At 35.4% G+C, this 913,049-nt stretch overlaps 8 protein-coding genes, 1 long non-coding RNA gene, 4 other non-coding genes and 1 pseudogene across 22 annotated transcripts; 6 read left to right on the forward strand and 8 right to left on the reverse strand.

Annotated features, from left to right (window-relative positions):
• Positions 1–7,091: 7,091 nt before the first annotated feature.
• Positions 7,092–8,751, reverse strand: LOC129743549 (uncharacterized). Its single transcript, XM_055735586.1, has 2 exons — positions 8,685–8,751; positions 7,092–8,247 (listed from the first exon to the last, which is right to left on the reverse strand). Exon 2 carries the CDS (start codon positions 8,212–8,214, stop codon positions 7,168–7,170), a length of 1,047 nt encoding a protein of 348 aa, XP_055591561.1. The 5' UTR covers positions 8,215–8,247; positions 8,685–8,751; the 3' UTR covers positions 7,092–7,167.
• A 38,627-nt stretch (positions 8,752–47,378) lies between these two features.
• LOC129747812 (uncharacterized) lies at positions 47,379–48,594 on the reverse strand. The gene is made up of 2 exons (XM_055742168.1): positions 48,167–48,594; positions 47,379–48,108 (listed from the first exon to the last, which is right to left on the reverse strand). The coding sequence occupies exons 1-2, from the start codon at positions 48,581–48,583 to the stop codon at positions 47,779–47,781; spliced, it is 747 nt and encodes a 248-aa protein (XP_055598143.1). The 5' UTR covers positions 48,584–48,594; the 3' UTR covers positions 47,379–47,778.
• Positions 48,595–65,549: 16,955 nt separating this feature from the next.
• On the forward strand, positions 65,550–84,235 carry LOC129745062 (neuroendocrine protein 7B2-like). Of its 2 annotated transcripts, none has more exons than XM_055737890.1 (3): positions 65,550–65,699; positions 78,839–79,554; positions 81,275–84,235. In XM_055737890.1, exons 2-3 carry the CDS (start codon positions 78,886–78,888, stop codon positions 81,344–81,346), a joined length of 741 nt encoding a protein of 246 aa, XP_055593865.1. In that variant the 5' UTR covers positions 65,550–65,699; positions 78,839–78,885; the 3' UTR covers positions 81,347–84,235. The 2 variants fall into 2 exon arrangements, with proteins under 2 accessions (XP_055593865.1, XP_055593863.1); XM_055737888.1 differs by having other exon boundaries at positions 78,842–79,554.
• A 10,477-nt stretch (positions 84,236–94,712) lies between these two features.
• Positions 94,713–253,402, reverse strand: LOC129745879 (mucin-2-like). 3 transcript variants are annotated; one of them, XM_055739251.1, is made up of 6 exons: positions 253,223–253,402; positions 244,074–244,305; positions 207,203–207,276; positions 127,149–127,702; positions 116,559–119,322; positions 94,713–95,688 (listed from the first exon to the last, which is right to left on the reverse strand). In XM_055739251.1, the coding sequence occupies exons 2-6, from the start codon at positions 244,105–244,107 to the stop codon at positions 95,119–95,121; spliced, it is 3,996 nt and encodes a 1,331-aa protein (XP_055595226.1). In that variant the 5' UTR covers positions 244,108–244,305; positions 253,223–253,402; the 3' UTR covers positions 94,713–95,118. The 3 variants fall into 3 exon arrangements, with proteins under 3 accessions (XP_055595226.1, XP_055595228.1, XP_055595227.1); XM_055739253.1 differs by having other exon boundaries at positions 253,241–253,401; XM_055739252.1 differs by lacking the exon at positions 253,223–253,402 and adding an exon at positions 252,177–252,195.
• On the reverse strand, positions 172,116–172,187 carry Trnaw-cca (transfer RNA tryptophan (anticodon CCA)). The gene has a single exon. It is a non-coding gene; the product is annotated as a tRNA-Trp (tRNA).
• A 17,843-nt stretch (positions 253,403–271,245) lies between the features above and the next one.
• Trnaw-cca (transfer RNA tryptophan (anticodon CCA)) lies at positions 271,246–271,317 on the reverse strand. The gene has a single exon. It is a non-coding gene; the product is annotated as a tRNA-Trp (tRNA).
• A 9,628-nt stretch (positions 271,318–280,945) lies between these two features.
• On the reverse strand, positions 280,946–282,909 carry LOC129741974 (uncharacterized). Its single transcript, XM_055733816.1, has 2 exons — positions 281,142–282,909; positions 280,946–281,043 (listed from the first exon to the last, which is right to left on the reverse strand). The coding sequence occupies exons 1-2, from the start codon at positions 282,907–282,909 to the stop codon at positions 280,946–280,948; spliced, it is 1,866 nt and encodes a 621-aa protein (XP_055589791.1).
• Positions 282,910–355,671: 72,762 nt separating this feature from the next.
• LOC129745169 (DET1- and DDB1-associated protein 1) lies at positions 355,672–360,170 on the forward strand. Its single transcript, XM_055738083.1, has 4 exons — positions 355,672–355,856; positions 356,096–356,234; positions 359,489–359,550; positions 359,621–360,170. Exons 1-4 carry the CDS (start codon positions 355,854–355,856, stop codon positions 359,714–359,716), a joined length of 300 nt encoding a protein of 99 aa, XP_055594058.1. The 5' UTR covers positions 355,672–355,853; the 3' UTR covers positions 359,717–360,170.
• A 39,235-nt stretch (positions 360,171–399,405) lies between these two features.
• LOC129741633 (receptor-type tyrosine-protein phosphatase kappa) lies at positions 399,406–880,085 on the forward strand. 7 transcript variants are annotated; one of them, XR_008736462.1, is made up of 20 exons: positions 399,445–399,638; positions 409,143–409,965; positions 420,788–421,780; positions 472,944–473,896; positions 800,777–800,901; positions 800,996–801,019; positions 804,223–804,503; positions 812,949–813,083; positions 835,536–835,676; positions 851,118–851,284; positions 851,350–851,485; positions 851,551–851,800; positions 858,029–858,105; positions 858,183–858,314; positions 858,385–858,606; positions 858,676–858,770; positions 872,751–872,886; positions 873,007–873,113; positions 873,405–873,449; positions 873,528–873,631. XR_008736462.1 is itself a non-coding variant. In XM_055733377.1 (19 exons), exons 4-18 carry the CDS (start codon positions 473,853–473,855, stop codon positions 873,085–873,087), a joined length of 2,046 nt encoding a protein of 681 aa, XP_055589352.1. In that variant the 5' UTR covers positions 399,406–399,521; positions 409,143–409,965; positions 420,788–421,780; positions 472,944–473,852; the 3' UTR covers positions 873,088–873,113; positions 873,528–873,668. The 7 variants fall into 7 exon arrangements, 6 of the variants coding, with proteins under 6 accessions (XP_055589352.1, XP_055589351.1, XP_055589354.1 ...); XM_055733377.1 differs by lacking the exon at positions 873,405–873,449 and having other exon boundaries at positions 399,406–399,521; positions 873,528–873,668; XM_055733376.1 differs by lacking the exon at positions 873,405–873,449 and having other exon boundaries at positions 873,528–873,668.
• On the reverse strand, positions 585,126–586,059 carry LOC129741634 (uncharacterized). The gene is made up of 3 exons (XR_008736463.1): positions 585,877–586,059; positions 585,583–585,803; positions 585,126–585,502 (listed from the first exon to the last, which is right to left on the reverse strand). It is a non-coding gene; the product is annotated as an uncharacterized LOC129741634 (long non-coding RNA).
• Trnaw-cca (transfer RNA tryptophan (anticodon CCA)) lies at positions 716,746–716,817 on the forward strand. The gene has a single exon. It is a non-coding gene; the product is annotated as a tRNA-Trp (tRNA).
• Trnaw-cca (transfer RNA tryptophan (anticodon CCA)) lies at positions 716,959–717,032 on the reverse strand. The gene has a single exon. It is a non-coding gene; the product is annotated as a tRNA-Trp (tRNA).
• A 13,100-nt stretch (positions 880,086–893,185) lies between the features above and the next one.
• On the forward strand, positions 893,186–894,415 carry LOC129747795 (elongation factor 1-gamma-like; annotated as a pseudogene).
• A 9,274-nt stretch (positions 894,416–903,689) lies between these two features.
• Positions 903,690–909,589, forward strand: LOC129744982 (CCHC-type zinc finger nucleic acid binding protein). Its single transcript, XM_055737803.1, has 3 exons — positions 903,690–903,840; positions 904,153–904,521; positions 908,175–909,589. The coding sequence occupies exons 2-3, from the start codon at positions 904,305–904,307 to the stop codon at positions 908,423–908,425; spliced, it is 468 nt and encodes a 155-aa protein (XP_055593778.1). The 5' UTR covers positions 903,690–903,840; positions 904,153–904,304; the 3' UTR covers positions 908,426–909,589.
• The last annotated feature ends 3,460 nt before the right edge of the window (positions 909,590–913,049 follow it).

Genomic DNA, 913,049 nt, shown 5'->3' on the forward strand with positions numbered 1-913,049 from the left:
CATTAGAATCTATAAAACATGGAAACACTAAATAATTTTTATCCAAATTTTTTTGCATATTTCGTCAGCAGATCTTCTGTAGTATATTAAATCTAACATTCAAAATTATTAATTGTCTCGAGTAATAATGACATAAAACATTCACGTCTCAGTAGAACCAAATCATCCAGAAACCAGACGTTCTCACATTTCTGAAAACGTCGCCTTGTAGAATTTTTAGCTGAGTGGAAATCACAACACATTGCTGAACAGCACAAGTGTTAATTTCCACTCCAAATTAAATTTATTGCATACGTCTTATTCTCACAGAACAAAGAACGACGACCCCCGTCGTCGTCACCTAAAAGAATTTCCAAATTGCAAAGAGCGACGACTCATGTCGTCGTCAACTAAATCATTAAACTCGAGGTAATCTGATCCTTGCCTAGCCAGCTTACACGATTCCATCGTTGCCACACAGGGCGCTAACCGCCAGCCAATATGGCTTGCACATGCATCAATATGCTCGATAGTTGTCAAGCGCATCGATTGGACAGGCGCGTCTCTCTCTCTTTCTTAGTTATGCCGCGTCGTTTTCTCTTACCAGAAATCGACTGCTGATTGGTTAATTGCAAAAGTTTGGCAACTCCAAGCGCCTCCTAGTTGAGTAGACTAAGAACGATGTTGTGTAGAGTTAAGGTGCCGTCGATTCTAAATTTATCAATAAACGACATTCTAGTAACAACACTCAATCGTAACACAAGTGTTCTTCACTCATCGTATCACCATACTTGTACTCAACCAGCAGCACATTTTATTACATGGCTGACCGTGACAGGAAGCTCATCAGGCCTTCTCCAGTGATTAAGAAAATTGAGCAAAGTTATAGTAAAAGAGTGATAAGTGACAATGGGTAATACTAAAAGTAGCCCTGAAGTGAACAATAAAGGTGATCACGCTTTAGCAATCATCCAAACTCAAGAATTGCATACGGGTTTACATGAAGACAATTCCATTAAATTGTGGATAGTGATCATTCTGCAGACAATCCAAATCGTTTGGACCATTTTTAAGTGGTACCAGAAAAGAGTACAACACAAAGCATTCTTGAAAGGTGTAAAATCGCAAAACAATTCAGATATGGTCTAAACAAGACCCAAAAACTTACGTTAACATTTTTTTTTTATTATTTGCTCAAGGACCCTCCGCTCACCCCCTCCACCAAACAGCTCAATTGAGCTGCCTGGTGTGGGCTCCTTGGGGCAATAGACGAACTGGCAGCATATAATAATGATAATAGCAATAATAATTCAAGTTGTTAATTCAAATTCAAATTCAAATAAATACTATTAATAACTAACTAAATGTCTATTGCCCATATAAAAAAGAAATTAAATTAAAAAAGAAAGTGAGCAAAAATATATACAAAAAGTGCTTCCCAGTGGATTCGAAATCCTTTGAAGGGAAACATGATTTAATTGAATAGAAATTATGAACTAAATATTATTGAAACTAAGCTAAATTTAATCTAATTATATCTATGAGAAAAAAAATAAGTAAATGTATTTACAAGAGTTTATAAAATGTTGATATTTACATACTAAATTATTCTAAATTTTGCTTTGTGGTGGAATTAAGTGTATATATACTCGTTTACTTTGCTTTTCAGGTAATTTTTCGTTTTTGTTTTAAATGATGCTCTATTCTGGATTTCTTTTAAATTTGTTGGAAGTTTATTGAAACAATGAGGACCGCAAACGGAAAATCTAGTTTGTCCTAGGTTTGTTAATGCTCGATTGTACTGCAGATTATTCCGATTTCGGGTATTATGTAAATGGTTTGGAATAACAACGGTAAGATTATGGTGAGATGAAGAGTTAAACAAAATATTATGTACAAAAATAACTGTTTGTAATTCACAGAGTGCTCTGAGTGGTAAAATACCATGATCATCCCGGGAATATAATGATGATGTGGGAGACAACATTGGTAGAGAGAAAATAATTTTGACACATCTATTTTGAAGCGATTGTAGTTTTTTTATTCTTGATTGACAAGCTCGTCCCCATACAATTATCATGTATTGCAACAATGAATGCACGCATGCGTAATAAAATTGTAGAATACTCCTTCTCGTTACAAAATGCCTAACTCTTTCCATTACTCCACAAAATGTGGAAACTTTCCGTTCGAGATTGTTTATGTGATCACTCCAGGTGAGCTTTGAATCTAAGGTTAAACCTAAATATTTGAAACGTTCAACTTTTTCTATTTCATGGTTATTAGACATTAAGCTCCTATGCTGTGGTATCTTTTTCTTGCTAGAATGAAAAATCATAAGTTTGGTTTTGTTTGGATTAAGCGAAAGGAGGTTCGACTGGCAAAAGTTGTTAAGTAATATTAGATCGTTTTCCATCGAATTAATAATTGCATTAACATCAGCAGACGGGTAAAAAAGAGCAGTATCATCTGCGAATAACCTTGTGATTCCTTTCAACCGTATGTGTTCTATATCGTTAATGTAAATAAGGAACAACAGGGGACCTATGTTGCTTCCTTGGGGTACTCCCGTGGAAATGTTACGAAGCGAGCTCTGTTCACCATCAATTGATACAAACTGTTTTCTGCCAGAAAGATAGCTTTTTATTACTTGGTTTGCAATGCCTCTAATACCATAAATATTTAATTTATCAAGGAGTATGTCATGATTTAACGTATCAAAAGCTTTTGCTAAATCAATAAACAGTCCTCCAACCATCTTTTTTTGGTCGATATTCTCAACAATGTTGTCAATTATTTCGGTAATTGCCGTACCCGTGCCACAGCCCGGTCGAAAACCATATTGGTTTGAATAAAGTATTTTATGACGATCGAAAAAGCCTTGGATTCTTGTGACTAACATCTTTTCTATGAGTTTGTTAAATACTGATAATGTGGATATCGGGCGATAGTTAGTAGGATTACTGGTGTCACCACTTTTGTGGACTGGGATTACTTTCGCTAATTTCAGGCAATGGGGATACACTCCTGTCGAGATTATATCTATATATATAAAAATGAATGTTTGTCTGTCTGTCTGTTCCCTATAGACTCGGAAACTACTGAACCGATCATCGTGAAACTTGGCATCTGAGGGTTTTTGGGGCCGGGGATGGTTTCTATAATAGTTACAAAACGCTCCGACTTAAGGGAGGGAGGGCTTCCATACAAAATTTGTAGTTTTTCGAAACAAATTAAAGTCATGACATCCATTTTCTCGAGATTTTTTTTCCTTTGGGCAGTTTGTTTTTCGTCTCCAAGGTCGAGGCGTCGCGAGCCATCGTCGTGAGAGGATAGTAACCATGACATAGCATACTGATCAGTGGGAATATTTTGGCGCGTATTTCTCAACCAAGCATATTTTCAATGCAAGGGATGGCGATATGCAGCCTTGATGTGATTTTTTTCTACTTGATTCCTAGCTCATTTGTACAGCACATGGTTATGAATGACGCCTAGATGTGATCCAGATTGACATTTTGCCGATCGAATAAAACATATACATTATTTTTGCAAAAATCTGAAATTGAAAAGTCATCGAATCCATTTTTAGAGATTTTCTTTTCTTTGAGCGGTTTGTTTTTCGTCTCTGTGGTCAAGCAAACGTCGTCGCAAGTGGATAGTAACCAAAGCATACTGTTCGTTGATCGCTGGAAAAATTTAACAATTAGGCGCCTGTTTCTCAACCAAGTACCTATATTTCTTATGCACGTGGGGGCGATATGCAATCTAGATATGTTTTTTCTTGCTTAATTGTACACAACACGTGGAAATAAATGACGCCTAGATGTGACACGGATTGGTATTTTATCAATCGAATCAAAAGCAATTGAAAGATTTGCAAAAATAGTTCGTGTTAATGTAGGTAGCAATTGTTGTATAAAAATATAAATTTAGTTCTGATGCTAATGAAATAATGGTATGACAACAATGGTATGAAAAATTGAAACAAAATACAGAAAGTAAAGAATTTACATACAATTTTTTACCCATTTTGCCTACAAGGTTATTTTAGAATCATATTGATAACAGAAATATGAATACGATGTTTTCTACAGAGATCGGAAACATTTTGTTGAACATGAACAAGTTTTATCAACCGCCATTTAAATCTGAAGAAGATTAAAAAAAATCCGTTCCGACACATGAACTGATCAAGAGCCTTTTCTTTAAATAGGATAAGATAGGACTGCCGTGTGCATAAGTGAAAGGTATCAGTGGAATAAACTTATTTTTATTGATAAAAAGTGAGGGAATCATTTTCGGAAAGAACTTTCATTCAAGGAAGACTAGAGCATGTGCAAACGTTCAACTTTTTTCTGTTACAAAAAAATAAAAAAATATGTTTTCTTCTGGAAATTTTTACTACGGCCCAAATACACAACTGAAACGAATTAAGAAATCAAAATGGGAGCATCTGCTTCTAAATAATTCTGAAAAAAAACATCGTACTTTTTGCTTACATACCAATTCAAGTACGTACTTAACATGAAAAGTGTTTTTTTGTTACATGGCTGCATAAAAAAAGACTTTTGATTCGCTTCTTTTTTGAAAAGTGAGACTTTAGAACTGATATTCAACTGGAAGCAAAAATTTTATAAGAAATTCTGTGTATACCCTTAACGTGTTAAAAATAATATTTCCTCCTGTCATCTTACACGGTGGGGCAAGGGCAAACGTCGAACTTTTTAGAAATTCATCTTCAAAATGATTCAATATGTTGGATCGACCAGAAGGGGTATTCTGAATGTTGAAACGCAAATAGGTATTAACATTTTTTAACTGTCTCTGTAATGAAGGTCATTTGCTTTGAACAGCATTCGTTAAAAGTGGAGTAACAAACATAAAATTAATACTGCAGGAATACTGTAGATATATCCATATATCAATGAAACTTGATAAAACAAACAAACAGAAGTACGTATTAAATCAATTTTGAAGCAATTACTCTTACGCATCTGAAAATAAACTTTGCATTTACACTTGCCCCAATATACGGGACAAATGTTAACTTTTAAATTGTTTTTTCCAACATTTTTGAATATTTGACTTTCAAAGAGAAATTAAAAAACGCTGAGAATTTATTCAGTGATGCAACTGATTTTTTTTTAATATTTATATTTTTTATAATTATTCAGTGATGCAACTGATTTTTTTTTAATATTTATATTTTTTATAATTATTAGAAAATCAGAAATTGGCACTGTATAAAATCGATAATTTTCATACCATGACAAATGCTCTTTGGGAAAACTTCAAGCTGATTGTTCACGAGTTTGGCATATGGCGAAACATTTTTTAACATTATTTTGGCGCAAAAAGGATAAATATTCAAACTGCTCCGAAGGGCGAGGATGCTGAAAAAAGTTGTTTGAAAATGGTTATTAAAAAACCTTTTCATCGTTTTTTTTTCAAATTTCTATAGCTTTTCTCCATAAAGTACAATGCGAATCTTTTTCTTTCAATCAGAAATTTATGTAAACTCGAGCCGAGTTAATCAGCCTACCTTCTTCAAGCAGTGGGGGACAAAATTGGAAAAGATGGGGGAGCCCCCATGTAAGTTTAAGATAAAGAGCTTTTCAAAGAAGGGACCACATTTTATAAGAGGGTTTTTTGCGTCAGATATTTGGCATACCTCAAAAAAAGATGTTACAAATGTTTTTATAGAAGTTCGTAACTTTCCACTTTGGAAAAAAAAAATGTGAAAAATCCAAAAATTTTTACATTATTTAAGTCATTATGAAGTTTTAAAAACAGAGTACAAATTTCAGATCTTGAAAAACAAACTAAGAGATCAAGTTTCAGTAAATAATATATGCAATCTTTGAATTGCAATTCGGAACTCCAACTGCAGCTCTCATTTCAAAGTTGTTGGATCTGAACTATGATGGTTGACTTAAAAAATGCTTACAAAAATCTAAATTTGAATGAATTTTTACAAATTATATTTATTTTTGGAATGTGTAGCAAAGCACACCGGGTCAGCTAGTTATTAAATATATTCGAGATTATTTCTGAAAAGTGCGGAGCATACGATTTTACTACTTCCACTGGGAAATCATCTGGACCATTACTTTTATTGACATCAAGTTCGTTGATCAAAATCATAACTTCATTATGGGTAGAGGGTCTCAAGAAAATTGATGATTGGTTATGCCTTACAGATGACAGAGGGTTAAACAAATTATTCTTGGGTATTTTACTAGCTAACTCTTCGCCAATTTTGGAAAAATAGCTATTGAATGCCTCACACACTTCCAAATTGTTTTTGGTTTTAACTCCATTTACTACGAGTTCAATTTTTTCAGCTTCTTTTTTCCTACCAAAAATAGCATTTATTCCTTTCCAAAGTTTAGATGGACATGAATGGTTGAGTAGCCGACTATAATGCAAGCGTTTAGTAGATTGTTTCAACTTATCAAGTTTCGCGGAGATATGCTTTAACATATCTTTTAGATGAACGTTATCTGGATACTTTTTCACCCTTTTTATATAATTGTTTTTTATAGACATTAATTTCCAAATATCGTATGTCATCCATTCACAGTTTTTGTTTTTGAGACTAACTTTTTTTCTAATTGTAGTCGTACATTCGACGAGTAATCTATTATAAGTTGATGTGACATCCTGCAAAATAGTATCCGCATCGCGATTACAATCAACAAACGTGTTGAAATCAAATGAAGGTGGCCGATAAACACCATAAAGATTGAGATACTGTTCGTTTAGACAAAGCTCGACATTCAAACAATGAAAACCATTCTGATGGACATTTTCAATTAGTCTGTGTGTTATTTTATTATTAATGTAGATCGCTAAACCTCCATGTGAAGAAGATCTACAAGAAAAGTAGCTAAGAAAACCAGGGATTTGATACAGTGCACAATTATCCTCTTTCAACCATGTTTCGCCTACAAGAATAACATCTAGTTTCACTGAACAGTGGTTGATGAGTAATAAAGGGTCATCAAATTTATTTAAGTTATTTATTCCTCTCAAATTCCATTGTAACATTCGAAGGTTGTTCATGTAATCTAGCTTATAACTATTGCGAAAATCATCAGAGCTCTTATGATAGAAATTTTTAGGTTGATTATCCATTTTTAATGATTGAATTAAAGATATACGCGAGTGTTAAATAAATTGAAATTATATCCTCTTCTTACGTTTATTTTCTTGAACAATATCCGGTGAAGTTTGATTTGATTGATCAGTTTTTTGCTGAGCTAAGGCATTTTTTGTTAATTTAATTAGGTCAGATTTATTTTTAATTATTTCAGGCTTAGACGCTTCATCTTTTTTTGCTAAAACAACACCACTTCTACCAGGCCAAACATATTTAAATTCAAGTATGTCTTGAGATTCGCGCGTTTCTTTAAGGAGATCAAGTGCCAATGGAGTTAGCTCATCTCTAATACTAACAGTAAGAGATTTTCCGTCAATATTTAAAGACGGGTGTACAGATGTCGATAGAAGTTTTCCGAACTTTCCTTTTTTACTCATAACTAATTCTTTACATTCAGTTGATTTGAAAATAACTCTAATTGGAATTATTGCTTTCTTGTTTTTACCTGGCGGGAAAAACCGTTCTGCAAGTGTAAAGGAGTCTACACGAGCCTCAACACCTATAGTAGCTAAAGTTTTAACAATTAGATCAGGAACGTTTTCATTTTCAATAACAGGTAATCCCAGAAATACAAGATTTTTTGAGGTAGCAAATCTAGCGGACATATCGACACTAGCTTCAAGTTTGCGCACAGTTTCTTCAAGGGCTGAGTGAGACTGTTTTAAGATCTCCATTTCATGCTTCATCGTTTGATTTTCTAATTTTAGTTCGTTGAAATCAGCATTGATTGAATCGATTTTAGCTGATAAAAATTCCTGAGAAGATTCAATTGCTGACGTCACTAGTCTAACTTCTGCTTTAACATTTTCCATTTCTTTGATTGTAATTGATTTTAGTTGGGAGCCGAGCGTGTCGATTATGTTATTATTTTGCATATCGATAACGCGTTGATAGATAACAGAACATTCGGGTGTACAATAATAAAGTTTTTTTTTCCATCGACCAATCGCATTTCCAATTATGTTTTTACATCTGAAGTGGGCACAGGAAAAGCAGTACGCACAAGTTAGAACTTGGCTTGAATCCTCTTCTTTTTTCTGACAAACTATGCAAATAATAGAATCATCCATGGTAAAATATTTGTAGTAATGCGGCGAAACAATCTGCAAAGTAAACGAGTATCGCGAAAAGGTAATTAATGGTAATGAAAATTAAGCCGAAGCTAACGGATAGATGAGAAAAATTTAAAAATAAAAATGTAAACAATGTAGAATGTTATTTTAGAACGACTGTTAACTAACATTCACGGACAACGTTTTGCTTTCGTGGAGGGAATTATATTTTTTCAAATAAGTGAATAAATTTTGTTTTCTAATTAATAATAGCAATGCAATAGGAAAAGTAGATACTGAAAGGGAACGAGTAGAGACTGAGCAACTCTGTAGTTTTTTTTTTCGGTTTACTTTGAAAACTATGCCAGACTTTACATTTGCACTGCAAGTAGCACACTTTGGTTGCCTTGAAATTGCGCTAATTAAGTCGTGCTTTTCAATTGAAAAATATTTTTACCCATTCACAGACACTAAGGGTACGCACTTACCTTATCAGAAATTAATAAATCACTCAACTGTAAGCAGCGATTGTATCACTGAGAAGTTATTTGGAATCTTTGAAAACTAGAAAGTGAAAGTTAAACAGAGACCCATGTAAAAAATACTGCCACAGCTGCTACAGTTGAATAGTGGTAGTACTGATCATCCGGCGCAGAGATAAGCTGCTGATGAAATCGTTATGGATCGTGCTGCAGTTGAGTAGTTATGGATCGCGCTGCAGTTGATTTTACTTCACATTTGAATTGTGGTTCGGGAGTAGTTCGAGTTGAACGAGTGAAAAAGGCGTAGAGTAGAGAGCGCCTCCACCTCATGCGCTGAGCCAGTACAGGTGCGTCGTTAGGAAATTGTGTCGAGGAGAGCGCCTCCACAAGGAACGTTTGGCGAGGAGACCACGACGAGTGAAGCAGTCAACCCAATGGACGACGAGATAAGTACAGAGTTTTGTTAATCTGATTAATTTTTGTGATAACTAAAATATTTTTTAAATGAACTTAATGAATTTATTTGCAAATGAGTTCCCCAGAGGAACAGATAGAAAAATTATTAGGCGAGCTGCACAAGATAAAAACAAACCTTAATAAAAACCCCAATAGGAGGTATTTCAAAAGCACAATACTAGAGAAATTAGCAAAATCAAGAGAAATTTTTGAAAACATTAATCAGAAACTAAAAACTTATGAAAAAGTCATTGATGCAATAAAACACGGATTTCTGATTAAAGCTGCACGTTTGGATTATAGCGAAATCCAACTAATTTTACAACATAAATTGTCTCATCACCAAAAACCTGTGTCCTTTAAATCAGCGGTGTACGCTGTAATATTGCAAAATTATTTTTCGAAAAAATTTATCATGGCGCAATTTGACGTAAAAACTGCAACTTCCATCGTGCAGACGTACGATGGAACACCTGTCAACTTGGACGCGTTCGTTGACGCAGCCACGTTGCTAGGAGATTACGTTGCTGAGGGACAGCTAGCAACAGCAATTCGATTTTTGAAAACGCGTTTGACAGGCAAAGCCAGATTAGGTTTAGCCACAAACCTAAACACAATTGAAGACATCGTGAATGATGTGAAGGCGAGATGCTCAGACAAAGCATCTCCCGAGAACATCATAGCAAAAATGGAAAATGTAAAACAGAAGACTGACATTAACAGTCTATGTGACGAAATTGATGGTTTAACACAGAAATTAAAAAACGTCTACATCGGACAGGGCATTCCAGAAGGGGTAGCTCAGTCAATGTCTACAAAAGCAGGCGTCAAAGCTCTAGTAAACGGAACTAACAGTTATGAAACGAAACTGTTACTGAGGATGGGAACCTTCACCTCAATACAAGAGGCTGTGCAAAAAGTGCGAGAAAACGTTTCTTCTGCACAGAACAACCAACAAAACACTAGCCAAGTTATGGCATATAGTGCTCAAAGATACAATAATTATGGACAAAACAATCGTGGAAGACGATTTAACAACCGTGGAGGTAATCCAAATATTCCACGGGACAGAAATTATCTGCAAAATAGAGATAATAACAGAAATTATCAGCAAAACAGAGATAATAACAATTGATATCAAGAAAGATATCAAAACCGTAGCAACAACTACAACATCAATAGAAACAATAACAATAGAGGTGGCCGAAGAGACTACCGTTCCCAACAAATCTATACATTAAATTCGGAACAATAAATGGGACAAAACCCACCACCAACTCCGACTCAATATCAACAAAATTTTCCACAGCCTATACCTATGATCCCAACAGACACCCCACAACAAAACTTAAATTTTTTATGCCATGCGAACCAAGCACCAATGGTTCCACAGCAATTTATACGATAAATTTAAATGCAGTGAATTTTGTGACTTTACATGTCCAAATGACGAACTGCAAATGTACACTCATAATAGATAGCGGGGCTGACGTATCTTTATTGAAGACAACGAAAGTTTCACCCTTGCAAATAGTAGATTTTAACAAAAAGCTAAAAATAACAGGAGTGACAGCAGGAGAAACTGAAACTATTGCTGAAGTTCATACGTTTCTTCAATTCCAAAATAATTTACTACTAAATCATAATTTTCAATTAGTGAATGAGAACTTTCCCATTCCAACAGACGGTATACTAGGACGGGACTTTTTAGTAAAGTTCAGGTGTACCATAGATTATGATAATTGGCTACTTAATTTCAATTTTGAAAACATTCAATTTCAATACCAATAGAAGATACAATTATTGATAGCATAATATTACCACCTAGATGTCAAGTAATTCGAAAATTGCCTAATTTCAAGGTGACTGAAGATACAGTCGTGTTATCACAGGAGATACTACCAGGTGTATTCTGTGGAAATACTATTGTATCTGCTGATTCACCGTTAATAAAATTTGTAAATACAACACAAGAACAAGTAACGCTATCAAAATTTTTTCCTAAATGTGAACCATTAAATGACTATATAAAAATAGATAAACCTAAGAAAAACTTATCTAAACAATCAGAAAGAATTAAAAAGATTCTTTCACAGCTAAACTTTAATGAAATCCCTTCTTATGTACATTCACCATTAAAACAATTAATAGAAGAGTATTCTGATATTTTTCATTTAGATAATGAACAATTAACGCATAATAATTTTTACTCGCAAAATATTATTTTAAAAGACCAAGTACCGGTCTACATACCAAACTACAAGACAATCCATTCGCAAGGAAATGAAATGCGGGAACAAATACAGAAACTTTTGGACAATGATATAGTTGAACCATCTGTTTCTTCTTATAATTCACCCATCCTGTTGGTACCTAAAAGGTCTGACAATATTCAGAAGAAATGGAGGCTGGTGGTCGATTTCCGCCAGTTGAATAAAAAAGTAGTGGCAGATAAATTCCCCTTGCCACGAATTGACGTAATATTAGATCAATTAGGCAGAGCTAAATACTTTACTACACTTGATTTAATGTCTGGGTTTCACCAGATACCATTAGATCAAGAGTCAAGAAAGTATACAGCTTTTTCAGCACCTAATGGTCATTTTCAGTTCAAAAGATTACCATTCGGGCTAAACATTAGTCCCAATAGCTTCCAGCGCATGATGAACATCGCGATGGCTGGACTGAGTCCCGAATGTGCATTCATTTATATCGATGACATTATTGTCATCGGATGTTCAGTAAATCATCACATCCATAATTTAGCGAAAGTTTTTCAGCGTTTGAGGCACTATAATCTCAAACTTAATCCAACCAAATGCAATTTTTTCTTGAACGAAGTGACTTATTTAGGTCACAAAATAACAGATAAGGGAATTTTACCCGACGACTCAAAATTTGAAGCGGTAAAAAACTACCCAAGACCTACTAACACAGACGATGTACGTAGGTTTGTAGCTTTTTGCAATTATTACAGGAAATTCGTACCGAATTTTGCTGAAGTGGCTAGACCACTGAATGTACTTCTAAAAAAAGGGAACACCATTTCAATGGACAGAATCCCAAGAATGTAGTTTTCAAAAACTGAAAAATAGTTTGATGGAACCGCAAATATTGCAATATCCAGATTTTTCAAAACCTTTTATACTAACCACAGATGCGTCTGATTTCGCATGTGGTGCAGTACTTTCCCAACGCTATCCAGAAGGTGAATTACCAGTTGCCTTCGCTAGCAAAAGTTTCACACAAGGTGAACGTAACAAAGCCATAATTGAAAAAGAATTGACAGCAATACATTGGGCTGTTGAATATTTCAGGTCATATCTTTATGGTCGAAGATTCACCGTGAGAACCAACCACAGACCATTAGTGTTTTTATTTAATATGAGAAAACCAACATCTAAACTAACCAGAATGAGGTTAGATTTGGAAGAATTTGACTTCGATATCGAATTCTTAGCAGGTAAGGCTAATGTATGCGCTGACGCATTATCTAGAATACCCACAAAATCAGAAGATTTGAAAGCATTAACAGTCCTCATGGTAAACACTAGAGCCATGACGCGAAAACGCCAAATAAAACCAAATGAACTGGAAAATTCAACGGGACCAAGTAGCGAGATTGATCACCTTGCAGCTTGGCACACCGAGAATCCTTCAGAAACAAAAAAATACCTTAAGATTGGATGTGAAGTGCACCACACCCAATTGAAGATGAAATTATTTAATCATAATTATACAAAAGTGTTAGGAGAAACTAGTTTACCAATAACGCGCGCGTGCAATATAAATCAAAATGGAAGTCAAGCACTAGAGTTTGCACTTCTAGAAATCGGAAAAATATTAAAGAATTACAAGAGAACCATGGTTGTCATCTCTGAGGAAGATGAGCTTTTCAATTTAATGACGACTGAATCAATAAAAGAAATCGCCAACAGAGCCATTTCTGATTATCAGTTGATAATATATAAACCTCCGAAATTTATCCAAAACAAACAAGATATCGAACAAATACTTATTAATAACCATATGACACCCATTGGCGGTCATATAGGTCAAAACAGACTCTATTTAAAGCTTAGAGAAAAATACAAATGGAAAAATATGAAAAACGACATCAAAGATTTTATTAAAAAATGTGAAAAATGCAAAATAAATAAAATCTATAGACACACAAAAGAGCCAAATGTTATCACTACCACACCAGCAAAACCTTTCGAAGTACTCTCAATCGATACCATAGGACCATTTGGCATAACAAACAAAGGTAATAGGTACATTTTAACTGTTCAATGTAACTTAACCAAATATATTGTACTAATACCAGTACCAACTAAAGAAGCCTCGGTAATAGCGAGAGCACTTGCCGAACATTTCATTTTGATATATGGCAATATCATCCAGCTACAATCTGATCAGGGAACTGAATTTAACAACGAAGTTTTCGAACCGATTTGTAAGCTGTTAGAAATTAAACAAAATTTTGCTACAGCCTATCTTCCACAAACTGTAGGTTCATTGGAGAGAAATCACAGATGCCTCAACGAGTATCTGAGATCCTTCACCAATGCTCATCATACAGATTGGGATGAATGGACTAGATTTTATAGTTTTTCGTACAACACCTCACCAAATACTGAACACGGATACACTCCGTTTGAACTCGTTTTTGGAAGAAAACCAGCACTACCCAATGATTTACAGGACAATCAAACATTTAGACAACCAATATATAATCATGAACAGTACATGCAAGAACTAAGATTCCGCTTGCAAACTACTAACGCAATAGCAAGACAAAATTTATTGAATCAAAAAGAAAATCGTCAACAATTTTGCAATAAAAATATTAACCCAATAAACTTAAAAGCAGGAGACCTTGTCTATATCACCAATGAAAATAGAAAGAAGCTTGACCCTTTCTACATAGGGCCATTCATCGTGACGGAAATAAATGAGCCTAACTGTAAAATTCAACATAAAATATCAAAAAAGGAAACTGTAATCCACAAAAACAGAACTATCAAAGTTTAAAAGTCGAAAAATTCAAAAACAAAATAAAACAAACTATTATACAAAAAAAAATAGTTTTAAGCACCGAGCCCAATCTTATAAAAAAAATAAGAGAAAACAAAAAATAAGTGAAAAAATAAGATGGGTAAAAATCCTCAGTTCAACACTGTGGAGTGAGTAATTCGGTTTAGTCTTAAAAACAACATGCTAGTTTTAACATACCAATTATTACCCAATTTTGTAAGAGGTACTTGGAGAAACGCTTATAACGAATGATTTCTTTCCAATACATCATTCTCCTAGAGGGGGAAGGTGTAGTATATTAAATCTAACATTCAAAATTATTAATTGTCTCGAGTAATAATGACATAAAACATTCACGTCTCAGTAGAACCAAATCATCCAGAAACCAGACGTTCTCACATTTCTGAAAACGTCGCCTTGTAGAATTTTTAGCTGAGTGGAAAACACAACACATTGCTGAACAGCACAAGTGTTAATTTTCACTCCAAACTAAATTTATTGCATACGTCTAATTCTCACAGAACAAAGAACGACGACCCCCGTCGTCGTCACCTAAAAGAATTTCCAAATTGCAAAGAGCGACGACTCATGTCGTCGTCAACTAAATCATTAAACTCGAGGTAATCTGATCCTTGCCTAGCCAGCTTACACGATTCCATCGTTGCCACATAGGGCGCTAACCGCCAGCCAATATGGCTTGCACATGCATCAATATGCTCGATAGTTGTCAAGCGCATCGATTGGACAGGCGCGTCTCTCTCTCTTTCTTAGTTATGCCGCGTCGTTTTCTCTTACCAGAAATCGACTGCTGATTGGTTAATTGCAAAAGTTTGGCAACTCCAAGCGCCTCCTAGTTGAGTAGACTAAGAACGATGTTGTGTAGAGTTAAGGTGCCGTCGATTCTAAATTTATCAATAAACGACATTCTAGTAACAACACTCAATCGTAACACAAGTGTTCTTCACTCATCGTATCACCATACTTGTACTCAACCAGCAGCACATTTTATTACACTTCCGGATTACCAGCTTCGAAGGACAATTACGTACAGGATGCCGCTCCCAGAGTTGCATCCTATGGGTCCGCTGCCGTAGCGCCGCAAAAATTCGATGAACCAACACTATCCAACGTGAAAACTTCTTCAAAGCAACTTTCGACTTATTGCTTTGGTGCACGACTGGACGCAACACTTTGTTTTCTTTTGTGTGTGCCAGTTTTGACAGGCTGTATTTTTACATGATATATTGCGTTCAGTGTAATGTAATTTCCATTTAATTAAAATTCAATGTCCATATAACATTCCACGTCGTGTAATTTTAAGAAAATTGTCATTCAGTGCTGTTGCAAATTTTGTGTGATTTATAAAATTACATCACATATGATGTAACGAAAAAGAAGTGTCATATATGATGGAATTTCCAGTGCGAGTTGAATTCTACACGATTGTAAACTTCAACAGACGTGTAAAATTTGAAAGACATGTAAAATATTTTAGACGTGTAAATTCAATTCGTACTGAAAATTCCTTCATATGTGATACTTCTTTTTATTTACATCATATGTGATGTAAATTTACATCAAATAATCGCGTTCCGTGTCAAATAATATTTGTGTCATTTTAATTCAGTGCTGTTAAGGATTCCACTTTTTTAAATCTGTAAATTTACATTAATAAATCGCGTTCTACGTCATGTAATATTAAAGGTTTTCAGTTTCAGTGTTGTTAAGGATTCAGATTTTTTTGCTGTGTATTTTTTTTTATACAACAGAAGCAAAACCTGTAAAAACTCATGATATTTTACACAAATTCACGTGGAAAACCAATTGGTATCTGGTTTGCACCATTTCATGTGTGGGCATCTCGAAGAAACCTCTTAAATTCGGTTTTAACATAAATTTCTTTGTCCATCAGAATACGTTTGTCACATAGCGTAAAAACCGGTTGCACAGATTGCGATCTATGGAAGTGCTCACTATTAGTTATTTACTTGGTAACTACTAGTCAGACAACACTTTTTGCCTGCTAGAAACAGATTTACTGGTTAAGTTAAGGGGTCTGAATTCAGTTATTCCCAATAACCATAGACTTTTTACAATGGTTAAGAACAATGGTTCCACTTCGATGCTTGGTTTGAACTTCGTGAGCATCCTAGGGTGGCATCCTGATACTTCTTAACCATTTGGGCAAAAAAAAAATCAGAAGAAAACAACAGTTTATGAGTTTTCAAGTCGACAATGAAGAATTTCCGAGCCAATTGTGCAGAATATTTTAAGACAGGCATGTCAAACTGGGGGTTTGCGGGCCGCATGCGGCCCGCGGCCTTGTTCAATGCGGCCCGCAAAGCCCCGTCTTAAATTGTCACAAAAAACACCACTGATTTTTATGTAAAGTATTACTGCAAAAAACTTAAGTTGAATGTAACGTTTTCAACTTATTGCAAATATTTTCGATGTTCAAATTTCCTCTTAAAAAACACGCGTAACATTATTACTCTGAACCTCAGTTTGAGGTGATTCCCGCTTCCGTGTAAGATTGTGTATAAACATTCATAGCGTAAACAACATAAATATCTTCCAAGTATTTTGGTTCTATCATTTTTGTTTTACCGAAGGAACAACAGACATATTGTGATATTTTTAAAATTGAAGATATACGTAAGCATGAATATCAACATTATTCATTGTAAAAAAGCACATCCTAAATAATCAAAAATTTTCCGTAATTAAATTTGTAGCTCTGAATAATTTTATTTCTGTGACCACTCGTACAACGTTCAGTAAATTTTGCGATAAGTGTGTTGGTTGCACCGGAATTGAACAAAAACATATCCCACCACTGGAGTCTTCCTATTATCTCAAACCTATCGGAATGCGTGAGTATAAACAGCATACATTTTTAATAACACTAGTTAACAATATTTTTTATTCGTAAATTGAGTCATTTTTAATACCATATCCGTCACTGAATTAAAAATAAAATTAAATCCGAAAAATCTGATTAGAGCAGTTTTTGAAGTACTGTAAAATGAAAAAAATAATTGTGTTTTTTTAAAAAAATATCTTCAGCTACTGTTCATAAAATTATCTTTTTCTATAATCTGACCAATAAACTGCTCTTCGCAGATATTTTTTTTGACTTCTTTTCGGATTCAGTTCTGTTTTCTGTAAACAATTGCTATCACATCATATGAGGCCCTCAGAGCCAAAGGTTTATAAGTGCACAAAAGCTACTTTCGAGATAGCACGCTTCAAAGTTTCTTTGTTGTGCGATTTTCTATATATACTGTTTGGGAAGTTGTGTTTGTCCGTTCAAAAAAGTATGAAGGTAAATTTATAAAAATCTGAAATAAGCACTGATTCAAGATTTTAATACAACTAATGGTGCAAACTGCATGCGAAAATAAGGGAGACCGCAGCAATTTCAAATTGGCTCATTTTCAGTGGCTCATTATGCGCAAAGCAATTAAAATTCCAAAATGTGCTAAAAACCAGTTTCAGATACTATAAATATGATCCGTTCCCGTGGCTTGAATCATAGCCAATTTTCGACGTTTTTGGAAGAAATTGGACATGAATTCGATTGTGTTCCCTACTACACAGAAGTACGCTGGCTTTCCTGCCACAAAATATTAAAAAGATTTTTTTTTGCTACGAGAGGAAATAATATTATTTTTAGAAATGAAAGGTGAACCTGTTGAACATTTTCAAGCAGACGACTGGGTTCAAGATTTGGCATATGCCGTTGATTTTAGAAGCCACCTGCAGGATTTGAACTTAAAAATTCAAAGAAAATAAAAAAATTATCATAACTGCTTGTGATGATGTAAAAAAATTTCAAGCGAAGTGACGGTTATGGATCAATCAAATTTCCAAAGAAAACCTTGTGCACTTCTCTACGTGTCAAGAACTGAAAAGATCTAACGAGGCTGCATCATTTGGTAAATACATACTTCACCTAGAATCGTTACTAGCTACAAAAACTTCTCACCGTTCGAGATTATCTGATACAAATTTATCATCAATAATGAAAGCGTCAGTGGCAAATTAACTTCAACCTGATATTTATGAACAAGTATGTACATTACATTATAAGAATGTTAAACATAAAAAGCTTTAATAAAAGTTTAACGCAAAATATCATTCCAAGTTTACTTATGACTATATTCCATTGTATTGTATCTAATCTCTGCGGAACTAATATGTTATGTTTTCTAACTGACTTTGGCTGCGGCCCTCTACGTCATAGAAAATGTTTATTGCGGCCCGCACACCTAAGCGAGTTTGACATGCCTGTTTTACGATGTCTTTTTTCATCGTACATATCTCTAACACACGTTAACTTTAAAATCTGAAGAAAATAGACAAGGTGGTCCTTTTCATAACTAACAAATCGTTGCTAAAGTTTTGCAAATCCGAGCTCCACTAATATATCTATTATCGAAAGGATGTGCCCGAATACTAAATGATCATAGCTTTAATCTCGCGCTTTAATACGTCACAAGATTTAATATTTGTTTTGTTCACTTTCTTACCTTTTTGGTTCTGTACATTTTTCATCTCATCTCCACAGTAGTCAACCAGTATCTAGATCAGGGGTTTTCAAAGTGGTCCCTACCGCCCCCTTGGGGGCGTTGAGAGCTTTCAAGGGGGCGGTGAGCTCAATTTTGAAATTTGGGGGGCGTTGGAAAGGCTCAGGGGGGCGGTGAGGTCGTGGTTCACATTTCACAAATCACAAAACAACGTAGATCTGAAATAACAACGAGTAAGTTCGATGAAAGATTATGAAACAACGTTACAGGACGATGTTCATCAAGTTCAAGACTAAAATATCTATAATTTCACAGATCTGCAAGCAAATTTTGATCCAATATCTCAAAAAAACAATTTTCTAAAAATGTATCTTAAAGATATATACAGATTTTGTATATGCTCCACATGTTGGTCTTGTTTTGTTTGATTATTTCGAGTAATGCTTAAAAAGATTAATTTTAGATGGCAATGCTTCATAATCTTTAAAAGGTAATGTCATAAAAAATCTGGTAAAAAGAAAAAACCTGCGAAAAAGGCGATATCTGTGATTTAAAGAAAATATGAAAGAATATTTTAGCTAAGAGAATTTTTTTTAAGTTCTTATTTGTTCAACTTTATTTCAGTCGATTCAAAAAAACAATTAGATGAACCTTTAATCTCATCGGTTTTCACTAACATTGCCACTTACACAAATCGAACATTTTTACACTTATAATACCCCCTACCCTTTTGGCTCTGAGGACCTCATATAAATTTGAATGAATTTTGGGTTAAGTCTTACAACAACATAAAGCCAAAAGCTAATTGTTTTTAAAAGATCCAGATTATAGTTTTTTTTAAAGATGTTCTAAAAATTTGCACTGGGGGCGTTGATCTCAATAATTTTGAAAAAGGGGGCGGTGAGTGGAAAATGTTTGAAAACCACTGATCTAGATTTTTTGAAATCTCCCGGCCAGCAAGTTGCAAGTCTTGCTGTTTGTTCAGATTAAATAGTTATAAGTATAAGTATAAGTATAAGTATAAGTATAAGTATAAGTATAAGTATAAGTATAAGTATAAGTATAAGTATAAGTATAAGTATAAGTATAAGTATAAGTATAAGTATAAGTATAAGTATAAGTATAAGTATAAGTATAAGTATAAGTATAAGTATAAGTATAATTATAAGTATAAGTATAAGGTAAGGGATGGATTACCAATAAAGATAAATTAACTTGATGTATAAAGTCTGGAAAAGACAATCATTTTACTAAAATGTTTGAACAGATTATTTCGCATTAAAAAAATCATACCAGTTATCTTAATTTTATTTCAGCCATGTTTGAGCATTTCCGGCAAACAATCAATTTATCATAAATTATTTGCCGTCCATTTTCTAGTCACTGTGGAAAAGAAACTTTTTAACTGATTCCTTTTAGCTGAAGCCATATAAATTGATCACATACACGCTGGGCCACATTGAACCATTAATGTTTGAAAAATAACCATAATGGCAGTTTTGTGGATCAAGTCGTTTTATGAGTTTTTTGGGAAAACTCATAAAATGAGATTTCACCGAGAACTTGGATTATGGTTATTTTTCAACCGTTTGCTAAAACAGTAAAAACGGTTATAAAATAACCGTTTTCCTACTAAATCAAGCAGGGTTCGTTTTACTGCAGCTAAAATCTAAGATTTTTGAATTTTATAGAAAAGACTCAAAGACTAAAAGAGAAACGTCGTTCTTTAATGGTTTTTTTTTTCATAGTATTTAATTATAAGTTACAACATAATATATTTCTGTTGAATACGTCAACCTAAAGATATTTTTCATCGCCAAGTTGCGTGTTTGAATGAAATTATTAGAACTATTCTACCGTTCCAGAGTCAGGAAGGCTGGATGACATGCAGTGGTTGACGGAGCATTGAAAATCAAATAAGTGACAAGATTCGGAACCGCCATCGCATAAGCCTCATAGCCATTTGGTTGAATTCGATGGGATGAAATAAAAATTGTCCAACATGTCCAGTCTGAAAATTTTGGATCAGAGACGGTTCCTTGGAGCCCGAGACATTATGTTGGAGCACCACCAGAACTATTTCCTCCAAGCTTTCGATAATGACATGCATGTTCGAATTTAAAACAAAAGATAAATAAACTGTTTGTATTACAGGCATTATGTTACTTAGATTCTAGCCTTCTTCGTCGAATGTTTGCAGAAATCCTACCTGTGTGTGCTGATAAATTTTGTCTGATGAACAATCTTCCGGATAAATTAAATAACATTTTGTAGCCACGATATGTGCGTAAACTTCTTCTGAAAGTTTCGAATATTTTTTCTGGAATCAGCAAAGAAAACTCATTAAATTTCGTGTTAAAATCAGTGGTTTTAAATTTTTACCTATTCCGCCGTCCGGAAGAAAGATGAAATCAACTTGCACATCGCTCATTGCGGATTTTGCTTCAGAAAAAGCATTATCGGCCCACCCAGCTGTATTTTTTTGATGCGGTCATATAGGTTCTCAGGAGGCAGCTTCCACCAGATAGTCTTCCCCCATTCGCCGGAATTGTCCATGGGATTACCATCATTGATACTGAAAAAACGAATTGTAAATTATCGCGAATGAATGGAGCACAGCAATATTGAAAATGCAAATTATACTTACTCGTGGCGATTGTATTTAAAGTTTAATTTGCACCAAAAAATTATCGAACTATCGAATCGAAAATAAAACAATGGCGGAACAGTGAACACAAAAAACATTCGAGTCATCTCTGATTGTACTAAATTTTTAACCATTTTTTTGGTTTTCAACAAGAACTTAGAAAATGGTTAAATTTTAATAGTTGATGCTGGTTAAAAAACAACAATAATCGAAGTTTTCGAAAGAAAACCAAAAAACGGTTGAAAAAAACTCTAAATTGGTTATAAAAAAATGAGCGTGTACAATTTCGTATTCATACATTGAATACTAGCGTTGAATTAACCATCTTTTGCAATAACTATTGTAGTTTTGAAGATTCGATACACGTTTTTTTTCTTTTACGATTATTTAATCTAACAAGGTCTCACTAATCTTTAAATCATAGAAGTGTCTCTCGAAAAACTCTTCCTTGCTGTTTTGAATTAACCAACATCATCAACAGGCAACAACAATGACAGCAGCCATGTTGCTGTTTGGAGGATGAATGAGCTATTGACGTCATTTGAGACAACCGCAGCAGCACTTCAACAGCCAGCCAGCTCGAGAAAGCAGTCAGCCAATTCGAAAAGTTTCCTTCAAGCGTTAAGCGGGTCTTGATTTGAAAGTCTATGAATGCCAGCAGCCGGTTTGCGGTGAAGCGTATACGACGAATCCTTTCGCATATCCTACAATCTTTTTTGTTGCCTGCCTTCTCCGTCCCTGGAAAGGTTTGGATGGGAAAACAGCAGGTCCCGGGAAGATGGTCCTTATTCATGTTTGTGGAAAAAATTGAAATGGCATTTTCTTGTTTTGTGCTCATCGTGGTTTCCAACGGACTGTTAGGAACATTTCAATGCAAAAGGGATGGTCTTTTCAAAAAGGATATTCAAGGATAAACACATCATAGTTAATTTAAAAAGAGCTCCACAGACCGTTTATTGGGTTTTTTGGAAAATTCCGATTTGGAATTTTTTCCGATGATTTTAGTAAATTCAAGCATTTGATCATAACTATTCCAAATATATCAATCCAAATAACCAATCAATTTGTCCACGCCCGATTGATTTATCGATTCAAAAACTCCATGGGTTAAATAGAAAAATCATAGAAACGGCACGTAAATTTACTTCTACTGTTGGGCATCGGGAATGCACACTGCTAATGACGTTCGGACGAGTTGACTTTCGCGAGTGTTTGGCATATGGATCAAACGATTATTGCTGTTCGCTCCAGGAAATGACGTATATTAGCTTTGATTGACGTCCGTAGTAATGCCACGCTGCGCTCATATGCACTTAGCGCAGTAAGGCGATTCAAAGTTTTTTTTTTTTATCAAAGTGAGAAAACTTATACGTTGTAGAAACATTCCCTATTTGAAGTTAAAATATGCTAAATAAAATTAATAGCTTTTTTTTAAGATATGAAGAGGCATCTTCTGTTGCTCACCTAAAAAAAATGCTTTTAATTGAAAATCCATTTTACAAAATTCAATAGCAATCTGCTTTTTTTGATTTACAATACCTCTGAAGTCTTTCAGAATAAAATTATTAAAAGCACCAAATCTCATCTATGGGTAGATGATAACGAAAATAATATTTTATGAACCACCCCTACGCGTTTGTGTGTGTAAAAGCTTGCTCCTTACTGCTGATCTTGGCGGGCTGTAATAGGTGAATTGCTTGAATTGACACAAATTTGACAAGCAATTGAAAACGACACGGATAACGAGCATTTCTTAATCGCTTGAGTTGAACGCGGTAGGTTTGTTCCGTTGGTAGCCGTGTTGCGTTAGTTGTTTAAATTCACGTATTTTATTACTATTTGAAGTATCAATTTTATTCGCTTTTACAACGTCTATCAAAACACGATATTGATCTGAGACATTCATTTTTACTAAAAATAAAGTCATAACATACAGAAACATCATGTTTTCTATAAATTTATAGTCTTAGCCTTTTTTTTTGAAACGGCTCTGACCGCTGGTTTTAAGGAGCCAAACCCAAACTCTTGTTTTTGTATTTACAATTCATTGTTTAAAACTGCACGCAGAAAAATAGAAATTAGTTTCAAAGGAAAGTGCCGCAAAAACAAAGAATTTTTTCCTTTGATTCTGGGACAAATAAAAATTACTTAGATTCAAAAACATATTCCTTTGTTTCGAAGAAATGTTTTTCTTCGAATCAAAGGATGTTTTTTGATTCAAAATCTGAAACACTTTGATTCAAAATCTCAAATCCCTTAAATCTATAGCATTTTCGTTTGATGCCATAAAATTTTCCTTTATTTCGAAGTTATTTTGATTTTAATTCGAAAACATTTTTTCTTTGGTTAGTTATTTTCTTTAGTTTCTTTCAAAATAGTAGGTACCACAAATATTTCATTTCGAAAAATAATAATATTTTTTATTTTTCATATAATTAATAAATTAAAGTTTTGCCACTTCGTTTTCATGCTGGACCAAATTTCCGGAAGTCTACCTGTAAAGAAGAGAGGAAAATAGAAAAAATTCAAATTAATAAAACACAAATGAATGACAAAAATACGTTCCCTAAAAACATTGTATGAAATGTGGGGAAGGTAGCTAAGCACTAGAAATAACTAGATCGTAGTTTAACAATATATAATATTTAAGGTACTCACTTTTCAACATGCTAACATTGATCTGCAGACGAATTTTTGGCCAAGAAGCGGATCATATTATAAACTGGGTAACTTGGAATTCCGCAGCTTTCTATTCGCTCCTTGTTTAGCACTAATCGTCGTCGGCTGAATAGTTGATCTAGAACTAATGTAAAAAAATTATAATTCACTTCAGATACATTTAAAAAAAACTCACCGAAAATCCTTCACGTATCGAGACTTTCCGCCAAAATGTTTTCCATCGTTGTTGGTTTCGAAGAAAATTTAATCAAAATTAAAGAATTTTTTCTTTGATTGTAGCACGAATTTATTGTCTTTTCATTTCAAGTACAGTACATTCATTAAAAATTCTTGTACATCAACTAAAAATAATTTTCTATCCTTTTGATAGAAAAAAGAATTCAATCAAAAAATTAAGATTTAGATTCAAATAACACTAGAACATTGAATCAAAAACGCATTTTTTTTTTTCAATAACACTAGTTTTCTCTGCGTGTATAGTTAGAGAAACTAAAGTAAAGAGAAAAAAAGTCTTATATACGAAGATCAATAGATTTAATGTAAAGGTATAATTCGAACATGTAGTCTAGGTCTAACGCAGCCTACACATCCCTCACCGGAACGTTAGGTGGTTTCCCTCGGGCCCGAAGAGAGTCTATAAATTTCGCTCTGGCGATAAGGTGGTCCTCACACGACCAAACAATATGCTCGATTTCATGGTAACCCTGACCACAACGACACAAATTGCTGTTAGCGAGATTTACACGATAGAGTAACGCGTCTAAGGAGCAGTGATTGGACATGAGACGTGAAAATGTTCGAATAAAATCACGACTCAAGTCCAATCTATTGAACCACGGTTTGAGGCTTACCTTTGGGATAATAGAGTGGAGCCATCGACCCAAATCATTCTCTTTCCATTTGCGCTGCCAGTTGACAAGGGCGTTTTACGGACCAAAAAGTAATACTCGTTGAAGGCGATTTGACGCTGATAAATGTCGCCTTCAACCGCACCCACCTTTGCAAGAGAGTCTGCCGTCTCATTACCCGGTATCGAGCAATGTGAGGGGACTCAAACAAAGGTAATCAAAAAGCAGCGTCTCAATAAAGCACTCAATGTTATCCTTTTTTTCTCAAGGAAGTATGGTGAGTGCTTTCCGGGTCTTTTTGAACGAGTAGCCTCAACGGAGCTGAGACTATCCGTTACAATATACCTAGTAGTGTTCAACGGATCTTGAGGCTACATTGTCTAGTGCCCAAAGAATAGCTGCTAACTCCGCCACATAAACTGAACATGGATATTGGAGACTGAAGGAGGCACTATATATTTGGTTGAACACTCCAAGCCCGGTACACTCATCTATAAGGGAACAATCAGTAAAGTACACTTTATCAGCATTGACGTGCATCAAAAATTCTCGGAACAATGAGGGGGCGGTGATGTTCCGGAATTTCCCGGATTTCATGCTGTATGGACAAATCAAACTGGACAGAGGAAGTGTCGTATTCAGGGTGGAAAACACGAATGGAGGAAAAAACGAAGGATTAACCTGCATAGACATGAACTCATGATATACAGTCATATACAGTACCGTTCATAATTGTATAGAAATTGGAAGCACGCGCACTGTCACTTCGACTTTGAACTTCCATAACTTTTTACTCTGATGTTTTTTTTTGATCAAATTTGCTGCGTTAGATATATCAACTATCACACTATTAAATCACAAAATTTGAGCTTTCTGAAGTTTGTGTGGCCTGAGATACAGAAATCCTACGAAAATCGGACTTTTTGGACTTTTCTCATTCAAACAGCAATATCTCTCAAACCACGCTACATTTTTTGTTAAAATTTTGCAGAGTGATTTTTGAAATATAAAGCTAGCATGTCTGAAGTTTTCGAAAAGTTCTATCGATGAAGTCAAAAGTTACGCGAGGTGCAATATTTCAGGCATGAACCTAGAATGCGGTTTCTATAAAATTTTGTTTCCTGTACTGCTGTAAATGTTTCCTTGTACTGCTTGATAACACGCCATACGGTATTTCTGGGCATTTTAAGCTGTTTAGCTAGCTTCGATGCCGACAACAATGGATTTTCAAGAAAACTGTGCACAATTTGATCTCTCCGTTCGGCTTCTATGGCGGTTGTTTACAATATGCTATCGTTTGGTGTTATGACATAAATACATGGTGAAAGGTAATGAATTTCCCGACACGTGGGTGAAAAAAGTTTCCAAATCCGTCCACTAGGAGCGCCACAATGAGCAAAAGAATTTGTTCCAATATTAAATGAAGCAGACTTTATCTCCGAAGTCTCGGCTTAAATTAGCATTCGAGAGAGATAAACATTGAAATGAGGATCGTTGGAATCTTGTCAATGTAGATATATCACCTCCACTTTTGTAGCTATATGCTAGTCGGTAAGTTTAATACAATCTTTTCATCTGCTACACTTGTTTGAATAATTCTGTTGTACCTGCGATATACCTTCTTAAATGTGTTGCATTAAGTTTGTCAGCATTAAGTTTGTCTAGCTATTTTGTTTTGAGCTTGTAGCGAGTGAGTCAAAAATCTACCAAAAAATGAGTGTTTAGGAGTAAGAGTGTAACTGTCAAACGCGCTCATGGAAAAGAACAATATAAACAAGGAGGAACAAAAACCAAAACATATCGTTGGAAGAATCGAACACCTTGAGCAGTTGGATTCGCCATTGCTCTTTCAAAAGTTTTTGGTGAATCAAGAAAGCCGCCATCCCGCCACATTCTGGATCAGAAGCTGTCGAGGAAGGAGGATAAATCGTGTTGGCTGATTGAAAGGTGAGACCTTGCGAACAACTCAAATCATATGGGATAAACTTTGTTTCTTCAACGCGTAGGCAAAGCTAGATCGAACGAAGAACAAAGGTAAAACATCGGCAACAATATTGTGGATTGCCTTTTCATTAGTTTACCTCTAGCCGTAGGTTGACAGTACGGTGCCGGTCGCAAAAAACGGAACAAGAAGACGAAAGAAAAATATCACGCAAGGGTGAGTGGAACCAGTCTATGTTTACCCCAAATTGAGTCAAAATCGTCTCGATTTTTCAGTGCCGGAAAATCACCGCTACCTTGTCGATCATTTCATCGACGGCAGAAAATCACGGCCCCATTGGGTCAGTTGCTTATGGGATGAGCCTGATCAGCCAAATTAAAGCTGTGATTATGGGAACTGAGCCAATCGCTTTTCGGGACTCGATTTTCGCCATCTTGGTTTTGCGAGTCCCGTTTTTGCGAAATCAAGCTGCAAACGTGGAGAGAGCCAGCCGGATCGAGCCGGAAGTTGCCGGAGGTGCTTCGGGCAGCTGCAGTACGCCCGTCGAAGCAGTGAAGCCTGGCAGGGTTGCTAGTTCACCGGATACGACTGTGGTATTGAAAAGAAAGCTGTGATACACCTGTGCCATCCAAGCAGCTGTAAATATTTCACTCAATGCAAAGAAATTTCAGTATATAGTGCCAACTACAAAATTCTCTGGTTACAATTTTTTCGAAGCCGGAAAAGTGGTAAGGTAGCGAGAAAATAGTTCTGACACCCCAAACAGAACATTATTTTTTTTTCAGGAAAAGAAACTAGCAACACGGACGGGTTTTCCGTTAAATTTTTATAAATTACTTTCATATGAAAGTTATTGGTTTCAGACCATTGAAATGTTCGGAAGAAATTATTTTCATTACATTTCCTATTATTTGCAAAAAAAAACTTACTAGAAATTAAGAGTCGCCAGATGCAATGTTTAGTAGATAAAATAATATTTTAATAAGGTAGCCCTATCTTTTTCTTCACATTTTGATTTATAACAAATATGATCTTACAATTATTTGTACAAATCATATTTTGAATAATATTAAGGCGATAAAAAGAAGTGCTCCTTGGGCATTTGTTTTTTGTTAATATAATTACTGAATCATAAATAAAACATGCCGTGAGATAGCCAAGGTATCGAGCAGCTGGTTAAGATGGCGTCTTTAACCACAGACAAAGGTTGATTCGTTGGAAAACACGGCATGAATTTGTTCGATCCCAAAACGCTGGATTTGAACGATTGGAAATTCCAAAATTTGATTCAAAATTTGATTTGAACAAGTAAAAACGACAGCTCCATCCAATTTTAGTTTAATTTTTGCTAAATCATTGCATCTGGTGACTCTAAATTTCTGGTAACCTTTTTTTTTTTAACAAATAATAGAGAATCTAATGAGGATCATCAGAAAACTACAATAGTCCATACCAATAACCGACTTTATTAAATAATATTTTTGAAAATTGGACGGATATTTTGACAGTGCTGATAGTTTCTTTACTTAAAAAAATAATGAATTCTCTGTTTGGGGCGTTATAACATTTTTCTCGCCACTCCTACCGTTTTTTTGTCTTCAACAAAGTTGTAGCCAGAGAATTTTCCAGTAAGCTACATATATTGGAATTTCATTTGCATTGCGTGAGAGCAAAATATTCGAAGGAAAACCAAACGAGTGTCATCCTCCGAACAAATTTTCGCGTGTTTTCATACAAAATTCAAATCAAAACCTAAATCTCATTATAAAAATCTGCAATAATTTTGACGTTCGTTTTGATAAAAAGGAAACTATTTGAATTACAGGGTTTTAGAAATTAAATTAAGTTGCAAAACGACATACCCTATTGTATAATCGTTGTTTGGTTTAACTCAAGGCTGGAAAACAGAAAAAATGAATTGTATGAATATTATTGTATGAATATCTTTGAAGAACATAGATTAATGCAAATTGTTTCGAAAATTTTGAAGAATAAGAGTTTTTTTCATACTTTGTTAAACCCTAGGTGAGGTAAATAGAAATTTGCTGCACCATTTTTTTTTACTCTTTGATGAAAAACTGAGCAGTTTACCTCACCTAAGGTTTTACAAAGTATGAAAAAAAACTCTTATTCTTCAAAATTTTCGTAGCAATTTGCATTAATCTATGTTCTTCAAAGATATTCTTACAATAAAACATTAATAATGATATTTCTCGCGTGAGCTTTCATTACGTCGTATAAAGCATCTCCAGAATTCACAGAAAACTGCTGCAAAGTTATCAAAACAAATTTAAAATTTGTATCTCACATATAGAATATGTTATCAAGGCTAAAAATATTCTAAATAGAATTAAGTTGCAACTAGTTTATGTCAGTTTTCGTATTTTTTTCGTAATAAAACTGTTTGTATACATTTTGTTTCATGCTACGTAATGAAAGCTCACACGAGATTTATTAAATCAAAAATTGAACAGACTTGTGTGCGTTATTTTATTTCCAGAAAAGGGACTATTACTAGCCACAGTTTTCCTGTTTGTTTGGAAAACTCTTTTCTGAACGTTCACACAACCAGATCAAGGGTTTAACCTCGCCGAACAAGAAGAGACTCACAACGATTCGAAAGCATTTCCCTAAGCAGCAGCTCAGGCTCTAGTGGTTGACGTAATTAAACTTACGATTCAAACTTACGAATCCTTTCGTGTTCAAGTGGAGTTTAACTTTACCCGGGATCGAATTTTACTATGCCGTAATCAGAGTCTTGTTGATGCTTTCTGCACGGAAATGAAAAAGAGCTATACCATTAAATAATTCTGATGTAAGCAATTGCTTGGAAAATATTTCGGTAGAGTGGAACTTCCAAAGCTATCGTTGCAGCAGCGTGGTTTAGATATGGAAGTCAAATGATTTCGTTGGTGTTTCATCTTTTTAAACCAATCGAGAAACAATTTGTACTGGAGCACTTAATTTTATATTAGGGAGTACTAAAATTTGAATTTTTTTCGTCCAATTGTTTCAGAAAAGATGTATCTATGTAAGATTTATTCTTCATTTAGTGGTTCACAAATCGACGAGCATTGAACTCTTAATTCGATTCGTCCCATAAAACATGTCACGACCATCCTACAAAATGCTTTCCGGATCTCCGGAAGCTCCCAAGTTATCAACGCATAGGGGAATCGATTTTTCGACCGTTCCCTTTTTCGTCAAATCAAGCAGTTTCCCAACAATCCCCTTTCCCGAGCTTCAAATTATGTATGTCAGATAAATCACAGCTCCGCGTACTAGAACCGCCAAATGTATGATGTAATTCTTATTCCCATTTATATTTTTGGACCCTCCACGGTAGATTTCTGCTGGCTGGCTGCTCATAAAAATCATAGCTTTTGTCAAGTTGCCAAAACGACAAAACCGCTTCTCTTCGACTTTCAACCAGTCACATTTTCATCTCGTCCCTCTACGCTTAATTTCCTTCCAAATCTTCAGCGATTCCAATAGAATAATGCTGAAAAAAAAAAACGGTCGAAGCTCCCAGAGTGGAATAAGTTGGGTTCCAAGCTTCCCAAATATGTTCATATAACCCTATCGCTAAAACTATATGATGCCATCCTTCCTCGCCACGCCACGGCTCAAGGATTGGCGGCAGCGTAACCTCTCCAAGCAAACGTCACCATCATAAATCGGAAGCTATCGGGGTTCATTCCTACGGAAGGATGGGGAAAGTTTTCGTAATCCGGGACCAATTGGGATCGGAGCTGGATTGGGGGAAAGTTATTTTTAAAATGACTAGTCAGACTGTCGCCAGCCGATTTTTCCAACTTACTAGTTTGCCCCCCGACATGCGCTCTTTACTCATTGCTCTGGCTCTGGGAGTGTGGTTGGTGATGTTTCTTCCTGTTTGATCTTTAGCACTGATTTATAATTCTGTTGTTTGTGTTTCTGAGGTTTTTAGATTTAATCACAAAGTTTTGATTTCAAAACAAGAGTTGTCGCTTTTAGTAGAAAAATATTAAATTCAAAAAAAGGAAAATGCTTCTTAAATTTAACTTATTTTGACAACAATTCAATTTGGTTCAAAAAATCGTTTGTTTCCCTGTACCAATGCTTTTTGTGTGAAAAGACCGATCAGAAAAGAACCCTTAATGAAAATGGACTCTATAACATCAGGAGTAGTTTGTCTATAGAAAGTAAAAAAAATTCTCTAAAAAAATTAAATTTTGTTAAAAATGTCATGTCGCTTTTCGCAAACAGACCAAACATTTTGTAGATTGGTCCATAAACCTGACTTGTGCAAAATCTTGGCACAATCAGACTTGATAAACGGGTACCTTAAAGCGCACAAAGATTCCGTTTTATTTTACCCTCAATAAACATTAAAGGGCGGGTCAAAGGAAATCTTGAAAATCAAAATTACAACTTTGATGGCAAATGACTTAGAAATGTATAAAACGTGAAGATCCGGTTCTATCTAAAAAAAAAATTATCAAAAATTGACTTTCTGGGACGACCAGTTTTTCCCAAAACAAAAGAAAGTCTATTTTAAGTCAAATTTTTTGCTCGAGACAACACCAGTTCTCTACGTTTTATGCATTTCCTAGCCATTTGACATAAAAATTATAATTTTAATTTTCCGTATTTCCGAATTTTTCTTTGATTGTCAAAAATACGGATAGGTTACCAAATGTAAGTAATAATCTTTCAAAACCGTGGATTTGCTTAGCGATTTATATCGGGCACAATCCATTAATTAGTTTTAAGGCTTGAACAAATATATACTTCTTTTGTCACTGCCTTCCTTCGATTTTTCAAAAAACTCGAAGAAGGATAAAAACAATAATGTTTGGAAATTTCTTTAGATTGATCGAATGTTCGATCAATTAAGAAAACAAAAAACACACTGTGATAGGCCTGAAATTGAAAGCTTTTTGTATTCTTGATTTTTTTTTTATTTTTAATAAAAAATAACACGCTTTTTTTTAATTGTAAATATTTGTCGAACGATTGCACTGTGGGGCAGTTGCATACAATGAGGTGGCAAAAATTATTATTTAGTGTTTTGGACTCTTTAGTAAATTTTGAAAGTATCTATTTTATCTATAATTTCAGATAATTTCGAACAGAAATTATTTAAAAACAACTTATAAAGTGGGATAATTGGTGTTATCTTTGACCTTACTTTTTATTTCTATTGAAAGCGGTTTATGGGATTAATTTGTTATTTGTTATTTGTTATTGATTTCTGTTGAAAACGCAGGTTTCAGTGGTGGAATAGAGTTAATCTTTATTCGATCTGATCGGCAAGTCCTTAAATAACTACTTATAACATAAGCGATAGCAGGGCCGTAGGAAGAACCGACTATTGGGGGGGGGGGGGTGGGGGGTGTTTATGACTGATTTTTACCTTTGATTTTTTTCCCAACAATTCACGAATACAAAAAAAAAATTAAAATTATGTTTGTATTTATATGATTATTAATTTTTAAGCACTCATTAATAGTTTTCATATTAAATCGTAACTTTAGAAAAGTGGTCCTTAGCCTAAAAGGTGAGCTAAATTTTTAAATGAAACTTTTAGCATCAAAATATGGAATTTGCTTTCAACGATGGTTCAAATTTTTGAATTTGTTTAAGAGTCTGGTAGATCAAAGTTATTTGATTTGAGCATAAAATAAGTTCTTTTTAGGGAAGCTTTCAATTTCTTAAAAAAAAAAAATATTCTATACTCAAATCAAACATGCTCAATCTTCCAAATTCTTTCCAAGATTCTAACCTTCGATGAAAATAAATAAAATTTTCCCAAGAGACTAAGAGATAAAAAAAAATGGGATTAAATTTGCTGGATGTAAACTTCAACTAAAATTATGATTTTATTTTAAAATTTGGCTTAAAAAAACTGCAATATCAAAAAAGGTTATACAATTCACCGAGAAAAAATAGGATTTGGTGCAGTTATTTTAGGTGAAGATCGGGGACATATCTTCATACAGCGATTTTTTTTTCATAAAGCAACAATTCCATATTGGAAATCGTAAGGATGATTTTTTTAAATATAGTTTGGGATATTTTGCATAAAACAAAACTTAGCAAATTAACTCAAATTCTACTTTATATTCATGAACTAAACATTGGATCTATTTCCGATATTCTGTACGATTTCTGAAATGTACAAAAAGTACTTTTTCCGAATCTGAATTCCAGATAAGAATTTTATGGGCCAAGTTTTAGAGCCCGCAATCATGAATTTGTTATTTTAATTCCGTAGTACTGGTTTAATCTTAATTCATCATTTTTATTATTTATTTTTAATCTTTTGTAAATCTGACTGAGAATGTGAATTTCAAATTATGAATCTGAATCTAAGTTTTCAATTTTGGATCGCCACTTAAGGAGCTATAAATGTTTAAATTTGGTGTTAGAGGAAAGTTTGAAAACTTCAAATTTGAATGAAAAACAAAATTTTTCTTTTTCTTATATTCTCATATCAAAACATTGAAAATGCATACGATTTTCAAAACACATGATTCACGTTTGATATGAAATGCAAAACCGAATTTGAACTAGGATTTCAACCCAGCTTTTTATTCCTAATTTTTTCTGATTATTCGGTCTAAAAATCAAGAATCCTAAACTTAATACAGAATCAAAAATACAAAATTATATAGAAATTCAATTTTGGTTATGGGAATATGAACTCCAAAATGGGTTAATTAAAAATTTAATATTCAGACCTGAATTTTTATGCTAAGGTTGCCAGATTGCCCGGTTTTAACCGTGTTGGCCTGGATAATTAATATAAAATTAGGGAAACGTTCGGTTCGACCCGGTTGCCCGGAATCCATTGGAAAAGCCAAGATTTTGCCTGGATATATTCTCATTCTCATTCTTGAATCAAATTAAAAAAAACAATTTTTTTTTATTTTTATTTATTTATGCGTCCTTAATTTTTGGAGCAAGTTAAAAAAAAGATTCATAAAAGTTTTTTCCGTGTTTTTTTTCTTGATTCTTGATGAGTAATTTCTGGGTTTTGACCAAAATTGGATATTGCACGAATTTTGGTCGACAATTTTGAAATTCAATACCCGGATTTTGCAAGGTTTTTATATAATACAGCCTGGATTTATCTGGCCCGACAACGTGAAGAAAAAGTTTTGGCAACCTATGAACAAGTGAGAAAATTTTGAGAAACTGTGGCTGAATTTTGAACTTGCGATGGGTTTTTGAGGTTTTGACATTAGGTTTTAGTCTAGATTGTTACTCTTGAATAATTTAGCGCTTGATTATAATTTGATTATGAATTTAAAATTTTGAGTGTAGAGTATAATACATCGCTTGCTTTTTTGGACCCTCATGGGGGGGGTTTAACCCCCAAAACCCCCCCGTTCCTACGGCCATGAGCGATAGCTATTTACATGATTCACTGAAGTGATATCCTCACTTATTAGTTTTCTCATTTACGTGTGATATTCTGAGCTAACCACTCAGAATATCTGGTAACACTGGTGAGTTACCACCAACCTAAATTGAGTTGTTTGGCTACACAGTGTGATGATGTAAAAATTTGTACCGTGTTTACCATCATCAGCTGTCATCATCAATCATTACCGCTATTGTTTCAATTGCGAATTGACTCAAAGCATGCGGAACCAAAACAAACTGTTTTCGATTTCCTCTGCTGAAACCGTAAGTATCAACATTTCCCCTCAATTCGCAGATTGAGAATGCTGAACAGCTTCGCGTGCCTCGCCCTCGGTAATGCCTTCGTGAACGCATCAGCTGGCTGATCCTCAGTAGAGATGTGTCTCAAAGATAGCTGACCGCTTCTTATGATGTCTCTGATGAAAGCATACTTCACATCCAGATGCTTCATCCGCTGATGAGTCCGCGCCTCTTCCAGATACTGGATGCAAGGGATGTTGTCCTCCATTAACTTGAAAGGAGTGCTAACCACACCCAATTCATCAAGGAAGTTTGTTAACCACAAACCTTCCTTGACTGCATGGCAAAGGGCTGCTATCTCAGCTTCGGTCGACGACAGACTGACCGTCTGCTGACGTTTCGTTGACCACGAAACTAGATTCCCAAAGATCATGTAAACGTAACATGATACAGATCTTCGATCATCGGAGTCGTTGGCAAAATCTGCATCAACATATCCGATGAGTGGTTTCAATTTCGTGTTTCTGCGGAATACCAACGCCGTAACGGTCATACGATTTAGGTATCGCAGAATACGCTGCAGGCCTCGCCAGTGGCTATCCGCCGGGCTGGCCTGGTATTTACTTAGTGCGCTAACCGCTGCACAAATATCTGGCCTCGATGATATCGCCAGATACTGCAAACAATCGATCAACTCTTTTGAACGGCTGTTCGGTGATAACCTCACAATCGTTTATCATCGTCCAGTGAACGTTCATGTCACGAAAACTGTGACCTAGGGTAAGCCAACAGTCTCCCATGACGCGTACTTCTTCAGGGCATTTTCGATAGTTGTCTTACAGAAGACCCATTTCAACGAGAAACAGAATGGGTTTCCTGTAACCTGGGTTAAGCTAACCACTTCCCAAATCTCGCTCTCATCCAGGGCTGCTTGATAGTGGCTTAGTACGCCAACCGCAGCACTGATGTTCGGCCTCGAAAACAGCAAACAACCAGTCAAATCGTTGAACGGCTGCTCAGTGATAACCTCACTTCGTTCAGCCCGAATCTTGTTCCTTTCATGGCTGCGGTGGTCTTCCGGAAAAAAAAGCAGTCCCTTTGGCCCTTGAGCTTGCTGACGATTTGAAGTTGCTCTTCCTCATCATCAGCGGCTACGTTAGCCACGTAGCGTTGATAAGCTTCTCCTGCTCGATGACTGCGTCTCTGGGCCGGTTCGGGATTGACGGAATCTGGATCATCATCGTCATCTTCACCATCGCTACTCTCGTAGTCGCTCTCGTCTCCCAACGTATGCTGACTGGCACCAGAATCGAAGACGAATCTTCGTTGATTCTGGTGGCTGATAACCTCAGCATGCAAACGCACAGCATATCTTGCTTGTTGTTTTCTGGTAACCCCAAATAAACAATTTCTTGTTGCTACCGGGGCCCTTTCTCGGTGGCTTCGTGAATTAGCTAGACTTCGATCGACAGGACTCATCCAAAATGCCTCAGAAAACAAGAGGTGGATGAATTCGCTAGCGACTAACCATCGCCCGAACCACCTCCTCCAAAGCACCCAATTTATCCGGGGTGGATCTCCTGACCATTGCGTTGCCCGGTTGCGGATCCGGGAACTGCTCCCGGCCGTCGGACGTGACCTCTTGCAGGCTAACCGCAGCGTGGCTCGTGACGACATCGAGGGTAGGGTCTAACGGGTAAAAAAAGCATCATTTTCACGATTTTTTTCTAGAGCTATCGTTCAAACAAATGTATTCAAATTTTTTGCATTACCTATACAAAGCATTGTTAAAAGAACATTTAGTAATTTTTTAGTAGAAAAATATTGAAAAATGAGCCGGTGACGGAGCACTTTCGACACTGGACACTGTATCTCAGCACAGAATCATCTGAAGTCAAAAAATCTGAGCAAAATATTTTTTAATAGATGTTTTTCTGGACCCCAACGTTTTTCTTTAACTTAAAAAAAATTTATGAAATTTTTGTGGCTATTTGAAGTAAAAACTACGATTTTTCACGAAAAAAATCCGCCATTTTTTATCTGTAAAATCTCCCCAAAGCAAAAAAAAAAACGAAAAACGTTGGGGTCTGTTATTTTATATGTAGAAAATGTGTTCCAAATTTGAAAAGAATCGGATAAGTAGTTTTCAGTAGTTTCTTGCAGTATTAGAAAGGAGGAGATAAAGGCCTATAATTTCTACAGTTTTGCTTCAATTGACTTGAAAATTTGACACAACATTCTTGAAGTGTTTCGCAACAAGAAAAAAAATCAATTTTTTGAAGGTGTTAGACCCTACCGCTAACTTCTTACGATTTCGAAAATTAATTTATAGAATTCAATTTATAGCTAAAGAAAACAGCACTTTATGCCTTTGTTAATTTGAAAGATATCGAATTTTCCAGAAATTTACTAAATTTCCAGAATCTTTACATAGATTTTGTCATACTGTTTTGGAGATATAATGTTTATTTTAAATTTTTTTATAAGTAGTTTTATTAAGGCAGATATAGGGTTTATAAGTTTAAAAATGAATCAATGTCGAGTGAAATCAATCATCGATTGATTATAAACTAGCAAATCTATGTATATGAAAGAACAAAAACTGACTTTGAATTTGTTGACTTCATTTGATTAAGAAGGATAAATATTTTGTTCATAATGAAGATGAATAATCTAAACATAATAAATTTAAGAGTTTTTTTAAAAATAGAACAAATATCATAACAATACAAAGGTTTCATATTATTAAACCTATTTGTTGAAGCCTGCAATATAATTGAATTTTTGCTTTAAAAATATCTAAAATATAATTTTTGTTGAATTTCTTTAAAAATTTTTTTTAAAATTGCCTTATTAAACAGAAAACTTGTTAAATTTTTTTCACAGAAGACAATATAACTTGTGGTCTTAGAAAAAGTTGATGATTAAATTTAAACCTTTATTGGTTTTTTTTTTTTGAAAGATTTAAAATTTTGTTTAAAAATTTCTTATTATTCTTATATGATTTAAACACATTTTAAGTTATATTTCAAAAGAAAAGCTGATAGTAACTGCATATATGGATATAATTAATTTGTAATGTAATGAAAATAGTAATAATCTTTTTTTTATAATCAAAGTGATTAATAAAAAAATTGAAGTTAACGTTTTTTTGGCTAATTTTGAAGGCTATCGTAAGTATTAAACGCAACACATATATCTACCAATTTGTTGACATGTAAAATAAATATTCGATGAATGAATTTTGTAAGCTTCAAATTCTGAATTTGAACCGTCAAGCGGGGCATCATGTAACACCAGTGTTAGATGCAACATTTGTATATCACAACATATATTAAATTTTTATTTTAATAAAATCCAATAAAGTTCTCATTTAATGATAACAAAATATTGATATCATAGCTTCTCACATCCTGAGATATTTTTTTAAAGTTTTTGATTCACATAGAAATTGAAATAATCGAGCAATAGATGTATAAATTTTAACATTTTTCGATGCTTTATGAAACTTTACCCAGTATTGCGGATTAACTTAATGATATCACCAACAAACTTTGTATTGCTTTTACTATCCTATTCAAACACTGGTTGTGTAAACATATTTTACTGAAAATCAGCTTTTTTTACTAAATAAACATTTTTATTCCTCAGATATCAGTGTGGGCTAAAATGCATCAAAATTAAAATCAAAGTTTCACCTTTTAAATCTCGTTTCCATATGTTGGGAAATGGTTGTTTGGCATCTAGGTGTTTGTAATTTCAAAATTCCATCCATCCAAACAATAATTTTTATGATTTCAGCTAGTATATTATTTGTTGTATGCATGCTTTTCTATAAAAAAAACATTTTTGACAGAAAAAGGTATAATTTAATTCGAACAAACCAAAAATTACTGCAGTTGGTGCTTTATGCGTTATGACATCACAAATATATCAAAAAATATAAACTTTCAAACGTTTTCATTTGATTTTTCATTAAAATCGAAGTTTGTTGCAATTTACTCTTTTTCCTTAGTAGGGTGAAAAATGCGGACGCTGAAGCAGAACAATGTGGCCAGAATCCGTGCTCGAAAGCTGTACGACCAAGTGCTGACCAAGTTCGACGGATGTAAAGTCTGCTTCATTTAATATTGGAACACAAACAATGGCGTGTAGTTCAGTCATTTATTAACGAATTCAAAATTTGTTTTTCATACAAATGTAGCATTTTCTTTACTCTTTCATAAAAAAAAATTTAAAAAATTATTCATTGCTGTTTCGAAGAAATTCTCGTACTCGTACTTGTAAGAAAACTGTGCACAATTTGATCTCTCCGTTCGGCTTCCATGGCGGTTGTTTACAAAATGCTATCGTTTGGTGTTATGACATAAATACATGGTGAAAGGTAATGAATTTCCCGACACGTGGGTGAAAAAAGTTTCCAAATCCGTCCACTAGGAGCGCCACAATGAGCAAAAGAATTTGTTCCAATATTAAATGAAGCAGACTTTATTTGTAAATTTAAAAATATCTGGTGGAACCAATAATATTTCTTTCTCAGTCAATTTGAAGTTCCATCAACCTAAAAACTTTTAATGTATAAGCGGTATGATTATCTGTGGACATTTGGTTTTTAGAAGCCATTGAAGTTGAAGAGTATTGCATGATGTCCCAGTTTACGGTACTACCCCAACATGAATGCCTATTCAACACAATCCGAAATTTGTGGAAAAAAAAACCATGTAAGGATTGCATTCAACGATGCTGTAAGCAAAACGGTTTGCTCTTTGATGTCTGGAATGTTACGACGCAAAAATAGCACCAGTAAAACGCATTGGCACCATACTTGGTGGTGGTATCTCGTTACTAAAAATAGCATAACCGTTGAGCAACCGACTGAACTGTGTGGAAACAATCAGGCAGGCAGGCAGGACACCCTCCGGTCAACTTCACAGCTCACCTCCCACAAACAACACCGTAGAATATAAACAGTCGGTAAGGTGCCTATCTGTTGTCGATTATGGCGCCCCCTGGATGTCCCTGGATGGTGCTGGCCGTGTGGTTTGTTCCGTGTAATTTCTCCAAATCACCATTGTGGTTCCGAGTGAGAGTGACGCTGATGGCATTTCCTGGAAGCGGAAACAACCCCAGCAGAAGTCAACTATTAATTTATGCTTTCACACCATTAACATCAACGACGACGACGATGGGCCGGGGCCAGAAATAGACCGTAGATAAACATTGCCGGCAGCCGGGTTTCCCCATTCTCTTGGTGGTTCTCTGTTTTTGTTCCGCTGAAAAGGTGCGACACTCCAGGTACCGGCTACGTGACAAAGTGGAGCTCCCAGGTTCAGCCATCCCTGCTATTTCGCGTGGGAGAAGTGGGTGTTATTACATTATCACCTAGAGCCGGGGTAGGCAATCTGTGACACACGAGCCAGATGGGGCGCGCTTGATGTAAAAACCTGTAAGCTCCGTGTGCATTTTTTTCTATTTTAAGAAAAAAAATTGTTATTGAGAAAAACTGGCTTATTCTGCAAGTCACGTGACTTGACTCACGAGATTTCACCTCGTCCAGAGCTTTTGCTTAAGCTCCAGTAAAGAAAATTAAAGATGAGCTTCGAAGACCAATTACAACTCAATCGAGCTGACATTTTTAGTCTGGCTGGAGAGATTACTGAAGTCAGCAGAGATCACTGCAGTCAGTTTGCCCCACTGCAAATACGTTCGCCCAAAAATTAGTTCTCTGTTGGAAGATCAAGTTTAGAGAGCTGATGAGCTGTATGGGGATGTATGTTTAAAATAACAGACTTAGGTAAAAATTGATAATACGAGTACTTAAGCTTAGGTATTTTTGATTGTCAGAGTTATCAGCCGAGCGCTTACGATATGCGGAAATGGAAAAGGCAGTTGTACGAGCTTGTAGACGAGACAAGCGAACCTGGATAAAGTCAAAGAGGGAGAAAGAACCACCGCCAATGGAGATATCCGATTACTTTATAACATTTCGCGCCGCCTTAGTGGTGCAAGGACTAATGCTAGAATGCCACTAAAAGACCGAGCAGGCCAGTTACTGACCGGTCGAACAGATCAGCTCAAACGATGAAGTGAGCACTTCGAACAACTCTTCCGAGTCACGAATAGCGATGGCCAGCAGAACCCGAAGCTCGAAGCGCCAGTAAGTCGCATTAAATAATGGCGTCAACTCGGAAGTGGCCTCACTGGCTGAAATAGAAGCGGCAATCAAAGACATGAAATCCAACAAAGCTCCTGGGATCAATTGCATCCCTGCTGAAATGCTAAAACCCGACTCTGGGATACTGCAACATTCCCGGCCGACTGGATGCAGGGTATCCTCATAATGATCCCAAAGAAAGGAGACCTGACAGAGTGCGATAACTGGCGAGGCATAACGTTGATCCGTACAACCCTCAAAGTACTCTGCAAAGTAATCCTGAACAGGAACCAGAAAAAAATCGACGCTACTCTCCGACGGCAACAACCTGGATTCCGATCCGGACGATCATGTGTGGACCACATCACAACGCTACGAATGATACTGAAACAATTCAACGAATTCCAGGACTCTCTTCTACTGGTGTTCGTTGATTTCGAAAAAGCATTTGACCGATTTAACCACGAAAAAATTTAGGCTGTTCTAAAACGACGACGGATCCCAGATAACTAGTCCATCTCATCGAAGCACAGTACGAGGCATTTTCGAGCAAAGTCTTCCACGACGGTGTCTTGTCCGATCCAATCCCGGTAAATGCTGAAAAGAGACAAGGATGTATTTTATCCCCGCTGCTTTTCCTCATTGTAATGGATGAGATCTTGACTGGATCGATTGACTGTAGACCAAACCGAGGGTTGCCGTGGAATCCTTCAACAATGGAGCATCTGAACGACCTTGACTTGGCTGACGATATTGTTTTGCTCGCCCAAACACAACAAGACATGCAGAGAAAACTCGACGCCCTCACCGAAAGTTCCAAGGCAGCAGGACTCAAATTCAATTTCGGAAAGACCAAGTCGATGGAAATCATCACAGTAAATACTTCCAATTTCATGGTAGCTGGGCAACAGGTTGAGAAAGTGGAGTGCTTCCAGTATTTTGGTAGTCAGATAACGCCTGATGGTGGTACCAGAAAAGACATCGAATCGTGGATCATAAAGGTCCGATTTACGTTTGCGAGTTTCCGGAACATCTGGCGGCCCCGCCAGATATCTTTACAAATGAAAATCGAAACTCGTGGCGGCGAAGCCTAGCCGCCGAAATCCGTGCTGTCGACGAGAATCTTGCCTAGGACCAAGTGAAGACGATGGCTACGGATCGTAAACAGGGAGGTGCACCGGAAGATCGCCGCGGGAACATTGAGTTAGTAAGTGATTATCAGAGTGGATTTATTGTAACAAACGTTGGTTTTACATTTTTTTTTAAATCAAACTGATGAAAGAACACTCACTAAACTTCTTAATCTACATAAAACTTAGAGTATGCAGCTTATATTTGACATGCTCTGGGCCGGTAGTTTCACCGCCTTACGGTCCAGGGCGGGAACGTGTCTGCAAGTCCCGGCGATTGCAGATGTACGGCTAAGAGAACTATCATGAACCCACTAGGGCCTTCGACAGATCTTTGCCAAATCTACGCGGAAGAAGTGGTGCATTTTAGTACCAGGTACCAGTATCCAGATGACAGACGTGAGGGTCCGACTCGCGTTCAGGAGGTCGTGTTACTGAATCGTGGATGCGACCTGAGAGAGTGCGTTCGAAAACTCGTTTTGCGCTCCCACACCCGACTCATTAAATGAGTTGTTGCGCAAAGTAGTGATTAAGTCAACAATTACTGACGTGTCAGGCACAAGCGGTGTCAGACGAGGCACAGAGTAGTGCCAAAGTTGTCAGGGTTCGACACGCGTATTAAGGCGCCAGAAAATTGATGAACGCGAGTGCTTATGCGACCTGGTAGATTTCGCTTCGGGACGATGACCTTCCGGTCCGCAAATCGAGTAAAGGGTGTCCACGATGAAATTGCCACACATAAAATTGGTTCTCAAAATTCGAGTTTTCATCCGATTGCCATTAAATTTTCAGGGATTGGAAAATAACTATTAAACTATATTTTACCATTTAACTCGTATTTTAAAGTGTGTTTCACATAGAATCTGGTCGGATAAAATGGATCATCTCACCGCAAAGAAATAACGTACAACATAAGTACACATGACATTTTGTAGGGTTTTTATTGCACTTTAAGGAAAAAAATGCTTAAAAATCATTCGTCAGCTTTTCGGATTAATTTTCGAACTTTTTTTGTGATACCATTCATCATTTTCTGCACAGTACTGCTGGTAACCTCATTCGCCATCTTGTTCCACCACTTTTCCATTTGAGCGGGTTTTTTTCATGGATCCGCCACATTTCTTCAGTTTGCCCTTAACTATTGCCCAATATTTCTCGATGGGACGAAAATCCGGACAGTTTGGTGGATTGATACTTTTTTCAACAAATCGATCTTGTTCTCCTTATACCACTTAACAACATCCCGCCTGCAGTGGCAGCTTGATAGGTCCGGCCAGAACTTCAGCGGACCTTTGTGGGACCGAATGAATGACAAAACCCTCTTCTGGAGACATTCTTCTTTGTAAACATTTCCATTCATTGTGTCCCCAGTGATGAAAATATTTGTCTTGTTCCCACAACTACAGATCCCTTGCCAATTTATCAACTTACGAGCAAATTTATCTGCGAAAACAAACTTGAATCTACCCGCAACTTTACGCTTCGCAAGGTAAAATTTGTTACCGGGTATTTGTCCAAAATCCATTTTGACATAAGTTTCGTCGTCCATCAAAATGCATCCATTGTACTTGGTCAACACTTTCTCGTACAACTTCCTTGCCCTGGTTTTGGCAACCAGGTTTTGTTTCAGCGTCCTGTTGGGGTGTTTGCTTGCATGATACGACCGCAAGCCTTCTCGCAAACAAATTCGTCGACCTGTACTGTGGTTCGTCTTGAACTTTTTCGCCAAATCACGCAAGGAAATTCTAGTACTATTGTGAACTGAAAGAATTACCTTTGCTCGCAGCTTCCGGTCATATGTTCCACTTTTACTTCTGGTTTAATTTGCTCGATCCACCGTAAGGGTCTCCCAGTAAAGTTGCAGCCCCTAATTTACATATTTGAATATTTCAGGAATTTTGCGATCTTTACCCCGGACCACGTCGGTTTCTCTACGTGAGTGTGCAGAATTTTCTCTCGCCTTTCGCGTTCCATCGTCGATAACTTTAGACTGACTGCATCAACCTTGATGAAATTTTCACCACTAAGTAAACAAACCATCCGGATCAAAACACTGTCAATAGATTCGCGATGTAACAACTAGGAGCGCTGCAGTAAATGAAAAGATGCGGCCAGATTCTATGTGAAACAGACTTTATGTACAGTTCATTCGCAAATGCCCGCACCTTGGCCTGAACCCCGGCCATACGATTCTGCACAACCTGTGAATCTATCGTTTTTTGCATGTAAACCAATACATTCTTCAGTTCCTCGACTGTCTTCACTACCTTAGGTCGTTTAAGAAGGTGCTGCTTCATAATCGCCCAGTACTTCTCGATAGGGCGGAGCTCCGGAGTGTTGGGAGGGTTGTCCATTTTCGGCACGAAATTGACCTTATTATCCGCATACCACTTCAGCACGTTCTTGGAGTAGTGACTTGAGGCCAAATCCGGGCAGAAGATTGTTGGCAAGTTGTGGGCCTTCAGGAGAGGAAGCAGCCACTTCTTTTTTTATTAGTTGGTCACCCAGGTGGTAAATCCTTTTTATGGATTGCAATCCAAGGCGCGGCGAGCCACAGCGTTCCCCCAGTTTGCTACTCTGGGTCCATGGGTGCAATTGAACGACACATGATGCTACCCCTACGCCACCTGGGGCCTCTGGCAATATTTCCCATCCGGACCTGCAACAAAGGCTATACCCATGATTGGAAGACCATACTCGCGCAAAGCGCTCCACGGCCATACTCATCATCATCAATCCACTCTACTGTCACGATTTACGACTCCCGGTTCAACTATTCGTTTGCCGCTACTCGTGACTTGAGTCCCACATTCGGTCTCTTGCCACAATTCGAGACGTCATGACCCGCCTCTCCTCGTGACTCGAGACCCTCTCACGCTCATCCTCTTGACACAATTTGAGACGTCTCTACCCGCTGTGGCCCATCCACAGGGCGCCACATGTTACGGCACAAGGCCCCTCTGCCCGTCGTGAGTCGTTCATATCCGCGAATCGGGGCTAGGACCACCCGACACGCGAATTCGACCAACACCCGCTCGAACATTTGGTCGTCCCGCATATCGAGGTCGCGACTACCCGATACACGTTTCGACCCCTCCCTCTTGCAACTGAGCACTGGTACAAAGGTACCCAGTCGCACCACGTTTGTGCCACACTCGGCACGCAGCTCGTCGGCGGGCTGGCTGCACCAAGTGTGACGTGTAGTTCTCTCGGCCGTACGCCTACAGGTGACAAGTCTGTAGACACGTTTCCACTCTACACCACGGGGAGGTGCACTTTTGGAGGCACTCCTTCATGTACACCTGTCTGTTCATCGTGTCCTGCCTGGGTCACGAAAGGTGCACTCCGCTTCCCACAAGTACAGATGGCTTGCCAAACCAGGAATTTATTCGCCAATTTGGACATCTTCTGAGTGCGGACATGCTCCGGAACGCTGAACTTATCCTGGGTCGTGAAAAACAGGTTGCCGGGGATCTGTTTGAAGTTGGCCTTCACATATGTTGTAACCTCCTACTCGGTTACAACCTGCATTTTATGCCTTTCGGTGGCAGTTTTGCCCTGAAATATGATAAAATGTAGGTAAATGTAAATATTCACGCGATAAAGTTTTGCATTATATACATTTAAATACCATATAATTTTGGCAATTAGTAGTAGAAAATAGGAGGATAGCAGGCATTTTTCTCAGTGTAGCAGATTAGGGCGACTCTACTGTTATGCCAACCCATTTAGCCGAGACACCATCCGCGGCATACGAAATCCGCGCCACATCACATGCGGAAACACCAAGGGGATGACGTGGCCCAATAAGGAGCGTCGACATCACCGATTGGTCGTACCGGAGGAGGTGATAAAAGACCGACGCACCAATGGGCCGGGCTCTTTTATCCCTTGGGAACGCGAGTCCGCAAGTCGTTCGACAGTTGTGCGTGCTTATTTTAATCCGCCAACCAGTTCCGCCATCCAAGTGTCGTGAAAAGTAAAGACCTTGGTGGTGCAAGTGCAAGTGAAAATTGCAACAGGCACGGTGTATCATCGAGTGCCTAGTGCGTCCCAAGAGGGTCGAACAGCCGTTCGTCAACATACGGCTGAAGACACCGGCCGTCCGTCAACATACGGCCAAGGACCAACCGTGAAAACTGCGGTTTTCATTCACTCTATCTCTATCGGAAGCAGGCCGATGTCAGCGCAAGGCGAACGCGTCTACCTGGCATTTCTTCCATAATCGGAGATTGGAAAAAGCCTCGACAACGCCCCGGTTCATTGAGAATCTCGTCGAAACACCAGGACCAGATCCAGACACGTGGTACCACGGCAGCGAGTTCCGGCATCAAGGTGTCCGGCAGCATCGAGGATCCAGTAGCAGCAAGCAGTGAGTCGAAATAGTTTGTGTTTTTTTAATAAAATTCGATCTCAAATTTAATGTTTCCTTGTTGGCTAGTATTTACACTTTTTACTGAACTTTCTTTAATATAAAAAAACTTTCTGCCCTTAAAAGTTTTATTTGTTACTTTATTGCGTGCACCGAAATTGCATTAAATACGGGTTATAACGGGGTGGGAGGAAGCGAAAGTCGAACAGGTGAGTGAGTGATTTTCTAGCTACGACGAGCCGACCCTGAGATTGGCTGGAGTCCTGAGCTAGTCGAAGGCCTAGTTTCAATGTTTCGTCGTCCGTGATGCAGCATTCCACTTTCGTCAGCATGTTGAGGTTCAACTTCCTGGCACGAGTTTTGGCAGACTAGTTCTGCTTCTCGTCGCGATAAGGGGCCTTTTGTATCTTGAACGTTTGAAACCCAGCCTTAGTTTTGGTCTTCTGGTCAAAACTTTGGCTTAAGTGCAGCTTCTTAGCCACATCCCGAACGGAGGCGTTCGGGTTTCGGTTGAAGGTGTGGCATAATTGCATTCAGTTATTCAATTCAATTATTCAATTCAATTATTCAATTCAAATATTCCGACTAGCATTTATTTAACTTCCAAGCAACATTGTTGCAGGATGTTTTAACTCATAGAGCATAATGCCTATGTGACAAAATCTACTTTGATTTATTTTGAGTCCAATAAAATGTTTATGAACGGATATTTTACAAACATCCATTTCTGCTCTTGAAGCATTTGGACCAAACCATTGTATTAATATTGGTTATACATTTTTCTGCTTCGACCAACGCTTTGGTAAAAGTGGAACAATGAATGTCTTGTTGAATTTCTTTAAGATAAACATGCTGAGTTCTGATCGTACACCATGCATACCATGCTGTACGTACCGATCGTTTTATGACCCACTTGAGGGCGATCGCTCGAATGCGTGATCGCATGATGGGTGTTTACAAATAATTGAATCGCTCGAATGCGCGACCTTTTTGGTGTTTACATAATTGGTTTTCGACCGAACCAATCTATATGGTGCTCCAGACTTCTAGCTTCATAAACAAATTCCTTTACACTAACACGTACTTGTAAGTTCATAAAAACCTTTTGAACCGAAATAAAGAAATCAATCGCACGGTGCGCCTCTGGACCGTTATTATAAAAAAAATTGTCCATCAAATCCAAGTACGGGGCTCGATTCCTTAGGTCATTCTGCACCTCTGGGTAAATTTAAAAAAAAATCCCTAGCAGAAAATCCGAGAAATCTTGATTTTAAGGTTTTTGTTGAGAAATTTCAAAATAATTCATATTCAAATTATTCAATATCATCAAAAAACCTCCAAAAACGTCAAAAAAGTGGTCCAAGTCATTTCCAACCAGTATGTATTTGTTGCCGTTGATAAAATTATGATTATTTACAACTGACTTAACTCTCCAAACATGGCGTAAGTGTATTATAAGTATGGTTTATTAGGGGTTTAAGTTTAGTTTAAATTATTGTTTCCGTGAAGTTATGGGGGAAAATGAATTTCAAATCAGTGGTGCTTTTATTGGTTAGTAGGAAAAGGAAACAGTGAAATAGTAAAAAGTAAAAGTAAACTATAAAACAGCAATACAACTAAAAATAATGAATGGAACATATTAAAAACTCAAAACTAACACATATGGTTGCTGTTGTAATCAATCAAAGAGTTTAACAAACGGTCGTTATAAACCTTTGATGATTTGGGAGCTTTATATCGCTGCCAAATCACATCAAAATCAGCATGTACGGATTCGGAGGCTTGCTCATTGTGAAGCCCAAGTCCTCTTCCGGCTTCTCGACAGAAATCCGCCACATGGTACTTTGTAATGTGATATTTAGATGTGAATGGAAGATTCAGCTTCTCCCAGCTGCTGGCAAAATCTGCAATAGCCTCCTCAAACCCATGCTCGAGTTTAAAGGAAAAGCATTTTGCATACACGTTTTTGAAGTTATTCAGAACCTGAAAATCGTAATATTTATTAAAAACTTGGTAAAGTTTATTTAGTAGAACAACCAACCGTAACGTAATCTGAAAGTTCAGGGTTGTCTGCCAAACAATTGGTAGCATCCAATAGCGCGTGGCAAGCTCTTCCGGTGAAACCGTACGTCATCTGTTGGTGTCTCACCTGTGCTTGTTCCACCCATAAGTCTACCCAGTCTGGTGCTTTCTTCTCAAGTGACTTAAAAATTGTATTAATAATTCCAAGCGTTATATGTAACGGTGGAGGCGGGCAAAGGTTCACGATTTTGTCTTCATCACTACCCGAGACCAACGGGGCATTCACGCAGCTTGCGAAGTTCTTTCCATTCAATTTCTTTTTTCTTGTGCAATTTTCGTTTATACTTCCTTTGGTTCTCGCGGTTCCGTTTGCTACACCGAGCTCGCTCTTTAAAGCCTCACAGTATGGACATGGATTCTTCGAAGAGTGGGCCATTATGCCAATTATAATATTTATAATCTTGCGGTCCCCAGCAACCAAGTATTCGAGCTCGTGTAATTTGAGAAGTTTCGTCCAAACGGGGGAAATATTGTCATACTTTTCAGCGAGATTTGGTGAAAGTGCAATGATGAAAAGCTTCTTCACGCCGCCATCCTTGAAGCCAGCCAGATGTTCCATTTGCGGAGAGATCACAGATAACGTTATCTTGAAGAAGCTCCTACCCCCATCAATTCCTATTTTCACCACAAAATCATCAACAGGTGGTCTTGAACGTTTGATACGGTTAATGAGTTCCGGTACATCAGTGCAATATGCAACAACATGATCTGACGAAGGTGCTACATTTCCTGTGATGCTGGACAACTGAACTACATCAAACAAGTCTTTAAGCTGCCGGTTCATTTCAATCAATTTCAACCGCACTCCAGATTCTATATCGACTCCAGAAGCTCGAATACTTTTAATCACACCTAGATAATAGATAGATTATATAAAACAACCATTGTTATGAATAAAATACTAATTACCCATTGTTTTCCTCATGCTTAGATTGTTTTCGCCTTTGACCTTAAACAAATCATCTGCACGTAGTTTTTTGGGAGGTTCTGGACAAGTTGAAACTTTCTCGAATACAGACGGTCTTCCACGAAGATTTCGCAGAACACATTTTCCATCTTGATGGATAAAATATTTTTTTTTTTTGGATTTTTTAAATCAGGTGATCAGTGATGGTTTGAATCATTTGACTTTATTTTGAATCATTTGCTTATAACTTCTTTTGAAAACATTTTTCCCAGAAATGATGTTCTAAACTTTAGTAGAACTAGGTCTTAGCTGCAACTTTTGTGACCAACACAAACCTGTATCTCTTATGCCTTATGAATGAGAAATCGAAAAGTTTAAATTTTTGAGCAATGATCGTAATCACAATCATTTGGATTAGCGGGTTGGATTAAATCCTACAATTCATACCACATTGAAGATACATATTTATGACATACAAGAAAGTTGTAGCTTAGATCTGTATCTACTAAAGTTTAGAACATCATTTCATGGAAAAATGTTTTCAAAAGAAGTTATAACCAAATGATTCAAAAATAAGTCAAATGATTCAAACCATCACTGCAGGTGATTATTTTAAAATATAGTTTTACCTGGTGAATCTGGCTTTGAACGCATATAGTCAGCTACTGCCGCATCCGCTGAGCTTGACGAGGGCTCTCCATTATTCAAAATTAAAATGATTTTCAAATTCGACGCTCGGGTGGATTGAGTGCAATGGTGCCTTTTTCCTCTTCCGTATTCACTGTAGCAAGTTTTACAAATTACCACCGCTTTACACCCATCAATGTCTTCTGTGTCTGGACTGGACCTGGGTCTTCCGCGCTTGAGTTTCTTGGGTTCAAAACCAGGCAGGTTGCTTCTGCCCTCATGTATACCGGCAGCAACACAAATCTCACATTTGCACATTCCTTGAGATCGCGTGATGATTGAATTTTCGAGCTTGTAACTTCGAATCCTGGGGACCCTTGTACCTCCCTTGCTGAACTCTCCACACGACGCGCGACATGTTCCGCAAATGACCGACGGATACAAATTTTCTCTGGATTCAAAATCTTGGAGAAATTTTCGAATAACAACTCTTATACCTGCACTTATCGGTCGAAGCGACGATGTCTTAGAAAGGCAGAGTACGCAAACCAAATTTCTGTTCTTTTCGTGAACATCCATTTTGAGGACAAAAATTGACGTTGAGAATTTGAAGTTGAATCCTTTTGATTTTTCAAAGCCCACTTGTGTCCCCGATTTTGTGCCGGTCGACTGTTTCGCTGGTCATTCGCTTGTAGGTAGTTTCAAGCCAATGATGATTACAAGATTTATTTAACCTTAAACCACTAATAAACCATACTTATAATACACTTAAGCCATGTTTGGAGAGTTAAGTCAGTTGTAAATAATCATAATTTTATCAACGGCAACAAATACATACTGGTTGGAAATGACTTGGACCACTTTTTTGACGTTTTTGGAGGTTTTTTGATGATATTGAATAATTTGAATATGAATTATTTTGAAATTTCTCAACAAAAACCTTAAAATCAAGATTTCTCGGATTTTCTGCTAGGGATTTTTTTTAAAATTTACCCAGAGGTGCAGAATGACCTAAGGAATCGAGCCCCGTACTTGGATTTGATGGACAATTTTTTTTTATAATAACGGTCCAGAGGCGCACCGTGAATCGGTGACTTAGTGTATACGAGTCAACATCGTGTTTTTATTTCCGTCGCGATAAGCCATTCTCCGAAAATCCCCCCACAAAGGCCCCAACTACGCGGTTGTGATTTTTTGGTGTTGTACGGAATATTTTTTCCTTTACTTCTGGGCTTCCGATCGGTGGTCGATTGTTCCTCGAACCGCTTAATCACTCACGATACCGTGGAATTCACGATTCCCAACGTTTTAGCGATGAAACGATGTGAGAGATCCTTGTTCTCGCGATGAATGCGCAAGATTTTATCACACACGAGCTGTTCTTTCGATTTCATTTCCGCGAGTTTTGATCACAGGACTTTAAAACTTGCAGGACCTAAACATCGCTCTATGAACTAAATCCACCCAAATTATCATTAAAGTCTACCCAACGGTTAATAAGTTAGAGCAATTTCATAGTGTGGCAATTTCATCGTGGACACCCTTTAGTTGTGCAAAGTGGTGACTTGAGTGTGTTGGGAGAGTTTTGGTTTTACACGTGGCTCGGGGGTTCTTCTCCTCTGACTAACGTGTGCGCCCAGAAAAAAAATATGGGGTTGACAACTCGTTTTGTTTCTCTGGCTGTCCTCCCCAGCTCAGATTTTCAAAGCAAGAAGTTGCGCTCGAATAAGGGCTTCTTTGAACACGATGAGATATTCGATCTGACTTCGTTAGAGGAGAGGTTGTGCATCAAGTCGTTTTGAAATTAGGATGTACTGACAATTGAACTCTAAACAAGTAGGTATTGCCTAGGAGCGTGAATTTATCACTCGTGCATCCGGGCCGGGCAAAACTGGGCCATTTTATCTAAAAACCTGGCCAAATTCGGGCATTTGATTTTTTTAATTGTCAATCATAAAAGCGGGCAATATCTGGGCAAATTTGACCAAAAAAAAGTTTACTGACTCACTCTGCAAGAATCAAACTTAAGCCTCATTTTGTATTCATTGGTTTATCACTGAAAATTTTTCAAAAGCGCCTTTTTTGTCAAAATAAGCAGCAATTTTCAAAGTTGTTTATGACAAAACTAAAAAAAACTCTAAAGTTATAAAGTACGATTTTGATTCAGTAAAGCGAAGAACATTCAACCAACGCAATAAATAAAACTTTAGTATGGAGTAAACATTGTTTCAGTTGTTTCTAAATGGTTATAGATCTTAATATTTTCGCCTGAATCTTAATAAAATTGCCTTTAATTAGCACCCCGTTTTTTAACTGAATTATTAAAGGTGGGAGTTTTCTTGGGTTTTCAAACTTTTCAAAAAAACAAATCTGAAATATATTTGTTTTCATAAAAGGGTTTTTATGTGGTATCAATTCCGCCGTTTCCATGTTGGACTTGAATCATTATTTTTTCTCACATAAGTGTATACTTTCTATGAACAACTTTGGTAAACAGTAATTTTTATTTTTTGCTGGAAACCAGCAAAATTTTGCTGGTTTTTGTCCCGCTGACTTTCCAGCGAAATTTCCAGCAATTTAAATTAAAGCAAACGTTAATGCTGGTTTCCAGCAATTCAAATTGCTGGAAAATCAGCAATCCAGATTGCTGGAAACCAGCTATTTCTTTCAAAACAACCGGCTGTATTTAGTACCAAATTTATATTTCAATTCTAAATTAAATATTTAATACTGGCTGTGCATACAATGAGTAATGAAAAAGAATTAGTTTCTTCCATTTTTAAATTATGTTTTGTTTATTTTCAAGAACTTTTTTTTAAATTTTCCAACACCGGCTCTGGAGTGGCAGCTTTGTGCCAGAGTGTTGTCTGACTTGTGTCTGGTTGCTAGAATATAGAGGAAAATAAAAATAATTTTATTAATCCAACACAGCAAACTAGATCAATTGCTGGAAAGTCCAGCAATTTGAAAACCGATTACTGATTTTTCAGCAAAAATGACAAGAACACAATCGAGTGCTGAAAAATCCAGCAATTAGAAAACCGATTGCTGATTTCCAGCAAAAATTTGGATAGCTGAAAGTTTTCAGCAATTTTTTTTGCTGGAAATCGAGGTAAAAATTTACAATGTAGATAGTATACGTACCTATGAGATTGTCTTAACAATATGGATTTTTTTCAAGAGTTTCTTAAATGTTCCGCTTTTTTCGGCTGTGTCCCGCTTTTTTTGGTAAAATGTCCCGCTTTTTTCTGAAAGTATCAGGCAAGCCTACCCTAAGTGAACTCTACCATTGTATCATGAGTCGTCCAATTGCATCCATGGACCCAGAGTAACAAATATAAATACTGTAACAAATATATTACAAATATATTTTAAATTATAATCGAGATGCTAAGAATCATGATAATGCATATGCCAAATTTTTTATTGAAAATTCTACTAAAGAGGTACCTGAAAATTCAATCATTGGTATTTTTCCTTGATATTTTTGTGATGTGTAGATTAATTATATATGAATTTGTTTTTCCTTTCCATGGTCCTATTCACCCCATTTTACAGCAAGGATTCGTATGTTTGTAAATTGTAATTTTCGGTTCAAAAGTTTGCCGACCCCTGACCTAAAGTCACCGCAATCGTTGTTTTTGTTGTGTTGATGGCGAATGTGTTTGTGGGTAGCTGAATGAGGAAAAAATCGGAACTTACTTTCCATATTGCTGATATTGTTGCTGCTGCTGGTGCTACTTATAACGTTGGGAAAGATTCCCGGTAACAGGTGAATAATATGGTTACGATAGTTCGAAGTTTCTCCCCAGAGGGTTAACGAGTAGTCGTCGACGACGAAATCCTTCGGTAATCCCCACTGATATATTGGCTCGAGAAACTTTGACTCGGGTGCCCAACTCAACTCACGCTGATTTACATGTGGTTGCGTTCAAGGAGCAAATTAATGGAGTTATCACTACCTTGTCACAAACTTTTGCGTTATCACGTTCCCGGCCAGTGGCACTCGATGTGTTTAGTCACACGAATCAGTCGTCGTAACTTGATTTTCGCAAGCGATATCGGGAGTGGTTTGTTGAGAAATGAAATGTAAATGACTGCAATAATGTGGGGAGTCCTCATTTCACTACCATATGTTCAATTATTCAATATCAAAACTTCAATATCAAAAATTCAATTATTCAATATCAAAACTTGAACATCTCTATAACGAAGACAAATAAAAATCAATTACTAATAATTTATTAAATATTTTCTTATTGATAGAAAGGTTTTCTTTAAGTGTTATGAGCTTAGGAGTCAAACCGGCGTATTTTCGTGGTAGCTGGAAGATAATTTAAATCAATATTCACTTACAAAAATGTTCTTCGTCAGCGACCGCCAATAAAATTCAAATATGAAAACAATTTTTTCATTTATTTTTTTCTTCGTCAACAACCATCGTTCACATTGATGGCACAGGCGCTTCATTTAATAAATGTCAATTCAGTTCCGATATTCGGATGTGACATTTCAAATATTGCGATGAACGACATTTAAAAGTTTTTGATCTTGCTGCTCTTTTATTACTGGCGCTCGTTTATTGCATGTCCTTTCGGACTGAAAAACGTGACCATGTTTGATGGATTTCTTACTGATTTCAGATTTTTTTTCCTTTCTAAGAAAACTGACCTATTTATTTCTTTATTTCTTTATTTTATTCTTGCAACGTAAGATTACAATCTTTTTACAATGTGGTAGGTTGTTTTCTTGTATTTTTTTATAACTAATAACTAATCGTTCCTAATTTCTTACGTTTTAAATGCCGTTCTACTCCACGAATTCCTCTAGCAAACACCTTTTGAACTATTTACATGTATCGATTTTGAAAAATGTCTAAACACACGACCGGTGCTACTGATGGTGAATTGAAGCTCATAATTTATTTTCAATAAATCTAAAGTTTGAAAATAGAATCTAACATGGAAATTATATTTTTGTTAAGATAAATTCTTATTTATATCTATCCCCTTTTTAATATGGTTTAGGTTTTTTGCTAAAACTTAAATGGAAAATTCGAAATTATTTCCAAAACCATGTTTTCAAATCAGTTTTTTCAATCAAACAACCTTTAAAATTGTAAAAATATGCAAAACAATCGTTGTATTGTCTTTAGACAAAAGTATGCAATATAATAAAGTTTTAATTTTTTTAAAAGAATTCCCAAAATGCTAAAAGGCATAACTGATATTTTATCATGAAACATATTATGAAACTTGGAATCGTTATAAATCGTTTTGGAAATTTATACTTCACCGAAATACCAATTATCATTAAGTTTAATCAATGAAAGGGCATCATAATCCACCGGTGCATTAAGGCTTTTGATAACAACAATATCTGGATTTTTTTATATTACTTCTTTTATATTACGTAATTTTAAAGTTTTATAGTAATTATTTTTATTTCGAAGACTCACAAACAAACAAAATGATAGCATTTAGAAGCAAATGGGTTGTTTTGTTTGAAAGTTTAACATTTAACTTTATATTGGTTTAGTTTCAGAGTTATTTTGTCGGTCATTCTATGATTATTTTTGGATACTTGAAAAACGGACTATGAGAAAGCTTGTATAACAAATGGCAAAAACCCTATCAAATGGTTAAGTTTGAATAAAAGAAACATCGGAACAGTGGGAGGACCTTGAGAATTGCATGAAAGAAAAATTTCATTTGTTTTTGAGGCTATAAAAAATTGAGAAATGTTTATAATTTTTGCCCCTAAATGTATGCAGCAGCATTGTCCATCTTTTTAGTTTATTTGTTTTGGAAAGAAATCGTTAAAAATTTAATTGAGTCCAAAAAAAAATAAACTGTTATTGATGTTTTAACCTTCTGTGCTAATTGGCATCGAAACAATCATTTTGAAGATGTTGAGATACGTAAAAACCATAGTGATCAAAGTTACTCCGAAACATGAAATCTGGTTTTGTAATAAACGTTTATATTTAGTATGGGGGGTCACCGACAAAATATTTTAATTTTCGGTGAAAATGAACCAGAAGAAGCTCTACTATCTACCCATGTAAAAATTAGCGTTACTGTATTTTTTTCTTTAAGTCCTTCTACGAAACACACCGTGAAACATTTAGTTATAGCCACTGAAGTCGTTTGAATGTTCTGCTATTAATAATCATGCTTTATACTCCTTACCTTAGTCAGTATTTCTAAACATCTTAGTGTTACAAAAAAGCGACCCCTAAAACATATTCGAAAATAAATTAAAAAAAGGGGGCCGGACATTCGGCCGAAAGATGTTAGGCCGAACGTTGCTAGGCCGAATGGGTCAAAAAGCCGACGGATGTTCGGCCGAATAGGACAATAGATCGAATGGGACATTAAGCCGCAGATTATTTGGCCGAATGGACGTTAGGCCAAATGGTCACTAAGCTGAATGGACATCGAATGGTTATTTGGCCGAATGGTCATTTCCCCGAATGGTCGTTAGGCCGACTGGTCATGAGGCCGAATGGTCGTAAGGCCAAATGGTCGCAAGGCCGAATGTTCGTAAGGCCGAATGGATTCTAGGCCAAATAGTCGTTAGGCTTAATGGTCACTAAGCTGAATGGTTGTAAGGGCGAATGGATGCTATGCCGAAAGGTCGTAAGGCCGAACGGTCATAAGGCTGAATGATCTTCATGAATGGTTGCTAGGTCAATAAGAATTTTTTACTCTTGTCTGCATGCTAGGCCAAATGGTCATAAGGCCAAATGGTCATTAGGCCGAATGGACGATAGGCCGAATGTTCATGAGGCCGAATGGTCACAAACCCGAATGGTTATTAAACTGAATGGTCCTAAAGCCGAATGGACGATAGGCCCCGGTCGAAAAGCCGAATGGTCGAATCCGGTTTTGCATCCATTCGGCCAGATGACTATTCAACCTGATGACTATTCGGCCTATCTACTGATGGGCCTAACATGCAAGAAAGCGATAATATGTCTTATAGGCCTAGCATAAATTCGGCCCAACGACCATTCAGCCTAACAACCATTCGGCCTAGTAGCTATTCGGCCTAATGACCTTCTAGCATCCATTCGGCTTTACGATCATTCGGCCTTATGATCATTCGGCTTATTGTCCATTCTGCCTTACGACCGTTCGGCCCAACTACCTTACCACCATTTGGCCTGACGATTATTCATCCTAATGACTATTTGGCCTAACGATCTTTCGGCCCAGCATCCATTCGGCCTTACGAAATTCGGCTTTGCGACCTTTCGGCCTTACGACCTTTCGGCCTTACGACCTTTCGGCCTTACGGCCATTCGGCCTCATGACCATTCGGCCAAATGACCTTTCAGCCTAGTGACCATTCGGCCAAACATCCTCTCGGCCAAACATCCTCTCGGCCTAACAGCATTCGGCTGGATAACCGTTGGCCGAATAACCCATTCGGCCTAGTGGCTTGTTCGGCCAGATAGCACATTCGGCCTAACGTCCATCGGCTGAATGGCTTTCGGCCTTATGACTTTCGGCCGAATGACCCGGCCTCTTAAAAAAGTGATCAGTGTTTACGGTATGTTATCTAAAAAGTTGCAACATTTTTGCATTCCATGTTGAGGGCTCGTGTTTATTTATTTACCAGTCTGGAAATTCCGTCGATTCTTGACTCATGCACTTATGTCATTTATGAATATTAAAAAAAATCTTGTATTACCGACAGTTATAAAAAAATCATACTCCTACGTTTGAAACTTGTTCTTAAGTATAGATATCATCTTAGTGTTTTGAAATACATTTTATTATTAAGTAATGGAATATGTTAAAAAATAGCCGAAAAGTCTTACAACTTCACGAAATATAATTTTTTCATAAAAATACTAACTATTCTTGAAATATTTTGCCTGTGTAGGTTTTACGAAATTCGACAAATTTTCATAAATGATATTGAACTTCTTACAGATTGTACCGAGTTCAGTTTTTGCATCATACAAATATATGACAAACTAATGCCAAATTACTTGCTATTATGAAACAGAAAAAAGGTGCCACAAACGGCATTGTCAGTATTCGGATAATTATACCTGGAACTGATAAAACTTCGATTTGCTGATATAACATCGATTAACCAATATCAATCAACGATTGACAACATATTGCACACATTCCAGGCAGATGTCACGTCTGTTACCTGAAAGATGGAATCGATCCGAAAAGCTCTCGTCACATACCCGCAGCAATATTCAGCTTTTCATTCATAAAACCATTTTCCCCACACAGAAAGGATTGCTCCGAACTGCGCATCCTCAGTACACCCACACACAAAGCTAGGGCGCCCCTTAAATTTGTACCGAAGCTCTTTCGTCCTCTGGTGTATTTTGCGAATGCCATAGTAATTTTTTGCAAACTCAGCACTGACAGCTGTTGCCCCGAAAAGTTCTTGTCCATTTTTCGCTATCTATCTCACGTACCTATACAAACATTTAGGAAAGGATGGAGCTTTCTTTCTTTCTGACTTTCTTTCTTTCTACAGAAAAACCCGGAGACGAGCTTCCATTCGCCATAATGGGTCTTTATGTTTGCCACCCACTTTCGGAGTCAGCCAGAAGACTTCCCACCCGCATTGAAGGGCCCTGGGTCAAAAGCCAACCGGGCCAGACCACATCGAATCATCGTGAAAAAAAAAGAATTGCACTGCGGAAACTGTAGCACCAACTTTTGCCAACTCGACATAACTCTCGAGTCATCGTCGTGCTGCTTCCGAGAGAATGCGTGGGCAGACTATCAAAAAAAAAAAAAAAAAGATTCCACCGACCACCCACCACCCCCAAAAAGATCGTAAATGCTCTAAGTGTGTTTGGTTTGCTTGTTTCTTCTCGTTTTTCCCGAGAATTTTCCTTCGGCAGTAGTGTAGAACTCACATTTTATTGCTTCTCTTATTGGGACTAATGGGTGTTTAAACAGCGACTTGTTAGGATGGTCTCCATTCAATCGTTATGGATTCGGTTGACTTTGCGGGGGCGAACAACAAACTACTTGTGATGCTTTGGATGCTGCAGTAGAAGCCCGACCGAGCTTTGTCAATGAATTTTGATATTTTACACTTCATTGGTAAGTCAAATTGAATCGTGCAGACGAACGTTGGAAACGTGTCTCTTTTATTTACTTAGTATATTTAAAAATGAAAACGTGTTTAGACGAGGTGGGCACCAAATAAATTTTCCAACACAGTTTTCTGTTCACACGTGTAAATTTTTTTAAACTTAGATCCAGTGGAAGTAAATATAATCATAGAAAGCGCTATATGGTTTAAAACTTTTCCAAACAAATGTTCTTTTATAGCAAGTTTTTAGACTTTTTAGATACCCAGAACACGTTGGAGCTGTTTTTTTTGTATTTGTAGTAAAACTAAATTCCAGGGATATAAATCTTCTGCACAAAACTTATAGAAGATGTTATTTTGCACTCTTTAGGTTCAACGATATGGTGTATTAAAACGAGATCAACTAGAGCAGTTTTCTTAAGGTAGGGGAAGGTCGCCCAAATCCGTCGTATCCCTCTGATTTGTCTTAATTCATGTATGCTTGTTTTAAAAGCGAAAAATCACATTCCACTTTAATGGGCTATTTCATATGATGAACTTATGCTTCTGAAACTGATTGGTATCATAAATTTGTAACTTTTAAAAAATGTGTACACAAAAATGTTGACACAAGAGTAATAATACTTGATCTCTCTTGCTTCTCTATCACCAGCGGTGCCACAAATGACGGTTATCCGGTATTTTAACCGGTTTTGTATAAAATTTCGTCTGAGAATTGGTTTATAACGAAATCTGATTTTTGGCAAAACATTCTGGTTTCATACCGATTCTTGAGAATTTCGTTCTAACAGAAAAATAAATCTAAAATGTAACTAAAATCATGGTTACGTTTTCTCATTTTTTTTTAATTTTCGGACCAATGTAATTCTAATGCCTATTCACAAACAAGTCTTAGCGTAGTGGATAACATCTTTAACTTCTAAACCGAATGACTTGAGTCCAAATCTTGGTCATTAAATGAAATTGTATATTAGAGATTAAAGCGGTTTTAGACGTTAACATATCATATCTTGGAGTTCTATGTTTAAAATTGAGGAAGTGCACGCTTGTAATAAATAGTATTCAGTATAAAGAATTAAGTGGCATACAAAAACTTGATGATAATAGTGTTTAGAGTGAATAACACCATATATACTCACAAACCAGACTCTACTCCAATAATTAACTTCCTTGGTGGTAGAGTTAGCGGTATAAGATTCTATGCCGAACCGGCACTTACCGGCTTTTTTATGGGATGAATTATCCAATAGAATGGGGGTGGAAAACCTTTTGAACCAACGCGACGGGCCAATTTAAATTTGAGATCTTGTCGGAGGGCCGCACATAATACAATTTTCTTTTAATAATAATAAGTCATTTTTTATAGTTTCATTTCAATTGAAAAAACTGAAAAAGGAAAGATAAAATGAATCAACGTGTTTAAAAACAGAAATTCATACGACTTTTTAAAAACTCCAAATTGAAAAGGAATATCACAAAATCTATGTCATTTTTAAATTCTCTCATTTTTTTTTTTAAATATTTCTTGGCAAAAATTCGTTCTTACAACTTTCTTGTTCAAATCAAAGGTACTAATCGCTATCACTTCCATTTAAAAATATTCAAGCTTACCAAAGTGATTACTAAGAGAGTGAAAAATATAAATTTAAAGAAATTACCGTTTTCTTAACGTTTGATGTTGAATCGATAATTGACTTTCTGTGATTTTTTATCACCAGTTAAAACTAGTCCTCACAGCCTAGATTTTTTCCTACAAACGGTAAAAATACCGTTTTTTTTTAAACTAAAGTTCTGTGTTGGATCATGCATTGAGATGTTGAGCAAGGTTGCCAAAATCACAGAAAAATGTTCAATTTCACATATTTTGAAGCAACTTTCTTCAAAACTACATTCATGATTCTAGATTTTTTTTCCAGATTTTTATATTTTTTATCTTAATTAGATATTTTTGGGATCGGACTCCTCAAGCTAAACACACAGGTTTTTATGTATTTGGACTAATAATTGAATTTACAAATATTTTTGTAGAAAGGGGGGAAGGGGTTCTTATAAGTTCGTTCTGAAGTATATCTGAACTCGAAGAATTTTCAGAATATTTTGACTAAATTTGGCACATAATTAAATTTTTGATGTCATGATATTATTTAAAGATTTCTATACCTTTTCCGTTTTTGGTAAAGAGAGCTCCTATATAAAATTTTCAAAAGTATGATTACAATTTTCGAATAAATTTTGTCAAAAATTGATAAATATAAGGTTTTTTTACTTGATGATACTCAATACATCCTAGAAGCTCCATGCTCTAGATGCCATGAAAAATGGTTCGCTTTTGAACAATGGTGAAATTTTATTCAAAAGAAGTTGATTTTCATGAAAATAATTTCAACGAACTTAATTTTTTCATGGAAGAGGTAGCAGAGCACACGGGTCAGCTAGTTGTTGTATAAAGTCAAAAAATTTAAATATTCAAAAAAGATTTTTGCCAATTTTATTCAAAATATATTGAAATTTAATTATCGTGCGTACAGAATCTATGAACAAACATGTTATTGGTTTTTCTTTTTTATTCATCTAGAAATCTGAAAATCAACAAATTGAAGTTTTTGGCAATGTTGTAAATGTTAAGATATTGGTATATAGGACATGTTTTGACTGCCCATATCAGGCAAGTTAAATGCCAATATCAAGAAAAAATAGATAAGTCTTATATTTTTTTTAATTTTTATCATTAAAACAATAAATGTACGCTGAAATCACAATCTTGCAGTGAAAATAGAAGAGCTTAATACTGATCCGATAAAAATATGATATGAATTTTTTTTTCATAAAATATGGCCATTTATTCACCATAATTTCAGCCTTGATGTATGCTTAAGCTTGCCAGATTGCCCGGTTTTATCCGGGTTTGCCCGGATATTTTATGCCAAATTTCGAGAAAGTCCGGTCCGGCCCGGTTGCCCGGATATCGTGAAAAAAGTCCGGATATTGCCCGGATTTTTTCACAATTTTCACAAAGAAACCAAAAAAAAATCAAAGTTTTTGAGTAAGTTTCAGCAAAATCGATTTACGGTATGGATATTTTCAACGGTTATTTCAAATAATTTCAATAATTAATAAATTTATTAAACCTTTAAATATTTAAGTGTTCCAAAATGTTTTTGTAAGTCTGCAATTACATTAATAAAATATTAATTTCATTTTTTTTGCATTTTTTCTTTGCTTTTATATATAATAACACCTAAATTTTGCCCGGTTTTTGCCCGGTTTTTGGATTTGAAAAATTGAAATCCATGCCCGGATTTTGCCAGATTTTTTTGAAAAAATGCCCGGAATTGCTAGGCCCGGATGGGAGTGGAAAAAATTCTGGCAACCTTATGTATGCTTAACACCCGTTTCTACCATTTTCAGTAAAATAATATCAAAATATTGCAACTGTAAATGAAATATAGCTATAAACATGAATATGCGCATTTAGCCCTCCGGTTTCGGAAATCGGCTAGTTTGACTACTTTTATTATAAAATTATTTTCACAAAAACTTTTTCGGAAAAATTGCTTTAACGTATATATCGCTCATGTGCAGACTTCTATCTATTGGAATATGGGAGAAAATAAGTACTTTCCTTAATATGCGCATTTAGTCTGCCTCTTCCCTACCTTAAAATCCCATTCACGTTTTAGACTCAAGCCAGCCCTCCCCATGGTCAGATTTTTCTAAAATTGAGCATGTGACTGAAATTTTCTCTCCATTGTCTGATTTTTCTGAAACTGAGCATGTGACCTTCTGGTAAGCTAATTATTAATTATGACTTGGATCGAGTGAGATTTACCATGTTCAATTCTTCTTATACTATGTTATGTTAAAGCAATCATAACTTCTTCAATTTTCACCCGAATTTGATAAATATCCACTTGAAATCATTGTTTTGAATTTACATTTAAGACCTATTTAAAATCAAATTTCTTTAATGTTACCATCGAATCTAAAACATTCTGTGAGACAAAATTTTCTAAAACAAAATGCACTTTTTGTTTTTTTTTTCTATTATAAAGTCACTAATATCAACAATAATGTTGATTATACACAAAAATGAAGTTCAGATGATCGATAGAGAATTTAATCACCTTAAATATGCAAAATAGAGATTTCAAATAACTTTTATGCAGTCCTAGATATTTTAATCTATTTGAGTACAAGTACTTTTAATAATTTTTCCAAAATTTCATGTTTGGAGCATAGCTCAAAAACTGTTCTACTGAAAAAATTTAAAATTTCATTTTCGGATTCAGAGCCAAAACTTTACATGAAAAATGATCTTCAGTTTACATAGTTCAAAAATGCTGTAAACTTTAAGCTTTTATTTTTGATTTTATTCGAATTTTTAACAAGTATTTTTTCCTTGTAATGATCAAGAGTAGGAAAATGGTTTAAGAAATTCATTTCCTTATAAATTATTTATTTTTGGTATAGCTTTTTTTTTCATCAAAAATTTGAATTCTGTGGGAATTTTGACACAAAATGTGTTTTGTCGTATTTGACATAACTACAGTTTGAATAAAAAAGTCCGAAAAGCAAAATATTGTTTGAATTACTTAACCCCAAACATTTGAACTAAAAAATTTGCATTTGGCTGCTTTGTTTGCAACTTTATACAATAACAATATTTTGGAGTAACACAGCGTGAATTTACGATGCAAAATTTTTTTTTGCATAATTGTTATCGCTTGTAAACACCTCGAATAGATTAAATGAATAAGTCGAATGAGTATTTTGCGCATCATTTGTCGCTAGGGGTAGAGATGTCAGGTGTTTAAGATGAAAAATTTTGAAAAAAAAGTCTGTGGATGTCAATAATTTTCTACCATGTATCATGCCCATCTTACTTCAGTCTTCAATTTTGAAAGTCTGTATAACCAATGCACTCTGAGCAAAATCTGGGCATAATTCGTGCCTTACCCTTAGCACATCTGGATGAAGGGTCCAAAGTCTGTGTTTTATAGTAAAATCAAGGCACCTGGCAATTCATGCCAGGGGTGACACAGGATTAAGAATTCAACTGTGTGACAGAATTTACATGTGTGATTCTGCCTTTTCTAAAAAATTTCACTATTCAGTCTCATTATGGAGAATTACTTATTGCCCAGTTCATTAGACAGTGTGTTGGTGAAAAATACATTTGCACGGCAGAGATTCCAGGTTTCCTGATTTATCAGGATTTATTCTGATTTTCGAGAGACCGTCTAGGTTTTTCAAAAACGATTGAATTGTCCTGATTTTTTAAAAATGCAATGTAAATGTAAATGTAAATGTAAATAAATATCTAACTCAGTGATTTTCAAAGTGGTTCCAATCGCCCCCTGGGGGTTGTTGAAAGCTTACAAGAGAGCGGTGAAAGAGCGAAAAGCTACCAATTTTTGTTGTATTCCTATAAAAATTTGTTAGAAAATTCTCCTAGAGGTGGTGAGCTCTAAAATACCGAGGCAGGGGGGCGGTGAGTGAAAAAAGTTTGAAAATTACTGATCTAAGTTATAACTGATTTTAAAGTTAAATGATGAGAACATCAAACAAATCTGTAATCGTTGATTCAGATGATATTTAGATAAGTGGTGTTTTTAGACATGTATAAACTGCTGAACAGCTAAGATTCTGTTCGCTTGAATTTTTTGAGCCACTCAGTACCTGTATTTCGTTTTATGCAATCTAAGATGAGCTGCATCTTATTTTCATCAATTTAGTGGTCCTGAAAAAATCCTGATGGTGTTCTGATTTTTGGTTGCACGGTGAATTCGACTTCTCAGGTCTCTAGCTATCATAAAGCTGCCTTTAAATCTTCCTAATTTCACGGCAAGATCACTTTATTGCAGCTTAGAGCTTATCCGAGTTTTGCTGATATCCTGCGCGATTGATCCGTGTGAATTAAATTTATACCAATTGCATGAATCGCACCACATAATTTTAAATTGATCCCTGGAAAGGTTGTAATAAATTAAGACAATGAATGTGAAAAATAAATTATCAATTGGCTCAAAAGTTCGAAATGAATTAGTCTATTTCCCGCAGAGCAACATCAATAAAAAATTTGAAAGATAGTTTGATGAATCGCTATTTGAAAAGTATTTAAACCAACAAGCCATGTTTATTAACATGGAAGAGAATCCTATTAAAACAATGCAAACAGCTTCATTGAGCCATTATCTTAGGCGCTTTTACGCTAGATAAAACCTTATAACTGAAAAAAACAGTCAAATTGGGTATTTTCACAGCTTAGGAGCTAATGCCACCATTTTTTCCATTCAAAAGTCATTTCTTCAAGGATGAAAAAGCGAATTTTTGGGGATAATAAATACAATGGAATTCTATTAATTCGGTTCAAAATCATTGGACTGAAAATAAATCAAATTTGAAGTACATGAAAATTTAAAGCACTTGTAACTCATTTGACCATTGGAATGACCGAACATTTGGATGATTAAATTGTTATTTTACATTTTTTTCTTTGAGTAAATTGTTCCCATAAGATAAATTCCGATACTGTACCACTGTCCATCGTGGCTCACATGGCTGCCCCAGAATCCAACGCATGCGTTTTGAAGGGAAAAGCTTCATTTTGACATTCCTCCAAGCTGGGGACAGCAATGTTTTCATTTTTTTCAATATAGATTTTCCACCATCCGGGACTCGTTCACAGAGTGCCTCGACAAAAGTCAATCCGAAAAGCGTTTTTCTCCTGTTCGTTCCTCCATCCCACAGTAAGCTCTAGCTTGTTTCAGTTAGCTGTTCCTGTTGAGTTATTGCTTCATGGAGGATAAGATTACTCTCAGTTTAACTTCGTTCTTTGAGTGAATCACAGCCTGGACCTGAGTCTGCAATAAAGGTTGGTTAACGAGTCTATATTTTTTTAAAAGGTTGATTGAAAATCAGTTCAGAAGAACCCTTCCAGTGAAGTTTTGGATAAGTTTGAAGGTCAAATGGAGCTATCTCAGAAGTTTTTAAAATGTTTGAAATAAATTTGGATAGACAACGAAAATCAATAGTATAAGTCACAGGTGGTCAGGAAAAAATCCAAACCCAGATGGAAATTGGAATTCCCCCAATAACTGGAAGCAGTTGTTTAATTAGTTCCGAAAGTAAAAGGGCGATAAATTCATCATCAGTTGTCAAAATCGATATCGATCTGTTTGCTTCCCGCGATAGCTGACGTGGATGTTTTTATTTTCTTCCTGCCCTAGCCCTATAGGATACAAGTGCCAGTGGTGTCCCCATGCAATTTATGTAGTACCCATGTGGTATGTCGAAACCACTCCGGGTATGGGGGGATGAATGCTGTCTACCCACCCGCATTGATTGTAGTATTACCAGAGTGCTTCTAATGGACTTCACCTCTTGGCTACCACCCAGCCGCAGGACTGGAATCGTTATCAATGTGGCGTTCCAGCGCATTATCACCAGGTGCTTCTGTTGAAGACAACCAGATTTGCACTAATATTTTTCGGTGTTTCAAGCGCTGTTGTGAAGGGCTTTGCCGCTGACGTCACGCTACCGTTTTCATGCGGTGCTGCTGGTGAATATTGATTGCTTCCACCCACAGATGGGAAGGTTTTTTTTCTGGCAGGACATAACTTGAGTGTCAATGCTTAATGAAAAGCGTTTCCTTTTTGAAGAAAAGTGATATGTTTAAGTTTGTGTGCTACCCAACCAAGCAGTGAAAATACAACAGGTGATAAGTTTTATAGCAAATTTTATCCAATATCATGGTTTTCATGATCGTGGACCGCACTTTCCCGGAAGTGTTGAGACTTGCGCGAAGAAGTGACTTCCATTGACGAGAGCCGTCGACGGAGTGAGCTATATAACACACTGCAGAGAAGCAGCAGATTTCTTTCCAAATTTTCTCCATTCATAAGAAAGGGGATTATTTTTTGCAAACGTCATCAATTCCGGGCAATCCGTGCTTCGATTTATAAGACTGATTTTGTTCAGTAGCTTCTGTAGAGTAAAAAAATATTGCTAGAATGTGGCTTTTCGTTCATTCCATATAGTTTTTTTTTTATTTTAAATAAGGCCGGAACAAATTTCAAATCCTTCTTTTGTCACTCGGAGTTGAAACATTGCAAGGGGGGGACAATAAAAAATAATGCGAAAAACAAATAAATTGGAATAAATTGCACGAAATCTTGTATGCAACCACATTGCATACTATATCATTGCACAAAACCTATAAATTTAGTAATTTTTTATCGAAAAATTCAATAAAATCAAGAATACAAAAGGTGGAATGACTCCCATCATCCAAAATTTGTTTTTTGGTCTTGTAATTTTTCAGATATTTGATATTTTTTTCGAAATTTACATAAAATACTTCAAACTTTATTTATTTCCCCCCTCAGGGTTTTTAGAAATTTCGAAGGGGGGGGGGGGGGGGGTGACAAAAGAAGAAATTGATATTTGTTCCAGCCTAACGTCATATGCCAAATTTATCTTTTTTGGTAAATTATCAAGTTATACCAAAAAACATTTTTTTCGAAAATAAGGTCCCTTTTGCTTGATAAATTCTCAACGTTCGTCAGAATAACTAATAATGGAGCCCCTCTCCCTTCCTCTATTTATTCGCCACATAGGTGGTAGGCGTTTCTAACAATCATATCAACTTTTTTGTACTCAGAAGCCCTCTCATAGCAAATTTGGTTCAATTGGTTGATAAGTCTTGAAGTTATACAATAAAATCATATATAGATAAGTTCTCGGGTTGTGCAATATTGTATCGGAACCTCCGTTGTTGCTTCCTATACCTGGAAGGATGGTGGGGTATCAAATAATCATACAACCATTTCTAGTATATAATACTATCATGCAAAATTTGGTTCCATTAGCTTGAATGGCCCTCGAGTTTTGCAATATAAAAATTATATGGGAGCCCTACTCTTCCCTTCTTGATAAAAAAACGAACACAGATACATACAGGATTTCAATGAAACATAATGTTTCCTCGAAGAGCTTTGTTTTGACTTACCTCTGATCGTAAATCTTCCGAGGATATAAGGCTGGATCAAATATCAATTTCTTCTTCTGTCAGCTACCCCCCCCCCCCCCTCCTCCCCTTCGAAATTTCCAAAAAAAACAAGAAGGGGGAAATAAATAAAGCTTGAAGTAATACAAGACCAAATAACATATGGTGGACAATGGGAGTTATTTAACCTTTTGTATTCTTAATTTTATTGAAATTTTTGATAAAAATTTACTTGATTCATAGATTTTGTGCAATGATATAGTATGCCATTTTGTTGCATACAAATTTTCGTGCAATTTACTCCAATTCATTTGTTTTTCGCATTATTTTTTAATATCCCCCTCCTCGCGATGCTCCAACTCCGAGTGACAAAAGAAGGATTTGAAATTTGTTCCGGCTTAATGGCTAGCACCTTACAAATGCTAAAACCACCAACTCACAGAAATAAACTATGTATGCCGTGTCCGGGATTCGATCTAATGACCGCTGGCTTCGAAGATTTAAAAACTATTTTCTACGCCACGGGCTGCGACGCATTCTTATCTTTCCAGGGGAAGAAGAATGGAGATAATCTCAAATAACCTTCGGCATATTGCGCGTATTCAAGCAGCCTACCTCCTATGCCAAAAAATTCTATTGTGACTGGAACAATCTTTTCGGTTGATTCATTACAAAGTACGGTTTTTCAGCCACTTTCTTACATTTTTTTTTGACGATGATCTAGAGAAATTAAAAAACAATATTTCCATAGCTGCAATATGTAGCTTTTAACTTCAAATTTCTCAAGCACTAAGTGCATTTTTTTCGACCACTTAATAACTGACTGCGCATTTTTCCCGAAGCATGTTTTTTCGGATTTTTTTCCTTAGATATTGATTAACTTTGAAATTAATCATTGGAGCTGGATATTGTTTATAAATCACATTTGAGTCACGTTACAAGCTTTCTAAAACTAAAAACTTTGTAAAAATCGGTGGTATAAATACAGGTCCGGCAATTGAAGTGCTACATTGGAACTAACAAATAATTTGATCAATACAAAAACCTTTTCATTCAAATTTAATACGATTTACATCAAAACAGATCATATTTTCAAAATCCATTTCCGCTTTTCGATTTTTTTGTCCTTGAGCTTAACCACTCGCTGCAGAAACTCAAGGCACATATTCTAAAAAGACCGCAGGTGGTTTATGTGGTATTTAATCCCAGGACTCAACTAGAACTTCAGAACTTCCAACCCATCATATATTGTGGAGTAGACTTCGGGCATCCTTATACGCTAGACAGCCAAGTCCATAGGGTTCAGGTTCGGCGAACTCCCCGACCCCTCCGTACTCGAAAGTAACCCTCGAAAAAAAAATTCGCACTAAAAATTGGGACCTCTATCCTTCGTAAGCCAATAAGAAGTTCTGTTGAAAAACCACCAACCAAAACCAAAATTGGGACGTGTCCACAGTTGGAGGACATGCCGTAGAACTATTTTCGATACGTAAATTTATTGATCTACACCTCTTCAGGGTGTTTGGTTGATCTTCACCAGGAAAGTACGGGCGATTCCGACCCAGACCTTTAATAAGACAGATTTCTGTCGTTTGTGGCCTTTAATACGTTTTCATAGGTTCGTGATCTTTCTGGCAACCAAAATCTGTAGTTCTGTTTTTCACGAATCGCTGAACGGCGATGAATTCATCGGCAGAAAACAATATTCTCCAAATTTTTCACGCGCGGACCGCGTAAGCTGTGCCTTCGCTCTTTCTAAAATCTATCGCCAATTTAGTGTTACTACGCCAAGAAATTCTCTCAGGACGCATCTTGATTATCTTCATCATGGTAGGTGACGCCACTCGCCAGCTTGACGATTCCCACCATACTATAATTGGGTACTTCTGATCTCCAGGTATCTTCCAAGTGCGAGCCAAAATAAAAAAAAATTGGACAACTCACGAAATATATCTTTCTACCGTTTCACAGCCTGGAACTAGGCAATCAAAGCACTACGTTAAGGTTCGAGTACTATTTTGACAATAAAACACTTGATTATAAAGTTATCAAAATTATCCTCTGACATCTTAGACATAATGTTAACAAAATGACAAGGTGTCATCTAACTCGGTTTTGTATACTTCGTAATAATCACTCCTAAAGTATTGTAGCAGTTCAATTGCCGGTCCCTGTAGGTATACTACATACGTTTTTCAAAATCTACAAAGCTTTAAAAAAACGTACATTTTGAAAATAAAAAAAAATCATGTAGAAAAATTTACGGAAAAAACAATTATAATAGGAGTTTAAGTCATTTGATGTTAAAAAAATCTCATTTGACCCTCTCCGGTATGTTTAGTGTAAAAAAATTACCCTTGTCAAGGTACCTGACTTCACACTCTCGCCTAGCTTCGACGCTTTACCTAACTCCGAGATATTTCAGCTTCAGTTTTGAAGTCGACTCTGACAGTAGGTACTTTGGTTTTATGATGAACTCTCTAGTAGAACTACACTTTTCTTCAGAAACGGGGCCAACCCAGACTCTTTGTTGCTAGGTCTCAGGGCGTTTGCGAGGCTGAGGCAACTTTCGGACGGCTAGGTTCTTTAAAATTTATTGAATTGGCGTTTATCTCCATGATTCCAGGGGTGGTAGTGTACAGCAGGAGAATGAAGCTGAGGGGATGATCGGGGATTGAGTGTGGGGTGAGTTCCCTAGCGAGTAATTGCCTGTGGTTTGAAAGCAGGTGCTGGCTAGTTCACGTAATACGGACAAATGGCGAGACATTCAAGTGCCGAATGTATTGTTGCCGTCGTGGGACGTTCGTGCGTGGAGTAACACCTGCTTGAAACCGAGGGAGGCGCTCAAGAGGGCTTAAATACTACCTCGAGGGTTTGTCGCTTACTGAGCTATTTTGCTGGTTGTGGTTGTTCGATAAAGCAGTCGAGAGTGGCACGTATTTTGTACCATGGCTATTGGTTTCCACAGTGTTTTTTTTTTATATTAATTGATAACCCAGGTTGTGAATAATATTTACGGATTGCATTTCAAGGCACGGAGAGCCACCGCGTCTCCCCAGTATGCTACTGTGGGTCCATGGGTGCAATTGGTCAACTCTGGAGTCCACCTGAGGCCCCTGGCCATAATTCGCATCCGGTCCTGCAACGAATGCTGTACCCGTGAGGGGAGACCAAGTCCGCGCATGGCTTTCTCGATTTCAAGTCAATACTCTAGCATATATACCCTGCCTCTTGTTACGGTTCAAGACTAGGGATCTCTCCTATGACGACTCGAGGTCCGACCTTTACTCGTAGCTCGAGGCTCGCTTGATTGCCACAACTATCGTGCGCTCAGTCTGTGTTCGAGACCACTGCTAGAGACCAATTACCTTTACTTTTACGACTTGAGCTCTTGGCTCTGCTTGGTTTGGCTCGAGACCCTTTCTTCTTTGCCCATCTGTGTACCGATCGAGAGCAGCTTATCCTGGACACGCGCCTGTCACAGCACACGTCCGGGGTTTTACGAAACTACTCGGATGATTTTCGGCGAAGGCTTCATCCTACACCGTCTCGAGTGACTCCCTACGAGTACGACTACGAAGAAGGTAAAGTCTTATCCTGGCAACCATGCTTGTCCAACACCTCGCAAACAGAACAGAGCAGAGAACGAATTACACTTTTATCATTTCGGTTTCCGAGTGCACTGCTCAGCCGATCAACGTTCACTTATCTTTTTGCCGAGTGCGCCCGATTGCGGTTTCTCTGACGGTCGGGTGGACGTCGCTCGCTCTAAAGCAAAGAGAAGGAGCTGGCTAGAAAATTGTACTCTAGCGACGCTGCTGTGTCGCTCAGTGTATCAAGGCAGAAAGATTTCTATGCAGGAATGTTTTCTTTAAAAAAAAGCCGCTATGCAGTGCGGCACAGTGCATCAGTCGAAGAGGTCCAATGTAGGTTTATGTATAAAATATTTTTGTACGTAGCCGGGCCGGGCACTTCCTGGCAAATTATTTGAAAACATGGTGAAAACCGGGTAAATAATCTGAAATTTTCAATTCCAAAAACCGAGCAATATCCGGCCAAATCTGAAGAAATTCCAGACATTTATCTAGTGAAGAAAAACGACTTACATTTTTTTTGTCGCAACACATCAGCAGTTATACATTTATGTTTAAAGCATACGAAGGATAGTTTTGGTTTGATTTTCCAAATAATGTGGATAAAACTGGGCAAAATCCAAGTAGTTTTTTCACAATTTCCGGGCATCCGCAAATTGCGGTATACTTAGGTTTATGTACTTTAAATATCGTACGTGGGTAGCATCAATTTACAAAAGCAGCAATTCACAAAGTAACATTTACTAAAATTATCCAAAAATCTTTGTCTATTAAACAAACCGTGAAAATTACGCAGGGATCTGGGACAAATTTTAGTAAAAAAACTGCAAAACTTTCACAAATCGTAAAATTTTGGATTTTTCTTCCTTTACCGCTATGCTTTTGATATTTTTCGACCGAAGAAAGCTTTCGTAGCTGGTCCTGGTGCAGAACATCAATCTAGAGGAACTCGCTCAGGAATGACCAGATAGGTGTTTTGGGCAAAGTTGTTAATTCGCATATTTCGATATAAAATTTAAAGTCGAGAGATTAAAAAATAGCGGGATGATAACTAAAATAAGCATTTTTCAAGTATTTTTTTTTAATTTAACCGTATCTCCTTGGGTTAAGATTGTAGAACTTTGACATGTTTAGCAAAGTTGTGTATTTTATTGTGATAAATAATAATTTTTGTAGAAGAAAGTTAAGCTCTAAAATGCTTAACAAGAAAGTTATGATTTATATCTCGCTATTGGTGGACCTCTAAACTTTATATTTCATATCAAAATATGCGCTTTATTATACAAAGTAATATTGTCGAAGACACCAGCATTCTATCTTAACTACCTTAGGCGTTATTAATTTAGTTCCGTTAGATTTATGTTGTGCATTGTAAATTCTGACGCACTTCGAAACATCGATCCAGTCAGACGCAACCGATGAAGACAAACCGAGTTTTCTGTAAAGCTTCTCTTTCGCCCGATTGCGAACGAATTTATCTGCACCGAGAACGCACTTCATCAGTTTGCTTGCTTCTTTTGCCCACACTTGGGTGGACGCTTGGTCGCTCTGGAGGTAAGTGAGCATTTTTTAAAGATTCTCTGTTTGGGAAGAGCACAGCGAAAAAAATACACGCTCTTACTCTGAACGGGCAAATTTGAGGAGCGATGCCAAGCATGCAGTGGCAACTTCCGTCGTAGGGAGCACGTCTACTCAGATACTCCGCGTCTGTGGAGGTATCCTACACCTATGCAGCTCGGCATATGGAGAAGGTAAAGTCTTATCTTTGTATGCTTTACTGCTAGGATTGGACGCACACTATTCGAATACCCCCAGCCAAAAGGGCATTTTTCTTCGACCGTAGTCCGGTCTTCCTCCTTCCTTTGGCTGGCAACTTTGGGACTGGTAACCCTAGGTTTTTTGCACGCCGTGTGCCGAATTGAGAGCAGCTTATCCTAGACTCGCGCCTGTCACAGCATACGCACGAGTCTTCAACGCTTGCGACTTAGATGAATTCCGACGGTGATGTCATCCTACGTGGCTCATCCGACGGCAACCTAGAGACCTCTCTACCCAAGAGTATTCCGCGGCGTGAATACTCTCTTCCCAACGAGCTCGACTGAGGAGAAAGTCATGTTTACAACACTATTTCAGCCGTATATGATAGAAATATTGCTATTTTTGCATCAGAGCATGCGAAACTACAACACGTGTTGTTAAAAAACTTGAAGGCCATAGATTTTTTTTTTATTTACAAAAGGTTCTATTAAGGCATTTTACTTATAAAGTTTTTATGTGCCGGGAGTATTTTTCCTAACTTTGGGTTAGTAAGAGGGGGGCCGTAATCGTCGCGGCTACTCAACTGTTAATTCAACTTATTATAGGAAAGGAAAGGGGATTAACTGGGGTCACTTCCAAGAACAGTTTCCGTTAGGGTTCGGTGGTGGCTTCCTGTAGCTGTGGTTTCGATAGCTACCTCAGGGTTTTCGACTTCCTGGCCAGCCTTCTATGTGGTGTTGTAGGACCCGTCGGAGGAAAGGTTGTTCTAATAAATAGACGAAACGAGCATTAGATAGAGTACAGACAGAGGGGAAGAGGACTAAACGACCAAGTCAGAAAGTTTGAGATATTTGTAGATGGGATACCAATATTCTAAATCTAAGTTTGTCAAGATGTCTCGAATTGGAACACCAGGTTGTTTACATCGGGCCCTAAGGGTATCCAGTAGCCAAGCCCTCGATCGATCAAACCGTTCACACTTCCACACAACATGATCAATGTCGTGGTAGTCATCCCCACAAACACAAACATTGCTTGTAACTATTTGTATACGAAACAAATGCGCGTCAAGCCGGCAGTGATTTGACATGAGCCGAGAAACCACGCGAATGAAATCGCGACTCATGTTAAAATGCTTAAACCATGCCTTCGTCGGAACCTTAGGGATAATCATATGGAGCCAACGTCCCTTTGTGCCATTGCCCCAGCTAGACTGCCAAGCGATAATCGCTAAAGTGCGAGGTATTGAAAAATATTCATTGTAAGTTTTTATCCTCTCAAAGATTTCACCTTGTAACGCACCCACTTTAGCCAATGAGTCCGCATTCTCATTGCCTTGAATAAGACAATGAGACGGGATCCAAGCTAAGGTAATCCTGTACGAATTTTCGATCAAAGCGCCCAATATCCCTGAAATTTCCAGCAAAAAATAGGAAGAGCGCTTCATCAGTTTCATCGATCGAATCGCCTCAACGGAGCTGAGACTATCCGAATAGATGAAATAGTGGTCTACGGGCAGTGTGCGAATGTGTTCCAAGGTACAATAAATTGCGGCTAGTTCGGCAACGTAAACGGAGCATGGCTCTCGAAGCTTGAACGAAGCTTCAAAGCGCTCATTGTACACTGCGAAACCAGTCGCGCCGTCAATTCTAGAACCATCAGTAAAGAACATTTTGTAGGATCAATTTCACGTACTTTTGATGCAAAGATTGAAGGAATGACGTTGGGTCGGACGTGATCTGGAATTCCACGGATGTCAGCGGTCATGGATAGATCGAATTTTATTAAGGAACTGCTTATCGGGTAAAAGTGACTCGTGTCCGAATTTAATAAAGAAGGATTTATTTCTAATTGACTAAAAGTATGATAGTTGTTTATATATTTGACTTGCGAATTAATATTCATAAGCCTTTCCAAATTTTCTATCACCAAAGGATTCATAGTTACACTTCGAATTAGGAAACGTAGCGATAGATCGAAGAACCGATTTTTCAACGGCATTACTCCCGCTAGTACTTCGAGACTCATCGTATGTGTCGATTGCATACATCCCATGGCAATACGCAAACAACGATACTGTATTCGTTCTAGTTTAATCAAGTGGGTTTGCGCGGCGGACCCAAAGCAAAAGCTTCCGTATTCTATGACCGACAGTATCGTTGTTTGGTATAACCTGATGAGGTCCTGTGGATGAGCACCCCACCAGGTTCCAGTAATCGTTCGAAGAAAATTGATTCTCTTTTGGCATTTTTATGTCAAGTACCTAATATGTTTTCCCCAGAGGCATGTAGAGTCGAACCAGACACCCAAATATTTAAAACTAAGAGATTGAGTTAGAGTTCTACCCATCATAAGGAGCTGAAGGCCATAGATCTTGAAAATGTTTTTGCATGAAAATTTTTTCAAAATATGCAAAAAGTGACAAAATTTCCACCACTTTTTCCCAACACCAGTAAAGTTGCTCTAAGCACAGAGAACCAGAGAACGGGTCCCGAACAAATATATGTGTCGAATCCGTGTTAAGGAATTTGAATCGTCGGCCATTTTAAAACCGTTAGAATTGGCCTAAAAACAGCACCATCTAGTGGCTCTTTGCTAAGTGACTTAGCTGTTGTTGTCGATTTTTTTTGTCAACAGTTGAGAACACTCAGAAAATAAATAACCCAAAATTTACTTCCAGGTCGCACCAAAACAGAGTTCAGCTAGTTTTTTTTTTTTGGGGTGCAGAAATTTGCAGCAGGAACTATATGCTCTTGAAACGAAATCTTTTTCTTTTGGCGATGTTGCCTCATTTGGTACTAATTTCGTATTGAGCCACTGATTTTGTTTGAGAAAAAAAGCAAACATTATTTAGTTGTTTGAAGAGAAAGTTCATATAAGATTTTAATTATGTGTCTGTTTTAATATGAATTATAATTTCAAAAATAGTTCAGTCAACATTTGCCGCAGGATTTCTGTATGATGTGTTAATTTATGATACCCCTCTAATGGATAAACTCCACTTTTTGTTTAGGATCAGATTTTTTTTAATCAAATTTCACTCATAAAGAAGCATTTCAAATATAATTAATCGAAAGTATCACCACACATCTTCGTTCGAACATTGGAAAATTCTAGCATGTAAAAATCTCGTCTTTTCTGCCAGGATAGGACTTCAGTACCTACTTCCGAAAATATTCGAAAATTGGAAACGCTTCTTAATATTGAACTTGGCCTCTTAGACAGGGCAAAGTAATTGCATGGAGGTTACCCGGACACCTAAGAATCCTACGAATTTAAGGGAATAGCAAAAGGCATTTAAAAGCAACTCGATATCAAAATTTTATAAAATCTTCAAATATTCCCCCCTTCTTTTATACTTAAATATTACAAATATCCGATAACACCATGCGCCAATTTTTCACCAATCCTACCGATAAAAAAATTCTGTGAAAGAATAAAGAATTCTAAACGAATTTTTAAATTTGTGTTCATCATCGAAATGTATTCTAAATTATAAAAAAAAAATTCAATTTAGTCTTGATGTAGTGAATTTCATGTCGACAATAACTAACCCAGGACAAAAACTGAAAAACCATACAATTATTTTAATACCCGATTGAGTGACTGAAAATAAATTTGGCTTTGAGCGCATTTTTCATTCGTTGAAGGTACTATCGTCTGAGCGTGTAGAAAAAATTGAAAAAATAAAAGTACCGGTAACGACATCTGGTGGCTCTTAGCTAAGTTGCAAAAATGGCGTCGTTTATTTTGAAATCACGGTTGGTATTTTTACACACGGTTAGGGCTCCAGCCCGAACTCTGGTTCTCTGTGGTTTAAGTCAGTTGGCGAAAATGGAAGAAGTAAGCAAGGCTGGTAAACTTCAGTCAATATCGTTTTGTCAATGTTATCGAAAGAATATCAAAGTCGCCTACCAGTTGAATGACCAAGCTACAATGTCAGTCAGGCAGCAATGTCAATATTGAATGACATTTTTGCACTCCACCCGCATCCCACGGTCGTCTTTCTATTTCATTTTATGGCAGTCTTTGGAGAGATTTTACGTTATAAGCTGCGCAACAGTGGAAAAAATGTAGTTGTTGGGTGTAAGAAGAAAAAAGTCATTGCAAACATCATGTCATTCATTCAACTTTGGTCATGAGCTTACGTCGCTGACCAAAAATCAATATCGCATGATAAAGACATGCGAGCAGTATCAAAGTCTGCTGATATTGGCTGTCTGTCACTGATAATTTGCAGCTCTGGAAGTAAGTATCGGAGCGGCCCGAAATGCGATTAGGAAGTATTTCCACTCCATACTTCCAAATCACAGTATTTCGGAAATCGGGTCCGATGGACAAAACTTTGGACCGGAAAGTCATGCGTGCTTATGCCAGTAGGAAGGCTGGCTCATTTCATGATTTGGCCAAAAATATGGGATCCCCTTTCCACATCGTCCATTGTGGCAAGGTAAGTTTGGGTCTAAATCTTTTAAGAAGCAGAATAAACCGAAGCGGAGTCAAAAACAAGCTGCTTCTGTCAAACCAAGAGCTCGTAAATCATATGATCAAGCTGTTCATGAATACTGACACAACTAATGCAGCTTTTTACGTCCGAGAGTGCCTGAATCATCGCCTGCTGCCCATGGTCTGCAAGCATGATCAGTGATCACTCAGTTTTATTTTGGCTTAATTTGGCCTCAGTTCACTTATCAAAGGACACGATGACTTGGTTCCAATCCAACAAAGATGAGATCGTACTGAATGAGATGAATCCGCTGAATTATCCTCAACCGATACCGATTGATACTTTTTGTGCCTATACCAATCGTATTTTTAGAGAACATGAAAATGACTGAAAAAAGTGGTCAAAAGCTTCGCAAATTAGTCTGTGTGTTTTACTGATTCACTGTATAAGAAGACTATAGAGAACATAAAAGTGAACAAATTGGAATTTCTCCTTAATTGTATCCACACGGTTAATTTTAAATCGTGTTTAGACATAATGGGGCATCCTATAGGATTATCTACTCGCCTGTTTGAAACTTCAGCTTCAACATTTCATTATGCATAGCGTTCCAGAAAAAGGGTCCGATTGTGGAACGCTGTGGAACACCCTTTTTTCGATTATGTTCTCTTTTTGACATTATTCGCGATTTAATATTAACGGTTTAGCTGGGGGTTTTGCTGACTTTGGTAGTAAATAGCATCACCAACGCAGTTTTACACAGATTGGATGAAAATCTGTCGTCTAATCATTTTTGTAGTACCGGAGTGGTCTGTACATCGAATTTTGTATTCCATCCGTACCTGAGAGAGGTTAAAGAGGGGTTAACTAGCTCGACCCCTTCGTCTTACAACGTTAGTGGTAGTTCGTAAACTTGTGTCACCTAATCTCAAATGTATTATAGGACTTCTAAAATATATCGTAATACAAATCTCGTTAATTTTCAACTCACTTTTTTTTTACATATCAGTAACCCCTTCGACTTCTATCAAGAACACAAACAATCAAGATGTTTAAGCAACTCAGGAGATTTTTGAACTCAATAATGGTGAAATCACTTTTTCATAAATTTGAAGAGAACAGGAAGCGTCATTACACAATAAATAAATAGAAAAAATATTGATATCAACCCAATAATCATCCGATGTTAACTAATTCTCTTTTTCTAGCAGAATCCAATCAGGTGCACGGCTCACCCGGGTGAGCACCGTTGAGGATGTATTTGTTTCTGGTGTTGGCCACGCTGATGGTCGCCAGCTCCCCTGGGGCACTGGGCTACCTTTCGGCGGGCTTGAAAGACCAGCTGCTGTCGGACGTGCTGATGCGCGAGATAGTCGACCGGATGGGCAAGGACATCGCTGAGGCGGCCGACTCGTACATCGACCCAATGGACGAATTTCCCGGACGTCTGGCTCTGATGGCTCGGGCCAACAAGGATCTGGAATCGGAGCAGTTCGATTACGATGCTTTGCTGGACGGAAATCCGAATCCATCGCCGAGGGATCAGGAATATCTGCAGCACAGCTCGCTTTGGGGGCACCAGTACGTTTCCGGAGGTGCCGGAGAGGGTCCGCATCGTCCGAAACCACAAGTGAAAACCGATGCTGGGTTGCCGGCTTATTGCAATCCGCCGAACCCGTGCCCGGTAGGATACACCGAGGATCAGGGATGTACCATGGACTTCGAGAATACGGCCGCCTTCAGCCGGGAGTACCAGGCCAATCAGGACTGCATGTGTGACGGGGAGCATATGTTCAATTGTCCCAGCCAGCAGCAAAACGAAGCCGGAACGCAAATGGACTCGGATCTGGAGAGCTTCATCGCCCGGCAGTTTCACACCCAGGAACACAAGAGCTTGGTCGCGAAGAAGTTTCACGCGAAGAAGGTAATTTGAGTGAGTTTAATGTTATTGTTGTATTGATTCTAGGAAAAAGAAGATAAACGAGAAGACCGAGAAGAGAAAAGAGAGAACGAAGAATTTAAGAGAGAGTAGAGAGTACACAGAGTAAAGAGCAGAGAGTAGAGAGTAAAGAGTAGAGAGTAGAGAGTAGAGAGTAGAGAGTAGAGAGTAGAGAGTAGAGAGTAGAGAGTAGAGAGTAGAGAGTAGAGAGTAGAGAGTAGAGAGTAGAGTGTAGAGAGTAGAAAGTAGAAAGTAGAGTGTAGAGAGTAGAGAGTAGAGAGTAGAGAGTAGAGAGTAGAGGTTAGGGTGGAGATAGTTGAGAGTAGAGAGTAGAGAATAGAGATTACAGAGTAGAGAATAGAGAGTAGAAAGAAGAGAGTAGAAAGTAGAGATGAGCTGCGAGAAGAGAGTAGAGAGTTGAGAATAGACAGTAGAGATTAGAAAGTGAGGAGAAGAAAGTAGAGATTAGAGAGCAGAGAGTAAAGAGTAGAAAGTAGAGAGAAGAGATCAGATAGTCGAGTGTAGAGAAAAGACAGTACAGAGTAGAGAACAGAGAGTAGAGAGTAGAGAAAAGAGAGTAGAGATTAGAGAGAAGAGAGTAGAGAGTAGAGAGGAGTTGAGAGAAGAGAGTAGAGAGTATATTTGAGAGTAGTGAGAAGAAAGAAAAGAGTAGAAAGTAGAGAATGGAGAGTAGAGAGTAGAGAGTAAAGAGTACATAGTTGAGAAATGAGAGTAGATAAGATAGAATAGAGTGTAGAGAGTAGAGAGTAGAGAGTAGAGAGTAGAGAGTAGAGAGTAGAGAGTAGAGAGTAGAGAGTAGAGAGTAGAGAGTAGAGAGTAGACAGAAGATAGTGGAGAGTAGAGAGTAGAGAATAAAGAGTAGAGAGTAGAGAGAAGAAAGTAGAGACTAGGGACTAGAGAGTAAATAGTAGAGAGTAGAGAGAAGAGAGTAGAGCGTAGAGAGTAGAGAGTAGAGAGTAGAGAGTAGAGAGTAGAGAGTAGAGAGTAGAGAGTAGAGAGTAGAGAGTGGAGAGTAGAGAGTAGAGAGTAGAGGTTAGGGTGGAGAGAGCTGAGAGTAGAGAGTAGAGATTAGAGAGCAGAGAGTACAGAATAGAGAGTAGAGAGTAGAGAGTATAGAGTATTGAGTATTGAGTATAGAGTAGAGAGTAAAGAGTAGAGAGTAGAGAATAGAAAGTAGAGAGTAGAGAGTAGAGAGTATACAGTAGAGAGTAGAGAGTATACAGTAGAGAGTAGAGAGTATACTGTAGAGAGTAGAGAGTATAGAGTTAAGAGTATAGAGTAGAGAGCAGAGAGTAGAGAGTAAAGAGTCGAAAGCAGAGAGTAGAGAGTAAAGAGCAGAGAGTAGAGAGTAGAGAATAAAGAGTATAGAGTAGAGAGAAGAAAGTATAGAGTAGAGATTAGAGTGGAGAGAGTTGAGAGTAGAGAATAGAGATTAGAGAGCAGAGAGTACAGAATAGAGAGTAGAGAGTACATAGTAGAAAGTAGAGTGCACAGAAAAGAGAAATGAGAGAGTAGAGAACAGAGAAAAGCGATAAATGAAAAAAGAGCGAAGAGATTTTTCAGACTTTAAAGCTTTTTTCAAGGTTAAAAAAAGAAAAATAGACCATTTAGTACGAGGTTTTCAATGTGTTTCTTCTTAATTAAATTTAGGGAACTTACTTGGTCTATTTTTCTGATTTTTTAGAGCTCCAACCCATTTCTTCAAGGCGAGAAGCTTCCGATAGCGGCCAAGAAAGGTCTTCACGTAAAGCACTAAACAGTATCCAGCTCACACTGGAAAAGAGTTCCAGTTCTATCAAGAAGAACTGATCTCATACATCCCGTTGCCATCAAATTTTGAGAAGACAAGTCCCCCATCTAAAATCTTTGAAGGAAAATGCCAACATCTCCAATGAAAGTGACCAACTATAGGGCAGCCAGCCGCTCTTAGCATTCTCATATGGAAATTCTCTTCGGATTTTAGTTGGGAACATTAGTCGAACATTTTTGGAGGCATCGGAGACTACTGGAAGACTTGGATTCACGTGACGGAATTGGACACTCTCTTCATCTGATCGGGTACTGATGGCAAAACAAATCAAAAGCACACGAAAAAACTGAAATCTGAATCCGGACTACGGCACAAGTACATCTTAGGTATTTATATATTCACAGATGTGTTGTACATTACGATCAAAATTAATCACGGCTAGAAGATGAAAAAATATTGAACTCTAACATCTGTTTCGAAAAATTTTCAGGAATATCTACTGTATGATTTATTGGATTAGTTGAACCTTTGAAGTTTTTAGGGAAATGATAGATTTTTTCCCCGATTTAGTTTCATTCTTACTTGCCCCCCAAATATTATAATGTAAAGTAAAATTTCAAACTATATCAATACTTTAACAAAACAGTAAATTATCAAACGCTACTGGTGCACGCTGAGAGAGATCTCAGATGAGACGATGGATTGAAAAACATTTTATCCAACAGGTTTGTGGAAAAAAAAACATAACCGTACTCTTGTTCTTACAATATCGTATTTGCCGGATAGTATATTAAATGTACCACAGTTTTACCACTTCAAGTGATATGTTTATCCAATAAATGATAAAAAGCCGCCAATCAAGAAAAAACGCAAACATGAGTTGAAATATAGCGTCGGATGATAGAGATAAATGTGAATGGAATCAATTAAGAAAGTAGTTAAAAACACTTGAATTCTTTTCATTACTGATTTTGAAACTTAAAAGAGAGGATATTACATGCATAAAATAAAAAAAAAACTTAGATAAAGAAGCCCCAAATTCTGTTATGCTTTCGATTAGTTGTACCAACTAAGTTGCGCTCATGCTGAATGAGACGAAAACTTTTCGTTGAACTCAGCATGTAAAGCCCAGATCAACTCAACACGAACTTGCAAAAGCTTTCAACAGATTGAAGAACCTGTATTTTCGAGAACCAACTTAAGCGCTGACAAATTGGAAGCGTTACGCTAAGCTTTTCTTCAGCGCAAAGCACACGTTTTCAGTAACGCATGAATGTCACGCAAGTTTTTTCTTTGCTTTGGCATATGGGTTATTATGAAAAAAGAATCGGAAGCTGCTACGAAAGAAGAGAAAATAATTTTATTCGGGTAATAAACATCAATCAAGGAAATCTGGTAGCTATGAGCAACACCCTTTACAAGCAAAAATGTAGAAATTTGTAAAAAGCTTCATCTTTTCAACATTTTCTGTATAAATAGAAACAAAAAATATGGACATTAATTTTTACACTAAAATCTCAATGTAAATTGATATAAAACTGAATTAAACCAACAATAAAATTGTAATAAAGGTGAACTGTCTTCACACAGAAAGTGCAAGGAAAACTCTTTATACAAAAACAAAACATCAACAAATCGACTGTCAAACTAAAATGAAGATAATGTGCAAGAACAACAAAAACCAACAGAGAAACAATACAAGAAAAGTGAAAAAAACGACCACAACCAAGTCAACTCAAACGGACTAGAAATTTGACTATAACTTCTTCGCGCGAGTGTGTATGTTTGGGAAAACAAAAAAAAACTGACTGGTGGTGTGAAAAAAATAATCATGCAACAATGTGTGTTTAGGTGCCCAAATAACAATCAATCAAACAAAAAATCCATTATGGCAACCAACTCAACTGTCAATTCAATCTTAAAAGTGGAATAAAAAAGACAAATTTCACACCGCGAGTCAGTCGAGAACGTACTTATCCAAATAACAAACAAACTAACAACAAAAATGAAAAGAACCTACACCATCTAAAATGAGCCAAAAACAAGGAAGTCAGGCTTGAGCAAAAAGTGTGTTTCAAAACCAAATCAAACAAACGGCTGATACTACTTACTCTTAAATTGTATCAAATAATCAGACAATATAAGACACGGAAACAATGCCAAACGAAGAAAGAGGGCGCAGTTTGAGCAAAATATGTACAATTGAAATTTCCCAAAACAGAAAGAAGCATTTACATCGATAAATACTAACGAGAGAAAAAAAAAACTCTCATCAAATCAATACTTGATATCTGTTAACGCTACAAAATAGCTTGACTTAAACAAATCCAATACATTGAATGTGGAGCAAAGCAGTGCATTGACAACAACCAACTGGAGAGAAATCTTTGAATCCACTAAAGAGAGCAACATCTATGTCCTATCGTATTTTCCACGAGAAGTATTATTTCGAATGAGTCAACAAATGTTTGGTTCCTCGAAAAACACCCCCATTTTAAAACTTAAAAATTGATTATTTTTTAACGAAAAACCAAAAACACATAGCGTATTCTTGTAACTAAGAGAAACAATCGCAGAAAATGAAAAAAAAAATTAAAAGTATTACACTTGAAGTGCAGTCACACACCAACAAAACACACAACAACTTCAAAACATACACGAACAAAAACAAACAACACAACTGCGTTGCGACAGGTGCATAAAAATATATTTCTATTTATCAGAACCTTGTCGGTGAAATTCAAAACAGATGAAGTATAATTATGTAAACTTTTAATCTATCTCAAGCAAGTCAACACACAATTATATACATATACAGTACACGTACCATATTATATCCTTACACAGAGATATAGAGAAATAAATATAAAATCACATGAGTGTAGTATTTCCGCATTTGGGCTTGTTTATTTTTGTTATGTAGGGATTTATCACACGTCAAATTTGAATTTCATTCTTTTGTTGTTTTTGGTAGAAATATCGATAACTGAAATTTATGTTTGTACAGAAATCCTCAGCTCGATTCCCATTTTTTCATCATTTGGCGACCGTCAAAAATTTACTTTTTCATTATGCTCTGAAAATAGTTTGCGAAATAGCTGGAGTGATTTTTTTCTTTTAAAAAGCTATTGAGTTTTGGCCGCCATGCAAAAATTGAGGGCATCAGGCATCAAACTACACGGAAAGAAACTTAAGTTTGAGGATAGCAGAAAACTGGACAAAACGCACCAGTTAATCATAAGCACTGTTTACAGCGCTAACAACCATTTAAATAAGTTTGCCAGATTGCCCGGTTTCATCCAGACTTGCCCGGATTTTATAAACAAAACCTGGGTAAAGTCTGGTCCGGTCCGGCTCGGTTGCCCGGATTTCATTGAAAAAAATCCAGATTTTGCCCGGATTTCTTCGTAAAAAACAAAAAAAAAACAATTTGAGTTGTATTTTTTTAAAATTATGTGTTCGAAATGAAATGTTTTGCGAAAGTTTATAATTATGATCATGAAAGTTCTTTGCAGATCCAAAATACGATTTGAAATATGCTTCAACGTTTTTATAGCAAAAAAATCAATTTGGTCTAGAATCTGATGAGTAAATTTAAAGCAATTTTCAAAAAGACTTTCGAAAAAAGTTGAAATGTTCGGTACCGTCAAACGGGACATCATGCAATAGCAGGGATAGATGCAACATTTGTAAACCACAACACTTATTCAATTTTATTTTAATATTATGTAATAAAGTTATAATTTAATGCTAATAAAATGATCATGACACATTTTACCACATCGTGAGTTGGTTTTTTTTTATTCTCAAAGAAAATTAAAAAAAATCGAGCTAAAGATGTACAATTTTTTACATTTTTCGACGCCGTGAAAACCTTTACCCAGAATGACGTTAAATGTTAATATTGGGGTTACAAGTATTTTTTCGGACAATCAACAAACTTTTGTAAATAAGGTACACAAGCACAAGTGCGAACTCGGGGAAAGTGCAAACATTCAACGTTTCTCTGTTAATATTTCTTCTTCTAGAAATTGTTGTTTAGGTCCAAACAAACAATCTGACATAGATAAACTAAACTTTATTTTCTTAAATTATTCACTAAAGCACTAAGTACTGCACTGCACTGTTTGATTACGCACGAATTTAAGTACTACCAGACATGAAAAGTGTGTGTTTGTTTTGCATATTTTGAATGGTGAGTGTTTGGGACTGACATTCAAGTGAAAGCAGAAAATTAATGATAAGTTTCAGTAGGGGAACTGGGGGTAAGTCCGGCCCCTTAAAGAAAATGATCATTTTGCAAAAACTGAAAGCAAATTTTGTTCTATTTTCTTTGAAAAATCGTTGCTTAGATTTCTTTAATAATTTTTCTTCGCTGTCAGGGATTTCAATACGTTTTTAATAAGTATAATATTAGTTTATTAAAACAGCGACAAAAATAGTATTCAATAACTAGTGGGGGTAAGGCCGGCACCTGAAATTGGTAATGAATTTTCTCAACATAAACTTAACCGACTTACATTCGAAAACCGCTCAAAGAAAGATATCCTGTACGATGCAGATAAGTATGGCATTTATCAGCTTACCGGTTCCGGAGATTTCACCGAAACAAGTTCCATAATATGAATTCAAGAAACTAGACATGATGTTTTAGACTGAGTCGATTTGGGGTAATTTTTTCTCTTCTTTGTTCTCAAACCCTGGGATCTTAAAAACTTCGTTTTGGTCCAAAACTCATCCATGATTTAATATTTTGTACTGAAAAATCAACATCATTCCAAACCTGGTTTGGTTCCATAGAAGAAAAAAAAATGATGTTGATTTTTCAGTACAAAATATTAAATTTTCCCATACAAACCTAAAAGTTCAAATTTACTAATGTAAATGTTACTTAAAAATTCTGCCAAAAATCATGTATGAGTTTTGGACCAAAACGAAGCTTATTAGAACCCAGGGTTTGAGAAATTCAAAAATGACCCCAAATCGACACAGTCTATTATTTATACCTATCACCCGACACATAAAATTATAATTAAATTCAGTGATTAGCTCAAGTGGTCTTGAATGTTTTAGGTGTCGTCCATTCCTCGTGGACAGTTAAGTGAGAGAGAGTTGGTTTAGGTAGAGGGGGAGGGATGTTACATGTCCAGGGATTAAACAACATTTTTTCAGAATTACCATCCATTAAACAGGAAATTGCCCATATCTTGAATACACGGAATTTTATTGTCTTAAATACAAGAACACATGGAATGACCAGTTTTCGGACTCGATTTATTTCCCTTAATGTGACACCTTTACTCACTAGTTTCGAGCTTGCCACCTTCCTTGACATATGATCCTGTAATGTAGTCCTGGGGATTCCAAAAGTCTCGAAGGCACTTTTCACAGAAGCCCCACAAGCGATGGCCTCTTTAGCAAGGGTGTGGCTCTCTCGGGTCCAACTACCACGGATAGTTTCCCTTTGGTACTTGCCAGGCTTCTAAGTAGGAGAAAATATGTTTTAGTAACACCTTACTATCCACAAACTATGCCGGGCTTACCCCCCCCCCCCCCTCCCCAAACAAGCATATTTTTAAGAATAAAATTTTTAACACTTTAAAGATTTAACTTGCCTCAACTCGAATCTAAGCGATAACCAACAAGTAAAGATATCAACTGCACACCAAAAATAACGGGTTTGAAGCTTTTTTCACGAATTAAACCTTAAATTTTGTTACCATTGGGTTATCTCGCCCAATCATACCCATGAAGAGCAAGTAGTTTGGAGTACTCAATCTGAGTGCTCATAGGTAGTTATCATAATCGATTAAATATCGATAATTCTTCCCGCCAATATTCAAATTTACATCAGAACACAATTTGTAATAAAATTTATTAATAAAGCCTACTCTTTGATAAAAAACAATAAATAAATAAATTAAGTTAGGAGATTAAAAATAACGATCACTCCAAATTCAAAACAGGAGCTAGCGCATGCAAACACTTATGACACAACACAAAACACTTGCCCGATGAGAAGCAAAAGAGCAATGGAAAACGTCAGGTGGAAAGTGAAACGGAAATGTGGGTTGTGAGCTAATCACTAACTTAGATTCGCATATCCTTTCCGCCTTCGACCAGCACATGGTTCACATCGCTACAAAGTGACCATAGTGGCCAAGTTAAACGTGCATGGCCAAGTTATTAGTGTCGAAATAAGATAACAACGCGGAAAGAACTAATTTACCTAGTCAATTGTGAAAGAGCGAATCAAGTGAGTTTACTATTCAAGTGATTGCTGTAAACCCCATCCTAACCCCATATTCAATCCACCAGGACTCAGTAGTTTTGGTCAAGAGATTCGACCCAGCAATTTCGATCAGGATAATTGACTCGACAAAGCTCCAGTTTGTCCAAGTCAAACGGGCCAGTGAGCAAAGATCTGCTTCCGTTTCTCCACTGAGGAGCCTGCGCACGGACTCGAACTACAAGTCCGGCGGGCATCGAAAGAATGAACAAAAGTTGGTCCCCCACGCGACCAGCCACCACAGCCACCCAGATACAACAACATCGTCGTCAACATCCGGTCCTAGAGAGCACTGTTCAAACCCTTCAAACGGGTTAGTGAAAGTGTCCCTCCGGGCTCGAGGCTCTGTTGAGAAGCACGCGGTGTTTTACACCTGCGTGTACCATCCAGGGCAACCACAACGAAGGTTGGCTCCACCACGAGGGCGATCTAACCCCCATTGCCAACCAACACTGTGGACTGTTGACCCACCAACCCAAGATTCTCCATCGGACATCCATCTCAGCACCAGCCGGCCGGCCAACCAGCAGCAGCAGCACACTACACACCCACACAAGACACGTAAGTTATAATAAACAGGACATGAAAATTTAGTTAGCGTGTTTGTGTTTCCTTCCGAACTACCGACCGGTGCATCATTGCGAGAAGCCGACCCGAGGTTCTCCGAAACCTCTGCTCTAGCTTAGCCAAGCAAAAGAGGCCGCATGTGAGCCCACCCTCACTAGAATTCCCGTGGCTTGACCAGGAATTCGAGGGCAGTTGTAGCTGGTCCCTCTAGCCAGCTAAGTAATAATTTCACAATCGAAAAATTACAGCCGATTGCGCACCAGCGGCACTACGGATTGTTTTGTTCTTTATTTTGACGTTTGACGCTGTACGATGGATATAATATTCACTCTTGTCAACCCATACTGCTGGGTAAGTGCAAACGCACCTTTGAGCCATGTAACATCGGCCATTTCAGAAAAATCATCTCATATATAATTCAGCATTATATTCGAATGGTCAGAAGGGATATCCAAAGTCTTGTATCTGAATTTGAATCTAAATCTGAATCTGAAAATCTCGTAATGCCTTATTAAATGACGGTCTTTTGCTTAAAACAACAGTCAGCAAAAATGGAGTCCCAAAAAGTAATTAATATTGCACAAAAACAGCAAATATATCAATAAAAGTAGAAAAAACATACCGGAACATGTATTAAATTCATTTTAGGACCGATAATCTGACGCATCTATGGATTAGTTGGGAAAAGCATTGCGTTTGTCAAGTGTAAACTTATACATTTTTTCACAAAAGTACCTTCGCTTCTTACCAACATTTTTTTTTCACTTTCAACGGGAATTTGTTGAGAACTAGTTGAGTGATGCAACGATCGAAAATTGATGATTTATTAAGGTCTGTATATTTTTCTAGGACATGAGACAGTTAAACTATGATAAATTCCGTTTGCAATTGCCTCGGTGTACCTTAAATACATTAAAAATTCAGTTACCAGTCAAGGCTAAAATGCGTCATAATGCAAATCAAGGATTCAGCTTTAAAATCTCGTTTCCATATGCTGGAATATGATTGCTTTGCATCAAGCGTTTGTTAATCTCAAAATTTCATCCATCCATAAATTTTATGATTTCAACTAGAAGTATGAAGAAGATTTTTGAAGTATGTTTTACTCCTTAATTTGTGCAGCACTAGTCCGCTGCAAAAATTGACTTTTCGTTCCCATATTTTTTTTCGATGCCATTTGAGTCACCAAGCATTAGTGTAAAATTTGAGATGATTTGGATGATTTCTGAATTAGCGCGACGTGTTTTATTTTTGTATGGATATTTGTCTGGAAGAAGAAATTTCCGCATTTAAAATAATCCAGAAAATTCATGTCAGATTGGAATTAAGTTGGTCTTTAATTATTGGTTTTGTCTATTCTTCAGCTTCTTTTTTTGCTTACATGAGTAAAAGCTGTATTCCATGAATAAAGTTGTAATAATTTCAAAATAAAAAATCAGCATCCCATGAAAAGTGTTTCAAAATAGCAGCCTTTGCTCGTAAGACATTTAAAAAATTTCGTGAAATGTTTTTACCAAGGTTTGCTATGCAAAGTAGTTTTTGGCGATTTTTATCATCCTAAAGGTGAACAGCTTTTGAATAAGTGGTTAAACGCTTAAAACTAAAAAAATATTCCAAAAATATTTCTTTTATTCAACATCGAATATCTTTTCTATGATACAAGTCAGTTTTGTGTTTTTTTACGTAGCATGTAATGAAATAATTAGGGTTTGGGAACTAGGGGCAAGACGCCTACGTTTTAAACCTCATAATATATGAAGAATGCAATCCAGTAAATTCGACAAAAAATTTGAAAAGGGGACTTTACCATAAATATATAAACTGGAACACTTAAACCAATAACATAAGTCTTTATCGTTAAATTGTGAAAGGCGTTCAAAGTATGATTTCCATTACGTTAGGGGCAAAGTGCGCATATGGGTGTACACAAACGCGCCATTAATCTTTATTACGTGAATATTGATTTAGATATTTGAAAGTGTTTGATATTTAAAAACACTTGTTTGTTACTTCACAGGTTGAAAAATGTATTCCTATGCGCAGTGTTGCCAGATATACTGACAATCTTGTAAAAAGTTCATTAAATCTTTATGAAATTCAGGAATTTCAAATATTCTCTTAAAGTTTCCTATGTTTTCCAATTTAACATAGAAATTTCTTTTAAAGTAATGTGATGAAAATTGTATATAAATTTATACAAATATGAAACAAACTTAAAAATAAGCGGACATTGCGAGCTTTGCCCCGCCTCCACATTTTTATTTAAAATCGCTCAAATAATATAAATAATTATTGAATTGGGAAATTTTTGTAGTTTGATGAATGTAAAGACCTATGTTCATTATTAGAATAGATGACAGGTGTTTTTTTTTGCTTTAAGATGCCGAAATTCCTTACGATAAAAGTTGAAAAATTGCAAGAAAAACTCCTAAAAAATTTTTTTTCGCTTTTCTTCAAATTTGCATGATATAAAAATACTAAGAAGGTTCACAAATGTTTATGAACGCATAAAAGTGTAAAAAGAATAATCTGGCATTTTCAGAAATGTGGAAAAATATTTGATTAGTACTGATGGGGGCGCATCATGCCTGCTCTGCGCATTTAGTTCCTAATTACTTCCTATATAACATTCAAAGTTTTTTTTTTAATTATCAGTACATCTCTTCGGATTTGTTTTTATGAAAAATTTTGTTTTCTCATACAAATTTCCATACAATAAAACTCGTTGCGTTAAATAGTTCGGGACTGTGTGAATCGCTTCCAAAAATTTTATTGCTACACAGCAAAAAATTTCTAAAAGTATACGCAATCTAAAATACGAGTGATCTACTTTTTGACCAGTGTAATTCAAAACTGATGTAATTGATCTATTTTTGAATCGTTGGTATAAACTTAATTTTGTATGATGTTTGTTTACACGCCCTGATCTAAAAAATATATCTCAATATAAAATTGCATCGAAAACAATGTAAAACACGACAGATCCATTGTTTTCCTTTTTTTTTGCGGCATAAATTGTTCTGTTTTTATCCGAGATGGTGGTTTATTGTGCGAAAAGAAAAAAAATTCGCTTCCGCTGTTAATTTTGTATTAAAACCGAACCAAATTCTTTCAGAATTGAATTAAAAAATGGTAGGTTATAGTTTTAGACGAAATGAAAAAAATGGAACTTCAAATTCTCTTTCGATTGCAGGAATTGCAGTTTTATAAATGGATCAAAGGCCGAATCAATGTTGAATGTTTCTGATGTTTAGGGGATTCCGATTACTATGCTGTTCCGGAAGAATTCAAGAATGCCTGAAGCTGATCGGCAAAACATCTCCCTGCTGGGGATCATCGGACACAACCACAATTCCAGCTGCAAGTGATGGTGGATGTTTTTTTGAGTTTGCAGTGTATCGGAAATATATGTTAAATAAAATGACACATGTGGCGTATTTATTCATAAACAACACCCAAAAACTGATTATTTAAAAAAGATTTGTAATATTAACGGTAATATGTTTTGAAATTTACATCATTGTGTATTTTTACACGACGGTTTATGTCATCCGTTTGCGTGCATTGTTTTCGATCTAAATTTACACGCCTCAAAAATAACATTGTTGAGAAAAATACACCGTGGTAGAATTTTATATCAAAATCGATGTTCCGTTTTCGTGCATCGTTTTCGATCTAAATTTACACGATTTTTTCTTGCTGTGTAGTAAAAGCAACGAAAAAGTCTTGGAAGGTGTAAAAATTTAAAAAATTTAAATTTCCATATAAAGCTTTCAGCGGTCTTAAATGGTGTCCACGATGAAATTGCCACACTATGAAATTGTTTTAACTTTTAAATGATTGGGTAGGATCTAATGAAAATTTGGGTGGATTTAGTTCATAGTGCATTGTTTACATCCTGCCAGGGTTGTCAACATATATTTTCAATAATCAGGGAACTGGTGAAATAAAAATCAGGCAAAATCAGGCTACATAAGTAACGGAAATTCCTCTAAAAGTGATGACCTTTTTTTTTTTTGGTCATCACTCTACATTTCTACTGTGTTGTGGGCCTACTTGGTTGCATAATTCTACTGTATCAAAGCCGAAAGATTCCTTTTCATTCCCTTTTTAAGATATGAATTAATGGGAATCTTTCGATTGGTTTCATTCAGCCACATTTTCGCTTTTTAACTTCAGCAATGGTACCTGATTTAGTTCCTTACTACCCATTTTTCATCACATTCGCAAAAATCAGGCAAAATCAGGCATTTTTTGAAAAATCAGGGAAATTCAATGGCTTTTCAGGTTGTCAGGCAAAGCCTCGAAAAATCAGGCAATCCATGAAAAATCAGGCATATTGGCATCTCTGCATCCTGCATGTTTTTAAGTCCTGTGATCAAAACTCGGGGAAATGAAGCCGAAAGAACAGCTCGTGCGTGATAAAATCTTGCGCAATCATCACGAGAACAAGGATCTCTCGCATCGTCTCATCGCTAATACGTTGGGAATCGCAAATTACACGGTGTCGCGAGTGATTAAGCGGTTCGAGGAAGCCCAGAAGTGAAGGAAAAAGTATTCCGTACAACACCAAAAATCACAACCGCGTAGTTGAGGCCTTCAACCGAAACCCGAGCGCCTCCGCTCGGGATGTGGCTAAGAAGCTGCACACAAGCCGAAGTTTTGTCCAAAAGTCCAAAACTAAGACTGGGCTTTGAACGTTCAAGGTACAAAAGGCCCTTAATCGCGACGAGAAGCAGAACGATTTCACCAAAACCTGTGCCAGGAAGTTGTACCTCATCATGCTGACGAAAGTTGAATGCTTCATCATGAACGACTAGAATATGTGAAGGTCGATTTCAAACAGATCCCCGGCAACCTGTCTTTCACGGTCTTTCACGGGATAAGTTCAGCGTTCCGGAGCATGTCCTCACTCAGAAGATGTCCAAATTTGTGAAGAAATACCTGTTTTGGCAAGCCATCTGCACGTGCGAGAAGCAAAGTGCACCTTTCGTGACCCAGGACACGATGAACTGACAGGTGTACACGAAAGAGTGCCTCCAGAAGCGGCTGCTTCCTCTCCTGAAGGCCCCCAACGTCCCAACAATCTTCTGGCCGGATTTGGCCTCATGACACTACTCTAAGCACGTGCTGAAGTGGTATGCGTGCCGAAAATGTTCAACCCTCCCAACACTCCGGAACTCCGCCTTCTTAAACGACCTAAGGTAGTGAAAATAGTCGAGGAACTTAAGAAAGTATGGATTTAAATGCAAAAAACGGTTGATTCACAGGTTGTCCAGCATCTTATGGCCGGGGTTAAGGCCAAGGTGCGGGCATTTGCGTATAGACTTTAAGTAAAATACGAGTAAAATGGTAAAATGAAGTTAAATACATATTTTTCAATCCCTGAAAGTTTAATGGCAATCGGATGAAAACTCGAATTTTGTGAATCAATTTCGTGTGTGGCAATTCCATCGTGGACATCTTTTAAAAACTACCAAAACTGACAGGTTTTGCGTCCAATTTTCAGAAATATTATATTTACAAAAAAGTTATTGATTGTGCTCTAAAACCATGTGAATATTTCCATGAAATTTTCTGGATTAGATTCTTTATCATTTGCTAAAAACAATCAGGAAAACAATTCAAGAAACAGATCTGTTACTAAAGCCTCTAAACAAAGCCTCCGTCCCCTTACTTTTACACTATTCTTTTTACGATCTTATACCAACTTATAGTTTAAGGGAACTTGTCATCATAATAATAACATATTATTATTGGAAATATTTACAAAGTTTATTTCATGCACCTGCATATATTCAATGAATCCTATTATTTTTTTTTCTCAAATAAATCTGCACTCTATTTGAAAAATGAATGCTCTAGCCCCTAGTTGAGTATTTTCTAGTCAATCTTGGCGTCACTTTTTTCATTATTCAACTGTTCATTTTTGAAAGCGTGTTTTAAAATACATTCAATAAGAGAAAAACCGTTTTCTATTTCATTCCGCAATTGAGATTTGGCAAATATAATTTCGTTTAAAAATAATAATTTACTCACGAGCTAACTAACAAATAAAAACACTCTCTGCGTGCGTACCTACTATTAATTTGAGATTTAATTTTCTGTTGACGCCTTGTTCCTTTTTTTTCTCAAGCATTTACAGACCCAGTAGTGGTCCGCTGGTAATAACTTACTATTGTTAAACTACATAGAATATTATTAAAACGTCTAGCAAGATCCCTAACAAAGAATAGGACTATAAAATGGTAGCCCAACAACTACTTCATTTTATGACAACAATAAGTGTATAATGACAACGTTTACCACGTCGTTTTCTTGTGGGGGTTCCCTGTTTATCTGGCGTTAAAGTCTGTGTGCTTGTTAGAAAAGACGATCCCCCTTCTTCCCATTTTTCTCGATCCCGGGGGTGTGGTAAGCCGCGTGCGATCGGAGCTGGCCATGCTTCGCCTACCGTGATCCTAACCTATGATTACCGCAATTAACATTCTTGAACGACCAGACGCATTTTTTTCCTGACTACTTCTACTCCAATTACTTTTGCTTCTTGACTTAATGAGAGGTCTCTGGACCAGTAACGATGAGCCGTGTTGGCGTGTCTCGATCGCAGTAGGCTACCGGGTGAGTGGTCCAGAAATCGTGCAAGCTACTTTGTTAATGTTGCATGCCTTTCTGGGTCACGTCGTGTGTCTTATTGCAGACTTGGAAGCACTTTTTTACTCTAAACGACATCTTAACAGGGAAAACAGAATCCGTTCGAGGTCTAAAATTAGCATTCTCTGGACCATTCATACGCACATTCCTTTATAACAATTCTCAGAAGCAATCATCGCTCACATGGTTCCTCACGCATTTCGTCATACAAAAAATACGCACACACCCATTCTTTACTATCCAACCCTAATTTGCTCATACTCTCTGTTCACGCATTAACTTTTTTCACCTGCGGGAAAAAGGCCTCTATCGGAAGAATTGGGTCTTCCGTTGCCAGTGTGAAGTAGCCAGGAACCCTCCGGGACAGCAGCCCCTTATTGACCGATTTAAATCCCTTATCTTTACTCGCCGACAGGGTCAACTCGACGACCCGCTTGCTGTAATCCGACGAGGCACTGTTCAGATCCCAATCAGTTTCGCCGTACCCGTTGAAAGTCGCGGAAGGCGAGTCCTTCGGTGAAATCTTCATGATGGCCGTTTCCGGCTGCCGATATCCTTCGGTCGTGGTACTAGTTCCGGATGACCCCGGACCAGCTCCCTCAATTGCGCCCTCGTCGTAGCGACTGTTGTGAGGCTCCAGGTCGTCGAAAGTCTTCAGCTCATCGGATGAGTTCAGCAAACTGTTGGAAGCTGGATCGACGTCCTTTTGGCTGCCGCTGTCCGATTCCTTTTTACGGTTGTAGTTTTGGATTCGTTGCCGCAGGCTGATCTTCGGTGGCCGTCGATTGGCCAATGTGCTCGTATTCAACGTGGACGGGTTGGCGGTGCGGTTCAGAGACTGTGGGAAATTTTAGGGAAAAGAGTTTTGAAATTAAACACATTTTCTCTTTTCGCTTCACTTTTTCTTCGAAATATCATATAATTGTGTTGCTATGTTTCTTAAAACACTCTGTTTCGACTGGTATTATCAAAAAGAATAAATGATCCTCAGGGGTTAAAATTCCAATGACCTTATAAGTGAAACAAGGTATTAAAATAAGATTAAAAAGTGATTTGATCCAAACAACTTCCAATAAAAAAAAATCAAAACGGACAACTGGGGGAACATTTCTTCTGCTTATTTCGAATGAAGCTGTACGGATATTGGACAACATTGTTGATTGGGCAAATGCTTTAGATTTCGCAATAAATGACGTCACCATCTAACGACGTATTGGGAAAAATCCTTTGAAAAAAGCTCAATTGAGGCCCTCAGAGCCAGAGGGGTATAAAACAGAAATGGTCGATTTTAAGTTTATAATGCCAACCGAATTTTGCATTTTTTAACTTTGTTTGGTGTTTTTTTTCAGATTTAAAGAATTTTATTTACTACTTTTGCGCTCGAAAGAAGAATACAAATTTTCTAGAAAAAAAATATGGAAATTGGAATAACATAACCACTTGAAAGCGTGTCTTCTCAAATTAGGCTTTTAAGCACTTATAACCCTTTGGCTTCAATGGTCCAGAAACAAGCTGATTCATGATATCAATGATTTATTGTATCGTTATATTCATTATTTTGATTGTATTAATATAATTTATTATTGTTAAAATCTGCATAAGAATCACTTGTATAAAATCGGATATTTTTTTCTTTATATCATGCATAAATCATCTTCACTATCGCTATCGATGTTATCATGTTGTATGTATAACAATGTTGTAAATTGACGTGATATCAATTTTTAATCATCCCAAAGGGAGAAGGTTCAAATCCAAGTATTTTTGTACGAAATCAAATATGTCACTATATATACAGTTGCGTTCAAAAAAAAAAAAATGAAATCGCGTGAAGCTGCGCACCCACTTTGAACTTTAACGAGCTGCAATTTCTCTCTCGGTTGATATTTTTTCATGAAAATTTCACACAATCTAGTTCAACTATTCAACTAACACTCTACGAAATTTGAAATCTTTACAATGACGGGAAACAAAGATAGAGCTATTTCCGTAAAAAAAAGGGAAATTTGGAGTTGCTTCACTAAATTTGCTGTATCTTCGAAAATTTTCATAAAAAAATCTTGAAATTTGGTCCAAAGATGTAAAAATGTTTGATCTAATACCAAACCAAGTTTGGTCAGAATCGACAAACGTGATAAAAAATGGTGCCAGGTAGAAAATCAGGTTCATTATCGCGCAACATACGATTTCATTCTTTTTTGGACGGATGTTTGTATGGAAAACAATGTATTCTTGTTTTTTTTCTTTAACAATATCAAAATTTATTACAAAGTAGGTTGTAGATTGATAGAAACTTCATCCTTGCTTTGTTTAGAAATAGAAATTGTTCCAACATAGCTGGTATTGAAACAAAAGAACGAATATGATATTCCCTTTAATTGTGGATCAAATTGGTTTATCGGTATAATTAGCAGGTCATTTCTGAAACAGGACTGAGTAGGCGGCGACCGTGACTGACGGGTGTGGTTATTTTTGGTGCTGATTTTTACTCCTGAAAAATTATTTTTTTTTTTTTTTTTTTATATATGTCTTTATTTGTATCAAATCATGATTACACTTATATTACATTATTGCATTAAACTAGGTGTTCAGCTCAATAATGAACTGTTCATAGCCCTATAAGTAACTAGATTATAAAAATTTATTTATAAGATTTAAATTTGCTGAGCGCAATCAAGTTTTTAATGTAGGAGAACATCCTGTAATAGCAAAAATATTTTATACTTAAAACTAAACACTATCTTAAAATTAAACTAAACATAAAGAGAACGAATCTCTGCGATGGAAGACTGCATCGATTTGCCTCTGAAGTTGGAGATGATGTTGTTGGCCATCTCTTCGATAGATTCAATGCCTGCAATCCGATGAAGATCTTCGGTGCTGTGCCAAGGTGGAAGCCGCAAAATCATTTTCAGAACTTTGTTCTGAATCCTCTGGATGGCTTTCTTCCTCGTCGCGCAGCAGCTAGACCAAATCGGAACTGCATACATGATCGCTGGTCGGAAAACTTGTTTGTAGATGAGCATCTTATTTCGCAGGCACAACCGGGATTTCCTGTTGATGAGAGAATAAAGAGATTTAGTGTATTTATTACATTTAGATTGAATATCTTCAATGTGTTTTTTAAAAGTAAGATTCCGATCAAGTGTAAGTCCCAAGTACTTCACGTGATCAGACCATTCTAATGAAACCCCATTAAAAGTTATGGAATGATTTTCATTAGGTTTTAAAAAATTTGCTCTTGGCTTATGGGGAAATAAAATAAGTTGAGTTTTGGAAGCGTTAGGAGAAATTTTCCACATTTTCAAGTAATTCAAAAAGGAATTTAAATTTTGTTGCAATCTACTGCGTACCACCCGTAAATTTCGACCTTTTGCTGAAAGCAAAGTATCATCAGCAAATAATCTTCTACCTTTTCCTTCTGGTACATCAGGAAGATCAGAAGTAAAAATATTGTATAAAATTGGCCCAAGTATACTGCCTTGAGGGACACCAGCTCTAATGGGTGTCCTTTCAGAGCATGAATTTTGATAGCTTACTTGTAAGGTTCGGCTAGTCAAATAATTTTGAATAATTTTGGTGAGATATACAGGAAAATCAAATCGAGCTAATTTAGCTACTAAACCTTTGTGCCAAACACTGTCAAAAGCTTTTTCAATATCAAGAAGAGCAACACCAGTTGAATAACCTTCAGATTTGCTAGCGTTAATCATATTAGTTACACTCAAAAGTTGATGTGTAGTAGAATGTCCATGACGAAAACCAAATTGTTCATCAGGGAAAATGGAATTCTGATTAATGTGAATCATCATTCTATTCAAAATAACTCTCTCAAATAGTTTACTTAAAGAAGAAAGCAAACTAATTGGTCGATAACTTGAAGGCTCTGAAGCACTTTTTCCAGGTTTCAAAATTGGAGTTACTTTGGCATTTTTCCATTTATTGGGAAAATAAGCCAAATGAAAACATTTGTTGAAGATTTTAACTAAAAAATTTAAAGTGCTTTCAGGCAACTTTTTAATAAGAATATAGAAAATCCCATCTTCCCCTGGAGCTTTCATATTTTTAAATTTTTTGAAAATCAATTTAAGTTCATCAATATTTGTCTCACAAGAACTTTCAAACACATTTTGCTTAGAAAGAATATCATCAAATTCTAGGGAAATTTGAGCATCAATTGGACTTACAACGTTTAAATTAAAATCATGAGCAGACTCAAATTGTTGGGCTAATTTTTGAGCCTTTTCTGAATTAGTTAAAAGAAGTTTATCCCCATCTTTCAAAGTAGGAATTGGCTTCTGAGGCTTTTTCAAAATTTTAGTTAATTTCCAAAATGGCTTTGAGTAGGGTTTTATATCCTCTACTGCTTTGGCAAAATTTTCATTACGAATGAAATTTAAACGACGTTTGATCTCTTTTTGAAGGTCGCAATAAATTAATTTCAAATAAGGATCCCTAGTACGTTGATATTGGCGTCGACGAATGTTTTTCAGTCGTATCAAAAACTGAAGATCATCATCGATCAAAGGTTGATTGAATTTATGTTTAACTTTAGGTATTGAAGCGGCTTTAGCATTGACTATTGCAGTTGTCAAATTTTCTACAGCCAAATCAATATCTTCTATTGAATTCAGTGGAACGTTTACATCTAAATTACGTTCAATAAAATTACTATATCGCTCCCAGTTAACCTTTTGAAAATTAAAAGTTGATTTTAAAGGGTTTTCAATGGGACTTTGGGATAAAGAAAATGTTACTGGAAGGTGGTCTGAATCGAGGTCCGCATGAGTAACTAATTGACTACAATGCTCGCCTAAATCCGTTAGAACCAAATCAATTGTGGAGGGATTTCTAATTGAAGAAAAACAAGTATGCCCATTAGGATATTCAACAGTATAATAACCTGCAGAGCAGTCATTAAACAAAATATTCCCATTTGAATTTGATGAAATATTATTCCAAGATCGGTGTTTTGCATTAAAGTCACCAATAATAAAAAATTTAGATTTATTTCTGGTGAGTTTTTGCAAATCTCCCTTCAAAAAATTTTTCTGTTCGCCGCTGCATTGAAAAGGCAAATATGCGGCAACAATTATAATTTTCCCCATAGAAGTTTCTAATTCAATTCCAATTGTTTCTAAGACTTTTGTATTGAAAGAAGGAAGAAGTCTAAATTTGAGACGACTATTGATGACAATAGCTACACCCCCACCTTGTCGATCAAGTCGATCATTTCGTAAAATTTTAAAGAAAGCATTGCTTTTCAAGTTATTGTCTGGCTTTAAAAAAGTTTCAGTGATGGCAGCAATATGTATGTTTTGAGTTTTCAAAAATAAAAAGAATTCATCTTGGTTAGCCAGCAAAGATCTAGCGTTCCAATTCATAATATTTAAACATCTATTTGGATCCATGAGGGAATCGTAAAGTCATAATAATTTTGTTAGCATAATTAAAAGAAGTTTGGAAAGCTTCAAACATTGAATTTGCTTTCAACATAAGTTGCATCATTTCCATTAAATTTTGATGCAAAAATTTTAATTTTTCCTCAGTAATCTCACCCAAATCAACTAAATTGTTAGGATCAGAAAATGAAGGAGAAGAAAAAGTATTTGAATTTCGGGGATTTTCCCAAGCCTTCGCGTGAACGTTGAGACTTGGTTTTTTCCCATTTTTATTAGTTAAACCTGAAGAGGGCAACCCATTTTCAACCACCTCTGAGAACGATAAACAACGAGTTTGTGGCGCAGAATCAGCCCAGGTAACATTAAAATCACTTCGGGTATTACCCAGCCGTGATTCCAATGTAGGCCGAGGCTGACTGCGAACAGGCAAGTTGTTTGCCGGTCTGACGTGTGAAGACGAAAAAGAGGAAGGAGGAGAAGAAACTTTTCTGGAAACTTTGGGATTTTTCCTAGAAGCAACAATTTTTGCCCTAACGGGACATTCTAGAGAATTCGAGGAATGATTACCTGCGCAATTCGCACACTTAAAAAATTCTGTTTTTGGCTTATCACCACCAAAAAGGCATTTAGATTTTTCATGATCGAATGAGCCGCAAAACATGCATCTGGCATTCATTCTACAATTTTTAGTGCCATGACAAAAAGCTTGACAACGACGACATTGCGTAATATTTTGTAAAAAATTGGTATGGGATTTACGAAAAGGTTCAAATTTTACTCGACAATGAAACATAAGACGAGCCTTTTCCAAAATTTGCAAATTATTGACCTGATCCTTTTTAAAATGGATCAAATAAAGCTCAGGAGCAAAACCAACACTACTGGTATTATTCGTGTTGGTTCTTTTCCTCATTTGAATTACTTGAATTGGAGAAAAACCTAACAAAGAATTTAATTCAGCTGTGATCTCATCCGGTGTCTGATCGCCGGTGAGACCACGAAGTACAACTTTAAAAGGACGATCACTTCTAGTGTCGTAAGTAAAAAATTGATGTTTTTTATTATTCAAATAATTTAAAATTTTTTGAATATCATTAAAAGATTCCGCCAATATACGAGCAGTTCCCCTTCGACCGATCTGAAAAGAAATCTTCACATCCTTAACGGAAGTGACGATTTCTTTTCGAAAGGCATTGAAGTCAGGAATCGTGACCGTTATTGGTGGAATCTTTTCGTTTTTAAGAGTATAAGAAGAAGAAGGTTTCTTAGTACTCTTATCAGAATTAAATATGAATATTTCCTCATCACCGATGTTATGAAGGACATCGAATGAGTTGGAAATTTCAACTTTTTTGGGCGATGGACCTGAATTAGTTTCGGCAATACGCTTTCTACCAGCCCTTGAGCCAGCCGATGACTTCCCCATGCTGGAAAGAAAAGAGAAAATATGAATAAAAGAAAATGAAAATAATTTTAGCACTGAAAAGTGCTGATTGAAAAACAGGTAAGGAAAAAAAATAAATAATGTAAAATGTTCCTGCAGGTACACAGCAACGATACGATGCTCCGGCGTACGTGTTGACGGCTCAACGGTACAGATGGAAGTGATGAAAAATTATTTTATTTTCAATTGTGAATTGTTATTTGAGACAAAAATTCGTACAGATAATTTGAGTTTGCGTCGCGTTTGTTCTAATTTTGTTAGTATTTTGAGGTCTAACAACCCAGTTCATTATTGAAATTCTAGTGGACGATGTGCATTGGCTGTTGAAATAGCTGGGGCCGGTGCCGGAAATGGAAGAAAATTTACAGCTTTACTTGATAGTTTCTTCGAATCATTCTACAAATCAGAGCTAAGTATACCTTTATTGTATCCAAATATAGAAATTTATTGTCCAGTAAGGTAGTTCATAGGATGAAATGTGGTTTTTGTGTTTTGCGATCTGCCGATCAAAGTACAAGTTTTCGCAAAACAAAACTCTGGTCAAGTTTCCTAGCTGTTCTTAATGAAGATGTATTTGGCAGATTTTTCAAGAGTCTACATTAAGCTTGCCAGATTGCCCGGTTTTATCCGGGTTTGCCCGGATATTTGATGCAAAATTTCGAGAAAGTCCGGTCCGGCCCGGTTGCCCGGATATCGTGAAAAAAGTCCGGATATTGCCCGGATTTTTTCACAATTTTCACAAAGAAAATAAAATTTTTTGAGTAAGTTTCAGCAAACCGATTATCGGTATGGAAATTTTCAACGGTTGTTTCAAATAATTTCGCTGATTTACTTTTATGAACCTTTAAATATTGAAGTGTTCCAAAAAGTTGTTGGAAGCCTGCAATTACATTAATAAAATATTAATTTCGATTTTTTGCATTTTTTCTTTGCTTTTATATATAATAACACCTGAATTTTGCCCGGTTTTTGCCTGGTTTTTGGATTTGAAAAATTGAAATCCATGCCCGGATTTTGCCAGGTTTTTTTTTAAAAAATGCCCGGAATTGCTAGGCCCGGATGGTAGTGAAAAAAATTCTGGCAACCTTAGTCTACATAGTATTTGCGCTGAATATATATTTTTAAATAAGTTGTTCGAAAAAACAATTTTTTAACGGGAATCATAAACAAACTCAAAGTGTCAAGATTTTCTAATTAATTCCAATTGTCAATGGCAATGATATGATAATAAGATATATTATTAAATAAGAAACAATAAAAAATGCATAATTAGAACGATCATTAGTGGAATTTCAACATAAGAATTTTCAAAACGTTCTGTTGAAATATCCAAACACGTTTTGTTTACTATTTTTAAACATCTGCAAAAGCTAAACAGCTTGTAATAATATTTTTAGCACAAATTAGACACACAATAAAAAAAATTAAGAACGACTTTTTATGGACTGTAAAATTGTCGCTCATTATTGAATTGTGAATTCTAACGATAATGATCATGCTTTGAAATCACTCTATGGATGTATGGCAATTTTCCTTGGCTTTGATTGTTTTTAGATCGGCTTGAATGGCAGCATTGGCAAACAAAACTCCATTTGACTTGTGGTATACTTAGGGACTTAAATGACTTCGTTATGGAACTTCTGTGACGAATATCAAAGGACCTTATTTTAACAGCTTAGCTACAGCTGTTTTGTGATTTAAGTCTTCCATGATTTTTTAATTTTTTTGGTCATTTCTAAACCTACTTGAAAAAAAAAAGTTTTTTGTCCATTTCTTCATTTTTTGCACTGTTGATCATTTTTGTAGTTCTCGACATATTATCGTTTTTGAATATTTTGATCAAATTTGTATTTTTTTTTTACTTTTTTGACACTCTTGTCACTTTTTGTGATTTTTGGTATTTTTTGTATTTTTTTTTACTATGAATGGCTAACTTTTTTCTCTTCGTGCAATCGCGAAATCAAACTGAGGCAAAGAGTTGATTTGCATTGATGAGTTACCAAAAACGATCTTATTCAGTTTTCACAACTTACATAACAAGTTAAAAACTAGAAGGAACAAAAAGGAGAATCACTTTATCCATCAACAAAACTTTAATAATTTAAACATTTTCTTATAAATATTTTTCGAAATTTGATAGGAGTATCTTCAATCTAAAGGATCGTTTTTGAAAACACATTAATGTATCAGGAACATGAATTAGGAAAACAAGTTAGTTTAAAGAAAATTCATACATTTTTTTTTACTTTACTATTAAACCTTTTTTTACTGCCTCAAAGTTAGAAATAGGAGTTTCCTTAAGAAAAATCTAGGAGCATAGGAGGTGTAGGAAAACTCGATCGCACCATTAACCAAAATGGATCCTGATCTACAACCTTTTCCCTACTAACAAAACCCTTTCCATGGATATTTGAATATAGATTCGCAGACGTATAGACGGTTTTTATAGTTGGTGATATTGACTTACCTTTGTTTCTAAATTTTTCAAAATAAATCTTTGGAAAACAAAGAGACAAAAGGTTGTTGATTGATCCTAGAAAGTATCCTACTAACATTCCTTCCTTCATTCCTCATTGACTACTAGGACGTGGCCGGCGCCGTTATTGATCTTTTTTTTTTTTTTTTTTAAAGTGAGAGCATGAGTTTTGTGCATTGTGAATGAACTGCTAGTCCCAAGCACCATTCTTTTGGCCCTTGCACAAAGCTGATGGCCTCGATCAATCACGGAGTAGCAATCATTGGCGAGGTAGAACTTGTTCTGCTTAGCCACGCCAGCGATCATGGAATATGAAGTGCGTAAGTTGAATAAAGTCTTATGAAATATGTTATCTGAAGTTTGAAATGAATTATCATATCTAAGCACTTCAAGTTCAATGATTTAAGGTGGATATGAGTAGTCAACTAAGCTAAGCTAAGCTAAGCTAATTAGCAGGTCATTTCTGAAACACTGTTTTTCTTATTTTGAATCCTGTTGAAATATTTTATCTTTCGAAACAAAGTACGAATGAAGTTTTTAACAATTTACAACATTCTTTGTGATAACTTTCGGTTTTGAGAACGAAAAACCAACAATACATGGTTTTCGATGTTTTCCATACAAACATCCGTCCAAAAAAGAATGAAATCGTCTGCTGGGCGCTAATGAACCTCATTTTCAATCTGGCACCATTTTTGATCACGTTCATCGATTTTGACGAAACTTGGCCTGATATTAGATCAAACATTTTTACATCTTTGGACCAAATTTCTAGATTTTCAATGAAAATTGTCAAAAATACGGCAAATTTAGTGAAGCAATTCCAAATTTCCCTTTTTTACGGGAAAAGCTGTATCATTGTTTTTCGTAATTGAAAAGACTTCAAATTTTGTGGAGTGTTAGTTGAATAGTTGAACTAGATTGTGTGAAATTTTCGTGAAAAAATATAAATCGAGGGAGAAATGGCAGCTTGTCAAAGTTGGAAGTAGAACTGGTCAAAAAAAGAGACGAAATCGGAGGTAGACATAAGCGGTGCGTGACAAAATCTGAGAATTAGTACAAAAAAAAGATTTACTGTTATTTTATTCAAAATATAAGTCAGAAGATATATTTTCCAATTTGTTCTTATTTTATATCGTACCATTTCGTGACAACTGTCCAATTAACAATTTTAGATTTATTATAGTCTGCACAGCTTCGTTAGAGCTATAGCAATGATCTTCATAAAAAGCTAAAGCGCATTCTATACATCACCAGAACTCTTATAAAGCTTAAATCTATTTGAACCCGTTCAAGGAACATCATCATGACTTATTATTTTCTATGCTTTAAAATTTTGTTCACCAAAACATTTTTAAAACATGTTAGCAATTTTTTATTTTCGTGAGTTCTCCGAGTTATTTGTTTTTCTTTTCATGATGAATAATGCTTACGTTTTTAAGATATGATCTTGTAAAAGTGATTACAAAAAAGCAATGTTTTAACCATATTAAAAGCATTTTTTCTACTGCCAGTCATGACTTAAGGTAAAATGTGCATAAAATACCTTAAAATATATGCGCCTCGTCAAATCATTAGAATAATGAAATTTGAATGAAATAATTATTAACATGAAAAAAAAAATCGCGAAAATAATTTCCAATAATTTTTATTGGATTTTTTTTTTTGGTTGATGTTTTTCGGAGAATTTAAAATCAAATAAAAAAAATCCTTGTAACGTTTCGGCCTAATACCTTAAGCCATCCTCAGAAAACTATATTTGAGTACAAAAATCTAAATTAAAACAAAAAATTCTTCATAATATTCCATCACAATATCACTGCACTTTTGCACTTACGATTTGTATCGCCTCGTGCTTCCTGAACGGCTGTCTTACTTGATTTTAGTCAAATTTTAATCGCTTCTAGCAGCTGGCGCCTATCGTTCCCGGTGTCGTCGTGTTCGGTGACGTTGTTTATGAATCCGTCGTTTTAGTTGTGAACTGTGGCGTCTCTCTTAGTTTTTTAATAATAGAGCTATATATTTTAGAAATTTCAATCGAATCTTGCTTGATACGAGAGAAATGCGATACAAATCGTAAGTGCAAAAGTGCAGTGATTTTGTGATGGAATGTTGTGAAGAATTTTTTGTATTAATTTATGTTTTTGTACCTACTCTAATATAGTTTTCTGAGGATGGCTGAAAGTAGTAGGCCGAAATGTCAAAAGAATTGTTTTTATTTGATTTAAAATTTACCGAATAGAATCAACCAGAAAAGCCAATAAGATTCAGCGGTGACTAAGCTCGTTAACACAAAATAATTTTTTAATAAACATGATTGTTATATGATTTTAATCGCCGTAATTTGTATGATTATAATTTTAATGGCATGCGCGGCGGAATGAAAACTAGAGAGAATTTTATTTTACCGAAATTTGAAAGAAAGGTGGATAGACAGGCATTAGTGCGCCAGTAGGAGAAAGCTTGATAGGTGTTGAAATTTTAGGCTAGAGGGCATGTTGACCACTGGGCTCGCTATACATGGGAATTCTCTTTCTGAGTTTCTCATGTATAGTAAGATAGTGAAGAGCAAAGGCGGGAGCAATTCATGGGAGCTTTTCATCAACATGCCCTCTAGCCTAAAATTTCAACACCTATCAAGCTTTCTCCTACTGGCGCACTAATGCCTGTCTATCCACCTTTCTTTCAAATTTCTGTAAAATAAAATTCTCTCTAGTTTTCATTCCGCCGCGCATGCCATTAAAATTATAATCAATAAACATAATTGTAAATCATTACATAATGTCATAGCAAACATAAAAGCATTGATTGAAAATAGACCTGAAAAAATATTTCCAAATACTTGACATTGTGAATCCATCAATATGCCGTGATTCTGTGCCTTTTGATATTTTTACCAATATGGCGTTACTCAATTCAGTGCTTAATAGCTTTATCGCTGATAAGCTGATATCACTCCCCCTGTGTAGGAGAAAAATATTCATCGCCCAGAGCTCCTGGCACCAACTAGCTCATCATTCCCTAAGCTTCGTTTCCCGATCATGTAATGATACCAATAGCTAAATTACGATTTTTTCGTAAATCATTCAATTTTTATTTGACAATTCAAAAATATTTTTTTATGAGAAGTTATGTAACTCAGTTAGTTTAATTATAGTTTCAATGTATCGAATCAATTCCATTCTTATTGAAGAAGAGTGTATGATCTTTTAAAATTTTTATCCAAAGGGGAAATTTGCAGAAATATCTCATGATCTAAAAAGCATATTCTCCAATAAAATGCCTAGACTAAATCGTTCACCAGAAGATCCTTTTTTTAAAGAACTGCGATTTTTTCCTTAATAAGATAAAGAACATTTTCGCTTTGAAAGTCTTAAAATCTATAACTTTTATTCATTTGCTAAAATTCATTCTTTAAAACTGTTAAACTTTAATTCAATTATATAATGAAATTATTTTTTAAATTTTAATATCCTATTATTTGGAATAGTTTTTTTTTTAATATGAAGGATTGATTGTCATATGTAAGCACGTTTCAAATTTTGTTCCTCAAATTTCAAAGCTCAATGAATGTAGAACATTTCAACCATCGGGACCTGAGAGGAAAACATAACAAAAATTGAACACCATAGCAACTTATACTTTAAATTGGCTGAAACAGGCTGAAAATGCTTGGTAGATAATTAAGTTTTTAAATATTTTTCTACGTGTCATTAGAACACGTGGAGAAATTTTTGAATGCTAGCGCCCCATCACAACCAGTGTATTAATCACTTACTAAACAGACACGAACCTTTGGTTGATGGAAATGTGGTGCAGTGTTATATCAGTTTATCAGTGACTTTATTATGGACAGGTTAATGGCTTTTTGATTTTATAATGGTTTTATGAGAGCCATGTAAATAGCTGAAATTTGAAGTTTCTCTCGTGAGCCAACCAATTAACGCGTAGGATAAGTTCCTCACTTCTGAGTTGTTAATCTCTAATGCAGTAAAAAAGGAGAGACTTTTTAAATGACATCTATAAGGGATTTCTTATGAATGTCCGGTGGAATGTAAACATGAGTTAAAGTCGAATTTCGTTGGCTGGCGCCATATTGAAATTCAAGATGGCGGCTTCCGCTTAACATTAAGATGTTCTAAAGGAGTTAAAATCGCGAGAAACCCCTACAATATGGATATTGGGTGAAAAAGATAAACAAGAAGAAATCAAATTTAGCTATCTAACACACCCCCTTATTCTGCGCCGCGCGTGAGGTGACGATAGTCGAGTCGAGTCGGAGTCACGTGAGTCTTGTCACCTTATTCCCGAAGCCGATGTGACAGAGGTTCATGCCCAGCTGACTACTAGATTAGGATAAGAAAGCAAGAAGTTTATTCTAAAAGACGTTTCTCACCTAAAGCGACTACTGGAATCGGATGACTAGGGTGATTCGACTATCGTCACCTCACGCGCGGCGCAGAATAAGGGGGACAATCTTGAACATGAAGATGGCGAATTCCGCTCACTGAAATGGCTTAACTACAAGAAGTCGAATTTCACTATCTGACGCTTTCTTGAACTGTAATTGACTTCGAATCACATGAAAGCCCCAAAATATTGGTAATTGTGTTAAACGGCTAAACAAGAAGAAACCAATTTTCGCTTTCTGATGCCATCTTGAAATCCAAGATGGAAAGTATGGCTTAACTTTAAAATGCTGTTAATCAATGTAAAAGCATGTGAGCCGTAAAATACAGACCCCGTTCGTTTTTGGCAACATTCGATTTTGGCAACATCCGATTTTGGCACATGTGCCTAAATCGAACGGTTTTTAGAATCAACATTACCTTTTAGTTTTCGTTTTAACAGGACCAATTTAATTTAGACAAACACCATAAATACGTTTTTATGTTCTGAAATGGTGATAAAATGCAACAATAAAAACAAAAGTTTTTCAAAAAATTACAAAGTGCTCAAAAATGACAAAAAGATGAAAAATTCAAATTCAAAATCAAGCAAATGACTGAAAATGACAAAAATTAACTAAAAAGTGATGAAGACCAAAAAAAAACAGCAAATATGACAAATGAAAACAAACATTTTATAAACAAAACAAGAAAAGTGGAAAATGCTTGAAAAACATGATAAAAAAAAAATTAAAAATGACTACAAATGGTCGAAAATTGACCAAAAATAACGTGTTTGATAATAACAACAGTTATTTTGTAAAAAAAACTGAAAAAAGTTGAGATAAAAACCCGTTTGATTTTGGCAACATTCAATTTTGGCAACACAAAATGTACGGGCGTGTTGTCAAAATCGAACGGGGTCTGTATAGGTATTAGATGACAGAGCTAAACTAGAAGAAGTCGAAGTTTATCAAGGGCAGCGGCAAATAGTTGGCTGACTGAGATGTTTTCTCAATGTATAGTACTGTTAGGCAAATGAATATGATATTTTTCAAGACTGCCCAATACCCATATTGTGGGGGTTTTATACGATTTTCAGTGGTTCACAGCATTTTGAAGTGCAGCGGAAGTCAGCATATTGGATTTCAAGATGGCGTCTGATAGCGAAATTTTATTTCTTCTAGTTTAGCCCTTTTGAGCACAAATTAATACAGACATGACTCTTACTTATAAATTTCTTTATTTGAAACGGCTCATATCTTTAGGCTTTAAGGAGCCTAACTCGTTTTGTATTTATACAATTTTTATGCTTAGCTTAACACTTGTTTAGAAGAAAAAGGAGGATAGAAAGGGAAAAATGAAAATAAAAAAGGATTATGCACGAAGATCAATAGCTTTTAGGAAAAGATAAATTTCGAACATGTAGTCCAAGTTTAGCACAGCTAGCACGTGGCTAGCACATCCCTTACTGGAGCGTTGGGTGGTTTTCCACGGGTCAGAAGGAAGTACAGACATGACTCTCCATAGGAAATTCTTTCCAATTTTTCGCAAAAGTTCACTTAAGTAATTGCACTGCCATCTGGTATCGACATTGCCCCTAACCATTGAAAACCTCAAAAACTGTCGAAGGAGCCATTGAAAATATTAATCAGTCAAAAAACAAACAAACACGGATTTGATGAAAATAGTGAAAATCAGTCTCAGGTTTTTCGTTAAGTTGGCGGAGTTTTCAGAAGTGGTAGTTCGTCCCGAAGTTTTTTTTTATCTTTAGCATGGTTTATTCAGCATTTAAAAAAATGGTAGATGAGTAGGAACACTTAACTTCAGGCGGTATGGCTTTTGGCTGCTGGTATGTTTAACGACGCCCGGCGAGGACGAAAGAAGCGTGGTACAACACACTCACTAATGGTCGATTCTGTCTCTGCTTTGATGGGATTTAAGTTAAGCGCTCTTTGGGCTTCGGTGATGGTTGGCCCGAATGGTCAAGTCTCGCGTATAGTGCAGGATTCAGGAACCAACCTCCCTATCACTGTCACAAGGGCGATAAGCTAATCAAATTGATTAAGGCGGATTGTCCACTCACATTGGAAACTGGGACACCAAAACTGGTCAAATCAAGGAATTGTTCAACAAAAATCATGAAGGAAAACACTTTAAACTAATTTTTTTTATCAAAGCACAGCAGCACACTTTCAATTTTCAAATCTGGTCTTGATTATTTTTATGAAAAAAATTGTTTTTGATGTAAAAAGAGAAATTTATTATAATTCAATTTGATTATTTCATTTGATAATGCAAATGGAGTGCAAATCCGAGTAAAATCCGAGCGTTGGTTAACGAAACCCGGGCAGCCGGGCCAGGCCGAACTTTTCCTAATTTTGTATCGAATATCGAAGCGAGTCCGGGTAAAACCGGACGAAATTAATCTCACAAATAAATATCACTTAATTATAATTAAATATATAATTTTTGAAGGTTCATCCTCACTGCCTTCCGGTTTCGTTTTCTTTATGCCTTGAACATATCCATTTGTGGCTGATTGATGCTCCTCCTATCTTATCGAAAAATCTCTTCTGCTGTTGCGAACCACTGACCATTGGAGACAGCTGGAACTACAGTACATTTCTAATTTTTACGTTATTTATAAGTAACTAGCTGACCCCCGTTGTGCTTTGCTACACCTTCCGGAAATAAATGTAATTTGTAAAAATTTATTCAAATTTAGATTTTAGAGAGCATTTTTTTAAATCAAATCTCATCCTACTTCAGAACCAACAACTTTGAAATGAGAGCTGCGGCTGCAGTTCTGAATTGCAATTCAAAGATGGTATATATTATTTACTGAAACTTGATTTCTAAACTCGTTTTTCAAGATCTGAAATTTGTACTCTGTACCCAAAAAAACCTTTTTAAATATGGTCCCTTCTTTGAAAAGCTCTTTATCTAAAATTTACATGGGAGCTCTCCCATCTTTTTCAATTTTGTCCCCCACTGCTTGAAGAAGGTAGGCAAATTTAACCGGCTCGATGCTCAAACAGCACTTATCATGGTAATGAAAAAAATATTAAATTAGTTATGTATCAAATACAGTGCAAATTTCTTTTTTCAGGTGCATCACTAAATAAGTTCTCAGCGTTTTTTTTTATTTTCTCTTTGAAAGTCAAATATTCAAAAATGTAGGCAAAAACAAATTTCTAAGTTTACATTTGTCCCGTATATTGGGGCAAGTGTCAATGCAAAGCTTATTTACAGATGCGTCAGAGTAATAGCTTTAAAATCGAATGCTGTTCAAAGGGAATGACCTTAATTTACAAAGACATTTAAGAATTTTCAATATCCGCTGCAGTTTCAACATTAGGAATACCCCTTCTGGTCTTTCCAACATATTGAATCATTTTGAAGATGAATTTCTTAAAAGTTCGACGTTTGCCCTTGCCCCACCGTGTAAGTTGACAGAAGGGAATATTGTTTTTAACACTTTAAGGGTAAACTAAAAATTTCTCTTAAAAATTTTGCGTCCAGTTGAATATCAGTTCTAAAGTCTCACTTTTCAAAAACGAAGCGGATCAAAAGTCTCTTTTATGCAGCCATGTAACACAAAAACACTTTTGATGTTAAGTACGTACTTGAATTGGTATGTAAGCAAGAAGTACGATGGTTTTTTCAGAATTATTTAAAATAAAAAGCTCCCATTTTCATTTCTAAATTCGTTCCAGTTGTGTATTTTGGCCGAAGTAACAATTTCTAGAAGAAAACATAATTTTTAATTTCTTTTAACAGAAAAAGTTGAACGTTTGAACATGTTCTAATGTTCCTTGAATGAAAAGTCGAATGCTACCTACATTAACACGAACTAAATATGGATGTTTTTTTGGAAATCTTTCAATTGGTTTTGATTAGATTGATAAAATACCAATCCGTGTCACATCTAGGCGTCATTTATTTCAACGTGCTGTGTAGAAATCAAATAAGCAAGAAAAAACACATCTAGGTTGCATATCGCCCACGTGTTTGAGAAACAGGCGCCTTATTGTTAAATTTTCCAGAAATCAATGAATAGTGTGCTTTGGTTACTATCCTCTTGCGACGACGTTTGCTCGCCCATAGAGATGAAAAACAAACCCCTCAAAGAAAACATGCTTGGTTGAGAAATACGCGCCAAAATATTCCTACTAATCAGTATGCTATGCCCGGGTTACTTTCCTTTTGCGACGTTGGCTCGCGACGCCTCGACCAAAGAGACGAAAAACAAACCGCCCAAAGGAAAAAAAATCTCAAGAAAATGGATGTCATGACTTTAATTTGTTTCGAAAAACTACAAATTTTGTATGGAAGCCTCTCCTTCCTTAAGTCGGATGGAGTTTTGACTATTACAGAAACCATCCCTGGCCTCAAAAACCCTCAGATGCCAGTTTTGACGATGATCGGTTCAGTAGTTTCCGAGTCTATAGGGAACAGACAGACAGACAAACATTCATTTTTATATATATAGATGACTGTTTAAATACTTACGTATCGCAGTTGCGGGGAAACCTGAAAGCTGCTTGAGAGATTCGAACCTTCACGGTTTCGCCATTCGAAATCTCGCATCTACGGCTCATGGCAACGTGAATTGTGATAAAAAAATCTCTTGATAGAAGACGTCGTTTTTTTTCTAGTTTCTAGTCTATTTTTTTGAGATAATTTCATAACCTACTCACCACACAAAAAATACCGGAAGCTAAACATCAACTTGTTGGTTCAACACTCGCTGCCCCGTTTCTTTTCGGCGGGATGTTTTGCCACAATATTCCTTATTGTTTTTACTTTATGAGTTTCTTCGTTATTTAGACCCAATAAACAAAAACAAACATTCCATGACAACTTGCATTTCAACTTTGAAAATTTGACCAAAATTAAATCGCCAGCTTCGATAATTTCAGTTCATTTTTTGCGATCTGGTGCCGACATTGCCCATAACATTTGCGAAAAACTGAAAAAGAGTGTCCTATCTGTGTTAGTCTGTGCTTTTAGCTTATAAGGCTATGATCATTTAGTATCCGGGCAGTTACAAACGTGTGTATTTTAAAAACTATTCATTTGATCGAAAAACTTTCTATGGAGGAAATGAAGGTGTTGGTATGACATTTAAAGTAAAAATATAAAAAAAAATATTTATCAATGATTTCAAGAAATACTCCAACTTTTTCATAAAATCTCTTTTTTTATCTTTGCACACTTTTTTCAGTCATGTTTTGATTTTTTTTTTACCACAGAACCAAAACCTTTGCAAATTCATGATATTTTACACAAACTCACCTGGAAAAAGCAATTGAAATCTGGCTGGAACCTTTTCATGAGTTGGTATCTCGAAGAAATTGATCTCTTAAATCCGGTTTTAACATAAACTTTTTTGTCCATCAGAACACATCTGTCATATTGCGTAAAAACCGGATGCACAGATTGCGATCTTTGGATCTGATCATTATTAGTTATTTACTTGGTGTCTACTAGTGAGGCAACACTTTTTGCCTCTGCCGGAAATGGATTTTTTGCATTATTTAGGGAGTCTTCATTCAGTTATCCCAAATAACCATACACTTTTTACCATATTTAAGATCAAGAGTTGCACTCCGACGGTTGATTTGAACTTCGTGTGGATCCTAGAGTGGCTCCTTATACTTAATAACCATTTGGTACGAAAAAAAAAATCAGAAAAAATCAACAGTTCATGAGCTTTCGAGTCAACAATGAAGAATTTTCGAGGCAAAAAATGTGCAAAAGGAGCAAATTTGTGCAAAATTATTTTTATCATGTCTTTTTGCATAGTAAATATCTCATACACACGAAAACTTAAAAATCTATCAAAAAATAGGCAAGATAGTCCTTTTCATAACCAACACAACGCTACTAAAGTTTTGCATATCCGCGCTCTATTAACGCAGCTATCACCAAAATTAAGTGCCCGGATACTAAATGATTATAGCCTTATCCATATTATGGGGTTCCAAGCGATAATCAATAATATACAGGTTTGAAAAGAAAAACCGAAGCCGCCGTCTTGGATTTCAAATAAGCGTCAGAATACCTTATTCGACTTCTTCTTTTGTAGCGTTTTCTCCCACCCAATACCCATATTGTGGGGCTTTTAATTGATTTTCAGTGATTGACTGCATTTTAAACTTAAGCGGTAGCCGATAATTCGACTTCTTCTTGTAAAGCCCTTTCACTCAATACTCATATTTTAGAGGTTTCAAGCAATTATCTGTAACATACAATTTTAAATAAAAAATCGTTGAGCCCTTTCAACTTATACCCATATTGTGGATGTATCATTGAATTTTCAGTCATTTCAGAAAAGCGGAAGCCGTCATCTTGGATTCATGATAACATCAAGCAATAATTTTTTTCTTTTACTAGTTGGGCTTTTCACTCAATACTCATGTTGTAGAGATATTTATAACACTTCCGGTGATTTGAAGTATTTCAAAGATTTTTATATATTTTTTATTCAACTCAAAAACAACACGCACGACTTATCAAAAATGTGTAAAAGTGGGAATTCCAATTCAAATATGTTCAATTTAGCCTGAGCATTTCCTGTTTTGACATCTTGATCGAGAACTGTCACCTAATTTTATTACGGTTTTGAAATCGAGCACTGCATGTCTTTATGAAATATGCAAAAAAAGCTTGGAGCAAACTTCCTAGTTTTTATTTAATTGGAGCTTTAAAAGAGTATTTAGAACTCTTTATAAATAACTTAAACAGTGTAATTAGTAAACGCTTTATTAGTGTTTTCAGAACTACCTGAAAACAAACGGTTCAATCAAGAATCTAAGCATTTTTCATGGCCATAATAAAACAGTTATGAAACTAGCTGCAAATAAATACCATAATAAAACCATAATAAAGCTTTCAAATTTTGTTGGATGAATCTGTGTTACTTGGGTGTAGTTATGTGGCGATTTTGAATAAGGAGTTTCTAAAAGAATGTAACATAGATGGCGCCCGACGCGGTGGTTAACACTTTTGGCCAATGAACTTCTTTTTAAGAGATATCTCCAAAAAACTCTTGACAGATTGTCATCACATTTTGCGCATGTGAACATTCCAATTCTTGGTAATTTTACTGAAAATTTACTCATTTTTCGTTCATGCATTAAAAAGCTATTAACAATCAAACAGTGTTTCTGTTTTCCAGTACAGTCCTCATATGATAGAGAAAAATCACCTTCAAGAAGAAGAAGTAAATTGCTTTCGTTTATTCTAAGAGCAAGTTCACTGATGTAGGAAAAAGTGGTAGAAATTTCGACACTTACGGCACATTTTGAAAATTTTGCCATGCAAAAACATTTTCAAGATCTTTGGACTTCTAGTTTTTTTACAACACGTGTTGTATTTTCGCATGCTGTGATGCAAAAATAGCAATATTTCTATCACATACGGCTGAAATAGAAACAGTGTTGTAAAAAAAATACAACGCCCCAAGATCTTGAAAACATTTTGCATGGTAAAATTTTCAAAATGTCAAAATTTCTACCACTTTTTCCCAACACCAGTGAACTTGCTCTAAGGGGACATCATTTGTCAGATCCTGACATGTGGCCCAATTTCAGGAAGATGATTAACCTCTGAACATGTCCTGAGGCTCATTAAAAATAAAAGTATGTTCCGAAATCAAAACCTTAGAGAATGAAAACTATCTTTGGCCTGCCAGAAAGCCTCATGGCAAAGTCAAGCTCATTTTGTTAACTCTAATGTCGTTTTCGTTTGCTCCACAAGCGCGGGGCAAAACTTTTGCTGAATAAACAAACAGAATCCGGAACGATGCACATATGCACTGTATGCTCACATATGGTTGCTATACTCACGTTTATGTTTACCCCCAACATTGACAAGTCGCTCAACGAGAGTTTGATTGTTTTTTTTTCTTTAATAATTTGTGTTTGATTGTTTTTTTTTTTATTTTAATAATTTGTGTAAAGAAAATATATGAAATCAAAAATATCTTACCGACTGCGTGGTGGTATCCTGCAATCGTATCCGACCGCGGCTGGCCGTTCGGAACGTGCTTAACGAGTTACCGTTCGTGCTAGATGTGACCGGCGATCCCACCGATGGATTTTCAGTGGTTGCCTTCTTCACCGTAAATCGGTTGTAGCTGCGAGTTCCCGTTGGTCGGAACGATGTCCTGGTGGTTGTGCTATCGTTACCGGCCGCCGATACCAGGGACTTTTCTGTGGTTGAAGGTGAGCTGTTGCCGCTACTACTGCTGTTGGAGAAAAGAATTTCATTGGAATCGGTAGTTTTGTTGAGAGGCGTTAGTCGGGTGTTGAGAAGGAACCGATTCCGGGTGGGGAATCGAAGCTTCGTGGACGCAGACGGTGTGGTGCTTTCGGTGTCGGTTGAGAACGAGGATGAAGGCGTTGTTGAAGTCGTGGTTCGGTTCAGTTTGTTTCGGAACTCTTTGATGCTGAACCGTGGTCGGTTTAGTTCGGGTCTTGTTCGGTTCACTTCGGCACTGGTTTCTTCCGAGGTGGAACTAGCGAACGTTGACGAAGTGCTTGAGGTGTAAGTGGTTGCTGGTAATCGGAGGCTAGGTTTAAGACTGGGCATTTTGAAGTTTGGTCGAGTTGTTTCGGGATCACGGGTCACTTCTGTAGATTTGAACAGATCCTGAAGTTCTTCGGAGAATTTCGATTTCGTTCGAGTATTTTTGGTGTCTGGAGTAACGTTGTTACGTTCTCCGGATGTTGGTCGGAAGCGAGAGCGAAGTCCGTTATTACTGCCAATGGTTTCGTTGAAAAGCGCTCCTAGAATACTGTTGACGGTAGTGGTTGTGACAATTGCGTCCTGGGTTACCGGGGAAAAGTCAAACACGTCTGAGTGTTCACGTTCCTGATCTAAGATTTCGTTCCGGATGTTGCTGGAGGTCACCCGAGTTTTATCAAAGTTGCTAGGCTTCTTGCGAAGTTTCCTCAGGGAACTATCTTCCGTGAGGAAAGGAGTAGTAGGAATTTCCGTAGTTTTGATTTCATTTTCTGCTTCGAGCGTTGGCCGTGGTCGATATCGGAACCGGTTTCGGTTTGGTCGCTCTAGTGGGCTCTCGTTGGAATCGACTTCGGCAGATTGTTCGGTGGTGGATGACGAATGAGGCTTTGGGCGGCGCCTTCGACCTTTGCTCTTGAACATAGGATAAACAGTGGTGGTGCCAGATTCCTGGGAAGTGTCGAAAGCTGGTCCTATGGTAACTATTTCTGGCTGTGGTTCATCGACCCTGTTTCCTTCGGCTTCGGTTGAGTATTTGTACTTATTGCGATTATTGGGTGGTATGAGCGTTGGATCTGAGATGGCATCTTCTATTGTGAAGAAACTGTGAGTTATAAGAGGTTCCTCAGTCGATGATTCAACCGGTGCCAATGGAGTTGTGGATTGAACTCGCTTATTCGGTGGAAGGCCGGTGTAGCTAGGATGCATCAGCTTGTGCTGTTTATATTCGCTTTCAATGGGACGGAAGAGATGTTTGAAGACATTGGGTTTCTCTGTGGTTATAAATTTATCCCGACCGATCCAATCTTCGTTGATTGGCGTTACAAGTACCGGTGTGTTGAAGTTGTTGTGTTCGCCACCGAATGTGATGGTATGCGAGTAGAATGGTTGCCGTGGAGTAGTAGAAGGTGGACGTTGCGTCGAAGAAGGCGTGGCAGCTGAAGTTGTACTGGGGGTGGATGTTGGATGGAAAGGTGGGGAGCTTGGTCGTGCATAGGATTCATAGTTGAAGCGGTTTGTATCTTGCAACGGTGAATGGGGGTTGATATTATATTTGTTCAATATTTCAATTGGGTCTTTGGAGCTTTCGACATGATTGACGATTGTAGGAAGGAATGCTTGCTCAGTGCTCATTGGAGGTGGGACAAGATTTTTACTGTATTCATCATGTATTTCGTTGAACACATGCTTGTTTTCTTTGAATTTGATAGCTTCATGGGGCTTATGTTCGATCGGAAGCTGCTGATGTTTATGGTAAGCATTGAAACCGAAACTATCCGCGGCATGATGATCTTTGAAAGGTTGAAGGGCAGTCGAATGGGACTGATGCGATTCGAACTGGAACTGAGACTGCGGAGGCTTGAAAGGTTTCTCTTTCAAAGACTGGGATGTTGGCACTTGGGATGCAGCTGGAGGAGCTGGATGTTGTGTTTTCAAGCTGAAACTGTACTTGTTTTGCTGCTGTTGCTGAACTTGCTGAAAGAAGGGTGTCAAAACGCTTGGAGGAATGTGAGGGAACAGAGGTGTAGTCGGGGTTACAGGAATTTTGGAAACGTCCTTCTCTACTGGCAGAAGAGATTTTTTCGGAAAATCGGCTTCGATCGGAATGTGGTTGAAGTAAGGCTGCAATTTGTTCTGCTGTTGCATGTAGTTGAGCTTCTGAAGGTTCTTGATGTGGGCCATCGTTTGCTGATAGCTGCCACCTGCGCCGGCATGCAGTAAACCTTTGAGCTGTGAATCAAAGCTAGGATGGCTGGCGAGTTGGCTGATGAATTTGGTCTTCGCCGATTGGAGCGGACTTGAGACATGGCCAAATTGAATGTAGGTTCCGTAAAGGTTATTCGGGGAGACGTAATGCTCCAATCGGTTCGAGGTTGCCGTAACCGGTTGCTTCTGGTGATAGGCTACGGCCATGTGCGATTGCAGCTTGTTCATTACCGGATGTGGTTTCAGCGTGGATTTTTGCCTGGACGGTGGCGGAGGAGCATTTAGGGTTGCAGACGGTTCTCTGGAAGAAGTTTGCCAAAAGAGTTTAGGGAAAGTATCAAGACATATCATAATTAGTTGCATTTTAAGCTATGTTTATTATTGTAGTTATAGAGCAAAAAAAAAAAGATAAAATATTAAATAATAAATAGGAATAAATTTATGAATTGAGTTAGAAATTTAACACCTAGACTACCTTGAAATTTTTAAAAAAAAAATAGTACACAAAAATGCTTCTTATTTATCTCCGGAATCTCCAAGATCTTTTGGAACAAATTAAGGCTATCAGAAACTGTAAAAAAAGATAAGGGTTTCAAAAACATATGTTCTTCCCTACGCATACGGAGGAAAAAAGGACGAATAACGCTAAAATTATAAAACTCGAAAATTAATCGACCATATGGAACAAACTTTGACCTGGAAGGGTATTTTGATTTAAAAAATGTTTCTATGGTGGTTTGGTATCTCCTTTCATTCCAGGTAAAAAAAAATAATTTTTTTTTGCGTTTTGCGAACACTTATTGAGTAAAATTTAATGGAACCAATTATGGCATGGAGAGATATTTAGGTACGTAAAATGTTTTTATTATTATTTGGTTTCCCCTTTTATTTCAATGGCGAGGTGAGGCAGTGAGAGGAGTCTTCAATGATAATTTTGGCACAATTCGAGAACCAATCAAGCAAATGGAACCAATTTAGGTATGGGAGATTATTTGAATATGAGAAATGTTTTTACGACTATTTGAGGTCCTTCCCTTCTTGCATTGGGAGGATAGGAAGGGAGGGGCACTCTCATGTTACGATCTAAAAAAGGCACAATATTGGCACAATTGGTAAAGCAATTATGCTTTACCAATATTGACGATGTTATACATTGGATTCCATCGAAACCCTGCACACGAACATTTTCCAGAGCTACTATTAATTTTAAATTTTAGATTTGTGGTCGGTGCAAAAACTCGATTTTTATGCATCTGATTGAGATAAAAATTGGCTCATTAGGATTCGTGGAAAAGACAATTGTTTTTTTTTTATTGACTAGATATTGGTTAAATGCCAGCGTAAAGGGAGGTTGAATACCAGCGTAAACTATTCTATGTTTTGCGATAATTTTACTATTTAGCAATAGGATTGACATCGGTTCGACAATCAAATGGTCGGAATTCGACCAGACCGAACTCGTCAAATTGAAAAAAAAAAAAAAATATCTATTGCGGTGGATGTGAAACAAGATAAACTACCTTCCCTATGATAATCAGAACATTTTTATGTTTTTTTTTATTTTAAATATTTAAATTTCTTATCGAGTGATGCGACTGAAATCGCTTAGATTTTTTTTATATTATATCAAAAAACCTCACTGTTTCAGGCATATGAAATGTTAAGAATGCAGTGCGCAAAAAAGAACTGAGAGACCCTTTAAAGCACGTTTTTTTATAAAAAAAATATTGGTTTTATACAAAAAATCTTTAGTTTGTCTAGTTTGTGTTTCCGATGCAAAACTGTTCCCTGTGTCGTTACTAACTGATTTTTTTTATTATTTAATGATGGATTGGTAAGATTGTTAACTTTTAGTGATAAAAAAAGCCTAATTTTATTGCTTACTCTCGTTTAGAACAAAACGCCTAATTTTAGGCTCCTACGATTTGAAAAATTTGCGACCAACACTATCCGTAGGGAGTGTAAGAGTTACAGTTGCGTTCAAAAAAGAATGAAATCGCATGAAGCTGCACACCCACTTCCAACTTTGACAAGCTGCCATTTCTCTCTCGCTTTATATTTTTTCATGAAAATTTCACACAATCTAGTTCAACTATCCAACTAACACTCCACAAAATTTGAAGTCTTTACAATGACGGGAAATTAAGATACAGCTATTCACGTAAAAAAGGGAAATTTGGAACTGCTTCACTAAATTTGCTGAATCTTTGACAATTTTCTTTGAAAAATCTTGAAACTTGGTCCAAAGATGTAAAAATGTTTGATCTAATACCAGGCCAAGTTTCGTCAAAATCGATGAACGTGATCAAAAATGGTGCCTCATTGAAAATGAGGTTCATTAGCGCCCAGCAGACGATTTCATTCTTTTTTGAACGAATGTTTGTATGGAAAACATCTTAATCCATGTACTCTTGGTTTTTTCTTTCACAAAACCAAAAGTTATCACAAATAATGTTGTAAATAGCTAAAAACATCATTCGTACTTTATTTTAAAAGAGAAAATGTTCCAACAGGGTTCAAAATAAAAAGAACAGAGTTTCAGTAATGACCTGCTAATTAGACGGATAAAAAAATTTGATCCACAATTAAAGCGAATATTGTATTCGCTTTTTTGTTTCAATACCAGCTCTGTTGGAACAATTTCTATTTCTAAACAAAGCAAGAATGAAGTTCCTTTAAATTTACAACATTCTTTGTAATAAATGTTGGTTTTGTGAAAGAAAAACCAAGAATACATACATAGATTACGTTCTCCATACAAACATCCGTCCAAAAAAGAATGAAATCGTCTGCTGGGCGATAACGAACCTCATTTTCAATCCTGCACCCCTTTTGATCAGGTTCATCGACTTGGCCTGGTATTAGATCAAACATTTTTACATCTTTGGACCAAATTTCAAGATTTTTCAATGAAAATTTTCAAAGATACAGCAAATTTAGTGAAGCAGTTCCAAATTTCCTTTTTTTACGGGAATAGCTGTATCTTAATTTCCCGTCATTGCAAAGACTTCAAATTTTGTGGAGTGTTAGTTGGATAGTTGAACTAGATTGTGTGAAATTTTCATGAAAAAATATAAACCGAGAGAGAAATGGCAGCTTGTCAAAGATGGAAGGGGGTGTGCAGCTTCATGCGATTTCATTCTTTTTTGAATGCAACTGTAGGTGGTCAGTGGGGCACTTTAGAACCGCACCCAGGATACCGAAACAAATGCAACGCTGCTTCAATTGCTGAGACTTTGATAACCAATCCCGAAGCCGCAACGGACTCGACCGGTCACGATGTTGCCGAACATTTGGTGAAGAAGGACACTTCGCTAGAGTTTGCAAAAATCAACCGAAACGCATGCTGTGCAAGCAGGCGGATGACAACGCTCACGAAACTGGTGGCTTGGACTGCCAGGCATACAAAAAGGCAAAGGCAAGCCAGTAAAGTTGGATGTAATCCAGCTAAACCTTAACCATAGCGTGGTCGCACAGCTTCTGGTAGGCGAAAGGAAGTGTGATGTGGCGCTTTAATCAGAACCATAGAGAATTCCGTCTGGAAACGGTAATTGGGCAGCGGACAGGTCTAGCTTAGCTGCTACCTACGCCACGGGACGTTTTCCTATCCATGAGATAGTGGTAGATTCTCGAGACGGATTCGTGATTGCTAAAATTAACGGCATCTTTTTCAGCAGCTGCTAGCTCCACCAAGATGGACGATCGGGGAGTTCAACATAATGTTGGATGAACTCACTCACGAACTGACAGAAAGGGCCCCTGTAGGAGGAGACTTCAACGATTGGGCGGTTAACTAGGGTGGTAGGTGAAACAACCCTAGGGGCCACAGTATGTTAGAGTTCTTCGCGAGACTAGAGGTGTAAGCGCCAGATGACACTTTCAACAAGGTTTCACCGATTAGTCACGTTAAATGTAGTTTTTCAATATCGCAGTGACTGTCATTTGTATGTTTAGTTTTCTCTCTCAAAGCCTTCACCAGACCTAGCCACCTACTGCCAGACACATCTGCCAGACTGATCGAGCTTGAGAACTTCACCACCAGATGGCCATCAATCCAACCCTTGGGTATCCGGCGCCCGTGTGGTAGCGACGCTTGGATGGCGACGCATGGATGGCGACGCCTGGATGGCGACGCCTGGATGGCGACGCCTGGACCGCCTGGATGGCGACGCCTGGATGGCGACGCCAACTAACTCGTTAAGGCGCCAAGACGAGGGCAACGACCCGAACAATCGGTTCAAGGCCGGTCAGAGTATACTGGCTGATCCTCGCCCACTCTTCAAAAAATCACCAAAGTGCACACATCTCAAAACCCAAGTGCAGGTGTTACCGTATCAACAAAATTAGAAAGAAGAGCGATTGAATTGCTAAAGAACGCCAGGTAAGCCGTGATTCGAAAACTTATCGTTGCCCTCGCTCAGAAAACTTACCCTTACAAGCGTATGTCCTTACAAAAGGACCCTTTTTTCTTTAGTTTAAAGCCCCAATCATCGTGACCTCATCAGATCGTCAGCAACCCAGCTCCGTCGCCATATTGAGCTCGGGACAAGCAGTCACGCTTTTGGGCTATCAACTAACTACCACGGAAGTCGAAGGAAAAAGGTTTAGTCCCAGGACCACCCGAGGAAGCCTACCGGAAGGTTCGAGCGGACGGAAGTCGACGGTGGTACCACCAACTAGCATTACCAGCAATGGCTAGGCCCTCCTGGTCAGATCATAGTCATAAGTAAAGTGGGAGGTTCAGTTGTGCAAAAGTTTTGGTAATATACACTTTATGAGAAGCGCAGTTATTTTGGGAGTTTTCTTTGCATGCAATTTGATATACCCTGCGATTTGTTTTGTGGATAAGCGTGCCGCCCTGAGGCCCAAAAAGGGAGTCTCTGAGGCGCCGGCGAAAGTGGTAAGACGTTTCTTACAGCTGTGCAACACTGGATCTATCAGCACCTATCGCAAGCATGGAACACCAGACAGAACGTCAGTGATAGATATCACCTTTGCGAGCCCATCATTGAAAACTGACATGAATTGGAGAGTGTGTGACGATTAGACGCACAGCAATCACCAGGCGATACGTTAAGCGTAGGAGACCGAAATCCGGTGGCAATAAGGCAACTGCCAGTTCATGAGCGGAGATGAAAGACCAAAGTTTTCGATAAGGAAGTGTGCACCGAAGCTATTAACATGCAGGAAGCATCGCAGGTCGGTAATGCTGAGCAGCTGACGAAAATGATGGTAGCGGTGTGCGACATGCCCTTGCCCAGAAGGAATACACCGAAGTGGTGACGACGACCAGCTTACTGGTGGACCTCAGAAATAGCTGAGCTTCGTACTAGCTGTCTAAAAGCCAGACGACATGCTCAACGGACGAGAAACGAAGCCGATAGAGAAACGAAAGGTGCCGTTTACCGAGCAGCCAGGGTGACACTTATGCGAGCTATTAAAACAAGCAAAGAGAACTTCTACAGAGCTTTATGCCAGAGCGTAGGTGATAACCCAATACTGTTGTTAAAGTGCATAGAAAGTCATAGATTCATTGACCTGGATTATGCCGAACTATGCCGAACTTATGCGAGCTATTAAAACAAGCAAAGAGAACTTCTACAGAGCTTTATGCCAGAGCGTAGGTGATAACCCAATACTGTTGTTAAAGTGCATAGAAAGTATTGGCCTGGATTATGCCGAACTGCCATGATCCAAAGAGTAGCAAGAGATGTCTCCTTGCGAGCGTAGTACTGTCGAAACTAAGATACGGAGGAGCGGCCTGGGGCTCCGCGATAGAGCGCAACAGATCCAAATAATGGAGCACACATCGGCTGATAGCCATGCGAGTTTCCTGTGCGTATAGGTCCATATAAGCAGATGCAGCTTTTGTCATCGCAGACATGATTCCCATCGACATAACTCTGGCGGAGGATACGGATGTTACAAAGCAAGAGCTGTTAGAGAAGTGCGTAAAATTCAACGAGCAGCGTGAATACTCAAGTGGCAGGGCAATGGGACGCATCGAACAACGCAAGATGGGCGCATAGGCTAATCCTGCGACTTCAGACTGGGTAAATCGGAAGTACGGAGAAGTCAACTTCTACCTGACGCAGTTCTGTCGGGTCAAGGGTGCTTTAAGCAATACCTTCATCGGTTTAAGCTTATCAGCTCGCCTTATTGCCCGGAATGCGTAGATACGGAGAAATCGGCAGAACATGCTGTTGTTGACTGCCCCAGGTTCATTTCAAGGCGTCAACAACTTCAAAATTTAAACGCTGAAAATATTGTGAGTGAAATGTGTCGCGACGAACAGTCGTGGCGTGCTATAGTCGACGAAATCTCGCAAATCATGCGCGATCTAATAAGAATCAGGAAAGAATATGAACAGAGAGAGCAAGATAGTCCACAAAATTTGACAAGCTAATGGAAGGTCTTGGGCCTCGCATGACACCACAATTCAAAGGCAACGCGATCTTATGCCGCGGTATAACCCTAATCTGGACTCATACGTATGGTGGGACTTAGAAGGTCTCACGTACTCAGCAACGATCTTTCCTGCAGCAAAAAGAAGCAGAGATACCATTCGGGGTGGTCGTGACGGGATTCTAGTTGGTAGTTTCTCAGTCAGCCATGAGTTGGTGGTTAGAATTCCTGCGGGAGTGGATGCTGTGACGGGTGCAATTACTATGAAAACGTTACCTAACCGGCACACGTCTCGGGGTCTTCCGTACCAGTCTGAAGTTGGCGAAAGAGGAAAAGGAGAAGCAGGGAAAAAGATAAAGGAGAAAGAAGATGAAGGAGGAAGAAGATAAAGGAGAAAGACCAAAATTGAGAAAGAGGAAAAGGAAAAGGGTGAGATGTATAAGTGCACATCTGGCACACGAAGCCCAAGGTGGTTTTAGTGGGACGAACCCACTCACGCAGCAAAGACCCGGCTGTTATGGATTGAGTCAAATTTCCACCTTGTAAAAAAAAAGAATCCCGACAAATTATACAGTTATGAATGAAACATTGTACAAAGTTTGATGGAAATCGACTACCCGATTATTGCTCGGCAGAAATGCGGCTAAAATCCATTTTTCTAGTTAATCAGGTGAGTTTTTCATGTAAAAGTGAAAAGTTTAAATTATAATTCGCAATTAAAAAAATTGAAATGCATATACCATTGCTTCGGAAACCAAATCAAATGCATTGTCGCAAAAACACATTAATTCATTAATTCATAAATTTGTGCAAAAATACTTTTGGTTACAGACCACAAACGAGAATTGTCTTTATGAAGTTTTTTGTTTCGATATTTTCAAGATTTTTTAAAGATAAGTCCTCCTATTCATGTAGAAGATTTTTAAAACCAGCAATTTAAAAACAAACGAAAATTTGCATTTGTATCCAATTTTATACGAAAAAAAAACGCACATTGCATCAGATTTTGCCGTTTTTTTGTAGGGTATTTATTCTTGTCCCTCAACATTTTGAAAAAAGGTCAAAATGTGTTAGAAAATATCCTGGGATAAAAAAACCTTTTAAAAAATCTCTTTTTAAAATTCTTAACCACTGAAGTTTTTTTTTGTATATTGAGCTGTATAAATAATAAGCGGAATTTAAAAAAATTAATGACCAATCACTCAATGCATTAAAGTTTTACGGTTCAATGGAAGTTTTCACTGTTATCCCGGAACTGTTGGAATTTTTATTTTACTTGAAAACATTAGACATTAGAAGAAAAACTTTTTTTTTCTCAGTTTTCACTGAATCCTTTTTTGTAAACACCCATTTGTTAGTTCTACTCCGTCACTTGATTACTTTTTTCATAGAACATATAAAATTTCTCAAAAATCTAATCTGATCCCTTACTGATCTCACATTTGACCTGTTTAGGATAAGTCACGAACAATCAGGGCAGCGATGAATAAGTCAGTTCATTCATGCAAATAGTTAAGCCTTCAGATTGCGTTCTATTTCCCACCCTATAGTTGACGAAAATCTCTTTGATGGGTATGCTGATTTGGTAGGTAGGTACAGTTTTTGTTCAATTTGTCACCCCGAACCCAGCCGTGGGATGATCTCCCCAAAATCTACATGGAGAGGCCCCACATTCCCATCGTAATCGTAACCGTGCAGACGACTTGACTCGTTTCATTTTACCTGAGCTGTGAATTAAACTTGGGCGCCTTGACTCCAACCGGAGCCAGATGAGACGACACCCCCGGACCCGGAACCTTCTGGGTAGGTGGCGTGTGCACGATATTGAGGGTGGTAATTTGGTCTGATTTGCTTCCGTACGGGGATTTCATCGAATGGCGAGCCGTCGTTTGCATGGCACCAGCTGGACTCACATTGGTCAGCAGCAACGGGGTCGTCATGTACTTCGGGATTGGAGTGTGACCCCCAAAGACCCCAGGCGGTGGCGGGGAAAGTTTCGGTTGAAGCTGACCCGGTGGAATCGATGGCTGTTGCGTTTGGAGGGTCTGAGGCGCCTGAGGACCACCGGCGAGCCCTTGGGCCGGATGTTGCCCTTGCTGAGGATTGTTGCTGCCTGGGTTTTGCTGATACTGCGTTATCGGTTGGTTGAAATGCTTCAGAATGTTTGCATTGTGCTGGGCTATCTGAACCAGCTCGTCTTTGCTGGTCGTGTCAAAACTGGCCACGCTAATCAGCTGCTGCTGGGGCACATGGTAGGAGAGGGGTCTCCATGGAACCTACGAAGAAAAAGAGAGAAATCAAAATTAAAACAGATTAACGCTTGACTCGTAATCGGGTTTTTCGAATAGAGTGTGGAATCAAATCAAACGCCAAGTAGCTCAGTTCATGTTAGACGCAAACGTCGAACGAAAGTAAGTTGTTCAGCCCAAATCCAATTTCCCATCCATCCATGGTGGAAAAATGTGTGGCACTTGATTTGAGGTTAATGACGAAATTATCTTCTGTTCGAGAAGGCAGACGTCTGCTTACAATAGGGCATAAACGAACAAACCCAGAAGTGGCCTTGAATGATCAAATTCAATTGAAAGAGTTGGCCCGGAATTGCCCTACATACTCATTTGCAGGTGTTTGATAGCTCATCAAGTTCCGTTTTGCCTTGTTGGTTTTATGCCAACCAACGCCATAAACTTGGCCGAGTGTACTTTCAGTGCTAGGACAAGTTCAATTTAAATTGGGGTGACCTAAAATCTCAGAGACTTTGATTCATACAGTGAACGAAATTAGAATAGTACCACTATGAGTTTTGCTTGTCAAAATATGAATGATTGAAAGCCATCAAAATTTTCTTCTACAGTGTGTTTTAAACTGTTCAACGGATAAATCAAGCATAAGTTTACTTTTTTGGATGAAGCACTATCTTGCTGTCTATCGAAATTGAGACCCATTTTAGACTATTCGGGATTAATTAAGGTGTGCTGGATGATTTTGATCAAGGAGTAAGTACACGTGAATGCCTTGGAAATTCTAAGATCCCTAATTCAAATAATTAGAATTGCATCAAGGTCGCTGAAAAGTCAATTTCTTAGGCCGGTAATCTGAGTAACTTTGTACATTCCTATGGAGAATGATGGAGCAGATGGCTATTGGTGATTTTGGTATAATTTGCAATTGAATCGGAAGTTGAGATGAGCAGAAACTTCGGCGCTATCACGAAATTATGGATATGGGCCTGAATAGACCCGGAAAGTCAATATTGAGACTTAAAATGGTGTAAACTTCAAGAAAATGCTGCCATCTACGACTTAAAACTGGGGTTTACTGAAAAAAAAAATTAAAGTTTTTTAAATCAAAACTGTTTTTTGGATTCAAAATTGACCCCTAACAACATTAGCATCATTTCACTTTATGTTAATGAAAAAAATAAGCAGTTTGATACAGTATTAAAACTCAAATGTCAATTTTTTTAGCGCTGATGGAAAACTTCTTTAAAACCTCTTTTAGAACCTTTGAAATATTAGAAAACGCCTAAAAATGCAGATATCTGTTCAAAAAGTTTGTAGAAGCATTTCTTATTTCATAAAATTTGCATTGTAAAAGTGCATAACTTGTACAAAGTAAATTTTAAGATGATTTTTGTAGAAAAACGTAAGTGGTACAATTCCTATTTCGCACCCTTTTTTCATGTTTTTGGCCCTCAACGCCTATTGCTTCATCCGAAAAAAAAAGTAAACTTATGTTTGAATCATCCGCTGAACAGTTTAACACAAACTGTAGAAGAAGATTTTGATGATTTTCAATCATTCATATTCTTACAAGCAAAACTCATAGTGGTACTATTTTTATTTCGTTCACTGTATGTATTTGCAAAAATGTAGGTAAGGTCAAATTTCGAAAACAGACAATATACATTAGTGTGATCCTTGGTTATATAAAGGTTTTTAAAAGCCAACATTTCACTGCCAGAATTCTAACATAGTTTCTCAAAATTTCGAAAAAAAAAAACAAAGTCAACAAATTGACTAACACCTTATAAAGGCTTACTGCTTCAATTTAATGATTTATAAAAGATAGAGCCATAGTCATTAGAATAAAGGAACCTCTTTCAAACGCCTTATTTGAAACGATTGATGGTTTAATTGGTAAAAAGTTCAGCTAATTGGTTTTGCTATATTGGATTTCCATTTTTTAGATCTGCGCACTGTTTTTCCTGTAATTTTTTGTAAGAATTATGTCTATTTTTTAACTGTTTGTGTAATATTGATTACAACTATGTTTTACAATAACATTTAGTTTTTTATGCATCCGTTGTCGTTTTTTTTGAACAATTTTTTGGGTTTATCTTTGTTGAGGAAAAAAACAAATCGAAATACATAAAAGCTAGTTTTTAATGTTACAAATACAGATTCCGTTCGTTTTTGGCAACATTTGATTTTGGCAACATTCGATTTTGGCAACATTTGGCACCTGTGCCAAAATCGAACGGTTTTTAGAAAAAACATTACCTTATAGTTTTCGTTATAACAAAGCCAACATAATTTAGACAAACACCATAAATACGTTGTTATGTTCAGAAATGATGATAAAATGTACACTAAGGTCTTTTTTCACGCGGTTTGATTTTGCTCAGTTTTTCAAACACAGCTTCTTTCTACGCGGTTTTTTTTCCATGGATATGATTCTTCTGCACGTCCTCGCGAATCAACACGTTTTTTGAGCGAAAATATTTCAAGTCCTATACGTTAACGGCGGAATTCATACCGCGTAAAAAAAACCTTAGTGTTACAATATAAACATTTTTTTTTCAATTTTATTGAATACGCAAAATTAAAGAAAAGATGAAAAATTCAAAAATGACGAATAATGTCAAAAACAGCAAATATGACACATATAAACAAACATTAAAGACAAAACAAGAAAAGTGCAAAATGCATCAAAAACATGATAAAAAATTAAAAATTACTTAAAATGGTCGGAAATTGACAAAAAATAACGTTAATGATATTAAAAATGGCTATGTTGTAAAAGTAACTGAAAAAAAGTTGAGAAAAAAACCGTTCGATTTTAGCAACATTCGATTTTGGTAACACAAAATGTATAGGCGTGTTGCTAAAATCGAACAGGGTCTGTAATGTAAAATCGTTGCTTGTTAAGATAAAAAATCATATCGATGTTTCCTCTTTTATTGATTGCCGTTACTAGTTTGTAGCTTTCCAATCATAATTTGGCCTTTCATTCCAACTGTATTTGTGGTTTGAATATTATCATTCAATAACTGTTTCAAGAAAGTCAGGGGCCCGTTAGTATTATGTATAGTATTATAGTATAGCTGCTCCAAGAGCAGCTTTATTGTGTTTTGGGTAAACCCTAAAGCATTGGTCGGGAACCTGCGGGTCGCGAGCCGCAAGCGGCTCTTTGGACGTAAAGCTGTGGCTCTTTAGCTAAAATATTCTTTGAATAAAATTTTCAAAAAATGCTATACCGATAATTGAACTTTGTGAACAGAAATATGGATTCTCATAGGTCCAGAAGAGAAGCTTTTATATTGCACCCGTTATAGGAACAAGTGGCAACGACCAAATGACAAAATTGGATTTTGTTGAAGTCTAATTTTAAAATTTTTTGCTTTTCACGGTTTTTTGAAGCGTTAGCATAGGTATCAAGATTTAATTTATCATTAATATTAAATGCAAAGAATAACAGTATTTTATTACAACATAAACTAAAATAAACTTATTTATTTCTAAAACGCTTGTTTAAATATTTTTTGATCAATCGATCACAAAAGTTTAGCTGTTGCTAACAAAAAAATCAAAGTAATTTTTTTACGAAAAAAAAGTTTTTAAATAATTTGTGATTTGTTATTAAACAACGTTTAAAGATTGCCCGGATTTTCAAAATAAATTGGGAAATGCCAGGTCCTGATCGGTTGCCTGGATATCGAGTTTTCTCGCGGATTATTAATAAATTGTGTGAAATTTCAAATCTTGAACTTGTTCACAATCAATTCAAATGTTTTTTTTAATTTAAGAGTTGTTAAGTTGTACTTTGGTAAAAATTATTTTTCATGTGTTTATTTTTCAGCTTTCCTCTTACATTTTAATGGCAAATATTCAGATTTTGGCTTATTGCCCGGTTATGAGTTTAAAATTTAGATACCCACAGCCCGGACTTGCCCAGCCTGGACACGCACAAAAAATATGGAAGCTTACTCACAAAATAAAGAATAAAAAAGTAAATAGATACATGAGATTCGAATTGAAAATTCCAAAACCATCAAGGCCGGATTAAAGGGGGGGGCAAAAGGGGCAATTGCCCCGGGCCCCCGAGGGAAAAAAGTTTAAACATTACTTTAATCATACTACTACAAATCCATGAAAAGAAATCAAAACTAGAAAATCGGAATGAAAACTTGAAATATAAAAACTAAAAGGCCCACATGAAAAAATATCTAGATTAGTTTTTGTCTTAAAAAGTTAAGGGAGCCCCATAGAGTAAGCAGTGAAGGAGCTCTAAAACATTTTGCGAGCTGAGAATATCAAAATCTTTGGAAAAACCGAATTCCAAAAAAAATTAGGAAGAATATGAGGCAAAACATCTCAAATTTACATTTTTTATCGAAACATATCAGTTACGATATTCTTTACAGAACAGGTAAAATAAAAAAAACATCTCCTCATTTTCATTACATTCAAACGTCTTGCACAAAAATAATGTTTGTTGTTACGTTAAGTTTCCAAGTTATGGTTTTCTGCACATAAATAGCCGCCGATAATCGCTTTATGATAAACATTTCAGAATTTCACCCTGGCAGTATCCGGGTTAAAACCGCGTGTTATAATAACTTTTCACCTTTCAATCATTATTATTGAAATTTTCATTGGTTTGTAAATTCTAAACCCTTTTACCTCCTTAATTTTGAAAGTATAATCTTTAAAAAAAACTGTAGTTGCTTAAATTGGACCAATCGACAGTACAGGGTTTCTTTATTGAATTTCCATACCAATCTCTGTCTTAGACATGAAATTTGTACTGGCACATTTTCAACTGATTTAACCAAAATTTTATCATCTACTGAAGTGAATGTCCTGAATTCAGCATATCATTTTCCAAATGATCATTCTCAAATTATCATAAAAACGATCTGATAGTTGAGTTGCTTGTATCATTGAGTGATTTTCTCAATATGAATTTTTCTATGATCTTTTTTCAGATTCAACTCATTGGGATTTTCAAATCTTGTGTTGTTTCTTCAGTTACTGAAGTTCAATTTCATCATTTTTCAGAATTTTGAAAATTCAGCATCTTTGTTTAAAGTAAAGCTGCCAGAATTTTTTCAGCACGTACCCGGGCCGGACAAATCCAGGCTATTCAAGCTAAAAACCTGGTAAAATCCGGGCATTTAATACCAAAATGTCTACCAAAAATCCAGACAATATCTGAGCGAAATTGATCAAATACCAGGAAATACTCAACACAAATCGAGAAAAAAACTTGATTTTTTTTCATCGGCAATTTCTAAATCGTATTTTAAGCTTTAAAAAAAACTTTTCATTATTAATTTTATAAAACTTGCACAAAAAAATCCGTTTGAGTACAACACAACACAAGATGATTTTCTCTGTTTGTTTTGGAAAATAATGTTAATAAATCCGGGCAAAATCCGCGCTTTTTTCTATGAAATCCTTGCTTTTTTCTATGAAATCCGGGCAACCGGGCCGGACCTGACTTTTGTCAAATTTTATGTTAAATATCCGGACAAACCCGGATAAAATCGGGCAATCCGGCAACTTTAGTTTATAGTACTAAACTCATTTGGACTCCGTATCTGATTTTTTTTTCAATGATAACTGATTATGTGTTTCAAACATTTAATCTTTATTTTAATTTTTTTTTCCAACCGATCATTTTTGCACTAAAACCCCTTTGGCTTTGAGGGCGTCGAATGAAAGTTTCGTCACATTTAGAATAACAATTTAAAAAAAAAAATTAATCTGATGAGAATCATATTCAAAAACATCTCATGGAAAGATTTTTTTTTGTGTTTCAAAGACATAAAATTGAAATTCACATTAGGTGCAATTTCTGCTTTTGGTCTGATTGTAACTTTGTATCTTTTTTAAAAATTTAATTCATATTTTGTTTCTGAAAACTTGATTTGAAATTATGATTTAGATTTGAAACACTGAATTTTGGTTCTGAATATGTATAACGTGATTTAAAGTTTTGAATTCTTAAACTCTTATATCTGTATCTCTATGGAATATGGATTTAGTTATTTTGTTTATTTTTTTTTTAAATTTTGTTTTCTATGTTTCAAATCTCCAAGATACTTCCTAATTGTCACTAGGTAAATATTCTTCGAATTAGCACAAACCGAACGATCAATGATTATATGAAAATCATTTAAAATATCTATCTGGTAATTTTTTTAAATTAGAGAATTTTAGTTGGTGATAAGGGTTTAAAAAAAATGAGAATTTAATTCAGCATTTTGCAGCTTTCAGTTCAGAGTTTTCATTTCTAAGAAATTTCTAAACTCTTCCGCAATTTTTGCTCGTGATTGATTAACAATTTTATTTGAAGATACCAAAAACTATTTTCTAAGCAGACAACATGGCTATTTGAAGATAATATACTGAACTTATCCCCATTTTTTCTACACGTTTAAAAGCTTTTGTATTTTCTAGGTAGCATTCGAAAAAAAAACGAATTACAGGGGCCTCCCGAGAAAAATTGCCCCGGGCCCCCCGATGGCTTAATCCGGCCCTGAAAACCATGAATTAAGAATTACAAATAGAACTTTATTAGCTATTCAAAATTTAATCGGCGTTAAGAATGAATTAAAATTTCAATTCTTAAAATCTATTTGAAAACTTAATCACTGGCTAAAAACTTGTAATCAATAAATTGATCTTTACGCCCCGACGCAGTTTTTTATAATTAAGTTTTATGTTTGAAAAAAAAAAGTAAACTTTTGAGTCTTGAACACATTTAAAATTTTAAGTCTGATGCCTGCAGCCAAGATTTGTCAAAAGCACACAAATTTTGAACAAAGTTATTTTTTTTTTGATTTAGAGTTTATCACCGTTTTGATTTATTTTGTTAATTTTTTTCTCGAACTTTTAAAAGTAGATATCTTTTAACTAAAATTGACTGTTTCTTTACTATTTGTCACGAATTTTCAATACAGGCTACGAAATCATATTATTACAGATTTATACTGGTCAAACCACAGATTTTTTTTTCAGAAATCTAAGCTTTAGAAAGCATTGATGAATAATCTACAATGTATTGCATTTCATTCTTCTTCTTGAAAGGATTGGCTACAACTAGGGAAATGTCATAAAAACCTTAATAATTTTAAGTACTTTTATTCCATTCACTATGTTTTTTTAAAGCTTTTCTTTGCTGAAAAAGTTTCAAATATTCTTCTTATATTAATATGTCAAATCATTGATTTTAACATCATTCAAACTATTTATTTAAGCATGAGATGGACTTTAATTTTTCATAACCCGATATTTTCCAACGCATTAAAATTGATATAAAATCGAACCCTGTAAGAAGAGTTTGCAACCCAGAGGAGAATCCATGTACTTATTGGTAATTAGAAACAGATTTAAACAAAATGTCCAGGAATTAAAAAAAACTCTAATGGTTTTAACAAGGTTTTTGTGAAACTTATGTTCCCAGATCATTCATATTTTTTTAGTTTTTTATTTTTTTGTATTAAAAAAAAAACAACAATAAATCTTTATAGTGACTCTTTCAAACTCTCAAATTTTAAAAATCTGATGTATTTGGCTCTTTCCACTCAAAAAGTTGCCGTAAAGGTGTATTAAAACTAATTTTGTTGCCATTTTCAATTTTCTTTTGAACGTAAAAGAATGCGAATAAAATTTTAAAAATCTATAAAAATCATCATGGAGAAACGTTTGGCATTATTTACTCAAAATCGACCATTTTTGCACCCCTTTGGCTCTGCGGGCATCATATCATTTTACAAAAAAGGTTACATTTGCTCACATTTTTCAATGATTCCCGGTTGGGTTTTGGTGACTACACATCAAGAACATTCAAGCGGACTTTTAATATTGGGGAGTTTAGATAGCCTCTGAAAAATAGTAAGATCGTAACAAAATTGTTTTTATTTATTTATATATTTATTGATAATCATTTAGTTTAAGGTAATTCAATTCCTAATAAATTACTACAATTTGCACTACTTAGTTTAAATTAAGGTAGTTCTCTGATTTGTGTTCTGGTCAACTAATAATTTTATAACATTATAAAATCTCTTAAATCCACAAAAAATTACTGGTTTCTTACATTAAGGAAATTTCAATAATCTCGTCTAAAAGTTGAAAGAGAATTACAGTTTCGTAGGTTATTTGGAAGCTGATTCCAAATACCTAAACCCTTGACAAAAAGGGTACGTCCATATGACTCGGTACGATGACGCGGAATAACCAAAAATCTTACTCGAGAACTACGAGATCTAATGATTTTCTCGTTGAGATAAGTTGGTTTACCCGTGTGAACGATTTTGCACTAGAAAGATACAGGTGTTCGAAAACAAATTTTTTTTCTTAGTTTTTCCGATCTAACTCGTTTCCGTCTGAATATTTTTAATTAAGTGTGTTCCAAAAAACTCTTTCAAATATATCTTACTCGAATAAGCTCGGCCTGGAAAGATATCGTTAAAATACTGAAAAATTTGATAAAAAATATTTTTTTATTTTGAACCCTTCTAACTTTTTTGGGTTAGCTTCTACGATGTGGACGTCTTCAGCAAAATGGCTACATTTTTTACAATCTAGAAACTTGCCAAAAACATAAGTGCTCTTAAATGAAAAACACTAAAAATATTTTTCTATCTCACTGCTAGGTGATTTAATAATTTTTATCAAAAGCTCATTTTAAAGTGCTTTGAATGTAGGTAAAACGTCTCGAAGACACTATGGGTCTAAAATGCTCCGTTTTGGCGTAAACAATTTTGATCACCTTTTTACATCGTTTTCCCCTGTGTGCGCTAGACAAAATTGATGGCCACGGTCAATCTCGAAGTATCAACCATTGGCGATGTGGATCTCGATCTAGTTAGCCACGCCTGCGGCTATGTAATCCAAAAATTTTAAGTATTAATGATGACGGAATAAATTCAGCAAAAGTTTAAGGCGGCCTTTCGGGTCCAATGACTTAAAGTGGATGTGAGTAGTCAATGAAGTTAAGCTAAGCTCAATTTGATTTAAATTACAGAGGTTTGATTTTCGAGCTCACAGAATTTTTAATTCGTTAATTTATCAATGTTTTCAAAAACACTTGTCCAAAACTATGGAATTGATTTAGTCTAATTCTATGAGTTAACAATTTTCTCGTGCTTTACTGGAAACTACCAATTATTCCATAAACTGATGCCATAATCGTGCCAAATTGTACCGCCACCGACAAAAGCGGTTCTGTAATGAGCATAAACGAAAACAAAACATAACATCGTTTTAAATTTTCCCGATTCACTGGAGCGCGGATCCGACTCGGCGTGATGGCTGTCTTGATCTTTTACGAGACGAGAGTAACAAGATTGTTATTGTTCATGAAAATGAAAACCAGGTGTAAAAATTACACAAAAAGGGTGGTGGCCGTAGCATGGCAGGTGGGCGACGAGGGAATCGGATTGAGAGTTAGCGAACAAATAGCATCGCAGTTTTACTTTTCACTTCAATCATTCGTGCAAAACCACCCTGGGCTGGCTGGGCTTGTTGGAGCATGTTGGCTGGCTGCTTGCTGATGGTATGCACTTTTAGTGTTTACCATCTATGTTAAGTGTTTTCCCGCTTTTTTGGTTTGTTTGGATGCTTTTTGCACACTTGTTGACTTTCTGCATGCTTGTGGCTTGGTGGAAGAAGAATGGTAAAGCGAGGAAAACAAACATTATGAGAAATTTGCAACAATAAAAAAATCCATTCGGAACCATGTGCGATTTGGTGCTATTTGAAGATTTTCCACCACACTTGACTGAGAGATGCACTTTTAAGCGATGCAGATTTCTATCCGGTCCCATAATTAGTTTTCAGAATGTCGATAGTTCATAATTTAATTTTTTTTTTACAATTTTTACAATTTACAATTAAACATGCGAGATGTTAAAAATTGAAAATGTACTGAGAAAGTATATGTACATATATTATCTTAAAATTTAAAATATTAAATTGTTGTTTTAAGATTGTTTAAAAAAGCTTTTGCTAGATCTTTGCTAAACTCTTTTCAATAATTGGTACAATTTTGAGGAACAAGTTCAGCCAATCAAAACATGTACATTATTCTAGTTAACTTTTCGACTTTTTCGCAGATCAAAGCCGTATTCATATGGGTTGTTCCTCATTCATTTTCAAGTATTTCTGCTAAATTTGAGCTCTACTGAACTAATCTGTGTTCTACGCAATTGGTTTTTGTGGAAGAAGTCCATTTTTTTTTCTTAAAAAATTTCTTATGATAGTTTTAGAAAACCACTGTGGATTTAAACGATAATTTTATGATGCATGGTGGTTGACATTATCAGCATTTTTATGGATCTGTTCTAGAAAACTGTTCAAAACAAATCGATTTAAAAAAATTTAAATTTAAAAAATCATAAACTAACAACTTGTACAAAAATTTTATTTACAAGTTGAAAGTTTAAAATCTGCAGTAAATCCAAAAAAAAAATTTTCACAAAAGCTTTTCTTGTAAAGCTTTTTATTACCTTTCTTGACATGGGAAGATGGACTTTTTTGAAGAATATACTTTTTTCACAAAAACTCATTGCGAACAGAGACTGGTTAAAAATATCTCAAATTAGGCAGAAATACTCGAAAATGCCTGAAGAACAACCGATATAAGTCCAGCATTGATCTTTGACAAAAGTCGAAAATTGAACTAGTCTAATGTACATTCTACATATTTTTTACCATGATTGATAAGAAATTAATACGGGTAACATGGCAGTTTTGGGGGTTAAACCCCCTTATATGAGGGTCCAGAAAACCAAACGATGAATACATCGCATGGTTAGAGGACAAGTAATAATAAATATAATAAATTCTGATTGAAACTCAAAACGTCAGAATTAAAATAATAGATTTATAGTTGAATTTCAATGTATGGCTTATGATGGAAATGCTGATTTGAAATCTTAATTTAAAAATCAGTTTCATTTGTGTTTCTGTATATTTCAGTTATCGTATTGAAATTCGGAAATAGATGCAAAATTCCAAATTCAGATTAAGATTCAGCTCTTAAATGAGTTTCACAATCTAGATAAAATTATCAAAATGAATATTTCGATGGGGAATTCAAATTGCATGAAATTGATGATTATAATTTTATTGTTCGTTCAATTCCAAAACTTTCAATTCTTTACAAGACATTATAAATACATAATTCAGCTGAAAATTGCTAATTTCAATTAGAATTTAAGTTAATTTTGCTATATTTTTAATGGAAAAACCCTGGTTTTGTTTAGTTTAACATTCACAGGATTTTTATTATGGAATTGATTTTCAATGAAGAACAAAAAAATGTATATTTCTTGTAAACAAAGTGCAGGAAATTTAATATTTTTGGTGTATAGATTTAAATTGCAAATACTGCATTTTTTCCTAAACATCTAAAATATTGAATAGGGTTGCAATAATTAGTTTTGAATTGAGAAATTTTAATCAATTACTTTTACTTTTAAATGTTGATTAAAGCCTTCAATTCTTTTTTAAACTTATTCTATGTTCAAATCAAATAAGCTCTACAGATTTCTGAGCAAATTCGAAGATTTCAATTTTTAATTTTGTTACAATAAAAATCTTTCTATGAATAAAACTTATCATTTCAAAGATTTAAGGATGTATTTTCAAAAGTTTCTATTCATTACGAAAAACTGTTAATGAAAAGAACTTAAAAATTAATAATCGAATATGTAGTACACCAAGGTTTTTTTACACGGTTTTTTTACCGCGGTTTTTTTACACGGGTTTTTTATACAGTTTTCAGGAAATTACACGGTGAGTTTCCGTCGTGCTCTCGTCGCGTGTGGTCGATTTTTGCTCCGTCTCTTGATGCGTCGGTGGAAGTTGAACAATTTTTTTTCCGAGTATTGGGAAAAAATATTTAATTCGCGATAATAAGTGAAAACAGAATACTGAAAGAACACAAAGTGGATAAAATGGCTTGGTGAAGGATAGCTTGTGCGTTATTTTTCCCGAGAATATTTTCAAAAATCGTCACGAGTTATAAGGGTCTTTTTCGATGACGCGTGAAGTGTTTTTTTTTATGGAAGAAGAAAATTGGAAAATCCGATGGAGATTGCGAAGCATAGTATAAGAGACGTTCATCAGTAAAGTGGATAGGAAAACATTGGTGAATTAGTGTAAATTCTCCGAAACCTCGAGGAATTCTGAATTTTTAAATAGTGTTTGTGGTCAGGGTCTTTGGCACAGCGTAGATGGAAAAAGTACTGCCAAAAGCAGGATGCAGTGTGTGAAACGCATAAGTTCAAGAATCAGATGCCTTTGGACATGGTCGAACATGTCTCCCCAATGTGGTGGAAAAAGTGTACCTCATTGATGTCTCCCAGGCACACGGCATCAATTTTTCTATCGAAGCAGGCGATGCGTCTCAGCATAGCGCGGAGAGAGCTGAAATCCCGGTGAGAAGTTTCCATTTAGGGGAGAGGAAGGCTATATGCGCATATTAAGGAAAGCACTCATTTTCTCCTATACTCCAAAAGATAGGAGTCTGAAAACTATATGCACATGAGCGGACATCTGTTTTATATACGTTAGTGAAATTTTTCTGTTAAAATCTCTTACAGTTTTTGTGAAAATAATTTTATAATAAAAGAAGTCAAAATAGCCGATTTCCGAAACTGGCGGGCTAAATGCGCATATTTATGTTTTAAGCTATATTTCATTACCACTTGCAATATTTTGATATTATTTAATTGAAAATGGTAGAAACGGATGTTAAGCATACGTCAAGGCCGAAATTTTGGTGAAATTTTTTACATCACTAGTTCTTTTACATGAAATATAGTTAAGTGTGCCATATGGCCATATTTCAGGGTAATATTTTTTCCATATTGTATTTTTATCGGATCAGTAGGAAGTTCGTCTTTTTTCGCTGTAAGATCGTGATTTGAGCATAGATTTCATGTTTAAATGATAGAAAGTAAAAAATTTATAAGACTTATCTATTTTTCTTGATATAGGCATTTAACCTGCCTTGATATGGGCATTCAGAACCTGTCTCTTATTCCAATATCTTATCATTTACAACTTTGCCAAAAGCTTCGATTTGTTGAATTTCCGATTTCCAGATGAATAAGAAAGAAAAACCACTAAAATATTTGTTCACAGAATCTGTATGCACAATAATTAAAGTTCAATATATTATATCAAAACTGACAAAAATCTTGTTTGAATTTTTAAATTTTTTCGACTTTATATAATAATTTAATTTTTTTATGCCATGTGTTAAAAGCGTATTACCCTCAAACTGCACTAATTAGATATGATGAATCTCCAGCCATATCGTCAATCGGCTGTATGCGCATATTACCCAATATGCGCATATAGGAACACTTCCCCCTACATATTCCTTCCCTTTCTCATTTTGCTCAGCGATTTTTTTTTTCTTATGGAGTTGTTCCCCATGATGACACTGGAATCCGTTTTCAGCGACTTCTCAAATGAACTTGTGCTTAGTTCTAGCTCTTTCTCTCACAAGATTTCTTCGACTCCGGAATTTATTGAACGATGCGGGAACTAATTAGACTGGCTGGCTGTCGCTTCCCAGCAGATTTTTATGTTCACTCCAGCTTACGTTTTTCATCATATAGGTCTAAATTGGAAATGGTAGGTACTAGTGCCTTCGAATTTTCGGCTCTGAACCTGGTATCGAAAGAAGAAACTTTCTGTTCCCGATCACGCAATTACTGTTTTCGTATATGAGGTCGTTTGAAGGAGATGAAGGGCCTCTTCGACGATTACAACACCCATCTCGCTCCCACTCATATCAATAGTCGGTTGTTCATTCCTGTTTTTACGTCATTAGGGATGGACACCAACTTTTAAATATAGTGATGAATTCTTTTTTTTGTTTCAGTTAGAGATTTATTATGAGGTTGTAAATTTTAGATTTAAACTTTAAATGTTTCTACCGCTCACATTTGATAATAACTTAATAATTAGTTCCAGGATATTAGATGAATCATGAATCTTCAAGCTTTGAAAACTTTTTCTAGTGGACAGAAGTTATCTAATTTGAATATTTCCATAACAAATCTTTTCATTTCAGCCAAGTTTTCAAATTATGATACATCAAGTGTGAGGATTGAAAGCTAAATTTTCAAAATGTTTTCCAAAAGTTTTATTTATATAAAATTTGTGCTAATAACTTTTCACACTCCATGTAATAATCAATGCCTACCATCAGAAGAGTATAAATCTATATTACAACGACAGTTTTTATTTTATAATATTTAGTATTTTTACTAATTAAGGTATTGTTTCAAATAACTATGAGTTATTCTGTTATCATCACATCACCGATTATGGACAAAAATAATAATAAAACTGTTTCTGATAATTGAAAGTTCAAATTCGATCTCCACAACAGTGAAACGTCAGTGAAAGTCTCAACGTATTAATATTTTGAAAAGTGAAAATATCGAATGAACTATGGACTCAATAGTCTGTAACCTATATTTTATTTTCAGCACTAGTATTATTAATAGGTACATCAGCATCCGGTTCCTTCGTTGATACTGAATCAATCCTTATTATTATTTTGTTATATTGTTATACCATTAATATCAAATTTCACATCATTATGATTTTTTATCGAAATGTTTTTTTTTATTATATCATAACTTTGAACCATCTCATTACTACTTTTTCTTGATTTCATTTTATATTGTTAGTTAAATAATGTTATCATTGCAGCCTTTTATCCTGATCAAACATCTTGTACAACCTTTGTTTGTGTTCTCTTTTTAAGTTATTCATGTTTTAAATTAATCTTAACATTAAATCCATGTTTTTATGATGTGTATTTATAATATTTTATTATATTTTTTGTTTTTATTATAGAGACTTTTAACCATCTCAGTAGAACCTTGATTTCAACAAAATAATTTACTATTCATGCTGTATTGCAACTTTTTATATGTTTCTAGCTGAACAGGTGTATCATATTTTGTGAAATGTGTGTTCATGATCAAATTTCGATTTCAATCAACATCAAAATTCTTACAGGCTATCTGGTGACATCTTTAATGAATGTTTATCATTTTTATTTTTTAATATATTGTTTTTTACTATGCTTATCATCTATTATTATTATTATTATTATTATTATTATTATTATTATTATTATTATTATCATTCTTATTATTATCATTATTATTATTATCATTATTATTATTATTACACATTATTAATTATTATTTATTGTATTTTACAATTGCACTGTATATCGTTGTCGTTTTCATGGGTTTGGGGGGATGCATCAGGGCATCAAACAAAGGGATCGAGCGCATAGGTATGTATCTGTGGCAGTACTACTCGTATTAAGTTCTCCTGCTGTTTGACGCGCTCTTCTAAAAACAAATCTTGGGTATCATCAGGGCGCATCATGGTATGATTTCTCCTGTTTATTGATTATTTTGATTTTCAGCTATAGAAAAATAGATCAGCATATGAACATCAATATTTCATACATTCTTTCCTTTTTTTACATTTGGTCAGGACCAGATTGAACTTTATTGACTCTAGTCGCATTTCAGTTTCGTTAATATTTTTTTTCTCAAGGGTTTTAACAGGATTCCTGCGGTTTGATTTCTTCAACATGATTCCAAACTAATACATTCTCATTATTTTTAATTTTTCAGGTGATTTGAACTCTTTTGTTTATTCAATCAAAATTATGAAAACTTCTCACATGTTGATATTATATTTTGTCAACGTTCTAAATCATATTGTATTTTTGTGTCAATTGTTTTATTCGATTATACAAAATTATATTTTATTTTACTGTGTTTCATTATATTATCTTTATATTATATTTTTATTACATTTATATTATATTTTTTTACAATATACTGTTTTCTATTATATTACCTCGTTTGACTACATTTTATTCAATTTATCGTTGATATATTTTAACAACAAGGGCAGGGGCATCTGGGTATCCTCGTTTTACAAAAAGAGCGGGTTACCGTGTAAAGCTTAGTTCTTTTAGAAATGGGACAGTTACGAATGCGTCTATCTCAAAAACCTTTCGTTTGATCTTAATACTTTCTATGAAGGAAATGAAGGTAATCTTATAATAATTCATGAAAAAATTTGAAAAAAAATATTTATCGTTTTTTTGTAAGAATAAATTCTATTTAATTCTTGGTACCTCCCTTCGGCCAGCGCACACTTTTTTCAGTCATGATAATGATTAGATTTTCAAATTAATACTTCGTCAAATCTGTATTTTAGGTGGCTACATCCCCCTCTTTCAATTTCTGATACTTTTCGGACCAATACTTCTCTTTCAAAAGAAACTGAGGCCACTTTAGTGGATACAGCTGTTTCGAAATTAACAAATTTGATTATTTTTGAGCCACTTTTTGAGCGTTTTTAATGGAATTTCTGCTGGCAAAATCTGGCAATAACGAAGTAAAACCATGAGCAGATTGAACTTAATGTATAATTGGTTAGTATAGATCGTAGGTTGCGAAGGGTACATAAAAGATTACTCTTTTAAGGCTTTTGAAAAGAGTGAAAATCATAGTTTTCGTTTTGAAAATTGTTGTTTTTTTCCACAGGAGCAGAATTCTGGCAAATCATTATATTTTATACAAAATAACCAGCAAAAACATACTTCAATATACTCGGGACCTTGCAACGAGCAGACGTGGTATAGGATTCAAACGCTGGAATTTGTTTAAAAAGGGTTTTTCATAAGTTTTGTCGTTCATCAGAAATCATCTGTCCCATATCCTGGGAACCAGATATACAGCTTACGAGCTGTGGATCTAGCAAAAAAATTTTGTTTGAGGTTAGGTTTGAATGACTCATAACATGGCAACACATTCAGCTTATCGGAGAAATTTTTTTTTGGATATCTCAGCGACCTGCACTTAGTTTTCCGCTTATTCAAAATTAAAAATGCTGGTATGAGACTTGACTTCCCTGATGACCCTTAGCCGAAGTTGCCGATCATATGCTTCACTCAAATGGTTGATTTCAACTTTGTGGACATTTTTGACAGTATTTCCATACTTTTCCACCACTCACACTCAGTATTTCTTTGAATAATCAACGGTTTTGTAGGCTATCAATTTGATAATGATGGATTTTGAATGAAACTGTGCAAAATTATATTTTCCTTTTTCTCTTGCATCGTAAATTTCTCAAAAACGCGTAAATTTTAAATTTTGAAAAAAATAGGTCGGATAGTACATTTTACAGGCAACAAAATGCTGTCAAAATTTTGAATGTCCGATTACTAGTAAACGAGCTATGAGCAAAAGAAAATGTCCCATTTCTAAAAGAACTAAGCTTTATGCTAGTACCGTATTGAATACTAGACGTTCCTCAATTTATGTCAAGGGAATTTGGCATGGTTGAGAAAAATAAAGTATTTGATTACTTTTTGTAAAATAAGGACGCACTCTTTTTTCGGAAGCCTTGGCGGCGGGATTATAATTTGCATGCTATCGTGGTTAGTCAACAATATGGTTATAGCTTCTCGAGACTTTTCCCTTTTTCACCCTGGATACCGTTAGTGCCTCTGCTTACGATTCCATTCCTTTAGAAGTCTCATTGAGTGGTTATGATTGTGTTGCGTGGTAGCCAAGATGGACGTGTGGGTTATTTTTTTTGCCACAACCGCGGCGCTGCCGTAAACCCAAGGTGGATATAATACATACATACATACAGTTTTCAGGAAATAACACGGTTTTTTACACGGTTTTCGCAAATTAACATGGTTTTTGAGAGAAAGTCCTTTTTAAAGGAAAACACTTAGAATCTTTTTGAAGTTGGGAAAATCTTAGCTCTGAGACTAAGGACATGAGATATGAGACCTGAGACTTGAGACCTGAGACCTGAGACATGAGACATAAGACATGAGACCTGAGGTATGAGACAAGAGCCATGAAAGATTAGACCTGAGACATGAGACTTTAGACCTGAGACAAGCTACTAGTGTTATTACCGCGAGAAATTAGTTTAGCGTCGATTTCAACTTGCGACCCCTCTAGTGAAAGGGTTTGACTTGTGGGTGACGAAAAATAGTGCTACTAGTGCTAGTACCGTGAGAAATAAGTTAAGGTCCGATTTCAACTTTTGACTCGTCAAGTGAAAGGGATTGACTTGTTGGTGATATTGGTTACAGGGGGTAATCTTGAGAATCCGGGGAATGGAATGGTATTAAAATGTATTTTTTATAATTTGTATCATGTTATGTTTTTTTAACTGGCAAAATAAATCAAAACGCGCAAGCAGAAACTGCAGCGCCCAGCTGAAAATTGAGTAAAATCATTATTCTAGAGAGCTGTGAGAGCTGTGAGCCCTTGCGTTTTTTGATTGTTTGAAAACTTAAACAAGATGCTACAAATTTTCGAAAATTTTTATCAAACATCGCATTCTTTGAAATTTGTAGTTAATGAAAATATAACTTCAAAATTTTTATCCATGCAATCATGAATTTTTATGATTTCAGCTAGTAGAATTTGTTGCAGTATTTTTCACCCCTGAATGTTTGTAGAACCCTCATACTTTTTCTTTAAAAACATTTATGATTTAAAAAATGTAAATTTAATTCGAACAAAGCCAAAAACTACTGCAATTGGTGCTTCATGCGTTACGACATTACAAATAAATAACAACTGGTGGAACCAATAATTTTTATGACTACCTCCATTTTATGTGCAATCAACTTTAAAACTTTTTATGTACAAATGGTATGATTATCTGCGGAAATTATGTTTTCAAAGGCCATTGAAGTTGAAAAATGTTGCATGATGCACTAGATGCATTAGACGGTATCTCTAATTAAAAGACATACATCGTCTAAGCCGATTTAGGCTTTGCAGACTGAATTGATTATGTTGAAAACTTAAGATTAACATTTAACTCCAGTACCGAGATGGGAATCGAACCCATGCCATCAGAAGACCAGCGATTACCGGCTTACCACGCTAACCACTCGACCACCGAGACGTATCTCACAACTAACCTTGAGTTCTGTTTGCTTCAAACACTTTAACTTGATTGGTCGCAAGTTGAAATCGGAAGTGAAACTTCTTTCTACCGGTAACAACACTAGTAGCTTGTACTAGCGAACTCGTAACACTATTTTTCATCACCTAAAAGTGAAGCCCTTTCACTTGACCGATCGAAAGTTTAAATCGGAGCTAAACTGATTTCTCGCGGTACTAATACTAGTAGCTTGTCTCCGGTCTCAGGTCCAAAGTCTCATGTCTCAGGTCTCAGGTCTCATGTTTCATGGCTCTTGTCTCATGCCTCAGGTCTGATGTCTTATGTCTTATGTCTCATGCATGATGTCTCATGCCTGATGTCTCATGTCCCATGTCTCAGGTCTAAAGTCTCATGTTTTATGGTTCTGGTCTCATGCCTCAGGTCTCAGGTCTCAAGTCTCATGTCTCATGCTGAGGTCTCAAGTCTAATATCCCTTGTCTCGGGTTCCAGGTCTCAGGTCTCATGTCTAATTTCTAATGTTTCATGTCTCAGGTCTCATGTCTCATGTCTTATGTCTCAGGTCTCAAGTCTCAGGTCTCAAGTCTCAGGTCTCAGGTCTCAGGTCTCAGGTCTCAAGTCTCAGGTCTCATATCTCATGTCTCATGCCTCATGTCTTATGTCTCATGTCACAGGTCTCAGGTGTCATGTCTTAAGTCTCAAGTCTCATGTCTCAGGTCTCATGTCTCATGTCTCATGTCTCAGGTCTCAGGTCTCGTGTTTTATGTCTTAGGTATCTAGTCTCAGGTCTCAGGTCTCATGTCTCAGATCTCAGGTCCCTGGACTTAAATCTCAGGTGTCATGCCTAAAGTCTCAGGTCTCATGTTTCTAGCCTACATTCTCAAGTCCAGGTCTCAAGTCCCAAGTCTCAGGTCTCAGGTCTTAAGTGTCAGAACTTCAGAGCTGCAGAATTCGAATGGTCTTTTTTTACACGGTTTTCGGGAAATAACACGGTTTTTTGCACGGTTTTTTTACGCGGTACGTATATCAGTGTAAAAATAACCTTACTGTATATAAAAACACCCCCCTTCCTCCTCATAAGGCGGTTTTTCCTAAAACCCTGAGGGGAGTATTGCAAAATTTAAAATGCTTTATGTCGGTGATTTTTTAACTAAATTTGCTCATACCTTGTAGTTTTGAGTTACTGTTTTTTTTCTATAAAGTTTTATATTTATGTGAAATATCACTACCTATTTAATTTATACAATCAAGCTTCGAACGAAAATATTAAGCATCAGGTTAATGATATTAAATCTGCTTTTTGTGAAAAAAATACATTTTAATTTCGTTAATTTTGTGTAGGCTAAAAGCTAGTGTTTCTTATACTTTTTTTTAAAGATTTTTAATCGTTGAAAAATAAATTGAAAGTCCATATCACTTGTTTATTTCCATTCAATAAATGTTGGATTGATTCAAGAAAATGGTAGCATCTTATGAAACTAATTTTATCGACAAAAAACAATTGAATTTGAGACCATTTGAAGGAAATATATTCAAGTGAAGAAACTACCTTTTAAGCATTCAACTTTCGCTCCTGATGAATTAATCAAACAAGCAAGCAAGTAAATAAGTCAGTAAGTTAGTAAGTAAGTAAGTAAGTAAGTAAGTAAGTAAGTAAGTAAGTAAGTAAGTAAGTAAGTAAGTAAGTAAGTAAGTAAGTAAGTAAGTAAGTAAGTAAGTAAGTAAGTAAATAAGTAAGTAAGTAAGTAAGTAAGTAAGTAAGTAAGTAAGTAAGTAAGTAAGTAAGTAAGTAAGTAATTAAGTAAGTAAGTAAGTAAGTAAGTAAGTAAGTAAGTAAGTAAGTAAGTAAGTAAGTAAGTAAGTAAGTAAGTAAGTAAGAAAGTAAGTAAGTAAGTTTGTAAGTATGTATATAAGTAAGTAAGTAGTAAATAAGTAAGTAAGAGTACAATTAAGAATTTCTATTTTTTGCTGTACATCCTTTATCTCATCTCCACAATAAGTAGCATATGTTATAAAAAAAAAATTAAAAACTTGGTCAATGTTTTAAGATTTTAAAGTAAAATTCAAAAAAACATAAAATCCAGTTAGAGTAAGGTTGCCAGATTGCCCGGTTTCATCCGTGTTTGCACGGATATTTGATACAAAATTTTAGAACAGCCTGGCCCGGTTGCCCGGATTTCATTAAAAAATGCCCGGATTTTGCTCGAATTTTTTCACTTCATTTGGCAAATAAAAAAAATTGATTTCAAATTTGTTTTTGAATTTTGATGAAAAAATTTATTTTTTCAATTCTTTTATCTTGATTTTTGTTGAGTAATTTCTGGGTTTTGATAAAATTTGCCCAGATATTGCCCGGATTGTTGGTCTTGATTTAGAAATGAAATGCCTGGATGTTGCCTGATTTTTTTTTTGTTATAGAATATTGCCCGGATTGTCCGGCCCGGAAACGTGCTGAAAAAATTCTGGCAACCTTAGGTTAGAGTATATATACAAAACCAAGTTTTGCGTTATATTTTAATTCTAATTTTTGAATCGATTTATATAAAACCAAATTTGCAAACCCTTCATTGTGGTATTTTTTTGAAATGAAAAAATAATTATGCTTGGCCTACAGTGGGATACTTTTTACAGTATTTTGATATAACTCGTTATATGAATAGAAAATATAAAGTTTATACTTTCCATAACACAAACAAAGAGACAAATATATTTCATTAAAACTACAATGATCTGTGAGGAGATATAATTTTTAGATTCAATTCTAGAGCTTACAAAAACAGAAATGAAAAAATAACAACAGTAATTTGTTTGCATACAACTTCCTATGATTTCGGAAAAAGTAACGAAAGTTTTTGTATCTACATATATGTTTTGGAACGATCATGATAATTGTGTTAGTTTTGTTTAAATAGTTATAAAAAAAGAAAAATGATTAATGAAAAATGACAGATTACGTTTAATTTTGTTCTCTTTAGTCTCTCTAACACGACTGAGAACGATTTATAAATACTGTCAATTACTTATGAAGTTGTAAAGTCACGCAACTCAGAACACAATTTTTGTGTTGTGAATTTCGTGATCGTTTCCTTCTTTTTCAATAGTCTATTTTGAGAAATCAAAAAAGGAAGTTTTTTGGAAAACAAAACAATTCTAGTAATTATTATCAATGTAAAAACATCAAATTAGTTTTCCAACCAAAAAAATTGCCTGATAGGTTAGTTGCCCTACTTTGGGACCTTTAAGAGGTGGTTTATTTGAACCCATGTTTTTCTCATACATGGACGGATGTTTTGTAGTTTTTTGAAAACCCATTCGTACTCAATGGCCTGCAAATTTCAATGATAATTTTTATCTTGGTTTTGTCGTTTTTGATTGATTAACAAAGATATGGATTATAAAAATTTTCTACTTTGAACCTGCTGTTCTTGTTTTGGATCGGGACTGGTACCCTTTATTGAACCTAGATTTAAATTCCAGTAAAAAATTTGATTTCTCGAAAAAACGTCTAAAACCTTATTCAATATTTTACTTCGAATCAAAAATACCATGAATTAATATAATAGATTTTTAACGATTAAAATAAATAGCTTAATTTCCGTTACGAATATTTTAAACAGTTTTCTCATCAGCACATTTCTCAGCACTATAAAAGTTAGATTTTTTTTGTGTTTACTTGTAGATTATTTTCCTACAGCTGACAGAAAAGGTTAGGAATGCTCATTATAGCTTTTCAATTATGCCTCTATGGAAATTTGCATCCTAAATGATTGGTTAGTGTCCTATTTTTGAACCCGTTAACTGTTTTTTGGATATTTTTATGATTTTTTATTATTATAGGATAAATAGATCATAGCATTGGTAGGCTTGGCCCCTTAAGTTTTTTCTTGGATATTTTTGAGAAATTCCTGGGTTTTTATCAAATTTTCCCGGATATTGTCAGGATTTTAGATCAATGTAGAAATGTAGAAATGTAGAAAAAATTCTGGCAACCTTAGTTTAAAAACATATAATGTTGGATTACCATATCCCGGAATGCTAAAAAGAGTACCGTAATCCGGGGTAATATTAATCACTTTTTTCAATAAATTTCGATTAATTTTTCTGTTAAGGGGAATGTGGAATGTTTAATATTTTTAAAACCAGTACTGGACTCCTATGAACGTAGAACATCGATGCAAAAATTTATTAGACCTCTTTTAATTTGATTTAAAAATCGTTTTCGTCTCTGTTCAGAATATGATGCCTCGGGGTGACATTGATCAGTCTCTATTCTGACGGTTTTAACGAGTTTTCTTGAACATAAAGGATACAAAACAACTTAATAATATTAAAAAATGCTAGTTTATCAATTTGACCTTGATTTTTAACGTTTTATTTTTAAAAATTTCATAATCGAAAAAAGAACTATGATGCTGCCTACATTTAGGGGCAAAAATAATTATAATTGCTAAATAGTTTAAGCTTCAAAATACAAATGAAATTTTACCTTCACACATTCCCCTAGGCCCTCCCACTATTTCCATTTTCATTTTTTCTTCAAAGTTAACGATTTGATAGGGTTCCTCAGCATTTGTCCAATACGGGCTTACTATTGGAAAGTATCCTTATTTTATAAATATTAAAAATTTATCATTAAATGATCATAAAAATAGCACTCTAACTGTTCATATAGAAAAAAGAAAAGTCGTTCTTCCACATTAAACAACTCGTTTGCTTCTAAATGCTTTTTAGTATCATCGGGAGAGCTGTTTGTTTCCGAGCCTTGGAAAAATAGATATTTTAAGATTTTTAAAATAGATTTTTTATTAACAGAAAAAAATTTCAAATACATACCAAATTTTGCCTATTTGATACTCAATTCATAGGCTTTCAAACGTAGAAAACAGATTTCAAAAATTCAAACTAACGACTGAGTTATTGATGATAATGTGGAAAAGTTTATTGTTGGTCAAATTTACCCCGGTGATCAATGTTACCCCGTTTTACGGTACTTAAAACTGCCTGATTGCTCAGATATCGAAGAAAAAGCCCGGATTTATTCAAACTCGAAGCAAAATCAAAACCAAAACTTCAATTTTTTTACATATTGTATGATTTTTTGGGCTTGTTTCATCGAAATACACGTTCAACATTTTTTCAAAATGTAAAATTTGAATTGAACCCTACTGATGTGACTCAATAACAAATATTTTTCTTGGGTTTATTTTTACTTTATCTCTTGAATTTTTGTAAGAAAGAGATTTTGATCAGATTTTCCCGGGTATACCCGGTTTATAAACTGAAAATTTTAAAATCCAGTGCCCGCATTGTGATAGCTTTTTGATTCGCCCGTCCCGAATACGTGTAGTAAAAGTTCTGGAAAGCTTAGGTATGCAGTACATGATAATTATAAATTTTCTCTTAAAATATTTATTAAATAATGGCAAGGGATAAGTTTGCGCTGAATATTCCTATTTGGATGTTTTATAGGAAAAGTAGTATTTGATGTTATGCTGACATGCCAAAAAGAGGTTTTACGCGCGTAGGGGAAAGGTTTCCTAAATGGGCCTATCGGGTTAAATAACCCTACGGCTGTTTGATGAAATGGCTGACTAGACAGCTTATCTGACCAGTGCATTTTGAGGGTGATACGCTTAGAACATAAGGCAAAAAAGAATTTTATGAATTTACAAACTCAAAAAAATTTAAAAAAATCATACAAGGTTTTGATACATTTTGATGTAATATTCGACTTTTAAAAATCATACGTAAAGAAACTTAAAACAAAATCTAGAATGATTTTTGTTTCTTACTCAAATGATCTTAAGAAATTAAACATATTTCAGCTTTTGTGGAGGTTCAAAAATGATTGTATAGTGGAATAATAGAGTTATTTTGTATGCCCCCATCATGTTTGTAAAATGCCTCCATCCTAAAATAACAGGTTAAATAGAATAAATATATGATTTTTATTATTGAACCTTCAAATCTAAGCGCTGAAGACATCTTAAGAGAGAATTGAAGATCTAAAAACGGATTTGATAAAGTTTTTCTTTTAGATGAACTGCCTCCATAGTATGGCAACCCTAACTTTTGTTTTATTCCATAAAATTATAATATACATAGATTTTTATAAAACTTCAGCTTTGTCGTACAGAAATCATTACCTTCTAGCAGTTTCAATGAAATTGTGCAGAAATATTGCCCAAAAAACAAAAATTTTGAAACATAAATAGGCGCATTTAGCCCGCACGATTGGAGGTTCGGCATTTTAGACAACACTTATAATAAAATCGTTTTCTTGGAAAAAAAATTTTAACTCAAAAATAACTCCAATGTATAGAAAACAGATGCCTGCACACGTGTATAAAGTTTTTGTACACATATTCGATGTGATATTTGATAAAATCAGTGTTTTGCTTAATAGGCGCATATAGCCCGCTCCTCCCCTATATTTTCTTTGGACAAACAATATGATAGATTTTTACGCTACGAAGCATTTTAGTATATTGCACAGCGCCGATGTGGTCTAGTGGATAGGCTGGCGCGAGTCTGGTATTGGTACGCCAGGCGTACTGGGTTCGATTCCCGGTATCGGCAAGAAAAACTTTTGGGTTCGAATCCCATAAGCGGGCCGACAGGTAAGATGTGTTTCATTATATAACTGACTATATAATTGGAATGTTCAATCAGGTGCCAGCTGGCCAGGTATATACACGGATGCCGGAATACCTGTAAGTAAACTAGCCCACCTGATTGATTCGTTCTTCCAAAATATACCTACATCAACACACGCAATACATTCACCACATAACAGTTCATACGAAGCCATGGGGTCCGGGTATGGTGGCGCGCTGCATTGGAGATTTGTCGAATCTAATAATCTAAGGAATGTATGTGAACCCATACTTTGGCAGAAACTGCGGTGAATCCGTGCACCCATGGTGGATTACCAACATACAACATACGAAGCATTTTAGTATATTGGTTTTGTACTTTTCGGGGGTTAGTTGCATACTCAAAGGTGCTTATTGAGCACATTGTAAATTACGATTTAAAGATGAATATGATGATTTTGATTAAATGGTTCTCATAAAAAAGAGTGCATTTCGTATAATTTCACGAAAAGAAGAGTATGCCCATTTCTCGATCGAATAAGTACATGCACGCTTAAAAGAGTACGTATGGTATCCCTAATGTAATGAACATTGTAAGCACCTAAAACATTTGTGAATTAATTAGGCAAAACGATTTTCATATCTGAAAACCATCAAGTCTCTTCGAAAAATCTATGGAAAATCTTACGGCACAGACAAACTTACGGCTTCATGTGTGTTTTGAGGTTCAGCTAAAATCGAATGTTATTTCTAAAAAAATTCAAACAAACATCTTATGTAAATAATTAAAATTCGATAGGTTCTGTAAGCACTCAATTTTGTGCTCAAATTTGAATAAATTTGATTAATATTATATCATTTGAGTTTGATCCGAACTGCCTTAGCATTTGATAAACTGTAAATATTATGAAGGTGTTTTGTATCCTTTATGATCAAGACTCGTTAAAACCGTCAAAAAAGATACTGATCAATACCCCAAAGCAACAAATTCTAAACAAAGATGAAATAAATTTGTTTAATCAAATTTAATGTAGTCTTATAAATGTTTAAAACCATATTTTACGTTCATCGGAGTCCAGTACAGGTTAAACAGTATAAAACATGTCACATTCCCTTTTAACAAAAAAAATAATCGAAAAATATTGAAAAAAGTTATCAATCTTACCTTGGATTACGGTTATCATTGATACATACATTTTGAATAATTATAACTTCAGAATCTTCAATAGACAACCTCAAAATAAAGATTTGTTTAATAGCTAGATAAAATTATTCGATTCCTTGTCCTAGCGAATCAGAAATTCGATAAACCATATTCTTCTTCAATCTTCTAGGCATGTCGTCTCACATTATTCATTTCAGCAACCATAATCTTTCCAAACAAGTAGCCAATCTCATTGTTTTCATAGATAAATCTTCATCAAAGAGAGAGCAACATAAAAACCACCATAAGCAAATTCGCCAACACCCGGAGCCTGAAATAAATGAAAATGAAAGTGCAAACTCAACGAACGGGGGCGATTGCGGTTTAGTGCGACTTTTTACGAGTGGGTAGTGAAGCGTTGGCGCAATGTTTGCCGAGAAAATCGATAAAAGTGCCCGGTCACTTCACTCCAGTGATTAATACGTTCCGAGATGAGATAAGTGATAATTAAGGCACATTGAAGAGCAATCTCACTACATACACATATCTGGTCGTTAGAAATGTATAAAGCTTGATGATCACTTAAGAGATATTCAATTATTCCATTAGTTTTTCTTGAAAAACATGGAATTTAGCATGGAACCTTCTTTACTATTTTTTGGATTCAGATCGTCACCTTCAACGAAATAGTTTTCCCTCTCTCATATTTCATAACCAACTTTAATTCAATGTACTATTAAAATGAGTCGATTTTGGGTGATTTTTGAATTTTTCAAATCCTGGGTCTAAGAGGCTTTGTTTTGGTTCAAAATTCATCCATGAATTTTTGCCGAATCATTTAGTAACGTTACTTAAATTTTAACTTTAAGGTTTCTATGGGAAAATTGAATATTTCATACTGAAAAATAAATATAATTATTATTTCTTCTGTGGAACAGAGCCTATTCTTGGCTAACGTGCCAAATTTCATGTTCCTTATAGAAAATTTTACTCTCAACAACTTAGTCCAAGCCCTTAACTTCGTATCTTATGAGGTAAAAAAGTTATTACGTGTCTAATAGTGGTGTATCTTTGGCGTTGAGAAACAATAAATTCAATTGACATCCCTGCTGGTGCCTCGCTAAGTATTGCCTGAAAAATTGTCATGCAGTACCTTGCTAGGCACCCAGCAGTGATGTCAATTTTTTGGTAATGCCAAAAGACATTACCGTCTTCGTAATAGTTGTTCAACGGAAAATTCCCTCTGATGAACTTCTAAATTGATATAAAACCATAAGCAGGCTTGGCCTAAAAGTTTAAATTTATTCAAGTAAACTTTCCTTAAACATTTTACAAAAAATAATCAATAAGTTTAGAATCCAAATTAAACTTCTAAAAGCTTAGAGTTTGAGAAATTTAAAAGTCTAAGTCTACTTTACTATTCCCTTTTTGTCATGACCGTTTCACACGGAATCTCTCTTTAAAAACAACAGGTAGCGACCTAAAGTAATTCCCTCTTGAATCTTGGTCATTATAACGAGCTTGAATGACTTGACTTAGTTAGCAAGTAACCAAGCTACCAACTCGCTTATCACTGCCAGTCTAAGCGTCAATTCCTTCGGCAGAGCATGCTGTAAGAAGTGGAACATTGAAAGTGAAATTTTCTTTCCTTTTTATTCGCACCGGCATGAGGTAGTGGTCGGTTTGTTTTCATTCATAACTTCCATCAGTTGTTCCCTTTTACTTTCTATACAATGCCCACAGTAATAATTCTCCACAGGTGTTGGAGTGGTTTTTTTCCTTCTTTGAAGTTTTTTCCGAATGACTTCTTCGCTCATTCCATTTCTACCTTTTGACGCAAATAAGCGCTATCATGCTCTTTAACTCAGTTTTTCCTCGTTATGATAAGACGACAGCGCTTAGAGCAACAAAGATTCAACGTCTCATTTAGTATAGGTATTTATAATTTCAGATTATTCTGATATTTTTTATTTGTTATTACATACCTACATGAGCTTTTCGAGAGACAACTCAACTTTGAATTTTATTGAATTATTAAATAAGCGTAAATAAATCATCTAAAATGTTGTATTGAAGAGTGTTTTCATATTAAATACAATTATTGAGAAATCAGTAATAAAATGTATCACAGCAAAAAAAACTGCTAAAAGTATACGGAATCTAACACGCACGCTCCATTTTTTACTCAAAATTGAGTATGACCAAGGATCAAAACATAGTTCGATTCTATGAACTTAAAGTTAAATACCGTAAAACGGGATAAATTTGATCACTGGGGTAACTTTGACCAACAATAAATTTTTGCACATTATCATTAATAACTCAGTCTATAGTTTGAATTTTTGAAAATTGTTTTCTATGTTTAAAAGTCTTTCAATTGAGTATCAAATAGGCAAAATCTGGTTTGTATATGAAATTTTTTTCTGTTAGTAAAAATGTATTTTCAAAATCTTAAAATATCTGTTTTTTATAAGGCTCGCAAACAAATAGCTCTCCTGATGAAACCAAAAAGCATTAAGAAGCAAACGGGTTGTTGATCGTAAAAAAAAATCTTTTTTTCTTTGTATATGTATAGTTACAGTGTTATTTTTATAGTAATTTAGTGATAAATTTTTGATATTTAGAAAAAAGGACATTTTCCAAGAATAAACCCGTATTGGGAGGGCCTAGAGGAATGTGTGAAGGTCAAATTTTATCTATTTTTTGTAGCTTAAACTATTTAGCAAATATTTTAATTTTTGCCCCTAAATGTATGCACTATATTAGTGTTTTTTTACTAATGTTTTTAAAAGCAAACGTTAAAAAGCAAGGTGAAATTGATAAACTAGCATTTGTAAATATTATGAAGGTGTTTTGTATCCTTTATGACCAAGAAAACTCTTTAAAACCCGTCAAAATAGAGACTGATCAATGTTACACCAAAGCTAAGCTTGCCAGATTGCCCGGTTTTATCCGGGTTTGCCCGGATATTTGATGCAAAATTTTGAGAAAGTCCGGTCCGGCCCGGTTGCCCTGATATCGGTGAAAAAGTCCGAATATTGCCCGGATTTTTTCACAATTTTCACAAAAAACCGAAAAAAACAAAGTGTTTGAGTAAGTTTCAACCAAATCGATTAACGGTATGGAAATTTTCAACGGTTGTTTCAAATAGTTTCGCTGATTTACTTCTAAAAACCTTTAAATATTTAAGTGTTCCAAAAAGTTGTTGGAAGTCTGCAATTCCATTAATAAAGTATGAACTTCATTTTTTTTTGCATTTTTTCTTTGCTTTTATCTATATATATATATAAAAAGCAATTTCTGTATGTTTAGTTTAGTTTATTCATTCAAAAGTAGCGTAAGACAATTGTCTTTTCATGATGCCACAATGGCGTTATAGTAATGATGGAATGCACTTGAAAATTAATCTATATTTCTCTAACGATTTACCCTAATACGATTTACAATTTACAGTTTTCTAATTAAATAACATTGAACATTGCTTCTTAAATGTGCCTAAATTTAAAATATTCTTAATCGAGTTCGGCAGTAGATTCCAAAGAACAACACCTTTGACAAAAAATGTGCAACTATAGAAAGAACTTGAGTGGTTTGGAATAACAAAATTTCTTACTCTAGTGCTATTGAAAGGCTGAAGGATATTGAACAGATACGACGGACATTTTGTAGTAACAATTTTATGGAACATAATATTTGACCTTACTGTAATAAAATTATAGAATAAATTTCCTAGCAACTTGTGTTGTAAATGAGTTACCCGATCCAAACGAGTAAGATTGAATACAAAACGGACACACGAATTAAGCGCTATTTTTATTCTGTCAAGAGCTCTTGCAGAAATTGTAGGTAGTAAAAAATCGCACGCAATAAAATATGGTAAAATGAATGTCTTGAAAAGTTTCAACTTGATGTTCTGGTTAAGGAAACCTGACTTCAACTTTATGTTTCTAAGGACACCGTATATTTTTCCACATTGGCTTAACACATGGTTATCCCAATCAAATTTGCTAATAACGATAAATCCTAAACTAACGGCTTTGTTAACAAAATTTATTTCATTTGAACCTAGTGTTAAAAACGGTTTTTCTGTGCACACAGTTCGAGTTATTAGAAGAGCGTTTGATTTACCAGCATTCAACGTCATTAGATGATTCTGAGCCCACGTATTGATAGCTTCTAGATCGATGTTGACCAACTGACAAGTTTCGATAATGCTTTGTTGTTTACATTTTACATACAGCTGAATATCGTCCGCGAATAAATGGATAGTGCAATGTTTCACAACGTTTGGTAGATCGTTTATATACATTGTAAACAATAAAGGTCCTAGGACAGATCCTTGCGGCACTCCAGAATTAACCGGTAGAAAATTTGAAAAACAATCATTACTACAAACTGCTTGTTCTCGGTCTTCTAAATAGGAATCAATCAATTTAATAGCTGCTGGTTGAAAATTGAAATTTGTGTTTAATTTTCGGCAAAGTTTCTTATGAGAAATTGTATCAAATGCTTTGGAACAATCTAGCAACACTAAAAGAACTTTGTAGCCTTCATCAATGGGTTTTGAAATGTCGTTACATATTTTAAGCATTGCTGTTTTTGTACTGTGGCCTGGTCTATAACCAGATTGATGCTCAGTTATTAAGTTGTTTGCGTTCAAATAAGTACTTATTTGTTTCTTCATGATTCGTTCAAAAACTTTTGAAAGGGCACTCAAAATACTAATTGGACGTAGGTTTGAAAGTGATGATAAGTTTGTTTTTTCCTAAAAGGTATAATTTTGGAAAGTTTCCAAGCCTTTGGGTAATTAGATGTTGAGATTATAATGTTAAAAATGTATGACAAGTGTTTTATGATGAGCGGCAGAATGAGTTTTACAAATTTTATGGGTATTTCGTCTAGTCCTACGGCATTTGATTTCACCTCATATACGGCGTTGATAATATCGGATTCTTGAATGCTACTAAACTTAAAACCTGTTGAGTTCACATAATAATGGTTATAATATTGTGCTTGATCTACAGTAAAGCTCTCGTGAAACTTTTGATTTATTACATCCGGATGAAAGTCGTTCTCAACACAAGATTTTCGCTTCGATAAACCAATGCTTCGAAGTTTATTCCATAGCTCGTTAGGAGACATATTCTGACTCAATTCGTTACAGTAATAATCGCGTTTAGCTTGCATTATTTTCTTATTTGCAAGGTTTCGTAGCCTTTTAAAAATAACTCGATCTTCATTGAGTTTAGTTAATTTCCATCTAGCATAAGCGCGATCGCGGTCAATAAGTGCCTTTTGAAGATTTGCATTGAACCAAGGATTGTTTTTTCGTTTATTTGTATTTAGTTTCCTCAGTGGAACACAGATATCGTGCAGTTGTTTGATACAGTAATTAAAAAATTCAACGATGTCGTTCGTATCAGAGAGAGCAAAAAAATAGGGCCAATCTATTTTGTTAAATTCTTGAATTACTTTATCTGGATCTAATCGTTTATAATCTCTATAGAAAAAATCGTCTTTTTTAATTTCTGTTTCGTAGTTCAAAGAAGCATAGATAATATCATGATTGGAAGCATTAGGAAAACTTATCTGTCCAAATCGTAAGACTGAATTATGTCTGCTAGTAATAAGTAAATCAAATTGCGAAGCTCCGTGGTTATGGAAAAAAGTTGGTTCGGTCCCAACGTTATACATACCGATTTCCATCAATACATTGCAAAAACGATCGGTTTTATTATTCAGAGTCATGAGATTAGTGTTAAAATCGTCTGTTAAAATAATGTCTTCGTAGATACCTTCATATTTTAGAATTTCATCATGTATCATTTCTGCACAATCTATGCTCGGATGGTTGTAAATCAGTCCTATAAGTATTTTTTTTATTGGTAAGCGTTAGTTCTACAAACATATATTCGAACGTATGAGAATTTCTAACAATGAAATTTGATTCTATCAGCTTAGTTTTATAGCATTTTTTTACATATAGAATTAACCCACCTCCGGGTTTACCTATGCGATCACTTCTATAGATAGAGTAACCATCGATGGCTATTAAATCTGTATCTTTTGTGTGATTTAGCCAGGTTTCACATACTCCAGCAACATCAACTGATGAAACATTTAAGATTTGTTTATATTCGTCAAACTTAGTCATATTTTTGGCACATATACTTTGCATGTTAAGCATACAAATCGATAATTTATTAGATTCGAATGAGGATTTCATAACAATTCCAGGTATGCACACATTTGTCGCGGTGTTGAACTGATTATTATTATTAGCCATGATCGCGAGAAACACATTTAGAGAAGCAATGAACAATATGAACTAAAACGTATTTTGGCACAAACAGTTTCTTCATCAATTACAAGTGCAGCTTAACTCGAAAAAAGCATTTTTCCGTTTTGTAGCGGTTAAGCAGAATTCCGGTCAGCAGCAACATTTCCGACGACGCCCCAACAGCAGCATTCCCAGCAACATCCCAGCAGCAACGAGATCAGCAACATACTTTTAGGAATTGGAGTCATAGGAAAACTTCGGGATGGATTGGAAGGAAAGAGAGCGCTTGTGAGGAAGGGTTTGTTTTGGTTGACTTTTAGGAGGGGAGTCATAGGAAAACTTAAGGATGGATTGGAAGGACGGAGAGCGTTTATGAGGATAGGTTTAACTTTTTATAACTTTTAGGAGGGGAGTCACGGGATATCTTCAGGGATGGATTGAAAGAAAAGAGAGCGTTTATGAGGAAAGGTTTTGTTTACTTTTTTTTTTATATATAACTTTTAGGAGGGGAGTCACGGGATATTTTTGGGATGGATTGGAAGGAGAGAGAGCGTTTGTACGGAAAGGTTAGTTTGTTTTGTAGCTTTTAGGAGCGGAATCACCAGGGAAAACAATGATAGGAGTCAAAGGAGTGAGATATTTTTTTAGGATAGGTTATTTAAGTAGACGGTTGAGCTCTTCTTCCAAGAGAATTGGAGTACCTTCGTTCTCGGGTCTCTTTTTCACAAACACCACGCCGTTTCTAGTATAAACAGATGAGAGCTTTCCCTCTCGCTTCAGATTTAGAGCTTTTATGTTGAGTGATCGGGCAGCGGGTGAGAGGTTTTCGTTTACGTAGATTCGATCCTTGTTGTTGAAGCCGATGATTTCGAGAGTGAGCGTCCTTGATTTGAGGTACCTGGAGTAGAAGTCGTTTCTCTGGTTGGTGATTGCGAATTGGATCATAACAATATACGCCTTCCCAACTACCATAGCGGCTCTCGACAAGCGTCTCATATCGACGAGTGGCACCTGTCCGGGATAGCCAAGATGACGACAAAGTTTTTCGAAGTAGTCGTATAGCTTTTCTCCCTGAACAAAAGGGATGCCTCGCATCAACAAATCGTTGGTACTCAGAGAACGTGCAATACTTTCGGTGTTCAATTGGATGCTTTCCGTATTGCGCGAGACTGACATGCTGAGCTCGGAGATCGTTTGTTGTAAATCCGAGCGTATGAGATCTATCTCTGTTTTGATCTCGGTTTTCATGGATATCAACTCCTCTTTGAACTGCTTCGAGATTTCGGTTTTTGTGAGTTCCATTTTTCCAAGTAGCAGTTCAGCAAGCTGTGAGATAGACATATCTTCTTGCTCATCTTGGATATCGCTATTGTCCGGCTTGTTTCGCTTGGTATTCTGGATCCTGGTTGCCATGGTGAGTTAGGTCCGATGAGTGAGATGGAATCGGCGGAATCTTCCAGTGGGCACAACGTAGCGTATTGAATTGGCGAACAATGGCTTCTTGTTGGCACAGAAGCTGGAAATTAATTTCACGGAAATCCAACTTTCCCTATGCAAAGGGCTCGCGTCGACAGCTACCGGTTATATTTCGACCGTTTATTTATAGTTTGGATTCACTTGGGAAGGATTTTAAGGTAAGATTTCAACTTTTTTCGAGTTAAATGCGCACGACGATTTACTCGATGCACTCCATTATACTGTCGAGTGAGAAGTTTTGTTTGTTTGTCCTCTATAGACTTAGCCGTCTTAAGGACTAGAGAGCTGAAATTTGGCATGGATACTCATTAGGACCAGGAAAGATGAAAAATGTTTTCAGTTTTTTGGATGACCCCTTCTGAAGGGGGTCGTCCATACAAGACAAATATTGTTTTCACGATATTGGCGTTATTTTTTGTCGGATTGTGTTGCAAATTTGCACATGAGTGTTTTGAAAGACGAGCAATCGATTTCAGGTGTCAAATTTTGTGTAAGGGGACAGCCAAAGGGGTCGTCCATATTAACTGTTCGCTGTTTTTGCGATATTGACGTTATTATACATCGTATTCAGATGAAAATTGGTACACGATAGTTTTGAGTGACGTGCAATCGATTTCAGGTATCCAAATTAGTGTAAGGGGCCGGCAAAAGGGGTCGTCCATATTAAATTTTCAGTATCTTAGTGATATTGTCGTTTCTATACATCGGATTGGGATGAAAATTTGCACATAGGAGTTATTAGGGACAAATAACTGATTTCACTTATCCGAACTAAAATCAGGGGTCGGCCAAAGGGGTCGTCCATGTTAACTATTCACTGTTGATGCAATATTGTCATTATTATACATCGGATTCAGACGAAAATTGGTACACGAGGGTTTTGAGAGATTAGCAATGGATTTTCGGTATTCAAGTCAGTTTAAGGGGCCGGCAAAGGGGGTCGTCCATATAAACCTTTCAATATTTTTGCCATATCTACGTTATTATACATCGGATTGGGATGAAAATTTGCACACGGTAGTTTTCAGGGACGGACAATAGATCTCAGCTGTCAAATATTTTGCCAGAGTCGACGAAAGGGGTCGTCCATTTAAATTAATTTTTCACTATTTTTAGCAATATTGACGTTATTATACAATGAATTGCTTTGAAAATTTGCACACGGGAGTTTTGAAGGAAGGGCAATCGATTTCAGATATCAAAGTTTTATAAGAGCCCACGAAAGGGGTTTAGCTTTTTGGCAATAATTGCGTTGTTATGCAATGATTTAGTCAAAATTTATACACGTGGTTTTTGATTCCTGATTTCATATTTAGTAGCAGACGACAGACGAAGTGATCATCCAATATTTTGGCAATTATTACTTAACAATGAATCTGGAAAATGCTTGGCAATTGACTTTCATACAAACTGTTCATGACATATTCCACGTTGAAAGCGAAATGGAGTTCGTATGGGATCAGCTAGTATATAATAACACCTCAATTTTGCCCGGTTTTTGCCCGGTTTTTGCCCGGTTTTTGGATTTGAAAAATTGAAATCCATGCCCGGATTTTGCTAGGATTTTTTGAAAAAATGCTCGGAATTGCTTGGCCCGGATGGGAGTGGAAAAAATTCTGGCAACCTTAACCAAAGCATCAAATTCTAAACAGAGACGAAATCGATTTTCAATTCAAATTTAACGTATTCTGCAACCATGAGATTATGATTTACGTTCATAGGAGTCCAGTACTGGTTTTAAAAATGTGAAACGTGCCACATCTCTCTTTACAGAAAAAAAATAATCGTAAAATATTGAAAAAAGTGGTGTTTTTTTTTTCTAAACTAAACTAAACCAAACTTTATTTCCATGTTTCCTTACAATTAATTACGTTATTATGTTTATAAAGCTACCGAATACATTTACTAATTGTTTCATGTTTCTCCATCTCCATTCTACAAATAGTTTCTTAAATTCGTACATACTAGCCTTCGGATATCTTTCTATTAAAAAACTCATAACATGAATTACTAGCCACTGCCCACATTTCAATCTTTTCTCTCTTTCTCCATGGTTGCAACTTAACAGGTCTTCTGGTTTTGCACAATCGATTTTCAGTTTCCTACGAAGTGTTCCTTTCAACCAATCCCATATGATCTTGGAATTTGGACAAACTTTAATTCTATGCTCATTATTGTCATTTGGGCCAGAACACTCATTACAAATCACATTTTGTAAACCTCCGATGTTATAGCTAAACAGGTTTTCTTTGTTTGGGACTAGGTCATTCAAAAGAAGGAACATATTTGAACGGTCTACTCTCGGTATCCACTTCCAGTTGATGTTAAGCCAGATTTGTTTCCATTCCATTTCGGGAAATTGCTCTACAATTGATGGTTTAGTTGATCTTGCATTTATTATACTCCAATATATTTTCTTTGCAGTATCCAAGTGATCTAATTGATTTATCAGCTTTGCATCTTTAATCCATTCTCTGGTATTACGACCTAATATTTCTGGGTGCATTATCCTCAACAAATAATCTTCATGTTCTTGGTTAACATCCGGGTTATTATTTATCAGAACGTTCCTGATAAATAAAGCTTTAGTTTTCGCTGCTGGGTCTACTAAATTTAATTCCCCGTCTTCGGTAGCCAAGCACAACTGATCTCGAGATGATTTAAAAATCATTCCACGCCATAAAAAACAACCGATAATCGTTTTCATTTCTGCCAAGTGTCTATTAGTAGGGGGTAAAATTTGTGCAATGTACCAAATCTTGGATACGAACTGCGAACTCAAAATTAATCCCTTTTTTTCCTTCGGCGAGAGAGCAAAGCTGAATTCGACCTTATTAACTAAAAATTGAACTCGCTTTGTTGGTATGAAAATACTTAACGAGTTCATTTCGATCCGAAATAGCAACCAACGAACAAGACGTAAAATTTTGTCGTTCCGGAACAATTACCGGAAGACTATGAAGAAACGTGTCAGCGTAAAATTCTGTCCGTCATTGTCATCATATGGTGAGCGGGTTGGAATGTCTGGGAACTTCCGGATGTTTTTTACTTGCCGTGGGAAGTAACATCCGGAAATTTTCTTTGATCGGGAGTGTCAAAACTTTCCACCGCTCTGTAATTGCAATGCAATTACAACAGCTACATTCGGGTATAAAAAATTTTAACTGTCCTTTAATTCCCTGAAAATAAGCAACCCTCGAATAAAAAGAATACATTTGAGTTCGGCTGCCTATCAGAACTTAGTTTTGCAATTGCCCAGTCTAACTCAAAGTGAAATATTAATATTTTTTTCTAAAAGCGTATAGAAATAAATTGTTTTGCTATAAACTGAAATTCCGTAATGTATTATACCAGCGGTCAATGAAATTTATATAACAATAGTGTAAAATAATATCTGTTTTAACAATCAGTTTCGACAAGGGTGAAAACTTTTGTTACATACCCTCATTAAATAAATGTACAAAAAAATATAATATCTGTTTGATTTTAAATTGATTGACATGTTTGTCTCTGCCATTTGCCAGTTGAGTTATAATGTGGAAACCGAGTGCCGAGTATCTCTGTTCAAAGACGCAGCTCCTACATCTCCATAATTTCAGGTAGGTTTCAAAAGTGAAAATCAAACGAATGATGTTACATATTGAACTTAATCAGTTCTTTCTCGAATACAGTGACCGCAGATTTTTCAGTGGCACGGATCCGGAATATGATTGCCTGAACATTTCGAGGCATTTGTGAGTAAAAACCCATCGTGACCCGGCAGTGACGTGTGGATCCGGACCTTAACTTTCCGGAACAGAATTCCCTTTGTTCTACTAGTGACACGAACCGGTTAAAATATCAAGGAGTCCTTTTTCTTAACTGAGGTTTTTATTTTCAAAAATAAATTTTTAATAATTGTAAACAGAGTATTTTTCTTTTCATGAGACTTGTAATATCTGAATATTTCATAAAAATTGCAAATATGCTGAATTAAACATATAAAATTTTACATCGCTGTATATTTTTAAACGACAATAAGCTATTCCGTTTTCATGCATCGTTTTTGGTCTGAATTTACACGCCGTAATATAACGATGATGTAATTTTAGAACAAAAACGACGATGTTCCGTTTTCGTGCACCGTTTGCAATTTGAAATTAAACGAGTTTTTCTTGCTGTGATCAGTTAAGATATAATTATGATTATTTTTTAAATAATTTTTAATTTATCTGTCATCTTAATTTTTTCAGTTTGAAAAAAATTGTTGATATTGAGTATTTTCACATTAAAAATATGGGAAATGGGTTCGCTTGATCGTATTTCCATTAGAATATTTGTTATCTTCTCACAGTTTGTGTGATTTTGGATTAATCGATTATTTTGTCTCTTTGAGTTCCAATTTTAAGAAATTCTATTATTAGATTTGATTTTAATGGAAACATATATTCTGAATCTAATGTGGAATTCTTTTGATGCTAAAGCTTAGTGTATTTAGAAATGGGACAGTTACGAATGCGTGTATTTTAAAAACTATTCGATTGATCGAAATACTTTTTATAAAGGAAATGAAGGTACCGAATCTTATGTTAGTTTATTAAAGAAATTGGAAATAAATATTTATCGATTTTTGTGTGAAAAATATCTACACACTTTTCTCAGTCATTAATTGATCAGTTAATCCAACTTATACTTCGTCTTATCTGTATTTTAGGTGGCTGCATTCTACTCCTTCAATTTCTGCTACTTTTCGGTCGAATACTTCTCTTTTTGAAGAAACTAAGGGTAATTTACGGCAAAATATCAGTAAGTAGATACAGCTGATTCGAAATTAACTAAACTTGATTTTTTTTTGAGCCATTTAAAAGCTTTTTAAATGGAATTTCTGCTGGCAAAATGTGTCAATAACGAAGTAAAACTATCATGAGATTGAACTTAAAGAATAATCGGTTTGTGGAGATCGTAGGTTGCGAAGGGTATATACAAGATTACTCTTTTTAGGCTTTTAAAAACAGCGAAAACCAAAGCTTTCGTTTTAAAAATTGTTGTACTTTTCTCCATGAGCAGAATTTTGGCAGGTCATTCATTATATTTTATACATAACAACCAGCAAAAACAAACTGAAATCTGCTAGGGACCTTGCCACGAACAGACATGTTATTGGATTCAAACGCTAGAATTTGTTTGAAATAGGGTTTGAATTAGGGTTCATAAGTTTTGGCGTCCTTCAAAAATCACCTGTCTCATTGCCTCGGTACCAGCTTTACAGCTAACCAGCTCTTGAACTAGCAAAAACTTGTTGTTCTAGGTTAGGTTTTAATGAGTCATAGCTAGGCAACACTTTTAGCTTGTCGGAGAAAAATTTCCGGGACATTCCAGCGATCTACACTTAGTTTTTCGATTATTTAAAATTTAAAATTCTAGTATGAATCTTGACTTCCCTGATAACCCTAAATCCTTGTTGCCGATCATGTGCTTCACTCCAATGCTTGATTTGAACTTTGTGGACATTTTTAACAGTGTTCGCTTACTTTTCCACTGCTCTTACACAGTAATTCTTTGAATAATTAACTGTTTTGTCAGCTATCAATTTGAAAATGACGGATTTGTAAGGAAACTGTGCAGTATATTTTTTTTCTTTTTCTCTTGTATCGTAAATATCTCGAAAGTGCGTAAATTTAAAATTTTGAAAAAAACTACGTCTGAAAGCACATTTAACAGGAAGCAATATGCTGTCAAAATTTTGAATGTGCGATAACTAGTAAATGAATTATCAGCAAAAGAAAGTGTCCCATTTCTAAAAGAACTAAGTTTTATAATCAAATAGCTGGGATGAATAAAAACCCATTGGGCTTAAAATCCCGGAAAAAAATCAAATAATTTTGGAAGATTAAGTATTCAGAATTTTCACCTCAACAAAACAATAAATTGCAAAATGTTACTTTTGAACAATATTATCAACAATTCCAAAGAAACTTTAAAAATTTTATGAAACTTCTGATGTGCTTCCGGATCTTTAAACTACATTTTTTTGTTTTTTTTTAGTTACAGATCACAGCATATTGGAACATATTCTACTTACAGATTGTACAATAGTTCGAAAACATTTTGTTCATTCATTTGATGTGGTACAAAAAAGTGAACTTGATCCTTGATGACAAATACTTGCTTGTTATGGGTCATGCTGTTTGATTAAACAACGGTGGTTTCTGAAATACCCGACGTTTTGACTAGTCTTGTTGGTCTTTTTCAAGGGAAAAAGAACATTAACAGTGTAACCATAGTGATATGGATGACATTTTTTTCGTTCCATCCGTTGAAATATGTAAGATATTTTAAATTAATGTTTGTATGAACACGAAACAGATGACAATTGTTCAATTACAACAGACGAGCAGCAATCAATGGACTCCTAGCCGTTGAACTAAAACTAAATCGACAAAAACAACAAACAGCAAAGTGAGTTATTACACTACATTTCATAAATCATTAACAACGCTCACAACAATAACACTAGTTTAATTTTTTTTTGAAAAAAACGTGAACTTTATTGCCTGATCTTGAATTTGAAGGTGAACTTGGGCGCTGAATCCGAAAATAAAATTCAAAAAAATTTCAGTAGAACAGTTTTTGAGTTATGCTCCAAATATGAAATTTTGGAAAAATAAAAAAATGTACTTATAATCAGATTCAAATATTTCTGACTGCATAACACTAATTTGAAATCTCTGTTTTGTATATTAAAGGTGAAAGAATCTACTATCGTTCATTTGAACTTCATTTTTGCGTATGATCAACAGTATTGTTAATATTAGTTACTTTATGATACACAAAATTATAAAAAACGCATTTTTTTAGAGAAAGTTTTGTTGCAGCGATAGTCAGATACTCGAAAGCAACAATTAAAAAATCAGATTTTCTATTGGCCTTCAAAATCAATTCGAAACAAAGATTTCAAGTGGTTATTTTAAAAAAATTGGTTGAAAATCGAAGAAGTTATGGTTACTTTACCATAACAGTAATTTTTGATGGCAAGGATCTTGCAAATTGCTAAAACCACCAACCCACAGAAAGTGTACTATGTATACCGTGACCGGGATTGGATCTCATGCCCGCTGGCTTAGAAGACTTGGAGGCTATCCTCTACGCCACGGGCTGCGGCATTTTCGAATAATTTAACGAACTGCGGTGTACTTATTATAGTATAGGAAGAAATAATATGGAAAATCTCACTCGCTCCAAGTCAAAATTAATAATTAGCATACCAGAAGGTAACAGGCCAAATTTCAGAACGATCCGACCATGAAGAGGGGTTGCTTGAGTCTAAAGCGTGAATGGGATTTGAAGGTTTTTTGCTCGAGAAAAGCTAAAAACATTGGTTTTTAATTAATAATTTTTGGTTATTGATTTCTTGCTTTTTATGAATAATTTTCTTAAAGTCTAAATTGAGATAAATATTTCCCTCGAAGACTGAAATACTTATCTGGACTTGAAACAAAAACAAGTTATTGCGGGTTAAAATTTGTATATTGGCCAAACAATGTCGTCTAACACGCAATGAGTTCTTTTTAGGCATTGCTTTTTATACGAGAATTTTCCGCTAAAATACAATCTTTGAACCTCAAAAACTTTTTGTTTCAATTTCAATCGTGTTGCAGTTTTCAAGTGAAATATTTATCTCAGTTTGAGCTTTAAACAAATTATTCATTAACAGCAATTGGCTATTGAAGAAAAAAGTTATTGAAAAACCAGTTTTTTTTTGTTCCTCCCGAACAAAATACCTTTAAATTCTATTCACGCTTAAGACTCAAACAACCCCTCTCCATGGTCAGATCGTTCTGAAATTTGGCATATGACCTTTTGGAAATGTTATTATTAATTTTGAGTTGGAACGAGTGAGATTTACCATGTTCAATTCTTCGTATACTACACTGCAGATCGTTAAATTATTAAAAAAAAATGCAAAAATAACTGTTATGGTAAAGTAAACCTAACTTCATCGATGTTCAACCAAATTGTATAAATAACCATTTTAAATCTTCGGTTTGAAATGATTCTGAAGGCCAATAGAAATCCAATTTTTAAATTGTTGCTTTCGAGTTCAAAATTTTCGCTGCAACAGAGTTTTCTCTGAAAAAACACGTTTTTTTATAATTTTTTGTGTTTCATTATTTTACCAAAATTTCATATTTGGAGCATAACTTAAAAACTGTTCTACTGAGATATTTTTTTAATTTCGTTTTCGCCCGATTTCACATCAAAACTGATCTTTAGTTTAACTTGTTCATAAATGCTGTAAACTAGTGTAATTTATAATTAAACTTTTAGTTCCCTTGAAAAGGGCCAAGAAAACTGGTCGAAACGTCGGGTATTTAAAAAAACCATCGTTGTTTGATTTACATCCAAGACCGAAATAAAAACTTACCATGCAATACTTCGCGAGGCTCCAGCAGTGATGTCAATTGAATTTATTGTTTATCAATGCGAAAAGACATACCCCTGTTAAACTAATAACTTTTTGCTGAATAAAATATGAAGATTTAATCTTCGACAAAGTTGTTCAGCAGAAAATTTCCGTTAGGAAATTTATAAATTGGCACAAAAACCAATTGCCAGCTGACCAGCTGACTCGGTTCCACAGAAGAAACAAAAATGATGTTGATTTTCAGTACAAAATATTATTTTTTTTTTTTATACAAACCTAAAAGTTCAAATTTATTCATGTAAACGTTACTTTAAAATTAAGCAAAAAAAATCATGGATGAGTTTTGGACCACGACGAAACTTTTTAGATCCCAGGGTTTGAGAAATTCAAAAATGACCTCAAATCGACTCAGTATATCGACCAATCAAGTTTTAGAGACCATTTGAATGACAATAGCTGATACAAGCTGCCAATATTGATTTTGATGATTGTTTAAAGTTTTGATCCGACAAGTAGGTTAAATCGAGAGATGAATGCAATTTCCTTAATCCGCATCATTTCGCCGTCAGATTTTTGACACACTTTCTGATAAAACTCCCATAAATAGTTTGTTGCTGGGAGAGTAAAAAAATAGGCGAGGCGTGTAAAAGAAAGATGGCCCAACATGATGTCCACACGAAATCTATTTAGCAGACAAAGTGCCTCGTAGTGCGCCTTCGATTATGATAATTATACGCTAAATCGAGACTATTTTTCGTGTTTCTTCGTCTCTCGATGTGGCCCAAGCTAAGAGAGACCGGTGACCGTTCAAAATCGGAGCAGTTTCGTCCGGCCAGCGCGACTCAGGATTATTGCACGTTTCACATTTGGATATTTTTCTTATTTAGTGGTTCATGTGTCTCCCCCCCGTGGACCAGTGATGAGCATATCTCATTCATTCCGTCCGCCCGAAATCTCCCGCCGGGGGCATCCAACCCGAAAAAAAAAGTTCATAACAGCGAGATAAGCGAGCGGCCCCGCATCGAAATGAAAGATGCGGTTAGCTATTTTAATTCAATGATAACTGCTTCCGTATGAGATATTGTTTTTTTCGCTCTTTCTCGTGGCCAAATCACTTGGCCGGCTTTCATTCACCGCGCAGCAAAACATTTGCGTTTGCCGAATGATGTACGCGAAAATTGGCGGGAAAGCTTCTCATGTGTATTGGTGTGTGTTTTTAGAAGGGGATTGGGATGGAAACCACGCATGGAACATAGGAAATTAAGCCCCTTTAATATAATTATAAACTTAACATATCATATCCGCGAGATATACCCGGACCGATTCCTGGACTGGACCCCTGACGAAATGGGGCTGCTGCTGTGAAAACAAACACGAAAATGTGGCTTAATAAGGGTGCGAACGAAATTTATGACTCCCGGCACCCGGAGCTCTTTCGGGGTGCCGAATAGTTTTTTTTTTCGCTGCCTTAGTAAATAAAAGGAAAATCGACCTACATTAGGAACTTCGTCTTTAGAAAATTTTCCAAAAAAGAAGACATCATTTCTTGACCCCGACGTGATTTGAACACGCAACCTTCTGATCTGGAGTCAGACGCGCTACCGTTGCGCCACGGAGTCATCCGGTGGTGTGAGGTTGGTCAGATACGTTCAAATAACACTATGCTAGCGTTTGATATAAATAGAACTAACGCGACCGAAGTGCGATAATTGAACAACTTGCTACCACACCAGTATGTAGCTCTGCGCCATTTGGTGAAAGGCGAATGAAACACGGACAGTTTTCTGCTGCTAATTCAATTTGAAGTAGTCCGTACACAGTTGATTACGCTTGACAAAAAAGAGGTAAAGTTTGGTTTCGTTTGACCATTCGTCTTATTGCTCATTATCTTATGATAAGAGTATCTTAATACTTCACACATTTGTCAAAATATTTGAAGGTGTACAGATAACAGATTTCATGTAAGTACCTACTCCACGAGATAAGGCAACTTATTCTTGACCGGCATATTGAAATTTATAAGTGGGATTTGCACTGGGTTGTTAAATTATTACTCATTACCAAACTGTTAAAAAGTTAAACCCAAACTTTAAGAGACTAAAGGAAACATAAAGAAGCGCCATCTGAAAAAATACATATAGGGGAGAATGAGGATACTTGATCTCTGGGGATACTTGATTCCTTAGCTATATCTTAAAACTGAAATATCTTACAAAGATCAAATGTTATAGAAAAATGTGCGAAAATGAGCAAAATAACAATGCATGCAGTTTAAAAAGGTTTTTACAAAAAAATTGTTTGAGTAATTGAACTTTGTTTGAAAAAATTCACAAAATGTAACTTGAAGATTTTTTTCATCACTTTAAGATGTTCCTTACATGGAAAAATTATGAAAAAAAATATTTCTTCTAATGTATCAATCGTTCAAGCGTAATATGAACTTCATAATGGCATATTTTTAAGGCAATGGAAAACTCTCCACTTTTTTTCAGAAAAAGTTTTCTAAAATGGTGATTATGGGTACAATTGATCCCTAGAGTTAAAAACGGCATATTCTTCATCTGAATTGATCGTTATGATTAGTGATTACGAGATACCTTATATTTATCAAAAAACTAATATTTATCAAACAATTGCATGAAGAAAGGGGCTAAAATAAATATTTTTTTCTTAATTTTAAAATATAGCGCCTTTAAGTATGCAATATTATTAGCGTTGAGACAAAGTTATAGAATTTTCTTCTTCTGTCAGCTATAAATTGTAAAATGAGAACAAACATGACTAAAATAGTCAATTAACATTCTATCTTGGGGTTTTTATTGATTTTTACACAAGGATAAGGCTTCCTGAATAAAAGATCAACTCATTCAATAGAAGATCAAGTCTCCCCTAACTTAAGAAAGATCGCAATTTTTTTAATTCCCACGAAAATGCTTCTAGTTCATCAACTGGTTCAAGTACCGTTCTGATTTTTGGAGCATAGAAATTTGAAGTTACAAGCTCTAAGAAAATGTAAAAGACGGCAAGTTGCTATTTTTTTCAAAAAGATATGGTGAAAATAAAAAAAGGGGATTAAGTATCCCCACTCTCCCCTATAGGTAGCAACCCTGCGGTAAGATGTCTGAGATACCAGCAGGGGTATCAGGTGTCCTGATTTTTTAAGGATTTGTCCTGATTTTTGAGAGGCCGTCCTGATATTATAAAAACGCTTGAATTGTCCTGATTTTTGAAAAATGGCCTTTCAAATGTCCTAACTTGTCCTGATTTTCAAAAAATATCTAAATTTTTAACAACATTTATTTGAACAACATTTTATTTGAACAATCATCAAAATCAATATTGGTAACTATCAGCTATTGTTATTCAAATGGTCTCTGTTAAAACTTGATTCGTCGATTCGTCTATAACTTGTGTTCGAATTTCAGTAAAAAACCTTTTCAAAAAGCCGCCGGCCGTGGCCTAGAGGACAGCGTTCCAGTCTTCTAAGCCAGAGTCCATGAGATCGAATCCCGATCACGGCACACATAGTACACTTTCAGTGGTCTGGTGGTTTTAGCATTTGTAAGATGCTAGCCAATTATATCCTTGAAAGATTGTACGCCTTAGAGTTAAGTAAATTAGATCTCTTCAAAGAAACATGATGTTTCACTGAGATCCTATATGTGTGTGTTCGTTTTTAAAAAAAAAAAAAGGCCTGTGCGAAGGGCTCGTCTGTGGAGTGGGGGTGTAAGGGATTCAATATTCAAATTTTGTAAGCAATAAGGCCAGTACAAATTTCAAATCTTTCTTTTGTCACTCGGAGTTGAAACATCGTGAGGGGAGGGAGATAATAAAAAATATTGCAAAAAAAACAAATATATTGAAGTAAATTGCATGAAAGCTTGTGTACAACAAAATAGTATAAAACCTATAAATTAAGTAATTTTTTTATCGAAAAATCAAGAAAAAAACAGGTGAAATAACCCCCATCTTCCAAAATTAGTTTTTTGTGGTAATTTTTGGATATTTGTTTTTTTTTTTAAATTTATATAAAGTACTTTAAACTTGATTTTACCTCCTTTCGGGTTTTTTTTGGAAACTTCGAAAGAGGGGGTGACAAAAGAAGAAATTGATCATTGTTCCAGCCTAATAACACCACCAAAATGCTCAATGGATATGGAAGTTGATTCCTAAAACTATCTTCCTACTTATTATCACACAAGTTTGAGAAAAGATATATTATAATGGATATCTGACGATTATAAATAATTTTATTAATTTAAAGTAATATCATCATTGCGATGATCGTTTGCTCATTTTGAACAACATATGAAATTTTCTTTTTATCTTTTTCTATCCACAATATTGAATTGAATTGAATTTTTCTATCCGCTTGTGATTTTTCAAATCTTGAAATGTTCTTACTGAAAGAACCACCGATAAGGTCATAAAAATTCATAGATATCTACAAATAATTTTAAAATGTATAATGTTGATTTCTGGCAATTAATTTCAATTTTTTCAAAATTATGTTCTTTTTTCTAAGAAACAAAAACGATAGCACACATCTCAATATTTTAGGATTTCAAGAAAATGAAAACCAAATTTTATTCTACAATATAATTTTTGTCAAACTAAAATTCAAATACAAAACAAAAAAAATAGTTCAAAGAAATTAAGTACATTTTAAAAATTATATCATAGTTTACAAGATTAAAAATAAATATTTCTTATCCAGAAAAATATGTCCCTAGATTGGGTCCAAATGCTAAGTCAGGAAAAAAATCAGATGTACAATCAACAATAAAAAAATGTTAGGAATCGTTGATTCATATCAGAATTAAAAAAAATTAAATATGTAGTGTCTTGATGATTGAAGATTAAATCATGAGTTCAAGTGAGAATCCTCGATAAAGCAAACAAATTTTTAATTATTTTGCGTCTTAAAAATTAAAAGCACATAGCACATATAAAGGTACATACAGTCGATGGTATTGATGTCTGGTTGGCCTCAGCCATAACCTAAATTCTTGATTTGAATTTGGCCTCATCTGAGTTGCCAGGTTGTATTGACATAAAAAGAATATTTGCTCGCTTTTTATTTCTCGAATATTTTACCAATCAACATTACCTACACATTTCATTGCAACTTAGCAAATTTTAAGGAGTCATATACGCGCCTTGCGTACACTCAGAAAAATACTCTTATATATGCCATAAGATTCACTTATGAAGTGACGCCATAAGAAAAATCATTGAAATTCATAAGATTGTCTTATGACGCGAATGAATTCTGAAATTTACACCTACTCCAATAAGAAATTTTCGCATTTCATAAGAGGGTCTTATGGAAACATGAAATGTCACGTTTGGTGAAAATAATTCAAGAAATTTGATGTTTAAAACTTTAATTTTATTATTCGGCCGACTTATTTCAAATTATATCACTATCAGCAGCACATCAACACTCGATACCAATAAAGTTATTCGGTAGCAACCGGTCCATTCATAAAATTGTTTTAGTCGGTGGTCAGCATGTTGAATAGTAAAAGTACTTGAGTAAATAATTGTTTTCAACGTTTACAAAAAATGATTTTCTACTCAAACTTACGATTTAGAAGATCGAAATCGCATTTAACTATTACAAAAACTTATAACTCCACAACTAGAGAGTTCTTTGTATGACGATGAAAAACAGACTAATGAAGTGAATGTGTTCATTATTTTTCACAATGCCGCTTCTTGTGTTTTTCATAAGAACTTCTTATGAAAATAGAAAGAATTTCATAAGACTCTTATGAAAACCAATTTTGCACTCTAAAAAGCGGTTCATAAGACGCATCTTATAAAAATTATAATAAAAATTTGCCTGAGTGTATGCTAAAACTTCATTTCAGTAGATAAGAAAATGTAAAATTTCTAAGCAAGGTCGTTGGAAAATTCGGGTGTTTAGGCAGTAGTGAGTGATAAAGAAGCTGAAAATGTTTCATATCACGGTTCAATCACTTCAACTCACAAGATATATGCGCATATTTCAAATTTATTGCTGCAGGATGCTATCAAACAAGTAAAAATTACAAACCTAAACAAATTGAAAACGGACTTGAGTATTAAAATCACGACTGAACATGTAAACATTTTACATTAAATTTATTACTTGAACTTAAAATTGAAGAGGACTTTTCAAAACATTGTTAAATTTGCTTTAACTTATGATTTTGAGATGAGATTGAACAAAATCATTGTGAATATGAAACATTAGGTATTCGACCTGGCTCCACTGGGAAGCATTTATTCTTGTTTAGAGGTTAGGGCTGTGGTAAGGTAGTGTTCGTAGAGAACTGTCAATATATCAAATACAGTAATAAAACCAATATATGTACCTCACTCCTGAAAAAAAGGCGCCACACAGCAAACACACCAGCATGTGGAGAAAGTTAAAACTATCATGTATAATGATCGACTATCTGAACTACTTCTGGCGAATTTCTGATTTGTAGGTGGTTGGGGTGGCAATGGTGGTACTATCAGTGACTTTAGTAGGAATTTTCGTCAATAGATGGACCTTAATGATATGTACGGAGAAGGCTGACAGTGAGGTTTATTTGTTTTACTATATTTGAATAAATTTAATAGACTGTTCAAGTTGTTGTAGAGGAGATAAGGGCATAACGAGCACCCAGGGCATAATAAGCACTTCTTTTTTCTACAAAAGTACGTATTTCCTTAAATAAATTTTCATGAGGATTTGATTCGTACTACCTATAGTATTAATTTTTCACAAAAAAAAAATCCTTTTCATCTTTACAGAAATATTAAATAATAACCAGCTAGGTTTTCAAGTGACGAAAATATTATAATTTTTGGGCACCACCAAACAAGCTTTTATGACCTTTAAATCATCTTGATCTGAAATGAACGCACTTCAACATCATTTACACATTGTTTCTCAGTTTTCACTATCATCAAATTTTTGATTTCGCACTTTAATCCATTTTAAAACGCGTTTTTCCTTAAATTTGTTGACCTGAGGCGAACAGAGCACTATTAATTAGGGCACAATGAGCATTTTCTACCGTATAATCTAGCAGCGAATTCAACTCGATGAAGTTAACTGAATAATAGAGCTACAGCTTGCCTTGTTTCATCTGTCGATTTGGCCCATTGGTAAGGTGTCGGAGAGGTAATCAGTAGACTCGAGTTCGATTCCTGTTCGAGGGGATTCGGGCTCGGGCCTTAACTTATGGTGCTTATACTGCCCCAGGGGGTTCTCATTATGTCCCTGCAGTGACTGGTTTTCAGCTTCGGCAAAAAAAATTAAAATGCATTTTTAAATGTTTTAAACTACTTTTTCAAGCTTCATCCAATTAAGCAATAGACTTTTTGAGTGTCTGAACACGAAACAATGATGTAATTCTCATATTATAGATGTTCTCTATGGTTTAATAAGCGTTTCCTTAAGGTGGCCATTCTACCCCTATCTCCCTTAAGCACGCCTAATGTCATCGGTCATTTTGAATCGAATCGAATGAAATCGAAGTTTACACATTTCTGTACCGGATAGCATAAAAAAACAATTAAGTTTGTGATTAGATTTCAAAATTCGTGGTCTCAGTCCGGAGAAGAGAAAAAGTATAGTGCAAGTGGTGTACTGTGAGCAGGGTTGTCAACTGTTTTTAGAAAAAGTCTGGAAGATTTTGAAAAAATGTCTGGATTTTTAAAGAAATGTCTGGATAACTTACTTTTCAAAGTGATGAACTTTTTTTTTTTGGTCGACAGATCTCAAGCAGCATGATGGGCCCGTCATATTTTGGCGCGATTTAGTTTCATGTCATTAGCAGAGATGTTAAATCGCGAGATGTTAAAATCGCGAGCATCAGTAAGTAAGCTTCGGGTAAACTCGGCAGGAGTAAACAGCAATCGGGGGAAACATCAGCGAAGCAAACCGAACAGTTCTGCGAATCAGCGGTGTGTAAACTCGCTTCGGAAAGAATCATTCGGCTGATTTTTTCCGAGTTTAACTTGTTGTGTGCAGATTGATTTTAACTTCGTTCCAATCATGACGTGATTGCACACAAAACGAAAGGAATAAAATCACACCAACGAAACAACAGAACGAAGATTACCGTACACGAATGCTCACGAGCGATCGTTGCCCGACGGACCGAGTTAGCATTCCTCGCACCCTTCTCTCGCTCGTTTCCCGTTCCCTTGTATCTATCACTTTTAGCCACGCCCCCATGCGTTGTCCGATTGATGTGTTCGGCTGCCGAACGAAAACGATTTTCTCTTTAATTACCGTACACGTGCATTTTTTTCTTTAATTACCGTACACGTGCAATCACGTCATGATTGGAACGAAGATAAAATCAATCTGCACACAACAAGTTAAACTCGGAAAAAATCAGCCGAATGATTCTTTCCGACGCGAGTTTACACACCGCTGGTCATTACGCCGAAGACATACCAGGGTGGTACAAAATCCAAAACATCTGTTTTTGCCAAAAAACTTAAACCCGCCAAATTGCCCCGAGGCACGGCCAATCGAAACTGATTGGGCTTTGACTAAAGGAAAGCTACGAAACTACATAAAACCAGCTGATGACATAGGAAAATTTAAGACGGTTGGCCAAAAGTGGTGAAAATGGTAGGTGATGCCAATGTGCAGAAGCTTATGAGTCAAAGTGCGAAGTCTGGCTTATGATTAAAGCTTTTCATCAAATAAGAGTACATTGCTGGGTAGGACACAAATAATGATACTGTGTGCCAAATAAAATAAATAAAATTTAATAAAACAATATTTACTTATTGCTTTGAAAGTGTGTTAATAATTTCAGGAACAGTATATAGCACGAATTAAATTTGGTAATTAAAAGAAAGGAGAGAGTGTTCGGTGAGTCTAATTAGAATTGAAATAATTCTTTCAGTATCAATTTTTCCCAGCTATCAAAAAATAGGGCTGATGACATTTATTTTTAGAATTTATAAAAATAATTTTCATATTTGAATATATCATATTCGAGCAATTCGTCACTGAAAACTTATACTGAAGATGGAAAATTGGATTTCAAATTTAACAAGTTTTCAGAGAATTGTAAAAAAAAAAATCAAAATTTTGCATTGAAACACGGATAAAAAAAACTCTACGATTTATTATTAAAATTCGCACGGTTGGCTCTTCCTTATTACAGATTTTCGGTTGAACCCGTAATTTTGCTAAATCAACATCGATATCGACTAACAAATGGGCGATGTTGTAAAGTTGATTCAGCTGTACAGGATTTATCAACTGCATCTCGCTATTATATCATATGGTACAGCTGGTTGATTTGGCAATTTTTTCACGGTCTACTTGATAAGAAGTTCTTTAATGTCATTTGTGCTTGTCTAGATCTCGAAAAGTTTTCAGTCAACTTTGATAGCCAAGACGAACTAGCAGTGTCTATAATTGGTTTAGAAAATTAAAAAAAAAATAGAAGAATAAGGAGGTGATCGAGTTTTTTCTGGAAAAGACGACGGTCCCCAAGTAGCGAAAAGGTAAAGCTTTTTTTTTCAAGTCGCTTTTTTGTAAAACATTGTCACTTCGTTGCAGATACACCTATTTTGGGCAATGAGCAGCAGCGTGCGTATTTTTATTCCCAGAGGGGCCGATCAAAAACTCCGAAGAGAGCCCCAGATTGTCGTCCCTAATCCAATGATGTCGCGTAAGTCATTCGAATATTAACAATATAATCTCGGTCAGACTTTTAATGGGACCTATTTTTCTTTCAGGGCCATGGTGGCTGAATATTCCCGGCAAACTTCGACCATGTAAGACCACAAAAATCGATTGAAATATATGCGATTCATTAAAAAAAAGATGTTTTTCATTAAGAAAACGAAAATAATCGTGGATTATTCCTGCTTAAATTAATTCTTTTTCATATTCATATCTACGATTTTCTACGTTCAGGGGAAGTATCTAAAATAGCCATCCAATTGGATTTTAAGTATCGCTAGTTTAGCAGTATGTCTTTTCGTGGCATCACTTAATCTGATGGTTGGCTAAATCGGGTCAGAACCAAACAATCATATTTATGTTCCTGTATAAATTCTAAATCATTATCAATTCGAAAAAGATAAGATATAAAAATAATAAGTACCTAAAACACATTTGTATTATGAAGCGCTAGTTTTAAAGTTCATAATTAATTTGAGAGTTCTTAAAACACACTTTTGATTTTAAACACTCTTCAAAACTAACCTGAATATTTAAAAACAAAAGAATCAATATGTTTTCAGATTTCAAAAATTTGGATTTACAAATTGATTTTTTTAAACTTTATGTTGAATATTAAAGGCAGAAACACAATACAGCGTCGGTCGTCGCGTCACGTCAGCGGTCAATGCTGTCGATAAGTACTAAAACGCGGACGCGACGCACCCGACGATTTTTGCATCACAATTCAGCGTCATGAAACATCTTAGATGTCTCATGACGCTGAATTGTGATGCAAAAATCGTCGGGTGCGTCGCGTCCGCGTTTTAGTACTTATCGACAGCGTTGATCGCTGACGTGACGCGACGACCGACGCTGTATTGTGTTTCTGCCTTAACTCTCATCCACTCTACAGCGTCAATATGATACTATTGGAAGCTTAAGGCACATCCAAATAAAAAAAAAATCATCAGGGATTCGTAATGATTTTGTGGTATTTTGTATCATCATACAAAATATTTTCAATTTTGTATCATTACTTTTTTATGGCCATTCCCTGAAAATACAGAAAAAAAACCTTTTGGGATCTAGAGTGTCCATTTGACACTCTTTGCAAAAAATGGACACATCTCTCTGGTGTCTCAACCAATTTAAACAAAATTTAAAGTTTTGGAACCTCGTGACTTAAATATCAGATGGAAGTAATTTTATTGCAAATGTTTTGCGTTAAAAAAATCAAATACCAGTGACAAAATATGATATTTAAATTTTTCCAGCATTATTTGAAATACATTATGAGGTATGATTATTGTACAAATCGGTTAAGCAAAAACGAGAGAGGTTTTGGTCAGGACTGCCAAATAGACTCTTCTAGAAATGTATTGGGTGAAAAATCTGGGACGGATTGGTTAATCAAAAAGATTTGTTTTCAACATTTTAGAAGGCAATATTCTGTTTTGAAGTATTATGTAATTTTAAAAACATATTTAAAATATTAAGCTTATAAATTATAAAAAAAACCCTTTAAAATGTAAAACTAAGCATTTAGAAGAACATAACACATAAATAAAAAGTTTTGCACTAGAAGACTAGAAGCTATCTCAGAAATTTTCAAAATAAAATAAAAATTTATGTTCAAAATTAACAATTGATTAACGATATCTTCTCAGATCTTACACATGCTAAATATTTTTGAATGAGTTACGAGACACTTAAGATGGAACTGTTTTGTATATCACTCTTTATAAAAATATTCAGACTGAAACGAGTTATAAAACTAATTCAAAAATAGCTGTATTGAAACGTGAAAAAGTTACAAAAATTTGAGGTTTGCCATTATTTCATCAAATATTTTCATAAAATCAATGTAAAGGTAACATTAAATTTAAAAAAAAAAACTTGAACCTTTTTCAAATAAATGGAATACTGGAAACATTGGCAAGGCTTGGCTACCAAAATCAGAAACTTATCATCGATTTATGCTCTTTGAGCTTTTTTATACCACATCTGGTACTTTGCTCCTGATCTTTATCGAGCAGAAAATCAATAAATTGGGTAACGTAAATCTTCGAGACTGACTACGCTTAAGTCGAGGAAGCTGGCTTCCGATTGAGTTTTTTTTGAGCTGGGTATAGTTATAAATTGTCCCAGAAAATCTGCGTGCTTTTTTAAAGGCTGATTTTTTCATTAAATCTTTTAATTTTTTTTTTATTTTTCAGTACGGTCAAGGCTCTGTTCTAAATATGAACATCACAATTTAACAGCTTAGATTGATAAACTTAAGCTTGATAAAAACCAAATTGAAACATTTTGCATATTTTATTCTAGTTTTCATATCGCAGGCTTGATCGAATTCCACCGCAAACCATGAGGGAAATCCGCTCCATCTTCATTCGTCAAATGGACCAAACGGGTTATATATGACTTGATTAAACGAATGGCCCAACATTTTAATCATCCGGATCATCTTAGCAGAAGAATCTCGGGAACACTATGAAACCCAACACTCGTAAAGGTGTCGCCACAAAGAAGAGGCCTCGCGCCAAAATCGAATGTAGATCACATCTAAGACCCGCGCAAATATTTTAAGTGCTTCCTGCCCGGTAAATGTACTTTTGAGCAGCCTCATCCGAGTGTGATAAAAGTTATGAACCATAAACGTGGCACCAGTAAAGCCCTACAAATCGAACGGCCGGCCGCGGAAAGTGTTGAACGAAATTAAAAACCAGTGTCCCAATTATGGGTTCCGCCACACTTAATTACCTTTTGCTGCCACACGATTTTTTTTATTCGGTAAATTTCGATTTAAATGCCACAGATCCCCAAATTGTATTAACGTGCGGGGCTTTAAAGGCTAAGATGTAGGGAACGAATTCGAATACAAAACATGAAATCATCAACGGCAGTCTTTTCGGTAAACAGCACGTTTAAGATCGCAGCGCGGGATAAGAGTAAACGAAAAAGACAATTCGGCACTTATATCGTTCGAGTACAGGAAATGTGGTGTTAACAAGATGATTAAATCAAGATTGCAAGCAACACTTGAACATCGAAAATTCCCACGGATGCAGGAGATGGATTCTGACATTTTCTCAGGAAACCGTAATTTTTTGGTATTTTGAATAGCTAAGTATTGAACTAAATACAATGAATTTTTTATAATTAATTTTTCATAAATAAGTTTTGTTTTCATTTAAATTATTTTGACGATTTTATTATTGTGCGACATATTTTGTCCCAGATTTCACAGGAACCCATTCTCTTCTAACGACAGTTTAAATTTTTCTTGATTTCTTCGCACGGATTTATGCTAAATTTTTTTATGTTTTTTTTTTGCTATTTTTTAAACAAAATCTTAGAACAATTGGTCCGCTCAATTTCCTCCTGCTCCATTGATGTACATAAGTCCTTTGCAAGACTTGTATGGATATTTTAGATTTATGGTTTCATGGTTGATTTTACGGTCAAAAATAGCAATGAAATTTTTGAAAAATTGAAGACTCAATAAATTAGTCCTGATTTGTACAGGAAACTTAATTTTTTGATATTTGAAATATTTTTTGGTTCTTGCAATATATTGCATGTGAACAAATACCAATCCTAACTGGTACCTCAGAAAAAATATTCGATGTCATACAAAAATTTAAAATTCAAAATTAAATTTTAGTGTTTTTGAATGCTGATTTGAAAGCTGCTTAAACGTAAGATGAAAATAAAAAATCGCAACCAACTGCTTTGCATAGCCAATGAGTTTCTTGATTTATATATTAAACCTTCGCAAAAACATGTCATGAAGTTATTGAAAGCTTCAACAAGCAAAGCCGGCGGCCAAAGTGCTTTGGCTTTGAGGGAGTACTTTTTCTACAGATATATTTTGAAATCCTTTATCCCGCCATTCGCTTAACATATTATGCAAAGAATCTAGAGATTGTTCTTAAAAACCCCGTCACTCAGATTACGAGACGACAATCCAAACGAACTATATTTCATGTCAACAGCTGTTGTCAAAATATTGTACAGCATGAAAACTTCGACCCTAAATCACAAAAACTCGAAGTCAAAGGTTGGAAGACCCGAAATATTACTTAGAAAATTCAAATCTGTTGTCTACCTAGACCGGAGACATTTCAGTGAAGCTTTATTAGGCTCTTGTTATTCAGAAAAAAAACAGTCATAGCTTCCTGAAACTTAATTTGATCAAAACAGTTTTCCAGCCGTAAAATTGATGGGCAAGATTTCAATGTGAAATGAATTTTTCTTGAAGAATGATGAAATGCATAAATAATCCCACAAAAAATCCCACTTTCATGAAAAAGATATTCAAAATTTATTATATTCAATAAATCGGATGAACGATCTAAAACTTGTGGTTGAGTGGCGTGGCGTGGTTGAGTCATTTTTAAGCTTTAAATTGATATTCATTATGCAAAAATCGATTGACTTCCAAGCATGGTTGCCGAAATCAAAGAAAAATATATAAATTCACAGAATTTTGAGCAAATTTCCACAAGCGCAAATATTCACAGATTTAACAGAATTCTAGAATTTTGGCCTTTTATCAAAACTATTAATTTTAAATTGCTAAACTATGATTAAGAGGAAATCTTAATTAATTTTTCTTAATTACAATGTATAAAAGACACAGTTTGACAGTACTTTTGGATGAAATTAATGGAAAAAGCACCACAGAAAACCGTTACAGAATTTATGGGTAAAACGGATAAAAGTATCCGAAGAATCTCCAATTCATAATTTAAACGTGTATCATTTCAGCCTTAATGAGTGTGGATCTTTGTGTACAGGGATGGAAAATTTCGATAAAATGGAAATTCCACCCATAAGAGCAAGTTCACTGTTGTTGGGAGAAAGTGGTGGAAATTTTGACACTGTTAGCACATTTTGAAAACTTGATCATGAGCAAACATTTTCAAGATCTGTGGCCTTCAAGAGTTTTTACAACACATGTTCTATTCTCGCATGCTGTGTTGCAAAAATAGAAATAGCAGTCATCATGAGCCAGGATAGCTAGATTATTTAGGTATACTACTCCGTTGCTTGCATATGTATTAGTAGGCCAACCAAAAAATAGTTATAGAAATTCCACAGAAATGTATGGAAATTTTTTCAAATATTAGTTCTGTTACAAAACTACTGTTTTTAAAACTCTGCAAAAAATATAAAAATGTTCACCAAAGTATTTAAAATGCATTAAGCGCTTATGCGGATGGAAAAAATTATTTTCAAGTGGATTTTTTTATTGAACCAAAAACATCGCTTTTTGCTTTCCTTATAGCTGAAAGTTTTTTAATTTTGTAGGACCTAAAATAAAGTATCATTCGTTACAAGTTGTAACAAGTCATTTATTACGCATATTTTTACAACTACATATAAAAAAATGCTTTCCGAAATCTGAATATTTTGCTGAGATACTGCTAAATTGCCAAATAAAAACTGTCTCGTAGTCAGAATATCGAAAGCTTTTGAACATAAATTTTACTAAAATGAATTTGCGGCTTTATCGGTGAGGGTTAAAGAGTTGAAACGAAAGACGGATAGAAGATCAGAAGAAAATTCTAAGGTGGTGAAAAGAGCGAAGAGCATTTGAAATAGAAGCTTGACCACTCACTAAATTCTTTGTCCCGCATCAATTAACTGTATTGAAGAAGTAGTACCCAATAGAGAAGGCACTACATTTTTCGATACAGTTAATTATGGATGGTTCGACCGCCATGTGAGTGTGCACATGTGCCGAACGGACAAAAAATTTAGCATGTGGTTGCTCTGTTAAGTCTTCTATTGTGCGATATCGTTCCATCGATGGCTAGGTAGATTTCTTATTTTCGTTTTGTGCGGATGTTCCAACTGGATTGAGTTGTCGCTAGGATTGTTCGATCTTCGGGAAAAGATCGATCTCCAAGATCGATTCAAATGAACGGTTCTGGGATCGATCTAGCTAAAAAATCGGAGCTTGAAGATCGATCTCTGATTAATCGATCTTTTCATTTGTAACAAGAGGGAAATGCTTTTTATTGAAAATATGCAATAAAGACACAAAATTTCAAATTTGTGTAATCCTTATGCATATGCAAAATAGAAAAATTTCCAGCGCTTTTTTGAAAGGTGAACCGGAGTTAGTGTTTTGAAACAACACTAATCAATATCCAAATATCTCGGAAATGCTTTAATTTTTTTTAAGTAATGTACTGACAAGAAATATTTTAGAGTTTAAAAAAAAAATTATTTCAAGATATATTTATTAAGATTTTTTTAATGTATATGAGAGATATCGAATAAAATATGCAGAAAAAAATCAAATTTATTTATTTAAAAAAAGTAATTTTTGGAAAATCGCTGTTATTACTTAAATTTGACGAATTATATCAATTTTTTTTAAATCTTAATCGATCACAAACACCTTAATGCAACCAATTCACAAGGTTTTGGTAATAATTAGAATAAAATGTACTGAAATGAATTAAATTTTTTTAATTATTTTTCAACTTAAATAAGCGTTCTCTTTAAGGTAGCCATTATGCCCTTATTTTCCCTAAATGAGAGAAAAAGATCGAAAGATCGAATCGAAAATAAACCGATCTAATCGATTTTTTCTTGACCGAAGAATCGATCCAAAAAATCGAAAATCGGAGTTGAAAAGATCGATCTTCCAAGGATCGATCCAAGATCGACCAATCCTAGTTGTCGCATACGGTCAACGGTCAGAGATCTTGGCCTAACTATTTTCGATTATCGGAACGATGTTTTGTAATTGATTTTTATAGCCGAATTATTTTTATTATTTTAAGAGATTTTCTCTATTGGGTACTACTTCTTCAATACAGTTAATTGATGCGGGACAAAGAATTTAGTGTGTGGTCAAGCTTCTATTTCAAATGCTCTTCGCTCTTTTCACCACCTTAGAATTTTCTTCTGATCTTCTATCCGTCTTTCATTTCAACTCTTTAACCCTCACCGATAAAGCCGCAAATTCATTTCATAAAAACAAATTCACGGTGATTTCTCCTCTTAAAATAATAAATTTTACTAATTGCTACACAAGTTATTTCAAAGAATGCGAGTGATTACTTGTTTGGCCAATAAGACCCCTCAATTTTCCATATATTGTAATTTTGTTTCAAATCCCATACATATCGTTCAGAATTTCATTACTGTTTTTGAACCTGCGTTAACACGGCTCTGTCGATTGAAGTTAAACGAATTTTTTTTCCTATTGATCTAACTACCTATCTTGATCATGAGCTACCTAAGGTGACTTTTCGAGGAAAAGGGAAAACGGGAATATTTTCTTGGCGACCAAAAAGAAAAACTTGAAGGGCTTAGCCATTTTGATACGGAAGTTGTTGAGTCGTTCTTTTGAGCAAGTTCCCGAAGAATAAAATTTATGCAAAGCGGTTATTCTACTGTTTTTATCAAAATTTTACCCGTTTAATCGTCCACGTAAAAAACGCGCGTGTCATCTATGGAGAGCCTGGTGAACCTGGAAGATATTGGCCTAGCTAATCGGATCAAAAGTTAACCCCAATTCCGAGGAAGTTTACTGGCGGTAGCTCGTGTGCAGGTGCAAGGACTATATTATCGGTAAGTTTCCATCTTAGTTACCTAAGGCTTGTCAGATACTTTTAGAAAAAAAAGCGGGACATTTGAGAAACTCTTTAAAAAGCTAAATTGTCTAGCCAAACTCATACGTATAACATCAGCCAAAATTGTTCATAGATAGTACGCTAAGGTTTTTTTTAACGCGGATTGATTTTATTCAGTATTTCTTACACGACTTCTATTTACACGGTTTTTTGCCATACGCACCCATATTTTATACGGTACTCATGATTTAACACGTAACACGTAACAAGTTTGTTTAAACATTTGAAAACTCATGAACACTTCCAGCTGTATATAATTCGGACAATTGAGTAGGGAAAGCTGATGTAAACCATAAGGCAATTTAATTAAGATTCCGGCGAAGAAACACATCTACATATATAATTATATAATCTATAAATTATTTGGAATCAACTTAAACAATATTATTTTCATTCATTGATTGAACGTCCTTCAAGAACACGCAACGTCGGATGAAGAACACATAAAGTGATTTTATTTTCTCCAAAAGAACAAAAGCCAACATAACCTCAAGAACACTTAACCACTGACTTAACTGAATAAGAATCTTACTGTAATGCTAAGGGCTTTAGAGGTATTCAGTACACATCATATAAACCATGGGTGGCCAAACCAAGGCCCGCGGGCCACATGTGGCCCGCGACCAACTTTTGGTGGCCCGCGAAGCTAATTTTGGAAAACCCTTGTTCTGGGAACTGAACGTTTTTTCATTCTTCATATATCATTTGGATAAATATATCTGAATCAACACTAGCTAAATTCAAAACAAAGATATGAACATTTCTTGGAACTGATATAAGGCACAGGAATAAAAGTGTATGAAAACTTATTTCGAAAGAACGCGCTTTTAAATTGTTGTATTGGCCATTTTCCATACATTTTTCGAACATTTGCAATTTTCTGACGAACGTAAAATTATCCAATTATAATTTAAAAATCTGAAAAAAAAACCACAAAATTTAATTTGAAACATGAATAATTATTTGAAACTATTGACTCAAAATCGATATTTTTTACACTTATATCCCTTTGAATTTTAGGAACCTTTACAAAAAAATAACCGTCACAGAAAAAAACGATTACAATAAAATTTTTTAAAATCAAAATTGTATGGCATTAAACACATTATCTGTAAATTCCATCACACATTTTTCAATGTTTTCCGATTAAGTTTTGGTGGCTACATATCGTTGGTACGAAGAGCGTTCAAGCGGACTCTAGTTTTAATATTGAGGAGTTTGGATAGCCTCAGAAAGATAGTACATAAGACCCTATCAATATTGTTTAAATTTAAAAAAAAAAATCACCGAATCATATCAACATCAACATTGAAATTATACTTTCACAACAACTTTAACCATTCGTAACTTGAATTGTATTTCAAATCCATCGTTCATCCATAAAAATTTAATAACTTTTTTAAATTATGCAATATATTGAAAGTTGGCTGTGCAATTTTTAATATTTTTAATTTTTTGCTCAACTTTCCAGAAAAGGATATATTTTTGAAATTAAACCGAATCCAAATATATTTTAATTGGGAACGTGCTTTGTATTCGTGTACATCAATGATGAAAAACTAGACAGATTTTGCATTTGGGTAGTAGAATTAAACTAGAACCGGTTTGTTACTGACAAATCTCTCAGAAGAACGACTTTTAAAAAATTACTTAAAGAAGGTGCAATGATAATAAAACAATCTAATTCGAATTCACCCTGTTTGAAGAAATCTTTCCTAATACACTTGTCAAATCGAGATGATAGAAAATTTGAAAATAATTCGATTGAGTTGATGTTACTTTGTGAAATTAATATTTTTGAAATAAATATTCTTTTAAATGTCAAAAGCTTGTGACCGTTACTTTTTTTCAACAATTCAATTCTGCAGTTTTTCATAATTTGTCTATCAAATGATTCTAAGAAGAACGGTGAACTTTAAATCTTTGGAAAAGGGCGGTAATTTTTTTTAAATTTGGAGGCAATAAAATTCACTGTTGTCCAATGTTGTCAGGAAATTTGACATTTTTAAGATGAATAAACCGAAGAGGTTTTAAATTCTTTGACAACATACATAAGTTTGGAGAGATAATTCATTTCGTATTGCATTATATTTCTCCTATTTTTCAAATGGAGCGAAATTTATAAACAAAATTTTCTTATTAAGATGAATCTTAACTCGATGTGACCGAGGCAAATGTTTTTTCCTTAGCATTTTCAGAAATCTGTTGTTTTTTTTTGTTTTGAATACTCCAGAACAATTTGTTTTTGTGGCCCGCCAGCCTATCTTATTTTTGAAATTTGGCCCGCCTGTTGGCGCCACCCATGAATATAAACTATGAAAAATGCTGCTTATTTTGAGAAAAAGACATATTTGAAAGATTTTCTGCTCATCACAGAATCCAAATTGAGACTAAAGTTTTTTTTTCCAGTGCTAGTCAGTTAACTTTGTAAAAGTTTTTCAAGAAAAAAGCGGAAAATTTTGAAGAAAAAACGGGAGAGCAGGACATTCATCGAAAAAGCGATACATGTCCCGCTTTTGGGAGACGGATAGCAACCCTACCTTAGGGATATTCTCATTAGGCATTGTGTATGTTTACTTCATGTTGCGGAATTCTACGGCTATTACCACGAAGACTTAGTTCGAGTAGGGGAAGAGGGGGCATAATGCCCACGTTAAGAAGAAAGCCTTGTTTTAGAGTACATTTGAAAAGATTAACTTTAATCTTCGATTGTGTTTGGAAGTTTGGTTTATTTTTCGTCTAAATCTGACAATTTGAATAATTGTAAGGTCAAAAAAGGCCACAAATTTAATGAAGTTTGAAGAGTAGGCTGAAAATTGGATTTCAGAATCAGTAGGGGCATAATGCGCATATATGTGTACCAAATCGCGCCGTTTAACGTTTAATAAGTGTTTATTGATTCTAGTGTCTCCGAAAGTGTTCGCCAGGTAAAAACTCTTCTTTTCTACTTCACAGATGGAAAAATGTATTGCTACGCGCAGTGCTGCCAGATGTACTGAAATTCTTGTGAATAGCTAACTAAATCTATACTAAATTTAGGAATTTTAAATATATTCGTTTAAATTCAAATTATGATTTTCAATACAACATATAAATATCTTTAAAATTGTTGTGATGAAACTGCAAATTTAAACAAAAATCAAACATGCTTAAAGATATACGGACATGGCGCGTTTTGCCCTACCTCGACATGTTAATTAAAAATCGTTCAAAATAATAGAAAAAATAATTGAATAAGGAAATTTTTCGTTTTGTAATGATTTTCAAGACCAATGTTCATCATTGTAACAGATGTCAGGTAATTTTTTTTTGCTGATAGATGCCGTAATTCCTTACGAAAGTCAAGGCACAAATTGCAAGGAATATGGTTTTAAAAACATTTTTGGTTTTTTGCAGGAAATTATCGCGTATTTGATGCTAATTTTTTGTACAAAAAGTTTCTACTGTTAATTAGAAAGGAATAACGTACAGAATTCCTAAAAGAAGTGTATATCTAGCTAGATATCGCGATGGGGCGTTTTGCCCACACTGGGCACTCATTTCGCCAACACCACTTTGTGTAGTTTCCTTTGGAAGCCCACCCTTGGGAAGAAAGTCCAGGTTTTAAGCGACTTCAGCACATAAACTTTTGTAGTTGTTGGTGCTTAAGTTTTGTAGCTAAATACGCAATTTTGCCAAGAAAAAAAATCATTTTCCTTTAGCACAAAGTGGGATTCAATCCTGGTTAAAATCAGTGGGTGACGATTTTCTGGAAGTTTATCGTCTTGTTTCGGCTTCGAATACCGAAGGAAAGCGAGACGGTACAAACACAGAATTTTTATTCTGTTACCTTGCTGCCAAGTGAGCATTTTTTTAATCAATCACATTATCTTCATAGGGGGGGGGGGAGGGGGGGCTTGGTGGTAAAAAAAAATCCCTCCTTTTATCCTTTCACCTGTAAATAGGCACTCAAAAAAAAAAAACCTTTCAGTTCCTGCTACGGTATTTCAATGACATAAAATTTTATGTTCGTAGGACATACAAAGAAAAAATCGCAAAACTGGGCAAACAAGTTATATCAAATAACACTTCACTCATATGGCTCCGGTTAAATTCAGTGGCAGATTTGAGTGTCTGAGGAAATTTCATGTGTGATAAATTCTATTCCAGACTTTCAATTTTGAGTCAAAATTTTCCCATTGTGCATTGGACGGTTTATATGGAATACACCCTCAAAAGGGGTCGTCTCAAAATTGGATTTCTTTTGAACTAGAAAGTCTCATAATAAGCTACTGGAACAAATATCAGCTTTTTCGACGGCTGAGCTTTAAGAAGGTTTTTAAAACTTTTAAAAAATTCAGAAACTCGTAAAAAATTCTCTGTTGTATTTTGAAAAGCTGAAGATGCGAATATTTGCCAAATTAAGTCAACTTTCCAATCCACTATTCAAAATTTGTCTCCTATGGCTGAGACAATTTTCACGGTTCATTGATTGAAAAGTACGGTTTCTACACCGATTTTCTACATTTTAGGGGGTAATTATCTTAAAAACATCAAGCGGGGGCGCAACGAGTGGAGCGTGATCTGGCGAACGTGAGTTGCCCGAAAAATTGGAGAACGGTTGCCATGGACCGAGTGAATTTTAGGAATTATGTTCGTCAAGTTATGTCGTGAGACGGAATACTATGTAAATAAATATCTTTAAAACAAAATCCAAAAAATATATCCATGTGCACAACATATACATATGTAGCTTCTTACTTAAGTTTGTTTAGGAACAAAGGGATTTTTTTGAGCATTTGGTAGTCAGTGTACAGTTTTTATTCCGAAACATGTACTTTCTGATATTTTGGTTTAGACTTTGAATAACTTCAAAATTAATAGTTGTTAGTTGTGCCCAAATATTGTCCAAGAAACATATTTGAGTTACGTTACGAGGTGTTCAAAATTTTAAATTTTGACAACAGAGATATAGCGGTTTTTAAAGGAGAATGTCAAATTGACTCTGACTCTGACTTCTGTAGTCTGGGTTTTCAGGGAGCGTTTATTAAAAAGTAATGATGCAAAATTAAAGATAAAATGAATTTATTGGGGGTTCACGAAATTTTTTTTTATATGGATGCAAAAATGGTTTAAATTTGCCAAACTTCCAATAGTGTCATATTAAAACTCTAGAGTGAATGAGAGTTAAATGAGTTGTTGAAATGAACATGTTTGCTTAACCCTACAATTAACTTTAATTTTCTAATTATCATTTATAGCCATATCTGCTACTCCACAGCATCGCATGAATATCAAAGCGCTAGTGAGAATGTTCAAAATTATCAGCGTTTATTATCTTGATACGTAAAATAGTTTCAAATCTCGATAAATGATTAAGATAAATTGTGAAAATTTGCTAAACAGATTTTATGTAACAGACTTGAGGTTTCTTTTTTCAAAACTCGGAAAAGGGAAGCTTGGTGAGTTAGAGAAAGAGTGGAAAAAAGTAAAACAAAGGTACCTAGTGAAACTGGGCAATTTGGCTACATTTCCTTGACCGGTACGAGTGCACGTGGATTTGTCTTAATGACTGTGCCGAAGAGTGCTTTTGTTTACATCGCTCGATCGAAGCTCACGTTCCGCACCTAGCGATTAGGCATTAATGTGGAAGCGCGATTAGTTTTCGATATTGATACGTGCGGTTCAAAATTGAGCCCATAGATTGGGCATTTATGGACAGCGAAACCGTCAAAAGGCCGTCATCGTAGCCGTCTGGCCCAACCGGCAGAGACCGATCAGCTTAAAGGGATCATAAATAATCGTTTTACGATGGCCGAGTGAGAGAGAGGCAACTAACACGGCAGCCTGATGGGCGCTTTTACTACCATTCCATCATCAATTGTGGCGCAAAACGAAAAACCAGAAATGAAAACCGCCAATCTAATGGTGCGATTGATGGGTTCATTCCACGGACGACGACGACGGGAAGAAAATTATTATCAAAAGCTGGAAATGTTGGAAACAAATTGCGATGTCGTAACACATAGCCTATGCACGTTATGGGTTCGTTTATTTAACTTTCATTGCTTATGATGATTGAAAAACTCCATGGATGGCTTGCAATGATTAGTGCAGTGCTATGTTCTAACACTGTGTAAGTAGACTTGGTCAGGTGACTTCAAGGTGTTTAAACCATGGAAATAGTATTAAATTTAGAAAACTTTGTTTGTTTTATAGATGTACTAGCTGAACTCGCACGTACTCCGTTTCGCTTTTAACTTTTGATATGTTAAGAAAATTTGTGTTTGAATGGTGAAAAGGTGCATTTTCACGACAATACCGCATGAAATAAGAAACAGTATTTATGAACGACCATCAAGCTTGTGCAAATTGAAATTCAAAATAAGAAATTGTTTGACCGTCGAAAATAATACCCGTGTAAGAATTTTCGTCTTTTTCAGATACATAATAACGAAATTATAGCCAATCCATCCAAAAGTTCATATATACTACTCAATTTTCAGTAATCTGATACAAAATTTATAATCAGTAATTGATTGCCTGTTCTAGAAAACTCCCATGTATGATTTTTTGTCACAATCCGATGCATTATGGCGAAAGCATTGCAAAAAACGGTAAACAGTTAATATGGACGTCACCTTTTCTATCGTTTGATAGAAAATTTGAAACCAGCTGTTTATAACCCATCCTGTGGAAATTCCGTGTATGAATTTTCGTTTCAATCCGATGCATAAGGAGTGTTTATTTTATAAAACAGACACCTAGATGTTACGATAAAAAGTTGACGTTTTACTCAAATTTGATGAAACTGGTTTCATCGTGTATAAAAGTTTGTTGACAAAGCAGTGACAGTTTTTGTTGTGAGAAAGCGACTGGATTTCGTGAAAGGGGGGGGGGGGGGGTTTATAATTCAATAGTACTGCTCAGATGGACTATCGTGTAGAAATATTGCAAAGCTTGTGAAACGATCGAAGTCTGCGGTTTATCAAATCACCAGGAAGTTTGGAGAGCACCATACTCTTGAAGATTAGCCAAGATCCAAACCCAGAAGAGGCGCAGTGAATCCACAAATGGAGAAGAGCAGTGATGGTAAATTTCGCCCGTCACGCTTGACCCGACTAGTTTTGTTTCATCAAACGACTGGCACTGTTCTCAATTGATGGAGCCTCACTACTCGCATGACGGATAAAGCACGACAACAATCAACATTTCTCCATCATCGACTGGCGAAGCTCCTACACATGGTCAAAATTTCTCCTGAGAGTGACTGGCAAACAGGGTTGCCAACATTTATTTTCAAAAATCAGGGAACTGGCGAAATAAAAATCAAGCAAAATCAGGCTATGTAAAATTAACGGAAATTTTACTCTAAGTGATGACCTTTTTTTTTTTGGCCGTCGCTCCACATTTTCACTTTAATATGGTATTGTGAGCCTACTTATTTGAATAATTCTACTGCATCAAAGCAATCGAAAGATTAATTCTCTTTTTAAATAAAAATTAACGAGAATCTTTCGATTACTTTGATTCAGCCACATTTTCACTTTTTTACTTAAGCTTTGGTACCTACTCCAGTTCCTTACTACCCATTTTTTACGACATTCGCAAAAATCAGGCAAAATCTGGCATATTTTCAAAAATCAGGGAAATTCAATGGCTTATCAAGTTGTCAGGCAGAACCTCGAAAAATCAGGCAACGCCTGAAAAATCAGGCACATTGGCATCTCTGCTGGCAAATCTCTTCACACTTCGATCGGCTGCTGACGGCAGGTACAACTAATTGAACGACTTGCTGGCAGAGAGCAACAATAGCAATAAAAAACTGAAAACGAGCTTGCTGGCAGGAGCAACAATAATAATAAATGCTTTTCTTGTTCGTCTTCGGTCGTCTTCGGCTTGCTGGCAGGAGCAACAATAATAATAAATGCGTTTCTTTTTCATCATCGGTCGTTTGAATGCGATTGCTTGACTAGGTTATTATTTTAGCTTCGAATGGCTGGGGAATGAATAACTGGCAAACGAAGTGACTGGTCGTTAAGGAACAGTCAATTAAGTTTGACGGACCAAGAGGCTTCACAGTCACAGCTTCACGCCTCATGACGATGACTTTTGCCAAGCCTGGAGAAGAGTGTTAAACTTTTGTTGTCACATGAACACAACTCTGTTCGAAGAATTGCCAAGAAACTGAAAATTTCCGTTGGGACCGTCCAAAACATAAAACAAAGGAATGACATTAAGACCTACAGGAAGCAGGGACATCCTAAAGGGAGCGCGGAACAGCACGAACGAGCGAAGCAGCGATGTCGGTGACTGGATGCGATTTTGAAGAAGCAAAGTGACCGTTGCATTTTGATGGACGATGAAACTTATTGCAAACACAGCCGCTCTTCCTGGGCCGTAATTTTTCAACGCAATTGTTGGTAAGGAGGTACCTCATGATAAGCGATCCATTGAAATCGAAAAGTTTGGAAAAAATCGCTTGTTTGGCAAGCTATCGGCTCTTGCGGAGAAGGAAGTTCGCCATATTTCACAACAGGGAATTATCGTAAGAAATGCATCGAAAAACGCCTTGTTCCTCTTTACCGTCATCATAAAAGCCCACCATTGTTCTAGGCTGACCTTGCTTCCGCACACAACGCTTAAGCTACTCTCAAACTACTGAAATCTTTCAAGATATGTTTTGTTGAGAAAGAGGACAATCCGCCAAATTGTCCTGAGCTGCGCACGGTAGAGCGTTATTGGGCAATCATCAGACACAATCTTCGGGAGGATGGTAAAAAAGCAAAGTCCATCGACGAGTTCAAGAAAATGTGGACAAAAGCCAGCCAAAAAGTCAAGCCGGAAACTGTAAAGAGGCTTATGAGGAAAGTTCGAGGAAAAGTGCACCAATTTTATCGTTGAAAACTTTCGGTTAAACTTCTCACTTTCTTCTTGTTCTGGATTAGTTTTGCAATGTTTTGCAGAAAACTCTATGAAATTTGGTCAATAAATGAATAAGATATCGTCAAAACAAAGTGCCCGTTTTATAAAATGAACACTCCTTAGTCACATATTCATTTCAATAACATTTGAAAGTTTTTTTGAATGACTCTTTTGAATGAGTTTTTGTTTGGTTTCCACGCATTATAAAGTAATTTTTACGAAAACATAAAACATTTAATATGGATAATAATTTTCCGTCTACTAATACATAGAATAGTAAGCAATCGAATTCTCGTTCTGTAAAATTTTCTTATTCAAATGTTCGTCTCAATCCGATGCATTATAACGTTATTATTGCTAAAACATTGAATAATCTATAAAGACGACCCCTCTTACTGACCCCTTGCCCAAAATTTTACACCTGAAATAAATTTCCTGTGCTGCAAATTTTTTATTTCTGGCTAGATTAATATTATGGACTATCCCTTTCACTAAAACCCAATTTAAAATTAGATACTTGAAATCAATTGCTCATCTCTCAAACCCCCTTGTGCTAAATTTAATCTCCATCTGCTGTATAATCACGAAAATATTGCAAAAATAGTGAACAACTAATATGGACGACCCCGGACCCAAAATTTGATACTCGTAATGCATTTCCCATTCTGTAAAAACCCCATGTGCAAATTATCATCCCCATCCGATGCATAATAACGACAATATCGCGAAAACCCGTTTGCCGACCTCTGACTCATAATTTGCCCGATCCTTAAAACGTTCGTGTACAAATTTTCATCTTAATCCGATGAATAATAACCTCAATACAGTGAATCCCCGATTTTGTCACCCCTATGATGCATTTAAGGATGATAAATTGGGGACAGTGACTAAATCGAGTAATTTTTAAAAACACTTTTTTTAAATAATCCTGTTGGAATCAACCAGAAAACGTAATTACTGCTAGAGGGTTGATTTGTAACTGGTGAATGTAGTCTTAATGTGGACGTTTCGGCTTCTCAGTCAAAATATTATTTAAAAACAGTACATTTACTTAATGTTCCGTTTCAGCCATGATCTTGGCCATCATCAGGGAAATTCTGAAAGATTTTTTGCCCCCTATGGATTTCTTTGTTGGATAGGAGGCCTGCGTAAATGATACTTACACCTTGGAAATCCTTGCATGAGTTGACTGCAACCAACCAAACACGCTCAACAACGAACGCCGAATCACCTGATCCGATCAAAACATAAGCAAACCAATATCACATACAATCACCACAGAATCCAGCTCCACTTTATAAAATCACAGATAATAAAAATAACAAGAAGTGAACGCTAGGAGACAGACATATTAAAAACACCGTACAATTTCACAGTTTATTTGAAAAACCTAGTTAAAAACAAATTAAAAATTCAGCTACTTGCTAAACTTTCTACATCAAAACAAATTATTAAAAACTTATAGTGATTATTTTTAAAAAATAGGTTCGGAAAATCCTACATAAAATCAGTCATAAGAAATGCAATAGACACAAACAGTACACACTCCGTAAGTCGAACACTTTTTGAAATGTAAAACAGATAATTTTAAAATACAACTAAAAATCTTTTAGAATTTCCCTGATGATGGTCACGATCATGGCCGAAACGTAGGACATTAAGTAAATGTACTGTTTTTAAATAATATTTTGACTGAGTAGCCGAAACGTCCACAATAAGACGTAATTACTGCGTCATTTAAAACAGTGTAGGGTGTTTTTTGTGTTCCATTAGTTGATAATTAATAAGTTAAGTTTCTTTTTCATCGAAATATCACAAAATTTTGTTGCTATGTTTCTCAAAGCACTCTGTTTCGACCGGTTTTATAAAGAAGAATTAATGATTCCCAATGATCTAGCATTTCAACCTTTTATCCTTAATTTGGAAACATGTTAATTCTCTTCAAACTAATTGAGATAAGATACTTCTTTTAATATTGGTGGATATCTGAGTTAAACGAAGCACACAGGAGTATTTTACCCACAATCCTGGTCAAAACCTCAAATTAAAGACTTAAAAAGAAAACTAAAGTTTTTAGGTTTTTCTATTATCTGATAGTTGTTGTATATTAGTTTTGTAGGTCGAAATATAGATGTACTCAAACTATCATTTTTTTTCTTCCAAAATGTGGCAGAAACAACTATATTTTAGTGCAGGCAGTGTTACTTGCACAATAATGTTTATATTCCGGGCTCCACCGGGCATAGTTTCTCATATCACTCGATTGCTAGTAACTTTTTTAAACATATCCAGAAGAAAAAAATTACGCATGCATACAAACTCGAGTTATTTTCAATCCTGAAATTAAAAAGTTTGAGCGTATTTTGTCTCTATCTTCTCCTAGAAAAGTGAACGTGTAACGTGTTTACGTTGTGTTATACAAACATTTGTAAATAGGTTTGGTTTGTCTGCCCAAAAATGTTAGTGTTTGTCATTTCTGATGAATTATTGACTATTTTGTATCGCATGTTTTTGATAACAAACATTTAATAAGGGTGCAGTGAATGATTTGAAAATGCAAAAAAACTGAATTCTGAAATTTTTTTACTTGAGGACTTTTAACGGCTATTAGTTTCGGATTTTTAAGTAAAAACAGCTGTTTGTTTACTCCAACGTTTCGATCCTTATTGGATCTTCATCAAGGAAGAAAATTTATTGCTAATGGTTCAGAATGTGGTTTGTATGATTGAAAACGACAAAAAAAAGTTTTTAACTATTTTAGAAAGAAAAAAAGATTTTGGCAAAGTGTTTCCTTTGCGTACTTTTGAGTGATACTTGCTCTTTGTCCGCGCAACTAAAAAAAAGTTCTAGAAACCACAATGGTTTTTTTTATTTCGTAAATAGATTGATGGATATTTGGAGGAGAGCAATGTGATAAATTTCCATAGATGGCGAGTTTTATTTGATTGATATTGTTCATAATGTAATCGTCATGGAATTTAGTGCAACTTGTTTTTTAAAGCATATTTATCAGTCTCTATTTTCCTCCTTTTAAATTTGTATCAGATTCATAAAAATTTTAACTGAATTTAAAAATAAAAATTAATCTAAACACAACTTGCAAAATTTTTGATCTTATCGATTGTTTGCGATTTGCTACATCAGTATCGTAGATGAGATTGAAATTTGATGAAATGATAGTTAAACATCAAATCAACAGGGTTTCGAATGGCAGTTCCTCCATTAATTGACTATTGGTTATCGCGATCATACATATATGTACTCTTGTTTTTAAAAATTCTGAACATTTTTTCCACAAACGCAATTTTGTGGATTTGTATGTTCGAAATCTCTGTTGAGTTCTTCGTGTGCTTTAATACTTTATTTTCAAAGAATTATTCAAAAAAATATCTAAATACAATTTCATCTTATAAACCCGAATGTCAAAAAAGTTCAGAAGAATACAAAATAAAATCTCAACTTGCACTTGATTCGAATGTGTACATTACACATAATTCTATCTCCAGGTATTAAAACATTTATTGGCAGAATACAACGAAGGCCTAGCAATTGGCAAAAGCAATAATAACCCAAGTAACAATTTTAGCTTTATTATGGTCAGCAAAACTCCGTTAGGACTATGGCATTAGACTGAGTAAATCGAGGGTCATTTTTTGAATTCCTCAAACCCTGGGGTATTAAAAGCTTCGTCTTAGTCTAAAACTCATCCATGATTTTTTGCAGAATTTTTAAGTAACGTGTACATGAGTAAATTTTAACTTTTAGGTTTGTATGGAAAAATTTAATATTTCGTACTGAAAAATCAACATCATTTTGGTTTCTTTTGTGAAGCCGAGCCAGATAATGGTTTATGTGCCAACAACATTCTTGAAGACCGTAACTGTATATCTTATTGAGCAAAAAAGTTATTAGCTGTAGATAATTGTTCTCGACTGGTAAAACTGTATATTGGATCCGTGAATTGACTGAAAAAGCCAAAATATTTTCCCGTTAAATTGATTTTGATGTAAATTGAATTTTTTTTATCAATGCGAAAAGACATACCCCTGTTAAACAGCTAATATCTTTTTTGTCTAATAAAATAAAAGGTTACGGTCTTCAAATAAGTTGTTCAGTGGAAAATTTCCTTTATGAAAATCATAAATTGGAACAGAAACCATCAGCCGGCTCGGTTCCACAGAAGGAACAAAAATGATGTTGATTTTTTAGTACAAAATATACAATTTTCCCAAACAAACCTAAAAGTCTTCTTCTTCTTCTTCTTCTTGCATCAACATGGCCAAAACATGTAGGCATCCTGGAAAATGGAAAACTTGCGTCTTTCATTTTTCTTTTCAGCGAATTATCTGTTACATATTCCTATGCATTGCAGATATTACTACGGCCAGGCCAACCATGTGATGAAAACCGCGAAAGATACAGGATACAGGGGAGGAATGAAGCGTGGAGATCTCTACCAAACGATTCATATAATATTTTGAATATGAAATACCTAAATATGAATTTATGTCATTTGGGAATGTATATATGAAACATTGTATGTATGTATGTTCTTAAATTTTAATATTGAATGAAACCAAGGGTTTATATAATAAGATAATCTTACCTTTTCAGGAATCTTTATACTTACGATATGGAAACACTCAAATCTTACCTGCAGCTTTACCCAAAAATCCGACTACCAATCAAACTCGTTGACAAAATTATTCATTCAAACTTTACCAACCACAAACATTTCAACTAATTTAAAATGGAATTGAAAATTTCAAGAATGATAAAAATGGAATACGGAATGCATATTTAGCTGAAGATTCTAAAAGAAACAGGCGTCGAAGAATTATCTTGTCGTTTTTGCAGTGTATATTTAAATCTGCATAACTGAAGAAAACTTCTTAATATAGAGAAGATGGTTTATTTCTTTAGAGAAATGAAAATTCCTACACCATCTGCATTTTCTGTTTAAACATTTGTTAAACGATTTGAGTATGTGTATCCACCCAGTTTCTTTCCACGCGTTCAACTTTCCCATCGCGAACCTATAACTCCCAGACCCATCGCCCCACCGTTCGTCGACAAGTCTAAGGAAGAATGCGAAAAAAATTTCAAACCATTTTACTTGTTGTAAACTACCAACTAAATTTCCTGAAAAAAAAAATTTGTTCAAAAACATTTCTAACGAAACGAATTGAGCATGACTTTCGGGTAACTCTCATTTCACATCACCATTTGCATTATATTGCTCGACTTTTTCCTCCTTGCGAGCATATTCTTTGAGAACATCAGTTCGAACATAAAACACCTTGTTTTATCATTCAAGAGACATACGGAAACGAACAGTAGTAGGCTTTGGAAATTTGAATCAACTGCTCGAATATTTGCTTGGCCTATAACTCTTTTCTTCGTTCGCGGCTCTTCTTCTCACGAACCACACTTGCACTTCGCTTCACTTCCCCCCCTTTTTTTCACCACAAAGATGATGAAGCCATAAATTCAATCCATCTTCAAACACAGGCCATCTTTCGATAAAAACCACAATATTTCGCATAGCTTTTCACTATATTTAATAGCATTAGTGTCGTTGCATCACTGTTTTTCTTTCAAATTTTAAATGATCACTTCAAGTTGCACTGCCTAAGCAAATTATTTAGAATGGAAAACCACACTTTCTGATTTTATTTCCAAGTCCCACACTTCTTTCCCAATTCGTAGGGAGAGGGAAAAAAAATTAACCGCGCGCGATGGTAGCACGATGCAGACCCCAGCACAAATTAAAAACCATGATAGCACAAAAGACATCCTTCTCCGGCTGTTAATCTTGTTCACATTGTGTTCTATCCGTTATCAACTGTATTTCGGTTATATTTTCCAAAACTTTTTTTTGTGTTTATCACCAGAAAAACTAAAAATTTAAAACATTTCGCGAGCGAAAGAAAAAACGCGTGCGTTTGCTTCGGCTCAACGCCTACTCCTCCTCAATTTTCCCAAACAAACCTAAAAGTTCAAATTTACTCATGTAAACGTTACTTAAAAATTCTGCAAAAAATCATGGATGAGTTTTGGATCAAAACAAAGCTTTAAAGACCCCAGGGTTTGAGAAATTCAAAAATGACCCCAAATTGACTCAGTCTACTATAGCATTAAGCTTCATAAAAAGCTAAAGCGCATAATATGCATCACCAGAACTCTAATAAAGCTAAAATATTTTGGCCCTATCCTAGAAACGTCATTATGACCGATTTTTTAAACATCAATTAAATCATTATGTTTTAACATGTACTTAACATTTTTTTGTTTTTTTCGATTTTGTGAGTTCTTCGAGTTTTTTTTTAAATTTTTTTTTCAGCATACATGATGGTTAATGAATGATGATTGCGTTATTGAGATATGATCTGGTGAAATTAATCGCAAAAATCATTGTTTGAACCATATTATGAGCATTGTTTCTACTGCCAGTCAAGATTTTAGGTAAAATGTGTATGAAATAGTATCTTGAAATAAATGCGCCTCGTCAAATATGAGGGTCAATCATGATGGAATTGATTAAAAATAGTCCTGAAAAATATTTCCAAATACTTGACATTGTGAATCCATCAACATGGCGTCATTTTGTGCCCTTCGATTTTGCAACCAACATCGCGTTAGTCAATTCAATGCTGAATATCTTTTTCATGGTCAGATAAATGGCTTATTAGTTTTATAATGGTTATGAGAGCCGTATAAAAAGCTTAAATTTGACGTTTCTTTTGCAATCCAACCGATAACACGATTATGATGAGTTCCTTATTTCTTATTTGTTTATCAATAGTACAGTAAATGAGGACAAACTTTTTAAATGAAAGGGGCTTGGTTGTGAATGACCCTTGGAATTAACCATGGGTTGAAGTCAAATTTCGTTGTCAGACGCCATCTTGAAATCCAACATGGTGGTTTCCGCTAAAGTTTAAAATACTGTTTATCACTGGAAAACGTATGAAATCACCACAATATGGGTATTGGGTGAAAGAGCTTAACTAGAAGAAGTCAAATTTTGCTATCTGACCTCATCGCGGCTCGCGCAAATCTTGAAATCCAAGAAGGCGGCTTCCACTGATTATTAAATTGATTTTTATTGCTGAAAATCGTATGAAATCTGCACAATATAGGTATTGGGTGGAAGAACTAAACTAGAAGAAGTCCAATTTCAGTATCTGACCTCATCGCGGCTCGCGCAATTCTTTTCAAAGCTGTAAATCACTGAAAATCTAATGAAACATCCACAATTAGGGGTATAAGGTGAAATGGCTTAACGAGTAGAAGTCGATTTTCATTGCCAGACGCAATCTTGATCATCAATTTATTAACATAAACGTAATTTAAGTCGATTTCCAATAAATTCTAGTCATTTTTTAATGTTATATCATGTTTCTAAGGCATTTATCACTCTTTTTTTTTTGCTTATTATTTCTGGTTTTTTTTGCTTTATTTGATATTGATGTTATTCTTCAAAAATTTTTTTTGCTATTCTTGGTCATTAATAATCTTTGGTTTGTATTTAATTTTTTTGTATTTTATTAAATTTTCATCTTTTTGTCAGTACTTTAGAAATTTTTTTTCAAAATTTTGTTTTTGTTGTTGCATTTTCTAACCATTAGAGAACATAAAAATATATTATGGGTGTTTGTCTTAATTTCATTGGTCCTATTATAGCCGAACCAATAAGGTAATTTTGTTTCTAAAATCCAAAATATTGCCGAAAACGATTGTTGCAAAAAACGAACGGCGCCTGAATTGTGGTTGTTTTATGCGATTTCCAGTCACTTACAGCATAAAACTATGCGAAAGCCATCTTGGATTTCAAAATTACACCAGATTATGAAATTGGACTTGTACTTGTAAATCCCTTCCAACTGACACCCCTATTGTAAGGGTTTTGTGCAATTTTCTGTCATCTAAAATATTTTTAAGTTGAGCAATAACCGCCATCTTCGATTTCAAGATGGCGTCGGACAGCAAAATTAGACTTCTATTCTATTAGTCCTTTCACCTAATAACCATATTGTGGATGTTTCATTAGATTTTCAGTAATATACAGCTTTGAAAATAAAAAAGGAAGCCGCCATATTGGATTAATTATGGCGTCAAGCAACACATATTTTTCGTATTTGTTGGGCACTTTTACGCAATACTCATACCTATATTGAAGAGATATTCATACCACTTCCGGTGATTTGAATTTTTTCAAAGATTTGTATATACATTTTTTTCATTTTATCTCAAAACCAACGCACATGACTTATCAAAAATGTTAAAAAATGAGAATTCCAGTCTAACCTGAGCGTGTTCTTTTTTGACCGGTTCTTGATGGAGAACTGTCACTAAGTTGTAAGCCGATTTAATAATCTAGAACTGAGTGCTATTATAAAACATGCAACTGGGGGGCAAACTTCAAAGAAAACACCTGGTCGAAACAAGAGTATAAGCGTTTTCACCGTCATAAAACGAGCTGCACAATAAAATGCTATAATAAAACCATTATGAATCTTCCTAATGCTAGTTGGCTTAAACTGTGTTACTTGGGAAGTCGGTTAAAGCGGCTTGTCTACTTCAAGGTGTTTATTTGAACGGTTGTCATGGAGCGAATTATTTGAAGGAATTATGTTCATCATATTATGTCGTGAGACGTAATACTTAAGCTTGCCAGAATGCCCGGTTTTATCCGGGTTCACCCGGATATTCTCTCTTATATATAAAAATGGAGGCATTTTCTTTGTAACAACATCACGTATGATTGGTCGGTCGGAATGAAGTGAAACTTGGTATCCGAGGGTGTTTTGGGTCAGAGATGGTTTGTATAATAGTTTCAAGAATCTCACTTTTTATGAAAGGGGGGTCCCCATACAAAGTTATCTCTTCCCATCTTATATATAAAAATGGAGGCATTTTTTTGTAACAACATCACGTATGAATGGTCGGTCGGAATGAAGTGAAATTTGGTATCCGAGGGTTTTTTGGGTCAGAGATGGTTTGTATAATAGTTTCAAGGATCTCACTTTTTATGGAAGGTGGTCCCAATACAAATTCAACTTTATTTGTTACGATTTCCATAAGAATGCAGTTAAGGACGTGTAGATGAAATTGAACATTAATTACGATTTATACTTTAGAAGGTAAAACGAAGTTTACCGGGTCAGCTAGTTTAATACTAAATTTAAGAACAGTCCGGCCCGGCCCGGTTGCCCGGATTTCATTGAAAAATGTCCGGATTTTTCACTTTTTTTGGCAAATAAAAAAAAACAACAAACACCTCCAAAACGAAATTTTTTGTGCAAGTTTTATAAAGATAATCATGAAAGATTTTTTGGAAGCCTAAATTACGGTTCAAAATCAATCGATGAGTTTGGATGAAAAAACATTTTTTTCATATTTTTTTTCTTAATTTTTGTTGAGGAATTCCTGAGTTTTGATAAAATTTGCCCGGATATTGCCCGGATTTATGGTCGTCAATTTGAAATCGAATGCCTGGATTTTGCCAGGTTTTTCTATAAAAATTGACCGGTTTATCCGGCCGGGATACGCGCTGAAAAAAATCTGGCAACCTTAGTAATACTAAATAAATAAAAATGGATAAATGAAGTTTCAAGGTGTTGTTCATTTAAAGTTCCCAATATATTCGAGATTAAAGATACATTTTTTTAAAGTAAATTTAAAACAATGTACATTTGAACTTCTGCCATTAATTTTCAGCGAATGAGTTCTTTTCCATATCAGTGGAACTTATGTAAAATGAGTTAGGGACATAACATTTTATAGATGATCATAACCACACATACCAATTATATACGTAGATACATTAGTCCACCATTTCAAACCAAATATGCCTGCAATTAAGTTTAGCTGCTCATTGAAATGGTATTATTCCACTATAAAACTAACAACACAAACTGGCCGATATCTGTCATTGTGAACTGAATTTTAGATTTAACTAAACCTTAATTATAACAAGCACTAGGTTACTGATTTGACTGAATACAACTGGTCATGATTCAAATAAATAAGCGTATCACATAACACAAAATTGACAGTTGCATGGCCAATACCGTGCACAATTGAAAGTAAGCCATTGCATCGACTGCTACTAGTTATTGATGAAAATTGGACACCACTATCATTTCCCATGGTAATCAATCACATAATCAAATTAATCCGATGAGCGTGAAGAATGGTTGTGATTTGTTCCCATGATACATTTTTTTAAATATTCCAAATTTCTTTCACACAGGTTTTTCTAACCATTTGCAGGTTTTTGCATATCATCTTAACCTTCATTTTTTTATGTTATTAGGTTAATTTTTGCTTATCTTTTGTGCGACGTAATTGAGAAAAAAATCAATTTTGTTAAAGGTATGTATCTACTTACTGAAATGTCTAATGCTCTTGGTTCCGCATTCTCGGATTGACTACTTTCAACGCAAAGTAACGCAAGCCATATTCCTGAAAAAAAATCAAACAAAAAAAGTAGGTGAGAAGAAGTTGGGAGAAAATTGGATTAGAAATCGTCATTATTTGCGCATATGTACGCACATTTGTGCATATTTGTCTCGTCTGGTTCGAGATAGAAAAGTTGGAAATTAGATGTGATTACACAAAATGCTCGTTATAAAACCGGGTAAGAAAGAAAAGAAAAAACTAGGTCTCACATAACCGAAATTGACATTGTCGTCAATCGAATGCGGTGGTTTCGAATAATTTCATTGCTACTGCTTCGCCGAGATGGGACTTAAGATGCCGACCGTGCAGTTCCACGAAAGCATTTCACAGTTTTTCACACGCGTTCGGCGACCTAGTGGTGCCCATTAAGCAGTCATGAATGGCAACATATTAGGTATCTGTGCCATTTCGCCTGCTCGAGTAGGAGCGATCCGACGATGGAAGAGATCGCGCATATTTTGTCTAATTTTATTTCCCAAAATGCCACACTCCGTGAAGACTAATCGTGAGAAACTGACAACTCGGGTGGCCCATCTTGCCCGGAGGAAAATTGGCAAGGAAATTTCCCTCATTTCCTTTCCGGGCCAAACAAAATCTCCGTAAAGCGGACCCTATCGATGGAAGAAGATGGAAAGATAGGTGCACAAAACTACGGATCTGATAGTTTCGATCTCGATGCTCTGATTATAGTGGAACAGCTAATTAATCGATTGTTTTGGAAGCGCTCGGTCACATGATGATGGGTCTCTTGACGGGTGATTTTCTGCGCGCTTAGCGGTTGATGTTTATCTTCTCTATCCCATTTCATGGTTAAATTGTCACTTACAAATTTTTCAAGGAAAATCAAGACGTAAAAAATCCTTAGTTTTTTTACTGTTTTTTTGACCAAGAAGTGCTCTGGTCAGACAACATCAATAAGTTTCTATATAGTCAAATTTGAAATGCGAATGTTTTCAAATCAATTTTACGAAACTGCTAGATTCAAAAACCAGGACGAGGGTATCACAACGAAATATCAGAATATGATGTGAGACGAACTTTAACTCTTCTGTACACTATAACCATTCTATAACATAAAGGAGCTTGTTACTTGTCTCGTCCAGAGGGGATTGAATTGTTCAATTGAAGGGTTTATAAAAAAACAATTAAAGCTTAACAAAATTTTCGTAGCCAAACAACATCACATTTCACATATGACTCTATTTGCTTGATAAGTTTTCGATCTATACATGCTTTCCTTCCTCCATTTTCTTCTCTGCAAAAAGGAAAGATCTTGCATCTTAAAATAACCTCTCAATTACAAATATGGTTTCTTAAGCTTGAAATGTTTAAAAAATCTATGTGATTAAACCTCCCCCGTCCCCGACTCTGCACTGTATGGAATCTCTCCTTTTAAGTTTTTTTTTTAACTTTGGTTCCATTTGTTGGATAAGTTCTCAAATTATATTGATTATTGAATTGTTTGATTTCAAAATCTGAACAGGATTAGTTTTACTTCTTAAAAAACATTATTTAGACAAGTAAAGGTTTTTGAGGGTCAAGATTTGTGTTTCAATACAAAAGGTTTGTGAAACTGTAACTTGAAATTTACAATAAAAAAATACTCTATAAACGTACATTGGGTCGTTACAAACGTTTTAGATGTCTTAGGCCTAGAGTGCTATAAAGCATTCCAGATTTTTTTTCTCACATATCCGAGCCGATCCGGGCTTACAAAAACCGTATTTGATTTCAATATTTCCAATCCAAAAGCCAAGCAATATCTGCCAAGCAATAATCGCTTGCTTCAAATGTGCTACTCTTAGAAGCGTAACTCAAATGAAGGCCGTGTGAACATGAAATTTTTCCAAGTAAAATTTTCAACGTAGTAAAGAAAAATTACTTAATCTTAAAAGGTGTTAAATAAGTGTTATAAAAAAAGTCAGAAGTTTTTATCGGCTCCGGCGGAAATAAATCTTAAATCACTCCAAGCTTTGTAACATTTCTAAAATCGTACTGATAAGAAATATTCTTCAAGAAATCAATTTCAGTCTCAATGTTTTTTTTGTGTTTCTTATTCTTCTCAATGTTCAACATTACATTCAAAAACGTTTTGATTAATTACACGAGGCCACAAAATTTACATCCTTCAAGGGGCAAAGAATTTGAAAGCTGATTTTGACTTATTTGGGTGCCCTGGATCAAAGTATGACATATTTCTATCAGCTTTCTTTTTTTAATTAACTTTTGAAAATATTTTAAAATCGTTTAAGAATTTACTGCATTTTTTTGACAAAACATTCAAGCATACTGCCATAATGCATAATGCATAAAACCATATTGCCCGGTTTTGTCCGGGTTTTCCCGGATATTTAATACAAGTTTTGAGAGTAATCTCTGGCCCGGTTGTTCGGATTTCGTTGAAACATGTCAGGATTTTTCCTGAATTTATTCACTTTGTATTTATTTGGCAAACCCAACTAAAAAAAATCTAATTGTGCTGTACATTTTATTTTTCAATTATGATTCCAGTATTTTTTTTTTTTTTTGAGCAAATTTGATTAAAATAATCTTGAAAAGTTTTTTGGAAGCTAAAAATACGATTAAAAACCTCTCGATGAATTTGATAAAAAAATATTTTTTTTTAATTTTTGTTCTTGATTTTTTTTATAGTGATATCTGGGTTTTGTCAACATTTGCCCGAATATGGCCCGGAATTTTTGTCGTCAATTTTGAATTTAAATGTCCGGATTTTACCAGGTTTTTTGCCAAATTATTCCAAATTTGCCGGCCCGAATACCTGCTGGAAAAATTCTGACAACCTAAAGCATACTCAAGGAGCTTTGAATAACATATAAAATATTCCAATGCCTTAGTTGCTAGAATTTTATGTTTTTTTGTTGAAACTTACGGTTTCCTAATGGCAGCAACCGATTTCTGCTGCCACGAGCAGAACCAAAACATTGTTTGCTTTCGTTCCTCTTGCTATGTTCAATTCGCAATCGAGAACAATAGATTATTGATTGCTGATGACAGGTGATGATGATAAATGCGGTACAAATGTTTACATCATCACACATAGGTCGATTCACGCACTGCCTGGCCTCACTGTTTTTGACATTTCGCGATTCCTGTTTTGATTCCTTATTTTCCAATTCTACACGCTGAGGAAGCAATGCAATCATTTGGGTCCTCATTTAATTCCCATTCACACGTTTTTAGCAAAAGTTCTTGCCTCAATTTTGGGATAAAAAAATTGGAAAGAAAATAAGATGTTTGAGGTATTAAATAATGAAAAATAAATCATTTTGTTTGTAAATCCAGCTGGAATAAATGGACTTAAACTTTAAAGTTAAACCACTTGATTTCGATTACTGGCGCTGCTCGAAAATTAACGAGAATGTCGATACCAGTAAAATTTTCATGCTCGAATTGCTGCCGCGCAATGTCGACGATAGGAGGCTTCTAGCCAAAAACAGATAGGAATTTTGCTGTAAGTCTCATGTCAATGTGATTAAAGCTATTTGACGTTATTTTTATTCCTCGAAAATATCATATCATAAAAATTTAAAGTAGTTCAGCCTTTTCTTTCGGAATGTTCACCGGAGAATTTTCCTATATTGGATTCTTCTGTCCCTGAATAGTGTTGTCGTACAAGTATATGCATTTGTTAACAACTTCCGGTCAAAATAACACAAGAAATTTTCGGACAATCGATTCGGCACATTCGAATCCTTAAGAAGTTTCCACATTTGATCATTCGATGGAATTTTTTGTTTCAAGTAGACGCGCTTTCCCAAAATATTCAATGCAAAGTGGGTTGGTCCAGAACAATTGTGTTGAAGAAGGGTTTTAAAACATGTTAAAACATTTTAATAAATAAACCTCCTTTTCGAAATTTTGAAGAATTTTCAAGTTTCTGTTCATTCCAGAGAGATCCATTAAAAACCAAAAGATGCGCTAAATTTAGTTCACAAAATGGGACTTGGTTTTTTGCTCTCCTCAAACTGAGTTTTGAGTTAAATTTCTTGACCGTGCAGCTGCACGAAAAATTTCGCCGCACCCCATTTCTCGTTCGTGAAATTTTGTAAACAGGACGTGCGAACTGTCACCACAAAAGGGAACATACGTCATCGTGAATCGACCCATTTGAGAATACTCAAATTGGGTTGGTGGTAACACAACAGTGTTGCCAGATATTGTGGGTAAGAGTAGATATCAAAGTACTCATTGAGAAATAAGTACTTTCCCGGTTAGGGAATGTGATAAGTGGAGAGTGCGACAATAGCAATCACTAATGAATTGTGAAATTATGTAATGACTAGAGAGACGAAACATGAATAAAGATAACTCAATTTCACCAACGAAACCTCCGTTTCAACAGGTTATGAGCCCAGATACGCCTTTAAAATTGGAAAACGAGTTATTGAAAGGGGTACTCTCAATACTTGCGGTTAGCAGGTTCTTCAGCGACCAGCGCAAAAAGACCAGCCAGGTCAAGGGGCCAGCCACCAACCAGAGGACCACCGTAGAGGGCTAGCCAGGTTATGGAGGACCGCCAGCGCAGAGACCAGCCAGCCAGGAGGTTCCACCAGAGGTCGAATCCGGGGAGGATCTTGGACCGAAAAAGTTACTCTCGATGTCGTCACGAGCCACGCTGCGGTTAGCAAGCGTGAGCTCAAATCCGACGGCCGAGAGGAGTATCAAGATCCCAAACCGGGCTGCGCAGAAGTGGATAGGTCCAGCTGGAGCAACACTCCGGATTAATTGGGTGATGCTGATAGCCGAGAGGGTTACTCTCGTGCTTTGCTTGTGCACTGTGGTCAGCATGCAAGTGCTGAGCGCGGAAAGTTGTCAGCGCAGAGGCCTTGAGATGGAGTTCGAGGCCGGGAAGTTGGGTTCCGAGATGGTTACTCTCGATGCCGACACGAGTCGGTCATTTCCTACGGCCGTGAAGAAGACTCTCGGGATCTGCAACCAGGATTGGTCGAGGCCGAATGCTCAAGATGGAAGATTAACCCGGGTTGAATGTTGGAAAAATCTGCTTATAGAGAGGGTTACTCTCGTGATCGTGAGCTACGCTGCGATCAATACGCGTGAACTCATCCAAGCATACAGTACGATTTTTCTGTGGCTTTGGATAAGATGTTTTGGCGACGGTTAGTTGCCAGCAACTCAAAGCCAGATTTGACGATTGTAGCTAAAAGTTGCCTTCCGTTATTTCGGAGAGATAATAGCGTGAGAGCAATAAGAGGAAAGTCCGTGAAGCTACAAGTCGAGAGGATTATTCTCGTGCTAGGTAGTTGCGCTGCGGTTAGCATGCGCAAGCTTGTATTCGACGGCTGGAAATTGTTCCGGGTGCGTTGGAGGAGGTGGTTTGGGCGACCGTTAGTCGCCAGCGATTTCAACCACTCCTTGATTTCTAATGCATTGTGGAGGGATGCTGCCGGACGAACTCTTGCTTATTCTCGGAGGCATCGAGAGTAAGCACTATTAGCTACAAGAGGTTGCTTTTCTGGGGTTACCAGAAAGCAACATGCAAGAAACTCAGTTTGTTCGCGTGCTGATGTTATCAGCAATCGGTATCAACAAGTCATCGATTCCGGTGCCTGGCAGCGTATGACGCGAGAGGAGAGCGACTACGAGAGTAGCGATTACGACGATGGCAATGATAACCAAGATTCCGCCAATCCTGAACCGACTCTGATACGTAGTCAGCGTATCAGAGAACCTACTAAGCGCTACTTGGCTAACGTAGCTGCTGATATTAATGAGGAGGTACCTCAGATCATCTACGAGCTGAAGCGCCAGACAAATTGGTCTTCTGGAAGACAGTTATTGCCAAATGGATGGCAGAGCTGGAGAAGTACGCGGCTTTGGGAGCGGTTGGCTTACCCTAGGTCACATGTTTGTTGACATAAACGTTGACTTGATAATGCTGAACGATGGTGAGGTTATCACCAAGCAGCCGTTCAAAGAGTTGATTGGTTGTTTGCACTATATCGTGATATTATCGAGACCAGATATGTATGCAACGAAACGTCAGCAGACGGTCAGTCTGTCGTCGACCGAAGCTGAGATAGGAGCCCTTTGCCATGCAGTCAAGGAAAGTTTGTGGTTAAAAAACTTTCTAGGTGAATTGGGTGTGGTTAGCACTCCTTTCGCGTTAATGGAGGACAACATTCCTTGCACCCAGGATCTCGAAGAGGCGCGAACCCATCAGCTGATGAAGCATCTGGACGTTAAGTATGCTTTCATCAGAGACATCAAAAGAAGCGGTCAGCTATCTTTGCGACTCATCTCTACTGAGGATCAGCCAGCTGATGCGTTCCCGAAGGTGTCACCAAGAGCGAGGCACGCGAAGCTGTTTAGCATTCTCAATTTACGAAATGAGGGGAGGTGTTGAAACTAACGGTTTCCTAACGGCAGCAACCGATTTAATCTGCAACGAGCAGAACCAAAACATTGTTTGTTTTCGTTCCTCTCGCTATGTTCAATTCGCAATCGAGAACAGTAGATTAATGATTGCTGATGGTAGGTGATGATGATAAACGCTGTACAAATGTTTGCATCATCATACATTTGAGAATACTCAAATTGGGTTTGTGGTGACACAACAGTGTTGCCAGATATTCTGGGTAAAAGTATCAAAGTTCTTATTGAGAAATGAGTACTTTCCTGGTTCCCAGCCGTCGTATTTTGTTTATCATTGCGATTTGGAGTCTCTACCTTCTTGTAAGTTGAAAGTCCGGCTCGTTTTTTGGCCCGATGCACGGTTGTAAACTATACACCCAGCTTATTTCCAGCATCTCGGAGAGAGAGGTTAGGGTTTCGCTTGAAACTACCGGCAACTCCCTTTGTCGTCTCAGCGGCTTCCGGTTTTCGATTTCCCCCCGATCCAGACTTCCTAGCTGTCGACAAACGTTCCCCAAACACTTTAATTACAATTGTAACGGTTGATTTGGCAACTTTTAGCGATTTGGCCAGCTTTGCGTGCGAGTAGCTCGGATTTTCGCGATGCGCGAGCAAAATTTAGATACGCTGCTTTTGTTCCTTCGGCGGCATTTTGACAACTGAAGAGAGAATTCCAAAATCAAAATTGGAGCAACATTCTACACACACACACACACCTTCAAAATGAGGGGTGTTCAGGTTTTTTAAATGCAAAATTGAAAGAAATACGTCGAGTTGATATTGACCAAATTTTAACCGTATCACCCTTTATTCCACCACTGAAACCTCCGTTTTCAACATTTTTAAAATACAAAATTCCTTGTATCTCCTTTTTCAACATTCTTTTTAAGACTCTTCATGAGATTCTTCAGGAGAGAGTCTTAGAAAGAATGTTGAAAAAGGAGGTGCATTCTCTTTAGATTATTAATTTGATTGTTACTTGGGCGAAACTTCATCCTAGTGGTACATCCTGATATTTCCATGAATCTTCGTATCTTGAAAAAGATTTTTCAGGTGAATAATGAAAATATAAGTCATACAAGATACCATTTCTTTGGAAATCTCCAAACACATCTTTGAGATTCATTTAACTATATCTTGGCTTGTGATATAGCTCAGTTGGTAAGTCTGTTGCTTCCTGAGCCGATGTCCGCGAGTTCGAGCCCAAGAGTAAACATCGAACACAGTTGTACCGGATAAGTTTTTTAACAACGATCCGCCAACTGCTACGTTGATAAATTCACGAATGCCATAAATATGGTAAAACGACTATAATCGAAACAAAAAAAAATTAACAATATCTGTACGAGGCGCAATGCATAAGCACAAACATCATATTGTCTAAATATTTGGGGCTTGTTACTGAATAGCGAGATCCAGCGTATTCTCGGTAAACAGTGGTGTACCACAAGGAAGTCATTTAAGATCGCTTCTTTTCATCCCTATTAGGAACGAGTTTCCCGGAGTGATCGGGTGTTGAAATTGATCAAGGCAAATCCAGGGCAGTCGTACTATGACATCGCCAAGAAATTTAATGCCAACCGGTGCACCGTCAGAAGGATTCGTCTGCGTGAAGGTATACGATCTTATCGGGCCAGTAAGCAACCAAATCGGACATTGAAGCAGAATTTAGTAGCTAAAGGATGTGCCCGGAAGTTATACAACAAGGTTCTAACGAAGTACGACGATCCTCATGGATGACGAAACGTACGTGAAGATGGATTTTGGGCAGCTTCCTGGCCAAAAATTTTTTTAAGATACTGATAAAGGTGATGTCCCCGGCCAGTTCAATTTCGTTTTTGTCGATAAATTTGCAAGAAAGTGTTTGATCTGGCATGGTATTTGCAGCTGCGGACGAAAAACCCTGTTTGTTGAGACATACAAGACCATGGTCTCCAAGATGTATGAAGAGGAGTGCATGAGAAAACGTATTCTTCCGTACATCAGGTCTCACAAAGGACAAGTAAAGTTTTCTCCAGATTTGGCAAGCTGCCACTACGGCAAAGAGGTACTACAGTGGTATCGGGACAACGTAATGGATTGTGTCGAAAATTAAATCAACCCACTCAACTGCCTCCAATTCTGCCCTATCGAAAAATATTGAGCAATTGTCAAGCAAAAGATGAAGAAGAATGGTAGGACGACTCGAGATGCAACAAAGATGAAGAGATGGTGGAACAAAATGGCCGCTGAGGTCAGTGAACAGGGTGTCCAAACTATGATGAGTGGTATTTGACGAAAAGTTCGAAATTTCATCAAAACCGCAACGAAATATTTTTTTTATTATGTTTTCTTTGAAGTGCAATAAAAAACCTACATTTTGAGTACAAAACATTTTTATTCCGTTTACATAGCTCCGAGATAGGCTCGATTTAATGCGTCCAGATTTAAAATGATCCATGCTTTAAGGTAGCGCGAAAGGTACACTCAGTATTGCACGTCTGATAGAAAATAAACATAAACAAAGCATGCGTTGCAACGCGTCGTTGTCAGGGAGCTCCATTTATCCAAGGCAATATGCGTCGCGAAAATTGTCTGAAGTGACGCCACTTTTGTCATGGTAACTGTGTTTACGGAGAAAAAACTGAACTATGTACTACTTTAGCAACGTTTCTTTCTTACTATCTCGCGTTCCACCACATAGTACGCAGATGTACTGAAGATGTTCCTTTCTCATCAAAACCCACTAGGATTTTTTGATTCTGTTCTTAGGTTTTCTAAGTGTTGCAGCGCTTTTGGATTGTTCTCATGATTAAAAATTCAAATCATATTATAATTATGATTGCCTGTAATTTCTCAAAACTGAGCCTAAGAAAGGAGTAAGAAAAATAAAAAGTGCACTCAATGTGGTTTTTTTTATTTATTACTTCACTTTGTCATTCCTAAAAATGTAAACCCATAGAAACCACAAGATTGATTCTCTCCTTTTCAGCCGCCCATTCAAAACGCAAATCTATGCTAATCTATGCACCTTTGAATGGTCATTAGTGTCTCTTTCTTCCAATTTACCACAACGAAGAAAACAGTCAGTCGTATAAAAAATGAGGCCGGTGTCAGCACAAACGGACGTTCTAGCGCGGAAACATAATTTAGCGCACGTTGATTGTGTTCGGGGCCAGAAGAGTTCCATAAAATTTAGAGGGAAAAAATCCAGAAGCTACCGGCCAGGGCTGTCGTTTGTTTTGGTTTCGATGCTTCCCTTTTCCTATGCTAGCAGCTGGACGCCATTTATGTTCTTCTCAATACGGATGGTTTTGTTTATTGACCTCATTGACGAAAGGTTAGTCGACAGATTTGTAATATATTAGCAACGATTTGTACCCCGTTTTTGGCACATATTAATTCGCCGGAAAAGGTATAGTATGTAATATTTCTTCAGCTATAAGGTTTGACAATATTCGATCTACATGATCTCTGTAACATGTTTTGAACTATTTGACTAGTTAACTACGTTTTTATTCATATTCAAATCATTATTAAAATGTACTCCGAGCTTTTTGACAAACTTTTATAAGAAATTTATTTGAAATTATATTTAGGACACTGCCGATCCGGTCATTAGTAAAATTTAGAACTTTTCTCAACTTTTAATCTCAGTTGGATTATTTCGATAGGTATTCCAATTCAAATCCTCATTCATGATTAATCGTCATTCAATGGTTGTCATTTTTCTTTCAACCGTTCTTTCCTGTCTCTTTCCCAGGCTGTCAATAGAAGTTCGATCGAAAAAATGAAGCAAAAAAATACTCCAAATCGAACAAACGATGCCACACCAAGCGTTTTGCCGTTGACTAGGGGCAGACAAACAGGAAAACGGTGACGCTTTTGGCAAATCTGTACCAATTCGACACCCGATAATCGATGGGACCGACTTAACGTTTTCATCCGCTCCCGATCGAACTCAAATAAGGTGTAGCTCTTCTTTCGGAACTTGGCTGCTGGCTTGGAGATAAATCAAAACTCCCATGACGACTCACTTTCCCGTTGTTGGGATCATTCCGGCCAATGAGTGTGGAGTCGCTTTCGATTAGTCATGCATGTGGGGCTGAACGGTAATTTTGTTTTTCTGGAAGCGATGAACCGGAGTGAATCTATCTTACTAATGTGTATTGATTGTGGTTGAGCTTCGTGATTTTTGTTGAAAATTTCATGTATAATCAATAGCAGAGATGCCAACTGTTTTTTAAGAAAGTCTGAAAGATTTAAAAAAAATGTCATCGTTCAAACGTATTATTGAGTAATTTTCAATAAAACGTTTTTGTTGCTAAAATGCACTTGTTTAGCATTTAAGAATTTTTTAATGAGGCTTTCTTTTGGTCTGGCACATTCTTGCAGGTTCAAGCGTGTTAATGTGCTCAAATTTCGTTGAAGTTCTTGAAGCTGATAAATAATAGTTGTTTGATTATTGGTTTTTCTAAAAATAGCAAAAATATCATAATTCGAATTTTGGTAGTTCCCATTGACCGAACAACAATTTTATATAGTTCAAAATTTATATTAACGACAGTGCTGGTAGACTGGCGTTAGATAATTTAGCTGGTGTATTCGATTTCGATGTTTACTTTTCTATCTGCTGCGATCAACTCAGAAAACTAAAATAGCACCTTAACAACTGAGTTACATGACTCGAACTACCGAAACTAATCATCAGAAGAATTTGAACAAATCTTTTCGACAATTGCCGACTTTATGTCGAACAGTAAAGAAACGATACAAAAACGATCCAGCAAATACCAGTTTTCCTCCCCTAGGTGACGACCTTTGTTTTTTTGGACGGCACATCACAAAATTGCAGATGCTTTTTATACTTGATAAATAATTATACATTCTATGCACTGCCAAAGCCTAAGGCTATTGTGATGGTAGCGGCAGTACTTCGTTCAATGCTTTATTTTCCGTTTTAGCTCCATCTTCGTAAAATTCCTCACCTTACTATTACTAATTCAAATAATTTCCTGCCATTTTACCACGAAAATTTGGAATTTTGGCTGTTTTGTAAAACATATCATGTCCAAACTCAAAGTCTGGAATTGTCTGGAAGACATAATAAAAGTCTGGAAGTCTAGAAACCTTAAAAAATGTTTGACGGTAGGCCACAAAATCAGGAAAATCCAGACAAAATTTGAATGGTTGACATCACTGTTCACAAGATCCACCTTGAAAAAATTCGGCGCATATACGTGAAATTTTGACTTTCCCTATTTAAATTTTAATCTTATATATAAAAATGGAGCCGTTTTCTTTGTAACAGCATCACGTATGAATGGTCGGTCGGAATGAAGTGAAATTTGGTATCCGAAGGTTTTTTGGGTCAGAGATGGTTTGTATAATAGTTTCAAGAATCTCACTTTTTATGGAAGGGGGTACTTTTATGTAAGGGAGGTCCCCATACCAAATCAACTTTAAATGAGACACAAGCCGTACAATTTTTTTACCGATTTTCTTAAAAATCGTTTCGCGAGCACGATTAAGTTTAAGACGTGTAGATGAAATAAAACATTTATTACGATTTATTTATTTAAAAGTAAAACGAAGTTTACCGGGTCAGCTAGTTTTCAATAAAAATTAAGGAAGTTTACAAAACAATTTTAAAAATCAATTTAAAGATAATTACTTTCAATTCATATCATTTATTTGTAGCTTTGAGGAAAGGAACCATTCAAAGCTCTTTCATGCAGCCAGTGACAAAAGATGGTACCGTCAAACGGGGCATCATGCAACAGCGGGGTTGAATGCAACATTTATATAACACCACACCGATTCAATTTTTATTTTAATGTAGTGAGATAAAGTTATCTTTTAATGATTACAAAATGATGATGGCATAGTTTCTTGAATCCTAAGATAGTTTTTTTATGTTTTTGATTTTCATATAAAATTTGAAAAATTGAACAATGAATGTACAATTTCTAACATTTTTCGATGCCGTAAAAAACTTTTCCCAGTATGACGGATTGGCTTGATAATATCACCTACAAACTTTATACTCGTTTCCTCATCCTATACCAACATTGATCATGTGGAAATATTTTTCGAACAATCACTCAATTTTTTTAAATAAATATTTTTATAATTCAGTTACCCGTCTGGGGTAAAATGCAACAAAATTCAAATCGGAACTAAATCTCATAAATCGCGTTTACATATGCTGGGATATGATTGTTTTGCATTATGCGTTAGTTAACATTAAAATTTCATCCATTCCTAGATTTATTTTCATGATTTGAGCTAATAGAATATTTTGTAGTATTTTTTACCCCTAAATGTATGCAGAAGATTAACACCTTTTTCTTAAAAACATTTTTGTCAGAAAAAATTAAAAATTGAATTCGAACAAAACCAAAATTTACTGCAATTTGTGCTTTATGCGTTATGACATCACAAATGTACCAAAAACTATGAATTTTCTATCGTTTTCATTTGATTATTCATAAGTTACAGAGTTTGTTGCAACTTACCCCTTTTTCTTAGTAGGGTGAAAATCGCATGTTTTTGTAAATTTAAAAATAACTGGTGAAACCAATAATTTTTCTGACTACGTTAGTTTGGTGACTCATCTACCTTAAAACTTTTGATGTACAAGAGGTATGATTATCTGTAAGCATTAAAATTTTAGAAGCGATTGAAGTTGAAAATTGTTGCATGTAGCCCCAGTTGACGGTAACCAATAACAATTTAAAGCATGATTTTGTTTATTGGCCTTATCAAAAGATGTTTATTTATTGTGCTCACTAATCCTAAATAATTTAAAGAAATATAAATTTACTTTGCACAAGTGAATAATAATGCTTCTTTAAACTACTCAAAAAGACAACTGCATTTTCATAAAAAAATAATTTGGTTTTTTCAACTGGTTTTCACGGAGATTTTCCTATGGCACTTACGAATGTGACATCCTTTTAATTCGAAAATGTTGATTTTTTTTTATTGGTTAACATTTTTTCCAGTTTCAATGGAATGGAGATTTTTTTTTGGATACCTGTGAATAGGTAATTAAGGTGTGCTGGATGCTCTTGATCATAAATAAGTGAGTAACCTATAATGCAGATTATTTGGTCCTTTTTTTAAAAAGATTGCCTCTTCAGTGGTAATTCTTTGAAAATTCCGGAAATCATTTCCCAAGAAACACACTAGCTTGAATTTGAAAGTTTTATTATGGTTTTATTATGACACTTTATATGCAGCTAGTATTATGACTGTTTTATTATGGTCATGAAAACTGCTTGGATTCTTGATTCTCGATTGTTTTCAGGTAGGAGTTCTGCCTTTACTAAAGCTTAGTTCTTTTAGAAATGGGTTTTGGTTATAGCTCATTTCCTAGTAATCGGACATTCGAAATTTTGAAAGCATTTTGCTGCCTGTAAAAAGTACTATCCGACTAATTTTTTCCAAAATTTGAAATTAACGCATTTTTAAGATATTAACGATGTAAGAGAAAAAGAAAAAAATAGTTTTCCACAGTTTTCTTCAAAATCCGTCATTATCAAATTGAAAGCTGACAAAACCGTTGACTATTCGAAGAATTGCTGTGTTGAGTTGGTGGAAAAGTATGCAAACGCTGTCAAAAATGTCAACAAAGTTGAAATCAAGCACTGGAGAGAAGCACATGAGCGGCAATTACGGTTAAGGATCATCAGGGAAGTCAAGTTTCATTCCAGCATTTTTTATTTTTGATAAACGAAAAACGAAGTATAGATCACCGAAATGTTCAAAAAAAAATCCGCTGAAAAGGTGAAAGTGTTGCCCAGAGTCATTCAAACCTAACCTCAAGCAACAAATTTTTACTAGTTCAGGGCTTCAAGCTGTGTAGCCGGTATCGAGACAATGAAACATATGATTTCTGATGGACAACAAAATTTATAATAAACCCTATTTCAAACAAATTCTAGCGTTTGTATCCTGTACCATGTCTGCTCGTGGTAAGGTCCCTAGCATATTTAAGAATGTATTTGCTGATTTTTTGTATAAAATATAATGATTTGCTAGGATTCTGCTCATGTGGGAAAAAACAACCATTTACAAAACAAAAATTTTCGTTTTTGCTGTTTTTTAAAAGCCTAAAAGGAGTAACTTACGATCTACACTAACCGATTAAACTTTTAGTTCAATTTTTGGATGGTGCTACTTCGTTATTGCCAGATTTTGCTAGCAGGGATTTCAATAGAAACGCGTTAAAGTGACTCATAAATAATCGAGTCTTGTTATATTTGGAAACAGTTTTATCCTCTAAACTGCCTTCAGTTTCTTTTTAAACAGAAGTGTTGGGCCGAAAAGTAGCAGAAATTGAAGGAGGAGGATGAAGCCACCTAAAATACAGATAAGATGAAGTAAAAGTTTGAAAAACTCATCCAAACTATGACTGAAAAAAGTGTGCGCTGGCCGAACAATAAAGTAGATATATTTCTTACACAAAACGATAAATTATTTTCTTTTAACATTTTCATGAATTATCATGAGATTACCTTCATTTCCTTCATAAAAAGTATTTCGATCAAACGAATGGTTTTTGAGATACACGTTTTCGTAACTGTCCCATTTCTAAAAGAACTAAGCTTTATGTCCACATTGAAAATAGTGTTCCTAATTGTCGACATAAGCTTTTTTAAGTTTTTACCCAAAAAAACATGTATATTATATTACTAGAATCATGATAAAAATAATTTATGGTTTTAAGATATAATATGATTAAATGACTTAAAAACCTTAAGAATAAATGTGATTATTGCTCCACTATTTCTTTTAATAATTCCGATTTAAATTTGCAATTGAATATTCTAGAATTTGATGTTGAAAAAACAGAAATGAGAATTTTAATTTAAAAATGCACCTTATGGAAATCATATTAAATTTGAATTCAAAATAATTCGTAACCATTTAATGATTTACCGATATCATATTTTCTAAAGTTATTCACATTAAACGGATTTTCAATTTGTTTTCAATGTTCATTCATCATTGCCAAATTGGTTGCAATTCAAGATTTTGATCCAGAGATTTATTGCCGAGTTATATTTTCATAGATCCCTCTTTTTATTATTTGATGATTTCATCTTATAATTAAGATATCATCAACTAGATGCCTCATATAATTTCCGACACTCGTATGAAAAAATCAGTGGAATCTTTCTCTCATATGTTTTGATGCCCGGAACAAAAAGCACATGTTGCGTGCCAGAGCATATCGATTGTCACACTGACCGACCCGCTATTGCCCGACTAACCGGATTATGCGTGTCAAAGGCGTACGAAAAAAAAGTATGATCCACCGTAGGACATAGCCGTATCATCGAGTGTGGAGACTGGGCCAAACGATAGCGAATCTTCACTGTTCACTTCACTTCACTTCGCTGTTATTAATAAGTATTGGCTTCACCATTTATGGCGAATCTCCCTCAGGGGGCGCATTTACCTTTACCTTTTTAATGGGCCCGTCTGCCCGTGTCTGTTGAATTGAATGTGGCTGTTTAGGAGAAGAGAGGAGATAGTTCGTTTAAGAGCCTCCAGCTGGGAAAGAAAGATGCAAGTGGGAAGCGCTATCAGATCAGGTGCGCTTGTTAGGAACCCATTCATAGAGGGCACTGCACAGTGGGTTTTTTTGGTACACTTTAACATAGAATTTTGTGTCTTACTAAAAGTATTTACGCAACAGCAAACAAATGAAATAAATTTAATATTTTCTAGAATATTTTTATAAAAAAGCTCGTTAAAATAACACCAAGGAATATCATAGATGTTTTTGATTTCCAATAAACCCTAATGGAAATTGTTTTCGAAAATGAATCTTTTATTATCCTCTTCGCCTTCCTTTTTAGCACGACTCTTCTAACCGTGGATTCGCCTCGACTATTATGGCACTCTCTTTTACTAGCCTTGTACAACTTTTATTTAATAGTTTCACATATTAAATGTACTTTCTTAACCTACCTTTACGGTTAAAAAAAGGACAATGAGCAATTTGCTGTATATTCAAAACTACTGCACAGATTTCCATAAATTGTACTATCTTGGAATTGTCTACATGAGGAGTGAACAAAATTTACATCCAACGGATTAATTTGAATTTTAAAATTTGTTGACGGGCTGCACTTAAAATAACACTAGCAAAAGTTGGTATTTTGCAGAACATTATTGATAATGATAATTTGAACGAAGACTTATAGAAATCAGACATAAATTGGACATGGTTTTTGACGAAACAATAAAAAATTAAAAGTCTTATGAATTCATGTATTTTTATTTTAATACCGTTCATTAATGCAAGTCGAACAATACCAGACAAATTGATAAGCTAGGTATATCACTCAGTCTTATTCCGGGAATTTTTTAGATTTATTTAACGTTCATCGCACAAATTTGATTTTCCGTTCATGGACATCATTTGCTTTATTTTTTTTCTTGAAAAATTAAAAAAAATCAGGATCCTTCTTCGATTAACCTTCCCACGCTGTTCGCAAAATTTTAAACTATTTTTCGATCGTTTTGACTAGTAAATTGATTTCGTTCCCCTCGTCACATTTCTTAACAGATATTTATGATTTTTGATTTATTTTAAGGTATTTTACTCAAAATTTTGAATATATAAAAATTAAATCAATTTGACTTAGCAGATGACCTTCAGAAAATTTGGTACAGGAAACCTTCAAAAACAAGAACTTATTTCAAAATTCCCATATCTGCTGAATACTTTAGCGTATTAAAATCATTTTATAATTTAAGAGGAGAAATCACCGTGAATTTGTTTTATGAAATGAATTTGCGGCTTTATCGGTGAGGGTTAAAGAGTTGAAATGAAAGACGGATAGAAGATCAGAAGAAAATTCTAAGGTGGTGAAAAGAGCGAAGAGCATTTGAAATGGAAGCTTGACCACATACTAAATTCTTTGTCCCACACCAATTAACTGTATTGAAGAAGTAGTACCCAATAGAGAAGGCACTACGTTTTTCGATACAGTTAATTATGGATGGTTCGACCGCCATGTGAGTGTGCACATGTGCCGAACGGACAAAAAATTTAGCATGTGGTTGCTCTGTTAAGTCTTCTATTGTGCGATATCGTTCCATCGATGGCTAGGTAGATTTCTTATTTTCGTTTTGTGCGGATGTTCCAACTGGATTGAGTTGTCGCATACGGTCAACGGTCAGAAATCTTGGCCTAACTATTTTCGATTATCGGAACGATGTTTTGTAATTGATTTTTATAGCCGAATTATTTTTATTATTTAAGAGGAGAAATCACCGTGAATTTGTTTTATGAAATGAATTTGCGGCTTTATCGGTGAGGGTTAAAGAGTTGAAATGAAAGACGGATAGAAGATCAGAAGAAAATTCTGAGGTGGTGAAAAGCAGGGACCGAAAACAGCACGAACACAGTAAGTGCAACACAATTTGATGACACGGCACATCCGAAACGAAACTGTGCTGTGTCTGTGTTGATCTTCTTTTGTTGCGTGACGGCCGCAACACAGCACAGTACTGCATGCGACACAAAATCCGACACAGTTGACGACACAGTGTGTTCTTGTGCCGGTCCCGAAGCGATGAGATTTTGATTGTTGCAAAACTGCCAGCAGGCGAACTGGATAGATTTTTTTCGTTTGCTTTCAAGCTTCTTTCTCGACACAATGTGAGTGAAGAACTTCGCCATGTATAATACGGAGAAATGCTGTCCAATCAAGCGCGACGGGTTAAAATAGCCTTGCTCGTAAAACACACTGTGTTGCGTGCTAAGCACAACTGTGTTCTTCTCGACACGACACAACTGGGAACTGTGTCGTGTTGATTTGATGCAGCACAACACAATTGAAGTGCTGTGCCAAACCGAAGTGTCGCACACGAAAATTTATGTGTCAGCACTCCAGGATTTGTGTTGCACGATATGTAATGTGCTGTGTTTGTGTTTTTTGTCGGTCCCTGGTGAAAAGAGCGAAGAGCATTTGAAATGGAAGCTTGACCACATACTAAATTCTTTGTCCCACACCAATTAACTGTATTGAAGAAGTAGTACCCAATAGAGAAGAGAACTCTTTAACCCTCACCGATAAAGCCGCAAATTCATTTCATCATTTTATAAGTTTTGAAAATGTGAAAAATAAATCTTCTCAAAAATATATAAAAATTTGAGAGTAACATGGGAGTTCTGGGATTAGAGGGGCTATCCTGGAATTAAAGGGAAAAAAATCACTTTTAAAAAGAGGTTTCATTTTTTTAGCACCACCTCGCACCCAGCAGTACCCAGACGTTCTGTATTTTTTGATTGCTACAGTCGGTAAATAAAATGATTTTTTAATTCAATTTAGATACTTCTAGCAAAGAATTTTCAAGGCTGATGATTAAAAACCTTAAAACATTGGTTATGTGAATGTTTGGTATGACTATGGTTGCTAGAATTTATTCCGCACGTCTCCGGGCCAGATAAATCCGGGCTTTTTTTTTTTATCTAAAAACCTAGCAAAATCCAATACTTAGTTTAATAATTGTGGACTAAAAATCCGGGCCATTTTCGGACTAATTTAGTCCAAACCCAGAAATTCACGAAAAAGAAGAAATCAAGAAGAAAAACTCTAGAAAATGTTCTTTTCATAGAAACACATAAGCAGATTCAAAATCGTAATTTTTTTTATTCCAGAAAACCGTTCTTCATTATAAAATTTGTTCAAAACATAAAGTTTAAGGACGCAAATTAAATAAAATGAACTCAATTCATTTTTTTTTTTAATTTTGCAAATAAACTGAATTAAACCGGGCTTTTTTCAACGGAAGCTAGACAACCGAGCCGGACCGTACTTTTCTCAAATTTTGTGTCTAATATCCGGGCAAGTCCGGGTTAAACCGACCAATCTGGCAGGCAAATATATAACTTCATGAAAAAAATTGTAGCTAAGAAAACCGTTAAAGATTATACGAAATTTTATAAAAGAACTATAAACTATTGTTCTTGACTCAGAATTATTTTTGTTTCATCGAAATCTGAAATTGCTCAATAAATTCGTTTGCCAAAACGATCATAGTCATATAACTTTGTATTCAAGAACAAATGTGAATGATTTAATTTGTTATCATTATTTGAGAACTAAGGCAACTGGCGATTTTGCCCAATTAGATACGATATTTGTTGCTTCTCCCAAGCAAAATCCATTAATTCACGCTTGAGGCTCAAGAACATCCCTTCGCATGGTTAGATCTTGTTATTCAATTTCAAAGGTAGCTGTTTTTTGAACCATTTGTCAATTTGCAATTTCAAATATTTTCTATGGTTTATATTCAACTTTGCACTGGATTTTGAATATAAAAACGCGAGATTTCAGTTATAATTGTGTAAAGTATTGCAGCGGTAATGTAATGTAATAGAATCGGTATGAAATTTACTTTCTGATTGATATAAATTTATTGTGGAAATCTTTCGTGAATATACTCAAAATGCAGTGCAAAATTGAATTTAAGTGCAAGAAAATCTGAGAAATTGTAAATTGACAAATAGTTCATAAAACAGCTACCTTTGAAAATTCATCAAAAATTCTGTGTTTCTTTGAAAATCTGAAAATCCAATAATACAAAAATGTGCCAAATTACGTCAACTTTTAAATCCCCCTAACGAAATTTATCTGGTATGACTTCAACAATTTTGACGGTTCATTGATTGAAAAGTTTTTTTCACTAATTTTTTACATTTCTGGTTGTCATGATCCCAAAAATTTTCAAAAAAAAATCCTTCTGTGCAACGTATAGCCTACAACTTCAGGTTTCTTGGAAACTAAAAGATTTTTTTAGCATTTCGTATCTGTTCTACAGTCTCATTTCCGAAGCACATTTATTTGGGTTTTTTTTTTCTAAGACTTTGAATAACGGAAAACTGAAGGTTTATTTGAGTAAGCGCTAAGTGTTGTAATTTGGAATAAAAGGTACCGTAAAACGGGGTAACATTGATCACCGGGGTAGCTTTGATCAACATGGAGTTGTGCCAAATAATCATCAATAACTAAGTCTATAGTTTGAATTTTTGCAAATTGTTTTCTACGTTTGATAGCCTATTAATTGAGCATCAAATGGACAAAATTTGGTTTGTATTTGAAATTTGTTTTCTGTTAGTAAAATTGTTATTTCAAAATCTTAAAATATCTTTTTTTCCAAGGCTCGCAAACAAACAGCTCTCCTGATGATATCAAATAGCATTTAGAAGCAAACGGGTTGTTTGATGTGAAAGAACAACTTTTTTTCTTTGTATATGTATAGTTATAGTGCAATTTGTATGGTCATTTAATGATAATTTTTTTTATGTTTAAAAATAAAAGACGTTTTTCAAGAGTTAGCTCGTATTGGAAAAATGGATAGGAACCCTATCAAATGGTTAACGTTGAAGAAAAAAGGAAAATGGTAATAGTGGGTGGGTCTAGGAGAACGTGTGAAGGTAAAATTTCATTTGTATTTTGTAGCCAAACTATTTAGCAATTGTTTTGATTTTTGCCCCTAAATGTATGCAGCATCATTGTTGTTTTTTTCGATTTGAAATGTTTTGAAAAGAAAACGTTAAAAACAAGGTAAAATTGATAAACAAGCATTTGTAACTATTATGATGGTGTTTTGTATCCCTTTTGACCAAGAAAACTCGATAAAACCGTCAAAATAGAGACTGATCAATGTCACCCCAAAGCATCAAATTCTGAACAGAGGCTAAATCGATTTTTAAATCAAATTTAAAGTAGTATAATAGATTTCTGCAACCATGTTTTACGTTCATATGAGCCCAGTTTTAAAAATATAAAACATGCCATATTCCCCTTTACAGAAAAAATATATAATCGAAAAATATTCAAAAAAGTGATCAATCTTACCCCGGATTACGGTAATTCCAAAAAAACGTCGAAAGCGCCGTTAGGGTCATAGTAGGGTCTCAAAACTGATCAAATTTGACAGTCTATCATTCAATTGATAAGTTACATTTATAACTTCCATCCGAACTATATAAATTTTGTAGTTACAGTTATTAACAAAATGTATGTCTCTGAGAAAAGAAAATCGTGTTGAAATGAATGAATGAAGATAAAATGTTTGTTTTAAGTTTAACGTTTAATTATTGATGCTCCAAGAGGTGTGATATGATTTTCTGTTGATAAAAATTTCCACTCACGCACAAAGAAGTGTTCATATTTACCTCATGTTTTTCAAGATACGGGTTAATTATGAACATGTGTTTTCTGAGCATTTGTTGATGATTAAAATTTACTTTTTACAATCAAAATTACGATAACTATTCAAATCTTGAACATAAAGCCAAAACACTGCATAATATTTTTTTGGAAATGTGGATCTGTTATTATATGAAAAGGGGGCATCATCTATGTTAATCTGATATTATCCCTTAACTTCTCAAAAGTAAATTTTAAAATCAACAAATCTCTCTACAATGCACCCTTTATATGTGGTTTTAATGTAGGAATAGAGCCAATATAAAAAGTCATCACATACCGAGGATAGTAACAGTGTTCATAATTGCCCCATAAACAAGGGGGTGATTATGTATAAGTGTTTAACGCCCACAAGCTACAAACATGAAAATAAGAACACTCAAGAGCGGATTAGGTTTAAAAAGGTTTTTAACACTGAACACTCCGACACTTTGTATAAATCTATTTGTACCGGCGGAGGTCAAATGACCCCTAATACTTTTTATGCTAAAACTTTCATGTTTTTCAATCGATTTTTACAAAATTTATAGTTTTGGAAAGTATGGAACGTGAATCAAATATAATTTTCAGAATTGAAAAAAAAATCCGAAAAACATGCGTCGAGAAAAAGGCTGTAAGCCAGTTATGAAGAGCTCGAAAATAAATTCACTTGAGAATGCCGGAAATATTTTTTTATTTAATTTGTTAAGTTCATGGCCCCAAAAATGTAGTAATGTGGTGTGAAAATCGTACTATTCAATGAGCTGTTCCAGTAGACTGAGTCGATTTGGGGTCATTTTTGAATTTCTCAAACTCAGGGGTCTGGAATAATAAATTATGTTGATTTTTCAGTAAAAAACATTCATTTTTCCCATACAAACCTAAAAGTTGAATTTACTCATGTAAACATTCCTTAAAAATTTTGCAAATTCATGGATGAGTTTTGAACCAAACGAAGCTTTTTTGATTCCGGGGTCTGAGAAATTCGAAAATGACCTCAAATCGAATCAGTCTACTATCCCAGTCACAGTAGAACATTTTTGAAAAGTGAAAAATAAAGTTGACGTAATTTGTGACATTTTGGCATCTTTGGATTTTTTAAATAAAAAACAGAGAATTTTTGACGGTAGTTGTTTTCAGACATTTTCATCGATCTGCATTTTCTGACACTTTTCTATCTAACACCTAAATTTGGCTTTTGGATATTGAGTATATTAACGCATGGTTACTTAACGTATGAGATTAACGTTTTTCGAAATCTACATACTTTAATAAAAATTATTATACCGAAAAAATAAGTGAATTTTGAAAAAAAAAAATAGTCATGAAGAAACATTTGCGAAAAAAACAATTATAACAAGAGTATGGTCATTTGAAGTTCGAAAAATGTCATTTGACCCCCTCCGTTACGATTAGTGTAAAATCAAGAAAAGTGTAATTGAACCTTGTTGACGGTTTTCGCAATATTCTGAGTTAACTTTATTTTCTCCACAGAAAACAAATTAGAATAAATTGCAAATCGGTGAAATTTATATTCTTTGAGGAAGAATATTTCAGAATTGAAAGAATATAGACGGATAGAAGATTAGAATAAGGTGAAAGATGTTGAAAATGAGCGGAAGGGTAATTTTAATTTGAAAAACTTTTCATCACATTTCATCAATTTGTTCCTCACGGGCCTACTACCTTGCAGTGGTTGATACCGATAGAGCTGTAGCAACCACCACACAATAGTAGGCCTAGCGTGGTTCGTCCCACAAGTGGAAACTTGCAGTAGGGGGAAGTGTTCCTAAATGCGCATGTTAGGTAATATGCGCATACAGCCGATTGACGATATGGCTAGAGATTCATCATATCTAATCAGTGCAGTTTGAGGGTAGTACGCTTTTAACACATGGCATGAAAAAATTAAATTGTTATATAAAGTCGAAAAAATTTAAAAATTCAAACAAGATTTTTGTCAGTTTTGTTATAATATATTGAACTTTAATTATCGTGCGTACAGATTCTGTGAACAAAAATTTTAATGGTTTTTCTTTCTTATTCATCTGGAAATCGGAAATTCAACAAATTGAAGCTTTTGGCAAAGTTGTAGATGATAAGATATTGGAATACGAGACAGGTTCTGAATGCCCATATCAAGGCAGGTTAAATGCCTATATCAAGAAAAATAGATTATTCTTATAAATTTTTTACTTTCTATCATTTAAACATTAAATCTACGCTCAAATCACGATCTTACAGCGAAAAAAGAAGAACTTCATACTGATCCGATAAAAATACAATATGAACAAAATATTACCATGAAATATGGCCATATGGCATACTTAACTATGTTTCATGCAAAAGAACTAGTGATGTAAAAAATTTCACCAAAATTTCACCCTTGGCGTAGGCCTAACATCCGTTTCTACCATTTTCAATTAAATAACTTCAAAATATTGCGAGTGTAAATGAAATATAGCTTAAAACATAAATATGCGCATTTAGCCCGCCGGTTTCAGAAATCGGCTATTTTGACTTCTTTTATTATAAAATTATTTTCACAAAAACTGTAAGCGATTTAAACAGAAAAATTGCTCTTATGTATAGAAAACAGATGTCCGCTCATGTGCATATAGTTTTCAGGCTCCTATCTATCGGAATATGGGAGAAAATGAGTGTTTTCCTTAATATGCGCATATAGCCCGCCTCTCCCCTACGAACGAACAAAAAGATGAAATATGATCGCTCAGAAAAGCTTCAAATACGACCGAGACACATTTATCGATAGATGCGGTTCTCGGTATTGTATCATTACGTGCGGTCTAGTCAGTTTTTTCGACTATTCGCGCTACGGTCGATGGTCCGATACTAGGCTATCTACCGATGTAATGAAATGTGTTTTTTTATTTTTATTTTTTTTTTTTTTAGCCAAGTATTGATTTTTGAAATGAAGAGTTAATCACCGTAAATTTGTTTTATGAAATTATTTTATCGGCTATATCGGTGAAATTTATATTCTTTGAGGAAGAATATTTAAGAATTGAAAGAATCGAAAAAACTGACTAGACCGCACGTAATGATACAATACCGAGAACCGCATCTATCGATAAATGTGTCTCGGTCGTATTTGAAGCTTTTCTGAGCGATCACATTTCATCTTTTTGTTCGTTCGTACTGCAAGTTTCCACTTGTGGGACGAACCACGCTAGGCCTACTATTGTGTGGTGGTTGCTACAGCTCTATCGGTATCAACCACTGCAAGGTAGTAGGCCCGTGAGGAACAAATTGATGAAATGTGATGAAAAGTTTTTCAAATTAAAATTACCCTTCCGCTCATTTTCAACATCTTTCACCTTATTCTAATCTTCTATCCGTCTATATTCTTTCAATTCTTAAATATGCTTCCTCAAAGAATATAAATTTCACCGATATAGCCGATAAAATAATTTCATAAAACAAATTTACGGTGATTAACTCTTCATTTCATAAATTGCAAATCTTTAAAGATATTTTTTATAAAAGCTCGGTTAAATAACTCAAGGGGAAATCAGTTTAGTTGCTTATATTTTAATAAAATAAATTTAAAAGATTTTGAATTCGAAATTATGATGAAATTTGATGTACAATTTTTTAACTCTTATGAAGCCCCTCAATTTTACGCAAGAGTAAGAAATGTCAATAAAATCAAGTCTCATCATATAAGCTGAAGTTTTCATTAACTTTACAACAAAGCATATTTTAACGGTCGCCATAAAAGAGTTATTCTAAACAGTATCAAATCTAGGTTTTGTGTGGTTTTGAGTTTTGATCAAACTTTAATTTACATAATATTTCGCAATTAAAACCTAAATAAAAACACATTTATTTCAAAGATATTTTCATGTGATAGGTAGACATTATTGTAAGGTTTCTTCAGAGTTTCTGTTGATAAGAACCAAACTATGAAAGAATTGAAATAAGTCAATGTTGTGCTCTTTTTTTTGTGGACATTTGACCAATGTGCTCTATAAAATTTATTTTGGTCCAATGTGCCACAATTATGACCACTTCATAGATGATGCGCCGATATGAGAAGTGACCCACAACAGTTCACGGTGAAACGAATCAGAGAAAAAACTTCCACAAAACTTGAAAAAAAAACGATGATGAGCCACGTGAGAAAAAGTTGACAGCAACGACCGTATAGCGTACCTAACTGTAGTTAGAGTTTCCATCGCGATATTATCATACAATCGGGCAACTGTAGCGGGCTTTGATCTTTTCCTCCCTCGCTTCATACGTGTTGCGTTTCCTGTATTGTGCCCTCTCTTGGACACTTGAGAGAGAGCTTCTTGTTTCGTTGCCCATGGCCGTGAAGATCGTCGTGCGTCACGCGAAAAAAGAACTGGAAGAAAAAAGAAAACATGCTCCTGACCTTGGCCAACATTCGCCGGGTAGATGGACTGACGGACAGGGACAGGGATGGACAGGGACAGGTTTGTCATGTTTGGCTCAAGTTTCCACTGGACTCTCGAGCTACAAGTGTTCCACTCAAGGCACAAGTACCGGCCGAATGATACGTAGTAGATAGTAGAGAAAGCAGAAAGCCGACCGAGGAGAAAAATGACAGAAACACAGGAAAGCGTTAATAATGCTAATGTCGAGTGATAAAATATGCTACTGGAAGAGGCTGATCTGGTACATAGGACTGATAGGAGGGCAGCCTTTGTTCGCCTCTTGAGGCTGAATGATGGAAGCTTACTCTAACGACACAGCAAGATTTTCGGATTCCGCCCAGCGTTCATCGCAGCGCTAATCACAGAAACGCTATGGGTGGAAAAATGTAAAACATTATGTTGAAGACGATGATTACTCCTAAAGCCGAGAGTGCATGACATAGGCAACAGTTCATGGCACAGCACAGCTTACACAGGTGACGTGCTTGTATCGTTTAATGAAGACATTAATTTCAATCTGTTATCCGTCGTGTTCAATCTCGTCGTCATGTGGGAATTTTTGATGAGCCACACGTTAATTGTTGAGACATTTGTTTCAATTTGGTTATCCGCTTTGTCTGGCAGTATCAAAGTTGATTGACTTATAATGTGATTTAAAGATCATCAGCATAATTGAAGTAGCGGTAAGCTTTTGACGCTATCAGCATAATCAGGTAGAACTCGTTTGGATTAAAACTGAAAAAAAACTTTTTCTACTCTTCTTCTATATTTGAATTTGAAAATCTTAGGCCATCTTAATTTAATGTTTGATGATAAGTAAAGAAAAAATACTTCGAATCTTTGGGAATCTTATCTCAAATTATATCAAAAAATCTATACGATCATAGCTAAATTATATCAGTTTTTGATATGCTTCTATCAAGATTATATCTGGTTCAGATAGCATAGTTTGATATTGGACAGAACAAAACCTATCAAAACTATTACTTATCAAGATATGAGTGCTTCGGGAAAATTTTCTAGTGGAAGGTCAATAAACCAATTTATTTGATAAAACCATGCCCCATTTTTAGTTTCCCAAAAATTTGATTCAATTTTATGAATCTGTTGAGTGAAACTCGTTAATGTAAGGTTTGAGCCGTTGATTTCGATGTCCGTGTTTCAGAAAAAGTTGTACGTATATCAAAATAAGATATAATCATTTTATTTTAGGACAATCCGAAAAAAATCTTGATCATTGAATATGAGCTCATCCCCGTTCAAGTTTGTCAATCAGAATAAGATATAATTCAGATTAGAGAAACTTAAAATCGAAAATTTGGAGTACTTAATTATAACTGAATCAGACGTAAATATCTTGGTGAGATACGTTTGAGTTATTATTTTGATATGCTCTCCTGATCGGGTACTCATACCCATACTCCATCTTAATGTAAATTTAACGTTATAAGTGCGACCACTGTGACACAATTTCTGTCATTTAACTTCTAGTTCCCTTGAAAAAGACCAACAAAACTGATCGAAACGTGGGGTAATTAAAAAAAAACTATCGTTGTTTGATCTACATCCAAGACCCTAAAAAAACAAATTTAAATTTATACGGACTGCGGACAAGTCTGCACCGTCCTCTTTAGCAAAAATTCAAGTATACTGAAGCTAGTTATCCTTTTTTCTTTTTAATTCATTTTTAAAGCGAGTTCCATGAATTCGAAAATGATTTTTTTTTTGCAGCAGTTTGCAATGCACATTAAATGCTTTGAGAAACATTAAGTTTCTGATTTGCTTTCCGAACCGTTTTGAGGTTCTAGTTTAAATAAAGTTTTCGTTTTAGCACTTCACGGTTCGTTTGAGTTAATCAGTGATGTTTTTCTAGTCAGATTTTTATATCATTTTTTATATTCTGCTACTGATTACTTTTTAACAAAATTTACTCTTTATTACGGTCTAACTGTAATATCTGACTGACATAAATTTTAAGAGAAAAAAACTTTCAAAATTAAATTTGACAATATAAATCATATCATTTTATCGATCTTCGCAGGTTTTTTATAAAATATCTTTGTCTCGATATTTTTAGCGATCTTGTTTTGAAATTTTATTTATTTAGTTAACATAGTCACTGAAATATTAAAATGTTAAAATGGCTAGAAAGCTTTTATGTACTCTCGCCTATCCTAATATAAGTGTGCCTCATTCTAAGAATTTAAACTAAAATATCAATCTGTCATTTTTCACCCAATGTGGTTATAAGCTTCAATGCTTCAAAATTCCTACGGGGATCGGCTTCATGCCCTAAATATTTATTTATTTTCTAATCCCTTTATGGTTTTCAGGTTTCTCAGGTATATGATGAAATCTGTAAAAAAAAGGCTAGGCACAATTTTCCCGTTTGTTTGGATAACGTGCCGCTATCAAGCCTACCCCTTTTCTGATACCTGATACCTGATAAACCCTTCATGATTCATAGTTAAAATGAAAGTTAGTATTGAAAAGAATCAACACACAGAATACTCCCATTATCAGTGATTCGTAGTAGGTGTCCAAAGCAGGTGTTTTAGATATAGTTTAAGAAAAGGTCAATTGTTGAAAATAGCATATTCGAATATCTTTTTGATCATTTCTATAATCTGTCAAGATAACATTTAGCGGACAGAAGTAAGAAATTAACTCACTTCAAGAGAAGGCATTTTTCAAATAATGGGTAGTTTAAAAGTTCGTGAGCTCAAATACTTAAGTACCCAAAAGTATTAAACTACAAAAACAGTAAATGTCTAGGAGCATAGGAGGTGTTGGTCAACCAAAGATCACATCATTTTTCCAAAACTACTCCTGATCTTAACCTCTCTATTACTAAAACAATCCTTAATGAGATACTTGAATAAAGATTCGCAGACGTATAGACGTTTTCTATAGCTGGTGGTTCTGACTAATCATTGCGACTTATCACAGAGTTTTTCAAACCAAGCTTTTGAAGAAAACTGGAATAACAGATTTATGGTTGATCCTAAAAAATATCTTACTAATCATCCTTCCATCATCCCTCTTTGAATACAAGGACGAGGCGGGCAGCGTTATTGATCTTTTTTTAAGGGAGAGCATGAGTTTTGTGCATTGCGAATGAGCTGCTTATCCCAAGCTGCATTCTTTTGGACCTTGTACAAAATTGATGGCCTCGATCAATCACGGAGTAGCAACTTTTGGCTATGTGTAACTTGTTCTGCTTAGCCACACCAGCGATCGTGGAATTCGAAGTGCATTGAAGGATTTGATGCAGTATAATATTATATTTTTATTAAATCTACTAGCTGATCCCGTACGAACTTCGTTTCGCTTTAAATCATTGGTACGTCCAAATGAGTTTAGAAAATGAATTCAAAAAATTCTTTCGACAATTTTGGGGAAAAAATTAAACAGTGTTTAAAGTCGCTACTATTACTATTAGTTGAAATTCAAATTAAACGGTTGATTGGCTTTTTTATTAAAATTTATGTGAGAGTGTTTTCTTCTCGATCGATTGCAAAATCTAGACATTATGGCAGAAACATGTACTATTAGTTTATGTGCACGACTCTTTTGCTTGACCTTCACACTTAAATTGGTATCAATTAACTGCCTCCAACAAAATTATTGCACAAAGCACTGAACTTTCAATGAAACCCTATTTTTCTGTCCCATGGCCCGAAATTCGATAATTGAAACCAATTTTACATTCCTCAAGACTCCCTTGTGCCATTTTTTCTTTTCAAATTATATGAAAAATAACGTCAGGAACTTGCAAACAGTGAACAGTGAATATAGATGCCCCTTTTGCCGACCCTTGACACGGAACATGCTACCTGGAGTCAATTGCTCATAGTTTATAACCCTCATCTGAACATTTTCATCTCAATCCGATGCATGATCACAACAATATCGCGAAAACAGTGAGCAACTAACATGGACGGTCTTATTTTTACCACGATTCAAAACTTGACACCTGAAATCAATTACACTGGGTGACAGCCAAAAAATAGTCTGGGGTTTCTCAGTTGATTTAGACTAATTTTTGTGTCCTGAGTTAGAATATCACATTGATTTTGCTGTATCAGGTCAACTTTTTGAGATACAGCCATATGGCTATATACGCTTCAATATGCTAGTAATAGGGGTTTTGACCTGATTGAACAAAACCATGGTCATTTTCGGACTCAGGGCGTCAATATTAGTCTAATTCAGTTGGAAAACCCTGGACTATTTTCAAAAAATCTTTTTTTGTTACTCAGTGTTATCTTTTCTGTTAAACAACCATGTGTCAATTTTCATTACAATTCTATGCTCAATCAAGAGAATATCGTAAAAACAGTGAACAGATAATAACCCCTTTTGCCGACCCCTGAGGCAAGATTTGAAACCTGAAAGCAAAAGAGCGTCCCTCAAAACTCCTATGCGGAAATTTTCATCTCAATCCAACGTAGAATAACGTCAAAATCGCAAAAACATTAAAGTTGGTTATGGACGACTCCTTCAGCCGACTTCTGATCCGCAATTTGAAACTTGAAATCGATTGCTCGTCCTTCAAAACACTCATGTGCTAATTTTCATCACAATACGATCTATAATAACGCCAATATCGCAAAAACATTAATCAGTGAATATGGACGACCCCTTTTGCCGACCCCTGACTTTAAATTTGATAAATGTAATCAATTGCTCGTCTCTCAAAACTCTTATGTGCAAATTTTCATCACAATCCGATGTAAAATAAAGCCAATATCCCAAAAACATTAATCAGTGGATATGGATGACCCCTCTGGCCGATCCCTGACCCTAAATTTGATAACTGTAATCGATTGTTCGTCTCTCAAAACACTCATGTGCAAATTTTCAACACAATCCGATGTAAAATAACGCCAATATCCCAAAAACATAAATCAGTGGATATGGACGACCCCTTTGGCTGACCCCTTACACAAAATTCGACACCTGAAATCGATTTCTTGTCTTTCAAAACACTCATGTGCAAATTTCCAACACGATCCGACAAAAAGTAACGTCAATATCGTGAAAACAATATTTGTCTTCTATGGACGACCCCCTTCAGAAAGGGTCATCCGAAAATCTAAAAACATTTTTCATCTTTCCTGGTCCTAATGAGCATCCATGCCAAATTTCAGCTCTCTAGCTCTTAAAACGGCTGAGTCTATAGAGGACAAACAAACAAACAAACAAACTAACAAACAAACAAACAAACATACAGAAATTGCTTTTTATATATATATAGATATAGATATAGATGAGAAAATTGTGGTATTTTTGAAGACTAATCAAAGCATTCCGGACTTAATGATTTAAGGCGTATATGAGTAGTCAAACAAGCTAAGCTAAGCTAAGCATTACGAAGATTGTGGTTTATTCTAAATATAACGTCGTTAGTTGCAATTCAACAAAATTTAAGCCTTTAAACTTCTTTCTCTCGATAATTACTTCGGTCGATATTTTTGACCACTATGTATCTATTTTGGACCTCCTCTGGGTCCTACTTTGGACCACCTTTTAACTATTTCTTTTTTCAAATTCTGTTTGCATTTCGAAATTGATTGAATTATGCGTATAATTAACTGAAATCAAACTTAATTGAAAGTGATAACTATTAAAATAAATTCAACAAATATGTAATAACACTAGAATAGAAGCTTCAAAGTGTAATCAAAAACACATAGCAGTTATTGATCTAATCTTGTAAGAGAAAGACGAGTTAAAGTGAGTTTCTTAATTATGTTCAGATTAATCATCAGTTCACGACTCAGGAATTTGTTTTTCCTTCAGCTAGGCTGTCAAAAAATGAATTGTCAATAAGCACGGTAGTAGAAACTGAATGAATCCTTTTTTTAAATCATGTGTACACTGCAATCTCTGTTCTTCAGTTTGCAAGGGGCTTATCTTTATTTGAAAATTGTTCAGTTTGAAGAGAAATGATTGTGGGTAGCCATTGCTTTTTTCAATCAGTAGAAGGTATGCGAAACTTTTGTTACGTTTCATAACCGATCTAAAAATTATTTAGGGTCACCATTAAATTAAACACAATTTAAAGCCAGAGAGTTATAAGCGCGAATTTTGAGTTAATAATGCCAAACGGTTTTAATATTTCAAACAACATTTGAAAGATTTTGGCTTGAGTTCTCGCTAATGTGCGAAGAGCCTAAGTAGGAGAAAAGCAGGCTGTATGTACATAAGACTGCCTCAAATTTGTAGGGGAAATTTAAAACCTGTGAAATGTCATACGCTGCAGGCTAAAATTGATCCTGGGCCTAGTACAAGATCTCATGCCAAATTTGGGCCAGATCGGACCACGGGAAGGAGTCGCTCAACGAGCCTGAAGTTTGTATGGTATTTTGAGACATTTTGTTCGAGAGGAACATGAAATTCCAGTTTTTCGTCAATAACTTTTATCTCCTTCGACTGATTTCTTTCAAAAACAGGTTTTCTTAAAACCTTAATTATGACAAATATTTCATCCCAAGGTTTTATTTCAATTGAAGTTAAGATAAAAAAGTTATTAAGCTTCAAAAATTGGCTAACTTTTTTAAGGGTGATATTCATCACTGTTTTAATGAGGCGACTAAATGTCCGACCAGAACATTCAATGTGAAATACATGCCGTTTCGTCAAATAATGACCGATTTACCCATTGTTGATGCGCTCGATTGCAATTTTTGATGTTTTTCTAATATTTGAGTTTGGATGATATTCGAACTATCGGAAAGAAGTAAGGGCAGATTTTTCCGTCCAGTCATGTTGCTAAGCCCCTGTGGTTATGCAATTTTTCTTTTAAATTGTCAAGCATTTTTCCGCCCTTACTTCTTTCCGAACTATCAAGTGAATATCATCCAAACTCAAATATTAGAACAACATCAAAAATTGCAATCGAGCGCAATAATCTTATATATAAATGGAGGCGTTTTCTTTGTAACAACATCACGTATGAATGGTCGGTCGAAATGAAGTGAAATTTGGTATCCGAGGATTTTTTAGGTCAGAGATGGTTTGTATAATAGTTTCAAGAATCTCACTTTTTATGAAAGGGGGGTCCCCATACAAAATTATCTCTCCACATCTTATATATATATAAAAATGGCGGTGTTTTCTTTGTAACAACATCACGTATGAATGGTCGGTCGAAATGAAGTGAAATTTGGTATCCGAGGGTATTTTGGGTCAGAGATTTTTTTTTTTTTTTTTTGTTTCGATTATAGTCGTTTTACCATCTTTATGGCATTCGTGACTTTATCAACGTTGCAGTTGGCGGATCGTTATTGAAAAACTTATCCTGTACAACTGTGTTCGATGTTTTGCTCTTGGGCTCGAACTCGCGGATATCGGCTCAGCAGACAACAGACTTGCCAACTGAGCTATATCACAAGCCCTTGGGTCAGAGATGGTTTCTATAATAGTTTCAAGAGTCTCACTTCTTATGGAAGGTGGTCCCAATACAAATTCAACTTTATTTGATACGGTTTCCATAAAAATCGATTCACGAGCACGATGAATTTATGGGCGTGTAGATGAAATCAAACATTTATTACGATTTATACATAAGAAGGTAAAACGAAGTTTACCGGGTCAGCTAGTAATGGTTAAAATCGGTCATTATTTGACGAAACGCCATGTATTTCACATTGAGTGTTATGGTCGGACATTTAGTCGCCTCATTAAAACAGTGATGAATATCACCCTTAAAAAAGTTAACCAATTTTTGAAGCTTAATAACTTTTTTATCTTAACTTCAATTGAAATAAAACCTTGGGATGAAATATTTGTCATAATTTAAATTTTAAGAAAACCCGTTTTTGATAGAAATCGGTCGAAGGAGACAAAAGTCATTGACGAAAAACGGGTTTTTCATGTTCCTCTCGAACAAAATGTCTTAAAATCCCATACAAACTTCAGGCTCGTTGAGCGACCCCTTCCCGTGGTCCGATCTGGCCCAAATTTGGCATGAGATCTTGTACTAGGCCCAGGATCAATTTTAGGCTGCAGCGTATAACTTTTTCAAAAGCCGGCTCATTTAGGGCAGTCTAATGTACATATTAAGCAGAATACTGATTTTATCAAATATTACATCGTATATGTGTACAAAAACTATATAAACATGAGCAGACATCTGTTTCTATACATTGGAGTAATTTTTATGTTAAAATCTCCTTCAGTTTTCTAAAAAATCGATTTGATAATAACTGTTGTCAAAATTGCTGAACCTCAAACCGTGCGGGCTAAATAATTCAGTTTCGTGACAAATTTCTAAATTTTCAATACATTATTCCGATCAGTGTATGAAAATTTATAATCAACCATTTTGTTTTGTCAATCAGTTAATTGAAAAATAATAATGTTTGTTGTCAATTCATGTGAAAAAGATCAAATTAACAACGAATCGTCGAAATGAGAGTATAAAATAAATAAAGGTTAAATAAAGGTTCAAAATGAAAAAAATATGAAACATAATAGAGATGATAGCAAAATGAGATCCCGTTTCTTACACTATTGAAAAAATTAAAACAATTCCAGGAAAGATCCATTAAATGCTAGCTGAGTAGAACAGTTTCTCTATTTCGTATCGCCTTTATTATTATCCCTAGGTGTGATATTCTTATATTCCAGAAGTTTTTTTTATGAATTAGTTTTCAAGGGAAAAATGCTTTCTAACCTTACTTGATTCCGGAAATGAATTTTCAAATATTGCTGGTATTGCGAAAACAGGAATTTACGATGAATTGCATTTTTGGTGACCGAAGAATTTTTTGTGATTTTTTTTTTTTGCTCAAAAAACAGGTGATATCAAAATGATGAAATGATGTTTAATATCAATCAGAATCAAAGTATTGATCAATGTTTTGAACAACCCCCCCCCACCCCCCATGAGGGTCCAGGAAAAGCAAGCGAGATATTCTCTACTCTGCACTCAAAATTTCAAATTCCTAATCAAGTATGGTATGGTTATCCAAGAGTAACGATTTGAATTCAGACTGATGCTAAAACCCCGAAAACTAATCCCACGTTCAGAATTATTTTGCAGTTTTTCAAAATTTTCTCCCTTTTGATGATGATTGATTGATAACATTAATATTATTTCGGAGCTTCTGGTTCCATAAAATCAAAATCCAAATAGTCTTTCTGATTTCATATATCGGATTCATATTTTAGGATTCTTGATTTTCAGTAAGAAATCATGGTTCCAATCCGGTTTTGGATTACATTCCAAGTTTGATTCATTCGTTTCGAACCTATCATCTTGGAGAAAAAGGGGTATAAGTGCATAAAAGTAAAAATTCGTGAAAAACACGCTTTTAAGCTGTTATTTTTGGTCATTTTTCATATATTTTTCAAAAATTTTCATTTTTCATTGAAATGTAACAGCTTAAAAAAAATAAAAAAAAATATGAAAAAAAAAATCATCAAATAGGTATAGCTTGAACTACGAAGAATCATTTGGCATTATTCACCTAAAATCGACAATGTTTGCACTGATACCTGACTCGAAAGGCCTCATATGCATTTTTAATATTAAAGTTACGTTTCATTTAATATTTATATTCAGATTCGAAATTCTTAAGCTGAATTCTAATGCAGATTTCCAACATAACAAAGGTTCAAAATGGCGATTCAGAATTGAAAACTCAGAATCAGGTCCATTATTTGAAATTTATAAAATGTTATTTTCCCGAATGATGAATGTGATTCAGATTCACATGACAGATTGAATGAATTAAGTCAAACTGAAACTCAAAACATCAGAACTTAAATTGATTCATGGTGAAGGGCTCCGAATCAAATTTCACTTCTTGGCTCATATTTTAAATCATATTGATCTGAAATTTAAATTTAGAAACCGTATTGAAATTCGGAAATAGATTCAAAATTCAAGTATTAAATCCAGTTTCAGAATTTTTATTCAGGATATTTGAAATTCAGATTCAGATTACTATTTCGTTGAGAAATGAACACATTGCGCACCAACTAAGAGATATCTCGTTTTTTTTCGCATGACGCGTGTGCGCTTTGCTGAGAAGCATAACTCAAATGCTTCGCATTTTATAAAAAATTAACTTTCTATAAATTTGTCCACAACACTTTTTATAACTCAAAGACACTAAATTTGTAGAATTTGGTCCAGTGGTTTCTGAGATAGATGTGTTGATATAGAAAAATGTATCTTATAGAAGAATGAATAACCAAATAGTAGGTACTGAACTTTATTGTATATTTTTCGTTCATACATTTTTGGAGCAAAAATAATCTAGAAAAAAAAACCAGTTTCCTAACCCCTCTTCTCCCCATTAGGCGGTTTTTCCAACGGCCCTGATTAAAACACAAATATTTTTCTGGTTTTGCGAATTAGTGTTATATAAATTTCAACATCAACTTTTTTCCATTCTGATTGGAGAAAATTGTATGACTTCATGGGTTCTTTTTCATTATTTTTCAGTAAATTAAACGTGGGTTTTAATAAAACAAATTCCATTTGCATTTCTTTATCATTGAGTAATTCTTGCAACACTGAGGTCATTGACAGACGTCGAACGGTCGTTTGGCAAATGTTATATCGGAAAACTCTCTTGCAGCATACCAATAAAACACAACAGCTCGGGGAAGTGACCTTACGGTAACAACAATTAACAAACGCCAAAAAAAACCTGGCAAATCATAGGTTCTCCATCGAAATGACTCCAGTAAATAGTGTAATCAACTGCCAAGGCGATTGCATGCGATAAAAGAAATATTTCCTACTGCCAAAAGCTTCAATACTTACGGATCACAAAACCCAAGTCCACGAGGCGCCTCATTTTTATTCAGCAACGTTTTCGGGGTTTCTCTGCTTGCTGCTGTTCAAATCATTTACGATTGCCACTTTTTGTCCAAGTTGTTTTTTAAACTTTTCTTTTGCAAACTTATAGTTTCCCAACAGCTGCGGCTGGTTTTTTCTCTGTTTATTTTCACAGGTGAACGACGACGGAAAAAAATCCGGGCAAAACTTCAAATCGCTGCAAATAAATTCAAGACCAAATTCAGTCAAACAACACAACAGCAGAAAAAAAAACAATCACTACAACAATTCGTCATCGGGAGGTCCAAGGGGAAGAATCCATTTTCAGGAAATTATTCGGTTTTTTCTTCTTGTCTTTTCGTTTCTTCCCGAATTCAACGCCAATCAGTGCCATGCCCGTTAATCCAAAGCACCGACTATTAAAACAAACATACTTTATTAATTTCTTCATGGAATTTATAATCGAGGCGAATAATTATTTTTGTTTCTTCTTGCTTCGTCTCTCTGGAAGTGTTGATTATCACTAATGAAGTTCAATTTGACACTCGCTTACGGTAGGTTCAAGTACTGTGATGTTGTACCAGAAAATTCAGATGGCGAACCAATTTGCAACTTTTTTATTCCCCGAGAAACTACCGATCCAGTAAATTAACACTGAATCTTGATTGTGTAGATCTGGAATTACATTGACAAATCAGGCCAACGAACAGTGGTTGTTTTTTTTTTTATTTCAAATAAGAATTCATTTAAATTTAGAATAACGCTATGCATTTTCCGAAGAAAATACTTTTCAACGGGTTTGAACCAATCAAGCAATTTTATACCCCTGTGTATCGTGTTTCATGTGTATAAACAGCTTAATTTACATTTAACAATGAAATCTTTATAAATTTACAGCGGATTTTTTTATCTTATTTTTTTTTTTATTTACAAAACTATCCGTCTCTCGACATAACTTGATGAACATAATTTCTAGAGGCAGCCATTCTATATAAACGATAACGGCAAACAAAATTCTTGTTTTCAATGAAAATGTTAATGGTTCTATTTCGCTGTTTTCAACCACTATCAAATGACGGAAAAAGAATTTTATTAATGTGTTCCTTCTTTGCACAATAAACTGTGAATCTCAAAAAACCTTGAAGGGCCTACGAACTGAAAATGGGGCAAAAGTACAAATGATATAAACGATCCACCATCCAAATCTGAACCGAAAATTTTTACTTTTTTTAAATGCACTGGAACATTCAGCGCATATTTTTGTTTCTATAAAGACCATATATATTTATGACGTTCACGAAATAAAACAAATTTTTAATCGTAAATTTTGAATTACAATTCCAAAAACCATTTTTATTTAAAAACATAAATCTTAACACAAAAAAATCCGAGCTCGTCTTTAGAATAGATTTCTATACATAAGTGTAATTGATCAAGATCAGAATTCGAAACCAACCATTTTCACTTCAAAATTTCGAGTACTAGTTTTAAAGATCAACAAGTTGTCAATAGTCAATAGAATAATCAAAAAAAATCTGAAATCTAGTATCAATTACTTTATTGCTTATTGCTTTGACTATAAAAAAAAAGTTGAATTCGTTGCAAATTTTATGCTGATGTGAAATGTTCATCAACTAACCAATTCCAGGCTCAATTTTATTCACTGTTTCTTGTTTTTCTAATGCTTAACTCCACTCTCAAAATAGTTTTGATAAGTTGAAGAAGACCACAAAATTCAAATTTTCCCAGGTGCAAAAAAACAGCTTATTTCGATCAATTGGAGTGCCCTAATTCCAAATTTGTGACTTTTTTTTCAACTTTTGTTTTTTTTTTTAAATAAACCTTTGAAAATAGATTAAAATCATTAAAGAAATTTCTGCAATTTTTTTAAAATAAACATTACACAAAAATTTGAAATAAGGGTTTTAAGTAAATTATAAAATTTCCCCAAGACAAAATAATTTTGACTTTTGCGAAAAACAAATTATTGAAGTTTCTTAGGTTTTTTTTAGATTTTCTCAATCTGTGAAATACGGGAATTTTAACGAATTTAAAAAAAAAAAAACAACTAAATTTAAGATATTTTTTTGACTTTAAAAAATTTGTAAATGAAACAAAACCTTTCCTTTAAATTTTCCATTCCTATAAAAATATGTGTAACGATATCTTTTCAAATATTTAAAAACTGTATAATTTAACTACAATATCGATTTTTCGTCATACTTTTCATCAAAATATTATTCCTCGTTTGAACGAAGTTAAAAATACAAAATCAGAATCTGTTTTTTTTTCATGAAGATTTATTACTTCATCAGTTATCAATGATTAATTTTACTAAATACTGATTCATTTTTAAGCTTATAAACTCCATCAAACAAAACAAGAGGTGATCTGACAAAAGATTCGAGTTCAGAATGCAAATTTCTACCGAATTCATCATTAAAACGTATCAATGAGTTATCAATGAAAATCTTTAAACTAGTTTCAATTGAACAAATTTCATTCTTAAATATATATAATCTTCATATTTTGTTTTAATTTTCTAAAAAAATTGTTATAAAAAATTAATAAATTTTATAGTCAAACTTTTTTTTGCAATATTATCAATTAGTTTGACGTTATTTTTCATTTATTAAGTTTTGTATATTTGAAACATAATCTTCTTGTGAGTTTATTTTTAATAAGAAAAACATAGTTTCTGTCTTTTGTCCTTTCCGAGACACAATATTTAAATTGACATTGAGGATATTCAGAACTTGCAATTTAGGAGGAACGAGGTGTTAAACACCTGCTTTGGTTCAAAATTTCCTTCAAAATTTGATTCACGATTTTTGAAACTCATACGCTTTTTAACATTTAATAAATATTTTTTTGAATATGATAGAAACTTTATTCTTATGCTAAATTCAGGCATAATAAAGCTTCAAAATAGCGATATGAATTCATTATTCGAAATTTGGATTTTTTATTTAGATTTGCAAGTCGGATTGGAAATAAATAATTGAAATAAAGAATAATCATTGAAACCCAAAACATGCAATTATATTAGATATTATGAATTCATGATTGAGGGCTCCAAAACGGATTTCAATTCTTTTCTCATATTTCTGAATTCAAAAACCGTTTTTATGTACATTTCATAAAACGTTTTGAAATTCCGAAACAGATTTTTATTTTTTTAATTCAAGTTCAAAATTCAGTTTCAGACAAAGCTCGTGAATGAATTCCACAATCAAAATAAAATCATCGAGATGATGATTTGGGTGATAATTTAAATTGCAAAAGATTGCAGAATGATAATTTTAATTGTAAGTTCGATGTAGGAGCTTTACCAAAGTCAATTCGTTTGCAAAATTCAGCTGAAAATTACAAAACTTAAGTAGAGTTATGGTTCATTTTGCAAAAAAATCCACAGGAATTGATTTTCAATTTTCAGAGAATACCGTATGTTTTGGCGATTAATAATATTGCAGTATTTTCAAGAACAAAATTTGAAACTCACATCTTTAGTTAAAGTCAAGTTGGCATAAATCCGATTTGTACTGCAAAATTTGAACCTTTTACCTTTATCTTTGAAAATTGGATTTATTTTTAGAATTTTCTTTCGAAATTGAAGGCTTTTTTAAAAAAAAAACCTATTGTAAATTCAAATTAAACAAGAAAAATTTAGCTGGCCAGATTACCTGGTTTTACCATAACTTGTCTGCCGCCCAAATTATGTTGAAAAAAAAATGTTTTTGTCTGGATTGATTCCCATTTTATTGTAAAAAAAATTTATTGCATCATGGTAATTTTTTATTTTGTCGCCAAAAATTAAACTTAACAAACTTGATTTTTTTATAAAAATATAAGAGATTTTTTTAGAGACTGGAGTACGATTCAAAATCTGGTTTTGTTTTTCGAAATAAAATTGTTCAATTATTTTAACCTTGATTTTTGTTGAATAGTTCATGGATTTTTGTTTTATTTTCCCGAATATTGACCGGAATTTGATTTAAAAATTCGGAAATAGAACGAAAAACTTGTTTCTATTTATCTAGAAAAAGGAACTTTAAAATGAATATTCGAATAGTATTTAAAAATAACAAGTATTTTTAATTTTTTTTGATACATGCATTGTTTAAGCAAAAATGTCATAGAAAAAATCCCCTCCCCCCTCATGAGTCAGCTCTTCCTACGGCCCTGCTAAAGTTTGATGCGCAATGTTAATCAAATTAGTATTCACTTTGTGCTTTCAATATTTACAACAAAACGTGGAATTCCTTATCTTTATAACTTTGTTAGAATGATCTCATCAGTTTATGAATGATCAATAATATTTTTTAACCTGTCTTTTGCAACAATGTAAGATTTCAATGTTAAATGAGACATGTTGTATTATAAATATCTATAATAATTTATTATTGTGTTTTTTTAAAATGATTTTTTCAAGCTTTTTATTTTGATAACTGGAAGAATTTTTATAGAATAAAATATCTTTGCTCGACTTTGATTGCTGGTACTCTTGATAAAAATTATGTTTTCTTTTTATCGAATTAAATTCAACCATCGAATTTAGGTTTTGAATACTTTTCTTTAAAATCAATAAAAAAAACTGTTTTATTTTAATTAAGAATTCACATTTCAAATTGTGGTTGATTACTTTTTCAAATTCAAGATATAAAAGGGGAGATTTTCAATCAACGCCTTCACTAAAAATAAGAAAAAATGTAAATTATGATAATGAATAATAAACAATTATTATCATTTTGCCAAGGAATTTTTCATCATGATGAATTTTCGACCTGAACTGATATTTATTTTTGTATTTGGATTTTATATTTTTCAAATCTGTTTATTTATTTGATTAATTATATTTTTATGCACTGATTTGGATATTTAGAATAATGTTTTTTTTTCTGTAAAGTTTTACTCGTATTTATTTCTTGGTGTCTTGGGAGTATTCTAAATTTCTAAATTCTAAATTTGAGTAACTTATATATGACTTACCGAGAAAAGCATTTGATTCTTTGATTCTGAGGCAAAAGCAGAAGCGAATAATTTAAAATTCCTTGTAAAACTCCTTGATTGTAGATGCGCAGCTCAGATTATTGCATCATAAATTTTCAATGAAGTGTGATCATTGAATGTTTATATTGTAAGATAAAAGAACATAACCTTTTACTAAACAAGAATCAACAAGAGGGGAGTGATTTTTCTTCTCTCAAATCATTCGAAGGCATTTCAAAACTTATTATTTTGAATAGAACAGTATTTTAAATAGATTTGTTAACAAAACATAGTTGCCCTACTTTGGATCCTTCAGGCGATGGTTTTTAAATAATCATGTTTTTCTCATAAATGGACGGGAGGTTTATTCCTTTTAGAATTTTTTTTTATAGTTCATGATTTTATATGCAAGTTTCAATGAAAATTTTTAACATAGGTTTTGCCGTTATTGAAAGATTTGCAAAGATATGGATGATCAAAATTTCCAACTTTGATCCTACTGTTCCTATTTTGGTACTGAATTGGTACCTTCATTGGACCTAGAACTAAAGCTCCTTTTAAAAGTATGATTTTTGAAAAATAGTTAAACATATTCATTAAAAATGTAATCTTCAAAAAAGTATTATCATTAAAAAAAAGGATTACAGCTTTATAACGATTAAAAATACTGGAATCTCTGTTATGAATATCTCAAACACTTTTACTCCCCGTCAGCTTTATCAGCAGAACAATAGCTGAAACTTTTCTATGTTTACTTACTTTTAGTTTGTTTGAGGGAAGCTGCCAAAAATGTTAGAAATGTTAAATATGGGTTCTGGGTTATGTCCCAATAGAAAATTCGCACCTTTGTTGATTTGTTGATAGTGAATCAAAGTTTTGGTGACGCCAGGTCTAAATATGGAACATCGAAGTCTCCTATTAATGAAACCTTTAAAAATCATCCAGGTTTTCCATTGAGTTTTAGTTATTTTACGAAAAAAAAATATTATTTTTCATTTTCTTCACAGAGAATGTAGTTTCCCTTTAAACTTTGGCTTGAACAATATAAATACCTGATTTTTCCTAATTCGTTCTTATTTCTCGCGCCCCACTAATTGCGCTGCCTGATTCACCACTGATGTGGAGGAACATTTAAAAAACGTTGAAAATTTTATCAGAAAGACTTTTTATGGCAAAAATCGGTATGGTAGGATTCAGGAAGAATAAGAGTCACTGTGTGCATCAATGCATTATTTACAATTTTCGGCATTTTAGGACTAAAGTAGGCTCTAGGTCCAAAGTAAGAGCGCTCGCCCTATTTATGTTGAAAAGTTTAACAAATATTGAAAGTTATGTTTTGATTATCGGCTGAAGAAACTTAAAAAAAATTATCACCAAAATTCCGAAAAAATTATTACTCTCCACAGGATTGCCTTAAGAACTCATGTTTTTATAAAAAAAAAAACAAGGTAGGGTTAGTTGCCCTACTTTGGACCCTTTAAGCGGTGGTTTTTAAATAATCACGCTTTTCTCATAAACAAACGGGAGCTTTCTATCTTTAAAGAAATTTATTTATAGTTCATTATCTTATCTACAAGTTTCAATGAGAATTTTCAACATAGGTTTCGCCTTTATTGAAAGATTTGCATAGATATTGATGATCAAAATTTCCATCTTTGAACCTACTGTTCCTATTTTGGTACTGTACTGGTACCTTCAATTGGACCTATATCTAAAACTCTTATAAAATATATGATTTTTCGAAAATAAATAAACAAATTCGTTAAAAGTGTAATTTTTAATTAAATATTACCATAAAAAATATTACAGCTTTTTAACGACTAAGAAAACTAACATTTCTGTCATGAATATTTTAAACACTTTTACTCCCCGTCAGCTCTATCAGCAGAAAAATGGCTCAAGTTTTTATATGTCTACTAACTTATAGTTTATTTGCGTAAAGCTAGCAAAAAATGTAAGATATGTTCAATATTGACTCTGAATTATGCCCCAATTAAAAATTCGCACTTTTGTTGATTTGTTTGGTATTCACACAAAATTTTTGTGATGTTAGGCCTAAAAAAGGAACATCAAAGTCAAAGTCTCCTATATTTGGACCCTTTACAAATTTTCCGGGTTTTCCATTGATTTTATTTATTTTAGGAAAAATAGGTAATCTGGTTTATATTCTTCATAGTGAAAGTAATAACCCTTTAAATATTGGCTTGGACACTAAAAAAACGTGATTTTTCCTTATTTCCTCTCATTTCTCAAAACGCACCCCACTAATTGAGCTGTCTAATTTACCACTGAATAGAAGGCATATTTTTAAAAACGTTGAAAATTTTATGAGAAAGATTTTTTATGGCAAAAAGCGGTATGGAAGGATTCAGTAAGAATAAGAGTTCATTGTGCACATAGCAGCATCTTTATCCTTTGCAAGCAAAATGAATTATTTACCATTTTCGGCATTTTAGGACTAAAGTAGGCTCTAGGACCAAAGTAGGTACACTCACCCTATCCACTTGTTTTTAATTCTTACAAAAACATGTGTTAGGGGTTATATGATTGGAATCGAAAAAACTGAAATTTAAAAAAAAAATTCAACTATTCTATCTTTTTCAAATTGTTGTTGTATGACAGATAGTTGTTTTCAAATTTATTTCACAATACAAAATTAGAATCTTTGCGAGCTTGCTAATTCATGAAAAATTTAAAAAAATCTCTTTTTGTTGCTTTAAATAAGCTCAGCTCGATTCAGATTAAAAGCTGTAATGTCAAGTCTAAGTGTATTATTACACCATAATTCGACTTTCTTTCAGACTTCAAGACCAAACTGCTCACGCTGTTCCTGATTTGCAATGTTAATTCTCTGGATCGTGTTCTTGCGATTAGGGTTGGCCATTGTAATAGAAGTTCAGTCCCATCAGCGAAGAATAAGTCTCCTGCTGGAGTGCAATTTGTTGTCTATCTCAACGGAAACGAGGTAAAATTGTTGATTTTTCGGGATCACTTATCCGGTTGGCTGATTTTCACTGTTTGTTTTATGGATTTTTATGGATTTATGTTTCGCTTATTATTGCGCTTCTTTTCATTGAGGTTTCATTTATCACATTTTACCCCGCACTTAAAAAAAAACCTCGAGAAGTCTTCTTCTTTTCTGTTAACAATAAACACCTGATCACATGTTTAATTTTTTTTTCGAGCCAAAATGAGATTCACTGAGCACCGGAAATTATCGCCCCTGAAATAGTTTCGATGTTTTTCAGTTTAGTCATTCCTGGGTGAGACCTAAATTTCTTCGGCAATTGCCCTGGGTGCCTTGCTTCAGTTTGGGCTTGGAGATCAAAGAAAAATGATCCATTTGGGGGCCTAATTAAATCACCACTACACTAGGCGCACTTTGAGATTGACTTTGCGCGCGACTGCAAATAGAAATCAAGTTTGATTGAAAACTAGAAAATAAAGTGCACTTTCCGAAGGAGCACAGCGACTTGGAAACTTGTTCGTCCAGCAGCAACAACAAATGGGGAAAATCGCGAACGCGCGAGCGCACTTTTCACACACAAACTCTTGAGGCGTTCGATATCAGAAAAAGCTTAAATTCACAAGCCACAAGACATCACACACGCCTGGCGAATGGCGAAAACTAGTTGGACGCGCGCATCGGAAATTGCGCCTGGTTGAAAATGTGTATGAACGAGGAGCAACAGCAGCAGCATTAAAAAAAAAACCGGGACCGATCAGAGCGATGAGCTGCCTGCCTGCTTTCTTCAAGGCGACCACTAAATAACTTGTAAAAACTGAATCGAAACCAGCGCGAGCTTACAGAATGGCTGGCGGCGGCGCTTACGGGGATTGGTGGTGGAAATGCACAATAACAACAGGCCACAATTCCATACGCCTCACGGGTCTTACTCGATTGATTCCACCTCCCCCAGGCCAGAGCAAAGACCCCCCAAAAAATGCGGTGCTGCGGTCTCTCGATTGTCGTCGCGCCAGGTGAGCATGTGAGCATACCCAATAATGCGCCAACCATTCAAAACAACTGCCAAGTGCCACTTGCTGAGTACCACCCCCACTAATCAACCAGCGTCAGGTGTCAAGTCACCCACAAGAAAGGACCACCCCCACAGAGTTTTCCTCCTTCAATGAATCACACCAACCTTTGCTCCAAATCTAACCTCCAAAACTGTCTTTAATATGCACGTTCAAACAATTTCTAATAAACCGTCTCGATGTCAAAAACGACAACTTTTAGAGACTCTTGGAGCCCCCGAACGACGCGCGTACAGAAAGAAACGAACGAGCTCAACAACCGTACGCTTTCGAAGTTCAAGTTTAACTGACTGGGGGGCTTTCTTTCTTTCTTGGGCGGAACACGATGGACCCCAAGCCTTCCTCTGTCTGTTGCTTGCTGGCTGCTTTTCCGTAAGAGATGATCCCATGGTGGAGAAAAGTTTGAATCGGCTATTGGCGAGCGGCCAGACAGAGGGAGAAATGAGAAATGCCCGGCCAGTTTGCTGGTACTCTACTCAAATTGCGCTAATATTTTGCGCTATCTTATCAGTGTGTTCTAGTTTTGAGGATTCTGCAGATTGCAGCAGATGGACGGATGTTTTTAATTTAACGACACCAATTAAAATCGGAGCGAATTGTTAACATTCATTGCTTGTTACATGAGCTCTGTAATTTAAGACTCTGGGGAGCTTGAGATGATTGCTTAAAATTACTTCTGTCTGCAAAAATTAGTCTCCAAGAATGCGGGTCAGTTGAGCAACAAACTCAACAAACTTACACAATGATGCTGTTGCCATTTTTCCATAGAAAATATTTTGACGATTCAACCTTGCCTCTGAGTTAGTGTCTATAAGTCTCTAACTGTACGTTCTCGGTGCAATATTTAAAAATGGTGGATAGATAAATTTTGCTGCCTTTTTTTCTAAATGAGAAGCTCTACCATCTTTTATTTCGAGTTAAGAAAAGTCACTAGAACATATCATCAAACATAATTTAATTAGCAGGTAAGGGTCATTAAAGCAAGAATTATTGTTTTGATTAGAAAGTCAATACCACTTATCAGACTTCCTATGATTAATTTATCCATTTTGACATGTTTCAGGTGTTTTTAAACCATTCCAAAAACCATTTATTTATTATGTCAAACCTTGTAGACTACAACACTTAAAACTACTTAAAACTAAATGTAAGCTATTGTTTGTTGTTGTATGAAGCTGTTTTAACACTAAACGTACCGGATGGGGTCAAATGACATTTTTCGAATTCAAATGATTATAACTCTTTTTATAATTGTTTCTGCGCAAATTTTTCTTCATAAATATTTTTATTTTCAAAATGTGCATATTTTTCATTTAAAGTTTGTAGATTTTTAAAAACGTATGTAGGATACCTATTTATACCGCCGGGGGTCAAATGGCCCCTAACACTTATTCCGCTCAAACTCTTTTGTTTCTCAACCGACTTTTACTAAGTTTATAGTACTGGCAAGGTTGTAACGTGACTCAAATATAATTCTCAAAACGTATTCAGTTATAATAATCAATTTTCAAGTTATTTAAATTCTAAGAAAAAAAAAATCCGAAAAACATGCTTCGGAAAAAGGCTGTAAGTCAGTAATCAAGTGCTCGTAAATATATTCAATATATGCCTGAGAAAGCTTAAGTTAGAAGCTATATATCGTACACATGGAAATATTAAAAAAAAAAAGTTAAGATCACTTAAACAAAAAAATTCAAAAATATAAATTTAAATTTTAGATCCGCTTTAACTAAATTCTTTTTTAAATCTATCACATCAAACAGTCGTGTTATGGATGACCGTAAAAAAATGTAAGTAGGTACTGTCAGACAGAAATAAAATATTAAATATTAGGAGTTTAGATTTTAGAAAACTTTTCAAGTAGAGATGTACCGAATATTGAAGTTTTGAACTATTCGGCAAACAAATGTTCTGTGGAATATTCGGTCGAATATTCTGTCAAGTTTTCAATAAAACACGTCGAAACAGATGCTAAGCAGTTTGAAATTGCTTGTTTCGTATCGAATTAGATGAAATTTGAATTAGAGCAAGATATCTTCTGAATAGTTGTTAAAAGAACAATGATCTTAAACCTTAAGCATACCATATTTTCTACCGGTTGGGCAATTCAGAACGAATTTTTGAACATTGTTTGAAAAAACTAGCTGATTTGAACAAAGTGTAGGCCAAAAACATATAAGAGGAAAGTTAAATAACATAACTTTTAATTTGCAGTTTTCATTTAATTACAGCAGCAGGGATAAAATCGTTTCTAAGGATTAAACGAACATTTATGTTCATTTTGAAATTTTTTAATCGTTTTTGTATAAAAAACCCAAAGATTTCATAAAAAAAATTGAGTTTTTTTTATAAGGTTTACCAGTTAAAATGAATAAATCCGGACAAAATCCGGGAAGTTTTAAACAATCTTTAGCATCCTGGCCAGATTTTAATTTTCTCGAATTCTTGATTATAAATGCAAGCAAGCCTGGATATAATAAGAAAATCTAGAATAAACGATAATCAAAAAAAAAGCTGTCTACAGTGAAAGATACACGGATACACCAAAAGTGTTTTACTAAGACCTTAAGTAGCTGATTATGTAGCTTTTTCAACATTATTTTTGGATATCCTACAAATGATCCAAAATCGTTTGAAAAATTTGTCTATTATTTTGTTGTATTAATTTTAAAAACTAATTCGACCTTATACTTAGCTAAACTATTCGGTGAGCCGAATATTCAGCCTAACGGTTTTTGAGCAGTATTCGGTGCCGAATATTCGGTACATCTCTATTTTCAATAATTCACAATTATAACACAAGAAAACAAAATTCACATTTTCCGCGGTGTGAAGAATTTAAAAACTGATTTTGTATTATTCAGGCACACTGAATGCAAATTTATATTTTTTTTAGAAGCTCCTGTTTCCGGTTTATCTTTTAAAAATATGAGGGAAACATTCATGGCAAAAATCTGTGCGTTTTTTAGCAAAAGTGTAAAATATCAAAAAGATTTAGATAAAAAAAATTTTGACTGAACAAACATTTTTTCTTAAGACTGTGAAAAATTTTTCGTGACTTTTGGCTAAAAAATTATAAAAGTAAGAATGTGTATTTCATTGGTTTGTAAAAAAACGGAAATTTTGAAAAATTTTAATCCAAAATCAATTTTGATTATTTTTTAATGCACAAGTGAAAATGGCTTTCCAGCCTTCACCAACGTTATGAAATAGATCAAAATTTTCAGTATCAAATATTAAATTAAACAAACCTTCCTTTTGTAATGTTTGCAGTAGTTATAATGTTATCTATTCAATTTTCAGAAAAAAAAATTCTTTTCAAATTGTATCTTCGGAACAAGATAATCTTGACAAAATCTGTAAAGTTTTTACCGGAAAATCACTTTATGGAATTCTTCCCTATACTCTGTATCGTTGAATGAATAAAGGATAAGGAACAGATTTATAATTTTTTAAATTTTCATAGGTGATGGAAAAGTATTAGAGAAACATGAGGTATCAAAAAACGAAAAAACAATGGCTTTCCGGCAGGACTTGAACTCGGAATCTCCCCTTCAGTACAACGGTGCGTTAGCCAACTACCCCATGGTAAACGTGATGGAATCGACCAACACGATTGACCATGTGCAGTTCCGCCAATCAACTGCTGAACCTTATATCGAAACATCATGTAGATCATGTATATCCCACATGTGATCTTTCCCACTATTGATCTCTCTTGTTTCTCAATCAGTTCTCTTTTGGACGCTGAAGTGAGAAGACGTGTTTCCATAGTGCAGTCTTAGTGCCTGTTGTCAAGGCAAATTTGCCTTTGTTAGTTTCATCGTTGAAACCTTCATCTTTATAAACGGACGTGTTAAACAAAATGGCCACTGGAAGTAATGTAGTTATTCGGAATTTCCGCACAAATTCACTGCGGATTTACTTCGGGTCTGATAAACAAATGCCATCGGACTTGGACATTTTTGCTTTCTTCAAGAAAGTTGGGTTTTCTCCTGAAACTCTAAGTGCTATGTACAAGGAAGTTAAAGAGTGCTGCGTATACGCTGTATTTAAATCGGAAAAAGACATGCAATTGGCTTTTTCGAAGGTTACTGGTAGCGCGAGATTTGAATATGAACACGGTCTCTCCATAGAAGTCTTAGTAACAATAGTAAACGACACTGTCAAATATGTTCGTTTGTTCGGGTTGCCACCGCATATTCAAGACTCGGAGGTTGCTCAAGTGCTGGATAAGTATGGCAAAATCTATCGTATGGTGAGAGAACGGTATGGCGCCGATACCGGTTTCCCCATATGGAATGGAGTGAGGGGCATCCATATGGAAGTTTCCAGAGAAATACCGGCAACATTTAACGTACTTCACTTCCAAGCTCGAGCCTACTATGATGGACTTCAAAATAAATGTTTTTCTTGTGGAGCGTCTAACCACATGAAAAAGGATTGTCCTAAAAGAAAGACGGTGAACGAACGCCTACAGCTCAATGCTGGAAGCGGGGGGGAAGCAGGAAAAAGTAGCTCACCATCATACAGTCAAGTTTTTGCAGCAGGGTCGAGTTCTACTGCTCATGTGTCACTAAATATGGTGACCTTGGTTCCGAAAGCAACAGAGAAACTAGAACAACAACAACAAGAACAACAGCCACAACAGCAACAACAAAAAGAGAACACAATGGGTGAGGTGGTGGAAATTACATCAGCTGATGAGGACGCGAACCCGGAGCGAGCGGTGGAAACTCTCTCGGAGAATCCAGATGAAGACGCCGAAAATTGGAGAGCATTGCCGAAAGCTGCTTCATCGGACTCTTCAGATGGAGATGCGGAGCTTTCCAGAATACCGGAAACAGCAGACCTTCTTCAAGCTCAACAAATTCGCACCCGTTCGAAACAAAAAAAGCTAAGTGAAAAGCTCGCTCGTGAGAGTTGAGGTGAGTTTTTTATTACATAAATAAGACACGGAGAGCTAAACATAACCGAAATTGCAATATACAATGACTATTGGGAGTATAAATTTGTATAGTTCTAATAACGATATAAATAAGCAGCTTTTGAAAGATTTTATTATAAATAACTAGCTGACCCGGTGTGCTTTGCTACACCTTTCAAAATCAAATGATATTTTCAAAAATTAATCAATTTTTTCTTGTTTTATTGGCATTATTTTAAACCAAATTATAACATAATTCATAAGCAACACAATTCAACACAAAGATAACTTAAACTAATATTCTGAATCTTGCTCTATAAATTTGTGTTAAAGACCTGATAATTTTAATCTGTTTGGAGGGTCTCAAATTAATCGTACGCAAACAATCTAACTTATAAAATATGGTTGTTTTTGCTTGAAATGTTCTGGATTTATGCTTAAAAAAACTGATAAGGGAGCCCCCCCTCCCCTGTCCTTCCCTTCACCCCCTGCTGATTGAAGGTCGTGATCTTTAATAATAATACCAATTTTTTTTTGTTCCCAAAACTCCACTTATATCAAATATAGTTCCATTAGTTGATAAGTTTTTAAGCTTTACAACAAAATGCATATGGAGCCTCCTCCTTTCTTCCCCTCTCTTCACTGTATAGCATAAGGGTTTATAACAATCGTAGAAACATATCTCGTAACCAAGAACCGTTCCATGCCATATTTGTTCCCATTTGTTGGCTTCGTTAGCATAAATTGAGAACTTATGCTAACAAAATTGTATTGGGTTCACCTCCCTCCTCCTATATACCTACTCACTGAAAATAGAATGGTGTGTCAGATAATCATAGAATCATACCAAATTGATTTTCCATGTTAAGTTTGTGCATTTCTCGGATTTTGTAAAAAAAAAATATATAAATATAAGCTTCCTTTTCCCTTCCTATATTCCTAATTCTGTCATCCTACTGCAAGAAAGGAATTGTTTCACATAGAAAAAGTATGTTTCGTACTCAAATACTTTTTGATGCCAAATTTGGTTTCATTTGCTCGATCAATTCTATAGTTATGCGGAAAAATTGTATGGAAGCCCCCCTTTCCCTTTATATCTTTCCGCTGAAAAAAGGCAAGGCTTAAATTTATAATAGACAAATTTCTCGTATCCTAATACCCTCAAATGCCAAATATGGTTCAATCAACTCGATCAACTCTCCAGTTATACTGAAAATTGTAAGGGAGACCTCTCCTCCCCTTTTCATCCACCTTTTTGAAGGAGTGAGGAATACCAAATATTCAAAGGAGCATTTCTCTTATCCAAATATCGTTCCATGCCAAATTTGGTTCCATTTGCTGCTTTAGTCCTTGAGTTATGCAGTAAAAATTGTATGAAACTCTCTTCCTTCTTTCCTTTCTCCCCGCTGGAAGAAGGAGCGGATCTTAAACAATCATTAGAACATGTCACGTTCCCAAATACCCGCCCATGCCAAATTTGGTTCCATTTGCTTAATAAGTTTTTGAGTTATGTGAAAAATTATCAAAGAGACCCCCTCCCCCCTTTTATATCTCCCTACTGGAAAGAGGGAGGGGTCTCAAATAATCATACAAATAACTTTCGTATCCAAATACCCTCCCATGCCAAATTTGGTTCCATTTGCTTTATTAGTTTTTGAGTTATGTAAAAAAGTATAAAAGAGGCCCCCTCCCTCTTTCTACTGGAAAGAGGGAGGGGTCTGAAATAATCATTGAAATATTTTTCGTATCCAAATACCTTCCGGTGCCAAATTTGGTTCCAATATCTTGATTAGTTTTCGAGTTATATGAAAAATTGTGAGGTAGCCCCCCTCCCCCCTTCCTGTAACCCCACTGAGAGGAGGGAGGGGTGCCTAATATTAATAGAAATATCCCTCGTTCCCATTTACCACCTCATGCCAAATTTGATACCATTTGCTTGATGGGTTTTCGAGTTATGCAAAAAATTGTCTTTTGTTTGGGAGGCCCCTCCCTCCCTTCATGAGAGAGGGAGGGGTCCCAAACCATAATAGGAACCTTCCCCTGCCTCCAATATTCTTACCTGCCAAGTTTCACGCGAATCGGTTCAGTAGTTTTCGAGTCTATAGGGAACAGACAGACAGACAGACAGACAGACAGACAGACAGACAGAAATTGCATTTTTATATATATAGATAATATCGATGTGCTTTTTGTGCAGGAGTTAGTTTTTGAAAATTTTAATTTTCTTCCGGGATTTCTTCCTATCGTTAATACAGGAACATGCAACAGAGGAACAGGCATACTCATTCGTAACACTTTCGAACAGAATAGAAGTCTTTTTGATTTGGAAGGAAGAATTACCTCATTAGCCATTAATAATATAAATTTTGTAAATATTTATGCTCCATCGGTATCGAACCACAAGAGAGATAGAGATGAACTTTTCAAGGAAACTATAGCCCCACATATGGATAAACCAGGATGTTTGTTTACTTTAATAGGAGGTTATTTTAATTGTATAACTCATCCCCAAGATAGTAACGGTACAAACAAAAACTACTCAACAGGTCTAAATCAGTTTATTCAACTATTTTCCTTAAAAGATATTTTTTTACAACTTGGAAAAAATCAATCCACTTTTACTAGAGCCAACTTAAAATCTCGTATAGATCGTTTCTATGCTCCTCACTCTATTTTAGATAGAGTTGTCGATGCCAGAACACTTTGCGTACCATTTTCAGATCACGCAGCCTTGATTCTGAAATTGAAAATACACTGTATCAAAAAATTGTCCGTACAGCACGTACCTTGACATCCAAACAATCAAAAAGTGCACTTTTTCAGTCAATAAAAATATTACAATTATATCATCCGCTGTAGAATCTAGTCCTTTTTGTAGATCAGTATTAAAAATTTTTATGAATTAAACCTTTAAAATAATCCAATTCATTTTGTATAGAAAGTCCCAAAAACGACGTCAAAAAATTGTCCGTACACTGAGGCCTTTGTCAAATATTAGTCAAGTAAACAGTTATGTGTCAGTCTGTCAAACGCAGAAACGTGAGTTGAATCTCAGCAAAGACAAGTTCTAGTGGTCTGAGCGATAAATACGGTAAAATGAACTTTATCTAGCGTAAATCAGTAGATTTTCGTGTTTACGGATGTCAATGGGTATTTTTTTGTGAGAAGCACACATTTTCCTGTTAATTAAATCCACAAAAATTTACAAGAAAATGTCTGCTCCTCACAAAAAATACCCGTTGACATCCGGAAACTGATTGCTGACCTGAAGAATGGCGGTAAAAGCTTGTCCGAAATTGCAAGTATAGTAAAACGGCCACGATCGTCGGTTCAGTATGTCCTTCAGAACTTTAAGAAGACTAACGCCCTGGAGACTACTCCAGGAAGAGGCCGCAAACTGAAGCTTACGGATCGCCACCATCGCATCATTGTCAGGGAAATCGTCAGAATCCTAAAATCAGTGCCCCGAAACTAGCTGACAGCCTGAAGAATTTTGAAAACATACAGGTCAATCCTCAAACGGTATGGAACATACTTCATGAGAAAAAATGCCGAGGTCGTGTTGCTCGTAAGAAGCCGTTTATATCTGGCAAGAATATGAAAAAAGTAGCTGGAATACGCTCAAAAGTATGTCCTGGGACCGGAAGAGTTCTGCGGAACATCATATTCACTGACAAAAGCAAATTTAACATTTGTGGGTCTGACGGACTTGTAGCACTATGGCGTAATCCAAATACTGAATTGGATCCGAAAAATTTGCGACCAACAGTTAAGCACGGTGGTGGTCATGTAATGGTATGATGTGGGGTGCTTCCAGCGCAAATGTCACCGGAAACTTGACATTCATTTACGGAGAAAAATAAATAGATTTATCAGTCATATTGCGCGTCTACAGGAACATAAATATGATTGTTTGGTTCTGATTCGAAAATATGATCAAACCAACCATCAGCTTATACGAGTAATCTCCAGGGAGTTAGTCTTCTTAAAGTTCTGAAGGACATACTGAACCGACGATTGTGGCCGTCTTGCAATTTCGGACAAGCTTTTACCGTCATTCTTCAGGCAAAGAATCAGTTTCCGGATGTCAACGGGTATTTTTTTTTTGTGAGGAGCAGACATTTTCCTGTTAATTTAATCCAAAAATTGTTGAAATCTACTGATTTATGCTAAATACCGATTATTTTACCGTATTTATCGCCCAGACCACTAGAAATTGACTTTGCTAAGATTCAACTCACGTTTCTGCGTTTAAAGGACTGACACATAACTGTTTACTTGACTAACATTTGACAAAGGCCTCAGTGTACGGACAATTTTTTGACGTCGTTTTTGGGACTTTCTATACAAAATGATTTGAATTATTTTTAAGGTTTAAATCATAAACATTTTTAATGCTGATCTACAAAAAGGACTAGTTTCTGCAGCGAATGATGTAATTGTAGTATTTTTATTGACTGAAAAAGAGTACTTTTTGATTGTTTGGATTTCAAGGAACGTGCTGTACGGACAATTTTTTGATACAGTGTAGATGCTAACAGTTTTGTTTTTCGGGGAAAGAGCTACTGGAAAATAAATAGTATGCTTTTGGAAAAAGAGGAAATCGTTACACGATACGGTCTTCAAGTTGGAAATTTAAAACTAAGACATCTTTTCAACGCAGATTTGAATTCATGGTGGAATTTTGCTTTCAAGATGAAGACAAGAAGTTTCTATAAAAATGAGTCATGGAATTTCAACAATAACTGTAGGTGTCAGAAAAGTGCATTATACGCCAACTTGATTCACTTTCCAATAGACAGCAAGCTGGGGAAAACGTCGATGACAATATTCAAGTGGTAAAATCTAAGCTTATGGAATTTGAACATGCTCGACTAAGTTATCTTGGGAATCACCTGCCAAACAAACCATTGATAGTTGAAGAAAAAATAAATAAATACCAGGTTTCAGTTTTAGTTAACAAGACTCAAAATAGTTCTAGGTTTTGCCTGAAAGAAAATGGAACTAATGTAACAGATGTTTCAAAACTTAAATGATCACAGAATACTTTTCGAGAACATTCAGAAGCAAAAACATCCCATTAATATTACCTGACTCAGTTGGAAATCCTTTGAACAACATATCAAAACAGCTCAACCAAAATCAAAAAGGCATGCTTTTATCTCCAATTACAGAAGATGAAATACTTTTTGTTCTCAAAAACTCTACGAGGAAGAAATCTCCGGGGCCGGACGGTTTGAACTACGAATTTTATTTAAAACATTTCGATTCAATCAAAAAGGAAATGTGTTCAATATTTAATGGATATTTGCAAGGCGACATGATTCCACCTAAGGAGTTTTCAGCCGGTATCATCTCTTTGATTCCAAAATCTGGAGATAAAACAAGCTTGGATAATTATCGACCAATTAGCCAGCTGAACACCGATTATAAAACGTTTACCAAAATTCTTTACAACCGAATCATCTCTGCGTTACCAGATATTGTTGGATGTGGTCAAGCCGCTTGTATACCGGACAAATCATGCTTAAATAATCTTAAAGAAGTACGCCGATTAGTAGTTAGAGCAAACGAAACAAGACGATTCAAAGGATTTTTGTTAAGTGTGGACTTCAAAAAAGCGTTTGACAATGTATGCCATGAACTCTTATGGATAATTTTGAGAGAATTCAATTTCCCTGAAACCTTTATAAAGTGCATTGAAAGACTGTACACGAAGACTACCTCTAAAGTAATTTTCAACGGATTAATGACAGAAGATATTGAGATTTAAAGTCATCCGTACGGCAAGGATGTCCACTAAGTATGCTGCTTTTTGTGCTTTATCTTGAGCCTTTAATTCGTTCCATTGATAATAGCATACAGGGAATCATGACATACGATCACATACTAAAGATTGTAGCATATGCAGATGATCTAAATATTTTCGTAAGAAACATCGATGAATTTGATTTAGCTCTCCAAATCATTTTCTCTTATTCTGCTTTAGCTGGTATTGAGATGAACATGAGTAAGTCGTGCTTTTTAAGATTCAACGGTTGTATGGGTGGCTTACTGAAAAACCACAAATCACTATTCTCGGTTTGATAGTAACTCAAAAATTTACGGAAATGGTGAATGTTAATTATGATAAAATAATTGCTAAAATCAAATATCGAAACAGTCTTCATTCTGCTCGAAAACTGAATTTATACGAACGAGTATGGTTTCTGAATACCTTCTTATTATCCAAGATTTGGTACATTGCACAAATTTTACCCCCTACTTATAGACACTTGGCAGAAATGAAAACGATTATCGGTTGTTTTTTATGGCGTGGAATGATTTTTAAATCATCTCGAGATCAGTTGTGCTTGGCTACCGAAGACGGGGGATTAAATTTAGTAGACCCAGCAGCGAAAACTAAAGCTTTATTTATCAGGAACGTTCTGATAAATAATAACCCGGATGTTAACCAAGAACATGAAGATTATTTGTTGAGGATAATGCACCCAGAAATATTAGGTCGTAATACCAGAGAATGGATTGAAGATGCAAAGCTGATAAAACAATTAGATCACTTGGATACTGCAAAGAAAATATATTGGAGTATAATAAATGCAAGATCAACTATACCATCAATTGTAGAGCAATTTCCCGAAATGGAATGGAAACAAATCTGGCTTAACATCAACTGGAAGTGGATACCGAGCGTAGACCGTTCAAATATGTTCCATCTTTTGAATTACCCCCAAACAAAGAAAAACTGTTTAGCTATAACATCGGAGGTTTACAAAATGTGATTTGTAATGAGTGTTCTGGCAAAATTACTATAATGAGCATAGAATTAAAGTTTGTCCGAATTCCAAGATCATATGGGATTGGTTGAACGAAACACTTCGTAGGAAACTGAAAATCGATTGTGCAAAACCAGAAGACCTGTTGAGTTGCAACCTTGGAAGAAGAGAGAAAAGATTGAAATGTGGGCAGTGGCTAGTAATTCATGAAGGCTAGTATGTACGAATTTAAGAAACTATTTGTAGAATGGAGATGGAGAAACATGAAACAATTAGTAAATGTATTCGGTAGCTTTAAACACATAATAATGTAATTAATTGTAAGGAAACATGGAAATAAAGTTTGGTTTAGTTCAGTTTAAAAAAAACAAATAAAATAAAAAAAAATAAAATTAAAAAAAATAAAAAATAAAAATTACCGTCCATCGACTCGGGATTTTAGCCGAGCGTGCACCGTGGTGAATACACTTTTTCATCACCTTCGAAAATTTGATTATTTTCAGGTACGAAGATGTACCAAGCCGATTTCATAACATTAGTATTGATAATAAATTTATGTTGTTTATGTAGATTAGTTACTTCATCAGTCATCATTGATCGATTGAACTCTGAATTGATTAGTTTTAAAATTACTAAACGTTACAAAACTAGAAGTGATAGACAAAGTCTGACATAATAATCGAGTTTAGGATTCAAAAATTCTCTAAACTAAGTTTGCCTATGTTTTAATTTTTGCATTGTGAGTTGAAACTATCACATTATAAGTCAACTTTTTTTCAGCAACAATGCTATCTATCAAGCTTAACATTCGGAAGATCTTTTCGTGATTTTTGGCCAACACTGCTGGACTTCACGATATACATCAATTATTTCGCCGATGCTGCTTTAAGCTCATCCACATATTAATATTGAAATTTTATGTTAAAACACAGATGGAGTTCAAATCCAGTTTAAGGTTTGATCCTCTTAATCTCAAAGATTGGCTGTTTTAATGGCAATTGATTAAGACTCTTCACTAAAGAATAGTTTCAACTATCTGAATCTACCTTTCATTGCATGATTATTTTTATTATAATTCAAAATCATTAAAAAATTGGAATTTTGTGTAGGTACCAAAATGAAAAAAAATAATTCTCGAGGGATGAGAAGAAAAAAAAACAATTTTCTATCTTCTTTTTAATTCATTTGTTGCAAATTTGTAAATGTTTCTTTCGTTTCATTGCAATTTAATTTGAAAATTTTGTATGGTAACTTGAAATTCAAGAGTAAATCCTTTATTGGATTTCCAGAATTCAATTCAAGATCCAGAAGCTTCATACTTCAGAAAGTGATTTTAATAATCTTATTTTCAACTAAATTTATATTTAGATTGTTGGATTAAGAAATGAAAAAATCATAGTTTATGGGTTTCGGGTGGTGTCCGATCGACCCACGAATGTGCCGGTTGAGAATCAAGGGCCGCTTCTTCAACATCAGCATCATCAACGTGTACCTTGGATGTGCCGGTGACGACAAAGAGCGCGAATACGGCCGCTGCCCAAAGCATGATACGAAGATCGTCATCGAGGATTCGAACGCTCAAGTCAGCCAGGAGAAGGAACTCAAACCGACAATTGACCAACGAAAACGACTCATAGACCTCGCCTCATAATCATAGATCTCGGTACGTAGTACCTTTTTCCAGCACCGCCTCCCACACAAGTACACCTGGAGATCACCGTACCAAACGCAATCACAGATCGACCCCGTTTTGATTGACATCCGACACTTCTCGGACATCATCGACGTCAGATCCTGTCGAGGCGCCAACATCGAGTCAGACCAGTATATGGTGATGATGAAGATGCGCCCAAAACTCCCCGTAGAGAAAAACAAACGAAACCGACGCCTGCCTCGGTTAAATATCGCACGATTGAAGCAATCTGAGGTCACAGCAGACTACGTGCTATCGCTCGAAGCAGCGCAGCCGGCAGAGAGCGAACTGGAGGAAGCCCCTCTCGAGGACTGTTGGGATACCATCAAGACAGCCGTTAACAGTGCTGCAGAGAATGTCATCGGCTATGTGGAGCGAACTCGACGGAACGACTGGTCCGACGAGGAGTGTAGAAAGGTGATGGACGAAGAGAATGCCGCGCGGGCTGCAGTAGTGCAAAGAGGCACCCGTCGAAATGTGGAAAATCACCGACAGCGGAAGAGGCAGCGAGTCCGAATTTTCCAGGAGAAAAAGCGCCGCCTAGAGGAGGAGGAGCTCGAGGAGCTGGAGCAGCTGCATCGTTCCCGAGAAACACGAAAGTTCTATCAGAAACTCAACGCATCCCGCAAAGGCTTCGTGCCGCAAGCCGAAATGTGCCGGGATAAGGACGGGGGCATCCTGACGGATAATCGCGAGATGATCAAAAGGTGGAAGCAGCACTTCGATGAACACCTGAACGGCGCACTAGCAGGAGATCAAGAGGGTGGGGGAAGGTACATCGCCGGCGTAGGCAACGACGTAGAGGAGCCACTCCCAACGATAAGTGAAGTTAAGGAAGCCATTCGACAGCTGAATAGAAACAAGTCGGCTGGGAAGGATGGCATTGCAGCTGAGCTTATCGAATTGGGCCCGGACAAGTTGGCCGATTGCCTACACCGGTTGATAGTCTGGATCTGGGACATAGAACAGCTACCGGAGGAGTGGAAGGAGGGGGTAATATGCCCCATCTACAGGAAGGGCGACAAATTAGACTGTGAGAACTACCGAGCGTTCACTGTTCTCAATGCCGCCAATGTGTTGTCCCGAATCCTACTCCGCCGCCTCAAAGCCGCTTACGACACGATCGACCGTAACGAGCTATGGAAAATCATGGACGAGAACAGCTTTTCCGGGAAGCTGATCAGACTGATCAATCCGACGATGGATGGAACGCAGTGCTGCGTGCGGATTTCGGGTGAATTGTCGAGTTCATTCGAATCGCGCAGGGGGCTTCGACAAGGTGATGGTCTATCCTGCATGATGTTCAACGTGGCGCTAGAAGGTGTTATTCGACGAGCGGTGGGCGAAATGCGGGGCACGATTTTCAACAGATCCAGTCAACTTATCTGCTTTGCCGATGACATTGATATAGTCGGCAGATCATCTGCGGCGGTGGAAGACATCTACCGCAAACTGAAACGCGAAGCAGGAAGGATTGGGTTGATGATTAATACGTCCAAGACTAAGTACATGCTGGCCTGCGGATCCGAGACAGACCGAACCCGCTTGTCCAGTAATAACAGGGTCACGATCGACGGCGACGAGCTGGAGATAGTCGAAGACTTTGTCTATCTCGGCTCACTGGTGACCGCAGACAATGACACCAGCCATGAGATCCGGAGGCGAATTATCAGCGGAAGTCGTGCCTACTATGGACTCCACAAGCAACTGCGGTCGAGAAGGCTTAGCCCTCGCACGAAGTGTAACCTGTACATGACGCTCATAAGACCGGTTGTTCTCTACGGTCACGAGACATGGATATTGCTCGAGGAGGACCTGCGTACACTCGGAGTATTCGAGCGACGAGTGTTGAGAACCATCTTTGGCGGCGTACAGGAGAACGGAGTGTGGAGGCGAAGGATGAACCACGAGCTCGCGCGACTCTACGGCGAACCCAGTTTCCAGAAGGTGGTGAAAGCTGGCCGGATACGCTGGGCGAGACAGGTTGCGAGAATGCCGGACGACTGTCCTGCAAAACAGACGAGCGGGGTCGCAACAAGCGAGGTGGTTAGACCAAGTGGAGCGTGATCTGGCGAACGTGGGGTGCCCGAGAAATTGGAGAACGGTTGCCATGGACCGAGTGAATTTTAGGAATTATGTTCGTCAAGTTATGTCGTGAGACGGAATACTATGTAAATAGAATAAAATAATAAATAAATAATAAGATTCATTTCTTCTATAAAATTGTTTGGCAGCTGATTGTACTTCGACTCGGAGAAGTAATTGTAAGATGCTTTAGTCAGGTTCGACTTTGGACATCTAACTCCAGCATTTGGTTTTTTCGCAGATTGTAGCGGTGGTTTCGGATTTTAAGTGTTTCGTCGAGTTGGTTGACGGGTTGGTGGATTTGAACGAGGCATTGTAGTTCTCTGGTTGTATACTGTTTATTTACCGGAATACTATTTAGAGGGACTGTACTATTTACCGGAATCCCATTTAGTGGACTATACCATTTACCAGAAAATCATTTACCGGAACTACCATTTACCGGAATTTCTTCAATACGTACAAATATAGGTTGTATCCCATGGCAGAATAAACCATTCACCAAAATTTTTTCTACCAGAATTTCTCATTTCTCAAGAAAAAAACCGCCAGAATTACCCATTCAAACTAGAATTCCAAAATAATGAACTTAATAACGAATAAATAATGAACTTAATAAAGACATCTTGAAGGACAATGTGTCTTTCAAGTTCGAATGCGCAGCGTGAGGAGTCGGCTATCAAAACGATTTTTAAATGCCACACTGGAAAGCATAAAATCAATTAAAGTTGTCAAACCTTGCCCAAAAATAAGTTTCCAGGTAAACGGGATACAATCATAAATTAAAATTGTTTAATCCGGTAAATGGCATTTCAGTAAACAGTATACAACCAAGTTCTTTCCATGCTAGAATGAGCATTATAAATATCGTGGCTTCAATGTAAAGACTTATTGCTGGGTACAATCGTTGGAAGATAGGTATGACATAATCCTTGATTAACGCTTGAAACAGCAACCTAGCCTTTAGAAAAAGTTTGTGTCGAGAAGCTTCCGATGGCAACTTACTATTTTTGCTGCAAGTCAATATTGACCCACTGACTCTACTTTGCATTAAAATGGATTCATTTGATTGGTATATTGATTTCTACAATTTGGATATCATCTCAAAATCTCAAATTGTAGGCCAAACACGAAATATCTCGTTTTTTAGCTCACCGCAAGCGTGCTACATTTCGAGACATAATAATGAAACTCTATTGGAATTGATTTAACACAGCATTTTTGGTAACTCAAGTATACTTAATTATCTAAATTTAGTTCAGTGGATTTTGAGATATAGAAAATTTCCCAAATTTCGCTATTTCTCGGTCAAGATTTCGTCGCGGTCCATTGTAACGAAACTAAAGTGACTTTTACAGGAAAATAAATTATTCATGCTAACAACTATTGTGAAAATGAGAGCATTATCTGAGATATTTTATCCATGTGTTTATGTGTTCAATATTGACATTCAAGAGCAAGTATTTACTAAGAACATTTCATGATTATGAAATTTCTGTACACGGATACAAAGTTAGATGGTGAAAGATGTTGAATCTACCACCAGTGGTCCACTAGTTCGATATAAGTTACCAAATTGACTATGAGTTATGACAAGATTTGAAATAAAGTAGGTATCGAATAAATCATTTGAGCCATAACAATTTTACATAGGAAGGTGCTACAATTTTTACTGAGTTTCCTATGACATAAGCCACATTCTTTAACAGTTAAGTAGATATTTTTTATTCAAGTCGCGTTATTCCACCACTGTTCATTTCACACTTTCTGTCTCTCTTCAAACGTCCCATTGCAACAGCAATAGGTTCATAGGAGATATGCAATGAGCAGGTACATCCACCTTGTCTGCTTCATTTGCTGATCCGAATGTTTTGACGGAACGGTCACAAATCAATATTCAAACCGCCGAACACTTTTACTTTCTTCCGTTTGCATTATGCGGCTGTTGCTGTTGTTTGGTTTCGAAAATTTATAATGCGTGGTTTGTTTGATGACAAAATGCTCCCCTCTCGGGTTTGGTCAAATGGTAAGCGATCTCTAATTAGGCAAGTACCGATGCCCTATTCACAGCGAGGCAGCCGGAAATGAATGCTTAGCTTGGAAAAATTTGCAACTCCAAAGTGCACAACACGCTTCTGGCAAAATGATAGGTATCCATTAGTGGGAAAAGGTCTCTGTTCCCATATTGGTTGATGAGGCGGATGATGATCTCGATCGATCAGCGATGGCGCGGTGAGTGGTTTTCGGAAATTATTGGTTCCTAGGGTTCGTCGCCTTCATTCGAGACTTGGGCCGTTGTACTCGGGTGGCAATTTTCAACCGATTTGTTCACATCAGAGGCTTATGAAAGTTGAAACCATTTCTGAGTAGCTTGTAAGCCACCCATGGCGGATTATTTGCGGTGACAAATTATTTATTGGAGAGTGATCGTTAATGACATCTTAATGCGAAAGGGGAGAACTGCTTCCTTCAAGGAGTATTTAGCAAAATTGTTATAGGTTTCAAATCAAGCTTAAGGCATACTATAGAATAAATTACTTAGTAAACAAAAACGTACCATAAACCTTCAAAAACAATCGAAATTAAATAATTTTGAAGGATGTCCTCCTGTTGATATAAAAGAGTTAATTAAAAAAAAACGAATTCCTTTGACCCCGACGTGATTTGAACACGCAACCTTCTGATCTGGAGTCAGACGCGCTACCGTTGCGCCACGGAGTCCTTCGATATTTAAGAGAAGGCTAGAGGCGTTGAAAAAAAACAAAGTTTGATTGAAATAGGACCAAACCTCAACTCAGCAACCTACCCTCGACTGACTTGGTGCACTGGTGAAAGAAAAATTAAAGTAGGTATACCTAGCAAGTTTTCCGCACTGCTGATCGAATTTTGTACTGCCCATGTAAGTATGCACCTGGTTTGACCAGTGAACCGTTACTTGCGTTTAGACCACACCATGATAAGGAGTTTGCCGAACATATTGATCTTTTTTTGACTGATGCCATATCGACGTCCAATATTCATCTCCAATGAGTCACATGCCTGCACAAAATGTATGAACCAAAACATGCAGTTTATGTCTAATTTGATTAGGGTAAATGAGCCTAATTTCACTATATTTTGTCAGAGGTTTTTAGATTTGATATTATTGCGCCGAATCTTTAATACTTAGATATACAATTTTTTGGTAACTAAATTCCAATTTTTTTTCTGAACTCTGTTTTGGTTTGAAATAATCATTTCAAGCCTTAATTTACGAAAAATATCATGTTTTATAAAGTGTGTCGAAGTTCCTAATATGGCACTAATTGTTCCTAATGTTAACATATGGGTGTTCCTAATGTGAACATATGAGGAAAAATGTATCCGCGTACCCAAATATTATCTACACTTTTTGTTCCTGATTTTGCATATGGGTCTGTTTTTTTTATACTTTAAAAAGAAAAATCTTAAAACTCACCTTTTTATAAATATAACAACGTTTTTGGAATATGAATAGGGAAATAAGAACTATTTGAATCCTACACAATATTCTTTTACGCTAGTTTTGAAGAAAATATTGAATATTGAGCTCATTTAAATTCAAACTTTACCTTTTCCAATGGATACATTTATTATATTTCAAAAATAGAAAATTTATTGTAATGGATACAAATAAGTTCAGTTAAACAGAGCATCATGCAACAGCATTGTTAGATGCAACAGTTGGGTAACACAACACTTATTTAACTTTTATTTTAATATAATTGATTAAAATTATCGTTTAATGATAAAAAAACGATGATGCCATAGTTTCTCAAATCGTGAGAGAGTTTTTGAATCTCATAGAAAATTCGAACATCGAAATTTTTACATTTGGGACGGATTGACTAAGTGATATTACCTACAAACTTTATATGGAACTTATTATCCTACATCAACACTGTTAGTGAATGAATATTTTTCGAACAATCATTTAATTTTTTAAAATAAATATTTTTAAAATTCCGTTACCAGTCTAGGCTAAAATGCATCGACATGCAAATCAATGGTTCACAGTTCAAATCTTGTTTCCATATGCTAGAATATGATGTAAAATTTTTGTAGTATTATTTATCCCAGCATCAACACCCTTCTGCTTTCTTTTAAAAGAAAAAAATATAAACTTTAATTCTAACAAAATCTTAAATAACTGGAGATCGTGCTTTCTGCGTAACGACATTACAAACATGTCAAAAACTTAACAAAATTTTTTGTTTGATTTTTCATTAAGAACAAAGGTTTTTGCAACTTATATACCCCTTTTTCTTAGTAGGGTGAAAATCGTATGTTATGTAAATTTAAAAATAACTGGTGAAACCAATTATTTTTCTGACTACGTTAATTTGGTGTCCCATTAACCTTAAAACTTTTGATGTACAAACGGTAGAATTATCAGTGGACATTAGGGTTTAAGAACCAATTGAAGTTGAAAAGTGTTGCATGATGCCCCAAAAGACGGTATAGAACGTATTTTTTTGAGATTTTTTTCAAATTTTTCCTTTCGATTCTGTTCTCGTTAAGAAGCTCTCTGTAATTTGATGGTTTCCTTCTCTGTCGCGAAAGGTGCGTTCCTTACAACCTGGCGAAAATATTTTTTCAACATTTTAAGCTTTGAGATATACTGAAGTAAAAAAAAAATGTTTTATTAGCTCAAAACAGTTTATTTCAACAGATCGTTGAAAATTATGTTAAAACACAATTCTTTCAATCAAATTTATTTCAAAAACATTGTATGACTTTCATATAGTTTGGAAAACTTTGACTATGTCCATAATTAGGAACACATTGAAAATATTGTTCCTAATTGTGGACATATGCTTTTTTTAGTTTTTACACGAACAAAACATCGTTCTAACATTCTTATTACTTAAATCATGATAAAAAACAATCCGACAAAAAATTTCAAAAAAATCGGTTGACAAATTCAGCTTTAATCTTCTATTTCTAAACAGGTGTTTTTTAAGAAATTTGCTAACAATTCCATTCAATTTGGACATACTTGGAAACAATCCGGATTTTACGAAAAATCTTGTGAATTAGAAAGCTAATTTGTTTGTAAAATGAAAGTTCACATGATCCTTTACATTATCATTTTTTTGATAATTGTGATAAGTGAAAAATATCTTCAAAAACAGGCAAAATCGAACAGTATGTTAACATTAGGTACACATGCCACATTAGGAACACTTACCCTACTCTGATAGTCACGAATGCTTTAGCCTAGCTGACTCGGTCAAGACTCATTCTAACCCTCATAGAGCTCTTGCACAGTGTGTTAGTGAGTAAACTGCCGGGTATACAGGAGTATGCAACTTTATACTGCTCCTATGACGAACATCTCTCAGATTTAAGCTTTTCAGATGAGCTTACATCTCCAATGCTATGAAGGCAAATAAAAAAGCTATTTAAGCTGATCAAAAATTTTTGATTTGACAGATAAAAATCTCACTATCACTGATACCACCACATTCTTTATGTAAACAATCATGTGACAAAAGTTACGTCATACGCACCGTTGCTATCCTCAACAACTGTGCTGATTGCACCCCCGTACATATAAAGCCGGAACAAATTTTAAATCCTTCTTTTCTAACTCGGAGCAAGTCGTCAATAGTCAAACCTGTAGGGAGGGAGTTTCATTCGGGTTGGTGACGAAAGTTCTCAAGTTTCGGTATTTTTGAGGTTAAGTGAGTATTTAGGAACATCGAGAGGGCCGGGGTGGTGAATAAAAAATAATGCGAAAAATAAATGAACTGGAATCAATTGCACGAAAGCTTGTTTGTAACAAAATAACGAGCCGGACCATCGACTTACAACAAGGTAGTGACTTCAAATCGCGATGATAAACAAAATACGACGGCCAAAGCGCGATCCCGGAGGCTGTACACGACGATGCTGACGAAGTTTGACTGAGTGGTAATGGACGACGAAACCTACGTCAAAGCCGACTACAAGCAGCTTCCGGGACAGGAGTTTTATACGGCAAAAGGAAGGGGAAAGGTAGCAGATATTTTCAAGCACATGAAACTGTCAAAGTCTGGTTTGGCAAGCCATCTGTACCTCTGGCTTGAAAAGCAACATTTTCATAGCTTCCGGGACTGTCAACCAAGAAATTTACGTGAAAGAGTGTTTGAATAAACGTCTGCTGCCTTTCCTGACGAAACGCGATTGTTCCGTACTGTTTTGGCCGGATTTGGCATCTTGCCATTACGGTGAAAAGGCCATGGAGTGGTACGCCGCCAACAACGTGCAGGTGGTTCCCAAGGACAAGAACCCTCCCAACACGCCAGAGCTCCGCCCAATTGAAAAATACTAGGCTATTGTCAAGCGGAACGTAAAGAAGACCAAAAAACTGCTAAGGACGAGCAGCAATTCAAGGCAAACTGGACAAGGTGGCTGTACAAAATCTGATGGCAGCGGTTAAACGTAAGGCCCGGCAATTCGGATTTGGAAAAGCGGAAGCTTAACTGAATATTTTTCCTGAATTTTATACTAATTAAACTTGAAAAAGAAATTCAATTTGATTTTTTAAACAAACGATTTCACCGATTTACACGCGTTTTCCCTTGACCAAATTTTGACCGTACCACCCTTTAAAATCTGCTCACTGACACATTCATAGACAATGACATATATCGATACGCTTTTAATCTGATGGAATTGAATTAAAAACTGGCGTGTCTATTAGACAAGTCGATGATTTCTTAATTTTTAGTTCATTTTTCAGTATGTAATTTGAAAATCGCCCAAAAATGTATGATTTGTTTATTCCATTGACACTCTAGTACCGGAATGTACGGAATGCATGCTGTTTTCTGTCCGTTTCTTTTCATATGTTGGTCGATCAACTTTCATTATTAAACTCCTAAGTTCGCATTCCATAACAATTTTCGTTCAAAACAATAATGATTATGCCGTCTTGAAATGTGATTCGAAAATCAGAAACAAACAAACAGCTGATTTGAAAAACTGTCATCGATTGTCTATGTATGCGTCAGTGCGTAAATATTTCTGCGTGGAAATTATTTGCACAGGAGTCGAAATGGGTGCAGTTTACGCAATAATTCCACCTTAAATAATATTCAATCCAAAATGTTTAAGAAAGTGTTTTATAATATAAAAATATATTCGACAATTGAAGAGGGATCGGAATGTAGTGTTTTATTGAAAAGTTAAAGTTTTAATATTTAAGAAATTTATTTTCAAATACCCATTTTAGATTTTTATAGGACTCCTATCCCAGTTTGGAATTTTTAGTATCTCCGAAATCTTATGATCCACCCTAGAAAATGTTAGTCAAAATGACCGCCTTTATTTATTGTAAAATTTTGTCTAAGGCGTTAAATGCATGCAACTTAAGGGGAAGGCGCTAATAAATTATACCGCTAAATTTCATATCTGGACCACTGTGCATAGGCCAGTATCCTCTGGTGCCAAGCACTTTGTTTTAAATAAATACGGCAGAACATTTAATTATCATTTTAAAAAAAATCTTGGTTATTCCCTTATTGAAGACTTCCGTTTATTAATTCTAAATAACGGTCTGATCAGCTACGCTCTCCAGCTTTATGCATATTTTTCTTGCTCTAACTTTACTTAAAAATAATTTGAAGATAAAATAACTCTTTTGTTGAAAAATAGATACCCTGTTTTAACCACATCATTCTTAATTTGAAAATACGACATCTTTGAAAAAAGAGAAGAGAGACCATTTTGAAACAGGAAATAGGGAAGAAATGTGGTAGAAATCGTAGAAACATGATTTTAAATTCTGAAAAACTAAAACTGGGAAAATAAACTTTAGTTAAATCAATCCCAAAATCTTATCCTCATTTGGTAATTTTAAACGATAATAAGCGATACTAAAGCAATATTCAGAACTCGCCTTTTAGTGTGTTTAAATCGAAACAGAAAAATAATTCAATGAAGGGATTGAATTCGAATCCTTAAACCAACCCTATCTACTCCCTTTTCAAATGGCCTTGATCATGAGTATGGTTCAATCAGATGATTGCTCGCAAAAATCATATTAAGTGTGTTACTCAATACGTATCAACATGATAACAATGAATCCTACGAATCGAATCGAGTGAATCACTCTTTTCGCAATCAGTTCCAAGCTAAAAACAATGGGCTTTCAAAGCGCTCTCGCATACGCCCTAGCCCTATGGAAAGGCTTTTGAAGGTTACTATCACAATTATCTGGTGTCTGACTGGGCTGGTGTCGACAGAAAATTGTTTACAGATGCCGAGATTCAATCCCACAATTATTGACGCTTGACGCGTCAGCTCAAGGTTAAAGCTGTTTTACATAGGTTTAGAAATGATGGGTATTAAATTTGCCGACAACCAGAAAGTTTGGTGGATACATAAAAGTACACATATTATGTATTGTGATTGATGCTTATGTGGAACCAATTTAACCCCGGGATTGCAAGGAGTTGGAGAAAATCAAAGAACGTTCATTGCAGAAATAACATTTTCGCAAAAGCAAGACAATTTGAATGTACGGTTTCCATTAAAGTGTAGTTATATAATCCCATTCCATTGTGATGAAATCCAGCATGGATCCCCATAGATAATACTTTTATTGGAAATGCATTCTCCACGAACAATGCCATCATCAAAACGTCCTCGATTGGGACACTGCAAAGAGAAATTAATCAAATCGCATCCTGAATGCTCCATGGGTTCAATCGGCGCTCATCGACAGTCAGGTGCTGACTGAATGCCAAATTACATCCGCGTTGACAAAATCGAATAACCATCATCGGGTACCAGTAAATAATAAAAATAAAAACAAACCGACCGTTGTTGTTGTTGCCCGATTGCGTCACCTCCGCCATTGAGCATAAGAGGCACTTCTAATCGCTCCGAAATGGAATAACATGCTTCTGCCAGTCTAAGTTAAGTTAAAAGTGCTCCACAGTCGAACGAGCCTGGCAGGTAATCCACAATTAGGAAGGTACCCAAACCCGGCAGGCTGACGAATCGGCAAATGAAAGTGAAAATAGCGTCACATACCTAGACATAATTTTCTCCAAACAATTTGTACCCAGTCAGTCAATCTTTCTTTGGTCGTTTGTTTTGCTAGTTACTTAGTTGACAGTCCCACGTCGAGCAGCAAGTGTCGTGTCGGTATGAGGGGCTTCAATAAATAAAAAATAGAACTGCTTAGCGAATGATGTTTCGCGGACGATGACAAATTGCCTCAAATTGCCTACGGGGGAGGGCTACTAAATGTTGCACAAAACGCCATAAAGCTTCTTGTGCAGTGCTACCGGTTTCGTGCTCAGTGGTGTCAACCTTCCAGATTTTGTCTGGATCTAGGATAGATCTAAGCATAGAACGTAGTACGGCCGATACTACCCCAATGCAATGGTGTCACGTATTGATAGTATAATGAAAGAAAATTATTTTATCTAGTCACTAGTATCTGCCGCAGTATTGCGATCTGATGACCAGAAAAAAACGTCATCACCTATAAAGTTCGCCATCCATAGTTTTCTAGACATTTTTTTTAAATCTTACATACTTTTCTGAAAAAAAAAACAGGCATCTCTGTTCGGGGTGAATGTTCGGTGAACAATACCCAAGTAACACAGATTAAGCCAACTAGCATTAGGAAGTTGTATTATAGTTTTATTACGGCATTTTTTGTGCAGCTCGTTTCATGACGGTTTAGTTATGGTCATGCAAAATGCTTCTTGGTTAGACCATATGTTATCAGATAGTTTTGAAAACGCTAAAAGAGCTTTTAATAAACATACTGTTTGAGTTGTTTGAATGAGTTATGAATGCTCTGTTTAAACTATAATGAAACACAAACTTAGAAAATTGCTCCAAGCTTTCTTTTGCATGTTCTATAACAGCACTCAGTGCTTGATTATTAGAGCGCCATAAAACTTAGTGACAGTTCTCGATCAAGATGTCAAAACAGGACACCCTCAGGTTTGATTTGGAAATGGAATTAACATTTTAATACATTTTGGATAAGTTCTGTGTGTTGGTTTGAGTGAGTATTGAGTGAAAGTAGGAAAAAAGTTTGTTGCTTGACGCCATCAATAATCCAAAATGGAGGCTTTTATTTTCAAAGCTGTAAATTATTGAAAATACCATGAAACCTTCACAATATGGTTATTATGTGAAAGTGATAAACGAGTAGAAGTTGAATTAACTGTCCGTCGCCACTTTAAATTCCAAGATGGCGGCTGCCACTCTACTTGAAAATCCTGTAAATGACTGAACATCGCATAAAACCCTCACAATATGGACACTAGTTGAAAGAGATCAACCAGTAGAAGTCAAGTTTCGTTATCTGACGCCATCTTAAAATCTAAGATGGCGGCTTCCGCTGAACTTTAAAATGTTGTAAATGACTTTCAATCGCATTGAACCCCAACAATAAGGGTTGTACACAAAACCGTTTCCGGGTTCCCGAGTTTCGGACACTTAGTAAAAAACCGAACTTTCATGACCGACAAATAACAAGCCGACGGTTGCGAAGTAAAACGCGTATATTTCGAGCAAGTGGTGTATTGCGACTGACTACTGTTCTCCTGACTACTACCTAACAATCTACCTACTACCTACCCGACACTTGGGTTTAGTACTCGGAGTACATCGGGTAGTCTATTGTTATCTGATAACAATATATAGACTGGGTGAGCGGAAAAGTTACACCGTCACCTGCTGTCTAGGGTGGTACTAATATTTAAATTAAATGAATCAATACATATGATAGCTGCGCCAACATGTGCCGGCCGCCTTGATCTCTCCGTGAGATCAAATTAAACTAACCTAACCGACAAATTGTTAATTGCTAAATTTTGTTGATGCTACTTGTTTAACAATAAATGTTTGGAAATTTTTAACTCTGAATATTGTATCACATTAACCTTGTGCTACGGTAACCTTTTCTTCTGCTCTGCTTGAGTTTACTTTTTGAGTTAGTTGATACGAATTTGAACTTCAGCGTTGGTTGGACGACGTTGGGATCAACATTGCTGCTGCTGGTACTGCTACTCGGACTGCTTCTGACCATTCTATCAACCTCTGGACCTTTCTGCGGTTATTGACCTTACTGCTTCTTCGATCTGGACTGCGGAACCTCATCTTCGACTGTTTGCCTTCTTCGTCGACTGAACTGCTGAACATCTTCTTCGAACCGGGCTGCTGAACTGGATTTGGAACTTCTTCTACGAACTGGACTGCTGAACTTCTTTGACTGTTGATGTTGACTTGCTTCTGCGCATCGAAATATCGGACCTTTTCTTTCCACCGACGTTTTTGTTTCATGATGGTGATGATGTTGGTGACTGGGCTGGACTGGACTGGACTGGACTGGACTGAGATTACTGGGATGGTTGCTGCCGTGGTGGATTCTGCTCTGGATGGATCTTTGATGCTGCCGTGATGACTGATGATTCGCTGAATAATATGAGAGGGTGCTTTTTAAACCGTATTAAAGTACAACACATTAACCTGCCTGGTTCGCGGAGGCCTCCTTGGCCCCCGCGCTCCCCTCTCGGCACCGACAATGACTTCCACCTTGTAGATACCTGGGTTGCCATTCAAGATACTGTTGTACTGCGTTGATTCCTGGTGATAAAACAACAAGCTGGCCACGCTCGTAGTTCATCGCCTAGTTGCTCCGAAGGTCGAATTGGCCAAATCTTCCTCAGGGTGGCAGATACCTCGAAAATAACAAACGTTGTGCTTCTTTCAAGATGGGTCTTTTTCAAACAAGTACATGCAGCTATGCTTGATTGAGAATCAAGGCTCGGGACAGATTTCATCATGCAACATCCTTTGACTATCACCAGAGCAGACACAGATTACCTCATATACAGACGTTTATCATACTAAAGGGTGTGCTTGAGCCCAGAGTGGCTTCGTGATTCGAGTGCGACTGGGAAAAAAGGTTCGGATTAGCTTTTTGAAATTCAAAAATATACATAACTTAACTGGGTGTGCGGAGGCTTGTGGGCCTCCGCTGGTGGAGGAGTCCTAGTTCTCCCCTTCTGTAGACGATTTAAAGTTTTCCCATTTTGACAAAACCCAAATTTTGCCAATTCCCATTCTAATCATTTCTTGATAAAACGTTTGCACTGTTACTGCTCTGAGGTTGCTGTTTGCCCATGAATGATTTTCCTGTCTGACCAAATCTTGTGCCCTTTTTAGATAAAACCAACTTCGACTCAGCTTCCTTTTTGCACGAGACCATTTCTGATGATACAATCCAGTCCAGACTTTCGTGTATTGACGTTGCGATAGAATGTAGTTTTGACGACTAGTTGCTTTGCTCTGGCTTTTAACGACGCAACTGATTTCATGCAGAAGGATTGGATTGTTCGACGAAAGTGATGATATCTGACAGACGTGAAAATGGTGGCGCTCGGTAGAAGATACAACGTATGAACATGAAAGCTGGGTTTTAGGTTCACAGTTTGAAACGCGTCCTGAAACAATCCAGCCGAACACAGTGTTCTGCAGCGTTGGCCCTGTTTCAGTAACCTTCGTTCTACCATCAGTCAGAAGATCGAAATAAAACTCAGCTCCAATAATAACGTCGATTGGATTCGATTGAAAGAACAATGGATCAGCTAAAATCGTTGATTCTGGTAGCATCAGTTGACTAGGTTCGAACGAAGTCGTTGGAAGTGCAACCGATAAACTTGGCAGCACGTGGAAGCTCATATCCTCGGAAAAAGTTGAAATTGCTGGGCATCTTGCTGCTACATTGGCTCGCACCATTCGTGTAGAAACCGTTTCAGATGACCCGATTCCTCGGATCGATAGATGTACTGGATTTTCTCGGATGTTCAATTTGTTCGCAAAATTCAATGTCATAAAACAGTTTTGAGAACAGGAATCCAGTAAGGCTCGAGCCTGAACTGGGTTATGATTTGGTGCGGAAGAATTTTGTGAGCTTTCTGGCTGAGAAATGTGAGTGTGTGATGTTGGATTGGTCGTCTGCGGTTGCTCTTGTGGTTCATGCTGGGTTCTCGTTAACGGAAAGCCTGTTTGGTTCGGTTCCGGCGCGAACGATTCGGAGGATCTTACCTGTGGATGCAGCAAGGTGTGATGTCGTTGATGGCACTGATGACAGCTTCCTCTATCGCAGTTTCTAGCCAAATGTCCCCAATGCAAGCAATTGCGGCACAATTTGGCCTCCATTACAGCTTCGTTACGCTCTTCTAGATTCATTCGCTGGAATCGACCACAATGAAATGCAGAGTGCCAGGATTCACTGCAGAACGGACATTTTCCTGAAGACCTAACCATAGCGTGACAAACCGATTGCTTCTGTAGACGTTGATCGTTGTGTGAGTTGGGATTCTTTTGCGGATCGATAGATTGAAGAACCGCACACTGAGTCTTCAAGAACTTCATAAGTGGAACATAAGCTGGAACCTCCTTCGTCGCATGTTTGGTTTCCCAATGACGTAGCGTAGTTCCATCAAGTCTTGAGCAAATCATATGTGCGAGAAGAGTGCTCCACCCTGCAGTTTCTTCGCCGATCTTTTCAAGCATTTGCACATTTTTCTCGAAATCGTTGATCAACCGATTGAGACCATCAAAACTTTCTCTTTTCAACGGTTCGATAGAAAAAAGAACATCTAAATGTGATTTGGCTATAATCTTTTTATTCTCATACCGATCACGAAGCGCATTCCATGCCAGAGTATAATTCGCGGCTGATAGCTCAATATTGTGTATCTCTTGTAAAGCATCGCTAGATAACGCAGCGCGGAGATATGTAAATTTATCCATCTCCGTTAAATCCGAATTTTGATCAATCAAACTATTGAACGAATCCCTAAAAACAACCCATTCAGTAAACTTCCCTCCAAAAGTTGGCAAAAGAATTTCAGGGAGTTTGACTTTCGAAAAAGTCGAAGAAGGTCTGGTCAAATTGTCGGTGAAACTATGTGGAATGCTTCTACCCTGCAGCTCCAGTAATTCCGCCTTCAGTAAACAGTATTTGTCGTCAAATTGCTGTAACAATAGATGATTTTCATCTTCGCTCGACTGGTCCGCAGCTTCACCTCTGCCTTTCCTTTCACCATCACCGTCCGACGATTCATCTCCCAACGCCTCTTCTAGAAGAATTTCAATTCTGCCACGCACATCGTAGATTTCTTTGCAGATTCTTTCAAGATTCTCCAACCGAACACTAATTTGTCGTTGATCCGTTTCTGGCTGAAAGTTTTCCACAAATCTATCGATCAGTTCAATGAAACTTTGTAACTGTTTTTCACGTTTTAACAGCACTTTTAGTTCACGAGACATTTTTTTTCACTGTAGTTCAACAATTACACAACAGTTATATTTATGAGCACTTCACAACGACAAATTTATCACTTTTAATATCACTGTTTTCCAATCATTTTTTCCATGAAAATCCACTGATCGACTCGACATACCGTTCGCGAACCGATTGACCACAGGACTTACAACCCAATTGGCAGCAATAAGGAGGAAGAACCAGCAGAAATAAAGGAGCAGAATAGACAATTACCAAATCCAGAAAAGGACATCACAGCCAGAGTAATTTTAGACTCACATGCTTTTTATGATTTTTATTTCTCACACCAAATATATTACCAAATATACTGGAGAGCCACATGCATCAAGCCTCCTCTATTTAACTTCCCTTTTTGTCACTTTATCAAATTTGGTAATCTGATCTTTCCGGAATCCACCGGTAATTCCGTTGAAGTCCTCGAATAGTCCGATCGGTCCTCTGCTACTGCAGCTCGCATGCAACAACCGGATCAGCACCACGTTTTTCAACGACCGTTAGCAAAGGCTGCTGTTATCGATGGCACCTTCGGATTCCCGCGATGGTGTCGACCTCGAGACACATTCACACACAATGCAGGGCATTGACCCGACACTTATTGTTCATGCACTTATTGTCCAACAATATTTTTTTGTTCGTGAAATCACGTTTTGATTTTTTGACAATATTGATTTTTGTCCACACATAAATCGCACTGATTGTCCAATATTGTCCGGAACCGGGAACATCCGGCTCGAAGGACCAGAAATATGTACACAAAACCGTTTCCGGGTTCCCGAGTTTCGGACACTTAGTAAAAAACCGAACTTTTATGACCGACAAATAACAAGCCGACGGTTGCGAAGTAAAACGCGTATATTTCGAGCAAGTGGTGTATTGCGACTGACTACTGTTCTCCTGACTACTACCTAACAATCTACCTACACCCGACACTTGGGTTTAGTACTCGGAGTACATCGGGTAGTCTATTGTTATCTGATAACAATATATAGACTTGGTGAGCGGAAAAGTTACACCGTCACCTGCTGTCTAGGGTGGTACTAATATTTAAATTAAATGAATCAATACATATGATAGCTGCGCCAACAAGGGTATTGGCGCAGACACCAGATACCCAGACTGATCAGTGGCGCTTGAATCCATACAACTACAAGTCGCCCAGAATCATACGCCATCTGTCGGGGCATCGTGAAACTACTGTGCTTCATCAAGAAAAAAAATTACACTTATTAATTAACAAGCCAAATAAAAACCGTCTTGATTGAATCACCTATTAGTATTTGAAATTCTATCTCAAATATTTTCACTATCGTATTTGTCTTCAATATTAATTGTTTACTTTAATTTACTGTATCATAATAAGAGATGAATGTTATACAAACAATGACTGTTGATCGATTTAGATGAAAAAAAAATACAAACGCAACGTTATAGCTGTCCTTAGTTCAGAGCCAATTAATTTTGAGATTCAGTTTTGATTTCAAAATTAATTTATCCGTCTGAGTAACAGTATGAAAATTCTAATGTCTGTTATAAATAATTCATTGAGTTCGAAATTGTTTGTCTTAATCTGAAAGGTTGACTGCGTCCAAAAAGACTAACTATATATAACTCCTTGAAAAACTTGAATTCTAATTTATCTTAACTGTTTCTTGGCTCGTACCTAGATAGGTTTGAGGAGTGAAATAAGTTATTGACACAAATTGAATAATATTTAAATGTGATAAATGTATTGACAAGTCCTTAAATCTGGTAATAGTGCTGGTAATTTCACTAAAATTTATAAATTTTTGGAAAAATAACCTCAGAAACGACCGTGTTTGTCGACGGGGTATTTTTCCCTGCACAAATGAGAGTGAGAAATGTCAAAAAAAAAGAACTGTAATGACCATTTCGCGTGAGCTTTCATTACGTCGGAATATCTTGAAAATTCACAGAAAATTGCTTCAAAAGTTATCAAAACAACTCTGAAATTTGTATTTCACATATAAAATATGTTGTCCAGGCTACAAATATTCTAAATGGAAAGAAGTTGCTACTAGTTTGTTTTTTTTTCGTAATAAAACTGTTTGTTTACATTTTGTTTCATACGACGTAATGAAAGCTCACGAGAGATTTTGGCATAATTCTGGACTGGACTGGAAAATTAACCTTAAAAGCGACCATGTTTTTAGACTTTTTTCTCCATCTTAATCCGTACACGAGAGCTATTGAGCCTGAGAAATGTCAACTTAAAAATCCTTTATTGGAAAGAAATTGTTGAAAAAATGCACTGAATTTGGAATATTTCAAAATGTATGTTTCGAATCCATTTCTCTTTGCTTCCGAATTTTTTTTCACCTTTGACATTCAACCAAATTTTTTAATTCAAAGTTTTGTTAAATCCATATTTCGAAAGTAATTAGTTTACTAAATGGATCTATTCTTCAAAAAACTATAATTTTGAATAAGGGTCATTTGACTGTTACTTAACCGATGCCCAGTAAATAAGAAATAATTTCGCAGAAACTAAACTTATATATCGATTTCAATGCTTTTCCACACCACCAAAACGAATTTTTAATGGTAAAAGAACAGTACTATCTTGATGCAAACGAAAGTCATTTTTTTTTTTTTTTTTATTTGTCTGCGTTTACACGACTTTGCCTAGGGCCAATTATGGCCCAACTTGGCTGACTAGTGTATGTTACAGTTCTTGTGTATATGTGTTCTTGTGTTGACATTCTTATTCTGTGGGTGTCCGAAGACCTATTCTTGTTAGCCCTAAGCTAAAGATGTATAACTTAGGGCTATTTATTGTTAGGGGGGTGAGGAATCGAACCTCTCATCATCTGATTGAAAATCAGACCGGCTAGCTGACTGAGCTAACCACCCCCCCTGAAAGTCATTTTTAATTTCTTGTCGTTTTATGGAATGTCAAATATCGTATGGCTGTGTGAGTGAATTCATTTAATGTTTTGATTTTGATGTGAAGAATTCACGTTTGATTTATTTTACCCATGGATAAAATCAATTACACGTGCGATATTCAAAAAATGGTTCGAAATATAACCAAAAAAATAACTTAACAACAGAATAGGAAAATCAAGCTATTCTTACCAAACAGACTCGGATAATTGAGATTGTTTATCAACAATCATCATTATGTCAACCAACGCTCTTTGTTAGAAAGTGTACTGAATTTGCAGGAAAATGCATCCTCTCGAAGCCAAAAATATTTTTTCCTCAACTGCCTCTTCCAGTGGGCGGTAAAAGAGCTAGTTTGATATCCAAGTTTAGTTGGATATTTCGAAAAGAAGACATTTCTCGAAAGTGACTAAATTTTTCATAGAAAGGGAAGTTTTAGGATTTATTGGAAAAATAGTAAATAAAAATCTGATACCGGTTTTTTGTTGTAGATGGTGACTTAATGGTAAATTTCGTTGTTGCGATTTTCATTAATCTTCTTCTGTTAACAGAACATTGCTTTACAAATTTTGTAAATATCACCTCTATGTAGTATCTCGGACTGCCTGGAGTAAACTGCCCACAACGCTATCGGTTGCTGTCTCCAATACGACTGACTCTGTTTATTTACTCTCACTGCTGTGAGCAGCGTTGCCAACCTTCCAGCTTTTCTCTGGATCTTCTAGACTTTTTGGACTTTTGCCAGACATTTTTTTAGGTTTCCAGACTTCCAGACTTATGTCATTTCTTCAAGACATTTCCAGACTTTTGAGTTTCGACATGAATTTTCTTACAGAACAATAAAAATTCAAAATTTTCGTTGCAAAATGGCAGGAAATGATTCTAATTAGTAATTGAAGAGTGATGAATGCTACGAAGATGGTAGTTAAACAGGAAGTAAAGCATAAAACGTAGTACCGCCGACATCACCACAATAGTCTCAGGCAGTGATAGTGTATAGAATGTATGGTTATTATGAAGTAATTCCCTAGACTGCAATATTGCGTGGCGACCAAAAAAAAAAGGTTGTCACCTATAAAGAGTTCGTCATCCAGACTTTTCGAGACTTTTCCAGACATTTTTTCAAAATCTTCCAGACATTTCTGAAAAACAGTTGGCATCGCTGGCTGTGAGCAGTAACAGAGGCTTGAGCCGACAAGCATCATGAGTTCAATGTAGCTGAATACTACATTACTTTTTTCTTTTCTTTTTTTTTCAAACAGACTTATGTAGCTTTGCTAGAAATCTTCTTATTACAGTCGCTTTGTCCTTTATGATCCAGATGCAGTTACTGAAACATATATCAGTTCACTAAAGGAAGGTAGATAATAACAACATCGTTATAATCATTGTATAAATGTCGTCGGATTCGATGATGATGATGGCATGGCTAATGAAGACAATGACGTAAGGGCGAATGTTGAAGCTGTGCTCAAATTGATTTCACCGCTACTTATTTTATAACGGCAATGCCACATTCCATTAAAACACTCCTGTCAGATCACTTTGAACATCTCTCGGGTAAAGCTCGTTCGTCATTTCATTTTATTCTTCTTCTGATTTTTCCCAAACCAAACGATTTTTTTCTCCAAATACGATATAGTTAGTCGGTAAATCTTTAATCGATATTCTAGCGTTCTACCTTTCTTCTATCCAGTGATGGTAAATTTCGCCCGTCACGCTTGACCCGACTAGTTTTGTTTCATCAAACGACTGGCACTGTTCTCAATTGACGGAGCCTCACTACTCGCATGACGGATAAAGCACGACAACAATCAACATTTCTCCATCATCGACTGGCGAAGCTCCTACACATGGTCAAAATTTCTCCTGAGAGTGACTGGCAAATCTTTTCACACTTCGATCGGCTGCTGACGGCAGGTACAACTAATTGAACGACTTGCTGGCAGAGATCAACAATAGCAATAAAAAACTGAAAACGAGCTTGCTGGCAGGAGCAACAATAATAATAAATGCGTTTCTTTTTCGTCATCGGTCGTTTGAATGCGATTGCTTGACTAGGTTATTATTTTAGCTTCAAATGACTGGGGAATGAATGACTGGCAAACGAAGTGACTGGTCGTTAAGGAACAGTCAATTGAGTTTGACGGACCAAGAGGCTTCACAGTCACAGCTTCACGCCTCATGACGATGACTTTTGCCAAGCCTGCTTCTATCACTTTCTTTCATTTCTATTTTTTTCTTTTTTTCAGTAAATTTTTTATGGTAGATCATGACCAAAAACCATTTGAAAACATTTTTCCGTTCAATTCTTTATTGTGACCGATAAGGAGACGTATTAATCAAACGTTCTACTAACAAAGCTCCATGCAAAGACTGACGTCGACTGTCAGTGGTCTCGTTAAAGCCTCGTTTAAACCTTATCAAGCAGTAATTATCTACCACAAACAAATAGTTATGATTCCCTTTTTCCGAAGGCGTCAGTCTCCACTCACACCTTTTTTTTTAAAATTTTATGATCGATTATTATTTCAAATGAGCTTACAATAAAGACAAAATTTCTTTCAACCTTCGCATAGCTACCATTTCGAGCGTTGATCTATTAAAAATAACTTCGAATTATGTCGTTGCAATATTCTAGAGGTGTAGGATTCAACCACAATCAACATTTAACACTTCAAACTATCAACATCTCATGAAAATCGTGACTCCAGCTTGACATGCTGTTCGTTAAGGGTTGCCAGAAATGAAATAAGCTTTCTTATTTAAACAACAAACTCTAATAAAACTCCTGTTCTCTCTTTGGACACGACTTCCGTAGATATTCATTTATATCAAATCATCTGGGTCGGATGGAACTCCATTAATAGCCAACCTGTAATCATAACCAGGTAGCAGAGATCATTCTCGATCTGACAGAGACTGTTCTCACTCAGGCACATGAATTTGTATTTTGTGCAAAATTCATGCATACTTATGCCATATTTACATTACAACCTACATTTAAGTTCATCATTAATTCGCTGTATGTACCACATTGATCAATAGCCCATCGACCTTCTAGATGAATTCTCTAGATGAAATAACAGCTCTACCAACTTCTCTTCGATTAACTTTGCCGAACAACAGTGACTCGTAAATTCAGATGAATCACAGATACAACGATCTATTTTAATGAAATATTCTTCACATCAATCTCATTCACGAATCCTTTTTTTTTCAAAATTTCTTTTGTCGTTGCAATTTATCGACTAAACGCATCAAGCATTTGACAAATATTCAATACAATGTTTAACTACATACATATTTGTTATCTTCTTCAACAAATTGGTAAACTGTAACTTCTGTTCAGACTGCTTACCGTCTCCATGTGAAGGCTTAACCTAGTTATGTTTCATTTCATTGAGCTATGACACCACAATTTATCAACCTCTTTCATGAAGATCCCTCGTGTCTATTCACTGCATTCCCAGCATCTAGTTGTTAGAAAAAATTCTTGTAGCCACCGAGTGACAATTCGAACCAAACACATGTAATTTAACTTTCCTGTCTCGTTAGCAACCATTCTGCGAAATTATTTGTTGAGTTTCATGATTTTTTTCCGTCGCTGGTTGGAAAAGTTGCCGATCACCAGAGCTAAAACTTCATATTTCATTGACAATATTATGCATTGAGGCATCCCATAACGCACCCGGATAGAGTTGAATAAACTATCCTTACGATGAACGGGTCCTATTCTTTTGTTCAGTGTTTCGTCTTACCGTAACTGTAAACAAATTTCTAATTCCCATCCGATCTATCGCGTGTCCAGCTAGTTGTCTCAGTTAATTTCCTGAGAGGACCCGACATCTGTTAAAAACAACAACAACATTATCAGAGCTATTCATGATCGGCGTACGCACATATTTCATCGTTTTTAGCAGGGAAAACGCCGGTGCCGTGCAAATTGGCAACAAACATCCTCTACATCTTTGTTTCAATATAAGTGCTTCTCAGTTAAAACATCATCAATTTGGAATGCTTTGCAAAACCCTTACACTTGTCGATAATTGGATCAATTCATATCTGAAACAACACATACACACTCATGGTGCTATTCCTCATCAAAAAAACAAAGGTCAACCTGATACTGCAATATCCGTTCTCTGAGTCTTCAATTCTCTCCCTTTTTCTCTCTCTCTCTATTTTTATTTAACTGAGAGTAATTTCAAACACCAGATCAGTGTTACCACAGTCAAATCTGTACTATCGAGCAAAAAAAATCTTTTTCGTCTATACTTTTTTTTACAAAAATCTGTACCAACGACATATGAGAACTCAGTGTAATTAACAGATTTTTCCAGTTTCGTTTTCAGTTTTCCAGTTCAGTTTCAGTCCACTATATATATATACAACTTCAGCATCTTTTTTTTTCAACATTCTAGTAAGTCCGCACTCAGCCGGCTATCCACAATTTCTGTAATCTTCCGCAACATATGAAAATCCATTCTCAGTTTTTCTCTTCCTTTTTTTTACCCGCATTCAAGCGATAGTTATCCGCATTGGAATTTAAAAAAAAATATATATATATCCGCACTTAAGCGATTTTTTTTTATCCGCATTAAAGCGATTCCACTGTTATCCGCATTTTAGCGATTCCACTGTACCTGCTCTCTCGCAGAATAGAACAAAACATTTTCATCATCCGCAGTCAAGCGATGTTCTATTTCCAACCATTTCCCTGCTATTACGCAGAATGGCATCAGACTTTACTTTCCGCATTTAAGCGACTGATCCATTTCAAAATACTTCCCTGCTCTTACGCAGAATGGAATCAGACTTTATCCTCAGCATTTAAGCTACTGATCCATTTCTAAACACTTCCCTGCTCTTACGCAGAATGGAATCAGACTATTTCTTCCGCATTTAAGCGACTGATCCATTTCGATTCGTATTTTCAACAATTCTCAACGCATTTTCTTTCCTCAAACCGTTCAGCAGGACAACTTACCTAATAAATTGGCACTTTTCATCCTCGTCGTCAATGTAGTATCTCGGACTGCCTGGAGTAAACTGCCCACAACGCTATCGGTTGCTGTCTCCAATACGACTGACTCTGTTTATTTACTCTCACTGCTGTGAGCAGTAGCAGAGGCTTGAGCCGACAAGCATCATGAGTTCAATGTAGCTGAATACTACACTCTACTTTTGTTTTACTCAGTTTTTGTAAACCTCTATATATATAAATGCGGCAATTCGGCTAGGTGAAAGGTTTTGAGAAACTCTAACTGAAACAGATTTTTCAATAAAATTTTGTAAGAATCTCGTCTATTTAACTGATTTAACAGTTCTAAACAGTAATATAATTTAAAGCCACATTCAATATACTGTAGTTTTGCAATATACAATGAGTGACATGTTTTTACGATGTAATTTGTCGTTTTCTTAACAAGTCCTAGATCGTTTTATAACTATTTACAAATAATTGAGTTTGTCACAATATTTTTCTACTCGGGAAACTTGAACTTACCCTTGACGGAGGTTTCGGGGTTAACGAAATCTTGCAGTTGAAAGTGATCTTCACAAATGAAGCCAAAGATGTCATAAAAAGGTTATTTTTCAACCACAACGCCATAAGGAAGTGGTGCAGAAATTCTCAAGTTTTTATTCAATTTTCATTTAGTCGAAGTCGATGTTTTTTTTATAAGCTTTATGGTTGACTTCTAACCACATTTGGTAAATACACTCCAATTCAAAAACCATTCTTTAGTGGTTTTCGAAATATATCGTGTTATTTTTTTCTATCAAAAGTAGGTAATCAAAAACGACCGTGTTCATCGCTAGATGTAAAAAAAAAACAAATAGCACAATGCAAATATGTGTGTGATATATCGAGATTTTGCCTTTTGTGTATGTGGCCGTTAGTTTCACGATAACCCGTAGATAGCGCTGCGGAACAAGCGCCAAAATCAGCCTTCAGTGGTCAGTCTGGGTATCTGGTGTTTGCGGTATTGGGCTAAACGAGTAGAAGTCGAATTTCGCTATCTGACGCCATAATGAAATCCAAGAAGGCGGCTTCTGCTGAACTTTCAAATGCTGTTAATGACTTAAAATCGAAACCCTCACAATATGGGTATTGGCTAAAGGGCTAAACTAGCAAAAGTCAAATTCACTATCAAACGCCATTTCGAAACCCAAGATTGCGGCTTCCACTGAACATTAAAATAATTTTAATTACTGAAAATTAAATGAAATTTCCACAATATGAAGTGGAAGAAATAGACAGAAGAAGTCGAATTTCGCTATCTGAAGCCATCATTAATCCAAGATGGCGGCTTTGGATTAACTTTAACCTTCCAAAGTCGTTCGCAAAATATCCGTTTCGGGGAAATTTGAGTTGTAGTTTGATTTCGTTCTCCTGGCTGCAAATGTTAACCGATTTTGATGATATTATTAGGATTGTTCGATCCTCTGGAAAAGAGGGCTGCTTTATGCTGACGTAAGAAGTGGAAAACGACAGGAAAGCTTATACATTTAGATATTAAAAATGTATGTGCAGTAAAAAAAATATATGTTTTCAAACTCAACATCAGAATGCTTAACATTTCATGATTTTGGTTGAGTGTTTATGTGATATATCAAACAAAATAAATTTAGGACATACTTTCAAGTTAAATAATAAGCGTTTTAAATAGGAAAATGTCTAGGTAAATATTTTAACTTGACTGTTTAAAACAATTTAACTATTAGAAGTTAGTTAACTTGGTAAAATGCTTATTTTAAAAAGGCTTCAGCCAGGATTTTAAGAAACGCTTGTGTTTTTGATAGCATCAATTCAGCCAGTTCTCTATAATAAAGACAAAAAAAAATCAGCTAGAGGTCATAATACAAAGGTAACGTGTTTAGCTATCATCTGGAAGGCTCGTGTTCAATTCTTCAAGCATCCAAATTTTCAAAGTACAATTTTCAGTAAAAGTAGATAAAAGTAAATATTTATTTAAAAACTGAACATCCTTCTACCAAGCTTCGACTATAAATCTTGTGAGTTTCGATAGAACTTAAATCTTGAGCTGAGTAAAATTCTAGCGATGCTTAACCCTCCACTGCATGAACTATAAATTGAGAAAAAAAATCATCAACGGAAACAAGTGTACATATTGACATCTAACTAAGCAATTTATGCAAAAAATAATAAAACTGTTTTTTACAAATTTTTTAATTTGTGAAAAAAAATTAGATACATTTTTCGAAATGTTTGTTTAGGTGTATAATTGTTAGTTGATTTTTTATGTATCAAATTTTTTGAATTCTTATGCAGTACTGAACTAAGCTAAAAGATGTGAAAAAACATCGAGATCATACATGGCCTCATATGCAGTAAAGGGTTAATTCAAAGCTAAGAAAGACCGTTCTATAAAATTATCGATTACTTGAACAATCGATAAAAATTCAAGATTTCCTCAAGAGTATAGAGATAAAAAACGCTATCAAGTAAGACGGTCTTAATTATACCAGTGACATGAAAAGCAGTCTTTCGGATGATGCCGGTATATTAATTCTACACAAAACCAAATCTATTAAAGCTGAAGAATCAATCCAAAGAAGAATCGGAAATTCGAGTTTAAAAGATCGATCTCGTAAAGATCGATACAAGATCGATTAATCCTAGATTATATTAATTGTGTAGGAAATTTATTCTAATTACTCAACATGTCAGAATAAATGGTATGTATTACCATGATATCAGAAACTGGTTCAGTAAGTGAAAAGTCCGAAAAATCAATTTTATTTTTAAAATAATCCTATCTTCTGACAGCGTTTCTGTATTTGAATAATTCATTGATGTATGAAATCGTCAAGAATCCATCTATTCGACAATGTATAGACATGTTGGAGTCCAATGAAAGTTCTGACCGCTATCTAAGATCTTCCGGTAGAAAAAAAAACTTACTTAAAAAAAACGACATCCAATTTTGGCTTTGGTTAGCTGTATTTCATTTCCTAATGAACCGATTTTCCAAACTCTAATTTTAGTTTATTGTCGTTTATTTGTATATTGGAATGATGATAAAATTGTTTGAAATGAGCGCTTCGTGTCATATTGACCCAGACAGCTTTGGAGGGTTAAAAATGCAATAAATCATTGAATATCTCATGAAACCTCAATAATTTGAGTATTAGTTAACTGGGATTAACTAGCGATAATTCGCTAGTTTACCCCTTTCACCAAATACCAATATTTTCAGTGATTAACAGCATTTTAAAGCTTAGTGGAAGCCGCCATCTTTGATTTCGAGATGGCGTCAGAATGGAAAAATTCGACTTCTTCTAGTTTTGCCCTTTTACCCAATACCCATAGAGTGGCAGTTTAATGCGACTTTTTGTTATTTTCAGCATTCAAAGTTAATCGAAAGCCGCCATCTTGGATTTCAAGATAACGTCAGATAGTGAAATTCGACTTCCACTCGGCTAGCCTTTTAACTCAATACCAATATTGTTAGGGTTTCATGCGATTTAAAGTCATTTACAATATTTTAAAGTTCAACGGAAGCCTCCATCTTAGATTCTAAGATGGCGGGCGTCAGACAACGAAATTCGACTTCAACTCATGGTTTAATCCACGGGTTATTCACAACCAATCCCTTTTCGTTCAAAAAGTCTGTCCTCATTTACTGTACTCATAATTAACAACTCTGAAATGGGGCACTCATCCTCAGTGTGTAATTGGTCGGTTTGTGAGAAAAACGTAAAATTATAGCTTTTTATATGGCTCATAAAACCATTAGAATACTAATTGGCCATTTATCTGAATATAATAAATCTATTGAGCATTGAACTGAATAAGACACGAATGACATGAAAGTGTTAAAGTGTCTCTAATTATGCCAAAAAAATTTCATTGACTAACGCCATGTTGGTTGAAAAACCGAAAGGCACAAAATGACGCCTTATTGATGGATTCACAATTTCAAGTATTTGAAAATATTTTTGTCAAGGCCATTTTCCATCAATTCCATTAGAGAAGTACCGAAAAGTGGTATTCGGCGAACGACCGAATACCGAATATGGACCTTTTCAACTTTTGTGTTTTTAATGAAATAAACAAAAGCTATTATTTCCATTTACTTCTATTTCTTCCATTTTAATGCCCCTCGTATTTTAAGTCGATTAATTTAAACCAGGGAGGACATCAGACGATTTTTCGCTTCTTGGGCGTTTTGATAACGAATCAGAATAACATCGAATTCGAGTTAGATATGAGAACAACAGATTGTTAAATACAACATATCCACATGGTCGGAAAAATCAAGACGATTTTTGAAACAAAATTTTTTTAAAAAAATCGCCGCAGCAGTGTAAAAATCGTATCGAAGGATTGAAAAAAAAAATTTTAATTAAGAAATTTATTAAAATTGTTTCCGAATACAAAATCTTAAAATTTTCAAAGAGAAATTACTGTTTTTTATTTGAACTAGCAAATAATCTGAATGACACTCATTTTTATATGATTTGTGCTTACGTAAGAACTTTAACTATACACATAACAGTCGGAGTCGGTCATCGTCCTGTAGATGGGCAACATCGAGCCCGAAACTGGTCGACAAAATAGTAAGAACGTTATGTGTCGTGTCCTCTAATACGTCGTGCGTTATGTGTATAATCTGAATAAATCCGAAAAGTTTAAAACAATATCTGGGCATCCCGGCCAGATTTTACTTGTCTCGAATGCTTTTTTGAATTTATGGGCAAGCCTGGATAAATCAAGAAAATCTGGAATAAACGATAATCAAAGTTTAAAGCAGTATTTGTCGGCATTCTCCTGAACGATCTACAGTGAAAGGTATACAGATACCTCTAAGACAGGGGTGAGCAACCTTTTGAATCAAGGGGCCAATTTAAATTTGAAATCTTGCCGGCGGGCCGCACTTAAATTTTTTTTTGTGATAATTATCAGAGCTTCACATCATTTTTCATAACTACAAATTTTGGCGAGAACAAATCTGAAAAAGGAAAGATAAAACGAAATCACGAGCTCAAAAACAGTAATTCAACACGGCGTCATCACTTACATTTAAAAATTCTTATGGAGCTTATCACAGTGATAACTAAGAGTGTGATAATCATATTTTTAAAGAAACCACAGTCTTCTTAGCGTTGTACTTTGAATCGCTATTTGACTTTCTGTGATTTGTTTTTTCGCAATTAAAACTTGTTCTCAAAGCCTAGAAATTTTTTTCCCCTCCAAACGTTAACCCTTTCCTTCCCACGAGGTTTTTCACGTTTTAAAAATAGAAATATTGATTTTCAACTGAAGTTCTAGAACAAAAGATGCATTATTTTAGTCTATTTTCATGATCCTGTTGATAAATTTGGGTTTTGAGGTGGATCATATATGCTCCATTGGGAAGATAACAACACAGAGGGTGCAAATGAAAAATAAGAAATAACGGAAAAAATACTTGAAATTTCATCACCTCATTGATCACAAACTAAAACGATCCTATTTTGTGAAATATTTCTTGGGTATATCCAGCCCTCAAAAGTCAAACTATTGAAATTTTCGAAATTTTCAGTTTTGCCTTGAACAATGGCGGCCATGACACTTTTCGCCAGAGAAACAAAACATGCCGTTTTTTCGAAAAAATCATGAGCTTTTGCAAATATTTTGAAACATGTGGTCATTTTAGTGAATGAAATACCTCTCCTGAAGGGAAAAAACTTTTGACGGAAGGATTTCATGAGTATTGATAAAAAACTTAGCAAGATGAAAAGTACCTTTTGTTCCCATTGTATCACCTGTGCTCCACTTTACTTATTCGAAAATTTACATGTTTTAGTAGGAATCTAAGCAAACCATCGTTTGATTTTGCTTACACAAGCAATTTTCTGAACGTCAGTATTTTTATTTGAGGATAATTATGAAAACTTGTGAAATTATTGAACATCAAATGATGACTTGATTTAAATTTAAAAAATATCCAACTTTTGCGCAGCTTTTGATCTGCCGAGCAAAAACTAGTGAATCGATTTTCTTCAAATTTTGTGCAATGATTCTTCATTCATACCTGCACATTCGATGAGAAAATGGTGTTGATCCAAAGCGCCCAGTTCAAATGTGAGCTATGCGAAGTTGTGGATCACCTGTGCTACCATGGGAAGGAAAGGGTTAAAAACCCCGTTTTTAATTGAAGTTCTGTATTGGATCATTGCATTCAGATGTTTAGCAAGGTTGTCGAAATCACAGAAAAATGTTCAATTTCACATATTTTTAAGCAACTATTTTCAAAACTGTTTTTTTTTTAATTTTTATCCACATTTTCATTATTTCTAATCTTATTTAGATATCATTGAGATAGGATTCCTTGAGCTATATTTGGTAATGTGGATTGCAAATTATAAGTGAAAAAAACTAAATTTATCTATGTTTGTGATAAATCTTCTATCAAATTTCTGAAAAAAGCATCACAGATAATCGTCAAAGATATTTTAGGTGGAATCACAGAATTTCAGATATCTATTGTTTTATCAAGAACTAATAATTTTTGTGGGTAACTTTGATGCCAGCTGATTCATGTTGATTAACAATCTAAAATCGTTCACCCAGACTTTATTATTTAATTTTCGTAATTTTCGTCAATATTCAGAAAATATATCTCAAGTTTTTGGTTTAATTTTTTTTTGCCAGTATTGCAATGCTAACAGAACAAGCGTTTTTGCCGAATTGGATAAAATAATTTGAAAAAAAAAAAATGTGCTAAGCATATTTTTCATCATTCAACATTATTTTTGCTGAAATGAAAATAGTGACTTTACTAAACGGGCTTCGAAACTCCTTTGATCATGTGTAGGTTCCGATTTTTGGCTATTCTTCCGGCTCACTTTAATGGATTTTGCTCTCAAAGTGGAAGGAGTTGAATAATAAGGAAAAAGTATGCCGAGTGAAAAAAAACACTCCAATATAACGTTATGCTAATAAACAATATTGCATTTATGCTTTGAATAGAACATAATAACCCTTAAAATGCCAGAAAAAAGTTAACAATTTGAAATTTTCCTAACTATCTATTTATTCCTGTGGAGTTAAAATCCCATAAAAAAACTAACAATCCATTGTAGAAAAAAATTAAGGCAAAAAAATTTGAAAAAAAGCTACGCGGGCCGCACAAAAGGGTCTCGCGGGCCACATGCGGCCCTATACGGGTTGCTCATCCCTGCTCTAAGATGTTTTGCTGAACCATAAGTTTTTGATGATTGTGGTGCAGCCACTAGCTCTTTCAACATTACTTAAGGATATTTCATAAATTTTCCAAAATCATCAAAAAAAAATGACAAGCCTGTTATTCGGTACATCTCTAAATTTCATCATGATTGCCCATTACATTTGACGAGGCGCATTCCACCTACTATTTCATACACATTTTACATAAAATTTTGACTGGCAGTGGAAAAGATTCTCATAATATGGTAAAAACATTAGTTATATGGCTAATATTTTTCCCAGATCATAGCTTAATAATGCAAACATCATTCATCAACCATCATTGCACTGTGGTCCGAAAAGGCTAAAAGTGGAACTTTTTTCGTAGTGCCTCTGTCTTTCATCTTATCTCTTAAGTGCCTACAGAACATTTGCCGTTTCAAACATGCTTCATAACTTGAAAGCATCAAAAGTTAGTCAAAGTGCACTATAAAAAAATTGAAAATTCTTACTTTTTTATTTCAATAGATAGAGCTTTACTCTATTCAACAAAGTTGTAGAATACGTAAAAATATGAAACTTTGTTGAATGCATCAAAACTCTATCTCTTTTCAGAGCAGAGTTATAAAGGTTTTATTTTGAAAGTTATTTAAAAGTTAGTTTTTTAACCTAACTATAGTTAGATGAGGATTTACATGAATAGGATGTTCTGAACATTTGTTGAGGCATTTAAATCACACGTTTTGCACAAGATTTCAACTTTCTACGACGTTTTCTAACCAAGTTATTGCAACTTTAAGTTTTATTTTTACTCAACTTCACGAGCGTTTATTGCAAAAACGTGCAAGTGGATTTTTAAAACTAATAAACCACATTGAAGCTTGAACTAAGTGCAACAAATTGGTGTTGGTTCCATTTGTCTCCACGTGCTCGTATTTGAACACAACAGGCATATATATGATGTGTTTCACGTATTTCCATACGAAAAATGGAAAAATTGATTTCCTGGCTACGCAGATGCTGCGCAGAACGAAGGCAGAAGGCAGTTGAAAATAATTTTTGTATGGAAACACGCAAAACACATCAAACGTATGCTTGTTGTGTTCAAATACGAGCGCGTGGAGACAAATGAAATTAACACCAAATTGTTGCACTTAGTTCAAGCTTCAATGCGGTTTATTAGTTTCAAAAATCCACTTGCACGTTTTTGCAATAAACGCTCGTAAAGTTGAGTAAAAATAAAACTTAAAGTTATAATAAGTTGGCCAGGAAACGTCGTAGAAAGTTGAAATCTTGTGCAAAACGTGTGATTTAAATGTCTCAACAAATGTTCAGAACATCCTACTCATGTAAATCCTCATCTAACTATAGTTAAGTTTAAAAAACTAACTTTTAAATAACTTTCAAAACAAAACCTTTATAACTCTGCTCTGAAAAGAGATAGAGTTTTGATGTATTCAACAAAGTTTCATATTTTTACGTATTCTACAACTTTGTTGAATAAAGTAAAGCTCTATCTATTGAAATAAAAAAGTTAGAATTCTCAATTTTTTAATAGTGGACTTTTACTAACTTTTGGTGCTTTCAAGTTATGAAGCATGTTTGAAGAAGCAAATGATCTGAAGACACTTAAGAGATAAGATGAAAAACAGAGGCACTACGAAAAAAGTTCCACTTTTAGCCCTTTCGGACCACTGTGCATTGGTTGCTGGAAAAATAAAAAGAAATCAAAAATTGCTAACATGTTTAATAATGACTTCATGAAAGTTTTGGTGACCAAAATTTAAAAGCATAATGATTTTATCGAGGTTGAATGAAATGTCGTTTCAAGGATAGGGCCAAATAGTCAGATTTTAGCTTTATTGGAGTTCTGGTGATGTTATGTGATGTTTTTATGAAGAATAATGCTAAAGTCCTGACGAATTTCGCTGACCATAATAAAACTAAAATTGTCATTTGATGTTTAAAAAAAATTGCAGTGCAAATATAAAGAAAGTGAAATATTTTCCACATTTACTCTAATTTTAGTCATTTAGCCGTAGATTTAAGTCGTCCATTTTACTAAGGCGTTGGTTTCATTATGAGTCTATATACTCCACTTTAAAACGTTATTTGTAACTTTTGAAGTGCGTAATAGATGGCGCTGTTTCAAGTCAGTTTTTAACGTTTTTTGTGATGATAAAATTTGATATTTCACACACTTTTCTGGAGATTTTTTATTCGAGCTTGTACGTCTGTTCTCTGTGGTATACTGCCACTTATAGCAAGTCCGACTCATTTGCATTTTTGTTGAATAGAGAAAATCATCAATGAAAAATCATAAAACGGTCCAACAAACATTCGGCACTTGTAGGTATGCTTAATTGGCAACATTATGAAAGACTGAATGAATATTTGGAATGAGTGCATAAACATTATCCAAAATTAGCTCTTACATTCTTTGCACCTCGAAAAAATAGGAATAGTATTACCTTGTGTTATAATTATTGTTGAATGCGCGAAATTCATCAGAAAATTATAGATGGAGATTGCGAGAGAGAATCCCATTTTCTTGTTTTCATCATATCTTTCTGAGAAAAATGGAATTCCAATTGCATATATAAGGAGTTTATTAGAAAAAAATGCAACACTTTGTTTTGAAGTTCTGTCAAGTGGTTTTTGAGATATCGTCCAATACAGAAGGTCATTGAATTATTTTTTTTGGATAGGTACACGAAAAATTCAGGAAACTCCCAGTGGGAGAATCAAAATTAGCTGTAAATTAACTATTCGACTAATGTTCATATGATAAATTATTTTTGAAATTCTAGAGGATCTAAAAATGTGCTAATTTATTCAAATTTTCACATTTCATGAAGTGAATATAAGTGATTTCATGAAGGTAGGGAATAATAGAGGTTTTATCAAGCGAAACTCAAAAATTTAGATTGGAGAGTGGCGAAAAAAAAAATCTTTTACTAGCTCATCCAGTTTACTAATAAACAAGCCAAACTTCTTTCTGCAAAATAAAAAAAAATCATCCCGCGCAAAAAAAATCAAAATACAATAGTCAAATCGTGAGCAAAATATTGGAACTGCTAGCGGGGAGAAATTTTGAAATAATACGTAAAGGACAGCAAAACGAACTTTTTACCAGGCACCTGGCAGGTTTCTAGCCAGAAACTTTTTATTGATAAGTATCGCTTGGAAAGTCCTAAGATGAACAAAGAGAAAAAATTTAAAAATTTTATTTCTATCACTTGAGGTGGCTGACGATCTATGGAAGCTGCAAATCAGTCAGTGTTACATAACTATTGACACAATGAATGGCTAATTATATAAAGAATGTTGCCTCCAAGTGCGATTTTTTTCCCTGAATAACACTTCCATGGATCCTGCAAAGCTGATACAATATTTTGGTTGGATCTAGAAGGGTGCAATTATTCGAAAAAATTGGTGGAATGATTAAAAGTCTAATATGTTGTTTTTGTGTCGAAGATGGACAATCTGCTAAAATCGTTATAACTTCAATCAAATTAAAAGTTATGAGTAGTTCGAGGATCAAGCTTCAGGAAACAAAAAAAGCGCTAAAAAAGCATTAAATTTGGAGAAATGGTGGTTCATTGTATGTATTATAGATGGCGCACGTGGCCCCCAAAAACTAAAAGTTGTAGAACTTCTTCATTGGACGTTATCTAAACAACCACTTGACAGAACGTCGCTTACATTTGCAAATGTTAAAATTACATTACTAGGTAGCTTCCCTGAAAATATCATCAGTTTCCATTCAGGCATTCAAAGTTATTCACAAAACAAAGTTTTGCATTTTTTTTCGAATACACTCCTTATGCTCACAAAATACTTGTTCCTGTTCAAGAATGAGAAGCATAATATAGGAAGATATAAGGTCCATTGACTTTTTATGCCATGTTACTTTTCATTGCTATGCGAAAATTTCTATTTTTGAGACAAAATCAATTTTTAGGTCCATTTTCACGCAATTATTGTATAAATATAAGTTAAAAGATATACATTAGAAATTTTGTGTTTAGCGATGATCAAGATCATTTAAGAAAAAAAAAATGAATCTATTTGAACTCAAAGGAACCAATAGGACTCATAACGAACTTTTCAAAAAAAAATTTCTAAAAATAACTGACAACTTGTCAATCCCTTGACAATAAGGCATTGTACTGTCCTTTGTAAAACATAGTGGAATAAATATTGAAATTCTGACTTTTTCATATGAAAGGACACATTTCAAACTGATAAAAAAAAGATCTCCAAATTACATTTTGTTTGATTTGTTTTCTTCAATTTTATTCGAATAAATGTTGCCAGTAAGTCTGCTTGCACTCGTTTTAATCAAACAATTCACATTTGCTTTCGCAATTTCTGCCCGTCTGAGCCGAATTCAATTTGAGTAATGTTAACGACCGGGGTGGCGGACGGTCTCCTACTCTAGTTAAGAAAAGTGATTTGTTATTGAACACATTTTCCAGTGCACACGTTCGCATGTTCGAGTCGCATCGCCCCGTGCTGTAGGGGAGTTTCACTTTCTATAAATTGCGCCGCCACTCATTATCTGGAGAAGGATTGGAAATGCGTTCGTGCAATAGAGATCCAAAATACAAACGCTTGCGTAAAATTTGCCCGGGCGCATTAGAAACAAATTCGTTTTCAGCAGATGCACCAAATTGCAGCCGCAGCGTGCATAGTTGTCTACGCCAGCCAGATCTGGTTTTGTTGGCCACGCGCGAGGAGGAAAGTCCACCCCATTCACCCAGCCGAGTCTCCCATTCACTTGTTCGACCCACCCACCCCCAAGATGGGATTATGTGTGCCAGCCTACATACATACATATCTTAGTGCCCATCGACGAAATTCCAGTTTCTTCTTCGAGGATGCTTGTCAATGATGATGATGATAATAATGATGATGATGTTGACGCTGGTGATGATTTTTTTAATGATGGTAAAATTGCATGCTGCAATCGGTGATTAGGCGGACACTCTACATATTTACTAATATACGAACTGTCGAAAATGTGCAATATTGGTAAGAAAAGCCTTTTCTCGAAAGCGGCTGGGTGTGGAATTTGTAACAGACCATTTGGTGACCAAACCCTGGCAGAATCCGGGTGTTTGGTTTCAAACATTTTTGTAATATCGGGGCAAGTTTGGTCAAAATCAAGGAGTTTGGAAAAAAAATAATTGAGAAGAAAAAATAAAATAAATTTTAAAAACAATTTTTGGCTCTCGATTAATTTTGGTGTAGCGCATTTTTTGCCTTTATGCAACATTTAGTTTTTTCAATAAAATCTTAAAATATTGTTTTAATGGTCTGGTTTTTATAGGGTAGGTGGTTAAACATGTTTCAATTCCGTTGCACTAGATAACTCACTTTAAAAAAAAAATGGCGTTCAGTTCGGTTTGGTCGAATCCCGTTTTAGTTCCATTTCAGATAATTGAAGTGTTAAGAGTATTTGAGGTAGATGATAGTCCTGTACAGTCAATTTTTTAAGTAATTGTACATTAGACTAGTTCACTTTTCAGCTTTTTTCGTAGATCAAAGCCGGACTCATATGGGTTCCTCATGCATTTTCATGTATTTCTGCCAAATTTGAGATCTATTAAACTAATCTCTGTTCTGCGCAATGAGTTTTTGTGAAAAAAAGTCAATTCTATTAAAAATAATGTTATGAGAGTTCTTGCAAGCCCCTGTTAATATAAAACAACCAGTCCTCTTGATATAACGTTTTTCAAGTTGTAAGAAGCTAAAACTTGAATAGAAGCACAATTATAATTTAAAAACTGATGCATAAATATTTGAATAAGATTTTAAACATCAAATGAATAGTTATAAATCTTATCAAGAAAAGATATTGTGAAAAATATTTTCCTCTGATGTACTGCAGATTTATAACTTTCAATTTGTAAGTAAAATTTCTGTAAAAGTTAGTAGTTTATGATTTTTTTTAACAGGAGGCTGTTTTTTGTCAAAAAAAAAGTTTATAAAGGACACGAATTTTTAAAGTTGTATTACTTTTGCTAACCTATGAATAGAAAATGTTTAAAAAAGCATTGCGGAAAAAATACGAAAGCCAATCTACCGATTCCGACCATGGAAATTTCGAAAGAGAGAGAGGTGACAAAAAATGAATTTGATATTTGTTCATTTTGATCATCAAAATTTAAATAACGTGTTTTTTGTTTGCTCCGAATTTTTCTCTAAAAAATTAAAATCTTATATTTAAAAATAAAGTGATCTAAGTGAATACCATTGAAATTTTGTGATTTTGTGAACTTAAAGTGCTGAGAGTGTTTCGGGTCACGGAAATCAGATCCATGAGCAAGGCTTATGGATAAGTTACTCCATGTTCACCTGGTTGAAATTCGTATCCTTCTTCCCAAAAACGGATGAATGAAACGAGGGGTTGTGGTTGCATTTTTGCACATTTAGTGAAAAGTGTTTGTTAGTCCAAATCCTTGGATGCTACTTAAGGGGGGGGTAGGGTCTAACACTTTCAAAAAATCGATTTTTTTTATTTTTTATTTTCTTATTGTAAAACATTTCAAGAATGTTGTGTCAAATTTTCAAGTCAATTGAAGCAAAACTGTAGAAGTTATAGGCCTTTATCTCCTCCTATATAGCACTGCAAGAAAGCAAGAGCAGAAACTTCAAACGCGTTTTTCTCGAAAGCACATTTTTAAAGTCCGTGGACATCGTCATTTGAAAACTACTTATCCGATTCTTTTCAAATTTGGAACATATTTTCTACATATAAAATACCAGACCCCAACGTTTTTGTTTTTTTGTTTTTTTACTTTGGGGAGATTTTACAGATAAAAAATGGCGGATTTTTTCGTGAAAAATCGTAGTTTTTACTTCAAACAGCCATAAAAATTTCATAAAAATTTTTTTAAGTTAAATAAAAACGTTGGGGTCCAGAAAAACATCTATTAAAAATATTTTGCTCGGATTTTTAGATTTCAGATGATTCTGTGCTGAGATACAGTGTCCACCGCAAATCCTGTTTTCTAAAAGGCATCCTCGAAAGTGCTCCGTCACCGGCTCATTTTTCAATATTTTTCTACGAAAAAATTACTAAATGTTCTTTTAACAATGCTTTGTATAATGCAAAAAATTTGAATACATTTGTTTGAACGATAGCTCTAGAAAGAAATCGTGAAAATGGTGTTTTTTTTTACCCGTTAGACCCTACCCCCCCCTTAATAAAGACATCAAATTGGAAGCATGAACATTAAAATTGCTATACTATTTTGAATGTTATTTTCAAAATAAACTGGCGAATATCAAACCCTTTAAATACAATTGATATCACTTGTGGTGGAAAGAGATAATAAAGATAAAGGATAAAGAGAACCCTTCTGGGGCAGTATAAGCATCATTGATCGGGGCACGATGGGCATTTTCTGCCGTAGAATATAGCATATTCAACTCGTTGAAGTCAACTGAATTAGAGAGCTACAGCTTAGCAGATTGCATCAGGCAAAAAGTATGTATTCGACATTTTTGGCTCGGAAACTTATTAAAATTGTTGAATTATCATAATACATCTGAAAATAAGTTGTTATTATCATATTTTTTCCAAAAAAAATTAACTTTATTTTACCGAAACAATTTGAAAAATTTTAATAGCTAAATTAGGTGTTCAGATTATAAAAATTTCGAACAGTTTTATGTAAAATGTCTCATATCTTAGTAAGGTTCATTGAAGCCAAAATCGACTAAAACACAAATTTAAAAGAATCAATTCAGATTATATAAATTTCAGATCTGGTACTGAACACATTAATTTTTTATTGATTAACTGTTATCTTTTTAACAAGTAAATATAAAATGTTTAAGAAAGATTAGAGTTGTATAACGAACTATGTGAATAAACAAACTATACCGAAAATATTTATCAAAATTATACAATAAATTTATTAAGGATGTTTTTTCTTAAATCCATCATTTTTTCATATATAGTTGTTCTTATCATCAAACACCTCATGTCAATTATGATCAATGAGAAAAAACAGAATATATTTTTCAAGTATTTTATTTTTTTAATTTATTGTTTTCCATATTTCATATTCACAAAATATTACCTACTATTGAAGTTTCTAATTATTTTCAAAGTCTCCATTCAGAGACGAACCAGCCAAAGGCTGAAAGTCTCTTAAAATAAAGAAAAAAAAGTCTCCATTAATTTTCATGAATTTTCATCAAAAAATGTTTCTATGATTTTATCAATAATCAGTAGAAAAATTCAGAAACCGTGATTTAAACCCAATTTCGAATACGTTTTAGCCCTGAAATGTGGGAATCTATCCAACACAAAATTAGAGTGTAGTTATGGGGAGTTTATTCTTAATCTTTAGTGGAATTTTGATAATTTTAAAACTCTACCGTTTTTTGAGAATAACTTCCATTTAAAATATTTCAATTTCATTCAATCAAACAAATTCTCATTTAATAAGGTGTAAAGAATGCCTAGCAACAATATAAAAATTATTGCAAAGCAAAATACATTCGTGATTTTTATTATTAATTCGTTATTCAACGTAAGGAAATTATTGTGTTATTTTTAAACAATATTCAAACTCTTCCTAAAATTTCATTGAGATCTCATGAACGAGAAATAAAATGACTATCATTTTCACAGTTTCGTGTAGCTTAAAAATGCTAAAACACAGTGAAAGTATGATCAAGAACAAACCACACTCAACTGTTTCAATCAAAATATTAATAAACACATCTCATTTACACATTAACACAAATAATAAATAATAGGATATCTGTGGATACATCCAACAAGAAGTGACTGCTAGAAGACAAACAATTTAAAAACAACCGTAACATTTCTCAACAGTGGTTAATTATTCAATTTACTCTGGTATGTATATCTATTTTCATGTCCTATACTCAATTTAGTCAAATTAATATTGTTCACTCAATTGAACAGATCGGAGGAAAATATCAATAATAGAATAAGCCAAGATCCCATCATTTGACAAAAAGTACACTCTCTGTAAATCAAATGTTAAAATTTGTTAAACAAAATGATTTGAAATAAATAAATTTATCCCTGATGATGCCTAGACCATGGCCGAAACGTAGGACACTGAGTAAATGTGCTGTTTCTTATATTGTTCAGAAATATATATATATGACTACCCAAGTAACAATTTTAGCTTTATTATGGTCAGCAAAATATCGTTTGGACTATCGCATTAATCTTCATAAAAAGCTAAAGCGCATTCTATAACATCACCTGGACTCTAATAAAGCCAAAATCAGGCTATTTGGCCCTACCCTAGAAACGTCATCAAGACATATAATTGTTGGTCATAAATGTTGGTCACCAAAGCTTTTAAAAAGCTATTATAAAACATGTTAGAATTTTTTGTTTTTTTCGGTTCTGTCAGTTCTCGGAGTTTTTTTTTATTTTTTCCAGCAACCATAATGGTTGATGAATGATGATTGCATTATTCAGATATGATTTGGTAAAATTAATAGCTAAAAATCCATTGTTTTAACCATATATTGAGCTTCTTTTCTACTGCCAGTCAAGATTTTAGGTAAAATGTATATGAAATAGTATCTTAAAATAAATGCGCCTCGTCAAATCTGATGGTCAATCATGATGGAATTCATGGAAAAAGGCCTGACAAAATATTTTTCAATGCTTGCATTGTGAATCCATCAACATGGCGTCATTTTGTGCCCTTCGATTTTGCAACCAACATGGCGTGAGTCAATTCATAGTTTTATTATGGTTTAATGATGACCCCAAAAAAAGCTACGATTTGACGTTTCTCTCGCAAGCCAGCCAATTACACGCTTAGGATGAGTTCCTCATTTCTGAGTTGTTAATCATTAGTACAGTAAATGAGGACAGACTTTTTTAATAAATAGGGATTGGTTGTGAATGACCCGTGGAATAAATCATGAGTTGAAGTCAAATTTCGTTGTCTGACGCCATCTTGAAATCCAAGATGGCGGCTTCTGCTGAACTTTAAAATGTTGTAAATGACTTTAAATCGCATGAAACCCCAACAATATGGGTATTGAGTGAAAGGGCTCAACGAGTAGAAGTCGAATTTTGCTTTGAGACGCCATTTTGAAATTCAAGATGGCGGCATCCGCTCATCTTTTAATGCTGTAAATGACAAAAAGTCGCATTAAACCATCTCTATACGGGTATTAGGTGAACGGGCTAAACTAGAAGAAGTCGATTTTTTTTTCTTTCCGACGCCATCTTGAAATCCAAGATGGTGGGTTCCGATAAACTTTGAAATGCTGGTAATCACTGGAAATCGCATGAAAGACCCACAATATTGGTATTTGGAGAAAGGGCTAAACTAGAAGTCGTATTTTGCTATCGGACGTCATATTAAAATGCTGTTAATCACTGAAAATCACATGAAACTCCCACAATATGGATATAAATTGAAAAGGATCAACGAGTAGAATACAAATTTCGATATCAGGCGTCATCTTGAAATCCAAGATGGCAGCTTCCACTGAACATTAAAATGATTGAAATCACTGAAAGTCACTTGAAATTCCCACAATATGGTCATTGGCTAAAATGGATTAACCAGTTTAAGAGGAATTTCTCTATCAGACGCCATCTTGAAATCCAAGATGGTGACTTTCGCTGAACCTTAAAATGCAGGATTAACTAAAAATTGCATGAAACCCCCACAATATGGGTATTGGCTAAAGGGCTTAACTAGAAAAGTAAAATTTCGCAATCAAGTGCATCTCGAAATCCAAGATGGCGGCTTCCACTGAATTTGAAAATGTTGTTAATTACTAAAAATAGCATGAAGCTCCTACAATATGGGTATTGGGTTAAAGGGCCAAACGAGTAGAAGTCGAAGTTTGCTATCAAACGCCATCTTGAATTGGGGTATTGGGTGAAAGGGCAACACTTAAAGCATTTCAGAGAAACGCGAAATAAGATATTCGACTTCTATCGTTTAGCCTTATTATCGAATACAATATATTTTGGGGGTTTCATACCTTTTTCATTCATTTACAGTATTTTTGAGTTCTGCTGAAGCCACCATCTTGGATTTCAATATAGCGCCAAAAAGCAAAAATTAACTTCTTATAGCTTATCCCAATTCAAAAATATCCATATTTTGAAGGTTTCATGCGATATTCAATGATTTATAGCATTTTAAAAGTTTATCGTAAGCCGCCATCTTGGATTTCAAGATGGCGTCAGATAGCGAAATTCGACTTCTACTCGTATAGCCCTTTTACCCAATACCAATATTGTTTGGGTTTCATATCATTTTTAGTCATTTTCTACATTTCAAAGTGCAGCGGAAGCCGCCATCTTGGATTTTAAGATGGCGTCAGACGACGAAATTTTACTTCTACCGGTTGATCTCTTTCAACTTATACCCATATTGTAAGGGTTTTATGCAATTTCCAGTCATATACAGTATTTTCAAGTTGAGTGGTAGCCGCCATCTTGGAATTTAAGATGGCGACGGACAACGAAATTCGACTTCTACTCGTTTATTACTTTCTTCGAATAACAATATTAAAAAGGTTTCATGATATTTTCAGTTATTTACAACTTTGAAAATAAAAGCGGAAGCCGCCATCTTGTATTAATGATGGCGTCAAGCAACAAATTTTGTTCCTCCTATTTGAACCCTTTCACTCAATACTCATATTGTAGAGTTTCATTCCACTTGCGGTAATTCGAAGTTTTCATAGATTTTTATAATTTTTATTATTTCAACTCAAAATCAACACACAGAACTTATCAAAAATGTGTAAAAATGGGAATTCCTATTCAAATATGTGCTATCTAATCTGAGCGTGTCCTGTTTTGACGTCTTGATCAAGAACTGTCACTAAGTTTTATGGCGGTTTAATAATCAGGCACTGAGTGCTATTATAGAACATGCAAAAAAAAAGCTTGGAGCAAACTTCTAAGTTTGTGTTTTATTATAGTTTAAACGTAGCATTCCTAACTCTTTCTAAATAACTAAAACAGTATGTTTAATGGAAGATTTATGAGAGTTTTCAAAACTATCTGAAAACAGATGATCGATTCAAGAATATAAGCATTTTGCATGACCATAATAAAACCGTCATAAAACGAGCTGCACAAAAAAGCCATAATAAAACCATAATAAAACATCGAAATGCTAGCTGGCTGAATCTGTGTTACTTGGGTAAGAAGCCTAATCGTCCAATATATAGACTAAAGTAGGGTTGCCATCCGTCCCGCTTTTTTGTTGAATGTCCCGCGCCGTCCCGCTTTTTCCTCAAAATGTCCCGCTTTTTTTTTCTTGGAAAAATCAAACATTTGCCTCAATTTTAATTCATTGGTTCAACTCAGAAAATCTTTCAAATAGATAAGTCTTTTTCTCAAAATAAGCATCATATTCATTAGTTTATATAAGGCAATACTAAACAACTCAAATGTTTTTAGCATTTAAGTAAGATTCTGATTCAGTTGAGCTATCTTAGAGCATGTTTAACAAATAACTTTGGAATGAAGAAAATATTGTTTAAGTTGCTTCCAAATGATCGTAGATCCTAATTTTTCTTTATTTAATTTTATTTAATACTTTATTAAATTGTCTTATTTCATACACCACTTTTTTAGACTCAATTGTCCAAAGTATACTATGTGGGAAGTTTTCCTGAGTTTTCAAATTTTTAAATCAAATTTTAAGTGTGTTTGTTATTACAAAAAGGTTTTATACGCGGTATTAAATCCGCCAAATACATGTTTGCAATATTTTTTTTTTTTTAAATAACGTGTTAATTAACTAGAACCGTGGAAAATAAACGTGATTATGGCAAAAAACCGTGAAAAAAGAAGTCATGCAAGAAAAACTGAGCAAAATCAAATTGAGGTTAAAAAACTTAGTATGCTCTCTTTGAACAACTTTGGCTGATGGTTTACGAATAAATAAGGCTATTAAAAGTAAGCTTTTTTTGGGCATTTCTCAAATGTCCCGCTTTTTTCGGCTGTGTCCCGCTTTTTTTCGTGAAATGTCCCGTTTTTTTCGAAAAGTATCTAGTAAGCCTAGACTAGAGTCACCAGTCAAAAAATCAAATGTTTAATTAGACCATGGCATGACAGTTTGGAGACTATTCCGTCAAATCAAGGTGAAATATATGTATTTCAAAAATCAACTTTCTGCCAGCTTTTCTGGTTTTCGAAAATGTCCCGCTTTTATTACAAAATGTCACGCCGTTTCGCTTTTTTCTCAAAATGTCTTGCTTTTCCCTTAGAAAACTTTTGTGGTAGACTCAACCTTCTCCGATTCTACCACTAAATCTCTCCTCGATAATTTTCAACTCTTGTCTTTTTTTCTATTCTTCTGTTATTCATTTATTATTATAAAAACAAGAAATCTTCTTTTTTAAGAAACATAACATTCACCGATAAGGTAGTAAAACTTAAATAGTTAGCTTACACTTGTATGAAGTTTCACTGACATACACTGAAAAAATCTAAATTCAGCCTCAATTTAAATTCATTGGATGAACAAAGAAAATCATTCATATATAATGTTATCTTTTTCTCAAAATTAGCAACATTTTTCAAAGTTTATATAAGACTAGATTAAATAGCTCATTTAGTTCTTAGCATTTAAGTTTTCCAGAAAGATCCAGACTGAGTGAATCCGGGAAATTTTATCTTAAAACCAGGCCAAATCCGGCCACCTGATTTCAAAATTTTCAATCCAAATTCCGGGCAATATCCGAGCAAATTTCTAGGGAGTCATAGAACAAAAATAAAAAAGAAAGCGCTTATAAAAATATATTAGTACATCAAAATACATCAGCAAATTGTAAGTTGTATTTTAGGCTTTCAAAAAACTGTTTATGATTATTTGGATACAACTTGCTAGGAAAATCGTTTCAAGACGCAAAAATAAAAAAACTATAAGAATCGAATTTAAATTTTTTGTTCAATTTTGAGGTAAAAATGTGAAGAAATCTGTGCAAAATTCAGGCTTTTTCTACGAAATCCGGGCAACCGAGCCGGACCGAACTTTTTCTAAATTTTGAGTCGAATATCCGGGCAAATTCGGGTAAGATCGGGCAATCTGACAAGCTTGTATTAGCATTACCATAACAATTGGGTTCAGTTAAGCGTTCTTTGAGCACGTTCCCGTGATTTTAATATTTTTCTATTGAATAAAATATTCTTTAAGTTGCTTCCAAATAATGATGGCGCATGGTTTTGCTACGGATCTCTAGAAGAATCCCTTGAATGTAAAGCTTAAGGAAAACGTCAAATTCCGGATAAAATACAACAGAACTTTTATGAAATGAATTTGCGGCTTTATCGGTGAGGGTTATAGAGTTGAAATGAAAGACGGATAGAAGATCAGAAGAAAATTCTAAGGTGGTGAAAAGAGCGAAAAACATTTGAAATAGAAGCTTGACCACATGCTAAATTCTTTGTCCCGCATCAATTAACTGTATTGAAGAAGTAGTACCCAATAGAGAAGGCACTACATTTTTCGATACAGTTAATTATGGATGGTTCGACCGCCATGTGAGTGTGCACATGTGCCGAACGGACAAAAAATTGATGCGGGACAAAGAATTTAACATGTGGTCAAGCTTCTATTTCAAATGCTCTTCGCTCTTTTCACCACCTTAGAATTTTCTTCTGATCTTCTATCCGTCTTTCATTTCAACTCTATAACCCTCACCGATAAAGCCGCAAATTCATTTCATAAAACAAATTCTCGGTGATTTCTCCTCTTAAAATAATACAACAGAACTACAGAGTGAAAAAAGACCATTTCCAATCAAACAATGAATGAATGGACGAGTTTAATTAAATAAACTTGCAAGATGATAAAAAAAGGGCTGTTTACAAATATAAAAACTTTCTTCAAATCTGGGATTTTAAATAACTCTGATCTACACTCAGAGAAAATCTTATTATAAATTTCATAAGACCCATGTTATGAAACGTTTTTTGTGTCCAAAATAATTTATCATAAGAGTCTTATGAAATTTTTTCAATTTTCATGCGAAGTTGTTTTGAAAAATAGCAGAAGCGGCATTGTGAAAAAATAAAGAATACATTCATTCCATCAGATATTTTTTCATCGTCATACCAAGCACTCAGCAGTTGTGGATTTATGATTTTTTTCTTTTTAAGTTAAAAGTGTTTTTGTTATTCTAAATGGTAAGTTTATTTTTTAGTAAACGCGTTGGGCGTTGATGTGCTGCTGATGGTGATCATGAAGTAATTTTAAACAAATTATCCAGAAAATATACAGTTAATAAACATCAATTATCTTGATATTTTCTGATCAAACTTGAAATTTTCTGTTTCTATAAGATCCTCTTATTTATGAATAGCAACAACCTCTAATTGAATCAGGTGTTCACCAGAAGAATTTATTCGCTTCATAAGACAATCTTACGAATTTCAAAGATTTTTCTTATGGCGCCATTTCATAAGAGAAACTTCCCAGACAACAAGAAGTCGTATTTTATTTTACAGATTATATCGTATAGAATGTTATTTTAACTCATTTTCGTATATCTGCACCTACAATGTGCGGCCCATGCACATTCTTTATCGTATTTAGATGCATTGCATGATTTTAGTACGACAAGAAGAGAGATTCGTATTTATGTACATATTTATTTATTTATTTATTTATTTATTCATTGAACATGTAGTGTAAGGTAATTCAATTCCTTTTTTAATACTACATTTAGTGCTGCTAAGTTTGTATTCAAAGATTCCTTATAACTATAACTAATTTAATTATTCTCTTAGTATACATCCGGTGCAAAAACTTACTGATTCCCCCCATTGAAAAAGCTATGACACTCTCTCCGAAATGAATTTAAAGTGTTACTCGTTTTTAAATTGTTTGGAAGATCATTCCAAACAGCTATGCCCCTGACAAAAATTGTTTTATTGTAGCTTTCAGTGTAATGACGTGGTATTGAAAAATTAAATAAGCGATTACTTCTAAGACGAATAAATTTGCTTAGTAAATAAGTTGGACTTCTTGAGTTGATGATTTTATAGATAAAAATACTAGATCTCAATTTATAAAAATTATCGAAAGATATTCCTAAAACATGTGATTGATGATGACTAACTCTATGGTAACGAGATAAATTGGAGATGAAACGAATGCAACTGTGTAATGCCACTTTAAGCCGGTTCATTATAAGCAAAGACGCGCCGACTAGAAATTCGGCTCCAAATATCATATGCGGGATTATAAGAGTTTTCACCAGTAATAGTTTTATGTTTACAGGTAAAAAATGTGAAGTGAACCTAAGCATACGTAACGTTCTATATATTTTCGAACACTGGGCATTGACAAACGATGCCCATTGCAAGTTGTTTTGAATTATTACACCAAGATTTGTTAGGCTATCTACGTATTCGATGTTGTCATTGCCAATTTGAAGTGGTGGTAAACTTGAAATATTGTGCGAAGCCGAGACCGCTGGTAATGGGTAATCTGAACTCGACTTTGTGTACGACAATTCGCAATAAATCTGTGAAACGACCGATATATCACAGGCAACCAGAAGACGGATTTTATTTTACTGATTATATCGTATACAATGTAATTTTAACTCACTTTCGTAGATCTGCACCTACAATGTGCGGCCCATGCATATTCTTTATCGTATTTGAATACATTGCATGATTTTATTACAACAATACAATCCAAATCAAGAAATTGTGTGCTAATGTACCTATATGGACTCCAAAATAATACACCCGGGCAAGTGCAAACGGTTTTCACCATAGTTCAACTTTCACATGTCCTATAAAAATATGTATATGTTCAAAAATGATCAATTATCGTTCGTTGCATCACTAAAATAGTTCTCAACAAATTCCCGTTGAAAGTGAAAAAACAAAAAATGTTCGTAAAAAGTAACGGTGCTTTTGTGAAAAAATGTCAAAATTTGCACTGGCCCCGTTTATGGGGGCAAGTGCAAACGCAATACTTTTTCCAAACTTAACTTTTTGGAACTTCATTTTGGTAACTGTTGTTTAAAGCAAAAGACCTTCATTTACTAAGGCATTGTGGAACTTTGAACATCCGCTTCAGATACAACACTTAGGATACCCCTTCTGACCATTTTAATATAATACTGAACCATTTTGGTGATGAATTTTCTGAAATGGCTGATGTTACATGGCTTAAAGGTGCGTTTGCACTTGCCCCGCAGTGTGGGTTGACAAGAGCGAAATTATTTTCACAATTTTCGGGGTGTACTAAAAATTACTCATAAATTTTCTTCTTTCACTTGAATATCGGTCTCAAACACTCACCTTTTAACGAAAATTCGGATTAATATTAATTCGCATGTCTGATTCTCGTAAAACGTATTTGCTGGCAATCGTAAAAGAATACAAATAAGTTCAATAAAATCGTTTATGATAATACGACATTGATGATTAGACTCGTATTTAAGGAGGCTTCAAAATGCTGATCTATTTTTAGATCATCGATGACGTGTTCTACGATTTAAAAGATTTTACGTATAGAAATATACGATTTGCTTTTGGTTTAATGCCTTTGAAGCAAATCCTCTAGAATTTATATATTCCAGATAGCGTCGAGGAACCATCATGAGCTGCAGATCGTATCGTCAGTGGATCAAGTCCAGGTACTAACAATAATTTCATGAACGTTGAAAAAAATCAGCAATCAGGCAAATAATAAATTTTTACGATATAAACTTGAATTTGACAGCAAAAAACGCATTTCTGTGAAATAATCTTATTTTTATTATTTTTGGGTATGAATAAACCAATTGGTTTAAAGTACAAAAAAAATAATAATCTTATTTTTATTCAACTGACAGAAAATGAGAGACCTGCACTCAAGTCGCAAAAGACGACCAAATAAAAGTCGCCAAACTTTCCATATTGTTACGAAAAATGTCGTATATTACAACCTCAATCATCTATATCTATTATATAAAATTCTCTTGTAACGGTGTTTGTAGTACTACTCCTCCGAAATGACCCAAACGATTCGAATGAAATTATTTTTAGAATATTCTGTAGCCATGCGAATCGGTTTATATCGAATAAAAACAACACAAAGTCGCATCAATTGTCCGTAATTATTAAATTTGTAGTTTTTTGAATGAAATGAAAGTCATGGCTTCCATTTTTCCGAGATTTTTTTTTCCTTTGGGCGGTTTGTTTTTCGTCTCCAAGGTCGAGGCGTCGCGACCTGACGTCGTTAGAAGATAGTAACTATGGCATAGCATACTGATCAGTGAGAATATTTTGGCGCGTATTTCTCAACCAAGCATATTTTCAAAGCAAGTGGTGGCGATATGATGCCTTGATGTGATTTTTTTTTGTTCTTGATTCCTAGCATGGTTATGAATGAGGCCTGGATGTGACTCAGGTTGACATTTTGCTGATCGAATAAAACATATAATATTTGTTTTGCCAAAATCTGAAATTGAAAAGTCAGGCATCCATTTTCAGAGATTTTCTTTTCTTCGAGGGGTTTGTTTTTTGTCTCCATGGGCGAGGCGTCGCTAGCAAACGTCGTTGCAAGATAATAGTAACCAAAGCATACTGTTCATTGATCGCTGGAAAAATTTAAAAATTAGGCGCCTATTTCTCAACCAAGAACCTATATTTCTTATGCACGTTGGGGCGATATGCAACCTAGATGTGTTTTTTCCTTACTTATTTGTACACAGCACATGGTAATAAATGACGCCTGGATGTGACACGGATTGATATTTTATCGATCGAATCAAAACCATATAAACGATTTCAAATATTAAAACAATTTTTAATTCGTTTTAATTTAAGTAGTAAATTGTTGTCCAAAAGATATGAATTTGGTAATGATAAATATAAAATAATGACACTTTTTGGACGTTTGAAAATAAAAAATTGGGAAGCTTTACATTCAATTTCGTATAATCCGATACGCCTAGAACGCTGGACACATTAAATGAACAAGAGTCTGTTCTTTGAAATAGATTAGAAAGGATTGAAGTTTTTAAAGGCCGAATGAACTTTTTGATTTTTTGCAAACGTAAGTAGAAGTTATCAATAAAATAATCTACTTTTCTATAACAAAAAGTGAGGATATGAATTTTCCGGAAGAATTTTCAATTAAGAAAGTAAACTAGAGCAAGTGCAAACTTTCAACTTTTACGAAAAGTGTATACATTAATTCTTCTTCTAAAAAATGTTGGGCCCAAAAAAAAACTATCTGATTAAATAAACTCAACTCTTTTTTTTTAAATCATTTATCAAAAAAACTGTTTACACGTTTTCTGTTTGTTTGCACACAATTCAAGTACGAACTTAACATGAAAAGTATGTTTTTGTTTAACATATTTTGGCTACATAGAAGAGACTTTTGATTCACTTTTTTGTTGAAAAGTTTTTTTGTGACTGATATGAGTCTGAAGCGGATATTCAATATTATTATAAAGGTCTTTGTAAATCAAGGTCTTTTGGTTGAACAGCATTCAGTGAAATTGAAGTACCAAGCATTAATTTATTCCAGAGAAAACTTAGTATATATCAATGAAAGTTGATAAAACAGACAAACAAGAACAAGTATTAAATTCATTTTAAAGTCTTTTCACTGACGCATCTGAAAAAGACCTATGTGTTATCACTTGCCCCAATAAATGATACAAATTTATACTTCGATATTTCTTTTAGTCAACATAACTAATATTTTTTTTGAAAATATGATTTTTTTCAGAAAATATGAAAGTTGCACTGTGGTGATATTCGTTTGCATTTGCCCCTATGTTTCATTTTTTAAATGAACTCACGAAACCATCAAAGCCTGAACAGTTTATTTCATTTCGATCTATAAAATTTAAAAAAATCTGCTTTTCAATTAAATGGTATTAATCTTAAAAATATTACATAATCCTAAATGAAATCAAATGAACTAATTTGCATTTTTTGCTTGAATAAAAAAAAAGGAATTTGCAGTATACAAAATCGTCAGATTTAATGCCATGACAAATGCTGTTTGGGAACATTTTAAGTTGAAATGTGTAAAGTCTATAACTTAAGTATCAGGCGAAACTTTTTGGAAATGATTTTGGTGAAAATATGGATTTTAATTCAAACTGCTTTGAAGCATAAGGATGATGAATAAAAAGCTGTTTGAAAATGGTTAGTAAAAAATCGTTAGGCAAAATATTCGGAAAACACTTCAAAAATTTTCCAAAGATTCATAAGCAATATATTCCAATGAATGAGATACTTTTTTATTTCGGTTTGAACCTTATTGTGAACTCGAACAAAACGGAATAAATCACTAAATGGAATACAGCAAATGGAACATACATATTATCAACATACAGTTATTTATGGAACAAGTTACAAAAATTGGATTTTAAAAGACCCGTTGAGTTAAAATTCTATGGTTTAATTTTGATAGAATTAAGCGGGACGATTCGAGTAAAGGGAAAGAAGGGAAATGTAAAAAAAACTAGGAAAAATTGAAAATGGACGCCAAGTTTAACATGGTAAGACGAAGTTTACCGGGTCTGCTAGTCTATTATATAAAATTCTCTTGTAACGGTGTTTGTAGTACTACTCCTCCGAAATGACCAAAACTATTTGAATAAAATAATTTTTAGAGTATTCTGTAGCCATGCGAATCGGTTTATATCGAATAAAAATAACCAAAAGTCGCATCAATTGTCCGTAATAATTAAAATTGTAGTTTTTTGAATCAATTTAAAGTCATGGCTTGCATTTTTTCGAGGTGTTTTTTCCTTCGAGCGCCGGGCGGTTTGTTTTTCGTCTCCAAGGTCGAGGCGTCGCGAGCAAACGTCGATAGAGGGTAGTAACCAGGGCATAGCATACTGATTAGTTGAAATATTTTGGCGCGCATTTCTAAACCAAGCATAATTTCAATGCATGTAGTAGCGATATGAAACCTAGATGTGTTTTTTCTTCTTGATTCCTAGATCATTTGTACAGCGCATAGTAATGAATGACGCCCAGATTGATATTTTGCCGATCAAATCAATACCATTAAACAATTTAAAACAAATCAAACTATCTTAAGTTCAGAAGAAATTGTTTTCTGAAAATTATGAATTTAGTACTGATGCATATAAAATTATGGTATGATTCTTTGCGGACATTTGAAAAAAAGAAAGTGGGAAGATTTACATACAATTTTATAATCCAATACCCCTAGAAACATTTTTCGAACATGTACAAATGTGCTAAACTGAAGATGTTTCGGGTGCCTTTAAATTTACAGAACAACAACAAAATCCATGGAAGATGAACATGAACTAAACAAGAGCCTGTCCTTTAAAAAAGAATTTTATAGGATTGATGTTTATTTTAAGGCCTAATGTTAAGAACTTTTTGATTTTTTGCAAGCATAAGTGAAAGTTATCAATAAAATAAAAAGAATTTTCAATTAAAAGATACACTAGAGCAAGTGCAAACGTTCAACATTTACAAAAAATGTATACATTTTTCTTTCATCTATAAATCGTTGAGCCCAAATAAACAATCTGACTTAATAAACTCAACATTTTTTTAAAATCATTCACCGAAAAACTGTTTACAGGTGCACTGTTTGTTTACATAGAATTCAAGTACGTACTTAACATAAAAGTGTGTTTATGTTTAACATATTTTGGCTACAGAGAAGCGACTTTGGATCCGCTTTTATGTTGAAAAGTTTTTCTGTGATTGATTTTCAGAAGCATATTTTTTTTGATAGCAGAAGCAGAATTTTTTATTAAGTTATGACCTGAAAGTGTCGAAAATGATATTGTAACTCCTGTCATTTCACACAGTGAAACAAGTGGCAACGCGCCTTTTAGTCATGAAACATAAACCTTTTAAGAATTATTTCTCCAAAATGCAGGGTATGCCGAATGTTAAATCTGAAGCGGATATTCAAAATTATTAAATGTCTTTGTAAATTAAGGTCTTATGGTAAAACAGTGTTCAGTGAAATTGAAATACCAAGCATTATTTTATTCTGGAGAAAAACTGCAGATATATCAATGAAAGTTGATAAAAAAGACAAACAGGAAAAAGTATTAAATTCATTTTGAAGTCTTTACACTGACGCATCTGAAAAAGAGCAATGTGTTTTCACTTGCATCAGTAAATGGGACTAATGTACCTTTACTTAGATATTTCTTTTTGAATGAATATGAAAGTTGAACTGTGATGATAGCCGAAAGACACTTATATGTTTTTAAAGGTTTCGAGGTATATTTACTTGAAAACTTCCAGAAAAAAAGAATGAACTCATGAGCCTTAGCAGATCAGCTCTTTTCGATCGTTTTATTTTTTAAAAACCTCAATGTTTCAGTTAGAATCTTGAAAAAAACAATGATTTAAATTGGCAGATATGTCCATAAGGATAAAAATGCAAATAAAATTGCTGTAATTCGATTGAATATAAAAAAATCTTAACATATTTTTTCCTCCTTTCAAAACCGATCGTTTTTTTTATTAATTGGGTAAGTGTTCAGAGGAATTTAATTAGAATTTTTTGCTGAAATAAATAATTAAATGGTGCACTTTTTTTGACATGGTTTTGATGAAAATATGGATATTATTTAATTACCACTGCTTCCAAGGGTGCAAATAGTGAACAAAAAGCTGTTTGAAAATGGTTAGTAAAAAATCTTCTCTAATGTTTTTTTTTATTTCTTTAGTTCTAAAAAATATACCATCCGAAGAAACTCGGGAGCTGAATGTACTGCGTTAGGCATAGTATTGGGAAAATACTCCTAAAATGGTCCCGATATTCAAAATTCTTTTCCCATAAAATTTCATATGCAATAAATTCCAATTAATGAGAAACTTTTGATTTCGATTTCATCCTTAATGTGAACTCGAGCAAAGCGGGGTAAATCAACTAAATGGTATTCAATAAATGAAACAAAGATATTATCACCATAAAGTTATTAATGGAACAAGTTACAAAGAGTGGATTTTTTAAGCATGCTACATGAGGCTTGCCAAGTTTGATGGTCAAGTTGAGTGCTGAAAAACTCAAATTTTCAACGGGAAGCTGATACCTGATACCATTCGGCAATATTCAAAGCATCCGAATCAATGAAAAAAAAATCCTGTAAAATGCATGTAAGATTGATTGAAGGTAATGTTTTGATAATTTATGTAAAGACCCGTAGAATTGAGTTGAAATTTTAAGGTTTGACAATTCCAGTAAACGGAAAAAGGATAAAAAAAACTAGGACATGTTCACGAAAGCGAGACGCCAAGTTAAACATGGTAAAACGAAGTTTGCCGGGACTGCTAGTGATGATATAAGTTGTCATAGTATATTCCAAAAAGAATCAGGGTAGTCGTAAATTATGCGCATGACAAGTCGTGCAAATCGTAATTTAATACAATCCAAATCAAGAATATGTTTGCTAATGTACCTATATGGCCTCCAAAATTATACGTATATACTGGTTTTGCTACATTATATACGATATGTTTACACGTATATTTGCACGTATATTTGCGTTGCAAATTCGAAATACCCACCAAATGGTTGTCTGGGTTATGTTATACATAATAGGTAGTACTTTTCTGAGTGTACAACATTTTCGACTGAAGTGTTTCCAGTTTACAAAGGTGAAAGTTTCCTTGTAGATTCATTTTTTTATTTCACACCTTCTAAGATCAAGCAATTTCCCGTTACCTCTTGCAAATTTTACTTGGGAAAAATCCTATCGCCCCCTAAGAATTTAAAAAATTTTAAATTACAAACAACAATTTAAAAACTCATTGAGCGGATAATCTAAACCTATAATTTCTGAGTCCTTAAATCCTTAGATGGTTGTCCTAACTGAATTCTACAATGTATTCAGTTTGATGTGTGCACCGAATAAAAAAAGAAATTGATATAAGCCTAATCATATTTAGCATTCGCTGCAATTTGAAGAGAAACAATGAGATAAACCGCAAAGCTTAACGATAACCCACCCATGCGTAGCGATCAAGTGCAAATACCTTTCTTACGCTAAGCACCTCAGATTTGAGATAATCAGCAGCAGCACCGTTTTGGAATGTTAATTTCTAACAACCACATCTGCTTGCTCATTTTCCAAACATCAACAACCTCTAGCCATCGACAGGCGTGGTTGGAAAAAGCCTTTGCCCAATCGATAAAAGTCTCTAAACATTCCATTAAACATCCACCCACCAGCACATTCGGTAGGCGCAAATCAGCATCTCCTTTCGCCAAGCATAAAGCACCAACACTCAACTCAAAGGTTTCCATTTCACATGAAACGCATCCGAGCATAACTGCATGGAGATGCTCTTCATGTCTCACACAACAACATAAGTCATCTGCTAATTATGATCCTCGCGCCGCGCTGCGATTCCTTGCATTTTCAATTTCGATTCAGCGATCGTTTCAGAAAGAAGTCACTTGGAAAACTCTTTCATCTGATCGCTCGCAAAAGGTTTTCCATCTATGTACGTACACTTGTGTACTGAAGCCGGTTCAATGCTATTGGGCATGTGTAGGCGAATTTCTAAAATCGATTAAACTTCGAACGAAAAGGAAACTTTTGAAAGCCGCTTCTTGATGTTCCATGCAGAAGGAATGAAACATCGTGGTTTACTAGAATTGAACACATGTTGCTGATAAACGTGGACTGTGAGTGTGATTTTTGATAGATTTATCGAAATAAACTATATTTTTTACAATGAAATTAAGTTTGTTCTACTACTTTTTTTAATAAAAAATTTAAATTGTCTCAATTTATACTATAACTATTTTTAAACACAAGAAATTCAATAATCGAAATAAGGATTTTAGACACTTCTTGCAGTACGCGAATTTACACCACGATATCAATCATTTGTTCAACCATGCGATTCGCAAGGCAGCATCCCTTTCTCTCTGCTAAAAATGTTCAAGTGGAAAGATACTTTATTTGTAGCTGGATATGTTCCAAAGATAACACCTTAGTACTTAGTGCATGTAGCTTTGATTTTGGTTTTCGATTTTCAAAAATCAAACCAACGGCGTTTGAAGGTCGTTTGTTCAACTTTCTCTGGACGGCTGAAAAATCGTGAGCAAGCAGGATTTCTTTGAAAAAATCTGATCGATTTCATCTAGTGAGTGTTGATTAGACTGGCCCACAACAAAAAAAAACCTTATATTCCAAGGGCACCCCCTAGGTTGGTGTATTTAGGTGAAAAAATGACTTTGTAAAAGTTTCAGGTCATTTGGCAGAAGCACGAGCTGGCGCAAAGGACTTGAAATTTGTATGGAGATTTTCTGCAAATGTATGAAAAACCGATATACTTTCACTCTTTGTGTTCTAAAATGTGTTTCCAGTATGCTAGAAAGCTCAGAAGTTCAGAAATTGTAGTTCAAACAATGACAAACAAGTTTGTAGAAAATTGTAACGCGATACGAGACTGTAATGAGTTATCCGCAATTGAATGTATGATTTTTTCGCATTTATTTGATATATCGGGAACGGTGTATGGGCTAATAATCGCAATAACTTGATCGCATTGTCACACAATGAGAATAACAAATATAAAGTTTGTGTCCTCGGAAAAGTTGAGAAAAAAAACTCTGACAAACATTATTGTGGGGCATTTAAACCTTATTGCATTCACAAACTTTCTATCTGTTATTCTCATTGTGTGACAATGCGATCGAGTTTGTACTAATAATCCACCTATACACCGTTCACAATATATCGATGAAATGCGAAAAAAATCACACATTCAATTACAAATATCTCATCACAGTCAACTCGTATCGCTTCACAATCTTCCACAAACTTGTTTGTCGTTGTTTGAACTACAATTTCTGAAATTCTGAGCTTTCTAGCATACTGGAAACACATTTTAGAACACAAAGAGTGAAAGTATGTCGATTTTTCATTCATTTTGACGAAAATCTCCATACAAATTTCAAGTCCTTTGCGCCAGCTCGTGCTTTTGCCAAATGACCTGAAACTTTTACAAAGTCATTTTTTCACCTAAAGGCACCAATCTAGGGGGTGCCGCGTTGAAAAAAATGTTTGAAAAATCATCCCATACATATTTGGGCCAGTCTAGTGTTGATGCTCTGGTCTGATTTCATTGCGAAACCAAAGTTTTGAGTTATTCAAATTCACCTTGGAGCAATTCTAACAGGCGAGCCGAGATTTAGAGATGGGATTTGATAGCGGGCTACACCATTTTTCAAAGCAATAAAAAATAATCAATTTTTCATTTCTTAGCAACCAGTAATTGTTAGTCCCAAAGCTTCGTATATACCATCAACTGGGGTAAAATGCAACAATTTTCAACTTCAATGGCTTTTAAAAAACTTATGTTCACATTTAAGCCTACCTCCTATGCATTTAAAGTTTTAAGGATGATGGGACATCAAATTGGCGTAGTTAGAAACAATGTTGGTTTCTTAAGTAATTTTTATTTTCAAAAAAAATTGCGATTTTCACCCTTCTTAGAAAATGGGGTAACTTGCAACAAACTTTGTTTTTAATGAAACATCTTTTGAACTCGTATGCAAATTTATAGTTTTTAATATATTTGCGATGCCTTAAAGGCCATTACGCAAGAAAAAACCAATTGCAATAATTTTTTGTTCTGTAAAAACTAATTTTTTTTTCTGAAAATAAGGTTGCTGCATACATTTAGGGGTTAAATAATACCCAAGGGGCTGAAGAAAACAAAAATTCCCGTACCAAGTTTTCAGTCAAGAAACCCGCAGGAAGAAGAAAAATGAAACGAGTGAAACACGTATAGAGGCAACATGGCGTCCTCATTGCAAAAATTTCAACCAGAGGCAATTTTTTAATAATCCTTAAAATGATATCTGCGGCTCGGGAATGTCAATCAAAGGGATCTTTGGTGGCATTAAGGGGGGGGTAGGGTCTAACGGGTATAAAAAAAACACCATTTTCACGATTTTTTTCTACAGCTATCGTTCAAACAAATGTATTCAAATTTTTTGCATTATACAAAGCATTGTTAAAAGAACATTTAGTAATTTTTTCGTAGAAAAATATTGAAAAATGAGCCGGTGACGGAGCATTTTCGGGGATGCCTTTTAGAAAACAGGATTTGCGGTGGACACTGTATCTCTGCACAGAATCATCTGAAGTCAAAAAATCAGAGCAATATATTTTTAATAGATGTTTTTCTGGACCCCAACGTTTTTATTTAACTTAAAAATATTTTTATGAAAATTTTGTGGCTGTTTGAAGTAAAAACTATGATTTTTCACTTAAAAATCCGCCATTTTTCACCTCTAAAATCTCCCCAAAGTAAAAAAAACAAAAAAGAAAAACGTTGGGGTCTAGTATTTTGTATGTAGAAAATATGTTCCAAATTTGAAAAGAATCGGATAAGTAGTTTTCAAATGACGATGTCCACGGACTTTGAAAATGTGCTTTCGAGAAAAACGCGTTTGAAGTTTCTGCTCTTGCTTTCTTGCAGTATTAGATAGGAGGAGATAAAGGCCTATAACTTCTACAGTTTTGCTTCAATTGACTTGAAAATTTGACACAACATTCTTGAAATGTTTTACAATAAGAAAATAAAAAAATAAAAAAATCGATTTTTTGAAAGTGTTAAACCCTACCCCCCCCCTTAATAAATTATGGGTGGGCACAAAATGCGGAGTTTTCAGCATAATCCTTGTTAAAATTGATTCTAAATCTGCAGTATGACAGCAACAGATGCGTTCGGCAACCAAAATGTTACCCTATTTCGAGTCTGTTATGGGGTGAAGTGTTTAATTTCGGGAACCACACTGACGTTCTGGTACCAAAAATTTGGTACGGTGCGTTTGTATGCGATTTGACAGCTGGTTCAGTCCTCTGATAATACCACGAACAATTCTACAAGCTGAAATCATAAAATTAAATGTTTGGATGAATGAAATTTCAATGTTTACAAACGCGTGATGCAAAACATTCATATTCCAGTACATGGAAACGAGATTTACAAGGCGTTTCTTTGATTTGCATTTTGTTGCATTTTACCCCAGACACCTAACTGAATTATAAAAATATTTATTTTAAAAAATTGGGTGATTGTTCGAAAAATATTTTTACATCAACAGTGTTGGTATAGCATGAGGAAACCAGTAAAAAGTTTGTAGGTAATATTAACAAGCCAATCCGTCATACTGGGTAAAGTTTTTTACGACATCGAAAATTTTTAAAATTTGTAAATTTATTGCTCGATTTTTCAAATTTTATTCAAAATACAAAATTTAAAAAAAAACTAGCTTAAGATGCGAGAAATAATGTCATCATCATTTTGTAATCATTAAAAGATAACTTAATTACAATACATTAAATTTAAAATTGATTCAGTGTGGTGTTATATAAATGTTGCATCGAACCCCGCTGTTGCATGATGCCCCGTTTGAGGGTACAGAACGTGAGGAAGGCTATTAAATGCATTCTGAAAGAAAATATTAAGAATAATAATGTCTAGGGTTCAGATTTTCAATCAGACGAAATTGGACTTTATTTCAAAACTTCGCCTACTTTCGCTTTTGTGTTTATGGATGAACTTTCGGGGCAAGGAAGAAATGTTCCGTGATGATGATCCGCAAATCAAAACGTCCAAAACGCGTGAATGACTCGTAAACTCTTTAAAGTGGGTTTTGAAGGCGATTGCTCCCAAGACTGTGGCTTTTCTGGAAAACGCTACCCAAGCAACCATAAGTTTCATAATCACTTAAATATGGATCAATTAAGATCGATTTTGGCTGAACATAGGATTTTCATGAGAATTTGTACCAATAAGTTACGTGAAAGGCACTTTGAAACTTCTAACACCATCTAAAAGACCAAAATATTTAAAGCGCCACTTCTAATCGCATTTTAAGCGACTTTTTTCGGTTAAGTTCATTTGAAGTCACATAATACTAAGAACTTTCTAACGAACTTTTCAAATTATTTCTGTCAAAATACCTGTCAAATTTCTGTAATTTTTTCAAAAGAAAAAAAAACAAAATAAGAAAACCTTCAGTGCGATCAAAATATCGTCGAGAAGAAAAAAAAATCTTTTAGAGCATCGGGGCTTGGATCTTGATCTAGTCAGTGAATGATCCTTTTTTATTCACATCATTCTTCATTTTAGACTACAGCGATATCTTCATGAAGTGTGAATCCACCTAGTGATATGATAGAAGACGAGATTATTTTCGATACTTCGGTGTTAGGCAGAACCATTTGCTTATTTATAGAAACCAATTCTTGAGTGGAAACTTCAGGAATAATATCGCTAGCCTTGATGATTTTGTTAAATAACTTTTGTTTCTTTTATTGCAATGAAATTTTCTTTCCAATGATTACAAAATGATTGTTTTTCTAAAATTTATTTTCAACGTTTAAAAATCGCGAAAAAATTGGACGTATAATCGAGTCAAAATACACGGACAACCGAATCACGAATAATCGAGACACCGGATGATCTAGCCTACGTTGAATCGAGCCCGACCTGTACTTGTTCATTGATAATGAATTTATAATTTTGTTTTGTTCTGGGAATTACGTTTTTTTGGGTTTTTACGCGCCCATAGAATAGGGAATTTGTTTATTTATTTTATTTTTAAAAACTACTTAAATCTACAAAGTTCTCGAAACCATTAAAATTTTTCTTCGGAAAGTAGCCTTTGAAACGTCGAAGTCGAAGTAATCGGCGAAGCGGTTGAAAGTTTTCAAAATTCTGATTAGAGCGCTGTAGGCTCCGTAGTTATTCAGGCTGATGCGAACATAGAGCTGCAGATTTTGGTTCCTTAATCCTCGGGGCCGTACACAGAGGGGAATAGCCTCCAGCAGCGTGCTTTTTAGGCAGTAAACATCTTTAAACTCCTTTGTTACGCGAAATAAGAATCCAAGACTTCTAGATGCTTTATGTTTCTAATGGTTGCTATTCGCTGGAGTTAAATTTATCCTTTTTACTTTGCAAAAGTCTTTTATAAACTGAACAGTCCAAGCTGTATGCTGAATGATCCGTTCTCAAATTCATTTTCAGTTCAGAGTTCATTTTCAAACAGTTGATACAATTCGATTGATCCAAAGAGCAATCAGATGTTTTATGAAATTCACTACATTTTGAACATCTCTCAGTTAAACGAGCTTGTAGACGAGACAAGAGAGCCTGGACAAACTCCCTAGCCGAAGAAGGAGAAAGAGCCGCTGCCAATGAAGATATCCGATTACTTAATGACATTTCTCGCATCCTTAGTGGTGCAAGGACTAATGCTAGAATGCCGCTGAAAGACCAAGCAGGTCAGTTATTGACCGATCGAACAGATCAGCTCAAACGATGTACTGAGCACTTCGAACAACTCTTCCGAGTCACGAATAGCGATGACCAACAGAATCCGCAGCTCGAAGCTCCAACAGTAAGTCGCATAAATGGCGTCAACTCGGAATCGCCCTCGCTGGCTGAAAAAGAAGCGGCAATCAAAAACATGAAATCCAACAATGCACCTGGGATCGATTGCATCCCTGCTGAAATGCTGAAAGCCGACCCTGCCTTGTCAGCTCAAATGTTGCACCGTCTTTTCGCTGAAATCTGGGATACTGCAACATTCCCGACCGACTGGATGCAGGGTATCCTCGTAAAGGTCCAGAAGAAAGGAGACCTGACAGAGTGCGGTAACTGACGAGGCATAACCCTCAAAGTACTCTGCAAAGTAATCCTGAACAGGATCCAGGAGAAAATCGACGCTACACTCCGACGGCAACAAGCTGGATTCCGATCCGGACGATCATGTGTGGATCACATCACAACACTACGAATCATACTGGAACAAATCAACGAACTCCAGGACTCTCTTCTGCTGGTGTTCGATGATTTCGAAAAAGCATTCGACCGACTTAACCATGAAAACATCTGGGCGGCTGTTAGGCGAAGAGGAGTACCAGAGAAACTAGTCCATCTCATCGAAGCACAATACCAGGCATTTTCGTGCAAGGTCTTGCACGACGGTGTCTTGTCTGAACCAATCCCGGTAACTGCTGGAGTGAGACAAGAATGCATCTTATCACCGCTACTTTTTGTAATCGTAATGGATGAGATTCTGACTGGATCGATTGACTGTGCACCGAACCGAGGATTTCCGTGGAATCCTTCAACAATGGAGCAACTGAACGACCTTGACCTGGCTGACGATATTGTTTTGCTCGCCCAAACACAACCGGACATGCAGAGCAAACTCGACGACCTCACCGAAAGTTCCAAGGCAGCAGGTCTCAAAGTCAATGTCGGAAAGATCAAGTCGATGGAGATCAACACAGCAAATCCCTCCAGTTTCATGGTAGCTGGGCAACAAGTTGAGAAAGTGGAGTGCTTCCAGTATCTTGGTAGCCAGATCACGTCTGATGGTGGTACCAGGAAAGACATCGAAACCTGGATCAGAAAAACCTAATTTGCGTTTGCGAGTCTTCGAAACATCACGCCAGATATCTCTAGGAATGAGAATTCAAATCTCCAACTCAAACTTCAAATCCGTATTGTTGTACAAGTGCGAAACTTGGTGCACATCTGCGGTAACAATGCGAATACTGCAAGTTTTTGTGAATCCCTGCCTGCGGAATATCATCTGCGCTTGGTGGCCTTGCAATTGAGTCTCAAATGTGGAACAATATCAAAAGGCGCTAGAAATCGAGATTCGGAAAAGTAAGTGGACCCTGCAGCAAGATGTGCACAAGATTTGCAGAGAGGTGCTCGAGTGGAATCCAGAAGGACACCGAAGAAGAGGCACTAGAACTGTCGACAAGAATCTTGACTGGGACCAAGTGAAGACGCTGGCTCCGGATCATCATTAAGTAAAACTAGTATGAACAATACTGTTTATTGTTTACATTATTAACTCTTTACTTTGATGATACTTTTGGTTCAAATTTTCTGCGTAAGATAGCTCAACTATCACACTATTATTTCACAAAATTTGAACATTCCTTAGTTAATATTTCGTTTTCAACTTTTAGCACATGATTGTTTACATGGAGAATGTGATGGTATTAGGATCTAAAAATCCTTTCTGAAATTCGTTCAATTCAAATGATTTCAATAACATAAAAATTTTCAAAATTGATGGAAATTACTAAATTAAAAAATTTTCATACTTTCTGGAATTAATCAAAACTTTCAGTTCAGTGAACGGAGTAGAGGTACAAAGTGCAGGTACTTACTCCATTCAACGTCCAAACTAAATTACATTAACCCGAAATGTTTTGGCTACTCTGCTAATGATATGCTGATCTCGTTCATTTTCGATGGCATTAATGTGCTCACCCAACATGAGTACGTGAGTGAAATTGAGCAGGAGAAATGTGATATCATGGCTTAAGCTCAACCAACAATTTTGCAACACTCATTTTGTCATACGGTCATTGATGAGGCATGTATCTACTATTACACAATTGGATTGTGGCGGCTGCTTTATTTCGTGGTCGACGAAATGATGAGCGTTGGTTCTAAAATTGGCAGGGGAGATGGGGGCATAATGGCCACCTTAAGGAAAACGGTTATTTAACCATAGAAAATAGCTATAATATGGAGGTTACATTATTGTTTCGTGTTCAGACACTTGAAAAGCCTATTCCCTAACGGGCTGAAACGTGAAAAACTAGATGAAAACGTTAAAAAATGTATTTTAAAAAATTTTGCCAAAAGCTGAAAACCAGCCACTGTGGAGGCATAATGAGAACCCCCCTGAGGCAGTATGAGCACCATTAATCAGAGCAAGATGTGCGTTTTTGCCGGGGAATCTAGCAGCGAATTCAATTCAATGAAATCAGGTGAGTCGTAGATTCATCAAACAAAGCAATAAGAAAATAATCTAGGTCTGTTTGTAGAATACAAACAATTCACGCACGCTCATACATTAAGTGCTTTGTTCGGAGGATGATGCTACTAGCCGTATAATGTAACAATAAAAAAAATCGATCATGAATTTTGAATGGAAAAAAATCACCTCGAACAGAAATCTAACTCTAGTCTTTTGATTACCTCTCCGACACCTTACCAATAGGCTAAATTGTCGGATGAAAACTAGTCAAGGTGCGGCGCTATAAATCAATTTTAATTCGCTTCTAGATTCTACGGCAGAAAATGCTCATTATGCCTCGATAATATGGTGCTCCATATGCCCCTAGTCAACAAATTTAAGTAAAAACGTGTTTTAAAATTGATAAAAGTGAAAAATCAAAAACTTTTTAATGGTAAAAATTGAGAAACAATGTGTACATCATGTTGCAGGGCGTACATTATAGATCGAGGTTATTTTAAGATCATAAGAGCTTATTTCGTGGTGCTCAAAAATTATAATATTTTCGTAACTTGAGAACCAAGCTAGTTTTTATTGAATATCTCTGTAAAGATGATAAGGAGATTCCTTTTTTTGTGAAAAATTAATACTATAGGAAGTACGAAACAAATCCTCATGTAAATTTATTTAAGAAAATACGCACTTTCGTAGAAAAGCGTAGTTCTCATTATGCCTCGGGTGCTCGTTATGCCCTCATCTCCCCCACACCTGACCAAATCGTCTGCAAATTTATCGTTGGTTTACTTCATAGCGAGATTCTATTCGATGAAACAATTGAATTCAGATTCAGATCCAGAATTCAGATTCAGAATTCAGATTCAGAATTCAAATTCAGAATTCAGATTCAGAATTGAGATTCAGAATTCAGATTCAGAATTCAGATTCAGATTCAGAATTCAGAATTCAGAATTCAGATTCAGAATTCAGATTCAGAATTCAGATCCAGTATTCAGATTCAGTATTCAGATTCAGAATTCAAATTCAGAATTCCGACTCAGAATTCAGAAATTAAAATTTACAACGCACAATCCAAAATCGAATTTTCGACTTGGGTACAACTTTCACGTGAATTAATTAAACTTTGGAGTGCAGCTAATAGTTTATCGCCAACTAACTTTTGACAGCACTTATTCAAGCTTGCGTTTGCATCCTCATTGCTTTAAGTACTTTCGCGGAAGAACGTTTCCGAATACTTCCGGCAGTGTTCATTCGGTATTGGGCGCACGAAATTTTGGAAAGCAAAGGGTAAAAAGGGCTTTCAATCACTCCAATTTCTCGTCGCCGTCGCCGCCGGTCGATTTAAAATTATTAAAGTTAGCTTAAAAAAAGGTAACAAGCAAACTTGGTAAAAAAAATCGGTTTGTAATGGAGGAAGCATGCCGGCCAAAAATGCCCAACGGTAAAACATAAATTCCCCTTCGCAACAATCACGTGCCATTTTGCCCGGTCCGAAATCGATAGATCCGATAGAGACTAAAAGTGAAAAAACTAAGTGAAGCAATCACGTGTTTAAAGCTAGGCGAGCTTTGAATGAAAAGTTTCAAACAAATGCAGACAGCTCGCCATACATACAGAAAGCTCACGCATGGCGTCGTAGCACATATAACACAGCATAATTATTGGCGGCAAAAATAATTATTCAAATTCATCACTTTCACACGTCGTACCTCTAGCCGGTATTTTACAGAAGCTACTTACTATCTCTTTATCTGTATCTCTACAACATTCGAGATTTGTATGTAGACCATCGATGAAATCCATCGATATCGGGGGGGCGCTTGAAACTATACTACTGTACATCGGAAAATAAAAGCACTTGCGCGCTGCTCATTAATTTTGGGTTTCGTTTTCCGTTATACTTTCAATTGGTCCTACATACTATCACTTTTTAATCATTATTTTACCAATCGATTCGGAAACCGAAAATTGCAACAGATGCTGCTGCTGCTGCTACCGAAAATGGCCGTTTACTCCCGGAGCTCTATTGAATAAAAGTGTGCTCAGTCGATCACTGTGCTAATGAGCTACTGGAATGCGGTTTGATTGGATGAATCTGGAGAAATTTGCTGTTATCAATCGATAGTTCCATGGCACAGCTTCGGAAGAGATGGTTGACACCGAAAGATATAATGACATGCAAACAAAAGGTGAACAGATTGATGCCTTGGAAAGCAATTGCTCAGCATTCTCAGTATATTTATTCGATCAGCTAAAGTGTAGGATACAATCGCGCAGCCTCAGGAAAGCGATGATGAACGTATGATTTAAGTATCCTTTTGAAAGTAATTCGACACAATTGTCTATCAATCCGTTAAATCAGCCGAATTTTCATTTTGAATCCATGTGTTTTCTTACACAGGAGGTTTATGTTATCTTTGTATATCTATGGAAAATTCCTGACATAAATACCGTAAACTGGGGGAGCTTTGATTCCCGGGGTAACTTTGAACTAAATGAAATTTTTGCAGATAATCATCATTCACGAAGTCTGAGATTAAAATATCTGAAAACGTTTTTCTACATTTAAAAGCCTATAAATTGAGTTTAAAATAGACTAAATTTGGTTTGTAGTGGGAGATCTTTTTATTTTAGCCGGTGACGGAGCATTTTCGAGGATGCCTTTTAGAAAACAGGATTTGCGGTGGACACTGTATCTCAGCACAGAATCAACTGAAGTCAAAAAATCAGAGCAAAATATTTTTAATAGATGTTTTTCTGAACCCCAACGTTTTTATTTAACTTAAAAATCTATTATATAAAATTCTCTTGTAACGGTGTTTGTAGTACTACTCCTCCGAAATGACCAAAACGATTCAAATGAAATTATTTTTAGAATATTCTGTAGGCATGCGAATCGGTTTATATTGAATAAAAACAACAATAAGTCGCATCAATTGTCCGTAATAATTAAATTTGTAATAATTCGAATAAAATAAAAGTCATGGCTTCCATTTTTTAGAAGGAAGTTTGGGCGCCGGGCGGTTTGTTTTTCGTCGTCTGTGGTCGAGGCGTCGCGAACCAACGTCGCGAGAGAATAGTAACTATGGCATAGCATACTGATTAGTGGGAACATTTGGGCGCGTATTTCTCAACCAAGCATATTTTAAATGCCCGTGGTGGCACTATGAAGCCTAGATGTGATATTTTTCTTTATGATTCCTACACTCAGAGGAAATCTTATTATAAATTTCATAAGATACATCTTATGAACCACTTTTTTGCGTCCAAACTAATTTTTCATAAGAGTCTTATGAAATTCTTTCAATTTTCATACGATGTTCTTATGAAAAATAGAAGAAACGGCATTGTGAAAAAATGATGAACACATTCATTCATAGCATCAGCTTTTTTTCATCATCTAACAGTACGAAGCAATCGCCAGTTCATAGTTATTATAGTTTTCCTTCAATGTTAAATGTTATTGTTATCTCCGGAATGGTAAGTTCGATTTGATGTTTTTGGTGTGAACGTTGAATATATTAGTAAACTAAAATACATTATTTGTTTACTTTTCAGCAAGCTGATCGGCAAAAAACGAAAGGTCGAAGATTAAGATGCGGCAAAAAAAAACTTTGATGGAGCCGTCTGTTGATGCGCTGCTGATGGTGACCATGAAGGATTTAATTTTAAACAAATTTGGCAAACAATAAAGTGAATGTTTTCAGCATGAAATATCGAGAATTTTTCTTATTAGAAAGTGATTTACTGTTTCCATAAGAATCTCTTATGAAAAGCAACAACCTCTCATTGAAGTAGGCGTTCATCTTCAGAATTCATTCGCGTCATAAGACAATCTTATGAATTTCATTAATTTTTCTTATGGCGCCACTTCATAAGAGAATCTTATGGCATACATAATAGTATTTTTCTGAGTGTAGCACATTTGTACAGCACAGATTAATGAATGCGGCCTAGATGTGACCCATATTGATATTTTGCCGACCGAATCAAAACTATGAAAACGATTTTAAAAATGAAAACTATTTAGATTTCGTGTTAATTAAAGCAGCATTTTTTGTCTATAAATATAAATGTAATACTGATAAAGGTATCTTTGCGGACGTTTGAAAAAAAGAAAGTTAGAAAATTTACATACATTTGTATAATCCAATACGCCTAGATTCCTATCGATAGCAGTCAAAATAATAACATGTATTAATTTTTCAGAACCGCAAAAAAATCCGATGAAAATGAACAAAACACATGGACTGAACAAGAGCCTGTTCTTTAAAATAGATTATATGTAGAAAGTGAGGATATGCATTTTCCGGTAGAATTTTCAGTTGAGAAGGTACACTAGAGCAAGAGCAAACGTTCAACATTTACAAAAAAATGTATAAATTATTTCTCCATCTATTAATTGTTGAGCCCATACAAACAATCTGACGAAATAAACTCAACTACTGATATATTTGAATTTGACCGGAGAGTGTTCAATATATTATTAACTTCTGTCATTTTACATGGTGGAACAAGTTCAAACGCGCCTTTTAGCCATGAAACATCTACCTTTTAGGAATTTCCTCTCCAAAATGATTCAGCATTATAAGAGAAAAGTTTTGAAAGGAGTATCCCGTGTGTTGAATCTGAAGTGGATATTCAAAATTATAAAAAGTGTCTTTGGCTATTAAGGTCTATGGTTTAATACAGCATTCAGTAAAAGTGGAGCATCAAACGCTTACTTTAAGTGCAAAAAAACTGCAAATATATCAATGAAGTAACACGTATTAAATTCATTTTATAATCTTAACACTATATTTCACATCTATGAATGAGTTCAGAAAAAGCATTGTGTTTTCACTTGCTTCAACAATTGGGACAAATGTGAACTTAGAAATATCTTTCTGTCAACATTTTTGCATATTTTACTTTCAACAAAGGTTTGTTGAGAAATGATTGACTTGCAACAAACGAAAATTGATTTGTTTAAAAGATTTACAATTTTTTCTTATATTTATAGAAGCTCAACTATGTTCAAATCCGTTTGCACTTCCCTGGTGTATCTGAATTGAAATTGAGATTGAAATAAAAAAAATTGAAGCTAAAGAAACTTTGATAACTGTTAGCAATCTCGGTGCAAAAATCATCATTTTAAGGATTTGTGTGATGTTTACATGAAAAGTTTTAGAAAATATTCATACCACCGTCGAAGCATGTACACTCAGAAAAATCCTATTATGTAGGCCATAAGATTCTCTTATGAAGTGGCGCCATAAGAAAAAATAATGAAATTCATAAGATTGTCTTATGATGGAATGAACTCAAAGGATGAACACCGGTTTCAATGAGGGGGTTATTGCTTTTCATAAGATATTCTTATGGGAAAAGAAATGTCGCAAAAATTAAAATAATTCAAGATAATCTTTTCATTTTATTTTATTCCCTGCTTAATTCGTATGGAAAAACATCATGGTGACAATCAGCTGCCTTTCAACACCCGATTCCATAAAGTTTTATTGCGCCTCGGACCTTTGACTTCGCGCTGAAGCTTCAAGCTGGAAAGTAAATAAAACATAACATGTTCCTATTGAGTTTTCAAATATTTTCAACTAAATATAAATTTCAACTGATACTTACCATTTAGAAGAATAAAATCATGCGCACATCAGTTACATAGTAACTTTACAATTAGTGAGTGCTTCTGAAGACGTTGAAATACATGACTGATGGAATGAATGTGTTCATAATTTTTTCACAATACCAATTCTTCTATTTTTCATAAGAACTTCGTATGAGAGTAAGAAGAATTTCATGAGACTCTAATGAAAAACAATTTTACACTCTAAATAGCGGTTCATAAGAAGCATCTTATGAAAATTGTAATAAGAATTTGCCTGAGTGTACAGATTTTTTTCGATCCATTAAATTTTTGATAATCTGCTTTTCATTCGATTGTTAATGAACATGACGCACCAATCATGCCAATTGGGAAGTTCTCTACTCTGGCCACCAACGACCGTCTGTTCCTGTAAAAAGTCGTCCCGTTTTTCGGTCAGGTGGGCCAGGGGGAGGCTTCCAATTGCCATGTCGTGGCAAGTATTTATTTTCCTCGAGCATTTCGTCTAGTCACCCATCTTTGCCTTCTAGTGATGCATGCGCTGCCGAAGTTTATGCTGATATCAATTCAGTGCCGCAGCGTTCAGTTCACAATAGTTCGGCCATCAGCGATATTTCATCGACATCTAACTGGACACCGGGACGCACCACTTATAGCAATTCGGAAGTTCTCTACTCTGGTAACCAACGACCGACTGTTCCTGCAATAAGTCGTCCCGTTTTTCGGTCAGGTGGTCCAGGGGGAGGCTTCCAATTGCCATGCAACGGCAAGTATTCTTCAGTAATGACCATATCGCCTAGTCACACACCTCTGCTTTCTAGCTCCGCCCAGAGTGTGCCGGACCAACCATCCAGAATCGTGTCTTCGTGCCGCTCTAATCATTGAGCATGGTGCTACTACCAAAACGTCCGTGGTTTACGCACCAAAACTGAAGTGTTGTATTTGGCAACGAATGATTGCAGTTACGATGTGGTCATTTTGACTGAAACTGGGCTGACTGACTCCTTTGATTCGGCTCAGATTTTTGGAAATCAGTACGCTGTTTTTCGCTGTGATCGTTGTCCGCGAAATAGCGTCAAAAAAAGCTTCGGAGGTGTTCTGATTGCAGTGAAACAATGCCACGCCAGCAGTTTTGTCGACACAGAAAATGGAAACGAACTGGAACAAGTTTGTGTTGCTGCCACAATTAATGGTAAAAGATTCCTATTCTGTGCTGTTTATATCCCACCTGATAAGAGCTGCTGTGCCCAGGTAGTCGAGTCCCACGTGGCTTCTATCCGTGAATTGTACGCTAAGGCTTCTCGTGATGATTCCGTGCTGGTTTGTGGTGACTATAACCAGTCTCGTTTGATGTGGGAAAAATGCGAAATTGGAGCTCAACTTTTAAACGTAACACCCCTTAGTGCTGCTGCCACTTGCTTGATCGATGGTACAAATTCGTTGAGTCTGTCTCAGTTTAATGCAGTCAGGAATCACGTTGGAAGGACATTGGATCTAGTTTTTGGTCCGAGTGAAGAAAAGATTGATGTCAGTACAGCTCCTGAAGTATTAGTACCGGTTGACTTGTATCATCCTCCGATTGTCTTTGACTTACCAGTTACTTCAACCGCCAAAGAGGCTCCATCAAATTATTCGATCGGTAGCATAAGACCTCTAAATTTCCGGAAGACAAATTTTGCGCTTCTTTCGCAGTATCTAATTAGCATTGATTGGGATGCAGTTTTAAGTAACTCATCGGTTGACAGCATGACTGAAACGTTTTGCATTTTAATCAGCAACTGGTTGATTGAGCATGTTCCTAGATTCAAGCCACCTGTATCACCTGCTTGGAGCACATCTACACTTCGACAACTACGACGTGAAAAAAATGTTTGTCTGCGTAGACTTCGTAAGAATCGGACAGAAGACTGTCAAGCAAAATTTGGGATAGCTAGCACAGCATACCGTCGACTCAATGCCTCACTCTACAAGCTTCATGTGATGCGTTTACAATCCGGTCTGCGCAGTAACCCTCGAAGTTTCTGGAAGTTTGTAAACTCAAAACGGAAATCAAACGCAATCCCTTCGTCAGTGTTCTTCCATGAGACTGTAGCTAACTCTCCACAAACGTGTTGCGATCTTTTTGCTGAACATTTCCGGTCAGTTTTTTCGGACAATGCTTCTACTGCACGTGAGTGTATCGAAGCCATTAGCAGTGTTCCTATCGTTGCAATAGACTTTAACACCTTTGAAGTCAATCAAGAAATTGTCGAAGCTGCTGCAAAAAAACTGAAAAGCTCGTTTGCGCCAGGACCTGACGGAATTCCATCAGCTATTTATTGTCGATGCATCGAAGCAGTATCATCACCTCTGGCTCGAATTTTTAACCGGTCTTTCCAGCAACGGAAATTTCCAGAGATGTGGAAAACTTCGTTTATGTTCCCGATTTTCAAAACTGGCGAACGTCGGAACGTTAAACAATACCGAGGAATCACTAGCTAGTCCGCAGGTTCCAAGCTGTTCGAGATAATAGTTAGTCAAGCCTTACTACAGGCTTCATTGTCATATATTGCTTTGGAACAACATGGGTTTATGGCTGGAAGATCGGTATGTACGAATCTTGTAGAATACACTTCGTTATGTTTGAATCAGCTTGAAAATAAGAAGCAAGTTGATGCCATATACACCGACATCAAGGCTGCATTCGATGCCATTGATCATCAAATTCTTCTTGCTAAGCTTGCTAAGCTTGGCATTCATAATAATATGATTGATTGGCTCAAGTCATTTTTAACTGGAAGGTGCATAAGAATTAAAATTGACGATAGCATCTCCTTGCCTTTTATAAACCGATCTGGCGTCCCTCAGGGTAGTAACTTGGGGCCTTTATTATTTGCATTATTTTTCAACGATTTGATAGCCAGTTTAGACGATGGAACGAAAATTGGATATGCTGATGATCTGAAAATATTCGTTTCAATAGAATGCGCTGCGGACTGTGAATACCTTCAATCGTTGTTAGACCACTTTGATGGATGGTGTAGACGTAACAAATTATCTGTTAGTGTCTCAAAGTGTTCTGTGATATCCTTTCACCGGAAAAAATCGCCTATTCTATTTGACTACTACATCGGCAATGAGCATATAAAAAGAGTCTTCGAAGTTAATGATCTTGGTGTTATTCTTGATGATCAGCTTACCTTCAACAATCAACGTTCTTCGGTAATTAATAAGGCCAATCGACAACTCGGCTTCATCTCTAAAATATCGCGAGAATTTAAAGACCCGTATTGCTTGAAGTCACTTTACTGTGCACTCGTCCGATCAATTATTGAGCACGCTGCAATCGTTTGGGCTCCGTATCAGCTCAGCTGGATTTTACGAATCGAACGTGTACAAAAACGGTTTATTAGATTCGCTTTACGCCATTTGCCTTAGATTCATCCCGAAGATCTGCCCCCTTATTCTCATCGATGCCAGCTCTTGGGCCTAGATACTCTTGAACGTCGCCGAAAAACTCAACAGGCCACGTTCGTCGCAAAAATGTTGAATGGAGAAGTGCAATCGCCGAACCTGCTAAGGATGATCAGCTTTAGAGCTCCGTCGAGAACGTCACGATCTCATTCGCTGTTGTCGAATCGAACTCATAGGACATCTTACGGCTACAATGAACCAATCAGCGCAATGATGCGCATATTCCAGGATGCTGAGCACTTACATCAGTTCGGAGAACCATCAAGCCGTTTTGTTCGTCGTTTACACCAATCAAGATTGTTTAATTCTTTGTGATCGTGTACTTATTCATTTAAACACATTTGTTCGATGAATTAATAATAATAAATAAATAAATAAATAAATAAATAAACATATAAGGTCAGTACGTTCAAATCTTGAAAAGTTTTAAAAAGACCCTCCGCCCAAAAAAAGAGAAAATTGCTGTAACTCAGCCGTATGACAAAATTTAAACATATTTCTTTCTCCTTTAAAACCATAAACCATTCTTTTCCTTGATTCATTGACTTGCAGTTTATCAATATGAATATAATTTGCAGAATATAAAGCTCCAGATTTCATACCATGACAAATTCTGTTTGGCATCACTTCAAGTTGAAATGTGTCATGTCTAAAAGTTTTATATATTGCGGGAAAAAATAAAAACATGATTTTACATGGGAAGATATTTGGGTACGATATATGTATGTTTCTATGATTGTGACAAACATTCTGCATTGCAGTGTAAAGAATCCAATGATGGTGGCATTACTCAGCCTTTTTAAGAGAGGGACAAAGGGATTTCAATATAAATTGCGTTGTATAGCTTGAAAACTTAAAACAACCAATAAGGGCATCCATACAAGTTTGTTGGCATAAATCGAGAACTTTGTGAAGCAAAAGGAAAAGAGGATGTTTGGGTACGAAGAATTTGAGACCCTTCCTTATTTCTGGGTGGAGTCGGAAAGAAGGAGGCAAGTCTTCATTCATATTATATTTCGCATAATTTGAAAAGTTATCAAACACATAAAGCGAAAGCTACGTCATTTGAATACTAAAAACGATTTAAAAGTAGTTCTTAAGCACTTCTAACATTGCAAGAGGGAAAGGGCTGGCATAAAAATTAAACATACATATTGAAATAATTAGAAACTCTATGAAGCTTATAAAAACAGAATTACAGTTTTAGATCTTGAATAACAAATTTAGAGATAAATTCTAAGAAAATACTATTAAAACATCTTTGAACTAAAGTTAGAAACTTCAGGTGCTGCTCTCTTTTTAAAGCATTTGCTTCTTATTTATGTTGAAATTTGGTTTTAAACGTTGTCTAGGAAATAAAACTGAATTTCCATAATTTTAACAAATTTAATTAAATTTTGGAAGGTGTTGCAAAGCACACCGGGTCAGCTAGTATTTTTATGAAATTTTTGTGGCTGTTTGAAGTAAAAACTACAATTTTTCACTTAAAAATCCGCCATTTTTCACCTGTAAAATCTCCCCAAAATAAAAAAATCAAAAAAGAAAAACGTTGGGGTCTGGTATTTTATATATAGAAAATATGTTCCAAATTTGAAAAGAATCGGATAAGTAGTTTTCAAATGACGATGCCCACGGACATTAAAAATGTGCTTTCGAGAAAAACGCGTTTGAAGTTTCTGCTCTTGCTTTCTTGCAGTATTAGATAGGAGGAGATAAAGGCCTATAACTTCTACAGTTTTGCTTCAATTGACTTGAAAATTTGACACAACATTCTTGAAATGTTTTACAATAAGAAAATAAAAAAATCGATACCCCCCCCCCCCCCCTTAAAATGTAGTTTCAAAGTTTTAAAATATAATATGTTTTTTCGAAGACTCACAAACAAACACCTCTCCTGATAAAATGATGGTATTTAGAAGCAAATGGGTTGTTTAATATGAAAGTTTAACTTTTTTCTTTGTATTTGTAAAATTTAAGAGTTATTTTTATGGTCATTCTTTGATAATTTTTGGATATTAAAAAACGGACATTTTTATGAGAAAGCTTGTATAGAACAAATTGCTAAAAACCCTATCAAATGGCATAAAAAATAGAACATAATAACAATGGGAAGACCTAGGAAATTGCATTAACGTTAAATTTCACTTGTTTTTGAGGCCAAAAAATATTGAAAAATGTTTATAATTTTTGCCCCTAAATGTATGCAGCAACATTGTCCATCTTCTGAGTATATTTGTTTTAAAGAAAACGTTGAAAAATTCAATTAAGTCCAGCCAAAAAAACTACTGTTATTGATGTTTTCAGCCATCTGTGCAAATTGGCATCATAACAATAATTTTGAAGATGTTGACACACATTATAACCATAGTGATCAAAATAGCCCCGAAACATGAAATCTGGTTTTGTAACAAACATTTAGTTATAGCCTTGAATGTCGTTTGAATATTTTGCTATAATTCATAATTCATTTATACTACTTACCTCAGGAGCAAGTTCACTGGTGTTGGGAAAAAGTGGTAGAAATTTTGACATTTTGAAAATTTTACCATGCCAAAATGTTTTCAAGATCTTGGGGCGTTGTATTTTTTTACAACACTGTTTCAATTTTTTGCATGGCAAAATTTTCAAAATGTGCCGTGAGTGTCAACATTTCTACCACTTTTTCCCAACACCAGTGAACTTGCTCTAAGTATTTTAAAGCTCTTAAGTGTTATAAAAAAAAACCCCTTTCAAATATTCGAAAATAAATTAAAAGAAGTGATCAATGTTCCCCTAGTCTACGGTACTTTCCATCATAAGACACATATCTCGGATATTAACGTGCTATTCAAAAAAAGTTCGTCTAATTTACACTGTTTTCAATTAAGTCTTTTCATTATTGTATTTTTTTTATATATTTGTAAGGAAGAATGATATTTGATCCCTGGAGATATCTACATGATTCCTCAGCTATATCTCGACATTGGAATGTTTTACAGAGACCGAATGTTCTAGAAAAAAAATGGCTAAATACACCCATAGAAGAGGTTGCAAAAATCCAATGCCTTTTTAGCAAATCTCTGTGCCGATAATGCTCTGAAATGTGCACTGTGCCGAAGACGGTATGTTTGAAAAACCGTAACTGGCATAAGGACTCGGCTCCCAACCAAAATGATGACCACTACATTCAAGCGAAACAAGAAAAACATTTTATGGGATTTCCTTCCTATTGGATAATTCATCCCAGAAACAAGAAAATAAAAATTAAAACCACAGCGCTGTAGTGAGAATCGAACTCACATCACCAATTGTATCGTCTTGCCAGTCCGACATTCTAACCAATGTACTATTCGAGCTTCATGCAGGACGAGGTATATTTGTCATAGGCTTTCTGTTACCGATCAATCACAAAAAACGTACAACAGCGGCTTCCCGGCGTTTGGCCTCCTTTCAATGCATTCCTTTGCCTTAAGATGGAAACGGGAAAGGGAACGGGAGTGAAGGAACGGGAAACCCATTGAATGAGAACTGTGCTTTGCTTACTGCCTGCTATTACATACACACGCTACATATACACAGCTGCTAAAGCCTTGGCCGGTGATGTTTGCCGGTGAATTGAAGGAATGTTTTTGTTGTTGCTTTTGCTACATTCACACGCACAGTGCTCGGTTCGCTGGCTGCCTGGTGTTGGCCGGTATTTATTTCCATCCTTCTTCGGCTTGTGATGCGATGGGGAGGGACGCGAAAACGTTTTTATTTTGTTTCATTCAGACATACGCAATTCGGTTGCGCTGGGAGGTTAATGCCGGTGGGCGCAAATCGAATCAGTGCCGGTCGCGTTATCTTCTTGTACCAATGATGCTATGAAATTGACTACACGCCATTGGCACAGAGGCTGAATTTTGGGTGTAGAACAAAACAAAAACCTGTTGTATCAAAAAAATTAAAAAATAAACTTTTTGAGTTATTGCAGTTTGTTTGAAAAATCTAACGAAATTTGACTTAACGATCTTTTTTTATCACTTTAAAATGTTTCCTACACTAGAAAACTATAATAAAATTTTTTTTTCTCATATGTCAATCGTTAGAGATGAACTTCATAATGGCATATTTTCAAAGCAATATTTAATAAACCCTCCATTTTTTTCAATGAAATGTTTTCCAAAATGTAAGTTATGGATTCACTTGTTTCCTCGAGTCTAAAAAATATATTTTTCTTTTGAATGGATGTTGTTCATTGCTAAGCACGAAATTATTATTATTCATCCGCAATGAGTCATTGGCAATGACTAATATTTATCCAATGTTACCTAATAAAAAGGACTCTAAAGAGTGCTTTTTCTAAAAATTCGTTTTGTCTGATACTTATGTGGTGATGTATGCTACGGTTAAGGAAAAATTGTTAACATTATTTGTTGATTAATATAATCGTGCGGTGCGTGCGTTTAGTACCCAATTAAATTGTTACAAATTAATGGGAAAAAAGGGATAGACCAACTTTATCACCTAATGTTGTTCACCGCGGAAACTGTTTCTTATGAGCTTCCATTAAAAAGATACCTCAACAAGCAATTCGTTCACAACACAGGTAATAGCACAGTATAAATCAGAGAAAAAACGCCGTCGTAAAGACAACTCAAGTTCTATGATTGAGAAAAAAAGCGTTCCCGATCAGAAGAGCATATCGAAATTGTTACTCAAACCTTTCTCAATGAGATATTAAAATCTTATTCAAATATAGTATTGATATCACAATCTTCGTTTATGTCGTTCCGGAAAAAATGATTATATCTGCTTTGTTTATTCTGTATCAATTTGCCTGCTTGGACAAAATTCATTGTAATTTTGAAGCTCTTATTCCAATGGACCTTCGCCTGCTTGTACCCAATTCCTTGGCTTGTTCCAATTAGAAACAATACATGTAAGTTTTGAGTACAAGGCAGGAGGCATTGCAACCTCGCATACAAAAATTCGAGTCCAAAGCTAACATTGCATGAAAGCTTGTATACAAGACTCATATTTTATCCTATCTGGTTGAGATAATATCATAATATATTATAATCTTGATGTAATGCTATCAAGGGGTGAAATAATTTAGTTATTTTCACATGCAATTTTTTATATAATTTGAGATATTTTAACATCCTACGAGTACCAAATTATATCTCATTTTGATGTGAAAAAATTGATATCAAAATATCTCATCTTGATATAATTTTGTTTTTCTCTTCTGATCGGGTTATCAGAGATTTCCTTAACCCTTTTAATACCGAACAAAGCCAAAATAATCAAACAACGATAGTTTTTGCTCTGATTTTGCATTTTAAGACTCGTCACATGACACATTCAACGCACTTGCGTCCTGATACCGTAAACCGGGTAAATTTTTGGGGGATTGATCACTTTTTTCAATATATTTTGAATATTTTTTCTGTTAAGGGAATGTGGCATGTTGTATATTTTTAAAACCAGAACTGGACTCCTATAAAATTCATTTGACTACTTAAAATTAATTTAGAAATCGTTTTCTTCTCTGTTCAGAATTTGATGCTTTGGGGTGACATTGGTCAGTCTCTATTCTGACGGTTTTAACGAGTTTTCTTGATCATAAAGGATACAAAACACCTTCATAACATTTACAAATGCTAATTCATCAATTAAACCTTGATTTTTAACGTTTTATTTTAAAAATATTTATTTTCGAAAAAAAGATCTATGATGCTGCCTACATTTAGGGGCAAAAATTATAAGAATTGCTTAATAGATTGAGCTTCAAAATACAAATGAAATTTTTACCTTCACTCATTCCCCTAGGCCTTCCCACTATTTCCATTTCGATTTTTTTTCCAAAGTTATCGATTTGATAAGAATCCTATCCATTTGTCCAACACGGACTTACTCTTGGAAAATGTCCTGATTTTAAATGGCCTGGCTTCGACCAGACCGAACTGAATGCCATGAGAAAAATTTAAAATTGCAGATTTTGAAACTCCTGTCATTCGTTTGCGAGACCAAAACAAGTAAATTTATCCACTGGGATGTGTTCCTTGGATTAAAAACTATCAATTCAGTTTAATATGTTTTACAGATTTTGTCCAAAGTTGAAAATATTAGTACATTAAACTAAAGTGTCTCAAAAAACTGCTGATGGCGTTTAGTTCGATCTGGTCGCATCCCGACCAATATAAAAAAAATTATCATTAAATGACTATATATCTTCTATTATATAAAATTCTCTTGTAACGGTGTTTGTAGTACTACTCCTCCGAAATGACCCAAGCGATTCGAATGAAATTATTTTTAGAATATTCTGTAGCCATGCGAATCGGTTTATATCGAATAAAAATAACAGAAAGTCGCATGAATTGTCCGTAATCATTGAATTTGTAATAAATTCAATCAAATTAAAGTCATGGCCTTCAATTTTTTCAAGATTTTCTTTCCTTTGGGCGCCGGGCGGGCGGTTTGTTTTTCATCTCCATGATTGAGGCGTCGCCAGCAAACGTCGAGAAAGGATAGTAACCAAGGCATAGCATACTGATTAGTTGAAATATTTGGGCGCGCATTTCTAAATCAAGCATAATTTCAATGCATGTGGTGGCGATATGAAGCCTAGATGTGTTTTTATCTACTCGATTCCTACATCATTTGTACAGCACATAGTAATGCATGACGCCCAGATTGATATTTTGCCGATCAAATCAATACCATTCAAACGATTTAAAAAAATGAAACTATTTTAAGTTCAGAAGAAATTGTTGTCTGAAAAATATGAATTTAGTACTGATGCATATAAAATAATGGTATGACTCTTTGCGGACATTTAAAAAAAATTAAAGTGGTAAAATTTACATACAATTTTATAATCCAATACCCCTAGAATCATTTTTCGAACATGTACAAATGTGCTCAACTGAAGATATATGAAGTGCTTTTAAATTTACAGAACAATAACAAAATCCGTTGAAAATGAACAGACACTTGAACTGAACAAGAGCCTTTCCTTCAAAAAGGATTATACACGATTGAAGTTTATTTTAAGGTCTAATGCAAAGATTTTTTGATTTTTTGCAAGCTTTAGTGAAAGTTATCAATAAAATAAGAAGAATTTTCAGTTAAAACATACATTAGAGGCTATAATTTAGAACAAATGCAAACGTTCAACATTTACAAAAAAAATGTATACATTATTTCTTCATCTATAAATGGTTGAGCCCAAATAAAAAAAATCGGACTAAAAAAACTCAACTTTTTTGTCAAATTATTCACCGGAAAACTGTTAACAGGTTCACTGTTTGTTTACACAGAATTCAAGTACGTACTTAACATAAACGTGTGATTTTGTTTACTATATTTTGGCTACAAAGACGAGACTTTAGATCCGCTTTTTTGTGATTGATATTCGAGAAACACTATTTTTTGATAGCAGAAGCAGATTTTTTTTGATAAGTTTTTATTATGACCTGAAAGTGCCGAAAATAACATTAACTCCTGTCATTTCACACGGTGAAACAAGTGACAACGCGCCTTTTAGCCATTAAATATTTTCTCGAAAAAGGTCAGAAAGGGTATCCCGAGTGTTGAATCTGAAGCGGATATTCAAAATTTTTAAATGTCTTTGTAAGTGAAGGTCTTATGGTAAAACAGTATTCAGTGAAATTGAAGTACAAAGCATTATTTCATTCTGGAGAAAAACTGCAGATATATCAATGAAAGTTGATAAAAAAGACAAACAGGAGCAAGTATTTAATTCAATTTGAAGTCTTTACACTGACGCATCTGAAAAAGAATAAAGTGTTTCCACTTACATCAATAAATGGGACAAATGTATACTTAGATATTTCTTTTTGAAGGAATATGAAAGTTGAACTGTGATGATAGCCGAAAGTCACTTTAATGTTTTCAAAGATTTCGAGGTATATTTACATGAAAACTTCCAGAGAAAACGAATGAACTCATGAAATCATCGTAGCCTTAACAGGTTAACTCTTTTCGGTCTTTTTAATTTTTAAAAACCTGCATTTCAATCAAATGTTATTGAATCTTGAAAATATCACATAATATTAAATAAAATAACAGATCACCTCCAACACTGTTCAGGAAATTTTTAAATCAGAACATCCCAATGCTTCAGTAAAAATCTTTAAAAACAATGATATGTCCATTGGGATAAAAATCCAAATAAAAATGCTGTAATTCGGTTGAAGTAAAAAATCTAAACACATTTTTCCCCATTCAAAACTGATCGTTTTCTTGATTAAATGGGTAAATGCTCAAAGAAATTTTATGCTTAAACAAATAATAAAACGGCGAACTTTTTTTTTGGACATGGTTTTGATGAACATATGGATATTAATTTCCACTGCTGCTTGGAAATGGTCAGTAAAGAATCATCTCTAATGTTTTTTTTTATTTCTGCAGTTTTAAAAAATATACCATCCAAAGTTACTCGGGAGCTGAAAGTGCTGCGATAGGTAGAATATTGGGCATATACTCCAAAAATGGTCCCGATATTCTAAATTCTTTTTCCATAAAGTATCATACCTACAATAAATTTCAATTATTGAGAAACTTTTGATTTCGATTTCAACCTTAAAGTGAACTCGAGCAAAGCGGAGTAAATCAACTAAATGGTATTCAATAAATGAAACATAGATATTATCAACATATAGTTATTAACGGAGCAAGTTACAAAGAGTGGATTTTTTAGCATGAGTCTTGCCAAGTTTGATGGTTACGTTGAGTGCTGAAAAAATCAAATTTGCAACGGGAAGCTGATACCTAATACCATTCGGGAATATTCAAAGCATACGAATCAAAGAAAAGTAAATGAAAAGTACTCATGTAAGATGCACGTAAGATTGACTGAAGGTACTACTGTTTTGATAATTTATGTACAGACCCGTAGAATTGAGTTAAAATTCTTAGGTTTGATTCCGATAGAATTAAGCGGGACAATTTGAGTAAACGGAAAAGAAGGATATGTAAAAAAAACTAGGACATGTTCACTAAAGCGAGACGATTAACAATCAAGATTTGATGCTTTTTTAAAGTCAAACAGCGAAGAAAAAAATGTAAAATGGACGCCAAGTTTAACATGGTAAAACGAAGTTTACCGGGTCTGCTAGTACCTAAATAAATATTAATTCATTTGTCTTTCTAGTATTTTTAGATTTTTTGCCGTGTTTAACTGTAGGCATGAGTATTTATAGCAAATTTTTCAAATGAATGTCCGCGTTTGAAATCGCATGGGAATTTAACAGTTGCACTAGAAAGGTGAGTTCATCTGATTTTCATACGGTGATTTCCAACATAATTGCCTCGCATGCAAATCGAAAAAAATTAACTACCGTCAAACGGGGCATCATGCAACAGCGGGGTTGGATGCAACATTTAGATAACACCACACTGATTCAATTTTTAATTTAATGTAATGAGATAAAGATATCTTTTAATGATTACAACATGATAATGGCATAATTTCTAGCATCTTGAGATAATTTTTCGAAGTTTTTGATTTTCATATAAAATTTAAAAAATCGAACAATAAATGTACAATTTTTAACATTTTTCGATGCTGTAAAAAACTATACCCAGTATGAAGGATTGGCTTGATAATATCACCTACAAACTTTATACTGGTTTCCTCATCCTATACCAACACTTTTGATGTAAAAATAGTTTTCGAAAAATCACTCAATTTTTTTAAATAAATATTTTTATAATTCAGTTACCAGTGTGGGGTAAAATGCAACAAAATGCAAATCAAAGAAACACCTTGTAAATTTCATATCCAAATGCTGCAATATGATTGTTTTGCATCACGCGTTTGTCAACACTGAAATTTCTATCATCCAAACATTTTTTTTTAATGATTTCGGCTTTTTCAATTTTTAGTACTATTGTTTTACCCCTAAATGTATGCAGCACCCTAATTTTCAGAAAAAATGTGAAAATAAGTTTTCACAAAACAAAAAATCACTGCAAATGGTGTGTTCATGCGTAATGATCTTGAATTCATCGAAAATTTATCAAAAACTATACATTTTCATACGTTTTCATTTGATTTCTTATCAAAAACATAGTTTGTTGCAAGTTACCCCATTTTCTGAGGAGGATGAAAATCGCATGTTTTTAGAAAATTAAAAATAACTGAAGAAACCAATAATTTTTCTGACTACGCCAATTTGATGTCCCATCAACCTTGAAACTTTTGATGCATAAAAGGTATGATTAACTGTGAACATAAAGTTTTTAGAAGCCAATGAAATTTAAAATTGTTGCATGTTGCCCCAGTTGACGGTACTTCAATAAAGTACAAATAATCAAAAAATTCGGTATGCATAGATTTGAAACAAATTATTCTCTTCGCAATGAAAATATATTCAAAATTTTTTAGCTCAATTTGGACCTAAAAAAACATTAAAAAACATGTTGGCATGCCAAGAAAAGGACCATGCCAAAATAGGGCTCACTTACCCTAGTGAACTTTAAAAAATTCCAGTAAATTCAATTTTTGTTGCATGGAAAGTCTAAAGATAGAAAAATGTTAGAATTTTAATAGATTTTGTAGTCATATTTTTTCAAAAACTCTACCATCGCTCAAACAGTATTTATGTACAAGCAATCGAATGAAAAGTAGGTTTTTCAGACCACTTTTTTGAACGTTTTGTGACCATTTCATTAAAAAAAATTTGAAAAAATATTTTTTGGCTCCATGATGTAGACATTAACTTCAGCTTTCATATGCATAAGGCAAATATTTTTTGGACGTGTAATATATGAACTACAGCAGTTTTCCTGAGGCATGTTTTTTCGGATTTTTTTTCTTTCATGCTGAATAACGAGAAAACTAGAAGCTTTAGCTATATATAATGTTCTAAACATATTTTACTGACATTACAAGGTTTCTATTAATATAAGTTTTATATGAATTTCATAATAATTCAAACGACTTAGATAGATTTTACTTTTTTAGTGTCAAATTTACACTCTAAGTCGGAAAAGGGAGTTTTTTGTCCAGGCTTCCAGGGTTCGTCCATAAAAAAGTAAAGATATAATATTCAAGAACTTTTGAATTCATTTAGGGTCCCCGAAGAAACTTTTGCATTTTGAAGCTTCTGAAAAAAGTTACAAGCCTTCAAACTTGCAATAGTGTCAAAATGACACTCTAATGCGGATGAGGGTTAAACCACCCTCGGGATTTATTTTAGACACACCTTTAACTAAATTAGTGACTGTTTCTCTGTGGTTTAGTGTTAAAAAACTGCCAATTAAATTTTGTCAATAACATTCAAATATTACCTAACGCCTTTAGTAGGGGAAGTAGAAAATCTGATGAGAATGTGTTACGTAGGAGGAAGGAGCGTTGAATATGATCGAAAGTGACGTAATATTTGAAAAGCCTTTTCTACTTTCGTTTTCAAAAGCTTTTTTGGAAACCTCTGAGAACTTTCCGATTTGGGTCGATCATTTTTGCCAATGTATGCCCTTTTTTCTTGGTATTAGAAGGGTTGAAGGAATCACATTTCTCATAAAGCAAAATTTATAAATCACATTTCGTTTAAACTTTTCAAGCTCCATTTTTACAAGAAAATTACAGAAGTTGAGATCATTAATTTTGTTCTGCGAAATACTAAATTTAATTTTTTTTTTCCTTGCATAGCCGCAAAAGCTGAGACTGACTTTTAATATATTTTCGGACGTAGATTTTACTCTCTTCAACCATTTTCCATAGATATGAATCATATTAAGATCTAAATAATCATCTAAATTCAAAATTATATTTTTTTGTTGTGCACATTTTTTTCTGAAACAAAGATTTTTATGAGCAAGTATTTATCGATTTTGAAATAAAAATTGGTTTTGTTTTGCAAAAACGTACCAATTGAACATGGACGTGGAAATCGAAACTTCCAAATGAATAAAAAAAATACGGATCCCAACCCTGACCAATTTCAGGTTGTACTCCATTTCCCCGGAAACCATTGCCCAGAATAAAAATTCATGAGAATTTAAATCACCAGAAATCCACTTCCCTAGAATATTTTTTCCCAGAATGCACCATTTACCAGATTTTTTTTCCCAGAATGAACCATTTCCCAGAAAAAAATTTACCAGAATGAACCATTTACCAGAAAATTTTTCGCCAGAATTGCCATTTCCCAGAAAACTTAATATATTTATCCAACCTGAAATTCAAAAAATAAAAATAGATTTTTTCCATAAAAATTGGATTCTCATAATACTATTCTTTTGGGGGCCGAGGCGGCACAAAGCCACCGAAGCTCCCAAATCCGAGGTGGCCGCCGACCCGCCGTCGGAAGCGGCGGCCCTAAGACATTAGTCTAGGTCTGCCGGGGCTTCCTAGGTCTGCGTGAAAGCTAGGGGTGATCCCTTAGCCCCGTCCGCCACGCGAAAGCGTGAAGGACAAAACGTCTTTCAAGTTCGAACGCGCAGCGCGAGGAGTCGGATTCCAAAACGGTTTTTTAAAGGAGCATGGTAAGCATTGAATCAATTTAAGTACCCAAACCATAAACAACATATTGGTTCTAAAATAAATTTAGTTGGAAAATTTCAAAATTGTAGTCATTTAAAAAATCACTTTGAAAAAATTAATTTCGAATCATATGAAATTTACAAGAATTAATTAGAAAAAAAACAAATAAAAATACTAGAGGAAAAAGTCTGGGAATTGTGCCATTCTGGGAAATGTTCCATTCTGGGGAAACAACTTCTGGGAAAAAAATTCTGGTAAATGGTGCATTCTGGGGATTTTTTTTCTGGGAAATGGATCATTCTGGGGTTTGATTTCGAGTATTTGTCATAATGGGAAAAATTCATTCTGGGCAATGGTTTTCGGGTAAATGGGATACAATCCCAATTTCACATATAAAGACTTATAACGAGAATGCATTAGATATGAAACACTTTCGATCGGAATCGGAACCAAATCGATTGTATGAGCCTATAACAGTGCTTTGAGGATACATATTATTGCATATGTTCAAAAAAGATTGCTTAAGCACCTTTAATAAAAAAAATAATCATAGCCACTATTATGATCCCAATAAGGCTGGAACAAATATCAATTTCTTCCTTTGTCACCCACCCCGCATTAATTAATACTCATAGCTTATCTCAAATGAGGCCGGTGCAATGTATGACAGTAACACAAATTTTGGTGTAATAAATTTTAAAACATCATGATTTAAAATGCAAATCATATTTCAATCACACTTGAACGCTGTCATATGCACCAATCAAACAATTTTGGCGCTGAATTGAAAGTTGAATTCCAAGTGTTAAAGTATGTGTTGGGATTTTACTATCAGTTAACAGTTTTCTAGAACAGAAAATGTGAACATAAATGTTATAATTGTAAATTATAGCTCGATATTCTGGTTTATGTTACCTGAGATCAATACATGAGGACTTGTAACTCAGGGTTAGTAATCAGTAGAAATGAATAAATAATAACAGGGAGAAATGAGTAAATAATAATACATGAGTTACAAGATAACATCAACCGGAATACCGACCCATAATTAACAATTATAACATTTATGTTTACATTCTCTGTTCTAGAAAACTATTTACTGACAGACATTTTTTAAAACTTGGAATTCAACTTTCAATTCAGCGACAATATTGATTGAACAATATGGGGCATACGCTGGGACATATGACAGCGATTAAAGTATGATTGAAATATGATTTGCATTTTTTTAAAATCAAGATGTTCTTAAAATTTATTACACAAAAAGTTGTGTTACTCTCATATATTGCAATGGCCTCATTTGAGATAAGCTATGAGTATTAATTTCTAAGCGTGTCGAAAAAATGGAAAAATGTGTGTACTGGTAGCGACATCTTATGGATCACGGAAAATAAAAAAAAGGTAAAATTTACCTTTTTGCGAGGTGATTTTTTTCCACCCCTCTTTCGAGGTAAATTTTACCTTTTTTTCATTCACCTAGCAAAAAGGTAAATTATACCTTTTTTCAATTCACCTAGCAAAATGGTAAATTTTACCTTTTTCGCATTCACCTAGCAAAATAGTAAATAATATCGTTTTCCCATTCACTGATTTGAATGGTAAATGCTAGTTGGTTTGGTTGGTTTGTTCAATAAAAATGAAAACAAAGATCATTGAAAAATTTATATTTATTTTATAAATAAATATGGACAATTCATTATATTATTTTTTTAAATATATCACCTTGTTTAAAAATTATTGAGGTAAGTCCTTTTCTCGCCAGGCTCGTGGCAATTCGGCTTCTCGTTCTTCCGCGCCATAATGGCGACTTATCCAGTCATGTCCGGCTTTTCCGGGATGATATCTGGAGGATGACGTGGAATACACCTCGAAGCTGGGCCGATCTGAAACAAAAGCAAATTATTATGATGAGAACCAGCACAACTAAATAATTGCTAAGAAAAAACTTACCATTCTGTTCCGATTTTTTCATATTGGCACGAAACAAAACTTCCCTTCTGAACGACAAAACAGCTTAACCTCAATAAACGGATTCGGCAAATAGTTATTTTGTTCGAGATGATTGTACCGATCTGTTAAGCTCAATCCAGGTCAATTTCACCTCGCTATGAGGTAAGTTTTATCTTATTTGGATTTACCTATTTTTCTAGGTGAATTATACTTTTTTATTGAGCTCAATTCAGGTGAACTTCACCTCGCTACGAGGTAAGATTTACCTTTTTTGGATTCACCTTTTTTCTCGGTGAATTGTACCTTTTTTCCAACCTCGATTCAGGTAAATTTTACCTCACTGTGAGGTGAGTTTCACCTCGAAGAGGTAGAAGTTACCTTTTTGGCTTTCACGAGCGTTCACCTTTGCTAACTCGGTAAATTTTACCTTTTTATTATTTTCCGTGATGTTAGTCCACTTACGAATTTGGTTTGAAACTTAGGTTGGTATTCTCACACACGTTTTCAACATATTTATTTTTGTTCGGGGCTCGATGTCTGTTCTCTGTGACTTAGGTTGGTATTCAAACACACGTGTTGAGCTCCAGCTCGAACTCTGTTCTCTGTGCTCTAACTATGATCAGTGCTTTAACAGTATATAAAGTTTTTATCTGAAACCAAACAAAAAAAATTCACGAGACATCAGTATGTTTAATGCCAGCTTCTCAAACTACCCTCCTTATTAAAATATTTCCCCTCATCATCAAAGTTCCAAACATTTTTTCTACTCCAAATAATTTCTAATTCTAAAATATAACTTTCGACAGTATTTTTAAACCTGCAGCTTTTTTTTCTCAGTGGATCAAAGCAGTTTCAGTTCCAAATATGTGTACCCCTCGCAGCAATCCCTCGAGAAAAAAAACATGAATTTCGAACAAGTATCAAAGCTTTCTAAAGGGGCAAGAAAATGACAACTCTCCGAAAACAAAACACAACGCGTTCTCTCGCTCGCTCTTCCAGTTCCTCTCCCGTTTCAAATCTCGACTTGAGTCTGTTTTGCACAGTTGTAACAAATTGATTAGAACTGAATTTAAAAAAATTGATGTTTTTTTTCAATACTAATTTTTGAAATTTTAAATTTTATTCTTTCATTGTTTCTTTTCATAACTGACATGTAAAATTTCATGATTCAGTCTGAAGCATATGAAATCTGATTTCTCATTTTATTCGGTTTCCACGATTGTGTATATATTATGACTATCATTTAGAACTCTCATTCATTATCGATTTTTTACTGTGCTATGTGCAATCTTCGGCATTCAGAGAGAAAGCACTTCAGCGGGAGAAGAGAAAAGAGAGCCTTGAAGCGAAGATCACGAAGATGCCAGAGAAATGTCAACATTATTCTTTGTTAACTATTTTGCACTTCAGGTGAGTTCGAAAAATTTCATTGATGGTGGTGCTTTCGCAAGCAGATTTCGTCAACAAAAAAGCACTTTTTAGCTTATAACAGCGGTGAGATTGCAAATTAGCAACAAATCTGGCTTCCAACTGCCAGCTTCTGGACGTTTGCTGATATTTTCTGGATCAAAATGGTAAGTTTTCATTGTTGTTGAGTGTTTACCTCAATCACAACACCCATCACTTTCATGTGGATGGGCACATTCCATTTTGAATTGAAAATGTTCTGCGATCAATTATTTCGATTTCCTGTCTGGGTGGTTGAGGGCAGGAATAAAAAGTTTTGCATTTCAATCAATGCTCAACGACAGCACAGTGATATATTTTTGTTTCGCATTGTTGAAGCACATCTCTTTCTTTTTTCCTGTTCCAGTCGGTCACGGAATTCCTGAAAGACCTGCCATGCCACAATGAGGACAACTTTTCCCTGTTCAACACCGAGAACGGTGTGAAAACTTCCTCAAAGCGACCCTCAGTCTACATCTCTACTGTCGATATTCCCTCGGAACAAGGTTGGTACTTTTTTTTTTGACTTTGTTTAAAATAACCTCTAATTATGCGCTTTGAGTTTACGTGTAACGCGACACAAATAGTAAAATATTCATGCCGAAAAAATAGCAAGAGAGCTTCAATTGTTTGTTAGGCTTGAAAATTCAAATAACTCTTTTCTTATTCCATTCATCCGTAACTTATGTCTCTGTTCAAGTTTAGTTCAAGTAAGCAATTTTTAAACTTCAATTAAAATAAATTTCTACCCTTTTAGTAAATATCCATTTAAAATGTGAGCAGATTTCAACTTCTTGTTTTTCATGAATTTAGCTTTTCACTATAATGCTTCTAATTGCATCGAGACTATTTTAATGTTTTTTACTGAAATATTTATTTTTCCGAACTAATTTACGTTTTGTTTTTTTTTTATTTTGACGAATTTGAATTTTTTTCTGGGATTTTCTTTTGAATGATTCATTCCATACCGATTTCAACTTCTGAAAATCATTCATCCCTTAAAACCGTCTTAAAAAACAAGATTGCAGCTTTTTTATATCTATCTAACTCAAATCGTTGAAATCTTGTACTGAATTACTTGTCTGTTTTGAAATCATTAATTTCAAATTATAACACTTTTTTCATTCGACCTGTTTCATCTGTTTTTCGCCACATATAATCTTAAATAAATTTCAAAAATCGATCCAGTTAGCTAGGCAAACAGAGTTAAAATGTTATAAAAAAAATACTAAAAAAATTGTTCATGCGCGAAGATAATCGATTTTCTCTGAATTTTAATGAGAGTTTACTTATTTTCGGCTATTTTGGTGTAAAATAGTCTGTTGATAGTTTTATTTGAGTTGAATCTTGCTTAGAGTATTTCGCACAAATTGAATTTAATGACTCATGAATTTTCAATGTAAAATTTCTTTAGGTGTTTTTTATCATATCGTACCTTAAACAAATGCTTTCAAAATAACCTGCCACCCTTGCCAGAAATAAACTTGCGATCTTGAGTTTTCTAAGCTATCAGGAATCGAATTTTAATGTTTTACGTCATATTTGTGATCTCAATCAATATTTTGATTGGAATTTATTATCTCGATTTTAAATTTTTAACAAAAAAGTAACAATTTCATTTTTCATTTACTCCATAGTTAAAGTTCTGGTTCTGAATGTTGAACTCTGAATCTTTGTCTATGAGTGAATTATCTATGAGTGAATTTTCAACAAATTGGCATCATAAAAAGGATATTATATCAGGATTTTCTTATTCGAATATCTAATTTTTTTTCACTCAGAATTTATGGATCAATTCAAAATTTTTAATCCTGAATCGAAATTAAGAAGCTGTGTCAGGTTTTGAATTTTCATGTTTCGATCGCTTGCACAAAGCTACAAAATTCAAATTTTTCCTAAGTTGTGAGAATTTTAGGCGAATGTTGACTAATTTTCGCACTGAATTCCTTATTTTTCTTTCACCGTGGGCGTGATTGAGTGCTCATTTATATCACTTTGATATAAATGGGTATACCTTGACGTATAGCAACATTAAATATAGAATAGTGAGAGTATCACAGTTCAGTGTTGCTATAGGCATCAACGGATCACTTCCGACCATAAGTGAAACGGAACCCCTAGATGTCGGATGTCGGTCCCACGGCTTTAAACTAAAGCTCAATCACATGGTCAATCTGGTCCGATCAGAAATGATTGTTTGACCTTTTATTGTCATTTTAATGTTCTTTTCTATTTTTCTTAATGTTCTTTTCTATTTTTCAGATCATTCGGAGGTGGAGTTTTTTTTTCTCTCTCTCTCTTCAGATATATTCAAATAGTTGGAAAGTTAGAAAGGAGTAGGTTAACATATTCAAATACCATATTCCTCCCCAATGCTCCAGTGGATGTGTATTTGCGGTTTATGAATTACGATGGCTTATTCTTAAATCTAGCTTTTTTCAATCACTGGGGGCTAATTGGATGGAAATGATATTTTGTGGTTTAAGGTTTGTGAAACGGATCTGTCACCTGAGTTGTTTTGATAGTATTATAGTTTAAAGCAAACAGTCTTGGCAATTTTTAAATCTCATTCAAAAGTAGGCATTCAACTATGTGAGGCAGGTAGTGTAGGGCAATGCTCAAATGGTAAGATAGGCTCTTATATCCATATTTTGGTGAATTCGCATGATTGTGATGATGTTGTGATAGGAATAAGGTAGCTTACTTCTACTATTAATTTGAGCTAGAATTTTTATTAGTTTGAAATAGGCTTGCTTCAAAAAGCAAACAGGCTCTCACATCCATATTTTGGTAAAATAGTATGGTTCTATGATATGACAGGAATAATGTAGCTTACTTCTACTATTAATTTGATATCGGTTTATTATGAGTTTAAGCTAGGCTTCTTCTTAGATATTGATAGATGATATGAGCTAAAACTCTTTTTTTTTCTCTTTTTTTTCTCTTTTCTTTTATTTCTGTTTTCTTTTCATGTATCGTGGCATGTACTACCGAGAAATCATTTGGTCCAATGATGACGTTGAGCGAACCTTCAAGACATCTCCTAACATCATGGGACCCAGACGTTGGCTTTCGCATGACATGGTTGCCAGCCCAAGGATCTAACCATAAATCAACTGCTGAAGATGGTGTCCTGTAACTTGGTGAGATCCTTCCTTTTTATTTTTAATATTTTCAATGCGCTTATAAACCGTAGTATGTAGATGCTTGGGGAGTATGTAGAGGCCAGTCTCGAACCCACCCTTGTCCTTCCTCCAACTGGTATCGGGAGGGGTTGGTTTATTATCTTGTACTGCATTTTATCCATATTCCATGGATATAATGAAGTGCTTGATGGTTTAACCAACGTCTCAAGATCGCTTACTATTCTACGCTGCCTTCTCTAAACTTTAAATTTTCTTCTCCAAACTATTCTAATTTTCATTTCCAGCGTCAGCTCCCCGAGCTATTTAAACGCCATAAAAAAAAAAAAAAAAAAAAAATGTTGACTAATTTTCGCACTGAATTCCTTATTTTTCTTTCTATCAGCTTTTATTTAATCAAGGGTTAACTTTTCACAAAAGATTAAAATTTGTTTTCTAAAGCAGAATAGGATTCTTTATTCTTACGGTCATGCAACACATATTTTTCTTTGGGCCATGAATGACGTTTCAAATGTTACTTTTATCATATGTAAGCTACACATTGTTTATTTATAATTCTCTCGATATAAAACACTTTAGTTAGTATGTTAACATTCGTTTTTAAATTTATATTTCAGTGATAGTAACCGAAAAGAAGAACATTTTGCTACGCTACCTGCATCTACAATGGGATAAAAAGGTAAAATTTAAACTAAAATAACATTTCAGACGAAAAATTAACTTTCACTCTCAATTTAATTCCCAACCAGAACGCGCCCAAAAAGCGAGAGCACGGAACCGACGCCTCCAACGACACCCTCAGGAAAAGACCCCGGCTGGAAAACCGTGAAAACAATAACACATAAGTTCTCTCCCAGTTCCGCAGCCACTAGCCGTCGCTTTTATTCGCAAATTTCTAATACTTTTTTTCTCTTGAACATATAAACACGACAAATTTCAAATAAGTACCCATCTTTGGTCTTCTGCTCTTCTCGAGAAACGCACCGAAGGGATTCCACCTGTGGGGCTCCGTATGAAAGCATAACAGAAGCTACGTTTGAGTTAGTTTGAATCAAATTCAATATTTTATCAGAACAACGGTTAACGGGAACCAACTTCTTTTTCCAAGTACCATCATTACTCATCTGTCATTAAAATATTCACTCAGAATGAACGGTTGGTTTACGGAAAATATTGACCCAAATTTAGTATAACTTATAATTCTTGTTTCAAATTTTAGAATTTTACTTTCCACTTTCTGTTGCAGCCTCAGTGATATCAGCTCGATTACATTAATTGAAATAAATATCATATAAAGAATTCTATGATGTATTTTGAAATGATATCACAAGCCAAATGAATACCAACCATCAAATTCTAAATCTCTGTGTTCTAAATGAGAGTTGCATCCTCCGAAAAAAAAACCCTATTATAAGATGAATAAACAAGAGAGATGGACAGGAATCAATCATCATGAAGAGGTAAGTTTTCTGTTTTGTAACACAAATTAGCCACGTGACGTAACTCACCAATTTGAACCTCCTATCCTCAACTTCGGACGCGCTTCAGTTAAGAAATGTCTTTCAGTTGTGCTTCGATTTATTCTTGGAGCACTTCGAACTAAAATTTTTGGTTGAAGCACTTACAGTAGTCAGGACTGTATAGTAAAATTTGACAATGTACGTCATGTGACTCGAAGAATAATGCCCATTCAGCCCTTGGTTTGAATTAGAGAATTGTCCCATGTGAAAAAATGAGCAAACGAGAAAAACGTGATTGAAATTTAGCTATATTTCAAACTTTTCTATCAAACTAAAAATTCATCGACAAATTTTTCGTAGTGAACAGTTCAAGTGTATCATTGTACAATGTTTCCTCCCAAAAAACTTAAATTTCCTACAACAAACGGAAAAGCCAAAAATGCTTCAGCTGCACTTCTTCTAATATTTTAAAAGCTCGTTTTCTCAAAAAAAAAAAAAAATCAAGCTAAACCGTAATTTGAGAAATACGTTCCTTTCGTTAGGCACATGGCGATCGAGCCATCTAATAATCTCTTCGGTACTTCTTCTCCGATAAAGTTGATTGGTGAGGGATTTCGTGTGAGTTCAGAACAAAGTATACTTGTTTGTGTTTTTATTCGAAAGTAAACACTAAAAGAGACCATTTCCGGCAAAAAAGCCATAATGATCCAACAGTCACATGGGACAATACACGGCAATACAGTAGTCAAGACAAAATAGTGAAATTAGACAAGGCACGTCATGTAATTTGAAAATAAAGCCCATTGATTTATAAAACTTCTGACATTGGGTTAGTTTTTTTTTGTAAAATTTGTCGTATAAACTAAACATTTAAAACCTTTCTTTCATTTACATATATTCAACTAAGCAAAATAGGAAACAAAAATTTTCGTGAGGCTTCATTCGCTAGAAATATTCTTAACAGCTCCCAGCAAACATTTTTGTAGCTAAATTCTTATGCTGTTTTGATGTACGCTCCACATGCGTTATAGAATGATCATGTTACATTTGAAAAAAAAAACAGCATTTACCACCAAGGTGGAGGCAATATACATACATAAATTTAATTTCTTTCTAAAGCGACGAAAACTACACCAATTGGGCGTCATTCGACACCTTATTCGTACCTATCGGAAGGATGCAAGATAGCGCAAGATGTTGCTCCCATAGCTTCAAATCGTTGCCAGCGACAATATTTTTCAGTTCTCTCATTGGTCAATTTAACTCAATTCCCATATCATTTTTGCCATCTGGATTCACTGCTGATTGCCGAGATAGAGAACATGACGACAATTTTCTCTCTTGAAGCGCGATAGATTTCCTATCATATCCGATTAAAACTGACTTTAGACGACATTTTATACGATCTTTCCACTATGCAGTGGGAATTGCGATTTGCAACAACATTGTAAACGACTTAAGTTATCATTTCTGATACGATTTCATGTTTTCAGGGAGCATAACACAGTGCATCACAATAAAAGGAATAATTTCTCTCTGCTAATTTTCATATACACAAGTAAGTAAGCTTTTCTCACAAGCGATAAACGAAAATTTGACATTAAAATCTATGGCTTTGGCAAATAAAAATATCCGTAATCTAGTGATTCACACCAAATATTACTGCTTTAGTTTCATCATTTAATTTCAATTTGAAATGGATCTCAAACGTGGAACTTCATCGCCGTTGTCATCAAAGGCCGCTAGAAATCGTGATTCGGGAAAGTAAATGGAGAAGGATTGGGCACACGCTGCGAAGAGATGAAAACGAGATTTGCAGAGAGGCGCTTGACGGAAATCCAGATGGGCATCGAAGAAGAGGCAAGCCCAGAAGCTCGTGGCGGCGTAGTCTAGCCGCTGAAATCCGCACAGTTGACGAGAACCTTGGCTGGCAGCAAGTGAAGACGCTGGCTTCGGATGATCAGCAGTGGAAGTCTTTTATCTCAGCCGTATGCGTCGGTAAATCGGCGCCGGACCCTTAGGTAGGTTAGCTATCGTCTAGATCGCTGGCCAAGAGGGCGTGAAGGGCCTTCCTTCCATTAAATTTCAATTTTGAATTAATTCGTGAGAAGAATGGGCATAAGATGCGAGACGTGAGAAGAATAACGGTGAAACTTGAGGCGTGATACCTTCTAAATGAGCTATGGGATGTAAGACCGTGAGAAAGTAGAGGTGAGATGTGGAGTAGGTGAGGCGCGAGATGCAGGACGAAAGACGTAAACCTAGAGAAATAAGAAGATACGTGAAATGTGCAGATACTATGAGAATGAAGCCGTGAGATGTGAGAAGTGAGAAATTGAGATGAGAAGTTTTGTGTGAGAAACGATGAATGGAATGCCAAATCGAAAAAGTAAGGTGAGATAAGTTATGTGAGAACATAAATTGTGATATAGAAACTTAAGACGAGACAAGATGTGAGATCGCAAGGCATGGATAATTGTTAATGTAAAACATAAATCTTAAAAAAAAACGAGACATGAGATGTGAGACGTAAGTCTTGAGAAGTAAGACGAAATGTGAGTCGTGATAAAGTGAAGAATGATATGACGATGTGAGATGTGATATGGGGAATAATGTAAACTAAATTCACAATCATGAAACGTGCGATGTGAGACTGTTAGAATGAGAAGTGAGACAAATGTCATGAAATGTCACATTAAGGGAAAGGGATAGACACGTAAACCATAGACTTGAAAAAAAAATACGAGAGACATGCACATTCAAATGTGATGCGTTAATATGAAAGACGTAACACTTGAAAGGAGAGACATCAAAAGTGAGACGTGAACCTGAGATATAGACGTGAGAAAGTGAGGGAAGATGTGAGAGGGTGATATCCCAAGTAACACAGATTATGCCAACTAGCATTAGGAAGTTTTATCATGGTTTAATTATGGCATTTTTTGTGCAGCTCGTTTTATGGCGGTTTTATTATGGTCATGCAGAATGCTTATAGTTTTTTTTCGACCATATGTTTTCAGATGGTTTTGAAAACGCTAATAAAACTTTTATTAAACATGCTGTTTTAGTTATTTTGAAAGAGTTGTGAATGCTTTTATTAAACTATAATAAAACACAAACCTAGAAGTTTGCTCCAAGCTTTCTTTTGCATGTTCTATAATAGCACTCAGTGCATGATTATTAAACCGCCATAAAACTTAGTGACAGTTCTCGATCAAGATGTCAAAACAGGACACGCTCAGATTAGATAGCACATATTTGAATTGGAACTCTCATTTTTACACATTTTTGGTAAGTTATGCGTGTTGGTTTTGAGTTAAAATTAAAAAAATACATCTTTGAAAACTTGAAATCACCGAAAGTGGTATGAATATCTTTACAATATGAGTATTGAGTGAAAGGGCCCAAATAGTAGGAAAAAAAATTGTTGCTTAACGCCATCATTAATTCAAGATGGCGGCTTCCGCTTTTATTTTCAAAGCTGTAAATTACTGAAAATATCGTGAAACCTTCACAATATGGTTATTAGGTAAAAGTAATAAGAGAGTAGAATAAGAGTAGAAGTCAAATTTCGTTGCCCGTCGCCATCTTAAATCCAAGAGGGCGGCTACCACTCAACTTGAAAATACTGTAAATGACTGAAAATCGCATTAAACCTATATTATAGGGGTATAAGTTGAAAGAAATCAACCGGTAGAAGTTGAATTTCGCTATCTGACGCCATCTTGAAATCCAAGATGGCGGCTTCCGCTAAACTTTAAAATGTTGTAAATGACTTAAAATTACATGAAACCCAGGTGATAGTGGGTGGAAGGGCTTAACGAGTAGAAGTCGATTATTGCTATCTCACGCCATCTTGAAATCCAAGATGGCAGCTTTCTATAAACTTTAAAAATGCTCTAAATCATTGAATATCGCATGAAACCTTCAAAATATGGGTGTTTGTTAATTGGGTTAAGCTATAAAAAGTTTATTTTTGCATTCTGACGCTATCTTGAAATCCAAGATGGTGGCTTCAGCTGAACTTAAAAATGCTGTAAATGAATGAAAATAGCATGAAACTCCCAAATATATTGTATTGGGTGCTGAGGCTAAATGATAGAAGTCAAATATCTGTTTTCGCGTTTCTCTGAAAATCTGTTAGTGACTGAAAATCCCACAAAAACCACCACAATACAGACCCCGTTCGTTTTTGGCAACATTCGATTTTGGCAACATCGAATTTGGCACATGTGCCTAAATCAGACGGTTAACAGAAACGACATAACCTTATAGTTTTCGCAAGAATAAGACCAATACAATTTAAACCTTTCACCCAATACCCGTATAGTGGTGGTTTAATGCGACTTTTTGTCAGCATTAAGCATTAAAAGTTGAGCGGATGCCGCCATCTTGGATTTCAAGATGGCGTCTGATAGCGAAATTCAACTTCTACTCGTTTAGCCCTTTCACCCGATACCCATTTTTTTGGGGTTTCATGCGATATCAAGTCATTTACACCATTTTAAAGTTCAGCGGAAGCCGCCATCTTGGATTTCAAGATGGCGTCAGACAACGAAATTTGACTTCAACTCATGATTTATTCCACGGTGTAGTGAATACAACTACAGACGATAGATAAATTTAAAAAAATGAGTAAATAAATATTCTCAATCGGATTCAATCAACGCGTTGTACCTAAATATGAATTAACACATTTAAACGTGTGGAATTTCGATGCTGTCAGTTTCATGAAACGACAACGTGAGCGAAAGTTACGAGTGAGAAAAAGAGAGCATATGATGATCACTCATTCTGTTAACGAAGCTTGGAGATATAGGTCGCGTTTATAGAGTGAAAAAAAATAAAATCGCGGAAATTTCGAAATTTGTCCGAATATACGAATAAAAGTACGACACACGGGTCATTCAAAACCAATCCCTTTTCATTCAAAAAGTCTTTCCTCATTTACTGTACTATGATTAACAACTCAGAAATGAGGAACTCAACCTTATAGCGTGTAATTGGTTGGCTTGCGAGAGAAACGTCAAATCGTAGCTTTTTTTGGGGTCATCATTAAACCATAATAAAACTATGAATTGACTCACGCCATGTTGGTTGCAAAATCGAAGGGCACAAAATGACGCCATGTTGATGGATTCACAATGCAAGCATTGGAAAAAAATTTTTTCAGGCCTTTTTCTATCAATTCCATCATGATTGACCATCAGATTTGACGAGGCGCATTTATTTTAAGATACTATATCATATACATTTTACCTAAAATCTTGACTGGCAGTAGAAAAGAAGCTCAATACATGGTTAAAACATTGGTTTTTTTAACTATTAATTTTACCAGATCATATCTGAATAATGCAATCATCATTCATCAACCATTATGGTTGCTGGAAAAATAAAAAAAAAACTCCGAGAACTGACAGAACCGAAAAAAACAAAAATTTCTAACATGTTTTATAATAGCTTTTTAATAGCTTTGGTGACCAACATTGATGACCAACAATTATATGTCTTGATGACGTTTCTAGGGTAGGGCCAAATACCCTGATTTTGGCTTTATTAGAGTCCAGGTGATGTTATAGAATGCGCTTTAGCTTTTTATGAAGATTAATGCGATAGTTCAAACGATATTTTGCTGACCATAATAAAGCTAAAATTGTTACTTGGGATGGTAAAATGAGAGATGTGAAAAGCGATCTGTTATTTGTTAAACATGAGAAGCGAGGTGTTAAAGTTTTGTTAAATTAAAGTTAAATCAAATTTTTTTTTAAATATGTTTTTATTTGTACCAATTCATCATACATTTATATTACTTTATTTCATTAAATTAGTTGTTCAGCTCAATAATGAACTGTTCGTAGCCCTATGGTTATCTAGATATCAAAAAATTATTAATAAGACTTAAATTTGCTGAGCACAATCAAGTTTTTTTTTGTAGGAGAACATCCTGTAATGTCAAAAATATTTTAAAATGACAACTAAAAACTAAAACTATCCTAAAATTAAACTAATTGTAGAGAGAACGAATCTCTGCGATGGAAGACTGCATCGATTTGCCTCTGAAGTTAGATATTATTTTGTTGGCCATCTCTTCGATCGATTCATACCCGCAATCCGATGAAGATCTTTAGTGCTGTGCCAAGCCGCAAAATCATTTTCAGAACCTTGTTCTGAATTTTGTAGATTAGCATCTTATTTCTCTGGCACAGTCGAGATTTCCTGTTGTTGAGAGAATAAAGAGATTTAGTGTATTTATTACATTTAGATTGAATATCTTCAATGTGATTTTTAAAAGTAAGATTCCGATCAAGTGTGAGTCCCAAATACTTCACGTGGTCTGAACACGGTTCTAATGGTTCTAATGAAACCCCATTAAAAGTTATGGAATGATTTTCATTAGGTTTTAAAAATTCAGCTCTTGGCTTATGGGGAAATAAAATAAGTTGAGTTTTGGAAGCGTTAGGAGAAATTTTCCACAGTAATTCAAAAAGGAATTTAAATTTTGTTGCAATCTACTGCGTACCACCCGTAAATTTCGAACTTTGGCTGAAAGCAAAGTATCATCAGCAAACAATCTTCTACCTTTTCCTTCTGGTACATCAGGAAGATCAGAAGTAAAAATATTGTATAAGATTGGCCCAAGTATACTACCCTGAGGGACACCAGCTCTAATGGGTGTCCTTTCAGAGCATGAATTTTGATAGCTTACTTGTAAGGTTCGGCTAGTCAAATAATTTTGAATAATTTTGGTGAGATATACAGGAAAATCAAATCGAGCTAATTGAGCTACTAAACCTTTGTACCAAACACTTTAAAAGCTTTTTCAATATCAAGAAGAGCAACACCAGTTGAATAACCTTCAGATTTGCTAGCGTTAATCATATTTAGTTACACTCAAAAGTTGACGAATGTCCATGTCCAAATTGTTTATCAGGAAAAATAGAATTCTGATTAATGTGAATCATTATTCTATTCAAAATAACTCTCCCGAATAGTTTATTTAAAGAAGGAAGCAAACTAATTGGTCGATTACTTGAAGGCTCTGAAGAACTTTTTCCAGGTTTCAAAATTGGAGTTACTTCGGCATTTTTCCATCTATTGGGAAAATAAGCCAAGTGAAAACATGTATTGAAGATTTTAAGTAAAAAATTTATAGTGCTTTCAGGCAACTTTTTTATAAGAATATAGAAAATCCCATCTTCCATCTCAATTTTTTGAAAATCAATTTAAGTTCATCAATATTTGTCTCACAAGAACTTTAAAATACATTTTGTTTTGAAAGAATATCATCAAATTCTATGGAAATTGTTACGGAACTAATTATTTTATTTATTTACATAGTATTCCGTCTTACGACATAACTTGACGAACATAATTCCTAAATCGGTCCATGGCAACCGTTCTCCAATTTCTCGGGCACCCCACGTTCGCCAGATCACGCTCCACTTGGTCTAACCACCTCGCTCGTTGCGCCCCTGCTCGTCTTGTTCCTACCGGATTCGTGGCGAACACCTGTTTTGCAGGACAGTCATCCGGCATTCTCGCAACATGTCCCGCCCAGCGTATCCGGCCAGCCTTCACCACCTTCTGGATACTGGGTTCGCCGTAGAGTCGCGCGAGCTCGTGGTTCATCCTTCGCCTCCACATTCCGTTCTCCGGTACGCCGCCAAAGATGGTTCTTAACACTCTTCGCTCGAATACTCCGAGTGTTACGGAACTAAAAACAATCTAAATTTTCAATAGATTGGATCAAGTTGTACAAAACCTTGCATGTTATATTTTTGTATACAAGTATTAATCGATTTTTTCCAATAAAATACCTTGATTACTTTCGAATTCTAATTTCAGAATCCAATATTGGGAACGAGACCTCAAGTCTCAAATCTCATGTCTCAAGTCTCATGTCTCATATCTGATGTCGTATGTCTCAGGTCTCATGTCTCATGTCTCATATTTCATGTCTCATGTCTCATGTCTCAGGTCTCAGGTATCAGATTTAGGTCTCATGTATTATTTCTCATATCTCTTGTCCCAGGTCTCAGGTCTCAAATCTAATGTCTCAAGTCTCATGTTTCATGTTTCAGGTCTCAAATCTCATGCCTAATGTCTCAAATCTCATGTCTCAAGTCTCATGTCTCAAGTCTTATGTCTCATGCCTCATGTTTCAGGTATCAGGTCTCAAGTCTCATATCTTTTGTCACAGGTCAAGTCTCATGTCTCAGGTCTCAGGCTCCTATAGCATATCTCATGTCCCATGTCTCATGTTTCATGTGTCATGTCTCAGGTTTCATATCTTATGTCTCATGTCTCATATCTCATGTCTGATGTCGCATATCTCATGTATCATATCTCATGTCTCATGTGTCATGTCTCATATCTCATGCCTTATGTCTCATTTCTCATGTATCTTGTCTCAGGTATCAGATCGCAGGTCTCATGTCTCATTTCTTATGTCCCAAGTCTTATGTCTCATGTCTCTTGTCTCAGGTCTCAGGTTTCAAAAAAATTTGAAGTGTTTTCCTTGGAAAAGTATTTAGAATATTTCCTCTCAAATACCGCGTAAATTCCGAAAACCGTGTAAAAAACCCGCATTAGTTCCGGAAAACCGTGTAAAAAAGCCTTGTGAAAAAACGCGTAAAAACCTTACTGTACAATAGTAATGATATGTATGCGATTAATATTAATCTAAATTTCTAAGTTCTTATCTTAGGAAAAGAATTCAAAATTAAAACTCAAATTGGCAATTTTTGAGATTAATGAACCCTTTTCAAATGCACATTTATCTATATATATAAAAAGCAATTTCTGTGGGTTTGTTTGTTTGTCCTCTATAGACTCAGCCGTCTTTAGAGCTAAAGAGCTGAAAATTGGCATGGATGCTCATTAGGACCAGGAATGATGAAAAATGTTTTCAGATTTTCGGATGACCCCTTCTGAAGGGGGTCGTCCATACAAGACAAATATTGTTTTCGCGATATTGACGTTATTTTTCGTCGGATTGAGATGAAAATTTGCACATGAGGGTTTTGAGAGACGACCAATTGATTTCAGGTGTTCAATTTTGGGTCAGGGGTCGGCAAAAGGGGTCGTCCATATCAATTGTTTAATATTTTTGCGATATTGGCGTTATTATACATCAGTTTGAGATGGAAATTTGCACATAGGAATTTTGAGTGACGAGCAATCGATTCTAGGTATTAAATGCGGAGTCAGAGGCCAGCCAAAGGGGTTATCCATATAAACCATTTGCTGTTTTTGCAATATTGACGTTATTATGCATCGGATTTAGATGAAAATTTGTACACGAGAGTTTTGAGGGACGGGCAATCGAGTTTTGGCAACGAATTTAGTAAAGGGGCCGGCAAAAGGGGTCGTCCATATTACTTTTCAATATTTTTGTGATATTTACGTTAAAATAAATCGGATTGTGATGGAAATTTGCACATAGGAGTTATTAAGGACAAACAAATGATTCTAATTATCCAAATCTTGGTCAGGGGTCGGCCAAAGGGGTCGTCCATATTAACTGTTCACTTTTTTCGCGATATTGACGTTATTATGCATCGGATTGAGATGAAAATTAGGACACGTGAATTTTAAGGGATGAGCAATTCATTTCAAGCATCCAATTTTGAGGGAAGGGTCGGAAAAAGGGGTCATCCATATTATCTGTTCACTGTTTTAACGATATTGACGTAATCATACTTTGGATTAAGATAAAAATTGGCACACGAAAGTTTTCAGGGATGAATAATCAATTATAGGTATCAAATTTGGTGTAAGGGATCAGAGAAAGGGTCGTCCATATCACCTGTTCACTTTTTTTTGCTATACTGACGTTATTTTACATTTCGTTGCAATGAAAATTCACACATGTGGGTTTTAAAAGTAAGGCATCCGATTTCAGGTATCAAATTTTGTAAAAGGAGTCGGCCAAAGGGGTCGTCCAAATTACGGGGTTTTTTTTGTAATATTTGCGTTATTATCTACCGGATTAAGATGAAAACTGGCACACGGGTGATTTAAGGACAAACAATTGATTCCAACTATCCTATATCAGGGCAGGGATCGGCTATATTGGTGTAAAGGGTCTGCAAAAGGGGTCGTCCATGTTCACTTGTGGTTTTAAGATACGGTCGATTTTATGGATGTAAAAATTAATGCACGGGTTTTTTCAGGTGAGACGAATTGATCCATATTGTGAAATTTTCAGTTAAAAGTTCATGCACAGGATCGATGAGTTTTAGGGTGGTTTTCCAACTTTTCAATAAAAATACTGTTTAGAAAAGGTACTTTTTGTTCAGTGTAGAGAATATTTTGCTTCGTTTGGAATACATCATTTTATTTTATCACATTTTTATGATTGCTTGCGAAACGAAGTTCGTACGGGATCAGCTAGTAACATTATAACTTCTAAAGTGAAAGCAAAAAAAAAAGAGTCTTGAAATTTTACCAGGTACCAGGTAAATTTCTACATGAAGTCTTAAAAACAGTATCACCTGTTTCATCAAATATTCGCTTTCAATTTATGACATCGTAAAGAGCTTTTCGTTCCTTTTATTTTTCGAAGAACTCATACAATTTTTCAATTAATTATCTTAAACTTTCTTAATTTCGCCCGTAGTTTAGAAATGATAAAATATTTGCATTTAAAAATTGTTCAATTATTTTCACCAAAAATGTAATCTTAAATGTCTCGGAAAATGTACTGATTTTACCTATTTGTTTTGCCCAACAATGCACGAATAAAAATAAATTAAAACAAATTATGTTTGTAACTATATGATTACTCATTTTAATTATTCATTCATAGTTTTTGTATCAAATCGTTACTTTAGAAAACTGGTCCTCAACCTGAAGGGTGGCCTAAATATTTATAACAACCTTAAGAAACAAAATATGGCATTTGCTATCATCGATGGTTAAAATTTTTGAATTTGTTTATGAGTCTGGTAGATCAAACTCATTTGATTTGAACATACAATAAGTTCTTTTTGGGTAGCCTTCCATTTCTTAAAAAAAAAACTTATTCTATACTCAAATCAAACAAAAACAATCTTCCAAACCCTTTTGCAAATTCCAAGGTTCTTACCTTTGATGGAGATAAATAAAATTTTCCAAAAAATAGTAAGCGACAAAAATTGCTCGGATCAAATTTGCTTGATGCAAACTAGAACAAAATTAATAATTTTAGTTTGAGATTCGGCTTAAAAGACTGCAATAATAATGTAGATGACAATCCACGGAAAAATATAGAATTTTGTGCAGATTTTTAGGTGAAGATCAGATACATGTTTCTTTAACAGCAAATATTGATCATAAAGAATCAATCTAAAATAAAAATCCAATATTTAAATTCTGTGATTGTAGTTTAATCTTAATTCATTATATTAATTATTTATTTTTAATATCTATTGTGAATCTAGTTTGAAATGTGAATTTCAAATGATGAGTTTGAACCTGAGTTTTCAAGTTTGGATCGCCATTAAGAAGCTTTAAATGTATACATTTTGTGTAAGAATTAAGTTTAAGAACTGCGGATTCGAATATAAAACAAAATTCTTCTTTTTTCATATTCGGAGAACTATTATCAAAACATCAATCAACATTATCAAACATGATTTGGATTTGATATGAAATGCAAAACCAAATTTGAACCAGGATTTCAAAGCCGTTTTTCATTTCTAATTTCTTACAACTATTCGAACTGAAAATCAAGAATCCTAAACTGGACACAGAATCAGAAACACGAAAATAGAAATAGAATTTTGGTGTTGATGGGTTTAATTTGAAATCAAATATTTAGACCTGAATTTCTATGAAAGAATGTGGAAATTTGGAAAAACTGAAGCAGAATTTTGAACTGGATAAGGTTTTTGAGGTATTGGCATTAGTTTTAGTCTAGATTTTTACTCTTGAATAACTTTAGTGTAATATCATAATTTTATTTTGAGTTTAAAATTTTGAGTGTAGAGTAGAATTGCCCGCTCGCATTTTTGGATCCTCATGGGGGGAGGGGGTTAACCCTCAATGTTCCTACGGCCATGACCTCTTCGATGGGTGTAGAAGAATATAAAATTCGATATTGCACGTTTCTCGCAATGGAAAAAAATTTCTGTTTATTGATAATTTGGGCTTACATATTCTTGAAAAGATGAAAACTTTTCATTCAATCGTTGAATTAGAGTCTAAATCTGAATTTGATATTTGAATCAGGAATTGGAAACTTGAATCTGAATTTGATTTCTAAATTTCAAATCTATATCGAAAACATGAATATGCAATCTGAATCTTAATCTGATTCTGAAATTTGATATCTAAAATAGGAAATCTGAGTCTGAATTTAAAGTGAGAATCTTAACCCTTCGTTTCATAAAGTAACAAATTTGCAACAATTAATGTATGGAAAAATGGAAAAATCGTATTTTATTTTAATTTTTTTTCTTGATGTACTCATCATTCTCAACTGTTTAAAATGATTTTTAAGGAAAAATAAAAAATCATGAAACGAAGGGTTAATTTCCCATTTCTGTAATAAGAAAGGTCAAACGTGAATGAAGATGCTTTGAGAAAGCTCAACGATCGTGAAAGCTTGTTTCAATTTCTCGGTCTCTCACGAGGGCCAACAATTTCCATGAGTTTGAGTGACTGAGCACCATGGTCGGATCGGGAGAAAAACTCACGAGAGAATTGCAAATGAAAAACGTGCCCGACGAAGTTTTTCGTTCGGCTCTCCCGATTTCTGGCAACTCAAACTGTGGAGGACCGGACCAGAAACAGGTGGTTAATAATAAATCCACTCTCAGCGGGAAAATATTTGCTTGCCACCATATGGGACTTCCGACGACGAGCATTGTTTTTCACTTCTAGTTTTTCCACACACTCTCACCGATTGGAAATGTCTCTCTGGTTCGCTCTTTTTACCGCTTCCAATCTCATTTTCTAACACACATTGTTGGGTATTATTGGGTTAAAAGTATTTTTCCCGAATTTATTCTATGAAGATGATGATGATGAGGGCGACGACGACGATGAAGAGGAAGAAGATCTGCATCAACGGATGGACAATTGCATAGCAGCAGGGGCGTTGAATTGGGTTTGTGGGGCATGTTTGGGTACCGGGACTTTTTCGGAAGGTACTCCAAAAAGTATCAATTATGCTCACGTAACAAATGACGGTATGTTACATAAAGCTGCTCTTCCATCAGCAGATGCTGGAAGCGCAGGAAGCGAAACTTGTGAAGTGAAACGGCTTAAAGATTTCATGTGAAAGGTAATCCTTTTTCCTTGCGGGCGGAGAAAAATTTCGCGACCTTGGATTCGACGAAGAAAATTTTGATGGGTTGGGTTCAAGGAATATTTAAATAAGGTAGTGTCGAGAGCCATATTGGATTTTTTTTGTGACGTCACAAAAACGATTGTATCGAAAATTTACGTGAGAATGGTAGAAATAAAAAAAAAAAACACATTTTAAAACGAAATCGAATTCCAATTTCATTTTGATTTTGTTGTAAGGCCTCTATTTCACTATGTTATGAAGTTTTTTGGTCCTTTGAAGATTGCATAATGTTTTTTTTTCATAATTTATTAATAATAGCAATGTCGCCTTGAAGCTAAAACGTGCAAAAATGAAGAAAATATCAGCTTCGAAAAGGTCTAGCTGGTAAATATTGAGTGTTCAACTGATTGTAATGATTTTAATCCAACCGGTTTAACATATACAATTCTTATGTAGAACAATTAACATCTATTCATGATTGTTAACTCAGTTTACTAAAATGCCAAGAAAAGTTTGTGGTTTTGTATAAAAAATTGGATTTTGATCACTCAATTGGAATTAGGGGCTTAAACTGCACTGACTTGAACATTTTCATGGAAGACTTCGAACTAATTTTAAAGTTTTGCAAATTTCAGTGGTGAAAATCCACAATTTTTTCGATCTTCGATGGTCTTTTTTAAAGAAATATTATTCGGAAATGCAACTTTTTTTTGCACTCATCTTGAAGAGCAAGAACCCTTCTACAATAACATGTTTTCAAAGTGGAAAATTTCCAGCAGATTCTCCGAATTATCATCGAAAAAGAAAAATTTCCTAGTTAATTAACAGATTTTTCGTGATTGTGACGTCTCAGCCTGTACCAATACTAGAGCAGGGTTGCCTTGGCACTACCTTCTTTAAATATTCCTTGGGTTGGGTTGTTCTTAATTTTGCTCTCTTCTTCGGCAGTAAAAAGAAAAAAAAATCGCAAGTGAGGGAGGTTGTGTAGCCGAGATTGGTATTGTTATTGCCACTTTTGTGCAATTTATTAATAAAAAGACAAAGATCTTAAGAGGATTAAGTCTCGGCTTGGTTTGTTTTTATCGTCGTTTTTCTTCTTTCGGGGGAAGGCTTTCTTGGCAATTTTTTTCTTCTGTTTTTTTTTGGCATTTCGCTAGGCGGCAAATTGGGTTCATTGATACAAAGGAAGGTCGTCTCGCCGTACCGAATGAGTTGAATGAGCTCGGTTCCATTACATTTGCTTTATTATTTATTACTGGGAGAGCTTTTTCGATTATTGGCATTTTAACATTGATTGAATTTACGGGATATTTGGCAATTGCTTGAGTTTTGTTTCACTGCACCCGTAGAAATGATAACAACGAAACATAGATTGCGTTAGCAGTTTAACTACCCTCCTGGAATCACAAAAAATAAGAAGGTATATTAGTGGTCAAAACGAAATTCTACATATTTCTACAAGTTTCTAACCAAGATTGTCAAGATTCGTCGCGTAAATGTTAATGTCGAGGAAGCGGACCTGCCTTCGAACCCGAAAAAACCTCGTACGCAGGCAATCAACATATGCGCGCAAGGATATTGGCACACAGCACCACAGAACACGCCAGCAGATCATGGAGGCTGAGTTGCAAAGGGGAAACAGGAGAAAGGGATAGTGGGGCAAGAAGGGTAACGGCTGGGTACGGAACGCCATCGACCTTAAACAAAATGGTCATTATTAAGTTGTATCTCTGAGTGCGTACTACGGCAAGCTAAATCATCCGAGTACGATTCGTTCCACATTGTAGAAACAGTGCCAAATCCGTGAAAGAAGCCCGACGCAAATTACGGTCAACTACGGGACAGAGAACAACAAACTCGTTTGTTTGGGGAAGGGATGTACCTGGTAACCCAAGATCCGGAAGACCATTCGTGTGCCCGACCTAGCGCCTTGCCACCATTTTCACCATTGAGTTCCGGTATCGGTTTCCGAGGCAGCTCATCTGAACGTCGATCACAGCGTCCCTCCAGAACGTGGACGGCCTGCTGACTCCTACTTGAGGGCGTCGTGACTTACCACCACGAAGTTATCGACGAGCCGCATACCCCTCCATCAGCGCAGGGTGACTCCGCTGAAACTCACCAAGTACTGGAGACACGGAATTGCGACCTCAGGCCGCAAACTACTTCTGGCTAACCGAACCCACCTTAGCAACTTGGTAGTTTCGCCGCGCAAATAGGAGGTCGTGATAGTTCCGGTTCCGAACGAGGAGGAGGTATACGCAAGGAGAGAGGCCCGAGAGCAGACGCGTGAGGTAGGAAAGTTTGTGCCATTATATATTGTGTTGCGGGTCAGTCGACAAGTGCCTTCTTGTACCATAGAGGAAGGGGAATAAAGTGGACGAACAAAGCTCGAAACTTAATTATTTAGCGTTTCCTTGAAGTTCTTTGATTTCAAAAAGCCGACCCTGAGGCAAGAATTGGGGGAGTCTTAACAGTGCTGGGTAGTGACTCAACCCAAGGTTACAATATTTATCATCATGTCTACTTGTCTTTTTGCCGTCTTGTCTTCTTGTCTACATCAAGGTGTGTATATATTCAGGAGGTGTTACCGAATAGCGAATTCCCGATTCAGCCATTTTGGCTATGTAGGCTATGCAACTATGCGGAACTCATGAAGTTTGTTTACCAACAAACCACAGAAAAGCTGTGCAAAAAATGAACAAACTCATTGGGAGCCCTGCTCACTTCTCGCCTACTTACGGTGAAAGTCGGAGAACCTAGTGTATCAAAAAACCTTGGTCTACATTTCAAGCTGCAAATAACATGATATTTTGTCCTTCTTCAACATTAGACCAGAATGAGAATGAGAATGTCATTGAAATGAAATTTAAACTCGTGACAGTCGCATGACATTTCCCATAACATTTCTCAGAGACTTTAATGACATTGACAGTCATCCTAAAATGTTACGCTAATGAAAAAAAATGTCATTGAGTTTTGCAATGACATTCGCCAACCAATTTTCCGCCAACTTATTGAGACGTTTTGTTTTTCCTTGACATTTTCATCCGTTTAGTTAAGTCCGATTTTATACAGTCCAATAGCTCAAGCTGAGTTTTATTTTATAAATTAGCAGTTTTGATGAAATTTGTTTTCCAATTACAAATCAATTCAATTCAATTACAATAAATTTTCAATGCAGATACACAAATTTTCAGTATAAAACTAGTTCTTTCCATGCCGATTCATAATAGTTATACTTAACTTTATTTGAACGTATCATGGGAAATATTTCTATAAAAAACCATCTTGAAAATTGAATTTTCCTACAATTGCATTAAAAATTCGCATGTTATACAGAAAATCTGTATCTGTATTTTTTTTAAAAAATATGTTTATTTGAAACGGCTCATACCGAGGGTTTTAAAGAGCCAAACACTTGTTTTTGTATTTACAATTCATTACTTGTATAGTTGAAGAAAAAAGAATAAAGGAAAAGGGAAGACGCATTTATACACAATATCGTAATTTATATACATGTATCTGTATTAGAAATTAAAATAAAAAAAGGGTGGATGCGAGTACGTGGCAACCTTACATTCTAAATGGCTGAAAAGTCTATTGTAGCCCAGCTTCTAGTAATTCATATTGACCGATTCCAAATCATGTTATTTTCTAGTAAACTTATAAATCAGAAAAGTAGTGAATTTATAAATCAGAAAAATTAATTTCTAATAACGATCATTTTTTTTAATGTCAAAATTATCAATTGATCACGAAAGTAAGAAATTTGAAAAAAAAAGTTCAGCAGTGCAAATAATAAAAACCCCCTAGCTTTACTGTCCACATACACGTATCTATATCTCTAACCATTGAACCGAAAATATGTACAATGAATCTCTCCTTCCTCATAATAACTGTACATTTCATAGTTGATCTGAAATCTAGTAGGTATTCTATTTCCATGCGCTCCTGCGGTTTTCTAGTGAACGTAAAAATTTAGAGATGGTAATTACTTTAAACTTGTATTCTACCTAACATTTCATCATACTTACATAATACTTTATAAATTGTCTCCAGCAATACTATTGAGAAAGTTTTGAGCTTATACAAACTGATTTTTTATCACCGCAGAACAAAATTGGATACAAGAAAACGTGTATGACGTCATTAGATTTTGAAATATTCTACTGGACTACTTTTTTATTCGAAACGCACTAGCTTTCATCAATTATGTACTGTTGAATATTCGATGATTTTGCTATGAATTCCTGAAATTTTCATTTATTTTGTTATTCTCAACATTAACTACTTTTCGTCGAGTTTTTTTTTATCATTATCAATATAATACAGTTTAATATGAAGATAAACTTTGAAAAGTTTCTTCAACAAATATAAAAAGTTCTGGCGATGATGTTTAGATGAAGCAAATACAGTTTGAAATGAATATATAAATTAATAAACAAAGAATCAGTCAAACGTTTGCATATACATATTTATACATAGCCGCAACATAAATACGAAAGTTTCATAATAGATTCCACAAACTACATTACATTCCTAAGATTGGATTCGAAGAATTCTTGAATTGCAAAAAAACTCAAAACTTAATAAGTGCATAGCACAGAGTATAAATTTTTAAACAAAATAAACTATTTTCGAAGCATGATGAATCAATTATGGCTGAAAATAACGACCGAAGGGGCCAATGTTATTGATGAAAAACGGCCGGAAGGGCCGGTTCTTCAACATCAGCATCATCAACGTGCACAGCCTTCACATCGGAAGTACCGGTGACGACAAAGACGAATTTTACGCGCAGCTGGAGCGTGAATACGACCGTTGCCCAAAACATGATATCAAGATCGTCATCGGGGATTTCAATGCTCAGGTCGCACTATGAGACAGTTCCATACAATGAGGCGGCAAAAAGTATAATTTTACTATTTATGAACTTTTTTGAAGATGAAATGAGATGATTACATCCGATATCCAATATAAACTATTTTTGGCTTTGGTTTTACATGTTTGCTCAGAAAGGACAATAAAATTGGAACATTAACTCGTAAAAATGCATAGTGTAGTTTTGAGACAATAATTGTTTAAATAAACTTATTTCGGAAACGCGTGCATATTTTTAAGTTCTGTGTTCACAAAATATATGTGAGAGATTAAAGCAAAACCACTCAAGGTATTTTTGTTCAAGATTATTCAGTTTTGTTTGAAGAATTAAAGAGTACACGCAAAAAAAAAATGCAGAATTAAAATTTTATAATTTTTGGGAAATAATTAGTTTTTAAAAAATCTCAGTTATTTCTACATATATCAACATTCTATCATAGCTTTTGGTCACAAGCAATTACAATCATCTTCCTGCACGTTATGAACAATGTTGGCCTAAAAATGGTTAAAAATTACCCATTTTTTGTTTTTATTATAACTTTGAAGGATGCAAATATATGCAACTATTTTTTCTTGCATTCAAATTATTAAACTCTTAGCTATGTTTAAAAGTCAAAAAAAGTTTTGGAAAACGTAAGGCTTTTTTCTTAGAAACCAAAATGTTTATACCTTTTGAGTAAATCATAAAATTACTCATTTTTTACACTTTTTTGTTAACCGTGTAAAAATGAAAAATATTTCGAAAAGAAGCTTAGAAAATAAGCTTTCTAACGATGTGTTGGGAACTGGTGTAGCATTTCATTTAAAGGAGAAAAAATGATTTTAACATTATTGGAACAAAAGTATATTTTTCAAAATTTTCTAAGTCTGATGTCTGTGAAACGATAAGTGCTTATGATAATGATCTGAAAAATTGAGGATATCTTAGTTAAATATAAAGCTACAAACTGGTATATGACAAATATCATTACGATGAAGTTGATTTTTGACTTTTTGCCGCCTCAAACCCCATAGTGGGTCGGCCAGGAGGAGGAATTCAAACCGACAATTGGACGGTTCAGTGCGGTACGTAGTACCTTTTTCCAGCACCTCCTCCCACACAAGTACACCTGGAGATCACCGTACCAAACGCAATCACAGATCGACCACGTTTGGATTGACATCCGGCACTTCTCGGACATCATAGACGTCAGATCCTGTCGAGGCGCCAACATCGAGTCAGATCACTATCTGGTGATGGTGAAGGTACGCCCAAAACTCTCCGTAGTGAACAACACATGAAACCGGCGCCCGCCTCGGTTAAATATCGCACGACTGAAGCAGCCTGAGGTCGCGGCAGACTATGCGCAATCGGTCGAAGCAGCGTTGCCGGCAGAGGGCGAGCTTGACGAAGCCCCTCTCGAGGACTGTTGGGATATAATCAAGACAGCCATCAGCAGTGCTGTGGAGAACGTCATCGGTTATGTGGAGCGAACTCGACGGAACGACTGGTTCGACGAGGAGTGTAGGAGAGTGATGGACGAAGAGAATGCCGCGCGGGCGGCAGTAGTATAAAGAGGCACCCGTTGAAATATGGAAAATCACCGACAGCGGAAGAGGCAGCGAGTCCGAATTTTCCAGGAGAAAAAGCGCCGCCTGGAGGAGGAGGAGCTCGAGGAGCTGAAGCAGCTCCATCGTTCCCAAGAAACACGAAATTTCGATCAGAAACTCAACGCATCCCGCAAAGGCTTCGTGCCGCAAGCCGAAATGTGCCGGGATAAGGACGGAGGCATCCTGACGGACAACCGTGAGGTGATCAAAAGGTGGAAGCAGCACTTCGATGAACACCTGAACGGCACACATCAGGTGATCAAGACAGTGGGGGAAGGTACATCGCCGGCGTAGCCAACGAGTCCTCTACGCCAACCACTCCCAACGACGACTGAAGTTAAGGAAGCCATTCGCCAGCTGAATAGAAACAAGTCGGCTGGGAAGGATGGCATCGCAGCTGAACTCATTAAAATGGGCCCGGACAAGTTGACCGACTGCTTATAACGGTTGATAGTCCGGATCTGGGACATAGAACAGCTACCGGAGAAGTGGCAAACAGATTCGTGGGAAGTCATCAGGCCGGCTTCATGGAGGGACGGTCTACGACGGACCAGATATTCACATTACGGCAAATCCTCCAAAAATGCCGGGAGCACCAAGTCCCTACGCACCATCTATTCATCGACTTCAAAGCCGCATATGACACGATCGACCGTAACGAGCTATGGAAAATCATGGACGAGAACGGCTTTTCCGGGAAGCTGATCAGACTGATCTAGGCGACGATGGATGGAATGCAGTGCTGTGTGCGGATTTCGGGTGAATTGTCGAGTTCATCTATCCTGCATGATGTTCAACATGGCGCTAGAAGGTGTTATTCGACGAGCGGTGGGCGAAATGCGGGGCACGATTTTCAACAGATCCAGTCAACTTATCTGCTTTGCCGATGACATTGATATAGTCGGCAGATCATCTGCGGCGGTGGAGGAGATCTACCGCAAACTGAAACGCGAAGCAGGGAGGATTGGGTTGATGATTAATACGTCCAAGACGAAGTACATGCTGGCCTGCGGATCCGAGACCGACCGAACCCGCTTGTCCAGTAGTAACAAGGTCACGATCGACGGCGACGAGCTGGAGATAGTCGAAGACTTTGTCTATCTCGGCTCACTGGTGACCGCAGACAATGACACTAGCCGTGAGATCCGGAGGCGAATCATCAGCGGAAGTCGTGCCTACTATGGACTCCACAAGCAACTGCGGTCGAGAAGACTTAGCCCTCACACGAAGTGTAACCTGTATATGACGCTTATAAGACCGGTTGTTCTCTACGGGCACGAGACATGGATATTGCTCGAGGAGGACCTGCGTACACTCGGAGTATTCGAGCGACGAGTGTTAAGAACCATCTTTGGCGGCGTACAGGAGAACGGAGTGTGGAGGCGAAGGATGAACCACGAGCCCGCGCGACTCTACGGCGCACCCAGTATCCAGAAGGTGGTGAAGGCTGGCCGGATACGCTGGGCGGGACATGTTGCGCGAATGCCAGACGACTGTCCTGCAAAACAGGTGTTCGCTACGAATCCGGTAGGAACAAGACGAGCGGGGGCGCAGCGAGCGAGGTGGTTAGATCAAGTGGAGCGTGATCTGGCGAACGTGGGGTGCCCGAGAAATTGGAGAACGGTTGCCATGGACCGAGTGAATTTTAGGAATTATGTTCGTCAAGTTATGTCGTGAGACGGAATACTATGTAAATAAAATAATGGTTTTTCATGTTTCTCCCGAAAAAAATGTCCTAAAATTCCATACAAACTTCGACTCGTTGTGCGACCCCTTCCCGTGATCCGATCTGGAACAAATTCGGCATGAAATCTTGTCTGCAGCGCATAACTTTCCACTATACAACATTAACGACCAGCAGCCGATGTTTGAAAGCCGAAACCAAATTTGAACACCAAATCGCCCCTCAGGAAACTAAACCGCATCTTACCTCAGACTTCAACTTCTATTCCCACAGAAGGAACTTGATAGACGCGTACCTAGTCGTACACGCATCGAAATTAAAAAAGTGATCTTTTCTTACTACCCTCCCCCACATTTCTGTCATCAAAAGGCGCTAGAAATCGAGATTCGGGAACGTAAGTGGAGATGGATTGGCCACACGCTGCGAAGAGATGAAAACGAGATTTGCAGAGAGGCGCTTGACTGGAATCCAGATGGGCATCGAAGAAGAGGCAGGCCCAAAAGCTCGTGGCGGCGAAGTCTAGCCGCTGAAATCCGAAACCTTGGCTGGCAGCAAGTGAAGACGCTGGCTCCGGATCGCCAGCAGTGGAGATCTTTTATCTCAGCCCTATGCGTCGGTTAATCGGCGCCGGACCCTTAGATAGGTAGGTACAATACAAAAATACTCAAAATGCATAGTTGTAGAACATTCGGAAAACTTAGAAAATATTAAGTTTTTAAAATTCGTTATTTCTACCTTTAACTATTCCTGATATATTACATCAAAAAGGTGTAATTGCGAATCATATAGACTCTAACCCAGAAGAAAAGATTACAGTACATTTTCGATTCTTTATAGTTTTGATTTGGGCGAGCTTTTCAAGTAGAATTAAAATTTATCAATATCGCTTATTTGAAAACTTTTATGATAAAAAAAATCTTCGGAAATATTTCCTAAACAAGTTTATAGAGTTCTATGCAGCTGTCTTCAAATTTTTTTTTTTATAGATTTCTATTTAAGAATGCTATTCCTTTTTCTTATGTAACATTTCCTAACACTCGATAATACCCCCCTCAGCTAGCCTTTACAGAACTCCGATTTCACAGGTGTTAAAATTTGATGACATATTACATAACATGAATCAAGTACATAACATGAATCAAGTAATATGAAGAAATGTAAAAATATCTTTTTCGGCAAAACCTCTATTCAAACTTCAATGGCCAAACCTCTTCAATTAAAATTCAGTCCCCATTCTCGACACACTATCAATAATGATAAGTATCTTGCAATTTCTGAAAATGCTGATTGTAACCACATCCACATCGTCACATAATTGCCGAGTCTCTCTCCTCAACCACTTTGCCTTCATTCGTTTCGTCCTGCTTCAAAGGGCAGGACAATCCCATCAAAGCAGCGAATCCATGCCAAGAGATTGCCACAATTTTCCGGCTGATTTCCATTCGACTACCTATGTTTACCAACTGGATTTTGGACACGGGCTTTTCGGTCGCTCTCAGTTCGTTTCGGTGTGTGGATGTGGGAAATTTTGTGTTTGAAATTTTTTACAGAGAACAAACAATCCCGACCGAACGTGAGTTCCATATCAGCAGGCTCAAAATGACTGAAATTTCCCACCCACAACGATGTAAGAGGAACAAAAATAAACTTAATAAATATGCGATTCTCTCATTTTCTCGCACACCGATTTTTTTTTCTCGTTTTCCTCTGTTTTGGGCGGCCAGTCAGCTGGTTGTGAAATTCTCCGAACGACGGGATTGAATTGTGAGTCGCTCATTTTCCGGATGCCGATCATCGAGAACCTTCCTTTACTGTCGCTGTCGGTTTTAATTTCAGAGAGGTTTTATCACACGATCTCACGATTAGAGGCTGTCTCGCAGTACCACTACGTGATGATGATGGTGATGATGGATACCTACATGTGGTTTTACTGGTTTTACTGAGCGAGCGAGCACTAACTATTACATGTCGAGGGAAATCGTTTTGACGAGAGTCTGGTTCGACGGGATGCCAGCTCGTTTTTCTCCAGATTCGGAAGAAAATTTGTTATGAATCCAGGGTGATACGATTAAAAGTTACTATTTTATAAGTAGAGGAAATAGGAACAAATGGGAACCTTCAGGAAAACGTTTTTATTAAATTATAAAAATGGTCATAATATATGAGTTATTTCTATTCCGTATTTAGATCCTTAGGAAGTCCATTTCTTATATGGCTGGAAATTGAACAAGTATATAGGATTTAGCGTTAAAAAGATGCATTTTTAATCGTGTGACAAAAAAATTAAATGTAATTTCTGAAAAATCTATATATATAAAAATGAATTTCTGTCTGTCTGTCTGTCTGTCTGTCTGCCTGTTCCCTATAGACTCGGAAACTACTGGACCGATTTGCGTGAAACTTGGCAGGTAGGGGTATTGGAGGCCGGGGAAGGTTCCTATTATGGTTTCAGACCCCTCCCTCTCTCATGAAGGGAGGGAGGGGCCTCCCAAACAAAAGTAAATTTTTTGCATAACTCGAAAACCCATCAAGCAAATGGTATCAAATTTGGCATGGGGTGGTATTTGGGAACGAGGAATATTTCTATGAATATGAGGTACCCCTCTCTCCTCTCAGAGGGATGATAGGAAGGGGGGAGGGGGGCTACCTTACAATTTTTCATATAACTCGAAAACTAATCAAGATATTGGAACCATATTTGGCACGGGAAGGTATTCGGATACGAAAAATATTTCAATGATGATTTGAGACCCCTCCCTCTTTCCAGTAGAAAGGGGGAGGGGGCCTCTTTCATATTTTTTAAAATAACTCAAAAACTAATAAAGCAAATGGAACCAAATTTGGCATGGGATGATATTTGGATACGAAAAATATTTCTATGATTTTAAGAGACCCATCTTTCTTTCCAGTAGGGAGATATAAAGGGGGGAGAGGGGTCTCTTTTATAATGTTTTACATAACTCAAAAACTAATTAGGCAAAGTGATCCAAATTTGGCATGAGCGGATATTTGGGAACGTGACATGTTCTAATGATTGTTTGAGACCCCTTCCTTCTTCCAGCGGGGAGAAAGGAAAGAGGAAGGGAAGTTTCATGCAATTTTTACTGCATAACTCAAGAACTACAACAGTAAATGGAACCAAATTTGGAATGGAGCGACATTTGGGTACGAGAAATGCTTCTATGAATATTTGGTATCCCTCACTCCTTCAAACAGGTGGATGAAAAGGGGGAGGAGAGATTTCCCTTATAATTTTTAGTCTAACTGGAGAGCTGATCGAGCAAATATAACCATATTTGACATGTAAGGGTATTTGAATACGAGAAATGTTTCTATCATAAATTGAAGCCCTATCTTTTTTCAGTGGAAAGATATACAGGGGAAAAGAGGGGCTTCCATACAATTTTTTGCATAACTCGAGAATTTTTTTTTTGTTTTATTTAGGACCTTTTTATCATTCGGTCCAAAACTCGAGAATTAATCGAACAAATGAAACCAAATTTGGCATCAAAAAGTATTTGAGTACGAAAAATACTTTTTCTATGTGAAACAATTCCTTTCTTGCAGTAGGATGATGGAATTGGGAATATAGGAAGGGAAGAGGAAGCTTACATTTAATTTTTTTTACCAAATCCGAGAAATGGACAAAACTTAACTTGGAAAATCATTTTTGTTTGATTCTATGATTATCTGACACTCCATTCTCCTTTCAGTCAGTAAGTACATAGGAAGAGGGAGGTGAGCCCAAACAATTTTGTTAGCATAAGTTCTTAATTTATGCTAACGATGCCAACAAATGAAGACAAATATGGCATGGAAAGGTACTTGATTACGAGATATGTTTCTACGGTTGTTATAGACCTTTACGTTTTACAGTGTAGAGAGGGGAAGAAAGGAGGAGGCTCCATATACATTTTGTTGTAAGGCTTAAAAACTTATCAACCAATGGAACTATATTTGATATAAGAGAATTTTTGGGAAAGAAAAAAAAGGGCATGATTATTGTGATCTTTAATGATTATTGTGACCTCCATTCGGCAGGGGGTGAAGCGAAGGACAGGGGAGAGGGCTCTCTTATCAGTTTTTAAGCATGAATCCAGAACATATCAAGAAAAAACAACCATATTATATAAGTAAGATTGTTTGCGTACGATTAATGTGAGACATTTCAGACAGATTAAAATTATCAGATCATTAACACAAATTTATAGAGCAAGATTCAGAATATTAGTTTAAGTTTTCTTTGTGTTGCAATTTGAAACTCCACCTGCAGCTCTCATTTTATAGCGGTTGCGGTTATGTTATAATTTGATTTAAAATAATGCCAATAAAACAATAAAATTTGAATAATTTTTGAAAATATCATTTGATTTTGAAAGGTGTAGCAAAGCACACCGGGTCGGCTAGTATTACATAAAACACTGATAATCAACAAATAAAAAGACGAGTTTGAGAAATTAAATGAAATATATCTTAAATAAATGATTTTTAATAAGGATTGGCCCGTAAATAGCTTTTCACACCATGATACAAACAAAAAACTTGGTTATGTACACAAAAATACGCATCTTTTGGTGGCATTTGTGTTAAAATAATTTACGCTAAGTACACATCTCGGTCACTTAAATAAAAACCCGATTTAATACTCTTAACAGTGGATTGGAGGCTTTTTTACAGAGTGTAAATTATCTTTGGAAGCATATGTCACAATGATGGATACCTTATTCCTGAATTATATATTATTAATCTATTAAAAAGATTAAAGAAAATCAAAAGCAAAAATTACTAAACTCAATATAAAAAATAGAAGGCCAGTACGTATTTAGGAGGATAAGCGAACTGATATTTAAGGAGTTCATTTACTATCAAAATAATTCGAACTGTTTAAGCACAGACAAACAGACAGGACACTTAGAAGAAAAAACGGTTGATTTTTCGCAAAGTGATTACATTGCCATCTAGCGGCGACATTGCCTACCAAATACTTTTACGATTTATCAAATGATCTAGGAAGCCTTTGACAATTTGATGTTCCAAAAAAATGTAAACAAAGAAAATATTAGATTCTGTTCTGTTATTCCTTTTTAAAGTTGAAGCTGGATCAGATCTGAAGGCGGCGAAGTTCAGTACGTATAACGGAATGTGTAATTAATGGCAACAAGAAAAATAACAAAATAACAGCATTCGACTTAAGCTTTCGGAAGAAAATAAAGATTTATTCAGAAGTTCGTAAGTTCACAGTGAGATCATCTTAATGCATAATTTTATTTTACAGCTGCAGATAACTCTACAAATGTATGATTCCATCAAGCATTACTGTAGAACAAATTACCGTTTCGACATCCGGCAAACCCAACAAAACTTGTTTTTTCACTCCTTTTTCAAAAGGATACATTTTCGGAGCGATTTCGGAATAGTTACTTATCAACAATTTTCGACCTTTGCAAATTCTGGCCAATGCATTGGTTGCAGTGCAGTTCATTTCGATTTTCAACAAATAAAATAAGTTTTTAAATAATGTATTTTAATGTATTATCCAAAGTCGGAAAAAAACAAATTTACTACATACAATCCTTCTTAGCTTGAACTTGAATTAAAACCCCTTGTTTGATCCTTGATATGTTTAAATATTATTTCACTCATATATGTACATTTTGTACATAAGCAAACACTTGAAGAGTTTTCTTTGTTTTAGACTGCTTAGAGGTAGATTTTGGAAGTATCCTGGAATCATCAAAAGAAATCCTCGTCGTATTTTCTCAACACTGCAGATGCATTTCGGCCAATCAACACAGCATTTCGACAGCATAAAGGTGCTCCTAACAGAGTTGTAACGCATTCAACAGCCCTCGGCATGTAAGACGATTGTTTCATTTTTTTTTCTTTGATGAGGGGACCGCAGAGCTCGTAACTATGAATCCATGTCACAACTAAATCAAAAACGTTAATTTTAAGTAAAAAGAAACATGAAAATATTAAAATCTACTTACATTCAAAAGCCAGGATATTGTTTTGTAAAAGTAAGTTTTGCTCGTACACTTCTCGGTGAATTTTATTTTGGATACAGTTTCTGGTTGTCACGCAATGATAAACAAACACAGTCAGCTACTACGATGATAAAAATCAATTTTTCAAAAAATTGAAGTGGCGCAATCTGGTGTCGACATTGCCTACCATTTATGGTTTTGCGAAGAATGAAAATAGAGTGTCCCGTCTGTTTGTCTGTGGTTTAAGTTTGAGTGCCACATTTCTCGACGCTCACTAGTGGTCAAGGTATTAACCTCCTAAACTCTCATGATAGATGTCGTGGGATTGATTCTCGACTGTAGGATGAACTTTTTGTCAAATTTGCGATCGCCTCTGTTATTAATTTAGCGATTGCTGGCTACTGCTGCTGAGCAAATGGCTACCTTTTTTGGAGCCAACGTAAGCATGATATTTCTTATTTACTATGGAATAGAACAATTTAAAACAATTTAGTTTTTTTTTGTTATTAAAATATGACCTACAGGAAAAAAATCAATTTTTTTAAACTAAATTCTTCAAAATCGTAAAACTCAGAATAGGAGAAAGGGTGATAAGAACGTTTCAATGGAACATACACACAAAATTTCCGAGGCCGAAAATTAGCAAAATTTTGCTCAAATTTGACCAGCTAATAACTTAGCAATCAATTTAGCAAATTTTTTTTACTAAAATTTTAGCAAAATACCCAAAAGTGTCCGGACTAAATTTTTACTAATTTTTTAGTAAGAAAATCATTGTTTACTAAAATTTTAGCAAATTTTTTTTTCGAAGAATTACTACATTTTTAATAAATTTTCAATTTTTTCGTTAGTTTATGGGTATTTCTTTAAAAATAAAAAGAAAAGTGTTGCATTTTGTAATAAATTTATTTTCAACCGAACAACTCCGCGCCATTGCTCATAGCTTCCGAAAATTCGGGCCTTGAGTAAAAAATTGCTCTTTTATCGGTCATTCGGAGAAGTTTTTTTAGTAATATCCAGCACTGCCCAACACATAAAGCCGAATCATTGAGTTGCTTGCCTGCAGATTTTTTCCCGGGACAAAAAATCCATGTTATTGGTCGGTGATGAAAGCTGGGAATAGGAAGTGAAAAATAGTTTCAATTAACATCTTTGTAATTTGTTTAAGACATTTCTAATCAGCTTTGATTTAAGTTTCGATATACTAAATCATAATCAGATAACATATTTAGATCCAAAATCAAGATTTAAGAAAATGATTAAGATATTTTTTTTCCATTTTTCGGGTGTTCTTGAGATCTGTTTCTGACGACTTAATTTCTGATTATGAGGATTTCAGTTAAAAATCACCATCAGGTTGGAAATAATTATTATTAATAAATTTTGCAGCACGAGCACATTATTAGATGTTATGAATAAGGCAACCTTTCAAAACATCATATTTCAAAATAAAAGTAGTTGATTCAGATAAATAAATCATAATAATTCTCAGAAGTTCAAATTTTCAAAATGAAGCGTAAGAAAACCATTCCATAGAACGGAACTTCAGATTTTATTTCTATGCATGTTCCAGTATACATAATAATAATTGAATGGGGTTGAATGAATTTTAAAAGATTTTTATCAATTTTTGATTTCAAATGGTGGGTACAAATATCGTTCAATTTTTTTTTAATTTGTGAAAATAACAGTGCAAAAAGCTCCCCGAGCGTTATTTGGCTCACGTACTCCTTACTATAGACATAAATTATTTGAATTTCCTTAAATATACCCGCAAAATTGCTTGGTGTCTTTCTATGTATGTACCTATCACCATTTGGTTTTAAAATCTGTTCTGAATATACTTTTTTATTATTATAGTTGAAATCAACTCACCTAGTTCTTGTTTTGTTTAAAATAAGACCACTTACCAGCAGATTTTCCAATTGAATGTTATGCTTGCTTTCGCCGATGGCTAGGGGTTTTGGTTTCGAATCCGTGGAATTGCAATCGGCAGTCGATGTATCTCGAATATAATCAAAAACCTAAAAAGAAATCTATTCTTTCAAACTAATTCAATTTGTGTTTTAAAACGGTAAAGGGACGAATTTTGATCCAATGAAATTGCAAAATTGATGTCTCTTTATACACCACTTACCCTGTACTTGGTGGCGCTTATTTCCACAAAAACCTTTTTGGTTTTGACAGTGATAGTACTATGGATCTTTCCACCAGTAGTTTCGCTCCGTGGTTAGGGTTGGTGCACTGGTTCCATCGGAGCCGGTTTGTTCCGACCAAAAACGTTTAAACAAATCGAGCTCCCGGTAGGAGGCTTCCATGTTGGCCACCAGAAGCATCATGTCCGACAAATTCGAGCTACTTTCCACACAATGTCAGCTGTTGTTATGAGAAGTCAGTTCCCCTTTGCCTGTTGGGTAAACTTTTTTCTCATTTTGCTGAAACGGAAAATTTTGTTTAAAATTTTATAAAAAATTCATTCAATTGAAAAATACCTGTTTACCTTAACGAGCAAAATCTGAAAAATCTTCTACTCGAACGGTGGCGACGGAACTGCCAATAGATTAATACCAGAAGCAGATTTTTTTTCCGAGCAGTGCGGTTCTCAACGGTTGAAGCTCCGGAGATAAGACTTGACCTTCATCGCAGTGGAAATCGTAGGGAAAGGGTTAGACCACGATCGGGAAATACCCACGCGTAGAGTGGTTCTCGACGTCGAGTGAGCCATTCGAATCGGAAAAGGATGAAGACATCATCCGTCCTTCCTGGGGATCATCCGAGTAGTTTCGTAATGCCCCGAACGTGTGTTGTGACAGGCGCGTGTCTAGGATAAGCTGCTCTCGATCGGCACACGACAGGCCTAAAGGTGGAAAACCTCGAATCCTGAAGATAAGAGATCGGGCTTGGAGTCGTTAAAGGGAAGGTCAGGCCTCGAGTCTTCAGGAGGAGAGGTTTGTGTGGTCACCCCCGAGTCTTTACGATAAGAGGTGTCTCGAGTCGCAAGAGGAAAGATCAGGCCTTTAAACATCAAGATGAGTAATATAAGTGGTTACTTGGAGTCATTACGAGGAGAAGTCATATCTTGAGTCGCTAGAGAAGAGATCGGGACTTGAATTGTCCAGAAAAGAGGTATGTGTACGTCAACCTCGAGTCGATGCGAGGAAGGGGTCGGATCTCGAGTCGTAAGAGGAGAGACCAGGCCTCGAATGCCAGCTCAGAAGCGATTGCCAGTTCCCAATACCCTCTGCAGGATAATAGGAAGCTTCTTCGGAAATCTAGTTCTGACGTACGAAACCGAAACTGGATAACGATCTACTGCCTTAACAGCAGGTGTTCCACAGGGTTCCCTACTCGGACCTGTGCTTTGGAATGCCATGTATAATGACGCGTTAACGCTGAAACTACCAGCAGGCGTGCAGATATTTAGTCGGATTTGCTGAGGATAGCGTGCTCATGATCACTGGCGAAACAATCGAGGAGGTAGAAGACCTAGCAACGGAGTCCGTAGAAAGGGTTGGCATCTGGATGGAGGGAGTTAAGCTTCAGATAGCTCACCATAAAACCGAAGTTCTGCTCGTGACCAACAAAAGAGTTGTGCCGCACATGGAAATTACTGTTGGAGGACACACGACATCTTCGAAACAGCAGCTGAAATACCTTGGAGTAATGGTCGACAATCGCTTAAGTTTTGGTGCGCATGTCAAATACTGTTGTGAAAGTGCATCGAAAGTCATAGATTCATTGGCCTGAATTATGCCAAACTGCCATGGTCCAAAGAGCAGCAAGAGAGTCTCCTTGCGAGCGTAGCACTGTCGAAACTACGATACGGAGGAGCGGCCTGGAGCCCCGTGATATAGGTAGAGCGCAACAGATCCAAATTACGGAGCACACATCGGCCGATAGCCATGCGAGTTTCCTGTGCATGCAGGACCAATCAGCAGGTGCAGCTTTTGTCATCGCGGGCATGATTCCCATCGACATAACTCTGGCGGAGGATATGGAGTGTTACAAAGCAAGAGCTATTAGAGGAGTGCGTAAAATTCAACGAGCAGCGTCAATGCTCAAGTGGCAGGAGCAATGGACGCATCGAACAACGCAAGATGGACGCATTGGTTAATCCTGCGACTTTCAGACTGGGTAAATCGGAAGTATGGTGAGGTCAACTTCTACCTGACGCAGTTTCTTTCAGGTCATGGGTGCTTCAAGCAATACCTACAATACCGATGCATCGGTTTAAGCTTATCAGCTCTGCGACGTAGTTCCACCTCCCCGTGGTGCAGAGTGGAAACGTGTCTGCAAGTCCGGCGTATTGCAGATGTACGGCCAAGAGAACTACACCAAACCCACTAGAGGCCGTCGACGGGTCTGCCAAACCCGCGCGGAAGAAGTGGTGCACCCGGGTACTTAGGTACCAGTACTTGGGTGTGTGCGTGATGGTCCAACACGCTTTCGGGGGGTCATGACCCTGATATGCGGATGCGACCCGAGGGAGAGCGATCGCCAACTTGTTTTGCGCTTCGGTGGGTATAGACCCGACTCGTAAAATGAGTAGATGCGCAAAGTGGTGGCCAATGGTGGACCGATCACTTAGGGCCGTGTTTACACGTCAGTGTCCGAGAGGCACATTTTGCCGGAGGTATCAGGGTTCGACACGCGTTTCGGGAATTGATGCGCCTGAACCGCGAGTGTGACCTGATGAGGGCGTTCTATAGCTCGATCTGCGCTTCGGGTGGTCAAGCGCCCGACTTGAAGATCGGGTAGTTGCGCTGAGTGGTAACTTAAGTCAACACTATTTGTGAGTTCGGAGGAGTCTGAGTCCTACACGTGGCTTAGGAGGCTTACCCCTCCTACCCGCGTGTTTGAACAGAGAAAGTGTCGTCAACAACTCGCTTTGTGTTTCTGGATCTTGGACTGGATTCACAAAGTTAGTAGTTGCGCTGTGTGGGGATGTCGGATGCACGATGAGATGTCGGATCCTAACTCGTCATAGGAGGGATTGAGCATCGAGTTGTATTAGAATGAGGCATTGCTAGTAGAGGATTCGGAAACGAGTATTGCCTTGGAGCGCACTAGCGCGAATTGACCTCCCACTATTGAAGTAAAGTGTGTCAAACAGTTCGAGGTGGGAACAAAGGTCAGTGGCCCCAGGTGGACTTTATGGCGTAGGGGGCACAGTGTTCCTTAGCATTGTATCATGAGTCGTCCAATTGCACCCATGGACCCAGAGTAGCAAACTGGGGGGACGCGGTGGCTCGCCGTGCCTTGGAATGCAATCCGTTAATTGGATTTACCACCTGGGTTAACAACTAATAAAAAAAAAGCTTATCAGCTCGCCTTATTGCCCGGAATACGTAGATACGGAGGAATCGGCAGAAAATGCTATCTTTGTCTGTCCCAGGTTCTTTTCAAGGCGTCAACAACAAATTTGAACGCTGAAAATATTGTGAGTGAAATGTGTTTCGACGAACAGTCGTGGCGTGCTATAAATGCTATAAATGCTATAAATCTCGTAAATCATGCGCGATCTAATGAGAATCAGGAAAGATGATGAACGGAGATAGCGAGATAGTCGACCAAATTCGACAAACTAACGGAAGGTCTTGGGCCTCGTATGATACTACAACTCAAAAGCAACGCGATCTTAGGGCACGGTATTACCCTAATCTGGACTCATACGTGTGGTGGGACTTAAAAGGTCTCACGTACTCAGCTACGATCTTTCCTGCAACAAAGGGAAGCGGAGATACCATTCGGGGTGGTCGTGACGGGATTCTAGCTAGGTAGTTTCTCAAACGGCCATGCCTTGGTGGTTAGAAATCCTGCGGGAGTGGATGCTGTGGCGAGCGCGAGTTACTTTGAAAGCATTACCTAACCGGCACACGTCTCGGGGTCTTCCGTACCAGTCTGAAGTTGGCGACAGAGGAAAAGGAGAAGGAGGAAAAAGGAGAAAGAGGATACAGGAGAAAGATCAAAATTGAGAAAGAGGAAAAGGGTGAGGTGTATAAATGCTTGAGCACAGCCTACCCCTTGATGTAGTATCATAGGGCGAAACCATGGGGCACATCTGGCCTACGAAGCCCAAGGTGGTTTCAGTGGGACGAACCCACTCACGGCAGCAAACACCCGGCTGTTATGATTGGAATTCAAATTTCCATCTTGTAAAAAAAGGCCTCGAATCACGAAGAGGAAGGGTTTATTTGGGGATCTCGAGTCATTGTGGGGAGATGTCTGTTTTTTTTTTGTTTTTTGTCGGTTCTCAAGTCGTTAGAGAAGAGTTCAGACGTCGTCGAGTCGTAAGGATGAAAGGTTTTGCTAAAAGTGTTCCCATTTATTTATATTTATTGCCTTGAAGCGCACTTCACAGCAAAAAATTTCTAAAAGTATACGGAATCTAAAACACGAGTGATCTATTTTTTACAAGGGTAATGAAAAAAAGATGTAATTTTCCACTCCATTTGATGTAATTTTAGTCTTTTTTCAAAAAGCGGATAGAAATAAATTGTTTTGCTATAATTTTACATTCCGTGATGTAAAAATCAACTGGTTAATGAAATTTATATCACAAACAGTGTAAAATTATATCTGTGGAATTTAAAATTGAATGAAACAGTCTGCCTTAGCCATTAGCCAGTCAAGTCAGGATTCGGAAACCGAGTATCTTGTTTTCAAGACGCAGCTCCAGCATCTCAACACTTTGCTAAAATTGGTGGGTTTCTGTGAAAAATAAAGAAATGATGTTATTGAAAGTATTAAGTTATGTCTCGATTACAGCGTCGGATGAGTGGCAGAGATCCGATAAGATTGTCTGGAGAGAAATTTGCCTGAACGATCCAAGGCCTTTGTTAACAAAAACACATCCTGACCCGGCTGATGACGTGTGAATTCGGACCATGACAGTGCGGAAAGGTATTCCCTTTGGTCCCCCACCCAAGTAACAATTTTAGTTTTACAAGAATCTACAAGAGATCTATAAAACCTCGCCTTAAATCAACACCAAATTTTATAAGTTCCTTCAAAACATTTATAAAACGCTTATATATACAAAAAGGCCCACCTACAGGAGGTTATCCAGACAGGAATTAAAATACTTTATAAAACCATGGGAATATATAAGGGCTTTACCACAAACTCTTCTAAAACCATGAATTCTCGTGATATGAAAAAAAATCTTGATTGAATCAATTCTCTCCAATAGATGGTTTAAAAATGTTTATACCAAATCAAATCATTGTGACTTAATGTTTTTATATTTTCTGTATCCAAAAATCAAAAATCATAAAGTTACATTCGTTTTTTTTCAAGTTCTTTTCGCATAAAGATATTGCGCATCTGATTTTATCGATTAATTTTTTGAAAAACTAGCAATGAAAATGCGCCCCACATTAAACCTTCGAAATTAATTAAAACAAATCAATTAATTTTCTTCATAATAGCAATCCGTTTTGTAAAAATGTATTTTTCCTTGTCTTCTTCGTCATAATTTGATTTAACATTCTGCGAAAATAATATTTTTCTTCAATATACGGTAAAAACTTGCTTTTGACGCAATAAAATTCAATGAACAATTTTTTTTTAACATTTTCCCTTTAAAAAATGGGGAATGAACAATAATTCCTATTTGATTTATAAAAGCCAGTTATAAAACTAGATTGTCTAGATAAATTCCTTTTCTGGAATAATTGGACTTGGTTAAATCCCTTATGCAACTTATAGAACATTTCATCTACATTTTTTCTTGTAGAAAACCATATCCGGAGAAATTTGTTGGCTATAAAACTATTATGTTTTATGCAAAACTTCCTTTTTTAAGGTTGTTTGACGTTCAACTAGAGCGTACAGAAGAACCTAGATGGGTTTTGGTGATTTATCCGGGAAAATAATATACCAAAGTCCAGCCTGTTACTACGGCAAACCGGATGCTCATTTCGGACAAGTGAAGCAGAACGAACTCGTATCTTGGATTGTGCGTAACGAAAAGAGACCCAAAGCCGAAGCCGGGACTGTGGTCACTCGCGCCTTGTGGCGATGATAGCACAAATAGTGGACACCAAAGCGGATGGGATCCGCGATGTTTTTCAAGGTCATCGTTTAAGGAATGGTTTTACGGTACTACGGTAAGCTGAAGCATAATCGGAACAACAAGTATCTCTAAGAAGGAAGAAATGGAACACAGGAATGGACCAGTGAATGTGGGTGCTGTGGAGTCGATGTGTTATGTAAGATCAAGAACGTCACAGCCTTCCGGCGGGCATTTTCGATTCAAAACATGCTTGATAGAATCAATGTTAGCCATAATTGAAAACGAACAAACTCCCTTAAAGTTAGATTATATATTTTGTAACTGGTGTGAAAAATAAAAAAAGGAAATATTGACAATAAATTCTACAATATATCAAAATGCAAAAAGTTTGTTTACATTCTGTTCGGCGTTGTTTATTTTTTTCTTGATGAAGACCTCATACGGAGTATTTTGCTACCTATAACTTACCTATAAGTTTTATTCAAAGCTTTCTTTCTTTAAAAGGGTTATTTAATGGTATTTTAAAAGTCAATTTGTAATACTATAAAACTATAAGGTTTTAATCGAGACTTTCTATATTCATAAGGGCTATTTAAGGGTATTTTGACTGTCAATTTGTAATTCTACTAAACTTTTAGGTTTTAATTAAAGTTTTCTTTCTTAATAAGGGTTTTTTAAGGTCATTTTGACAGTAAATTTCTGAAACTATTAAACTATTAGGTTTTATTCCAAGTTTTATTTTTTTTATAAGGGTTATCGCACAGTCAATTTGTACTATATCAAAGCAATTATGATTTTTTTTCGGAAGATATTTCAGGTTTCATAAGGAAGCGTGGAAATGGTTTTATAGAACTCTTGAAATCTCTTACAAAAAACCTCAAAAGAAATATAATTGACACTTTTGTAAAAAGTTTTATAAAGGTTTTGTAGCTATCTTGAAGAACGTTTTTAAAGAGATCTTATTGAAATACCCTCAAGGATAACAAAGACTTTTTGAATCTTTTATAAAACACCCTTATTTGCTTACAAAGCCTATTTGAATTTAAATTGTTACTTGGGCCAGTGACGCTGACCGATTGGAATATCAACAGGACGTATATGTTCGTGTACAACATTGCCTCAGTCTGGCGGTGCTCGTGATGGTGGGTGTACTTTTTTCCATTACTATTGATGTTTTTTGTTTAAAAAATAAATGTTTAATAACAGTAATATAGTGTATTTTATTGACATAAGACTTGAATATTTCGTAAAAACTACAAATGGTATAAAGGAAAAAATATAAAATTTTTCATCGCTGTGTATTTTTACACGAAAATAAGCTGTTCTCTTTTCGTGCATCGTTTTTGGTCTAAATTTACACGCCTCAATGTAACGATGATGTAAATTTAGATTGAAAACGATGTTCCGTTTTCGTGCATCGTTTTAAATCTAAAATTACACGATTTTTTCTTGCTGTGTAGCACGAAACGACCTTTCACTATTGAGGCATAGTCTGTTTTTTTTATTAGTTGTTAACCCAGGTGGTAAATCCATTTCACGGATTGCATTCCAAGGCGCGGCGAGCCACCGCGTCCTCGCAGTTTGCTACTCTGGGTCCTGGGTGCAATTGGACGACTCATGATACAATGCTAAGGAACACTGTACCCCCTACGTCATAAAGTCCACCTGGGGCCACTGACCTTTGTTCCCACCTCGAACACACTTTACTTCAATAGTGGGAGGTCAATTCGCGCTAGTGCGCTCCAAGGCAATACTCGTTTCCGAATCCTCTATCAGCAAAACCTCATTCTAACACAACTCGATGCGCAACCCCTCCTCTGACGAGTTAGGACCCGACATCTCATCGTGTGAATAAGGTCCCCACGCAGCGCAACTACTAACTTTGTGAATCCAGTCCAAGATCCAGAAGCACAAAGCGAGTTGTCGACGACACTTTCTCTGTTCAAACACGCGGGTAGGAGGGGTAAGCCTCCTAAGCCACGTGTAGGACTCAGACTCCTCCGAACTCACAAATAGTGTTGACTTAAGTCACCACTCAGCGCAACTACCCGATCTTCAAGTCCGGCGCATGACCACCCGAAGCGCAGATCGAGCTATAGAACGCCCTCATCAGGTCACACTCGCGGTTCGGGCGCAACAATTCCCGAAACGCGTGTCGAACCCTGACACCTCTGGCAGAATGTGCCTCTCGGACACTGACGTGTAAAAACGTCCCTAAGTGATCGGCCCACCATTGGCCACCACTTTGCGCATCTAATCATTTTGCGAATCGGGTCTATACCCACCGAAGCGCAAAACGAGTTGGCGATCGCTCTCCCTCCGGTCACGTCCGCATATCAGGGCCATGACCCCCCGAAAGCATGTTGGACCATCACGCACACACCCAAGTACTGGTACCTAGGTGCACCACTTCTTCCGCGCGGGTTTGGCAGACCCGTCGACAGCCTCTAGTGGATTTGGTGTAGTTCTCTTGGCCGTACATCTGCAATACGCCGGACTTGCAGACACGTTTCCACTCTGCACCCCGGGGAGGTGGAACTACTTCGCAGAGCGAGGCATAGTCTGTTAAACAGTTTAAGGTGAGAAAAAAAAGTCTTCCCTTTGTACCCATATTTAGACCCAGAGTAGCAAACTGGGGGCACGCGGTGGATCGCCGTGCCTTGGAATACAATCCGTAAACCGGGATTTACCACCTGTGGTTAGCAATCAATTTATAGCGTCTTTTGATGACACCCGGTGATGTCGTTCCACGTATAAGATCCAGTTGCGAACAAGCGCGGATAATATTCCGCAGGGAACGAATCACAAAAACTTGCAGTTCTCACCTCGTCACCGTGTCGTTTGAGTTGAAGATTCGAGTTTCTGTTCGTAGCGAGAATTGGCGTGAGCGCCAATTGTTCCGGAGACTCGCAAAGGCCAATTGGGGTTTTCTGATCCGGGTTTCGATGCTTTACTTGGTACCACCATCAGGCGTAATCTGGCTGCAAAGATACTGGAAGCACTCTACTTTCTTAACCCGTTGCTCAGCTTCCACGAAATCGGGAAGATATTCTGTGTTCATTTTCATCGACTTGGTCTTTCCAACATTGTCTTTGAGACCTGCTGCCTTGGAGCTTTCGGTGAGATCATCGAGTTTGCTCTGCATGTTTTGTAAAAAATGTCCACTGCGTGTCTAAATACATGGATTTACCAACATGCCACATCGCCGTTCAATTTTCTTTTGACCAATTTTCAATTGCACATTAAATTTTTTATCGACAAACAGCTTAACATTGGTTTACCTTAAATCGATAGTAAAATTGTACTGAACAATTTTAAATGAATAACTCTAAGTAACTAATTAAGATTTTCCGCAACACTGTTTGAAATTGAAACTGATCAAGTAAAAACCACACTACAGGATCCTCTCACATCTTCCCTTCGCGGCTGACTGATGGAATCTCCTTGTATCCACCCATCCATCCATCCATCCAACGCCGCCCAAGGATCGCCCAACCACCCAGCACAAACCAACGGACCGGCACTATCGGGCGTTGGAAAATGTACGATAGCAGGAAAAGCTCCCAAACCATTTCTCTCGCTGCTCGCATATAGTATCTACTGACTGAGACAGAACAGAAGAGACCAAGTCGACAACGACGACGTCCGTCTGTCGCGTCAGTAGATCGTGAGTACTTGTACGCGTTGGACGCGAAAAATTGTGTCTCGTATCTGCCGCCGCGCGAAGCCAATCGAGAAAACCTGCTGTTGGGGTAAGGAAAGGAGAAAAAAAGTCCCCACATCATCAGGATTATCACCAAGAAGAAGCCATTCGCGACAGCAGCCGCACACACAATTCTGTGAACTTGATTGAGTCCTGGCCTGGCACAGTGAGTTTGTTGTTCGCTGCACCCGTTTTGCATGTTCAATGTTCATCTATCCTGTGGTGTCGTTTCTTAGCGCCTCGGCAAGTGGTTTTCAGGGTGTCCTCCCAGCTCTGCCGTGGTTTGGTGCGTGCGAGCGTGTGCGTTTCTGTGCGATAGTGTGCAAAATAATAAGGGACACCCCATCAACAGCGCTGTAAAGTCTTGGGAATGGCATGTCGGGGATATAAAAAAAACTTTGCTCTTGGTGGATGGCTGTGTGCAGTAGCCTTTAGTAGGGGATGCTGGGGACCATTTCGTTGACCGAAAGCAACGGGCGGGTGGAAGAAAAGAGGTGGTGAAGAGTGCAAAAACGTCTCGCCGTCGCCAGAAACCGACCGAAATCCGGGAATTCGGAAGATTTACCGAGAGTGAAAACTAACCATACACGGGGTGTGTAAATCGTGAATTTTCTGCTGCTGCTGCTGTGTGAAGTGGAGAGAGGGTCCTTTTTACCCCTCCCAGAGATGTGACACCTTGTCCAGTTATCGTTTCCAGCGAATGTTTTAACGTAACAGCCTCTCGAGAAGTGGGTGGATGGGTGGCGTGGAATGGAAACCTACTACTGCCAGTAGATAACAAGAAGACGAGGAAAAATGGTGAAAAAACAAGAGCTTTACAGGGATCTCTTCGGCTGAATGTGGGGCCTTGCATAAATTTCTCGGCTCTGCACCGATGTTTGTGTGGATTTGGAAAGTGAGCGGGTTTGGGTAGGATACGTACATTACAAAGAACCAACTGTGTGACACCTTTTATCAGTGTGCTCTTCTGGAGCGAGGATTGCATAAAAGAATGTCTTCCAGTGGTGCTTCTCCGGGAAATACCTTTTCTCGGGGCATTACTAACAGCCTGTAAAGTGTCAGCTTTTGGTGCGACATCTGTTTCTCTGCCGAAAACCACTTGTGTCTCTAATAGGAGGACCCGTTCATAAATTTCCCTCGTCTCCTATAATCTTGAAAAAGAAATAAAAAACAACAAGTGGAAAAAAGTAGCCGAAAACCGAAACAGCTCACAGCTGAACAGCTTTATCATTTAGGAAATTTGCACGAGGACTACCTATATTTGCTGGCTGATGATACTTCACGATGATCCCAGAAATCTTTCTGTCCCTTGGGGGCACATATTCGTACATGTACCTACCAAACCAACTCTCGACAACGACCCCGGATTTTGCGTTCAACTGTGTAAAATAACAACAATAAAAGAAACTACGGACTACTCATCATCATTCAGGAGGGCATCGAGATGTACGCCATACCATATACTTACTTACATATCTAGATACATCTATGTTACTGTTGCTGCTCTCTAGTGTAGAAAATTACCAACAGGACGACGGTCTGCTACAGAGATGAACAAAACGAAAAAAAAAAATGCTTGACACAAAACACACTTTACCCCGAGAGCTGAAAAATTGCGAAGAAGAAATATTTTCTATAAATATATTTCTGCCTCTGTTTTCTGCTTTGCCTCACCGTGTTTGGTTAGGGTTCCCGAATTTCGATGTGTTTTGTTGACAAAACGGATCCCAGAAGACAGTTTTTTTTTATACTATTCAATCTTAACACAATTTGGATGAGAAATATATGAACCGTTCATTTTCATTTGAGTGGAATAGTTTGCAAAAAAAAATCGACTGACACGTTTTAAAATGATGGATCATGATGTTCTCTTAACCCACGTGATACAAGAAGATATATTATTAAGCTTTTTTTTTTATACTTGCAGAGTTTGTTGCCAATCGTTCTCATATCAAGAGCAACTACGTCAAGATACTTCATATCATGATGTATAATTTTCTAATTAGTGATAATATTTAACAATTTTACAGTAATGAAATTTTATGCTCACTTAACAACTGCGTTAAATTTGATTTTAGAAGATTAATTCTATACTGTCTTATCAGGTATCATGTATTTTATTTTTGAATTTCATCATTTAATTGAGAAAGCTTGGATCCATGCAAGGATAGCAATCTGAGCTGAATATTAAAAAAATAAAGCAGGAAGCAAAATCCGCAGAGGGATAATTGAGCGTAAATATATAGGTATAAGGTTAAGATGTATTCATAAGAATGCATAAAAGACAAAGTTCAATTGTATTATTTCTATTGATTTTTTGTTTCATAAGGAGTTATTTGATTTTTTCTGTTTAATTTTTAGAAATCCTTACATATTGTTTTTTTATATTTTATTTATTTTTTTTGTATTTAAATTTATAAAAGCATAACAATACCCTTAATTTTTTTTTTATAATTCAAGAATTTATTTTCTGTATTTATTTTAACTTTGGTCAATGAAAAGTTTCACATAAACTCTAGCAAATAAGTAAAAAAATGTTATTTAATGTTTCCAGAACTATTGATGATTCGTCATCAATAGGCAATGTTATACGATACTTGTTGCTCTGGAGCGGAGTGATTTTTTCACCATCCAAACCTTAGTATTCATATATATATGACTCATTGTGCTTCGCAATACTCTTCAGAAGAATCTCTGCTCTATTGTTACCACTGATGTTAAGTTCATTTGAAACGGAAACTATTTCTTTACGTGGTGGAGGCACAGCTGTAAACGAAAAAAACGCTCAGATCCTTGAATCTGCCACTTACTTTCAAGCTATTCAAAGATCCTTTCAGCCAATTGAGGCTTTCCGCATCAGAAGCGTGGAACCACACCCGTAGAAACGAGGTTAGTGGCACACATCAGGATGCTCTTATTGTAAATTAATCAGAACTGATTTCAGATCATCAAAGAAAGCTTCGTCAATGTCACAGTCCTTTCTTTTTAAAGTGACTTGGAGATCAACGGGAAGAGCCATCAGTTGCCTTTTATCTAAATTATCAGCCGAGGAAATGGCAGAGCGTTTTTTTACGATGACGGACTCACCAGCAGAGCGTTCTCCCAATCGGAATCTGCAGAGGATGGAATATTACATTTTTAGTAAATAAAATCTCTTTCACTACGGGATAATGAATTATTTACGAATGAACGATTAACGGTTGAATTAAAAAACATCAACAAAAATTTCATTTGTCAAAATAACAGTTTTTCTCTCGGCTTCCTTGGTTCTGCGATTCCAAAACGTATAAATATGAGTCCATATCGCTTACTGTCATTTAAGACTGATCGTGCACAGATATCATATGATATTTTCACATCCAATATTAAAAGCGATTTTACGTGAACTAAACGTTTTGGTCATGAAACTTCGATTTTAACATCCGGAGCCACCAGCGACGGTTTAACAATCTGTAACGCACTGGCTGATGAATACGAAAAACGTTCTTCGAACTTCAACCACTCTACTCGACTTCACAAGCTGAGCATCGCTTCGTTCAAGACAATCAATCGACCATATCTTGAGGAATATTGAATTTTGGATTTATCACCGCGATTGTTTGTTCTTCGAAATTATCGACGTTTTTCGGTGAGTTTTAATACGTTTCGAGCTACTTTGGCATTCGCTCCTCCTCAGTGGACAAATTGACTGGCCTCGTCTAAACTATTTTGATTTAGACGATGGCCAGTCAATTTGTCCACTGAGGAGGAGCGAATGCCAAAGTAGCTCGAAACGTATGGACAACTGTTAAATCTGTTTTATTATTATTAAAACCCACCGAAAAACGTAGATAATTTCGAAGAACAAATATCTTGAGGCAGAATACAACGCTGAAGTCTCAATGTCATAATTTAAATGGGCACTAGAATGACGTGGAGGTAACTCTACTGGACACGATAACATAGGGTATCCTATCCTTCAAAAATTTCCGGAATCTTCGAAAAGAGCACTTCTGGATCTATTCAATCGAGTATGGAAAACGGATTAGTTTCCGTCATCCTGGCGCCACGGCATTGTAATCCCAATCCCCAAATCGGGCGGAAACCGCAGTCAGCCAGATGGATACATGCCTATAACGCTTCTCAGCTGTATGAGAAAAATATTCGAACGAATGATAAACGCCGTCTTATTTTAGAATTAGAAACCATCTGCAGGTTGGATTGTCTTCAACACGCTTTTCGTGCTGGCCAAGGAGTCGACGCGCATTTTGCACAACTTGAAACACTCACTCATATTGACGACCTAGAACATATGGAGCTAGTGTCTCTCGATATTTCGAAGGCATTTGATACTACGAACAGCATACTCATTTTGAATACGCTGAGAAATTGGAGAATAAGAGGTCGTATGCTCAACGTTTTATGTAGCTAACTTGAAAATAGAACCTTTAAGGTATCCGTAAACGGATCGTTATCTAGTATGCGACATGCAGAAAATGGATTACCCCAAGGTTCCACACTCTCCGTCACATTGTTTTTGGTGGCTATGCAACCACTGTTTGACGTAATCCCAATCCTCTATGCAGATGACGTGCTCCTGATAGCTAAAGAGACAGACAAGGTTGAAATACGTTAACAGCTAAGAGCAGCTGTTAATGCTGTTATCAAATGGACGAAAAAGGTTGGTTTCCAGATTTCAGCTCCCAAATCTGAACTCATGCATGTATGCGTGCTAAAGCACAGGAAACGTAGCAGACCAATCAAGCTAAATGGAGAACCCCCCCCCCCCCCTCCCCCCGGAGAAAAACATGGAACGATGTCAGCCACTAATTGAAAAATCCAGCTATTTATTTGAGTCAACTACCAACACTGACATTCTTAACGTTTGCCCCTCTCAAGATTGACAGAAGGCCCATTGAACCTAAAATTGATAACACACTGAAAAAGAGCATTAAAGCAGGCAGTAACCAGAGAGTCGTACCCCCGAAGTTTCACGAATTTATCACCAGTAAATACTCCTCCTATAAATAAGTTTATACCGACGGTTCTATGAAAAACGACCAAACAGGTACTGGAGTCTATAGAAATCGACAGAGACGAACCAACACTGATTTTTTTTCATTTATTTATTTATCAGATTCTTGGCTTCAGCCTTTGATCCTAACAATTTACAACGCATCTATGATAAAAACATCTTAAGACTATTTGTTCTCTAGACATAGTCAGTTTGATTACATCAGCATGTGCGTTGTAAAGCGCCATCATTCTATAGATTGGTTCATTACAAGCGTAGTTCTGTATTCGATTTGGAAGCTGAACCGGTCTCACGTTGCGCAAACTGCTACGTCCTTCATTTGGAGAAAATTTTGATACTAAATATTGAAAACGCAGGTTTCAGTGGTGGAATAGAGTTTTCTTTATTCATGTTTCGTCTGTGAGCTCAGTAGAATACAACTATATTAATTAGCGATAGCTAATTGTCACTTTCAACTTTTTATATCCCCTAACCGGGAAAGTACTCATTTCTCAATGGGTACTTTGATATTCTTACCCAGAATATTTGGCAACACTGTTGTGTTACCACAAACCTAAGTTGAGTTGTTTGGCTTCACAGTGTAATGATGTAAACATTTGTACCGTGTTTACCATCATCAGCTGTCATCATCAATCATCACCGCTATTGTTTCAATTGCGAATTGACTCAAAGCATGCGGAACCAAAACAAACTGTTTTGGTTTCGCCGACGGAGCGGCATCGAAAATCGTAAGTATCAACACTAAATATGGCTAAAAGTACTTTCCACTGGTCAAGTCCTTTAAAAACAGCGCATCTGTTGATTTCCTCCGAGTTACGAGTGACTCCAGTCCTTCTAACATACACAAGGATCGGTATTCCGGCATTTCTTCTTGCCACCCAAAGGTTCCTTGAGGCGTATTCAGATATTTTTTTTGAACCCTTTCAATCCTGTTTTTATGAACGTTATAATACGGCTGCCAAACTATACTGCCGTATTCAATAGAGGTTCGGATAAGCCCAACATAAATAGAGACAATAGTGTAAGGATTGTCAAGCTCGTTACAAATCCTGCTTACCATTCCGTACATACAGTTTGCTTTGGCTATGACTTGTTTAACATGTTTTGAGAAACTGAGTTCTTCATCTAACTCGACTCCCAGATCTTTCACGGAGGATTTTCTAGCTATGGTACAGCTGTTCTCGAAACAATATTCGTGCACAATATTACTCACTTTCCAGGAAAACGTTATCACATTACACTTTAAGGCATGGATCTTCAATCCGAAACTGCTGCAACACTCTGAAAATCTATGAAGCGTATTTTGTAGGGTCAAACAATCCTCTTGGTGTCGCACAGGGAGGAACAGTTTTAGATCATCTGCTTTTACCAACACAAACACGTCATGCAGCACTCCGGGAAAATCGTTCATAACAGTGACGAAAAGAAGGGGTCCCAAGTGGCTCCCTTGTGGTACGCCACTGTTGACCGAGAATACCCTGGATTTTAACAGACTCGGCTAGCTGTTTAGATGCGCTCTACAAAGGCAATTCGCTGCATTCATGGATTCAGTCCTTAGAGAACCATCAGAATGGGGGGGGGGTAGGCTTAATAGCGGCACGTTATCCAAACATACGGGAAAATTGTGCCTACACCAGCAAGTCCTAGAATTCCAGGTCAAGTCGCTATACGCAACATTAAAACCAGCATAAGGTGGACATGGGAATGTCGATGGCGCCTGAATCAATCATTTCTAAGGAAACATAAATACACACCTTCAAAATATAAAAACCAGAAATGTCCCTCTGATCAATGTGCTCTGACAAGATTGCGTATTATCTGGCAACCTTACCATAGATACCTACTAAAGCGTGTTCGGATGAATAAGTAATCCAACTAAATTGCGTGTAAATCAATTATTTGTTTATTAAAAAAATAATGGCATAAAACATCCATAACGGCAGGATGCCGTGGAAAATGTCTGCCACCTTGTCCAGGAAGCTCTCTCAAGTCTGCTTTGGCGTAGATTTCGTCGTTTATTGCCATGCAATGAAACTTTGTCAACAATATCGTTTACAGTTTCCGGGATCTTGTTCTTGCCGTAAGGGTTTGCCTATCGCTTCGATTTGGAATGACTACCTTCTTAAAAGTCGATAGTCCGGATCGTTTTTAAGCTTCATGCACGGTTGTAGACGATATTCCCAACTTATTTGCGACATCTCGAATCTAGGCTTCGTACTTGTTGATAAACGTTCCCCGAACACTTTCAACCCTTTGTTGGTTGATTTGGCCTAACGATTTTGGTATTTCGGTTTGCGTGTAGTTTGAATTTTTACAAAGCATGTACAAAATTTTGATTCGTAGCTCCTCCTGCTTGGACGCCATTTTGATAACTAAAGATCTATTGTTAAAATATATATAATAGAATCATTCCACACACTCTTTTAGTTGACCGCTTTTTGATTCAAACACCTTTTAATAAACTATCGTAATTGGTGGGTTTTCATAACCTTTGATAAAGAAGCTGTGAATATTGATTTTCAATATTTACTTAAATTTCTAGCACTAAAGTGCCAAAAATTCAAAGAAATTGATGTACAGAAGTCGTTGTAAAGCCTGGATTCAATCTCAGGGAAGATTTCTAACCAAATCGGCACTGAAAGAAGAAATATAGCGATGGATAATATTTGTATTGAGTTGTGTTCACGAAATAATCCACAAATGAATTTCCTGTACTGCCGCTATAGTAAAATATATACAGAAACAGATCAATAGGAAAACTTAAAGGGTGATACGGTCAAAATTTGGTCAAGGGAAAACGCGTGTAAATCGGTGAAATCGTTTATTTAAAAAATCAAATAAATTTCGTTTTTCAAGTTTAATTAGTATTAAATTCAGGAAAAATATTCAGTTAGGCTTCCGCTTTTCCAAATCCGAATTTCCGGGCCTTACGCTTAACCCCTGCCATCAGATTTTGTACAGCCACCTTGTCCACCATCTTCGCCGCAGAAAGCCAGTTTGCCTTGAACTGCTGCTGGTCCTCAGCAGTTTTTTTGGTCTTCTTTAGGTTCCGCTTGACAATAGCCCAGTATTTCTCAATTGGGCGGAGCTCTGGCGTGTTAGGAGGGTTCTTGTCCTTGGGAACCACCTGCACGTTGTTGGCGGCGTACCACTCCATGGCCTTTTTACCGTAATGGCAAGATGCCAAATCCGGCCAAAACAGTTCGGAACAACCGTGTTTCTTCAGGAAAGGCAGCAGACGTTTATTCAAACACTCTTTCACGTAAATTTCTTGGTTGGCAGGTACACAGGTACAGATGGCTTGCCAAAACAGATATTTCTTCGCGAACTTTGACAGTTTCATGTGCTTAAAAATATCTGCTACCTTTCCCCTTCCTTTTGCCGTATAAAACTCCTGTCCCGGAAGCTGCTTGTAGTCGGTTTTGACGTAGGTTTCGTCGTCCATTACCACGCAGTCAAACTTCGTCAGCATCGTCGTGTATCACGGTTGTAGACGATACACCGAGCTTATTTGCGGCATCTCGGAGAGAGAGGTTAGGGATTCGCTTGAAACTACCGGCAACTCTCTTTGTCGTCTCAGCGGCTTCCGGTTTTCGATTTCCCCCCGATCCAGACTTCCTGGCTGTCGACAAACGTTCCCCAAACACTTTAATTACATTTGTAACGGTTGATTTGGCAACTATTAGCGATTTTGCCAGCTTTGCGTGCGAGTAGCTCGGATTTTCACGAGCAAAATTTGATACGTTGCTCTTCTTCCTTGGACGGCATTTTGACAACTGAAGAGTGAATTCCAAAATCAAAATAGGAGCAACATTCTTCACACACACACCTTCAAAATGAGGGGTGTTCAGGTTTTTTAAATGCAAAAATGAAAGAAATACGTCAAGTTGATATTGACCAAATTTTGACCGTATCAACCTTCATACCATTTCTGAGTTGTCCAACTTTGTAAGGTATTACTCAATGAACTTCAACCCTAAGAATTTAAATTGTCATTTGTCTGGTAGCCCTAGACCCTTCACGTACATTCCGCGAGCCGTGAAATAGCGCTAAGGAAACGCTCGGACCGACCCAGCTCGATGTGCTAGCTGTTTTCAATGTAATTCATAGCAGCAACGCCAGCAGCACACCATTCTAGCTAGATACACAATCGTGAAAACGAAACGTCACGATGAGAGCGAATCTGAACTGGCTGAACTGAATTGCGAATCCCTACATCTCGCCGAATGAATGGCCCGAAGACATTCTCGTTAGTGTGCAAAGTGCGTTTTCCCGAGAACCATCAATATCGTTCACCGTCTCGGAATCGAACCAACCCCGAGAATCGAAACGGCAAGCAATAAGTTTTCCAGAAGCTCACCTTCAATCACTCTTTGTTGCCTCTGCGGCTCTCTACTCCACCCACCCATTCACGATTCACGAAGACGCACGGCGACGACGGTGAAATATTTCGAATGTGAAGTGAAGTTGACTCCTCGAAAGTTAGCGCGAGTGTCCTCCTCCTCCTGCAAAACCTTTTGCAAAACCGTGTGAATCACTCTGAAATGATAAAGCGAAGCACTTTCACAGCTTTTCTTCCACCATCAGCATCATCAGCCAACAACGGCAGAGAATGGGAAGAATCACTTCGGTCATAAAAGTTTGTTTCTTTTACAGCTTTCATGAACCCCATGAGCTCCGCGCATTTTTCCGAGGAAAACCAACGAAAGCAAACATAAATAGCTGCCGCGTATCAAGCAGGAGATCCGGTTAGAGACGACGAAGAAAAAAAAAAAGAGTAAAGTAACGTTCCGTTCAAGTTTTTCGGCAGCTATAAAATACCTACTCATAGGACGTAGAGCTGAGACTAAGGTTGCTTGCGGTTTCGTTTCGGATACGGAAAGGTGTGTGTTTTGTTGTTTATTTCTGTGTGGCATTTTTCTCTGGCTCGGAGAAGAAGAAAACGTGGAAAATTCACATACCCACACTTACACAAACAGCTACAAACCATTCGAATCCGAATAGTTGTTGGTGGTCAATGGCTGGGAATGACCGCCAATTACCAACTAAAGTCAACCGGAAGTGCGCGATGATTGATTGAGAAGAAAACTTCGGAGGCCGGTGTCGTTGAACACGTGCGTCTCCACTGTGGGTAGCTAGAAGCGAGAAGACCTTTGCCAAAATATAGTGAATCGGTGTGTTTAGTGTCTACCGTAAGTGAGAAATTGAAAAAAATAATACCAAAGAAATTGAAGCTCTGAACCGAGAAGATAGATCGTTTACTATTCTTAGTTGGGTTTTGCTGAAATCAGGACCAAAGCGTAGATAATTTGTTAAGGAAATTGCCGGTGGTTGGATTTGTGTGAATGGGTAAATTCAACGATTCCATCGATCATGACACAAATAGCTGCCCGAATTATGTGGATTAAATAGCTGGTAGCACTAATTTATTCCTGCAACATATTATACGGAAAATTCGACAGGCGCAATCTGATTGGAGGTAAATTTAAATGTATATCCTTTCCATTATTGGTTTTTCTATCTAAAACATAACAATAACAACATTTGTAGTGGATCTTAAGATAATAGTTTGTCATAAAAATGCATTTTTTCAAGGTATCAATAAATTTGGAACGACGTTGATTATATCATTCTGATTAAAAATAAATTGAGGAATTATTGTTTAACCCTCATCCGCATTAGAGTGTCATTTTGACACTATTTCAAGTTTGAATGCTTGTAACTTTTTTCAGAAGCTTCAAAATACAAAAATTTCTTCGGGGTCCCTAAATGAATTCCAAAGTTCTTTAATATTGCATTTTTACTGTTTATATGGACGAACCCTGGAAGCCTGGACAAAAAAACTCCCTTTTCCGACTTAGAGTGTCATTTTGACACTCCAAAATTAAAATCTATTTAATTCGTTTGAATTATTATGAACTTCATATAAAACTTTTATCAATAGAAACCTTGTAATGTCAGTAAAATATGTTAAGAACATTATATATAGCTAAAGCTTCTAGTTTTCTCTTTATTCAGCATGAAAGAGAAAAAAATCCGAGAAAACATGCCTCAGGAAAACTGCTGTAGTTCATATATTACACGTCCAAAAAAATATTTGCCTTATGCATATGAAAGCTGAAGTTAATGTCTACATCATGAAGTCAAGAAATATTTTTTAATATTTTTTTTAATGAAATGATCACAAAAAGTTCAAAAAAGTGGTCTGAAAAACCAACTTTTCATTAGATTGCCAATACCAAAAATGCGCAATAATCAAGAAATTTTATTTCTAATTCTATTTTCCTACTCATAACCATCACAGAACTCGAAAAAATAATAAACTTCACTGATACAATTCCAAATGTATCAGAATCGAATATTCAAATCATTCCTTTTCTGGTAAGTCATACCATTACCAGAAATGAAAAACAAAGCCAACTTATTGAAAAAAAAAATCAAAATTTTAATTTACATGAAAAAAATTGACGTCCTGAACTCGAATCTTTTATCAGGGGTGAAATTATGAATCCTATTCGATTCGAGTTACCCGTTTCGAGCTGAACTCGAATCGAACTAGAATCAGTATTACGAATCTCGTTCGAGTTCTAAATTTTAAAGTACTAGATTTCGAGTAAATCGGGTAGTAGATCATCGCGAAGCATTCCATTCGAATCGAGATCGGTAACACCAAAGTTGGTCGAATCGAACGAAACTCGATTGTTTCGAGTTTCATAATCCCGCCCCAGATTTTGACTATCACCTCTAGCTATGGTGATATGGAGTTTTTTTTTATAATAGGTTGCCAGAACTTTTTCAGCACGTGTCCAGTCCGGACAAATCCGGGCAATTTTATATGAAAATCTGAAAAAATCCGAACATTTGATTTCAAAATTGTAACCAAAAATCCGGGCAATATTCGAGCAAATTTTGTCAAAACCCAAAAAATACTCAACAAGAATAAAAAAAAAAAAATAGGATGAGAAACTTCTCATCAAACTCATCGACAGATTTTAAATCGTATTTTTGGCTTCCAAAAAAACATTTCATGATTATTTTTATAAAACTTTCTCAGAAAATTTCATTTAAGAGGCAAACATAAAAAAATACAAAACACATTTTGTTGGTTTGGTTTGCCAAATAAAGTGAATAAATCCAGGCAAAATCCGGGATTTTTTTCAATGAAATCTGGGCAACCAGGCCGGGCCGGACTGTATCTTATTAATTTTGTATAAAATATTCGGGCAAACCCGGAAAAACCGGGCATTCTGGCAACCTTTGTTTATAAGATTTAAATATGCATCAAATTTGAGTAAAATCAAGCATTTATAACTGAAGAAATGGCAAATTTATACGAAAAAAAAACTGATTCTGAAATTATATACTATACAAATACAATTGAAACCAATATTCACAACACTTATTTTCTTCATACAATGAGAAGGCGACACCATCAGCATCCTCTATCGGACAAAATGGAAGCACTAATTCAAGGAATTCGTCTAACTTGTGGATAGTGTGTATTTCGGACTCGACATGATCAGGGATGCCAGTTATAAAAAATACTATTATTTCTTTCTATTCTTGCACCAGAAAAGTTTTAGTGAATCAAAAAACAAACAAAAAGGGGTTTAATAAAATATCTCTATTCCATACTTGTAAATATTTCTGAGCATAATATGGAGCGGAATAATCACTCTCAATTACCTCCCTTATTTGATTATTTCAAACGATAAATTTTGATCGGCATAAAGTGATTTTTAAGAAAAAGATTTTAAATTCAATCGGTCAGAATAGAAAAGAACTGAAAATTAAGAAAAAAAATATTTACGTAGAAATATCGTTATTTTTTTAAACTAGATGACGAGTTTAGCTTTTAAATTTGGCAACAAATTGGTTTTTTCGACGATTCGTATTAAAAGTTGGGGTTATTATTATTTCATGCTAGATGTTTCTTATAAGTATTTGAAAATTTTCAAACAAATTGGTTTATTATTAAACAAATGAAAAATTGAAGCAAAGTATCAAAGAAATTATTATCGAGGGAAAAAAAATCAGCACATTCACTTTAAATTAACACGAAAATTGAGTGCTCATTAAACAACATGTGATTTGTTATTAGCAAGAGGGAAAATTTTGTTCCCGCCATGGAATGTGATGAAATTCGATAAAAATGCATCTCAGGTTCCGAATGGCATGTGTGTTGGTTTTTAAATGAAATACTTTTATTATTTATTAAATTTCTACTATGGCAAAACAAATGATAATCCAAAACACAAAAAACTATCTACATACAGTATCGTTCATAATTGTATCGAAACTGGAAGCAGGCGCACTGTCATTTCGGCTTTGAACTTCCATTAATTTTTACTGGTTGTAGAATCCTCTTATTTAATTTTTGGCATTTCGGCGAGTTGTGAAAATTCAAGGTAGAATATTTAGAAAGAACATGAAAGTATTATAGGTGGAAAGATCAAAGCTAGAGCGCTTTGGGTAGAAGAAATTGAATAGTTGGTGAAAATGTGAGCAGGGCTTTTGTTGTGTGAACAGCTTTTGAACTACTTAAGTGATTCTTTGCCGCGCGCCGTTTCAATGTTGATAGGAAGCGATGAAGAAACCCATCGCATTCCTACCCACATTGAAACACGGACGGGTCGAACACATGTGAGATTGTGTCCGACCGGGCAAAAAATCACCCAAGCAGCGCTCACATGTGCTGTTCTATTGCTAAGCCAATTCTATCGATGCGTGCTACTTTTTTAGGTACATCGAATTACTGTATCTCAGGCCACACACACTCAAGGAAGCTCAAATTTTGTGATATAATAATGAGATTATTGATCTATCTTCCGCAGAAAATTTGATCAAAAATATTATCAGAGTAAAAAGTTATGGAAGTTCAAATTTGATGTGACAGTGGGCCTGCTTCCAATTTCTATACAATTATGAACGGTACTGTATAACTAGGAATAACTAATAATTAATCATTTTCATTATCATATGTTATCATATATTACTTTATCTGTATTTAATTTTCGTCTCTTAGCTATTTTTTTTATTTAGCTTCCGTTAATTTTGATTTGCCGTTTTGTATGACATATTGTAGGTGATGGATCGTTGTTGAAATCTCGAAATGAAGACGGAGATAAAATAAATTTTAAGGAATTCGAAAGGCGCAAATGTTTGAATAGGAATGTGTAGTTTGTTTGTTTACTCGATAAGAGCTAGCAAAAATTCTCAATGCAAAAGTCTTATATCTGCGCTGGCAGATGTGATCTTGAATGCCGTAATTCAATGTATTTTTAGTTTATTATGAAGTCATAATAAATTCGTCATTTATTACAAATGTTGACCTTAACGTTTTTGAGTCAAATAACATTCCCTTCTAATTCTTTTTTTTTCAAAACTTTAACTGAATCGATAGTAATATTACAATCACGATGTTAAAGAGTTTGGATAACGTTTTAAAAATTGTCAGAATTTGCGCTGTTAATAATTTATATTCATTCAAAAAGTACTCTTTTTACTTCCGCCTTTTCGATATGCTATGCCACACTTTTAGCTATTGTCAATTGAAAAATCAGGACACCTGGCATCTCTAATCAAAGCTCTGAAAAAATTCACAGTGTAATACTTCCATTTTTGTCGACAGATAGCGCTATTCGTGTCTCCCGTTTTCTCGTTATGTGGTATATAATGGTTTAAGTATATCTGTATTTTGCATAATTCTCTCATGGAACAGTATTTGGGCTGAGGATACCTATTCTTATTTTCAAAAAATAAATGGGTTGAAAAAGTTAAATTCTACATTTTTTTTAATTAAATTTCGATAGAAATCATTTATTGTTTTTTTTTCCGTTTGTACTAAAAAATAAAAAAAAAGTTTTATTTCTTTGAAAAAAATTTCAGAAGCCTGCAATTTATTTGATTTTTGCTCTAAAAATATCAAAAACTCAAATTGGTTTAAGACTTCAAAAATTCGTTAATTTTTCGTATTTTAGAAAATGCGGAATAGTAAACAAAAAGAAAATTTCTATAAACTTTTTTCAAAGAAGTCAAAAATACTTCAAAAATTCAAATTCAGGTTCAAATTTCAAATTCAGCTAGAAATAATAACGATGCCAAAAAATCAAAGAAATAACAAATTTATTTCAATAACCATTTTTTACTCCTAGCCATCACAAAAACTTGAAAAATAATAATGAGCAAAATTTTTTGAAAAAATTTAAAATTTTAACAAGAAAAAAACAAGAATGAATTGATTCGGCCATAAGAATCAGTGCATTGAAATAGAATACATTAAATATAACATAACATTAAAAAATACATTAAATTCGAATCCTAAAACAAATATCAAATCAGGTCAAAAATTAATCATGATTGAAAATTGTTTAGCAAATTGCTAATAACACAAGACAAAACAAAAACTCATCAAGGTGCACAGAGCTATTTTGACTAGTTTTGGAGCGCTGATTCCAAATACCCATTTCATTTTTATCTATTTACTTGCTGATCCCGTACGAACTTCGTTTCGCATTTAACTTTAAAACTGATGATTTTGTATTTGGTTTGTATTTGGGACGAATTTTCACCAAAAAATTGCTTAATTTACTAAACAGAATATGCAAGCGACCTATTTGCTTCTCTACCAAACGGAAATTTAAAATAAGAAATTGATTGACTGTCGAAAAAAACACCCGTGTTCGAATTTTTGTCTTTTTCGGATGCATTACAACGAAATTATGTTTTAAATATTTTAAAGGTAATATTAACGGCCGTTTTCTGTCGTCTGATTAAAAATTTTACATCATAAATCCATTGTCAGTTTTGTAAAACACCCGTGAATGAATTTTTGTCTTGATCTCATGGATCATGGCCGTAGGAACAGGGGGGGTTTTGGGGGTTAAACCCCCCCCATGAAGGTTCAGAAAAGCAAGCGAGGTATTCTACTCTACACTCAAAATTTTAAATTCTTAATCAAATTTTGATCATTCAGTAAGGTTGTTCATGAGTAACAATCTTAACTCAGAAAGAATGCCAAAACCTCGAAAACTAATCAACGGTTCTGAATTCTGCTTCAGTTTTTCAAATTTTGTTTGCTTGTTAATAGAAATTTGTTTCTCTAAACTAAATTTTAAATAAGATTATACTCATTCCAGAGGTTAAAGTTTCATATTGTTAAAATCTTTATTGCACTATTTGCATATTTCGGATTATGTATCCAGAATTTTTGATTTTTGGTTCGAATCACCATTAAAAATTGAAATCAAAAGCTGTTTGAAATCGATCAAATTTATGTTATATTTCAATCAAAAGAGGATACGTGATTTTTGAAACTCATATGCGTTTTCAATATTTGAATGATAACTTTCCAAATTAAAAATCAAAGAAAATTAGAAACCATCTTAGTTTTTTTTAATCGAAGTTTATAAACTCAATTCTTTAAAATTCCATTTAAAAAATAATGAAAATTATTTCTTTTGCAAAATCCAAACATTATAAAGCTTCAAATTGGCGAATCAGAATTGAAAACTTGAATCAGATTAATTTTTTTTTCTAAATTCGCATTTAAATTTAAATTTGCAAGTCATATGGCGATTATAATAAAAATAATAAATTCTGATTGAAACCCAAAACATCAGAAATAAAATGATAGGTTCATGGTTGAGAGTCCAAAACAAAAACCAACCAATTCTTGGCTTGTAATGGAAATGCTGATTTGGAATTCAGGAATAGTTTTTTTAATGTTTTTTTTTTAATTTTTATTTCAGAAATCACATAGAAATTCTAAAACAACTCTGAAATTAAAATTCTCAGTTCAGGTATAAATTCGTTGGGGAATTTATCTAGAAAGAGATTTTGATTGTTGGTTTAATTTAAAAATATCAAATTCTTCATCAAGTCATTTTGAATACATATTTCAGCTAAAAACTACAAATTTAATGTAAAATTTGAGTAAGTTTTGTCATTTGTTAGGAAAAACGCAATTTTGATTTTTCTTAAAACCATCCACAGAGTTATTATTGTGGAATTGATTTTCGATGAAAAATTTTGTCTGTTATCTTTCTAAAAACAAATAGCAGGGACATATTTTTGGGTATTGTTCAACATTGCAGTTGCAGTTTTTTTCAAATCCAAATTTCAAACTCAAATCTAAAACTTGGAATGACTTAACCAGAAACAGATTAGAACCACAAAATTTTAATCTTTTACTTTTGAAAATTTAATTTATTTTGCAAGGTTTATTAAAAAAAATTTCTTTTTGCTAAAATCAAATGAAAAGCTAGGTCCACGAGTGTTTTTGTGCCAATTCAAAGACTTTTTGAAAATAAAAGGTTCCTTAAATGAATACCTTACCTTACCCTTTCAAAGATTTAAGAATGTATTTTCAAAAGTTTCTACTTTAAACGATAATCGGTATATGTAAAGAACTTGAATTCGTGCATTCATTAAGCAAAAATATCGTAGTAAAAAATTGGTCATGAAAACCCCCCCCATGAGTCGGTTCTTCCTACGGCCCTGTCATGGATAATAAAACAATTATTGCATAAACATTAAACAGTAAATGTGGACGATCCCTTTTTCTGTCGTCTGTCGTCTTTAGAAAGTTTGTTATCAGGAATCAATTCCTCGTCCTGCAAAACTTTCATGTTTAAATTTTTGCCTCGATATGATGCCTAACAACGTAATTATTGCAAAAAAAAAATCGAAAATATTAAGACGAACCCTTTTACTGATTCCTTGTCAAAATTTGACACCGGAAATCAATAACATGTGCTATAAAACTTTCATGTGCGAATTTTCATTATAATCCGATGTATAATCAAGACAATGGGGCTTATTCTGAAAGTCACGTGACGTGATGTGCAAAATTTCACATCGTTGTGCCGACTCCAGAAACCACTCTAGGCTAGAAGTTTCAGCTTAAATGTCCTGTGGTCGATTTTGGGAGCTCATTCATACTAACGTTTCTTCTCTGAAACATTTCCTGGAGTCAGGATAAAGAAGTGAAATTTTGTGATTCACGTCACTCGACTCGCACAAAAACCCCCCATTTAGCAAAAACAGTGAACAGATAATATGGACGACCATTTTTGCCGACTCCTGACTCGAGATTTGAAACCTGAAAAAATGAGCGTTCTTCAAAACTTCTATGTGGAAATTTTCAACTCAATCTAAGGCATAATAACGTCAATGCCGCAAAAAATTGAACATTTTATATGGACGACCCCTTTCGCAGACCTCTGAATGAAAATTCGACCTCTGAAATCAATTACTCGTTCCTTGAAACTCCCTTGTACCAAGTTTCCATCTTAATCCAATGTATTTGACCATTAATATCGCAAAAATAGTGTTAATATGGACGACCCCTTTGGCCGATCTTTAAACCTGAGTTTGAAACCTGGAATCGATGGATCGTTCCTCAAAATACTCAAATTTTCATCAAAAAAAATCTATAAGAACGCCAATATCGCAAAAAAAATAAAAGTTGATATGGACGACCCCTTTTGCCGACCCCTTCTAAAAATTTGGTAACTGGAATTGATTGTCCGTTCCTTAAAATCCCCGTCTGCAAATTTTCATCTCAATATAATGCATAATAACGCCAATATCGTAAAAACATTAAAAAGTTGATATGGATGACCCCTTTGGTCAACCCCTGACTCTGAATTTAATACCTGTAATCGATTGCTCGTCCCTCAAAACACTCATGTGCAAATTTTCATATCAATTCAATGCATAATAACGTCAATATAGTAAAAACGCTGAACATTTCATATGGGCGACCTCTTTTGCCGACCCCTGACACAAAATTCAATACCTGGAATCAATTTCTCATCTCTCAAAACCCCTATGTGCAAATTTTTGTCACAATCCAACGAAAAAGAACGTCAATATCGCGAACACAGTATTTGTCTTGTATGGACGACCCCCTTTAGAAGGGGTCATTCGAAAATCTGAAAAACATTTTTCATCATTCCTGATCCTAATGAGTATCCATGCCAAATTTCAGCTCTCTAGCTCTTAAGATGGCTGAGCCTATAGAGGACAAACAAACAAACAAACAAACAAACAAACAAACAAACAAACAAACAAACAAACAAACAAACAAACAAACAAACAAACAAACAAACAAACAAACAAACAAACAAACAAACAAACAAACAAACAAACAAACAAACAAACAAACAAACAAACAAACAAACAAACAAACAAACAAACAAACAAACAAACAAACAAACAAACAAACAAACAAACAAACAAACAAACAAACAAACAAACAAACAAACAAACAAACAAACAAACAAACAAACAAACAAACAAACAAACAAACAAACAAACAAACAAACAAACAAACAAACAAACAAACAAACAAACAAACAAACAAACAAACAAACAAACAAACAAACAAACAAACAAACAAACAAACAAACAAACAAACAAACAAACCCACAGAAATTGCTTTTTAAATATATAGATACTTAAAAATATTATCTGTGCGAACCTCTAAGCATATTTTCGAGTAGGCTTCTACAAAAATTAACTCTCCACTCCTTAATCTTTCATTTGAAGGAGGAGTATCAAAATTCCCAAACATTATGCCATTTTGGGACCTACCATAACTCAGTTTCAACGTTAGATCCATTCATTTACCGTTGGGTTTCATTTCGTTTTGTTTGTAACCAAGGTTGCCAAAATATATCTGTCTAGATGTGAGCTGTTTCTGAAAACTTGTGATGCTGTTTTATGATTTTTATGATGAAGTTTTTTTCTTAGTGTGAAGAAGAAGGTTAGTTTTACTCTTGTGTAAAATTATTTACTGATATTAAATTATACTCGAAAGTCGAGTCAAGTTCTGAAATTTTTGAAAGATAATAAAAATCAAGAAAAAAAAACTCTAGGAGAGACTGGAAGGCTTGATCCCATTTTCGTGTTTTGATAACATATTTTTGAGAAGTTTCTAACAGCATGTTATTCAAGTTTCTATGTTCCAAAAATTAAGACGATACTTGATTCCGTAGATGAATTAGAAGTATTTTCATGAAGTAAAAATTAGACCTGATCCCCGTTGTAAAGGAAACCGAAAGTTTTGTCAAAATCAAGCAACATCAAAAGATAAAACCAATGATCACTATGAGTCTTGTGCATTTCTTTTAGATTACGCAAAAACTGTTCTATTGGGGTTTGTTGGAATTCAATCGTCGGTTAATAAAATTCAAGAATGCCGTTAACGAGTAGTATCATGAAAATATTTTATATTTTATGATGTTCTTATCCATATGAATGTGAGCTGAAAATATAATAAAATAATTTTAAAGGACAAGCTTTTAAAAAAAATGATGTTTGATATTTAGTTGGCAACCATCCAAATAACGTTGGACTATTTTAAATTATCTATTTGAAATTTCTTTTCACATGGATTAGATTTTCTAGATATACATACATTTGCTATGTATATTCATTCATGTTTTATTATGAAAACGCACACAAAGATGTTCCAAATAATACATTTAAAATTAATATTTTAAATAAAAATAAAGGTTTTCGGAAAACCCAAATATCTAATCTTTCAATGCGTCGTAATTCTTTTTTGTTTCAGAAAAATAACGATTTGAGTAAAAAAAACTAAAATGGTGTATGGGGACTCACCGGCCAATTTTTTTTAAAACTTTTCCACAAAATGACTATACTTTTAATTTCTGAAAAAAAATTATTCACTTTTTTTTTGTCTTTTAAACATCTTCTATAAACACATCGTGATGAACTATGAAATGGTTTAAAGATATTAAAAAATCTGAAGAAATCTTTCCTAAAGCAGATCTTTTAAAACATACAAATTTTCAAATTTTCATAAGAAAATGTGAAAAAGATAAAGTTTTGAAATTGCCCACAACTCTCACCTAACACCGCCCACAACTAAAAAATAATACATTTTTTAAACAGCTAAAATTGGTGGATAAATTATAAAAAATAAGTAGTAAACTTGTTTTTTTTTATTTCATTGAAATTATTTAACAATAAAGTGGCCAAAACCCCTTTTTTGCAATCAAAACGTAGTTAAAATTTTGTGTCAGAGTAATTTATTTCTGAAGTCGAAAGATTTTTTCATAATGAACAATTTTAAAAGTAACTTCCTCATGTCCAACCATTTTCTTTATCTAATTAGAAGTCCAGCCATCAGCCGTGAGCAAATAATGAACCAAACGCTTCCTCATTCAGCAAATGATTTCCATAGTCGTAGCCATGAACGATTTCGTCATTGAAAATCTAATTTAGCCTGTTCCTAATTTGCGTTTCGTGTTTTTGGTGTTTTCTTTCAGCCGCCGCCGACGACGACTGGTTCTCGACTTAATCCCTTCTTCATATTCTTCGGGGCCATAACAACGGTCGGTCTGGAGAAGGAGTCAAACAGGAGAGAAGTATAGATATCCAGTAAACGGAATTGGGTGGTGAAAAACCCATAAGGAAGAAGTGATCCCGTTTGGTGGCGAACCCTTTTGGCGGAGTGGTTTGAGGGAAGAGGGGTTATTTTTTCCGCTTAAAATGTAAAGTGAAAAGTGATTTCCTTTGAAGGTTATTCTTGTGTTGTAGAAGGAAAGTGCCAGAAAATTGGGGCTAAGGCTCGAGCAGCTTCGACAACGACGAGAAAGGTGTAAACAAGTGTGAGCTAAAAGAAGCTAATATTCGTTATCTTTAGTTTGCGGTCGGTGGAAATTGAGAAAGAAAGCTGTGGAAAAGTTTTTCCTTTCCTGTTTGAGAATAGCGCAAATCTGCCGAAAAAAGTGAAGAGAAGCTAATCAAATATTTATAAAACCACTCTGTGAAAATATTTCTTCGGAGCTCTCGGGGCATTTGAGGAGGTTTTTTTTTGTTAAAATAAAAAGCGAAGGTTTCTGGGGAGAAGCAGAGCAGAAAGAGCGAGTGCGCCCAAAGGAAATTACGCATGGGATTAAAATTGAAGAGCGGTTTCATCGGAAGTGGAAAGCCAGAGCAGGGAAGTGATTGACCACAGGTGCTGCGTGAAAAGCGTCAGGCTGAGGTTAACCGCAACCGGGTCGTTCGCACTTTACTGAGAATGTTAAATTGATGAAATAATAGGAAATTTCGTGCCGCAGTGGGTGGCAAAAAGGGTGGGCAGAAAAGTGCATCCGGTAGAACGGTGTTGACGGCAAGTTTTCCCAGCCCAAGACCGATTCGGCGAAGACGAAAGCATCTTCGTAGCGCCCAGTAGTTGCAGAGGAGCCAAGGATTTATCAACACATCCCGGGATTCGGAAAAGCAGCAGGAAAGCCGAGAGAGCAGCCTATCAAAATGTATGAGATATCTGATTAACTTTATTGCTTTCTTTCCTCGTTCTGCTTTTCTGTTCACATGCTTTAAAAAACGGGTAGAAGCCCGCTTTTACAATATTCATCTATGCAAACACCTAGAAACATATTATGCATTTTTAGCAAACCACAATATGATACTTTTCTATTTACACAATTGTTATAATCGATGAAGGGGTTTTATGCAGCAAACAAAAGTTTGAACCAGGATAACCAGTATGTGAAGAATATTCGCCTATCGGGCTAAATGAACCTACAGCCGTTTGGTGAAATGGTTGACATAAAGGGTGATACGGTCAAAATTGGATCAAGGGAAAACGCGTGTAAATCGGTGAAATCGTTTATTTAAAAAATCAAATTAAATTTCTTTTTCAAGTTTAATTAGTATAAAGTTCAGGAAAAATATTCAGTTAGGCTTCCGCTTTTCCAAATCCGAATTGCCGGGCCTTACGCTTAACCTCTGCCATCAGATTTTGAACAGCCACCTTGTCCACCTTCTTCGCCGCAGAAAGCCAGTTTGCCTTGAACTGCTGCTCATCCTTAGCAGTTTTTTGGTCTTCTTTAGGTTCCGCTTGACAATAGCCCAGTATTTCTCAATTGGGCGGAGCTCTGGCGTGTTGGGGGGGGGGGAGGGGGTTCTTGTCCTTGGGAACCACCTGCACGTTGTTGGCGGCGTACCACTCCATGGCCTTTTAACCGTAATGGCAAGATGCCAAAACAGTACGGAACAACCGTGTTTCTTCAGGAAAGGCAGCAGACGTTTATTCAAACACTCTTTCACGTAAATTTCTTAGTTGACAGTCCCGGAAGCTATGAAAATGCTGCTTTTCAAGCCACAGGTACAGATGGCTTGCCAAACCAGCACTCAGAAAAATACTATTATACATGCCATAAGATTCTCTTATGAAGTGGCGCCATAAGAAAAATCATTGAAATTCATAAGGTTATCTTATGACGCGAATGAATTCTGCAGATGAACACCTACTTCAATGAGCGGTTGTTGCTTTTCATAAGAGGGTCTTATAAAAACAGGATATGTCACGTTTGATGAGAATAATTCAAAACAATTAATGTTAAAATTTTACTTTATTGTTCAGCTAATTTGTTTGGAATTACATACATTGTGGTCACCATCAGCAGCCCATCAAACCTCGGATCCAAAGAATTTGTTCGGCCGCATACGGTCCTTTGACCTTGGGTTTTTTTCCCCGGTCAACGTGCTGAAAAGTAAACAAAAAACAAATTAGAGTTTACAAATATGTTTAACGATCACAAAAAATAAACTTTAATTCAAACTTATTATTTAGATGAATGAAATTAATAATTCCACAACTTCGTTCCGAGATTCAAAACTGACTGATGGGATGAATGTGTTCATTATTTTTCCACAATGCCTTTTCTTCTATTTTTCATAAGAACTTCGTATGAAAATTGAAACAATTTCATAAGACTCTTATGAAAAATGAGTTTGGACGCAATTAAAAGGTTCATAAGACGTATCTTATGAAAATTATAATAAGAATTTGCCTGAGTGAGGTATTTCTTCGCGAACTTTGTCAGTTTCATGTGCTTGAAAATATCTGCTACCTTTCCCCTTCCTTTTGCTGTATAAAACTCCTGTCCCGGAAGCTGCTTGTAATCGGCTTTGACGTAGGTTTCGTCGTCCATTATCACGCAGTCAAACTTCGTCAGCATCGTCGTGTACAGCCTCCGGGATCGCGCTCTGGCCGTCGTATTTTGTTCATCATCGCGATTTGGAGTCACTACCTTCTTGTAAGTCGATAGTTTGGCTCGTTTTTTGGCTCGATGCACGGTTGTAGACGATAAACCCAGCTTATTTGCGGCATCTCGGAGAGAGAGGTTAGGGTTTCGCTTGAAACTACCGGCAACTCTCTTTGTCGTCTCACCGGCTTCCAATCCTTCCGATCCAGAATTCCTGGCTGTCGACAAACGTTCCCCAAACACTTTAATCACATTTGTAACGGTTGATTTGGCAACTTTTAGCGATTTTGCCAGCTTTGCGCGCGAGTAGCTTGGATTTTCGCGATACGCGAGCAAAATTTTGATACGCTGCTCTTCTTCCTTGGACGGCATTTCGACAACTGAAGAGTGAATTCCAAAATCAAAATAGGAGCAACATTCTACACACAAACACCTTCAAAATGAGGGGTGTTCAGGTTTTTTAAATGCAAAATTAAAAGAAATACGTCAAGTTGATATTGAACAAATTTGAACCGTATCACCCTTTAATAATATAGATATCTAATCAAGGCATTTTGAGAATTATACGCTTTGAACATAAAACATAGAAAGAGTTTGAAATAATAATTCAAGATTTTGATATTTTTTTTATAATTATATAGGTTATTTTTTAAATAAAACGTACAGAAGCTCAAATCAAAAACTTGGGTGGTTTTTGTTTCTAATGCCGATGACATAGTGAGTGCGATGCGATGTGAACCGGCGAATGCGATTAAATGCGGCGAATCACATTTAGTGCAAATGTATGTGAATCGCTTAAACCTGACATACTCAACGCGGCGAAGCAGATGTCAATTTGTTTCGCATCGCTCTCAGGCCTAAGGACTGTATTCGAAAAAAAATTGCAACACAATTATTTGTGAATAACTTTTAAATGGATGGATGATAATTGATGAAACTATTAGTGATACCACCTAGTAATGTAATGTTTACATGTGCAAAAATTTGTGGCGATATGAATTCATTGACAAAATTGTTTGTGTAAGATTGTGAAAAATCATGGAAAGTCCCATTCAGAGACCCCAAAACACCTCGAAATCAACAGTGTGACTAAAGTTCATTCTAAACGTCCTTAAGGATCTAACAGTGAGCTAAAATTTGAACAAAAGTAAAAATGATTAATTCCATGAAGGTATGGGAAGTGAGGGGTTTAACAAAGCGCCATCCGAGTCTCTAAATTGGAGGAGTGGTAAAGCAGGTCAATTTTTCTGTCTGATTCGTTCAACAAACAAAAAAGAACAATGTGTTCAAGAGATGAAAAAGTTGTCCACCGATAACACAAACAAAATACGGTGGTTAAATTGTGCGCAAAATGGTAGACCCGTAAGCGGAGTGAAATTTTGAAAAATTTCGTTACGGAATTCGATATGAAGTTTTTGTTAACGGCATCTGGGGTCTAGGGGAACACCTGTTTTTCTTCTATGGCATTTTCAAAGGTTTCTGAAAGTTAACATTCTGTTTGAGTTGTATCTGGCATCGTGCCATTAAACGAAAACTGTGATGCAGTGGTATAAAATTAATAGGTTAAGCTGTTTTCTTGCAGAAGGTGGACGATCTGCTAAACTTGTCATAACTTCGATAAAAAAGAAAATTTTGAGTTTTTTTAAGGCCTTGATTAGCCTTGATTTAGATAAACGGTAATTCACGGTGTTCAATATAGATGGCACATATGTATGTATGTATGTATTTCTACCACCCAGGTAGCAAGGCACAGCCGGTAGCAGCGAGCAACTTTTACTTTGCAACTTGTACAAGATTCATCAACTGAATGTGTTCAAAATGTCTTTGAATGGACTGTTACAAGGGATAAGAAACGTAAGCAGAGGCACTTACATTTCTAAATAGGGATAGGATCGAATGGTCTCCATCGAAAATACAAATTAAACTTATCGAGCGTCTGGATCGAGCCATTGCAACGCAAAGCGCTCAGCTGGGTGGGGAGACGGACCCTTCCTCAATTCACGATCCCTTGCTGGTGAGGTAGCCCAATGCTCTCCTCAAGAATCGCTTCAATCGGATGCCCGGGTGGCCCAACCCAAAACCCCAAAAAACATTTGAGAAAAATGATAATTAAACTTATGACGAGTAAACAATAATAAAGCAGTGAAATAAAATGATAAATGAGTCAATACGTCGAACTAATAAAACATAATACTGATTGAAACAATTAAAAGCATCAAATGCTCAAAGTTTAAGTATTTAAAAAGTAAAAGCTGAACGATGATAACAAATGGTTACATGAGAACCTTCAATAAGAATCTATTATGTATGCCAATACGAAGATGTCAAATCTTAGGCGAGTTAAAAAGTTATTGATCTAAAAAATATTTCAAATCAAATCTAAGGAAAATGCTTCTAAAGTATTGACGTTATCACATTTTTTAACACTGTTCAACTACTAGCGTGATAGAGTTTATGATATTCTTGTTCAAAATCAATTCATTTTTTTTATTCTACATATATAAAAACAAAGGTACACTTACCTGGAATTAGATGAACTACCTTCTCAGCTCTAGCTCTCGCCGTTACCATTAATCTGTAGAGCTGGATGCACCTGTCCATCGTAAAGTGCACACAATGTGACATATTTTACCGCCCTGCTAGTTTTTGATTCAAAATATGTAAATATTAAATTAGAATTTTCCAAAAAAAAAAAAAAAAATTTATAAACAAAATTTTCAAAATTAAAATAAAACTAAACAAAACAACTCCACAGGTCACTAAAAGCTACACCATCTCAGCCACGAACACCTTAATATTAAACTAAAACGCGACCAAAAGAGTTTAGTCAAGTAGGTTCAGAATGCCAGTAACAACCCTTCAACTTTTAAACAAATTATACGATAAAACTCGCAACACACTCATACCAGTTCACATATATTCTGTGAATATCCAATTTAATGTTCATTTGTAACTCATAACAGAAAAAAAATTACACTATAACCTTATTTCAATAAATTCATATACAATACTTTCAAAAACTAACATAATTCATTATAATTTCATCAACCCTGGCTAAAGATACAAATTTATGTAGGATTAGGATTCTTTCCAATCTATTCAATGCAACTTTTATCATATTAACCAAGATTCACTATTAACCACCAGATGTCAATTGAAAAAAAATCCCCCACCAGATGTCGGTAGTAGGCGTTAAAAAAATAATTATATTTAGTACTGATCTGTTATTACTCACCAGATGTCGGTAAAATCGTTACAAATATTCTAACTGTAATGACTACGGGTTACGCTATCTATGGAGCTTTTTTCATAGCTTGATTCACGCCATCTGTACTTTTTTTAAGCTCATCCCGAAATAGCAAAAACAAATGTCATCATCGAACCAAGGCAAGAAATTTTACAAAATCAAAATCGATATTACCTGCAATTAGCGGAACCATTACCCAAAACTCCATTGCACTTGTATGCAGCTACACTTCACACGTAATTTCAAACTAAAAAAAAATTGACAAACGCAATTTAACCACGTGAAATTCACTCTTAAATATCCTAAATTCAGAAACGCCTTCCACACGAACTAGGGTTGCCAGACCCATAATGTTCAATATAGATGGCACATATGATGCCCAAAAATGTTAGTCAATGAACTTATTCATTAGTTCTTATCTCAAAAACTATTTTACAGATCGCCACAAATTTTTGCACATTTATTCATTACATTACTAGATAATATCACTGAATTTTTCATCCATCCGCTCAAAAGTTATAAAACTAAAGTGTTGCTTTTTTTCATAGTATGGCAGCCTTAACCTTTGTTTTATTCCATAAAATAAGTAGAATTTTTAAATAACTATCAGCTTTGTCATGTAAAATTTTAAAGTTTCTAGTATTTTTTATTAAAAAATTCATGAAAATATTTTCAGAGAATTTGAAATTTTGCAAAAACATCAATAGGCGCATTTAGCCCACACGTTTTGAGGTTCGCCAATGTAGACAACATTTATATTTAAATCGTTTATCGAAAACTTCAAGGGATTTCAACACGAAAGCTACCTCAATTTTCGACTTTCGAACGCCGGAAAAAAATTTAGCAAGGAAAAAAAGCCGAGTATCGATTTAAGATCGCTTAAAAACAAGAATCTGAATTAACATTTATTGCCATCCATTTGATCATAAAAACTCGCGTTCGATGCTGTTGAAATTCGCTGATAGATTTACCGTTTTTTTTTTGTAATTTTTGCCGTGAACTTTCCAAAAACGATATTTACACGCTCTATCGAGAATACTCTATATCAGCCAAATTTTACTCAAAACGAACTTTGTGTTATTTTGAAATATTAAATATGCACTTTTCATCTAAATCTTACAGGGGTGTGGAGCATAAAGAAGCTTTTGATATTTATTCCAGTCTTATTCAATCCAAATAAACTGTTTCATTGGATTATACGTTGAATTTTCAAACCGAGATGATGGTATGTTCTCTTGAATTTATTTTTTACTTTATTATGTATAAGCCAATCCAATTGAAAGAAATTTTTAATTGTTTTTTTTTTCGAATTCTTGATTGATTTTTTAAGAGTGAGTGTGATTTGTACGTTCATATCTTGTGTCATAATACAAAGTTATAAACTAAACAATTCTGGTTAACTTTATTACACTATAAGTTATAAAACTAAATTTTATTTGATAAATTTGATAAATGAAATGCTGACTTATTATTTTCGAAGTATAAAACTGATTTCAACACTCTCAAGTTTAATACAAGAGAATATGTGCTTTAAAAAAATGTAAAGATCAATTTTATCTTGAATTATGAATTCAGGATATCTTGACCGGCGATTTGCAGCAAATCTAAGCGCCAACTGGTTTTCATGTACAGAACAAAAGGTGATGATTACTATTTTTCATCATGACAATAAATACAAATTGTTTAAAATGTGTACGTTTTTGGAGAAACAGTAAATTTTCTGCCAGTTATATTGACTAAATTTAATAAAACATCAAAGGGGAACATAACATTGAGATCTGGTGTAAACTCGAAAAAAATGGCCAAAAATCGACTTTCTGGAACTAGCAAGTAAATTCCAGAAAGTCGGTTTTTGACCCAAAATTTTGTTTTGGGATAATATCAAATCTAGAAGTTTCATACGTTTCTAAGTCATTTTGGCATCCAAATTAAAATTTCGATTTTTCCTAATTGTTTTTTTCCCCTTTAGTGATTTTTGAGGGTCAAAACCCAAACTTTGAGTTCTTTGAGGCACCCATTAATCAAGCCCGATTGAGCTGAAGTTCTTTACTGGTCAGTTTTTCGGGCCAATCTACATATATGGTCGGTTTACAAAATTTGATCATGATTTTTATCCTCATATATCCACCCTTATAACTGTACTCGAAACGACTTTCTCCTTCAAGTAAGTTGACGATACTACGAATAATAATGGTGGGCTTATAAAAAAAAAAGAAAAACTAACTGAAAATGCATGCATGATCATGATCCGAACATACCCTAATCGTATCCAACTCTTCGATTGCGTTAGCTGCCGATTCGTTTTCATTTTATAGGAGCTAGATCCCGTGTTCATTACCGCACACACCCTTCCCTAGGACTTTAAATGTGAATGCTTGAACAGATGGCAGTTTCTTGTTCGGAATATATGTAAAACTAATTCCAGAAAGATTTTCCGACTGATGATAGTTGACACAACACATTTTCCGTTCGGAAAACTTAAATTTAACATGAAGTAAACTTTGAACAGATATAAACACAGTTCCGAAAGCAGAATTTCATTTTTTTCAGCATATTCTACTATCCGATGTTAAGAAATGTTCCATTTTACACCGAAATTTTTAAAATTTGTCTAATGTTTAAACAAAAATACCTTGCGTTTAGACATTTGTGCTCATAACCACATAATTTTGATCGCAGTGCTCTCTGAGTGTCATTTTGAGCAGATAATCAATTCAACCAGGATTGGCGATTTGCAGGACGCTCAAAGTGCACTGCGATCAAAATGATGAGGATAGAAGTTCTTATGTCTGAATGCTTATTATTATTCCAAAACAAAGTTCATTTGCACTGCATTTCATTTATGGAACATTTACTTTTAGATATGCACCGAGTTTAAAAGAAAACATTTTTGTGGACAAGAAAAATTGCAGCCAAAAGAGTTTGGATTATGCACGTTAATTGTAAAAATACCCAGAGCTTTCAGATTTTTTAAAAATTTTATTTTTTTTTTAATTTTATATACTTTTGGATCTTTGACTTGAACAATCTATGAGTTCAATAATGATCCGATCAATCGTCATGTCACTAAGCCTTTTTTGAACGATTTTACAGGATCTAAAATTGTCCGATCTAAAATCACGTTTATTTTTTATAATAGAATGTGTATTTGTAATGTGTAATGTAATGTGTATTTGTAATGTGTAGTGTAATGTGTAGTGTAATGTGTAATGTGTAGACGGACTAAACTTTAAACAAATCAATTGCTTCTGTAATAGATATTTCTTGGTTCGGATTCGAAATCTCAACGGAATTTTATTTAAAAAATTACGAAAATTTACAAATGCGTAAAAGTATTAAAATTACTAAATTGAAGGTTTTCTTAAAAGATTAAGTCATTTTAATTTTCTGAAAATTCGCAGATTTTTCAAAAAAAAACATTATCAGAAACAAATTGTATTGAAAACTGTGTTAAAAACAGCTATCGTCCAAGGAGTATTAAAAGAAGGTTGAGCCCAGGTAGCCCTGCTCTAGTATCGGTACATACCGCGACATCACAATCACTAAAATCTTTTGATTTACAAGGAAGCTTCCATTTTTCTTTGATAACTCGAAGAATCTGCTGGAATTTTCCACTTTGTAAGCATGTTTTTCTAGAATGGTTCTTATTCTTCAAGATTCGTACTTAGAAAGTTGGATTTAATTTATCTAACCAGGTTTGCCTAGTTGGAAAACCACGTTGAGTGCTGAAAAGATCAAGTTTTGTAACGTGTGTCATGCACAATTTTATGTAATTCCAAAAATTCCCTTGAGAATCCATTAACTAACAACAACTACACAGCTACACCTATTCACTACGGTAGGAATTAAATTTTCGTTAAATTTTTGCAAGTTCAAAACACAGATCGAAATTAAACTACTAAGGGAACGATACCATCAAATGATAAAGCTTTGAAAAAATTAATGATTTTTTTGATAAAAACTGTATGAAAAACGAAATTCAGGATGATAACTTTCACCACTTTTGAATTTGTCATATTTATAACGTTATTGGAACAAATCCTTTGAAAGATGATTTCATATATAATGGAATGGACAATTTTGACAACCAACTTGATTTTTTTTCTATGGCATCTTAATAATGAATGAATTTTCCGATTTTTTGTATGTTAGTTCCAGAAGATGATATTGTTATTTTTGTTGTTATCATTAAAATTTATTCCAATTTCGACTCACTCAAACCAACTTTGAATCACTCAACTTGGCCCGCGCGTCGCTACTAGAACGGCAAACTTTTTCTGCGGCTTTGGCGGTAGGGAAAAACTCCGAAGAGAGTTTTCTCACCATAGCAACTTTTTCCCCGGTCGGTCGGTGGAAAGCACTTAGGCTTTTCCGTCTTACGACGACGACGTCGAAGACGCACACATTTTTGTTCCGTGTTTCGTTTTTCAACAAGACAAAGTTTCCGCAAATTGTTATTTGACTCACGGAGTCTCAAAAACATGAGGCATGGAAAAACATGAACCTTGCCGTAAATATTGTAGGTATTGCGTGGCAACAAAGAGTTCAAGCCACAAACCGGCAGGCAATAAGCATCATCATCCAAGATACTTTTATAGGGAAATGATTTCAAATTTGAACACAAAAATCGGCTTTCACAAATTTCTTCTAAATTAATTTTTTTCATCAGTTTTTATTACAAAAAAAACCCGTGCTAAGAATAATAGAAAAATTTCCAAATGTGAAAAATGCATTACCAAAATTGTTATCCATATCATCATATATATCACTATGCATGATGCATGTCCGTCGACGGTTTTATGAATTTTCATTCCACCCTGCATAAGTGTATACTTTTAAATTAGTCTCCTCTGCGTGTCCCCCAAAAGAGCATCCCGAGATCAGCGAACTGAAATGCGTTCTAGATTCGCAAATTCTCTGATAAAGTGAAACCTTCGAGTCTCGAGAATTTTAAGCTTTGGCAAACAAAGGGCAGTTTATTTGGCTTAATTCAGCCAACCATCAGTCGTTGGCCCAGTTTGGCAGATGCAAGTGAACCAGAATGAAAAGTTGAGAACCAAAGTGCAGTCAGTAGAGGGAAAAAGAACGAGAAAATAAATAAAAACTTTTGCTCAATCCTGCCTGCCTTGGTGGGAATCAGCATCAGCAGCCAGATGATTCGGAGAAAGCGCATTTTTCTTGAATCGAAAATATTTTGAGCAAAAAATAAACCAAATTGGGGTGGGGTGTGGGATAAACAAGAAAAACAGCGCAGCTGATGTTTTCTTCGCTCTTACCAATTCAGTGGCGCCGGATTGAGAAATTATGTTTGTGTCAGGTGTTACTTTTTCCTCAGAATATTAGTAAACAGAGGCTGCCGCCAAAATAATCCCATATGTAAAAGCATCGAATAAGAAAACCGCTTTAAGGGTTTTTTTTTTAAATATGGGACAAACATGTTTAGGAAATTGTCTGTCCCTTATAAAAATGTTGAATTGCTGTTGAATTTTCGATATACATTTTTAGTTAAAGTATTTTGAAAATCATTTAGGAAAGTATGTAATTTTTACTCACGTATCCGGAATGAATGAAGAATAAAGTAGAGATGTACCGAATATTCGGCGCCGGATACCGCCAAAAAACCGTTAAGCCGAATATTCGGCTCACCGAATAGTTGAGCTAAGTATTCGGCCGAATAGGCCGAATAGGCCGAATATCTACTGTGGACTTGTAAATTTTGCAATTTTTTTTGGATAATTTATAAAATATCCAAAAGTAATGTTGAAAAAGCCTCACAATCATAGAAAACTTATGGTTTCAGCAGTTTTTAGGAGGAAGAATGACCTTAAAGGATAAATTCCTATAAAAAAGGAAAAAGATGGATTCAGTAAAACATTTAAGGTGTACCCGCGTATCTTTCACTGAAGATCGTGCAGAAGAATGCTGAACGATATCGTTTTATACTTTGGTTATAGTTTATTTCAGATTATCTGGATATATTCCGGCTTGCCCATAAATCCAGTATAGAATCCAGATAAGTCAAATCTTGCCGGGATGTCCAGATATTGTTTTAAACTTCCCGAGTTTTGCTCGGGTTTATTCAGATCATTTGCTTAATCGAATAAAAAAATCAAATTCCTCTTTAATTTTTTAAAATGTCGTGTTCAATAACGATTTTTCAAAAATTAATAAAATATACATAAATTTTACTCTTTAATTTTTTTTTTCAAAAATCGTCCTGAATGCCTGACCGTGTGGATACGTGAGGTTGAAAGTATGGTATGCTTAGAGTTAGAGGTCATCTATTTTTTCAACAACTATTTTGAAGATATCTTGCTCAAATTCCTTCATCTTATTCAATATCAGAAAAACAATTTCAAAAAGCTTGGCATCTGTTTCGACACGTTTTATCCCAGATTTCACAGGAACGCATTCTCTTTGGTGATAAACGCCATAGAAACGACGAGTCATCAGATGTCTTTTCAGTTATTGGTGACATTTTAAAAATCTGAAAGACCTCTACTTATAAAATATCTTGTAATACATCATCTGATAATATCATCTGGTATTAATATGGAAGAAATAGAAAGCATTGAAATAATCGCTTAAGTTTTTTTTTTTTTATTAAAAACTCAATAGAATATTCGACCGAATATTCGTTTGGCCGAATAGTTGAAAAGGTTAATATTCGGTATTCGGCCGTTCGCCGAACACCACTATTCGGTACATCTCTAGAATAAAGTGTATTGGACATGGTGATCCATTTAGTTATTTTCACTAAAGATGTTCCTACGAACTTTGGCTTTACTGAAATTTATCACCTTTTAATGGAAGTTCATTTAATGTTTCACTGTTTTGTGGTAACTCTAGAAAATGTCTGAAATATCTCGATTTTTTCGCTCGCCGCAGTTGTGCTACACTTAGAATGTTGTTTTTCTCGCGGATGATTCATCTTTGTGATACACTTAGAAGCATAACTCAAATGTTCAATATTTTATCATTGAACTGTTTTCTGCACTATTGAACACAACACTTGCCGTAATTCAAAGAAGATAAATTTGAGGAATTTGGTTCAATGATTTCTGAGATACAGAATGCCGAATTTCAGTGTTTCTCGGCTTAAATTTTTTAGCGGTCTTCAATGCTTTAAGACAGTTACGAGAGCTTTCTTAGAGTTCTAATCAAGCACATACTATTCTGTTTGCTTTGAAATACAAGATGGCGGTTTCCGCTGAACTTTGAAATGCTGTTGATCACTGAAAATCAAATGAAACCCCCACAATATGAGTATTGAGAAAAAGAACTAAACTAGTAGAAGTCAAATTTCGCTACTCGACGCCATAAAGAAATCCAAGATGGCGACTTCTACTGGACTTTCAATCGCTGGAAATGACTAAAAACCGCATGAAACTCCCACAATATGGGTATTGGCTAAAGGGCTAAACTAAAAGTAAAATTTCGCTATCAGACGCCATCTAAATTCAACATGGCGGCTTACGCTGAACATAAAAATAATTTTAATTTCTGCAAATCAAACGAAAATCCCACAATATTAGTATTGGGTGGAAGGAATAACTAGAAGAAGTCGATTTTGGCTACCTGAAGCCATCATTAATCCAAGATTGCGGTTTTCGCTTTTCTTTTCAAAGCTATAAATTACTGAAAATCTAAACTTCCACAATAAGAGGTATGATGATGAAAATTCTAAACGAGTAGAATTCAAATTTCGCTATCTGACGGCATCTTGATATCCAAGATGGCGGCTTTCGCTGAACTTTAAATGCTGTAAATGACTAAAAAATCGCATTAAACCGTAACTATATGGGTACTGGGTGAAAAGGCTAAGCTAAGCCATCTTGGCTTTCAAGATGGCGTCGGACAACGAAATTCAACTTCTAATCGTGTAGCGCTTTCACCCAATATCCTGTATTGTGGATAATACATCCACATACATCCTCATGAGATTTTCAGTAATTTACAGCTTTGAAAAGAATAGCGAAAGCCGTCATCTTCATATGTTTGGGAATCAGCTGATTGTTGTGTTTTTTTTTGGGGAATTCCGGCCTGCAGACTTTGTTTTTTAGATCGAAAACGATTTTTGTTTTATGTAGGGTAAAACTGTACAAGACGCACCAGCGGGGTAAGATGGCCGATGCCATTATTTCTCAAATATACACTAACCAACGGCTTCGAATGATGTTTTTCTTCATTTATATTGCAGCAAACAAGCTTTTTCATCATTCAATAGATGAAAAGTTCACAAAAACTACTTCAGTTCTTAGAAACAGAAGAATTAATGGAATCAGCGTGAAACTTGTTATTTTTCATGAGTAACATATAAGGTTTTATGGTAGAACAGCCTGCGCAATCTGTTAAAACTACAGCTTATCATTTATCCACTCATGTGCACTTTCGGAAGACTATAAAATTATTGTTGTATTTTATTAACTTCCTACAAAATTTTATCAAAAATTGTTCATAAGAAAATTGGGGCAGAATGCCCAAAAGACCATCGGCCGCCATGTTTGCCGCGATATCACTATATCAGTCAAAAAAGTTGAATTTCGTTGCCTACTTGAAGGCGTTTTATATATAAGGATATTGAAAAGTGTATTTTGAAAAGCGAAATTTTGGCGGAGTTTAGCAATACTAAATGATTTTAAGCCAAAGAATGGTTAGTTTACAAAAATACGATGAACATGTAATCAAACATTTGATATTTCAAATATTACATTCCGTATAATCATTGTTCCATTTCTTACCACCCTTCATGTTTGGTGCGTTCTGCCCACTAGTTTTGGCGTTCTACCCCGCGGTTTGTTTTCTGGCTGTTTTTGTTTTTTTCAAAAATACAGTCAAAATCGTGTTTTTATCATATTTTTTTCTTTTCGATAATACGTAAATCTGATCCCTGAATCGTCGTCAACTTTCAATTTGGTTCTTAAATGATTGGTATCGCTGTAAAAAGCAATTATGCTTAACTGGTGCGTCCTGTACAGTTTTCCCCTATTCAACGTTTCAATCCGTTTTGGATCTGCTTCAGGGACTAAAAAGTGTCGTTTTTGCTCTTAAATAGACTGCAAGCCGAAATTTCCCAAAAAAAAGCCGCCATATTGGATTGATGCTGAAATCTGACTTCTTCTAGTTTAATCCTTTCACTAAATACCCATAATGTGGAGGTTTCATGCGGATTTCAGAGGTTAAAATCATTTTAAAGTTCAGTGAAAGCCGCCATCTTGGATTTCGAGATGTTGTCTTATAGAGGAATTCGACTTTAACTGATCAAGTCATTTTATTCAATGACCATATTGTGGGAATTGTCCGCTCCACGGTAGTTAGTTTCGTTGTCGGAATGGATCTCAATAGGAGCTTCTCATCTTCTTATGAATCTGCGGATTCCCATGATGCAGGATTCTGTGCTCAGCCAGTAGACCACTTCATCGTGAACGACTCTGATGGTCATGCAGATGGTAAGGGCAATCCACCGCTTGACCGAACTTCTTCCCACCTTCACCAACACCGGGCCAAAGAGATCTAAACCCACGAAACTGAAGGGGCGTACGTAGGAGGCAAGCCTTGCCTCGAGTAGGGGTGCCATCTTGGGAATCTTCGACATCGACTTGTAGATCTTGCACCACTTTCATTTACGGATGACTCTCTGCACAGTTGGGCGGATCTGACTGATGTGGAAATATTGCCGTAGCTAATTAACAACGGTTTCGAAGTTGGCGTGTAGATACTTCTGGTGATAATAGTGGACTATGAGTTCTGTCACAGGATGATCTTTGTCGAGGATTACCGGAAATTTAGCACCAGTGGAAATATTTTTCGCCGATCCGACTCGTCCGTCTATACGGAGTACGCCCCGTTCATCAAGGTACTTGTAGAGTTTGCTTGATTTGGGTATAGCAGATTGGCATCTAGTTGGAAGAACTTGAATGGCTTTTAGTAGAGTCGGTGATGTTGGTTGTTGACAATATTTCACTTACACGACACGCTACAAACTGCGAATATCGCTGGGGGTCGGACTGAATCCACGAAAGAACGGTACTTGATTCGGTCCAGAATATTACACGTTGGGGAATAACTGTATGGCCTTCCATCACGCACTTCTTAAGACGTGTTCCAAGCACTGCGGCTATCAGCTCCAAACGAGGAATCGAAGAATATTTGAACGGCGCTACTTTAGTTTTGGCTGATATTAAGTTGCACTTGAATTACTCTATACACCAAATGCGGAAGTAAGCTACTGCGGCATAAGAGTCTTCGCTGGCATCTACGCAGATGTATAGTTCCAAATTCTAATAATGACTGGTTCGGATTTCAGAAAAGTAACAACGAGGAGTACGCAAGCTTTCGACCTTCGGAAAATACTCAATCTATTTCTGCCACTTCTCTTAGGAATTTTCGTCGATTTTCTCATCCCAAGATGTTCTGAATTGCTGAGGACTTTTCCGTAAACGACGAATGCTGCCAAGAGACCCAGGGGGTTGAAAAAGGACATACGGCACCTTAGTAATTGTCGCTTTGTTTAAGGTGTTTTCGTAGCAATGACTTCATTTATTTCGGATGGTAGAACTGTGGAGTAGCTAAATTATCTTCCTGGGGCAACCAATGCATGCCGAGAACACGTTCGAAGCCATGAGAGCTCTCTATGCTCAGATCTTTTAGTTGTGATGTGGTTCCACCATCTAAATTCTGTAGGACTTTCTGTTTATTAGATCTCAAGTCACGTAAATTGAACCCGCTTTTTGCGTGGATCATTTTAACTTCCAGCGCAACCTTTGCCGCTTTTAGTTCCGTCTCGAAACTGTCAAAGTGACATAGTGACACATAGTTACACTTAACTATGGCTTCAACCGCGCCCGTGGATAGACCTTCTCGAACTCATGCGCGTTTCTATTTTTGATATATTGCGCTGTAGCCGAGGAACAGGTAGAACCAAATGTTGCTACGTCCATCACATAGACATCTGGTGGTTCTTGAGGGTCTGTACGCCCGGGAACTGCGAACTGAAGGAAACGGAAAAGCACATGAGGCAACGTTGTTAATTCGTCATGTCCTTTAAGCAGCATTTTATTCAGCGATATTTAAACAACGATAGCAGACGCATCCCAGATTAGACGTAGGTACTTTTGATGGCTTTTTAGGATTGGTAACAACTCCGAGTGGTAAATATTTACAACACACGTCGCGGATCAGAGTTCAGGAGTTCTTGGTCTGAGCGTATGACATCGGATATGAATCTGGAAGTTCGAAATCATCACCTCGCATAATAGCCCAATTTGGAATGTATTCCCTACTCTGAACGACGTATCTTGCATAGTTTTTGGTGTTCGCTTCCCAGCTTACATGAACTCGTAATAGAAATGATAACATAATTCGTTTACATTGAGATTTTTCGTGTATATCGAGTAAATATTTGTTCTGACTGATTTTCAAAAATCACTTTCAAGCATGAATGTACAACCTGTCTAAACATTTTTGAATGGTTATTTGGTATTTAACATCCATCGCATGAACTTATTAAATGGAATAAAAAAATAGAAAAGTTTCATTATGCATGCAAACGACAAAGTTTTAGATGGTTTACTTACTAACTTGATCGGCAGTTGAAAAGCTATCGATCCAACGTTTTAAAGGAATGGCTGTAAATTCTTTATCTTTTGTTTGCATTTTACTATGCAAACTTTATCCAACTTGATGAACTATAATTATCAACAAGAAAAATACAAATTTTCTTCATATATTTAAAAGAGGTATTTATAACATAGGTACGTCTATCAAATTTACTTTTTCCGAGATGCACATAGTTATGACTTATTTGGAGGCGTCTTTGGTATTTTCTTCTATGGGCTTTTTGTTTATTAAAGTTTTAACTTTGGAAGAAAAATAGAAATCCTTGGAAAAAAAATTGTAGACCTAAAGGCCACGCAACGTATCTAGGAAAAATGAAGAAACCTTAATTGATTTGAGGATAACAAATTGATTCAAAATTTTTAGCTTTTTTTATAAAGGTGTGTTGGTTTATCAGTTACTATTGATTAATTTTCTAGAAACTAAGGAATTTGAGCATTTCCAAGCGCCCAAATATTAGAATTCAGAACACCAGACACATAAAAATTTGTTTTGAATCGTAGGAAACAAAAATGAGGCTTGCTGTCTAAGTTATAAACAGTACTCAAAAACAACCATTAAATGATTGATTGAATGATTGTATGATTTGAACTGATGAAAACACTCATTTGAGCCTTAGGATTCAAACCATTCAAACTCTAGCCAACTATTTTATATGAATCGATTTTTACAGTCACTTTTTTTTGAGTAAAATGTAAAACTAGTTAATAAATTAAAATGAGTGAGAAAATTGGAGCGTGTGAAACGAAAATTTTTATGTCAACAACAATTTTCGACCACATGGCGACGAAAATTCAAAACATTATCAGGGATGCCAATTTGATTAAAAAATTTCTTTTATCCTTAGAAATCTTAGGCCACAATTTGATTTACATTACTTTGAATTCCTCTAAAAAAACGCTATCTAGTGTAACGATACCAAATTGGCCGGTTTTATTTACAAGCTTACGCGGATTTTAAAAGACAAAAAAAATAGGAAAGCGAGGTTTGGGGTGGTATGGATTTTGAGGAAAAAAGCTCGGTTTTTCCAGGATATATCCACAATTTTGGCGAAATCAAAACCAAAAGCTCCAATAAAACTAACGATTTATGATTTTTGCGTCAAATAACAATTTTTTCTTAATCAAATTGAACTTATGACCATCTTATAAAATTATAAATAAGATCAATGCCCCTGAGGTGTTTCTTCATGTTCACTCCTGAAACTGATCAGCCCGGTTTTTAATCCTTAAATTTTAAGTTCCAATGCGTGGATTTTGCAAAGATTTCTAGTTAAAATGACCGGGTTTGTTCGGCCTTTTTTCTGGAAAGGATAATCATGTGACATTTTGAATTTTGTTACTATCTTAAATATATCCAACAACCCTTTTTGTTCACATCCAATCAAATTCCAATTCCAATCGAAAATATAAATCCCTCTAAAAATTAACTTAATTATGATATTGGTTTCATTTTAGGAAATTTAGTTGCATAAAACTGAAAGTAGTTTTTAAAAAACACCTGGCACCCCTGTTGAGTAACGGGGCAGTTCGTTTTATTTCCGTTCACTGAGCAATCAGCACCATCTAGTGGCTATATGCTGAGTAATATTTGAACGAAATACTAACGTATTTGAATTCAAATCCTTACACACGTTTTGGGCTCATTTTTGTTCTGGGCCAGACCTCTGTTCTCTGTGGTATAACCATTTTTGGAATCTAGTCTTTATAGCTATATTGCCTCCACTTTAGTAGCTTTATGCTATTTTGGTAAGTTTGATACGATTATTTCTTCTGGTGGGTATAATAGTTTTCATAACACCTTCAATCAATTTATTTTTATTTATTTTGTATTCCGTCGCACGACATAACGTGATGAGCAATATCCCTCCAATTCTCTCGGTCCATGGCAATCGTTCTCCAACTTCTTGGACATCCAACATACGCCAGATCACGCTCCATTTGGTTCAACCACCTCGCCGTAGAGTTCCGCGAGCACGTGGTTCATCCTTCGCCTCCACATTCCGTTCTTCTGCACGCCACCAAAGATGGTACTCAGAGGATGCGCAGGTCCTCTTCGAGCAGTATCCACGTCTCGTGCCCCTAGAGGTCAACCGGTCTAATGAGCGTTGTGTACAGGTTACACTTTGTGCGGGGGCTAAGTCTTCTCGACCGCTCGGGCTCGGTCGGTCTTGGATCCACAGACCAGCATAAACTTCGTCTTGGACGTATTAATCATTAACTCAATCCTTCCTGCTTCGCGTTTTAGTTTGCAATAGTTTGCAATAGAACTCCTCCACCGCTGCAGATGATCTGCCGACTATATCAATGTCGTCGGCAAAGCAAATAAGTTGACTGGATCAGTTGAGAATCGTGCCCAGCATTTTGCCTACCGCTCATCGAATAACACCTTCTAGCGCCACCAATCCAGTCACGCTGGAAACTTGCAGATCAATCACCTTCGATTCTCGTTCTGTTCGTGAGACTTTACCAGTCCCATTGGAGACACAGTTCTCGCGGGATACCTTTAATGCCAATCTTCTTCGAATTGCCATTGCCGTGAACCGTACTAGATAGAATGCGGAAATGAAAACGAAGCTTCTTGAGCACTATGAGAGATTAGAGATGTTGAAACTTACGGTTTCCTCCGGCGTCCGGAACAGCAGCAGACTTCTGCTATCACGATCAGAACCAAAACATTGTTTGTTTTGGTTCCTCTTGCTATGTCCAATTCGCAATCGAGAACAATAGATCAATGATCGCTGTTGATAGGTGATGATTATAAACATGGTACAAATGTTTACATCATCACACGGTTAAGCGAGACTACTCTAATTGGGTTTGTGGTAACACAACATTGTTGTCAGATATTCTGAGTAAGAGTATCAATGTACTCATTCAGAAATGAGTACTTGGCGAGATGATAAGTGGAGATTGAGACAATTGCAATCGCTAATGAATTGTGTTGTTATTATATGACTAGACTGACGAAACATGAAAAAAAAACTCTATTCCTCCACTGAAACCTGCGTTTTCTACAAAAGAAATTTTCGCTTGCGACTGGATGTCATGGCAAATTTTCTAGCTGCTACTGGTTTGGTTGAATGGAGAAATCGATGATGTCGATTAGTACGATGATTCCACAGTGACTACTGCGTCGGCAAGATCTTCTTCCGTCCATCAGACAGATCCTCTAGATGTTGTGTTGTTGAACACAACAAATTCCACCTTTCGTCTACATCGAATGACTTGAATTTACTGCAGAAAGTACTGCAGTCTGGTGATCTCGAGAACAGGCGGGACCCTTCTTCTTCTCGGTCGTATGCTTGTCAACTTCTCTGGGAGCCTCGGTGTGTATATTAACTATTCACTGCATCCCGCTTGGACTTGTACTTCTCCTCCTTCACCTGAGACGCACTGTAACGCGTCACTCTACTAGCAGTCTTCACCAACTTGGCCATGAACACACCGAAGATTTCCATGTTCACTTCAACCAACTCAACACTAAAGTCGGACCACTCGAGTTGCTGCTGCGTGGGAAGACTACCGACAAGCTGCGACATCAACGTGGGACTCGACAAATGTGCTCGTTGATTCGCGGCTAATAAATGATCGCACAGGCTTTGCACTGCTATACCGAACTCCATCAGCGTTTCTAACTTGTCTGCCTTAGAAGCGGGAAGGGATCTGACCTCTTTCAACAGGGAATCAATAAGAAGCTCTGGTCGGCCGAATTAAGAACGCAGAGCGTCTATAATTTGAGGCACAGACTCGGGATGTAGAAGTTAACTGCGCAGTTACTGAGCCTTTCAAAGAGCGCTGCAAACGATCGAGATTATCAGCTGGGTAGTATTTGTGAAAATGCTGAAAAATAACGGCCATTTTCTTCTGTCCGATCGGGGTACGAATACAAGTGTTTCGATCCATCCATGTGTCATTGTATAGATCAATGCAAAATCGTCCTACTGATTTAGCTTCTTCTAGGCAACAATACGGTGCGGGACAAATGGTCTTTCACGGCAAGAAGTTTTCTCATAACACCCTTTTGGCTCATTTTTCAACACCTTTCATGCTTCCTAATCTAATCTATCCGTCTATAATTATCATTACTTTCATTTGTTATTCTTCCTATAAGAATGTATACTTTACCGAAATGCCATTAATCATTCAATTTAAATGCAATTGTGTTAAATCAGTATTAAAAATCAAAATCTTTGTTTGAATGTTGTACAAAATTCAAAGGAGGACCAGAAACACCAAAACCTAACACAGAAGTCGCCGCCCATGTTCTGAAATGATGTGCATCTTCGAGGCGCGCGTGTACTTTGGCGTCGCGACGTCGCCCTCTGCTGGTCTGTTGGTCATATCACATGGTGTGTATCTGGCTTGCATTAGCAGTTGAATGGGTACCGTGAGCTAAAGCACGTACCTTCAGGATGGACTTTTATATTTCTAGGTTGTTTTATAGCTTTACTGACATCACTGAGATAATGTTACTCTCAAATTATTTAAATCTCCGTTTTCATGACAATTGTTTATGAAAATATGCAGAATGCGAGGGTTACGTTCTATAAATAATTTTTAAAGTTATTTTTCAAAAGCACTATCCTTAATGGATATCACTTTTTCCATGTTTCAAAGTGTCATTGAATGTGGCCAACTCCAATCATCCAGAAGTCAACTTACATTTGGGTTTGAATAGCCCCAACAGACCCACCCATTTCTTGCCGAACATATTTATTCATTGAACAATCTTTTGCATCGGCTTGGTTTGTTGGCCTGGTGCTGTTTCTGTGTCGGTGTGCTGTGGGCATTTGACGGTGGGTGGTGTGGGAAAAAACGCCACTGGCACGGCTGGTTTCGGTTCACTTGGCAATACCTTCTTGGCTCCTGCTGCTGCTGCTTCTTCTGTCCCTTCCCAGAAAATGATCTCGCACCAGGCAAGGCTCGGGTCATCGGCAAAGAGAATGAATAAAAAAACCTCCAAGACCAAGGAGTGCGATGGCGGGGAAAAACCTATAAACGTCACTGACAAAGATAACTGGGCTATCGCCGCTACATCGCCAATAGGAAAATGTGGAGTCAAAGTAGAACCTTGAAGAGCAAATGGAGGAGGAGGAGAAGGAGCTAGGTGGAAGAGCAAAGAAGAAGAAGATGCCGCATGTTATGACGCAGCGAGCGAGAGAGATAGAGTGAGAGAGAGAGATAGTGGAGTGGTGAAAATGCAATAAAAGATCGCATACATAACTCTGGGACTTGTGTGACTGCGGAAAATGGAAATGTTGGCAGGCAGCTTGCCACATTGCTTGCTGATATTGAAGAGAATTCTTTTCACACCCATGCTGTTCCATTCATTCGATCCATCGATTTCGAACATCGGCTGCTGGCTGATTGAACAGAACCGGCGCGCGTGTGTATTTCTGGGTCAAACAACCTGCACCATCGCCGCGGTTCCAATTTGAGTGATATAACGCCAGAAAAAAAAACATTGCGGTTAGATATGTGCAGATTCACGCAGTTAAAGGTTTTAATCACACACTTTTATGATTTTAGTTGGTTTATTTGTACATGAATCACTTTATTCGGAGACTTCGACAGTTTTTAGTCGAATCAATCCGTGAATTTGAATTAAAAAAACATATATCTAAAAACAAAAATTGATTATTAAAGAATTCAAGAACTCAGATGGGATCCTTCGTCTAAATTTTTCTCTTGCGTCGTATCCGAATTGGCGCAAAGCTTTGCTCAAACATGATTTGAGCAGTTTTAAGAAATTGACATTGTAAAGTTTGGATCTTGTTTTGGAGGTAAAATTAAATCCGGAATTTTGGAATTTCTCTTTTAAGCTGTGAAAAAAGTAAAGTGTACTTGAAGAAAATTTAATTTATTGGAATTAAAAGTATAAATATTGTCCATTGTAGGAAAAAAAAGATAGTAAAATCTGTCCATAATCGGCTGCTCGCCGAAGCTTCCGTTTGATGTCGAAGCAGGAGCGTTGTACGGCCTTCAGGTCAACTTCGTGAATACATCTCTTGATTCTACCAACCAGCAGTTCTTGGCTCTCCAATTGTTTTTGTACACCAATGAGCTCAAAGCTTCGTAAAAACTTTCAATTGGGCGACACTGAGGCAGATTTGTCAGGTTGTGGTTCTTGGGTACAAATGGTATCGAATGGGTATTCAGTTGGTAAGGATTATGTTTTTTTTTGGCATAATTCGATGTCCATCTGCATGACGTTTGTGTAGAAATGGCATCAAAATTGTCTCAAGCATTCGTTCTAGTACGCATCTTGATTGATAGCCAAACTTTTGATTGAACTTGTATTTAATCTTCGGAGATGTAGTAGAACTATCCTTGGAATAGTATCGATCGTTTCCGGGAATGTGCATCTTAAGTAACTTTCGTCGTCCAAAATAAAACATTTTCCGGAATAATTTTCTATCATCCAGTGGCATTGGGATTAAAGAAATTTGATCCTCAGTATTTTCCGGGGCTCTTGTCTTCTTTCGGTATATATTTCTGTGTGAGTCCTTGATATTGAAGGCACGAGGAAGAGAACGAAGTCCTTTTGCGTCCATAATTTTCTTTGCTCGCGAGTAGTTGTTGGAGATTTTAGGACATGGTAAACAGTAGAAGCCGTCACATTTTCACTTTTAAAATGCTCTACTGTATACTTTCTGCCAAGATTTTTGTGCAATTCGTAGACGCGCTCGCGAAACGCTTCTTGTTTCGAAGGCATTTTGAGCAAAACTGGGAAAACATAAACAAAACATAAAATACTGGCAAAAAGAGGAGAAGAAAAACTAACACATACGCACTGTCATTTTTTCTCTGACCTCGTTAATGTTTGAGTATTGGGGCCTCGAAAAAAAAATCGAAATTTTAGTTGCCTTCCGTTATGAGAATATCGTTATTGAAACGAGAAATCAGATTGTTTCTGCTACAAACTTTTCATAAACATTTGATTGCCGCTTAGAACAAATGCTTCGATGAATTGTTCTTGTTTAGAATCAGGCGCGCTTGAAAAATATGTCATGGTAAAAATGTTGTTCAAGGGCAATCAAAAAATTTAAAAATAATTCATTGATACAGTTTTATTTTTAAATAGGTACAGAGGATCTTATTCCGTAATTCTAATGAGATGGAGTGCCAATCGAAATCAAACGAAAATTGATGAAAGTGTATAATGACTTTCTATTATTTGACTTATATGTAATGAATACGGTTACGGAATTCCTAGTAAAAGAAGGATGGCTCACTATATGAAGTAACATTGAATCGGAAGTACCAAGAAAAGTGCTGTGAAGTTTCAAATTATGAAATTACGTTGGGTCCGGAGAACAACACGAAGTGTTCTTAAGGTTCCCTTAACGAAATTACGTTGGATCGGGAGGACCAACATGAAGAGTATTCTGTGGGATCAATTTATGAAATTACGTTGGATTGGGAGGACCAACATGAAGAGTGATCAAATGTTCACTTTACGAATTTACGTTGAATCTGGAGGACGAACATGAAGAGTGTTCTGAAGGTTCACTTCATGAAATAACGTTGGATCGGGAGGACCGACATAGAGAGTGTTCTGAGGGATCAGTTTATGAATTTACGTTGGATCGGAGGATCGAGTGATTTTAAGATTCACTTTACGAATTAACGTTCAATCGGGATCTGATGGTTCATTTTACGGATTTACGTTCAATCGGGAGGACAAACACGAAAGATGATCTGAAGGTTCACTTTATGAAATAACGTTGAATCGAGAGGACCAACATGAAGAGTGTTCTTAAGGTTCACTTTATGAATTTACTTTGGATAAGGTGGCCAACACGAAGAGTGATCTGGAGGTTCACTTTATGAACAAACACGAAGAGTGATTTAAATTCTTTTTATTAAATTACGTTGGATCGGAAGGACTAGCATGTAAAATGTCCTGGGGGATCAATTTATGAAATAACGTTGGATCGGGAGGACCAACATAAAGAGTGTTGTGAAGGTTTACTTTTTGAATTTACGTTGGATCGGGAGGACCAACACGAAGAGTGATCTGAAGGTTCATTTTACGAATTAACGTTGAATGAAATTACGCTGGATCGAGAGGACTCTGAAGGTTCATTTTACGAATTTACGCTGGATCGGGAGGACCAATATAAAGGGTGTTTTCTTAACCGTATTTTGATAACCAATCTAATTTGTCTGCAGCACATATAGCTGTCACTACTGAAGTGTCAGGGAAAGGCGAGGAAAAGTAAAAAAAAAAACCGATGAAGTTTTGAAAATCGTCGTAAAGAAAAGATAAACACAGAAAGAATAGTTTGAAACGAAAAGTCTGGAAAGTGTTGAAACGTCAAAAAAAAAGTTAAGACTTAAGGTCTTTAAAAATCAGTTATTAGAAGGGATAATGTGACAGGGCATAAAGGTAAGCCGATAGACTAACATAAATCCTAAAAAAAAACTAAAAGAACTAAATGCATTTTGGTGATCAGCTCGTTACTAAGAAAAATATCTTCAGATTCAATTTTCGGAAGCAAACAACTACGTTTCCGTTTTAAATTTTTTTTGTAGGGGGGAGATGTGTAGTCGATGATTGCTAATGTCGCCTCTTGGAATATACAACGGCGACACTCTTGGTAGTTTGGTATTGCCTAAACGATCACATCTCGCTCTTGCATTGCACCTCACTTCACAACAATTCAAGCGTCAGTATGAGTACTGCATTAATAACGGAACCAACACTAACGTCTAGAGTATTTGTATAAAAACGATGAATTAACGATATACCGTCAACTGGGGCAACATGTAACAATTATCAACTTCAATGCACAGTGGTGCAGAACATCAATCTAGCGATACGAAATTAATAGCGACCAGGGATGAAGAGATAGACATTTGATGTCTTCATCAACATTGTTCAATTTTACATGGTGCATATTCTAGTATCAAAATTTTAGCCGAGGGGTCCACCGATAGGGAGATAAAAATGCTAACTTTTTTCAAATTAGGGCTTTGATGTCTTCGACAAAGTTGTTTATCTGATCAAAATACATAATTTTATTGAATATGTCAAAGTCCAATCCCATCACCCTCAAGAGTTACAGTAAAAGTAAAAAAATCTCTTGAAAAAACAGTTATTTGAACCTGACACGTTGTAGATTGGATAAAATGGTTCACTGTCTTTGAAACAAAGTTGTAATAAGCCACGATCTACAATTATCTCATACATTATGGTGGGTTTAGAAGTTGCTGAAGCTCTATAGGAAGCATTTAGTGTATTTTATTGCCAATTTTTGAAGGCTCGTGCATCGAAAAGTGCACATTTTCGTAACACCCCCGTTTTGTGATTATTTTTGATGATAAGAGGAACCATTTCTATTTGAAAATAGAGGGGAAATCGGTGGATCTAGTAGAGATTTAAATTGTGTAAGAAATATTAATTAATAACAATTTTTGAAAAATTCCATTGATTTTTAAAAGGTCTAGCAAAGCACACCAGGTCAGCTGATGTTTGATCAAGAGAGAAAAAAAATCATAAGAATCTCAAAACATGTAGTTGACTTCTGAATCACTGTTGGATTAATAAGAAATAGATTATCTGTTGATTGAACTGTATAGCATACGAAAAATGCGATACCATTCGGGCTATAATTTTCCAAGTACCAAACCGTCAGTTTTTTTTCCCTTTTTCTGGGAAAGGCAATAAATCTCGAAAAAAGCACTAAAACTTTAGGATATGTTCCGATCTGTGTTTGAACTCAACTGGGTACAAGATTACTCTTTCTCTCTCTCTATCTCGTTCATCCCATGCCATGTTCACAAAGTACGAACCGAGGACCCGAAAAACAGCAACACCAACAATGAAACAGGGGAAAACCACAAAACAACAATTTCCTTCTAATAATAGCACAGCTAATGAAAATGTATATGCTTACTTGTGCGAAAACTCGCCTCTCACTCGACGATGTCGGTCGACGTGTTTTGTGTGTACGACGACGATGATCATAGAGTTTGAATGAAAAATAAAACTAACTACGGCCAGGAGAGCGGTGCGGTGGACGCATATCTGTTGTTGTGTCCCTCACTAGCACGCTCACAGTTATACCGACATACAGAAACATAGAATGGAATTTACACATGCAAAGTCATATACCTACACGTAAACGTCCATCCATCCATCCATTGTGGTTTCACATTTTACACCATTCATTTACACAGAATCCGGTTGAAGTGATTCAAATTGATGAAGGAAAATTTTATTTTGATGAATAATTTGAAAAGGGTCATCTGTTTTGGAATAGTAAAAAAATCGACTAATATCACTGGGCAATATTTTCGTGATCATTTCCTGGAAACAACTTTTCTCTTCACAAGTTTTGCAATAGGGGAGACTTAGGATATTTGATTCCTTCGCTATATCTCGAAACCGGAATGTCTTACAATGAGCAAATGTTCTAGAAAAAAGTGCTAAATAGAACATAACCAACAATGTTGCTATCTCAACCAATTTTCTAAAATATTTTCAAAGCCATAGTCACTCACCTCTCATTTTTTGTAAAAAAAAAAGTTTTCCGTAATGTATGACATGGGTTCAATTGATCTCTTTTGTCCAAAAAGATATATTTTTCTTCGGAATGGATCGTGATCATTGCTTAGCACGAAATTACTAATATGTGTCCAATAACTTTCATTTATCCAGTCATTAGCTGATAAAAAGGGCTCAAAAAAGTGTTTTCGTCTAAAACTTAGAAATATTCAACGAACCTTATAACTCTGGATTTTGTTTGATTTTTTTCCAAGGGTTAGTTCACCTTGAATAAAGGATCAAATCTCCTTTAACTTAAAAAAATATCACATTTCTTTTCGTCTCACAAAAATTCAATTTTCAATTTTTCAATTTAAATTTTCAGCACAAATGTAAACAATCCAACCATTGTATCCTTTATTCAAATGTAGAACAAACTTTTTTTCGGAAAAATTTAATTCAGTTTTTAAACCGTTTGGTTTTTTTTCGGTAATTTGTTTTTTTTTAGTTTTTATGCATGGACTGCATGAAAATTATTTTTTTCTTCAAATTTGTATTTTGAGGGTTTTGAATAGCTTTATACACAATCAAAATAAAATTGTTAGCAAAAAATTACGCATTCGTAATTCCAAACTCTCAATCTTAAATTGAGGAATTGCTTCATTTTCTAACTTTATTTTATTGGAAACTAGTCCATCGGGAAAGGTTTGATAGCCAGAGAAGTTAAAAAAACATGGAAAAACTTTTTTAACTGGAAAATGTGAAAAAAAAAATACGAACTGCTGCCGACAGTTGAGTCGTCACGACGATTACGGCTCCCCTTCCCACTAACACAACAAAAGTTAAGTGAATACTCGACACAAAAATGGTAAATGAGTTTAAGGACTTAATCAAACTATTTGTATAATAAATTTAATTAGTCTACACGGTAAAACAGCTTTCAAATAAGCACTTAAACTTAAATAAAAAAAATATTATGAAAAAAATACTTTTCCTTTGCTGTATACCATTTAGGAAGCTAAGTTTTCATTTTTCTTTTTATTTCATTTTAAAAGCGAGTTCCATGAATTTTAAAATGTCGTTTTACAGCAGTTTGCAATGCATATTAAGTGCTTGTTAAGATGTTTAAATTATAGTTTAAGTTAGAGTTAATCAGGGATGTTTGCCTTGTTTAATTTTCCATATCATGTTTTCTTTTATTCTGCTACTGATTACTTTTTGACAAAATTTACTCGTAATTATGATGAAACTGTAAAATTTGACTGACTTAAATTTTAAGAGAAAACACTTTTAAAGTACAATTTGAAAATATAAATCGTCTTCTTTTATCGATCTTCACAAGGTTTTTTTTAAATCAGTAATGTATATCTCTGTCTCGATGTTTTATTTTGAAATTTAATTTAGAAGAGCGAAATCAAGTCACTGAAATATTAAAGTGTAACAATGTCATTACTTGGTTTATCATCGTTTTAAGTTTTATTGTTAAAAATAATATAAGCATATTCGAATAACTAAGTTCAAAATAATAAATTAAAAATCTTAAAAATATCCTAGACTTTTCTTTTGTTATTATTTTAGCAATTGTTTTTGATTCTTTTTATAATCTGTGAATACTATGTAAAAAAAATAAATAAACAATCTGTCAACGTAATATCTCACGGACAGAAGTAAGTAATTTACTTGCTTCTAGAAAAAGCATTTTTCAATTGGTTTTTGTACAAAAGCTAAAATAATGGATAGTATAAAAGTTCGCGAGCTCAAACACTTAAGTACCAAAAAGGAATAAACTTTCTGCAAACCTTTCCCAAAATTCAATATGTTATCCAATTGCATCATCTACAACTTTTTGATTCTTCATTCCATGTTTTTTTAGTATTTATTGGATAGTTCTGTTCAAGAATCGTTTCGAGAATCAGTGATGTGTTAGAGATTATATTTAGTGAGGGAAACAGCTACACAGAAAAAAAAATTGACTATTACGTGTCACTGAAAACTGCAACCTTTAAAATAAATCAACCTGTATTAACAAAATCTGTAATTTTAAATTGTTTTCCTTGCAAGTTAACAAAGTTTCATTTATTATTACAGCAAATGTCCTGTAAAAAAGTTATACACTAAAAATTAAATGTCACGTAATTTGTTTTTCGACTTGTAAAATTACGGTAAATGTCCTGCTCCTTTTTGTTACAGGACATTTGCGTTATTTTACAGGAAATAATTTTTGCTGTGTAGCTTGTAGGAAATTCGAAAAGTTGCTTCCTTAATTAATTCTTTTTAAATTTTCTTATTAATTGAAACAAAAAATTAATTGTAAATTTATATTTACAATTCAAAAACACCTTTTGTATTGGAACTTTAAGTAAACTTCAGGTTTTATTTAAAAATGTGACTACATAAGAACAGAGTTTGAAATGAACCGTTTTGACTTCAAAATTGAGTCATTGGAATATTGATTGAATATTAATTTTATACATCAACAAGTTGGAAAACATGTAACAGGCGTTTACCTCTCACGATGGTCAACAGAACATCAACAATGTCATAGAAAGCGTAATGATATGAAATATTCTTCGAGAATCCAATTTCATGTCAGTCTCATTTTTTTTGTGTTTCTTGTTCTTTTAAATGCTCAACATCACATTTGAAAAGGGTTTGATAAATTCAAGATGGCCAAATATTTTTTATTTTTCCGAGGAGCAATGAATGTAAAACCTAATACTGACTAATTTGAATGACCTAAATCTAAATATGCAGATTTTGTTATTAGAAAAACTTTTCAAAAAAGGCTAAATATTTTGAAGGAAGTAATGCATTTTTTAACAAAACTTGAAAACAAAAACATAACATTTTGAAATTAGGTTTTGATTCATTGATCATTTTTCATCAAGCCTTCAAGTAATTTATATTTCTGCGAAAAAAGTTACAGAAGTTTTTATTTGTTTACTTTTCCTTATTTATCGAATTTTTAAGGAAGTTTTAAACCAAATTGAATTTTAGAAACTTTTTTAGCAAAAATCTTATTGCTTTGTAGGTTCCAACAAATTTGTGAATGAAATTAAGTTTTTTTAAAACTTTCTGCAGTAATGTCAACAATACGTGTAATGATATTTTTCCAAATTTTTAAAAACTATTGATTTTTAATTTTTAGAGATATGGTGCAATCTCTATATCATCAAAATATTATTCCTTAATTCAATGAAGTAAAGTAAACGAAATCAGAATCAGATTTCTTCTTAAATGTTGGTTTGACAGTTAATAAGTTATCCATGACTGATTTCATTTAAAACTGGCACAACTAATCATCAGTTTTCGATTGAAAACTTGCAGCACAGAATAGTTAAAATAAAGAAAAACATCTTTTATTTTAATTAAACTCGAACTTGCAAAGTATACTGCTTTAAATTTAAACTTTGCCGTTATTTGTAAGAAATTTGTTACTCATGTTTACGTTAATTAAATTAAAGACTTAAAAAAAATATTCCTGATTTTTTTCCGGACAACATCAGAGCAAATCCCGGAAATTATTGAAATTTTAGAAAATTTAAGAACTTGAAGAGAAACATGGAAAAATCAATGGGAGTTTAATTTATAAATCTGAGCAATCCAGAATGCTCACTTTATAAGCACAAGTATGAGTAGGAAAAATGCAAAATTAATTTAAGCTGTTTGGTCATTATTTAAATTTGCACAAATCAATTAAAAAAAATCAATAGCTGCTTAAATTGGTCCAATCGGCCATACTGAGATTCTTCATTCAATTTTTAATTCAATTTATATTTTAGATTAAAAATTCAAATTGAAACTTTTTCAACTAAAGTTTTCTACTTTTGATTCGGAAGCACTTTAATCAGCATATCATTTTCTTATTGATAATTCTCAAACGGTTTATAATACAAATAAAGATTCAATTTATTGTCTTTTTCACATTTAAATCTGGTGCAAAGAACTTAAGAGCTTATTTTGATTTATTTGGCTGTCTTGCAACTTTTGAAGATATTTATAAATTATATAAGAAAATTCTGCACTTTTCTGATAAACTTTGAAACATTTCAAAAAAATTCAAAACAAAGGTTTTTTCCTTAAGACCGTAAGTAATTTTGACTTCTGCGAAAGAAAACTTATTGAAGTTTTTCATTCGTTCGCTTTTCCCAATTTTATAATAATAATATAAACCGAACTTTCAAAGATGTTTTAACTAAATTGTATTTGAAATACTATTAAAGCTAAAATCAAATCGTCTGGCAGATTTCGATAAGTTCGTTTATTTGAATCATCAATTGAAATCTATAAAGAACTAGCTGACTCAGTAAACTTCGTTTTACCTTCTTAAGTATAAATCGTAATAAATGTATAATTTCATCTACACGTCCTTAACTGCACCGTGCTCGCGAATGGATTCTTATGGAAATCGTTACAAATAAAGTTGAATTTGTATTGGGACCACCTTCCATAAAAAGTGAGATTCTTGAAACTATTATACAAACCATCTCTGACCCAAAAAGCCCTCGGATACCAAATTTCTCTTCATTCCGACCGACCATTCATACATGATGTTGTTACAAAGTAAACGACTCCATTTTTATATATAAGAAGATGTGAAGAGATAACTTTGTATGGGGACCCCCCTTTCATGAAAAGTGAGATTCTTGGAACTATTATACAAACCATCTCTGACCCAAAAAACCCTCGGATACCAAATTTCACTTCATTCCGACCAACCATTGATACGTGATGTTGTTACAAAGTAAACGCCTCCATTTTTATATATAAGATAAGGCAGATCGAAATAAAATGGAATGAATAAATATCAAAAATTTGCAAGTTGAATTTGATAAGAATTATTTTCATCAACTGACATCAATTTGTTCCTAATGAAACAAATTTTCATGCTCAAAATCTTGAAATGTTCTTACTTAAATAACATGACTTTTACCGACAATTCCGATCAATTGAGTTAACATTTTATTATAATTTACAAAAAAAATAACCAAGTTCTACTGTTTTTTTTACAAAACAAATTTACCGAATCTTATAGTAAAACTTTTAAGAAAATTTGAACAATTTTTAATAAGTTTGTCTTTGTTTTCAAGTTCAAATTTTTGTGTTTTGGAAACATAATCTTCTCAGAAGCCTAAAAATATAAATTTTAAAAAAGAATATCTTTTGTCCTAGCTTTTGTCTACGAAAAGATAAAAAAAATGATTCGAAGTAGCAACTTCAAAGCATAATTTAAATGCGCAATGACTCAATTACAAATTGATTTTCTTAGTTTTCCTAAGGCTAAAATTATGACAAACTTTCCACCTCTAGATCGCATAAGCGTTATCACAAAAAGTTAAAGTGGGTTCAAGTATTAAGTGATTTTTTAATCTGTAATCTTGTTTATTAAAAATTTCAGCAATGTTTTCACAGTCAGAAAATCAAAAGAGAATGAGGGCTTGTGATTTAGCTCAGTTGGCAAGTCTGTTGTCTCCTGAGCCGATGTCCGCGAGTTCGAGACCAAGAGTTAACATCGAACACAGTTGTACCGGATAAGTTTTTCAATAACGATCCGCCAACTGCAACGTTGATAAAGTCGCGAATGCCATGAAAAGATGGTAAAACGACTATAATCGAAACAAAAAAAAAACCATATAAAGATTCAGATAATTAAACATAATTTTCATGATTTCAGAAAATTCAACACTCAAAGACTGCTGAGAAGATTTGCCAACCGATTTTAAAATTTTAAGATTAGGAGATATATTTGAAAGCTATTTTCTTTGTTTTGATTGCTTATTTTCTGTAACCAGTTTATAATAGTTTTGATTTTTATCGTAGAATTTGATGAGAATGTTGAGTTAACCAGTTCAATTAATGTTATTGATAGTTAAAATTAAAGAATTTGTACCACTACATTTTTTTGAAAATTTGTAAAAAAGAAACTTTTCAGAAAAATATTTTTATGGGGGTCACCGACCAAATATTTTAATATTTGGTGGAAATGAACTGGAAAAAGCATTACTTTTAGTCGATGCAGAAATTAGCGTTACTGTATTTTTTTCTTTAAGTCCTTCTACTAAACATACCGTGCTTTTTTTGGTATTGTTGTTATTTCTAGCTAAATTTCAATTTCGAAACCCCCCCCCCCCCCCCTCCCCCCAATATTTGATGGGAAATTTAAATTCCGCATCCGCATCACATTATTAAAATTTTAATACGTTACATGAGCACAATTGTTTTGTTTTTATGATTTTGAAATTGAAATAAAATATAAATTTTGAATTAAAAATTTATTAATTCTTTCTTAGGATCTGATTGTAACTTTGTTTCTCAAGTTTGTATATGAATTGTATTTATTGTATGTTTCTCAAATATTGATTTGAAGATATTATTTTTAGTTGAGACACTGAATTTTGGTTCCCAATCAAATCTGATTTCAGGGTTCAAATTATACTCCGGAACTTCAATAACGTATATAAGGCATCCAAAACATTTTTTAACAAATTTTTTTAAAAATTGCTCACAGAATTTTGATTACGCATAAATAAACAAAAAAATGGGCAACACAATTGGTTTTTTTTTTCGTTTGATTTGGCAAGTAAAGTGAATAAATCAAACCCGGATAAAACCGGGTAATCTGGCAATCTTATTCTAGAGTAACTACTACTAATATTACGAACTACACGAATCAAATACTGCCTACTTCCAATTTTAATTTGTTCTCATTTCTAGGTTCCTATCATAGTTTTTAATACGATAAGATAACTGATATGGCTTACACTACGCAAACTACGGAGGCATTCGTTATGCCATATTTGAGATGTTTAATATAATCTTCCACTGGTTAGATCTTTGAAAAACAGTGCGTCAATCGATTTTCTGCGGGTTTCTAGGGAGCACAATCCTACCAGCATCCACAACACTCGATACTCCGGCATTTCTGCTTGCCATCCAGGTTTCTCAAGGCGTATCTCATGAACTTATTTTGAACTTTCTCTAGTCTGTTGTAGTTAAAGTTTGAACACCAAACAATACTGGCGTACTCTATCGCGATCCGAACCAATCCGGCGTAAATTGATACAACCGTATAGGGATCACTCAACTCGTGACCATTCCAAAAATTAAATTAGCCTTTGCTACAATTTTGTCTATGTGCTTCGAGAAGATTAGCTCTGAGTCCAACTTTACTCCCAAGTCTTTTATTGAGGCTTGCCGTGCAACAATCAAATAATTCCCCAGGCGATATTTTCCATTTTCCGAGAAAAAGTAACAACATTTCATTTTGAGTCGTTGGTTTTTAATCCAAACCTGCTGCAGCATTCCGTTAACCTGTGTAGAATATTTTGCAGAATCGTGCAATCTTTTGGAGGACAAATTGGTAGAAAAATCTTTAACTCATCGGCAAACACAAGCACGAACACATCACATATCAGGAAACTCGTTCATAACATTGATGAAAAAAAGGGGTCCCAAGTGACTCCCTTGTGTTGCACCACTGTTTCTGGGAAAGTCCTGGATCTCACGTTCTCTAGCTCTACGTTTTACGTTCTTTCGATTAAGCATGAGCGAATCCAAGTGCCGTTTATTCCATTTTTAAACAGCACCGACAGAAAACGTCTGTGTTTATTACATCGAAGGGTTTGGACATGTCGCTGTGTTTAGATCATTTGGCATCAAAGTCAAAAATTCGATTTTTCCAATTTTCCTTAGGCCCTCCCTTGACTGATTTTTGAGGGTCCAAAAACCGAAACCGAAACACCTCTGAATCAAGTCCGATAGAGCTGAAATTTAGAACAGGTATAGACGGTTTTCAAAATTCGATCATGATTTTTTTTCAGAACATCCATTGCCACCCTAATGTACACATATAACAGTGGCTAAATAGAACCCTAAGTCATCGTAGAAAAACAGAATGAAATGTACTTAATTTAAAGTTACTCACAGAGGAGTCGTGATTGCTGCTTTCGTTGGAAATCTAAAAAAAAAATGTTTAATTGCTTGACTACTTTGGTCTCCAGATATGCGCCATAGGACTCCGAATACAGAGGAGGCTGATGTTAAACGAGATTACTGGGGATAGGAAGAATAATTCTGTAAAGCGACAAACAACGCATTGATTTTGGTACGTTAAAATTATGGATGTTTAAATGATCCCATTTTTGTTGTTTTTCCATTCTGAAGTTTAAACTTTTAGTTTTAAAATTGATGGTTAAAATGGTTGAAATTGACAGAAATAGTTCGATAAAAAAAATCCCAAAAGCTGTACCAAATCACCCCGTTTTACAGTACGGCTATATCAGCTACAAGTCTATTTTTCTCTAATTTTTGAATGAACCTAATTCCCAGTGTCTCTCTCGACATCTGTCTATGACAAGTGGATACTCGTTACAAACGAAAAAAAATATATCCCCCATTACCATCACTTGGCAGAAGCTAGCTCGACCCGGTAGGGAAACGGTAAGGGGGGATGACTTGCTTCAAGAGTACACTGCCTGTACTCATAAAGTATAGTAAGGTATAGTGGGCAAACAAAAAGTGGCCGTTTGTTTATTTTAAAGGCCAACCACAACGGAACAAACCAAGCGGAAAATATGTCTGGGAAAACTGTCGTCGTTTTTTCGTCCGCCGTCATCTTCGTCCGTCGCCATCGCCCAGAATCCTGGGCCCATGGCGGATGGTTACTGGGTTTCGTACCTTCTCTTTCCGCCTGCCTACCGGATGTTCCTGGGTACTTCATCACCACCGCCATCGTCATCATCATCATCATCATCATCATCCATCTCGTCTCGTTTTGTTGGCTACCCATTTTTAATGTCGAGTGTGAGTATGGCGGATGCTGTTTGAAGTGTGTTTGATACGGAATGAGTCCCGCAAATCAATCTTGACTGAGGCTGAATGGATGAAACTTTGAGGTGCGGGTAAAATTTGCGGTTCTTGGGCGTTGACAACGTTGTCACAGAGAAAATTTCATTCAATTTTCAAGTTGCTGCTGTTCATCAAATGCTTGAATAATGCAATTATGTACATATATATATGTAAATTTCGTTTTCTATAGGAAAACTTGTTATAGAGACAGGGATTTGAATTTAACCAGCAAAAGTACATTTTCACTGAACCTAAGCTCATGAATCAACCGTGTGGTGTAAAACCAGTTCATAAATTCGCACTAAGACCACTTTAAAAAAAATATTACCCGGGCGTCATTAAGCTCAGAGCAGCCAGCACTCACCGAATTTATGACTCTGTGACAAAATGAATGAAACGACTGACACTTCTCCGCACACAAATTATAAAACGTTGCCAATTAAACCTACTAATTGTAAACAATTTATTAAATTACCCGGACCGCATTGCGAGAACCGTTGAAGTTGTACTTTCCGGAGCATTCGGTCCACCGGGAACGAAAATATTTCTGTTCCAGCACTTCCGCCATCGCCGGATGGAATCGAAATGTTGATTCCGTAGGGTTTCGGGCACTTTCTTGCCTGTCGTTGCTCCACATTTACATTTGGGAAAAGCGAAAGTTTTCCGCAATGTAACTGGAATGACATTAGCACATCTTCCTCGGAATCAAATAATTTTCTGGTTGGGCATATCTTATGCTGTATAAAAAATCTCAGAATGGCAGACCGTTTTCGTGTACCGGAAACACTCGCTGTGGTACCGGAAATATCAAACCGGCCAGGCGGTGGCGACCTGCAAAAACATTCGGCAATGATGAATAGTGGGTTGATTGAGTCTGAACTTTCACCACTGTTAAGTATTGCACAAAATCTTTTCTAAGTGTTCAAAAATTTCGAAATTTAAACACAAACTTTAACTTTCCGATTTCTTTTTTTGATATTTCTTTTGAATTCCGTCTCAGACTCTCAGATATCTTGCTGTTAAGTTGTACAAGATTTTTATTCACAAACTAACTGGAATCGAAAACGGGAAATCTGTTCCCGACAAATTAAGCTGATCCGATGATAATAAATCGCAGACTGTTACATTCAAGCAGGGTTATAAATTTCGGATCAACGTTCCACAATAGGTGCTTCTTCTTGTCGTGATTTTACGGAACACAACCTTGGCTTGGGGTAAATTATGACCACCCAGCCCCAGTATCATTGATCAAAGCCCACCATGAGCCCCGAGAGCGGAAGCTTCTTGTTGTTGTCATCATCAGTGGCACCGTTAAGAGATCGTTCCATTCTTTGTCCTCGGCGTCCTCGGAATGGAAAGTCTGGAGAATGAACCCCCAACAAGAAGATTGTTAATTAAAATTTCATTCCGATATGGCGGGGAGCGATTTCTTACCGTCAACTGGTGAATAAACATTAGCTCACTTTAAAGGATGGTCCTCGAAGTTTGTGGGTGGAGTAAAGTGGTTGATTTTTCGTGCTTTTCGTGCTCACTTTGTATCATGGAAGATATTTTAAAACTTGCTGAGAAATTCTAAAAATTTTGATAAAAAAATTAAAAATTGCAAATACATTACCGAAATTTGAATATTTGTTCACTATTCTCAATGGACAAATGTTATCTGATTATACGGTATCTTAGTTTATTGCTACAATTGGAGTCAAGCTTAGATCGAAGATGACATAAACAGTAGGGTGTGTTGAATTGCACCATTTCTCAAATTTCAATAAACTTGTAGTCTCGAAAGTTTCCTTTTTGACCAATGAACCACAAAAATTTTGCAAATTTTTTAATAAGATTCAGGTACGCGGGTTATGATTTGAAATTTTGTATGAACGAGAAGATTGTTTGGTGAATGTCACTTTTCTGGTTTTTCTTGAATATTTCGTTCTCACGCAATGCAAATGAAATTCCAATATATGAAGTAATTATAAAATTCTCAGGCTACAACTTTGCCGAAGATGGCAAAGCGATAGGAGGTGCGAGAAAATAGAATGAACGCCAAATACAGAGCATTCTCTTTTTTTTTCATGAAAAGAAACTAGCAACACTGTCAGATTTTCCGTCCAATATTTAAAATATTATTTTATCATTTGCCAAAAAAAAAAAATGTTTTCAGTTATTAAGAGTTTCTAGACGCCATGATTTTGTAAAAATTTAACAGAAATCAGGTGGAATTGTTGTTTTTTCTTCACATTTTGATGAAGAACAAATATAAACTTACAATTGTTTGTAGAAATCGTATTTTGAATAATGTTGAGGCATTTCCAGCGCTGCAGCTTGTTGTAATCGAGCAAATACATGCCTTTTTTTTTTTTTTTAAAAAAAGTTAACTTTGTCTAAACCTTCACAATCTTAATTACGCGCTCGATTCCTTGACTATGAAATAGCCCGTTTGGTACTTCCACTTTGTGACTTTAAAGTGTTGATGAACAGATAAGTGGTGGCTCATGAACATAACTGCACCAATCGATCATATTTTCCAAAGTGTTAACGGCCTCATCGATCATTGGAGTTTTCCTTAGTCTGACAGAATTCACCCAGGGTAAATTTTATTTTCTTTGCTCACACTTTATATTTTATTTGCATCAAAATTGTGTTAGCTTTTTTCGGGAGAGCATAACATAGTTTACAAAAATTGTACCGAACAAACGAAGTAAACGGTTCTATTATTGATTGTTTTTTTTTTGACAATTTTATATGTTTGAGCATGAATTATAAATGAGGCCCTTAGAGCCAAAGGGGTATAAGTGCATAAAAGCTGATTTCGAGAAAAAAGCTCTTGAACTTCGTTGTGTTCCAGTAAATTCCATAGATATTTTTTATGAATTTTTTTCATGTGAATGATTTTCCTAAATAAAAACAAAGCATTTTACAACATTTTCCCAAAAAACAACGTTTATTTGACGTTTATTGAGGCGACACATTTTTTATAAATTTGGTACTTATACCCCTTTGGCTCCAAACACATGCACTTATACCCCTTTGCCACCAAATATATTCACTTATACCCCTTTGCCACCAACAAATTTTCACATCCATGTTTTTTTGATCTTGTTGATATGGGTAAGAAACCATAAATATTCATTGCTACAAGAGTCAATTAGTTTTCGTATAAATATATTTTTTGTTGTTTTGATGAGAAATATACCCTGGTACAGTAGGTTAAGAGATTTCATGGCTGAAGTTCGACCTGGTCTTGGCAACTTCTAGTAAATCTCTCTCTAAACAACGTTTTTTCCCCAGGATTAATTTATAATAATTCGTGAAAGGTATTTTCCACTAAATTTCAATCACCACGTGTTTTGTACGTCTTTGCCTTATCAATTGGGTATTGGAATGGGACTTGCGGTCACTCTGAGTTGGTTTTTTACAGTAAATTAACGATAGGCGCTTCAATATTAACCCAATTATCTCGTACAAATACATTTTTTTGTACTATATAAGCCTTTAATCCGTGACACACTCCATATATCCAGAAATCAGGAATTTGTGATCCGCTAATTTGTTATTGAAATAGAAAAAATAATTAAATATATTAATTTTATTTTCTACTAGAATTATCACTAAATGCAATCGGATGAATAACAGTTGATGGTACATTTTTAAACATCATCAGCTATTCAAAAGAAAACTGAATTACATTTATTTTAAATTTTTTTGGTCCCGATGAAAAAACATTACTTTCATGAAATCAAGTATGGGTTGGTGGCAAAGGGGTATAAGTACATCAGTTTAATGGACTTTGGAGGCAAAGGGGTATAAGTGCAGCACTTATACCCCTTTGGCTCCAAACAAAAAGGAAATTACAGTTAGTAGGATTTTTTCAACGAGATCTAAACATAATAAAATAGTGAAATAAAATTATGATTAAAATAGCATATGATTATTGACAGTCAAGGATTCGTTCTAGATGGTTATCTCGATTTTTTCCATTTTGTCACTTATACCCCTTTGGCTCCAAGGGCCTCAAATGTCTTCAGATAGCCGACGTATCGAGCAATCTGGTTGATCATGTTGGTGATCTCAGACAAGTTTTACTCGTCTGAAAATAGGCATGAATTTGATCGAAACCAGCAAGCTGCACAATTGGTAATGCCCAAACTTAATTTAAAATATGCACGATGTTTCTTTTAGAGTAACTGTAGGTAAAAAAATTGGCATCTCTGAAAATCCTCCCTATTATTAAGGAGACTCTCCCCTATTTAACGCACTATTCATGAAAAAATGCGATCGGAGGAGCCTAGAACTTTTTTTTTCGAAAATTTGCAAACAAAATTTTGAGGTTTTCGTTATAAATTATGCCTAAGAACGTAAAATTTTACATTTTTGAGCTGGGTGTTTTTGAAACCGGGGGATGTTTGAGATCCTCCCCTCTTACTGGAAGAGGGGAGTGGTCTTCAAAACAAAAACTAAATGTCATACCATTCAAGAAAATGGTACCAAATTCGGCATGGGAGGGGATTTAGCTCCGAGAAATATTTCTATGAATGTTTGATACCCCTTCCTTTTTCCAGAGGTGAAATAGGAAGGGGGAGGGGAGCTCTCTTACAATTTTTAACATAACTCGTAAATAATCAAGGAATTGGAACCAGATTTGACATGTGACATATTTGGATGAGAGAAATGGTTCCCCCTCGTGGCATAATTTCAGAGAAGCAGATTTGAAATTGCTTTAAAAAAGACAACATGAAGCTATATGAACATAAGGATCAAATTGTTCGTTTCCCGGTCAATTGAACGTGCCCGGGAAACTAGATATCTGATGATTCATTCCCGGAAATTCCCGGGATCCCGAGGAAAGTTGAAAAAAAAATCTCATCACTATTCTGCATACGAAACCTTAAATGTAGATCTCATTCCTGCGACTAAACACAAAGACTTCGAGCAAGTGTGGTCAAAGCCATCATCTTCAATGAAACGCATATTTTTGGGTCGATTTACTTTCCGCCAGAATATGCCACTAAAGAAAATTTTCAAAAGTTTCTGTTTGACATTACCGAAATGTTTGCAAATTTTAAGCCCTAATTTAAAATTCACCTTTATGGCGACTTTAACCAATCAAGTCTCCAATTCCTAATTGATGAAGAGAATGAAAGCATTCTCTTGCCGATCTGTGGTGATAATGAAACACTGCAAATTCTTTTTGATAATCTGGCTTCTTTGTGCCTCGATGATTGATATCATGTAAAAAATGATGTAGTCGATATCAGGACTTATTATTTTCAAACCTGACTGATGATTTTTGTGTTGTAGAAGCCTCAGATCCATCAGATGCTATCGAATTCTCAATCATATGTCCTGACCAAAAACGTTTACCAGATAATTATGAGTTTTTAGAGACTTATGACTCTTCATGCTAACTATAATATGGTTAAAACAAAATTACAAGTTACTGATTGGAAAACAATATTCCGAGCTGAAAACTCTCCAGACAATCAAGTGGAGATTTTTTACAAAATTCTTGGTAATATTCTCAATGAATACGTTCCAACAAAATTAAAGCGACGTAGAAATAATAACAAAAATCCGTCATGGTTCACGAAAGAGCTTGTGCATTTAAGAAATAAAAAGTAGAAGGCACATAAAAACTGGAAAAAGAATCCATCATTAGTCACTAAGTTAGAACACCAAGAAGCCAGTAGTCGAATAGAAATACGCTTAAGTAGGTACTTCTTTCCAAGACTATAATATAAAAATTCAGCAAAACATAAAAACGAGCCCAAGAAACTTTTTTAGATATGTCAATAAAAAATTAAGAACTTTGGTAGCAAAATTCCGACGAAATTTGTAATCTATTTGCCGACTTTTTCCAAAATGTTTACACTAGATTTTGCGAGCAAGATCGTCATACTTCCTTTTTTAGTAATCTCTCTGATTCAACGGCATTAACTGTAGTAGAATCAATTTCCTTTGAAGAAATATGTAAAATCATTTCTTCCTTAGACAGCACTAAAGGGCCCGGGTCTGATGGAATTCCTCCACTAATTTTAAAAAATCTAGTAAATGAACCGAGTATGCCATTATTTCTTCTATTTAACTCTTCATTGAAATCAGGTGATTTTCCTCAAGTATGGAAAGAATCATTTCTTGTACCCATATTTTAATTAGGAAATAAATCTGACATAAAAAATTACAGGGGCGTAGCCGTTTTATCGTGCGTACCAAAACTTTTCGAAGCTTTAGTGAATGGAAAAATATATATCCAAATTAAAACACTTATTACTGAAAAGCAACATGGATTTGTTAAAGGAAGATCTACAGCCACTAATTTACTCGAGTTTGTTACCTATAATATTAGCTGTATGGATCGCGGTAATTCTGTACAGGCTTTATACACGGACTTCAGTAAAACTTTTGACAGAATTGACATCCCCATGTTAATTTTTAAATTAAATAAACAGGGATTCAGTTCACACCTACTGAAATGAATAAGGTCCTATCTAACGAACCGCTCACAAGTTGTTAGATTTGATGGTTCACTCGCAAAAAGTATCTCCGTTACTTCTGGTGTTATACGAAAGTAAAAAGCGAAGAAGACTTTGGAATCTAACAAAACGAAGTTAATGTATTTAACAAATGGTGCATTAAAAGTCTGCTCAAACTTAACGTGGCAAAATGTTCAAATATTGTATTTACCAGAAGAAAATGTCCGTCATATGAAATTGTCAAATTGGGAGATAATCTTGTCGAGAGAGTAAACAAGATTAGAGACCTTGGAGTTATATTGGATTCAAAACTTACATTGTAGATCACTATAACTCAATATTTCAGAAATCAAACAGTATGTTAGCATTTATAAAACATTTTGGTTATAATTTCAAAGACCCATAAACAATAAAAACATTGTACACAGCTTATGCTAGATCACTTCTTGATCATTGTAGCGTTGTGTGGTCGCCTTTTCAAATTTCACATAAATATAAAAATGGAGGCGTTTTCTTTGTAATAACATCACGTATGAATGGTCGGTCGGAATGAAGTGAAATTTGGTATCCGAGGGTTTTTTGGGTCAGAGATGGTTTGTATAATAGTTTCAAGGATCTCACTTTTGATGATAGGGGGTCCCAATACAAATTAAACTTTATTTGTTACGATTTCCATAAGAATCTATTGGCGAGCACAATGCAGTTAAGGACGTGTAGATGAAATTAAACATTTATTACGATTTATACTTTAGAAGGTAAAACGAAGTTTACCGGGTCAGCTAGTTTCACATAAAAGCCGTTTGGAATCAGTCCAGAATTCTTCTATTTTGTTCTATTTGATTCACGAAATTTAGGATGGTCTCAGAGCCAATTACCTAGCTATGAATCACGTTGCCTGCTTATAAACATAGAAAGTGATAGAAACATTAAGTGTAAGAAGAGAGGTTGCTGCAATCTGTTTCGTAAACGACATAATTAATCTGCGCGTTAAATCTGCTTATCTACTAAATCAATTAAACTATTATTGTCCTTGTCGTCATTAAAGAACAAGAAATCGTTTCATTATAACCTCTACTCGAACTGATTATGGAAAATATAGTCTAATGAATTGTTTAATGTATAGTTATAATAAATATTATGAGAACATAGACCTTACTAAGTCAAAACAGCAGCTGAAAAAAGGTTTTTACGGTAACAGGCACCGAAGAACCTGACTTTGTAAAGGTAAAGAAAAATCATCATTATATTTGTGGTAAATTTAAAATTTCGAGTACATAGTAGTATTATAAAACATTTCATACTGATTTAAAGCTTCGAAAATTCAATTAAAAGTTATTAAACCCAAAAAATCATACAAAATTTAATATAGTTTTATAGAATACACATTTGAAATGCTAAAATTATTTAAAAAAAAATTTAAAAATCATAGCTTACGGTTTTTTTACTGAGAAATTTTTCAGTCCCTTTTATAAATCATGCAGTTGACGGTTTAAGCAATTAGATATGTTTAAATGTTACTCAAAAAATTAAATTTATCAATGTTAGTACTTAAATAGAATATAGAGTTAGTTGTCCTACTTTCGACCCTTTAAGCGATGTTTTTTTTTAATAATCATGTCTTTTTTCTCATAAATGGACGGGAGATTTATATCTTTCAGGAAATTTATTTTTAGTTCATGATCTTATCTGCAAGTTTCAATGCGAATTTTCATCATAAGTTTCGTCCTTATTGAAAGCTTTGCAAAGATATTGATGCTCAAAGTTTCCATCTTTGAACCTACTGTTCCTATTTTGGTACTGAATTGGTACCTTTCATAGGACCTAGAACTAAAATTCATATAAAAAGTAAAGTTTATCGACAATAAATAAACAAATTCTTAAAAAATGTAATCTGTTATCAAAAATTATTATATTATGCCATTACAGCTTTTAAACGAATAAAACATTTAAATTTCTTCAACACTTTCACTTCCCGTCTGCTATATCAGCAGAATAATAGCTGAAACTTTTTTGGGTTTATTTACTTATAATTTATTTACTAAAAGCTGACAAAAAATATCTGAAATTTTTTTTCGTATGTTTTTCAACATCAATTTTCATCTTGTCTAGTCCCTGAAATTTCACCTTACACAGTTGGATTCATTTCTCTACAAAAAAAGTTTCGCTGACTGAATGATTGAGTCAAGACCCATCTCTGGGTCGCAGTTTAAAAATAATATCAGAAATGTTCAAATTTGGTTCTGAATTAAAAAATAATAATTAAAAAAAATACAGTTTGGTTCCCATTCTTTACAGTAAAAGTAATTTCTCTTTAAACAAAAATACGGGATATTTCCTTACTCACTCTAATTTCTCAAAACACCCCCCGCTAATTGAGCTTTCTGATATACCACTGATGATCAGGTACATTTTAAAAAACGTTGGAAATTTTACCAGACAGACTTCTCAAGGCAAACATCGGTATGGTAGTGTTCAGGATGAATAAGAGTTCATTGTGGGCACAGAAGTATATTTCTCGCGTGAGCTTACGTCGTATGAAATATCTTGATAATTCACAGAAAACTGCTGCAAAAGTTATCAAAACAACTTTAAAATTTGTATTTAACATATAGAATATGTTGTCAAGGCTACAAACATTCTACATGGAAAGAAGTTGCGACAAGTTTATGGCAGTTTTTGTATTTTTTCGTAATAAAACTTTTTGTTTACGTTTTGTTTCATTAAGCGAAATTAAGCGAGATTTATCCTATGCTAGCAACATGAATTATTTAAAATTTTCGACATTTTAGGACTAAAGAAGGCTCTAGATCCAAAGAAGGAAAACTCACCCTAATATAAATTCAAACTCAATGCATATCACTGATTGCTTCTTGCAGCTAAAATATTTGAAATAATTGAGAAAGATTTTTTTACAATGGATAGAAGTTGGTTTGCTAGACTTCAGGTTAATCATAAAATGCTGAAAATTTCCTTATAATCATCCATTTGTTTCAAGTTATTTTATGTTTACACTAAGTTTTCGATAGAAAAAAAATCATTTTGTATCAAACTCAATGTATAAATCAATTAAAAGAAAAAATAATATAAAGAGACAGTCTTAGCCATATATCAAGGTAGATCAATCATTTTTCTTGCTGAATCTGCCTCATTTTTTCCAATTCGGACCTTGAAAATTTTTAGCTATTTAGCTTTATATATTGGGCTCAGAGTTTTTCAGTGTTTCTCGGGAATTTCCGGGATTGGACACTTTAGTTAGGATGCCAAAAATTAACACAGCAATAATCTGTTTCGATAAAATAATAATTTGGCCCAGAGTGCTCATCCTACTAAAACATTTTAACATTTAATATCAAAAGCCGACAAACAAGGTTTAAATCCATAACAACTTCTAAAATCTTTTCATAGTACCTGATCGTGTACTTTAATGATCTTTACAAATAGTAATTGTTGTATTTTGGCAAATAAACAACATATAACCACATATAACCTTTCTAAACAGTTTTTAACACATTTCGAGCCAAAAACGAGATTTACCGTTATTTCACGCGCCGCAATTTATGACATTTGGGTTACTTTTAGAAGCGTAACTCAAATGACACATATTTATTGACAAAACTCTGTTCTACAAAATTGAACACAACACTTCAGATAACTCAAAAAACTAAAATTGTAAAATTTGGTCCAGCGAGTTTTTAGATAAAGAATACCAAATTTCGATGTTTCTGGGCTCTGATTTCTTCATGGTCCTTAATTTGTTAAACAAATATTCAAGTTTTTGAAAAGTTAGTATCATAATAATGATTACACAGTAAACAGGACATTTGGTGCCTTTGTACTAATAATCGATTTGAAAAATGTTGACGGCCTGAATTCAAAACATTTGTAAGATGTCTATCATCTCTTGTTTTGCTGATATAGCTTATAAAATATTAAAATTGGTTAGTTTAGGGTATAACGATCTAAGATAACTGATGAACCTGCATGAAAACTGAAAGCTGATATATGTAGAATAAATTTACAATCCTTCATTCAATCCAGGAAACAGTTAATTGTACAATTTTTTAAATTTGAATAGATAAGAATACAACTATTTCTGCCATCAGTCAAGAAAGTCATTGAGTATTTGAAATTTGTAGATTAGAACTCTTTTAACAACTTTGTAGAAGATTTCAAACCGATTTAACTTGTGGTTTTAAAAATATCAAAGATTCAGTTTAGTTTAGATTTTCTTAAGTATTTCGGTTTTTTTTTTGTAGATTTGGGAAAAATTAACAGAAAGAAAACTTCAATAACTTTTTTCCCAAGCGTCAAAATTTCTCACGGCCTTTAGGTTAGTTGATCATTGTGTAAAAACCTTTATTTTCAAAATACTCGTGATGTTAAGTTTTAATAAAAAAAAAGTCTCAAATTAATTTATTGAATTTTTACCTATTTTCAAAAGTTATCTCGAATACCAGAGCTGATAGAAAAAAAAACTTATTGAATATTTAGAGTGAGGGTCAATTTTTCTCCAATGTCAATTTTTTTCCTTAAGTTATTAGTGGAGTATCGGAATATCAAAATCTTGTTGACCAATTGTGTATGAGTACAATTGACTAGGATAATATAAACTTCATAAGTTAATTGCCTTAAAAAAAACATTTGTAAACAAAAAAAACAATCGACAAAAACCGAGCGAATCCGGTTGAAATTACTAAAATACTGCATTAATATCAACATCATGCACTTACACAGAAAAAAATCTGAATCCTTAACAACACTGAAATTGAAAACCTGTATCATTACATGACATTTACAAATTTAAAAAAAAAGTTGAATCCTTAACAGCACTGAATTCGTATGACACAAATATTACTTGACACGGAACGTGATTATTTGATGTAAATTTACATCATATATGATGGAAATAAAAAGAAGCATCACATACGACGGAATTTTCAGTGCGAATTAAATATTACACGTCTTTAATATTTTACATGTCTTTAAATTTTACACGTCTTTTGAAGTTTACAGACGTGGAATATTCAACTCGCACTGAAAATCCCATCATATGTGATGCTTCGTTTTTGTTACATCATATGTGATGTAATAGAAATAGAAATTTCTTAAAATTACACGACATGGAATGTGATGAGAACATTGAATTTAAATTTAATAGGATCAGACAAATTTAAACAAAGTGTCAAGTCAAGGTCGTGCATTTTTCGTGGTATTTTTTAAGCAGTTTTCCCGCGATTAAAGTTCCCAGAGATCTTCGTGAAGCAGGAAGCGGTTCTGGAAAAAATAAAAGTGTGAATGTGACTCCCAATATAAAAAATTGTGAGATTAAAAAATTCATTGTCACCAATTTTTTTTTTTAACTGTGCAAGAGAGCACAGCCGGTGTTGTGAAGGAAGACAAGAGTTGAAAAAACACTTAGATGGTTTTTCGAAATGGATGCCGGGCATCCTTTGCTGACCAGCAGCACCGAACAGATCCTAACTATGAAATAAATTAAATTAATTATAAAAAGGTTTTATTTTTATTATGACATGAGATAATTCCATTATTGAATCATAAATACCAATAAATAGAACCAAACAGATTCCAATTGGAAAGTTTTTCTTCCGATATTCAGTGGTTTTATAATTTACATCATTTTTATTTTACATGTTGCCATATTTTACAACTTTTTTTTATTTTACACGTTGCAACATTTCACTGGCGTGTAGTTTCCAACTAGCACTGAAAACTCCGGCATATATGATGCTTCTTTTTATTTACATCACATGTGATGTGATTTTACAGATTTTTTTCGTTGTGTGTTAGCTACACAGAAAAAAAAATCTGAATCCTTAACGACACTGAAATTGAAAACTTTTATTATTACATGACATGGAACGCGATTTATTGATGTAAATTTACAAAATAAAAACTGTTGAATCCTTAACAGCACTGAACTCTAATGACACAAATATTACTTGACACGGAACGTGATTATTTGATGTAAATTTACATCACATATGATGTAAGTAAAAAGAAGCATCACATACGACGGAATTTTCAGTGCGAATTAAATATTACACGTCTTAATATTTTACATGTCTTTCAAATTTTACACGTCTGTTGAAGATTGCAGACGTGTAATATTCTACTCGCACTGAAAATTCCATCATATGTGATGCTTCTTTTTCGTTACATCATATGTGATGTAATTTTACAATTTTTTTTGGTCAAAAGAAGTTCTCAACAACACTGAATTGGAAATTTCTCAAAATTACACGACATGAAATATTACAATACACTGAACGTGATAATGTCATGTAAAATTATAAACTGTGAAGAACAAGCCCAGACAAATGTGACAAAAGCTGTTAAGCCAAGTCGTGCGCCAAAGTATTTTCCCCGCGCGCGAGTAAGTTAATCGGTGTTGATGGTTCCCGGAGATATCCGAAAAGCAGGGATGCGGTTCTGGAAGCGGATCCACGGTGTTCAACATTGGATCCGGTACTTCGCGGAAAAAATAAAAGAAATAAAATATAATGTGTGTTAAAAAAAATTTGCCGCTTAATAAAATAAAATAATTAAAGATGAGTTTTATTTTTATTAAGAGACGTGAAAATTCCAGTATTGAATCATATTAACAATAAATAAAACGAAACGAATTCCAATTGGAAAGTTTTTCTTTCAACATTCAGTGATTTTATAATTTACATCATTTTTATTTTACACGTTGCTAAATTTTACATCATTTTTTATGTTACACGTTGCCAAATTTTACTGGCGTGTAATTTCCAACTAGCACTGAATATTCCGTCATATATGATGCTTCTTTTTATTTACATCATATGTGATGTAATTTTACAGATTTTTTTGGTAGTGTGTATGCAACGATTGGCATTAATTCTTTTTTCGAAGACTGTGGATAATTCTGCCTTCCGCGAAAAAAGCTTTCATTAAGTTTTTTTTTTTTGAATTTGGTAAGACATGAGAATTTCGATAGATTGACGATTTGTACGCACTTTTAAGCCGAAATTGATTGAATAGAAGAAAGTGGTTCTTGAAATATATTTGTTGTATTTTTCTCAATAAACTGAATAATTTTTTATCTTAAAATTGACATATCGCTCTAACAACAGGTTACATACAGAACCTCACAAAAGATTGGATTCAAAGTTACCAAATTCTTCTAAATAATTTATTATAACGATGGCATCGAAATTGCCATGAACCAAACGTTAGAAAAGGTTTTTTGGTTTGTGCTTTTTATGGATTCTAACCCTCCAATGCAGTTTGGGTCAATGTGACCCGAAACGCAGATAAAAAGCATATTAATCATCATTCCAATATACTCAAGAACTGAGATTTTTGAGAGACCAAGTATGTTCTTTGAAAATGGTAATCAATTTGCGAATATAAAACTTAAATTTGGAGTTAGAAAATCGGCTTATTGAGACATGAGATGCAACGAAGCAAAGACAAGATTGGATGTCTTTGTTTTGGGTAAGTTTTTTTTCTACTGGAATATCCGGGATGGAGGTCAAAATGTTAATCAAACTCCAACATACTTCAAAATCATCGGATAGATTTATTCTGGACAATTCCTAAAGTCAAAGAAGTACTCAAATACTGCAAAACTAACACAAATTTTAAGCAACTTAAAAATAAAACTGTTTTTGAATCTTTTTTCATTCGGAACGAACTACAGACAACCTGTTAGAACAAATTCATTTAAATATGATTATATAGAAATAAGAATTAATTACCTAAACAATGAATCTAATATAATCAAAATCGTTCAACATTTGCGGCCGCGGAAATAACAACAAACTACAAGTCAATTTTCCCTGAAACGGGTATTTTACAAATGCTTTGGAAGGTTAAATTTGAATTTATTTCTGAAATATTGATTCTTATTGAATCCGTTTTATTTGGATTTTATGAGTCTTTGATATTTTATATTTTTAATTAATTTCTTTAGCAGAGCATAAATGCGGTTTTCTAACTTTTGAGTTTCTTTAAAAATCCATTTTTGAAAATCAATTTTGTTTTACCAACGCCAAAAATGAATCAAATATACTTACTTTTTTTTTTATTCTTTCATTGGTTTGAGCAGTTATTTCATAAATGGAACATACATTGAAACACAACACAAGGCTTTTGTTTAATATAAGAATAAAATACAAATCATAACTTTTCATGCATGCAAAACTTTAGCTAAGCTCACTCAACAAATATTGGTATAAATGGTCATTCAAAAAATTTTTCATACAAAAGAAAATCCTTTTTATAAACGAACTTCACAACCCATCGATTACAATTACCCCTCGAAACTTTCCATTGCATACACCGGGCCATAGCCAAATCAAAATTACAAAATATCACTCAAAAGATTAGACAGTATCATGATTGTTATGCGTTTTTGTTCATTGAATATTGTACCCTTATTCACAAGCTTGTATGTTACTTATGAGCAAAATTTTTCTGTTCAGACATTTCACAGCTATGTAGATTCAGTCGATTCCCCTAACCCTAAGCTAGTGAGCCATATTCACGAATTTTGGAGGGGTATCCGAATAATTGAGATTTCAAGGTGTGACATGCAATGGAAGGTGACGAAGGAATTTGCTCGATGGACTCCCCAGGGGGAAGGGAAGAATCAACAGCAGGACCTTGGACCTGTCGTTACAAAGTTGCCACGCCAAGGAAATTGCACAACATTCATTTTGTTCTGCTGACTGAAACCGGCCTTCTCTGTGATTTCTTTCTTTGGCAGATTTACGGCGTGCATTCCATTTCGGGAACACTCTCTGGAGCCACTACTTCTCGCTATTCGCCAAGCAACGCTGAGCGGAGAATATGCCATTTAATCAACCAGAAGACGGGCTTCCGTAGCGTTTTTCCAAGTTTTTCGTTATCTGAGCTTGGACTTGTTGGTGGATTCACCTACGGGTGGAATGTTGGTTCGCCTGGATCTGTCTGGTGAGGGACAGTAATCGGAATGGAAAAGAGGAAAAATACAGGTTCTGAGAAGCATCCCAGCCCGGCTTAAATAAATAATCAAACCAAGAAAATAAGCTCAATGAAGAGAGCTCTGGACTAGTTTTTTTCTGTCTCTTGATACATGTAAAACCCTAGTCTAGGGTATCGGAATATCGAATAGACAAAGCTGGGGATTCCTAACAACCCAACAAGTACGCTCGGATCGCCACCGTCAGAGGAAATCCAGTCGAACGGATAACGAGCTAAAGGTCCTCTGGAAACTGAAGAGTGGTCAACGTTTCCGACACCTGCAAATCGCTGTCGTCCATCGTCATCGACTCGGGGAATCCTAAGCTGTTGTTGTTGTGCCAAAGAACAACACCAATAGCAGAAAGAAGAGGAAAACGAGTACCACAGAGACAATTCAAACATCCAACTAGTACAGAGGGCAGCACAGAGAACGACACACAACAAACGTTCAATCCGAGGGTGTTTCTAAGCTTGTCATCCTCCAGTAAGCCCTACACGCTTCGAGGGTTCATAGAGTGGACGCCGGCAGGTGTCATCATCATCATCATCAGTATCGGAATCATCAGCAGCCCAGCATCATCAATAACAATAACAAGTACTAGGAAGCAGAAGCAAGCGAATTCGCAAAGTTCTTCCCCCCAGCAGCACAGCAGAGCAGCCTGCCAGCCACGTCATGTCCCGCTCAACTTCATCCACCCAACGGAGACACAGATCAAGGTAAAATATTCAATTTATGTTGTTTATCGATTGCGCTCAACGGCACCGGGATGTTTGGTTGTATGTGTGCCGATTGTAAACCTGAGTGTATGAATGGCATGTATTCAAAGGGGGTGGATGGCAACCGCTCTTAGTGGCCTCTGGGCAGGCCGACATACACTGCATACAATAGGGTTCAGCCCTATTGTGCTGCCCCTACATACGTACATACTCGTGCATCTATGTATGTCGTATAAATGTCTATCCCACTTCCTGCGTCAGTTTGGACGCTCTATGCTGCAAAACAATGTTGTAATTTTAGCTAAAATACTGAACAGCTCATTGGGCTTTAATTTATGCAATCATGCATTCAAATTTGAAAGTTTCCGAAAAAAGAAAACTTCCGGTTCACAAACTAAATTTATTTCTAATTGGATCTTAAAATTCAGTTTTCTCGAAAATTCATTCGAAAACATTCTTATAATATTTGAAGCAATGTCAAATAAAATTTCTTTGTAGTCTCTGTTATAATTTATCAGGAACTGTCAGTTAACTCTCAAAACACGGTAAAATCACAGTTAATCAAATATTCTTCTGATTATTTATCAAATCATATTTCCTGGTAAAAAATTATGAAAACCTATGGAAACTTTAACACTAGAAAGACCGCACCAGTCAAAATGACTGGTTGAACACTTTGTTTGTTGAATATCTTTGAAACACTGCGCTTTAAAAATTCGCAAAAAAATACGACTTTTCATGAATTTTGAATCTCTACAAAACTGTGTATTTTTTATTCCACAAGCTCTTTTAATAAGCGGGAAAAATTTCGCCATGGACACTCGGACCGTGACCAGTCAAAATGACTGGTAAAATTCACATCCCTATTGAAATTATTGATTTTCGATGCGAAGTCATGAAAATTTGTAGAAAAAGTTCTCGGATTAACCGCTGTGTGGCGATCCGAGCACTTGACTCCCAATTTTTTTAGTCCGTTTTGTTGCTCAACTATAATTGAACTTTCTGTCAACATTTGGCGAAATTTCATCAAGATTTGTAAAAGTTATGGTAGATTTAATACATGTCCATTCGAGTAATCGAGTAGTTTTAGGTGATAAATATGTTTTATACTAAACTAGAATGAATAAAATTATTATGAATTGTGTACTCATTTATTCAAATTTGAAGACATCAGCTATGAAACTGAATAATTTAAATGATATTTCAACATGAGTGCACGGAATATTTTTTATATGTTGGTTATCCACCATGGGTGCACGAATTCACCGCAGTTTCTGCCCAAGTATGTGTTCACATGCATTCTTAGATTATTAGGTTCGACAATTTTCCAATGCATGTTCACTTACAGGTATTCCGGCACTCGTGTATATACCTGGCCAGCTGGCAACTGATTGAACATTCTTATTGAACATTCTTATTATAAGAGAAAACAAATCTAACCTGTCGGCAACTTATGGTGTTTGAACCCGAGTGTTTTCTTGCCGATACCGGGAATCGAATCCAGTACGCCTGGCATACCTAGATCAGACTCACGCGAGCCTAGCTGATAGACCACATCGGCGCTAAGATATTTCAACATGGGTGCACGGATTGGCTGTAATCTCGCCGTTGAAAATTATATAGAAATAAATAGTTTTCAACTTGCTTCAAAACACAAAATATTTTTGAGTTAGATATGATAGGTATTTGAAATGCAATATTGGTCAATCGAAAAACTTTTAAGGAAAAACATATTTTTATTTTCACTGTTTTCCGTCGCACGACATAACTTGATGCATATAATTTCTAAAATTCACTCGGTCCATGGTAACCGTTTTCCAATTTCTTGGATGTTTATCAGATCTTATCAGATAAATATACGATTGCAAAAACCTGTTTTTTAATAATAAATAAATAAATTTATTATTTCAAGATATAATTAAAATATTTATTTTCCAGGAATGAAAAAACGGAACTAAAAATAAAAATCGTTATTTAAATCATTATGTCTCAACATGAAAGACATGGTTTCGACTTTGGTTTAATTAAGATTTGTAAAAATGCTTTTTAAAAATTTGCAAAAAATCCAATATTTGATTAAAACGCAGTGAACCCGTGCACCCGTAGCAAAAAACCATGTAGGGGGAAGTGTTCCTAAATGCGCATGTTGGGTAATATGCGCATACAGCCGATTGACGATATGGCTGGAGATTCAACGTATCTAATCAGTGTAGTTTGAGGGTAATACGCTATTGAAACATGGCATGAAGAAATTTGATGGTTATATAAAGCCAAAAAAATTTAAAAATTCAAACAAGATTTTTGTCAGTTTTGATGTAATATATTGAACTTTAATTATCGTGCGTACAGATTCTGTGAACAAAAATTTTAATGGTTTTTCTTTCTTATTCATCTGGAAATCGGAAATTCAACAAATTGAAGCTTTTGGCAAAGTTGTAAATGATAAGATATTGGAATAAGAGATAGGTTCTGAATGCCCATATGAAGGCAGGTTAAATATCAAGAAAAATAGATTAGTCTTATAATTTTTTTACTTTTTATAATTTAAACATTAAATCTACGCTCAAATCACGATCTTGCAGCGAAAAAAGAAGAACTTCATACTGATCCGATAAAAATACGATATGAACAAAATTTTACCATGAAATATGGCCATATGGCATACCTGACTATGTTTAATGCAAAAAAAACTAGTGATGTAAATAATTTCACCAAAATTTCAGCCTTGACGTATGCTTAACATCCGTTTCTACCATTTTCAATTAAATAATATCAAAATATTGCAAGTGTTAATGAAATATAGCTTAAAACATAAATATGCGCATTTAGCCCGCCAGTTTCGGAAATCGGCTATTTTGACTTCTTTTTTTATAAAATTATTTTCACAAAAACTGTAAAAGATTTTAACAGAAAAATTGCTCTAACGTTTATAAAACAGATGTCCGCTCATGTGTATATAGTTTTCAGACTCCTATGTATTGAAATATGGTAGAAAATGAGTGCTTTCCTTAATATGCGCATATAGCCTCATATAACCGCATATAGCCTGCCTCTCCTGCGAAAATGAGGTGATTCCGTGCACCCATGGTGAAAAAATATTTCCATTTTATAACAAAAATGATATCGAATAATTAACAAAACAATTTCAAAAGAAAAAAGTTGAAAATATTAGGATATAAAAAATTTCCCCTTTACCTGGGGTCCCCTTTTGACTGGTCACGGTCCGAATAGGTATGTATATTCAATTTGCCGGTCCTTCTAGTGTTAAAAATATTAAGAAACTTTAATAGCAATATTTCAAGCATGCGGAATATGAAAAAATAATAAGTTAGTGAAATTTGAAATTTTAAATCCTTCCAAATTTAAAATGGGAGGGCTCCCATACAAAAATTAACGAGAATTGACAAAATTTTGACAATCTTCGAAGAATGTTTGTATAAAATTGATAAATGTTATAGTTTTGTTATGATGAGATGATTTATTGAATTGTCAAAAAAAGATTTATAAAATTTGATGACATGTTGTATTAATGGACGCTTCCCATTTCCATAAATGAAGACCCTCATATTCAATCAATGGAAAAAATATATTGAAAAAACACCAATGTCTTAGTGTTTTAAAAAAGTTTAGCAAATGAGGAAAATACCACCCTTAATACGAAGTTTTAGTTGTATTGTATTGTTTAATAATTGATAGTTTTTCGATGATTGCAATAGAATAAAATGATTAGGTGAAATGATTGTGCTAGCAGTTTTATTGTCTATCCGTTCCACAGCCTCTGTAGGAGGAGGAGTTTCAATTGGAAACTTTGGAATTTTAGAATCATATATAGGAGAATAGGTTTTCAGTGGGCGCGTCGCTTGCTTCGGTAACACTACATGCCACATTACCTAAATCTAAGGTTGCCAGACTTTTTTCAGCACGTATCCTGGTTGGACAAATCCGGTCTGTTTGATCTAAAAACCTGGCTAAATCCAGGCATTTGATTTCCAAATTGTTGAGCAAGGTCCAGGCAATACCCGGGTAAATATCGTCAAAGCCTAGGAATTTCTTATCAAAAATCAAGAAAGAAAATTTAAATTAAAATGTTTTTCATCAAAATTTATAAGCAGATTATAAATTGTTTTTTGGGGTTTCAAAAAACCTTTTTGATTATTTTTATGAAACTTGCTCAAAACTTGCTTGTTTCGGACGAATAAATAAAACAAATTTTACAACTCATTTTGTATTTATTTAATTTGATTTGAGAATGAGAATGAGAATAAACCCAGGCTAAATTTGGTCTTTCCAATGAAATCCATGCAAATTTTATTTTAGATATCCGGGCAATCTGGCAACATGTCTTTCCCCTATCGACTACATGGACTTGGCCGGCGTCGTTATTGGTTCATATTAAAGATGTGGATCATCTGAACTAGACATTGAGAACGTTTTGCTTGTTCACAGCATCTTTTATTTGGTACATTGTTCAACATTGATTATCTCAAGCCCATCACGTAGTACAACCATTGACCAAGAGGGGCCACAGGTGGACCGTAGTTGATAGCAAGCTCAAGCTCAAGCTGAATATAATTATTTGTGCAAAAAGTTGGAAAATGGGAATTTTTTTCAGCACGAGTCAAGTGCGGAAAAATTGAGTTTTGAAACGAGTTCCATTAATTTTAACTTTGAAAAAAATATTAAAAATTGAAAAAAAGTATATGCGTCAAGAAACGCTACTCAACTAAAAAAAAAAAAATAAAATAATTCATGAAAAACTGTTTTTTATGATTTTAGAACACAATGTTCCAGAATCCCTTTAATACTTGACAATCAATGCAACCCTTCCCGTTGTCAGGTTTAGCTCAAATTTGACATGTGGCCTTCTGATGGTTCCTTTCATTTATTTAAGTCTTTTTTGCAAGTTCTTTGATTTTCAAGTAGGTATTTTTTTTAGTCAAATTTGATGAATTAAATAAAAAGTTTCCCAAACTGTGATTTTAATTAAGAATTGGATCGTAAAAAGCTCTTCTCTGGATGATACATACAACATACTCTGTTCAGCAAAGTACAAGTGCACAAAAATTTGAATCTTTTGATAGCTTCGGCGTCTAAAAAAAGTGATCTGTGAAATATAAATGTGTGGACAAATTTAATTTTTTTTTTAGAAAATAGCTTGCAGATTCTTAATTTTGATACAAATTTGGATAGTTTTTTTCTGGCGAATGTGGGATGCCCGAGAAGTTGTAGAATGGTTGCCACCAGGCGCGGTCCTATGGGGGGAGAGGGAGGTGATCGAAGTGACCACCTCGATCAACCCCCTCCCCCCTACCCCCCGCATACAGCAAAAAACCGTTACAAAATACTCGTAAATGCTCGAATTTCTATAAAAATTTTGAATTTCCCCAGATGAGCTTTGAAATTTTCCAATAATTTTCAACTCCGTAGGGGTGTTTAAACGACGAAAAAGTTTGTTCATCACTTAATTGCTTAAGATTGAAGAAAAGGCGGTCTTCCAAACTCAAGCAGCGGTAACTTGCAATCCCTGGACCGGATTATACCAATCAGCTTCTGTTGAATTACTTAGAATGTAGACTTTGAATTTGATAACCATTTATCTACTTAACATTTGAACTAGGTAATGAAATGTAGGAACATTTTTTTAAATTGTCACTATTATCCCCCTCATATGCCTAAGTTTACATGAGCAAATTGTGATAAATTTCGTATTTGTTTCAAAATCTGAGCTTCTTAATTCTTTATTATGTTTTACATTTTAGTGGAATGACAAATTTGAAAAAGTCAAATAGGGGAGTGAACATTGTTGTAACACTGAAATAATTGAATATTTTTTCTTCTAAGATCAGACATCGATTGGCTTTACCATGCAGTTTCTTTTTAATTCGGTCAGATAGAAGAAAATAATAAAAATACTCGAACTATATACATACATATGTACAGGAATCATAAGATTGGCAACTTCCTTTAATATTCAGAAATTACTATCATGTTAAATGGATTTACAGATCTTGGTCAATCTAAGAAGTGAAAAAATACCTTTGGACTTTAAGTGTTAAATTGCTTTATTAGTAAAGAGTTTAAATTGGAGTCATATTCTCCATTGCCATTGGAGTGATCAGTTTTTCAGTAAACGCTTAAGAAGACGCTTAGCGAATTTATTTTCTCGCTAAATTTTTCTTCAGCTAGCGGATAATAAAGTTCCGCTTATTTTTAGTTCCGCTTACTGAAGAACGCTACCTCTTTGAAGTATTAATTTGGCCATAGACTTATAGATCATAAATTTTGCATCATTCAGAATTAAAATATTGAATCCGATCAGGTATTTAAATTTTCGTTAAAGATTTATTTCAGAAGCTATTCGATCTCGATTTTGACTGGGATCATAGGAATAAGCATCTTTTTGAATTGTTTTCACTTGAATTTATGTATAAAGCATAAGCCTTATTTGAATATAAAAGAGATGAAAAAGTTTTGAAAAATTGAAATTTCCAGAACAAAATAATTCAATAAATCTTTTGAGTATAAGAAAAGTTCTGATACTCGTAATGAAGATGAAAAACTATTTCGGACAAAACAAAACATCTACCTAAAGTGAATCTTTGCATTAACTGATGTAAAAAAAATGATAAACGGGTGACTATTTTGAAAAATTTGAATCCAAAGTTTTTCCTTTTACTTTCCACCAAATACGCTAATTGAAACTTAAAGTGAACTGACGCAACTGAAATGGACAGAAATATTAAAAAATAAGTTCAAAAACTGCCCCTATTGATATCCTTTAACAACTTTTCTAGTCAATATTGAAATTAAAGATGGCTGCAAAATTTGTGTTTTGCTTATCTTTTTCAAAACTTTCTACTTTCGACTAGCGATAAGCGCTTTATTATAGATCGATAATTTTTTCGCAACATTTAGCGGTTTTAATTAGCGATCGCTAACTTTGACCGAGTTAGCGATCTAATTAGCGCCGCTAACTTTTCAGTTAGCGATGCCGAACACTGGAAACGTGTGACTTCAATTGACAGTCTCTGGTACCTTCTTATCGTTCTGTTTGACACCAATATTTTACTAAATAAATTCAACACACTTTACAAAGTGATGTCTAACTCATTCCAAAATCTAATACAGTACTATTCTCACTTGCGTTTACAAGAAATTTATAATTAAATTTGAAAAATAACAATCGAGTTTTTGAATCACAGTAACGATTCTCCTGCACGATAGGAAAGAATGACATCCAAATGTTAAATTCCCAGAAAAAAAATTCATTTGCACGAATTTATCTCTCCCTCGATTTTACATCATTCGCATATGAGTTATGAAATTTCAAAAAAGCCTATATTATGAAATTCCATAAAAAAAATTAGATCGAATTTAATTTAATTTGGTTTGAAATCTATCACATCAAGCATTAATAAAATGGATGACCGTAGAAAGATTCAAGAGATTCCAGAGCAACATTAATCAAAAGAAGAAGTTGTTGGCAGTGTTTGTAATTTTTGCGTTCCCTATGATTATTAGAGCCAGAAAGGAATATAAACTATTTATAAAAGCTGTTTCAATATGAAGGAATAGGTGTTTTGAGAAAGAAATTTAAATTCATCTTCAAAACTCAAAATCTTCATTCACTATTATAACACAAGGAAACAAAATTGACATTTTCCGAGGTGCAAAGAATTTGAAAACTGACTTTGACCTATTTAGGAGTACTGAATCTGCACTCTCCTATAAATGATTAGTTTAAAATTTGGGTGTATCGAATCGTACAACTTTTCAATGCTGATTTCAGTGTCAAAAAGTACTACTTTTTGAAACTGTTTTTGGTAGGAAAATAAAGCCTATAATTTACCAAATTTTGCTTTGAAAAACAGATATTTGATGTGGAATTGTTAAAATGTTATTTCTATTGTCAAAAACGATAGACTGGTGGTTGCCAAGAAAAAAAAACCACAGAAGTCTCAACAAAATAAGGGAAGCAATGATGTACATTTTTTAAACTGCGAAAAGTCAAACCACAAATCTATACATAACTTTGAAATTTGTTTTATTGGATAGCAATTTTTTTCGTCAAAGCTTAAAAAATGTCCAAGATTTAGGGAAATGAAGCCACTAATAGACAACGTTAAATCAAAACAGAAGCTGTGGACTGTGGGGTGGGGACATATCATGGTCTATTTCAGAGAGAAATGCCATAGTCTTTTAACTTTCCACCAACAGCAGCTAAATAAGATTTATTCTCTACTTTGTAGTCGATGTGCCGCTCGATCCACGTGTCAATGGTCTGGCTCGAGCCAATCAGATGGGTTCCACGTGAGGTCCTTTCCCAAAAACAGCAGCATATTTCTGGCGAATGTGACGCGACAGGGACTTTTCTCCTGGCGGGTGGCACATCTGGCATGGTGGCCACTGACCCGCTTAAAGTTTTTCCACATTATCCCATTCCATTCCGGGTTTTTTTTTCACTGTAGAACATTCATGTGGTTCTGTTTCCAGCAAGTTCAAACCCTAGGGGAAGCAAATCTTCAAGCCGAAATGGCTCTGTTTTGGAAAACTTTGAGAAAGTTAAGAATTTGGACAGTGGCCAGTTTGGCTCTTGTTTTTTCTTGGGTTTTTTTTTTTCTTCTAAAAGGCTGCCTTCAGCGTATTCCTCTAATCTCGGGGAAGTCAGAACCTTGAAACGAATAGGTTCCACAATCCACTGTAAAATTTAAGCCTGGATTCGTTACCCCCCCAGAAGTTTGGCTGAATCCCGGTGGAGCAAAAAAAAAAGGTGCCCATAAATTAGACGACCGACAGGAGGGGAAGTTGGAATGAGGCAACCAAAAGCGTTTCCGCTTGTAAATCAAATTATTTTATTTTGGTTGCCTATGGCAGCATTGGGAATTTGGGAATAAAGCCGTAGGATTGCCTGAATGCATCCACTGGGCGCAATTTATTAACTTTTTTTTAATCAAAGCCGATACAACGATCATCTGATTTCCTGTGGATTATCCCACGTTTGCAATTAAAAATATTTTCTTTTACTGTAGTTGAACAAGTTTGCTTGATTAAACTAAATTTGAAGTTTTCCATCACTGTTAAATTAAAACTACTAAACTGTTAGTACTTGAGAAAATTTTATCATGGACATTGAAAACAATTTTTTTTCAAGTTTAGCAAAACCATTTCAACCTGTGGAAGAATTTCTCAGCTATAGTGAATCGAAAAAAAGCAGAACCCAAAATGGAGGAATCAAACTCTTCAATAAAACTAACCACTTACCGGCAGCGGAAAAAAGATGACTTTCAATAATGCGTAGCAACAAAAAATAACAAGAGAAAAAGGCACGATTTCTTCAGCCATGTCATGAGCCCGCTACTGGAAGCCGTAAGATTTACGAAAACCGGATGGAAAAACGGAATGGATGCAACTCAGCGAGCGAAAGGAAAAAAACGTGCTGAGGTGTGGGTAAACATGGAAACACAATTTAAGTCAGGATTTAATTTGTGTTGTTACAACGTAGATGAAAGAGAAAAAAAGGTTCAGTAATGGAAAGACTAGGTTAAGGCGCCATCAGTTGTCGAAGACTTCAGTCTTGGATAGGCTAAGCAAGATGTTGAAAGATTGTTATTTGGTATATGAATGAATATGTACTTTAAGTTTTGTAATCAAATCAAGGAAAAGTCATGATAGTTGAAAATACTTCAAAAACAAATACCAACCAAAAATATCAATAATAGTTTTCACGAGGAAACAATCTGTATTAGTAAACTGAAACTCTAAATACATCTTAATTCACCGTCATCCCTGATATCGAAGATTTCAAATCCTAGATGATCCATAGAAAACAATCAACCTTTTGTAGATATCGAATATGTATGTATGTGTACACGTTCGAATGTTAGCAGACAGTATATGTGTGTGGTGATTTTCGGTTTGTTTGTTTCTCTCCTTCCGAATCCTACAGACTTGCATAATTTTCCATATCCTCCTCGCTAGGATCAAAGGTGGATTTTCCTTCTGATACTAGCTACTCATAAATAAAAGGATAACGACTTCCAATAGTTATACGTAGTAGGATTTTCTTCTTGTGGTGTACAACAGGTTTGTACTGATTGAACATTATGGAGGGATTTCTGTTTTAGAACAGATCCTGCAAAGGACCAAACTGACACTGGGATAAATAAAACTACAAACCAGATTGTGTTCATAATTTTGTACGACCTCAATGTTTAACTTTCGATCCATTAAATATAATGTATTTTTACAAGGTTAAAACAGTTATCAACATTTGGGTACTTTTTCGATGCATGAAAAGACTTAGAATTCAGAAACTGTAGAGTTTTGAAAATGGGGTGTTGTATCGTGGGCCGTAAGTGAACGTGGACCAGCTCTTATCTATTGGATGTGTGTAGAGACAAAAATCTCCATTCATCCGTCATCGTCATCGCATAGCGTAAGCTTTTTTTTTATTTGATTTTTACTTGTGTACGCATCCTATGCTACTTTTATTTATCAAATTAAAATAAATGTATCTGCATAATTAAAAAAGCATTTGATAATTTATCGATTGGTAACCAAAAATTTTTGAAAATAAAAAAAATCCTTTTTTTAACATTACAAAAACCGCACTAGTCAGAATGAGTGGTTGAACAATTTGTCTGTAGAATATACATATGTCACTTTTCTTAATTCGCTAAAATTATAACTTTTCAAAAACTTGGAACCTATTTTAACAAATCTGTATATTTGTTATATCATTATCTCATTTAATAAGCGAAATGAACTTCGCCTTGGACACTTGGACCGTGACCAGTAAAAACGGTTATTAAAAACAACAGCCTTAAAACTAAAACACGATAAAAAAAATTCGCTTGTTTTTGTTTAATTTACAAACCACATATAAAACAAAAAACCCTTGTGGATTTTTGGTTTGCAGAAAGTGTCCATCTTTAAAAAGTTTATGGAGTTGTCTATCAGTCACGACCGCAAATTTATAGTAGCACAACAAAATACTGTGTTTTGTCGCTGCTTTTCTAGTAATAAATCAGTGTTTTAGCGTCGTGAAAAATGTCCAGTCAAAGTATTAGGTAATAATTTTTTTTCAGAAACAACCAGTCTCGCATAAAACGAATTGTGTCTAAAAATTTCCTTTACATAAAAGTTTTGTCAAAAAGTAGGAATTGAAGCCCAGCCCGAATCAAGTTAGCGGAACATGCGCGTACGCCTTCTATGATCAAAAGTTGACAGAAAACTAGCGAAAATCGACTGGAATAAAATCATAAGCATTGATAAAATAACTAGCAAACAACGAAAAAAAAAACAAATCAAAATAAAATATAAAATATCTTAAAGTCAGTTCTTGGGTAAACATATGAAATGTCATTTGAAATACACAGAAATAAACAGTTTAAAAATCTTTAAACATCACTGCTGCTCTATATGTACATCATGAATTTATAAGCAACGATTTTACTTGATGTTATGACTTTCTTCAAAACGATTTTCCGGTTCATAATTTTTACTTTAAATATTCCCACTTTCAAGTTGTTTAAAAGTTCCTCGGGAACTTAATGTGTACTTCACATTGTCGTTTCCCTAGTATCGAGATGTGTTTGCTTATGCAAACGAGTTGAAATTCGAAACAAGCAGAATCAAGCCTTTAAATTTTCTTCAAAGTTCCTTATTATATTATGAATGCCGTTCCTATATTATGTATTTCCTTTGGTGCCCGTTGAAACTAATTAAAAAATTTTCTAGTTTACAGAAGAATACAACAGAGTTTTTTTTACCAACAATTGAGCTGTACAAAAAGACTTGCAGAGAATTGCGAGAACTTGAACTTGCTGAACTTGATAAAAAATATAGTTCCATGGAAGTCGATGTAGCATTTTGAACAGCAAAAAAGTTCCACGAAACTTTTTTACAGTTCTATGTGAACTAATGAGTTCGTTCCTTAAGTGATATCCGAACTTTTGGTCGCTTAGGTAGTTATTAGGGCATATTTTTTCAGATTGTGAAGGAAAATTTGTCTGCTTAAATTCAGGTCAATAATTGGTTTAGTTTATTATTTTATTTGTTCACAAAAATATTCATAGGATAGATATTTGAATTGCATTACAAGGCAATTTATAAGTCTATTTGAAATTTATTTTAAAAAACATATCAAAATGTGTAAAAATTTCACAATGTTGGATCAATTACCATTAAATCATATTAATATAAGGTTCAAAATATCTCTAACATAATAATGAATATGTCATACATTGCAACACCTATTGATAAAAATGTTCTTTCAAAAACAAAAAAAAAGAAAAGCAATAAAAATAATCACGTAAGACACGTAAGTTTTGAGTTTGGTACAGTGAAAATTTGTAAAAAATACATGCTTTGAAACTACGCAAAAAGCCCAATTTTTGATGAAACTGCGATGAATCCGTTCATTCATAGTGAATTTTATTTCTGTTCGAAAGAAGTAGTAATTCGTAATCTTAAGTATGCAAAAAAAAAGTAATCGCGGTAGATCCGTGCACCTATGGTGAACTACTCTATTCATAAGAAGACAATGCGTTCGAACCTTTAATATCAGGTATAGTTAATAAATACCCTAATTTGTTGATTGGACTTCAGAGCAATAGGTACTGCAGAATGTCGAGTATGAAAAGAATCGAGGTGAAGTCGTGCTCCCATAGACATATCATCATACAAACCTACTAATTGAATATGATTTTTTTTCGAAGATTTATGATGTCGTTGAATTTCTGGTGAAATTAATCTAAATACTCGGATTATGACAAACACGCAATCGTTATCTTGAGGATCATGAGGTGACTCCGTAGTAAAACATTTTCAATTTAATTTCTCAAACATGCTATTATAAACTTTACAACTATATCAGAAGACTTGAGATGAAAACATAGTGTTATGAAATTGGGCTTGTGATATAGCTCAGTTGGCAAGTCTGTTGTCTCCCGAGCCGATGTCCGTGAGTTCGAGCCCGAGAGTAAACATCGAACACAGTTGTACCGGATAAGTTTTTCAATTACTATCCGCCAACTGTAACGTTGATAAAGTCGCGAATGCCATAAAGATGGTAAAACGACTATAATCGAAACAAAAAAAAAAAATAGTGTTATGAAAAAAATTCCTTCAACAGCCGTTTTAACTGATTATGGTTCGAAAAAGTTGTATATTCAATTCGCCGGTTCGTCTCGTGCTAAAACTGTTGAAAAACGTAGGTTTCAGTGGTGGAATAGAGTTTATCTTTATTCGTTTTGTCCGTCAATTCCCTAAATAACTACTTATAGCACAAGCGATAGCTAATTACATTACTACACTGAAGTGATATCCTCACTTAAGAATGTTCTCAATTATGTCGTGTATTCTGAGTTAACCACTCAGAATATTTGGCAACACTTCTGAGTTACCACGAACCTAGTTTGAGTTGTTTGGCTTCACAGTGTGATGATGAAAACATTTGTACCGTGTACATCATGTGTAAAGTCCACACTAGGAGACGGTTCGTTTCGAGACGCTTTCTGAGACTTGTTTATGTTTACATCTTGGTTGCTGAAGGTCTCCCATACTAGTCGGGAGACTTGAGACGTGCATCTCATCAAATGTAAACATAAACAAGTCTAAGCAACCGAAATCGCAGTCCAAGTTGCCTAGTGTGGACTAGGCTTAAGCAGTCATCAGCAATCATCATTGCTAATGTTCAATTGCGGATTGACTAAAGCATGTGGAGAACCAATGTTTTGGTTCTGCTGCAATCGGCAACAGTCTGCAAGCGGTAGATCGGAAAGATCAGTTTCAAATCACACAGGAGGATCCGAAACATAAAGATGAGTTTCAACAAAACCAATAACAAATGTGAAAATATATTTATTAAAAAAAAATAATACTAACAAACGTTACGTTTGAGACGTACAAAACAATACTCGGTATTTATTGTTACTTTCATTGAAAATTTGTTTTCGTGTAAAGTTTTGCAGTCGCAGTTCTCCGTACAAAGGTCGAGTGAAAAGCGGTTAGCGTGTAGAACTCCGACAGAGTGTTCACTGATTTGACAGGTCGTACAAATGTACAAGTTCACACAAATGTTGCAGTCATAAGTGCGCAGTTCAATTAAGTGCGCTGCGTATAATATCATTTTCTTTTTTTCTTAGTAGCAAGGATGGAAAAATTCGTTCACCAGCATGAACGCTTATGATTCTCAATCACATCATTCACAATTCACGATGGTAGCATCCGAATGAATGAACTTTTAATAGGTTCGGGTGAACGAACCTATGCCCGAAACATTCACTGCAGTTAACTGGATCGTTTTTTTTTTAATTTTCACCCCGACGTTCGTTGGATGAACTGATTCGCAAGTGATTGTCAAAACACAATCGCCAAAAGATTGCACGATTGCAATCGCAAATGTTTCTGTAACCGATAAAGGTTTTGCGACATCAGGTGCTTGTTTTTCGGCTAATTTTGTGCGTGTTATAGCTCCCGCGCTCACTGATGGTTTGTTTTCTCATGATGTTATTTTAATTAACGTTCGAATAAGAACATTCAGTATAAACCTAGTCAGTAAAAAAAAGTGGACTTTTGAACATTGCGTAGATAACTAAACAGGCAAAGGGGGGTTTGAAAATGTCCACTAATGTTCACGAAGCGAAGGAATTTAGCCTTTGTCTACTGGGATATTTTTTGTAACCAATATTGCCAAAGAATAATTTAAATATGAACAAGTTTAAAAAAAAAAAAAGATTTTTTCTACCTGTTGGAAAACAATCAAAGGATATTGGACTGTTGATATTCATGTATCTTAAAAATTTATTTAATCAGATTTTCCAAGATATACATATATGAGTATAATTCATGTTACAATTTGATTACACCAATTATAAAAAAGCATATTCCAAATAAAGATTTAAAATTAAATTTTCCTATAAATTTTTTTTAAGAATAAACAAATCACGAAACTTTCCAGGTGTTGAATTTTTTTATCTTTCAGAATGACAAAAACATGAATTAATATTTAAAATATAAAAATTTTTAAGACCAACTTTTTTTTTTATTTTTTTTTTATTTGTAATTTTTTTTTGAGAAAACGAACACAAACACATACAGGATCTCAATGAAACTTGATGTTTCTTCGAAGAGATTCCTTTTTCTTAACTCTAAGCGTACACCTTTCGAGGATATGATGGCTAGCATCTTACAAATGCTAAAACCACCAACCCACAGAAAGTGTACTATGTATGCCGTGACCGGGATTCATACCCGCTAGCTTAGAAGACTTGACGGCTATCCTCTGCACCACGGGCTACGACCGTTGCTATTCCATTGCACTGGAATAATTTTACAGATAAAAACTAATAAATATGGACGACAAATCTTCAAAAAATACCAGGCGTATGAGGACTCTCCGACGACATATTTAAATTTTTCCTTAAATTGACTCAAAAATAGCTAAATTTTCGATATTTTGACTCTCTATGATTTTACCCTAAAAAATGTTCGATGGTATTCTGTGATGCTAATTTATTGAATTGAAAAGCTATGACAAATTAACATTACATTTTTTTCCTATTCAAAGTTAGAAATGAAAACTGTGAATTCTGGTACATATTTTCCAAAACAGATTCTCAGATTCTGTGATGAAAATTTAGTCAATATTCTCTGAAATTAAGATTTTTCTGTGATTTCAGCAACCTTGCCCCTGCACTGAATGCTGGGCAGGAGCCATTATACATTGAAAACTAGCTGGAGTGTTTTCCCATATGCAAAAGAAGTGTTTTCGTATCATTGGTCGATTGTCGTGAAATTTGGTAAAACGGGTTTTTTGGGCCGGGAATTGTTTCTGATAAGTTGCAAAACTTTACCACCTTGGAAAAAGGGAGGGGAGAGGGGGCTATAAAAAATCGACGCAAAATATGAAACAAATCGATCATTTTCTATGTGATTCGATTTCTATTAAATTTGGTACACATGTATTTTTCCCAACAACTCAAGCTTTACAGCTTTATTTTTACAAACAAATCAAAGGAAATATTACCCAACAAAAATTGTTCTAAGCATGAGTTCACCTTGGTTTTCGTTATTCAAATATCAAACAATGCATTGGAAGAAAAAATCTGATCACGATGCATAGGAACATTCCGTTTTGTATTTGATCCAATGATTCTGAAAAAAAAAAACCGAAATGAAATTACTTTACAGGAAAGAGAAATATCAATTTACACAATTTACCATCGAGACATAAAAGCTATCGATGTGGTCACAAAAAAGAGCCCAATCGGATTTGGGGCAAATCCGCGAAAACGGATCGTAAAAGGAAGTTCATCCTTCCTGTATGTGTGTTTCAAATTTCACGTAACCGAGTATTTTTTTTTTGTTCAACGGATCTGCATTACCCATTCAAATCAATCGCACACATCGTTAAATTTGATATAATGTCGCTGGGACGGCAAACCAACTTCCGAGCCAGCGAAATAAAAATATGATGGTTCTGATTCAACTTGATCTAGAATTGTGTGTTGAAGAATTTATTTGGAAATGGATGTTTTAATGAATCTTAGTAAAATAAAAAAAATACTGAAAATTTCATTTATAATAAGAATGAAAAGCGACACTTCAAAAAAAGGTAGAAAAAATGAAGAAGTTGTTTCTTTGAAAGAGTCTTTGCTTCCTTAATAAATCTATAAATCATGAGAGGAAGGATGTAACAAAATCGATTGATATATGTTACCTAACCTTTTGAATTTTCCCTAATCAAACGCCCATTCGTAGACCAAAAAACAGTTCCCAACCTTTCTACATTAGAAGCGTAAAACCTTTCGGACATTCGTTGTCCGTAAAAATCTCAACGTGACCAGCATTCTGATTCACCTTCAAAATAGCCGACCGTTTTGAAATCGGTTGTACCACTCAACGAATTGACAATTTTGCTATCGAGAGAAAAAAAAAATCATCGACATCTTAAACGAGTTCATCGCTCGAGTTGAGCGAATTTTTCCGGTTAGTGATAATTTTTGGGGCATTTACCCTGGCCCAAATCGAAAGCTCTGTTTCAGCCGGATCCGGTATGAAGAAATCCGAGCTGAACCGAACCTTTTCACCCTCCTCGTTGCAATCATGTTATCTCCGGAAAGTCTTTTTCGTTATCCCCTACCACTTGCATATATTCCAATGCGGATTGAATTTGGATGCCTTTTAGGTTTGAGATTCTGTTTCCATTAACCCTTCGTTTCATGATTTTTTTTATTTTTTCTCAAAAATTATTTTGAACAGTTGGAAATGATGTGTACATCAAGGAAAAAAATTAAAATAAAATACGATTTTTCCATTTTTCCATACATTAATTGTTGCAAATTTGTTACTTTATGAAGCGAAGGGTTAGCTGAAAAGGATGCACAGAAGGTACGTTACAATTTTACGGAAGAGATATTTGTTAAGCCATAAGTTTTTAAAATTTATATAAATTTTGGAAATCTAATTGAAGGGGCTTTTTGTTTTGTTCGAAAGATTTCACTTTCTTTTAATATAAAGTACACCGAGACAAGTTCAAACATTCAACTTTTCGCTGTAAAAAAATAAAAAAAAATCTTTTTCTAGAAGTTTTTGTTAAGGCCTAGACAAACAATCTGACATAGATAAACATAATTTTTTTCTAAGTTCTTTTTGAATTTCTTCAAAATATTCACTAAAAACACTGCACTGTTCGATTACACAAGAATTCTAAGTAGGGAAGATAAGCGCATAACGAGCATCCAGGGCATAACCCCCGCTTTTCTACATAAGTACGTATTTTATTAAACGAATTTTCATGTTTCGTACTACCAGTAATATTAAATTTTGATCAAAATAGAAATATTCTTTTCATCTTTTCAGAAATATTTAATAATAACCAACAAGGTTCTCAAGTGACGAAAATATTCTAATTTTTAGCACCACCAAATAAGCTTTTATGACCTTTAAATCATCTTGATCTGAAATGTACCCATTGCAACATGATTTACACAATGTTTCTCGATTTTCACCATCATAAATTTTTCGATTTTTCACTTCAATCAATTTTGAAACGCATTTTTACTTAAATTTGTTGACCTGGGGTGAACAGAGCACTATGAATCAGGGCACGATGAGCAGTTTTTGCAGTATAATCTAGCAGCGATTTCAACTCGATGAAGTCAACTGAATAATAGAGCTACAACTTGACTTGTTTTATCTGTCGATTTGGCCTATTGGTAAGGTGTCGGAGAGGTAATCAGTAGACTCGAGTTCGATTCCTGTTCGAGGGGATTTTTTACTTCACATACCATTCATGATTGAGTTTTTTGATTGTTACATTATACGGCTAGTAGCATCATCCGTCAAACAAAACACCAGAAACATATTGTATGAGCATGTGTTAATTCTTTGAATTCTACAAACAGACCTAGATTATTTTGTTATTGCTTTGTTTGATGAATCTACGCCTCATCGTTTAGTGCAAAATGTATCGATCATGAATAATAAATGAAAAAAAAAATCACCTTGACCAGGAATCGAACTCGAGTCTACTGATTACCTCACCAACACCTTACCAATAGACCAAATAGTCAGATGAAATAAGTCAAGCTGTAGCTCTATTATTCAGTTGACTTCATCGAGTCGAGTTTTCCCAGCAGAAAACGCTCTTCGTGCCTCGATTAATTGTGCTTATACTGCCTCAGGGGGGTTCTCATCAGTGCTGCAAATTTTCAGTGTCAGTGAGAAATTATCAGCTGACTTTATTGCTTTATTGGTCAGTTCAACGCCAACTAGATTCATATTAAGGTTTTTTGATACACTAGGTTCTCCAACTTTCACAGTAAGTGTGCGAGGAGTGAGCGGGGCTCTCAATGAGTTTGTATATTTTTTGCTCAGCTTTTCTTTGGTTTGTTGGTAAACAAACTTCATGAGTTCCGCATAGTTGCATACCCTACATAGCCAAAATGGCTGAATCGAGAATTCGATATTCAGTAACACCTCCTGTATACCTTGATTCATACGAGAATGAACAGAAAGCCCAATCCCGAAAGCACTCTGCACACTCATTCACCAAACGGCAACATCGGTGCTCAGTTCAGGCTCTTTACAGGTTCATGAGGTTATCCTATCTTCATTTTCAGTTTCAAACGAACATAACTGAAAGTGAAAAATGCTTCATTCTATTATCATTAAGTTTAGTTGAATGGTGACAAAGATTGTTCGACTCGCTAGACATGTGGAAATTTCATAATTACTGCTGAGATCGCTATTTTTGAAGGATTGTGATAAAAAATACGCCTTTTACAAATGGTCTCAAGAGGTGGGAAGGTTTAGAAACGAGTGTTCAGGTTCGCAAGACGAACGCTGGCGAGGGAGCGTGTGTTACGAATGTGGGGGACAAAACTATGACAAAATTATGACACAAATATGACAAAAAGTTGGCAATAAAATGATAAAACATGACGAATGTGATAAAAGTATGAAAAAGTTGTGACAATAAAAATCTGACAAATATGACTGAAATTTACAATACAATGAAAAAACAATTACTAACACAACTCTGTCGAAAATCTGACAAATGCGATCAAAATATGAAAATATTTAAACAAAAATATGACAAAAATGACAAAATCATGGCAGAAGTATGACAAACGTCGTAAACAATTGACAAAAAAATATGACAAATATATCAAAATTATGATAAGCGTGGTAAAAATATGACAATAAATTTACAAAATCATGACATCAAATTGTGATAAAAATAAGGCAAATTTATAAATTTGAAAATTTGATATCAATAGAACAAAAATCTGACTATGTTGTCAAACTATGTAAAAATATGACTAAGTGATTAAATATTACAAATGTGGTATCTTCCAGATTGTTGTCATTTTTTATCCACATATTTCATTTTATTGTCGATTTTTTGTGATGATTTTGTCATAATAATAAGATTTATGTCATAATGTTGTCTTATTTTTATCACATAAGACATATTTTTCACAAAGGATTCTCGAAGTTTAGTCATCTTATCGTTAAATTTATCGATAAGACAATGACACCAGCCGTGAGATCCGGAGGCGAATTATCAGCGGAAGTCGTGCCTACTATGGACTCCACAAGCAACTGCGGTCGAGAAGACTTAGCTCTCGCACGAAGTGTAACCTGTATACGACGCTTATTAGACCGGTTGTTCTCTACGGGCACGAGACATGGATATTGCTCGAGGAGGACCTGCGTACACTCGGAGTATTCGAGCGACGAGTGTTAAGAACCATCTTTGGCGGCGTACAGGAGAACGGAATGTGGAGGCGAAGGATGAACCACGAGCTCGCACGACTCTACGGCGAACCCAGTATCCAGAAGGTGGTGAAAGCTGGCCGGATACGCTGGGCAGGACATGTTGCGAGAATGCCGGACGACTGTCCTGCAAAACAGGTGTTCGCTACGAATCCGGTAGGAACAAGACGAGCAGGGGCGCAACGAGCGAGGTGATTAGACCAAGTGGAGCGTGATCTGGCGAACTTGGGGTGCCCGAGAAATTGGAGAACGGTTGCCATGGACCGAGTGAATTTTAGGAATTATGTTCGTCAAGTTATGTCGTAAGACGGAATACTATGTAAATAAATAAAACTAAATCGTTAAATTTATGTCATATTTAGCAGATTTTGTCATAATTTTGTAATTTTGTTGTCATGTTTTGTCATTGTATTGTAAAAATTTTGCTTCATTTTTGTGTTATTTTCATATTTTTAATCACATTTGTCAAATTAATGCTTCATTTGTCGGTTATTTGTCTTATTTTTGTTATGCTTTGACATTTTATTGTCGATTTTTTGTCATATTTATGACATAATTGTTAGATTGGTGTCATTTTATTGTCAAATTTAAGTCATATTTGTCAGATTTTGCTCATACTATTGTCATAATTTTATCATGTTTTCAACATATTTATCACATTGTGTCATAATTTTGACAACATTTATCATGTTTTTGAGATTTTTGTCATATGTTTACTTCATTTGTCGTATTTTTGTCATTATTAATTACCATAAATTCAATTCTTAAGAAATTTATACTCATCCATCTTCTTGTACCCCCTTCAAATAATCGTATAGTCTTAGCGATTTTCAAGTCGCGTTTTCTTTCCGACCCCCAATTCACAATTTGCAAAAATGGCAAAAACAAATGCTTGCTGAAATTATCAGCAACTTTCGCTGACACTGATTGAATGCTTGAGCTGCAGTCACAGATCAAATACATTGAGTGACAGAAATGCCTAAGTTATATGATTTTAATCGCCGTAATTTGTATGATTATAATTTTAATGGCATGTGCGGCGGAATGAAAACTAGAGAGAATTTTATTTTATAGAATTTGAAAGAAAGGTGGATAGACAGGCATTAGTGCGCCAATAGGAGAAAGCTTGATAGGTGTTGAAATTTTAGGCTAGAGGGCATGTTGATGAAAAGCTCCCATGAATTGCTCCCGCCTTTGCTCTGCATTAGCTAACTATACATGAGAAACCCAGAAAGAGAATTCCCATGTATAGCGAGCCCAATGGTTTGAGAGCGTGTTTTTACGCACACTTCAAACGAGCAAAAACGTAGCAACCCATGGGCCTACTGAGCTTTCCTTATGCGAGAACAGTTCTATAATCATACAAATTACGGCGATTAAAATCATACAACAAACAATCATTGGCAAAAAGAAAAAAATTCAACAAGAAAAATACGGTTCAAAAATTGACACTTGGCCAAAAAGTTAGAACGCGGAATAGATAAAATGTGAAATCCGAAAAAATCGACAAGTAGCAACTATTCGCAGCGAATCTGAAATAATGGCAACGTCGATAGAACTGTTCTCGCATAAGGAAAGCTCAGTAGGCCCATGGGCAGGCGGCGGCAACGCTATTCAATCCGTATGGAGCACATCTCTCAGATTTCCCCTTTTTTCCCCTCGTTTTGACAGATTTAAGCTTTTTTCCTCAGATTTAAGCTTTCGTCTCCTATGCTCTCAAGGCAAAAAAAGCTTAGATCTGAGGAAAAAAAGCTTAAAAACGAGATTCACGACCACTTATTTAAAAGATGTTGGTCACACGATACATAGACAAAACGTGTAACGTTGCAGCCGCCTGTCCATGGGTTGCTACGTTTTTGCTCGTTTGAAGTGTGCGTAAAAACCAGGCGGCTGCAACGTTACACGTTTTGTCTATGTATCGTGTGACCAACATCTTTTAAATAAGTGGTCGTGAATCTCGTTTTTAAGCTTTTTTTCCTCAGATCTAAGCTTTTTTTGCCTTGAGAGCATAGGAGACGAAAGCTTAAATCTGAGGAAAAAAGCTTAAATCTGTCAAAACGAGGGGAAAAAAGGGGAAATCTGAGAGATGTGCTCCATACGGATTGAATAGCGTTGCCGCCGCCTGGTAAAAACACGCTCTCAAACCATTGGGCTCGCTATACATGGGAATTCTCTTTCTGGGTTTCTCATGTATAGTTAGCTAATGCAGAGCAAAGGCGGGAGCAATTCATGGGAGCTTTTCATCAACATGCCCTCTAGCCTAAAATTTCAACACCTATCAAGCTTTCTCCTATTGGCGCACTAATGCCTGTCTATCCACCTTTCTTTCAAATTCTATAAAATAAAATTCTCTCTAGTGTTCATTCCGCCGCACATGCCATTAAAATTATAATCAGAAATGCCTAAGCGAAAGACGCTTTCGTAGCAGTCTTTTATTTAATTTTAGTCTTTTATTAAAACAAAATATATGAAGGAAAACTGCAACACTTTATTAATCAATAAAATATTTTCAACGTTTTTTCAATAAGTAGAAAAGATAATTTTTATGTTAAAAGTGTATTTTCAATCATTCAAATCACTGCTAGTTCCACCGATTTCCCCGCTAATTTCAAATGGAAATGGTTCCAGTTATCATCAAAAAATAATCACAAAAAGGGGGTGTTGCGAAAATGTGCACTTTTCGATCGAGGAGCCTTCCAAAATTGCAAATAAAATACACTAAATGCTTTCTATAGAGCTTTAGCAACTTATAAACCCATCATAATGTATGAGACAATTGTAGATCGTGGCTTGTTACAACTTTGTTTCAAAAACAGCGAACCTTTTTATCAAATCTACAACGTGTCAGGTTCAAAAAACTGTTTTTCCATGAGATTTTTTTTACTTTGACTGTAAATGCTGAGGGTGCTGTGATAGCACTTTGACATATTCAACAAACTTATGTATTTTGATCAGATAAACAACTTTGTCAAAGACATCCAAGCCCTAATTTGAAAAACAAAAAAGTTAGCATTTTTATCTCGCTATTGGTGGACCCCTCGGCAAAAATTTTGATACTAGAATATGCTCCATGTAAAATTGAACAATGTTGCTGAAAACATCAAATGTCTATCTCTTCGTCCCTGAGCGCTATTAATTTCGTACAGCTAGATTGATGTTCTGCACCAATGTGCACTGATAGAAAATCACAGTCAGTATCATTTGTGCTTTAAGAAAATTTGCAGCACTGGTTCTCATTATGCCCCTACAGTGACTGGTTTCCAGCTTTCGGCAAAAAATGTTAAAATGCATTTTTAAACGTTTTTATTTACTTTTTCAAGTTTCATCCAATTAAACCATAGACTATTTGAGTGTCTGAACACGAAACAATGATGTAATTCACCTATTATAGCTGTTTTCTATGGTTAAATAAGCGTTTTCCTTAAAGTGACCATTATGCCCTTATCTCCCCTACCTACGTACTAGATATGAAAAGTGTGTTTTCGTTTTGCATATTTTGGCTTCAAAAAAGGGCATTCCACTCAGCTTTTTTGCTGAAAGGTGGGTTTTTAGGGCTGATATTCAAGTGAAACCAGAAACTTTATGATAAACTTGAGTACATCCTGAAAGTTGTGAAAATAATATTCACTTTTGTCAATCCACACTGCGGGGCAAGTGCAAACGCACCCTCAAGCCATACGACATCAGCCATTTCAGAATTTCATCTCCAAAATGGTTCAGCATTATATAAGAAAAGTCAGAAAGGGTATCCAAAGTATCGCATTTGAATTACAAGAGCCTCCAAAATTTACACAGTTGTAATTGGGCCTAAAAGGAGCACAAAAACAATTCATACTCTTTTTTTTGTCTGACTTTGACCAGTCTAAAGCATATCTTATACGAAAGATAATTCAATAAGTGCGGAATGTTTGAATTTATGATTTAAATTTTTTATTTTCTGATCCAAGTTACTAGATCGTTTGTTTATTTCGTTTATTTTGTTCTATTGAAGGATGCAATGAAGTAAAGTTATAATGCCTAGGAATTTTCACATTTAAGGTGCAACCAGTTGATCGATTTGAACTGTAACCTTCCCAATTGAAAATTAATAGTGTCTACAAAGTGCAAAACTTTTGCTGCCCACTCCCCCAGAAACTTCACCATTAATATCATAGGAATGCAAATTGCAATCGAAACCATTTTATTTTGCACATTTCCTAAAACTTTTTTTTTCGAACTTTCACCCACATTTGTGCCAGGCTCAGGAAGCAGCCTCCCACACATCTATTTTAGAAGTGGTACCGTGATTCGAAAACGACTTTCGCTCCGTTTATATCCGTAGGAGAAAGTTTTCTTTTTTTTTTTTTGCTGGTGCCAACAATAGAATGATAAATTATGCTAAGGAAATGCATGTAGATCGACCATAAATTGTGCAGGTGCAAAATGAATGAAAAATATAATCTCTGAACGAAAAAACCGGAGCTTCGCCTCGTCGTTGCAGATTGTAAAAGCAAATAGCTAGCGGGCCACCATTAGAAGGAACGATGTGTGTGGGAGTAACATCTTCCATGTAAATTGCAGCGATTCTTGGCAAACGGAATCAAGCACACAATCTATCGAGAAATTTCCCTTTTTGAATACCGCGCAAAATTCCTTCTCAATGAATAAAGAAAACGACTAAATCACTCCTGTTAGCGTTCCGTGACGAATATTATTCCCGCAACATGAAAGTTATTTGTAGCAATTAAACCATGAATGAATTTTTCCGGAAAAAAAGTCCTTTCATCGTGTAATTGAGGCCCTCATTATGGTAATACCTAGCTAGGAAAAAAAAGAAGATCATAACACGTTCTGTCCATCATAAGGTCACGTAGTTTCAATCTTTCCCGCTGTTAGAGAAAACACTCAGTCAATAATAGGCAAACTCAAAAAGCTGCGTCAGGTAACAATAATGCCAAGCTGGACGAGGTTTATTTTTCTCCTATGTTTAGCAAAACCATTCATAAAATTAGCATTCCATTCGGAGCTTCCGGCGTAGCGTGACCAGCAGCAATCAATTAAAACGTCGTCGCCCAAATGTTTGGAGTATGACGGTAGAAAAGGTGCTTCAGTTTACTCACGGTAAGGTAAGGGGTCTCGAGTTTTGATTTTAACTGTTGAAATTAGCTTCTTTGGCCAAAGATAAAAAAAGCTTCAGGTTTGCTTATAAAATTGATGTAACAACTGAGCTAAGTTTTCCATTTAAGTTTCCTAAACTTTCAAAATAAGTTTAAAAAAGTGGCCAAATATATCGCCTTTCACTGTAAATTTTGTTGATTTGCTGATTTTAAAGAACTTGTTGATAACCTAAACATGCGAAACCATTTTTCAATCGTGTGGCACCTGTTAATTGAAACAAGGTGTTTATTTTAATTGCTAGCTTCTCATCCAAACTTTCATGTTCATTAGCATCAGCAATAGAATTTTTCAACATTTTCCGTAAACAAATACTTCAAAACTCATTGAACTTAGAATAAGGTTGCCAGATTGCCCGCTTTTATCCGGGTTTTACCGGATATTTATTACAAAATTTTCCAAATCAAACAATAAAAATTAACTATGTATTGTTAGAATTTTTAATTTATGCGTCCAAAACGAGATTTTTTGAGCAAGTTTTATATAAATAATCATTAAAGGTTTTGTTAAGTAATTACAAGGTTTTTAACAAATTTGTTCGGATTTTTTGGTTGTAAATTTTAAAATCTAATACCTTGATTTTGCCAGGATTTTAGATAAAATAGCCCGCATTTGTCCGGCCCGGATGCGTGCTGAAAAAAATCTAGCAACCTTAACTTGTGGCTTTATGAGCGTGTTTTCTTTTATCTGTGAAGAACAATATAAGAACGTTTACACCTTTTGAAAGTAAGCCTCAAAAAGTGTAGGGTTCTCAAAAAAATTAACGAGAAAATTACAGAAATCCATAAGAAATGCTACAGGCTATTCAAAAAATCTATTAGAGATTATTGATGTCAACAGATTCATATTACTTCAAGAAGCAATGTATTAACAACTGTTTTTAGATGTAATGTAAGATTTTGAAACATAATTCTGAATTCCGAAAATGAAAATAAAAGGTTAAGGCCTTTGAATTTATGAGTATCATATTTTCCTGATACTTTCAAAAACATTAGTTCACCGAACATTGAAAATCAGAACTTTATTGTCTCAATCATCTAGAAAACTTCAGAGAACTATAATATATGATCTATACTCTGAACATGAAACAAACTTTTATATGATTGCGATTCAGAAAAATGTTATTTAGAGATTGTACTGGTTTGTATTTCGATAAAGACCCTTGTTGGACATTTTTCCTAATAAAATCTCAAAACTTGAAAAATAACAAACCATGTATCTTCTATGTATTTTTCATAACTTTCTTTGTTGTGTGAGTCATAAACAGGGCTGGAGACATACACCTGTTAAACAGCTAATAACATTTTTGTCTAAAGAGATACTAAGTTATAATATTCAACAAAGTTGTTCAGCGAAAAATTTCCTTGAAGGAATTTATAAATTGGCACAAAAACCATCTGCAGGCTCGCTTCCACAGAAGAAACAAAAATGATGTTGATTTTTCAGTACAAAATATTCAATTTTCCCATACAAACCTAAAAGTTCAAATTAACTCATGTAAACATTACTTAAAAATTCTGCAAAAAATCATGGATGAGTATTGGACCAAAACGAAGCTTTTAAGACCCCAGGGTTTGGGAAATTCAAAAATGACCCCAAATCGACTCAGTCTAATCGACACATTAAAATAACCGATTGAAGATGATCATTTAACTTCATCTGCAGAATGCATACATGAGCATTCAGTACTTTTAAAACATTGAAATCAGGATCACCATTCAGAATTGTATCGAAAATGCAAATGCAGCATTCAATAAATAGGGATAAAAATTTTGGGATTCAGAGTAAAACTGCTGATTGCTTATTTAAAAAAGACTTATCCTGATTAAACGCCCTCACAATAAAATTTCAGCCGAAAAGGTGAACAAATCAGAATTGAAAAATTCTGCTTTGAAAATATAATTCATAATTAAAATTTGAAATTATTTTGCAGAAAAAAAAGAGTGTATAAAAAATCTAGGTTAACACATTGCGGAACAAATACGTGAAGTCTCGTTTTTTTATTGGTGCATATGTGCCACACCTAGAAGAATAACTCCTTATAGAATGTTATAGATTTTATTAAGAAACTTTGTATTACTAAATTGAACTTAATACTTTCGGTAACCCAAAGATCATAATTTTTTAAAGTTTGTTCTCGCACAGGGATGAGCAATCCGCGGCCCGCGGGCCGCATTCGGCCCTCGAGACATGTTTGTGCGGCCCGCGAAGATTATCTCAAATTAAATTGATTTCACGTTTTCTTTTTACGAAAGATTGTTTATTATCATTAAATAGCAGTCCCTACTGAACCAAAATAAATGTATCAATTATTTAATCATTTGCCCCTTAATCATCCAGATTGTTGACTTTTTTGTAGGATTTCTCGACAGAAACAATATCTGTAATTCTGTGATTCAACCCAAAAAGTTTTTAATGGTTACTTAAGGAAACAGCATTTTAGGTGCCTATGTTTCAATAACTGATTTTGTTATATTTTGGCGACCTGAATTCGAAATATTCCACAGATTTTGTCTATCATTTCTGGTTTCAGTGATATGGCTTGTGAAAATTTTAAAATAGATCAGTTTTTGGTGAGACGATCTTTTTTAACTGATAAACCCATAAACCTTCATAAAAACCTAATACTGATTTTTAATCAATTTACTAACCTTCATTCAATCAAGGACTCAGATATTGCCAAGTTATTCTTGTAAGAGAGATACACAACGCTTTCAAAAAATTGAATTCTACAGTTTATAGAAATTCAAAAAAAAAAAAATAAGATTACAACTTCTTCATAGAATGTTGAATATGAAAGATTTGAACTCATTCAACAACTTTGTTGAAGTCTGCGAAATGATTTGACTTACGGTTCTAAAAGTGTGAAAGATTCAATTTAATTTAATTTTTCTTTAAATTTTTTTCAAAACTCCTGATTTTGCAGGTATGGAAAAAAGACAAAAAGAAAATTTCCATAACTATTTTTTCAGAATTTAAAATTACTCGTGGTCAATAAGTATTTGTTCTTTACAATTTCATCAAATAAGTTCACAAATTGAATCACTTATTTTTTAACCTATTTTTTCGTTATTTCCAAAACTAGAGCTGACAGAAAAAATCATTGAATATCTGGATTCAGCGCCTCCGAATAAGTCAAAATAAATTCTGAGATTTCTTGCACCTCAAAAAATGTGAGTTTCGCTGTCTTACTCGTTGTTATGCTATTTTAAGAAATTTCAATTGGCATTCAATTTGGCAAATTATGCCAAACATCGATTGAAATTTATGAAATAGAAATTTATGAAATCCGGAAAAAAAATTCTTGAATCAAAAATTTATACTATAACATTGACATACAAATCTGGATAGAAATCTGTGAAATTATGAAATTTTCATGATTTTCAAACCATGCTCAATATTTCTATGCTATGAACTCATACGGAACTTCAAATTAAAAAATAATCACCGTTTCTAGATAAAAAAAACTTTTATAAATTTATATAAATTGTGAAAAAACTTTTCGAAAGTGGACTCAGAAAAAATCGCTATGGTAAAGCTCCATGAAACTTTTGAATGGAAGTGAAAACTACCACCGCCTTTGTTCAAACAAAAACGAGGTATTCTCAGAAAATGATTCAAATCTTTTAACGAACCATAGAAAGACTTTCAAAAAATTTCGTTTTTGATAAATGAAAGGGAAAAAAATTATGTTTGCCTTTAGTCAAAAAGATTTCTTGCTTAACATTTCAAATCAATTTTAACATTATGGATCTCTTGTCAAGATTTAGTGAATAATTAATTTCGGCTGGTTTAATCACCTTATATTTCAAAAAAAATGTTTATGAAAGTACATTAATTCGTTTTATTTATCCTTTTTCAGTTGTATTTTTTCTTAAAAATTTGTGGTTAAAAAATCGTAAAGCTGTGCGTTTGAAATTTTTTCAGCGGGTCGCATTATTCACTACAATTAGGTGAAAATAGTTTTATTTTTTCCTAAATGTAGTGAATAATGCCGTCAGCCGAAAGAATTTCAAATCAAAAGTGGCCCGCTGCTTCAAAAGGTTGCTCACCCCTGTTCTAGCATAAGGTTGCCAGAATTTTTCAGCATGTATCCGGGCCGGACAAATCCGGGCAATTTTATCTTAAAACCGGAAAAAACAGGCATTTGATTTCAAAATTGACGACCAAATATCCAAGCAAATTTTGTCAGAACCCAAAATTACACAAAAAATTAATTTTTTTTTTTTTCAAAATTCATCGACAGATTTTAAATCGTATTTGAGGCTTATTTTTAGAAATCTTTTTGTAGGCATTAATAAATTATTTTACTACACAATTTGTTTGCAATAATTGCCAATTATTTGTCAAAATAAAGTTTCACGTAAATGCAACGAAATCATCATATAGATGCGCCCCTATGAGAATTCGTGCTCCATTGAACTTCTTTGCTAGTTTATGTGAATTTTCAATAAGTTCAACGCGGTGAATTTGTGAAGAAAAAGAACAGTTTGGCAGCACTGTTAGGTACAAATGAAAAGAGTTTTAGTGGTAATCTTTTTCGATTTTAACTGTGAAATGTGAGTCTGAGTGGGTTAAAAAAGTGTAAAGTGGATGCGGAAAACAATTTGGAAGGTCCTTATGGTTTTGATTTTTCAAAAAAGGTGTTTATTGGTAAGTTATTACTATTTTAATTTGGCCTCGCGCGACTGAGAAACTCAGTGAAAAATTAATTCCACCTTTGAAGCAAAATCTCCAGGTAAGAAATAAAAACGCACAGTAAAACAAGTTTTTTTTGCTAAAGATACGTACAATTGTGAGACAAAAACTTGGTAAGTTAAAAAAAATATTCATGGTAATTGAGCAGATTTAACATGATACCATTTAAAGAATTACGGAAAATTTGAAAGAAAATAAGTTATAATGTATTGTGATTGGTAAATCTTAACGGAAAAATAATTAACACATGCATAATTAAGTACAATTAATTGAATTACTGAAATTCTCCGATTTATTCTTTCCGTGTAAAATAAACGAATATTTTTTTGCTGCATGAGATCTCCCACTCAGAAACATTATTGCAGAGATTGTAGAGATAGTAAAGACTGGCAATCATTTTTATTTTTGTAGTTTTTTATCAAGAGCGTAACTATAATGATAAGTGGAATTTTTATAGCATTTTACCATTTAAAATGCCATCGAAAAAGTGTTATTCAACATTATGTATAAATATATTAAAATAAGATAATCCAAGGCGGGTAAAGCTTCAGGTGTGTTCTTATAAGAATGCACGGAATCGTCCATCTTGTGACAGGCAATCGTAATCGTAGGCATGGTAGACGAACAATTCGCTGTCAAAAAACGCTCCGTCTCCACCCCCCACCAATGAGAAACTTTTGGTACCCCTTGCCTACTTTTCCTCAATATGCACCCACCCTACTGACTCACCCTGAGATAATCAAACGAAAGTATATGAAAAGCGATATATTTAACATCTTTGAAAAATACTGTCTTTCGCCAAACCAATGATCTTATTATGGAATCGAAGTGAAAACAAATCTAAATTATTATGAATCCTAGGACTAGGATTTGTTTATTCTCTGAGGTTTAGGTAGAAGGACGGACGGAGGACGGAGGACGTGCCAGCTGATAATCGGATGGAATCACTCTATCGGGCATCTGAGATGTAGCACAGATGTAGGTTGTAAGACTAATAAGGTAGGTTAGTGATTTCATTTTATGTAAATTGAACGATGCATGCAGCCAAATTGTGAAAAGGAGCAGTTCCAACAAAATTAAACATAAGCGGTTCAAAAAGGTTTCAGTCCTCCTGGATCGATCTTTGTTTTTCTTCGGCGCATTCTTCATGTGTAGATCTGATTTCAAGTTGTGCTACACTGTAGAGTAAAACTTATGTAGTCATTTATTCTACGTGTTTTTTTTAGTTTTAAAGTTTGAAGAGACTGAATTTCAACATATTTAAGTTTCGTCGTATTATGAAACCTTTCGTTTAAAATATTTGTCGTTCTTTGTTCGTTTTAGTTATTATTATTATTATTATTATTATTATTATTTTGAAACTTTAACTAACATACTCAACACTTTCTGTAAATGTTCAGGATTGTAAATTTAATCATTTCTAAACGCTTAACTGATGGGGTAATGTACAGGTTAATTAAAGAGAGTATCAGTTAGGATAGCAAAATATAAAAAAAACTCGATTAATTCTGCCGGTCATGTTTTGTCCCTCCTCTGATGATTATGATATTTTTAAAGCTTAAAGAAACTTGAATTAAAAAAAAATGGTTACAATTGACTCGAAATCAAGATTTTTACATGGCGGTTCAAATGGTGCATTTTGTGAGAAGATAAAGAACGTGAGCAAGTGAAGTCCTGTTTCCTCATAATTTAATATTGAATAACAAAATAAGAATTAATAGTCACGTTTCAAACTTTATCACATGTATTAACATTGTTTGAAAACCGAGGAAAGGGTTTTAACGTGTAGTCCATGAGTTTACTAAGGAAAATAGTGCAGCTTTTCGATGTTTTTAATACTGTATTGCCATATTCGTTTTCATCTGGTGGAAAGATGGTTGTGCACCAACTGCTGTCATCTTTATATAAAAAAAAACGCTTTGACAGCACTTGGGGCACTACCGGTGCGCCACCAGGATGAAAACGAATATGGCATAATTCCGTAAGGTAAGCATTGGTACTGTGCATTTGTGGAGATTTTTTTCACAAGAGAGAATGATTTCGGTTCGGGGTCGAGGTCAGGTAGTGACAATGCTGACTTATGTCTGGTGGGCTGCAGCTGGTACTTGAGTTATTTAAAAAGTATGATAAAGAGGAGGAGAAGAGGTGTCTATTAACTTTTTTCACGATCAACTATTTTATATCTGTTATTTTGTAATTAATAGTCCTATTGAATGTAGGTTTTCAACCGGATCAAGTTACTCAGCTTTCTTTGGTATTTTCCACCAATGATTTAATTTAAAACAATCCAACATTTTGAACAGACCCTACCGCCACAATAGTTTCAAAATAAAACAATATTCAAATATAAATGTAAATTGTACAAAATAGACGAAAAATACTAATTAAGTTCAAATCGAAGGCACAAAATTAATAATGAAAGATATTTTTCTTAATCATAGTGAAACTGAATATAGTTCTGAAAGTGAAGTTATTGCAAATACCACGTTGCAAACCTTACGTTGATATTTATTCGGTAATATTATTTCTCGTTTTATCTATTAATTCAATTTCATTTCATTTTGCTTGATTTTTTTCAAAACCGTTCTGTCAACTTCATAAAAGATAAGCAATTCTAAATGCAAATGAATTTTTAAGAAAACCTTTCAAAAATATGTCTGAAGAATTTTGAGATAACTTTTGTTTGTTTCGTCATACAAATACTAAATAATACATAAAGGGATGTTGAGATAAGATGTTAATAAAGAGTGATAAATACACAAAGCATAAAAAAAATTGTTAGCAGAAGTGATCATAAGGAACAATCGAAGCAATAAAGTTCTTTAATTGACTTTAAAGTTATGTCGTGAGACAGAAAACTATATAAATAAAAAATGCATGAAAATGAAGTTATTCTTAAAATCATAATAAAGCATATTGTTTTATGAAATGAATTATAATATAATCAACAGAAAGCGTACTAATAATCTTCATTTAAGATATCTCTTTTTAGACCAGAAAAAAAAACAATCAGCGAGAAAGAAAGAAGAAATTGAGACAACATAACAAAGGAACACAGAAGGAAAAGTAAGAAAATCAATGGTAAGATACCTCTGATTCATTCATAAAATAACAAAGAAGCAATAACTAAATACGAGTCAATCTTTTATTGTACATATTAGGATACTAACTTAATATAAGCGCACGTTTAAATTTAGTATGTATCTGGATGTGTACTGAAATAAAAGAGTGAAAGTCTAATCATAATCCCATAACCCATTTGGTTATGAGGCTAAGATTGGGCGGGGCTTATTGACAATGAAAGTAGCCTCGGGATGTGCAGTTGCCATTCTGAAATGGGTTACTGGAATTTCAATAGAGCTAACACCACCAGCACTCGCGATTGGACAATGTTAATCAAATAGATTAACATTGGCTCTTTTGCATAACATACCTGCCAGCTCAGGGGGTCGTTGGATGGATCATACATACATACATACATACATACAGTTCAACGCGGTGAATTTGTGAAAGCTACTGGGAAACTTTTGAGTATCGGAATGGAATTTATGACGTTTTTTCCTTTGCAATTTTTGTTTCGTTTACTATGATGAAAATAAAACCAAATTTCATTGTGAATAAATTTTATTTTGACCTCATTTTAATACTTACACTACACTACATTTTATAACAATTCAATTCCTGCATCTCCTGCAAAGCATTTTGGTTTTAGAATCCTGCGAAAATTTAAAAGTATGGTTTAATGGAAAATTAATAATTCAAACGAACAATAATTTTTCTTTAGACGAACCAGCCAAACGCTGAAAGTCTCTCTAATAATGACACTAAAAAATACCTTTGCTGCGTTTATGATGTTCTGTTAAACATATTTTCCGGACAGTCCAACCAAAAAACGAGCGATTGTCATCTCGAAAGGGACTTGCATCCAGATTCATTGTTATTGAATTCACAACGATTGACGGAGTCAGCTAGCTTACAATTTCCTTTTCTAATAAGAATTTACATCCATTTTACAACGCTTAAGAAAAATTAACAAAACGGATTGAAATCATCCAGTATGACTTGATGTGAAATGTATTCATCAGTTATGTGTAAGTAAAGTAGTTAATACCAGGGCTACAAGACACACGTAGGATCGATATTTTGTAATTAAATCTTAGTTTACGTGAAAATTCCCGTACAAATAACTTCTACATTATTTTGCGTGTAAAATTCCAAGTTTCGGTATTTCTCGGCTTAGATTTAATCGCGGCCCGTCATGTGCTTTAAATCTTTACATGAATTTCGAAAAAGTTTTCATGGAGTTTTTAAATCTTATACAACTTTCAACATTTTTAACAAAAACCAGAATCGGAAAGCAAAATCAAGATTTTAATTTGAAAGATTGATTAAAATTTCAAATTCATCAGAAAAGGGGTCAGCTCAATAGTGGCACAATATCCAAACAAACGAGAATATTTTGCCGAAAAGAACAATGTAGATATTTTCATTCCTTTATCAAACTCGAAATCATGATTGCGACAAAACACTTGTTTTTTTTAAATAAGGATTTGAATCAGAAATCTGTTGAAGGATAAAAGTACCAGATCAAAATAATAAATAATAAATACCTACTATAAGTTTCTAATAATATTCTTGAGCTCCTAATTAGGTTCGGTAATTCAGATAAAAATTCATTATTAGAAAATATTTAAAGAAAAAACTGAAACTATTACTCTATATTGAAAATAGAATGCAACATCTGAATATAGAGCATCTGAATTTTTAAGACATATTACTGCATTCATCGAGTCAAAATTCGGAAATCAAATTTTGGCAATCAGATATGAACTTTTTAAATGAAAATTAATAGAATGCATTCAAAATTTGTAGTCAGATTTTAAGACTTTTTAGAATGAAAGCTTCGAAAGTGGATAAAGAAAAAAATTAAGAGAAATAACATTTTTGGTTACATGATTGAAAAGCAAGAATGGAAATTGAATGTTTCAATGCTGAGACGTTGACAATGAAACTATATCAAAACGACCAACAACTTACTTGATAATATATTTCTTAACTGAAAGATGTACTAGTATGAACTGAACAGAACACTAAAGAGCTGTTATCCAAAGTGTTTCGATAATAGCTTTAAAAGTTATTTTTGAGAAAATTTATTGGTTTGACGGAAATTTGATTATAATTTTTTTCTCCAATGAACTGTAAAACATACATGTAAACAAACATATCGTTTCTCAAAAACATTCTTGACAATTTCAAATATATACAACAGAGTAAAATAAAGTTTTGTGTTTAAATAATTGGTTGGTTTACCAACATATCATTAAAATGAAATTTAGCGAAGCAAAACCAGAAAAGGATGTTTTTGGTGGAAAAATTTTTCCTCCGGAAGTTCAGAGAATGCAGTCATAACTTTTATTAAATCCCCAAATATTTATACCATGCGCATGTTCAAAAACTATTAAAACAGCTCAATACAACAAAGATGTAAAAAGTTATAAATATTGAAAAAAAAGACATTATTTTTTGAGTCTTTTTTCCATTTGGATCTGACCAAATGTAATTTATTTATTGAAACATATTGACCTATATAGTTTAAACTTTGAGAAATAACAAATAAATTACGTACAATATGAACCAATTCGAGATAAACGATAAACATTAATGGTCATAGAAACGACATCAAACATTTAACATATAATATCTTAGAAATGTGAATGCTTCTGCACAAAGTTATAGAGCGCCTTGAGATATATTCTTAATATCGTGTATATTATTTTTCATTGAATAAATTAATTTATATTTCAGGCCCCCCTCAATGTTAAGTAGTTTAAAAATTATTCGAACTTCATTGAGTGAAAAACTCACAATTTTCGTATTTTTTCTAAGGGTTGTTTTGAATTCTGTTGTGGAAGATTTAAAGCAATATAACAACCTTCTTAATCTTAATAAGCAAGTTTTTCAATTCAATTGCTTAACGAATCACGACAAATACTGAAACCATAAAAACTGAAAATTTCTCACAAATTATGAGTTCCAAACAACCTCACCAACATAAGGTTAAAAATTGCATTGCAAAAATAAAAATAATAAAAAAAATGCCGTTTTTTCCAATTTTCATACGATCATTCTTTGTTGTACATGGAACGTTTATCAAAACGGCATAAGAATTTAGCTACAAAAATGTTTGCTGGGAAGCTTAAAACTTGCATTGCAAAACAACTTGAAAAAATAAGAGATACACCTTTAACAGTTTTTCAAAATATGAACATTTTATAGGGAAAAGTGACGAAAAACGGTCTTTTTATAAGAATTCAATCACTGCTACCTGCAATCACCATTTTTAAAGTCGTCACCACACTTACACCTTTAGCTATCATTTGAAGGTTGTGTTCCTAAGATCCCAAAGAAAGTGCTATTTTGTGTCCATTCACTCTTATGGGAATTGCCTTACTTATCAATAGCAATTAGTTCAGGAACCAGGATTTCAAATTAACATTAAAAAAGATGAATTGAGCACATGGAATGTTAACATTTCTAGATCAACATCAGGTCGGGTTAGTTTAAAGTCTGAACTAATGTATGTGAATCTTTGTATATGTTACTGTCTGAACTTCAGAAAGTTTCATGTACAAAGATTGAGAATCATAATTTTGAAGAAAAAAAAAAGCAATTCATTAAGTATCAAAATTCCGCAGAAAACAACCAAAATCCATAAAACTTAAAATTTCAATAAAAAAATCATTTTTGAATAAATTTGTCATTTTTTAAGCTGACCTTGAAATGCTAAAATGTGTGGAAAATGACCAAACACTACATCTGCATCACGTACGTTTTAGCTAATCTCTTTCAATATATATTTTTCAAGAACTTTTAATGTTGTATTATATATGTATGAATGCTGTTTCATTTAGTGCTTTTTCAAAAAAATTTGATAATATTTATCACTGTAAAGATTGTTTTATTTCCTCAAAATATGTTTCTCACGATATCTGGTGGCTCCAGAGAGTGAAACTCTGAAAGTCGGTAAAACAAGCAGTTTTTCGGTAAAATATACCAAATTGATGATTAAAATTGATCTCGTTCATTTAAAAAAAAAAAAAAAAAACAAATCGAGATTTCGATACGATTTCAAAATTTTTCGATAAAAAAAGTTACGAGCTCTTGGATAAACATATACCAAATCGATAAACATTTTACAATTTTTTTTTGGACTTAACATCGGGAAGAAAGCTGTTATTTGGAAATGCGATAAATTGGTATGCAGTAGTAAAAAGTGGTCACAGTGAAGACGTATATGAATAAAACATTATCTTGAAAACAAAAACTTTCGCTAAAAATTGTCGAAACTATACAGGGGAGAGTGGGGAAACGTGAGCCACACTGAATATCTCAGATGTGTGTTAAGATAAAAATCTAAATCCAACTGTCATCGTTGTCGCTTTGCGTGAGCATATTTTTCTATTTGTTGTTATCTTAAATACGCATCATATGCTTATTTTATTTATCAAGCTTAAAATTTTTTTAAAAAATATACTTACATAATTAAACCAGCATTCGCTAATTGCATCGATGGGGAACCCAAAGTTCATAACAAAAATACACAAACACTTATAATCTTAGTTTTGTCATGTTATTTCACATGGAAAAGAAATTGTTAATGAAACATCAATAAGTCACACAAACGCAACCAATTTGCAAATCATAGCTTGTGGGGCATCATGGGCCACATTTTGTGGGATATCTTGGCCCACCTACATGTTTTATGATTTTATAAACACTCAGAACTTAAAATAAGGTTTTTCCTATCTGTACAGTTTTCTTATGCCAAATGAAGAGTAATAAAAAATATTTTGTCCATCCTAAATAAGGAATTTTGCCAAAACGATTGAGAGCCAGGTTTTAGGAAGTATTCTATCATACACAACTCTTTTTTTGATTTCATCATCTGAAATTGCTTAAAAATAACGAAATGAATTATGAAATTACAGTTTTTGGTCAACTCATAAACTTTGCACGTTATTTGGTCAATTTGGGTTTGGTGGCCCATGATGCCCCACCAATTTTCAAAATCCAAAAAATATTGCTTTTTTTAAACAGTCAGAACTTGGAAAAATAAAAAATAAAATTTAAAAAAAAATTGCTTCATGATACGTTAGATATGTTTTAAAACTTTACCATTCATTTTAATCATTTTATCTTTTATAATGAAATTATGGGGCTTAGAAAAAAAGGGCACATGATTCGCCACTCTCGCATAATAAATTTATTGTATTAAAATTGTTTGAAAAAAATGTTTTGTATTTGGCCCCAAATTTAATATGCTAATAAAGTGAGTCTGGAAAAATGTGCTTGATGAATGAGTTTTAAAGAAAATAATGAAACTTGACATTGTTTTTTTCACGAAATTTTGTAGCACATATGCCAATCCTAAATTCAACTTATATTAGTTGTGACTAAGAAACGTGCCTTCTCGAAAAATAATCCCTTGTGTACCAAAAATAAGAGTTTTCATCTCACTAAAATTTCACCTTAAATTTTCAAGCAGACCAACCGAAGTGGATGGCCACAGAATGCGAGTGTGTATGTGCCGCCTCGAATGATGAATCGATCTATTTCTGTCCGTTTTCGCATATCGGGGCGGTCTGTTTCAAAGTGGTTCCCCGTCAATCATTTGGACTCGGATTTCGACCGGTTTTATTTTCGCTTCTTTGGCTTACCTCCCCCGTTGCTTTTTCAAATAGCTAATATGGAAAATGCCAATTCGAACAGCGCAAAGAAAAGAATCGATGAATCAAGTTCGGACCTTTTTCTTTTTGGGGTTTTTCTCTTATGACAGCAAATAAATTTCACTTTCGTTGGAAAATCGCGATGAATTATTGGTTTATTTTTAGATAAAAATCTGTACAAATAAGTGTTTCTTTTTCAAAATCGATGTCATTTATTTGCCAGATTAAAGCGCAAATTATCCTGTCCTGTCCTATTTAAGCCGACTTCACAAGAGTCGTCTGGAAAATTGATATCATTTAGGACTCATCCGCTCCAAGGTTCCATTTTTACCTTCAACAGGATGCCGGTGTAACGCAAACCATATTTGCGTTCTAAAAATAACAAGGAGACGGGCATTACTCCGATAGCATCAGTTCAAATATAGTGGCCCGGTGATCATATTTCCTGACAAATTCATAATCATATTAAAACCGATTAGAAGCTTCCATCGGCCGCCCCCGCAACATGGCGGCAAAAACCAAAACATGAAGCGAGAAAAAGGCCAAACAGGGAAGAAAACAAGCAAGTAAACACAACTTTAGCACCCGAGCAAGGATGGATGACGGCATAAATAGAGTAGGAGAAGATGCCATACGGAAATCTCCGGCATGCCAGTGTAGTCTATTTTCGGGCTCGGTTATTTTTAGAAAATATCATTTCTCTCGCATGGCGGATTTCCATCTCTGTTGGGAACTCTCCGTTATCGTCGTTCGTCGTCGTCGTCGTCGAGGAGGAGTTTTCCCTGCCTCTGATGACGTGCGGTGTGGTTCGGAATGCCAATTTAGGACTCTTACTTGTGCTGCTTTGGCATCTCGGAAAAGCTGCTGCTGGATGGCTGGCTGGCTGACTCGAGACTGAGTAAAACGGCATTTCTAGCGGATGTTGCACGCCGAGTTCTTTCTTAATAAGATGGCTTCATTGAGTCCTTGAATTTCCCATTATCCACTGGGTGTTAGCTGGGTGCGTAACAGTTTGGGGTTAATACTCTGTGGGATGAGAAACTGGAGGATTCAAAATTCTCAAACATCGAATAGGTTATGTGACTGCGAAATTTCATCTCTGCAGAAATAATTTTTTTTTTTAAATTTATGTTATGATAAATTACATGACAAATGGAAAACAGTCACCTCACTGTAGCCCATAATATTAACGGAAAAATGTTCTGAACCTTAATATGAGTTCCCCAAAGCCAAGGAAAATGAATGCTAAATATTTTACTAAATTTTGAGTCAATGATTCTCCATACCTTTATCTTCCATAGCAGCAATTTTTTAATTTTTTTAATTTTACTTAAACACTCTCTTGAATAAAAAAAAATCAACACTTCCTGTTTTACATGCGGCAAGATCCATAATTGATTAACTGGCTAAATTAGGATAATGTCAACCCTACCAATATTTAGCTATCCAAAACAGTAACTCCATACTAAATATGCATAGAGTTAGGACCTACTTGATTGAAATTATTTTGAATAATTTTCTCACAGGGGCTATTGAATAATCTCATCAATTCAACAGACGTTTGACCAGAGTTCTCACAGTAAAAAAAGATATTTTTTGCATGGCTTATTGTTCTTTCACAACATTTTTTTTCTTATTTTTATGCGTTAGCGATTTTTTATATTTTATTCCCTTTAATCCTATTTAAATTTTTGGGAATTATTCTTCATGTTGGGTGCTCAATTATCATTAAATATGTAGGTATCTATTTTATTTTTCGCATATAAATTTACATAAAAGGTCAGCCGCCGATCGATCAACCTTAATCAAAATGAAGAAATTTATACGAAAGCAAATTATCAACAACCCTTTTCAAATTGTTGCCTCTTCAAATGTGAGGAGCTTGAGTCGATGAGATAGGATGAATAGAATCTTTTTCTGTCGAATGATGGCATATTGCTTCTCAGTTACAAAATAGATTTATTTTTTACTTTGCCTTCAATTTTGCGCGGAATAAATGTAAGTTTCGTGACCGTAAAATCAACATTCGGCAAAATGCTCATGTTTTGGTTGTTAATATTTCCAAACCGAAACAATAATGAATAGATTTGATTTTCTAACAATAAATTGTGTTCTGTTTTGGTTTGTAAGTTAAAGTATTTCCTTTCACTCAATTTTAACAAAATTAAGAAAAGATTCGAAGGTATAAATTATTTATGAAAAAAGATAAACTGAGGCTTCATGCAACAATTTTCAATGCAACAACTTCAATGGCTTCTAAAAACTTAATGTCCAAAGATAATCATATCACTTGTACATCAATAGTGTTAAGTCTGATGGGACATCAACTAGACGTAGTGAGAAAAAATATTGGTTACACCAGTTATTTGAAATTTTGCAAAATTATGCGATTTCACTCTACTATTTAAAAGCGGTAAGTTGAAAAAAAAATTTGTTTTAGTGATGAAAACGATTGTAAATTTAAAGTTTTTGACATATTTGTGATGACATAACGCATAAAGCACATATTGCAGTAATTTTTGGTTTTGTTCGAATTAAATTCTACAATTTTTCTGTCAGAAATGTTTTCAAAGAAAATGGTTAAGGGTGTTGCATACATTTAGGAGTAAAAAATACTATTCAAATTTCTATGAGCTGAAATCTTAAAAATTAATGTTTGGTTTTTTTAAATTTTAAAATAAACAAACGCGTGTGGCAAAAAAAATCATATTCAAGGTATAGGATAATAAAAGCAATAAAAATTTTGTTGGTGATATCATTGAGTCAATTCATCAAACTGGGTAATATTTTTTTACGGCATCGAAAATTTTTAAAATGTGTACATCTTTTGCGCGATTATTTAAATTTACTATAAGTATCAAAAACTTTAAAAAACTATTTCACGATGTGAGAAACTGTGAGAAACTATGAAACATTGGTTATCAAGTCAAACTTACTAACTTACTTGTTACTTTATCAAATTAGCCAGTCAAATACTTCGAAGCCATAAGTATTTTTATTGTTGAGCAGGTGTAAATTAAATGTTTCTTTGTGATTTTTCATACATAACTAAGCAAATGCTTTCATTTTCTTTTATTTATAAATTGGGGCATAATGAATTACAAACTAAATTAAATAACCATAAGATGAATACATCTTATTATTTTATTTAACTAGCTTCATCGAGATTTTTGACATCGTTTTGATATATCCATACCATTTACAATAGACAAAAATTGGACTAATATTTCATTAACTTTTTTTTTTACCAATATAATAAATAATAAACTAATTCAATTTTCTTTATTTTATTTACAGGTAAGCCATCAAATATGAACAACAAAATAGTGCAAGTATGTAAATAGTGATTATGTTATGGATCGATAATAATCCATCCGGACAAGACTAAAAATAAGAATTACTATCCAAGAAGATTTCAGAGAAAGTTCGAAAAGTTCTAAAATAACATCCAAGACATAAAAAACAACTGCAGGAACATGAAATCATGCGGTTCAAAACGAACATTAAAAAGGAATTCTTATCATCAAAAATTACCTACTGAACGAGAAAAACTACACTAGGGGAAAAGCAGGCTATAAAGCATGGGTGGCCAACATTTTCAACAGGCGGGCCAAATTTTGGAAATGCGATAGACTGGCGGGCCACACCATCATTTTATTCCGAGCAAATAAGTGATTTAAACTTCTGTTGGGTTATTTTGTTGCAGAAATGTTAAATATTGAGTATGGAAATTCTGCAGTACATTAATTTTTTTTCATTTTTTTTTTCATGGTCTTACAATTATTCAAAATATAAAAAATCTGATTTTTGACTTCTGCATCATGTTGAGTTGTCTAACTTTTCCTTAAAAAAGAAGGACAAAGAAAATGATGGGATGATATGTACGACTGCAAGCGTCCTGAAATAAAAAAAATCAACCAACTTCTAACATGTACGTACTGCTTCACAAATGCCCATTTCAGATGACGCATCTTAATCGGCAGCGCTGCACAAAAAAATGAAAGATCAGTTATTCATTTGCAAACAAATTTTTTAAGAAATTTATTTTTAAATAACTAATTCAAAAGTTAACCAGACCTCCATCATTGATAGTTCCGAAACTGAACTAACTTCAACCATTCAAAAGGCAGTTTCAAATGAAATGCATACTATAAAATCGGATTTGAGTGAGTGAGTGAGTGAAATAGCCGCGGAGTGACCGCGGCTATAGAAACATCCCAAAAATACTCGCCTTCAAAATTTGACACTATTCAAACAGATTTTGAAAATTTGAAGTAGGAAATGAAATTCCAATATAGGAGTTGTTTGAACTAAAAAACGCAATTTTTTTCCGGTTTAGTTGCAAAGCTGGAAAATCAGTTGGACAGAGTGAGTGAAAATTGGATCTCTAAAAATGCCATGATTCTAGAAGTCCTATTTGTCATGAATGAAAATACGATTAATGTCATCTATAAAATCGATCAAAAACTTGGTACTAACCAACTACTAGAACTAGGCAAGAAAACAAGACTAATGTTAAAAACAGAGCAGATCTGTATAGTATATGGAATGGTTACTCTAAATTTTATGTTAAAGCACTCTCAGTTGAACTGAGCTTTCGAGATGACTAATAAACGTAAGGCTCAGCTGCTTATCGAGAGATCAGTTGAATCTGAGGTCTAGAGCTGACAACTACTCTTATTTTAATCGTTTGGAAGAAACCCTATAATCTGAATCTCTCCGTTCAAAACTCAACACCTTCGCCTAAGCGTAGAAAGGTTTGAATAAATATAAATATTTGAAAACATTGAGTCAACTTTTCTCTTTTTTTATGATGGATACTACAGTTATTGTCAATTTTTATAAATTTTAATATGATTTCTACTCATAACTTTTTCGTTATCTTCTGAAGTTTCGTAGAACTTTGTTTTATTAATCGAATCTTATGCTTTGGTTCATTTTGTTCCATTCATTTTCATTAATTGTTTGAAGATGATGAAAAGTTTGAGAGAAACATGAGAATTAATGAAAGGAAAATCATAAAGCGTATATATCAGAGTTTTTCGAAAAATTCATTGATTCTCATGTATCCTTAATCTTTTCATCATATTCGAGAAGATGATTTTTAAGAAATTTTGAGAGCGGTGTTTGCTAAATTCTCATTGATATGGGGCTGTCCATTAATGATGTCACGCATTAGGGGGGGGGGGGAGAGGTGGTTTCGACTTTTGTGACAATTTGTGACATGTTGGGGAGGGGGGGTCAGCTTGAGCGTGACATCACTTATCATTACAAAAAAAAGGAAAACAGCAAAACAATGACAAATAATTTTATCCTAAATTCAACAAAATTATACTTGCACCATTCATTTAATGAATAAAAATACTCACGTAATTACTTTTGGTAAATTTTCTGACCATAAGAAAGTTCACAACAACACTTCCACTGCAACATTCAGGAAAGCTCGTCCCACTAAAAATGTGGCAAAACGTCAACAGGATTGCTTGGCTATTCTAACCTGTGGAGAAGATATGGATTGCAAATGGATTGAAGAAGAGGAACTAGATTTGGATGGTTTCGACATCGTCGCTGATGCTGCAGCTACTGTCCCGACTTTTTTGGTAATTGTCGTCAACATAATCCTTGGACTCATGATTGAAATGTGTTTTAAGTCATAATGGGAACAATTTCATTATCCGACAGGTTTGTGACAAGGTTCCTAAATTTTCCATAGGATTACAAAATTTATTTTTTCTGAGGCATTTAATATAATATTTTTCCGCCAAAAAAAAAAAATTTACATTAATTTGTATTTTTTTAATAGATATTATAACATGGCACATCAAACGCAGTGAATTTTAATAGCTTTTCAAATAAAATATAAAAAAAAAGTTAGTTGTGAAAAATCATTAAAAAGCTGCAAAAACTGTTAAATAGTACCTTCTGCAAAAATGAACAAATTTAAAAATTTGGTAAACATCTGGAAACACCCTGCGAAAATTGCCTGTAATTGATGTATCTATTTTGCCGTGATATTTACAGTAAATATTTCGTTGATTTCAATGGACGCTGACAAATGAAGTATATTCTCCGATCTAAAACGCCTTAAATTCTAAACTTTGAAAAATAAGTTGTTGATTTGGATGTAAACGAATTATTAATTAGTTAAACCAGTGTCATGTGCCCAATTAGGAGCTCTCATTTAAGAATAATTATAGGTAAGTGATAATAAAATAATAAAAAATCATCACAATACACATCTGTTATTCGAAATTACAGTTCATGTACCTATCAAACATAAGAAAATAAAAAAAAAGGTTTCTCCAACTTTTAATTCGAGTTCTGGTATGGTTGGTACAGATTTTGATAAATTCAATCTCCAAATGGTACAGAAACCAAGAAAAAACCTCAACTCTTAAATAGAGCTAAGACCGTACATTTAACAATTTGGAAAAAGCTTCGCGGGCCATAAAAAGGCAGCCGCGGGCCACATGTGATCCGCGGGCCATGGTTTGGCCACTCCTGCTATAAAGCATCTGTTTTCAATACGTTGATGTATTTTGTTGTTGTTGAAATCTTGTAGTTTTCGAGAAATCGATTTTATTATAATAGTTGTCTACATGGCAAAACCTCAAACGGTGCGGAAAAAATGCGCCCATTGATGTTGTAAACAAAATTTCAGTTTCTTTGGCGATATTTCCGTCAAATTTATTTCAACGACAAAACCGTAACTTTTAAATATCTATGTTTGGATTGCCATATTATGAAAACAGTTCATCCAAAAGAAAAACTATATTAAATTTGTTTGAAGGTATATATTTTTTTATAAACTGTTGATTAGAGCTTAAATTCAAAATTTAAATGATAAAAATCATGAATTCATTCTGGTTTTTAGGGCATTTTACAAATATGACGAGAGCATATAAAAACGCTCTCTTATTCCACTTCCTAATGATTATTAAACCTTTTAATGTTTAGACGGTATTTTTTTAAATATTTTTTCTGTGTTTTGAAAAAAAAAAAGAACCAATCAAAGAGCAACAATGCAAATTTATTTGAAGCAAATCTTTCGGAAAATAATCAATTATTCATACGTGACGTTCGAAATCAACTTTGAGTTTTGTGTTCAAATGTTTTTATACAGTTCTGAGAATCAACAAAAGAATATAAGAGGTTTGAATTTTTTTTTATCAGTTGTTAAAACCTACAAGCGAGTGTATACAGTTTTAGGCAGAAACTCTATACTTCGCTCAGGAAACAATAGAGCGGCCCCATTCAAAGTTTTGACCAAACTGTTTTCTATTTTTTTTTGCATTTCAAATTATATTTCTTCAGATAATTGATGAAATTTTATATAAGTTTCATTTTTACAGCATTTAATACGTATCACTAGCATTTGAAAGTGAATTGAGCAAATTTCTGGATCAAAAACACAATTCGCAAAAAAAAAACGGTTTACAGTTTTGACTGCATCTGCAAAATTAATGGACCGTTTTTCATCACAAATACCATTTTGGAATCGTCTTGCTAGTTTTTTTTTGTTCTTATCTTGTTTGAGAGCATCGTTTTAGTGAAACTCGAAATGATGTAAAGTTTTAACAAAAACCCGATATACTGTTAAAACTACTTCTACAGCTCTCTGCAGCTTGATTTGCATTATATGGTCAGTAGAAAGTTCAAAATAAGCTCTAAGAAGACCTATTTAGACTTATGTTTATTCGTTCCACTATTCAAAAAATACTCTTAAGTGATATGAAGCCAAAAAAGTTACTTTTGTATCCGAAACCGTAAATTCTTCCAAAACACCGGAACTAAAACTAATTAAAAAACACTGTGCTATTTTGAAACTGGCACTCAGGTAGTGGCTCATATAGGTTAATTTTCAGGAAGAAATGACTAAACAGTATGTTTTTGTATCAAATAAGCTGCTTTCGGATGATGCTCATATTTTATTTGGGTATAGTTGAGCCTAATGTACGATTGAACGTATATGGTATTGAACTTAAATCAATTCAAATCGGTCAAATAGGTAGTAATAATTTGATGTGAGACACTCTTTAGAAAATAAAAAGATATCAAAACCTCATTCGAATTTTAAATTTATAGTGAGTTTGTAAATGCATGTAATTCTTCTTAATTCAAATATATTCAAAGAGTTATTCCCTCGAAAAGAATCGATTAGATATGTTGTTTTGTCAGCCATTTCGTCAAAATTCAATTGATGTGCTTATAAAACAACATGTTCAATTCGTCATCGAAAGCTTAATCCGACAATATTCAGGCTGGGAAATGGGTGATTTCTTAAGTTATCAATAACTGGTAGGAAAAATACAGAATTCCCCTTTTTATTGTAAATATTGAAAGCACGAACCATATACTTATTTAGTAAACATTGCTCATTGAAATTTGGCTTTACAGCTGCTTCATCGAATCATTATTCGAACTTTTCCTAGATTGAAAAAAATATTATGAATTCAAGAAGGAAAATTTTAAATGTTTAAATTAAATTAAACATTTTCAAGCGCAGGTTTTTTTAGTTTAAAATTTTAAATTCTGAATATGTTGTCGCTATCTATTGGAATAGAAAAGACAAAATGTAGATTTTTTTTTCTTATAAAAAATCCGATTCATAGGCTTCCAAGAAAAATATTTTTTAAAACACAAAAACACAGGATTGAAAAACAAAGACAATTTATTTCAAAACATTACAAAAATTGGCTATAACATGCCGTTAAACTAAAACAATTTTTTATGTAATTCGCTAAATTCATTTGAAAATTAACACAAAATATGAAGAAGGTAAATATTTTTTAACAATTTAGAAGGGAACTTTTTCAATAAAACATTTTACCGTTTGAAAACTTGTTCAAAGAATTTAATTGGTTACTTAAGAAAATAGCATTTTGGAGTCTGCGTTTCAAGAATTTGGTAGATTTTAGCATCCTGAACACGAATCTTTTGTTAAATTTTGTCTGCCGTCTTTAGTTTTGGTGATATGATGTTTATGAATTTTGGAATGAATTTCAGTTGAGTTTAAGTGAAATCGATGAATGACATTACTGAAACAAGTATATACATTTTTTTTATTTCATTTAAAAAGTTTGTTGAACTCTGCTAATGATTTGATGTTTGCTTAGCAAAATTTCTAGAATTCAAATGGGTCAAAAACTTTTTTTGAAATCGTGAAAATTCCCGTATTTTTCAAAGAGAAATCTTCTCTAACTTTTTTCGCAGAAGTTGAAAGTACTTGTTGTCTCAAAGAAAATTGATATTTAAGTTAAAAACTTTTTTTTTCAGTATTCAAGGTTTTATCAAGAACAAGCAGACATTTCTCAAATTATTTTTTCCTATTTTCAAAAGTTTTATTTTTAAATGGTAGGAAAACAACTAATGGCATAGTTGCATTCAGGGCACCTTAATAAATCATATTGAAATATAAAATTCTTTGCATCATGTAAAAGTATTAATTTTGAGGCCTCACGTAATTTATCAAAACTCTTGAATGTGATGTTGAGCATCGAGAGGTACAAGAATTTGTTTTTAAATTGAGGCTGGAATTGGTTTTTTGAAAAATATTTCATATTAGCATGACATTAATAACGACATACTCGATTATTTTTTATATTAAAACGATAAACTACCTACATATACTAGGTTTTTGAACATTTTTATTTGCGAAAAACTATTGACTATTGTAAGTATTGAACACCTGTCACATGGCTTCCAACTTGTTGATAAGTAAAATTAATATCCAATGCATGAATTTTGAAGTTAAAATGGTTGGATTCAAATTCAGAAATAATTAAGTTGCTCTTCTTAATAGAAACCCATTCTCAAGGTAGGGTTTTGTGAGTTAAGATTTGAGTGTCGAAACGAAAGGTTTATTGTACTGCAATTCTAAACTAACATTTCAATAAGTTTCAATAAGTGACGTAAAATAAAATGCCTTCGTAGGCATTTTTCGTAGGAATATTTAAGAATTGAATTCCACCGGAGACGAAAAAAAAATTCCGTTTGCTATGTGAATTCAAGGTTAAGATATTTTAAAGTCTATGCTGTAGTACGGCGCAACAGAGAAACTTATTTTTTTTTGAAATTTTAATCATAAGCCGAATTTGATATATTTTTCAAACCATCTTAGTTCAACCTACGCAAAGATATTAAAATGTACCAAGAACACAAGAAAAACACGACACAATGTTAGTGTTACAACCAGAACCAATCACAAACATAACACCAATACAGAAACTTCAAATCTCAATCAGTAAACAAAGCGTTGCCGCATAGTTCTGTCGAATGGTGAAGCGCCGCAGTGTGTTTTATGAAGCAGTGAGTCGAAAAATAACAGGATATACCTAATTTTACAAACTAAAACATATTTTTTAAAGTTCCACTACAGTAAATTCAGCCAACAATTACCAACAAAAATAGTCACTAGACGAAAAACGAACTTGACAATTAGTGAGTAGAAAACCTCAATATGTCAAACTAAAAAAAGACAATGTTACCTCATTACAGTAAATTTACAGTTCTCCACTGAAGAAAGCTAGCCGAAACGTCTGGACAGTAGTAAAAATCATTCGTTTTGATTTTCAAACTTATGACTGATTAACCATTAAAATTCAAAATCATTATTTTTTTTGCAATTCGCACATATCATTTGAGCTGTTATTTCCTTTCTGAAGATTTCTTAAGTATGACTCGCCATTGCGCACAAAAAAAAAATAAAAATAACATGTTGCGCAATTTACATTCAAAAATATATCACGATAATGTTAACACTAAACGTACCGGAGGCGGTCAAACGACGGTTTTTGAACTTTGAATGATGATTACACCTTATAGAATTTTTTTTCGCAAATTTAACGACAGGACTATTTTTATTTTCAAAATGCAAGTATTTTTGCGTTTTTAAAATTTTTCTAAGTGTTGTGGTTTTCGAATAACGCATGATAAATAAAACAGTGAGGTAGTTTCTGAATTTTGAAAAGTCAGCACAAATTCTTGCTTGGCATACGGGCGCAGTGGGTGGTAATATCTCAAAGCTATTTTGCACACGAAGACGGGTGAAAGGAAACGAAAAAAACAAACGAGCATTCGCTCAAATTTTCTGGTTTTACTTTCAGAAATATATTTATTATATTTTTGTCAAGCATCGCACCGCCAATGTAGTTAAATCACTAGAACCGGTATGAAATTTTCTTTCTTTTGCATATATTTTTTTTGCCTAAACCTTACGGTAACATACTCAAAATCCAGTGCAAAGCTGAACTTAGGTGTAGGAATTGTATCAAAAATCCGAATTGATAAAATATTTGAAAAACAGCTACCTTTGAAAATTCGTCATAAAATATATATTTCGTATTTTAAAAAATCTAAAGATGCCAAAATGTGACAAATTACGTCAACATTCCAATTCATTTTTTGAAATTTTTCTACTGCAACAGGAACGGCTTTGGCGGTTGATTGATGAAAAATACGGGTTTTACACAACTTTTTTACATTTTTTGTGGCCATGATCTCAAAAAAAATTTGATAAAAATTTACGTATGTGCAACATATAGCTTCTAACTTCAGCTTTCTCATGCACTAAGTCAAATTTTTTTCGAGCACTTATGAACAGATTTATAGCAATTTTCCTGAAGCATGTTTTTTCATAAAAAAATTCTTGGACTTAACATAACTTTAAAATAATTGATTGTATGTATGTATGTATGTAAGTAATCCACCATGGGTGCACGGATTCACCGCTGTTTCGCCAACGTATGCGTTTATTTGCATTCTTTAGATCAATTGTTCGGCATATCTACAATGCAAACAACCACATACCCGACACCATGGCTTCGTATGAACTGTTATGTAATGAGTGTTACGTGTATGTGTATGTGTTATTTGTAGAACGATACAATCAGTTTCGCAACCGTATAAAATTCATAACATTCTAGTGTTATGAATCTTCGACAGGTATTCCGCATACGTGTAGATACCTGCCCAGCTGGCAACTGAGTGACCGTTCAAAAATAATTTATATAATAAATGAAATTGTTGAAAAATTATGAAATCTTACCACTCCGTGAACTCTTACCTTTTCATACTCAACCTTAAATCTTACCAGTTGTGTTAAAGCTATAGCTCTATTTACCGACTTATAATCCGTTTCTAAAAATATTAATGAAAAAATCATATTATTTTGTGAATGATCAGTTAGGATACTCAACTGCACTTACAAATTTTAAGCTATTGAAAGCAATTAAACTTTATAATTCCAAGCTAATGATGATAATTTTATTCTATTTGGTAAAAAATTTCTATTTAACGGTAATTCTGGTTGTTCTTATATTTGTATATACATTAAAAAAAAAACAATGAACCTTACCATTTTATGAAACCCAAATCTTGTATCTACCTTATCTAACCTTTACACATCTCAAATCACAACGCAGCTTTAAACTCAATCCCATTTGTTGACCATACTCCAACCTTTTTGGAATTTTTTTTTAATGTAATTAAAATTCCAAATATTATGTTGAGTTAGGGGGCAAAACAGTTGTCATGGTAAAGAACCTTCAACTATGATGTTTTATTGTTAATTTAGGTTTTATGATGACATTTTGGAATTTATCAATTGACGTGACGACTACTTTTTTCAAATTGATCAACAACTTCAATAAAGGAAATTTACGAAAAAAAACTTACATATTTCATAATATAGCAACATTTAAAATATAATACATATTAATCGAACGTTGCGATAATTAGACAACAAATGTCGGTTTAACATATATGGTTCCAAAACAAAATCACTGAGGAGCAGTGTCTTTGCTGCCAATATGTTTTAAAAGGTCATTTTGCAAGATTTCGGTTTCCTGAATGCGTAGCATTTGTCAGATTTAGCATAAAATCATTTTGAGTGATATATCGAAAAAAAATCTGTCTACCTTAGCACCAATATTTAAGTAATAATTTACTCTACAATATTAAAAAAATATTTTTCTTTTATGATATGGAGAGCATAATAGCTCACTTTATCTTTGCATACTAGCTAAATTTTCAATTGTAAAACATTTTTAAATCTTATTACTGTTAAAAACTATTTTTAGATTATGTTTCAAAATTAAAAAAAAATTTCAGTTAATATTTTGATTCAACTTGAATTAAGTAAACAAGTGAAGTTATGTTTTATGTGAAATGATGTTTTATAGTGCTTCAGTATGGTGTTCGATTATTTACACACGAAAATAAATTATATTTTGGAATTTTTTTCTAAAGAATCTTTAAAATCATTTTACATTTATACGCCTGCAATTAATTGACAAAAAAAATGTGGAAATAAGTTTTATACCAGGCGGAATTGGGCGGAATCACCCTAGCACGAAGTGAACAATTACTCAATCCGAATGTCAAATTCGGAACTCGCAGTATCTATTCGAAGTCGTAGCAATTATCCAACAACACCTATTACGTGTCTTTTAAGCAAATTTAGTTCAAATGATTCCTAACAGCAACGTTCTATCGGGCACATGAAACCATTAGCAACCGGACGTTTAGCTAAATGAACAAAGTACCCACCCGAATAAAATGGGAAAGAACGGTAAAGAAAAAAAAACCCACTAGGTATAACTGGTGATGAATTTTGAAAAATCATCGATTGCTGCGATCAAACCATCGTGTGGGTGGAGTAAAGAAAAATAAAACATTGAGCGTTTAATTGGAAGGTAGCTCTTTCAGTATTCTTCGTTAAAATATTTCGTGTCCAACTTCTATACAAATCTTTAGAGAACACTTTTTCAGAAGATCGAATAAGGAAATAAAAAGTAGAAAATTCCAAAAATATTAAGGAACGAGCTCACCGGATTCTCCGTTTTGTTGAATTCCGCCGCTCGCGCGGTTTTAGCTGCTGATTTGCTTGCAATCGATTGGCTTCATCATCCGATTTCTCCACAATTTTTGCACACATTTCAACACAACTTTGTTTCATTAATCACTATGCTTCTCAAATAGATTAGAAGAATAGCAATATCTTCATTTAGCACATGATGAAAATAGTTTATGCTTTCTTTTCCCATTCTGTTGTACTTTATTTCAATTTCACAAGAGAAGCAACCATACACGACCGAGAAAGACACGATAACTTTAAAATAATTGATTGTAGCTGAAAATTGTTTGAGAAACATATTTGAGTCACATTATAGGCTTTTCAAAAATATAAATTTTAAAGAAATCGGTTGAGAAACAAGAAAGTTTCAGCGAAAACAGTGTAAACCGTAATTTGACCGCTCGCGGTATGAATAGGTATATACAAAGTGTAGGTATGTTTAGTGTTAATCAAAAAACGGAACAATATTTTTATTTCACATACACCATTATGTAAACTTGAAATGTTTGAAACACAAAAATGGATAAAAACGAAAGTGCAAATATTTGCCACAAAAATGATGAAAATTCACATGAGTGTTTTTTTTTGCTGGTGGACATCCAAAGTCACATTAAAGTTTTTTTTCTTGCATATATAATGTCCATCATAGAACATATGATTTCCATTGCTTTTGTTTACACAAACGAATCAGGGGAATGTTGTTTTCGAGAACGATTATGTCACTCTCCCCAATATGTCACCCTGAAATGCATCATGAGGGGGACAAAATTGGGGTTTCACTGTAATACCAATGGAAATCAGTTAAAATCTCACTCAGATTTATGAATACTTGAGGTCTAAGCTGAACTAATTAAATTTCTTTTCTGTTTTGAGAAAATAAACTCTTCATGAATTTTTAAATTGAGATTTTACAAACATTACTACGATATTTTGAGAGAGTAACATATTTTAGAAAACATGTCTGAATACATTATAAAGTTACATCTTCGGATTGCCCAGCCAAGGTTTCCGAAAAAAATCTGTGTTTTTTCGAAAAAAAAAAAGACTTTCAGTGATTTTACCCAAAAATTCTGTGATGTTATTGCAATTAATTTCATGTGAAATCAGGTCTATTTTAAATTCCATTTTTTTGAGAAAAATCAACAAACTTTACCAATCTTATCATGTTCTCTTAATTCAAAATAAAAAATCCTAAATTCATATTTTGCATAACATATTTTTCACTAAGAAAATACGAACAAAACTTAAAAATCTGAAAAATCTGGGACTTTTTATATAAACTTTGTGATCTGTGATACAGATTCTGTGATACAGATTCTGTGATGAAAATTTGCTAAAAATACGGTGAAATTCAACATTTTTCTGTGATTTTGGCAACCTTGGACACAGTCGCAGTTTTTTATAGGCCAAGCCAAGAGCTGTATGCAATGGTACAAATCTTAAAATGCACGACAATCGTAAGTTTATTTTTAACATCAGCGAAAATGGCGTCCAATTTCTTATCAATTTCAGTTACCTTTTGAATCTCTATTTTTCTGGACTTTCCCCCCATATAGACAGTTCACTCGAGTGCAATGAGCCAAAACGAATGAGCGCAATTTTGTTACGATGGATGATAATGATAATAATGTCATTATAAGGCCAATATAGAGATTTGGGCATAGTTTATTTGCAGCAAATCTCTATTCAAAAGTAATTTAGGAGCATACTACTTATTTTGATTAAGCTGACAATGTTTGTGTTTCTAAAAGTAAATGCTTTAATTGTCTTCTTTCTTTTTATAAAGGGTGACGGTATTTTAAACGAAACAAAACTCATTGATAAATTGCTAAGATAGTGTAAATAGGGTTAAAACATAAATAAGCTTCAAGAAGGGTAAAAACATATGTTATATACCCTCATTAGTAAATGTACAAAAACATCTTCTTTCACACATAAAATTTTGCAACTCAGATGAAGAGAAACAATTATTTTCAAAGGAAGTTATTTGGTTCCGAAATCATAATGACTTATCTCAAAATAATTAACACTCGTCCCAACCATCCGTGACATTGAAGCCCACAAAGATGGAGCACGATGATGCTTCGTCGTTTGGTTTTACGAGCCCGAAACCTCAAAACGACTTCCCCGTCCCAGGAAAATTTTCCACTTTATGGCTCGAGTTTAGAATGGCACACCTGTTTCCTCAATCTTTCCAGTTAACATTTTTGCGCCTTCGCTTAATTTTACTGCCGAAAAAACAATCATCGACCACAACCGGAACAAATTGAAAATAATAGAAAAATAAAAACATTCAACAGCTGAATAAAGTCACCTCCTGTCGTCTGTCTTTTTGCCTTCGGCCGTCTGCTTCAGCCGGAAGTTTGGATGTCGATGGAAGAAGCGGGTGGTGGAAGGGTGCTTCATTCTATTGTGTCGCTAAATGCCACCCCCACTCCCACTTTCATCACCTTGCTCTCTCATGGCGGCAGTCATTGTACTTAGGAAAGGCTCGATTGCCTTCCAGGAGTACATACAACATTATGGCGGATGAAAAGCCTTCAACCATTCCATCGTGCCTGAGCCAATGCCAGCCATGCCAGCCGGGGCTGCAAGCCACAGCGCAGTCAGGAGCAATTTTTCACTGTTTTCTAGAACAACAGTTTGGCTTTCTGTTTCCCGGTAAAATGAAGGGGGAATGCGTGACGGTAGGGTTCGTCTTCGAACAGGCTAAAGATATAAACTTTATATTGCTTTTATTATCCTACATCAATACTGTTTGGGTAAAATTATTTTTCGAACGATCACCAAATATTTTAAAATAATATTTATATAATTCAGTTACCGGTCTGGATTAAAATGCAAATCAAAGATTCACCTTTCAAATCTCTTTTCATTATACTGGAATATGGTTGCGTTACTTCACGCGTTAATTTGTTAATTTCACGTTTGTTAATTTTAAAATTTCATCCATCCGAACATTCTTTTTATGATTTCAGCTAAAAGGTTTTTTAAGTAGTATATTTCACCCCTAAAATTTTCATTGAAAACATTGTTTGTTGCAACTACCTCAATCAGATGTCCCATCAACCTCAAAACTTTGGATGTACAAGTTGTATAGTTATCTGTGGACATTAAGACATTAACATTAAGAATCAATGGCTTCTAAAAGTTGAAAAGTGTTCTACGATGCCTCAGTTGACAACTATATTTTTCATGTTGACATGTTGCGAGAATTGCGGACGATTTTCCTGCAAAACGGGTAATCGCTACGAATCCGGTAGGTAAATTCGGTAGGTAAATATTTTATTCACTGGAAGAAAACGATACATTGCCTTACATTGCCATTAACCATGCCTTAAACCAGGGATGAGAAACCTTTTGAACCAACGGGCCAATTTAAATTTGAAATCTTGTCGGCGGGCCGCACTTAAAATAGCATTTTTTTAAATAGTTAGCAGAGCTTCACGTCATTTTTTTATAACTAAAATTTTTTGGCGAAAACAAATCTGAAAAAGGAAAGATGAAACAAATTCGCGTGTTTAAAGTAGAAATTCAACACAACTTTTTTAATTCCCGATTTTGAAAAGGTACTTCACTAAATCTTTGTCAATTATCTCAAATTTTTAATAGAACCTACTATTTGGCTAACATTCGTTCTTACAACATTTCTTCTTTCTTACAACATAGGTAATACCGATGGTACTATCCGTCATCACTTCCATTTAAAAATCTTCTTGAGCTTACCACAGTGATAACTAAGAGTGTGAAAAATATATATCCAAAGAAGTCACCGTCTTCTTAGCATTGGACAATGAATCGCTAATTGGCTTTCTGTGATTATTTTCCACAATAAAAAGTTGTCCTTCAAGTTAGATTGTTTTCCTACAAACTGAAACCCTCGTTTTTTGTTGTTATAAATTTTCTATCAGATTCCTATAAAAAAAGCATCACAGATATTCGTCAAAGACCTTTTGTACGTATTTTATTAAATTAATTTTCATGAGAATTAGTTCCGTACTTCCTATAGTATAAATTTTTCAGCAAAAAAAAAATCTCTTTATCATTTTTTCAGAAATATTTTAGAATAACCAATTCGGTTCTCAAATGATGAAAATATTATAATTTTTGAGCGCTGGAAAATGAGCTTTTATGATCGTTAAATCATCTTATCAATAATGTACGCACTACAACATGATGAACACATTGCTCCTCAGTTTTCACAATCATGAAATTTTTGGTTTTTCACTATAATAAATTTTAAAACACGTTTTTACTTTAAATTGTTGACGCGGGGCGAACAAAGCATAATTTTTAGGGGCACGATGAGCTTTTTCTGCCGTAGCATCTAGCAGCGAATTCAACTCGATGTAGTCAACTGAATGATAGAGCTACAGCTTGCCTGGTTTACATCTGACAATTTGGCCTATTAGTAAGATGTCGGAGAGGTAATCAGTAGGCTCGAGTTCGATTCCTGTTCGAGGAGATTATTTTTTCATTTACCATTCATGGTCGATTACTTTGATTGTTGCATTTCATGACTAGTAGCTTCTTAGCGGGTGATGCAAAGCACCAAAAAAAATATGTATGAGTGTGTGTGACTTGTTTGTATTCTACTGAAGTCATACATCATTTTAGTATTGCTTTGTTTGATGGATCTACACCTCACCGTTTAGTGTAAAATGCATCGATCATGAATGGTAAATAAAAAAAAAATCACCTCGATCAGGTATCGAACTCGAGCCTACTGATTACCTCCCTGATATCTTACCAATAGGTCAAATCGTCAGACGAAACAAGTCAAGCTGTAGCTCTATTATTCAGTTGACTTCAGCGAGTGAAATTTGCTGCTAGATTCCACGGCAGAAAACGTTCATCGTGCCTCGATTTATGTTGCTTATACTGCCCCAGTGGGGGTTCTCATTATGCCCCTACAGTGAATGATTTCCAGCTTCGGAATTTTTTTTTGAAAATGCAATTTTAAACGTTTTTATCTACCTTTTCAAGTATAATCCAGTTAGGAAATAGACTTTTTTAGTGTCTGAGCACGAAACAATGATGTAAGTCACATATTAGCGTTTTTTTCTATGGTTAAATAAGCGTCTTCCTTAAGGTGGCCATTTTGCCCTTATCTCCCCTATCTATTGTTTTTATCAAGAATTAATAATTTCTGTCGGTAAGTTTGATGCCAATAAAAAATTTCGAAATCGTTCACCCAGGCTTTATTATAAAACTTTCATAATTTTTGTCAATATTCAGAAATAAAAAATATTCCACAAGATTTTGGTTAAATTATTTGTTGCCAGTCTTTGAATGCTAACAAAACAAGCCTTTTTGCCGTATTGGATAAAATAGTTTAAAGATCCTGATTAAAAAAAACTCACACAATATTACGTTATGCCAATAAACAGTGTTGGCATGTAAAATGCCAGAAAATAGTAACCAATCTTAATGATTGTGGACAAATTCATATAAGTCTAGTCACACAAATTTTTCTAACAATCCAGTGTAGAGAAAAGTTAAACCATAAAACTTGAAAAAGCTTTGCACAAAAGGTATCGCGTATCACGGGTTGCTGCAAATTTAATAACTCTGTTACGAATCAATTCCACAGGGGTACCGAATTTTCGGTGCTTATGTTTAAAAATTATTTTAAGGAATTTGGTGCTCTCGATTCAAATCATTCGTCAAATTTCTTTTATCACTTATCAATCGAAAAATAGCATTTTTGTGCAAAATCATTAATCAAAGCGAAGATTTAGCTTGTGATTAATAATTTCTCTATAATTTCCATAAATTTCTTACATATTAACGTGTTACTTTATTCTACGAATTTCGAGAAAGACGATTACACAAGGCAAAAAAATCACGTTTCCGGGGTGCCAAAAATTAAAGTACTGATTTGACTAAATCGAGGGCCATGAATCCATATATATCGTTTGTTTTTTTTACTAGAAGGTCTAGTTTCATGGTTCATTTAAAAAAAATTATTCAGGTTTTGACGAAACTGTAGAATGTTACAAGGTGAATTATAATATAGGTTTTATATCAATGTTACATTTTTTCAAAGACTGCGAATAGTGTTGACTTGTTAAAATAACACAGTAAGTATCACAAGTTTTCTTTATAATTATTTTTTCTTGTTTTGTTATATATGGGAGTTCTAACGAAATTTTATAACAAACAATTTTGCATATTTCCTAAAGCTTGTTTTGTTATCTTGAACAATAATTGAAAATATATAGGAGGAGAGTGAGGTATCATGGGCCACATTTTTCTTTGCTTCATAACTTCTTTATAATTATTTGCTAGTTTAATCATAGATGAACTGATGTACAAACTCAATTAACAAAATTCTAGAAACATATGTAAAATTTTGAATGCTATCATTCAAACATGCTATAATACTATAATACTTCCCATCGCATTTGAAAATATCCATAGTTTATAAGTTGACTCAAAACCTTAGTATCATTATTTATTTAGCTATTTTAAAGCAATTTTAGATGAGGAAGTTGAACAGAGAGTTATGTATGATAGAAAAGTTTCAAAAACCCGGCACGCGTACATTTTGACAAAATTCTTGATATAAAATGTATGTTCGTCTCCTTAATATTTTTCATAACTCTTCGTTCGGCATAAGAAAACTTAACAGATAGGATAAATGATTTAAATTTATAAATGTGTATGAAAACACCAAGATATAGGTGGCCCAAGATACCCAACATTAAGTGGTCCATGATTCCCCATGGGCAAATTGCAAATTGGTTGTGTTTTAGTGACTAGTGGATAATTCATTAAAAATTCCTTTTCATGTGGAAGAGCAAGACAAAACTAAGATAATAAGCTTAAGAGCCTATTTCTGTTATAAACCTTAGGTTTCCGACCGAAGTAATTTGCGGGTGCTTGTTTGATTATGTTATGTTTAATATATGCTCACACAAAACGACGACGATGACAGTTGGATCGAGATTTTCCATTTAAATAATGTTGAAAAAAAAACCGACGAATTCTTCGTAACTACGTACCTTTGAAGAACGAAAAAAAAAATAATATTTTGTTTATTTTGCCTTTATGAATTTTCCTATGGCAACTTGGGTCACTTTCGTTAGTATTTCTATTACTAAAATAAAATAGTACTTTTCTCATATGAAGGCGCGCATGGTGTGTCTTCCATTTTTTTTTTTTAGAATGAGGTATAAAGGTTATTATTCTATTTGATTACATTTAAATTTGAATATATTTTAGAAAATTTCACAAAACCTTTTTTACCTATTCTACATTTTTGTACAGAAACCTCATTTGTAGTGCAAGGAATTCCATTAGGAACTTTAAAAGCATAGGAGGTGTAGGACCAAACCCAAACAACCAAAAATCGCATAATTACTTGAATGAAGGCTTTGGAAGTTACATATTGGCTAACAAAGAGAATCAACTGCTCAATTCCCTATAATGAACTTTATGTACTCATTAATGAACTTGAAAGCTGCAAAAGTGATTTTTATGTACGTTGTAAGGGACTTATGTCACATAAAGGGACAAAAGTGCTCAAAACGGGATATACTAAGTTACAAAAAGTGCATTGAGGTGCTTTCAAAATTACATCACCACTTCGAGTTTCAGTTTCAGTTAAAACAACATCTAGGCGTGGTCTTGTGGTAGCGTGTTCGTTTCTCAACACGAAGGTCGGGGTTAGATCCCCAAGACGAGAAAGATTTTTTTTAAATAAGTAATTTGACACTTAAGTGACCATTCTGATACGATATATGTATGTAGGAAATATAGAAAAGAAGCAATTGAGCAGCAAATTGACACCATCTCGGCAAACCGCAATTTGTGGTGTTCGGAATCCGGCGTGTGGCATCATGGCTGCACCATGTACTGAACATAGTAAATAATCAAGAGAAGGTCATATAAACCGATGCCAAGGGTTCAAATGAGATAGAGGGAGCATTTTATGCTTATTTTACGATTTTTTGGAACTGAATTAAAATGCCACTGGAAGCTGAACAGAAGGTCTCAAGACTTGTTTTGGAACTTGAAAGTATCTATAAGAACTTAAATTGTGAGTGGCTTAGAACGTACTTCATATCAATTAAGGGGCTGAGTAAGCTTTTTTGTACCTGTTTTATGGGACTTTTGGTTGCTTGGGAATCTTCCCCGCAATGCTGGCATATTTAGCATCTCCCAGGGTTTACCTACTCCAAATTCATATCTTCAAGTCAGCTGCATATTATCGCAATATTTTGGATCCGATAACTTTGAGTTGAACCCTGTCAATTTCAAAATTGAAAATTTTAAAGGATAAATACAGAAAAACCCAAGTATGGTTCGATGGCCTTGCAAATAATACATCAGTTTTGATTGCAACTAATCTAAAGGCAACTTCAAGCTCACACAAGTTGTTCTGGCAATTATTTAAAAAAAACATTTAAAAAATGTCATTATTTTATTTTAATCAACTTTTCACACACTAACAATTAAAAACCCTTTTTGTGTAGCGCTTTAAATTTTTTGGAGTATTTTCACTTTCAATGGGAAAAACTAACGGTGTAGATTGTAAATTAGGATACGCGTCACATATCTTCAATTGGAAAGTACTGCAATGGACTTTGAACAAATATTATTCATATTTATTTTGTTTCGTAATGAGCTGCTGCTAGCGTTCAAAAAGTTACAAAAATTAAAATTTTTTATTCTTCGCTCCACCCAGTTTCAAGTTCCCCATTTCGAAAGGTTTTTTGTGGACATTTCCGTCAAACAATACGGTTCTCGCCATCAAGGGCCACCTGCGAAAAACCGGCGGCTTTGGCGCGCTTCTCTCGGAAAGTAAGCAGGAGCAACAACGCGTAAAAGTGTATAGAAATTATGCCGGCAGCCTAGAGGCACTCAAAGGCGTCGCGAGTCTTCTTTCTATATACCCCCATTTTGTCTTTTTTTTTGTTGCTTCTTCGAATAGAAGACACTCTACAGGCCTCGCCTCGCCGTCAGCATCAGCTTCCCCGGAAAGCATAAAACCCCTTCCAGCTAACTGAACACGGCATCATCGGCAACTCTTTCCGGTTCCACATAAAAAAGGCATTATCACCATCAACCCGAATCATCCTCGATCCTATGGCCTCGGCCAAAGGGAAGAGGTTGGTACCTTTTAGATGATGTCGCCTGATGACGTTGCCGGTTTGTTGTCGGCTGGCTGTTTACGGTAATGGCGAAGAGATGAGGGCAATGTTGTTGTTGTGCGGTTTGTTGTGACACAACCGGTACCATTTCCGGTCGGAATAAAAGCACCAATGACTATTAAAGGATGACGTCTTCATGTCACGCAGCTAGCTCATCGGTGTCGGTCTTCGGTTCAGAAGGGGACGGATCTTTGGTGGCAGTTAGTTTGGGCGAGTAATGGGACATCCGTGGCAAGTTCACCTTAGAAAAATGGGAAATTACTTTTATTGATATGTCAGCTAGAGACAATCGATGGTAAGGGAATCGTCTGCAAGATATTGGAATTGAGTTGAAAAAATGTTGATTAAATGAAAGTGTTTTGAGTTTCAGACTATCAGATTCTTCATATGATCGGTTTCTTAAACAAATTTTGACTTAGGTTAAATATCAACAATTTTTTTTCAGTAAATTCGATACATAAATATTCGGAAATATGTTAAAGTCTCTCAAATATATTAAGGCAAAACAATCATTTTCTTAACTAAATCTGTAAATTTTTCCGATTTAAATAGATAGAATTAAATGGTGAAATAAGTTTCCAGTTAAAACGACACATTAATCCTAATCAGCCTAGATTGTGTTTTCAAGTTTTAGGAACGTCTATTTGACTCTCTAACCTAATTGCTGAATTCCTTTCTTCTTATTTAAACCTATCTGGACAAAATATTTCTCTATACTGAAAGTCTTAAAAAAACAAAGGGATCTCTTGGGAACTATAGGGCTTAATTGAACCCAATGGAAACATCAAAATCAACCAAAAATTCCAAAAAAAACGAGTACGAAAAAGCTGACTAAGTTCTTATTGATACTTTTAACACACTAAATACTTCCAAATCTAGTCTTAATGACCTTCTATTCAGCTTCCAGCGGCCTTTTAATTCAGTTTTCAAGAATCATTAAATGAGCAAAACATTTTCTCTCTATCTCTATTTCACCCTAGGGATCAGTTCATATCACCTTCTCTTGATTTTTCACTATATTCAGTATGGGAGAGTGGGGAATCATGGGCCCCTTTTTTTCGTTGTTCCATAACTTCTTTATTATAAAAGATAAAATTCTATTTATTATTATTATTAAGTTTTATTAGTGACACTTTACCATCTTCGTGGCATTCGTTTCATAAAAGATAAAATGAAAATAAAAAATGGTATGGTTTTCTACATTTTCAAGATACCATAAGGTATTTTTTTTAAATTTTTAATAAGTTATTTCCCCCTGATTCTGACTGTTTGAAAAAAAAGCAATATTTTTTTTGATTTTGAAAAATGGTGGGGAATCGTGGGCCACCAAAACTAAGTTGACCAAATAACATGCAAAGTTTATGAGTGGACCCAAAACTGTGATTTCCTAATTCATTTCGTTATTTTAAAGAAATTTCAGATGATGAAATACAAAAGAGAGCTGTCTAGATCGCATGGATTCCAAAACCTGGCTCGCGAACGTTTTGGCAAAATTTCTTATATAGGATGGACAAAATATTTTTCATAACTCTTCATTTGGCATAAGAAAACTTTACAGATAGGAAAAACGTATTTTAAGTTCTGAATGTCTATAAAAACATAAAAATATAGGCGATTCAAGATGTGTGGCCCACGATTCCCCACAAGCTCTGATTTGCAAATTGGTTGCGTTTGTGTGACTTATTGATGTTTCATCAAAAATTCCTTTTCCTAAGATCATAAGCGTATGAGCATATTTTTGTTATGCACTTTAGGTTCCCCATCGATGAAATAAGCGGGTGTTTTTTTAATTATGTAAGTAAATTTTTCTAACTTTTTTAGCTTGATAAATAAAAGAAGCATATGATGCGTATTTCAGTCAACAACATATAGGAATATATGCTCACACAAAGCGACGACGATGACAGTTGGCTTGAAATTTTTATCTCAACACACATCTGAGATATTAAAAGTAGCCCACGTTTCCTCATGGCCCGCGATACCCCACTCTCCCCTACATGATGGCACACGCTAGATACAGAACTCAACAAACTGCGGTTTGCAGAGATTTGTTCATTTTGCAGCTCGACTGCTTCTTTTTACATTTCCTTCATACATCGCATCGGAATGGTCACTAAAGTCATCAAATTAATTTATTAGAGAGAAAAAAATTGCTCAGTTTAGGGATCGAGCCCCGATCTTCGTTGTGGCAACCGAACACTTTCCAACAAAGCCATGCCTAGATGTTGTTTCAGCTGAAACTGAAACTTGAAGTGATGATATGAGTTACCTGCAGACGCACCTGCCAAACCAGACAGCCAGCCAGCCAGGGCCTGAATAAGTAGGGTCAAGTGGGGTAATTTTGAACACGGGGTAATTCCGAACAAGTGCCATACGCGCTGCTTTGGGGGATGAATTAAAACAAAAAGTTCCAAAAGTGGTAGTTTAACATAAAATTGATAGCTATAAGCTGTTTCCGATCTATTTTCAAATCCTTATGATATCATTTCAGAGGTTTTAAAAAACCATTACCTCGAGGAACGGAAATCGTTTTCGACAATGTTCAATGTTTTGAATATCTGATCTTAGGAAATCCAGCTGGAATGTTGTTATCACCTGTTTTACATTCAGTTTATGATGCTTTATCTTGATTTTGAAAAATTTTAGAAAAATTTTATTCGCACTGGTGCACAGATGAGTGTTCATATTTACCCCATAGTTTTCGTCCTATGGGGTAATTATGAACACACATTTCCTTAAATTTCTTTGGCTTTTTGATGGTCAAATGTTTTATTCATCAATTTAGGGGCCCATTCATTTATTACCCAAGCATTTCCAGACCCCCTTCCCCCTCCTCCCCTTGTAAGAAATTTCTCACAAAAATACCCCTTCCCCTTCTGTAAGATCTTAACACAGGACAGTGAAGAAATCTTAGCCAGGAAAAATCAACACTCGGCATTCTATATCCCAGGAACTTACTGGACCAAATTTGATAAATTTCATAATTAAATGAAGTCCGCAATGTGTTAAGTTTTGAATTTTTTTTATTATCTTATTTTGATCGCCGCTGGGATATATTCTTATCTAAGTTTGTGGCATATCGGCAAATTCAAAATCTAGTTAGAGAGCAATTAACATTTTCACCATCTATTCGTTTCTTCTACCCAAAGCGCTCTAGTTTTGACCTTTCCACCTATCAATTTTCATGTCTATCTTAATTGCTCTCTAACTAGATTTTCAATTTGCCGATATGCCACAAACTTAGATAAGTTTTGAATTTTTGAGAAATTGATTTTTTTTCTTCCAAAACGGGATTCGGATTTAGAAAAAAAGCTATGCCAGTTCTTTCCAGTCTTTGAAAAAATGTTTTGCAGACAATTTTATCAAAACTTAATAAAACTTCAAGAGTGAAAAAAGTTTATAAAACAGAAATATTGAAAAAAACTAAATCAGCATCTAAACGAGTCTGAATTTTGTTTAAAAAAATAGTGGTAAGAACTTGGTTTTTGTTGATAGAAAAAAAATGCAGTCAAATGTTTTCTCAGGTTTAGTGAGTGGTGCGTACGGATAGTAATACCGAAACCGAAAACCTGTATCCCAGGAATAGTTTTCTAACACCAAATAAAGGTTTTAAGTCCTTCCAAAACCAGTTTTTTTGTATTGATAAATAACAAGGTTATAAACTAGACTTGGAGAAATTTTTTATTATACTAAAAATAAAATTCACCATTTTTTAACAAAAGGTTTGCTGCTCGAGCTTTTATATATTACCGCGTGAAATTTAACATTATTATGAACCTTAAATCTCTGTGGTCAACAGTAAAATATATGAAAAACTACGATAAATTTAATAGATGAAAAAGTCCACAAAACAAAGATCAAAAAGATAAACTTTCTTGTATGTTTGGACAACGTGCTGCTATTGAGAGCATTAGAATTACAGCAAAGAATAATTGTTTATGAGTTACATTCGAATAACAAAGATCCAAAATCTATTTTCTTGCAGTCTTATTTTTATACTTAGTTACTTTTTTCAAACTTTATTTGTTCGAATACATTTTTCTAAAATTTAGAACAAAATGAAAATCTTTTGTTTGAAGATTTTCTCTTTCAGTTTGGTGATGAAAACTTCTGCAGTAATAATTTTGTTTTGAGAAAATGGAGCTACTAATGTGAAATTTCATACAGATGATAAAAAAAATTAATTATTGTAAATATTTTTAAAAACAGTCGATCATATAGCCTTTGACAAGCCTTGCAAAATATGACTGTTCACTGATCCAAGAAGATTTTAATGGGTGTTTTTGTGAAACAACCATCTTTCAAAAAAATTATAATTTTCTGTATATATATAGGCTTTAATTTCATGATATCTCGCACGTACGTGAAAAGCATAACCTACGACATTTAGGTGAAAACTTGATGTTTGCTGCGTAGGACATTTAAAACGGATGTAAAAACTATCGAGTTGCCTAACTAGCCTAAAATTTCACACGTATGGAGAGGTCCTATAAAATAAAAATGATCTGCAACGACATAAAGATATGAAAGAAAAAGAAACCAACCAAAACGTAAAAAATGCAACAAAAAATTTAACTACCGAAACAAAAGATAGAAAAAATCAATACAAAAGAACACTAAATAGCTTTTTTGCGTTGTTTTACCTCTAAATTTTGATTACATTTCTTCAACTTATAAGTTTTATACATGAATTGAATTGAGTTTTTATAAAACAATCCATTTTCTTATTACTGCTAATTATTTTCATTATTTGGTGTTGAATTGAGATTTTCTGACACCATATAAATCATATTGGACAAGTCTCGGGGTAAATATGAACAGCGTTTGGGGTAATTATGAACAGGTTTTGGGGTAATTATGAACATAATTTTTTAAGAAAAAATTCACCATACACTGCTTACTATGGGTAAATGTAACGTATAAATACTGTTACTTTTCAAAAAAATTATACCAAGTCCGTAATCCGTGTTCATAATTACCCCCTAGACAGGGGGTAAATATGAACAGACGAGGTAATTATGAACAGACGTCTCAAGGACGTGGGTTGCGACCAAGAAAAAAAAGTTGCTCTACAGAATGATGAAAAGCACGGAAACATTCAATATTGGCAGGTTTTCAGAATTTATGATAAGAAATAAACATATGGTGGCTGTGAGTGTGCCAAATGAAGAAATTTTGTTCATAATTACCCCACCTAGCCCTACCACTTATCTAAACATATTGTGGGCCAAATAGGAGATATCTCCTGTTTCCGCTCACATCGAGTGAGCTGTAGGGGAAAGGTTTCCTAAACGGGGCCTATCGGGTTAAATGACCCTACGGCTGTTTGATGAAATGGCTGACTAGACAGCTTATCTGACCAATGCATTTTGAGGGTGCGCTTAGAACATAAGGCAAGAAAGAATTTTATGAATTTATAAACTTAAAAAAAATTTAAAAAATCAAACAAGGTTTTGGTACATTTTGATGTAATATTTCGACTTTTAAAAATTTTACGTAAAGAAGCTTAAAACAAAAACTAGGATGGTTTTTGTTTCTTATTTAAATGAACTTAAAAAATTAAACATATTTCAGCTTTTGTAGAGGTTTAATAATGCATATATAGTAGAAAAATAGAGTGTTTTTGTATGCCCCCATCATGTTTGTAAAATGCCTCTATCCTAAAATAACAGGTTAAATAGAATAAATAAATGATTTTTATCATTGAACCTTCAAATCTACGCTCTGAATAACATCTTAAAAGAGAATTGAAGATCTAAAAACAGATTTGATAAAGTTTTTCGCATGGATGAACTGCCTCCATAGTATGGCAACCCTAACTTTTGTTTTATTCCATAAAATTATAATATACATAGATTAAAATGAAACTTCAGCTTTGTCGTACGGAATTTATTACTTTCTAGCAGTTTCAATGAAATTATACGGAAATATTGCCCAAAAAACAGAAATTTTGTTCAAAACATAAATAGGCGCATTAGACTGCCCCAAATAAAGTGGTTTCGGATTAGTTTCCCGACGAAAACCGGAGAAAAACACGCGACTTAACAGAGCAAAAATAACAACGTGTATTCTGATTAACGATACAATGGGTTGTGAGTAAAAGGAGGGAAAAGTATTTGACGTTTACATTGGGTCAACAACAGTGCTGCCAGAGATTGCACTCTAACACCCCCCTTCAAGCTCTGCAGCCTAGCAGTCCCATGTTTACACAGTGTCGAAGGAACGCTGTCTTCGGTAGTCCCTTCGTCATCACATCTGCTTGCTGCTCATCCGTTCGGAGGTATTCCAAACGAATCCGATTCTGTTTCACCAGGTCCCGCAGGTAGTGAAACTTCACGTCAACGTGTTTGAGGCGACCATGGTCTTTACTATCTTCCGCAACCCTTATAGTTGATTGGTTATCCTCAAAGTAGGTCACGGGTTCACCAGGATCACACCACAGGTCTCGCAGTAACCTTGACATCCAAACACCTTGACAAGCCGCACTGCACAGCGCAGTCAGTTCGGCTTCCGTTGAGGACAACGCAACAGTCTGCTGTTTGCGCGTCATCCATGCCACGGTGCATCCAAACACCTTGAAGATCGCACCGCTTACCGAACGCCTGTCGATAGGATCATTCGCCCAGTCTGCATCAGCGAACACTTGCAGAGCTGGAGCATCCTTTCTTGCCTTGAACACCAAGCACCAATCCAGGGTTCCCTTAACGTAGCGCAACACCCTTTTCAGATTGTTCCAGTGCTCGTCGGTTGGGCAACACTGGTACTGGCTGTAGAAGTTAACAGCCGCAGCCAAATCCGGTCGACACATGACGGAAGCGTACGTCAGACAGCCTACCAATTCACGATACGGCTTCGTAGACCTCCTTGCTTCTTCGCCCTTCGCAAGCTTCAATCGCACTTCTATCGGTGTGCTGATAGGCTTGCATTCCTGCATCCCGAATCGACTCAACATATCTTCGAGGTACTGTCTTTGGCTTATCTTCAGCGTACCTGCCCTTGGGTCACGCTCAATCTTCATATCGAGAAACGATTTGACCTCGCCAACGTCGGTCATTTCGAACTCCTTTGAGAGGCAGCGCTTGACTGTTTCAACTGCTCTCAACGTGTCACCGATAACCAAGACATCATCGACGTACAGTACCAGTACCACTCTATCTTGACCAATTCTCCGTGTGTATAAACATTGGTCATTGGCGCTCTGCTTAAAACCAAGGTGATCTTCGACGAATCGGTGGAATCGATCATTCCACGCCCGAGATGCCTGCTTCAGGCCATACAGCGACTTATGCAAGTTGCACACCAGATCACCACCTCCGTCAAAACCTTCAGGTTGGACCATGAATATCTGCTCAGTCAGATCACCGTTCAAAAACGCGGTCTTCACGTCCATTTGGTGAGCTACCATATTTTCTTGACACGCCAATGCCAATACCGCACGCAGCGAGTCCATTTTCACCACGGGAGAATACGTCTCAGAATAATCAAAACCATATTTCTGAGAGAAACCTCTTGCTACGAGGCGGGCTTTGTAGCGATCGGGCTCACCGTTCAGCCCTCGCTTCACCTTAAACAACCATTTACAGGTGATAGCCTTTCGATTCGCCGGGAGCTTACATAACGACCAAGTGCGGTTCTTCTTCAGGCTTTCCATCTCTTCATTGATGGCGGCCTCCCACTTCTCCCAGTCACTTCTCTTCCGTGCACCTGCAATCGAGGTTGGCAAGTCCTCGACGAAGCTGGTCGCATTCAGGGCATAAGCAGCATACTCGACTTCGAACTCACTATGCCACTTCGGAGGTCTACGATCACGCTGGACTCGCTGGCTTTCACTAGCATCTGGCGCCGATTCCTCTTCCGCTTCAGGCACTTCGTCGTCGACAAAGCTGTCAAACTCGTCATTCGACTCTTCTTCCGTATGCTCGCATTCTTCTTCCCCATGCGCACTCTTTTCTTCCGTATCACTGTAGTTCGAATTCATATCAACACTACCCGGCACAAAAGAGTCACTACCACAGCTTCTCTTTGCTTCCCGCTCGAAACGCTCGCACTCCAAAAAGTCTACGTCTCGAACATGCACTATTGTCTTCTTCTTCGGGTTCCATACACGATACCCATTGAACGCGTACCCCAGGAAGACACCTTTCCATGCCTTATCGTCGAATTTCTTCCGCAGTTGCTTAGGCACATGGACAAACACTGGACAACCAAACGCACGAAGCTTGGACACGTCTGGTTTCTTGCCCTCCCATACCTGGTACGGTGTCACATCCGAGCCAATCGCATTGGACGGACTTCGATTCAAACAGTAGGCCGCTGTCTGAACAGCCATACCCCAGAACTGCTTATCCACTCCCGAATCCACCAACATAGCTCGAGCCTTTTCGACCAGAGTGCGGTTCATCCGCTCACTCACCCCATTCTGCTCGGGGGTGTGAGGAACCGTCCACTCCACTTTAATACCTTTTCGTCTGCAGAAGCTGTCAAATTCCCGACTACGGTATTCACCACCGTTATCGCAACGGAGACGCGATATTTTCCGACCGAACTTTGCTACCACTTGAGCTTCGTACTCAGAAAAGCACCGAAACACTTCGTCTTTACTGGTAATCGGATATACCATCGTAAAGTGGCTCCAGTCATCCACAAACGTAACAAAGTACTTCGCGTTATCAAGACCCACCGGCGTTAAGGGCCCGCACACATCCGAGTGTATCAACTCGAGCACTCGCGACGAACGTCTACCAACACACTTCCGGAACGGTTTCCGGGTTTGCTTACCGATTACGCAAGACTCACAAACGACTTCTTCAGAACTAGTACGTTTGCAATCAATCTTCAGTCCGGTAACGAGTTCACGATTGATGAGATTCTGAAGACTCCCACCGTTCAAATGGCCGAATCTCCGGTGCCATAGAACAAGACTACTTGGAACACGACCACACGAAACCATCGCACTCGCGCCCGGGCGATTTACTTTCAAATCCAGCCGATACAGTTTTCCACTTCGGAAACCGCGCGCAACGACCTCGGATCCACGATAAATTTCCACTTTACCATCGTAGTAAACCACCTTCATCCCAGCCTCATCCATCCGCAACACGGAAAACAAGTTGCAGCGCAACTCCGGCACAAATAACACATCTTTTATCGTGCACTCAATCAGCTTTTCATTAACCCGAGACAAAACCTTCACATTCCCAGTATGTCGAGCCACAAGACACACCCCATCCTTAGCAATTGCTATTTCCACAGGATTTTTCAATGGCTTCAGCTCTTCAAACAACGACCGATCATTAACCAAATGATCGGAGCAACCGGAATCAATAAACCATTGCACACTACCATTTTCACTGACATGGCCACTGCCCTGCCCCAGAAAACATATGCCACCGGTTTCGGCAATATTTGCCTTCCCTTGCCTTTTCTCATCACTTTTCGCAATTCCCATCTTCTTCAGGCCAGGACAATCGGCCATCCGATGTCCTTCCGCCTTGCACTTGAAGCATCGGAACTTCTTCTTGTTGTTCTGCTTCGTTCCGGAAAACGCCGCTTGTTCACACTTGGAGGGAACCGAATCAACACCAGCACTTCGCTGTTTGATTTCCTCGTCCAACAAGCGACATTTCACAAACTCGATGGTCAAACTTTCTTCCGGCATTGTTTCTATCGCGGTCACCACCGTAGAAAACGACGATCCCATGGTTAACAACAAATGGCAAATCACGTCTAGATCAGCCATTTCACCACCCGTTCCGCGATAATCCCGAACAAGTTTATCGAACCGCAAAAAGTGTTCTTGAAGAGAGCCACTATGAAACTTCATACACAACATTTGTCTCTTCAAATGCATCCGATTAGCGATGCTGCGTCGCTCGAAAATTTTCGTGAGAGCATCCCACACGGCTTTTGGTGTGCGTTTATCCTGTACATACTCGAGTTGAGAGTCGTGTATTCTCGAGATCAGGATCGATTTGCACCGACGCTCTTGCTTGAGACGCTTCTCCAGCAACCGTTTTTTCTGCTGGCGCTCCTCAGCCGTGTCATCTTCCTGTTCGTCCAACTCCGGCATATCTTCCAGCTCGTTGTCAATACAACTAAGCAACTCATACTCTTCCAGGAGTACCCGCATACGATATTTCCATGCGGTAAAGTTGGTACCATCGAACAGGGCCAGATGGTATCGCTCATTCCTGTTTTCCTCCTCCATTGTCCGCAAAGTCCACTTTACAACAAGGTTCACACGCGCCGGAATGGTCTGGGCCAATAACCTAAAGTGGTTTCGGATTAGTTTCCCGACGAAAACCGGAGAAAAACACGCGACTTAACAGAGCAAAAATAACAACGTGTATTCTGATTAACGATACAATGGGTTGTGAGTAAAAGGAGGGAAAAGTATTTGACGTTTACATTGGGTCAACAACAGTGCTGCCAGAGATTGCACTCTAACACCAAATGACCCGACTTTTGAAAAAGTTATACGCTGCAGGCTAAAATTGGTTCTGGGCCTAGTACAAGATCTCATGCCAAATTTGGGCCAGATCAGACCACGGGAAGGGGTCGCTCAGCGAGCCTTAAGTTTGTATGGGATTTTTAGACATTTTTTTCGAGAGGAACATGAAAAACCAGTTTTTTGTCAATAACTTTTGTCTCCCTCAGCCGATTTCTTTCAAAAAACGGGTTTTCTTAAAGCCTAAATTATGACAAATATTTCATCTGAAGGTTGCATTTCAATGAAAGTTAAGATAAAAAAGTTATTAAGCTTCAAAAATTGGTTAACTTTTTTAAGGGTGATATTCATCACTTTTTTAATGAGGCGAATAAAGTCCGACCAGAACACTCAATGTGAAATGCATGCCGTTTCGTCAAATAATGACCGTTTTTAATTATTGTTGTTGCGCTCGATTGCACTTTTTAATGTTTTTCTGATATTTGAATTTTGATGATATTCACTTGATATTTCGGAAAGAAGTAAGGGCGTAAAAATGCTTGACAATTGCATAACCACAGAGGCTTAGGAACATGACTGGACGATTTGTGATTCCAATTAAAAGATAAATTTAAATTAAAAGATGTTTAGAGTGTTTTTATTACCAAAAATAATGAGATTGACACGTGAAGTTATTCAAAATCTTTTTTTTATTCATAGAGTAATTAACAAAGTTCAAATTATACACAACATCGTAGCAATTGCTGCTTTTCGAAGCATGCACGGTAACAGAGTTTCAAATAAATTTCTTTGAAACGTAATGCGTACATTAAAAAAAAAAGAAATTTCAAACTTAAACACAATTCACTCTAAACCGAATAAAATACTTTGTTGAAATCAATTAACAATATTAACCTTCATTCTGTATCAAAAGAAAGCTACAGCTAATAAAATAAAAACGTGAGAAAAATATAAAAGGACCTTTTTTCGAAAAATTATCATTTCATTGGTATCATAAAGCGTTGGTCCATGTGTTTTTCGATCTAAAAAAAATGTTGGCGGTTGGTTCTGAGAATAACAACAATTCTGAATAGATATTTTTGAGAAAAAAAAAAAGATTCTGAGTTAGGTAGAAAAAATGAAACATAAACCCCGCCCAAAGGCGGATATATGTACAATAGACTGCCCCAAATTTGTGTGGGAAATTTAAAACCTGTGCAATATTATACGCTTTAGGTTAAAATTGATTCTAGTCCTAGTACAAGATCTCATGCCAAATTTGGGACAGATCGAATTACGGCTAGGGGTCGCTCAACGAGATTGAAGTTTGTATGGCATTTTGAGACATTTTGCTCGGACGAAACATGAAAAGCCTGTTTTTCATCAATAACTTTGGTTTCCATTGGCCGATTTCTTTCAAAAATAGTTTTTCTTAAAGGATGGTATTTATCACTGTTGATTAGTTGGGCCGGTCGAACATATTGACGCCTCATTAACAGTAATGAATACCACCGTAGAAAGTTAGCCTATTTTTGAAGCCTCATAACTTTTTTTTCTCTAAACTCTTATCGAAATGCAGTCTTCGGATGAAATATTTTTCATAATTTAGGCTTTTAGAAACATTGTTTTTGGAAGAAATCGACCGACGGGAACCAAAGTTATTGATGCAAAACTGTTTTTTTTTTTATTGACATCACAAATCGTCCAGTCATGTTCCTAAGCCCCTGTGGTTATGCAATATTTTTTTTAAATTGTCAAGCATTTTTACGCCCTTACTTCTTTCCGAACTATCAAGTGAATATCATCCAAACTCAAATATCAGAAAAACATTAAAAAGTGCAATCGAGCGCAACAACAATAATTAAAAACGGTCATTATTTGACGAAACGGCATGCATTTCACATTGAGTGTTCTGGTCGGACTTTATTCGCCTCATTAAAAAGGTAATGAATATCACCCTTAAAAAAGTTAACCAATTTTTGAAACTTAAAGCTTAGTTCTTTTAGAAATGGGACAGTTACGAATGCATGTATCTCAAAAACCTTTCGTTTGATCTAAAAACTTTCTATGAAGGAAATGAAGGTAATCTTATGATAATTCATGAAAAAATTTGATAAAAATTATTTATCGTTTTTTGTAAGAATAAATTCTACTTTATTCTTAGTACCTCCCATCGGCTAGCGCACACTTTTTTCAGTCATGATAATGATAAGTTTTTCAAACTAATACTTCGTCTAATCTGTATTTTAGGTGCCTACATCCTGTTCCTTCAATTTCTGCTACTTTTCGGACCAATATTTCTCTTTTAGAAGAAACTGAGGGCAATTTAGTGGATACAGATGTTTCGAAATTAATCAATTTGATTATTTTTGAGCCACTTTTTGAGCTTTTTTAATAAAATTTCTGCTGGCAAAATCTGGCAATGACGAAATAAAACTATCATGAGATAAGACTTAAAGTATAATCGGTTAGTATAGATCGTAGTTTGCGAAGAGTACATAAAAGATTGCTCATTTGAGGCTTTTAAAAACAGCGAAAACCATAGTTTTTGTTTTGAATATTGTTATTTCTTTCCACAGGAGCAGAATTTTGGCAAATAATAATATTTCATACAAAATAACCAGCAAATACATACTTTAATATACTCGGGACCTTGCCACGAGCAGACATGGTATAGGATTCAAACGCTGGAATTTGTTTAAAATATTTAGGGTATTTCATAAGTTTTATCGTTCATCAGAAATCATCTCTCCCATAGCCTCGGAACCGGCTATACAGCTTACGAGCTCTGGAACTAGCAAAACTTTATTGTTTGAGGTGTGATTTGAATGACTCATTACCGGGTAACACTTTGAGCTTATCGGAGAAATATAGAAATTGGAAATTTCGGCGATCTACCCTTAGTTTTTCGCTTGTTGAAAATAAAAATGCTGGTATGAAACTCGACTTCCCTGATGACCCTTAGCCGAAGTTGCCGATCTTATGCTTCACTCGAATGCTTGATTTGAACTTTGTGGACATTTTTAATAGTATTTGCATACTTTTCCACCAATCACATGCAGTAATTCTTCGAATAATCAACGGGTTTGTCAGCTATCAATTTTATTATGATGCATTTCAAATGAAACTGTGCAAAATATTTTTTTCCATTTTCTCTTGCATCGTAAATATCTCAAAAACGCATAAATTTTTAATTTTGAAAAAAAATAGTTCGGAAAGTACTTTTTACAGGCAACAAAATGCTGCCAAAGTTTTGAATGTCCGATTACTAGTAAACGAGCTAATCGCAAAAGAAAATGTCCCATTTCTAAAAGAACTAAGCTTTAATAACTTTTTTATCTTAACTTTCATTGAAATGCAACCTTCAGATGAAATATTTGTCATAATTTAGGCTTTAAGAAAACCCGTTTTTGAAAGAAATCGGCCGAAGGAGACAAAAGTTATTGACGAAAAACTGGTTTTTCATGTTCCTCTCGAACAAAATGTCTCAAAATTCCATACAAACTTCAGGCTCGTTGAGCGACCCCTTCCCGTGGTCCGATCTGGCCCAAATTTGGCATGAGATCTTGTACTAGGCCCAGGACCAATTTTAGCCTGCAGCGTATAACATTTTACAGGTTTTAAATTTCCCATACAAATTTGGGGCAGTCTAAGGCGCATTTAGCCCGCACGGTTTGAGGTTCGGCATTTTAGACAACACTTATGATAAAATCATTTTCTTGGAAACAGAAGAAAATTTTAACATAAAAATTACTCCAATGTATAGAAAACAAATGCCTGCACACGTGTATAATGTTTTTGTACACATATCCAATGTAATATTTGATTAAAACAGTGTTCTGCTTAATAGGCGCGTATAGCCCGCTCCTCCCCTACTTAGAAGCAGAACTCAAATGTTATAAATTTTACAATATAACTTTATTCTACAAAATTAAACACAACACTTTCGGTAAATCAAAGGTAAAACATTTATAAAAAAAATTTCAGTGGTTTCTGAAATATAGAATGCTGTTTCAAGGTTAAGATATTTTTGCGGTCCTCAAAGTGTTAAGTGATATTGTCTCAGAAATTAAAATCTACCGTCAGATTGGGCCAGATTCCTCAGAGTGGATTATAATTAGACCTAATTTGCCCAGAAATATGCTATGTTTTACTTTTGATAACCTTACTACATGCAATTTTATAACAGGTAAATTCCATCAAACTATTAGTTCGTTTAGTTCTTAAACATTTAAATATTAAAAAAAAACCCATAAATGAAAAGATCAAAGAACGTGATCTGTTTCGCCCTTTTTATTCCTATGAAGAAGATGTCATTTAATAACATAATTAATATGCATATATCTCATTTGAAAGTAAATCGAGGTTTAACAAAATGAACATTGAATTGATGGACCGACTGATGTATGCACAAAGCATGCAATTTTGCAGAAAAAAAATCTTTTCAAAAAGTTTCTTATTAAATAACCTTTAATAATACCTTTAATAACCTTAATACCTTGACACCTTTGATACCTTTTTTTACCTTTTTCATGAAAATCTGGCTATTTTTTATGAATGCATCTTCTGTTGCATTTCTTCAAACTTCATGACACTTGCAAGTCGCATTGAAATGTTTCCTAAGCACAAATCAGCTGTAAAGTGCTGTTGACAAATTGAGTTCCACAAAGTTATTTTTAACGATTTATTTAATCTTGGGTAATAAGGGCCAAATAAAACTTCCGATTCGAGCGAAGATTTTTGTTTCTGAAAAAAATAATATAAGAAAACTAGCTGATCCCCTACGAACTTCGTTTCGCTTTAAATCATTGGTACGTCAAAATGAGTTTAGAAAATGAATTCGAAACATTCTTTCGACAATTTTGGGGAAAAAATTCAACAGTTTTTGAATTTGCTACTATTACTATTACTTGAAATTCAAATTAAACGGTTGATTGGCTTTTTATTAAAATTTATGTGAGAGTGTTTTCTTCTCGATCGGTTGCAAAATCTAGACATTATGGCAGAAACATGTACTATTTCTTTATGTGCACGACTCTTTTGCTTGACCTTCACACTTAAATTGGTATCCATTAACTGCCTCCTACAAAATTATTGCACAAAACACTGAACCTTCAATGAAACCCTCTTTTTCTGTCCCATGGCCCGAAATTCGATAATTGAAACCAACTTTACGTTCCTCAAAACTCCCTTGTGCCATTTTTTTCTTTTCAAATTATGTGTAAAATAACGTCAGGAACTTGAAAACAGTGAACAGTGAATATAGACGCCCTTTTCGCCGACCCTTAACACGGAACATGCTACCTGGAGTCAATTGCTCATAGTTTATAACCCTCATCTGAACATTTTCATGCCGATGCATGATCACGACAATATCGCGAAAACAGTGAGCAACTAACATGGACGGCCTTTTTTTTTACCACGATTCAAAACTTGACACCTGAAATCAATTATCTTTTCTGTTAAACTCCCATGTGTCGATTTTCATTACAATTCTATGCTCAATCAAGAGAATATCGTAAAAACAGTGAACAGATAATAACCCCTTTTGCCGACCCCTGAGTCAAGATTTGAAACCTGAAAGCAAAAGAGCGTCCCTCAAAACTCCTATGCGGAAATTTTCATCTCAATCCAATGTAGAATAACGTCTAAATCGCAAAAACATTAATCAGTGAATATGAACGACCCCTTTGGCCGACCCCTGACCCTAAATTTGATAACTGTAATCGATTGTTCGTCCCTCAAAACACTCATGTGCAAATCTTCATCACAATCTGGTGTATAATAACGCCAATATCGCAAAAACATTCATCAGTTGATATGGACGACCCCTTTGGCCGACCCTTGACCCTAAATTTGATAACTGCAATCGATTTCTCGTCTTTCAAAATACTCAAGTGCAAATTTTCAACACGATCCGACAAAAAATAACGTCAATATCTCGAAAGCCATATTTGTGTTGTATGGACGACCCCCTTCAGAAGGGGTCATCCAAAAATCTGAAAACATTTTTCATCCTTCCTGGACCTAATGAGTATCCATGCCAAATTTCAGACCTCTAGCTCTTAATACGGCTGAGTCTATAGAGGACAAACAAACAAACAAACAAACAAACAAACAAACAAACAAACAAACAAACAAACAAACATACAGATAATTGCTTTTTATATATATAGACTAGGTTTTCAAATTTTCCAATCTGCGGCTTCGAACTTTTCTGGATTTAGGGCTAAATTTCCTCACTATACATTGCTTTGAAATTTTTGCGATATTCATATTTTTTTCAAACAATTGACTTATTATTCCTATATGAAATATTGTTTTATTTCTATTAGGGTGAATGATTTTGAGCGGAACTAGTCCAAATCTGGTCTTGAGCGAAACCATTTACTTTTCCTAAGATCTAGGCAATGATTATTATGAATCTTATCGTAATGTTGAAAAAATACATTTCCAAGATCTTTTCATAGAAGCTTTGTAATTTTGCTAGAATTTATGATATGAAATAATTTTATAAGGAGCTTTAAAAACCTACGCATTTCTGCTGCAATTTTTACCAATCTTTGCTGACTTTGAACGTCAATTCATGTAACACTTGACCGTTATAAAATGATTCTTCATGACTGAAATCGTAGAAAAACTCATAAAAAAGCATTATTCGGGTTCCTGCAACAAGTTTTCCACCAAAATATCAATAAATCGCGAAGTTTTTTAAAGTAAAATATGATCTTGAGTGGAACCATCTTTAATCTTGATCGGAACTATTAGCTTCCAAAATAAACCGCTAGGTGTGCTGCCTTATGCCTTATGTCTCACACGCGTATAATCAACTATACCACTATAGTTGAATCTATCATATTATTAACTGTGAAAGAGGGAAAGGGTGGAGAATACATATTTATTGCTATTTAATATATTTTGGCATTATAAAAAAACTTATGAAATTTTTAAAAATACTGTAAAAATTTCAGATCTTGAAAAATAAACTAAAAAGTCAAGGTTTACTAAAAAAAACAAAAATCATCATTGTAAAACAATGCGCAACTCAAGCTTCCGTTCTCATTTTCAAATGCTGAAATTGATTTAAAATTATGCCTACAACAAAATATTAAAATTTTATTTTCGAAATGTTCGATTATGTTCTATAAAATTTCATAATCTTAAGATGTTCTTACTAAAAGGAACATCACTTTTCACCGGTAAGGCCAATAAATTAAGTTACAAACATTAATTACGGTGGTTGATCTCCTCATAAAAGATAATTATATCATTTTTATTTTTTGTCAAACCATGTTTGAAGGTTAGTATACAATACTGAATTACCAATCCATCATATTGGCAATACTTCACTAATGATTTGCGATATTTTCAACTGGCAACAATTCCAATGAACACTACGAATTCACTCTTTGTCGATTCTAGAACTAGAGTGCCTATAAGAAGAGTGACGCCAATGTCAAAATTGGAATAGTGGATGAGTTGTCAGTGTCATTCCAAACGTACAAATGACCTGTCAAATTCAGCCTTAGAAGAAAAATAAATTGCGAGTATTGTGCTCATTGTGTTTTCAAAACAGCAAAATGTTTTTATCCCTTTGCTCGATTACAGTAAGTAAATTCATTATAATTTCAATGTTTTTATGATCGCCAATTATTTTATTGATAATTGATAGGATTGGTATTGATAGGATGTTTTGCAAACTACTGCCGAAAAGAGTTTGTCCTGTTGCTAGTCTATTTTGCTCAGGTCATCTTCGATAGTAAAGTCGGCAATCTGTCGAACGCAATCGTACACTGGGACTGCCGTACGTAGCCGCATAATTTTTCCTTTGCCGGAAGCAAAATATACATCCTCCTGCAGAAAGTGAATCTATTTTTCGCATATATTTAGTTAGCTCCTTATGTTTCAACGATTTTTACTTACGCTGCACACTCAACAACTAGCTGTAATTTCGAAATGATCTGGGAATCCACAGAACTTTTTCCATGCAACTTGCAGGTCTTCATCCGCTGGAAATCGAAAGAACCCAATGTTTTTGAATCCCGGTGTTGTGTTATTTGTGCAATATTTAGCAAAACACTTCATTTGTTGATGTGGCCCATAGTCTTCAAACGTCAGACGCCGAACCGCTGCCTTGATGGGAAAGGAACTCTGGCAAGCAAAAGATAAGAATAAGAGGTTATCAGAACCACAGAACAAAACCCACATGTGTGTGAAGTTCCTCGACCTTTAATCGAAGAAACAAGGCAAATTAAGTTACGACCTTAGAAGTTTACCGTAGTTAGATCGCTGTTAAAGTGAGCAGGATTAGAGTAGATTGGTTTGACGGTGTTGCGAAGAGAAGCGATTGCGTGTAATCTGCATTGACTCGACTCCACGTTGGTTTAAACTAGTTCTTTATAACCGGAAACGTAAGTCACTGATATATTTTAGACAAAGGAATCACATTTCAATCAGAAGTTATTATTCATACTCTCCTACGTAGACTGTAAACCGTATTATTATCCCATAGGATAATCTAAAAACTGATTCTCGATTACAATTTGTTCGCACGAGATCGCTAGCTGATTCTGGTTTGTTTACGCTGTTCATAGTCGGGACCTGTAAAAGAAAACGGAATTGTGAGTACTGTTAGGGAAACCTGAAACGAAAAGTTAAATTAAACATACTTACCATTTGATTATATATTAGGTCGAACTTTAAACAGCCTTTAACGAACAGTCGACGTATTAATAAGGAACACGAAAGCTAGTTTTGAAGGAGAAATTTGAAGAATTACTAAATATTTGTGAGTATGAACAAAAACTCGAAACTTTTCAAGTTGATAAAAATTTATAATAAAATTTCAGTTGAGCCGATTGAAAACTGCTGCAAAACTATAATACTTCTCTTCATCATCCAAAAATTACCGGAATATCATTGTTTCGAACAAATTCTTATGCTTTCTCATTAAAAATAAATGCAATAAACCACTAAACCGACAATCAAAGTGCAACGAAAAGTAAACAAAAGCATAATTTCGCAAAAGTCACTTGAAGGCTTAAACTGAACCAGTGCTACCAGCTATAAATTTCATTGTTTCCAAAGACATTTTTTTTGTTTGGGATAGAATGTCGTCACTCTCCTTATAGGCACTCTATCTAGAACAATAGCGAATTGACGTGTATAGCATGTATTTTTAAAAAGACCAGAAAGTTGGCTTTCGAACTGAAGAAACTGAGTCAATTTTTAGTTATACGAAACCCAAAACAAGCTTTGAAGGCTTCAATCGCTTGCCTCCAGAAAAAAAAACCTTAGCATCATCGCAATGTGATCTTTAATTCAGATTGGTTTGGTTTCGACCAATGTGCTGAGTTGTTAAACCAAGCTCGGCCAGCCAGTTGATACAATGTTTCCTTCAAGTCCATTCCAACTGTGGCCAGAAACATAAACTGTAGTAGGTACAAACAAGTGAAAACCGCCAGCCATCATCACCACCGCCAGGGGAAATAGCATGGAAATGGTATGTGGCCATTATCGAGGTTTTGCCATTTTTTTTTCTTTGCTTCTCTAGCCTCTCCGTTTCACGTTTCAGCTCTCGAAATGCTTCTTCTCGATTCCCGAGCAGCAGAACACGATAGAGCACAACCAATCTGTTCAAGGACAAACGTCGTCATCGTCATTCTCGTCGTTGAGTTCTTCCTCCCAAAAGCCGAGGAAGGCAACTATAATTTCCGGTCAAACGTCAAAGCTCAAAAAAGAGGAATGAGACAGGGAATCAATGGGTGTGGGTGGTTGAATTTCAAGAGCATATCGTCGTATATGATTGAGGAGGCAAAAAAAAATTGCTAAGTGTATCAAAGAGCAAAAGCCATACGAGCCATTTTGGTATGTTGAAGGAACAGCAACTTGTCGGTGGTAGAAAAAGGATAAGTTTCAACTGCTCTTAATCAGATTTATGCTGACGCTTTAAGCATATCCAATTTACGAACGACCGAACGTCACCTTCGCTTATGTTCGGGCATATCGGAACCGTCCAATGAGTGATGGGTTTTTGGGGAGGAGAGAAATTGAAAGGAAGAGCTGTAAACGGAAGACGAAAGCTCGGTTATGTTTTCTTGGATCCTGTTGCCACTTTCTCTTTTTTTTATATATAAAGCGGTTCTTATTCTCTGTTATGAATTTTATCTGTATTTTACTTCAAAAATTTGGAAAATCTCGAATACAAAAGGTTATAAAATTCTTATCTTCTACAGTTTGACTTTCAGTGTTGCAAATTTTTGATTTGTTCATGAATTAATCAAATTTGTTCAATAAAATACCTCAAACTTCATTTTCACCCACTTCGGAATTTTCGGAAAAGTCGAAAGGGGGATGACAACAGAAGAATTTGAAATTTGTTCCGCCCTAACATAGAAAATTTACTGAAACAATAAATTTATTTTTTTTTTAGTTTCTTATATTCTATAATCTAAAAATATTGAAAAAAGTTATCAATCTGACCTGTTTTACGGTACACAGTTTTCAGCATTTTCTTCACTGTTGAGAAACCTTGATAAATAATAGTAATTTTCGTTTTGTTAAATAAATCCAGTTTGTATAAATTTTACAAAATTCTCAATTATAACACCTAATATAAATTACAAATGTTCACGTTTGTCTGAAAATTGGCAATTCTGCTTCAAGGAGTTCCGGCCAAGCAGACAACTCGGCCTTGCTCACCTCAAATATTTGATGTTTTTCTGGTCTCAGGAAGCATCAGAAGATGGGTCAGGATTAGAGAAGGTGCTTATGCGTACCAGCATATGTACGTCAGGCGTATGCCTTTTGCCCATCGAGTTCAAAGGACGGCACCGGGGGTAAACAACTTAGTTAGCTGATAATTAGATTGTATGTGTTCAACCGACACTCTTTTCCCGTATCTGGAGAGGGATGAGGATTGCGGCCGTTTGAAGAATCAACCACCGGAGAATCTTCCGAGTCCGAGAGATGGCGATGGCTATCTGTGGTGAGAGATTTTCAGGTCAGTCAGGGTCTGAAGAGCTCAGTCGACCAATTTCTGGACAGATGGCACAACTTAATGTTTATCACGGTTGCCTGCTTTTGGCCACATGAACCATATGGTGCTCGATGAGATGGACGGAATAAGAATCTGTGGCGCAGGGGTGGTGACAGGGCAATGGGTAAGAAAAGATCTGCGTTTAATTAACTCTGAACACTGATGTCAGGCAGTTCTGGCTGAATGTTCTTAATTAACACAACATGACTTTGGCTGGCTGGTCCCTCACCTACATAAATGGACCGGGATTTCCGGTCGTCGCCAGGCGCCTGAAGGAATGCTGCACAGTAACTACCAACAATTTTCGATGGTGTTCAATGGCGTCAAGTTACATTGAGTAAATTTTTATGCTTTGGGCAGCATCTGTCTGTGGGACAATCAGCAGCAAACGATTTCCAGGGAAATCTGGTTTGATTACTGGACTGGAGAGAAATTGTTTTAGTTTGTCTCTTTATGCCCAGGGCGGCGTGGTGCTAATTGTGACTCTACAGAAGTCAATCTTTGCAAAGGAAAAGTCATTTTGCAGGCTAGTTATGCCCAGAGCTGTAACAGTTAATGATTTTGATTATTTTTTTTCTTTAACGGATGACTGTTTCTTTTGAAAATTCATGAAAATCAATTTTTTTGAAAATTCTAATTCGTTGTAAAATTGTGCTTGTGAAACTCCGAATCCTAATTTAAAGTAACGTTGAAAATCACACAACTATTTCAAATCACTGTAAGCTGATTTAAATTTGGTGATACGGTCAAAATTTGGTCAATATCAACTTGACGTATTTCTTTCAATTTTGCATTTAACAAACCTGAACACCCTTCATTTTGAAGGGGTGTGTGTGTGTAGAATGTTGCTTCTATTTCGATTTTGGAATTCACTCTTCAGTTGTCAAAATGCCGTCCAAGGAAGAAGAGCAGCGTATCAAAATTTTGCTCGCGCACCGCAAAAATCCGAGCTACTCGCACGCAAAGCTGGCAAAATCGCTAAAAGTTACCAAATCAACCGTTACAAATGTAATTAAAGTGTTTGGGGAACGTTTGTCGACAGCCAGGAAGTCTGGATCGGGAGGGAAATCGAAAACTGGAAGCCGCTGAGGCGACAAAGAGAGTTGCCGGTAGTTTCAAGCGAAACCCTAACCTCTCTCTCCGAGATGCCGCAAATAAGCTGGGTGTATCGTCTACAACCGTGCATCGAGCCAAAAAACGAGCCGGACTATCGACTTACAAGAAGGTAGTGACTCCAAATCGCGATGATAAACAAAATACGACGGCCAAAGCGCGATCCCGGAGGCTGTACACGACGATGCTGACGAAGTTTGACTGCGTGGTAATGGACGACGAAACCTACGTCAAAGCCGACTACAAGCAGCTTCCGGGACAGGAGTTTAATACGGCAAAAGGAAGGGGAAAGGTAGCAGATATTTTCAATCACATGAAACTGTCAAAGTGGTTCCCGAGGACAAGAACCTTCCCGACACGCCAGAGCTCCGCCCAATCGAGAAATACCAGGGTTCAACACGCAGGAGTGCGTCGAATGAGAAAGAGCAAATAAAACGCAGCTCTTTCGTTCTCGGTTCACGGGCACATTTGATTGCTCGAAATTCTCTCGAGAAATTTGCGACCAAAACGCAGATTGAAAATTTTTGAGCTGAGCGAATTTGCGCGCCCCTATTCGAGAGCTCGAGCGGTTCGAAAACTGCGTTTGCGTTTATCTAGCCGCGTGCGTGTAGGAACACCGAGCATCTACCGTGAGGACACGGCGGCTCACCGAACAGCGCGCGCGGCTCTCTTTAGCACACGGTGTGTGGGCCGTGTGTTTCGTGTTTGGGGGGCGATTAAGAAATCTGTACGAATAATTTAATTAATAGAATTGGTTAAACAGTTTGTAGCGCGCAACGGGATTGGTGGGAGGGTTATTACAATGAATGTTAGAAGTTTTAAAATATTTATAAGTTATAGTTACCAACACTAGTAACTATGAAATTTTTACCATGAACTAGTAAAGTTTCGCGAAAAAGACCAGATTAAAGAGCTTTACGCAAGGGTTGTTAAAATGAAACCGTTTAGATCGATCAGATTGATCGATGGTTGGAATATTAATTAGTTGTTGTGTCTTTGGGGAGATTAAACGCGAAATTGAAACAAATTAATGATGATTAACGGCACAAGTACCGCGAGAAGTTAGTTTAGCTTCGATTTCAACATGCAAACCCTCTAGTGGAAGGGTTTGACTTGTAGGTGACGAAAAATAGTGTCGCGAATTCGCTAGTACAAGCTACTAGTGTTAGTACAAGTAGAAATTAGTTTAGCTCCGATTTCAACTTTCGACCCCTCTAGTAAAAGGGTTTGACTTGTAGATGACGAAAACTAGTGTCGCGAGCTCGCTAGTACAAGCTACTAGTGTTAGTACAAGTAGAAATTAGTTTAGCTCCGATTTCAACTTGCGACCCCTCTAGTGAAAGGGTTTGACTTGTAGGTGACGAAAACTAGCATCGCGAGTTCGCTAGTACAAGCTACTAGTGTTAGTACAGCTAGAAATTAGTTTAGCTCCGATTTCAACTTTCGACCGGTCAAATGAAAGGGATTGACTTGTAGGTGACGAAAAATAGTGTCGCGATTCCGCTAGTACAAGCTACTAGTATAAGTACAGGTAGAAATTATTTTAGCTCCGATTTCAACTTTCGACCGGTCAAGTGAAAGGGTTTGACTTGTGGATGACGAAAAATAGTGTCGCGAGTTCGCTAGTACAAGCTACTAGTGTTAGTACCGCGAGAAATTAGTTTAGCTCCGATTTCAACTTTCGACCAGTCAAATGAAAGGGATGGACTTGTAGGTGACAAAAAATAGTGTCGCGAGTTCGCTAGTACAATCTACTAGTGTTAGTACCGCGAGAAATTAGTTTAGCTCCGATTTCAACTTTCGACCCCTCTAGTGAAAGAGGTTGACTTGCAGGTGACGAAAAATAGTGTCGCGAGTTCGCTAGTACAAGCTACTCGTGTTAGTACCGCGAGAAAAAAGTTTAGCTCCAAATACAACATTCGACCGGTCGAATGAAAGGGATTGACTCATAGGTGACGAAAAATAGTGCCGTGAGTTTGCTAGTACAAGCTACTAGTATTAGTACAGGTAGAAATTAGTTTAGCTCCGATTCCAACTTTCAACCGGTCAAGTGAAAGGGTTTCACTTGTGGATGACGAAAAATAGTGTCGCGAGTTCGCTAGTACAAGCTACTAGTGTTAGTACCGCGAGAAATTAGTTTAGCTCCGATTTCAACTTTCGACCGGTCAAGTGAAAGAGGTTGACTTGCAGGTGACGAAAAATAGTGTCGCGAGTTCGCTAGTACAAGCTACTAGTGTTAGTACCGCGAGAAATTAGTTTAGCTCTTATTTCTACTTGCGACCCCTCTAGTGAAAGGGTTTGACTTGTAGATGACGAAAAATAGTGTCGCGAATTCGCTAGTACAAGCTACTAGTATTAGTACAGGTAAAAATAAGTTCAGCTCTGCTTTCAACTTTTGACTGGTCAAGTGAAAGGGTTGACTTGCAGGTGACGAAAACTAGTGTCACGAGCTCGCTAGTACAAGCTACTAATGTTAGTACAGGTAGAAACTAGTTTTGCTCCGATTCCAACTTTCGACTGGTCAAGTGAAAAGGGTTAGACCTAAACTAATTTCTACCGGTACTAACACTTATAGCTTGGACAAGTGAATTCGTCAAGTCAAACTCTTTCACTTGACCGGTCGAAAGTTGAATTCGGAGCTTAACTAATTTCTATCGGTACTTATATTAATAGCTCGTACTAGAGAACTCGCGACTTTATTTTTCGTCACCTACAAGTCAAACACTTTCACTTGACCGGTCGAAAATTGAAATAGAAGATAAACTCATTTCTACCTGTACTAACACTAGTAGCTTGTACTAGCGAACTCGCGACACTATTTTTCGTCACCTACGAGTCAATCCCTTTCATTTAACCGGTCGAAAGTTGAAATCGGAGCTAAACTAATTTCTCGCGGTACTAACACTAGTAGCTAGTACTAGCGAGCTCGCGACACTATTTTTCGTCATTTACAAGTCAAACCCTTTCACTTGACCGGTCGAAAGTTGAAATCGGAGCTAAGCTAATTTCTACTTGTACTAACACTAGTAGCTTGTACTAGCGAGCTCGCGACGTATTTTTCGTCATCTACAAGTCAAACCCTTTCACTTGACCGGTCGAAAGTTGAAATCGGAGCTAAACTCATTTCTACCTGTACTAACACTAGTAGCTTGTACTAGCGAACTCGCGGCACTATTTTTCGTCACCTACGAGTCAATCCCTTGCATTTGACCGGTCGAAAGTTGAAATCGGAGCTAAACTAATTTCTAGCTGTACTAACATTAGTAGCTTGTACTAGCGAACTCGCGACACTAGTTTTCGTCACCTACAAGTCAAACCCTTTCACTAGAGGGGTCGCAAGTTGAAATCGGAGCTAAACTAATTTCTACTTGTACTAACACTAGTAGCTTGTACTAGCGAACTCGCGACACTATTTTTCGTCACCTGCAAGTCAACCTCTTTCACTTGACCGGTCGAAAGTTGAAATCGGAGCTAAACTAATTTCTCGCGGTACTAACACTAATAGCTTGTACTAGCGAATTCGCGACACTATTTTTCGTCACCTACAAGTCCATCCCTTTCATTTGACTGGTCGAAAGTTGAAATCGAAGCTAAACTAATTTCTCGCGGTACTAACATTAGTAGCTTGTACTAGCGAACTCGCGACACTATTTTTCGTCACCTACAAGTCAAACCCTCCCACTAGAGGGGTCGCATGTTGAAATCGGAGCTAAACACATTTCTCGCGGTACTAACATTAGAAGCTTGTACTAGCGAGTTCGTGGCACTATTTTTCGTCATCTTCAAGTCAAACCCTTTCACTAAAGGGGTCGCAAGTTAAAATCGGAGCTAAACTAATTTCTTCTGGTATTTGTTCCGTTAATCATCTTTAGTTTGTTTTAATCTCGCGTATGTACTATCTTCCTATAGAATAGCCAACAAATTAAATTCGAATCATATTCTTATTTAATCGATCTGAATCCCATTGTCTAAATTTACTTTGCATTAAAAGTGGTCGCGACAGTCAAATTCATTACATTTCAATGTTACGATTGAAATTTCGTGACATTATAAATATCGATGTCGCCGTAGCATTTCCCAAAAAAGAATGTCATTCTTGGTATCGAAATTTTACTAGTAAATGGTAAAATTTTCATAAATACTAGTGCTTGGAGCTATTAATAATATGTAACGTAAACCTCCTACATTGATTCATTTAATCCTCCCGCCAAGTCCATTGCCCGCTACCATTTGTTCCAACTATCTTGCTGATGAAATTAAACACACAGATTTATCAATCGGGCCACGGCAAATACAAAACACAAGCACCACACTAGAGCCCGTGCGCGCCGCCCGGTGACAAAAAGAGAGCCGCCTCAGACCGTTTGGAGGGCCGCCGCGAGCTGCATTGTGAGCCGCTGCGTGCTGTTCTGTTAACCAAAAGAGAGACCTCGCACGCCGCTCGGTTAGGACGCGCAGTGAGCTAGCCGTGCCTGTCTGACTCGGCCGCTCGCGCAGATTTCGGATAGCACATCTCGTCGACGAGAACGAGTGGAAAAGATTTTTGTTTAGAGCGAGAGTGCGTCAACGGCCAGAACGCAAACGATGAAGTGTTTTGTACGAGAGAATGGTTTGCGTGTGTTGCGCGTGGCTAAAAGAGTGCGTTTTGTTGAACCCTGAAATACTGGGCTATTGTCAAGCGGAACCTAAAGAACACCAAAAAAACTGCTAAGGACGAGCAGCAGTTCAAGGAAAACTGGCTTTCTGCGGCGAAGAAGGTAGACAAGGTGGCTGTACAAAATCTGATGACAGGGGTTAAGCGTAAGGCCCGGCAATTCGGATTTGGAAAAGCGGTAGCCTAACTGAATATTTTTCCTGTATTTTATACTAATTAAACTTTAAAAAGAAATTTAATTTGATTTTAAATTAAAAAAACGATTTCACTGATTTACACGCGTTTTTCTTTGACCAAATTTTGACCGTATCACCCTTTAGATTTCAAAACCTTAGTCCAAATTGTAATTCAGCTAAAAATGTCAATTCACTGGTCAGTTCATGTATATTGTTGAAGATTCTCAAAGCAAATTTTTTCAAATAAGGGGCCGAAATGACCCGTTTTTAGACAGATCGTGGAGCCTCCATGATGCACAGTAATTTGAAATATACGAGGTAGGCTATTCCGCTCTCTTTAAACGTATTGGTAACAGGCCCTGAAAAATAGTTGTGGAAAAAACTGGCAAATGTACGAAATTTATCAGAAAATTACATTTTTCTGAAAATTAAAATTATGAGAAAAATATGCACTGATGCATTTATTCAACAAACAATATTTTGCTTTCCGACACAGCTAAAAGTAATATGAAATGGGCTTTTGTCAATTTCAAATCCAAATTTGGTGATATTTTTGCTTTGTGTGACCTATTTCCTGTACGATTTTAATAAAAATTCTTACAAATTGACTGTTCATCACAGAAATATGATCTTTGTAAGTTCATTATCAAATTTTAGATCTCTTCAAAGAAACATGGAGTTTCACTGAGATCCTATATGTGTGTGTTCGTTTTTTTTTTTAATTTTTAACATAGACAGAGAAAAATATTACATAATTTGCTTTCAACTAAGAGGGACGGTGATGAAAACTTCTTTTGAGTGCTCAATATTTATGGTTCAGATCCGAAAATCCTAGGCAAATAAAATTTCACGGTGAACCTGAAGAATGAATCTTAAATCTGAAGCCCTTTTCAAAAGAATCGAATGGCTATCGATAGACTTTACTTACTTAATGATACCGCGCCGATCCTCCGATGCATAGGGCCGCGGTGAAAGACCTCCACTGTTGACGATCCGGAGCCAGCGTCTTCACCTGGTCCCAGTTCGACAGTTCGAATTTCAGCGCCTAGACTTCGCCGCCACGAGTTTCTGGGTCTGCCTATTCTTCGATGTCCTTCTGGATTCCAATCTATTGCCTCTCTGTAAATCTCGTTTTCATCTTCATGTAGTTCCTCATTCGAGATCCAGTTGCCAGGCCACCAAACGCGGATGATATTCCGCAGGCAGCGGTGCACCAAGTTTCGCACCCGTACAGCAATACGGACTTGACGTTTGAGTTGAAGATTCGGATTTTCGTTCGTAGAGAGATCTGTCATGATCGCCAGATGTTTCGGAGACTCGCAAACGCAAATCGGGCCTTTCTGATCCGGGTTTCGATGGCTTTCCTGGTACCACCATCAGGCTTTACCTGGCTACCAAGATACTGGAAGCATTCCACTCTCTCAACTTGATGCCCAGCTACTATGAAATTTCCTGTGTTGATCTCCATCGACTTGGTCTTTCCGACATTGACTTTGAGACCTGCTGCCTCGGAACTTTCGGTGAGGTCGTCGAGTTTGCTCTGCATATCCGGTTGTGTTCGGGCGAGCAAAACAATATCGTCAGCCAGGTCAAGGTCGTTCAATTGCTCCATTGTTGAAGGATTCTACGGCAATCCTCGGTTCGGTGCACAGTCGATCGACCCAGTCAGAATCTCATCCATTACGATGAGAAAAAGTAACGGTGATAAGATACATCCCTGTTTCACTCCAGCAGTTACCGCGATTGGTTCGGACAAGACACTGTCGTGCAAGACCTTGCACGAAAATGCCTCGTATTGTACTTCGATGAGATGGACTAGTTTCTCTCCCCTCGTCGCCTTAGAGCCGCCCAGATGTTTTCATGGTTAAGTCGGTCGAATGCTTTTTCTAAATCAACGAACATCAGCAGAAGAGAGTCCTGGAATTCGCTGATTTGTTCCAGTATGATTCGTAGCGTTGAGATGTGGTCTACACATGATCGTCCGGATTGGAATCCAGCTTGTTGCCGTCGGAGTGTAGCGTCGATTTTCTTCTGGATCCTGGTCAGGATCACTTTGCAGAGTACTTTGAGGGTTGTACAGATCAACGTTATACCTCGCCAGTTACCGCACTCTGTTAGGTCTCCTTTCTTCGGGACCTTTACGAGGATACCCTGAATCCAGTCGGCCGGGAATGTTGCAGTATCCCAGATGTCAGCGAAAGGACGGTGCAACATTTGTGCTGACAAGGCAGGGTCGGCTTTCAGCATTTCAGAATTTTTGTTGGATTTCATGTTTTTGATTGCCGCTTCTATTTCAGCCAGCGAGGGCGCTTCCGAGTTGACGCCATTTTTGCGACTTACTGTTGGAGCTTCGAGCTGCGGATTCTGTAGGTCATCGCTATTCGTGACTCGGAAGAGTTGTTCGAAGTGCTCAGTCCATCGTTTGAGCTGATCTGTTCGATCGGTTAGTAACTGACCTGCTCGGTCTTTCAGCGGCATTCTTGCATTAGTCCTTGCACCACTGAGGCGGCGAGAAATGTCATAAAGTAATCGGATATCTCCATTGGCGGCGGCTCTTTCTCCCTCTTCGAATAGGGAGTTTGTCCAGGCTCTCTTGTCTCGTCTACAAGCTCGTTTAACTGCCTTTTCCAGCTCCGCATAACGTAAGCGAGCGGCTGCTTTGGCTGCTCAATTCCGACTTTCGCCTTTCTCCGATCATCGACCATCCTCCAAGTTTCATCCGACATCCATTCACTTTTTCTTCCACAAACTTTACCGAGAGTACCATGGCTCGTCGTGATAAAGGCATTCTTGATTCCGCACCACTGTTCTTCGACTGTTCCGTCTGTCGGCAGCTCCGAGGCTCGGGATTCTAGCTGTTCAACGTATGCCCTTTTCACCTTCGGATTCTCCAACCGGCGGACGTCGTATCGACACCCGACTTTCTTCTCGCGCCGTTGGACACGCGCAACTCTTAGTCGTATCTCGCCAAGGACGAGGTGATTGTCAGATACAATGTCTGTGCTTCGTTTGTTGTGGAAATCAAAAAGGCTCCGTCTCCATTTTCGGCTGATGCAAATGTGGTCAATTGACCACACTGACTTTTTCCTGATTTTCTGTTCGGCCATCTCGAGATACCTAAGTGACCTTATGTGCTGGTCGATGGGAGAAGAGCGATCCACCGATCACCATGTTGTTGTTGCCACAAAATTCTACAAACAGCTCTCCGTTTTCGCTCATCTGTCCTAGACCATGGCGTCCCATGATGCGCCCAAGGTCCTGATTGTCGGAGCCAATCTTTGCGTTGAAGTCGCCCAAATGGATTTGAATGTCCCTTCGGAATTCTCTCTACCACGCTTTTCAGTTGACTTTGGAAGACTTTGGAGTTAACTGTAAAACTGCTCTTTCTCCTGCAAATCGGCAACGTCAATTGGCGCATAACACTAGACCATTGTAAGGTTTCTAACCCGTGTTCTAAATCTGGCTACGATTATTCTTTCGTTTGTCGGTTCCCATCTAATGAGGGCCGCGTAGGCCTGCGGGCTTAACAGGAAACCAACTCCACTTTCCCGAGTAGCGTGTTCTCCTCATATGCCAGAGTAAAGCAGGACTTGCCCGGACTGTGTCTTGTGTTCTCCAGTGTTAAGCCAACTGACTTCGCTCAGTCCCAATATCTCTAGCTTGAGGCGGCTAGTTTCTCTAGCAAGTTGGGCCAGCTAACCTGGCTGGGCAAGGGTAAAAAAATTCCAAGTTCCTATTCGTGTCCGTGTTTTCACGCTAAAAGTCCTCGCCAAAGTTCCAGGTCGGTCATTTCTTTCGGATTCCGTAACAATTTCTGAATCGGGAGCAGTAGGTTGTTAGCCTAAAGTTTCTATCCTGCGATGGGGCTGCCATCTTGGACTTCGTAAATTCGGCCGCTCACTGCGAGACAGACGCTGTTTGAGCCGCCGCTGACGTGGAGAACAGACGCTTGCGGCCACCTTCACAGTCTGCATGCGATCAAAGCATCCACCGGGGTTGGGTACCCGATCTCCACTCAGGTTACTCGCGTCCCCAGCCGGTACCACGTGGAGGTTGAGATAGGAGTTGTGAATAAGAGGTGATATGACCACTATGAGGCCTCGTGTTGCACATTATCCACCATTTGCCAGCCTCTGCGTTACAGTGAATAGTAAACATAAATTTACTATTCATCTGATCTACGCCGGGCCGACTGTGCAGTATTAGACGTATTACTATTATAATATTAAGTATTATGAACTGTTTCTTAAGAATTGAAATAAAGTTTTTTAAGTTGGTACTTTTATTTCGTCTTTTGATTATGATCCGCATAAGTTATCCGAAGCTGCCGATTGTCTTGAAACTTTCAAACCAATTAGTGCTTTTTAATGCTCTACACTGCCGTTCTAAGCAAGAATGTCCCATGTGACTTTTGGGTCATTTTCACTTTTTTGCTGGAAACGGTCTCTTTTAGTGTTAACTTTCGAATAATAACACAAACAAGTATACTTTGTTCTGAACTTGTACGAAATTTTCATCAAGGTGGTTGTCTCTATGTTGCTAGTTCTACGCAAGAATGTCACACTAGAGAAAATTCTATAAAAAATGCAAATTTTATCAAAAAAATTGTCTTAAGATAAGTTTAAACTGTCAAATTAAAAGTTATTCACTGAAAAGAACACTAAAATAGAGGGCAGAGGAGGAGCAAGAAGCCTTGAGTGTTTTATTCAGAGAAATTTTCACTAAATACTTTTCGGTAGGCACTACTTACAGGATCCATACTCAACTATACATTTTTATAAACAAAGAGGAACGTATTTCTCAAATTGCGGTTTAGCATGAGTTTTTGGGAAAAAAATAAACTACGCAAGCTTTTAAATGATAGGAAATTGTAGCCGTGTGACAGTTTTTCGTAGAACTAGCATCGGCATGCGTTCTGATTCTACGCAAAAGTGTCACACGGAGCATTTTTGGTTCTAATTTGCTGTTTTTTTTTGTAGGAAATGTATTTTTTTTGGCAGAAAACATTGTAAAATAATAAACTTGAACTGTTCACTACGAAAAAACTGTCGGTGAATGTTTAGTTTGAGAGAAAAATTGGAAATATAGCTGATATTTCAATCGCGTTTTTCTCGTTTGCACGTTTTTCCACATGTGACAATCTTGCTTAGAACGGCAGTACAGATGTTGAATATTCCCAAGCAACATTTCTTCAAACCAACAGATGGCACCGGTACCATTGGGATGGTAAATTTGGACCTTTTAGAACAATCTCCTAACATAAATTCATTCCCATGATTCCAGTCACCTATTAGATGCAACAACTGAGCAGCGTCAAGCAAAACTCAAATTGCACAGTTGAGTTAAAAGTCTATTATCGTCAAACCAAATCGGTGTGCGGTCGACTAAATGCAACCAGCAGAGCAATAATAAATCCAATAAACCCTTACCAAAATGGGAGGTTTGCACAGCCGCCAATTTTCCATTCACCCACACCTGATGCCATCCCCAAAGGGCCCTCCATACATCCTCACATCACTACCCGCCCCAATTAAGTACCAAGGATGTTCTTTGTCGGATCCGATCTTTGTTCCTCTCATATGCGCCAAGAAAACCACTCCCGGAATGTGTTTGTGTGTGAGTGTGTGTCTAGGAGTATGTGTGTGTGCACTCTGTGTGGCTGCATCCTGGAAATTATAATTGAATTGTATACTTCTGTGTGACTTCCTTTGGCTGAGTGAATCATCGGGATGGTTTTCCATTAGCAACAGGATGATAGTGTTCTACCTCTATAAACGTCACCGTTGTTCGTCGTTCGTCCTCATCCATCTGATGGTGCGGAAGACAAATACCATCTGACAACGAAAAGCAGAAACATCTGATTCAGGTTTCCCCAAGCCTACCTCTTCCTGTGTTCTAAATTGAGATGGCAATTCCGGCGGTGATGGATGATGCATTATGAAGCTACATGAAGGTAAATGTTCAGTTTGCTCCATAGCTTCCACCCATCCAATTCTCCGATATGACACCGACCGATGATATGCATCCGCAGATTGCAATCTTGATGTGTGGAAATGGATGTGTTCCTTATAATTTAACCCCCTCCAAAAGGTGAAAAAATTCTTTCGACTACGCAGGGATGCATACAAGGGAGATTTCTGACCCAGATCCTCCGCCTCAGGGCACTCCTGAAGAACGGATTATACAAGTGAATGAAACAAAAATTTATTAACCCTTATCCGCTCATGAGTGTCAATATGACACTTTTGGAAGTTTGGCGGCTTGTAACTTTATTAGGGTGCATCGAAATAAAAAAAAAATCTTCGATGACCCTCTATTACTAATCAGACCTTGAGTTTCAATTTAACACTCCTCGCTTAAAACCGCCATATCTTTCATGATTATCAACCGATTTTACAACTTATAGTTTTGGGAGTCTCGTAATGTCACTTAAATATGTTTCTCAGACATTTTTAGATTTTCTTGCACTTAAAGTCAACTTTGCATTGGATGACTACTTTTCATGCGATACCACGCGAGGTAGCAGCAGTGATGTCAGATTTTTTTTTCAATGCCAAAAGACATGTCCCCATTCAACACCTTAAAGGGTGATACGGTCAAAATTTGGTCAAGGGAAAACGCGTGTAAATCGATGAAATCTTTTATTTAAAAAATCAAATTAAATTTCTTTTTCAAGTTCAATTAGTATAAAATTCAGGAAAATTATTCAGTTAGGCTTCCGGCTGTTCGCGGGGTACCACTCCATGACCTTTTTACCGCAATGGCAAGATGCCAAATCCGGCCAAAACAGTACGGAATAACCGTGTTTCTTCAGGAAAGGCAGCAGACGTTTATTCAAACACTCTTTCACGTAAATTTCTTGGTTCTTGGTTCCTTGGTCCCGGAGGCTATGAAAATGCTGCTTTTCAAGCCACAGTTACAGATGGCTTGCCAAACCAGATATTTCTTCGCGAACTTTGATAGTTTCATGTGCTTGAAAATATCTGCAATCCTTTCCCCTTCCTTTTGCCGTATTAAACTCCTGTCCCGGAAGCTGCTTGTAGTCGGCTTTGACGTACATTTCGTCGTCCATTACCACGCAGTCAAACTTCGTCAGCATCGTCGTATACAGCCTCCGGGATCGCGCTTTGGCCGTCGTTTTTTGTTTATCATCGCGATTTGGAGTAACTACCTTCTTGTTAGTCGATAATCCGGCTCGTTTTTTGGCTCGATGCACGGTTGTAGACAATACACCCAGCTTATTTGCGGCATTTCGGAGAGAGAGGTTAGGGTTTCGCTTGAAACTACCGGCAACTCTCTTTGTCGTCTCAGCGGCTTCCAGTTTTCGATTTCCCCCCGATCCAAACTTCCTGGCTGTCGACAAACGTTCCTCAAACCCTTTTATTACATTTGTATCGGTTGATTTGGCAACTTTTAGGGATTTTGCCAGCTTTGCGTGCGAGTAGCTCGGATTTTTGCGATGCGCGAGCTAAATTTTGATACGCTGCTCTGCTTCCTTGGAAGGCATTTTGACAACTGAAGAGTGAATTCCAAAATCAAAATTGGAGCAACATTCTACACACACACACACACCTTCAAAATGAGGGGTGTTCAGGTATTTAAATGCAAAATTGAAAGAAATACGTCAAGTTGATATTTACCTAACTTTGACCGTATCACCCTTTACCTGAGTTTTCGCTGTTAGACCAATTCAAGGTTCGTTTTAGAAGAATCTCATCCTGAAAATACATACCATTGGTCGAGCGTTGAAAGTAAACCCGTATTTTTTAATTACCTGACGACAGAGAATTCAAAATCACAGTTCTCAAGATCCTATTTATCAATCGTTATTCAAACTTTCACTTTTTTTACTGCAAAGCGTTGAATCACCACCGAAATGCAATCATACCAAAACATAAACAAAACAAGGATTTTTATTACACGTTAAAAGAAAAATACTTTACTTTGGTTGAAAAATTGTAGTTTTGCATTGAAATAAAAAACGCAAAGTAAAAAAATCGATATACAAGATAATGGTCCTAACCATAAAAAAGTAGGAATTTTTTGGCTCCAAAGTAGGACGGTAGGACAAGGGTCGAAAAAGTATGATTTGTCCTACCAAAGTAGGACGTCTGGTAAGCCTAATTGTGGCAGAATTGAGAAACTTACGAAATTTTAGGATAGGTTTTGAAACCAGAAAAGAATATTTATGAAAACAAGAATTAATCTCGATTGTTAGATCTTCATTTATTTTAGAAGGTGAAGCAAAGCACACCGGGTCAGCTACTGAATTAAAAAAATATTACTCGAATAATGAAATAAGGACACGGCATGTTGTTAAATGTGCACAAAAAATATATGTTGAGTGTTTTCAAAATTGCATTATTTGACCTCTATTGGTATGTTAAATGGTTTTGGTTAGGAGGAATTATGCACTTTATTTTAGGATTTTGAAGAGCAGGGAAGTTAATTTTAGGATGAATTTATACTATGTACGCTGAATTTCTGTTTTTTAATCAATATGAAAAAAAAAATCTGATCAGAATAAAATCGTCTCAAACCCTCAATGACTAAATCCGGCTCTGCGACTATTCCAACCATCAGAAGGCCCTAAAAAGGGTTGGGAGAAGTCTCCGATATAAAATAGAAATAAATGGAGATGTGAAAGTTCAACAACAACAACAATGTTTCCAATATCCGTTGTTCTCGTTCGGTATCCTTAAGTGGCCAACCGCACTAACCAGACAGAAAACACACCTCTTGTTCGATTCACCCACAGAAAGATCCCCTCTAGGAGAAAAGAAGAGCCCTTGGACCCCAGGATAGGGCTTATCTAATCGGATTGAGTTTATCTTTCTTCTTTTATTATTCTGTAAGCTCCAATATGTGTGTGGTTTCAACACAAACCGGGGGCAAAACTTGCTCCTTAAAAATCTGTACCAGGACATCCCCTTGAACTTACCTATACTTACTGACTTGGGGAGTGGGCTCATCAAGGTTGAAATCGCAGTGCAGAGAATGAAGGCTAATAATGGAAAACCTTCTCTCTCAAGGATGTGAAACGAGGTTGAAAAATGAACACGTAATCATAAGCTGGAAATTAATTGACTTTGATTTTGCTTTCAACTTTGTCGCAACCTGCAAGTACTTTGCCCTCGAGGCTTTGTTACCAACTTATTAAAGGGTAGTTGAGATGAGCTGCAGTAATATTTTTAGCAGGAAGGCCCACTTGAAATCGATCGCAGATGTCAACGTTGCTTATTCCCCAATCTTCTTCCAACAGGCAGCATTTCTTCCAATTATCCAAAATTTTTTTTTAACAAAATAGGCTCAGTTTAAAACCTTTTGAATATTTGTTCCTGGAGAATGTTTTAAAATAAAATTATTTTAATTAATTATAATAACTTAAAAAATATTGAATATTTTTTGAGTTAATTTCAGTATTTGAAATCTTCATTAAAATGACAATCACTGGAAATATTTCAAATTTACAAATTGCTCAAACAAGAGAATGCTACAGCAGCAGGATCTCTAACACTAAACTCATTAGCAAGTCTGCTTATTAAAACACAATAAGTATTAAGCTTCCCCAAAGCCGAGCTTTCCAAAGGTGGCTGTAAGATGAAGGTGAAAAATAACAACCGACGACACAGTCAACCAGTGAAAATCCTTGAAGCATAATGGAGAGGGTGAAGAAAACTTTGCGCCCTCGAGGACAAAGACACGCAACTAGCTAACGGATTTTCATCACCACGGAAAAAGTGTGGTTCATCAAAGGGGGAAGCAGAACAGGTGACGGAAAAAAACTTTTAGGCATCAAGAGCCCTAAATCTGCTACTAACTCATTAAGGCTTCGGTCTGCCTTGCTCCGGCAAACTTGCTGGTGACAAACTTGTTGAATGGTGGAAGCCTTAGCAAAACTGCCGATGACAACAAATTGTCATCATCGGAACCGGAAGGCAGTTTCAAAGGATTGACACTGACAGTGGGTTGTTCTTATCGTTAAGCGATCCATTTGCTTTGGTTTGAATTATTGCATGTTTAAGGCTCATAACGGTGAGCATAGCTTTAAATGTTATACTTTATTGCAAAAAAAAACTAATAATGAAACTTACCTACTTTGAAACTATTACTCAAGCCTTTTTTTGAAACGCTTACAATCCATTCATTTGTAGGGGGAAAGTTCATATAACGCCCCATGTGGCTTATACGCGCCACTCGTGTTTTGAAGAATTTGTAACATTTTAGGCCTGCAGAATATTACCAATTTTTTTTAAATGCTGTGATTAATTATGGCAAGTTGATTTTTTACTTAAAATAACCCTGTATCATGAAAATTTCACAATTTAGGTTTTTGTTGATTTCGATGATAATTTTAAACCACATTAAAAAAGGAATCACCAAGCAGAGAAAAACTCGCTAAGCTGAGATATGCTTTTTATAGGCATGTTTTATCACGGCCCATGCGCTCGTTGTAAAGCGCCAATCGTAAAATGCTGAAAATAGCATTAATTTTTCAAAACGGCCAATTTTTATCGAAAGTAAACCATAAGTTGAAAACCATCTTTTGAGCGCTAATTCAGCTCAAAAAAATTTCCTTGTTATTTTTAAAAAGCTCCATTTAGACTTTTTTCCAGTCAAAGTGTCTGTGCTTTCGGCTGCTTACGGGTGTGTTCGAGTTCTAGTCGCATACTGTATTTGCAACACAGTTTTGTTCTGTGACCTTCAATATGATTTTTCAAAATCAAATTTCAAAGCAACTAGTTGAATTAGAAAAATAAAAATCTTAAGCATTAGTAGTAAACACTTTTTTTCAACGAATACACTCGTTTTTCACACAAAATGTACGTGGAACACATAGCAAATCAGCGATTCGCTTCGAAAGGTGCATAATGGAGCATGTTCTCCTATTTTGCTAAGAAGAAGCCTGTATTTCTCCACAGGCTCTTCAAGCACAGACTAATAGGGGAACTAGGAACAAAATGCGCTAATCAAACATTTTTCAACATTTCTGAAAACACCAGTTTGTTCTATAGACACTTTTATGCGTTCATAAACATTTGTGGACCTTCTAAGTTTTTTATATCACGTAAATTTGACGAAAAACGAAAATAAAATTTTTTACAAATTTTTCTACCAATTTTTTAACTTTTCTCGTAAAGAATTACGGCATCTAGAAAAAAAACACCTGTCATCTGTTCTTATGATGAACATGGGTCTTTAAAATTAATTTAAAAAACAAATAAAAATCTAATTCAATAATTATTTATATTATTTGAGCGATTTCAGATAAAAATGTCGAGACGAGGCAAAGCGCGCCATGTTCGCATATCTTTGAGCATGTTTAATATTTTTTTAATTTATTTACAATTTGAATCACAGTAGTTTAAAAGAAAATTCTATGTTTAATTGGAAAACATAACTTTAGTATAAACGTAAATATCGGAAATTCTTGAATTTCATGAAGATTAAATTAACTTTTCACAAGAATGTCAGTATATCCCACACTGCGCGTACCAATACATTTTTAAAACTGTGAAGTAAAATACAAGTGTTTTGACCTGTCAAACACTTTTGGGGGCACTTTAATCAATATACACGTAATAAACGTTTAATGGCGCGTTTGGGTACACATATATGCGCACTTTGCCCCTAACGAAATGGAAATCATCGTTTAGAAAGCCTTTCATAGTTTAATTATTAAGACTTATGTTATTGGTTTATGTGATCCAGTTTTATATATTTATAGTGAAGAACAGTCTCCTTTTCAAAATTTTTGTCGAATTTACTGGATTACATTCTGCATTTACGAGTTTTAAACGATTATTCTTAACGTGGGCGTTTTATCCCCAGTTCCCCTACCACTGATCACACTGACATGTCATGACATGTCATGACATGACACTTAGAACAAAAATTCGACCATTTTCAGACAGGGATTCGATCTCATGCTCTGGCTTAGAAGACTTAAAGGCTATCCTCTACATGCTCCTTTATTTTAACTCAAAATTAAGTTTGACCGACGTTCAAAACATAGTTCAATTCTATGAACTTAAAGTTGAGTACCCCTTTTTCTCCTTGCGATGGTTCAAAACGGAGTTCGAACTGCGAACTCAAAATTGATCCCTTTTTATTCCTTCGGCGAGGGAGCAAAGCTGAGTTCGACCTGATGAACTAAAAATTGAACTCTCTTTGTTGGACTGAAAACACTTAGCGAGTTCAGTTCGAACCGGAACAGCAACCAACGAACACGACGCAAAATTTTGTCGTTCCGGAATAAGTACCGGAAGACTATGAGGAACTTCATAATGGAATGTCCACCGTGTCAGCGTAAAATTCTGGCCGCCATTGTCATCATATGGTGAGTGGCTTGGAATATCCGGAAACTTCCGGATGTAATTTACTTCCCGTGGGAAGTAACATCTGGAAGTTTTCTTTGACCGGGAGCAGGGTTGGTCGGCTCTTCTCAAACAACAAAGAGCCGGGAGAAACCAACTCTGTTTTCAGTTCGGCTTCCGAGTGTAATCCTCTTTCGCTGATCGTGCTCCACTCGTTACCCGAGTTTACACGAGCTGTAAGTGACTCGGACGGCAAGTGTGAGAGCATTTGCATCCGAGTGGGAGAAAGAGAATTCTAATCAAAGAGCGCCCTGTGTTTCATTAATACACCTCAGAGTAAATAAGGAAAAAAATAATCAGACTCCCACCACACAACTTAGAAAAAATATAAACAATTTCTACTCCGCTACTATGCTCACTGCTGTTAGCTGTTTTGATTTCTTTTTTTTTTTTTACAAAAGGTAGCATTCGAAGAAGAGGTGACAGGTGGTTTCATCAAAAAATCAGGACACCGCGAAGAACAAAAACCAGGATTTTTCAGGACCCCAGTAGATTGGTGGAAATGAAATGCAGCTCTTCTTAGATTGCATAAATTAAGGCGAAATAGCGGTGCAGTATACGCCTAAATTTATGCAGCAGAAGAGATATGAAGTTAGGTGGCTTTTAGTTTATACCGAAAAACACCGTTCAAATATCATCTGAACCGAAGATTACCATTGGTTTAAGAGGTTAAACTGTTTTTATTGCAAAATCAATTGCAATTAAGATCAGGACGGCTTCTAGAAAATCAAGACACTGCTGGGAGCTTTGATTCGGAAAGTAGCATCTTTTCTCGTGAACGTACCAAGAATAAACTGAGTTAGCTCTCGAATTCTCCTCAGCACATTGCGCAACAGATTTTTCCGGAGAATGGAATTCTCTCCATCAGCGGATATGAATGCTCTCGCTCACTCTTATGTGTTGACAATCTCACTCTTCATTTCAGTGCGATTTATCTCTCCCCGCACCGATTGGGGGAGCAGACGAAAAAAATTGCACTCTCTTTCACTGAACAAGCCGATCTGAGGAGTTTTGCCACCCATGACCGGGAGTATCAAAACTTTCCACCGCTCTGTAATTGCAATGCAATGTACCGGAACAGCAACATCCGGGTACAACAAATTTTAATCATCCTTTAATTCCCTGAAAATAAACAACCCTCGAATCAAAAGGATAAATTTAGATTCGGCTGTCGAACTTAGTATTGAGTATGCCTATCAGAACTTAGTTTTGCGATTGCCCAGTCAAACTCAAAGTTGAGGGCTGCCACTGAAGTGCTGTTTTGAACCAAAACTACTTAATTTTGAGTTTAAAAAAAAAGAGCGTGTACGCCACGGGCTGCGGTTCAATAATAATTAAAGCTTTTTTTTTTTTCTTGCAGCCCTACGGCCCTAGGCTACGGCATAAGCTATTTCTTCTCTTGTTACGACAAATAATTTTAGCTCTTTTCTAAAAACTTTTGCGCATCCACTAAGCAAATTTTCACCCCTTTTACTGTTCCTATCCTTAATTCACCAAGTAACAACCAGGTTTTGACCATTTTGTGAGCTTCGAACCCCCGAATCGCAACCTTATTTTCTACAAACTACAAACATTGCCTTCTGGATCGAAATAATGCTCAGCACTCGCTATTCCGGGCAATATTAGAAATATGAATTAGGTCACATCACCCTTTTCTTATCGAATTTTAAATTATCGAATCTAGTTTTTCTATAGGTAGGGTAAGTGTTCCTAATTTGGCATGTGTACCTAATGTTAACATACCGTTCGATTTTGACTGTTTTTGACCTTGTTTTTCACTTATCACAATTCTTAAAAAAGATAATGTAACAGATCATGTGAACTTTCATTTCACAAACAAATTAGTTTTCTAACTCACAGGATTTTTCGTAAAATCCTGGTTGTTTCAAAATATGTCCAAATTGAATAGAATTGTTAGCAAATTTCTTTAAAAACACCTTTTTAGAAATGGAAGATAAAAGCTGAATTTTTCATCCGATTTTTTTGAAATAAGTATGTTAGAACCATGTTTTTTTCGTATAAAAACTAAAAAAAGCTTATGTCCACAATTAGGAACACTATTTTCAATGTGTTCCTAATTATGGTCATAGTCAAAGTTTTCCAAACTTCATCAAAGTCATAGAATGTATTTGAAATAAACTTGGTTGGTTGAATTGTGTTTTAACTTAATTTTCAACGATCTGTTAAAATCAGCTGTTTTAAGTTAATAAAACATGATTATGATTTACTTCCGTGTATTTCAAAGCTATAAATGTTGAGAAAATATATTCTCCAGGTTATAAAGAACGCACCCTACGCAACAGAAAAGGAATCTATCAAGCTACTGAGAGCTTCTCAGCGAGAACAGAATCGAAAGGAAAAATTAAAAAAAAATCTAAATAAAATACTTTGTATACCGCCACCTGGGGCATCATGCAACACTTTTCCAATTCAATGGCTTCTAAAAACCTAATGTTCACAGATAATCATACCGCTTGCACATCAAAACTTTTGAGGTTCATGGGACATCACATTAACGTAGTCAGAAAAATATTTGGTTTCACCAGTTATTTTTAAATTTTCAAAACATGCGATTTTCACCCTACAAAGGAAAAGGGATAAGTTGCAAAAACTTTTGTTTTGAATGAAAAATTAGATGAAAAAGTGTGAAAAGTAATAGTTTCTGATATATTTGTGATTTCGTTACGCATAAAGCACGATCTGCAATTACTTTTGATTTTGTTCAAATTAAATTTGATATTTTTTCGGTCAAAGATTTTTTTAAAAAGAAAGCATAAGGATGCTGTATACATTAAGTGATAAAAAAATACTACAACAAAATTTAAAACGATATTCCAGCATAAGGAAACAAAATTTAAACTGTGAATCATTGATTTGCATGTTGATGCATTTTAACCCAGACTGCTATCGGAATTTTAAAAATATTTATTTAAAAAAATTTAAATGATTGTCCGAAAAATATTTATACACCAACAGTGTTGATAAAGGATAAGAAAATCAATATAAAGCGTTTAGGTGATAAGCCATTCCATCATACTGTGTAAAGTTTTTTACGGTGTCAAAAAATATAAAAATTTTGATTTTTCAAATTTTCTATGAGAATCCAAAACTTCAAAAAACTATCTCACGACGTGAGAAACTATGGCATCATCGTTTTGTTCTCATTAAATGTTACATTTTATTACATTATACTCAAATTTAAATTTTGAATAAGTGTTGTGATACACAAATGTTGCATCTAAACATGCTGTTGCATGATGCTCTGTTTGACTGTATCTTATTTGTATCCATTACATTGATTTTTCTACTTTTTGAAATATAATAAGTGTATCCATGGGAAAAGTTAAAGTTTGAATATTAATAAGCTCAACATCCACTATTTTCTTGAAAACTAGTGTAAAGGAATATTGTGTAGGATTTAAATAGTCATTATTTCTCCATTCATCTTCCAAAAAACGTTGTAAATTTTATAAAAAGGTGAGTTTTGAGATTGTTCTCATTAAAGTATTAAAAAACAGACCCATATTCAAAATCAGGAACAAATATTGGGTACGCGGATACATTTTTCCTCATATGTAAACATTAGGAACAATTAGTGCCAAATTAGGAACATTGACACACTTTATAAAACATGATATTTTTTGTAAATTAAAGCTCGAAATCATTATTTTAAACCATGACTGAGTTCAGAAAAAAATTAGGAACTTAGCTACAAAAAAAATTTATATCTAAGAATTAATGATTCGGCCTACTAATATGAAAGCTAAAAACCTCTTACATAATATAGCGAAATTAGGCTCACTTGCCCTATTTATTTTTTTATTTTTACAACCTGTTAACGCAGCTCATTTCCTCCAGCTTTATTTAACTTCAACTTTCCTACAACAAAATTAAAAATCTAACTTTTTTCCAGATTCCACAGCTCTTTTCAATCGATTTTCGATTGAGAACAGCTTGTGCTTTCTGTAAGACCATTGAAACCTATTTTTCCATATATTTTCAAGTTTCCGCCTAAGCTGTTGCAATGCCACCAGCAAGTAGTAGGACCTCGCGATCCTCGCTTTCTTCGCCAAGCACGCCGTCTGATTCAAGCGCATCAACTAACGCATGCGTTTTATATGTAATTCACGTTCGACTATGTTCGACTGGCCTTTTTCCAAACTTCACGTCCAATTATTGCTTTTCCCGGCATTTAAGTACAACATGGCTAAAGTAAGGTAACAACTTTGGCAAAAAGTAGAGGAGGGTTGTATGAGCCGAAGGAGGTGAAACGAAAGCGAAATTTTGACAGCTGACTGTTGACTGACTCTGAGGCTGCTCTGATTTGTTTGAAAAAAAAACTCGAACTTCAACCTTTGATTCAGAAGTTTTATAAATTGACTTCCAAGAAGAATAGAAAACCGAAAGATCGAATGTTTGGCCGGTCGTGGCTTTCGCAAGTTTAAAGTGCAGCCCAAGGAGAATGTGTTTAGGGCAGCATTTTGAAATTTTATCAACGAAAATGAGAACAAATTATATTGCGACTATAGTGAATCTGTATTTCATCCCGAGCAGACTTTTATGGCAAAATTATAGCAAATTTTGCTATCACGCCTTGAGAGCCTAATTTGCTCTCATTTTGCTTGACATAAGGTGGTACACAGCAAAAATGAGAGCAGAAATTTCCATACTTGGTTAGCAAAATGATACCTAATTTTGCTAAAATTGAGACCCTAACTACACCTCGTTTCCCGAGAGCTTGGAGAGCATATTGATGCCAATATAAGATATCACATAATATTCAATAACAGCAAAATTTGACCTCATTATGCTTTCGAAACTTTTACAAAACGAGAGCAAAACGAGGTGTAACTATGGTTTCAATTCAAGCAAAATTTGCCTTACTTTGTTTTCGTGTTTGATTTTTTTTAAATACTTTTGCTGTATACCACCTCAAGTCAACCAAAATAAAATCAAATTTGGTTTCCATAGCGTGATAGAATTGATTTCATTTTGATAAAAAAAAAGTTCGCTCGAGAAACCAAAGTCGCCTTTAGCTATGCAACGTGTTATCATGTACATAAGTGTCTAACTCCAAACGGGTACAATGTACAAATTCAAATATTTAAAGAGGATTTTTGTAATTTCAAATTAATTGGATTTTGGAGCATTTAGTGATGAGGGTTACTGCCACAAAAACAATTGTGTTGGGTCCTATTGATCGCATACAAAAAAAAAATGTCTGGTTGCATATGAGTCAAATTTGCAAGTGAAAAGTAGAATTTATTATGATAATGCAAGAAAAGGATGTTTTCTCATTAAACGGGCTCAAAGTGCTTGATGCTGGTGATCAAGAATTACCGCATTGTCAATGCACTTAGTTAAAAATTATACTTAAATTGCCAAACAAAATCTAAATCACAATCCTCTCAAGATTGTAGATAAAGTTTTGTTAGCTGCCTGCAAGGAAGATACAAAAAAGATTCGTATGTATTTTGTGTGAATGTTTTTCGTAAAAACCATGGTCGGTACAGATTGTTCTTTTAAATAGTGTAAAATTTTCTCATTTCACCAACATTTTTATTTAAAGATTAATTGCAAAAAAAGAGAATAATTAGCTCACATCATACTTGATTCAAATTCCAAATTCCAAATCTTTGAAGCCGTTTTTTCTCAGCAGGAGCAATACATTTTAATCCTATTTCACTGCTACAACCAGCTAAACGCCTGAGGTTATTTAAATAATATCAGCAGAATTCGATAAAACGAGCGCCTTAAGATAGGCAGCTTTATTCATGTTACACTCTCATGGTATTATTCGTTTTAGCTTTTAAAACAAGAAATTTTTGACCGACAGAAACTTTCGCAGATTTGAATATCCCATTAAAAAAATTAAAAAGGGGAACTTACGTACAAGTATCGCAAAAAGCTATCACAATAGCCAGCCGATCACCTGAGGAACTAACTCCGAACGAGTCCAAGATTCCAACATCCTGTAGACAGGTTAAAATTCGGATGTGATTCAGAACTGCGACGATATTCACTTAAGGGGTTCAACGAGTCGTCTCCATCGCTGATGGCACAGGCAATCTGAAAGGATATTATAAGTCAATTAAGAATTTCTTGAAATAATGAAAAGTCACACTAGCCTAGATTCAAAAACCATTCACAGGTTTTCCGTTGACTGAGTCCCGGTCTAAGACTGATTCTGTCACTTCGATGATGAACGATTTCACGCCGCCTTGCCGATCTGCAGGTAGTCATGGAGCTACTGGTAACTTTTGGCTGGATTGCATTTCTGCGAATTAGCCAACCAACTCGGATACCATGCTCGAATGATGTTATCATAGTAAAAGGCATACAGTGTCTGTTTTTCGGGGGACCAGATCATCAAGAACAATGTGATGAGTTAACCTTGGATGGCTCCAGCTCTTCAATTATATCCAAATCAAATTGATCTTAATGCATGGACCATAAGCAACACATAGCCCGTAGCGGTTTGACGAAAAACACGGAGTTGATGGCCTCAATGTGCTGCAATGTTAACTGAAGCTGGCCGTTATACCAACAACACAAAAAAAGCTATGTAGTCCCTGTTACCGGATGTTTACAACGAAAATCAGGCCTGATAACCATTGTGGCCAAGATATTCGGTGTTTAGCTTGCAGTTGGCAGAGTTCCAGACCTTGGCAGTACGTTTTCAATCCAGCTAATACTACGATGGAATAACGTTGTTGTTTGGCGGAAACGTACCAAGCAGGCCCCTTGGTATGATCTTCCAAACGAGGAGTAAATCTTCCAACAGCTAAATCCCGTAGCCCAGCGTCTTGTCTAACGAGCCGGAAAAAGCGTAGTTGGAGCGTCTGGAAAAAGCAATACATAGCTGATTAATTGTGAGCGTCGACACTTCTGGGGGAATTCGTACTGGACGTACCTCACGGATCAATACTTGTCCTCGCTGACTTCCGCTGAATTTCGGTGCTAATGAGCCTACGAAAATGAATTAAATGAACAGGTAAAATTGTTAAGTTAAAATGGTTTTCCAAAAAAACTTTCCCTAATTACATACCTGGTTCGTAATTACAGTATCGATCAAAACGACATATATAAGACAATAAATTAAAACATTTAGCTAAAACTATAATGACCGCAAAACCTTATAGAAACTGGCCGGAAACAATCTCAAAACAGACGGAAGGATCACTTTTTCTTCTCCGTGAATTGCTGCAGCGGCTGATTCTTCTTGTTTGTAAATAAAACTGAATTTGTTTTCTTTTTGGCGCTCGAATTGGCTCGGTAACGTGGAATATATGTCTCATAATACATTTGGCATAGGGAACATGGTAACTCATTTGATTTTTTTTATAAAAACGGTATTCCGGTTAATTTAGATTTAAAAAGACTTTTTCTCAAACGGAGAAGTTATTGTTCCTGTATAATTGCATGGTATAAATGCGAGTCTCAACTCTTTCATGCTTAGTGTTATTTTAAAACAACACCAGCAAATTGAGATTATAGTTGCTCGTTAATCGCACGCTTTTCAACCGGACACGCTCAGTAATCGGAGGTTTTTTGAAGCTGAGTCCAAAACCAGTTTCACTCAATAATTGTAAATTTTGTTTAGATAAAAAAATCAAGTTTATTTTTCAAATATTTTACTAATCAAACGATTTTTGTCATCGAAGGTTTTTTTCTACTGGGCTGTATTATCAGGAAATACTGTTGTTGTCCAATATTTTTAAATCAAATGTTTGTAGCTCTTTATAATTCCGTTGTCTAAAATTGTAATGAAAAACAGTGTTTTGAGTCAAAACTTTTGATAAAGATAATGTTTCTGTTAAGAAAAACACTCTGTAATCAGAAATAAATAAACAATTAGAAAAATTATTTTTAAAATTTTATGAGCTAAAACTTTTTTTAGACTCAAAATACCAGCTATGAAATGTTCAAGTTGTGTTATTTGAATTTCAATGATATTATTGTTATAAAAATCAGTAATTGCTATACCCATTTAAAAATACATTTAAAACCAGTAAAGGGTTAAGACGTCATTCATCAGGTAAGTGGTATCAAAAACAGGCGCCTACCAAACCATAAATGTTTTAAATTTAATGAAGACCTCTTCAATATTATCGTTCCACATTACGCAATTCAGGCTTTAGATTAAATTAAAAACAAAACTCTGAATTTCGATGTTTTCCCGTTTAGATTTTTTCGTTCTTTATGTTAGAAAATTGGTGAATCAAACCGGTTGAGAATAGCAGTTTTAATTGTTTAAAATGAACGATCGGATTTAAAAATAAAAGAAATACCTATTCGTTTCCTAATACATTTTTTTTACTAAGATTTGAGTAAAAGATGCATTGTTGATTCATAAACATGAAGAAAACGCATTACAAAAAGTTAAGGATAGCTTATTGCAGCCTAGTATAGCTATCAATTTTATTTTTATGTGGAAATGAATAAATAAATTCAGATTTGTTTTTTTTTTTAAATCAAAAGATACCCCAATAGTGCTTTATTTTGCTGTTGATGTAACCCAATTTTAACAGTAAATTATGCTAACATTTTGGTCTCAGCTTCGTATTTTATATTTGAAATGAACAACTGAATTTTGCCTCAAATTAAATTTTAAACCTAATTTTGCTTCCTGTTTGCTGTTGATACCTGAATGTGGTGTCAGCTTGCTTTCAGCTAGAATTATGTGACACCTTAATTATGACCAATTTTGCTCTCACTCAAAATTTCACAGCAAAAGATGCTATCACTTTGCTGTTGACACCTTATTATGGTCTAAGCTTGCTGTCAATTTAGGCATCAAAGTCTGCTCGGGATATGTTTGTAAATAAGATTTAATATTTGTATTAATTGAAGCTCCTAATAGGAATTTAGAAACAACAGAAAATATTTCTATTAATAAAAATGAATAGAAGAAAACTGTTTTTGAATACAAATATTAAGATTCACGAACATTAAGATCACCGCTGGATGTAATTTTTCTGGGTTTCTTTTGTCGATTTTGTTCGGTGATGTTTTGGAATAAAAAGAAACTTTAAGCTACTTGAATCGCTGAGCCTTTTTTTGATACCAAATTTGTGGTCTTAGCTTGTGCACAAACTCATACTTTTTTCCAAATTTCTCTAATTTTTATATGAAACACCTGGCATCCCTGGTCCCCGTTTTTCGTAAACACTTCTGTAAGCTGTCAAATATTTCTTATACACGCTAGAAATTATCAAACCATTTATGTTTCAAAAATAACCATTTTTGACCTTTTTCCGGGAAATGCCATTTTATGAGTTCTCAATGAGAAGTCATAAAATGACTTTTCGGGGAGAAGTTCGAATATGGTTATTTTTTAAACATAAGGGCGTTCAGCTGAGAAGTTAGGAAATGGTTATTTTCAATCCGTAATTCAAAGAGCAATATTGCGGGATTGAACGTATTACAAAACTATCGGCAAAATTAAGGAAAACACGGTTTTCAAATATGTAGTTCGTTTTATTTCTTGTATTGCTGTGCTTATATAGTATTTCCCATATAAATTTTATTTATGATTTTTGAGCACAAGAATTGAGCGGAAGCTGGAAAATTATAATACTGCAAGACTGCAACCTAGCATTAGGCTAAAACCAAGGCCGAAACATCCGGTAGCTTTCAAAGCAATGAAATAGTGATTTCTTCCCACGATCCCTACCGAATTAAAATGAAAAACTAACCTAACTTCGGTGCCGGACACCACCGGAAGTGGTGAACTCATACCCATATGCTTTGGGGACATTTTGTAGATCCGAAGACGGCCAAAATATCACTGCCACCAGCAGACTGTTCGTTCACGGGGGGTTGAGTGGTTAATTAATGACCGGCGGGTGATGTTTTCCAAGCAGTCCAGCCCGTTCTAGCTCCATCAGGATGGTGAAAAAACGGTGGAGTATCTCGCAATTCCTCACCGCGATGATAGAAATTCTAAAACAAAAATTCTTCATCAACCTTTTATCCTTGGAAAGTCTACATTTAAAATTATTTAAAGAAATTTTAAAACTTACCAGGAGCGTATTCCGGGTTATCTTTTTCGTGATATTCCACTTATCCAAATTTACGAGGACCGCTTCCAGATTGTGCGAAGACGATGCTTTTCCAACTTTCGTTCGCTGTGGGCTGTGGCTGTAGAAGATGAACCGGTAGCAAGCGGCTCCTTCAACTTGATGATGATTCTGCAGATGGTGTTCCATTTTGGAATTTCAAAAGTGGTCGTCTAATCGGTGTCCTGAAATTATTATTTTTTGTTAAATGTTAGGTTGGAATATTTATATGGCGATAATTTATATTAAATTGATTACCTTTTGTGATTATCAACACATTCGATGTGTTCCGTAAATACTAGGACCGATTTAATGGAGAACTCGATTAAGTTCGACGGAATAAAGGATTTTCTTCAAAACGCGTTTGTCACACACATCAATTATTTCAAAATGGCTACGATAGAAACACCAAATTTTTCAAACATTTTGTGGTTAATGCTCGAGAACTTATAAAATGGTTAAAATTTAAAAATGAAAAATTCTTGAAAAATAACCATATTGGTAGTTTTTGGGCTTAAGCCAGAAAATGGTTATTTTTAATCCTAAATGGTTTAATCAAAACGAGCGTGTAAGGCAGAACGTGCGATTTGAAATATGAGGTAACCTCACTCAAGAGACCTTGTTGAGGGGTTCCAGCTCGAGGGGTCTTTTGTTCATGAGATCAGTGTTACCAGGTCGACGGATGGAGCACTTTTACGGATCTACGGATCGATGTTCGAAATCCACGGATTTCAAGCATTTCCTACGAATTTTCTATGGATTATTAAACATTTTAGGGCATTATACGGGTTAACAAAAATAATTATGATTGTAAGTTATAACTGTATATTATCGATAGAATGATAGACTATCACCTTTGAACTAACTGACGACCAAAAAAAGGTCATCAAGTTTAATTTTGCCAGAATCAGTACATTTTTCGTTTTTTGTCTAATCTACGAATTTGAGCGGTTTTCAATCTGGCAACGATGCCTGAAATCGAAGTCGAGTAAAAAGAGTAGAAGTAATAATTATATTAGAGTAATATATTGGAGAAAATATGAACTCTCCTTAGTATGCGCGTGCATTTAGGAACACTTCCCCCTAATGTGATTCTAATTTTTTCAATCTGCTTTTTCCTGAATTTAAAAAAAAAAGTGGTACATACTCTAGAATGTTAAGCTTCACAGCACTTTTAGCGTTTTTCATAAGTGTTAACAAAATTTAAATAAGTAAGCGGTTTAATTTCCGACGCTAGCTTTCCATTAGACGATGCCTATCGTGACTTTTCATAAGCTTCAAATAATTAGGTTTTTTTTCTTGGGATCATACAGATTTAAATTTGAGAAAAAAACTGAAGTATCTATGAAAACTTCTTAAGAAAAGAATTTTGATAAATTTTTTTTTAAGAAACAAAAAACACTTTCGAAGGAACAGAATAATGATCTTATTTTTGGTTTTTTTCTTTCAGGTAAGCAAACGAATATGGCGACCAGTGAATGCAAGTATAATGAGAAAAATAATAAATGAAAAATATAAATTCTAATTAAATAAACAGGAGATAAGCTGTCAAAATTGAGAAAGTTCTTGAAATGAACTACTTTAATGAGAAGAACCTTTGAATTCCATGAAGGTTAATGATTTAATACTTGAATGATAGCGGAAACTGCCATGCCGTTGCGGACAGTGGAATCTCACATCTTTGAGGATGGATTAAGCCTTTCAATTAGAAGTGAAGTTTCTCTGAAACCCAGGGCCGAATTAAGCCATCGGGAGGTCCGGGGCAATTTTTCACAGAGGGTCCCTATGCATCAATTTAAACATACAAAGAAACTGTAAAGAGTTCGTTATATTGTCGTCAAATAACCATTATGTTTGATACCGTCAATCAATAATCAGGTATTTCCTGAGATGGACGATGATCTAATTTTGCATTGTTTTTTTGTTTTGAAAAAATATAGCATTACAGTTGATTTCCATTTTGAACACTGAAGACTAGATTTGTTCAATGATTTTTCCCAAAAAATTTTTTTTTTTTCTTAAAATTAAAAACTCGTTCTCAATTAAAATTTCATGTTTTCCATCTGTTTCGAATACGATGAATCTAGAAAAATTCATATCTACTTAGAAAAAAAAAAAAACGTTATTGAGACACATGTCGTTTGATTTCCATTTGATTTAGGCTTCAATCTGACTTAGGTAACGCGCGGTCATTGAACATGCTTAATTTTTGTTAGGCAGCGGACCATCCTATGAGTAAAATTTTGTGAACTATGAGCTCGATCAACTAACCGAAAATGAAAAAGCTGATTAGAGCTGTTAAATGCAAAATTCCATACAAAATTTATTTATTAAGTCTATCACCACCCGAAAATCTCAAGATTAGGCTAATTTACTGACAGATATGAAGATTTTTTTCATTAAATTCTCAATCACTTGGTGTGAGTTTCATCGAAAGCAGAATGAATATTTCCCTCATGACAATAGGGAAGTAACATTAAGATTTCAGACCAATAATCTCAAAAAAATTCAACAGAATTAAAATCAAATTCCATGGAGATGCAATACAATACAATACAAAATAAAAACCTAAAATCAAATTTTATTCAGACACGCAATTTAAGGTATCATATTAAAATCGTACTTTCAAATTACACATGAAATTCAACCCAAAATTGAGAATCGAAGTTACAGTCAGAAGAAAGTAGGAATGGAAAAATGTCTAATTCTAATGCAAATGGTCATTTCACCTTCATATCTTTAAAACACAACAAAATCGTGTTCATGTAATGTGTTGAAATTTTTATTAAGAAGCAAACAAAAGTTACCTTCAAAAAAAAAATCAGAATGAGAGCAGCAGCCTTTTTTATACTTTTTATTTTGAGAGGGATAACCTTTAGCTTTCACCCTCTTCGTTTTTAAGAATTTACATGATACTTATTTTAGATTTCATCGTACAATGCACATCTTTTCAAGTATGTCACTAGTTTCTCTTCACTCTCTTTTTCGTTTTGAAGTATGGTTGCCAGTTCCTCTGATGGTAGTAAATCATTTCTTTGTAGCGAATATTTTCTGCACTCTTATAATAAATGCTTCACGGCAGCAGCCTGTGGCCTAAAAATATAACTAAAAAAATACATCAGAATTATAAGTATGAAATTTAAGCTTTATCAGTTGGAAAAAAATCAATTAGAATTTCATATCTAAGATTTAAACTCGAAAAAAAATTCAATTGCGGAACTCAGTTTCGTCGATTGATCCTATTTAATCAACTATAGTTCCCTTTTTTAAATTAAAATGGGTGTAGAGTGAATAAATCAACGCAAATTTCAATAATGATCGAAAACGTAACAATAATTTTGCATTCTTAATACTCATTCTTTTGCATATAGAGTAAGCATTTCAGATTGCCTGGTATGATTAATTTTATTCCCAACAAAGCCCGAGAAAAATACGGTTTAAAAGTATTTGAAACATATTTCTTCACTTTTTCAAATTTCTGCAAATTTTCTTTAAAATACTGATAATTTCTGATTTTTTTTAATTGTTTAATTTTTATTTTAATTGACAAATCTAAGAAAAAGTGAATCTTTTCTCCGTAAAAGTCGTTACATTCATTATTCCCTGCAAAGTCCTGGAATATATTCCTTATTCAATAAATAAGAGAAAGTGATGTACCTTTTATTTATTGTAGGGTCTGCATTTCAGATTTCCCGGATTAATTTAAACATCCGGGGTTTCAAAGTATAGTGGGCAAATAAAGCAAATTAAGGTCTAAATTAGGCTCAATTTTTCTGTGCTTGTTTTACCTAATTGTTTTTTTTTTTATAGTATCAAAAAAGGTTTGAACGCTGCGTGAAAGAGATTTCAACGTGTTTCGATAAACGTGTTTTGACGAACGTATTTCGATAAAAAAAAATTAAAATTTTAGGGGTTTGAGTTACTTCTTTGAAGTTTATTTTTTCGAATTTTCATCGAGTTCTGCTAAGATTTTTCTGGATTTTATGTAGAAAAATTCGAGATCAAATGCTCAGATATTGCCAGATATTGTAAAAATTTATTCAGCAAGAAATTTGCAGCAGAAACACTGCAATGTTTACTCTCAAGGCCCCCTTATCTGTTATTTCAAACATTTTAATTCCGATTTTCATTTTCTTTCCTAGTTTTCTAGAACTTAAAGCAGTATGATTAAAATAACGTTTAAATTTTTAATTTCCCTCGGGAGGCCTTTCTAAGTCCCTGGGCAATTGCCTCCATTCCCCCCTCTCCACCATAATACGGCCTTGTTGAGACCCCTTTCAAACCTTCGCGTTCTTCATGATCGAATCAATTTTTTTATTTGGGAACATAATTTCTGATTCGTTAAATTCAGTTCAGATTTTATACTTTTTCCAACTTCCAAAGTCAAAATTTAAATATAATTGCAATACTTGTGAAGAAATTCAGGGGCAGAACAATAAAAATAAAATTGGTAACTCAGCCAAAAACAAATTTCATTACTTAGTCTAATAAAGCATCAATAATGGCAATACAGTCATTATTAAATCAATTTTCTCATAAACTTTAAGAGCAAGTTGTTGCGCTTTCAGTTGAATCATTTTTTTTTAAATCATGTAAATCTGAAACATTTGGAACCGAAGGGTCGGTTTGAACTTCGAAATCGTTCAATTTTCAAAATCTTCATTTTCATACAGAAAGTGGCCATTCATTCAAAGTCCATTTTGACTTTGGGAAATCAATTATAAAGTCCCTGGAGGAATATCATGACACATTGATCATAGGACTCTTAGTACTGTATTTTCTAGAGCTGTTCTTGTTAAAGCTTTATAAAACTAAAACTAATTGCATTTGCTATATTTTGATGATGCAATGAATAAAACTAAAATTTGTAACATGGTTCAATATCAAAGCGTAGTACTGGAATAGTGTTTGACCACATTTGAATGGAAACTGAAGCGAAATATTTTTCCACTGAAGTACATTGAAGAATCCACAGTTAATCTGGGGCAGCTCCCTGTGGTCACATCTAACAACTTGACCATCACCAGCATACTCCAAGACTCCAAGCATTCAGGACCAACATCTATTTCGAAATTCGATCACGAACTCACCCAATGATGATTATGATGATGCCCCTCGAATTAGCTTTCGCCCGAAAATCTGGAGAAATATTCTTCGTTTTTTTTTCTGAACCAAAACCCAGTCAACAGATGGCGCATTCTTGGTTGGCTTGCTGCCTGTCTGGGTCAAAGGAAGGTAGCTGACTGGAATCACGTCCCAATTTTAACCGCTAGATGCTCTTCTCTCAAAATGAAAAAAAAAAACAATTCTTACGGGATGGGGGACGGGTTTTTGTGTGGATAGGTTTATTTGAGAATGTTGCCTTCGCGCGTTTTGTGCCACAAAGCACAATTTACTTACACATCGGGGAAAGGAGAAAGGACGGGATGTTGGGAAAGCTGCTGCTACCCGACAGAAAATACAAAGTGGATACAATTGTTCATTTTTTTCGACTGTGTGTTTGTACGACATCTCGTCGGTCGAGAATACACAATTGGTCTTTCCTTGAGCGTATGCAGGTCACCAGTATCTACCCTGAAAAGACGCATGGTTTTGGGGCCAACAAATTTTGTACCGAAGGAGGAGGCAGGATCTGTGTCAGATTCGCGTACCCACAACAGCGATACATCCGACGATGTTCTCTTTTTTGGCAGACTCCCCGACGTTGCTGTATTCCTACATCCAACAGCAAGCACAGCTCAACAGTCACAGTGACGAAAATCAAATTACTTATGTCTGCACTTGTTGGTTGGTTTGGCTTTGCTGGTTTCTCCTAACAGTTCGTTCTATTTGAGGCATTCTGCCGACATCTTGGCGGGATGTCTAGTAGGTGTAGGTACCTATCTCGAATTGAGTCACGTAGGACTTACACCGCCGCCGCCGTCAGACGAATTTGCTTTCATGCGGGAAACTGAGAATGACGAAATTTATCATTACACGAACTACGCTGCTAGGAGTAATCTTGGGGTTAATTTATTCTCTTCAACGCGAGAACAGTCCTTCTCAGTGGGGTTGTGAAAATTTAAAAAATATGTATTGTGTGGAAGAAAATTTAAACAGCCTATTTGTCAGTTGCTGAGTTTGATACTTTTGATAACGTTTTTTAAGAAAAAAATAAACCGTAGAGAGAGTATTTTAGGATTTAAAAAAGGTTGTAGCATGATAGTTGATTAAACAGCCATTAATGAGTGCTTCTTAACGACCTCATGATAAACAAATAATAAAAACTTTATAACTTTAAAGAGGCTTTTGTTAAGTGCCAGCTCACGAGCATTGCTTTATGCAATTCAGCATTTTACTAATTGGGTGTTGTTGACGGACATTCCATCGATCTCCAATTAAAATTTCCTTTTTGAATGGGTTGAAGATAAGCAAGGTTTTCATGGCAACAAACGAAAACGACAGAGAGCTACATCAGACAAAAAAAAACATTAACCATAAAGCTCATAATAAGATGACTTTCGAAGAGTGAATACACTTTAGACCAGTTGTGACTTTTTTCACCAGGATCCTGACGACATGGACATGTCGCTAAAACCGGAAAGATGTCCAGAACATATTGCGGGGGAGCAACCCACACAACTCACCGGAAGCGCGACATCCTGTAACTGTTTTTTTTTTTCGTTCAATCAAAATGAAGCAAGCTAGTTCCCCTAGCACAGCTCAGTTACATTTGACGTTTTAGAGAAAGATTTAAAAGATAATTCGTTTCAATTTGGCCATGTTACTGATACGAATGAAAGCGTTATGATTTTTTTTTAAAAATCATCCGAGACGAATACTTTTAGTGTAATTTTCTCAAAAGGGTTTTTCTGCTCTTGTTCACCTTTCGGTCTAAAGAGGATCACATTAGTTGACATTGTAAACATTTATGTTTCTAATTATGAAATATGTATAACAAATAAATCGTTTGTTCCAACTAGTATCGGACCGCTTAAAATTCCCAATTTCTCAATGAGGAAATGAAGTACTAAATTGGTAAAAAAAATTTGATGGCAAGGTTTTTTATCAAACTTTGAGAGAAAAACACAACATTTACAAAAACAATTTCGTAACATACCGGTCACTTTCACCACTTCGGCATATCAGAGGATGTTTTGATTGATTTGTCACTCTTTTTCAATTTACACTTGTCGATTACCCCCAATTGTGGAAAGGTTGGGGTACATTAAACCTTGATTTTTTTTAAATATATCACAAATGTAGTGACAACCTGAAGACCTTGTCAATTATTCCATTCATGATTGCTCCAGTTATGAAACCAAATATGGCATGGGAGGGTATTTGAAGTCAAGGAATGTTTCCATGAATATTTGAAACCCCTCCTTTCTTCCAGTGAGAAGATAGGAAGGGGGAGGGAGGCTATCCTTACAATTTTTTACATTACTCGAGAACTAATTAAGCTAATGCATCCCAATTTGGCTTGGTAGCGTATTTGAGCACGAGGAATGTTTCAATGAATATTTTATTCTATAGCCTCCTTCAAGAGGGATGATAGGACGGAGAGAGGGGGGCTCCTTTACAATTTTTCGCATAACTCGAGAACTAATCAAGCAAGTGGAATCAAATTTGGCGTGAGAGTGGATTTGGAAACGAGAATTGGTTATATGCTTATTTGAGACGTCTTTTTCCTTCAATTGGGGATACAATCAAGGAAGGGGGGGCACCCATAGAATTGTTTTGCATTAGAGAAGTTATCTAACAAAGAAGCTAGATATGACATATGAACAATCATGCAATCGAGCAAAAGGAACAGAATTTGGCATGGAAGTGTATTTGAATACACGGAATGTTTTTATGATTATTTGAAACTTATTCCTCCTCTCAGTTAGGGGATAGGTGGGAGGGATTGGCTCCAATACAAATTTAATGGCATAAATCGAGAATTAATAAAGCAAACGAAACCAAATTTGGCATGAGAGGGTTTTTGGGCACAAGAAACGTTTCTCCGGTAATTTAAGAGTCCTCCTTCCACTCAGTGGAACAATAAAAAGTAGGAAGGGAGTCACACATAATTTTTTTTAAATATCTTGAAAACCAATCGAGAAAATTGAACCAAATTTTCATGGGAGCATATTTGTGTATAGAAAATGTTTCCATGATGATTTGAGACCCACTGCTACTGCCAGAAGGAAGATAAGGAGTGGAGAGAGAGTCACCCATTTTTCGAATAACTTGAGCATCTATCGAGAATGGAACCATATGAAGCATGGGATCGTATTTTTATACAATCTATGTTTTTCTGTTTCATATCAACATTAAAGAAGGGTGGCTCCTTTAGGTAGAAATCCTATTTTTTTTCTCTTTGAGACCCCTCACAATTTTGATGCCAATTCGATAATTAATCGAATAAATGAGACCAAATTTGGCATGGTAGCAGTATCAAATGGAACCAAACGTGGCCCGTGATATTTTTTGTAACGAAACATGTTTCTATGATTATTTGAGACCCTCTCTACATTGGAAAGGGACATAGAGGATTCCGTATAATAAAATAAATTTTATATGAGTAATGAACTGATAGATAAAAAAAAACTATAGTCATAAAAAGGGTTAAAACAATGATGAAAAAACAATTTTAATAAAATTTTAAAACAGCAAAATAGTGGCAGTTTTATTTTGAAGGAACTTTTTAATGTTTTTGGAATTCAATTTAAAATGTTGTGCTCATGAATGAGAAGTTAAATAAGACCGTTCAAAAATTACGTGACGCAATATTTGGTGTTTTTTTAAATCCCCTAACAAACATTTAAGAGGGTTTATCGCAAGGACAACAAATATACCAGATGAAACGATTGTATTTAACTTACCAAAATCGCATATAGCTACAAAAGTGAGGACGATATATCCACAAAGACATGATTCCAACGGTTCGATTCCTCCACAAAAAGGAAAATAAACGATTCTAGGTAGCATCGTATCGTTGCTGTGTACCTGCAGGAACATTTTTACATTATTTATTTTTTCCTTACCTGTTTTTCCATCAGCACTTTTCAGTGCTAAAATTATTTTCATTTTCTTTTATTCATATTTTCTCTTTTCTTTCCAGCATGGGGAAGTCATCGGCCGGCTCAAGAGCTGGTAGAAAGCGAATTGCCTAAACTAATTCAGGTCCATCGCCCAAAAAAGTTGAAATTTCCAATTCATTCGATGTCCTTCATAACATCGGTGATGAGGAAATATTCATATTTAATTCTGATAAGAGTACTAAGAAACCTTCTTCTTCTTATACTCTTAAAAACGAAAAGGTTCCACCAATTACGGTCACGATTCCTGACTTCAATGCCTTTCGAAAAGAAATCGTCACTTCCGTCAAGGATGTGAAGATTTCTTTTCAGATCGGTCGAAGGGGAACTGCTCGTATTTTGGCGGAATCTTTTAATGATTTTCAAAAAATTTTAAATTATTTGAATAATAAAAAACATCAATTTTTTACTTACGACACTAGAAGTGATCGTCCTTTTAAAGTTGTACTTCGTGGTCTCACCGGCGATCAGACACCGGATGAGATCACAACTGAATTAAATTCTTTGTTAGGTTTTTCTCCAATTCAAGTAATTCAAATGAGGAAAAGAACCAACACGAATAATATCAGTAGTGTTGGTTTTGCTCCTGAGCTTTATTTGATCCATTTTAAAAAAGATCAAGTTAATAATTTGCAAATTCTTGAAAAGGCTCGTCTTATGTTTCATTGTCGAGTCAAATTCGAACCTTTTCGAAAATCTTCAACCAATTTCCTTCAAAACATTACGCAATGTCGTCGTTGTCAAGCTTTTTGTCACGGCACTAAAAATTGTAGAATGAATGCCAGATGCATGCTTTGCGGCTCATTCGATCATGAAAAATCTAAATGCCTTTTTGGTGGTGATAAGCCACAAACAGAATTTTTCAAGTGTGCAAATTGCGCAGGTAATCATTCCTCGAATTCGCTAGACTGTCCCATCAGGGCAAAAATTATTGCTTCTAGGAAAAATCCCAAAGTTTCCAGAAAAGTTTCTTCTCCTCCTTCCTCTTTTTCGTCTTCACACGTCGGGCCGGCAAACAACCTGCCTGTTCGCGGTCAGCCTCGGCCTACATTTTTAATGTTACCTGGGCTGATTCTGCGCCCCAGACTCGTTGTTTATCGTTCTCAGAGGTGGTTGAAAATGGGTTTCCCTCTTCAGGTTTAACTAATAAAAATGGGAAAAAACCAAGTCTCAACGTTCATGCGAAGGCTTGGGAAAATCCCCGAAATTCAAATACTTGTTCTTCTCCTTCATTTTCTGATCCTAACAATTTTGTTGATTTGGGTGAGATTACTGAGGAAAAGTTAAAATTTTTGCATCAAAATTTAATGGAAATGATGCAACTTATGTTGAAAGCAAATTCAATGTTTGAAGCTTTCCAAACTTCTTTTAATTATGCTAACAAAATTATTATGACTTTACGATTCCCTCATGGATACAAATAGATGTTTAAATATTATGAATTGGAACGCTAGATCTTTGCTGGCTAACCAAGACGAGTTCTTTTTATTTTTGAAAACTCAAAACATACATATTGCTGCCATCACTGAAACTTTTTTAAAGCCGGACAATAACTTGAAAAGCAATGCTTTCTTTAAAATTTTGCGAAATGATCGACTTGATCGACAAGGTGGGGATGTAGCTATTGTCATCAATAGTCGTCTCAAATTTAGACTTCTTCCTTCTTTCAATACCAAAGTCTTAGAAACAATTGGAATTGAATTAGAAACGTCTATGGGGAAAATTATAATTATTGCCGCATATTTGCCTTTTCAATGCAGCGGTGAACAGAAAAATTTTTTGAAGGGAGATTTACAAAAACTCACCAGAAACAAATCTAAATTTTTTATTATTGGTGACTTTAATGCAAAACACCGATCTTGGAATAATATTTCATCAAATTCTAATGGGAATATTTTATTTAATGACTGCTCTGCAGGTTATTATACTGTTGAATATCCTAATGGGCATACTTGTTTCTCTTCGATTAGAAATCCTTCCACAATTGATTTGGTTCTAACGGATTTAGGCGAGCATTGTAGTCAATTAGTTACTCATGCGGACCTCGATTCAGACCACCTTCCAGTAACTTTTTCTTTATCCCAAAGTCCCATTGAAAACCCTTTAAAATCAACTTTTAACTTTCAAAAAGCTGACTGGGAGCGATATAGGAATTTTATTGAACGTAATTTAGATGTAAACGTTCCACTGAATTCAATTGAAGATATTAATTTGGCTGTAGAAAATTTGACAACTTCAATAGTCAATGCTAAAGCCGCTTCAATACCCAAAGTTAAACATAAATTTAATCAACCTTTAATTGATGATGATCTTCAGTTTTTGATACGACTGAAAAACATTCGTCGACGCCAATATCAACGTACTAGGGATCCTTATTTGAAATTTATTTATTGCGACCTTCAAAAAGAGATTTTATTTATTTATTTATTTATTTATTTCTGATCAAACGTCGTTTAAATTTCATCCGTAATGAAAATTTTGCTAAAGCAGTAGAGGACATAAAACCCTACTCAAAGCCGTTTTGGAAATTAACTAAAATTCTGAAAAAGCCCCAGAAGCCAATTCCTACTTTGAAAGATGGGGATAAACTTCTTTTAACTAACGCAGAAAAAGCTCAAAAATTAGCCCAACAGTTTGAGTCTGCTCATGATTTTAATTTAAACGTTGTTAGTCCAATTGATGCTCAAATTTCCCTTGAATTTGATGATATTTTTTCTAAGCAAAATGTATTTGAAAGTTCCTGTGAGACAAATATTGATGAACTTAAATTGATTTTCAAAAAATTTAAAAATATGAAAGCTCCGGGGGAAGATGGCATTTTCTATATTCTTATTAAAAAGTTGCCTGAAAGCACTTTAAATTTTTTAGTTAAAATCTTCAATAAATGTTTCAAAACGGATTTGAAATCATCCACTTAGACTTTACGTGAAATTCATGAGTCAGTTATGTGGAAGTAAAGTAGTTACTACGGGGGCGTCCTTGATGCACTATGGTTACTACAAGATTCACGAAGAATCAATATGATGCATCGAAATCTTAGTTTACGTGAAAAATCCCGTAGAAATAATTTGTGACTCCAAATCGCAACGATAAAAAAAATCCTTACGGCAAAAACAACACGCAGCGAAAAAATTTTTCATTTCAAAGGAAAGTGCCGCAAAAACAAAGGATTTTTTTTTCGATTTTGGGAAAATTAAAAATTCCTTTGGTTCAAAGGCATTTTCCTTTGTTTCAAAGAATTTTCTTTTGAAAAATCTTTGAATCAAAATCTTAATGCTTTGAAACAAAAAAAAAAGTTTCATTTGATGCAAAGTCGTTTTCGTTTGCTACAATGTAATTTAGATTTAGATTTAAGAGGATTAATTCATTGAACCATTTTCCTTTTATTTCAATTGTAAGAAATACTTTCTGTGGTTCTGAAGTTCCTATTAGGAATTTTTAATAATGAAAAGAAGAATTTACATCTTAAATTTATTTTTATTCCCAAACTTGACACAAACTTTGGTTCACTATAATTGAATCATCCGGTCCTAATTTTGGCCTGAGAGCCTTCTTCTTGGGGCGCTCAATAGACTTCCGGAAGCAACTCCGGTTCCTACCATATTTTTGAGTCAAATATGTTCTATTGTTTAAACTATTGCGGAAACTGCACCCATTTAGACTCCTGTGCAAATAAGGCTGGAACAAATATCAATTTCTTCTTTTGTCACCCCCCCCCCCCTTCGAAATTTTCAAAAACCCGAAGGGGGAAATCAATAAAGTTTGAAGTATTTTATGTAAATTTCGAAAAAAAAAATCAAGAATCCAAAAGATTACAAGACAAAAAACATATTTTGGAAGATGGAAGTTATGTATTCTTGATTCTTCTTTTGTATTCTTGATTTCATTTCATTTTTTAGGTTTTGTGCAATAATACTTTGTTGCATACAAGCTTTCGTGAAATTTATTCCAATTTATTTGTTTTTCACATTATTTTTTATTGTCCCCCCCCTCGCGATGTTCCAACTCCGAGTGACAAAAGAAGGATTTGAAATTTGTTCCGGCCTAATTCCCACGCAGAAATATTTTCGCACTGACGCATGCATAGACAATCGATGGCAGTTTTTCAAATCAGCCGTTGTTCGCTTCTGATTTTCGAATCACTTTTCGAAACGGCATAATCGTGGTTGTTTTTAACGAATATCGTATTTATTAAGACAATTTTGATAAAAAAATATCCTAAATTGTGATGATTTTTATTAAGGATTAAACTGTGAATAGCTCTTCACACGATGATACTAACAACATGTTTTGTTCAGCAAAGTTTAAGTGCACAAAAATCCGCATCTTTTGATGGAATTGGTATCAAAAATATTTCACGCATGGTACACATTTTTTCAATTGAAAACAAAATTTTTAGAATAGAAAATTTTTTTTTTCATGGAAATAGCTTGCTTGTTTTAAATTTTGATACAAATTTGGATCATTTTTCATTTTTACGTGTAGTATTTAACTCAAAAAAAAATATATATAAAATAAATAAATTTTATGAAAATTTTCGAGCCCAAAATTTATTTAAAATCAAATCTTTTGAAAGTAGACTTTTTCCAAAGATCGCGCTTGCGGAACCTCTAAACATGATTTTTTTTGTCGGCCTCATACAAAAGTTTGTTCTGAAGATCCTGGATCAAATTTATGGAAGTCTACCAGTAAAAAAGAGAGGGATATATGTAGAAAACATTTAAGTTAACAAGATACAAATGAATGACAAAAATACTTTCCCTTTAACATTGAATGAAATGTAGGGAAGATAATCAAGCACTTGCAATTATTGGCATGATGAACAAAATTAGAAAACACGGTGAGTAGAGATTTCGTTGAAGTGAAGGAGCCTCCGAAAGGCTGGTGTAGATACGTCTGGAGTGGTTTTGGAATCACAAAAAGTGATAGTATTGATGGTGTTTTTTTTATGTGTGATGCGATATATGCCTGCCAGGCAATGGCTTCAATTTTTATACTTGCTTTAGTGTCAGTTGGCTTGGAATAAAATATGGCAAATGAGAAAAGCGCCTAGTGAAAATTAAAAGTGCAAAAAAAAGTATGGGCCGGCATCATTTAGTTTTCCATCCCTCGACGTGTTCAGGCATGGGCACAAGAATCTACCGGCTTGCTACGATTGATCGCGATGAATTTCGGTTCCAACTAACAAGAAGAATTGAACGACATGGCAAAGAATAAAGAGCAGAGCATTGATTGATAATGCGTGGGTGAGCGTGGGCCATTTCAAACTGAAAAATTAAATGAAGGATGATGGGTTACCATGGTTTATCGTATGAGTATATAGTCTGGATTGTGTGCTACATGGGAGTTTGTAACCGAAAATAAATTAATAATGGGTGGGTGATTATGAAACCCGGTTGCGACGATAGGAGAAATTACCAGTTCATTTCCCCAGAAGAAGAGTCGGTGCTTGCGGAAAGGAAATCGGTGAGGAAATTCCATGTTGCTATTTAACTATCTCTCTTTTACCCCGCTTTATTTAGTAACATTAATCAGGTTATTCCCGCACTTTCCCACAGGTGCAAGTGAAATGCAGATACCATAGATAAGATGAAAATCATTTCTCCTCTCTCTTTCCTTTAATCACTAGATGGTGGCTCGTATTTTTCGCTATAAGAAAATTCACTCAAATCAAGTAGGCGACGATTGTGCTCCATTCGGGTCCGCATGTTATTCGGTTAACCGAAGACATGTCTCAAATCTTTTCAAAAAATGACAGACCAGAAGCACTACTACGGTACGGTAAAAGCAAGTGAATCCATTCACTCTATTTTCAAGACTGGAAAATAGTGCGGCTAAGAATCTATTCAAAATTTTTGGTATTTCATCTAATGACTAGGTATAAATTTTTTGTTAACATTAAAGAAACAAGAATCTATTAACTGATTTTTGAAAAGGATTAAAACCAATAAAAGTTTCACATGTGTAATTTTCTTAGAACCATCCCAATAATAATTTTTCTTCAGTATGCTCAACTTAAGGGCTCATTAAAACCCAAATCTTTGCTTTAACAATCATATTTTTATTAAACTTAATTCCATATACTTTTCACCCAACTGCTAAATAAAAAAAAATCCTAGCCTATAACATTTTACCTATTTTAACGATCAATTCAAATCCACACTGGACTTTTCAAGATACAGCGGCAAATTTAGTTTGTTTTACATACAATATTTTAGGAACATCGGTAAGAATCTTCATTTCTCAAACAAACTGGGACGCCAATTTGTATCCCCCCGATATTAGTTCGAGCCGCTCATGGTTATGTATGGCTTGTTGTTGGATTTTTTTATGATGAAATATGGTGATTTATTCAATTTCCAGCTATCGACTTGGGCATCGCCTGAAATATTCACCTCAGCACCGGATTCTTTTATTTTAAGATATTCATGGAATTTACAGTTTCAGTTATTAGTATACTTAAAAATTGTGCAGATTCTCTTTCCTCGAACCTCACTGTTTACTATTTATTTATATCGCAATTAACGTCTGAATTCCATGTAATTTGATTGATTATTTCATACAGCATGTACATCGCCAACATAATGTAAACATTTATTACTACCATTTTTTTATTCATTTATTTTAACAATACAATTTCCTTGAAATATTATTAGTAGGACGTGGTCATGTTTACTGTTCTTAGTTTTTTGTACTTTAAATGAGTTTATCATTTTCGATATTTTGATTCAAATATTTTGCATCGCAATTTTTTAATACTTTAAAAATTGTTTATTTTAGATCAGATGGAAATAAATATGGTTATGATACTGATTAATGTCGGTTACAGCTAAAGGTAAGCTTAGTGTGTCTCGAGGTAAGTTGGGTATTAAGGTGAGATTATTCTGTTGTATAATTATTTCATTTATTGATTATATTATATAAGAGCGTTCAATCAGTTGCCAGCTGGGCAGGTATCTACACGCATGCGGAATACCTGTCGAAGATTCATAACACTGAGAATGCTATGAATTTTATACGGTTGCGAAACTGTTTGCTCGTTCTACAAATAAGACATACACATACACGAAATTCATTCATTACATGACAGTTCACACGAAGCCATGGTGTCGGGTATGTGCTAATTTGCATTGAAGATTGGCCGAACTTATAATCTAAAGAATGCAATTTAGTGCATACGTTGGCGAAACTGCGGTGAATCCGTGCACCCATGGTGGATTATCTACATACATACATACATAAAATCTTCAATAAATGTTTTCACTTGGCTTATTTTCCCAATAAATGGAAAAATGCCAAAGTAACTCCAATTTTGAAACCTGGTAAAAGTGCTTCAGAGCCTTCAAGTTATCGACCAATTAGTTTGCTTCCTTCTTTAAGTAAACTATTTGAGAGAGTTATTTTGAATAGAATGATGATTCACATTAATCAGAATTCTATTTTCCCTGATGAACAATTTGGTTTTCGTCATGGACATTCTACTACACATCAACTTTTGAGTGTAACTAATATGATTAACGCTAGCAAATCTGAAGGTTATTCAACTGGTGTTGCTCTTTTGATATTGAAAAAGCTTTTGACAGTGTTTGGCACAAAGGTTTAGTAGCTAAATTAGCTAGATTTGATTTTCCTGTATATCTCACTAAAATTATTCAAAATTATTTGACTAGCCGAACCTTACAAGTAAGCTATCAAAATTCATGCTCTGAAAGGACTCCCATTAGAGCTGGGGTCCCTCAGGGCAGTATACTTGGGCCGATTTTATACAATATTTTTACTTCTGATCTTCCTGATGTACCAGAAGGAAAAGGTAGAAGATTATTTGCTGATGATACTTTGCTTTCAGCCAAAGGTCGAAATTTACGGGTGGTACGCAGTAGATTGCAACAAAATTTAAATTCCTTTTTGAATTACTTGAAAATGTGGAAAATTTCTCCTAACGCTTCCAAAACTCAACTTATTTTATTTCCCCATAAGCCAAGAGCTCAATTTTTAAAACCTAATGAAAATCATTCCATAACTTTTAATGGGGTTTCATTAGAATGGTCTGATCACGTGAAGTACTTGGGACTTACACTTGATCGGAATCTTACTTTTAAAAATCACATTGAAGATATTCAATCGAAATGTAATAAGTACACTAAATCTCTTTATTCTCTCATCAACAGGAAATCCCGACTGTGCCTGAAGAATAAGATGCTTATTTATAAGCAGATTTTCCGACCAGCGATAATGTACGCAGTTCCGATTTGGTCTAGCTGTTGCGCGACGAGGAAGAAAGCCATCCAGAGGATTCAGAACAAGGTTCTGAAAATGATCTTGCGGCTTCCACCTTGGCACAGCACCGAAGATCTTCATCGGATTGCGGGCATTGAATCGATCGAAGAGATGGCCAACAAAATCATCTCCAACTTCAGAGGCAAATCGATGCAGTCTTCCATCGCAGAGATTCGTTCTCTTTATAATTAGTTTTAATTTAGGATAGTGTTTAGTTTTAAGTTTATAATATTTTTACCATTACAGGATGTTCTCCTTCATTAAATACTTGATTGCGCTCAGCAAGTTTAAATCTTATAAATAAATTTTATTATCTAGTTAACTATAGGGCTTTGAACAGTTCATTATTGAGCTGAACACCTAATTTAATGTAATAATGTAATATAAATGTAATGATGAATTGATACAAATAAAGACATATTAAAAAAAAAAAAAAAAAAAAAAAAAAAAAAAAAAAAAAAAAAAAAAAAAAAAAAAAAAAAAAAACGATTCTAGGTAATTTGAGTAAATCGAAAAAAAAAATTCTCGACCGAGATTTGAATGCCAGTCCTCCGAGTTCACTGTCCGATATCTTACCACGATGTCAACTCATCAGTTGATTTGATCCACGCTATAGCTCTAGGTAAGATTTTTTTTAGGAACCGGTCATAGGATGAAAGGGAGAGACCGGATGGAGTGTCAATTGAAGAACTCGAAATGTACACAAAAAAAAATGAACTGTAAATGAGTTCACTTTTAGATAGCTCAAATCGTTAACGTCGAATTAGCTTATTTTCAACTTGTTGGAGACATATTTACGAATTGACTAAACTGCTATCCGATTCAACTGCTTTTGGGCAAAGCTTCTCGTAAATGAATTATATAAAATCACTCAATAGGGGAGAATGAGGATACTTGATCCCTGGGGATACTTGATTCCTTAGCTATATCTCGAAACTGGAATGTCTTACAAAGATCACATGTTCTAGAAAAATGTGCCAAAATGAGCAAAATAACAATGCTTGTAGTTTAAAAAATTTTAACAAAATAATTGTTTGAGTAATTGAACTTTGTTTGAAAAATGTCACAAAATGTAACTTGAAGATCTTTTTTCATCACTTTAAAATGTTCCTTACATGGGGAAATAATGAAAAAAAATATTTGTTCCAATGTATCAATTGTTCAAGCATAAAATGAACTTCATAATGCCATATTTTCAAAGCAATGGAAAACTCTCAACTTTTTTCAGAAAAAGTTTTCTAAAATGTTGATTATGGGTACAATTGATCCCCTAGAGTTAGGTACAATTGATCCTCCTTCCAAACGGCATATTCTTCTTCTGAATTGTTCGTTATGATTGCTGATTACGAAATTACTAATATTTATCCAAAAACTAATATTTATCAAACAATTGCCTGAAGAAAAGAGCAAAAATAATTAATTTTCTCTTAATTATAAAAAATAGCGTTTTTAAGTATGCAATGTTTTTAGCGTTGAGACAAAGTTATAGAATTTTCTTCTCATGTCTGCTATAAATTGTGAAATTAGAACAAACATGACCAAAATAGTCAATTCACATTCTATCTTGGGGTTTTGTTTGATTTTTATACAAGGATTAGGGCTTCCTGAATAAAAGATCAAGTCTCCTTCAATAGGGGATCAAGTCTCCCCTAACTTCAGAAAAATCGCAATTTTTTTACTCCCACGAAAATACTTCTAGTTCATCAACGGGTTCAAGTATCGTTCTAATTTTTGGAGCATAGAAACTTGAAGTTACAAGCTGTCAGAAAATATCAAAGGCGGCGAGTTGCTAAATTTTCCCAAAAATTTATGGTGAAAATAAGAAAAGGGGATCAAGTATCCCCACTCTCCCCTACTGTAATATCTGATGATTTAAATAGATTAATGCGAATGCTATTTTCCACGTATCGTGTATGTAAACACTAACGTATGGATTAATAATAAATAGCCGGGGTTTGGTAAGAGCGGGTCTCTTTCCCATTTACGGTTTACACCACAGCACATCAGTGGATTGATACTACCTGAAAGAATTCCCTACCCCTTAAAGGTTTGGCTGTCAGTCAGTTTCATCGTTGTGTGCTGAAGAGAACAACGTTTTAAATACCAACGTATTTACGATGGTTATTGAAAATGTTGTTTCGGCGCAGTCACATCGAACAGCGGTTCACAACAATTAATTACGATCAAATTCGAAGACATCAATGAATAACAAACAAAATACGAAGAATTGTGATAAAATACGAATGTTAAGTGAAATAGTTATAAAGGAAGAAATATCTTGTAAATAGTACACATAAAACATGAATTTCACCGAACACAATTTCACACAACACAAAACATTGAATTGACAACACTGCACACTCACACCATATAGTTCTAAGAGTGAGAAAAATCATGACGAAAAAGTGAATCGTGAATTCAAACAACAGCTCGTAAGCGACATGTATATATTTTTGCTTCAATAAAGATCACTTTGAAAACCTAATCGCGCGCAACGGTCGTGTTTCTCTGCTACCGAAAGTTCGTCTGTTCTCGGCCTATTGTTCTGCTCCGCCATCGATTGGTCGATTGATGACCGAAATTGTTTGCTGCTCACCCAAAATTCGATAGCCGTTTAGGACCCAATTCGTGGGGCACTAAAAACGGAATCCTGCATCCGTACAAATGTCTTATGTAATAGTCGATTTGGATTATCATTTCTATTACGATTTCATGTTAGCTGGGACCCTCCTCCCTACGAAACATATTCTTATCAGATTTTCTATCCAAAATCCACCAAGAGTAACAGCTATACCCCCTCCCCCCTTAACGCGTTACGTAATAATTGAATGGTCCCTCACTATATCCAGTTTAATAATTTTTGGAAGGTGTAGCAAAGCACACCGGGGCAGCTAGTAACATATATGCCTAGTTAGATTCGAACTTGCTGCCGCATTCTCATCTCGGCTTGCCAATCCGTTATTTTACCCAGTGCACCATCTGGCCAGTGTTTTTTGGTGGAAACTAGAAACTGTTTTCTATTGCCGGCCGGTTTTCATACACATGCACAGCTCATCGCTGGTGGTTTTCGCCGTCGATTTGAAAACAAATAGCGTATTCGTTTTCATCTGGTGGCCAACCAGTTGTGCACTAACTGCTGTCATCTTCATATAAAAAATACGCTTTGACAGCACTTTGTTCAAAACTGGTGGGTCACAAGGGTGAAATCGAATACGCTAAAGAATGTATTTTTCTAATGCTGGTTAACATAAACACACTGCGCATCATTCGACAATATCCTCGCTGGTCTATTGTTTCCATCCTGCTTTGTCTTGTGATAGGATATGAGATACGTTTTATTTGGAAGGATGCCAGTTTTTAGAAAGCTTGTTAATGCCGGACCGGCATAGAATTTATACCGATAATTCCACCTCCAAGGAAGTTCATCATGGGAGTAGAGTAATTTGTAAGCGCGTGAAATTAAATTGGAACCTACCTAGTGTAGGGAATAAGGTAAATGAAGAGAAGAAGTATTTAGAACCAAATAAACATTAAAGTGATTTAACATTTAAGATGTGCAATCTACTCATGGTTGTAATTATATGAAGAGTATTTTAGAATTTTCCTAATTTTGGAGTCTTTTAACAGCATAAAGTTTCAGTTTTCTCAAACGTAGTCAACCTAACTTAAGCGTGTAAAACAGGAGAAAGTGAAGAGAGAGTACTGTGATGAAGAGAGAGAGAAAGATGAGGTTCGAAGACACGTCATTCAGTTAACCAATGTTGTGAGTGAAAGTCGCGTTTCTTTGTTCTCCGAAAAGTGATTTATTTTAAAAATTTATTAGTTTAAACACGGTCACTACACCTAGGTGTGTAGTGCCTGATTATATAATCGACTATATACACGCACGCACACGCACAATGGCGCTAGATGATATGAGAGAGCATTTATGATTGTGTGGTACCGGTTCGATCCACTTCCCGGCAATGCTATACAAACCGTATGGAGCACATCTCTCAGATTTCCCCTCAGATTTCCCCTTTTTTGACAGATTTAAGCTTTTTTCTTCAGATTTGAGCTTTCATCTCCTATGCTCTCAAGGCAAAAATCTGAGGAAAAAAAGCTTTAACACGAGATTCACGAGCACATATTCAAAAGATGTTGGTCACACGATACATAGACAAATCGTGTAACGTTGCAGGGATCTGGTTCGATCGGCATGTTGTTAACGCACACTAGTTGCTTTCAGGCTCGTTTGTTACACATGCGTCAGCGTCTCTGTCCTCAGTAGTGTGCCAGAGTTTGGCCGAATGAGTTAGCGTCTCGAGCCCCGTGCTAAGGTAGACTTGCTACCATTAATATGCGATTGCACACTACGGTTTACGCTTAATTACGGTAACAAGGTACAACTTTCGACCCGGGATTTGCAAATTCTTTTTTGACCTATGTCTTATTTTTCATCAAAATACAGTCGTTGTACTCTGTCAGGACTTGGACGTATAACTTTTTTGTTCGGATGTAATGCAGAATGCATTAATGCAGAGAATATTCGAAGGAAAAAACAACTCCACCTTCTAGCTTAACACATAATTTATTGAGTTGCACAATTCAAGCTTGGTTTTTCGTCCACCACTTTCATCACTTAACAAAATGTGGTTGTACCTAACCTTTTTGCTGCTACCACCTGAATCCAATACTCGTTGGGGTTCAAACTCGGGTTCGAAGATGTCGGAGCCTTGCACCGACGCGACGATTTGGTAATGGTGTCTTCGCTGAAACGACTCTTGTAGAGGCGTGGCGATCGTACGGTGAGTTGTGTACCTTGCCCCACCTTGGGTGCTGAACCAGGCACGGAGTTGTTGTTGGCCTGATCCGGAGTTCGCCAGTTGAATTCCACACAAACCTGCGACGGATGCGATGCTACAAGTTCAACAGCTGATTCAAATTCGAATGTCGGATGATTTGAATCTCCAAGGCCGCCGAGGGGTTTATCGTAGTGTAGTGGCAGATATAACCTCCATACAGCAACGGACAGACGAGAGTCACGGTGGATTCAAATCGAATTGACGGCGATGAATCAGGGTTGGAATTGTATCTATAAATAGCAGGGTCCAAAATTTAGGGTCCAAGGATTAGTAATGGGGTTTATCGGAGAGGGAAAATGACAGGTTCTACTTGATGTCCAAATATTTCGGCTCCTGGTTTTGTAACGAACTTTTTATTTGGTTCACTATTGTTTCGCCAGAGTTTGAATCCAAAATGCCGATGGACGTGATCATCGTCAGGCTTTGAACTCCAGCCGGTCATTGCTCTCGCCTTACGTCTTTTCCTGCCTCGTCTAATATTCGCTGCGCTCAGGTAGCTTACGGTCTCTGGTGGTGAGTAATGAACCGGTAGTGATGGCTGCGTACTTTTCGCCTTCTGGAGGTCGCGCCTTTCAGAGGGATAGTTCAACCCCCAGAAATACTCACTGCATATGATAAACTTCAATCTACGAACAAAATCGCTGAGACCTCTTTCGAGTGACTAGCAACGCTTACACAATCTACCGTCAAAGTATCCCGGTAACGTTTGAGCACGGCATACAAAGTCGATTTTGGGAGCTTGAGAGCCTTGGCGAGCATTCCTCCTGCCTGACCATGTAGGGTTTTCAACGTGGTTGTGCACAATTTTGTTTCGTCTACCACGTTCTATTTTGGGAAACTTTTCAACGCCTTGTACCAATCCTGATGAAATTTTCATCTTAAACAAACCTTCCAGGTCAAAACGCTGCTGTAAGGTGGTTTGTAAAACACTTTTCTCTGCCCCAAAAGTTGTTGATTGTCCAACCTTAGGGTTGAAATTGTCTCAGCCAAATGGAAGGCAACATTTCTCACGCGTTGTGAAGGCTCCGGCGGGATAGCACTTACGGTGGTTGGTGACGGATCATGTGTCAGGTTGGATCAGGATCGCTTCCCTGACTAGCATTAGTGAAGCAGCTTGACAACCGGAGTACTTGGTGTCACCTTGGGTGTTGAACCAGGCACGAAGTAAAGTCTATCGACGGTGTAGGCGTTCGTCGGTATTGGATACTCACGCGTGGGTAGTAATCGGTCGTAAGGCACTTGTCAGACCGGGGATTGGGGGTAACGGCACCGTTCGTCGGTCGAGCCGGATCGTGGAGCACAGCAGAGCAGGTTAGATTTTCTTAACTATGAATTCGGGGTCCTGTAGGAACATGATGGGAGAAGAAATATTAATTATGTTAGTCTGCTGCCTGGTATTAGGTTCAAGATGGCTGCTTCCTAGTTGTTTGCTTTCTTTGTCATAGAACTAAAGCAAGACTGTAGCTGTGGTCGGCTCCAGATCTCCATTCCAAGTGAGGCCATTTCAGAACAAGATCTTTGATCCCATACGCAAGCTAGTGGCTTTGTAGTTGTCTTCCCGTTCTTTCCATCATTTTTTCCTGTTGTGAAGAGAGTCCACTGCGACTATTTAGTTGATCTATTGTGGTATTACCCCGCGTTACTATTTTTACTTTGCTATGCTACTAACCCCTGCACTATTCTTTGAAGTTGCAGTTGTTTACCGATAGCACTACGAGCACAAACATATCTAGGTAGGACCCTGATCGAAAAATCGGACCAAAATCGGATGGATTTCGGTCCGTTCCAACCGTGAATCGGTTAGAAATCTGACCAGAAATCCAGCCGAATTCGGACGAATTCAAGGCTCTGGTGACACAACTTTCCTGACGACGATAAGTTTTTGCGAGTGAACTGTCAAAACAACCAAATGGTCAGGAAAATCTAACCGAATTCCAACAGAAACCGGACAGATTTAAACTGACAACTAATATTTTGACAGTAATTGGTCCGGTTACGAATTCGTTCCGATCTGGAGATCTCCAAGTGCAATCTTTGTAAGTTCCCTTGAAAAGATCCATCCACATGCATGTGCTGCATCATTGGGCGTACAATTCCAAGGTATACCCGGCTAGCATTTCACCAATGCTAAAACCGACAACCTTCGTCATACTATGTGTGCCAAGTTTTTTCACGACCGGAATTTGACCTCATGACCTCATGGCTCAAAAGACAAGGATGCTATCCTCTAGGCCATGATCTGCTGGCTTCTTCCACTCATGCCCTATTGTATTCGTTGATGCGTCGCCAATGCGCATGACTACTATCGCCATCTCTTGCCATAATTCGTTGAGTTGACCTAACTGTTTTGGCTACCTCTGTGCACGGGAATTTTAGGGTGATCCTCCTTCTTTACTTATTAGGGCACATCCTCGACACGCGTATCAGCAAGCGTCATTAAGGATCCTTGTTCCACCAAGCAGTAACTTACTGGTTACAATTTGTCTTTGGTTGAAATGACCATGTATATTTAAAAACATTCAAATGGATAAAAAAAAGCTAGAAATAACTTTTTTTCAAAAGTTTTCAAATTTTGTAAATTACTTCATTAAAAGAGGCAAGGTTATAAGTTTATTTTCGTTAATTGTTTTAAATCACCTTTTGTATGTTCAACAACGATTCTGACCAAAAGGCTTCAAAAACACACCAAAGTGCTCTAGTTAGCAGTGGATTGAACTTTATAGATGCTGGATCCAACTAGCCTGATTCGTACTCTTACTGCCAAGCCAATACCTTCCTAAGTGCATCAAAACGAATTGCACAAATCCATTTTAACTTAGATGCTTTTCGATACTTCTATCAGCAAAAAAAAGTATTGTACAAACTAGACTTTCCACTTTTAGGTCAGAGCCACTCCAAAAGCGAAAAAAAAACAATACAACACAAGATATAGAACCTAGTGTATATTTTTTAAGGGAATTCAATTTTCGAACGAGAAGCGTTCAGCCACAAATTTTCGGAAGCTAAATCATTCTGGAATAGCTAGCTACTTACCCCTCGGGGCACCCCGTCTGGCCCTAGAAGAGAACGATGGAAGGGAAATCACTTTGAAAAAGTTTCTTTTTTCCGCTTCGATTTTTCCCTACTCTCTATCCCTAACCCTATTGAGAGGAAACATGCAGTCTCTACAGTAGTTGATAGTTGCAATGTTCTTTTTCTGGACCGAAACTTGAAAGGACTGCTGCTAAGTTCAGAGGAAAGTTTTTCCCCGGGAGCACATGTAGAAGGAAGCTTGAAAATCGCAAAGCGGACAAACGAAAACGAATGGAAGTGAATTCGTCCTGCAAGCAACAGAAACGGCAGAACTTGGTGTTGTTTGCGTGATAAACACCCCCGGCAAATGAACCGAAAGGGTTGAGTTTTATTTATGTTTGATTCGTTTTTCTTTGATAAGTTTGCTACCGGTAGTTTCCAAGATTGTGCCAAAAGCTTCCGAGTGATAAGCTTTTGTTGCATGGAAAATCGAATACAGGTGTGCCCAACTTATTCTTCTACAAACACGAACCCAGTGGAGTTCAAGATTGATTCTTGTTTCCAAAAGAAAACCACAAACATAGATAATGTTCAATGCTATCACCATGATGGCGATGAAAGTGGAATTTAAAAGAATAAAAAGTGCTGATCTCCGCAGAGAATGTATTCGGTTTCCGGTTGGTTCTGAATAACAAAAGTTGATGATGGGCAGACGGAAGTTTGGGACTGGGAAAATAAGCTTATCCTAGGAGCTAGCCTGAAGCTTCTGAAGAGTAAAGAAAACAGAGAACGGAAATGAAAAGAAACGGCAAACATCGACGAGCAAGCCGGGTAGCAAGCAAACGGGAACGAAGACGTGCGGGATTAATGGATTAAGTTCGGGCAAAGAATAGTTGGAAGTTATTTTTACTTTCTCGTTTGACCTCTTCTCTACGGTATCACACGGAAGGCATCATCATGTCGATTACTGGGGGCAGTTTACATCACCAGCAGCAGCAACAATGGCGAAGAATGGTAATGAGAACAAGAAAACAGTGGAAATTAATTTAACAACGTTTCAGAGAACACGGATAAAAAAACATTCGAGAACTTTAAAACAAATGAGCATAAAGTAAGGGTTGGGGAAGAAGAACAATGCGTGGCGATTTTTCATGGGAAAGTAATGAAAGGAAATTAGAATTCTGAAAACTTTTAAATATTAGCACACGAATCTTCACACTTAAGATATCGATTTAAAAACTAATTGGAATTTATAGACTTCCAAAAATCGAATCCTAAAACACACTGAATGCATCCATTCAATGAAGTGTGAAATAGAGCTATTTTCTAAACGCCTCCTCATGATATTAACATATAAAGCTGTTTAGTTTTATGGTTCAATATCCAAGTTTTATCGGCCCCTTTTCGGCTTTTCATATATTCAAAACGATTTCCCCAGAAGAAAAAAAACGGTTCCCAGTGAAATCTCACTTTATGTGTCATGATTTTTCATGGATGTTCGACCCACCATCAGGGGGCGAAGGTCGCCGCGTTTAGCTGCTTGCGGGCTGTAAATGGAGACTAACAGCGTTTTTTTTTTTCATTTGGGGAATAAGAGTTGGAAAAAAAATACAAGGGGGAAAACAGCCGGAAGCCAGAGCCCAAAGTCTGCCCAAAATTTGCAGGCTATAACTCAATATCTTAGAATGGACTAGCTGGCGATTTAAGCGTTTCAAATCGGCTTGATACTGGAGGGAAGCCAGGAAAAGAATGCCTATCGGAAGGTCTTTCGTTTATGACCTCGGTTCGCGGGTTATCGGTGTATTTCTTACTCGGGTATGCCAACACTGTGCTCCATATTTGGATTTCTTTTTACCTTGGAAAGGTAAGTTACCTAAGATTAGACTGCTGCAAGCTTTGAATGGAAAACTCATATTTTTAAACTTTTACACTTCTGATATTATTTTTACTTGTTTTTATTACCAAAAATAGCGCTGTTATTTTCCCAGCGACTCATTCAGCGCCATTAGTTTTAATTTTCCAAGTTTTTATGGAAATTTGTAAAGAAAAACAAAATTATTCTTTAAAAAATCACCAGATACGTGTTGAAAGACAAAAAAAATTCACTTTTGATTATAAATATTTCTTGATTCTTGCAGTACAAACCTATCTTGGGCCTCTGAAAAGATATTCGATGCTATGAAAAAATTATTTTTTTTGCGTCTTTGACTACATTTTTGAAAGCTTAAAGTGACAATTTTAAAGACCAGATAGACCTACAAACAAAAAGAATATCAACATTTTTTTCGCAGAGGATATTATAGATCCGCTGATTAATTCATAAAAGGATGTGTAAGTTGTGTAGAAGGATATTGAAATGAGTGTAAAGAGAAACTTCGATAAAGTTTTAACTATTCATCTCTTGTTTCATCCTTTTTTAAATACATGTATGTTGTTCAGTGAAATTCATGGGGGAAGGAGGAGCAGTGTGCAGCTCATATTGTAGACTCATTTGCAACTGACCCTTCCTTCTCCTTTCGCTCACTCAAATGATCACCAGATATTAACGTTCCTTTATATTGACTGATTTTTGAAAATTGGAAAATCAACCCCCGCCTCCCAAGAGCCAACTCTAGGACCGCCCCTGGCATAGCCTATGAATTGGTTGATTTATTCAAATTTGGTAAAATCATTCCATGAAATTATTGAATACGCTAGCTAGCAAGACTTGCTATTTTGAAATCGTTATACTTTTCTCTAGGAATATCCAACTTTTGCACACGATAGCGAAAAATTAAATTACAGAATTTTATATATGAAACAAAACACTCATTAGACACTCCTAGCATAAAGTCCCAATATCTTTCTTGTTTCTCAATCGATTTTTACAAAATTCGAAGTTTTAAATGTTTCAAAATGTTGCTGAAATATGTTTTTCAGATAATATTCAGCTACAATAATTCTTTTTTTTTTCGTTATTCGAAGACTAAGAAAAATAATCGAATAAACATAAGATCAGCTACCAAATGCTCAAACAAATTTCACTAACTGCATGATCGGATCATACAAATCTGTTAAAAACTAGAGAGATTCAGCGGTTTAAGTCTGGAGTGTCAAATGCAAACTCCAAAGTGCAAAAACGAGAACACAAATGTTCATACTTGATAAGCAATGTGATGATAATTTTGCTAAAACTGAAACCTCAACTACACCTCATTTTTCGAAAATTTGGAGGACAAAATGATGCGAATAAAAAGTGATACGGTTCAAATTTGGTCAAGGGAAAACGCGTGTAAATCAGTGAAATCGATTATTTGAAAAATCATATTAAGTTTCTTTTTCAAGTTTAATTGGTATAAAATTCAGGAAAAATATTCAGTTAGGCTTCCGCTTTTCCAAATCCGAATTGCCGGGCTTACGCTTAACCCCTGCCATCAGATTTTGTACAGCCACCTTGCCATCTTCTTCGCCGCAGAAAGCCAGTTTGTCTTGAACTGCTGCTCGTCCTTAGCAGTTTTTTTTGTCTTCTTTAGGTTCCGCTTGACAATAGCCCAGTATTTCTCAATTGGGCGGAGCTCTGGCGTGTTGGGAGGGTTCTTGTCCTTGGGAACCACCAGCACGTTGTTGGCGGCGTACCACTCCGTGGTCTTTTTACCGTAATGGCAAGATGCCAAATCCGGCCAAAACAGTACGGAACAACCGTGTTTCTTCAGGAAAGGCAGCAGACGTTTATTCATACACTCTTTCACGTTAATTTTTTGGTTGGCAATTCCGGAACATATGAAAATGCTGCTTTTCAAGCCACAGGCACAGATGGCTTGCCAAACCAGATATTTCAAGCGTGAGTTTTCAAAAGGACGTATGTAACATCAGACAAAATCTGAGAAAAAGGAGGGACAAAATTATGTTAATATAAATAAATGCTATTTAAAGCTGTTTGATCTAGAATCAAGTTTTATCATGGCAGCTGTAGGAAAAACAATAATGTTTTAATTATAGGTTTGAGCATACTGGATTTTTTGCTGTTTCCTAGCGAATTTGTTAAAAAAAATATTTTACACCGTATTGTTGAGTTTTTTTTTCACATACGCCATAATGATTCGTCGTTGTGACAGTTTAATATTTACATACACCCTTTATGATTCGTCGCTTGGACAAATTGTTTTCATTATGCGTCAAATCAGATACGTCGGTTTTTTCACATCATTGCAGATGCGTCAGTTTTAAAATAATATTATGCATGCAGAAAAAATCAAAAATATGAGCGCTAATAATCATAGCAGCTTTGCCTACTAGCGACACGTCGCATCCGTCGCGACGTTGAAAATAATAACGACGCATAGCAAGTTTCCTAGGAGACTTAAAGCATGCGATTGATGGCCTAAGGAAAATAATATAAACAATGTTCGAGTACTACATCGAAATCGCCTACTGGACTGAAAAAAGATAAACAAACTTGCGAATGACAGGAATCCCGCTAGTAAAAAAGCGTCGCTAGTCCTACTGTCGCTATTCGGTTTGGTGCTATACACATAATAATTATTTTAAAACTGACGCATCTGCAATGATGTGAAAAAACCGACGTATCTGATTTGACGCATACGACGGTTTGCTGCGATCCTATCTGCTGTGTGTGCGATATTATTTGTTTTGACAGATGCGTCGTTTTACCAAAAAGAGGTGTAAAGAAGAATTTCGAAAACACTGAGGAAAAGATGACATAGGTCGTTTGTATATTTTTTTAGCTAACGGCATATTATTTTTTTTTGTACAAACAGTTAATTCATACAGAAGAAAATAAAATTTACTATACCGTGCAAACAGTAACTCAATTTGTTTACTTTTGCGACATACGTCCTTTTGAAAACTCACGCTTGATTTCTTCGCGAACTTTGACAGTTTCATGTGCTTGAAAATATCTGCTACCTTTCCCCTTCCTTTTGCCGTATAAAACTCCTGTCCCGGAAGCTGCTTGTAGTCGGCTTTGACGTAGGTTTCGTCGTCCATTACCACTCAGTCAAACTTCGTCAGTATCGTCGTGTACAGCCTCCGGGATCGCGCTTTGGCCGTCGTATTTTGTTTATCTTTGCGATTTGGAGTCACTACCTTCTTGTAAGTCGATAGTCCGGCTCGTTTTTCGGCTTGATGCACGTTTGTAGACGATACACCCAGCTTGTTAGCGGCATCTCAGAGAGGGAGGTTAGGGTTTCGTTTGAAACTACCGGCAACTTTCTTTGTCGTCTCAGCGGCTTCCGGTTTTCGATTTTCCCCCGATTCAGACTTCCTGGCTGTCGACAAACGTTCCCCAAACACTTTAATTACATTTGTAACGGTTGATTTGGCAACTTTTAGCGATTTTGCCAGCTTTGCGTTTCAACTTTAAATTTGAAACGTAAGCTTAAAACATGATTTAAAATTGACTGATAAGTTTTGATATAAAAACAGATTTTTAAGTGAAAAATTGATTAAGAAATGATTAATAATAAATAATTTTTATATTGGCCAATATTGGGAAAAATACACTGAAAATAATTGCACGGCCCGGATATAAGTGAAAAAATAAGTGATATTGAACATTCTTTATCAAATATTCGAATCTGTTTTTCCCTGAACATTATATGTAGTCAGTTTCATTATTTAAATAATGTTATGCCTGTATTAAAAAGTAATCCATTTAGAATTTAGCCAATTCCCGCAAGATATCGCGCTTCAAACGCCATAAGTCATAAGCCAGCTCAAAACCTCTTTCTAGAAGTATGTAACTCACCTTGTTTCCTTGCCGCGACTTTAAGCTAGCCAGGCCAGAGCATCGAAAGTAAATCGCTCAAATATGTTTCCAGGAATGGGATACGAACGATTCAGCCGGTAGGCGAGCATTGCCTCGAAGCAATTTAGATAATTCAATCAAACGCGGGCTTTCGCTTTTCCGAATTTATTACTGAACGAAGAAGCAGAACTGGAGGAAACCAGACCAGAGAAGCGGGAGCGGATGGGCGAGCAAATATCGAGCCAAGACTAGAAGCGGAGCATTTCCCGGGGTTTGTTCCTTCCAGATTGGTGGAGCGGAATAAATGGTTCAAAATTTATGAAGGTGATGCTGTGGATTGTGTCGATGTATATCAGCAGCATCGGGGGAGTTCACTGGACCGACTTCGGTGGAATTTTTCCACGGAATTTCCGAGTTTTCACATTCTAAGAAAGATTATTCCAAAAAGAGAAAAAAGTGTCAAAAACACCATATAGAAAGATTTTTTCACAGACTATCAGCCTTGAAAATTATGATAATACCATAAATCTAGAATGTATAATTTTTTAAGTCGATCCAGTTATTCAACCAGCACATGATAAGATTTCCCAGCGTGTTGTGCCGTGGTGGCAGTATTGAATTCGAATAGCAAATTAGCATGAAATTGGACTGACAAACCGATTTCTCAAGTTGTGTTTTTTTCTGTTTTTTCTCTCTACCTACCTATCTTGCATCCGAAGAACTCCTAATTTGGAGCACGAAATCCCGGAAGATTCAACAGTATAAATATGTTGAGTCTCCGTTTGATTGGTGGATGGTGGATTTGATTGACTGATTGGATGATTGGTTCCGAATCAGCTGGTACAAAAGATTGTTCCAATAAAATATTGATCAGAAGTTAAGTTTCTCTGTATATTTGAATGATGATTTGATTCATAGATGGATTCCAGCGAAACTTCATAAAGTTGCTGTACATTTTTTTAATATTTGTGTGTAAAATTTAAAGTTTCTTCTTTGAAATTAATACATTGAAGACGCCAAGAAATCTTAGAGAGGGAACACCGAAATTTGGCGTTCTAGAATCCACTGAACCAAACTCTACAAATTTAGCATCTTCAAGTTACCCAAAGTGCGCTGTTCAATTTTGCAGAACAAAGTTTCCCCATTAAATTTATAACATTCGTGTTAGTCTTTCAAGTGCAGTATACTCGCGGTAAATGAAAAAATTAGAATTTTCGTATTCGGTCCGCAATGTGTTAACAATGTATAACAACTCTAATCTGTGAGTCATCGGTTTATTTGTGAGTCTCATTTAAACAAAAGTTGGACTACCGAAGTAAGATCCCACCTAACTAGTATTCTGTACAGTGAAACTGTTTAGAACTACTTCAAATTGGGTCATTGCGCATCGTCATTGGACCAATCCTTGAACCTTGAACCACTTAAAAAAAAAGTTGGGTTTAAACAGGCTATTTGGACTATATAACGTGTGAAGACTTTAAAGAAGTCTATTTATCATCCTGAGGGACATGCTACTCTTATGATTATAAGCTAGCAAGGCGTTTTGAAGAAGTAATGACCCAAGAAAAAGGAGACGGAATTTCTATAAATGAATTTTTATAAAGAAAGACGAATGATGAAATTTATCGTGTATAGTCGAAATAAAAAAGCATGGTCATTTCAGTGCACTAAGAAAATTTTTTAAGGGGGGGGTAGGGTCTAACACTTTCAAAAAATCGACTTTTTTATTTTTTTATTTTCTTATTGTAAAACATTTCAAGAATGTTGTGTCAAATTTTCAAGTCAATTGAAGCAAAACTGTAGAAATTATAGGCCTTTATCTTCTCCTATCTAATACTGCAAGAAAGCAAGAGCAGAAACTTCAAACGCGTTTTTCTCAAAAGCACATTTTTAAAGTCCGTGGACATCGTCATTTGAAAACTACATACTGTCAAATCGACCATTTCAAGCTGACAGCTGTAAAGTTAAAGCCATCTCTTTAAACGATATGATTACCCCTTCCTCTATCGACATTTATTTTCGCTTTATTTTTCCATACTTTTTTTTTTCTTTTGAGAAAATCAACCATAAAATGAATCCCGCAAAGATGATCGATCACCGAACATCGTCGGAGAATCAAATCTTCCCCGAAGAATTGAAAGCCATTTTTCGCCCGGAATTGATTTTTAACTTTCCTCTTTCGAGGTTCTTCTCGTCTTCCGCTCGCAGCTTCCAATAAGATTTAGGGGGGTTGGTTAGAGGGAAAAAAATGAAAGAAAATACCGGTAGCTCCCCTGAGCTTAACGAGGGTAAAATCCTCAGTTTTTAGCGGAAGCATTTTTTACCGACTTTGGGCTGAGGCTCGTTTTGTCAAGTTGTGAGGAGCTGGATAGCAACCAATAAAAAAAACCATTCGAAGCAAATCTAAAATGGATTTTGGCTCATTTGGCGAGGTAGAGAACTTTCACAGCGTGAATCCGCCTCTCGGTGTAACAGCGCACAATGACGAAGTAAAAGGAAAACAAATGACATTATTTTTCATGTCGATCGGGACGGGAGATTATTGTGAGGTTGAAAATCCATCGAATTGAAGCTGGCGAAGTTCAAAAAGTGATGTTAAAATGTTTTTGAAATTTTTTTACGAAAATATTGAAAACATCCAAATTTTGAAAGGTTATTTTAAAATTGACTGTCGAAACGTTGGGATTTTCTCCGAAAAACAATGTTTAAACATCACTTTTGGGCGAGATTTACTTAAAACCGTGGTAATCATTCTGAGAAATGCTGGTGCTAAAACAGTCCTGAGGAAAAAAAACAAAGATGGGATATCACAATATCACATAGAGCCAAAAAAACAGAAAAGTAAAGGTACAACAGACCTTTCTTCGGGAGCCTGCCGTGGAGTCAGCCACTAACTGCCAGAGGATTTACTTTCGGAAAAATTTAAATGGTTTGTGTTACGATTTTTGAGTGTGACAGTTTTGAAAGGACTACGGTAATGAGGTACGGATTAGTATAGACCTTTTTCTTGAGCAACGGAGTGCGATGCGGTGACAAAGAACGACGACGCTATAATTAATTAGTGGTGTTTGCTAATTTGACAATTTGTCGAAGAAAGAGGGAGATATTATCGGAAATGTATCCCCTTTGAATAAGGCACTCTAGCTAGGGGACAAAGTGCCCTTAGATGTGTATATGTATTTGACGTGAGAAGGATAGAATTACTACAATAATGACTAAAAAATGTCACGATCTTCGGAAAAATTATTCTAAAATAACCCATTGGACAGCCTTGTAATCGAGAATGTATTGTAAGGAGTGTATTTGAAAAAAAATGCAACCCATTGTTTTGTGAAAAACTTCAGCATGCATGAATGGAAATTTATTAAATTTTCAGTGAAACTATCTTCTAGTGTACGGTCAACACGTGCAAATTTTAGTGACTTTCTGTCAAGTGGTTTTTGAGATATCGACCAATATAGACAAAGTTGTTTGGGTCATAGACGAAATTTTTTGGGCAGAATCGCAAAAAATTCAAGAGAGCCCTTGTGGGAGACCCAAATCCAAGAATTTTGATCAGGGAAGTGACAAAAAAAATATACAGGCTCGTCTAGCTGACTCATAAACAAGCCTGACTTTATTCCTGTAAGGTAAAAAAGCTACTCGCCTTTAATTTAAACCAAATACGGTGGTCAAATCGTGCGTAAAATATTGGAACCGCTAGCGGTGAGATATTTTGAAAAATTACGTTATCAATAAAAAAAACTCTATAGCGGGCACCTCGCAGGTTTCCAGCCAAAAGCTTTTCGTTGACCAGTATCGCCTGGATGTTCCGGAAGTAAACAAAGAGAAAAATAATGAAAAAATCGATGTCTAGCACTTGAGGTGACTGACGATCTGTGAAGGCTGCAAATTAGTCAGTATTAAGTATATATCTGTTGACACAATGAATGGTTGAATATACAAAGAAGGCTGCCTCCAAATTTGAACTCTTTCCCTGAATAACACTTCCATTGGTCCTACAGAGTTGATACTTTGTTTTAGTTGGATTTGGAAAGGTGCAAAAACTCAAAAACAGAGATGGAATGATAACAATTCAAATATGTTGTTTTTCTTCCGAAGGAGGGCAATCCGCGAAATTCGCCATAACTTCGATCATATTAAAATTTTTGAAAAGTTTTGAAAGCCAAGCCAAACAGAAAAAAATCAAAAGTGGCCTTGATTTGAAAAAAAAAGGTAGTTCATAGTATGCATTATAGATGCAGCACCCAAAACTTAAAGTCCGTGAACTCCTTCATTGAACTCTATTTCAAAAACCACTTAATAGAATGGCACAAAAATTTGCAGATGAAAGCAAGTTCATTACTAGGCAGTTTTACTGAAAATTTCATCAATTTCCGTCCATTCATTTGAAAGTTATTAACGAAACAAAGTGTTGCATTTTTTCGAATACACTTCTTAGCATTTCTCCAGATATACTTGAACCGACATACACTACTTAACGAGAAAACGGGAGACACGAATAGCGCTATCTGGCGACAGAAATAGAAGTATTACACTATGAATTTTTTCGGAACAGGGCGTTTACAGCTTCGGGTGTGTTCTTTCACCAATGCACGGAATCGTCCATCTTGTGACAGGCAATCGTAATCGTAGGCATGGTAGGCGAAAAATTCGCTGTCAAAAAGCGCTCCGTCTCCACCCCCCACCAATGAGAAACTTTTGGTACTCCTTGCCTACTTTTCCTCAATATGCAACCACCCGTAGCTGTAGGCACGCTGTTTCGGAGCTTTGATCAGAGATGCCAGGAGCTGGGTTGCCAGGTGCCCAGATTTGTCTGTAAAACACAGACTTTTGACCCTTCGTCCAGACATTGGTCAGACACAGATTTTGCCCAGATTTTTGCTCAGAGTGCCCAGATTTTACAGACTTTTAAAATTGAGAGATGAAATCAATCCGCGATGCCAGGTACATGTTTGACGTTTTGTAGTCAAACAAAAAAGTGTAAATTTTCGATAAATTTAAAACTCATTTTACTACGGCTTTTATTTCTGAGATCTCTTCTAAAGTAAGTAGACTTTTATGTCTTCTTCTAGTGTTTTAAATATATTTTGAAAAATATTGATAGCTACTAAGCGATATATTGAGTATCAAAAACTGGTGTTTTCTTGCGATTGAAAACACACCTAAGTATTTTAAAAGTTTTCGAATGAAAAAGTGATATTTTCACAAAAACTTCCATTAAAAAAATGTTGGAGGTATTTGTAAGCTCAATTTACGAAAGTTCTGTTTTGAAAAGCATTCTAGCAAGGAAAAAACCTGGTTGATAAAACTGGAATTTTATCCTGTTTTATGTTAACCAAAGTAACAAATTTGATGTTTTTTTGTGGAATCAACGGAGTTTTTGAGTTGTTTTTTGTTTTGGAAGAAGATTTAAAACGATTTGGATTTTTATAGATTTATTTAAGAGTTGTATTTCGTTTATGAAAAATGCACTTCTGAAACGTCTGCTCTTATGTGAGAGCTGTTTGCACATTTTTCGTAAACTTTTGTAAAAAAAAAATCAAATGTATACCCGTCAGCGGGTCTTGCAAGTACCTTCTCATGGCAAAATTTTGCCCAATAATTATTTAAAAAAACTTTGGAGCCAATTCCCTTTTAATTATGGCCTGCTCCCAAAAGCTTCCCAAATTCTCTGAAAATTCTATGGAGCACTTTGTGGCGCTACTGTTTGGTTAATATCTCCCATATTCCTGTATCGAAAATGATCCGTAAGTGCCAGATTTTTCTAGAAATCTTGCTTGTATGCATTGGTATTTCACCAATCATTCATCAAAACTTAATTTTTGAATTAGATCCGCGTGGTACGTGGTATGAAACAGTGTTTGTTATGTAGTTCTCAACTCGAATATAACCCGAATTCAAAACAACACCTACAAATTAACAAACCCCCATCCCACCCGGTCACACGCATCGTCAAAAATTTTGTGAAAAATTTGTGACCTTCCATGTGCACAGACATACACAGACTTTTTTCCAAATTGCCCAGATTTGTAAAATGAGTTCTTTTTGAATAAATATAAATTATTGGCAGCGCAAATTTTTACAATTCTTAAAGCTTTATCCAAACCCTTAAACATCATGATTGTAGTTTTTCCATCGATTAAGCGCAAAGTTTGAAAATGGGATGAAAATGGAATGTTATTAGACTCAAAATGTTAAGGTCAAGGTCATTTGTAATAAATGACAAATTTTGTAAGCCTTCATTAATAACAAAAAGTACATTGAATTACGACATTCACGATAAAATCTGCCAGCACAGATTCAAGACTTTTGTATTAAGAATTTTCACCAGCACTTTACGAGTATGCAAACAAACTACATATTCTTCATTAAACATATGCGCCCTTTAATTCGAATTCTACAAAATATATTTTATCTCTGTCCTCATTTTGAGTTTCTAACAACGATCCGTTACCTAGAATATGTCATAAAAAATGGCAAATCAAAATAAGCGGAAGCGTAATAATAATTTAAAATAATCTGCAAACAGACGAAAATTAAACACAGATAAAGTAATAAAAAATGGAGATTCAAAAATGATTAATTATTAATAATTCCTAGTTATACAGTACCGTTTATAATTGTATAGAAATTGGAAGCAGGCGCACTGTCACTTCGACTTTGGACTTCCATAACTTTTTACTCTGATAATGTTTTTGATCAAATTTTCTGCGGAAAAAAAATCAACAATCTCACTACTATATCACAAAATTTGAGCTTTCTAAAACTTGGATAACATGAAATACAGTAATTTGCCATTCTAACTGCATTATCTCGAAACTACGTTGCGCTTTTCATTGAAATTTTTCAGGGTGATTGTTGAAATATAAAGCATAGCATGGCTGAAATTTTTGAAAAGTTCTATCGATGGGATCAAAAGATACGCGAGGTACAATATTTCAGGCATGAAACTAAAAATACGATTTCTATAGAAATTTGGACGAATGTTTCCATAGGAAAATCATATTTTTCATTCTACAACCAGTTAAAATTTATGGAAGTTCAAAACCGAAGTGACAGTGCGCCTGCTTCTAATTTCTTTACAATTATGAACAGTACTGTATATACATAGTTTTTTTTTGTGTTTTGGGTTACCGTTTGTTTTGTAATAGTAGAAATTTTACGATGATTTTTTATTTAATTTCGTCACATTCCATGGGAAGAACAGAATTTTTCCTTCTTCATAATAACAAATCACATGAATCGTGATGCTTAATGTGATCTCAATTTTCGTGTTTATTTAAAGTAAATGTGTTGAAATTTTGTTTTCTTCTCGATAATCGTTTCTATGAAACTTTTACAGCTTTGATTTTTCATTTGTTTAAATTTTTGTTTTAAGTTCACGTGCATAAATAAATGATGGGAAAAAAATAAGAAATATATCGCAATCCTGTTGCACACATTTGTCTCTATAATAAAAAAAATTAATTTGTGCCCTTTCAATATGTTAATCTGGAGTTGTCAAAATGCTGATCAGTGATGCCGTCCGAACATATTTTCATCACTTTTTGTTTTGTTCACGTACACTTAAATAAAATTAAATTCTGCTCATTTAAGAAATGAATTCAAAATTTGCACCACCAGCCGTGTGACACACATCATTATTTCGTCTGTCGGCTTCGCTCTCTGACCAAATCACCACCCACCGTACCTACTCGGAGAGCATACAAACCCGTTTGCTGGACGTGCTGCTTGTGGTTCTATAAATTGAGGAATGATTTTACGTTTATAATTTTCATATTTTTGTGAAATCTCACAGTGTGAATTGTTGCACCTCATGTAGATTGAATGTAGATTAAATCTGCTTTCTAATGAAAATACTTTTTATTGCTCCAAGCATAGTAAAAGCACTCAAAATCCGGGTACAACCTGGCTGTGGACCAAAAAAACAGATGAAATTTTAACTTGTGAAAAAAATGCGCAAAGTAGTCAACTTTGAAAAAATCCAGTAAATTCAACTTTTGGTGCATCAAAAATCTAGAGACAACAAAATGTCAGAATTAGAATAAAATTTGTAATGATATTTTTTCAATAGCTCTACCACCGCTCAAAAAGTTTTTACTAGCAATCTAATGAAAAGTAGGTTTTCCAGACCACTTTTCAGAACTTTTTGTGACCATTTCATTAAAAAAAAATTTTAAAAAATATTTCTTGGCTTCATGATGTAAACATAAACTTTAGCTTTCATATGCATAAAGCAATTATTTTTTGGATGTGTAATATATGAACTACAGCAGTTTTCCTGAGGCATGTTTTTTCGGATTTTTTTCTTTCATGCTGAATAACGAGAAAACTAGAAGCTTTAGCTATATATAATGTTCTATACATATTTTACAAGGTTTCTAGTGATATAAGTTTCATTGTAATCGGTTAGATATAAAAAGAGTTATGACGATTTTAACTTGGAGTGTCAAATTGACACTCCTAGTGCTGATTAGGGTAATGAAATCTAATGCGGATGAGGGTTTAGAACAAATTGTCCAGTTAAATTATAGTGCATGACAATTTTTTAAACATTTTGAGTCGACCAGAGTGAACTGGATGCAAACATATTGCTATTCAAATTCAGTGTTTTGCTTATTGTGTAATCAATTATCGACCAGTATAGCCTCGACGGCTTTATAAGAGTCAAAATGTGATGGTAAAATGATAAAATGAGATATCTAATGAAATTTTATCAACTCGTAGGGCTGTGAACTTTGAACTCGATTTTCTCGAAATCAAGTTTATGGCGTTCAGTTCGGTCTGGTCGAATTCCGACAATATAATAGACAATCTGATTGATTTCGTACATTCAACAATATATATAATACATTCAACTATGGTTGTATGATAAATTTAGTGTATTCAACTATAAACATAATAGATTTAACTATAATGTACGATTGATGTCAAACAATCACAATAATTATAGTACTACTTACTGTGATTCAACTGTCATTCGATATAAATATGATAGATTCAACTTTAATAATATGATTGATTAAATTATAAATATGATAGATTTAATTTTATTTACATAGTATTCCGTCTTACGACATAACTTGACGAACATAATTCCTAAAATTCACTCGGTCCATGGCAAGCGTTCTCCAAATTCTCGGGCACCCCACGTTCGCCAGATCACGCTCCACTTGGTCTAACCACCTCGCTCGTTGCGCCCCGCTCGTCTTGTTTCTACCGGATTCGTGGCGAACACCTGTTTTGCAGAACAGTCATCCGGCATTCTCGCGACATGTCCCGCCCAGCGTATCCGGCCAGCCTTCACCACCTTCTGGATGCTGGGTTCGCCGTAGAGTCGCGCGAGCTCGTGGTTCATCCTTCGCCTCCACATTCCGTTCTCCTGTACGCCGCCAAAGATGGTTCTTAACACTCGTCGCTCGAATACTCCGAGTGTACGCAGGTCCTCCTCGAGCAATATCCATGTCTCGTGCCCGTAGAGAACAACCGGTCTAATAAGCGTCGTATACAGGTTACACTTCATGCGAGGGCTAAATCTTCTCGACCGCAGTTGCTTGTGGAGTCCATAGTAGGCACGACTTCCTCTGATAATTCGCCTCCGGATCTCATGGCTGGTGTTATTGTCTGCGGTCACCAGTGAGCCGAGATAGACAAAGTCTTCGACTATCTCCAGCTCGTCGCCGTCGATCGTGACCTTGTTATTACTGGACAAGCGGGTTCGGTCGGTCTCAGATCCGCAGGCCAGCATGTACTTTGTCTTGGACGTATTAATCATCAACCCAATCCTTCCTGCTTCGCGTTTCAGTTTGCGGTAGACCTCCTCCACCGCCACAGATGATCTGCCGACTATATCAATGTCATCGGCAAAGCAGATAAGTTGACTGGATCTGTTGAAAATCGTGCCCCGCATTTCGCCCACCGCTCGCCGAATAACACCTTCTAGCGCCACGTTGAACATCATGCAGGATAGACCATCACCTTGTCGAAGCCCCCTGCGCGATTCGAATGAACTCGACAATTCACCCGAAATCCGCACACAGCACTGCGTTCCATCCATCGTCGCCTTGATCAGTCTGATCAGCTTCCCGGAAATGCCGTTCTCGTCGATTTAATTTTATTTGTATGATTTATTCAATGAAGTCAACTATAAATATTGTAAATTTAAATTTTGTTTATATTGGAAGTTATCATATCTTCAGATGTTTTTGTTTCGGAATAATTTCACGGCAACGTTTTATTTTCTTTTAATTCATAATTTCAGCATTTTGCATCTAGTTTGTTTTAGCCGCCACGATGCTAGAAAAGCTGACCGGAGATCCCGATATCCACGTCCTGGTTCCTTCGCTGTTGTTCTTCTGCACCCGGCGAAGATTGACCTTGTGGGAGAAATGTCACTCAAGATTATGACATCAATCTGTCATACGCTGACTTACCAATCCAAGTTTCCTGTGGGAACTTGCCAAGATCACGTAAAGGAACGTCGAGACCCAAGTTGATTTCGCGGGCAGCCAGAGTAGGTGTGCCTTTCCTAATTCCAGAAACTGTCGGCCTACTACACGACCTTTGCCAGGAACTGGTTGAGGAAAATGTTTCCCCTTAGCCGGAAAGCGCGTGCATTTTTTTTTTAAATTTTTGCTCATGACCACGGATAAACACTATAGTATTAAAGAATGACACAATCAATCAAAGAAAAAAGTTTAATTTACCATATTTATAGCTCAATACCTAGAATCAATACATTTGCAGTTGAATCTATCATATTTACAGTTGAATCAATTATACCACTACAGTTTAATCTATCATATGTATAGTCAAATGTTAGAGGTCGACGAGGAATGTATAGTTGAATCTATTTTATTTATAGTTGAATAACTTAAATCAATCATACAATTGTAGTTGAATTTATCATATTTACAATTGAATCAATTATACCACTACAATTAAATCTATCGTATTTATAGTTGAATGTGAGACGTCAATCAGGAATGTATAGTATTATATTTATAGTTGAATGCCTAAAATCAACCATACAAATATAATTGAATCTATCATATTAACATTTGAATAATTAAAGTTGTTTCTAATATATTCATAGTTGATTGCGTAAAGTCAATCATCAATTTGTAGTTGAGACTATTGAATGCGAAAAAATCAACTACTCTTCGATGATTGGTATAACCAGCTGAAATAATTAGAACAATTGTAGTTTTTTTTCTCCGTGTTTACTCGAAATGTCCCGCTTTTATGTATTCAATAAAGTTGGATGAAATAAAAGTTTTTCTGATTTCAACCAAACTTAAAGTTTTCAAACGACAATTCGTGTAAATTAACGACTCAAACGAGATTACGTTTAACATTGGCGCTTCGGAACCAAATCGATAGAAGCCCGAGGAACTTTCGGGATGGGGAGAAACAACTAGTCCAGCACTCCAGAAATGTATGCAAATTACGGAACTCTGCTGCTGTTGACAATCTCGTCGCTTTGCTTTGTCGAGGGAAAATGACGGATGGCGATGTGGGTGGGACTAGCTGGTACCTATTAGGTGGTGGTACACGCCGTTATTGGATCGCTGTGTTTGATGATGGAGACCAGCAGCATGTTTGCCATCAGAAGCAGAGTCTGTCTTTGGAGTTATGTGTGTTTGTACTAGACATATACCGACATACATATCTCGGACTAACATGCCAGTCGGCGACCACTTGACGGAATGGCATTTGCAACCGAGTATAGTTCTTGTGTTGTTCCATGTATGGTCGTTTGGATCTGTTTCTGTTTGGCTGTTGAACAATGTATTTTGAAGCGAAAATAAATGATCATTTAATCGAACACATGACAAAAAGCTGGGATGTAGGTGTAGTCAAGATTAAGAATACTGATTTCTAGATGAGATGAGTATTCTGTTTCATGTTCTGTTTGATTTTTATCAATTTATGGTTTATTTAACAAAATATGTTGAACATCGAGAAAATTCCGAAAAGTATCTAAATGTTCATGACGAACAACAGTTACTACGCTAACAGCAACTATTTCCGCAACATACCTTGTTGTTACTTAAAACAAGAGATTGTTCGTGGCAACGTGGTATAAAATAAGGCAGCTGGAATAAGTAACGTTGAACGTGGTCTCAGTACAGTACATGGTAGAGTACTGAAGAAGACATATTCATGTCAACCGTGGGAACATCCCTCAACAGCCCTTACCAAATTTATGACAGCAAGAATGTTAATATTCCAACGAATAAAGCGAAAATATGAGACAACCTATGCCGAGTAAATTATTTTCCGTATTTTCGTCGATGAAAGCAAAAATTTACTGATGAGAATCTCAGTAAACAAAAGAGCTTTTCCCTTAAGTACTAACAGGCAATCGAAAAGATAGATGTATATCACACAAAAAAAACCTGAGTTTTACATTTGATGTAAAATATAATTTCATTTAAAATTCGGTCAGATGTATTGTATATTATAACGCAGCCCTGAAAAAAACCATGCGTTTCCTCATTCGGGTCAATTTGTTGTAATTTTACATGACTTTTGCTTGAAACGACGTTTGGAATCAGAAACGTTGCTGTCGCGCACAGGGTGTTTCTTATTGTTTGACAATTTCAATAAATTTGAAAAAGTGAAATCCTTTTAACTTTTTTCACCAAAACCAAATTATGTTTAATTGCTTATTGTAAAAAACATTTTAAAAATGGTATATTACTCGATAGAATTTTGTAGACTTTATTGGAGAAGTGATATTTTGTTCTAAGCAACAGTTCACCTCTTGTCTTTGATTCATAATATTTTTAAAAAAATTGGAATAACTCTAACCCATAACATTGATACGAAATCTAACCATTGAAAATGAATACAAAGAAGTAGTCAAACTTTTGGTTTAAATAAATATTGCACAAAAAAGTCAACCATATCTCAATTTGATGTTACAAAAGATTCAGCAAAATAAAGCTTTTTTTTCTTTATTCTTCGATTTAAGTTTAAACTTGTGAATTCAAGAAAATCAGGTCCTTGGATTTAAATACAAGTGAATCGTTTTGAATTGTTTAATATTTATACAACAAATTACAAGCTTCATTACCCCTTCCTCACATTCCACCATTTTGCAAAGGACATTTCATTGTACAAGTAACAAATAACAAGTATTATTAATAAAAAAGAAATCTAGATAAACTAAGTGCTACCTATATTGAAAAGTAATGAAAAATTGTTTTCAAAATCATCCATCCGAAAAGTATTAACGAAACTAAAAGAAAATTTAGATACACCCTGTAGCAAGATCGTTTCACAAACAAACACCGAACGGCTGACCGAGAAGGAGCAAGTTCGATTTGATGCGCCAAGAAAATGTCATTTAAAATCTGGAGCTCGTGGATTTCGGTTAGGTAAACCATTATGAACATCTTTTTAATCATTTTCATGCTTTGTTACAAGGCTGATGACTAGAAGTTGATAAAATAATAATTCAAAAACTAAAAAGGAATAATGAGCAGGAACGGTTTCATTGTTATGGTCATGTAAATTTACAATGTCATTTTTCTCGTTTCGGGAATTTACATTACGTCATAAGTCATGTAAATTTAGTAGAAATAACTTGTTCCATTTATTTGCAGGTTATAACATGTAATTATTTAATACTGTGTAGATATTATCCGGGTTTGCTCGGATGTAAATTTTTTTTTGATCAATTCACCAAAAATGAGATTATTTTTCTATTTTTTATCTTTTCATCATTTTGTTATAGCTAAGTCCCTAGTGATTGGACACAATTTTGACAGCATAGTGTTTCCTGTAAAAACAACCACCCTGCCTAATTTTCTCAAAATTTAAAACTTAATGCTCTTCCAAGATATTCAAGATTCAGGAGAAGAAGACAAAAATTTTAGTGCACAGCTTTCTTAAAAATTCATTAATAATTCATCATTTTGAAATCGAGAGCTGACAAAACCTGTTCGTGTACCGAAAATTACTATGCTTGAGTGGTGAAAAAGCATAAAAAAAGTCAAGAATGTCCAAAAAGTTCAAATCAAGTGTAAGAGTGAAGCACATGATCGGAAACCACCGTTAAAGAGCATCAGGGAATTCAAAACTTATACCAGCATTTTAAATGATGAATAAGCGAAAATCTCAATGTAGATCTTTAAAATTTTCAGAAAGTTTTTCCCTGAGAGGCCCAGCAATCAATCATGTAAACTAAATCTCAACAGACAATTTTCCGCTATTTCCAGAGCTCGTAAGCTGGGTAGCCCGTGCCGAGCCAATGCGGCAGATTAGTTTTGATGGACGACAAAACTTGCGAAATGAACAATTTTTCACAAGTAACGAAAGATGAATTCTGTAATATCTCTGCTTCTGATAAAGTTCCTAGCAGAATAAAGTTTATATTTTCTGGTTGTTTTAGCAAAAAAATCATGATTTGACAAGGCTCTGCTCCTGTGAAAAAAATACGCAATTTTCGAGACGAAAACTTTTTATTTCGATGATTTTAAAGCCTAAGACGAGTAGGCTTCATTGAAAACTGCGCAATTAACGATTTCAACTAATAAATTTCACTTTTAATTGAGTCTTGTGATGATTATGCTATGCTTTTGTCTGATTTTGCCAGCTTATATTTTTATAAACATGTGTTATAGTTGCACAAAAGTAATCAAGTTTTGGTAAATCCAAAACAGTTAAATCCACCACATTGTCTCCAGTTTCTGTCAAATAATAAGTATTGGCCATAAAAGTTACCAAAAATGAAGAAGAAGGATACAGTCACCTTAATAATCTGTTATATGAAATGTTTCTGGAAAAATCTAGTTAATATCATAATGGAAAAAGTGTGCGCCAACCGATGGAAGATACTAGAAAAAGTATAATTATGTCTACAAAATACGATAAATAATTTTGTTCATATTTTTCCTTAAATAATCATAAGGTTACATTCCAGTCCCGTGCGAAGGGGGGGGGGGAGAAGGGGGGCTTGGGTTCAAATTTCATATGTTACTAGAAATGGTAAATATAACAAAAATGCTCAATAAAAAAGAAAATTGGTTTCTAATACAGTTTTCTTACTTATGACCATGACACAGACTTGAGTAAATAATGAATTTTACTATATCGATTCAAAATAAATCAGAATCAAATATTAAAATCAAAACTACTCATTTATAAATTTCTTAATTAAAAATTTGCTTGAAAATAAATTTTCACCAGTCTATTTACTTAACAAATTTAAATCAAAATTTGCGAAACACTAGAAAATGAATACGAATTAAAATATAAATGAAACAAGAATTTGAATCTTCGGTCATAAAAATAAGAGCAGAAACAGATAACATTAAAAATGAAACCAAATTTAGAAAGAAATTAAATTCCAATTCCAATACAAATTCCAGATCATGTAAGAAATAAACATGAATCAGGAAAAAAACATCGATTTTGAATTTAATAGAATTGATTAAAAACACATACCTAGTACCTAGTTATTTTAATTTAATTTGTTTAAACGATGAATACATTAAATTTTGTTTCAAGAGTGCCAGTGCTCAACTCTCTGTTTTTGATATTTTTTTTATATTTGATTCATCCACCAAAAAAGGTTTTGTCATTGCAGTTTACAACATTGACTTTATTTACAGTAATACCTCGATATAAAACAACGAAATTTTTTTTCGTTGCTTTATATCTAAGTTACGTTATATCGAAACACTACTTAAAATGCTCCTTTGGAGCATCGATAGTTATCGTAAATGTGAAAAAGTTTATTCTTAATTCTGTTTGTACGGATTTAAAAAACGTAAAAAATAATATTTATGTCACAAACTCTACAATTTTGTTTATTTAATTTCAACAAACATTTTCAGAAACAATTAAGGTGAAGATTCCAACAAACATATGTTCATATTTTTCACAATTTTACAATTAAGTTAAATCTGATCTTCTACTATTTTGTCCGTAACTTTTGACCGCACCTGCCGCAATGAAAATTGCATATTAAGCGGCCAACCGTTCTCCTCTGCATTTTTGATTTATAGTTAATAATAAAGCATGTTCAATACATAATTTTAAACTTATATGTACTCACAAAGTCTAGATTGGGAATTGATTCCTTAAGCAATCATTAAGAAAATGATAAAACAAAATTATGTAATCATAAGTACTTGTCTTAAATGCATAAAACACAAAACAAGTACTCATTTATTTAAAATTGTGCATTAATACTTAGCTTTACTTTTCGAACTTTTCATAGATTAAATTAAAATCAAGACAGATAAAAAAATAAAAATAACCGAAAAATTTAAAATCTACATACGTTGTCGCCGTCAATTTCAATTATGATCAAGGACCAATGATAACTACAATGTTTTTCAATTTTTTAGTTTACTTTGAATGACTTCTTATAAAATTATGTTTTCAGAACACAAACATTCAGAACTGAGAATTAAAGACAAACTTACCTGAAACAATTCAAAAATTTTAATGGTGGAACTGTTGTTACCATTTTAAAATTCTAGTTAAGAAATTTAACAGCATTTTATGTGCCTGTTGTTAAATGATTGAGATTTGAAAGATTTTAGCTTCCTGAACTAGAAGCTTTTGACAGTTTTTGTTTTTCAAATCTAGTTTTGGTGATATGAATTCATTAGTTTAAAAATTAATCAGATCTTAATGAAAAAATCATTGATAACTAATTAAACTACAAAAGATAAAAACTGATTTTGAATTTGTTTGTTTTCATCCATTCAATCAAACAATAATATTTTGCCAAACTTCAGAGGAAAATTGATTTAAGAAGTTCAATTCTATAGTTTTTAGAAATTCGAAAAGATATTTTCGAAAAAAAAAAGAATAAATGAATTTCTTTAGTTTTATTATATTTTCAAAATTGAAGAAAACTGAAAATCGATTTGACTGCTGTTTCAATAACATCCAAATTTCAATTAGTTTTAAATTTACTTAAAAAAATCGTCACACAGTAAATTTATGCCTCGATTTCTAACAAAAAAAAATCTGCAAACGTTCAGCAATCCAAATTTTTGCTGGAAATTCGTTTTCTTATTGCTGGATTTTTCAGCTTTCGGTAGTGTTCTTGTCATTTTTGCTGGGAAATCAGCAATCGCTTTTCAAATTGCTGGACTTTCCAGCAATAGCTCTAGTTTGCTGTAATATCAGCAATCGAGATGTCAAACTGGAGTCTGTTTGTTTTCGTAAAAAAAAAGTTCAGGAAATAAATTCAAAATTGAAAAATAGAAGAAAATAATTGTTATATATTACTTACTATATGCACAGCCAGTATTCAATATTTGATTTCGAATTGATATGAAAATTTGATACCAAATAGAGCCGAATGTTTTGGTTACCAGCAATGAGGATTGATGATTTCCAGCTATTTGAATTGCTGGAATCCAGCATTAATGTTTGCTGATTTTTTCAGCAAATAATATTGCTGGAAATTTTGCTGGATAGTCAGCGAGATAAAAACCAGTAAAATTTTGCTGGTTTCCAGTAAAAAAATTGCTGTTTAATATTGTCGTATTTCAGAAAAAAAACATAAAAGAAAAACAAAAGAATACATCTTTTCTTTCTAAGCAATAGTCAAAATTTCTAGCGGGCTTCTAGAAAGTTTATCTTGTTTAAAATCTTAAAAAAAAGTAGTTTTAATTTTATTAATAATAACGCATATTGAGTCGACTGTCATAAAATGAAATATTTTAGCCTAATTGTGATATAGGATGTGAAGTAAATAGTAGGTATTAAATTCCACCGGAGGCGAGCCAATTTTCAGACATGTTTGTTAACAGTTACTTTAAATGCCTTTTAGGATCAAGTAATTTTCTGTAACCACGATCAATAAAAAAATACTTAGAAAAAATCTTCATAACTGGGTTAAACCCCTTAACCCCTTTACCCCTTAAAATTAGTGAACATAATTTACGGTTTTTGCGTCAAATGATAAATTTACTAGTAATTTTGTTTTGGCTTTTTCGGTCTTGGATGTAGATCATACAACCCTACTTTTCGACCAATGTGATCATAGTGATCATAGGGAATATCCCTTGAAAAACAACAACAAAACTGGTCGAAACGTCGGGTATTTCAAAAACCACCGTTGTTTGATCTTCATCCAAGACCGAAAAAGCCAAACAAAATTTACTATATAAATCATTCCCGGTCGAAAACATAAACCTAACATAAAATTTACGAACTTTTGTCATCGAAATAAGCTTGAAAACATTTTTTGGAATTGGAACAATACATTTGAATGATATGCCTCAGTAAATTTTTTTTGTTTAGTTATATCTTCCAGCCTTTTTTTTCTTGAGTTTTTTCAAGAAATACCTGGATTTTACCGGGACGCTCAATTTTGGGCTCCTCTATTTTTTAACTAATTTCATGGCAAATAACGATTTTTTCCCGGGATTTTAAGCTCCACGAGTTTATTCATCCCAAAAATAACGAATTTCCAACAACCAAATTCAATTTAAGTGTTCTCCCGAGTTCTCCCGAGAAACCGTTAGTGTGAAAGTTACGAGTTGGAATTGCACAGAAATTTTTGGACAAGTTCGTGGTACAGTGAAATTTAATATAAAATTGATCTCAAAATTGTGTATTGGATTTGCTGGACGAATTTAAATAATATCACCTTGGAGAATCTATAGTCAACAAAATTTTAATGATAGCTTAAGCCAGCAGGAAATGATATCTTAATTGTAAAAGGATTCAAGATGTAATCAACTAATCAACAATTGTATCTGCGTCAGGCTTCGGTAGTTTTGATGAGATCAATCCATTATTTTTGTTCTTTTTATCTTACCTTTTTATCAAACTACTGGATAATCATGAATGTTTTAAAAAAATCTATGAAGCGTTTGGCAGGGAACTCAACGCTTCATTCTATGGCAACAATTTTTGATACGCGTTCGCCAATCCTTCCCTTGATGCTGTCTCTTTTGCGGATTTCATCACATGGTTGGCCTGGCCGTAGTTGGATCTGCAATGCATCCAATATGTAACAGACACAACGTTGAAAAAGAAAAATGAAGGACACATTTTTTTTTCATTTTCCAGGATGCTGACAAGTTTTTTTTATATGTTGATGTTAGAAGGAGACCGAGAAGAAGAAATATTTGGATTTTGAACCAAATCCTGGGGTCTGCCAGGTTTTTGGGTTAAAAATGCTCGGATTTGTCGGTCCCGAGTACTTTCAGAAAAAAATCTGGAAGGCTTAGTTCAATTCCAATATCTTCTGAAACAGTTATTCTAACAAAAGCGTTAGATTTGATGTTCTTTTCCTCTGTTATATAAGTTGATCGATTAATAATAATTTTTTTTGTTTAGCTTAGATTTGAAAGCATCATCAGAGACCCATATCTTCAAAATCCTTCGAAAAGACAAGTCGTTCTAACCCAAATCAGAAGATAATCCTCATTTGCATAAAATGAAATCAATTGACATACTGAGGATATGCAAATGGTTTTCGGAAAACCACCTCATAAAAATGCATGTATGCTACCGTTTCTTTTCTTTTTTTCTTCTCTGTAACCCATCAACACCCTGTGACGTTTATCGATCGGGTGACGGTGACGATGCCACAAATTCTGCTCCCCAGCAAAATCGAAGAACTGAGCGAGCTTAAAAAAGCAGGAAAAAACTACCTACGACACTTTCCCATCACACATCACCACCGAAGTATTTACTGGAAAGCATTTAGAAAGCACCGCCATGAAAGCTATTAAACTTGTCAAATCCGGTTATTCCTGACACATAATAATAACTCTGCTCGAGTTCGTCAGGGGCGTAGCTGATGGCTTAGGATGAATGGGAAAAATAAGAAAACTAAAACGCCATTGGCCACCACTTGATGAAAGAATGAGCCTAATGGGTTCTGGTGGGAAATCCTCAGATATTGTAGGGGCAGTGGGTAGGCTGGGAGACTGAAAGCATTGGGACATCGTTGATTGGTGTCGCTATACATATGTATGTGTGTATGGAGGATAGGGTGGCAGCCAAATGGGTCAACGCCAGATTTCGACATTTTATGCATTTTTAAGTTATTTGGAATCAAAATCAAAACTTCGATTTTTCTGATATCATTTGTCCCCCTTTTGGTGATTTTTGAGGGTCAAAAAACCGAATCTTTCGGCGCGTTGAGGCACCCCTAAATCAAATCCGATTGAGCAGAAATTTTGCACAGGTCAGTTTGTTGGGCCAATCTTCAATATGTTTGTGGTCGGTTTTCCAAAATTCGATCATGATTTTTTTTTTCCCACACATCCTTTGCCACCCTAATGTGGGGTTATGTGTCAACTAAGTCAGTCTGCCATTTAACGGGACCTTGGTGGGCCACTCAATGGACCGAGTCCGGCTAAACTTCACTCACGATATGTGTGTGTAGGACTACTAAATATTCTGGCTATGTCCAGGAAGAGCAAATGTCCTCCACCTACTGACTTGTGCATGAGATGGGACTCAAATGGTGACGAAATAATTGAATGTGGCCAATCGATATGAGTCAGCATGTATCCTTTCCAACTAAAATTTAACAATCTACAGGGAAGTTTCCTCTAGAGTTTTCGTATCGGTAGGATCTAGTTTGCTTTGTGAAAATTCAATATTGTAATTATTATGGAAGTTTATCTATCTTATGAATCACAATATATACTTATTTTGTTTCATTTATTCTCTTTTCAGGTAAGTCAAGCACAGTACAAACTGCACAACTTTTCGATCATATGGTGAGTTTTAGAATGAAAGTTGAATAAGCAAATGAAATTTTTAAATTAAAAGTAAAAAAAACAGCTTATGTTTTTCGGAGAACAACAATGAAACAAAAAATGATATTACTCAAATAGGTATAAACAATGACATAATGGTTCAATTATACCAACTTTCATCTAAAATGTTTATTTATGTTCATCAAAGTTGTACGTTGTCATATAAGGATTACTTAAAAAATTCATTTCATGAGCAATGCAGATACATAAGAGTGACCCAAATAACCCGACTTTAGCAAATGTTCTGCACTGCAGGATAAAATTAATAGTAGGGCTAATACAAGATCTCAAGCAAAATTTGGGCCAGATCGGATCACGGGAAGGAGTCGCTCAACAAACCTGAGGTTTATATGTATGAGTTTTTGAGACATTTTTTTTCGGGAGGAACATGAAAATCCAATTTTCATCACTAATTTTGGTCGCTTATAGTCGATTTTTTTAGTACTGATTTTCTTTAATCCAACATTATGACAAATATTTCATTCCAAGACTATATTACGATTCGAGTTAAGATAAAAAAGTAATTAGGCTAAAAAAATCGGCTATCTTTTATAAGGATGATATTCATCACTATTAATAAGGTACCGCTTCAAATATTTTGAAGCAGCATTAACAGTGATTGAAGCCCATTTTTGAAGTCCTAATAACTTTTTGATCTTAACTCGAACCGAAATGAAGTCTTCGGATGAAACATTTGTCATGGTCTAGGCTTTTAGAAAAATAATTTTAAAAAAATCTACCGAAAGAGACCAAAATGATTGATGAAAAACTGGATTTTAATGTGCTTCCGGAACAAAATGACCCAAAAACTCATATAAACCTCGGGTTTATATGACTCCAGGCTTCAAAATTTGGCATGAGATCTTGCACTAGGCCTAGAATCAATTTTAGCCTGCAGCTTATCATTTCACAAATTTTAAATTTTCCATCCAAATTTGGCGCAGTCTAATATACCTGATAAACTGACTAATCAGGACAACTTTTTTTTGTGCTGGAATTTTATAATCATAATTTGATTTAAAAAGTTAAATGTAAATGAAGTTCCAGGGATTTTTTCATCTTATCGGAAATTATCCTAGAAACGAAAAAAAAAATTATTGTCATATTCTTTTTGTCTCGTACGATCACCAAAAAACGAACAGCGCTCGGTCTATGCATTCGATTTTTCACGTTTGCTTTGTTATGTTTGGTCGGTGTTTTTTTTCCTTTTTTGTGATGGAATATGGAGAAACGAGATTTTTTTATTTGATTTCTTTCAGACAATGACAGCAGTTCTCAAAGCTTGATAATGCCAAGTTGGCACAGCATATTGTGCCAATTTTTCATCAATTCAAGGATGTCACAATTGAAGTGAAGTTTGATCTGAGAGTGATATTTATCTGAGAAAAAGCTGATTTTAACCGGCATTACTCGGATTCATAATAAAAAAATAGAAATAAAACAAATGAGCTCTAAAACTATTAGAAGTTTCTGTTTTCCATTATGACACTTTGTCCTTGAATGACCATTAGAGTGCCCCAAATGACCCGACTTTTGAAAAAGTTATACGCTGCAGGCCAAAATTGATCCTTGGCCTAGTACAAGATCTCATGCCAAATTTGGGCCAGATCGGATAACGGGAAGGGGTCGCTCAACGAGCCTGAAGTTTGTATGGGATTTTGAGACATTTTGTTCGGGAGAAACATGAAAAACCAGTTTTTCATCAATAACTTCGGTTCCCGTCGACCGATTTCTTTCAAAAACGGGTTTTATTAAAGCCTAAATTATAACAAATATTTCATCCGAAGACTGCATTTCAATTAGAGTTAAGATAAAAAAGTTATAAGCCTTCAAAAATGAGCTAACTTTTATAACGGCGGTATTCATCACTGTTAATGAGGCGTCAATATGTTCGACCGCCTCGACTCATTAACAGTGATGAATACCATCCTTAAAAAAGTCAGCCCATTTTTGAAGCCTAATAACTTTTTTATCTTAACTCTAATTGAAATGCAGTCTTCGGATGAAATATTTGTCATAATTTAGGCTTTAATAAAACCCGTTTTTGAAAGAAATCGGTCGACGGGAACTGAAGTTATTGATGAAAAACTGGTTTTTCATGTTTCTCCCGAACAAAATGTCTCAAAATCCCATACAAACTTCAGGCTCGTTGAGCGACCCCTTCCCGTTATCCGATCTGGCCCAAATTTGGCATGAGATCTTGTACTAGGACTAGGATCAATTTCAGCCTGCAGCGCAGAACATTTCACAGGTTTTGAATTTCCCATACAAATTTGGGGCAGTCTAATGACCATGCATGCTAAATTTTGACTGTATGCTAGGTAAATTAATTTTTTTTTTGTTTCGATTATAGTCGTTTTGCCATCTTTATGGCATTCGCGACTTTATCAACGTTGCAGTTGGCGGATCGTTATTGAAAAACTTATTCGGTACAACTGTGTTCGATGTTTACTCTTGGGCTCGAACTCGCGGACATCGGCTCAGGAGACAACAAACTTGCCAACTGAGCTATATCACAAGCCCCGCTAGGTAAATTAAGTTCAAAAACAAATATTTATTAGATCTATAATTGAAAAAATAAAAAAAATAAATGGTCGTTGGAAGCTTTTAGGATAAGGTTGCCAGATTGTCAGTTTCTTCCGGGTTTGAACGGATATTTAATTTAAAAAAAATTGGGAACAGCACGGTTCGGCCCAGTTGCCCGGATTTCATCAAAAATGCCCGGATTTTGCACGGATTTATTCAATTTCTTTGGCAGATCAAACCAAAAAAAAAATGTCTCCAAAATGTTATTATTTTATAAAAATAACCATGAATGGTATTTTGGAATCAGTTTCCTGGATTTTGCCACGATTTTATTCAAATTACCTGGATTCGTCCGGTACGGATAATCCGGGCAATTAAAGATACTTTTACAACTTTAACTATAATGGAGAAAGTTTTTTTTTTTTTCAAATGAAAAATTGTCATTTTTCAATATTGCAGATTTCTATACGATTTTAAATACCGATTTTTTTTATTCAAATTTTAAGTGGCATGTTCGGTGGAATAAGATCCGTGAGAGAAAGTTTTTATATAAAGCATGACATGAAAGAACAGTGATGGACAGGCATCAGCTCCCCAATATAAGGACGCTTGATTGTTGTTAAATTATAAGCTAAGATTAAGCTTGCCAGATTGCCTGGATCTGCCGAAATTTGAACGGATATTAGATACAAAATTTGGGATTTGGGTTTCGAAATTCAAATTCAGCTAAAAATAAGAACAATACCAAAAATAAACAATAAAAAAGAAAAGGTATTTCTAACACCGTTTCTCACTCTTGATTACAACACAAACAAAAAAAATGAACTGATAAAAAAAACTAAATTTTCAAATCACAATGGAAGTTCAAAATTTTCGGTAAGTCATTGATAATTTATTTCAAAATGATGTTCTTTATTCTGAACTAGAAATTTGTTGCGAAAGAATTTCCAAGCAAATTTAAAATAACCGTTTCCAAAACAAGGAATTAAAAAATAAACTGAATTCTCAAATAAATGTCCAAACAGGTAAAAAACTAACCATGATTAGTTGTTGAAAAATGATAATAATTTTTAATTTTTATGCATCTTAATTTAAATTCGTTTCTTCATTTTCAACTGAAGGGTTAATAGAAAAATTTCGCTGTAGTATTTTGAACAAAAAAATATTTAATCGCGATTTTAAACATGACTTTTTGATAACTGAAAAAATAAATTTTGAATTTCGGAGATTTTTTTTTAATGGTTGATGGTTTAATTTAATTTGATAGAAAAAAGAATATATTTATTAATAGTGCCAGTGATAAAAGTCAGAGATAAACCCTTTCTATAAAAAAAATTTCTCAAGTTATCAAGCTAAAAAAAAACATTTTTGAAGTTTGAAATAATAACTTCATGTTCAATTAAACTGACAAGAAGAAATGTTGGGAAATGGGTAATTTCGTGGATAATTAATGAAACTAAAAAATCAGAAAAATAAGGAGTTCCAAGTTTTGTTGTTACTATTGAAAGAACAAAACAAATACAAAGTTAGTTAACATTTCGCATAAAAATTAAGTTTAAAATTGCTACTTCAAATCATTTTTCAAACTTTATAGATTAATTTAAAATTCATGATCAATTCATAAAACACGATTTTATTCAGAAAAATTAATAAAAAGTTTTTACGGAGAGTTTTTGGGAACACTGGCTTGTTCACCACGCGATTTCTTTCGAAGCAAATAAAAATTGATTTTATACAGCAATAAGTGCTTTAAAATTCAATATGTCGCATGAAATCATTAAAATTGATGTACGCGAGTGTATTAAGTGTGAAGTTAAAGAGGAAGATGTTATCAATTCCGAGCCATTTGCTGTTAAAGTTTTTGAAATTCGCTTTTTGCATGACGCGAACGCCATTCCTTTCGAAACTTCGAGAAAATCTGTTTAAAACAAATTCAGATGGCGTTGAATAAAACTAGTGGGAAGGTTTGGATCCTAGCTGACATAACGTCGCTGTGTATAAGTGTTCCCAATCTGGAACAAATCAAAATGTAATATCGGTAGAGAAGCCGGATTGGATAATCTTCATGCATCAACTAAAGCTAAGTACCGTTTTTTGTTTCCCTAAGTTTAAACATAATTTAATATTTAGTTCCAATGTTTAAAGTGTTCTTTTTCTAAATATTTCTATTTCATTATTGATGTACACTAAATTCTTACTAGAACAATCAATACAAATTTCAATTTTTTTCCCTATATGAACTATGTTTATTCATTTGCAAATTTAAAGTTTTATATTTCAAGTTAATCGTTTTATTTTTTGTTAGGGTTTATCGAAAACTAAAATATTTTTTGTTTAAAAAAGTTCACAAGAACTACCAGCAATCAACCAAAAGATTATTATTCAAACACAAAAATTGCAGGGCTCATTAGAACTTAGTAGAGTATCGAACAGTAGCTTTAATGATTTTTTTTTCTTTTTAACATTCTATTACCTAAAACTTGTTTATTTTGGATGAAACTGGCAGCCTTCGTTCATTTATCCTCACTGGGAGAATTGATGAGTCCAATTTGCATAGTGAAGTCATGTGTAGTAACAGTTTCTTTTTTTTTCTTAAATAATGCGATAAGTTTTTTTTTAATAAGTGACTTGGTATAAACTTAAAGAAAAAATCAATCGTTGCATGAAGGTAAGTTGAAAATTTTCGTTCGACTACTTTTGTTTTGGTTATTTGATGACGCAGCATTGCACTTCAGTAAAAGCCTGTAAAATAAAAATGCAGATAGCGCTATTAAGGCTACCAGAAAAGCTTTGCACTGCCATCTGGTGAGTTAAATAATTTCTTTAGTTATCTCAAGTTGTATGCAAGTTTTGAAGCTAAGACTTTAACAGGGAGTGTCACAAGGATTCCAATTCTAATTTAGATCAAATTCGTACAAATATTATTACTTTACCACCCAAGTAAAACCAGTTGATTGTGGGGAATTTTCAGGGCGGATCAATCTATCATTTTTTCCATTTAAGATAGTTGCAAAAGCAGACCCCTCTACCCACATTTCACTTTCAGCGTCAGCTTCCCACAGCTATTTAAACGCCACAAAAAAAAAAAAAGATAGTTGCAAAAGCAATAGTTTTGTGTTGTAAATTCAATTTGTAGTTCTATTCAAAGCAAGTAACAAAAAAGTTAGAAATGAAATCAATCAATAATCTCCCTTTTTCAAACTGTTTACTTAACCATAATATTGGAAATGACAGACGCAATTAAATTATGCAATTGAAATATATCTAACAAACACTTAGTATAAAAATTTAAAAATATCGTAGTGTGTGAACTCTACTAAATATTGTACTATTTGCTTGTTTGTCGCAAATTTCAAGACTCAAGGTTTCTACAGTAATAAGATTAGAAGTTCACCTAAGGATTATATTTGTTTTTCATGATTCGAAATTATTCAGAGTATCAAGTCCTACTTAGTGATATAGAATTTAAAAAACCTTGTTTTCTTAGCAACTGTTAATTATCCGGAGATACAAGATTATGAATAACATTAAACAACGTTTTGGTATGGTATAAGTGAACCATGTTATAGAATGTAGGAGTCAATCTTAGAAGGTTTAAAGCTTTTGGTTAATTCTAGTCTTAGAATGTTGGAATTTAATTTTGATTTGTGATTTTTTACCCCGCCAAATATATTTTTATTTAATTGATTATTGCATCGTGTGTTATATAATTTCCGTCTAGTTAATTGTGATAGGTCTTATGATATGAAATTCACCCTCTTCGTTTTATTCATAATCAGAGCTTCTTCGTTATAATGGTGATGAGTTTAATGATTTACACATTATATTATCATCCGGTTGCTTCATAAATTTATCAGAGAATAGAAAGTTTTACATTTTCCATCATCATTTTGGATCATTGTTTAAAAGACATTTTTTTAAATTTATAATTTTCAGACTTTTTTTTATAATTTATATTACTCATTTTCTATATTTTAATTGTATTTCATAATTATTATATGCATATGTATCATATTTCTTGTTTATAATATCATTATATACTTATTCCATTGTATTTTATATTTACCAGAGAGAATGCATCTGGGGATAGCCCAAAGCGATTATTGCAAGCGGAGTGGAGTGCCAACCATTGTAGGTTTCTGTGGGTTGGATGCCTTCTCTCGACGAACCATCGGCCGTGGAAGCCCTAGAAGTCAATTCGAAGGCCAAGCCACACAGACATAGGCTGGACCTTGCTACCGATGGGGGAACCATACATACATACATACATACAAAAATTAATAAAAAGTTTTTACATTTTCAATCGCAGGTTCATAAGTTTAAAATTACAAGCTTCAAGTATTATGATATTTTTGATTGAAATATTTGGTCCTGGAAAGAACAGAAGGTTATTCTTATTAAAAATTAATATTTAAGAGCTTATGTGTCAAGTACACAAAAATTCAGAATTAAATCACAAAGACAAAATTGTTAAAATTATATCTTAAATTCAAAAAGGTTTGACTGAAAAATTCGGCAAGAAAATACAAAAAAATTGAAAAAAAACTATACTTTAAAATTCGATTAATTTATTTGAAAATTTAAACAAAATATGAAAATGAAAAAAAATAAGTGTTTTTAAATATTTAAGAACTTTTTTTTAAAAAAACACGTTTGACCATAAGCTTTTACAGAATTTAATTGATGACTCAAGGCAACAGCATTTTGGTGTTTTTTTTAATGATTGATTCTAAAATCTACCGAATCTAGCGTCCAAAACTCGATTTTTTTTTAATCAAATTTGGTCGAACACTTATAATTTTGGTGATAAAAAGATTTTAAATGTATTAGTTTTATAAAAAATAAAATATTGATAACTGTTTAACCAACAAACCTACATATATGAAAAAAAAAGCTGATTTTGATTCTGTTTGTCATACTTCATTTAATCAAGGAATAATATTACGATGAAAATAAAACATGATCTAAAAAAGAAAAATTCAACAAAAAAAAATGTAAAGATATCATTACAAGTGATATTTGACATTACTGAAGAAAGTATAAAAAACTTGATTTCAGTTATCATATTTGTTGTAACCTGCAAAAAAATTACACGTATGCTTAAAATATATCTAAAATTCAGATTGGTTTAAATCTTCTTTAAAGTTTAATAAATGAGAAAAAGTAAAAAAAATAAAACTACCATAAGTTTTTTTTTCGCAGAACACAAAATTACTTGAGGTTTTGAGGAAAGTTTAAAATACATTTTAAACTTTTAATTTTTAAGTGTTTTGTTTTTGATTTAAGTTTTAAGAATAAATTGAACCGGAGGCGAGAAAAATGCTTGTTAATACTTATTTTCAAATGCATTTGAGATCAAGTAAATTTCCGTCACCACTATGAAAATAATTCTAGGAAAAAATTGTTTTCAAATACATTTGAGATCAAGTAATTTCCCGTCACTACGGTGAAAATTTTTCTTGGAAAAAATCTTTATGGGGGGTTTAACCTCCTAAATTCATTAAATTATTATTGAAAACAATGCCCCAACTTCCGTTATGATTTTATCAAAACTAGTGATTTAGCATCTATAAGTTGATTATATGGATTTTTGGATAAATATTATTATTACATTTTTTTTTGTAGAGAAATGAATCCAACTTAGATGAAATTTCAGGAACTAGATAAGAGAAAATCGATGTTGAAAAACATGCGAAAAAAATTTGCCCTGTCTCCCGGTAGGACTTGAACCCACATCTTGCGCCTCTCCGGGGCCCATGTATTAACATTCTAATACAGGAGACCAACCTGGCGTATGAATATTATACTGGTTGAGTGTCGATGTCTATCGGAATGAAGGGAATAGTTCTCCCATGTGATCATAATCATTTTCTTGGTCTATTTCTTTTCCCATCATTTCATCTTACGGTAGTTGGAATCAAGTGGATATGAGAATGCAATGCAAATCTTGCCGTGCTTAAAAATGTCCAAACTTGATTCCAACTACCGTAAGATGAAATGATGGGAAAAGAAATAGACCAAGAAAATGATTATGATCACATGGGAGAACTATTCCCTTCATTCCGATAGACATCGAAACTCAACCAGTATAATATTCATACGCCAGGTTGGTCTCCTGTAGTAGAATGTTAATACATGGGACCATCTCTGGGTCGCAATTTAAAAATATTATTATTAAATTTTGACACACTCAGTACACATAGATTCTAGAGGTGGCCAACATTTTTAACAGGAGGGCTAAATTTTCAAAAAATGATTGATTAGTGGTCAAACAAAATTTTTTCTTCGATATTTAAAGAAACCAAAAAAAAAATAAAGCAAATCTGCAAATTTTAGAAAAGCATAGCCCTTTTCCCAAAGTTTCCAAGTTCGTAAATTGGGAGTTTTTTTATAAATTAAAAAAAACTGCAAAATATAATTGTTGAAAAATAGTATCATTCATGAATGTATGCGTTTAGAATATCGACTTTTAAACGTATTTATGCTAAATGTACGTTTCAGGATAGAAGGAATAAAAATAAAATTGCTAAAATCATCAATTGGGTTTTCGTATCTCAATTTACGTTTGCGGCAAAACTCAATTTTTCTCTAATTATTTCCTACCTTTCTTCGGTTGAGCTGTAATTGCTCGAATTTAAAAATTGATCAAATTCGAGAACCTTGAAAATTCCTATGCGCGCTTTCTCGAAAATTTCATTTGGGCACTTACATTACAGCGCAACATAAACAGTGTTTATTGAAAAACGACGTTTTCAAAACGGATATCAAGCTACGAACAGTTGAAGTTACTGTTAAAACATGATTTTTATTATGATGTGAATGTGAATCAGTGTTTTTAAATGAGTTTCAACCGATAGTTTGAAATAATATAACTGTCTTCCCGAGGCCCTCTAAGTTCTTCAGTTCTCAAAATTAGATCTAAATTACACTTGAAAGGTCTCAAAGCTGCTTTTTAACCAAGAAGAAAACTTAAATAACCAATGAAGAAACCAAAAAACAATACAGAATAAGTGATGGAAAGAACAGATAATGTGTCAAATTGTTAACAGATAACGTGTCAAAATAAAAACTGCGTCATATACACCATTAAATACGATACATTTTTGTTTACCAGTTTCAGACTCGATGTGGCCCATCTACAGGACGCGATATCCGATTGATTACGTAGCCACTTTTCCCTGAAGAAATTTCGTTAAATTTTCTCAGACTTTGTTTTTTTAGTAGTTTTTTTTTAATTTAGGTAATTTTTCCAAAAGATATACGTAGTCCAAGAATACCATTTGATTTTTCCCTATCTGGTGACTCTGGCAAAAGCTTCGCGGGTCACAAAAAGACAGCTGGGAGCCAAATGTGGCTCTCGGGCCTCGGTTTGGCCACCCATGATTCTAAAGTATTCATAACATTGACTTTTTGCTAAAATATGTATTCAATAATTTAGATATTCTGTATGTAACGTGACTTAAGTAGCTTTAGTACCTAAACAGTTATAATTCCGAAAAAAAAAACATGAATATTTTAGGAAAAAAAACCTTCCTCAATGATGGTGACCGTCAAAAATTTATCTAACTAAGTTTCCATTGTAGCAAAGATACGTAACACTACCAGTTGTCCTGCGAAAAGGACACGCAATGGCTATATTTGCTTAATATAAAAGTGTAATTATTATAATAAAGATGTTCAATTCGAATGCTATTACTGACTCCAGTGAAAAATAAATGGCTTTTCTTTTATTTAAAAAAAAAAATATACAATAGCAAAATTAGCCTATGAATGTAATCTGACTGAATAGCTCTCTTTTTACGTTATTCACCTTTTTATCGGGAATACCGAAAAAAACAATGGACTGCTGCACAAAAAAACATAGTTTCCTGGTAAATGTTTCAATATTGTTCTCCTGTGTGCCACGGAACTATCACGCGACACCTGAGAATTCATTGAATGCAACCGTTAAAAACAAAACAAAAGGTGACTGGTGCCAAAACGCTGAATGGCTCCCACCGGTGTTGTGTTTTTCCCGGAAACCAGATTTTATGTTTTGTTTTAACAAAACAATCAACATTGTGTGTGCGAGTTCTTTTGTATATAACTTTTCTTTTTTGATTGTGTTGGAGGGGATGTTGTGTTTAATGGGTGTCAATTTTTGTTAACTCTGTAGAAAATGATTTTAAATTTCTCTCTGGAAACTGTACTTCAAAAACATGTGCTAAAAATCACCCAGGAAACGGATTGGTTGATTGTGCGCTACACGTGTAGGCACCAAAAGAATAAAAACCGAACGCAATCATTCCCGTGCTAACGTCCAGATTCGCTGACGTCGAAAATCTACATTTTCGGGGGCACATGTTAATTCGCATCCTCTTCCCGTTTCCCCTTTTTCATTCTTCACATACCAACAACTAGTTCCCGGGAATGAATGGAAACAATTTATGACCGGAGCGTGTGTGTACCTACGACTTTTCAACCAACCATTCGTTTAGCCCTTGCTCGGTTTGGATGTCATTCGGTGGCCAACATTTTCTCATATTATATGAACATATGAACGTGACTTTCATTAGCCTTGTAATCCGGGAATTTGTGCAAATTGCACGGCACAATGGATCGTTATTTTTTTTTAAACTAAACCATGATTTTCGAATCCACGTGCTGTTAAACTGAGATAAATTATCTTTACGATTCTCTTCTTTCCCGCAATCGAAACGATTGAAATTTTAAAAATTGTTTTCTAACCATGACGTTCTGAATTTTGACTTTTTTCTTATGATCAATATACGAGAACGTGAATCTCTGAAGATCATTTCCCATTTGTCCATAGAAATTCCTCAAGACGATCTCACAGCACTACTCAGCGCTAAATATAGCGATCGGTTTGGAGCGTGGCAAAGCAAATGTGGGAGCGAGTTTTATGAATGAAACTCAATTTGGATGTGAGCTCCCTGCTCTATACTTCAATCCATAAATTGAAAATTGGTACACATTTCCTACTCACACTTCCAAGCCCTTCTTGAATCATGGATGGGGAAAATTGATTCGGTCATATTTTATGGCTACAATTTGATTCACTGCTAAGGAACGTGTCTGGTTTGCTCAACGCTTCCTAGTAATTCAGATTTAACTGGAATGCCGTTTATCCTTCCATACGTGTTGATTCATTGGAATTTTGTTAACGATGTTTTGAAAATCCAATCATATTCGTCATACAATGTGCAGTAGGACCAAACGAATTAGCAATTGATTTTGTGCAATTTTGTCGGTTTCTATTTTCTTGTTGAATTTTTAATCAATCTTTGCCAGCATATGAATTTAAAAAAAATCTTTTCCTAAAACTCAATGTTTTTCAACTCCAAATCAAATCATACTCATTATGGTTTAGCAAAGTGTTACTTCCACATTTAGGCCCTTTCCCAAGCAATAATAATCTCAGAGAAAAATATCATCAACTCAATTACGGTTATGATGTGGTTTAGAAGCTCATAATCGCTGTACTTTAACACCAAAAAGGGAGCAAAAAAAGTCCCACAACAAACCAGAGAAAACTTTTCTGCCCCAGCGGGTTTGATATACCAGAAAGAAAAAAAAATTCTAACTGAAGTTTCTTCTCACTCAACAAATAGACGCACCAAAATGGCGCACGCACTTCAAATTTCGTATTGTTTCGACAACCGAATGGAAGGTTTTGGCAGTTGTTGAGCGTGTAAAAACTGCGCGACTCGGCAGCCCTTGTTAGAAAGCGTGCGCGAGATAGGCCATCACGAACGGGGGAAAAAACATAAACAAAAACAAGCGGGAGATAGTTGGAAATTTGTAGCGTGTGTAGTACGGAGTATTAAAACTTAAAAGTATTTCCTAATCCTAATAGTACGAATATTTCTTAAAACTAGTAGTACGGGAGTGACTGATTATATTTATTCAAACCTCTAAAAGGTGAAACAGTGAGTACAAAACGAATCCGCTGAAGAAATTGTTTGCTAAATGTAATTAAACACACATAGGTCACGTACGAGGAAATTAACCTACAAACTAGGTTCAGGACGATTTCGATCAGCTTTAATTATAGCCAAACAACTGTATTGTAAATCGTAAGTAGTAAACCTATATTCTAAATTAGTCATCCTAACAATTATGTTCTTAAAACTAAGGTTCCGGACGGAAATTAAAAAGCGATTGTCATTCGCCGATCCGAACAAGTGTGAGCAAGTGTGAGAGCCCGAGTAGAAGAAAACTAAATGTAAGTTTTCAGCTAACAATTGTTTAGGAGTCTAAATTAATAAAATGTGAAATATTTAGCTTCAAGCTGCTACAATCGAGAAAGGCTGCTTTGAGGATTCTTTTCTTATCCGAACAGCAGTGGAATTTAGTTATTTGGTCTCTACAACCTACAAAAGCCATACGAAAACACTCCTAGATGCCCTGGTGGCAGTCACAGAGTTCCTTTTTATTTCCTTTACGACAACACGGGAAGAAGCACAAGGAGAAGGTTGAGGAAACAGGAACAACAACTTTCACCATCCATTCGGGAATTGGATTTATATTTGCTCGCTTCGCCCCGGATTGGTTTGTTGTTTTAGTTTATTTACAGTGCCGTGTGAAAGTTTTTGGTCCATTCACCTAATTATCTAACAGAATTACCTAATTGCAGTCGAAAAGTCCTAGAAAAAGTTTGCAAACTTGATAACAACAGAGCAGTAATTAAGACGATTTCAAAATGGTATTATTGATGAAAATCGGTTCAGTAGTTTTGCAGCTGGAACCAGAATTGTTAGCCGTTTTTTCGCGAATTGACCTTTTTATCTAGAAGTGTGCCAAAGTCACTGTTAAATGCTAGCCACCCTGTGAAATGCTGTAAAAATCATTCTTATGTGAAATTTTATCGTTTAACTAATGAAATATCATCAAAAATGCAATAAAAAACATTGAAAACAATTCTGGTCGAAACTTTGTTTGACGTCGCTCGGTAGTTTCCTGAGCCTGAGTGGGGTAACGTGGGCCACTCTAAAAATCTCAGGTGTACGTTGAGATAAAAATCCTAATCCAACTGTCATCGTCGTCGCTTTGCGTAAGCATGTTTTGTTGTTAATTTATGTACGCATCATATGCTTCTTTTATTTAACTTTATTCAACCTAGAAAAATGTATTTACATAATTACTTGCATCCATGGAAGACCTGAAGTACGTAACAAAAATATGCTCATATGTATATGATCTTAGTTTTGTCATGTCCTTTCACGTGGAAAAGGATTTTTTGATGAAACATCAATAAGTCACACAAACGCAACCAATTTGCAAATCATTGCTTGTAGGGAATCGTGGGCCACATTTTGTGGGGTATCTTGGGCCACCTCGGGACAGAACTCGGGAAATTTATGTATTTAAAAAAAATAAAAAAAAATGCCCAACGATACTTTAAAAATGTAGAAAACCTATCCATTTATTTTTACTTTTTAACTTTTATAATAAAGAAGTTATGATATTTTTCGTAACAATATGGACAGTTTGACGACTTATTTGGTCGTCTTCTGCGACTTGAGCGCAGGGCTCTCATTTTCCGTCAGTTGAGTAAAAATAAGATTATTTCAAAGAAATGCATTTTTTGCTGTCAATTTCAAGTTTATATCGTACAATTTATTATTTACCTGATTACTGAATTTTTTCAATGTTCATGAAGTTATTGTAGTACCTGGACTTGATCCCCTGACGATACGATCTGCAGCTCATGATGGTTCCTCGACGCTATCTGGATGGAATATATAAATTCAAGGGGATTTGCTTCAAAGGCATTAGACTAAAAGCAAATCGTTTATTTCTATAACTAAAATCTTTTTAAATCGTAGAACACGTGATCTTAAAAAAGACCAACGTTATACAAAAATCAGACATGCGTATTAATTTGCATAGGTATACGATTGCATGCACATTATTACGAATCAATGCAGTTATATACGATTGTTAAGCATATATCTCAAAGTGGCAAGCAGAGTTGCGAGCTTATTTTCTGTTTTTCAGTCTACAAGTTTTGTAATAACGAGAAATGTCATTGTTTTAGTCAAAAATGCATTCTCGAAATTTAAACAAATATTAGAAGAAACATTTATGCTATCACAGAGTGAGTAATGCTTTTGAAACATACCCGGATTTCGGGTAGAAATGTTTCGCCGCTCAATGTGAACACTCTAGGAAGGACTTTTCTTACCAGCAGATTTCTTAACACTTTTGTATCGCTGAAATAATCAACTATAGGTACAACTTTTCCGACATTTTAAAATATAATCTCTCATTTTAGCAATCTTGTTTGATGGAAAAATGTACTTTTAGCTAAGATCTAACACCTGGTTGTTATGATAATATAAATCGTATTTCATGTTTAAAAAAATCCTAATTTCGAATTATTTTATGCATAGCACGACAAACTCTGTCAATCACGGCTGATCATCGTATATCGGTCGTTTCACAGATTTTTTGCAAATTGTCGTACACAAAGGTCGAGTTCATATGTACATAAATACGAGTCTCTCTTCTTGTCGTAAAAGAATCATGCAATGCATTTAAATACGATAAAAATATGCATGGGCCGCACATTGTAGGTGCAGATATACGAAAATGAGTTTAAATATCATTCTATACGAATTAACTGTAAATTAAAATACGACTTCTGGTTGTTAAGGTCACTCGCTCGTGCTTATGCTTATGCTTATGATACATGCACAGCCAGGTTTTGTCAGCATCCTGGTGCGTAGTAAAAGTACATTGGCAATAGTAAAAATGAATTTAATTCATGATTAAATTGAATTTATTTTCTTTTCTTGATTACCGAAAGTAAAAACGAAAATAATAAATTAATAGAAAAGATCCAAATATCATCATTCATCATCACATCGTATTGAACTTAAGTACTGAAAATTCTTGTAAGATGCACGTCATGTCCAGGAAGCGAAAATTCTTATTATTTTCGTATAAGTTACGTGAAAATGAATTGGATAAAAATTATGTAGTTTTCCACGTTGCAGCTATGTGCAAATTATTTTGGGTCTTTGCACCCGGTACCGTTCCAAAGCACGGCGTGCCAAACGGTCTATTTTTAAATTTTTTTTACTGCTTGTTCAATCAACTTTTACAAAAAAAAATGAAAAGCAGTATGGATGAAAAATAAACAGATGATCAAGTCAATTATTTTTTAAACGTTAAAGCCCGGATCAAGTAGTATCGAACTGTGTCCTGCATGGAGCATAGTTCAATGATTGTTTCCCTTACGAATCGTAAAGGATTCTCGAAACAATTTAGGTAACTACAAGATAGTTTCTTATCATTATCTTACGATATTTGAATACTTGGCTATGTAAAGGACTTGAAATGAGAACAAAGTACTTAATGTATTGCAGTTTTGATCTCCGATTTTATTACAAATTGTCAACACTATTCACTCCCAAAAAATCAACGAGCATCACTGTAAGTAAGTGTGGGCTGAGCAAGTTCCTCTATACTGGTACTGGTTATTTTTATAAAAACGTAGAACAATAGTTTTCGAATTGAGGAATCATCCTCATCAAAATCCAGCAGAGATTAACTGTCAAAAATTAGCTGGTATTCTGGTCTTCCGAAAAGAAGGGTTTAGAGTTCTCCCTGGTCTAGTTCGCTGTCATTAGTCATCGTATGGTAGTTTATCGCTGCTGTAATATTGAAAACAAAAAAAATAAAAAATTCTCATTTCACTTCAGACTTATTAAATAACAATTGTATATTAATATACTCTTCTGAAAATGATAAAAGGGTTGTTTCCACTTCAAACAAAACGCAAAATTGTCAAAGGTAACCATGATCATTCCCTTATCGAAATTGATTGCTAGGCAATGTCGGTAACAGATGGCAGTGGAATCGCTTTGCGAAAAATTGACCGGAAAATTCTTTAGAGTGTCCTGTATATTAGACTGTGGTTATAATTTTCTATTTTTTGTCATGTTTTCCTGTATCCAACGGTATTTTTAGTGATTTTCCCATATGGAAGTGTTTGTTTAAAATCAATCCGAAAGCTGACAGATGAACTAGCAAGGTAGGCTCATTTTGGCTTTATGCTCAGATCAAAGTGTTATTTGCAGTCTTTTCACGTGAAAAAAAATAACTACGCAGTTATTAGATTGATCAAATATGCCATTTTCATCGAAGTTTGAATGTTGTTTTTGTAAGAGCAAGTTCACTGGTGTTGGAAAAAAGTGGTTGAAATTTTGACACTTTAAGCACATTTCGAAAACTTTAGCATGCAAGCATGCAAAACATGCTGTGATGCAAAAATAGCAATATTTCTATCACATACGGCTGCTTTAGAAACAGTGCTGTAAAAAAATACAACGCCCGAAGATCTAGAAATCATTTTTGCATGGTAAAATTTTCAAAACATGCTACAAGTGTCAAAATTTCTACCACTTCTATATCTTGACAAGTATAGGTATCATCAAAATGCATTATGGCATTCCAAAATGAGGAGCAATAAGGCTCTGTTTTCCTATGCAATGTAAGCAAAATTTCAACTCTATTATGATCTGTGAATTTAGATGACTGAGTTTTTCAAAAGTTTACATTCGCGGGAACGAAATTGAAATGATGGGAAAGTGAAATGTAGACATTGAATAGAAAAATATTTCACTTTCATCCAAGCATGTCAACAGGTAGGCCTTTCTGCAACAGTTAATTAAAAAAAATAGAAATTTTAAAGGGGATTTGCAAAAACAATACTTTGAGCAATTTTTTGTACAACAACAACAATTTTCTGGAACAAGATATGTTTGTGGTGTACTAACATAAAACGTAGTGCTAGAGCCTAGTACCAAAGAGTTTGCATCGAAATTATATTTTTTTAGACTTTTAATACGTCTCTGGTGAATCCCATCGAAAATTCCATACAAAATTAAAACTTCTTGCGCTAAATCAGGACTGAATGAATCATTTGCAAAATTTACAAAGATTAGTCTGGCTGTGAAAATCACCTTAAAAAGTTATGGGAGTTGTGAAAATCTATAAATTTTAAATTGTGTTTATAAAGCTTGCAGCGATCTAATGTATCATTCAACACTCTTCAAAGGACTTGTTTGAAGTGACAATCAACGTACAGTTGACATAGAAGAAATAAATTAGTCTATAATTTGTGTATAAAAATTTGCAAAAACGAATGAATTAAGCAGCTCCTAAAAATTTGAGCCTCCATTTCGAAGATAACATCACATAGGGAGTGGCAATGAAAAACAAGAAATAATTGCAAGTTATATGGAATTTCATCACCTTCTTGATCATAAACTGAAACGATTCTATTTTGTAAAATATTCTTTGAGTATACCCATTCCTCAAAAGTCAAATTGAATTTTTTGAAATTTCCATTTTAGCCTTGAATAATGGTCGCCATGACACTTAGCACCAGAAAAATAAAATATGCCGTTTTTCGAAAAATTCGAACTTTTACAAATATTTCGAGACATGTAGCCATTTTGTCTGCTTTATTTTTGTTTGATTTTTTCTCGGTTATGTAATAATAACTTTTATTTAGTTTACGTTTCGGTTTACTTTATTTAACATTTTAAACCATCATAAAAACTTTGCAAAACATGTATATTTAACAATTTCAACCATCATTTTAGTAAATAAAATAACTATCCTGAAGCGAAAGAGATAATTGACTCATGATTTGCATGAGAAGGAGAGAATGAGGATACTTGATCCCTGGGGATACTTGATTCCTCAGCTTTATCTTGAAACTGAAATGTTTTACAAAGATCAAATGTTTTAGAAAAATTTGAAAAAAAAACCTGTTATCTTAAAAATTAAAAAAAAAAAAGGTTTTGGTTTATTGCATTTTATTTGGAAAATCTAACAAAAAGTGACTTTAAGATCTTTTCTATAATTTTAAAATGTTTCCCACTTGAAAAAAAATTCAAATAATAATATTTTTGTATGTATGTCAATTGTTAGAGTATAATATGAACTTTTTAAAGCCTTTTTTTAAGCAATAGTAAACTCCTAATATTTTAAGAAAAAGTTTTCCAAAATGTATGTTATGGGTTCACACGAAACCCTTGAGTCCAAAAACATATATTTTTCTTCTGAATGGATGTTGGTCATTGCTAAGCACGAAATTATTAATATTCATCCAATGACTGAATGCATGAATAAACAATAATTTCCTGATGAAAAGGACTCAAAAAAGTGGTTTTATCTGAAAACTAGAAAATTGAGCCTTTAAGTATCCAATGCAAAAGGGTAAAAGACAAACTTTTAGAATTCTGTTTGTCTGGCACTTATTAACTGTGAAATCGAAAACTATTATGGCTAAAAAAGGCAATGGAACTTTTATCTTTAGAATTGGCATGATTTTAAACGAAGCTTAGAGCACCCTGATTAAAGGATCAAGCCTCCTCTAATAAGGGCTCAAGTTTCCTTAAACTTTCAAAATATCACAATGTTTTAAGTCCCACAAAAACGCTTTTAGTTTGTCTACGGGTTCATAAATCAATCAAAAGACGGTGATCTGCAAAATTTTTCAACAAAGATATGATGAAAATAAGAAAAAGGTATCAAGTTTCCCCATTCTCCTCTATTGATGAAAACCTTTACAAGAAGAACTGTACGTTTTGTTCCCAGGGTATCATCAGTTGTTTGTTGTTTTTTGTTTTAACGCTCGGTATCATCAGTGATCCACTTAACTTATTTTAAAATGTATATATTTCAGTTGAAATCTAAGTAAATCATCATGTGTTTCTGCTTGCATTGGCAACCTTCTGCACGTCAGTATTTATATTTAAAGACTAGCTGATCCCATACGAACTTCGCTTCGCTTCCATATTCCAAAATGGTCATGAACAGTTCGTATGAAAGTCAATTGTCAAGCATTTTCCAGATGCACTTCTGAATTCATTGTTAAGTAATAATTGCAAAAATATTGGACGATCACTTTGTCTGTCGTCTGGTACTAAATTTGAAATCAGAAATCAATTGACCGTGCCAAAAAACCACGTGTATAAATTTAGACTAAATCATTGCATAACAACGCAATTATTGCAAACCTTTTTCGGGGGTTCTAATACAATCTTCGATATTTTAAATCGAAACTCTTCCCTCAAAACTCCCGAGTGCAAATTCTCAAAGCAACCCATTGTACAATAATGTTAATATTGCTAAAAACAGCGAAAAATTAATTTATATGGATGACCCCTTTCGTCGACCCCTGGCAAAATATTTGACATCTGACATCGATTGCCCGTCCCTGAAAACTACCGTGTGAAAATTTTCATCCCAATCCGATGTCAAATAACGACGATATTGCAAAAATATTGAAAGGTTTATATGGACGACCCCCTTTGCCGGCCCCTTAAACTCAATTTAATACCTGAAATCTATTGCTCATCTCTCAAAACTCTCGTGTATCAATTTTCGTCTGAATCCGATATATAATAACGACAATATCGCATCAACAGTGAATAGTTAATATGGACGACCCCTTTGGCCGACCCCTTACACAAAATTTAACAGCTGAAATCGATTGTTCGTATTTCAAAACACTCATGTGCAAATTTTCAACACAATTCGACGAAAAGTAACGTCAATATCGCGAAATCAATATTTGTCTTCTATTTACGACCCCCTCCAGAAGGGGTCATCCGAAAATCTGAAAACATTTTTCATCATTCCTGGTCCAAATGAGCATCCATGCCAAATTTCAGCTCTCTAGCTCTTAGGACGGCTGAGTCTATAGAGGACAAACAAACAAACAAACAAACAAACAAACAAACAAACCCACAGAAATTGCTTTTTATATATATAGATAATCATTAAAATTTGTCAAGCTTTTGAACATCAATGACAACTTGATTTAAATTCGAAAAAAAAAATTCTGCCGCTTTTGGTTTCATCTTGATACCAAATCCTAACACTTTAAACCGGTAGTGTAAACTAACTGATGACTATTTTTTTTCCCCGCTCAGATAACATTTGCAGCTATCTAGAGCCACGCGTGCGTCGCCTTTCGTTCACCGCCTCAGAGTAGCAGTAACATCAATCCCACAAAATCCGGGTACCGGATGCACCTCGGACTATCCCCGGAGTCGGGTAGCGGAAGATTTAATGTTGTTTGTTTTATTTCTGATCATTATCACTATCCTGATTTATTTATACTTTTTTTCACTTATTTGGCGGGGCTGCAGAAAGAACTTTGTGTGATAACTATATCGAGATTTTGTTTGTTCTCCTCTCGCGACGCGGGTTGAATGATGATGATTATGGTAATTTCCCTGCGATATTTATTCGGATGAAATTAATAGCTTTTGTAGTAACTGCCTTTTTTATTGACACATTTGTCAATTCACTTTTTAATAAAAGCTTTTACTGATGGCGGGCGCTTGAATTGGTTTGTGGCGTGCAACAGGGCAGAATTTATTTACCGATATAATCAGAAAAGTTTGTGTCATTTGATTCAATATTGATTTGAAACCTGTGGTTCCGCTATTTTCGGATTTTAATAAACTCATTACGAAAATCAAATAACTATTTTTTATTAGGTACCATCAGGTAAGTGCTTTCTAAAAAAACGGTGTCGTGAGTTATGATGATGATTGTTCAAATTGAAAAAATAAATATTATGGAAATAAAACAAACAAACATATATAAACAAAAACACAAGTCAGTCATTGGTCTAACTTGTGAGTATTGACCTCTGCAGAATTCTGAATTGAGATTCGAATTTATTGTCAATTTACGACGAATTCGAAGATGGTAAGATAAACAAAGATTCGAAAGCCTGATGCACTGATTGTTTGGTAAATGGTTTCGGCTTCGGTGAATAAGACGGAGAGACTGGAAAATATTTCGAAGGTTGAGACTGTTTTAACGGAAAAGACGGATTGGCTTAGGAAGCGCAGATTTGCGAGGCTGCTGCCACTGATTGTTTGTTTTGAATTGGCCTTCAGTTGACATCACTGCTTGTGCCCCGCGATGTTTTGCATGAAAAGTAGTTATGCAATACCTCGCTAGGTATCCAGCACTGATGTCAATTGAATTTATTGTTTATCAATGCCAAAAGACATACCCCTGTTAAACAGCTTATAACTTTTTGGATAATAAGATACTGAATTGTTAAGCGAAGAATTTCCTTTCGGAAATCAATAAATTGGCATGAAAACGATTAGCGAGCTCGGTTCCAAAGAAGAAATAAAAATGATGTTGATTTTTCAGTACAAAACATTCAATTTTCCCATAAAAACCTAAAATTTCAAATTTACTCATGTAAACGTAACTTGAAAACTCTGCAAAAAATCATGGATGATTTTTTAACCAAAACGAATATTTTAAGACCCCAGGGTTTAAGAAATTCAAAAATGACCCTAAATCGACTCAGTATTTTGAGAAATCCTTTGAATATGGAGCAATTTCTGTTTAAGTTATTGTAGTCTGTTTCAAGCTATTTTAAGCGTCATAAAGGCATAAGGCTGCTTCCAAATTGTGTGAACTTCCCGCACACATGACTGGTGTAATTCTCCAGTTGACATGTTTGGAAAGTTAAATGGAATCTGCCACTGAGTAAAATCAAACAACAAAATCATTGTCACGGCATTTACCTCACGATTTCCCCGTCAGGTAAATAGTCAAAGGCAGCTGACACCTTCTGGGGCAGTGGGTGGCAGACAGACAGGTAGCGACTTAAATCCGTCCGCTCGAATCATCGGGAGGAAACCAAACTCAATTTCACTGACAGCAGCACCCGGGATTATCACATCATGAAACGTGACATATGCGAAAACGACGACAACGCGACACGGGAGAAGAGATGACAGCTTCGCCGGCTTGCTTCCAGGTGGCGCCTCTATAGGGCCTAGGATTGAAAAATTTGTTTTGGCTTGCAGAAGCCATAGAGACAACTCAAAAGTGAATTGTGGCTCCTCCTGACTGATTCCGTTACTGGAGCTGTAAATAAACGGAAGTATCCAAAGTTCACTCTTCCAGTAAATCAGTTAACAGTCATCTGTGTTTTGACTTCTTGTTGAAGTGTTTTATCTAAGAAGAAAAACAAATTCTTCACTGGAATCATTAGAGTCAGAATAGAACAAAGAAGTTCTGAATGTCATAATCTAAATCATTTGAAATTCAACATTACTTTACACCAAAAAGATTGGGGATCGAAAAACTAGCAACAGCACTTACCAGTAAGTTCTTCGTGTACCTTATGCTTTGAAAAACCAATCAACATTTGATTCATTTTAAACAATTTTACTATGGGTGTGTGAAAAAAAATACTATGGAGATGCGCTTGGGATGAAAGTTAACGATGCCATCCCCCAGAGATTCAAGAATCGGATTCTCTAGCGGACTAGATGATGGTTGGTTGGCATTTTATTGGGAATTTCTATTGAGCCCGTTCCATTATAAGGAGTGTATTCGAAAAAAATGCAACACTTTGTTTTGTGAATAACTTTTGAATGCATGAATTTAAAGGATGGATCAGTGAAGCTGCAGTAATGTATTGTCTACGTGTACAAAATTTTAAAATAATCTGTAAAAAGGTTTTTGAGAAAGCGTCCAATACTAAGTTCACTGACAAAATTTTTTGGGCAGGATCGAGAAAAATCTAGAGGTTTTTTCAAGCTCAATCCAAAAATATTAATAGAGGAAGTGATGAAAAAAGTCAAATTTTTCTGACTGGTTCGTCTAGCTGACTCATAAACAATTATAAATAGGCCTGACTTCATTTCTACAAGATATAAAAGCTGCCCACCTGTAAAATAAACAAAATACGGGGGTCAAATCGCGCACAAAATATTTGGACTGCTTGTGGGAGGATATTTTGAAAATTTTTGTAATGGACAGCAAAACGAACTCTTTCGCGGTCACCTGGCAGGTTGCCAACCAGAAACATTTTGTTGGCAAGTCTCGCCTGTATTGCTCGGAGATAAACAAGGGGAAAAATTGAAAAATTCATGTAGGGATCAGGAGTAATTATAATGAGACAGAATTGTAAAATGTGTAACGTTTTGGTGAGGCAAAATTCAAGGAAAATCAAAACCGAACAATGTTAATAAGATGTTGACTTAAGCGCCAAATTTTCCTGTGAAAATTTGCCAACACCCGCGTTTAGTTTGCCCGGCGGCTAGCGGGAAGTCGTGGTTCCGTGCCAGATAATTCACAAGTTCAATTCTGATTTCACACCCTTTAATTTTTCACAACTTTACATAGGTAGGTATTACAATTTTTGCTAATTGGCCATAAAAAAAAACAAACACCCGCGTGAGATCTCACGGTCAGCCTCAGCTTCCGACGGCTCAACCGGATTCCAACGATTCGCTTCCAAAAATGACGCAAAAAAGGGCCACTGGCTTCCTGGGGAAAACCACGGCTAACTTAGCATTGCACTGCACTATGAATGTTTGTTGTTTCACAACTTACGTGGCCCTTTCGGGTATCCTTGCTCCGGCTGGCGAGAGCGATCAAGTTTCAAATTTGGACCTCTTTCTAATCCAAATTTGTGGCAATGAAAATTGCCGTTTCCGCGCTAGGCGGTCTACCAACGGGTGAACGGGTTGACACCCAGATCGCTCCCGCACTCTCCTCCCACGCCACGTGCAAAACATCGCACCTGCGGTAGCGAACAGCTTCCAAGCCTCCAACGCAACAGGAATGGCACAGCAAGATTGGTCGTAGCGACAGCGAACCGAACCAGCGACTCCACAAACAGCAGCGCACGAAAACTTTCGGTCGCACTAACCGACCACACGGGAGAAGGCCCAAGAACAGAATGAAACTCGATCGCATTTTTTTTTTTTTACATTAAATAAGTTTTATTACACCTTAAATTTTTGTACATAGCAAATTTTTAACAGTTCAAGTGTTCTGCGAATAAGCAACTCATCTTTGATTTTTTTTATTTACATAGGTACATTTAGATATGATTCTTCAAGAGGCAATATGATGGAGGCAATGAGTTATCATTTTTTTTTAATTATTTAAATATAACTACCTACTTAACCTAATTAATTAACCTAAGGTTTCCAGTTCTCGGATGATAGCATGTTCAGAGGCGAGGCACCTCTCTCCAAATCTTTCGATGTAATTTTGAAATTTCGTCTGGAGGGTATCCAGGCAAGCCCTTTCGTGAACCTCGACTGTTCTCGTCCAGGGAGGTAGATTTAGGATCATCTTTAAGACCTTGTTTTGGATGCGTTGGAGTCGTAACCTATGGGTCTGAGCACAACTTTTCCACACTGGTACAGCATACTCAATGGTAGGGTAGATGATTTGCTTATATACAGCCAATTTGTTCTCTAGTCTCAGTTTCGATGTTCTGCATATCAACGGGTACAAGGACCGGATTAATAAGTTACATTTGGTGATGATTTTTTCAACGTGTGCTCTGAATATCAGATGACTGTCCAAGGTAAGGCCCAAGTAAACTACTTCATTTGACCAATCGATAGTGGAGAGACCAAATCGAATTTTGACGTTGTCAGCTGGTATGAGTTTTGGGGATCTCGAATGCGGAAATATGATGGTTTGAGTTTTAGTAGCATTTATGACAATTTTCCAACTTTTATAGTATTCTGTCAGGGTGTCAAGGCCTTCTTGGAGACTGTTTGTCAGAGTGCGGATGATTCGACCTTTGTACATTATAGCTGTATCATCAGCGAATTGAGACAACACGCCACCACCAGGGAGCGATGGGATGTCAGCGGTGTATATATTATACAGAATAGGTCCCAAAATGCTTCCTTGAGGGACACCAGCCACAATGTTGTATTTTTCTGAACAAGCCCCATGAAGGGAGACTCTGAATGCTCGACCAGAGAGATAACTTTTGATTATCTTAATAAGATAGTCAGGGAAATTGTATCGCTTCATTTTAAAGATCAATCCTTCATGCCACACATTGTCGAAGGCTTTTTCGATGTCCAAAAGTGCCATTGCTGTCGTTTTAGAAACTGACTTGTTGTGCCGGATGTTGTTATAGACTCGGGCGAGCTGATGAATTGTTGACCTTCCCCTACGAAACCCAAACTGCTCTTCAGGTAAAACACCGTTTGTATCGACAAACGTCAAAATCCGGGTTTGCACGGTTTTCTCGAAAAGCTTAGATAAAGAGGATAGTAGACTTATTGGTCGATAGCTTTTTGGGATGGAAGGATCTTTCCCAGGTTTCAGAACTGGAATCACTTTAGCCAACTTCCAATCTGAAGGAAAGTAGGAAAGTTCCCAGCACCGGTTAAATATTTTGGCAATGAAAGCGAATGATTCACGGCTTAAATGTTTGAGTTCGATGTTGAATGTATTGTCAAAACCGGGAGCCTTCATATTCTTAGATACTTTTACAAATCCCATTAATTCTTCCGCAGTGACTCGAGATTCCTGAGGAACTGAGCTGTGACATTGGTCGATGAAGAAAACCCCTTCAGCAACGTCCCGTTCGTAAGGACTAAGGATGTGTTGTCCTAGGTTGTGCGACGAGACAAACTGTTGCCCCAATGCACCCCCAGAGTCACCAGATGACACCAGAGGAGGGACTGGTTTAGGTTTCTTTTTAAGGATCTTTGTAAGCTTCCAAAAGGGCTTAGAGTACGGATGGATTTGACGAATTTTTTGTTGGAACTGTTTGTTACGAAGATCTTCGATCCTCACCTGGATAATAAACTCGATCGCAGCAATCATTGCCCTTTTATCAATTCTGATCTAGTGCAGTTTGCTGTTGATGCTGTATGGATTTTGGTCGAAGCTCAAGGTTTTCGCTCGGGTGTTTTGTTCGTGCGTTTTGGAGTGTGTTTCGCATGAGTTTTATCGTCGTTTCAATAGGGTGCTTCATCAAAGCTGAACTTTGATGTTCAAAATGTTACAAATGTATCAGATGACTAATTTCGGATAAGCATGGACGTGTATCCGGATGTAGGATGCATTCGTACTGGTGTGAACGATAGTTAAAAGATCACAGTATACTAAGTTTGTATTGGTGTGAACAATATCAAGCACAAATGTCACAGTAGGGGGAAGTGTTCCTAAATGCGCATGTTAGGTAATATGCGCATACAGCCGATTGACGATATGGCTAGAGATTCATCATATCTAATCAGTGCAGTTTGAGGGTAATACGCTTTTAACACATGGCATGAAAAAATAAAATTGTTATATAAAGTCGAAAAAATTTAAAAATTAAAACAAGATTTTTGTCAGTTTTGTTATAATATATTGAACTTTAATTATTGTGCGTACAGATTCTGTGAACAAAAATTTCAATGGTTTTTCTTTCTTATTCATCTGGAAATCGGAAATTCAACAAATTGGAGCTTTTGGCAAAGTTGTAGATGATAAGATATTGGAATAAGAGACAGGTTCTGAATGCCCATATCAAGGCAGGTTAAATGCCTATATCAAGAAAAATAGATTATTCTTTTAAATTTTTTACTTTCTATCATTTAAACATTAAATCTACGCTCAAATCACGATCTTACAGCGAAAAAAGAAGAACTTCATACTGATCCGATAAAAATACAATATGAACAAAATATTACCATGAAATATGGCCATATAGCATACTTAACTATGTTTCATGCAAAAGAACTAGTGATGTAAAAAAATTCACCGAAATTTCAGCCTTGACGTATACTTAACATCCGTTTCTACCATTTTCAATTAAATAATTTCAAAGTATTGCGAGTGTAAATGAAATATAGCTTAAAACATAAATATGCGCATTTAGCCCACCGGTTTAGGAAATCGGCTATTTTGACTTCTTTTATTATAAAATTATTTTCACAAAAACTGTAAGAGATTTTAACAGAAACATTGCTCTTATGTATAGAAAACAGATGTCCGCTCACGTGCATATAGTTTTCAGGCTCCTATCTATCGGAATGTGGGAGAAAATGAGTGTTTACCTTAATATGCGCATATAGCCCGCCTCTCCCCTATACTGAATGTGCGTGTGTGTGATTTCATCCTCGCGAGCGAATCAGCAAAGGTAGAAAGATTCTTCAGTTGAGTAAAGAGTTTTCACGTAGATCGACATATGAAAAAGTAAGTCGGTGTTTAGAGATAAAACGAAAGGGCTGTTAAAGGAACGTCCGGTCACTACAATTCAATGTCTAGTACTTGATGAGGCCAACGATCTGTGGAACCTGCAAATAACTCAATCATTCATAGCGATTGACACGAAGAATTGCTAAAAATTCAATGAAGACTGCCTCCAAATGCGATCGTTTTCTCTACGAACTACTTCAAAAGGTTTCACAATATTTAGGTATACTTTGTATAAATTGGATTTGGAATCGTAATTACGTAAAAACAGTGGTGGAGTGATAAAAAGTCCAATAGGTTGTTTTTGTGCCAAAGGAGGACAATCGGTTCGGAAAAGTCAAAACCTGCGAAATGTGATGCACTGCAGGCTGAAATTAATCCTAGGCCTAGTACAAGATCTCATGCCAAATTTGGGCCAGATCAGATCACGGGAAGGGGTCGCTCAACGAGCCTAAAGTATGTATGGAATTTTTTGACATTTTGATCGAGAGAAACGTAAAAACCCAGTTTTTCAGCTGATTTCTTTTGAAATCGGTTTTTTTAAAGCCAAAACTTAATGAGCCGGGACGGTTAAACACATTGACGCCTCATTAACAGAAATGATACCACCATTAAAATAGTTGCCAGCCCATTTTTTAAAGCCTAATAACTTCTTTATCTCAACTTATATCTAAATGCAGTCTTCTAATGAAATATTTGTCAAATAGATTTTTCATCCCCAACTCTTTTTTTCAATCTATCCATTGACTAAGGCTATGATCATTTAGTATCCGGGCAGTTACAAACGATTGTATTTTAAAAACTATTCATTTGATCGAAAAACTTTCTATGGAGGAAATGAAGGTGTTAATATGAAATTTAATATGAAAATATAAAAAAAAATTTATCAATGATTAAAAGAAATAATCTTATTTTTTATCTTTGCACACTTGTGTCAGTCATGTATTGGTCTATTATTTTTACAACAGAAGTAAAACCTTTGCAAAATCATGATATTTTACAAAAACTCACCTGGAAAAAGCAATTGGGATGTGGTTGGAACGTTTTCATGAGTAGGAATCTCGAAAAATTTGATCTCTTAAATCCGGTTTTAACATAAATTTTTTCGTCCTCCCATCCACATCTGTCACATTGCGTAAAAACCGGTTGCACATATTGCAATCTAAGGAACTGTTCACTTTTAGTTATTTACTTGGTCTCTACTAGTCAGACAACACTTTTTGACTGACGGAAATGGATTTATTGCATTATTTAAGGGGTCTGCATTCAGTTATCCCCAATAACCATAGACTTTTTACCATATTTAAGATCAAGGGTTACATTCCGATGCTTGATTTGAACTTCATGTGGATTCTAGAGGGGCTCCTTATACTTCTTAACCATTCGGACCAAAAAAGAACCAGAAAAAAACATCAGTTTATGAGTTTTCAAGTCAACAATGATGAATTTTCGAGGCGCAAAATTCGCAAAAGGCACAAATTTGTGCAAAATTATTTTTACCATGTCTTTTTGCATCGTAAATATCTCAAACACGCATTAACTTTAAAATCTGGCAAAAATAGGTAAGATAGTCCTTTTCATAACCAACACAACGCTGCTAAAGTTTTGCATATCCAAGCTCTAATAACGTAGCTATCACCGAAATAAAGTGCCCGGATACTAAATGATCATAGCCTTACTAGGACCTGGGCGGCGCCATTATTGATGTTCAAAGTCTTGGCAGTGTGAATAAGCTGATAATCCCAAACACCATATATTTGGTCTCTAAAAAAAATTGATGGCCTCGGTCAATCACGGAAAGGCTGATTTTAGATATTGAATTTTTTGTATGGGGTCGGTAAAAAGGGTCGTCCCTATGAACTTTTCAGTGTTTTTACTACACTTACGTTATAATGCCACTTACGTTTGCCGCCGACCGTGGCCTAGAGGATAGCGTTCAAGTCTTCTAAGCCAGAGGTCATGAGATCGAATCCCGGTCACGGCTTACATAGTACACTTTCTGTGGATCGGTGGTTTTAGCATTTGTAAGATGCTAGCCATCTTATCCTTGAAAGATGTACGCCTTAGAGTTAAGTAAATTAGATCTCTTCAAAGAAACATGAAGTTTCACTGAGATCCTATATGTGTGTGTTCGTTTTTTTTTTCAAATGCATTGTATTGAGAAGAAAATTTGCACTCAGAGGTTTTAAAGGATGAGCAATTGATTTTAAGTAGAGATGTACCGAATAGTGGTATTCGGCGAACGGCCGAATACCGAATATTGACCTTTTCAACTATTCGGCCAAACGAATATTCGCCCGAATATTCGGTCGAATATTCTGTTGAATTTTTAATAGAATTTAAAAAGCGACAATTTAACTTTTCTTCTACTTTTTCCATCTTAATACTCCTTATGTTTTTGAATCGATTATTTTCAACCTGATGTAAAAACAACAGATATTCTTTAATAAGAGGTCTCTTTTAAGTATTTTTTAAGTATCAAATTCGGGCTCAAGGGTCGACAGAAGGGGTCGGCCGTACAACACAAATAATGTTTTAGCGATATTGACGTTTATACATTGGATTGATATGAAAATTTGAACAGGAAAATTTTCTCGGACGAGCAATCGATATCAAATTTTGTACAGGGGCCGGCGAAGGGGTTTGTCCCGACGAGCTGTTCACGGTTTTAGTAATATTGACGTTATTATAGATTAGATTGAGATGGAAATTTCCACATGAGAATTTGAAGGGAAGCGGAATTGATTTGAGGAGTCAAGTTTTGGCAGTTGGCAAAAGGGGTCGTCCATATTATCTGTTTCATTATATTCAAGGTACTATTCATCGTATTGAGATCAAAATTGGCACACGGCAGTTTTCAGGGACGGTTTATCGATTTCAGTTGTCCAATTCAGTATGGGAAGTTGGAAAAAGGGTGGCCATAGAATTTGTTCAATGTCAGATGTCACTATTCAGGTGCAAAATTTTAGGAGAAGGGTATGCAAAGGGGTTAATATTAAAGTGTCAAATTTTGGAAGAAGATTTGGGAAAAGGGATCCCAATTATTATTCAAACACAAGCTCCTTATTTCAAATGTATATAAATTTTCGTAATTGGAGAAAGGGTGGCAATTTAGAATTTAAATGTCAAGCCAGAATGTCCCGAATCACATGTTTCTCTAATAAAAATTTCCCTCATATTCGAAAAAAAAATTATTGAAATATAATGTTTTTTGGATTTTTTTTTTAAACTAGTAGTAAAAAGAGTTTATATAAAACTAGATAAGAAAGCTCGCGTATTTCATAGCTTTCCGAAAAGGCTTTGGTACAGATGAGCGTTCCTGAGCACGTTCAAACGATAAAAATAACATTGAATTGAAAAAAATATTCTTCAAAATGCTTTCAAATAATGACTGCTTAATTTTGTGTGAATACTAGCAGAATCCCCACATTTTAGATTTTCTTTAATTTAAGAAAAAAAATCAAACTCTGGATTAGAGAGAACAGGATTGAAAAAAAAATTGGAAATAGAATTATTCATTTTTATGAATAAGTTGAGCGGAAGGTTGTGTATTAAAATAGGCTTTGTAAGACTTTCTTAAATGTCCGCTTTTTTCAGCGATGACCCGCTTTTTTCTGAAAGTAAGGGCTTAAAATCTCAGAAATAAGTATGCCGGAAAATAAATTAAAATTAAAATTCAGATTTGGAATAATACTTCACGTCATGAACTACGTAGAAATTATTATTCGAAGTTCAGAACTTATCAATGTTTCATTGCTGCTGATAACGGAACTCAAAACCCAAAATATTTCTCAGATGGAAATAAAAAAAAATATTTTATTCTACGCCTTAGTAAAAACAACTTAGTGTTAAAAATTTCGATCAGTTTAAATTTTCCTGAATTTTGAGTAAGACATCATGGTGACAGACACTAATATTCGCAATTAAACAGTACAAATTTAAAATTCAAAAATAATTCAATAAATTAACACCAACTATGTACATATGAGACAACAGAAAGTCGATTTTTGAAGCGCTTTAAATTATCCATTCCATTATTTGATCATTTTTAAGCATTTTTAAGGCTACATAGAACCACAAAATTGATAGTCTTAAGTTCCCTCTTTTGGAGTAATCAAAGAAATGCTAAGAAAAGTTTGATTATTTTTTGGAAATTTTGCATAGATTTTATTACATTGATTGATGAATAGATAACAGAATCGTGGATTTATTTTGCTTTGCAATTATTTTTATATTTTTGTTGGCATATTAAACACATAATTCATTGAAAATTTTTGTTTTGGAATGAAGTTTCAATTTTCTAAATGGAATCTATTTTCTGAACACTTTATTCTTTTAAGGTTTTAAAATTAGAGATTGAAATAAAATAACTGCACATGAATCCACTGTAACTTTATGTAGGATAGAATCCCACATTTCTGGACTACAAAATATTGCAAATTGTGCTGCCTTTTTTGCCATTTTTTTGAGAACGATTTTAAAAAGTAGAACCACTTTTTTCTCTAAGTTTAACTTCTAAGCCAATAATATCACGGATCATTAGCTAAATTGATATTTTATTGGACATTCAGGTTGAGATTTCTCAAAAATTCGTTAAAAAACATCCTTATCATATTTTAAGCCCTCTCAAAATGAATGTCTGTGTCATTTTTTTTATCAATTTGTATAACTCCCAAAACATGATTGAACCACGGTTTCTCAAATATTCTTCTGATTAATAACCAAATCATAGAACCTATTTGTTGGTCAAATTTCATAAGAACCAATGGAAACCTGAATTGTACTATTTTATTATTTCTAAGATATGAAATATTGAAAAATAATCAAAAATAAAAATCTAAAGTATTAATAAAAAATATGAAGCATAAAGTATATTTTTCTCATGTAAAATTGAAGTTATTGTTGTGTGTAAAAAACAATCATATATAGAATCCATGGAAATTTGAGAAAAAAAACTTAGAGGTATACCGCAATCTCAAAATATTGATCAGTACTTAGGATACTTTAAAAAAATTCTCATCCATCATAAAATTTCTATATTAAAAATAAGAAAAATTTACCTTCCAAGAACATTGTCATGTCAATCTGTTTTGATTGAATTTTATTTTTGTTGTAACTTTTAATTTATTTTAGATTCAATGATCATTTCTAGGATGTGAGACAATTTGGAGTTTTATCTGTTAGAAAATTTCAACCCAGGGAACTACTTGCTGAGCTATTATTTTTTTAAATTCTTACATTCAATTTCAAGTAAAATATGAAAATGATAAATCATTTTCAGTGGAATAATGATTATTAGACAAATTTAATAAGTTTCAGAACCTAACAATTTTGAAACATACTTTTTGCTAGGTTTACAAGAATCGGATCGCACATTAGATGCGCTGTTAGTTCTGTATGGAAGTTCAAAAGTTTTGAATGTTAATAAATAATAATTTTCTTTTTTTATGAGCGAGAGGTTTTTTTAATCTGACACGTGTCACTGAGTTGATGTGAAAATTGTTCTTCATTTATTTTTCTTTCAACAGATGTTGAAGTAGCTTAAAACAATAATGACATTCAAATTTTTTTAGCTGAATATATTTTCCAGCATTGCTTAATATTCCTAAATAAGACTATATACTGCTTATTTTCTAAATCATGATTACTGAAGCTAAATCAATTTTGTTAATGTCCCCATGTTGCAACTGGCTCAATTTCATCAGAAGATAAGCTCCCTTTGATCTCCTTTGGATTGGGTTTCACGTTGGCCTTAACGAAACAATTTCGAAACCCAACAACTTGTACGACATCGCAATTACAAACTATTTCCGGTGGTTTTCTCCAGGCAGTGCAAAAAGGATTAGAATCTATTCTATGCTCAAAGTTTTACGAAGCATCCCATCTTTTCTCGTCAAGCAGTTATGTTATGGTGACTCTTGACTTGAAAGGCTTACACAGGAACGACCTCAAAACTTGCAAGGATATTGAGCTAAATCTAGAACTAGTCAATTAGAGCATTGAAATTCATCAACTCAAAATATAACTGTTATTTAATTACGAAAAGTAAATTTCTATGAAAAATATGTTTTTTAATACAGGTAGTTTTCGGTGTTTCGAAAATTTCAATATTCTGAAAAAACTTGAAGTCACTCCCAATTCACAAAGGCCAAAGTAATTACAATTCGCAAACCATATCGACTCACTCAGGGCACTGAGGCACGTTTCACTTTCTCTACGAAATTCAAGCAATGGCAGCTGTTTTCGACAGACTTCCCTAGCCAGTCAAGCAGTGTTTGATAATCTCGTATCTTGGGCATAGCTACTAGTTGCAAAGTTGCATCATATCGATGTGCAAAACTAGTTGGTCCGACGAGGGGGCACGTGCAGCCACTAGGAAAACTGCAACAACTGCAAACTTCCTCCTTCTCTAGGACATTCCTACTCACTCCTCGAATGGATTCGAAAGGAAAAATAATTTGGTCCTCGATGCTTCAACGCGGCAAAATGGGGTTTCTACTCATTCTTTATGTACTTTTATAATCGCTCGCTTTGTATGGCGTTGGAGATCGGGGGGTTTTCCTCTACAATAACTGGTCCTTTCTTCATAGAAGGGGAAACAAAAATGGCATCAGGAGGAATGTCAAGTGTAGCTGATGTAGCTGCTGCACACTAGCCAGCGCGCTTCTTTGATTGTGTCATTGAATGACACCATCGCAGGGAATGCAGGCGAGCCAGCCACATGATAACGAAAATAGTTTTCCCTATTATTTTCACATTCGGAAGGATTGTGCTGGCACTGATCGTTATGAATAGCTAAGGAGTAAAATCATGTCTGTGATAAAGTAGCAAAACATGGACGCTTGAAATGGTAGTTTCAATATCATATCGCAGTCATTCATTTTGGGATAAAGATTTTTATAACTAGCTTTAAATTGAGGATTCAATAATAATTATAATTGTTTATGTAAAACTTTAACGATTACAATTTTTCCATCGGTTGCAGACAACTTAAGATTACCATCGTCCACCTTCTTCGCCGCAGAAAGCCAGTTTGCCTTGAACTACTGCACGTCCTTAGCAGTTTTTTTGGTCTTCTTTAGGTTCCGCTTGACAATAGCCCAGTAATTCTCAATTGGGCGGAGCTCTGGCGGGTTGTAAGGGTTCTTGTCCTTGGGAACCACCTGCACGTTGTTGGCGGCGTACCACTCCATGCCCTTTTAACCGTAACGACAAGATGCCAAATCCGACCAAAACAGTACGGACAACCGTGTTTCTTGAGGAAAGGCAGCAAACGTTTATTCAAACACTCTTTCACGTAAATTTCTTGGTTGACAGTCGCGGAAGCTATGCAAATGTTGCTTTTCAAGCCACAGGTACAAATGGCTTGCCAAACCAGATATTTCTTCGCGAACTTTGACAGTTTCATGTGCTTGAAAATATCTACTACCTTTCCCCTTCCTTTTGCCGTATAAAACTCCTTTCCCGGAAGCTGCCTGTAGTCGGCTTCCGTTACCACGCAGTCAAACTTCGTCAGCATCGTCGTGTACAGCCTCCGGGATCGCGCTTTGGCCGTCGTATTTTGTTTATCATCGCGATTTGGAGTCACTACCTTCTTGCAAGTCGATAGTTCGGCTCGTTTTTTGGCTCAATGCACGGTTGTAGACGATACACCCAGCTTATTTGCGGCATCCCGAAGAGAGAGGTTAGGGTTTCGCTTGAAACTATCGGCAACTCTCTTTGTCGTCTCAGCGGCTTCCGGTTTTCGATTTCCCCCCGATCCAGAGTTCCCCAAACACTTAAATTATTATTGTAACGGTTGATTTGGCAACTTTTAGCGATTTTGCCAGCTTCGCGTGCGAGTAGCTCGGATTTTCGTGATGCGCGAGTAAAATTTTGATACGCTGCTCTTCTTCCTTGGACGGCATTTTGACAACTGAAGATTGAATTCCAAAATCAAAATAGGAACAACATTCTATACACACACACTTTCAAAATGAGGGGTGTTCAGGTTTTTTAAATGCAAAATTGAAAGAAATACGTCAAATTGATATTGACCAAATTTTGACCGTATTATGTAAAACTTTAACGATTACAATTTTTCCATCGGTTGCAGACAACTTAAGATTACCATTCAACACTCAGAGCCGAGATGGGAATCGAACCCATTGCTTATTCTCGGCTACCGTGACGTATTGCCAGAAAATCGGTTTAGAGGACAAATTAAAAACCCACTAACTAAAATTGTCATAAAACCGTAGATGAGATTGCGTAATGATGACAGCTGTTTGACATGAGTGTGACATTCGCCATAGCTTAGATAAGCTTCAAAATCAAATATAGCCATGTTAGTTTCATTCAACTCCAAAAGTGTTGTCTATAGCCGAACACAACGAATTACTTGATTTAAGTGTGCATCATTGGTACAAAAACGTACACACTAAGAGTGGATATATTCCGCTCGGAATATTGATTCTCCGAACCACAGAAGAGTTGCTTAATTTGCACGAAGTTTGAATCCTGAAATCTAGGCTGACATTTCTACAAGTGCACAGGAACTCGAAATAATCCCCTGAAAAAGGATCAATCTTCTCCTGTATCACGTTTGACACGTTTGTTTTTTATGCTGTGCATTTTTTTTTCTCTTTCTGTATTGCGAGTCTCGAAAGCAAATCCAATTGTAAAACTTTAAGTGCAAGCTTCTTTACAAATATTGTGCAAAACGTTGTACTTCAGTCGAATGTTATAAAATACGTTTGCAAAAACGAATCAGAATTCGAATAACAACACCATATTGCTGATTCTAAGAAGCTAAAGAAAACCGCCAACATATTAAAGAAATCCGGCTCCCTCAACTAGTCATCAATCAACACCAACAAATAGCGGCGCGCCAGTAGCAATTCATCCAACAAGAGGTTCCAACGGCAATTGCAGTGATTAAAAAGGGGAAAAATAGAGTTCCGGTGCTGGTTCATATCAAGGTATTGCCAATACGGAAGGCTTTCCCAACAACAGGTTTAAAAAATTTTTGTAATAATTGAAAATGAATAAGGAAGAAAGCGGGGAAACGATTTCAGTACTCCCTAACATTTCGGAAAGGATCCACGTGCTCACAGGAGAATTACAAAACACCCTGCAAATTACAGGAGAAATACGTTTGGAGCCTTCAAGTGAATTTGACAATTGTTTGTCTGAGCTGTTTTTCTATCCCGAAATCGTTTTGTGATTTCAGCTGTTGAAAATACAGGACGAAATCGTCCTGACCACAGGATAAAAGATTAAGTGTGTACAAAAAAGAAAAAAAAACTTGAATCTATAAGTACTACTAATCAAACATGACATATTCAGTTATTCAAAAAAAATTAATGCGTGAATTCAAATCAGAACAGGTACCGTCGAGGCCCAGTCGGGATTTCATTCGAATTTTATGAATATGAAGCATTTTTCCTGTGATTCGTAAAGTCGTTATCCCGAGCGATATAATGGCAATCTTAGTGTGTAACATCCAGACCAAAAAATTAAAAAAAAAAAGAATACGAACATAAATAGGACGATAAACACGAATTTTTCGGTCGAAACATAATCTCAATTTTCAATTGACCAATTTTTAAGCTCAACAAATTACAGTCTGTCTTTGATTCTTTTTTTTTAATAGACCAAATATATCTGGTAACTCAAAAACCTATTTCTTCGTATTATGATGATTTGAATTAGTGCCTTGCATCATTTTTATCCGAACAGCTTCGTAAGCTAAAATTCAAGTTTTGAATTCTATTTCAGATGTTTAAATGTCAGAAATCAGATTCAGTCTGAATTCGGGTTTATATTCATTTGAAGAATTCACAATCATCTTTGAGGGCCAAATCCGAGACATCTCATACTTCGCTTTCCGCTCTATACATATTCTTAATAAAAACAATTTAAAAGATTTGAGTTGTTAAACTTGAAGCCAATTCTGAAAATTCTAAGCTTGAAGCACATTCAAGATCTGGATTACGTATTATGCATTTCTATTTAGAATTTTTGGTCGGGACTCTTGGTTTGAAATTCCTTAAATTAAATTCGTATTTATTTATTTTGTTCAATAATCTTCATCAAAATAATTAATAAGTTTAATAATTTTTTTTATCAAGGGTAAAGTTCGATTGCAAAAAGAATGCTTCTTGTTTATAATCTACATTCAGACTCCGTTAGATTTTGCACTTCTGGTTCAATTTTGGAGCAATTTTTTTAAACAACTTTACTCAACATTTTCCGCTTAACGGTATTAATAGAATTTAGACAAACAATATAAATTGGATTTTTAGTTCAATTTTAGATAAAATATAATAAGGCTGGAGTAAATATCAATTTCTTTTTTTGTCAGCCACCTCCCCCCCTCCCCCTTAAAAATTTCCGAAAAATCCGAAGGGGGGAATAAATTAAATTTGAAGTATTTTATGCTAATTTTTAGGTTTTGTGCAATGATGTAGTATGCAGTTTTGTTGCGTACAAGTTTTTGTGCAATTTATTCCAATTTACTTTTTTTTGCATTATTTTTTATTTTCAAACAAGCTGCTGTTTCTTTCGACCTAAATATAATAATTGTTTGATAACATTTCAAAATATAAGTAATGACCATCTGAACTAACAATTTCTCTTAAATTGCGGTTTTTACAACCTTTTAGATAAACAGTTCGGGAACTGATGGTGATTTCCTAACCTCAATCAACAACTTAGCTTCACGTAACTATGCGCAAACCTGTAGAAGATGATATCACTTTGTGATTCTCAATGATGAAAGTTTTGGTACACTTACGGTGATTTAAGCTCAAAAGGTTTTATCTAAAGTTTCTTATAAACTTCGTAGGTACCTGTTAATACTTATTTCTGCCCTTCCACATAGAGTTTTCCAACCTGTACAATAAGGCTTCAATTATTTTACGTTTGGCTGAAACTTTTCTGCTACATAAGGCTATGATCATTTAGTATCCGGGCACTTTATTTCGGTGATATCTACGTAAATAGAGCATGGATATGCAAAAGTTTAGTTGCGTTGTGTTGGTTATGAAAAGGACTATCTTGCTTATTTTTGATAGATTTTTAAGTTAACGTGTGTTTGAGATATTTACGACGCAAAAAAACATGGTAAAAATAATTTTGCACAAATTTGCTCCTTTGACGCATTTTGCGCCTCGAAATTTCTTCATTGTTAACTTGAAAGCTCATGAACTGTTGGTTTTTTTTCTGATTTTTTTTTTCGAACCAAATGGTTAAGAAGTATAAGCAGCCACTCTAGAATGCTCACGAAGTTCAAACCAAGCATCTTAGTGGAACCCTTGATCTTAAATATGGTTAAAAGTCTATGGTTATTGGGGATAACTGAATGCAGACTCCTTAAAAAATGCAAAAAAAAATAATTTCCGGCAGGCAAAAAGTGTTGCCTGACTAGTGGACACCAAGTAAATAACTAATACTGATCAGTTATAAAGATCGCAATCTGTGCATCCGGTTTTTAAGCAATATGACAGATGTGTTCTGATGGATATTAAAACCGGATTTAAGAGATTAAATTCTTCGAGATGCCTACTCATGAAAAGATTCCAACCAGATTCCAATTGCTTTTTTTGTATAAAATATCATGATTTTGCAAAGTTTTGCTTCTATGTTAAAAAAAAATCAATACATAACTGAAAAATGCGTGCAAAGATAAAAAAAAAGAGATTTTATGAAAAAGTTATTCTTGAAATTATCGATAATTTTTTTTTATATATTTTTACATTAAATGTCATATTAACACCTTTCTTTCCTGCATAGAACGTTTTTCGATCAAATAAATAGTTTTTAAAATACACACGTTTGTAACTGCCCGGACACTAAATGATCATAGCCTTACCAATGATTAGACAATTTTTAGATTGTTGTGGGTTGGTTCAAGAAACTATAACTTTTTCACTAAGAGGCTTCCACCGGTTAACTATTTAGTATACAAGTTTTTATGAAACTTAGAACTTGTGTGTCCACGTTTACTAGTTTACTTCAATCTTTTATCTTTTTGCCAGGTCATCAAATTTCTGACATTTCTACGATTTGTAAGAACTAAAATAATTTCTGTCCCGGAATGACGAAACCTAGGCCGTGTCAACAAAAGATTTGTCTTCAAAGATGTGAATTTGTAAAACATACACACATGAATAACTAAGAGCTAAAAGCAGTATGATTATGATGTTAAACTGCATTGAAAAAAGAAGGAATGGTTGTTTTTTGCTCCAAAAAAACCCATTCTTTCCCCTGGACACGGAAAAGACACGTTTCAAAAATTTAATTTTATTAATAGGTGGCCTGCAGCGGCAACATGCGTTCCCCGTTTCTGTTTATATTTTACTTTCCTTTGGGCTTAACTCAGACAGACTACCCAGAAGTCAGAACCTAATGTAAAAGCAGCAGATAGAGGCAACACATTGCTTTACTCTGTGTTTTCTACACTGAATGAGTGCATTACGATTGCAATGGTGAAATAAAATTGTGCACGTTTCGGGCATAATTTCAGTGCCCTGGGATGCCTGTTGGTTTTTGCGGAAGAAGTTTCAGATGACTTTTGTGTATTGAGTTGCTCAGCTGTTGTTACTATTTAGGTCTGAAAAATTAATAAATTTAAGTAATTTTACCATTTTTAATTATCTCAAGAAGCCCTGTGACGTAATAGACCTTAATTTAAAAAAAAATAATAATGGTGGCTCCATAGAAAATTCAGAACAGTTCATACCGAAACATGAGGTGTCATGCACAAGAAATAACTTCATTTCAAACAAACGAGGCACCTTTCTAGTGAAAATCAAGGCCAACAACTGTGAAGAGCTATTTCCTTCTCAACGTGGCTTATCATGAATGGGGAAAAAGAATTGCTAAGTTCTCATTAACAACTCTCATTATGATGAGCTAGGTCAAGAGATTTGAAATGAATTTCCACTGTGCTACTGGTTCGTTTGCATACATTCACTATTCAAAAGTTCTTCAAAATTGTCTTTCTAGGTTCCCAAGAAACATTTGTTTTTTTTTTCATGGGAAGCTTACGAATAATATCTTTAGTTCGTGGAATCGGTTTATTGGTAATCCAAGCAAGTAATTTGAAGATAAAAATGAATAATGTCCAAAGGAAATAAAAAATTTTTTTGAACTCTTTTAACACTTTTCTCCTTTCAACTACAAGTAAGAATTTCATATCTCGAATCGTAACAAATGACAGCGAATGGCACACAGTCTGTGACTGCGTCATCGATTTTTCAACCATTAACGGGGCGGCCTCTGATGACATCCGACATCAAAAGTCAGCCCGGATCAATTAAGTTTTATATTTTTCTCTCGCAATGTTTCCCGTTTCGATGGCCAATATTGACAACGTCTGCCCTTTTATCGCGCAGATGGAAAATATTTACTTGGAAGAAACGGAACACAGAGAAATGACATTACCATCATCGGACATCATCATCATCATCGTGATCATCATCATCATAATCAACTATTGGAAATCACAACAAATAATGTGTTTCCTTCAAGCATTGGTCATGTGTGGGGAACCTTTCTCTCTTATGTTGGCTCCTAAAATTAATAGATCGTAAATTTCATTGCAAATAATATCGAGCGAAATGAAAAATCATTTCATTTTTTATTGTCAAATTGAAACACTGCGCTGGGTGGCTAGTAAAATTTACAATTTTTTACAAGTCTTATTGCAAAAGGTTTATTTATTTAGTCTTAGAGGAAATATGTGTGAAAAAATACTTTATATATGTTTGAAAAAGCCTAAGACTGACGCTTTATAAATGATGTAGAGCCTCCTGCAGCTTCCTCTTATTACAATCGCATCAATTTCAAACCAATGGAGAGTTATGCTAAGGATTTGAATTGTTTTGCATTTCAAGTGCCATTGAGAGTGATGGCACTACTGCTTTACATGGAGTAAATGGACAATCGAAATCCGTTCTATCTTTCCCGTTTTCTTGGTCCACAATCATATGTACATTGTACATACATATGCATGCTGGATCTGCTATTTATTTCTTTTAGATCTTAAGATATCAACTTGTTGGCAATGATCCGAAAGCCCAGTGGAATGGCACGTTTTTGGTGTTTGTTAGTGGGTATCAATCGGAGGTTATTCTTTGGATGAATTGAGTCATTCTTGAAAGATGAAAACGAAACCATTTAGAATGGAACTTATATTAGGTAGTAGTTCCGAACAAATTCTACTCAAAAAGCTATAAATTTGTCAATTTTGATTGAAAGTATGACTCATCATAGAATTTGTTGATAACAAAATTCACGGACGCTCAAAACAGTTTTCCTAGCCAAATTGAGAAACCCCCCAAAAATGGAGGTTGGACTGTATGTTAGTCAATAATTTTGTCCCTGCCTTTTCTTTAGACACAATCTGGATGTAACATTGATGAGAGAATGAAAATTTTAAGTTGACTTGTAAAATAAATATTTTCAATATGATTCTTTGAATCACACGAGTTGTACATTATTGGGATAAGATTCAAAGTAATGAAGTGATTTACATAATAATTCAAATATTTTGGCCCTTGGCCTATCCTCAGGTTGCAAGATTTTTTTTTTCAACACGAATCTTGGCTGAAAAAATCCGGGCTATTTTACCTTAAAAGCTGGCAAAATCAAGGCATTTGATTTAAAAGTTGTCGATTAAAAATCCGGGCAAATTTGGTTAAAACCCAGGAGTTTCTTGACAAAATTCAAGAAAAAAAACTTGAAAAAAAAATTTCCACCAAAACTTATAAGAAGATTTTAAATCGTATTTTCAGGCTTCCTTAAAACCTTTCACGGTTGTTTTTATACAACTTGCTCAAAAAAATTCGTTTAGGACGCTAAAATAAATAAAATTTAAAATTACATAATTTGTTTTGTTTTGGTTCGATTTGCCAAATAAAGTGAAAAAATCCGGGCAAATCTGAGCTTCTTTCAATGATATTCGGGCCAAGGTTGCCAAAAAAAATTCTGTGTTTTTGACGTAAAAAATCTCGAATTCTGTGATTTTAACCTAAAATTCTGTGACGTTTTCTGTGACGCTATTTCTATGAATTTTATTGGAAAAATCATGTGAAACATCAAAAACTTGGAACTGTTAACAGTTTTAATAGAAAATAATCAATTTTTATTACCTTGTTTCCATGAATTATAGTCAGAAATAAAATGTCGAAAGTGACATTAAAATTAACAATTTTTGAAATTTGAACTAAATGTAGAAAATCTGTGAATTCTGTGAAAATTTAAAAAATTCTGTGACACAGATTCTGTGACGAAATTTTGCTCAAAATTCTGCGATAATACAGCTTTTTCTGTGATTTCGGCAACCTTGATTCGGGCAACCGGACCGGACTTTTTCCAAATTTTGTTTCAAATATCCGGGCAAACCCGGATAAAACCGAGAAGCCTGGCAAACTTAGCCTATCCGGTAAACAAGTTGAGTAATGGAAATTTGTTTTTTTTTTGCAATCTACTGCGTGATATTGAATATTGACAGATGGCCGTCAGAAAAAAAACTTCTGTCTCAGAAGAATCAATAGAATCGTTAATATAGTTCCATGATTAATTTCGTAAAAATCTACTTTAAATCGCAGAAAAACCGATGAATACTTCTTGTGTCCAGGATAGTAAAATCAGTTCAATAATCTTCAATTTAACCTGATAATCCATACAATATCCTGGTAAAATTGAGAAAATCTCAGATTAAATGTAAATCTAATTTGCACATAACCAGGACGAATTTAGACTTGATTCACACAGTGTTCTGAAAAAAGTTAAATAATACTCAAACAAAAAACTTGGAAATGTGTTAATATTATAAAACTAAATAAATTTAAGGCATGCTCCAGATGCAGTTTAGGAAAAAAACCAAAAACAAAATCAAACAAGTGTAAGACATTTTTTATATTTGACGCCTTGGAACCCCAAGAGTATAAGTGCAAAAATGATCGCTTTTCAATTAATTTTGTCAAACAATTCTTAATACTTCAGATACATTTTGTGATTTTTAAATATTTTTCGAATTTGACGAACGAACGAAAAAAGGTCCAAATGGAGTTCCGGAATTACGGAAGTCTGATCTATAGCTAAGTTGGGCATTTCAACTGACTCACAAATACAGATCTAGATACGAAAAGCTTTAGCAGAACAGTTTTACGGCAGTTTCAAGCTTTGTTCGGAACTACGATATAAGTATTTACATTGAACAATTTTGTATTTATCTCATTTTTTGATACCTTTAAGTTTTAAAAAGTCTACAAAAATATACCAGCTTTTAAGATGATTTCAAATTGTTTCTATTTTTTAAAATCGTTCAAATTGTTTTGTAGTTGTAAACAGTAAATGTTAATTTTAAATTATGATCCAGAAGGAAAGATTAAAACAGTTACTCGTATTGCATGTTAGAAAAATAATTTTTAAGATTTATTTTACCATTAAATTGATGAAATATTATTAAATTTTATAGAATCTTGCCTTGGTCAATGAACAGAAATTTCATTCAAAACTGAAATCACTAACTTAACATCTATTTTGACTGTATTTATTCTGCATTCCAATACTCAGAGCCCCAAAAACCTATGATAACAAATCTCGCCGTCAACTGCATGATTTCGAGTTGTTTTGCAGCATTCCGTGGGAAATTGAGGATTTTTTCGAATTATGTGCAAAATAAATTTTTATCATCAGTCTTAGAGTGTCATATTTTTTTCAAAATTTTTGAAAAAATAGACAATTGAAAAAATACAGCATCAACAAGACATTTCAAACTATCTTGTCATAAAAAAATATTCAATGGGTGATGATTCTCGTTCATATTGGCCACTCTAGAAAGAAATCAATAGAGATGTTTTTATATATCCCCGGATCAGTTGCCATAATTTTAATCCTAAATGATTCCAGTTCGTCATTGTTTCGTTTTGTATCTATCTTCAAAGTTTTGGAGGGAAAAATTATAATTATGAATGTTAAGAAAATAAAATGTCCTTCTTAAGTTTGTCGCGATCAAGATAAGCTGTATTTTTTATACCATTCCGAAGTTCTGCCCAAACAATGGGTTATTTTCTACAGCGTTTATCTCGTGATGTAATTCTAATCGGGACAGGTCTTATAAAAATTGGCCAAACACAAAAACTTATAAGCATGTTTCCTTGAAAAAAGCATTTCTGACCTTATACTCTTCTAGCTCCAAGGGCGTGATTAAAAAAATTTTTTTTTCGTTTGGCTTTGATCACCGCACTTTCTTGTGGTTTTCTTTAATTGATATTTTCGGTGATTTACGACGAAAAATGAAACTGCAGTTTTTAACGTTTCGGCTTACTGAATTTCAGCCATTCTTAGGAAAGCTAAATTTAAATTAAAAAGAAATAAAATATTAATTTTGTAATTTTTTTACAATTCATTAATTTACTAATAACATAATTCAAAATAACAAAAAACTATTCTAGTGCATACTGTCGTGAAACTCACAACTTTTTTTGCCGCGTGTTTACAGCCGTCGTACGATATTTGAAATCGACGTCAGATAGATGCTCCTTGTCAGCCGTTATCTTGGTGTGTATGCGATTGGTTCGTCGTCGGTTTGGTTTTCGGTTGGATCGTTCTCTGGAATTGAGGCGTTTTTATATATTTAATTAGTTAGGGGGCATCCAAAAATTACGTAACGCCCCTAGGGGGGGGGGGGGAAGGGAGTAAGCTCGAGCGTTTCGAATTGTGACATTGGGGAGGGGGGAAGTATGCTCATCGTTACGTAACGATGTTTTCCATAAAATTTCAGTTTAATCGCAGCTATTTTATGTCATGCAATTTTTGCAGAATCAGAAGCAAACAACTCTTCTCGTAATAAGACAATCAATTTATTTTATCAGAGAGTTATCAATGAGTACTTAGAAGCGATTTGGATATATCCCAGCAAACATTTTTGTAGGTACATTTTTCAACAACTTTGTTATACGTTTCATATACATTATAGAATGATCGTATGAAACTCGAAAAAACAGCATTTACCTACCAAAGTGGAGGCAATATACATACATATTTTCAACTTCTAGCTAAAGCGATAACAGTATACGATTTCGACACCATATTCATACATACTGAAAGAATGCAAGAGAGCACAATTTGTTTCATCTCAACATATGCGAACCGTTGCCAGCGACAATATTTGCTGCCTCTGCCATTGGGCAATTCTTGCAAATAGATCATCTGATTTTTAGCAATCTGGTTGCACTGCTGGTCGAGAAGAGAACAACAAAGCTGTTCTCTCTTTTGACCCACGCGGGAGAAAGCAAAGAAACGATATCGTCTTCGAAATCTGCAAACATGGCGGACTTTTTATCATATACGATTTAAACCATTTAATCCGACGTCGAGTAACGATTTTTACGACATTTTACTTGCGTTAGTTGGAATTACGATTCGCAGTAACATTTTTAATGACTTGAGTTATCATTTTTAATGCGATTTCATGTTTGCTGGGATATTGATTCCGTTATGAAAAACGTAAGAAAAATTTATGTTAAAATCTTTCTTTACGTGAATAATGTTCGGCAAAGCAGTCCAAATTTTACTTAACAAACGAAGTTTATTTTTACACCGACGTTTCGATATCGTATGATATCATCTTCAGGGATTCTAAAATGTGTTTTGAATTATAAATTTGTGTGTGATGTGTGATCTTATGTCATATTCTACTTACAAAAATTCATCGTTGTTTCAGCTTTTGTAAAAGCGTACTGTTTAGATTTCTTCGTCACTTTAGTTTCACTGTAAGTAATATCGTTAAAACTAAGAAAAGGTGTCATGAGATTTGAATTTGAATTTGAATTCTCACCAGAAATATAATTTTGTAGGGGTAAATTTATGCGGTAGAGTTTTGTATAAATGTTGTTTCGACGGTACTATGACTATTGTTGGTTCTCTGAGTAGTTTTCTTATAGTTGGATTTCTGAAGAATATCCAAGATTGAAGCAAAGATTGCATTCAAGTTTTTAACGTCTGTTGTCTGGTTAACAGTGTGTGGTGTGTTGAAAATATGGCACATCTCCAAAAAATTGAGAGTGTGTTTGTTGTAACTAGAATCTAAAATAGTGGTTTTATCAAGATTGAATGTGTGACCTGTTGCAATTTCACACATTCACACATTCAATCTTGATAAAACCACTATTTTAGATTCTAGTTACAACAAACACACTCTCAACTTTTTGGAGATGTGCCATATTTTCAACACACCACACACTGTTAACCAGAGAACAGACGTTAAAAACTTGAATGCAATCTTTGCTTCAATCTTGGATATTCTTCAGAAGTCCAACTATAAGAAAACTACTCAGAGAACCAACAATAGTCATAGTACCGTCGAAACAACATTTATAAAAAACTCTACCGCATAAATTTACCCCTACAAAATTATATTTCTGCTGAGAATTCAAATTCAAATTCAAATCTTATGACACCTTTTCTTAGTTTTAACGATATTACTTACAGTGAAACTAAAGTGACGAAGAAATCTAAACAGTACGCTTTTACAAAAGCTGAAACAACGATGAATTTTTGTAAGTAGAATAAGACATAAGATCACACATCACACACAAATTTATAATTCAAAACACATTTTAGAATCCCTGAAGATGATATCATACGATATCGAAACGTCGGTGTAAAAATAAACTTCGTTTGTTAAGTAAAATTTGGACTGCTTTGCCGAAAATTATTCACATTAAAATCATACAGTCGACATCTTCAAATCAACATCTTTCTTTACTTTCGAAAATCAGTATTTATAAACATGAGAATATGGGGGGGGGGGGTTAATTATCAGCGTTACGTAATTTTCATGGGGGGTACGTCAAAACGTTACGATTTGTGACATTTTAAAGATTACGTAAAGAAAAGACATACACTGTCTTAGCCGATTTAGGCTTTTACAGACTGAATAAATGACGTGGAAAACTTAAGATTAACATTTAACACCCACTACCGAGATGGGAATCGAACGTATTGCATGACTACTTTTCATGCAATGCTTTGCGAGGCACAAGCAGTAATGTCAAGAGAATTTATTGTTTATCAATGCCAAAAGACATACCCGTGTTAAACAGCTTATAACTTTGTTTGCCTAGTAAGATATAAAAAATAAGGTCTTCGTTAAAGCTGTTCAGCGAAAAATGTCCATATGAGAATTCTTAAATTGGCATAAAAACCAAAGTCTCCACAGATGATTTTTCAGTACAAAATATTCCATTTTCCCATACAAACATAAAAGTTCAAATTTACTGATGTAAACGATACTTAAAAGTTCTGCAAAAAATCAAGGTTGAGTTTTGAACTAAAAAGAAGCTTTCTAGACCCCAGAGTTTAAGAAATTAAAAAATGACCCCAAATCGACTCAGTCAAATGAGACAGGTGATTTCTGATGGACGACAAAACTTTTGGAAAACCCTATTTCAAACAAATTTCAGTGATTGAATCCTATAACATTTCTGATTGTTGCAAGGTCCCTTGCAGATTAAAGTATGTATTTGCTGGTTGTTTTGTAAAAAAATTAATGATTTGCCAAGACTCTGCTTCTGTGGAAAAAACAACAATTTTCAAAACAAAAACTTTGGTTTTTGCTGCTCAAGAAAGTATATTTCGCAACCTACGATCTTAACTAACCGAGTAACCTTGAAGTTCAATCTTATGATGGTTTTGAATCGTATTTTCCAGATTCTGTCAATAGACATTCCAGTAAAAATGTTTTTTAGGTGCACAAAAATGATCAAGTTTTTTTTATTTCGGAACAGCTGAATCCATCAAATTGTCCTCAGTTTCTTTCAAAAGAGAAGTATTGGGCCAAAAATTGGCGGAAATTGAAGGAAGAGGATGCAGCCACTCTAAATACAGATTGGACAAAGTATGAGGGAGAAAACTGATCATTAACATGAATGAAAAAAGTGTACGCCGGACGATGCGAGTTACCAATAATAAAGTAGAAATATTTCTCACAAAAAAACGATAAATAATTTTTTTTCAAATTTTTTCATGAATAATCATAAGATTACCTAAATTTCGATCAAACGAATGAAACTGTCAAATTTCTAAATGAACTGAGCTTTAAAATCTATAAAATGCAGTTTTTGATAAACGATATATATAGCCCATATATAACTGAAGTTTCCCATTTAAAATTTTTAGTTTGTATTATTCATCAGTTATCACTAGGTTCATCATTATTTGCTACAAAAAAAAACATTTAAATGTTTGTATGTCTATGAGTTTTTCTGAAAAAAAAGATTAGTCATAAAAAAGAAAGTAATTTTTTTTTCGTCAAAACACAGATTTTTTTCGGCAACCTGAGTAAGGCAAAGTTGCCGAAAAAACTGTGTTTTGACGAAAAAAAATTCTGAACAATCCAAGAAGGATTGTACTTAAAATTCTGAGGCGGTTTTTGATGCTGTTTTTATTAATTTCTTACAAATCTCATGTTCAATTGCGTATTAAATTTTATTTAATTTTAATCTGAGTTGGTATATTGGCAAATGTATAGAAACGAAGTAGAATTATTTTAAAGATTTTTTTAATTTTAATAAACATTACCAATATTATCATTATTTTCTAATTTGAAGTTAATGATCCAAAATTTATATTAACATAAAAAGTTTAATTTTGGAAAACCTCCTGTAACAGATTCGGTGATGAAAATTTTCTCGAAATTCTGTGAAATTATAGATTTTTTTATGATTTCGTGATTCCCTGCCTGTAAGCCTAATTCTAAACTTTCTCTGCATTGATCAATAGAAGCATTAGTCAATAGTTCAACATTTAATCTTTTTAAGATATTTTTGGTTTTACATCTCTATATAAAAATGTAATGTAATGAGAAAAAAGGTTTGGTTAGGGCCAACAAATTTGTTGAAAATAAAAGGCAACCCTCTTTTGACAACACATTTCTCAATGAAATCATTTTTTTAAATTTTCAATAAAAAAGAATTTCAAATCAATAAGCAATAACGATTTTTGTTTCTTCTTCTATTTTCAGGTAAGCCTTAGGGATCAATGATTTTTACATAAAAAATGGTTTGTAAGTACATATGTGTCTTTCTATCGAGGTCATGAATTAAACAGAACTTTAAACAATCTCACAGTATGAAAACCCTCTTTACTCTATTATTTTATTGTCAAGTATACGTAGCATTTTTTACATAGTTACAAATATGAAAAATTTAATAAGAAGAACGTGACAGTTCACTTGAATTACTTTAATTTTCATGTGCATTTCAACCAACGGCAATGGTTCAGAAATAAAGTGTCCAATATTTTAACTTTTTTTTTTGTCCCAACACTCAGAAAAGCTGGCATTTGATTTCACGGAAATTATGGGATCCCGAGAAAAATATAAAACAAATTTTTCGAAGTATGTGGGAAGTGTGGAGACCAAAACAAGCATAGAATGAGTTGAAGAGAAAATTTGTAAGAAGTTAAACAGTTGTCTTTTTAGAAAACAAACCTTGATTTTCCCATTCTTTCATCAGATTATAACATAATGATTGAGTCAAATGGCAGTATTACTTTAATTAAAATGACGTGAAATAAATCGCTTGTAATACTTAAAGGTTTCCGTAAATAAAAATCACAATTACAATTACAATCACTTTTACTGAAAGGAACATGATCTCTGATACTCGATCTGTTAGAATAAAATATGTTATATATATGTAGAGTTTTCTGAATCAAATTCTTTGAAATACTAATCAGATTGAATTTGAGCGTCACGTTTTACTCATGTAGCTCGTGCTTGATACATCATAGGAAATATACTTCAACCTATTGTTAAATTGAGTTCTATGACAATGCGGGCTGATTTCGCATGAACCCAACCCAACGTTGAAAACAACGTTAATTCCCTATCGAATCAAACTTTTTGATAATTCAGACTTATTCAATCAACGTATCGCTACAAAATCCATCAGCTTAACTAGGCGATAAAATTCGCGTTAATGAGACGCCAAAATATCCCATTCAGCCAGCAGCAGCGTCAGCACAACGTTTTCAACGATGTAATACATTCTGCAAATGACATTCCCATTCACGGTTGTCGCGACCGGATGCCTCGCCATTGAGTAAGTAGGTATTTCACCTATCATGATGCCCACCAATGATCAACGCCCAAGGTCGGCCGGATTGTCGGCAAAAACTTTCGCTCGAGTAAATGGTGAAAGGGTTGTTTCCCGCCATTCAGGCGCGCCTTTCAATTACCCATAGGATATCATCAAGCCGCGTGCTGTTGGTGGGCATGTGGCCTTTTAAATTTCAAGCATTCCCAAATAGTCAATTTGTGTATGTGTGGCTGTGATGGCAATGAGCAGGTACACCTCCTAAAGTGAAGAGAGCAAGTGGAAAAACTAACACAAAAAGTGAAGTGTCACCTAATTGAATCAAAACAGCAACCGGCACGTTCCATTGCTTACGTAGCTTAAATTTTCCTCGTAAGCTATACAGGAACTACACCGATATATGGAGCACTTCCGTTTCGACAGCCCCTATAGAAAGCGAGCACTTTTATACCTAGTAAAGATACCTGTGCTTGTGCAGAACTTTTTTTTTGTATCTCCACCACTCACTGACAGTTTTTTCTCGATGTGTTTGTTTTTCCCCCGCTTTTTATTCTCTGACTGTCTCGTCGTTTTCGCTACCAAATTTTTCCAACCCATTGAGGTGTAAACGTGCTCATCCGAGCGAATCTGCCTCAATAAATTAGGAAAGGACATTTTCACTTTCAAAGGTAAGGTTGATTTGCTATAATTGCTGCCGGCTTTCTATTGAAGTAATACGTTTTTCTGTAGGTACCATCTTCTTTTTTACAATGATTGATACATACTTCGAAGTCGTTTACACACGGAATTATAATATTTTCATTCTATAAGGAGTTATCAACAATTCACTTCAACTAATAAAAAAAGTAACTCTGTTGTGGTATGAGCCTACTTGGTTGAATGATTCAACTGAATCAAAGCAATCGAAAGATTCCTTTTAATTCAACCACGGTAATTCATAACAAAATTATTGCAAAAATATTGATTATAAATTTAAACTGCGATCCAGAGATGGGTCTTGACTCAAACATTCAGTCAGCGAAACTTTTTTTGTAGAGAAATGAATCCAACTGTGTCGACACTCAACCAGTATAATATTCATACGCCAGGTTGGTCTCCTGTAGTGGAATGTTAATACATGGGCCCCGGAGAGGCGTAAGATGTGGGTTCAAGTCCTACCGGGAGACAAGGCGATTTTTTTTCGCATGTTTTTCAACATCGATTTTCTCTTATCTAGTCCCTGAAATTTCATCTAACACAGTTATATTCATTTGTCTACAAAAAAAATTGATTATAATTTTTAGTTTATTTCTTTTCGATAGCACAAGTCAACCAAATTCACGTTCTTCCATTTGCCCGGGTGGTTGAGAGCTAATTTTTTTTTATAATCAAAATGAATCAAATATTTTTTTAAAAGCAAAAGTCAAAAAAATTTGGAGTCTTCAACAAAGTTGTAAATAGCTCAAAAAGCAAAAGCGAAAGCGAATAGCGAAAGCTCATAAATATTCTTCAATGAAGTCACAAATATGGACTTTTTTTTGGGTTTTTAAACTTGAAGACATTTTTTTCATGCATTGTTCCTTTGAATCTAGCATAGCCAGGTCTGAAATCCTCTATCAATTAGAGGATTATAAATATATTTGGAATCTGTTTTTGTTTCTATATAGGGTTGTCGGTTTATTAGTTATCAATAAGGCTGGAACAAATTTCTTCTTCTTCTTTTGTCACCCCCCCCCCCCTTCGAAATTTCCGAAAACCCCGAAGGGGGAGATAAATAAAGTTTGAAGTATTTTATGTAAATTTCGGAAAAAAAAATTCAAACATCCGAAAGATTACAAGACCAAAAAACAAATTTCGAAAAATGGGAGGTATTTCACCTTTTCTATTCTTGATTTTATAGAATTGCTCGATAAAAAATTACTTGATCTATAGATCTTGTGCAATGACATTCTACGCAATTTTGTTGCATACAAGATTTCGTGCAATTTATTCCAATTTATTTGTATTTTGCATTATTTTTTATTCATAAAAACAGTTCAACCAACTTTTAAATATCATGAATAAGTCGAATGAAGAATTCATCAATGCAACAAGAGGTTGATAAAAAAAATTATGTTTTTTGTTTTTTTGTTTGATTATTCCAACCATTTTTCGTTTTTCTGAACACTTTACATATTTGCTCTTCATATGAAAAAAAAAAAAACGATGTATTCTTAAATTTCAGGTTTTGGAGTTCATCTGGCTTTCAAAGCCAAAGGGAAACAAGTGCATGAATATTACTTTCGAGAAAACACAATTTTCTCCCTGCTGCGCGATTTTCCAAATATTATTCGAACTGTTGTGGGTTTTCGTTCAATGAATACGGCGTGAGTTAAATATAATCTTTTTAAACTAATCTATTTTAATAAAATAATTGCACCAAATGGCTGCAAAATGTCTACTGCTGCAGGAATCGACATATTCTCAATGAGTATTGTATGACTACATTTTCAAAAAAACAATAAGAATGATTACAGAGGCTTTCAGGCTTTTCCAGCGAAATAATTTCATACATGTCGGGAATTCCCGGGAATGAAACTACAATTCCCGAGAATCGGGAATTCCTGAATTTTTAAAATTCCCGGGAATTCCCGCCCGGGAGCACGAGTCGTAAATTTATCCAACAGGGCTAAGTTGAATGATTACGTCGAGTGCTGAAAAAATCGAGTATTGCAACGAGTCGCATACACACTTTCATGAAAATTTGGAACATCCTTTAAAAATCCATAAATTGACCTAGACCTAGAAGTGCATCTTGCAAATAATTACATATCAATGACTATGCCAAATGACTGAAAATTTGTAATGAAGTAGATCGTGGACTGTACTTTAGCAGGCAAAAAACAGTTTGTATTACAAATTATCGCTGTTCGGTAATGTTTTCAGTGTTTCAAAGTTAACTTTTTAGCACTGAATTGCAAAAAAATTTCGATTCAAAAACTGAAAAATAATATTTTTTTGCAAATATTGACTTTTGCAATGTATAATAAGTCTGTACTGAATTGTAAAGAATATATTTTAAAAACATATCTGTTCGCGCCAAACAGCAGCGGGCGCGAGTTATGAATAATTGAACATTGATATCCGCATCAGCCAGTGGCTAATAATTACAAGCAGCGACAATTGTTCACCGCTGCCACACGCATCTACAGTGGTCAGGACGAACAATGCGTGTGTGCAAAGTGGAAAAGGGAATGACCGATAACCGATCATACTCGATCGGTGATTTACGTGCTGCTGAGGGTAGCAAGTAGCTAGTTAGAAAGTGATGATTGAATTGATCACCCGGGTCGGTCGTTAGCATTCGTCTAAAAATACAGTCCACTGTTTCTCTGTTGAATTTATCGTATTTTATTTGAGTAAAAATATATGTTTCCGTGATCGTATCACCTGTAGTGCGTGCAATTAATTATCGTCCGAACATTCTACGTTTGGGAACTTCCGTTGGTTTACCGGACCGGCGATTTTTTGGGGATTGGCCTCAACATTTGGTCCTTAGCGACCGGATTAAACCGCGGAGTTTGCGCGCGTTTTGTTGTGAATCCTTTGTGCGTCTAGTGAAAGTTAGCTTGGCTTGGGTTTTCCCCATTTTGTGTGAATCCCTATTATTACCGGGTGGCTTGGATTGATCCCTTCTTGGTTTGGGGGCTTGGGTTGCCTCGGGATAAAAGAAAAAGTGCGCTTGGGCGGCCTGATTAGCGAGCGATTGAAAATCGAAGTGTCAAGTGAACATAAAATAAAATCGCCCTGGGATAAGGCTTGGATTGAACTTGGTATCAAGTGAACGAGCTGAAGCTCGTTGTTAAACTTAAGTGTTTCAAACGGAGTTAATTTGTTGGATAAACTGTTTGTACATCTTTTCGAATCACTTATTGTGATGTTGTGACCGTGTGGACTGATGCTGTTACTAAAAGTGAAGAATTCCGGCAAGAGTTTCCTGAAAAGTGCAACCTAGAATTTGAGAGCTGAACCGCAAGTGATAGAGCCAATTGGAAGGATTCACCATCGACCCGAGGACGTTTCAACAAAATCCAGATAAGTACTAGTAGATAGAGTGTGAGTGTGAATACGCGAATGAATGGTTGAGGTGGCTGAATGAAAATAAATTGCATTATTTGCCTACAATTGTGGAGTTTTGAATAGCTTTCTCCGGTAGACTTTGAGCAGCCACTTAGCGCACGAATGCTCCGAATTGATTGATACTGCTACTGATCTAATCATCAGAAAATTTAAATTATATCCTGTTAAATATCAGTCAATTTGTCGCCGTTTGAGGTCTCGGGAGTGATTTTGTGAAAAGTGTTAGTTAAAAGTACACATTGTGTTTAAAAATATGGCCGACGATCTTCGACATATGTCCAAACAGGAACGGATTTTGTGGAGTCTGCTAGAGAGCTTTGAAGATTTCCTTCACGACTACGACGACGATCGGGATCATGGCTCACTTCAACCACGATTAACTAAGTTGGATGAAGCCTACGACAAGTTTTGCGATCTGCGAGTTCGAATAGAGATGATCCTTGAAGACATTGAAGAGGAATCTGAAGACGGCGACGATAAGAAGGAAGTTCGAAAACGAGAAAACAAAAAAGTTTATAAAGGTTTTGTGACACAGTACTTTTCCTTGAAACAACAGCTGTTGTCAAAGATGGAGTCGATTCCTGCACGACCATCTCAATCCTCTGTCTCCGACGCGGTTTTGCCGTGTCACACTAAATATCCGGAACTTCAGCTGCCGACCTTCTCCGGGAAACTGTTGGATTGGATCAATTTCCGGGACAACTTCAAATCGCTGATTCATGATAATTTCCAGTTGAACGATATGGATAAGTTTAACTACCTCCGGACATCACTGAGAGACGACGCACTTCTCCATATCAATCCAATCCAAGTTTCAGCGACGAATTACAGCCTAGCATGGAGCACTCTTGAATCGAAGTATGAGAATCATAAATTGATAGCTCAGGAGCATATGAAGGCACTTTTTGCCACATCTGCCATACGAGCAGAAAGTTACGAAGCGTTGAATGCACTGTTGTCGACGTTTAAAATAAACCTTCAACAATTAGAAAAACTAGGCCAGAAGACAAGCAACTGGAGCACATTGTTAGCGTTTATGCTCTCACAAAAATTGGATGCCGAAACATACCGTCTGTGGGAAACCCACCATGCTTCCAAAACCGTCCCCACCTACGAAGCCATGGTTGAGTTTCTAGAAAACCATTGTTCGATCCTGCAGTCAACAGCCAGTCGCAGTGCCGACGATCATCATCGAAACATTAGAGCTCCAATCATTCATAGCACAGTCACATCAGAGGAATCCTGCCCTATCTGCCACAACGGAAGACACAACGCAGAGCAATGCATCAGATTTAGCAGGATGCGGATTATCGACCGGAAGTTTTTGGTGCGCAGATTAGGACTCTGTTTGAATTGTTTAAATTCCGGACATTTTACTGCTGACTGTTCGCAAGGAACCTGTTCTAAGTGTGGACAATATCATCACGATCTTTTGCACCCGTATTCTCCCAACCGAAACAATCCATCCAACATGCAGAACTTCGCTCAAGACCCACGAAGACCTCAACGCGCGGACAGTCAATCAAGAAGGGAACCTTATACACAACAGGCTCAGTCCCGGATGGATAGCAACCAATCTCCACAGAACACCGCACAACCTACACAACAGCCACCTCCCACAAACACACCCACTACTAGCCATCACACTTCTACTCTATTCAGTACACAACAGAACATCCGCAATGCTATTCTATCGACAGCGGTCGTTATGCTAGCTGATAGCAACGGAAACACAGTTTTAGCCCGTGCTTTGTTGGACAATGGGTCCCAAATATCTTTGATTACCGAAGAATTGTCGAAGAAGCTGAATTTTGTCCGTGTTCAAGAAAGTCTTCCCGTAAAAGGTGTTGGAGGGTCTACAACTGTTTCGAAAGAATCTGTCCTAGCTCGTATTGTTTCCACCAAATCTTCATTTACTACCACCGAGACGAAATTGTTTGTGCTACCACAAATCACGTTAGATTTGCCCCAAACAAGCATTGACGTTAGTAACTGGAGATTGCCACCTTTGGGCAGTCTGGCAGATCCCACGTTCAACGAGTCCAGCTCAGTCGATCTGGTCATAGGAATCTCCACCTTTTATGAATTGTTGTTAGCGGAGAAGATGAGGATCACTAACGCTGGTCCTATTCTACAAAACACTAAGCTGGGATGGATAGTGGCAGGAGAGCTTCCGGAAACGTCAGTAGCTACTAACAGCGCCATAGCTCCTGCACTTGCTTGCCATGAAGTACTGCCACATTCGAACAAAGTTTGGAAATTGGAGTCCACCAGAACGAAAATAGAAGAGCCAACCAGTGAATATGTTTTCGATCACACTACCACTAAAGTTTTTGATGGAAAATCAGATGCATCATATCCACAAAGATTTTTGTTGAAGCAGTTTCTGAAGGTTTTAACAAAAAACGTGGTTTTCTTTGTGCTTTATCTTGTATCGTTTGCTGTTGACGAGATGTTTGATCACATTTGTTGGAGTCCATTCATCGTCTTAGTGAATATGCTTCTCCAAGAGCTTTGCGAAGTAAAGCTGTTTTGTGAAGAATCATGTGAAATTGGACACTGGTTCTGTAGGCTTAAGATCAAATATTGGAGTCTAAGAATTGTTGATTCAACGATAGTTCATTTACTGCAAAAACGGGATAGAATGCGGGATTCAACAACATCTCGGAAAGGATCAACAACAGATTACATTATAAATCCCGATCCATAATTGTCCAAGAATCCACCAGATCATCGTTAGTATTTTAAGCCGCAACAAATCCCGAATAGCAACAGAAATGATAAGTATTTTCCGCCCCCATGAGGGGCATCGTTGGCACTGGCGGCACATTTGGTCGTATTTGCCAGGGGGCCAAACATCAAGTTATGTACAACTCTACCTGTTTATTTGCGAAACCTAAAGAAGTTTCTCTCCGCCAGAATTGTATACTGCATCGTTGTTCGTCCAGAGATGTCGACAAACGGAAGACTCCATTATCTATTGCTATGCTCAGTTATCTGTAAATTCCTAATATGGCTCTCAACTCATCAGAAAATAAGTACACGCCCCCATGAGGGGCTCTATTGGCACTGGCGGCGCATCAGCTGCAATTGCCGGGGGCCAATAACTAAGTTACGTGCTACCCTATTTGTTAGCTTGCGGAAACTACAGTACCTTTTCTCCGTCAGGATACATGCATCGCACCGTTAGCTCTTAGATGTTCAAGATGATCAGGCCAAGTCAACGAACCCGTTGAGACCAACATTTCTTCATCAGGGCTTCAGGAAACCTTTTCACCATTTTCCTCATCTATCTGGAGGTCATCATTATCACGAGCACGTATCATCACAAGTAATTTAGCCCCAAAGAGGGCATTTTGGCAGCTAGCGACATTATGGTCGTGATTGCCAGGGGCAGAACCCTAAGTTAAGTTTGTTTGTTTTATATTTGGGCAGAGCTCAATCGGATTCCTTCTGATTTGTAGGAAAGTCGCATTTGGAACGTTGTTTTACTGGTCGACTGCTGGATCACCTCAGTATTTTCAGCCCCCTTGAGGGGCGCTCTGGTTTTGACGAAAATTAGAATTCGTTGATGCCTGGGGGCCACAGCGCAAGTTATGTTGCATTTATGAATGTAGTCAATCCAGAATCAAACGTTTTTGTCTCCAGCAGGAAAACGTTGCTACCCCAGGATCGTACTTGCGAAAACAACCAGGTCGTCATCGGTCAGTTGAAGGGGCATTGGATCAGGGCACGAGTGCCAATACTCATTGCAGCCAACGTTAGCCAAGGTCGAAGATGTCAATGCTGAAGAAGTGGAACCCGAGTAGATCATAGTGTTAAGTGTTTTAATTAGGTGTTGAGTGAACTCAAGGCGGGCGGTATGTTCGCGCCAAACAGCAGCGGGCGCGAGTTATGAATAATTGAACATTGATATCCGCATCAGCCAGTGGCTAATAATTACAAGCAGCGACAATTGTTCACCGCTGCCACACGCATCTACAGTGGTCAGGACGAACAATGCGTGTGTGCAAAGTGGAAAAGGGAATGACCGATAACCGATCATACTCGATCGGTGATTTACGTGCTGCTGAGGGTAGCAAGTAGCTAGTTAGAAAGTGATGATTGAATTGATCACCCGGGTCGGTCGTTAGCATTCGTCTAAAAATACAGTCCACTGTTTCTCTGTTGAATTTATCGTATTTTATTTGAGTAAAAATATATGTTTCCGTGATCGTATCACCTGTAGTGCGTGCAATTAATTATCGTCCGAACATTCTACGTTTGGGAACTTCCGTTGGTTTACCGGACCGGCGATTTTTTGGGGATTGGCCTCAACAATATCTTAAACAGAAGAGAAGTTCTTCGGTAAATGGTAGGGTCAACTGATGTTATCATGAACTAAGATCATACTTTTTTTTCATATCTGTTTATAACTACCCACGCAGGTTAATATGGGGTAGAAATGAACACTGTTAAGATATTTGTAACGTTAAAATTTTAAGTGTTGGCAAAATTTCTTGAGAAATCTAAAGACTGCGTTTAGATACGATGTGTGGCCTTTAAAAATTTACCCTTAATTAGTCATGGGGAATTTTTGTATTCACAAAGGAACATGGAATCTTGAACATACAATCTCATATTCACAGATTTTAGAATCTGATGAAGTTATATGAAATGGATTATTCTCAAGATCTTGACAGTTCTTGGTGTTGTAAACATTAAAGATAAGTTTAGATAGTCAAACAATGCCTAAAAACGAGTGTTAATAATCCTCTGTGAATTAGTATGATGAATGTTTAGCAAAAAATTATATTACACTCGAAGATGCTGTTATTACTGACTGTGAAACGTCTAAAAACAACATTTTTACTAAATTTACTGTAACAAGGGAGTTACATGATTGAACGCCCTCAGAACAATTTCAAATTCTATGTAGCGACATGGATTCTGTGAGCTGTAGTAACACAATTGATATCTGTACCACATCAAAACAATTTGTTAATATGAATTAAAACCCCATTACGATTTTGTGTAGGATTTTTTTTCTATCATTTATATAAATGTGATGAAAACCTTAAAAAAGATTCAAATTCGTCTAAGTGTTCTATTATTTTGAAGAACGAAGCGACTTATGATCAAGCAAGCCTTGGAATAGTTAGTCATTAAGTTGGAGAGAAAATAAAAATTAGTCTTAATTTGTCCATCATCGAAACAAGTTGTTTCTCTCGATCTACTGCCTAGTCCAATAGATTATGGGCCTACGATTTTTTCAAGTTCCCTGCAAGTAGTTTCTTGAAGATTGTTGAGGATGGACGGAAGTCGTTACAGCATTGAAAAGCTGAGGAGCGGAGGATATGAGTCCTGGAGGTTCAAGACCGAAATGCTCTTGATTCGAGAAAACCTTTGGAAGTTCGTGAGCGGCGTTGCACCGGAACCTACTACGGAAGTCTGGATCGAAGGCGGTGCGAGGGCACGGGCCACCATAGCCCTTTTGGTGGACGATAGCCAACACCCCCATATCTGGTACTGTACAACTTCAAAGGCGACCTGGGAGGTATTGAAGAACCATCACCAGAAGCAGATGATGTCCTCGAAAGTTTCAATCCTGAAGAAGATCTGCCGTTCGGAATTCAAGGAGGATGACAGCATGGAAAATTTTCTTTTTCACATGGACGAGTTGTTCCAATGATTGGAAAACGCCGGCCAAGCCATGGACGAGCAAATGAAGGTTGCCATGGTGATGAAAAGCATGCCCGACACCTACGACGCGCTCATTACCGCACTTGAAAGCAGATCTGACGACGAGCTGAAAATGGAGCCGAAAATTACTCGACGAGGCACAGAAGCGGTTGAAGAAGATACGTCCCAGTGAAGCACTTCTCAGAACGGGCCGAAACGAAACCGGCAGGAAGGTGGTCTGTAACTCCTGTGGGAAGCCAGGCCATTTCGAGCGGAATTGCCCCGAATCACCTGCCCAAGGAGATGCAACCGAAACCGAAAGGGAAGACGGCCAACGTGAGTAAAGCAAATCCATTCGCATTTACTGCACGCAACGAAACACAACAGAAGCGTTCCTGGATAGTAGATTCGGGTGCCACATCTCAAATGGCTCGAATCGAAAGTTTTTCACCAAACTACGATGCTGTACAAGTTTGACGATTACCTTGACCGATGCTAGCGAAACGTCCGTGAAGGGTATCGGAACTGGTCACCTGTTTGCATACGATGGAGCTGGAGCGATTCAAGAAATTGTCCTGTCCGATGCGTTTTACGTCCCCGATTTGGAATCAAACCTGATTTCAGTCGGAAAACTCATCACGAAAGGGGCGGAAGTCATTTTCACGAAGCAATGAGGCTGCGTTATCCAAAGCGGCGGCCGTGTAGCAGCTGTATTGGCGGTGTGTTTCTTCTAAAGACCCCGGAGGAGATTTCCCATCAAGCGTTCCTGCATCCGAAGAACTGTATCCACAGTTGACATCGAAAGTTGGGTCACCGTGATTGTGAAGCAGTTCAACGATCAGTGCGTGAAGGTTTGACAACAGGCATTTCCATCAGCAAGTGTGACGTCGAGAAGACGTGCGAGTGCTGTGTGGAATTTAAAATGGTGCGCTTGTAATTTCCCCCGAAAGCGCAGAGAGAATCGTCAAAACCTTTGGTCCTCATCCACACCGATATTTGTGGTCCTATAAATACAACTTCGATTGGCGGATCAAGATGTTTTTTGACGAATGGTTTAAGTTTTACCGAGCCGAAGGAATCGTTCCTCAGTTCACTGCTGCATATTCCCCGCAGCAAAATGGAGTTGCTGAAAGGAAAAACCGAAGCTTGGTAGAGATGGCACGCTGTTTGATTCAAGATGCCAAGATGAGTTACCGATTCTGGGCGGAAGCAATCAAGAAGAGAAGACGCCGTTCGAGTTATGGTTTGGGAAAGTGCCGAGCTATGCAGACCTACATCTCTTTGGTTGCACTGTTTACGTAAAAGTCTCATCGCCACAGCGATAGAAGCTGGATCCGAAAGCCGTCAAGCTCACATTCATCGGCTACTCAAGAGAACATAAGGCGTTCAAGTTTGTCGATCCAAGTAGGTACTGACCAAGTTGTGATAAGCCGTGACGTCCGATTCATCGAGATGGAAGAAGATGACTTAGCTGAGACGAAAACTGTGGAATACGAGTCACCGCTGAAAAGTTCAACTCGTAGTACCACAGGTAAAGTTCCTGTACGTTTTCCCGAAACTACCGGTCTGGCAAGGGAGATTTGTACCGAACCGAGGTCGTACAAGGAAGCCATCAATTGTGAAGAATCCGAATTTTGGAAAGCCGCCATGATCGAAAAGATGCAGTCGTTAACCGAAAATGGAACGTGGAAGTTGGTCCCAATGCCGGCCGATCGTAAGCCAGTCGGCAACAAATGGATCTTCAAACGCAAGCTGGACGAGAAAGGTGAGGTGATCCGGCACAAAGCCCGTTTGGTCGCCCAGGGCTTCACCCAAAAGTACGGTACCGATTACGACGAAGTTTTCGCACCAGTGTGGTTCGTCAAGTCACATTCAGAACCTTGTTGACGGTCGCCAGCCAGAAGGGTTTGTTGGTGAAGCATGCAGATGTGAAGACCGCTTATCTGAACGGTGACCTCAAAGAGACGGTCTACATGCGGCAGCCGCCTGGTTACGAAAAGGATGGTCCGGGCACTGTATGTCTCTTGAGGAGGAGTCTCTATGGCCTTAAGCAAGCAGGTCATGTCTGGAACAAGAAAATAGACAGCGTTCTGAAGCAGCTCGAGTTCAAGCAATCTGCCAACGATCCTTGTTTGTACGTGCAGGACAAAGATGGAAAGCGAATTTATCTCGTCGTTTACGTAGACGACATGGTCATCGCTTGTGGAGACGAGAAGCAGTATGAAGATTTGATTCAATCATTGAACCGATTCTTCACTGTAACATCCCTGGGAGATATTCGCCATTTCCTGGGAATTCAAGTTCAGCTTGACGAAGTCGGGTTTACTCTCGGCCAGAAAAGTTACATCAAGAAACTTTTGGAGAGATTTTGAATGGATCAAGCGAAGCCGTCGAAAATTCCGTTGGATCCTGGCATCAACAGCAAAAGGAGGAGACGGAGAAGCTGCCTAACAACCAACAGTATGCCAGCTTAATCGATGGTTTGCTGTATGTGGCAGTGAATACTCGACCGGACGTAGCTGTGAGTTTATCGATCCTTGGTCGATCTGTTAGCAGTCCCAGCCAAGCGGATTGGAACGAGGCGAAACGGATTCTGCGATATCTCAAGCACACTGTAGACCATCAACTAGTCCTTGGAACGAATGACCAGAAGCTGACAGTCCACGTGGATGCGGATTGGACCGGAGTCGCGAAAACCAGGAAGTCCAATTCTGGCTACATTTTCCTTATGGGTGACGGTCCGATTTGTTGGGGCTCGAGGAAGTAGGAGTGTGTTGCCCTAAGTAGCACCGAAGCCGAGTTCATCGCCTGGGGTCCGTCCATTAATGATGTCACGCGTTAGGGGGGGAGAGGGGGTTTCGATTTTGTGACAATTTGTGACATGGGGGGGAGGGGGTTCAGCTTGAGCGTGACATCACTTATCATTACAAAAAAAAAAGAAAACAGCTAAACAATAACAAATATTTTTATCCTAAATTCAACAAAACTATTCTTGCACCATTCATTTAATGAATAATAATACTCACGTAATCACTTTTGGTAAATTTTATGAGCATAAGAAAGTTCAGAACAACACTTCCACTGCAACACTCAGGAAAGTCCTTCCCACTAAAATTGTGGCAAAACTTTAACAGGATTGCTTGGCTATTCTAACCTGTGGAGAAGATTTAGATTGTGAATGGATTGAAGAAGAGGAACTAGATTTGGATGGTTTCGACATCGTCGCTGATGCTGCAGCTACTGCCTCGACTTTCCCGGTCTTTGATATGGAAAGTCATCAACATAATCCTTAGACTCATGATTGCAATGTGTTTTAAGCAATGATTGAAGGCTTGTTAAAAGTTATTAACCTTTACTTTCAATTCTTTGAATAAAACTGATGAATTTTAAAAAGCAACATTTTTAATCAAATTTCTAAAGTGCTGAAAATTTTACTCCAGGGGGGGGGGGGGCTTAGGAAAACGTGACGTAATACAAAAAGGGGGATTACGGAAGTTGTGACAATATGTGACAGAGGGGGGAGGGGGGGTTAAAATTTTCCAAATTTTGCGTGACATCATTTATGGACGGCCCCTTGCAGAATGCTGTAAGGAATTTTTGTGGATTGATTGTTTGCTACGAGATTTCCACGTGGTCCGATCAAAGCCAATTATCGTTCATGAGGATAATCAATCCTGCATGAAGCAACTGGAAGGAGGGAAGTTCCACAACCGATCCAAACATGTGGACACCCGTTATCATTTCGTGCGAAAACTGAAGGAAGATGGGATTATCAACATCGATTATTGCCCTACTGAACTGATGATTGCCGATATGCTGACGAAGCCCTTGACTCAAGTAAAATTAAGGAAATTCCGAGAAGCTGCTAGAATACATCCGTCGAAGAGGAGTGAAGAACGAAGCAACTGATGATCAAGCAAGCCTTGGAATTGTTAGTCATTAAGTTGGAGAGAAAATAAAAATTAGTCTTACTTTGTCCATCATCGAAACAAGTTGTTTCTCTCGATCTACTGCCTAGTCCAATATATTTGAGTGTCATGAATCAACCAAATCAATGAAATAAGTTGAAAATTTTGCTATATGCCGTCAAAAATGGATAATCAAAATCTGGAAAACTTTGAATTTTTGTTCGGGAAAACCGGGAAAAAACCTGAAATATCAAAATGAAAATGTTGTAGCCACCCTGCCAATGGTAAAAACGTTATGCCCTGTTGAATGTGTCGCAATAATTTCGTGTTCACTCTGTAGAGAAGACTATGTATTTCTTTGTCTTCTTCCAGTTTGACGAAATACAGACATTACATCCGAGGTAGTCAAGACTTAGAGTTGGATAGTCTTGCTCTGGCACGGTTGACATTTAGTAAATAGTGTAGCTTTCCATCGGTTCCCTTGAACTGGCATCGGAAAACATTTATTTTAAGCATGTGTCACTGTTGATAAGTGGAGTAAAAGAAATGTAAAGCCCTCTTATTTTCAAAAGGAAACTCAGACTTGCTGTATGAGTTTTACCATAAAGCAGAATCTTCTTTATTTTACGACAAGTGATCACTCACGAACTCAAAACGCATGGACTTTTGAATTCTATAAAATAGTTTTTTTCTTAAGAAGGTTGAATTTAACCTTTTTATGTTTTCCACAATAGTTCAGGCTTCCAAGTTCGAAAAGTCTTGACACCCTTAAGCACTTCAAAGAAACCTTGTTACAAAAACCTCCCAAAAATTAAACACCCTGTACCAGTAAGTTGGACATAAACCAATTTCGTTCTGTTTGAATGTTCGTTTTATGATTTTATGAGCATCCTTTTTGTGTCGAGAAAACGTATTGTGAGGAACCTACCGTATGCACGCAGAGGCTGCCAAACTTCTCAGCATTTCCTTCCTCTCATTTGGAGTATGTATGTGTGATTATGATGTTTCTATGTTTTCTCTCCAACAAACCTGGGAGGGGTGTTGAATTGTGGGTACCACCATAATCGAGAAAGTGCTTACCGGAAGTTACCGGTACGAACGAAGCCGGGATGATGGCCAGCTGATGATGAGATGGGAAGGATTAGGGGTTGCGGGCACATGTTTTATGCTTCCTTCGCGTACGATACGCGGGTGCTTTTCCATTCGAAGGGCAGAGGTTTGAGGGGTCCCTCCTCACGTTTATGCTAATGCTGTTGAAAATTGCGGTAACGGAAATATAACCGTAGAGAACATAATCCGACAAATGTTCTGATAAGATTTTGATGGTTTTATTTATGATCAAGAGGCCGAAGAAGGCAACAAATTATGATTGAAATTACGAGCCAGTAAAGGCGCTTATTTACACAGAAAACAATAAGCTACTGTTCTGAATGAGGGAGATAAAAGGAACACGGCATGTTTTGCATGTTTTTTGAAGCCCAAAATTGAATTATAACAATCAACTGAGTTTGAAAATTTGTGATGCTTTTTCAAAAAGCATTAAAAAATGCTGTATTTATTTACAATTTGAAGCTTCTGCATAATCAAAAAGATGAAAATCAAACCTGAGAAAGCATTTCCCAAAGCGATGAATGCTTTTTGAAAACTGTTTTGCCATTTCCGGCAAAAAGATTCTGGCAGCAAGCAAATGTTTTCCGGTTGATAACGAACGACCAACTGCTGGCAAGGTGAGTTCCAGGAAAATTTACACGCAACTGTGTTACTTCATACTGCATTATCTCTCTCTCTCTCTCTCTCTCTCTCTCTCTCTCTCTCTCTCTCTCTCTCTCTCTCTCTCTCTCTCTCTCTCTCTCTCTCTCTCTCTCTCTCTCTCTCTCTCTCTCTCTCTCCGACAGACGATAGACGATGAAGCAAAAGTTTAAATGTGCCCCGGGAAATATTTTATTTATATGCAAATTTTTGCACTTCGATACTGTCGAACGCCTGGTTGGAAATACAGTGTTTGTCATCTGAAATTCAAGCCATCATTTGGTATGCACATTGAGCGGTAAACTATTGGGCTGCAATTTTGTGTCACTTTTGGTGACACAAATGTTTGAAACATTTTCTAACACTGAACCGGTAGAAATGTTTATGGTGCCTATTTCAAAAATTCATGTTGTGGGCATTTTTATGATTGTCTGGAAAAAGAGGTGCAAATATTTTCTAGCCAACATTTTGCAACATACTGTTCCTAGAAGCATCTTAGCTGCAATATTTGGATACCAAAACGACATGTCTCTAAATGCAAACAACCTGTGAACCGAAAACTTTCACCTTGTATCGGCATTTTACTAGTGGGATTTCAGGTAAATCTTTTCGAACGATTGGAGGAAAATTGTGTAGAAAGTCGAAAACCTCTCCAAGGGTTAAATATTTGGGAATAGTTGCCAAAACGAATAAAATTTAGTTTAGCGTAGCTTAATTGAAAATTCACATTTACCTTGAATCAATGATCCCAAGTTGCCAAAACGAAGAAGATCTGTAAACAAACTGTAGCATATAGTCTCTAAAAATGAATGAAAATATTTATTCTTGACTTGGAGATAGCTCAATTGGACTGCTAAACAATCTACAATCTGAATCCTGATTTTTTCATCGGATCTTGAATCTTGAATCTGAATCTTGAATCTGAATCTTGAATCTGAATCTTGAATCTGAATCTTGAATCTGAATCTCGAATCTGAATCTTGAATCTGAATCTTGAATCTGAATCTTGAATCTGAATCTTGAATCTGAATCTTGAATCTGAATCTTGAATCTGAATCTTGAATCTGAATCTTGAATCTGAATCTTGAATCTGAATCTTGAATCTGAATCTTGAATCTGAATCTTGAATCTGAATCTCGAATCTGAATCTTGAATCTGAATCTTGAATCTGAATCTTGAATCTGAATCTTGAATCTGAATCTTGAATCTGAATCTTGAATCTGAATCTTGAATCTGAATCTTGAACCTGAATCTTGAATCTGAATCTTGGATCTGAATCTTGAAGCTGGATCTTGAATCTGAATCTTGAATCTGAATCTTGAATCTGAATCTTGAATCTGAATCTTGAATCTGAATCTTGAATCTGAATCTTGAATCTGAATCTTGAATCTGAATCTTGAATCTGAATCTTGAATATGAATCTTGAATCTGAATCTTGAATCTGAATCTTGAATCTGAATCTTGAATCTGAATCTTGAATCTGAATCTTGAATCTGAATCTTGCATCTGAATCTCGAATCTGAATCTTGAATCTGAATCTTGAATCTGAATCTTGAATCTGAATCTTGAATCTGAATCTTGAATCTGAATCTTGAATCTGAATCTTGAATCTGAATCTTGAACCTGAATCTTGAATCTGAATCTTGGATCTGAATCTTGAAGCTGGATCTTGAATCTGAATCTTGAATCTGAATCTTGAATCTGAATCTTGAATCTGAATCTTGAATCTGAATCTTGAATCTGAATCTTGAATCTGAATCTTGAATCTGAATCTTGAATCTGAATCTTGATACTGAATCTTGAATCTGAATCTTGCATCTGAATCTTGAATCTGAATCTTGAATCTGAATCTTGAATCTGAATCTTGAATCTGAATCTGGGATCTGAATCTTGAATCTGAATCTTGAATCTGAATCTTGAATCTGAATCTTGAATCTGAATCTTGAATCTGAATCTTGAATCTGAATCTTGAATCTGAATCTTGAATCTGAATCTTGAATCTGAATCTTGGATCTGAATCTTGAATCTGAATCTTGAATCTGAATCTTGAATCTTGAATCTGAATCTTGAATCTGAATCTTGATTCTGAATCTTGAATCTGAATCTTGAATCTGAATCTTGAATCTGAATCTTGAATATGAATCTTGAATCTGAATCTTGGATCTGAATCTTGAATCTGAATCTTGAATCTGAATCTTGAATCTTGAATCTTGAATCTGAATCTTGAATCTGAATCTTGAATCTGAATCTTGATTCTGAATCTTGAATCTGAATCTTGAATCTGAATCTTGAATCTGAATCTTGAATCTGAATCTTGAATCTGAATCTTGAATCTGAATCTTGAATCTGAATCTTGAATCTGAATCTTGAATCTGAATCTTGAATCTGAATCTTGAATCTGAATCTTGAATCTGAATCTTGAATCTGAATCTTGAATCTGAATCTTGAATTTGAATCTTGAATCTGAATCTTGAATCTGAATCTTGAATCTGAATCTTGAATCTGAATCTTGAATCTGAATCTTGAATCTGAATCTTGAATCTGAATCTTGAATCTGAATCTTGAATTTGAATCTTGAATCTGAATCTTGAATCTGAATTTTGAATCTGTTTCTTGAATCTGAATCTTGAGTCTGAATTTTCAATCTTCAATCTTCTCAATCTTCAATATGAGTCTTAATTTTTGCTCTTTAATCTAGAGTCTTGAATCTTGAATCTTGAATTTTGAATCTTGAATGTTGAATGTTGAATTTTTATCTAGATCGTAAATTTGTCATATAAACAGATTTTGTAATTTTAAATCTCATCGTTCAATCAAACTTGTCATGTTAAATTGTAATTTCTATTCGGACCCAGCTAAAGTTGAGCAAGATTAACGATAGGTTGAAAAACGTGACACCACGTATATTTTTCCCTCCGATGTACCATTTATATCGAGTTAACATTCGGGCTAATGTCACTTACGGTGGTCCACTGACAACATCCGAGAGGGGATTTTCAACATAACGGAGCAGCAATTTTTCATATCATTACGGTAATAGGATCATTCCGGTTCATGAGCTAAAACGAGTAGTAGCAGCAGCAGCAGCACTTTATCTACATCCGACTGCTCTAAAGTTTTGTTATGACTCGAAAAACGCGCGGACAGACAGACAGTGGCGAGTTGATCCCATGCATGATGGCGGCAGCGGCCATTGCCTGAACCTTATTGTGCAGCAGCATAGAGGACAATCCACACATACACTTACACACAAGCAACTGTTGTCCTCCCGTTGGAGGCTGCCTTTTGTTTCCTCTCCCTCTGTGAACGGGAGTTAGTCGAGGGCAATCCTCGTTTTGAAAATTGTTGACGAAACAATGCATCAATTAGTTCAGGTGTTTACACAGCACTCATTAGTGTGTACCAGGTGCTCGACAAAGTTGTACCCTGGGCGGAAGAGGAAAGGGGAGCATGGGTACCACCATGGCTTTATTATTATGATTTTAAATAAACGTACATGAAGCGTTTACTTTTACAATCTTTTTTCTTTTTTAATTTAAAACACTGTACCATCCTTGTGGCATTCGTGTTAATTTTACATGCTAATTTTGATTGATTGCATTAGGAGGGTTTTGGTTATTGTAAGTCACGCTGCTCGAATAAATCTGGGGAAAGATTTGAAAGGCATTTATTTGCCTCAAGATATCCCATTCCCTTGAAACGGGAAGGTAATGAAAAATCAATACAAAATAAAATAAAACTCGAATTATTCTTTATCATGTAATGTTCATGAAATTTACAGTACAAGAAATTTTAAACCTCACGTGACGATTTGTTTTGTATGTTTGTAATCCACCTTGGGTGCACGAATTCTCTGCAGTTTTACAAAAGTATTGATACCTAACGGAATGATTTATTTTACTAAATAATTCCTAGGCAGTAAAAATGAGAAGATGTCTTTAACACTGTGAAAAATGTCTTCAAATTACATGGCACAATTTTCATAACCTGACGTAAATGTTGGCGATGTATATGTTGAGAAATCATTTCACTCGGGAACTAGCGATTATATGCAAGTCGAGTGAATTGCACACAACATCAATTTGACATTCTACAAACAATACCCTGCGCATTTCGTGGAGACTTCATCTGTCAGCTGTCATCTGTCAAACGGACAACTTGCACGGAACATTGCACGAGATTGGATACAATGTTTGATACAATATTGAACGGAATCTAGTGGACAACTGGATTAAATGTTCATGGTTCTTCAAATCAGAAATAGGCACACCGAGAAGAAAGTGCATGAAATAAATATAAACATCACTAATGTAACAGATCTAGTTTTAAGCTATACTCTGTGTTCGTCTCAAATAAAGTTACCTTAAACCTTAAACAAGAGTTTGATATCGCGTTTTTATTTCGATTGACTCTGAGAAACTCTACAGGTTATGGGCCCAGTGGTTAATTGGGATGTCATAACCTATCCAACTTAACAGTATATTCAGTGAATCCCCGATTTTGTCACGCACCGATTATGTCTGCCCCCGATTTTGTCACCTTTTTTACCCGATTTTATCACCATATTAGATTCAATACAAAAACACTCAGAGTAAAACTTTATCCTTTCGTGTTAATTATTTATTTATCTCGCGTTATAACATTAACCAGTGTACTCTTTGAGCTTCATAAATTTCATCAAACAGTCGAGAAATGATCCCACGCCATAATCATGAAAGTTTAGGAGGCTACAGGCTAACCCATTGACCATTAGCGAGTGTCAGAACATTCAGTCAGTAACAATGCTATATATGATGAAATCGATAGTGATAGTGAAGATGGCTTATGAATGACACAAAGAAAAGATGTCCGATTTCCGACAAGTGTTTTAATTCACATTTGCACAATAATAAAGTTGGTAAATACAGTCAAAATGATAAATACAACGATACAACAACACATTGATCTTGGTTGTTTATTTTAATATAAACTAAACTTTCTTCAATGCATATTCCCTAATACGCTGCAAGAGGATGACATCATTTATCGAGGGATCTGAAACATCAGCCCAATCAACAATTTTGTCCAGCACCAGTACACCTTCAAAATCATTTATAATTTCAAAGAATCATACGAACCATTTGGGGTCGATTCTGCTGATTCTGCGTCTAATGTTACTTTCGAAAGGTTTAATGATTTAATGACTCCAATCCTTCGAGGTCCTCGTCCATTTTTGACTGATCATCCAACGTCATACTCAAAATTTCTTCATCCGTAAACGTTTTGCTAGCATATATATGCTCTAGAGAGATATATGCATGTCTCTCCTCCATATCATGTGGCAAAATTGTATCATCGCTACTTTATTAACTAAGCAAATAAGCCAAGGAAACTTCGTTTTCGTAAACAAGTTTGTCTTCAAAAATTACTCCATTTTTTCCTTGATCTTTGAATTACCATAAGTTGCACTTCATCCCAAGCATCGTGCATCGAAAAACATGCGTCCTTCAACAAAATGTTTTCCTAGCTACTAAATTGATCTTTTTTTCTGCCATAAATAGCAAAACAAATATTGGAAGCAATTCTTTCAGTCCTGAATTAGCGCAACTAGCTTAAATTTTGTATGGATTTTTTTTGGGACAACATAATTATTCATTTAACAATCACTTCAGATATACTGAAATATCATAAAAATATAACTTTACATTAAAATATTCCTTGGTTCTTGCAGTACTTTCCATGGGAACGAATCACAAACCAGTCTTATAATCCAGAAAAGACATTCGATGCTACACATTTTTTTTTTCTAAATGTATATTTTTTTATTTGATGAAGAGATTAAGGATCATAATATATATTTGTCCGGCCTTATCGGTGCAAAATCATGTCCCTTTTAGTAAGGACAACCTGAGATTATGTTGTAGGTCGAGGACCTCCGAGTTCTAGGGACTCGAAACATAGATCGGTTCTTTCAAGAAACTAGGGACTCTTTGGATCGTTTTGTGATTTTCTGAATATAATCATTATCCTACTCAATAAGAATATTACTAACGTAATAACTAGACTTCACATTATCGTTCTCCTAATGAATGAAAGAAAAAGCTTATAAAAAGCAGTGAAAATTTTCGAACAGAAACACAAACAACAAAAAATGTTTAAGTGATTACCATTATAGGGTGTTCACGATGAAATTGCCACACACAAAATTGATTCGCCAAATTCGAGTTTTCATCTAATTGCCGTCAAACTTTCTGGGATTGAAAAATAACTATTAAACTTCATTTTACTATTTTACTCGCACTTTTTTATGTACAGTCCATGCGCAAATGACTGCACCTTGGCCTTAACCCCGGCCATTAGATTTTGCACAACCTGTGAATCAACGTTTTTTTTGCATATAAACCCAAACTTTCTTCAGTTTCTCGACTGTCTTCACTACCTCAGGTCGTTTAAGAAGGCTGCTTCATAATCGCCCAGTACTTCTCGATGGTGCGGATCTCCGAAGTGTTGGGAGGGTTGAACATTTTGGCACGAAATTGACCTTATTGTCGGCATACCACTTCAGCACGTCCTTGGATTAGTGGCATGAGGCCAAATCAGGCCAGAAGATTGTAGGAACGTTATGGGCCTTCAGGAGAGGAAGCAGCTGCTTCTGGAGGCACTCTTGCCAAACCAGGAATTTATTCGCAAATTTGAACATCTTCTTAGTGCATACATGCTCCGGAACGCTGATCTTATCCTTGGCCGTGAAAAACAGGTTGCCGGGGATCTGTTTGAAGTCGGCCTTCACATATGTTTCGTCATCGATTTCGGTGGACTTGTTCTGCTTCTCGTCGCGATTAGGGGCCTTTTATACCTTGAACGTTCGAAGCCCGCTTAGCCTTCTGGACAAAACATTGGCTTAGGTGCAGCTTCTAAGCCACATCCCGATCGGAGGCGTCCGGGTTTCGGTTGAAGGCCCCAACTACGCGGTTGTGATTTTAGGTGTTGAACGGAATATTTTTTCTTTCACTTCTGGGCTTCCGATTGGTGGTCAATCGTTCCTCGAACCGCTTAATCACTCGTGACACTGATCCCAAACGTATTAGCGATGGAACGATGCGAGAGATCTCGTGTTGAATGCGCAAGATTTTATCAAGCACGAGCTGTTCTTTCGACTCTATTTCCGCAAGCTTTGATCACAGGACTTTAAAACTTGCAGGATGTTAACTAAATCCACCCAAATTTTCATTAAATTCCACCCAACGGTTCGGAAGTTCCCGGATACCCAAAAGAATAGTAGGACCACTAGAAAGCTTAGTAGGAATCCTAATAGCCGTCGACTAGCCGCCCCATTGTTTTCTAGTGGAAAATTACCCAACCGATACAGTAGAAATGAAATTCTCGGTTCAGAATGACAACTCCCGTTAACATCTGTCATGGTTCCGTCATGAGAATCGATTCCAACACCTTCAACTTATAAGCCACCAACGCTATCGAATAGACTATTGGAACGCTTCTGGTTTGATTGTATTGGTGGGGTTTTTACGTGCTTATGTATTAGTACATTAGTGTATGTGTGTGCGTGCCATTTCGATACGATTTGAGGGACGATTTAGAAAATAATAATACCAATTTATGAACATCTTTTATTTTATTCAATTATTTTTCATTTACACAATCATTTCTCTCTACACAGTGTGCTATTACTATCAGCCTATCAGTCACAGTTTAAAAAAAAAATATCCCAACACATTTCAGCAGAACGCTTGCGAGGAACGGTTGATGCTTGAACTGCATGCCTCTTCCGATAACCTTCGGTTCTTTTCCATGATGCTTACGGTATTCGGTTGAAAGTATCGTAGCGGAAATTGTTGCCGTTTAATTCCAGCTCCTCGTACTCGTCCGCATTAGATCGACACAAGCCTCCTCCCATCACTCTTCGAACCGGGGCATGTATCAGCATGCGTTCGCATTTACTCTGCATGCTTTTTTAGGTAACTGAAATAGAAATTGAAATTTAATTAATAATATTTATCAGAAAAAACTATGAAACTACCTTCAACACGATGCTGCTGTGGAAAAGGCTGGTTGCAAAATGGCCGTTGGGAACTTAGAGATTAATCCAGGTCTAACTCAACCGTGTGTTGTAAAGACGGAGGATTTATTTGTTTACTATTTTGAGCTCATGTATTCGGCAGATGCACGTTTAACATTGAGACCTCAATTTTTGATACATAACGTAGCCCTACACGCAAAATTTTTCGCTCAAACGCAACCCTACGCGCGGAATTGCTCGCTCAACAATGATTCGCATTAAGCGGGTTAGAGCTATTTTATAGTGTGGCAATTTCATCGTGGACACCCTTTAGGCGTGCTGGTGACGTGACGTGGACACCCAAGCAGGTGACACAGGTGATTTAAATATGGGAACGTGTGAATCTAACCAGATGCAGATCAAGTTACAGACCGATTCTGTCATGGCATCAACTGAAGAGAGCATCACAATCAGTGCTATTCAAATGTTGTGCGAGTCGTGAAAAGTCAATTTTCCTGAAATTAAAGGCTCTACTCCTACGCTCCGTAGAGTTTGGTGCAGTGTCGTTCGTAAACACAATAGTGGATAAGTCGCAGACAATTGGAGGGTGGTGAGAATCTATTGGTACCAGAATATCAGGAGCATTTCTTATTTTGATAAGCTCCTCACTCGAGCCATAAACCAAGGTGATTTCTGATTGCACTAATTTGGATCACATTCAGCGAGTTCATTCCGTCAACCAAGCAGGCCGCATTTGAGGTGTTACATTCAAAAGCCTAGCATCTGCATTACCATCAACCAGGTACTATCGGCTTCTGAGATATTTTTGGGACAAAACACTAGCGCCAAAATAATATTGACGAATAAGACTTTAATCATTCATTCGAAAAATTTAACAGCATGCTTTGGATTTTTTGTTTACACCACAATCGCTGAATCGCTTCCCCGAAAAAAAAATATCTGGGCTTCCTGACGTTCGATCTCAATACCGATCTAAATAGATTGTTCAACTAAAGTGTGAAGCAGCTATTCCTGTATCTGACGGCCGAGTCTCAGATGGAACAGAAGGAGCTCAATCAGGTGGTCCTGTGGGACAAAATCATCCTGCGAGGCGAAAACGCTCTGCTGGACCTCAAGAACATGATCACCAGGTACTACTTCTGAGACGATGGCAATAATTCAGGTGAAATTTGAACTTTTCAAAAAAATTTGGTTTATGATCGGAAAATTTCATTTTGTTTTTCAGGGACCACCAGAACGTGACGACGACCCTTTCCTGGAACTTCGTTCCAAATGAAGGGCTGCTTCCGAATGTATTTGCTCACGGACATCATTCGTTCAAGTTCTCGGAAACCTACATGCCATCGCCGGTATAAAGAACTTAAAAAAATTACGAAACACCTACAAGAGCTTACCTGTGAAAAGCCACCAAAGGATTCGTAATCCGCCGAACTGCAGCTGACGATGCAGCATTTCCAATTTTTCCATTCTTATTCATTTTAATTTAGTTTGCAAATTGGAGCTGCCTATATCAACATGATCAATCATCAAAAAAAAAACCATCTGCAGAAACATCTGGTCGGAATGATCCCAAGAACCGTATGCACTTCTTCCTTGGTTCTTCAATTATATTTGTTTAGTTGAAAGGAGAAAATGTTCGAAATAAAACGAAATTTGAAATCACAGGACCTTTCGATATGAATTTTTATTTTAGTTAATTGTGGTCACACAAATTCTGCGGTCTATGCTATGACCAATGACTGCTTTAAAAACATGATGATAATTCTAAATTCGTTAGTTTTGCTCTGACGGTCGCTTGTCTGACCGTATTCCTTTTTGAATTTGAGATTCTATGAATATCGGCCTTAAACTAAACAGATCCTTTTTTAAACAAACTCCATAAAATTCACAGTTACAAAACCAACATGGTTCGGGAATTCGATACGGTGTCACCTTCTATATATACACATCTTGGTTGTTTGAATTTTGGTGTTTGCAAGCTTGAATGCAAGTTGAAAGCTTGAAGACTTTTTCGCTGGTGGCAGCACCGTAAACAAAGAGTTGATGTCCCAGACTACTTGTTCGAAAAACTATTCAGCCGGGTATCTTGATAGAATAGAATATCTTTGCATCAACCCACGCCAGACGGGGTTGGTTATAGTCGCCAAATACTATGTACGGATTCATCAGTAGCAGCGCGAGCACAAAGTTCACGAACAGTCGATACATGAGACTCGAAAACGTGAGAGCTGTTACTCTTGTCGTATGGCACAGAACATCATTTTTTCCCATTGATATGGGCAGCAATGCAAATTTGTTCAAGGCTATTCCCGCATTCAATAGTGACAAAACTGCTCACGTGACACTGCTTAACGGCTATAAGAACTCCACCAAAACACTTTTTGGAGCTACTGAGCAAGCGATCACAACGATAAACAAAATAACTGTTGTCGAAAAGTTAAGTTGAGTTGAACGAATCATTCAAACCAGTCTCAGTCGAAATGATGAAATCGTAGCTGCAATCTTTAGTGACCAAGTAATATTCCTCAGTTTTAGTGTGGAAACTTCAAACGTTCTGATAGTAGCACCAAGAAGCGTCATTTGTTCAAGCTGTCGACACAGACTATGGGGGGCTAGAAGGCAGAGATGCGTGACTGGGTGAAGTTTTCAGATCTGACGAATACTTGCCGTGCAAAGGCAATTGGAAGCCTCCCCGTCGACCACCTGATCGATGCACGGCACGACGAGCGATCGTTGGTGAACAAAGGAGAACACTACAGTCGAATTTTGCAATTAACCATTCAGTTGAAAATGAAGAAAAGTAAATTAAGATGAATAATAAATCACAATAATTATTCTTTTATTTTTTTTCCTTTGTCTGTGTTTTGAAAATATTTTTTCAAGTTATAAATCTCAGGACTGATACATATCAGTTGTTATCCTAGAAGGTTCTTACGGAAGGCAATCACCATCGAGACGTTCGTTGCTGATAGTCTAAGTCCTTCTTTACCATATCATGTTTTACGGGAATGCATCAAATACAGTAGCGTCGTTGTCATGCATGATTGTTTATATGATTTGGTTGGAGAGGAAAAATTGACTGCTTCGATTTTTTGGCTCTGAATGTAGTAAAGCATGGCTGATGTAAAATGATTGATATTCGGAACATGAAATGGCTTATCGGGTTGTCAGGCTAAGCATCGAAAAATCAGGCAAATCCTAGAAAATCAGGCACATTGGCATCTCTGCCCGCATGTGATGTTTCCCACTGTTGATCTCTCTTGTTTCTCTATCACCCACCCACCACCCATCGGCTCAGGATTTTAGCCGAGCGCGCACATGGTCGACTGCTTCGGTCTTGCCGCTACTTACGGTCAAATTGGTGAAACAATCAGTGCTGCTCAAGGTTCCAAGCAGGGGGAGATGTAGCTCTATTTCGCAACCTTGAGCACCACTGATTGCTTCACCAATTTGACCGTAAGTAGCGGCAAGATTGAGGCAATCGACCATGTGCGCTCTATTGATCTCTATTGGAATTTTGAAAATTTGATCATTTTCAGGCACCGAAAAGTACCAAGATAGAATCAAAAGATTTGATTTGATGTCTAACATGTAATTTTTTTTTGGTCTCCAAATCATGAAGCCTCGAACATTTAAGGGCAACAATTCGCCAGCAGTCATGACGCTTTTAAGATTGATTACACCACAAACTGGACCAGACATTTTTAGTTTTACTGAAGAATACTATTATTTCAATTGCTTTCTAGACATAACTTAATTTCTACTCTAGACTTTATATTTTAAATCAGCATCTATCATTTTTCTCGGTCCTGTATGCTTCGAAAGCCCATGTTGCACCCATTCATCGAGCAATAAACTGTTCATCCGGCCGATTGGCAAATGATGAATTGGTCCGGATAGCATTGCATTAGGGGTTCATTTTTGCAATACATCCGGATGCTGTTTGGTTTCAGCAAACGAACAACCTACTCCGTAAGCTACACCCGGATGTATTACCGAATGGAGCCGGAGAAGATGATTTACGTCCAATCTTTGACCGGCCCGGTTCGTTTTCAGGAGCCGGCTTCGGTGTGAAATATCATCAACACATAGAACCAATATGGATAGGAAAATATCCTTTTCGGCAATATCAAGTTTCGGAATGGCTGGAGCTTCGCAGCAAATATCGAGGCTTTATAGAGGGTATAGGTAGGTATAATGTTCATCTAATCCAGAGCCAGTTTTCTGGTTTGCTGTAGTTCGCAACAGTCTAGTCAGTGAGCCGAATATCATCATCAAGTCGGAAACATAGACGACAGAGTATGGTATGGTGGGTATCAGTTTGCTGCTTAGCCGGTTGGTTTGGCACAAATCCATAATTCACAGCTTCATGAAAATGAAGCAATAAATTTCAACTGACCGGGGGTCACGTGAAGGCACACGTGTATATGTGCGATGCGAAAAAGTTATGAGCGAATATTGTTGCATCGGTTTGATGAGTGGCTTCCAATTAAAGGATTTTAGTCATTTTGAGAGTGTTGACTATGATGTCGAAACCTTTTAGAAATCGGACAAAAAAAATCACCTTACATTTTACTAATTATTTCCAACCAACTGTTGAAAAATGCAACATTTGCAACAGGTCAGTATTGGAATATAATCGGCCCAATTCCAGCTGATGCGCAATAATGCCCACCTTCATAACAAGAGGCCACCAGATTCTAATCAATTTCTGCTGTACTACCCCATACAATCTTCCTAAATGGGCAGCCAAAAATTTACCCAGTCGAAATTGATTTCGGTGTAACGAATTGCGAGGTAACTTTTTCCCGTGTTGTATACCGGTTGATTCTGGAGGTAACGGAAAATTGAAAACGTTTTCTCCATTTATCACGACTGGAACCACCGCGACCAGACCATGCTTTGTTAGCTGTGTTAATGTTTGTATAAGCACATTGGTTTGAATGCTTTGAAATACCTGAACGAATTCCAATCTGGATTCCAGGCATTTTCCACATGATGTTTCGTTCTGAATTGTGATTTGAAATTGAACATTATTTATTTCAGCATTCCCTCGTGTGCACGAATGATTATTGAAAACAGTCGAACATACTTGTTGACTTTTGATGCCAGACAACAAAAGAAGATAAAGTACAGATACATTAATTGTGATTGCGCTGACTGACATGAGCCACCTTAAAATCAATCAAGCGTCGGAAAAGCCTTAATTAATTCTCCTTGCTCCAGCGCTCACTCATTGCTTTAGGTTGTCCAATTATCACGTTTCAGTTCATAGTATGATCGGTTTCATTTTTTTAGACAGACAACGTAGTTAGTTGATCATTTCAGATCAATAATATTTCACAGCAAGACTCCGTGGCGCAATGGTAGCGCGTCTGACTCCAGATCAGAAGGTTGCGTGTTCAAATCACGTCGGGGTCATTTATTTTTTCGAGTTCCCACTTCTTTGTGCGTTGTTTTCGAATTTTTTAACTAAATTTTTTTTATTTAAAAACTTAGATGAAACATGGAAAGGTGTAATAAGCAAACTTAACGAAGAGGTATCATATAAAAAAATCCATTTGACCCCGACGTGATTTGAACACGCACAACCTTCTGATCTGGAGTCAGACGCGCTACCGTTGCGCCACGGAGTCCTTGGGTTACGAGAGCTTAATCATAAATATGGACTGTTTCGAAAATTATAAATATACTTTCTTTCTTAAATAATTTTTTTGACATTTTATTCTCAAGAACACTGCAAAACTGCGTTTTCTTGCAATTTATAGTTCACAAGCTGATTTTACCCGGCCTTGCTCGGGTTCACAAAAGATATTTATCAAAATGAGTCGTTTGATTATTCGAAATATTGGAAACTTTATATTCATCATTTTAAGAAATTGGGCCCATGTTTGGCCACGTAAGTTTTGTAAGTCTTTTAAAAGTTTTTATTGAGATTATTCACTGTGTTTATCGATTTCATTTTTTTAGAAGAAGCTTATAGTTTTAAGAATTATGAATTGAATTTCAAAATAACTTCCTTCTTCTCTATCACAAAATACTTTAATCTCTTTTGGAGACTATCCCACTTTTCAAGATGGATGTACAATGGTATATTAAGTTTTATTTAATTAAAAATTTCTAAAAACACTTCCGAACCTTGTTGAATCATGTTTAAGACTCATTTGGCATGTTTTCAATTGTATGTTTGCTTTTTTCGCTTTTATAATTTAGCATTGTTTTTCTTAAATGTTGGAAGTTGCAATAAAAGTTTCTTGGAGTTATCGAAAGAAATCATCTCTGAACCAAAATAACCATTTAAATGTTATGGAAATGGTCTTATTTGAGTTCCATTAATTATTTTGAAGAGTGATCAATGTTAAAATTCTTTGAAATCATTTGTTTGAACTCGCAGTACCAAACGGTTTTTTTTTCAAAATTGGATGGTAGAATGATGACCAAAAATAAATCAAAAAGTATAAATAAATTGGCCAATGAAATAGAATGGTATAAAACTAAAAACCTCAGATTGTATTATCTAATCAATTTTCTAATCCCCCATTTAGATTCCCCGGTGGCTATCAAAGCGTTGAAATTGCAGCCTTTTAACATATATGTAACTCTGAATCTAATGATTTTTTCTTTCTCTCTAAGGAATCCTAAAAATTTGAAAATGGTTGGTTAAAAGCTGGAGTTTATGAAAATCGGTTCATTAGTTTTTCAGCATTCAGTCCAAATAGTTATTCAGCTGAAGAAGCCAACTCACTGTTGAATGTTCAGTTCACTGTATATCCTTGTAAACTCTCAAAGCCCCCCAGCGAGGCGGTAGGCAGCACATTGAAAATTACTACAATTTTAGTCAATATATTCTTTAAAGGATTGTTGTATTTTTCAATACAAAATGTAGACTCATTATTGCATCCAAATATCTCTTACCGGTACCACGTGTTTTGAACAGTAGTAGGAAAAAACACCCGCCAAAATTTTACCTTTCAAATCTTTGATGCCCAGCAAGCTTTGATTTGCTTTCCAGTCCACGTGAACTCTTGATGGTCGTTTCTAATGCCCGTCCCATGGTGATGGTGAAAACAACCCCGCCAAAAGGAAAACTTGGTTCTGAAAAATGGGTGCCATGACTTTTGGTTTGTGGGAAAAAAATGAAAGTTCTATGGGAGGGTCCGTTTTCTCAGGTGGGAGGTGCTTGAAACTATTACTAAAACCTTCCCATGGTCCAAACACATAACTGTACCAAATTACAGGCTGATCGGTTGAGCGGTGTGGATTTGTATAAGGTGCATACAAACATATATAGTCCAACTCATCTTTATATATTAGATTAAGCATAATTTTTTGTAGGGTAGGCGAGTTATCTGCTTTTCTCTTTACACTACTCATCAGCTTCTGCACAGTGCTTACTTCGATCATTTTCACCACTTTATTCCAATCTTTCTTGAATTTGTCAACATAGTCCACGCTTGTTTCATGTATTTCCTCAGATTTTCCTTCGGCAAAGCCCAAAAAGTTTCAATTGGACGAATCTCTGGAAAGCTTGGTGGGTTTATGACTCTCGGTAAATATGTTACCTTGTAAACTTCATGCCACTTTAATGCATCCCTAGTGAAGTGGCTCGAAGCGAGATTAGGCCAAAAGATTGTAGGATTGTTTTGTTGTTTGATTAAGGGTAGCAAATCTCTTTTGTAATCATTCTTGCACGTAAATTTTGCCATTCATTATATCTATGTTAATGAATGGACGAAACTTTTTACTGCATTCACATATGGCTTGCCACACAATAACCTGCTATCCAAATTTGTCAGTGTAAATGGTTTTCACTGATACAGTAACATCCTTTCCCTTCGATGAGGTGTAAAATTTCGGCCCAGGTAGAGTTTTATAGTCGAGCTTAATGTACGTTTCATCATCCAAGAGAACAAATTTATTTAATGAATATTTACGTATTTTCAAAAGTTATCTGGAATACAAGAGCAGACAAAAAAACTAAATAAGTGTTTGGAGCCAGCGCCCCAACATAAATCTAAATTATTTTTTATGTGTTTAGCACCTCGGATTATTTTTTATAATTTTTTTTTTTTGCTTGTGCTATTTATAATGAGCGTGCACTTACATATCTCGGTATCTTAGTGATATATGTTCATTAGACTGAGTCGATTTGGGGTCATTTTTGAATTTCTCAAACCCTGGGGTCTAAAAAGCTTTGTTTTGGTTCAAAACTCATCCATATTTTTTTACAGAATTTTAAAATAATTTATGCATGAATAAATTTTAACTTTTAGGTATGTATGGGAAAAATGTAATATTTAGTAAAATCAACATCATTTTTGTTTCTTCTGTGGAACCGAGCCTGCTATCCTTTTCGAGTAAAAGTTTTCAAGTTTCAAGCCAATATTTTTTTAATTTTAGTGCATGAAAAAATTGAAGTGCATGAACTCATTTTGTTAACTATATCATGGACTATTTCGGTTTGCTCCCTTGTGATTACTTCGTAAAATTGAGTGAAGAAAAAGAAATGTTATATACATATCAGCAAATGGCAGGATTTTGAAACGGTTTTCCGAGTCAGTGAAAATAGTGAAACCATCACCTGAATCTTGCTTATCGTGAAAAAATGCTTAGAGAAAATGTCGAAATGGTGACGAAAATCGAAAGTTTTACTGATTTTGGCAAAATGAAATTTGATGACCTTTTTATTCAGTTGTTAGGTAGAATTTTCGTTTATTTGCAGAATCCTTAATTTTTTTTTTCGATAATCCGTAGAAAATCCGTAGGAAATGCTGAAAACCCTCAGATTTTGAGCATCGTAGCTCTGTAGAAATGCTACAAGTCCGTAGATCTACTAAGAAATCCGTAGATCTGACAACGAATTCTCACCGGAATAATCCCGGTTCTCAGATAAGACTTCCAACAAACGAAATGATCCTTTGCGTTCTTAGCCCTTTTTCTTTAATTTTTTTTTATAATACAATTTCCGCCAAAATTGAAAAAAAAATTTTTTTAAGGGGACTGTGGAATTTGATAAGTATTTTGTTCAAATGATTATCGAACTTGAAAGCTTTATTCAAGAAAATTATATAAATCTAATTCAAATGTTGCTCCAGTTTCGTTAACTTTTTTACTAAAGGAATTGAAAAAAGGTGATTAATGAAAACAATCTTTTGATTTCAGCGCTTTATAGACTGTTCCAGAAAAAAAATAAGCACACCTAATGTTAACGGTCATTTTGAATCGAGTTTGTTTTTTTTTTTTCAAAGTCTACTGGCTGCGTCCTTTTGTTTACACATTTCTGTATGTGATAACATCAAAACAACATTTAGTTTAGGATTTCATTTCAAAATGCGTGGTGTGGTCTAACTCCGGGGAAGAGAAAAGTATCGTGTACAAGTGGCTTACTGTGAGTGGAGTCTCATTGAGAAATTTGGCCAAAGAAGAGGATGTGAGCATCGGAACGGTACGGACAGCTATTAAAAAATATCGTGAACATTGTACGTTTGAAGATGAACCGAGGAGTGATCGAAAATCTGGTCCTGTAAGTCCTGCTATTGACAAAAAGATCAGGAATGCCTACAAACAGAAACCATCGGCTTCCGGAAGCAGGAAAAACCTGAAAGGAATCAAGCCGCTTCTGTCAAACCAAGAGCCTGGAAACTGTATGATAGAATATTTTGTAAGAGTTCTGGGTGCATTATCATGGACGATGAAATAGGAATGAATCATCCCAGAGGAAGAAAATTTCGTATAAAAAAAAAATAATGGACGATGAAACAGATGTGAAATTGGACTAGGGTACTTCTGTCCATAATGCCCTTACGGAGTAAAACGCCAACGACTATTTTTTTTTATGGCGTTTAAATAGCTCGGGGAGCTGACGCTGGAAATGAAAATTAGAGATAGTTTTTGGAGAAGAAGATTTTAAAGTTTAGAGTAGGCAGCGTAGAATAGTAAGCGATCATGAGACGTTAGTTAGACCATCATGCACTTCATTATATCCATTCCGGCTGGATATGGACAGAATGCAGTTCAAGATAATAAACCAACCCCTCCCGATACCAGTTGGAGGAAGGACAAGTGTGGGTTCGAGACTAGCCTCTACTTACTCCCCAACGTCTACATACTACGGTTTATGGGCGCATTGAAAATATTAAAAATAAAAAGGAAGGATCTCACCAAGTTACAGGACACCATCTTCAGCAGTTGATTTTTGGTTAGATCCTTGGGCTGACAACCATGTCATGCGAAAGCCAACGTCTGGTGCCATAATGTTAGGGGATGGCTTGAAGGTTCGCTCAATGTCATCTTTGGACCAAATTATTTATCGGTAGTACATGCCACAATACATGAAAAGAAAACAGAAAAAAAAGAAAAGAGAAAAAAAAGAGTTTTAGTTCATATCATCTATCAATATCTAAAAAGAAGCCTAGCTTAAACTTATAATAAACCGAGATCAAATTAATAGTAGTAGTAAGCTACATTGTTCCTGTCATATCATAGAACCATACTATTTAACCAAAATATGGATGTGAGAGCCTGTTTTGCTTTTTGAAGCAAGCCTATTTCAAACTAATAAAAATTCTAGCTCAAATTAATAGTAGAAGTAAGCTACCTTATTCCTATCACAACATCACAAAATCATGCGAATTTACCAAAATATGGATATAAGAGCCTATCTTACCGTTTGAGCATCGCCCTACCCTATACCTACCTCACATAGTTGAATGCCTACTTTTGAATGAGATTTAAAAATTGCCAAGACTGTTTCCTTTGAACTATAATACTATCAAAACAACTCAGGAGACAGATCTGTTTCACAAACCTAAAACCACCAAATATCATTTCCATCCAATTAGCCCCCAGTGATTGAAAAAAGCTAGATTTAAGAATACGCCATCGTAATTCATAAACCGCAAATACACATCCACTGGAGCATTGGGGAGGAATATGGTATTTGAATATGTTAACCTACTCCTTTCTAACTTTCCAACTATTTGAATATATCTGAAAAGAAAAAAAAACTCCACCTCCGAATGATCTGAAAAATAGAAAAGAACATTAAGAAAAATAGAAAAGAACATTAAAATGACAATAAAAGGTCAAACAATCATTTCTGATCGGACCAGATAGACCATGTGATTGAGCTTTAGTTAAAAGCCGTGGGACCGACATCTAGGGGTTCCGTTTCACTTATGGTCGGAGATGATCCGTTGATGCCTATAACAACGCTGAATTGTGATACTCTCACTATTCTATATTTAATGTTGTTATACGTCAAGGTATACCCATTTATATCAAAGTGATATAAATGAGCACTCAATCACGCCCACGGGGGTAAAACGCCAACGACTATGTTTTGATAAATTTTGTAGATTTGCAAAGATTTTAGAGGATTATTTTTACACCAATGTGTTTTTAAAACCAATACGTTGTAATTTAAAAAAATGATAACCAGATATTCATCTAAACACGAATAACATCAAATTAAATTTTGTGGTGGCTGTCCATCACTAAAGTTGTAAAAAGTGATCAAAAGAAATAGGCTTTTACACCAAGATGATTGCCTAAAACATCATCATTATTGATTTTATTGATTGTTCAAATTATATATTTGAATTATCAATTGATGAAAAACTGTGGTAAATTTTTATTTTATGGTAAACTGATGATTTATTAAATTTAAAAAATCCGATCAAAATGCTGCATCAATTTATGGACAAATCGCCCTCCCCTCAAGGTGCTGTTCGGTAAAATGTAAACAAAACCACGTGTTTTATTCTAAATTTTGGAGTGCAGTTTTCTATGAATGCAGACCGATTATCGAAATGATATATCGATTTCCTTCTTTGCTTAGTCCTAAATAATCATTATGATGCATATTTATTATAACTTTCGATCGGATTTGAGTAAAAAACGTTCACTGAAAATCGAATCGGTTCACTGATTTGTCGCCAAAAGCAGCAGAAAAATTTGGTTGAAACTGACATAGTTCAAAATAAAGTTATACAGTACCGTTCATAATTGTATAGAAATTGGAAGCACGCGCGCTGTCACTTCGACTTTAAACTTTCATAACTTTTTACTCTGATGATATTTTTTGATCAAATTTTCTGCGTTAGATAGATCAACTATCACAAAGTTTGAGCTTTCTGGAGTTTGTGTGGCCTGAGAAACAGTAATTCTACGAAAATCGGACTTTTTTGACTTTTCTCATTCAAACTGCAATATCTCTGAAATTACGCTAAATTTTTTTTTGAAATTTTGCAGAGTGATTGTTGAAATATAAAGCTAGCATGTCTGAAGTTTTCGAAAAGTTCTATCGATGAGATCAAAAGTTACCAGAGTGCAATATTTCCTCCACCAATCAGATAAAAAATGTCTGGCAAAAGCAATGAAGAAGAAAAAAGGAATAAATGATTCGTTTGTGTGTTTGATAACAAATTCTCACGATATTGTTTTGATTTTTTGATTGAAACAGATTTACTGGTTGTTGAACATAAGATATAATTTTCGTATGGAAACATTCGTCCAAAATTCTATAGAAATCGCATTTTTTGGTTCATGTCTGAAATATTGTACCTCGCGTAACTTTTGATCCCATCAATAGAACTTTTCAAAAACTTCAGACATGCTAACTTTATATTTCAACAACCACTCTGCAAAATTTCAATAAAAAGTGTAGCGTAGTTTCTGAGATATTGAAGTTTGAATGGTAAGAGTCCAAAAAGTCCGTTTTTTGTAGAATTACTGTATCTCAGGCCACTATAGAAATCTCAAATTTTGTAATATAATAGTGCAATAGTTGATCTATCTAACGCAGAAAATTTGATTAAAAATATCATCGGAGGAAAAAGTTATGGAATTTCAAAGTCGAAGTGACAGTGCGCGTGCTTCCAATTTCTATACAATTATGAACGGTACTGTAAATTTTCAAAAATTTTATTTTTTTTTTCACTGGGAAACGCTAACAAACCACTTGTTTTTATGTGTAGATAAACTTGGAAAAAATATTTTTTCCAATTTTTCCCAAATCAAATTGCAGAATTAATTTATTTTCACTGTGAATATTGTGTTGTTATTGAATCGTTTTGATCCAATGTTTTGGAGCATCATTTGCCTACACTGGGGCGTTTAACGTCCAATGATTTCAAAGGTTGCTTTGAAAGGCGTTTGCAAAAAATCGAATATTTTCATAGTTTTTACAATAATAAGTAAAAATTATTGACAGAATATGAGCAGAAGATAGAAATACGAAGCACATGTTGCAATGTATTCGGGTGTACAGCTTAAGTATTCCACATACTCGGTCTTTTCCCTTAGCAGGTGCATATTCCCCCGAAATACCCTATACAACTCCTCCTGGGCCACAATACTTCACTGTACGCAAGGACAAGGATATCCCCAAAACGAAAAGGCCTTTTTCACAGAAGAATTTTTCAAAAAGGTAATGGTGTGGCAGGCAATTTGCGAGTGCGCAAAATATCTAGCCATTACGTAACATCGGCAACAATGAATACCCAGAACTATATCAACGAATACCTTCAGAAGCGTTTATTGCCGATGAACAAGCAGCAAGATGGACCCGTCATATTTTGGCCCGATTTGTCATTACACCAAAACAAACTAGGGTGGTAGAAAAGCCAAAACGTCTGTTCTGTGCCAAAAAACATGAATCAGCCAAATTGCCCCGAGGCACGGCCAATCGTGACTTTTTGGGCTTTGACCAAAGCAAAGCTACGAAAAAACATAAAACAACTAATGACATCGGAAAATTTGAAAAAGATTGGCCAAAAGTGGTGAAAATAGTGGGTAATGCACCTGTGCAGAAACTTATGAGTCATGTTTAAGGAAAAGTGTGAAGTCTGGCTTATACATACCTCTACATTTACATTTCTTCAAAATTTGTAATCTTTGTGTTATATTTTTTTTTTTCATTTTTGGCTTCCTATGTAAATTTAAATTTGATAATTGTTTATTTTCAATTGTAGCTTTCATGTGTCTGTAATGCAACACATGTTCAATCATTGTTGTATTACACAAACACTTTTTTCTTAGGATTTTCATAATTGTACCACCCGTAACTTTTGATCCCATCAATAAAACTTTCCAAAAACTTTAGACATGCTTACTCTATATTTCAACAATCACTCTGCAAAATTTTAACAAAAAATGTAGTTTAGTTCCTGAGATATTGCAGTATGAATGAGAAAAGTCCAAAGAGTCCGATTTTCGTAGAATGACTGTATCTCAGGCCACACAAACTCCAGAAAGCTCAAATTTTGTGGTATAACAGTGTGATAGTTGATTTATCTAACTCAGAAAATTTGATCAAAAAATATCATCAGAGTCAAAAGTTATGGAAGTTGAAAGTCGAAGTGGCAGGGCGCGTGCTTCCAATTTCTATACAATTATGAACGGTACTGTATATTTCCAGATCCATATCTTTTTTTAATATTTTTTTTTCTATTTTAACACTTATAAATCGTACTAAGTAATTTTCCTTAGTGCCATACTTTATAAAATATTGTATTCATAGAAGGAATGTTTAGTTATTAAATTCTAAATGTTGTATAAACATGATAGTTTAATACATCTTTTCAATAGGTTTCTCAAATTATCCCGTATAACGCTTTTTGAATACCTCAAAGAAATTGGTGTTTCCTTAGGAAATTTCTAGGAGCATAGGAGGTGAAGGAAAATATAATCACACCATTTACCATAATGGATTCCGATCTTTATCTTTCTCTAACTCACACAGTCTTTTCCTTGAATACTTGAATATGGATTCGCAGACGTACATACAGTTTCCATAGCAGATGATATTGGCATATTTTTTGCTTCTGAGTATTTCAAAATTTTGTTTTGGAATATGCGGGAACGAGGGATTGCTAGTTGAACCAAAAGAATAAAATCTAACTAACATTCCCAATTAAAACATTTAGAAGCATGAGAAACGTCGAAAACGACACTGTAATATCAATTGTAGGGTTTTTCTAGTTTTTTCCCAGAATTTACGAATTACGTCATTTTTTCCCACTGGTACCTATAAGCACATGCAACTTTAAGTGTAACAACCTACGTTTGGGTTATTGTGCCTTAAGTCACTAGTAGGGTTGTTTTTGGTGTCCGTGTAGTTTGGCTAGTATTTTAATAGAATAATAGGATTTATGTTGTCGATTTTTACCAACAAAAAATTACTCGTAATACAATTTTCTCTAAAATACTCACAGACTTTTAGCTTTTATTTTTAACAATTGAACACTATAGTCTCTCAAAGAACAGATACTGAAAATATTTTTTAACTATTAAAATTTATGCAATGAATACTAAAGTTTCGTTATTTGAAAGGCAAAACAACTATTTCAATAACTGTACATATCATAATTGACAGCTTCGAACCTTCACCAAACAATCGATCTAATCTGACTACCGTCATCAACCGCTCCATGCACCCATCCACCCACAACCTGAATAAATGATAATATTGATTTTCTTTCACACGATTTTATGACAGTTCAATGTAGACGAAAATTTTTAGTCATCATCGATGCACGGCTAAAAAGGCGGAGGGAACGAATCGTTGGACCCAAAAGCTCGTAAACTTCAGTCCTAGCGGCGACGATGGACGCCGGAAGTGGACAACCTCATTGTCACTTCATGAAGAATGGTTGCCAACTAGAGTGATCCATTGCCTGGAAAATTTATCTAATGGGTGATTGTTGCAAACTTTTCCAGGGCACTAGCGAGTTCTATATGAAAAAGTATGTAAAATTTTCAATGATTTCAAACAATGGACCACTTTGACGTTAAACAACCCAATTCCCCCCCCCCCCCCCCCCCCAACAACATATAAATTAGTAGTAGAAGTAATAGTAGTAGTGGAAGCAAACGGTTGGAAGCTCTGGCGATGACACTAACTATACACACTCATATAAATAGTGGTACTGTGTCGTAGCCACTAGCGCTATTGAAAATTGTGTGGGCGTCTAATGACGACACTTTAGCGTGGCCCCTGATGGTCGTCCAGCGGGGAATGAAGTCTGCAGAAGTTTGGTCACTACTTAAACACGACGCGGAAATTCGGTGCTACTTTCCTCGGCTCGGAAGTGTCAGGCCAGGTCTGGAACGGGGGGCCATCATAAGGGACCAGAATATGTGCGGTGTCGGTTGACCACTTTTCAGCTTCATGAATAAATGGCCGAGGCTCTTGGAAGCAACAACATATCTACTCTGCCAGGGAGAAGATAGGTATAGCAAACACCACACCGGCAGCTCATAATTAATACACAGCCGTCGACGCCTTTGGATTCCTCACAGGTGGGTGAAACAAGATTAAGTTTAAATGGAAGAAGGAGCGCTAGAGCAGATTGATCCCTAAATTGTCTTCCTTGTAAGTAAGAACGGAGCAGGTTTTGATCACGCATCAATGAAAAGCCCTGGACAGATTTTCGCTTTAATGAATTAGAAATTTTTTTTAACTTTCAAAATAAGTAGGTTCATTAAAAAATAAATAAATCTATCTGTTTAAATCTAATAAACAATAACAGCATTGTGAATCTGAGTATATCCAAAATTGTTAAGGATATTACGAAACAGCACGGGAAGCTCCAATAAAGCTATAATCAAACACCTCGTTTAACACTAAACATACCGACACTTTGTATATACCTATTCATACCGCGAGCGGTCAAATGACGGCAAACACCGTTTTCGCTAAAACTCCCTTGTTTCTCAACCGATTTCTATCAAATTTAAAGTTTTGAAAAGCTTATAATTCGACTCAAATATGTTTCTCAGACAATTTTCAGCTACAATCAATAACTTTAAAGTTATTTACAATACAAGAAAAATTTTATGAAAAAACATGCTTCAGGACAAAGGTTGTAAATCAATTATTAAGTGCTCGAAAAAAATTTCACTTAGTGCCTGAGAAAGCTGAAGTTAGAAGCTATATGTTGCACGTATGGAATTTTTTTTTTTAAATTTTCTAAGATCATGGCCACAAAAAATGTAAAAAAGTTGTGTAAAACCCGTACTTTTCAATCAATCAACCGCCAAAGCTGTTCCTGTTACAGTAGAAAATTTTGAAAAAGTGAATTGAAAAGTAGACGTAATTTGTCACATTTTGGCATCTTTAGATTTTTAAAATTACGAAATACATAATTTATGACGAATTTTCAAAGGTAGCTGTTTTTAAAATATTTCATCAATTCGGATTTTTGATACAATTCCTACACCTAAATTCAGCTTTGCACTGGATTTTGAGTATGTTATCGTAAGGTTTAGGCAAAAAAATTATATGCAAAAGAAAGAAAATTTCATACCGGTTCTAGTGATGTAATTACATTGGCGGTGCAATGCTTAACAAAAATATAATAAATATATTTCTGAAAGTAAAAGCAGAAAATTTGAGCGAATGCTCGTTTGTTTTTTCGTTTCCTTTCACCCGTCTTCGTGTGCAAAATAGCTTTGAGATATTACCACCCTCTGCGCCCGTCTGCCAAGCAAGAATTTGTGCTGACTTCTCAAAATTCAGTAACTAGTTCACTGTTTTATTTATCATATTTTTGCCAAGCATTGCACCGCCAATGTAGTTACACCACTAGAACCGGTATGAAATAAGCTTTCTTTTGCATATAGTTTTATTGCCTAAACCTTACGTTAACGTACTCAAAATCCAGTGCAAAGCTGAGCTTAGGTGTAGGAATTGTCTTAGAAAATCCAAATTGATAAAAAGTTCGAAAAACAGCTACCTTTGAAAAGTCGTCATAAATTATGTACCTCGTATTTCAAAAAATCTAAAGATGCCAAAATGTGACAAATTACGTCTACTTTTCAATTCACTTTTTCAAAATTTTCTACTGTAACAGGAACAGCTTTGGCGGTTGATTGATTGAAAAGTACGGGTTTTACACAACTTTTTTACATTTTTTGTAGCCATGATCTTAGAAAATTTTCAAAAAATTTTTCCAAATGTGCAACATATAGCTTCTAACTTCAGCTTTCTCAGGCACTAAGTGAAATTTTTTTCGAGCACTTAATAACTGATTTACAACCTTTGTCCTGAAGCATGTTTTTTCATAAAATTTTTCTTGTACTATAAATAACTTTAAAGTTATTGATTGTAGCTGAAAATTGTCTGGAAAACATATTTGAGTCGAATTATAAGCTTTTCAAAACTTTAAATTTGATAGAAATCGGTTGAGAAACAAGGGAGTTTTAGCGAAAACGGTGTTTGCCGTCATTTGACCGCTCGCGGTATGAATAGGTATACCACATACGTTATTCGAAAACCGTAACACTTAAAAAAAATTTAAAAACGCAAAAATACTTGCATTTTAAAAACAAAAATAGTCCTGTCGTTAAATTTGCGAAAAAACAATTATATAAGGCGTAATAATCGTTTAAAGTTCAAAAACCGTCATTTGACCGCCTCCGGTACGTTTAGTGTTAAGGTAAATATTTTAAAACAATTCAGTAAGCTCTTATAAAACCTCATTGGCGTCAGGTAACAAAGTTCGGCTTCTAATCGTTTAGCCCTTTTACTCAATACCCACGTTGCACTAGGGGAGATTCTTCTGTTGATCTTCAGAATTTGTTAGTGAAGACCGAAAACTTGCTTAACATAAAGGTTTCTACCTAAAAACTAACTGATAAAAATGATCCCGTCCAACTACTTTGAAATTTTGATTATGATGTTGAATTACATGTTACGGCAACACTAGAGGGAGGCTAATTGGAATTTACGAACGGCGATTTGCGTCACGAAAATAGCTTCATTAACGGACATCATATATTTAAAGGATGCAGACGTCATCAGCAAGCCAAAAGAAAAAAAGAAAACCCAGGTTCTCCACCTCTTGATGGGTTTTGATTTTCATTGAATACTAAAGGTATAATAGAAAGAGCTCATCGGCAGCGTTGCCCCTAAAACAGATTTTTCTGTAATCATACCGATTTTTTTTTTAATTCCAAACCAAGAATCTGTATCATCATTACATTTCTTCGCCGAACATATTTGTTTAAATGAAAGATACGGATTACAAATAATTGAATAATTCTGATTTTCAACAAATCAAATAGTTTTCAAAATATTTTGATTATTCTTTGAGTACCGTAATCCGGGGTATATTGATCACTTTTGACGTAGAATTACGTCTTACGGCAACACTATAGGGGGGCAAATTGAAATTCGCGAACGGATCTCGCGTCACGAAAAACGCCTCTTTCACGGACATCTTTTCCGAACAACATTTTGGGTCGGCTATGTGTTGGTACACCAATCCTATTAACGCGCTAATACAAATTGGTGCGCAAAACACCCGAGCGAAAAAACCCCGATCATCGACCCAAACTGCACTAGATGCGAAGTTATGAAAGAGCAAGGATTGCCCCAACCCGGTTTCATTTGGTTTTTGGTCTTTCTCCCGGTCGGTCGGTTGTTGCGACCAAAGTGCAATGCTGTTGAGAGAAGGCCGCTTGCTAGGATTGTGCTGTTTGAAATTCTTCATCAGGACGACGAGGACAACTTTGCTCGGCTAAGTAAACCATTTTCACTGAAACCCGGAGCATTCATTATGCTTCACCACCATCATGTTGAACTGGTACAGCAGTGGCCTGGCATAGGGTTGCCAGAACATAAACATAACCTTGATACATTCGGTTCCTTTTAGAAAATCCAACTCAAAGGAACCGAAAAGGCCAAAAGCCCACCAAACCACATCAGCAGCATCGTCCAGATTCAGCAATTTTCCATATCTGCGGGGTCAGCCAACTAAATGCTTCAGGCTACTTTACAAAGGCATGAGTCACTTTTGAAAAAAAAAATTCATTTTAATTTTTTTTGTATGGCCCCCTGTAGTTTTTTGAATATTAAAAAAATTTACAACATTTGATTAAATAACGTTCTTCTAATAGGATATATTGACAGTTCTACGCGAACACCACCTTAGGCAGGAGGCCTCAGCCATAACCTCAAACCATAGGAGAACAGAATCGATTTTTGAGAAGGGCGCACGATAAACGCAAGTTTCCTGTACAAATATCGACAAATTCGTTCTGGGGGAAAACGATACACAGATGTTCGTGTTTTGATTTTTTTTGGTGTTTGGGGATGCCAAGTACCTTGATATTTGGCAAATTATAATATTTTTTTAATTGCTTTGTTATTGAAACACCTTTTCATGAGTATTGAGAATTTGCAACTTTCCTGTAGGTAGCTATTCGAATGTGAAATTAAACGTATCATTTATCTGAACGAAATAACAACTGTCTTTATCGCACACATAAACGATATAGCGAATTATGTGGATATGTTCAAAATAATCGGAGTACGAAGGCGATTATTTTCAAAGTCACATAGATGGATCTTTCATTAATTTACTTGTTTGTAACAGGGAATTATTCTGCATTCGTTTAGAAGTTATAAACAACTCTTTTTTAATCTACAAAGCAGTACTTATTATACAGTAGAATATTTAAGATGTTTTGAATTCACCTGGACAATTCATTAGCAAAAGATCTTATCTTCATCCATTTAGAGACGCCCCGCAATTAATTCAAACGTTTAGCTGTTAGTTTAAAAATTTAATCAGTTCAGAAATATTATTATAAGTTTTAAATAAGCAATTACTGATTTTTGTAACGCACCTAGCATCACTGGTGAGGCCGCCAGCAAATCAAAATTTGAGGTTATGGCTGAGGCCAATTTTTCGTCAATTGAAAAGTAAACCGCGGTCCCGATTTCTGAACAGAAAAATTTAACGAAATTAAAATGTGTAGAAGTTTGAGTATGACACCATTCAATGACATATAATATTTATTCAAGCAAAAAATTCCATTGGAAAAACCTGAAAAAAATTTCACTCTAAATAATTTTGTATTTAGTGCGCGTTTCATAAAAGTCAAATTTGTTGTTGAATTTTCATCTCCATCCAATGTACACAGCAAAAAATTTCTAAAAGTATACGGAATCTAAAACACGAGTGATCTATTTTTTTACAAGTGTAATGAAAAAAAGATGTAATTTTTCACTCCTTTTGATGTAATTTTAGTCTTTTTTCAAAAAGCGGATAGAAATAAATTGTTTTGCTATAATTTTACATTCCGTGATGTAAAAATCAACTGGTCAATGAAATTTATATCACAAACAGTGTAAAATTATATCTGTTGAATTAAAAATTGAATGAAACAGTCTGTCTGAGCCATTTGCCAGTTAAGTCAGTATTCGGAAACCGAGTATCTTGTTTTCAAGACGCAGCTTCAGCATCTCAACACTTTGCTAAAATTGGTAGGTTTCTGTGAAAAATAAACGAATGATTATATTGAAACTAATAAGTTATGTCTCGATTACAGCGTCGGCTGATTTTGCAGTGGCAGAGATCCGATAAGATTGTCTGGAGAGGAATTTGCCTGAACAATCCAAGGCCTTTGTTAACAAAAACACATCCTGACCCGGCTGATGACGTGTGAATCCGGACCATGAAAGTGCGGAAAGGTATTCCCTTTGGTCCCCCAGTGACGCTGACTGGTTGGAATATCAACAGGATATATATGTTCGTGTACAACATTGCCTCAGTCTGGCGGTGCTCGTGATGGTGGGTGTTCTTTTTTCCATTACAATTGATGTTTTTTGCTTAAAAAATAAATGTTTAATAATAGTAATATAGTGTATTTAATTGACATAAGACTTGAATATTTGATAAAAACTGCTAATATCGAGAAAAAAATATATAAAATTTTACATCGCTGTGTATTTTTACACGACAATAAGCTGTTCTCTTTTCGTGCATCGTTTTTGGTCTAAATTTACACGCCTCAATGTAACGATGATGTAAATTTAGATTGAAAACGATGTTCCGTTTTCGTGCATCGTTTTCAATCTAAAATTACACGAATTTTTCTTGCTGTGTACAATGACGACCCCTTTTGTATACCCCTTAGTGCGTTAGCTTTTAAGCTTTTTAAGCTTTTCTCCGAAGCGTTTGATAAAACGCTTGATGTTTGTAGTTGCATCATTGCAGGCGCATTGGCTCAGTTGCATTGGTTTTCGAAGCAGCTACAAATATTTTCCCGCCTTTTGCTATACAATTGGCCGTGATAGTTGATGAATGAATATATAATTCATCATGTCAAAACGATCAACATTTTCCGAGTATGAAAATTTATCATGAAACATATCCTATTGACACAGGACCGGCTGTCGTAATTCTACGTTAACCTTGCGGTCGTGGCTTATGTACAACCTCTTTAACTTTTTTCAATATTTTTCGATTATTTTTCCTGTTAAGGAGAATTTAGCATGTTTCACATCTTTAAAACCAGTACTGGACTCCTATGAACATAAAACATGGTTGCAGAAATTTATTTGACTAATTTAATTTTGATTTAAAAATCGATTTAGTCACTGTTCAGGAATTGTCGCTTTGGGGTTAAATTGATCAGTCTCTATTTTGACGGTTTTAACGAGTTTTCTTGATCATAAAGAAAAAATAAAAACACCTTTTTAATTGTCTACAAATTCTAATTTATCAATTTTACCTTGCTTTTAACGGTTTCTTTTAAAAACATTTATCATCGAAAAAAAACAATGATCTAGGGGGAAAAAGAAAAATAATTACTAATTAGTTTACGCTCCAAAAAACAAATAAAACTTTACCTTCTCACATTCCCCTAGGCCCTCCCACTATTTCCATTTGCATTTTTCCTTCAAAGTTAATCATTTGAAAGGATTCCTATCCATTTGTCCAATAAGGGCTAACTCTTGTAAAATGTCCATCCTTTTTAAATATCAAAAATTTATGATTAAATGATTATATATACATACTAGCTGACCCGGTGTGCTTTGCTACATCTTTAAAAATTAAATGATATTTTCAAAAACTATTCAAACTTTGATTGTTTTATTGGCATAATTTTAAATCAAATTATAACATAACCGCAACCGCTGTAAAATGGAGCTGCAGCTGAAGTTTAAAATCGTAACACAAAGATAACTTGAACTTTCATTCTGAATCTTGCTCTATAAATTTGTGTTAATTATCTGATAATTTTAATCTGTCTAAAGGGTCTCAAATTAATCGTACGCAAACAATCTAACTTATATCATATGGTTGTTTTTCTTGATATGCTCTGGATTTATGCTAAAAAACTGATGAGAAAGCCCCCTCCCCTATCCTTCCCTTCACCCACTGCTGAATGGAGGTCGTGATCTTTAATAATCATACCCATTTTTTTCGTTCCCAAAAATCCTCTTATATCAAATATAGTTCCATTGGTTGATAAGTTTTGAAGCTTTACAACAAAATGTATATGGAGCCTCCTCCTTTCTTCCCCTCTCTACACTGTAAAGCATAAAGGTCTATAATAATCGTAGATACATATCTCGTAATCAAGTGCCTTTCCATGCCATATTTGTCTCCATTTGTTGGCTTCGCTAGCATAAATTGAGAACTTATGCTAACAAAATTGTATTGGGCTCACCTCCCTCCTCACTGAAAGGAGGATGGTGTGTCAGATAATCATAGAATTATATTATATCTTTTTATCTTTCCGCTGAAAAAAGGCAGGGCTTCAATTTATAATAGAAACATTTCTCGTATCCAAATACACTCACATGCCAAATATGGTTCAATTTGCTCGATCAACTCTCCAGTTATACTGAAAATTGTAAGGGAGACCTTTCCTCCCCCTTTCCAGCCACCTCTTTGAAGGAGTGAGGGATATCAAATATTTATAGAAGCATTTCTCGTACCCAAATATCGTACCATGCCAAATTTGGTTCCATTTACTGTTGTAGTTCTTGATGCAGTAACAATTGTATGAAGCTCCCCTCCTTCTTTCTTTTCTCCCCGCTGGAAAAAGGAAGGAGTCTAAAACAATCATTAGAACATGTCACGTTCCCAAATACCCGCCCATGCCAAATTTGGTTCCATTTACTTAATAAGTTTTTGAGTTATGTAAAAAATTATAAAAGAGGCCTCCTCCCCCTTTAATATCCCTCTACTGGAAAGAGGGAGAGGTCTCAAATAATCATAGAAATATTTTTCGTATCCAAATACCTTCCCGTGCCAAATTTAGTCCCAATATCTTGATCAGTTATCGAGTTATATAAAAAATTGAAAGGTAGCCCCTCTCCCCCCCTTCTTTTCACTGCACTGAGAGGAGAGAGGGGTACCTAATATTCATAGAATTATTCCTCGTTTCCAAATACCACCCCATGCCAAATTTGATACTTTTTGCTTGATGGGTTTTCGAGTTATGCAAAAAATTGACTTTTGTTTGGGAGGCCCCTCTCTCCCTTCATGAGAGAGGTAGGGGTCTCAAACCAAAATACGAACTTTCCCCTGCCTCCAATACCCCCACCTGCCAAGTTTCACGTAAATCGGTTCAGTAGTTTCCGAGTCTATAGGGAACAGTCAGACAGACAGACAGACAGACAGACAGAAATTCATTTTTATATACAATAGATACAAAGAATAAAAGTTGTTCTTTCATTTTCATCCACCTGTTTGCTTCCAAATATTTTTTGGTATCATCAGGAGAGCTGTTTGTTTGCGAGCCTAGGAAGAAATAGTTATTTTAAGATTTAGAAATTAAATGTTTACTCATAGAAAATACAAACTAAATTTTGTCTATTTGATACTCAATTAATAGGCTTTCAAACGTAGAAAACAGTTTTCAAAAATTCAAACTATAGACTTAGTTATTGATGATAATGTGGAAAAATTTATTGATGTTAGAAGTTACCCCGGTGATCAAAGTTACACCGTTTTACGGTAAATCTACTTCGATAGTCTAACGTTAAAAACAATTGAAGATGTCACAGTTGCAAATTTGAAAAATCTTCCAGATCAGAAACCAGGTCCATAATATTACAGCGCCTATAACGACAAGGAAGGGTTTGAAAACAGTTTTGAAAGCTGTGTTTGAAAACATACACAATAAACGAAAATTACCGAGTTCGGTAATTTTTTTACCGAAATCCTAACATGGGTAAATCACATTTTCGTAGATGATGGAAAGAATTAAAGAAACGTGAGCTATCAAAGAACGAAAGAACATAAGCCGTAAATATCATGAATTTTTCGAATAAGATACAACGGCTCACCGGCAGGACTGGAACCTGCAATCTCCGCTTCAGTACAACGGCGCGTTAGCCAATTTCACCACTGCCGATCAACACCCATCGATTCGGGATTTTAACCGAGCAAGCACATGGTCGATTGCTTCAGGTTTGCCGGTTTCACCACGTTCACCGTGGTTCATGATATTTACGGCTTATGTTCTTCCGTTCTTTGATAGCTCACGTTTCTTTAATTCTTTCCATCATCTACGAAAATGTGATTATTTTCAGGTACAAAGATGTACCAAACGATTTCATAACATCAGTATTGATGGGTAAATCGTTAAACTGTTCGGTAATTTTTTCGGTAAAAAATAAACGAACATCGGTAAATGAAGAATCGATTTACCGATGTTCGTTTATTTTTTACCGAAAAAAATTCCGAACAGTTTAACGATTTACCCATGTTAGGATTTCGGTAAAAAAATTACCGAACCCGGTAATTTTCGTTTACTGTGTATATCTATCAAGAAAGGGCATTACATTACAAGAAATTTAACTTTGAATGCTAGTTACACAGTTCGCTGTTATCTGTACTAAGTTAATACAAAAAGCAATTCGCGTGTAGCAAAATGACAAGACGAATAATTATCTGAAAGTCCTCTGCCCCCAAGAATAAGAATAGCAGTCCAATTTAGTGCGCTACGCGTTCTAAAAAGGTTATCGGAATGCGGTGTTAGTATTCGAGACGAAATTTTTAGTACAGATTTGATTTTTGTTATTCATTATGGATGCCCGGATACACCGCAGTTTTGTTAACGCATGCGCTAAACTGCATCTTTAGATATATTTTCCAGCAAATTTTCATGGCAAATCACCGCATACCCGACACTATGGCTTCGTATGGACTATTGTGCCGTGAATGTTTTTCGTGTATGTGATAGTACTATGCATTATTCGAGAGGATTAGTCAATAACCTACACAGCCGTTTTTAAATTCAAAACATTTTACATGTTCTGAATCTTCTACAGGTATTTGTCACATGTGTATATACCTGCCCGGCTAGCATCGATTGGTCATTCTATTTTTTATATATTCAATGAAATATATAAAATGGATGTACAGTGAAATGTGTTTACCATACCATGCCAACACAAAAATCATACCATTCCATTGAACTCCAATCTTACCTATGATTGAGCTCTCAACGAAATTACAGAATCTGGTTTAAATACAGATTTTTTTAGATTTTATACCGATTAAAAAGATATTATGCCTCGGAAACTCAGATTGAAATGTGGCAACGCTGCTCGTCGGTCGATTTGGTTTCATTCTCTGTTTGCTGCCGATCTGAACAGACGTTGCTGCGCTTCCATCTGGGTTTGGACCCCTCCAGTGGTAATCCAACTCAGATATCAATTTGCAGTAGTTCAAGAAACATGAAGGTGTGGAGGTCCTGAAGCGACATCTCGAGACAGCCTGGGATAAAATACCACAAGAACACCTGCGGGCCTCATACGATGCGTTCCTCGACCGTCTGCGCCGAGTGGTTAAACTCAAAGGCGAACAAGTCGAACTTTACCAGTGAGTTTTGAAAAAGTATTTTGTTTTCAAGGGAAATTGAATGAATTTTAATTTCTGTGATTTGAAGGTTTTAAGATAGAAAAAAAGGGTATTTCTCAAAAAATAAAATGTGTAAGAATTTTCAGATTCAACGTGATTCGTCTGCTATAAATCATTACATGTGTCAAGCATGTACCCACAAAAACTTTCTACACACGTCAGCCGGACGGAATCGAAATAATTCCACGAAAACCATGAATTAGTCTCCACTTTTACCCTTTCCGGCAAAAGAAAGAAAGAGGGGTCACAATATCTGAGCCCTCCCGTAGTCGTTGCTGCAGGATGGGTGAGGAATGTCGAACGTGTTACGATTTGATCAACAACCGAAGAATCTTTCCCACTCGACGACCTTTTTACGACGCCATCATCACTGCTACTCTGGACTGAGCTGAGAAGTTGCAATCTGTAAATGTCCTACTAGGTTAGAAATGATTGAGCAGAACTTGGCGACATCATCCGGAAAAGACGCCCGGCCAAATGCCTCGTTCTCGTCTTCGTCTTTACAAGCAACCGAGCTATTAAAATACCATTAACTAAATAGGATGAAAGTGTAAACGTCTTGAGTTTTTTTTCTTCTCTCTATTAGACTGCCGCTTTTTACCAACTTCTGATGGAGTGGCACGCCTTACGGTATGTCGAGGTCTACGAACCTAGGGTGGCCAGATGAGTTTGTTGAGCATTGATCCTTTTGAACTGATTGTAAGAATTATTTTTTATGATTTTCATATTAGGAGGTTTTTTTAAACAACACAGAGTATAAAATATAGTTCTACGTTCTATTTTAAATATAACACTTTTATTCAAAAACAAATATTCATGATTGATTCTCGATGTACCTACTGTAAATGTCATACATAGAGCTAAAAATATAATAAATTCAACTATATTTCTTTGATTTGATTCTTGATTCCATCTATAAATATAGATGATTTAACTATATTCTCTGATTGATTAACCCTCTAGTGCCCAACCCTGCCTTTAAACGGCACTTTTATAATTAAAATGATGAACTGGAATAATTGGTGGAACAAATGGTTAGCATTTTTTTCCGTGAAAAAATCAAATAAATGGCAGCCCTATCAGGAAAACCGATGTATGTATGGCTTCCAATAACCATCAAACACGTCCTGGCAATAATTCATTGAACCAGAAAGAACGAAGAAAGAGAAAACCGGCCAAGCTGTTCTATGGTAGAGCCCAAAAGCAGTGTTGAAGACATCGAACACAGTAACGGTCTGTGAGAGGCATACTAAAGAAGGTTCTTCCGAAAGTTTTACCACCTCCGTCCCATCACCTCTAGAATTGTTGACTGGGTCAGCCATTGAATGGGCTTTACCTACCCCTCCACTTCCTGCCGGCTTCCGCAATCTATGGACGAAGTCCGCTCCAACAAACTTCTATATCGTCAAAATTGAGGCGTTCGACTTTGCCGTATCGGCTTAATTCGGCTTCGCTATTGATGGGAAAAATTGGACTTGAAGTAACCACTTGTTGAGGCGGAAAAAATGTTTACAACTCGCCGTTTGCTGTTGATATTGGTTTGGGGAACCTTCCGGGCAGCCATGGGCCTTGGACTTTCCCACATAAAACTTCCGAAATGGTTTCCGTTGGAATGTTGGAAGTTCATTCTTCGCAGATGGGCCAAAAATGAAGACCAATGAAGGAGAAATTTTACACTTAATTTCAGCAAACGGCTTTTCTAGCAGGGGACATCAATTTTGGAAGGCAGTGTTTCCACCTGAAGGTCGTTGAAACACATTTTCATCATGAAAGTTTGGGACGAGCATTCTAAAAGTTTCCTGACCTTAGTGCTTGAAATATTTTCTAAGCTTCGCTATCAATCAACTAACCACTCCCCCAATGCTTCAGAAAGTTTTAGATGGACTAGTATCTTATGTGATGGAATTTTAAAGAAAATGAAATTCATTTCAAAGATAAAAAAGAAAAGGAAATAGTTATTAATTGTACTCCTGAAACATAGCTATAACTATTTTAAATTAATAATATTAGTTTAATGCTTTTTTGAACTACGCAAACTCATTCATAAATCATTGGTAATCTAAAATTGGCAGCTGAATCCGAAAATGAAATTAATTTCAGTTGAACTGCTAGAATTATGAAATTTTGCTAGGAGAAAATAAGTGATTATACAAAGATCCATATATTTAGCAATACATAAATTTGAAATTCATTTTTTCATATTGAACGTGAATACATTCGCTATTGATTCTAACTTCACTTGTGAATAAAATTTACAGTATTAGACATTTATGTGAATCTATGATAAACATATTTTTAAAGACGCACTTTTTGAGGAAAAATTGAATTTCATGGGCGGCTTTGGACTAGATTTAAACATTTAAAATATTCCATTTTCTGTGAACCTTAAATTTCAGTATAAAACGAAAATTTAAACAGGTTTATTATCAAAATCGATTGAAAGTTGTAGAAGTTATGTTTTTTTAACAACTTGTGTTTGTTTTTTTCTATATTCCATAACTTCTTTATTACAAAAGATAAAATGGAAAAAAAGTAATTGTATGTTTTTTTTACATTTCAACGTATCATAAAGCATTTTTTTTTATTTTTAAAAAGTTATTTTTCCCATATTCTGACTGTTTGAAGAAAAGCATTTTTGTATTTTGAAAAAGGTGGGGAATTCTGGGCCAGTTTATCCAAATTAACCAAAAACATGCAAAGTTTATGAGTTGACCCAAAACTGTAATTTCATCATTCGTTTCGTTATTTTAAAGTAGTTGTAAAATAGTAGTAAAGTAGATTAGAAAATTTAAAATAGAGCTGCGCATGATCGAAAATTTTCGAAAACCTGGCTCACGAACGTTTCAGCAAAATTCCTCATATAGGATGGACAACATATTTTTCATAACTCTTCATTTAGCATACAGATAGGAAAAAAGTATTTTAAGTTCTGAATGTGTAAAAATACATGAAAAAAAATAGGTGGCCCACGATCCCCACAAGTTGTGATTTGCAAATTGGTTACGTTTGTGTAATTTATTGATGTTTCATCAATAATTCCTTTTCCACGACAAAACTAATCATAAGCGTATGAGCATATTTTTGTTATGAACTATAGGTTCCTCATCGGTGCAAATTGCGGGTGCTTGTCTCATTATATAGGTTTTTTTTTTTATTTTTTGTAACCTATAAAGAAGCATATAATGCGTATTTCAGTCAACAACATATAGAAAAATACGCTTACGCAAAGCGACGGCGATGACAGATGGATTGAGATTTTTATCTCAACACACTACTGAGATATTGAGAGTGGTCCACGTTACCCCACTCTCCCCTAATAATATCGAAGAACCATAGTGTAGGAGAATTAAGCTGATTATTGGCTTATCAGAAGGTCACACGCCAAGTTTAAGCAAGATCTGAATACAGGAAAAGCATGCATTGAACCTCAATTTAAAAATTTAAATCGTATAGCTTGCCAACGACTTATCTTATTTCCACAAACTGGGTCTTGCTGAATTACTTGAAAGTAGAATGCCCATTTCCCGGCCATTTTAGCATTCCCGGGAATCGGGAAATCTGACGATCCTTTTCCCGGAAATTCTTGGGATCCCGTGAAAAATTCAACATGAAGATATTAACAATAATTGATATTTGGGTAGATACACTATATTTCGACAGGAGCTAATTGTCGACAAATTTTAATTGAAAGGCTTATTTTTCTATTTGGTGGCTCATGCTATCTGTGTTCATATTTTTCTATTTTTCCTCTCCCACTTCAGTATACGTTGAATATAAAAATTCTTCATAATAAGTTGTCAATCAATAATTTGAAAGTAACATTCTAAATTAGCTGTGAAATTCAATGCTATCGACCAAATAAGAATGATCACGAAAAAAATCCCCTTTTATTCCATTGAAAGCAACATAACAGGATTCAATGAATGGATGAGGGTCTGAAATCAATGTTTTTGGTAATTTATTTTATATTTTTGCTAACATTTAAAAAATTTCAACTGTTTCTAAGCTGTCGAAAACTAGCGCTGAAAATTCACCAAATAATATATTTTTCGACACCCACCTTCTTGGGTATGTTTATACTGTTTCCATGGTGTAAAAACGCCGTGAAGTAGACAAGCAATTCCAATATGCAAATATTCATATTCCTGAGCTAACAAAGGAGGTGCAAATATGCTTGTCGAAAACTAAAACTTTTTGTGTCGAAAACTAAAATTGAATGTCGAAAACTAGATCATTGAGAGGTTTAAGTAAAAGGATAATAAAATCGTTGTTTTGAAACTTTTGATCAATAACAAAGGTAGCGAATGAAGAAAAAAGTCTGATTCATATAACCAATCATACTTGAAATGAAAAACTTTAGTCAATAAATTTATTTACATGGTTTTTCTGACAAAACATGAAAAAACTGTCAAAATCCCTACAGAAATTGAGAAATGTTTTTCACGATCGATCGATAGAAGGGGGCTGGCTAAACGGGGTTATTCATCAAATCTGTTAAATTTTTAGAGTGAAGAAAAAAAAAATAAGTTTAATATTCAATTTTTGTATTTTAAGAAAACAACTTTTTTTGTATGTCCGAAGTTTCGACCATTTGTGGTGATCTTTTTCAAGGGCATTGAAATTTTATTGAAATTTTATTAGTTTTAAAATTACAACCAGCATTGTAAGTTTAATTTTTGCACACATGGCATCTTGTAACTATTTATCTCTGAGAACCCTAATATTTTTTTACAAATGATAGAGAATCTAATGTTGATCATTTCATCAGAACATTTCAATGCACTACAATCAGTAACTTTCTTGTTATAATAATATTTCTAAAAGTTGGACGGAAAATCAGTCCGTTTTGCTATTTTATTTTCATGAAAAAATGCTCTGTTTGAGGCGTTCAAGCTATTTTATCGCTACTCCTACCGCTTTGCCGACTTCGGCAAAGTTGTAGTCAGAGAATTTTCCAGTAAGCCTCATATGTATATTAGAATTTTATATGCACTGTGTGGGAACAAAATGTACAAGAAAAACTAAAAAAGTGAAATTCTCCAAACAAATTTTTTGGTTTTTTTTTCATACTTTTTTTTTTTTTTTTTTTGTTTCGATTATAGTCGTTTTACCATCTTTATGGCATTCGCGACTTTATTTTTTTTTCATACGAAATTTGAAATCAAAACCCGGGTACCGTAAACTGGGGGTACTTTGATCACCGGGGTAACTTTGATCAACATGAAATTGTTGCAGATAATCATCATTAACTAAGCAAAAAGTTAATCTGAAAACTGTTTACTACGTTTGAAAGCCTATAAATTTAGTTACGAATAAGCTAAATTTGGTTTTTATTAGAAGATTTTTGATGTTCCTAATAATGTAATTTTCAAAACTTAAAATATCTGGTTTTTGGAAGGCTCACAAACAAACATCTCTCCTGATCAAATTCAAGCATTTAGGAGTTTACGGTACCTAAATCTTTTGACCAAAACGGAAACTTTTTTGACTACAGGGTTTTTTAAACTCGAACATACAGTACCGTTCATAATTGTATAGAAATTGGAAGTAAGCGCACTGTCACTTCGACTTTGAACTTCCATAACTTTTTACGCTGATGATATTTTTTGATCAAATTTTTTGCGTTAGATAGATCAACTATCACACTATTATATCAGAAAATTTGAGCTTTCTGGAGTTTGTGTGGCCTGAGAAACAGTAATTCTACGAAAATCGGACTTTTTGGACTTTTCTCATTAAAACTGCAATATCTCTGAAACTACGCAACATTTTTTATTGAAAATTTGCACAGTCATTGTTGAGATATGAAACTAGCATGTCTGAATTTTTCGAAAGGTTCCATCCATGATATCAAAAGTTACGCGAGGTGCAATATTTCAGGCATGAACCTTGAAATGCGATTTCTATAGAATTTTGGACGATTCATGAGAACAATATCGTTTCCTCCACTAATCAGACAAAAAATGCCTGGCAAAAGCAATGAAGAAAAGAAAAAAATGTAATAAATGATCCATTTGTGTTTTGAAATCAGAATTTCGTGAAATTGTTGTGATTTTTCGGTTGAAATAGATTTACTGGTTGTTAAACAGAGAATGTGATTTTCCTATGAAAGAAAAACGTCCAAAATTCTATAGAAATCGCATTTCAAGGTTCATGCCTGAAATATTGCACCTCGCGTAACTTTTGATCTCATCGATAGAATCTTCCGAAAAATTCAGACATGCTAGTTTCATATCTCAACAATGACTGTGCAAATTTTTTATAAAAAATGTTGCGTAGTTTCAGAGATATTGCAGTTTTATTGAGAAAAGTCCAAAAAGTCCTATTTTCGTAGAATTACTGTTTCTCAGGCCACACAAACTCCAGAAAGCTCAAATTTTCTGATATAATAGTGTGATAGTTGATTTATCTAACGCAAAAAATTTGATCTAAAAATATCATCAGCGTAAAAAGTTATGGAAGTTCGAAGTCGAAGTGACAGTGCGCTTGTTTCCAATTTCTATACAATTATGAACGGTACTGTAGTTGCAAAACGACACACTTTAATGTATTTTACAAAAAAATATGAATAAAAATATAATGGTGTTGCGAATCGCAATTCCAGTTACACAGAGAAAAGATCGTATAAAATGTCGTCTGAAGTCAGTTTTAAACAGAAATGAAAATGAAATGAAGTCCGCCATGTTTGTAAATTTTTACTTATGAAAAAACTGGAAAATATTGTCTTTGGCAACGATTTGAAGGCTTTGAGAGCAAAATCCAGCGCTCTCTTGCATTCTTTCGACAGGTATGAATAAGGCATCGGATAACACCCAATTGATGTAGTTTTCGTCGCTTTAGAATTAAATGAAATTTATATGTATGATATTGTCTTCACATTGGTAAATGTTTTTTTTTTTTCAATTTTAATATGATAGTTTATGAGCATTAGAATAAAGCTACAAAAATGTTTGCTGGGTACTTAGCCCTGAATAAAACCATGCGCTTCCTCATTGGAGTAAATTTGCTGTAATTTTATATGATTTTGGCATGAAACGATGTAAAGCAGAATCGTTTCATGAACAAACACCGAACGGCCGACCGGTAAACAGCAGGTTCGAATTAATGCTCCAAGAAAATGGTGTTTCGAATCTGGAGTTCGTTGGTTTCTAGAAAAATGACTTTGATATTATTGACATGCTTGGTTATAGAGCTGATGGCTACAAGTTGATTAAATAATTATAAGAAAATTAAAATGAATAATTAGCCTACACGGTTTAATTGTTATGGTCATGTAAATTTACAATAGTATTTTTTTTTTCTTTCCGGAATTAACATAAGTCATGAAAATTTAGTAGAAATAACTTGTTCCAATCATTTGCAAGAATATTTAATACTGTGAATATAAAAATGGATTTCTGACTATTAGTTTGTCTGTTCCCTATAGGCTTGTAAACTATTGAACCGATTTACGTGAAACTTGGCAGGATGGGGTATTGAAGAAGACTTAGTCGATTTGGGGTCATTTTTGAGTTGCTCAAACCCTGGGGTCTAAAAAGCTTCGGTTTGATTCAAAACTTATCCATGATGAGATTTTTAGAGGGGTCGACTGGATGAGTTCATGTAATCGTTTTTCGGCATATCAGTCTTTATCTCTTAAAACGATGTATAGATTGATCCTACGTTTCGATGCTGATTGGCATCTTCCTCAGGGAATATTATGAATTTTATTGATATTAATATTTCTAAATAATGTGTGTTAATCTATTCTTCTACTTACAATCTATCGTTCCGCGTGAAATTTCTGTTCTTCTTATGTGAAGCTTACTGTCCACTTTTTTCTTCTCTAATCGTCTCTATGTTTTTTAAACTTACTGTGGAGGATATATAAATATAATTAATTGGTTTTAAACTACACTATTTTATAGAATACACACTTTTGGATTTTTTTTAGGTTTTTCGTGATCAAACTTTTAAAGCGATATAATTTTGAAAATGGCTACCAATATGGTTACCAGCCTACTTGGGCCATGATTTTTTGCAAAATTTTCAAGTAGCGTTTGCATGAGTAAATTTAAACATTTATGTTTGTATGGAAAAATTGAATATTTTTGTTTATTGTATGGAACCGAGCCTGTTGATGGTTTTTGTACCAATTCATAAATTCTTTAAAGGATTTTTTCCGCTGAACAGCTTTATCGAAGACCGTAGCTTTACACTTGTAAACCTTACCTGTGTTACCTTACTTGAAATTTTTGCGAAAAATCATGGATAAACCAAAACGAATCTTTTTAGACACCAGGGATTAAGAAATTCGAAAAATACTCCAAATCAACTCAGTCTAGTATCGGAGGCCAGGAAAGTTTGTATGGTTTGATACCCCTCCCCGTCACAGGAAGGGGGAGGGCCTCCCAAACAATAAACATATGTTTGCATAACTCGAGAACCGATCGAGCAAATGGTACCAAATTTGGCATGAGAGGGTATTAGGATGCAATAAATGTACTTATGATTATTTAAGACCCCTGCCTTCTTTCAATGGTTGGCTCAGAAGGGACATGGTGGCTCTCATACAATTTTTTCACAACCCGATAACTTATCTAAATGTAATTTTGTTTTTCAGAAAATTCTGTGAGGGTTTTCTGTGACGCTATTTCTATGAAGTTCATTGGGAAATCATGTGAACTATCAACAAATTGAAAACTGCGTAGGGGAGAGTGGGGATACTTGATCCCCTTTTCTTGTTTCACCATATCTTTTTGGAAAAATTTAGCAACTCGCTGTCTTTGACATTTTCTGACAGCTTGTAATTTCAAGTTTCTATGCTCCAAAAATTAGAACGATACTTGAACCCGTTGATGAACTAGAAGCATTTTCGTGGGAGTAAAAAAATTGCGATTTTTCTAGAGTTAGGGGAGACTTGATCCCCTATTGAAGGCGACTTGATCTTTTATTTAGGAATTAATTGACTATTTTGGTCATGTTTGTTCTCATTTGACAATTTATAGCAGACATAAGAAGAAAATTCTATAACTTTGTCTCAACGCTAATACATTGCATACTTAAAAGCGCTATTTTTTATAATTAAGAGAAAAATAATTATGTTTGCTCTTTTCTTCAGACAATTGTTTGATAAATATTAGTTTTTGGATAAATATTAGTAATTTCGTAATCAGCAATCATAACGATCAATTCAGAAGAAGAATATGCCGTTTGGAAGAGGGATCAATTGTACCCAACTCTAGGGGATCAATTGTATCCATAATCAACATTTTAGAAAACTTTTTCTGAAAAAAGTTGAGAGTTTTCCATTGCTTTGAAAATATGGCATTATGAAGTTCATTTTACGCTCAAACGATTGATACATTGGAACAAATATTTTTTTCATAATTTTCCCATGTAAGGAACATTTTAAAGTGATGAAAAAAGATCTTCAAGTTACATTTTGTCAAATTTTTCAAACAAAGTTCAATTACTCAAACAATTATTTTGTTGAAAAATTTTTAACTACAAGCATTGTAATTTTGCTCATTTTGGCGCATTTTTCTAGAACATTTGATCTTTGTAAGACATTCCAGTTTCGAGATATAGCTAAGGAATCAAGTATCCCCAGGGATCAAGTATCCTCATTCTCCCCTACAGTTGAAATCGAAAAAAATCAATTTACATTACCTTGATTTCATTTTTTTATGAATTGGAGTCAAAAATAAAAAGTCGAAAGAGACATAAAATAAATCTGTGCCTTCGGTGAAAATTTTGAAAATTCTGTGATCTGTGACGAAATTTGCTCAAAATTCTGTGATAATACAGATAATTCTGTGATTTCGGCAACCTTGGTTGAGAGTCAGTTAATGCAATGCAACGCGTATTCATTATAAAAAGAACTAGGATTGAAAGAATGTCGATTAAATTTGCCCTGCAGGACTCTCTGTTCTTCATTTTTAATTAACAACTGCTTCTCATCTATAAGTTATTTTTCCTCACACCCAAAGCAAGTGGTCTCAATGATGCGTACCTATATGTAAAATTGAACATTTTTCTCAACACCAAAGAACATCGACAGCAGGCAGGTACGTGTGTAGGAATTTTTCCGGCATCTAGGACGAAGTCAGCACGTCGGATCCCCGGAATCCGAGACGATAACTTCCACAAACACACGTAAGCCATCATTATTACGCACGCACAACATTGCCATACATACACATATATTGAGGAAGTTCGTCGATCGGCCGTGTCTTCTGAAAGTGATTAAAAGCAAATTATTCGAAACTTTTGTTCACATTGTGGCCAAACGTGAGCTGGGTTCCCTAAAGGAGCAGAGATGGATGTCCTGGCTGCCGAAATGTGTTCCGGTTCGACAAAATCCGCCCAGACTGACTGACACACACCGGATGTGGATTTCGAACACGTGCATCCATGGTTTTTCTTCTCTGATGGCGTCGTCGTCGTCGTCGTTCGACTTTGTTGTAAATATTCCACTGGGTTCGAGAGTCTTTTACTTATTTTATTGGAACAGGACAGGGAGCAAGGAAACAGCTGGGTTCGGATTGGAAGTTCGGATCGATGAGATAGATGGGTCGCAGGTCGTCGTCGTACATATGTGGCGATATTAGGTCCCCGGCTATTGGAAAAAAGCGTGTTGTTGGGTTGGCTGACTGGCTTTGCATGTTTGCAAATCACCTTTCCCGAATATATTTCGCATGCCTGCCTGCATGAGCATGAGCTTAGCCGGATCAAAGCGAGAGGTTGTGGGATCAAAGCATTTGATTGGATCGCATTATCAAAGAGTAATGTTGATGGCCTGCTACGAATCTGGGTTACCAGTAATAATCGATATTATGTGGAGAAAAATTGCTATGGAACATAAATAAACTAACCGGTTGAATTCGGTTGTTGCGGTATCTAAAAATATCATCACATACCATATGGGATTTAGAGTGCTGTAATATGTGACTTTCATAAATATAACAGGTAAAACTTTAAACCATTGATATTGTTGAAAACGCAGGTTTCAGTGGTGGAATAGAGTTAATCTTTATTCAGGTTTGTTCGTCAAGTCCTTAAACAACTATCATTACATTAGCGATAGCTGTTTTTCACTTTCCACTTCTCATATTCCCTAACCGGGAAAGTACTCATTTCTCAATGAGTACTTTGATACTCTTACCCAGAATATTTGGCGACACTGTTGTGTTACCACGAATCCAATTTGAGTAGTCTCTCTTAACCGTGCGATGATGTAGACGTTTGTACCGCGTTTATCATCACCTGTCATCAGCAATCATTGATCTATTCTTCTTTATTGCGAATTGGACATAGCAAGAGGAAATAAAACCAGTGTGATTTGGTTTCGTCGCGGAATAATATACAAAAAACCCATACAAAATTTAGGCTCGTTGAGCGATATCTTCTCGTGATCCGATCTGGCCCAAATTTGGCATGAGACCTTGTACTAGGCCTAGGATCAATTTTAGCCTGCAGCGCATAACTTTTAAAAATGTCGGGTCATTTGGGGCACTCTATTTTACAAACATGCGAAACTGCAGACTGGTGCACAATAGCAATTGAGGCTGCAAAATATAAAAATATACTTTATCGGATCGCTGATATATAGGGATTTTCAAAATATCTAACGATTTGCGCCGAAATCTTCAGATTTACCCCAAATGGTCAAATACGGCAAACACATTTTTTACTATAACTCTCTTGTTTCCCAACGAATTTCGACAACAATTTTAGTTTTTATCAAATAATTTGAAAATTTATCAGACAAATGAAGCGAAATGTAACGTCATTTTGATACTCAAAATGATTTTATAGTAGATCTCGTGAGCACTTCTTGCATTGGAAGAGGGAAAGCCGCCGACCGTGGCCTAGAGGATAGCGTTCAAGTCTTCTAAGTCAGAGGTCATGAGATCGAATCTCGGTCACGGCATAAATAGTACAATTTCTGTGGGTTGGTGGTTTTAACATTTGTGAGATGCTAGCCATCATATCCTTGAAAAATGTACGCCTTAGAGTTATATAAATTCAATCTCTTCAAAGAAACATGAAGTTTCACTGAAGTCCTATATGTGTGTGTTCGTTTTTAAAAAGGGCGGTAAGTCCATATCATTAAAACATACATTTTGACATCATTATAAACTCTCTGAAGCTTATAGAAGCAGAGTTATGTTTCAGGTCTTGAAAAACGAATTTTGAAATCAATGTCAAAGAAAAAATATTATTGTATCTTCTTTTTGCCGAAATTCGAAATCAGCTAATTTTTATGTATAAGATTATCTAATGTAGCTGCTTTTAGAATTTTTAATCAATTGCATTTTCTGAGAAAATACTTACACCTAAATTCAACTTGAGTCCTATGGTATGAGACAAAAGTTGGTTCTGAGTTTTGAGATTTGAGATTTGAGATTTGAGACATTAGACCGAAGACATTAGACATGGAAAACTTCTTTCATCTTGAGCAGGGAAAAGCCCCCGGGAGTTGATTTTCTTTCAGAACCATTCTCCCGTAGGCATAAAACCTCCTCACTTTTTATTCAAACTTATTTTTTCAACGTTTTTCATAGTTTACAATTTTGTTATAACATGTTTTTTTCTTAACACAATTCTATATATTTTAGTTAATGTTCATTTGCAGCTGGAGACGGTGGGCGGTGGTTTTGTGGAGGTGGTTATGTGGTGGCGGTGGCTGGCGGAGAGGAAGAAAAAAAAAGGATACGGTGACAATTAGTGGCGGTTGTGTTTGGAGCGAGGACTTGTCTTCTCTTTCAAGCCTCCAGTGAGATTAATCTCTGTTAAGGAGGCTTCGATGAACTGTTCTACTGCAGGTTCAACGATCTAGTTTGTTTTGCTTTCAGTTACGTTAAATAGTTTTCTAAATTGGCTTTAAGGTGAATTTAAGGTGAAATTGAGTTTCAAGTGTGGAGGCAGATTGTTATATTTCATTTTACTGAAATATGCGGGGGATCTCTTCATTTTTTCAGTGTTTGCTCTTCTCAGAGTTAGATTTCCTCTAGACCTTGTAGGAGATCGATGATTCAGTTGCTGGCGCTGAACTTGTTGATTGTGGTGGAAAGACGGATGGTGTAATATACTGTGGATTTGTACGACACTTTGCAGCTCTCTTAGGGCAGCTATTGACAGAATTGACACCGAGGCTGCTTCAAAAAGACTAATCGCTGGAAAAAGTCTGGGTTTCTTGAACACTCCTTTGAGACAACGGTTTTGCAAAGCTTGCAGAGGTTTTATGTCTCGTTTTCTCGCAGCTCCCCAAACGGAGACCATGTAGTGCAACTTATATTACACAAATGCATGGTATAGATGTGTCAGATGTTTGGTGGGTACGAATCTGGATAGCTTCCATATCATGCTGTGTATAGCACAGAGTTCTATTCGTAGACGGTCTATATGCTTGTCCCATCTTATCAGTTCATCAAATATAAGTCCTAGATACCTACTTGAACGATTTGACTTGTTCAATGACTGTTGAACCAACTTGGAGCTGCTGGTGAGATTCGGACTGCCGGTAAGTAGATCGGAACATGACATATTTTGTCTTGTCCAGGTTGAGCGAGAGAAGATTAGCATTAAAGTATTCCTGAAGAGTTTTAAGATCTTCTGACATCTGAGCTATAGCTATAAGGAGGTATCGTCAGCGAAAAGTCTTGGTTTTCCGTGCAAATGAAGCCTATGGATATCATTCACATGCAAGATGAACAGCAAGGGTCCCAGGTTGCTGCCTTGAGGAACTCCAACGGGAAGGTATCCAAGATCACTAGTCGATTGATTAATTTGTACATACTGCTTTCTATTCGCAAGATAGTCAGAGAATTGGCAATACCTCTGATTCCGTAGGCATCCAATTTGTTCAGTAGTATGGAATGGTCGATCGTGTCGAAGGCTTTTTTCAGATCTAGGAATAACACACGGCCATTAACTTGCGATTGTCGAGGGCATTGTGTATATCATCGACTAGTTCAGACGCTGCTGTTAATGTACTAGAGCCTTCTCGGAAGCCATATTGATAGCAGTATAATAGGTTGTGCTGCTTCAGGAATTGCAAAACACGAGTTGCTAGAAGTTTTTCCAGGATTTTACTAAATACGGATAAAACCGATATGGGGCGGTAGTTGCTGCAATTCGTTTTTTTCCCTGCTTTGTACATCGGAATGACACGTGCTGTTTTAAGAGATTCCGGGAATCCATCTGATTGAATACAGTCATTGAATATGTCTCGGATCAATGGGGCTAAAATATTGTGACGAGTTTTAACAAATTGCGCCGAAATACCATCTGGTCCCGAGCTCTTTGAAGAATCCAAATCGTTTATCAATATGAGAACTTCTTGTTCAGTTGCTGACTGCAAGTAAATACTATAACGATTGCCGAAAGATGGAGTGCCATTGATCTGAGCACTTCATGGAAAACTTGACTCTAGAACTTAGATGTAAGACCTTAGATTTGAGACATGAAACCTGAGACCTAGATTATTAGACATGAGTCATGAAGCCTGAGAGTTGAAACCTGAGACATTATACATAACATGAGACATGAGACATAATGCAAGAAACCTGAAACTTTAGACATGAGATATGAACATGAGGCACAAGACGTGAGAAGTCAGATGTGAGAAGTTAGACGTGACAAATGAGAAGATATGAGAGAGATATGAGACTTGAGAAGTGAGATGTGAGACATGAGAAGTTAAACGTGAGAAATGGTCGAGAGAAGTGAGACGAGAGAAGCAAGCCGTGAGAAGTAAGAAGTGTTAAGTGAAAAGTTGTTTAGTGAGTATCTTTAGACTTTAAAGTTTAGATTGAGAGGTTAGAAATAAGAGTGAGATGTGAGAAGGAAGAAGTGAACAGTGAAAAGTAAGACGTGTCTCGTTTCAACTAGCTATATTATTCGCTATTTTTTCATTTACGACACTTTACCATCCTTGTGGCATTCGTGTCTGCAAACTTGTTAATCGAATGAATCTGCTCACTGATAATGGTAAACGATAATTCCAAATTTAACACAAATTTTTATCGGGTTTTTGAGAGAGGAGGATCCTTTAGACTTATAATTATATACAAGGTGTTTAATAAGTTGGAATACAAATCAAAATAACGGTTTCTATTTATGATGTGCAATTATTCTATGCTCCATCACGTTGATAAGCTTTTTGATTAAAATCAGCTAGCACGTAGCTACTTTTTCGACATTCACACATAATACGAAAAATAGATTTTATATGAGACAAGTTTAGGAATTTTGTACTGGTTTATTCTCGACAGCTTCATAGGCGACATTAATTCTTTGACACCAGGGATAGTTTATCTGATAATAGGGCTTGGGTAGGGATTTTAGTTGTTTAACAGGGGTGTGTCTTTAAGAATTGATAAACAATAAATTCAATTAACATCACTGCTATGTGCCTGGCGATTTGTTAAATGACTACTTTTCATGCAATACTTCACGGGGCACAAGCAGTGGTATCGATAAAATTTATTGTTTATCAATTCAAATAGACAAACCCCTATTCAGCAGCTAATAATTTTTTTGGGCTTATAAGATACGAAGTTACGGTCTTCAACAAAGTTGTTCAACGAAAAACTTCCTTTAGAGAATTTATAAATTGAACAAAAAAAATATAAACAGACTCGGCCACAGAAGAAACAAAAATTATTATTATTTTTCAGTACAAAATATTCAACTTTTCCACAAACCTAAAAATCCAAATTTACTCATGTAAACGTAACTTAAAAATTTTGCTAAAAATCATGGATGAGTTTTGAACCAGAACGAAGCTGTTTGGAGTTTGGAGAAATTCAAAAATGACGCCAAATCGACTCAGTCTATTAAAAAAAACTGCAAGTGTTGATAAGCCTTATTTATTTATATTACAAAATTTTGAGAGAGTTTATCATTTCAATACAGAGGTGTACTTTATTTAGTGCATTTCATTGGAAAAGATGAACAAACAGCCTAAAATCAAGAACAGATACATATCATTTCATTTTTAGCATTGCCCAATTGTAAACAATTTTAAGGTGTTTATAATATTCACAACCACACAATCTATTTGAGTGTTTTTCCGCATTCTACGTTTTTGATCCGAAGGAATAACGGTTAGTAGTAGATATATGTTATTGTAAACTAGTTAACAATTTATATATGCATCTTATTCTATCAGTAATTTTAAGTGTTTAGTTATTATTTTGATTTAAATAGCTTGATTTCTGCATAATGAACATTTAATGTGATTTTCAAAAGTGTTCATTAAGCAAATTGTTAACCACTCTCTGGAGCCACTTTTTATAACAAAATGCAATATAAACATTTTATTCATTTTTTTTTACTGTTGTGTTATCTATTTTCAGGCAAATCTTGAAGACAATTCTGGAGAGCAAAAACGGCTATTAGAATATATTGACAGTTCTTTACGAACACTGCCTTACCGAAAAGCCTCTGTCCTAACCTCTTAACAAGAATGAAACGATTAATTTTATCAAAAGGACGTGCCCAAAACGTGATTTTTCTAAGACAATATTGCCGTTTTCGCCATTTAGTTTTCAATGTTTTTATTTTGAATGCTACGCAATGGAGCCAGGTCACACAATTTTTCAATATTTATACTCAATTTTTAAAAATCTCATCCTAAAATCATGTTTTTCATATAAGTTAAAGCCAAATCAAAAATGTTTTGAAAAGTCCTCTTCATATCTCAGTTCAAGTAATAAATTTAACGTTAAATTTATACATGATCAGTAATGACTTCATTCTTCAAGTCCGCAGTCAATTTGTATAGGTTTGTAATTGTTACTAGTTTGAAAACAACCTGCAGCAATTAAGTTGAAATATGCACATAGTTCTTATAATTTGTAATGATTGAATCGTGATATGAAACATTTTTAGCTGCTTAATCACTCACTACAGCCAAAACACCCAAAATTTACAACGATACCATGCTTAGAAACATTACATTTTCTTCATCTACTGAAATGAAGTTTTTGCATACGCAAGGCGCGTACATGACTCTTAAAAATCTGCAAAGTTGCAATCAATTGTGTAGGAAGCGTTAGTAGTTGAAAATTGAGTTAAATTATTCAAAAAATAAAAAGCTAATAAATATTCATTTATGTCATCACAACCTGGCAACTTTGATGAGGCCAATTCCAAATCAAGTTTTGAGGTTATGGCTGAGACTAACCAGCCATCAATACCATAAACCGTATATACCCTTATAGAAGTAATCGAAAACTAATAATTCACGGTTTCTATTTTTTTTTCTCTGAAAATATGCAACAAACAAAATAGTCAAATTCTTGTCAAATTGAAGCGGCATTACTATTCTAACAGTTACTATACGAACAACTATAACCTTCATTTGGGTGAGAGCTCAGCTATCAATTTGCCATTGTATCCAGTAGCTGAATGAATCTAAAAATAAGTCTTGTTTATCTCAAAAAATGAGAAGTAAGGTATGAACGTGCAAACGAAAAAAAGTTGAATATATTCACTCATTCAAGGAATAATACACTGAATTGGTGCGTGAACTTTTCATCAATAGAAATATGATGTGCGAGCGAGACACTTATTGATGGCATCGTGTTCACTGGCAGTGAATGAAAGGGTTTAAATGAAAAGGCATGCTTTTAGAATCGAAGAGCATGATGCATTCATTTTATTGAGTCATTCTGTTAACGATTTTTGGGAAGAAAAGACGCGCGCCCTTTCGAAGGAAATTGAATATTTTACGTTAAGTTACTACAATCAATACCTTCAGTCGGCAGATTTGATTTGGTTCATATTGATGGCAATCGGTATGTCAAACTAGATCATTGATATTTTCTGTTATACTCCCTGCATCGAGTATGTAGAACGTAGCAGCTAAGTTTGTTATCTCATATCCAACCTTTTTTTATTTATGCTCATTGAACTTTCCTCCAAAAGCTCCCTGGAACAATTTGTGTTTTTCGTCAACAATTTGAATCACTAGTTGATTGATCATGAACATTTGGTCTAATTTCAAACCTTTGAATGACCAAAATAAAATAGGTTTCCAGTTTTAATGCACTGCTCACAAGATTTGGGTAAATTAACCCATTCGAGACGGAGGCCTTTTCACGACATTCGTACTCATAGTACTTTACTCTTAGATAACTTTTACGTCGTTTGATTTTCATCAAAACCATTTCCCAATACATTTTGCCTAACATTTGCGGATTCCATTGGTATAAGAATATTATTTTACCGAGCAATAGTTAACTCACAATGAAAGATTGTTCTGACAAAGGCACAAAAATTCCATTGCACACACGGTGGGCAATCGGTCTCGAACGGGTTAAGTGAAAATTTGTATTCAGTATTTTTTTGTGTTAATATGAGATACTTTGAGTCACGAAACCTGGTTCGAAGCTTTAAAATAATCCCTTATAAATATGGAATTCAGTACAATAATTTCTAAACTTCTAACTCAATGTGTTTAAATCCGATACTTCTTTCAATATTTCAGTTTGTTTCTTACTTACGATATATCTATAGACATGTATGTATGTATATTTTTTCCAACCATCCAAAAACTAAGAAAATTCGTTTAAATTAAACTAAAAGAAAAGATCATTTCAAATTATCATCGAATCTCTCGAATTTTCACTTTTTAAATTTTCCAAATTCGACTTACTTCATCACACTAAAGTTTTGGAACTAGCCCAACATGTCATCTCCAAAACTCACGTGCATTCGTCCCGAATCAGCAGAGAGTGTTCGGCATTAAATCCAGTTAGAACTGCCGCGTCATGTGGTCCATTAGTGCTGTTATTGTATTATTTCACCGTGTCACCCAGTCACCCAGTCAGCCAGCCCACGACCACACACGTGGACTATTTCAGGTTTCAGGTTCGTCACCACCCACACCGTGTGACATCACACCGTTTGACCCCCCTGAGTATCCTGAAGTTATGGACCAGCCTTTGGCAGTAGGTAGTGATGAAATGGAGAAGGAAGCTTACAGAAATTGCAATTTCCTCCAACTTGGGAACCATCAATTGAAACCCCCCGGGAGATTGAGTGAGAGCGAAGGGTGGGCAAAATGCACCGGCACCCTGGTTTTCGTCCTCTTTCACATATAGATACATGTGCACTTCTCTGTGCTGTCAAAAGTGTGTTATGATGTTTTGCAGCAAATGTAAACTGTACGCCTTTAAAATTGGGATGGGCTGAGTCGATTTGGGGTCATTTTAGAATTTCTCAAACCTTGATGTCTTTAAAGCGTGGTTTGAGTTCAAACCAGCTATTGAATGGAGGCATTGGCAAACATTCAATTCAACTTGCATCATTGCTTGTGCCTAGCGAAGCATTGCTTGAAAAGTAGTCATACAATACTTCACTAACCTATATAATAAATTTAAGAATTATTTTGTTCGGGATCTGATAAACTTTTAACAAATCTGTTGAGGCCAATCCCCGAAGACTTGCTGGTTCGAAATTAAACGCGGAGTTCCCTGACTTTGATGTTCGGACAGTAATGAAATTACGGCACTTAATTAGTGATATAATCACGAGGAAACTTTAATCAAACATTTAACACTCAGCGGTACAAAGAAAACAAGAGCAAAGTGGACTGTATAACGTATGACCGACCCGGATGCTTTATTTCTTAAATCTGATTTGTCTCGTTACCCTGTGGCTAACAGCAGCCAGTCATTGCAGACCAAGTACATCAGTAATTGCGCATTCTCTTGCCCACACTTCTAGGTACATATACTACTGCACACACGCACTGCTACCTGGTAGTTATCATTGCAGATGCGTGCGGCAAGAATACATCTATTGATGCTGCTTATGGGCTGGTGGATTGATAGCACTTTCGTTGCGTTTGACTCGTGCAGTTGCTGTTTGGCGCGAACAAAATCCTTAAAATGTATATAACAATTAATTTCATTTGTTTTTGAGGCACAATTCAGGTGTTTCCTTATTGTCGGAGTAGAGCACTTTCACATGAATGGAGCGACCAGATTACAAAATTGCTGGCTGGCACCTTTCTGATTGGTACCTACCCAGGAGCTGCTGACAGAAACCGTTTTGTATTGAGGTTAGCTGCGAACGACTAAATTGAGTGGTTTGACGAGTATATGTGGTAATGTGGCTTGGCCACCACACTTCCACTACACAAGTCGTGGGCTTTGCCAAGGCGTTTAGTTGCGGGAGATTTCAGTATACTATAATTGCGTGTGGATGTCAGATAGCAATTGGTTTCAATCAAGAGGTCAAGTGATGAAATTCTGCTTATCAATTATCAGAAAGTTACATGGCCTCCAGCAGTGGTAGGTATAGATTGACACGCAATAAGTAATACATACATATATGCTACGAAATTGATAATGACCTATAAAACGATGAGGAATCGAGAAAGGAACGACCAGGTGTCACAGTTTTGCTTATCGATTATTTAAACCTCATCCGGTCTGGAATGGTCGAATGACAATATTCGGAGTTTTATACTTTTTCCAGACGCATCCGAAAAAAAATAATTTAGGGACCCCAATGATTTTTATGGATGCTTCCTGAAAGCACAAACAAAAAATATCTCTAAGCAGTTCTACAGGGTGGGGCAATCGAAGTGCTACATTAAAACTAAAAAATAATTTGATCAAAACAAAAACTTTTTCTTTCAAATTTAATCGGTTACACTTCAAAGAAATCTTATTTTCAAAATCCATCGGTAGACGAGTTTTCTAACTTTACTTCTCTGTACAATGCTTTCTTCAACAATTCTTACCACTTTAGGCCAATTTTTCTTGAATTTTTCAACACTGTCCGCTGGTTTCATGTATTTCCTCAGATTTGCCTTCACCAAGCCCGAAAAGTTTCGATTGGACGAATCTCTGGAAAGTTTGGTGGGTTCATGTCCTTCGAGATACATGTGACCTTTTTGACCTCACACTACGTTAACCTTCACACGTCGTTCGGCTCAATATGAAAAGAAGCAAACTTTAAAATCGTCATAACTCTTTTGAAAAAAGCAATTGGAAAAATATGAAATTTGGAACATAAAGGGCGAACACAAAATTATTGCGGCACCGAAAATGTCATGCCAATTTTCTTATAATGTTTAGAATCAAGCCAAAATTTTAGGGTAGTTTTATACATATTTTTACTTCAAAAATCAAAAGAAAAGTTAATCGATGGAGCCTTGAGTGTAAAATTGAACTCATTTTCACTTGATGTTCACAGTGTCATCCGGTACCAGTTTCTCAGTTTTGTTATCCATTTTCTTAACATGCCCTTCTTGTCTTTAACTGCTTTCTTGCTCTTCCGAAATTCCCGCTTCATTATTGCCCAGTACTGCTCCATCGGGCGCAGGTTCGGACAGTTTGGCGGATTCATGTCCTTTGGAACAAAATGGACAGAATTAGCCTCATACCACTCCAGGACACTTTTAGAATAGTGGCATGATGCCAAATCTGGTCAAAGTAGCGGAGCTTCGTCGTTTTGCTGCAAGAACGGCAAAAGTCGCTTCTCGAGCAACTCAGTTTTGTAGATCTCGCCACTTACTGTGCCATTTTTCACGAAAGGGTCATTTCTCATTCCGCAGGAGCAGATGGCCTACCAAACGATATATTTGGAGGTGAACTTCAACATTTTCTTCTTCTTAAATTTGTCGTCCACATCGAACTTGCTCTTGCTGGGGAAAATTCCAACCCAGCAATTTGCTTAAAATCGGCTTTGATATACGTTTCGTCGTCCATCACACAGCAGCCATATTTTGACAGCATCTCCTCGTAGAGCTTCCGTGCCCGAGTTTAAGCCGTCGATTGTTGACGCTCATCGCGGTTTGGGAAATTCTGTACCTTGTTTGTATGTAGTCCAGCTCTCTTCTTTGCATTTTGGCCGTAGCCCTGCGACATGTCGATCTTTTTAGCCAAATCACGGCTTGAGACGTTAGGGTTAGCCTAAATTATCCGTTTCACCCTTCCCTCTGTCTTTTTGTGCTCCTGGTTTTCTTCCAGCTCCTTTGCCATGATCCAACGTCAACCGTTCCTGGAACGGCTTCAACACTCTGGAGATGGTTGAATGGTGAATGTTCAACATTTTTCCAACTGCCGGTGCAAGAGAGGTCAGGAAATTCCAGGTGTTAGGAAAAAATTTTTGTTCTCTCGACTCGCATTGGTTCACCTCCATTTTCGTTAAATCGAAAAACAAGGCTTCGAGTTTGACAGCATGTTAACAATAAACGTCAATGAGAGAGTGTGCAAAATTTAGTTGATTTTTACCCAATGGTAAAAAAGTTATGCCCTGTTGAATGTGTCGAAATAGGGGAACATGCCCTATTATGCGCCACCTAAGCGAATCGCTGATTTTCTATGTATTCCACGTACAAATAGTGTTAAAAATGGGTGTAATCGTTGAAGAAAAGTGTTTTCTACAAATACCTATGATTTTTATTACTCAAATTGCTATAGTTGCTTCAAAACCTTGATTTTAAAAAACCATATTTAAAGCCACAGAACAAAACTGTGTTGCAAATACGCGCCGCGGTGTATTCAATACGCGCCTAGCAGCCGAACACACCCGAGAGCAGCCGAAGACTGAAAACACACCAAACTTACAGACACTTTGACTGAAAAGAACATCAAAATGGACTAATCAAAATTTAAAAAAAAAATTAAAAGTAGATTTTTTGGGCTGAATTAACGCTCAAAATATGGTTTTAGACTTTTTGTTCATTTTCAATAAAAATTGGCCTTTTTGAAAAATTAATGCTATTTTCAGCCTACTACGATTGGCGCGTTATAACGAGCGCATGGGCCGTGATAGAACATACCCATAAAAAGCATACCTTAGCGAGTTCAGTATGATTTTTTAGCATAAAATCATAGTTTAGATTCTCCTCTATCGAAGTGTCAGAAAATATTGTATTAATCGTTTTTCTCTGCTTGGTGACACCTTATTGAAAGTGTTTTAAAATTTAGATCGAAGTGGAGATAAAACTAAATTGTGAAACTATCACGACACAGGGGCATTTTAACGAAAAATGCATACTTGCCAAGACCAATCACAGCATTTAAAACAAATTGGTAATATTTTGCAGGCTTAAAATGTTCCAGATTCTTCAAAACAAGGGTGGCGCGTATTAGCCACATGGGGCGTTATATGAACTTTTCCCCTAATTTCATGTTCGCCCTTTATTTCACTATATTCTGTCAGGGCTTTTTAGTTTTGATATGAGTAGGCTTATCTATAATTTCTAGATATAATTATTTTTGGTACCGTAAACTGGAGAAACTTTGATCAGCGGGGAAATTTTGATCAACATGAAATTTTTGCAGATAATCATCATTAACTAAGTATAAAGTATAAAGTTAAAATATCTGAAAACTGTTTACTACGTTTGAAAGCATATAAATTGAGTTACAAATAAGCTAAATTTGGTTTTTATTAGGAGATTTTTAATCTTACTTAAAATGTAATTTTAAAATCTTAAAATATCTGGTTTTTTGAAGGCTCACAAACAAACATCTCTTCTGATCAAATTGAAGCATTTAGGAGCAAATGGGTTGTTTAATGTGAAAGTTCAACTTTTTTCTTGGTTTAGGTTTAGTTTGAGTGTTATTTTATGGTCATTTGATGATAATTTTTGGATGTTGAAAAAAAACGGTAATTTTCCATTAAAAAGCCTGTATAGAAAAAATGGTTAAAAAACCTATCAAATGATTAAGTTTGAAGAAAACAAGAACATGGGAACAGTGCGAGGCCTTAGGGAATTGCATGAACGTAAAATTTCATTTGTTTTTTAGGCCAAAAAATATTGAAAAATTGCCCCTAAATGTATGCAGCAACATTGTTCATCTTTTGAGTATATTTGTTTTTGAAAGAAAACGTTGAAAAATTCATTTGAGTCTAAAAAAAATTACTGTTATCGATGTTTCGAGCCTTCTTTGCTAAATGGCATCAGAACAATAAATTTGAAGATGTTGAGATACGTAAAAACCATTGTGATCAAAGTTTCCCCGAAACTCGAGGTCAGGTTTTGTAACAAACATTTAATTATTACCACCAATGTCGTTTGAATTAACTGCAATCAATATCATGTTTAATACTCCTCACCTCAGTAAGTGTTTTAAAGCTTTTAGGTGTTACGAAAAAGCAAACCCCTTCCAAAATATTCAAAAATAAATGAAAACAGAGATCAAAGTTCCACCAGTTTACGGTAACTTAGTTCCAAATTCATCTCTGGAGTCTGTTAAAGATTGAAATACTCATTTTATGCTACAATTGTTGAAAATTTATATGTTTTTTAAAGTGTGTTAATGTTCCTAATTTGGCACTTATTTTTCCCTATTATAAACATATGTGTTCCGAGGAAAACCACCTAAGGTTCCAGTGAGACATGTACTAGCTGTGCTAGATTTGGACTACATGTTTGAAATCTACTCTTTTCTAAAAGATATTGATCTTCCCTATAATTCTATTTTATTTTCATTTTCCCTTTCTATCTTCTTTCTTCTTCTAAAAAAAAAGTGCTTAGCTAAGAAAACGATTGGAAAAACAAAAAAGGGAGTTTGGCTCCTTGAAACTTAAATGTATGAGTCGTTTCAAATAAAGAATTATTGAAAAAAAAAACATATGGGTTCCTAATTATGGACCTATGAAGGAAAAGTGTATCGGCGTACCCACATGGCACATGGCTCTGATTCTTATTATTTTTATGAGATAAATCTTAAGACTCATCGTTTAATCAAGACTTTTATAACTGTTTCGGAATATGAATAGAAAACGGGTCTAATAAAATCATATATATCATATATTATTATATTTGAATAAGGAGAAAGTTCAAAGTTATTTATACAAATAAGTTTATAACGTATTTATTTTATTCAGTCTTTTTTTAGTTTTCCCGTGAATTTTTTCTATTTTTTTTTTTTGCTCAGTCTTTCTTCAATCGTCTTCACTGGTCAGACAAGAAGGTTTTTTTATTGTATACTAGCTGACCCGGTGTGCTTTGCTACACCTTTCAAAATCGAATGATATTTTCAGAATTTACTCAAATTTTTACTGTTTTGTTGGCTTTATTTTAAGTCAAATTATAACATAATTCATAAGCAACCGCTATAAAATGAGAGCTGCAGCTGGAGTTTCGAATGGCAATCCAAAAATAACTTAAACTTATATTCTGAATCTTGATCCATAAATTTGTGTTAAAGATCTGATAATTTTAATCTGTTTCTTTAAGCTTCGCCCTAAAAAAGGAGGGTCTCAAATAAACCGTACGCAAATAATCCAACTGATAAAATATGGTTGTTTTTGCTTGATATATTCTGGATTTATGCTAGAAAACTGATAAAAGAGCCCCCCCCCTGTCCTTCCCTCCCCCTGCTGAATGGGGGGTGATCTTTAATAATCATACCCATTTTATTCATTCCCAAAAATCTTTTTGTATCAAATATTGTTAAATTGGTTGAAAAGTTTTTAAGCTTAACAACAAATTTATATGGAACCCCCTCCTTTTTTCTCCTCTCTACACTGTAAAGCGAAAGGGTCTACAACAATCGTAGAAACATATCTCGTAAACAAGTACCTTCTCCATGCCACATTTGTTTCCATTTGTTGGCTTCGTTAGCATAAATTGAGAACTAATGCTAACAAAATTGTATAGGGCTAACCTCCCTCCTCCCATGTACCTACTCACTGAATATAGTTGCTAGATCAGCTCTCCAGTTATACTGAAAACTGTAAGGGAGACCTCTTCTCTCCCTTTTCATCCACCTTTTTGAAGGTGTGAGGGATACGAAATATTCATAGAAGCATTTCTCGTACTCAAATATCATTCCATGCCAAGTTGTTGTAGTTCTTGTGTTATGCAATAAAATTTTAATGAAACTTCCCTCCCTCTTTCCTTTCTCCCCGCTGGAAGAAGCAAGGAATCTCAAACAATCATTAGAACATGTCACGTTCCCAAACATCCGCCCATGCCAAATTTGGTTCCGTTTGCTTGATTAGTTTTTGAGTTATGTAAAAAATTAAAAAGAGGGCCCCTCCCCCCTTTATATCTCTCTGCTGGAAAGAGGGATGGGTCTCAAATAATCATTGAAATATTATTCGTATCCAAATACCTTCCCATGCCAAATTTGGTTCCATTTGCTTTATTAGTTGTTGAGTTATGTAAAAAAATATGAAAGAGGCCCCTCCCCCTTTCAACTGCTGGGAGGGAGGGGCTTCAAATAATCATTGAAATATTTTTCATATCAAAATACCTTCCCATGCCAAATTTGGTTCCAATATATTGATTAGTTTTCGAGTTATATAAACAATTCTAAGGTAACCCCCCTCCCCCTTCTTATCACACCACTGAAAGGAGGGAGGGGTACCTAATATTCATTGAAATATTCCCCGTTCCCAAATACCACCTCATGTCAAATTTGATACCATTTGCTTGATGGGTTGTCGAGTTATGCAAAAAATTGTCTTTTATTTGGGAGGCCCCTCCCCCCCTTCCTGTTAGGGGAAGGGGTCCCAAACCAGAATAGGAACCTTCCCCGGCCTCCATTACCCCCACCTGCCAAGTTTCACGTAAATCGGTTTAGTAGTTTCCGAGTCTATAGGGAACAGACAGAAAGACAGACAGACAGACAGAAATTCATTTTTATATATATAGATTTTAAACTCAAAACACTAGCTTGAAAAAGAAAATGTCGTTTGATCTCCGATAGAAAATTAATGTACTTTTAAACTTATTTTGTAGCGTCGCGTTCTATAAAACCTGGCAAAAATATGTTTTCGATATTTCAATTCAAAAGTACTCTAAAGTAAAAAGAAACTATCATGTTTCAACTTAAAACCATTTATTTTATAATTCGTTTAAAATACAGATAATATAAAGTAAGTTTTAACATTTTTACGTCAATAATAGTATTTTCGTTTATTGACAGTGGCAACCTAGTTACCGACGAGTTTTGCCCTAGCTGCTGTTATTGTGTTCGTTTATTAATTCAGAAGTCCACTAGTTTTGCCCGAGATTTGAACCTCAAGCAGGCGGTTGCACCCCGTAAAAGTTGTCAGTGTTGGGGGTAAACATAAGTGTGAGTATAGCAACCATACATTTGCATCGTCCCGGGTAACGATTCTGTTTGTATATTCAGAAAAAGTTTTGCCCCGCGCTTGTGGAAAAAACGAAAACGGCATAAGATTCATGTCAGAAGCGTGCTTTTATATAGTTTGGAACGTGCCCATAATTAGGAACACACTGTAAAAAGTGTTCCTCTTTATGGACATACCATTTTTTTAAGTTTTTTCTTTTACTTTTACCCTTACTTTATTTGAAATAAACATTCTTCTTTAACATTAGTGTGATTTTTATTATTTTACTCTTATTTTCTTCAAAGATTTATAATTTTAACTTAATATCAGGATTCAAAACACAAATTTATAAAAATAACTTAAAATACATTAATAATAATTTATGATTCAACATTCAGAAATTATTTCATGGATTCATAAAACTAGGTTTCGAATTGTGAGGTCTTAACTTATTTTCAACAACAGGACACACCCAAAACTTGGTTGAACACTACATGATTTTTTAAATATCGGCAGTCTATATATACATCCGAGGTAGTCGGAGAGGGGCCACCTCGGATAAGTCAAACCTCGGATTTCACGAAATACATTGACTAACTCTATCCTTTTGCTCTGGTTTGCATATAATTCAGGCGCATATCTGGGTAAATACTTGGATTTTGTTATGTTATTTCATCGACATATTTTGGTATATTGAACTTTAGCCCCCCGGAAACATTGAATCAATAGCAAAACAAAATATCAGGAAGGTAGAATACAATTTAACATGGATTTCGATTGAAAATTGAGGCCCGGATAACGCGGAAGCTCGGATAAGCGTTTCCAGAATTTTTCCCGCACGTATACGGACCTGGAATATCCGGGCTATTTGAATTGAAAACTTGGCAAAATCCGGACTGTTGACTCAAAAAAAATTCAAAACTTGTTTAAAAAATTTCGTTTTTGGTCGCAGAAATAAATATTCATAGCTACTCGGTTTCAGTTTTTCTTTTTTTTGCAAACAAAATAAAAAAAATCCAGGCAACCGGACGGGGCCGGATCGTTTTTTAAATTTTTGTACTAAATATCCAAGTTCGGTTAGAACCGGGCAATCTGATAAGCTCAATATAAAAAAAAACAATTTCCGTTTGTATGTTTGTGTACAATTGGTTCAACCGTGTATAGACCTAGAGAACTGGAATTTTGCATAAAGCATGGATCACGCAAAATTTGGACGCATTAAAAAGGGTCTATCTCGGAGCTATGTAAACGAAATAAAAATGTTTTGTACTAAAAATGTAGGGTTTTTAAATCACTATAAAGTAAAAATATTTAAAAAAAATTATTCCGATGTTGTTTTGTTGAAATTTCGAACATTTCGTTGAGTGGCAGCGGCCTAAAGAATACTGCCACTGGGATACTGGTCCATGTCGTACGAGGCGACTTATCCAGTACTTCCCAGATACGTTTATCTCATATTTCTGTCTATTGGAAATCAATGAGGCTGTATCTGGGCGGGGGGGGGAAATAGGTCAAGGTCAATTATTGCATGCAGAGTTCAGAAGTTTTTCAAGTTCAAAACATTGGAAGAAAATGTTATGAATCTGAATCAGTTTTAAATTCTTGCTAGTATTTTTTAACCTTTGTACGTATTTTCTCTCGAGAAGGGTATGCCAATAGTGCATATGTAGTACATGCATTTGCACAAGCTGTATTCTTTCATATTTTCTCGTTTTACCAATTTGGAATATGATTTTTCATTTAACTAATCTCTTTGCTCTCCTAGTAACTTCGTTCATTAAAATCTTTTCACAAGTGTTTAAATATGAATCGCAAACGCATCGCTTACGGTCCCATTGCTTTTGGCTATCTGTTAATATTAACCTCCTTATAATGGACAAGTATTCAGTCCCTTCTATCTTTGGATTGGTAACAGAATTTTTTTGGAGGTAAATGTCCGTTCATTTTATTGTTAAAATTGCATCATGGTTATTCAATCATTCAAGCCGTACAAATATCGTTTCCGTAGAAAAAAATTTCTTTTTTTTTTGTTTTTTTTTTTAAGGTTGCCAAAAGGCTTCAATATTCCCTATTAAATCAAGTTTTTGATCAAACTTGTATCGCATGTCGACAGTCATATCTGTTTCACCTAATATATGTCACTTCTTTTGTATTGACACATGTTCCCTTAGCTTTAGAATGGTTATAGTGTTAAGAAGAGTCAGAGCTCCTTAAATATCGTACTCTGATATTTCGTATCACACGTCAATCCTCGTTCTGGAATCCACTGCCACAGCTTCGTGCAGTGTTAATATCGCTTGTTTCAAATTTGGCGTCACAGAAGCTCATTGTAGTCGTCTAACCAGAGCGCTAACTGGTCAGTTAAATAAAAATATATCAAATCAAGACTTTTTGCTCTGAATCTCCTGTATGGTTAAGCTATGATTCAGAGGTACTATTGTACCTATATTTACCTTCCACTTAGTGTGTACATATCCCTCTTTTGCCTGGCTTCATTTTTTTTAATGTATGTCAGAATTTAACAAAGAAAGTTAAAAAAAAAATATTATGATTAAAAAAAAAGCTTAATTGCTTAAAAATCCCTATGTGGATAAGCTAAATGCCAACTTTGCCATTATAAAATCGTTTATTTGCCCTCATTGTAGCATCCTGGTTAGAACATTTTCTGATCATTGTAAACTCAAATCTCCTGAATTTTGTAGTTTTGAATCAATAATGTGTGATTCTTTTTAGCTCTATATGTATCTAATTCTAAGAATTTAAACTAAAATAACAATCTGTCATTTTTCACCCAATGTGGTTATAAGCTTCAGTGCTTCAAAATCCCTACGTGGATCGGCTTTATGCCCTAAATATTTGTTTATTTTCTAATCCTCTTATGGTTTTCAGATTTCTCAGGTATATGATGAAATCTGTAAAAAAGGCTAGGCACAATTTTCCCGTTTGTTTGGATAACGTGCCGCTATCAAGCCTACCCCTTTTCTGATACCACTCATCATAGTTTGGACACCCTATTGACTTCCTGTTCTTTACTGGTCCTTTGTGAGATCTAATGTACGAAAAAAAACGTTTCTCAGGCACTCCTCCTTGTACATTTCTGAGTCCATGGTCTTGTTTTTCACAAAAAACCGGGGTTTTTCGTCCGCAGCTGCAAAAACCTTGCCAGATCAAACCCTTTCTTGCCGAATTATCGGCAAAAACGAATTTGAACTTGGCGGGGACCAGGCGCGGTCCTATGGGGGGGGTGATCGGGGTGCAAGCGGCAAAAACCCGTTACGAAGTACTCGCAAACGCTAGATTTTATATAAAAACAAGAAACTTTTCTTAGTAGGTGTACGTTCGAATTTTCAAATTTTTCCACTCCGTGGGGGGTTTGTTTAATAAAATTATTTATTAACCTCTTTAACAGCTTAAAATTGAAAAAAGTCGGTCCGCCAAACTAAAACAGTTGTAACTTGCAATACCCTGGACCGAATTTCACGAAATAACTTTTTTTGAGGTACTTATAGCGTTGAATTTGAATTTGCTGACCATAAACGCTGCCGACCATAAGTTTTGGATCACCCCCTCAATCTCATTCAAAAGTCGATGAGCAAAACCTTCTTCGTATGTTATTGGCAAAATTTATATGTTAACTTAATATAACTTAATCTTGGCATAAATTGGAAAATTTCCAAAAAAAACGCATTTTATATTTAAACCTGATCAGTTCAGGGTTGGGTGGACCGAATTTAAAAATTTTAGTTGCATTTGAATCTTTTTTCATAAATTTCGAATCATCAAAGTTTGGGCTCACTTCTCAGTATAGTGTATCGGCAAAAAGTTTGGGATCATGCAATTTAATATCGTGCGTATCTCTGTCATCAAACAACTTTTCGCTAATCTGATAAGTTATCTTTGATGCTCGTGAGTTTTTTTCGCTTTTTGGATATTTAGTGAAAATGTTTTCTCAGACTAACTTCGTTAAAACTTTAGCTATAGTTTGTTCATTTTTTGATAATGTTTACCAAATAGTCGGTATGTTCAATAAATACCTGCAAACTTGCTTCGACCATAACTTTGTTATCTTACAAGTTATTCCAGATTGATTTGGCTCCATGTTTGATGGATCAACATATCTCGATTCTTTTTAGAAGTAAAAAAGACTTGAGCCTTTAAGTGTTCAATTGCCTTTGGGGCCGTTCAGATACCACGTGGACAAAAAATAAGATATTTACCCCCTTCTCCCTCTCCGTGCACAAGTGTGGATATTTTGAAACCCCTATCCCCCTTCTCCAGATGTCCACCTGAACAGATTCGATTTTTGTTGGCTAAATCTAATACTACATTTCCATTTCTTGGTTTATTTTTCATTGCAAGCTCCGATTTTTACAGAATGCAAAGCCCACATTTTTTTTCTGAATTAAAAATACCGAAACTGACTAGACAATTTCAATTAAAAAGATAGTTTTGAATTTATGTTTTTTTTTCTAAATAATTTTTTATTTCGGAACGTTTTTGAAAGAAATGAGCTTTGATTGTATTTGCCTCGACGTAGCAAAAATGATCGATTTTGATTCATTGATATGAAACAATTCTTCATAATTTGGTAATTTTTCAGATTTTTAGAATTTTAATTTACATACTTTACGTTTGAAGAGGAAATATAAATTTTAGATATCTAAATGTTTGGAAATGGCCAAACACATCAAATTAAAAATGTATTTTCTCGAAATAAGTTTCTTTTTTAAATTAATAATTTATTTTTCTTTCGAAAGCCCGTTTACTGTAATATTTCATAAGCTTTTATGCACTTATACCCCTTTGGATCGGAGGGCCTCATACGTTTTGAGCAGTTATCACAATTAAACAATTTTAATGATGATCAATAGTTTTTATAAAAATAATTCATTCTTTAATATGAAACTTTCAAAATTCAGTTGATTAAGTAAGAAATGGTTACGATCAAGTTGTTCTGAGACCAAATTATGATTAAAACTATAAAAATAAATCTGAGTTATAAGGATTTTATGGTAATGAAAAATTACATAAAAAATATGAAACTTAGATTATTGATTGAAACTTGATTTCAGTTATGCTTCAAATTCTATACAAAGCTTGAAAAAATAGCGTTTTTTACCTGCTTTGATTAGTACTTTTGCTCCAAACATGTAAGAGGCTCGCGTTACCGCGTATGTATGTGAGAGCAGTTATTCACGCATTGTTTGTTTTCTATGCAAAAAATGAAATTTATTTTCATCAATTCTATCATCACTTTTAAAATATTACTCACAATGGTATTTCTCCCAGAATATTTGGTGTTGCAGATGGAACTTTTGAACACATTTTAAGCTTATTTACGATTTTTCCTGTTCATGCTATTTATTTTAAAAATATTCGTTTCACCGAATACTTGAAAAGGGTCGATATTCGGCCGTTTGAACTATTCGGTACATAACTATTTAATTTTCTAAAAATACCGAAAATACAACTTCTGAAACTAAAGTTGATGGATAAAATCTGATGAAAAATCGAGTTCAGAAATGTATTTCTAAAATCAGTTTTTAAAGCATAGTCTCCAAAAACTTTGTTTTAATTTTTCCCAGGTAAGATAAAAGTATTCCGTCATTCCCGACTATTTTCGGAAACAAGGCAATCGCTCAAGTTGAACATTCGGAAGATATTTTTCTAATTTTTGACCAACACGGCTGGATTTCAGGATTCACACCAATTATATCGCCGATACTGTTTCTAGCTCATTTACACTTTTCTCAAATAATTGTTTTAGAACTGTTGCAAAATGAGAATCATTAAAATTTTGATGAGGGTCTTGCGCTAATATGAAGATGCTCAGTAAAAATATTGTGGATAACTTGAACATTTTTTTTTTCCATTTTCTTCTACGAAAATGTGTGTTTAATTTTAATATGTAAAATGACATTTGTATCGGAAAAAATGTTCAAAACACAATCTCGTTTCACAATTCGAAGAAATATTGAAACTTCTCAATTGTTTTTGTTCTGTTTTAAAAATAGTTTTAATAGTTTGAAGATACTAATGATGAGATAAGAAAGCATTTACTTTGCAAAAACCAAGTGTAAAATAATCTTTAAAAAATCGGAAACAGTAACGGTTTATGTTTATTTATTTATTTTTTTAAATATTCACAATGCAATAGAATATATAGTTACAATAAAACAGTGAACTATATCTGTTGAAAAAAAAACTCTGATGTCGTAAAGATGGAAAAGTGCACCATTAAACAATACCTCGATCAAGAAGCATCAAAATGAAACGAGAGAATGACATAGTTGAGTGTCACAATAAATCTCATTCAAAGTAGTTACAAACTAATATACAGCTTTTTTGCTTTGGAATCAGTTGAAAATAATTTATGCTTCATAAGTGTTGAAATTGATTTCGTGAGTGATAAAATTCGTTGCATCGTTGCCAAGTGCATTATACGTGTATGAAAGTGCCACGTTAGGACGCTTTGCTCTTCTCGTCTTAAGCGCGCGGTAAAATTCGGTGAGTTACGCCGGTGCTAAGTACAATGTTAGTTAGGACGTATGAAAACGCGATGTACTCGATAGTGTGCGACGCGACGATTTTTAACTTTGCTTTGATCACATCCCTTCCCAAAGGGAATCCAGATCTTATTTACCTTTCCCACTAACAAACCACCCTTCCTGTGACGACCGTGGAGATTTAGAGGTGTATTCGGTCTCTAGTAGCAACGGAAGTCGAACTAACAATCCTTTCCTTTCCCCGATGAACCGTAAGGACGTGGCCGGCGCCGTTATTGACCATATAAGATAAGGAACCTTCGAAACGTGCACACAGAAAATGGTAAGCTAATCCCAAGCCCCATTTATTTGGATCTATGTGCAATTTTGATGGTTCTTGTCAATCACGGAGTAGCAACTACTGAAATGTACGGTTTATCTAAGCTCAAGCTCAAGCTCAAGCTCAAGTAAAATGACATTTGTATCGGAAAATTCTTTAAAGAATTCTTCAAGTTATAATTTCTAAACAACCAATTGTAAAATTTACGAAAATTTGTGTTTCTGCAACACTTTTTCGTAGTGAACATCTAAGATTTGCAGATTGTTTTATAAAAAGATATCACAATAAGTGTATTGAGAAAATTTGTTAAAAGTTTTATGAAGGATTAATCACCGTAATTTGTATTTGTAGATTTAATTTATCGGTCTAGTGGTGAAAAGTGATGTCCTTTTTAGTAGGGACATCTAAAGATTATGAAATTTTTTTATATTGGTGGATAGAAGGTTAGATGAAAATGAAAGATGTTGAAAAATCACTTTTCACCGCGGCCTACAAATTTGTTAAAAGTTTTCACTATTTTTCCCTATCTCTCACTCCCCCCCCCCCTCCCCCCCTCTTCCACTCTGTTACTTAAATAAACGTTTTTTCGCCAGATATTTACGATCCTTCTTATTGACTGAGTTTTGAAAATTTGGAAAATCACCCCCCCCAAGAGCCAACTCTAGGACCGCCCCTGGCGGGGACATCACTCCGACCAGTGGCTTTGTAAAATTTGTGGCCAGGAAGCCGCCCAAAATCCATCTTCACGTACTTTTCGTCATCCATGAGGATGCATTATTTTTCGGAAGGGACCGACAAAAGGGGTCGTCCATGTAAACTGTTCCGAGTGACTGTATTATGCATAGGACTCGAATAAAAACCCTAAGACGAGTTTCAAGAGATGGGCAATCGGTATAAGGTATAAAGTTTTGTGTAAAGAGTCAGCAAAAGAAGTTGTCCATATTAAGTGATCCTCTTTTTTTGCTATATTGACGTTATTATGCGATGGATTCGAATAAAGATAGCTCGTTGTTCCACATTCAATGAGACAAGAAGGTTATTCGGTGTTGGTGCAGCATTATTATTTATTGAAATTTTATTTAAAACGTAGGTTTCAGTGGTAAATCTTTATTCAGTTTCGTTCGTCTAGTCACTATAAAAGTACTCACTTATTACATTAGCGATAGCTATTTATTTATCACTTTCCACATCTTATATTCTCTAACCGAGAAAATACTCATTTCTCAATGAGTATTCCAATGAATCTACTCATAATTATCTGCCAACACTGCGGTGCTACTGTTAACCACAGTTTGAGTAGGTTTACTTTACAGTGTGATGATGTAGACATTTGTACCGTATACATCATCATCCGCAGTCATCAGCAATCATTATTGCTATTGTTTAATTGCCAATCGACCAAAGCATGTGGAGAACCCTGCAGTCTTCAAGCGGACGATCGAGAGATCATTTCCGAATTCCACAGGAGCATCCGAAACAAAACGATGAACTTCAACAAATTTAAAGCCAACATTATTTGTTTTTCTTTTTTTTTTTTCACTTTGTTTAATTCAAAATGTGAAGAATTTATCAATTATTTAAAAAAAAAAAAGTTTATAAATGCTGAAGGCCTTATAAATGAAGAAAATATCGTTGGTGTAGGATTAATTTAGCAATTGACTGTATGTAGGTAATTCTTTTCGGGCATCATGATAACAGGCTCAGATTTCAAGAGAGTAAAATACAAATCCTCCCTACCACCATAACGCATATCTTAATTTAGCAGTTACAAAGACGGAAGACCTTGGCCCAAATGCTAATCTGACAGACAGCATCAGCCATCTCCGGTAGACGACGCATCCGTGCCCTTTTCCTGTCATTAAGAGGCAATGTTTACATGTTCCTCACAATTATCGCCATAAGCGAGCGTCTCGTCCTCACCACCATTAACTTACACCAACACATTCTCTACGGATGAACAACGCTACGCCGTTGATACTAACTGGGGCCAAGGTATTCCACTTCTGTATAGCTTGAATTATTCGCTCGAAACGAAAAATACTCAGTAAACAATTCAGGGAATTCATTTCCGAATTGGTTGGGTCGTCGGGCTGCTGGATAATTTTCGATTCGGGTTTGTTGTTTTGAGTTGTGCTAGGGGGAATCCGTTCAATTTTTCGTCGAATTTTGGAAAAGCCAAAAAATGGCCCACCTCCTCTACCCCATGCTGATTAAATACCACAATCTGGATTTAATTTGACAACATCACAGTTCCAGGCAAAGGAAGGAGTTGTCTGTGTAGACGGTGAAATTGGTCCGACGAACTTTTTCCTGTTTGGATTATTATTTTCTATGCAGCGAATTTTTCCTCAGATTAATTCAACAAACAAGTTCCCAAAGACTGAGAAAGACATACCTACCCAAAAGAAAAAACGAGCGAAGCGTCAGATATGATAAATTGATCCGGACCGTTTTGTGGAAAAACTTCGAAAAGAATGTCCGCCGAGTGAACCAACTTCCGGAATCCATGTTTGGTCCCTAAACGAGTATGACACTGGCTAGATGGTTAAGGCCGAACATGGTTCGCTCACTCCGTACGAAGTGCAACGTAAAATATGATTTATTATACCATATTTAATTAATGAGTGCCACTCTTTGCAAGAAAATAAACTCCAACCTGCGGTACTTTGCAGCAAGCAAGCAGCAATGGTGAAACACTATGCTTCATTTTGCTTTTTTTTTTCTACGTTATGCTGAATCTCCCATCCGTTAAACCATCAGCAAGTTGCTTCATCCGCGTTAAGCATGGATTTTCCTCGTTAATGATAGCTGGATGTTTCCGGTTTAGCCAGTGCAGTGGACCAACTACCAACTTTTTTTTCTACTTTGTTACCTTGTGGAACGTAAATGAGTGACGGCCGGCTTAGCATTCAATTCATGGGATGCTGCGCTGGAAAGTGAGAATTAGTGTTAACCAGATTGATTCATGCTCGACTGAAAAATTCTATGAAGCTCAAATTTTCAAAATGAGTACCGTAAACTGGGGAAATTTTACTCACTTTTGTCATCAAGGCTGAAACAAATATTTATTAATTTCTTCTTTTGTCATCCCTCTCCCTCTTCGAAATTTTCAAAAAACCTAAAAGGGGAAATTAACAAGTTTTGAAGGATTTAATGTAAATTTTGAAAAAAAATCAATCATTTGAAGGATTATTTGACCAAAAAATAAATTTTGGAAGATGGAAGCTATTTCACCTTTTCTTTTCTTGATTTTATTGAATTTTTCGATTAAAAATTACTTGCTTCATAGGTTTTGTGCAATGATATATAATGCAATTTTATTGTATACTAGCTGACCCGTTGTGCATTGCAACACCTTTTAAAATAATTAAAAAAAATTATAAGTACGTCAAATTCAAATTTTAAAATTGTTCTTTAAAATGGAAGCTACATCTTCCACTTCTAAAGGGTGATACGGTCAAAATTTGGTCAATATCAACTTGACGTATTTCTTTCAATTTTGCATTTAAAAAACTTGAACACCCTTAATTTTGAAGGTGTGTGTAGAATGTTGCTCCTATTTTGATTTTGTAATTCACTCTTCAGTTGTCAAAATGCCGTCCAAGGAAGAAGAGCAGCGTATCAAAATTTTGCTCGCGCATTGCGAAAATCCGAGCTACTCGCACGCAAAGCTGGCAAAATCGCTAAAAGTTGCCAAATCAACCGTTACAAATGTAATTAAAGTGTTTGGGGAACGTTTGTCGACAGCCAGCCTGATCTACCCACTATAAGTAATGAGGGGTCTCGAAAAGTCGAAGAAACATTTCTCGTATCCAATAACCAATCCAAATATCCATATCCAATTCCACATTTGCTCGATTTGTTCTAAAGTCATGCATCAAAATCTATGAGAGCCCCATTTAAAACACTTTTTGTAGTAACGAGAACATAGCATAATCGTTTAATTTTTAAAAACAGAAATGCATGTCCCATGATAACGTCAAATACAGAAGCTTGTTGACCAATTTTTTTTTTTGGTGAATCTCAGTGTAGATATCCCAGCATGGCCGTAGGAACGGGGGGGGGGGGGGGGGGGTTTGGGGGTTAAACCCCCCCCCCCCATAAGGGTACAAAAAAGCAAGCAAGGTATTATACTCTACACTCAAAATTTTAAATTCATAATCCAATTATGAAATTGCGCTAAGTTATTCAAGAGTAACAATCTAGACTTAAACATAATGCCAAAACCTCAAAAGCCCATCCCAAGTTCAAAATTCAGCTTCAGTTTTTCAAAATTTTCTCACATGTTCAAAGAATAAGGTTGCCAGGATTTTTTCATCGCGTTTACGGGCCAAACAAATTCGGGCTGTTTTATATAAAAACCTTGCAAAATCCGGGTATTTGATTTTAAAATTGTCGACCAGCATTTAAGCTACATCCGGGCAATTTTGGTCAAAACTTAGAAATTATTCATAAAAAATCAAGAAAAAAACATGAAAAACCCTTTCATGACTCTTTTTTTAAGCTTGCTCCCAAGATTTTGGACGCATGATTAAAAAAAATTAAACCACAATTCGGTTTTTTTCTTAATTTGATTTAAGAATAAATATGGGAATAAACCCAGGCAAAATCCGGGCTTTTCTAATGAAATCCGGGCAACCGGGTCAAACCGGACTTTTCCCAAACTTTATATTAAATATCCAGACCGGGTTGTTAAAACCGGGCAATCTATCAACTTTATCATAGAAATTCAGATCTGAATATTAAATTTTAAATTCAGGTTGCATATTCCCATAACCTTAATTATATTTCTACATATTTTCGTATTTTTTATCCTGTATCAAGCTTAGGATTCTTGATTTTCAGTTCGAATAATCATAAGAAATTAGGAATGAAAAGCTGTTTCAAAATCCTGGTTCAAATTCGGTTTTGCATTTCATATCAATCATGTTCTTCGAAAATCGTATGCATTTTCAGTATTTTGATAATACTTTTCCGAATATCAAAAAAAAAAGTAAAATATTTTGTTTTATACTCAAATTCGAAGTTTTTTAACTTTATTCTGACACAAAATTCAAACATTTAAACTGTAAAGTGGCGATCCAAATTGAAAACTTAGATTCAGATTTATCATTTGAAATTCACATTTTAATTCAGATTCATAAAACAGATTAAAAATAAATAGGTAATTGAAATAATGAATTATGATAAAACCAGCATTATAGAATTTAAATAAGAATTGGCTCATAAATTTCTGATCTGAAATTAGGATTCGGAAAACGTATTTTTGTACATTTCAGAAATCGTGTAGAAATTCGGAAAGAGATTCAAAGTTCAATTTTTGAATTCAGGTTCAGACTTCAGATTAAAATTCAGAAAAAGATTTATCTTGTGGATGAGTTTATCATAAATCACAGATATAAAGTTATTTGATTTTGATCATCGCACTTACTTTTGATCCTTTCGATTGATGTTTTTTATGATAAGCGAACACAAGAAGGCCGAAAACGTTAAAAAAACAGCCTTATTTTGCTTTCTTAAATTATCGAGAAACATCAATCGAAATAGATCATGAATATAAACTAGAATTTGAGTTGATATACTTATTTTTGTTTTATGCAAAATATCCCAAATTATATTTTTAAAGGATCATCCACACGATGTTCATTATGGAATTCCTTCTTTATGAAACATATTTGCTGTTAAAGAAATATGTACCTGATCTTCACCAAAATATCTGCACAAAATCCTATATTTTCTCGGTTTATTGTTTAACATTATTAATATTGCAGTTTTTTTTTTAAGTATCCCTTTCCTCTTTTTCTTTTTTATTTTTGTCCATTGTAGTTTTGAATAATGAACGATGAACTCAATACTTGAATCCTTAAAACAAATAAATGGACAACATTGTGAAAAATCTTTGTTAACTAAACTTAAGCAACTGTTGTACAAAAAACTAATAGTCTCCCGGCTCCGTTAAACTAAATGGTTTGAGTCGTTTCAAATAAACGAATTGTTAAAAAAAAATTGCAGTTTTTATAAAGCCAAATTTCAAAATAAAATCATAAATTAAGTTCAAGTTTTTATCAAGAAAATTTGATCCAGAAATTTGATATCTCTTGCTGTATTTTTTTTTTGGAAAATTTCATTTATTTTCATCAAAGGTTAGAAACTTTTAACTTGCAAAAAAGTTTGGAAGATTGGGCTTGTTTGATTTGAGTATAGAATAAGTTATTTTTTAAAATTGTAAGCTTTCCTTAAAAGAACTTATTTTATGCTCAAGTCAAATAACTTTGATCTACCAGACTTTTCAACAAATTCCAAAATTTTAACCATCGATGAAAGCAAATTCCATATTTTGTTTCTAAAGGTTCAACTTTAAAAATGTTGAAATATCGAAATAATGAACGCATGTTTGTATCGGAAAACTAATATCGTAATCATATTTATTTACGTCAAGTGATGTTAAAAGGTCAGGTTACAATAGTGATTGATATTGATAATTGGATTATCCGCCATATTGGCAACACTTCTCTATTGGTTTCCGTATTGTTCAACTGGCAACAATTCCAGTGAACACTACGAATTCACTCTTCATCGATTGTTGAAACAATAGCGAATTGACGTTCTCACTTGACACTCTCTGTTGTTGTTTATATAATCGCCACGCGGTCAGTACCGTATAGTCGTCGCGGTAAACAGTCGGTCGTTCGTCGCGAGTGAGTTTCAACAACAAATTTAGCTCACCCTTTAGCCTAAGGACCAGTTTTCTAAACTTACGATTTAATTCGAAAACTATTAATGAGTACTTAAAAAATTTTAATCACATAATTTGTTTTATTTTTTTTTTTTTTTTTGTATTCGTGAATTGTTGGGCATAAAATCATAGGTAAAAATCAGTCACCAAACCCCCCCCCATGATTCCATTCTTCCTACGGCCCTGTATCCCAGGTAAAGGTTTTATCAAGCGCTATCCGAAAATTTCGATTGGCAAAGTGATAAAAAATTATATTCTTACTGGTTCGTCTAGCTCATAGGTCGGAAACATGCTGTTCGCGAGACGCATGCGGCTCTTTAATTCACTGCGCTAATTTTTGAAGAATTTTTTTTTAAATCATGCTTAAGCGATAATTGAGTCTTGTAAGCCGGCACACGGAATTTCATAGGTCCAGAAGAGAATTTTAAAATTGCACCCGCTGAAGGAACAAGCGGAATGGACTAATCGCGAAATAGTATGTTCTGAAGCTTTATTTTACATTTTTTTTTGTTTTTCCCTGTTTTTTGTAGTAACAGCATAGTGATCAAAATTTATTTTATCATCGTTAATGCAAAGAATAACTGTTGTTTTTAAAAAACAAAACCTGAATCAACTTTTTTCCTACATTTCCGGTTTAAATCAACCGAACACAAATACAGGAAAATTAACGTTATCTTTTACAAAAAAGTAGTTCGTAGAAAGCTTCTATTTTGTTATCAAACTACATAACCCTCTTCGAATTTAATATTTGTTTCAGTTTGTTCCAGGATCATTCACAATTTAATCGAAATTCCAAATTTTTAACTTGGTTTAGCGAATAAATTCGCATGCATCTTTTTTAAACTGTGAGATAAGAATTGAACGCTGCTGATGTGCATTGGTAGAAATCATTTTTCGTGAGATAATTTTTCAGCTTTTCTCTTGTTTTTTTCCATAATCTAGATTTTGACTGGGTTTGCTTGAATATTAACTGGTTTTGAGTCTTAAATTTAGAAACCCAATGCTCCGATTTGCCGGCCAGAATACGTTAAGAAAAATTCTGGAAAGCCTACTCAATGAATAACGGGTTAAAAATGTGAATAGATAACATAAAATTCAAAGACAAAAATCCAAAACTAAGAATTCAGAATTACAAATTATAGTTTGACAGCTTTTCAATTTTATTATTATTCACGAATGTTCGATGAAGGCTACAAAATCACATTATTACAGATTTAAGCAGGTCAAGCAGCAACAGCTTTAACAAAAATTGATGAATAATATACAATGTATTGAATTTCATTCTTCATTCAATTGAAGGCTGAATTAAAAAGGGACATAAAAAATGATATTTTTTTAATTTTCTATCAGTTGTCAGGAGTATAATTTTTGGAGATAACAATTTTTGACTAGATAAATTTTTGTTGAATTTTACCTCTTACTTCAAGATTTTGGAAAGGATTAGCTAAATCTGGAGAATGTTTCGAAAAAGCTTGAATATTTTAAGAAAATTAATTTCCCTTAACTTTGTTATATCAAAAGCTTTTCTTTGCCGAAGATATTCTGCTTTAAAAATATGTTAAAATTGTTCACTTCAACATCATGCAAAGTATTCATTTAAGTTTTACATGGATTTAAAACTTTCTTGATTCGATATTTGCCAACGTTTTGAAATGATATACAACCAAACCATGTTAGAAGAGACGACGATACAGAAAAAAATCCGTGTACTTAATGGTAATCAGAAACAGATTTAAAAGAAAAATCCTAGAGTTGAAAGAAAAATTTAATGGGTTTAAAGTTTTTTTTTTCAATGTTCATTGATCATTCAAATATTTTGATTTTTTTTATTGAAAACACATACAATAAATCTTTGATGTGGCTCTTTGATCTCTGAAATTTTGAAAATTTTAAGTTTTTGGCTCTTCCGACTTAAAACGTTGCCGATCACTGGTCTAGCTGAATTATAAACAGGCATGACTTCATTTATACAAGATTAAAAATTTACCACCGGTATTATACACATAATTCGGTGGTCAACTCGTGCGCAAACTATTTGGACCTCTAACGGGCAGATATTTTGCAAAATTTCATAATGGACTCTTTGGCGGACACCTGGCAGATTTTTAACCAGAAAACTTTGAATAATCCAACTTAAAATACTGAGCAATTGTCAATTAAGTCACATATCTTGCAGGCTGCAGGAAATGACCTAAAACATCATGGTTTTGAAAAAATGGCGTTTGTCTTTACAATTTTGCAAATATTTCTCAACGTATGTACTCTTTTTGGCGTTGCAGGATATGGTAATCCTAAGTTAACTATCTGTGGAAGCTGCAAATCAGTCAGTTATACATAACGAATGACACAATGTTGGAAGCAATTTTTCACCACTGTGCGGAACAAACGGAAAATAGAATGCATATAAGGAAAGGAAAATAAAAACAAAACATTGAAATCTGTTGATGTTCATGTTCATGGGCGCTGACATGTTGGAAAAAAGTTATTCTTGATAGAATGGCGAATTTCCCATTTTGAAGACAGAGAGTTTGTGATAGAAATGATAGCGTAATGAGTTGGTGCAGGAATTCTTTTGTGACCGTGAAATTTGTTTAGTACGACCTGTAAGAAAATTGTAATTCATTTAAATTGGTAAATCGTATGTGTTATTGATAAGAGTTTTTCTAAGATAGGTCAGATTATCGATCCTATTGTTTTTGTTCGACTTCATGGGTCTTGATGACCGATTGATGAAAGACGTACCGTGAGTAGATGTAAAATACGAATAAACATTAATAATTACAGATAAAATCATTAATTCGAATAGGTTGATGACTGGAGAAAACTGTTTGTTGACAACATAAGTACATCCCATCCGGAACTTACCGTAAGTCGTTTTTACTTTGTACAATAGAGCAGAATTTGATTTGTATATTATCAGGACTGGAAACACATCCAAGAATTGTGGTGTTGGATCGAAGATTGATAGAATCGGAAAAGAAACTTGTAATCTAAGTTAGTGTAATAGACATCTTAATTTTATCATTAAAACCACTCAATAAATTGTAGCTTAAAATTGTCCCAACGATAAATTTTGAGGATTTGTTTACTGAGCTCATCTTCCGGGATCCAACCCACAACACACAATGAATGGACAAACATAAAACGACAGCAACCGTTTGCCATGGAAAGTACTTCCATAGAATCCTCAAAGTTGTGCTCTGTTTTGGTTGGATCTGGAAATAAACGAAAACTGTGGTTGTGTGATAAAAAGTCGCATATGTTTAAAAAAAAAATTTGCTCATGTAAACATTACATCATTAGATAGTCTCACTGAAAAAATGTCAGCTATTTCCATCCATGAATTCAAACGTTATTTACAAAATGAAGTGTTGAATTTTTATCGAATACACTCCCTGTGAGAGATCTCTGGCATAAAAAGTTTTCAAATTTATTAAATTTATAAGGCTATGATCATTTAGTATCTTCACTTTATTTCGGTGATAGCTACGTTAGTGGAGATCGGATATGCAAAACTTTAGTAGAGTTATGTTGGTTGAAAAAAGGACTATCTTGCCTATTTTTGATAGATTTTTTAGTTAACGAGTGTTTGAGATATTTACGATGCAAAAAGACATGGTAAAAATAATTTTGCACAAATTTGCAAATTTACGCATTTTGCGCCTCAAAAATTCTTTATTGTTGACTTGAAAGCTCATGAACTGTTGATTTTTTCTGATTTTTTTCGGGCCAAATGGTTAAAATGTATCAGGAGCCACTCTAGGATCCACACGAAGTTCAAACCAACAATCGGAGTGCAATCCTTGATCTTAAATATGGTAAAAAGTCTATGGTTTTGGGGATAACTGAATGGAGACTGCTTAAATAATGCTAAAAATCCATTTCCGGCAGGCAAAAAGTGTTGCCTGACTAGTAGACACCAAGTAAACAACTAAAAATGATCAATTTCAAAGATCGCAATTTGTGCATCCGGTTTTTACGCAATATGACAGATGTGTTCTGATGGACAAAAAATTTATGTTAAAACTGGATTTAAGAGATCGAATTCTTCGAGATGCCTACTCATGAAAAGGTTCCAACCGGATTCCTATTGCTTTTTACAGGTGAGTTTGTGTTAAATTTAATTAATTAATTAACGTTGTTAATTTAATATTCATATCATAATGTTGCAAAGGTTTTGCTTCTGTGGTAAAAAAATAAATCAATACATGACTGAAAAAAGTGTGCAATGACAAAAAAGAGATTTTACGAAAAAGTTAGAGTGTTTCTTGAAATCATTGATAATTTTTTTTATATATTTTTACATTAAATGTCATATTAACACCTTCCTTTCCTCCATAGAAAGTTTTTCGGTCAAATGAATAGTTTTTAAAATACACACGTTTGTTACTGCCCAGTTTCTAAATGATCATAGCCTTAATTGATAAACTGTGAATAGTTAAACGGTTTCAAATTGTTTCCTCCGCGATGTAAATGTCAAACTTTTCAAGGGCTGTCCTAAACACTGGCCCTGACACTGTCACCGACTGGCAAGTTGCTAGCCTACAGAAACAAACATAAATTGCGATAACATGAAAAAATCTATACCGGACGACAGCTAAATATTCCGACCGATGATGGTGCTGTTCATAGAATTTATGACGCTTGAGTGCGCTTTTACGTTTTCAAATGGATGATATAATCCTCCAAAGGGAAAAGGCAGGACCAAGTTAATGCGACACAATGTGAGATGTGTGAAAAAAAAAACATTAGAAAACGGCTTTATCCATCCTTGTTTCGAGTGGCTATTCAGTTTTTATCTATATCCGCATCGATGAATTATGGCATTTGCTTTGAATGTTTTCAAATGGTTCAGTATTTTCATTTGATGATAAGAGAGAATCGATGGGTAATTCCTTCCAAAGTTGAAGAACCACTGTTTTAAGTGGGAAGTGGGAAAGCTAGATCTCATACCTTAGATCTATGTATATTAGTAAATACAGAACCGGTTTGTTCAAACTTTACCTCATTGGGTTACTTTAAGTTTCATGTTTTTTTTTAGAAACACTCGTTTTGATTCAATGTAAAGACAACTGCCTATTGATTGTTTTGTTTCATTTTGAAGTGATTATAAAAATAGAAAAACAGTGAAAAGTGCATTGAAATTGATAATTGAAAGGAATGTATTTAATGTTTAGTTTAAAATTAAAATTAGTTAAAAAATGAAAATTCAATAGATGAATCAATGAATAAATCAATGAACAAAAAATGGTGGCAGAATGAAATGCTTCTAAACGTGTTGATTCGATAAAAGAAACAGATTTTTTGAATTATTGGCTAAAACTGCAGCATCTCGTTTCTTTCTACAGTGTGTTCTGTAACTATAACCACTAAGCAAAATTTAAACCGGAAAATGCTGTTACTCTGTGCAATTATATGCTAATGTATAATTTTCTTCGGGAACTACACCAATTTGCACCAATTTATTCCAATCGAAAGCGCTTGGCAGCGATTCAAGCTTCTCTTGCTGAAAATATCATGTGTGATCGATTGGAAGCAATTAATTTGCAATTAGAACCCGCTCATAGATGCTTTCCATAACCAAGCCAACCCACCACAGTGAGCGAGAGTGTTCCTATAGGGACCACTTTTTAGCGAGAGGGGAAAAACTTCAATCGCGCTTAAATATGCTCCGGCCGAAGCCAAATTTCAGATACTGGTGCGCGCAGGGTCGTAAAAAGCAGAACTCAATTTATTTCGCACAATCAAAAACAGCGAGTCCTGGACTGTTTTTATTCCTATACTCCTGCCACAATTGTGATTTATCATTACCGCAGTGGCATTCTGGACTACCTACAAGCTACACCTACAGCATCCAATTCAAAACTCCCCAGTAGCAGCGAGTTGCAAAATCAATTAAATTTAATATCCATGAAATTCGAATGATGACGGAACGGCGGGGATGACGAAGGCAGGATTATCAAGAACATTAGCCAACACGGAAATCAAGCTCCCAGCTGGAAGTAGAATGGGGGGATGAATAAGCTACGATAATGGATGGAAGGCATCATGGTCGCTAATCGCAGTCCAATTGTTGAAAAAAAAAACATCAACAAACAAACTGGGGCATAATTAATTGGTGTAAATGTGAAAGCCCGTGTAATCCAAATGACAGCTTGTTGTTTCGTGATTTGAATAAGTACCATTGAGTAGGTAACGCAATATGTCGGATATTGAAGTTGATGCTTGATGGTAGAGGAGTTTTTAATTTAGTGGTTAATAAGTTTACCTACTGTAGTATTTTAAAATATATTTTCATTGATAGAATCATGTCATCTGTTCACGATGTCTTTTGTTGATGAATTTTATTCCTGCTTTTATTTGAGGAATTCTGATACTCTCTGCTCTCTGCTAAAGTTATCTATATTTTAATCAGTATATACAAAAAATCCATCGGTCACTGTAGGAGCATAATGAGAACCCCCCCTGGGGCAGTATAAGCACCATGCCTGCCGGGGAATCTAGCAGCGAATTCGACTCGATGAAGTCAACTAAATATCATGAATAATATGTGAAAAAAAATCCCCTCGAACAGGAATCGAACTCGAGAAGTCAAGCTGTAGCTCTATTATTCAGTTGACTTCATCGAATTGAAATCGCTGCTACACAGCAAAAATTATTTTCCTGTAAAATTACGCAAGTGTCCTGTAACAAAAAGGAGCAAGACATTAATCGTAATTTTACAAGTCGAAAACATGATTACATGACATTTAATTTTTAGTGTACAACTTTTTTACAGGACATTTGCTGTTATAATAAATTAATCTTCGTTAACTTTCAAGCAAAACAACTTAAAATTACAGGTTTTTTTAATTACAGGTGATTTATTTTAAAGGTTGCAGTTTTCAGTGACAAGTAATAGTCCAAATTTTTTTTCTGTGTAGATTATACGGCAGAAAATGCTCATCTTGCCCTGATTAAAAGTGCTCTGTTCACCCCAGGTCAACAAATTTAAGTAAAAACGCGTTTTAAAATCGATTAAACTGAAAAATCATAAATTTTATGATGGTGAAAATTGAGAAACAATATGTAAATCATGTTGCAGTGCGAACATTTTAGATCAAGATGATTTAAAGGTCATAAAAGCTTATTTGGTGGTGCTCAAAAATTATAATATTTTTGTCACTTGAAAACATAGCTGATTATTATTTAATAATTCTGTAAAAATGAAAAGGATATTTCTTTTTCCCAAATTTGGCATGAGATCTTGTACTAAGCCTAGGATCGATTTTAGCCTGCATCCTACATGCGCGGGCCTATGGAGATGGGAAGGGAGTTATCGTGGAGATCACCCCCTAAGCGGCAAAAACCCGTTACAAAATATCCGCAACTGCTCGAATTTCTATAAAAACTTCAAACTTTTCCTAGTTGATGTGCTTTTAAGTTTTCAAAAATGTTCCAATCAATGGGAGTGTTTATTGAATAAGAAAGTTTATTTATCACTTTAAAGCTCAAGATTGAAAAAAAGTCAGTCCACCAAACTCAAGCAGCTGAAATTTGCAATTCTCTGGGCCGAAATAATTTTTGTAGAGTTACTTAGATTATTAACTTTCTATTTTCTAACCATTTATCTACTATACATTTGAGCTAATCAATAAAATGTAGGGACAACTTCTTTTTTAATTGTCACTATTTTAATTCATATGCTTGAATTCAAATGATTGAATGGTAATAAATTTTGTAATTGTTTCAAGTTCGGAGCTTCTTAATTCTTCATTTTGTTTGGAATGAAAAATTTGAAAAATGTCAAATTGGGGGTGAATATGGATATAACACTGAAATATGGATATATACTTAAAATATTTTCTCTGCTGACGTCATACATTTATTGCCTTCACCATGCAGTTTCTTTTTTATACGATTTTCACATGATGACATGCAAGGTCGTGCGAACGGGGGGGGTTTTAGGGGTTTAACCCCCCCCATGAAGAATTTTCCCAAGAAAATTTTTCATCGTAGTAACGGTAAATTACTTGATCTCAAATGTATTTGAAAATAAGTATTAACAAGCAAGTCAGAAATTTGTCTCGCCTCCGGCGGAATTAAGCCTTAAATCACCCTTGGCTTGAGACATTTCGATCTACGACACTATTTGACGTTAACGAATTGAAACTTAATTACTATAAATCTTTTGTATAGAAACTCAAAACTTGACGACATACAAAAACCTTACCTGCCTACCCATTCAGAATGGATTTTTATTAAGAAGTGTAACTAAATAAGAACAGAGTTTGAGACGAACCATTTTTTTTATTTAAAAAAATTAATTATTTCTTTACTAATGTTATGCTGAAGCAGAAGAAACCAATTTCAAGCTAAATTTTATTTCGTGTTTTTTGTTCCTCTAAATGCTCAACACATCACATAATTTACACAAGGCCACAAAATTTACGTTTTTCTGAGGTGCAATGAATTCAAAAGGTAATTTTGACTAATTAGGGACCCTGAATCTAAATATGCAAAATTTCTATCAGCTTTTGTTATTGAAATGACTTTTGAAAATAAGTAAAAAGTATTTGGGAAATTTCTGCACTTTTTTAACAAAAACTTTAACCAAAAACGTATAATTTAAAAAGTTTAAAATGTATCATCAACTTTCCTCAAGACCTCAAGTAATTTTGAGTTCTGCGAAAAAAGTAATGGAAATGTTATGTTTTTTCTTACTTTTTCTCATATATCAAACTTTAAAGAAGATTAAAACTAAACTGAATTTTTGATATTTTGAGCTTACGTGTAACCTTTTTGCAGGTTTCAATAAATATGATAAATGAAATTTAGTGTTTTAATACACTTTCTAAAGTAATGTCAAAAATACTTGTAATGAAATTTTTCATTTTGTTGAATTCTACTTTTTTGGATCATGCATTTTCATCATAACATTATTCCTTGATTGGATGAAGTATGATAAACAGAATCTGAATCAAATTTTTTCATATACACTGCCGGCCAAAAGTTTGGGATCACCCGCTAAAAACATGCAAATTTTGATCGTTCATATCTCAGCCGTCTTAGGACATATTGCAAATCTTCTGATCACATTTGAAAGATAATGAGCAATAGCTATTTTGGAGGTATTTTGCCCATAAATAATGTTTTAGTTTTGTACCTAAAACTTAACCTAAAGTTAGAACATTTTCAAAAAATTGCACTCAATATTCAAAGCCAATCATCTCGCGATAGGGTGAACCAAATTTTAAAATTGAAGTTGCATTAGAATCCTTATTCTATACTTCTCAAAACACAATCAAAAAATTTTGTGCAAAAATTTAAGAATGTACTTTTAATTTATAAAGTAGACACTTAAGTTATCGTCCAAAAGTTTGGGATCACCCCTCAGTATGGTGTATCGGCCAAAAACATGTAAATTTATCTCATTCATATCTTTCTCATCTAACATCGTATTGCAGATCTGAAGGGTGCATTTGAAAGCATAGGAATGGTTATTTTTTCATAAATTCATTAAAAAATTATAGTTTAAAGTGATAACTATAAAAAATTTACCTGAAATTAATTGATTTTTGAAAAATCACACTTATGATTGTGAATTTTTTATGGTTATGGATTTAAAATATAATTTTTTAATGAATTTATGAAAAAACAACAATTCCTAAGCTTTCAAATGCACCCTCCAGATCTGCAATACGATGTTAGATGAGAAAGATATGAATGAAATAAATTTGCATGTTTTTAAAAGAATGATCCAAAGCTTTTGGCCTATACACCATACTAGGGGTGATCCCAAACTTTTGGACGATAACTTAAGTGTCTATTTTATTAATTAAAAGTACATTCTTAAATTTTTGCACAAAATTTTTTGATTGTGTTTTGAGGAGTATAGAATAAGGATTCTAATGCAACTCAAATTTTGAAATTTGGTTCACCCTATCGCGAGATGATTGGCTTTGAATATTGAGTGCGATGTTTTGAAAATGTTCTAACTTTAGGTTAAGTTTTAAGTGCAAAACTAAAACATTATTTATGGGAAAAATACCTCCGAAATAGCTATTGCTCATTATCTTTCAAATGAGATCAGAAGATTTTCAATATGTCCTAAGACGGCTGAGATATAAACGATCAAAATTTGCATGTTTTTCAGCGGGTGATCCCAAACTTTTGGCCGGCAGTGTATGTAGATTTGTTGGTTAAACAGTTATCAATGTTTGATTTTACTAATAACTGATACATCTTTAATCTCTTTATCACCAAAACAAAAAGTGTTCGAACAAATTTGATAAAAATTTCCAGTTCAGGAGGCTAAAATCTACCAAATCAACCATTAAAAAAACAACAAAAAACTGTTACCTTGAGTCATCAATTAAATTTTGTAAAAGCTTATGGTGAAACGTAATTATTAAAAAAATCTTCTTAAATCCTCTAATACCCTTTTTTCATTTTCATATTTAATTTAATTCCAGGACCCAATATTTCAATCAAGAGTGACAAAAAACTTCAAGCTTGTAATTTGAAACTTTTAAACCTGTAATTGAAAAAGTAAATACTTTTCATTATTTTTTTAAATAAAACCGTGTTTTATGAATCGATCATGAATTTGAAATAAATCTTTACATGTTTTAAAAATGATTCGAAGTAGCAACTTTATACTGAATTTTAATGCGAATGTTAACTAATTTTGAATTTGCTTTCTTCTTCCAATATTAACAATCTTGGAACTCCTTGATTTTATTTTTTTTCAGTTTTCATTGATTATTCACGAAATTATCCATTTCCCAACATTTGCTTGTCAGTATAATTGAACATGAAGTTATTGTTTTCAACTTCCTAAATGAACTTTTTAAAACGTTTAATTTGATAACGGGAGAAATTTTTTTTTATAAAACGGTTTTATCTCTGACTTCTATCACTGGAACTATTCAAATAATAATAAATAATATATTGAAAATTAAATCAAACCATCAACCATTGTAAAAATTCTCCCAAATTCAAAATTTATTTTTTTTAGTTTTCAACAATTTACATTTTTAAAATACTACAGCGGAATTTTTCTCTCAACCCTTCAGTTGAAAATGAAGTAAAGAATTTAAATTAAGATGAATAAAAATTAATAATTATTATCATTGTCCTTACCACTAATAAGTTTTTTACCTGATTGGACAATTATTTGAAAATTCATATTTACTTCAAACTCTGTGTTTTGGAAACGATTATTTTAAATTTGCTTAGAAATTTTTATGAAACAAATTTCTAGTTCAGAATAAAGAACATCATTTGAAATAAATTCTTCTGAGCTGATGTCCGCGAGTTCGAGCCCAAGAGTAAACATCGAACACAGTTGTACCGGATAGTTTTTCAATAACGATCCGCCAACTGCAACGTTGATAAAGTCGCGAATGCCATAAAGATGGTAAAACGACTATAATCGAAACAAAAAAAAAAAAAAAAAAAAAAAAAAAAAAAAAAAAAAAAAAAAAAAAAAAAAAAAAAATTTGAAATAAATAATCAATGACTTACTGAAAATTTTAAACTACCAATGTGATATGATTTGAAAATTTTGTTTTTTTACCGGTCCATTTTTTTAGTTTGTGTGGTTATCATGAGTGAGAAACGGTGTTAGAAATTCCTTTCCTTTTTTATTGATTATTTTTGGTATTGTTATTATTTTTAGCTAAATTTGAATTTCGAAAACCCCCCCCATGGACGGGACCTTCGCACGGGCCTGATGACATGTGATTGGCAATTTTTTTTAAATTTCATTTCTACCATGTTTAATGGATTAACAGATATTGGTCGTTCTAAGAAGTTGAAAAAGACCTTCGGCCTTGAAATGATTAATTGCTTTTAAAGCAAGAAATTAAAATTGTAGTCAAATTCTTCATTGGTGTGATCAGTTTTCCAGTAGGTACTTAAGAGACGTATGGCAATTTTCAGTCTTATTTTCGAATATTAATATTTAACATAGTCACCAATATTTCACAAAACAAATTCAATCGTTATATACAACAAGTGTTGATGCTGCATGAAATCCATTTTAATGAAATTTCGGGTAACGGATGGTTCCTCGTTAAGATATTTTTTATACTTTTAAATATTTTCAAAATCGAATTAAAATCATTAATTCAGCATCAGGACAAAATATCATAATAGAACTTTACTTCACGAATAGTAAGCTAGTACTTATCTTAAAATTCAAGTATAAATTAAAATTTTGAATTCTGTATTTTTTCTTTGGTTTCCAGTTGGTTTAATGAGAATTGAGATTTTTTTAAAGTCATATCAGATGTCTGAAGAGTAAAGTCTAGCTCATTCCAAAATCTTATTCAATGCTATTTTCATTTACAAGGAGTTCATAATAAGATTGCAAAATATGAATTGAGGTTCTGAATCACAGTAACGATTCTCTAGCATGAATTTATTTCGCCCTCTATTTTCCATCGTTCAAATATGAATTATGATACTTCAAATTAACCTTATTATGAAATTTAAAAATAAAAATTTTAATTTCAGATCCGATTTAGTTTAATTCTGTTTGAAATCTATCACATCAAACAGTCATATTATGGATGACCTTGAAAAAATGAAATAAGTGCCAAACAGGAATCAAAAATAAAATATTAAGAATTTCAATTTCAAAAATCTTCTCAAGATTTTTAAATTCAGGTTAATGCGTTAAAATAAAAGAGATTTCAGTAACAATAAACCAAAAAAAGCGATTGTGTGTTAGTAACGTTTGCGTTCCCTATAAGTTCTTAGAGTCAAAAAGGAATTTATTAAAGTTGATTCAATATAAAGGAAACCGCAAAACACCGCTATAGAGATTTAAATTCCGTAATTACCGTGGCTTGTAGGCGGAAAAAAATCTAAAAGTAAGTATGTTTCCCCGTTTTGTAAAATACGGGAATTTTGAAAACATTTTAAACCAAAATCAATCTTGGATATTTTTTAATGCTTTTCAGCCTTCAACAAAGGTGGGCAATAGATAAAAATGTTCAGTACCACACCCATAGAAGAGGTTGCAGAAATCCAATGCCTATTTAGCACATCTCTGTGCCGATAATGCGCTGAAATGTGCACTGTGCCGAAGATGATATGTTTGAAAAACCGTAACTGGCATAAGGACTCGGCTCCCAACTAAAATGATGCATGACCACTACATTCAAGCAAAACAAGAAAAACATTTTATGGGATTTCGTTCCTATTGGATAATTCATCCCAGAAACAAGAAAATAAAAATATAAACCACAGCGCCCGTAGGGAGAATCGAACTCACATCACTAATCAAATGGGCTTGCCAGAGCGACATCTTAACCAGTGTACTATTTGAGCTTCATGCAGGAAGAGGGATATTTGTCATAGGCATTCTGCCACCGATCAATCACAAAAGAAACGCACGACAGTGGCTTCCCGGCGTTTGGCCTCCTTTCAAGGTATTCATTTGTCTTGCGATGGAAACGGGAAAGGGAACGGGAGTGAAGGAAACGGGAAACCCATTGAATGAGAACTGTGCTTTGCTTACTGCCTGCTATTACATACACACGCTACATATACACAGCTGCTAAAGCCGGGCAGCTCGGCAGGTGCTTGTTTGCCGGTGAATTGAAGGAATATATTCTTGTTGCTTTTGCTACATACACACGCACAGCTTAGCCGTGGTTGTTTGCCGGTGAATTGAAGGGATTGAATTAGAAGGATGTTTTTGTTGTTGCTTTTGCTACATTCACACGCACAGTGCTCGGTTCGCTGGCTGCCTGGTGTTGGCCGGTATTTATTTCCATCCTTCTTCGTCTTGTGATGGGATAGGGAGGGACGTGAAAGCGTTTTTATTTTGTTTCTTTCAGACATACGCAATTCGGTTAACTTGGGAGATTAATGCCGGTGGGAGCAAATCGAATCAGCACCGATCGCGTTATCTTCTTGTACCAATGATGCTATGTAATTGACTACACGCCATTGGCACAGAGGCTGAATTTTGGGTGCAAATAATCAACTAAACAAACCTTACTTTGGCGATGTTAGCAATAGTTATTATGATATCTATTCATTTTTAAGCAAGAAAATGTAAAATTTATTTTTTGAAATTGTTGTCAATGCCACTTTGTGGCATTCTTCCCTATAATCTGTATCGTTGAATCAATAAACGATAATGGATAGATTCAAAACATATTTTGGTTGTTCATGTAGGTTAGTTACTTATTCAATAAGCATTGATTGATTCAACTCTAAACTGATTAGTTTTCAAATTTATAAACGACAAAACTTTACGCCAATGATAGACACAATGTGACAAAAAATGGAGTTTAGGACGCAAAAATCTGCGTTATCAGTCGACTTTTCGGCGACAAAACAATTTATCAAGCTAAACGTTCGAAAGATCTTATAGTTATTTTTGACTAACACTGCTAGATTTCAAGGTCTACACCGATTTTATCACCGAAACTGTTTTCAGCTCATTCCCACAATTATATTGAAATATTAAGTTAAAATCCAGTTTAAGGTTTGATACTCTGTATTTGTAAGTTTTGCTATTTCAATTGCAATTGGTTAAGACTCTTCACTTAAGAATAATTATTATTTAAAATCATTTAAATAAAATGGAATCTAGGGGAGATGAGGGCATAACGAGCACCCAGGGCATAATGAGCACTCCTTTTTTCTACATAAGTACGCATTTTCTTAAACCAATTTTCATAAGGATTTGTTGCGTACTATCCATAGTATTAATTTTTCACCAAAAATGAAATATCCTTCTCATCTTTACACAAATATGAAATAATAACCAGCTAGGTTCTCAAGTGACGAAAATATTATAATTTTTGAGCACCACCAAATAAGCTTTTATGACCTTTAAATCATCTTGATCTGAAATGTATGCACTGCAACATGATCTACACATTGTTTCTCAATTTTCAACATCATAAAATTTTTGATTTTTCACTTTAATCAATTTTAAAACGCTTTTTTACTTTAATTTGTTCACTAGAGGCGAACAGAGCACTATCAATGAAGGCATAATGAGCATTTTCTGCCGGGGAATCTAGCAGCGAATTCAACTCGATGAAGTCAATTGAATAATAGAGCTACAGCATGGCTTGTTTCGTCTGTCGATTTGGCCTATTGGTAAGGTGTCGGAGAGGTTATCAGTAGACTCGAGTTCGACTCCTGTTCGTGGGGATTTTTTTTTTGCACATACCATTCATGATTGTTTTTTTTATTGTTACATTATACGGCTTATAGCATCAAAGCATCATCCGTCAAACAAAACACCAGAAATATAATGTATGAGCATGTGTTAATTCTTTGAATTCTACAAACAGACCTAGATTATTTTGTTATTGCTTTGTTTGATGAATCTACGCCTCACCGTTTAGTGCAATCATGATCATGAATGATAAATGTAAAAAAAAATCACCTTGACCAGGAATCGAACTCGAGCCTACTGATTACCTCTCCGACATCTTACCAATAGGCCAAAACGTCAGACGATACAAGTCAAGCTGTAGCTCTATAACTCAGTTGACTTCATCGAATCGAATTTGCTGCTAGAATCCCCGGCAGAAAACGCTCATTATGCTTTCATTAATGGTGCTCATACTGCCTCGGGGGGTTTCTCATTATGCCTCTACAGGGAATGGTTTTCAGATTTCGGCAAAAAATTTTAAAATGCATTTTTAAAACGTTTTTATCTACTTTTTCAAGTTTCCAATTAGGCAATTGACTATTTGAGTGTCTGAACACGAAACAATGATGTAATTCACATATTACAGCTGTTCTCTATGGTTAAATAAGCGTTTTCCTTAAGGTGGCCATTATGCCCCCATCTCCCCTACAATGAAAACTGAAAATTTGTACGATAGCTGGAAATTCAAGAACAAATCAATTAAGTTCCAGAAGCTTCATACTTCAGAAACTGACTTGAAAATCTTGTTTTCAACTAAATTTATATTTAGAGTGTTAATTTTTTTATTTTAAGAAAATGAATTAATCAAAACCAGTAATTTCAACGAAAATTTTGTTTCAAAATTAAAATAGAAATACGAAATTTCCAAATCACGATTCATTCAAAATTCTCAATGAAGAATTTAATCACCGGTAATTATGTTTGTTAATTAGCTTATCAGCCTTATCGGTGAAAAGTGAAATACTTCAGAAAAATAATAAAATATCAGTGTTTTGCAGTTAGCCAGTGAGTATAAGATCGTTTCTCGGTCACGGCGTATACAGTACACTTTCTGAGGGTTGGTGGTTTTAGCATTTGTAAGATGCTAGCCATCATATCCTCGGAAGATGTACGCTTAGAATTAATAAAAAGAAATTTCTTCGAGGAAAAACACCAAGATCTGTGTTTGTGTTCGTTTTTTTTTTAAATAACTAACACTCATCTCAAATGTTTCCTTTTTCAAACGTATAGTTGCAAAATGAGAATCATTAAAATTTGTTTTGAGCCTAGCGCTGATATTCAGAAGCTCAGATAAAAATTTTATAACTTGTAGAATTTTATTCCACATTTTCATCTCTAAACAAAGTTTTTATAATATTCATTTATAAAATGACATTCATAACGAGACATTCTTTAAACAGCTTTTAAAGTGACAATTTCGAACTACTACTATTGAAATAAAAATATCTACATATGGAGAAAATTTGTTAAAAGTTTTCATTGTTCTTCTCTTATTTTATATTTTTGGAAATACATGATATTTTGATCAGTGAAATTTAAGAGGAGGAGGAGGAGCAGCGTACAGCTTACATTGTAGACTCATTTGAAAGTGACCGATTTTTATAAAATTTATAGTTTGTGCAACGTATAGCTTCTAACTTCAGCTTTCTTGGGCATTAAGTGAAATTTTTTGAGCAATCCGTAGCTGATCCACAGTCTTTTTTCGAAGTATTGTTTTTAAATTACGAAATTTTCAAAACTATGAATTTAGTAAAAGTTCATTGGGAATCAAGAGGGATATACTGGTTTAGTCAAGAGTGTCAAATTGACCCTTCAGGGAGTTTAAGTGCTAAAAATTTCTGGGACGGACGGGTTAATAAATTATTTTCTTCACTGGCCGATAGCTTTTATTAATAATTTGAATGAATGATGAGAAAAAATATTTCACTCTAAGACTGCACCACGGTTGGACAAAAAAGTGATTGCGGTTCAATGATTTTATTTGGCAACAAGTTGTCGTCCAACACGCAATAAATACATTTTACGCATTGAGTACATTTAATACCTGATTGAATATGAGGTTTAGAACCAGAATTGATTCAACGTTTTTCAGTTAGCGGAACTTTCTCATTCGCTAGCTCGCCAAAAATTTGGCGAGCGAACAAAAAATTGCAATACTGAACTAACTTTGCTTCTTATAAATAGTGAATTTTCTCACACAGTTTTGTGAACCCACATTGGTTTCAATTTTATTTTCATTGCTATAACCTCAGTGCCATATGTGTCTCATAAGTGTTTTCAAGGTTATCTAGGAAATTGGGAAAATGTTTGTGATTCCGTTTTGCAAAAAAGCTTGGTTAGAACATTTCCTGTATACGTTATTAGTATTCCACATTATATATAAATAAAAGTCTAAGATGAAAAAAAAAATCAAACGTATTATTAATCTCGAATAGAAACAGAATAATTTATTTCCGAACAAGGTTGAGCGACCGTTAAAATCAGTTGCTTTTGAACATTTTTCACTCACCGCCCATTACAAAATTTTTGAGTTCCAATGCCCGAGATTTTGCCAGGTTTTTGGGTAAAAATCCCACATTAAGAGATAAATCAGAAAAACTTATGATAAACTAAACCCTTCATTTCATGATTTTTTTTTTTATTTAAATTTATTTTAAACAGTTGGAAACAATGGGAAAAACTATTTTAAAATAAGATTTTTCTTATGCAAACTTGTAACTTTATTGAACGAAGGTTTAAAATAAAAGATCTCTTGGCTAAAATTCATAATTCATTCATTTTTCTCTCCATATTTTAATTAACATTTTTTAGTAAAATCCACTTAAAATTGACAAAACCAGATCAACATCATATAAAATTTAAATTAAAAAAAATCTGCTCGTGATTGAGATACAGGAAAAAATTTGCATCGTAGCTCTGCAAAATTATGTATATTTTAATGTTAAACCTGGCTCCATCCATAATTTAAAGAGAGCCTTTTCTTTCATTCTGTTTTAGACATTATACCTACAAATTTTGAAGTTGCAAAGTCCATTGAATTCTGTTAACATTGTTTTATTGCAAAATATGAATATCTATAGCGTAGAAAACCATAAATTGCAACGCCTAATTTCATACCTATACAAATGTGGTTGTGAAAAAAGTATTTTTTTACAATTCAAAATCATTGCAGATAAAGCGTGTAGAAAATATTGCAAACGTATCGACTGAATGTATCATCGAATAACAAAGGGGGAGGTTATGTGATCCTGGAGATAAATAAGGGGTATTTTCCTGAAGCGAGAAAAAATTTATGTTTTAAGGTTTAAGGAGTCTTATTGAACTCTTATTCAGAAAACCTTAAATAAATTAAATTCAATGGATAAAACATTCATTGCTTATTTTCCAGCAATATTGTTTCTCGTGTTACAGTCAAAGTAAAAAAGAATTTTAAAATTTGCATCCCATCACATGGTTCCTAGCTTTGAATAAAAACTTTGAATTTCATTGACAAATTCAAACTTTTAAGAATTTCATACAGGTTTAAATGCACTGTCATTGCAAGAATATTTGTAACATCATGGTTTGAAATTATCACAAGCCTTCTTGAAGATCTTTGACTACTCTTGAGTCAATTGCTATGAGGTTATTGACAGTTATTTTGGCATGTTCAAACTGGCGATATCTCTCTTCCAACATTAAAATATTTTTCTTAAGCTCGTGGTGCCAAATGGTGCCAAATCCCATACAAATTAGGTCAACTTAATTGACCTCTTAGAGTTGCCGAAACACCTTTTTTATTAGTTTAGAGTTCAAAAATCGGAATCAAGAACGCAAACCATGGTACATTTTTTTTTCCTGTAGGGGAGAGCCCACTGCGACCAGTAGTTGATCTATTGTGGTGTTTACCCCGCGTTACTATATGCTGTCAGGTTCACCTGCACTATTGATTGGAGTGACGGTTGATTGCTGACTAAGCATTTTATCCCAATCGGGTATGATATCAAAGATGTATGATATAACCTTCTTAGGGCTGATATGCAACCATATTTCTTGTGCGCTTATTAACTTTGCCCCAAGTATACGCTCTCTCCTATTTAGGAGGGCGCAGCAGTTGCATAGAAGATGCTCTGCAGTTTCTTTTTCGAACCCACAGAACCGACAGTCGTCGTTTTGAATAATGTTTATCCTTTTGAGATGCTGTTTTGTTGGACAATGTCCGGTCAAGAGACCTGTGTAAGTACTTAGTTCGTGCTTACTTAAGTTCAACAAGTTTTTTGAGAGTCGTGCGCTTGGTTCAATGAATCTTTTTGCCTGAGTTGCTCCCTCCGCTGTTTTCCAGTTGGAAACAATAGTGGAGCTTTCCCAGTTCTTGAGCTCCATAGTCAAGGCACTTCTCGATACTCCGCAGAAAAGTTCAGGTCCAATCAATAGTCCCTGAGATCCTTCCCTAGCTAGTTGGTCTGCTTCTTCGTTCCCTAGGATACCGCAGTACCCAGTACCATGGTACCCAGAATAAAGATACTCTGTTCCTTATGGCCAGGTTTCTTAGTGCAACTATACACTCCCAAACTATTTTGGAGTAACATGTGAACGTACTTAGTGCTCGGAGAGCAGCCTGGCTGTCAGAGAACATGCAGATACTTGTGTACATTTATCCCCTTTTCAAACAGGCTGAAGTGCATTCTACACCCATAGAAGAGGTTGCAAAAATCCAATGCCTATTTAGCAAATCTCTGTGCCGATAATGCGCTGAAATGTGCACTGTGCCGAAGACGGTATGTTTGAAAAACCGTAACTGGCATAAGGACTCGGCTCCCAACCAAAATGATGACCACTACATTCAAGCGAAACAAGAAAAACATTTTATGGGATTTCCTTCCTATTGGATAATTCATCCCAGAAACAAGAAAATAAAAATTAAAACCACAGCGCTGTAGTGAGAATCGAACTTACATCACCAATTGTATCGTCTTGCCAGTCCGACATTCTAACCAGTGTACTATTCGAGCTTCATGCAGGACGAGGTATATTTGTCATAGGCTTTCTGTTACCGATCAATCACAAAAAACGTACAACGGCGGCTTCCCGGCGTTTGGCCTTCTTTCAATGCATTCCTTTGTCTTAAGATGGAAACGGGAAAGGGAACGGGAAACCCATTGAATGAGAACTGTGCTTTGCTTACTGCCTGCTATTACATACACACGCTACATATACACAGCTGCTAAAGCCGGGCAGCTTGGCCGGTGTTGTTCGCCGGTGAATGTTTTTCTTGTTGCTTTTGCTACATACACACGCACAGCTTAGCCGTGTTTGCCGGTTGATTGAATTAGAAGGAAGTTTTTGTTGTTGCTTTTGCTACATTCACACGCACAGTGCTCGGTTCGCTGGCTGCCTGGTGTTGGCCGGTATTTATTTCCATCCTTCTTCGGCTTGTGATGCGATGGGGAGGGACGCGAAAACGTTTTTATTTTGTTTCATTCAGACATACGCAATTCGGTTGAGCTGGGAGGTTAATGCCGGTGGGCGCAAATCGAATCAATGCCGGTCGCGTTATCTTCTTGTACCAATGATGCTATGAAATTGACTACACGCCTTTGGCACAGAGGCTGAATTTTGGGTGTAGAATTGCTTGAATTTCAGCTTGGAATACCTACTGTTGGCCAGTTTCCCATAGGAATTGAGATCCTGAGACTAGGTCCGAAAACCCCTGCCCCAGTTCTATTATCCATTTTTGACCCATCAGTGAAGAATAGGATCGATCTGGGAGGAACCGCAGGTCCACCTAACTCCCACACGTCCCTATCATTGATAGTTACATTGTATGGTATGTCTAGGTTGAAAATGGGCTCCATCCAGTCATCATTTTTCACAATAAGTGAGCTTAGTTTAAATTTCTTTAGGATTTTGAGGTGTCCTGGTACATCGATTTGAAACATTTTTATATGAAGGGAACTTATGGTATAGCTCAGGTGGCAAGGCTGTCGCCTTCTGAGTCGATGTCTACAAGTTCGAGCCCCAGGGTAAACATCAAACACAGTTGTACAGGATAAGTTTTTCAATAAATGTCCGCCAACTGCAACGTTCATATAAATTAGTGATTGCGATAAAGATGATAAGACGACTATTCTCGAAACAAAAACAAAACTTGAAGTCTGACAATACCAAAAAGAAATTCCATTATAAAAGTGCAATCAGCTTAATGAACTTAACGAACACCTGTGCCTTAAAATAAAGTTCCTCGTGATTATCAATAAATCATCCGTACCAATTGATGTAAAGTACAAGAAGACGCCGAGGACGTAATGAACACTGGTGCCTTCTTTCATCGCATCGCATCATCCAGCGCACTTTCAGAGGATACAAATTTTCACATTCGCGGAAAAGTTTTCCCATTTAGCTTAAAATCGCTACAAATTATGTAGTTTCGCCAAACAGTGAAAATATGAGACCGGAAAAAATCGCTTTTTCACTCAGCTTCGCACCCAACAGCCCGTTGCATAATCTTGGGAGCATCTTCTAGACAGAAGAAAATCGGGGACAAGAAAAAGGGACAAGTTTTAATGCTTCTTTGTCAAGCGATCCGATGGATGAGTTGAAACTCTTTCGAGGAATTGCTCTTGTTGGGTAACGGCAAAAGGGGCGAAATTTATCCCAAAGAATCAAATGTCGTGCAATAGTTCCAGGGCTATCATAAATTCATAAGCGAAGTGGCAGATGCCTTGCAGCGGGAAAAGTTTCTCTGAAAGAAATCGTTTTACAGAAATCGGTAATACTCGGATCGGAAAGTTCAGATGCGAAAATTTGTCAACAGCTGTCTTCATGATGGATAGAAACAATAAAATCATTTTGAAGTTTTCTATTACCTACCTTTTGAAACTATGATGTCTACTTTTACAAATGTATTAAACTTCGAATTAATCAAGTTTGTTTTATTATATCCCATTTCAGGTCTACATCCCGATATGCCGACCTGGAAAAGCCAAAGAAGAAAAAGACACTCAGTTCCACAAGCCTCGTTTCCATACCAAACACCATAAAGTTAAGCATGCTAAATAGTGGTTTGATATCGTTAGGTAAGTTGTTTGTGGCTTTTATTTTTTTTTTTTCAGTACCCTCGAATTTGTTAAACTAATTTTATATATTAATTTATTGATTCTTTAAACACAGATAAAGTAAAACTATCAGCTCGAGGTAAGCTTAACCTAAAAATTTCATCAGTGGTGTATCCAAGGTTAAAATTCAATTTACTGGCTTTTGTTTCTTTTTTCTAATACAAAATTTTATTTTTGGAATATCCTTCATCTCAATTCTAAATTCAATTCTTTGCGGAAGCTTTTCAAACCAAAATTTGTTAAAAAACAATACGCTTGAAGCTGCTTCAAAAATCTGCGCTTCCTGAATCAATTCGTCCTTTTCCACCGGAATTCGAAATCAAAACAAACAATCAGCAGCAGCCTTAAAATCTTGAACTTCCCAGCTAATTCCTGTTTTTTTTCCACGGGAGCCAAATCAAAACAAACAATCGGTGGCAGCAGCCTTAAAAAAGTGCGGTTTCTTAGCCATTCCGTCTTTTTCCACCAGCAGGCCAAATAAAATTAAACAATCAACAGCAGCAGCCTTAAAAATCTGCACTTCCTAAGCCATTCCATCTTTTTTCACCGGAAGGCCAAACCAAAACAATCAACCAGCAGTAGCTGCCTTAAAATCTGCGCTTCCTAAGTCAATCCGTCCTATTCTACCGAAAGGCGAAATCAAATCAAACAATCACCAGCAGCCTAAAAAACTTGCGTTTGCAAAGCAAATTCCGTCTTTTTCCACCGGAAGGTTAAATGAAAACAAACAATCAGCCGCAATAGTCCTAATAATCTTCGCTTTCTGAACCAATTCCGTGCTTTTTTACCGGAAGGCGAAATCAAAACAAACATTCAGCAGCAACTGCCTTAAAAATCTGCGCTTCCTAAGCCATTCCGTATTCTTCCACCGGAGGGTCAAACCAAAACAAACAATCAGCAAAAGGTGCCTTAGAAATCTGCGCTTTCTAAGTCAATCCGTGCTTTTCCTCCGGAAGGCCAAATCAAAACAAACATTCAACAGCAACAGTCTTGAAAATCTGCGCTTCCTAAGCCAATGCTGTCTTTTTCCATCGGAAGGCTAAATCAAAACAAACAATAAACTAAAGCTGCCTTAAAAATCTGCGCTTCCTAAGTCAATCCGTCCTTTTCCACCAGAAGGTTAAATCAAAAAAACAATCAGCAGCAACAGTCCTAAAAATCTTCGTTTTCTTAGCCAATTCCGTCTTTTTTCCACCGGAAGGCGAAATAAAAAAAAATCAGCAGAAATCTTAAAAATCTTAGCTCCCTAAGCCAATTCTTTCTTTTTCACTCGAAGGCCAAACCAAAACAAACATTCAGCAGTAACAGTTTTAAAAACCTACGCTTCCTAAGTCGATGCCGTCTTTTTCCAACGGAAGGCCACATCAAAGCAAACATTCAGCAGCAACAGCCCTAAAAATCTTGGCTTTCTTAGTCAATTCCGTCTTTTTTCCATTGGAAGGCGAAATAAAAAAAAAAAGTCAGAAGCAATCTTAAAAATCTGAGCTTCCTAAGCCAATTCCGACTTTTTTCCACCGGAAGGCCAAACCAAACAAACATTCAGCAACAACAGTCTTAAAAATCTGCGCTGCCTAAGCCAGATTGCTGCCTTAAAAATCTGTACTTCCTAAGTCAGTCCGTCCTTTTCCACCGGAAGGCTAAACCATAACAAACATTCAATGGAAACAGTCTTGAAAATCTGCGCTTCCTAAGCCATTTCGCCAAATCAAAACAAACATTTAGCAGCGACAGTCCAAAAAAAAAGACTTCGCTATCTAGGCCAATTCCGTCTTTTTCCACCGGAAAGCGGAAAAAAAACATTCAGCAGCAATCAAAAATCTTAGCTACCTAAGCCAATTCCGTCTTTTTTCACCGGAAGGCCAAAACAAAACAAACACTCAGCAGTAACAGATTTAAAAATCTGCACTTAGTAATTCCGTCTTATCAATGGAAGGCCAAACCAAAACAAAAAATCAGCAGAAGCTGCCTTAAAAATCTGCGCTCCCTAGCTCGATCCGTCCTTTTCCACCGGAAGGCAACATCAAAACAAACGATCATAGCAGCATCCTTAAAAATCTGCGCTTCCTAAGCCATTCCGTCTTTTTCCTTTGGATGACCAAATCAAAACAATCAGTAGCAGCAGCCTTAGAAATCTACGCTTTCTTAGCCAATTCCATCTTTTTTGCACCAGAAGGCCAAATCAAAATAAACAATCACCAACAGCCTTGCAAAAGCAGGCTTTCTTAGCCATTCCGTCTTTTCCGTCAAAGCAAACAATCAGCAGCAACAGTCCTAAAAAATTCTTCGCTTTCTAAGCCAATTCCGTCTTTTTTTCTACCGGAAGGCGAAATTAAAAGAACAATCAGCAGCAGTCTTAAAAATCTGCGCTTCCTAAGCCAATTCCGTTTTTTGTTCACCGGCAGGCCAAACCAAAACAAACATTCAGCAGCAACAATCTTGAAAATCTGCGTTTCCTAAGCCATTCCGTCTTTTTTCACCGGGCCAAACCAAAACAAACTATCAGCAGAAGCTGCTTTAAAATCTGCGCTTCCTAAGCCAATCCACCCTTTTCCACCGGAACACAAAATCAAAACAAACAATCAGCACAGCATTAAAAATCTATACTTCCTAATCCAATTCCGTGATTTCCACGGGAAGGCCAAATCCAAAACAAACAATCAGCAACAGCAGCGTGAATAAAGTACGCTTTTTAAGCTATTCCATCTTTTTACTTTGGAAGGCAAAATCAAAACAAACAATCAGCAGCGGCAGCCTGAAATACTGCGCTTCCTAAGCCACTTCCGTCTTTTTACCGGAAGGCCAAATCGAAACAAACAATCAGCACCAGCAGTCTTAAAACGCTGCGCTTCCTAAGCCAATCCGTCTTTTTCACCGGAAAGCCAAACTAAAACAAACAATCATTGCAGTAGCCTTAAGAATCTGTGCTAACGAATCTCTCCGTCCCGATGAACAAACAATCGAAGTAGCTTTCTAGTCCCTCCGTCTTATTTATCGATTTATTTTCTGCATATTTTGCATATTTTGAAAGCGAGTGCGTACTTTATTCTATCGCGCACTGTATATGTATTTTAGAAGTGCTGAAATTCAATCAAATTAACCTTCATAATGGATACGACAAACCTAAATCAAGTGTACTATTCGTTTATACCTTCAAAATCTTGGATACATCACTGCGCTAAACATAAATCGGATCAAATAACAAACATCAACAAAACGAAAACAGTAAAAACAATTCAATTATCCAAATGGTAACATCATATTTCGCCCCCCTTCCCATGGCAGATGAAAAGAACCCGCTCTCCCAGACGATGCCGGACAAACCGACCGAGCTGCGGCATTTCGTCAAGCTGTGCGAGCAGCGGCGCAAATTTCCGATCCTGTACAAGCTCGAGTTCCAGACGGCCGTCAAGGTGGAAACGAACACCTGCCGGCATGCGGTCCGGAAAGCGAACCTCCACAAGAGCCAGAACCCCAAATGCATTCCATACGACTACAACCGGGTCGTGCTCGCCAAGTACGAAAACATCCCAGACACCGACTACATCAACGCGTCCTATGTCGATGTGAGTATAGTTACCTATTTCGTGTTTTTTTTCCTTCTATTCTTTAGTTCCTAGTTGTAGTTTTTTGGGTTTTTGTTCCGGTTGGGAAAACATTTGGTCAGTTTCAAACCAAAGGCCATTAGGCAACTTTAAGGGTTGACCGCAAATGGAGTCCGTATCCCAAGCGTTACAATAAGTATGTGGCGTCAAATAATGATGTTGGTTTTTTTTATTCTTTAAAAACTTTCGTATTACCTGTGACAAATTTGTTTTTTTAAGTATTAACTAAAGAGATAAAAGAATGACAAAAAATTATGTTCGCTTAAAACAATTACCTAAATCAACACAATTAAAAAAATACAAGAAAATTTTTAGCCTTGAATGTTGAAGTGAATCCTTCAAATTGAACAGTACCGTCCATACTTATATAGAAATTGGAAGTACGCGCACTGTCAATTCGACTTTGAACTTCCATAACTTTTTACTCTGATAATATTTTTGGATCATTGGATATTTGTGGATTTTCTGCGTAAGATAGATCAACTATCACACTACCTATATCAATAAATTTAAGCTTTGTAAAGTTTGTGTGGCCTGAGTTGCAGTTTAACGAAAATCGGAGTTTTTGGACTTTTACCATTAAAACTTCAATATCTAAGAAACTACGCAACACTTTTTGTAGAGTGATTGTTGAAATAAAAAGTTAACATGTCTGAAGTTTTTGAAAAGTTGATGGGATCAGAATTTATGCGAGGTACATTATTTCAGGCATGAACCTAAAAATACGATTTCTATAGATTTTTTTATGATTCATGAGAACAATATCTTTTCCATCCACAAATCAGTCAAAAAATGTTTGACATAAGCAATGAAGAAAAGTAAAAATTGAATAAATGATCCAATTGTGTTTTGAAATCAGAATCTCACGATATTCTTTTGAGTTTTTGAGTAAAAAAGATTTACTGGTTGTTGAACATAAAATATGATTTTCCTAAAGGAACATTCTTCCTAAATTCTATAGGATGCGTTTTTTTAGATTCATGCCTGAAATATTGAACCGCCGTAACTTTTAATCCCATCGATAGAGCTTTTCTATACTTCTGCGAATCTATATCCAAATATCCAAGGACAGGGTTGTGTTAGTAGGGTGGAGGATCCTTTTTTATGAATGGTGCGATAGTGTTTTCCTACACCTTCTATGCTCCTAGGTTAAAGTTGTCAGAATTTTCCCAGCACGTAGACGGGCCGGACAAATCCAGACTATTTTATCTAAAAACCAGGCAAAATCCGGACATTTTATTCCAAAATTTCTTGTAAAAATCCTCACAATAACCGTGCAAATTTTGTCAAAACCCGGAAATTACTCAACACAAATCAAGGAAAAAATACTTGAAAACATTTTTTCTTGATCAAAAGTCTCTGAATCGTATTTTAAGGCTTTCAAAAAACTTCATGATTATTTTTATAAAAATCGCTCAAACAATTTTGTTTTGAACGCATAAATGAACATTTTTACAACACAATTTGTTTTTATTTTTGTTTGTTTTAGCAAATAAAGTGAATAAATCCGGGCAAAATCCGGGCATTTTCAATTAAATCCGGGCAAGGGAGCCGGACCAGGCTTTTGCAAATTTTGTATTGAATATCCAGGCAAACCCGGATAGAACCGGGCAATCTGCAACCTTATCCTAGGTGTTTCTTAACCTTCCAAAGCTGTTCAGGTTCAAGGCCATACGAACGGTGGGTTTTAGGGGTTAAACCTCCCCCCTTGGAGATTCTTTCCATGTAAAATTTTTAGATCAAGAATTGCATTTACTATAGTATCTGGAAGTTATTTGATCTCCAAAGGTGTTCATTTTAAACAAACATGTCGTAAAATTTGATCGCCTCCAGCTGAAGTTTTTCGTAAATCACTTTAGGCCAAAGACATTGCATTTTACGACATTATATCACCTTCAAGAATTGAAACTTCAGTTGCGATTCAATAAACCGTTTGCATTAAAACTCTAATCTTGACACACAAAAATCCTACCTTAAGAATAGGTTTTTATTAAGAAGTGTAATAAAATAAGATCAGAACATGAAACCAATCGTTTTAACTTCAAAATTCGAGTAATAATTTTACACATCATCAAGTTATAAAGCATGTCACAAGTGTTGAATACTCACAATAATCAAAAAAATTAGTAAAAATAAATCTAAAAACTAGCATCCATAATCTCTTTGATTATTGAAAAATCGTTTATGTCAGGGGTGAGCAACCTTTTGAACCAACGGGCCAATTTAAATTTGAAATCTTGTCGGCGGGCCGCACTTAAAATAACTTTTTTTTTAATAATTAGCAGAACTTCACGTCAGTTTTTATAACTACAAATTTTTGGCGGAGACAAATCTGAAAAAGGAAAAATAAACCGAATTCACGGGTTTAAATACAGAAAATCAACACGACTTTTTAAATACCCGATATTGAAAAGGTACATCACTAAATCTTTGTCATTTCTACTATCTCTCAATTTTTCAATAGTCAATCACCGTCTTCTTAGCGTTGGACGTTGAATTGCTATTTGACGTTCTGTGTTTTGTTTTTCCATAATTAAAACTTGTCCTCAAAGCCTAGATTTTTTTCCCAACGAAAGATAAGAACCTCGTTTTTTTTAAATCGAAGTTTTGTATTGGATCATTGCATTGAGAAGTTGAGCAAAGTTGTACTATCTTCAAAACTACATGCTTGATTCTAGAATTTTTATCCAGATTTTCATAATTTTCAATCTTATTTAGATATCATTGGGATAGGATTTCAATAGCTATATTATGAGTGAAACAACTCAATTTATCGATGTTTGTTATAAAGTTTCTATCAAATTTCTGAAAAAAGCATCACAGATTATCGTCAAATAACTTTTGGGTCAAATCACAAAATTTCCGATATCTATGTTTTTTTATCAAGAAATAATAATTTTTGTCGGTAACTTTAATGTCGGCTGATTCATGTTAATACAAAATAAAAAAATCGTTCACCCAGGCTTTATTATTAAACTTTCGTTTTTCGTATTCAGAAATAAATAATATTTAACAAGGTTTTGGTTTGAATTTTTTTGTCAGTATTTGAATGCTAACAGAACAAGCCTTTTTACCGAATTAGATAGAAAATTATCCGCTGAGCTTATTTTTTATCATTAAACTTTATTTACTTGCTTGAGACGAAAATAATGACTTCACTAACGGACTGCGAAATTCCTTTGATCATGTGTAGATTTAGCTGCATTTCCTCACTTTAATGGATTTTGCTTTTCCAGGTGGTAGGAGTTAAACTATTAGGATTAATGTATCCTGAATTAAAAAAAAACCCTAAATTAGGTTATGCAAATAACAAATATTGCATTTTTGCCTTGAACAGAACATAAAAATGCTCAAAAGCCAGAAAAAGTTAACAATCTCAATGATTGCAAATGCAGATAAAAGCCTATTTTGATCAAGTCATTTAAATTTTCCTAACAATCCATTGTTGAAAAGGCATGAAAATTTGAAAAATGCTTCGCGGGCCGCACAAAAGGGTGTCGCGGGCCACTTGCGGCCCGCGGGCCGCGGGTTGCTCACCCCTGGTTTATGTCATTACAAATTTTATGCTAAGATGAAATATTTTTCATGAATTTCAGACTCAATTCAATATTTTTTCCTGTTTTTCTGAATGCTCAACTCCACATTCAAAAAGGTTTTGATAAATTACACAAGCTCACATCTGCAATTTCTGGTGAAACCTTAAAAAATTAAAATAAAGTATTTAAACTAATTATCAACTCTCCTCAAGACCGCGAATACTTTTATCTTTTGCGATAGAAGTTATTGAGATTTTTTTTTTGTTTCCTTCCACTCCATTTAGTAAAAAAAATACGGGCGTTTTTACAGTTTTGTGAAATGTGTTTAACCAAATTGATTTTAGATACCCTTTAACAGGGTGGCCAGCGAACTGGGAAAATCGAAAAAAACCGGGAATTCATTTTTCCCTGAATAAATATATTGAATTTCATTCATAATATTTTTTTTTCACAAAATTGGTATTTAAATTCCATGGACAAAATTTGGGTAAAAGTCGAGAATTTCTTGAAAAATATTTTTAGTTCATCGTATGCTTTTTAGTGCTCTGAAGTGTTCGAGTTTAGAAACATATTGAGATTTTTTTTTGTGAATTTACTTATGTTTGACATTTATAAATTTACAAATTCTTGACAAGCGTCGAAAACGCGAAAATGATTTCACAATAAAATCGGGAATTCATACCATGCGTGGAAAAATGCGAGAAAACAGAAAAATTCATAATGAGTGACCACCATGTTACATGGTTCTTAAAAGAAATGCACAAAAGGTAAAACGAGATACCAAATATTTGTGTGATTCTGTTATACATTTTGCGGTTTCACTGGTAAACGTATTCTTCATTGATTAAAAATGTAAAAAAAAATTTTTTTGTTAATAATATGTTAATGTTAATATGTTAATAATGTTAAAAATACTGATCGTAAAAATGTATGAGATACGAATCACATCATGATATTATCACATTCAAAAAGGGAGTTTAAAAGGCAAATTCAGGCCTTAGAATAATTTAAAAAATTTAAATTTATAGATACTTCAAATCTAAAATTTGAATAACGATTTTCAATAGTTCTGGAAAGATTGCAAATTTAGACTGAGAATTTAGATAAACATGCCAAGTCCAAAACCAAGCACCCAGAACTCAGTATTCAAGAGGAAACAAAATTTTAGAATATTAAAAGGAGTAGAATTTCAAGGACTCTGTTCTCAAAATTGCAGAGAAAAAAATTAATTTATAATATCAATAAATATCAATCAAATAAAATTCGAATCATGAATCCAAACTTAAGTTGTTAAGTTTTGATTTACAGATTCTTAATTCACCCGAAATTCATCGTTGATGGTTATATTCCACATTTCAGAATTCAGAAACTAGATTTAAATAGTCAAATTCTTTGTGCGATAATTAATTTCTATTGGAACATCATCATTTTAATTCAATCAAAAAAGTGTGGACAAAATTCTCAAAAAATAAGAGTTTTGCAGCAGATGTAGATTGAGATATGAAGAATTTATTAGTATGTATACTAAACATAAAATTTATTATTTTGACACCTTTTCCTTCTGATTTTAAGGGCCTCAATTATTATAATCCATTGCATTTAAACCTGCTTAGCCTATTTTCTGTAGAAATCCCAACAATCATCACCGTTGTCTGTAAAATTTTAATTTAAAAAAATGTCTTTTTGATTTAAAAAAAACCCTGATTATCATCTTCATGTATTTCAAAACTGGGAAGATCATAAAATCCTAATCGAAATAACCGGAAAAAACCGAGAATTTGAAAATGGAAACTCGCTGGCCATCCTGGCCTTTAAAGCAAACATCACATCGTTTTGCAGGATTCAACAAATTTGTTGAATGCAGTGAAATCTTTTTTTTTTTTCAAACTTTCTTCACTAATGCCAGCAATATAAGTGTTGATAGTTTTCGATTTTTTTTTATAACTGTAGAATTTAAATGTTTAAGATAATTTTTCATTGTAATCATCAAAATATTATTCCTTAATTAAATAAGAGTAATAAATTAATTCAGGATCAGTAAGATTTGTTAGTTCATCAGTAATCAATGATTGATTTCACTCAAAATTCAACCCAATTTCTTCCAAAACGCAATCACCAAAGCTAGAGATGGCAGAGATAATCTGGCAAAAGATTAGAGTTTAGGACGCTAAAATCTACCAAATTTTTTAAGTCATAGGCTCCAATATGCTGTTTCCTTGAGTAATCAATAAAATTTTTTAAATAATTTTTTGAAATGTCAAGATGTATTTATCGTAAAATTTCCTTCTGAATTGTTAAAAAAAACTTATCTTTTTCATTTTCATATTTTAAATTGATTTCCAAATAAATTTACCAAATTTTATAGTATCCTTTTTACAGAATTTTTTAAATAAGACTTTCAAATTTTTTTGTAATATTTTAAATATTTTTTTCGTTGTTTTTTTAACCTGATTTTTTTGTGTTTTGAGAAAATAATCTTTTTGGAAGCCTATAAATCTAAATTTTTGATAAGGAAAATATAATTTGTTTATTTTGTCCCAGGGCCCAATATTCCAAAAGACGACGACAAAATATTCAGAGCTTAAAATTTAAAATTAAAAACTTCGCGCTCAAAAATTAAAAATGTTTCACTGTTTTTTATGATTTTTAATCATCTTTCTTGATTCGATTATTTTTAATTAATAATATATGCAAAGTTCGAAAAAAGATTCGGAATGGCAGCTTTAAATATTTATTACAAAACGTGGAGCTCCTTAATTATATTTCTATCAGTTCCTTATTGATCATTCAAGAAATCAACCATTATCCAACCTGTACATTGTCATCTTAAGCTTTAAATGATGAACTGAAGTCTGAAATTAATTTTACAATTACGTCTTCATTTCTTTTTAAATCTGGTGTTTTATTTTATATACTCTTTTTCCGTGCACTGAATCTTATGTCCGAAGTTTTAAATTGTGGTTTTATTTAAAATTTCAATTCGCACTCCATTTCTGCTATTTCTGAAATATTGATTTTAATTTTGTAAACTAGACTGCTTAGAATTTATTTTCTAGCAAATTTGTAGTTTAGAATAAGGATAATCATTTTGAATAATTTATCAATAATTTATCGGAAGCCGCAATAATTTAAAACAATGATTCTCATTGATTTTGGTATCAGTTATAGAGAATTTGTTTTCGTGTGGTGGTGCACCGGGGCACTACCGGTAGTGCACTTTTTGCTGTTTTCATGCTCGTTTTCAGGATGAGTAGTCCACTGGTAGTGCACCATAAAGTGGACGGTGGAACACTCTGAAAATATTCGGTGTTGCTTGCGCTCTCACCAATACTATCATGAACAACACGTGCTTCCCGATGTAAACAAATATCAGCTGGTTGGTTTATTTCTATACCACAAAAATTGCGTTCAAGTTGTTTTTTCTCTTTATTATCCCGAAGAACGGAAACTTGTTCCGGATTCGATACCAGTGCCGTTTCCAACAGAGGCAGAGAATTTCACCTGGATGGCACGTTCCAAAGCAAACAACGCTCCCAAGAAGAAATGTGCCCAGAAGGCTTGCTGCAATCGGTTCCAGGCGATGCCGAAAAAGAGCAGCAAATCCGAGTGCAAAAAGGCCAACTCAAAGATCTGATGGAATCGCCCAAACCGAAAAGTTTTCTTGATCGGGAGGGTCCTATAAGTTGGTCTCCACAGCAAGAAGCGTTCAGCTGCATCGAAGCTATTCTACTACAAGCTAGCTTCGAGCTGTGCCTTAGGGTGACGATGCTTGGTTGCGCCAAGTCCCGGATTCCCACCCGTTGCCCTTCAAAAACGGTAGTTCGAGACTACACCCGCATTGGGAGCTTTAATTTCGTTCGTTTCGGTCTGTTAGCAAAATTTTCTCCCCCGACTTCCGCGATCCGAGTTCGCCAATTTGACTTCCAAGAATTTTTCTTTTGTAATCTGAAAACGGAAATAGGTACTCGAACGAAGGTGAGATTTGCGAGGAATAACCGTTCAAAATACCGGAACCTTCAAGCTGGGGTAACTGCAGTCTAGCAGCAGCAAACATAGACCGCCCAGAATCAGCCGGTATTTCAGTTATCATCAGAGCCAAAGCGAATCTACCAAGCAAAATAAATCTGAAATCTTCACAATTCAACATAATATATAAGTTCATGCTAAAATTTTCATATTATTTAAAAGATAATGATCAACTAAAGTAAATTTCATTTCAATTTTCGAAGTCAAACGAAAACAAATACCAGCTGTAATGGATTTTTGACAGCTTGATGTTTTCTGTTGACACTGCCGATTTCACGTACACCAACAAAGGTGGGTGCAAAACTCGATTCATGCTCGTTTTTAGCTTGGAAGGTGCAACACTTTCGGGTGGTGAAAACAAATACGGTATTAAACTTATTATTTATCTGTCACTTCCATCTGTCACTTCCGTTTTGGACCTTTATATGTACCGTAAACTTGATCACTTTTTTAATACATTTTCGAATATTTGGGAAGGGGTTGCTTTTTTGTAATACTTTTTTTTAAGATAAATACTTACTGAGATAAGCAGTATAAAGCTTGATCATTGATAGTAGAATTCATTGTTTTAATGCAAATTAGCACAGAAGGCCTTTAACTACCAAAGTTTATATCGTTTTATACGTAGGTTTATTGTTTTTGCAATGAAATTAAAGGCCTTTGATTTTTTGTAATTATGTGTTCAAGCCCCTTCGCTTGAATCGGAAACTTTTACCATAGAACATAACCTTTTAAACCTTTAATTATTTCGAACTTACATTTACCAGTTTATATTTACCAGTTTGTAAGCAAACAATCAAACTAACAAACCCCATCTTTTGACATTTTTTTCTCCCATTCACAGAGTTTACTCAAGCCCAACGCATACATCGTAACGCAGGGACCAACGGAAGAAACCGTCCTCGACTTCTGGCGGATGGTGTGGCAGGAGAACTGCAGCGCAATTGTGATGCTAACGAAAACTTTTGATTTTACCAAAGTGAGTATACCCCTGAAAGGCGAGGGTGTGGGTGGGGTTCGGTGGGTTAACAGTTTCATGTCTGCTAAGCCTTGCCTGTTTTTTTTTTTTTTTTTTTTTTTTGAGGGGAAGAAAGAAAAAATGGGAAAAATCGGTCCTGTCTATGCAAATGCTGCACACCCAAAAAAAGCATCGCAAAATTGCATCCAAAGTTGGCTCAATTTCATAGAGGAGCAACTTTCTTTCAGCAGTCAAAGGACAACTTTCGATAGCAATTGGCATCGATTTGCTGCTGCTAGTGCTGCAGGGAGAGTTGATGTGGGTTGAGAATTGGAAAACTTTTTTCTCTGCTTCGCGACCAGCTTTTTTATGCAGGTTCTTTTTCTTCAAGTTTAAAAAAAAATATATGCAAAACTACATCTTCGTTGTTCAAGCAAAAACTCTTGCTGCGGTATGATGTTCTTTTCTCTGCCATCTGCTTTTTCGGAGGATACAGAATATTAATTTTCAATGAGATCCATAAACAAGAACGTTTGTACTATACCAGACTAGACAACATAAAAGAAACATTCCACAAGCTGGAAAAACATGGGTTTGCTTATGTCGAGTGAAACCCAGTTTGTTTATTGTCTGTCTGAAAAATCTGCAGTGTGTTAATACATGGGTGGGTTAGTGAAGCAACGCTTGCATGGAGATGACTCTCCTACATCAGATACCTTGAAAAAATATAGAAATTTCTAAATAATTATAAATTTTGAGGTGAACTTGCAAATTTAAGCCACAGCTATGTTATAAGAATAAGGTTGCCAGAATATTTTCGAAACGTGTTCAGTAGACTGCCTGTATGGGAAATATCAAGCTCATGAAATGTTATGCGCGGCAGGCTTAATTGATCCTAGGCCTAGTACGAGGTCTCATGCCAAATTTGGGCCAGATCGGATCTCGGGAAAGGGTCGCTCAACGAGCCTAAAGTTTGTATGGGATTTCGAGACATTTTGTTCGGGAGGAACATAAAATCCAGTTTTTCATGAATAACTTTGGTCCCCTACGGCCGATTTCTTAAAGCCTAAACTATGAAAAATATTTCATTGGAAGACTGCATTTCAATTCGACTTATGACAAAAAAGTTATTAGACTTTAAAAATGGAGTAAATTTTTTCAGGGTAATATTCATCACTTTTAATGATACGTCAAAATGTTCGAAGCACTGTCTCTCATTAATATTAGGAAAACGAACACACACATATAGGATCTCAGTGAAACTTCATGTTTCTTTGAAGAGATCTAAATTCTACTTAAGACTAAAGCGTACATCTTTCAAGGATATAATGGCTAGCATCTTATTAATGCTAACACTACCAACCCTCAGAAAGAATATTATGTATGCCGTGACCGAGACTCGATCTCATGACCTCTGGCTTAGAAGACTTGAACGCTATCCTCTAGGCCACGGTCGGTGGTGATGAATATCACCCTGAAAAAAGTTACCCCATTTTTGAAGTCTAATAACTTTTTTTTACCTTATCTCGAATCGAAATGCAGTGTTCAAATGAAATATTTGTCATAGTTTATGCTTTAACCCTCATCCGCATTAGGGTGTCATTTTGACACCATTGCAAGTTTGAAGGCTTGTAACTTTTTTCAGAAGCTTTAAAATACAAAAATTTCTTCGGGGACCCTAAATGAATTCAAAAGTTCTTCAATATTGCATCTTTACTTTTTTTATGGACGAACCCTGGAAGCCTGGACAAAAAAACTCCCTTTTCCGACTTTTGGTGTCATTTTGACACCACAAAAGGAAAATCTATTTAAGTCGTTTGAATTATTATGAACTTCATATAAAACTTATATTAATAGAAACCTTGTAATGTCAGTAAAATATGTTTAGAACATTATATACAGCTAAAGTTACAAGTTTTCTCGTTATTCAGCATGAAAGAAAAAAAATCCGAAAAAACATGCCTCACGAAAACTGCTGTAGTTCATATGCTACACGTCCAAAAAAATATTTGCTTTATGCATATGAAAGCTGAAGTTAATGCCTACATCATGAAGACAAAAAATATTTTTTTTAATTTTTTTTAATGAAATGGTCACAAAAAGTTCAAAAAAGTGGTCTAAAAAACCTACTTTTCATTCGATTGCTAGTAAATACTGTTTGAGCGATGGTAGAGTTTTGAAAAAAATATGACTACAAAATGTATTAAAATTCCAACATTTTGCTGTCTTTAGATTTTTGATGCAACAAAAATTGAACTTACTGGAATTTTTCAAAGTTCACTACTTTGCGCGATTTTTTTACAAATTGAAATTTCATCTGTTTTTGTGGTCCACCGTCAAGTTGCACCCGGATTTTCAGTGCTTTTGCTTTGTTTGGACCAATCAATACTATATTCATTGGAAAGCTATTTTAATCTTCATTCTAGTGAGGTGCAACAATTCACGCTGTGAGATTTCACAAAAATATGAAAATTATAAATGTAAAATAATTCCTGAATTTCTAGAACCACTAGCATTACGTCCAGCAAAACGTGTTTGTTTGCTCTCTGAGAACGGGGGGTGGTGATTCAGAACGAGAGCCAAACAAAATACACGAGGTAAAATTGATGCGTGTCAATGTTTCATAGTCGAAATTATTTTATTCATTGTCGCATGGGTTAAAAATTTGGATTGTGGCATGTAGTTCAGGAAATTTATTTATCAAATATTTTAAATGTAAAGGGAAGATCGCGACAGTGGGAGAGATAAAATAAACAGCGTTCCACTTAGCTGTTCAAACCAAGTTTAAAAATTCGGCAACAAACTGGAACACGGTAGTTTTCAGGGACGGGCAATCGATTTCAGATGTCGAATGTTTTGCCAGGGGTTGACGAAAGGGGTTGTCCATATTAATTATTTTTTCACGGCTTATAACAATATTGACCTTATTATGCAATGGAATCGACGGAAGGACAATCGATTTCAAATATCAAAGATTGTATAAGAGGCCACCGAAAGGGGTTTAACTTTTTGGCAATTATTGCGTTGTTAGATCTAGTCGAAATTTATACACGGGGGTCTTTTGGCACGTTCAATTGATTCCTGATTCCAAATTTTGTAAGAGACGGCAGAAAAATATCGATTGTTTAAAAGCATGCAGAAGGTTTTTACACTTTTTGTCAGGACTTCTTCAGTTTCTAATTAAATAAAAAGTTTTTTCTTTGGAATTGAGCATGTTTTGTTATTTTTATTATTTTCTTAAAAATATTCAATTTAAAAGAACTGTGAAAAGCAAATTGAAGTGAATAAAAACAATTTTAAAATGAAAAAAAGCGTGAAATATTCAATCACAATCATTACATTTTATAACCCTGTGATCTGGGCATATAATAAGGTCGCATTTTTCACATCGGACGTTGTATAGATTAGCTGAATTCTTATAAGAGCACTTGCTACAACGTCCTCGTTTCTTTCTTTTTTCGTCTGAACATTGAGGGCTGGAGCTTTGTTGTTTTAAACTTTCAGCTTTTATGTTTTCCACCATTTCTTGAGCTCTGGATGACCTTGGCAGTGATTTTCGATTAACTATCGCAGGTGTCACAAGTGCTTTTCCCAAATCGGTTAAAAACAATCTTCTTCTAATATTTTTTTTTACATTCCAGTTAGGGTTGATAGCAGTGAAAACGATAAAAGCGTTTATGGCGGAAACGTCTAAAATGTTGTAGAACAAACACACTGGCCACCTATTTATTTTCCGTTTTGACCTGTAAGTTCCAACCATCTCGTCAAGCACATCAACTCCTCCTTTATTTTTGTTATACAGCTTTATGATGTTTGGTTTGGGGTCTGCTGATGTTTGTGTCTCCTTTCTGACATTGTGAGTGCTGAGCATAGTAACCATTTTATTTTTTTTTTTTTTTGAAATATATCCAACCAAAGTAGCCCCGGCAATTGGATCAAAAACGTATTCCGAAGTGTGCACTTGTTTATTTTTTACTGACAGAAATATTGGAGGAATTTCTTTTCGATTTTTCCGAATAGTGCCAACCAATGTCATATTCTGTTTTTTCAGATCTAAAGCCAAATTATATGACGTAAAAAAATTATCAGTGAACACACATTTTCCGGTGAGTCCTTCGGTCAATCGCAAAACAACATTTCTTCCTAGGTCTCGTTCGGGCTTACAGTTTCGGTTTTTTCCAAGATAAACTTCAGCGTTAAACAGATAACTGGTTTGTGAATCACAGAGACACCAAATTTTTATGCCATATTTAAATGGTTTTGATGGTATATATTGTGTAAATGGACATCTCCCTTTGAACGGAACAAGCTGCTCGTCAATTGTTATGTTGGATCCCACGTTATACGCCATTTTTGCACGCTGGACCCACTTTTCAAAAATATTTCTAATAGGAGCAAGTTTATCACGCTGACGACGTTTTTCTCTATCCAATTTGTCGTCGAAACGAAAGCATTCATTAATAAGCTTGAATTTATTTATGGGCATTGTTGCCCGGAAAATTGGACGTCCTTCTGTATCATTCCATAGCTCTTCTAAGCTTTCTCCACACGATCTATACACTCCAGCTAAAAGAAGAAGGCCATAAAATGCTCGAAGAGTTTCCGTGTCGAGTTGTTCCCATTTTTCTTTGTATTTTCTATTTCCATATAAATTAGGCATATTTTTAACTTCATCTTCCCATGGTTCAATAAATAAGATGAATGCAGTTTTTATATCACTGACTCTTGAAATAGCAAATAGCGTCGGTCCTAAATAAAAAAACAAAACTAGAATAAGGTTTCTTATTGACTGATAAAAGTTTATCTGAATTGAACGAAATGTATCAAAAATTCCAAAAATTGTCACCGGCACTAAACTTAAAATTGAGTTTTTAAGAAAACATGATTAGCTTATTATTTTATTGTACATTCAAAATTTAACATATTTAAAACTGCAGTTACTTCAATATTTTTTTTAATAAAGTTTATATTTATATTTTGTTTATATATAATGTGTGTATATATAATTCATAAACGAACGCTATATAATATCTACATTATTGATTATTGAACATGTAAAAAAACGAACACAAATCTCAATGGAACTTGAAGTACCCTCGAAGCGATCCATTTTTTCACACTAAGCGTACAATTTTCCAGAATATAAATGGTACCATCTTATAATTGCTAAAACCACGAAGCTACAAAAAGAGTAGATACTATGTTTGCCATGGCCGAGATTCGATCTCATGATCATTGGCTTAGAAGACTTGAGTTCTATCCACTATGCCAAGGTCGCCGGTCATAAATGTAAATTCTGATTTAGCTCACCAGGTGATGAATTTTTCGTGGTATCTACTTGATTTTTTAGAGGCGTTCGACTCCAACGAATCGATCCTCCAACCAACCACTCAGGCGGATGTTTTGAAACTCGTTCACGGGTTTCTACTGCTTCACATTCTGAAAGCTCCGAACTCTCGTCGGTTGTTTCAAGCTCCTCTACGGCAATATAATCCTCGTCATCACTGAACTCATTGCACGAATCATCGCAATCATAGAAATAACTCATTTTTACTACAACCTACACCGCAAATTTAGTGAACCGGAATTATGTTACTACTGCGAGCAAAAGCCATTTGTCTTCTTTTTACCTAAACGACTCGCATCGGTTGTCAATATACAGTTGTATAAAAAAAAGATGCTATTCTCTACCGAGAAAGACGGAGAGCGGAGAATAAAACACCCCGGATCTGTAGCTCCTGGTGGGAGTTTTTGTTTCTCTCTACACATTATTCGCATCTAGGTTTCGAAAGCCACACACACCTAATTCCAAATTTACACATTTTTAACGCAAGCGACAATGAATAAAATAATTTCGACTATGAAACATTGACACGCATCAATTTTACCTCGTGTATTTTGTTTGGCTCTCGTTCTGAATCACCACCCCCCGTTCTCAGAGAGCAAACAAACACGTTTTGCTGGACGTAATGCTTGTGGTTCTAGAAATTCAGGAATTATTTTACATTTAAAATTTTCATATTTATGTGAAATCTCACAGCGTGAATTGTTGCACCTCACTAGAATGAAGATTAAAATAGCTTTCCAATGAATATAGTATTGATTGGTCCAAACAAAGCAAAAGCACCGAAAATCCGGGTGCAACTTGACGGTGAACCACAAAAACAGATGAAATTTCAATTTGTAAAAAAATTGCGCAAAGTAGTGAACTTTGAAAAATTCCAGTAAATTCAATTTTTGTTGCATCAAAAATCTAAAGACAGCAAAATGTTGGAATTTTAATACATTTTGTAGTCATATTTTTTTCAAAACTCTACCATCGCTCAAACAGTATTTACTAGCAATCGAATGAAAAGTAGGTTTTTTAGGCCACTTTTTTGAACTTTTTGTGACCATTTCATTAAAAAAAAATAAAAAAAATATTTCTTGTCTTCATGATGTAGGCATTAACTTCAGCTTTCATATGCATAAAGCAAATATTTGTTTGGACGTGTAGCATATGAACTACAGCAGTTTTCGTGAGGCATGTTTTTTCGGATTTTTTTTCTTTCATGCTGAATAACGAGAAAACTTGTAACTTTAGCTGTATATAATGTTCTAAACATATTTTACTGACATTACAAGGTTTCTATTGATATAAGTTTCATTGTAATCGGTTAGATATAAAAAGAGTTATGACGCTTTTAGCTTGTGGTGTCAAATTGACACCACTAGTGCTGATTAGGGTAATGAAATCTAATGCGGATGAGGGTTAAGAAAAACCGTTTTCAAAAGAAATCGACCGAAGGGGACCAAAGTTATGCATGAAAAACTGGATTTTCATGTTCCTCCCGAATAAAATATCTCAAAACCCCATACAAACTTTAGGCTCGTTGAGCTACCCCTTCCCGTGATCCGATTTGGCCTAGGATCAATTGAAGCCTGCAGCGCAAAACTTTTTCAAATGTCGGGTCATTTGGGGCACTCTAGTGTTCAGGCTAGACAAACTCGGGCAATTTCATATAAAAACCTGACAAAATCCAGGCATTTGATTTCAAAACTGACGAACAAGAATCCGGGCAATATCCGGGTAAATTTTGTCAAAATGCAGAAATTATTCAACAATAATCAAGATAAAAAAATCTTTTTTATCAAAACTCATCGACAGATTTTACATCGTATTTTAGGCTTCCGATAACACTTTCTTTATTATTTTCATAAAACTTGCTCATAAAATTTCGTTTTGGAGGCATACAAAAATAAACAAACAATTTGTTTTTTTTTCTGTGTGATTATCCAAAGCAAGTGAATAAATCCGGGAAAAATAAGGCTGTTTTCCATGAAATACGGGCAATCGGGCCGGGCCGAACTGTTCCCACATGTTGTGTTAAATATCCGGGCAAACTCGGATAAAATCGGGCAATCTGGCAAATTAATGTTAGAATTGGATGGATGGAGAAATGAAAATTTCTTTTAATAAAAACGTTTTTCATCGTTCTATCCTAGCTTTTGAACAAATTAATCAACGAATAGGATAAAAAAATCTTTCTACTTGACTGATTATTATTCGGAGTTTATATATAAAACCTTGCTCAAAGTTTAAGATTTTTCAAAATATCCATTACATATTTAGATAAAACACCTAGTTCTGTTTTGAAAAAGTATAGTCCAATTTACAAAAAAAAACAATGTGCAACCAGATCCAGACAAATACATTTTAAAGCATAATAATCTACTGTGTTTAAATAAAATCACATCCAATCTCCGAAAATAGCGCTTCCAACACCAAGCTACAATTGAATCGAAAAACCAAGATTTTTTTAAGCATCTGGATCGATAACATCAGCATTATTATATTAAAGTTTGTCAGATTGCTCAGCTTTACCCAGATGTGCTCAGGTATTTAATACAAAATTTAGGAAAAGATTTTTTTTGTTCGCTTGGCCGAGTTTCGTTAGAAAAAAGTCATACTTCATTCATATTTATTTTGGCAAAACTATTATATAAAAAAATGATTTATTTGTGGAACCCTGTAAAATACTGTTCAAAACATACTGATACGTTTCTTTAAAAATATTTTGTTTCAAAGGTGTTTTTATTGATTTTAGAGAATACCTCAATTAGCTGAAAAGTATCCGAATTTTATCTTGAAATGTTGAAATCAAGTGCCCAGAATTCACCAGATTTTTAGAAAAAAATTGCTCCCCCCTGATGAATGATGAACGTCTCATAAGGTGTTCTGCTGAAAATTTTAAAAAAAAATTGTTATTCGAAATATTTTTTCAGAGTAATACTAAAAGCCTCTAAAACTTATCTCAGGCAAGAATTTTGATACAAATTTTTAAAGTTTTCTCGCTTGTCACAAAATGATACTAGATTAGAACCATTATAGATGTTTTATCTGATTTCAAATGTACTAAGTAATACTATCCTATTAAGTCCAAATTTTTTCAAATATCGTATTTTGTTCCCAACTAAGAACACGTAACTTTCAGCAAAAATCATTGTTTGAACACGAGTATGAGTTTGATAAATTTGTAAATAAATAAATATTGGAAGATAGGGCGTTACAGATCATTATTCCAATGATATTTAGCGACTGGGTTTATGTTCTTCTTTGTTGGCTTTTTGGGTTGATAAAAAAAATGAACACAGTATTGTAACAATTTTATCACTAGACAGAAAAGCCAACAATCAAAGAAAGTTAATCATTCAAAGATAATTTGAAATCTCAATTTTATTCGAATCACAAATTTAGCCAGATCAGGCGGAAACGCATATCCGGTCACCTGGACCTTTAACCCTTGGGTGAACTGAAGCTACTACAGGTTAAAGGGTAGACGTTACTCACTCCGGTGTGAACGCATTGTATTTTTGGTTCCGTCTCGAGAAAAAAAAAATCTTTGCTGAAGCTTTATAGGAAGCCCCACAAGCTAAGCAGCCAGCATGGCTGCACCTAGCACCCCTACGGGGGTAGTTAGAACCGACGATCCTCCTGACAAAAATGATAGAACCCTCCCTGAGTTTATGGACAAGTTGGGCACGTTTGTAAAACTTATTATTTTATCGCTAAGTCCAGCTGATGAAAAAAATCCACTGCCAAAAAACCCATTCGTTATTAGCAAATCTATCGATCAATCCATTGGAAAGTCGAAGCAGCATACACCGAGAATAATGGATCCAAGTATGTCATTAAAACTCGTAGCTCCAAGCTAGCAGGCAAATTAATTCAGATGAAAGAGCTAATTGACGGTACAAAAGTGCAAATAATTCCACACCCCGTTCTCAATGTAAGTCGATGTGTCGTTAGTTGCAAGGAAGCTATTGATATCACTGAAGAAGACCTAGAAACAGAACTTTCAGCCCAGGGAGTTATAAAGGCACGTCGGATAATGCGCACCGAAAACAGCAAAAGAATTAACACTCCCTCTACTGTATTGACAATTTCCGGCACAGTCATTCCTAAGGAAATCAGAGTAGGTTTAATAAACTGTAGAACTCGCCTGTTCTATCCGTCGCCTTTAGTCTGCTACCCATGCTGTACTTACGGACACACAAAGGACAAATGTAGCAACGACGCGATATGCCGAAACTGCTCTACAGCCCACGAACTTGAAGCTGAAGAACAGTGCAAGGAAGAACCATTCTGCAAAAATTTCAAAGGCGTCCATTCTCCGATCCCGCGAAAATGTCCTCTCTATCAAAAAGAGGAAGCGATAATTAAAATTAAGGTTGACAACGGAATAACGTTTGGCGAAGCAAGGAAAGATTATGCCAGGAAATACTCCGAATCTTCCTTCGCGAATGTTTGTAGAGCCCAGCAACGGATAGATCAAACTCGGAGAGGTCAAGAAAAAGATTTGCAAATTGCTAAACTTATGCAAGAAAACGCAGTTCTTAAAGCAAAAATTCCTCAAGAGAGTAACAAAGAAGAGATCGAAAATCATAAAAAGGAAATACAAAACCTTCGCCAAATTGCTAAAGAATTTTACCTGCTCAAAGCCAAGTTAAAGACAGTGGAAGGTAACTTAGAGATTTCCGTAAGCGAATCCGAAAATGAGATGGATTTCGAGGACACGCAAACAATGTTCGGAAAATCACTCAAGAAAAGCAATCAGGATTCGTTTCAAGCTATAATACTTACACCTCCGAGTGCTGTGATACGCACGTGGTGAACGTATCCGTTGAATGCTTGTCGAACATCAACACTAACTAGATACATAAAAATATACAATGCCCCATCGGGGGCTACAGTTGCTATTCGTCACGTGGCTAATCAACGGTGATCGACATACTTGATGATAAATTTTGAACGTCGTTCCCACAATCATTCAATAACGCCTATCCTCGCATCATTGTTGATAATGTTCGTTATTGATAGACGATCATGAATGTCTCAGAAGGAAAATCTGAAGGAATACCAGGACCAAATGTTGGAAAAAGTCGTAGCACATGCTGGGCAGTTCATTTCGGTTACTTAGTAATGATTTTGTGGTTCTACGCAAAGCGAAAAATTAAAAATCATATTGTAACCTCTACGCATCGCTCAGAACTGATACATATCAGTTGTGATCTTAGAAGGTTGAAAAACATCAAGGAAGGCAATCACCATCGAGACGTTCGTTGCTGATAGTCTGCGTCCTTCTTTACCTCATCATGTTTTGCGGGAATGTATCGAATACAGCAGCGTCGTTGTCATGCATGATTGTTTATATGATTTGGTTGGAGAGGAAAAATTGACTGCTTCGATTTTTGGCTCTGAATGCAGTAAAGCATGGCTGATAGAAAATGATTGATATTCGGAACATTGCACGCAAACGTCATCTTCAGTACGAGCAAAAACATCTCCAGCTAAAGATACCCCATTGCTAAAAAAGCAAAAATTAAGCTCACAAAATTCGCTTCCACTATCACTCGAGTCCGACAAAAAAATGAGAGCCAAGATCAGCCAGAAACTGTCGTAAAATGCAGAGGACGGCCCGCAAAAAACAAGAATGGCCAGCCAGATAGAAAGTAATCCCACTGTGAACGAAACCGCAAACGAAAATGGACTTGACCATGGACATACGAATAACGAGACTGGAACTGACGATATCAACCCACGCGACCCAATGGAAAATTCTAACGGAACGATTGGATCCAGTGAATCCAGTAGCCCTAAATGTATTATTTCGTGGAATATTCAAGGGTTAAGACCCAAAAAAACCGAATTGGACATACTGATCCAAGAGCACCAACCAAAGATCATCTGCTTACAAGAGTCGATGTGCCACCAGAAATACCACCCACGCATAAATGGGTATAAAGTATATCATAGACCACACCAAACGGGAAATCGAGCTTCTGGTGAGGTTGTTGTCGCAGTAAAGGAGAGTTTAGATAGCCTGGAATTAGATCTGGAAACATCGTTCGAAGCTGTAGCTATCAAAATTGGGACTGCATTTAACGTTAATGTGTTAAATATCTATTTACCACCAAATGAGAATGTTAACATCACACAGCTTACAAACCTAATCAACCAAATTCCGATGCCCATCCTTCTCGTCGGAGACTTCAATGCGCACCACCCATTATGGGGTTCGTACCATGCTAGCGACCGAGGCAGGATGATATTTGAGCTCGTTGAGGAAAACGGTATGGTCGTGCTGAACAACGGAGAACCAACCTACGTGAACCAACGGCACCAAAGTTTCTCATGCATAGACCTAGCTATATGTTCAGACGACTTGGCTGGACTGTTAGAATGGGGTGTTTTACCCGACACCTACAGTAGTGATCACATACCGTTAAGCATTAGCTTCCCTGGTCCCTGTGACCTACCACACAACAGTCGACCCAGATGGAAAATCGACGACGCCAGTTGGGACCAATACCAAGGAGCGCTCAATTTCGTTAGAGACGATAATGTTGAACGGCAGATGAAAAAATTTTGTGACTCCCTGCTGAAAGCAGCTACCCTTGCCATCCCGAAAACGAAAGGTTTACTCGGGAGGAAATGTGTACCGTGGTGGATCCCAGAAATAGCAACACTGGTAAAAAATAGAAGGAAAGCATTAAGACAACTGATAGCAAACAGGTCTAACCCAGAACAACTCAAAGAGGTGTTTCGAAACGCAAATGACACAGCCAAGAAAGCCATCTCGTCAGCAAAAAAGGAAAGTTGGAGGCTACTTGCAGAAAGCTTCTCGGCACAGACTCCTTTAACGGAAATGTGGGAAAACTATCGAAAAATCCAAGGAAAAAGACGTGGAACCCAAATCAGTTCGATCATATTTCAAGGGAAAACAGCAACAAATCCAGAAGATATGTGCGAACTACTTGGAGATGCGTTTCAAAAAGTGGCTAGCAATTGTGCATATGAAGAGTCTTTCTTAAACTATAAGCAGCTAACGGAATCCGAAATGTTAAGAATACATATAGACACAGGCCCACATAATCGAGAATTCAGTTTATATGAGCTCGACGAAGCGCTAGAGGGACTTAAAGTATCTTCACCTGGACCAGATAACATTGTTTACCCAATGATTACACACCTCCTTCTGGATGGAAAAATTATTCTTCTAGAAACATACAATCGACTCTGGGAACAATCTGTTTGCCCATCAGAATGGGCAAGATCTCTAGTTATCCCCATATATAAGGGAAAAGGCCAACGATCTGATCCTAAAAACTACCGACCCATCTATCTCAACAGTTGCTTGAGTAAAGTATTTGAAAGAATGATCAATAATCGTCTCGTGCACATCCTTGGAAACAAGAAACCTGCTTTACAAGCACCAATATGCGTTCCGGAAAAGAAGGAGCACTGTTGATCACCTCTGTACACTCGAAGAGATAATTCGCGAGGCGTTCAACAAAAACGAAATAGTCCAAGTTGCTTTCATGGATATACGCAAAGCGTACGACACAACATGGCGCAGATGCTTCGAACAAGATTGTTCCAAGTTATGATAAACGTGAAAACTTCAGGAGACAAGCAAATGGAAACCGGTCTGTGCCAAGGCTCGGTGCTCAGTGTGACAATGTTCCTGGTAGCCATAAACACGCTCACCATTTACCTTCCTTCCAATGTGAAGTGCCTGATATATTCTATTCTATTCTATTTTGTTTATTTATAGAGGATTTTAACCACCTTGGTCATTCTTCCTCTTAAGAAAGTGTGAACATTTGGTCTTAATTCTACAGTTTATCTAACAATTTTGCACTTTTCAGGAATACCATTAGTTTGTTCTCGTTCGTAATGTTTAAAGCTGCCGATGAATCGTAACCGATTCCACTGCTCTGCCGTTCCGTTGCGTACAACCTGCACTCTCCGATAATATGGGAAACTGTGAGTGGCACATTGCACGTGTTGCATGTGACTATTCCTTTTGTAAAGAACTCCAGATGCGTTAATTTCGTGTGCCCTATCCTAAGCCTTGTCAAGGTACGTTGCTCGAAGGGGTTACTTCTATCGTTCCAACGTAGAGTGTTGATTTTTACTCTTCTCAAAAATAGTTCCCGATTACTAAGCCATTCTTCTTCCCATTTCGATCTTATCTCTGACTTCACCCATGTAATAGCATCGTGCGCTGGAATTTCGACTGACATTCTAGTTCCACTTCTACCTTTCCCCGCCAATTCATCTGCTTTGCTGTTCCCTTCAATGCCTACGTGACCCGGGACCCAACATAAAGTGCTTTTAAATTTATTTAGCTTTTCTTCTATCTCCTGAACCCAAGGATGGAACGACTTTCCGGACTCCACTGCCGTCAAAACGCTGGCTGAATCAGAGAAGATTACTGCTGAGTATCTTGATTTATGCACTATTTTCTTGAGAGCTAGTAGAATTGCCATAGCTTCTGCGGAAAAGATAGTGCACTCTTCTGGAAGTTGGTAGAAAAGCTCTTTGTTGTTCCATGATATGCCAATGCCAACCTGACCGTTTGCAACTGATCCATCGGTGTAGATCTTGAGAAGATTTGAGTAACGTTGTTCCAGGTGATTTTTGAACAATTTCACAGCCTTTTGATTGCTTTCTCCTACTTTGAACCTATTTTTGATAGACCAATCGATGTTAGGGTTGATAGAATTCCATGGTCGCGTACACACCATACTAGATCGAGCAATTGTGGGAATCGGTTTTCCAGTTAATGTTTGAAAAGCCTGAAGGGACCTTTCTGAGGCTGGAGTTGTTGTACCACGTGCTTTCTCTAGCATGCGTATGGTGTTTGTTGCCATGCGTTCAATTAGGCGATATTGCCATGATGGCAGTGTTCCACTTTCTGCGTGAAGAGATAGGACAGGACTGCTTCGCATGGCTCCGCCTGCAATACGTATACCAGCATTGTAGCTGGGCATGAGTGGTTTGAGCGAGTTGATGCCTTTTCTCCCTATGGTGTTAATCGCGTAAAAGATTTTCGACTCACATATGCTACTATACATGTTTAGGAGGGTTTTTCTTTGGCCGCCGTAAGAGCGACCACCAATCGCACGCAAAAGGTTTAAACGGGATTCTAGTGCTGCTTTGGTTTCGAGTATTTGAGAGGAAAAGTTGAAGGTTTTCGTAAATGTTACTCCGAGAATTCGCGCTTTTTTTACTTCCGGGACATTTTTTCCATCTATCGTTACTGGCGGGACTTCTTTGTGCCGTCTTCTTTTGCAAATATGGAAAATATTAGATTTTTCCGATGATATTTTAAATTTAATTCCATCAGCCCAATCGATTACATTTGTTACAGCTTTTTGCAATTTTTTACGAATGCTTTTAACTTGTGTTCCTGATACTAATAGAACTATGTCGTCAGCATAAATGAAGGATTGCACTCCACGAGGAATTTTTACGAATAGCGTCTCCATAGCTATCAAGAAAAGCGTAACAGCAAGGACTGATCCCTGTGGTACTCCATTTCTTTGCGTTTTCAGTTCAGAAAGAGTTCCGCCGACAAGTACTTTAAATGATCTGTTGGTTAAAAAGTCTTGCAAGAAGTTGTACAGATTTCCGCTGATACCCCATTTAGCTAGAGTTGTGAGTATCGGTGCTCTTTGTGCCAGATCGTACGCTTTGCTAAGATCGAGTAAGGCTAGCTCTGAGTGCTGTTTATTTTCAAAGGGGGTGTCCAACGCGGCTTCCAGATCTGTAAGGTATTGTTCTACACCCCTTCCTTTCCTGAAGGCATACTGGTTAGGGCTCCACAACTTCCGGTCTTCTATCCACTGAACAAGCCTTCGGTTTACCATACGCTCCATTACTTTACCGATACAGCTTGTGAGTGATATTGGTCTGTGATTTTCAGCATTTTTTGGGTTTTCCCAGCCTTTGCTATTGGTACAATTATAGCTTCTTTCCAGGAGGGTGGAAAAACTCCGTTCTCCCACAATTCGTTGAAGCAGTCCAGCAGTAGCATTTTTGTTGCAATCGGGAGGCGTCGGATCATTTCGTTGCTGACATTGTCAGGTCCAACGGATTTGCCTTTTTTGGACTTGGTTGCAAGGAACAACTCCTGAATAGAAAATTTTTTTTCCCATTTCAGAATCGTCATTCCGATTTCGTCGGTTAGTTTTCGGTGGGGGAGGGAAAGGCAGTTGCGGTTGGTATGACATTTTTTGAAAGTGGTCACCAAGGAAGTCTGCAATTTCTTGATGGTCATTTGTTACTCCACCTGGAATTTCAAGTACTATTCTCGGTGGTTTTCGTTTGCCCGAAAAACGATTAAAATTTTGCCACATGATCGACGTCGGTGTATCTGATGAGAAAGAGGCGACAAAGTTTTCCCAACTGTTTTTTTTTGGCTTCCATTATCCCGCGGTGCGCAGCGTTGCGGGAGGCTTGGAACATTTTAAGAGCATCGGCGCGCATTCTATCATCTGGTGCAAGATTTCGTAAATGTCTCAACTTATGTCGTCGGTCTTTTATCAGTTGCTGTACTTGGTTGTTCCACCATGGTACGGCTTTACGGTGATAGTTTCCACTAGTACGAGGAATGCTCGCCTCTGCCGATTTGACAATCGCTTCGGTTATTGTGGTTAAATTGGGTGTAGTATTGTGGGGAAGTATTTCGAGCAAAGTATTTTCGAACAGCTGCCAGTCAGCTTGGTTTTCTAGCCAGCGAGGGCAGCTGTTTTGCTTTTTTGGTGGAATATTAAACATAACCCGAATCGGAAAATGGTCGCTGCTACAAAGGTCGTTTTCTACTTGCCACGAGAGTCGGTTGCAGATTGAAACAGAAGCCATGGAAAGGTCAATTGCACTGGTTGTGCCGTTGGAGAGGTGAAAGTAGGTGTGTTCAAAAGAGTTCAGAATGACGAGCGCATTTTCGGCGGTGAGTTGCTCAATGAGTCGCCCACGACTGTCAGAACGATTACCACCCCAGGTGGTACTGTGAGCATTGAAATCACCAACAATTAGTAGGGGGTGAGACAATGAGTGGATAATGTTCTCGAATTCCGTTTTAAAAGAGGCATGGGTTTCATTATTTGGGATATAGACTGATAAGATCGTGACTTTTATGGGGGATTCGATGGTAACTGCACACACGGGCAAAGTTGTGTTTAGGCTGACTTGAGAAGCCGGGATACCGTTTCGAACTCCAAGACCAGCACTCGATGTGTGGGGAAACACGCTAGGAGTTGAAAACCAGCTATAGTTTTTTACATACCCGTCTAGGTTTGATGTGCGTAGTTCTTGAAGGGCGATTACTACAGGATCGTACCGGCTGATAAGGTGCTGTAGTTCGGTTCTGCGTGGGCGGGCGCCGCATACATTCCACTGCAACACCAGAGTTTCCTCGCTAGCGGGATCTCGAATCCTGGTTGTTCTGGTGTTGTGGCGGTGTGTGGATGATGGTGTATTACTATTTGATCGTCTTGTGGAGGTTGGTTGGGTAGGTACTGAAAGGTATGGTGCATCGGTATTGTTTTCGATTTGGTTAAACGCTGCTGTACTTGCCTGTGTGTTACACAGGTGTCTGGTGCCAGCAAACGTCCCGGGTGAACCAGGACTTGGAACAACCAGATTTGCGGCTGGCACCGAACTAAGACTGTGTAGAAGTAAAACTTCTGAATTTGTTGTTGTATTCTGGCTGGTTAGAGTTGAATTAAAGTTGGACATCTTGGTGGTTTAGTTTTGGGAAAACATCTCTTGGCTCTCCATAGGGATTTCCGTTTCAGATCCGCTGTCTGGTTCTACGCTGGGTTGAATGGTGGCTTGTTTTTTCTGAGGAGGTTGAGTTTGTTTTTGGGCATCGCTTTGATTTCTTTTGACTGGTGTCACTGAGCGGTTAACTTGTGTTTGGTTCGGCGCAAGGGAGCGGCTTGGGCGATAAGTTTGCTGTGATTTGGGTTGATTTGGATTTTCGGGTTTCGGCGGGTTAACTGTTATTGTGATGGGATTTGATGTCGATGGATGACGGCTTTCTTGACTTTTTGAACGGTTTCTCTCGTTACTTTGGGATCTTTGAATCCAATTTTTTGCCTTCTGGAAACTTGATTGGAGGTTTTTGCAGGTTGATTTTAATTCCTCAATTTCTTTCTGCAGCTGTTGGATTACTTGGTCTTTTCTTCTGAGTTCGTCGTGCAGGGTAGGTGTTGTTGAGCTGACTGCAGCATAGGAAGGTTGTTTGTGTTTGGATTCGTAGAGTCGTCGGGCTTCGGGAAAACTTAGTTTAAGATCAACTTGCATCTTACAGATTTGATTTTCCATCATGTATCTAGGACATTGTCGGTGTAATGCAGAATGATCGCTTTTGCAGTGCTGACAGAAAGTAGGGTTTTGGCATTTTCCTTCGTGTTGCTCGGAGCAGTTTTGACACTTTTCGTTGCCTGAACATCTAAGTTTTGTATGCCCATACTCTAAGCATTTGAAGCACAGCATAGGTGAAGGATAGTACGGACGTGTAGGGATACGGAGAAGACCAAAATTAACATATTCTGGCCTTTCGATGCCAGCAATCGTTAGTACGAGACTGGCTGTATTTAATGTTTTCTGCTCAACTTTTCTTGTAATTCTCCGAACGTTCGTCACATTTTGGCTTTTTAACTCGTCCATTAGCTCCTTATCGCTAAGGTCTTTAGCGTCATGACAGGTAACCACGCATCTAGTAAAATTTAACTGATGATGGGGTGTTATTTCGATTGGGGTTCCATCAATCAAAGTCTCCAGTTTAAGGATTTTCTCGGCTAGTTTCCGACCTCGAACTTTGATGATATATTTTGTTCCTTTAGCCTCGGTCTTGGCGTATTCAATTTTACCACCGTCAAGTTGAACCGACTTGCTTATGGTAAACGGATTTTTCGGAAGATTGTGGCCATCAGTTGGGCTCATTTGAAGGATAATAGTGTCATCTTGTGGACCAAACCATTCAGGTAGTGTTCTGCTATACACAACGTCCGGGGGGGGGATCTCCCCCGGGAGGGTTTTCAGAGCTAGCCATCGGCTAGCGATTATTTTCGTTTTCTGAAATCTTGCTTTTGTCACAAAACTGTTGGTCAAAGACTAAGTTCGATTCAACGATCAAATGCGCACGAGAGTACTTATTGCAGATGCCTTTTAACCTAGCGCCAACGTAGAAGCAAGAGGCTAAAGTACCACTACTACGTGTAAAAAAAAACACCCACTCACACTAGGAGTAGTACAGTTCTTTACCCTCTAGGCGCGGAACGAAAACGCGAAGGGCGAAGGTACCACGTTTCGTTGTTCTCAACCCAATCAAAAAAAAACTGTCAACACGTGGTGCGTAAGTCTGCTAGTCGACCTTTATCTTCTTAAAGGGAGGCGAGTGAAACCGTAGGCATTCGAGCAGTTAAACGCCTGAAGTTAGGCACACACACGCTAAGCTTCAGGTTGGATTATAGTAACTGGATTACCCAAAATTATAGTAGCCAGCTGCGACTGCCAAAACCAAAACAATAACAACACTACCGTGATGATGTTTGATGATAGTGTTGCATTAATTTCTTCGTTCGCTCGAACGTGAAGCGTTGAACTTCACCACGTTACTTTTTTTCTAGCCTCTAGCTAACTCACGAACCGGAGATAAAATTTTTTAGAGTCCGATTCCACTTAAAAAAACGCTTATAAATTCCCAAAAAACACACGTGCCTTTATGCTCGTAGTAATAAACTCGGAATCGATTTGCATTCTAAATTTGAAATCTGAACTAGGGCCTGATATATGCTGATGAGTTTATATTAATAACAACCGGCTGTGATGCCAAAAATACAGAAGGTAAGCTTCAGTAAGCCTTCAACAAACCTGAAAACTGGGAAGCTAAAACAGGATTAAGCATATCAGCCGAAAAGAGTGCAACCGTAGTATTTCGTAAACCACATCAAAGAAAACCGAAAAATCTGAACACACTAAAAATTAATGGAATAAGCGTGCCTCGTAGGGATAGCTACAGATGCCTAGGAGTCATTTTCGACCAGCATCTGAAATTTCGAGCCCATGCCGAAGAAGTAAGAGTAGCTTGTCAGCAGAGAGTTAATTTTCTTCGCAGCTTAGCTGCTAGGTCTTGGGGCCTGAAAACCCTAATAAACCAGCGAACCATGCAGTACACAGTTCGATCCACAGCTGTCAGCGACATAGAGCATAACATTGATCCTGGCGTTATTGCAATAAACGATAGCATGAGTAATCCTAGCAGTATTAGCAGCAATAGTGACAATGATTCAAGTTCAGATGAAAGATACGGTGAACGACCTAGAAATCAACCAAGTTCTTCTCTTATCAGAGGCCAAGAGATGATGTCCGATCTAGAATTATACTTTCCGAGAACAATTGTCTTCAAAACTCCAACATGCCCACCATGGTTACGAGTTAAACTGCAGGTAGATAAAACACTCCATAATGAACTATCCCAAGGGGCAACGTCCATGGACCTTAAATACTTGTTCAATGAACTCCGGCAAACGAAATATGGCATTTATAGAACAGTATATTCAGATGGATCCAAACAGGGTTCAAAATGTGGATACGGGATCGTCAGCGAAGATTTTAGGTTCCAAAAGTGGCTGAACGACATTTGCAGCATCCACGCAGCTGAAACTGAAGCCGTAAAAAAAGCACTCTCATGGATAGTGGACCAAAGACTTGCTCGAGCCTACCTTATATGCACAGACTCTATGAGTGTGGTGACGAACTTGGAAAAGTGCAAGATCAACTTCAGGTGGAAAGACAACATACAAAATCTACATTACCAGATTTTTGCAATGGGAGCAGAAGTAATCTTTTGCTGGGTCCCTGCCCATATTGGAATCTCTGGAAACGAAATGGCTGACCATGAGGCGAAAAAATCTTTAGAGCTCCCACAGGATGATCAGGAAATTATTGATTTTAAAGTAACCCGAAAAATTATAAAATCGATAACCATAAACAAATGGTAAATGCATTGGCACGCAAACCTTAACAACAAACTGCGTGAAGTTAAAAATACGGTTCTACCTTTTAAAGCAGCATTTACCGGAAACAGAAAGGATGATGTTATTCTAGCACGTCTCCGGATAGGACACACTCTATTAACGCATGCGTACCTGATGGACAGAACTGATCACCCACGGTGTCCGAGATGCAACGAACCAATGACAGTCAAACATATTATTGCAACTTGTGCCCAGTTAGACGCAGATCGGCACATTCATGGTGTTCCGGGAAACATCAGAGAAGCGTTAGCAGACGATAAAGAAAAAGCAAAGAAAGTGTTAGAAATCCTTAAAACAATTCAGCTGTACGATAGAATCTGAAACAACCTTGTAATTACAAAATGGATTGATGGACCTGAATGTTTTTTTTTTGTTGGGTCCCTACCACTGCGACCAGTTGTTAGATCTTTTGTGGTTTGTTAATGTTAAATGTTAAATGTTAAATGTTAAATGTTAAATGTTAAATGTTAAATGTTAAATGTTAAATGTTAAAAAGGTCCTTAATAAACAAAAAAAAATTAAACTATGAATTAAGTTTTTCTAATTGAAAATTATAAAACAAGTTTAAAACCAAAAAGTATTAAAATTTCACCAAAAATGTATATCTTGCAACCCTTCAGATTTCACCACTATTTTTTTTTATTTGAAAAATTCAGCTGAGAGTGATGAAAAATCGGGATTTTTCAAGAAATAAATAAATTTCATCCAAAAATGGATTAAATCCAATAGGAGTTGTTCGTCGAATACGGGGAGGTAGATCTACAACCTTTCCCTGAAATGTAAGATTTTTATTTGATTATTAAGGAGTGTCCTACTCGGGAATTCCCAGGAATAAAAAAAATCAAGAATTCCTGAATCCTGGGAAACTCTAAAATATCCTAGGAATTCCCAAAGCCAATAAAAAGGGATAAATTTCAAAAAAAAAATACACGATCTTAATTAGAGAAATGGTTAAAATTAAGCAAGGAAATTTATAGTTCTACCTTGATAATGTTTTTCGTTGGAAAACTTAGTCTAAAAATGAAAAACGACAAAGAATCTATAAAACCAATAAATTTCAATAAAGAAACGCTACGAAAAGAATCTGAGTGTTCTACTTTGCAACACACATCATTTAGAACTTTAGTAGTTGACAGCAGCAGAATCATCGGCAAAGAAATGACATATTATGAAACAAAAAGATAGTTATCTGAAAATTTACGAGCTTTGATGAATAACCTGAAGTCTAGCTGACCAACTTCTATCGATAGTGAAAAATCTTTTTCGATTATTTGAAATTTTTGCAGCGATAATCAGTCAACTAGTCTGTTAAAGTACTTTGTTTTTGAGTCTAGGTTTTTTAAATTGCTAATTGAATTTTTTAGGCATTTAAAAAAATTTGAAATGTTTTGCAATACTAGTATCTAAAAAATTAAAAAATACCATATAGTTTCGTATGTAGTAGGGTGATAAAATCTTCATTTTCATTTTTTTCCCGAGATCCCGAGAATTTCCGGGAAAAGGATCGCTAGATTTCCTGATTCCCGGAAACACTAAAATGGCCGGGAAATGGACACTCTAACTCGCATGTTTGTAATTCAGCTCAATTGAAAATTATAGGCAACCTACTACGTGAACATCCTCACCATAAAGCAGAAAACAAGGGATTATAGCTAAAATAAGGTGAAAGGTTAAATTGCAATAAAAAAAAACGGATAAACACGGGGAGGGAAGAAAACGGCCACCTTTCATAACCTAGCAATGCGGAAACAAAATTTCAACAAAGTGAAAGAAAACTTGTGGGAAAAAAGGCAACTGAACCGGACTGGTGAATTAAAGGTGAATGAAAAGCTACTCAAGCAGCAAGAAAAACTTTTAAAAGTTGGCTACTACCAAACGTTAGCTAATTGTAAGCTGAATTAAAATTAAGTACGGAATTCGGCTTTGTCTTTTTTATTTCGATCAGAGAGAATGAAATGCTTATCATAAAGACATACTCTCTGGAGCCACTATTACTGTACAATACGATACAATATCCTACGGCTTTTCGGGGCTTACATTTTCCCGGAAACAAAACTAATGCAAATTTATTTTCTCTTCCGCTTTCATCTTCCGCAGGTAATGTGTGTTCAGTACTGGCCGCCCAATCGGGAGCAGGAGGAAATCTACGGCGACATTCACATCACAGTGCAGTCTGAAGAAGAGCTTGCTAATTTTCACATAAGAACGTTTAGGTTATTTAAAGTGAACAAAGACAACGTAAGTGTTTGCCGTATTCGTTCGTGTTCATTTATTTTTTGTTTTGTTTTTGCTTTTCGTTCCATCCATCCTTGTGTGCCAGACGACCAGAGTAACTTCGTCCTCCGAAATGTAACTTGACAACGTTCTCATCACCCGATTCCATTCATTTCGGAGCTGTCTTTATGCAGTCCCTTAAACCTTCTTGGCAAAGGAGATTGCGACCGTATGCTGCTATCTTCAGCTCCTTCCATCCACCATATTTACACTCGTACCAGTTGTGTGAAAGTGTGTCTTTGTGAAACCGTATGTGATCTATCCATCAGACCCATAACATCGCAACAATGTGTATACGTACATAGTTATTGTGCACATGTTTATTCCAGCTACACTCGTCGGCGCACAGTGGGGCAGAGCTTACTCAATGCTGGACAAAACTTTGTTATTTGACGAAATGTTAACGTTAGTGAAAGCTGCCTTTTTGACTTGTAGATGTTCGTCTCGGAGAGATAAAACTGTATTTATATTGTTTTTTTTTTCATTTTTTCTTTAAAAAAGAAAACAAAGGTGGGTGGACAGCTTCTAAACATGGAAAGCTTAAATGTTACCGTTGACAAAAGTATATTTTTGACACGCTAATGACATTCAGGCTAAATATCTTAATTCAACTTCTAAAGAAAGATATAATTTTAAAAATATCAATACAAAATTCTGGAAAAATCCATACATTATAATTACATTAAAATTACATTACAATTACATTACAATTACATTACAATTACATTACAATTACATTACAATTACATTACAATTACATTACAATTACATTACAATTACATTACAATTACATTACAATTACATTACAATTACATTACAATTACATTACAATTACATTACAATTACATTACAATTACATTACAATTACATTACAATTACATTACAATTACATTACAATTACTTTACAATTACATTACAATTACATTACAATTACATTACAATTACATTACAATTACATTACAATTACATTACAATTACATTACAATTACATTACAATTACATTACAATTACATTACAATTACATTACAATTACATTACAATTACATTACAATTACATTACAATTACATTACAATTACATTACAATTACATTACAATTACATTACAATTACATTACAATTACATTACAATTACATTACAATTACATTACAATTACATTACAATTACATTACAATTACATTACCATTACATTACAATTACATTACAATTACATTACAATTACATTACAATTACATTACAATTACATTACAATTACATTACAATTACATTACAATTACATTACAATTACATTACAATTACATTACAATTACATTACAATTACATTACAATTACATTACAATTACATTACAATTACATTACAATTACATTACAATTACATTACAATTACATTTCAATTACATTACAATTACATTACAATTACATTACAATTACATTACAGTTACATTACAATTACATTACAATTACATTACAATTACATTACAGTTACATTACAATTACATTACAATTACATTACAATTACATTACAATTACATTACAATTACATTACAATTACATTACAATTACATTACAACTACATTACAATTACATTACAATTACGTTACAACTACATTACAATTACATTACAATTACATTACAATTACATTACAATTACATTACAATTACATTACAATTACATTACAATTACATTACAATTACATTACAATTACATTACAATTACATTACAATTACATTACAATTACATTACAATTACATTACAATTACATTACAATTACATTACAATTACATTACAATTACATTACAATTACATTACAATTACATTACAATTACATTACAATTACATTACAATTACATTACAATTACATTACAATTACATTACAATTACATTACAATTACATTACAATTAAATTACAATTACATTACAATTACATTACAATTACATTACAATTACATTACAATTACATTACAATTACATTTCAATTACATTACAATTACATTACAATTACATTACAATTACATTACAATTACATTACAATTACATTACAATTACATTACAATTACATTACAATTACATTACAATTACATTACAATTACATTACAATTACATTACAATTACATTACAATTACATTACAATTACATTACAACTACATTACAATTACATTACAATTACGTTACAACTACATTACAATTACATTACAATTACATTACAATTACATTACAATTACATTACCATTACATTACAATTACATTACAATTACATTACAATTACATTACAATTACATTACAATTACATTACAATTACATTACAAATACATTACAATTACATTACAATTACATTACAATTACATTACAATTACATTACAATTACATTACAATTACATCACAATTACATTACAATTACATTACAATTACATTACAATTACATTACAATTACATTATAATTACATTACAATTACATTACAATTACATTACATCTTGAACAACAAAAACTTTTATAAAAACACATGAAGCATGTTCATTGAAGAAGTTGTGAAGTATTGTCCGTGATTCAGACTTGTTTGCCCCACTGTGTGTTGGCGGCCAAACGCAAGGCGCAAAGCCGCCATGGGCCATATGTAGCATCGTGGAGTACTGACAACAACTCTCCACATAAAACATTCCGCCAAACTTTTCAAGAACTTCTGGTTCGGTACGAGGTTGAAACGACGGGGCACATGTAGACAAAAGTCCATAGACCATCAAAAGAAAATTATACCCTGAGGACGCTTTGCTGTTGCCTCGACGAAAAAGCACCAGAACCTTGGCCCTCAGAACGAACCCTCGGGTAAGCTGGAAAATGAAACTTTTATGAATCTCCTTCCGGGAACCTTTTCCTTCCAGCACCACCAGTTAACTTGGAAATTAGCAAATACAACAATCGGGCCCATTTCCGGACCCATTCGAACCTCAACGGAACGGCATAGCATGGCACAATGATGAAGACCAGCACAAACGCCAAGCAAAACATCCTCGGGGGCTTTCTGGTATTTATGCGCGCGAGAAACATTGAACAGCATCAGACAGAGATGGCTCATTGCAGTATACTAACTAGCTGCTGCCAGGCGATGACGCCTCCGGGGGCTTTGGCAGCAACTAAACACCTTCCGTGGACTTGCTGCTGCAAGTTTCCTTGGAGCTTTCGCAACACCACCACCTTCGGATGCTGTAGTGTAAATAAATGATTAACTATAAGTTTACTTCCCCTCAATAAAGTTGGTCTCTCTCGGTCGATGTGCCAGTTTGTTAAGATCCTTGCTGCGTTGTGCCGAACGTACATATTTTCTTGTTCGAAGTGATATCTCATTAGTGAGACGAATCTCGAGAAAGATTAGCGGGTGCTGAAGGATAGGATAATTCTATCACAGCCAGCTCATGCATGAAACACGAAACTCATTTCACTTTACTTCTCATTAGCACTAAGCATTAGTGTTACTGGAGAAATTCTTTCTGATATTTGTGTCAGCAAAGATACTTTTCCCAGAATAATGTTTATTGACGTATCAACCTATTTCTCCTTAATTATTGTTCATTTTGTTTTTGAAATCTTGTTCAAGGTTTCGTTTGATGAAGGTCTAAGAAATAGTTAATCGTGTCAGCAAAAACTTAATCATTGCACCTTTTCATTCCAAAAACCAAACAGCTTGGACTGCTTCAAGCGTATCTAGAATAATCGGAAACGCCATTTACTTGAGTATTAAATATCTGGGCATTTTTCCGGGCAACTGGCCCGGGCGGGACTCTTTCCAAATTTTGTAATATTAAATTTTCTGAATATTACATTTTAAATGAGATTGAACTCATCTCGGAAGTGCTGGTTCCATATTACCAAACTTCTGTTTTCATATTTCGGATTCTCTATCCAGTGTATGATTCTTAATTGTCAGGCTTTATCATCATTTGAAAATAGAAATGAATAGAAGTTTTGAAATTCTGGGTCAAATTTTATTAAGCATTTCATTCAATACACGCCACAAAGTAAAGTGCCATGAATATAACAAGAAAAAAATCCTCATTCAATATTTGACTCATGATTTTGGAAACCTATGCTTTTTCAATGTTTAGCTAATAATTTTCCGAAAATGAATAAACGAAAACTAAAAACCGTCCTGAGATTTTATAACATATTCAGATTAGAAGTTCTAAAACTTGATTAAGCTTTTCAAATGGTGATCCAGAATTGAAAAATCAGAATCAGACGCATCATTCGAATTTCAGATTTTAGTTCAGATTCACAAGTCGAATTAAAAATAAATACTGAAATGATGAATTAGGATTTTAACCCAAAACATCAAAATTTAAATTACATATTTATGATTCAGGGCTCTGAAAAAAATTTCACTGCCTGGCTCATATAAAAATTGTAATCTGGAATTTAGATTCGGAAAACGTTTTTCGTACATTTCAGATATCGTATTGCAATTTGGAAACAAATTCAAAATTCAAATTTTGGATTCAGGTTCAGATTTCTAATTCGGAATTTATTAAAAAAAATCAAATTTAGCTAGTAAATAAACTAGGTATACAAGCAAGTTAAAAAATATCAAGATGACTATTTTTTTGAGGACTTTAAACCGCAAGAGATCGTATAATTATAAATTTTAATAGGTAATTCAATTTTAATATTTCAAATTTTTGATCTAATTCAGTTTGTTTGCATAGTGCAGCTTTAAATCAACAAATATAAAGTAGAATTTGAGTGTACTCTTCAGGTTTTGTAAAATAATTTTTATTTAGAACAATCATGCGCATGGTTTTCATAAGGAAATAAATTTCTAACAAAAATACTGAAATTAGTTCAAGAGTTTGATAGACTTAGCTTATTTGATTTAGACATAGAAAAAGTTTTTTCACGAAATCGATGGCTTTAAAAAAAACTATTTCAATGCTCAAATGAAATGAGTTCAATCTAGCAGACTGTTGAGCAAATTCAAATTTAAAATAAAATTAAAAGAAAGAGATTACATTTTTGCTGTTCAAATGTAATTTTTGCGAGTTTAATTCAAATAATAGCTTTAAGCTTGAAATTTGGCTCTTAGCTTAGCTTAGCTTAGCTTGATTAACTACTCACAGCCACCTTAAACCGTAAAACCCAAAGTGCATGGTTGTAGAAAATGTATGCATTGCTTGTTCGAAAAATATATTATGATAACAATCACTTCGAGGTCCACGATCGCTGGCGTGGCTCAATAGAACAAGTTCCACATTGCCAATGGTTGCTACTCCGTGATTGACCGAGGCCATCAATTTTGATCAGAGGTCAAATGAATGGTGCTTGGGATTAGCAGCTCATTCACACTGCACAAAACTGATGCTCTCTCTTTTAACGTTAATAACGGCGCCGGCCACGTCCTAGTAGTCAATAGATAGATTGGGAGAAAAAGAAAAGGATGAAAGATCTATTTTGTGCTTTAGGACCGAGGTTACCTCTGCATCCTAGCAAAACAATTTTGGTTGGGAGACGGGTTGAAGGAATTGATTGGTATACACTTTTGACTAGTGTTACGGTGAACCTTAAAAATTATTTTCCTAACTCCTATTAGTTCCTATTGAAAACTTTCAGTTCATTAAAGGCTTGAGTATGTTAAGTTTAATAGTGTCAAAAATTTATTATGAGGGACTCTAAAAATTCTTGTTCCTTATTGCTTCTTATTTCGAGTGAAAATTTTAATGCATAGTGTCCATCAAATTTAATCATGCTTCCATTTCATAATTTTTCCCAACTTAAGCAATAAACGTTTAACTTTAATACAAAAAACATCGAAACTACTTAAAAAGACTTAAAGTATGGTTGAAACCCCCACAAAGTTTGTATCTGGATCTTAACAGCTCTAATGATATAAAATAACAACAATAAAAAAAAATATGCAAAATGAAATGTTTGCGTTTATTCCGAAAAAAAACCCTTTCAAAATAAAAACGCATAAACGAAGACCACAGCATTCAAATATATTAACCGTGCTACAGGGCCGTAGGAAGAACCGACTTATGAGGGGGGTTTTGGTGACTTATTTATACCCATGATTTTTTGCCCAACAACACACAAATAAAAAAAATAAAACAAATTATGTTTGTAACTAGATGATTATTCATTTTAAAGTACTCATTAATAGTTTTTGTATGAAATCGTAACTTTAAATAAAACACGAATGCCACAAGGATGACAAAGTGTCGTTGAAAAAACCTTAAAAAAAGTAACTTTAAAACAGTGGTCCTTAGCCTAAAGGGTGTGCTAAATTTTTATAACCAAGACAAAATATGAAATTTGCTTTCATCGATGGTTAAAATTTTTGAATTTGTTTAAAAGTCTGGTAGATCAAAGTTATTTGATTTGAGCATAAAATAAGTTCTTTTTAGAGTAGCCTTCAATTTCTTTTAAAAAAACTTATTCTATACTCAAATTAAACAAGCCCAATCTTCTAAACTCTTTTGCAAACTCTAAGATTCTAACCTTTGATGAAAATAAACAAAATTTTACAAAATAAAAACATTAAGAGATAAAAAAATTTCGGATCGAATATTTTTGATGCAAACTTGAACTAAATTTATGGTTTTAGTTTGAAATTAGGCTTAATAACTGCAATATTAATAATGTTTAACAATACACTGAAAAAATAAAGTATTTTATGCAGATTTTTTAAGTGAAGATCAGGTACATGTTTCTTCAACTGGAAATATTTTCCATGAAGAATCAATTCCATGATAAAAATCTTGTGGATGTTTTTTTTTTATATAATTTGAGATATTTTGCAGGAATCATAACTTTGAAAATTTAATCTAATTCTACTTTAGATTTGTGATTTTCAGTTGAATTGTATGTACAAACTAATTCTGATTAAAAATATGATATTTGGAAATTGAATTGACAAGCAAATTTTTAAGTTCATGTTCTCTTGAATTTCTCAACTATTTTATGTTGATTGAGAAACTCATTCAATTGAACTTTGAATCTGTTTCCAAATTTCTATACGATTTTTGAAATGTACAAAAAATATGATTTAGGAATCTTACTTCTAGATTAGATCTTTATTATCCAAGCCTTTGAGCCCTCATTCATGAATCTATTATTTAAATATTGTAGAGCTGGTTTTATCTTCATTCATCATTTCAATGATTGATTTTCTATCTGTTTTGTGAATCTGGTTAAAAATGTGAATTTCAAATGATGAAACTGAATCTGAGTTTTCAATTTTGGATCGCCATCTAGAAGCTTTATATGTTTAAATTTTGTGCTAAAATGAAGTTTAAGAATTTTGAATATGAATATAAAACAAAATTCTTCTTTTTTTTACAATTTGAAATCTACTGAAAATGCATGTGTTTTTCGAGAAAAATCATTCAAATTTTATATGAAATGCAAAACCGAATTTGAGCCAGGATTTCATAGCAGCTTTCCATTTTTAATTTCTTATGATTACTCGAACTGAAAATCAAGAATCCTTAACTTGATACAGAATCAGAAATACGAAAATATGTCGAAATATAATTTTTGTTATGGGAATATGGAATCAAAACCTTCAAAATGGGTTTGATTTAAAATTTAATATTCAGAACTTAATTTCTATAATCAGATTGCCAGATTGCCTGGTTTTAACCGGATTGGCCCGGATATTTAATATAAAATTTGGGAAAAGTCCGGTCCGCCCCGTTTTCTGGATTCATTGAAAAAGCCCGGATTTTGCCCGGGTTTGTTTTTATTCTCATCCTTAAATCAAACTAAAAAAACAAATTGTGTAGTATTTTTTTTAATTATGCGTTAATTTTTGCAGTAAGTTTCAAAAAAAAAAATCATGAAAGGTTTTTTAAAGTTTTCTTTATAGATTTTTGATGAGCAATTCCTAGGTTTTGACCAAAATTGCCCGGTATTGCCTGGATTTTGGTCGACAATTTTGAAATCAAATACTCGGCTTTTGCCAGGTTTTAATATAGAACAGCATGGATTTGTCCGGCCCGGATACGTGCTGAAAAAAATCAGACAACCTTATTCTATGAAGCAATGGGAAAATTTTGAAAACAGTAGCAGATTTTAAGCTTGGGATGGATTTTTGAGGTTTTTGCTTTAGTTTTTAGTCCTGATAGTAACTCTTGAATATCTTTGCTCTATTATCATGATTTGATTATGAATTTAAAATTTTGAGTCTAGAGTAGAATACCTCGCTTGCTTTTTTGGACCCTCATGGGGGGGGTTTAACCCCCAAAACCCCCCCCGTTCCTACGGCCATGCCGTGCTATCTATATTTCAATTAACATTTTGTACGATACAGATTTTTTTAATACACAAACAGGTTAAAAAATGAAAACAAAAGTCGAACAGCAAAGCCCCCTCACACCTTTTTCTTAGATCCTGGCCTTAGAAATTCAATTGTGTTCTCGAATTGCGCAGATCACGTCAAATATTAAGTCTAGTTGACGTTCATGTTTTAATCACTTTCCCTATCAAAATTTCATTTTTAGATATTTTTACAATTTTTATGCTATCAAACCATAAATTTGAATTTTTCTTTTATTCAAATTCAAATTAAACAAAATCCATAACACTGGAGTAATTCAAAGTTGAGTTTGATGACCATTTAAAATAATGATTAAAGAATGCAAATATTTTATCAGATAGAATGGAACGGGCTCACCAAACCGGGATAATCAGATCAATTGTCGGCTATGTGGGCTCTAGTACATTTCTTGATGCATTTTTGATGATCGATGAGAAGACGCTTCGTGTGCCGATGGTCAGTTCCATAAAATGTCGCAGTGCCGGGGTCCAAACAATTGAAATTTGGTAAACTTCTTGAGAATGTTTTAAAATCTCCATATCCGGATTGATCCTATGATTCGGTTTTGCGTTTTTTGATGCTAAACAAAAACTTTCGAGGCAATTTTCGCGGAGCTGTCAAAAGCACGACCGACCACTAGTTTTACTCATGGCCAACTCCCTTTAAGCTTGAAATTTGGCTCTTGAATAAAAACTAGTTTCCTATTTTGTTACTGAAAACAGTCAAAATCAAGCTAATCAATTTAAAAATTTAAGGACATATTTTCAAAAGTTGCTATTTCAAACGACAAAGTTTTGATGTCATAGAATTCTCAAATAAATCATCAAAAAATGCTAAACAATATTTCTTTGGGGTTTTCTTTTTCAAAATTTATACATTATTTGAGCTAAAATATCACAGAAATAGAATCATAAAAATCATAGTAACCAATCACCCCAATCAACCATGAAGCGGTGTAAACAATAATTAAACATTCAGTTTATTTTAAAATTCCGGAAAAAAAATTCTATAAAAATCTGATCGATTGATAGTCTGTCAAAACTCATCAAAATAATTAGCATTTTCGGAACAAAAAAACACTTTCTCTCAAAATGAAGATCATGCTATGGTCATCATGGTTGAATTTGTGAACGATAATATTTTGACAGGAGTTTGATAATAAAAACATGTGAACCATAATTTTTTTCAAGAACATAGTTTTAAAACAATGATTTGACAAATATAGAAAAAGTTTTCTAATGTGGCCTAATTTTGTTTTCCATCAAATTCAAAACATATTTCGATTGGCACTTATCAAGAGCTGAACAGTTTACACGTCAAAAAAAGCACATAACGATTAGCAAAATAAGGAAAAAAAATAGTGCCAAATTGGTGATCCAACGCATTTCTAAAATAAAGTTTTTTTTCTGTAAAATTAGACTTTAAATGACTTCATCAAAATATTAAATAAAAAAAAAGGTTTGAAACTTGGAAACCAAAAAATAATCCTAAGAATTAAATAAAGATTTATGCTTATCCTACTTAGTTACAAATTCAAATACTGGATTTACATACGAGAAGTATGCCATCTCTTAGGAAGTACCGGATCATGGGGAGGGGGGGTTGGCTGAGTTTGGTGGCATAATTTATCCTATAACAATTTTGCTTGAACAATGCATACATAATAAGAAAAATAAAAATAGTCAGGTTCTATATAATTATGCAGTATGCAGGCACAGACAAAATGCAGATTTGAGTTATTTTACATTAAAAGTAAGGTAGGGGAGCAAGAGGTACTTGATCCCAGGGGATAGGGGGAAGTGTTCCTAAATGCGCATACAGCCGATTGACGATATGGCTGGAGATTCATCATATCTTATCAGTGCAGTTTGAGGGTAAAACGTTTTTAATAAATGGCATGAAAAAAAAAATTGTTATATACAGTTGAAAAAATTTAAAAATTCAAACAAGATTTTTGTCAGTTTTGTTACAATATATTGAACTTTAATTATCGTGCGTACAGATTCTGTGAACATTAATTTTAATGGTTTTTCTTTCTTATTCATCCGAAAATCGGAAATTCAACAAATTGAAACTTTAGGCAAAGTTTTAAATGATAAGATATTAAAATAAGAGACAGGTTCTGAATGCCCATACCAAGGCAGGTTAAATGCCTATATCAAGAAAAATAGATTAGTCTTATAATTTTTTTACTTTTAATCATTGAAACATTAAATCTACGCTCAAATCACGATCTTAGAGCGAAAAAATTTCATACTGATCCGATAAAAATTTAATATGAACAAAATATTACCATGAAATATGGCCATATGGCATACCTAACTATGTTTCATGCAAAAGAACTAGTGATATTAAAAATTTCCCCAAAATTTTAGCCTTGACGTATGCTTAACATCCGTTTCTACCATTTTCAATTAAAAAATATGAAAATATTGTAAATGTTAATGAAATATAGCTAAAAACATAAATATGCGCATTTAGCCCGCCAGTTTCGGGAATCGGCTTTTATTATAAAATCATTTTCACAAAAACTGTAAGAGATTTTAACAGAAAAGTTGCTCTAACGTATATAAAACAGATGTCCACTCATGTGTATATAGTTTTCAAACTCCTATCTATTGGAATATGGGAGAAAATGAGTGCTTTCATTAATATGCGCATATAGCCCGCCTCTCCCCTACTTGGTTCCTTCGCTATACTGCCGCTCATAGCAAGTCCGTCCCATTTGCGTTTTCATCATTTTTCAGTTTATCGCTGGAAACACTTTAGTTTTATCTGTAGTTTCAAGAGAAAACTTTGTTTTCATTACTTTGTTCTGATGAACATTGAAAAAAACCTCAAGTAATTTTGTCCCATTGAACAAATGATCGCAAGTCGGTCCCATATGGCATAAATCATAGCAAGTCGGTCCCACAGCCATAAGGGCCCAGCAAATGATTTTCAACAAAATCAAAACAAAAAAATAATCCTTATAAAGCGAAAATCTTTCATTAGCCGTAGCAGTGACAGATTCTGTTGATTATTTTAATTAAAAAAGCATACAAGTGCCGAATTACCGTTGGACTTTTTTATAATTTTTCAATGCTGTTTTTCTCAATTCAACAAAAATGCAAATGGGACGGACTTGCTATGAGCGGCAGTATATCTCAAAACAGAAATGTCTTACAAAAATCAAATGTTGTAGAAAAATGTGGCAAATAGAACAAACCAACAATGCTGTTACCTCAACAAATTTTCAAAATTTTATTTTTCGAGTTATTGAACTTTGTTTGAAAAATTTAACAAAGTGTGGTTTGAGGATCTTTTTTATCACTTTAAAATGTTTCTCACATGAAAAGATTATAGTTCAATAGTAATTATAGTTCCAATATGCCAATCGTTCGAGTATAATATGAAATTCATAATGCTATATTTTTAAAGCAATAGAAAACTTTAATTTTTTTAAGAAGAAGTTTTCCAAAATGTATGTTATGGGTTCACTTGATCCTTAGAGTCCTAAAGGATATTTTTCTCTTCTGAATAGATCGTGATCATTGGTTATTATGAAATTAGAAATATCTTTTCAATAACTTATGTTTACTCAGTAATTATCTGTTAAAATAAACTTAAAATACTGTATTTATCTAAAAACTAGAAAATTGCGCCTTAAAGTATGCAATACCTCTAGGGTATTAGACAAACTTTTAGAGTTCTTTTTGTCTGATAGTCTACTTAAAACTGTTATTTATATGAGAAATAATATGACAGAAAAAAGTCAACTGACATTTTATCTCCGGATTTTTGCCTAGGGACAGGGCACCCTGAATTAAGGATCAAGTCTCCTTTAGTAAGGGATCAAGTCTCCTGTAACTGAAAAAATATCACAATTTTTTTGGTCTCACGACAACGCTTCTGGTTCATCTATGAGTTGCTGTATCTTTCTAACTTTGGAGCAAATAAATTTAAAGTTATACGCTGTCGGAATATGCAAAAGACGACGAGTTGCTAAATTTTCTCAAAAAGATATGATTAAAATAAGAAAAGCGGATCAAGTATCCCCATTCTCCCCCATTCATTTTGATTTCTAATTTTCTAAGATTAGTCCTAGAAGTTGCCATTTTTTTTCCAAGAATTTAAAAAAAAATAGGGATTTGAAGATTTCATTATAAAGAAAAACTTTTTATATTAACTTTAATTAGAAAGAAGTAAGCTAATTCTTTTAACCACAAGCATGACCATTTGAGGCATTGTTAGAAATTTATCAAATATTTAGAAATTAAGAAAATTTAGGAAAGTAAGAGATTATGTTTGCGGTTCAATTCAGCTTTATTTTCTACTCTTGTTATCTTGATAAAAATTGAAGAATTTAGTTTGAAACTTTTTTTAGGTAGAATCAACAATATAAATATTTTTTGCTATAAGATTTTAATCGCCGTATATTTATGATTCGAAATTTTAGATGGCATGTTCGGCGGGATGAAAATCTTGGGAGAAATTTTATTTTTATAGAATGAAAGAAAGCATGAAAAACTGAGAAACAAAAAGCCAGTCAGATAGTTTGAGAGCGTGTTTTTACGCACACTTCAAACGAGCTCGACATTTTTTACCTAGAAATCTTCTTCAATATCTGCCAATATCAAAATTTTTAAATAAAAATCATGAAGAAAAGCACTTAACTTTTGTTTAAGAAATACAACAGTCAATTTAAAATCATATTTCAATCTTTCAAAAAATAGTTCACATTAATTTGATGAAATTTACTCAAAAAATTTAGAGGCAACTACATAATTATAATGACTCTACTTAAATATTCGTTTGATTTTGCAAATAAAGTGTAAAAACTCGGGGAAAATCTGGGCGATTTGGCAAGCGTAGTCTTATCTTATTCAAATTCGATATTCGGTACTAAATTTCTTACAACAATTTTTTTTTGAAAAACAGTAGTAGAACTATTGTACTTGGATAAGATTTAGAAACTTAGTTCTGAGTCAAGATTGTATCTCTTGAATCATTTTAATCGTTCACCAAAATTTGATTAGGAAATTGAAATTTTGAATTTAGAGAGAATCATTTTGCTTGGCATTTTCGGACCCTCATCGGGGAGGGGAATTGAACACCTAAACCCTCTAACCCCCCTTACCCCTTCTACCTAAGAATGTAGGTCAAACAAAAATATTTGGAAGTGGATAAGCAATACAATATCGAGCAATTCATATTTGAAAATATTGCACTGATAGATCTGCTGCTGTATAGAAACGTTTTAATTTTTTCATGAATCCAATTACTTTTATGAAAAATGCCAGTTTCATTGGTTTTCTCATTAACAAACACCACAATACCATATTTTCAAAAACCCGATAATACTGACCATTCTACGTTAAATGTTAAGTTTGAATCGATAAAACCATAAAGGAAAAACATTACTCTCTGGAGCCACCATAAATGACACCTCATTATCATCTGCATTTCAACATACACGATGCCGTCGTTTTCAATAAGGACTTCTGATATTGTTCAGTTGGCAGAACACTTGCCTACTGGATAGATGTCTCCAAGTTTAAGGTTGTACATTTTTTGACAGAAAACTCAAAATGAGAATTTGGAAAAAAGTCCAGATCTAAGTTATGTTTTTAACTGTGAAAGGAATTCAACCCTCATCCGCATAAGACACTATTGCAAGTTTAAAGGCTTGTAACTTTTTTCAGAAGCTTCAAAAAACAAAAATGTCTTAAGCTACCCCAAATTATATCAAAAGTTCTTGAATATTGTATCTTTACTTTTTTTATGGACGAACCGTGGAAGCCTGGACAAAAATAAACTCCCTTTTCCGACTTAGAGTGTTAATTTGACACACCAAAAGTAAAATTTATCTAGGTCGTTTTAATACAAATTATTTTCATATAAATTTTATATCAATAGAAACCTTGTGATGTCAGTAAAATATGTTTAGAACATTATATATAGCTAAAGTTACTTGTTTTCTCGTTATTCAGCATGAAAGAAAAAAATCCGAAAAACATGCCTCAGGAAAACTGCTGTAGTCAAAATATTACACGTCCAAAAAATATTTGCATTATGCATATGAAAGCTGAAGTTAATGTCTTCATCATGAAGCCAAGAAATATTTTTTAAACGAAAAGCAGAAAGTGTTTGTTTGCTCCCCGAGTAGGTACGGTGGGTGATGATTTGGGCAGAGAGACAAGCCGAGAGACGAAATAATGATGCGTTACGAACAAACTCGAACTACAATCAATAGAATATTTCCAACCAAAAAACGCACGACACGCATCATTATTTCGTGCTTTTTGCTTGGCTCTCTGCCCAAATCACCACCCACCGTACCTACTCGGAGAGCAAACAAACACGTTCTGCTGGACGCGCTGCTTGTGGTTCTAGAAATTCAGGAATGATTTTACGTTTATAATTTTCATATTTTTGTGAAATCTCACAGCGTGAATTGTTGCTCCTCAATAAAATGTAGATTAAATTTGCTTTCCAATGAATATACTTTTGATTGGTAGTAAAAGCACTGAAAATCCGGGTACAACCTGACGGTGGACCAAAAAAACAGATGACATTTCAATTAGTAAAAAAATCGCGCAAAGAAGTCAACTTTGAAAAATTCCAGTAAATTCAATTTTTGTTGCATCAAAATCTAAAGACAACAAAATGTTAGAATTAGAATAAATTTTGTAGACATATTTTTTTAAAAACTCTACCATCGCTCAAACAGTTTTTACTAGCAATCGAATGAAAAGGAGGTTTTTCAGACCACTTTTTTAACTTTTTGTGACCCTTTCAGGTCATTTTGTAGTGCTTTCATTATGTAGTGCTACAGAATGCTACAGGAGCAATTGAAGCAGATTTGTCTTAGCTTGTTTGACTTCTCACATGTACCTTAAATCATTGAACTCGCAATAGTTATCAACATCAATCATTGCATAGGGGTTTCTTAAATCTAGCCAGCGAAATTAATAAGTTCTTATATTAGGGATTCTAGGACCAAAATAAGCCCTAGTTTCAAAGTAGAGTAGCTCATCCTCTCTGCGACTCTCTGGCACACAAGAAGTTCTATGATACCATCTTGAATATCTATACTTGACGCCAATTGTGTATCTTTACAGGTAGTTACCGAGGACCGCTACCTGCTGCAGTTCCACTACACCGAATGGCATTCACACACCTGCCCTTTCTCGAACGCGATCCTGGAATTCCGCCGGAGAGTCCGATCTGTCGTTGGCACCATCATCCATGCCAACAGCCAGGTCGGACCGATGCTGGTGCACTGCAAGTGAGTATTCCGGAAGAAATGCAACTAGATGAGTCTTATTTTAATGTAAATTTTTTAACTATCAGTGATGGTGGAGGACGATCGGGAGTGTACTTAGCAATCGACGCCAACATGGAGCTGGCGGAGGAAGAAGATGCATTTCACGTTTTTGGATTTTTAAAGAAACTTCGACAGTCGCGCAAAGGCCTTATTGAAAATGTGGTATGTTCTGTAGATTGAAATAAGCCCAACATTAATATCTCTAACAATTTCAAATTTCTGCAAAGGACCAATACAAATTCGTATACGACACGCTGGAGGAGTTTGTGATCTGCGGCAACTCCTGGTTCCCGGTGACGGAACTATCGCAACGGTTGAAGGAGAAGAGCCTCAAGGATCAGGTCACCAAGATGAACGCCTACCAGAGGGAGTACGCCCAGATCTGCAAGCAAACGCCACGGTTTACCATCGGGGACTGTGCCGGAGGTCACCGGGGGGACAACCGGGACAAAAACCGAGACGTACTGTGTGTGCCACGTAAGTTCAATGATGATTGTTGGAAAGGAGAGAGGGGAAATTTGGTGAGAGAAGTTCTGGCCTTTTTTCTGTATGACTTTTAGGAGCTACGAGTTTTAAACCATCTCTGAACTGTGATAATTTTAGTTTGCATAGAATATCATCTATCACACTACAGAGGTTCGAATTGAAATTCACGAACAGATCTTGCGTAATGAAAATCGTCTCTTTAAGAGACATTATATCTAGAAGACATCATCGTTAGTTGTCTGATCGAAAAAGAAACAAAAAGGGGAAAATCCCAACGAAACTTGAAAAAAAAATTTGAATGTAGAATAATGAAACAAGTCAACATGACATGGTATGACAGGACAAAATGACATGGCGTAGTAAAATTACGTGACATGACATACTGATGTAACATGATATGAAATACTATCATATATCTTTGTGCGCAACGTATAGCTCCTAACTTCAGCTTTCTTGGACACTAAGTGATTTTTTTAGCATTCCGTAGCTGCTCCACGGTCTTTTTTCCGAAGCATTTAAGCCCCCTAGTCGCTACTGTTCTCAGCACGTCTGGCAGCAACAAAAAATAATGAAAAAACGCGAGCTAAAATATTCTCATACTGAGAACTTAAAAGTTAAAATTATAGTAGGAATGGAATGATAATAATAAATTAAATATTACATAGATCTCGATGGAAAACGGATTTCCTTTAAAGAGATCCACTTTCCGTACATGAAAAAGTAGTGGCAAATGGTCGCAAATTGAATTTCCCTCAAAGTGAATATAATTTAGTCATCAAAAAATTAAACTTGTTTGTGTTGTGACCGATTACTTTTAGGAAGTGAATTCACGCTTTGGCCACTTTTGTCTTCAGTACATAGCACTTTGATTTCCTGTTCTCTCAGTGGAAATAGGACATCGGTGTCTTCAAATAAATTGTAGAAAATACAATAACCCACAATTTCTAGATTGAAAACAACGAACAAAGTTCTACCTATTTAAAGATGTGACGTGAATTCACTCAGTTTGAACAGAACACGGTATTGGACTGAATTCACTTCACGAAATTTCAAGTTACTCTGAACCATTCTTTAGCGCCTTCAAATTCCATGTTCACTTTTGAAAGTTATATTTTGTTATTCCGACTTGCACAATCATAAATTTTCAGTATCTTGGTCTAACTTTTTTCTTATTTTGGCTGACACTTGAATAGCAGCATATTGAGGAATCATACATTAAAATTACCAAGGAGTGTATTAGAGTAAATTGATGAAATTTCCAGTGATGTTCTGGCAAGTGGTTTTCGAGATAGCGAAGAAATTTTTCGACTTTAATTTTTGGGAAACACGTGCACCTTCTATAACACAATGAACCACACTTTTTTTAATCAAGGCCATTTTTATTACGTTTTCTTTTTCCTGAAGCTTGACCTACAAAATAATTCAAAATTTTGAATTTGATTGAAGTTAAAGAAAAATTTGGCACACAAAAACATTATATTTGACTTTTTATCACTCCATCACCGTTTTTGCATGATGGCACGATTCCAAATCCAATTTATTTTAATTTACATAGTATTACGTCTCACGACATAACTTGACGAACATAATTCTTAAAATTCACTCGGTCCATGGCAACCGTTCTCCAATTCCTCGGGCACCCCACGTTCGCCAGATCATGCTCCACTTGGTCTAACCACCTCGCTCGTTGCGCCCCCGCTCGTCTTGTTCCTACCGGATTCGTAGCGAACACCTGTTTTGCAGGACAGTCGTCCGGCATTCTCGCTACATGTCCCGCCCAGCGTATCCGGCCAGCTTTCACCACCTTCTGGATACTGGGTTCGCCGTTCGAATCCGCACACAGCACTGCGTTCCATCCATCGTCGCCTTGATCAGTCTGATCAGCTTCCCGGAAAAGCCTTTATAGTCCATAATTTTCCATAGCTCGTTACGGTCGATCGTGTCGTATGCGGCTTTGAAGTCGATGAATAGATGGTACGTAGGGACTTGGTGTTCCCGGCATTTTTGGAGGATTTGCCGTAATGTGAATATCTGGTCCGTCGCGGACCGTCCCTCCATGAAGCCGGCCTGATGACTTCCCATGAATCTGTTTGCTTGTGGCGTTAGGCGGCGGAGTAGGATTCGGGACAGCACTTTGTAGGCGGCATTGCGCATTGAGGACAGTGATCGCTCGGTAGTTCTCACAGTCCAATTTGTCGCCCTTCTTGTAGATGCGGCATATTACCCCCTCCTTCCACTCCTCCGGTAGCTGTTCTATGTCCCAGATCCGGACTATCAACCGGTGTAGGCAATCGGCCAACTTGTCCGGGCCCATTTTGATGAGTTCAGCTGCGATACCATCCTTCCCAGACGATTTGTTTCTATTCAGCTGGCGAATGGCTTCCTTAACTTCACTCATCGTTGGGAGTGGCTCCTCTACGTCGTTGGCTACGCCGGCGATGTACCTTCCCCCACCGTCTTGATCTCCTGCATGTGCGCCGTTCAGGTGTTCATCGAAGTGCTGCTTCCACCTTTTGATCACCTCGCGATTGTACGTCAGGATGCCTCCGTCCTTATCCCGGCACATTTCAGCTTGCGGCACGAAGCCTTTGCGGGATGCGTTGAGTTTTTGATAGAACTTTCGTGTTTCTTGGGCGCGATGCAGCTGCTCCAGCTCCTCGAGCTCCTCCTCCTCCAGGCGGCGCTTTTGCTCCTGGAAAATTCGGACTCGCTGCCTCTTCCGCTGTCGGTGATTTTCCACATTTCGACGGGTGCCTCTTTGCACTACTGCCTCCCGCGCGGCATTCTCTTCGTCCATCACCATCCTACACTCCTCGTCGAACCAGTCGTTCCGTCGAGATCGCTCCACATAACCGATGACGTTCTCCGCAGCACTGTTGATGGCTGTCTTGATGGTATCCCAACTTACAGTCCTCGAGTGGGACTTCATCAAGCTCGCCCTCTGCCGGCAGCGCTGCTTCGACCGATTGCGCGTAGTCTGCCGCGACCTCAGGTTGCTTCAGTCGCGCGATATTTAACCGAGGCGGGCGTCGGTTTCGTGTGTTGTTCACTACGGAGAGTTTTGGGCGCATCTTCACCATCACCAGATAGTGATTCGACTCGATGTTGGCGCCTCGACAGGATCTGACGTCGATGATGTCCGAGAAGTGCCGGCTGTCAATCAAAACGTGGTCGATCTGTGATTGCGTTTGGTACGGTGATCTCCAGGTGTACTTGTGTGGGAGGCGGTGCTGAAAAAAGGTACTACGTACGGCCATTCGTTTGGAGGCGGCGAAATCTATCAGTCTGAAGCCGTTTTCGTTGGTCAGCTGGTGCGCACTGGACCTTCCAATTGTCGATTTAAATTCCTTCTCCTTGCCGACCTGAGCGTTAAAATCCCCGATGACGATCTTGATATCATGTTTTTGGGCAACGGTCGTATTCACGCTCCAGCTGCGCGTAAAATTCGTCTTTGTCGTCACCGGTACTTCCGAGGTGAGGGCTGTGCACGTTGATGATGCTGATGTTGAAGAACTGGCCCTTGATTCTCAACCGGCACATTCGTGAGTTGATCGGCCACCACCCGATCACGCGCTTTTGCATCTTTCCCATCACTATAAAAGCTGTTCCAAGCTCGTGTGTGTTGCCGCAGCTCTGGTAGATGGCACGACCATCTTGGTACGTTCGTACCGTGGAGCCCTTCCAGCATACCTCCTGCAGCGCTACGATGTCGAATTTGCGGCTCTTCAATTCGTTGGAGAGCACGTGGGTACTGCCCACAAAATTTAGAGACCGGCAGTTCCATGTTCCAAGTTTCCAATCGCTAGTACCTTTTCGTCGCGTGGGTCTTTGCCGATTTCCATCCGAAATTTGTTGTTCGTTGTTCGTTACTTAAGTTTTCTTGTAGTCACGGGCTCGCAAGGCCCGCACCTAACCCCACTATCTCGCAGGAGGACCGTCGTGATGTTGCTGTTTTGGGTCCCGAACACCACCAGGACGTTGTTGCACTCCGCACGCCGCCCCTGACATGGAGAACAGACGCGTACGAAGCCCCCTGACTCAGTCTGCATGCGACCAAAGCATCCACCGGGGTTGGGTACCCGATCTCCGCTAAAGTTGCTCGCACCCCAGCTAGCACCACGGGGAGGTAGAGAATCGAAGTTGCAGACAAGAGGTGATATGACCACTACCCGAAGGTTGGGTGTATGGGGTCTCGAGTTGCACATTGTCTACCGTTCGCTAGCCAAAAAAAATAATATCTACATTTTCCAAGGCTCGTAAACAAACAGCTCTCCTGATGATACCAAAAAGCATTTAGAAGCAAACGGGTTAATTAATGTGAAAGAACAAATTCTTTTTGTATATGAACAGTTATAGCGCTATTTTTATAGTCATTTAATGATAAATTATATCATTAAATATTTAAAAATAAGGACATTTTCCAAGAGTAGGCCCGCATTGGACAAATGGATAGGAACCTTATCAAATTGTTAACGTGAAAAAATGAAAATGGGAAAACTGGGAGGGCCTAGGGGAATGTGTCAAGGTTAAATTTCTTTTGTATCTTGTAGCTCAAACTATTTAGCAATTATTATATTTTTTTCCCTTAAATGTAGGAGGCATCATGATTCTTTTTCCGATTGTAAATATTTTTAAAATAAAAGATTTAAAATCAAGGCTAAATTGATAAACTAGCATATGTAAATATTATGAAGGTGTTTTGTATCCTTTATGATAAAAAAAAACTCGTTAAAACAGTCAGAATAGAGACTGATCAATGTCACCCCAAAGCTTCAAAATCTGTACAGAGACGAAAACGATCTTTAAATCAAATATAAATTAGTCTAATAAATTTCTGCATCCATGTTTTACATTCATAGCAGTCCAGTACTGGTTTTAAAAATATAAAACATGCCACATTCCCCTTAACAGAAAAAATAATTCAAATATATTGAAAAAAGTGATCAATATTACCCCGGATTACGGTACCGTCAAACGGAGCATCATGCAACAGCAGGGTTAGATTCAACATCTGTTTACCACAAAACAATTTTTATTTCTATATAATGTAGCCGAGTTATCATTTAATGATAACAAAATGACGATAATGTAGTTTCAACACAGTTTTTTAAAGTTTGGAATTCTAATAAAAATTAAAAAAATCGAGCAAAAAATGTACAAATTTTTACATTTTTCGATGCCCTAAAATTTTTATACCCAGTATGACGGATTTGCTTGATGATATCACCTACAAACTATATATTGCTTTTATATTGTCCTATACCAACAGTGTTGGTGTAAACATATTTTTCCGACAATCGTCAATTTTTTTAAATAAATATTTTCATAATTCAGTTAACAGTCTGGGCTTAAATGCATTAAATGCAAATCAAAGATTCACATTTTATATCTCGTTTCCATATGCTGAAATATGATTTTTTTTAACATAACGCGTTTATTAATTTCAAAATTTCATCGATTCAAACATTAATTTTTATGATTTCAGCTAGTAGTATTTTTGTAGTATTTTTTACCCCTAAATGTATGCAACACCCTTATGCTTTTTGTTTGGAAACACAAAAAAAAATGTAAAATTTAATTCGAATAAAACCAAAAGTTACAGCAATTGGTGCTTTATGCCTAATGACATCACAAATTTGTCAAGAACTATATATTTTTAAACGTTTTCGTTTCATTATGGTTGCAATTCACCCCTTTTTTTCTAAATAAGGTGAAAGTTGTATGTTTTTGTAAATTTGAAAACAACTGTTGAAACCAATAATTTTTCTGACCACATCAATTTGATGTCCTATCAATTTTAAAACTTTTGATGTACACGTGGTATGATTATCTGTGTACATTAAGTTTTTAGAAGCCATTTATGTTGAAAAGTGTTGCATGATGCCCCCGTCGACGGTACTCCTGTTTTGTTAAACACTGCTGTCAATTCAGTGAAATTATTAAATCAAGACAAAGCAAATTTGCTACCTTTAAAAAAAATCACTCGGGAACCATCCCTTTTGCTTCACCTGAAGATGCGAACAGTATTCCTAATATGAAACAACCCATTTAATATTACGAAACAGGCTTCATCCCCTCCCCAGAGAGTATTTTATTCTTCTTCTCCTTTAAGGAACGATTTCTTGTTCTACCGCAACATATCCCGCACTCGCGAAACCAAATTTTAATTGAATTTGCTACGTGCCAGCGTTGTTAACCGTTTACTTTTCTTTATTTCAGCTGACAACTTCCGTCCTTACCTTACCTCGTTTCAGGGAAATTCCTTTACCGACTACATCAATGCTGTGTTTGTGGATGTAAGTTCCTCTCAGGGTTTCGATGTTTAATTTTTTTTTCAAGCATTTCGACGTTAATATGTTTTGTATATTTGCAGGGCTACACCAAGCCTAGAGAGTACATCGTAACCGAGTGGCCCTTACAGAAAACCTGCGGCGAATTTTGGTCCCTGGTGTACGACCACGAATGCTCAGCGATAGTAGTCCTCTGTCAGCCACCTCATAACTCGGTGCGAAGAGATTTAATTTTCCTATTTTAAAAATTGAATAATTACCTTACCTTTTAATATATGTCAACAGCAACAATATCCTGCCTTCTGGCCCGAGAGCCGCCACCCGAAGAAGTACGGCCCGGTGTTCACGATCGATCACATCTCGCACAACCACTATGCCAACATCAAATCCTGGATCTTCCGCATCAACAAGAAGGTGATCTCGCTGACGGAGCTGATGGCCGGAGTCAAGGCCCCGCCGAGGACCGTGCAGCTGTTCCAGCTCATTTGCTGGCCCATGGGTCATAAGGTTAGTGTCCTAGTTAGCTTGAATGAAAGTTGAGAAATGTAATCAATTCTGTATCATTTTCTGCTTCAGGTGCCAACGTCTACGAATTCGTTAGTGGAGCTCATGAACATGGTGGAGCGATGGAGGCAGAAAACCGACTACGGACCAGTTTGTGTCGTGTCACCGTAAGTTTTTAGAAAATATTCATATTTTTCGTATCGACTGGTGTGAAATGATCCAAGAACTTGCCAACGGGTGGGAGGGTGTTTGGTGTAAATACCTCATCCCCTGAAGTTTTGCCATACAAATTTTAGGTTTTTTAAAAAGACAGTTTAATTTTATTTAAAACTAGCTGATCCCATACGAACTCCGTTTTGCTTTCAACTTGGAATATGTCATGAACAGATTTTATGAAATTCAATAGCTAAGCATTTTCCATATGCACTTCTGAATTATTTGTTGAGCAATAATTGCAAAATTGATAGACGATCACTTTTTCTGTCGTCTGCTACTAAATTTAAAATCAGGAATTAATTGACCGTGCCAAAAAACCACCGTGTATAAATTTTGACTCGATCGTTGCATAACAACGCAATTATTGCCAAACATTTTACCCCTTTCTGTGGCCTCCTAAACAATCTTTGATATCTAAAATCGATTGCCCTTCCCTCAAAACTCCCGTGTGCAAATTTTCCAAGCAATCCATTGCATAGTAACTTCAATATTCCCAAAAACAATGGAATATTAATTAATATGGACGACCCCTTTCGTCGACCCCTGGCAAAATATTTGACATCTGAAATTTATTGCCCGTTCCTGAAAACTACCGTGTGCAAATTTTCATCTAAATCCGATGTTTAATAACAACGATATTGCAAAAATATTGAAAGGTTAATATGGACGACCCCTTTTGCCGGCCCCTTACACTAATACCTGAAATCGATTGTCCGTCCCTCAAAACACTCGTGCACCAGTTTTCAGCAGAATTCGTTGTATAACGACGACAATATCGCATTAACAGTGAATAGTTAATATGGACGACCCCTTTGGCTGACCCCTTCCACAAAATTAGACACCCGAACTCGATTGGCCATCTCTCAAAACCCTCATGTGCAAATTTTCATCACAATCCGACGAAAAATAACGTCAATATCGCGAAAACAATATTTGTATTGTATGGGCGACCCCCTTCAGAAGGGGTCATCCGAAAATCCGAAAACATTTTTCATCATTCCTGGTCCTAATGAGCATCCCTGCCAAATTTCAGACCTCTAGCTCTTAAGACGGCTATGTCTATAGAGGACAAACAAACAAACAAACATACAGAAATTGCTTTTTATATATAGGAGAGAGTGGGGATACTTGATCCCCTTTTCTTATTTTCACCATATCTTTTTGGAAAAATTTAGCAACTCGCCGTCTTTGACATTTTCTGACAGCTTGTAACTTCAAGTTTCTATGCTCCAAAAATTAGAACGAAACTTGAACCCGTTGATGAACTAGAAGCATATTCGTGGGAGTAAAAAAATTGTGATTATTCTTAAGTTAGGGGAGACTTGATCCCCTATTGAAGGAGACTTGATCTTTTATTCAGGAAGCCCTAATCCTTGTACAAAAATCAAACAAAACCCCAAGATAGAATGTTAGTTGACTTTTTTTTGGTCATGTTTGTTCTCAGTTCACAATTTATAGCAGACATATGAAGAAAATTCTGTAACTTTGTCTCAACGCTAATAACATTGCATACTTAAAGGCGCTATTTTTTATAATTAAGAGAAAATTAATTATTTTTGCTCTTTTCTTCAGACAATTGTTTGATAAATATTAGTTTTTGGAAAAATATTAGTAATTTCGTAATCAGCAATCATAACGATAAATTCAGAAGAAGAATATGCCGTTTGGAAGGGGGATCAATTGTACCCAACTCTAGGGGATCAATTATACCCATAATCAACATTTAAGAAAACTTTTTCTGAAAAAAGTTGAGAGTTTTCCATTACTTTGAAAATATGGCATTATGAAGTTCATTTTACGCTCGAACGATTGATACATTTGAGCAAATATTTTTTTCATAATTTTCCCATGTAAGGAACATTTTAAAGTGATGAAAAAAGATCTTCAAGTTACATTTTGTGAAATTTTTCAAACAAAGTTCAATAACTCAAACAATTATTTTGTTAAAAAATTTTAAACTACAAGCATTGTTATTTTGCTCATTTTGGCACATTTTTCTAGAACATTTGATCTTTGTAAGACATTCCAGTTTCGAGATATAGCTAAGGAATCAAGTATCCCCAGGGATCAAGTATCCTCATTCTCCCCTATAGATAATTTTAACAAACTTAATTGGGGGTTGTACACCGGGTCAGCTACTAATTACTATTCACAAAAGTTTATTGGCGATTTGAGCAAAGTTGTTTAGCATGCACGCCCATTACTTTCAACTTTAGATTCAGAAAAAGAGTTTTGATCGCTTTTTATAACTTTTATTTTGAAAACCAATTGAAGAAAGAGATAAGAATGTTTATAACCTTTTGTTTCAATCATTATTTTATCATAGAGGATCATTTTTCAAACTATTTTTCAAGAAATTGGTCAAATTAAGGATACCGTAAATTAGGGGAAATTTGATCACCGGGGTAACTTTGATCAAGATGAAATTTTTCAGATAATCATAATTAACTAAGTCTGAAGTTAAAATATCTAAAAAAAAATTTCAACGTTTGAAAGCCTATAAATTGAGTTTCAAATAGGCTTAATTTGGTTTGAAGTTGTGAATTCTTTTTAAATTACTTAAAATGTTGTTTAAAAGTTTTAAAATATCTGTTTTTTCGGACTCACAAACAAACACCTCTCCTGACGAAATGGTAGCATTTTGAAGCAAATGGGTTGTTTTATATGAAAGTTTAACTCTTATCCTTTGTTCGGGTATAGTTCTAGAGTTAATTTTATGATCATTGTATGAACATTTTTGAATATAAAAAAACAGACATTTTCTATAAGAAAGGCTGTATAGAACAATTGGCTAAAAACCCTATAAAATAGTTAAGTTTCAATAAAAAAAAAAGAACATAGGAACAGTGGGAGGACCTAGGCAATTGCATGATAGTAAAATTTCATTTGTTTTTGAGGCCAAAAATATTCAAAAATGTTTATAATTTTTGCCCCTAAATATATGCAGCAACATTGTCCATCTTTGAGTGTGTTTGTTTTTGAAAGAATTTTTTTTTTAATCAATTGAGTTCAAATTACTGTTATTAATGTTTAAGCCTTAAAATTTTTAAAATGATATCTTAAATATGTATCATGAATAATAATAATAATAATATTTATTAGAGACCTTTTAACCTTGAGAGGTCTGTATGTATAATGAAGCATTCAGTAAAATACTAGAAAACTTACTTCAAATAGATTTTTTAATTTCATCAAAAATCTGGGAGATTTTTATTATTCGAATTGAACGAAAAAATGTTTTTTTTAGAATTTCTTTGGAATAAACTTATTCTATGCTTAATCAAGAAAGATAATCGACTTAACTCTCGGGCAAATTTAATGATTTTTTCCTTGAATGGTAATTTTAAATCAAATTTTCAAAAGTTAAGGAGATTTTGATTTTTTGGTGCAAATTTGATTCTTGCAACGTGATCCATATTTATGATTTTAGTTCGAAAATTGGCTCTTGAAAAAAATGCAATATTAAAAAGTTACCCAATCCACCAAGAAAATATGGCATTCCCAGCACATTTTTTTTACGTGAATGTTCATTCATCTGCGAATACTGCTAATTAAAATCGATTTCATGAATAGTATTTGGTGGTTCGGACAAAATTCGGACATTTTTAACTGAAATCCGGGCAAACGGGCCGGGTCGAACTTTTGTAAAATGATATGTTAAATATCCTGGCAAACCCGTATAAAACCGGGCAATCTGGCAACCATAGTGTAAAAAAATTGACTGTGATTCAAAATTTTAAATTCGAATTTGGTTTACCCGACAATCAAAATTATAAGTCTACGATCACCAGCTTTTTGAATTCCTTAACGAAATAGTCATCTTGTAATTTTTAAAAAGCCAAACTCATTTCTGAGCTGCATCAGAATCTGAATTTTGAATAGTAATTCCGAATCTGAATATAGAAGCTGAATTCAAAATTGAATTTTGACTCTAAATATTCTCGAATTTCAATTCGATCTCTGAGATGTACAAAAAATCGATTTATGTACCAAAATTGCAGGTTAGATTTTTTTTTAAATGAGCTAAGACATGAAATTTGTTACAGAGCCCTCAATCATAAATCTATAATTAAAATTTTTATGTTTTTGGTTTGAATCTGAATTCTTTGTTTAAATTTATTTTTAAATTTTTAACCTGACTTTAAATACAAAAAAAAAATTATTTCGAATGATCAATCTGATTCTGAATTTTATTCATCTGAATCGCCTGTTAGAAGGACTGTTAAGTAGATATTTTTCAAAAGAATTAAAGGGTGATACGGTCAAAATTTGTTCAATATCAACTTGACGTATTTCTTTCAATTTTGCATTTAAAAAATCTGAACACCCCTCATTTTGAAGTTGTGTGTGTGTGTGTAGAATGTTGCTCCTATTTTGATTTTGGAATTCACTTTTCAGTTATTTTGACTTGTCTAAGGAAGAAGAGCAGCGTATCAAAATTTTGCTCGCGCTTCGCGAAAATCCGAGCTACTCGCACGCAAACCTGGCAAAATCGCTAAAAGTTGCCAAATAAACCGTTACAAATGTAATTAAAGTGTTTGGGGAACGTTTTTCGACAGCCAGGAAGTCTGGATCGGGTGGGAATCGAAAACCGGAAGCCGCTGAGACGACAAAGAGAGTTACCGGTAGTTTCAAGCGAAATCCTAACCTCTCTCTGCGAGATACCGCAAATAGTGATTCCAAATCGCGATGATAAACAAAATACGACGGCCAAAGCGCGATCCCGGAGGCTGTACACGACGATGCTGACGAAGTTTGACTGCGTGGTAACGGACGACGAAACCTACGTCAAAGCCGACTACAAGCAGCTTCCGGGACAGGAGTGTTATACGGCAAAAGGAAGGGGAAAGGTAGCAGATATTTTCAAGCACATGAAACTGTCAAAGTTCGCGAAGATATATCTGGTTTTGCAATCTATTTGTACCTGTGGCTTGAAAAGCAGCATTTTCATAGCTTCCGGGACTTTCAACCAAGAAATTTACGTGAAAGAGTGTTTGAATAAACGTCTGCTGCCTTTCCTGAAGAAACACGGTTGTTCCGTACTGTTTTGGCCGGATTTGGCATCTTGCCATTACGGTAAAAAGACCATGGAGTGGTACGCCGCCAACAACGTGCAAGTGGTTCCCAAGGACAAGAACCCTCCCAACACGCCAGAGCTCCGCCTAATTGAGAAATATTGGGCTATTGTCAGTTCAAGGCAAACTGGCTTTCTGCGGCGAAGAAGGTGAATAAGGTGGCTGTACAAAATCTGATGACATGGGTTAAGCGTAAGGCCCGGCAATTCGGATTTGGAAAAGCGGAAGCCTAACTGAATATTTTTCCTGAATTTTATACTAATTAAACTTGAAAACGATTTCACCGATTTACACGCGTTTTCCCTTGACCAAATTTTGACCGTATCACCCTTTAAGTTTAAGAATTTTGTATTTTAATGGTGAACAAAGAGTCAAGATGGTTTTTAATTTTCTTTTTTTTTTCTATACTCTGAAAACTACTATCTAAATATTGCAAATGCATTTGGGATTCGAAAATTATCAATAAAAATTTTAACGAAATGCCAAACAATATTTGAACTAGGATTGCAGAAAAGTATTCAATTTTTTTTCTTATGATGATTCGGACAGAAAATCAAGAATCTTAAACTGGATACAGAATTAGAAAATGAGAATAGAAATATTATTTTGATTCTAAAAGTATGGCACTAAAACCTCCGAAGCAAATATGAATATCTTATTTAATATTTAATATTCCGAACAGAATTTCTACCAATTAGTGAAAAAAATTTGAAACTGTTGCAGAATTCTCTAACTTCTCTTATTTCCTCACTTGGTTAATGATTCTTTCCCCTCTAAAGTGGCCATTTCAGCTTTTAAGGCTTTTAGTGGGGTAAGAATGACACGGCGGGGAAAAAATTAAGCTTCTTGACTCATATTGAAAATTCTGAACTGGAATTTAGGTTCAGAAATATTATTGAAATTCGAAAACAGTTTCAAAATGCAAATTTGAATTCAGGTTCAAAATTCAGATTTAGAATTGATATTCAAAGTTCAGATTCAGATTCAGTTCGTAAATGAGTTTTACAATGATCCTTAATTAAATTTTGAAATTTAAAATTTTCACCCAAAGTTTGTATACACAATTCAGCTGAGAAACACAAAAATGTCAAGAAGTGTGTATTTGATTTTATTTTGCAAGTTCTGTCTGATTAAACTACCTGATTTTTTTATTTTGAATCAACCACAGGGTTTAATTTATGGAATTGAATTTTAAAATATATCCTAAAATCTTCGTGTAAAAAATCTGTTGGAAATTTCATGTTTTCTTGGTGAGTTGTTGATTTTTAATTATAAATTTTGAAGTTTTTTAAAGTCAAATTTCAAACCAAAATCTTAAATTTGAATCGAGTTTGTCAAAATCTAGTTTAAACGGCAAAAGTTTCGGTTTTAATTTCTAATTTTGATAATTAATTTATTTTCATCGATGGTTCATCCTTCTATTGTATCGCATTCGCATTCGCATAAACAGTCGCCTAAAACTTCGGTTGGCGTTACTCGTCAACTCTCCGTTTTTTGAAATAACAGTCTTTGTGAATTGCACCACCTTCTTTTCTAGAAGATGTTACACTTCCTGACTTGTAATTTCAAAAGAAGCAAAGTCTTCCAATTCGTTGCCTAAGACTATAGAATCTCTTAAATTGAAAAACTTGCTCCCACAGAATGTTGAAGGTGCCCTGGCCGAACCCTGCGGACTCTGTAGGGAGAGGGAAGGGTAATCACGTTTACTTGAACGGTAGATGCAGAGATCTCTACGATCCACCCATAAACGTGGGGAGGATTAAGAATGGTAAAGATGGGGAATGCAAACCCTGGGAGATGCTAGGCCAGCATTACGGGGGATGAATTTGTCCTACACCTCCTATGCTCCTTAAGTTTCCTTCTGAAACTCCTAGCTTCAATGAGGCTTTTTTACAAAAATTGTTATGTTAATGTGTTAAAATTGTTTTGTGAAATTTATTAAGAAACATTTAAATATAAATTTAATGTAATAGAAGTTTAAAAAAAAAACATAAAATAAAAACGATCTTCAAAAACATTTATAAAGCTCCGAAAAAACGAAAATGTATGTATGAATTAGGGGGAAGTCGTCTATGGCCGGACATCGCCTATGGCCGGACAACATAGATTTTTTGAAAACACAATATCCTAATAATGTTTTAACGTCATGAAAATAAAGTAAATTGTAGCCTGATATGGTGTTAGAAATATGGTAATCCAATCTGAAAAGGTAAACCAATGATAGGCATCTCAAGCTTTTGCCTAGTAGTACGGAGAGGATCGCCTGAACTTTGCATTTGTGTTGTGGTAAGTTTTTTCGGCTTGTAAAATTTGAACTGCACATGAACGACGTCGATGATTGGTTATCTTTCGACTACAGTAGATATAAGATAATAAAACGGAAGTTCAAATGAAATATTAGGAAAATTTAAAAAAAATGCGATTTGTCTATGACCGGACACAAAGTTGTTGTCTATGACTGGACAAGAAAATATTCAAAATTATTGATGATTTCAACTTGAAACTTTCATTTTTCCATCTCTATAGCACCCTCGAATGGTTAGCAAAAGATAAGGATTCAATAACGAAACTTTTTTGGTCCTCTGAGAAACTTAAGATTTTGCTGTCCGGTCATAGACAATTTTTCTCTAGTTTTTTAAAAACAAATGTTTCATTCTGGTTTGTCAAAAAAACTTATTTGACTGGCTTCATAGAACGTTCAGTATTGGAAAACACATACTCACAAGACCTGTGCAAGTGATTTCAGTCATTTTGCTACGTTTTTGTGCCATTGGTGACAACTTTGGTGAAGTAATTCGTAGTGTCCGGCCATAGACAACACTTTTGGAAAGGAGTGAAAACTAACATGAAATGATTTCTCTTACCACATGAATATGTTGTAAATTAATTTTTTTTCTAATATAGTTAAGTGATCATAATATTGATACTCTTCAAATCAGTAGAGGAACCAATATTTACAAAAATTTATTTTTGAAGTTATTGCTTAAAAACCTTAAGTGTCCGGTAGTAGACGACTTCCCCATAAAGTTTATTACAAAATTCTTTTTATTTTCCCTTATGTTCATACTTATAAATTTTCAAATGAACCATCATACATTTATATTTAATTTTTGCAAATTTATTCGAAAAAAAAACATTAACGTAAATGTTCTTTTACATATTCCTATAAGGAGTTTTGGAGTGAATATTGATTTTCAATAGTACTAACTAACTATTTGAAAATGTATTTTATGATATAATAACTAGCCTCAATAAACAATTTTCATGCATCATAAAATACAAAATTATAGTTCCATATTTTCAAAAAAATGTCCAGAAAAAAAATAAATTCCTTCAATCATTTAGTTTCAAAAAGTCTTTATAAAGTTTTGCTTTAGAAAGCCTGAACGTTATCGTAACAGTTCGATCACCTTAGAGACGTTGTGATCGAAACCGAATCAAAAAGAAATTTCAAATTAATGGCAAGCTGATGTTAATACCTAATTAAATATAATTCGATAAATTATTTAACTTATGTCTGTTCTTGAAAACTATTATTCTAATAAAAAAATTCTTTAAGTTTTTCTGAATGTTCTCACAATCTTCTCGAGAACGAAACATAAAATAAAAGAAAAATCTATATCACTCCAGCAAAAACTCAATCAATGAAGTGCAGCAATTTACTTCTTTAACTTCAACACACATTTAGAATTTATTATAAAATATCAAACATTTATTTGTGATTATTTAATCACTTTCGTGAATAGTTTTAAATATGGAATTTCAAGCATTAGTGTCAAAAATTATTTGCACAATTGAAAAACTTATTCAAAATACCTTGAAGGCATTTGTTGAAACTTTCAAAAATAAAAAAAGATAAAAATATTAAAGACATTGAATACTTAGCTTTGCAATCAGGAATTTTTGGTCCTCATACATCCTTGGTCTTTATATGTTTCAGGACTTTTCTTGTGATTTGCTGAATGTCCTGTAGATGATCCACGTCAAATGAATCATATCATCCTTTATTGCTCTTGAAAATTGCAGGCTTCGTTGTACTGTCAGCTTATTCTGTCTACTCTAAAACTTAACTCTATTAGACACGGAAAATATTTAGTCAGATGAATAGGTTATTTCGTAATATTTGTAAAAGAAAAACTAGAACAAACGTAAATAACATTGTTAAATTGTTCTAAGAAAAAAATTGAACTACTTATCTCTTTGTGCAGAGTTGTTCCGGAAGGCGAAGTCCTAGGAATCAAGCACTTCAACAGCTTACACTGGTAATTTCACTTTGTTGGAATATAAAATTCAGAAAAAGTTAATCGTGATCCTAAATTCACATTTTAATTTTTTTCGGATTAATTTCACGTAACCGAAAGAAAATTGACACGAGCAAAAAAAACACGACCGCACTCCACCAAGGTTTGCTTAGATCTCGGTTCATCCTTCTATTGTATCATGCATAAATTTGAAAAATTTGGAATCAGTTTTGAGTGATTTCAATTTGTGCGACCAGCACCGATTGGCGATTTGCAGCTCGAAACGACGTTCAGAGGGCGCTACGATCAAAATGATGATGTTAGGGATTCAAGTGTCAAAACACGTAGTGTTTTTAGTAAACAATGAAGAAAATTTGCAAATATCGGTGTTAAATGTGATATTATCAAGTAAGAAAACAGTGGATCTGGAAAGAAAACGCGTATTACATAACTATTTATATTTTTTGAAACCACTTATCTATTCTTTTTCCGATAATTTTAGTTTCCCGGAAAATGTCGTTCAACAACAGCTTTGCCGTCTACAATGCGTGGCCTCAAACGAACAGAACCCTGCCAGATAATACCAAAACGAAATCCACTTGCCATTTCACTGGAATCCCGGCGTTGAGCCAGCTACTTCGGAACATTTTGTGAAGTGGAACTCGGAAGCAATCCAATTTCGGCAGCAATTTAAACGGCAACTTTAAAGAACAACTGGTCTTCAAAATCCAGTAGTTGACTCGTATCCACCTTACCGCTCACGGAACACGGACGTTGCACGTTAGTTTACGTGTTCGAAAGTTTATCGATTAGAAAAGAGAAGTTAGTAAATGTAACTGTTTTATTCAATATTGTTGGAGTTCTCGAATCAATAAAGTATCCTAAAAACAAGTTTTGAGATATTCAGCCGACATCGAAATAGAATTTTTATATAGAAAACAATTCATCAATAACATACATTCGGGTATAATTTCAGTTTTCAAATACGTTAGATTGATTTTTCAAAACATCCCATTTCTTTCAAATTTAACTTTCATTCTGCATGGTTCCGATTTTCAACCGTTAAAAATAAATGTCGGTTAAGTCAAGCAATACTGTCCTTCCATTTTACTGTCTCGACTTTGCAAGTATGTACATGCCATCTTATGAGCAAAAAAGTTACACCGTTCATTATGCCAATCTTGCTTAAAATAGTTACTAATTTTTCCAAACAAGATTTATCGATAAAAAATAGGAACATTTTCGCTTAGTAAAAATCAATGGAACTAGTTAATGAAAGATTTTCTTACATCATTCAACCTTTGGTATTGTGCGGGATGAAGTAGTTTAAGCAAAAAGAATAATTTTGAAAACAACTTGCATTTACTGCCATGTTGAAAAACTGCTATCATCATCATTTTGTTAGTTCCATTAGTGACAACCAGTTGGCGTTGCATAGGAAATAGCTTTGCTGCAAATCGCCAATTAAAGTATTTTTCTTTTCACAAAAAGATGTGGGAAATAGTATGTAAAGCAGTTTATTCTTCTTTCAAATTTCTTTACAGTAAAGTTTTAAGGAGCTCATTTTTTCTGATAGGCATATGAATATTTCTGATGTTTAGTTTTTACATAGGCGAAATTTTAGAAAAATTATTTTGTATTCTTGGTTTAGTTGAATGAATAAGTTAATTTCAAAACATATTTCAACAATAACATCAGAATTATTTAAAATTTCAGGGCTAAAATATGACAAATATCATAAAAAGCCCAGCGCTCAGTTGTGATTGATTGATATGGATTAATTTTTGTCATTCCTGGTTCAAAATTCTTGCGGAAATGTGGGTCAATGTAAACTTTCCACTTAACTTGTTTTTGTTATTTTGGTTCGATTATCTTATTTAATCGTTTATAAAAATAGGACCGAGCCAACAGTATTAATAGATGATTTAATTTGAAATATTTTTATTGCAAAACTTTTTGTTCAAGTTTGATTTTGAAAAAAAAACTAATATAAAAACATTTATCGTAACATAAGTCCTTAAATTACGTAACGAAATCATTCAAGAAATTTCCACGAATGCCAAAACGCTGGTAAAGTGTCACAAATAAAACAAATACAATATTTTATATAATTAAGTTTTTTATTCAAGTAAAATAAACTTACCAATTTTATTATTACTACTGTTTTTCAAATTTCTATCGAATAAGGCCAAACTCAGATAAGGATGAGATAAAAAAAACATTTTTTTCAAAGATTTTATTAAAAGCAACACACTAAGATCACTGACCATACTGACTGGACACTCGATTTCGTTTGTTGGATAATTTTTCCAACAGTACGCAATATCGATTCCAGAGTGCGCATCGATTGATTCGAAGAAATGCTATCCCAGTTAGAAAGTTCCACACAACTTTCGAAAAAAAAAAATTGGCAATTGAGACGATAAAATCGTGCTAAACAGGTACAGTATTGCGAATCTGCTAAATGTGACGAAAAAAATTAGCCAGATATTGATCGAAATTTTGTTCTAAGTGTCCTGTCAGTATGATCAGTGCTAAGATTGTAATTATTTCGCTCGGGGCTCGGGATCATGATCCTCTGAATTACAGGAAAACAGCTCAAAATGACACTTGAACTGTCAAAAACAAGAAATTTTCCAGTGGCACAGGGTGATAGCTAACCAACTCTAGTAGCACACAATTTCTACTGAAATTCAAAGGAACTCACAGGAAAAAATATTTGAAAAGACCTTGATAGTCACAAGGGAAATCGTTTGGAATATACAGGAAAATTTGACATTTTTTTCCCTGAGCTGTTTTGCGGTCCTGAAATCGTTCCAACCTAGGAGAAAAGATTGAGTGTGAATTTTTCATTAACATTAATGTTTTTAAAAGCATTTGAGCACAAAGAATTTCTGTTCAGATCGAAGAGGTTCAATAACAATTCAATATTTTATTAATGCAGTCTAGTGAAGCTAGTGATAATATTTTCGTTTGAGGCCAAAAACTTAGGCCTATTTTGAACTTAACAGAAGTTTCGACAGGGAACTTATTCATTTGAGTAGAAGTTAAACTTCAAGTGAACCATCTGATATCCATGTCACCTTCCTTACTATACATTCAAACACTCATCGTGAAACCAGCGACGTTTTGCGTGTCTCCCATTGCGTTTGTCGTTAATCGCGGTTTAAACATAATAAGTAAACCAAATTAAACTATTCAAATTTGAAACAGCAACAACGAACGGTAACTGCAAAATAAATAACGCCGAACTGGACTCTTTCGCGGGTTTTAGTTCTAAGTCCTGGTGGGAAAGAGAAAGAAATCCTGTTGTTTTTTTACAGGAGAGCAAGAGAAAAACATTTTGACATGAAAGGTGTTCACTGGGATTTAGGAGCACACTGTCCTGAATTCACGGAGTTAGTTCGAGTTTCTGTGCATTCGTAGACATGTCAACGTTAACTTCAGGAGAATTGAAGTGTCACGAAATTCGGATGGGTTTTTGTGCGAATTTCGTGAAAATTGAGCAGTTACCCTGTGGTTCGGAGAATCATGGTCCCGAGCGGAATAAATGCAATCTTAGTGTGTGGTTAATATTATCAGTATGTTTATGGATCTGTTTTAGATAATCGTTCTAAACAAACCGAAAAAATTTAAAAAATCATGAACTTACAACTTGTACAGATATTGTACTTACAAGTTGTTATTTAAAAATCTAAAGTAAATCAAAAAAATATTTTTCATAAAAACATTTATTACTTTTCTTTTGATGAAATAAATATACAAATTGGATAGAGTTTGCAATAAATTTGAATCGATAAAATAATTTTCTTTCAAGTTTTCTCCACACCAACTTGTGTACAGGCAAAGATATTTTATTTAATCAAGTAACCCAAGACTGGACCAGGAGTTAAAAAAAAAAAGCGCGCGCTTTGATCAAGTTGTAAGCAAGTCCTCTAAATGCCACGTGTTTCAGGTTGCATGAAGCTCAAACACAATTATGATTTAAAAACTGATTCATGAATAATTGAATAAATTTGCGAACGCGCCGTTGTACTGAAACGGAGATTGCAGGTTCAAGTCCTGCCAGTGAGCCGTTATATCGTTTTCGAAAAATTCATGATATTTACGGCTTATGTTCTTTCTTTCTTTGTTACCTCATGTTTCTGTAATACTTTTCATTACCTACGAAAATGAGAAAAACATTCATTTCAACGACTAAATATGAAGTAAAAAAGAAATTTTTACAGTGATTTTAAAGTTTTGTACCGTAACTGTCCCATCGAACCAGGATAAGCGACCAATTAGAGCATTTTCAATGTCCTGAATCTTGATGCGCCTCATAATAAGCGGTGGGCTTGAGAGGCCACCTAGTTATTGACACAGATTACGCAGAAGCCCTCGCGAAAGATGAAACCTAATTGAAATTAATTAAAAACACATAATGGAATGTTTAAAAACCTTTCAGCGTCACTTTTGCTGCTCTTAATCACACCAAATTATAGACACGTTTGCCATTTAGGGATCTCGGTGCTGTATGGGCCGTTCAATATTATAATATTGATCGTCTTTGACGACGCGGACGGTATCATGAATTATGTTTTTTTTTAAATTTTCAACTTTCTCCATTTTCCAGTGATGGTCGCAGCCGGGCCGGAGTATACTGTGCGGCAAATGCGTGCATCGAGCAGGTCATCCAGCACGGTGAAGTGGATGTGTTTCAGGCCGTGAAAACCGTGCGCCGGCATCGACCCCAGTTGGTGGACAACATGGTGAGAACGACTCCCATCCGCGTCCTGTCCCACCCACTAACTCGCCCTGAGTCGTGGGGGAATGATATCGTTATGCTAATTCAATATTTTCTTCTCTGTTTCCCGTTTTTTTATTTGCAGACTGAATATAAATACTGTTACGATTTAGTTTTACACTACGTTCTACACTACCTTAATAAAGACTTGAAGGAAAAGAAGTGAGAATGCGATTTACACGATGATCTGTGGTAAGTTTTGCGAAGACAAAGAAAAACAATAAAAATCTAATTATGTTCACTGTAGTTGTTATTATTGAGTTATTGCACGGCTTCTCGAGAAGTTTGTTCAGTATATTGTTTAAATCAATGTCTGCAACTTTTGTTAAATTAGTTTGGATTCAAGTTACTGACTTCAGAAAGTTGAGTTACTCTTGTTCTAAAATTTCGTAAAAAAGTGTTTAGATTATCATATTAAGTTATCCTTTACAGCAGGTTCGTCGTTTGATTATTTTTATTGATTTGTTTTTCATTTTATCTTAGGATTTTATGATCATCGTTTTTGTATATATTTATTTGAATTTGTTGGTAAGTGATTTGAGTTTTCTCTTAAGTTTCGTTATTCGTTCCATAATACCAGAAACTAACCTATTATCATCTTTTCAGGTTTATTGAATTTGGCCGAGGGAAAAGCATACCGCTTACTCCAGAATACTCAAATTCGGAACTCTCCAAAGATCTATCCGCCGCAGATCGTGTAATCGTGGACAAAGCTAACCGAAAAATGCGCCGAGGAGAGTCCTACGATCACTGTCAATCGTTCGACGACAAAAAGTTTGTTATCGATAAGAACGGCCGAATTTGCGAGCGTAAGAAGAAGGGCCGCCTGTACAGCCTGGGCGGCAATGATCCCCCGCGAAAGTGTAATAGAGGCCGGCTGGACCGGCTGAAAACCGTGGGAACGTTCGATATCACAAACGAAATCTCGCGGCTCAGCCAGAAGACGGTTAATCTGAATGAGCGAATTATCGGTAATCAACTTTTTGCACGAACCATTGACGAAACAACTACCAGTGCCATCGGTAGCGCAGCCGGCAGTATCGGGGCCGGATTGGTACCCTTCATAGCAACAACCGCTTTTGGACCGGTGATCAATCCGGCAAACGGTATGGCCGACAAACCCCACCCCATCGGAAGCATTCGATCCATCAACGGACCGACGCTAACTAAACAGAATACAGAAATCATACACCTTTCGCCTCATCATCATCTAACACTGAATCATCCGCTGATACTGCATCCGATGCAACATCAGCAACTGAAAGCTGCAAAAAGCCGAAGCCTAAGTACGGGTTCCTACATTACTAAAGAATCGAGTGTTCATTCTAGCGTAGAGATTATCAAATCCAATAGCAATGCTGACCTGAACGACAACACGCAAAAGACGATCGATACTATTCCGAAGAACAAATCACTAGAAGATAGCAGAACATTGAGGCTGAACGCGTCACGTTCCCCGTTGCGCAAACCGATACTGCGCAAATCCAAGAAAATAGTCCGCACCGATTCGGAATTCCTTAAAGGAAACATCTACGAGAAAGAATCGAGTCTTTCCAGCTCACAATACACTCCAACGCACGAGAGAAGGCGTGAATTTGCCGACCATCGCAGCAGCAACCCATCCTCGGAAACGCACAAATCGACCGACGAAAGTTCGAAAAACATTTCAACGGACGAAATCGACACAGTCTTTTCCGACACCATGGAGCTTGAACAGATGGAAGCAGACTACAAGATGCACCTGCGGAACAACCTACAGCGTGAATACAAGAGCGATAGCGATACGCTCGACGAGATCGGTAAAAAACAACCCGACTACAACACATGGAAAAACCAAAGCTACGAAAACACGTTTGATATTTTTGAAGAAAAAGAACAGGAAGGCGATGATAGTGAAAGTTCGCCTAAAGATGCAACAGCAAAGACTGAAGAAAGCACCGATGAAGTAGACGGAGAGAAAAGTGCCGATATTAGTGAAACACCTAAAACAAGTGAAAGCAATATTAAAACCAAACGAACACTGGAACGGCCCAAAGATCTGGAGCTTGGGACATCGTCCGATGGCAGCAAAAATCCCTCTACCGAAGGACCGTTTGGACATATTTTTGAGAAGAATCTTGGGCGATTCAAGAAAATGAACAAACTCCTGAAGTGCAAACGTTTCAGTACTTCAGCACTCTATGACAAGAAAAGTAAACCTAATTTCAAGGACCCCATTACCTTTGAAGATAAATCGTCACCTGTACCAAAACCGGTTACTGAAACAGCGCAATCCCCAGCAAAATCCAATCATTCACAGTCCAAAGCATCGATATGTTCATCGAAATCTTCTCTCTTCGGTAACAAGAAAAGTAACGTGCCTGCACAAAAAGGCAAGAAGTTTTCGTTTTTCAGTAACGCATCCAATGAAAAAGGTAAAACATCGCCGAGCAAATCAAAATCCAACAGTGAAATCAGTTACTTTCGAACAAAATCCACTAAGGGCTCTAAAAAATCGCTCAAAAACAACAGTACCGCTTGTTTGAACCTGGAAACCACCTGCACTTCGCCACTGTCCGAAGCATTTTACAACACAACTGGAAGCGTACGACTCAGTGCGATAGAACTGTACGAAAAGTTCTGTTCGCAGGACTTCAGCGGACTGTACAAACATGAAGCGATACGCAGTGACATTGGTGACGACGAGAGTGGGACAGATTCCGGACAGTACGATCCCAACCGCAGTCTGGGGGCAATACGCAAGAACAGACGGAAAAACTTCAAGCTGCTTCGACAGAAGAGCGAGCCCAAGTTTTCCTTCCGATCGGATACGTTGTACGAGAACGAGGACAGCTACGAAGAATCGGGCTACCCGGATGAGCATCCGAAGGTGGTTTATGAACCGGAGGATTATAATCAGTTTTTGTACGATGAGCAATACTACGAGGAGGATATCGAGAATTTGAGTATAGAAAACATTTACTACCGGGGGAATCTGGTGAACGAAGATGGAACAATTGTAGAAGCTTATCAGTATCAGATCGATGGCTACGAGGACGAGTACGTTGAAGAGGAAGAAGACGAGGAGGATGATGGAGACGAAGATGAAAATGGAACACCATGTAATCGGATGCTGGAGATAGTGGACAGTGAATTGGAACCTCCTCTGATCGACATGGCCACTTCGGCGGATTCGGATTGCGATGAAATATATCTGATGCCACAGAACGAATCTAAAAAACTGATCATTCACGATTTTCTTTTCCACCATCGCAATGACGAATTTGATCATGTTGATGCGGACTATACAGCTTCCGAGGAGAGTTTGAACGCTCTGGATCGAGTCAAAGATCAAGATACGTTGACTATCTATAAAATATGCTCCAAGGAAAGTATTCTAAGCTCGAAAGGTGAATTGGACAATATTCCGTTAAGTTCTTCGCTGGACCAGTGCTTTTTCCAATCGAACTGTTGCACGGCACTTGAGAGAACGGCCTCTCTAGAGTTGCTGAGTAATTCGAGTGGAACTCTCAACAAATCAACGTTAACAGACTACGCTTTTGATACGGTCAAGAATGTCAATCTAGATAGTTGCAGCACGTCTCGATTGAGTTTATCTTTGAAGAGTGAAATATTCGAAGAAACACTGGCCAATGCTGCACACGACGGGTCCGGTGAAATTAAACAGATAAAAAACTGGAACATAGAAGACTTTACTCTGACCCCGGAGGGCTCGTTCTCCGATGAAACCATGGATGAGCTGTGGAAGAGTCATTTGGGTGACGAAATCGAATGTAATAATGCGCCAAGTGAGGCGAAAACTGAAGAAGGTACGGTCGTAGAACTACCGGATCAACCAGCAACCAGTGAGTATACAATCATCGATCTTGACGAAGAACCCTACTTGCTGGATCCAGCGATATCGGAGTTTACCAATGAAATTACCAAGGAGTTTGATCTATTGTTCTCGCGAGCCGAGACCGAGTCGCGCGCCGTCAGCTACTCGGGAAGTCCCGCCTACGAAACGAAGAACGAGGACAATCAACCGGATCCGTTGGCAAATCGAACACCGGTACCGATCGAGTTGCCAACCCGTTACTCGATGCAGCGGCTCGAGCCCATCAACCTCGATGCTGATGAAATCAAAATAACAAGACATGCCGAGGACCAACTCAAAACGCAACACGATAGTGCCAAAGAAGTAGCTGTAGATAAACAATGTAGTAGAGTAGATAATTGCAATCCCCTGGAGGAGGAAAACCGGAAGAAGACGACAACTAGCTCAACAACGGTGCTGGCGACCAGTAGCAGCGGTCGATTGCGGAAGGCCCGCAGTCAGTCGCTCGGCAATTTGAAGAACAAAACCAAATGTTTTCCATTATAGAACATAAGAAAAGCTGTAATTAGTTGACTAGCGGTGTAGGGCATGTGTAAATGTGTTCATGTATGTGTGTTGGAAAGATGGTGTCGGTCTTGTGTTTCGTCAGCAAATAATCATTTTTTCGTTCGTTGTTGGTGTGAGATTGTAAATCGTTAGCCGTAAAACCGTAATTACTATAGAGATATCGGAAGCAAATATTTAACATACATACAGTCGATGTAATGAACACCGATTTCGATAGACGTTGTGGACCTGCCAAATTTAGCCTGATTGATTTTTCCGCTGACTTTCTGACAAACATAATACCAACACCCACGAAATTTGGGCCTGGTTTGGCAGATGGAGTGAGCGTATCTGAGCCACATGTGTAGTTTAGTGCGTACAACTGAATTGGACTTTTCGTATCGAAGTTAGTAGGATGACCTTTTTTATACGTTGAACAAGTTCACTCCACAGCGATATTTAAGAGAAACAAAAACTAATCCTTCATTTGAACGACTTGTATAGATTCATCAAGAAACCAAGGCTCATTGGAACCCAAAACCATACCACTATCGTTAACGACAAACCAAAACAAAACGTGTAAATTATTACCAAGAAAAGATGACATGTTCTAAATTTAAATAGCTAAACCAAATTGAAAGAATGTGTGGAACACTTCTTTGGATCCCTAATTTTAAGCTAATTGTAGTGAATCGTTAAACAACTCCTCATATAACGGCGACCGCGCATTAAATTCCTCTACATATATAAAAGAAATAAAAAAAAAACGTTCACTCACACATGAAACGGATACACCCTTACATACTTATAAATAGGTAAAAGGTACATTTATATATATTCCATTCGTTGATTACTATATATTTTTGAAAGAGAAGTTTATTGTGTATCAGTGAGAAACGGAACAGTTTATCTTGAACTAAATCAATTTTATTGGGCTACAATAGAGTTCTAATAGGAAAAAATGAATTGAAGATTTTTAAGATAACAATGGTAGATAAAATTAAATAAAAAAAAACCAAAGTGTGATACAATGAGAAAGTCGTGGTTAATTGTTGTAATAATAAAATATGTCTTGAAAAGGCGATACTTATTAATTTGTTGGATGTTATATTTATAACCAAAAAAAATGGACTCGGTGTTGTTTGCATCTTTCAATTCATACGTCATACTTCTATTTTTAACAAATTAAAACAAACCTCGGAAAGCAAGTTAACTTTTATATTATCTAAGAGAATATTCCATATTTTTATACAAATCGCTTTGAAACAAATTCTACACTTATTCAACTTATCCTTTCCAGCAAATCTTGTAGTTTTCAAAACGGTAAGCAGGAAATTTTATACGCGATATACATTTTAAGCTAGCAAATCACAACGTAGTTTTCTCCTTCAATATGGCCTTACATTGAAAAAAAATCGAGGACTTCAGAATAAAATAAATCACCTTTATTTCCGACACACCAACTCTGCACTTCTCGAGTCGACCAAACTTTTAAATCAGAACTATCAATCAATAACGTCTGAATTTCATGCTTACAATAAATCCATTCTCAGATTCAAACACAAGCTTTTCTACCGAACAGATTTTTCTATCGCTATAATCACACTACCTAACAACATCAAAAATAAATTCAAAACTTCAAAAGCCGTAGTTTCTATAGAGTCGACAATCTCGAAAACATTTTAACCAAAAAAAAAAGAAACATTTCGGTTCCAAATCTCAAGGGCAAACACCACTGAGTCATATAATCCACCATTATTGTTGTCAATAATTGTCACTTAACGTTTTTATACCAACAAAATAAAATCACAAACCTTACAATGGCAGTGAACGATGAGAGTAGTTAGTAACAACAACCCAGTTGCCTATTGTATAAAACTATGAGTTTTATGTCCATCTATAGAACTTGATACTGAAAAAAAACGGAAATTTAATAACCTTTCGGTGTATGTGGCTCATATTCCAGAGAAAAAAAAACAGAACATCATAGAGAAGAAACAAAGATGGTGGACGCTTTTATGGATTATGGAAACCACGTGAAATTCCCTTCTTCTATGGGTATGTTTATTCGATTGGAAAAAAAGATCAAACACCCATTAGTGTGATTTGTAACGTTTGATGTAAAACTTTACATAATACTTATAAGCTCCCAATCGAATGCAGTAAACAGAGGAACATATTACATTACTTATATATGATTGTTGTTGAATGTGTTATATTTCCTTTGAAATCTAATCTCTCCGTTATTCCCACCTCTTAAATATGCAATCAAACCATTTGTTTTAAATGTTTACTATTAGTTTCCAAGCGTTCAATTTTGACAAAAACACGTTATAAAACAATCGAGGGCTATTTTCAATAAATATCTACAGCAACAAACATCCATAGAACATACTATGCTCCGAATGAAAAAAAAAATTAATTGAAACCTACCAAACAAACAGAGCAGAACACTCAAATTGCCAAAACTTTTCCCCGAACCCATTGCCAACTCTAACGTCCAAACGACGACCACGTGGGCAAAATTAGACAGACAACCAACAGAAAAAATTTGAACGGATTGTCGTAACGTTATGGACATATCGGAATTTTGCATTATTGATTTTTTTTTCTTTCTTTACTTCTCGTAAAATTCAAATCTGACCTATCCACCCATAGGAACCGTTGATTATCTAGAAGAAGAAACAAACTGCGTAGAGTAAAACATACATAAACACTTGACAAGAAAGATTCCTTTTGTTACATTTATATTTAAGGTAAATGAATATTTTTATAGCAAATACAAACAGTACATCAACCACAGTGAGAATGACGTTGATAATCATTTCATCCGAAAGCATCGCCCCTTTACTTGATCCTTGAATATTGTAACAACAGTTCGGGTAAGTTGAAGTGGCAATCGAAACATCCCACGACATTTTTCCGTGTTACATTCTTCAAACGTCCTTTTGAAGTTTCAAACTGGCCGAATAAAGGTTGCTATCCAGGTCTCTTTAAAGCATGGATCACGCAAAATCTTGACGCATTAAAAAGGGTCTATCTAAGTCTAAAACAGAAAAACATTATTTCGATGTTGTTTTGATGAAATTTCGAACTTTTCGTCGAGAACCACTCATCATAGTTTGGACACCCTATTCACTGACCTCAGCGGCCATTTTGTTCCACAATCTCTTCATTTCTGTTGCATCCCGGGTCGTCCTACCATTCTTCTTCATCTTCTGCTTCATAATTGCCCAAAATTTTTCGATAGGGCGGAATTGAGGGCAGTTGGGTGGGTTGATGTCCTTTTCACAAAATCCACCGGTTGGGCCGATACCACTGTACATTAGACTGAGTCGATTTGGGGTCATTTTTGAATTTCTCAAACCCTGGGGTCTTAAAAGCTTCGTTTTGTTCCGAAACTCATCCACGATTTTTTGCAAAATTTTTAAGTAACGTTTACATGAGTAAATTTGAACTTTTAGGTTTGTATGGGAAAATTGAATATTTTGTACTGAAAAATCAACATCATTTTTGTTTCTTCTGTGGAACCGAGCCTGCTAATGGTTTTACTGCCAATTTATAAATTTCTTACAGGAAATTTTCCGCTGAACAACTTTGTCGAATATCATAACTTCTTATCTTTTTAGACAAAAAAGTTATTAGCTCTTTAACAGGTGTATGTCTTTTGGCATTGATAAACAAGAAATTCAATTGACACCACTGCTGGGTGCCCAGCGAAGTATTGCAAGACCACTTTTCATGCCATAGGGCACAAGCGGTGGAGTCAGTTGAATTCATGGTACATTTCGTCCTTGTACATTTCGTCAAGTACATGGTCTGGCAAATACCTTGCCAGATCAAACACTTTCTTGCCTTATGGGTAAAAACTAATTTGAACTTAGCGGGGACATCACTCCGACCAGTGGCTTTGTAAAATTTTTGGCCAGGAAGCCGCCCAAAATCAGATTTCACGATTTTTGAACCAGACCACGTCGGGTTTTTGACGTGGGTGTCCAAAATTAATTTTCGCCTCGCGGCTTCCATTACATGTAACTTTATTGGAATATAACGAATCGTTATGAAGTTTTCAGCACTGATAGAGGAAACATTTCTAGCGTAACATTTAAAAAGGGCGAAACTAGCAGTTAGCTCGAAACGAGAAAAACGCGTTTGAAAATTCGGAACACCTATTCAAATCCTATTTATAAAATCGACCACTTTTTGTTCAACAAAATCAAAAAATGTGCATTATATTCACTTATTGTTCGATGGTTATCAAGAATTTTAACTTTTTTCGCGTAATTTCAGAGATTTTCGAGTTTCGCCCTATTATTATTTTCGATTTCAGTTACGCCTGCAAGTTTCGCCCAATTGATCGGCCGTTTTTGTTTTGGTTTTGAAGTTACGCCCATTCATCCTACACGCAAAAACTAATTAGGCCGTTTAGTCACACACGGTCAACTCAGTTACGCCTTTTGGCTCTACACGAATAGAAAAGTTCACTCCATTTTGAATAGGCGTAACTTCACGTTCCAACGAAAATGCATCAACAGGAAGTTTCGCCAAATTGAATTTTATCAATTTTTTGAAAGTTTTAAGTAATTTTAAGATGAAACCGCGTTTGATACGTAAAGTGCAACCGCGTGCATCCGGAATGACCGTTAACTCGATTTGTTTACATTTGGCAGTTTCGCCCTTTTGAAATGTTACGCTAGATTTCCAAACAAAGTACTGTCAAAACATTCCAGATCTGACAACTAGGAGCGCTATGGTATAATAAACAGTGCGTCCAAATTTTGGATGATCCATGCTTTAATGCTTTCTTAAACATCAGTATTGATCAGAAGTCAAAAAGGGCCGTTCCGTGTTTACGGAAAGGAGAGAAGTGACCTACAGCCGCACAAACACACATTTTCAAAAAATAATTATTTTTTTTTTTAATTTTTTACTTGTTTCTAATTCATTCATTTTTAATGGAATTTGACAAATTGGTGTCCTACTAATTTGTCTAACTCCATTAAAAATGAATAGATTAGAAACACATATAAAACTCGATTGATGAAGAAGAAACACCAAGGATCGGTCTCTTGGCCAACATATCAAACCAATACATAAATACATAACAAAGATCGGGACCCAGAGTTGTCTAAATATTGTGTTTTTAGTAGACGTTGTAAATGTAAAGGCCCATTTACACTTCTCGTGAAAATGAACGTGAAAAATCTTGTTTAATCAGTAACTCAACAACGCGACTAAACTAGATTTCGTAACATAGTGAAATCGATGGGGATTGGTTGAAACAGGGCCGTAGGAAGAACTGATTCATGGGGGGGAGGGTGATTTTAGATTGATTTTTACCTATGATATTTTGCCCAACAATGCACGAATACAAAAAAAAATTGAATCAAATTATTTTTGTTATAATTATTATTTTTAGGTACTTTGACATTAAGAGTTTTCGTATTAATTCGTAACTTTAGAAAATTGATCCTAAATCTCAACAAATGTGAGCTAAATTTGCTTTCATCGATGGTTAAAATCTTTGAATTTGTTTAAGAGTCTGATAGATCAAACTTTGTTGATTTGGGCATAAAATTATCTTTTTTAGGAGACATCAATTTCTTAAAAAATAACTTATTCTTTACTCAAATTAATCAAGCCCAATCTTCCAAACTATTTTTCGAATTTAAAGATTGAACCTTTGATGAAAATAAATAAAAATTTCAAAAAAGCAAGAGATAATAATCATTAGTTTTTCGAATCAAACTTTTTTTGATGCCAATTTGAACCAAATTAACGATAAAAGTATAAAATTTGGCTTTTAAAAACTGCAATAATAACACATACTTACGAGTTATTTCGTTTTTTCGCTAAACGCTTGTACGAAAAAAGCATAATTCAAATGTTAAGAATCTTATAATGAAACCTCATTCTACAAAATGTAACATAAAATTTCTCGTTACTCAAATATCTACATTAAATTAGCAGAATTTTGTCTTTTGGTTTCTGAAACATAAAATGGCAAATTTTGGTGTCCTTAACGTATTAATAATGACAATGTACTGGGAAAATACAGAATTTTGTGCAGATTTTTTAGGTGAAGATTATTCTTGAAAAGTTTTTTTCATAAAGAATGAATTTTTTTTTGCGGATAAAACAAATAACTCAAGTTCTCCCTTTTATTTGTGATTTTCAACTGAATTGTGTTTACAAACTAATTTTGTTTTAAAAATTGGAATCTGGAAATTTAATTGACAAACAATCTTAACACATTAAGGACCGCGAAGAAATTTATGACGAGAAACACCGAAATTTGCATTCAATATCTCGGACACCCCATGGACTAAATTTTACAATTTTAGCAATTTCAAGTAAAGGAAAATGTTGTGTTCAATTTTGTCGAACAAAGTTTAGCATTCAAATTCAGTCCATTCGAGTTACACTTCGAAGTGTAGCACACTCTTGGTAAGCGAAATTCAAAAATTGTGGTTTTGAATTGTATACAAATTTCCAGACGATTTCTGAAATATACAAAAAAATGTTTTGCGAACCTTATTCCAGATCAGAATTTTATGAGCAAAGTTATAGAACCCTCATTCATGAATCTTTTATTTAAATTCTGTATTTCAGGTTTAATCTAAATTCACTATTGAAATTATTTATTTTTGATCTGTATTGTGAATCAGAATTTAAAAATACAAAAATACAAATTTAATTTTTGATTGCCATTTCAAAACTTTAATTTTATGAATTTTGTGTAAGAATTAAGTTCAAGAAATTCAAATTTGAAAATAAAATAAAAATTTCTCTTTTTTCATATTCAGAAAACTATTAATAAAATAATGAAAATGCATATGATCTCGAAAAAAATGATTAAAATTTGATATGAAATGCAAAACCAAATTTGAACCAGGATTTCAAAGCAGCTTTTTATTTCTAATTTCTTACGATTTCTAACTGATAATCAAGAATCCTGAACAGGATACATAATCCTAAATACGAGAATATGAATACAATTCTGATTATGGGATGTACGGTATCAGAACCTCCGAAATGGGTTTAATTTAATTCGAAATTTAATATTCAGACCTGAATTTCGATGACCAAGTAACAAAACTTTGAAAAAGTGTAGCAGAGTTTTGGACTTGAGGTTCGGTTTTTGAGGTTTTGGCATTAGGTTTTTGTCTAGATTTTTACTCTTGATTAACCTTACTCTATTATCATAATTTGGATCCTCATGAGGGGGTTCGAAATTAATTTTTTCAAAATGATTTTTTAAATGAAACTACGACTTTGAAATTTTCCAACTAAATTTATTTCAGAACCAATATTGTGCTTTGTTTATGGTTTGGGTACTTAAATTGATTCAATGCTTACCATGGTCCTTTAAAAAACCGTTTTGGTATCCGACTCCTCACGCTGCGCGTTCGAACTTGAAAGACGTTTTGTCCTTCACGCTGTCGCGTGGCGAACGGGGCTAAGGGATCACCCCTAGCTTTCACGCAGACCTAGGAAGCCCCGGCAGACCTAGACCAATGTCTTAGGGCCGCCGCTTCCGACGGCGGGTCGGCGGCCTCCTCGGATTTGGGAGCTTCGGCGGCTTTGTGCCGCCCCAGCTCCTTCATCCTCGTTGGTTGCGGCCTTGCCGCAAAAGAATAAAGTTATGAAACCCCATTTTTTTGTAACAATTCCTTTTTTTTTTTAAATAATTTCTAGTAAGGATAAATGTTTTCAATTTTCTGGGAAATGGTCCTTCTGGCGAAAAAATTCTGGTACATGGTTCATTCTGGTGAAAAAATTTCTGGGAAATGGTACACACTAAGATTGCAATTTTCCCTCTCGGGATACTGGCTCTCTGAGTCACAGGGGAATAGCTTAATTTTAACGAAATTCGAATGGAAACTTCCCCGAAAATCGTGTCATTTCATTACTCCTGTAATTCAGGATGAAATTACTACAAGTTCACAGTTACTCGAACAACCGTCCTGAATTCGAAACAGTTATGACCTGTATTACGTGGAGCTCATCAGCTATCGCGCTTTTATTGTCATGTCCTTTGTTTCTATCCTTTTCTATCGTGTGATAACTGTCACGTTTACTTTGCATGTTCCGGCATTTCTGGAAGCAAAAACTGGACTTGAGTAGTGATGAACAAGTTCTCCATGGAAATAAAGCTTGCGGAAGTGTAGTGCTGGACCCCGTTCTAATTGAATCATTAGATGCGCCGATTGTCGTCGTCTTTTACTTTTTATAAAAAAAAGGAGCTGTCTTAAAGTGGATCATCCTGCGCGCGACGTCGACTGGTCAATGTTGTCACCCGGGAAACCACCAAACATCATTAGATGGGAACAGCCGGTCCTCCCCTCGCAGGACATCATCACCCGGGGAAAATGCCTCTGCGGCTTATGGTAAAGACGTGTGCGGAATTTTAAAATTTCATACTTATTCGGTTGTGATAGTGAGGGGAGTTTGTAAGTGTTTTTTTGTAAATATATTTATTATGTTTAGGAAAAATAAAATTATTTGATTATATCTCTGTATCTCGCATTTTATTTTATTCAATCTTATCAAACATTTCAATGGGAGCAAAAAAAAAAAAAAAACAAAAATAAAGCGTTCCGTAGCTACAGAAAAAAAATTTTAGCTCCCTGCAAATCTCACGAGGAAACCGTTTCAAGCTTACAGGACAATTTGACAGATGGTTTTCCTGAGCTGTTTTTCTGTCCCGAGATCGTCCTGTAATTTCAGCTGTTGAAAATACAGGTCGAATTCGTCCCGACCACAGGAGAAAATATTAAGTGTGTACACACTAAGAATGCAATTTCCCCCCTCGGGATAATGTTCCTTCGAACCACAGGGAAATTGCTGAAGTTATTCGAAATTCGAATGGAAATCCTTCAAAATCTCGTGACGCTTAACTTCTCCTGAAGTCTGGGGAGAAATTCCTACGAATGCACAGGTACTCGAACAATCGTCCTGTATCACGGGAGAACTTTAGCTGTCAACCGTTTTCTGTCGCGCATTTTATAGTCTATCCTTTTCTGTTTTGAGTTTCCGCTTATTCGGCAGATTAATAGTCGTTAAGCTATAGAAAAGCGGGAGATTATAAAAACCTGGCCGGAAGAAGCGTTTGCTTCAAAGGATCTACCAGCGGTGTTTGAATGAACATATCCAGAAGGTCGTGGAACTGGCAGTCGTGTCGTAGCATTCAAAGACCAACTAGGTAGCAGTGGAGCTGAACACAAAGCGCGTGTCTTCTAATAACCTGGTAAACCAGATGAACACAGAGGAACCGCTGGAATCTGGAATCAGCAGCATTATCGAGGGGCTGGAGCAGATATTTTTTTTTAAATAATGCATAACAAATTGAAAAAATAGCACTTCAACCTTTTTCTTCCAGGCAAAATCATCAAACAATAATCAGGACAGGCAGTATTTTTTTATAACACCCCAATTATCTGTTTAATAAAAGTGCTTTTCATTGAAAACGTATTATTTTTAACTCTTTGAAATAAATCCTTAAATACAATGTAAAATTCATAAGGAAACAGTCTCGAGTAGAGATGTACCGAATATTCGGTTGGCCGAATATTCGGCGCCGAATACCGACAAAAAACCGTTAAGCCGAATATTCGGCTCACCGAATAGTTGAGCTAAGTATTCGGCCGAATAAGCCGAATAGGCCGAATATTTTTCATTTTTAATCTATACTAAGACAGAATTACAATTTTTTAAATGTTGTTGGATAATTTATTAAATATTCAAAGGTAATGTCGAAAAACCATCAAAATCATCAAGACCCGAATGACCCGGGTGGTTAAAAGGTCTCTAATAAATTATAATAATAATCACAATCATCAAATACTTATGATTTCAGCTAAACATTTTAAATGTATCCGTGTATTTTTACTGTAGATAGCTTTAAACTTTGATTATCGTTTATTCCAAATTTTCTAGGTTTATCCAGGCTTGCCCATGAACCAAATAGAGAATTCGAGAAAAGTTAAATCTGACCGGGAAGGCAACATATTTTTTTAAACTACCCGGATTTTAGTAATTTCAACCGGGTTTATTCAGATTTTTTGCTAAAAAAAATCAAATATTTGATTGAAAATTTTAAAATTTTCTGTTACAAAACGATTTTTTTTGAGAAAATTCATTTGTCAGATACGATTTGAACACTGCTGTTGTAATTCGATGAAAACTTTCAATTTCAAGTAATTTTATATCTTTTTTCTCTTGTATGCTTGAGAAAAATGCCTAGTTTCTGTTTAGATTTTCCTTTTTAATACAAGTTTTTCATTAAATCGTTAAGACCCGGCCGTGTAGAAACATGTCGTAAAAAGTATTGTATGCTTAAGGTTAAAGATCTTCGCTCTTTTTGGCAATTATTTTGAAGACATCTAGCAAAAATTAGACATAAAAATAGCAGATGCATGTTTTCACATGTTTTGTCCCAGATTTCACTGGAAACCAATCTCTTTTGTGATAAACGTTCTAGAAGCGAGAAGTAATCTGATGTTCTTTCTGCTTATAGTGACATTTTGAAAATTAAAGAAACCTCTACTTAAAAAAGATCTGATACATCTGATTGGAATTAATCGACTTAAAAACATGAGGGACATTAAGATGGCAGAAATAGAAGATTTCAATCAGTAAAAGCAGTAGAAATTTAAGTATTTCTATTGAAAATTCAATAAAATATTCGACCGAATATTCGGCCGAATATTCGTTTGGCCGAATAATTGAAAAGGTCAATATTCGGTATTCGGCCGTTCGCCGAATACCACTATTCGGTACATCTCTAGTCTCGAGCCTACAGGAGAATTACGAAAGCTTCCGGCACACCCCAGGAGAAAACCGTTTCGAACCTACAGGTGATTTTGACAGTTTTTTTCCTGTAGTGTTTTTCTGTCCTGAGATTGTCCTGCAAGAGAATAAATAAAGTTTGAAATGGATTCAAGCGTGTGCGGTTCTATGAGGGAGGGGGGATGATCGGAGTGATCAACCCCCCCCCTGCGAGCGCCTAAAAACCGTTACGAAATACTCGCAAACGCAGGAATTCATATTGTCGCTGAATCCCCAAACCGGAGTTATCGTCAATGAGCGCTGGCGACATTTACTGGCGACACTCACTGACGACAAGTTATTATCAGGACGTGTACAACTTCGGGTGTGTTCTTATACCAAAGATTTTTTATTTCAAAGGAAAGTGCCGCAAAAACAAAGGATTTTTTCCTTTGGTTTTGGTATAAATAAAAAATCCTTTGGTTCAAATGCATTTTCCTCTGTTTCAAAGATTTTTTTCTTTTGAAAAATCTTAGATTCAAAATATTAATGCTTTGATACAAAAACCAGTTTCATTTGATTTAAAGTTATTATCTTTGCTCAAAGGTAATTCAGATATAGATTTAAAAGCATTTATTCATTGAACCATTTTCCATTTATTCCAATTGGAAGATTTTTACCCTGTTGTTTCGAAGTTCCTATTAGGAGTTTGAATAATAAAAAGATACAATTTTAGTTCTTAAATTCTTTTTTATTCACAAACCCATAAAACACTGGTTCACTATAACCGAGTAGGGTCCTTGATATCGTTGACAAAGTTTCGCATTCTCCGTGGGCCGGTCAATAAACTTCCGAAAGCCACTCCAGCTGCTGGCTGGTCCGATTGGTGATTGCCGTTGAAGATTCGGCCGAAAAAATACGACCGCGGGATTTGGGGAGGTGTTAGGGTAGATACTCTAGATTTCGACAGTAGCTAGTTTTCGACAAACTTTTAATGAAAGGCTTCCCGCATACTAAAAAACTATATTACAAAAAGTCAATACGATACATCCACGGTCCCAGAAAAAGTTATTGTCTCCGTAAACGTAACTATAATTTAAAACTTTACTTCGACAACGATAAGAAAATAAAACGAACGTTCATGTGAATAGTGATGGTATCTGGAAAGGTGAATGAATTGTTTGACGATTTACTTAAATTTTATCAATATTCGTTAAACTGTTCCCGAACCATAACGCTTAGCGTTCATGTCATGTGTCAAACTCACGTCAAAAATTACCGAAATGCGGGTCAGAGATGCCAGATGGTTTTAAAAAAGAAAACTCAGACCGGATTCATGAAAATATCTTAAATTTATTCATCGAATCATTATTGATTTGTTAATACGTGGAAAAATAAAAGCAGTTGCATTGTACAAAGAAAAAATTGAACTGATTCAATCACCGTTCAATAAGCAGTTATCAAATTTTGTTTCTTTAGAATAATAGTTATTAAAACTTTTTCAAAGTCTTTGAGAGAGTTTTGCATTGGACAGATTAACAAAGTTTCACTAAACTGAGCATGCCTCATCCTTAAAACAATATATGTAGTTATGTTGATTTGGTTTGGTTCCGGAACGAGTTTTTATAATAAACGATTACAAGTGTCTTTAAAAAGAGCTCAATTTTCTGCCGCAAAGTAAAAAAAGATTCTGCAGCGAATTTCTATTTGCCCGAACTAGGACACCATGAAGAAAAAAATCAGGATTTTCAGGACACTACTAATTCTGATTAAATTGCGTAAATTAAGGTGAAATAAAGGTACTTTTCTCGCCTTAATTGATGCAACAGAGGTGAGAAGAATATTGACTGGCCGGCAGTTTATATGAAAAACTCATTTAAATATCATCTGAACCGAGGATTATTATCGGTAGAACTATTTCATTACACAATTGTTTGATATCTTGATGGTTCTACTTTTCAATGCAATTACAATTTAAATATTTTATATCAACATCAGAACAATTCCGTACATTATAAAAAATCAGAACGGCCTCTCGAAAAACAGGACAAATCCTGATTTATCAGGACACCTGGCACCTCTGGTGACAGCTGTCTGTCACATGCTCAGTTTTGAAAAGAAGAAGAGAAGAAAAAGAAATTTAAAAACTTTGCTGGTGAAATTTCAGCCGCAGCAATTTCGGGAGTAACTAATTTCGGTGGATGTGCTTCAACGTACCGGAAATCAGGCACACCGGGTGCCGGACTCAGCGTAGCCCAGCAGTTAGGCTTAAAAATTCAGTTTTTCAGGTGAGTTGAATTGTGTTTTACCTTTTTTCACCTGCTGTTTATTGGGTAGGCAAATGTTTGAACATTCTAATTGCGTATATGTGAATATCTACTTGATGTTTTTTCATCTTTCATTTCAGTGTCGGCGATGCTGCTCTTTTTGCTGCTCGAGTACGCTGCCGGGGGGATTTCTTTCGTGGGTGGCGCTATGGCACCGATTGGAGATTTTGGACCTTACTTGCGAATGTCTGTAGACATACATTGTTCACTTCATTCACCATGTAAATCTACGGAAGCTGGGTCAAAGAATTAATAAAAAGTAAGTTTAAATAAAAGAATAAAATGTATAGTGAAAATGAATTACTTTATGTAAAATCCGAAAATCCAAAAAAGTATTCCCTTTAAGTGCGTCCGCCATTATCGCGTACGGTTCTCATAACCATCCGTATAACGTTGGAAGCCGTTTCGTAAATCTTTTCATAACTGTTACTGTAAAAGTTGAGTTACAAGAGTACTTTTTGAAATACTTTAACAATAACAGTTTGATGCTCTAAATACGTTTCCGTAAGCGATTTTTTAATTTTATCTTAACTGTTTGTAGAACAGTCTCCCCATACAATTGTTTTAACAGTTTTAAACAGTAACATAACTTAACGCCATATTCAACAGACCGTCGTTTTGGAATTCAAGATAAGTGCAATGTTTTTTATGGTTTCGGATATCATTTTCTAAACGTTTTTTTACACTGTTTCTAAACGTTTTATTGGGCCTTATTCTGCGAGGCGAATGAAGTGACTCGGAGTCACATTAGTCGTAGTCACGTGACTCGTGTCGGGGTATTCTGAGAGGCGACTCACTCCAGGTGACTAGTTCATCGCTTCGGAGGCGAATGAACAACATATGTTCATTTTGACGTTCCTTAGTAAATGAACCAGGTTCATCGGATTCACCATGCGAAATGTCAATCATCTAATGTATATTTAAAGAAGGTAGTGTGATTTTCAATTTCCTGCATGACGTCAAATTCAAATTATACGATTACTATTGAATCTATCATATTTATAGTTGAATGGATAAAATCAATCACACAACTATCGTAAGATCTATTATATGTACTGTTGAACGCAAAATATTAATCAGATGATATATTATATATATAGTTGAAAATTTCAGATTTATAGTAAGCCGAGAAGCAATCAGAAATATAATTGAATATAGGCGGAATATAGTTGGGAAAACTATACTTTTTTCTCCGTGATCTTTTTAAGTCATTGTACAGATTGACCACTACACAGAACCATAGAAAAACCATACATCATAATGTTCGACAAAAATTTCCAATTCCATGGAATTTTAGGTTGTTCTGTTGTTTATCTCTTAAGATTTTTGTTATTTATAAACTCTATAGATTTTTATTATTTTATAATTTTTGCATTTATATATATTTAACGCATAACATCATTGACCAAACAATATACATGAAAAACTTTCCGGAAGTGGCTGTTTTGAATTGCTTGATTATAGTCTGTATCTGAGTTATTTTTCGGTTCAAATTTAAATAACATTGGCTGCATCATGAATATACTCCAGTGACACAAGAAGGAGTTCAATTTTTTTCGGTTTTGTCAATAGTAACTTAAATATTAGTTTTCTCGAAAATATTAAGTAATTTAAATTTTAAAATTAATGAAATTAATAAAAACTGTTAAGGAAAGATTTCGATGATTATTTTACTATAAAAATTAAATCACAAGCTCAGTTTATAATTATTATAACTAACACATGTGCAAGCGCTAGAATCTCGTACCTTAGAAATCAGGCTATCTTATTGGATTGACATTATTTCGAAATTCATCAGAGATGAATTTTGCCTAAGATGCGTACATACTCAGGTGATGCAAATCTGATCGTTTTTTTGCAAAATTATGTAAATTAAATTCAACATTTTTAGAACAGTCGTGTTTTGATTTGTTTGCTTATTTATTGTGTTTCAAATGATTGAAAATGTATGTTTCGATATTAACCTTCCAAAGCCGTTCGCTAAATATCCGTTTCGGGGAAATATGAGTTGTAATTTGATTTCGTTCTCCTGGCTGTAAATGTTAACCGATTTTGATGATATCATATTCATTGTGTAGGTAATTTATTCTAATTACTCAACATTTCAAAATAAAGTCGATATGTATTACCAGGTTATCAGAAACTGGTTCAGAAAGTAAAAAGTCCGAAAAAACAATTTTATTTTTAAAATACTCATAACTTCTGACAGCTTTTCTGTATTTAATTATTTCATTGATGTTTGAAATTTTCAAGAATCCATCTATCTGACAATGTATAGATATGTTGGGGTCCAATGAAAGTTTTTACCGCTATGACAGATCTTCCGGTAGAAAAAAGTCTTACTTTAAAAAAACGACATCTAGTTTTGGCTTTGCTTAGCTGTATTTCATTTTCCAATGAACCGATTTTAAAAACTCATACTTTAATTTTTTGGCGTTAATTTGATCATCATTTTCATAGAACATACTTGGTCTGTCAAAACTACCAGTTCATCAGTATATTGGAATGATGATAAAGATGTTTAAAATGTGCGCTTCGGGTCATATTGACCCGAACGGCTTTGGAGGGTTAAAAAAAGGATCTTTTGTCTGTTTTGGTTGCCACAAAATTTAAACATAAAAATATGCATCACCTTCTCTTGTATTTCATTTGGATTAATCACTGAATTCATTCTAAATACGAGAATAATTCATCCGACCTGTCAAAAAACGTTAGCGAAAACCAAATTGGAGGCCTCAAGACAGGTAATTTTGTAAAATTGATTTGACTTTATGTTTTTCATGCTCATTTTATTTCAGAACGCAATGGCTGGTACCCTGTATACTTATCCGGATAACTTCTGCGCCTACAAGGCCCTGATTGCGGCCCAGTTCTCTGGTTTCGCCAAATTTCGTGTTCTGCGAAACGAACAAGAGTGCCGACTTCTTGAAGAAGTTCCCACTTCGAAAGGTTCCGGCTTTCGAAACCGCCGATGGAAAGTACCTGACCGAGAGCAACGCTATCACGTATTACTTTTCGAACGAGCAGCTGCGGTTCTGTCGTTCCTGTCGCTGCTGCCAGCAGTGCATGCCCGGGATTTCCCGTTCATCCAGTTCCAGAAGAGCAACGAATCATCCAGTTCCAGAAGAACAACGTGGAACGTGCTAAGCAGGATCTGAAGGCTGCCCTCAAGCCCTTTGATCCATCAAACCTTCCTAGTAGGCGAGCGTTTGACTCTGACCGACATCGTTTTCGCCACACTGCACAATGCCATGAATATGTGCTGGATCCATCGTTACGGGCACCATTCGGTAGTGTGACCAGTTGGTTCACGACCGTACTGAATCAGCCTCAGGTTGAGGCAGTTGTTAAAAACTTAACGCTTTGTGCCAAGGCAGCGGAAGTCGACCTAAAGAAGTTTGCGAGTTCCAGAGCAAGACGCTGGAGGTGCGGTTGCTTAACAGAATGAACCCAAGGAAAAGAAGGAAGAGAAACCGGCCCAGGCCAAGAAGGAACCAGAACCCGTAGAGGAAATTCATCAAACAATCATTTCTCTTAGATTCTCTGTCGAAGGGAACTTTCAACTTCGACGACTTCAAACGGTGTTATTCCAACGAGGATGAAGCCAAGTCCATTCCTTACTTTTGGGAGAAAATTCGATATGGAGAATTACTGACTGACCATGGTATTCATGAGCTGCAACAAGATCTCCAGCATGTATTTGGACAAGATGCGGCGATTTGACAAGATGCGTTAAATGTAGAACAATGAAATAAAAAACGTAATTATAATCATATTATTATAATCATATTATTTTGAGTCACCAACAAAATTCGAATCTCCTCAATCGTTGGACAAATGACAGCTTAGACCAATAAAATCAGATGAGAAATTTTTTTCTTGAGCGGCATGGGCTCGGTTGAGGCATGATAAATCTTAAAAAAAAAGTTTTTTCAACGTTGGTCAATGTTCAGGCACATATTTTCAACGAATCTTCACACATTTTCAGAAATGTTTAAAATTGCATAAAGGTGAAATCAGCTCAGGTTTTTTTTACTGAATTTTGTTGAATAGAAATGATTCTCGAAATTTCTTTATAAACATTGTTCAAAAAGAATTCCTTTTTAAAACAACATATTTTTAAAATCCATAAAATATTTGCCTCTAAAATTCGATTTATATAAAAAAAAAAGATTTAAACTAAGAAAATAAACCTTTGTTGTATTTTTTCAAAACATTTTTCATCTAAAAACATTTACTTTAAAGTTTCTGTAAACAATTTCATTAAAATTTTGTCATATTGAAAATTTTAGTTTTTATTTCTTCCAAGTCACCTGCGGAATAGGTTACGACTTCAAAAGTCACTTGGCACCGACTTGAGTCACGCCATTCGCCTCTGAGAATACGGTGACAGTAAAAAAAGTTCATTCAAGTCACCTAAAGTTCATTCAAGTCACACCATTCGCCTGCTAGAATACGGTGACTCTAAAAAACCAAGTCACTTCACGTCACTCGCCTCGCAGAATAAGGCCCATTACTACTACAGGAACCGTTGTGTTACAATATTTTCGTATTCGGGTTATCTTTCTGTTTGGTGACTCAAGCTATCTATCTTCATATTTTTCTATTTTTGCTCTTCCACTTTAGTATACCTTGAATATAAAAAATCCTCTAAATAAGTTATTGCATAGTTGTAAATAAATAATAAAAAAGTAACATTCTAAATCACCTGTGAAATTCAATTCCAACGACCAAATAAGAATGATTTTGAATCACGAAAAACCCCCCTTTTATTTGATTAAAAGCAACATAAAAGGAATCAATGGAAAGGTTAAGGTTCTGAGATCAATCTTTTCGGTAATTTATTGAATATTTTTGCTAACATTAAATGAAATTTCAACTGTTTTTCGAGCTGTCGAAAACTAGCGCTGAAAATTCTCCCAAAAATCTATTTTTCGACACCCATCTTCTTCTGTATGTTTATACTGTTTCCATGGTATAAAAAACGCCGTGAAGTAGACAAGCAATTCCAATACGCAAATATTCATATTGCTGAGCTAACAAAGGAGGTGGAAATATGCTTGTCGAAAACTAAAACTTTTTGTGTCGAAAACTAAAATTGAATGTCGAAAACTAGATCATCGAGAGGTTTTAGTACACAGCAAGAAAAATTCGTGTAATTTTAGATTGAAAACGATGCACGAAAACGGAACATCGTTTTAAATCTAAATTTACATCATCGTTACATTGAGGCATGTAAATTTAGACTACATACGATGCACGAAAAGAGAACAGCTTATTGTCGTGGAAAAATAATCAGCGATGTAAAATTTTTATATTGTTTCTAGATATTTGCAATTTTTATACAATATTCCAGTCTTATGATAAAAAACACTATTTGGTTTTTATTAAACTTTTATTTTTAAAACAAAAGAACATTGGTAACAATGAAAAAAAAGCACAACCACCATCACAAGCATCGCCAGGCTGAGGCACTGTTGTACACAAACATGAACATTCTGTTGATATTCCAATCCAACCGGTCAGCGTCACTGGGGGATCAAACGGAATTCCGTTCCGGACTGTCATGGTCCGGATTCACACATCAGCCGGGTCAGAATGTGTTTTTGTTCACAAATCCTTGCATCGTTGAGGCAAATCCAGACAGTTGTATTCTGGATCTCTGCCACTGCAAAATCAGCCGTCGCTGTAATTGAGAAAAAAATAATTTTCAGTTACTTCATTCGTTTGTTTTTTTTCTATAACTTTAGAAACTTACCACTTTTACTACGAAGAATAGAGATGATGGAGCTGCGTTTTGGAATGAGACACACGGTATCCGAAAAACGACTCGACTGGCTAATGGACAGACAAACAGTTCCATTCAATTTTAAATCTTCAGATATAATTTTACACTGTTTGTGATGTTAATTTCATTGACCGGTTGATTTTTACACCACGGAATGTAAAATTATAGCAAAACAATTTATTTCTATCCGCTTTTTGAAAATAGACTAAAATTAAATCAAAAGAAGTTGAAAATTACATCTTTTTTGTATTACACTTGTGAAAAAATACATCACTCTTGTTTTAGATTCCGTATACTTTTAGAAATTTTTTGCTGTGTAAAAGGCTAATAAAAACGTTGTTTTGAAACTTTTGATCAATAAAAAAGGTAGAGAATGAAGAAAAAAATCTGATTCATATAACCAATCACATTTGAAATGAAAAACTTTAGTCAAATAGTTTATATACATGGTTTTTCTGACAAATCAAGCCAAAACTGTCGAAATCTAGCTATTTTACCCTACTTTGCGCAGCTTTCTCCATGTTCGAGAGACTTGGAAATCTATCCGTCGGCCGTGGTCCTGTAACTATACAAGCGTTTTAGAAAATCTTGAATTCACTTAAATATGCAGTATTTATTAACTTACACTTACCATTTTGCATCCTGAATATTCCTTATTTATAGCTTACTCCGATTCACTGGTTTGATTTTTAAAACGAGCGGCCGAACTTTATTCGATTTTTCGGTTTTCTGTTCTTCTTCCAAGTCAATGCAAAATATCTTCTAAGTTTGAAGTTTTTGTTTCAAAAAATTATTCTTTTCAGTTTAAACATTTTTCTTCGGTTGAAAGAAAATTTACTTTGTTTCTAAAGAAATATGCAATTGAACAAATTTCTTTTGAATCAAAGAATTTGTTTGAAATCAAAGTCCAAAGATATTCAATTCAAAAAATTTATTCTTTCTTTCAAAAATTATTCTTTTCAATCAAAACTATAATTCAATGATTCAAAGAAAACAGGAGCTGGATTCAAAAAAATGAATGTTTTGAATCAAAGTCAGATTTAATTCGTTCCAAAATTCAAGTTTTTTCTGCGTGAATACACGGAATCGTCCATCTTGTGACAGGCAATCGTAATCATAGGCATGGTAGGCGAACAATTCGCTGTCAAAAAGCGCTCCGTCTCCACCCCCCACCAATGAGAAACTTTTGGTACTCCTTGCCTACTGTTGCTCAATATGCAACCACCCGTAGCTGTATAGGCACGCTGGTTATTACTTTACAAAAGCGTTGCCAGTAATGATATTTCACAACGTCGCTAGTTGGCAAGGTTGCCGATCACCAGCGCGAAAACTTCGGATTTCAACTTCAATGACAATATAAAAACCAAGAACTTTTCCTAGTACCTACACTCAAAATAATATTATAATATCGCCAGCACTAAATTTAACTTCGGAAGTCTTAAATATTTTCTAAAGGTGAATGAATATTAAGATGTTTAAACCAAAATCTAAAAATGGCAAAGCTTTCCAGTTTAAGTTTACACAATTAGTAGCTTCTTGAAAGCAAGTGATAATTGTGATAATTTAGAAATTTAAATGTTTGTGTTTTCTAACTGTCCAATTATAGGTATTTAAAAAAAACTATTTCAAATCTGTCCACGTGGACATTCGAGGAGGGGCTAGGGGTTCGCCAAATGTCCACGCTTGTCCACGGAGGGGGAGGAGGGGGTCGAAAATCTCATTTTTCTGTCCACGTGGTATTTGAACGGCCCCATAGAGACTACCACCGTGATGAAATTTTCGCATAAGTTCAGAACAAAGTATACTTCTTTGTGTTTTTATTCAAAAGTTAACACTAAAAAAGGTCAAAAAGCGACCGTTCCAGCAAAAAAGTGAAAATGACCTACAGGGTTCAACAAAACGCACTCTTTTAGCCACGCGCAACACACGCAAACCATTCTCTCGTGCAAAACACTTCATCGTTTGCGTTCTGGCCGTTGACGCACTCTCGCTCTAAACAAAAACACGCTCGCTCTATCTTTTCCACTCGTTCTCGTCGACGAGATGCGCTATCCGAAATCTGCGCGAGCGGCCGAGTCAGACAGGCACGGCTAGCTCACTGCGCGTCCTAACCGAGCGGCGTGCGAGGTCTCTCTTTTGGTTAACAGAACAGCACGCAGCGGCTCTCAATGCAGCTCGCGGCGGCCCTCCAAACGGTCTGAGGCGGCTCTCTTTTTGTCACCGGGCGGCGCGCACGGGCTCTAGTGTGGGGCTTGTGTTTTGTATTTGCCGTGGCCCGATTGATAAATCTGTGTGTTTAATTCAATCAGCAAAATAGTTAGAACAAATGGTAGCGGGCAATGGACTTGGCGGGAGGATTAAAAGAATCATTATAGGAGGTCTACGTTACATATTATTAATAGCTCCAAGCACTAGTATTCATGAAAATTTTACCATTAACTAGTAAAATTTCGATACCAAGAATGACATCCTTTTTTTGGAAATGCTACGGCGACATCGATATTTATAATGTCACGAAATTTCAATCGTAACATTGAAATGTTATGAATTTGACTGTCGCGACCACTTTTAATGCAAAGTAAATTTAGACAATGGGATTCAGATCGATTAAATAAGAATATGATTCGAATTTAATTTGTTGACTTTTCTATAGGAAGATAGTACATACGCGAGATTAAAACAAACTAATGATGATTAACGGAACAAAAACCAGTAGAAATTAGTTTAGCTCCGATTTTAACTTGCGACCCCTTTAGTGAATAGGTTTGACTTGTAGGTGACGAAAAATAGTGTCGCGAGCTCGCTAGTACAAGCTTCTAATGTTAGTACCGCGAGAAATGTGTTTAGCTCCGATTTCAACATGCGACCCCTCTAGTGGAAGGGTTTGACTTGTAGGTGACGTAAAATAGTGTCGCGAGTTCGCTAGTACAAGCTACTAGTGTTAGTACAAGTAGAAATTAGTTTAGCTCCGATTTCAACTTGCGACCCCTCAAGTGAAAGGGTTTGACTTGTAGGTGACGAAAACTAGTGTCGCGAGCTCGCTAGTACAAGCTACTATTGTTAGTACAGCGAGAAATGTGTTTAGCTCCGATTTCAACTTTCGACCGGTCAAATGAAAGGGATTGACTCGTAGGTAACGAAAAATAGTGTCGCGAGTTCGCTAGTACAAGCTACTAGTGTTAGTACAGGTAGAAATGAGTTTAGCTCCGATTTCAACTTTCGACCGGTCAAGTGAAAGGGTTTGACTTGTGGATGACAAAAAATAGTGTCGCGAGCTCGCTAGTACAAGCTACTAGTGTTAGTACAGGTAGAAATTAGTTTAGCTCCGATTTTAACTTGCGACCCCTCAAGTGAAAGGGTTTGACTTGTAGGTGACGAAAACTAGTGTCACGAGCTCGCTAGTACAAGCTACTATTGTTAGTACAGCGAGAAATGTGTTTAGCTCCGATTTCAACTTTCGACCGGTCAAATTAAAGGGATTGACTCGTAGGTAACGAAAAATAGTGTCGCGAGTTCGCTAGTACAAGCTACTAGTGTTAGTACAGGTAGAAATGAGTTTAGCTCCGATTTCAACTTTCGACCGGTCAAGTGAAAGGGTTTGACTTGTGGATGACAAAAAATAGTGTCGCGAGCTCGCTAGTACAAGCTACTAGTGTTAGTACAAGAAGAAATTAGTTTAGCTCCGATTTCAACTTGCGACCCCTCTAGTGAAAGGGTTTGACTTGTAGGTGACGAAAACTAGTGTCGCGAGTTCGCTAGTACAAGCTACTAGTTTTAGTACAGCTAGAAATTAGTTTAGCTCCGATTTCAACTTTCGACCGGTCAAATGAAAGGGATTGACTCGTAGGTAACGAAAAATAGTGTCGCGAGTTCGCTAGTACAAGCTACTAGTGTTAGTACAGGTAGAAATGAGTTTAGCTCCGATTTCAACTTTCGACCGGTCAAGTGAAAGGGTTTGACTTGTAGATGACGAAAAATAGTGTCGCGAGCTCGCAAGTACAAGCTACTAGTGTTAGTACAAGTAGAAATTAGTTTAGCTCCGATTTCAACTTGCGACCCCTCTAGTGAAAGGGTTTGACTTGTAGGTGACGAAAAATAGTGTCGCGAGTTCGCTAGTACAAGCTACTAGTGTTAGTACCGCGAGAAATTAGTTAAGCTCCGATTTCAACTTTCGACCGGTCAAGTGAAAGGGTTTGACTTGTGGATGACGAAAAGTAATATCGGGAGTTCGCTAGTACAAGCTACTAGTATTAGTACAGGTAGAAATTAGTTTAGCTCCGATTCAAACTTTCGACCGGTTAAATGAACGGGTTTGACTTGCAGGTGACCAAAACTAGTGTCGCGAGTTCGCTAGTACAAGCTACTAGCATTAGTACAGGTAGAAATGAGTTTAGCTTCTATTTCAATTTTTGACCGGTCAAGTGAAAGTGTTTGACTTGTAGGTGACGAAAAATAAAGTCGCGAGTTCTCTAGTACGAGCTATTAATATTAGTACCGATAGAAATTAGTTTAGCTCCGAATTCAACTTTCGACCGGTCAAGTGAAAGAGTTTGACTTGACGAATTCACTTGTCCAAGCTATAAGTGTTGGTACCGGTAGAAATTAGTTTAGGTCAAACCCTTTTCACTTGACCAGTCGAAAGTTGGAATCGGGGCAAAACTAGTTTCTATCTGTACTAACATTAGTAGCTTGTACTAGCGAAATCGTGACACTATTTGTCGTCACCTGCAAGTCAACCCTTTCACTTGACCAGTCAAAAGTTGAAAGCAGAGCTGAACTTATTTCTACCTGTACTAATACTAGTAGCTTGTACTAGCGAACTCGCGACACTATTTTTCGTCATCTACAAGTCAAACCCTTTCACTAGAGGTGTCGCATGTTGAAATCGGAGCTAAACTAATTACTCGCGGCACTAACACTAGTAGCTTGTACTAGCGAATTCGCGACACTATTTTTCGTCACCTACAAGTCCATCCCTTTCATTTGACTGGTCGAAAGTTGAAATCGGAGCTAAACTAATTTCTCGCGGTACTAACACTAGTAGCTTGTACTAGCGAACTCGCGACACTATTTTTCGTCATCCACAAGTCAAACCCTTTCACTTGACCGGTCGAAAGTTGAAATCGGAGCTAAAATAATTTCTACCTGTACTAATACTAGTAGCTTGTACTAGCGAACTCGCGACACTATTTTTCGTCACCTATGAGTCAATCCCTTTCATTTGACCGGTCGAAAGTTGAAATCGGAGCTAAACTAATTTCTAGCTGTACTAACACTAGTAGCTTGTACTAGCGAACTCGCGACACTATTTTTCATCACCTACAAGTCAAACCCTTTCACTAGAGGGGTCGCAAGTTGAAATCGGAGCTAAACTAATTTCTACTTGTACTAACACTAGTAGCTTGTACTAGCGAACTCGCGACACTATTTTTCGTCACCTACAAGTCAAATCCTTCCACTAGAGGGGTCGCATGTTGAAATCGGAGCTAAACTAATTTCTCGCGGTACTAACACTAGTAGCTTGTACTAGCGAACTCGCGACACTATTTTTCGTCATCCACAAGTCAAACCCTTTCACTTGACCGGTCGAAAGTTGAAATCGGAGCTAAAATAATTTCTACCTGTACTAATACTAGTAGCTTGTACTAGCGAACTCGCGACACTATTTTTCGTCACCTATGAGTCAATCCCTTTCATTTGACCATTCGAAAGTTGAAATCGGAGCTAAACTAATTTCTAGCTGTACTAACACTAGTAGCTTGTACTAGCGAACTCGCGACACTATTTTTCGTCATCCACAAGTCAAACCCTTTCACTTGACCGGTCGAAAGTTGAAATCGGAGCTAAAATAATTTCTACCTGTACTAATACTAGTAGCTTGTACTAGCGAACTCGCGACACTATTTTTCATCACCTACAAGTCAAACCCTTTCACTAGAGGGGTCGCAAGTTGAAATCGGAGCTAAACTAATTTCTACCTGTACTAACACTAGTAGCTTGTACTAGCGAATTCGCGACATTATTTTTCGCCACCTACAAGTCAAACCCTTTCACTAGAGGGTTTGCATGTTGAAATCGAAGCTAAACTAATTTCTCGCGGTACTTGTGCCGTTAATCATCATTAATTTGTTTTAATTTCGCGTTTAATCTCCCCAAAGACACAACAACTAATCAATATTCCAACCATCGATCAATATGATCGATCTAAACGGTTTCATTTTAACAACCCTTGCGTAAAGCTATTTAATTTGGCCTTTTTCGCGAAATTTTACTAGTTCATGGTAAAAATTTCATAGTTACTAGTGTTGGTAACTATAACTTATAAATATTTTAAAACTTCTAACATTTATTGTAATAACCCTCCCACCAATCCCGTTGCGCGCTACAAACTGTTTAACCAATTCTATTAATTAAATTATTCGTACAGATTTCTGAATCGCCCCCCAAACACGGAACACACGGCCCACACACCGTGTGCTAAAGAGAGCCGCGCGCGCTGATCGGTGAGCCGCCGTGTCCTCACGGTAGATGCTCGGTGTTCCTAAACGCACGCGGCTAGATAAACGCAAACGCAGTTTTCGAACCGCTCGAGCTCTCGAATAGGCGCGCGCAAATTCGCTCAGCTCAAAAATTTTCAATCTGCGTTTTGGTCGCAAATTTCTCGAGAGAATTTCGAGCAATCAAATGTGCCCGTGAACCGAGAACGAAAGAGCTGCGTTTTATTTGCTCTTTCTCATTCGACGCACTCCTGCGTGTTGAACCCTGATGACCTAGAAAGTCACATGGGACAATTTCGCTTGGAACGGCAGTATAAGTTCCCTATAATTTTAATCCATAATTGAAATATAATCTGCTGTCGTGTGAACTCCGGCAACACTGCGGCAGGAAAATGGACCGGAAGTGGAACAAACGTCAAAAGCCGGCGTTTGTTTTGATGTAATGCCTTCTGCTAGAGACCTGATTCGTAGATAGCCGTTTTTGAAGGACGGCTCATGTGGGGGCTTATTTTGTATTAATATGAATGAATTTCATAAAAATACTCGATTTATTTCTATTTCAATTCTTTAAAAATCGTTTATCAATTTTAACTGCATAAAGTTACCCATCGCAATGAAAATAATTTATACTGCATGATGACTATTCTTATTTACAGGATTTCGAAACGATGTAAGAAAATATCAATATCAACAAAAATTGATGCGGCTGACGGTGTGTCGTCATGGGATTTTTTTGCCGATGAAAATGGAAAATGGAACAGCAAGTGTTGCGAGACATATTAAAGTTTGAAGATAGAATGATAATTTGTAATTGAGTAATTCCAAATTTTATTATCCTCCGAAAAAAAAATTAGTAGAAAATCTATACATTTGAGTTCATTGGCGTGTTTTAATTTTTTTATTTTAATATTGTAGACAAAGAATTTGAAGAAGTCTTTGTTGACTTATTCTTAATTTTCAAATTAGGAGATGTTAAATTTCTCTTCGCTTTCATTTTGCCAACAGTTCGGCATATTGGCTACCCTGCCACAAAATTACCGCTACACAGCCGTCCGCTTGCTTTGATGCTTCAGCAGGAGTAAAAAATCGAACAAGACCCAAGTTGATCGTGAGCGTGGAAAGAAGTACTCTCTTCAAGTGTGCGCCGCCGGAGGTTTTGCGGTGGGTGAAAAAGGTAATAATCGGTTATTTACGGTACCAAATCCGGGTTGTGCGTGTTCTCCGGCCTGCATGGATCCTGTGGAGACCGGATTTTCCCGGAAAACTGGTCGTTCGTGGCGACAAACAGTGTTCTGAAAATTCCGCTACGTGTGGGCAGTGTGGAAAATCGACATTTTGATTTTTTTTTTGTGCGTCGTGGTTCTTCCTCCGTGGGCGACCGAGCATGAATGAAAAATGTGATTTTCTTCTACGGGAAAAAGTTGCGGAAATGCGGATTCCCAGCGTTAATTGATGATTTTTCTTGTTTTTCGTTGATCCTGTCTAGAGAGTGGAGTGAGGAGGCAGGAGTTGCAGGAGAGTTAAGTGGTGTGGAGAGGAGTGAAGCGAGAAGTGGCCGAGAGGTTGTCGCCGGATCTAATCCAATAAAACAAGAAAAAGTAAAGGTCAGGAGAAATCAGTAGAACCGGAAGCCTGAGAATGTCTGGTAATACTTGCTTCAAGTGCGACCGACCGGGTCATTATGCCCGCGATTGCCAAAACAGTGGCGGCCGACCGTCCGGACCCCGGGAAGTCCGTCGGGACTTCGGAGGCGGTGGCGGTGGTGGCCGTCGCGAGAAATGCTACAAATGCAATCAGATGGGCCATTTCGCTCGTGATTGCAAGGAGGAATTGGATCGGTGCTACCGCTGTAACGGTCAGTATTGCATTATTTACTTTGTCTACTATTTTGTACCTAACCCCATTATTTAGAGAAAGCCGCTCGTTTCTTGTTGAATTTTTCTAACATGCTTTATCCAAAACAAAATAATACCGAACATCATTAGCTATTTCGTTTCCTTTAAGCGGCATTGTTTGAAGGAGATGAAGGAAGCATGTTTCAAAATTTCAGTATTTTCTTAGCTTCATAGAAAATAAAAACACGATTCAAGTTTGGATACCGACAGCAGCGCAGGAAACACGCTTCTCTACTCGCAAATTGCAGGTCGTTGACAACCGCAAGAGCAAAGTCGAAGAAGCCAGTGCTGCCAGCCTCGTTCGAAGCAAGCCAGTTTGTTTACCTTGTTTGGAACTAACCCTTTGCGACTGGGTTTCGATATGGTATCTAAAAACTTTTTATTTAAAGTCATTTTTGTCGAAAAATGAAACTTTTTATAGGTAGTAGATCTTTTTCAGTTTTATTTAAATTAACTTTTCGCTTTTCTCATTTTACTTTTGCTGTTGAGAGCCTTGTACATATACATGTAACTATTGCTCAAAGTCAAGAAAAAATAAATTGTTACAGGAAACTAATAAATATTAAACCAAAAATACAATTATATACTTTCAATTTTAATATATAAAGATTTTATTGTTGAAACATTAGTTAAAGAACAAAGTGGAATATTTAATTGAGTAAAATGTATTGTAGTTTGATTCAATTTTGGAAATATAGGTACCTATTATTACATAAAAAACTCTAAAAAGTTTTATTACTTCGGCTTTTGAATTATTAAGTTTTGTCCTAAAGTTCGGTAATTTTTCATCTGATATTCGATAATTTTGTTTTATAGAGTGTTTTTTTTTATTTAATGTTCGAACATTATTAACGATTGTTCGGAAAACTGATCGTCATCTTCTAATATATAAAGATGAGTTGGACTATATATGTTTGTTTGTTTGTATGCACCTTATACAAATCCACACCGCTTGACCGATTAGCCTGAAATTTGGTACAGTTATGTGTTTGGACCATGGTAAGGTTTTAGTAATAGTTTTGAGTCCCTCCCACCTAAGAAAGGGGACCCTCCCATGCAACTTTCGTTTTTATTCCCACGAATCAAAAGTCATGGCACCCATTTTGGCAAACCGATTATTTTTCCTTTGGCGGGGTTATTTTCACCATCACCATGGGCCGGGCATTAGAAACGACCTTCCAGAGTTCACATGTACTGAAAGCAAATCAAAGCTTGCTGAGCATTTAAAATTTGAAAGGGGAAATTTTGGCGGGTGTTTTTATTCCTTCTTCTGTTCAAAGCACGTGGTACTGGTACGAGATATTCGGATGCAATAATGAGCCTACATTTTGGATTGAAATATACAACTCGCCTGTGGTTTTCAAATCGGTCTCAACTTCGATGGGCGCGTTGAGATTCTACAAGAATATCCATTATGTAAAATATTAATACAATGATTCGTCTTAGTTATGAATTGACTCCTTCAGTTGAATAAATATTTGGACTGAAAACTAATGTTCCAGCTTTTAAAATTCAACCATTTTCATAATTTTGGAATTCATCATTGTAAGTTCAAGACTGAGATCTCATCACTTCGATTGCCGTGTAGGAATTGAATTTACAATAGGGATAGGGAAACTGAACGTTCATTTCATGAATAATGAAGAAATCTATTCAGTAATTTTTAAATATAATTTAAACTTAATAGATATCATTCTTCGGGGAGATCATCCATCTTGAAAAGAGGTCATTCACATATGTTTACAAGCTAAATATTCTGGATTTTTACTAGATAATACATGGATTGAATAAAAAAAAACATTGTTATCATTTGATGATAAAAAGGTTAAATAAATTCAAACTTCCTTAAAAAATGTGGGTGTGGAATAAAGTACCAGATATTTTTCCGGATGTATCGGGATCGGACAATTCCAGCCAATTTTATCCAAAAACCTGGCAAAATCCAGCATTTGATTTCAAAATGTTCAACCCAATATCCGACAATATCCGGGAAAACTTGGTCAAAATCGCGGAGTTATGGATAGTAAAAATAACGAATTTTTTTCATCAAACCACATCAGCAGATTTTGAATTGTATATCAAGCTTCCAAACACAAGTCATGATTATTTGAATAAAATAGCCATTAAAAATTTCTTTTTGGACGTGAAAAAAAAATTATAATAATACAATTTAACTTACATGTTACATTTTAAAAAAGAAATGAATACATCCGGGGTTTTCCAACGAAATTCGGCAGCCGGACCAGACCGAACTTTCCTCAAATTTTGAGTCAAATGTGCAGGCAAGTCCGGAAGAATCCGGGCAACCTGGCAATCTTAGATTAAAATGTTTATCAAGATAGAATGAATAAACATTCAAACCAAAATAATCTCATAATCTTATAAATCTGATAAATAACCTAATGATCTAATAGATCATTTTTGATTCAAGGGAAATGATTTAAAATTTGTATTAGCAAACTTATTATGAAAACGATAAAATTTGCTAATAATCCCAATTAAAACTTTAAGAAGACTATTTAAACTTACAAAGCTTACAAGGCCAAACATGGTCAAATTTGTTATGATGATGAACAAAAAGCCTTCAAAATTTCAAAATTTAAACGACTCATTTTGATTTATATTTTATGTGAACCCGAGCAAGGCCGGGTAAAATCAGCTAGTTCTTCATAATTCTAGAATCAGTTTTGAATTGGACGTATAAAGCAATGTAAGCTAAATTTGTTTGTTTGTTTGGTTTATTTTTATAGAGACTTTAAGCTAAATTTCATTATTAGCTATATTAGTTCCATTTGGTCAATGGGGACAGAACCGCTAGAACGAATGTTGAATATTTCTTTTGAGCGATAATCAAATACCTTATAGGTATCAAAATTGCATGCTATCTACATCGCACAAAATCAAAAATACAAGTTTTATTAAATACAAGAGAAAATGGAAAAAAATGGGTACAAAATATGATCAATACCTTTTCCATAGTTTGTGTTATGTTCTTGTAATTGTTGAGAATTCGATAACTTATCGACTTTCCAATACCTAATATACTTTGTTTATTACCCTCTTCGAGGTTTTTAGAATAAGCAAAGGTAAGAATTTAAAATTTGTAATACATAGTGTAATAGCTATTTCAGAGCAAACATTTTTTTTTTTCAAATCGTTGCTGCGTAAGTTAAAATAACTTAGATTTGGATAAGTTTCCGCCTTGAATGGCTATCGGAGTTACTTGAAAGACAATCTATGGAAATTGAATAATGTTTCAGTTTCGAATCACAATGTGTCAAATGTACATTCAACGAATCAATGTTGCTAAACCTTCTGCTTTCAACTTTGATGGTTCATAATAAGTTCCACGTTTCAATTTTTCGAGTACCCTTTACTCAGCCAAATGTAAACTTTGAATGGTACTATTTAAGTAATGAGGGGTCTCCTGATTACCTAGGTTATCTCCAACCGTGAAAGCTACATAACGGAATCAAAACTTCACAGTTTGTGCAATCAACAGACTCTATCTTCTTTACTATTATTCCTAATCAAATTAAACGTTCGAAAAAAAATTCAAAAAGTTTTACATTAAAATCTGATTTGAATCTTTTGTCTACCCTCATCCAAACAGGCAGCGGCCACATTGCTCGTGATTGCAGCCTTTCGCCGGACGAATCGTGCTGCTACAACTGCAACCAGACTGGTCATCTGGCGCGCAACTGCCCGGACAAGGGCGACCGGGACATGAACGTGTCCTGCTACAACTGCAACAAGAGTGGACACATTTCGCGGAACTGCCCAACTGGGGACAAGAGCTGTTACAGCTGTGGCAAAATAGGCCATCTCAGTCGTGACTGTACCGAGAACAAGGGTCGCGATTAGAAGTCGGGTTATGCGTCGTCGTGGTGTGCCAATAGCAGCCAACAACAGCATCCAATCAGCAGCAGCGGCAATACTGGCATCAACAGCAGTAACATCAATAATAATAATATCCACAGTAATGTAGCCATCAGCACTAACAACAACACCGGGATGAGCCATCTGAGCCACATTCACAACAGTAATAATAATAACAACAACAACATGACACCCAATTTCTATCGGATGCAATCGTCTGTTTCATCGCAGCAGGACCATCCGAAGCAGCATCTGTTCGGGGCGATAAGTCCGTTCCAGAATCATTTCCATCAGAGCTACCAACAACCGCAGCAACACCACCTGAAACAGCAACAATACCAAGGACAGCAGCAACCATTTTCCTTTTCGGAAAGCTATTCGGGAACCACCAAGTTGCACAATGTGACTACCGCCACCTTCCTGCTGCAACAGCACCCGAAGAACTACTACGGAGGTGCGGCTTCTCCGATCGGAGCTCATCTGGGGAATTGTATCTCTGGTGGTGGAGGTGCCGTCAATTCCGTCACGGCTGCCGGCATTATTGGAGGTGTTACTGCGGCCACTGCTGCTACGACTGCTGCTGCCACCCTTCACGCAAACAAACCACGATTCAAATTATAATACAAATGATTACGATTAAATATTTACTGAAACAAGATAAAAAAAAATGATGGTGATGCTATGGCAAGATAATGGGGATCGAATTCAGAAGTAAGACATCCGGACAATGCAGCAGAACACATTAAATGGCTTTAGTAAGGCTATGGAATCAGTCCTTTAAAAACAAACACAGAAAACAAAAGCTAAAACCAATTCGATGACGGAAAGCCAAGTTTCGGAACGAGCGCGCAGCCTAACAAGTATGCCAGAAAACCAGAAAGTAAACATTTGAACACTACAAACATTTTCATGAATACCAAACAGACATTTTGCAAACAAAAAAAACACATTTATTCACACCATTTAAATAAGCTTTTAGGAGCCATCTATTGTTTTTTTTCCTATTTTCAAATGCTTAACCGTACGAAACCGAAAACGTTGAAACAAACCTTTATACATTACTTTTTTTCGTATGGCGAGAGTGGATTGAAAAACAACAAAAAGAAGATAATAAACCAGGAAGGAGAGCAACCGTTGAAAGGTTAATAATTTTGTTGTTTTTTTCTTCGTTACGTTGGTTTCGGGTACGTTTGCCAATCCTGATCTGTCCGAAAGTTCTTCACCCGCCTTTTCGTTTTATAATTATATTTTTTTTGTTAAGTTAAGTTTGCGTTTTAAGTTTTGGTTTTTTCCCTCTATCGCGCAGCATTTTTCTGGGTTCAGATTCTTCCTAACAAACTCTTGAAGCATTAGTGTTCCAACGGATTCGTCCAATTTAAATCCATTAAAACTTCGAGAGCCTGAATTGTTTCACTTTAGCAATACATACTTCTCTCTCCCGAACGTTTGCGTTCCACGGTAAAGATAGGTACATAACTCGTTTGTTTACCCTGGTCTACCTGTGGCGCCACGTGTTTTGTTTTGAGGTCTGAGAATAGACCACAATTTAAGACTTGAGTAAGTACAAGCAACCTGTTAACTACAGTGCGCCAAAAAGACTTCAATGCCGCTTGAGCGAAGAACCCTAAATGAATGTAACATGCACAGGCCGATCTAATTGGGCCGTTTTCTTCTCCATGTCTTGTTGTAAATTCCTTTATTTGCCTTTCTGTGGAATTTTATCCCATATTCAGATTGCAGAACTAGCGTTAAAACGACTTGTTTTGGTAGTATTTTGTGGAATTTTTCGATTAGGGTGATTGATCCTATGAGAAAATCGTACAGAAATGCTTGTTTCACAATTCCATATGATTCAATAACACTTGAAAATGTTCCCGTAACATGCTGCTCCCATCTTTTTGCCTAATTTCTATACCAACTTTATTACATTTTCATCAGTTCACCATCAACGAAGCTTCATTATAAACAAAAGATACTTATAAAAAATTCAAAATGTGTAAACTATAGACATTTGCATTAGTAGAGAGTAAAGAACAACTAAAAGAAAAAACAAATAACGATATTTACTTAACAGAAATTGATTGAAAAAAAAACTATTCACCAAAAAAATACAAATGCGAAATTCTATCAACATAGAGCAAAGTAAAAACAATTTTTAGTGTCGATTAACGTCTATATAATGAAAAACCAATGTGGAAGAGAGAAAAACCAAATTCAAAGTAAAACAAATATAATCGTACAAAGGAAGAAAGAACACAAATTCAAGCTTACACACGTTGGAGCGAAGCATTCCGCACGTTCACAATTCAAAGAAAGAAGCGTGAGCGAACTAGTAACAAACAGTTGAAAGTTGAGGACGCGGGAGAAAGCAAGAACGAAAAACAAGAAGAGGCCAGTCGAGTCGAGGAGGAGCGTAGACAGCAACAACAGGAACAGAACGCACTGCGGTGCATCGAATACTGTGTGTACCTAGTACAGAGAGCATGCAAGCAAACAGGAACAGCCCTTGCAGAACGAATTGAGCAAAGCAAGCAGATGCTCTGAAGATGATGCGTTACAATTCTTTTTTGAAACTGTGATAACAGCCAAAACTTATCGCGGAACGAAGTACTTTATGAGGTGAAAGAACAAGAATACGCCCACGGACAATGAAGCTCGATATTTAAAACCATTGAGGCGAAGAGAGCTCGTTGGTTGTGGAAGAAAAACAACGCGATATTTATGGAAATTTTAAAATATTGTTTTTCGCATGAAAGTAAAAAAAAAAACGCCAATCAATGCAATTTGTTGATTTTTTAACTTTAACGACGCGAATGATCGAAGGTGGGAGGGCAGTTCGGTGGAAGATTTTTATTGCAGTTTTCGTTACTTCGTTTTTTTCTTATGCGAAGAACTTGATGGAGCCGTCCTCGCGTTTACAAACTCGTAACTGCTGAAGCAAATCTTAACGAACAAATATTTCCGGGTTTATTTGTAGTAATAGAGTCAGAGGCAACATGAGCTCGTGGCCCGGGGGAGATGAAAACGTATCGTAGGTTATCGTTTTATGATAACGTTATCCCTACTTCGGTATCTTTACAAGCAAACAATGTTCACAAGTTTCTTATCATCACACAGATAGGCAGACGAAATCAAAATGGCAGACGTTTAAGGTAAGCAAAATGACGACAACCATTCGGAGAAATCTGTTGGAGACGTTCGAAGTGGGACGACGAGTAATACAAAAGTACCTATTAAACTGTTGATTTCTAAACTGATACTTTTGTACAATTACAATGCGAATCATAATAGGGGAACTTTTTTCTAATTCAATGGAAAATACTGACGACAGTGGCTAGCTGCGAAGCGAATTCTAATTCCCAAGTGCTCGACGCAGAAAAGATGTGAGGTCGAAGATGAACGCGGGAGGAGAACGATGGAGGCGTTATTATGGTTTTATTCAGAGGCACTTCAAACGAGAACCAAGCAGAAGCAGACGAAGAGAGAAAACCACCAACCATATAGGTATGAACGAAGCGATTTTCTCAAGCACCTCTCAGGAAAGTTTACACGAAACCGTTCGACGTAATACGATACAAATCAGCAAAGTCTTTGAACCACGTGGAGATAGAAAACAAACTGTATTACCTATCAAAATCGGTACAAACTCTCTTCTGTTGTTTTTTTTTAATGTTAACCGCCCAAATCCGCGAGTTAATCTATTTCTAACCACGTATACCATACTAAACTTAAAATTGCTCGTTTAACTTTCACGTTTCGTCAAACTTAAAAAAAGCAATGATTCGAACTTAAACTTCGCATTTTAAATCAGTTCTGAAAAAAAAACACAAAAAAAAATCCTCTTAAATCTTTTTCGTTCGCTGAAAGTTAACTGTCTACTCCACGAGCCGTGATGCTGAAAGGATCAGTACCTAACATGAGAATGGTCACAGTTCAACCGAAAGTAGATAACAAAAGTTAAAAAACGAAAAATAGCTGTTAACTAAAAATACACAACTTAGCAACTCCTCCACCCAGAATAGAGAAGCAACCTCTAACCCACTATTCAAACCAAGAACAAAAGAAGAAAATAGAAGGTGAATTCTGTACAGGATTTCGCGGATAAGGAAAACATACAGGTGTACAGTAGCATGAGAAGGTGCAGGAAAAAAATAACAACAACAGCGTGTTGCTCGGAAACAGACGAAGTTTGGCCAATGTGAAGAGATGAAAAACATTTAAAAACAGATCACGCAAATGTTCAAAACAAAACCAAAACCGGAAAGATTAAAGGCGAACGATGTACTTCAGATAAACACATAAAAAAACAAATTGAGAAAATGATGAAAAAAAAACTATATGATTAAAAAACACTATTAATGATGGTAAAAAAGCAGCTGCAGATATGAAATAAAAATCAACATAAAATGCAAACTTTTCACCACTGAGTGTGAAAAGATTTGTGAGAAAAAAAAATATTCGCAATCCAAAGAGTTTTTTTTTGCGATGACATTCGTTATCGGTCTTTTGAAAGTGTGCCGTGTAAGTTTCAGCAAGTTCCACATTGACACTTTCAAGTTTCATAAGAAGCCATTTGAATCCCCACGTATCTAACTAAACCCCCCCCCCC

Source organism: Uranotaenia lowii, chromosome 2, assembly GCF_029784155.1.
Source record: "Uranotaenia lowii strain MFRU-FL chromosome 2, ASM2978415v1, whole genome shotgun sequence".
Classification (NCBI taxonomy): domain Eukaryota; kingdom Metazoa; phylum Arthropoda; class Insecta; order Diptera; family Culicidae; genus Uranotaenia; species Uranotaenia lowii.

Bases quoted from the DNA above. Each gene is read 5' to 3' on its own strand.
- LOC129745062 (XM_055737890.1), top strand. From the start codon at position 78,886: ATGTATTTGTTTCTGGTGTTGGCCACGCTGATGGTCGCCAGCTCCCCT. The intron at 79,555-81,274 runs GTAATTTGAGTG...CTGATTTTTTAG, and splicing joins AGAAGTTTCACGCGAAGAAG to AGCTCCAACCCATTTCTTCA.
- LOC129744982 (XM_055737803.1), top strand. From the start codon at position 904,305: ATGTCTGGTAATACTTGCTTCAAGTGCGACCGACCGGGTCATTATGCC. The intron at 904,522-908,174 runs GTCAGTATTGCA...TCATCCAAACAG, and splicing joins TCGGTGCTACCGCTGTAACG to GCAGCGGCCACATTGCTCGT.
- LOC129745169 (XM_055738083.1), top strand. The intron at 356,235-359,488 runs GTTGGTACTTTT...TTTATATTTCAG, and splicing joins CGATATTCCCTCGGAACAAG to TGATAGTAACCGAAAAGAAG. The intron at 359,551-359,620 runs GTAAAATTTAAA...ATTCCCAACCAG, and splicing joins ATCTACAATGGGATAAAAAG to AACGCGCCCAAAAAGCGAGA.
- LOC129745879 (XM_055739251.1), bottom strand. From the start codon at position 244,107: ATGAGGCGCCTCGTGGACTTGGGTTTTGTGATCC. The intron at 127,703-207,202 runs GTAAGTAGATAC...TTTTCTTCGTAG, and splicing joins CAAGAGCATTAGACATTTCA to GTTCCATGGAGACCCCTCTC. The intron at 119,323-127,148 runs GTAAAATGAAAC...AACTTCTTCCAG, and splicing joins AAGTTTAATTCACAGCTCAG to AGAACCGTCTGCAACCCTAA.
- LOC129743549 (XM_055735586.1), bottom strand. From the start codon at position 8,214: ATGGATGATTCTATTATTTGCATAGTTTGTCAGAAAAAAGAAGAGGAT.
- LOC129741633 (XM_055733374.1), top strand. From the start codon at position 873,646: ATGCGCCGAGGAGAGTCCTACGATCACTGTCAATCGTTCGACGACAAA.
- LOC129741974 (XM_055733816.1), bottom strand. From the start codon at position 282,909: ATGTCTCGTGAACTAAAAGTGCTGTTAAAACGTGAAAAACAGTTACAA. The intron at 281,044-281,141 runs GTAGAACGAAGG...CCTAAAACCCAG, and splicing joins TTTCGATCTTCTGACTGATG to CTTTCATGTTCATACGTTGT.
- LOC129747812 (XM_055742168.1), bottom strand. From the start codon at position 48,583: ATGGCCCACTCTTCGAAGAATCCATGTCCATACTGTGAGGCTTTAAAG. The intron at 48,109-48,166 runs GTTGGTTGTTCT...TACGATTTTCAG, and splicing joins AACTTTCAGATTACGTTACG to GTTCTGAATAACTTCAAAAA.